This window comes from Phasianus colchicus, chromosome Z, assembly GCF_987193195.1.
Source record: "Phasianus colchicus chromosome Z, bPhaCol1.hap1.1, whole genome shotgun sequence".
Classification (NCBI taxonomy): domain Eukaryota; kingdom Metazoa; phylum Chordata; class Aves; order Galliformes; family Phasianidae; genus Phasianus; species Phasianus colchicus.
Genome location: NC_143476.1, coordinates 85,037,518 through 86,190,950, shown reverse-complemented (window position 1 = coordinate 86,190,950; position 1,153,433 = coordinate 85,037,518). Strand labels below are relative to the sequence as shown.

The window sequence follows — 1,153,433 nt, the reverse complement described above, 5'->3', positions numbered from 1 at the left end:
TGTCCTTGGATAGACATTTCATGCATATGCACATGTATGTGCAGCTGTAGATACAGCAGTATATCATGGATGACCACCCAAAAATTCTTTCTGCAGAATATCATGTTACTTGTAGAAGAAAACAAAACTTGTGGAAAATTTTCTATCAAAATACCTTTTGAGCTTCACAACTATCTGTGCTTGGTAAGTCACAAAGTGAAAATATTTTATTTTCTATGGATGAATTTTCGCTCCATTCATTGTTTCTGTTTTTCCTTGGGGGAAAAAAAAAATCTGAAAAACACCTGAAATTTTGTTGAAAGTAATACACAGAACTGACTCCCTGAATAGAATTATAATAAATAAATAAAATATTTTAAGTTTTCCCTGTGATAAGGAACAGCTTTAATTCTTGTCTTCAGTTCTATTTCTCAGCCAACTTCCAACCATTTCACTTAATTTTACTCAGCATAAATTTACTTCTTATCAGAGAGGTGGGTTTTTCAGACTGTGTTGTCTCAAGAAAAATATCTTCTACAAGATGAATTCTTCCAATATTTCAAAGGTCACATTTGGTTTTCTTCTTCAGAGTATGTATAGAAGACATGGTGCATGTCATAGATTTTTCCTGCCTCCAGTACATCTCACCAATGTATTGAAACTTGAGAATAACAAAAGGAAAGTGTCTACCTTATGATAACTGGGGAAAAAAAAAAAAAAAAGAAAAGAAAAAAGAAAATAAAAAGAGGCAATAGGAAGAATTGATGATATTTCTAGGTCCTAATGCAAACCTTGTTGAAAAGTGAGAAACACTGAGATAGCATTTAATCTTCACATGCATTTATTTTGTTATTGTTGTCATTTTATGTATTTTAATTGAAGCTTTAGAATCCAAACATTTCACAATTTACATATTATCTGTCTGTTGGCATGGACACCAGCTAGCATGGAACTGTATCATTGTGTATCAACACAAACTTTATCTTTTTTAACATCTGTAATGAATGAATGTGTTTACCTTCTGCAAGGAAAATGAAACCACTGTCTGTACTGTTTCTATCTAAGCCAAAAGATAAGATGAAGTTCACTTAAGGATCACTGTGAACTTGGTTTTGAATTGCGACAGAAAATAGTTTGCTGTGACTTACATTAAACCTGATGGATCCTAAGTGTCTGGAACACCAATCAGAAAAACACAAACAGGGAGAATCATCTCAGCTTCTATTACTTTCCATTATCAAAAAAAGAGAAAATAACAGAAAACTAAGAGGGACAGTTTATGACTGATCTAATTCAACAAAACAGAAATGAAAGTCTGAAGTGAGCGTTGTCTCTGAAACACTTGGAAGAGGTTGGAAGAGATCTTATAGAATCACAGTATGCTTCAGTTAGAAGTGACCTTATAAATCACTTAGTTCCAAATCCCCTGCTATGGGCAAAGGTTGCCAGTCACCAGATCAGGCTGTCCAAGGTCCCATCCAACCTGCTTAGAATGCCTTCAGAGATGGAGCATCCACCACCTCTGGGCAGCAAGTTCAAGGACCTTATCACCCTAGGAGTACAACATTTATTCCTAACATCTAATATAAATCAACACTCTTTTAGTTTAAAACTGTTCCTCCTTGTTTTATCACGGTCATATCATGTAAAAATCACAGAATTACAGGGATTAGAAGGGACTTCAAGAGATCACTGAGTCACCCCCCCCCCCCCCGTCAAAGTGTGCACACTACAATAGGTCTCACAGATAGACATTTAGACAGATCGTGAATATCTCTATAGAAGGAGACTCCACAACCTCTCTGGGCAATCTGTTCCAAAATGCTCCATCACCATTACCACAAAAGCGTTATTCCACGTTAGTACAGAACTTCCTATGTTTATGTTTTAGGCCATTTATTTTTGTCCTCTCTACCCATCACCGAGAAGAGCCTGGCCTCATCCATTTGCCTCCCACCTTCCTTTAGATATCTATAAACATTTATCAGATCCCCTCTCAAAAGAGCAGAGTAGAGGGGGTGGATCACTTCCCTTAACCTTCTGTCCACACTGTTTTTAATGCATTTCTTCCTGGACACAAGGGCACACTTCTGGCTCATGTCCAACCTGTTGTCCTCCAGGATCTCTGGTCCTTCTTCACAGAGTTAATCTCCAGCAGGTCATCCCTTAGTCTGCACTAATGCTTGCAGTTGTTCCTCCCCAGGTGCAAGAATCATCAGGTATTATATCTTTACTTGAAATATAATGTTACATTCTCTTTAAAATAGGTTTCCTTTCTTTTAAAAGTGTTAAGGGTTTTTGTTGTTGTTGTTGTTGTTTTGGTCATTCTTTTCAATCCTCAATTCTCGTGTTTGAAGCCTGGTTGCCAGAAACCTTCTAATGTCCAATTTCCATGCATTATTTCCTTCACAATATAATGGATGTCTCTTCATGACTCACAAGTGCATACCAGTGCCTTGGTAACATTTACATATCCAGAAATATATGCCAGGAAATCAGCATAAAACTGAATGATGGCTGCCATGAACTGTTGCATTGACGTAAATCAACAGCAGCACCAAAAATAATTGTGACATGTCATTTTCATCCCTTGTTATTAGATCTGTGTCATCGAATCTGTTAAAACCACCCCCAGGCTATTGAGGCTCCATGAATTGCTGTTAATTCTATTTTGTAATGATACTGGGACAAATTTAATCACTTCAAAGGCTGAGGATGACAAAACTTTATTTAACCTAAAGGCACAGGAATCTGCATGCCTCAACCTCTAGCTCTCACAAGAAGCCACACTGATTTTTTTTTATTTTTTTTTTCCCCAGCTTTGAGGCATCCATTTGCCTGCATGCGTTGTTGTGTGTAAACAAGAATTAGCACCCAAGGGTCCCACTCCCCTATTGCCCTCTCCTCAGTGATGATTAGCGTTTGAGAGCAACAGATTCTGACATGCAGCCTGAAGAACCAATTGTTCAGTATTATACTTCAGGGAAAAAGGGGTGAGAACACCTTTCATCTTTCTTAAACAATTTGAGCCCTGAAGCAGGAGGGTTGAGATCCCTTGTTGTTTTATCCTTGCTGGTGTCATTCATTCATAACTACTGGATTTTTCATGATAGTTCACCCTGTGAGACTACACTTTAGCTACATAGAGTATACACCCTATTTTGGAAGAGCCAAGTGATACTTTAAGCACACAGGGTATGGCTTTACAGCAGATGACCCAGGGTCTCACTCAAATATTGATCCAAATACTTCTTATTCCAATCACAAGCACACATTTTTTATGCAACTTAAACCGAGAAAGTTTTACTCTTTCAATCTTTCTTTCAAGCTTTCAGTTTGGTGTATGACCTGGTTCAACTGCATTTAGATCTTGGAATGTTCACCATTCCAATCCATAAGATTTTATTTGTATGTAGAATTGTTTATCTAGGTACATTTTATTCAGGTTTTCTAAGTAAGTAAAACCTGATAAAATAATATTATGTAATAGAATTTAATTCCATGTGTGCATGTTTATCTGTTTATCTATGTGTCAGCACACTCTCTTTAAAATCTTGAGAACCCATTACTCAGTTGTGTTCACAACTGTTAGAGAAGACTTTTATTAAACTGTAATATGTTTCTTGAAAATAATGGCTAGCAAAATGAATGAATGAATGAATGAATGAATGAATGAATGAATGAATGAATGAATGAATGAATGAATGAATAATCCATATTATCTTCTTATGGGTAAGATCATGAAATGTGTTCTTCAGAATGACAGAGTCCATATGGGAAGAAGAACCAAGTTATGACCCTGCAACAGGAAATATGGCAGGGAATGATCCTTCTTTATAAAATATCTGGTCATGGATATTTTCAAGTCCAGAGATGAGCCAGAGTATACACAGATTCTTTACTTATGCTTTCCACATGCCTCTTTGGTATCAAGACACGATTCAAGACCAGGTCTTTGCATTCTTCCTTCAGAGATCAAGAAACAGGCATGTGTTGATACTTTCATAGCTCTATAAAGGGAGAAGAGCAAGTTATCTGAGCTGTCATCCTTCCTTAGCCTAATTGGGATCAGACCCATTACAGCAATTCTTGGTTTTTATATAACACTTTTCACTCTTAGATTTCACAGCACTTTTCAAGGAAGTAAAAGAGGCTTTGACAAAACTGCATTCCCATCAGGAATGCTCAGTTCAGACAGAAATGAAACACTTTACAAAATTGGGTCAGCTTCAATATAATATTATTCTGAAGAAAAATACAATAAAAGCTCTCACAGTTCAAAATACTACATTTTGACACTGTTGAAATAAGTTATTTCTTTCTTTTTTGTCTCTTTCTTCTGAAATTACTTTCCACTTTGTGTTTTAATATTGCATAACACACCATACAATACCATTTCAAACCATACTACATAATAAAAATGATAAAAGTCGATTGTAAGGTTTCAAATGTCTCGTAACAATCAAAACAAGATTTTTTCCTTGATGAGAAATTAACAATTTTAGTTCTCCTTTCAAGCCATATGCAGCTGAAATTGGCAATTCTGTCAGTTTTCATTAAGTTGTAATTACATCTTCTGTATAACCAGAGTAAAGTATACTTACACTTATTCCTGTCCTACAACTGAGAAACTTAAGTCATGGAGAAGAAAAGAACTAAAGTTCAGTAGACAGAGATGGGACAGCAATTCTAGCTTTGAATAGAACAAAAAAATCCAAACCTTTTCCAGATTTCAAATATTTTTTTCTTGCAACCCACATTAATTAAAAAAAAAAAAAAAACATTATTTTTTTGTTTTTGTCTCCCTAAATGGATCAAATCTAGAATCTCTAATAGCCCACAATTTAGAAAAGTGACTTAATGTGTCAAAGAGTGAAAACCCAAGGGTAAAAATATGTTTAGAATTAAGACAAAATGTATTAAGGAAACTTCATTAGAACTCTAAAGTTTAAAGTTGATTTACAAGTATTTTCAAGTGAAAAATATTCAGTCTCAATATTTCCATTCCCTCTATGTCAGCACTTTCTTCTCTGCAGGATTTAAATTACAATTTGTCTATACACTCATGAAAAGAAAAAAGATCATTGAGCAAAATGTGTTGTAGGATTTGAAAATTGATATTGCAGTTCTCAAGAGCAGAATTCTGATCTACACTGAACAGATATGATACACTAATAACATTTGAAGAAAATCCAGGTGATCAAATTGCGATCTGCAAAGAGACAGAGGTAATCAATATACAAGTGCGACTGGAAAACCTGATTATCAAACTTTGGTGAAATTCTTCAGTACACATGTTAAGAAAAGGAGTCAGTCTGTTAGCAGTAAATTATGTGGCCATTCCTTCACTTAATAATTCTTCTAATTTTTAACTTTTTTTAAGACACATTTTTTCTTGATTTATATTTTTAGATAAAATGTTTGAACTTTTTTCTTTGAAAAATTATACAAACAAAATTATTTCAAGAGTTTTCCTTAGTGTCAATGTTTTACAGGCTAGTTCGGCCCAGCACCATGACTAGCAGGGCGGAGGGATTTCACAAAATCCATGCCTTCAGAAAAAGGGAACAGGGGACCCCAAAATAATTAAAAACAGTGGCAACAATCTGAGAAGAAACAAACTAATTTACTAAATATATTTTCAGAATGCAAGATAACACTGTAATAACTGGTGCATGATAGGGGATATGATAAATCCACTCAATGCCGTGATTTTTGGCCCACACATTTAGAAAAGAATTTTTGAAATGAGTCCCATTATCTCACTGTAATACGATATAATTAAAATTGAAGCTAATAAATCAAATATAACGAGAGAGAGAATGTCTGAGAGGTGGGTAGGTCTCACCATAAACACTGAGGTGAGATTCACAGTCCAGTTGAGCAGAAGGGAGAAGGGAGAAGAGCCGATGAAGAAGAGCGCATCAGGTGACCTTGCCAGGAGGTATATCCCCTCTCTGTGACCGCAAAGTCCCCCAGGGAATGTAGTTCTTCTTCTCTTCTGGGCAGGTGCGCAGAACTGGATTATTAGCAGTTAAACTCCCAGTGCCCCTCCTGATGTTATTTAGTGGAATACCAAAGACCAAAAATCAGAAAAAAAAAAGACATTCCACCCCTTATTCTACATCAGTACATCATGCCTACTATATACAAACAAAATATAATCACCAAACATTAAACACATACACACACAAATCTATATGTACACATGGAATTACTGACTGGACTCCCCCAGCATCAAATTCCCTTGTGGTACACACTGAATATCTCCATTTTACTGCATCACCCACCAAGTGGACTCAGGTCCCTGTGCAAAAACAGTTCCATGAAGAGGTCTGCCCTTCCAATAAGCTGGGAAGACCCAAACTGCTTTTCCTAACATGTTTTTTACATGTACTACAGGGTTATTATCTCCCTCTACAGTACGTAGGGAGCTAGCAGGACCATCACGATTGATTGATCCTCTAGTATTGACAAACCATGTGTCTTCTGCCAAATGCTTCTCCCAGTGCTTAAATATTCCGTCACCCATTGCTTTCAACATGGTTTTTAACAACCCATTGTAGAGTTCAATTTTACCAGAGGCTGGTGCATGATAGGGGATATGATAAATCCACTCAATGCCGTGATTTTTGGCCCACACATTTAGAAAAGAATTTTTGAAATAAGTCCCATTATCTCACTCAATTCTTTTTGGAGTGCCATGTCACCACGGGACTTGTTTCTCAAGACCTAATATGGTGTTTTGGGCGGTAGCATGGGGTACTGCACATGTTTCAAGCCACCCAGTGGTTGCCGCCACCATGGTAAGCACATAACGCTTATCACTGCAAGATCGTGGCAATAATCAACCTGCCACGCCTCCTCACGTCTATTGCCCTTCTCCCCAGAGAGGTTTCATCCTCTTGGCTTGTTTAATTATGGCACATGTGTTGCAGTCATGAATAACCTGTGCAATAGCATCCATAGTTAAGTCCACCCCTTGGTCTCTAGCCCATTTGTATGTTGCATCTCTTCCTTGATGGCCCGAGGTCTCTTGGGCCCACTGAGCTAGAAGTTGTTCTCTTTTGTGTTGACAGTCCAAGTCTATTTGAGCCACCTCAATTTTGGCAACTCAGTCTACTTGGTGGTTATTTTGTTGTTCTTCAGCAGTCCGACTCTTGGGCACATGAGCATCTACACAGCACACCTTTACGATCATATTCTTTATTCGGGCAGCAGTGTCTTACCAAGGTTCAGCAGCCCAAATAGGTTTACCCCTTCTTTGCCAGTTATTTGTCTCCCACTCCTGTAACCCCCCCATAGGGCATTTGCCACCATCCATGAGTCAGTATAAAGATAAAGCATTGGCCACCTCTCCATCTAAGGCCAGTTGGACAGCCTTTACCTCTGCAAATTGGCTTGATTCTCCTTTCCCTTCAGTGGCCTCTGCAACTTGTCATGTGGGACTCCACACATATTTCTGTCTGCGATGCTTCCCCACAATACAACACAATCCATCAGTGAATAGGGCATATGTCTTTTCATTTTCTGGTAGTTCACTGTATGGTGGGGCCTCTTTAGCACACAACACTTTTTCTGCTGGTGATGTTCCAAACTTTTTACCTTCAGGCCAGTCCATGATGGCCTCTAGGATTCCTGGACATCTAAGATTCCTCATCCATGCTCATTGCATGATCATCGCAATCCACTTACTCCAAGTGACATCAGTTGCATGATGGGTGGGGGGAACCTTTCCCTTGAACATCCAGTTCAGCACTGGCAACCGAGGTGCCAGAAGGAGCTGTGTTTCAGTACTGACTACTTCGGAAGCAGCCCGAACCCCCTCATATGCAACTAAGATCTCCTTTTCAGTTGGAGTGTAGCACTCTTTGGATTCCCTGTACACCCAACTCCAAAATCCCAGGGGTCAGCCTTCGGTCTCTCCTGAGGCTCTTTGCCACAAACTCCAAGTGGGACCTTTCTCTTCATCAGCAGTGTAGAGGATGTTCTTTATATCCTGTCCCATCCGTACTGGCCCCAGGGCCACAGCACGGGCTATTTCTTGCTTAATCTGCTCAAAAGCCTGCCGCTGCTCAGGACCCCACACAAAATCATTCTTCTTCCACGTCACCTGATAAAGGGGGCTTATAATGAGGCTGTAGTTTTGAACATCCATTCTCCAAAAACCCACTATGCCCAGAAAGTATTGTGTTTCTTTCTTATTAGTGGGCGGAGACATGGCAGTGATTTTGTTGATCACATCTGTCTGGCTGTGATGACGTCCATCTGCCACTTGCCTAGGTATCTAGGAACTGAATTTTCTGGGCAGGCCCTTTCACTTTGCTTCGCTTAATAGTGAAACAGGCACGCAGAAGGATCTGGATTATTTGCTCTCCTTTCTCAAAACTTCCTTTGCTGTGTTGCCCCACACAATAATGTCATCAATATATTGCGTTAAGGAGCACTGCCCTGTTCCAGCCAGCTTGGATCAACCCATGGCAAATGGTTGGGCTATGTTTCCACCCCTGGGGCAAACGATTCAGGTATACTGAATGCCCCTCCAGGTGAAAGCGAACTGTGGCCTACATTCTTTGGCCAAAAGAAATGAGAAAAAGGCATTAGCAATGTCAGTGGTGGCATACCATTTGGCTGCTTTTGACTCCAGTTCATACTGGAGTTCTAATATGTCCGGCACAGCAGCACTCAGTGGGGGTGTGACTTCATTCAGGCCACGGTAGTCCACCATCAGCCTCCATTCTCCACTGGCTTTACGCACTGGCCATATGGGGCTGTTAAAAGGCGAGTGAGTTTTGCTGATCACTCCCTGACTCTCTAGTTGATGAATCAACTTATGAATGGGGAGCAAGGAATCCCTGTTGGTGAGGTACTGCTCTCTGTGCACTGTTTTTGTAGCAATCGGTACCTGTTGCTCTTTTCACTTGTAGCAACCCACAACAGATGTATCTTCTGATAGGCCAGGCGAAACAGACAACTGCTTAAAACCTTCTGAGTCTACGCAGCTATTCCAAAGACTGATCAATACCCTTTGGGATCCTTAAAGTATCCCCTTCTGAGGTAATCAGTACCAAGTATACATGGAGCCTCTGGGCCAGTCACAATAGGGTGCTTTTGCCAGTCTTTACCAGTGAGGCTGATTTCGGCCTCCAACATAGTCAGCTCTTGGGAACCCCCAGTCACCCTATGGATATAAAGTGATTCTGTCCCTTGGTGACTCAAGGGCATTAGAGTGCACTGTGCACCAGTGTCCACCAGGGCCTTATATTTCCATGGTTCTGATGCGCTGTGCCATCTAATCCACACAGTCTAATATACTCTATTATCCCTTTCCTCTCCCCCTGACTGGGGGCAGGGCCCCTCTATTTGTTACCTCTGTTGTCTGCAGCAACTGGAGCAATCACCTTTTTGGAGAAGTTCACCTTGGTGGTTGATTTGTCTTGTAATTCTTTTACGCGTGCTTGAAATGCAGGAGTAGGTTGTTTATGCGACTTCTTCATATCTTCTCCATGGTCACGTAGGTAATGCCACAAGGCAAAACGTGACGTAGTCTTACGGTTGTCACTTGCTCGAGCAGGAGTACATCTTCTTGTGATAGCTGAGACGTTGGATGACATGGGCTGGGAGGAAAACAAGTTGATCAGCCCCTCCAGTAGGCTGTTTTGGGAATTCTGGTCCCCTTTGGATGTATCTGTTACCTGATACAATGATACCATGGATCCACCAGCATTAGGCATGGTTGACAGTTTGTCCATTATATCTTCTTGTTTGTTCTCCATTCTGTTCAGCTTTTCAGCTACTTTTGCAATGGCTGAAACACAAGCTTGTAGAGGGCTTAAATGTAACTCAAAGTCTTGAAGTTTATTCATCAATTCATTTATAAGGGATCTTTTCCCTCCTCTGCTATTTATTCATTGCTGCAAATGTACTGTCGTACCTTTCTGGTGCAGTCTTTGTGAATGTACACCAAACTTTGTGAATGTACGCCACATGTTAGGTATACATCTGACTATCTCAGGATCATGCTCTTGGTCTGGCTCATCAGGAATGAAATCGGGGCTATGTAACATTTCCACTACAACATATTCTCTCAAATAACAGATGCCTTTTTCCATATCGGTCTATTTCTTTTTCTCAGGCATCAGATCGTCTTTGAAGGGGTATCTTTCTTTTACAACTAACATCCGCTTCCAGAGGGTAAAGGCCTGGTTCTGGCATGTACTAATGCCTCTGTCAATGGCTGAGTCCCTAGCAATGCCACCCAGTTGGTGAGCTTCTCTACTATCAAGCCACACACTGTTGGCCCCACTGTCCCAACATCAAAGTAACCAGGTGACAATAGGCTCATATGGGTGACGTGAAAAGTCTTTTCTCAGACTTCGAATTTCATTCATTTTCAGAGATCAGTCAACAATGGTAACGATATCTTGCTCACCTCTTACTCTTTCAGGACTTCTTGTTGCCCTCATAGGCGTTGATGACCGTGACCTTACTGAGGGCCCCTCCCCTGGACTCAGGGGTGCTTCTCCTGGATCTCGGAGCCACTCCTCTGGACCTCTTTCCTCCTCTTTCTTCTCTTCTAACTGAGTTGAGATTTGTTTCATTTTCTGTCCTCTTACAGGGGCTACTGACATCAATTGTGGTGCCTCCTGTGGTTGATCAGGTTGGTCAGTTCCAATGCTCTCACTCTCTAGCTCGGCTTGGAGTCTGTCTCGTTCGATTATGAGAGATTTAGTTCAGATTGGAGGGTGTCTCACTCAGTTTGGAGGGTGTCCCTTTCAGATTGGTGGGGGTCGAGTTTGGATTGCAGGGAGTCTCTCTCGATTCAGAGGGCATCTCTTTTGGACTTAAGGATATCCCTCTCAGACTGGAGTGCATCTCTCTCAGATTGGAGGTCTTTTCCCTTGACCAGAAGACTCTCTCGCTCAGCCCAGAGATTCTCCTTTTCAGCTCGGAGTGTCTCCTGGAAACTCTCCTTTTCAGCTTGGAGAATCTCTCGCTCATTTTGTAATGTCTCCCTTTCAGCTCTCAGACACTCTCAATTTCACAAACTCTCTCCCTCTCTGGGATAGTACTGAATAAGGCCCGATAAGCATTAGCCAGGCCCAAAATCATTTGTGCCCCTCAGATCTGTCTGAGCCACAATATTCCTGTCTCAAATATGTGTTTAAGCTCTCAGGGTCTTTCAGGTCTTCAGGAGTGAAGTTCCACGACACCGAAGATGTCCATCTCTCTAAAGTCTCTCCCAGGCCTCTCCACACTCCCTGCCACTCAGTATTGTCTGGTTTTGGGGAAGGCTTCCTCAAAATATAATAAATACAAATACTGAGTGAAATGATGAACAGTACGTTTAGGGAGATTGACAACATGATCAGATGAGCATTCAAAAAATGCGTAAAGGATTCAAAGGAGAGACTGGGAGCTTAAAAATCCCAAGTTCTGTAAAATTAGCAGCTCCCTCTGCAAACAGGTTTAAAAGAGAATGCAGAATAATTTTTTTTCCTCTCTTTACAGAAGCAAGATAGCAGTGCTCAAAGTTTACAAATATCCCAGAAAATTGGCAGTTCGCCTGGACTTTCAAGGTCAAGATTTCAGTGAGCACCTGTGAAAGAGATAAACTTTCCCAACAAAACTCTCCAAGAGCAGAGAGAGATTTGTTCTAAAAAAATAAAAAGCAGCTATTGCCCGCATTCTCCACCAACAATGTCAATGTTTTACGGTTTACGGGCTGCTTCAGCCCAGCACCATGACTAGCAGGGTGGAGGGATTTCGCAAAATCCATGCCTTCAGAAAAAGGGAACAGGGGACTCCAAAATAATTAAAAACAGTGGCAACGATCTGAGAAGAAACAAACTAATTTACTAAATATATTTTCAGAATGCAAGATAACACACATATAATTAAAATTGAAGCTAATTAAACAAACATAATGAGAGAGAGAATGTCCAAAAGATGGATAGGTCTCACCACAATGCTGAGGTGAGATGCACAGTCCAGTTGAGCAGAAGGGAGACGGGAGAAGAGCCGATGAAGAAGAGCGCATTAGGTGACCTTGCCAGGAGGTATATCCCCTCTCTGTGACCGCAAAGTCCCCTGGGGAATTTAGTTCTTCTTCTCTTCTGGGCAGGTGCGCAGAACTGGATTATTAGCAGTTAAACTCCCAGTGCCCCTCCTGATGTTATTTAGGGAATACCGAAAACCAAAAATCAAAAAAACCATGACACTTAGTTTCAAATTTTGATCTGACAATTCAGAAAAAGTGAATAAAAAACAGTATTTATTTCATATTAGAATATATTTGAATAATTTAATTTTAAAATTGTTAAACTAAAGCTACCTCCGGCTTACCAAAAATATTTTCTTTTGCACGTGTTTTGTAGAGGTATCATTCAAGCAATAAATCAGTTACTTCCATTCCTTTTTCAATGTTTGTTCCATCTTTCTTTTCTTTCATGTTCTCTAGGATGTCTAAAATGAAGAGGATACATCTTGCCCTCTCAATTTTAAATTACATATAGTCCATACTCTGAGTATTCTTATGTCATGTGAATTTAAGTTGAATATATACAACAAAGTTTATAAGTGTGCTTGCTTTACCAAATATCTCTAAATTCATACAGTCTTGGTGCAAGAGCGAAGATGTGGACCTCAAGCTGCTTACTGTCCAGACATTTCTGGATTCAGTTCCTATCATGGATGCTGGTAAATTCACACATACGAATAGAGAAAAAAATAGAGCATATTGTCACAATGTATGTAAGTGTTGGGGCATAGAGTCCATGCTTATGAAGATATTTGAGTATGAGTTAAGAAGGGACAAAAGGGACAGGTCTTCATTTGAGTACACAAGTAAAGCATTTTCTAGTAATTATTTTTAATTCACCTACATACAATACTTAAAAGTTCTTGGTGAAATACTTCTTTATGCTTACATTTTTCATTGACTATAAAGAAAAAAAAAAAAAGTACTTTAGATGACAGGAAACTTCCAATTTTAGAAAAAAAAACATTAAATCTATCCACTTTAAAACTCATCTTTCCGTATTCCAAGATTCAATTTCAGTCCTAGACCTCTGTTTTTTTTTGTTGTTTGTTTTGGTTTTTTTTTTGGTTTTTTTTTTTTGCCTGCAATAAGCACAGAAAAGATGCAGCCTTCTGCATTCTGAACGGGTAGTAATGCCCACTGGGAAGACTTAGTTCACCTCCTAGTTCAGACACTTCTAGGCCTTAATTGTCTTTCTTTACAGTATTCATGGGCATAGAAATGTCCACACCTCTTAGGTGGTCAATAGGAAGAAGTAAATGTCTTAGCCAAGTATGCTGAGTTACTTGTCTGATGTCTGCTTTTTATGGTCTGCAGAATTTAAGTTTTGACATCTAAGATAAACATTCTGAATAAGCTCGCAATATTTTTTTCTCCTAATCATAAGTTATCTGTCAGACTAACAGACAAAAACAAGATTTCTTTTTTTCCATGTCTAAATGTTTATATAATGTTGAACTCTCCCATATAGTAAGTCAGTAATTACTTCTAACAAATGGGTTAGGAGTACAATTAAAATTTCATTCTTGACATCCATCACATTCTTCTTCTTCTTCTGCCTGTGAAATCAGATTTGATTCAACACAATCACATGCAGAGTCTTAATTTTCTGGATTTCTGGCAATGCTATCCATACTATTTAGCAGGGAAGAAATTAAGAGGTAGGCTTTGAAGGGATTAGTTCTAAAGCAGAAGCTTGATCCAGGGGACCTTTCCAAGTGAGACAGAAATGGGGTAAATGAGGATTCTGACCCTCCAAGAATAGAGACTCTAGTCGTGGTATCCACCCAACAGAGAAGTCTACACCCATCAGAAAGATTGCAGCTACCCAGACTTAACTCCCAGGCAAACATACAGCCTGTCAGGCCTCCAGATGCACAGAGTGTGTGAGCCTTTCACTGGTATTGTGTAGCAAAAGTGAGAATGTCTGTGTGAGGTGCAAGCAGGTGAACAATCTACTCAGTCTTGTGGTGAAGCTACAGGATGAAATGTGTTAAAAGGTTTCAAGGAGTCCAAAAAAGAGGAGGAGCTGAGGAAAAACATGCTCTGTCCTCATTTAAAGGGGATCAATCATAAAAGAAAGCACAAGACTGAAGGCAGGCTGTATCCTCTCACTTCCAGGCTAAATACATGAAGTCAAATGGAAGTGGATAGAGATATATCCACATTTGTGGCTGCAAACCAAACACCTCTTTGCCATTCCATTCCCCCCAGATGCCTCTGTACAACAGATACAAGGTTCCGGACATAGAATGCTCATCTGTAGGTAATAATGGCCCATTTGTACCAGAAAAGCCTTCCCCCAGGGAACATCTTCCCTGCCGACTTCTTCAAAGAAGAAAAGATAGATATTAGTTGTAGATTACTCCTTCCTGCAGGGAAGTGAATGCCCAATATGTGGTGGAGACTCTTTTTTACTGAAGTTTGCTGCCTCTCTGGGTTTTGGGTGAAGGATGTCACCATGAAACCGCCTACTCAGGTACAGCCAATAATAGATCCATTGCTGCTATTTCGTATGGAGGGTGACAGAGCACCTAAATGTAATTTATGAGCCGTCAAAATGGAATTCAGAGCCTTGGGACATCTGAAAGAATCAAGAGCACAGGTCGTGTTCTCTTTTCTGTTTGCTATAGAGTTTAGATTTTAACAAAATGGAAGAATTCAGTCTTAAATACTTGGCTTTGTGATTGGTGCCACTGCAAACACTGACAGTGGAATGCCATACATGGCAGGGGGGGTTTGCAGGCATCAGAAGGTTTTCACCTTTTTCAAAGGAGGAAGAGGATCCTTGGAAAAAAAAAAAAAAAAAAAAAAAACTATCAGGTCTCATTTGTAGAGCTTTAAACTAGGTTTGAAGGAGCAGTGGAGTAATAAGAGTGTCTGCCCACGGGATAGAGTTACAGGATTCTAGCAGAGAAACTAGTTCTACTGGCCTAAGATGTGCTGACAACACTGCGGAACACCTGAAATCAGCTAACCAGCTGACATGCCTCTACACAAATGCACACAGCTTGGGAAATATCCAGGAGTTGGAAGCTACCATGCTCCTGGAAAACCATAATGTAGTTGTCACTGAAAACCTATGAGATGACTTCCATGACACAAGTGTGGCTATTTGTGGCTACAAGCTATTCAAAAGGGACATTTGAGGGAGGAATAAGGGGAGAAAGCACTGCCCTCTTAATCAGAAAGGATGTGTGAAAAGCTGTTCCAGAAAAAAATGGCCACGAGCAAACTGAAAACCTGTAGGTAATAGAGAGTCTGAGTCTGAGACAACAAAATAAACTTTGTGGTTCATGTCTACTAGAGGCTACTTGATCACGCACATCCATAGTAGGGCCACAAAAAAGATCCAACACCTCTCCTATGAGAACAGGATGAGAGAACTGGGACTGTTCAGCCTGGAGAAGGGAAGGCATCAGGGAGACTTAGTAGTGGTCTTTCAGAGTCTAAGGGGGCAATAGGAGACAGTCTCTTTAGGAAAATGCATTGTGATAGAACAAGATAGAACAGTTTCAAACTAAAAGAGACATTTAGACTGGATACAGGGAAATATATATATATATATATATATATTTGAAATAAGGCTAGTGAGTCATTGGTTGCCCATAGAAGTGGTGCATGCTGTGTCTCAGGAGACAATCAAGGTCAGGCTGGACAAGGTTCTAAGCAACCTTCTTGCTGTTGTTGATCATGTTCATTGCAGGGTTGTTGGAATAGATGACCTCCAAAGGCCCCTTCCAACTGAAAAAATTCTATGATTATATGATTTGAAAATTCAGCTAGATGTGCAGAAAACTTAGTCTTGTTGAGACCTGTGAGGTCTGAATATCCACACTGTGCCAAGCCTATGGTGCTGTTTACTGCTGCTTTGTAATGTAATTAACAGAAAAGATGCATTTATTGATTTATTTATTTATTTTTATTAAAATAATTTACAGAATGGCTGCATTGCTATTTAAAAGCACGAGGCTTTCCTCCTCTTCCATCTGTTCAAGCTAACAACTGAGCTTGTGTGAGAGCTTCCTTGCTGAACAATGTTTTGAAGCAAGAAGAATCTCACCACAGAAGAGCTGTGGCAGAGTGTGCTAAATTTCAATGCATTAAGAAAGGAGAATGGTATCAGTCTCTGTCACTCTTTAAAACACTTCTAAAATGCCTTATACTCCAAAATGAGGCTGCACAATCTTTCACTACAGTAATTCCTTATCATTGCCCTGTTACTTTATCATCATTTCTTAGCTAGACTGAAGGTCTTCTTACATTTTGTAGAATAAAACCATACAAACTGGAAGTTAGGTGAGTTGGACAAGCCAAGGATTTTTCAATTGTTTGAGGATACAGATAGTGACATCCAGAAAGTCATTCATCCATCTTAAAATAAATTTATAAATTAAATAATCTTCTGAAGGCATACAGTTAGCTCCACTGAGCACATGTAGAAATAGTCTTATAATTGCTGATACTAGACATATAACTTTGATAACTAAATTTAGGTGAGATGAAACATGCCTTCAAGAAACTATGGTAATTCTGCAGACTTTATCCTTTTGTGCTCCCTCTCTCCCCTGCTGTTTCTTTTGTTCACTTGTCATATCTCATTTCCATGTCATGTATCTAAACTTAGACAGTAAGCTTTTTGAAGCAGAAACAAGGCCTGAATATTTGTCTCAATTCTGAATAACCAGCTTAATCTGCAAGTCGGATAGGCAGCTGTAGAGTGCCTAAGATACTCAACACAAATTAACCATGTATGATTAGGGCTTTAATAGAAAATCTACTCACCTTTTACCAGCATAATTCCATTATGTCCAACATGATGTACTGAAATTTCTGTTGAAAGTTACATTGTTTTAAACAAAGGAATGCTGTATCTGAAAGCAACTGATGATGTTATCCCGTAATATCCAATCACCGTTGCCAGTATCAGACCTCAGGCTTTGTGCTGAGTTTGCAGGGACTCAGCAGTGAGGCCTGTCAGGCTTCACCTTTGAGCTTATTTTGACCTACAGCTTTGTTTCACTTTATTTAGTTATAATAGCAATTTCTCCAATTCTCTAAGTGAACAGGTGGCTATAGATACTAGGTTTTACTTTTGTCTTTGTGTGGAAGAACCAATTATTTTATGTAGATGACAACACGAACAACACAGAATCCATGATCCCAGAAACTCATCTATACTGTGAAGGTATGACCATTTCTGTATTGATTTGGTTTAACTGAAAGAACTGCTATACACAAAACTGCAACTCTAACAGCTAATCTGGGATACTGGAACTGCAAATCTCAGAGTATTCAGCAAATAACACCTAGAACATCTGAAACTTGATCTAAATGCTGTATATTTTTGACACCTAAAAATAATATCATTTCTTCTGTATTATTTTTACTTTAAGATTCACCAGAATGTAACAACCTCTCCTTGTTTCTGGTACCATTTGAATCTGAAGGTAAATGTATTTTTTGTATATATTAGTAATTTTATGTCAACTTAGTATATGTAGAAAATACCTTCAGGACATACACTCTCTTGAAAGGTCAAACAAAAAAACAACTCTTCTCAGTAAGTTTTTTGTTGTTCACCCCCACATACAGAACTCATACAACATAACATACTCATAACATACTCATAACATACAAGTTACTGAGGCTGCTGTTTCTCTGGTAAAGAATTATTACATTTTTACTCATATGAAGAAAGTGCTACACAGTCTTCCAAATTCACCTCCACACATTATAATCTGGGCCGGGCTGTGGATTTTGCCCCATGATTAGAAAAGAAGTTCAGTTCAGCTTTATAGCCCATGTTTAAACCCTAAAATTAATTGAAACTCTGCATAAGTTTACAAATCTTCACCTTCAATCTCCTGGCTTCTCAGGGGCTAGAAGGGCTAGAAGGGCAATGAAAGCTACCTTATGTGTAAACTGACTCATAATGGTGGTAACTTCAGATATCAGAAAGAACAGCGCTGACAATTTCTGAACCTTTGTGATGTTTAGACTCCAGATAAACTTCAGATAAACATTGAGTGTTTTTTGGTAACAAGCACATGTTTCTTCCTCCATAATTATGTGCATGCTTTCTCTCTTAAAATATCCTCTTGGCATTTTTTACTATCAGAGACTGTAGCCAAATAGTTGGACATACTTTGTTAAAGCTCAAAAAGCCAACAATAAATATCCAATCTGACCTTCTTTGTAACAACAACAAAAATTACAAAATAATTCTTGCATCAGGCCTTATTCCTAGTCTATGCTAGAGGCAGTCTTTTAGAAAGACACCCAGGTCACATTGTCACCCATATTTCCTGAGGCTCCTTGCTGAGTTTCACATATCTGAGTCCCTAGGACAACAGCAGAGGCTTTGGAAAATCATCAGAGACTGCTTTCAAACCTGCATGCTTGCAGTGTGATTACAGCTTCTAAAAACAATGATGTAGACAATGAGCAAGAGGAGCGAATCCACCCTTATTGTCTGAAAGTCTTGCAACAGAAATATTGTCTTACAGAATGTCTTCACTGAAGAATGAGGGATGTAATTTAGCACATAGCACTCTCAGGAAGGAAAATGTCTGAAAACTAATTGTTTTTCCCATTACAGAGAACATCAGTGATTGTACGAGTGTCAGAAAGCATTCCAGACAAACATTATTTGTAATGTGAAGCAATAACAGTAATAATACGTTACATTTGTACAGTGACATCCATCTCAATGGATACTAAAATGCTCTAAAATCTTGGTGATCTTCTTTAATATTGCTGACCCAGACCTTGGATATTTGAATAACAAAATATGATTATAGCTAACAAAAAATTGAACAAATCTTCCTAACTTTGCCAACTTGTGCACAAAAGCTTCATGCCAAAGCTCACTTGTTGGTCTTCTTCTATTAAGTACTTCTCCCAGTGAGAATTAATATTTAATAGCACTAAACATCTAAATTTGTTTATTTCTACCTTTTTCTCTTCTAGCTACTACTATTCTTTGACTTTTTTAGTTACAACTGTCAGCAGTTATTCACAGCATTACTATTTTGATATACATTGATCATTGCTATTATTTTTGTAATCATTATTGTTATTATTCAACTTAGCATTTTAATTCTTCTTACTGGAGTGATAAGTTTAAAATTATAATTAGTTGTAATATTAAATATCACTGTAAAAATAATGTTCTTTGGAGTAGCATACTTTATTAAAGCATCCAATTAAAGCCAACAAAGTTGCTAATCAGGGAAGAGATATCTAGAGATTATTGTCATCTGTAGCATTCACTTCCAATTTGACCTAGACCCTTAGAGTTGTTCTAATTTTCCATGCTGTATTTTTTCTTTTGGATTTAAAATAAAGACCTGGTTTTGTTATATTTTCAGTGAGATTTCAGATCAAGGACCCTTTTTCCAGATCCTCTACCTAATTTTGTTAAGGAACTACTAAATCCCATTCAAAGTTTTAAGTTAGCAATTTAGCCTACCAAGAGCACCAAGTATCATGAACCAACATTGACTAATCACTCTGCCAGAAGGTTCTGTTTCACTTTTTCTCTGTACTTAAATTTAAAGATTTACAAGATCACAGTAGAAATTACTTTTATCCAAGATAGCTGAGGAGTTTAAATGGATCTTGAAATTTGTCCCTATATTTCAGTTCAGTCACAGCCCTTCTGCTATGCTTTAGAACAAAATGTGAAAGAAGTGAGATACAAAATGCAAATGGACAAAGCAGAAGAAATAATTAAATTTTCAGTATAAAATTAGTAAAAATCTGAAAGAAATATCTGGGTTTTATACTTATACCTATAATAGCTGAGTTTAAAATGAAAAAGGAGAATAATATAAATAATAATAATAATGACTATTATTTCTATTACTAAATATATACTAAATATATAACTAAAATAAAACTAAAATAAAAACCAACCAACCAAACACAAAATAGATAATCTTTGTTTTACTGTTTAACATTTTTGGATTCCAAATTTTAGCTATATATGTTATTGTTACTGCTTAATGTTGAATGTGAAATTTATGTTCATTAAATGCACTGAAGTCTCCTAAAGATCACTGGCAGAGATCTGAATGGAATTAGCAAATGCCTGTACAGATTACATCTTATTTTTCAGCAGATGAACTTTTGCAAGGTTGAATTTTCAGTTATCAAGATTATCCATCTTTCTACCTGGACTATTTGTGAGGGAGATATAGGACTCCTATAAAACTTTTCTGATTAAAGGAACATCACCCCTAAACTCAACTAACATAAGAATGTTGTGGTCTCAGGTTTTCTTGATGCACTGATGAGACTGAGATTACAGGACAGAATATGAATAGGAAGAACTCTTTCTCTGGCTGCACACAAGCCAATGCTGCCTGAAATTCACAACTCCAGAAGAAAATATGATTAAAAAAACAAACAAACAAACAAAAAAACCTGCATATTACTTTGTTGTTGAATATTTTTTCGGCAAAAATGAATCATTTAAGTTAGCAATTGATAGACTGCCCTCCTAATACTAAAGCTTAAGAGTTTGGGGACACATAGATTAATTTGCGGTTCCCAGACATACAGCTACGCAATGGGAAGCCCTGAAAAAATAAAAAGCTATTAAAAAATATCAGAGAGAAACTATCACAATGCCTTGCATTTAATTTTGTTTGCTGTTATATCTCTGTGTTACAAATTCTTAAGGAGAAATTGAATTGCTTGATACTACTGTGATTTTATGCAATTATCTTTAATGTACATAATTGCTACAACCGCGTAAGCTGAAATGTGGATTGTCTTAGGATGCACCAGAGGGATGGCGTGAACCAAGTCTTTCAATTAAAGTAAAAGGAACAAACAAATAGCCCAAACTAAGGTATTTACATAGTCACAGAGTTCTGTTAGTAAACAGGTTCCTTGGTTTTCTTTGATGATTAATTTTAATTCAGTAAGTTTGAAATCCAAGTATTATGAGTTCCACTGAGGATATGAGTGAAACAGAAAGCAGAGCAGTTCTTTTGATTTATTTATTTAGTTAGTTAGTTAGTTAGTTAGTTTGCCTGAAAAGAAAGAAGATTGTATGCTTGAAAGTCCTACTTAAGTAGAGATTTCTGATACTCGTAACAGGGTATAGTGATGCTGTCATAATAACTGCAGTATAGTTTACAAAATCTGACAGAAGTAATGGGTGTTAATATTGGCCCTCTACATTAATGGATGAAATACACTTTTAAGTCTTGAGCTTAATTGTCAGCCTCTAAACTCTATGATGGCAGGAGAATTTTGAGAGAATCTGTGAATGGAGATCATAGCCGGGTTCTGGGTTATGTCCAATTGATCAGTTTCATGGAGATAGTCTCTGACAAAAGTTGTGAAGGAGATTGAGTGATTCCTCATTGAAAATAATCTCAAAGAAGTTACTGACTGCAGGCCTCTCACATGCCATGTCATGAGTATAATTATCAATTCATTTATGCTGCCCTCTCACCAAACATTAAAATTTTTCTTTAACCTTTACTGTGGACAGAATAAAGTAAATTAATCATTTTTAACACCTCCAATGCAAAGTATGAATTTATGCAAAACTGACACATGAGAAATATTAGGCAATACACAGCCTGACACTCTTCCTGTCTGTCTTCCCAGTAGCAAAAGTTAAAATTCAGTCAGATTAGATATTCTTATATTTTTACATGTCACTACAACTTTGTGGAACTAGTAACCCAATAGAAGTAGCTGTAGAAGCTAGTCTTCATGACTGAACCATCAGCTGTTCTCTTGTATGGCTTGGGAACATCAACGGGAGTACAAAAATGTGAACAGCTATTTTTTTTTTATTATTTTATTTTTCTATTATGTGTTCTTTTTCCCTAAGAATTGTACTTAAACTCACAACTAATAAAACAGGCCTGCTTGTAGTGAAATCTTGATAAAAGGATATTTCATCCATGAAAACTGTTCTTCACTTTGAATAGATTCATGTAAACATGTAAAAGTGTAGACAACTTCAAAAGATAGGAAGATCTTCAACTAAATAGATTTGTTTTGACAGAGCAAGAGCTGCTTATTGTTCAATTGTGTGAAAAGGCAATGTCCTAGCACATATAGTGAGGATCTAGTTATAATGAGCTATTATTTGGTCAGAAAATTTTGGGGAAGATACTGACAGAGAAAAATGATGTAATCCTTTCCTTAAGAATTCTGTACAATGGAAAGTAACCTAAAGAAAATACTATTTCACAGAATCACACAGAATCATAGAATGGCCCAGGCTGGAAGGGACCTCAAAGATCATGAATATCCAACCCCCTTGCCACAGGCAGGGCCACCAACCTCCCCATTTAATACCAGGCTGCCCAGGGCCCCATCCAATCTGGCCTTGAACACCTCCAGGGACAACCTCTCTGGGCAGCCTGTTCCAGCACCTCACCACTCTCTCTGTAAAGAACTTCCCCCTGACATCCAACCTAAATCTTCCCTCCCTCAACTTAAAACTATTTCCCCTTGTCCTGCCATTATCTACCCATTCATAGAGTTGAATCCCCTCCTTTTTGTAGGTTCCCTTTAGGTACTGAAATGCCGCAATGAGGTCACCCCGCAGCCTTCTTTTCTCCTGGCTGAACAAGCCCATCTTCCTCAGCCTGTCTTCATAGGGGAGGTGCTCCAGCTCCCTGATCATCTCTGTGGCTCTCCTCTGGACCCTCTCCAACAGCTCCCTGTCTTTTTTGTACTGGGGGCTCCACACTTGGACCCAGTATTCCAGATGGGGCCTCACAAGAGCAGAATACCTCTGCTTGGACTTGTCTCTTGGACAATCACCTCCCTGTCCCTGCTGGCCACCCCTCTTTTGATGGAACCCAGTATATCATTTGCCTTCCAAGCCACAAGGGCACACTGCTGGCTCATGTTAAGTTTTTCATCTATCAAGACCCCCAGGTCCTTCTCCACAGGGCTGCTCTCAAAGACTGCTCCTTCCAGTCTGTACGGATGCCTGGGATTCCTCCAGCCCAAGTGCAAAACTTTGCACTTTGCTGTGTTGAATCTCACTAGGTTCAATTGGACCCACCTTTCTAGCCTGTTGAGGTCCCTCTGAATGGCATCTCATCCTTCCACCGTGTCAACCGCACCACTCAGCTTGGTGTCATCAGCAAATTTGCTTGATTCCGTCATCGATGTCATTGATAAAGATGTTAAAGAGCACCAATTCCAAGACAGACTCCTTGGGGACGCCACTCGTTACCGGCCTCCACCTGGACATAGAGCCGTTGATGACCATCCTCAGTCTGCAGCCTTTCAACCAGTTTCTTATCCACTGAGTAATCTACCCATCAAATCCACATCCCTCCAATTTGGAAATAAGGATGTGATGGGGGACCTTGCTCAATTCCAGGTAAATGAATTGTCACCTTCCCCTTGTCCACCAATGCTGTCACTCCATCATAGAAGGCCACCAGATTGGTTAAGCATGCTGGCTGTCACAGATCACACGCTCATTCCTCTTGTGATCAAGCATGTCATCCAGGATGATCTGTTCCATGATATTCCCAGGCACAGAGGTGAGACTCATCGGCCTGTAGTTCCTGGGGTCCTCCTTGCTCCCTTTCTTGTAAATGGGAGTGACATGACCCTTCCTCCAGTCATCTGGGATCACACCTGAGAGCCACAACTTTTCAAATATGATGGAGAGTGGCTCAGCAACGACCTCAGCCAGCTCCTTCAGAACCCTGGGATGCATGCCATATGGCCCCATAGACATGTACACATTCAGTCTCATGAGGCAGTCTCGGACCTGCTCTGCCCTTACAGTGGGGGGGGATTTACTGCCCCGGTCTCCCCCTAGAGGTTTAGGGTTGCTGGGCTCAGGGACATGAGAAGTACTAGAATCCTGCCTGCCAGTGAAGACCGAGACAAAGAACTCATTCAGTACTTCAGCCTTATCTTCGTCCGTTGAAGCCTGTTCTACTTTTGCATTTACCAAAGGAGGTACACTCGCTTTGACCTATGTCTTCTGGCCAATGTAGAAATCTTCCTATTGTTTTTCATGTCCCTTGCCAAGTTTAGTTCCGCCTGCGCCCTGGCTTTCCTGATCCCACGTCTGCAAGTCTGGACGGCATCCCTGTATTCTTCCCAGGTGACACGCCCTTGTATCCAGAGCATATACGCACCTTTCTTCACCTTCAGCATGCCCAGCAGGTCCTTGCCGAGCCACGCCAGCTTCCTATCTCCTCTGTCCACTTTTTTATTCAGAGGGACGGAGAGTTCTTGTGCTCTCAGGAAGGCATCCTTGAAGAGTAGCCAGCTCTTCTCAACATCTTTGTTTTTGAAGACAGCATCCCAGGTGATCTCGGCCAACAGTCCATTGAACAGCTTAAAGTTCACTCTTCAAAAGGTCAGTGTCCTGACGCCACTCTTCACCAGGCCAACATCCCTCGAGATCACAAACTCGACCAGGGCGTGGTCACTGCAACCCAGGCTGCCTCCAACCTTAACACCTTTAATGATTTCCTCTGCATTGGTGAGCAGCAGGTCCAGCAGCACTTCACCTCTGGTTCATCTGTCCAATACCTGGACCAGAAAGTTATCATCAGTGCATTCCAGGAGCCTCCTGGACCTCTTGCAGCTTGCCACATGGTCTTCCCAAGAGATATCTGGAAGGTTGAAGTCCCCCATCAGGACAAGAGCCTGTGAGCATGAAGCCTCCTGCATCTGAAGCAAGAAAACCTCGTCAACAGTCTCCCCTTGATCAGGTGGCCTGTAGTATACTCCTATCACCAGCTGGCCTTTGTTAGACACATCCCTAATTCTAACCCACAGGCTCTCAACCTGTTCCTGATCGTTTCGCAGAGGAAGCTCCTCAAAGTTTATCCACTCTTTGACATAGAGGGCAACTCCCCCACCCTTCCTACCTAGCCTATCTCTTCTAAAGAGCAGATAGCACTCATTGGTGGTATTCCAGTTATGGGAATCATACCACCATGTGGTATGATTGCAACAAGGTCATAACTTTCTAAGTGCATCACGGTTTCCAACTTGTTCTGCTTATTTCCCAGGCTGTGTGTATTGGTATAAAGGCACTTCAGCTGGGCTTTCCATCTCACTGCCTTTATAGAGGATCTAGGATCTCTAAGCAGCATCCCCAGCATTTCCCTGCCCCAGTCCATCCCTTTACATTCCACTGTCATTGCCTATCAAGTTTGGTACGAGCCCTCGAATGACCCACTCAACCCCAGCAGCCCTGATTTTGTCCTTTCATATCTAGTTTAAAGACCTTTCAGTGAGTCCCGACAGTTCCTCAGCTAAGATCCTCTTACCCCTCAGAGACAGGCAACTTCCATTTGCAGCCATCATGCCAGGTGCCGAGTAAATTGCCCTGTGGTCAAAGAACCCAAAATTCCTGTGTTTGCACCAACTTTTAAGCCATTTATTATGAGGTGAGTTTTTTGGATCCTCTCAGTATCCTGCCCTGCCACTGAAGGTATAGAAGAAAACACCACCTGCACGCCCGCTTCATCAACTACCTGCCCCAGTCCCTTGAAGTCTTTCTTGACTTTTTTCAGCTACTTCGTCACTGCCAGCCTGGACTATCAATAAGGGATAATAATCAGAAGGGTGAATCAGTCCAGAAAGTTTCCTTGATGTGTCCCTGACCCATGCCCCAGGGAGGTAGCACACCTCCCTACGGGTAGGATCTGGCCGACATATAGGACTTTCCATTCCTCTCAGCAGGGAGTCGCCTATGACAACCACCCTTCTGTCCTTCCGGGTGGAGGCAGTGATGAGGCATGGGGTTGATCACTTCACCCGAGCCAACCTCACGAGTGGACCTCCCTCCACACCCCCACTCACCTCTCCCTCGAGTTCCAGGGCCTCAAACCTATTGCGCAGAGGCACCTAGGGAGCCAAGAATGGTCGGGATGGGGGATGCCCACTTTGCCAAGTTGGTCCCATTTCCAGTCTTCCTCCTTTCTCAAATTGTTGCTAGGGGGAATTGAGGACAGGGGGCTCACTGCAGCACTGTCTGCCTGCCAGTTCCCCTCTCCCACCTGCTGTTTCCCCTCTCCCACCTGTTTACAAAGCAGCAGGGGGTGATATGCTCCATGTGGTGTCTCAGCTATGTGCCAAGATCTCAGGGCCAATAGGGACTGGCACCACCAATCAATCTGCCTCTCACACTCCTTTATGGTCCTCAGCCTCTCTACCTCCTCCTTCAGGTCGACCACAAGGCTGAGTAAGTCATGTAGTTGGTCACATCTTACACAACTACCGCCTCCGTCACCTGGCACTGCAAAGGCCAGGCTCTGGCACTCATGACAGCCAGTGACCTGTGTACTAGCATCACGTGCTGGGGCCTCTGTCTGAGTCTCCACACTTGTCCTAGCATCAGCTATCCTTTCAAGCATGCAGAGGACCTCAGTCTGGGTCTCCACACTGGGCCTCACAAGAGCAGAGTAGAGAGGGACAATCACATCCCTGTCCTGCTGGCCACTCCTCTTCTGGTGGAATAAAGAATAAATAAATAATTTCTTCCTAATATCTAGTCTAAATCTACCTTCTTCCAGTTTAAAACCATTTTCCCTCATCCTGTTGCTACATGCTCTAATAAGAAGTCCTTCCCAGCTTTCCTGTAGGTCCCCTTCAGGTACTGTAAGGCTGGTATAAGGTCTCCTTGAAGCTTTCTCTTCTCTAGGCTGAAAAGGGTGCTCCATTCCTCTAGTCATCTCTGTGGGTCTCCTCTGGACCTACTCCAACATCTCCATGCACCTCCTGTCTTGAGGGCTCCAGAACTGGATGCAGTACTCCAGGTGGGGTCTCACAACAGCAGAGTAGAGGGGCAGAATCACCTCCCTTGATCAGCTGGTCATGCTTCTCTTGATGCAACCCAGGATATGGTTGGCATTCTGGACTGCAAAAGCATGCTGCTGGCTCATGTTGAATCTTTCATCAATTGATATCCCCCAAATCCTTCTCCTCAGGGCTGCTTTCAATCCATTCTTCACTCAACCTGTATCTGTGCTCAGGATTGCCCCAACCCAGGTGCAGGACCTTGCATTTGACTTTGTTGAACTTCATAAGGTTGGCACGGGCTCACCTCTCAAACCTGTTCAAGTCCCTCTGGATAGCATCCCTTCCCTCTAGCATGTCAAATGAAACACTCAGCTTGATGTTGTCTGCAAGCTCACTGAGGGTGCATTAGATCTCACTGTCCATGTTATCTACAAAGATGTTAAATTACACTGGACCCAATGTGGATCCGTGAGGAATGCCACTCATCACCAGTCTCCACTTGCACATTGAGCTGTTTACCACAACTCTCTAATGTGACTATTCAGCCAATTCCTTATCCAGCAAGTCTTTTTTTTTTTTTTTTTTTTTTCTTTTTTTTTTCTTTTTTCAATTTGGCAACCAGGAAGACATGCAAGACAGCGCTTTGCACAAGTCCAGGTAGATGACATCAGTTGCTCTTCCTTTATCTACTGCCGCTATAGATAAAAGGCAACCAAATTTGTCAGGCATGACTTTCCTTTGATGAAACCATGTTGGTTACCATCAATAAATTCATCTTTATTTCCCATGCTCCTTAGTAGGGACTTCAAAAGGATCTGCTCCATGATGCTACATGCTTTGCAAAATATACAGTTAACTAAATTGCACTAAAAAGAAAATACTTAAAGGGATGTTTTGTGTAGTGAATCATCTCTGCAGGTCTTTTCCTTTCTGTCTCTGAAAAAAAAAAAAAAAATTAGATGACTTATTTAAATTAGACAGTACTAGACAGGACCTGTTCTGACGACTGAAGAAAGTCATCAGTACATAACATTAAATACAGATGGAAGTCAAAGTAATCACATTTCTCTGTTAGACACTTAAATTCACTCTACACTTGATATTAATTGAAAAAGTCAGCTTGGGGATCAAAGTAAAAATAGATATACCCCAAATGGCAAAACACGCCGAACAAAGATGTTTTGCAGATATCTGCCTGTAGGTCATTCCAGCAAATTAAGATGTTTATATATACATAGGTATTTGAATATGAGGGTTGAGATCATGGAATATAATCCTATCCAGGTTCACTCAGAAGACTATTTCTCCTAGTCAATAAGCATACATATTAGTTAGGAATGAGCTTTTTGTTTCCCTACTAAATTGATAAAGTTGTTTAGACAGTGATAATGATTTTATAGGAGATACAGTGAGTGGAGAAGAATGAATGTGTATGAAAAGACAAAGCAAAATTTAGCATCAGTAACAGTGTATTGTAAGCTTGTGATTCTGTCAATCACTTCAACACCTCTAAAACAGTTTCTGTGCATCAATGTAGGAAACGGATAGGTATTTTATATATCTGTGTCTGTTCAAGGGAGCCTGTGATGAGCTAATGTGTACAAACTGGATAGTAAAAATCTTGTGTATGACTTTTCCTTTGGCAGTAAAATGCACATTTTTTAGCATTTTCTTGTTGAAAACAGAAGAGCATCTATATTAGTCTGTGAGCACAAGAAAGTATCATCATATGTGCATGTACAGTCTACAGAAGTACATGAGAAGCAGGGAGATTTTGTGTATTTGTGTGTTTGCATGAGCAGGTCTTTGCCCTAGGCAAATTCACCTCCTAGTTGGAAACTTGAGAAATTGACTTTACGGGGATTTGAAAGAGATCTCAGGTGAACTAAATTTGTCTGCTTTCTTTTCCCACTAGTGCAATAGAAATGGATTCTCAGTCTAATAAGGTTTGACAAGACCTAGCACTGGAGGCAGGTGCCAAGGAATCCAAGGAGTGGAAAGCATTAGAGACAACATGGACACCAGAGGATAGAGGTGTTGCCATGGGAACAGAGTGAAAGGTTCTCCATGGTGGCTGGTTAGGAGGCTTGTTTAAGAGGGAGCCAAGCAGCTGCAGCCTTGCTATCACCCTATGTTTTAACAACAGTACCTAAATTCCAGCCTTGAACCTGTGCCATCAGGAGCCAAGGAATTAAATTCAACTTGTTTACATAAATAATGCTGACATAGTGGGAACTTCCAAAAAGTGTCTGCAGCAAGAGGATGCCTGCTTCAGTACTCAAGACTGCAAACATCTGATTGGCAATGGGTGCTTGAGGTCCCAGTGGATTTATTTATTTATTTATTTTAAAGAATTTGAGGACATAATTTTTAGTTGCCAAGCTATCAGCTTCTGTTCCTCTGCCTTCTTCCCCTGCAACCTTTGCCTGAAATGCGTGCAGTCCCACCAAAGAAAGAAAAAAAACAACTGCAAAAGCAAATACCGCTTCAAAGGGGATTTATGAAAGTATTGTCCTTTCCAGAAAACAATCGTAAGAGCTTTTTATTATTGTTCCCCTTTCTTCTTTACATCTGCAAATCTGTAAAGATGGAAACAGAGTGTGAGGAAAGTAGAGAGAAACTTCTTTTTCTCCAAACTAAACCACCAGCTGAGCAGCTGCAATGTAATTATCATAATTTGCCTTTCACTAATGTCTAGAATCCCTCGATAATACCATGTCTTGACAGTGCTAGGTGCAGTATATAATGTAGCAGGAGACAATGGGTAGCCTGCAGTGCTTGAAAGGAAGATTAAAAAGAAAACAGTAACACAAAAATAAAAACTAAATCTGAAGTAATGGACTCTTATACAACCTTTGAAAAGGAAGAGAATTAATAGGAAAAGGATTTAATTTTATTTATTTATTTATTTATTTATTTATAAAAGATTGCTTAAACATCACGTAGCAACATTAAGTGAAAACCAGGCTCTGAGTATAACTTCTTATCCAAGCTGTCTATTGTTTTTCATCAGCTGGACATATCCCAGGTTAATAACCAGCACACATTCATATGTATCCACATATCTGTCTTTTTGAAAATGGTCATGTGTGTCTTTCTACCCACTCCCCATTTATTTTCCGGTAATTGCTGCCTCAGCTGTGACCACTGCCGGAGACCACCTTTTGTCCAAACTAATGTAAATGTTCCTAATAAAATGAATAAAATTTCTGGTTCTGAAGCTCTACTCAATACATCATGATGCTGCTCTCATTCAAACAGACATTTGTATGTGGGCATAGAAGGTATTTCATGTCGTTTCAAAAGGTAACAGAAGAAATGTCTGCAAAATAATGACTTTTCAGGGAACTGAATGCAAAGATATCAACTCTCTTAAATAATTCTGTTGTCACTAATTTTTTTTGAGGCTGTAAGACCACTGTGAAAAAGTACTTTCTGGAGACAGACAGAAAAAGGATAAGTGGATAGAGCTGATCTTTATGGTTTAGGTGGCTGTTTTTTGTTTTTGTTTGTTTGTTTGTTTGTTTGTTTTGTTGTTGTTGTTGTTGCTGTTTGTTTGTCTTTCTCTTTCACAAGAAATGCAAACAGATTCAGTCCTTTTTTCTTGAAAAGTCCAAGTTCTTCTTGCAGACACCTAAGTGTAATCCATTTACACAGGTATCAGTTTTGATCTTTGATGTCTTCTCCATAAATATTAGAAGACATTTCTTTAAAGATAAAAATGGCTCAGAGTCCTCTAAAAATGAACTTGATTGAATAAATTTGAAGCTGTCAAAATGGAAGAAATCTTTCCAGCATCAAAATTCACACATTACTTTTTAAGTAAAAGAAATCTGTTTGCAGGTAATTTCCTATATATGTGTGGGGAGAAAAGGTGGAAGGAGGGATTCAGAATTGTTCTTTTAGTGAATCTCTAACTCTGTCTGAGTTTCATTCTTTACTCTTAAATAGTGAATATATGAATATGACTGTACTTACAATAACGTGGAAAGCGTCCTTTTTTTCTTTCTTTTTTTTTTTTTTTCCTTGTTTGTTTTGGAAGTCTCAATCATTAAACTTGACTTGACCCATGACTTCCATGACATACAGGGACAGGTATCCAGAACTGGAGCATTAACATTTGAACTCCTAGTGCACTACATGATGTGGAATACTGAAAACCAAAAATTACAAAACTGTGACATTTCACCCCTTATTTTACATCAGTATATTAATATATATACATATATACAAACAGAAAATGATTAAGATGCATTACACACACATGTCTATACTTACACACATATATATATGTACATAGAATTACTGACTGCACTCCCCCAACATCAAATTCCCTAGTGGTACACATTGAATATCCCCATTTCTCTGCATCACCCACCAAGTGGACTCAGGTCCCTGGGCAAACTCAGTACCACAAAGAGGTTTGCCCTTCCTAGAAGCTGGAAAGACCCGAACTGCTTTTCTTAACATGCTCTTTACAAGTTCTACAGGATCTCCCTCTACAGTATGTAGGAAGCTGGATTGATTGGACCATCATGATTGATAGATGCTCTGGTATTGACCAACCAGGTGGCTTCTGCCAAATGCTTCTCCCAGTGCTTAAATGTTCTGCTACCTGTTGCTTTCAACACGGATTTTAACAACACATTGTAGAGTTCAATTTTACCAGAGGCTGGTGCATGATAGGGGTATATGATAAATCCACTCAATGCCGTAATTTTTGGCCCCCACATTTACAAAAGAATTTTTGAAATAAGTTCCATTATCTCACTCAATTCTTTTTGGAGTGCCATGTCCCTACAGGACTTGTTTCTCAAGACCTAATATGGTGGTTTGGGCGGTAGCATGGGGTACTGCACATGTTTCAAGCCACCCAGTGATTGCCACCACCATGGTAAGCACATAACGCTTACCACTGCAAGATCGTGGCAATAATCAACCTGCCACGCCTCCTCACGTCTATACTTTCGCTATTGCCCTTCTCCCCAAAGAGGTTTCATCCTCTTGGCTTGTTTAATTCTGGCACATGTGTTGCAGTCATGAATAACCTGTGCAATAGCATCCATAGTTAAGTCCACCCCTTGGTCTCTAGCCCATTTGTATGTTGCATCTCTTCCTTCATGGCCCGAGGTCCCTTGGGCCCACTGAACTAGAAATTGTTCTCTTTTGTGTTGACAGTCCAAGTCTATTTGAGCCACCTCAATTTTGGCAACTCAGTCTACTTGGTGGTTATTTTGTTGTTCTTCAGCAGTCCGATTCTTGGGTACATGAGCATCTACACGGCACACCTTTACGATCATATTCTTTATTCAGGCAGCAGTGTCTTACCAAGGTTCAGCAGCCCAAATAGGTTTACCCCTTTTTTGCCAGTTAATTTTCTCCCATTGCTGTAACCCCCCCATAGGGCATTTGCCACCATCCATGAGTCAGTGTAAAGATAAAGCATTGGCCACCTCTCCATTCGGCAACATCTAAGGCCAGTTGGACAGCCTTTACCTCTGCAAATTGGCTTGATTCTCCTTTCCCTTCAGTGTCCTCTGCAACTTGTCATGTGGGACTCCACACAGATTTCTGTCTGCGATGCTTCCCCACAATACAACACAATCCATCAGTGAACAGGGCATATGTCTTCTCATTTTCTGGTAGTTCATCATATGGTGGATCTTCTTTAGCACGTGTTACCTCTTTTCCTGGTGATGTTCCAAACTTTTTACTTTCAGGCCAGTCCATGATCACCTCTAGGATTCCTGGATGACTGACATTCCCCATCTGCACTCGTTGTGTAATCAGCACTCCAGAATCCCAAGGGTCGGCCTCGGGTCTCTCCAGAGACTCTTTGCCACAGACTCCAAGTGGGATCTTTCTCTCCAGCAGCAGTGTAGTGGATGTTCTTTACATCCTGTACAGTCCATTCTGGCCCTAGCAGCACAGCACAGGCTATGTCGTGTTTAATCTGTTGAAAAGCCTGCCGCTTCTCAGGGCTCCACGTAAAATCATTCTTCTTCCATGTCATCTGATAAAAGGGGCTTACAATTAGGCTATAGTTTGGAGCAGGCATTCTCCAAAAGCCCACTATGCCCGGAGAAGACTGTCTCTCTCTCTTGCTAGTAGGTGGAGACAGAAGTGATTTTGGAGAAATCACAAAACCATGACAAGCACTCTTACCCTTTTCACCTCAGTGTAAGATATTACATAGCAACATACTACACACAAAGTTCTGAACTTCAGTGAAAGGTGCCTACTGGTCACCCACGGAAGAGACTATGAAAGAGAAGTAAACACATCTTTTGAAGAATTGCCTAGGGTTCAAAACAGGTTTCCAGTGAGTCCAGTCTCTCAGAAAAGTGATTAAAGAATAAATCTAGGATATTATAAAAAGTTACTGGTCAAAGAGAAGTAATCATAACAGTATAACTCTGTAATTAGCGAAATACAGCCACTAGCATCAAGAATTGTTGTATTTGTTCATTCTACTCAGCCAGCTTGTTTCATAGAAGTAATTAAAGAACACACTGCATAAATTCTCAAAATCTCTTTTCTAATTTTTTGTGGGTTTTTTGTTTTTCTTTTCGGACAAAATATGTTATCCATACATCAAAGTGAATAATATTTATTTACACTGCTATATCTCTTCATGACTGTGAAAAAGAAACTTATTTTCAGGTTCAGTAGACTCAGTAGCTGTCTACTTCAGCTCTCTGGCTCTTCTACAGCTTCTATCACAACACTATTGGATAGTCTTTAAGATGCTGTTTCACCACCAACACCTCTAAGGACTGACAAAATAAGGAATTTGTATTATTTTATAAAGCTAATGTATGAAAAGATTAAAGATAATTGCTGTGGGACATACAAAGTTTAGGAAGTGAACAAAAATGAATGCTTATTGTCAGTGCTCACCTTTGTGCATTTATCTCCATATAGTTTTTCATACGATCATAGAACATGGGCTCAAAGAGATGTCAAGTAAATCAGGCTGCCTTTGTGTTCCAAGCACATGCCAAATTTGACTCTACCTCAACTACTGTGAGTTAACAATTGTCTAGATTTTTTCTGCAAATCTTTCAAAGTTGGAAACTCCATCATATCTCTATCAATTCATATTCCAGCCCCTACTGAGTCTCATCACTGAAATGTTTCTTTATTTGTAGATCATATCTTTTTTACAGCAATTTAAATGAGCAACTTCTTGTCCCATGTTCCACACTAGGAAGAAGGGATTATTTCCATCTTTTGAAGGGTAAGCCTTGAAAGTGCTTTCATATCCCTCTCCACCATCAAAGACATATTTCTATGCTCTCCAGTACTTCCTTTTAAAACCTCTCCACATTTTAGACATACTTCCTGAACAGTGTTACTGAAAACAGAGTGAAAAATTAATATAAACTGCAAACTCCTTCCTTATAGAAAGAAAATCTTCTACCTATCTGATTTTCCCCAGGAAATGACAAGCAGGTATGGAGGTTGTGAGGTTTCTAAATAAAAGGACTGCTTTGAAAGTAATGCTTCCTATTTTGTTATGTTGACCTACAATATCAGAGGCAGATGTTAGTGGTCCAAGAGTGCTGTGTTTCAACACCAGTGACAGCAACAGCAGATCTCCTCTGCTGATGCAGATTTTTATTTACACTGCATGAATGCTCTTGCTTATGGCTGTCAAAAATGCATAGATAATGATGGTGGCTATGTCAAAAAATAGTGTTTTGTAGCTGAGTCAAAAAGTTTTATTGCGCTCTTTGTAGCTGTTGAAATTTCCATGGAAATAAATAGGAGACATTACTTTCAGAGTAATTTACATACTTTTATCTCATCATTGCAAGAAGTATTTGTTCAAATACATTTTCTATATTTTATAGCTTTGTATTTTGTTTTTCATACTATTTTTTCCTGGACTACTAGCTAGAGCTGGAACATAGATGAAACTCAGCAAATATTTTGTCTTTCAGTTTCTCAAAAAAATGAAGTTTTGATGTTATCAAATTCTGCTCTTAGAATTTTGTCAAGGCAGAAAATTTTGGTAGAAGAAAAGGACAGAGAACTCTTTAATGCTTTGTTTTGTCTTATTGCATTTTCCACTTTTTTTTTTTTTTTTTTTCCTGCTAAAACTGTTGTTCATTTAAATTTACTATAAATTCCTTAAGCCTAGGAGAGATAAAACTTAACTCATAAGAAATACAACGCTTAACTAGAGCCTTCATTTCTTTCAATGATTACAATATTCCGCCTTTCCATAAATGTATGCTCCAGATTGAAAACAGAGATTACTTATTACTTTTAGAAGCATATTTGAAAATGTTTTAATATATATTAAAAAAAAAAAAAAAAAAGAAAGAAAGAAAAAAACAGTTTATTTCTGATAATTGAACTCACAGCTGGCTTTGATAAGTATTCTGGTACGCACTGCTCGTTTGTGTTCCTGAAAAAAAAAAAAAAAAAAAAAAAGTTTATTGGTGCTCACTATTCCATATATTAGTGGAACTGTAGGACTGATGTGCATACTGAAGGAACTTCCCATTCAGGAGTTCAGGGCCACAGCAAATAAATATATTTGAAAGTAAAGTCAAGGTATCCAGTGGCAGCAGTGACATGGAATATACATGGAATGTACATGGAATGATTTCTGTAGTGAGTCTGCTTGGGATGGAGTTAACATTCACTACAGCAGCCTATTTAGTGCTGTGCCTTGACTAAGAGGTAAAACATGGGTGTTGATATCACACCAGCGGTTTGGCTATTGCATAGCAGTGCTGGCACAGCATCAAGGCTGCCTCTCCCACCCTCCTTTTGGAATTAGACAAGAGCTGAGGTGGGGACATCACCAGAATATGTGACCAAAACGTATTCTGTACCATATGATGTCATGTTTAACAATAAAAGCTGGAAGATGAAAAGGAAAAGAATACTCAAAATACAAAAGTATTTGTCTTCTCAAGCAGGTATTATGAGTATCCTGCTTCCCAAAATGTAGCTGCTGATGGGAAGCAGAGACTAATTGTTATCTCCTTTTTCTTCCATATGGGCCCTCTTTTCATCCCCTCCACTCCCATCCCCTTTCCTAACCACTCCTTTTCTTTCCACATAAGACAGCAGAGTGTTGGAGCGTTGCTGTCTATCACTGTGATACCACTACAGTTTCTTAGCCTTCTCCAGCAGTCACCTTTTCATCACAGTCAGGTAAACCAAACTCAGAAAGGGTCTCTGCAGAGGGAGCTGCACTCTGAGGTCTTTTTTGCAGAAATTATTTCTGGATCTACATGCAATACGTGTTCTCCTTGCTTTCAGAGTTCTCTGCAAAGAACAACTGGAGTACTGCAAAGAAGTTTACAAAAGAGAGGAGAGGAGAGGAGAGGAGAGGAGAGGAGAGGAGAGGAGAGGAGAGGAGAGGAGAGGAGAGGAGAGGAGAGGAGAGGAGAGGAGAGGAGAGGAGAGGAGAGGAGAGGAGAGGAGAGGAGAGGAGAGGAGAGGAGAGGAGAGGAGAGGAGAGGAGAGGAGAGGAGAGGAGAATGGTATTTTTATTTTATTTTATTTTTTATTTCCAGAAGTCTGACATGGATTTTGTTATTGCTATTGATTTTTGCTTGGATTCATCCTAGCTAGCAATGGGAATCTAACTGTAATACCTAAGTTAGAAGCGCAGCCACAGTTGGCTCGCTCTATAATCAATGGAAAGAAATAGGTAACTCTGGAGAGCAGACTGGTTTGCTTCAGAAAAGAGAAGCATTTATTTTTCTACCCTGAAAATGGGGGCACCTTAGAGTAATTACATTCCTAATTTAAATTCATCTGATATTTTACATTATGTCAGTAAAACTTTGATGTTTATATAGAAATTTCTCAAAGAAACAAACAAAAAATTTGAACCGAGTAAGACTCAGGACAGTGTTTGAAGCATATTTTTACATTTGAGTAGTGGAATTTTAAGCTGCAGTTTCCTTCTTTTCTTTTGGCAGATTGCATTTCTCACTTGGAAATGATTAATTTTTGCTTTTCCCTCAGACTTTAGATAAATGATTGGACAATTTGTTAAATTTTATTTGTGTGCCAATAGAAATTAGTTGTAGATGTGTTATAAAACTAACATGACTAATCTCTCCTTGAATCTATCAGCCTTGATTTGCTTGTTCTAGCATGTTTTAGGAGACAAAAGAGCACCTAATGGAAGGCAAAACAATTTTCAATATGAACTTGCAGGAATGCTAGATCTTGCTAGGCCACATCCTGGAATAAAGCCTCCTACTTAATTATTTACTTTTCTGAATTTCCACTTATTATTACCAGTTCCCAATTTTCTTCAGAGATTTGGATATTACGGAAAAACTAACAACTGACTGAAAATTTTATTATTAAAGATTTGCCCTGGATTTCAGGGGTGGAAGAGATAAAAACAAACAAACAAACAAAGAAAAAACCTGAAAAGTTACTCTAATTTTACCCAAAAGATTACACTTTCTAAAATTTACAGAATTTTGCTTCTATTTCTTTGGTAATTTTGTCCTCTCATATATATAAGTATAAATATAAATAATATAAATATAAATATAAATACAAATACAAATATAAATTAAAATAACAACAGCAACAAATATATATATACTGTTGTTTTAATTGTGTGGGATATTCATTACCCACTTCCATTAGAAATTCAACAAAACTATATTTCAGACTGTGTCCCCCATCACGATTTGATAGGAAGCTGTGAAACTACATGGCTACAATTATAAGCCATAAGCCAAATAAAATTTCCACCAGGAAATGTGAGAAGTGAGAATAAGTAAGCTGTAAAGGCTCTTCTTTTCACTCAGAAAAGTAGCTGCTCTCAGAAGTAGCACAGTCTACCAAAGACCTGGTTTCTTATTGACGTGTCTCAGAGCAAGCCATTCTGGCTACATTCAGGAATGGTAATAAGAGGCTCAGTGAAGACTGAACAGACAAAATGAGGTAGAAAGGAGAGGGAGAGGATCTCTAGGTGGGAGACAGACTTTATAATTTGTTTCACATATTCTAGCCTCAATTAACACATCCAGAGGATTCTTACAACTTCACCAACAAGAATTAATGCAGAAGTTATGTACTTTACCTTTTATCTCAATTGTGTTGCACAAGTCTGGCAAAGTTGAAAAGCTGCTAATTTAGTAGTCAGCAGTGTCAAATAAAATTTCTAAACTGTATGTGTATAAAAGAACATCTTTGCAATAAGGCATAGCAAATATGCTTGCAAAACAGTTCAGTCAGCAAACCTGTTTTAGGTTTTGAAATATCTGGCAATGACATTTATTAGAACGAAACTATAATATATCAGTGATATAAAGAGCTGTCTCTTCATCACCGGCGCTTTATTATAGACACTAATTTTGCGCAAAATCCTTTAGATTCTTTGCAAAACACCTGCTGAACTTAAAGAAATATGGTTACTGCTTGTGCTGAGACAGATGTAGCTTAATCACATAATACTGAATTTGACTTTTCAGTACCTCACAATAAATGAACTGAACATATCAGTGCATGGGATTTAAATCTTGATCTAATATGAATACTGCATTCACTGACTGGATGGACCAAATAATAACCAGCTTCTACAGGTCTCCAACACTACATGAAGCAATTTTCTGTAAACCACAGTATCTCTACGTAATTAAAAACAAACAAACAAACAAACAAACAAACAAACAAACAAACAAACAAACAAAAAGTAGCTCAAACACTGTAGGTCAGGGTTTTGTTTTGTTTTGTTTCTTTTCTTTTCTTTCTTTCTTTCTTTTTACTTTCTTATTTTGATCGTCTGTGTATTTTTATTTTTCCAGAATGCTTTAAGACTTCATGCTTAAAAATGAAACTAGGGGGTAAATTATGTTGACCATCATGAGGTGGAATAAAAAAAGAAGATCATTTTCTTACTGTCATCAACTACACACGAAGAGCTTTATATGATGATTGATTTTTGGTGGTAGGATATGTCAATTTCTATGATTTTCAGTCACCCCAGTGATGCTCAGATTAAGATCCAAACTTGTTCAGTCATTTCTCATTCCTTGTTGTATTTATAGACGATGGAAATTCTGGGAATACATATGCACGTGCTTTTCTGTGTGACGGTTTCATATATTCTGGACCTTGTATATGCTTGTAAAAGTAGATCAAGAATTCAGTTATACAAAATCCATACATTATATAGATTTACATAACACAGCATATCCCACACACATTTAAATGCACAAATACTCACAAACATTTTTGGAGAATGTGTATGTTACATACCTCTGTGTGTATACTTTTGTCTCTCTCTATTGAGTCTTATTTACACTGTGATGTTAAATAATACTTTAATTTTACTTCTTCAGATGAGCTGTGTGCTTCATAAAAAAACATAAAACAATGAAACCTCATGAATATTTATATCAATGGCTACATAGCATTATAGTCATAATCTCTGGAACTGGTTCTCACCGGTTCAGAATTAATTATCAAGTTCAGTTTTAATTGCATTCTTCTAAATTAAAAAAAAAAAAAAAAAAAAAAAAAAAAAAAAGAAGAAGAAGAAGAAGAATTAGCTCTCAAGTGCTCTGCTAGGCCTGGTGAGTCCACAACTGTTTGCTGCAATCCCATGCTTTCCTCACGTTAATGTTAAAATCTAAAAACTATTACTAGTTACAGTTACAATGGACATGTGGGAAAAAAAAAATATTTTTAGCTACCCACTTTTTTCCTGTTCAGCTAGTTTTGATGTTTGACTGTATGCTGAGTACAAATAAAATAAATTTTGGTACCATTAACTGAAGAAATCTGGGGGAAAAGCATATTTCTGTAGGCAACCAGATGGAGCTGTGTACATCAGCTGTCTTCTGGATTGAATTCCAAAGGATCTCTTCACTCAAATATCTGAGGTCTTTGATTTTATTTAAAATTAATCAGTAGAGAAACAGTGAGCAAACTTCTTTGTGAAATCCTTTCATATAAGAGACAAAACCTACTGACTTTGCAAGATTTTTGGAGATTCCTAGACAGGAGAATTTATGACCCCCTAGCTCATCTCCAGATCACCTCTCCCATTCTCCCAGAGAAATCTAAGAGTCACTTTCTTCACCACTGCTTTTTCTTTCATTCTCCCCAGCAGCCTCCAGCCACAACTGGAGATCTGATTGCTCCAATCTCAAACAAGTCTACTAAGCAGCCTACAGCAATACCACGCCTGAATTTGCTGTATTCCAGTTCTGCATTTTATCCTTCCATTTCCTTCCTGTCCATAGAAGGAATAGAAAATAATTATTCATTTTATTTATCAGCTATAGTGTACACAAATGTAAGCAAAATCAAATGCCTTTTCAGTTTTCAGTGCCTCAGTCATCTAAAGATCCTCTGCTCTGTTCCGTAGCTGTGTGAACACAGAAATTTGCTACTGTCATCACTTCTTGCAGACAAAGGTCCTGAGAGCACCTCACCCTATTATTCTGTTCAAGCAGACTGTGAAACAGAAGAGTCAAGATTCATACTCTCTATGTATAGTTGCTGATCTGTATCCATAAGTTTTGTTAATGATTTGAGCTCCAGCCATCCTTATATATATATATATATAAAAGTAAATAAAAATTGCCAAAATATACAAGTATGAAAAAGCAAGGATTCTGGATAATTCCACAAAAAGCATCTATTTTCTTTATAAACTCAAATCTTGCCCAAGAGGAGTCACACTTCCTCCTGACTAAATATGGGGAAATTATGTTTTTAAAGCATTACCAACTATTTTTGGAGATAAGTCTGGAGATTTGTTTTCAGGATGTTCACGAACCATTTCACTCACAAAGCTGCTCGCTAGGCAAACTACTTAAGCAGTTGCCTAATTCCAAGCATATGAGCAGTCATACTGATTTGAGAAAGGCTGCTCTGGCACCCAGGATGCCCGCTCAATACTTGCATATTAAAGGATACTCAATTATAAAATTATACTCAATGAGAGAAGCATTATTTTCTTTAAGAATATTCTATTGAAGCTGAACATAAATTAAAATTTAGATACAATTATACCAAAAAGAGCATAATGTTGAAAGCAATACAGAAACTTTATCATTAATTTTATTCAAGATGAAGAAGTACGAAAACAAATCAGAGGAATAGTTGTTGGTAGATTCTGCTGATCAGGAAAGATCAGTGTGGTGCTCTAAATATGTCAATTTACTGCAGTAAGAGATATCCCAAGGACTCTTTATCCTGGAAACAATCTGGAAAACAACAGCAAACAACAGCAGAATTAAAGTAAATGAGATATTTGGTTTCCATTACAATATAACAATCCAATAAAAAGTAGGCCTAAGACTCTTATCTCCAATAAACTATAGCAATGCCTGCTTAACACTATAATTTATTTTTCTTTCATAGAATCACAGAATCATAGAATGGCTTGAGTTGCAAGGGACCTCAAAGATCATCAAGTACCGTATGCAGGGCCAGCAACCTCCATATGTAATACTAGGCCTTTCCTACTGTATTTTTTTCTATTAATTTTGTATTATACTAATTTTTTTTTTTCTTTTTTATTAACAGCCAGATTTGCTATCTGTTACTATGATACCAGAGCAAGAAATATGTTTTTTTTTGTTTTTTGTTTTTTTTTTTTTCTCTGAGAAACACTTGTTGAGTGTACAGTGTATCAGGGCTCTTTCTAACTACTCAAATTTTCCACACACTACTAAAGAGTACTAAAAAATACGGGAAAAAAAAAGTGAAAGAAAAGGTGGAAGAGAAGGGGTGGAAGAAAAGTCCAAGGTACAACTGTGTACAAAGTTGGATGAAGGCAAGTTGTGTCCCAGGAAGAATCAATAAAGGCAATCGTGTACAATCAACACTAATGTGGATTTAAGTCACATGACTCCAAATCTTAAAAGATGGCAGCTTGTAGAAGAAAAGCATAGGTACAAGAAGAACTGTCCTTTAAGAGATTTCACAGAGGGGTTATTGGCAGGGAGAATAACTTTTTTTTTTTTTTTCTTCTAGAATTGAAAGAGGTTTTGGAGAAAATCACAGTCCAAGAAAGAACAAGGCATTTTAGAGATGTTTAAGTGCATTTATATGCAGTTTGGTTGAATGAAAAAAAAAAAAAAAATGCCGGGTGGGGGGGGGGGGGGGGCGGGAGGTAGAGTTTGAAGGCCTTCTGTTGAGCAGTTCTCCTTCTTTTCTTTCTCTCTTCCCCCCCACATCCGTTCACAGTCAATTTGCTGCAAGCTGGATCTTAAAGAGAACATGCTGACATCTAGCAGGCTAACCTGTTATGGAGCTTTTCAATATTTATACACTGTAACCCCTGATAAGACTGCCTCTTCTGAATAAAGTCCTGTATTTCTCCTTGGGGACATTTTAGAACATTTTTGTAACTTAAATCTGCGTTTATCTTTACTTTTTCTTTTTTTTCTTTTTTTTTACTTCCCCTCCGCTCCCCCCCCCCCCCACCCGGCATTCACTTTCTTTCACTTTCTTTCTCCTTTCTTAATGCTTGATATTTCTTCCTCTCCATGGAGTTTCATCTGCCCAAATCTATTTAGCCTGTTGTTCTCAGTATTTTAATTTTGAACAATATAATGAAATGTCTTTGTTATGATTGGGAAAATCTCAGGGAAGTTAGTGTGCCTAGCAGCCACCTCCTCTTGGAGCTAAATGAGGGAACAATTAAATGACCCTTTGTTTAGAAGCAGTTGAAACAATAGGAACCACCACCCCAAATACAGGTCACATGTAAAATAAATCTGGATTATGCGGGTGGAAAAATTCACAGTGTTCTAAATCAGAATACAACAGTGGAGTGGAAAAAGGGAGTGTTGCTTTGTCTGCAGCTGTGCAGAGATGGGAGGGAAGAGAAGAGTGAAGGAGCAGATGCAGAAATAGAAGTGATAGACAAGGGCCAGGCAGACAGAAAAGGCTTGAAAACATGGCAATGTGTGTGGGGGGGAAGGAGGTAGAACAAGCAGAAGAAGCAAAAGAGAGGAGCAAATGAAGTTTCTGCCATGGTACATCTGTGTTCAGAAGTAAAAAAAAAAAATCAGATTTTGCCACAGTTTCTCTGCTTTGATGGTCTGCTGCTGTTTATATTTGAACCTTGCTGTTTTTTCAAATTTTATCAGCAGGATGAATGGAAGCATTAACTATTTACATCTTCAAGTGAGTTTTCTCAGACATGATGAGAAACAGAAATTTTCAGTTTGGAGTCTAAATAGAATTTTGTCATTTTGTGCCATTTTTGTTGCTTTTCATTCTTCTTCTGTTTTTTGTTTGTTTGTTTGTTTGTTTGTTTGTTTGTTTGTTTGTTTTGTTTTGTTTTGTTTTGTTTTGTTTTAATACAAAGTGAGAAATTGCTCACTTTTGTCCCTGGGAAAATAACTGTTTGAATTAGTTTTTGACTGATATGTACTGTATTCCTTTTACTGTACTGATCTTGCATAATTTATTACATTGAAATTGAATTAAAAGAGAGAGAGAGAGAAAGAAAGAAAAGCAAAGAAAAGCAAAAAAGCAAAAACCTTTCCAGCAAAACAGAGAGAAGAGTTCAAAGATTATTGAGAATATCTGAGAGTTACTCAGTAGTCTTCTTTTAAGCAGTTAGCATTTGCTCTTAAAAAGCAAATGTTAGCCTAGAACATTGAAAACTTAGTAAAACCTTTATCCATCCTATCTTCAAATTGAGTTTCTTGAGTATCCTTTTTCCAGGATATTTTTAATAGAGATTTTGAGAGAAGAAAGGTATTTTTTTTGTTTTGTTTTACTCCTCAAATGGAAATAATAATAATAATAATAATAATAATAATAATAATAATAATAATAAAGCTCTCAGCACCAAGGATTAGAAACAAAAGCATTTTATTTTGGCCTTTTTTTTTTTTTTCCCTGTTTCCTACTTTCCTCTCAAATGTAAGGCCACGGGGGATGGAAAGTGAAAGATAGCAAATATTAGGAAAGCAACAGTAGAAAGAAATGAAGGGAAGAGGTTCATATCCTTTTTATTTGACTTTCAGCAACATCATAGAGAATGTCACACTCTTGACATCACACAGCCCAAAACCACAGACAAGCATAAAACCATGATATTAAACACTAAAAAGACACCAAGAGTGAAGAAACAGATGCAGGAATGCAGATGCAGAAGAAACAGTATTTTATTTAATCATTATAAAATGCTCAAATACAAGATAACTGCAGTTCATAAGAGCATGGCTAGTAGAGGGGATACCAAACACTGAGTGCAAGCTCAGTGCACTCTGCCTGGTTTTCTGGGCAAAGAGTGGATATGTAAGAGTCAGAGCCTATACAAGAGGATTGCCTTCTTTTGCATTTAAACAGCTTCTTATTAGTCCCCTCTGTGTAGGGTGGAATCAATGTCCCAATTTCTTTCAGACCTTCAGGCAAATGTTTGTGGTTCTACATCTGCCACCACACCTTGTTCATGGGGGCAGGAGTGAAGGATGCAGGGGGGGGGGGGGGGGGGGAGAAGGGGTCCGCAGGGATGCTTGTTCTGCAAAGGAACCATTTGCTATAGCTACAACTCTGAAATGAGCAGGAGCTGTGCTTCTATTTCACTGCCTATTTGCCCAGACACTAATTCATAGCACATTCCCTCTCCCCACTCTCCCCTTTATCCAGAGCATGATAGATTTATTGGGCTGGGTCTTCATCTGGTGTAAATTGGCATTGCTGCATTGATTCCTGTGGGGCTGTTGATTTATCCAGCTGAGGATCTGGTCCATTTTCATGATATTCAAATATCAATCCTTGCAGCCCCTTTTCCCATCTGTAGGCTTTTTTTCTGTTGTGCCTCTGAGAAGAAAACGCAAATGAGTTAAGGGGCTGTCACCAGCCTGGGGAAGAATTTGCTTTTCTTTCTTTGTGACTAGGATCTCTCCAGTTAATTTCAATAGCAGATCCCTCACAACTTTCTTCAAAACTTGCTACTATGTCCTCCTGAGGATGTCAGTTCCTATTGCAGACTGAAACATTAAGAGTGGAAGTTATTAGCTATTCTCTTTACATACTGCCTTTCTTTATATCTGAATTATTAGAGGAATGAATGCTGGTCATCAAAAGAAATAATGAGTTTTAGAAAGTGAAAATGAAACTGGCAAAAACAAAAGAAATCTGATCTTGGCAGAGGGGTCCACAGAGAAGAGGAACAAAGAGGTAAAAGATAAAAAAGAAAAAATGAGAACCTAAATGGAAAAAGAAAAGAAAGAAAAGGAAGAAAAAGAAGAAAAGAGAAGAAAAGAGAGATTTAGCCAAGAAAAAGCAAACTCATTCCTCAGCAGAATTGAAAGCAGTCATGATGCAGGCAGAAGGAAGAGATAATCAGATCTTGAAAGACATTTTCTGTCCCCTTTGAAGGAATACTATTAATACTGGTCATTAAATCTAAAGCCAAACGCACAAGTGACTTTGATGGTTCCAGGCTGGACACAGGAGTATGCATTCAAAAGCAAAATGAAACAGAAGCAGAATGTCCTACATCTGCACGGAGCACAGTCAACCCCCTTCTTTCCTCTCTTCCACCAAAAATTGCAGAGTAGCTGTCAAAATTGTCCCCTTCTGAATCAGTGCTGTATATCAGGTGTGTATTTGCTGTGGCAGAACTGCTGCTGGTTGAGAAAGGAGTAAAAGAGCATGAGAGCAAAGGAAGAATGAGGTGGGGCAGAGAAGAGAAACATCTGCCAAGTATTTTTCTTGCCCCTTTCTTTCTTGATTTATAATTGATAAAAACTTGTTACTGCTTTTCTGTGTGGGGGGGAAAGAGGGGGTGGGGAGGAAGAGAGGGGTGGGGATAATCTTTTTGATCACTATTAGTGCAGAGATATTATTTTTTCCCCTCATTCCTCTGTTCTGCTCAAAAAAGAAAAAAAAAGAAAAAAAAAAAAGCTGAAAGCAGCTAATAATTAGTGAAGATTTTACCTATATTACACATCTGCTTTCAACAATTTAAATAATTTATCTCTTCAGCTTGAGCCCATGCAGATTCCTATTAATATGTTGCATCTCTAGCTTTATTTCATTCATACACGTCTGTCTGCTGACTCAAGAAACAAGAGACAGTTAGATTAGCAGCACTGTAATGGTTATATCCTCATCTAAGCTCTTGCTTAGCCACAGTCATTCTGTACAGCCATGGTTGTTTCACTTACTCTCTCTATTCTGTGTTTAATTTATCTAATTTATCTAAAACTGCATTGTATTTTGCTGCCTTCTAGATAAGTGGTATGAAAGAAGTCCAGGATGGTACCCACGTACCACAGCAGCATTTGAGATACAGCTTCTTTCCAAAATCAACAAAGAATGTTTCATTTCTGAATAATAAGTGTCATTTGATACTTCTCTGATGGACTTTCTCTTTTTTCACTGAGGCCAAATGAGATAATGGAAGACACTCTGAAAGCAAAAACACAGACTTTAAAAAGTGTATTATTTTTTGAAGTTGGGCGTCACACTCCCTATCTTAATAGTTTTTGCTCTTACCCACTTGGCACTAAGAACATTTCAAACAGTAGAGCATGAAATTTCTGGTTCTTCCCTAATTTGGTATGATAGAAATTCTTCCTGGAGGGGTATGGATACGTAGTTATCTCTGCCCCTGTCTACATATCCCTTGCATGCCACTAGCCAGCAGTAAACAGTCATCAGATGTTCATAATAGCATGTGTCATGCTATTAAACTGTAAAACAGAGACTATATATTTTTAAATCTTGGGAGGTTTGTTTGCCTTGGAGAGATAATAGTACACTGCATTTTGTCTAAATAAATGAATTCTGAACCATGTTAAACTTATGGAAATATGCCTGGGTGGCCTCAGGGACACTCAGAGGCAGCAGTACAGTCTCTTCTGTGTTCATGGTTCTCCATTATAACTTATAGTCCTGCTGGGTAATTCAAAGGGGATGTGAATGAATCCTGAGGAGGGGGCTGTTTTTGCATTTTTTATTTATTTATTTATTTATTTTATTCCCTTAGTAATCTAACACATACTTCTAGCATCTGAACATACTAATTGATGGAAAACTGCGTGACGTCCTCCTGGGAGTCACTTACCTTGTGTCACAGATGGTCTCCTGGGAGCTGTGGATCGCAGCTGCAGTTCTGTGAAGAAGAGCTAAGTGATCCTCTACCTTAGATGAACTGTGATCAAGACACTCCATAATACAAAGGGAAAGAATCTCAGGACACCTGATACAAGCTTCATAGAATAATGAAATGTGAAATTGAAAAATAGCTAATGTAAATGATAAAAAATACACCCTTAAGACTGTTTGATACTTTCCTTTGAAGATTTCAAATGAATAGAGATAAAAGCTTTTGGAGAAAGTCTGCATGTGTGATTTTGAAAAAATGGATACTTTATTATGGTTTTCATCAAATATCTTAAGAATTGTTGTTTGTATTATATTGTGAAAAAATCCATAGACCTGTAGTATTTTGAAAGATTTGAAATGGAACAGGTAAAAAAAGATGGATTTTGGCAATTAAATTTTTTTTTTTTAAATTAAATAAAGCTAGTGTTATTTTTATAACTATAGAACTTGAACATTTTTAGAATTTTAATACTTCAGGAAAAAAAAAATAAAAGATTGTTGACAGGGATTTTTCTTCACTAAATACATCTTCATAAATCTACATAGTATAATGAATGAAGTAAATATATATATATATATTCTACCTATTAGTATTTCTGCTTTAAATTATAGCCAAAATATCTCTCCAAAGACAGACCAGCTTGGCAACCTTTTTGTCATGATAAGGCAACCACCATCAGCCAACAGGAATTCAGATTTTTGGACTTTCTGTTGTTCTATTCCATCCCCGTGTTAAACAGTCTGTATGCAAATACTATCATTGCATTTCAAACCAATGTGTACTGTGGAAAAATGAATTATGCTGATGGCTACATACTTCTTCCTTTCATCTGATAGGCTCTATTCAATTTCATTCTAAGTATTACTGGAGAACCTTTTCTCTGGATATCTTAAAGGGATGTGAGGTCTTAGCTTGCAAGTAATATATATATATTTTCTACATTTAGTAGAAGCTGATCATCAAGTGAGGCCAATACTCTCTTCTGACTTCTTTGAGATATATGATAAGTTATTATGATGTGTCACTTACTTAATCATACTCAAGGGTGTTAATATTTTGTGACATGTCAGGAATGATAAGATGTTGTAACTCAGAAGTTGCCTTCTGTCACAACTGTCAAGCAAGGCATGAAATCCAGTAAAATTTACTTATCTACCTACCTAATTTAGAAGCCAGTATTTCACTATTCTCTTGTTGCACTACCCCAAGGATGTATCATGTTAAAAAGAACAGAAGGTAAGGAAATCTTGTTCAAATTCTTTACACATCTTTTGTGCATTTTGTCCTGAATTTAAGTGCACTGTTTTATGTACTGAAATATTTTATTCTGTCATGTACAGTTTATCCATTTATCAGAGCAAGAATGATGTCTGCTCCCATACAATCCTTTTGAAATCAATGGGATACATGTTCCACTGTAGAGAACTACAAGCAAGTGCAATAATATTAGATGTCTGTAAATTACAGAAAGGAAACAAAGATATTTAAAACAGAAACGCTACAGAGAGTGACAAAGAAAATGGTTATTCTGCTTCTCAGCAAAAGAATTCTGGAGAACACAATATAATTTTTAAGTATTGGGGTAAAATAATAATAATAATAAAAATCCATGCAGTGTATAACAATTTTGTGGAACTTAATTGTCACAGACTATACTAGAAACCAAAAGTATAAATTAATTAAAAAAATAACTGAATTCATTTCTAAAAACCTAACTTTGTTGGTAAAATTGAACTATTTATAAATTTATTCTGACTCCTATGAAGACTGTTTCTACAATGTCTGAGGACAGCCTCAGACCATGCCAATGGCTGACCTAACCACAGGATGCACACCCAACAAGAGAGAATGGAGAAGCTACTTTTCCTTTAAAACTACCACATTCTATGGATATATTCTATGCCTGGGTGGGCTGAAAATATATGACATTCTAGTGCCCTGCATTAAGAGATTATCAAAGCTGTTATGATCTCAAGGTCATAAGTATCTTTTGGATACAAGTTCCTCAGTTCAACATGTAACATTGAAGAACAGGTTTAAGTACATCCAAGTTTGTGTGGAACAGAAATTATAAACTCTTTGGGAAAGAAATAAAGTTTTGTGACTTATCCAACCTCCTTCCAAGAAATCTGATCCACTTAAATAAGACAAAAATATAGTAAAGCTGTACAATTATTCAATGAAAAATAACTCTTTTAAATAGGCCATTGTCACTACTGAAAACTGTGTGTGCGACAGAAAATATAAGTATTTTGAATTTTAATAATCCTCCATCTCAGAAATAAGGGTGACCTACAAAGTGAACTACATCTGTAATCACAGAGAAGATTCTGAATCCTAAACTAAACAGGTAAGTTCCAGAGTGAGGGAAAGGATGTGATACAAATTAGCGTCGAGACTTGGATTCCTCAAATATCTTCAAATGTTTAACCTGTCATCTCTGTTATTCCTCCCAAAAGTAGGGATGCTGACAAATCCCAGCCTTGTTGGATTGATCAGCTAAGACCTGGCATGGTTCAGTTTCTGTAACACTGAATGCCAGGCAAGTTCCCCAATGGAAACCTCTGAACTACTCTGAGCTACTCACTACTTGCCTCAGTACTACCTTTCCAGTTGAATAAGGGGAGAACAACATTGATTAACCAGTAGCTATGGCCACTTCAGCAAGATTCTTTTTTCTTGCTAATTGGGATGATTTCTTCAACCTGCGTAACAACTCTAGAAAAAGACAGCTTCTTTAAAGACTCTTCTAACTTTTGGGCATGGCTTTTACCCTTCCTATAGGTCAAACAGAAGTTTTTTTCCATGCTGTCAGGGCATTAGGACTATTTGATATCACATTTTCTGGCCTACACCCATCTCTGTTCCAAATACATAAAGAATAATAGAAGGAGGTCAGGGGCCAATTATTCTAATTAGTCACCAAGGTCAGAGCAAGAAGTAATGGGATGAAGTTGCAACAAAGAGGAAATTTAAGTTAATGATTAAGACAAACTTTGTAACTATTAGGATAGCTAGATCCATGGAATAAACTGCCAAGGGAGGTCACAGAACCACTTTCACTTAGAAGCTTTGAAGGGCGGACTTATAATCAGTCTAACAGTAATGGCTTAAGGAAAATGAATTCAGTCTTGCTGTGAAGCACAAGCACAAGATATGCCACCCACTAGGGTCCTTCTTCCAGCCCTAATAATTCAGTGCTGAATCTACGGACAAAATTAATTCTCTGTTCTTATAGTAAAGAAGGTTGAAGAGAGAAAGGTGCTGATGTATATCTTGACTAATACTCTGCTAATATTCTCAGCATGTCTAAATGGGTGCCACTAAAGCTGGGAGATTTTAAAGAATATTAACAATGATTTCACCCAGTACTTATCACCTTTCAACCAGCATCTCAAACCTCATTACAGGAAATGTGAAGCTCAATTAACCTATCAAGCTTCACAACAGGAACATGTTTTGCTCAGGTGATTATTGTGACAGAAATAGTTATATCATGAGACTTAAGGATTTATTTCGAAGTTATAATACAAATCTTGAAGCAGTGCCAAATTTAGGACTGGAAACCAAACAAGAGCAAAAAAAAAAAAAAATAAAAAAAAAATCCTAGTATAAAATGTATGCTATCTTGAAAGCAGATAGACCATTAACAGTGCATTGTTGGTTCTCTGGGTTGTGTCCATATGGCTAGCTGAATGGAACTTGGTGGGTAATGCAAGAAGGAGAATTTCTCATACTAACTGACATTGCTGGCAGTGTAATTTCTTTAGAAATATGGATGAAGGAAAACTTCTTTCCGCAAAGCAATCCCTGGGAGTTCCTTACATTAATTCCTACATGAAGTCCAAATTGTATGTTTGAAGTCTAGCAAACCCATTTTAAAAACACCCAGAGGTGGAAAATCTACTGCCTCCTTTAGTAAATAGTTCCTGTGGTTAATCATCGTGCTGTTTGAGTCTATGCTTTATTTTCAGTTTGAATTTCTGTAGCTTTAACATCCAACCTTTGAACAACATGCAGCTTTGTCCACAATGCTCTTTTCGTAGATACTTACAGACTAATCAAATCTCCACATGTGTTTTACCTCTGCCAAGCCAAATCAAATGAAATACTGAATTCATACAGGGAGACATAAGAATAATTTATGTCTGAACTCTGCAATGAAAAATATTTTTAAAAAGGAGTCTGGAAGAGCAGCAGTTATAGCCATGTTTAAAAAATGGGTCACTACCTCCTTGTGTTATCCTTCTGTTTGTATAGTCAGCTTTAATCCTTTTTCACCTCTGGATTTTTAACAGAACACTTATTCCCTGTTGTTCACTTACACCCAACTTACCACGCAATCTAAAGAACTCTAACTAAGTTATGCATTTTGCTCATTATTTACTACTCTTCTCAAATTTATGTCAGGAGTTTAGTCCACTTCACAATGTCTGAACTTAAATTTAAATAAATAAATAAATAAATAAATAACATAAAAAGATAATTCTGTGAGATAACTTTTTTATACACCTTTCCAGATGTCTTTAAACGCTTTTAGTTTTCCAGAAAAAAGTCAAGCACAGTTCAGAATTATGAAATATGTCAAAGGATAGCTTTATTGTAGCTACTTCATAGCAGGAGCAAAAAACAGGGAAACACTGTACACCAGCAATAACAGTTCTGGTAAGCATTAACGCTAGCAAATAGAAAGGTAAGGCCTGGAAAGTACAGGCCATCTTTAGAGCAGAGTAGGCAGAAACTGCTCCCTTCTCTGTCACTGTAAAAGTTCTTATCCTCTTACGGTCCATTCAATTACACCAAAAGCATACTGCAGTCTCAAGTCAGGGAAAAAAATAAAATAAAATAAAACAAACAACAACAAAAAAGAGAGATCACATTATAAAGATAGGTACAGCAACTCTTTGAACAGAACAATTATGTCAAACTTAAGAGATTGGACACCAATCAGCAATGTGACAATTGAATCCATTGTTGCAGACAAAATGCTGTAGTAAACGCTCAAGAGACAGGGAAAGGAGTGGGGAGGAGGAAGAGAAAAAAAAAGGGGGGGGGATATTAAATTTGATCATATTAGGATTGATTTAAAGATTGTTTGGGAGCTACTTTCATTTTCATTTTAATATTATTAGGAGATAGCAGCATGTAACAGGCTTTGACACTGAATGCTATGCTTTGCATCGGTTGCAGAAGTTGCCTGAGGATGCAGGGGGGAGTGGGGAGGAATTGATCAGATTCTTTTTCATATGGGAGGGAAAAAGTTGTGTGACATTTACAAAGTCATCTATCACCTGAACAATGGGCTGGAAGACAAGTTTCTACACTTCATGTTTTATATCTTTTTTTTTTTTTTTTTTCCCTAACTTATACACATCCATTTTTATTGGCCTGAGGTTAAAGGAAAAACTCTATTTACTTCCAGAGATGAAAATCAGTTTCTTCTATTTATCCATCTACTGTTTGTCCCTCTCCCCATTCATTCATTCCTCAAGTGTACTCTCTCCAGATCAAACCCATTGTGAGTAGGTTTTCAAATGAAAACATGTACTGCTACCTGCACTGCTCCTAACCAACCAGTCTCGAATAAAACCTTGTCAATAAATGATAAAGTAATTTGAAACTAATTCCAATAATAGAATTTGAGATTTATGACCTGTCTTTTGCGGGGGAAAGGGGAGCTGTTTCACTTTTTGGTGAAGAATATGACAGACTGACATGGAATGTATTAACTGGAGTTAAATCATAATGCTATGCTCTTCATGAAGGATTATGAACACGCCTGTATAAAATGTCTAACATCATCTGGAGTGGAATGTATGATTTTAAGGATGATTTATTTTATTTCATTTTAGTTTAGTTTAGTTTAGTTTAGTTTATTCATTTTATTATTTTGTTATTTTATTTCATTTATTTTCAGTTGCTGATCTCTTTTCGCCCATTTTATCCCAAATTCCAGGACAGACTACCCAGTGAGTCAGTATTAAAGGCCAATCACTACTGGAAGGGGAGAAGAGTTGATTAAGGGTGCTAGTGGATGTCTGTGATAGGTCAGTCAGAGCAGAGGATTACAGGAGAACAAAAAATGTTGGGAAATCAGCACAGGCATTGTGTCTAACTATCAAAGACTTCAAGGTCTTCAGTATTCTTTAATTTGCTATCCTCCTTGCCTTCTTAAAGTAGAAAAATCAAAGTCACTTCCATATTTCCTTTGACTTTACTGTGCAGGATGTGGAAAGAAAATTTCAGCTGTCCACTATTTGAATGTTGGAGAGAGTAGAGATGGATGGAGGAGAGAATCTGGGATGAACATCACTTTCTCTGACTCTTCTGTGGATAATTGGTAGTGGACCCCACAAGTTTTGAAATGCGTGAAGCTGGAAGTTTCTGGATGACATAATCTCTCTTTTCCACAAATATGGCATCTAGGATATCAGATACACTCATGCTCTTTCACCAGATCTGGTCTGCAATGAATTCTTGCTCTAAATGTGGAACAGCTTCTTTGCTGATAAAACTGCACATGGCAAGCTGGATAAGAAATCAGTAGATTTAAGGATAGATGGTACATTGCCAGTCATATCCCAGCCTGAGGGAACTTGCATGTTTCTGTTAAAGTCAAACACCTTCCCAGAAGGAACTCACATCTCATTTTCTCATGGAAATCACAGGTCTCATCAGTGCAGTAATTCAGTATGTCTCAAATATTTAAGATTAGACAGGACAGCTCTAATCTTTTTCTTCCTTCCTAGAGCAGAGATATCATTTGATTTGCCAAGCTGTGTCTGTGGTTGTTTCTCTGTAGGTGCTTATGTGAAAAAAATTAAAGCAGAGTTGTGTTTGGTACTTGTATCTGAAAATGGTTTGTTTGGAAGGGCTGGCCCTCCTAAAAATGCAGTGTAATTTGAGAGAAGACACTGGTCAAACAAAAAGTGAATAAAGGTATACTTCATATTGTCACTAGTGGATAGAGGGATAACTTCTTTCATTTTATCTCCTTAACCCAATATCTATGGATCATAGAGAACAGAATTCAAGATGTGAGCCATTGATTTCAGATGCTGTCAAGATTTATTTATTTATTTCAAGCTGTTATAACTTGTAGACTTCTTCACATGAGTGTGGCTTGCTTTGAAATAGAGAAGCCAGAACCATGCATTTCAAACTCTCCCCCTCTACTCTGCCCTGGTGAGACTGCATCTGAAATATTGTCTCCAGTTCTGGGCCCCTCAGTTCAAGGAGGACAGGGAGCTGCTTGAGAGTCCAGTGCAGAGCCACAGAAATGGTTAAGGGAGTGGAGTATCTCCCTTAAAAGGAAAGGCTGAGGGAGCTGGGTCGCTTAAGCTTGGAGAGAAGACTGAGGGGTGACCTCATTAGTGTTTATAATTATGAAAAGGATGAGTGTCATGAGGATGGAGCCAGGCTCTTCACAGTGACATCCAAATATAGGACAAGGGGCAGTGGGTGCAAGCTGGAACATAGGAAGTTCCACATAAATATGAGAAAAAACTTCACAGTGAGGGTGACAGAACACTGGAACAGGCTGTGCAGAGAGCTTGTGGGGTCTCCTTCACTGGATACATTCAAAGCCCACCTGGATGTTTTCCTGTGTGACCTAATCTAGGTGTTCCTGCTCCAGCAGGGGGATTGGCCTAGATGATCTTTCACGTTCCCTTCCAATCCCTGACATTCTCTGTGTCTGTGAAACCACTGCAAGAAGAGAGTGCAGCATATTTCACCTGATTTCTGAATAAAATAAAAAATAAAAAATTCCCCATTCTGTCTTTCAACCAGGAGTGTTGATGCTTTACTTGCCTGCTTATAGCAAAGACAAAGCTGTTTAAGATCTAGTTGAATTGACTAGTACCCTTGGAAGTCTTTATGCAGTTAATGTTTTCTTTTTCTGAGTGTTTGAGCTCTAACACTTGTGATCACAGTTCTGAGATATGCCTCTACAGAAAAGTCTGGACATCTAATATTAATTCCACTGAACTGTTACACTGCTAGCTACTTCAGTGTCACACTAGCTTGTGATCTCTGATTTAGGCACCTTGAGTAATTCTTTTTTAATTACAGTATTTTCAGATCAGTTATGTGATTAAGTCAGTGATAAGACACATGCCCTTAGCTGAAATGAGTTCTAGTTCAGCTGGGCCAGAGCATACTCTGACTCAAGCATCATCAATGCAGGAGTAACTACATAAAGCAAATGTTCTTACAGTCCAAATTGCAGCCTGCCCATCTGACTACATTCTTAGAAGAGTCAATCCCCTTATGTTTACATTTCACATGACATCCTTCCCACCAGATCCCTTTGCCTCTGCACTGAAATATTAGCAAAATTAGCTAAGATGTTCTCCATCAAAATTCATTACAAACCTCATCTGCATATAGATCCAAGAAAACGTAATAATTTCTTCTTCTAACATTTAATTTATATCCAGTAGAAATATTTATCATACTGCTAAGTATAGTAAATACTGTTCAAACTAACATTTACAGCTCTGGTTCAAGTCTGTTGCATGAAGACATTAAAGAACAGGGTAAGAGTTACACTAGCAAGAGCAAAACCAGCCTTGCCAGTAAGCCTGGTTCCTAAGAGCAGCCTCAAGCCAGCTGTTATGTCTGGCCTATCATGAGCCACTACCATGAGCCTTTGATCAGAAAAGAGGAGCCAAGATACACTGAGGTTTATTAATTGCAGGTGTAACATCCAAGTGTGTTATCCCCAGAGGAACTTCACAGCCTGTGGTGACACCACTGGGATTACAGCAGCAATACACACGGCCTGCCACCTTTCAAAGTCATCATGTAAATACCAAGTTTCATTTCCAGAAATGACACTGCAGGTAGATTGCTAAAACGGGTAATCCACTTGGGAGGACCAGTAGGTGTTTATAGCTTCTCATCTCTGTTTCTTGCCTGTGTTTCTCATGCTCTTTTATCATGGCTACACACTTTCCATTTGCTGCTTCTCCCTGTAGTACAAATCTCTTTCCTCAATTTACTCCCTTGAACCTCATTTTCTGCTATTTTAACTTCTACTCTTAGCACTGTCTATGCTTCGTCAATAAATCTCTCCTACTCATTTATCTCCCTGTGAATCTCAGTTTCTATTTCTATCACTTTTGCTCTCTACCAAGAAGCCCTTTCCGTGTTTGACATCCCAGCACACTTAATCACAATGTGGAATAGGGAGATGCTTTCCTTCAGAATGGCTGGCATAGCACAGAGAAAAAAAAAAAAAAAATTGTTGCCAACAATGGCAATGAATAAACCTTTCCAATGATCATTATCATGATGAAGTGATACATTTAACACATCCCAGAGGTCCTAACCCACTACAGCACATTATTAAAGAGATGGTGAAATTGAAGGTGGCACTTGGGTTGTCAGATTCAGGTTCTCTCCAATCTTGAGGGATTTTTTAAGAAAAGTAAACAGCTAAACCTGCATGTTTCTGCAATGTACCTACATGTCTCCTTCCTCAACAAGATATCATTTCCCATTTGGACCTGCAGGGGACATAATAAGACACCTACAAATTCAATAGCTCCTGAACTAAACATGTCATTATAGTCAGTGTATTCAGTTTCACTCTCACTTTAAATTATACAGGTTTATGTAGCTCAGTTCCAGATCAATTCCATCTTGTGTATGCTTTGAAACACACTATACATGATTTTGTAAGGAAAAGACAGCATGGAACTGGGCTCTATGTTACAAAAACTAGATATGCGCTTGTGTATAAGACTGTTTCCCTTATTATCATCTCTCTGGCCTGGAAAGACTTGGCCAAACATACTACGTTTAGAAAAAATGTGTTGGATATTGCCTTTTCAGTCAAAAACTCCAGGAAATTTTTGATAGGTGATGTGTTCGACTCGGTTCAATTTGGCCAGTGTGCCATTTTTAGTATTCACAACTGTTTATTTTGGATGCACAACAAAACAAAACAATAATAACTTCCGTGAACACAATTAGTATTTATTAAAGAAATTTTATTTATTATCTGGCACATCTGTAAATAAACAGTGTAACTATGTAATTTTGGCATATCACAGTACTGTAATCTGTCAAATTGATAGAATACCTACTGTGGAGAGCATTTGATATGTTTTCACTTACTGTGAAAAATCAGAAATCACTTATTTACACAATTCAAAAGTTACAAAAAGGAGGAAAATTGGAAGTTACAAGAAGGATCTACACTTGGCTCTTTTGTGATAAAAGGCATTTTGCATATATGAAATATTGACATTACTGCAGTATGCAGAACCAAAAGTGTTTTAAAAGTAGTACATTTATCTAATATAGCAAATGTAAGTTGAAATAAAGAGTATTCTGTACTTTCCTAGATCCAGTTTTGTCTCCTTTGTTTACCAGAAACTGAACTGGCCTGAAACCCTGTGCAATAATCAGAGACATCTAGTGGATAACTGATAAACTGCAGATAAACACGTAAGTATGCAGTGCTTTCATAATCACTAAAGATACATAAAATGAAATGCTTCAGTTCTCTTGACATTTTAAGGATCCAATTCTCCCAGTCTTTCCAAGCAATGTAGCAGGTTCTTGTTTCTTTGAAAGAAACCCTTCCCTACTCACCAAGCTTTAGCTGACACTTCATAGCTTCCTTCCTACGATTCTCTTAGGGAATAGTTTATGTCTCCACTTCTGCTTTGTTGGTCTTTGCTTTGTCTAGAATATTCCTGTCTAATCACTCAAAATGCATTTCAGAAAAGAAACAATTAGAATTTAAAAGAAACCTGCACTGAAACAGCTGATGCATATTTTCTAAGGTAATTCCTATAAAATACTTTTTCTTTCCTATTTTATTTTATTTCAATTCCTTTGAAATTCTCCTGCCATTATACTGCTGATGAGAAACACAAAAATAAACTTTTTCTTTCTCTATTTTTATTTATCTACGTTTTTCCTCTTGGAAAATTGCCCATCTTTGTCATTGGGTCCTGAAATCTATTTTTTTAAAAAGTAAAGTATTGCCAACATCCAGGAGACTAGTTGACAATACAAACATATAGATCACATATAATTAACTCTAAGCTTTCAGTTTGTCAGTTGTAATTGGCATTTTCCTTGCAGGAAATAAATCTATAACTATACCTGTTTAATTTTAGATTGGATATACTTTCATCTACAAATAAGAAATGAATGTATTCAATTCGATTTGTAGTTCTGGAAGAAAACAAAACAACAACATCAACATCAAGAAGTAGTTAAAAAAATGAATTATTATTATTATTACTTTTTTTTCCTTCCTAAGAAGTTCTTTTTGCAAGAGAGATGAAACGGGAAAAACTAGTGACCCCCTTCTGCATGAGAGGAAAAATAAGGCCAAAGCTTGAAAGTAGTGCCCCCAGGGAAGAGAAACTCCTCGTGCAAAGCAGCTGGCGCAGGCACACTGCAAGTTTCAGTCCAGACAAATCCCCACTTTCCCTCAAAGCAAACAAACTCCAAAATCACTCAGAACAAACATGCTCCATTCCAAAGCCAGTCAAGTCAGCAAGCAAATACACTCCAGAAAACATTAGGCAATTAGAGTCCTGAACTCAGTTCAAACAAAGGCACAGCAGATCGGCAAACACTCCCTTCCCCTTATGAAAAACAAACACAGTAGGTAGGCGCACTGCTCTCCCTGGCACTGCTGGCCCAGGACCCCACAGGAAGGAGGGCCACATCTCTCCTTCTTGCATTGCTCTCAATGTTCCCTTCCCAACCAGGTCAGGGAATAACGATTTAACTCTGCTAATTAGAGTTCTTTGTGTGCTTTTTCTATTATTATAATTGGGATTTTATTTGAGTGAGAGCTAGGAAACAGTGCTGCAAAAGAAGGACCTGGGGTAAGCCCTGGTAGGCGAGCGGATCATCAGCTAGAAGGTGTGTGCTTTTGCAGACAAGAAGACCGACAGCATCACGGGCTACATTTAGGCAGAGCACTCCCAGAAGATCAGGGGAGGCGATCTATCCCTGCTCAGCACTGAAGAAACACATCCACAGTGCTATGCGCAGTGCAGGGCTTCCCAGCACAAGACAGATGTAGATAGACCAGAAGTAATCTAGCAAAACATCGTGATGATCAGGGGCCTGGAGAGCAAGATGTACACAGAGATGCTGGTGGAGCAGATTCTGATCTCCCTGTGGAGAAAGCCAGTAAGGCCTTGTTTATTCACTGTTTCACTACCTCATGGAGACTTAGAAAAATATGGATCCAGGTTATTCTCAGAGCTGTCCAGTGACAGGATGAGAGATAGTAGGCAGCAAGCTGAACTGTAACAAATACAGAGGGAAAAATGTAATAAGGGTGTTCAAACAGTAAAACAGATCTGAAGAGGGGTTGAGGTATCTACATTCTTGATGACATTTATAAACTGCTTGCACAAGGCCCTGATAATTAATGTAGCTTTGAAGTCTTCTCTGCTTTGGAGGGAATATTGAAATAGGTGGATTATAGTGTTCCTTTAAAACACCAGTTATCCTGTGATTCCATGATTACTGTAAATGTTATTGTTAATATAAAGAATTACAGAGGAGAAATTAAGAAACAGCACTGCTGAGAGAATGGAAGGACTCCAAAGGCACAATAATGCCAGTAAAACATAAGTCATGACAGACAGAAGCTTTATTAACTGTTATCATATTGAGATGTCATTTGGACATCATCTCCTCCTTTGCTCACTTGTTCTTTTTCAAGTGATGTTAGGACCCTGCTTCTGTAGCATTTCATAAACAAAGAAAGAGATGAAGAAATGATCCTGGACAATGGTCTAGGGAACCCTACTTGAGCAGAGGGATGAACCAGATAACCTCCCATTTTAGACCTAAGCCATTTTATGATTCTGTGTGTATGTTGGGGGTAGGGGGTGGGGGAGTGGGGGGGAAGGAGGGGAGGAGGAAGGAAAGAGGGAGGGGAAGGGGAGAAATCATTCAGATGTTAATAAAGCTAGGTATTCATCCTCAGGAAAGATAAATTCTCAGTTTATTTCTCACAGCTCAAAGTTATCTTATTTTCCTAAATTGGGCATTATATATGAGTTGTAGCAGAGAATTCAGCTAAGAGGGAAATCTATGGTCTCCACCTTCCTTAGAGTGAAAAGGTCCAAATTTTTCTTCTCTTTTGGCAGAATTACTGTCATCTAAAAGAAATATCCTGATAACCTGGTGGGATATGTGAGTTTGAGCACTCTCAAGCTGAAGAAGGCATTACAGTGAAGGAAACCTGCAATGCCACTAAAGGTTTTCATAAGAAATGACGATGGATTCAGCTTTCATTGTAATCAAAACAGTGTTTGTCACTCAGAGGGGAAGAGATGGATGCTTACACTAATCCAGGCTTTGTATTCTGAAGGCATGGAGACAACCTTCCAGGTAAGTACGCCCTTCTTATATTCTTTTGCCTTCTTGTATGTCAGTCCTTTCTCATTGTTTTGACTTTCTGTTCTGTTCATCTGAGGTGGTTATCAAGTCTCAACAAGTCCTATGTAGGAAGCCCAAGTACTTATCTATAGATTCTGCATAACCTCTAATTCCAAACTGAGACCATGTGTTCAACAAAAAATATGGAAATATCTAAGTCTCTACATCCTCTGCCTAATATGTGCCCAAAGTCTTATGAAGTCGGCAGCTCATTTCTGGAGTTGAACATATGTTTGAACAGTTTCTTCATCAGGATAAATAAAAGAGTACTTGTCTTCAGAATTTCCTTTCTCCATGCTGAGTAACTGATAAGCTCAATAAATAAGGAAGGGAAGGCCCAAGAAAAATGCAAAAGATAGCAATGAAGGTTTCCTCAGTCTGTCTACTACTCTGCTGCAATTCCTTCTTCGTGTTCCAGATCAAACTGAGAAACTAAGCTGAAAAACTGTATTGTACACAGACAGCACAAACAGTATGAGTGCTTATCTGCTGGATGTTACAGGCTTCATCTTCTAGTTAAATATTAAGCATAGAATTGTTGTGCACTTGCAATGGAAGCTTCCAGCCTTGTTAACTGAAATATTTCTGCTGTCCTATAAGAAACATACATATCTCATGAAAGCAGGAAGAAAAGGATTTGATTTTACTCATTTTCTATTCTGTGATTAAACACATTACAGGTCCATATTTCTACTGAAGTTTGTAAAACTGCTTTTTTCAGTATAAATCCTGTAGGATCAGCCACTAAGACTGAAGAAGAAATCTTTCATTTTTTAAATTCCTTTTCTCTGAGCTTTTTACAGGCTTTTGAAAATCTGTGATTTGACTAAGCCCAGTTAAGTGAACATTCACAAAGCTTTTATACCAGGTTTAGTCAATACTTCTCTCATCTAAGAGAGACTGTACAAATAATCCTTTCACATGTGAGTAAACATATTTAACAGGAGTTTGTGTTTGCAGGACTACTTCTAGAGATATATCTTCATCATGTTTTGAAATGCATAATGTGAGACAAGCCAGAGGGTGCAGTTCATCTCTAAACCAGGAGACAAGGAATCATCTTAGCTCTTATGCTCTTAAAAAGGCCTTATAAACCTGAAAAGTGTGTATGATTCTGCAGCTTCCTGCCAGCTCCTCACATCCATCTACATCTTTGAGCAGAAGATGATCATGTGGTTAAACATACGATACGTTTACATCTCAGTCCAAATGGACAATCTGCTTTATTACAACTTGTTATGCATGGAAGCAGAATTTGCTTATCTGTTTTTTCCTTCATGATGTGGAGATTGGTAGCCCTGCCTGCGGCAGGGGGGTTGGAGATTTGTGATCTTTGAGGTCCCTTCCAACCATTCTGTAATTCTTGATTTCAAATGCATTTCAGTAGAAGAATATTCAAATGAACATTTGCGAAGAAAAACTGACACACTAACTGAAGAATCTATCTGAATGAGATCATCCTTTTCATGTCCTGGATGGTAGTTCTAGTGTCCACAGAAAGTACAGAGATTCATAAAAATAACCATAGGTTAGTTCCCAACAACAAATCAACATTCCCAATGAATTTACATGTTCCTTCTTGTGTTTTTAACATATAAATTAATTTCTCTAACAGCAAAACTAAATAAACCTTTGGAAAGAGATAATCTTATGTGGTCTATACAACTATCACATTTATACAAGCAAATATCCATGAAGGGAAAAACAGTGCAAAGTGTGAGTTGCAGTAATAGTGTATGTTATTTCCTTAAAGAAATTTGGATGACTTGTGTGTGCTAGTTACTGTCAGGTACCAGACTGTTAACAGTGTCATTCTACCTGTCATCTAAATCACTTTGACTGGAACATGCTGGAAAACAGGCACTCACTTAACAGTCCTTGCCTCAAAGAATAGACCTCTAGGGCACCTCAGCTATTCCAAAGGATGAAATAAAAGTATAACGAACCTCAAAGATTTTTCACAAAGGAAAGCCAAGGGATGAGAAGGGAGAAGGAAAAAAACACTGAATACTGGGGTTTGTCAGAAAATCTTGGCCATGTGTTGAGTTCAGGCTCCTGATCAAGACTGTAGGTAGCTGCCTTCAATCCTTCGGTATCTGGTACCCAGGGCCCCTCTCTGGGAGCAGTCTCATACATCTCTTCTTTGAATTAAATGCATGCGGCTATCTTCTTTTAAGGGAGGCAAGGGATGTTTTACCGCACGCTATTTTCTATCTCTCACTGGTGATGACATTCTCCAGGAGCCTAAAATAATTTCCAGTACTCTGGCAGAATATTGTTTTCAACAGGGAGTAGTTCAAGAGTCACATGTTGTGAGGACCTTAATTAGCATTCTGTCTTCCACAAAATGATACAAGTGAAGTTGGTTTGGTATTCTACCAAATGGCTATTTATATCAAAAATATTCTTCTTTTGCTGAAAATGTTCACTTTTATATATCTGTGCTGTGGGGAAAAGGGAATACAAATAAAAATTCTGTATTTAAAAAAAAAGAATAGTTAACAATATTAAAAAAAAACAAAAAAACAAAAAAACAGTAAATTCAATTATTTATCTTGCTATTCCAAACATTTTATAGCTTTGAAAACTATATTTTATTTGTACTTTACTTTTAAAAGAAAGGAAAATTGGATTTATTACATAAAATACCAAAATCCAAAAGAACAAACAAAAAGATTTTATTCAGTTTGGTGCAGAAGGAAGTGATTATGTCAGGAATTTAGGGGATATTTTTAAACAAAATTGATTATCAATGATAGTTTCGGTTATCTTTAGATTTTATATATATATATATGTACACAATGTTGACTAATCCCCACTGTGCTATATAATGTACAAGGACTGAATCAAAATATAGTCCCTGAAATATGAGGCAGGAGAACACAGATAGGAGGGAAGGGGAAGGGGAAGGGGAAGGGGAAGGGGAAGGGGAAGGGGAAGGGGAAGGGGAAGGGGAAGGGGAAGGGGAAGGGGAAGGGGAAGGGGAAGGGGAAGGGGAAGGGGAAGGGGAAGGGGAAGGGGAAGGGGAAGGGGAAGGGGAAGGGGAAGGGGAAGGGGAAGGGGAAGGGGAAGGGGAAGGGGAAGGGGAAGGGGAAGGGGAAGGGGAAGGGGAAGGGGAAGGGGAAGGGGAAGGGGAAGGGGAAGGGGAAGGGAAGGGAAGGGAAGGGAAGGGAAGGGAAGGGAAGGGAAGGGAAGGGAAGGGAAGGGAAGGGAAGGGAAGGGGAAGAAAAAAGGGGAAGGGGAGGGGAAGAAAAAAGGGGAGGGGAGGGGAAGAAAGGAGAAAAAAGGAAAAAAGGAAAAAAGAACAGCATACATTTATTGATTGATATGACAGATTACATTGTCATTTAGCTCTCATACCAATGAAATACTCCATTCTAAGAAAAATGCTACACTGGATGGCAAAAGCAAAGCTAAATTTTGCTTGTGATGAACAAACACTTTTATTGTATTTCATGGTTCACATCCCCAGAAAGAATGGATTGGTATGGCCTTAATGGTACAACCCCCATTTATGCGTCACTAGGATCTGGCTATCAGGTGCTCCTATTAGCATTAACCCTGTGGCACACTATTTAACTCAAGCTCGGTGTTCTACAGCTCCAATTTTATTGCCACTGAATCACAAATTCAATTTTTAGTGAGTACAAATAGCTGAGGAACCACTGCTGGAGTGGTTCTCCAGGATATTCTAGGACACGTTTACACCAATTTATGTTTGATCTGATTTGTCTGCCTTCGGCAGCAACTACAGTTAATGTTCAATGCTAAATTCATGGACTTGTTTTTTTCCCCATCTTTTTAATTCCAATATTAATGTGAATTCAAGAGAAAAGATTATCAAAAACTTGAAGAACAAAAGAACATCTTACAGTGGATTCTGTGTTGATGTCTTTTATAACTTACTGGAGGAAAAAAAAAAAAAAAAAAAAAAAAAAAAGATTCTTCCTGGATCTCTTCTGGTTTCATTATTCTTTCTTCTCTTTTTTCTTTTTGCTTTGAATATCAACTCAGACCCATGATAATGCTTTGCCTCCGAGGCCAGAAGGGTTAAATTCCTCCCACTGCAGTGTCTCTCTTGAAGCTGGAGTTACACTCATCAAGGATCTAGCATGGGGAGGGATGAGTTTCTTAAGACAGCCTGAGGGCTCCAACAGCAGCCTTCGCTTTCAATCAATGTCGAGAGGCACAAGTGGAAATTCATTCAGCGAACAGTTGGAGGTCTTTGCCTGTCCATACAGACGCCTGGCACACAATCCCAAGCACAAACTGGTGGCATCTCAGCTGGAAATCTGACATTTTGCCGAACTACCATTTGTTTGAGAACTGATAATTAAACACTCCTTCTCGTAAAAAAATAAATAAATAAATAAAATGATAATGATAATAATAATAAAAAGGTAGATAAAAATTAAGTCAACTCTATTGGTAACCTTGGAGGCTTCCTTTTGTCAAGGTCTCAGGTACATGCCAAAATATATTCTGTTTAGGATCAGTGCTAGGTGTACAATTGCCTTTTCTGTTACCCAACTGTATTATTCTGACTGTTTTCATTTGACTTGCCTCTGGGATGCTGTGCTGCTCTGGCAGAGAAATCTGTATGCTGGCAGAGTTCATGAACTCACGCTTGCAAGATGATCTTTGCCCTACATGTTTCTAAATATTTTGGTGTATGTAACATGACAGAATGTGACTTTGCATTGAAAAGCCAAAAAAACACAAAGATGGAGTAACATCTTGCATCCTCTCCTTCCTCCACATCTCCCCCCTTCCTCAATCCTGTCAAGTTTTATTATCCTCAGAAGACAACCAGGTGAGTCATAATATGTAACCAATACTGAGGGAAGGGAGAGGTTTTTAATTAATTTCATTACACATTAACAAAGTCCAGCTCATGACTCAGTGGAAGTCTATGCAGTCTTTTGCAGACAGATGGGAACTTATCCTCTCTGTCCTCTGAGCTTGCTGGGTAAGATAGAGATGCATTAACATAGTTTATTAACTGTTCTGTAGTGCTGCTCAAAATGTGATGTCACTGAAGCCCATACTACACATAATTTGAAGGCGGCTTGGGCTTGGTCAACACAGATTGAAAGCACTGATTTTCATTTCCACTCAGAGAAAAATAATAATAATAATTTTAAAATGTAAGTATATCTGGAGTTTTAACTTAGAGAACCAGAGAAAGTCCCAGTGTCCTATATGATCATATGTCAGCTGGTATCATTCAGTTGTGAGTGAGAGGTGAGAGGTGAACATAAACTGCTTCTGGGACAGGGAACCAGTCAAGTCTAGATTCGAAAATGTCAAGGGGCAAATAGCGATACACTTCATAACCTCATGTCAGGAAAGTAATATGTCACAGTTAAAGACCAGAGAAGAGATTCTGTCCTTTGAATTCACCCTGGCACACTGGACATCTTTACCTACAGATGAGCTTGTTTCACTGATTACAGACTTTGTTCTACTTCATAAAATCATAGCACAATTAGGATTGGAAGGGATGTCAAAAATCATCTGGTGCCAAGCCCCATCATGGGCCGGGTTGCCAACAACTAGGTCAAACTGCCCAGGAATCCATCAAGCCTGGCCTTGTATGCCTCCAGGGATGGGGCAACCACAGCTTCTCTGGGAATCTTGTACCAGTGCCTCATCATCCTCTGAGTGAATAATTTCTTCCTAAAATCTAGCCTGAACCTTCTGTTTAAATCCATTTCCCCTTTCTGTTTAAATCCATTTCCTCTTCTCCTATCTGGGTAAAAAATTTACCTGTGTAATTAAAAAAAAAAAAAAAAAAAAAAAAAAAAAAAGATCTCCTTCCTGCTTGTAAGCTTCTTTCAAGTACTGGAAGATTGCAATTAGGTCTCCCCAGAGCCTTCTCTTCTCCAAACTCAATAAGCCCAAGTTCCTCAGCCTTTCAACATAGGAGAAATGCTCCAGCCCTCTGATCATCCTTGTGGTGCTCCTTGACCCATTCCAACAGCTCCATGTCCTTCTTGTACTGGGGGTGCCAAGCCTGGACACAGTATTCCAGATGGGGCCTCACAAAGGCAAAGTAGAGGGGAATAATCACCTCCCTCTCCCTGCTGGACACCCCTTTTTTAATGCATCCCAGGACATAGTTGGTCCTCTGGGCTGAAAGCACACACTGCTGGCTCATGTCCAGCTTCTTGTCCACTAGGAGTCCCAAGTCCTTTGTGTCAGGGCTTCTCAAGCTCCAGGAGTTCACCTCCCAGTCTGTACTCATATTTAGGATTGCCCCAATCCGAGTGCAACACTTTGCACTTGCCCTGGTTGAACCTCATTAGGGTCTCGTGGGCTCACTTGTCAAGCCTGCTCAGATCCCACTGGATAACATCCCTTCCTTCTATTGTATTGACTAATTGACTACTCCACTCAGCTTAGTGTCATCAATCTTTTTTATGTTTTACTTCTTCTACATGTTTTGCTCTAGCTTGTTATTGTTGTTGTTTTTAATTAAACTTCAGCAAACAGAAAAGAAAAAATCAAAGAGCCTATTTCCTGCAAGGTCATCTTGGTTTGTTTTGCTTTGTTTTTCCAGCATATATACAACTGAATCATACTGCAGCAAGGAGTTACACTCGTGTTACTCTGGGATGTAAACTGAAGCAAGCAGAGCTCAGAAGTCTTGGGATTGAGCAGAGGTACTGGCCTAAAATCACAGAATCATAGAATATCCAGATTAGTAGGAATAGTATGCCAGATTATCCACAAGGATCATCAAATACAATTTCACACAAGACCATCCCAAAATCTTGGAATTATAGAATGTCTTGAGTTGGAAGAGACCTCAAAGATCATCTAATTTCAACTCCTCTGCAGCAGGAAGGGTTGCCAACCACTAAATCAGGCATGCTGTCTAGCCCCTTCTTCCCCAGTCTGAACATGTACTCAAGGTTGCTTATCTTGAGCCTAGAATCTTATGCTTGCCCTTTTTCAATATCCTAGCTAGTTATTATCCAGCCTTCTGATTTTTCAGTATCTCTCTGCAAGACCTCTACTCTCAAGGGAGTCAACAGCTCCTCCTAATTTCATATCATCTGCAAACTTAGTATGCATTCAAGTTCAGCATCCAGATCATCTATAAAATCATTGAACAGAACTAGTTGTAAAATAGAGCCACAAGGAATCCCAGTAGTATCTGCCAGCCTGATGTAACCTCAATTACTATAATCTTTTGAGTTTGATAAGGAAATAGTTTTAAAGTTTTTCTGTTTCGTCCTTGTTGTTTAAGAAATATTACATAGAATCATAAAATCACGAGGTTGGAAATGACCAATAAGATCATCTAGTCCATTCGTCTTTTCATTACCTTTGCTACCATAAACTAAACCATATCTTGTAGCTCCTCATCCAGGCGCCTCTTGAACACTGCCAGGGACGGCAACTCCACCACCTCCCTTGGCAGGTCATTCCAGTGCCTGACCACTCTCTGAGAGAAAAAGTTCTTCCTTATCTCTAACCTAAACCTCCTCTGGTACAACTTGCAGCCAAACCCCTCCTCACCACAATCTCCCTCCAGGAAGTTGTAGAGTGCAATGAGATCTTCCCTGAGCCTCCTCTTCTCCAGACTAAACAATCCCAGTTCCCTCAGCTGTTCCTCATAAGACTTGTGCTCCAGACCCCTCACCACTTTCATTGACCTTCTCTGGACATGCTCCAGGGCCTCAATGTCTTTCTTGTAGTGAGGGGCCTGAACACAATACTCGAGGTGCGGCCTCACCAGCCGCACTGAATACAGGGAGTTGATCACCTTCCTGCTCCCGCTAGCCACTCTATTTCTAATGCATTTATAAGTAATTGTGTACTAAAATGAAGTTTCAGTTATTATTTCCACATCTCTCCTCCAATATTACTCTATACTTCAATCTGTTTTGTTGCATGCATAAGCCCAAGGGCAAGATAAAAAATTCTGGAGTGCTGCAGTATCTCAGTTAAATCCAGAGTACAGAAAACTTCATGGTCAAGCTATGAATTCTAGCTTCACAGTCCAACATCATGTCAGGAGACATATGGGGGGAAAAAAAATAAACTCCTGTTTCAATGTTTCTCTTTCAGTGCTTTGATTCTGGACTGGAAGAGAGAAGAAGGTAGGTGGCTTCAGACCTATGTAACCTTTTGTCCCTAGACTGCTGCAAAGCCACTGGGCTGAAGCAGTTGGATGGTGAGCTGCATTTTTCCATATTTTGAAGTTTCTCCTCTTGCATTTACACTTCCCTTGGCAGATCAAGCAAGAAGCATTGGAGAGACAGTGTTTCAGGGAGTGTCTCCAATTTCTGGTGCATTCTGGCCAGAGAAGCTTGTGTACATAATGTGTTCTAGGGTACTGCATCTACATGTTATCTGGTCATTAATCAAATCCCTGCTCTTACGGCTCTCCATGATTAGTCTACTCCCTCATCCAGTATTTCAGAGACTTAACACAGCTCTCATTAAGGAACAAAGGGATAATGAGGATGAAAAAATAAAGACAAAGGCACATCAGTAAAGAACAAAATAAAGAGTAGCATTTATGAAAGATATAATGACCTCAGCAGTGATCATCTCTATTTATTTTTACTTTAAGCATCTTTGGACACCCTCAGAACACCACAGAGCACTGAGAGGGATGAGTCCTTCCCCACACTCCCCATACTACACAGCCAGCTCTCTTTGTCTCTGTGAATATCAGTGAGCTCCTCTATTCAGTTTTCTTTATACATTACACATTCTCTACACATTACATTCATCTGTGATGTTGCACACTCAGAGCAAATAGCAGCAGTGCCTAAGCCAAACTTACCTTTTCAAGTGAGTGCCATTACAATGTAAGGATTGATTTGCTGGAGGAGGTCTTGCATATAAGCAGACAGAGCAGGAACAATTAGGGTTAACAAGTTTCCACTTGGAACATTTATTTAGAGTGCAATAATCAAATATCCTGTTGCTACCTTTCAAGTCCCAGAAAGAGCGCATATGGGTTGGCCTTAAACATCATAGGGATGGGACAAGGAGAGGGTTATATTTATACAGGCACTCCCCACATTTTCCTCTACCTATTCCAGGCAAGTGCTTCTAGCAGGTAGCTGTCTCTTTGGATATTAGCCTTCACATGCTCTCATTTTTGCTGTCAGCACAGGCCTCCAGCAACCTGCTTCTGGTGATAACCTTGTCAGTTCTCCCTGGATAAGCTGGGAGGGATGATTTTTGAATAAGAGATACAGTGACACACTCCAGCTTTGTGGGAAATGCTGCTGGTGATGTACAGGAGGCATCCACTTTTCTGCTGCTGAAAATGTCTGTCACCAATGTCAGAATACTGATCTTTCAAGAAACACCATCTTTCAGATGAGACCTAAAATAATCAATTGTGTTAACAATAGATTTACTGTCAAAACTAAACTTGGATTAGGCTCTCAACTAATCCTTATAATTCCATCTTGATGCCAAACTAACTTGAGATGTTTGCCATATCTTTCAAATCTCTTAAGGACAGCATGGAGACTGCCTTTGTTTCTCTCTTTCCAGAAGAAAAAAGAAGATTAAAAGAATATTTTACTACCTTTGTCTTGAAGAGACTCATACTGGGTATTCAGTGTGCATTTGCAGGGAAATGAATCAGATTTGCATCACAGATCATTTTCAACATTATCTATGATTCTAGAAGACTTCCACAAGTCAAGTGCAAGTTGAATTGACTTTGCAGTAGGACAGTATGTATTTTATTATTATTATTATTATTATTATTATTATTATTATTATTATTATTATTATTATTATTATTAGATTTTGGAATGAAAAATAAAATAACTTCTTTTTTTAAGGTTCATGACCATTGAATTCCATTGGACCTGAGAACTGTAGGAAAAAATTGCCAAATATAAGATATGAGTTTAAACTAATATCACAAAATAAAAATTTTGATTAATATAATCAGAAATACAATTCCTTAGGAAATTGCATTAATTTATTCCTGTTTCTTTTCCACTTGGATCCTTTCAAAACATGAAACCTTTATACTAATGACAGCAGGGAGTGGCATTCATGTGATGCTGACCTTCGTGAAGTCCTGCTATGAAAAGGGACAGGTGTAAAATTTTGTTGTGTAAGTCTTTAAGTGGATGAGCAGGCACATTTTGCATTAATTGCCAGAATTATTATGATATTTTTCAAGACGTAATCAAGATATCGGTTCTCTTCTCATGGCTATGCTGTCTTCTTCATAAGTTCTGTACCTATCAGATAGAAATCTCTCCTATAAAATTCATCTGGCTGCAGTTCTCTTCACCTACCTCTACACAAACATACTACATAGCCATGCCATGTGCTTTGTGGGTCATTATGATAAATCTCAGAGCAGATTTCAAAATAGCATCATTCACTGTTGTCTAATTCTTCAAAATATTCAAGACAGTGTAAACATACGTTCCTTTTCAGTCAAGTGTTAAACCTGCCTCTTGTCTTGCCTTGCCTTGCCTCACCTCGCCTCGCCTCCACTCCCCTTAACTCCCCTAACCTTTCTTTTCTTTCCCTAACCTTTGCTTTGCTTTCCTGATAAGTATAAGCTTAGGACACTTAGTCACTGAATAAGGATTATAGAAGACTTGTCATTGCAGAGTAAGGCTTCATAGAAATATTTAGCAATTGACAGTCATTATTTTACAAACAAATTGTAGGTCAGTCACAAGGATTAAAGGTTATTTCAGAGATTACCATATTTCTTCCTGATTATTTATTTTTGTCATTTTTCCGAAAGCTCAAGCTAACTAGAGATCATTTAGTCTTCCAGGCCTGGGGGGAAATATTCATAGTACATCCCTTTCAAAATATTAAGCGCAAAATTGCATGAAAGCATTTTAATACGAGAGAAAAAAAATAATCATTTTTGAGAGGAAGCAATGCTGAATGTGAAAAATTAGAACAGTGTTTGTTATTCTGTTGGGTTTCAGAATGAGTAGCCCCTTTACACATATTTGCCATTAAGAATTGATCTAAACACGTTGTTTGTTCTTTAATTAGTTTTCTAAACACGTAACAAACTAAACTGAATAAAACAAAATGACCTTTAAATTCACAGAATTACAGCCTATTTAAATGACCATAATAAGGTAATAATAACCCAAACTAAAAGTAGTTCTACTTTCTATACTCTATGATTATCTATGTGATATGTGACATTATTAATTTTAAAATGATTTTTTTTTTCCCATGGTATACATTTAATACAGCATTGATGTTCTTATTAATATACTGCTCCAAAAGTAATGCCTCTAATTTTATTAGGTTGGCCCATGATACCAGAGGCAGATGTTGGTAGTATGGTAGTAGAGGTTGAGCCTTCCTACCATTATTTCATTAAATGTCATTATCATGTGACAGATGGCAACAGAGAGCAGGGGAGACAGGGGAGAGCAGGGGAGAGGAGAGCAGGGGAGAGGAGAGGAGAGGAGAGGAGAGGAGAGGAGAGGAGAGGAGAGGAGAGGAGAGGAGAGGAGAGGAGAGGAGAGGAGAGGAGAGGAGAGGAGAGGAGAGGAGAGGAGAGGAGAGGAGAGGAGAGGAGAGGAGAGGAGAGGAGAGGAGAGGAGAGGAAGTATTTTTGTTGTTGTTGTGAATCTAGCAAAATTTTATTGTATTTTTCAAAATGTATATTCCCTACTCAAGAACAGAATTCGATGAAGAGCTATCTGAGATGATATGGTTATTTATTCTAATAATTATCTGGAAATGCTCTAACAGTTTTTCATTTTTGTCTTGGACTTAAGTACCCCTTAGACTAATGTATTCTCCTACATGCTATATTTACAGTACAAACATCTCAGCAGAAATGCTGAAAGTACTATAGTGCACAGAAAAATATGTTTTCCATTTCTAGATTTCAGCCAAGCACATTAGCAAGATGTAGAAACTTGTTGCTCCTGTTCTGTTCTAATCTACGAATAGATTAATGCAAAGTACAAGTAATTTGAATCTTAAAATCATAAAATCATAAAATCATATAAAATCCCAAATCAAAAAGGACCCACAAAGCATCACCATGTCCCACTCAATGCCTCCACCCAAAATTCAAATCTATGTCTGAAAGCACATAGATTTGATGTCAAAAGCCTCTACTTTCCCAAATTTCTGCCTATTTTGGTGACATTTAATTGATAAAAGATCAAAAGTTCCTCAGACTTTTCCTGCAATTTCCTCATTTCTTAAGTATCCCAAGGACAAAAATAGGTATTGCCTAAATATTGGTGAGTACCCGCTGAAGTCTACTACAACTGACGCTGCAAATATAACTTACTTTACTAAGAGCACTGTGGGCAAATGCATAAAGACTCAAAGACATGAACAAGTGGCTAGGCGACTGTATATCACATGATCCTATGTCAGCTCATCTGGGATGATTCCTGTGATTTTTGCCCCGTAGCATATCTGAATTATTACACACTAAGCTTTAAAAAAAGAAAATTAATTCTACTTACCTTACAGTCTGTCTACGTGGATTTGTTATCACAGTTTAGCTTACTTTTTAGCTAATTACATAAATAAATGATTTGTACACCTGGCACACTAGGCCAGATGTTGTTCATATGCATAATAAAGAATTCTTTCCTGCCTGCAGAGCTTGCATTTAAGCAAACAAGGCAAAGGGTATTGTTATTCACTATTTTGCTACAAGAGAAGCAGAGATGCATATGACTGAGAAGTTGGCTTGTCCCAGTCTGTGGGAAGAGACAGGGCTGAACACATGTATCAAATGACTGAGCTGTGAAATCAACTTTCTGATTAACAGCAAGCTTTTTCCACTAGAGTGGTATGTAGTATTTTTCTCACGTAGGTATCCCTGAACCCATAGAAAGTTTTCATTCCTGATTCCTAACAACAGTCTTCTCTGAGACACAGCATTCAAACAAAATTTAGAGATAGAGCATTCAAGGGGGTTTATGGACCCTCTCTTGAAATTTGTTGACCATGTTTCAAAGGGAAAAGGAAGCTCAACATTAACAATGATCACAGCACAAATCCCCTTACAGGTAAACTTGGCATCTGATAGATTAGTAGGGACAAAGCTCTGAAGTGACCCTACTCACATTAAGGCTTCTACTTATACAGAATTCAGAAAGACCCAATGTAAATGTTACAATGGACCTTGGTTTAGACTCGATACACATTAAAATTAAAAACTTAATTGTCCTCGCCAAAGATTACCAATGAAGTCTTTTTCAATTATAAGAGAATCCAAGAGGTTTGTTTGACAGCCCTCCATGCTCACTACTTACAAGAACCACAGCTAATTAAAAAACAAACAAACAATCTGTGCATTAATGTGAATTCTATTTATGCTTATGTAAATCACTAAACAAGCAGAAAGGCATAGGAGTTACAAAGAATGTCCAGTAGTCATGAATGTATCACGTGACATAGAAATCTTATTTAAGGTTCTCTGAATCTCCATCTTTTCTCTTGAAAGAGAAAACAAACAAACAAACAAACAAATAAAAGATAAAAATATTCCAGCAGAGCTTAAGAACAAAAACAGGAAACATCTAGAGATACCATGTTAATCATCATTTAACTTAGGGGCAGTAATTTAAATTGATGTTGGGCATGCAATAGATTTAAAAGAATAAGAAATATTCAATGATCTTTATTTTGCTATTTCTCTCATCTCAATGCCATCTCATTGCCATCCCACAGATGACATATGCCTAGCAAACATTCACACACATACAGTATAGACTAAGCTGCATGGTCTCCTTAACTTGCCACTCCTAAGATTACGATCCAACATACATTCACATTTCCTATGCAAATAAACTAAAGGTAGTCATACTATTCTTCACACAGAGCACTGTAACAAATATTTAGAAGAGGGTTTTCTCCTCCATGTATAATTCCAGACATTTTTATTTATTTGATTGATTTCTTTATTTTTCTTCCTTTTTTTTTTTTTTTTTCTTTAGTTTTCTTCCTTTTAGCTGAGTGTCTGTCTGCATACAGGAACCTGTGCTGATGAATTCTATTGGGTAGAATAAAGAAAAAGAAAAGGGAATTAAATGGGAAGAGACAACCTGGTCTGGTGAATAAAGCAACAGACTTGAGGGGATCTGGAGACCTAGATACTATTCCCAGCTCTTCCCTGCAGTGTGAATTTAGGTGAGTCTCTGAGCAAACTTTCCCTCCCCATACTGCTGTCTATTTATATTGTAGGGTCTTCAGAGTAACTACCATCCCTTGTGGCATGGTTATACAGCCTGAAGTGCAAAGAGGATCTGTTCACTGTTGGAACATTATACAAATAATAATTGAAGCAAACCTCAGAGATCCACATGTCAAAGATAATGTTAGTCTATCTTTGCACAGCTGGTCTGGTTGCAGATGGTTCTGGGTTACATGTGGTATCTGGATCATACAAACAAATAAAACTATCTGGTGACACCACAGGATTTATGTTTCATCAGCAATTCCAACACAGCATGCAAAATCTATGGACCCAAATAAAATACCAGTATAATAACAGAGGTGCATGGGATTTTCTCTGATGGAAAAATGCATGGGTCTCTCCCAGAGTAATGCCTCTTATTTATTTATTTATTTATTATGAAATCTACAACAGATATAAAAAGCACAATAATATTATTTGATCAAGCAAATTGTCAGCTACAAAATACTTTCTTTAGTTATACATTTTCACCAGTGATAAACAAGAGCCTGCATGCCATACTTGTAAAAATCTGTACCAGTAGAGATAACCCACTAGCTGTTTCACAGCTACTAATGACAACATCATTAGAAAAATGTTTCTCATGCAGCTCATCTTTCATCAGCCTGAACAGATGGAAATATGAAGACATCCAAGCCAGATTATACAATGGATGTAGTTGGACAGTTCAGCCAAAGTTGGCAGTGTGCTCCATGGTATTCAACCTGGTATGAAGCCTAATGTTATCATTTTGCGGGAGAAAGGTTGTCTTCTTCTCTGGCTTGACTCTGGAATTTCAAGTCTTCAGCTTAGTTAGCATCAAAATGTAATAGTCGGAGTTGATGTTTGTCCAGATTCCAGGAAATCAAAAAAAAAAATCACGCATTTCCTATCCCAAAAGACATTGTGTATCACTTTACCCAATGAGGACTTCTTCTTCAATGAGGAATATATGCCACTACTCCTCTGACTGTTGTTTTGACTTCAACTTATAGAGATGACACTACATCTCATCTGGTACATGTGGTATCTGGATCATACAAACAAACAAAACTATCTGGTGACAACACAGGATTTGTTTCATCAGCAATTCCAACAAAGCATGCAAAATCTATGGACTGGTTATAACGCAATTCCAGAAACTCACCTTCAGCCTCATATTGTTACAGTAAGTACTGACAAACTGTGAAGCACACTCCAGACAAATGTCATAGTTGTGAATGCCATCCAATATGTGGCTTGTCTTTTACATCATTGTTTCCACTGCTGTGGCTACTCATGCTAACGTCCACTGCTTGGTCTCCATAAATGTTCATCAAATGCTGATGAATGGCAATGGGTCACAGAAAAATTCAGTTACACGGTTTGCTTCATATGTCAGATGACATTTTGTCAAACTGCCTCCTGCTGCCATCTGTAACATGACAACAAAATTTAACTGAATATTTGTGGGAAGATTCAACTGACACCTGCCTCTGATGTTGTGGGCCAGCATGATAAAATAGGAGGCATTACTTTCAGAGCAGTTCTTGTAGGTATGAGTTATAAGGAAAAAAAAGGAAGAAAAAAGAAAAGGAAAAAAACAAAAAACAGAGGAAGAAATTCAGTAGCCTAATGTTCAAAGAACACAGTATGCCAGAAAGACAAGACTGTATTTCTCCTGTGGATAATATCTGGATAATATCAGCTTTATTTCTTTCATTCATAATTTGGTTTTAGGTTTGGACGTTTGTTTGTTTGTTTGTTTTTGGTTGTTGTTTGCATGTTTGTTTTTGTTTGCCTTTTCTACATTAAATGCAGCAATGAATGATGAAATTTTGAAGAAGTACAGGACTTGAACTTCAGACTGCTGCACAGATAGAAAGTCATACAGACTGAAATACTATCTTAAGTGTTTGTCTTTGATTCAATTGTTTGTGATATCTATCTATCTGTCTGTATATCTAGTCTTAAACTAAAAGAAAAGACTACTCTGTAATTCAAGCATAGATCTGTGTTTATTCTTAATTCAAAACTTTATCATGGTTGACATTTTTTTTTTTTGTCCCATCTTTTCGAGTGAAGCACTTTTGTCTAAATTTTGAAACTCTGATGGAACAAATCCCAGTTTATCTCAAACTCTAAAAACAGATCAATTTACCAGGAACTCTGATCAGACTAGGCATGCACAGAGCCTATGTACATCTATCAAGTCTAGGCTCCAGATGGGTGACGGACAGCAAGTGTGGGGAAACAAAAAGGTGAGATACATATATATCAGTGATAACATTTTAGATAGACATCACCTGATGGATTTTTTCAATGGCAGGAGCTTTGCTTTAGTTAGTCATCAAGCAGTGATTCCATTAGCAGCTGGGCAGTCCTTGCTGCAACTGCTGAATATCTGTGGTGAGTTGATCATGACCATATACTAACAACCCACAAGCTTCTCGCTCACTCTCACGATGCAGAGGAGATCAACACTTGGCACAATTAATCCAATGCTCTACAAGTTTCTAAGCAGTCTCGGAAGACAGTCTCTACTTGCTTTTATTACTAAACACGATATTGTATGATATAGAATATCCCTTTGATCAGTTTGGTTGCCTGTCCCATCTGCATCCCTCCCAGCTCCTTGCTCACCCCCAACCTACTCACTGCTACTCACTGTGGGCAGCATTGCAGAGTACAAAACAGAGTAGAACTTGGCACTACATGTGCTATTTAGCAAAAGCTATGGCATCAGACTGTTGTCAACAGTATTTCAGTTACAAATCCAAAATGCAGCACTATATAGACTGCTGTTAGAAAACTATTTCTATCCGAGTCAGATCCAGAGCAATGCCTTAAGTTAAATTTCAGTTTGATATATCATACATCATCTATTCTCAGCTTGATATTTCAAACATCTTGTGTTGAAGCCAAGTACAATCTTGTGATTACCTCACATTGACTGCTAAATTCTTTGAGATACCATTAACCTGACTGTAATTCAGGAAAATGTATAAAACTGTAATTTTCAGCTGTAGATGTGATCTGAGAATAAACTTGAATAAACTCTGTAAAAATCTGCCCATTCACCATCATCTTTAGGAGTCTGACTGCAGACCGGAGAAGGACTTCAGCAATATTTATACTTCAGGAAAATTGAGTTGAGACTTTCAGATTAGTGTCAAAACTAGAGAGAAAACAATCAAGGATATAAGCAGTACAGATGTGCAAAAAGTTATTTCATTCCCAGGTTAGTCTTATCAGCTTCATTTAAAATTGTTTCTTTCCATCCTTTGATATATTTATTTCTCTTTGTTTTTTTTTTTTTTGTTTTGTTTTTTTGTTTGTTTGTTTTTGTTTTTTTTTTTTTTAATTTGGTTGTTTTAAAGTTTTCTGCCCTGAAAAGTAGCTGGAATCTCAAAATGAAATTAAAACCATCTAGGTGCCAATAAATATATTCAATAGATATGAGACTAAATTAAACTAATTGACATTTTATTAATATTCTGCTGTTTGTTCCTGCAGAGTTAAAGCTGTACTAGAAATCCTATTATATGACGATATACTCTGGACCATCTGGTAGCCAAACTTTCCGATTATAAATAAGTCATTTTTGTTAATTATTTATTTGGGAGTTTTTGTTTATTATACAAAAATCTGAAAAAGGAGAAGAAATAGGAAAATGTACCGTGTTTTCTACTGCATTGTTTATAAACAAAATCTTTTTTGTAGATAACTTGAGACAGGAGAAAGCCCTGAATATTAATTTGGTTTAGTAATTTCTGAACTGATACTTGTTTGTAACCCCTCTGTCTTCACTTTGTGCAAACATATATGCACTTAGCAAAGCAAATACTCAAAATGAGTAGATGGCTAGCTCTAATTTTAAATTTAAAAAGGAAGGGAATGATCTGTTCATCACAGAGAGAAAAGAAGAGGATACAATTTAAATTATGTCCACAGAGACCCCATTTATAGAAGGGGAAAAAAAAAAAAATTAAAAAGGAAAAAGAAAATCAAGTTAATGACTATAAGATTCTGGGACCATTAGTGAAGGAAAGCTGTAGGCTCTTCAGTACTGGAGGTCTATGACAAATTATTAACATCTATCAGGAACGTTGTGGGTAGAATTGACTTTTCTTTGAGGAACTCCATTTGAGTCCTTGCGGATGGACTACTTGGTTTCTCAGTGTATCTTCCAGCTCTGTTTTCTGAATTAGAGATTACGCTCCATACATTATTGATAACTGCTATAATTTTTAAGTTTAGCCTTCAAGCAAAATCTTTAACACTGTGAGGCATAAACAGTCATGAGATTTGGCTAGTAATTGGTTTCAGTAGAAATTAAAAGAAACTATCAAATAATAAAGGTTTGTTAAAATTTTGAGAATTATTCACCTTGTTTGATATTTGCATTAGCTTCAAAAATATCCATGATAAAGGAATAGAATAGATTACAATATCCAATAAACTTAACTAATTGGAGGAATATTTCTTTTTGGTCTTTGAAGCAATGAATATACCAGTTTCTGGGCACTTTACACCAGCTAGTTCATATACAATCTACGATTGTTGATTTCAAAAACAAAGGAAACCATGTGGCAAGTGGTGATTTCCTCTGCATTGTGAGAGTGAGCGAGAAGCTCATGGGTTGTTAGTATACAGTCACGATCAACCCACCACAGACATTCGGCAGTTACAGCAAGGACTACCCAGCTGCTAATGGAATCCATGTGTAAATGCTCATTGTTTTGCATGCATTTCAGAAGTTTCTTAAGCAATCTGACAATCCAGCTAACCAATTTTTTGAGAATACAAGCTGCTAACTGCATTACATAGGTGCTGATTTTCATAGCAAAGTGTACTAAGTGCAGAACTGCAGACAACAAATACTCTCCCTGTCTGAACAGATTGGAATATGACTTGCTCTTTATCCAGGATTAAAACTTTTAAAATAATATTTCCATCTATTTCCTCCCACATTTTTGCAGATCCAAAACTTGTTCTGCCAGTTCAACCAACAGCATAGGAAGGTATTACCTAGGATTTAGGAGTATTATCCTTTCTCTCCGAGAATGCAGGGATTTTTTGGCTTTCTTCCTTCAGAGCTAATAAACTACTTTGCATGATGGTAAGAAAAAAAAAAAAAAAAAAAAAAGTGAGAGAGAAACCTTTTCTGATGCATTCTTCTCTCTTGAATGGTTTATGTGTAGTGCTGTGTTCATTCCCTTCATGGTGGTGATTGCTCAGGAAATTTGAGTAAGTAATTGTGCCTAAGTATTTACATTCCAATATTTTATTAAATAACCAGTTAGTATTATCACACAGTACAATAAAAGCCAACTATCAGATGTCCTTCAGACTAGGGAAGGCAAATCCACAGAAGACTGAACTTCATTCTTTAAGGCAATCTTTAACTATTACAGCGCATGACCAGACATGGGCTGGATATGTTACTTCAGCCTTGGAGACAGGCTAACACACCTTCTTCTGCACAGCTGAAAGATAACGATGCTAGCTTTTGAATCTGGCACAATGTTGAGTGACATTGCTGCTGACCCAGAGAAAGGGCAAATAGCAGAAGAGAATTTGAAACCGTATTCATTAATGATTTATTTATTTATTTATTTATTTTTGTTTATCTGTTAGAACTGTGAGCACCTCAATTGCTGTATTTCTGGTGTATTTGGCTGTTATTGTGGTTACAGACATCCAATAGGGACCATGTGTCCCAGTTTTCAAAATGTTTTATCAGGGTGAATGTATTTCCTGTATCCATCTTCAGATATCTGACAGTTCAGTTCATGAACTTACTAATACTTGGAGGATATGCAATACCAGACATACTATGAGGATAGCCTGTGGCTGAAATATGTATTTTAAAATGCCTAATATTAACTTCTCCTGATCTCATACTGGTTAGCAGGAGGAACTATGCCTGTCTATAGCTGGATGTGGTTCAGTGAATCATTTTACACTTTCAAAGAGCTGTGGCGTCATGGAAGTCATTAAAAAAACTATATGCTTGATCATACAGAATAAGAAATAGTGACCAGAACTGCACTGAAAGCCTGGCTCTATCACTTCAAAGGAAAGAAGAAGAAAAGAAAAAAATAAAGTTACCTTCAGAACAGCTTTTGTACCTGCACACACTAAGGTTAATCAAATCTTATGCTTCAGAGTACATGGTTGATTAACTTGTGTGTCTAGAAGCTCTTCCCCTTATTTGCCATTCTACTCTTATCCACAAGTAGGGCATAGTTCATGTTAGTTTGGGGATATTTTTTTGTTATTTTTTCCATTATTCACTTGCCACAGGAATTTGGAAAACTGGTGGTAGCAGTGAAAAGAGCTCTATGCCTAACAGCTCTATTTCAGCAAAGAGATAGGAAAGACTGGAAGATTTTATTTGTATTAGAATATAAAATTATTTTTCTCTTCTAAAGTGAATTGTCTGCATTCTTACGAAACTATATAACTGAAAAAAGATTATTCTTCTATGAGCTACTGAAGTAAAGAAGCTCTCACTCTCCCTCACTTTATTCCTACCTGTGAAATGGGAAGACTATTATATCTCATGTGCTCAGGGACATGATTTAGCAGAGGGCTGTTAGAGTAATATGGTTAGGTTGTGGTTGGACTGGATGATTTTTAAGGTTTTTTACGAACTGAGCAATTCTATGACTCTTTGATTCTATCTTTGCACGAAGAAAGTGATGCAAGTGTTTTACTTTTAGGAGTTCTTGTTTGTTTGTTTGTTTTTCCACTTAGAACTCAACAGAAAAAGCCTGAAGGAAGTCTGGGTTCTCAGGATTTCCAATTCCTTCCTCACTTCTTCTTTTTGTGAGAGCATCTTCTTTCTATTATTCTTCAAAGTCCTTTGTTAAAAGTCCCTTTGGCATAAATTTATTTTTTCTGTTTAGTTCCTTTAATTTAATGATACTGAAAGGTACTTAGTCTGTCATTCAGGATAGCACTACAGACTCCATTCATGTTCTGGACACTGACTCTTGGCAAAGACTTGACCATGAGGGTCTGTAAGAATTTATGATGACAAGGTCCTGATATTGCAGACATTTCTAATTTCATAAAGAGCTTAAGGCACTGAACATTGTTAATATAATTACTGAAGATATAACTACCTGTTTACATGACCTTACTGATTATCATGGACCGAAGCATGTACCCAAGTTATCCACCACTTGAAACAATACAGCACAGTCTGCTGAGAGTACTGTTTAGCTCTACTTTTAGCCTATTTTAGTTTAGCCTGTTTTAGATTATTTCAGTTTTGAAGGATTTTAGAAAGTTAATAGTATCAAATAGGAGACTGGTTTGTATCATAACCTTGAAAATGAAGTGAGAAAAATTTTATCCTTGAACTGAGAGTAAGGAGGTGTGTGTGATAGAGAGAATATTAGGATGTATGTATTTTGTACCTGCAGATATCAAGTGATCTTTAAATTTACCATGGTTTAATTATTCTGCTCTGATAGTCTTGGGAAGGGAAATCTATTCTGCCTCTCTAAAGTCCACTGGGGGATACAGGCAGAGAAGTTTTATGCAACATGTTGTTTTCATCGCCTAAATAAACTTTCCCGCTGAGTATCTTGAAAAAGGTGAATCTTTGGAAATCCTGGCTCTTGTAACTTCTTTATTATCTACTTAAACAATACTGGAAAATGAATATCACTTTATAAAAGTTCAGTCTTTACAAATTTATGGAGAATTTTACCCAAAGATTGCTGGATTTGTGCCCTAAACAATTCTCATCCCAAAGAATCTAAAAAAGCTGCAACCATAAATGGCTTCGTACAGAAACAACAAAGGTCTGTTGTCTGCCAGATATGCTTCATCGTGCAATCATCTGATATGAATGAACTTATTACTTTGATGAAAAACAAATACGGACCATAGGGCTTTTTCTGGTAATAGATTGTATAATTTTACAGTTTTCTTCTTGTGCCTTACAGAGGAGAAAGCATCTAACTTTTACAGAGTAGCACAAAGAAAGCCTTTTGTTTTGTTTTGTTTTGTTTTCTGTAGTCAGAAATGCCAGTTGTAATTCCCTCACTTATGAACTCTATGTTTATTTGCTATGAAAAATTGTCCCTAATTAAATTACACTTCCATGGTTTAAGATGTTTATAATTTTACATCAGTGAAGAGAGCAGAAGTTCACTGTCTCTCAAACTGTATGTTCATAACGCTTTTTCAGCTGCAGAAACAAGAGATGGTTTGGTGGAATATACAGAGTTATTTTCTGTTACAACAGATTTTTAGAATAGCTTTTTGTATTTATTTATAATGTTTATCAGAACTCTAATGCTAATCTAATCTCCTAAAAAAAAAAAAAAAAAAAAAAAAGTGTCATCAGGCTTGTAATGAATGATACACTGGAGATAAGGAATTTATAATGTTTTGCTGTTTCAATATGGTCTGAAATTCTGGTTTAGATCTACACTTAGAAATTATTTATATCCTCTTATGTCATATCAATTTAAATAATATTCCAGTTATCGAGGCATAAAGAATAATGTTAATATTAAAGTTTCTATTTAAAATTTGCTAATTGCACATGAAGGGTTTATATCTGCTGCATTCAGGGTTTTTTAAATTTAATTTTATTGTATTAGAAAATCTATGAGGTTAAATCTGCAGAAATTATTGCTTTTAAATGTTGTATAATAAGAATCTTGCTGCTGTTATGAGCACTGAAAAATGTGCCTTCATCTCAAATAAGCCTTGTTAAAGCTACATTTCTGGAACTGCCAAGATTTAAAACTAAATTTGGGCCCTATCCAGCTCAGCTTTACTCATGTGAGAAGCTCCATTGTCTCTGAAGAAATCTTTGAGCAGACTTTACTACATCTCCATAGAAATGTAGTACTACATATAACTACACAGATCTCCATGCACAATTATTGAACCTGAGAATGTCTGGAATTGGGGAAGAAATGGGGTTGAATGTACAACATCCACTAGTTTAAACACTGACTCCCCAAAATATGATGCTTCTGAAGTGACTCTTTTATTTAAAATTGATAATAGTCAAGGATGAGATAACAAAATACTGTCTCTGACTAGGGACAGAACTAAGCTGAGGGTCTATTTTACCCTTCTCTACATACCTAGATCAGGCAGACAGTGTTGAAGGTTTGCAGGAGGGGCTGAGGATTAGATGACTGTATGCAAGCGAAATAATACCTGTCTGCCCTTGGGCTGCTCAGCACTGCTAAGGGCCAAACTCAGGAAAGTACATTGTCAATACCAGTTTGCTTGATTGAGACCCATAGAGGAAATCAGCAGAAGTGGTTCACTCCCCTGGGAAAGATAAATATTAAAGCAAATATGAGCCTATTGACTACTGAAGTCATGTGAATAACACTCATTGACTTCAGTATCAGCTGAAAATGGTCCAGTATTACCACAAAACTTATGGACTTAAGTGAAATGACACTTGCTTGTTTTAACACCAAAAAACAAATCAAATTATCTTGCTTTTTGCTTTAAGCACAGAGATACTGAGTTTGATTCTCTGCCCACTTTCATACAGTGACATAAATCTGCCAGAAAGCTCTTGAAGACAGAAGGATTATGTTATCAGACAACAGACAAGAGAGCAGATTCAGTCCCATTTCTTGAGACTGTTATATTAAAAATTTGAAGCTGAAATGTTTCAAATTCATGGTGGACATGTCCACATTCTGCCAAATTTAATTTTTAATTTTTAGCCTTTGATAAACCTGAAGAAGTTGAACCATTTATTTCAGATAAAGATACAAAGTTAGGATTCTTATCCAAATTTGAAGGCCATCTTGCAGGTAATCTTGTGAGAACAGATAACCTACCTTATTAGATCTGTTCTGTGTCCTAATCCATAGAATCACAGAATGCTTTGGGTTGGAAGGAACCTATAAGATCATCTAGTTCAAACCACTTGCTATAGGCAGGGACTCCTCCCACTAGACCAGGTTGCTGAGAGCCCCATCCAGCCTGGCTTAGAATGCATCCAGGGAGGGGACATCCACAACATCACTGGGCAACTTCTTTCAGTATCTCAATTTCAACACTCTCACAGTCAATAATTTCTTCCCAACATCTAGTCTGCATCTACCCTCTTCCAGTTTAAAATCATTTTCCTTTGTCCTGTCACTGCATGCCTTTCTAAAAAGTCTCCCCACAGCTTTCCTGTAGGCCTCCTTCAGGTACTGGAAGGCTGCTATAAGGTCCCCCCAGTATCTTCTCTTCTCTGAGCTGAAGAGCCCCAGCTCTCTCAGGGTGCCCCATAGGGGAATTGATACCATAGAAAGAAAACAATAATTAAGAAAGAGAAAATAATCTATAAATTAATAGTAAAAAAATCCGCAGTTTCCAGATAGATATCCTTAAAACATGAAAGTCTTTTCAAATAATAGATGCTTTTTTTTTTTTTTTTTTTTTTTTTTTGCATACACTTAAACACAGGAGCACAAACACATTTAAGCACAAACCTTAATAAATCCCCAGGTTTATTAAATGTAGTTTCCTCAGATCTTTGGTACATTATTGGAACAAGCACTGCTGAGTTCCAACAATGATGATATTGATTGCTGAAAGGCATTTATTTTGTACTGGCTAATTAAGCACATGAAAGCCATGAAAAGGATTGGTTCTCCCAGCCACTCTCTTCCCATCAACAGCCGGTTCCCTGCAGGGTTAAGTAGAACACGTTAAATGATCACCTATCTAAAACACCAAATGACAGTTTCAAGGTAGTAGAGAAAGCCTAGAGTTACTGAGGAACAGGCTTCATTTTTGGCTTTTCAATCAGAGTAATAAAGCAACTGAGGAAAATAACCTTCTTAAAAACTTGGGGAGGTCTAAAAAGAATTTTGCCTCACCTCTTCTTATATTTTTGCCAGAAATGCTCCTTGGGAGAAATTTTCATTTCAATGAATGTGTAGGCTATGCAAATCTTGAGCACACAGCTGACACCCCTTGCAAGCCCCGCCTGCCCTCCTCTAGGGATAAATTACCCCTCTGGTACAAATTATACATGCACACCAGATGGGGTGAATTGAATGCTCTAACTAGTAACAGAGGGAGGATGATCTTGTGTTTAATATGAAGGTCAGGGACTCGAGAGACTTTGATTCTATTTCTGGCTCTGCCCCAGACCTTGTATAACTTTGGGTGACTCGTTTAATCGTTCTGCCTTGGTTCTTCTCATCTATAAAATGGGAATGGTAATGTTGTACTACGCTGTCAAGGTGTTGCAAAAGTAAATGACTGCATATAAGATACACTGCGATCTATAGCTGAAAGAGAATACAGACAGGCCATTTTTTAATGCTAATAATCATTTCAGGCAGGATCTTTAACTTTCTTCATGTGTTTTAAAAAATACAAATATTCAGGCTCATGAGTTTATTTCTAGAGGTCTGAGGTAATTTCTCTCTAAGAATCTGGAGAGGATATGGAAAGCAAGGGTATGAAAATTTCTTTGTATGAAAGTGCATGATGTGCTTCTATTCACGTATATATACACAAACTATTGGCTTAACTTTAAAAATACTGTTAGGGAAATAAGGAGGGAAAACCTAATTTGTGATACTCCAATTTATTTTTCTTTCCAAATATTACCCAGAACACAAGGAAGAAAGGACTTTATCTTTTGGAATATTTTGTTAGTGATGGTAGTATTTTTTGCCTTTTGAAACCTATGGTATGTGTATTTAAATTCCACAGTAAAATATCCTCCTAGCCAGTACAGCTATTTCATCACTCTTCTCAACTTTTCCCTTTCAGACAAACGTCTCTGCAAAATATTTGACTGTTTCAGCATATTTCTTTGACACTTCTTGCAGATAGACCCATCCTCTGAACTCCTTTACTAGCTTTTTCCTTCCATTGTACAGAACTACTGCTTCTGTTGTTGATTAGACAATTTAAACCCTGTAATATGTATCTGCTAGCTGTAACAAGAGGAAATAAACATATTTACAACTTTATAATGAGAATATTCCAGTATTCATGAATGATTATTCTCTAAACACTAAGTCATGCTCTCTAGATTACAATGCCACTTTGCCATTATGCAGGATCTTGACAACTGAAGATATTAAAGCATCTTCTGGAAAACAGTGAATTAATTAATCCTATATGTACTGTCTTGTCACTACTGAAGTCAGAGGTGGGTTTTTTTGTTCGATTTTTTTTTTTTTTTTTTTTTTCACTGATTTCAGTGGCAGCTTGAGGTTGGGCTATAGGATTAGGATTCATATAATTTGTTCACTGTCAACTGTCCCAGAACAAAACATCAACACAGTTCTCTCTTTCACAGACTTCACTGTCTAACAGCCTTATCCAGGTAACTTCCTGCATACTGATCTCCTTCTGAATTCAGTGAGACGCTTCTGAGAGAGGCTTAGCAGGAAATGGCACCTTATAATCAAATGCCCTCTCTGATTTGCTCTTGTTGGTAAAGTTTCAGTTATCAAATATTCTGATACAAATTCTCGCCTGGATTGAGAAATGATTTATTTTAATGGAACAGTATCAAGGCCTGCTTTTGTTCCTCCCCCGTACACCTAGGAAAGAAAGGACATCCTTTTTCTCCCTCAATGAGCCTGCAAATCACTATTCCCTCTGGAGTCTGAATATCTATTCAAAAAAAGTAGCTAACTCAGAATCTGTTCTCATCTTCTCATTCCTATAATTAAAGTTTTAAATCCTCAACTGTAGAGGTCAAATAGCACATGTAGAACATTTGCACTCCAGCTTACAGACTGTCAGCACAGGGCCAAATCCTTAAGTTTTTATGCAGTCTGTTGGGGTGACAATTTTTTTCTCTGAGCTAAGGCCAGATTCAGCCTACACCCATTTTGCAGATCAGTAAACTAAGGCATAGAATGATTACACACATTCTTGCAGCAGAAGTACAAGCTGTCTAGACAAGCCCTTTGAAGCAGTTTTGTGTCAAATCTGGATTTTCAAATATTAAAAGCACCATTATTGTTACCAAACAGATGTGTACAAAGGTAAAATAATTCACTTTGTGACAGTGTAAGACTCTGATTGACGTGGGTTTACTTTATTGATTCTACCAAAGATTTTTATTCTGATGAACTCTATAACTTGTCTGATGCTTTAGACTCCCTCTATTCAGTAGTGGTAATGATGAATCTCTTTAAATATTTGCTGAAGACAGTTTCTTAAAGACAAAATGAAATTGCCACAATGAATGTCATTTATATACATGTTCACATACATATACAAGTATATATTTGTATGTCGTTGGAGAGAATATGCAGATTAACATGCTTGAGTTAGTTCTGCAAATTGCACCCCACTCATGCCTCATATGAAGTCTGCAGCTTATGAGTTGTCTGCTACATTACTGGGACATGTCAGTTTTTGTGTGTAAATCTGCTCCTACACTCACACATCATCTTTGGTGAAGAATCATAGAATCACCAAGGTTGGACAAGATCACTAAGATCATATAGTCCCATCATCCAACTACCACCAATATTTCCTCACTAAACCACGTTGCTTAGGAAAGGAAAGGGGAAGGGGAAGGGAAAAGGAAGGGGAAAGGGGAAGAGAAAGAGAAAGGGGAAGAGGAAGAGGAAGAAAAATAGGTTAAAACTTTCAGCCAAAATAAAAGCAACACATCACATCAGCTGTTATCTTTACTCTCAGTGAGCACAACGTATGTAATTATCATTGACATAAATTAACTTGTAGCTAAATGAAACTGACTTTGAAGCATTATGTTAGATGATTGTTTTTGTTTTACTTTTCTCCGTGTTCTACACAGCATTTCCTTGCCCATCTAAACTTATTCATCTATAAGTTGACTCTCTACGGGCGAAGCTTTTTCTTGAACCTGTTGCTCAACTGATATTTGTTTTTGTTTTTGTTTTTTTTTTTGCACCCACTAAACATTACATATTAGTTGATACTGAACCTCATGTAATCTTCCCAGTGTTTCTTCGTTGCTCCTCTCTCCTGATTAGGGTATGTACTGGGATCCTCTCCCTGAGTATTTTCTGAGAATACTGGTACAAATTAATTCCACATTTTCTCTGTTGACTATCTAAAGATATCAGCTGGGAATATACTCCCTGTGGAGTCAACTGAGAGGAAGACAGGCATCCATGCAGGTGCTGAAGATTTTAAGTGGCAATCTCTGTGTTAATATGATTGTGCTTCTAACAAAGCTATCCTGTAAGCAGATATGTGACCTCAGGCATGGTAAAGACAAGTAATTGAAGCAAGAGACAGAAAATAAATAATATGCTGTCATCTGAGCTGAGTAAAATGGGAGCATTTCAGCTTTACTCACATTAGAATGCATCCTAGAGCATTTTAGTGTTTCAGTCTTTTACACTGCATTTTGCCCATCCATGCCATTATTAGCAAATAATGATGGGCTTTATCAGAACAAGACAATCATTATTAATCAAAATTCTCAAAAGAAAAAAAAAATGAAAGAGAGTTCTTTGCTAGCTTAGGCATGACTGAAATCAGAAATAACATTTTAGCATACATAGCAACATTTAAGACACAACAACAGACTTCAACCAGTGCTACCTTTCATACTGCAGTTTATTAAGGCATACCAGTAGAGATATTTTTTTTCTAAAAAAAGCATAGGATTATACTGTCTTATGGGAGATAAATAATCACAACTACCACCTTAGATTCAGGATACAAATCTCTGAAGAATAAAAGCTTTTCAGTTCACAGTTAAGTAAAATATGCAATGTCAGAATTCATCATATCTTTTTTTTTTAGCCAAGTGATAACACTTGTGTTATACAAACAAGGGAATTTGTAAGAAGGAGTTTTCAGTCAATACAATCAATATCCATAAGTAAAATTTACGTTAGCCATATATTTTATTTGGAATTCATACAGAATAATCTATTTATTTTCACACGGATGCACAACAAACATCATAAATACAACAATTCTGTCACATTTCTGTTTTGTAGAGCCCACGGTAAGGAAATTTTGGATCTTCATATACTGAAAAAAACTGCATCAGGTCATTTTCCACTTCCTCCTCTTTCAGAACTCACATGTTGGCTCTAGTCACAAATGGCCAAAATAAATCTCAAAAGTTTCCCCATAAACTGAAAACTCTGTTTCGACTACATACTCGAATTCATTGATTAAACTGTTTTATAAGATAATAAAATAATATAAAAATAAAAATAGAAAACACCACTTGCCTCAGGGTATTCCAGAGCTCCTCTCTTCCACAGTAGTCCATAAGTCATAACTGGAGGTGCATAAACTGCGCTGAACTCAGGCTACACCAGAATAAGCAAAGTGTATTGTTTGGGTGGGAAGAGAGGAGAGGAGCATAGGTGGCTCCAAGCCAGCAAGGTCTTCACTGATGTACCATCATTTTTCAGAATTTCAGGCATGCTAACTGGACTGCAGCTTAAGTATCCCTAACTACCATTGCATTTATTTCAAGTCTGTTTTGCCACATACTATCTCTCCATACAACCTGTGCAAAAGTGTAGGAGTAGAAGCCTGGATTATGTCCCTAGAACAGTCTACCTTTTTGTTTGACCTTCTAGGGGTACAAAATTTGGAATATGAATAGTACCCATTGAGAACAATAAAGTTATAAGTATTTTGGGAAGGTACCTGTACTTGTAGTACAGTGGCAGCAGAGCTGAGAAAGAAAAGATCTCCCGCTAGATGGACTGGAATGCCATAGAGGTGGCAGCAATGCTTACACCATGATCCACCCTACTGTCCTGATCCAGGTACTGCTGGATCATGATGGATGATAGTAGAACTAACGCTGCTAGCAACATTTTGATTTACATTTTCTGTGTATACACCAAACGTGATTAATGACTAGTATTCCCTGTTTTACCGTACAAAATATATATATATATTTTTTTGATAGTATCAACACACATATGGCAAATAGCACAATGACTTCAAAAGGCAAAAAATGTCCCAATTTCTCACGAAAAAAAATACCCAGGTACTAAACAGTGTAACAGAACAGACCACCTATACTAATTTTTTCCTTTGAAACAAAATTATATCTCTATAATACATTTAATTTTTATGTATATAGTAATATTAAAAATCAAAATTTCCAGTGTACATATTGGTTTTGTTGTTGTTGTTGTTGTATTATTTTTAATATAAATGTGTGCTCACAACAATATATAGTGTAAAAATAATTGATAAGTCAAAGTGAAGTATTTTCACTTTCACCTCACCAAGAACTGTATGATTTCACAAATGTTTACAGTGGGACAACACACTAGAACTGCAGTACAGGGAAATCTGGCAATTTTTCCAAGGTCATCTATGAAATGCAAACGCTTTGTTTTCCCATAATCTATTATGACTTTTGAATTGCTGTGAAAGCACAAAGGAGGAGATAGCCCAAGACAAATGATTTTTCTTATTTGCAAAAGGTATGTGCATATGTTTGTACTTTTATTATCACATAAACTAGTGTAATCAATAAGCTTAAGTATGTATTAGAGCCTGAGACTTCTGTTTACTGAAAGCTTTGGTATTATTTATTTTATTACTGTAACTGATGGCCTGCAATCAAGATTCTACCAAAGCAGAATAGCACAGCACTAATATTCTGCCTCTACATTAGTTAAACTCTTCTACTGAATTAAGTGAAATGTAATAATTGGCAAAAATGGGATGCTGAGGGCAGAGATATAAGAAAAAATAAGGAAATACTTTTTTTTTTTTTTTTTTTTTTTGTGACATCCTTCTTTGGCAATGTTTTTCACTGGTACCAAGGTTTACATTTTCAACATTAATACTCTCCAAGAGAAATGAGGACTGAGGAGCATTTCTGATCACATCCCATTTGCCAAGGCTGATCCTTTCATATTTGCATAGAAATTTTGCTATTTGTAGTGTGTAAACTCAGTCAAGTCACTGCAGCTCATCAGATAACTGAACATCAGTGTGATTTGCTTGTGTTCAAGGTGCATATTATGAGTCTGTAACACATGAATCATAATGAGTTATTTTAAAGCCATTTCATTATGTCATCTTTGCTAAGGACTTTCATAAACAGAGATGTGATGTGTATTAAATTGTTAAACCGTGGTAATTTGATTATTGGTCTGAGCCTACAAACCTTTCTATACCTCTTATATATACGATGCCTGCAAGCAAACCTACTTCAAGAGCAGAAAAAGATATAATCAACTGCTACAGATGTAAAATATTTCTGTATGTAGGATTTTTTTAGGCTCTTAAGCAGGTTTTGAACTGACACTGTTTGAAATACAGATCACTGTAGAGGCTCCTGTTAAATTAAGGAGAAACTCTCACTTCTGATGTTTTGTTTTCACTGCTCTAGAATGCAGACAGAAATGCAGATATGCAACTTATCTATTCAAATCAAGTGTACACGGAGACATGGAAAGATCAAATGGGACAAAAGAAATATATATATGTTTGTATGTATTTTTGAAAGTAATTTGAGTAATTCAAGAAGTTAAGTTTACAGGACAATGTCTTGCATTTTATTTCCTATATTATAAAGTACTTCTTTACTTACAGTATTATTCCAGGAGTTCTGTATATTTAAAAGAATGGTAAGCTGCATTATTTCTGTTCATATAATTTACTGAAAATCTAAATATAACAAGTCATGGAATCATAGAATCCTTAGAGTTAGAAGGGACCTTTAAAGATCATCTAGTCCAACTTCCTGCAACTAGCAGAGACAAACACAGATAGGTCAGGTTGCTCGGAGGCTGGTCCATCCTGGCTTTGAAAGCCTCCAGGGATGGGGCATCGCCACATGTTTGAGTAACCTGTTTCTGTGCCTCACCATCCTCGCTGTAAAAGTCTTTTTCCTTATATCCAACCTAAATCTATCTTCTTTAAGTCTGAAAGTTTGATTTTTCCTTGTCCTGTTACCACAAACTGCTAAAGTGTCTGTCCCCTTCCTTCCTGTAGCTCCCATTTAGTATTGAAAGATCTCTGTCAGGTCACCTCAGAGCCTTCTTTTCTCCAGGCTGAACATCTTCAGCTCTCTCATCCTGTCCTCATAGGAGAGATGTTCTATCCCTTGAGTCATTTATGTGGCCCTCCTTTGGACATGCTCCAACAGGTCTGTGTTCTCCTGTACTGAGGACTCCACATCCATACACAGTACTCCAGGTGAGGTCTCATGAGTACAGAGTAGAAAGGCAGCATCACCTGCCTCGCCCTGCTGGCCACACTTCTTTAGATGCAGCCTAGGATCCAGCTGTCTTTCTGGGCTGTGAGGGCACTTTGCTGGCTCATGTCCAGCTTGCCATCCACCAGTACCTCCAGGTCCTTTTCAACAGGGCTGTGCTCAATCTTTTCATCACTCACCTTCTATTGGTAAATGATTTTGCCAGGTGCAAGGATCAACCCAGGTACAAGACCTTGCATTTGGATTTGTTGAACCTCATAATGTCCCCCTAAGTCCACTGCTCAAGCCTGTCTGGGTTCTTCTGCATGGAATACTGTCCCTCTTGTGTGTTGAGCACAACCCACAGATTAAAGTCATCTGCAGACTGCTGAGGGTGCACTCAACCCCCCTGTTGATTTCATTGATGAAGATATTAAAGAGTATCATTCCAAGCACTGATCCATGTGGAACACCACTTGTCACTGATCTCCACCCACATGTGGAGCCATTGATCACCAATTCCTGGTCTTGATCCTGGAGCCAGCTTTTGTCCATCAAGCAGTCCATCCATCAGATCCATCTTTCCAATTTTGGGAGAAGGATATTGTGGGGTACTGTGTCAAGGGCCTTACTGAAGGCTACACAGACAATATCAGTGGCTCTTCCCTTGTTCATTGATGTAATTTTGACTAACCAAGCTGGCTTACCTTCACCTCAAATTCCATCTCACACCATCTCACAGCGTGTGTATTCTTCAGAAATTTCCCTTTCTTTGGGGAAATCAAATGGCTAATGCAACAGCCTGAAACAGAAGGAAGACATAGTCCTTGCATTCAATGACTGTGTTGTTGTTGTTGTTGTTTTATCAATTTATTTACAGTTTCCTTATTATTTCCATATAATCATTTGCCAACATAGTATTTCTGGCATCACACTGTGGGAGAAATCAGAGAGAGACATTTATTTCTGGAATCTTAATGTATGGCTCTAACATAGGGAATCATAGGGAAAGAGAGTATGTGCCAAGTCTAAATAAATAAATAAATAAATAAAAATAAAAAACATAACCAGCAAGACAAAAAAGAGAAGATAAGAAGGAAAGAAAATAGTTGATAAAACAGAAAAAAAAAAAAAAAAAAAAAAAAAGGGGGGGGGAGAAAAGCTGTAGACCAAGTTCTGAGATATGAATTCATTATTATGCCTCTGCTACTATGCAGGCATTTTTGCCTTCCTCTTGAATTTAAAAGGAGCTGAAAGAATGTAATTTAGGCTTAGACATTTAATTTATAAATGCCTAATTACAGGGAAATATCTTACGGACTGATAGCTTAAAATTATTTTACTAACAATGATGTTTATTTTGCAAGGTGGTAGAATTTTTATTTATTTAATTATTTATTTGGGCTTGAAGAACCATCATTCCTAGCCCCTCTTGTTACTGGGAAGATCATATGTATATACGAGTAACAGTGAAACAGTCCTATCTGGAAGAGTAAGTTTTAAATATAATCCATTAAAGTTGTGGATCTGGCTTTGCGTTTTTGTCGATTTGGTCATACTCAGCCATATCTCCTCTGTATTCTGTCAGAAAGATTTTCAGATTCCAAGTAAACTTGTGTATACGTATGAATAAATTGACTGGGCTAATGTTATCTACTTTGAGTAGTTGGCATAATTGGAGACATGTTGATTTACAATAAAAACATTAAATCAGTGAGAGATGATAGGGAAGCAAAGGAATGATAAAATATCCAAAAGAATATTTTAAAAATCAAAGGTGTCTATTATTCATTTTCTTAAATTATCCCATTAAAATTAAGATTTTGTTTGGCAAAAGCTTAAAAACTCATTAAGATTTTACCTTTGCTTTTTCTTTAATATCTTGTCATAGCTGTTCCCAATATATTCTCCAATATTTCAGAAGAGAAATAACCTTTTTTTTTTTTTTTAATAACATTCATTTTTCCTGAAATTTGTTAGTTAACCAGAAATACATAATGATGAATAACGATATTTCAGACCTAGTGAGTTGTTTGTTTGTTTTACTTTAGTTCATCAGTGTCATCTTTTCAACAAATTCATGCCTTTGAGTTTAACCTTCATCTTTAATCTGTATGAGACCTCTTCTCATAACTCACTGCTGAGGAACATTAGTGACTTCTCCAAGGGAGGAATGCACCATCCTTCTGTTTTAAATCAAAAACTGTTTTTCCAAATTAGCTTTAAGTGTCATGCAAAAATCCTTCAGAACACTCTCTGGATCCTTTGCTTTGATTGCTTTTAAAGTAGCTAAGGTAGCAGCATTTAATGGGTCAAAACTAGCAAAAGGAAGAAGATACATACGTACATTAGACTTTTCACTTCCAACAGAGATGGGTAACAGGTGTATCCTTCTCTTTGCTAAAATAATTAATTTGACCTCAGATGACAAGTGATAGAATGTTAAGAAGTGGCCTTAAGTGGCACTCAGGGAATTTTAAATTGGATATTAGGAGCAATTTCTTCACAGAACACATGTTTAAGCATTGGTTGACCAAAGAATTAGTGGAGTCTCTATCCCTAGAGGTATTTAAGAGATGTGTGAATGTGGCACTAAGGGACAGGGCTTAGTGACAGGACTTGGTAAATGATTAGACTTGGTGACTTTGAAGATCTCTTCCAACCTAGATGATCCAACCCTACCTGATCTTATCCTACTCTACCGTATTCTACCCTACCGTACCCTACCATACTGCACCCTACCCTACCCTACCTTACCCTATCCTATTCCATTCAACATTTACCTGAAGCATGTTAATTCTGGAGGGATAGTTAGGGCAGTTGATTGGAAGTCAGAACAACTGACAGTACTCCTTTTTTCTGTACTTGCACCATTAATTAAATAGAAGATTTCAATCTGAAAGACAATCAAATAAGTCCACAGGGTAATCAATATGACATTTTAAGCCATGCCAAAAATATCTGAAAGAAAATATAATACAGATAAAAAATAAAAACGCTCCAATAAAACATCACACCTACTATAACTTTTCAGTCCTCTTTTTACAATTCAAGAAATATGAGGTAGGTGATCGGGTATGGTATCTCATGCTATGTTTTAGTTTGGGAGAAAAACAGTGTTGATAGCCCACCAGTGTTTTGGTAAATCTGAATGGTGCTGTACAAAGCCAAGAACCTTTCAGCTTTCAGGCTGTTCTGATAGTACTTAGACCTAACCAAATGGAGCTAGGACAGCTAGCCTGGAAGGGTCAAGGCGTTATTCTATATTCTGTGATAACAGAAAAGCTGTGTGAAGTTGACTGGGAAAGACATCTGTTGGTTGGGAATTTGCTGGATATTTGTTGGTGAGTGGTGAGCAATTTTATTGTGGATAAATAATACATATATATACACATATATATTTTATTGATATATATTTATATATAATGATATATATATCATGCATACATATTGATATATATATATGTAAATATCTTTTTCTTTCTTTTCTCATTTCATGTATTCTATTTTGTTCCCTTTTAATTCCTAATTTTTCCCCTATCCCATCCGACTTTAAAAAAAATAAAATCTCCAATTTTTCTTCCTATTCAAATACTATTCTGAGTGTGAAATGAAAACCTTTACCTCAATTAAGGCAAATGTGTCTGTAGAGTGTAAAGACTGGGTACATCACTTTGAAAACATTTGAATTTTTGTTGATGTTTTACAATAGAAATAAATCTCACTCAATTTAACTGCCTATCTACATTAGTGGAAAAACTGTTGTAGTTTGTATATTTTTTAGATATTACTGACAAGGCTTTTAGTAGAATCACAGACTCATAGAATCACTCAGGTTAGAGAAGACCTTAAAGATCATCAAGTCCAACCACAACCTAAACATACTACCCTATATCTAACAACCCTCTGCTAAATCATGTCCTGAGCATCACATTCAAATGTTTTTTAAACACATCCACGAATGGTAACTCAACCACAGAATCATAAAATGATAGCATCATAGAATCACAAGGTTGGAAAGGACCTGCAAGATCATATAGTCCAACTGTCTGCCCAGTACCACTGCTACCACATACTAAACCATGTTTCATAGCTCCTCATCCGGGCGCCTCTTGAACACTGCCAGGAACGGCAATTCCACCACCTCCCTGGGCAGGGCTATTCCAGTGCCTGACTACTCTCTGAGAGAAAAAGTTCTTCCTTATCTCTAACCTAAGCCTCCTCTGGTACAACTTGCACAATTTCCTCAGGTCCTGTTTGTTGCTTGGAAGAAGAAGCCAAAACTCACCTCATCGCAGCCTCCCTTCAGGAAGTTGTAGAGTGCAATAAGGTCTCCTCTGAGCCTCCTCTTCTCCAGACTAAACAATCCCAGCTCCCTCAGCTGTTCCTCATAAGACTTGTGCTCCAGACCCCTCCCCACTTTCATAACCCTTCTCTGGACACATTCCAGGACCTCAGTATCTTTCTTGTAGTGTACTCAAGGTGTGGCCTCACCAGTGCTGAGTACAAGGGGATGATTACCTCCCTGCTCCTGCTGGCCACACTATTTCTAATACAGGCCAGAATGCTGTTGGCCCTCTTGGCCACCTGGGCACACTGCCGACATGTTCAACACCCCCAGGTCCCCTTCTTCTTCACAGTCATCCAGCCCCTCATCCCCAAGCCTATAGTGCTGCATGGGGTTATTATGGCCAAAGTGCAGGACCCGACACTCGGCCTTGTTGAACCTCATCCCATTCACCTCAGCCCACCGATCCAGCTTATCTAGATCCTTCTGAAGGGCCACCCTACCCTCAGGCAGATTGACACTACCTCCCAACTTGGTGTCATCTGCAAACTTACTGAGAGTATACTCAATGCCTTCATCTCTTCATCTAGGTCATCAATAAAGATATTAAACAAGATGGGCCTCAGTACCGAACCCTGGGGGACAGTAATGGATCGCCAGGTGGACTTAGCTCCATTAACCACTGTCCATTGGGCACAGCCCTCTAGTCAGTTCCTTACCCAAAGAAGAGTATACCTGTCCAAGCCACAGGCAGCAGTTTTCCCAGGAGTATACTGTGAGAGACAATGTCAAAGGCTTTGCTGAAGTCTAGACTGACTACATCAACAGCCTTTCCCTCAGCTACCAGGTTGGTCACCCAGTCATAGAGGGAGATGAGGTTGGTCAGGCACAACCTGCCTTTCACAAATCTGTGCTGGCTGGGCCTGATCCCCTCAATGTCACACACATGCTGTGTGGTCTCTCCCAAGATGACTTGCTCCATAACTTTTCCTGGTACCTGAGGTAACTTCCTCTGAGTTTCAGGCTGACAGGCATGTAGCTCCCTGGATCCTCCTTATGGCCCTCGTAGATGAGAGTCACATCAGCAAGCCTCCAGTCCTCTGGGACCTCTCCAGATAACCAGGAGCACTGGTAGATGGCTTTGAACAGCTCAGCAATCGCCTCTGCCAGCTCCCTCAGCACCCTAGTATGAAGCCCGTTCAGTCCCATGGACTTGTGACAGTCCAGATGGAGGATTTCTCTAACTGTCTCCATCTGAATCACTGGGGGTGTATTCTGCATTCCAGGCTTCCAGATCAGGGTGTAAAGTGCCCTGAGGATAACTGATCTGCCTATTACAGGCAGATGTAAAGTAGGCTTTGAGGACCTCAGCCTTCTCCTTATCCTCAGTGGTCACATTCCCCACTGCATCAAGTAAAGGATAGAAATTCTCCACGGTTCTTCTCTTACCATTGGTATATTTATAAAAGGATTTCTTATTCACTTTTACTGCAGTGGCCAATCTGAGTTGGCTTTTGCCCTCCTAACTTCCTCCCTGCATACCTTAACAACTTTCTTGTAATCTCCACAAGTAGCTTGTCCCTTCTTCCAGTAGACATAGATTCTCTTTTTCTTCCAGAGTCTCAACAATAGTTCCCGGCTCCTCCACACCGGACTCACCTTACAACATTCAGGGACAACCTGTTCTTGCACCTCCAAGATTTCCATCTTGAGGAGCGTCCAGGTTTCCTGGTCCCCTTTACCCTTAAGAAGCGACTCCCAAGGAACCCATGATACAAGCATCTTGAAGAGGTCAGTGTCCACCCACTTGAAGTTCAAGATAGCAGTTTTGCTAGTCACACTTCTGATATTGCCAAGAATAGTGAATTCTACAATTTCATGGTCACCCTACCCAAGAAAGTCCCCAGCTTTAACATTTCCCACCAGTCCATCTCTGTTAGTGAAGAGCAAGTCTAGCAGGGCATCAACCCTGGTAGGCTCTCCTACCAGCTGTTATCTTCCACACACTCTAGAAACCTCTTGGACTGCTTCCTCTGTGCTGTATTTTATTTCCAACATATATCAGGGAAATTGAAGTCTCCCACAAGAACGAGTGCTGGCGACCGTGCGGCTTCCACAAGCTGCTCATAGAATGCCTCATCCATCTCTTCATCCTGATTAGGAGGTCTACAACAGACCCCCACCAAGATGTCGCCCCTACAGGCCTTCCCCCTGATCCTTACTCTTACTCTGGGGGGCACCACTCATGACCAGCCGCCAAGTGGATTTAAATCCATTGATCAAAACTCTTTAGGCTCGGCCGTCCAGCCAGTGTTTCACCCAGCAGAGCGTACACCCATCCAAACCATGGGCAGCCAGCTTCTCCATGAGAATGTTGTGGGGGACAGTGTCAAAGCCTTTACTGAAGTCCAGGTAGGCCACACCAACAGCCTTATACTGACAATTTATGTTCTTTTACACCTTCATAAATATATGTGTGTAAGTTGATGGATAAGGTGTTGGAAAGATGAATTCTTAGATGAATGGAAATACAGAATGATACAACTTTTTTATTTAAATTTAATTGTTTTGATTGATTCCTCTGAGGATCTAACCAGGGGTCTACTAAATTTTAGGAGTGGAAATAGATGAGATCAATACAGAAGAGGCAGAGAGCAACTTCTTAATTATACTTCAGAATTTGACAAACTATTATCCTATGAAAGGAAGAGCTAATCACAATCTTAGGTGAAAAGTTTTGGATGTAATTAAATATTCAACAACAACAACAAAAAATCTGTTGACTAGAAAATTTTGGCAGAGAAGTGAGGAAGTTTTTTCTTGTGACTTTCAATTGGTAGTCAACAACTTTATGGAAAAGTGTTTTTCTAAGAACAAAGTTAGCTATCAAAATTTTGTTTATCATAGTGACATGAAAGAAAACTGAGCCAGCTCTTCACAGGAGAAAAAAAAAAAAAAAAAAAAAAAAAAAAAAGCAGTGGGAAAAAAGAAAGGTAAAAAGAAAATTTGCCTCCAGATGATAAGAAATATAGAAATACAAGTAACAAAATGCAATAGAATAACAATGATATCTAAAAGGTAACTTCTTATCATTTCCACAGGAGAAACATAGGCAGGGATAGACTGACTTTTTTTGTATACTGTCTCATGTTTCTCTGGGGGGAAAAAACTGTCATTGTCTATTTCAACTAAATAGCTCTCAGTTTTGAATGAAGATATGCTTAGGACCATGATTTTCTTTAGAAACGGAGGCTAGATTAATTCTTTATCTATCATATTTAAATCCTGCACTGTTTGAAATCTCAGTGTTCTTTTCTGTTTCTAGCTTACAATAAATGAATCTTGTTCTTTTTGACCTCAGTTAAACATAAAGGATTTCCTCAAGACTAGAGCTGGTCTCTGTAACACTCTGTACTTCCTAGTTCTCCAAAAAATTGCCATCAGCTGTCATAGTCTCCTGCTAAATGGTGTGGTCATTTTTTTAAATTTTATTTGTGTGTCTGTGTGTATTGATGCATACATTTTCATATACATATGCATAAGTATATGCATACATGTATAACAATACCAGGAAGTAACATGCAAATATGTTTAGCTGTAACTTTTTTATGCTATTTAATTGTAACTTCTAAAGGTTGTTCTAATAAGCAAAGGTGTTCTTCATCTACAATTTCTGGTGATGTGGAACTAGCTGTTCTTCAGTTTCTACTGTCCTTCGCATCTTTTGGAATCATAGAATTGGAAAAAAACCTTAAAGGTCCTCAAATCCAACCACGACCCAACCATACTACCCTAACTCTAACAATCCTCTGCTAAATTGTGTCCCTAAGCACCACATCCAAACGGTTTTTAAACACATCCATGGATGGTGACTCAACCATCTCCTCGAGTTGTCTATTCCAATGCTTAACAACCCTTTGTGTAAAAAAGTTTTTCCTGATATCCAACCTAAACCTCCCTTGGTGCAACTTGAGGCCATTTCCCCTCCTTTGTAGGACATATTCTCCAAGCCCTTCACAAGCCTTGCTGCCATTCTTTGGACCTGGTTCAGCACCTCAATGTCCTTTCTGTACTGAGCCCAAAACTGAACACAGTACTCAAGGTGAGGCCTCACCATTGCTGAGTACAGGGGCAAGATGACTTCCCTAGTCCTGCTCACCACACCATTTCTGATACAAGCCAGGATACGACTGGCCTTCTTGGCCACCTGGGCACACTGCTGGCTCATATTCAGCTGACTGTCCATCAGTACACCAAGGTCCCTTCCCATCAGCCAGCTTTCCAGCCACTCCTCCCCACGCCTGTAGGGATTGTTGTGACCAAAATGCAGGACCTGATACTCGACCCTATTGAAACTCAGACAGTTAACCTTGAGCTATCGATCCAGTCTATCCAGGTCCCTCTGTAGTGCCCTTCTCCCCTCAGAAGATCAACACTCCTTCCCAACTTGGTGTCATATGCAAACTTACTGAGGGTGCAATCAATCCCCTTATCAAGATTCTTAATAAAAATGTTTAATAGAAGCAGCCCCATTACCGAGCCTTGGCGGACACCGCTCTGAAAGGTTAGTTGACAAATTAAGTAAGGAAAGAGAAAAAAAGAAAAAATAGCCTTTATTTCTGTAAGTAACCAACTTTTCCATATTGCACAAACTACTGGATGCCATTCTAAATAGACCCTGTTAGCAACTCTAACAGACAATAGTTTATTGTTCTAAATTCTGTTCACTTATTACTTATTCCTGTTTATCCCTGATTAATAATTATAATTAAATAGATACTTATCGTGATGATTCTAGGAAAAAAAAAAAAAAAGAGAGAGAGAAAAAAAGGAAGAAAATCAACTTAAAGAGTTGCTGTTCTAAGGTACTGATAAAGATGAATGGTAAATTGTAAATATGCTATTATTCTGTATACTCACATACACAGATACTTGAATACAAACAAATAAATAAAAACAATGCTCTTAGCTCTTAGCAAGATAAAAAGAAAAGAAAAGGGAGAAGTGACAGAGACTGAAGGACTGATGGCTAAAAGAAAATATTGCCTTTTATTCAGTTACAGATTTTACGACCCTAAGAAAGCCATTTTATCTTTCCCTTAAGACACCTGTCCCAAAATATAGTCCACAATTTGATGACACTTGATTATGGTGAAGAATTTCTTGTGACTACACAGCACAAGAGAATCTTTAGAACATTTTGAGTCGCAACAGTTTTTCTGCTTTCCAAAGATTTGGATTTAATGCTTTGTGGGAAGCTTCTGTCCCAAGTATAGATGCAACCAGTAATACTTCAGTAAATTTGCCTTATTTTTAGAGAAGCTTAACTTTCATCTGCACCATCTAAAACAGTATGAGACATTGTAACACGTCATCTTAGAATATAATTAGAGATGTATGAAGGGCAAAAACCTCCACTTAAAAAATCCTTCTTTTACCATTACATTCTTTGGACTGTCATTCAAATCCATTCCTCATGTATATGTTTGTATGGTGGCTTTGTTCTGTGTGAGCATATTGTACATCAATTTCATTTCATTATCACACTACAACCTGTACTGACATAGTCGGTCACAGATGCTTGTTTAATCATATCAAGTTTTAACTGTTCATATTATGAATACTTAGTAAGCTTTCTACATTTCTCCCCATTATCTACATTTCTGTCAATTCATTGCATATTTCAGAAATCTTTCTCTACTTTAATGCTTTCCTTTTTTCTTTTTTTTTTCCCCCTCTTTCTTTTCTGATTTAGCCGCTGTTTCTAATTATGCATCACATCCAAATCTTTATGAATTTTGAGGCTGCTGCTTGTGTCTCCAGTTCTTTAAATTTCTGTTACCAGGCAAATTACTCTAGTAATCTAGTACTCTAATCTAGTCCTCTAGTGTTGATTGTTAGTCTCTTTCCCACCTGTGTTGGCCATGCTTGCAGATTGTAATCAGGCAAAGTCCATCTACTGGGTCATTCTATCAACCCTTTCTCAAAACAAATCTCTTTACACTCAGTGGCTTTCTATTTAGTTCTTCCTTCAATGTCCACCGTGCCTCATGCTACATAAATCATTAAGGATCAGTCAAACTTCTTGCACTTGTTATCAGGCAAGTCTATGCAACTTTACAATTCCTCAGCAGAACAAACTGGGGAGACTGGATCTGCTCATCACAATTTCAGTATTGCCATGTGTCACAAAATTACAGAATCATCAAATGGTTGAGGTCAAAAGGGACCATTTGTGATGATCTAGTCCAATCTCCCTCCTTCAAGCAGGATCACCTAGAGTGCAGTGTCCAGGTTTCCCATCAAGGAGGGTTTTAAATTCCTCCAGGGAAGGAGACTCCACAACCTCTTTGGGAAACCTGTTCCAGTGTTCAATCACCCTCACAGTGAATTGTATTTGTATGACCTCTCTTCTAGTTCTGTCTACTTATAGAGAAAGAGATGTTCTGAAATACAGATTTTTCTAATCTAAGAAAACACCAGAAAAACACATTATCTTTTGGAGAAGTAATTTAGCATCTCTCTAAACTCAGACAACTACAGAAGTTTGAACTAACTATATTTCTAAGATTTCCATAGGGGAAAAAAATTGTAAACCTCAAAAGCTGTATTACTATACCTGCCCCTTACACCCTCCCTCTGACATTGCCTCTTGGATCATAGTTTTGTGTTCTGGGAATAAATTGGTAGAGCAAAGTAACAGCACCATGGACAATTTCAACAGAACACAAAGCTTTCCATGAGGCTTCTTTCTCACACTGTTACTCAGAAGAGGCATGATTTTTTGTACAGTGGACTTGATTCTTTATAATCAAGAGTTCTCAGTGAAGGCCCAGTAAAAGGCAAAGCACATGATAACAGCATTTAACCAGCTATCTAGAATGTCTGTTTTTTTTGTAGTAGATCTAAGTCAAAGAAATTGTGATGTCTCATGCGGTCTCAGAAACCTGACTCGCAGTTCTAGTGACACACAGAGAGCAGTCTGATAGACACACACAGTTAGTGATCACCTTGTTACAATCATTAGAAACAATGGCAGAGTCTTTGACAGATGCACATGACGAGCATCAACAGGACTAAGACTTGCAAGTAAGACAATATAAACAAACAAACAAACAGATAAATAAATAAACCCCTCATTTTTCTCATTCCAATGAGGAAAATTCTCAAATAAACAAATTGTAGTTTCTGGATCAATGCAGGGGTCTATTATCCTTGGAGGCAGACCAGTTGCCTCCAGCCAATAAATTTTGGACCCACTCAGAGCTCAAATTACTGTAAATGGTAGGAAAAAAATATATCATGCTGGCATTTACAGCTAATTCTGGGTTTGGCTATATGAAGTTTACAAAGGGTGAAATAAACCCAGTGTACAAAGTCAAAATGAATCATGTGGTGATTCATTTTTCTTCCAACTGAAAATATATTATTGTCAAGGAAGCCAAATATGTTGTGATGTGCATGTTATACGAAGCCCTACAGGATATAACTGCATCATGCTGAGAAAAAATGTGAAGCATGTTTTTCTCTCCATAAAGTCCTCACTGAAATAAAATTGTCCAAAGTGCATATAATCAATATGAATACATTGGCTGTTAAACATGTCAAGCTCTATTAAAAATGATTCTTGTTTCCCAAAGTTAATGGAAAGAGGAACTCAGTGCTATTTTTGAAAGAAGAAGTAAAGAAAACAAACCCAAATGAAAACAAGAAATCTCTTAAACAAAGGAAAGCATGTATTCAGACAGGCTCTTCCCATATCCGTCTTGCATCAGAGTAGCATCATATTTGTTGTATAATGTAGGCAGTGTTCTCCAACAAAGTGTAGTGGAGGTGCTTTGCCAAGTTGAGTTGTATTCCAGCAGGGTGACTGCTTAGTTAAACTTTGCTGTATTTCAGTTTTGTCATTTCTGAAAGAAAGACAACAGCACATAGTGCTCAGCAAATTGTGTTAGCTGCTGAGCTCATCATTCTAGACTTCTTTATATTCAATGGAGAGAAACAGGCACTCCTGGGAGGTGATTTGCTAACTTTACTATAGATGTCTGAAATTGCTTGAATGAGTTATACCATAAAAATGCTATTTCGTTCCTCTATTGTCTTTGAGCTGTGATATCCATGAACAGGCTTGTGCTTGTGTTGTGCTCTGAGTGTCACGTCACTAAATTCTACATTACTTCTGATTTACATGTCGTAAAAGGATAACTGCGCTAAAATAATGTAAAGAAGCACCAACAGGCAAAATCTCCATTTTGGACAAGCTGGCTTGTTTATAAACATCAGTGAAAGTCACTTTTTAACACAGAATAATATGAGTCATTTTTCTCAGTCTCTGGCTTTACTTCTTCACTTGTGATATTTTAAGAGTTAAGAAGATGGTTGTTGGAACTAGATTTGTTTGAAGATTACTCCACAGTGTTTGAATTTTTTTTTTTAATTTTTTTTTTTTTTTAATTTTGTAGTTTATGGATGGAGTATAAACTTGTTACTGTACTCTTTGTAGCACATGACTGTAAGTCTTCCTCAGAAGTTAAGCTTCTGGAATCTACAATAATATATTGGAGAGACTTAGCCTATCATTCTCTTTTTGACCATTTGTGTTTCTTGCTTTTCTATATTTTCCTGTTTCATTCTCTGTGGCACTAAAAACAAAGTAACAAAGCAGCATGTCAACCCATGTTTCTTTGCCATGGATGTTTTTGGTGCATAATGTTGACAAGGAACACATTTCCAAGGGAAACCAGAAGTTCCTTGAAGAGATTAGATTAGGAGTCAGGAGGAACTTTTTCATTGAGAAGGTGGTGAGTTGCCGGCATGGACTGCCTGGAAGAGCTGTTCATACCCTGTCACTAGAAGACTTCAAAGCCAGGCTGGATGTGGTTGCGGGCAGCTTGATCTGGTGCCTAATATTGTCGGTGTCAACTGTGACCACAGCAGGGGGTTGGAACTAGATGATCTTTGAGTTCCTTTCCAACCCATGCCATTCTATGACTCTGTGATTTTGTAAGAGAAATCTATCACAGGTTACTGAATACTAAGACACTACTCTAGACCAGGAATCTCTTAAGCCATAAATGCCAATGAGATCAAAAAGAAATAAAAGGAACTTTGTTCTACTTCACATTCTTGTCCTGATCTTATACCCTCTGTGAGGCATTTGCTTTACAGCTCTGTCACAGACAGCAGACTGATCTGAGTAGACCTCTAGTCTGATTTATTTTAGCTACTCTATCAGGTCACAGGTTGTAGTTGCATATAGGCACTGGCAAACATGACCGTTGTCTCTGCTGTCCAGAAAGAACATCTCCAGACCTTCTGAGTTGTTTTGCCTTTTATAAAAAGTTATAATTCAGGGTAGGGAGTGGGGAGTGGAGTTCATCCATCTTGACTTACATTTTGATACACCAAACTTTTTTTTTTTTTTTTTTTTTGCTAGTACAGGGATCATCTGTATACTATCTACTTTGAATATTCATCAGAAGATCAAACAGCAAATTTTGTAAAAATGGCATAATTCCATTTTACCAGTTTATCTTCACAATTACACTGGTTCACAGATTTTGAATTTTATAATACAAAATATTCTGTGAAAGTAATGAAAATAATGCAGAAAATATCTCTGTTAATGACTAGGAAGGAAAAAAGGATTCTAGAAGAAATTTAAAATGGTTTCTGTGCACGGCAAAAATATGTTCAGCTGTGGTTTTAAGGATAGGGATTCATAACCATAAACAGAATAGAAAATAACTAGGTATAATTCAGGTTCAAGGGTTATCACCTATTACAGGTATTTGATTGAAAAATAATACCTGAACACTGCTTTAAAATGGCATTTCCAGTATCAGTATTACTAGTGGATCTTCAAGGGCACTGGATTAAGGTGTCTAAATTTACTTTTGTACACAGTCTGGAGAGGAAAATGATCCTCTCTGACACTAAGACTTTAGGAGTCAGAAGTCTGGATGACATAAGTCTTTGAAGATCCACTGAAAGCAAAGGAGCTTCTCTGGCTTCCCCTGAAGATGACTTATTTCAGCGGTGTTAGCATTTAGATGAATCTAAATCTTGATTTTAAATAGAAAATTGCAAATATTTCTCAGATAATCTTTCACCAGAGTGATATGGAATTGGGTTTCTGAAGGTGATATTATTGTCCGCGCAAAACCAGGAAACTAGAATTTCTAGACCCCTAAGAGTCTATCAAATGTAATATTTCTGCAGAATTGGAACAGAAGAATGTATGCAGTGCAGGCCATGGAAAGTGCCTATCTATATTCCTATAGTTACCTCTTTCTCACTCTGGGGGAAAAAGAAATTTAAAAAAAAAAAAAAAAAAAGTACTCATTCAGCAACAATACAGGTTCTATGCATCTATGAGCAGTACAAAGGAGGATTTACTCCAGTTTGCTTCACCAATCGTCACTTCCTTTTCTTTAATATTCCATACCCCAAGAACATTACTTCAGCTTCCATAAAACACAACTTCTCCTGTTTTCCCGGTCTGTATATTACTTTTACTGAAGTTATCTTAAAACTTATTTACAAGGTCTTTTATCAGCTCCTTTTTGTTTGTTTGTTTGTTTGTTTGTTTGTTGTTATTAAGTGGAAGTTATGCATTTGAAAATATAGTATTTTTTGTTGTGAAAGATTGAGGTTTCTTTTTCTTACTAACACAAAGCAATTCTTTGAAGTGAAAATAATACCTTGGTGCCAGAAATCATAGGATTAAAGTTCAGTGCAGAACATGGCAAAGTACTTAGAGTGTTTGAATAACTGTTATTGGGAATGAAAACCTTCTTTGGACTTACAAAAGAAGACAATATTTTCGTATCTTTAGCTTTTCTCCTTTGCTCCTATTATTATATTCATTTATATATGTATCTGTCTTTGACTGAATGACTTCTGAAATAGCTTCAATCAAGTAGAAGAGACAAATAACTAAATAACTAACAAAATAAATAAGCATATAATTTAAAGGTTTTCCAAGTGCCTCAATCTTTTATGAAGTTACATCTATGTACCATTTTAATGTTATTTTTCACTTGCCTTTCTATGTCTTTTTTTTTTCTGGTGAGGAAGGGAACTTGTGGTGTTAATAACTTATAATGCTGTTAGTGGTAAATTATAGAATAGAAGATATCAGTTATGATCATCACAGGAGTGATGTCATTGTGTCTGCTTGACTGCTTCCTGGCATTTAGATTTTTTTTTTTTTCCTCCTGCATTACTCCAAGGAACCCACCTTTCACCACCACTGGATTCAAGTCAATTCTTCAGAAGCAAACTTCAGATCAGAAAATGTTCAAAATTGATTTTAAAGACCTAAATTACATTCTTTTGCACATATTTCCCACAAAATGATGCAAATGTTCTTTGTTTAAACAACATTTCCACAGTAACTGAGTAAAAGTAAATTAATTCACCAAACCTGAGTTCATATTTGTTATAATTCATAAAGATAGTAAAGAATACTTACTTTGAGATTACTTTAACTGCTATGAGATGCCTATTTTAAGATGACACATACTAATGAAAACCAATGGAAACATGCGTAGTGTGAAATAATTTTCATTTTGCCATGTATTCATTATCCACCATAATTTATAAACTAGATTAGATGACTCAGTGACAGTGTTTCCACAATGGTACACTTGAACCTGTACAACTCTCTATGATAAGCCATGCAGGTGATAAATAATAATTTCTCTCAATATTTCTCTGACCTCCAAACAATTTAAGCTCATGGAATTCATGAGCAAAAACTATTTTTTTAATGTACACAGGAACTTGTTTGTGTTTCTTTTGTTGTTTGGTTTTGGTTTTGGTTTTGGTTTTTCTATATCTCTGTACACTTTTCCCCTTGAATTCAGATCTGATTTTATCACTCATAAAGAATTGGAATGTATTGCAGGTCAAATAATTTGACACTGAAACCATTCTCTAGTCTTGATTCATTGCTTCAGTGGCAAAAATTACACATGCTTTGGTTTGATCAGATGATATTTCAGGCAAGAAGTAAAGTGCCTCCCCAAATACATCTCACCACCTGGACTGGATGAACTCTTCCAATGCCTCTTTGTCTCTACTGCTTCTAATTCTTCTTAGAAGCATCAAAAGAGCTTACACAATGTGCCAATAGTTCCTTTTAGCAAGAAAGTACCTCTTTCCTAATGCTTTTACAGCAATTTTGGATAGTGTCCTTCTAACAAACCTAATTCAATTATCTCATTTTGTGTTTTCTGAAGATTCACCTGCATTCTCTCTAGTCTGTATGTAGTTAGATCTGCTCACACGTCCATTCAGGCATCTAAGACCCAGAAGAGGAAACTCCTCCTGAATCCCTGGAGAAAAGAAGGCTGTGGGGTAACCTCATTGCAGCCTTTTAGTGCCTAATGGGAGCCTACAAACAGGAGGGGAATGAACTCTTTGAGGTCTCTGGAGATTTTCAAGGCCAAACTGGATGGGGCCTGGGCCCTGGTCTAATATTAAATGGGGACGTTGGTGGCCATGCCTGTGGCAGGGGGGTTGGAAATTCATGATCCTTCAGGTCCTTTCCAACCCTGGCCATTCTGTGATTCTGTGATTCTGTGAATCTCCAAAAACCTGAAGAATTAAGAATGCTTTATTTCCCAGCAACCCTTACGCCAGTGATTAAATACTACAAACAAAATCATAAAGGTAATTAAGAATATTAGTTTGATCATAGAAATTCATTCCAGTATCTACCTTCAGAATAAAGCATCCAGTAGCCAAGATTATATTGTTGATAAATGAATGCAGGAACACATTCAGCCCACTAATAGAATTTATAACTAAAATGTTAGGTTTCCTAACTTCCTCACCTAAAGTAGAGATTTGTTGTATGAATTGAATTTAGCTTCAGATTCTGTTGACTCAAAGAGAAATAGGGAACAAAATATTGTTTGGAAAAAAAATGGCTATAGATAGTTAAAGGGCCATATCTATAATTATGTAAATAGAACTTGGTTTTTTGTTTGGTTGGTTTTTTTGTTTGTTTGTTTTGTTTTTTTTGTTTGTTTGTTTTTGTTTTGTTTTGTTTTCCCCAAGCCAAAGGAAATATTGGTTTTATAAACCAACTTGAAGTCAAGATTATCCCACTGAAAAATTATTTGTGCTACTCTTAGTTTGAAAAGAACATTTAAGATCATCTAGTTCTGACCCCCCTGTCATAGAGAAGGAACATCTTCTAGACCAGGTTGCTCAAAACTCCATCCAGCCTGGCTGAGCAACCTCACTGGGCAACTTCTTCCAGCGTCTCAACACCCTCACAGAGAAGAACTTATTCTGGATATCTAGTCTAAATCCACCCTATTTCATTTTAAAATCATTTCCTCTTGGCCTGTCACAACATGCCCTTCTAAAAAGTCCCTCCCTACTTTTTCTGCAGGCCGCCTTTGGCTACCAGAAGGTTGCTATGAGACAGCCCCAGAACCTTCTTTTTTTCCAGGCTGAAGAACCACAGTTCTCTCAGCTTGTCCCTATACGAGAAGTGCTCCAGCCCTCTGATGATCTTCATCTTCTCCTCTGAACCTGTTCCAAAAGCTCCATGTTCTTCTTGTGTTGGGAGACCCAGAACTAGATGTAATACGCCAGGTGGGGTCTCGTGAGAGAAGAGTAGAAGGGCAGAATCACCCATTGATAAATAAATGATCACTGTGATTAGACTCTTTACAGCTCTGCAAATTTGTAACATTCAAAATGGAAAACAAAACAAAACAAAACAAAACAAAAACAAAAAAAGCAAAAAAAAAAAAACAACAAAAAACCTTTAGAAAAGTATATTAAAAAAAAAAAATCCTTTTTGAATCCAAGTTTCATTAAAATTATTATTATGTCTGCATTTGTTATTTTCATCTTATTTGTACCTATCATTGACCCTAATTCTTCCTTCCAGAATCCTCTTAAAACCTTTGAAGTCCAGTTCACATTTCTGTTGTCCATAAGCCATTTTCTACCTCCAGTGATCTTGCTTCAATATTTGCATGCAGCTGTTTTTCAGCCTTCATTTCATCAAGCTGATACATATTGACTCATTATCAAACAGACAATAGGAGTAATATCTTATGCAGAGTTCCCAGACCTTTCATGATAGCACCTATTAGCAAAACTGAAAGTTCTAGTCTTAAAATAAGAATTGTTGAGGTTTTATTTTTGCTTGTTTGTTTTGTTTTCATATTTGGTGTGGCAACACCTTTAACTAGTTGCTATATCATTTCTTCTCGCACAAAGAAAATCTTGTGTTGTGGTGTATTTGAATTTAGAAAGGTAAACAGAGATTTTGTACTCTTTATTTTGATTGGCTTTGTGCTGACCTGTTGAGCTTGGTTGTTGAGGCAGAGGCTGCAGAAACAAGGCCTTGGCTTCCATTTATCCAGATACGTTCCAGCTTTGAACAGTATGGTTTTAAAATAGAAATAAATTATTGTCTGTTTGAGGCTGAAAAATCCATAAGGCATGTGTCCACCCGAGATACATAAAAATTTCTCAAAACCAGCTTCAGCAATCTTTTTTTGTTTCCTTTCCCCATCCTCCTCCCCATTGTCTTCAAGACTGTGTTTTAATTTTCAGACTGTCCTAATATAACTTTTTCTGTCTGCCTAATTTACTACCTTACATACACGAACATACACATAGACACAAACATATGATTTTTTTTTTTTTTTTTTTTTAATGCATGCTCAGAGAGAAAACACACCAGTGTAAGCTGTAATAGAACCGCTAATGAGCTGATGTTATCTACCAACCTATTTAAAATTCTGTTCTCTTTCTGCTTTGTATTTGGTGGGGTTGTAATTTTAATTTTCAAGTGCAGTCTCATTTCTTCTCCTTAATTTCCACCTTTGCCATCCCAATAAACACAGTCCACACATTCACACATGCAAAAACAAATAGCAGTTTGTAGACTGGAGGGAATCATTTATGCATTAGTGCCATAGACTGAGTTGCTTAGACAAACCTCAGGATTTGTATTTTCTGGGAGACAGAGACTTTAGCATCTGCTAGAAGTCTACAAGTGGCATAAGGTTGCAAATGATAATAATAATAATAATAATATTGACATGGTTATTTTAGGGATGCCTAAGGTGAGGGAAGGCAATGTATGACAGACAGGAGGAATAACTCCTCTATTGAACTTTGTGTATGTGTGTACATGTACATGTACATGCAAATATTATTAAAACAAATAACAACAACAACAACAAAGACATGTATAGGAAGTATATAGTATAAGGGTAATTGACACCAGTAAACAATGTCATAATCCAGGCAGATATCTCACTGTGGTATTGGTATTAATTAATTCTTAGTTAAACCTACAAAAGATATCATCTAATGATAAATTTGAATTAAATCCACATTTGTACAATTTATTGTATTATTTCTTAAGAATATACAAACAAATTACAAAGAGTTATAGGTCATGTTAGGATCATAGCAGTCAGATAGTTAATAAGGCACACTGAGCTCATCTGTTCCAATTGCAATCTCATCCAGTTTTTGAATGCTTATTCACTGTGCTAGCTTTCCTATTGCTTTTCCTAATCTAGTTTTAAATGTCTGAACAATGAAACATCTGCTGGAGAATATCCCAACATTCCCTGGGAGAATCATACAAGCCAAGCAAATATATCCACAGTATGCATTTCAGCTGATCATTTGTTCTCTGTAATGCTTTGTGTCTTCCAGATCATAACTGTACTCCTTCAGCTAACATTTTTTATTTTATTTTTTTTTTCATACAAAATAAAACAAAAAATAAAAAGCTTCATTGGTAAAGGCAAGTAATTTCTGTAAACAACTCATTCTGGATTTGGAATGGAGTAAAAGATTTAAAACTTTCTAAGAATTCTAATACTTATAGTTCTTAAAATTATTGTGGGAAAAAAAAAATCAATTACACTAGTTAATAATATTTAAAATATTAGAAAGACTGGAAATCTTCCTTCCCCTCATAGATGCACAGACTGGATTTTCAGCAACAAAGATGCATTTTCCCCAAGAAGGGACTTTTTTGTAGATATTTTGCAATAAATCTAATTATAGATGTGCTTTCATGAGAGCTACACAAACAAGCAGAACCATTTCGGTGCATTGAATCCAAAGTCAATGACCAATATCAGGAATTGGGAATCTGATAGTAAGCAGCACATTATTGCAACAGGACTTAAACTCGAGTATTGGATTCTGCTTTGCGTAAGTAATTGGTCCCTTAGAAGGGTTACTAAAGAGTAGTTAAACTGCAGTTGGCATGAGTGTAATCTGTGTGTGTGTATCCCATTTTCTCAAATTATTCTGGATAAACCACTAAGAGATAGGATTGTAATCTCAACCTCATGCCTTCACTTTTGTGTGAAAGAATACAGGCCTAGAAGCTGAGAATATCAAACCAAGAGGGCAAAAAACAAGTGAGAGATGGTGATGAAATAAAAAACATGTAGTGAAATATGGAAAATTTAGTGCCATAGCCTGACCAAATCTGTGGAGATGTGTATTGGGTGCTTTCACTTCATTTATGGTATCTTTAGTACGTCCTGATAATAAATGTTATTTGAAGGAAACTGATGGAAATGAAAAGGAAGCCTATCTGCTCATGATAATAGCCCTAATGTTTAAATATTCTCTTCAGCTGACAAGTTTTCTACTCTGATTCAGTCCTCAGTCTGGTGCCAGTCTGTAAACAGCAGTCCCCTGCCTCTCACGAGCAGATACTTCAGAATGTGGAGTTTAGGAGATGTACCAACACTGTTGTCTCATCAGGGAAACAGTTTCATTTCTACCCTAAACCATAAGGTGCAGCATTGAATGCATTGGTTCATGACCTGATCTTTTGTTTTGAGTCACTGGAAAGTAAGGCTTGGTAGCATTCAGAAATTAAGGGTAATAGGCAGGATTAGTTAACAGCTAATTTACTAAACACCTCCTGAAAGTTCTTAAGGATTCAAGCTAATTGTGGGTAAAATAAAAATATCATTCAAAACATGGGATGAAATTGCTGTATGGTTTTATTATGTTTCCTATTACAGTACCTGGGGGGGGGGGGGAAGAAAAAAAAAAGTGTATTTTTAGCAGGGCAGTGTTGGTTCTGCACAAACGTACATTTCATCCACCTCTGTATTAAGATGGGTTTTAGCCTATAGAATGTAAACATAACTGTAGATATTTAGATGTAAAGGTCTTCCTTTGAAATAAGTTTCTAAACTTCTTTTACAAAAGAAATTGAGGTTTAGACCTCGATAAAATCAGGTGTCTAATGCAATTCAAGGTACTCTAGTTAATTGGTTTTGGCTTCCAGCTTTCAGTACAGGGGATTATAGGTAGCTGTGCCAGACACATCTTGATGTTTCATGCTCTCCCCATAATCTCCAATAATATTAGATGCTTTTTTTTTTTTTTTTTTTTTTTAATATGACAAAACCAAATCTTTACTTTACAAAGGTAGTAAAGCCTACAGAGTTTACAATCAACCAAATTTAGATGACTACTTTAGGAAGAATTGTGTAGCTTTCTAGACTACCTGTTTCCTGTGGACTACCTCTGAAACTTTAAAATACATTTCACATGTGGACAACTTAGCACCTAGGTCATCATCTTTGTCATATACTCCAGTCTCACTCACATCTGTCTTGTACTACAGAAACTAAAACTGAATCCCAAAGTCTAGATGTAGTCTCACCAACATTGTATAGAGATGGACCACCTCCCTTTATCTGCTAGCAGTATTGTTCCAAATAGATCCCAGGATGTTGTACACTACTTTGCTGCCAAGACATACTACTAGCTCATATTCCATTTCTTGTCCACTATGTCTTTTCTTTCCAGATGAATGGTTGCCAGCATTCATTGGTGCCTGGAGTTATTTCTCCTCTAGTGCTTTCCTCTGAAGTGTCCCAGATGTTCAGTTCAGAACTCCACATTCCAGACCTGAGGATGGCCTTACCAGGAAAAACTGAAAACACAAAGCTTTGGGGTCTTCCATCCTTTGCAAGCTCAAATCTGCTCATTCTTTGCCTTGAGAATAGTAAAAAATGTTATTGAATAATGATGTATGCATTACTATGTTCTGTACTGTACATGTCCTCATCAATTATTTTATGATAATCCACACATATAGCACATAGCCTATTAAAGTCTTTTCATTCTTTTTTTTTTTTTTTTTCCCCTTCTTTCTCTCTCACCTTCTACTGCTGCCTCTTCACATGCTTGTCTCATTCCCCTTGTCTCCTCTCAAGGTATTAGAGCCAGGAAAGTCTCAGATTTATAACGACTTTGTGATACCTACTCTACCACCATGTCAATTTAATTTGAACCAATTTGACATCCCCGATATGAAAACAGGATTGGGGACCATAGTGATAGTACAACATCCGTTGCTAGTTAAGCCTCCTGCACCTGCTATTGCTTCTCTCTGCAATTGCCCTAGATCAAGAGACCGATTGTAAATGCGTTAAGTTTTGCTGACAACAAAAAGCTGGGGAGAAGCAAGAATTCAGGCTTAAGAGGCAAGGAAAATTCAACAAGATTTGCTGGGCTCAGAGCTGTTATGCAGCAAATGAAATTCAGTATTGACAAACACACATTAATGTAATTGGCCAAGGGAAGTGTGGGACTAAAAGAGAAAAACTGCTGACTAGGAGAAGTAACGGCTTGACAGGGATGCTAATATAATGCTCATCTCATGTGCTGGCACCAAAATCTCTGTGCAAGTGCAGAGACAGTCTCTGAATGTGGAATAGCTCTTTACCTGTCTGAGACATCTACATATTTCCCTTCCGTTCCTGAAGTATTTCAAGGATTTTAACCAGTAAAGTTGTTGCCTAAAAATTATACTGAGGCCAGATGATCCAAATCTTATAGAAATTCATAGAAATTTTGAAACAAGTAACCTTGTTCATATTCAGCATAAGCATCAATGCTTTCTGAAGTATTTATGCTTAGAAATGGTTATGCAAACACTCATAACGGTAATGAGTTATCAGATGTTCTATCTAGAACCCAATTCACTCAATGATCTTTCGTTCTTATAGAGTAACTCCTATGCCCTTTACTGTGCTGTTACCATAATGTTTTATGTCTGTCGCTCTGAATGGAGCTGGATTATCTGAAGATTGGTTTATCACTAAGTTAAGACATGATTAATATCCCTCAACTTCTGTTGTCTAAAACCTAGAGGCCTAAATCTGTTCTCATTACCTAACATTTCCTTTGTGAGAGTCCAGAATAAGAAAACAAAAAAATATACAAAAAAACAAAACAAAACAGACATTTCCAGAAATTAATTCATATTAATCTAATTTTGATATCTATCTTAAACTGATTCAATCACTCCTAGAAACATTTATTGATCTATTCATCTATTTCAGACAAACAAGTCCCATGTTGTAGTCCAAACTGCTCCAACAGAGGAGTAGATTTTTAATTATATTTTATATATTGTATATTGTTTCATAAAATCAAATCTCGGTGGCTGGATTTGGGCCACTGCAAAAGTTGTGTGTACTATTTAATCATACTAACATGCTGAACATATAACTTTGCTTTTATTCTCTCTTGTATCTCTAAACTATACTTTTCAATTTTTCACACTGATGATGACTTGTATAAAATCAAGAACACGACAAGAGGTCAGCCAGAGAGATAAACTAAAGCACAAGAGTCAACTCAGATGCTGAGTATCTGAATTCAAACTCTTCCCTCTACTGACAATGTGGACAGGATTGAGCTGAGTCAAGAACGTTTGCAGAACAGGCTCAAAGCCCATCAGCTTATAACTGTAAGGCAAACATAGTGGAATCCAGTGTGCCTTTCCACTAGTATTAATGTTACAGCATCAACTGTCTTGCACTTCAGGCTTTTTCTATAAAGCATGGACAAAATCCCACACTTTGAATGACAGGAGAGCTTGAAATGATTTGGCAACTCTTTTATCATGTGAATAAGGGAGCACATAAGGATGAATTTAATGAAGGCAAAGTAAGGAAAATTTCTTCTTTTTCTCCATTGCTTGAAATTACTCCATAATGGCAATATTTATTTCAGAAATTGATGTTTTGAGAGGCCAAGTTTAAGGGTGTGAAAATCAGCTTCTTCCAAATTCAGGGAGAATTTGAAGGTGAAAAAAAATATGTAATTTTAATAAGCATGAAACATTCATTGTTCACTAATGGTCTTTTTTTTTTTTTTTTTTTTTTTTTTTTTTTTTTTTTTTTTTTTTTACTGAAAACACTAGAAACTTATCAGACTCCAGATTGTCATTTTCTTGGCATTTTAGATGGGAATGATTAACTTAATAAGGGATGTGACAAAAAATACTTCTGTATGCCTCTAGCAATTAGATTCAAGTCGGATGAGTTGGTGTAATTTGACGGTAAATTCTGATATCATAATTGTTTTTAGGACTCCCATCCTAACTCTGCTAGGTTTTCTGAACCCTATCATGACAGATTCTAAAAAGTAGTGACATATAAACACAAAAATAAGCATTACAAATATTCAACATATACACACAGTATCTTCTCTTTGCTATTCTCAAAATCTTTTACAAAAATGAACTTCAAAATCTCCACTTACACCTAGGGATCAAAGACATTTATCAGTACTTTTGCTCCTCTTGCTAATTTTGTTATCAGAAGAAACAACAACAGCATAGACAAGAGTTTAGGACAGGAACTGCACTTCTTGGAACACACTAGCAGCTGTGAAAATCAACTTTTTGGCCTGAAGTAAGAGTTTACTTTTCTAATGCTCATTTTATATCACGGAGGGAGGTGAGGCAACATTTTCCCCAGAAGAGGAGAATATAATTTATCAGCTGGATTCCTACTGACTCTTCAAATAGCCTATTGTGACCTTTGGTTATTAAATCTTTTGACTGTTAGTTAATTTCAGCAGTAGGGAGGCTATTAGCTGACCGGCTAGATTCCCTGCCCAGCATCTGCTAACCAATGACTTGTGATCTGGGCAATAAAATTGAAATTGCATCTGGACAATAAATGTATTTTGGCTTCTAACACAATGAGAGCTCCCATCCTTCCTTGATTTCTTTATTCTCTAAAGGGATGCCAAAAACAGCTGATTTTTCTGTGTCTTGATGGAATATCCCTATGTTGGCCATTATCCATCATTAAATGTTTCTTTACATATTGGTAATTGGATTCAGAGGTTTATGGTGGTCTTTCATATAGAAAGGAGGTAAATGGAAGAGATAAATATTAACAACAGCAAAACAAAAGGTTAAAAATTGTAACTTCAGTCTTGTTACCATAAAGAAAAGAAAGCTTATGTTTGGAATCAGCAATATGTCTTGAATGTGCACTTATGTGTAAAAAAAAAATAAAAGTGTAACTTGGTCATCAGAAAGGATTCAAACCATCTGTTCAATATTGAAATAATAGCTTTTTGGCAGTAGAATTAAAAATTATTTCAGTACATTATGATAAACACATAAACTTTGATATTTTTTCTAGTAATACTAGCAGCTATCAGGATGAATAGGGTTTGAGGTGTAATTCCTTCTGTAGAGCTGGTGCAGGCACAACCTTGGTTGTTCAGTTGGCTTTCCTTTTAAGATTCAAATGCTGTCTCACTTGCATTCCTAGATTTGTTAGTGTTTGTTAATAGCTCAGAATTTAAAGACATCTATAAATGTTTAGTGAGACAAAAACACCTGAAATTCACTATGTTTATCAGCCTGTCATCTTTAAAGTTCTGCCAGTATTCTGAAGTAGAATAATCTGTGCTTGAAATATCTAATTGTTTGCAAGACTGAAATACAGTATTTTTGGTGCTATCTGGATGACTACAATATTTCAAGGAAGACTTTACTTATTATTATTGTTATTACTAAAGTTATTATTTTAGAACAGTGGGAATTTCAGATAATATGTCATCGTAACTCTAGCGTTGCTGCTTTGCCTGGCTTTATCTTACTTACAGAATCATTCTTCTGAATGACGCACCAAATGATCTGTAGATTTGAAATATTAGTAATAAACCAGATCAATTTCTTAGGAATCAGAAAGTGTTTCTTTTTTAAAAAAACAAAAACAAAAACAAAAAACAAAAAACAAAAAACAAAAAACAAAACAAAACAAAACAAAACAAAAACGTTGCAGCGTCTGTTGCACGGACTCAGATGCGAATGATCCAAATCTTTTATTACAAGTTCTCACATTACTTATATACCTTCACAAGGTTTCTTTTTCTAGCTTTCCCATCCACCCCTACAAATTTCCCTTCCAGCTTTACATGTCAACAGAGCATTCTACAAAACACTCTTCAACCATTCACACAGGCACTTATCCAGTCAGAACTGTGAGACGTTCTTTCTTCTTCCAGAGGTGTCCTTGGTTCTCATGCTGTTTATCTTGCTCCACAGCTTCTGCTCCGAACAGTTTTTCTTGTATTCCCACAATACATTAGTGCAAAAGTTAAGTACCAATTTTTTTTTTTTTTTTTTTTTTTTTTTGCTTGTTTATTTGTTCTTTTTCTTTTTTGGCAAAAATTAAACCCTGAAACAATCAAAAGAAATCTGAAAGCATTAAAAACAAACAACAACAACAACAACAACAACAGCAATTGAATGAGAAATATTTTCTTTCTCTTTCTTGCTTTATAAGAAAAAAATGAGAGATGCACACCAACAAATTTAGACCAACTTAATTTTATCTCTAAACAAAGTACTCAGTTCTTCCTCCAATACCTAAATACTGTCCACAAAGCAAATGCCACTGAGGAACTGAGTAGCTGAACAGTTTAAAATGTGTGTAGGTTTTAAAAAGAAAGTGGGAAAGTGATTACAGGCTTCTGTGTTGTATTTAGTAATCAATGCCTATAACTCTGTAGTGCATTTCTTCTTGTCTAATCTGTTTGTCAAAGTTCTTCTTGCCTTTAGAGGACACAGATGGGGATAGCCTTCAGCTTAACAAGTTTGTGCTTTATCTTAGGGGTACTGTTGTTTATTTTCATTAAAGAGCATAAAAGTAAATTTAAAGACTGTAACTAAAATAGTGAAAAGCTGGGGTATCTTTTCATAACCTTTCACTCTTTTGAGATTTTAAGGAGCTGAGGGGGAAAAAAAAGAAAGAAAAAAAAAAAAGAAAAGAAAAGAAAGAGAAAAAAAAAGAAAAAAAAAAGATATTTCAAAGCTTTTTCTCTGCACTCTATGATTCAGATGTGCTATTGCTATTGCTGTAGAGCTCAGTTGTAAGTCACAGACTCTGAAGAGGAAGAGGAGGAATATGCCTTCACTGAGTCTGGACATTTCAGGGAAATACATGTCAACAGTTTGCAGGCCAATTTGGCCCAGTTCCATGACTAATTGGGGCAGGGGAAACCACGGACCCATGCCCACTGAGAGGGAAAGGAGGGAAAGGGATAAAAAGGTAGGTATTTGGACATAAAAACAAGAGTGGCAACGAGCTACAGGAGAAAATTAATTCAGTACATATGATAGCAGAATGCGAGATAACACACTATAATACAATATAATAGGAATTGAAGCTAATAAACCAAATAAAATGTGAGAGAGAGTCCAAAACTGAAAACCTTACTCTAATGCTGAAGGCAAGGTGGCTAGAGAGGAAACACCACAGAGATAAGCAGTAAAAGAAAGGCAATCACATGATTCGTGAGCAGTTTTAACTTTCCCTCTAAGCGGAAAACAGAAAAGGAACAGTGAAGTCTTCTTGGAGATGTAATTCTTCTCTTCTGAGATTCAAGTACTGAGAAATAGTGACTGGAACTGGAACATTAACTCTTTAATTCCCAGTGCACTACATGATGTTATGATGTGGCATAGCAAAAACAAAAATAATGAAACCATGAGAACCATGAGACCTTGCTACATAGTTCTTTGACTTTTCTACACATAGATATACATCTTCCACTAACACCTTCTTGTGCTGTGTTTAAACTATTATTATTCATCTGTGTTCATTACAGTTGACTGCTATGTAGGACAGCAGGATGAAGCGATAAACTAGATTCAGACCATGTAAGTTTAGAAATTTGAAGACTTGATCTAATGTGAAGAAGCCCAATAACCTGAAAGTCCTTTTGTCAGCTCTGGAGCAAGTCTGTGAGCTAGCTCAACTATTTCCAGACATAATATCTCAGTGATGTTGCAAATGTGCAGATTTATGGAAGGAGAAGATGCTGATGTTTTATATTGAATTTTTTTTAAGTAGGAAGGTGGATATCACAGGTTCAGTTATATGATTTTGAGACCCAGTTTGAGGAAAAAAAAAGCAAAAAACAAATGACAACACCAAAAAAAAAAAAAAAAAAAAAAAAGGGTATTTTAAAATATATTTCTCATGAAGCACTGTGCAATCCCCATCATTCCTCCAGTTTGTACTTCACAGACTTTTTGCTGTGTTCACATTTGATGATGCAATTGTGACTGAAATAATAACAGTTATTCAGTTATAGCTTCTCTTTAGAGGCTTTTTTGTTATCACATCATATTACATTTTTGCTTGGTATTACATCCTGCCAGACTTTTGGCAACATTTTTTTCTTCTAATTTGCTAGTATGCATTATTCATTGAAAAAAGAGGAAGAAAGAAAAAGAAAGAAAGAAAGAAAGAAAGAAAGAAAGAAAGAAAGAAGGAAAGAAAGAAGGAAAGAAAGAAAGAAAGAAAGAAAGAAAGAAAGAAAGAAAGAAAGAAAGAAAGAAAGAAAGAAAGAAAGAAAGAAAGAAGGAAAGAAAGAAGGAAAGAAAGAAAGAAAGAAAGAAAGAAAGAAAGAAAGAAAGAAAGAAAGAAAGAAAGAAAGAAAGAAAGAAAGAAAGAAAGAAAGAAAGAAAGAAAGAAAAACAAGGAAAGAGAAGAGGCAGGGAGGGAGGGAGGGAGGGAGAAAGGAAGGGAAGGAAGGAAGGAAGGAAGGAAGGAAGGAAGGAAGGAAGGAAGGAAGGAAGGAAGGAAGGAAGGAAGGAAGGAAGGAAGGAAGGAAGGAAGGAAGGAAGGAAGGAAGGAAGGAAGGAAGAAAAACAAATAAATAAATAAAAAGGGGGGAAAAAGTAAAAGGAAGAGTAGTTTGCATTTCCTGATTGTAAGCCAAGGATTATTCATCATTCTGCTGTACATCTCTTATAAAGATGATAAATGAATGTATATGAACTGAACCCTAAAACAAGATAATGTGTTTTTCTAAAAGTTTTGCAGAGCTCCATTTCCACTGTAATTAGTTTACTTTATTATCAAATCTTCTTAAACCACTATCAAATTGAAAGCTGAATCCTGAATTGCTTAAAGGAGAAGGGGGGACATAATGAAATGATCAGTGTATTTTTCCTTTTTCTTACATACTACAAAAAAATAAATAACTGTGATGGAAATATATAATAAAATTTCTTATTCTAGGACACCTGGATGACCCCAATGGCTGGAAACTCACTATACTGATCTTTCTCATGGGGGATCTGTTGATCATTTACACTCCTATTAGTAAAAAAATGAAGAAGAGATTTGTGTTTTCATCATTTTTGAGCTATTTTCATAGTATCACTGAATGGTTTGGGTTAGAAAGGACCTTTAAGTCATGCAGTTCCAACTCCCCTGCTACAGGGGACATATCCCTCTAGACCAGGTTGCTCAAAGACCCATCCAGCCTGGCCTTGAACACCACCAGGGAGGGTGCATCCGCAGCCTTGCTAGGCAACCTGTTCCACTGTCTCACCATTCTCACAGTAAATAATTTCTTCTTATTATCTAGTCTATATCTACCTTCTTCCAGTTGAAAACTATTTTCTCTTGTCCTGTCACTACACGTCCTTCTAAAAATTTCCTCCCCACTACATTCCCTTCTAAATTTTCCTTCCCAGCCCCCTTGAGATACTGGAAGGCCACTATAAGACCCCCACCACAGCCTTCTGTGGGCTGAAGAGATCCAGCGCTCTCAGCCTGTCCCATACAGGAGGTGCTCCAGCCCTCTGATCCCTTCGTGGCCTTCCACTGGACCCACTCCAAAAGCTTAATGTCCTTCTTGTACTGCGGTTCCAAGAATCGGATGCAATACTCCATGTGGGTTCTCCTGAAAGCAGAGCAGCATGGCAGAATCACCTTCCTTTAACCTACTGGCTGTGCTTCTCTTGATGCAGCTCAGGATATGGTTTGCTTTCTGGGCTGCAAGCACACACCGGTAGCTCATGTTGAGTTTTCCATCACCTGACACCCACAAATTCTTCTCCTCAGAGCTGATTTCAAGCTATTCACCTCCCAACCTCTATCTGTGCTTGGGATTGCCCCAACCCAGGTGCAGGACCTTGCACTTTGCTGTGTTGATCTTTGTGAGGTTGGCGTGGACTCATCTGTCAAGCCTGTCCAGGTCCGTCTGGACAGTATCCCTTCTCTCTACCATGTCAATTGTACCACTCAGTTTGGTGTCATCTACAAACTTGCGGACAGTGCACTTGATCCCACTTTCCATGTCTCCTACAGAAATGTTAAATTACTCTGTTCCCAGCACCAATCTCTGACGAACAACAGTTTCCACTTGGATACTGGGCCGTGAAAACCACAACCTTCGGAATGCAACCATCCAGCCAATTCCTTATCCAGCAAGTGGTCCATCCATCAAATCCATTTTTTTCCAATTTGGCAATCAGGATGTCATATGGGACAGCATCAAATGCTTTGCACAAGTCCAGGTAAATTATATTAATTGCTCTTTTTTTATTCACTACACTGTCAGAGACTTGACATCCAGCACTGATAAGAAAACACAATATTTTCATTCTCAGCCACCCCTGTCTATGACCTCTCCTCCCATAGTGTAAAGGTGACTTTCTCTAAGCTAAACAGAAAACTCTTCCACATGAGATATGGTATTTCAGAGGATATGCAATAAGTAGTGTTTAACTAAGTTTGACTGGTTTAAGGAAAATAAAAAAAAAAAAAAAAAGAATGTGGAAGAAAGAGGGGAAAAAAAGAGAAAAAAGAAAAAAAAAGAAAAAAAAGGTTTTTGCATGTGTTTAAATTTGACCAAAGAAAAGGGCATGAAGCTTTATTGAGAAAAGTTCAGATTGCATACTCAGAATTAGTTTTTTGCCAGATCTTCTTCATTCAGGTTCCAGAGTGAAGCACCAGAACAGGTTTCCCAGAGTAGTGGTCACAATACTAAGCTGTTGAAGTTCAAGGAACATTTGGACAGTGTTCTCAGACATAAGATTTGAATTTGAGGTTGTCCTGTGTAGAGCTAGAATGCTGCGGTATTTTCAGCTCTGGATACTTTACAATTTTACAGTTCTGTGAAATGAACATAAATGTATTTGTTTTTGGTTTTGTTTTATATTTCCCATAGAAAATGTACTGCTTTTAAAATATTCTCATTTTCTACAAACCATAACTAAATAGATGAAAGAAAATAATCAAAACAGGATCATTTGATGGCTTTAATTTACATTTTGTTGAGAGATTCCACATTTGTTTATCTTCTCATTCCTTTTATTTTCCCCAGATCTTCCATCCTCTTCCCTTTATCTTACCATAACTACTTCTTCTTCTTTTTTTTATTTTTTAAAGAAAGCAAAAAAGCAGAATATATAGTTTTTAACTGTCTTAGTATTTTTTTAATTATTATTTCAAAAATAAAAATACAATGCTATTGCTAAACGTGTGAACAAGAATTATTTATTTTTCAATAAAGTGGACAGAGCTTTATCTATTTCTTTTCAGATGACAATGGCAAACTGCTGCCATTTATGCTCCATACTCGCATTCTTGAAAAAAATAATTTCTGAGAATATTCAGCATAATTGACAGAAATTTGCAGTTTCTATTGTCTTAAAAAAATAAATATGGGACTCGAAGACTGGTTTCCCTGCACCCTGAGGGAAAAAAAATCAGTTACTATAAATTGTTCCCTGGAGAAACTAAGCTCAGTGCTCTCACAAAGCAGGACATTTGCAGATTATTATTTCCATTAAACACAAAAGTAACTGCCTGTAAACTTGTTCAGTTATTTGCTTTTACTGGCCTGTAAAAGCATAAAATATAAATACATAAATAAATATTTATAATGCATGGATAACAGTGCTAACACATGCCATAAGCCGTGCCAGGAGAAAGGGAATAAATCAAGCTTTGTAGCTTGAGAGATGTCACTTGGCTTGATTTGTAATAAACAACTTTACTTATCGGCTTATTACTGAATCCTGTATTACAGATTTACTTAGCCCTCTCCATTCTGCTAGCCACTGTTCAAGGGACGGACACAATTTTTAAGTACATTAGTAGTATCCTAATTAAGGAACTTAACAAAAGCACAAATATTAGGCTTTCTCTGCATCACCACAACTCTGAGTTATTTTGTGGGCTATCTGTGCCCTCTGCTCTAGTCATTATAAAAAGCCAAGGCAACAGTGCTCCCAGTTTAAAGACCTCAGTAAAATCTGAACTTCAGTCAAACCTGAAGAGCTTACTGCATAAATGGACAAGACAGACAAAGCAAACCAGACATGGAATTGATCATCAAGAAAGTAAGAGAAGAACCATTTCCTTTTTATGATACCACCAAAAACAATCTCCTGCCAAATATTCAAAAATCCATCTGATGTACATGGATCATATAAACGTGTTGTCTTGCTCCAATTTATAGGAGGGAGAGAAGGTTCTTTGCAATCTCTATAACTGGAATGAGATTAAGAAAAAACGGTTCAAATGTTGGTCCGACCAGTTTATCACAGATCTTAATCAGGAAGATGGGGAAGGGGAGGACTGACACTATTATGAATTAGGTTAATGGGGAAGGGAAGGAGGACGATAGAAAAGATAGGAAAGAAGAAGGAAGGAGTATTTGTAGGAAGCAAGAGGGAGATAGTCACCACCACGGATCCAGCATGGTTCGTAGTTCAGTCATTGATCTTCAGTAGTGGTTATTGGACATTGTTGTTCTGTTGAGGACAGTGGTGACATGGTGATGATGGCGACTTCTTTCCAATGGTAGTACAAACTTATTTATAAGTCCAGAGAGATTGAGTGAGCTCTTTTGGAGTGACAGATGAAATCCAAAGTGGTTGAGTCAGTTCTCCTTGGAGTGGCAGCTTCCGGCTTTTGGATCTTAGCAGGAACTCCTTTTGTTCCCATCTTCCAGGCCATGTCAGCAGATAAGAGGGAGCAGGGAGGAGCCCACTTGTATCTTGCCTTCACAGGATACAATGTTATAAGCCCCCAATCTCCCATGGCAAGCTGGAGTTTTTTGGTCACAGGCTAGATCTCCTGCCAGCAAACAGTCCTGAGTGTTCTCTTCTGAAGGCAAACAGCTAAAATTGTCCACACAGTGATGTTGATTGCCACATGGTAACATATATCACTTATCTATCACTTATCCTAGACAAGTTAGTCTTATCACAAGATACACCTCAGGAATCAAACTTTGAGGAGAAAAAAAAAAAAAAAAAAGCCCCCAAAAAACAAAGGACTCTCACACCCATTGCTTCTCAAGATGGTTATGAGTTTATATTATATATTGTTTGTGGCAACGTAACTACATACTGCCATGATAAAAGTCATTTTAACAAAATTAACTTTCTTCATCTGAGCAAGTGGAATTTTCTCATTGCATCTCCTGATGTATATCCATCTAGGTTTCTCTAAAGGAAAGATTTCTAGATTTTCTCTGCAGCTTTTCTTGAATCTCTAATTTCTCATGTAATCTGATTTTTATTTTTATTTTTTCTTCTTTGTAGACTCTCCTTTAAATTTGTGGTTTTCTGTATAAGATCAAACAGTCATAAATATGCTAAGGAAATATCTAGCCAAGATAAACCTATGCTTTTCTTAAGTCTAAGAGACTGGGCTGCAATTAGGAGGGAATGCCACCTCAAGAAATGTGATACAAAGCTTTCCATTCTGAAAGGTGTCTCTTGAGAATATCCAAGAGCAGTCTAGGGACCAGCATTTGCAAGGCCGTGGTTTAAAGGAATGCTCAAAGGAAAGCAATTACTAAACCACTGAGCTTTAATGCTATCTACTCTTGTGCCTACCAGTCACTTCTCTTACAAACCACTGGTGGTTTTATTTCATATCATCCTTTCTTCCCTTCCTAATTCCAAAGTGCTCAGTTTATTTCAACTGAGTCTGGCCCTGGATTCTGGAAAGCAGGGCGGACACTGCAATATGTCCTATGTACACAGTAATGTTTGCAATAGGTGGGTACATTATTTTCCTGCAGGGTAATTTGGTATGATTCATTTATTCATATATGTGGCACATTAGATAGTATAGCCTCAGTATTGCTACTATTACTTACACGGGAAAATTTCAACTGATTTATCTGATTAAAACTTGAGATAGCAGCCATAAATAAACAAAATATTCAATAGAGTTTCATTAATTTGGACACTTGTTTCTTCTGTTAATTTTATGGCATTTCTTGACATTGTGGAATGTCATTGTAACTGCTACATGTAAGCTGTGAAATATTTTTTTAGTGCTGCTTAGTTCAGAATTATTTACTTTGACCCATAGCTAACTAGTTTCTTCCACAGCTATTCAACAGAACTCACAGAGGTCTCTAATCATCACCTGTGGCCATTAGGTCTTTTTTTTTTTTTTTCCACTGTTTTCCTGGTAGTTACTCACAAACTGATAATTGCCAACAAATAGATGCACTGTATTGCTGTGCTGTCATTTGTTTGTACTTCCCTTTGGCTTAAAGCCCTGTGTTCCTCTCTCGGGCTCCGTGTACATGCCAGTAAGCTGCAATGATAAATAACATTATCGACCTGTAGATATGCATAAAACATTAGATGGATCGTATGTTTTCTGAACTGTTCAACTTTCATGAACTGCATTTCAAGATTTCCTGATCAGGTGCTAGGCTCTGGCACCCCAAGATTGGAGGAGGTAGATGAGTTACAGTGACAGAAGTATTTCAACAAAGCCATGTATATATGTACACACATTCATAGTCTGTCTTGTTTATGACTTAAATTAAACTATTATTTCAGTTAATTTCTTAGACAACAGTTAGAAAACCTCCAGATTAATGTGCATTTTAAATGATGTGAGATTTTTTTCTTCTTGTTGTTTGTTTCTTAGTCTTTTTTTGTGTCTCTTTATTTCACTAAGCATTTGAGTTCAGTAATGGAAGACAAACTTCATTCTTAATCTTTTTTTTTTTTTTTTTCTTTTTTTTCACTTGTGTAAAACCATGTACACTTTAGAGGACAGAAAAATGAATATTTTGTTTATTTGCTTTTGTATAACAACAACAACATCAAAGCATAAATGATTTAGGAGTATAAATTTAATTTTATGAGGTAGCCTTATAATCAGAAGTCTAACTCCCTTGTATTTCAATTAAAATAAGACACTTAAACATGAAAGACAAAAATGAAAATTGGTTCTTAATTTCTTTGCAGATAAATGTGTTTATTTTAACTCAGACCATGTGTATGTACATATTTGTGAATTTACAGAAACACAGAATCAAAGAGTCATTAAGGTTGGAAAAGATCTCTATGATCATCTCATCCAAACATCCACCTAACCACCAATACTGCCCACTAAACCATGTTCCTAAGATCTGTATCAACCTCTCCTTAAACACGTACAGGGATTCCACCATCTCTGTAGGCAGCCTGATCCAAAGCCTAACCACTCTTTCTAAGAAGAAATTCCTCCTAAAATCCAATCAAATCTTCTCTTGGCACAACCCAAGGCCATCATCTCTCATCCTATTGCTGATACCTGGGAGAAGAGGCTGACCCCCACCTTGCATTTCCTCTTTTCAGGAAGTTATAGAGGCTTCCCCTGCGCCTCTTCTCCAGACTGAACAATCCCAGCTCCATCAGCTGCTCCCCATAAGACCTGCGCTCCAGATGTCTCTCACTACCTCTGTTGCCCTTCTCTGGAAATACTCCAAGGCCACCTTGATATCTTTCTTGTAACAAAGGGACCCAGAACTGAACACAGATTCAAGATGTGGTCTTACCAAAGCTGGTACAGGAGGATTATCACCTCCCTGCTCCTGTTGGCAACACTATTTCTGATACAATTCAGGATGCCATTGGTCTTCTTGGCCATCTGGGCACACTACTGGTTCATGTCCAGGTGAGCATTTACAAACATCCCCAGATCCTCTTCCTCTGCATAGCCTTCCATCCACTCAGCCCCAAGTCTATACCAATCCATGAGATTGTAGACAAAGTGCTGGACCCAACATTTGGTTTTGTTGAACTTCATTGCATTGGACTCAGCCCAGTGATCCAGACTGTTCAGGTCCCTCTGTAAGGCCTTTCTACCCTCAGGCAGATTGACACTTCAAGCCAACTTGCTGTCATCTGCAAACTCACTGAGGGTGCACTCAATCCCCTCATTCAGATCATGGATCATGGAGCTCCTGTATTTGTTTATTTGTTTTGTTTGTTTATTTATTTAGAGAGAGGGGGAAGAGAGAGAGAGTTGGGAAATTCTGTGGTATTCTAAAGTTTTATAAATTTTACAAGAAGGGAAAAGCATAATTTAGGAAAATATGTCCAGTTATTTTACATCCAGCAGCAACTCAATTCCTCCCAACAATACAAAATCATTAAAAATGTAATGATTTTGGATCAGTCCCTTACTTCTTTCCAATCACTACTACTGTTGTTAATGAAATAAACTAGTAAAATGAAATAAAATAGGCAACAAAACTTTAGACAAAATAATTGTGAAACAGTGATTTTTCTGGAAGAGCTGAAAGTCATCGGGCCCAACTCTTTACTCACAATGGAACTATAGAAGAATGTGATTTCAGTACATGAGGTCCCAAATTTTTTTTTTTTTTTTTGAAAATAACTTAGATGTCTAGGAAAAAGGTTTGGACAAAGCATTGCAGTTGCAACTGCAAACAGTTTAGTTATAAACTAGTTTAATAAACACTAGAAAATTAACAGCAAATCTTATTTCTATCTTAAACAAATTATTAGATTAAAAACATACAGTCAATTCCCATGGCAAAAATACTATTAAGAGATAATTAAGGTAGAGAACAGACACACAATTTCTTACTTAAGATTTCAACACCAACCCCAGCAATATCTTTCTTGAGTATGAATTGAAAGCGCTTTGTTCATTACAAATTCATTAAGAAGCTCGCATTCAACTACTTTAGCGATAAATTCCCTGCCCCTCACGCAGAAAAAGAATTAAACTTTCTCATATATTTCTACAAGTCTGGAATTATTTTGTAAAGAATCTTATCCTCTTCTTTTGTTTGTTTGTTTGTTTGTTTGTTTGTTTCTCTGAAATCAGGAAAATTATATAGCATATGTTGAATTTGGAATTCATTCAAATACCACCTTATTCCCTTCTGTAGTACTCTTGCTAATCAAAAGTACTATAGGACTCCTTTTCAACTGAAAAATCCATCAGATTATATATACATTAAAGCCTAAATGAATGAAACTTATGCCTCATATTAGTGTATTAGGTAAATAGGAACAAATGTTGTTTTTTGGCTTTGTTATTTTCTTTCTCTTCCTTTCCCTTTTACTGCCAAAGCCCCAGTAGAGTATGAATGCAGAATATCAGCCCATCTTCTAATATATGCAGCATAATCTTCTTAAAATGAGTTTTCACTTCAAGGAACAGAAGGGCTTAGAGATGAGCAGCATGTTTTTTTGTGTTTTTTTTTTTTTTTTTTTCCTCGTATTTGGCGTCACATTATACTTAGTACCATTTTTTTCTTGTTAGAACAATTGATTGTCACTAGTGAAGGAAATTTCTTCCTTTATATTAATAGGGTTTAAACTTGATTATGTTTTTTTATTATTTTTTTTTTTTAATTTTGCTTTTAGGGAACATGGGGAACAAAGTGAGAGGCAGTGCAAGACCAAGGATGGTGAGGATGGCATTTTACTTCATGTTCCTTTCTTTATGATATAATGCTTTACCATTATTGGGCATATCACTCCAAACAATTACATTAAAAAAAAAAAAAAAAAAAAAAAAAAAAAAAGGGATATTTCCATTAATTCAGTGTGTAAAAACTGGGAAATAGATACAAATATTTTTCACTAATTTATTTATATAGTCTTAATTCATTATTACTTTTTAGCTAAATTTGAATACAGTGTCTGTTTAAAATCCAACATTCCTTGGGGAACCTCAGCTGAGTTCTCAACTTATTAAAGCCAATGAGCCTGGACCAGCAGACAATTTGCCCAACTATTTGCATGGATAGTTTGTACTACATTAATGCCTTGTGGAAATTCAATGATTTAACATGTTTTTTACATGCTTAATTATTTCTTTCAGATAGGCTGGATAAGGTAGAAAGTGTACTCCTGACAAATACATTATTATTTGACTGTAGCCACTAGAAGTGTGAAGAGTTAATACTGACAAAAGAATAATCATTATTGTCCTACTCGATGTATGGTGTCATAGTCCAGATCATGTTTCTCTGGGTCATTGATCATCAGCTAACTTCTGTCATATCTAAAACAGAGAGGAATAATAAGAGAGAAGAGATAAGAGAAAATCTGTTTAGAAAAAGCTAATTCTGAAATCCAGAGTAACTTCGGGTTACAAATTATCATTGGAAGAATGGCCACACAGATTATTTCATTTTCTGTGGTTTCTCTGATGTAGATGACATAAAGAGACAGATCACTGAAAGCTTTAGCATGAACAACTTTTGAAAATAAGATGATACTGGCAAGAATGGGAGCACTGGCACAATTCTACAGATCAGCATAGAAAGGTCTCCTTAGCAACAGATTTAGCTGGTGGAGTGCTCAATTTTTGTACTTAATCCTTTTGACCCAATATATAGTACTCCTGTATTTTGGACTTCTACACACTGCCATAAACTACCACCAGATGCTACGTTATGCTAGGTTCCAGTTCAGCTTGGATTGATTCAAATGGGCATCTGGCCAGAAATGGCCTCAGTTTCATTTCGGATCCCGAACTGTTGTAGTAACAGGTCTTGGCACAAACTCTACAGCCAGCTAGAACGTTCACATGCTAAGGGGAACCATCTCTGAATTAACCAGTTTCTAGTTATTTTTTACCGACAGCTCCAACAACCTATATTCATATTTATAAAACCAAAGTCTGTTTATCTAGGATGATTTCTAGACACAATTATCTTCAGGAAATGATACTACTGACTTGATTTTAACTCTGTACTGTGGGAATCAATCTCCATTGCATACCACTCAGTGGACGATGCCCATCATATGTTGTGGGGCAGAGATAGGGAGCTTAGCTTCATCACTGAGGACTGGTAGAAGGATGCAGATTTCAACAGTATACGGTAAAGAAGATAATGCTTTTAAAAATAGCCCTCTATCTTCAACTACTCTTGCCATGAAGCAGAAAAGAGGAGATTACACTTAGAAACTGATGGTTGGTTTACAATAAAACCTCCAGGAAAACTCCCTGTTCATAGAAGCTTTACCAGTCTAACCAGTCTTTACTGGTATTTTGGCCTTCTCCAGCCCCAGTATATTAGTTAAATAAACAAATACTGCTTCCATCTTTAATCTTTACTTTAAGAACATACTGAAAATTGTATCAGTTAAAATCAACCAGCAATGTAAATTTAAATAATGTAGTGCTTTGAGAATATTGCTCTCTTGCTAGTTCAAAAAAAAAAAAAAAAAGAGAGAGAGAGATCTAAATGAACATAAGAAACATAGCAAAACCCAAATTACAAGAAAAAATCATTTCTTTTCATTTATTTTCCCCCCTTCAGTGAAATTTCAGAGCAAGGAGAATTGATTCCATGTATGTGATTAATTTAGAGAACTGCTTATTGAAAATTAGTGTTTGGCAGGTTTCTTAAGAGGCTACAAGAGAAACAAATTACATGGAAACAGAAGGAGGACTAGAAGGGACAACAAAGAGAGTGAGGAGTGCAATGATTTGTGTATGTAGATTACACAAAATTTTCCTGGATTTATTCCACTAGTTGTTTCATATAATGAAGAAACACAGCTTCAAAATACTGGCCTTGAATTATAGAAACAAAAAAAGTCGTGTACATCTACTAGGCATGACTGAAGAAATATCAGAATAATTGTTTTTGCATGAAATGCCACCAGTTTTATATATTTTTATTTGATCCAGAAAAAAAAAAAAAAAAAAGTTTACTTGAAACATTTCTTATGAAATTACCTAAAAAAAATAAAATAAACTCCATCCTAACTGAATGCTCTGTTTTGATTAAAGCAGAATGTCTTCATTTTTCATTTTTTTTACCTTTTCTCTCACTCATAAACACACACACAGCACACACACGTAGACACACAAAAAAAAGCTAAAAACAAACAAACAAACAAACAAACAAAAAACTTCAGGTAAACCTTAAGTCATTAATACTGCATTTTGAGTTTACTGAACCACTTCAGCACCACATCCTTCTGCATATTTTGATATCAAGTGAAATTTTTTGTGAGAAAAAGAATACCCTCTACTCATTCTTAATGCACACGTCCATATGTATAAACATGCTCTTTTTAATGAAAATTCAAACTGCTGATATCTATGGAGATCTACAATTGCTTTCAATGTGGTTTAACTCAGCAGGCAGCTCAGCACCCTGCAGCCTTTCTTTCACTCTCCCTTCTCAGGGAGATGAGGGTGAAGAAAAAAAAAAAAAAAAGTAGCACTTGTGGGTTGAGATAAAAACAAACAAACAAACAAAAAAACCTATCTACTAAGAAAAAGAAGAGAAAAAATAATTGTAAAGTAAGCATATCCATAGATCTATGTATATATGTATGTATATGTGAATGTATATGTGAATATAAATCTTCCCTACACTTTCTAGCCAACTCCTCTCAGTTTTACAGTTTTTGCATGACACACATGGTATGGAACATCTCCGTCTTGAGTCACTTGCAGACTAGTATGTCCTGCAATTAGGCTGTTCCTTGCCTGGCATATGTACCCATTACTCAGCAACATCCAAAACAACAGCACAGTATTAACAATGAAAGCAGGGTATGCAGAGTGCATTGCTAATTCAAATGATAGCAAATATTGTATACATTTTGATACACTGGTCAAACAATGGGCTCTAATCAGCAAAGAATATGCATCCATGTTTTCTGTTTTCATAAGGGAGCTTGAGAAAAGGTTTCAAGACCTGTTCAAGAGTAGAGGACACAGCTCCTCTCTAGTCAATGGATCAAGGGGAAACAGTTTTCAACTGGAAGAAAGTAGATATACACTAGATACTAGGAAGAAATTATTTACTGAGAGGGTGGTGAGACAGTGGAACAAGTTGCCCAGCAAGGCTGTGGATGCCCCCTCCCTCGAGGTATTCAAGGCCAGGCTGGATGGGGTTGTGATCATCCTCTAGAGATGAGGTGTCTAGAGAGAGGTGTCGCTGACTATAGCAGGGGGTTGAAACTAGATGATCTTAAAAATCCCCTTCCAACTCAAACCATTCTATAATCTATGATCTAAGACTGAAAAATAAATAAATAAATAAATAAATAAAAAGAAAAAGAAAATAAAAATAAAAATCAATTTCTGTTTGTGACACCATTTTCAGTTGATATAAATACATGACCTGCTCATTTTCAAACAGAATGTATAGAGTTGCAGGAAGATATTCACATCTGATTCATAAGACCTCTCTTACCAGTGAGAAACACCCAGAATTTCACAGCCACACCTCATTCATGCAATTGCTTTTTGGCAGTCTGCACTTTCGTGAACAACTGTCAAGGATGAAGAAGAAGTATAAAATTTCATCAAAAATCTCTGATGAAGACCTTGAGAGCTAACTATGGATTGCATCCATTGCCATCAAACTAGCCTGATGCATTAGTTTCACAAAAGTAAGGTCAAATATGCCACTAGTTTTATAACTTTGTTACTCTCTTTCTTTAAATATTTTAAGCAAAATACTAACAATTTAAAAAAAAAAAATGTTACTTATAGTTAAGACGTATATTTTACAAGAGCTGCTCCAAAAGTAATGCTTCCTATTTTATTATGTTGGCCCATGATGTCAGAGGCAGATGTTGGTGGTATGGCAGTAGATGCTGAACCTTCCCATCAGTATTCTGTATTTTATTGCTATGTGACAGATGGCACCAGATGGACATTCTAACAATATGGTGTCAGACATGGAAGCACATATGAAGAAAATGTGTGTCATTAAATTCTTCCATGTAAAAAAAATAGCACCCATTGACATTTATTGACCTTGCTAAAGGTTTATGGAGATGAAACAGTGGATATGAGCGCAGTGAGACTTTGAGTGGTGTGTTTTAGCTGGGTGACAGTGGGTTACTTCCACTGCTATAGATTTTTATAAGCACAACACACTGCTGATGAAAATGCAGAACTAATGCTGGTGAATATGTTGAAACATCGTGTTTTGTAGCTGAGAACTTGCTCTATCAAACAGTGCTATAATGATCCTTTTATCTCTTGTCATTTCCATGGAAATAAATAGGAGGCATTACTTTCAGGGCAATTTATACAGCCAAAGACAGTTCCTCTTTCCTCTATATGACCCAGGAAGCCAAAATGTTGGACACCCATGCTTTAGCCAGTTCGGGTCAGCTTTCCTGATTCCGATTCCTCCCAGCTCCTTTGTGCACCTTTGTTGGCAAGGGAGCATACGCTGCTCGAATGTCTTTGGCTCAGTGCAGCACTGCTCAGAAACAACTAAATCACTGGTGTGTTACCAACATTATTTTTATCCCGGAGTCAAAACACAGCATCTTACCATTGCAAGGATAATCAACTCTGTCCAAGATGTAACCAATACATAGTGATACGTACGTCAGGCTGTAGTAGTTTCACCTGTGAAGAAAATATCTTGTAGTTAATCTGTTTACATCTCAATGTCTAAATGTCACATTCAGTTTTAGAAATGAGGAATAGCACTTTTTTTTTCTATCAAATGAGAGCTTCTAGAGAGTTAATTCATGTCTTTTTTTTTTTTTTTTTTTTTTTTCCAAATTTCTCTGGTTTTCCTTCCTTCCTTCCTTCCTTCCTTCCTTCCTTCCTTCCTTCCTTCCTTCCTTCCTTCCTTCCTTCCTTCCTTCCTTCCTTCCTTCCTTCCTTCCTTCCTTCCTTCCTTCCTTCCTTCCTTCCTTCCTTCCTTCCTTCCTTCCTTCCTTCCTCCCTCCCTCCCTCCCTTCCTTCCTCCCTCCCTCCCTTCCTTCCTTCCTTCCTTCCTTCCTTCCTTCCTTCCTTCCTTCCTTCCTTCCTTCCTTCCTTCCTTCCTTCCTTCCCTCCTTCCTTCCTTCTTTGCTCCCTTCCTCCCTTCCTCCCTTTCTCCCTTCCTCCCTCCCTCCCTTCCTCACTCCCTCCCTGCCTCCCTGCCTCCCTTCCTCCCCCTCCCCTTCCTCACTCCCTCACTCCCTCCCTTTCCCCTTCCCCGCTTCCCTTTTTCCTTCTTTCTTTCTTTCTTTCTTTCTTTCTTTCTTTCTTTCTTTCTTTCTTTCTTTCTTTCTTTCTTTCTTTCTTTCTTTCTTTCTTTCTTTCTTTCTTTCTTCCTTCCTTCCTTCCTTCCTTCCTTCCTTCCTTCCTTCCTTCCTTCCTTCCTTCCTTCCTTCCTTTCTTTCTTCCTTCCTTCCTTCCTTCCTTCCTTCCTTCCTTCCTTCCTTCCTTCCTTCCTTCCTTCCTTCCTTCCTTCCTTCCTTCCTTCCTTCCTTCCTTTCTTTCTTTCTTTCTTTCTTTCTTTCTTTCTTTCTTTCTTTCTTTCTTTCTTTCTTTCTTTCTTTCTTTCTTTCTTTCTTTCTTTCTTTCTTTTCTTTCTTTCTTTCTTTCTCTTTCTTTCTTTCTTCCTTTCTTTCTTCCTTTCTTTCTTCCTTTCTTTCTTTCTTTCTTTCTTTCTTTCTTTCTTTCTTTCTTTCTTTCTTTCTTTCTTTCTTTCTTTCTTTCTTTCTTTCTTTCTTTCTTTCTTTCTTTCTTTCTTTCTTTCTTTCTTTCTTTCTTTCTCTCTTTTTCTCCTTCTCTCTCTCTCTCTCTCTCTCTCTCTTTTTTTTTTTTTTTTTTTTTTTTTTTTTTTTTTTTTCCCCCATGCAGCCACAAGATTTTCAGGACCAAGGACTATATTTTAAAACGTCCTTCCAGAGACTGGAACATAATGAAGCCTCTGGGGCTTCCAGAAGTATAAACAATAATTGCCTTAATTCATTGTACAAACAGAAAAAAAATTCTCAAAATGGCTGTTAGAGGGAGTCCACGGTGAAGTCTATTATGAATATTTATTCCAACCAAGATTTGTAAATATTTTAATAGGTTTGAGTTTTATCTGGTCAACATTTAGTTATCAGTTACTATAGTTCATATGCAGAATACCGTCCACAATATGTATGTAAGGCTATCTTAGGTCCCTTTATGAAAAACAAAAACAACAACAACAACAAAAAAACAAAAACAAAAACAAAACAAAGAAACAAACAAAACAACTAAGAAAAGCAGGAGTAAGAACTTCATTGTTTTTACCTGACTGTATTCTAGAATATGTATTTTCTTTGGTTATAGTTTTTATAAATAAGACTGTGGCCTGAAGTTACTCCTATTTTAGGAACATGACTACAGGGAAATGCGTAAATTGGTTTGGTTAATAACAAAAATAATTCCTTCTGCCTTTGTTAAGACAAGTCTGTTTTATATCACTTGTTATTATTTTCAAAGTTGTTATATTTTTAACTCTTGTGTAATATTGTTAAAAAATACATTTTGGGAAAACAAACAAACAAACAAGAAGTAACTGAAGTATATTTTTCAACTTCCCAAAAATTCCAGTCTAAACTGTATCTTCAATTAGAAGGGACATTGAAAATACCAATTCAAACTGTAATAGGTAGATAAATACTACTACTGAAATTTAGAACCTCTTTGCTTTTAATTTAATCTTGTTTGTGTTCTTGTTGTTAATTAAAAAAAAAAAAAAAAAAAAAAAACTTGTTTATAAATTATGTAAATAATTCCCTCCATTATATTTTAAATTTTGAGGATAGTTTTCAAAATATTTTAAAATCTTTCAGGGACCTTAAAGTCACTTAATTGCAGTGTAAACAGATCGGGCATAAAACTTTTTAATTTATTTGAGTCTTCATCAAAGGGAAATTAAAGATAAATTTGGGAAATTGTACAGGTATATTAAGGTGTTTGTTTAATATTCCAAAATTGTCTTCGGAATTCTATAGCAATTTCATATATTTAAAAATCATCTGTGTTACAGTTAGTGAAAGTAACATTTATCTCACCTTGAAAACCATATTACAGCAATTTTTTTAAAAATAATTACACTATTTTAGAATGAAGAAAAATAAAACTGAATTACAGAAAGAAAGAGATACAGAAAGGGGAAATTATCTTTTTTTTTTTTTTTTTCTATCAAAACAAAATGTTTTGACAGATTAAAATTGGATCAAGATGTTGATTTGAAATAAAACATTTCATTTTGTAAAACTGACACGAAACATATATTTTATATCAAATTGACATTGTAAATTAAAATGCCTCTCAAATTCTGCTTTAATTCACATGTCATTTCAAAAGTAAGCAATTAGATCTGAACAAGAATTTAAAACAATTATTTTATTCTGTTTCAAACTACTGACTTTAAAAAACAGAAATATCATAAAATGGACACTGCCTACATGCAAGTTTGAATATAATGAAAACTCATTTTTCAGATGAAGAATGTGCAAAGTTATCACCTATTTTTCATGAGAACATTTTATTTCTAGCCTGATTCCTTATATGTCCATCTTGGATATGACTGAACTAGACTGGGGAGGAGAGTGACATTCTTACCAGAGTTTGTGTGTTAAAGCTCTGTTTCATGAACAGCTGCCTTAGAAAAGCATCTGTGCTTGGGTTATCAAACACGGGCTCAGATACTTTAGTATCACAGAAATAAATAAATAAATAACAATAATTATCACTGAAAAGTACAAGGAGTAAGTAAAGAAAAAGAGCAAAAACTGTATATGTATGAAACAGCAAGAGAGCTAGGGAGAGAGAGAAGGAAAGGGGAAGGGGAAGGGGAAGGAAGAGGGGAAGGAAGAGGGGAAGGGGAAGGAGGAGGGGGAGTGATAGGGGGAAGGGAAGGGAAGGGAAGGGAAGGGAAGGGAAGGGAAGGGAAGGGAAGGGAAGGGAAGGGAAGGGAAGGGAAGGGAAGGGAAGGGAAGGGAAGGGAAGGGAAGGGAAGGGAAGGGAAGGGAAGGGAAGGGAAGGGAAGGGAAGGGAAGGGAAGGGAAGGGAAGGGAAGGGAAGGGAAGGGAAGGGAAGGGAAGGGAAGGGAAGGGAAGGGAAGGGAAGGGAAGGGAAGGGAAGGGAAGGGAAGGGAAGGGAAGGGAAGGGAAGGGAAGGGAAGGGAAGGGAAGGGAAGGGAAGGGAAGGGAAGGGAAGGGAAGGCTGGAAGACTGTGTAGAGGAAATGGATCTGGGGGTATTGATTGATGCTTGGCTGAACATGAGCCAGCAGTGTGCCCAGGTAGCCAAGAAGGTCAATGGCATCCTGGCTTGCATCAGAAACAGAAAAAACAGGGAAGTGATTGTTCCCCTGTACTCAGCTCCAGTGAGGCCGCACTCGAGTACTGTGTTCAGTTTTGGGCCCCTCTCTGCAAGAAAGACATTGAGGCCTTGGAGCATGTCCAGAGAAGGGCAACAAAGCTGGTGAGGGGTCTGGAGCACAGGCCTTTTGAGGAGCAGCTGAAGGAGCTGGGATTGTTCAGTCTGGAGAAGAGGAGGCTCAGGAGAGACCTTACTGCTCTCTATAACTACCTGAAGGGAGGTTGTCGTGAGCTGGGAGTCAGCCTCTTCTCTCATGTAACTGGTGACAGGACTAGAGGGAATGGCTTCAAGCTGCACCAGGGGAGATTTAGGCTGGACATTAGGAAATAATGCTTCTCTGAAAGAGTAGTCAGGCAGTGGAATGGGCTGTCCAGCGAGGTGGTGGAGTCACTGAATTTGGAGGCATTCAAGGAACGTTTGAACATTATGCTGTGGAACATGGTTTAGTGAGAACTACTGATGATATATGGATGGTTGGACTGGATGATCTTGTAGGTCTTTTCCAACCTTGCTGTTTCTGTGATTCTGTGAAAGCAGGATTTTTTCCTGAGAAAATAGCCACAGTTAGCCATAATGTTTCTGATTCTTTTTTTTTTTTTTTTAAGTTACACATAAGAAAATCTGTATTTCCTTAAATTCTTCCATGACTGAAAATCACTCTTAATTTCATAGCTGCTGTGAATGTAGACTTATTTTTTTTTTAAATAAAATGTGATATCATAATAATAATAAACAGAATCCCAGTTCTCTATGCCACAGCATTATAAATGGTACTTAGTCAATCTTTTCATTCTGTAAGTGCTATAAAGGTATGATGATTAGGAAATCTATCTTCAATAGGCTGGGATATTTTGTATAATGAAGCAGCAGATGTGATCGATAAAGGCTGGTATATTTAGCTATAGTACACACTGAAATTTTTCTTATGTGCACTGTTCTATTTCTATGCTATCTACTTCTGTATGAGGTTATTAGGCACAAATAGAGTACTCCTTTGCCTGAGAAGTGCATGGTTTCTGAGAGTTCTCCACATAAACTTAAATCTCTTCTGCTTTTAAATAAAATTATGGGGAAAACGTAGGGGAAATGACTTGCCCATCACTATCTGTGTTATAAAATGAGTCAGGTATGTGATTTTAGAGATAAATGCCTGAAATGAGGTACAAGGCAGACAACTTAAGCTCTTTCACTGATAGCTGAGCAGTTAATGATGAAAATAAATGCATTTTACCTGGAACCCAATAGGAACACTGTTAAACGAACAAACAAACAAACAAAAAGCAAATAATAATAAAACAAAACAAAACAAAAATATTCATTGAACTTCAGGGATCTACTTGGAAATCAGAACAGAACTTGTTGTTTTTAAATTATTTTTAAAGCTGTTTTTCATTTGACCTTTTTCCTGGGGCCATTCCTGGATTAATAATGGGTGAATCGATAATTTATTCCTTTGTTTCTTTTTTTTTCTTCCTCTTTAATGTTCTTCTTTGCTTTTCTGTTTTTGCTTTTATTGATATGTAAAGGTCTTCTCTCAAAGTATGTCTGTAGAGAGTACTAATGGGGCAACGCAACCAAGCAGATATGAATGAGACAGCGTTAAATTAGATCATTCAGATAGTAATGATAATACAATCAAAGCCATGAGAATGTTTGACGTAAACACATTTATCTTCACTTGAGTTCCAGTTTGCATCCTTATAGCCTGCACACTGGCTCCTATAGGTTGCTTTTTTCCATGTAATTAATTGAGGAGTACTCTGATAATGTCCACGCAGTCTTCCAAGGCAACTTATCTGGACTGATTTTAAGATGTCTTCAGTGCACTTATTTTTGTCTCTGTTTATTTGCAAGAATCCTATATTCTCAGAGATGAAAACAGTAGAGAAGAAATACTACACCATAAAATGAAGGGATCCATTAATCATCTCATACTGTTAGTTACCAAGAAACAGTCTCTTACATGTATTGGAAAGAAAGAAAGCATGGAAGAGAAGCAGAGAGAAAAACAACTTCATGTGTTAGTAAAGAGATACAAGCAACTTTAAAAATACTATTGGAGCGAGCAACATTACTTTCAAATACTAAAATATTAAAATTGATTGAGGTTGTGAAACAAGTGTATTACTTAGCCCTCTGTGCATTTAAATTAATTTTTTATCTTCTTATCTAAGCAGCTCCCCTATTGGATTTTACTGAGCTTTCTTAATATTTTATATGCTTAAAAAACAAAAACAAACAAACAAACAAAAAACACTGCATTCTGACATCTCAAAATTCCTGGGAATGTTTATTTTCTTTTTTTTTAATTCCTCTCTGATGCAATACATTTCCAAATAATGCATGAACAAGAGGAAAAGGAAAAAAAAAAAAAAAGAAGAAAAGAAAAAAAAGAAAAGAAAGAAAAGAAAAGAAAAGAAAAGAAAAGAAAAGAAAAGAAAAGAAAAGAAAAGAAAAGAAAAGAAAAGAAAAGAAAAGAAAAGAAAAGAAAAGAAAAGAAAAGAAAAGAAAAGAAAAGAAAAGAAAAGAAAGAAAAGAAAAGAAAAGAAAAGAAAAGAAAAGAAAAGAAAAGAAAAGAAAAGAAAAGAAAAGAAAAGAAAAGAAAAGAAAAGAAAAAAGAAAAGAAAAGAAAAGAAAAGAAAAGAAAAGAAAAGAAAAGAAAAGAAAAGAAAAGAAAAGAAAAGAAAAGAAAAGAAAAGAAAAGAAAAGAAAAGAAAAGAAAAGAAAAGAAAAGAAAAGAAAAGAAAAAAAGAAAAGAAAAGAAAAGAAAAGAAAAGAAAAGAAAAGAAAAGAAAAGAAAAGAAAAGAAAAGAAAAGAAAAGAAAAGAAAAGAAAAGAAAAGAAAAGAAAAGAAAAGAAAAGAGCTGTTTTTGTTGCACTATTCTGGGCTTTAGTTCCCTTACAATTGTGTATGCAAGTGTTAAGAACACTATTCTTCTTTGCATTATTATTTTGTTCTTCTTTGTTTCCCACTATCTCACTCACATGGTTTGCATCATGCAGGAGCCCCAGCAATGTTGAGAACATCAATAATTTGATTGTAACTGAACAATAATAAACAATGAAGCAACTTCATCTGAGCTGGAAGATCTGGCCTTAACCTCTTCCTATTTACAGCTCTGGAAGGTTTATATTCAGGAGAATTTAAATCAGCAGAGACACACCAGTCCTCATGTACTGCAGCACTGACATAAACATAGCAAAACTGCTGCTATTAGAAGATAAGTTCTTATTTTGTACCTCCGCAAACAAAAGGTTTTAGTATATCATCACTGGTACTAAAAGCAGCATAAGCAAATGGTCTTGGATAAAGCAAACAAGTGCTTAAATCACTGTAGCTTGTTCTCTGCCAGGAAATTAAATATGTAAAACCTTCAGTATTATAGTCCTTATATTCACATGCTGAGGCTTTATCATTTGATTCAGCAGAGCTTTATGCCCTAAGGGCCACTCTAGGAACTGCAGTTCTTCTAACAAAGCTGCAATTTTAAACCTTTCAGCACGAAGTAATATGCAGATCTGTGTATTCTCTTCTGAGTGTGATGGTCCTAGCACCGTGAACCTTTGGATTTACATAGATTAATCTTCACACAGTTACAGATAATCAGATCTGGACTCAGAGACATATACGTCTGTTCTCTCTTGGAAGTACTACAGGTCAAGACTTGCTTGTCTTATCATTCGTGTAGAAAATATTACAGTCAGAACCCTTTACAGACAAAACAAAACAAAAGAGCAAAACTAAAGATACATCTTGCCAATGACTTCTTTCATTAGCTGTAATTCTCCTCTGTATCAACATCATATATGAAAACAGGAGTGGTTGGGAACTGTGGCAGGATGAAGTGAAGTTGGGATAATTAATTTTAACAGACCAGAGTTTCTATGAATGAAGGCTTTGATTCTTCTCACCTAAACTTAAAAGAACTACTCAATAATTCAGGTAAGAGAACGGGGCATCTTAAGCTTCATTTGCAAGCAGTAGAGAGATGGGTATCTCCACACCCTTGGAGTCATGGGCCACTTTTTGAAGAGAGGTAAACCCAGGTTGTATTGGCTCCCTGCATTGTGTCTTCATAACCATTACAAAGGCATTTTACTCACTGAGTTAGCATCCTGTAACTTTGCAAAGTCCTGCCACTTCTTTCTTCATTTTACCCTCTGTGTAACCTGAGCTTTGTGGTGTCAATAGTTTCTATACAGTCTTTTGACAAAGGAAGAAATGGAGTCTTCCCTATTCCAACATGACTTCAGCTACTGCAGATATAATTCAGAGTTGCTTAAATCAGAGAGACTTTGATGCACTGGTTTTAGTTGGAGTGATTTTCTTCATAGTGACCTGTCTTGTGCTATGTTTTTGATTTGTAGTTAAAAATAAAACAAGCAAACAAACAAACAAACAAAAAACTGAAGTGCTTTAGCTAGAAAGTACTTACACAGCATCAAGGCTATGTCTCCCTCATGCTGCCTTGACAGCAACAAAGGCTGTGGTTGCACATGAAGTTGGGAAGTGACATGGGCAGGACAGCTGATCTCAACTGACAGAAGGAATATTCTGTACCAGATGACAATATGCTCTTCAATAAAAGCTGCAAGAAAAGGAGGAGAAAGAGTGGGACGTTCAAAGTGATGGGTTTTGTCTTCCCAATAAATCATGATGTGTGATAGGCCCTGCTTTTCTCAAAACAGTTGAACAGTGTCTTTCTTGTGCATGCAGTTTTTGCTTTACCTTATAAATTGTCTTTACCTCAACCCCCATTTACTCAGCTTTTGTCCATCCAGGCCTGGGACCTTCAGTAGAAGAAAGACATAAAGCTCTTGGAACGGGCCCAGAGGAGGGCCACTAAGATGATCAGAGGACTGGAGCACCTCTCCTGTGAAGAAAGATTGAGAGAATTAGGATTGTTTAGCTTGGAGAAGAGAAGGCTGTAGGCAGACCTCATTGTGGCCTTCCAGTACTTGAAGGGAGTGTATAAACCGGAGGGGAAATGACTGTTTTTAAGGGTGGACAGTGATAGGGCAAGGGGGAATGATTATAAACTAAGACACGGGAGGTTTAGCTTAGATATTAGGAGGAAGTTTTTTTACACAGACTGTGGTGATGCACTGGAACAGGTTGCCCAAGGAGGTTGTGGATGCCCCATTACTGGAAGCATTCAAGGACAGGCTGAATGTGGCTCTAGGCAGAATGGTCTGGTGGTCAGCAATCCTGCATACAGCAGGAAACTTGAAACTAGATGGTCATTATGGACCTTTTCAACCCAGGCCATTCTATGATTCTATGAAAATGTACCCATGCCTAAGATCACTGCAGGAAGTGACATACAAACATCTTCAGCGGCTTGTCATTGGTCAGCTGTCACTGGTGGAGATTTTCCTTATGGGAGTTTCAGTTCACCTGGAGTAATAGCTGTCAGACTCAAGGGAGTCATTTATACAGCAGTTATAGAAGCATATGATGGGAGTGGAGGCAACTCTAGTTCACTTTTAAATATATCCTGAAGATGTCCGGACACATTTTCAGCTAGAAACCAACCTCTCATAATTTTCATGCTCCATGCTTTCCCAAACATTGCCTAAATAGAACTTTTCAGAGGGAAAAATAAATAAATAAATAAATAAATAAATATCATTTGTTTCAAAGGATTGTGCAACTTTTTACCTTCCCTAAGTTAGGTGAGTAATGAAAGATCAGCAATGAAAAGTTTTATAATACTAGCATTTACGTATCAAGCACTGAGTTAAGAAGACCACATAGTTACAGAGGCAACAAAAGTTTGAATGTTATTAACAACCTTTAAAATAAGAAGCACTGTATTTGCATTTCTGTGTAATGCTATCTGCCTGTACCAGATGTGATCTATCAAAATTTCCATATCTCCATTTTACATTACTGAATGTCCATACTCAGATTACTCGTAGCAGGCAGTGTTAAGATCTTGCTAATATAACAGCATAATATTCAAATACATCCTAAGTATTAAATGCTATCTGAGTTTGCTCTTGATCACAATAGTTACATAGAAAATAGCTATCATTATAAACCAAGGCAAAGTTATATAAACATTATGAAAGCCATTGAAATATTGTGAAATCTACTGACATCATATTGCAGCTGAAATCTCTAAATCTAACTTCACAGGTCCATTAAACTAACAAAAATGTGTTTGTTTGTTTGTTTGTTTGTTTGAGCCTAAGCCAGTAACAGATTACTATGGTGTTATATAGCCCATGCACATATGAGAACAAGGAATGGTCTCAGTTTGCTCTTAAACTATGCCTCTAGAACCATGGTTCAAGTGCTGCACTTGATAGAGACTTCTTATTTGCCCAGCAGTTAACATGTTAAGTTCCTTATGAACTCTTAGTAATGTATGGAAACTTGCCAATCCACAGAAGACCAAAAAAGCAACTAAAGTAAGGTGAATGACTACAGAATAAACCTGCAAGATGAGCCTCATTTGTAGATAAAGAATAAAAAGTCAAGCCTGGTGAAAAAGGTAGGTGTTCTTTCCTAACTCTAATCCTCTCAGTTTCTGTGAATTCAATAGGCAGTCTCATTTCAGCTTGTATTTATTTTTTTGTCTTCTTTCAGAGTCTTTTAAATTACACATTGTGACTTACTCATTTTTAAGTTGTTTCTGAAGGCATCTGTTCTCTTCAGATATATTTTCTTATGGAGGAATAAATAATAAATAAATAAATAAATAAATTATAGAATCATAGGATATTCCAAGTTGTAAAGGATCCACAAGGATCATAAAATCCAATTCCTGGCCTCACACAGTGTCAACGGTTTACGGGCTGGTTCGGCCCAGTTCCGTGACTAGTGGGGCAGAGGGATCCGCAGATCCGCGCCTCCGGAAAAAAAGGGGACAGGGGACCCCAAAATAATTAAAAACAGCGGCAACGATCTGAGGAGAAACAAACTAATTTACTAAATATAGTATCGGAATGCAAGATAACACACTATAATACTATATAATTAAATTTGAAGCTAATAAATCAAATATATTGAGAGAGAATGTCCGAAAGGTGGGTAGGCCTCACCACAACGCAGAGAGCTGAGGTGAGATGCGCAGTCCAGTTGAGCAGCAGGGAGAAAAAGGGAGGAGAGTCGACGAAGAGCAGGCTAAGAAGTGCGCATCAGGTGACCTTGCCAGGAGTTGTATCTCGAGACTCTCTGTGACCGCAAAGTCCCCTGGGGAATGTAGTTCTTCTTCTCTTCCAGGCAGGTACCCAGAGCTTGAGCACCAACAGTTAAACTCCCACTGCCCCACACGATATTATGATGTGGAATACCGAAAACCAAAAATCACAAAACCATGACATTCCACCCCTTATTCTACATCACTACATCATGCTTAACATATACAAACATAATATAATTACCAAACACTAAACACATGCACACACAAACCTGTATATATACATGGAATTACTGACTGCACTCCTCCAACATCAAATTCCCTTGTGGTACACATTGAACATCCCCATTTTTCTGCATCACCCACCAAGTGGACCCAGGTCCCTGGGCAAAAACAGTTCCACGAAGAGGTTTGCCCTTCCCAGAAGCTGGAAAGACCCAAACCGCTTTTCCCAGCATGTTCTTTACATGTACTACAGGGACCTTATCTCCCTTGACAGTATGTAGGGAGCTAGCAGGACCATCACGATTGATAGATCCTCTAGTATTGACCAACCAGGTGGCTTCTGCCAAATGCTTCTCCCAATGCTTAAATGTTCTGCCACCTATTGTTTTCAACATGGTTTTTAACAATCCATTATAGCGTTCAATTTTACCAGAGGCTGGTGCATGGTAGGGGATATGATAAATCCACTCAATGCCATGATCCTTGGCCCAAGTATTTACAAGAGAATTTTTGAAATGAGTCCCATTATCTGACTCAATTCTTTCTGGGGTGCCATGTCGCCACAGGACTTGTTTCTCGAGACCCAATATGGTGTTACAGGCGGTAGCATGGGGTACTGCATATGTTTCAAGCCACCCAGTAGTTGCCTCTACCATAGTAAGCACGTAACGCTTACCACTGCGAGATCGTGGCAAGGTGATATAATCAACTTGCCATGCCTCCCCATATTTATACTTTTGCCATCGCCCTTCCTCCCAGAGAGGTTTCATCCTCTTGGCTTGTTTGATTGTGGCGCATGTGTCACAATCATGAATAACCTGTGCAATAGCATCCATAGTTAAGTCCACCCCTTGGTCTCTAGCCCATTTGTATGTTGCATCTCTTCCTTGGTGGCCTGAGGTCTCATGGGCCCACTGAGCTAGAAATAATTCACCCTTGTTCTGCCAATCCAGGTCTATTTGAGCCACCTCAATTTTGGCAGCTCGATCTACCTGATGGTTATTTTGCTGTTCTTCAGTATGCCGACTCTTGGGCACATGAGCATCTACATGGCGCACCTTTACAACAATATTCTTTATTCGGGCAGCAATATCTTTCCACAGTTCAGCAGCCCAAATAGGTTTACCCCTTCTTTGCCAGTTATTTCGTTCCCACTGCTGTAACCACCCCCATAAAGCATTTGCCACCATCCATGAGTCAGTGTAAAGATAAAGCATTGGCCACCTCACCTCTCCCGTTCAGCAACATCTAAGGCCAGTTGGATAGCCTTTACCTCTGCAAATTGGCTTGATTCTCCTTTCCCTTCGGTGGCCTCTGCAACTTGTCGTGTGGGGCTCCACACAGCAGCTTTCCATCTGCGATGCTTCCCCACAATACGACACTATCCATCAGTGAACAGGGCATATGTCTTTTCATTTTCTGGTAGTTCATTGTATGGTGGGGCCTCTTTAGCACGTGATACCTCTTCTGCTGGTGGTGTTCCAAACTTTTTGCCTTCAGGCCAATCCATGATCACCTCTAGGATCCCTGGACGGCTGAGGTTCCCCATCCGAGCTCGCTGCGTAATCAACGCAATCCACTTACTCCAAGTGGCATCAGTAGCATGATGGGTGGAAGGAACCTTTCCCTTGAACATCCAGTTCAGCACTGGCAGTCGAGGTGCCAGAAGGAGCTGTGTTTCAGTACCAACTACTTCAGAAGCAGCCAGAACCCCCTCATACGCTGCTAAGATCTCCTTTTCAGTTGGAGTGTAGCCCTCTTCTGACCCCCTGTAGGCCCGACTCCAGAATCCCAGGGGTCGGCCTCGGGTCTCTCCTGAGGCTCTTTGCCACAAACTCCAAGTGGGACCTTTCTCTCCAGCAGCAGTGTAGAGGATGTTCTTTACATACTGCTCCATCCGTACTGGCCCCAGGGCCACGGCACGGGCTATCTCTTGCTTAATCTGCTCAAAAGCCTGCTGCTGCTCAGGGCCCCATGTAAACTCATTCTTCATTCTTGTCACATGATAAAGGGGGCTTACAATGAGGCTGTAGTTTGGAACATGCATTCTCCAAAAACCCACTACGCCCAGAAAAGATTGTGTCTCTTTCTTATTAGTGGGCGGAGACATGGCAGTGATTTTGTCGATCACATCTGTCGGGATGTGACGATGTCCATCTTGCCACTTTATACCTAGGAACTGAATTTGCTGGGCAGGTCCTTTCACTTTGCTTCGCTTAATAGCGAAACCATCATGCAGAAGGATCTGGATTATTTGCTCTCCTTTCTCAAAAACTTCCTTTGCTGTGTTGCCCCACACAATGATGTCATCAATATACTGTAAGTGCTCAGGAGCACTGCCCTGTTCCAGTGCAGCTTGGATCAACCCATGGCAAATGGTTGGGCTATGTTTCCACCCCTGGGGCAAATGATTCCAGGTATACTGAATGCCCCTCCAGGTGAAAGCAAACTGTGGCCTACATTCTTTGTCCAAAGGAATGGTGAAAAAAGGCATTAGCAATGTTCCAGTGCCTGACCACCTTCTTGTGCAGAACCGTTTACCAATCTGACCTTCTCCTGATGCAGTTTCATGTTTTTTCCTTTGGACATTATTGATGTCACCAGAGAGCAGAAATCAGAAAACACTTTTCCTTTCTTAGAAAAGCTATAGGCCACCATGAGCCCTCTCTTCAGTCTCCTCTTCTCTAGGTTGAGCAAATAAAAGGATCTCAGTGACTACTCATACATCTTGCCCTCTAAATTTTTCACTATCTTTTTAGCCTTCCTTTGGACACTACCAAATAGCTTAATGTCCTTCTTATGTTACACAGTGCTTAATGTGAAGCCACACCAGCATAGAGCAGAGTGGGACAATCTCTCTCCTCACCCATCTGGCTGTTGCCATTTTGGTTGCCAAGGCATACTGCTGACTCACATTCAACTTGCCATTGATCAGAGCCTCCAGGCCCCTTTCCATGGAGGTACTCTGGCCTGTACATATATTCAAGTTTGCTCATCTCACCTGCAGAATCTGAAAATTACTCTTGATAAATTCCATGTGATTGGTGATTGCCCAGCCCTGTGATTTGTCAAGGTTTCTCCACAAGACGCCTCTCTTCTCAAATGAGTCAGCAGATCCCCCTAATTTAATATGCCCTGCAAACTTAGTATACATACAAATCCTGCATCTACATGAATTGTAAATACATTGATGAGACTTTTCCTAAATAAAGCTTTGGAGAACCTCACTGTATGCCAGCCAGCCAAATGTAAGCCCATTTACAATAACCCTTTAAACCTTACCTATCAGCCAGCTGTTTACCCATCATACCATGTCTAGATACTTGTCTAGATGCATATTGAGAATTCTGTGCAAAATGAGAATTGGTGTTGAAAACTTTGTTGGATTCCCAAAAAATTACATCAACAAGCTTCCCCTGGTGAACTTGATGAGGAATTTTATCATATATTTTGTCAAATGGGACTTTCCACCCATGAACTCGCAAAGACTAAGACTGCATTGTCTTTAAAGTGTTTTTCAAGAACTCTGATAATAATCTCCATTATTTTAACAATCACTGAAGTTAAGATTGACATTTGTAGTGGAGTAAATCCATTTTCTCTTTTGTCTGTTTTACATCTGTTCTGTTCAAAGTTATTCATCTCTTCTAATGCTGAGAAGATGTTGGATCCCCTAAAACTGGAAAGAACTCTCAATAAATTCTGAAATTATGGCATTAGATAGAGAAGGGATAGAAGCCTCAATGGGCATGAGAACAAGTTGATATCAGCCACATGCCTCTAACTATGGATACCTGATGAGTGAAGTCATTTTTCCCCAGAGACTTCCTGGGCTACATTGATTGTATCACTTTCAATATTTCTTCTGTGGTTACAGGCGACTCAAGAGATTTCTCTCTCTAAGTTGTCTAGCTTTGTCGATTCCAATTTATCTAGATATTCTTTTACCTTTTTCCTAGACAACAAAGGTTTGTGATCGATAGTAAGCCTCATAAAAGCCCTAGAAGGTATTGCTAACCTTTCTACCATACATTACCTATTCCCCCATGGGTCTAAAGAAGAATGTTATTCAACAACTTGATTGGTTGGTGGATACCATCTGTACCAACAATTTACTTGGCATCCTCATTTTCCTCCTAGCAGTGTCGCTGCTTCTGTTTAATGTAGGTTTTTGTTTTTTTTTCCTTTTATCCTTCTACTTAGAAATAATAATAAAATGAAATAAATTAAAAGATCTCTTCTGCTGTCTAGAAAACAAGCTAGTGACATTTTAGCCCTTGGAGAGTGTCCATATTTTATTCATCTAGAAATTCACAAATGATCTTTGCCTGCTGCATTCATTTGGTTTAAAATAAAAAGACTGTATTTTTTTTGTTCCTTTTACACTGAAATACTCCAAGCAAACAAGCAAACAACACCAACAAAAACAAAAACAATGGATAAATTATCTTTTTGAATTCTGTCTGGCTTGGGAATTGCTGTGGCTAGCATGTCTTTTCATTAGCCACATTATGTTCAATGCTCCCTAGTGCATTTGATTATTAAAAGTTCCAATTTTTGAGTAGTTGTAATAAGAAAAAAGCCATTAAAAATTAAAAAAAAAAAAAAAAAAAAAAAGATGAACTCTTGTAGTACACACTACCTTTTATGCCTACAAATGCATCTGAGAATATCAAACAGCATTCTGCAAAATTTGGTACTCAAGAAGACATATGCAGGTTAAATTAAAATTCTTAAAAGAATATGATGTTTGGTTGTTATTTTGGCATTAGTGAATGAGTTACTGTAAAGAACAAACCCAATATGCCAGAAAATCCTCTTTCTACATCACAGCACACAGAGCTAAAAATCTGAATGTGGAGCAGAGCTAAAACAAACAAACAAACAAGTAAATATAAACATTTTCTTTTTTTTTTTTCCTTAAAAGGAAAAAAATAAAATAGAATAAGTTCTTTTAGATCAAAATGTGATCAAACTGTTGAAATTTGACCAAACTTTTGTTAATTTAACATCCTCTGAAAACTGAATTACACCAACAGAGAATAATAAGTTTGCTCTGAAAGGAAGGGAAAAGGAGAAAGTCTTATGTTTTCCTCTTTATTCAGTAAAATCGTGGAATTTCTACTTTGCACCTACTTTCTTTGCATTTGTACATTATGTTCCCACACCTGTCCTCCTTTCTGCTAACACAGCCTTTTAAGATAACATATCTTGTTGCCTTTTATTGTCACTGCAGAGTTGTAATGTGTGGCTAAGGGAGCAGTGGGAAGGAGAATGTTCTGCCATTGACTATGGTTTGGAGATCCAGTAGCTGGATTGCCTTTAGGAGAAGTATAGTACTCAGATATCCATGTGGCAACAAAGGAAATGCTAGTGAGAAGGAGCTGCTGTCCAGCACAGCTTGTAAGATTATTTAGTCTTCTCACATTTAAAATGGAAAATGTAAACCATTTTCTTTCTACCAGCCTTAACTACTGATCAATACTGACAGCTTCTTATAAACAATGCACTCGTCGAAGAAATGCAATCTTCTTTCTCACAGAACACTTAAATCTTAAGAAGAAAAATAGAAAAAAAAAGGAGGTGTGTGTGCATGTGCATGTGCATGTGTGTGTGTGTGTGTGTGTGTATAACAGACACAGATATCTATTTTGTTTCACTTCATCCAAGGACTCACTTTGTTACCAATTTCCTATCATCAAACGACAGCTAATAATCCTGTTTGTTCTTCTTCTGGTAACTGCCAATCAGTACAATAATTTGAGGTCTTCTCCCACCTCTCTTCCTGTGACCTATGTATTTGATCTTGCAGTGTGTTTGTTCCCATCCAGTTCCAGTGGCTGCAGTCAGAAATGACAGTCCTTTCATTCTCCTCAGACAGTTGTAACAGTTGGCACATCAGGTTTTATTTTAACAGATTCCTCTTTCATATTGTCTTTGAAAATGGAGTCTGAGAAGTGGCAAATATGGACATCTTCACTGGCAAGACATAGGCTAAAAGACAACATGCACACCACACACACATACGTGTAAATATATTTGAAATGGTCTCTATGTTTATTTTCAGTCTGTGTAAACAGAGACCTTTTGAATTTGTCATTTAATCCTTGGGGGAGAGATAAGCAATATTTTTATATAAGAAGTATGGCCTTAGAAGCTTAGCCCTTGAGTTATTTAGGCTAGATCAATATTAATAAAACTCATGAAGTGCAAATATCATGATTGCCTGATTCAGGTCAGTTGTTATGATCCCTAGCATTTGATCCTTGACACCTGGCACTCCTCCAGCCAATGCCAATGAACTTGCCCAGGTTTCGCATGACTCAGTAACTTGTCCTATGATCCCTTCCTGGACAGAACTTGGAAGCCTGAACTTCTTCAATCTATTTTATGTGGCTCTTCATCTCATGGTTATTTTGGAACTGTATTTTTTCCTGTATTTCTTCCTCAACTTAGACCTTACAAATTCTTCTAGCCTACATTCTGAAATGAATTTAGTAAATATTTCCAGCAGTCTGCTGCTAAATCTACTAATTTCAGTCTGTGACTACTCAGAAAACATAAGATGTTAGCTGCATTTATCAGTTCTATAGATATTTACATGAGCATGTAGTATTAGGACAAGGAGAAATGATTTTAAACTAAAGGAGAGAAGATTAGATATTTAAAAGGAAGTTTTTAACTCAGTGAGTGATAAGGTGCTGTAACAGATTGCCCAGATAAGTTGTGATGCCCTGCCTCTGGAGGTGTTCAAGGCCAGGTTGGATGGGATCTTGGGCAGCCTGATCTAGGAAGTGGCTACTATGCCATTATAACTAGATAATCTTTAAGGACCCTTCCAACTCAAGTCATTCTATGAATCCACAATACTATGACTTCTGTCTAGCATTTTCAGAAAAAAAAGTTGGATTTCTGGAATGTTTTCAAGTAAGAATTTTTAAACAACGGCTGTTCTGAAAGTAATGCCTTCTATTTTATTATGTTCGCTAATGAAGTCAGAAATGGATGTTGGTAATATGGCAATAGAGGTTGAACCTTTCCACCAGGATTTCATTAATTTTTGTTGCTATATAACAGATGGCAGCAGAGGGGCAGTCGGACACAATAGTGTCTACCATGGAAGAGAGTATGAAGAAAATATGTTTTTTATATATATATATAAGGGCTTTGTACACTCATAGACATTCACTTACACTAGGGATACACCATCTCTGGAAGCATTCAAGGCCAGGCTGAATGAGGCTTTGAGCAACCTGGTCTAGTGGGAAATGTCCCCTGTCTATCACGGGGTCATTGGAACTACTTGATTTAAAGGTCCCTTCCAACCCAAACCATTCTATGATTCTATGATTCTATGACCCATCTGTAACATCTATATTGATTCTCATTTTGTTAGTTGTATTGTTATCTACAGTTAATATAAAATAAATGAGTAGTGCTTTATTACTTTAGGAATTATAAGTGGAGCATAGGAATCCAGTATCTAAAGATGACCGTTTCTTTCCATCAACATAGGAAAAAAGAGCAAGTAATATCATAACTTAAATAGTACAGTTACCTGCCAAAAATCAGATGGAAGGAATTGTTGTTCAGCCATTGCTAGATTCTTCTGGGGGAAAAAAAAAAAAAAAAAAAAAAAAAAGTATTTAGTACATTGTAGGATCATTCCCATAAGCTATAAGAAGGAACATGGGGCTGAGGAAGTAGAACTGCTTCAAGCCATTTTAGCTGCTCCCTGGTGGGAAAGGAAACAGTCATTCCATGTCATGGAAGAGCTAGAGGCATTTTTCTTTTTTTCTTTTTCCTTTTCCTTTTCCTTTTCTTTATTTTATCTATCTATCTATCTATCTATCTATCTATCTATCTATCTATCTATCTATTTATTTATTTTTAATACAGCTTCTCCCCATTCCTTCCTCCCTCCCTCTCTCTTCCTTCCCTTTCTCCCTCCCTTTCTTGCTCCTTCCGTATCTGTCTCCCTCCCTTACTTCCTCCCTGCCTTCCTCTCTCCCTCTCTTCCTTCCATCCTCCCTTCCTCCCTCCCTTCCTCCCTCCCTCTCTCCTTCTCTTTCTTCCTTCCTTCCTTGCTTCCTTCCTTCCTTCCTTCCTTGCTTCCTTCCTTCCCTCCTTCCCTTGGTGATAATTTAAAGAGCATTAGTTTAGATCATTACCTCAAATATTTTTCAAATTATTGACGGTGACTGGAAAAGAAGCATGAGCCAGAGGACTATTGTCAGGTTAGATTCTATGAAAAAAAAAAGAAGTCTTGGATTACAAAGTGTATTTCTTCACTGAATCAAATAATCAGTGTGCTTTGTTTTGCTGAAATCTTCAAATACTACAAATGGGCCCCTCTCGTTCCTATTTGCATTACCCAGTAACAATGAAAGAAAAAAACATGAAATACAGACCACAGCATTAACCCTTCTGCTGTTTTGTCACAAGATGAAACTCACACTCAGCATGGCTATCCTCCAGAGAGAACCTGAGTTGAGAGACATATCTGATATATAACCTCAAGACTCATAAATTAATTTTCTGCTTAAATTTCAGAGTTGATCAGGTTTAGAGATACCATTTTAGAGCTCAAAAACTTGCATATTGCTCTTTTTGAGTGAGTTGTTTAAAATAAAGCATGGGTACCTAAGTGCCTTCATGAGTCAGGATCTAAAATGAGAGATGTTAATGGGAAAATCCAGTTGCCAGAAGTGCTCCTGCTACTGAGGAAAGAGTATAGTTCTGCTGCAGACTTTCATGTGGAATTCTAATACATTATCAAATGTGTTACAGTAGTTCCAGAATTGAAGGGTTGCATCTGAAAAAGCACACTCAAGGAACATATGTAGGGCACCAGCCTCTTTTAAAGTTAACTTTACTGTGTCCAATGAACAAAATACAGAACAGCAGGCATATTATTTTTTAAAAGGGATATAAAACAATAGCACAGCACTGCTTGCTTATATTACAGTATCTATCTTCTCATGTATCAGCAAAAACTAGCACTGAAGTATACCTAATTATCATATTTACAGTGGTACAGGTAGTAAAACAGTTATGTTTTGCATTGCTCAGGATGTTCAAGGCTGAAATAGATAAACTATGTGGGAGATTAGTAATAGGTAATTATTCTCTACTTACATATTCAGCTTCATATTTCTAAATTAAGGTAAGTGGAAAAAGCTTATAAAATATTCAGGGCTCTTTTATCTTTCCTCCTCCCTCTTATTAGAAACTGTGCATGAATTTGCATAGAATAAACTGAGCCCATAAATCATAGCAGAAACTGCAAGAATGCTCTTTGTAAGTTATAATTTAAGGTTAACTGTAGCACATTTTGCTTACTGTATTATTAATGACTTTAGTTCACTCATGACAAGATTACATATTAAAAATTGTTGGTAGACAAAACTCTAGTTCAAAATCAATTTGCTTCCTAACTTTAGAGAGCCACTCACCATATTCTCATTGTACTTCCAAAGAAGAGACAATCAGAAAGAAAGTAAGAGATGATCAGAAAGAAAGGCAATATTTTACCTTTGCCATGATCTTAAATAGCCCTCCTGCATTTACTGAAGGGATTGAAGTGTGAGGCCTTGCTTGAAGTTTGAATTGTTTTAACATAGCATATTGCCAGGCTTGGAAACTTAACCTGTACTTTTGTGTGATCTGGGATGCATAGATTTACCTACATGACCAAAAATCTACAGAAATACCTGGAGAACTTTAGAACAAAAAATGTTTTACCTGCAGAATAACTCTACGATTCTTTATGCAAGCTAATGCAAAGCATTGAATCATAACACAGATATAAAGAAACAGTGCATTCGCACAATTCCACTGGTTGGATAGTCACTATAGCCTAGGAAGCTTCCAATTCTGGTGCCACCAATCACTTCTCTAGCACTGCTGAGCAACAGGTCCAGCACTGCACCACCTCTGGTGGGACTGTCTACTACGTGGCTTGGGAACTTATTCTCATACCAGAAGCCTCCTACAGTTCACTGTGTTACTTTTCCACAAGGTATCAGGGTGCTTGAAGTTGTCTGACAGAACAAAACTCTGTGAATGCAATGCCTCCTCTAGCTGGAGGAAGGCAGCTTCATCAATAGGCTCTACTTGATCAGGTGGCCTGTTGTAGGTCTCAGACAGAAGGCTTCTTTTGTTGACTCTCCCATATGCTTTCAAATTGCTTGTGTCCATTCTTCAGAGACAGGTCTTCACACTATTCCTTTCCTGAGAGCAATACTTTATCCTCTCATTTCTTACCTGTCCCTACTGAACAGCTTATAGATGTCAGTAGCCACATCTCAATCATGGGAATCATCGCACCAGGTTTCGGTGACTGCAACTATGCAACTACTTTGAGGTTTTCCAGCAGCACAGTGCATTCCAACTTCTGTTTGCTTCCCAAGTTGCTCTGGTTACAGCTGATGATACTCTAGATATTTTCTTAAAAACATCCTGACTTTGATTCTCAGGAAAGAAGAGTGGTTTCCACTGTCTCTATTCAAGTCCTACCACATAGTCTTCCAAGATCCATGACAAAATATCAGTCTAGATAGATGGAAAAGTAAAAGGAAAATACAATGAATATAGACCAAAAAAAAAAAAAAATTACTACGTGTAAATCCTGCTAGAGTTAGCACAAGATTTCTGGTTTATAAACATGCAGAAGCAGAAGCAAGTTATTTGGTACTGTCCAGAATAACAATTTCCTGTCATCACTCTAAATAGCATTTTATTCTACCAATAAACTACAGTTTGTTGGAAAGAATATATATATATATATATATATATATATACACACACACACACACACACACACACTATTTATTTATTTATTTATTTATTTATAGTCTAAAGATTTGCTTGATCATTTAGAAATAAATAAATAAATAAACATCCAGAAATAGTCCTAAAATTAAAGCAAAGAAAGCAAACAGAAACAACAAAGCAATTACAAGAAGAAAATGTTCACTATAATGAATGAGTTCTTGAACTTTTTTTTTTCTTTCTTGTATATGTCATTTTCACTTGTTATAAAGAATACTTACAATTCATTTGAAATGTCATGATTCAGAACATTTTTGAAAATAAATGTTTCAAGGATACTATTTCAATCTTGCCAAACTTAAAAACAAACAAAACAAAACAAACAAAACAAAAAACCTGTATTCCATTTCAAGTAAGGAAGAGAGCTCTCAAAATGCTGACTTCTTGGTCTTACTCATGACAGAAAATATTTCAATATTTTTCCCTTTTACAGAATGGAAAAAAAAAATCTTTTTTTTTTTCTTTCTTTTTTTTTTTTAATTCAGACTAATCTTTCAATCTAAAAGTAGTTGTACATTTTGATTTGTCCAGTTTCTCAATGTCTTCAATCTTCCCACAATGTTTTTATGTTTTTATGTCCTCCTAATGTAAGGAAAGCAGAGAATCTAGGCCAAGTGACTTCAAGCCTCTTATTCCTTTATGCTGAAGGTAGAATTTGGAGTCATATACTAGTCTCATGAAAATAAATATTTGTAAATAAATGAAACTTCACATCAAATACATGGAAAAAAAAATAATATAAAGACCCACTAAAATAAAAATCATTACTGACCTGCAGACATGTTGTTTAATGTTTGTAATGCAGAAAATGGACATCAAAGAATCAATTATACTGCAAGTGGATTGGAAATTGTAATATCTTTAATGTCTACATTCCAGAGGGAAAAAAAATGGCTTTGTGAGTAAGATAAGTATCCTTAATACTACACAAACAGAGCTGCAGGACTTCTTTTTTTTTTTTTTTTTTTTTCCCAGAAGACAGATTTATTTTATAGTTGTGTGCTTGTGTTACTTAATCAGAAACCGTATTTTTGTATGGATTTTGTCACACCAAAAGGATGACAAAAAAAAGATAGACAATAGCTTTCTGATGATAAATCATCATAGTACTTGTAAGCTGACACATTGTTCTACTTATTTGTGATTAGTCCTTCTTGTGCCTCACATTAGTGGTAACCTCTTCTGCAATCATTGCTCTGTTAAGCCAGGTAAAGAATCTTTCATATTGCTAATTAGAATGAGACAGCTTTTAAAATATTCTAGATATAATATGCAGTCAATCACTGGCACATTTTGAACTCCACAGTAATGCCAGAATGTAGTAGGCTCTTTACAGGCAGTCACTGATATGTGATATAGAATTTGAACACAATTAGCATAAAATGAGAATACAAAAAATACTAAAAAATCTTCATACTTTTACATAGTTTTACTCATTACTAAAGGGTAAAGTGAGGAAGGATTGCTTTAGTAGAAAATGATTGGACAACTGTAACACTGATTTGTGACAAATATTTTTATACACTGAAAATAGTAAAAATATTGCTTCCAGACATAGTTACTCAAAAAATGCTCCATAAACTGAACTTTCCTGCATATGCAGCAAGAAGACAAGATTATTACAGAATGAAACACTTTGCTAAAGCTTTCCTGTGCTGTAAAGAATGGTTTCTTGCTTTCTTCCTCATTCCAGTCTTTAGAATAATTCCTATCTGGGTACAAATGTTCAATATTTAAATCAGCAATAAAAAACAAACAAACAACAACAACAAAAAACCCTAACACTGTATTAGACTTTCCTATGAACCTGCCATTCTTTCAAATAAAAATAATTATTGAAGATACTTTTTGGTGTTAACTTTGAGAAGATACTATTAAAATGTTTGTAATGTACGAACAATACTTTCAAGTGGGCCTATTCAGTTCTCTATCTTCTTCACCACAGTCACTATGATTAATTGTGTAATAATAATGCATGTTGATATGAGCAGAAATCATAGAAATCATGTTATTGGATAGTTTAGCTGAAGTCTTACAGCATGGGAGAAGAAGACAGATTTGTATTTTCTTATTTTAATACTATCTGAAATTTGAGGCTGTGGGCTTAGATCTAGATAGACAGGCACGAAGAGCTAACTGGCAGAGCTTCAGCAGTCCAAAACAGCCACATTGTTTAATTCTTGCATTAATAATTAAAACATGCAAGTAGACCTGAGAGTTAATAAGCCGAGAAAACTTTAGAACTAGGCATTTTTAAGTGGATTTGGTTAATACGTGAAATATTTCAACCTCTACTGAAGCACCGAATGGAACTTGCAATCAATCTTTTGATTCTAAGGTGCGTCACTGTACTATTCTCATGACCATAGGCCTCTGAATGTTTAAGAAAAAAACACTATTAAAATAAGGCAACAAAGTCAGTTCTTAGCAGCCTTACAAAAAAAAAATATGGCACACTGCCAGTCATACTTTTTGAAGGGTCCATGACGAGACAGCAGTAGGCTATACACATACCAGCAGTTTCCCCATATATGAGGAGTATTTATTAAATCTATATTTCATGTACGTACACTTGCCTCCTTGTTTGTCACAGTGAATTTACGAGTTATGGTTTATTCAGTCTGAAGAATTTAGGCTTCAGAATGGAAAATGAGTGGAAAAACCTCTTTAGCATTACAGGAAAATATAAATTTAGGACCCTCAGAGCCCTTACAGTGGTATATATCCTGCCTTCAGTCTTCTCAAGTGAATTTACTGTGGCCCATTACATGACAGTCACAACAACTAAATTACAGTACCTCTCCATTAAATAACAAAGATATGATTGATAATGTACTTTATATTCTCAAGGCTGTTTTCTAACCCCCTAAGTGGATAATTGTCAGTTATTGTTTTTAAACTGTTAGCCTTGTATAACTTTATTAAAAGTTTACAATCCAAAACATTACTAAAGTAGTATCTGTAAACATAGGAGTAATACAAAAGAAACAAAATCCAGAAATGGTTTGGAATATGTGTCAAGTTTGTAATAAGATTATGTATATGCCTTCTATTTCAAGTAGTTTTGTCTTCAAGCAGCTGTGGATGATTTGGAGCTGAAAAATCTTGTTTGTATTACTCCTCTCTTTTCTTACTAGATTCCTCCAAACATGGGGATAACTAACAAGCAATACATCTATTCTGAAGCAGGTATTTTGAACAGAACATACATATTATTGTTTGGAAAATGATACAAAGACAAGGAGAAAAGCAACTTCCAAGCACTTTATCCTAGGAAGGTAAATTATAAAATACCATGGTGAACAGAAATGGATGCCTGTGTACAGAATACCTGATATAGCCATTTTCTGTCTTGACTCCACCACCCATGGGATGATCTCCAGTCTCAATGAGTAGAAGAGATATCTACTAGTAATAAGAAGGATGGAGGAATGCCTCAAATAACAAATCCATCTGAAAGTAGAACTGGGTCTGTTCCAGTGTGTGATCACTGTTTTGGAGAAGTTTTTCCTAATACCCAACGTGAACATTCCCTGGCGCAGATAAACAATCCCAGTGCCATCAGGTAGTTCTCATAAGCCTTGTGCTCCAGACTCGCCACCAGCTTTGTTGCTCTTCTCTGGAGATGCTCCAGGGCCTTAATGTCTGTCTTATTGTAAGGGGACCAAAACTGATCACAGTACTCGAGGTATGGCTTCACCAGAACTGATACATGCAAATGCAGTTAAAGGAGAGTGTTCAAGGCCTTGCCTGTCAAAGTTTTTAGTATCCCGAAGGATGAAGATTCTAAAACCTCTGTGGATGTTTATTATGGAGGAAAAATAAATAAATCTAGTTCAGAACTTCCTCTGCTCCAGCTTGTGTCCATGGCTTTTTATCCTTTCACAGTGCACCTCCAAGAAATGTCTGGATCCACTTTTTGTACAGCCTACCATTACATAGTTGTCCTCAGCCTACCTGTTAGCTTTCCCCTAAGTCTAGACAAACCCATTGTAATTAGAAGGATCCAGTAAGATAGTTGAAGAAAGGCTGTTTTCTTTAATACAAGTTTATTTCATGCAAGATAGTAAAAAAAAAAAAAAAAAAGAAGTGATGGTATATATCAGTTGCGTTATGGATTTGTACTATGCAAGATCGTGATAATAGCTAAATGTGGTTATTTTTTAGTACTATATCTCAAATGTGAACTGTTTAATGACTACTTTCATTATTATTCTATCCTCTGTACTAGAACATTTAATTCAGAAGAACTTTTTTAGTATAGTGAGATAGTATCATTTTAGACATGTATTGAGAAACAATGTCTTCAAAATACCCACTTACAGAAAATATTCCTTTCAAATTTCCAAAAGACATGATCTGGCTACAAAAAGCAGAGAGCTACAAAATTGGCATGACATTTCTCTCTGAAAACAATTATTTTGATCTCTTAAAGTTCCAATGTTTCTTTAAAAAATAATAATAATAATAATAATAATAATAAATAAATAAAAAACCTAGAGGAAAATATTTGTGTTTAAAAGTAATTTATCTACCATGTAAAAGAGCAAAAGTGGATGAAGGGAGGATGTGAATAATATCAGGTAGGCAAATGAGCAACAATTGCACATTATTTTCACAAAATGAAAATAAGTCATTAAAATAATTATGAAGCAGAGTGAAAACAAGCAAGAATTATTATGTCATTAGAGTATGAAATTCATTGCCACATGATGCTGTGGTATCTAAAGCTTAAACAGGATTAAACAAATTTGTGAAGGATTGGGCTATTAGGACTATTAAATCCATCAGCTTGAGAAGTTTGTCAGAAGAATGATAGAAACTGAAGTGCTACAGCAGGAAAACACTAATTTTGTACCTGCCCTGTCTCTTACAGTCTTTCAGCTCAGGCTAGAAGGGCGGTTAATCTCATGCAAGGATGATAGCTCTTTCAGAGATGTCACTAATAGATTGCTGCCTTTGGACTTTGCTAGGGCATTGTGTCACTGCTTTGCAATCTATTGCCACACAAGTCAGGGTCTACTACTTGTTCTGCAAGATGCCATAAGATGGCTGTGAACAGCAGCGCATACTGGCAGGACATACTGTGTAACAGGAGTGTCTTAGTAACAATCATTTACAGACTTAGACAAGCATAAGCCTTCTTCACTCACAGTGATGTAGCCATCAAATCAAGGGAAGTGTTCATGATATCCTTAGATGATGGTAAAGAGCATTCAAACATATTTTATGTTCAGTGATCTGTGTATACATTTAAATATGGGACAGAACAGGCAAAAAAGTATGATTCACCTTATGGAGGATGAGCATGTTTGCATTAGAAAACAAGTCTTTTACTCTTTAACTCAAGACATGCAATCAGTAGATTGGTTGCATTTTGTACATCCATCCTAAACTCCATGTATTTAAAAATCCTTCAGAGCTAGTGATCCTAATGAAAACTTGCAGAGAGTTATGGAGAGTCACAATTTGATTCTTGTCAGCCACAACCTCCAAATGCAGGCCTAATACTCCTCCTAGTATCAAACATCAAGATAAGTACAACCTGACCTTCAGTAGTACTGATTTCCTATGTAAAATATGGATACTTAAAAAAGAAAATTAACTTTGTCAGGCATCATTATATGGCAGAGTTACCAAGAAAATCTCCAGAGTCCAACAATCATGATTTATGAGTCGAGCTGAGTTCAGACACCTGGAAAATAAAAAGCATCATGGTTAGGTCTTGTACAGTTTGCTAGTACATTAGTTATAATATTGTTGTCATTGAGAGCCACATGTGTAGTTATGCTGTGGAAATGATACTTATTTCTACCAGCCAATTTAATTCACATCCTATATATCAATGGAACATCATAAACTACATCACAGAGCAAGATGGTACAAAATTCTAGTGCAACACTTTACCCAGGAAAGACTGACTACAAACCTATGAAATGTAATTGGACAGAAACCTGAAAGTCTACATAATCTAGGCCACAGGTACTGTTCTTCTGATTTCTCAGTGATTTCTCAAATCTTTTTTAACACAGCTGTATCTAGAACCTTCTAGTATAACATTAAGTAAATTTTGACATCTTCATTGTCTTGTTCTATGGGTGTGCAATCTCTATTAAAAGTGTTATTTCAGACCTTGACAGGAGAGCTAAAACTATTTGAGGAAGTAGGCTAACAACTAAACAAGCTGGACAGTTGTGTGATAGTGGTGATAGAACTTCATGTATCTAGACCCTGAATTTGTTTTTGTAGACAGGAACCAGCTCATCTTGCAAATAACAACTGAAAACTTAAATTTTGTCTGTCCACTACTTAACATACTACAGACAGCCAAACTACCACGATTCTAGGCAGACATGCTTTGGCTAAGAGTACAAGACAGTCGCATAGACATCGACAGTGTCATTCTTGGGTATATAGTTTTGCTTTTTTAAAACATGTATAATTAAGAACGTGTCATTGACTCATGGAACAGAATAGAGAATTGTTAAAAAGCAAAGAGGTTAGAAAAAAATTATTAATAAATGCTGGAAAGAAAACAGACTTTTGTATATCAGAGAAATGTAACAAAAATACTGAACTACTGACTCTTGTAAAGAACAAGAGTGTCAGCCAAAGGGGACTTTTCCAGGGACACTTCTTTCTTCAAAGTATTTTCTTCAGATTCCAACATGTGTTCCAACATTTAGCCATCAGAGTAGCTGCATTTCAAGCAATGACCACAATGAACTGCAGTAGAGAAAAAATGCTTCAGTCAGCTTTCATAGGTCATTTCAGTGCTCCAAGTTCTGTGGGAGATCAAAATAGATAATGAGAACATTGTACTACAACAAGGAAAGTTTACAGGTTTTTCTCACATAGAGAAAAACAAAATTTATTTGTTTCTTTGTTTGTTTGTTGATACTAAGAATATATGCAGAATTCAGATCTGGATATTTCTGAAAACAATTCAAGCTCTCTGTCTACACATATTTGTATTAAAAAAGACATTCATTAAAATAATATCCTACTGTCTCTTCCATGGAAATATATTATAGAAAATCACTGTGATACAGAGAAACTTCATTGACAGTTTTCTTTATATTTTGTACATATATTTAGTATAACTCTTTAGTACATATATTTAGTACATGCATTTTGATATTTTCTCTATTTTTAGTACAATACTCAATTTTGTATATGTAATCACTTTTCAGTTTTTCAATCTTTTCATGCAGAGATGCTTTGATGCTTTCAGTCTTTCCTTGACATTTCAGCCTTGACTCTGGCTGATAAAGTTCCCCTTGATTTCTCTGGATGAGGACATGTATAAATTGGAACAGATTTTTTCTATGTAGAAATTTTAGAAATTCACAAATTATAAATTCGGAAATTTTATTAACTTGCAGACTAATCCCTGCTATGTTTTCAGTATCTGGTCACAACTTCCCAGCAAACTCCACAAAATTACTGAGTACTGAGTTTTTTAATTTCATCACAGCACACAGGTACATAAGTGGTCAGTGTTGCTTTAAAATTTTAATCGGTAAATATTGTAAATAATATTCATATTTCCACAAAAGCAGCACATTCATTGATTATCCATCATTTACATCACAGTCATGATTAAATTTCATTCTTCTATCTATCTTTCACCTTTATTTTACACTAAATATTTACGTTCTTGGAATATTATCTGGAAGATGAATTTTCCCTACAATTACTGTAAAAATAATTCAAAAATATGGAGTTGATAATATTTCTGATTTTCTGAAAAAAAAAAAAAGAAAAATAATAAAAAAGATAAATATCCTTTCCCTATGTCTATGAAAACAAATAGGAATTGTAGATGCCTATGGCATGTTAAACCACGCTTCAGCAAAATTCATGATCACAGGAATCATAGTATATTGGAGAATGTGTGCTATAGCCCTCCCTGTACAATAAGTCTGCAGATGCTCAGAGTCTGTTCCAGCCCTAACAAACAAAATCTGGAACTTGAGCTCGGGCTATAATAGCTTATGCTTTCAGCTTGACTACAGTTAGTTCAAGCCTTAAATGTCAGTCAAGATGGTATCCACTGCGTAAGTGGATATTAAAACAAAGACCTTTAGAATCAAAAGTATAGTCTTTACAGCTCTGAATAAATCAGCCTCTTGAAGAGAATCTTGAATGTACATATTTATACAGTGATCCATATAATTATTTGGCACCAGGGTAGTGTGAATAATAGCATTTCCAGTTGCAAGTTGGTCTCTTAATGCTAAGGTAGAGATGAAATTAAAAAAATAAATAAATCTCTACATAGTTATTTCATTAAAGCTATAATTCTTAAGTTTCACTTTGCATATATCTTCTCATTTTCCATTAAAATCTACTTTTGGATCCTTTTCAGATATTCTTCTTTCCAATCAAGACTGAAAATCCTGTTCACTCTTTTTCCATTCCAAATGACATTGTCCGGCTCTTAGTTAATTTCTGTTGAACAGTAAAAATTTCATATATAAGTACATATTAAGAGACCGGGACTTTGCAAGTTTCTTACACAAAAGAAATCAGTTGTCATGGTTTTGTGTTTTTTGGTTTTTGGTATTCCACATCATAACATCACGTAGTGCACTGGGAGTTAAAGTGTTAATGCTCCAATTCCGAGTACCTGTCCCTATACATTGTGGAAATCGTGGGATCTGGCCCTTCCAGGTGGGGCGGTCTCTTACTGTCTTGCAGTAGATAGTGGATGTGCTTTCCTAGCCATACCAAACTTTTCAGGTTTGACTTGGTCTCAGGAACTCTCTTTCCCTCCTATTTTATTTGATTTATTAGTCTCATTTTCAATTAGATTGTATGTATTGTGTTATCTTGCATTCCGATATCACAGTTAGTAAAATAAATTTTCCTCCATACATTGTTGCCGTTATTTTTTTTTTTCCTTCCTTGAGCCCAGCTCCCATCTCCCTATTCCTTTTCCCTTTTCCCTCCCATTTTGTTGAGCTAGGGAGGGGCGAACCAGAGGCCTACTGCCCCACTGTCACAGGCATAGGTTGATCTAGTTAACTCCGTGACATCAGTGCATAATGGAATAGGACTTTGGATGTGATGATCCACTTAAGCTAGGTCTTAAACAGAATAACAGAAATTCATGCAAACATTAATTACCAATCACAAAACCCAGTCTAGGTCTGCAATCAAGGTTAAATTAATTAATTGATGTGACATATGTGAATGCTTCCAATTTGGACCTCCATATGCCAAGGCAGGAAAAATTAGAATGAATGAGTCATTCCCAGTTTGCTTTCTGACATGAAAAACAAAAATCAAAAACTGACTTGTTTGTTCTTTTTGTGTTTGTTTGTTTGTTTGCATATTTTTGTTTTACTTTTTATTCTTAATCTCAGTCATAGAAACATAATTATGTATTATTTATTTGGTGTACTACCATAATCCAGATATGTTGTGTTTCTCCTATATTATATTAAGAAATAATTCAGTTTTTTTTTGTTGTTGTTTGTTTGGTTGGTTTGGTTTGGTTTGTTTTTTTCCACATTGATGTCACCTCCTACCTTTCTGGGAGAAAATTTTGCCTAGACTTCTTGATTCACAATATAATTCCTAAGCTCAGAATCAAGTATCATATTATTTGTTAGTGATAATATATTCATTGGCCTTCTGTAACACAATTTTAATGACAAAATTATATGATTTTACAGATTAAAAAACAAATATTTTTCCTATCTGTTTTTGCAGAAGAAAACAAATAATTTAGCTAGATAACAGCAAATCTGTTTCTACCAGCTTTGTATGTTTATCAGTATCAACCCTTCATTTGGATACCCCTGTAAATTCCAGAATGTTTCTTATGACCAGTCCTCACGCCTCTTTCCACTGCAAGGTAGAAGAAGAGTTTCTGAAGAGTTATAGCCATTCAAACAGTTCATCTAGTTCAATCCCAGTTTTCCGTAGTTACATCTTCATTGCTAGGAAACATCATGAGTTACAAATTGAGAGAAATGTTTACACAGTCCTAATCGTGAGCATGGGTCAATAACTGAGATCCCAAAATAATTCAATAGTACTGGAATAGGCAAGCACCCCCTTCTGGGCCACGTATACTTCAGGATAGTGAATGCAAGGATGAAGGAGCCCTTATTGGTAACCTTTCCAGCATGAAAAATCAAATGCAATTTACCATATTAGTGGGCTTAGTCTCTGTCTGATTATCTGGTGCCACAAAGATGTGACCCATGCCTATGCCGCTGGTTTTTAATAAACACATTTGCTGGGTCCAATAGTTTGGCAATTTGTACAGTAAATTAGATGTAATTTGCCCTGAATGCCACTGGTTTCTCAGGTAGTTTGAAGCAATGCTAGGCAGCTCAGCAAAAAAAAAAAAAAAAAGAAAAGAAAAGAAAAAAAACTGTAGCCTGTGCAACTGAATCAGGCTGAAGAGCAGATTTCCCTTCTAGAGCCCTCTGCTGCCTGCTTCAGATTCATGCTTTCAATTCCTCCAATTTCCACAGCCTCCTACTCATCTTCTTCAGTCTTCCTCCACAGTCTTCTCTGCTATCCTATCACTCTTCTCATTTTTTATATAAGATGTACAGTGTTAAAGGTCTGATTCAGTAATAAATATGTTTGTTTCTCTCATTGAAATTGAGGAGATTTCTGCAGACTATCCAACAAGGAGCTTCAACATGTACCTATTTTCACTCTCCCCTAGTGTTTCCAGTGATATGAATGGATTTTTGGTTACTTGTCAATTTAATAAACTATTCTGACAAACTAATAAACTAAACTGACAAACTTTATATATATATATAAAATTCAGGATTTTATTCTGTTGTATTTAATTTTGTTTTATTTGGTAGTCTATTCCTCCTCCTTGCTACCAACAAGGAACCCAGATGTCTGCTGCTTGTTCAGGCTAGCTTGAATAACCTGTGAGACCCAGTGGCATTCTTAAAAATCCTCCTCCTTGGCTACATTTGGTTCCATTCCTGAATAAAAGTAAATAAAATGTTTGGATGTTATCTAGAAAGGTTACCCTAGGACATCTTGTCAAGTAGATACTGTAAAAGTTATCCTCCAGGAAGACAATAAGGCCAACTACCTAGCTGAAGTGCCTCTACACCAAAGCATGCAGTTTGGGAAGCAAACAGGAAGAGCTGGAAGCCAACATGCTGCTGGAAAACCATAATGTAGTTCCATCACTAAAAAACCTTGTGGGATGATGCATATAACTGAAGTGTGGCTATTGATAGCTGCAAGCTGTTCAGAAGGGACAGGCTAGGAAGGAGGGGAGTAAGTTTTGGTGTTGTCCTCTATATGAGGAAAAGAATAGAGTATGAAGAACTGTCCATGAAATGGCTAAGTTGAAAGCCAGTAGGTGAGAAACGAAGTCTGAAGCAAAAAAGGGAAACTTCTGAGTGGCATCTGCTATAGATCACCTGATCAAGAGGAGCCTGTTGATGAAGTCTTCTTCCTCCAGCTACAGAAGGCATCATGATTGCAGAGTCTTATCCTGCTGGAGGACTGGAGGATCAACCAGACGTGCTGAAAAAAGTAGCATGGTGAGCTGTAGGCTATCCAGGAGGCTCAAGGAATTCAATGGGGATAACTTCTTGAGCCAAATAATAGACAGCCCTGTGCCGGTCTGCTTAAACCAAATTCCAAGCAACTTGATCTAACTATAAATGTTCCAGCTCATTGCTGGAGAGCTTGATTGGATGACCTTTAAATGAGATGGTCTGTAGCAGTTCTACAATTTTTTTATCCCAAGTTAATGTGGGATATTTGTGATCCTGTTTTCCTACTCTTTGGACTGTACTTCCTCTTTTTCCTTCTCTTCTCTGCTCATCTTTTTTCCTCACTTTCCTTCTGTTCAGTTGCTCTTCTTCCTCTATCTGCTCTTGGCTTTCATTTCTGTGTTTCCCTTCTCTAGCTGCAGATGTATCTCCCCCTCCCTTTTGAGAGCAGTGCACTACTGTGTAAAACAGAAAACAGAGCTTTTTCTCTGAATAGTGTTGTAGCAGCTTTCCACAACAGTTTAAAGACAGTAACATTAAGATTAAAAGTAAATAAATAAATAAATACAAATCATAGAACAGATATCATTTAATTTGAAATACTAATAGGGGTAAAGCCACTTTAAAGTGGCACTTTATAGTGCCACAGTATTTTTGCAGAACTGAATAAAGAAGAAATAAAAAAGACTTTTTTTTTTTTTCTTTTTTTTTTTTTCTTTCCCCCTCCCGCTATCCCCTTCAGGTTATTTTTTTCCTGTAATTAGCGATAACCCACTACTAGGCTTCAAGGACAAAAATAACTCTTAGACTGTCTAGATATCAAACCAGAACTTGTCTTTTTTGCTGGCAACAGTTTGGAAAGATGATTCCTCAAGGTACCTGAAGTCTGTAATTGTCAGATCAGTCATTCCCATGGAGAAGTCCAGGCAGGTGGTATCTACTCTATGATTATGTCTTTTTTTTTTCCCCCTTTCTTTCTTTTTCTTTTTCTTTTTTTTTTTTTTCTTTTCTTTTTTTTTTTTTTAAACTTGGTTTTGCACCATCCCCAAAAGCTAGATCTGCTGAAATAGAATATTGGTATTTTGGAGAGAGAAGAAGTGTATTGGAAGGGGTTAGCTCTATCTACACTTGTGCAAGCATTGGCAACTTCTGTGTTTAATTTCTCATTTCCAACCATTTTCTGTGAGTTTTCTGGGGGGAAATGTGCAAAGGCCCCAGGTGGGAAACAGGTCCCTATGTGCAAGGTGCTGTACAAACACATTAAATTCCCTGACTTGAAGATCTTGCAATGTAAGTAGAGAGGACCAGGGAGAGGCTGCAGGGTAGAGACAGAATGAGCACAATCTTTGTTTTACAGCAAACAGCTAAATTAAATGGTGTCCCCAGTGGGCTAAAAGAAATCTGAGGTAGAAATGGACATCGAACATCGATTACCTGAACCTCAGTGTTTTGCTCATAAAGCAGTTTAGTCTTCAGGCAAAATCTGGCCTCAGGTTTGATCTTTCAATAACATTCTTCACTTTCTTATCATTTTCAGAAGCAATGCACTTTCAACTGATGCATTGTAAGGTAGACCAGGCACAAAGGAAGAGCAATTCACTGCCCATTCATATGCAGCTGTCTCTTGTGCAGAGCACAGCAGGTATATAACAGCTACCTAGCCATACTACTGAGAATAAAGAAGACAGTGTTTAGCAGATACCTGGGCAGAATGACTAGCAGGTGGGGTCTAACCTTCATTCCCAAACGGAAGTGTTATCAGATTTTTAATGATCATAGATTAGACAAAGAACATTCACAGACTCCTTCTCTCTTTTTCTCTGTGTGCATCTGTGTGTGGGAATAAGATCATGTCTGTCTCTGACAGCTGGGCCATGCCTAGGAGAGTAGAATAAGTGATCTGCTAATAGAGGATAGTAAAAAGCTCCTGAAGATCAAAAGATAGCAGACTGTGCCTTTTCTTTCTCGTTTCTTCTCTCTCTCTCTCTAGTTTTTTTTTTTTTTTTTTTTTTTTTTTTTTTCCCCCTAAGCTGAAAGAAGCAGGGATCTATTCTCAGCTTTACCGTTTAAGATGGGTGATTTGTCTCGTAATTGTGTTCGCTGACTGCAGCAGATGGATTCATTACTAGGGCTGGTCAGAAATCTTTCAACACAATGTGTTTTTGTGTGTATGTGTGAAAATGATGAATCATCAAAACTGAAACTTTTCATGAAGATACAGAGGAAACTTTTGTCATAGACGTTTTCTCAGCTCCCCACTGGGACTTGTGATTAAAACCAGAGAAAGCAAAAGCTTCTCATCTTAGGGTAGCCCGGAAGACAGGATATGTGGGCAGTGAGGTTTTCAGTTTCTCTTCTACTTATTCTGAGCTGTTTCTTTTTGAATGAAGTGTGGTAGTTACTTTATTATCAAATTATGCAGCACAGTTCCTTAGGTATGTGTGAGTACATATAGAAATGCAAACAGAGTAGAAAAGCTTTAATAGGAGGCACTGAGAGAAAGATGATGGCATGCTGAACACTATTAAACAAATGCAGGTGATGTTGCCAGCTAAAGCCACCATACGCCTTTTTGAAATCAGAAAGGCATTTGCGATCTACAGAGGGAACAGCTTGCTCATTGCAGACCCTTTCACCCTAATCCACCAGATCCTACTACTTTTGTTTCAACTGTAATTATCAAAATAATCCAGAATGAAGAATGCTCAAGGAAGAGTTTTGAAGGTAAAGTCACTTAGCTCATGACCACTGCTGAAGAGTAAAATTTTACAAGGAAAGGAGGTCAAGTGCCTAGTTATCTGCCCATGTTTACACGCTGTTAAAACCCTTTCCCCTCTGAGTGAGTATAAACTACTTTTGATTGTACTGCTGCCTTTGGGAGCCAATCTTATGCATGACTTAACCTGTGCATATAGAAGTTTGTCTTGGTCCTCCTTAGCAAATGTTCAGTGTAGGCTCTAATCAGAACAGAGAGACATGCTTCCAACAGGATCTACAACCATCAAGAGACTTTAGAAGACAGGCAGGACACCAAATGTCTTTTTTAAATAGGACAAGGCAGCTTGCTAATGGGTAGCAACTTGGCCCTGAGGTTTCAGCGTATGACAGTCATGTAAATAGCAATCCTGCTGTTGTAATTGGAGAAGAAAATTAATATTAAGACTGTCCAATCAGTAGGAACAATAATGAGGAACAACTAAAGGATTACTGAGCAGTTAAAATACTAGATTGGGATTTACGGGGAATGGAGCAGAAAGGAAAAGGATAGGTGTCAAGTCTTCTTTGCTAATAAATAGCATGAGAGTCGAAAGAAAAACGTCTCACTAACAGAACAGAAACAAAAAGAGGTAAACAAAATTGGCAGAAAAGATGATGTTAATCTTAAAAAAAAAAAAAAAAAAAAAGAGTAGTTCCAAATTACTACTAAGGCTTATTCTATCCACTAGCATCCCCAACTCTTCCTTCACGTCATTCACAGCACAGTTGAGAGTTTTGCATTTCTTCGCTCTTTCATTCTTTCTGTGTAAACTTACTTTTGATGTAGAAATAGCTTCTCTTTAAAGAAAAGTAATTCTGTAACTTACAGTTGGAATACCGTCACTTGTCTGAACAATTTGTAACATGCAAATTGTACAAAGCTTATTTTCCAGGTTGATTAATATCCACAGGTCCTATGTCTGTAATGTTGTCTAAGGTGAATCAAAGTATTCTAACAATTCTGAATTTGAATTGCCAGTAAGATTGTCCTCTCATCAAGTTAGTTTCTGCTCTTTCCTACACGTTTCTTGAAACAACAAATAGAAGAATATTCACTGTATTTTAAAAATTATAGAGCTATTTATTTTAGATTATTTATCATAGTATTTTCAACATTTTTTAGTTCAAGGACTATCTTAAGCTCGGTACAACTTAGCAGTTGTTACAATGGCTTTTAATTCAAGAAGAAATAAAAATTAGGCCGAATTTTGTGCATTTATTACTATTCCCTCACATTGTCTTGTTTATTTTCTTGCTTACGTAGATTTGCATGTTTATCTAATGCAGCAGTAAAATATGAGGGTTTTGTGAACTATCGTTTTGATGTTTTATACATTAGCCCAAACCACAGAGAAACACTGACTGTTGTTTATTATCTTTTACTATAAAGCTAGCACAAGCTATTCCCTGCCCCTCCTTCCCCCAGAGTCTGTTTTTATAGCTATGTCCAAATGTAAATGTTAGAAGCCATTTGGCTTTAATCCATGTTATCTTGGAGCCATCCCCTTTACAGTTAAAAGTGCCAGCTAAAGCCTGATTTTCTTTCATAATTTTATATATTTACATTGGCAAAAACTTGTAAGTATATTGTGTCTGGACAAAACTTTGTGCTACATGATCACTCCTTATTTGCATTTTTAATACTCTCCATTAGACAGACTCTGAACTAATTAGCCAAGCATCTGTAATAGAAAAATCCTGTTTGCTATTTTCAGAACTAAGAAACTAATGGCTAAACTACTCCTAGAACAATTAAGCAATAAGAAAAATACTGTGTTAAGATTGGCAATATAGCTCTTGCCATAAATCACTGCAATAATGAATGCTATCTAAAAATATTGAAGATGATTAAAAAAAAAAAAAAAAAGACAAGTTACACATTATTTCTGTGTGCTCCACAATAGATACACCAGAGAATAAACAAACAAAACTGCATGGTAATACATGTTAAGTTAATCAATAAATAAACTCATAAATTTTAGCAAAATTTAAGCTACCAAATTTTCACTATGTTTACATATTTTTTAACTGTGTGGATTAGACATCCATGAAAAATGATGAGACACTGGCCTATTAACTTAATATGTGAAAGTCCTGAAGGGTATTTGGTGCCTTAGACTTATATGAAGATCTGTAACTTTGGCTATCATAAGTTATCCTACTTCCATCCAGCTAAGTTGCTAAGTGGATGAAAGAGCATTACACATTCATGTTCTGGTAACAGAATTTTGTTCCAAGTCATTTAAGTTTTCAGAACTTTATTCAGCCTTTAATTTCAGTATTTCTATGATCCAGAATGACAGAAGTTGTCAAAAAGGGAATTATTTCAAAGTATCCGCTTCAACAAGTAGAATATGCAGTAGACTAATTGGCCAGCGCATTTTTTGCTAATATATTTGTTCTCAGAGTCATTAGAATGATAAAACTCCATACTCCATATAATGAACTGAATGATTACTTATGACAAGTGTTCACATAGAAAGTAAAACTCTTTGGGAGTTTTCAAATCAAATTTGTTCCACTGACATTTGAACATTCTTGAAATAAAATACAATAAAATAAAATAAAATAAATCAACACCTTCTATGGATCATTAACAAAAGATTTAAATTTCATAGGATCATAAAATCATAGAATGGTATGGGTTGGAAAAGATCACAAGGATCATTGAGTTTCAACCTCCCTGCTGGTTCAGGGTCAACAGTGACTAGACCAGGCCTCCTAGAGCCACATCCAGCCTGGCCTTGAATGCCTCCAGGGAATAAATATAGAATAAAATAAATATAAAATAAAAAGTATAAAATAAATATAAAATAAAATAAATCAACACTTTCTATGGATCATTAACAAATGATTTAAATTTCCAGACAATTTGGACAACCTTAATGGTTGAGATGGGTTTTTCAGTTGTTCTGAGCAATAATTCTCATAGAAGAATCAAATGAACAAGCAAACGAAGACAAATAGGGAAGAAAAATGACATTCTCTGAGAGATCATGGAATGTAAATAGTTTTTCATTTTATAATCCAGTCCCTTTAAAAACTGCTGTTATTTTAACATATTTGCTTTCTTCTTCAAGCTATATATGTCCTCTAAAGTACACTATAATTGCTCAAAAATATTACATTTATTTTATAATATTAACACATTAATCAGAGTTCATACATTTCTCCTGCTTTGCTTTTTTTTTAGACACTATATTAAAAATTTTATTTTTTTTTTGTCCTCTGCAAAAGTGGAACAAAATACTACTGTTTAAGAAATTCATAATAATCTTTTAATTTTCATTTTCAAATTTTACTACTGGAATTACTAGTTTAGTAAAGCCATGTAAGATTTGATTTTTTTTTCTACAGTGAGAGTGGGAATAGTAAAATTTGTTCCTTAAAATATGTAATGCTTTACTTTACTTACATCCATTACTACACAAATTTAGTTAACTTTGTAATGAACTTAGTAAAATGCTTAAAGCTATGGAACGAAATAATGATATATTTGCAAAACTAATGGAATTCCCTAACTGCTTAATGTTAAGATCATGTGCAAGTGTTTTAAAAATGTGGTCTTATTATCTAGCTAAGCATCAGCAAGAGATATAATATTTTTAAACATCTTTTACTCTTGAAATAGCATCATATTAACTGTAAGTCTGTATTAACTTGCCATTACAAAGTACCTTAGGACTCATTTAGCACCTAAGTTTTCTGTAATTTGTTCTGTTTTTCTTACTTAGTCTCTTCATAAATTATAAGATTCTTCAACAGAAGAAAGCATTAAAAAACTGTTAATGAAATTCAAGATTCAAAGGTAGCCCCCAGATCTTCAAAAACAGTTTCTGCAGTACTGAATACAGCCTTGTATTACAGTAAAAAGAAATAAAATAATAATAATAATTTTTTAAAAAGTTCTGATTTGCAACTGTATTCTATGCCAGCACTATCCAGTATCCTTATATACAAAGGCTGCTTCAAAAGTAATGCCTCCTATTTTGTTATCTTGGCCCACGATGCCAGAAGCAGATGTTGGCAGGATGGCAATAAAAGTCGAATCTTTACACCAATATTCCATTACATTTTGTTGTCATGCAACAAATGGCAGCAGAAGGGTAGTCTGACAAAATGGTGTCTTACATGGGAGTGCTTGTGAAGCAAAGGTGGATCACCAAATTCCTCCATGAAGAATAAATTGTATCCATTGACATTCATCTGCATGTGCTGAATGTTTATGGAGACCAAACAGGATGAGAGTTCAGTGAGGTGGTTGATGGTGCATTTCAGCACTTATGACAGTTACAGTGTTTTACCTCCTCTGGTGCAGATTTTTATCAGCATGGCATGCAGGCTGCAGTTCATCTCTGACACAATTCGGAGTGCATGGTGGTGCTTTGTTGAAAAGCAGTGTTTTGTAGCTGAGAATTTGCTCTATCAAATACTGCTACTGTGTTCTTTGTATGTGTTGTAGTTTCCATGAAAATAAATAGCTGCCATTACTTTTGGAGCAACATACATCTATTTTTTTTTTTATACACAAACTTGCCTGTCATTCTGTGTCTTAATCTGACCCTTCCCTCTTCACTTTCCCTGTTTCCAATACATCCCTGTGTAGGTTTCGTCATATAGTTATTCCAAGCCTCATTCGGTGTATCTCAGCAGCAACCTGAAGCAACCTGCATCCTGCTTGTGCCAGCCAGTGTGGCACTGAAAGTAGCATAGATAGAGATGTACTAACGTCATTTGGAAGATCAATGAGAGCCAGAATTTGTGCGTAGTTTGGAGATGAAAGGCTGGTGAACTAGCACATTGTTTTTGCCTATTACACCACTTGGTAGGAGACAATAACTTTCCCAAACTTGTCTGATACAGCCAAAAAAACAATGACACAGAAGCAGTTGGGTTTGTTTCTTATCAGCAGGGATCCTATTGCTGCAAGCTCCACAGTGCTTTGGACTCTAGTTCTACTCATCAAACCATTCCTCCTGCTCTACTCGCCAAGCAGCTTACAGAAGGCAATTAACAATTGCATAAGCATTTGACTGTAAACAATTATGGAACTCAATGTCCTGTAGCTTGGAGGGGAAAAAAAAGCCTCCTTCACTGGCTGAACTGATAATCAGTGACTTTGACAGTAGAAAACTCTGGCTTTGAAAGGCAAATAAAGCCGTTTGAACAGTTATGCCATCTCCATATTCCACCACAAACTGTCTTCAACTGGGAGATTATTTCTTTTACAGTGTCTGGCAGTTGATGAGATCCAAATGCCAGAGAAGAACTGGCACGGACTTTTCACTGTTCAGCTTGACCACTGCAGTCTGAGTGAACACACAAAAGTATGTCATGCTGTGTGCTGTTTTGAAGCTGATGATGTGAGCTGAACCATGGTGAGAGGCAAGCAAATGAGCAATGTGGTATAATTCAAACAGCCTGTGTGGCTGAAATGTACTATGCAGTATACTGAAGATGGGATACAAATGGTTAAGCTTTGGGCAACATGGAAGCTTCATATCAAGAAAAGGGACACTCAAAAAGCAGAGCAGCAATCTGCAGAGTTTTGATAACAGCACAAAGTTTATGGTGATAGCTTTGTGGGAAAAGTGATGATTAATCATTTGATGTAAGAGATGTAGGCAAAACTTTAAAATCTCTCCATTAAATGCCATAGTGCCTTTGCAGCTCACATCAGAGGTTTCTTTGCTGTGACAAGAAGTGATCTCCTGGGTCAGACCAGGTGCATTATTTAGTTTTTTTGTTTTGTTTTGTTTTTTGTTTTTTGTTTTTTGTTTTTTGTTTTTTGTTTTTTGTTCCCCCCCTACCCCAAAATACTGCTTTTGGTCACCAGATATTCATTTGTAGAGGTATTGCTTACTGTATTTCCAAAATACTATTTTTTTCACTTGGTCGCAAATATAATCTTTCCCTGAAACTAAGTGATTCCTTCATCAAGTATACTCTGTAGGGAGAAAAGAAAGCTTCATAATCATGTTAGTGGTGAAAAATCTTGCAGTTGTTTTCACATAAAAATCATAAATCAAACCTCAGTATTCAGCAGATGGTGTTATTCCTTCTTTCAAACAAGTAAAAGAATTGAGAGATGGTATCTTAGACTTTTGCAAGATGATATGTGTTCAGATTTACTCTTAATTATATACATGGTGGTTAAACTGGTATTTTTTTGTTCTTTCCCTGAAAAAAGAAAACACATCTAATAGAGGATCCATCTCATCCCAAGATCAGTTATGTACCTAAAATAAAATTAAACTTCCTTATTTTATTCTTATTCACAGGAATTCTAAGAAATGTAACTAAGTGAACATTAGATTTCTAAAGCTAGAGAAGGCAAGTATCCTTTATAGTGAATAATGTGATGTCTGGTGACATCATTGAACAAATACACCTTAACAGTTTGTGGATTGGACAGACAGTAAGCCAATGTCAGTGTTTGAACAGAAGGTCTGGATGTGGTATTGACTCCTGATGAGATTTTGGTTCTTCAGAAGCCAGTGACACACTGATATTTACTTCAGCAAATATGGAACTTCATCCAGACCTCTCATCTTCTGAATCTGTTAAAAGATAAACAAATATGCACATGCTAAGTCAGCCATCTACAGAAGAATCTCTCCTTATGGTGAGTGTTTGGGGTTTAGGAGTAAGGGACAGGAGCAGGATGTAATGTGGGGCACAGAATCCAGGCTGGAAAAGCAGAGACCCAACCTGTGTGGGCAGGCATTCTGATCTCCTAAACCTAGCAATGGCCTTCTCCAGACTAGCTTGATTCCTGTGTCAATCATATCCGTGCCTGTTCTGAAACAAGTTCCTCCTATGCCACTTCTTTCTTGGGCAACCAAGTACCCCCCATCCTGGTCTGGTAGGCCATGCCTTTCACCCAGCAAGTTAGAGAAAGCCAGTTTGTTTTAGGCAAAATCTCTTGAAGCACTTTTCCATGCTAATAGAAGGTTCTCAGGGGTTGTAACACTTTCCCACAAGGAAAATGAAAACCCAGATATTTATGGGCAGAAAAGACAGAAGGACAGTCTCTGTAGTTCTAAGTACTGTGTGGTGAGCTTTACCTTGGTTGCAGGCTTGCATTCAGAGGTCTCTAACCCCAGTCTGGAAGGGTTGAGATGCAGATTACACTGATTCCTGTAAGAAATCATATCCCAAGAAATACATGGAGGCCAATACTTTCCCCAGGTAGTGCTAGCCTATCTTCTGAAACCGCTCTCCTGAGGTCTGCTTGGGCTTTTCTCATCTGATCCAGCCTAGCATCTCCTCAGCTCTGCTGAGCTAGTCATATCTGGAAAAACTGCAGATAAAAAAATTGTCAGTATGAACTGACTATCTATGCAGAAGTTCTGTTACAGGCCAGTCTTCTGTGCATAGATAAGATAGTTAGGAGAAGTCTTGCACATAGTACTATGGTTGATGTTCCTGGATGGGCCAGATGGTTTACATAACCACACAGACCAAGCGGATGTGAGAATTCATCTTAACACTCTTAAATATTGGTAACAAAATGTTAAATTCTTTCTTTCTGGTCAGCCTGTAAATTCTGAAAGCAAACACCTCAGGAAATATATTTTTTAAATCCCCAGTCATTTCAATACATGTTTTGCCATTTAGGCATTGAGTATGCACAAAGAAATGATAAATATATTCATATGTGTTTGTGTGTGCTCACATATGACTAAAATCTGTACATTAGCACAGTCAGAGGGAGCTCAGAAATTGTGTATGTATGTCAATTTCAAGACAGCAAACACCTTAACATGATGCAGTTTGAAAGTGCAAGGGAGTATGATACAAAAAAAAATGGCAGCCTCTGTATATACAGTGCATAGGAACTTCCTATTCTGATGTGCTTCCAGATAAATTGGAAAGGGTCACCCATGTCTTTTCATAACGCAGTATGAAAGTACATGGGTCATGAGCTTGCCAAAAATGATGGCTCCCTGCTATGAAATGGCTTCTGAAACAAAAGGGAAGAAAGAGGTGGTGTGCACAGTGTGCATAACTGGAATGCTGGGGAGTGCAAGTATGACATACAGCTTCCAGACAGAATAGCACTTCTTGATGGAAGTTACGGTGTCAGTATGTGAGATGACAGATGTTACCAAATCCTTTTTGAAATCAACTTCAAAGGGTAGGGGAGGAAAAGTGAAAGTTACAAGGAAATAGGGCTCAATTTTGGAAATAGGAAAATACTGATAAGATGTCCTTTGCTTTTGGCTTTTTCATAGACTGAGAGGAGACTGGAGGGAAAAAAAAAAAAAAAAAAAAAAAAAAAAAGTGATATACTGAAAGTCTAATGGAGCAATAATAAAAGCAGGAAGAAACATGCTGTCTTCATTAATCCTTTATTAAGATTCACCTACTACACCTGATAAAATTAAGTAGCTGCCAATAAGATGTGAATTAGCATCCACATCACTGGAAACTGTAGTATCTCCCTCAAGTGCTCTCTATTCAAAATGGAAGAGGAAGCATGCATATCATTTTCAGAAAGTTTTATTAACAACTTCTAGTACAGCTGAACAAGGCAGACCTACTCCTTTGGAGTTAAATCCTCCTGATAATCATTGTAAAGTTTTAGTCACCAGCTGCTAATCGATTCAGTCCTGCAATAATCTTGAATTTGGAAGATATCATTAAAAAATTGAAGCTTGGAGAGATACTACGTATGTCTACATGGATACATAAAATTGAATCTGTGCTTACAGTCCAAAAATTGATGCTACATGAACTACTCTTCCCAGTCAGGAATAAGCCGGGGCTTATTCTTTCCTAAATGACTTACAATCAAACCAGTCCTATCTTCACTGCAGATCTTATTTGCAAAGTGCAGCATTTCTGAAAATTGCTGACACAACTTTTCATAAAATCATATAATCAGAGAAGCGCAAGGCTGGAAATGACCTGCAAGATCATCTAGTTCAACCACCTTCCCACTACCATTGCTGCCACAAGTCTCTAAAACATATCTCGTAGCTCCTCATCCAGATGCTTCTTGAACACTGCCAGTGATGGCAACTTCACCACCTACCCAGGCAGACCATTCCAATGCCTGACTACTCTCTGTGAGAAAGTTCCTCCTTATAGCTAACCTAAACCTCCTCTGGTACAACTTGCACAATTTCCTCGGGTCCTATGTGTTGCCTGGGAGAAGAAGCCAAACCCCTCCTCATCACAGCCTCCCTTCAGGAAGTTGTAGAGTGAAATAAGGTCTGCTCTGAGCCTCCTCTTCTCCAGACTAAACAATTCCAGCTCCCTCAGCTGCTCCTTATAAGACTTGTGGTCCAAACCCCTCACCAGTTTCATTGCCCTTCTCTGGACACATTCCAGGACCTCAATATCTTTCTTGTAGTGTACTCAAGGTACTGCCTCACCAGTGCTGAGTACAAGGGGATGATTACCTCCCTACTCCTGCTGGCCACACTATTTCTAATACAGGCCAGGATGCTGTTGGCCCTCTTGGCCACCTGGGCACACTGCCAACATGGTCCCCTTCCTCTTCACAGTCATCCAGCCCCTCATCCCCAAACCTATAGTGCTGCATGGGGTTATTATGGCCAAAGTGCAGGACCCGACACTTGGCCTTGTTGAACCTCATCCCATTCACCTCAGCCCAGCGATCCAGCTTGTCTAGATCCTTCTGAAGGGCCACCCTACCCTCAGGCAGATTGACACTACCTCCCAACTTGGTGTCATCTGCAGACTTACTGAGGGTACGTTCAATGCCTTCATCTAGGTCATCAGTAAAGATATTAAACAAGATGGGCCCCAGTACCGAGCCCTGGGGGACACCACTTGTAATGGATCACCAGGTGGACTTAGCTCCATTAACCACTGCCCATTGGGCACAGCCCTCTAGTCAGTTCCTTACCCAAAGAAGAGTATACCTGTCCAAGCCAAGGGCAGCCAGTTTTCCCAGGAGTATACTGTGAGAGACCACGTCAAAGGCTTTGCTGAAGTCTAGATAGACTACATCAACAGCCCTTCCCTCAGCTACCAGGCTGGTCACCCAGTCATAGAGGGAGATGAGGTTGGTCAAGCACAACCTGCCTTTCACAAACCTCTGCTGGCTGGGCCTGATCCCCTCAATGTCACACACATGCTGTGTGGTCTCTCCCAGGATGATTTGCTTCATAACTTTTCCTGGTACCGAGGTCAGGCTGACAGGCATGTAGCTCCCTTGATCCTCCTTATGGCTCTTCTTGTAGATGAGAGTCACATAGCAAATCTCCAATCCGCTGGGACCTCTCCAGATAACCAGGAGCACTGGCAGATGGCTGTGAACAGCTCAGCAATCACCTCCACCAGCTCCCTCAGCACCCTAGGATGAAGCCCGTTCAGTCCCATGGACTTGTGACAGTCCAGATGGAGGAGTTCTCTAACTGTCTCCATCTGAATCACTGGGGGTGTATTCTGCGTAGCATTCCAGGCTTCCAGATCAGGGTGTAAAGTGCCCTGAAGATAACTGATCTGCCTATTAAAGTTGAGGACCTGAGCCTTCTCCTTATCGTCAGTGGTCACATTCCCTGCTGCATCAAGTAAAGGATAGAAATTCTCCCTGGTTCTTCTCTCACCATTGATATATTTACAAAAAGAATTTCTTATTCACTCTTACTGCAGTGGCCAATCTGAGTTCAAGTTGAGCTTTTGCCCTCCTAACTTCTTCCCTGCATACCTTAACAACTTTCTTGTAATCTCCACAAGTAGCTTGTCCCTTCTTCCAGAAGACATAGACTCTCTTTTTCTTCCAGAGTCTCAACAATAGTTCTTGAGTCATCCACACCGGACTCACTGGCATTCAAAGACAAAATGTGCTTGCTCCTCCAAGATTTCCATCTTGAGGAACGTCCAGGCTTCATGGTCCCCTTTACCCTTGAGGAGTGATTCCCAAGGGACTCATGCTACAAGCGTCCTGAACAGATCAGAGTCCACCCACTTGAAGTTCAAGATAGCAGTTTTGCTAGTCACACTTATGACATCGCCAAGAATAGAGAATTCTACAGTTTCATTGGTCGCTCTGCCCAAGACAGTCCCCAGCCTTCACATCTCCCACCAGTCCTTCTCTGTTAGTGAAGGGAATAGAATGAGAGAATGTAGTGAATTTTCCTCACACGGGAAGTGCTCCAGGCCCTTTATCATCTTTGTGGCCCTCTGCTGGGCTCTTCCTAGGAGATCCATTTTTGAACTCCATACAGTATTCTAAATGCGACCTCACCAGGGCAAAGTGGGGGGGAAGGATAATCTCCTTCAACAGGCTGGCCATACTGTTTTTAATATACTCCAGGATACCACTGGCCTTCTTGACCACAGTGGCACACTGCTGGCTCGTGGCCAACCTGTTGTCCACCGGAATGCCCAGGTCATTCTCCACCAACCTCATCTCCAGCAGGTTATCCCCTAAACTGATTTATTTATGAATGGTATGTACAGTTAAAAATTCAAATACACTTCATGTACTTTGATCAACTAGGAATTAGACATTTTTTTTCTAAGCTGATTGTTTAAAAGGTTTTTCTGCATATGCAGTACAGAAAGATATCCTTCAAATGATATTCACTTTCCCTTCCTTAAACATGGATTGTAGGTAGTATGATTTATCTTCCATGGGTATCTATTTTCATTGACTGTGCAGAGAGACAAAGGGTAAGATTTGTTTGAACAATCATAGATTTCTTAGTTTAGTCTTACACTTGGTTTATATTGTAGTCAAAACAAGAAATTGGTATTGGTAGAGTAGAATTCAACTTATCCCAAAGATAACTTGTAAGTACAGCAAAGGAACCACTACCTAAAAAAAAATGACTATGTATTTTACTGGCTTGAAAGTGATATCCAGGATTAGAAGTTGCCATCTTTTGAAGCTGAATGAGTTCCATCTCAAAGAAATAAAATGATTTAAGCTTTAGGACAAGAAAATATTCTATAGATACTTAAGCATTTAGATATCACAATGATAAGAAATTTTACAGTATTGGTGATGATTTATAGCTGAAACCAAAAGAAAAAGACTTGATCTTGCTATGTCATTTAAATTTTGCTGAGTAATTAACATTTTTCCTGTTGCAATTCAATTTTGTCAGTGAGTGGGGTTTTATTTTAAAGGACCAGGGCATGACTTTTGGTTATCTTACTTCACAGTAGGCAAGCTCAGTTCTACCCAGAATGCTTTATGTCTCTGAGGTCAGATTCACTGAGAACCTCATTAGCATCCTTTTATTTTAAAAATGCAAAATTCTGATAGGTAGGATGAGACTTGGCCTGTGTAAAAGGTGGGAAATCAGTAAGCTTAATGAAGGTTTAGTAAGCATGATACTATCTCATGCATTGCATTCAATTACCCTAACAGCTGCCTTTGATGCTATAAATTATATACTTATTTTGACTAAAAGAAAATGCATGATGAGTTGTGAGGCTTATAAAAATCAAGTCAACATTAGAGAAAGTGTCTGGATGATAGACAGCGAGACAAAGTATAATCTCTGTGATTTCCAGTTGAAACATACACTGAGGCTTAACCTAATCCCTGAGGAAATGATAGCAAAAATAAGGTGAAAGACCAATTAGCCTCCTTCCATACTAATCTTAGTTAGAGCAGCTTACTGTTTTTTATACTTTCCTGGGAGCATGGAAAATCAAAATTTCATTGTCCATATCATTTCTTTAGAATAATTTCACTGTGATAGAATATCAATTCTTGCTGTCTACAGTTTTGCCACACATCAAATTTGAAAGATTTCTGATCTCACTGAAAGATTTGGTAGCGGTATGATGAGACAGTAAACCAAACATGAAAATAAAGCCTAGATAGAGTGATTTTAAGTTTATTCCATTAAAATTAAATGAAAGGGTGAAAATAGGTCTATAACTAAGATTGTCAATGATAAAGAACTAAAGGGACAAGGAGAAATTAGGCAGAGAATTCAGCTGAGTGGACCAGATCCAGAACATGAGTATTTAAAGTCTATATATTTTCCTTTTCAAATATAGGAAAACTACTGGAATGTTCTATCTTAGACGTAAGTTATCAGGCTATGCTGAAAAAAAGAATAATAGAAAACTGAGATAGGAGAAAGGAAGAAATAGAAGGAAAAAAAAAAGAAAAAGTTACATATAGATATATAGAGAGATATTGGACAAAGTATGTCCAATGTCAAAAGACTAATAAAAGAAACATTCTTGATGTTCGTCAGGAGTCCTTAGCAAGGAAACACTATATATGGAGAGAAAGAAGTTAAGAGATAACAAATTAATATATAAAGAGTTAAGAGAAAAAGTTATCAGACATCAGTAGGAATTTCTGATTTTCATGGTAAATTAAAATACTAAGAAGAATTGAAAAAAAAAAAAAAAAAAAAAAAGTAGACTAAATGTAAAAACATAAGTTGTTCAAATATATCCCAGCCATACATTTTATCAGTACAGTTTAGGTCTGAGGAAAAAAAAAAAAAGGTGCAATAATGCATGAGTTTAAAAACACTGTAATGACAGAATACAACAAAAACAACAAATAGCAAACAAATAAACAAGATGCTTCAATACATCCTATGACAAAACTTTGGGGAAAGATGGACAGATACTTCATGTGTCTGAATTTTGAAGAATTATTGATACATTTAAGTTTGATTCATGATTGACATAAAATCTGACAGAAGCAATTTTCATACGAGTCTATGCCTATTTATTAACTGAAAAACCATTTTAAAAAAACTGCAATATTTACACCATTTATGTTTCACGTAATTCCCTGTAATGAAACACTCCAACAAACAGAAAGTTTCATTAATAATGAATCTTAAGATGATTGTCATTCAGAATTTTAACTTCAGTTCAGTGAGAATCAATTATATATGTTGATTATTTTTAATGTTATATATTTTTTGAAATTTGAAATAAATAAATAAACAAAGTGAAAACTGCCTTGGGCAAAAAATCCATTATAGTTTACTAAATAAATGCAGATAAATGATATTACTGTAGTTATATTATCGTATCTGGGGAAACCATTATTTCTTGCAGAACAAAATAAGCAAGACATATCATTGTGTGTCCTTTTTGTGAGAATAACCAGTATGTAATAACATGTGATCTCAAGAATGTCCTTAAGCTGAGTACAGAATAGAAAAACTAGTAGCATGCAGCATAAAAACAATGTTTGTAGATATTAAAATAGTTGAATGTTTGCAGTAAAAATACCTCAATAAATGTAATGTTTTGTAGAAAATATTCACCAAGCAGCCCCATCTCTCAACCAGTTCTTATAGGAGAGGCGTTCCTTGGATGATTTTTGTGATCCTCCTCTGGACATGCTCCAACAGATCTGTGTCTCTCTTGTACTGCAGACTCCACACCTGGATGTAGTACTCCCAGTAAGGTCTCATCAGCACAGAGCAGAGGGGCACACAATCACCAGCCTCAATCTGCTGATCATGCTTCTTTTGATACAGCCCAGGATATGGTTTGTTTTTTGAGGTGTGATGGCACATTGTTGGCTCATGTCCAGCTTGCCATCCACCAGTACCACAGTGTCATTTCAGCAATACTGTTCTCCACTCTTACATTCCCTCAGCTTATATTCACAGTGGGGGTTGCCATTGTCAAGGTGCAAGACCTTACACTTTGGTTTGTTGAACATAATGATGGGGCTCATTTGAAGGATGTCACCAGAAAACTACCTAATCTGATACAGCAGTCACACCACAAGCCCTTAACTGCTTTTCCATTTAAGGAAAGATGAAGCAGTTAAAGTATGTCAAGGGCTATCAAAAGGAGCTACAGGGACATTGTCCTTTGGACAGTGGCTAAAATAATTAAATGCATAGATCATCTTTTCTTCTCTGCCTCCTCTATTGGGTAAGGACACAGAAACAAACCAAAGGATCTTAGTTTTAAATACCTGGCTTCGTGACTGGCGCCACTGCCAGAACTTTAGTTTTTCTGACAATCATATGGCATATATCAATCCAGGAAATTCCTGGAGTCTATTGAGGATAATTTCCTGGTCAAGGTATTAGATGGACCGACCCAAGGTGAAGCCCTACTGGACCTGGGGCTCACTGATGCGAAGGAAATAGAACATTAGAGAGGTTAAGACTGGTGGCAGCCTGACCATGTGCCTGTCAAAAAGCAGAGATAGGAACCCTGTGCTTCAGGGGACCAAACTTCTAGTTGCTCAAGGAATGCTGGATGGGATCCCCTGAGAAACTGTCCTTAAGGGCACGAGAACAGAACAGAGCTGGCAGCTCTGTAAGGACACACTTCAGTGAGTACAATGGCTCTCCATCCCCCAGCAGAAAAAGTGCAGGGGAGGCAGGCAACCGATGTGGCTGTGCAAGGACCTGCAGCTTAAACTGAGAGAAAAGAGGGAAATGTACAGAAAGTGGAAGCAGGGTTGTGTACCCTGGGAGGAATACAGGCCTGTTGTCCGTGTGTGTAGAGATAGGATTTGGAAAGCGAAGGCACAGAAGGGAGCTGAACTTGGTGAGAGATGTGAAAGATATCAATAAGGGCTTCTACAAGTACATAGGAAGGAAGAGACTGGCCAAGGAAAGTGTTCCCCCTCTGATAAATGGTAACGGAGAGCTGACTTCTTCAAACATAGAAAAAGCTGAGGTACTCAGCTTCAGTCTTCACTTCTCATGTTTGCCAGGACCCTGAAACTCTAGGTGAGGGTGTGGGTAGCAGATTCTGTCTCACCGTAACAGTGGAACAAATCAAAGACCTCCTCAGGCAATTGAATGTGTATAAGTCCATAGGGCTGGATGATATCTGTGCTAGGGTTCTGAGATAAATGGTTGATGTTGTTGCCAAGATGCTCTCCATCATATGTGAAAAATAATGGTTGTCTGGTGAAGTCCCCGGTGACTGGAAAAAGGGAAACATTACTCCCATTTTTAAGAAAGGGAGAAAGGAAGACCCAGAGAACTACAGGCCAGTGAGCCTCACCTCTGTGCCTGGGAATATCATGGAGCAGATTCTCTTAGAAGCTATGTTAAGGCACGTATGAGATAAAGTGGTGATTCAAGTCAGCCAGCATGGCTTCACCAAGGGCAGATCATGCCTGATGAATCTGGTGGCCTTCTGTGATGGAGTGACGGCTTTGGTGGACGGAGCAAGGGTGATGGATGTCATCTATCTGGACTTCTACAAAGCCTTTTACATGGTCCCTCACCACATCCTTCTCTCTAAATTGGAGAGGTATAGATTTGAAGGATGGACTGTTTGATGGATTAGGAATTGGTTGGCTGGTTGCAGCCAAGGAGTTATGATCAATGGTTCTGTGTCAGGGTGGAAGCCAGTCACAAGTGATGTCCCTCAGGGATTGGTCTTGGGACCAGTGCTCTTCAACATCTTCATGTCTCACTCCAATTTATAGGAGGGAGAGGAGGTTCTTTTTAATATATGTATACCTGGCACGAGATTAAGAAACAACGGTTAAAATATTGGTCCGACCAGTTTATTATAAATCCAATCAGGGAAACAGGGAAGGGAAGGACAGCAACTATTATAAGTTAGGGTGATGAGGAAAGGAAGGAGGGCAATAGAAAAGATAGGAAATAAGCAAGAATTGCGTGAAGTGGGGATAGTCACCACCAGGATCCAGCAGCGGTCCTGTTGCATGCCATTTGAAAGGTCTGAGGCAAAAGTGCAGGGGGAGAGCAGCAGCAGCGTGGCCAGCCTTGGGCAGCAAGCAGGTAGCAGTAAGAAATTGCAGAGCCGGTACGGGGGGAAGCAGCAAGACTCAGGTAGTAGGCCCAGGAGAGTCCATCAGCATGCAGGAATTCTGTAGTGAGGAATCTGATGGCAGACACCTGTTCTCATGGTTGTTGATCCCTCTTTTATCCTCCTTTTTTTCCTGCCTACATAACATCCCTGGGTGCTAGAGCAAGTGTCATGTGAGTACCTCCTGAGATGGCCATCTTCCTTGAGATAATTCCACAAAAAAGACCGCTTCACGGCCATTAAGCTGTGGCTTCTCTCTGTCTCGTTGCCCCTGGCCTTGTCCATCTGTGTGGGAGCTGTTGGAGAGGAGGGCCACGAAGATGATCAGGGGACTGGAGCACCTCCCCTGTGAGGACAGGCTGAAAGAGCTGGGCTTGTTCAGCCTGGAGAAAAGAAGGCTGCGCGGTGACCTCATTGCAGCCTTTCAGTACCTAAAGGGAGCCTACAAACAGGAGGGAAATCAACTCTTTGAAAGGGTGAGTGACAGCAGGACAAGGGGAAATGGTTTTAAGCTGAGGGAAGGGAGATTTAGGTTGCACGTCAGGGGGAAATTCTTTACGGAGAGAGTGGTGAGGTACTGGAACAGGCTGCCCAGGGAGGTTGTGGATGCCCCGTCCCTGGAGGTGTTCAAGGCCAGATTGGATGGGACCCTGGGCAGTCTGGTCTAGCATTAGGTGGAATGGTTGGTGGCCCTGCCTGTGGCAGGGGGGTTGGAGATTCATGATCCTTGAGGTCCCTTCCAACCCTGGCAATTCTGTGATTCTGTGTCTCTCAAACAAAGGATTCACAACTCTTGCCCAGGACTTGTCCATCAGTGTTCTCCAGACAGATTTCTCAACCCTTGCCCAGGACTTTCTTGGACTTGTTCATCTGTGTCCTCAGAAAGCTTTGAGACAAAGATGTAAAAGAATAATATCTTACTCTTCATCAATGACAAAAATGATGGAATCGAGTGCACCCTCAGCAAGTTTGCAGATGACACCCACCTAAGTGGTGCAGTTGATACATTGGAAGGAAGGGAAGCCATACAGAGGGACCTGACAGGCTGGAGAAGTGGGCCCATGAAAACCTTTAACAAGGCCAAGTACAGGTGCTACATTTGGGCTGGGGCAATCTCATTATACAGAATTTATACAGGGGAAGACCTCCTTGAGAGTAGCCCTGTGGAGAAGGACTTGGGGATCCTGCTAGATGAGAAGCTGGATGTGAGTCATCAGTGTACACTTGCAGCCCAGAAGGCCAACTGTGTTCTGGGCTGCATTAAAAAAGGGGTAGCCATCAGAAAGAGGGAGGTGATTTTCCCCCTCTACTTTGTTCTTATGAGGCCCCATCTGGTGTACTGCATCCAGGCCTGGGGTCCCCAGCACAAGAAAGATGTGGAATTTTTGGAGGAGGTTCAGAGGAGGGCCAGTAAGATGATCAGGGGACTGGAGCACCTCTCCTATGAAGAAGGTTGAGGGAACGGGGCTTGTTTAGCTTGGAGAAGAGAAGGCTCCAGGGAGACCTCATTGTGGCCTTCCAGTACTTGAAGGGAGCGTATAAACTGGAGGGGAAACAACTGTTTACAAGGGTGGATAGTGATAGGGCAAGAGGGAATGGTTTTAAATTGAGACAGGAGACGTTTTAGTTAGACATTAGGAAGAAGTTTCTCGCACAGAGTGTGGTGAAGCACTGGAACAGTTTGCCCAAGGAGGTTGTGGATGCCCCATCTCTGGAGGCATTCAAGGCCAGGCCGGATGTGTTTCTGGGCAGCCTGTTCTGGTGGTTGGTGACCCTGCACGTAACAGGGGGTTTGAAACTAGATGATCACTGTGGTTCTTTCCAACTGAGGCTATTCTGTGATTCTGTGATTCTATGACTCTATATGGCACTGAGTGTGTGGGCAATGGATGAGGTTCACCTTTCTCTAAGGGAGAGAAGAGTCTCTGGGGAAAGCTAGTGGGGCTTGTTGGGAGGGCTTTGAACTAAGTCTGAAGGGGGACAAGTGGAATAGTGAGCCTTCCCATGACAAGGTGTGGTATGGTATAGCTATATTAAAGACATAAGGTGCTAGCAGGGGCTTTGAAAGACCTGTTGCCTTGAGAGGTGCTTGCAACACTGTCTCACCTATGAAATCCCATGATGATGAGGCAGTGATGGCTGGGGAAATATGAGAAGGCAATGAGAAAAATCAAGTAAAATACTTAAAAGGAATTAAGGAGTTATTCTTTAAGGGAGTGACAAGATCTGCTGCCCAACTGAAGTGCCTGTACATCAATGCACGCAGCTGGGGAAACAAACATGAGGAGCTGGAAGATACTCTGCTGCCAGGAAACCACTATATAGTTGCCATCACTGGAACTGGTGGAATGATTCCCTTGACTGGAGTATGGCTATTGATGTCTACATGCTCTTCAGAAGGATGAGGCAAGGAAAGAGGAGTGGAGGTGTTGCTATCTATACCAGGAAAGGAATAGAATGTGAATAGCTATTCCTAAAAAAGTCATGAGCAAGTTGAAAGCCTGTGGGTGACAATTAGGCACTGAGGCAGCAGTGGGAGTCCAGTGATCGGTGTCTGTACAGGCCACCCAATTATGCAGAGACTGTCAATGAGGCCTTCTACCTCAGGAGGTGTACCTGCCAGCTACAGGAGGTGTCATAATTGCAAGGGCTTTTCTTGCTGGGGGACTTCAACCACCCAAACAACTGCTGGAAAAGTAGTACAGTGAGGTGAAGGCAATCCAAGAGGCTCATGGAATGCATTGAGGATAATTGCTTGAGTCAAATAATTGATGGCCCTCCTGGGAGGAATGCAATACTGCATCTGTTGCTCATCATTGTGCATGAACTGATTGATGACATTAAGACTGGAGACTGCTTGGGCTGTAGTGATCATACTGTGTTTGAGGTCATGCTCCAAAGGGATATGAGACAGGGAAAGAGTAAAATTAGGATGTTACATTTTAGGAAATCTAACTTTCATCTCTTCTGGGACTCAGTGAACAAAACACTGTGGGAAACTGTCCTCACAGGTAAGGGTGCAGAGCAGAGCTGGCAGATCTTTAAGGAAGTTTTCCTCGGAGAGCAGAAGTTCTCCATCCCCCAGTATAGCAAGTCAGGAAAGTGAAGCAAGAGACTAGCATGGCTGAAACAGGTCAGAACAGAAAAAATGCACAGTCAGTGGAAATAGGAACAGGAGCTATGGGAAGAGTATGAGGCAACTGCTAGGCTGTGTAGGAATGAGGTTAGGAAAAACAAGGCCCTTCCCTGGAGACTTTCAAGGGGATGCTGGATCAGGACCTGGGCAAGTCATTGAGCTGTGGATGTCGCTGTTCTTTGTAGGAGATTTGGACTGGATGACCTTTAAATTTCCTTTTCAACTAATAGGCTTTAGTAAGATTTAGAGTTTTTCAGTACTTTCCATAATCTGTGTTTGTGGACAAACTCTCTGCACATCAAGACATTTACTAAATTTAGATGTGTACAAGTATTAACAAATAGTGCTAGTTTCCTCTGTGATTTTATCACTGTATTTCAGAGTTACAGTGTGAAAACTGCAGTGAAAACAGATACTCAGCCACTGAGAGTCATGGCATTGGAAGATACAGCGAAAAACTGTGGATGAAATGGTGATCCAAGTCCACCACTTAAAGTTGACCCAACGTAGATCAGGTTGTTAAGTGTTGTGTCTGTCAAAATTTTTAATATGTAAAAGGATAAACCTCTTTGAGCTTGTAGTGAGAAATTATAAGATTTTCAAAAAAGGGCGAATGTTGTCTAAGACAAACATTGTTTTGACACCAACATTTACAGTGCTGTTCTGAATCTGTCTAGAATGCAGTTACCTGTCTTTACAAGAGCCCAGGTGGTGCAGTGCTTTGGATTTCTGACTGAAATCATTGATAACACACTAGTGCTTTGGTTAACTTTAGGATGCATATCATCAAAGTATTCTCCTTTTCTCTCTCCACCTCTGCAACAAGTAAGCTATGCATGGACAAGAATTTGGGATGGAACAGCCAAGACAGCTGGCCCTAATTGACCATAAGTATAGTCCATGCCAATTAATGTCATGATACACAATGAAAAATTGGTGCTGGAAGTTGTAGCTCTTGCTCAGAGACTGGCAGAGAAACGGTCTGATTATGCAAGTGGTACATAATCTTTGCATACTTGGGTTTTTTTGTTTGTTTGTTTGTTTGTTTGTTTGTTTGTTTGTTTGTTTTTTGTGGCTGCTGTTTGCTTGCTTTCCCCTCTTTCCTTAACTGTTTAAACCACCTTATCTTTATTCGTGAGTTTTCTGATTCATGCTCTTCTTTTCTCTTCAGTTCCACTGCAGGAATTGATATGAATATGCATCTCCAAGAGTGCTTAATTTCTTGTGGGTCACCCCACAGCAAATGTTCAGAAAATGGGATAGAATAATAACATAAAGAGTTATATTTTCCTTCTGTACAAATATATCTGAACAATCATAGCCTTCTGGAGTTGTTTGTCTACTGTTACCATATAATATTATTTCTTTTCCTTCAGTAACACTCAGAGACTTAAACTACATTTAAGATTTCAAACACAGAGATACATTTTGTATTCATATGCATGCCATATGAGTTTATACATTTACTTCTTTGTGTACTTTTGTCTTACACAGCAATTGTTTGCAGAGGAAAAACTAAAGAGTTGGTGCTATATATGAAATAGATAGGTAGTGTTTCACTCGAGAGAACACTTCCTCCAATAATTATAATTTATAAAATAGAATATCCTGAGTATGACACTAGTCAATTTTTTCTGATATAAAACAGGAACAATGTTTTCTTTCATTTATATTTTTATGATACATAATGTCTTTATAATTTCTACCACTCCATATCAAAGCTGCCAACTACTGAGTGTCTAACTAAGTAGCATGTGTAGAAAATGAATGAATTGCTAAATGTCCCATAACATCCATGGAGAATACCCTTGCATTTGGAGTCAGGAATCTTAAAACTGAGACAACAAATGAATGGTTTTCACTCCAGTGGAGTGAGGGTTTTGTCAGTGGCAATTCTTTTATGCTCTGTGTCTGAATGGAAAGAGAAAATCAGAAACAGAGAGAAGAATGAATAGAATGCTCAAAAGCTACAAGCCTATTGTAATACATGAACTCAAGAACCGAATGGCAATTACATCAAGAGAAATGGAGAAAAATAAATATACCAGAACTTGATGCATCTGGTGTTATGTTATCTAGAAGGGTTGAAATATTTTTTTAGAAATACTGGATGGTGATAAAAGTGAGGAGACTGGAAAATGAGAATTTTTACAATTGCTAGTGTCTGAACAGGGAGTAGATTTCCATTAATGTCTGGATGGATTCAGTGGGATCTATTTAATGTCTGGAAAATGTGGATGGATTCCTAAACACTTAATCTATGTCTGTTAAATGAAATAATGTCCAAAATTATTCCTGAGCATATTAAGGATCTATCAGTATCCTCTCCGTCTCAGTTTTGATACATAACAACTAAGAAAATTGTAGTATGTGGCAGATTTTAGGAGTTAGAACCACTCACTGTAAATAACTAGTCCAGGTATATTCAGCCTATTTGGAAGTTTAGGGAACTCACAAATGTAGTCCCAAATATATTTTGCTTCTTAACCAGTGATCAAGAAATGTCCCTCATCCAATTACATTTCATACCGTATGTATATTCCTAATGATTGTCATAAACTTGATGCTAAGAATAAAGTAAATTTGCCTAGACTCCCCTTTCAGTATCTAAAGGGGAGCTATAAGTAAAAAGAAGAGAATAGGCTCCCTAGGAGGGTATGTGGTGATAGGACAAAGGAAAATGGTTTCAAAGTTAAAGAGGGTAGATTTAGGTTGGATATAGGGAAAAAGTCTTTAAGAGTGAGGGTAGTGAGGAACCAGGATAGATTGCCTGGAAATGTGGTGGATGCCCCATCCCTGGAGACATTCAGTATGGGGCTGGATTAAGCCCTGGGCAATCAGATTTACCTGTGCATGTCCCTGTTCACTTCAGAAGAATTGGGATAGATGACATTTAAAAGTCCCTTCCAACTCAAAGGAGTTTATGATTCTGTGATTTTATGATCTTTATCTAGTCTCATTTGAGATGCCCCTGGCTGTCCCTCTTTGTTGCCACTTTAAACAAACAGAAGAATTTTATCCTCCCAGTATCATATCAACTAACTCCTTACAAATATTTTAGACACTATAGAGCATCTCAAATGACATTTAAATGCATCAACTCTATCTTGGCTCTCTCTGTAATGTTGTCAGTGCTAATCAAGGGCCAAAAACGAAGTTGCCTGATGAGAAAACAACACAAGAACTCCACACACAGCAAAAGCTGGTTTTCCTGAGCTCTCAAAATCAGTCCAACTTTTACTCTGGTTCAAATGACTTTACCCTCTATGAGAAGAATCTGGCATTGAGGTGTCAGAATGTGATTGAAAAGATTTGGTCCTGTTACATAGAATAATTTTGGGGATGAATACTACCATATATCTGTGGGTATCTTACCAAGAAGCCTGAGGAAAATCCCTGAACATATTGCATTACAGTAAAACTATCCAAAGGATGAAAGACTCAAGTCTTAAATTACAATGCATGAAGTAAAAACAGGATGTCATGTTGTATTAGCATATTCTGGGTTATTCTCTTTTTTACAGTGTACCATAATATGAAATGACAGGTGAAAACATTCATAGATTTATGTCATTAATTTTAGGATATGATTTTTTTGCTGTTGTTTTGTTTTGATCTTTTTCTTGTTGTTGTCTTTATATATTATTATTGGTCCTGTTACTGTTATATTTTTCTTGATCTATTATGGCTGTTTTTTCACTCCAAGTTTGGCAGGTGGATAATGAATATTGTCTATTGTGCCATTATTATGATTAGAAGTGGATAGCAGTTGTTCTGCTATTGACTCATTTCTGCTATTGACAAGGTAATTCTGACTTTTTTTTTCAGCATATCAAAATCTATTGTCAGCTGAAGCATGTGTATCTTGCATCTAACAAGCCAATCTTTTATTAAATTGTAGAATCCTGCCCATTAGTTTGTCAATGCATATTGTATTTTTTATCCTCCACAATTATCATAGAATCATAGAATCACAAGGTTGGAAACGACCTATAAGATCATCTAGTCCAACCGTCTTCACACTGCCACTGCTACCACAAGCACTAAACCATATCTCACAGCTCCTCATCCAGACGCCTCTTGAACACTGCCAGGGACAGCAACTCCACCACCTCCCTTGCAGGCCATTCCAGTTTATTCCATTATTTAATACTGATTTCATTACATTCTAATTCATTTGTTGAGGTTCAAGACGGATGAGACAAAAAACAGACAAAAAACAAAACAAAACAAAACAAAACAAAACAAAACAAAACCATCTTGTAATAGTCATGTGATCCTTATCTGACCAATAGTTTGTGTGGTCAAGATAAAGTGCCTTGCCATATTCTCATTTTTTAACTGCTGAAAGTTAATTATCAAATGCAGGTTAATCTTATGGGCTCCTCCAGAAAACATTTCATGCTACCTGCCTCTGACATTTTCTTTTACTGATGTGAACTAATTCCTGAAACTGTCTCTATTTCTCTACTGAGTGCAGAAGGAGAGAAAGAGCCTGTATAAAGTTTCAGAATGACTGAGTACATAGGACTGTAAGAGAGTTCAAGGTAGAAAGGTAGAAAATTTGCTCAAATTCTTGCTCAAAATAGACTTAGATTTGGACACTATATTTAATCTTGTCCTGAAAATCTTTGTGGATAAGGATTTCACATTCTGTCTGAATAACCTGTTTGGCTGCTTGGGACAAACATAGTTAGCTGAAATTAATCTTACAGTAAGGATCCAAATCCCACAATAAAGGCATATAAATAAGTAACAGTCAAGATTTAAAATTCAACCTCAACACTTTTGACAATGTCCTGCAATTTAATAGATAGGTAGATAGTATTAATTTCTTTCTATATCTAAATATGCCATTGACTATTTCTAAAATTAAGAATTTTTAGTTAGTTACTGAAAGATTTTTGCTCATTTGTTTCTTTTGAAGTTTGTTTTAGTACCAGATATGGAAATAGTGGATACTACTGCTGAAGTTCCAGGTTCTATGTAAAACACATTTAGGGGAAAAAAAAAAAAATAGTTGTTAAATTGAACAGTAAAATATATAGTAAGCCAGGAGTTTTCAGTTTACGGGGCAAATTATCATCCCAATACATGAAAAAAGTAATCTCTGGTGGGCAATAATGCCTAAAGCTGAATTATATCCACTTTTTCATCCCATAAGTCAATAGCTTTCCACTATAAACATCAACTCTAGTCAATATGATATGCTGCATACTGATATATTGACTAATGGTACTATTAAAAGCTCACAAAATGTCAGCAACTGGGAATTTCTCATGCATATACATCTGCATTTCAGTAAATAAGGTGCTCTGAGTAACTTACATAGCCATGCACAGCTGGGAACAGTCTCTGTAATGTTCCCCATTTTGTTTTCCTAATAGATTCCAAAGTTCTCCAATGCCTCCATTCCTCCAATTTTGTTTTATATTGGTTTGTTTTTATTATTTTATTTTATTCATTTCATTTCATTTCATTATTCATTTGTTTTCTTGTCATTGTTTGTTTACTTTTCATATTTTCTTTTGCAAAATAGACTTCCTCCTTCTGTAAAAGAAATAGAGACTTCCTTCTTCCAAAAAGTAACAAATAATTACCCTTTTTCTTTATACAAAGCATGCCATAGAATGATTTTTTTCTTTCTTTTTTTCACAATGAAGACACTGGTTCATATCTCCTTTGTTGACAGAAAGTCTCTGAATTCATAAGGCAGGTAAATGAAAAGGAACCTCGTATGTTTTCAAGATGTGTTTAGTTTAAGCACTAATGATCAAGGCAGGGGATTAGTGAACTTCCAGGAGAAGCTGACGGCGTAGTGAAACCTACAGAACATTATCACCATCTAGTTACGAGTTCCAAATATATGCCTTATGTCAAGTATATATCTTCTGTTTAACACACAACAAAAAAACAAAGCAACTGGTCTGTATATGCACATTACTTATACTTAGTTTGATTTGATCATTTCCAAAAAAGTTATATTTTGTTTACTTCATTGATTTTCAAATGTTTACCGAACTAAGGAAAGGTATGTGTGCATAAAAATCAGATGAATTGCAAGACAAAAAATACTTATGTGAATCAGATATCTCCAGCTCTTAGTATATTTTTGACAAGCGTCTTCTTTGCACTTACCATTGTTTAACATCAGGCATAAATTAAATGAAAATGTGTTTGTGTTCATGAACTTGGTCTGGAGTGTCTGACAGTTTGTCAATCACCTCTTCAAGATATTGCAAACTCGTTAGACAGATCATTTAAATTTTCATCAGCTGTACAGATGTCACATTCCATCCAGCTAGTAGTTGTATACCATGTATGTCATACAACATCATTTGCTGACAGTTTGAAAAGTCCTTCAGGATTAAAAGCAGCAACAATAGGAACAGTGATTCTGTTGTGTGTCGTTCTGTTTGTTTGTTTGTTTGTTTTCTTAAATCACATGATTTTTTTTAGGAGAAATAATTACAAGTTTTAAAACAACAATAGAATTCTCATACCAGGTAAGTTAAGTTCTCATTTTCTTAGAATTTATTATTTTCTCCAAATATTTCCACTGCAGGTTGGAAAAAAATAGGGTGTTTGTTTTTAGTTTTCATTTCTTTTGCAAGCAGGTATTTCTTTTATTTTTCATAGAAAACATCTTTTCTAATAACATTTATTTATGAGAAGTCTTTCACACAAATGTAGGATTTGAGAACATGTACTGTTTCAGAAACCTACATACCATTTCTATTCTGACAAGCTGGTATTAGAAGATCTTTATCCTGTGCTTCTTGTGCATTGACAAATTAACTTCAACAGACACCCAATAGGGAATAGCAGTTCACCACAGAAGTTTTATAGTGGATGATCAGTGTCTTGGAATGTTTAACAGAAACAGTAGCTGTCAGGAAAAAAAGGTTTATCCATATGACACATTCAACATTTTTGACACCCCACTTGCTGAGTATGGCTCAACATGTGAATGCATAACCAGAGAGGATTCTGGGAAATATCATCCATTTTCAGAACTCAGCTGGCAGAGAATAATGTGAAGATGAAGAACATGAACTGAAAATCCTACTACATACTTTACTGACTTTTCTAAATCCAAATTATTTTGGTTTTAGCTGAACATTCCACTTTTCACTTTTTTTTTGCTTTGATTTGAGATGTATCTTTTTTCTTTCCAAAAGTTAAAATGTTCATAAAAAGAAAACTAAAATCATTTCTTTTCAAAACAGCTTAATTATAAATCCAGTTTTCTATCACAAAGAGATTAGACAAAAATATTTCATTCTAACCTACAAATAGCCATGATTTATCCTGATGTACCTAACTTCACATTATTAGTTGAGAAAATAGAAATAATGATAATTGCTGATATACTTGTAAGAACTGTGAGCATGAATGGATGTTCTTGAAGTATGATAAGATGCAAAATGACAGATAATGAATATGTCCAAAGTATCCTTATTTTGGCTTATACCTGCCGAAGGCAAATGCAGCTATGGGAATTATTATACACAATATCTCATTTTAGTATCAAACTTCTCTTATCGGTTTAAAAAATAATTATCATAGACTTTAATTTTATTACCAAGAAATATATTAAAAATGTAGATCTTTTATAATTCCTTCAATTAACAGTAGGCACTTCTTGATTACTTTCTAATTAAATCATTTCACTCCAAGACTTGGTAATTACAACAAGAAGTTATTAAAATTAGAAAACATTTGCTAACTCAGTACTTTTGATTATTAAGCCTTTATCACTTAATATCGCCAAACAGTCTATGAAGATATATGAGGTTGGAAACTGATTTTAATGTATGCAGCTATGATAATTAACCACAGGTGTTCCAAACAATGCAAAGCCTCTTTTTCTGTCACATAGTTTCCAATGAAATCTATTGTTCCTGTCATTGAACTTTTTTTTTTTTTTTTTCCCTATCTTATTAAGGTACCTTTCCATTGACAATATATTATTGGTCCAACTACAGGGAAGAATGTTCTTGATACTACTCTATTCATCTAGAAGAAATAACAATGAATAAAGTGTGTCTTTATATATAATATTAATGTGTCTTTATCCAGGAAAAGCCAACTTATAGGCTTTTAGATATTATATCTAAGTACTGTATGTTCTTGCATGTGCATGAAAGAAGAGTCAAACACAGAATCAACAAACAGTGTTCTCCTAATCAATAAGATAGTTTTGGTCAAGGGAGATATCACAGAAAACACTGTGTTTAAGTAGAAATGCTATGTGCAATACAATGCATTCAGAGAACAGAATGGTCAGCAGTTTTCCAAAAGCTGACAATAGAAAAAAAAAGAAAAAAGAAAAAAGAAAAAAAAAAAAAATAGGTGTGCAATTTAGCAATCTCTTGACTTGGGTGAAGGAGCTGCAGTGATCCAGGCTTGTTTCAAATGAGAGTCTCTGCTAACAGATGGGGTGAAATCTTGGCTTTATTACATTCAATAGAAATTACTGTCAGAATCATAGAATCATGGAATCACAGGACCTGGAAGGGACCTCTGAAGATCCACTAATTCAGTGTCCAGATTCAAAGCATCCAGGCATGTTTTGAATATATCTGGAGGGGATCCACAACTTCTCTGGGCAGCTTGTTCCAGTGCTCTATCACTCACAAAATAAAGAAGTTCAAATAAGCTTCCTGTGTTCCAGTTTGTGCATGTTATCCCCTGTCCTTTCTTCGGGCACCACCAAAAAAAGTCTGGCCCCATCCTCTTGATACCAGCCCATTAGATACTTATAAAGTTTGATGAGATCCCCCCCCAGTCTTCTCTTCTCTAGGCTAAGCAACCCCAGGATCAGGTTTTCCTCATAAGGGAGACCCTCCAGGCCCACAATCACCTTTGTGGTCCACTGCAGGACTCACTCCAGTAGTTTCAAGCCTTTCTTCTTTATGTCCCTTTCTTTAAAGATGCCAGGCAGGGATCTTAGGCTGTGTCTTTTTGCTTTGGGTCATTAAAAATACTTAGATAAGTAACATATAAATCATTGTGACCTAGGACCTGAAACATAAGTTAGCTATGCAAATTGGAGAACCTGAACATTTGTTCATTATTATACATATTTATATAAGCTCAGTATGATGAGCTTGACTTCCTTTGTAGTTATGAAACTAACAATAAGTTACACTGTGCTTTGCAGCAATAACATAGTGGTTAGTGTACATCCAGCACAGGACATTTTTGTGTGACAGAAATTCTACAAAGAAACACTGTACAAATCAGCATCAGAAGAGTCTGTCTGGGGACTGAAGGCTGCCATTTTCATTCTAGTTAAATTCTACTCAATAAAACTGAGCTTCCATCGGGAGTACTCATACCTTGACCATTGCTCTGTTTGTTTTCAATTAAATACATACACTGGCAAATAGTTTTCTGATGGAAACATTATATAAAGGAATCAGTCAAACATAGAAATTTAGACGTGGAATAACCCCACTCATTTGTGGAGCATCTGAGGGCTTTTAAACTGGAATATAGTTGCCTTGAGCTTCATATCTAGTCCAGGAAGAGAGATAAGTGGTTTTTATATATATATATATTATTTTTTATTTTTTATTTTATATTTTTTTTTTTACCAGTTAACTGAGATCTGAGAAAGGCTGAGTTATCCTCTGGAGAAATTAAGCTCCTGCTTTTAACATCATAGAGTATTTTGTATGATTATAATATATAGTTAGGTGCTTAGGAACAGTTAATCTAGGTATTTGTGAGCATGTTTCTCAGTGATTTTTAGACAGTTGTGACAGATCTTTTATTTTTATTGGATTTTATAAATTATTACTATTATATATTTATTTCATTTTTCACACTGATGGACAATGAAAACTGATCTGCTGATGTTTAGTTACAGAATTCTACAGGATCTGAAGCAGCTCGTCTTTCCCTTTGTATCATCCATCCTGCAGTAAAGAAAGAAATTATTTCCAGAAGTTAAGGGGCATCTAATCTGAAAACAAGTATCAAATACAAATAAATAAATAAATAAAAATAAAATGTAATTCATAAATCTTTTTTTTTTCTTTGCTAGAATTTTAATGCAAACTTCTGAATACTGTGAAGTAGTTGAGTTAACATTACATTCAAAGAATGACAGCAAGACTTTTCTTATGGACCTCAACAAAAGGTCTTAGAATTTAATTAATGTGAAGCATTTTAAGAACACTAAATTAAAAGTGATACGAAAGTGCAAAAACACCTCCATTAATGTCTATATCCAATATGCAACAAACATGCTATGTGGCTTTATATATATATATATATATATATATATATATATATATATATATATATATATATATATTATTTATAGCAAATCTGTCTTAGAAAATAAATAAATGCTAGCATTATTGTTCACCTCTGCACTTCGGCCACAAGAACTCCAATCAATATTACAGGTTTGGGGCAGTGTGGCTGGAAATCTGTGTGGAGGAAATGGACCTGGAGGTGTTGATCCATGCACAGCTGATCATGAGCCAGCAGTGGGCCCAGGTGACCAAGAAGGCCAATGGCATCCTGGCTTGTATCAGAAATAGCGTTGCTAGCAGGAGCTGGAAAATTATCATCTCTCTGTACTCAGCACTGGTGAGATCACATCTTGAGTACTGTGTTCAGTTTTAGCCCCCTCACTACTAGAAAGATGTTGAGGCCCTGAAGCATATTCAGAGAAGGGCAGCAAAGCTGGTGAGGGGTCTGGAGCACAGGTCTGATGGAGAGCGGCCGAGGAGCTCAGGCTGTTCAATGTGGAGAAGAGGAAGCTCAGGGGAAACTTAATCGCTCTCTGCAACTCCTGGAAGAATGTTGTGGTGAGCTGGGGGTTGGCCTCTTCTCCCACCTAACTAGCAATAGGACTAGGAAGGCTGCCTGATCGAAAGGGACCTTCGTGTTCTGATGGACAGTCAGCTGAATATGAGTCAGCAGTGTGCCCAAGTGGCCAAGAAGGCCAATGGCATCCTGGCTTCTATCAGGAATGGTGTGGTGTGCAGGACTTGGGAAGTAGTCCTGCCCCTGTACTGTGCTGTTTTGGCACCTCAATACAGAAAGGATATTGAGGTGTAGGAGCAAGTCCGAAGAAAGGCAACAAGGCTGGTGAAGGGCAACAAGGCAGTTGCCCTAAAAAGAGCAACTGAAGGAACTGGAGCAGTTTAGTCTGGGGAAGAGGAAACTGAGAGGAGACCTTATTGCTCCCTTCATCTTTCATCTTCTGAAAGGTGATTGCAGTAAGAGTAGGATTGATCTCTTCTCACTGGTGACAGGTGACAGGACAGGTGACAAATGGTCCCAAATTGTGCTAGGGGAAGTTTAGGCTGGATATCAGTAAAAACTTCTTTACAGAAAGGGTTGTTAAGCACTGGAATAGGCTCCCCAGGGAGGTGGTTGAGTCACCATCCCTGGATGTGTTTAAAAACTGTTTGGATGTGGTGCCTGAGGATAGAATTTAGTGGATGGGTTGCTAGGGTACTATGGTTAGGTTGTGGTTGGACTTGATGATCTTTAAGGTCTTTTCCAACCTGAGCAGTTCTATGATTCTATGATTCTATGATTCTATGACTCTGTGACTAAAGGGAATATCCTCAAGTTCCACCAAGGGAGGTTCAGGTTGGATGTTAGGAAAAAAAAAATGCAGAAAGAGTAATCAAGCACAGGAACAGGCTTATCAGGGAGGTGATTGAGTCGCTGTCCCTGGAAAGGTTCAAGAAGCATTTAAGTGTTGTGCTTACGGACATGATATATTTGGAAATTATTGGAGGTAAGTGGATGGTTGGATGATCTTGGTGGTCTTTTTCAGACTTGGTGATTCAACAGTTCTATGATTCTACTGTACACATTGCTTCATCTGGTGATCAGAGTACTTAAATGGTCTGACCATTACACACTGTCCTTACAATGATTGCTTTTAAAGCCACTCTTACAGTTCCAACTATTTCTGTATTCTTCTATTCCTGAAACATGAGTATGTAAGTAGGGTAGTTTCATTTTTTTTATTTTTTTATTTTTTTTAATTGTCTACTATTAATTCTGGATAATCTATATCTGCTTTGCAGAATAATTTTCTGACTTCTGTAGAGCTGTGTGCTATTCTAGCTTAGGAAGTTGCTGGATATTTCTGACAGCTATTCATGAGAACTCACAGAAAATCAAGTTTTATTTTTTTTTTATAAGTTTTCTATCATCATCAGCAATCTTGCCCTAGGCAATATACAATATATTAAAAATTTGAAATCTACAATATCACCACATTTCTCTGTTCCTGTCTGAAACACATCACAACCCAGATTTCCTCTCCCTTAGGAATCACAGCTGATAAGAGTAAATATATAAGTATGTGTAAAACATGTATGGAATATTTATTGCTATGATAACCAATAAAATAAGAGTATTTTGTGATTTACTGTAATTACTCATGCAAATACTTCCTTCTCTCCAACACAAAAGTGGTTTACACTGAAAGTACAAAAAATATAATTTTGGTAGAAAAAAATAAAAATAAAAATAAATCACGTTTTTATGCCATATACCTGATGAAATTTGTTCAAAGAAATTTCAGAAGGCATTTGATATTTCAGGATGATTCTGTGGACTTCTAATTGAATATGAATCCTCACTTGCTTGTACATGAGCACCAGATCTCCCCCTTCCTTTCCTTTTAGCCAAAATTTCATACAATCAGAGAATCTCAGAGTGATTTGTGTTGAAAGGAACCTTAAAGCTAATCTAGTTCCAGCACTCTGCTGTGAGCAGTGGCACATTCCACTAGATGAGGTTGCCCAAAGCTCCATCTAGTCTGTCCACAAGCACTCCAGAGATGGGGCATCCACAGCTTTTTTGACCAAGCTTTCCAGTGCCTTATCACTCTCTGAGTATAGAATTTCTTCCTAATATCTGATCTAAATCTAATCTCTTTTACTTTAAAGGTATAACCTCTTGTTCTGTCACCTAACGCTAACCCTTACCCTCTCCAGCTTTCCTGCCAACCTGTAAGTACTGGATGACCTCAATTAGATCTCCTCGAAGCTTTATTTTCCATGATGAACAACCCCAATTCTTTCAGTTTGTCTTCCATATATTTTGGGAGATATTGCTGGGCATGCATGTTTCTACTATCTGTTGAATTAAGGGTCTGTAATTATATTAGAAGTTTGAGATTTCAGTCTGGGAAAAAGTATTAGTCACTAACAAAATCCTCTCTATCTCTTGGCATCACTTAATGCTAAATTAAGAACTTCTAGAAAAAAGCACGTCACCACTACTGCTAACAACAAAAACCTGCCTGAAACTAAATCTAGAACAGGGGTGCTCAGGTATGTAACATTCCTTGTAATCAACCATACATAATCTGTGTTACCCTCGTTTCTAATATAACAATGTTCACAAGACACTAAAAAGTAGACTAAATTTTCTCCTATTTTTCTCTCTGTCATAACTACCTCTTGCTTAAAAGTGAAAATCTTTCTGAGTTGCCCTTAATGTTTTTCACCTGTCTATTAAATACTGACTATCTTGCCAGCCTATTGCAGCCAGATGTTCCCCTGTGTGATTATTGGATCTGACAAGGATTTGTTGTCACGGCTGTCAGAAAAGACTGACTCATTGAAATAAAAGCATTTCTTGGGAACCCAGCATATCTAATGAATCTTAGCTATCTCAGGAAAGATCCCCGGCTGCCCCATAAAATGCAATATTCCAGTAATAATGGAGGATATTTAGTTCAAATGCCAGATCTACTTGTTTTCCACAAAAGACTGTTTTTCCTGTATGATTCTGCCATATGAGGTTTTAACGCACAGTATGCTACACTGTTAGGTTCTTCTAGCTGAGCATGTTTTAGGAACTGAAAATGTTCATGATCTATGGTGGTTGCTTCTTATCAGCTGTTATTACTCCTTTTACAACTCTCACAACAGAATGTCTAAATCTTTGGTATTTTCTAGTCAGTTGTTTTGATATGACATGCTCAAGAAAGGAAACATAAGTAAAATCCTGGGCTAGATCCTGTCCTCAGGCTATTCCTTAAACAATACAAATGGAATCAGTAGAATTTCTTCAAATTTACAGTTCACTACAGAACTCTCACCTGCTAGTATCACCACATTGCTGCTGAAGCTAGAATACTGAATACTGCGCTGAAATGAGTTTTGCCTTGTTCTACTACATTATTCCTGCTGAAATACCCCTCTGTTAAAATAAAGCAGCTTCATTTCAGAACCACGTATCTAAGCTGTGAAGCCATGGCCTCTGGACTTTCATAATCTGAATTATTTTATATAGTTTAATTAGACGAATCAAAAGGCTCAACTGTTCTGATAACTTAGAAAAGAGGAAAGAAAAAATCAGTGCTTTGTTTACTTACAATGTTACTCCTAACGCATGAAGACACATCAAAATAACTGCTGTTTATTTTACAAGATGGAAAAAATATTGAACGCCCTCTGGTCATAGAAGCCATTTTCTTTTGGGATTACAAGTGCAGAGATGAATTAGGTACACTTAGGATCAATATCTGTTTCTCTTCTCGGCTCAAGATGGGATTTGTCAAAATTTGAGAGCAGCATCTATTGAGTGTCAGCTACAAATCCTTCCAGTACTGAGTCATATACTCATTGAAAGTTGAAATATAAATGGCAAAGGGCTTTTTCAGCTACAATATCTGAGGTCAGAATGGTAGATCACCTTTCTTCCTTCTTTTTAATGAGCTTTGGTTTGATGAAGTGACCTCGCAGGTCTGGAATCTAAGGACTTAAAGGGTCTTCACAAGCTCTGCCTATGTCAGGTTTGCTGTAGCACAGCTCCAGCAAGTAAAAAGTGCCACACAATATAATGGAAGTTCTGGAACATGGTTACTAGCATCGATAAGTGAAAGATACAGCACATGCAGAGAATATTTTAATTGAATCTTGAGTGTGGTCTGAATGCAGAAAGAAGAAATAGTTATGACTACAAGATTTCAGCATGGTCAACAAGTGTTAATCAGCTGCATCCCATTGCTAGGAAAAGTGAAATGACCAGCATTTTTCACACTTCATGAAAAATAAGGATGTGTTTTAATGTTGAGAATGTTAATGTTTCTGTGAATTTTCTCATCTCCAAAACTTCAGCTGAGTTGAGGCTTTACTCCACATCCAGAAATCTGAACATCCTCACAGCAGATCTGCTATCAGCAATTTAGAAACTGAAATAAATTCTAATGATAGATTTAGGACGGAAAATCAAAGATGTTGTTCACTCAATATGTGGTTTTAGTTTGGAAAAAAATAATTCTAGAACAAAATATTTACAGATTTCATCTGGCAATAGCAATTAGGTCTTGCCATTCAGTTTCTCGGTGATGATAGAGACGGGAAAATAAACAAATAAATAAATAAATAAATAAGCTTAATCTAGACCCAAAATAAAAAAGTAGATAAATAAACAGATAGATAAATAAGACATTTCCCCACTCAATTCTTGAGAATTTATAGAAGTTTTAAATTAATTTGAGATGTTAGGGAAGAATTTTCAAAGGAGTGCCTTCTAGCTTTAAAAATGCTTGATTGAGGGCGATTAGATACTAGAGTAAAGGTAAATGTGTAAAATAATATGCTACTACAGAAACAGAGATGGAATTTTTTTGAGGGCACAATGACCGTTAGCTTTTGAAGACTGAGCTTCTGTGTAACACTACAAAATTCACCTAGTTGTACCTGAACACAAAAAGACATTGCTCTGTAGAACACTTTATGTGATTAAAATGAATGCCTGAATTGCCTTTCCTACCTATGAAGATGGGATTGATAGTTGGGCAACCTGTATGTCACAAGGCAGAGAGAGGAGGATAATTTTTCAGCATGTGCACTAGGTAGATGCACCTCTAATTGGTAAAAAACATTGAGTCTATTTCTTATGTATGCATTATTACTTTAAAGAAATTAGCTATGGAATTTGCACTGAAGGAGCTGATTCTTTTTGTTAAGTGGAAAAAATACTGTATAATTAATATGAAGTCAATAACAAAGCAAAACTATGCCTCTCATCCTTGAAATTTCACTGACTGGGAAAATTAGCCTCTCCCTTTCTCTGTCCTCCCTCCCCAGTCCCCCGCCCCCTCCCACCACATCCAATCCCTTCTCTTTCTCTCTCTCTTTTTTTAATTATAACTTGCTGAAGCACTAGATAATACCCTTTAATCTTCTTTAATAACTAACCTATCTCAGATATTTCTAAGCATCCTTTTGCACAACATCCACAAATCCAAGAGTGAATTGCTCTTAGGATTGACTGACTGACTGATCTCTGATCTCTGCTGATTTACTGATCCGTGGTTAGTACCTGTGATTCTTCAGATTCAGCACAGAGTGAAGGATGGAAGGCAAATGGAGAAAGGCAGTTACCATCTCCTGTAGAGCCACCACCTGTACTCAGCTTATCTAACTCATTCTCATGAGTAGATAATAACCCTGTAAGTAGTACACTGACCTGAAAGTCAAGCTGACCTTGTAAAGTCCAGAAATGATAACTGAGTCATTTTTGCATCTCCACAAATGTACCAAGTGAAATAATGGAAGAATAAGGATGAAATAATTGACTGTATGGCCCTGAAGTCAGTTAACTGCAATTTACCTCCATACATTTCAAGGGACACTTGAAGTACAAATAAATGAAAAAAAAGAAAAAAGAAAAAAGAAAAAAAAAAACACCCTGATATTTTTCATTGTTTTCTGTCTGAATTCATTGGATAACATGCAGGTAACATTATTTAAGCAGCCCTTGAACATCATTGCTGGTGAATTTCATTCTTTTATACTTCTGATGTTCATTATGATGGCTCTGAATGTACAACTGGAACGGTAGATGGTGTTGTATTTCCTTTATTTTTCTTCTTTTGTGTATCAAGGTATGTCCATGTCTAGTGTTGGTCACATTTTGTTATTTACATAGCACTCACATTCTTATACTAGTTTCTTGGTATTTGTGCGACAAAGAAGTTGTCCCATACTTAAATTCTGTCCCTCGCTATGAAAATTATTTTTTTAATTCACTACTAAAGAATTAAAAATGAATACATTTTAGAGTGCATAAAATGTTAACCCCAGTGGGTTATTTATCTGAAAATGAGGTGCAAGGTGAAAAGTAGGCTTCATGAGACTGTGAGCAGTACCAAGTAAATGAACTAAGTTAGAAGGCTTTGTAATAAAAACCAAAGATGAAGACAAAAATAAAATTCTGTCTCAGATCAAATCAAGTGTGTGTACCTTCTGTATCTGGTCAATCCTTAAATGGCCTCAGGAATAAGTTAGGAAGTACAGTAGTGGCTCGGATTATGTCTAGTTTGCGTCCATATTTTGAAAACAGTTTAACCCAATCACATAGTTGAATAGGATTATGCTAACCACTTACAAACATTTAACAGGGTTTGCGAAATTAGGAAGTTCCAAAACATGTTTCAACTTAAGTTTTCTTTGGAAAATGGAAAATAGAAAAAGTGGAAAATAGAAAAAGTGGAAAAGGGAAAGGAATTCCATAGCTCACTTAAAGTTTGAGGGACCTACAGCTGCTGAATATTCATTCCATTTTGCCAGGAGCATCATACAAAGACAACTCTATTCAAATTTTGCTGCCAAAAGTTAAGTGAAATGAATTCAAAGCATATGGATTTTTTTTAGGGTTGGTTTTAGGCTTTGTATGTTTGTCCTCTTGTTGGTTTGTTGGTTTTAAAATATTTTTAGAGCTGTATTACATACAGATTATGTGAAAATGTTTAAAAGTGAAAAGTGAAAAGAAATAAAATGGAAGTTTATGAATAAATATATTTCTCCATTTCAACAATGACTGATTCCCAGAGACTCTTAATTTAGAAGAAAGTAAGCCAATATCTAGTTGAAACTTTTTATTGTAAATGTACAGGAATAATCACCAGTTCAATTTATCATCAAGAAATTCTGTTTCTGATTATGGACTGAAAATCAAATGAAATAAAAAGAATAAATAAATTAGAGCAGTCTACAGATTGCAGACTTTTTAATTTACAAAAGGTCAGGTCAAATAATTAATTAATTATTAAAAAATAAATTGTTCTTAGTAGCAAGACTTTTTTTTGTGCTGATTATATAGATAATAAATGACAAAGAAAATTGACATGCAGATTACAAACTTGAGCTTTATCTTTAACATTACTGACAAACAGCCAATCTATTACAGATTTCAATTATAAGTATTATCTATACCTAAGAAGTACATTTCAAGCAAGGTTTTTGAACATTTCCATATGTGAACTATAGTGTGAATAGAGGTTCACTGTTAATGAAACACTATCTCTAAGCAGAAAATCAAAAACCAACGAACCAAACAAACAAAAACCTAGCAGCTTGTCAATAAAATATTATTAATAATTCTCAGCTATATTTATAAAAAGATTAAAAAAAAAAAAAAACGCTGTCTAAAAAGTATCTCAAAATGTACATGACTGTTACTAGTATAATAGTCTTACTAAACAAAAACAAATGATGTATATAAGCATGCTTTCTGAATCTGCATAGATTTTCTAGTCCATCTCTCAGTTCTGAGAATTTTCTTGATTGTAAATGTTCCCATTTTAAGACAGTTGCATTATTTTCCATTATTATAACTAAAATCAACCAGCCATATATTGCCTCCAATTTTACTCTTTTACATTTTATTACTCTCTTATCTATATTGTCATCATACACTCCTTGTTTTCTAATTCAGAATAATTGAATATTACTGACTAACATAAAGATCTTAAATTAGTAGATCAATGTTAAAGATGCACATTCCTTTCAAAAGTGTTAAGTTTATAATAAAAGAATAGCTTTTGAGAACCAGAAGAATGACGAGTCAAAAAATTGAATTAAAATTTGAAATATATGTCAGATGTAGGATCTACTGACTTAAATCCTATGCTAAAGTAAAAGAGATTTAGATGAAATTCCTCACTTTTTCTGTTGAGTGTAAATGGACAATCTGCTTCACTGTGTCCATTCTTTTTATGTTTGATGAAATTCAGATTCAAGAACATGTATTAATTACACATCTGTACAGTGACACCCTAAAATATCTGGGGGCTTTTAGAAAATAAAAATATAGACAATAATAAAAAAGAGAGAAAGAAAGAAAAAAAAAAAAGAGGATGACTTACATCTCAGCAGCAGTGGAGTGTTCTGCAATGCTTGGCTGCTTTATTATTAATTAACAAACAGCAGCACTATGTTCCTTCTTTCTTTTCACCTTCTTGATATGAGTTTCAGCATGAAGGCAGCTCCTTCCAAAACCACTTTTTAATTTCATGGTATAAATTGAAGTTTTTACGGTAGTTAGCAATAAATAAACAAAGACTTTTTTGAATGATTGGAATGGAATTTCTGAAGAAAAGAGCAACAAATAATTAGACTTCAATATCGCTAATTATTATTGGTGACTTGATCAAAATTATGTTTCTGGCCTATAGAATTTCTAATCAGTAAAGACATAGCATCATAATATGATATCTTCAAACAGATTTATTTTTCAGATGACTGGTTCCTAATGTCATTTTGGCATTGCACACTTCTGCTATTGGTTATATTTATCTACCGACTTAAAATATATTGTTTATTACAGCTAGAAGTTATTATTTGCAGCATGATAATGACTAGGAGCTGTAGTCAACAGCGTGTCAGGAATTGTGCAATCCTGTTCCTGATACAGACCTTACAATTTAAGACAACTATATAATCATTTAAATATACGACAAGCCCTTATGTCCAGCCATGCTTACCTATTGTCCTTCTCTCCCTTATCAGTAATTATCATTTGAAAACAATTAAAGCATGAAAATTTGATTTGGGGCATTTTGCACTCAACAAAGTAAAATAATCTGCAAAGCCTGTAGAAAATGCTATGAGGCTAGTTATCCCAGTTAACTTCTAGGAATTAACTAAGGCATCTAATTTAGAAGCCTGATTACTACAGGCTGCAAATGAACTTTGAGGAGTGTCCATGAATAGTTAGGCTTTTTCTAAAAGTAAGTCATTGGACATTTAAGGACCATCCAACTCTTTCATTTGTGTCTTTTGCTTACAGGTATATATATTGAAAAACTTCAGAGATTCATATAAAGATCATCACTTCCATTAAAGATTAATAGAATAAATATTTCACAAAAAGTTAGATGTCTTTTCCCTCCTTTGATAATGTGATCCAACCCAATTTAGTAGCAGACAGAAACTGAAAGATTTCCTGGATTCTACTTAAGCATTAAACTATACAGATCTTGAATCCTGACCCTTTGGAATGTGGAGATCGGGGACCATTGAGGCAAATAAACATTAAAAAAAAAAAAAAAAAAAAAAAAAAAAAAAAAAAGCTCAACAATAAATTTTGAGGTTAGGAACGATTACACGATATGCTTTGGGTTGACAAAAATATTTTAAATGTAAAGCTTCTGTACTTAGAAATTTTGAGAACTTTTTTTTTCTTTTTTTTTTTTCCCCCAATTCCATTCAGGTCCATTCAAGTTAAGGAGAGCAGCAAACAGTAGAGTTGAGTGACAGGTCAGTGGCTAAACATGGACATGCTAGCAGGTTGTGTTCTTTCACAAGCATGTAATTAAGCTGTGATGTGCTTCACTAAAAGATGGTATAGAGGCAAAAAGATGATAACATACTGACCAAAATAGGTATGGGTTCAGTTTGGTCCAATAATTTAACTATTTCTGTGGAAAGGTCTACAGGTGCAAATGAGAAAACGTGGCTGATGGGGGTGAAGGAGTGGGAGAAAATAATGTAGTGCAGCAGAAATCTTAATGCAAAAAGGGATTGTGAAGAAACCCTTTTAGATGAGTTTAGATGGTGATGGATCTAAATGAAATACTCTGCTGTGTCCCAGTGCCTAATATAGAACAGATAACACAGAGGGCTTTGTGTCTCTTAAAGCCTGTGGCAGAGAGGTCCCAATATGTTGAAAGACCAGTATTCATACAATTGCTCTGGGTGCTATAAATGTAGATTGCAAACTCTGAAGCCTTTCAGAAGAATCTTCAGAAGAGAAACAAATGCTGCCAGCCCATTCCACACAAATGTCTGTACCTGGCTGGGCTACAGTATACTAAACAACTGCAGAAAGCAACAAATCACTACTCTATATGACAAGCCATCCCAGCTAAATCAAGCTGTCATTTATTTTTAACTTGCTCTTGCCCCAGGATCAGTAGCTGTTTCTTTCAGGTTGAGAATGGAGCAATTTGAAAGTGCAAAAGCCTATTAGAAAAAATGGCATGAAGGGTTAGTTATAGCAGTGATGGTTGCACTTTGTCATCTGTAGTTAACCCTTTTGCCCCAGGGTTTCAGAGACTTTCTGTATGGTTCACAGGTCACTCAGAATCTCTGCTGCAAGTAAGCATTTAAAGGTGAAACCTGGAAGCAGAACTGACATAAAGACATGGGTGGTGTGCATTAGTGTGTGTGGTAGAGGAAAGCTGTTAATCAAGATAATATTTTAAATGCAGGACAGCTTCCCCTGGAGCAATAAAATAAAATAAAAAAGCTTCTTTTGTTTGGTAGCAGCAAGAAGCCAATCAGGGAAAACAGACAATTTTAAACAGTGTGTTGCTGTTGCCTTCTCTTCTTCACTGTTGTCTTACAAATCAGAAACACAGCTGAAGAGTGGATTTGGTTGTATAGAAAAAAAAAAAAAAAAAAGTGATCTTATTTCTTAAGAAAAAAGAGAGCCAAGCGTTAAAAAGAGTTAACTGTTAAGTTCTAGGGTAATTGTGGCTGTAATATTCTGATTTGAACTAAAACACTAAGCTTATCTTGTTTTGCTAAAGTTTTTCTCTGTGCTTAATAGCTTGACTGCATTTGTCTCATACCAATTGCAATGCAAAGAGAAAGACTTTTTTTGTTTTGTTTTGTTATTGTACTAAAGGATGACCAACCAGACATGGTTGAATGGGTGGGCATATAAAGTAGGATTTAGGAAGAAATGAGGTCTTCAAGTTATCCACTAGCCACTGGGCTGGCACAGATACATGTAGCTGTACAGCCAGCCTCAAGGAAAAAACAGAGGCACCTTTTGTGCATTTGCTCAGGACTGTCAAGATGATATGTGTATCCAAAATGCATATTAAGACTGAATAAAGCAGTTCCAACTACTACACTGTTGGTTTGTTCAAACATTTCTGCAAGAGCACATGTCAGAAGAGCTTACCTTAACTGCGCTAGTATGCTATTCCCTGTTAAATATGCAGTTTTTTCCAAAACACTGCATAGCATTAATCACTAACAGTGTCAGAATAATTATAAATTTGTACATTATCAGTGTTGTGGGTTGCTTTTTATTATTTTTTGTTTGTTTATTTGTTTTTTCTCTCCCCCACACTTCGTTGGCCTATATGAACATGTGTAATTCCACTTCTTAATCTGCTAACTGAGGATACTGGTAAGATCTTGGAAATCCCAACACGAAGAACTAAAACATCGCTTTTTCTTTCTCTTATTATTCCTGCTAGGTCATATATGACTGTGCTATGACACTGTCTGTCCATGCTGCTCCCTTTATGTTGTCCATGGAAGCTTGCTGTACCTTTTCTCTTCGTTTTGAAGCTGGATTCTTTTATAAAAGCAAGACTGACAGATTAGGACTTTGATATTTTGTAGAAAAAATGAGAGATGGCGAAGAATCTCTGACAATTGAAAGCAAATATTGTTTTGTTTTCTTTTGTTTTGTTTTGTTTTGTTTTGTTTTGTTTTGTAGCAAGCTTGCCAGCAGTCTGGGCTCAACTTTAGTCTCAGCTAAATTCTTAAAACGTAAAAAGTGACTTACATAAATGGGTACTGAATAAGGGGAGCTAGACGCATCATGCAAGCAAACTGAAAACTATCAATCACCATCTATTACTCTACTCTTGGTATTTGAGCAATGTCTCAAAAAAAAAAAAGTGACATTCTGGAGAGATTACCTCAGAATAAGTAAATGTTATAATGGAAACTGTCTACACATATCCCTCCAGTGTTTCAACTAAGATAATTACACAGTGCTTTATAAACTGACCAGGTCAATCCCAGCTAAATCAGGCATCTCTCAGACATAAGTATAACAAGTTAGATTAATCTGACATGACTTAGTTGAAAGTTCCTTACCTTTCACGCAAATTGTCATGCAGTTAAACAGTGAAGATAGCTGGCTTGGAGATTTGACCTTCTAAAGAGGTGAAAGAAGTGAGAAATTGATGTCTTGTAGTCATTCCACAGATTATTTCTTGGTTTCTAATACCTCCTGAATTGCAGATTAAGAAGGACTGAGTTAACTTAATATGTTAGTTATCCTCTAAAAGCAAAATATGGGTCAAAAACTAATTTTCTGAATTTTACACATGATTAAGTGGATAGCCATGAAGTCAATTCCCATACATTTTGCAGAACCCCTGTAGAAAACAATCCCCAATTAGATCTTTGAAGAATATTTTTCTTGAGCAAGTGATATCTTCCTTCAGGATAAATCATTGCAGGGATCCAAGTCAACACAAAATGGTTCCCACTCCATCCAGTCCCAAAAAACATGACATGAAGGTTAATCTAAGCTCTTTGAAAGCACTGTTCCTTCAGATTTCTTGTTCAATGAGAAAAACTTGGCCACTGTAATCACCTAAAGAAAAAGTAAATGCAGCATGAAAACTACTCTCTTATCCTGAGAAATCTCTTTGTCTGAGGTGACAAGTGATGGCACATGAGAAAACATCCTCAAGTTACATTAGAAGAGATTTAGATTGGAAATCTGGAAGAATTTGTTTCATGGAAAGATTGTTTAGGCACTGGGACAGGCTGTCCAGGCAAAGAGTAGAACCATCATCCATGGAGGTATTTAAGAAACAAGTAGGTGTAATGCTTAGGGACATGGTTTAGTGGTGGACTTTGTAGTGTTAGGTAATTGCTAGACTTGATGATCTTAAGCCTTTTCCAACATAAATGATTCTATGATTCTTTGGATCTGTGAAGATGTAATTGACACACATTAAATGGAGAAGTTACAAAAGGTCAAATGCAAATGTGTCTTGGTAGGGCATGTTTTCTCATGCTGAAGAGATGCCACATACAAGCAATCACAGTGACAACTCTTAGCAGGGAAAATGTCAGTGACTAAACTGCATCCTCAGGAGTACAGGGGAAACCCTCAGGGCTCAGGTGAGATTCACTACTCACTCCATAGCAGAAAACAGCAGCAGCAGAAGAGAGACCATCAATTAAAGCAGGAGTTGCAAAAATAATCCTGGAGGCAGAAAGTGAAGATGATGGCTGTGGAAACTAACACCTGAGGGGTACCAGGCACTGGAGGGTCACTGTGTGATTGTAAAAGTGGTAGAGGTAGGCACCATCTGAGAAGCAGCAAGAAAGAAGCTGAAATGAAGCAGATTTAGTTTTAAATATTCAAAAAGAAGGGAAAGTATATAAGAGAAAAAGAGAAAAGAAAATCACAGAATGTGGAAAGCAACAGATGTGGAAAAGGAAAAAAAATAATAATTCCTCAGAATGGTAGAAGGAAATAAGAGATTTGAACCAGAAGAGGAATAAAAGGAAATACCAGGAAAAAAAAAAAAAATCTACACAGACAGCTACTTCAGGCAATTGTTCATATTTTTCTTTTTTTTCCAAATAATCCTAACAAACTCATCTCATGGTATGGAAACATAAGTTCATTATTACTATCCAGGAACTCATATAAATGATTATATAAGATCTTGGAGAACCCTGAAGTTGTATTTTAGAAATGCATTGACTTACATTTTCCAGTCTTTATTTCACCACAGTTGACACCAAACTTCCTTTTCAGAGGAGTTCTATACCATTGGTTCTCTTAAAAGACAGGGAAGTGGAAGCATGAGAAAGAGGACAGCAGTTTGCTCAATGACAAAAGTTTTGTTTTAAGATAAAGACAAGAAAGAAAAAAAGATTACATTCAAAATTTTCAGAAAACTTATTTGCATCTCATGAGAGAATTAGCAAAGAGGAGAATACATAGAGAAATAATGTGTTCTTTAAAATATTGTTTACAGTCTATCCTTGATTATAGGTTAATAGTTTATCAGTATTTGCTCACAGCAGTTGTGTTACCCAAGCCTTTGAAATATAGAGTTTTGAAAAGCTAAGGCCAAGCAATAGTGACACAGGTGTAGCTATGAAATGTGACTGGAGATCTGAGGCCATGATGAGGCCAGTTTCTGTCCAGATATTCAGTACAGTGTAAAATAATTTAATGACTTCATTTTCCATTTCAAGTTGATCTTATTCACTGAAAGTTGACATTTGACAGTCACTCTGCATGATTCCGGCACTGCACTGTTATGTGGAATATCACATTTCATTACCTTCCTCCCAGTCAGTCACTCTCCATAAATGTAAGCATTTTTTATCAAGTGAATGCCACTCTAGAGCAGTGTCCTTAACTGTTGGAGAAGTATGAAGACATAGGGAGGCAGTTGAAGATTGGATAACTCAGTCCCAGTGAATTGTGTAGCTAGAGCACAGCTTGTGGCTGAACAAAGTCTGTCTTCCCTGCTTTTTCCTTCTATGCCCCTCTGATCCCAAAGACTGCAAACATTACATCACATGAGCACCATACCCATGCATTCTCATATCTGTGTGTGGACATACACACAGGGAGAAAAAGCATGTGAATGAACGAGCTTATGATCTGAGTGCATGACATGAGGCAATAAGAAGTTATATTTGTATTAGTTGTGCACTGCTAAGCCAGCTGTCCTCTGTCTTACACTGGTTTTATCTTTCTAAATGCTCTGGTCCACAAAATAGTCCTGCTAATTATAGTCAAAACAAGTAAGGAATCTGTTACATTAGCATTAAGACTTAAAAAGAAAGTAAGGTAACAATATTTTGAAGGAAGGATCCTAAATTTGATGATCTAGAGATTAAAAAAAAAAAAAAAACAAAAACAAAAAACCAAAAACCTTTAGATTCTCTTTTCATATTGCTATATTGCTCCTTTTTAAAAATATATTTTCAGAGTCTTTAAGTCTCTTCTCTTTAGTGTTGTATTTTTTAAAAACTTAATGAGCACTTTTTTTTTTTTTTTTTTTTTTTTTCCTTACAATTTGGTGAGAAACTTTAAACATATAGGTAAAGACATCCTGTATCAACAGCTTGCAGTGTCTTGTGGCTCCATATCTTTTAGAAAGCATAAGACATTAGGGAGAAAAGCTCATGTTTGCCATTTCATCAGTCTATCTCTCCTGCTGACTGTCACATGAGAACAAATTGTAATGGAATTTTGTTGGGAATATTCAACCCTTACTGTCGTACCACCAACATCTGCCTCTGATGTTGTGGGCCAAAATAATAAAATAGGAAGCATTACTTTTGGAGTAGTCCTCCTAAAACATATACTATCATTCATGTATATAAGTAACAAAACTTTTTAATTTTTAATGTTTTTTTTTTTTTTATTAAGTCATTGAATAAAGATAGAGAACTAAAAAACACCCATAAAACTATCATGGTATTTTACCTTGTTTTTCTGAAGCTAACCAGCAGTCAGGTTTGGTGGCAGTGGTTGAAATTCTCAGTCAGTTCTCAAAGTGCATCAGAGGTGTTTGATGAATTTTTACTATTCCTTTACTTTTCCCAATCATACACAAATTTACATTCTGCCAAGAAGTGGCGACACAAATAAGGTGTGATTGTGAAGCAAGGGATGTATCTTTCATGTAAGTCCAGAAGACAGACATGATTAAATTTTTGAGTTGAATACCTAATTGTAATTCTGTATATCCCATTTGAAAATTTGCAGGTAATGTATGTGTGTATGTTGAATGACAATGGAGTCACAAACATAAATTATCTTTTTTGCCAGTCTTGAAACCCCTTCAAAAATTCTTTCTTTTAAAACAACACTGCATATTTTTCAATGGTTTCCCAAGAAGCATTTAGCCTATGTATCAAAAGGCATGAACTTATTTGCTACCAGTTAACACTGCAGTGCACCTTTCCAGTGACTCAGTTCCAGTCCAGACAGTGCCAGTGGTGCACTGATGTTTGGTTGTGGTTGAGCAGTGGGGATCACACTGCAAAGTGTGCCAGGCTGTGTGCTGGCCATGGGCAGTGAGTTGAACATGCCTGATTTAGAGGAAGCTTTGAAAAGGCTACGGAGATATACGCAACCCAGACTAGGAAGGATCAGAAAGAGATTTTCCTGTATGTATATAAAAAAAGTGATCTGATCCAACTTAACACTTAAAACATGGTTTTTGTTTGTTTGTTTGTTTGTTTGTTTGTTTGCTTGTTTCAGTTGATACTCAGGAAAAAAAAAAGATTAAAAAAAAAAAAAGAAAGAAAACAAGTCTGAATCTAAGCTTGTCCTTTTAGTTTTCATTCCTTTTCATTTTAAATTCAATTATAAAATTATTTTTCAAATAATTTTAATGTATTGACTTACCAGGTCCCTTAACATAAGATTCTTGTTTTGTTTAATATTGGCTTATTTATTTATTTATTTATCTATTTTTTTCTCCATTTGGAAAGCCAAATTACATTTTAACAATTATGCACATTCCTCCTCCATTTCAGTCTTCAAGCTAAGAGGCTTTTTATGGTCAATTTTAATTTTAAGAAACTGTTATTTCATAGTGAAGTAAGAGTAAAATCAATTAGAAAGTAGAAAATAAAAAGCAAGAACAACTGAACAGTTTTCTGAACCTTACTTCCTTCCAACTGTCAGCTTTCAAATCTTTGTGAGAAAAGCTGTAAAGCTTTTGTTAGCATAGCAAAGAATATCAGAATATTTGTTTTCTGATATGTAGCTAGTATAGGAGTACATACTATTTTGTGATCATATTTCTAACTTTAAACAATACAAGCAGTTAAGATTATTATTGTTATTATTATTTTAATTGATAGAAGAAAAGCAAAGATCTTCCGTGCAGCATTAGCCATTTGAGATGGCATTGATTGCAGTAGATTTCTCTCCTACTGAAAACACTCATTTGTCCATACCAAAGCTTACTCTGGAAATCTGTCTGTTCATTGGAAATTCAGGCAACACCGAGTGGCAGACCCTGGCATTGACTGCACAATACACCACCCTTCTGTAGCTAATAAAAAAGAAATAAAAGAAATCTCCATATTCCTGGTTTATCAGATGCTGACACAGATTGGAATAGAGATCTATTTCTTCTGAGGGAGGTCTGTTAGAGACATTCAGTCTCTTTGCTACATCAAGTGAAAATGTATTCTGAAATCTCAAAGCATTGGAGATATAGCTGAGATATAGAGCATCTTTCTTTCAGACTGTGAACTGGATGACCCATTTCCAAGCTACTGCTGAAAGATACTGGTGCTCATCACCTAGAGTCCTTCTGGCATCAAAGGAAAAAGCATATGTAACATAAGCACATACCTCTCAGTCAGACTATCACAGCTAAGAGAGGTGACTCAGAGAGCTGCTCTACTGAAGCGATGTCTCATTTGGCTGATGATACCTGAGATTACTCCCACCCTCTGTTTACTCTGAGTCACACCAGATCCCTAGCTGGGGGTTCAGAAGGTTAAATCTTTATCTTCCTCATATTCCTTATGTCATCTAATATCCCTGCCTCCAGCAGAAATGAATATAAAGAAAGGGTTTGCATACCAGCAAGTGCAACTCAGTGACTCTTGCTCCTCAGCACCCATCATATTGCCCTAAGAGATATAATTATGTGACCTTATTTAGAAAGGAAAATCCTTCCTAGCTGCTTTGCAGCTCCATCACTTATGCATTATAGACTTTATACTCAATTGCAGCATAATCTCATAGGGATTTATTATGCATCCTGTATATAAAACAGTATGTACCTTCTACATAGAACATCAAAAGGTAGTTAATAGAGATGTTAAATTATTATTGGTTGAAAGGATCTGATGCCCTAGAGTAATCAGATTCTCTCTTTCTCCCATTCGCTTCATATACTATATATAATATATACAATTAATAGTGCACATATATCAGTCTGTGAATAGATCTCTATAAAGTCTGCCTGAATGTTAGAGGAACTGATGTATAAAACATGTGGAAGCAAGCAAAGATGTCACATTAGGGCACATTACAAATACTAGCATAAGAGTTGATGGATAAAGCAAAGGAGACACAGCTCCGGGGGGGACAGGGAGGAGAATGAGGAGAGGGTGGGAAGCTTTAGATTGTTTCCTGCTCTTACCATTTCTTTGTGGAGAAAGAGGAGAAAGATAGTTAAAGTGCTACTGATTGGGCTGAATAGCTGCACTTTAAATTAATAGTCAGAAAAGTATATCAGATGCTTATACTGAAGAAATTACTTATTGCTAAAGATCAGGAAAGGGTGTAATATGCCACTTACTACCCAGTGATTAGATTAATTAATTAGATTGAATTAGAAATGTTTTAAGACGCCGAACTATGAATCAGGGAATCCATTTCATGATATAGATGTGCTATGAATTACTGCTTATGTTCGTTCTTTCCTATTTATTGTATTCTCCTAACAAAACAGACTCTTCTTTACAGAGAATTGATTGTTTCCATATATTTACTCCTAACAGTTTAATCTAAAACAAAGAGAGCATCCTAAAATAGTATTTTCATTAGAAATGAATATCACTTGTAATAGCAATTTAACTCAAAGCAATGGTGAAACCTAAATATTAACATGAAATTTAAAATGTTTTTCATGAGAATGAGATTAGCTAAATCCAAAATGCAAGACATAACACAGTGGGAAATGGAAAATGATATATTAAATATACACATATACACCTACATACTTCAACTCAGTGGAAAGTAGGTACCTGGCTCCCATAGTCATGCATAAGTCCATAGGAAGACACAAATCAGGGCAGGAATTTCTTCAGAAATATTGTATTGTTTTCCTCCACTGTGCCACTTAGTAGGTAAAAGTATAAGAAAATATTAGGCTCTGTGATAGGTTCCTTGGGAAACATATGAGTAAACAACCTTTCATTTTTCATATTATATCTTATTTTATCTTAGGAGGTATATAGAAAGTTTTATATTTGTTTTATCTGCTAATTACTTCTGTTAGAGAGGAAAAGAAAGACATAAGGTTTAGATTAATTCAGAAAGCAGTCTTAATCTCAAATGAAAGATTTTATGGGTTATAGAGATGTCTGCATGTCACAGGATGCTACCATGTAATATTAAACTTTCTGTTTGAGAAAATCCTGCCACTGTCACAGACTGAATTTCTACAATTTATGTAGTATTATGTACTGTATCTTATAGTATCATCACATGTCACATGTAGTGATGCTGTTCTAAAGACAAGTGATTGTGGGCATGCTTTTCACTTGATTGTTGAGATGGTTTTCACAGAGAAAAGATATCCAAGCCATACATCACATGTAAACAATAAAGACTAACAATCAGAGACTTTTGTTTTTTAGTAAAGTAAGATAAATGATACCTTTTATTCTGCTCATAAGAGACTGGAATGTTTTGCTGTTCCCTTCTAAGTTAGTTGGAATTATTGCATTCCTGAAGCTTCATATCCATGTTATTCATTTTGTTGAAATGAAGAAGCATGCTAATGAGAAGAAAAGCAGTAAAGCAGTCTTGCAGCCTACCTATTCCTCCAAGGAATTCCAGAAGGGAAATCTCAAATTAGTTCAATGTCAAGTGAGAAGCTTTGAATCAAGTGGCACCCATGTGCTGAACAGACTAGCATAAGTTACCCTAATAAAGGACAAAAGGCTATGTTCTTCATCAAGACCTGGAGTGGAAGAAATGTATATTTGAAGGCTGATGAAACTGTTGCCACTCAGCGAGTCTCCAAAGCCAAAGGCATTGAATATTAGAACAAGAGTTAAAGAGTTACAGCTCATTATATATGCATTGCTTCTTCTTACTAATAGTCCAATAATTTCAACTTTGATTTGAACTGAAGTTCCAAGTTCCAATTATGTTAGTAGTGCATACCGAAGACTGATTGATCTCATCTGGATTGAGAGTTCCTCTATGCAGATGTTTACATTTGATGCCATGGAAATAAATAGGCACTTTAAGCAGTGGTTTATTTGTTCCTTTTATTTTATTTTATTTTGTCTTATTTTCAATTTTTATTTTATTTTGTTTTATTTTGTTTCTAAATCTAGATAGGAAAAAAATGAAACATGTTCAATATGTTCTTATCTCCAGCTACTAGTATGGATAAAAAGGTTAAACAATAAACTCTGCTGCAGGTGTGTGCCTTGAATACTTCTGAAGGAATCCTAACTTTATACCAAGAGAGATTTATTCAAATGGCTTTGTCCAAAACCAGCTGAACTGAGCTTAATTGGTGTTAGTTCTACTTATCTTAATTTTGAATCATTTTCATCTAAAATGAAAAACTAAACCAATTCTTGAAGATCCAAAATCTGCTGGGACTTCTGAATCATATTAAAGTTGTATTTTTTTGTGTTTTTTTTTTTTTTTCCTTTCATCTTTTTATCTTGTTTATGTAACATATGTTTGGTGTCTTTAAACACAATTACTTTTGTATAATAAAAGCGTTGATTTCATGGTTCGACATTTTCTGCAAGTGTGTTTAAGACAGCTTATGTTTTTATAAGTTGCAACGAAACTCAATTATGGATGTGTAATAAGATTTTTGATTGTTACACTTCCACTTTTCTGTATAATGAAGCCAGCAATTAGAATTTGGTTGCACTATGACACAGGAAAACATTCTTTTTGGTAGACAAAAGATCTTAATGAACATCTAGGAAAAAAAAAAAAAAAAAAAAAAAAAAAAATCCCCCCCCCCCCCCAAAGATCAATAACTCAGACATGTAATCAGATTTCATAACAAAAAAAGGATTTGTTTCTTGACAATACAATAATATAACTTCAAGAGGGGGACAAATAACACAGATTACATAAATGTACTTTTTTAATATGGACAGAGAAACGAATAAGAAAATATTTTACCGTTAAGGTTGTGGCCTCTACACTGGTAAATTACATTTGTAAAATATGCCTTCTTGACTGCAGGTAACAACACACAGCTTGTTTGATAATAAACCCTAATCATACTTACTAGTGGATGCATCTACATCAGTGCTTAACTTCAGACCAGAAGTGTGCTTCTGAAGTAAATTTCCCAATTGTCTTCATTTACCATGCTTTGGTTTGCGTTATATGACAGTGTTGGAGTGAGCTATGCTACTTAGATTAAACTGAACCATAAAACATATTCCACCAGTTTTTCAGTCCTTTCTCTTGCTAATGGTCTTACCGTTCATGGGTCCAAACTACTGATGGTCCCAGGAAATATTCTTGAAATGTCAATAGTGTGGTCAGTAAGTATGCAGTACCAGCTGTTTTGCTTATACAGGTAAATTCTTTCATGCAACACTAGTACCAAAAAAGATGACACATCAGAGGGACTTCAAGTGTTTATTTTTTTTCTTTTTATCCATCTGGGCTCAGAGCTACAAAATCAAGCTGAACCCAAACCAACCTTTTGAAACCATTAGGTCTGATCAAACTACAAATCTTACATGTGTCTATTTAGTGATTATTTATTGCACTAAATCAGAACAACTTTCAGTCACTTTTGATGACTGGCACAATCTATTTCCAGATGGAAAAAGAGAATAGTCGTCTTTGAGTGCATCAGTTGAGACTATAAAAAGTAGGAATAATTGGGTGTAATTATAGTTGTCTAAAACCGGTAATCATTTTTTAGATTATTTAGATTAAGCAATTTTAGGACATGTTGCAACTGAAAAATTTTAAACAATTTCTTCAAAATGAGGTAGGCTAATCAAGGAGTTTCTGTCCATTGATGACAGTGGTCTCCAGGTAGCTAGCTCAAAAGGAAATGTGAGCCTTAAGAAAGACACTGGAATTGTCCACTTCTGAGGATTTCTACCCTCTGGTGAATGAAAGGGAAACATACTCTGAGAAGTCTGACAAATAAGTGTCCACCTCAAAGGCTGAAGATGACAAGAGAGAATGCAGATTTTCCATTAATTTCATAGGAACTGATGTTTTACTATTAAAATTAACAAAGAAAATTCCAGTGAGATGCCAGTAATGCACATCATTATAGTGTAACAGCCAATATAACAGCAGTCAATGCAAATTCAGAAGATGCTGGAGCAAAAGGGTCTCAAGTGTTAAACACAGTCATTTGTATCCATTCATAGCAGACAGAAATGACTATAGACACTTCACTGGCAAAATTATATAAAAAATCTACTTTAAAATTGATGTATTCATGTGAGAAAAGAAAATCTTTTGCTGATATCACAGGAGTTTTTGATTGTTTTAATAGATGTGTTTTTAAGGGGAAAAAATACACTATTGTAAATATACTTTGCTACAGATTAAGTTGTCTTTGAAATATATGTATATATATTAAGAGCTTAATAAAAGTACTAATCAAAATATGCCCCCCAAAAAGGTTATCTTTGGGGCTTTTTCAGTCTGTGAGATGCAAATGACTCAAATCCTGAATTAACAAGTTTAAAATAATTTTCTCTATTTTTTTTTAAATTATGCTTGTGTTTAATTATGGTCCAAGAAGAACAAGCTTTATTTATGATCTTACTATGAAATTGCTGTCGAACCAGGTCTTTTACTGTGAAGTCCAAGTGCTTTCATGTTATTTTGTTGTTGTTGTTGTTGTTTTGTTTGTTTGTTTTTAACCTTACACTGCCTGTTAGAATCATTTAAAGTGGGAGTGTGACATCATACTTTGGTTCCTTTGTGCTTGTTAAGAGATCCAGAATAGTACAAAGGAAATCCTAAAGACCATACATAAAGATGCACATTTTCTTTCATTTGAACAAGAAAGACTGCAATAATACTACACTGCAAGTATTGATAGAATAGTACATTAGGATGTAGGTAAAGATGAGGATGGAAGAGTGGAAGGTGATTTTTTGTCATCCATGTTGCTGAGATTTGTGGCAGTACAAGGCACCCTCAAGTATTTCCACTCTCCAAGTCCTGACTATATCATGGGTATGTAGCCCAAGAAATCCATAGGATAGATACCTCAGGTAAACATAACCACCGTTCTTACAAATCTCATGCACTAAAAGTATTCTTTCGGTCCTGGATAGATGACTGGGTTATTATTGCTTGAACTGACCAAATAAGCTTCATTGTGTCCGTTATGTGTGCAACAACTGACCCACCATATGGCAGTGTCATCACAGCCTTAAACAGGTGCATGGGACTGACTAAATTTAATTTGGGTCCAATCCAAAAGATATTTTGGAAGCATAAGCATGTGTGAAACTGCTTAGTCCCTTTACACACATCCACACACATGGAGAATGCTGCTTTCTTTTCTGTGTCTTTTACATGATTGGCACGAAACATTGTGCACTGGTTTTAAATACAATGTCTGCTCATTTTTGAGTAAGTGCAAGAAACATGGAATATTTATTTTTGCTGTTGTTTTGTTTCTCGTTTCATCTTTTTTTTTTTTTCTTTTTTTTTTTTTCCCCCTACCATCTGGGTTTCCACAATTACAAATAGGATTCATCTCAACTAACCTTTGCTGTCTGAAAGGTGAATGGTTTAAAATAATCACCTAGGGTCTCTCTGCAGTCAGGAGAGAAAAACAGACACCTCCAAATAGTGATTTGTCCCAACTTAAGCCAGATGTCTGACACAAGCAGGACAAATCAGTCTCTGAGGGTGTGCATTTCTCTCTACTGCATATAAAGAGAGTTCAGCCACCTAGCTTGAAACAAGTATCTAATTTTGGAGCAGCTAAAGGAAGATAAGATAAATCCTGTCCTTAGCATCTTACGATACTGTAGTGTGTTATTCCTTATAATCCAAACCAAAGTAGTAATTGAAAACTAATACTTACATAAGGACTGTTCTACATAAGGAAATATAACATTCAGTAATAGAGAAAATGGAGCGGTAAATACAGAGATTTAGAATTAAACTGCAAGATTAATTATCATCAACTGTAAGGCTGCCTGTTAGCCTCAGAAATACAATTATACAGCCGCAGATTAATGCAGTTATATACTTTACACCTGAAAACATGCATGCTTTTTGTCAGCTTACAGAAAAATTCCATTTTCCATTTCTGTGCAGTTGTCCAATTAGATGGATAATGATAGTAATGTAGAGTATAAATTCCATACACAGTTTCTCATTATTTAACAATATATTTTAAAGAAATTGCATACGTACTTTGCAACAGTAGTATTTTCTAAAGACAGTTTGAGGTTAGGTCACATGAAAAAATAAAGTAATTACACTTTTTCATACTGTGACGGACATGGTCAAACAAGAATTAATATTGCTCTGTATTTCTGAGAAACAGCTTCTGAGGTACTGTAATAATAAATTACAATTCAGAGCAGTATCTGGTTTTTGTTTTTTTGTTTTTGTTTTTGTTTTTTAAAGGTCTTTTAAATGTGCAATATATAATGCTGAGGACATTATAAAAATTGCAAGCACATTGTGCTAAAATAATATTACTAAATTGCAGATAAAGTATTCAAAAGTTATTACTCCAAAAAGTGTTGAAAGAACCAGGACTCAGCCCCCTTGTGGGGACTGAGAAAGCTAATATTTAATTACCAGGTCATATACAATTATTTTAAACAAAATCTATCAACACTTTTATATGCTTAAGTAGCAGAAACTCACATTCAGGAGAATGCTGAAACCGAAACTTGCTCTTAAGTACATGTTTAACTACTAGTAACTTCAATGGGTGCAGAAAAAAATTGAACATAACCTCAAAAAAAAATCAAATAAGAAACACCCAGTCCTGAAACAGCAGCAGTTATCAGTTTATAAACTGATCAACCTGGTCGCAATCAGCACAGACGGTCAAAATATTCATCAAAATCTTTCCTTGGTACATTAAATTTTGAAAGGTATAGAGGAGCAGTAGAAAGGAAAAGAGGCTTCAAAAAAACCTTAATTGATCTATTTCTCCCAAAGAGTTTTTACTGAAATACTATCTCTGACCCTTTCCATCTAAGGTTGCAGTCAATTTTTTTTTTTTTTTTTTCCACTAGCTTAAATAAATCAATTTTTATAAGAGCAAAATTTTACTAAAACATTTTTAATATATATATGATCTGAATACTATTATTATTATTATTATTATTATTATTATTATTATTATTATTATTATTATTATTATTATTATTATTATTATTATTATTATTATTATTTTCTGTAAGGAAGTCCTGCACTGACAAGCTACAATATATAAGTAGCTATGTTTTGCTAAACAAATTGTGTCTCCTCTCCTGGCACTAAAAATGTAGCAGTGTGGTTATTTGATTAATTAATTGTGGCTAAGGATTTGGTCATTGCTGTGAACTGTGAGTTTTAAAAGTGTATGGATGTTTCTAATGCTGAAAACCAAGCTAAGAGAGACTTACAAGTTCAATGCATAGACATTTATGATCTTCCATTTGCAACTAATGACTGCAAAGGAAACATCTGCTCCCTTGAACTATCGGCAGCAACTTCCTTTCCTTAAGGTGTAGAAATAAATGAACAATGGGGCTAGTTTCTTTTTAATAAAGAATTTCATATTTTTGAAGTATCACTTCTTAAATTTACATGTTCTATGTGTAGTACTTGGAAAATTAAATAATTATACCCTCCAATAAGTGAATGAATAAATAAAGAAACTTCCAATTATTATTATAACAAGTTGCAACATTAAGTAAAGGCCAAATGCTCCTTACGGAATCATTTCAGATAAAATCATGTTTTACTAAATATGTTTTACCTTTTCATACATTATCCAAGGTTACAGGGAAGCAGCTTTGATTTTCAAAGCATGGCAAAGTGGACAAATCTCTGTGCATACATTCTGTGGGATTTTTAAGTCATTTTAAGGTGTCTTGTTGATTAAATCTGAACCAGTTTAGGAAGATGACAGCTCTCAGGTTTTATTCCCACAGAGCATGCAGACGTGTGCTTCAGAGCCATTGGTTTCAATCAGGACTGAGCACAAGTAGATAGTTCTTATTGAAGTCAGTGGCTCTGAAGCACTAGTCTGTGTGTTTAGTGAATCAATCTCCTGTGCTTCAAGATGAGCCCTGCAGGGCACCCAGCCCTGCCCCAGACGTGTTGGGTATTTCACTTCCTTTAGACTCCAGTGGGAGTTAAGAAGTCCATCAGTGCTTCATTTTGTCTGGCTTATAGACTGCTCAGCAGTCCAGATTATCTAAAACTGCACATTTAAAGGGTAAATGTTCATACTCGGATGGACATTTTGGTGAAGAAAATGCTGATAAGTGCTACTCTGTGTCCACTGCTTGCAGCAAAGCTGAGGCACCTATGTGGTTGCTGAACTGTCCCCAGGATCTCGTCCACCTTTACAGCAACATCTCCTGACTACAAGCTTACTCCTAAAAAGATTTCCACAGACACCCAGTAATGAATCAGATATGATCTGACAGAAGGAAGTGATTAGAGAGCTTCATTTCAAGAATGGTAAATTTCCAAAGGAAATATGCAGAAGACAAAAGGACTTTACCTCTCAAGGCTCTTTTAAACTCCTATGAATTGTAGTCTTATCAGATCCTCAAATTTGATTTACCCTGACATCTACTAATTTGTGGCAACTGAATTTAGACTCTGCATGCAATTCCCTTACAGCCTCATAACCTGTAAAATATGAAATGTAATAGACTACCAAAAATATAAAATTTTGAGAGAATTTGAGCATGTGGTTGTGCATAGAGATATTCATTTTGTGCCTGTGTGTATGTGTATGGACACATTCTTATGCATGTTTTAGTGTTTTGTAGCACCTACCTTCTTGGATTGCTTTAATTAGTATCTGATTTTCAAGAACACTGAATTTATTGGGGAAAAAAAAAATTAAGAAGAGATAGAAAAATAGTGCTGAGTACACTAACAGCAGAAATTACCTCGTCTCGCTTAAGGACATAATGGCCACAGGGAGCATTATTTTATAATTATTTCAGAATAATGTTAATGTTTAAAAGTTAGTATTTTAATGAAAATGTTTGATCCTGATGAAGCACAGAAATTGGCTGTGGCTTTTAAGTTGCCTTGCTCAAACATCTCACATACAGACAGAAGATGGGCAGCATAATCCTCTCTGGGGTTTCTGGTACAAAAAAAGATCATTATAGTTTTCCCGTGTATGCCAAGGTTAAATAAACACCTGTAATGCACAGTAACTTCAGCTCCTCCGTGCATTATATGAATGGCAGCTTCCCTTAAGGATTTGAATAAGCATATGTCTATGCCGCAAATTGGAGTCATGATTTCAAAGCAGATTTCCTATAGCCTATTTGATACGTCTAAAGACAACGGGTGACATGATGGCACGAGCTGGGAAAAAAAAAAAATAAAAATCTCTAGGTGGCGCTTGGGAGAGCAAAATCCCTCCCGTTTTTATTAAAGAGCAAGTTTGACATCACCTAACGAGACTGAATTTGTATAAGTCTATGGGACCAGATGATTATGCATGCCAGGGTCCTGAAGGAACTGGCTGATGTGGTTACAAAGACAGTCTCCATCATATTTGAAATAGTTATCAGGTAAAGTCCTGAGTGATTGAAAAAGAGAAGCATGACTCACATTTTAATAAATGTAGAAAGGAAGATCCTGGGAACTACAGGTAAGTGAGCCTCACCTCTGTGCCTGGGAGCATCATGGAGCATATCTACCTGGAAGACATGTTAAGACACATTAAGACACATGCAGACGAAGTGATCCAAGACAGCCAGTACATCTTCACCAAAGGCAGGTCATGCCTGACAAATCTGGTGGCTTTCTATGATGGAATGATGGCTTTCATGGATGAAGGAAGAGCAACTGATGTTACTTACTGGACTTGTGCAATGTCTTTGACATGGTTTCAAAACGCATTCATCCTTATTTCAGAATTGGAGAGATACGGATTTGAAGCGTGGTCTGTTTGATGGATAAAGAATTGGTTGGATGGTCACAGACTGAAATTGTGGCATATGTTCAAGTGTAGACCAGTCATGAATGGTGTCACCCAGAGGTCTGTCTTGGGACCAGTGCTCTTCAACATCTTTGTCAATGATAGGATTGAGTACACCCTCAGCAACTTTGTGGAAAACACTGAGCTGAGTAGTGCAGTTGACAGTATAGAAGGAAGGAATGTCTACCAAAGAAAAAGTGAGTCTTGTGAACCTAATAAGGTTCAACAAGACCAAGAGTAAGGTATTGTAATTGGGCCAAGTCAATCTCAGGTATGTATAGAGACTGGGAGAAGAATTCATTGAGAGCAGCCCTGTGGAGAAGGATAAAAATGTTGACAAAAATGAGCTGGCAGTGTGCACTTGCAGTCTAGAGGGCAAACAGTATCCTGGGCTGCATCAAAAGAAGGTGGACAGCAGAGCAAGGGAGATTATAATCAGGAGAGAAACAGACTTTCTTCATGGTCTGATAGTGACAGGACAAGGGGGAACAGTTTGAAACTAACAACAGGAGATTTAGTTTAGATGTTAGGGGAATATTTTTTACTCAGATGATGGTGAGACAATGCAACAGGCTGCCAAGAGAAACTGTGGATGCCTCATTCATGGAAGCATTCAAAACCAGGTTGAATGAGGCCTTGGGCAGCCTAATCTGGTGGTTGGCAATCCTGACTGCAACAGGAGTGTTGGAACTAGATGATCATCAATGTCCCTTTTCAACCAAAGTTGTTCTATGATTTTACAATTCTGTGAACTGATATACACACACCAAAAGCCTTGGTTAAACCTTCAGGATCCGCATTTCTTATGAAAGAACATGATGCATGTCAATGACAACTGGGAGTTAACAACTGATATGAATTAGTGAAAGATGATCTTGTGGCTCCTGTAATAAAGATATGAACATTAAGGGCAATGTGATTTGATGTATTTGACAATGAGTTCCAGTTCCTTAGTTTGGTCATGTAATCTCTCTGTTTTTGGCATAAATGTCAAAAAAAAAAAAAAAGATTAAAAAAAAAAAAATCCTTTAAGTCTTTTCTGCTGTACAAAGCCCGTATCATCTTAAGTATCATAATATATAAGGAATTTTGAATCACCATCTAGATAAACCATCCTACAGTAGTTTATCTTACTGAAGAAGCTAAAAAATATCATTGTCTGGACTTTCTCATACCCTGTTCATATCCACAGCAAAATTCCTCTTGATTTCCAGGCATCACCTCATCAGAGCTTCTTGTTTTGTTTTCCCTTAATAACTTTTAGCCACATGTATCTATTTTTAATATACATACCACACAGCCTTGTAGGTTCATCTATTTCAAGTCTGATGTAAATAATTTAAGCAAGAAGTGATGGTTTGGATAAAATTGGAGGGAAATTTTTACCCAGTTTTACTATTACAGTAAAGGCACAAAAGAGAACTTTTACATAAGTAGCAACTTAATTTCAATGTTTTGCTTATCTTTATAATGTCTGTCAAAGTAGATTCCTGAGAGGGGTAAATAGCAGTGCTAATCTGTGTACAAAGGAGCTTATATTCTATTTTTAAAAAAGAACAACACAAAACGTAACACAATTGTTGTAGCAGGTATTTTATTTAGAAGAACAGATACAGATCCTACAGATCCAGTGGCTTCATTAAGGCAATAATCATTTACACTACCTTAAGGTTGGGTCCACTGGGAAACTGACCTATTTATTATCCAGCAGAGTCTTTCAGTTTCCTTTTCTATGCTTTAACTTGCAAAGTTCAGAGCCTACACTTTATCTCCTTTAATTTACCTCAATTCTGATAGGACTGTGTAATTTAATGTTCAAGTTGTTAAATTTTTCTGATTAGGCTGTGTCTTCCCTTGATTTAGTGACGTTCTTCTTGAATGCAGTTGTTGCACACTTTGTTGATTGAGACACATAATTTAATTTAATAAATTGAGAGAGTTTACTATCATTTTTGCATATTTTATTATTAGCAAAGATTCATATTTTTCAGCTCCAGTTTATTCATTCCCCTTATTTATTTATTTTTGGCAAAGCCAGCTGCACAGACAACGCTTGATCAGCTGCAAAACTCCGCTGACCAAGCTGTACAATTCAGACTCTGAACTTTTGAATCTTTTCCTTATTAAGGTGCATATTCCAGCAGGAGAAATTCCAGATGTTTTTTGGTTCAGCAGCCTAGACTTATGTGCTAAGCTGTTGACAAATCATTGGGGATATCATTTGTTTTAAGACCACTAAAATGCATTTTCAATAGTTTCAGCTATGGTTTTAGATTTTTTGATAAGGCAAATAAAGATGCAATCAGTTTCTTTGTAAATCTCCCTGTTTTGCATATAGTAAGTGGCAAAGCGTTCCATAACCAGCAGCTCCAATCTTTGGAGAAGCATTTATCCCACTGTTTGAAAGAAAACCTAAGCATTTTGCTGTCTTAGATTCTGAAGACACAGCAGGTTGGAAATACTGTAATTCCTGTTCAGTTTATTTTGCATAATATATTGGAGGAAAAACAAGCTTGAAACTGGACTGGCAAATGCAGAATGTAATAGCTATATAAACAGTGATAATAGGAGGCTCAATCAGCAAAGAATACAGCATGATTATGTATAAAATTTCATCCACTAAAGTTCACAGCATGATCGGGAAAGAAGGCAGCCAATCAACAGAGCATAGAGCTCTACTGGGAATGAATATGTTTTGAAAACTCAGCTTCCCAGAATATTCAACAGGTTCAGCAAAGTTCTAAAAGGGGCATTTGAAGACAGTAATGGGTATGACATTATTAGTGAGTAGAATGACAACCTTTTACCATATCCTGTTTCAGGAGTATGTTCAAAAGATTTTAAGTATCTGTTTTTTGGGTATATGAGATAATGTTTTGTGTTTTGAATGTCAGTTTTGGTGAGAGCCTTTGGAAGGACTGATATAAAAATCTGTTACTGTTGCATGCTGAAGCATTCACTTCATTACAGCTTGCAAAAGCTGCCATCTTGAACAACATCCAGAGAATCAAGTAAGAACTTCAAAAAAGAGAAGCAATGACAAATTCGTCATCTTTCTGAAAAGGACATTTAGAAAAATTAGTAGCAGTTTTTGTTATGTTATGCAAGGTACACAAGTCCCACCGAATACTAAAGGAATTCACTGGCTCACGAAACAGATTCCTCACAAAATCTTGTGTATGTAGTTTCTTCAGAACACATGCCCAGATAATACAAGATGAATCACTAAGTACGAAATTTCAACTGGGATGCACACTATGATATTCTAAGAAATATGAGAAAAGTATGGAATACACTCTATAAGGACACTCACTGACCACTGAAATAATGACTTTAAGACACTGTGAGACTGAAAATCTCATTCTTTTCTTGATTTCTCAGATTCCTTGCTTTCTATCTTTTTTTTTTTTTTTTTTTTTTTTAATGTAAAAGCCAGTGTTTGAAACAAGTTGCTGAGTATCAAGGACACTGCTACTTAATCCTATCATTTTTGATCTGGAAGAACAACTTTACATGATACAAATGTGTATCTTTATGAATGAGATAAATGCAGGTACCTAACATCTTGTTTCTGTCACAGCAAAGATGGTGGCATTCAAGAGCTGTCATTTGGAACTATCCATATCATCCAGGGATAGAAAGGTACCACAGAAAGAATGTCAGTTTTCATTTATTGATGAGATCATTATTCAGCCTGTAGATAAAACATGCCTGTTGCTGACTTCAAAGCAAGTTCCTCTCAGTGTGGGCTGAGACTATTGGCCTATTGGCTTAGATATAAAGTTAAAAAGTGCTTCTGAATAGAGGCTTACTATTGTGGCTTGCAAAGAAATGTGCTTAGTCCCAGAGCTACTGCACAGGTTCAGTGATATGAAGATATTCAGTGATATATTTACATTAGCAAGCAGATGATGTTGTTTGAGTAGATACGTAAAATCATCATCTGCTGAGAAGCCAGTACCCACAATATACACATTTTAGGGTTTTTTGTTTGTTTGCTTTTGTTGTTAGTATTCTTTCTTTTGAATTCAGACTAGCTGTTGGCTGGTCCTATGAAGGCTAACTACAGGAGGATATAAGTTGTACCATCAAAGTTTGTCACTGGGAGCAATTTTGTCCGAAACAGATTTTGTTCAGACACTCCAAAATCACTCTGTGTTATGAACCATACTGCAATAATTGGAAAGGACCCAGACGGTTGCTTAAGAAGTGCTGTCCTGTTCCAAACTGAATTGACAAGGTGAATATACTGAGCTGTGGAGCATGCTATTTCTACAGAACACAGGATGTAGAAAAAAAAAAAAAAAAAAAAAAAAAAAAGAAATGTAAAAAATCAAAATAAAATAGGAATGTAAGGCACAAAAAAAAAAAAAAAAAAAAAACCCTTTCTATATAAAGGAATATGAATTACTGTCTTCACTTTAAAAAAAAAAAAAAAAATATTAACATTATTACACAGCCATTTCCAACAACATCCCCAAGTTAAACCCACAGTGATACTTGAAAAGCTTGACTCTTTCATGCAGGCAGCACCAAAGAAATCCAATATTTACTGTAGTAATAGGCTTCTATGCATCGTGAGATACTGAGCTCTAGGCAAGAATTACTGGCTAAAATTCCATGACCAGTACTAAGCAAGAGGTCAGAGCATATAATCATAATGTTCCTTTCTGGCCTTAAAATCTATTAATCTAAGGAATTTGTTCTTCTGGGCATTGAGCACAACTTGCTACAACAAATACTGAATGCAGTTCACTTAGGTCACACATTATACAATTGTTTACAACATAATATCTAGAATAATTTTGCGTGTGGTAACAGTGTGTTCATATGCTAAAGGAAAGATGGATTTTTCCCTAAATTACACTTGGATTACAAAACTTTTGTATGTTTTGACAGGTTCTACTGACTTCAAAGTCTTGATGTTTATGAAATAACAGTCACTTGTTAATTCAAACATACATCGAGCTTCATGGCTTGATTTTTGCATTTCAAGATAGGATGGCTGGAATTCTCAATACAAAAAAAATCTAAGTTTTGCTTTATGTCATCCTTTTTTGAAATATGTTTGAATATATCTTAGTACTAATTGTCACTATGTCGTATCAATAAAAAAAAAATATGCTGAATAGATTAAGAACAAGTAGGCTATCAGATCTCAAACTGTAGTAGCTGATTTTGTATCATGGAATTTAAAAGGGATTTCAAGGGTGGGTTGGTTATTTCTCAGGTATTATTCAATATTTTCATCAGTAATCTGGAGATACCATATATTCTTAAAATCTGCAAATGACACAGAGATTGGCAGACAGGTAAGTAACAATAAGATCGGGGAAATGATACAGCCGTCTCAATAAATGCTGACCATATAAAAATAATTTTATTGCAACATGTGCCAACATCATCTCTTTAAAGAGAAGTTATAAAACCTATTTTATTTCTTTAGATGGAAAACTCTGTAGTCTTTGGAAAACCAGAAGCTCATCATAAATTCCTATGCTGTTGTTAACTTGTTTATTTGCTTTATATATATGTAATGTGCCTGCATTAACTTTTCTTCAGTGCCTGAACTCTGGAATGAGGAGTAGAGGTCAGGAAATGACAATTCTTTTCTTTCTATGATACTGATGAGATTAGGGTCATAACAGTTCTGAGAAATGAAGGTACTAACATGAAATAGTCCATATAAAAGTCTCAAAAATGACCATAAGAATTTAAAAATCCTGTTTTTAGTGCAAGATTAAAATAACTCAGTGCACTTAGTTTTCTGAAATGAAAGCCAGTAAGTGATTTGATTACAATATAAGAGAGCAGAGTATATGAACTTTAACCTAATGCAGTACAACAACAGCAACAAAACCAAACAAAACAACAATAAAATAAACCTTAAATCGCTGGACACATTTAAACTGTCAGACATATTCAGCTTTTTAATAGTAAGCTATATAAGAAATTGGAAAAAAAAAAAAAAAAAAAAAAAAGAATCCAAGTAAGTAAGTAATAGATTCCTCATGTTTTGATGTCTTCAGAAGTGGTAGGAATGCCTTTTGGGAAGGTACATAATCAAATACATTGAGTCCAGTGCTGAGTAAGTCATTGACATTTAATGAATTGTGGTATGGAACTATCCAGAGAAAGAGTAAATGCGAGTGTCCCTTCTGGCTTTATCATCACCGTATGTATTATTTCAGATTACAATGGACTTCCCACAGGACTATTGGCTGGAATTTTACTCTTTTTTAATAACAGAGAGACATGCTGCAGACAAAGTTAAAAGTAATAATAACAATAACAGGAATCTAAGTTCCACAATTCCTTTTATTTCCCCTCTCTCCATCTCCTTCGTTCATAGTCATAACAGAACACATCTAGGTGTGCTACCACAAGATAACTCTCATCTTGGGTCACTGAAGGCACTTCATTTTGCCTTGTGTTTCACACTTCCCCCAAGGTATGTGTTATCTCAGCATAACACACGCCTTCTCGTGTCTTATTTCTCAGCTCCAAGAGAGACCTTCAAAATATATAAATAAGTCAGCAAACAGTAAATAAAGAGCATTTTTCCCCCAGTGTTTCTTTGTATTTATATGTGCATGTGAATGTGCACACATGTGTATGTGGTGTATGCTGTTTGGAACACTTTAGGGGAGAGAAAGAAAGAGACAAAGGTATGAGAGAAAGTGGGAAAGAAATAAGAAATGAAAGAAGCACAGAGATAAAGCAAAATAGAAAAAGAAAGAAAGAAAGAAAGAGACATTGAAATACCAGCACGGCTTTGTTACATAGCAACAACATAAATTTGGGATAAGAGGTTCTGATGAAAAAGTCCAAAGAAAATGTATTTACACATACAAACTATTTTTCTTTTTTTTAATAAATAAATAAAGAGGGGAAATAAAGGAATAAAAACAACAACAACAACAAACAACCAAAAAAAAAAGCCACCAAAAAACAAAAAACAAAGTGAGGAAAGCTGACACCTACAATGCATATAAGGAGAACCAATGCATATAAGGAGACTTGGAAGCAGGAAAAAAAAAAAGATTTTGGAAAAAGCATGATTAGGATATGAAAGAAGGAGATGCAGACTGATGTTGTGTATGCAAGGAATGCTTTCCTTTTCTTTCTTTTCATATGTTGTTTTTCAATTCTGACAGGGAGATACAAGCTCAAACAGGAGTATAAAAGAGGTACTGCAGTGAGAGATCAATTTACATGGCTAAATAAATGAAAGAAGACCTATAGTTAATTTCTTCATAGCTGTTATTTTCTAAGCTAGTAAGAGATGCCTTCAGAGGTCCTGAGAACCAAAAATAGTTGGCAGAAATAATTGCTATTCAGGCAGAAATTGTTTATCAAAATCATTAAATTTAAACACTAGCTCTGTTTTTTCTGAAGATTTTTTTGTTGTTTTATTGATATTTTTTTGTCTCTTTGTTTCCATCTTTGACCCAGCCACCAACAAATTCAAGTCAGTAACTAAACTTCTCTGTATCCCAGAACTTATCAGCATTTGTCAATAGGGCATGATGAGCAGAGCCCTAGGCTGCTGTTGTCCATCTTAACTCCAGAGCTGGGACTGTTATGACTATATGAACACATTCCTTCATTCAAACTGCAATATTAATCAGCAGGAAATGTGAATTGGGATGCAAAACCATGCTAATACAACTAGCCTATCCATAGATCCTATTTTGCTTCTTCACAAGTTTCTATATGAGGGAGTCAGTTGTTGGAATAATGTTGTTTTTGCTCTGAGTGGAGAACTGCACTTACTGCTGAACTCCCTGGAACTACAGAATACAGTTTTATAGTGGTGTAGAAGCCACTGTTTATGTCCTCTGAAGAAGTACAAACAGGTTTGGAAGATGATCAAGATGGACGTGGTTCCATTTTCTCAACAGTGTCAAACACAGAAGAAAAGACTGTGTTTATGAAACAGCTGACACTACGGTATCGATTTGAGGCAGAGAACTCTGTTCTCTTTGATGTTTGTAAAATGTCAAGAAGATGGAGATCCTCACTTAAATCCACATTCCTTGAGTATCAGTAATCACTTAGATACAACTCTTTAAAAACCACTCCCCTTGGAAACAACATCTTCCCTTTCACAGGAGAGCATGATGAAGGCTTCTTGCTTGAAAGCTAATACCTATCTCAGACTTTTCAGAATAAAGATCAACCTTGCTCCTCTGTTGCATCTGAGAGTAGAGGTAAGAAGTGTCCTATTGTCTCCACACAGCATGGAGATCCCCCCACCCTACCAACAAACCAAGACCCACATTTGAGGAACTGCCAATGCCTGGTCAAATGATGCTGCAGGTTGCTCATTTTTCACTTTACCACAGCACTGCTCACCTGTGAGCTGAATCTAAACTAGTGGCCTGGCCTGGCCTTGGACTGTTCCCAGAGAGGTGAGTGATGCTCAGGTTGGTATTGCCATAGCTGCTCCTGGCTACCTTGCTCACAAGTTAATGTGGCAGGATAGGTACTGTCAGCCATGTCCTGCTGCAGGCTAGATAGAGTGACCTAGATAACTTTCTAAAGGCCAATGCATGGCAAAAGTTACGAACAACCATTTATCTGCAATCTGTTGAACTTCCAGTCCTTTTTCTTACATCACTCAGACTTGCCACTGCATTAATTTCATGCATGATTTAAGTCAGCATAAGCTACTGCTTTCACAAAGATGACCCATCATATGCTCACCCAGCCCCTCTTTCTATGCCCTGTAGCATATCCTCCCTGTCTTGTGCTAAAACAAACATATTTTTTGTGGTCACGTTGAGAATTAATGCAAGGGAACAGTAAGCAAAAAGTAACAAGAAGTCAGTCTTTTTTTTTTTTTTTTTTTTTTTTCATTGGCTTGACCATATCTTAAATTATACATTAATCTTTATCCAGAATCAGCCTGGGTGTCATATACAGTGAGCAGTTCTTTCACCTACAAACCTACAACCATGTTCTTAGAAACCAGCTATGTCTGGTATATCAGTGGTCAACAGAAATTTGCAGAAGCCACAGAGGAACACATAATCTCATGTCAACTAAATGTTCCATGGGGGAAAAAAAAAAGAAAAAAAAAAAAAAAAGATAAATCTCTGTATTGGATGCAATAGTTGGAAGCAGAAAGTAATAATGGGTAACTAAATCCAATGCAAACCTTACTAGGAATAATAAGGTATCTTTCCACATGTTTCCATTGCATTTTGATTGTGAAGAAGCATATCTCTGGTGTATTTAATTGTTCTTTTGTAACAAGTACGTATCTACACAGATCAGCTCACGGGTGAGTTAATTTTTTTTGCATCTCAGCAGCAAGTATAGTACTTGTGGGCATGAATCATCTGGCTCCTACAGACAAAGAGTTCAGATGTTATGGCTGTGTAGAAAAATGCCATCAGTTTCAGGCTCATCACAAGCCTGCCATAACTGCAAGGACTGGAAGCTCGGGGAAAAAAAAAAAAAGTCTTGCAGTCTGGGAGATTTCCTAGCATTGGTGTAAAAGTGCTCGCTTCGGGCCATTGTAGACCAATAAACAGTTCATTTTTTTCATTGTTCTAATTAATTTAATTAAGTTAACTTCCAAGGTGTGTTAAGAAGCAATGCCTTGGGTGATTAACTGTTCCCATATCAAGGTGTTTTCACAAACACATTTACCTTGATTAGTGTACACATTATTATGTAATTAAATACCTCACACAGAGGAATTTATTAGTGCCTCCTTGTCTCCTAACAAATAAAGCAGCCCTTGAAATTTTCTCTGAACAGAGCTCTCCTAAGCTAGGTGAGAAGGACAAGCAGAAATGTGCAGAGAGAAATATAATCATGGATTCATCATGCAAGCAGGTCCCTCCATTGTCTCAGCAAGATTTTGCATCTCTGTTATTTTGCAAGGAGTAGGAATGTCTGCTCAGGTCTCCACGCAACTTCCTGGCTAATTAAACCACTTTTTAAGGACATAATGTGCATTTCTTTGGCCAGTGAAACCTCCTGATTATTTGCCTATCACTGCCATTTCGGTTCAGTGGGGCACATTTTTTTTCAAAATCTAATTCAGCTAAATAGAAAACCTTAATTTAAAACATATACTTAATAACATTTCAAATCAGAAAAAACACACTTAGGAACATTCTCAACAAGGAGTCTTAAGCAGTGCTATGGGAACCAGCAAAAGGAGTGCAACTGGTTACACTGTCCAGTGTGCACCCACCTTCATTTGTAGCCTGCAGTCACTCTAACCAAAGACCTGAAGTTAAGCATGTGCTCAAATTGTTTTGTTGAACTGAGGCCAAAGTCACTCCCATTGGCTTCAGTGAGGATTAGTGCATGAAGCTCAGATTAGTCTTTGCTCCAATCTACAGACTGTACCTGCTACTTTATTAGGCGTGACCACAATATTTCAGTATTCTCTGCTGGGTTTGTCAGTAGATCATAAATTGCATTCACCATCTGATGAAGCAATGAGATTTGCTTTATGCCTCATTGGTCACTTTCCCAAGCATTAAAGCTTGGAATGAACAAAACGTGGATGATTCAGAGGTTTGGTTTGAGATTTACCCAAACTTTATATAAATGTATTCTGAAACTCTGTATAAAGATAAACCAGAACTTTTCTTTAAATTTTGGTGCTACTAATTATTTATTTCAAATCAGCAAAGCAGTTGGAACAAAAAATTCTTTTAGGCAAGTGAAATATGATTATTAAGTTCCCAAAGGACCAGGAATTCAGTGCAAGAGTAACAAGGTGCAAATTCATCGTAATTATCACAGTTTATCTCTGAGGGGATAATTTCAGGCCTGTATGAACAGCCTACACAATTTCCCCATAGTACAAAAGTCCCACTTAAGCTAAATTTTGAAGACTATGTTGTTGTCATTACACTTCTTAGGCAAATTTCAACTAGTCTAAATATGATCTTTTTATTTCTCCCTGCAAAAAATATAGATTCTAGTTCAATTTCAGTGCTTCTTGCCCTGAGAAATGACAGAAACAGTATTTAGGTTCTCTCCAGTTAACATTAAAAAAAAAAAAAAAAAAAAAAAGGAGAGAAATGTGTAAAACTAGGATCAGGGTCATACCACTGGGTAATTATCTGGTAAGTGGATGACTACACATACTTTATATTCATATTCATTTGTACTTCAGAAATTTTTTATGTTGTCAAGACCTCTCACCTCTCACATATCATCTTAAACAACTCAATTCTAAACACATGAATTTGACAGTCTTGGTTACACTGTAACTCAAGTATGGGCACTGTTCTTTCATGATCTAATAGCCTCTGTCCAAAAGGAATTAATCTGTTCTTTCAGCCCCATCCTCATTCCTGGCCTCATGTCAGCATGTTGGTGAATACAGGGTAAGTCTAATCATTTTGCTTCTCCGACTGAAAACCAACCATTCCAATCATTTAGGGTTTTTTCTTTGTTTGTTTGTTTCTTGCTGAATTCATTTTCAGCCAGAGCAATGAACTGCATCATCGGTCTCCACGGATGCATGATTTCTGGAACTTGTATAAGGTAACAGCAGGAGATCACAGTCAGGAGCAGGGGATGGTTGAGATAACCCTTTTAGCCTGTAGCACAGTATTAGATCAGTTCAGGCCAAGTGGAAAACCACATTTGAAGAAAGGGATGTAACCTCTTGAAGCACTGCCTGCACTGCAGATCAAGAATGGTTTTATGGTGAAGGAAGTGTGTCTACTCTGCACAAAATGGGAGAAACATTGGAAAACTTCTGTCTTCTGGAAAGTATTTTTTTTCTTAGAATTTATGAATAACAACACTGCTTCTGAAGATAAAAATATGGTGCAGATGCCTAATTATAAGCAATTCTTACTTCCAAAAAAAAACCCCAACCAAACAGCTTTCAAAAGGTCCCAAATTATAAGAACCTACGCAGAAGAATACATTGTAAATGCACTCCTCCCTTTCAAATATAATTAGGTAGCTATATATTCTGGTGCTCAGGAGGTGGCTATTCTGAATTCCTGTCTATGACTAAGAATAATTTAAGAACAAAATTAAAAAACTCTTTTTTCAATTCTCTAACAAGTACAGCAACCATTCTTCAGAGTTAGCCCTTCAAATTCCTAGAACTCATTTACTGTGATTTTTTTCCGAATGCTTTCTCCCAAGGAACTACAATCAAACCATCAAAATTTACTGAGTCTAAAAGTTAGACTTTATGCTTTAAGCATAAAGCTTTAAGATAGGGCCCAATCTTCTTTCTGTGTTTAGTGTAAGTCATGGTTTGAAGATGTGGTGATGAAGTTGAGGTGCTGTCTGAATGTGAATAATGAAGTTTATTGATTAATCAACCTCCTGGCAGACATAAAAAGTCTGACTGTCTTAAAAGTACTCAAATGCTCTTAACAGCTCTCTTTGTGTGTGTACCATTTACCTTTTCAAATCACATATACAAAAGGCAGTGTGGTAACCAACAGGATGTTGTTTTCCATTCAACTCTTAGAGTATAATATAATACTGGGAAAACAAGTATTAGGATACTCTAATACACAAGTGTCCATCCACTCTTTCTCTTCTAGATAGTATGAATTAGGTGACATTTTCTGGGAATCTGGAAAATACTCCTGAATTCCAAGTGAATCAATGTTGAAATAAGAACAAATACACTCTCTACAAATGAGACAAGAGCTATCAGGTCTGTGGCAGTGAGAGAGAATTATGTTTGCCTGGGGCCAGCTCCTCAGGGAGTGAAAATTGATTCTTTATGATTGATGACTCGGCACTTGAATGCCAAGTCATCAATTCCCTGTGTTCATGGCATTGACTGCATCAAGATAACTTTTCCCTTATGCTTAAACATGGATATGGTCCTTGCCTGGAGAGTTGCCTTGGAGGACTCAAGTACAGAACCTGAGTCAGTTGCTTAATATAAAAGACAGACACAAACTCCAAGTGTCTGTAAGGATTGAAAATCTAAATCTGAAAGGTGCATGCAAGGCTTGGACTCCCCTTTGCAGATCAATGTTTGAATTGCATATCCTACATTACTACATAACTACATTATGCAGTTACGTTCTTTAAAAATACAAAATAAATATTTTTTTTACTAAATTTTATCTAACCTTTGTCTAGAAGACTGAGTGACAACACAGTACTCGTATCACTGTGACACTGGAAACTGTACACCTCAGAGCATAAGGGAAAATGGCAACTAGAGATATGTATCCTTACTGGTATGTCTTGTGGAGTGTCAATAAAATCCTAGGGATCTTGACACCTTTGACAGTCTTTGTAAAACATGCACAAAACAATCAACTGCTGATAAAAATAATTCTAACTTCGTTTTGTCAGAAACAACCTTAAATAGAAACCACATTAGAAAGATGCACACATTTTACCTGAAGAAAGTCTACTCCTCATCCCGTTTACTCTGTTACCAAAGTCCAAGCCAATAAATTATGTTTTCTAAAAAATTTTACAACTTTAACTAACCTTCCTTTCCAATTGTACTAATGTTTTAAAGCATCTCCTCCTGCTGTAAACTAACCACTAAGGATTTCCTCATCAAGGAGGGATACCCAACTACCACAAGGCCCCCCAGGCTGGGGATGTCAGTGGTATAGAAAGAAGAAGGAATTAGAGCAGTACTGTAGTGTCTCTCAGGTGAACCAGGTTCTGTCAGTGTAGATTAGAGGAACTGTGTGGCTGTTCCCTCTCTGCGACAGTGTGTAAGCCTGAATGAGACACTACCAGCTTAAAAAAAGTCAGGGCACTGCCATAAAGTCATCCTTCAGCTTCCTTTCAGAAGCAATTATCATGCTTTTTTTTTTTTTTTTTTTTTTTTTTTCCTCATGTCTGCCTTTAATCTTGAAGAAACCTATTTCAACAGATAAATAAAAACATTCTTAATTTTTTAATTACACTGTTATTTTGCTTAACTAAGACTTCTAAAACATATATTTCTAGTTCATTATAAGTTTGATAAATCATAACATGAAAATAAAAGAGAACATCCCTATTTAGGATATTCCTCCATAATTTGTAGTTGTAGCAGGACTAATAATTATTCATTTTAAAGAAGGTGCTAAAAATTTTTACAAGAAATAATTTCAAACTTCCAATATCACAAATCTTACTAAGAATGTGAGGGGACGTTTCTCTAAAATAAAACAAAATGGCAGCAGAAAAGCAAACTCTCTATTCCAATTCCCCATCCAATATAAGAAAAGACTCTCAGAATGTCCCATGATTCACAGGTCCCTTCCAACTCAGGGTATTCTATAAGTCAGAGGAACAGATGTAGAAACAATAAGAAAGAAATATGGTGCAGAATCTGGCTCTAGCCATGTGTGAATACTCATTGTTCCTTTCCATGTTTACTAATACTCCATGATCACTATTGCTTAATGTTTATCTAGTGATTCCTCTTCCTTGATTAACATTTAATAATGCTGATGTGAAAAACGGTTACCAGGGAGCATTTGTAATGCCAGCTTATTAATGTTCCGGGACATACAATATTACAATCATCCTTTTAATCACTTCATGTTGCATTCATCCTATTCAAAAGCAAGGAGTTATTTCACAGTTCATGCTAGACTCTGTCTTGACTTAGAGGTTATGTGCCATATGTAAAGTGATCTTCCTGTAGAAATAGATATGGTCTTTTTCCAGCCCTCGCTCAAACTTGACTGTTTAATTTCTTCTCCCAAGTTATAAATATATGATGTATTACACATTGAAGTGGCTTTCAAACTTATTTTTAAGTGGCAAATACTTGAGGTTGAAAAGCTGAGAGTTGCAAAGTGTGTTTTTCTGTACAGTAGAATAAAAGGAGTGATACTATTTGAAGATTGTAGAACTGCTGCTAATGATTTTCCATGAACTTTTGATGTAACAAGAGAAGGAAAAAAAATTATAACATTATACTTAGAAGAGGCGATTTAGTTAAAAAAAAAAATAAAAAAAAATGCAGGCAACCAAATCCACATACATATGCATATAGCCAGGCCTTGCATGCCACAAACACAATCCAATTCCTTGTGAAATTCCATGGTTTCTATTGGTTGGAGTTTTACTGCATATAAATGACTATTGATCATTCATTGAATTACAGTGTTTTACAGAGTCTCTAAAATTCTTTCAAATCCCTTCCATTATCATTTCATGAATGTATTTTTTTTTCTTATGCATGCACAATATTGACTTTACACATTAGATTGTGTATTTGCTACACAGATATGGGTAAACAGCTACAATAAAAATGTAAGGTACTTAAGACGTGTATATGAGCATAAACAGCTATTTCATTCAGGAAAAGGTTCAGGTTCTTTGTAGGTCTCAAGGCATCCAGATGCTTTCAGAACCTTAGAAACTTGCATAAAATCTTGCTCAACAAGAAATTTGCACTGCCAGTGGAAGCAGATAAGAAATGATGTCATTGGCCTAAGGCAGATTTAATGCTTCAGAACAACAGGACATTTAGGTTGACCACATGTATGGGCAATTTCCTAAGGAAACAGATATACTGAAAGGAAATAATATATCAGATAGTGGCCCCTTCAAATATGCACAGATGTTCCTCATTCCAGTTACTTACAAGTTTGAGTGTAGGTCACTAGAGGTCTTTGTCTATTTGTTGACAATTTTAATTATAATAAGACCTGATTATAACTACTTTACAGACTCTGTTCAGCGCTTCTCCTCATTATCTTATCAGTAGTATAATTGCAGGCTGGAGTCAACTCACACTGCTTTTTACCTTCTTCAAAGCTTCATTTAAAGTGTGGAAACAACTTCTGTTTCGGCCTTGTGAGGTTCAAGTCAATGATTCCCTTCAAATGTTTCTTCAATCAGCAGTCGAACTAACAGAAACAGAGAAAGCACTGTTTTACCTCCTCAGATCACATGAAGATTGCATGGTGAAATCACTGGACTGGCTTCAAGAATGAGAATTTTCCCAGAACTTTAGAGACTATTTACAATGAGAAATGTCTTGAGTTCTCCGTTTCCTAGGAGGTGACTCAGTTCAAAATTTTACTGTTCCAGTTGGAGACCAATAACAGCAAAGAGTTTACAAATCAAAATATTTTATTTATTTCTGAAAACCAGTAATAATAATTTAAAAGAAAAATCTGTGGTTCAGTCAGTTCCCACACCGCCTTCTCCCTCCTTCCCCCTTCCCTCCCCTTCATTCTTCAGAATTATTAGAGAAGATATCAAAACTTAGTCTTTTATGAGTGCATAGAATATCATCAAGTCTCCCAAGCATCATCTTTCTATGAATACAGTGATGGTCAACAACAGCATAACCTTTATCACTGGGGTGGAGGAAATACCTTCTCTCTCAGTGTGCCACTCAAAAAATGTGGAAAAAAGCCCCTTCATTTTCCACCAGATAAAGGGGCATTGGTCCTTCCTGTCAGCTTTCCTAAGAAGTATAAACCAACTCTCACGATAAACCAGATACTGTCACAATGCAGTCTACTCTGTTTGGCTAGCAGGAAGATGCTGTAATGATGATGATTTAACAATAAATAGAGAAGTTATAGCTTGGGAAACTTCTGGTGAAATGCAAAGAGCTCCAGTGAGAGCAGACAGAGCCAATCCACACCTCCACTTTCTTCATTGTTTCAACTACTTTTTCTACACAGTTCTTCTATTCCTATACCGAGAAGTAAGATTCTGATTCAGGATATTTATTTAGCATATAGTTATTAAATATATGCTTAACTGACTGCACTCTAGGTCACTTCTTAGCAATCTAATTAAAAAAGAAAGTTAATCAGATTTAGGCAGGCGTTCCAAAGTTTTGTTTTGTTTTGTTGTTTGTTTGATTTTTTTTTATTTTATTATTATTTTTTTAATTCTTAAATTATTTTCTCTGTGTTCAACATTAATTAGTGGTAGGGAAAAAAAGAGAGAGAGAGATACTAGATTGACAACCTGGAGTGGAGTCTGCTATTCTTCCTCTATTCATCAGACAGGCACAGCGTGAAGAGGACAAACATTTTTTACCCAGGAACTTGTTGCTACCAATGTTCTCTTAGAAGTTTATTTGCCAGGGTGTATTTTATGTGCACAGGTTTTGAGGCCATTATCTGCTGTTGTGCTTGTCCACACTGCTCCCAGATACAGAAATTAAAACACTAAAGCTCATCTCTTCTTCTTACCAAGTCATGACACACATTAAAAAATGTGAGAATGTGCTGACAAACATTTTCCTGATTCTCTCTGGCTGATTCTGGGTTCTGTCTGTTTTAATCAGGATTTTTTTTTTTTTTTTTAGGATTCTTCTCATCAAATTAATTTTAGGGCCACAGAACTACAGATAAATAAAACGACTTCAAAATAATTATCACCAAAAAAAAAAAAAAAACACCACCAACAACAACAACAAAAAAAAAACATAAAATCATTTAAGTTAACAATCAATTTGCAGAGCATAGGCAGAGGAACTTCACCCAGTAATTTAAGTACAACACCCAATAACCTGTGGTAAACATGTCTTCTAAGACAAATGCATGATTCTGGATGAACAGTGGGTTTGCCCAGAGATAAATCCACTGGAATCCACAGACCAGTGCAGGCCAGGGTAGGATCAGACCTTTAAGATCATGGCCATTTTTCACAACTCCTGGGATTGTGACTAAGGGTGCCAGCAAGGAAACATTCAAGGTTTTGCTCTTCCTCTAGAAGGACAGGGACTTGCACTCTGTTTACATTCAGATGCCTCTTTTAAAGATGATATTTCCCAGCAAGTTGCCTTTGATTTCTTTTTCTCATAGGGAAAACCTAGTTATTTGTTTGCTAGTTTACATCTATCTTCAATCTGTGCTAGCTTTCAAATGTTAATTCACAGACATTACTTTGCTAGATAGGGAGGATCGAGAAATATTGGTGAAAATTAATTTCGAAAGCCTGCTTCTCCACTTATCCTGAAGGCTGCTCTAAGATTTTTTCTCCACCACAGAGAACTGTATAGGAAGATGAGAAAAGACCACATTTAAGTCAATCCTCCAGGGTCCTTTTGTCCTTTATATTCAAACAATGAAAACACTGATTTTATTTATTTATTTATTTATTTATTTATTTATTTATTTATTTATTTATTGAAAAATGAGTAAGGCAAAAAAAGAAAAGAAGTGCGTTTATAAAACATTTCCTAAACAGCTTTTAAATTGCATAAGGAACCTCTATTCTGGATAAGCTGTGCTGACACAAACACACCACAAGCTCTCTTGACGTCTTTTAAACATTCCACCTTTGTGAAATTGATAAATTGTTGCAGTCAATATTGTCAATTATTTGGGTAACAGAATAATGAACTGACATTAACACTGATATCCCTGATATCCATGTACATTACCAGGAATAATTCTTAGTTCTCTAGTAGTTAGATAATAATAATACTATGAATATACTTAATAAATGTTCTGCACAGTTACAGCAACTCTGTAATACTACAATTAAAAACAACCACAAAAAAAAAAAAAAAAGAAAAAAAGAAAGAAGAAACAATGAAACGCAGAGAAAAAATAAATAGCTGCAAAATTCACAGTTATGACTGTGTGCTGTACATTTGAAACTTCATCAAAAAGAAACCAGTACAGGGCCAGGCAAGAAAAAAGAAAAGTTAAAAAAAAATGCCCATAAGAAATATCAAAGGACACCTTTGTTGGTGGAAAATTTTTCATTATATCTTGACATTACAGAAGTCAGGATGGTGATCAGTAAAAATGAGTACAAGTATGAAACAAATAGAAAAGTCAATGAACACATAGAACACATCAGGTATATTCAATAGATCATCAGCAAAGGAAACTAAAATGCATTCCAGCGTATTTTCAATTCACTGTCTGTCCATTTAAGTATACATCTATTTATCCAAACATTATTCAGCCAGAATAGGAAGAGCAAGAAGCCCAACAGATTTAACAGGAAACTTGCTGAATGCATAGGGGTGCATTATTTACAGGAATGAAGATGTGTCTGACAGACAGACTCAATGACTTCATGAGTCCCTACATATTTTATCTCTGTTCTTTATGGTATATATAATACCATAAGAAAATGCATGGTAAAATTAAACTCATTTTGCTCATGAGATGCAAATGCTTTTGTCTGGATCAGAAAGTAACATCTTATTGTCACTAGCAATAATGAGTTGCTTAGACTGCAGGCTCTTAGATGATCAAACACATCACTGACTATAGAATTAACCAAAGGGATAAAATTCCAATAAATTCCCAATTGTCTCAAAACATGTTTTAAAGTAGAAGAAAAATTAAATTTTCCAATTGTGGAACCCCTTCCCGTATTCTAAAAAAATCCTTAGATCCCCACTGTAAATACTGTTTGTAGGCAGGTCTTTGTGAGTAGTAGTTGTGCCAGTTACCCTTGTTTTCAACATCAAGGAATGAACCAGGTCTCACCTACACCATTTTTTCTTTATAGCTGGAGCAAAAGAAACAGGCATTGGAAGTGATGGTGGCTGCCTGCTACATAATTGGAAACCCAGTAAATGTTACAGTACAATGGTGGTGCACAAGAAAACAATCAAGTTAAACAAACCAAGTTGTCTGATTTGATAAATAATGAAAAAATATTTCCTTTACAAAGTTTTCCAATTATGTTTTCTGAAGAGATTATTAATAATTTAATGAACTTTCCTTTGTTCCTCACATCAGACAAAACTTCAGGTTTTAAAATCAGGGTTGTTCTGGTCAGTTTAAAATTATTTGTCCATCTGAGAGTCTGACACCTCCAGAGGGGGGAAGAAAATAGAAAAACAAACAAACAAACAAATATAACAGAATCACTGTATATTCATATTTAAAGAAACAATTCACATACATATCAACCTTTCATCTTTCACATTCCTGTAAATAAGCACTTGTAAATTAACTGTCCTTTTGAATTTCCACATTGCTCTGGATTCAGACTAGTGGTTTGTACTATTTTGTCCCAAGATACCAAAACGTCCTAGCAGACCCAATAGTGATGCTTGTAACCAGAAGCAGTTATTGATCATATTTGGACTGTGTGAGATTTCACAAAACATTAACTAAACTCCTCTAAACCTTCTCCAGCATATGATGGAGTTAGTGAAAGGATTTGTTTTGAAAAGTGATGGTCCTTCCTGGTTTAGAAGAGCTATTTCTGTGATACTATTTTAAGCATATTCAGTACCAAAACCTAATGCTGCAATGGCCTAGTGTATTTTATTAGAAAAGTGTTCTGTTAGCTATAAGAAGTAAACAGAAAGGATGGGGACACCAACTTTTAAATGCAAAAATCACAGAGAGTTGTATCTGACAAGGCATGGCATCCTTTTACATGCACTGGGATGAGGAACGAAGCAGATGCAGATCATTAAAACTTCAATATCACTAAAGGCTGAAGACAGGGCTATGAAAAAAAAAAGAAAGAAAGAAAAAAAAAGAAAAATGGAAAAAAGAGAACAAAAAGCTGCAGTTTCCTTTTTTTGTGTGTGTGTGTGTGTGTGTTTGTTTGCTTGTTTATTTGTTTGTTTTATTAGTACTTTTTAGGGTAAGAGATCCACATAATGTCAAAATGAAGTCACAGGATAATGTTTTTGGCTTGACATCTAAAGAATTTCTGTTTCTTTTTGTTCAAAAGGAAGAACATAACATACTGGTCAGAGAGGACTATGAAGTAATAATTTAAAAAAAAAGAAAGAAAGAAAGAAAGAGCCTACACTCACACTCACTTGTTGCAAAAGTGAATATGTGATACATATGATGACCAGAACGGAAGTGAAAAGATGGTCTCTGCTGTTGTGCAGATCACGACCATACCTTACATGTGTTGCAAATGAAGGTCTGAAAATTCTCAGGCATGGTCACTAATGGCTTATTCCTCATTTTCTGGTGCCTGACCAGACCCTCGGGCCTAATTTGTGAAGGTGTATGCTGGGTCACAGCAGTAATGAAAGAAAAGAGGAACTATGCATTCAGTATATAAAACACTACATGAAGTACTCTTAAGAAAGAAGTCCTGGGTCAGAGAGTTATTCAGTTCACTGAACTTTAAGCACAGAATACATCCCATCTTTCTCAAGCTGAGGGAAAATCATCCTCTGGGCAGGCTTCTCCTTCCATAGATTACTGATAGCATGAGGTCAGTTGGGCTCCATAACTCTGCTGGCTAACACAAGTGCTGGAAGCTAGATAATTTGAACCTTCTTGCCTACGATAAAAGAAGCACTCAAGAACACCAGACTACCTATAGGACTGATAATAACCCTATTTGAAACAGGGTTTAAAGACCAAGTTCTAGATTCTGGAGCATAGGAAGTTCTAGATTCTGGAGCATAGGAAGTTCCGCACCAATGTGCACAAGAACTTCTTTACGGTGAGGGTGACGGAGCACTGGAACAGGCTGCCCAGGGAGGTTGTGGAGTCTCCTTCTCTGGAGATATTCAAGACCCGCCTGGACGCCTACCTTTGCGACCTGGTGTAGGGAGCCTGCTTAGGCAGGGGGGTTGGACTCAATGATCTCTGGAGGTCCCTTCCAACCCTTACGATTCTGTGATTCTGTGATTCTGTGATTCTGGATTGTGACTTAGGTCACATGCATTGGGTTTTGTTAAGAGTGCAGGCCTCTGTCTGAACTACTCAGTCTTTTAATAGTAAGGGGAGATAAGTACATCTCCTTAGAAGGTGATTAATTTCATTCTTAAACACACATTTTAAATGGTTCATCTTTTAAAATGCCTCCTTTTTTCCCCCTGTGTTTATTGAGAGAGGCTGGTCCAGGTAGTTCGTATATAAGCATCTGCATGTGGGATATTTGTAAGGTGTCAGGTGAGCCCCAAGATAAACAACTGTGGGAAAGGATGTACAGGGTCTTTATGTACAAAAGGAGTTCTATTCAACCCAAGTGTTGAATAAAGCAGGACTCCCACGGAGTGAACAATATGTCTTCATGTAATTAAAAGTGATTTAATAGTCAACATCCATAATGGAAGAAAAGCCAAATAGCACAGACAATCTTATTTCTTGTGTTCACTGATTAATATATGAGTGATTGACTCTAGAATCTTAGTAACACTGTCTGGATGTACTTGTATGTGTATGTAAATAGATGGAAATATTTGAATTTTTTATTCAGTTTTTCCTCTGTAAGTATCAGAGTCCAAATACTTATCAGATGTAGACAAGTATACTTTTATTTTCTTCCATAAACTTACAACAGTTTCTAGTATATGAAGATCTGGCCTAGTTATATTCCACGTCTTCTATTTTAAAGTACTATAGACATGCACAATGAATCAATATTTCTGGAGCTATTCTGATGCACCTCCACTTAAAATTGCTGACAAGACCCAAAACTAAGTGGCAATTTCCTGGTGAATTAGATCATTTTTCTAACTGTTTTACCAAAGCTGTCTCCTCCCTTTGTGACTCAAAAATAAGTTCTGAGTTTCTTAGTTTCTTAGGCAGAAAATAGAATTGGACACTTATATGTTTCCCCGGAGGGAATTATATGGTATATTCTACCTACTATTGCTCAAAGTCATGAATTTCTTGAACCTTGAGACATATTTTTTGGAACCTGGCTTTCACAAATTGAGAACTACACGATTTATTAATCTATTTATTTTACTTTCTGATTCTTTTATTAATATATTCTTGTTCTATGGAACAGGCTTGAGTCTGATAAAGGGGCTAACCTGCTCTGGAGATTCAGAATTTGACTTCAAGGTTCTCTTCTTCTCAGCTGTAAAAAAAACCCAACCAAACAAAAACAAAACAAACAAACAAAAAAAAACATAAAATAAAAGAAGGCAGGGATGAGTACTCATTTCTTCTCAGAGTCCAAACTCCAAATACTGTCAGTGTTCAAGTGTGTTGTGCAAACAAGCTAGTGCTTGAAAGATCTTTGAAAGCTTCTGGCTACATAAATCTCTAACAAAAACATGTGATACCTTTGGTATTAGATGTACCTAGAATTTGTGTGGGTAGGTATCTAACACATAACATAGACAGGGAATATCTTCTATCTGCTTAGAGTTTCTTTATTGAATAGTCAAATCTATTGCAAAGCATAATTTTATTTCTTCAAATATGTCCTTTAAAGACAACTCATAGCACTCCTCCTGTGTGGAGCTTAATAGTGCTATACAGGAGAAAAACTTACTTTCTTAGTCCAGTGATAATTTAGATCAAAGAACCAGCTTATTTACTTCTTACACACATACTGTCCATTCAGCATCTTTGCACTGTATCTAAATCTTACTTGTCCAATCTGCTAGCTTTATGTTTTCATTGTCCTCTTCATGTTTTAATTAAAAAACTAAAAATAAATAAATAAATTTTAAAAAGTAACTTTTGATAGTTATATAATTAACTGTAGGACATATTTTATATGTGGCCTAAGTTAATTCACCTTCCCTCAATGCAGCCCAGGGAAGCTAAATTGTTGGACACCTGCATTCTAAAAATTTTCCCAAATCTTCCACTGTGACTAATTTTTCTGTTAAAATTGTTTTCTTTCCCAGGGGTTTCATTGAAGTTATTTTTTCAAATGTACTTTTTCTTCTTCATTTTTTTTTTTTTTTCCTTGCAAAAACAGTTTGTTGTTGCTGTTGCTGTTAGTATTGTTTTGCTTTGATCTGAAACTTTAGGACTCTTTAGTTTCCCCTGGGAAGCTTTCTACTGTGCTGGAATAATTCTGAAAATTAATGAGGAATTCTAGATTCATTTTTCTAAATATGGTCACACCTAGGTATATCTCATTCTGTACAAGAAAGAGTTGCAAAACATTAAGTTCAGCTGCATTCTGAGAAGATGTCTTAACAGATCTGTATTTCCTTCTCTGGATACTTCATTGTCTGATGAATCATAGATTATTTATAGAAAGGCATAAGAAAATCTTCAGTAGTAAGGCAGGGAAAGAGAAGTTTCATAACAGCCTCCAGAGTTTACATTTAGAAAGAATAATCTGAACATTTTCTCTATTTTTTGCTTTCATTCTGGCAGGAACTGTTGCCAGTATATGCCCATGATATCTCAGTAATGCAAATGAAAAATGAGAAGTTTAGATCCCACTAAGGTCCATGGGAAGCCCATTCATCTACTTCAATTAATTCAGGAATTCAAGTTACACCTTTTGAGTATGACAAACTAGACTATACTTTGCTCTTAACACAGCCTTCTTAACAAATCACAGGCCAGGTGAATGAGGACAGGATTAAAAAAAGATTTATGTTGCTTATTCTGAAAGTGATGTTTTAAAAATCCTCAAAGATGCTAAGCAGAAAAACTTCCATTAACGTCTCCAGAGCAAAAAGCTATGCTACAGAATGCTTACCTTATTCTAATTTCCAGGATTTTGACATTTCCTTGTATTTTGCAATGAATTTTGCTTTAATTCTACTGAACTGAAATAAGACACAGTGCTTAAGGCACTATTTAAGCACAGGAGGTCCTTATCTGTGCCTTAGTGTATTCAAAATTCAGGTGATTATGCATGTGAGATGATGTGAAGGTATGTGCATCTGAGATTTTAGTGTACAAATGTTAGAATGGGACCAGATGTCTTTAATTTTGTATATCTTGTTTCACATATGCACCTCTGTAGGTGTTTAGCTTCATCCAGTCTAATATAAGAAAAGACTATTTGTAGATAATTATGTAGATTATGTGGATTTTTGTTTTGCCTTTCCACAGGGAGATTTAACATGAACTGCTGTGTTGGGCACCTCTTCAGGGGACTGGGGCGGGTAGTTGAAGGAACGGGTGTGCAGGTGGTTTTTTCTTCCCTACCTTCAGTGGCAGGGAAGGATACCGAGAGCATCCAAAAAACCCGCCTCATAAATAAATGGCTAAGAAGTTGGTGCAAGCACAGGAACTTCGTTTTTTTTTTGACCATGGGGCAATTTACTCTGCGCCTGGCATGATGGCTGCAGATAGAAGTAGCCTGTCTCCAAGGGGTAAGAGAATCCTAGCCCAGGAACTGGCAGGGCTCATTGAAAGGTGTTTAAACTAGGTATGAAGGGGGAAGGGGACAGAATGAGGGCCACTGGGGTTGAGCGGGTAGTTCGTGGCTCAAAACGGAGTTCGATGGGTGAAAAGGGTGGAGTTCAAAGGGATGGAGAGAGGCAGGGGGGTGCTGCTTCCCTAAAGTGTCTATACACTAATGCACGCAGCATGGGAAATAAACAGGAAGAGTTGGAGATCTGTGTGCGGTCGCAAGGCCATGATCTCATTGCGATCACGGAGACGTGGTGGGACAGCTCGCATGACTGGAATGTTGTCATGGAGGGCTATGTGCTTTTTAGGAAAGATCGGCTGGCGAGGCGGGGTGGTGGAGTTGCTCTTTATGTGAGAGAGCAGCTAGAATGTATTGAACTCCACCTGGGGGAGGGTGATGTAGCAGTGGAGAGCTTGTGGGTGAGAATCAAGGGGCAGGCTGGTATGGGTGACACCGTTGTGGGTGTGTACTACAGGCCCCCTGATCAGGAGGGGGAGGTTGATGAGGCCTTCCACAAGCAACTGAAAGTAGTGTCGCAATCCCAGACGCTAGTGCTTATGGGGGACTTCAATTATCCAGATATTTGCTGGAAAAGCAACGTGGCCAGGCATGCGCGGTTCAGACGGTTCCTGCAATGTGTCGAAGACAACTTTCTGATGCAGATGGTGGAGGAACCGACGAGGGGAGGGGTGTTACTGGACCTTATTCTCACAAATAAGGACGGGTTTGTTAAGGAAGTAAAAGTTGGGGGTAGCTTGGGTTGTAGTGACCACGAGATGGTGGAGTTCAAGATCTTGAGTAGAAGGAGCAAAGCAAAAAGTAGGATTGCTACCCTGGACTTTAGGAGAGCCGACTTTGATCTCTTCCGGGACCTACTTGGAGCTATCCCATGGACTAGGGTGTTAGAAGGTAAGGGAGCCTGTGAGAGCTGGTTGGCATTTAAACAGCTCTTCTTCCAAGCCCAGGATCGGTGCGTCCCTGTGAGCAAGAAATCAGGAAAGGGTGGCAGGAGACCTGTGTGGATGAGCAAGGAGTTCATGCGCAAACTCAAAGGGAAAAAGAAGGTCCATGAAATGTGGAAAAAGGGTCTGACCACTCGGGAAGAATATAGAAACGTTGTCAGGGCCTGCAGGGATGCGACGAGGAAGGCTAAAGCCCGCCTGGAATTGAATCTAGCAAAGGTGGTAAAGGATAATAAAAAAGGCTTTTTTAAGTATGTTAACAGTAAAAGGAAGACTAGGGAGAATGTAGGTCCCCTACTAAGTGAGGGGGGTGTTCTGGTAACAGGGGATGCTGAGAAGGCGGAGATACTGAACGCCTTCTTTGCTTCTGTCTTCAGTGAAAAAGCTCCCCCTCGGGAATCCCAGGCCCTGGTGGTTAGTGAGAAGGTCTGGGGAATGGAAGACTTCCCTTTAGTCAGGGAAGAGGTGGTCCGAGAGCGCCTAGGCAACACCAATGTTCATAAATCCATGGGACCCGATGGGGTGCATCCACGGGTGCTGAGGGAGCTGGCAGAGGTGATTGCTGAACCGCTCTCTATCATCTTTGAGAGGTCTTGGAGAATGGGGGAGGTGCCTGAAGACTGGAGGATAGCCAATGTCACTCCGGTCTTCAGAAAGGGCAAGAAGGAAGATCCAGGTAATTACAGGCCAGTCAGCCTCACCTTTGTCCCTGGAAAGGTGATGGAACAGATTGTGCTGGATGCCATCTCCAGACAACTGGAAGAAAAGGAGGTTATCAGGAGTAGTCAGCACGGGTTCACCAGGGGGAGGTCATGCTTGACCAACCTGGTAGCCTTCTATGATGTTGTCACTGGCTGGGTGGATGGGGGGAGAGCAGTGGATGTAGTCTACCTTGATTTCAGCAAGGCATTTGACACTGTCTCCCACGACATCCTTATAACGAAGCTGAGGAAGTGCGGGATAGATGAGTGGACAGTGAGGTGGGTTGAGAACTGGCTGACTGGCAGAGCACAGAGGGTTGTCATTGGTGGTGCAGAGTCTGGTTGGAGAACTGTAACCAGCGGTGTTCCCCAGGGGTCGGTGCTGGGTCCGGTCCTGTTCAACATCTTCATCAATGACCTTGATGAGGGGATAGTGGCCACCCTCAGCAAGTTTGCTGATGATACGAAGTTGGGAGGATTGGCTGACACGCCCGAAGGCTGTGCTGCCATTCAGCGAGACCTGGACAGGCTGGAGAGCTGGGGAGTAAGAAACCAGATGAGGTTTAACAAAAGCAAGCGTAGAGTCTTGCACCTAGGGAGGAATAATTGCATGCACCGGTACAAGCTGGGGGATGACCTGCTGGAGAGGAGCTCTGCGGAGAGGGACCTGGGTGTCCTGGTGGACGACAGGTTGGCCATGAGCCAGCAGTATGCACTTGTGGCCAAAAAGGCCAATGGCATTCTGGGGTGCATTAAAAAGAGCGTGGCCAGCAGGTCGAGGGAGGTGATCCTCCCCCTCTACTCTGCCCTGGTAAGGCCTCATCTGGAGTACTGTGTCCAGTTCTGGGCTCTCAGTACAAAAAAGACAGGGATCTCTTGGAAAGAGTCCAGCGGAGGGCCACAAAGATGGTGAAGGGCCTGGAGCATCTCCCCTATGAAGAAAGGCTAAGTGATCTGGGTCTGTTTAGCCTTGAGAAGAGAAGACTGAGAGGGGAGGACCTCTGGAGGTCCCTTCCAACCCCTACGATTCTGTGATTCTGTGATTCTGTGTTGTAGTCTTCACTGAAACTCTTTCAGCATGAATTCCTACTCCCTTATCCTGGATAAGATTTGCCCATGGAGGAATTCTCTAAAGCACATTTCTGTGATTCACTCTCACAGTCTGTTTCAACAATTTATCCACTTTCCAGAAATGTAAGACAGAGGAGTGAGTGGAACCATGAAAACTCGACTTGTTCCCACTGCTGTTCTAACTTTTAACTAAGAATTTATTTGAGTTAAAAATGCTATGAAAGCTGGATTTTTTTATTTTTTTCCCCCCTTCATAGCAGCTGCCAGATTTGAATATAACTATGATAAAGAGGGAGGCAAAAATACAAATCTGAAGGTGAACTTTCTTATGATCTATATGATCTCAGTGACTGAATGCATTCATAGTAGACCTGATGGTTTCACATTCTTTATTCATCAAAAAGCAAACAAATGAAAACTGATAATGATGGGAAAATAAACGTTGAAATGGTTATCTTATGACAAACACTTAAAAAAAAAAAAAAAAAAGAAAAGAAAGAAAGAAAGGAAGAAAGAAAGAAAGAAAGAAGGAGAGAGAGAAAGAAAGAAAGAAAGAAAAGAAATAAGATCTCAAATTCCTATTAAACTCATAGCATTATAAGAAAGCTAGTACATTGAGGTCTGAAATTATATTTTGTGCCTGGTAAGCCAGTATGTCAAGCTTGCTATTGAACAGACCTTCCTGTTCTTAAGTGCTTAAGTAGACAGGTTCATCACGGCACCTAAAGTGTCTTGTTCATTTACTAAATATTTTCATTCATTAAAGCCAAGCAGGAGTATTCAGTTCTTTTCAGGGAAAATTTAAAACAGAAAATATAGTGGCCGCATCTCACGCTTTTCAGTGAATTTGCATGGTTGCATTCAAATGACCGACCTGGTTAAAACTGTCATAGAGTGTAATTAGAAGAAGAAAAAAAAAAAAAAAAAAGTAATTTTCCTTCTATTCCTTTCCCTGAGGGGCAGTGACTTTGCCTCTATGCATGTTTATGACAGATTCATACAAAGCAAAGGATGGAGGGTTTTTTAAATCCTCCAGCTCCTGGAAGAAAAGAAGAAAGTAAAACAATAAAAAGATCAATAGAAACCACCTAAGCTAAAATATCCAAACAGTGAAAAGTGCATTTCTTTGATATTACACTTACCAAAGATAAAATTAGAACAATAACTGAGATTGAAATTGCTTCTGTTTTACATCAAGGTCCATCATTAGGATGAGTGAGATCATTAAATATAACTAGCTTTACTGAAGTCAACAGAACAATTCAGATAGTTGTACTGGGTCAGATAGTTTTAAATACATACAACAATAGTTTGCTATACTAAATGGGTCATGGTATGATAAATGGAAGAAAATGTCTAGTCAGAAGAAGATACGAAATAGGGTATAAATTGCAGAAGCAAATAAAATATATGTGTGTTTGAATTCTATTTCAGCCAAAACCTTTCTCTTTGGTTTCTGGCAGTAATTTCATTTATCCTGTCTCTCATGAAAATATGCATAATAATTTTCCCATTATCTTAAAATGCTATTATTAAATGTTGATACCATGTCTCTATTGTATGTGATTTTCTTTTGGCTTTACAAGTTTTGTTGGATTTTTTTTTTTTTTTTCATTTTCTTTTTGCATTAAGGTAAAATACTCCCAAAACGTTACATCATTTATATTTTTTCGTGTTTTTTTTTCCCCCCACATTTTAAGTTCTTTAAGCTTTGCATGAATAAAATACAACAACAATAACAACAGCAAAACAAAACAAAACAAGCAACAACAATAAAATATGACGACTACAACAAAGGCAAACAACCCAAGAACAACACAGAGTTTTCCACTTAGCTTTTTCTTTTTGATAAAATGCTTCCCTTTACATCATGTTACAAATTTAATGAATGGTGTATCCTTAGTTTCAAAGGTTCTGCTTTTAAATGTAATAGTTTTGATTAATAATCAGAGTCTATTTTGAATACATGAATGTGGTGCCTACAGTACACATGAATATGCTAATCAGCTAAACTTAATGGTTCTCATTTGTACTAATGCAAATTAGGTGGCTGTACTTTCCACCAAATATTTTCCTTAATATTTATTATAGAAATCAAAATCTCTTTCCACCCATAATAAGTTCTAATATTTCATCTTAACACTTTAAAGGGCGTGTTTTATTTTAGCTTAAACTAATTTCATTGAACAAGATTGCATCTAAAAACAATATAAAGTTGCAATTTGTTCCATGTCAAATAATAAAAATGTCCTTTAAATTTTACATGAATTTGACCTTTTGGTTTGTGCGTTTCAATTAAACTTCCCTCGTAATCCAAGTGGTATAATGCACCATGTGTGCATTTGGCCTTGTATGGAGTTATACAGCTGCATTCCTGCTGCCTCTTTCCATCTAGCCATTAGCCTTTCCTGACCCTCAGCCTCATACTATTCTCATTAAATAAGGTTGGGTTTTTTTTTCTGTTTACTACAAACAAGTCCACTATGCATCTTGAACTACACTGAGTCAGAAGTGAAAACAGGTGGGCCTGGCTGATGCTTAACATGTCCAGATTTTCAAAAGAGAAAAATTGGGAGGGGAAAAAAAGGAAAAGAAAGTTAAGTAGTTGTAAACACTCCAAAAGCTCTGAGCTTCTTGTTTAAAAGGTGGCCTGTGGACCCTGAATCAGTAGCTGTTAATCCTTTGACCTTTCTTATTGAACACCAGGAGAACCCTAGCATAGAGGTGAGGTCAAGAAGGCAATTCATAAGAACTGTGCAAGAACAACCATCCCTTTTGCTCTGAGCATAGCAACATGCAGGACCATGTTCAGGTTTCTTATAATCTGTGTTCATATAGATTGCATTTGCTACTAATATTAAAAATAGTTGTGGCAGTAGCTTTCACTTCTCAATTGAAGAAGCATTGGAAAGCATCATATTGTACCATCCTCTAGTAGCATGTTTTTTTTTTTGTTTGTTTGTTTTTTTTTTTTTTTTTTTTTTTTTTTTTTTTTAATTGCAGAATCACATCTCAACTATTCTCTCCTGAAACAGACCATATGAAATGTAAAAGAAACTCTACAATCCCAAATGAAGAGTGTTCCTAGCATGATAATGCCCTATGTAATGCATAGAAGGAGGGAAGAATTGCACAGATCAGATACAACTTTGATGATGACACCACCACCATGACGTCTGACTCCATGCATTCCAACCTGTCCCCAGCTTTATATGTGACATATAATAAGAAAATCTATAGGGTCAGAACCAGATACTAGGCAGTGTTTATTCAGTGCTTAGTTGCACAGTGGATACTCTTACCTGACTGGCCCATAGGCATTATTGTAATTAACATGATTAATAATATGCATTCTGTAGAGAAATAGCTGAGAATAGTCTCCAAAGCTTGAAGCCTTGAACTTCTTTTGCAGCTTTAAATGTACTTTTAGATTCAGTGGCTTAAAGCAACTCATTCTATGATGAACAGAACTAACAAAACCTGTACTTTTCTAGCTTTGTGTCTGGTGGATAGATTGTGATGTGTCAGGGAAGGTGCAAGCCCTGATCCTCTGCTTGAGATGTTCAAAACCATTTTCTCCTGTGTGGGTTCTTTTGAGTCTAACAAAAGTGAACTCACCCTGCAGACTGTCTTTAATGGCTGTGCTCATAGAGTATTTCTCTGCTTCTCAGACCCCTCTCCTCTGAATCTCATAGTAATTTAATATCCTTGACACCTCCAACCTTCAGCTAAATTTGATTGAAATTAGCTAATCAGTCAGTAAAGAGAGAAAGACAGACAGATAGGCAGAGGCATACACGCTCTTTGACCATGATAAGCCTAATTTCCTTCACAAATCAGAGCAGAAAGGATTAAAATTTGTGTTATTTTCCTTTTAAAATACATATGAATGTATTTATTCCTATTGCAAAGAAACAGCATCAAAAACAGAGCATCTCTCAAGTCAGATCTGGGGAGAAAGAAAAGAGCAGGTTTCCAAGAAAGTAAATAGAGAAAGGAATTTTGTTCTAGTTTCTTTTTTACTGCAATAGAAATCAAACTCCAGCAATTGAAAGGGGAAAAAAAAAAAAAGAAAAAAAAAAGAAAAAAAAAAGCTCTTATTTTTCAGGGAAAAAGAGAAGATGAAGGAGAAGATGAGAGGGAGGAGGGGGAGAAAAAAAGCTAAGCGACTGTCAGATCAGCTCGGGATCTCCATTAGAATTCAGAGTGCTCCAGAGTAATTACAAAACAGCTGTAATGGAAAATTGGTAGTCAAACCCATTTTCCACCAACTAGAACGGTGAATGGGCTCCATTATGTTCCTAATTCTCATTAACTTAATTTGCATAGGAAACAATGAAGGAATACCTAATGAGTTAGACTCTGCTAGCAGAAGATCGATACCCCTGTGAACAGGGGTTCAACCCGTAATTACAGGACATGTGGCAAAGCCAGAGTGTTTCTCCTCTTACATGGAGGAGATAGAAAGGTTGGCCTTGCTATTGTTATTTATTTAAAGACAGCACATGCGGTGACTTCAGAGCTGGGAATCTGTTGATGGCTGGAGGTGATAGGGGAGTGTATAGGTATTTTTTTTCTTTTTCCTTTTTCTTTTTCTTTTTCTTTTTTTTTTTTCTTTTTTTTTTTTTTTTTCCCTTTCTCACTTTATTCTGAGGCTTTTAGAAAGAAATGTACAACTTGGCTTTCTCTTTTGCCTTAAGGAAACAAATTCTTAAAAGCTGTTCTTGTGCCCCAGGTTTAGGCATTGGGATGTACTGATAGTATATGCTGAGGGCTGAGGCAAAGACTGACTATATTCTGAACGAAACCTGTATAAATACACATAGTATGTCAGCACGGCCAGTCCTTTGAGCCCAGCCAAAAGACATGGCTTCACTTTGTGCAAACACAATCACGAGGTATTAGAGCAGCAGATGCAAATACTACTGGCTCAGAGACCTGCAGGTCTCTTTACAGTGTAATTGGGGGAAAGTCTAGGTTCAATTGCCATTCTTGACTGTCTGGCTGTATTTTTGATCTTGGACAGTTGCTTTCAGTTCTCTTCTGCCTGTAGAGTGAGGCTAGCAAGTCCTTTAGAGTCAGCTTACACACTTGGCTTTTCTGGGAAAGGAACATAATGGTTCAAAAGTTAAGGTAATCTGAACAAAGAATCCATTCACTAACTACTAAGAATGTGAGCACGATGGGATGATGCTACTACTTCTGTAATTTTTGATAATTTTCTCTTCTCTTGATTTGTCAAACCTGTACTACTGTGGGTAGATCATACATACAGATATCAGTACAGTTATCTGAAATGGTTGAATGTCTCCCAGTGACCATGTTGTTTAATTTGGTCTCTATTATTCTTTATTTCCCATGAGCAAAAGACCCCCATCCCCCCCCTCCCTCCCCCCCTCCAAAAAAAAAAAAAAGAGAGAAAATCCAAAAACAGCACAATATGAGTCCTCAAAAGAATTTTAAAATTGTTACCATATTTTCATATGTACTTCCAATGTGCAGGACTCTCAGTGCTAGAAGGGACATGCTGTGGTAGATTCCGTAAGAAATGCATTGAAAGAGATAGTGCCTTCCTTAACGAGCTCCTTAACAATCCATCCAGAGCAGGCAGATAGAGGAAATATTCTTATCTCTCTTTTACAGACCAAGACCTGAATGATTTCAGTGACAAGCCCAAAGTCACACAAGCAGCCTCTGGGAAAGCCAGGACATACAGAGCCAGTAGTTCAATCCCAGGTTGATATTTTTATTACTGTGATGTCATTCCTATATTATGTAACTAAAATCTAAAAATGCATAGATTTTGGTATTTAAGTGTCATAAACCTAGTCCATGCAACTGAAGATGAAGAGATGGTGCAAAGAAGTGCTAAGAAGGTATTCCCTAGATACAGGAAGCTCAAGTAGAAGTTGTTTTTGTAGGAACCAAAGAGATCCTTAGACTCATAGCAAGTCACTATATAGAAATTGGGTGCTAGAGTGGGTTTTTGGATTATGAAATCAATTGGAGTGTAGAATGCATGGTTATACACTTGCAAGCGCTTAGAGAAAGAAGCAAGTGGAGCAACTTGAGAAAGCAACTGCCTTAGAGAATGTGTTGTAGAAGGCTACCAGCGTGTTAGTTTTTAGTTATTGTGCTTGTTCTCAGTGTGGTGGAGAGCATTAGCAATCCTATAGGAATAGCATGCTTCCAGGGATGAGACCAGCTTTGTTTTCCCATGGTAGGGGTCAGCAGATGGCACTCACACACAGCCTCAGGAGTTCCCAATACCACTGGAGTTGTGGCAAGTTTCTCTTTTTAGAAATGCTGCATCATCCTTAGGTCTTTGCTGCAGCTCTTTTGTGGGGAGCTCTGGTAAGCAGCTCAGTGAGATTTCATTCTTAGCTTTTTAACTAAGCAAAGAATGGCACTAAAGTTCTTGAGAGTGGGATTGTCCAAATGCTGACTTGATCAGCATTTAAATATTTAACATATATCACCAAAGCATCATACTGGTTGAATCCACATATGCAGTCCTTGATTTGTTCTTCAGTAGAAAACTAGTTGCAAGACCAAGTAGAACCTTTTTATTGTTAATATATCTCTTTAAAAAGTTTCTGTGTTGTATTTGTAAATATGTATTGTTGCCCAATTTCTCAGCTGTTTTAAGAATTCCTCTTGGAAATTACATTTTTTCCCAGTAGAAGTTCTCAGTTTAGTAAAGAGGGTACACCACCATCTCTTGCATCGTTGGCACAGGAGGTGCACTCAGGCAGGTTCTCTTGTCACTGTTTTCTCCCTTTCTTCTTTCTAATTGTTTTTTCCATCTTCTCTGCACACAAATGCCTCTTATTCATGTTTTCTTTAAGAATTATGTCATCAGATTTCTGATACAAAATTAATAAAAATAATTTTAAATGCATTCTTATGAGTTTTAACTCAAGGTGAAAAGCTGTAGATGGCTTTGATTTGAAGAAATTCCACGCAATCATCACTGCTAAAACATTTATAGAAAATGGCAGGCAAATCTGTCTGCAAAAATAGGCCCCTAACTCATCGTTCACTGGTTAAAGTCAGGTTGCTCAAAATCAATGGCCAGTACTTGAAAATTTTTGTTCCAAATAAACATTGCTCTGTATGACTAGTTGCATTTGTTTAATTAAAGTAGCACATGTGTATAGTAAATAGCCTGTGATCTGGCAGTAACATAACACTGTACAAGCGCAGCAGTAATTGGATAATGTAATGAAATGCATGGCGGATTTTTTAAAGAAAATATAATGAGATTTCATCATTTTATACACACAGGTAATTAGTTCTTAGAAATACTGGGAGAGTAAATTAACTGCAGATTTGAACTATCAGCAAGTATTTCAAATGGCCCATATGAAGAGGTAAAGACGTTCTAGTTCAAGGCTCTTGAACTTCAAACAAAACAAAACAAACAAAAACAAAACAAGCTGGGAATCAAGGCGTTAATAAGTGTGGAAAAGGCTTTTTGACAACTAAGACCATCAAGACATCTGCCATAATGACTGCCAAAGTTATAGGTGAACCTATATAGGTGAAAGCATGTTTCCCATTTCTCAGATAGCACTACACAATCATAAGCTATCACCAACTCAGATCACTGTATCTGAGCTTTTTTATAGCTTATCCTCTTAAGCCTGTTGACAAGATGTGCTGCAAAATTTGAAGATAGCTCTCATAAAGGAATATCTGACAATATGTCTATGATGGAAGAGGACAACAGCCTAAAGCAATTGTGAGTCAATCTCATCTCTGTCTTCTGTGCAGTGGGACACCTTCCTGGTAATGCATTCAGACACATAACAGGTAAGCTAAACTGTGCAATTAGAAAGGTTAAATGTGAGAGCTTCTCATCCCAGAATGTCAAGGAAGTCAGAAATCAACATGTGTCCAAGGGAGACCTAGACAACTTCATGGAAAGTAAATCAATTCAGAGTTGCTGAGTATGTAGACAACAACTTTCAATAATTGGACCTTTCAATAATGTAAGTAACTGGAGACTAGTCAATTGTACAGAAGCAAGGTATATATACCTACTTTGTTCTTATGTTTATCCTCAGGCAATCATTATTGACAATGCTCAGAATTTGGGGATGATGGACTTCAACTCTGATCCAGTATGTTATTAGTGTTAGAAATAATAAGGTAGAGAAAAGCCTTTCAGTTAAGACTGACCATGGGTTTTTTTTGTTGTTTTTTGTTGTTGTTGTTGTTTGTTGTTTGTTGTTTGTTTTTTTTCCTGGCATTGTCATGTATTTCCTTTGTCACACAATGAAGTCAGGATTCTCAGCAACTGTCCATTTCCCTAATTTGCACTCACTAGGACTTATTTTGTGCATCTCTGACTTCTGCCTTCCATGAAATACGTGGCATCTTGGCTGAGGTCTCTATAGAAGAAAGATACCAGATTCTGGTCTGGAGCTGCAGTAAACTAAAGTTTTCTTCTGGAATAATATTAATTTCTTCCAGTTTTGCAAAAGCAATGCTGTTTCCTTTATGCATTGGAACCCATCCTTGTAAGGAATGGTGGAGAGGGTGAGATGACATATTAACATGCATTACCATTCAGAGGGTTGCCTGGAGTAAAAAAGTAGCCTGGAAGAGAAGTCAGGAATATACAACTACTGGCTACATTTAGGGTACAACTACATTGTACCCTAAAAGCAATTCATTTCCCTGCTCCAAAGCTCCTGATTTTTAATTGATACCTTTCTGCCTTCTCCCTCATAGTTAATATTTGAACAGGTGAGCACAGTAGGAAGTGGGCTGCTTGCAGTAGCCAGGTGGCCCTGCCAGCAATCTGCTGCACTAAACACCTCCTCTGAAATTTGCATTGCTTTTGTTCTTCTCTGAATGTGCACAAACAGCCCCAATTTGGAATGCAAACAAACGAACAAACATATATCTAAACTTTCTCTGAAGGAAGTCTAACCCCCTTGAAGAAAGTTCCCAAGGGCCATCACTAGCTTCTTTTATCCTTTTTTTTTTTTTTTTTTTTCTTTTTTTTTTCCCATCTTTTTGCTTGACTTTCACTCTTACTCTCAGTATTGCTTTCTTTCCTTTGTACTCTGATATTTCTTTGGGGACTTCAGGAAGAAAAGCAACAACAAAACAGAACAACTAAAATGAACAAACTCTTAAGCATTTACAGTTTGTTTTTGCATGGACTAAACCTGCCAACAAATGACGGTGGATTGTGGAAAATGAGGGGAAGAGATATAACTGAGAAATCTTGCTGCGGGAAGACCAGGGTGCAGGTAAGCTTTATCTATCCTGAGGGCCTATGCTATGGGTGTAAAGCTTTCCAATCTATGCAGTGAAGGATGCACTGCCTGATTTGATGCCTGGATCATCTGCCTCTTTCATCATGCCACCTTGGCTTTCTTCCAGAACAGCAGTCAGGTTGCAAGCAACTGATATATTTGCACTTGACTAAGAGACAGCTGGCTCAAGCTATGATGCTTTTGAGCTCAATGGTCAGTAGCTTGGTGCAGTTAAGTTAATGAAAGGAGTTTGTGATAAGTCTTTGCCTAATTGTTGTTTAAGTTGCTTTGACCCAAATTCACCATTGTATGACAATTATCTCCATAAGATGTCTCTTTTGCTTATCTCCACAGATTACAGAACAGATATGTGGCATTGGAGACTACACATGGGCTTGATCTCAGTCCCTCTACTAGAAATTGCTTCATTTGTAGAAGATTGAATATTAAATATTAAATATCAGAGAGGCTAAGACAATACCTGAAAGGGCAATAGGACCCAGGAAGGAAATGAAACGTTGGCCTCCTCCAGGCCGTATCCACTGTTGCACTGTGGGATCCTCCATGGTTGCATGTGGAGATCTGCTCCACATGGTGCCTATGGGCTGCAGGGAGTCAACGTGCTCCACTATGGGCCTCTCCATGGGCTGCAGCCTCTTTCTTCAATCTGCTCTCCCAGAGGCACAACAGTGTCACTTATGGCTCAGCTCTAACCAGTGGTGGGTCTCTTTTGAAGCATCTGCAGCTGGCTCTGATCTGACGTGAGACAGCTGCTGAGCTGCACTCACAGAGACCACCCTGCAGTTCCCCACTACCAAAACCTTATACTGTAAGCCTGATACACACTGTCACAGCTCTCCAGAAACCACAGGCCCACAGTTTAGTGGTGCAGAGCCACAGCCATGATAACACCACTCCTTGAGTACTGAGTTCAGTTTTGGGCCCCTCACTACAAGAAAGGCAAAAAGAGATAAGGCATTAGAACAGGCTGCCCGGGGAGATGAAATTTCCATCCCTAATAGTGTTCAAAAAAGCATGTAGATGTGGCACTGAGGGACATGGTATAGTGGCAGAGTGGAGATAGGTTGATGATTGGACTAGATGATTCTATGATTTTACATAGACAGATTGAAATAGGACAACTGGGAACTGTTTTTGACTAAAAGAGAGGCTTAAATATTATGAGGATTTTATTATTATTATTATTATTATTATTATTATTATTATTATTATTATTATTATTATTATTTTAATAAGAGGGTAGTGAGGCACTTGAACAAGTTGTCCAGAGAAGCTGTAGATGTCCTGTCTCTGGATATATTCAAGGTCAGACTTGATGAGCTCTGGACAGCCTGTATGGATGGTTATAAACCTACCCATGGCAGGAGGTTGGAACAGGTGATCTTCAAAATCCCTTTCAACCAAGCCATTCGATGATTTTATTATTATTATTATTATTATTATTATTATTATTATTATTATTATTATTATTATTATTATTATTATTTGATTCTACAATTCCAATACTCCTGTTTATCCAGGAAAGTTCTTTAATATCTCTTCTTTTCCAACCTAGTAGAGCACCGAACTTTTACAGTTCATTCATGAATACCTCTGAGAAATTCTGGGCACAAATATAACATTTCCATGCATGAAACAGTGTATTGTCTAGGAGCTGGTGCAGTCTTCTGCAACTTAAAGGTCTTGAGTTTAAATCACTATAAACACAGAGTGAAGCTAAACTGTGAGCAAACTACTGAGGTGACAGTAAACATACACTTACCAAAGAGGATAGGCTTAAAAAGAGTTTGTAGCTACAAATCCCAGACAGATGGTGACAATTGTCACACCACCCCAAAATTAGACACCTGCCTCACTGTAAAAGATAATTTTAAGTCTGCCTATTAGTCTATATTTGTCCTGCTCAGAGAATATGAACTCAAATATTCATCTCTCTCCAAATATTAAATGTAAATGATTAAGCCCTGCACTTTCAATGTATACTGAAATTTCCAAAAAGAGTTATGGACTCTTGTTCTCATTGTTCCAGCAATTGTATTCTTTGAATATCTATTGCCCTGCAGAAAGCTAGAATTAGTTTTCAAGAGTCCCAGAGTCTGAGATGTCACAAAGAATGAGGTAAAGAATAATCCAGAGACTGGAAATTACTCCGAATTACAGGTAGCTGTGTCTATTACATCTCTGTAATGTGAATACATGTGAAAGTATCTCTAAGAGAATTATCTTTTAACAGGAAAATCATTACAGAATCATAGAATCAATCATCAAGTCTGGAGAAGACCTCCAAGATCACCCAATATAGGCATCTACCTACCACCAATATTTCCCCACTGAAACATGTCCCTTTGTACAACATCTAAACATTTTTGGAACACCTTCTGGGATGGTGACTCAACCAGCTCCCTGGGCTGTCTGTTCCAGTGGCTGACCACTCTTTCAGAGGAGAAATTTTTTTCTAACACCCAACGTGAATCTTTTTTGGTACAACTTAAGGCCATCACAATGCCATTTGAAAAAATACCATTTTAAAATCTTTTCCTGTAGTATTTCCTTCCCTTTCTTTGAGACACAAAGATCATATTATTAGGCAGTTCAGCATTACTAACAGAGATGGCACCCTGGATGGAGCTACATGAGGTTGAGAAATAGATGAAACAGGGCAGGACTTGACAACCTGTGGGTAGAAGTAAAGACTGCAGTGGGATATAGAAGTGCCATTCTGTATTGATGATCTTTAACAAATAGGTTTGGGAAAAGACCTCCCTTTACTCCCAACACTTTTTAATTTTCATAAGAAGACCGTAAACTTCAGGAGAAATAAATTGGGGGAAAAAAGAAAAGAAGGAAAGGGAAGGGGAAGGGGAAGGGGAAGGGGAAGGGGAAGGGGAAGGGGAAGGGGAAGGGGAAGGGGAAGGGGAAGGGGAAGGGGAAGGGGAAGGGGAAGGGGAAGGGGAAGGGGAAGGGGAAGGGGAAGGGGAAGGGGAAGGGGAAGGGGAGGAGAGGGGAGGAGAGGGGAGGAGAGGGGAGGAGAGGGGAGGAGAGGGGAGGAGAGGGGAGGAGAGGGGAGGAGAGGGGAGGAGAGGGGAGGAGAGGGGAGGAGAGGAGAGGAGAGGAGAGGAGAGGAGAGGAGAGGAGAGGAGAGGAGAGGAGAGGAGAGGAGAGGAGAGGAGAGGAGAGGAGAGGAGAGGAGAGGAGAGGAGAGGAGAGGAGAGGAGAGGAGAGGAGAGGAGAGGAGAGGAGAGGAGAGGAGAGGAGAGGAGAGGAGAGGAGAGGAGAGGAGAGGAAAAAGAAAAGAAAAAAGAAAAGAAAAAAGAAAAGAAAAAAGAAAAGAAAAGAAAAGAAAAGAAAAGAAAAGAAAAGAAAAGAAAAGAAAAGAAAAGAAAAGAAAAGAAAAGAAAAGAAAAGAAAAGAAAAGAAAAGAAAAGAAAAGAAAAGAAAAGAAAAGAAAAGAAGAAAAGAGAAGAGAAGAGAAGAGAAGAGAAGAAAAGAAAAGAGAAGAGAAGAAAAGAGAAGAAAAAAGAAGAAAAAAAGAAGAAAGGAAAAGGAAAAGGGAAAGGGAAAGGAAAAGAAAAGAAAAAGGGAAAGAAAAGAAAAAGGAAAAGGAAATCAACCACATCCACGTAAAATTGTCCCAACCACATGTACAAACCAACCATTAATGATGATTGCATCCCAAAGTAAGTTGTTCAATTAAGACAATTTTATAAAATTTTACAGTGTTATAAGTTTACTGTGATTGCAAGAAAGAGCTCCAGATCTGGATAAGGTTATTATGTACTACTGGCCAGAAGCCTCAAAAACTTTACTTTCACTTAAGATTCATTTTAGGGATAAGACACTGTTCAATCAGAAATTCTTTTGCATCCATTTTATTGCATCTTTTGCATTCTGTAATTGTTTGAATGATGTCATTTTTCTTTCCATGTTATATGCTTTATCTGCAATGAAGTGGAGACTCCATTCTTATGCTGGACATTTTGATGGCCCCATTTCATCCACAAACAAAGAAAAGAAATAATAAACAGCAAGTGATTTATTTGTGTGGACAAAATGATTTGATGTTGTATCTTGTTGACAGACTGATCTGGCCAGAATTACATTCTATTGATAAAACTGTGAAGGAATGCCATTCATCGATTTCATGAAGTTAAGTGGTGGGGGAAAATGAATTTGTCCATAGAATTTTCTTTCCCAAGCTGTCAGTTGATTCTAAAGATTTGAACAACCTCATGCTTACAGTTGCCTTTACAACTATTTTATCTTCCCTTTATTTGTTTACCATTTTGTTCTTGCTGCTACACACTTATATAAATCTAACAGAATCTGAACAATCAGTTTTAGCAAGCAGTGTTCCGAGGCCTAATATTTGTTTTTTTAATCTTTGTGGGTCTCCAGAATATTTTGCACTTTCACTGTCACTAAATAAGTAAATCCTTAGGAAATACAGCTGCAATCTAGTGGAAACTATGCAAGCTTTCCTTTTTCATGCACCAGAATACATCATAAAGACTTCTTGTGACCAATTCCCTCTACAGTAGATTTCCTTTCTTGCATACCATCATTCTACTCATCCTCTGTGATTCTAAAATTACTTTCTTCTTCTGTGAAGCAGACTAAAAGCTAAAAAACATCCTCACAAAGAGCAAGGAGGACAGATGCCTTTTAGGAGGGTGAGAATCTCACAGAAATCTTAGTATCCAAAACAATCCTTTACATCTTTCTTTTTGTTTTCCCTACTTCTTTCCTCGGTTCTGTTATTGATCTTTAAATAATATATATGTATTTTTCCCGAGCACATATACTCAGGGGCCTGTCGTCTTTGAATAAGGGGTCCATAGGGAGAGGAAAGTGGTTTTAATTTAAATCTTTCTCAACAGGAATTAAACCAAGCTTTAGATCCCATGTGGTGGTATAAGTTTGACATTTGCTTCTTGCTTTTTTTCCAATCTAGTGAGCTCAAATGTGCTTCCTCTATAAAGTAACAGAAAAACTAAGATTGAATGTAATTAAAATAAAATACAACAATATTAAAATAATATTAAAGGAAGGAAATGTAGTGCATAAACTAGTCATTAACCCCAGCATCCTCAATAGATTTAAATTTGAGTAACTGCTGGTTGATTTGCCTACTTATAATTCCCACTCTAGTTTTAGCTGGATATTATATTTTTTTTTCATTCATTAAAGCTTTGCAGCTGCTTCCCACTCCAGTGAGGGGTGCACTGTCATGCTGAAGGGAATTATTCCTAGACAGAAAGAAATTTTTAGTCCTTTGGGAATTTCTACATTGATTCCAAAGGGATCCAGGATTTTACCCAAAGGCTCATATCTATGCTATAGATTAACCTAATGTATTGCATATAAATTTTCCTGAATCCTAATGAAGTCAGTTAAGAGAACTGCAAGTGTAAATAAGTCCACAGAGTATCAGCATATCCTGAAGCTGGATCTTTTGTAACTATGACCCAAATTTGGATCTGAACTCTGCATTATTGGCTCTTCTTGTCTCTCTCATTGTATGTATGACTATCTATATATACATATGTCCATATATGCATATCCCAATAAGACATGTTAGGATGAAAGATAACATATAGTCATAAGGTCTTATTTATGTAGTTTCCTAAGAGGAAGATTAATTGGGCTGAGGTTCACACATGAATGAATGAATTAGCTGTGGCACCGTCCGTGCAGATACATGACTGAAGTAGATGATTTAAAACATACATCAATGCTATAAAGCAGCTCAGGATAGGAAGTTAAGAATGCTATCAAAGTCAGCAGATACTCGAGGAGAAATCTTGGTAGAATATATTCACACCAATCAGCACGTGGTCCAGAAATGTGAACAAGAGAAATGTGAGAGAGCTAGAGGCTTCTTTCAGATATCCATAATTACAAGTTCTAGATGTGATTATGTGAACATTTTGTTTTGAATACTGATTCAGAGAGTGGAAAATAATTCATAGAGCCCTGCAAAGTCATGCTAGGCATTAAAAGACCTTGGTGAATGCCCCAGTGACCTAAAGGAGTTCAGAAATTTAGTCCAGAGCGTCCAGAGCTGCATTTCTGGTCTGCCCACCTGCAGTTATCAGACTTCCACAGTTACACAACTTCCAGGAAAAAAAAACAAAAACAAAAACAAATCATCCGCTACTCAGAAGCCTCCAGAGGCTCAAGGACAGGGCTCTGGATAAATTTCATGGAATGTATCTATCACTATCTCTTGTCATGAAAAAGTGCACCATTTAATGCAGACAGAGAAAGAATTTGTAGCTCTGACTTGCAGAATGAACTCCATGCAGAAGGATCATGCAGAATTATCAGTGATCTGGAAATATACCTTTAGATTAAACAACACTGGTAGAGCAGAGAGGAAACACCGACTTCCTTAGTCCTCAGTAGTTGTCATAAAAACATCCTTCTTCACTGGCTTGAGGTATGCATTTAATGCATTTAAGATGAAAATTCCCTCTTAGAAGTTCATAGTATGAAAAGAGGTGAGAAACCATCATGAAAAAGGGGAGGACAGAGGTATGAGAAGGTAAAACAGCTTATGAAGGAACACAAAGTTTATGAAGGAGACCAAAGCTCTGCCTGATGACCTAGCCCTCTCAGCTACTCAGCTGATAAGGTTTATTTATTCCACTGGCTAAAGAGAAAGCACCCATATTATTCTCCTCTCCCATCACACCCCTTACTGCCAGCCACTTCTTATTTCATTTCATACCCAATCAATATTATTTGACAATGTGCAGGTCAGCAATGATGGCAGTTATATCAGCAGCATGGAAATTACTAAAGAAACTATTGTTTGTTTTGAAATTAAGGGCTACTAAAATCAATAGTACATTTGAAAATTGATATCGATCACATTGTATGTATATATATGTGTGTGTTTCTATGTCGGTTTGTATGTGTGTGTGCATCCACATGTGTGTGATGTGTGCAAGAAGGATTTGGGGGGTTAAATCCTTTTTCAGCTACATAATTTCTGTTTCTTTTTGATGAAGCCAATGAAATCAACCTAAAAATTACACACATATGAATCTTTTTGAAGCAATTGAAAGGAGAACAATATTGACATCTCATAATTGGATTTCCCCACTTACAACAGTAACAGCCACTGTTTTTGTGATTATTTTCCAGAGCTTGGATGTTGGTTTATTGTTTTCGAGCTTTGCTCTGGGTTTTGTTTTATTTATTTAAAGGTTTCTATTCAAGTCATATCAAGGAGAGGGGAGGAATAATGTCTGCAAATGCCATTTGGATCAAACAAGCCAAGAATAGTAATAGTTATTGTTTGGCATATTTGAAAGCTATTGTGTGACAAATAGATTTGGAGTCATCATTTGTTTAAAAAGGCAGTAAATGAAACTTTATGAGATAGGGACAGAGTAACGACACAAAATTACCCATCCAGAACTCCGGATGGTGATCAGTAAAATGAAATAGATTAACTGTTTGTTTTTCCCCCCTACCATACACCAGGAAAATAAGATGCAATCAAAAATATTTGTTATCCTCAACCAACAATGAACAAAAATATCACACAACAGTGGCTCATGACAGCAGAGTTTGATGGCTAATGAGCAGATGAGAATGTAACAAAAAGCCAACCAACTAATGTTAGTCAGAACAAAGTTTTTTAACCCTGGCAGAAGGTATGGTAGTTGTTTTCTGATGTACATTAATTGTATATGTCATGGTTTATTCTCACTGCTTGAATGGACAAGGAAGGATTTCCTGCTCACCTTTTCTCCAGCCCCATCTTGCTGAATGTTTGATTTTGTTCAGATTCACTATACATCACATATGAGACACAGAGAATGGGAGGATGTGTATGAATGTAGATGATACTGAAGTATCTCCTGGTATTCAGCCTATTGTTCTTATGAGCTGGGTGTCAAATTCAGCAACACATTTGGAGCACATTTACCCCAGGAAAGCTGCTAGATACCAAATAAGTTATTTTATTTTTTTTCTATACCATTTATGATACCTAGTTTGTTTGCTTAAACAAGGAAGAGAGGAGTAAAAAGGGCAGATTTTAGAAATATTGGGAGAGGAATAGGTAGCCTCTCAATTTCTTCTACCACTGAAGGAGAATATCAGTTAAAGCTCACACAGTAACTTAGAGTTTCGATCAGAGAATCACAGAATCATAAAATGGCTTGGGTTGGAAGGGATCTGAAAGATCATACAGATCCAACTCCACTGCTGAGGGCAGGGTTGCTATCCACTCTATCAGGTAGTAGATCAGGTTGTCCAGGGCCCCATCCAACCTGGCCTTGAACACATCCAGTGACAGAGCATCCACAGCTTCTCTGGCACCCTGTTCCAGTCTCACCACACTCTGAATAAAATATTTTTTTTTCTAACATCTAACCTAAATCTCCCCTCCTTTATTTGAAAAAATTCCCCCTTGTCCTATCATCATTAGATCACATAAAAAGTCCATCCACCTTCATTTATAAGCTCTCCTCAAATACCAGAAGGCTGCAGGGAGGTTGCTACCATAAACCTTTTGAAGTTAAATAAACCCAGCTGCCTCTGCTTTTCTTCTTCTTCCAGTCTCTACTTGTGTCTGGGATCACTCTAATGCAACTACACCACCTTGCAATTTGGACCTTGGACCTTGGTAAACTTTATTAGATTCACATGGACCCACTTTTCAAACCTATCCATGTCCCTTTGGATGGAATGTCTCCCATCTATTGCTTCATCTGCACCACTCAGCTTGGTGTCATCAGCAAACTTGCCAAGGGTGCACTCTATCCCACTGCCTTTGCCACTGATAAAGATGTTGAATAGCGCCAATCCGAAAACAAACTCCTGGAGGTCACCAGCTATGCCTGACAACAACATTTTGGCTACAAACATCCTGTCAACCTACCTATCCACTGAATAGTCCACCCTTCAAATCCATATCTCTTCAATTTAGAAATAAAGGTGTGGTGTAAGGCCATGTTAAAAGCACCTCTAGGTAGATGACAACAGTTGCCCTTCTTTTGACCACAGATGCTGTCACTCCATCACAGAAAGCCATGAGACTGGTAAGGTACAACCTGCCTTTGGTGAAGCTGTCCTGACTGTCTCAGATCACAGTTATTTCCTGCATGTGCCTCAGGATCTCTTCCAGGAGGATCTGTTTCATGGTTTTCCCACGCACAGAAGTGAAGCTCACCAGCCTGTAGTTTGCCAAGTCTTCCTTTCTTACTGTCTTAAAAATAAGAATGAAACTTCCCTTTTTCCAATCACCAGAGTTTTCACCTGACAGCTATGGCTTTTCCAAAAGATGAAGAGTGGCTTGCCAAGTAAATGAGAATTGGAACAATGGGATGGCCCCATAAAACTGCACATTCAGTATCACAAATCTGTCTTTGACTTGCTCTTCTTCTAAAGATGGAAGGTTTTTGCCTCCCAACCTCCATCTAGATCTTCAGGGATTTGAGAGGTGTGGGAAGCTTTGCTGCTGTGAAGATCAAGGCAAAAAAACTCATTGACTATCTTAGCCTTCTCTGTGTCTCTTGCTGCCATATTTTTCTCCTCATTTACATCTGCACTCTCCTCTACCTGACTCTTCTAATCAGTATATCTGTAGATTCCCTTTTGTAGAATCTCTTCTTGTTATTTTTCACATCCTTCATTAGTTCCATCTGCACCCTGACTTTCGTGATATCATCTCTGCATGTCTGCTCAGCATCTCTGTATTTTTCTCAGATCTTCTGAGATGATCTAAGATTTCCAGAGACAGTGGGCAGAACTACTGCACATTCATTGTCTGGTCAAATAGTGTACTATGCCGGAAAGCATGTGGAGACAGATTCTTCCCAAGGGACATAATGGCAAATCAAATACCCTTTTCTCCTTTTTTTTCCTACTGTGTGCTTTGTGCTAATTTCTCTGCTTTTCTTGTATTAATTTTCACTTGATGGAATTTCTGGAACTCAGTTACTTCTGGAAGTCCTATAAATGTCATCTTCTTACTATTAGTAAACAAAACAAAATAAAATGAAAAAGAGCAAAAGTATACATTCAATCAGCATTATTGGTGCAAGTGATCTGTTAAGCCTGATTTATGAAAAAAATGTGTCTATGTGTACCTTAATTACCAAAGTATTTCTTTTCATAGATGTTCTAAATATTGTTATATGTTACTTACAAAACATGTGCCAACAGCCTAAAAGCACTATCCCCTGAATTATAAACTACCTGGTGAATTTTGATCTTTCTTACACCTTGACATTAAGCTCTCCAGATGGAAGAACTATAAAAAGAGTGCTAAGTTTGAAGAATATTCATATGAACACTGACAGACAGCAAGAGAACTCTTTTACAGGCTGTGGGCCAAACTGTGATATCAGATTCACTGCAATAAGTCTACAGAAAGTCCCCTGAGTCATCACCATTCTCAGTGCTTTGAGTCTTGCATTTTTCCTTATAAGTCTATCTGCTGCTTCAGACTAATTAATCCTATTCTGTTTTTAGTTTGCCTTCTTCAGTAATCCCAAATCCTCAGGTTAAAAATAAAAATAATTATTATATTAATAGCAAAAACAATACAAAACAACCAAAAAAACAAAGATAAAATATTGCTTAATATAAACAAACATCCTTCCAGAAAAAAAATAAGATCTTCATTCAATTATACAATTATAATAATTTCATCTCACTGAAATTGATGAAAGTATTACAATTTTAACCAATAATAATTCTGGGCCATTAATAAATGTAATAACATTGAAAATCCATTTTACTGAAACACCAAGGGAATGCTCTTTTAGTAATCTACCACCAACGCATTTATACATCATATGGACCTGCTTAGTTCAGCAATTCAGAATTTGTATCTTTTTCTACTCCTAAACTGTTTTTCTGCAAAATAATTCAATTCACCCTGAATTTTAACTTGCACACTATTCTACAATATGTGTTGAAAGCCATGTGGAGATCCCTAATTTCTCTCCTTTATTGTTCTTTTTATTTAATTTGGGATTCAAATATGGAGATGTACCAATCATTTAAAATGAGGAATATTAAGTAGGAGATGAATTCTAAGAAAATCTTCTTATATAGGAATTAAAGAATTGATTTATTGTTTCTGTTTGTTTTATTTTCTCAAATCAGGACTTCTTTTTATCCATAGGATCAGTTTCACAGGTTGAAATAAATCAAGGAATTTGAATTTATGTATATATCTGGTAACATACGTCCCAGATTCTGAAGGTAAGAAAGAGTCTGCAGAAAGGAACATTTAGCCTTGGTCAAGGAAAATCTGGTCAGAGATCATCTAGAGAAATCGGATGCACACAAATCTATGGCCCCAACAGGATGCATCCCTGAATGCTGAGGGAGCTAGCAGAAGTGATTGCCAAGCCTCTTATAATCTTTGAAAGATCATGGAGAATGAGAGAGGTGTCTAAAGACCGAAGGAAAGCTAATGTTACTCCTGTCTTCAAAAAAGGAAGGAAAGAGGAGCCAAAAAATGAAAGGCCATTCAGCATCATCTCTACCTCTGGGAAGGTGATGTTAACCTACCCCAGATGCAATCTCCAAGCAAGTAGAAGAAAGTAAGATTAGGAGAGTAATCAACGTGGATTCACAAAGGAAAAGTCATGCTTGATCAATCTAGTAGCCTACCGTGATGTCACAAATGGCTGGAGAGAGAAGTGGTTGTTGTCTACCTTGTCTGCACCAAGGCTTTTGACGCTGTCTCCTTTAATGTTCAGAGGTAAGCTTAAAATAGATGATAGATGAGTGCACAGTGTGGTGAATTTAGAATTGGTTGACTGGCAGAGTTCAGAGGGCTGCAGTCAACAGTGTGGAGTCTATCTGGAGGACTGTAGCTAGTGTTTCCCCAGGGGTCAGTACTGAGTCCAGTCTTGTTTAATATCTTCATTAATGGCCCAAAAAAAGACATAGATTAAATCCGCAGCAAATTCACTGGTGATATGAAACTGAGAAGTGATTGACACACCATTCTCTCTACTCTGCCTCTGCCCTAGTGAGGCCCCATCTGGAGTACTGCATCCAGCTCTGGCACCCTCAATATAGGAAAGATGTGGAGCTGTGGAGAGGGTCCAGAGGAGGGCATGAAGATGAACAGAGGTCTGGAGCACCTCCCCTACGAAGACAGACATGTTCAGCTTGGAGAAGAAGACTGCAAGGAGGCCTCATTGCAGCCTTCCAGTACTTAAAAGGGAATTATAAAAAGGAGGGAAACCAGCTTTTTGCTTGGGAAGATAATGATAGGACAAAGGGGAATGATATTAAACACAAGGAGTGAAGGTTTTGATTGGATATCAGATGGAAGTTCTTTACAGAGACAATGGTGAGGTGTTTGAACAGGCTGCCCAGAAAGGCTGTGGATGCTGCATCCCTGGAGGTGTTCAAGACCACGTAGGATGGGACCTTGCACAACCTGATCTAGTACTAGATCTGGAGGTTGGTGGCCCTGCCTGTGGCACTGGAGTTAGAACTTGAGGTTCCCTGGGGTCCCCTCCAATCCAAGCCAATCTGTGATTCTATGATAAGGATGTTCTGCCATTTAGCAAGACCTGGCCAGGCTGAGAGTTGGGCAGAGAGGAGCCTTATGAAGCTCAACAAGGACAAGTGTAGAGTCCTACACCTGGGAAAGAACAACCACGTACATTCATACAGGTTAGGGGATGACCTGCGGGAGAGGAACTGTGTAGAGAAGGACCTCAGCATCCTGCTGAACGTGAGCCAGCCCTGGTGGCCAAGAAGGCCAATGTGATACACTGAAAAGAATGTAAACAACAGATCAAGGGACGTAATCCTCCCCCTCTACCCTGCCCTTGTAAGGCCATGTCTTGAGTGTTGTGTCCAATTTTGGGCTCATCAGTTCAAGAAAAACAGGAAACTAGTGGAGAGAATCCAGCAGAGAGCCACAAAGATGACTGGCATCCTGGAGTATCTTCTTTATGAGGAAAGGCTGCGAGACCTGGAGCTGTTCACCCTGGAGAAGACTGAAGAGGAATCTTAACAATGTTTGTGAATACTTAAGGTCATAGGTCAAATGGATGGAGCCAGGCTATTTTTAGTAGTGCCCAGTGACAGGATGAAGGGTAATAGGCACAAACTGGAAAACAGGAAGTTCCAGATGAGCATGAGAAAAACATTATTTATTTTGAGGGTGACAGAACACTGGAAGAAGCTGTCCAGAGAGGTTCTCTGGCAATAATTAAAACCTGCCTCAACGTGTTCCTCTGCAACCTACTCTGTGGAATCTGCCCTAGCAGGGGACTGAATTTTGCAATCCCCAGGAGTTCCTTCCAACCCTCATATTTCTGCGATTCTATGTGATTCTGTGAATGTCAGGCACTGAATCAACTGCAAGGAAGTGGTCTCATAATGTACAGCATAGAAACTGATTGATCAGCTTAGAACTGATATCCACATATCTACGTAACACCCAGCTGAGCTAGGGGGGTTAACTGAATGTCACACTACATAGCTAGTATTTTCACTGACATGTGGTAAGAAGAATTCTGTATTTTGGACTTACAGTCGTGACTTCTCATGGACATTTTCCTTCTATATTCTGAAGAAATATACCTTGTACAATAGGAGATATAAGCTACTCACATAAATTCAACATGTATTGCCTTTATGATTTTTATGTAAGAAAAATTTAATGTTTAACATGAGTTGGTATATTATGAAGCATTTCAGTTAATACTGTGTTATAATATTGTCTGGAGTGCTTTTTGTTTGTTTGATTGTTTATTCTTAATTCTTTTTTTTTTTTTTCCCCCTTTTATTTTTACATTTTGCTTGAAAACTTCAACCCATAGAAAAAAACAATGGAATATGATCCAAATTCTAAATACTAATAATAACGATAAAAATAAAAATTATGTGGGAGAAGTGGAGAACAAAAATGTTCAGCAGAAATGAGTGAGCAGCAGACTGGAAGTATGAGCAAACCTGTCCAATATCAGAACATGCCAATTTCTTGAAGATGACAGACGGTGAAATATTCTTTTACTGCACTCTACAGAAATGCACAATAAAGCAAAACACACCTCCTTCCACTCCATCCTCTAGCAGGTCATTACTAGATTTCTTGAGACATCACGCTCATCCTCTCTTAGTTTTCCTTGACTTATTTTATTTTGCATCATTTTTCTTATCAATGATTCTCTGTTTATTTTTTCTCCTCCTTTTAATGCCAAAATGTTGATGATTTGATTTTATTTCCCATTACTGAAATTCTTTAATATATTCAAAAAAGATGAGGTTTTTTTTAATGAAAACTTTCATCAAAATACTGAATGTCAACAGCTAAAGAAAGCGTTTAAATTTTTAATGTGGTCCATACTAATGTTATCATATTCCTAAGGCTATAGATTCTCTTTGGAGATAACTACCTTAGTTGCATATCCACACAACCAATCCTTTATTATCTTCCTTCTCAGATGTTCTTTCTCATAAGCATTTAATAAAACCTACCTGTGTGCTGATGCTCTTTCACTGGCCGTCATGCAATTCCCCTGAGGGGATAAGTGGGAGATTGCTGTAGTAATGAATAAAACACTGTTCAAAAACATTCATGGACACTAGAATATGATTACTAAAACTATTAAATAGAATGATTCTTGATATGGTTTTGTCTTATGGCAATTAACGGTCTATTAACATCTATTCTTTGGCATGGTTTAAGCATCCAGAGAGACCAGGGACCATTTATAGTAGGCAGTTAAAATCTTGTTTTGAATGGTAGGAGAGTGTTACAGTATGGATGAGAACCATTCCATGACATTCAGCATCAGTATCCATGAGTAGACTTATAAATATTCAATTTACTTGTATCTACATAGCCACAGGGTCTTCTAATGGGAGTTCTTCCAGAGTTCTGGAGCATCTCCATACAAAATTGCTATGGGATATATACCCTCAAAAACACAGGAATAAGAATAGACTGTAAGGAAACACTTTCCATAACATGGATTCAGAAATAACTTGAAAACTCAAATAACTAATTTTGACTTAACTGAGTGGAAAACATATTTTGTTTTGTTCTTCATACTTCTTCTCAATTTTGTCTATATTCTGCCTTTGAAAAGTAAGTTTTTCAGGTCAGATATTATTTTTCACTATGTTTATTACTAAATCTTAGCACAAAGCAACATACCTCCACTGCAGTGGATAGAGATATGACTGTACATTAACTTACAGACCTCTCATTAGAATCCTAATTCAAGAATTAATAAAAAATAAACTGGTACCTCTGAAGATACTTACAGACAAGTTTACAATAGAGCTCGATGTATTGTTCTGTATCTTAGCATCTATCTTCCTATGCTCTGGTTTCTGGCCATTTCCCCTTGTCCTGTCTCCGCACACTGCTGAAAACAGTCTGGCCTCGCCACTTTGCCCCCCACACCTTAGATATTTATAGACCTGGATCAGGTCCCCTCTCAGTCTTCTCTTCTCAAGGCTAAACAGACCCAGATCACTTAGCCTTTCTTCATAGGGGAGATGCTCCAGGCCCTTCACTATCTTTGTGGCCCTCCACTGGACTCTTTCCAAGAGATCCCTGTCTTTTTTTTACCGAGGAGCCCAGAACTGGACACAGTACTCCAGATGAGGCCTTACCAGGGCAGAGTAGAGGGGGAGGATCACCTCCCTCGACCTGCTGGCCACGCTCTTTTTAATGCACCCCAGGATGCCATTGGCCTTTTTGGCCACAAGGGCACACTGCTGGCTCATGGCCAATCTGTCGTCCACCAGGACACCCAGGTCCCTCTCCGCAGAGCTCCTCTCCAGCAGGTCATCCCCCAACCTGTACCGGTGCATGCAATTATTCCTCCCTAGGTGCAAGACTCTACACTTGCTTTTGTTAAACCTCATCTGGTTTCTTACTGCCCAGCTCTCCAGCCTGTCTAGGTCTCGCTGAATGGCAGCACAGCCTTCGGGTGTGTCAGCCAATCCTCCCAACTTCGTATCATCAGCAAACTTGCTGAGGGTGGCCACTATCCCCTCATCAAGGTCATTGATGAAGATGTTGAACAGAAATGTTGAACAATTCTTCTCTCCTGTAGACGTATATGGGATTGCACCTTGCACCTGGCCTTGGTAAAACTCATTAGGTTCTCATATCCATTTTTTGAGCCCATCCATGTCCCTTCCTTCTATTGTGTCCACTCAGCTTGGTGTCATCAGCAAAGTTGTTGAGGATACATTCAATCCCATTATCTATGCCATTGACAGAGATATTGAAGAGCGCTGGTCTCAAGATGGACCCCTGGGAGACACACATATCACTGGCCTTGACTTTTCTGATCCCATCTTTGCATGTCTGGACAGCATTCCTATTTTCTTCCTGGGCCAACCATTCCTGCTTCTACCACCTTTATTTTTTCCTTCTTTTTCTTGAGCTTGACCAGCAGGTCCTTGCTCAGCCACATTTTTGCTAAAGGATTTCAAAGAGTATCATCTTGGTAAACTCATTTTAGGAGAATGAATGAAGTAACACATTAAAAAGTTGCCACATGCACAAAGATTTTTGTTTGTTTGTTTGTTTTTCCCTCTTTCTTGTCTCATCCATGGTCTGTCCGCAGGCAAAGAGACTGACACTTGTAATATCCTCCCTCTCAAACTGCTTGTCATCCTGGAAATAATGAAGGGAATTGAGCTTGTTTCAGCAGAGATCAAGATTTCTAATGGGAAACTGTTGATGGAGATTGTCTGAGTGCTTGTGCCTTGAGCATGTATAAGTTAGTCAATGTCAAAACATAAACCATCGCTCAGGGAACACGGATAAGCTTGTTTGGTTTCATGGCTTCATGCTGTGATAAGAAAACACAACTTTTTTTTTTTTTTTTTTTTTTTTTAATGATTACTATTTACTTTTTAAGGAAATTGTTTGCTTTTATAAATATGCAGTGAAAGCAAACAAACAAACAAAAACCCTTCCATGCTAGATATAGAAGTCTTTGTCACCATTTTGATATGTGAGACATCTGGATTATACAGCAGTCCCATATGGACTCTTTTTATGCTCTGCATATTCTTTGTGCAATCTGTAGTGTATCTTGCTTACTCCAGTTGTAGTCAGATGGAGATTTACTATTAGGCTTAAGAGGAGATGGATAAGGCTAATGCTAAAGAAGTTAGAAATTTCATATAAAATAAGCTTGATATATTATTTCTCTTTCCCTTGCCTGCTTTTTCTAGTGAGACTGAAAGCTGTTCAGAACAAGAACTGCTTCTTATTATGAGTTCACACACTGTCAGGAAGTGAGACTTTAATCTGACCTGTTTTCTCCAAATTCTGTTGTAATATATGTAAGCACATGGTTTGCAATACATCACTGGTCATTACTGAGAACAAGAGATATACAATCTTCTCGTACAAATGGTTTAAGTAGTTGATCCTGCCTTGGGGAAAGAACTACATGGATTATACACCCTCTTAAGACCTTTTGCAATCCTATTTTTTCTGTGATTCTATCTAATACATACTCAGCTGGCATTAAGCCATTTGGAATCTAAAGTAGGACTCCTCCTTTAGCATAAAGGAGTTAAGTTCAAAATGAATTTTAAAAAAGGAAAAAAAAAAAAAAAGGAAAAAAGAAAGAAAGAAACCACCCACCTTTGTTTCTGGGTTGTTTGAAAAAAAAAAAAAAAAGAAAAACATTTCTGAGTCAGATCTTGTTCAGAAGCAGCCTTTTGGATGGGATCAGTTTCCAATTGTACATCTGTTGTTCTTTTTTTTTCCATAGAATATGTTTCAGATATAATCACAGAATCATAAGGCTGGAAAAGACCTAATAGATCATCTGGTCCAACCGTCTTCACATTACCACTGCTACCACAAGCTACTAAACCAGATCTCACAGCTCTTCATCCAATAATAATCACTTGCTGTGAGTTTAGATAGGAAGGCAAGTGTCAGAAAAAAAAAGCAAAGGGTAGTACACTCTCCTTTTGAAGGGAGTAATAATAACCAAAAGCTTCTGTAAGACACTAGCATCACGGTCGTAGTTACGGAGACAATTTGAGGATGGAGCTGTCTGTGTTCTCTGTCTGGTCTCCTCACATGGTTTGCTTCAAGTAATGCATGTGTTCTAAAGTTTCTGTGTAGCATCTTGTTTTTGCAGCTTTAAACCAAGCTAAAGAGAAAATATTATACCTATATCAATTACATTGTTTTTCTATTTTGTGTGATAGTCAATGCATTTTATTTTAAATTGTCTTAATCAGAGCAATATAGTGATGAGGAAATAGTTGAATATCAATTGGGAGGAAGAATTAGAAAAAAAAAATATATAAAATTTTAAACTAATATCTATATCTATGTAAATTCTTTTTTCGTTTCTTAGGTGAGTTAAAGGCCATTACTTTTAACTTAGAGGGAAAAAAAAAAATTATATGCACCTTTCTATTCCTTGGAAAGATGTGGTAGTTGATATGTTAGGCTAAGTTTGCAGAGTGCATGCTCCATCCTCAAAATTACAGATAATTGATGATATTTTTTCTCAAACCCCATCCTCCATTTCTGAGCTTTCATTATCCTACATAAAAAAAAAAGGCTTTGTTGCAAAATCTAAGATGTGAAGCTTTCCTTTTGACTAGAACTGCTTTTTGTGCCAGTCAGATTATTCTATGACCTTGCATGTTCTTGGGTCATTACTGTGAGCTATTTGGTATTTGAACTCAGTCTCTCCTACTGGCCTGTGAGCTGTGATTCTGCATATGCCGATATAGCATCTCTCTCTTATCGTCGGTCTAGCTCAGAAAACTTACACAACAGAACACATTATGAACTATGGTTATTCATTCAGTACACCTGCATCCTTGTAACCAAGCACATTTCTGTTCTCCAGAAGATAAAGAGGACATCTCCTGTGGAAAATTAAAATTTACTACGTGAAATTATTGAATGCTTATCATCCTTTCCATCCTTTCCAGATAGTTATCTATATTCTGGGTTATTATACCTTCTACCACACTTCTTTATCAATCTCTCTGCTGGGCCTTTTGAGTAAGAAGTCCGACAACATATAAGGTTTAATTATTTATTTTCATTTTCCACTTAGTGTCTGCTGTTGCTCAGTTCGGTTCCTCTTTGTTGAGAGCTTTTCAAGGGTCTGAAAGTTCAACAACAACCCCCACAGGTTAAGATTTGAATCCTCTTCTGTGTTTTGCAAATTGCTGGAAAGTCTCTCAGACTTCATCTAATAATAAATAATTGCAATAATTAGTATTATTAATAATGCAAAATCTCAGATGGCGTAAACACAATAAAATACAGTATCCAAAAGATTTCTGCAACCATAGGGATACAGCCCCTCCCCCATAAAGGGAATAAAATCATCAGAGAGAAATATCTTGAAATTGATATATTTTGAGAAGAAATGTGGTGTTTTGAATATATATTTGCTGCTCAATGAAATAAACAACAACAGCAAATCCACTAATTATTACAGTTGCTGATTATTCATTAGTATAGTCAAAGTAATGTATGATATTTAACCATCAAACTTTAGATTACCTAAATGAAAATAATATAGTGGATTTCATTCAGTCCAAGACTGGAGAAGTCACAGAGTGCAAACCCAGCACATGAATGCTGCTTTCCACAATGTTATCTATAAACAATTTACCAAATAAAGTCAAGCAATTAATTCTCTGTGTTTTGTTGCCTGATAGGAATTCTTGGTATGAAACCCACCCTGTCTGAAATACCAGTGTCCATACTGTTCTGAGCATCTGAGTACAACTGGCCTGTTTTGGGCACCTGTGCCTTGAACAGATGCATTTCATCCTACAGAAGTGAGTACAAATAAAAATTACCTTCAAGGTCAAATTAGTAATTTCTAGAAAACATCCTAGAAGAAAACTAGTCTGGAAATTTCCATGAATTTCATATAAATACAGTCTCCTCAGCCTTCTCAGGGATTGCAGCCCTTCACTACTGTTTATAATCTTGCACACAGGATAGAACCAACACCAAAGGGCAAAAACATATATCAGGCCTAAGCACGTTCAGCAGAGATACCACAGAACCTCAGAAGATTACTGCAAGTTGTCTTCAATCTCATGAACACATGGAGGAGCAGAGCTCCTCAGTAGGTCTTAGAGCCTGAAATAGGACTCAGAGGAGGAAGGATGAGTTTTGTTTACAGGCATAAGTGTGATGTTTCTCCCATTGAATAAGCCACTGCTGGAGCCAAGAGCCCTCCAAAGCAAAAAGCAATTTGAAGCCTGACTTCTGGGGGTAAATATGCTCCTTAAATGCTTCTTGAACTGCATCCCAACATTTTCCAAACAGTGCAAGTGGAACTTTTTAATAAATGAAGATAATTTTTTTAGTATTGAACGGCTATACCCTTAGTACCCCAAACTTCGTGCTTTGATCTCATGCTGCATTTATGAATCCTAGTCCTATGATTCTTCACTCTTCTTCTGCCCTTCTGGGGAGCTCTTTTACAGTATAAATTCCTATTTCACCTACCAAAATGGTAGCACTGGGCTTGATTGTCAGCTTTTCTGGGCTGGTGAGGTTTTTATGAAATTAGACATATTTGTCTCGATGTTTAGTAGAAAGCATGAAATTCAAATCTGTGTGTTTGGCATTCCGCAGGCCAGCCCTTTAATATTCAATGACATAACTTCATTGCAGTTTTGACAACACTATATAGGAGTTGTGCTTACCACTGAAAATTAAAGCCACTGAAAGAGTTGACAACAGCAGAATTGTGAATGCTTCCAGGCTCCTGAAGTGATTGTTATTCCAGTTTGTCTAGAAGTGCTTATTGTGTTTGTAATACCGTCAGTTCCACTTAAGGGCTACTTGAAGTCAATGCAATACAGGTAAGTATTACAGAAATCTTTCTTTCTTCCTGAACATTTACATCTCTGTGGTTCATTTGCATTTTCATTTGCCCATATGTATATTGATTAAATTATTTCTTGAATTCTTATCCAAGGCTAGTATTTATATCTGCCTATCGTATCTACCAAGATAAGATCTGGTCCGTGTCTCCCTCATATTTTAGCACCTCAGAGTCATTCATAGGCTTTTATCTTTGGCTCTGAGGGAGGGAAGTGTTGTCTGTGTTCCAGAAATTGAAGATTTGTATGCAAGCCCATGAATTATGAAAAGTCTCTATCTAATTTCCTGTACATGATAGTTACACATACTGATCTTGCTATGGGTTCTGCAGTGAAAAGGCACTATGTATTGTGCATCCAAACTGGTCTAAAACTAACAGCAGTTTAAGGCATAAAAATTGATCTCCAGATCATAACAAATTCCTAAGCAATGCACTATAGAGCTACATATAAGGATACATAGGGATAAAAGTCAGGGAATTAAGAGTTTTGCTTTTCCCGGTGACTTTAATATGCACATCACAAAGCAAAATTATTTGCTCAGATATACCTTGCTGATCTCCTTTCTTCATAGTGCATAATGCAAAATCTCTACTCTGATATATAGGACCACGCTTAAATTTATCTTTAACTTACCAAGGCATGTGAAACACTTATCTTCATCATAATTTGCTGTTCAGTGCAAAGCTTTCCTGACAGACCTTATTTCTCAAGAGTGTCATTAAGACATAACCTATGATCCTTTGAGCAGTTCAAACCAAAGTCCTTTTAAGAAATGTGTTTGCAGACTGACTTTTTCATTTTTGGTAAACCTATGCCCTGCAGGCCTTAAGCCCTCAGGGGCAATAATCAGACAGCATAGCAAAGGACAGTTGCCCAGATCCTTCTGTCACAAGAGAGAACTTCCATTTGGCCTAGCAGCCCCAACAGTATGTACACACTGAAGTTCCTGAATTCAAATGTCAAAGTTCTCATTAAATTAAACTCTTTAAAATCTCAATGAGAATGTTTACTTCAGTTAATGTACTGTGGTACTCTGCTTAACTTTTTTACAGTTACGTGACCATTTAAACAGTGAAATTACAGCAATATGTAATGAACATTCAAAGCGAGGAAGAAAAGATAGATTAATACACAATACTTCTGTGAAACAGAATGTATCACACACTGAAATAAAGGTAAGTGAGCTAAACTCTACCCTTTTATTCCTAGCTATGTTTGCAGCATTGATATCCTTGGAGTGCAGTCACTTTTTGGTCATAAAGTATAGGTGTTACCTCAGAAAATATATATTTTTAAGTATTTTATTAAAAAAAAAAAAGTGTTGTTTTTATTCTTTATTTTCGTAATACAAAGCTGGGAGATCTTTTTTTATCTTAGGAGTCTTCATTCCATTTCTATCCCACATGTATTCATTGCCAACTTACTTCCAGATATTCTTATTTCAAAATTATCCTTTTATTTAATAATTTGCTATTCCTCCCAAGTGCTTATTTCCCTTTCCTCTCATTCCCCAGTGTTCTAGAAAGCATCTAGCTTTCCAATATAAAGTCATTCTTGCTTATACACATATACAAATTTAGGGGTAGATTTCATGTCACTGGAGATTCAATTTCTGTTCCATTTAGCGTTAATGACTTAAGCACTGGCAATGTCATTGGAAGGAATAAGGAAGAGCAATAGCAGATTCATCCTGAATTGAGATCACTGTCCAGGGCTGAAACTATGGATCACTGACTACATCCCTTCACTGAGTGCTGGCAGAAGCTAAGCAAGCCATCTCAGAAGTGGCATTTAAATGTGAAAAGGCTACATGATCTGAATCCACCTCTGAAAATGTGGCATGTTCCACCTGCAGAGCACAGATGATTACATATGTCTTTTGAGGCATTGGCTGTACTTGGATGATCCATATGAACTAAAATATATAATGTGTAATTGAACAACATAAAACTCATTCTTCTGGATCAGGGAAACAATTAATGGGTCCAATGTCCTGTTTTTAGTAAGGAGTGTATCTGCCTCAATGAAGAAAATTGAGCACTGATAATAAGTAAATAAATAAGCAAATAAGGCTGATTCACGTTACTGAATAACCTGCCCCAAGAAAGTATTCTGCCATAAACCTTCAAAGACAGCAAATGGCAAATACTTACATTTCTAAGTATTCATATTATCCAAGTATGTTCTTCATCCCTTGAATCTTCTAGCACAAATGGGCCAAGCAGCCCAGTGGCCTTAAAAAATATTTGTTTTGTTTTGTTTTGTTATTTCTAGCCCTATTATTCCTTCCCATAAGAAAGGTCTCTTGTTTTTCACTGCAGATGATCTCCATGCCAAGGTTTTCATTCCCAAACTTTGAGTTATTTGTGCACAAACAAAGTATTTTAAATAGTCTTCAGGCATGAAAAGTACTTGCAATTTCCCAGCCAAAGACAACTCAAACCCAGAGATATTAAAGCATTTTGTGAACCAAAAAAAAAAAAATATATATATATATATATATTCAACTTTAAGAGAGAGAAATTTCCTTCATCCACAGTTCTTTTAAAAGGATGAAGATGCTAGGACTACTACCTTGTGAGCGTCTTATTCACATTGGTCAGCTAATGTTGTCATTAAAGGCACTGGAACTCTCTGCAGCAAAAAGTCAAATTTATAAGTGGCTTACTGCTCATTCATGAACATCCCTCTGAAGACTTCAGAAAAGTGGAAACCTCAGGAATCCCGCATTTTTAATCAACTTTTTTTCCAAAAACATTTAAATATGAAATGTATATTATTTCCTCTCCTTTAAGTAAGAATTACTCACTTGGCTTTTACTTTCTTTTTTGTCTGACAGTCTCTTCCCAGCAGTTCTACCAAATCACTTGAAATCATCTTGATAAAAACTTAGGACTCTTTCAGTTCTTGCTGTGGTATTTTCCTGTTCTGAGATTTAATGTGGTTGTAATCCAGAAAACAATAATAGGCACATTCATGGAGCAAGTCCAGTTCTGGCCTCCCCTGTACCAGGAGATACGGAGATACTGGAGTCACAAAGAGGGCTGAAGATATTGGGGTATTTGGCTTTTGAATAGAGACTGAGAAATTTGAGACTATTGAGCCAGTACCTGTAAAGGTTCAGGAAGATTTTTATCAAAGTATATAAATGCCTTCAGGAGGGACAGTAGAGAAAAACTGATGAGACAAAAAGCAATAAACAGAAATGGAAATTTAGGAAATTGCATTTAAACATAAAAAGAAAGTCTTTAACTTTGAGGGTTGTCAGTAAGTTGCCCAGAAAGACAATAGAGTCTCTATCCTTGAAGACGCTTGTATACCAGCTGGATATGTTTCTAAGAAACCTGATCCAGTTCTCCCTGCTTTGAGAGGGAGTTTGAGTAGAGGATCTCCAGCAATGTCTTCCTACACCACATATTCTCTGATAATGATTCTTCCTTGCATTGAATTCCTATCCCTATCACTTATATAGAGAGAAAACAGGGTTGATATGACTTGTTTTTCCTGGTATTGTGATATTACTCTTCCAGAATCATTGTGCCTATGGATCAGGTTTTCATCCTTGTTGTGTTCAGAAATACTGTGGCCCCCAGTATCAAATCCCAACAAGTTAACTTTCTCCTTTGTGACTTTGCTGGTGGGGTGTCTTTCTCAAAACCATTGTGTCAACACAACTTTCTTGATTTTCTTTTTTTCCTTTCTCTTATTTTTGTTTGTTTGCATTTAATGGTTTTTGTTTGTTTGTTTGTTTGTTTGTTTCTTCAATCCAATTTACATCCCACTAATGCTACTAGGATTTGAGCTTTAGTACTTGTGTAGGGCTTGATATTATCTCTTGCCTTTAATCCTGTGAGTCATTCTCTCAGCTTAATGATTCCTTCTTATTAGTTCACATAAAGTGTGCAGAATTGGGCTTAATTTGAAACTCAAAAATAAATTCTGAAATCTTCAGGAAATAATAGTATGAAATAGTGGAATGTACTCCGTGAGTAAAAGCTAAGTAAATGCTTGGCAAATATGAGAGAAGTCTTCTAGGAATATCAGAACAGACTTACTGGTTTCAGACTGTTCTCACAGGAACTACTTGTCATGAATTCTAGTCAGCAAGATTGCATTTGTATTTCATGTTGGTACATGCATGGCACTTATGGAAGAAAAAGATCCCTCTTCTGACACCAATCTCCAAGGCTTTGGTTTCCTGTCCAAACACTGACATGTTGACAGATATAAAGCTCTCCATTTCTCAGGCAATATTGTTCTGATCATGATGGTTTTGACGAAATTCCAGCTTTATCCCCAATCCATTTTATTTTTATCATGGCGATCGCTTCCTAGTTTCCCTCAGATTACTTAGTAGCTCAGCATCAATAGACAGTAGTACTAAAGGGAATACACTTTAGTGCTTGTACAAAGACCATCCATCATGGAGAGATGGATTTGGGTATTTTTATAGGATTCTCCTCCATGGTTGGCTGAGTGCTGTTCTGCTGCTGTCTAACATGGGAGGATTATCGGTGTTTCACTGTTGTACCTGCTGCTTTCATATTGCAAAGCACAGGGGTTATTAATAGCGATTGTTTTCAGCTGGAGCTTTTAAAGCTTCTAATACCAAGATACAGGCTTGAAAATTATTAAATGAACTGACAGCTCTACAACAGAGATAACAGCATCTAGCCTCAGTCAGCCTTTTTTTTTTTTTTTTTGCCTTTTTTTTTTTTTTTTTTTGCCTCAGTTTCCTCTCTTTCTCTGGCTAAGCACACTTTATGCGGAATGCTTTTTCATCACACTGTTCTCCTTTAGTAGGCTGTTTCCTAGGCATATGATTATAAGCAATGCTAATCTTTAATCCTTTTTTTAACTTTTCACCATCCTTTGTTCTCTGACAATTTATACCCCTGTATCAGCCTCTTTATTATCCTTCAGCTCACTCAGCCATTCTTGTAGATGACTGATTTCTACGAGGGTCTTCACCCTGAACTTGTGTAGGATAATTATCTAGAGATATTACTCTGTCCTAGAACTTCTTGTCCCTTATTTCCTTTTTCCTTACATAGAGAACTCGCTCTGATGAACATGGGAACAGAAAGCTTCACCTTGTTTATGCAATGATAGACTATTTAGAAATGAGGTCTTGGGATGATAAAAGATAACAATAAGAAAATAGCATCTCAAAGGTAGTCAAATTTTGAAAAATGAGAGAGAAGAAAAGGACTGTCAATCTGTAGTGTCCATACACAATGCTCTGCACAGTTCCACATTCCCACATTCCCTCATTTATTAAAGCAAGTTAGAGAACTGCCAAAAAAAAAGATATATATATATATAAAATATATAACTGCCAAATATATATATGTAAATGCGAGAAGATCACAGGTATGAAACAGCATCCATGCATGAAAATCCTAAGCCTAAAAAAGAGACAATCAAGAAAAGATATGGTGAGGGTCTCTGAAACTGTCGCTCAGTGGATCTTTCAAAACATGAAGTAAGGCATTAAATGAAACTAGTAGATGGGAATTTATAAATTGAAAAAAGGGACACACTTTTTGGAAATTCCTACAGGATGTTGTGTATGCTCAATTTCCAGCGGGTTTAAAGATAAATGGAAATAAATAAGCATCTGTTGAGAATTATTTTGACAAAAGATACTGCCCCTGGATCAGGAACAGCCTGAAACCCTTGGGGAATGTGCTGGAAAAATACCACTATGTGCTTACCCCCTTCTCATGCAGCATTTCATGTGCTTTGGTGGAACTGGCCATAAAAAAGGAAAAGGAAAAGGAAAAGGAAAAGGAAAAGGAAAAGGAAAAGGAAAAGGAAAGGAAAGGAAAAGGAAAAGGAAAGGAAAGGAAAGGAAAGGAAAGGAAAGGAAAGGAAAGGAAAGGAAAGGAAAGGAAAGGAAAGGAAAGGAAAGGAAAGGAAAGGAAAGGAAAGGAAAGGAAAGGAAAGGAAAGGAAAGGAAAGGAAAGGAAAGGAAAGGAAAGGAAAGGAAAGGAAAGGAAAGGAAAGGAAAGGAAAGGAAAGGAAAGGAAAGGAAAGGAAAGGAAAGGAAAGGAAAGGAAAGGAAAGGAAAGGAAAGGAAAGGAAAGGAAAGGAAAGGAAAGGAAAGGAAAGGAAAGGAAAGGAAAGGAAAGGAAAGGAAAGGAAAGGAAAGGAAAGGAAAGGAAAGGAAAGGAAAGGAAAGGAAAGGAAAGGAAAGGAAAGGAAAGGAAAGGAAAGGAAAGGAAAGGAAAGGAAAGGAAAGGAAAGGAAAGGAAAGGAAAGGAAAGGAAAGGAAAGGAAAGGAAAGGAAAGGAAAGGAAAGGAAAGGAAAGGAAAGGAAAGGAAAGGAAAGGAAAGGAAAGGAAAGGAAAGGAAAGGAAAGGAAAGGAAAGGAAAGGAAAGGAAAGGAAAAAAGAGAAGACAACAACAACAACAACAAAAACTAATTTCCATCAGAAACATTACTTCATTTGAAAAACTTTGTGTGTGCATATGTGCACATTCATGTGCATGTGCATATGCTTGAAATACTGTTAGAAGTTTAAGTTTCAAGTACCTTAGGAAAAAAACAAACAAACAAACAAACAAAAAAAAAAACAGAGAAATTGGAATATTTCTTAAACGTCTTAATGGAATATTTAAATTTTACATTTTAAAATCTAGTTACACAAATAAAAGGACTATTTTATATTAAACATAAATGCATGCAAACACTGAATATTTATTATTTTTATTAAACAAATTGCATTGATAAACTTGAAACAGTGGATGTTTGTTGGGAGTAATTCCTAACTGTCTTTTTTCAGGCCTCATAATAACATCACATGGCACTATGATTCTTCTGTGATATTTTGTACAGTAAAGACCACACTTTTTTTTGAATAAAAAAAATATTATTATCATGCAGTCTTAGCAGGCAGAGACCATAAAGATCTCGCAATATTAAAATATTCAATTTCTCTCCGAGGGTAGGATTATTATTCACACTTACATTGTCTAGTGATTTTCTTCTCTCTCCAGCCCTGAGAATCTAAGCAAAGAGCTTTATTGAAAATAAAATAAAATAAAATAAAAATCATACAACTGCTCAAATTATTTTTATATAACTTCCCCCCCCCCCCCCCCCCCCCCCCCCATTTTAAATTGCCATTTAAACAAAAACAGAATGTTTCTGGAATGTGCTAATTTTGATAAAATTCTCCATGGAAATTTTTCTAAACAGTTCCAGGTGGTAGTGATAGCTGTGTTTACTGTGCTTCTGACATTTCCCCCTGCAAATACTCTCTTTTGCATGAAATTTAAGACTACATTTTGTTCTAAATTAGAACTAAAAAAAGAAGTGGTTAAGACTTGGGATCTTTCTGAAAATTCCATATTTTGGACAGCTCTATATATCACTTCAACAATAAAAGGGTTTTATTAATGCTTTCTTTTTCTTTATGAAACATGATGACAAGATGAATTAGCCAACCAGTAGAAATACAGGTGGGACCTCCAGTTGACACCCATGCAAAAACATTCCCAGAGGGTTTCATTCATTTACTTGTCATTATAAACTCTGTGTAGAAGCCAAATCTTTTCTTATTCATATTCATATTTTTGCTCTCATTCTTACTGCGCAAAACTGTTCTACCCTTGCCAGTCAAGCAATCTGTCATGCTGTAGTCCACATTTGCCATGACTGTGAAGCTGTGCTGAACCAGATGAGAGCCCTAGGTGAGAGGATACTGCTCACTGAAGTTCACAGGCTACGCTTCAAGCATTTCTTGGACCTCTTAGTCTTGAATAGAAATGTTTCTGGTCTCATTATCATTATAAAAACAGACAAACAACAACAAAAGACCTCCAGAGCAGCATAGATTGTATGGTTACAGTTCATGCTAGAATGTGGGATGCAGTCATAGTCTGAGACCCTAGGAAGTCTGGCTGTACTGTCAGAGGTGGGTATCTGTGGATGAACAGTCTCAACAAGCCTGTGATTTGAGCTGGCTCCATCTCTCCTGTTCTGTGAAGGTCTCTTTCTGTTTGGGGGAGGGGAAGGAGGAAGAGGAGGAGAGGAAAGTTGGTGCTGAGAAGGGAAATTAAAGCTTAAACAAGGTTTCAACAAAGACATAACTGCAGCTATATAATCACAGGACACATACCTATCTGCATCCTTGGGAGGATGAGCAATACAGACTAGTGCTGACATTGTCTAATTTCCTCTTAAAAAGCTCTAGAGCAATGAAGTTTCACAACGTTGTGTCTCCATTACAATAAGTAATGATCTGACATTCACAGAATGACTGTATCCCCATTCCCTTTCCCTTCCGATCCTTCATAGGAAATGCTGTTAGCCTTACTTTAGAGAGGGCACTGAGAAAATAAATGTCTTGGCCAACATCACAAGGTAAGGCAGAGCAGAAGGCTAATCTCATTTTGCCGAATTCCTATCCTCTGATTTTCCTGTCCCTTCACAGGTCTCTTTGCCTGTGAATCAAGACAATTACTATTACATTCCCTTCTGCCCAGTTGTTACCAGTTTCTGCCATAAAAGGTAGCATTTCAGTGTTTTCCATTTGGGCACCCTCACGACATCCCAGCATGATTAGCCAATGTCATAGCCCTTAAGGGACCCAAGCAGAGTAGGATCTCAAACTTGTGATCAGCTGGGAGTTGCCAGACACGTACAAAAAGATTAGGTCCCAGGCAACAGCTTCAGAAGTAATTCTAATTCCTCTAAAACCTTCATCTGAGGAATTCAGAGTGAGATGAAGTATCAAGGTAAAAGAAGGGTAAAGGTGAGGCATATTGTCATTAACAATATAGTCTCACTTATCACTTTCAACTGGAAGTGCAGATAGCAGTTATTAAAATATATGCCATTAGTACAAAAGCTCGTTAAAATGCTGAAATCCTTTTAAGAGTTTGTGACTGATACCAATGGAGCTGGCAGTGTATAGAGTTTTTTTTTTTTTCTTCTCTTTTTTTCCTCCTTTTCACTTTTTTTTTTTTTTTAAATTTATCTGGAATTGGATAAGGAATCTCAGTCAGAGATTGAAACATGTTCAGAGCAAATCCTCATTTTAGCCTAATTAAAAAGGGTGTCCATCGCTCTACAAAAGGGCTTGAGAGTCATATGTCAGTGTTCTTCTCCATTCTTAAAAACAGGGACTGATTTTCCCTGACTAATAAGAGGTAACATCAACTAGATTGGTGCTTCTCAGATTGTTTTGTTGGTATCTGACTTAATTTCTCCAACTACTTTGGTCATTAACTTAAGTCAAGTTTTTTTCATTCTCACCCATTAAGACGATACTTTCTCTTCAAGCACTGCCCCATCTAGCTTCCTCTCATACAAAACAGAGATTCTGACTTAAGGAAGAATTGCTAATGTAAAATGAGGAAGTTGTCCAGATATATTAGAACCTTATTCTTGAAACTGCTATTCTACTATGTACACAGTTCCTTATCTAAGCTATGATTTATTTTTAGCCATACCACTGATATTCAATTTATCAATTGGCTAATTATTTCATCTTTTGTTTGCTTCATTGCCTCAGAAAATCCTGCCTAAGAGCATTTTCCTGTTTTTTTCTTTTTTTAAAGTTATTTAAGAAATATACAAGAAAAAGAGGTAAAAAAGCTAAATAGAACTACTCATAGTAATAATAACAATCATAATAGAGTTAAAACAAGATCGTGCTCCAAACTTTGATGTTTTTTCCTTGCAAATATCATTATGCAAATGAAATGAATAATAATGACAGAAAAGAAGATGAGAAACCTATGTGGATTTTGGTTTTGCTTCTCATAACACACAAGAAAAGAATCTTTGTGACACTGGTTACTCAATGCATTACTCTGTTTATTCCAAGACATATAGATCACATTTAAGATCAGCAGCTTTAGATATTACTAGATGGACTCTACATCTGAGATAGATGAGAGTGCTTCTGTTACAATCCATGCAGTTAATGGAATCTAGAGAGTGATTTAGCTCACATTAAGTAAATACCTTCATTTGGTCATCCAAATAGTCCCATAATAATGAGATTTCCACTGACCAAAACAAGAGTGGAGAGCCCATAGGTCACTTCATTTTTTCAAATTCAGAAACTTGCTACCATTTGCATTTTACAACTTTATCCCGATAAACCTCCAGCTACAAATTCCCAGGATTTCCAGTAGATACTGAGTTGCAATGTGCAACTCCAAGCACAACTCACAGGCTCCTTCAAGGGTCTCCAGTGCCTCTAGCTGTCCACATTTAAGCTGATGAACTGAACCCTTGGCCATCTATAACAAACTACTTTGGGGAAATCTGCATCTAAGTGTTTTAGTTGGGAGCCAGGTTCTAGTAGTTACCAGAATAATAAGCTATGGGCACAATATTTTTGAATACCCAGTCCCAATTCTTAGGTATGTAAGTGTATGCAACCATGCCAGTAAGGTGAAGAGAAGATTACTAGGTTGCCTAGAACAGAAGCGTTTTACATGCAAGTGTGCTCCGCATGTAAGTTACTTAGATAATTGAGATCTCTTGGATTGAGAATTTCTCTGTGCTGCAATTTCATATCAATGGATCAAATTAATAAAATCACTTTGATTCCAGATGAAAGAAAAAAGCTGCTCTTTTTCCATTCTGAAACCACAAATAGGACCAGGAACAGTGAGACTGTAGGACACCAAACTGCTTGCTGCTGCTTGTTTCAACTGCATTTTCTTGATTGCTCACAAGACAACTGTTATGGAATATTTAATTCATGTAACCTTAAGGGGCACAAATTTTCTTTACTAGCTTGAACTTCAAACAAATAGTCAAGTGCACAGTGCTGCCAAAACCCAACTGAAAGGCTGAAAGGTCAAAGTGGTTGAATTTTGGATGCAGATACAAATCTCATTATATGTATTGATGTATTAAAGCTAATGTTTTGGCAATATATATATATATATATATATATATATATATATATATATATATCCTTTAGGCTAAGAAAAAAAAAAAAAAAGAGGAAAAAGAGGAAAAAAAACTTATTTGCAGTAAAACAGCTGGATTGTGTCAAAGCCCCAAAGTAAAGTATTTGACAGGCTAGGACTGTGGAGGATAGAGACTTCCTTTTAGGTGATAAGAATACCAACAGCTCTTAAAATGGGAAAGGATTAAGTCAAGAATCTATGGAAGTGATTTCAAGGAAAGGCAAAGAGAAAGAGCTTCTTGCACAGGCAGTTTCCTCAGATGGCAGATGCATCATTATGGCTACAGGAAATTATTTATTTTTGTTCCTACGTGGCTTTAGAAAGGGCTGTGCTTACTGTGTGTAAATGCTCTGTTCTGAAAATTCACCTACCTGGATCTCTGAGACCTAAGCTCAGCCTTACATGTCTCAGCAAAACCCTAAATGTCACCTAAATAGAAAATACAAGATTTATGCTCTGCTGTGATGTAGTCCTGACCGGCAGGAATGAGAGATACACCATGGAGATGGACTCATCATGGGAAAGAGGCTCTAGCATTCCAAATGACACCAACAATAGTCACTGCTAAAGGAAAAGAAAGGACTTCAAAAAAGACATCACTGGGCAGGAATTCAAATACTCTTTGACAGAGCAAAGCCCAGGGACATCACTGTGTGTTCCTCCGAGCCTAGTAGATGTGCCCGCAGAACCCTGAGAGCTGTCAGATATCATCCTACTTTCCAGACACTGGCTCAGCAGCTCTTCTGCCTTATCAACAGATCCTGCAGCTCACACTTCTAATAATTTTTGCGAGAGTCCTTCTCTTTCTCTCTCCTTAGTCTTCCCTCTCCCCCCTTATTCTTTGAATGATTCATGTTGAAGTTAGAAGGATTAAACAATATGTTATCTCAAATGCTGGTAATAGCTTCAGGTTAAAACCATGCAGTCTGCAAGAGGCACCTTGTTGCTTAAGTTATGCAGAGACCAGAGGCGGCAGAGCAATGGAATCTTTTTGCAGACTTTTATCATGCCCACTCCTATAATGTATTATAAATCATTACCTTCCCACTCAGCATCCTGGAGCCACTATATTCAACAGCATGCTTTTCTTTTCCTTAAAAAAAAAAAAAAAAAAAAAAAAAAAAAAAAAAAAATTCAAAAAATGGTGAGTAAATTTACAGCTCAAACCTGAACATCTGAAAAATGTTGTGAATGGATGTTCACTGAATTGACACGCTCTGCAGACACCTCATAGTGTTGTCCATAAAGTGGATTCGTTACTTGTCATGCAATAAGCTAACTCTCAACATTCAGGAGAAATATTGCATTTTATTCTGGCCTGGGTGCCAGTGGAAGTATCCACAAGTCAAGCATGATAACGCAAGTTTCTTCACCATATTTATACATAAAATTCACATGTATTCTACCTATGTAATGTGAAGAAGCACCTACTACTTCCATATTGATAAGGCTTAGCAATAGCAATACTCCATCCCCTTTTGCCTACTTTCTCACCCATCTGTGTTTGTGTGGGTTTGCTTGGGGGAATTACGTGACTCTCAGTGGTCATTTAGAGAATGCTCCCCCACCTCTTTTTATCCAGGTGTAGTCACCTAAGAACAAGCTGGACAGTCCTCCTCTTGTCAATTTTCTTCAGAGCAAAATTGTCCTTGGTTAATCAGATAACACTAATGGCTAGAACATTCTGCTTTAATATAAGCTCTACTTGGTCAAAGGATATTATGTTAATATTGATCAAACACAGTTAATATCCCATTCTTTTCAAGGGAGATTATTGTTTTCATTTCATGTATCACCCCTCTTAGAAAGTTTTGGAATATCTACCTACTTGGTCTCACTAGCCCTGCTTCTTGTTACTGTCCAACTTCCTTGCTATTTCTTTCTCTTGGAGTTTATGTCATTCACCCCAGCACTGATTTATTATTCTGCTGTTTTTCATCTTTTCCCTGCAGCCCTGTCAGAGCTCTTGAACTCAAAGCCTAACTCAAAGCCTGTTGAAGTTAAGAGCAGTTTTTTCAGTGACTTCAAAAGACTCTGATAGAGTCTCCAGTGCCAATTCCCCCAACTAATTTGCCAGCACCCCCTAAAGCCTTTCTGCTTACACCTAAAGTTACTTTTTTCGTAAGAGCTACAACAGCTCTTAGAGTGGTAATGAAGTTGTACTACATTACCATTTCCATTTCTCACTTTTCTTAGATCACTGTTCTTAGATGATGAATCCCCAACTCCTGGAACATAAGTGCGTGGTAAAATAATTCATATATAATATTGAAGAGGTCCTACAAAGCATGTCCTGATTAAAAGAATATTCTTTTCAGCTAAAAGCTAGCAGTCTGAGATTGTTTACAGCCCCACTCCCCCATCTGATCTAAGAGAATACTGGGATTTGCCAGTACAACTGGCTCCACTAAGGGCCATGTCTTCTTATTGTATTGTCACATATCCACTGTCTGATTCCTTCTTAGAACTGTGGTAATTGACAAGCTGCTTGAGGAGTCTGTCCTTCTGAGGGATGTGTGCTTGGTCTTATTAACATATAAATGATTGTCTGGAGTCTATCCTTGAAATCATACTTGCCTTTGTTATCATGGGAATTATTGTATTTCTCTCTTTTTTCTTTTTTTTTCTGAAACAGCACATAGGTCCAGACTCTGCATCACTGGTAGAGACCAAGGATGCAGAAGGAAAGATGTTGTTTTAATGTTCTCAGTATGATCACAGTTAATAATACTTCTGTCTGACCTGTTGTAATTTGTATTTGCGTGATTATATACTCGGAGTCCCTATATTCACCAACATCAGGTCATCTATTTTTAGTTTTACTATTAATGACTGTGCAGACAGAAAAAAATTTTTTTTAAATCACATTTTTAGACAATAAATGAAAAAGATTTATTGTTGTTATTGTTGTTTGTTTGTTTGTTTGTTTGTTTGTTTTAAATCAGTCTCATGGCAGTTTGAAGATTTCTACCCACCATTCCAATATCAGTGTCCACTTGTGGCGCTTGTTCTTTTTTTTGCCTCATGAACACAGTTAGTTTGGAAAGTTCTGACAGTTTCAAATATGCTAGGGAGCATTTTTTCAAATGCTTTTCACACTTTTTTTTTTTTTTTTGTCAGAGCTGAAACAATAAATAGTTGTAAGAAACAACAAAAAAAAATCATTTTTAGAGTTTACATTCATAGATACATTTGAAAACTCTTGGAAATCTCATGAGGCAGTACTATAGTTGTAAGTGCTGTTCAGGTAAAGATTTTAGAGGAAGTTTGAATATAGAGTGCTGAATAAGCCTAACCTGTTCATTTTCTACTTGTGAGATGTTATAAATGAACACAGAAAAAAAAAAAATCTTCCGTGTTTTGAAATACTGACACCAGCACTTCATGACACTCAATCCTATTCTTTGACCAGTTTTTGACCAGTTTTTCAAGCTTCTGTGGTCAAAAAATGTAATAATTTAATAGTGATCACACTGAAAATGCTATGTCTTTTAGTTAAGAAATTGGAGGTTTTCTGTCTCAGATTAATTCACTGGTGTTTTTGCAGCAGGAACATGTTAGAAGAGCCCTTAGTCTGGTCCTGTTTAGTCAACATAAATTTAGCATTCAGAGACTGTTTAATGAACTATGTCCAGTGGAAAGATCAGCAAGTTTTTAGCCATTCCTCGGTGAAAAACAGTTGCTTCCAATACCTAAGGTAGGTTTCTATATGAGACATAACTGTAGCTGTACATATCTTAAAGCTTCTTCAGGATTTCTTTATGTAAGGAGGTTCTCCAGCCATTGTGCTTGTCCCAAGGTCCAGTTACGTTATTGGACTTTGTTACTTCTCTGTTGTGGCACAGGAAAGGAGATATCAAGAGGAACAAAGTAGCTGTAGCAGTAGAAAGAGCTGAGATCTACTCCTGAGACTAGTAGAATGTGGCATGATTTGAGGGTTATCACAGCTTTTCTTTTAATATTTGTATTAAAACCCTTAGGTTTTCCTCATCCAATTTAATTTTAAATATTTAAAATTCTTGAGATGCTGAGCCCCTCTATAGATCTGGAGTGGACTTTCAAATTCAACCAAGAAAACTTAGGACAATCACAATCCTCACATGAGTGGATCTTCAGAAGTGGATGGATCTCACTCTTTGCCACACACATTCCTCTTCTGTGGAGGATGGATAAGAGCATTGTCCACTTCCTGTCTGTGCTGCATTGTGTTAAGACAGCTTGACCATGCTGTGCATTGTAGAATTTGGAGCGTTTTTAACACCACTGCACAATCCTCCGTCATTCTGCCTCCTTCCAATGTTTCCTACAGTGTTTTCTTTTTTTTTTCTTTTTTTCTTTTTTTTTTTTTCCAAGTTGCATGCAACACTGAGAATGGATTATTCCTTGTTATGAATTTATACAGTGCCCTAAGGGTCCCTTGATTTGTACTGTAGAGAATCTCATGAATAGATCTCAGCTGGGACTTCAGAGCTATGAACAGAGGCTGAGGAGTTCACTCTCTTCTAGACGAACTGTGAACAGGGGACTCCAGTGATATACAGAGAGAATGGCTCACTGCTGAGGGGAAAGCCACTTCTTAAGACACCAGCTGAGAAAGTTTTCAAGAAATAATGTGTATTTCCAGTCTTTTATTTTAAGTAAATATCACCCTTCAAGTAAACACAACTCTCTAAAAACCAGCCTGTAAAGATAAAGCAATTAGTGTCTGCTACAGAACACTGAAATGTCAGTCAGCCATTAGCATTCTATGCACATGTGGTCACCAGCACGTAACCAAGGTGCATGGCTGAGCCAAGATGGGTACCCTCAGGAATGAAAGAGGGGGGCTGATGCTGGGAGGGAGATAAAAGTGTTGGTGGCATGGATTTGGATCTGCTGCCTGCCTGCAAGATAGCTGAGAATGGAAGAAAGTCACTCTGATGAGCTACATCTCAACACAGAGCACAAGCTAGCAAGTCTTGAAGAGTTATTTATTTATTTGGGCTCCTTCGTGTAAGCTTTACTGTGCACGTCTTCCAAATGATGGCTGTTTATCCTCTGATTATATACCCTGACAGCATTATACAAAAGCATTTTTTCACTGCTAGGAAAGAAAATTGTTTTTTCCTGGGTCTGCTTTGTTTGTTTCCTTGTTTACTCTCTATTTCCACTTTCTAAAGGGTCTCTAAACTCATGAGAACATGCCTTCTGTGCTTCACAGCGGCTGACTTCCTCAGATACTGATTTTACAGCAGGCATTTACTGCTAACATCTCCTGATGAGGTAGACTGAGAGGAGGAGATTCAGAGGGCCAAAACTGGTAGATAATTTCCTGAAAAATAACTGTTCAGTGAGACTGAAGCCATGCTTTTCACAGCAGCTGGTAAGTATGTACAAAAGGCAGTGGTGTCTCTCAGTAAAGTGTTTCTCTCTATGGCTTTAGTTTAGAATCACAGAGACATAGATTGCCATTCTATAATCACCATGCTGGATGCAAAAAAGTTTTGCTGATAAAAGGACTAAGTTAACAAGAACAAATAGCTAGAAAGAGTAATAGTGGGTATTTGTTTCTTTTTTTATTTGTTTGTTTTACTGTTTACATCATTGTTAATTATAGGATGACTTTCTGCCAGCAGTGGGAGGGAGGTATATTTCATCATACTGGTAGCATAGCTGGCATAGTCTGCATTACCTCCTTCTCCAGGGAGATAGGTATTTACATACTAGCTTGGAGAAGGAGAAAGAAATTGAATTCAATTTTTTGATATTTCAGATGCTAACACTCTATGCAAATATCTATCTCATTCAATGGAAAGGCAAAGGAGAAGGTTCTCTGCTAAAGAATTTTCCTGCATCCTCCCTCTAAAAGATGGCAGAAGGGCAGCCTAGGGTTTCTGCTTTGGAAAGAGCTTTTGATAAATGCCAGCAAGCTTAAAAGGGGGAAAAAAAAAAAAGAAAAAAAAAAAAAAGAAAAAAAAGAAAACATCTTGGCAATACATTAAAATGAGAGTGTCAGGCCCATGTGTTGAATATATTCTGGCACCACTATTATCCTCACTAATGATGTTTCCATGAAAATATAAAGATCAAGGAAAGAAAAAGGAATAACAACAACATCTTTCATTGTGTTGCTGTGTGTCTGATAAAGTCATTAGGGAAAACAAGAAAATGGCTTTTTGATGCTGATGCTGCATAAACATGTTTTCTGAAGGAAAATGTTTTCACATTATCTTAAGAGGTGAAAAAGAGGAGAGTTTAAACTCCTAGGCCTGCCACACTGAGGGTGATTTCCTTTAGCACCCTTTATAAAAGGTGAATGGCTTGGGTAAATGGCAATAGAGGTGTGTAATGGGATAAAATAATCCTCTATCTAGAAGCACAGAACATTGTGGGGAAGGAAAAACAGTTTGTGGAAGGAACTACAGTCAATCTAGTCAGCTGAGCATTTCACCTGTAATGATTATTTGAGCAAGAAAGACTATCTTACCATCAGGATGAAGATACAGCTGAGAACTTGCTTCCATTCCTGAGACACGTATTCCTCTGCTGAGAAAGGCTACGTTCCAGACCAGACTTTCCATTTCCATATGGTGTCCATATGTAGGAATTATATACAGGCTAAGATCTGAGATTCCTGGGATGGTCAGCAGCCAAGAATGCTTTGTGTTCTTGAACCAAGTTTTCAGACACATTGACTGAACTCAAAGGATGCACTTAGGACCAAACACTCTTTCTGTGTATGGTCTGAGTTCAGACCTTTTTAGTCAGTGTATATGCATTATTCAAAATCTGGGAAGAAAACTCTCTAACTCCAGTGTGGTGTCAGATATGCTTTAAGTTTAATCTACAAAGTAGTAGAAGGAAAACAAGTATTCCAGTGACCAGTGTGTTAAAAGCCACAAAACCCCAATTATTTAAGGCTCCCTCTGTTTTATATATGTGTGCTTTCTTTTCATTCTGTAACAGAGACTAGTCTGGTCTCTGGAATATGGAATAAGGTCAATGAATATTTTCTTTGCACAGTTTTGTTGATGTTGTTCAGGGGCTGTTGTTTGACATGTACTGCAAAAAAAAAAGAACATCTTGGTGTACTTTTGTACAATGGAATCTTGTCATTTCCCATTTTTGACTCCATAATTTGCATGCTCAATACGTTGTGGAAGGGATAGCTAAGTCCTACAACATAGTGAAGCACCTCTCTTACATTACATTAGATCATACCATATCATTACATAGCTGTGCCACTACTGATACTGTGTCTCATTTGCATAGAGCTCCCTTGGATATTCTATGGACTGCACGAGTAGACATGAAAATCTATACTGAAAAAGGTGACCAATTTTAGAGTTTATTATCAGTCTTAGATTCTCCATAGAAATCAAAATGCAAAACACACACACACATTTACACACAAAAAGTAAGAAGAACCTGATGAACATTAGTCTTCATGTCTCAACAAGTTGGCCTAATTCTTCTACACTGAGTAACCTCAAGGGCAAGGAAAAAAACCCCAGCTATCAAAGCATTGGTTCACCAATTAAACTCAACCTGAAACCTTTTGTTTGGCTGAGGGAATGAGATGTGGATGGGGTGAGATTGAAGGAACTCTTTCAGGGGATCCTAAAAGTGTTGATCTCATTAACTTTTCCATGAGAAAAAGAACTTTTCTGTGTTATGTTATCTGATGTCCACTGTCCATGCCAAAAGTAACCTCTTTGCCACCTGCAGCTAACAGAATCTTTAGATCTTTGAAGGCACAAATTAGTTCTATCACATTACAGAAGCTTTTGGAACAACTTTTCTTTTAAATGCATTTTACATTTCTCCTTTCTTTTCTTTTTCTATTTTTTTTTCCTTTCTTTCTTTCTTTTTTTTTTTTTTCCCCCTTTTTTTTCCCCAATTAAGGCCTTCCTTCCCTTTCTTTTCTTTTTTTTTTTCTTTTTTTTCTTTTTTCTTTTTTTTTTCCCCTTTATCCTTAGCCCCTTTCCTCTGCCTTTCCCCCCCCCCCCCCTTTTTTTTTCTTCAACCTCATTTTGGAGAACTGGAAGCTCAGATCTGTAATGGGTTTTCCTGCTGGACAGTTTTATAATTGGGACTGCAGAGTTCTAAAAGCATGCCAGATGTGTCGTCATCAAACAGCATAGCCCTCATTAGAGCCCAAGTTGTAAGTGCATGTGTATGTTTTCAGACGAACTTTCCCACTAATGGCTAGTAGGTGTCCAGGAGCAAAGATCATTGTCTCTTTTGTAGCTGGCCTTTAAATAAGGATTTCACCTTCTAAAGTGAAATATTTCCCTTTGTCCCACTGTGTTATACACTGTAATAGAACCTGTCGATATCATTTCACTTCTGAAGTGGTGCTTGATGTGACAAGAATCTACTCTCCAAATGCTAATTGTCCTTAGGTTGCATTATTTATGCAGGATGTGGGCTGTTTTTTGTTTTTGTTTTTGTTTTTTTAATTTAAAAGTATTTCTTTGTTTCTTCAACGTGATAGAGCATCTTCCTTCTTATTGCACATGACTGACCTGTAGAATTTATGCACAAAAAAAAAAAAAAAAAAAAAACCTTTTGTAAAAGAGATGGATATGTGCGTCTTGCTGTGTAATATGACAATGACTGAATCTGAATTCTGCATCACACTCAAGATTCATTGTTGCAAATTATTAAAATCCCTATATCTTAGTGTATGAATAGGGAAATAAGAACACTTCTGCTATGCTTTTGGAAATACTTTTAAAATAATATATATATATAAGTTAAAGATTATTGTACCAAAAAATATTTTTAGAGGAAGTGTAATTAAATGTTCTGTCCCTAAAGAGAACTCATGTGAACTTCTAAGGTTTTTGTTTGTTTGTTTTGTTTTGTTTTGTTTTGTTTTTGTAGGATTACTACATTAGTATGATTTAGAGATTTTTAAATTTAGTTACCAGGATGTCCTCTACAGATCTTCTTTCATAGAAAAAAAAAAAAAAAAAGCTTGCCAATACAGCATGCTTGTAGAAAATCTATCAAATCTAATAAAATTTCATTATAAGGAAATCTGAGAAAATTGTTCTGATGATTTTGTAATGGAAAAGAATTTTAAGATATTTCCATTTCAGTACAACTTTTTTTTTTTTTTTAATCCTTTTAAAACAATTTATGATATATAAAATTCAATACAAATATTGCAATAAATCATTTCAAAACAAAATCATTATTATTGTATTTCTGACTCTTATTCTCCAGTAAATTTTATACTTGTTCTATTATTATTATTCAGTTAAGAGAAGTGAAAACTATGGAAAGAATTTCCATAAATTCCTGTGAAACAGAAAGCTCATTTCTAGCCATGTTTTTTGGTGTTCGTTTTTTTTGTTTGTTTTTCTTTTTCTCCCTCCCATGTGCTTTTTAAACTAGATGTGAGTGGAAAATTTTCTTTTAACCATGGAATCTTACAATTTCTTTCAGTTGAAAGAGCTTTTAAAGATCATCTGATCCAACCTCCCTGCAATGTACAGAAGCATCTACAAATTGATCAGGTTGCTTGCAGCCTGTTCAGCATGATGTCGCCTGTCTCCAAGTATGGAGCAAGCAACAGCTCTCTGGGCAACCTCTACTAGTGCGTCACTACACTGACTGTTTAAAAAAAAAAAAAAAGTCCATCCACTCTAAATCTCCCCTCTTTTCTTTTGGAACCCTTCCTCTATCACAAAAGACTTTGTTAAGAATCTGTTTCCCTCCTTCTTATAGCCCCCCTTCCAATATTGACAGATCACTCTCAGTTCTCCCCAGAGCTTTCTCTTCTCCAGACTGAATAGTCCCAGGTCTCTCAGCCTGTCTTCATAGGGAGATGTTCCATCATTCAAATCATTTTTGTGGTTCTCTTCTGGATGCACTCCAACAGGTCCACATTTCTCCTATACTGAGGATTACACATCTGGATGCAGTACTCCAGATGATTGAAGGGGGGCAGGAAGGGGAAGGAGAAAGAGAAGGAGAAGGGGGAAGGGAAGGAGAAGGGAAGGAGATAGAAAGGAGAGGGAATGAAGAGAGAAATTGGAGGAAAGAGAAAGGAGAAGGAAAGGAGAGAAAAGAGAATGGGAAGGGAAAGGATTAAATTTTGGTAGTGCGAGCAGTTTAACACTGCAACAAATTATCCTGAGAAACTGTGGATTCAATCTATAATCAAAACCACTCTGGGCAGGACTCTGAGAAACTCTCCATGGGCGACCCTGCTTTGAACAGGGTTTGGTTGGGCTTCTAGACTTCCAATCTCAGAAACTCTGTTATACTGTGAAGCCTCCAGGTGAGTAGGAGCTTATGCTACCAATTTGTTTCCTATTTCAGACACAGGTTAAGGGGCTAGGCAGGGGATAAACAGACCCCATAATATGCTCTGGAGTGTTATTAATCCCCAGTTCATAAATGTTAATGACTTGCCTGCTCATGGCTAATCCAGACAGAGGAAAGCAGTTCTGAGATTAGAAGATAAATCCTTACCTTCAAGGCAAGCCCACAGGATTCTGAAGCATTTGGGAAAATGACATGTTAACATCAGCACCAATTCTACATCAAGATGCACCAGCACAGATTTATGTTCCTGAGAGGCATCCAATTTATCACATGATCTGTGCTGCAAGATTCCATTTAGCATAGGTTTTCTACAAAAGTTCAAGCCATAATAAGCTTGAGAATGTAAAGACAAAAAGCATTACGAGCAAATCTGAGAAGTAAAATTGCAGATATCTGCTCATTCCAATTCCTTTCACTTGTTACTTTATCAATGTGAACCACGTTCTTACAGTCTCTCAGGCAGATGATCATATGAATCAGGACACTTTGGAAGACAGCTGGGTTTTATAACCTTCACTGAGTAATCTAAGAAGTTTAACATATTGAAAAACAAAATCATTTCTAGTAAACATATGTGAATCTACTCATATCTGAATATATATTTAAAAAAATAAATTTACCTGGGTCATTTTAACAAAGAAAAGAATTCTCAACAGCTTATGCAGATAGGCAGAAAAAGAAAGACAAGGAGAGAGTTCAGATTGATGAATACTCAATCTGCATTTATGTTCATGTACATATTTTTGTGTATATGTATACACAAATACATGCAAATACATATAAATATGCACATATATGCACATAGAGAAATAAATGCCCTGTAAGCATTTCAAAATAACTGTAATTAATGCCTACTCAGACAACTAGTTACATGTTTTTGAGCATGTTTGAGCATTAAGGATAGCACTTCTCAGCAATTTTTTATTATATATCCTACCATTGCTGTCAAAAAGAGGATCATTTTGTTCGAACAAAGAATGTAATATACGAACACACCACAGTAAAACAAAGCTATCCCAAACAACTTAAATATCCCGTCCCACGAACTGATAACTCAAGACGTGCCTTAGTTTTCTCCACTGCAAGAGTAGGGAAATATACTTTGATAATTGTGCAAATGGCCATATCTTCAATATTTTTATAAATACAATGTTCATTCCACATTCATGATACCATGCTGAACTGTTTCTGCTTTTGGACTGCCAACTAATGCCAATATATTTTTGGGCAACCTGTTCCAGTGCTTCACCACATTCTGTATGACAAACTTCTTCATAATATCTAACTAAAACCTCCCCTGTCTCAGTTTAAAACCATTCTCCCTTGTCTCATCACTATACACCCATATAAACATTCATTCACTTTCCTGTTTATACACTCCCTTCAAGTACTGGAAGGCCACAGTGAGGTCTCCACAGAGCCTTCTCCAAGCTAAACGAGCCCAGTTATCCCAAGCTTTCCTCATAGAAGAGATGCTCCAGCTCTCTGATCATCTTAGTGGCTCTCCTCTGGACCTGCTCTAAGAGCTTCATGTCCTTCCTGTACTGGGGCCCCCAGGCCTGGATGCAGTACTCTAGATGGGGCCTCACAAGAGCTGAGTGAGGGAGACAATCACTTCTCTCTCCCTGCTGGCCTTTTAGTCGCTTCTAATGCAGACCAGAACACAGTTGGCCTTCCGGGCTGCAAGTACACACTGCTGGCTCATGTTATATTTGTAAGCGTATATGAGCAAGTGAAAGATTTTAAAGTTATATACCTTGTCTCAATTATAAGAACATCCCCAGACCTTGCAAGAAATTGAAATTCATCTGAACTAGGTACAGCAGACTCTAAAAGTATGTTAAATGAATATCATAATTAGTGATATTGTGGTTTATCTGGAATAGAAGGTAAGAAGTAGAGAAAATTAATAAAAGACACATGGAAAAAGATCTGTAGCTTATAGGACTGAGAACAATAAAAAAGATAATTTTTCAAGTGTATTGAGAATGGTATATTCTCATTACTAGGTGGTAATGGACATTATGATAATAAGAATGCACAGAAAATATGTTTTCTGTGAAAAATTAGCTTTTGTATTTGAAAGAAGTATTATGAAGTACCTGTATCAGGTGAGGTAAATAAAATGTTTTTTCAGTGCAGTATTAACTAAGGAAGATAAAGAAATATTTTTTTTTTCTGGACATAGCTGTTTACAAATCAATAGCATCTGAAATTCTCATCTGAGCATCTAAAGGATGGGTTTTAAGCAAACACTCATATGAATTTCTACTTCTTTTTGGAAAAAAAAAATCCTATTTTCTAGAAAGATAACGCTATTGCTATATTACTAAAAGAAAAAGAAATGAGGAAAATAAAAATTAAAAAAAAAAAAAGAAAAAAGTTCCATAAGTTACGTATTAATTGTGATTAAGACAATGGAAAATTTGACAATACATTAATTATTATTATTATTATTATTTTTAAGTGAGAATCTAATCAAAAGCAACAAAAAATACCGTATGGAAAATAGGGTCCCATAAAGCAAACCTAGTTTCTTTTTTGGAGTTGCTTACAAGTTGCTTGGTGAAAGTAATTCTGCTACTATGCTATACATTATAGTATTCCTTACTTCAGCACACCATTTTGATTAAAAATGTTCTCTTCACAGTATCAATAAAGCACACACAATTTTCTCTACTAGCTCGAGAGTTGGTTAACTGACAGCTTTGAAAAAAAAAATGTTATCAACAGAGAATCACTAGTGAATATGAAAGGTTTAGAGAAAGGCTTAATACTCATCAACATTTTAAACAGGGAGCTGGAAGGAAATATAAAATCATTATTGATAAAATTTGCAAATGACAAAACATTTATCCTTCCATTAGCTGAGAGAGAGATAAAGATGTTATTCAAGAAGTAGAAGAGAATCTAGATTGCTTGGTAAACTGGTCTCTGCCCCATGATACTTTGTTTTGCTGTTCGGTTCTCTAAATGCAGTTGTATGTTTGGGATATAATAAAAGAACCATGCTCTGTAGATACAGAATGAACCACAGGATGATGGAAACTGAAGACTTTGAAAAGAATTCAGGTGACATTGAAGAAATAAGCTTAAGGTTCCCTTTAAAAGTGGCATGCTTGGAAGAGAAGCTCATGCAATTTCAGGCTGAATAAGTAGGGAAGGAGTGTAAAGAAGTGAAGCAGATATTTTATTTCAGCATTCAACGCTCATAGGACTGATACTAGAATATAATTGTGGCATCTGCATGAATAAAAATAAGGAGTTTATTAAAAAAAATGAGCTGGGTGCAGAAAAGAGCCATGGAAATGATTTCAGGTCCAGAGAAAATGCTTCACAAAGAGAGACTTAAAGAGCACAATCTGTTTAGCCTATTAAAATGAAGACTGAGAGGTGACTGCGATACAACTATCAGCACCTTCACAGGGGAAAAAAGCTGGGTATTAATGGGCTCTTTAATCTACCGGGGAAAGGCACATCAAGAACTAATGGCTGGGAGTTGAAGCCAGACAAATTCAAATTAGAAATTAGGCACAATGGAGGAGATGATTAACCAGAGGCACAAACTACTGAGGGAAACAGTGTATTCTCCATCGCTTCATATCTTCAACATCAGAAAATACTTTTTTTTTTTTTTTTTTTTTTTTTTCAGATATCTTTTGGTTGGAGTTTTATTTTTCAAGGAAAAGGCACAGCTAAGCACAGGTTTGTGTGTGGTTGAGGTAGCTGGGGCCAGAGGCTTTCTCCAAAATGCTCTGGGGTGACCCAAAGCTGAGTGAACACAGCTGGTTTAGTGATGACACTGAGCTAACGAATCCTGGTCCCTTATTACTGCTTTGGACCCAGTAGCCTCATTTTTGTGCTTTCCTATGTCTCTTTCTTCAAAGCGCCCTATAGAAATACCTTTCCAGGTGAATGAGATATTTCTGCTCCCCTAAAGAGAAACAATACTAGCATGACTTTGTCCTCGTACAGTGTTAAGAATTAGGTTTTAGGATTCACAGACAAAACCCTTTGAAATTTAATCACAAATATCATGTATCTATATACATACATATATATATTTACATGACGAGTATATGTGTAATGTGTATGTGTATGTAGAATTTATGTACAATTAAGCAAGCAATTGAGAACAAGGCTTGTTTTTTCTTTAATGAAATGTAGAGACAAATGGGAAACAAAGAAATTAGAAAATGAAGGCACACAGAACAATGTTTCTTAAAATTAATGAAAAACCACATCAGACAAAACTGTCCCCTTTATGAAAAGCATGACTAAATGTACAAAATGTGCAGCTTTGATGTTGCCTGCCGGAGTCCTCCTGACTTTTTTTTCTGGATGGATACACATTTTTAAAAAAGAAGAGATCTTGTGACTGGCAATGAAAAGCAACAGATCATGACAGCAAACAAGTGAAACAAGAAAATGAACCAATAGGATTGTTTTGATTAATGTAATCCAAAGTGGGCAGGTTTGGTTAGCTGTTGTTTAGGCAGCTTCAAAACACATTATTTTAGTTTGTGGATTTATTTTTTCTTTTGCTTTTTTAAGAACATCTCAGTGTTCAGATTTGGTGTTTTCAGAGTAGATCCTTACACTGTATTTCTGAGCAGATCTCACAACTTTGTTTTTTAACAAGGAGAATAGAAAGAAGATATTAGCAAATACCTAATTCCAACTTTTTCATTGTCCATATTTAAAGAATAAATGTGCTCCTGCTCAAATGTTACTTATAAATTCATTGAGAAGATTTGTGATTTAGTCCAGCTGTTTAATTAGCTTTTTTAGGAATGTTCATTGTTTATGGTTACCATTTCAGTGAAAGATAGTATTCGTTACACTTTAGATTTGTGGCAAGCTCTAAATGAATCTGACCTCTTTTCCTTTTTTTCCCTTTCACTTTATTAGAAGGATCCTGTTTGCAGAATGGCCTTTTATGAGAAATAATATCTTTCCCCATTTTTTTCTGGTATCCGTGGTAAGACTTTTGAAACAAGTGATGTCAAAATTATAAAAAAATGATAAACATCAGATCATGATGGGATTATAATTACATCTGGATTCCCCAGTTTGGTATCAGTCTCCTGTGTGCCACCTATGCATTATACTTGTATAATGCAATGGTGGCACAGAACAGTTTACTGTCAGTGTAGAATTTATCATTGTTAGACCTTTTTTAAAGGCCAGCAAGTTCTAAAGAAAAAAAATCTATGGTGTAAGAGGGTTTGTATCAGGATTCTAATAGGAATTTTTCACTACTGGCTTTGTTTTTTGAAAAGTTTTTGTGCTATGTGGATCCCCAAGAATGTATTTTGAAAGGACTAAAGATTAGACTGAAGAGCACAGTTGTTGTTTTTGTTGTTTTTGTTGTTGTTGTTGTTGTTGTTGTTTTTTTAAAGAAGTGATAAATGTTGTCATTAAAACAGATGAATTATGATAATTTGAAAGATTATTTTACAAAGCTGGATTTTGCATGAAGCAGCAGGTAGAACAAGCAAAACACCTACCTGCAAAGTATACCTTGGGCATTTCAGGCTGGACGGTAGGAAAATGTCTTTTCTTTGGGATTTTGCAGCCCTGGAACAGATCACACACTAAATTGGAGGAATACCCATCTCTGGATTCTTTCAAGAACAGCTAGATTAAGACATGCCTGGCTTAAAATAGTGCTGGAAACTGTCCTACTTTAAATAGGCAGCTGAACTTCAGACCTCAGAAGATGTCTAACAAACATTGCTTTTTATAATTTTGAAAGTATCTAAGTGATTGTGATATTCAATGAATCACTTCTTGTTTCAAAATAAATTCATTAATCAACGTCAAGTAAATGGTCTGATAAGAAATCCACAAAAACTCTATAAGCCCTTTTAATTCAATGCTCCTCTGTATTTTCCTTTATAGAAAGCATCAATCTCTTTTTCCTGAACGACTGCTAATCTGAATTTACAAGGAATTTCTAACACCAGTTAAAAAGCTTTTTACACCTGTTTGCTTTATTTTATTTTGTTTTCATGAAAAAATGCAATCTGACTAAAAATAAAGTTTTAGTGTCAATTTTATTATGATATCATATTTTGACATATTTGAGAATGAAGCATTATGGATTTCTATTTCCAAAATATCATTTTCTGTAATTCCCTCAAAAGAATAAACCTCTCCTTCCTGCTGTGTCTTCAAATGAAAGAAAAAGTTTCACTTTTTAATTTGAATATTTTCTTCAATCTTCAGCTTGCACTCCTTCTCATTTTCTGCATGCATATGTGTATGTAAATAAATGAAAATAATGAAAAGTTTCACACTGACACTTCTTTCTGCTTTCCATCTCTATGGTTTCCCATTTAAATCTTCAGGTTAAAAAAAATAAAATTAAAAAAAAAAAAATGGAATAATAGATATCCTTGCTCTTTTTTTCAATCCACTGCTGATTTCATTCATCCAAAATACAATATACTTAGACTTTGCCAAGTCTAGTTTCTTTACCAAGCTGACTTGAAATATGACCTTAAAGTATTCATCTTTAAAAAAAAATATGGTAGTACATTACCAGTACAATCTTTCAAAATATGTAGATGTAGAATGCTTAATAATATATATAGTTAGTTCTAATTTATGCTAGTAGGACTCTCCTAAATATAGTGCTTTTGTGTCAATTTACACCACTGTTGCTGAGCTCTGGATCACAACCATGTCTATATTTATGGTTTACATAGTCCCTGTGGGTGTACGTAATTTTTAGAGTTGAATAAAAATAGCAGATCCCTGCTTAAAGGACCTTATCATCATAGATCCTTAATTACAACTATGCTAAAGTAATCTCCATTGCGGCCCATGAGCCAAAGTAACAATAAATAAAAAGTGCGGTAAAGTGACTAGCTTCTTCCAAAGGGAAATGTCAAACTGCACATGGAAATGTCACCAGTGCAATAACATTTCCTGCTGCAGCACAGAGCACTGAGCAGGAACAGAGCAGAAAGAAGAGCTGGTACCTTTGAAAAGGGTTTGCTTGGTGAGAAGCTGTGAGCAGAGAGAGACGTCTGTCCTCTGGGCAAAGGAGAAGCTTCCAGGAGGTTGACCAGAGCTATCTCTGGAGGAGCTGGACTGCAGATTCTGGGATGGCTGCCATAATAAGACTTTGACATCAGTGCCCCTTTTAGGAGCTATTTATTTACTTAAGCCATGTGCACACTCTTCTCTAGAAACCACAGAGATTATTTTCTGCCCTGATGAGTTCCTGTTTCTGCAGAAGCTGTCTCACTACTGCCAATCAAGAGGGAGTGGACTTGCAAGAAATTCACATCCTTCTGATTAGGTGGCATCTTATGGCTTGGCCTGACAGAGTAAGAATACAGTGACAGAAGCCAGTTACCCTATAATGGAAACCTTGTACGTAAAAAAAAAAGAAACAGGAAAATCCATTTTTCTGCAGGCAGTGTGTGGGAATACAAGAAAAACTGTTCAGAGCAGAAGCTGTGGAGCAAGATAAACAGCATGAGAACCAAGGACACCTCTAGAAGACGAAAGAATGTCTCACAGCTCTGATTGGATAAGAGCATGTGTGAATGGTTGAAGAGTGTTTTGTAGAATGCTCTGTTGACATGTAAAGGTGGATGGGAAAGCTAGAAAAAGAAAACTTGTGAAGGTACGTAAGTGATGAACGATTTGGATCATTCACATCTTAGTCCGTGCATCAGATGCTGTAGCAGTGAGCATATCTGCAATATTTTTTCTTCACGGAACCCTGTCTGTATCTCCTGTAAGCTCTCTAGCCAAGGGGAAAAAAAAAAAAAAAAAAAAAAAAAAAGCAGTGAGTTTGATTTTGCTCAGGGTCCAGTGTGATTTCTATCACCTTCTATCTACAGGGACTTTGAACACAACTCTGGTTTTGCAGTAGAAGACTCTTCAAGCCTCCCTACTTTTCCCTTTTACCCATGGGACATCAGATCTGAGATGTTTGTTATTTTTATCGTAGAAAGAGATCTCCTTGCTTTATATGCTGAATCTGAAAAACTGCACCTGATGCAGGCCTCAGTGAACTCCATGATTATCTTCGATCTAAAAGCAGCTTGGTGTAGTACTACGCATGTACAGACCACTTAAATCACAAAGAAAAGGAGAATCTGCTCATTTAAGCATTCACTGGTCTTTGTATTTGTGAGAAGTAGCAACAAGGCAGGTGCAATTTAAAGAACCACCTAGGACTCAGACTGACATTTTCAGCTGTCTGTTATTTTTGCCAGTTTAGGGGAGAGGGATTTACATTTCTTTTCAGGGTGAAGATATGTACCAGCCTAGGCAAAGCTAAACAATATTGCATTATACACTACTTAAAAATGACAAATAACATACCCCCATCTGTGGTTAACAGCATACAGTGTATGATTTCCCATGCAGACAGCAAGCATGAAAAAATTTGCTGTACATACCTTCCCTTTTCCTCTGCTGACCCAGGTGGTTCAAAGATGCAGTGAGAATCAGCTTTCATTTTTAAGGGCGAGGCAAACCCAGCAAATGTCTCCGGCTCTATATGCTGCTAGTCTGCCATGCGTCATATTATTAAAAGTTCCAACATTGTACTGGAGAAGACTACAGCTTTATGTTTTGTTTTCTTTTAACAAATCTTGTGTATTACCAACATCCTTTAACAGTTTTAACTGCTAGACTCCTAAACGAGAAAAAAAAAAAAAAAAAAAAAGAGCTTCATTTTCTCAACAAAGGTAAAACATCCTCTACTGCACTTTGTATCTTTTCAATTTAAAAAGTGCTTTGGGATCATTCTGGGAGAAAAGCTCAATGCAGTATAACATATTAGCTTGTAAAGCAAGAACCAGGAAAAAAAAAAAAAAGAAGAAAAAAAAAAAGCCCGTTGGTCATAAACAAACTGTGTGCAATTTGTCATATGCAATCTATGCACTGGATCTTATTCGGGACAGCAAGATGTGGTGGTTTGTTTTATACTGATAGGTATTGCTGCCAGGGATTCCATCCCAGTATAGATGTTTGTATTACACACCATGTGTCAGTTTCTTCAGTCAGTCGTTGGTAATAGAGTTTGAAAGGCATATAGTGACAGTGTAAATGCATGCAGTATTATGTGAGTATTTTGTTAGAACACTGATGGGTCTTGGCTGCTTAAGATACTACATGGACTCCCATGTTACCTGCATTTTTACCAACTTGATTTCACAAAAGATAATACCAGGGACTAGTCATATTGGACTCCTTTACTGTATGTGGAGAAAAAAACAGAGGGCAATTTATCTGACCTGCCTATGACCTTTATATCAGAATGGGATGAACTGTTCTCTGTATCTCCACTGACTATAAAAATGAGCCTTGGATGATGGGCTCTACAGTTAGAGCTCAATTCAATTGCTTAAACATACAGGCCCTGGGCTATTTTGGCTACCATCTGACTTCTGGGCTCAGCATCTCTTTGATCCTGTGTCATATCTGCCAGCCTCCTTTTGCTGTCTCAGATAGTCTAGAACATCTTGAGTGGCAGTAGACACTTGTTCATGATCAGAACGTTGTATGGCTTGTCTAGGTTAAGCTTAGAGGCTGATGGACATTTTCAGTAGATACAAATAGGAGATACAGGAGATTGGTACCAATTGGGAGGGTATGGCATTGGGCATCCAGACGCTGATGCAAAAAGGTAGGCATTTCCCTGGAGTCTTGTGCTATACAAGTGAGTTCCATGTGGATGTCGTCAGCATTCAAGGACACTTCAAGTATTGTCAGATTTCTATTTCCAGGCAACTGACTCAAGCCTCTGGACATCTAAATTTAGGTTTTTTCATATGATCAGGTATCCAGGCTTGGAGAGCAATTGGTTGACCAGATATAGACATTTGTTTCATCTCTTTCTAAACCACTAATTGTATCGACTAGACCTCTACTCTCTATAATGATATCTTGGGCATTTATCTCACACACACAGATATCTAAAATTAGATGCCTTAAACACAGAGCCAAATTACACCACTAACTTTTAGATTCCTAATTAAGATAAATTAGTTGAAAACTACATGATCTTTGTACCATTTTTGAGTCTTATGATTTAATCTACCTTTAATTGGAAAAGGTAGATGATGACTGTAATGCTTTTTTCTGCTGATGAATCACAAGAATTGAAAAATCAGGAACAATTCCTGTGATATTCAGATTTAAAAAACAAAACAAAATAAACAAACAAACAAAATAGCAGTTGCAGATATTTAGAGATTTGCTTCGTCATTCTGAATGGTCATGGAATATCAGATAATATTTCAAAACATGGTTTGTTCTGTTGCCACATCAGTGATCCAGTGACAGAAGTAATTAAGACAGAGTTCACTCAGCTACTAGAACCAGACATATTATTCAGATAAGCATTTGGGAAATCTTACTATCAGAATTTCATACCAACAATTATATATGCTATTGAACTTGAGCAACAGAATCAAGTATTGCACACAGAGTGAGAAAATGTGATTTCCATCTGTTTGCATTTGTCTACGAGTACTTTGTCCAGTTGAAAATGTTTGCTAATGCTTTTGTATTACTATGTTTTAAGAAATACCAGAACATTTGTTTTCTTATTAAACAAAGAAGGTACAAAGCATTGACTACCAGCTAAAGATAAGTCTGATGAAGTAGAGAGACTGTGATCCCAACATGAATACTAAACATGTGCAGAAAACAGAATGTGAGAATGTGAACTGGACAAGACATACTAAAAGTGGAAAAAACAAACAAACAAAACAAAACACATTAAAGACAATATGTGAATTTGTGAATTGAAAATGCTTATTTTTGCCTAACTTACGGTAAATTGTATCTCTCTCCAGAAAAACCCTTCTGAAAATTGGTTGTATCAAACCAAACAGAGCTTATCTATCATAAGTTGCTGTGTTTTCAGATGCACGGCATTTAAATTCTTCATTGTCACATATTAAAAATTTCAACAGCTAAGAAAGGTAGTGAAAGTGTTCTTGTTTCTGTTTTAACTGGAAGAAGCTGAAACATAGAGGACAAACCAAAGAGGTATTTTTGTAACTTCCTATTTCTTTTTGAAATCATCAAATTACAATGAAGAACAAAATCCTTTCATCACAGTGATTATATGATAACTTGGTCCTATCCAGAGGGAGATGAAAAGTCATACAAAAGTATAAAAAATAATATTGAGGGCACAACCTACTCACAGATTCTGCTCTTAAAATAATACTGGTTTTCATTCCACTGGTAAAGTTAATGTCCACACTGAGACCACTCACAAAGCAAGATAATTAGCTGAGTGTTTTGTCTTGCTTTTTGTTTTCTTTGATGTAGGCTATAATCCCATTTCAAATTGCTCCTTGAATAATGGAGTGGTAGGAGGATTTTTGTGTTTAGGAATTATTTGATGAAGTCTCTCTATATATTGGACATGGTTGAATCATAATGCCTCAGGCCATGTTTGTTCTGTACCTTCTGTATTTAGGCATCATGAAAACTTGCAGCAAGGTTTGTGTGTCTTTGTGCATAGACAACCTCTTGAAAGAAGCTTCTTAGAACTGAAGGTTTTAAGTTCATTCTAAGTCACATTTGGACATTAAAATAAACACTCTGGACTATATCTGAAGTTCTTTGCTCAAGGTCATATGAGAAGAGTTCAGTGGAGTTTGGAAATAAGCCCAGATCTCTGTTAAACTCTGGCCAGATTCATCCATTTTCATTCCATACTGGTATAATAGGGATTTGGAAAACTGTTCAAAAACCTTGAAAACTGAATAGGTGTCAAACTTCTGTATTCATTTGGAAAATTGCACAGATTTCTGTAGAGGAATATATTCCATATTCTTTATTGTAACAAATATAGTTGTTATAAACCCATAGAAATTTCTCATTACTTGCTAAATGAGTACAGCTTTCTCATAAATATTGTAAAGATGCATGCAGAGGGTTAAAAGTGACAGCTCAGTGGTCTGGAATTAAATCTGTTGCAGGTATATAATTTAGTGTGACGTTAATTGGGTAGTGGGGGAGCATAAATGAGGAAAACAATGTGTGTGCACAGGAATTTTTTTTTGTTAAAGAAGAACACTGCAGATGCTACCCTCAGAAATCCAAAATCAAAGGAAAACAAACAAACAAACAAACAAATAAACAAACAATCCACTACACAAAACAGAATAAAGCCAAATAACTTTATCTCATTTCTTCAGGAAGAATTTTATATTAATTGCCAGGGCTGAAGATTTTCAGCTGAAACAGATCAGCTTAGCTCTGAACTTGTAGGGTTCAGATTTTTTATTGAGTTACTTGTTTCTAAGTTGTTGCAGATCAGCTCATCCTTGGTAATTCTGTCTATGTTCTATCTGATCAGGGGCAAGTACATGAGAACTTTATGTATATCAGTTGGAAGTTTTCCGTGGAAAAACAACTGCTGACAGGTTGGTACTTAAATAAGATGGGTGAAGGAGTCTCCACAGACAATAATCAGATGTTCAGATTTATCTTACCATGACATTTCAAGGAACAAATAGTAACACACTATGTCACGAGTCATATGTGTGACAATATGTGACACCATTGTTAGTGGGACTTTATTTTAAAAGACTACAGGACATTTTGAAATACATCAGGTCTTGTTACAAATAAGTATTTATATAGATACAAGAAATGTACTCCTGTTTGTGGTTCCTTGATGCTATTAGGATCATACTTTTTATTTTTCCTACCCACATTCCTGCTTTCATGCAACTTTTATTGTAGCTGATAGCTCACCTGACCATCCATATCATAATAATTCCATCCACTCACAAGCTTTATCATGGTCACTACAGTCATTCTTCATTTTCTGTTTCCTGAATAGTGAGTTTAGCTCTCCATAGAAGATTAGTTCATTATTTGTATTTGCTTGCAATAGCTATTGAGTATGCTCCTGTGGCAAAAATAAAATAAGTTAATTGGCACATAATTAAGTTTGTCGCTGAGAGTCCACATGTCTGAGGTGTTGCTGGCATGCTAAAAACATCTCTCACTATTTTTGGCAATCAGTACTCTTCAATTTTCTCATTCTGTTTCACACTCAGTAGATCACAGAATCACAGAATGGCTTGGATTGGAAGGGACTTCAGAGATCATCAGGTTCTAATCCACTTGCCACAGGCAAAATTGCCAACCACTTGGTCAAATACTAGATCAGGTTGCCCAGAGCTTCATCCAGCCAGGCTTTGAACACCTCCCGGGACAGGGCATCAACAGTCTCTCTGGACAGCCTGTTTCAACACCTTATCATCTTCTCAGTGAAACCTTCCCCCTGATGTCTAATCTAAATCTTCCCTCCTTTAGTTTTAAACCATTTGGCCTTCTCCTATCACTATCTTCCCATGTCAAAAGTTGATTTCCCTCCTGTTTATAATCTTCCTTTAAACACTGAGAGAAAATAATGAAGTCTTCCAGGAGCCTTTTCTTCTTTGGACTGACAAGCCCATCTCCTTTAGCTTGTGTTGATACGAGAGGTGGGTGCTCCAGCTGTCTGATCATTTTTGTGGTTCTCCTCTAGGCAGAGTACAAAGAAACCCCTCTTCTGGGGCAGTAATAACTGATATTGACTTGCATGCCTGTGATGCATGAATAAGAGTTGGAAAAGTGGGATGTTATAGAAATTGAAATATCAATAGGAACATAACACGAACTAGGAAGAACTGGAAGACCGTGGATGACACATATCCCAGTCTCCTCTCATCTCAAGAAACCTTGTATATATATCAAGAAAACTAAGAAAGCTCAAACTTCAAATGGAAAAGAAGTACAGAAATCTTCCCAGTATTGCCCAACACTCATGTTTAGTTAACTGGATTCCTGTACTACAAAACAAAAAGCCACAGAATTTTGCCACTGCAAAAGAACAGAAGCCAATGTTATAAGTCTCTTCTACTCTAATTGTTTGTTATTCTGGTTTTAGAACAGGGCTTGATGGGCAAATTGTGGTTTTTTTTCTCTCTCTCTGAAGTTCTGTTTTTTTTTGTTTTTTGGTTTTTTTTTGCTAACCATAATAGGTAGGATGTTCTGGTTTGAGCATTTAGTCAGGTATTCAGCCACTAACTTGGATGATGAAGTCATTTCACCTATCTTCTGTGCCTCTGGGTTCTTTCATGACTGTTATGTTTGGGGTAGGATCTCTTTCATAATAAACATTTCTAATAGCTACTGAATGGGACCTTTCTCTTGTATGGTTATTAAATGCTTCTATAACACAGGCACTAAGTGTGCCTTCAGTTAGGCACAGATAATCTTACACTAAGAAGTAAGGAAAAGAATATATTCAGTGCCGTACTGTATTAATTTGCACATTGCAGTTTTGGAGATTAGTTTCAAATGATTTTGAATTGCAAATCCAACTCTGCTTTAATTATGATTATGACCTCTACTTTGTGGCACATAGTTCAATCTATACAACTGCAGCCTATGGTAAATTACTATAATGGTGCTGTAAATGATACACCTTAACACAGAACCTTGCCCTGTATCTGTAGACAGAGATGCACATGCACATGCACGTTTTGACTTGTAACAACCTCCTAATAATACAGATTTATTCTGCTTTGGTTATGCTTTTTTTTTTTTGGCTTCCTTTCTCTTTCCAGATAGGGTAGAAAGGACTCAGAGACTTGCTGAAAGAAATTTGTAGAGTATGTTAATTTCTGTGGAACTTAGGCGGCCTCATAACTCTTAGAGATTAATAAGAATCTGGGAAGTATCTATCTCCTGGTGATACTTTCATTTGCGCAGTAATAAAGCTCGCCTTTCTTGTTTAATAAAAACAATGAGGAAACAAATGGGTGTGCAGGCATTGGAACTTTTGAGAAATTAATTCCAAAGCACGGAGGAAAGTTTTTTATCATGCTCTAAGCACCCAAAAGGTGAAAATTAGTCTTCCCTGGAGATTTTACCCTCTGTGTGCCTTATCTCTAAGTTACACCAAACTTAAGGCAAAATCCTGAGGTGCTATGTGTCTCCTGGAAAGTTCATTACCCTGAAAGAATAAGAGAGGTGCTTCAGCCCTCTGATCATCTTTGTGGTCCTCTTCCAGACACATTACACTGAGACAAGCAGGGGCCAGGAGAGCTTCATGTGAGAACTGAAATGATTAGCATCTTTCACACTCAGGTCCCATGTCTATGAGCAGGCATGTATGTATTCACATTCTTTCCTTGCCCAATAGAATGATTTTTCAGATGAGTATGAACTCTTCATCCACATGAAATTTCAGTGGACATATTTAAGTTCAGTGACATTTTTAATTTTTTTTTTTTTCTTTTCCTTTCCCTTTTTATTTATTTATTTATTTACTTACTTACTTACTTACTTACTTACTTACTTACTTATTTTGTATGTTTGTTTCTTTTAGAGAGATGGCAGTCATTTTCACTGGCTACTCTCTTTCTCCTCCCTCCCAGAAGATATTCTTCCTCTTCATTTTAAGCACACAGGCAGGAATTCAATAAAAGCAGGAGCCTGGCAGCAGGCACAGGGCCAGAGGCTGAATACCCAGCTCCCGCCCAGCTCCCAGCCTCTCTGCAGCTCCAGCTGCCAGGGAGGCACAAGCCCAAGTAGCTTAACGTCCCCACATCTCCTGCAACTCTGGCTGCCAGAGAGCTGGAGCAGAGTGAGAACTTGTAAAAACAAATGTCTTATCCCCCAAAAAAAGAACTTTGGGAGTTAGTAGAGTTTATTTTTTTTTTTTTTTTGAGTCATCAGATTTAAGAAGAACCATCTCAAAACCATGTTCTCCTTACATATACTGTAATGAACTTTGCATATTAAATGTTTTTCATTACTCAATCTACAGGGAAGATGAACATAATGCAGATCTTCATCAGATACTACTTTGTCTTTATATGTTGCTATCTACAGGTTCAGTTCTCAGTTTTCTTCCTTCCAGTAGATGTGTTCTTATGGTCTTCAGAAGAATGTGCACCTCTGACAACCAGATACAGCACAGCATAGGATTGGCGAAGACTTTCTGGCCACCAGTTGCCTTTACAGAACTCTGACATTCTGTTTTCACCTGGTCAGTCTAAATGGAGAACATACAGAATTCTTTACACTGATAGGAATACAACCAGGAAGAGCTGTCTTTAGTTCTGCTTTGGATTTGATACTATACATAGTTATGGGTCAGGATGTTATATTTGTAAGCACATTACAGCAGATTTGTTTTGGCCTCGACTTTAACCTTCACTTAATAAAAATGCATTCTATCTACAGGCCGTGAGTTCTCATGACTAGTAAATGTAAGGACCTTTGCAATGCAATAAAGCACAGAGGAAATACTATGATAGATAGCACAGCTTTTGCTCTCCCCCTCCTATATGCTTCGAAACAAAAGCTTTATCTTAAGAAGAAAGTACTTTGGAACTTAAATCAGTTTTTCTTTAATCAAGGCCACTTTTTAAATATTCTTAAATAAAATACTACTTAAAAAGGGTAATTTTACATGAAGTGGGAGAGGGATAGCATAAGAACCTGCAGTATATCAGACTGAATTAGTTTTTCACACTACGAGATGTAAACAAATCTATTTAATTAGAACACCTTGTTCTTATTACATCTAGTGTAATTTTTTATGAAAGCAGAGAGGAAAAAAAATCGTTCTGGCAGCAAAATTCTGCAGTATTACAGAAAAGATCTAAATTGTTGTTCGTTTTTTTTCCCCCTCAATAAAACTGACTCTAATATTTTTAATTCCTATTGTTATTTGAATTGGGATCTAACAGCAAATCTGCTAGGCATCATGAAGATGACATCTGAACTCAGTATACACAAACGCCTGAGGCTCATCTTTGAAGTGAAACTCTTCTTTTCTACCCCATCAGTGGAGACAACAAATGTGTATGTTGGGGTCCCTGAAACAACTTGTTTAGGTAATGCATAAGAAGCTCTACCTTCTCTATCTCCTGCCTACATCAAGAGCATGAGATTTCCATGCTTGCCCCCCTTTAATGCAATCTGTTTCATCATTATGCCATCTGTGCAACCCAGAGACAGGAATGAATTTCATCTCATCTCTGCTTCTGTTTTTGCTTCTTTATAAGGCAAAATTAAATCTAGAGCAGCAACAGGAGGGAAAAACTGAAGCGGTGTGCTCAGGGCTCTATTCAAACCCATAAACTCTAAGATCACTTTTCTCTCTCCTCTCTAGTAGCTGTGCAAGGAGCCACTTGACTGTACTGGCCTATTAGTTACAACAGAAAGGCAGCATAAGGTCCTGAAGTGACAAGCTGCCATCTAAATCTAGGTAATGTGCCATGCTAAATGCTGTATACTAGTTTGTAGCAAGATCCAACTTCCTGCTAAGGTGAAGTTTTCATTTGTTTCTGAATCCTAATCCAGGATTTACTGGCTTTGTAGCCCATCCAGTTTTGCATCTGCATTTGAAAATACATGGTTTCCAGGACACATACATCCAAAGCCTCAAATGGGCAGTAGAAAAACAAAAATAGTATCTGAAGATATTTAAAATGCCAGAGACTCACAGGCAACTATTAAACATCACTGTGGGGCGTCCTTCTCTGATGTAATACCCAGCCTGTTCCATTAGGCAGAACTTGAAAGAGATTCCTTAAGTGAGGTATAGTGGAAATGTCTTGTGTTGAGACCTAGGGAGAGAGAACATGGAAATTCACTTTCTGAAAAGTAGGCGCTCCTATGCCAAGTTCATCAGGAAGTGTCTCGTGTCTTTATGAATAGCAGTCCCACAGCTGTGTGCATGAAATTGGGCTCCTCCTGAGACAATCTCATGTTTTTAATGCCAGCCTGGCTGGGCAGTAGACTATACATGCTGCACACTGTGGCTCTGATTGGTGGTGGACAGCAGTAACATTCTTCAAGAGAGTAGATGATCATTTCAAATACAGACCAGAACTGTTATCTCAGATTGGTGAAGTGCAATCAGACCTCCCATTTTTATCAGAATTGTCTTGTCATTTTAATCAGATCCCTGAGGACTTTCTTGTGCCCTGTATTTTCATAGAATTATAGAATCATAGAGGTTGGAAAAGACTAAGATTACCTACTCTAGGAGACAGAAAGGAGACCTGATAGTGGCCTATGGCTTCCTCATGAGTGGCACTAGAGGGGCAGACACTGATCTACTCTCTCTGACCAGCAATAGAGCCTGAGGGAATGGCATGATGCTGTGATGAGAGGTTCAGGTAGGATATCAGGAAAAGGCTATTCACTAAGAGATTGGTTGAGCACTGGAACAGGCACCAGGAAAGTAGTCATGGCAGCAAGCTTGCCAGTGTTCAAGAAGTTAGACAATAATCTAACTGGAGAATGCTCTCAGTCTGATTTTTGAATGGTCCTGTGTGGAGCATTGAATCCAGGGGTTGGATTCAATGATCCTTGTGTGCCGCTTCGAACAATCAATTCATCACTACCAGGCCCACTAAATAATGTTCCTCACTGCCACATCTACATGTTTTTTAAACACTTCCAGGGATGGTGACTCCACCATTTCCCTGGGCAGCCTGTTCCAATGCCTCAACCGTCTTTCTGAAAAGAAATTTTTTCCTAATATCCAACCTGAACTTCACCTGACACAACTCGAGGCCATCACCTGTCATTCTATCATTGTTATCTGGGAAAAGAGGCTGACACCCACCTCCCCGCAACCTCCTTTTAGGTACACGTAGAGAGTAATAAAGTCTCCCCTGAGCCTCCTCTGCTCCAGACTGAACAATCAATTCCCTGAGCTGCTCCTCATAAGACGTGTGCTCCAGATCCTTTGCAGCTTCATTGCCCTTCTCTGAACATGCTCCATGGCTTCAGTGTCTTTCTTGTAGTGAGGAGCCAAAAACTGAACATAGTACTGAACATAGCACATGGTGTGGCCATGCCAATGCCAAGTACAGAGGGATGATCACCTCCCTGTTTCTGCTGTTTTTGATACAAAGCAGAATGTCATTGGACTCCTTGGCCATCTTGGCACATTGCTCATGTTCAGCTGGCTGACAACTAACACCCCCATGTAAAAATTATGCATTTTTCCCAGCCTTTCCTTCTCAAATTATGACCCTCTAAGCTCATTCACTGATAGAAGACCCTGAAGAACAGCAGTAATCTGACCCATAAGTCTATGGAAGTAGATTAAATATCTGTTTAGCAATTAGGATATTTGAGTAATGTTTCTTTGTATCCTAGAATAAATATCTTCCCTGCAATTCTCCTTCCCTTTATCTTGCCCATTTATTTATATGACCAGCTCTTCAAAGTAATCTGTTTTATTCCATACTGATCACCAACAGACCCCAATATCATCTTGAGATGTCTAGACACAATCATTGCTGAAACAATAATAATCACACTGAAAAAAAAAAAAAAAAAAAAAAACAACAGTATTTTTGTACTGGTATGATGATGCCTGCTTTATATTCCTCCATCTTTATTTCCTACGTTAGCAATGCTTAAAAGCAAAACAAAAAGCTGATCATCTTACCAATATTAAATGTGATTAATAAATTAAATAAGTGTGTGAGAGATTAATAGTGTCTACCTAATAAATATCTCTCAGATGCTGGTGCAACACATTTAGGCAAACTATCAGTGATGCCTGACCTCAAAAGTCTCCATCTGGAGAAGCAGCCAAGCAGCACACAATGACACACCTGTCTGAGCCCTTCTCCGCACTCCTGCCCTGGACGTACAGATCACTTTCTCAATCCTCCTATCTACTGTATTGAATGCAAATTTATCTCCTCCCTCATTCCTATGGCTCTTATGGTCTACTCCATACTTTAGCTACTTCATACTTCTCTCAGAATATGCTGTCCATTATTCTAATACCCCTTTGTTCCCATCTCCTCCATCAGATACATATTGCAGAGAGAGAAACCACAGTGCTGCTTCCATGCATAAAATATAGAATGTATTTACAGGATTAGAATGAAATTTTCAAAGAACACATTATACTCAACTTCAATCCTGATAGAAATTGAAACGGTGTAGGCTTAAGGTGAAATCTGGGATCTAAACAGAATGGGGTATTTTAATAGTGTCACATCAGAAGAAGACAATAATCTCAGCAGCAAACTGATGCCCTTATATTGCATTCTTCTAGTTTGTGTGCCCTTTCCAAGATTTGGAAAGGTAAAAGAATGCTGTTACATTCATTTCACAGGTTCTTACCTGTGAAACTTAGGGGTCAAAATGTTGATTCCTTTTTCCAAATTTACAAAAGAAACATATGGCTCAGCAGAGACACTAATTTACGTCTTTTTTGCTTTGCAATCACTGGTCTTCATTTCCTCTCTCTCTCTGTGATTACTAGTTCATAAAATTTCATTAGTTCTCAGGAGTTAAGACTTTTGTGAGTAAAAAGCTGTGTTTTTACTGGCTGCATGAGGTGCATGGCTTAATCAGATGACTTTAAAAAGCAAATCCCAAGTGCCTTCAAGACTTATTACGTTCCTTGTGGTCTTACTGCTCCTCTAAGTATTTATGTTAGGAAAAAAAAAAAAAACAACAACACAAAAACAGTAATTTACTTTTCTTTCATGTATCTCCAGTCTTTATCCCATGCTGCCCATTTTGCTTTGACCAAGTTCCTGAAACCTCTTATTGTCCCTTAACTAGCCATACAGACAAACAGTGAACTCACTTCTACACTGCCCCCAAGGAAGAAAATTTCATTTCTTATAAGCACAGCAGGAAATAAAACCCGAATCTGAATAAAAGCAATGGCTGTTTCCAACTGTGATGTGCCAAATGCTTTCCTGAGGCTGGTATCAACTCCCTCCATGTAAGCAAGCTCTTTTTCAGACACTTGTCTATGCATAGTGAAGAGAACAGAGCCAAGGCTGCCTGTCACTAAGATGAATAGACAGATGGCAGAGACAAAAACGGACACAGTTGGTCAGAGCCAGGGGTGCCATTTTTAAGGTCAAGCCTTCATCTTTCACTAGCCAGGAGGAGGCCTGTGATGATGATGATGATGATAATGATGATGATGATGATGATGACGACAGTGGATTTGGAATGATAGTGCTATTTGGTTATCATGGCTTTTGCACAGGAGGTACCAATCTTAGCAGACACAGGAGGAAAGCAATTGAGTTAGCCCTGCAGAAGCATCTGAGGATCTTCTTATCTGCATGAATGACTCTGTTTTTACCCACTGCATATCAGAGGTTAGATACTGAAACAAAAGATGTTTTCTTTCCTGAGGAAACAATGAGTACAGCTTAGACACCACCGAATTTCTTGCCTCTCTTGTTGGAAAGATTAATTGTCTGTAACTCTATCAGAGATCTATCTGCAAGTTTGAGCAATGCATTATAAAGACTGAAACACTTCCCTAGTGCTCATCCCAGCACCACAGGTCTTTCATGGAACCGGAGCTGTGTAGAAGTATAACAAAGCATTGGTATTCTCAGATTATTTGATTTAGTTTCCACTGGTTAAACTAAACTTATCACAAAAATATTCTCTTCCTTCTTCTTCCCCATTTGCATCCCTGAGCTGACTTTGATACTAAAACATTAACACATTTTTCAAGTGGTAAAAGTTGATGCAAATTCTCAAGACACAACAGTGATGCATCAGTTAATGTTGATTTGAGACTCTGTGTATAAAAAGTTCTACGTATCACCAGAAAGTGCAAAGACAGAACATAATTAGATTTGTTTTTATCAACAGCTCTGAAACAGGAGGTGGTGTTCAATGCATTTTCCTCATTAATTGGAGACTAAAACCTAACTTGAAGGTAAAAATTGCATACAAGTTGGAAAGATGCCTTAAGTAAGAAATTATAAGTAGATAGTATACAGTTTTCTAGGAATAAACAAGGAGAATAGTTGTTATATACACACACATATATATAAAAGAGGAGAGAAAAAACCAAGCATTTTTCTTGAGACTGTTTCTCATATGATCTCTTCAGTAGGTGATTAATAAACAAAAACAGACAAAAAAAACACCTTTTCTTATGACATATGTAATATACTTTTACTCATAAATTAAGAGTAATGTGGATTAAAGCAATGTTAGCCCATTGCATAAAACAATTTTAAATGTTCTGTAATGTCATGTCAAGAAGAGTGTCTCTTTCTCTCATGGAGCAAAATACTTTTTGAGCTTTTGCTACACTTCTTCCTACATTTTTAGATTTCTTAGGTTGCTCAGAGAAGCTGTGGATGCCTTATCCATAGAGGTGACCAAGACTGGGTTGGTTGGGGCCCTGGACAGCCTCATCTGGAGGGTGGTAACCCTACCTACAACAGTTAGTTGGAACTAAGTGGTCTTTAAAGATATTCTAACACAAGTCATTCTGCAAGGTAATTCTATGATTCTGTGATTCTATGATACTGTCATTACAGCAGCTCCTCCAAGACAGGATGAGACCCACTGGCTGTGTGTTGTGACAACAGCAGGAAGAACAACACACCTAGCCCGTTGCCTCAGAGTTTGCTAAGGAAAGGACAGCGGCACCAGCAAGGACAGGCTCATATGAGGCCTGTTAACACCAGGCCCATATGCATCTTGGCTACCACCTCCTGGTGGGAAAACATTTCTGTATAGAGCATAAACTGCTTCCTGAGGAGAACATTATTGTTTCATTGGACAGAGGCCAGTACTGGAGGAGGCTGCAGTTTATCAGCTCTGTCCTCACCACTCAAAGTGTCTGTGTTGTCAAGGGAATTGATGGAGTTGGGAAAGCCCCCAAAACCATATAACTTGACATGAAAAAGAGACTGTGAATCTCTTGCAACCAAGAGCAACTTTTAGGGAGACATGGTGAAAAAACTTCTCTGTCTCTTTGCTGGGTGACTTTTATTGTGAAGATGCACAAAGCTGTTACCGAGGAAAGGCACAAATTTGCTGGAACTTGGAGAATGGAGGAAAAGGGAAATGACCAAAACCAATAAAAACAAGAAACATGTTTTTTAGAGGCACTGGGATCCCCTCCTGAGTTTGTAGACAGCCACACAAGTGAATTGGCCCACAGTGAGTTGTAGAATGGACAGTGTACCTGGGTTATGAGTACACATCTCAGCCAATATTTTCACCTGAGCATCTCTATGTTACAAATTATTCTGTGAAGGTTAAGGCAGACAGTTTAAGAAGGAAGGACAGCAAGGATTTCACAGCTGAAGCATGAACTCCAATATGGCTTTTAAAATAATTAACAGAGCAGAAAAACCATTTCTCACTGCAGAGATGGTTGGAGTGCTGTGGGCAAAGTTGTGCAGGCAGCATAGGTTGTTGTTCAGTGAGCCCATTACTACCATAGATGGGTTGCTGACCATGTAGGATCCTTCAGCCCACTCATGTGGACTTACGTAATGCTTCTGCAGCCATACAGGAGATTCATATGGGTTTGTACAACAACCTGCACTGTGGGCAGCCACATGGAGACATTCAGTAGCAATATGTGGTGCAGTGGTGTAGGGGAGAAGGGGCAGAAAGATTTATTTTTATATTTTTACCCACTGCATAAATAGAATCAAGGAAAATATAATGTAATATAAATAAAAACAAATGGCTCAGTCAACTCATCTTTAATGCTTTGCAGCATGACATCTATTTTGGCTAATGGAATATGACTTTCATACACCAACTAGAAATTTAACCTTGGCCAAAAGTTATGATGTACATTACAATGCACTTTTATTATGTTGCACTGTATTGTTGTTGTTTTTTTAATCTAGTGCTAAGCCCCTAACAGTATGTCTGTGTCAATGAAACCCATCTGTCAAAAGCACAGTAGGGACATTATTATGTAAATGTAGCTGGGTCTTCCTTTTGTGGAGTTGGGGGCGGGAATTTAATATACTATCATAATATTCCAGCCAGAGGGAAAAAAAATGTTTATGAATTTTATTTTATTTTATTCTGTTTTATTTTTTAAGTAAGGAAAAAGAAGTTTGTCTGAATTTGGCTTTTAAAAAGTCAGATTTATCTTCTCCTTCTTTGCAGTAAGATCTCTTAGAGCTAATGATACAGTTTCTAATAAAAAATAAAATACATGAAAGACTTTTTTAAGTGCACCAGGAGACAGATAGGTCATTAATATCAGCACTGCTATCTTTTCTATATTACACTCATATTTCAATCATGTACATTTTTGGGTTATTCTTTTTTTTTTTTTTTTTTTTTTTTTTTAAACAGGTGCCATTTTGCATTATTTCTTTATTAGAGTTTGTTACAAAATATGCAGAAAGTTATGGAGATTTGAAGGCATGGATGAGGAGAGTATTTATTATGGTTCTTAAATATCAGCCAAAATCTATCTGTCTAAATTGTGTTTCCATAGATGCATTCTGCCATTTATCCACATGCAGGAAAGTGGGTAAAATTGAAATAGCTATTGTGTGAAATTAAATATCTGCATTGCCCTCCCCTGGGCAAACACTCAACCTGAAGAACAGGTACCAAGATATTTGTCCCAGTGTGATACATGAAATTAAGTATACGTATCTTTCTAAAACCAGATTACTAGCTGATTTCCACCTGTAAATTCCAACCATCTGTTGTAATTACAAAGACCTCCACTAGCAGTCTCCTTGAGATAGTGTTGATGATTTACAGGCTGATTTGGCCCAGTTCAATGACTAGTGGGACAGAGAGGCCCGATTGCAAAGGGTTGCAATCTGAATTCCTGCATACAGGATTCCAAGAACCAGAACAGATGAGGTTGTTTTCACACACACACAAGGAAAAAAGAAGAAGAAAAAAAAAAGAAGTATATTCACTGTATGAGGAAAGACACACACCAGGCTGAGAAGAAGAGGAGGAGGATCACCTTCGTCAGCGTGCTGACAACGCTCTTTCTAATGCACACCAGAATGCTTTTGGCTTTCTTTGCCACAAGGGCACACTGCTGTCTCAAGTTCAACCTGTTGCCCACTGGATGACCCAGATCCTTCTCTACATGGTTGCCTTCCAGGAGTTCAGCTCCCAGTCTGTAATGGTGCATGGTATTATTCACACAGACAGTGGAAAACGTCATGTTTCCTTCAGAGTGTACACAAGTCCTCAGCTCCCATTCAAACTAAGTGAACCTTTAAGCCCTGGCAAGAGGAAATATCCATCCTGGTTCCAACTGGATCACAACAAACACAGGTAATGATAGCACCTATTGCTGTTTATTGGCAGAAAATGGAAACCAAACACATATTGGAAACTCTTCTCTCAGTCTTGGAGATCTTACTAGGCTTTGAAGGACCCACTTTTCAAATACAAAGAATCACAAGTCTCTTCTTAGACTTAGCTCTTAAAGTCTAGGCATTAGGAATGCTAGCAGCTGTGGAAAAGCTTGGAATGAAGCTAGGGTTATCTATTCCCAGGTCTCAGGTCTTGAATGTAAGCTCAGCCATTCTCTCATTAAAAATCTGCTGTGCTGAAGCAGCTTCCAGATGAGCAGTGACATGCATCTTGTTTTCCCTATAGTAGCAGTGCTTTCTAGACAGTTAATAAGGTTCTAGTTTAGCCTCATGAGATATCGACAAGAAGTTTCCTATGAAACAAGCTTCCAAATCATTGCTGGCCCTCTCTGCTAGGTGCTTCTGAATGGGAAATAAAATCTAAACTTCTTTTTATGCAAACTATTAAATTTGCATGAGTGAAAAAAAAACAATCCTCTTGCTCAGCTGAACTTTTCAGAAGATCATTTCCCTAGTGCCTTTTGCACACCCATGTAAGTGCCTCGCATCCTCAGGCTGTGCAGTGTCATCCTGTGGAGTGCAGTGATACTGCCCAAGAAACCATCTATGGGAAGGATGGTGGAGAGATTTCAGTGTACAGTTGTGTGAATTCTTCTGGGCTGCAAGGGGTGCCCAAAGCACCTTCATGCTTGCAGGGGAGAGAGGATATGTTGTGCTGTTTCATTCTGGGGAGAGAGGACAGCTGCTCTGGGTTGGCAGAAGAGAGGTGGCAGACTGCAGGGTGAGTTGGTCTGTGGGAAAGAAGCTATTCTCACCTCTCCTGCCTTTTGGGCCTCTGAAGCTTTAACTGTGCCCAAGTGGGTTACAGAGACACACCCTGATTCAAAGCAGATCCAGGTGACAACAGTCATACAGCTATTAAAGTGTTCCTGATGAAGTCAGGCAGTAAGGAGGTAGTACTGGGACAGTGCTAGAAGAAAAATCAGCTTTCATAAGGTCAGCTATGCTCTATGATTGGCAGGATGGCAGCATCTGATCAATAACTGCAAAGGATTATTGATTCAACCACCAATCTGAACTCTTAATTACTGATATTAAATGTCAGAATCTTTCAGAGTATCAGTCATATGGCTGTAATCTGTTATTCCAGAAGCTATGTGGTGGCAAGTTCTCATCAAAGTTTGTGTGGCAATGGTCTGCTCTCGGCTTGTCTTCTGTACACCATAAGTTATGTGGCTGCCTGAAGTCTATCTGTTCTGGATTTGCTCAGGGAGAGAGAGATTGTAATCTGGTTCATTGCATTTTTCTCCTGTGTGTCACTCAAAACTACAGAAGAATAAAAAAAAGAGCCCTATTCTCCCTTTGGCAGAGGCTAGAGCTCTCTATCCTGTAAAATCCCCGCCTTAAGCACTTCAAAGGATTGCTTAAGTTAGAAACTGCATTTTTCTTTGTAGTTCTAACATAAATATATGTACATGTAGAATCATAGAATCATTGAATATCCTGAGTTGGATGGGACCCAAAAGGATCATAGAGTACAACTCCGGGCTTTGCACAAGACCACTCAAATTTCAAACTTATTTCAAAGCATTGACATTCTTTCCTGAACTCTGATAGGCCCAATGCCATGACCACTTCTAATGTATATACAATAAACATCTATGTAGAAAAGGAAAACATCACTAGCATATTTCATGTAGACACATAGATGTGTGTTTGATTGAGTTAAATGCATACATGACCACTGAGAAGATACAACTATAGTGCCTAGAAACTGCTTAGCCAGTTTTGTATCTGATGCTCAGTAAAGCTCTTTGTTTTGAAGTTCTTTTCTGATCATATAATTTCTGATCTTTTAGTTTCCCATACTGTGAAAAACTGAAAAATTTTGCCCATTTTCCATTTTTCATGTCACTCATGGTTTTACGCATCTTTAACATGAGTCAGAAAAAAGACACAAAACTTGTTTCACAACTGTTAACATTTCTAGTTGCCATTTTCTTTCCTTTTTATATTTGCTATATCCTTTCTGGACTGAAACAGAAATTCATGCAAAACTCAAAACATTGGTGCACTTTATATTGACAATGGTGTGATTACACTTCTGAGCTCTGTGAGGAATAAGTTGCATTTCTGGTGGCACATTCTTTTGTGCTCTTTCCTGAGAGATGTCAGCCTGGTACACTGTGTATACAGTTTTGCTTTTCCCCCCTGTTTTCAATACTTTGCATTTATCAGTACAGAATTTCACCTCCCATTTTATTGCCCAATCATTCAGAGTCATGATATCTTTACTCTTGGTTGTCAGATCTGGTTTTATGATTTGAGCTACCTCCATATCATCAGCAGATTTTGCCTACTCTGCAATATATAGGATCCCTGTGGGGCCCCCCTGGTCAACTCCCTCTATTAAGAAAATCACCATTTATTACTACACTTCACATTTATCTTGGTAAAAAGTTAGTAACCCAGGAAAAGTCTTTCCTTTTCTTTCTACAGTACCCTAGTTTCTTGACAAGTTTTTGGTGTTAGACTTTAGAAATCCAAGTTTGCTTTTATATATATGCCTTCTGACTCTTTAGAATAATTCTATTAATTTTTAACTGTTTCCTATAAAAACTGCATTGCCTCCTTCACAATACCTTATATACATCTACATCTTTTGGTTCTCTTCTTGATCACAGTTTCTTCCAGTCTTCTTGATACCGTGCTACATATGCTTGCTCGGAGATCCCCATTTCCCAAACAGAATAGAAACCTGTGATGAAAAGAGCTCCAGTTTCTCAAGAACTAGTAATCAAATTAAAGATGACTATGAAGTTCTCTTGATTGCTAATAATGATGTGAGGCTAGAAGGAGCTATTTCAAGTTACTGAGTGCCATTTCATTTACTTGAAAATGTGGAAGATATTTATAATCTGAAGAAATTTTAAAAGGTAGAAGCTAAATCTTCATATACAGCTCTTTGGATGATGAATCAGGGTTGCTTCCCTTCATTTAAGTCTCTTGAACTGAGTCCTTTGTCATGTCATAATTAAAGCAAAAAAGAAGAAATAGGTAATTCTTTGCTATGATCATTTTAGTTTCAGTAAAATGGGCCTAAGTTAAAAGCAAAACAGTACACAAACAGTGATTACTTTATTTACTTTAATCTATATTTATTTACTTTAATCTCTATAGAAGATTTTTGAAAGATATTGCACCTTGGAGAGTCAACTGACTCTTGAGAGAACCACATACACTATTAGCAAAATTAGGAGCAGAACAAGTAATACTATATCAAAGGCAATTAAAATAGTTTATAGATGGACAAAATTTGTTAGAGTTGGTAGATTCTCTTCAGTATACCACAGATAACCCAAGCAATTTATAAGTGAGTAAATGTGACTGATCTTGAATAATTCCTGTGACACCAAAGAAAGAATTTAAGTCAGTTAATCAAAAGAACCCAATCAAGCAGTTGGCTTGAGACAGGTACATCAGTGAATATTAAGAACCTTAAATCTATATTAAATCCTATTTCTTATTTTTGTTTGCCAAATTTTAGTCTCAGTGTCCTCTCTAGGAATATATTTTCTAAAAAAAAAAACAACAAATGGAGCACAAAAGTAGAAGCCCTCAGGCATGTACATGGCTATTCAACATCATGGTAAAACTATTCAAAGAGAATGTGAATTATGTTTTGTGACAAATTTACTGCACGGCCTCTTCTAATGTTATCTCAGTGATGTTTTCATAGAATAGAATCACAGAATTATAGAATGGTTTGTGTTCGAAAGGACCTCAGGGATCACCAAGCTCCACCAACTTCCACATTTAATTCCAGACCAGGCTGCCCAGGGCCCCATCCAATCTGGCCTTGAATACTTCCAGGGACAGGACATCCACAACCTCTCTGGGCAGCCTGTTCCAGCACCTCACCACTTTCTCTGTAAAGAACTTTCCCCTGACATCCAACCTAAATCTTCCCTCCTTCAACTTAAAATTGCTACTTTATTTTATATTAAGTTGTACTATCTTGCATTTTCATTTATTTTTCTTAGGCTTCTGCTTGCAGACTCCAAAGAGGGAACTGGAAGAGCTGTTGGACATATTATAAAGTTGAGTAGAAGGAAAACTGACTCTTTAATAGCAAGGTTTTTATACTATAGGTAAGAGAAAACTTGCATCTCTTTCAGGGTTGGCTGGATTTAAGATTAGCTGTTGTCATCCATTCCTTAACACCTCCGTGGCCTCAGAAACATGAACTATGCAGTCAATTTAACACATGTGTAGTATACTTCTAACTGTTTTTGTGTGTATGTGCATCTCAAAATTCATTTCAAACAAGGTTTTCAATTTTTGCATTTATTCAGATCATTTAGTTTCATAAGGCTTCACACAAGCTGAAATTCTGCTTGAAGAACATCCCAGTGAACTTCTCTTTTATATAAAGGAGTAAAGGAACCATATTTGACATCTCAGAAGAGTCTTTTTAGATTTACTCTATATGAGGGTTACAAAGTTGAGTGACCAGGCAAAAAATGTTTCTGTTTTCCTTTATCAATTACAGAAGTAACAAGAAAAGAAAAAAAAAAAAAAAGAAAAAAAAAAAAAAAAGGTTTTATATTTCTCCTAAGCTGATCATAAGATGAAAGAATGGATTTAAAAAATAAAAATAAAAATAATAATAATAAAAAAAAAATAAAGCACCACCAGAATACTAAGCCTAAATGAATAAGCAGTGCTGAGAATCACAGAGGAGAAATTAAATTTTGTCCAGTAGTCCAACTCTGTAGCATATTTTTGCTATAATAGACTCATAGAATCACAGAATCTCAGGGGTTGGAAGAAATCCCAGGAGATAACTGAGTCCAATCCCCTGGTAAAGCAGGTACCCTACAACAGGTTACTTAGGAAGGCATCCAGACTTATCTTGAAGGAGGCTTCGCATCCTCTCTGGACAACCTGTTCTGGTGCTCCATCACCCCTACAGTAAATAAGTTCTTCCACATGTTAGTATGGAACTTCCCATTTATGCCCTTACTCCTTCTCCTATCACTATATACCGCCAATAGTCTGGCCTCATCCTTTTGCCTCCCATCTCCCTTTAGATATTTATTAACACTTTTCAGATCCCCTCTCAGTGTTCTTATCTCCAGGCTGAACAGACCCAAGTTACTCAGCCTTTCCCCATATGGGAGATGCTCCAGGACCTTTATCATCTTTGTGGCCTTCTGAAGGACTCCTAGGAGGGCCCCCCCCAGGGAGCCCAGAATTGGACATTGTATTCCAAATATGACCTCACAAGGGCAGAGAAGAGGGGGAAGATCACCTCCCTCAACCTGCTGGCTACCCTCTTTTTAACGTACCTTAGGATACTATAGGCCTTTTTGACTACAAGGGCACTCTGTTGGCTCATGGCCAATCTATTGCCCACCGGGATACCCAGGTCCTTCTCCATAGAACTCATCCAGCTCATCCCCTAACCTGTACTGGAGCATGCAGTTATTCCTCCCCAAGTGCAAGACTCCACAATTGCCCTTGTTGAACTTCATCAGGTTCCACCCTGCTCAACTCTCTAGCCTGTTCAGGTTTTGTTAAATGGTAGTACAGCCTCCAGGTGTGTCAGCCAATCCTCTCAGCTTTGTATCAGCAGTAAATTTGCTGAGAGTTGACTCCTTTTATCGAGGTTGTTGATGAAGATATTGAACAAGACCAGACCCAGCAGCAGCCTTAGGGGAATACTGCTAGCCCAGTGAGACTCTTCACTGTTGATGACAGCCGTGACTCTTCCAGTCAGCTAGTTTTCAATTCACGTCACCATCCACTCATTCATCCCACAAGGATGTTATGGGAGATGGTGTCAATTGCCTTGATGGTGTCAGGTACTATGCTTCAGCAAGAGGTAGAACAAAATCTCATCAGTCTAACAGTTAATTGAGATATACCTAAATTAGTATATCCAATGCTATACAATAAATACATAATCTTACTGAAGTCTTCATTTGATACTCTACACACTATATAACACTATCTTGCCTTATATTTCAAAATTTTGCTGCTGTTAATAACTCATTAGACTCTAGCTTTATAGTCCATTTTTATCCATGAGGGCAGGTGAGCTTTTAGAAGTTCCCCAGACATGGAATGAGGAAATAGCCTCAAGTGGTACCAATGGAGGCTTAGATTGCATTCCAGATACAATTTCTTCAAGGAAAGAGTGTTGGGCACTGGGACAAGTTGCTCAGATGTGCGGTGGACTTGCTGTCCTTGGCAGTATGCATAAGACAAAGGTGTGGTTCTTAGGTTCATGTTTTAGTGATGGACCTTTTAGCATTAGATTTATTAATGAACTTAAGAGAGTTCAAAAGAGTATTTTCCAATCATACTGATTCTATGACCTATGATAAGTAAAGAGAATTTGGAATCTTCATGTAGGAACATGCATATAACTAAGTCTCTCATCTCTCTTAAGAGGGAAACCTTTGAAATCTGTCAAAGATGGATACTATCTATGTAAGTTTAGGCTGTCAAGGTAGCTTGACAAAATCTCTCTCCAGAAAGTAGTCTTTGAAGATACTGGCATTTTCCAGAAGATACTTCATTTTTCCTTTTAATGTGCTGGAATGTTCTCCATCTTATCTTTAGCTGTACAAATTCTGTATCTCATTTGAAATAGTCAGCTAAGATGTCCTCAGAGACAGGTATCTGCAGGAGATTTTGCTTTGGCTGGCTTCATTTTGTATGCCCTACATCTTAAATAGAAAGCATAAGGAGGGAAGTAAGTATTAGCATTTCCACATTCACTAAAGGGGGAGCCTTTGGGACAAATTTTGATTAGATTCCCCTCTGCTAAGTAGAAAAATGAATCAAGCATTTTATGATGACTGTTTCATAAGGCACCTACAGGCTATGCTCATATCATATACAAACTAAAATCTCACATTTCCAGGTAGATACCTCCAATGAATTTTACTATGTCATGGTTACCAGGAGATCAAAACAAAAAAACATCTATGAGATTAAGAGAAAACACAAGTAGTACAGAAGTAATCACTATCTTCTTTGGAGCTCTTTCTAGCCACAGATATGTGTTTCTTCAAATTCAGAAGCTTAGAGCACTTTAGAAGAAAATACTTTCAGTAGGAAACCATCAGAAAGTTTTTATTTTATTTCAACTAGAAGTTTTTTTTAGAGTGTAGAATGAGAACTGTTTGTGTCTTTGCTTTTTACATTTTAAAAAGTCAGAGTACTTTCTGTATTTTATAAAATCTGTTTTTTGATATTATGATAATGTCTATACCAGCTGGATGTCTAGCTGGAGGATTTTTTTTTTTTTTTTTCTGTCAGAAAACATTCTGTTAGTTGCTTGATTCTTGACCGAGTGGTCCCTAGTTTTACAAATGCATTGCATTTACAGTATTCTGATTATAAATTTTTGAAAAATGTTTTATACAAAGCACAAAATATAATACTTATTTCAGTTTAAGCTCTGCTAAAAAGATGTTAACAATTTCCTTATTGAAAATGTTTTCTTCCATAAGTGTTATAAAATATTCAGTGTTTGTAAATGTACTGCTGAATATAGCTGAAAAGTGAAAGTCAAAACGTATTATAATTGTAAAAGCTGATTTTCAGACTTCATGTAATACTGGCTGCTCAATACCTAGCGGTATTATCTCCTTTACAATGTTCACCTGACTTTTTCATGAAAGAAGAAGGACCAGTGTGTACTATTTCTAATTAGCTTGAATAGTTGAATAGCCTGAATATTTTAATAAAATACACACTTAGATACTTTTAAATCTATTTTAAACACAAGAGATTTAAGACAATTACAAAACTATCTTAAAATTTCCCAGAGAACCACTAAATACTCAAACTAAATTCAGCTAAGAATGTGTTTCAATGCCAAAAAATCTATCCTTGTGTTCAAGGAACAGGAGTGATTTTACTCTATTTCTAGCCTCCTGTAGGCTTATATTATTCAGTACTGGTTTCAAATTTATTAGACATGGCTGGGAAAACAAACAAACAAACAAATAAATAAATAAATCAAGAAGAGGAATGATTTGCCAAAAGGAAGACAGAGGCAATGCTGGAAAATTTCTTAAAACTACCTCCATGCTTTGATGAAAAAGATAGACTGAACAGGTTGAATGAGATTACCCATAAGTACTTGGTAAGTCTAGACTTTAAAGTGTAGGTCTGTAGAAACATAAATGTAGTAATTTAACAACTCAGCTATTGGCTTTGTCACTGGAAGAGTCCTTCAGGGTGGTACAACTGCAGCAAAACAGCATCTCCCAGTGTGCAAGAGATACAAATTTTACTTTTCTTAAAATCTGATAGAAGGCAAAAAGAAGTTAAACTTCATATTTCCTGACAATTCAAAATTCTCATGCAGTTCTCCCTTTGAATAGGGTTAGACATATAGTAAAGTTAAGAGTATCCTGGAGATCTAGAGGTGATGATTTTGTTTCTGAAGAGAAAGAAGGAAACAGTAAAGGGGAGAAAGAATATTAAAATGTTGATGTTTGTTTGCTTGCTTGCTTTTATTTTTAAAAGAATTCCCATTCAATTTTTTTTTGTCTGTTTTACATGTCTGCCTCAAAGAAAGAGCACTCAGTGCATATGAAAACTTACACAAATATGCCGCCAATAATGACATTCCACAAAATGCCTTCTCCACCTGTGTATATACACCTGATATTACCTGAAGCATACAAAAATGTGTTAGTGTACAGCAGCACTATAATAGGATTTTGTGAATTGTTCTTATCTAAGTGTTATGTATGCATCCAGAGGGAAAACTTTACTTTAACCAAGTACATTATCAGAAAATAACAATCTGGGGCATAAACATCCCAAGTGTGCACCTTTTTTTATGATGTCAAATAGAGCAAACAATACACATATTTTCCCATTATTTTATGTTTGATTTTTTTTTTCATTATTATTGTTATGTTGGATTTGTAAACGGACTATGACTGTCACATTATGGCATACTCTTATCCAAACAAATCTCTCTTGATAATGGTGCCCAGCATGGCAGGCTAAACAGTGGCAATGGGAGGTGAAACAAAGCATATGCCTTTGCCAGTGGCCACAGGTTTCACCTCTGATTGATTAACAGGAATGTAATAAGCTATTTGGTATAAAAGAGTGTTTCAAAAAGTCTTTTACAACTGAGGAGGATGAATACAATCTCCCAGGCTGTCCAAAACTGAGGTTAGAGAGACTACCGAAGACACAAATGTCACTGGTTGCTTTTGCTAAAATTTGCAATCCTGTGAGAGCATTCACCAGAACGGAGAAGAAACAGGATTCAGCAGTGTGAGTAGGAAAAGATAATGTTCTTCATGATTTTTTTTTTTTTTTTTTTTTTTTTGCCCTCTGATATTCTGACTTCTGCACTGCAGTGTTAAGTGTATATTCCCAGCTGTAGAATACAAGATGTTGAGATTAGCTGAACAAGTTTTCACTGAGAGAAAGTGTGCAGTACTGTACATGCAAAAGACAGAAAACTGATTTTAACTAGTAAGATGAGAGAAAGACATTTTGTGGAGAATTTATGGGTGAGTTATTATCATTTTCTTGGTGTCAATATATGTGTTTATACATTTTTCATTTGAACATGGATTAAAAGCAGGTTGGTCAATAGTATGCCTAAAGAGCTCTTAGAAGGAAAAAAAAAAAAAAAAAAAAAAAGGAATTTCTGCAAATTCCTGTAACCAGACACCAGAATCTGTTTGACAGAAAAGAGATACAGGAAGGTAGGGATAGCAAGGATGGAAAGAAAGTCCTCAAGCTCACGATAAATATTGCTTTACCTGGCACAAAAATTTTTAGTTTGGAATGAACCACAGGTGACATTGATTTTCATTAGTTGTAGGAGCAAGTTTCGCATTTCTCAAACTAAAAGTAGGTTGAGCAATTGTGTAACCCAAATGGGTGCAATTGGCAAGAAATAAAATCAAAATAAATTATCCACATATTAGAAAACATTTTTGTTCCTTTTTCTTTTACATATTTGAAACACGGAAAACAGAATAATTGGAGAATTACTCCTTTTAACACCTTAAAACACCTTTGTATTTGGCTGAGTGATAAGGATGTTAACAGTCACTCACTCTTTACACTCACAAAGATTGGCTGCCAAGACTGATTTTTTTCTCTGCCATAGAATACTTTGTCAACTAACCACCACTGGGTTAAGTGCAAGGGCATTTGCAGGGCAATACTACCTGAGAAATGATTTAGGCAATGCCATCGTCTATGACATAATAACTATTTAAAAGCTTGATGTTCAGAAGTGCTGAGCTGCCCTCAATTTCATTTTCATTAGGGCAATTAAAATGATTTCAAAATCTGTCCTCAAACACAGTAATAAGCAGTGAATATGAAAGTAACAGACTATTTACAATAACCAAGTATTGATAAAGCAATCATGATAATTTACCACCTAGTTTGTGAAAATAATATTTTTTTCCTATTCTTTTATTGTGTGTGTTTTTTTGTTTGTTTGTTTTGTTTTTACTTCTGAAATACTCCAAAAATTGAACGTTCTTTAAAGCAAGCTTTATTTTCTTGTCTAACTCACTTTAAAGTCTGAGGTACAGATGATGTTTGCCTTAATCTGCTTAGCATGGCAATGTAATGTTAAATACAGCAGTTTATCACAGCAGTTCTCATGCTAGGGAGCATCACTGGGAAAAAGATGCTTAATATTCCGTCTCTCTCTGCACCATAAAGTGGCTGCCCAGGGCTATTCAGCAGTAATGTGCCAACTTTGCACGATAATACTGGGCACTGCAGAGGTGCAAGGGTATTTGGAACCTGGTTCTTCAAGCTCCCATGATCAGGCAGAGTTAAAATTTTACATAATTTATTAGTTCTCACTGATTTCTTTTTCCTGAAGGGACACTTTACTTCCACACACTAGTTTAAGGTACCTACCACTTCTTACATTCCAAAGGAAGAGTTAAAACTCATAATGTGATGCTATACAAAAATGAAATCTTTTGCACAACTAATGAAATGGAGTGCAGTTGAACAAGATCTGGATCATGATGCTAATACCAAGCATGAATCATTACCTCTAGAATGTAGAACCTCCTTGAGAGCTTCCACAGCATATTAATATGTCCCTTGGAGTCAGTAAAGAAGCTTGGCTACCACAGGTTTCCATTTCATGAACACATTCATATCAGGGTATCATTGATACCTCTGCCCATTGACTCCAGTAGTGCTACTTTCCTGAGTAATTATTATCCAAACTGATTAAAATCGGCAGGATGTGATCAGTGAATTGTGAAGTTACTAAATTCTTTGCAGTGGAGTTTTAACAGAGCTAAACCAAATGATGGAACAAAAGTATCTATTTATATTTGAAAGCAAGAATGAAAATAGTTAGGAATTCCTTGAACACATTGAACGTTAAGTAATATGAAGAACAAATTGATAACAGGCAGGATTTCAAATTCATTATGTGTGTTTGAATATTGTATCCTAAATGTCCATCTCTGTTACAGAATTTTATGTGAGAGTACAAATATATAAGACTTAAAAACTCTATACTGAATAAAGAGACAGTAATAAAATGTAGGCTTACTGAGTTTCTCCTTTGACTACTCTTTCTTCTTCCTTTTAATCTTTATTTGACACTTTATTAAAAGTCCAGAGCTCAGAAATTCAACCCCTGGTTAATCACTACTTAATCACTTGGCATACATTAAATGCATATCTCTGCTGCATTGGTTTTCCCCCTACAATACTCTTCTGATTAAGTATCAGGCATTACTGTTCATTAACACTGCTAAATCAGTTCTTTGAGAACTGTCCCAGTATGGCATCCATACGGACTTTAAAATATCTCAGTGAAGTGAAGACTATTGCATAATTACCTGCTTTAAACGAAGCCACAGTAAACTCTTTTTGGAGGACAATGATCAAATGCATAAAAACAACATTGTTCAGTTTCTTGCATGAATGACAACACTTTTCATTTCCAAGATTCTTCAGTGTTTATCAGCATTTTTTTTTTTTTTAATGGTATCTCTTTTGCCTCTTAGACTTTTCCCAGTCACACCTCTAACTTAGATGTGGTCAATCCACCTCCTAAAATACTAGATATTAAAAAGTAAAACACGAATTCTCCTTGAATTACATGTCATCCAGAACTATTTTATGAAGTGCAGAACAAATACATGTGAACTTATAGAATAAGCAGCTCACATATAACGATTGTCCAGTTTTTCTCATGCCTCCTCTTCATGACTGAAGGTTAAGACTTCAGGGAGATGATCTGTGCTATGTTGGAAGAAAGGGCTGGTGGCTGGACTGGACAAATTGAGAAGCATTGTGAGACTGTGAGGTGTTTCTGAACTAACTAAATCTTGGAGTAATCTCTCATAGAATCACAGAAAAACAGAATAGATTGGGTTTGAGGGGACTTAAGCGATAATCAAGTTTCAGTGCCCCTCCTGCAGGCAGGGTTGTAAACCACTAGATAAAATACTAGATCATGTTGCCCAGGGCTCCATTCAGTCTGGGATAGGAGCATCTACAACATGTCTGGGAACCTATTCCAACACTTCACCACCTTCTCAGTGGTGAAACCTTCCCCCTTACATCTAATCTAAATCTTTCATCCTTTAGTTTAAAACCCTTCCTTCCCTATATCACTATCTACCCATGTCAAAAGTTGTTTTCACTCCTATTCATAATCTCTCTTTAAATATTAGAAGGCCTTAATGGGGTCTCCCCACAGCCTTCTCTTCTTCGAACTAAACAAGTCCATCTCTCTCAGCTTCTTTTCAATGGAGAGGTACTCTGATCCTCTGTTCATCTTCATGGGTCTCCTCTGGACATACTCCAGAAGCTCAACGACTTTGCGTGTTGGAGGACTCAGACCTGGACACAATAGCAGCAGAGCACAGAGGGGCAATCACCTCCCTCATACTGCTGGCCACTCCTATTCTGAAGCAGCCCAGAACACCATTGTCCTTCTGAACTACAAATGCACAATGTTGACTCGTGTTAAAATTTTTATCTAACAGGACCTTAAGTCCTTCTCAGCAGGACTACTCTCAAGCAGTTCGTCTCCTAGTCTGTATGCATATCTGGAATTACCCCAACCCAGGAGCAAAACCTTGAACTTTGCTTTATTGAACCTCATTAGGTTCACATAGGTTCATGTTTCAAGTTTATCGTGGTCTCTTTGGATGGCATCCCTTCCTTCTCCTGCATCAACTACAACACTTGTTTGGTTGCAATAGATACAAGAAATGGATACAAAGATTGCTCAGCATTTCAGAGGGACTAGAACCTATTATGTATTGCCTCATCTACATGGCACTTGTGACTCCTCTGAATTAGAAAATCAATAATGAGTGATACGCAGGTGGAGATATATGAAATCTTTGAGCTAAAATAGGTGCTTAACATCACACAGTGACATCAAAGAATCTGTCAAACATGATCATCGCCTGAGCTCTGAGAGCAGCCTGAGAGTTCAGGAAATTTTCTGTAAACACACACATCTTTATTTTTCCATGTGTTTTCCAAACTCGTATGGTGAAAGGCTTTTCACACTTTTAGGCTGCAGACTTTTAGAGTTTATAAATAAAGTTTTTTCCTCCTTTTCTTTTAATACCATTTAGATTTCATTTTAGCAGAGTTTATAAACAAACTGCATTTGTTCTTTTTATTGGCTCAAGAGGACAGCTGTCTATCAAGTGTTCCTGTTTACACAATTTTCTATGGTAAGCCATGCTTAGAGACCTTCTGTGGATTATCAGTAGCTGTTATATAAATAACAGCATATTGCTTTAAATCTGTTATCTTATTTCATATGCTTTCTTTTTCCCTGCACTGTAATTCTCCTATGGGCGGTGGTCCAGAGCAAGATCCATTCACCTCAAAAATAGCTTCCAAGCCCTCTTTGAAGGCCCCATGTTGGATCCTAGCAGGCAGTGCCCTAGGGTTGTGTAGATCATATGCTGGCAGTCTGTACAGGACTGCATTTCAGCCATAATGAATTAAGTGATTTCTTTTTTCAAAAAGCAGGAGACATTTGACAGAAAAGCTAAGAAACAACAGTGCCAAGGAGGGAGGTCTGTGCTGTCAAGAGGTGTCAAAATGACAGAGCTGGAGACCAAAACCTTCTGTTCCCCAACAGGGAAAAACAGATTTCAAACCACGTCACACACTAGAAACACTGGCAATGGAAGCATTCATGTATGTTAGCCATGATATAGAGGCACCAGCTGTAGAGATATGAGGAGAGTTTTAGCTGCCATTCCAATTCTGTCTTCAACTTTAGAGGTCTGGAGATTAGTTCCCCAGAATTTTGTCCAGATCTGTACAAATTATTTATGTAATGCTCTGTAAACCAGTCCTCATTTGAATACATGATTTTGGTTCCAAAGAAAATGAAGATCCACCTTCCATTTGCACAAACAACTCCCAGTTATATAACTGAAGGAAAGCCTCCAATTCATGCTTAACTGCATTAGGTCGAACTAGTAAAAGCTAAAATCAGTATGGGTGCAGTCCGAATTAAGCATTTGTTTAACTGATTTCCTGGTTCAGTTGTTTCCTTGCATGTGGAGACTCAATGAAAAATAATTAAAAAAAAAAGAAATCCTTACAGTAATCCTGACTTTGGGCAATATTTATAACTAACAAAGTGACAACATTTAATTATTTAAGAAATTAATTGGTTGTGGAAATGTTTCAGATTTATAAGGTCCTTAAACCTGTACAAGAGATAAACTTGGCCCACTTTCCTGTGACTAGTATATATAGTACAGAAAGAGACAAGGGTGAAAGAAAAGGCATTTTCTTTCGTAACAGACACATGCAATATTAAGGAAACTGAAAACTACATTTCTAAAATTGTTTCCATTTCAGAGTCCTTCTGCCTATAGAGAATCAATACGCCAGAAGAGCATAGCCTTAAACGTTAATATTACAGAATAAAATTTATTTTTGATGGATTGATGGGCATGTTTTCTTAAGGCCAAAAAATAATGAATACAAACTTTTATTCCTGATAGTCTGTCTTTTGCCTTTCCCTGCACAGAGAATGCAGAGTATAATAGGACACTACTTGCCTGTATATAGAAACATCCATTATTAGGCACCAAGAGGTTTCAGTAGGACGCATGTCCTCACTTCCTTATATCCATTTGTAATAGCATGGGGGAATCAGAATACAGGAAAATTCTGTTGTTTGCTCTGCAGCCCCAGAAACCCACTCAATCAAGAAAAGGTTGCCTGATGTGATGTTGGCTAATAATTCCCAAGAGGATTTCACTCTGCCCTAACTACACTGTCCCTAAGCATGCTGAGCTTAAAAGCTAATCCGTGTACACCCCAATTTCAACATGAAGTTTTACATCATGTCACACTTAGGTTGTTTTCTGAATTAGTAATAACGAGCAAGTGCTTCCCTAGTAATTCTGGTCTTATACATGGACTGGGTTTGAAAAATATTTGTTTAGATAGTGTCCAGATATTCTGATTTTATTTATCTATCTATCTATCTATCTATCTATCTATTTATTTATTTATTTATTTATTTATTCAGGGTGTAAGCGTGGATCCATTTTTCTGGTGCATTTCCAAATTCCTGTGGCTCTGAGATGCCTCCAAGGTCACAGAGAAAGTATTTAAAGTAAATTTCAGTGAGTGTGATTCACAATCAGCTACCTCAGTATTCCATTTTATTTTTACAGAATAGTTATTCTGATTCCACAAAGTCCACCCCTTTCCTTCCCGCTCTGTTTAGTGCTTATCAATGATATATTTGATACATGGAGTCAAGGGAATCAATTCCTAAAATCCTTTAGAGTAAGAAAACATCACAGGACCACAATAAAAAGAGTTTATATCAAGGTTGTTTTCCTATTAAAAAGTATATATGGAGAGAATCTTGGTTATGTGGAAAACCTATTCTGCTGTTTTGGTTAAGCGCATGAAAGATGTGATACTTACACACTGATGAAATGCAGTTTTATTCTGACATGACACGTTTGTGCAGAATTTAGAGAAGAGACTGACCTTTCATTGAATGTCACCATTGCAACCCACAGTTCAGCCTAACCAGATTTTGAAATGAATCGTAGGGGTGAGTGTTGTCAATTGAGCTTAGCAGAAAAATATGGTGGCTATGTCTCAACTCCCCCCAGCATTATTACTTCCTTATAGCCACTCTGGCAAAGTTGTAACCAGTGGAAGGAAATGGGAGAAATATATATATATATTATTAAAAAAAAACAAAAAAACAAAAAAACAAACAAAAAAAAACCTGTGCAAAAGTTAATTTCCAAGATCCTTGATTGTTTTTCTAAGCATCTCCAAAAAATTCATAATCACAAATATAGACCAGAATATTCAAGTCATTAGTTATAATTTGTAACTATATCTTCAGTGCTGGATGAGGAACTGCATTAATGCAGCAGATACTAAAGTCTAAATTATTCAGACATTTTTTGTGGATGAGGATAAAGATATCACCCACATACTTGTTAATGTTATGCTATTGTCAAGAAGCCTCAGACCTTTGGCAAGCTCCAATGATTACAACAGAGAAGGAACTTACCCTTAAGTCCCAAAGAGCTTATAACCTAAAGCTTCTTTAAGAAATCTACAAACTAAAAGATAATGATACAGTATTACATGTTGATTCAAAATAATATCAGCATTTGCACATTGAAATATGACTTAGTGATGTGTCATTGATTTGCTTTCCTAACACATAGAGATCAACATTTCTACTAAGGTTCCTTCATCTTCTGTTAGTTTCATGACAAGTCACTCTTCAGTACTGATTCTTGCTAATATCTTTTTTAGGCACCCTAGACTGTACCAGATGCATCCCAAATAACAAAGCTTACTGAAGAGCTTTGAGATCTGTATAAAAGCTCATTGTTATGATTTTTTTTTTTCTCTACATTGGACTACATCTTTCAACTAGTGTAAATCAACAGTTAATAATTTAAATCAAATGTTTCCTCTTTATTAAATATTTTAAGCTTTCTTTTCTCCCTCCCTGATTAAAGAGGAATAAATGTTGATTGGTTGCTTAATTTATGAAAAACACTTTTTCTTTTTTTTTCTTTTCTTTTTTTTTTTTTGGTAGAAGAATGAACAAAATTCGTCAAAAACATAGTGTAACACACTTCCTATTTAATTTTTCATGCAAACATACAGATCTTAAAAACTTTGCTGGAATCATAGCTGACTTATAAACCCTAAGAAAAGAGAGATAGATTTAACAGAATGTCTTTGTAGTTTTTTTTGTATTTCTGTCTACTTTGACTTTGAAGTTAGGAAACTCAAAATTAAAATGGCTCCTACTTTTTATGTCCTTTTGTCCTTTGTTCATGTATCTTTTAACTAAATAGCTATTTATGTTCATAAAAGAACTATTTTCACTTTCAGTCCATCTTAGATCAATCTGTTGTTAAGAGTTATTCATTTCACATGCTCATCATCCTTTCCTCAATCCTTACAGGTTTATCACAAATGAGTTTCCTGCTACTTTGTTGTTTGGAAATTACTAACTTGAAAGAAAGTTAGTAATTATCTTCTTCCTTCTTACTCATGAGCATACATGCAGAAAACAGAATGACATGTACAGAAAACATCTTAGTCAACAAGATTTTTCTTCAAGTTCCATTGTGAGACAATTTGCTTTGGTGGAGTTAAAGTAGTAGATAAGTCTTTGTAAACTCCAAGATCTCATATATCTATATGCACAGTTATTTATTCATTTATTTATTATTGTATGTTTAAAGATCTTAGCATGCACATAAATTTCTTATGAAGGGAAATGTTAATGTTATGTTTAAAGAATAGAGTTGGAAATCATTTCATCTAGCTTCTAAAACCAGAATTTATTCTATGACTTTTAATAAATCACTTCTTGATGGCTCAGTTTCCCCACCTGTTATACCTTGAGTAATAGTGACCCTTCATAACAATTCTGGAGTTCAGAACAGAATGGTGAATGCGAGAGCCCAGTCCTAACCACTTCTACTTCAGATGCAGCACTTACTCATGAGGGTAATTTTATCAACCAAGTGGAATTATCAGCTGAGCACTTTACATGATGAAGGATGACGTGTTTAACGTATATAAAGCCTTTCAAATTTGGGGGTTTAAGTTTCATTTAAGTGAAAATTGTCTTTTTATATATGAAGGTCATGTTTTAATCCAAGCTGCTTCTTGTGAACCCAAAGAGTTGAACATTTTCCATGAAGATGGTAGAGCTGTAAAATTTTGATGCCACTTAGATATGATTTAAGTATCTTTTTTTTTCATTTGGAAGCGGAGTGGGGAAGGACTTGCTTCATTGTGTCATTTTCTGTGTCATTTTTGTCAACATGGATTTACACCTTCAGGCCAATAGTTATGATGACTGATGACATTCTGTGCTGAGCTGAATAGCAAGTGCCTCTCCAAAATCTTGCTCCTATACAATCAGATAAATGCAATATGACTCATTCTTTACTTTTGTTATGTGAAATAACGTTCCAAGGTCTATGTTAGTATCCAAAACAGAGGATAAACTCTAAATGAATTTCTTGATGAGTGGAGAACATCGTCATGGGGTGTTCCCATTAAAAAGCCTGAGAAACATTTTTACATCTCTTAACATCTCCTGGATGTTTTCAGGACTTCTTGAGACTCCTTTCTATCCTTTCTATACCAGGAACTGAGACTTTTTCCTTTAGCATCTGAACAATGATACCCTCAGAAATTGTGACGCTTATATGATTTTTGGGAAAAACAAACAAACAAACAACAACAACAACAACAAAAACAAATAAAACTGCTTTATCAAAATGCACAGCAGAGGAATTTTGATGTAGGTTCCTCCCATAGCCATCCACCTCCCATGGATGACTCTATTGGCAATTCAGGGAAAATACTTGACTTGCTAGTGGCACAAATCTGCTTTTCTCTATCATTCTGTAGATACTGAAAGCTATACTAAGTGCAGTGTAGCAAGAATTCAAGCTATGTCTCTCCATATAAGTATTGTTATTTGATAAGCCTGTGGTGCTTATTGTGCTCACAAAATTATCTAGAAGTTTCTTAATTATTATTTTGTAGTACTTAATACATTATTTCAGTGCAGTTTTCAGCTGGGCCTAGGAAGTGATAATAACCATGATCATTCTTTTTCTTTTTTCTTTTCAAAAATCAATATTATACTCATTTTCCTGCCTTTATGTTACCTCTCCAGATTTTCAATTACTTTTCTAAAGTATTTTTCTTGGATAAAATTAAACAAGCTACTGCTGATCTTGTCAAGTAGTGACATACGCCCTATGAACTAGTAGCACTTTTTATGTTCTGATAGTCACCTCTCATGAAGAAACTGTTTACTTGTTCTTTTAATGCTTCTTCTTACAGGAAATTAAAGAAAGACAGGGAGCTGTTGGAGAGGGTCCAGAGGAGGGCCACAAAGATGATCAGGGGACTGGAGCACCTCCCCTATGAGGACAGGCTGAAAGAGCTGGGCTTGTTCAGCCTGGAGAAAAAAAGGCTGCGGGGTGACCTCATTGCAGCCTTTCAGTACCTAAAGGGAGCCTACAAACAGGAGGGAAATCAACTCTTTGAAAGGGTGAGTGACAGCAGGACAAGGGGAAATGGTTTTAAGCTGAGGGAAGGGAGATTTAGGTTGGACGTCAGGGCGAAGTTCTTTACAGAGAGAGTGGTGAGGTACTGGAACAGGCTGCCCAGAGATGTGGATGCCCTGTCCCTGGAGGTGTTCAAGGCCAGATTGGATGGGGCCCTGGGCAGCCTGGTCTAGCATTAGGTGGAATGGTTGGTGGCCCTGCGTGTGGCAGGGGGGTTGGATCTGGATGATCCTTGAGGTCCCTTCCAACCCTGGCAATTCTGTGATTCTGTGATTATAACTACCTGTCTTTTTATATACTAGGAGCCTCTTTTTCTGTTGAGCTTTCAATACCACTTCCCATCAGATAGTGCTCATTACTATTAGATTATACTATTATATTATATTTTTGTTATATTTTGCTTTCCATGAAATTTCTTATTCCGTGGAGTCCTTAAGCATTTCCTTCATTTAAATCATATAAATACTGTTTCTGATAATTCTGTCCCATGGATGTTGCATATACACGTCATTGCTGAAGCTGGGAGGAATACAAGGATGCCATCCAGACTTGCAGATGTGGGATCAAGAAAGCCAAGGTGCAGGCAGAACTGAACTTGGCAAGGGACGTGAAAAATAATAGGAAGACATTCTACAGGTGAGACTCACCTTGGCCAGAATAGACAGTCCAAAGTGAGTGTACCTCCTTTGGTAAATGTAAAAGGAGAACTGGCTTCAACAGACGAAGAGAAGGCTGAGGTACTGAATGAGTTCTTTGCCTTGGTCTTCACTAGCAGCCAGGATTCTAGAATTTCTCACATCCCTGAGCCCTGCATCCCTAAACCTCTAGGTGGAGACCAGGGCAGTAAATCCCCCCACAATGTACAGGCAGAGCAGGTCCGAGACCGCCTGATGAGACTGAATGTGTGCAAGTCTATAGGGCCGTATGGCATGCATCCCAGGGTTCTGAAGGAGCTAGCTGAGGTCGTTGCCAAGCCACTCTCCATCATATTTTGAAAAGTCGTGGCTGTCAGATGAGGTCCCAGATGACTGGAGAAAGGGTCACATCACTCCCATTTACCAGAAAGGAAGCAAGGAGGACCCGGGGAACTACAGGATGGTGAGTCTCACCTCTGTGCCTGGGAAGATCATGGAACAGATCCTCCTGGATGACATGCTTGATCACGAGGAATAAGCATGTGATCTGAGACAGCCAGCATGGCTTCAACAGGGGAAGGTCATGCTTAACCAATCTGGTGGCCTTCTATGATGGAGTGACTGAATTGGTGACAAGGGAAAGGTGACTCATCATCTACCTGGACTTGAGCAAGGCCTTTGACACGGTCCCTCACCACATCCTTATCCCCATATTGGAAGGATGTAGATCTGATGGGTGGAATACTCGATGGATAAGAAATTGGTTGAAAGGCCACAGACAGAAGGTGGTCATCAAAGGCTCTGTGTTCAGGTGGAGGCCGGTAACAAGAGGCATCTCCCAGAGGTCTGTCTTGGGACCTGTCCTCTTTAACATCTTTATCAATGACGTCGATGATGTAATCGAATGCACCATCAGCAAGTTTGCTGATGACACCAAGCTGAGTGGTGCGGTTCACACGGTGGAAGGAAAGGATGCCATTCAGAGGGACCTCAACAGGCTAGAAAGGCCCAGGTGAACCTTATGAGGTTCAACACAGCAAAGCACAAGGTTTTGCACTTGGGCCGGAGGAATCCCAGGCATTTATAGAGACTGGAAGGAGCGGTCCTTGAAAGCAGCCCTGCAGAGAAGGACCTGGGGGTCTTGATGGATGAAAAGTTTAATATGAGCCAGCAGTGTGCTCTTGCAACTCAAAAAGCAAATGGTATCCTGAGATCCATCAGAAAGGTGGCCAGCAGGGACAGGGAGGTGATTGCCCCCTCTATTCTGCTCTTGTGAGGTCCCATTTGGAGTACTACGTCCAGGTCTGGAACCTCCAGTACATGAAAGACAGAGAGCTGTTGTAGAAGGTCCAGAGGAGAGCCACGAAGATGATCAGGGGACTGGAGCACCCCCCCCAAAGAAGACAGGCTGTTCAGCCTGGAGAAAAGAAGGCTGTGGGGTGGCCTCACTGTAGCCTTTCAGTACATAAGGGAGCCTATAAACAGGAGGGGAATCAACTCTTTGATAGGGTAGATAATGGCAGGACAAAGGGAAATAGTTTTAAGTTGAGGGAGGGAAGATTTAGGTTGGATGTCAGGGGGAAGTTCTTTACAGAGAGAGTGGTGAGGTGCTGGAACAGGCTGCCCAGAGAGGTTGTGGATACTCCGTCTCTGGAAGTGTTCAAGGCCAGATTGAATGGGGCTGTGGTCAGCCTGGTCTGGAATTAAATGGGGAGGCTGGTGGCCCTGCCTGTGGCAGGGGGGTTGGATCTTGATGATCCTTGAGGTCCCTTCCAACCCTGGCCATTCTGTGATTCTGTGATTCTCTGAAGCTAAACCTGTTACCTCTGCCGTACTGACATTGGTTAACCCATCTAGCATCATAATGTCATGTAGCAGCTCTTTTTTCTATTTCTCACCATGATGTATCTTGTACATAGTGATAGCATTGAGCTGAGCCCAGACTTATGACATCACTCTTGAGTGAGAGGAAGAATCAAGCCCATGAGAGTAGCCAATCTGGAATAGCCATAGTATTAAGGTCATAGGGACAGAATAGGATGTGAGCCAATGGACTGACACAGTGTTCTACAGAAATTATTTGCACATTGAATCTTAATGAATAAAAGAAGTTTTGTGATTACATAATGGACAGTAAGGATATTTATTTTCTGTATTTTCAAACAGCATTGCAACTCAGTTTTTAAAATAATCCCTCACAAATTTCACAGAATCATGGAATAGCTTAGATTGGAAAGGACCTTAAGGTCATCTAGCTCCAACCATCCTCCTGTGGACAGTTACTAACCACTAAATTAGTCACTAGATCAGGTTGCCAGGGCCCCATCAATCCTGGCCTTAAACCCTCCAAGTTGTGGGGCTTCCATAACTTCTCTGACCAGTTTCTTCCAGTGTCTTGACAACCTCTGAGTAAAAAATGTCCCCCTAACATCTAATCTAAATCTCCCTTTAGATTCTCTTCTTATGTTTAAAACCATTTCATCTTGTCCTGTCACTAGTAGACTATGTTAAAAGTCAGTCTCCCTCCTGTATATAAGCTTTTACATACCAAAAGGCTGCCATGAGGTTTCCCCTGAGCCTTTTTTTCTCCAGGCTGAACGAGCCCAATTCCCTCAGCCTTTCTTCATAGGTATGGTGTTCCAAGTGCTTTGATCCACTTCATGGAAACTTTAAACAAGAAGTATGAAAACAAAACAAATTGGCCTCTCCAAGATTTTCAAGGTTTTGTTTTCAGTAAGGAAAATAAAAATTTATTATTTTAAAAATAATTTATAAAAGTTTATAGTAGATTATTATAGTTATTTTCCCCATAATAAGACATTGCATGGACTTCAATACTACAATAGTATTGGATTTTTGTTTACACCTCTCTATTCAAGGTGACAATTTCAGAATAACTCTTTAAGATATAGGAAAAAAAAAAAAAACAAACAATAAATTCATGGACAGTTAAAGAATATATGTATGTATGTATAGCCTTGGAGGAGGGGGGGAAGGGCGAAAGAAAAGAAAAAAAAGGAAAGGAAAGAAAAGTGATCTGAAGGTATTCCTAAAAAATCCGGAGTTCTTGTCAGGTAAAACCTCAAAATCAAGCCCCACCTGAACTTCTCATTTAGCAGAATTTTATTTGGTCACTTGCAAACCTCATTAGTGAAACATATGCTGGACAGGATTTTTTTATTTTTCCCTTGAAAGAAGCTAATTAGAGAGTAAAGAATATCAAATACTCTCCAGACAAGTATTTTCTAAGCATTATGCATGATCTTTCTCGGTTCTTCTTTTTCTAGTCGCTAAAAATTCCTTCTCAAAGCACATCTTTCTAAGCTGCAGACTGTTAAGTAATTTAGTGTCAATACATCGAAGTAATTACTAAACAAGAAATTATTTACAGTTACATACATGAATTTCCTAAGTCAACAGGTAATTACATGGCCAAACCTTCTGCTAGTACAAAGTAGTCCAATTCCACTGACTAGCTTAAGTGTTCCTGTTTATAATTGAAAAGATCCTGATGCAAAATATTCTCTTTTGGGAGGCAGTCAAGAAAAGACAGCTGCAAACAAAATGCATATTCAAGAGTAGCCTGAGGAAGACAGCTAACAGGTTCAACATTAGATAAAAAAAGCATCATCTCATTGCTGTCACCTGACCTATTGGCTGAGGAAAAATAACATCTGATTCATAGGAAAGTTGCCAAGGAAGACAGGAAAGCAGAGCTTCTTGTGAACACTGTCGTGGACTAGTTAATATTCATCAACAAAGGTCAAGGCCTTAAGCAGAAATTATGAGAAATACCAAGAATCTAAATGACCCCAAAGTGTTGAACTCGGAATTCAAATGTTGAGTTTCTGAAATGTGTGAATTAATTTTCAGATGTTGGGATTTTTCTAGCTACTCTACAGTTTCAATTTTTGTTTTCTGTGCACATAATCCTTGCTAGATGCATATCTGAAAATCAGATTGATTAATTATCAGGAATTCTGTGTATTATTAATTTATTTAATGTTGATAGACTGAGTTGTTCAATTGTCTTTATTGACAGTCGAGTAGCAGTGATTGGCAGGAATAAACCAGCTTCCCTGACTGGGTACAGGAAGAATTTAATTCAAGGAAATGGCAGTAAAACTCATCCTAATAAATAACTAAGCTGAGTTGACTTACGCAATTATAATGCCAGTGTCTGTGATAAGCAATGGAAACATTAATATAAATGTTCTTCACCATAAATGAATATGATGTAGTTCAGAATGATGTATTGCGGCATAGCCATCCCTAGCATAGCATGCTTTTAAAGTGATGTTTATAATCATTATTATTTTGGTAACAATAGAGGGGGGAAAAAGAACAGAGCAGCAAAAAAAATGTATCTTTTAAAGAACTGCAACAGCAAAGTTTCCTGATAAGAACCTACAAAAAGATTTAGGCACAGAAACACAACTGTGTTCAAATACAAATGCAGTAACTAAGAATGTGGTTGTAGCTTGTTCATTTCTAATTCTAGCTGTATGTTACAGTCAGATGGTGAAAGCAGTTATTTCATGAAATAACTGAAATTTTCGGACATTGTGTGAAATGACCAGCATTATGGCTGTTCTATTATACTCTTCAACTGTTTCACTCTGTCATTAAGTTAAATGACTGGTGTTATTGTGAGAGTCACATTGGTGTGATTTTTATTACTTACATTTAGGCATCTGAACTTACACATACAGGTCAGTTTAGGCTCTCACAGTCAATGAAAGAAAGTTGATATGTCCAGATGGCAATCAAGATGATCTACTTTTGCTGTCCATCTGTGAATGAGATGAATGATCATTTGGGTATATTGATCTCTGTCTCCCTTGATTGTAAATAGAACATAGGATGATAGGCTCTGATAGAGTTGTTTACACTTTGATTAATTCATGTGGCCCCTATTTACAATGATGAGTTACACATGGGTGATCACAACTGTTGTGAAAAGTATTTGTTATCCCACGCTTTCAGAGAGTCACTTTCTGCTTCATCCTGGGATAGCTTTGGCTATTTACCACAACCTTGATGTATTCAAGATATTTATTCCCTCCTTTTAGCTTTCTCTTTCCCAGTATGCTATGTGCCCTACAGGGTTGAATTAGTATTATACTCTTTTCTGTGTTTGTTTGGATCAAAACTAATAACTTGACACATCTTATTAAACCTCTCCACAGTCAGAACTTCCCAAAAATCCCTAGACTTAAACTTTTACTCCTGTTGTGACAGTCAAATTCTAGTGATAGATGAGCATGTTAAATACCTCTATTGCCTTGAAGAAATTCTGTCTCATATTCCTAGTAAATGCAGCATTTACTCGTCCTTCCCCTTCCAGGCCAGAAAAGACTAAGAGCCTATCTTTATAACTGCCTCCCTAGATAGTAAAAAGTTTTATCTTCAGACAGCCGTGATAAAGTGGTATCATTCACAGGGAAGACAATATTAGTTGAAGTATGGATGTGGTGAATGTCCATGAAGCTATATGACAGGTTCACTCTTTCCTAGTGAAAATCTAAGAGGTGTCAAGGGATTCTGCACATCAGATTAGAAAAGTTTAATATGGTTCTGCAAGAACTAAAAGGCTAGAGGCTGCATCTCAGAAAGCGTTACGTGGCTGTGAGTATCTGCAATAGCAGAAGGGATGAACTTGTGGGTTTTCTAGGTCCTAGGAGAAGGCAAAGAAGTTACCTGCAACACAATGGAAACCTACATCTCTGAGAGACTTGCCACAGTTCCTGCAAAAGAACTGGCCTCATCTAAGGGAAAGGCATCTTTTGGATGGATAAAGCTAAAGTTTCAGTCTTTCTAGGCTACATAATATGGATATGGTAAATATTAGCTTATACTTTATCTGCATATGAAACTCGGCACATCAGAAGGCACTGACATTCACATCTGTCCTCACAACTGGGTGCTCTGGATTTCCTAGTACAGGCTTTTCAGTATATATTCCTCTTTTTCCTTTTGACTGTGGAATATTTCACAGGTATGCAGTTGAGAAAGTAAGCAAGACTCTGTTGGTGGGATCTGCCTTTCCTGTATAAAACCTTGTCATACTCCAGAGGGCAGCCAGGAAGAGCCATAATGAAGTAATGAGAGACCAAGTGAGGCTTCTAGGACATTTCACAACTTCTTAATGGAATGCCTAAACACTGAGGCCCAAAGAAGGCCTAGCGTTACCAGATGGAATGTTTCTCATTCATCTCACTTCATTTTGTTTTGTAAGCTGCAAGCCATTATCTTGAATATGTTCTGGCAGCTCAGAACATTTCTGAATTGCTGGGATATGTAGCCACAGAAGCAAATTTTACAAACAAAACAAAACAAAACAAAAAAACAGCACAGCTTAACAACCGAGTAGTCTCACTGAACATACTGCCCGATAAAAGAAGCAATTAAAAGTCATTTGACAGAAGTTACATGATTCTGAGGCTAAATACACAACATACTCCTGATCCTATCCCATTCATTCACATATTTTCAAAGACATGCTGCGCTAGTACAAAATTCCCTTCTGATTTATGTCCTTTTTTCTTTATAGTTTGCCCTGAGAGTTGAGTGGTCAATCTTTTACAGGCTGTATGGCTATGAGCAGGAGAAGACTTAATTAAAGAGAAGCTGAATTGCTGGAGAGAAATAGGAAAGTTTTCCCAGACAAGATACATAAATTCTCTTCCTAACTGGATTCTAAAGGAGATGGAAAACACTAGTTATCAAGGCATGCTTTTGTTTTCATAACAGCCAGTGTCAATTCCCCAAAATTTTTGCCTTCTGAGTCTTTTTCATTTTAGTTCTTTCAGACTTTTAAAAAGCTGAGGTAGGTTATTTCCAAATTAGATAATTTAAAGGTTAAACTGTACAGCATAGATTTTTTTTTTAATATGAAATATTCTAAATCTACTTAATTGATTCTCTTTTTTTTTTTTTTAATGGAAAAGTGATTGCATTATTTAAAAAGTAAATACAATTTTAAATTAGGAGACTCGATGGTCCACATAAAGTCAACAGGGAGAGAGCTGGCCCTCTCCAAGGGTTGAGCTACCTTATAGGGGAGGGTTTGAATAATGGTCTGAATGTGTGTTGTGTAAGAGAACATATATAGACAACAGACTCTCTAAGTAAGTGAGAAATACTTGCAGTTACTTGCATTATTATACCTCAGTTACTTTCATTGTAGGATGAAGCTAAATCTTAGTTTCTGTAGCTACCACAAACAGGATATATTGAATAATGTAGTATGACCTTACCTGATTGGAAAAAAATGTTGACAAACTGCATGAGGAGAGGATACAGAGTTCCACCAAAACTGAAATACTTTAGGAACAAAATTGATTTAATTTTCAGTTCAATTTAAAGCAATATAGAAGGTATTCTGATGGCACTGTAATTTCTCTTTCATTATTTTTTGAGTGAAAAACCTGATTTTTTTGGTAATATTATTTTTACACAGACACACATTTTGATTTAGTTTCTAATATACAATTTTTTAATTTCATGAAAAAAAGGTAGAAAAAATATTTTTAGAAAGAAAGTATTCTCAGATGAAAAGTATTTTTTTCCCCAATGAGTTGTGGAATTCTTGATATATTTTATGCAATTCAGGAAAAATCCATATTTTCTGTCTTATAAATTTCTTGCTGAAGTGAAATTTGTTTCTTTTTCACATATCTACTTTCATGTTATCCATTTATTGCACAGTTTTTCATTCAGCATCCAGTAATCATAATCTGTTGAAACTTTTGTTGTTGTGATTTTTGATTACTCATATCAATTATTGAAGTTCTTGTTATAATCCATTTGAAATTATGATCACAGCAGGCAAGCACATTATTATCACAATATTTATTGCGATTTTTTGTGTATGTAAGGAGTGTATATAGATTATTATTCAAGTAACAGTCAGATGGTTCTAGAAGGCTGAAATTAGCTGTCTTCAATATCAGACTATATCAGTTTCCTCATAAGACCAAAATATCTGTGATTTGTAGAGCAGCATATACAATAAACTGAGATATAACGTGGAGCTATAAACTAGGAAGAAATACAAAAACAGTTCCATGCCTAGTACTTCAAAATGGGGAAAGTGAGAAGAAAATCAATTAATGTCACAGTTTTCTCATTAGAGAACCTAGAAGACTGATGATCTGCTCCAATTTTCGTGCTTGAGTAGGACCTAGGATGCAAAGGAGCACAGAAAGGGAAAATAAACTGTATAAGTACAAATGCATGTACAATTATAACTGCATAGCTATATTACTCAGATTTTATTTTATTTTTAATAGTAGTGGTATTCTTTATTTTCTTTTTCTGTAATAATTATGAACTAACAATATTTGTCTAATTATATCATTAATATATCTATTATATTACTAATAAATTCTTGGCTTGATGCATTTTGGTACATTTCCATTTACCTAAAACTGATTTTTAGGTTTAATAAAAGCATTTTAGCATTTTAAGAGAAAAAACATTCTCATTTTACTAGTTTCCACAGAACAGCTACAAGAAGCAGCTAGGACAACCAGTGATGTTTTGTTTATCTCATTTATATTTCTTATTGTAATTTACTACCAGCAAGCAAGAAGATTTTTGAATCATAGTCAGTTACTTTGGAAAATATATTTTATTACTCTCAAAAAAACCACTTAAATGAAGGGAATTATAAAATCATTTTTACAGTAGTCTTTGGATAATAAATTTTCAAGCCTTAAATATCAGCAGATTCCTTTATCTGAGTTTATCTTGTTGAGATGGCTCAGAATGCTGTAATCAATCACTCAGCCATAAAGTGGCTTCATCATACATGTGTATTCTATTCAAAATCAAGTTGTAACTTCTGCACATAATTACGTATTGGGCTGCAAGTTTAGCCCAAGTCTGTGTTCAATATTATCTGACATTTTATTGGCTACTATACACACTTTTGCTTAATACAGTCATTTTATTTAGGAAAGTTAATTGAAAGGTTGCCTATAATAAAGCATTTTTTTAGATGTAGAGAAACTTTGGCAGACAGTTTAGATTAAGCGGAGAAATAGGGAAGAAGGAAGAATATGAGAGATAAGGAACAAGAATATGAAATACTTATTCTAATGATAAATTACAAATTTGGTTAGGAATTAAAAAATTAGAAAGAGGTATTTTCTTAAATCTAAATCATTCTTGAAGCCCTTGTTTGGTGTCTGGATCAGCACACCTTCCTAGCTGAAAACTACAAATCACAATTATGTAATGGATAATCTTTATTTATAAGGAGGCTTGTTAAGGAGATGCTTAGAAAGGCAATAAGCATGTTTTCTTCTTCCAAAGAATGAAGTCTTGATGCAGGTACTTAAACATTATAGAATTGAAGGCAAGAAGTCTCAGGCTGGTACAAGAATAACTTGGCAGATTTTAAAAAGATGACCATTCTCAACCTGTGTGCATCTGAGCATTGTCAGGGTGATAATGAAAGCAATAAAGAGGTTACCACAGGAGGAGTATGAAGAGGAAGGACCTGGTTTACATATGGAAATTACATTGATCTGTTTCACTTTTTTTTCATGTCTTAGACATCTGTTTGTGTTAGAAGAAACACTTTAAAAATGTTATTTTTAGAAATCTTTACTTGTTCTTCATCATACTTATGCTTCATCTAGCATACAAAGAAGTCTTACTCTCCTCCAAGTTTTGGGAAAAAAAAAGAATCTACCTTGTCCATAACATAGGTCTATGCTATTTCATGTATATGCTAACAAAATACTTAAAACAAACAAACAAACAAACAAACAAAAAAACCCCTAAAGAATGAAGAAACCTAGGATGTGCTGTTAAAGGTGGGTCCTTATGCCTCAGGTGTCTCCTAAATGTATATTTTGGCAGATAGCAATAAATTTTGAAATTGCTTAACATCTAGAAGCATGTTCACTCTTGCTCATTGGAAACTCTCCAGAATATTTCATTCCTCCAGGAGGTGATGATCCATAGAAATATAAAGGTTTTATAATGACTTGAATGTTGATAGTGTTGTGCTAGAGACTGTGACTAGGCTTCATTTAAAAAGTTGTCTTCTCCTTGATCAGTATTTTTCTCCATTGCTATTTGGCTATGGGAATTTCCAGCATCCCACTGTGCTTCCTTGTATGGAAGTGAATTTTAAAAGCTTGGAAGCTATCAGAGCTGCAGTTCCAAAACACTTTGGCACTTTCTCATCTTTCTTTTCGTCAAAGTGGCTTCTTATTTTTAATGAGAAAACTCATGGAACATCTGTACAGTCACCCTACCAAGAGCTTCCAGTATTCATTCATACCTCCAGGATGGCTCTTCTGGTGAGGTTCCTGAGGACCATGGCAATTTTACTTTTACTCAAAGAATTCAAAATGTGAGGTTCCCTTTCAGTTCATAACAAAGTCAACTATTCTGAAATATCAAAGTCCTTTGTGAATTGGAATGACCTTTCCCTGGTTAACTCCTGCCCTTTAGCAATGGGTGATGCTGGTTGCTCAAAATTCACATACATGGCTGCTTTTTGAAAAAAAAAAAAAAAAAAAAAAAAAAAAGCCTATGAGAGGGCAAACTTTCTCCAAAAGGTCTTAACTTTAAAAAAGTCAACCCCAGGCATGAAAAAAGAGAACAAGTTCTGCAGGCTATTCACCTCTTGGCCTCTTTACTGAAATTGCCAACAAGGAGAGAAGCTGCAATGAAGACTATTCATTTATTTCTGAAAATAATGTTGAATATCTGTCACTGCGTTGGGAAATGATTGACCTAATAATAATAGGTTTTATATCAGCAGGTCTAGGAGTGTCATTTTCAAAGTCTTCACGTGTGGTTTGAAAATTGACTTCTTAATGGTGATGATTCTGTGGAACGGAAAGGAATTGCATTGCAGATGAATTTTCTGATGCAAGTACATTGTCTAATCTCACTCCAAACTGATGTCCATGTGTGAAGTGTGTTGACAAGAGTAAAATGTTTGGGAATTACAGTCCTGTAACAATACTTTGGGCCATATACATTTCATATCATGGAACAATTCACTCTTAAACTTTCTCTTATGATTATGAATGTAATTCTTGTTAGAAACAAAGAAACAAACAAATGAATTCAACATCATGAACTTAAGAAGTAGTATCTTAATTTGGTTCTTGTTTTCTAGAGAAGTCAAAGTTTCCTTCCAGAGAATATTATCACGGAGGCCGACAGAAATTATTGTAGATTAAAGACAAACTTTTCAAGAGTAATTACTGCTGGCCTAAATCTGATCTCACTGACTTCAATGAATTGCCATTGACTTTACTGTGAATACAGCTAGCCAAATGTCAAGAATTTTAGGGAAATCCAGTAAGAGTGACATAATTATTCAGCTGTCAGTGAGACAAGAATAGACTACAGGACTCTCAAAAATAAGTTATTTCCTTGTTCTGTTTCTTTTCCATTAATTGTATTTCTTTATTTCTTAGAAGCATATAAATGTGATCATACCAAAGTAGAATACCACACAGATCTACAAAGAGGAGAAGAAACAAAATGAATGAAACTGGACTACTGAGGTGGAGACAGGGATGGGGACACAGGGAAGAGGACAGGGGGAAATGGGGGGAGGCGAGGAAGTTAACAGGGGTAAATATAGATAAAAATAAACAAATACAAATGCAACTAGATATTGCCTTGGAAAATTGCTACTGACTTTATTTCCTTATTTGCATTTTTGAAACTTAACTAGCCCCAATTTTATAGTAAATAAGAAAAATGAATTGCAGATCCCAGCTCTGTTTATGTTCAATTGCTGTGCTGTATTAATTTATCCTAAATTAAAGAAAAAGTATGTATATATTGTTTGTTTGTACTGGAATTAATTTTATAATCAATGCATCTTCCTATGATGTTTGCAGTTTGTCACTATTATTTATTAGATATAGTATGATAATATCTAGAGAACAATCAAGAAAGATATTCCATTACGGTATGCAACCCATTTCTAATTTGTCCTGCTTAGTTCATTTTTAATGAGTAAGTGGTCAATAGATTTAGAGGGCAGGGGAGAAGAATATATATAACGCACAAATAAAGAAATCAATGTCACGATTCATAGATGTCAAAATATATTTCTGGGAATCTGTGAGGGATAGTTAAGGAAATTCACTGTTTATGATCATGCAGCACACATATAGGACTTTGAATCTTTTTCAGTAAATTTTGAATCCATTAGCCAATTTCTACTTTTTTATTTTTTTTTCTTTCCCCAGAGAGATAGAAGTAACAAAAATTACAAAGTTTCTACACATTTGAAGAAAATAATCCCACTATCCCACTTTAAGTGACAATTTACTAACACCATCTTTCCATAGACAGTGGAGAGTCCACACCAAGCAAGCTATTGAGCAGCAGCTTTTATCAAAAGCACTGTTTCAGCTAACCACTGTATATACTAACTGGTGGTAATTAAACAAACATAAACAGTTTCAGTCTATGACATCATATTTCACACATACTACATGGAGATTTAATATATATGAAATTGTGAGTTTCTCATGAACAGGTAGACACTTCCATCTACGTTAGTAAGTGCAGTTCTCTCCACTGTGTATAGAAAAAGGTACCTAGAGGATACGATGTTCTAAAATATGACAGACAAATCACATTCTTAAAGAGCATGGTGCTCTCTGTTGAATATAGTATGAGTTTAGGCTGACTCATCTCCATTGAGACAGTAACAGTTCAGTGAAGTGAATCCAACTTGCCTTCTCTTCTTTTGGGGGCTTTATAAAACAAGGTTACTATATACATTTAGGTTATTCTAATATACCCTGTTGCACAGAAAATAAATTTTAAAAATATTATTTTCATTAAACAAGAACAAATTATTTTGTCAGTATGTACAGTTGTTTTCATACAGGAAATCAGGTAGAGCAATGGCTGCCTTTTCATGCAGAGGGGACTCCATGTTGCTGAATTGGCTCATTATCCAAAATGCAAAAGTCAGTCTGTGCTTTGTCAAATCCATAGTCAGTTTTATTGCTACATTCGTTATTTGTGTTTTTCCTGTTTTCACTTCACTTATGAACTACAGGATCCAAACTGAAGTTCGTACAATACAGATGATCCTACAACAGATGGACCAATGTCCTAGTTAGGACAAATTGTATGTAGGATCCTGGGTCTTGTGTTTGAGCCTGTGATGTTCACTTGTGTTGTGGCTTTAGGTCACAGAATAAATATCACATAATATTATATATTTTTGTTAGATCAGCCACATCACCTCTTAATGCACATATTCAAGCTCTTCCTAGCATCAGATTTTCAGGATGGGATTCAACTTCATCAATGCTGCAAATAATTCTCAGTAGGTGACTACTGTTCTCTGACATACTAAGACATCAGCCAGAATATCTGTGCAATTAGCATGGGTGCCTCAATGCTTAACAGATGATAGTATGACACTGAGGTAGTGAGAGGCTTGTTTGTTAAATCAGCATAGACTTCTGTTGTTTTTCTTTATGTCTGTTTTAGCCTAACATATGTTACAACTTCCCCAGAAATATTTTTTTCTTCTGTTATGGTATGCTTTTTCTCCAATCAAATCCACTAGACCAAATTTAATAGAAGCACTGCAAATTATGTTTCATTTAAGAAAAAGCAGAACAGCTTAATAATCTTTTTATTTAACCGCTGCGCATTAAATGTAAATTAATTAATTTCCATAACAATGACTTTTACTAAATATAAATCAAATTCCATTTTAGAGATTTTCAAAGCAAATACTGTTTTGTTTTTTTCATAATACAAACATTAATTCTCCTGAATATAGCAAGTCTGTTTACAAGCACTCATACCCTATATGATTCACCTACACTGGCATTAGCTTGTCTAGAGACTGTCATCTAAACGTGTTAAAGCACTGAAAAATAACAGGGAATGACTTATAATTGCTACTGCTGACAGGTTATGGATTTTGTACGACAAATTTTGTTCCTTTTACCAACCTTATCTCTTTATTAGGACACTTTTGTTACATTTTTTTTTTTTTTTTTCAGGCTGCAGATTCTGTGGTACAGAAATTGTACCATTTGATTCATTTTTACAGCATCTAAAAAAATGTGATTAGAAATATGCTTTTATATTGTAATAATAAATTATAAATTCCTGATGAGATTATTTTCACTACTCAGGTAAATAAATATTGAAATAAGTAAGAAGGAAACTACCCGAGAATTTTCTACAAATCAAAGTCAGAAATACCCTTCCCATCAAAAAGATATTAACTTTGTAGGCATAACAGGTTACATTTCCTTAAAAGTGCTGTTAAATTGTAGACATATCCTACATGTGCAGCCAAGGATAGTGTATGATACCAGGTGACTTCAGATGTCTTAAAAGTTATGCAAGCAGTTCTCCGTTATGGCAGAAAGTGAACAATACCCATCACCCAGCAGCAATTCTTTCCAGCTCTTTCCCTTTCCTAACTCCACAGGGAACTCAGATAGCCTAAATATCCCTGAGCATTTAGGGTTCCCTTTAATTGCCTTAAATCCCTTAATTCCCTTTAATAGTGACAAATAATTCAAGGCATCCACGCTGTGCTGGCAGAGAAGAAACAGGACCTAAAAGTTCTTTGCATCCTGAGTATGATGTTACTGTTGAGGATCCTTTATAACAGACTGAATGGGTTCTGGAGAACAATCAAGTTCTAATTGAAATAAATCCCAAACTATTAATTTTTAAACAGCTGTAGTCAGACTAAACGTGATTGAGCCTTTGAGTTATGAACTACAGTAATTTCTGATCAAATATCCCATGGTGGAGCTGGAAATGATGGCAGCAAGAGTTCAGAAACATGCTTATAACAGGGAGAGTGGGGAACCACTAAAACGGGAGAAGCAGGCTCTTCTAATTGATGGGCTTCAAATCTATGTGAAGGAATATATTTTGGGAATATAACAACTTTGCTAGCACCAGAATTACGCAAACACGACTGCTTGATATTTTGCATATTTTCAGCTTTTTTGAGAACTGTATATCAGATTTCCACCCTTGAATGTGCTTTTGCTAATTGTAGAAAGGAACTCTTTGTACTTAAAAAACAGAAACGTTCCTTGCTCCAAAGAGCATAAGGCAGAGATTTGGATCAAGAAATACTTAGAGAGATTATTTTTAAAAAAGACTGAGAAAGACTGTCAGGCTGACAAGCTCTTGTTTCCATCTGTATGGAATAAAGTATGGAGCAGCAAAATATATAATACACACATGAGGAAAAAAAATATATTAAACACATACATTACAAAAAAGACATAATGAAGAGTGTTAGGAAGATCCATAGTGCCATTAAAAACACTAACCTGATACAATCAAACAAGGACATGAAGTCAGCATTTGGATGTGTCTCATAGTAAAATAAATAGGTAGATAGATAGATAGATAGGTAGATAGATAGATAGATAGATAGATAGATAGATAGATAGATAGATAGATAGATAGATAGATAAATTGCTTTAAGTCATTTTCCCATCAGTAGAACTGGCTGGAAAATGAGTAAGAAGTGTTCACAAATGATTGGAATTTTTGTTGTTCCATTTTTCTCCTTAAATATACCTAAGTCAAAATGTGGATTGCACAATAAAGGAAAAAAAAATGTTGAGAACAAAAATAAGTAAATAAGTAAATAAGTAAGTAAGTAAATAAATAAATAGAAATTGCAAGAAAAAAAAAAAAAAGATAATTTTCATCCTCAAACATTTTTTGTTCTTTTGTTTGCTTGTTTCCCAAGTGAAACTTGTCTGAAACTCCTAAATACAAGAAATTATGGCCATCTCTGAACCTCCTAGATTTTTATATCAATAAAAATATTGATATATTAGCAATATTATAACAATAAGAACTCCCAGTTTCCATGTAAATTATTCACTCTGGCCATGAATAACATGCAAAGAAACAATCACTTTCAAGAAAGCCATAAGAACTACACATCTGTTTTTTCTGCTTATGTAAATCACTGTAACACTGACTTAAGTCAAATTATACCAATCAACATCAGCTGAAGCTTTGACTAAACTGAATCTATAGTACATCTGCTTGGTAATCCAAAGATGTAAATACATTTCTGCATACACAAAGTTAAATCCCCTTCAGCTAGAAAGGATCACTAAAGTCTCTCAGATCTATTCTGGACCTGATAATTAAATTTTTGAATATCTATTGGAGTTGTCTGCCATTGTGATTCAGTATTGGTAGTTACTGCAAAAATGAATGATGTCACATCTCAGGGTTACAGTGAAAATATACCTGTAGATGAACTTCTATAGATATTTCCAAGATGCAGAAAATAGGAAAATACATTACACGTAATAACTACTACACTTGACCTCATGTACTGCTGTAAGAGCTGCAGTACGTATTAAAAAAAGGTGAAGAGGTAAGGTGAGGTCATAAGAAAATATATAGTCAAAAAAAAAAAAAAAAGAAAAAAAGAAAAAAAGACATTTCACAAGTCTTAATTACAGCTGAAAATATTTTTTCTTGTCTCTGAGTGAAGAATTTCTGCACAACTAAGATGTAAATTTAGTCTTTTTATGGTTTCACTAGCAGAACAGAAATTCCTGACGATGTAAAGGTAGCAATAGTCATGTTTACCTAACCCTGGGATAGTTTTTTTTTCCCCAATAAATAGAGTTGAATAATAACAAAGCAGCCTCATTCCACCCCTACAACCCAGCAGCAAATATAAATCCATCAGGGTGACAATAGGATTAAACTGTGGGAACAGTTTGCTTGTTAGACTTCTCCCTGAAATAACTTCCATGTGAGATGGGAATTTAATGTTGCAATAAGTTGGTTCCTGTTGTGGGCCCAACAATAGAGCTGGCAATCCTCTTACCGTGGAGCATTACTTTTGCCTGTATGTTGTCTAGCTAAACTGTTCAGTCACCTTTTGTCTCCATTGGAGTACAATGTGCTTGCTGATTTGCCAAGTCCCAAATCCTATATTTAATACAATGTCTTGATGTTGTGTAAAAAATAAAAAGTCTGACTCTCCCTGAATGCCATTAAGAAAATAGGAGTGCAAGGAAATAGGTGCTGGATTTGATAAATTCTAGATAAACACCCAAACTGTGTCTTTAGGAGAAAGGAGGCAAGGACAAAAGTATTGTATTTATTCACCGCCTCGGGGGAAAGTAACATGATTCATCTTCCTCCATCACTTTTTCTTGCTTTAATATAAGATAATTTATTTGCTGCTGACCCATATCAGATCTAAAGACTAACAAATGATAGAGCCAAGTATCTATTCCTAAATAAATAGATAATGATATGTCTAAACCCATCTGAATTTGTTTGTAGTGGGTTTTGTTTTTTTCTAACTATTGACTCTAAGGCTGAGTACATCCAGTATGTTTAAATCGATGACAAAGGAAACATATGCTAAGCCCTTCATGAAGGAAAAAGCCATACTGACAAAGTAGTCTGAGGTCATCACTTGTGTAGCCATGCTTTTGCTGGTTTTCACCTGGCTGACCAAACCACTGGTAGTTGCAGAGTTCACATGGACTCTATTTATTTACCAGACCAGATGGTGGTACACCAGTGTGTAGCAATTGAAGTTTGTATATGTTCATACAGAATCTCAGAATCGTAGGAATTGGAAGAGACCTCTGGAGAGCATCTAGTCCAACCGCGCTGCTAAAGGAGTATCCTTAAAGCAGTCTCACAGGTAGGTATCCAGGCAGGTCTTGAATATCTCCTGAGAAGGAGGTTTCACTATCTCTCTTGGCAGCCTGTTCCAGTGCTCTGTCACCCTTATGGAAGAGAAGCTCTTCCACATGTTAGTATTCCTGTGTCCCAGGTTCTGCCTGTTGCCCCTTGTTCTACTGTTGCTCACTGCCAAAGTGTCCATACTCATTGTGTCGACTCCCATAGTTTAGATATTTATAAGCCTTATAAGATATTCTCAGCCTTCTCTTCTCGACACTCCCAGTCAAGATCTCTCTGCCTTTCCCTGTACTGGAGATGCTCCAGGCCTTTAACCATCTTTGTCACCTCCTGTGGACTCTTTCTGCCTCTCTCATCAGAAAAGATCAGAAAGCTAGACCTGAATGTTAGACATGCTTTTTGGAGGCATCTCCATCTGCCACTCTCTCCATTGCTAACAGAAATCTATAGAAACTGTACTCCTAGTTTAGATGCCTAAAACTAGGCAGGATGTTTCAGAGCCACGGTCACTGCCATTTAAAGCTCTACGAGCTAATGCTGTTAGCCTGCCTTGTGATAAAAATTACATCTTCCAAAATGCAGTAAAAATATTGTTTTCAAGCAAATTTCATGAGAGAAGAAAAACAAATGATGACAAAATGTTCAGTAGCAGTAATTTCTGCATGAGATGCATTGATTTTAATTTCACAATAGCTTAAAAAAATCATTGTTGCAATATATTAAAAAGTTATGTAGTTCTCCTCTGAATGAAACTCTCTGAGCTTATCACAGTGAAATATTTGAACTGACCTTCATCTCCCTGATTTTTTTTCCTTCAGGGAATTTCAATTTGGAGAAAGAAGTTTATTTGTCTGTTCTCAGTGTTTGTTTATATTTACAAATGATCAAAGAAAAATCGCTGTTTAAGGATTTCCTATTACAGATGAAAATTTGCTTGTTTTCCTTCCCCAAATCTGCGACCATCTCACATCTCTTCTGCAGTAAATTAACCTTGTACCCTCTGTTTGGCTTCCACTGGGCAAAAAAATCTGTCTCACCCTGCAAATACCATTTGCGATTGCATAATATGAGATTTTAGAGTGTTCCAATAACACTGTGGGAATACCTGAACTCAGAACAGGGGAATGTTACTCCCCCAGCAGGTAACAGAAGAACACAGGTTTTATTGTCTAGGTGCCACAGAGAAAAGAGCAGGGCAGGTAGCTAAGATAGGATCAAGAGTAAGAAAAAAGAAAGGTCAAGAATGCATTTGAAAAAGTCTGAGCTTTTTGATCTGTTTGCACAACCTGTTTGTACTTACAGGTACTGAGTACTCTTTTGAGGCCATCCCTTCAAGTCAGAGATCACAGAACAAGAGGGAATCTTGGGCTTTTATTGCCCCATGCTGGAAATAAATGCATGAGTTCAATTACCTGGGCTGTCAGTCTGCTGCATCTCATCAACACTACGTTTACTCTAAAGCAAGACAAAAAATAAATAAATAAATAAAAATTTGCGCTTTATTTATTATATAGGAGTGACAAATGCAAGCAGCATGAATCTCAGCCCAAAGTGCAACAGATAATTTCAAATACGAATAAACAGAAGGTTTCTGAAGTGGAGGTGCATTCTCAAAGTGACTTTATAAAAGCTTTCTCCCCACTTCATCCTTCCCCCCTCTCAGCAGCCTCCTTGAGATCTCATGTATCATTGTTTTGTGCACACCGCTTTCCATGAGATGAGTTTAATAGCATTATAAAAGTCACATTGTGCACAAATTGGGAACTTCAGCGCCTCGGTAACTGCTCTGATGCATACACACTTGCAAAGTTTTCAAAGCAGAAATGTTGAAGGCACTTCAAGGCACAAAAACATCCTTGGGTAAATTACTTCCTATTAGTATGTCACATATATCTTATATATAGCTCTGGTTTCATGAAGTGACAGACGCGCTTGACAATAAAACTTTGCACTCTCTTTTATTTATATTTTTCCTGATTTTTTTTATTTCTTCCAAGTATATAATGTCTGATGCTAAACCACTGATTTTCCTGCTACCACTGAGACCAATGCTGCTTTTTTTACTTACCAATAGAATATTTCCACCCCACCTTCTGCCTGAAATATTAAGCAATTCCAATCACTCCTGCTTATCACAGGTAGCAAGTGGAAGCATGGACAGTTTTAAAAGGTGAGCAGATTTTAAGTCCTGTGACCCATTTAGCATTAAAGGGGAAGAAAATGAAACTAAAACTGAGTATCTAAAAAAAAAAGACATTTTCTTATCTGGATAAATTCCACCTTAGATTACAGAATCTCACCCTTTTCCTAATATCATAAAGCTATACAGCAGGAACAAAAAATGCCAAGCTTTCTCTCTCACCCATTAAAAAGAAAAGACAAGCTCAACTTCTTCTATTAATATCCCCCAAACTGTCTGCAACCTTCCTCTTTTCCAAACAGTGACCCCAGGGTGAGTAGCCCAGTTCTCAAATTTTCAATGAAGACATTGATTTCCTTATAGGCTGTATTTTATGCTTCTGTGTAATGGACATTGAAATCAGTTTCACTTCAGGTTTACAATCTGTTTAACTTCCTCATTCCTAAATAGAATTTTGAATATTTTGTTTGCTTTTAAGACAACATTTGGAAATACTTAACACTTCAGGTCTGGCAGGTTAAATGAGACTTTTGATGTACTGATATGAAAGTCTAGATTAGAAATCAAAACTAGGGGAAAAATGATCTGTTTTTTTTCCACTTTTTTTGCCCCATTCCCCCATAATAACCACTTTGCAAGAGGGAAATCACATTTTCTTCACAAATTCTCATAATGCTGATAGCTCCCTTTTAATTTCCACTAGAGTATTTTCCAAAATTTAATTGCTAAGAAAAAAATGAATTAGATATACATAAATTATGGAAAATAACAGGTGTATTAAACTTACATACTAACCATGCATTAAATTTACAATGTCCATTTAATTGAGCTGCAAATACTGCTTTTACATCTATGGGAAATATTTTCTAAATGGATCTGTTTCCAGTCAAATATCTAAAAATTGATCTGGGTGGAGAAGAATATGGGAGGAGAATCTCAGTACTTAAAATATTTTGTGTCTCTATTTTCAAAAAGATTCTCTTTCAGATCCTCAGAAAAACATTCAAATTTGAATCTATCACTGAACAATGAGATGTTTCACCTGCAAAGGTATCTCTTTAATAAGAAAACAGAATTTGGACCCCATTCAAAATCTCTTACTAAGCCACACAGTCACACTAATCCTAAAAAAATATTTTGTCACCCTCCCCACTATCAAAAGTGAAAATTGCAAGATTCTTAGTATTAATTTTAGGTACACAGTGGCCCATATTTATACTTAAAGGATAGATGAAGTATATTTTTAACATATGGCTTAAATTTTGAATAGAATACAGATATTTTAAAATGCTAACAAAATTTAAGATCACCACTACACTTTTAAATAAGGAGTTCAACTTAGTATTGAGAAGTCACAGTGGTTTAAAGTATTACGAAACTTTTTTATATACACCTTTTATATTTTATTTATATAGTGTATATATACATACATATATATGTATGTATATGTATTTAGAAACATGTAGTTATTCCATTCCAGATCTTATCCTGTTGCAGTTTTATTTTTTTCAAGATTAAATGACATAATAAATAGTATATAAACCAAATATCTGAAGCATAAATCTCCTCTAGATGTACTGCATAATATAACTTGCTTAGTTCAAGCATCAAAGATTTAACAGTGGCTATCATAACAGAGTTTTTGTTCTGGTTATTATATTGGTCCTTTAAGTAAGAAGTGTAGGAAAGATAGGAAATAGAAGAAAGGAGGGAGGGAGGGAGGAAGGAAAGGAGGAAGAAAGGAAGGGAGGGAGGAAATCTCAAAGGTATGGCTGAATCTAGGGGTATTGCAGCAGACTGTAAAGATAAACCTCATCAGAGAAAGCTGTATATGCAATACTGTTGAACTGGAAGGGAACAGTTGACAGTGGAATTGAAAAAAACTGTTTCACATTCTTTGAAGTCAAATCAAATTCCTTATCCTAAAAACTTCCTTTCACAAATTAAGGGCCAAGTTTTCCTCTGCATTATGTGAACTACGATAAAACTATAAACAAGATGAAAACCTGTCTGCAGGCACTTGATTCTTAAATCAAGGACTCAGAATATTTTTATATGCATTCATTATTCTGTTCACGATTTCATGTAACATATCTCCATGTGGCAATTCCTAATGTCTATTTTTCTGCTTAATGTTTAAACTTTATATTTCCCAAAACATTTTTGCTCATTTCAGTAGCACATTAAGGACTGTGGCCAGTGGAATTAGTTATGTCTAGCTCTTTCTTACTTCTTCTTCTCAGAAGAAAATTCTACTTTTTTAACTGAGTATCTTATTCTGTGTGAGCTGTTTGTGAGAACAGCAGAAGGAATCAAGAAGTGCTCTTGACACCCAAAGTGGAAAGTGTTACGATCTATACAATGGTTCTTTCTTCTTACAGGAATTTGTTCCACAATCATTGTGTGGTTTCTTAAAAAAGTCCTGGCTTCAGTACAAAAAATATCTTAGAGTACAAAGCCTTTATCTTCTTTGAGAACAGTTCTTTCTTTCACAAGGGGACAAGTTTTTTTTTCACTCATTAGCTCAATGTGTTTATTAGTCCTTAGTTTACCTTTCCAGGACTTACAAAGTAATCTTCAGGACTCTGAACTGATGTTTAATGTAGGAAAGAAGACAGAACAAAGAACAGAGCCGATTTCCTTCCAGCAGCATGAAGATAGATGAGGTGATGGGGAAAATCCTTCTCTATAGGTGTAAGAAGTTAACTGTCCAAAAAGAACTGGCTACCTACTTTTGAAACGAGGTGGAGTCTTACCCACTTTCAATGTTGAATGAAACAATTTCCTTTACTGGCGTCAATGAGTATCTCATGATATGAGAAGCTGTTTTGTGCAAGGATGACAAGTGCATCATGAGAAAAGAAAGGGAGATAGCTGCTTTGAGTAAAGCCAGGACATTACCATGCTCTGGTCTTTGCAAAACTAAGTCCTTTTCCTACTGTTTGCGTGACTTTTTATGATAGAGGCTCACCTTTGCAAAAGACATTTTGCTGTAGACAATTTAGATTGCTGTCCTTTAAATCCAGACACTACAATCAGCTGGAACTCTGCAGTGACCTCTTCCATGACAGAGTAAAATAAATCATAGTGCTAAAATCATTGCAAGAACAAAAGAGATCTCTCCATTGTGGGAGCATTTTTTGCTTCTTTAAGTAGGATTCTCACTTTCTTACTTTGAAAAGTTAGACATCTAAGTCTAAGCTAGTCATTTAGGATTCCTCAACAGCAAACAGAAAGACATACAAATCCATCCAAAGGACAGTTCACCTCATCCTAAAATTGGTGTCTGGCATGAGTCAGCAGTATTGCCATGTGAGTTGACCGTATCAGTCCTTCAGCTATAAGGAATGCTCAAGGAAACTTACATCCATGAATTTTACACACTGAATTTATATATGAGGATCCTCACTTTCTTTGTGGTATTCTGATTTTCATTCTTGCAGAATTATGTATCAATGAGAGGTAACAATAAAGGCCATGTATTCAAGTCTTATTCCTTATAAGTGCTTGACTACATAACATAATCAAAATTTGAGCTGAGGAATGATTTAAACAGGAAAAAATAAAAAAAAATAAAAAAATCTCATATTTGTCACCTTAGTTATTATGGAAAAAATGTACCATAAACCTAAAGCAATAATATCAATCTCACTTTTATGTTCATACACATACACACACACACACACACACACACATAAAGAAAAGGAAACAAGGTGAATTTGGTCTCAATTTACTTAGATGGATAATAAGACTTTCACTTATTGTTGCATTATTTGTTAGTATGTGGATGAAAGATTATGTGACAATATGCAAAATATATTTTCTGCATATTATAATATTTAGTAATGTCATCTGATTTTTTATATGTTTCATTAAATTGTTTTGTGGCTTTATTATCTACCCAGATGCACAGCTCAGAAATACAATTATTCAGATTTAGAAGCAATAAAATTTGGCATGCATTTACTTGTATTCAGAATTCCTGCATGTTAAAGAGAAATTACTGCATTCTCCCCACATAGTTCTGTTCTCATGCCTTTGCTGAACCATTCATTAGATGGAGCACATTATAGAAAATACACCATTTATGTTAAGGAACTCTCTGATAACAGATGTATTTGTACAAAGCAAATATTTCAATATATCATAGACTTTTGATCATGACTGTAATAGAAGCAAACATATACACATTTTTTGTAATGCATATCTCTGTTATATGGTTACAGAGAGGGGAGAGGGGAATGTGTGCTATAGATTATATGTTGTAAGAAAAGGTAACTGCAGACAGAGGTTGACAATCCTTTGAAAACAGTGTTGAATAAAATACAAATTGCTCTGTTCTATAATAAATGTTTTGAGGTTGTGTTTAGAGGTGTGTCTTCTAGCTGAAGCATGGGGAATTTTCCTATCAACATGTTGTTCCAGCTTTTGTTTGCCTTCGCTGTGTTTCATAAATCAAACACTCGAATATACGATTCCACGTCCCAGAGTTGTGCCCCGTACCCTGTAGTTGTGACTGAGGGCAGAGAGCAAGTCAGTGGTCATGTCCTGAAGGAGAGAAGACATGATGTCTTCTGTGCTCTCTGTGCTTCTGTCTCACACAGCACCACAATCTCTGTTTGGACTTCAAACGTGGTTTTGGGATGTGTGTCACATCACACATTATAGACCCGCTGGGATGAGTGGAGCCCTAATTGTCTACAAACATGCAGATAAATGAACTGATGAAAAGACATCATTTTTCTGCTTTCATCCCTTTCTTTTCACCCCAAATTCTAAGCAGGATCTGCAGTAGCATTGTTGAGAGCATTCCTTCTTCAGTGCAATGCTCTTCACATCATCTTTGCAACCTGGCAGAACCTCCTATTTGTGGATCAGGACTTCAACCTCAGCTTATAAGTATTAATTCCATATCTGATTAGGTCACTCTGCCTGCTCACTGCCTTCTCTCAGTGGCCAGCTCTCCTCTGAGGGGAAAAAAACCCATAATTTTACTTTTCAAGCATTCATGAAGGCAACACTGGGGAGCCTCAGCACTTTGGTCCTTAAAGCAGGACTCTAGTATAACTGATGAAATCACAGCCTTACAGTCACGTTTCCCAAGGGCTCAAGTCTCTCCCATCCCTACATATTCACTGCATACATAAACAAACTGTATCTCATTAGTGAACGAATGAGCAGAGATAAGGACAACCTGTACAAATGTATGTCGGGTTTTGGGAAACACCGTGATCGTGTCATGCCTCTGCAAGAGACTACTGCTAGTAATATAGAAAGCCTACAGATCACTGATTACTGCAGATACAGCAATTGTTCACTTTTCTACACTTCATCCCAAAAGCAGAAGAGCTTCCAAATAATTAAATTGGCTTGAATATTTTTTTTTTTTTGCAAAAGCCACAAAGCTAGCCTTCCTTTTTCCTTTATCCACTGTAATTATCAAAATGTAGATTGCACCTTTTTCTTTTTCTTTTTTTAAGAAGAAAAAAAGAATAACTTCTACTTCAAGATTTCTGATTAGGATGTAAGAGCTTTATTACATGAATAAAATCAGTATAATCTTTTTTTTTGCCTAAATTTACACACATAGAACAGATCACTTTAATTCGTATTTCTGCAGAGGTTTAGAATTTTCTTTCTCTATCCTAATGGATAGAATTTCAGGCAATTATGTTGCTTGTATTTCATAAGCAAAACTCTTTTTTTTTTTTTTTTTTAAATGTTAATTTAGAATAACTCTATTGACTTCAACACAGTTACACTGGATTTACATTACTATAAATGACAGTACATGTTGGTCCTTAAATGACTATGGGGATTTTGGATTTCCCAGTGGATTTGGAAAACCATACTCAGTAATTCTGCTTAAAATGTCTCTATTCCTGAGGCCATTTAATATTTATGCAGTAGTTTCAAGCTAGTTTCTATAGAGTACAATGATTTATTGTGAACCAACACATAATAAACTATAATAAAGCAGCTATTTAGGCTGGCTTATGCTTACCACAGAATCAGTCCAAGCCATTTGAGAATCTTCCCCAGTTAAAATCAAGTTTGTCCAATATGACTGAGAAACCTGACTTGATATTGGCCCTGTGTTAGCAAATGCCAGTGGATATCATGTTTTCTATCCTTAGGACTTCCCCTATCCTCCAAATGCACTGTCTTTTGAAACTAGGGGTGAGTCTAGCCAAGAGTGAAAAGGAAGTGATCTTTCTCTGTCTTTCTTGGCATGCAGCTGACTTATTTTACTCAAGAGTAAATGCTCTGGGTGTTTCTGTATTGTGAGAGGAACAGATGCATGCCACTTTCATAAGATTTCAGTCTCTACATCATATTCTTTTTATTGTTATTTGAAAAAAATTCTGAATAGCTCTCAACTTCAAACCATGAATCACCTCTTTCACTGTCTCTACTGCTTTCCACGGCCTAGCACATTTTCCCAAAGGAGACACTTTGCTCTTCACTCACGCATCAGCCCTCACTAACGTCATCAAATGTTCTCCCATTTACACTGCATAACTGACTGGAGGTTGAAAGAGGTCAGTAACAATGGGACCTGAACGCTGGGTTATGTTGGCGGTGTTTTTTTGTTTGCCTGTTTTGTTTTTTAAAGAAGACTCTGGGCCTAAATTCTATAGATATGGAAAAATATCATCTTGATGTCTGACATTTAAACTGAACGCACTAAAACCTAAGAGCTCCCAGATTCCTGATGTGATTCCCTACTGATGAATGCTGGCTTTCAGCAACCACAGATGCCTTTGATTTAACTTTTCAATATGTTTCATCCACACTATTTTGTTTTCCATCATGAAAGAAATGTTAGTCATCACCCCATCAACAACAGAAAAAAAAATGGGTAAAATAAATAGAGGCCATGATATGTATCAGCTGGTGTTATTCTTGTTGCAAATGAAAAGAATACCATTTACTCAAGTTTGCTCAGAATCACTTCATAACATCTCTCATGCTCCAAGATACAGCTGAGGTTTTCAAAGCCACATCATGGCATAAGCCCTGTCACCGCCACAAGACAAGAAAAATAATGCAAACCATCAGCACATCAGCACCTGCATCGTGTATACAAACTTTTCTCCTCTTGACTTCAACAATTTAGATCAAAATCAGTTGAACTATATAAAAGAAGCACTGAAAGAAGTGCTGTGGTTAGCAGCAGGTGTTTCAACCAGGTAGAGAAATCATGGGAAGAAATTATCCAGTGTCAGGCTATACCATAATGCCACAAAGCCATAACTAAGTTTGCAACCTGAATATATATGGATTAATATTTCCAAATTTCTATACTGTTGAATAAGTGTGAAGAATTGGTTGGAGTTTGTCTGTGTACTTAACCAAAATGAGTTGTGAGATTCTTACTTCCCCTTAATGATTTATGTCTGTGAGAGCTGTCATACATACATTTATGATAATTGAGGGGGGCGGGGGGGAACTGTGAAAAGGATGCATTCTTTGTCTTCTCTCCAAAGTAATCTACTCTCCTGTTACCATGATTTCAAACAGGCAAAAGATAAAGCATTTAGCATAAATCCATGATATGTGGCAATTATAATATCTTCAGGAAAGAAAGCCCTCTCATTACTCAGAATTCATCAAGGCCTTAAAGTCATCAAGAAAGTACATACAGAACAGAAGTAAGGGATGACTGAAACAACTTTGGAAGTGTACAAGGGAACAAAGAATCTCCCAGCTAAACTTTACTGCATGATGATCTTCAGGAAGCAGGGTTTTTTTTGTTTTTTTTTTTTTTTGTTTGTTTGTTTTTGTTTTTTTTTAATTTATTTATTTTTTCAAGGAAGAGGCTAAAAGAAAATCTGAAGCAGTGAAGCAGACTTATTGATGTAAGGACTTAGAAATGTCAGAAGAGGGTACTGAGAAGAATTAAATCTTTCCTGTAGATAGGTGTTAAAAATTGAACAGAAATAAAAATGAAAATGAAAATGAAAAAATAAAATAAAAGACTCTTATTGCCATTAAAGAGAAAAATAATAGAGGTTAGGATCAATATTAAATACGTTCTGGTTGAGATGTCACAGTTTTGGCTTGTGCCTCTACAATTAATGCCATATATTTTTTTCATACTGAAGATGCATTTTTGTAGGCATCATTCCCACACACTGCCATTTAGGTTGGCTCCATTGCCAAAGTCAGCACACTACAAATGAACCATGCTTTGAACAGATCTCTAAAATAGGACAGCAGAATGACATAACTAAAGGCAGCCTAAAAGCAGAACACAGGTTTGAAAGTTGTGAAACCTGTGACACAAAGATATCACTAATTTTCCTGTTGTGAAAGGAAAGGAAAATGAACACATGACCAATACAGAAAAGTATCCAGATGAAAATCTATCTAGACAAACCAGAGTCAGGCAGAGATGTCCTGTAGGCATGTGGTGAAAACATCAGTAACGAACTGCAGAAAAAAAAGCATTCATTTAGAAAGGGCCAACCATAAGGTGCTATTACAGTAAATGTAATAAGCAGTTGCTCAGGAAGGGTATCACTAATGATCTCTCATGGCAGCATGGTGGAAAACAAAGGTGAGCGGCATAGGGTTCATCAGCACATACAAAGAATAGCACCAATGCACATAATGGAAGATAAGGCTTTAGATTTTGTATACAGATGTAAATTATACGTGCTTTTTTATAAGAAACAGTTATTCTCAATCTTGACTTCAAGCCATGTATAATGATTTCATGACCTCCTACAATCACACTGAAAAACCCAATCTCTGGTTTTTATATGGTTTGCAAGCTAAGTATAAACATGACAGACAGCTCATAGCTTCCATCCCTCTGATGGAACACCTAGAGGAAGTGCAGAAGAGCCAAGTACAGAGGTTTTGTCTGAACCTGTTTGCTGTTGTTCGTTTGTTTTAGCGCAAAAAAATGCTAGTGGTTTGACAAAACATACACTGCACTTGCTAGAGCAGCAGCTCAAAAAGAGAATGCACACAGCTGGGGAGGTACAAGATAATGTTCATCCCTGAGGAGACACAACCAGCACCAGCGAGGTTTGCTGCTCTGTGACAAGTACATAGGATGGGTGTAACCAGCACACACTGCTCTCCATCCCTCCCAGTTCATGGCCACACCCAGATGTTGCAACTGATTATAAGCATGTATAAAGGCCAGTTAAGAAATAAAACACCAGCAGAAAATAAAACTAATAATAATTTTAAAAAGAAACAAAGAGCTAGGAGGAAAATAAAAGGTAAACTAGACAAACATAAAGTGACATTTAAGAAGTTGTCAAGACTTACTATACATGCCAAAAATATAAACCTGGTCTAAGTCAAAAAAATCCAATGTCAGTGACTCAGGGAAAACGAAAAAAAGCTCACTGGATCAAAGCTGACATAGGTCTGATTATGCTGACAGGAAAAAAAATGTACTTGTTCTAGAATGATATTCTCACTTCCCTGAAAGCTTACTAGAAGACACTATGGCTAAACAGGTAATCAGGCATGCCAAATCTATTTTTGCTAAATATAGTACACCTGCCATCATAAAGTCTGACAGTGGGCTACAGTTTAGTAATTTACTGATAGAAATTAGTTGTCTCAAACAGTAAAGATGCCTGAAGCATCCATCCTAATGTTTAATGAAACTGCCACTTTGGAAAGACTGTGCAGGAGACATTTTCGGACAAAAAGGGCAGGGACTGGAGGGGAATAAAAGGGACATTTTGCCCAAGAAGGCATACATGCACACCAAGCAGCAAGAAAAAGTGAAATGAACACGCAGCTCCCAAAGAAAAAGGATCAGATCTCTGCTGCAATGGGGCATCTTAAGGGAGTATGTCCCAGACATCATAGAAAACCAGCAAAAAATAGAGCTAGTGAGCAATCATACCTTCTGACTCTGGATAAGATAGCACTGATATCACAAAAGAAATGTGCAAATGCAAGAAATTTAAAAAGTATCAATTAATTTGAAGCTGTTCCATCAGAGGAGGGGTGGCCAGCGGGGACAGGGAGGTGATTGTCCCTCTCTGCTCTGTTCTTGTGAGGTCCCATCTGGAGTATTACGTCCAGGTCTGGAGCCCCAAGTACAGGAAAGACAGGGAGCTGATGGAGAGGGTCCAGAGGAGGGCCACGAAGATGATCAGGGGTCTGGAGCACCTCCCCTATGAGGACAGGCTGAAAGAGCTGGGCTTGTTCAGCCTGGAGAAAAGAAGGCTGCGGGGTGACCTCATTGCAGCCTTCCTGTACATAAGGGAGCCTATAAACAGGAGGGGAATCAACTCTTTGAAAGGGTAGATAATGGCAGGACAAGGGGAAATAGTTTTAAGTTGAGAGAGGGAAGACTTGGGTTGGATGTCAGGGGGAAGTTCTTTACAGAGAGAGTGGTGAGGTGCTGGAACAGGCTGCCCAGAGAGGCTGTGGATGCCCTGTCCCTGGAGGTGTTCAAGGCCAGATTGAATGGGGCCGTGGTCAGCCTGGTCTGGAATTAAATGGGGAGGTTGGTGGCCCTACCTGTAGCAGGGGGGTTGGATCTTGATGATCCTTGTGGTCCCTTCCAACCCTGGCCATTCTGTGATTCTGTGTTAATGAACTGAATGTGGCAATTTCAGATATTTCAGTGACTGCATGCCATGTGCATACATTTTATAAAGTTATTCTCTTGTAGCTTTTTGTTGTTGTTGTTTTTGTTTGTCTTGTAAGATAAAGCAGAACAAGGATTGGGAACTGTGCCTATCAATGTCACTTTCAGGAACTGACTTACACTTCCTTAGTGTAAAATTAGGGCCTACATTTAAGTGAATCGAACAAGATCCGTTTCTGATCAGTAGAGAGAAACAGACACCTTCACAGGCTGATTTCTCCTACTCCAGGTCAGGAATCTAGGTGTGGGCAATGTTTTTCAATCCAGACAGGTCTCTATCACTCTGTGGGCTGTACAGGCAGCACACGTGGGAAGTCTGGCTTAGGTGTCTAGCTGTTTGACATTTAAAGCCAGAGGCATTCAATATTGCCCTTACCTTCAAGGATGAAGCAGACTAAATGTTTCCCTAGCGGAGAGCTGTTTTCAGTGACCTCAGGCCAGGCCTTCAATAAGAAAGCTTTTTATCACTCTACCAAGGACTCCTACATGCTACAGAAGTCTGCTCCATCACCATTCCGCAACATTAGATCGATTTGCCTGAGAGTCTCTACCATAGTTAGTTTCAAGGTCCCAAGTTAATTTTCTTGCTACTTTTATTTCTGCACCCCTCAGAGTCCTCCTTTGCAGCAAACCAAAAACTAGAGAACAAAACCAGGGACAGGACATCTGCATTTCCCTAGAGTTTCATCTGTTCCCTCATGCATGTGGCTATTGGCTACAACTCTGTGCATATAAGATCAGATTGTTTTACATATTGTCTACCTCAGCATTTACACTGCGATCTGCAGCTTTAGTGTCCTCTGAAATGCTAACATCAGAGTAGTCTCAAAAGGCTTCTGGGTGGCTGCAGGGACTGGCAATAACAGCCTTGCTTTCTGCATCCCAGCTTGAATCTAGTCCATGGTAGATAGCAAACAAGCATTGCTACCATCTGATGGTTGCTTGGGGAAGTGAGTTTAGATGCTGAAAATGTTCATCTCAGAAAAACCGCCTCTCCCGTTGCATCAAGCAGCACCATGCTGGCAGCTTTCTGACTTGTAAAGAAAATATTTCATAGACTAACATTTTGTTTCTAGCTCCTCTCAAGTGACTTAAAGGAAAACAGGCAGCAAATACAACTAGAACTGAAAATCAGAGTTGTTTATATAACAAAATACTTGTGTGAAGTACAGGAGTGTATTTGAAATAATCATTTCTTTTTTTTTTTTCCTCACGAGGTATTTTTTAAAATCAGCATTATATATATATATATATGTAGTATGTATAGAAATGCATAACAGAGATAGAAGGCAATTATTTAGTAGGGAAAAAGAACACAGTTCTTCCTTATTTTTTTAATCTTCTTCTTCTTCTTCTTCTTCTTTTTTTTTTTTTTTTTTAACATACTTTCCTTTTCATTACATGAATGAGACAGAATAAGATTTACTTTACAACCTCTTCTTGTTCTGTTTGCATGTCTTACATTGTGAGAAACCAAGGCACTGAGATACTATGGTTCAAAATTTCAGGTACCCTACTGCAGTATGGCCCGTCCTGAAAGTTTGAATACCCACAGTCAGCAAATTCATCTGTTACTGAATATTCACCATTTGGGTAAATCAAAATAATCACCCTCCTTGCATATTCTCTGCAACGGCTTCTGTTCTCAATACAGCATCAATCCCCAGTCCCTTCTTGTCCCATATTCTGCATTTTTTATTAGACCCATCTGCCTACTTTCTTCAATTGTCCGTGTTGTCCCACCCCACCTTCCCTCCCATCAGTACCTAGCTGTAGCGTCTCTTTTTAGAAGCACTCCTTCCCCTCCTCTCTTCCTCTTCATTCTGAGACTCCCTCCTTAAAAGCTCTTTTCCTCAGCTACCCAAAGCATACTCAGAGCAAATCTTCTTTTTCCTGCACTTGCACTAAGAAATTTCCTCATGCTTTTCTTCTAGACTGATCTGAGGAAAGGATAAAAGTACACATTGCAACACATTTGCTTTTGCATTTCTGGACCTCTGTACATGATTTGAAAGTCACACCTTTTTATAACTTTTACAGAGTCATTGTCCTTGCTGTATTGTTACTTGTGCATCTTATAATTTTTAGTACAATTACGTAGTTTTAAATTCTTTTTACTTATAAGATCAAAAAATCCTTTTCTCCATGTTCCATAGAAAGGAACTTTAGACAAAATAAATCTTAATGACTTACTCACAGTCATACAGGTAACACAAAAGATAGAAGTTTCTGGGCCTTATGGAGCAAAGAATAGCTATTGTCAGTGTCATGATTGATAGATTACCCTGGAAATCTTGCTCAAAGACAAATGTTTCCCACAGGTAGGTCTCAATGCTTTTCAGGGATTTAGTGATATCTTCACTTTCTGGGTGCGGTAGCTTAGGCTCAGAGGCTGCAGTTCTGTTACAGCGGAGCTACAGTCCTTGCACTGAAACCCATAGCTATTTCAGACAGGTCCTCACCTCCTAGTGCAGGAGGTAGAGAAAAAAACGTTACAACAGGGTCATATCCTGTAGCATCTTCTCTGAACCATCATAAGACGGCAGAGGGTGACATGCAGAGAAACAGACAATCACAGCTAAAGATAAATCATTAATATTTACGGTGATATGTGAAATAGGATTTAACACAAATATGATCCCAAAGAGAAAAGAGCAGTTCTGAGCATGTGCATAAAAATGGAAGATCAAAATCAGAGCTGTGGAGATAGATATATTGCTACAATGTTAAACTGTACCTGTCCTGTCTCCAAAAGAAAGATTGAAGAAATTGTTGCAGTTTGTCTAGAAAAACTAGTGGGAGGCAATGTAATGGTTCTTCAAAAGCTGCCAAGAAAAGTGTGATGAATTGTTCTTCAGAGTCACTGTAGATAGGAAAAGGAGGTATGGACTTAAATTACAGCAAAGAAGATTTAAATTAGACATCAGAAAAATGTTCTCCTGATGGAGAATAGTTAAGCAGCTGAGTAAATTGTTTGGAAGGCATGTAACATCTATATTGCTGGAGGTTCTTTTAAACACAGTGAACAGCTATCAGGCAAAATAGGCAGAAAATCTGCCATGAAAGGACAAAGGAATTGATTATTTCTTGACTGTTCATTTACCACAGTCTAACCTGAGTTAATTCCCATATGTTACTAGCTAAGGTCAAATTTTTTGTTTCTTCTTTTCTTGTCCTTGATATACAAAGCCAGGAGAGAAGTGTATTCTGTAAACCAGAAAGGGTGACTGCTCTTCATCAAGCAGTATCTGGTGGGTTGATTGTTCTACCTTAAAGCTATTGTTCTTCAAACTAAAGACTAGCAAGGACAATAGAGCAGACAGTTACAAGTATTAAAATGATCTAGTAATCTGAAGACATAATTTGGAAAATAGTCATAAGATTTCAAGGCTGGGATATTTAAGGCAAAAAATAGAACCATTCTCTTCAATGATTTATAAGATTGCTTCAGAAAGACAGGGTAGAACATATGTAGTGATGTAGTGAGTGAAAACATCAATAATTGTTGACATGTTGCATTTTAAAGAGTAGCAGCACCATTTGCCCTCCTGAATTTTATATCAGTACTTCCATGAGTACTTCTGATCAGCACAGATGTGACTTTGGTGGGCATGGGAAAGACATGACCTCAGTTCTTCCCTTGACCTAGAAATGTCAGGGTTAATCTGATCTTCCTCTCAATATCTAGGTTGCCTTCTCTCCTTCCTGGGAGTACTTTGAACGCAAACACTAAGCAACAGTGATCTAACCACTAAGCTTTCAATACAAAGCTCTCACCAGCTTTCTTATCCCCTATTTGCCAAACTCATGAGTTTTTATGAATGCAAGTCTTACTTCGATTTTTCCCTACTGCATTAAGATCTTCAAAGTAAAGGTTTCTATTTCATGGGATAAGATAGCCCCACTGGAGATAAGTCTGCAATGGCACAGCACAGCCGAAACAGCAACCCTCTTCTACATCTTCAGCAACAGAAACCGTTTCCTAGGCATGTTGCCATATGATGATTATCACCAACAAGGTATTAAAATTGGGTGGTGCCCTAAGCTACCTAGAGAAGCTAAAGAATTTGGGGGATTTTTCTCTTAAAATAGTGGTCTTAACTTCTACTTAAGTTGCTCCTTAGTAATTCAAACCATTGTTTGGACATTCTCCCAGGTGAGAACAGAAGTGTAACTGAAAGTCATTAGCTGTGCTCTGGAAGAAATAGGAACCTTCTGGGAAAAAAAAAAAAAAAAAAAAAAAAGCACTAGTAATTGAAGTTCGCCTTGTAGACACATAGTGGGGACCTCTGAGATTTCTGAAATTCTTTGCTAAAAAGTCTCCAGCTTCTGGAGCTGGGGTTGTTCCTCGTCTTTGCCAGAATTTACTTGCCCTACATGAGCCCTACAGTAGTCCCCAGAAACTCAAAGTGCTCAGTAGCACTGAAGACACTGGCCCATACTCTCATACAGCTCTCAGGTGTTCTGCTTAGGTCAGCAGTTCCCCACTATTTTGTTCTATTATAGCTTTCCTTTCCTTCCATACCCTTATAATTGATCAAATTTTATCAATTCCTTTCATTGTTGTAATTGAGTTCAACCAAGAGTAAAACTTGATTGTGCTGTATGAACAGTGGAGGAGACTTTCTGTTGCTGAAAAACTTCATAGTTGACAAGAGACAAAAGTAGGGAAAATCAGTATTTCTGTTATATTTCACTGAGGCTGAGTGGGAACATCAAACTATTGTGTTCTGTTCATACAAGAAAACTCTGGTATATTTAAAATACTCTGAGTGCCCGTCTAGAGTCTAAAATCACCTTGCATTTCATTAAGGTCTCGTATTATGCAAATTACATGTATTTGGAAATTCTATTTACTTCCCAACCTTTAAACTGATTTATCTCCTAACGTTTTTTGTTTTGTTGTTGTTGTTTGTTTGTTTGTTTTCCCACTTCCCAAAATATTTTGCTTTGATTTCATGTCGCAAAAACAAAACAGAGCAAAACAAACAAAAAACCATGATCACCTTTGCATGAAAATTGGCATGTACTTTCAATTTGGCTACATTCTTTCTGCTGCGGCCACTAGAGGGTAGCACAAACAGCCTCCTGGAGAGAAGGTCCAAGTACCCTCAGGTAGGCTACAGAACAGGCAGAGCGGAGTAGGGAAATCACAATGTAGAAATGAAAGCAAAAGCTCAAAGTTCATTATTGGTATCTGTTCCATTCAAGAGTGCTGACAACACAACAGTGACTGGATGTGGACAGATGACAGATGATCACTGGCTACTAAACAAGCATAACTATGGTGTTTGAGAGCTAAAGGTTTCAAACAAGCACATATATTAATGTGATGCAACAGATGTCTGGTTGTGTTTGAAAAAAGAACTGCATATGTTTAACCATTTCAGCACCATACATTGACCTGAGCGAGAAAGCACAGAACAATGATTACAATATTTGCAGGAACTGATTCTGGATAAATTCAAAGATAGTTGAAACAATTAGTGGTATATTAAACAAGATGTTATGAAATAATTTGGTGTAACAAGACTGTGATGTCAGAAATCTCAGCTTATAATGTTCCCGATCCTCTGAATTGTTTAGAAATGCTATTGCTATTAATATGTCTTTTTTAGATAAATGACGTAACTGCCACTTGCCTTTGCCTTGAGAAATTCACTGCATTTCAATCCAGGAGTTTCACTAGATGAAAGGTTTACTATTCTACCTAACCCAGGCCCGGAGCATAACTTAAGACTGTGAAGAAATACCAGAGGTTGGTACTCTGTAGATACAGCACATTTCACATGCAGATGCTAAGAAGTAGGTCAGACCTGTTGTAATAATTTCCTACCTCCTACTGAAAAGGAAAGGCAATAAACTGCAATATCCCAGCTAGGATTCTAGGATCCTAGTTATCTTGGTTGTCTGGAGCAAGAAAAGAGAGTGAGGAAGCCTCGTCAAACATAGCAGAGCTATTGTGCACGCTGACATCCAGATAACAAACTATAACCGTTGTGCAGAAGTACAGAAGACAACAGCAAAACACTCAAGGAGTGATACAGTACAGATCAGGATGCAACAGCTGAGGAAGTCCTATTATAAAGTAGTTTTTGTGAAATCTCTACAGTAGGCCAAGGAACTGGGGGGAGGAGGGGGGTGGGAAGAACCACAGAAGGGAAAATTACATAACAGGTTGTAGATCATCAGTATTTTTTTTTTTTTTTTTTTTTCACCTCAGCTGCAATGAATCTGGTAAAATCACCAGAAAAGCAGTGTACATGTCCACTGATGGCAGGAATAAAGCAGACCCAGGGGAAAGCCTAAATGGACTATAATTGCAGGCTATTACATACTGCGCTACAGTACAGTGGAAAGCTGGTCAGCTATTAACAACATTGGAAGGAATAATCAAGAGGATAGGGAAGAAAGTTTATAATCTTTCAAGTACAGCAAGGCAGAGACAAGGCTCTGGAACAGAGAGATGGGAAAAGAAGTCAGTGATATGGAGAGGGGTTGGCATTTATATACCAGGGTCATACCTTCTCTGGAAAGGAAGGAATTTTTAGAGCTTCTAAATATAATTTTTAACACACTTTTGCCTGCAAAGCTGTAAATGAGATAAAGTGCCTAGATTAGGTGAAGAGGTGTTCTAGGCTGCTGGAGAAAACACCTCTGGAGGGGAATTCAGCCCACCTTAAATCTGAATCACTGCCTGCAGCTTTCTGTCTCTCTCCATTGACTGTTCGGGAAACATACAGCTACTAGCATATTAATTTAAATTTCTTAAGTAAGATCTGCAGCCATCTGAGATGATGGGGATGCTCAGAAGAAGAGCAGTGGGGGCCACAGAGGCACCCACAGGGAGACTAAGATGATGAATGACATACTCAGGAAACATTAATCAGGACCAGCTCCACAGCATTTCCAAAAATGATCTTGACTTTTCTGTATGATATCTTAGCTACCTTTAACAGAGTCCACTGAAAGATACCCATTCTCGCACACGATATAGGGACAAAGCTGTGCATGCACAGAGTAACCACCCACCTGGGGAGAGAGGTATAGAAAATACTTCTTTCAAGGCTGAGAGCATCTAATGGACAGAGGTTGAGCAATGTGAAGAATGCCATACTTTCTGCAGTGAGGTTGTGAAATGTCACTGTTCTAACAGCCCATCACTGTCTAAGTGCAACACAGAGTTACCCATTTCATCTTTTACCTCTCCTTATTCCTAGAGAAACTAACATTCAGCATATAATTCAGGTGAAATTGAAACTGAAGGAAGAAGGGGACCTGAACAAGAAAGGCACTTTCAAGGCTTGGCATACTTTCCAGAGTAGCCAGAAAATTATCTCTACATATATTTTCAGCTGAGTTTTACTATATCCCTTTCACTCTTCTAAATGGCTTTCACTGATATTGTCCTGAAAGCCATTTAGTAATTTGGTTGTTTCAGGACAGGCATCAACTCACATGTAGCGAGCTGCAGGACATCCCACCCAGTCCTGGAAATCACATGTCATACCAACCCTGCCTGAAGCATGTGTCTTAGCTACCAGAAAATGTCTGAATGATCACTGGGCAACTGCATTCAGAAAATTGCATCCCATCCCTAGGTAAATCATTGCCATAGATTCAATGGAGAAAGATAAACAATTTCTGAGGGGACACACCTCCAGCAGGCTAAATTGCCTGCTGCAGATGTCTGTCCTTCTGCCTCAACTTTATATGTTCTTGAATAGCTAAATTTCTTCTCAGTTTCCTCAGTTAGGTGTCAGAGTTAAGTGGGATGAGTCTGGACTTGACTGCCTCCCATTCCTTAATGTATTTATCCTACCAACTTTCCTGTGAAAGAAAGAGATGCTATAATTCTTCCCTGACATATGGGCAACAGAAACAGGCACCCGGAGAGTTTGTGCTTGAGGAGGAAATTGACTCTCCATCTCCTAGATCATAGCTGCTGAATTATCTCCTTTTATGTTGTTAGAATCTGCTGCCCTCACAACAGCTAAAGGTTTAAAAGCAATATTACTGTTAATTTGATTCTGCTGTGTGCTTTCAGTTTAACACTGTACCTTGTTTGTAACTTTTTTTTATGCACCCTTGTCAAGTCTCTCATTTTTCCATTGCATATCTTGATTCAGTTATAACATTGGGAAAAAAAGAAAAAATAGAGAGAGAGAAAAGAAAAAAAAAAAAAAATACTGAAGAGCCCAACTTTTCTGCTGATTATTACAACTCCCACTGCATAGCAGATGACTGAGAAATCCAAAAGATGAGTCACAGGGTGGAACAGGAAGCCTAGAGAGATTGTCTTAAATTAATGGGGCTCTGGAAAAAAAAAAAAAAAAAAAATAGAGAAAACAAAAATAAATACATTCAGATTTCTGAATAAGTTTTCTTTAAACATTTTACCAGTAAAAGCATCAAAATATTTTACCATCGAAGAGAAAAAAACATATCTTTGCAAAAAAAAAAAAAAAAAAAAAAAAGTGTTTTCCTTGAGAAGAATTTTTGCCAAAATTGAAGAAAGAATTCAATCACTAAAATCTCATGAAGGAGAAACTTACATTATAATATATCAATTCAGCTTTAATTATGGCATTGCCACTTTGTAATAATGGTTAGAGGAGAGACCTGATAACGGTTAGAGGAAAGACCTGCAAGGGAAACCCAGGTGACACACAAAGTGGGAATCAGTCAGTAAAAGACTTCTTTTATTTTCCACTTTGTGCCAGCTACCAAGCGGGGCTCTGCTGAGGTCATGGAAGGCATTGTAATCCTGCAGATGTGTACCTTCAAACAAGACATCAAATCCAGCCTCACCTACTGACAGTTATTGAAGATCCCCCAGTCTACCCTATCCATAGTCCAAACGGAATAATCACATTTGCTCTCACATCTCATTTATTGATGCTGTAGGATCAGTGAAGGAGAGATTTTTCCCTCACTTCCAGATCTAAAAGCTTTTCTGGTTGCAAGCTAGTGTTAAATCAGTCTGTCCTCAATGATCTCTAGCCTCACAGGACCACAGTTTTGCATCTTATCTGAGAAAGACATGTCTAACATTGCACTGCCACCTAACACTCTGATTCAGCACAGAGAAGTGCTGCAGAGTTTTTCAAAAGGACCTGACCTGTAAAAGCTGGTATTTTGCATGCAAAATTGAAACATTATAAGATGTTCTTTTTAGACAATCAGAAGCAACAGTTAAGTGAAAAATTTTAGTCTAGGCTCAGATGCACACAAGCATGGATGAGGGTAGATGAGAAACGTATAAATCATAGGAAACAGGGACACAGTGTGTAGTTTGCCAGTATGTTCCTTGCCAAGAGATTGTATTTCATCAATGAGTACCTGGAAGAGTTTGGGAGGGGCTAGGAAGTGGGAAAGGACAGGAATGTACTGCTGCCAGTTGTGGGAGGAATGAAGGATTTTTGTTGGATATGTAGCATACTACTATGGAGTGAAAACTCAGAGATTTTAAGTCCAGGTAACTGCTTGTTGCAAAGCTTAGGCAAAATCATTTCGCTTTCCTGGCTTCCAAGAGGAACTATTGTCTTGAGCTGTTTGCATGGATGTTTCCAAAGTATTTCTCGGAAGTGTCTGTTGCATTTGTTTCAGAATTACTCACTTCAAAGAGATGTCTTTCCTTTTGGCTGCTATTGGAGTCAGAGTTTTGCTTGGGTGGGGGCTGGTATAATAAGCTGATAAAAGGACCAGATAACTAGATTAGGGCAAATAGGATATAGCTAATAATGATGGTAAGTGAGAAGGCTGGCAATTGGGCAGAGATAACAGGATTTATTGGGGAAGTAAAATGAGAGTTGAAATGTTTGTCAGCTACCAAAGGAGCTAAAACAATAGCACAAGAGAAAACAGAGTGGGCCTTCAGACAATCAAACTCCCAAACCCAAGATTACAGGAGAGCAGAGAAAGAAGTGATGGCTGTTAACATACTTAGAAAAACAGAAAAATAGTAATAATAAATAAATAAATAAATAAATAAATAAATAAATAAATAACAGACCAACCTACAGCTTAGCGGGGGAGCAGGAAGATTAGATGAATGATTAATGCTGAGCAGGAAAGGAAGAAGTGGAGCAAATCCTTTTGCTTGGGTTTTAGGCTAGTCTGTGGGAAACAGGTAAACATCATATTGCTTAAACTAGAATTGGCCATGCTTCATTATCTACATTTTTCCTTGACCAGTGCTGAAAATAACAGAAGTGTATGAGAATATATTCATCTATTCATTTAATGGAAAAAGTAACAAAAATAATTCTAACTTTCTTCTCCACTTTCCACAAGTAATTCTTCCTTGAGGGTTCCCATGGACCCCCTGGTCCTGGAGCAAGAACAGATGATGCCAGCACAGTGAGAAGATGGCAGGCTGCTACGTGTTCTTTGTATGTGTTTGTTTTTAGGCTGAAAAACAAAAAAGTTAATTTTCCAGAGATTTTTTTAGAGATGTGTGAGTTTTGTTTATTTCTTTCCAGAGGTGCATTACAGTATAGTAGTGCTTTTAAAATGGTTATAACTCTAACATAGGAAGAAAATGAGTCTGAGTAGAAGATAAATGAGTCTTTTAATCAATCCAACCCCATCGCTAAGGAAAAAAATAAAAATATATAAAATAAAACACAAACCTAGCAATAGATAGTTTGTCACTGATTAGATTTCTTCAAGATTTTCTTTAAATTCATTCAACTGACTTTTTTTTTTTTTTTTTTTGGTTGGTTGGTTGGTTGGCTGGTTGTTCTCTTGTAGTTGGTGTATGTTTTTTTAGGTTTTTGTGGTTTATTGGTTGGTTGGTGGGTTTTTTTTTGTTTCCTTTTTGTCTTGTTTTGTTTTTCATTGTTGTTGTTTCTTTGGTTTTAGTTGCATCTACTGGTAGCACATAACTTTATATGATGCTAATGTTACATAGTAGACCACCACAATACTGGAATCAAAAATTCACCATCGGATCCAGAGGTAGGCTTTTCATACATAATGGGGCATACGGGATCACGCTCTGGAGACGGTGATATCCCACTCAGCCTTGAAACAGACAATGGTTTTCTGTTGTGTTTCACTGAAAGACTCTGTGTGAGAGAGGTAAAGGGAAAATAAAGCTATTCCAATTTTAGAGCTCAAGAAACACAAATCAAAGTGGCCCACAGCCACACCAGAGAGCAGAACCAAGAGGTGAGACCAAATCTTGAGACTCCAGGTGTGAGACAACAGTCTGCATTGCCTTGTCCTTTTACGGAAACTGTTTCTCTGGCAACTTTCACCAGGGCTAAATGCACAAGGGGAAGGATAATAAAGAGCCTAATGGAGGGAAATAAAGACGAGTTGTGAGGTTTTGTTCAGTTGTAACAATCTCACATGTTTATTAATAGAAGGTTGCCATGTATAAATATATAATTTTCGTTGGATATGGACAGCGTCTCTTTAATTATCTGAAGAAAGAGGGTACTTATTATGTAGATAATACAGGAACATCATTTAGCAGAAAAGCAATAGAAATTTTCAAGCAAAGAAAGGCATGAACTATTTTTTTCCCTCTTTCTTGCTTTCCTTATGAGCCACTTCTTCAACGTGTGTGCACATGTGTGTATGTGTAAGAGTGCATATATTTTTACACATAAAGATATAATATCTGCATGACATAAAATCATGTGTATGCTTCCTTGGTAACTTGGAAGGCAGACAGAAGCTGTAAATTCTGGAGATGAAAAAAAAAAAAAAAAGGAAAAGGGAAATGAATGCAGAGCTGACCCGGCTCAGTGTGCAGTAACTGTGGGTAGAATAGAATTTGGTTTCACAAATTGAACTTCCTTTCATAGCCAATGTGTCCCAAAGTGCTTTACATACAGTACAATGAGAGTGATGCTGGGAGTAGAGGCAAACACAGCAGTCATTGTAGGAACAAAAATAGCTTGCATGTAGCCTTCTATATTAGAATCTGTTTCAACAGGAGAATGCTGACCTTGGGAATGTTATTAACTCTATATTAATCTGTTTTCTGGTTGGCAAGGGATGCTGAACTTCCCCCTGGACTGTCTCAGAGTGACTGGTTCCAAGAAAGGGTCATTTCTTCCATCCCCTTTAGAAGTCCTTACTACCATCATGCCCAAGCCATCATATTCCACCCTGCATTTCTGACTATATTGCTCTTTTCTTTCTTTTCTTCCATCTTGGACCTTGGCTGATTGAACATCTGTTGAATTTCAGACTGTTCTTAAATCAGAAGACTGGACAAGGGCTAACCACAGCATTACATTCAGCCCTTTGCATTCATTGTATCTACAAGCACTGAGTTGTATTACGGAACTCTGCTTTGTTGCTAATATTCCCAGGGACTCCAATCCATTGTCATGCAAATTATCTCCCAGGAAATTGTTATGTCCAGGGAAACTCCTGTGTTATATGAAATGTCCACATTACAGTGACTTTTTCTCTGTGCACTCGTGAGCTACCTATAAGCTTAAGAATAAAGCTTTCTCATCTGCTATGGGAAATCACTTGAAACATCTCAATTTTCAGTCTAGACATGCTACACACTATGTTTAATGAATAGGCAAAAGCATCTCCACCAGCTATTTTTGACTAGTCAGGAATTGGAACATTCTCCAAAAATTCAGACAGAGGTTCACCTGTTTTGGATAAGAGAAAATCTAAATTCATTATCGTTAAAAACACAGAATGACTCTTCACTGCCAAGTCCATTACTCAGTTCAACTGGAAACCGGAGAATGACATAGCTACATGATGTCCCTAGTGATGGCAGTGTTAGACTCAAGAATGAAACTCAGAAAGAGTCCTCACTTCTAGCACAATGCAACTGAGGGACATCTTGGAAAATGTACTCCATGTTTTAGGGTTCAGAGTAGACAAACATTTATAGTCTTTCCAAACTGGTAAGCAAACATTTTTTTGCTGTTTTGTAATAAGACTCCTGTGCCTTGATACAATCCTGAATCTCGGCCTGATACGAGCTTAGAGGTACAGTAACTGTTGGGCTGACATGCGGTTCTGTACTCAGGTAACTTTGGGAACTAATGCTGCTCAGCATGGCCCCTGCTCACATTTGAATTCATTGATAAGAGCTTCTTCCAGGTTACACAACCTGAAGTACCAAATCTGACTAATGTTACCATAGAAATTAAAGCAGTTAAAAGCAAGATGTGGCAGAAATATCCAAGAATATTCAGATCAATATTAGGGAGCATGCTGAGATTGTTCAGCTGATGAATTGGTTCATCAGAAGGCACATTGCCCTCCCTAGCTTACCTGACATTATTGACTTCTGATTTTCAAACCTTCAATATTCTCTAAGGCAAGAATAGCAAAATCAATGAAATGTGATAACTGGGGATAATTTGGTACGTAATCTGCTGCTGACCAAGTTGAGTGCTTTGCAAGAAAGGAAAGAGGGTTATGACAGCTTAAAGAGTTCTTTGAAAGTATACACTTACAGTTTTGAAATATCACAGGAAGATAATGATACTGATTATCCATTTTCAGTGCATAGAAATATTTACGATGAATCTCAGTTTTTGGTTTTGCTTTTGTTTGTTTGTTTGTTTGTTTGTTTGTTTGTTTTGTTCTAAGGTGCATGCCAGGTGATGTTGTGACTTGGATTCACTGTGGTTACTGAGAGGTTTTGCCTTCATATAGTTCACATTTTCATTAAAAACAAACAAACAAACAACGGAATGGAGGAATTTAATGGTGGCATGGTTTCTTATTCATGCTCCCTCGGGAAAATAATTCTCTGCAGAACATAGTCATCAAAAATTGTATTCACATCTTTAGTCAAACACCAGCTCCCATGTGTTCTGAAGTCCAAACTACATTTGATAATGGAAACTCATTTTCCACCAGAAAGGCCCTTGCCATATTTTGAACACTTCAGATGACTATGGAGACAACCAAGCTTTCACGTTCTCACAATTTGGCTTGATCAAATGTAGGTGGGACTATGCTTGCCTGAGGTACACAGGCCAAACAGAGTTACAGAAGTTCAGCTGATATTAGCTCCATGGATAGTAAGAATATCACTTTAATATGAACATCTATTTTCAAAAATGTTCTATTTCACAACAGATGAGCCCGATGGACATTTAATTATTGAATATGTGCAGGTGTGTTATCTCATTACTCATGTTTTTCAGACACATGATATCTTTATATTAGCTGCTTTCCCCTGTGGCCTGTTTCTGGTTGTCCAAGGAAACAGAATTCTCTCCTAAGAGCATTACTGAGGAAAGATCTCTCCCCACTGGTTTCATAAACAATCACAACACCATGCATGGTTGCCATTTGCAGTTCATTTTCAGCTCTGAGGAAAGAGTAGAGTAGTCTCACCTTCTTGCTCAATTCTGTGAGGTCTTGGTTCTATTCAAACCACAATACAAGAAAACAGACAACATGTACCCCTCTAATTAGTCAGCTGGACTTTTCCTCCAGATAAAGATAAGCTTTGCCTTGCCACAGGATGAGAAAAAGAGCAGGCCTTTTCTCTTCAAAATCTATTGCCCCTGGAAAACAAAGTTCAGTTCTGCCTTCCAGGACTTATCAGGTCTCCCTCAGTTTCTCCTCTGTGCCTCTCAGGCTGTGTACCACATGGGAGCAGAGCTATTGGGCAGCCACTCTCTCATTTTGATTCTAACTCTCCAATCAATCCTCACTTGGATATAAACATTTCATTTAACTTCTTGTATTGGTTTGAGAATATTTGTTATTTAGTCATCAATGAGAGATCTAGTCAGCCCAGTATGTGAAAGACTAAAATCCATTCTTCGTTACCCATGCATTCGTGTAAAATACTGACTTCTAACTATATGCAAAAATAATGCTTGTCCATTCTATGCTTGAATTGCCAATGTTTCTATTAAATACTTAACTATTACAATGTTAATATATGTATGCAAATACATATACAAATGTTGCTGTTCATCATTTTTTTCTATATAGATAAATTCAAATGCTCATGAAATCTTTAGATTCATTGCATTGTATTCTGTCACAAAAGTACATGTAATAGTTGATATAGCAGCAAAAATTTTCCAGCCTCCACGAAGAGCCCCTGTAGATGGAGCTGGAAGATTCTTTCAGTCTCCTAATGGATTTTGAAGACAGAGACCCTCAGAAGGGCCTCAGTGTCTTAACAAAGGCAGCTGTTATCTGATAACCTCTGGAATTCTTATTCTAACCCATTTCCTCACCAAGTCTCCATAGATCTTTCACAGGGCTGTAGCTCTATTGCTGTTTTCTGTCTTTCCTGTAAGTCAGTTTTCTCTTCATCTCTGCATTCCCTCTCAATTTCCCTCTCTCCCTCTTTTCCAGTCCACCTATAGACCATTTCTAAACATTTTTTTCTCATCTGCAGCCTCCTAGAGACCTTGCAATTCTGCTCTCTGAATTCAAATCTACCACTTCCTTCTCAGCTAGAGATCCAGAGGGATGAACAGACATTGATAACACCTATCTTTCTGTATCTACTACAGAGGTAACGGGGGCTCATAAATTAAATGGATACATGCAGAAAGCACAAAGGATGAAAAATCGTCCGTTCTAATTTCAGCACACGTGTGAGGCCCAGCACAACCCACCAGCTGAAAATACAGGAAAAGACCTCTTCACCCTCCTATTGCAGTCGACAGAGCAAACAGAGCCTGAGTCTTTGTATTATGCTGTCACTTGTACTACAGCTATTACTTTAAGAAGATCATGGGGAGGCAATGTGCAGTTTCCCTGAGATGCTGGAAGGATGTCTGAGATGAAAACAGCTCCCAGGTGGAAAAGTAATTTTGAAGTGACCAAGACCCTGTACTTTCCTAGAGAATCCACATTTATGTGCACACACAGTAGCCAGACCACCTTCTGTATTTACTCCACAAGCTTATTAATGTTGGGTTGGCTATGCATTTAACTGGAATCACGTGCAGTTTCTCCCTTTGCTGATGAAGCCCTGGGCAGTTTGTATATCCTTGCTTATTTCCTTTACAGCTTCTATTTGCATGTCCAGCATTTAGTAGACAGCCAGTGCTGGAGGTGATTCATTATCCAGAACAGAAACAGAATGAAAAAAAAATTGAAATTAAAAGAAGGTATAAGAAAAGATCTAAAGTTTATTGCATTCATAAATTCTAGAATGGATTTAGAAAATTGACTATTAAGGAAACAAAGTATATTTGCAACAATAGTAACAAATAATGTAAGAAGAGATGTTATAAACCAGACAACAGAGAACTAATAGATTGGTAAAGTTATGTACAGAGAAAGAGAAATAGAAAAAGACAGAGGTAATGCAAAATAAGAAAAAATATTTTTCTTTAAGTATACCATGAAATTCTAACAGAAAGTTGATGAGAAGCATTTTTGCACATTTGGCTGTAGATTCCCCTCCTCTTTCTACAACATTTCCATACACACATGCACGCACATGCACAGAGGCACACACACACATGCTTCTCACATGCTTTCAACACTTGATCATCCACCATGCATCTGCATGAGAATGAGGCTACATGAAGTTAGCAGCCTTGATTCTGGACCCTGACTGACATTCCCTCTGGCTACATTGAGAATAAAATAGGAGCAAGAATGGGTTTTGTTAAACAAGTGTTCATTCATGCAAACAAATCCAATATTGAGACTGTGCCTACAACATACCATCGTTCAACATGAGATCCAGCATAGCTTCAGAAGTAAAACATGCCACAGGATATTAGGACACTTTGAATCTAAACACTGACTTTCTTCCTGCTTCCCCAGAGGCTGAAAACGTTCAGTTTAAAAGTGACCAGTGACTTTGGCTAATGTCACACATACACTCTGCACGCTTGAATCTCTCTAAAGTTTGGCAAATAGCTGTGTGCCCAACTATGAATTAGCTGCTTAAAGTTCTTTTCAGAGACAGGACTGAATTTCAAGAATATGCACTGACTGGCTAGAGCCGTGGGAGGACAGCACTCCCAAAAAGCTGGTTTGAAATCAGCCTCTAACCTAAATTAACTTAAAATCCCCAAATCCAAAACTGGAGAGACAAGGGAAAAAAAAAAAAAAAGTGCAGCTTCTTGCAGTTCTCTGCCTCATGTTCATCATCTGAATAATAAATATAATTGTGAACACATATACACACACAAACAGCACTTAAATACTTAAAATATTAAGAGGTTCCAGAATGGAGATTTCGTGCACAATCTGGATTAGCCTTTGCTGTAGAGATGCTTTCTAATCGAGCCTTTAATTGCACGGACACTCATGAGTAAATTGCAGGTGCAGTACCATTTGTTGACTGCAGAGGACCAGGGCGTTCTGCCTCCCGTTTCAGGCACGCAGAAAAGTGGGCTTTTCGAGGCAGAGATATTCTACTGTTCTTCTCACTTATCCCTATCACAGATCCATCCCTGTCTCATTCTGCATTTCTCCTCCCAGACCCTGTAATGTATCGAGTTTCCTTCTCAATCTGTCTCTTTTTCCTGCTTTAGTAGCTTTTCACTCCTCTGTCCCTGAGTTTGCCATCCCCACAAGTCCACCAGTTCACTATCATTTCTACAGTTTATTTTCTGGTATTTTCTTACATTGTATTCAATTTGTTCTTGTTTATCTCCCCTCATTTCCCACCTTTTTTTTTTTTTTTTTTTTTTCCCCAGATTTTTCCTACTGAGGAGCAGACTGCTACAGCTCGGCACAACCTTTCCTCCTTCTCAAGCTTTCCATAGCTAACTGGGTCAACACTAATAAATAACCAGGGAATTCTTAAACCCTGGGATCAAATGACATGGCACCACATATTCATATGAGTTAGCCCAATAAAAACACTGACCTTGACCATACCACCTATTGAAAACACCCCACTGGTCTGTGCTGACCTCCAAACTTCCCCTAGAAGGGGTGTGGGAGGCTGATATGGGACAAAGCTCAGGCTAAGGAAGACGCTCAGATGAAGACAGTGTATTTCTTAGCCCAGTGCTATGCACCCACTTTGCTAGCTGGTATACACATTATCCCCAGTCCTGAGCCCCCAGTTTGTTCCTGTCTGTGCCCCTTCCCTTCCCATCCCATCTCCAGCCTCCTTTCTCATCTCTGCTTTCCTAAGTTTTCCCCAGCTGTCTCTTTTCACCTTCTGCTTTAGTCTCACTGTGGGATCTCCTGTCAATCCATGAAAGCACAGGGAAGACAAACTCCTTACTTTAGTCTCAGGTATCGAGGCTCCAATTTTTTCCAAGGACAGTGCTGTAATGGCAGATTGTAGCTGGTGTCTCTGCCACAGCTTTCCCGGTGAGAATCGAGTCACTGGGTAACCTGGTTTGGAAATCTGCATCCCTAGTGAGCGTATGAGCATTGCCATTTTCCCAAGGCTTTTAATTGGCCACTTTGGGGCAGATTTTCCCCGAGATAGCAAAAAGGTTTGAGAAAGATCTTCACCTCCTGTCAACTATTAGTATCATGCTGTAAAGCATGGGGACAGGAGAGCTTTGCAAAGCATCTCATTTGACTCAGTTCAAGCCAGCCCACTTCTCCTCTGGGTTCCTCTCAGGAACAGACAAACAGCTCCAGCTGAAATTTTCCAGAAATAATTAAAAAAAAAATTGAGCAGAACACAGGCACCCAATTTCAGACAAACCATGTGCTGATTATCAAGCTGAACAGGATTTTATTGTAGGAAGTCTCAGGCAACCTTTGTAATTGCTGGTGCTATGGGTTCCTATTAAACTGAAATCTCCCTTCCTCACAGGGGCGCTGTGAGCATTAATTTGTTAATGATTGCACAATTATTTGGTGATGAAAAGGACCGTATTAACATGAAGCATTATAGTCCCCACAATGAAAGCTTGCCTGCTTTCATTACTCATTATGTACAGGGACATACATATTATGGAAAGGGGATGGGGAGATAATAAACTTGATATTCTTTTCAAAGGACTCCAACAACATGTTTACAGTGCTCACAGAATGGGTAATAGGAATATTCTGGAGAGCTCTGTTTAAATAGCAGAATTCATGGGTGGAATGTAATTATGTGTATGTATGTGTCTGCACAAATCCTGTGTCCAAACACACATGTGAACACACACGTACACACTCTGTCCTCTATTAACCCTAGTTTGTATGCAGCCTTCACTCGACCACCTGAAACTCTCACCAGCACTACTTTAAAAACAAAAGGGCTGCAAAAACAAAAATACCTTTTATAGCAATTATACCTTTTGTTGCCTGCACTGACTACGATCCCATACTAAGCTCCTTTGGATGCGAATAGTTTTTCATTTTTCTCCTTAGCCAACCTTCTTGATTCTAAGTAAAGCAAGAGGAAAAAAAAAAAAAAGATAGAGAGAGAAAAAAGAAACCCTGATTCACACATTAATTCAGGGACCTGTCTTGAAAATGTTCACAGGATTAATCCTTCCTCAGATGAATAATCCCTCTGACCACAGCAGACTGATTAACAATAATGCAGATTAAGTGTTTCAGGATTGGACCCATACCCCGATGCTCAGGTTCTCATCCAAAGTACCACGGATGCCTGTCCCCCTCCTTTTATTGTCTGTATCAGATGTCCCCACTGCAGCCTTCAGTAATTTCATTTGGTTATACAGCTAACAGCCCCTCCACTTCTGCCTGCACTGTTTGGAAAGCCTAACAAACTGAGGTAAACAATCCCATTTGAGTGGGACTTCATAGGGCTGAGGCATGTAATAGGGCTGAGAGCTGCATCTGCAGATTGTGATTACAACATGCATTCTCACTCTTAATAGTTTCATGTTTTATTAGGAAAACTGCAGTATAATAAGCCAGCAGAGAATCTGGGAGTACATGGGCTGATTTAGCTACCTAGGTATAAGGGAGGATAAATTTCTCTTTAGAAGCATAATTCACACTTGCGTTATTTACTTGGAAGAAGAGTGGCCTCCCATTTCTGTGCTATCATTTGGTGAGTGGCGGCTCTGCGTGCTCTGTGCTCAGAGTTTTGACGCTGAGCAGAAGCATCCCCCTCTGGCAACCTTTTGGCCTGTTCCTGCCTTTCTTCTTTACCTGCTTGTTTCCTGGAGAATGAAGATATTCAGGACTGATGTATTACTATTCCTCCCTTTCCTGCATCAAACAGTGTTCATTAAAAACTTGCTGCTAGCAAGGGCCTGATCCAGCCCTCCTGGAAGTCATTGGAAAGCTGTCTATTGACGTCATGGGGACGAGAAGCATACTAATGCATGCGAGTACCTTTGCTAATGCGGGCAGTCCTGTTAACAACCCCGAAGTTGTTCACAGGATTAACAGCAATCAATCAAGCCCTTTGAAAGGAACATTAAAAGCCAAAGCCCGGTGCTGCAAAAACCATTCTCGCAGGAGGTGTGAGCAGACCCAGGCTGGTCCCGGGGCATCGGGCTGCGACAGGCTGGGCAATGTCAGTGCATTTCCCAGAGGTGCTGATTTGGAGTCATGTGCTTACAAGGAGGAAAGGATCGCTATTAACCTACCCCCAAATACACAGCATGTGTGTTCCCAAGAAAAGATACTAACCCGAGTGAGGAGTGGGAGCAAAAAAGGATTGTAGGTGGGCTTGGTAGGAGGGTGTGCTTTTTTTCTGCAAGTAAACACACAGAGAAAAAAAAAATAATAATAATGTAAGAAGGGGGAGAGGAGGAGAAGTTCTTCATTTTAGTTCCAAGCAGATAAATGATTTTTACTCTCAGGGAGAAACAGAAGCTTGTTTCAAAATACCTTATCCTTACAAAATTCCGGTGGACTCCCCTGTTTATGCATTGTTGAACTGGACCCAGAGTGATTACACTGGGAACATTTCTCACTTGGGAACTGTTCGGCAAAAGATGGTTTATAGATAACAATTCCACACTTCCTTCACCTATATCTGTTTAAAATCCAGTGCAGCCCCTTGTACATGTGTAAAGGTGCTTATGGAGTAGAGCTCATTTCCATCCACAGCAGCAGCTGTGTTCATCCCGAAGCCCTTGTAGCAATATTTGTGTCCGTATTATTTCATCCTGCCACCCCTCACAGCTGTGCCTGTGCACCAGGGGGCTGCACTTGAACAGCATCCATTTCTAAATGACTGTACTGATGGCTCTGTTCAAACAGGGTGCAGACCAGCTCAAAGTTTTAGAAAATAAGGACTGTTATGAAAAGGGTACCCTCAGAGAGCAACAAAACACCTCTTTTCACTGCCATGTTCATTTAATTGGCTTTCATTTGGGATAAGCCCTAACTGCAGGCAGAGTGGCCTGCTCACGGACAAGGTGTTAACAGAGCTGTCCCTGGGACAGATCGATGCTGGGTGTTGTTTCACTTTACACGACAGTGGCTATTCCTTCCTTCAAAAAAAGAAGGTTTTTCAAGTCTTCTTTCAGTGAGCCTTCCTCGCTCCATTGTGAGTGCAGTTTTAAGGTTCAGAAAAAGTGGACAGTTAAGATTTTTAATGTCCAGGTGCAGACTGGGGGGTGCTGGAAGATTTTGTTTTACGTAGGTTTTATTGTTGTTGTCATTCTTTTATCACAGTCCAAGGCACAAGGCAAGATCTGAAAGCAGGTGAATCACAGTGCAGGGAATTAGGGAGAGGGGCTGTCTGAAGGGCTTTACCCTCCCGCAGCTCCCGGGCTGACAGATCTCGTCTTTAGCCTTTAAACGCTGTAAGTAAATGCATGGGAAGGGAAGACAGACAGATCCCCCCTTAGACCTCAGTAAATCGCACGTCTGGTCAGACGGCAGACAATGCACGGAGCCTGCCACCAGCCCGGCATCAGCCGTCTGACAGCACCTGCCTCCCCAATAGTGCCGAAAGAAATTGAAGAGCCCGAAAAGGCAGAGAGGGCTGCCGGGGGACTCTGTGCGGGCGTCGCCCCCAGGTGCGGATCCCGGGTAATAAAGGGGGACCCGGCGGCTCCTAGGACCGCGCCCGTCCCCGCCCCGCTGCCCCCAGAGCCGCGCTCGCCCAGGGGAGGGGCGCAGCCCGGCACCCCCGCCGGGCCCCGGATCGGTTCGTGCTCACCTCCTGCTTTGAGACGGGGAGGGTTCACAATCTCAGGAGTTGCTGCGATAGTGCGATAGCCGAGCTACATACATTGGGACTTTTTTTTTTTTTTTTTTTTTTTTTTGGGGGGGGGGAGATGGGGGGCGGGGGGGGAAGCGGGGAGGGGAGAGCAAGGGGGGAGAAAGAGATCGTGTGGGGGGACATGGAAGTAGTACAGTAGGTTGCTGCTCCATTATTAAAGCAAAACTCAAATAAAGTGAAAGCTGCTACAGACAGACCGTTGCTCTGTTCTCTCTCTTTTTTTTTTTTTCTCTTTTTTTTTCCTCTTATTATTTTTAAACAAAAATAAAAATAAATTCCGGTCAATAAAACACTCACGAACGCCGCGAATTGTAACTAATAACCTCCCTCCTCCGTGGCTGCCCCTTCCTTTTACAGCCACACGTGTTCCCGATGCCCTGCCCGGAGCTCTCGGGGGACTGCCGGCCGGAGGGGTCCCGCTCCCAGCTCGGCCCCAGGGGCCGCCGCCGCCTCTGCCGCGGGGAACAGCCGGCGGCGCCGGGAACAATGGCCCGAAGCCCCCGCGGTGCCTGAAGGCGGCCTGGGGCGGGAGTGGGGCCGGGGGATTGCGAACAGCGCGGCGGTAGTGGGGATAACCTGTCGCCGGGGAGCTGCATCCGGAGCGCGGGGCTTGGGGGGTTCAGCCCAGGTAACTCACAGGCTGCTCCCGGCTCGCTTGCTGGTGCTTCTCCGAGCTTCATCCCCGCACGGCTCGCACGGGAAAGCCGGGGGGAGAAAAAGGCAGGGAAATTGCTCTGAGCACACGCAGCGCCTTGTTTTGTTACCGTCCGGATTATTGTTATTATTATTTGGGGGACAAGGGGGAGTTGTGTCCTTAATCCGAGCCTCCCTGCCCTTCCCACCCCTGGATGCTATGAAAGGAGAGCTGATTTCATTTCCACCATACAGTACACTTTGTCTAGAGAGCATTGTCCGGACAAGCAACTCCCGATCCCTGATGACTACAAAATGCGATTTATGTTTCCATCAGAGAGAGACAGAATATCCTGATGGCTTGAAAGTCGGGCAAGAAAATCTTATCTAATCAATCCCTTTCCAATACACACACATGCACACACACAGAGGAGATAACACCCGCACTGACTGTACGTAAAATAAATATCAGCAGCATGAAAATTAATAGTCATCTCGCTATTTTTCTCTCTCTCTGAAGACCTACAACAATACAGTTTGTGCCTTTCCTAGCCTGATGTCATCATCGGCAGTATAATTTTAAAAATAAGAGCATAAAGAGCATGCATTTTTTTTAGATGCAACAAGAACAAATATAGTAAAGAGAGCTTGTAACATCACAACCACAACAACAATAGCAAAAGCAACCTCTGAGACAGAGGATTCGTCCGTATCTCAACTGCTTTTATTATCAACTGCAAATTCATAATAAGAGTAAATAATAAATAAGAGACAGTATCATAATAGGAAGAAGTCAGAACACCTTGGGTTTGTGTTTTTTTTTCCCCCTCTCAAATGAAAGGCAGATTTCCCGATGATCACTGAAATTATAACGACAGCGATTGATCGGAGGACTTGCAAAAGAAAAGGAAAAAAAAAAAAAATCATCATCATTGGTCTTAAAAACGCAACCGTTCCCCTTTGCTCACTTGGCACAATAGAAATTGACTGTCTCTCAAAGAGCCATGCGCCTAGTGCTATTTATAGCCGGGGGCTGTGTTGGAAGATACCATTGAGCTTCTCCCGGGCAGACAGACGGGGGGGGTGGTTGGATGGGAGGAGGGGGTTTAGGCAGAGTAGAGGCAAAAGCAATCCCCCACCCCCAGCCTTCCTTCCCCGCACACACACACATCCACACACTCACACCCCACCCCCTAGTCTGGCTGGGAATTTGAACCGATCCAGCCTGTTTAAACGGAAAGGACACAGATCTTCAATGTAAAAAAAAAATCAGATCAGACCCAGAGAGAGAGAGAGACGGAGAGGGAGGAGTGTGTGTGTGTGTGAGTGTGTGTGTGTGTGTGTGAAAGAGGGAGAGGGAGAGCGAGAGAGAGGGAGAGAGAGGGAGAGAGAGAGAGAGAGAGAGAGAGGGAGAGAGAAAAGAAGAGGGGGAAAAAAAGGAAAGAAGATTTTCTCTATGTATATAAAGATGGCCACGTTAGCAAACGGACAACCAGACAATACCAGCCTGAGTAGCAATCACAGCAACCCCAGCACCAACGGGCATATGAACGGATTAAACCATAGTCCCGGAAACCCATCCACCATCCCAATGAAGGACCACGATGCCATTAAGCTCTTTATTGGGCAGATCCCCCGTAACCTGGACGAGAAAGACCTCAAACCGCTCTTCGAGGAGTTCGGGAAGATCTATGAACTGACGGTGCTGAAGGACAGGTTCACTGGCATGCACAAAGGTGAGTTACCTCCTGAACTTTCCCGGGAGAGATCGGGAGAAGAAGGCAGGTTCTCACTCCCTCTCTGGATCTCTCTTTCCTTTCGATTTCATTTTATTTCATTTTTGGCTGGCCGGGGGCGGAGGCGGCAGGCTTGGGGGGCAGGGAAAGAAATAATAGACCCTCCTAGAAAGAGAAGAGAGAGAAGCGGAGAAGGGGGTCAGCTGCCTTTGGCTTATTTCTTAGTATTTTTATGTCTTTCCCCCTTTTAGAGGGGCAAGATGCTGCCACTTGCGAAAGCCTGAGAGTCCAGGCGAGAGCCGGAGCGGGAGGCTGGGTTGGCAGGCAGCTGTCCACACGCTAGTGGTGCTGAAAAAGATTAAGAGGATTTCTTTATTTATCTTTGGGAGCTGCACATTTTCCACTCAGGGGTGTGTGTCCGTCTGTCCGCGTGTTCCCGCGGAGCTGAAAAGCTCCTATTTTACAACAGTTGTGTATCGGGCACTGGCACCTTTGCATTTTCTTCTTCTCTTTTATTTATTTATTTATTTACTTTTTTTCTTTTCATTTTTAACACTGTTAGGGTTCTTACTTGTAGTCTGCACCGAAACTGATGGTAGAGGAGAGTGATTTGTCAGGGGTGTGCAGGGGGTGTTCATTTAGGTTTTGTTCAGCATCGGAACAGAGATATAAGAACAAATTAAAAATAAAAATAAAAACATCTCTGACAGGGAGGGAAATATAAAATCACAAAGTGAGTATGTGTTGGAGAGGGCAAGCCAGGAGGGTTGGGTTGCAGTTCAGTTCCAGAACAGAGAAGTCTCTGAGCAGGCACATTACTAACACTACTCTACTGTGCCCAAAGTCCATCTCGGGAACTTTTTGGGTTTGCTTTCAAAGCAGTAAAGACATGCTCTCCATGCAATGCCTTGCTCTCTCCAGCTTTGTCTGCTCCTTTCCCTGTTTAGTCTCTCCAGTGGTGCATTTCAGATTAGAGGATGCTACATTTTGGGGTGGGGGAGGGAGTGTGTGGTGGTGGGGGAGATGCTCAGATCACTGGATGGGAAAGTAGGACTCACATAGAGGAAGTTAAAGATAATTTGCATGGTAACATAGCTTAGTAGTGGGAGCGTAGCAAGTCACTTTATTAATTCAGGATCTGTATATATAATGCATGTGTGCGTGTGTATGTGCATGTATGTGTGTGTATTTATTTCATAAGATATCTAGCTATTTGGGGGGGTGGGACGGGGGAGGAAAAAAAAAAAAAAAAGACCAAAAGTAAGCAGGGTGTTATTCCAGACATAGTGCAGGAGGAAAAAGGGTTGTGCAGGGGAACACGGGGCGAGTAGAAGTTGTATCTGTTATGAGAGAGGTTCAATAACAACGTCTACTCCAGCCGATTCTTTCCTGGCAGGGAGAGTCACGGGGAACGGCATTAGTGGCTTCCCAGCTTTCCAGCTGCCTTGGCAAGTTGTAAATCTTAAACTTAACAGGATGTTTAGGAGGCATTTCTTTCCCACTCACTCCCCTCCTCTCCACCTTTAGAAAATGTGAATTAAATATACCCTGGCAGTGCAAAGTACCAGTGTCATACAGGGTAGAAACATTCAGGGCTCGGGGACTGGGTCTCAGCACAAGTTATAGGGTATTGCCGGTTGCTCCAAACACCCTTCTCATATTTGCAGTCATCAGTCTGTCCCTTCTGAACCTAGCTTTCCTTTCAGACTACCTGCCTAGAAGACACATCAAGGTCTGATGGACATCTTCTAAACATGACATTCACTCCATAATAATTATTAATAATAACATTAAAATAATAGTACAAAGAACAGGGAAGGAAAGGTCCTGGGAGGTTTTGTTTAATAGATGAGGTATAGTGAGTAGCCAGTGAGCCCGTGCGTACACATGTGTTTGCAAAAATTATCTAAGGTTTCCATAAAAAAAAAAAAAATAACAGCAGTATAAGCTACACTGAAGAGAATCACTCAGGATAGGATAGATGAAATGTTTGAGACAACATCTGGGTAAAGGTTTTGGTGGCTTGGTGGCTTTTTTTTTTTTTTTTTTTTTTTTTTTTTTTTAATGGGGATGGGTTTTTTTGATTGGTTGATGAAAATTAATTCTTTTGCTTTGTTCTACCTGAAACATATAATTAATCAGTCCATGCAATAACTTTAATTTCTGTTTCATAGATGGAAATGTTGCTCAGTTTTGCTTTTACTGTATGCCTGTATTCATAAAGACAAACTCAGGAAGCAGGGGGGAGGGAGAGACAGAGAGAGAGAAGGATCATTTATCTTGCTTGGATATGTTTAACACATATTCCTGAATTAAACAAGATACTAACTTCATTTCCATTCATTTCAGTTCTGTTTTAAAGCTGAAAAATAGGAAATATTCCAGGTGGGATTTCTTGTTACATTGTGAAACCAAAATGTATGAAAGATGTCTTGAAAGAAACAGTCATTTTTAACACCCTAGAAGTTTTGTACTTTGTAATGAAAAATGATGATGTTGATTGTTATACCGTAGATTAGGTTTTGACTGAAGCTTCAATAGTCACCCAGTTGCCGACGCTTCAGAGATCGGTTTTATTTAGTAAATCCAAGAAGAGTTTGAACTCCTTTCTAGCAATGCCACTGATTTATTAGCTAATCCTGATAAAAATGTGCCTCTGGCTACCTGGAAAAAAAATTACTTTCTTGCCTGTAGTGATTAATTACTATTAAGTCAAAAGGCATGATGGGGCTTTGAAGGATGAGGATTGTGTTTGGCTTTTTTACTTTATTTCATTTTATTTCATTTCATTTTTAATGTTTTCTTTCTCTTTCCCCTTCTCTAAATTCAATCATGTGAAACATAGTATTCACTCAGATCTCCCTGTTTTGGCTTTGCTGGAGGCATAGGTGAAGAGCTGCACAAAGACAGTCCAACTGGTTCTCAGGGGTAGGATGGCAATCTGAAACTCCAAAATGCTTTCCGTAAGTGATGCATCATGTTTGTACATTAATTGATCCATCACTCTCAGTTGATAAAATTGCCTATCCAGAGGATGAAGCTGCGACAGTAATATACTTTGAAGGGTTAATTGTGGGCTGTAGTTTATTTAAGTGTACAGAAAGCAAATCTTAGGTGTGGAGAGGGAAAAGGTGGGTTTGTGTTTCAGGAAGGGAAGAGAAGGGAATTAGCGTAGAGTAAAAACATAGCAACCGGAGTCATTTCAGGTGTAAGTCCACTGAAATGAGAGCATGGGATGTGTATGATTCAAAATATTATGAAGGGATCCTGTGGTGAGGCTTCTGTATATCAGAAGGAAATTGAAAATTAAGAACCTGAAGGTAAAGTATATAACTATCCCTCTTTGCCAAAAAAAAAAAAAGAAAAAAAAAAACAGAAAAAAAAAAACAAACCTGTTAGAAAGGGACAGTGAAGTCCTAGGTGCTCTCACCAGCAGCCTTCTCTGATGCCACACCAGGTACCAGGAAAGAGGCAGGGGAGCACAATTCTCTTGCAGACACACAAATGTAGAAGAGAGTATAGGGGAAGCAGCATGTGAGGAAATATGGAAAAGAATTGCCAGCTCTCTGAGAAAAGAATCTTTCATGGCAACAAGCATTGCTGCTACATATTCCCCCCATCCTCGCTTCTCTCCACACGGGGCAGAAACGCACTTCTGCTGTGGCACTTTGCTCTAGGGTTGGGAAGAGGCTGTGCGCTGGGATCTGCGGGTAGAGATCTACCGGGGAGAGCTGACCCACCCACGCGCTCACACACACGCACGCGCGCGCATGGAGTTAACTAATCACACTCGAACAATTTAGCAAGCCATTCATTCATAACTTCCCCCCTTCTTATCTAGCAGTGGTGTATGCTTAAAGGCTGAGTTACTGGGAGACATAAAGGTTAGTGCTCTCAGGACAGCCATATTATAATGCATTATCTTTGAAGTCATTTAAGGCCAATTTAAGTGGTATTTAGTATAATATTTATGAATTAATGTAATCTAAATATAGGACTGTCCCAGTAGGTTTAAACAGCCTTTTCTACTGAAGCATGCTTGTAACCAAGATCTGAAATGTGTTTTAATTTAAAACACACAGGTCTCCATAATATTCTATTTAGGAAGTCAGAAGAAATCAGCATTGTACACTTAACTGAGATTTACTGAAACACGTGAGTGAGCGCACTTAAAAGAGTGGAGACAGCATACAGCAAGAAAGAAAGCGTCTTTCATGGACCTGAGAGCTACAACATTCTTTCCAGCCTTGTTTAGAGAGGGGTAAACACAAACCCCCCAAAACTTCCCCAGCATCCACTGTTGCAGTCCTGTGGCTAGTACGATGTACCCGCCTGACCCGAACCTCACTTGATAAGTATTCAATGCAGCTAGAAATACGCAGTAAGAAAAGAATAGTTTAGTTCCTTTACCACTCTACCTTCTCAAAAGTATAAATAATTTTGGAATTTAAAGTACCTATGAGGTAGGTAAACAAGGCTCCCATTCATTATATTGTTATGTTTGATTACAAAGATAGATGATAGAAAGATTAAAACCTTGTTAAGTCTAAGAATGTTTATAAATGTTTTGGATACCACAGAAATTCAGAAGTGCAATGAAGATGTGCATTCAATTAAGGTGATATATTTGTATATACGTATAAATGTATAAATTTGTGTTGTGTATAAATACAGGGGAAAAAAATGATGTATACACATTCATACATACTGCCTTTGAGAAATGGAAATTTAGTTGAAAAGAAGCACAACGCAATACAGGTGCTGAATAAACTCCTCCATAATTGAAGCATAAGGCTTGCCTGGCTGAAAGAAATGCATACAGCATTTAGTATGGTAGTAAACCAAACAAGTTTTAGGGAGGTAAATGCACAAATAAACTGGAATAAAACAGAAGGGACTTTATGTCTTAGGTCTAAAGAACAACTCCTTAAAATAATCAAAATGCAACTCAAGGGAGAAAGGAAAAATCCCCCTGTACATTATAATCTCCCATACAGATGAGCTTATATGCATATTTGATAATGTCAAATGGATAGCCTAGATTGCTTCATAAATTAGAAGGCTACGTGTTAACTCTTTTTTTTCAGGGATCTGGACATGGATTTTGGTTTCTAGAAGCAGCTGCAGCCAGTTATGATGCTGTTGTTACGGTTGTGTCAGCATTTCCAGTACAAACTCCAATTTTCTGGGATCTCTCGCTTGGCTGTTAAGTTTTGCACCGAAAGCTGTTCTTCAGCTAGTCCCACTACCATATCAACTAATCATCCTCACAAGAATGCACTTATTTTAAAGTTATAGAACATGGAGAAAAGAAAGAAATTAAAGTTTGTGTTTCGGGAGCTTATGTTTCTTCTCTTCTCTTTCTTTAAGTTAGTCTCACATTTCCAGCACATTTATAGATGCTTCTGTCTCTCAGTATCTACACATACCAATGCACTTTAAGGAAGCTCTTTTCTTTTCTTTTCTTTTCTTTTCTTTTCTTTTCTTTTCTTTTCTTTTCTTTTCTTTTCTTTTCTTTTCTTTTCTTTTCTTTTCTTTTCTTTTCTTTTCTTTTCTTTTCTTTTCTTTTCTTTTCTTTTCTTTTCTTTTCTTTTCTTTTCTTTTCTTTTCTTTTCTTTTCTTTTCTTTTCTTTTCTTTTCTTTTCTTTTCTTTTCCTTTTCTTTTCTTTTCTTTTCTTTTCTTTTCTTTTCTTTTCTTTTCTTTTCTTTTCTTTTCTTTTCTTTTCTTTTCTTTTCTTTTCTTTTCTTTTCTTTTCTTTTCTTTTTTCTTTTCTTCTTTTCTTCTCTTTTCTTCTCTTTTCTTTTTTTTCTTTTCTTTTCTTTTCTTTTTTCTTTTCTTTTCTTTCTTTTTTTTTTTCTTTCTTTCTTTTTTTTTTTTTTTCCTCTAAAAAAGACCACAATAGTTTCAACTTCCAAACCTCATAGTATTTACTTCACCAAAATAAGGTTTTAGTTAGATGGTGAATCAGGAATTTACTTATTTCTGGAGAATAACAACAGAAATAGAACACCATTTGTTTTTTATTTATTTTATTTTATTTTTTCTTTGTCGTCATCCAGAAAATATTGGGAATGTAAGCATTAAAATCTCGGAAAAAAACTGAGGATCCATGTCATCTTAGATGAAAACAGTGTCTATCTCACTCCGTACCCTACTTCTACCAGTAACCAGTACAACAGACAGGGCTTCCTTTAGCAGGGGATTCAAATTACACCATATAATAAAAGCCTGGCATCTGATGGAATAGTCTTTTGAAGGAAGTTGTCAGAGACTATCTGGAAATTTTGCCTGGGTAAAGAGTGAGTGAGATTGCAGAAAGTGTCTTGTGCTCAACGGGAAAGAGGATTGTATCTGTCAAGGCGAGGGAGGGCACAGGATTTCCAATGCATGAAGCAAAGAGCAAGGGGCAGAATTAGCCAGATGACCAAGGACGGTGTCTCCTAGCCTTCAGAGATGGAAATACTTGTCCATAGTTTTTAGCAAGATGTCAGGGTGTTTTTTATCATGCATACTCTGTGCACATGCATACCAGCCGCACTGACCTGACAGACCAGAACGACACTAAAGGAGCTGTTACCATCCCTCCCGCCAATCAAGTGTGAAACCAGGCGGGTTTATGTGACAGGCGGTAATGGCTCCAAGGGAGAAAAAGTGGGGAAGACGATTGAGGCTGTTGGGCCAGGTACCTGAATTTAAAATAGAGAGAAAAGTATCCAATGCCCAAAGACTTGTGTTGGCATTGGCTATAGTCTTACAGCAATACTCAATGACAGAAGACCGCAGGGCTAAGTATGAACTTTCCGTCATATGCTGTCATATTTGTGCCCTGTGTTTGTGCTAACCAAGTGAAATTTTAAGTGAGCTAAGACAAATCCTGGCCTTAATGAAGCTGGTGTTTCATAATTGCAGCATCTTTTTTTCAGGAGAAAGCAAAGACCCCGTTTCTGCTGTCTGGGCAGAAGTTCGTGAGAGCTTCACCATCACATCAGTAGGTTCACGTTTGCAAACTGCTTGTCCCTTTCCCATTAAAATTGAGGGTTGTGGATTTATGTAAGAAAACCATACTCGCAGCAAACACAACCAGCTTCTGTGCCTGATGGCTTGTGTCTGAACTTAGCTTTCCTTCAGTGAGTGAAACTAAAACTTAAATGAAGCTGAGGAACTAAAAAAGCCAGACCCCTGCATCATTTCTAACTGTTCCACTAATGCCCGTATGACTGTTGCTGGGGCTTGTCATGGTGGTCTGATCCTTATATATTAAAATCTGCAGCAGAAAGAGTAAAAAATAATATCCACGGCAGGGGTAAATTATAGTTTTTTTTTTTCCCACTGCCACTTCCTTGACTGAGCTGGGGTATTTTTATAGAGACCTTTCTCCCTCTGTAACTCCTCAGGATGCATTGTCGCATTTTGGGGACCGCAGAATCTCTTGCATCACTCTATATATGCCGCATCACTTGAGGTGGACTGAAGTCAGGATGGCACCGCAGATACTGCATTTATTTGCTTTTGTCAGTGTGAGCCATATCCTGAATACACACACACAGGTGAATGCAGCTTTTAATGTGTATTCATTATATCCACCTGACATCCCCTCGAAGCTAGAGAGGGCTTATTATTGTCATTCCTTAAAATAAAGATGGATGAGAGCTCTAAACCTCTCAAATAAAGTGTCTGACCATACATAGTGGCTAAAAATAAATCATATACAGCCATCTATTCCATGTAAATGAATGGCAAGACATATAGATATAGACATTGTGTTAAGTTTGTCAAGCAGAAGCAGCCAAAAATATTGATCAAGGCAAGGGGGAAAAATTGATAATGAACTAGACTCCAAGAAGACTTTAATTGACAGTGACTTCTGTGAACCAGCTTTGGACAGTATATATAAACTGACCACGATGTAACTTTATTGCAATGCACTCTCCTTTAATTAATTGTCACCTTTGTTAAGACTGGCTACAGATCAAAGGTTTAAAGATACTTAGCAGGTTCTTAGTAACAAACCCTTCAAATGCATTAGAAATATCCGACAGCTCAGCCAATGAGGCATGCAGATTTCGATCTACCTCACCCTTATCTGTTTACTTGTCCCTCCTTTGTTGAACACAGACAATGATTGTTTAATATTAACTATTTCATAGATGGCTTTGTTGGCAGTGTTTGTGTTCCCAGGGATGTGTATCGTCAGAGAGATGTGCCATCTCTGTTAGGTCTGCCAGAATATTTTGCCACCAGAACCTTGCTTACAGCTTGAGACACCAACGTGCAGTATGGGAAGAGTTCATAACACAGACTATTTTTTCCCCTATCTGTTATTGTGATTTGTAATTTCTGATTTAAATCTGGTAAATATAATGAAGTATAGTTTGCCTGAACGATGCCCTCAAGAATTAACTTTTGCATGAAGTTGTGTTTTCAGATGGATACAAATGCATTTGCTGCATTTGTGTATCATACGTATGTGCAAGCATTTGTTATATGTGCACATAAATGAAAACATGCATTCAGTAGAGACACATATACATTAAGGCTGACATATACTTCTAAATAATTCCTATCTAAAAGACAGTACAGAGATTATATTCTTGTATGAAAGTGACAGGTGACTTAACAGCCTATTCCTGGAATTATATGCAGAGTTTAATATGATACGTAGTTGTTTGTTCATTATACTAATTTAATGATACAGTCACACTTAATTAATCCATGTCTGGTTTATTTGTACATTGTGTCTGAGTCTCCAAAATATTTCTGCGGCAACCCAGCTGAGTTCCCAGTACGCTGGGGCAGATAACTCTGGACACGAAGCTTCTTCAAACAGAATAAAAATGGAGCTTTGCAGACAGAGTTGGTCTGATGAGATCTGACTGCATATTTGGCCTGCTTCTAACTCAAATGCCTGTGTACATGATGCACGAAGACTGTCTATGCATGCATGTATAGAAAGGGCAGACGTACATTTGTGCATATTTCCTCTCCTTTTCAGTCCCTAAGGATAGATTCGCATCACATAGAACATATCACTCACCTCAAATGCACACAAATATCTTTGTCAGATTCGGTAGCTTCTTGCAGGTAGATGTATAAAGCAGCATCAGCCTAATAATATCCCTATAAAACAGTTCTTCCTTCCTAGGATCCAGAGGGATGAAGGTTGTCAGAAGATCAAAAGATATATCACAGTGTGCTTGTAGAAATCCCCTGATTATGTTTCCTCTCTATAATGCTCTAATTCATTATTTGATCAATTGTAAAAGGGCCAATGCTTTAGTAGGAAAAAAAGGTATTAGGTTACTAGATGCTTGAGGGTGAGTGAGAATCACACCTAAAATTATATGTAGCAATACAGTAATGAGCTTATCAATACTTCTTTAAGGAATATGACAGCCCTATAGTAGAGATTCAGTTCTGTGAGCAAAGGTCACAATACAGATATTGCTTATTAAGACTATCGATAGCCTGGTTGACCAATCTAACTAGAGACGGTATAATGTACCTGCTGTTAACAGGCAAGGAGGAGAACTATGAAGAATTTACAGAATTGCCCACATGTAATATTAATAATATTGATTTATTCTAATAATATAATAAGGTAAAGATGCACTTCTTTGAAATGGTGCATGAAAGAGGGAGAGAGGGAGAGGCAGAGGAGCCACAACTGGCTGACGAGTCTTTGAAAGCCAATCCAGAGAAAAGTGCTCCCTTGCACCTTCGAGGCAGGGCTCTGTTTCTTTCACCAAGTCTCACCAGCCCTATAACGGGACAAGAAACCTCCTGCTGTAGGATCAGGATCTTTGCCTGGCAGCTGCAGAGAACTCAGAGGCTTGGAGAAACTCCAGGATGGAGCAGAACTGATCCCAGAGAGCTCTTTTGCAAATGCAGCAGCACAGTGAATGGGTTCTGTTTATTTTATTTTTCACACTTTTAGTATCATTTTAAAAATACTGGGGAAAGGAGGGCAAAAATAAGACATATGTGCTATGCACAGTCTGTAATTGATGGAAAAGGGCTTTGCAGAGCATAGAGATCTGCTCCAGTGCTGATTAAAGTATTCAGGAATACCTGACCTCACCTGCAGCAGGGTTTCCACTGGGCTTTAAGTTACGGGCAGTTCTGCGAGGTACCGCTTGTTGGGGCAGCAGCTGTCGATAGCATGCAGTGAAAGTGTTGTAAGGTTTTCAGTTTATAAACCTAGATACAAAGATCAACTTGCTTTCTGAATTTCCTAACTCCCTCTTCAGCTGTAGGCTGCCTAGGTATGCTGTGCGATCCTGCTGTACCATTCGGCTTGATATGTCTCGTTCCAGTCACCATACGGTAGTTTCAAGATGGTTTGCATTTCATTATTTCTTGTCTTAGTTTACAGGATGAGCATTTTTCTTTTGTGAGCATTTAATTACTTTTAAAAGCAATTTATTTGATCCTATTCCATCTTCAATAATACACAGACAAGGATTCAATTTTTCACCCTCTTTTATAAAAAAGATAAACTATTATTCAGTTATGCTGTTCTGCAGGATTTGTTCTGTTATGTGTGTTCAGACAGAAACTGGTCATTTTTTTTGGCTCTGTTTTCTTTGTGTGCGTGTGGTTTCTTTTTTTCTTACTATGGATTTTTTATTTTTCTTTTAAGAAAAAGAAATCTCATTCAAGATACTGGCAATAAAAGAAAAAAAGTAGGAGTGGAAGTGAGGAATAGGCAAGACAACCAACAAAAATCCTCTGGCATAGTCTTTAAAAGCGTAGCAGTGCTGCAAGTCTATTTGGACCTAGATGATTTAGAGTTTCTTACAAGTAATTATACTCCAAATTTAATCATTGACAAAGGGAAAAAAAAACAAAACAAAACAAAAAAAAAAACAAAGCAAGTCAATCCTTATAAACTGTAAGAGAAAATATACGTAAAGATCTCACAGGAGGTAATGGCAATATAGTGATTCTGGGTTTTACATTCTGCTCTCGATTCAGTAAAAGTTAACAGTAAATTAAACAAACAAGCAAGAAAAGCAAACACTGCCATTCCTTCTGAACTGTTTACTGGTAGTTGCCATACCTCAGAACCACCCTTTCGTAATTGGAGCATTTTCAAAGTGTGGGAAGGATCTGGTGGGTGAGGGCAAGCAGCAAGGGATGAGGGTGGCTGAGTTCTAATCAGGGCTGGGATAATTAATCACCAACACTCTCTGATGGAGTCACTTAAGCTCAGTGCCTTCAGGCCTGATCTGAAACCTGTTGAATCAATCGGAAGATTCCAATTGGCCTCAGAAGGTTATTGATCTGTCATTTTCTCATCTGCAATATTAGAACAGTCTGACTTTTCTTAAGGAGGGAGGCATTAGTGGCAGAAATTTAGCATTCATTTTCCATCAGAAAAGGTTTTGGTGCATCTCTAATGACAAATGTGTTGCATCAGAACCTCTTTTGGTGAAGATAATGAAAATAAGCTTGCAAAAAACACATGGTAGGGAGGTGGAAAATTAGCTTTGCTCATTTTACTTGAAAATACTAATTTGTTCCTGTTTTGCCAAGAAAGGGTCAACAGCAATTTTGACTATTTTCTTTGTGTGAGTGGGATTCAGCCTTCATAATTTCTTCGTCTACAGGAATATTATCATTCACTGATTCAGGAACTTGATTTTTTTTTTTTTTAATTTATTTTAGTGAATCACATATATACTCTTCATTGTTATGGCAACTGAGGGAGCTGCAAGGCTGAAGGATTTGATGAAGGGCTGCATTCCACCTTTCTTCTCTAAGGGTCTGATCCAAACATATTGTTTGCAATACAATTTGGATCAAGCCGAAGGAATCTGCTTTCCCTGGGTCAGTAAAAAGAGCAAGTTCCCTCTAGATAAGTGTACTACTGTCTTAGTACGAGCAGATGGAATTGGCAGTCGTTGTCCATTTACCGAGGACCGACCCAATGCTCCATTAAGTCAATAGTTAGACTCTGACCCAGTCTTATGGACATCATATAGAAACCCCACGAATCCTTAAGCAGGAATGTGAATGTCCTTGGCTTTTGCAAGGGGGCTTTTGGGGCTACTGCTGAAGAAGATGTTTATTGTGGGGGATAAACAAGATTCCAGTAACCTGAAGTAGCTCATCACAACAAAATTCATTTAGAAACTTTTTCATTTAAAAGAGAGTTTTCAGATTATCTCCTACTGTGACGCTCTGGCCAATGACCAGCAAATAAATCAGGCTTCCTCCTATTTTATCGTTTTGTTGTTGTTGTTGTTGCTGTTTTATTTTGTTTTTAACTTCAGTAGTAATTTTAGGTAGTTCATCAATAGCAATGTGTGTGGTATTTTGTGTTTCCACCTTTCTGTGCTTACATTTTTTAATGAAATAAATGGAAGAGCTGGAGTGTGCATGTGTGTACAGTCGATTATCTATCCCAGGCCTATTTGAAATCATCACAGTGCACTCAAGTCAATGATATTCTGTCAAAGGTGGAGAGGAAGTGTGCGTGCAGAGTGAGTGTGTGAACGTGATGCTGTTTGATTGCCTGAAATCCAACGAAGTCTCAGATTCAAAGGCCTGGGGGCAGCAGGGAAAATATTTGTTTGTTTAATTATTTATATATTTACTCAGATTTACTGGCAGTGTTTGCAGATGGGGAAGGAAGAAAAAAAATATAGGAGAGATGTTGAGTTTTTGTTTGGAGGGGAACGTGTGTTATATTAGCCTCAATCTGTTCTCCCATATAACGGTTCTCTGTGCCATTAAATGATCATTTGTTACTGACCAGCTCATTGAAAAAGGTCAGAAAGGTAGTGGTAGAATAGATTTCATGAGTTTATTTATAAAGGAAGTTGCACAGTAGGTGTGTCACTACCCTGTCCCCTCCCGTATGATGTTCCAGTAACAGGGCTCCTGGCTGCCGTTTCTCAGTGCATGAAGAAATAGCTGAGCCACCAGCCAGAGCTGTGTTCCTGCTCTGCACCACCAGACAGAAGACATCAGTATGGATGCCAGGCAATCTGCTTGCTCCCTTCTCCTTTCCCAGCCCCTCCATTTGCTTCATCTGGTTTGGAACCAGAACCAGAGCCTTATCCTCCCTTGCCAAGCTTCCTCCTTGGGCAAAGGTTGGAGGTCCAAGCCTGGGTCTGTGGACCATGGACTCAGCACTGTCCTCAGGGGTCAGACTCCTTCCCTATACATGACTTCAAACTCACATGCCTGTTTCCCCTAATACCTATGTTTCTATCCTATGTGTGTTCATGACCTGTTCATTTCCTGGAGCCAAGTCCAGCCAGCCCAGCCCTACCTGCCCAGCTCTCACTGTCTCTCTTCACACTCCTGTTCCCTCAGTTCAGCTTCTGCTGCTGTTTTGTCCTTGCATTGCTCTTTGCCATCAACTCTGAAGAGTACTTGAGTGGCCCATGGCTGGAGTCACCACTCCAAGATTCCCATCTTCATGAGCTGTCTCTCTTCTAGCTCAGATCTTCCCCCAAAAGGGTTGGGGAATAGGCAGCTATACTTAATTCCCACTAGCATTAAAAGACTGTGAGCAGTAGCGGAAAGACCTGGAAAGTATGAACGCACGTACACACACAAACATATATATCCCTGTACGTAAACCATTGAATGTGCAGAAAAAAAAGACTTCTTTTAAGATTCAAAGCTCAATGTCCTCTTTTAGAAATTTTAAAAAATAAAGCACAACAGAGCAGTACGTCTATAATTTCACCAAGGCGATTGCAATTTTTTCTTTTTCTTTTTTAACTTTTCCTTTTTCATTAAATCAGCAGCAGATTTCTCACACCTGAACAAAAATCCTGCATAAATTTTCCTTTGAATTCTTAAAATCATGAGCTTATTCTTAACTATTCTTGGCAGACCCTTCTTGGAGTATAGTTCAGCTTCCTGCAGAAATGTTTTTTTTCCTGCTGTTTTGAAATAGAGCTACCCCTCAGCTCCAGGACCTTTCTCTAGCAACCAAGAATTAAAGCAAGAAGGCAAGATAAGTCTTTGGCGTAGCGCTGCATCAGCCTGCTTCTTTCAGAGGTAGGTAGGAAGGGATTAGAACCCCATTTCTAGTCTGAACCTCTTACTAACCTCCCGTGTACTGCAAGATCCCATTCCTAGACCTGGCTCTTCCTAATTTCACTGTCTAAAGAGGAATTTATGATATCCAGCTTTGCAAAGAGCTTTGTGTGTATTTAAGGCATAAGTCACGCTGTAGCTTTAGTGGTGATGGTCTAAGGTTATAAATGAGACAACATTTGTAAGGAGAGGTAATATCTTTTATTAGTCCAGCTGATATAGCTGGAAAAAAACAGACAGACTTCCTTGTGTGCTTGAAAGCTTGTCTATTTTTTTCAACTCTATCAGTTGGTCGAATAAAAGATATTACCTCTCCTGGAAAGCCTTGTCTCATTTGATGTGTAAAGCATGTACGCTGATTATTTAGGCCTGCTCAGTGTCGGTGTTTAGGGGTTACATATTTCCTCACCTAAGAAGCCAAGATAAGAGCAGCCCAGGCTGGTGTCCTCTAATTCCCTGTGTGCCCAGCCTTGGTGACCATCTCACAGTCGTTCAGAGGCACAGAGGAACTCTCTCAGCCCATTTTCTGATCCTGGTAATGTCCTTTATTTTTTTACTGTTCTGCTCCCTTGCAAAGCACCGCATGCCCTCTTCTCATCCGTGTGACTGTGATTTATTTATAAAATTGCTATGTCTGTGTATGTGTGCACGTGTGTGTGGGCAACCACACAAACATCCCCAAGCTGCTGAGCAAGCTGATGAGCATTTTCTAATGTATTTAGCCAGTGATAATGCAAAACACAGGCGAAAAGGAGAGGTGTGAGGAGTACAGGTAATATACTTAAGCAGGGATGACTTGAGAAGGAAAGGATTTTTCTTTTAGCTGTTAATAAATTGCAGCCCCCTGCATGGCCAGGGAAGCGTTTTGGTTGTGCTTTTGTTTTTGTTTCATTCCATAAAGCATAGCTAAAAATACTGAATAGTTGAAAAGAATCCTGAAGCAGATAGCAGGTTTACAGACATGACAAAATCCTACTGGTATGCGCAAGAGAGCAGCAGTCAACGGATGGCTATTACTTATGCTTGGCTTTACTACCAGGGAAAGCATCGGATCATCTATTCTGATCAGGATAGTCAGATATGCCAAAGGTTTAATCAAATATTAAACACGGTCAGTAAACTTAAAACCAATGTTCGACGTGCGGCAGTTCTACTCCTTTTCAAGCAAGTGCTCAAAGAGGAAAAACTTTTCTCCTATCTCCCTATAGTCGGGGAGTGGGGGGGGGGAGTTCGTGGCCGGGAGACTCTGAGTCAGACACGAACACATGCTGGTGAATGTGTAGGTAAATATATGAGCATGGGGAGACTGCATTTGCATCCCTTGCCCTGCCACTTGGAGATGGAATTGTTTTTTTTTCTCCAAATTCCTATTTTTCTTGCACAGATTGATTCCTCTGTCCATCCCACATGCCTTCCCTGTCTGTTTGTCCCTCTCCACATACTGTGCTTTCTCTTTTCAGCTCTCTCTCATCATCTGTCTGTTCAACAAAGCTAGACAGATGTGTGCGTGTGTGTGAAGATGTGTGTGAATTTGCATCTTCATGCAGGTACATATATGTGCATACGCGACTGCTCATTGATAAATCATACATATACGAAGCCACATCAGCCTCTTTCTTATCTGTGTTTCAGCTGGATTTCAACCCTTATTCAGATGAGGGGCACTCGGAGGTAGAACATTTTGCAGGGAGTTACAGTTTATGATGTTACTTCTCCCCTCTATTATTCATTCTCTCTGATTTTTATCTAATCTCTCTCTGATTGTCCTGGTGCAGCTTAAGAGACAAAGTGAATTTTTATTACATCATCAATATAATCCCCTGCTAATCAGCATCTGGATGCATTACTGTTCTCCCTTCGGCTTTTCCTCCACGTTCATAAATAATAAGAATAATAATCGGCGCTTTTTTTTGTGCACGCGCATGCTTGCATGTGTGTGTTGGTATCAGTCAGAGTCACAGCTGCACTTTTTCATTTCAGCTGGCTTGTTTTAGCAACATTGGACCCAGTTTTGTGCAGATTGTCTCGACTATTGCCCAGATTAATTTCCTGGTGCCTGCCGCTTAAATCATGGAAACAATTAAAGCAGATGAATCCTTCCTCATTTTCTTGCAGCTATTGAACTTCGCTGTTAACTTGGACGCACATTTTTGGGTGTTGAAGGCACCTTGCCTGGCTCAAGAAGCACATAGATGAATGCCTAACCTTTGATTTTTTAGCGCACACATGCTCTTCTTTTTCAAGTAAGAAGATAGTACGTCATATGTCTTTGAACGGCAAGATTGGAGACCAAATTTTTGGCTTTTAACTGCTGAGATTTCTCCCCGGCTTGCTGTGTAGCACTCAGCCTGCCTCTTCGGACCACAAATTTAGCAGGGTTGAACTACTCCACAATTTTTCTCCTCCCTTTCCATCTCTGAAAGAACAATAATACTTCCTCATAAAGTAAGACTTGTGTCATACTTTGAAATTCTCATCCTCCATATGGATGTCTTGTGCATTTTAAACAGAATCACTCTGCTTCCTTTTTAAAATACCGTGAATTGGCAAGGCAAGGCAATGACAGTGCCTCTTTGTTAGGAATGCAGATTTCTGGCTTCTCAGTGACTTCGGGTGAGCCACGCATCCAGTACACAAACCATAACTCTCATGTGCAAGCCCACAGTGCCAGGATTAATCCTTTCTGAGTTACCTAAGACTGATCACGAACCTAGTGCCAGAGTTCAATCAGATAGGATGAACTCTTCAATAAAAAAAGCATATGTGCTCATAGGCAAATTTTAGAACAGTGCACTACACAGCGTCCAGTCCCCTGGGAAGGCTCTGTATCTCATCCAGATGAAATGCGGTTACAGTATAGAGTGGTTAATCCTGAAAAGCATATGCATAATTTGTATTGTGGAAAGCCTCCCAGAAAGCAGTAGGCTCTTAAAGTTGGGCAAGTTTTTAAATGCTTTGCTGGATCCATGGAAATTTGCAGTTCAGATGAAATAATAAAGCGTAGGGTTGTTACAGGAGCCAAGTGAAAAGCATAATTATGTGACTCAGATATAACACTCCTTCAGAGCTGGGGCAGAACATAGAAATCATGAAAGAAATACCACATACCTTGAACATCTTGCAGTGTGAATGGGACTAAGACTTTTCCAGTAGTTTCAAATCTTCCTTCATGATATTTTTTTAGGGATAGACTGCTAGAGTTGTCTGGGAAGTAGGATTGCTTTTGGTAAAGAGAAACATAACATTTTCAGTTCTCATCCTCAGTTTTTCTTTTTTTTTTAATGCCAGATCTTTTCCCCTGTCCCCTCTAGCTCCACTGCCTGTTTTGACAAATCAGCTCATTTATCAGATGAGAAAAGAGGAAGAGGGAAACAGGAATATATTTTGTTTCTTATATTTTTCATGATATAGTCTGCATTTCTGCTTAGTATCTCCGTAAATAGGATCTCCAGTCTGCAACTTGTCACATTTTACAGCACTAAGGATTCAGCCAGATCAGGTCCTGAGTCCAGTAAGTAAAACTTTTACACTCTGGACAGGTAAAGCTGACGCATAATATATCTCAGTATCACTGAATTCATTATTGTTTTGCACTTTAATTTTGCAGTTTTATTTGCATGTTTATTTCTCTAGGCTTCTCCTTATTGTCTCTGTGTTTATCAATGCCCTCCTGCCCCTCCTCACTGCCCTTCTTGCCCAGCATGGCACAGTCCATTGGCTAAATGTCCAGGGCAGGTAGGAAACCAAAATTGTTACTGGATAAAAATTTACCTTGAAGGATGAAAAGCATTCCCCGTTTGTAACAGGAAGGCATGAAAAAGAACACATCACTTATCTGAATTTGCTGTTCATCCAAGCACTGTTTATGGAGATTTACAGTACCTTGCCTGTGCAAAGAGCTCTATTGCACGGTGACTGCTGGAGGATTTTAGGTGGCGGTATTAGCTGCGGTATTAAAAATGCATCGGAAGGCACGGGGTGGGAGATTAGTTGGATAGAAAGACCCTTGAATGAAGGGTTAATTACATTCAAAGAGGCCATCGTATGGAGCAGAAGAGGCAATAGGTTTCTTTTCTTCAAAATTTACTAAATAGCTGGAAACACGGTTTAATGAATTTTAATGGGATCTTTCTGAATCCTATGCATATTGCATCTGCTGACTGTAGGAAGTCAAAGTATTGTTGAAAGGGAGGGTATTGCCCTACTTTAGGTTTCACAGTTCAGTATTTAAAAAAATATTCTGCAACAAGCACTTTATTCAATATATATTTTTCTCCTTATTTAATTCCCCTCCTTGCAAGCAGAAAAGACTTTCAGGATCTGTGAGCCCTCAATACCATAGATTATTCTACTGTTATGTAACATGCACTTTACATTTATTGAGCTATCTTGTGCCGTCAAGATAAAGGAGCCCTCAGTATTTTTCCCTGCTTAGTAGCCATGTATGAGACGTGGGGATGGATTCTGCTCTTGGTTATACCAGTGTAGATCTGGAGGAAGCAACTGCTGTACTGCACTATGAGATCAGTATTTGTCCCACGCTAGTACAGGGAAGAAAAGAGGGACAAGGTTGGAGTTCTCTCTTTTCCTGTGCAGCATGTACAGATTGTGATGGGATAGGATGCCACGCTAATCACTTCTGTGTGGGATCTAGAAGGGCCAGCAGTGAAGCCAAACTATTTGATTCCAGCACAACACTGATGCTTGCATAATAGACTGGATCATCCAGAAGCATATCAGAAATCTCAACAGTAACATATATCTCATGCTGAGCTGCAGTGAGCCATCAGCTTATTACACCTCCAAATCAGGGGAAACTGAGGCAGGTTACTCAGGGCATGTCACAAGTCTGCCTCAGAGCAGTGGTGTCTGGCTTTTGGCTGCAATTTTACATCTTCCTTCACTATGTTAAGGCTGCCCATTGCCTTGGTAACTTATTTTTTCTGTCTCTCATTTCAAAATGCTGGGCACCTCTCAGGAAGACGATAGTGTAAGGCTGCCTTAGTTCTTGTTAACCTGGAGCCCAGTTCTCCTTCATGGCACAAAGAGGAATGAAGAGACCCTCTCAAAAGATGTTTTGAGATTCCCGGGAAGTCATCAGGAACTGGCAGGAAGTAATGCTTTGCAGTACAGTACTTAGATACATTGAAGGAGAAAAGCTGCCCTGCTTTGCACCAGCATGACCAAGACAACAAAATCTCTTTGTTAGGGACATTATAATACTTGTATTAAAACAGTTCCAGTGACATATGAACACACACATGCAAATAACAGAAGGAAAGTAAAACTATGCCAGCATCAGGCACCTTCATACCAGTATGCTCTGGAGCATGCAGGTATGATATTTTCAGTACCAAGGTGGTGTTACACATGCTCAGGGCTGCGGAAGTAGAGGGGACCACAGTCAGAGCTTCCAAAGAGCAGAGCCAGACTCAGCCAGACCACTACAGGTCTGGACCCAAAGTGAAACTTCCAGATTGAGAGCAGCAGGAGGACTTTGTGTCCAGACTTGTGCAGACCAGAAAGGTGGGGATTAAATATACTTCAGCAGGGCTCCTCAGTATAGAGCTGTTGTTGCCTTTTCCTCTTGTCTCCCCATCCCTCCCTCGTGTGTTTCAGGTTGTTCTCTACTTCCAAGCAGACAATGTGATGCCTGCTTGCGTGGCACAGATAAGTTAGCCATGCAGCTTGGAGCGTCAGCCCTGAGCCATCTAACCTCCCTTTGATCTGAAATCAAAACAAAAGATGTCGGCATCAAAATGAACCTTTGCCAGGTAACGGTTACTTTGTGTGCATTGCCTTCATTCAGCTGCGAGGAGCTCTCATCTCTCTGTACTGTGCCCAGATCTGTGCTCGTCTTAATACTTTATCAATGTGCCAGCAGGCTGCTTCTGCCGTGGGTACAGTTGTGCAGAAGCTGTCAGCGTTTTTAAGTAAAGCATTAAACAATACTTCAGGTGGCAGCAAATTGTTATTTCCTCACCCTCCTTCCAATTCTTCCCTCTTCCCCTCCATTACCAAACCCAGATGCTGAAGCCCTTCCTTTTTATGTCAACTTAATGCTCAAATTACAAAACTCAAATGTGTTTTTCTTTTTCTCTTTCTCTTGGTGGGAATCAGTCTCCCTAAGGGGTGCAGAGGCTCAAAACTAAGGTGCATTGCTCACGCCCAAAAGAATCGCTCATGCTGCTTGGATCCCACAGTGAGGTCGGTCTGAGATTTCCAATGTATATATATAATGCCCCATCATGGTGTTGTTGAGAGCAAGGAGTTGGGAGAGATGGTTAGGAATAAAAAAAACTAGCTCAGCTGCTGCTTTACACCAGAGACGCTGAGCAAGTCATTTCTAGAGAAAAATTAAAGCTGGCTGACACTTTTTTTAGTACCTACTTGCTTTGTATGTTCATTGTGTAAGTACTTTGGGGAGGGGGTTCCCCACTGCCATTGTCATTTCAAACTGGACACCGTAATATAGGGATTGATTTCTGAAACTCAGATATCCAGTGTGTCATTGTGTTTCTTATCCTTGCTCTATGAAATGAGATAAAAATCGTTCCCTGCAATGAACTTTGAGGTCTTCCAGAAAGTTAACAAATTGACATTCACTTGAAGTATCAGGGATCATTTCTTGTTGGACTCGCACATACTGTGTTAACAGATATTTCCTAACAGGCAGAGCTTTGCCAGATTCTTGCTCAAGGGAACCCAGCCTGTTTTGGTGAATAATAATCAAACCACTCTAGCTTTTTTTTCCCCTTCTTTTTCCTCCTCTCTAGTGAAGGAGAACTACTGAGGCGTTTCTACCTGTGAACAAACTTTGCTCCTCGGGTTCCTCCTTCAGCACTGACCCTCTCCTAATAAATCAGCTCGGGTTTGATGTAGTCAGGACCAAGGTCAGCCTGGCGTGACTCTCACTGTCTCTTCCACACACCAGATACAATGCTGCCACGTTGTGGCTCCTTCCTATCTGTTCTATCGAACACACTCCCCCACTTCTAGGATTGTGGGTGTGCACCCTTCTCCCCGGGGATGACAGTGGGGCTCCACACCACACCATCAGAGATGTCACCCAGCCCCACTTACTTCCACTCTGAGAATACCCCCCAAAAAGATCATTTTGCTATAAATTGCTGTGATTACAAACTGCGTGTACTCTCATACTTTGCTTTATCTGTCTGCTTGTGCATCGTACGGGGATGCTCTGAGTTGGAAGGGAGGGTGTAAGGATGCCAAACTTCATTTCTCTGACTGGCATTGCCTTCTCAATATTTCTCTCACCCCTCCAGATCTGTGTAGAGGTGGCTGATCCTTTCAGTTCAAGGAAAATGTAGTCACTGATATATGGGCCGATCTTTTCCTCAAACTCCATTCCCTTTATTGGCTGTCAAGTTCTCAGCTCTCCTTATTCTTTCTCCCATTGCTTTTTTCTTTATTTCCTTCTCTCCTTTGGGAGAAAGAAAAATACACACATACACACAAAAACAGCAGGGCAGGAAATTAAACCTTTCCACAAAGATGCTTTGGTAAGACGCTGGCTTTTCACTCATTTATTTTGCTCTGATTATTTTTTATAAGGAAAAAGGAAGGAGTGATATGTAGGGATGTGACCTGTGGGGCAACTGAGCAGACAGAAGAAAGTCCTTTAATTTATTTGGCGAGATCTGTTGTTAGTTGTTGCTGGTTTTTCCCCACAGACTTGAGAAAACCAGAAGAGCTTTAAACCTATCAGCAACACTCACATGAATTAAACGCCAGGTGGAACTGCTCCCATTTTCCTGGATACAAAACGAATAATGGCCTCCTCCTGGCACACTTCTCCCTTTTTCATCCCAGTCAGGCGAGTGTTAGTTGTACTGCAACACAACTATGCATTTGAAGGTTCCTTTTAATTCAAGAAATGAATCAATTGCTTTGTACTGAACGGTAGTTTTAAGAGAAGGCAAAACATCCCCTCAGAACCCTCTTGCCTTTTTAGGATACTCTGAACCATTGCGGCCAGGAACCTGGATGTCTCTGTGGTTCTCTCTCTGCTCAGCCTTGCTGCTCCCCAGCCATCATGCTTTGCCTCCCTGCTTTGACTCCTCAGACAGGATACAGACCTTGGGGTTATTGAAACCCAAAGAGCAGGAGGGAAATGCCACAAGTTTAGACATGTGTGCTTTTAAGAGATGTGTGAGTATCAAGAATAGTCTATTTCTGAGGAAAACGTGCTTCAGACAAGGAGAACGCAGTGCTCACCCACAGCAGAGCCTGAGCCTTCCTGGAAGCAGGCTTAGATTTTGAGGTTGGCTGGTTGAGCAAAGTGTGCTTACATCCCACTGTGCTGGGGTCCTTGCAAGTCCCAGCCAATAGCTGCAGGTGGGGAACTTCTCCACATCTCCTGCTGCAGAGTGAGTTAGTCTGGAGAAAACTCTCCAGCCTTTCTCCATCTCTCTCTGGTGACAGCTAGCAAAGAGCACAACTGCAGCCTTTTTGCTGTGCAGACACCAGCAGACACCCAATGTTGTATCTGGCCCAAGTTTAAACAACTCCTCACACAGAAAGGCTCCCTGACCCATTTGCAAATCTCCAAAAGTTTGTTCTCCATGGCAGCTTGGTTTTATGTGTTCCTATTTGCATAAAGTCCCATAAAGAACCACACATTATCTGTTCTTAAGAAGGGAGAGGAATAGTTGTAGAGTGAAGAATGCGCTCATAAGATAAACAAACCTCACAAAGAAGAGGAGAAGGAGGAGATAGAAAACAGTGCTTTAGAAACCAGAAGGGTGGAACAGGGAATCCCTGTTAAAGCTGGGTTACCTATAATTCCGACTGAAACAAAGGAACAGTGGGTCAGTTCCATTTATTGTCTTGCTATGCCATATTGAGACTTAAGCGTCTACTTATGTACCTTTTGTTCTGGGCAAAGTTCTGTGACTCAGTTTCCTGAGCTGCAAAGCAAGCAAGGTAAAACCCCTCTGCCTTACCATGTATGATTCAAAGCCTAATTTTGCACCTGCAAAATATTTGGGATGTTTTGAGGAAGGATAGCAAAAGGGGCTGAATAATTTAACAGGACCGAGGAGATCAGTGCATAGATAAAGACGTGGGTTTTGCTAATAGTCTTCAAAGCGCAAGAGTGCATTCAAAACTGTACTGTAATATTCAACTTCTTAGATTATTTTGCTGCGGTTTAGCTTTCAGTGCTTTTTTTTTTTTTTTTTTTTTTTTTTTTTTTTTTCCTTTTTTCCTGTAATTTTTATCTCATTTGCACTGTATTTTTCCAGCAATAGCTGAGATCAGGACCACATTGTGCTAGAGACTGTACAGACAAATACAGACCTACCATATCCCAAACCGTATCCCAAGCACACGTTCACTAAGAAAAGAAAGAAATACCATGTTGTGATATTATAGGTTTGATTCCTGGCTCTGAGATGCACTGAGATTAAGACTCAGATCCTTAAAGGCACTTAGAGCCCAACTGCCATTGAAATCAATGGGTGTTAGATACCTAAATAGCTTTATGGATCTGAGCATAAGTGACTTATCCAAGGACAGAGAGGCAATCTACAGCTGGGTTGGGAATTAAACACAGATTATACAAGCAGCAGTCTGATTTCCTAATCACAAAATCATCTTTCCTCTCCATATTTCACACAATAAATCTTTGGCACTCACATCACAACATGGAAACATAATGTCCATCCTATAAAATCACTGGAAACCTGCATCAAGAAAAAATGGGTTTCCTCAAGCCAACCCCAGCTATACACACACCTGGGCACTTTTTCTGGGCTTGGGGTTGGCTGCTGCCTTCCCTCACACCATGGAACCTGTGTGGACTTCAGAGGAGCCTCCCAACATTTACATCCAGATGACAGAGAGCAGAATCCCACCCCAGCACTACAAATTCAAACATTTTTCACCTGGCTCTGGGGAGGGGATGGATTAGACAAACTGAACTTTCTGAAAAGATCAATATGGAACATCTCTTTCAATTACTCTCCAAGGCACTGAGTCTGTGAAGTCAGTTATGGTGCATTTATAAATCTTTCCAGGAGGGGCTGTCTGACATCCTCTTCTTCCACCTTTACTCCTTGCAAGCAATCCCTTATTGCATTGGACAGGCTGGCAGGGCAGCGCTACTTATATGACTAGTGGGTAAGAATCAGGACCGATTCTCTCTGAACCAGGACAGATGGGGATCTTTTTGATCTCCCTTCCCAGATGCTGCCGCTCAGATAATCAGAGATGCAGCTACAGAACAACAGCAGGGTCCAGACCCAATCCTGATGAAAGTCACCAGGACCCAGAAGATTTTCAGCAGCTGAATGTGTACGTTGTACACTCCAAAATGAGCGCAGTTCTGCAGATAAATTTAGGCGCAGTTATGTAGGGGAAGAGGGTGGGGGAGCCCTTATGCCAGCACTGCTTCTTCGATTCATGGGACAAGTTTAAAGCCTACCCAAAAAACATACACTGAAGATGTTGATTTAAGTTCAGTCATCTCCTACATGCCTGCTGGCTCCTTGCTTGCATTGTGAAGTTGAAGTGAGGATTTGGTGCATGCAGAGAGAGTTTGTTAGAGGAGCATGACTCAGAACTTTGGAGCGATGGTTTTCTATGCCTTTGCTTGCCAGGACGATAGGAAACCTGCCAGTTAGGAGAGCATCAGGGTCATCAGTGGTGTAATCTGAACCCCTACCTCCCTCCTCAAGCATCTCAGCTTCAGATCAGGTCATCTCAACTTTTATTTGTTTTCTCTCTCAGTGTCTAGTTAATATTTTCCATAGGGATTAGCAGCAGGTAACATGCTTAGGCAGAAAAGGCAGTGAGACTTTAATATGTATTAGCTATTTAGATTTTGCTCTTGTGAGGATTAATGCATGCTAACTCCCATCTTCCAAGTTGTGCCATGGCTGTTTCCTCCTTTCAGAGTGGAAGGGAGGCAAGGATGCACCCCAATGCATTTGCCTAGCACAGTCCTGTGGCTTCCAGGGAGAAGGAAAATCTGCATGGTGGAGTAAGGACAGCAAAAAAAAAGCAGAATAAGAGTGGCCTCCTCACAGCATTAAACGGACCATTAAGTACATCATACAGAGTGGGCTCTGCATCACACAGGATGCCTTGGCTGTGGTCTATATCTGTCCCCTCTGTCACCTCTTGGGGCCAAGATGGAAGCTGCAGAGATGAGGACAAAAAGACACCTCTTTCCTGGAAGTGTTGTGCCAAGGGAATAAGATACAGCAGTTGGTTATCAGCAGATGGGAAAAACGTGAGGAGATGCCAACAAGTCATTCATTTATGTGGTTGGAAACTGTCTGAGCTGGTTTAGGTGTCCAGGCAGGATCTAGCAGTGAGAATGGTCTTGGACGTGGCTTTCAGTCTTGGCTAACTAATCTGGCAAAGGTGGCAAACACTGCAGGACAACACCCCCTCAGCAGGTCCCTTGTTGCCACTCCAGCTCTTCCTCACCCTGTCTGAGCACTCCTGAGTGTTCATTTCTTTGCCTCAAGTTGATCAAACCCTCAGCTGGCAGAAGAGTGACACTGTCAACTTCTTACCTGCTGAGGATTTTCCACCATTATATTGCCCATAAGGGCCATTTTAGGCAACAGTCCAATGTCCCTACCCCAGGAATCCTTGAAGCCATGGTGGCTAAGAGGACTTCTCCACTGCCACTGGGTAGAAATAAACATCAGGGAAGGCACTTGAGAAGCAGCTGCTGATTACAATGAGTAAAACTGTCCGTAACCTGGTCCTAACTGTTGCCATGCTGCAGCAAGGTTGGAAATGATCTAGCATCCCCACTGGCAGCACTCAGTTTGCCATCCTTATTTTAACCCAATTGATGCTGTTAATCAGGGGATGCATAGGGACTGAGGAATATTTGCATTCAGTGACTGAGTAAGAACTGAATCCTTCAGATTGAAATTCTTTGTGTGAGATAGCAGTGGTATATGTTTGTAGAAAGGTTTAGCTGGGAATTTCTGTACAGAAGCACATTAGCATTTCTGGGAAGGAACTTTTTAAGAACTCTTTTTCCCTCACTAAGTAGAAATAACTTGTTGATACACACCACGTAATATGAAAGGGTGATTACTATTGCATTTACAGATATTTGAGCAAAGTGCACATGATAGATGTATTTTTACACAGTGGTGGATATGCTATCTATGAAAAAAAACAAAAACAAAAACAGAGACATGTATATGAGTCCATTAAAAATACAGGGCTCTATCCTGCACCATTTAAGTCAATGGAAGTTTGTTACTGATTTTAATGGAATCTAGACAGGGGCTTATATGCCAATGTAATGCAGCTGCTAAGGAATAAATATCGACACAAATGGGTCAATATATTGGTGTATTTTAAGTGCTAAAACTGTACTTTGCAATATCTATTACCATTTTTTGCATGTTCATTGTAACTGCAGTGCAGACACCGTGCAGCTAAGGGAAAGGCTGTTGGCGGGTGTCAGCATTCACAGCGTAGCAGTGACACCTTCAGGTCGGAGCCGACCGCAGTCCCCTCTGTGCAAGGTGCTGTACATGCCTGGGGCAGGATGGGGGGATGTGGGGGAAAGATCCTTGCTGAGAGGTCTGATGAGGTGACCAAGTGCATGGTGCACACCAGTGTCAGAGATGGCAGCATCACCCAGGGACTACAACTACAGGGAGAATCAGAACCACAATTGTCCCAGCAGGTGCTGAAGTCTGGCCTGGAATGTTTGGTTGGGGTTGGGTTTTAGTTGGTTTGTTTCTGCCATTGAAGCAGAAAAAAAAAAAAAAAAAAGAAAGAAAGAAAAAAAAAAAAAAAAAGAGGAAAGAAAAGTCACCACAATTTGGGCTAAGATGATTAAAAAAAAAAAAAAATCCTCATTTATATCTTTACATCTTATATATATATATATATACACTTTGACATACTTCAAGGTATTTTGCTTTGGGGCACTTTCACTTTGTGTGATCTTGCACTTATATGTTTAGAAAATAATACAAAAAAAATTTATGGCTATTTAAAACAAGTAAATTAATCCACCAAACTTTTTTTTTTTTTTTTAGATAATCCATGTTTTGACATTTTTCCTTTTTTGTACTGCTTGAAACAACTTGCCAAATTTACCCGAAATCTGTGAACAGCTTTCCTTTCTGCTAAGCTGTTTTTCCCCTACAAATATCATCTGACCAAAAAAGAACCCAAAAAACAAAAAACCAAAAAACAAGAAAAAAAAACAAAATGTGCAAGTCTTGTAATGAGGCTGCTCTTAGTGTCCCCACATGAAGAAAAAAAATAGGCAAAACAGAAAAGAAATTAAGAAAGAGCCAAAGAGGCCAGGATAAAAGAAAACAAATACTAACAATAATAAAAAAGGTTTCTCTTAAAGCTGCATCTTGGCATACCAGCATCTTACTCCAAGATGCACAAGAACCACTAGAAACAGCCACCTCCATACGAACAGGGAAAGTGCTGCGCTCTGCCTCCATCTAATACGTGAGATTTATAAGTGCTTCAGCTCCCCAGAGGCACTCAGGCATATTGCTATATATAGGACTGTTCCCAGATTACAGAATGCCTTCCCTTGACAGTGGCATTATCAGACTGTAGGGATTTTTTTCCCTTTTTTCCCTTTTTCTTCTTTTTTTTTTTTTTTCTTTTTCTTTTTTCCCCACAAACCATCCTATTCAAAGCTGTTTCCCTTCGTTCGTACTGTCATCACTGTTAATCATTGTGTGGAAACGGGTTCAATGTCCAGTTCAAAAGCAAACCTAGGCAAACACAAGATAAACATCTCCTCCTGGGAAGCGACAATATTTGTGTGACACGTAATGCTGACAACGGATTTGTTTTCTAAAAGAGTTAGCTGGAAAATTGGATGCCTCACACTGAGCCGTGCCTCTGGTAGGGCTGGGGCTGGGCAGCTGCAGGGCTGAAGATGCTGAACTGCGAGCTGGTGGAGGTCCCTGCAGCTTGTCCACAGTTCATGTCAAATAACTCCATGCCAGTCCATGCAGAACATGAATCTGTCCCGGATCCTCACTTGGGCTGTTTAGCTTGAGAATCCCTCCTTCAATCTGATGCATTCACCAGGACAGCATTACATTACCCCTGATAGAAGAGTGAAGAAGCCAGCTGCTCCCAGAAATGACATGTTTCTTTTCCTTTTGGGGCAGGCAGTAACACATCCTGCAAGGGTGCTGAGTACCCTTTGTAAGGACCTGATCCCTTACTTATTGACCCATTGGGAAGTGAGACTCTCTGCCCTCCTTCAGCCCTAAAGCAGCGAGTGATTTTTTTGCAGCTCTGCTTCCACTGTCATTGCCCCCTCCTTCATTTCTTACATTTTTTTCTTGCTTTCCTTCCTTGTCATTATTTTTGTCCAACAGCTATTTGTTCAGTAATCTCCCCCAAGAGATTAGCACACTAATAGGCAGTCAACAAAACAAGAAAGAAAGAAAGACACAATACTTAAAGGATGAATACTTAGGAGAGAGCATCAGTCTTTTGATGTCCTGATTCCAGTTGGGTTTATTTGCAATATATATGTCTATAATAACTATACATCTTGGTACAGCTGTCCTACTACTCAGGCAGAGATTTCCAACTGCTTTGCAACCATCTCACCTCCCCTCTGCTTGTGGGGAGGAGAAGAATAGCAGCATTCCTGTTATCCAAAGGGAGGCTCCTTCTTCAGCAGATGCTTTCGATCTGCTTTTCCTCAGACATATTATTCCTTGAAACTGACAGTGAAAATTTACTTAGAACTGCATTAGGAGCTCCTGAAAATACCCTTTTTTTTTTTTTTTTTTCCTTCACTGGAAATTGATACCAAACACTTGGGCATTTTTTTTTTCTTTTTTAAAGATTGGTAGGCAGTCTTTTCATTTCCTCCTTGTGACTTTATACAGAATGCTTTTTCAGACAGATCTTTTCTCACCCCTCCAAAGCAGTCAATGAAACATTCACATGCATACAATTAAGCACAAAAGGAAAAAACAAAAACAAAACAAACAAACAAACAAAACACAACAGCCTAACAATTTCACCTTACAAATTTCTCCAGATTATTAATATTCAGAAGTAACAAGTCCTTTTGAACCGAACTTTCAAAAAGTCACGCATGCCTCTAACAATCATTTTAAATACTCACAAATTGGGAAACATGAAAGCTAGTAGTTTTAAAGTGATAATAGCGTTATCCTCCCTTGGTAGGGTCTGATCATGCACAGTTGAAGCCAGTATACTTTCTGACTGACTTGGCTGAATATATAATGAGTATAGGTCAGAATTTGCCCATGCATTTCTGAAGATTCACACCATAAAACACCCAACAGACATCGGTATCAAGAATCAAATATTCAGGATGGAGAGTTAGAACTGGATGATCTTCAAGGTTCCCTCCAACCTAAGCCATTCTATGAATCCATAGGGACAAATTAGGTGGACTTGTATGTGGGGAGAAAAAAATGAAATTAGGTAGATTAGCAGGAGTAAACTTCTCATCTTCACAGTATTACAGGTATCTGCTAGGCTAGTGCTACTCCCAAAAGATTAGGGTGATGTAGTTGCATCTTGTGATTCTCAATGTTCACAGAAGAGGGAGTTGGCTTAAGATCTTGGAAGACCATGAAGTTGCTACTTCTGATTTCAAAGACAGCAGGAAATTCAAATTAAACATTAATAGAGCTTTATTGCTGGCTCTGATACATTCAAAAAGTAGAAAACACCTTCCAAAGTTATGAGGTTCCATGAAAAATTTTGAGACAAAAAACATTCAAATATTTTGTCTCAAAACAGTTTATTTTGATCCTTAATTTTTGTTGTTTTGAAAAAAGTTCAATTAAGATTCAGATTCTCTCAGTTAGTGCACAGGATGGAAAATGTACCTAAAAAAAAAGAAAGTTGAGATTCTCATATACTCTCACACATTCCAGATCTGGTTGTGATGAAGTATAGCAAGGCTCGCTAGGCTTATAGAAACTAGAAGAGATAGCAATACCAAAAAAAGAATAGCAAAATTGTTATATGAGTATGCATATGGTGTTTGTAGTTTTTTTCAGGGTCAGGTCTCAAAATTTTACTTTACTTGCTATTCATTGCCAATCACCCCCTTCTGGAATGCAGTGAACACAAGTCTCATCTTTAAGAATAAACCTTTGCTTTCTGGAGTTACAGAAGAAAATAATGCAAACTGAAATCACAAAAGAAAAAAAAAAAAAAGAAAGAGAAAGGAAAAAAAAAAAAAAAAGGTTGCTTTTTCGATAGCTGAAGTACAGTATGGTGTACACAAGACCATTTTGTGCCCCACAGCAGCCATGAAAGGATGTCTAGGAACTTGTGAGAACAGACCAAATGTGTTCAACACTTTCCTAAAACACTCTCCCAGCTTTGCACCATTTTCCACCCAGTGGATTTTCTAAGTTCATGTAATGAACAATAATAAGCAATTTCATCATGATGGTGATCTGATCCACAGTTCTTGAAAACTTAGGACCATACCTGCAGTGTGCATTCCATCCAAATCTGTGCACCTCATCAATGGAGAAGAAATGTAATTCAGAGGGCACAATAGAGCCTTGAGCAGTAACTCTTTTTGCAATAACCAAGGAAATACCAGTCCAGAATTCTAGTTGAGCACACAAGGCTTGAATATGCCTTTTAGGGCTGACAGTAAGGATATATATTCATTTTATACGGAAAAGAAATACCACTTTTTTTTTTTTTTTTTTTTTTTTTTGAGTAGTATTACCTCTGGAAACAGATCAAATACCTGCAGTAAAATCTGAATCCATGTAAAATTTACCCCTGTTTAGCGTTTCACTCTAACCTTCAGACTCAAACAGATTAGATTTAAAGTCTATCCATCTTTTCAGAGTCTGGAATTAGAGAGAAATGGGATAGAGCTTTGTTTTTGCAATATTATTTCATAGATGAAACACTGGTAGTTCTTTCACTTGGAACCAGCTATCCATGCTCAACAGAAAACTCAAACAAGTGTGACTGGAAAGAAGAGGATTTCTTTTGTTCGTATCTTGCATGTACAAAGTTTTCCAAATGGAAGCCAATGATTTTACCAGTAGCAACCAAACTTAACAGCACTGTTGTTAAAAGGTCATTTTTACAAGCAAAGTTTCATTTATATTATTATTTTCCACAAACTGCTTGTTTAAAAGTTTTGTTCTCACTTTGCTCCTGTGAACACTTCAGTAACATTTTCTCGCTACTTTTGTTTTCTGGCCCATGCTAACATCAAAGACAGCAGTATGAAAAAAGGAATGCTTTGGATTTATATTAAAACCACTTTGTATTCCAAACCCAAGACCCTGCTTCCCCTCATCCCAGGTAGACATTTGCATCCTTTAAATGATCTTGTTTATTCTATGTGTCGGAATATACTTATCTGAATATTAATTATGATTTTAGAGAAGTTCATCGCTTGAGTGCAGGAATTGAGAATTCTTCCTTCAGTCGCAGCCACCTGCTTAGATTTCTGTGTTTATCTGCTTCACTGAGTTTAAATCAGTTTTTGTAAGTGAAAGTCTGTTGCTTTGAGCAGATGTTAATGCTCAGAAATAGTGTACAGTCTGCCATTAGCATATGTAGCATAATGCTAATAAATAGAGGCATGTACCACCCTTGAAGGTGATTCTGATTTCAACTGAAGATCTCACCCACTTCATCCTTCCCTCCCCACCCCCATCTCTGCAAGCCCCTTTTCTTAGATAAGCCTCTGGCTGATACAGCTGTTATAAGTGAGGGACCTTCTTTCCACCCCCAACAAGACCTTAGCAAATGGTCCATTCTGTTTATGCTACATTTGGATGATTAATGATATTGTATATTGTAACTAAATTGTGCTGCTATTATCATCAGGTCACTGCTGACAAATAGATATATCATCTCTGGGTTCATATACAGATAACAATTTTAACTATGTGGATAAGTAAGGGCTTGATGGTGTCCTAATGCTAATGTAAATATTACTGCATATTGGAAGTTGGTAATGCATCGTATATGGGGATTGCATTATACAACAGCAACCATTGAGTAGGTGAAGCTGGTGTGACTATGCCAATAGTGGTTTTCAACTTTTCAACTTATTCTTCTTGCTAATTTTTTTTCCCCTCCCTAAGGATTTGGAATAATCCACTTGTAAAACACGACAACCATTAAGACCCAAACAGACTCAGCAGATTTCAAGTAAAACTGTAACCAGAGTAATTTGAAGTGTCTTGGGTGTTCGGAAGGGAGAGTATAGCTACCTCCTCACCCCCCCCAACCCCCTGCTTGATGCAGTGCTCTGAGCTCCAGGACTAAAACAGAACCACTGGAAGAAAAGTTGCTTTAGAGGTTGACCAGTTTAGTCAAGAGCAAGAGGGCTGGAAATGTGAGAAAGCTAGGTCGTGAACATGACTTCATGGGTTGTCTCAAGAGCAGATCAATGTTCCCAATCCTGACAGCTGCAGGTAACTATTTGAGGAAGAAATCATATTAAGTCAAGATGAAAAATTTGAGGGAGAACGGACTCATTGCAGAAATGTAACATTACAGCTCCTGGCTAAAGTTTGAGCTATATTGAAAAGGTTTGGAGAAGCAAGAATTCAAATTGAACGAAGCTTGTGCCACTTTTGCTACTCATACATCAAGAACTGGCGTATGTCATGTTAGGGCTCAGACTTGAAATTAATTATTCTTTCTAATACTGAGGAATCTTATTGCACTGACCCTTATCTTCATAAATCCCAATATATAACAGGAGCAACAACGCAGAAATCATTGCAACGATACCAGTAGAAAACCGGAGCATGATAAGAATCAGGCTTGGCATTTCCACGAGTCTAATTCTTATTTCATAAGGAGGAAAACATAACAATCTGCAGTCAAAAAGAGAATAGCTGGATCAGAGCCCCCAACTGATTTATACTCACAATTTCCTTCTGAAATAGCAGCAGCGGATGTGAAAAGCAGTCTGACAATAATTCTGTTCTCCCACCGGCATGCAAAGGGAAAGATTTTCCTAAAACCAAGAAATGGATAGAGTCAGATTTCATTGGACAGTGGTTATTTTTAAGTGGTTTGAGCTCCCCATTTCCATCATTTCAGGCAAGCGCTGTTTCCCATTTTTCACAGAGGAGGGCATTGAAAATGAGGAAGTTTTTGCACAGATACAAGTCTCGAGTCCCTAGCTTAGTGTTTACAGAACACCTTGTCTATTAATTAAAAAATATTTTTATTAAAAAAGGAACAAATATGACAACAACAAAACAAGGCAGCTACTGTTCACTTTCTTAACTAATTTCATGATGCAGGAACTGATCTCTTTGTAGATTTGTGCATTCAGAGCCTGAAAAACAACCCCCAGCAGATTTCAAGGTACCCAAGACTTTGCCATATGGACAGAGAGGAGGAAGCAAATGGAGCCTCCTGAAATTAGCTCCCCACTTATCATCAGCGACCAGTGCATCATTTCCCTGAACAACCTGCACCTCCAGGATCCATCACAAGACAGCATTTGGGTCTCTGAGGAGATTTACCCAGTATTTGTGGGTCTCAGAGCAAAAAAAACAGAATTGCTCCCTCAGCTTTGATCATATCAATTCTGTAAAAAATCAGCCCATTCAACAATTTAAAAGGCATAAAATAGGGATTGAGCTGCACCAATTCATTTTTATTCTGCTGATGTTCCCTTGCCCACTGTTTGCACTTATTGATCAGCAACCAAGGGAGAAGGCCAGAAACAGGAAAGAATAAAGGCCTAAAAAGTGCTGCTGTTCTAGAGCAACATAAAACAACTTGAAGCTGGAGGGCAGAGGAGGGACAAGGAAGAAGAGCAGCAAGAGAAAAGGAGAACAGAGAAAGAAAGAGAGAATTAGAGACAGTGCAAACAAGATTAAGTTTCATCTGACTTATTGGATGTTCACTAGGAAAGCAAAAGGCAGGGAGAGGAAGGGCAGAGGGAGAGAACATGAACTGCAGCAAGTTCTGTCCTGAGGCTCCATGCAATGGTTTTGTCAGAGACTCTCTGAGGCTGATGCCACTTCATATGATGTGTAGCTTTAATGAAAGAAGGAGGAGGGCAGGAACAAGAAGGAAAAAAAAAAAAAAACGAAAAAGCAGCTGAGACATTCTGTCTCTTCCACAGTCTCCGTTTGCAGAGACCTATTGGCCATAACTCTTGCAGGGCAAATAACAAGCGTTCCCCATCCAAATGTAAGCACATTGGCACTTAATCCTATTTTATAAAGGTTATAGTTTTACATAAATCACTCGCTCTAAATGCACTTTAGTCATCCTCCTTGTGTTAAGTTTCGCTTTAAGCCTAACTAGGCAAGGAGGATTTCTCCCACTGGCCCTCTGGACATGACGCCACCAAGATTGAACTATGCTCTCCATTTTTAATATCTCTGGAGGGATTCATCTATAATGATGTCAGGGGCTAAACATATTCCCTTGCCAGGGCGGGCAAATTAAATCCGTCCTTCCCCTGTCTCACTCAGGTCCAACAGAGCTAAAAACAAGTTGTTCGGAGAGCAGAGAAAACTGGTGATGCTTCACTTTTGATGTCTCGTTCTCCATGCAGATTCCCTAATGTCTAATAAAGGGTGAGCTTAGTAGCCTTTTCTTCAGTGATTTCACCATCAGTCATTCCTTTAATGAAGTTTATAATAGTCTTTGAGACCTCTCCTCTCTGTCATATTGTGCTCAATTTGCCAGGGACTTTCAGGGTTACACAGGAAGGACAGACTGATGGACACTACCACCCCTAGGTAGACAGACAGTATAGTTGCTTGAAAAAGTCATTTTCTTAAGGATCAGCTTTAAAGGTACCCACTGGCATTGTTGCTGCAAGGCATCTTTTGCCTGTTTTCATGCAGACAAATCCCTGATGAGAAAGGCATGCTATAGCTTTTGTGTGTTTTCTTAACGAGTTCAGTACTTGTTTCCTAGCAGGATAAGTGAGGAGTTGAATCATCAGGCACCCAAGGAACTTCATGAAACTGGACCAAGTTAAACATGATTTTAGAAACCTCAGAGCAGAAGCACACTGCACTATCTTTCACCTTTGATTTTTTTAGTGAGTACTTTAGAACAGACTGTCCTGCTGCAGCCACTGGAGCTTCTGGTAATCTGAAGTCAGAAGAAGAATGTAAAGCCAGTAATCATGAGCGAGTGAAGGAAATAAAGCTGGGTTTGTGTTAGGCATGGGGTAATAGTGAAATTTTTGTACACTTGGGAGGAGAAGAAAGCCATAGGGCTTTGCCTTTTTTTCCCTGTAGTTAAAACTCATACTGGCCTCTCCAAGCTCACATATGGCCTCATTTGGCCACCAGCCCAGCTGTTACCAGAATTTCCCTTGCTAAGATTGAGATCATGACTCTTGCTCTGTTAGAATGTACTTGAAATAGAATGAGTTGAAACCTTCTAAGAGCATGGAGCAAATCACACTATAGATAACCACTATCCCTGTCAGGACTGACTCACAAAGGGGGTTAGGTTGATGCTCAGTTATGCAGTATGGGAAGTCAGGGGCCAGGCGGAAAGCAGGGTTGGCTGCTGGCTTGTCACTAGAGGCACCCAAGAAACCCAAACTGGATCTTCCTCACCAGACCAGGCTGCCCAGAGCCACATCCAGCCTGGCCTTGTGTGCTTCCAGGGATGGGGCATCCACAACCTCCTTGGGCAGTGTGTTCCAGCATATCACCATCTTCTGGGTGAAAAACTTCCTCCTAATAATTAATCTAAATCTCCCCTGTCTCAGTTTAAAACCTTGTCCTATTACTATCCACCCTCGTAAACAGCTATTCCCCCTCCTGTTTATATGCTCCCTTCAAGTACTGGTAGGATACTTTTGGATAAGATTGATAAGTTTGTAAATGATTGCAGGGAAGGAAGGAAGGAGCAAAGAGAGAGGCACTGACATCACCATCACATAGATCTTTTACTCCTAAACTAACCATTCTTTTACTCCTACAGTAACCATTCTTTTCCACAGAGAGCAGGTAAGAGAGTAAAATGAGTTGGCAGGCAGGTTGTCCTACTCAAGCTATCTTGATGCCCCTCCACAGAAGAGAATATCTCATAGACTGGAAAGATGCACAATACACTTTTTAGTATTGCACTAATAAAAACTTAATATGGTTTTAGGTTTTGAGATATGATTAGATGAGTCTGGGATCCTCTGTCTGGCATTACAGAAGTATTGAGATGCAGCAGGAAAGCCTGACTTACAATCTTTCTGACCTTACAGAAGGTAGGAAACACCATGCAAACTTCTGTTAAAGGATGCAGAACCAAAAGATATTCATCCAAGACACTCCTGAAAACATATGATGTTCCACTGAAAGCAGTGTTAGCATAACTCTTCACACCACTCTGATTAAAACTCCAAACTCCAGGTGTAAGGAGACATCACTAACACATACCCCATCTTAAATGTTAGCTAAGGGCATGTATGAGATGAAACGATTTAATTCCCTGTAAAGAGCAATCACACACCTGTGCACTCTTTAAGCCCTCTACATCAGCCTCAAATTAAATGGCAATATAAACCTAAACAGAGAGGAATTAATTTCACCCACAAAAAGCATGAAGAAAAATTCTACTTGCCAGTCAGTGACAATTCATGCATTCACAAATTTACGGGAAGTTCAAAGCTCCCTAGTTCTGTCACCAGTTTTGCACAGCTGGGAGGAACTCCATTTCCTTGCAATAGTAATGACATTCTACTACAAGAGTAAGAATAAATTTGTTTTCAATCAGACAACCAATAGAAATAATTCATAAGTTTGCCTTATGTGATATGGTTGTGTTTAGAAAGCTCAGCTGCAGTCAGTGCCCCACAGTGCAAGGTGCTGTTCATGCTCCAACAAAAACACAAGATGAAAGAAAGAGAAGAAAGGAAGTCATACACTTAAGGTCATAGAACAACTAAGAATCCAAAGAAAAGAATGAACATAAGCTTTTTGACCACTTGCTCAATGTTCCTCCTGCTGCATCACTGTACTACACCATCAGCAAGGTCAAGTAAGAATATTATATATTTACTTGCCATCATGCAAGGGCACCTCATAACCTATATTATTATCTTTCCCCAAGAAATTAAAGAGTGCTGCAGTCCCCAGATACATGAGATACAGGAAAAGTTGGAACTAGAGCCACTAAATAAATAAATAAATAGATAAAAATGTCTAGACTGTAATTAGTGATGCTTATGTCCCAACTCAGATGCCCTGCTCATAAATGGTCACATAAATGCCCTTACCAGAGCATTGTTCCCTCAGACTCTGGCCCAGAATTAAGACAGAAGAAGCAGCAAAATATTTTTATATTCTGCTAATGCAGCATCCAGAGCACTACCTTGATTCTTTTTGGTTCACATAATTATTTTGGGGAGTATTAGTAGCTATCACATCAAGTCACTGTCATGTTCTCAGCGAGTTCTTTATCCACCTCTACAGATCCAAAGAACCACTACTACCACCGGCATCTAGCTATACTCAACATACCCTGATCAGTTTCCCATCTCCCATGACATCTGGGATCCCCAAACAAAACCATTCTATCCCCAGACACATGCATGAAACAGATGATCACCTGAAACATTCACAGCACTAGGGTTTTTGAGCATTTTCTGCTAAAACATATTTGGGACTAGAAAAACAAGGTAGGTTGTGGATTTTAGTTTCTCTAGCAGTTCTCTAACAGTTGACAAAAAACATTGCTTGTTGGAGAGAAAAGTAGGCTAGGATCAAAGGAAAAGAACCGGGGTTTTCTAAAACATTGATTTGAACCTGCCCAACCTTTAATGCAAAAAAAGTCCTAAGAAGAAATCAGCAAAAAACACACCCCTTTTCTTGCAAAGCTTAATGGTAGATCTAAGGTGAGAAGGTTCTCCTTCTGCTGAGCCAATCATGGAGCAGCCTGGAAAACATCAAGTCATTAACAGGCATTTTATATCCAGATTCCTTAACACTAACCACCTCTGTAGGTGTCTCCCATCAGATTTCTCTTTCAAGCAAGGTATAGAGTCAGCTGCTTTTTTTTTTTTTTTTTTTTTTTTTTTTTTTTTTTAATCTCAGAATCATAGGGGTTGGAAGGGACCTCCAGGTTACACAAGTTGGTGTCCAGGTGGGTCTTGAATATCTCCAGAGAAGGAGATTCCACAACCTCTCTAGGCAGCCTGTTCCAGTGAATATCTCCCAATAACCTCTTCAGACTTTTGGGAAGTTTTCAATATGGCAGCTATTGCCTTTGCTATGCAAGAACTTTCTATTGCTATATTTAAGAAACAATTATTTCCTGAAAGTTCCTCTTCTCTTTAACCTCTTTAGGATTACCTAAAGAAAGACAGCAGCACAGGGTAAGGACAAAAGAGAAGAGTTGTACCTGTTTTATGGAGAAAAAATAAAAAAAAATAAAAAAATAAAAATCAAACAGAGTACTGCCTTTGCCAGGTTCTTTTGTAACACGCTGTTCCTGATGGCTCTTCAGCCTGAAACAGCTCCATCTTATGCAGGAGATCCTTGGTAGCTCAGGTGTACTCTCCATCTGGTGTAAATCAGCAGTGCTTTACCAAAGTCAATAACAATGTGCAGGTACCTTACACCTGAGAGGTTGTTATGGAGCCAGTTTATTTTTTAACCTGAGATATTTTTCTGCTGAACTTCTGTGAAAATGGATGATCTGCACTTTGTGATGGGTGATTTGAAGTCACATCTAGAAAGTTATTTAGGTGCTAAACCTGCTATTGAAATTCCTTTGAAGATAAGTAACTCTGATTATTGGATTTGGCTCAGTAGCCAAGAAGTACTTTGTTTCCTTGATTATGAATCCAAGTTTACCCTAGGTGTATATATTACCCTAGGTGTAACCCTATGTTACCTAGTGTTTTAGTATCGTAGCTTTTTTTTCTTTTAGAAAGAATGATAGTTTCCCTTAGAAAGTGAGACATTAGTGATTATTATTTTTTTTAATTTCTTTTTAAAAAATATTTTTACACATAAGCCTTGAAATTCAGTTTAAGCAAGAACATAAAGGACATCAAAATGGTTTGCAAGTGGAAAACTCACTCCTATTCTACTAATGCTTAAAAAGTCTGACTCCTGAAGTAGACTCTACTTGTTTCCTATTCTTTAAATCTCTGTAGTAGAAGTTAGCAGAATTTTATAAAACTGTATCAAGCAAACAATTGAAGTAAGCCTTACATATAAGCTAAATAGACTTATTTGTTCTCTAAATTTTTATTGGTTTTGCCACTACTGATGTTTTCATGTGGCTTTCATTGAGGGATGGAAAAATAATTGTGGGGTTTTTCTGTTCTGTTTTTTTTTGGGGGGGGGGGAAGAGGAAGTGGGGGGGGCTAGGGGGAGGTATCTTTTTTTTTTTTTTTACAGAAAACCTAAACAGGAAAAAAACAAAATCTCACTCCCACACTTTGTTTTATTAGAAATAATAGAAATCATAGCAAATGCCTCCTGAGAACACTTAAAAGTAATCTTCCCAATGCTTATTAATTGTTTATATTTAATTTCCCCTAAAGACACTTGGAAAAGCAATTTACTCCAAAAACCAGAAGCACACAACTTCAGGACAAGCCTACAAGCATCTCATAATAGCATCTAAACAAGCCCCCAATGTTTTTCTTTTTATCATTTCTTTCCCCCAAGCTGTATCTTGTTAGACTCTCTCTTCAGTGAGAGCATTTTTCCAGCATGCTTTTTGCAGGGGATGACCCTTAAAAATGAGGGGCAGAAGCTATGTGAAGGCCCTAAAGGGTCCATTTTGCAGTAGGCAGTAGACTGCTAAATCTCTGTGTTCCAGATGGTGAGTATCCTTAATTCTTGTTTGTGAGCTTTGAGTTGGATTGTGTGTTCTCAAAGCTAGTTACGTCTTTCTTTTTTTCTTTTTTTCTTTAAATCTCAGAAGTCCTGTTTTTCTTTCCTAGCTGATTTTTTTTTTTTTCCTTGAAAATTGTTCCAGCACACCTCCCTAACAAATCATCTATGAGCAGACTTCAAACATGGAGGCTTTTTGTTTTCTGAATACTATAGATAGACCTGTTCTTGCACAGTGGGTTGAAAGTAGTTCTCATTAATACAATATGTTAAATCCTGATCTTGAGAAGACTTTGATGTGTGGGCTTAGAAGCTCTTCAGGACGGGATCTATCCATTAAGAAGCACTTGTTTGGGACAATGAGGTTTGTGTATTAGGGCCTGGAGCTGTTAATTTAAACACAGATAATAAGATGAGGTTATTTCCATATGTATGTCTATATATAGGATTAAATTTCCAGGCTTATGCTCTTACCTATGCAACTGTTTTACTCTTAAATCCCCATACCCAATTCTGCACAGTTCTGGGGCACTGTTTTCTCCCTGTAGGATGTTAATAAGCCTCACTGGCAAGGAACAGAGTATTAGTCTTTGATGGGTAGGTAGATTAAATATGCACACATAATAGTAAATATTTATTTAGGTACCTGAGCTATTCTGATTAATGGTTGCATTTTTCTTTTAAATGATTTGAGTACTTTTTAATGGCAATTAATTAGTATTTGTGGCATGATTATTTAATTTATTTCACTCTTCTGCTGCTAGTACTGTCAGAAAAGCTGGAAACTCCAGATTTTTACAGTTTTTTCAGGTTGGTAAATATTATTTTGCTACTGTCTTCTGTGTGCCTGGGGATGCACAAACCAGCATGTCTCTGCTCTATTTCCTGGCACTTATTTACCAGCAGCAGAACTACCACCCTGGGAAATAGGACTCTGATCCTGCAAGCACTTCATGAAGTTTTTTAACTTTAAGTACACAAATAAACTTGTTGTGGTCAGCAGTGGCACAAGGATTACATGCATAAGTTTCCAGAATTGGGACCTCTAGGTCTCTCTAGTGACCTGCTTAGCTTGCAGTAATAACAGGGCAGCTCTCAATAGGCTATGCAGAGAGATATTTAATGCCATAGTTTGGCTCTGTAGGCCCTACATAAACAGTGGTAATATGATTTATATTTTATCCTTGTTGTTGAAGTGTGGAGAAAACAAATATTCTGTGAAAAATGATACAAAATCTCTCCAAATCTGTTGTGATAGGTGTGTCTATTGCAGGAGCCATGTGCAAAGAGGCTATAGAGACACACATCTCCTTTGTATGAAAGGTCAGCTATGATGGCTGCAGGCGTCTGTCTCCTGGAATACCTGTGCAGAAAGCATGTTTTGAATGCCATCTCCAGTGCTGTTATCCCTGCAAAAACCTAGAGATGTTGAAAATCATTGTTCTTGCGCTGCATGGGGGTCCTGAAGCCAGGTGTGATTTGCTGTTGGTCACATAAGCAATTTGAGTTCTCCTTTGGCTTGAGGTGTACTCTGATGGTTTGCATTGCTTCTGAAGGCTTGTGAGTTTGTAAGTGAGAAATAGTAAGAAACCAAAGCTTTGGAGAGACCACTCCTGATTCCAGATTTTTCTGAGATGAATTTAGGGCTTTGTGGCTGAAGACAGTAGAAAGTAAGGAGGGTTTCAGCATCTTGGCTGGATCAGGCCAAGTTAGAGGTCATCAGCTTGGAATGGGCTGATGGGAGAGGTCCTAATGAAGTGAATGACACAATTAATACCAAGGAATAAATCTTGCACAGGCAGATCCCTTATTCTCTCATCTGTGTACTCCTCTCCCTCGACAGCTCTGAGTCAAAACAAAGCAAACAGATGGGAAAAATACGATTAGTTGCAGAGCCACCAGAAATCCAAACAATATTCCATCACGGGTTCTAGGCCAGCACACTAATTTATCGAGTGCGCAGTGCTGTTGGAAGTGGCCTGGTGTGCTAACTCGGCAATAGATCATGATAAAAAATGTAAGTGATCTGTTATCTCCAGGTTAATGTGCTTTACTATGCAACTCTGCCAGGTCGACAGAAACATCATTACATAATGATAATGATGCTCTACAAACAGAGTTCAGAGAAGGAGGAAAGGAAATGAGACTTCAGGCTCTGGAATATTACAGAAATTCCTGGATGAAAAGGGTTGGGATTTCCATTCATTTAAAAATAATTAAAAAAAAAAAAAAAAAAAAGTAACTGAAGTGCATCAAGTCTCAAAAAGCAAAGATGTTAAGGAATCATTAGTTCAAAGTAATGATTTTTTTTTTTTTTTTTTTTTTTTTTTTCCAGTTCATCTGACTGATTAGGAGTGTTGATAACCATGAAATTCACCAGATACTCACTATTGTTTCATTTCTCAGGAGCTGACAGGACTGTTCAGATCTGGATGCACTTTGCTGATAATGTGGATGAATCAAAAAAACAGTCTTCCTGCCTGGCTCCTGCAAGCTTGAAAGAAACTGATGTTGACAGGCAGAAGGAATGGAGATGAGGTGCAGGCTGCATACAGCACCTGGGATATGGATGCAGGGGGAACACAGCAATGAACGTAAGAGGCAGGCAGGGTGCTGGGTGCTAACACAGTGCCATAAATGGGAAGAAGGATAGAGATAGAGTCAGGGAGTGTGTATGAGCGGACAACAAGGGAATGTGCACAGGCAGTGCCCTGATTAAGAGGGAATGGAGTCCCTGTAGGTGAGAAGGAATACCTGCATGATGGCAAGCCATCCATCATCCCAGATCCCAGAGGCTGAGCAGGTGTGTGATGGTGAGTGATGTGGGTGATGCTCATTTAAGAGGTGGCACAACCATGCTACCAGGATAAAGGAGTGCAGATAATTCATTTCAGAAAGTTCTGCCTTTGCTCTTCTTCTTTCTCAATTTCTTGGGGCAGGGTTGAGACCCCAGGCCCTCATAAACTGCACTTCTTTGCCACAGTCTTGCTTTGCATCTTCTGGGTGTGACACGTTTGTCTCTGGTGCTGTGGAAAGCTCTTGCACTTGGTATGCTTGCCTGGGTATTTTTAACAGGTGCTTTGCAGTATAAATCCTTCTGGCTTTAACACTACTGGATAGACTTGGTATAATTTACCTTTGGTTTAAAAGTAATAGAAACAGACTCAGGGATTAAGGTGTGTCAAATCAACACAAATAAAAAGTAAAGCGGGAAGGATTAGTCAGAGTTGAATGCAACACAAGAATTGAGTGTTAATTGTAAGAATGATGCAGAGGAAGAAGAAATGAAACCTCCTTTATTCCCCTGCCCCTGGAAGCACAACCTGTGTCTTGAGGTCAGCACTGGCAACACATCCCCATGGTGTGTGAGTAGTTTGCAGAGATTGCAGCTCTTTCCACAATCCCACTTTGTTTATCACTCAGGTTTTTGAGTTGCATCAAGAAGCTCCTGCTTTGTTCCTGGCAGGTAGCAGCCCTCCACTGCATCCTGTGCAGCACTCTGCTGTGCAGAGTGGATGTGAGCAGATGCTGGCTGCTGACAGGATGTATTAGAAGAGATCTTATTTGATGTGGATCTACCTCTTGAGCATAAGGATTGTCCTTACAGGCTCCAACTTAGCCATACTATGGAATAGTTTTAGTGCTTCAGAAATTCCTCCTGTCCTAGGATTGAGGGTGCTGTTGAACAGCCACAGAGACATCTTAAATACAGGCTAATCTCTGCTTTCTTACTTAAATAGAAATAAAAGACTCCAACGGTTTCAACAACAAATTGTAAGTAAACCTTCTGTTTTCCTGGGAGTGAAGAGTGTAATTGTATTTAAACTGCTATGGTTCCTTCTTTTGCTATGTAACAAGGGATCAGTGCTTTATCCCTCAGTGAGTATAGGGTGAGCTACTTACCGTGTCTCCTGCTCAGCACAGAATCTATATATGTATATAGACAGTTGTGGGAAACTCATGATCAGACTCTGCAGGCTTTTCTTCAACCCTGTCCATATTCTACATTTCCTGACTAGTGTCAGGCTTTGGAGAGAAGATGACAGAAGTAAAGATGGTTCATTGTTTTATCATGTTCTACCTGTGCCCTGCCCTTGTCAGGAATAAACAGCTATAACAGACCTTGAAACAATAAATTTCATAGCCTCAGGGTGATTTCTCATGAATTACTGTCCTCTTCGAAAATCTCCTTATATTTTCTTTGAATTCTTTCTCTACTGACAAGATGATGCAAGGATTAATTTAGGTGATAATAAGAGTGGTTGTATGTTCACATGGACACATACACGTTTGCTCAAGGTAGCGTAAAAATTGTGATTAGCTATTTAGATGAGTTATGCTCAAATTCCTAATCAAAATTAAATGTTTGCTGTACTAGTCACTAAACCTCCACACTGAAAACAGAAACAAAACACTTTTGCCACCAAAAAAAACCAAAAAACAACAAAAAAACCCCCACATTCTTGCTATCATCACAGAATGGCAGAATTGTAGGAATTGTAGTTGGAAAGGTCTTCTGGAGATTGAGTCTAACCCCCTGCTACAGCAGATTCCCTACATCAGGTTGCATAGGTAGGTGTCCAGACAGATCTTGAACATCTCCAGACTAAGAGATCCCACAGACTGCTTGGGTAACTTGTGCTGTTGCTCAGACAGTAAAGAAGTCATTCCTTGTGTTTGTATGGAACTTCCTCTGTTTAAGATTCAATTAGCAGAAACTTCTGATAAAGAGAAGAGAGAGCAGAGGTCAGAAAGAATCGCAGAAGTATGGGTTGAGAGCTGCAAAATGAATTCAAATCAGCACAGGACAATTAGTTTGGATGTTGTGTCCCTTCATTGTGAATGTTGTGTTGTGGCCTAGTAGTGGCATTGTTTAATGTTACTTGTGTAGAGTCCTATTGAGTATCAGAGAAAAGATGAATATCTCATTGCCAGACTTCGTAACTGTATTCAGTGAATACCAAAGCATGAGATGCTGTGCACCAGATGTGCGACTGTGTAGCAGGACCAGCAGGGTACTGCTCTGAAATATTGTTTTCCCAAGGTCTGTGCTTCTAAATTCCCTACCATGTTACCTGAATGAGGTGGCACTGTGTGGGCCTGAAGTGCCCTCAGCCCTCACAGGGTTAAGGATCAGTGGCATCCTGTCTATTAATTCATTTAAATCTTCTCCTGGGTTAAATTCAACCCTGCTGCTTGGAACAGTTTTTTTCTGGTAGTATACATGAGCCTCAGGGAAGGCATTGCTAAAAAGCCTTCAGAGACTGTGTTATTTTAAATTCATTTTCTATGAGAAAAGTAAAGAATAATTAGAATCATTTGAAATTTTCCCCCTCCTTGCTATGGTGCCAAGAAGAGTAAACAGGAGGAGGAATGATGCTGGTGTCAATGGAATAGGAAGACCCTATCATTGTGGTTGAAGACTAAATCAATGAAAATCTCAGTCATACAAAATGCTTTATATCTGATCTTTCACTGTAAATGTCATATAAAGAAAGGATCTCTCTGATATTTCAAGGAGCAGCAAAGTCTGTGATGACACGCTAGTATCAAGATTTGCATATTTATTATAGATAAGCTGTCAAAATGTATGTTGTCAATTTCACCTTAGACTTGGAATTTAATGATGCACATAAAGGACAGAAAATCTTTAACATTAATATTAATATGATTTTAGATTATAAGACTTCATTGTGGATATCAATCACCTAACCCTTAAGAACATGTCACTCAAGTTGATATAGTTTATAGAAAATTAATGTAATCCCTTCTGTATGATCTATTGCAGGATTGAGGGGCTCAAGAAGTGGGATGGGGGTTCAGCAGAACCCCCAGACTCTTGTTAGTTTGCCATACTTAAATACATTAAGTTCCTACATTAGCTCTTGTTGACCTAGGGCATGTTTATCTTTTCTGTAACTGTTTTGATGTTGCACAAACTCTAACCTGGAAGAGAGCTTCCCATTTTGTTGATGGCCTTGAGCTGTATCAGTGCTTGGGTAAGCAGATTATGTTTTAGCAACAAGACCAGTTTCTCAAAAAATATTTTGCTTCCACTTGTTACTGAAAAGCTTTAAAGGGCATGGGTATGAGCTGCTAAGCTTCTGAAGGGAAAGAGCATTCAGGTGACTTGCTTAGGAGTGAAAGACCCTCCTGGGACTGATAGTGACTGGAAGTAGTCGAAGGATTAAAACCTGGGGGAGAAAAAAAAAAAAGAGAGAGAAAAAAAAAAAAGAAGATGAAGCTGAGAATATTATTTAATTCAGCTATTACTAAATTATGGAAGAGTTATGCTAGTGTTTGCAGGAAGGCTTTAAAAAAGTTACTGGCTGCCTTTTTATATCTCTTCCTCAACTTGAAGAATGCTTGTTCATTCAAATCATCACCAAACTGACTTTCTGCCCATTGAAAAGAAGATGTAAGAAGTTGCCAGATGATACTCAGAATAAGAAGATCAAGATTTAGGTCTTTTGCTGGGATGTGGGGTGTTCCTTGTTGCAGTCCATTACCTATTGCAGTTGATATCAGCATTTCCAGTGAAATGGAATACAGAAACCTTTTAAGACCTGATCTAGGCTCAACTGTCAGTTTTGCTTGAGCAGGAATACAAGACCAGGTTGCAGCTGTAAGTTTTCAAAGCTTCCTGAACCTGTGGAGAGCCTTTAAGTGGTGGAAGTGGGGAGAAGGAACAGGCATCTCCAATTGCAGTATTCCACCAGCTGAGAAGCATGGTGTAAAAGTTCAAGAATGAAACAAAGATGGCATGTATCTCTTCCCACTTCATAATAACTACAGCAGACAGGTAGGGGAGCTCTTATATTTAGCATGTGAAAGTACCAGAATACCCTGGCTTTGAAGACTGGATCAATGTGGTTAGTTACTGCTGGAGTTTATACACAGACATACTCCTCTTATCTCTGAAAAAGTCTGCACAGGTTCAATAAATCAAAATAAAAAAAAGGCAGGAATGAGAAGGGGGGTGAGGATGTCCTAAAAAGAACTGTAGCAGCAGTGCTTTAAAAACATCTTCCTTTCATAACAACTTTTAACAGAGGTGAGTCTCCCCAGATCTCATGATAACATGGTTTCTGTCTGGTATTGGGTGGAAGGTGGAGGAGTTGCATTGCCTGTTATTTGTGTGAGTTGATAGATGAACATCCTCAGCATGTAACCACCTCAAGTACCGTGCTCAGTGTTGGGCACCTCAGTACAAAAAGGATATTGAGGTGCTGGAGCAGGTCCAAAGAATGGCAACAAGGCTTGTGAAGGACTTGGAGAATATGCCCTACAACAAGTGACTGAAGGAACTGGGGCTGTTTAGTCTGAGGAAGTGAAGGCTGAGGGGGGCTGAAGAGACCTTACTGCTCTCTTCAAATACCTGAAAGGTGCTACAGCAAGAGCGGAGCTGGTCTCTATTCACTGGTGACAGGTGACAGGACAAGGGGAAATGGCCTCAAGTTGCACCAGAGGAGGCTCAGGTTGGATATCAGGAAACACTTCTTTATGGAAAGTGCTTTTAAGCACTGGAATAGGCTCCCCAAAAAGGTGGCTGAGTCACCATCCATGGATGTGTTTAAAAACTGTTTGGATGTGATGCTAAGGGACATGATTTAGTGGAGGTTGTTAGAGTTAGGGTAGTATGGTTAGGTTGCAGTTGGATTTGATGATCTTGAAGGTCTTTTCCAATTTGAGCAATTCTATGATTCTATCTTTCTTTTCCTTTCCTTTTTTTTTTTTTTTAATAGCAAACCTTTACTAGCACAACCCTCTCTGCACACTGATAAAATTCTGAACAGTGAGATCTCCCCCAATATGCTCATGCCTCTACAGCAACTGTGAAAACAATACATTCCAGATTTTCTTATTTTGACTGCCATTTACTTCCTTTTTTTTTCTTTCCCCCCTTACCTCTTTTCTTCTCCTTTTGCATATTTAGGCCACTAAACTCATCTGTGTAACTCTCACCTATTTTCTATAGGCCTCCTGCATAGAGTAAGCAATGAAATAACCTAATCAGACAAACACGTGTTCTTTCTTGCCTTGTGCATTTTCTCCTGGTTTTATCTGTTTATCTCTTTGTCTACAATATCTACTTTTATCTATTAGTATGTCTTCTTTCCCATGTTTTATCCGTTAATACCTCTTGTTCAGCTGAGGATAAACTCAGTAATAATTGCACTATAAAATGAAGAGTACACTACATGTCTCTTATTGCTCAGGGGCCTGTTAATTGGAATTTATAAAGTTCAATAAACAGTAATCCAATAAGACCTAAACTCTTATTCATTTATCTTAGAGGTAATATCCAGGCTGCCAGCAGCAACTTGGAAGCAGCTGAGCCACAAGCCTTGGTTGCACATGCAGAATGGATTTGTCTTTTTCCTTCTCTGTGGTAGGTACATGCAACTTACAGTATCCTAGCAGCCACGTCTCCTTGGTGTAGACTGATGTTGGGAGGCACTTCTCTCTTTGTCTGGGAGGCTTTGAAGGAATGTAATAATATGTAACTCTTGCAAAGTTGCTGATGTTTTCCCTTGTGTCTGGGCCTGAATAGAAGATCCATGTGGAGCTACTCAGTTTTATGAGTACAGGCATTCTCCCTTTTTTTCTGTTGCACACTGCTAACCTGCAGCTACTTCAAAAGATGTATTTTTTCCTCTCACCTTTGTATTCCACCTTTTTTATTCTTATCCATCTACTGGTAGTACTTGCTCCCTTCTTTTAGTCTGACCTAAAGGATTGTTTATGAATAACACTGGGAGTTACTCGTTGGTTTTTCCATTAGTTAGCATTTCAGTAGAGAGTAAGCACACCAACCAACTTCAATATTTTTTTTTTTCAGTATTGTGCTGTGAGTTCTGTGCATGCAAATAGCGAGTTTTCCACAGACAAGTTTGTTTTTTTCCCACTCCCATGGCAGCATACAGTACTCCAGCATTGGCTGAATCTAGAAATCACTGATAAGTACTGGTCCTAAAGCTGTTGGGGAGCACAACACAGATATGGAATGAGACAAGATGATGTTTCAGTATCTTTTTTTGAATAATATGAGACATACTGAATAGACTTGCATTTTCATAGTGTACAATTAAGTTTTATGCAAGACAATCCCTGTGGATATTGTACCAAATATATCTTAATGATAATTCAGCTTAAAAAGCAATGCACTGACTAGATGAGATAAACAGATAAAATGATACCTGAATGTTGGATCAGTGAGTTAGTTCAGGAGAAAAAAAACAGTAGGACTTTGAAAGAGTTTTACGGGTGATGTTGGGAGTTGTAGTCAGCACACAGAAGGAGTCTGACTGATTTGCTACAAGCCTTTTGAAGAGTGGTATTCCTGTCTGCTGCTAGCTGAAAAACAAACAGCAGAAAAACAATTTGCTAAACAACCATTCCAAGAAGTCTTCTGTTGTGTTTTTTTTTTTTTTTCCTGTAATAATTTGGGTTTTTCAAGCTGTGTGTAGACATGGCTAAACATATTGTCTAGCAAACCGCTTTGAAAATAACATTTTAATGTATCAGCGTTTCCCCTGAAGACTTCCAAAAACCTTTCCAGAATGCAGCAGTGTCTTTTCTCCTGGAAAATACTTGCTGTAGTCTGACAGGATATCTACACTAAGGATTACATGATGGAGATGAGTCTCATTGTTTCCTAGCTCACCTGCAACTTCAGGCAAGACACTAGAAAATTGAGGCTAATTCTGGTAGCTTTCATTATTAGAAGTTCCCCTGCTGCTTTTGCAGTATTGGGTAACTTGGATACTTAAGAGTTTGATCTTCAGCCCTTGTCATTTCCATCTCTGCTTCCAGAGACTGAGTTCTCTTTAACAAAAAATCATAATTTTGTGCATTTCTATAATAATGGCTTAGGTTGGAAGGGACATTTAGCCTCCTATGATGTTGTCACTGGCTGGGTGGATGGGGGGAGAGCAGTGGATGTAGTCTACCTTGATTTCAGCAAGGCATTTGACACTGTCTCCCACAACATCCTTATAACGAAGCTGAGGAAGTATGGGATAGATGAGTGGACAGTGAGGTGGGTTGAGAACTGGCTGACTGGCAGAGCACAGAGGGTTGTCACTGGCGGTGCAGAGTCTGGTTGGAGACCTGTAACCAGCGGTGTTCCCCAGGGGTCAGTGCTGGGTCCGGTCCTGTTCAACATCTTCATCAATGACCTTGATGAGGGGATAGTGGCCACCCTCAGCAAGTTTGCTGATGATACGAAGTTGGGAGGATTGGCTGACACACCCGAAGGCTGTGCTGCCATTCAGCAAGACCTGGACAGGCTGGAGAGCTGGGCAGTAAGAAACCAGATGAGGTTTAACAAAAGCAAGCGTAGAGTCTTGCACCTAGGGAGGAATAATTGCATGCACCGGTACAGGTTGGGGGATGACCTGCTGGAGAGGAGCTCTGCAGAGAGGGACCTGGGTGTCCTGGTGGACGACAGGTTGGCCATGAGCCAGCAGTGTGCACTTGTGGCCAAAAAGGCCAATGGCATTCTGGGGTGCATTAAAAAGAGCGTGGCCAGCAGGTCGAGGGAGGTGAACCTCCCCCTCTACTCTGCCCTGGTAAGGCCTCATCTGGAGTACTGTGTCCAGTTCTGGGCTCCTCAGTACAAAAAAGACAGGGATCTCTTGGAAAGAGTCCAGCGGAGAGCCACAAAGATGGTGAAGGGCCTGGAGCATCTCCCCTATGAAGAAAGGCTAAGTGAACTGGGTCTGTTTAGCCTTGAGAAGAGAAGACTGAGAGGGGACCTGATCCAGGTCTATAAATATCTAAGGTGTGGGGGGCAAAGTGGCGAGGCCAGACTCTTTTCAGAAGTGTGCAGAGACAGGACAAGGGGAAATGGACAGAAGCTGGAGCATAGGAAGTTCCACACCAATGTGCGCAAGAACTTCTTTACGGTGAGGGTGACGGAGCACTGGAACAGGCTGCCCAGGGAGGTGGTGGAGTCTCCTTCTCTGGAGATATTCAAGACCCGCCTGGACGTCTACCTGTGCAACCTGGTGTAAGGATCCTGCTTTGGCAGGGGGGTTGGACTCGATGATCTCTGGAGGTCCCTTCCAACCCCTACGACTCTGTGATTCTGTGATTCAAGTTCATCTAGGCCCTGCTGTAGACAGAGTTACCAGCCACTATATCAGGTAGCCCAGGGCCACATCCGGCCTGGCCTTTAGCACCTCCAGGATTGGAGCATCCATAACCTCACTGGGAAGCCTGTGCCATTGCCTCTCCATCCTCTTAATAAAGATTTTTTCCTAGGTTCCAACCTAAATTTCCCCTTTTTTAGCTTAATGCTGTTTCCCCTTATCACTATCAGACTGCGAGAAGTCAGTCCTCCTCCTTCTTTTAACTCCCTTCAAGTACTAGAAGACTGCAATGAGGCCTCCTCCTTGGAGCCTTCTCTTCTGCAGACTGGACAAGACCAGCTCCATCAGCCCTTCTTCGCAGTAGATGCGCTCCAGCCCTCTGATCATCTTCATGGCCCTCCTTTTGACCTGCACCAGCAACTTCACTTCCCTCATGTGATTGGAAGCCCAGACTTGGACACAGTTCTCAAGATGGAGCATCATCATGAGGGCAAAGCAGAGGAGGAAGTCACTTCCCTCTTCCTGCTGCCATCTCTCTTTGATGTAGCCCAGGATACTTATGGCCTTCCAGGCTACAAGCACACACTGCAGGCTCACGTCCAGCTTTTTGCCCATAAGGACCCCCAAGTCTTCCTCTGCAGGGCTGCTCTCAAGTTCTTCTCCCAGTCAATACGCTTACCTGGGGTTGCCTGATCCAAGTGCAACACCCTGCACTTGGCCTTATTATACCTATTTCTATCTTGCAGTGGGATAATAATAGCATCTTTCCCCAGATCTTCAAGCAGCAATATTATGGCAGTGGTTTCTACATCATTATTTATGCACCAATGAACTCAATATGCTCTTTATTTGCACTTGCTTTGAAATGGGTCTTATTTATTCTTAGCTTTTTTCCCTAGTCTAAGTTTATCTCACTTGACATGTTCACCTGAGTTTGACTCCTAGAATAGTTACTCAAGGCACATTGGGTTAAGGTGATTAAAATATTAGATGCTTCTTGCATCCCGACCTCAAAAGGTCTAGGTGTGGTACTGAGAGAGAAGTAGGGTGATCAAAAATGGAATAGTGGTTTTTGTTCTTTTTGTGAGGAGAGTCTAAAAGTAGGATCTTCTCTGCCTAGAAATTTGGTGAGTGGTGAAAGACAGTGATCAAAGTCTGTAAGATCCAAGGTGTTCCGGAGAAAGAGATCAGGGAATAATCATCCCTATGCCCTTGCAAGTTCGTTTAATGCCACTTTCTTTTAGGAATATTAGTTGAATGACCAAAAACCAAACATAATCCTCCATGAGATACGTAGTTAAAAAATAGAGCTCTCTGCTACAGCATGATGGTGTTGGCAGTAGTTCTACATGAGCAACTGCACAAATATTCAGACAACTACTCTCAAGAGATTTTAGTTGAAAGTTACTACCTTGGGATCAGCAAGTCTTCGAGGGGCAGATATCTTGAGGTTAGAGTATACTAGGGAGACATACATATTTGATCTGTTCTTGTACTTTTTCACTTAATAGCCATTTACTCACCACTGCCAGAGACTGGATACTGGGATAAATGGACATTGGGTCTGACCCAGCAGGCTGTGGTTATTGAAAGCTCTCCTGATGTATGCACTGGCTGCATACGTATCTTTGGTCCATTATGCTGTTCTTAAAGCCTTAGCCATGCAACTGAAGTAGGATGAAGCTCTGCATCTGTGTCTATTTGAGACAAGCATAAACTGGAAACATAATGGTGAATGGAAAATGCCCCCCAATACCCTGCAGTGATGCTGGGCAAAACAGTATGATCTTTTTGTTTGCTGATACTGTAACGGAAAACTACTTACCTAAGAAAACTGGGCTTAACTGAATATATCCTTAGTTTATTGCTATGTGGCAACTATAGCAATGTCTTCAATCTTTTCAAATTTCAGTGTTGTATCAGCTTAATATTAGGTGTTAGATCTAAGAATATTCACTTTTTTAGAGCTGTAGAAAAAAAATGCAGGTTCCATGGTGAGAAACGAGACCTTAATTTGAGGAACTTTAGTACAGAAATGGACGAAATCCTAGTCTTGATTCAAAGCTTCAAAGGAGTAAAGTGAAGGCTTGTTATGACCTGTTCTGTCAAATGAAGCACAGCAGTTGTTCAGAGGTAATATCCCTATATATTATCATACTTAAAAACAGGCAATGTCATAAACTTTTTGAAGCACTTAACATACTACTGGAGCTGTGCAGACCAGTGAAGTCACTAGTTAACAACTCTAAATCATGTAGAGCTGCCAGTACTCTGTTCTTTTCTGATGTATTCAAGGTGACCTGCCATTCTCTCTATAAGCTGTATTTATTTATTTATTTATTTATTTATTTCAAGTAGAGAAATGCATCTACTCCAGGGTGATGTGTAATGGCTTTTTAAACATGTTGGGGCACTGTTCCTTAGCCTGTAATGAAGAACAATGAAGAACATGCACTCCAACTAGGAAAAGGGCTAAAGATTATGTCATTGACCATCAGCACAGCATTAACGTCTCTCTAGTTTTAGTAACACAAGGGACAGAGAGGGAGCCTTTCTTGTTCCTTTAAAGCTGTAAAGCTTTGGTTCAAGTTGAAGACAGGTAAGCCAATATCTTCCCAGAGAATCTTTGCAGCCAGAGCTAGAGTGAATGCTGCTTTTGCAAAAGGATTTGAAATGCCAGGAGTAATGTTAACCCCTGTGGACAACATATATATGTATATATATGTATATATATACTTTTTCCCTTCAAAGATGGTACTTCCAGAAACAAAGATTGAGATTTCCCTATCTAACTGCTGAACAGATAATAGTTAGACTTCCAAAGCTATATATAGGCACCTAAATAGTAGCCTAGCTTTTAGAGGTGGCAAATACACAGCAGATCCCACTGAAATCAACTGGGGCATCTCTGTGCTCAGCAGTTCTGAAAAATCATACCACTCTTCTAGTGGGAGCATTGATTTCTAGTTCTCATAATGTATCATGGTAAAATATACCTAGGCTAGGTTGTACAGAGGTCAGTGTTTTGAACAGGAACTTGCCTCTTGTGTGTTCTACTCCTAACATGCTTGTTTGCAGCAATCCTTCCCCAAAGCTCCCCTCCCTCTCTGAATTACAGTACTGATTCACTGGCCATGTCAAGGGTTTGCTTTGTTCCTTCGAAAGTCTCTTGCAGCCTGGTTATGTCACTGTCTGGCCACAGTATTTGTTTTGAATCAGTTTAATTAGGTTTTCCATGACTGATGTTTATAAGAGCTTCATGGTACAAATATTCTGAATATTCTCTGGATGTGTTTCTTGGGCAATCTTATAAGTGCTTGTGGTGTGGTGTTTTGTTGCTAATTGCTGTGATTTGTTGAGGCATAGGACAGCTGACTGATTTCACTGTGGGCTAAAGCAGGAAGGAAAATGGTAAATTTTGTTTGAAGCAGGGGAAAATATAGGAAACATTCAGTAGAAGTTCTAATGAGATTTTCTTTTACATAGCAATTATTTTAGAAGTCAGCTAATCCAAGAAACCAAGGGATCTATTTGAAAACCAAGCAAATATCATGTGGAGGTTTAGAAATTGATATAAGATCTTAACAAAAAAAAAAATGTAGCTGTACTTTGAAACTACATTAAGAGTAAAGGGTGCCTTTACAAGGAATTTGGTACACTTAACATGGAGCATTCTATACTTCATATTGTCTTCCAAATGGTCTACTAATGGCACTTTTTTTTTTTTTTTTTTTTTTTTTTTTGGGAAAATTTGTCTCACTATGAACATTTTTATAACTCCAGTGAATTCTTAAACTATAGCTAAAGTTTTAGATCAGGGCAGCCCTATTATCCTCCAAGTGTAACTGAATATGTAACTTCTCCTATTTCCTACTGAGAACACCTTCCCTTTAAGATCCTGTGTGTACTATATTGTCTCTTCTTACAATCCTTGCAAATGCTCAGACTATTAAAACTGAGTGTGAATCTGAGTTTCATCTCCAAAGAGTGTTTATTTCTGTGAATGAGCAGGTATCTGATATGTTGACATGTTTTCTCTCCATGGATCAATACTCTCCTTAATATTTGAAAGCTGATGGCATCTGACTGGAGGTTTGGGATATAATCTGGATTATAGTACAGAGAAATTGGCGGGAAAAGTGCTATTTATGGAGCACTGGGATACACAGTAAGGCTTCCTTCCAAGTACCGAGGAAAGCAAACCTTGTATGTTCCAGCTGCTGATAGTCATAGAAATGATGTTCATAGTATAATAGATACAGACGTGGAGCTGGATATCCAAAGGGTCCAGAACTTCAATTTGGCAGATTTCTATGTATTAGTAGGTTTTTAATTTTGATCATATTGTTGTCTGCTTGATGTATGTAAATTTGATTGCTCAAGGCTGCAGCCAGTGTGGTCAGGGTGATATACTGAAATAATATTCTGGGATGGATGCAATTGTGGATTTGATGTTTTTCTAGTCCATCAGCAATTCTTGGGGTTCTTAGTATTGGCTTCTTGCCTCAGCATTGTCTTTTTGACTGCTGAAATCCCAGCTTCATTCAGAAGTGGTCATTCAGCAGCTGTTTTCTGGGGGACTGTTTTGTTGAATCACACAGTGCGAATACTGCTTAATTTGTAGTAAGCCTAAGCTATTCTGTGGGTTTCTTTGACAATGTCAAAGAGTTTTGTTTAAACATTTTTTCACTCTTCCTACTAATGATTAGGAACTTGACACCAGACAGTGCACATTACTGAGCAAATGGAGAACAGCAATCATGTCCTTTAGGTGAATGCTTTTTTTGCCAAAGTGTAAACAAGGTTATATTAGCTTGCAAATTTACTTCCTTCAGCAAAAACATAACAGTGCTTCCTCTTCCGCCTCTTCTACAAGCTCCCTCTAATGTTTTCAGGTACATATCGTATACACTTTCCACCTCTCAGGTAAGGGTTGTTACGCTGGTACCAGTATATGTCTTCTAAGCTTTGTGAGATTCTGTTCCTGAAAGAAATTCCAGTGTGGTTTGTGGGTGCACTTGGAATACAGTTCCAGCCACTTTCCTTGCCTTTTCTGCACACCTGCATGAAACTCACCCTACTCATACCCAGATAATCTGCGACTCAAATCTCTTTTGTGTATCTGGAACAAATTGTGCTGGCCGTTTGCCATGCAGTGAAATCACAGTTTTTCATTACACTCTCAGAAGCCTTAATTAGTGAATAAGGCAGCTGTATGCTCTCAAAAATACATCTATCAGTACAAACTGCTGCCTGATGGTCCAAAATAAAACATGCCAAAATTTCTTTTGTGCTTCCAGTTCTCTTGGAGCTCGCAGACAGGTAATTGTGGGAGCATACAGGATTTTGTTACCTTCAAGATATATATTCATTACTAATACTCTAAAAAAGACAAAATGAGTCTTTACATTGCCTGATTAGAATGATATCTCTTCTCTGTATGAAATTATACATTTCTGTCTCCTTTAGCTACCAACCCACTGCTCTGTAATTCCTGGCTTCATGGGCCCTGCCTATTTAGAAGAAATGTTTCCTAGTCTTCACCCATTAATTCTGCAGTATTGTTTGTCAGCAGACTGAAAATATAGTACTCTAAAGATAGTGAGGCTCTGGGGGTGGCCTTTAACCTGTCTTAGGGAATTTGACAAAATGTACTGCTTTTAAATGAGACAACAATTAAAATAGGGGAAAAAAAAACCCTGCTAATTTTATTTAAATGGTTCTTGAGTGTTTTTTGTTTGTTTGTTTGTTTGTTTGTTTAATATTAAGGTGTATCCCCTACACCTCTACCACTACAAGATACTGCTTATTTTTCTTGAAGGTTTTTCTGAAGCATTTCTTTTTCTTAAGAAAACTTTAGCAATGATCATATAGATGTTTTTAAGAATTTGGAGGAAAATTAGTCGTCATGCTATCTTTGTCTTTCTCCCTCCACCTGCCTTCTCATTTCTAAATATTTCTAGTAGAAAATTTCTACTATATTTAAAACTGAGATTTTCAAACATCAGTGGGGTTTTTATCCTTCCAAATTCCCTATGGAGTTATGAAAAGCAATGTTTGTTTTACAGAGGGGCAGATAAGAACTGCCTGTCACCTAGAAGCTTGTGGTGAAGCTGGGAATTGAACCCACGTCTTCCACATCAGCAGGCAGCATAGTGTTTATCTTTTATAGTGTTTGACTGGCACAGCTTCAAGAAAGGAGAGGGTGAGTTTAGGATGAGATGGCATGAAGAGGATGCAAATTTACATTGATTCCTCTCATCTCCCTTTGCTGGGAAAGTATCTAATGATGTAGATTCACAGAAAGTGACAGAAAACCCAAAGGAGAGGTGTAGAATGGGTAGAAATATTTCAAAGGTTATAGGAAGAACTGTAAGAGTAGGGATCCATCAGTGATACTGTGAGCATTTTGTCTTATGTATTCTATAGTAGAGGCTAAAACATCTTGTTTGAGATGCAGGGGTGAGAAAATTGGGTTTGGGGGAGGCAGGGGCTGATAAGCTGTGGAATGATGGAGTCTGACTTTGCTGCCTGTTTGCACCAAAAATGTACCTGCATACTATCTTTCTTTCTCCCCTCTGTACTCTCAGACAAGATTCATAGTTACTTGTTTTCTCACTTGTCCAGATCACTTTTGATCTGTCTTCAACAAAATTCTAGTGCAAATCTTGGCCTTCTGTAGCAGCCTTACTACAAAGATTAAAGATCCTGAGGCAAAGATCCTTTGGCACCCTATTAGTCTCAGCTACAGAAGACTCAAGGTTCAGCCTATGAGTTTCGCTAGCCCGAGCTGGTGGTATTTCTTAGGCATTCTACACCTGTTTTCCTCATTGGAGATACATAGGTGGAAAAATTTATCTGGAGAGTTCTAACAACAATAGAAAGTTCAGCCTTTTTTCTTTCCATCTCTGTTAAGTATATGACAATAGGACTTTCTATGAAGGTTATAACCTCTTAGGAAGGGACAAGATCCACCCACCTAGAGGAAGCAGGACAGTCTGTGGCAGCAGGCTGGCTAACCTAGAGAGGTGGACTTGGGAGAGAGATGTCCCTCGTGGCAGTGCTCATGCCATTGCAATTGACTGGAGAATGAGCCAGGCCAAGTAGAACAGTGATAAACCTTCCTTAACTGACTCCCATGATGTGACCTAGAAGACCAGCCATGTCAAGGGCATGCATAGCTACGAGGGATTCTCTCGCAACACTCGAGGGATACCTACATCCCCTGCTCCCTTTTCTTCTGTCTGTATACCAATGCACACAGCGTGGGAGAATAAACAGGAAGCATTTGAGATCCTTGTATGGCCTCACTGCCATGTTATTTTGATCAAAGAGACAGTGGGACAGTACACATGACTGGAATGCTGTCATGGACGGCTGTATACTTTTTAGGAAAGGTGGACCAACAGGGCAAGATAGTAGAGTTCTCTTTATGGTAGAGAACTGCAATGTACCAAGCTCTGCTTAAAAGTGAATGATGAACAAGTAGAGGGCTTATCAGTAGGAATTAAGGGGCAAGCTAGTATAGGTGACATTATTGTGGGTGGTTGCTACAGGCTTCCTGGCTGGGAGGAAGAATTTGATGAGGCCTTCTACGGACAGCTAAATGTAGCCTCACAATCAGGGGCATTAGTTCTGAAAAAAGCAACACTGCCAGACACACTGTCCAGGAGGCTCCTGCACTGCATGGAAGATAATTTTTAGCTACAGGTAGTGGAGGAGCCAATGAAGAGAGGTGCACTTCTCTTCTTGTTCTTACAAGTAAGGAAGGACTGATTAGTGATGTGAAAGCAGAGACCAGCCCTGGAATGCAGTGACCATGAGATAATGGAGTTTGGGATCTTAAATAGGAGAAACAAGACAATAAGTGGGATTGCAACCTTGGAGCTCAGGAGAATCAACTCTGACCTCCTCAAGGACCTACCAGGAAGCATCCAATGTGTTAGATCATTGAAAGGTAAGGGGACCCAAGCAAGTTGGTTGACCTTCAAGAACTGCTTCTTCCAAGCTAATTATAGGTTCATCCGTATGAGTAAGAAGTAAGGCAAAGGTGGCAGGAGACTGCATGGATGACCAAGATGCTCATGGAAAAACTCAAGTGGAAGAAGACATCTATTGAATGTAGAAAAGGGGAGTGAGCACTTAGGAAGAGCAGAGAAACATTGTCATGGCATATAGGGATTTGACAAGGAAGATGAAGGTTTACTTGGAATTAAATCTGGTGTGGGAAGTCGAGGACAGAAAGTAAGGTTTGCGTGAAAAGAGGAGTAGCCTTTAGGGTTCTATTTAAATAGGAAGGAGCAGATTGATAGGAGCTCAATTAGCAAGTGCACAAATAGTGAAATGTATAAACAAAGATTTTCCAGAAGTTGTCACTCCAGTTTGGATTGTCTGGTGTCTAAATAATAAAGATAATCTAACCAGAGGCTTGGTGGGAATTAAGATTTCCCTCTTCTATACACAGTTCTGTTTTCATTACAATTGTAGGAACTGAATATATTTACAAGGGCTTCAAACACAGGAAAGAAAATAATAAAAGTAACTTGGGCACTTAGTTCAAAAATCTTAAAAGCAGCAGGAAACAAGGCCAAGTACAAAGTGTTACACTTGGGTCAAGGCAATCCCAGATATGTGTAGACACTAGGAGAAGAAATCCTTGAGGGCAGTCTTGCAGAGAAAGACTGGAGGATCCCAATGAATAAAAAGTTGGGCATGAGCCAACAGTATGTACCTGCAGCTTCAGAGATGAACAGTATCCTGGTCTGCATCAAAAGAGGGGTGACAGCAGAGAGTTGGAATCATAGAATCATCAAATCACCAATGTTGGAAAAGACCTCCAAGTTCATCCAGTCCAATAGTCCACCTATCACCAATTTCCACTAAACCATGCCCCCTCAGTATGACATCTGAATGTTTCTTGAACACTTTCAGAGATAGTGATTTCACCACCTCCCTGGACAGCCCATTCCAGCACCTGATCACTCTATTGGAAAATAAATTTTTCCCTGTTCCTGTTAGCTACACTATTTCTGATACAAGTCAGGATGCCACTAGCCTTCTTAGCAACCTGAGCACACTCCTGGCTCATGTTCAGATGAGCATCAACCAATAACCCCATGTCTGTGATTGTCCCCATCTGCTCTGCACTCGTGAGTCCCCATCTGGAGTGCTGCATCCAGGTCTAGGTCCCCCTATACATAGTTATTTGCTTTCTCACTTGTCCAGATCACTTTTACAGGAAGGATGTGGAGCTGTTGGAGTTGGTCCAGAGGAGACCACGAAGATGATAAAAGGGCTGGAGCATGTCTCCTTTAAAGAAAAGTTGAGGGGGCAGGGCTTGTTTAGCTTGGAGAAGACCTCCAGGGAGGCCTCTTTACGGCTTTCCAGTTCTTGAAGTGAGGTTATAAGTGGGAGAGGAACTAACTTCTCACTATCTAATAATGATAGGATAAGTGAGAATGGCTTTAAACTAAATTTATGTTCTATGTTAAGAATAAATTCTTTACTCAGAGAGATGTGAGGCAGTGCACAGGCTGGGTCACATCTTGTTCAATGTCTTCACCTGGATAAGGGGACATGCACCCTCAGTAAGTTTCCCAACAGTACAAAGCTGGGAGTAGTGGCTGACACACCAGAAGGCTGTGCTGCCATTCATCAGGCACTGTCTCATTTCTCATCTTTCAACTTTCTGGCCAATATTATGAAATTTTTTATGTGGTTATTCTATATAAACTAAACACTGTGGAAGTCAACATGAGAGATAAAGGAAGTATGCTGTTAGTTAATGTGTTTTTGCCATTGAATTAAATGGTAGATTAAATTCAGCTCATGTGAACTTATCAGTGTAGAAGTACAGCCTTCTGCTCTGTTATTCTGTCCCTTGTTAGACTAGTAGCATCACTTGGATATAGTGATCCTGCTTGGAGGCTTTCTGTGGTGCTGAGAGGAGGCCTGCAAGTAGAATGCACAGACTTTTGTCTAGAAATTTGATATTCCTCATGCCAGAAAAAGAGGCAACATATAAAAACAGGGTTATTCATGGTGGTGTTAGTACTATTAATTGCTGCCTTAATAGCCTACGGGAAATGACTAAGAATATGTACTTACTATTTATGGTGAGCAGAGGGACACCGTGAAGAAACCCTTGACAGCTCCAGTGGTTTCTGCAGCATGATTTGTATGTAGTGTGTTCATCTGAACTCAGAATGAACTCTGGCTGTGGTAACGGCTGAAGGAAATACATTGCCTTCTACTTCCAAAGGGATGGGTGGATGAGTTGGACAGTAAGCTGACCCTGGCAGAGGTGGATTTCATTACAGCTTTGCTACGCTTCTCTTGGTTCACCTTGGGCAAGTCACTTCTTATTCCTCCAAGCCTCTATCTTCTCATTGGCAAATGAAGTAAAGATGCTAACTTCCTAAGTGCTTTGAGATGTACTGATGAAAAATGCTGTCCGTGAGTGAGATAGAATTAGCATGATAGTTAGAGCTATGGCTGCCAGTGCCTCAGTTCTGGCTAAGTAGGATGTCATTCTCTCAGGTTGTCAATCCAGTAGCTGTCAGATGTCAAAAGCACCAAATTCAGATGCAAAATGGAAGAACAAGTAAATGCACTTGGGTCAAAAGAAGGGGGTGGTGGGAAAGTGAAATAAATTGTTTGCTTAGAGAGGGAAGGTGTGGGGGGGGGGTGTGGGAAAGTGTTTGATGAACTTCATAGACCACTTCTTCCCTATTTTGGAAGAATGGAATTGCTTTGCATGTAAATTTTAACTGCTAGATCCTAGCAAAATCCATTAGCTGCAAAAGAAGTGAGAGCATGGAGCAGTACTTTCTAGTTTTTTAAGTACACATTTGTAAACAAATCTAAAATTAGAGTTCAGAATCAGAACAATGAGTACCAGCTCTTCATATTCTCTCCTCTCAGATTTTGATGTTTTCTCCCTCCCCCTCTGGATTGTAATATAAGTGTATGTGTATGTAATTTATATATTTAAAAGGAACTTTTTATATTTCCATCTGTTCCAATTAAACTGAATGGAACAGCTTTTATAAGTATTGGAGGAGGGGGAGGAAGAGAAAGGAGTACAAGAGAATGGTCTAAAACACAAACCTTGAGTGGAAGAGAAGGAAACATTTGTTGCTTAGCACCGGAATGGAAAATATTATCTTCTCTGTACTAAAATCAGAAGCAAAATTCTTGTTCCTCCCCCTTTGTTTCTCTCTAAAAGCAGCTTCAACCGTTAGCAAGAATTTGGGTTTAAAAGACTTGAGTATAGTGTCATGTAGGACCTGTATACAGCATTGCTTCTGAGCCACTTGGTACTTTCTGAAGTGAAGAATGCATTTGGAGCATGAGCAGATCCTCTCACATCCTCTTGCTGTTTTGAGTGAGCTGATACAAACTAAGAAGAGGGAAGGTTTTTGTTGTCTTGAACAAGGTGGCTTCCAGAGTTCTTTCCAACTTCAACCAGTCCGATTCTCTGAGGATGCACTCAATCAGAACAGTGTTCTCAACTTGTTGGTTTTGCTTCTTGGCTTGGTGACTCAATAGATTCCTGGCTAGAAACATTCCTTTTAGGAGGAAGCATCTAAAAAACTTCTCAGTCTACTTGTCTTGTTAAGTCACAGTGAGAACAGGTCAAATGTATTCTGAAAGGAAGCTTGTTTTTTGTTTTGTTTCATTGTTTTTGTTTGTTTGTTTGTTTGTTTGTTTGTTTTTTGTTTTTCTGGGTTTTATTTCTTTGTATTTTCTCCGAATTGAACACTTAAGTAGCTGTGACAGAAAACTTTGTTGGCTTTCTAGTTTCTATGTAGCTCTGACAGGCTAAGGAGATGTCCTGAGCTGATAGCAGCTTCCCTGCCTTTCTCTCTTTGTCCTCTGTTTTTGATGGTGTGAGCAGAAATCTGAGCAACAATCAGTGATTCTAATCATCTTCAGTCATCCCAGTCTCCATCCTGGGGATCCTGCCTTGCAGTGTGATACTCTGAAGGTGCTGTTGTGCAAATCAACTGTTTAGCCAAGAAAGAAACCTCTCTGGATTGTCCCATCAGTCCTTGTCACTCCAGAAAAGACATTCAAGATGGCTGGGAGAAGTACATTAGTGGGAGCCTGTGTACTTTGTAGGCCTGTAGCCTCCTCCTTTCTCCACTCCCTCCCGCCCCCAACCCAACAATACCTCCAGTGTTTTGTTGCCATAGAGACAGTAATTACTCCAGGAGGCTTCTAGACTTTGCTGAAGCTCCCATCAGTCTCACCTCCCACCTGGGGAGCTTCTGACATTGAGTTAAAGGTCAAGTCCTCATGTAAATGTTTTTCTTTCCAAAATGAAATATTTTACCTATTTTGGGTGACTGTGGCAGCAGCACAGAAAACAATTTGTCAAATCACTTACAAAGCCAGAGCTGGGACACTTAAATTCTATTCCCTTCAGGTACGTGGGAGTAGGGGTGGAAATGAATAACCTCGTAAGTCATATTTTAGTCCAAGTTGAACACTTACTTTCCCTACATTGAACACTGAATGTGTGCTTTGTCATTTTCTTCCAACCCCCTCTTACCAGAGCTTTTCAGAGCTTCTTGTTCTCATTAATTTGTTGTTTTCTCTCCTGCCTACATGTAAAAGCTTGGATGAAATCATTTTTATTGACATTAGGCATAGGCTGACACAACCCTGGAAAGGACCAACTGGGTCACTGAGTTTATCTTTCCCCATTTCAACCCCACACACATACTCTAAACACACACACCTGATACTGGCAACCACGTCATTTAACTCTTTTCATAACCTGTTAAGAGCCAGAACAATCTCTTTATAAACGATTGTGAGGAAAGAAGGGGGAGGAAGAAACCTTCAACCCCTGATGTTCCTAATGGAGGGGTGCAAAGAAACAGAGACATGTTATTAACACACTTAAAATAAGAAGCTGAAAGAGTTAGCACTCTTGGTGTCCTTTGCTCAATTACTCCACACTGTAATCTGCTCTCTGGAATTATTTGGAGTTGCTATCCATGTGTGTCAGACAAGGCAGAATCAAACAAAGAACATCTAGTGATGAAATACCAATCCTTTCTCAGAAAAAGAGATGTGCATGGTTTTAAAAAGTACACTGAGAATCCTCCAGCCAAGTTCTGCTTTCTGGATATGTCCCAAACTCCTTCTAAGTTATGCAGACAAATAAATGTCTTATCATGTGGTTTCTTATCCTGCTGTGTTGCAGGTTACCTGCATGTTTGCAGGAAGTGGAAGGCAGGAACAAGCAAGTTTGTAATGACTCCATCAGAAGAAATGAGTCTGCTGAGCAGTCTTTTGTCCAGTCTACTGCCTGTGCTCTGTGCTGCTGACATGAGCAACATTGAGGTTGACTGTGCTCTCTTGTTAAAAACAGACTAGAGAGCAAGTGTAATTTATGAAGGCTTGGCATGCAGTTAAGTGTAAAGTGATGGAAAGTGTGGTGGATCACTGCACTGGTGCACTTGACTTGTACATCAGGCACATATCTATGCAAGTTCACGTCCAGTTCAAAGTAAGTTCTGAAAGTATAAAAAATGGCAGTACTTCTGGCTACAGCATTGTCAGTGTCAGATGATGCCATGGGGTTTTGCTCCTGATAACTTTCAGAGCTTCTCTGCAAAGCACACAACTGTAATTAGTTGACAGGCTGGCTGCGAGGAAACTCCAGGCTTTCATAATACCCTTGTGTTTCATTGGCACCTTTTGATCCTAAAGTGCTTTACAAAAGTATGTGTACACACAGAGAGAACCTTTAGCCTTGGCACTGACATTCAGCCACTGTTGGGGTGATGCGCAGTAGCTACTTAAATAAACAACAGTGTGGCCCAGCAGCTGCAGTGGATGCTGAAGGAAGAAGCAGTGGTGCATTGAAGCAGCAGAGGTGTTTTGGAATAGGTAACTCAGATTATTTGAATGCTTTTTCATCATAAGGGGAAAAAGTATGGATGGGATTTTCATAGTTCTAGTGGTTCTAAACCTGTGTTTTGAGCTAGGAAGCTTATGATCAGGCAAGAATAATTCTGTAGGATCAAGTGTACTTGGCTAGTTTGAGACAGTGAGTCAAAGACCAGAGGACTTGAATGAAGGACATGCTGTAAGCTCAGCCAGTGAGGTTGGGCAGCTGAAGGAGATTAGACAGTTTGCAAAACAGATCAAGACTGGTCGGTATAAGAAGCCAGCAACTCTAGTATTGATTGGATTTCAAATGTATAGGATTGGTGGTGGGAAAGAAAACCTTAAAAGAATAACTGCCTAAGTTGATCTTCTGGATCTTCTCTAAGTAGGACTACTGCCTTATTCACTGTTACCTCTATCTTAAGGCAGAAACAATTTATTTTTTCATTTGTTTTTACCCCACAATTTTTTAGTTGCAATTCACTTTTCTAAATAACCTTTCTCGTGAGAGTGTTTTCTCTTGAGTATAACAGCTTTCAGAAAAGTGGTGACCAAATTAGACCACCATGATTTTGACTACTTTTGTTCAGGTCACAGAAGGACATGGTACAAATCAATGTGAAAAAGTATGCAAATATTTACCTTGAAGTCAGTGGTCCAGCCTGCAGATGACTCTATCAAGAAGAGATTATGCTACCAGATATCACGGTTTGCTGGTCCAGTCAAGTAGGTTTCATGCTTCACCAGGGGCAAACTATCTGACTTCAGGCTACTGGTATTCTTCTTAGACTTTGTAGATCTTGGAGCTGTCAAGGTAAGATGTGGATGCCATGCCTGTACATTCTCTTCCCCTCAGTTTCAGCCTTTTGTATGATCTTCAGTGAGTTTTCAAATTAATACCATGCCTTAGTTTTTCCTGTTTGCAGTCTGAGACTTTTTACAAACTGCACGCTCAAAGAAAAGAAACAGAACCTTAAATGTGAACAAGCGTTTCCATAAAGTTGTACTGATCACAAAGAGTGGAAGGCCTGCTTCAGCAGAATAATGCTACTTGCTGCTACAGGGATCTTATACTTCGGGGAGGTGTTCACAGAAGTAGCTTGTGACTTTGCCTGGATCCAGAGGATCTAATCAACAGCAGTGCATGCTTGGAGATTTCTTATTTCCCAGAGCTGTGCTCTGAAACCTTAGTTTCTCCCTAAACACAGTGTAAAGTCATTGGACTGGACACAATATTAAGCTCTCCTGCTTCACAAACCGTGTTCTTCTCTGTTGTGTGGATCCACAATGCACCACAACAGCGGGCTGCTGTGTAGTAAATTCATTGTGTTTTGTGCAAGGGACCATTAGTTAGCTTATTATTAATACATGTGTGGGCTGTAATATACTGGTACTGTATCTGTCAGCATCTCTACCAGGTTTGCTTTTGTCCTTTGTGTTTTCCCCAAACAAGCTTATACAATTAGTTTCTTCTTGTTTCCTAAATTATTTTTGCTGGTCCTAATTATTTCACACTCCATATAAAAGAGTTATTGGGGTGGGTAATGGGAGACAAGGGATCACCTCACCACTGCACTGCAGGCAACGTGATGTTAAGGCAATTTGGATTTGTTTTTGTACTTATTTATATTTGGTTGGCTGCTTAAGAAATAAGAGAAAATTGAGATCTGTTTTTGGAGGTCACTTTATTGGGATTCTCAGTAAAAACTAGAGCTCAGTCAGATCCTGTTACCCTTCATGCCCATGGAGGACATTTGTTGAAATAGCATTCTTTGGCATTTCAGGCAATGATTAAAGTTCTTGTCTAAGAATGTGAAGTTATGCATTATTTTCTTAATTTCTATTCCTGTACAGACAACACTCATCTTCCTGTCTTTAGATATGTGGAAATAGCGTCTCCAAACATCCATGTCTATTTTCCTCACAGATGCAAGAAAAGGCAGGTTCTATGGCAGGTTGTTAATAAAGGAGGAATGTATGAGCGGGGTGTGGGTAAGGTGAAATTTCACCTGGGCAGTTCAAACTTCAGCTGTCTGGTTGCTCAGAAGAGAGTCAATCCCTCAAATACTGTTTGACGGAGTTTTCTGTCCCAAATATTTCTTAATTCTCAGGTGCTATAGCAGACCATCGGCCATCCTGTTTGGGATTCAGTGTGCAGACAGGTATTGGAGCATGTGTTCAGGGTGCTTGTGTATTAAGTGCACAGCTGAAAATGAGAAAGTGCCTTCTTCCCATCCATCTTTCCCCTTTCCAAGCATACCTGTGTTTGAAAATTTCTACCAGAACTGGAGCAGCAGCTGCACTGTCCAAAGCTCTAAGGGTAAACAAGGCCTCCAGTATAGTCACTGCCAAGTCATGCTTCGATTGAGGTGGTTAAATGCTCAAACACCATCTGCTTATATATTCTTGCTGCCTTCCACAGAGCAGCCCCCTTGTTAATGTTTGCTTTCCAATGGAGATAAAAACTATGAAGTGAAGCATGTTTGCCCATTCTTTCCTAGTCTAGCTAGATTAAAAGCATCAGTTTCTTTTCCAACATCCATAGGAATCACAAAGATTGTTGCTCAAAATCTGAGGAGCTCTTCTTTCCTCAGCGAACCCTTCCCTTCCTGTGACTGCATCTTGCCTTTCTCCTTTCTAATCAAACGTGGAGATCTTTGAAAAAATTCAGTTACTGTGAGGGGGTTCTGAATGTGGGTGCTCATCATGTAGAAGTGGGAATGAAAACAAACATGGAGAAACATGAGCATTATAAAAATCAGGAAGAATATGCTAATTGAATCAGATAAACATCTCTTGAGAAAAATAACAAAAACAAACAAACAAAAAAAAAAAACAAAAGCAGGACAGGAGTATTTTTCTTTAGCAAATGAAAAAGTATTGATAAGAGGAATGGAGTTTATCTGTCCATTCAAATCACCTCTGAGGACTGTGGGGAAGAGCTTCCCATTAGCAGGAGGATGGTTTGTGTTGACTTTCAGGGCCTTCCTCAGCAACTGTTGACAAAATGCTTGTCCCCACTGTAAAAGTTCCATTGCTGTGGGTGAAAGGAACATCACAGGGAAAAACAAAGCCAAAAGCAGCCAAAATATCTCTAAATAGAATGTCATTTTTCCATAAGGCACTGGTGGGTTTTTAAGCTCTTCCCAGAATAGAACAAATTAAGACTGAGTGTAAAGTGTAGATGTATTTATGTTTGTTCCATCTCTTTTGCGCAAGTGGAAGGGTTAGAGGAAGACTCATCGATTCGATGCATGTTCCATTAGAAATTTCTTGGGATTAGATCAGGTTAATGAAAGGAATAAATAGGGCTTTGACATGTTGTTTGGTTTCACAGGACCATATTGTTTTATGATGTTTTATGAGAAACACTTATACTACTCTTCAGGCGAGAGATTATTGTGTCTTTTATAAAAAGAAAAAGAAAACCCACTTCTCTTTTTCTTTCTGTTGCTACGAAGATGCTATGTTTGTTTGCAGTCATTTCCCAGTAGAAATGTTATGTTCTGGAGCATTGCCTAAAAATAAAGGGAACACAGATTCCAGAGGCAAAAGTGGTAGGTGGGGTGAGAGTTCCCCAGATCATGAACACTCAATGGAAACTTGGAGTAAAGAAGTCAATTTGGAGAGATGGTGAATGAGGTAAATTCACAGAGGAATAACCCAAACCCCAACAAGCCCCCTCAATGCTCCACTCTAATACATTGCTTTGACAGTGCTTTCTGCTTCCTTTAGTGATCTGTTATTTTGAACAATGGCAAATATTCTATCAACAGACCTCTGGTCCTGCAGAGAACATCTGTGGTGATGTCAGTGTTCAATTTGAATGGGTTAAGCTTAAGCACTGAATGGTTATATGGCATACATCTAGAGTTAGTCAAGAGTCCTTTAGTATCCTGTTTAAAGTGGAACAATCGATCTTTAGATTTGGTTTAAGGGGTTAGAGAGTCATCCCAGATCAGCAGGAACTGCTTGTTAAGCTGCTTTGCCAACTGACATCATACTGTTCTGCTGGGGTTTTAATCTCTTCTGTTAGGATTTTAAATGAAGGTGTGGTAAAAGTGTAAAACTGCACCTTAAGCTCTTTCCTCTCTTGCTGCTTTGCTGTCCACCTCAGCTGTTACATTCCATACAGAATGACATCAGCACAGTAGTCACTTCCACTTGGTCATGTCACTTCTCTACCCACGTGTCAGATTCCAAGCACTTTGTTAAATGTGCTAATCCTTCCAGCGCTATGGAGAAGCACAGGAGTTGCTATCTTTTTCAGAGGCAAAGCTGAAGAAACAAAACGGCGTGCCCATACTGCACACAGCTCAGGGGTTGCATGGAATTGAACAAGGTCCTCTCATAACCTCGTCTTTGTCTAATGCTCTAGGTTATACTCAAGGCTGTCACTGGTTCTGTGATATGGACAAACGTCTTTTAGGCCTGTGTGACCTGCTTATGTTTGTAACCTAATGAAAATTTCAGCACAGACCTTTCCTCAGAGGAAAAGGCCAGTGCAGTTGCACATGAAGTCTCCTCTCATTCTCTATTCACCTTTAATATTTTGTTGTTAATGGATCATGCTAAAAAGGATTAGCCATTTCAGTTTACATTCTGCTGCATTCCACATTTAACATTCTCATTGTAAGTGATGAATTATTGACTATTTAAATGTGACTACAAACAGCTTGGAAAAGAATGTCTGCCTTACTATTCGCAATGCTGAACTCAAACAACACAGGTCAGGATTTTTCTTTCTCTTTTTTGGGCTGCTGTCCCAGTTTATACCTGCTGTCCCAGTGCCCAAGCCTGGTGGACAAACTGGTGTTTAACAGCCCAGGAAGAGGCCCCAGGGTTAAATATTGTTAAGCATGTGAAATTTAACCTATATTATTGATATTGGGTTCAGACCAAAGTGTCTGCAAAGTGGCTTAAAAGGAAGAGTTCATTATAGAATAAAGCACTTTGGCATAAGATCAGATCCACATGCCCTTAAAATTGCTCTTGATTCTCCCTTCATATTTAAATATACATAACAACTAAATCTGTTCAGAAACTAAGATCTGTCCTTTGAAAATAAGTCAGGAGAGATCTAACTGCAAGACAGAGTAGCATTGTTTAGGCCTTGGCATACTGTCCTCCTGAGCAGTGTTAATACAGTGGTGCTTAGATCTACCTCAAGATATACCATCTCAAGGCTGGAGGAGTCTCACTGTGATGTGGAGGAAAAGCATCAAGAAAATAACAATTGTAAGTGCAAAGTCCTCAGGCAGTAGGAATTTTATAGGCTGTAGATTGGCTCCAGATCTTCCCTGGAATAAAGAAGGAGCCATCTTTTCCTTGCTGTATGCAAATGGTCTGTATAAGACATAGCAAATCAGTTCAAAGTGGTCTAATTAAAAAGGTAGAGGTGAACTGAGCAACTCTGTGGTGGAAATGAGAACATTTGTTTCTGACTGTATAGGGAATCAACAGACTTGTATTTGATTGTGAATATGTTTGGGGAACAGTAAAACTTTTTGATGACTGTTCTCTTCTCTTTCTTGTATGTGATAACTGGACAATCTTTTGCTGTGGATATGGGAAGTCTCTAACGTTGTAACCAGTAATTTTTAAACTTTGATTTAAACAACTTCTGTAGTATTTATATTGGCCTTCCAATACTTGAAGGGAGCATATAAACAGGAGGGGGAATGGCTTTTTACAAGAGTGGATAGTAATAGGACAAGGGGGAATGGTTTTAAACTAAGACAAAGGAGATTTAAGTCAGATATTAGGAGGAAGTTTTTCATCCAGAGGATGATGACGTGCTGGAACAGGTTGCCCAAGGAGGTTATGGATGCCCCATCCCTGGAGACTTTCAAGGCCACGCTGGATGTGGCTCTGGGCAGCCTGGTCTAGTGGCTGGTAACCCTGCCCATGGCAGGAGGGTTGAAAATAGATGATCACTGTGGTTCTTTTCAACCCAAGCTATTCTATGTTTCTATGATTCTATTTTTCAACTGGAAATGGAGCAACAGAGAAGAGGAGCAATGCTTAAAGCAATTAAACTGAGTAAGCACTAAGGTTTCTTTTATCTATCCACTTGAAATAATTCTTCCTTTCCGGAGTTCTTCTCCCACAGTTTTATTCTGAGCTGTGCATCATGGGAGACTGCCCATCTCTGGAAAGCAACAACCACCAAGAGGAAGCTCCAACTCAGGCAGGCATAAAACTGAAACCATTTCATAGAATGAACTGTAGAAGCCCCAAGATGACAGTAAGAGGCAGGTATGTGTTGGTGGTGCAGGCAGGCTTTAATCCTCTGACGTATTCAGCCATTTAAAAATAAAATAGCTATCCCAGAGCAAATCCCCATGTCGCACTATGGTACTTCTACATCTGCTGCTTTTGGAAGACGTGTGTAAGGGGCAAAGAGTAGGATGGAGAGGATATATATATCGTTATGCCAGATCAACTTTTTTCACTTCCTTATGGAGTTGTGAAAGGAGCGTAAATGCATGTCTTATTTGAGACAGGTATTTATATGACCCTTTTGAGTAGTTGGAATTGGAGTATTTGGGTATGTAGGAGGAAGGGAGGAAAAAATATTTGTGTTAGAATATGAACTGGTTAGCTATTTGGTGAGCTCTGTTAGAGACAGTATTTCTTTGTTCTAATCCAGGCAAGCATAGATGAGAAACAAAGCCTCTTGGTTAGAGCAAGAGTCTGGTGAACTGCTATGGACCTGAACGCTAATGAGTTATCAGATGGTTGAATGTGACCTAACAGTTTTGCTCCCTTTTTTTTTTTTTTCTTCCAGTGATATTTGGTGCTTTGAGGTTTCCTGTACCTCTGGAGAATTTTTCAAAATTCTTGAATAAAAGACTACATAAGTGCTAAGCATTAGAGTTTTCCCATAATGTTGCATATCTGTATTTGTGCACGAATTCATATGCCTGGAGTCTCATGCATATAAATTCACAGGCATACAACATTACACAGTACTATTAATAATAACCATACAGATTTGTGCAAGGTCTCTTGTCTAAGGAGATCAAAACACTTAAAAGCTCCTCTCACGTACATGGAAATCTGATGCGGGAAGTTAGAGAAGAGTTGAAGGAGTTTTAAATAACTGGATTTCCACTCAAGAATTATTATTATTATTTTTTTTTAAAGCTATTGTTACTTGACCCCATGTGTAACCAGCCTACACCTGAATAATAAGGCAAGATTTGAGAAAGTATGCTTTTCATAGATTCATAGAGTTATAGAATCACCAAGGCTGGAAAAGACCTCCAAGATCATCCTGTCGAACTGCCCACCTACCACCAATATTTCCCCACTAAAGTATATCCCTTAATACAATACATGAACATTTCTTAAGCATCTCCAGGAACAGTGACTTCACCACCTTCCTGGGCAGCCTGCCTTAGTGCCTGACCACTCTTACAGAGAGTATTTCCTAACTCCCAACCTGAATTTCCTCTGATGCATCTTGATGCCATTCCCTCTAGTTCTACTGCTAGTTATGTGGAAGAACAGACCAACCCCCACTTCACCACAACCTCCTTTCAGATAAAGTCTCCCCTGAGCCTCCTTTGATCCAGATTAAACATCTGAAGAGGAAAGGAACCTGGGGGTGTTGGTTGATGCTCAGCTGAACATGAGCCAACAGTGTGCCCAGGTGGCCAAAAGAGCCAGCACCATCCTGGCCTGCATAAGAAATTGTGTGGCCAGCAGGAGCAGGGAGGTGATCATCCCCCTGTACTCAGCACTGGTGAGGCTGCAGCTCGAGTACTGTGTTCAGTTTTGGGCCCCTCACTACAAAAAAGACATTGAGGCCCTGGAGTGTGTCCAGAGAAGGGCAATGAAACTGGTGAGGGGTCTGGAGCACAAGTCTTATGAGAAGCAGCTGAGGAAGCTGGGATTGTTTAGTCTGGAGAAGAGGAGGCTCAGGGGAGACCGTATTGCACTCTACAACTTCCTGAAGGGAGGTTGTGGTGACGAGGGGTTTGGCCTCTTCTCCCAGGTGACTAACAGGACCCGAGGAAATGGTCACAAATTGTACCAGAGGAGGTTTAGGTTAGACATGAGGAAAAACCTTTTCTCTCAGAGAGTGGTCAGGCACTAGAATGGCCCACCCAGGGAGGTGGTGGAGTCGCCGTCCCTGGCAGTGTTCAGTATGCGTCTGGACGAGGAGCTGCAAAGATCTGGTTTAGTGCTTGTGGTAGCAGTGGTAGTGTGAAGACAGTTGGACTAGATGATCTTATAGGTCGTTTCCAACCCTATGATTCTATGATTCTATGATTCTATGAATACCAGTTTTCTCAGCCACTTCTCATATGACTTATGCTCCAGATCCCTCACCAGCTTCGTTGCCCTTCTCTGAAAAAACTCTCTAGGGCCTTGATGTCTTTCTTGCAGTGAGAAGCTCAAAACTGAACACAATACTCAAGATGCAGTTTCACCAACACTGAGTGCAGTTCCCTTCTCCTGATGGTAATACTACTTCTTATACAAACTGGGATGCTATTGACCTTCTTGGCCATCTGGGCACACTGCGCCAACCAACACCCCCAGGTCCATTTCTTCCACTCAGTCTTCCAACTGTTCTGTCCCGAGCCTGTAGCATTGCCTGAGGTTCAGATCCCTCTGTTGGGACTTTCTATCCCCGGACAGGTCACCACTTTTTCACAGCTTGGTTTCATCTGCAAACTGCAAACTGAGGGGGCACTCAATCCCCTCATCCAGGTCATTAATAAAGATATTGAAGAAGACAGGCCTCTGTACTGTCCCCTGGGGAATAGCACTCATGACAGTTGCCAGCTGGATGTAACTCCATTTGCCATCACATTCTGGGCCCAGCCTTCCAGCCATTTTTTACCCAGCAAAGAGTGTACCTGCCAAGCCACTGGCTGCCAGCTTCTTTTGGAGAATACTGTGGGAGACAGTGTCAAAGGCTTTGCTGAAGTCAAGATAGACTACATCAACAGCTTTTCTCTCATCCACTAGGTGGGTCACTAGATTATAGAAGGAGATAATGTTGGTCAGGCAGGACTTGCCTTTCTTCAACCCATGCTGGCTAGGCCTGATCCCCTAATTGTCCTGCACATACCTTGTGACCTCTCTCAAGATTATCTGTCCCATAACCTTCCTTGGCACCAAGGTCAGGTTGACCGGCCTGTAGTTCTCCTGATCCTCCTTACTACATTTCTTGTAGATAGAAGCCACATTGGCAAGCCTCTAATCCTCTGGGATCTCTTCTGCTGACCAGAAAAACTGATAGGTGGTAGAAAGCAACTTGGCAATCACTTCTGCCAGCTTCCTCAGCACCCTCAAGTGAATCCCCTTTGTGTTTAGGTTTCTTTTTAATGTTTTAACTTACTGCTTGCTTAGTGTGCCATCTGAAATCAATGACTCCATTGCATTAGCTATGAAGATTCTTCCTAAAATAGTTGCATTAAAGGAAGAGATGAGGACAAGTCTGGTCAGACATTGCTCAAATTGTGAGATGATGTGACAGTACTTAATACAATATAGTACCATTGGAAATTTCTTGTTACTATGGTTTAAGGTTTAATTCCAAATATAACAAGCAATAGTTATAAATAAAGGTGAGAATTATCTACATGGATAGATTTTATTTTTTTTTTTCCTGGATGAGGAAGTTGAGATAATGTTATTTGATGGAGGAGGGAAATCATTATATTCAAGAAATATGCTAGCAGAAATGACTCAGTCCTACAAATTTTCCTTTATTGCTTGTTTTTGAAGAATCTATGTTCTTTTGGTAATAGAGAACTTATTTTAAGAATTTTTACACTTGTGAGAAAAGAAAAATGACAGACCTTCAAATCGTTTGGGGCCTTTCAGAATATGAAGTGTGATTTTTAGCATATGGCTACAGGAAGAGGGTCTGAGTTTGCACTGGAAAATAATTTTCCACAGATGATTGCCAACTCTACAAAAGGACTTCCTGAACAGAGACTGAAAAGATGCTTCTGATTCTACTCAGGGTGTTCCCTTTAATGGAAATATCTAAGTGGCTGCAGTCCCCATGCTTCAAGTCTCCATGAATTTTTCATGGGGAGAAAATCTATGGATTTGCATAGTCCTGCAGGAAGAGACTGGCACTGAGACTAGGTGACATAATTCCTGTGGTTCTGCCAGGTGGTGCCCTGGAAATAGCAAGGAGTCCAACTCAGCAGTGCTCAAGAGCACTGTTTTGGGAGCAAAGTATTGCAGATTAGCCCAAATGTGCCTTGCAGTTTAAATACTGTCTGTTTCTTTCAGCCTTGTTTTGTCTCAGATATCCAGCAAGGAGAGCTCTGACACTAGATGTGAGAAGTTTTTTTCTCCTTTTGAAAAGAAGATGAATGTAGTGTCCAATTTCTAACCACAGACAATCCCTGTGCCTTGGAAAGATAGTCACCTTCCCTCTCTTCTGAATAAAATCTCTTGTGGCTGGGTATTCAGGTGAAGAATTTCTTCGTGATGGAGGTGAATGGGTGAAAGATCTTTCTATTGGAGAAGACAGGCAGTAGTAGAATTTAGCCAGTGTTCTCCTTACACAGACTGTCTATATCTTGCTCTTTTTTCTTAGAGATGGAGTCTTAAAAGCAAAATAATGATGCTGCAAGGCACAATGGGTAATGGTATGCAGAAAGTAGTAAGGCAATAAAATTGCTAGAGTAGCAATTTGAGCAGTATGACCCTTACATTAAGAAATTTGCCTTTAAAACTTAACCTAAAGAAAATAAATCTAATTGATGGATGAGGAGTGGAGTGAGATTTGAAAGTAAGTTTATAGTAAGTAAAATATTTGCCTTTCATCTCTATTTACTAGCTAGCTATTGGGGGGTTGAGAATAGTTTGCTCAGCAGCTGTACAGATGGAGTGGGCATAAGCACTCTTCTTCCAGAAGAAGAAGGGGAAAGGTTTCATTTGTGTTGATCTGGCACATGAGAAGTTAAGAATATCCCTGAGGTCCAGTGATTGACATCATGAAATGCACTTGCTGTTCCTAAGCTCTTGTCTGTCTCAGGCCTATTTGACAGCAGTGCCAAAGGTCAGAAAGAAATTAATCTGCTGTAAATGAAACTAAATGGATTGCAGGGTGCTGTTTGTGACAAGAGTAAATGGTGGAAGACTTTGGCATGTAAAGGGCTGCAATTTAGACCTTGCCAGTGGACTGGGTCATTCATCTTTACCATGTAAAATGAAATGAACCTAATCCTTCCAATGAAATAAGGACAACATGCAAGAAGGGTGTTTTTAGCAATTTAACCCTAGGGCAGTTACTATCTAGAAAGCTAACTTTTGACGTAACTATCCTGCCCACTATCAAAATTCTCACATGAAAAGAAAATTGATTGTCATTGTATATATGTATTTTAACAGAGCCCCTAGCAATCTATTCTTTGTTTTCAAAAGAGACTGATGCTTGACTCACTGCTGCATCTGAGGGGTACCATGGACCAGACCTAGGTGACAAAATAATCAGGATATTGCTCTCTGGTGGGTGAATTTGAGTGAGTTATCTTGTTTCTTGTAGAGTAAAAAATACTTGTATAGGGATTGCCCAGTTCTTTGACACTGGTCTGTGTTGATATCCTCTTTGATTCCATCCTGCTTGAGTCTCATGTGCTTTATTCTCTGTCTTCATCATCAGTATTGTTAGTCTTTTGAAAAGTGACATAAATACAGACAAAGCTTTGTGTTCAGGTTGTCTGGATGTGGCCCCAGTTATGCATATGCTACTTAACTTGAAGGAAGTACCAATTCTGTTTGGAGTTTCTAGGCATTAGAAGGTATAAATAAGCTCCTCGGGCAATGAAGTGAAATAAATGGGTTGTAGGGAAGCTAGCTTTCTATGGAGAAAGATATAATGATCCCAGCTTCTGTGGCAGCCGAGCCAAAATGTGTGCATGTATAAATGAATCTATATTTTGGTGCTTAGATACTCAAGTGATGGATGCTCCAGGAGAAGGTAAACTAGCCAGAAAGGTATGAATAAATATCTTACTGGTGCCTATCAATAGATAGTGACTGCTGCTGACATGCAGTGTCTCAGTGGGCAAAGTGTAAGGGCTTTAAGTAAAAACAATTATTGAATGTATGATGTCTAAGTCTATTAGTTGTATACTATTATTGACTGATGTTAGATTAAAAAGCATGTCCTTATTACTCTCTCCTGTCATTAACTTGCCAGGAAAGGTCAGTCAAGAAGTATATTATTACTAAATTGTAGACTCTCACATTTGTATCTGCAATAGTAATAAAGCCACAGAGCACCAGAGCCAAACTTAGGGGCAGGCCCAGAGCCTAGTTTTGTTCTCACTCCTCACTTTGTAACAAGGCCAATTTCTCGCAATCTAGATTCACTGTTTCTTTTCTATATTCTTTGTTAGAAGCAGGAGGACTATTTATTTATTTATTTATTTATTTGTTTGTTTGTTTGTTTATTTATTTTTAAATTGTAGCTTTTCCTCAAATGTCTCAAGATACTGCATAAGAAAGCTGGAAGTAAGTTTTAGTCTGCTGGTCATTGACACACAGCAAATGCAAGCTCATGGTGTGCTTGATATAAGAACAAATGGAGAGAAGGGAAAGGGAATAAAGGCTTTGTGGTCAAACTGCATATTTGCCTTCGTTGTTTAGGGACTGATCTACTGTTTCTGGGCTGTCTCTGTTATTTAATGTTACCTGCAGCCATGCTGGTTGATCAACACCAAGCAGTAGAGAAGAAGATGCCAAATCCTTCCTGTAAAGCCTTACATCTGCTTTTGTAAAGCAGGTGGGAGCTGTAAGCAATCTGTCCTTAAGCAAATATATCCATGAACATCAGGAATCAAGACCCTAAGCAACAGTATGGAAAGGTAGGGGTGAGAAGGGTAGGAAGTGGTCATCAACCTTTTGCTGATCTAAATATCATTAAGGCACAATCATAGATCCAGTGACAGAGAGAATTGTATCTTCACTGACTTAAATTGGAATTCCTCTGAAATGTGTAAATGTAGGTGCTTAAAATCTATAACAGCAACAATATATAATGCTGATGTGCAGTGCCCTAAATCTCTGTTTGATTTGTTGTTACTTCATGTCACATGGCTCAAAAATCATAAGATTAGAAATAGGTGTGAATTATACTTATTCTTCCAGCGCTTACTTTGAATGATTTTGCAGATGCTCCAATTGTAACACTAAGATTTCGTACAAATTGAGCTCAGAATTGAAAATGGAAATTGTTTGTCCACAGTGGACTTACAGATGCAGTAGTATGTCATTGATGTAGACAGAAATACAGCTCACACTGAGTTGAATCTTTCTTTCAAGTTTCTTGATCTGTGCCTTTTGATATGGACAAATAGATTCATTCCAGTCTCTTGGTACTGTGTAAGGTTCCTTCCAAATTTCAGAAATGGAACTTCGTTTTCAGGAATAATTCTATTGCTTTGGCCTTGCACTTTCACCCCCTTTCCTCATTCTGTCCTCTATGCCTTACCCTCCCCAGAAAAGTAACAAAATCTGAAATCATCTGCATTAGTAGATGTTTTTACTCTGTGACCTTTGCATGCCTAAGGGAATGGAGTCACAAATGGCTTGTGCACACAAAATCAGTGGAAGAAAGCCCAAAGTTTAAAGACACAGCTTGGCAGCTTTTAAAGGGACATAAGTAAAGGAATAAAACATTGGGTGTGGCTTCCAGAGTGATTTCAGAAAGTGATTTCTAAGTGAGTTAGAAAACATTAAAGATGATTCTGACATTCATTGTTCATATACATTTAATACATTAAGTACTCTTTGCAAGAGTACTCCAGATAGTCTATTATTGAAAGGCTTCATTGCAGAGTATGTTTATCTTTAAATGAACTCCCAGAGGAGTATTGTGAGGCAGAAGTAGGGGAGAATGGGAGAAAGACATTGGTGAGATGGAGATGGAAAAAGAGGAGCAGTTTGCCATTCATAAATGGTGAAGAACCATTTAGATAACTGGAAGTGTAACCTGTTTCACTGCTGAAGTCAGAAAGAAGGTTGATCTGCTGTATGAAGACTGCTTGTACATCCTGAAGGTGTGCTGAAGGGCAGATTTTACTAAGGAAAATCCATTTCTCTTTCTTAATGTGTGAAACTAAAGCAGGAGAGACAAGATAGGACGACCTCAGTGTCCGCACTTGGTTATTCTAGAAATTTTACATCCTTTCCATTGTCTGCATTTTTCTCCAAAATGTCTGTCTTTCCTTTGATCTCAAAACTTCTCTTCCTGACAGTTTTGGAAAAGTTAAGTTTCTGAAGCTTCTCTTATGGATTTTTCTTTTTAAAGTATCTGATCTCTAGTCTACTGTGTTTCTGAAGTAGAGTGAGAACATCAAGCACTGCATTCTGTGGATGCCCAGGAGAGCAGTAGGCTGATGGGTTGCTAAAACAGTTTGTAGCTGTGGAACATCTTCCATTCCAGAAAAGATCCCAAATCTCTTTATGGATTAAATCAAGAGAAGTAACATCTTCCATTCCAGAAAAGATCCCAAATCTCTTTACAGATTAAATCAAGAGAAGTATACTATGATAAACTGTGATAAACTGAAAGAGGAAAGATACTGGCTCAGGATCTAGGATAAACAACCCTTACCTGTAAGGCACTTCATATCCATAGATGAGAACGTTAATAAGTTTCCCTGTGTTGGTTGTTTTGCTCAACAACTGTAAAGTAGGGATAGCAATTGCTCCCTTTTCTCTAGCATTGGTTTGGAAGAGAAATCACAATTTCTTTCAACATGACTAGAAACCCAAATTTGAATGTTTAATGGATTATATACATCAATTATATAGTTTCTGCCTATAGGACAGGCATTTTACATGAAGGTTGAGATGAGATCTGATATCCTGAACAGTGTACAGCCCAGTTTTCTTCTGCTAATAACAGAAACGTGGAGGTTAGAAGTGGTCTATTCCTTTGATCTTGACAATCATAAATACATTAATGTATTTTAGGAGACACTTTAATACTGGAGTGGACAAGCAAGTCCCTTGAGAATTCTTTGGCAAATCTAAGACACAATCAAGACCTTTTAAGAAAAGTCCAGAGGAACTTATCAGAAGATAATATTCCTTGCAGTGTTAGACACTTTCCTTATCTTGACTGATCTTCCCTGCGAACTTTATCAGTTAGCTTAAGAAAAAATAATGGATAAATGGATATCAAAACCATTGTTAGGGTAATACTCAAACAACTTAATTATGCAGAAGTAAAGCATAAGTTGTTTATTGAAAATGAGGAATGACTCTATTCTAAGTCTCCTCCACCTGCAAATCTTATTGTTCTTTAGGATTAAGAATGGGGCAATGCATACTGCATTGTGATTCCAAAATAGAGATTTTTATTTCTGAAGTCTTCTTTGAATGGATTGAACAAAAATGTTAAATAGGTTTACATGCCATGTGTTTTGGTAGCTAGTTGGATGAGCTGACTTCCCAAGTTCCATTTCATTATGATTTCTGTGAATTCAGTGTTCTGTAATTCACCTACTACTGCTATGGAGCCAAATGTTGCTCTCAATTTGTGGAGCAGAGAAGAAAATATAATTTGCATAACTAATATGCTTATCCAAATATGCTCTCTCTCACCAAAATAATTACAAATGTACAGGCTTACCAAATATCAAAATGTTTTTCAACTTTTATGACTATTTTTTCAAACTAATTGATTAATTTGCCAAATTTTCCAGTGGAAGTAACCTTATATTTCTTACTCTACTTTAAATCTGATAAGATTTCAAAGCTTTTCATTTTGTACTTTCTTTCCAGTCTTTTTAATCTGGCATCTCCAACGTAGTTGGAAACGCCTACTTTTAATACCAGTTGTACTTCTTGGAAAACTGTTTTAGAACAGAGTGGTTTTACGTGATTCCTGGTATAACACTGCACTGCAGCTGAAAATTTTGGTTAAAAGCATGCAGTCTGGAACCCAAGACAGTACAGGGAAGAATGACATGACTCCTGGATCATAAGATTCTGTTTCCTACCATTGTAGAAAAACACATCATGTAATCCCTTTCATAAATTCATCAAGCCTCATCTTTAATTAGCTTGCTGGTGCTCACTATTCTTGCTGGAAAACACTTCTCTGATGTCTAGAAACCTTTTTCTAATTCACAAATCAAACTTATTCATGGTCAATTTATACTCATTTGTCCTTAAGAAACATTGTCCTATAGTTTAAATACCCATTTACCCATTTGATATTTACTGTGATGATCTAGCTAGCAATTGAATCCATGCAGAGCTTTTTTCATTTTGCTATACTAACAGAACAAGCTTATAGGTACTGCATAGAATACAAACTTGGTAATACCTCTCTGGCTCCAGGTTTTAAATTTCATCTTTTGGATCACAGAATAGTACCCCAATCCCCTATTTGTTCTGAGGCCTCGCTAGCCAAGCTGATGACATTAGTAGTCTTTTCCCTGTTTTTGACTGGATTGGGTTTGGTTTTTAACTGCAGTAAATTGACAAAGTGAGAAGAATCTGCTCTGTCCTCTCCTGTTTTTTTTCATGAAGGAAAGAATGTACACATCTTTACATTTGGCAATAGCTACATCCTTGAATGTGCACCTCTAAGTGTCATGATGTGTCCTAGCATGTAATGCTCACTGGATAACCACTGGCTTTCCTGGCAGTCTATGAACTTGCAGAGACCTACATGGATTTTTCTGATTTTGGGCAGCATCAGGAATGTGTATCTTCAAGTTGTTCTGACTTTCTGTCATTCACAACCTATCTTACATTGCAAAACCACATATGAAGGGAAAGATCGACAGCATGTAGCCCTTCCTAGTGTATGATCTAAGACACACATAAGCACTTTACAAGTGCTGTTCTTCTGGGGCGACCAGGTTTCATGAGTTCTGTAAGGACCTGGAGTCAAAGGGGTGGAGATATGGCTGCAGGGCATTCATTCAAGAGCTGAGAAAGTCTTAGACATGGTAATACAGAGTAAATGAGAGACTTTGTGGATACCTGGTTGTATTCCATAAGGGCAAAGACAAGAGGCTAAAATATCACAATTGTCATCTATAAAGGTCAGACCCCAACCCACTGTGTCAGTGGATTATCACTGAAGAACCGTTTTGAGCTGGATAGAACTAAGCATACAAATCATCAAAAGTCATGTGACATTACAGCGCTGCATCCTATGTACAGATGTCCAAGCAACTTGTACATATTGCGTGGGCTGAGTATGCTACATTTTGTCTATTTAGCTATTAAAATAGTTAAGATGTTTCAAATTGAAGCCAGTCTATAATGTGTGTCCTGACCATCTTTATACAGGAAAATCTTACAGAATGTATACTTGAGAATGTATCACTGAAACCTTCTTGAAGAGAGACTAAAGGAAAATACAAAATGGTGAAAGAGTTCAGTTTGTTAGGAACAAGAATGTCAGCGGTTGAAGGGGTGAGAATAGAGATCTTGATACTGCTGTAGTAATAAATAGAATGAGATTTCTACTTTTCACTCTTTTGCCTCTTCCGAAAGTAAGGAATCTTGCCTTCATCTTAGCTATCATATAAAATAACATTCTACTTACGTTAATAAAATTAATCTGTCGCAATTAAATCCTATGGCGATCATATCACGTTTTGATTCAGACACTGAATAGCTGCTGAAGAAAGTGTCTGCATGCATTTATCTGGAGGATGCTGATCTTCTACAATCTGTACAAGTATAGAACAGTCTGGTGACAGAAGCTAGAGTACAGAAAATGGAAAAAGTGTGTAATCGTATGACCGAGAACTCTTATAATTTATTTGTACATTCATGTAATTTTGCTATACAGACAATTTAAATCCTAATATTTCCTGACTTCTGATTTGCATTCAAAATCATGTAAAATCTTGTACTTTCACTCTTACATGTGAGGACTGTGAAAAGATTGGTGTAGTGATAGGGTGTTGAATATAATTTTTTTATTGCATTTGGAGGATTATTATTTCATATTTCTTGGAATATTCTTTAATATAAGATCAGGAAAAAAGTGGTTTATCAGCAGAACTAAAAATAGTGGAATAATCCTGTGATGAAGTAGGTCCATGTAAAATAATGTTGATTTGCTGTAAACACAAAAATTAAAACGACTGTTACAAAACAAACAATCAAAGAAAAATGGTTCTACCAGCTCATCTGCTTGGATCATGAAAAATTCCTTGCTTGTAAATAGGCAGGTGAGATGTTGATATCCTAGTGGGTCACACTTCGAAAACTGGAGTTTTGTGGTTCCCATTTTGGACTGATTGATGCAGTGAGATTACAGGTGATCCAGGAAGCAGTCTCTTTAGTTCATGTTTTATAAGAGGCACTTGCCAATTTAAAAGTCTACTACTCTTTCCAGAAAACTTCATCTAAATAACTTATAAAATAATGTAAAACCTTCAGTCTGTTCACAGTAAAAATAACAACTGAAGTTGTGAAATGTAATAAACAAATGTGAAAAAAAAAAAAGAAATTCAGTTTAATCAAGCGTTTGTTTGTTTATTTGTTTGTTTGTTTATATATATACAGACCATTTTAGCTTGGAAATCCTTGAGCCACAAGACTGGAGGCTGTGAAAGTACCCAGTGCAGGAGTTATTTGTATCCTCTTCTTATACTGAGTGCCTCTGTTGGAGACAGGATGTTGGATGAGGTGAACATTGTCTGACCTAGTACCATCATTCTTGCACCCCTTTGGAAGACAACTCTATTTTTTTAACTCATTAAACTTCTACTCTCTGACATCAGCAGGGATTCACCAGTATGCCTCAGCCTCCCAGAGATGCTCAGCAGCTGCCTCACTATTTTTAGATTTCCTGATGAAAAAAAGAATAATGAAGTGAAACTACATCATTAACATGTTGTTTGTTTGTTTCTGGGCATCCACTAGCCAGTGATTCACAGATGTGCAATAGAGAGAAGTTCTGGCAGGCCACTGTGTTCAGAAGTTATCTTTGAGAGTTTTTTTGCTTACCTTCCATGTCTTGGGCAAAATGACTTCCACTTCCCTGTCTTTAGGAGAGCGCTCTACAGTTTTGAATATTTTCCCATTAGGAACTGCCAAGCGTATCCTTTGTATCTACACTTGTTTTAGATCTCCTCTCCATTATACTGAGTCAGTGGAGAAATAAGCATCAAGCAAGATGCCAGGTTAAACCTTAAAGAAACATAACAAAAACTATTAGTAGAATTACAATTTCCTTTTTATAATTTGTTCTTATTTCCTTGAATTTAATCTGTAAACACACAACTCACAAAACAAAACAAACAAACAAACAAATAAACACACAAACAGAACATGATGGATAGCTGGGCTGCCACCTTGCCCCATTTAATGTAGGCAAATTCACAGCCTAGTAATACATGAATTGCAGTTCAAGACAGTTTTCCATGCCAGTCAGTTGATGTTCTGACTTGTTTACACAGAAACTGATTTCTTGAAAGCATGTTTTTTTCTCTTGGACTAGAGATCATATTAAGCTGGTTAGGTTAGGATCAAAAAAGAGAAAGTGAAGGCCCTCAGAATGCTTTGGCTCTTTTATGGTTTTGTGGTTTCAAGTGACTTGAGTAATAAAAGTTTCCTGAAGGACAGGTTTTCTCTGATGACTTGGAGAGATTGTTAGTAATGTTTACTTTTATATTTCATAGGCTCACAAGCTTTAAACTGATAACTTGTCATTATGCTAAATCCTATAAGAATTTATGGTCATTATTTTGTTCTAGGATTTCAAGAATTTCTCTCCCCTCGTGCCTTAGAGTGAGACAGGGAAAGAAGAAGCTTATTGAAGTCTCTTGCAGAATAATGACATGAAGGCCACCTGTTACACCCGTTCCCTAAAACTTACACCCCAACCGTGTTTGAGGGATTATTCCACTATTTCCCCTACACTTTCAGATTCTGGAAAATTTCTCATGATGTGGTCATGAACTAAATACATATTAAAAACATAAATAAAATCTTCCTGATAGAGATCAAGAAGGTACAAAAGTCTTCTGGGGAGCTGAGCAGTGAAAACAGATACAAATATTTCTCATGAATGGGAAGCATTCCTAATGCTCAACCAAAATGTTCTGCTGTCAAATTTCATATCTGTAGAGCTAGTTATTATTATCTAATATCACCCTGAAAAATTCTCTACATTTTGTATTTACACCTTCAAGGCTTATAGGTGTATCATCTCTCCTGAGTAATCATTTAGCCAAGTTATACATACTTAGCTCTCTTAATCTTTCTTCATATGTCAGTCCTCCCAATCCATTAGGCATTTTTATTATTCATCTCTGATTTCCTTCTTCCTTTCTTTCTTTATTTTTTATTTTTATTTTTATTTTTCCTTGCATGTCTTAACAATTCCAGGTGACTGTAGCTGACAGGATCATTTTAGGTGTGAATTTTCTATTGACACTAAAGAAAGGAGGTATCTTTGATCTGAAAATGACGTGCACAAAGAAAAAGAGGCAGAACTATTCACAAAATGTTGCCTGACATCACCTGAAAGTGATGTTATATCCTTTCAGCTTCATGCCTCTTGTTGAACACTTTTTATGTTAGCTTCTGTGGCTATTCACTAGCTATATTTGAAGAGTTGAATCATACAAGATGTTAGTCATGGCTAATGCTCCTTGACAGGGATTGAGATGACTGGGCACGTTACTAAGGTATTCAGCATCCTTTGCAATCTTTTTGTAATTTAGTCTCTATTTCTCTTCATGTGTGAAATCTTTGTTGCTGTGGAATTAAATTTCCAATTTTTTCCTAGAATTTTCTTGCTAGGAAAAAAAAAAAAAAAAAAAAAAAAAAATCAGATCTGCTCTTTGCTAAATAGATCTTGTGTTTTGATAGAAGTGACACTTGTAGTGCACATTCTTTTTGGTGGTCCTCAGATCTTTTACAATTATGATGCTTGCTCACAATAATGTGATCCATTTTTTAGAAGAAATCTTTACTTCGGAAATGAATTTGCATGCTTTATTAAAGCAATCTGCTGTATGCTCATTGTTCACTAATATTTGTCTATCAATGAAAATGAAGTTGTCAAAATCTTTCTGCAGTAATGATTGCTGCACAGCTTACACCCTGTGTTTTGTATTCATTAGGAAATTTTACTTTCTTCACTTCACACTGACAAGAGCCTTTTACACCTGGTGCACCGAAACTTTGGAAATTATACAAATCTTGTAATTAATTTCACTGTCTTTCTTTGCACTATGTAGATTTTATCCTTTTACCTCTTATAAAAATGTGAAGTTTTAGACTGAAATTCACCGGTTGATTGTTTTTTTTTTAATTTTTCTGCCAAGGAACTAAAATCTACAATACTGAACAGGAATGTGTACCGAGATGCACAGGAAAATAGATACTAGTTTCCTTTCTTGAAAGAATTTTCTAGGATCATTCATATCTGCAAGTCTATGGAAGACTTCTTCCAGATTTAAGAAGAGCTGACTGATATGTGTTCATAGCTCTGAGTTGTGTCATGGAAAGTTTTGGTTAAAGGATGACCTTTCCTATTAATTATTTGTGCAGCTTTGGACATGCAGTTAAATCTTCTAGCCTTTATGTTTCTTGTCTTATTGTCAAATAATTTTGACATGTCTCCTTTAAGAGAAATTGTACAGTGCATTGATGGCTCAACTTAGACTGAGAGTTTTTGCTCAAAGACATGCAGAGGTCTTTGTTCTTGGAATCTCCTTCTTGCTTTGTGCTGTAACAGAGATAAACTCTTGAAGAAGTCAGTGCACTCTTTCTCCTGTCATGATACCACAACACCTTATTTTCATCTTGGTTTTTGACACACTGTGTGTGATTCTTGGCCTTAAGCAGATAGAGGTCACTTATTAAAGAAGATAATTTCATCTCTGGCCGCATACAGAAAAATTTCACCCTATTTTATAACATTACCCTGGATATAATTAAATGAACAATGACAAATGTGAAAGAAGGATAAGAAGAAGGAAATAGAAGAGACAGCATTTATTTGTTTCTAACATCATTTAGTGGATAGAATAATCTATTCAAAATCAAGACACATGGAAAACAGCACCTGGTTAGGGAAGTCTGGATGTTAGTCCCTCTACCAGCTGAAATTTGTCTCTAAAAATCTCTCAAATGTCTCAAAAAATCAACTGGTATTGTTGAGTTTTCTCTGACTCATGTTGGGACTGTGTTGTGGAGGGTAACAGTCTCAAGATGATCCTATTTAGGGAGCAGCTGTTGCTCAAAGATTTTCTTCTGTATCATTTGGAATAAAAACCATTATTTCTGTGTCTGGATTTGACCTGCCATATAGAAAGAAGTCCTAATTAAGATGTCTTAAGATGCACTTTCCTGAGTTCAAACCAAAAAAAATCCTGTGAAACTTAGCAGTGAGATTCCAGTGTTGTCCCATTTAGATCTCCTGAATGCAGGGGTACAGGGAAAAGAAAAAAAAAAAGAAAAAAAAGAAAAAAAAAAGTTTATATTTAATAGAAATTTTATTTGTATTGGTTTTCAGAGGTTTTCAAGATTTAGCTTTGAATAAGAACTTTTGGAATCGGAAAAAAATGCACATCAAGCTTGGTAAAACAATAACTTTAGAGACAATATTTTGCTTCTGAATGGGCTAGAAGTGTTCTTTCTTGCAGCTGTTGAAATGTCTTTTGCTTTCCACCTTGAGCTGGAAGTCTCAGATATTGTAAGCCCTGACTCAGAGAAGAAAGAATATGAGACTGTGTGGAACACATATAGGTTTGAATCTAGAACAAGACATTTTCCTGAGATACAAGTTTAAATAGCTTTTTATTTGGTGGTCCTGTCCACAAAATATTCACTGCTTGTACTTGTCATTTTATGGGTGAAAATACCAATTCTTATGTTGTTTAAGTGCAAACACATATAGCACACACAACAAATATTTTTTTCAAGGAACTTATCTTCCTCACATTTGTGATAGGAAATGAGAAATTTAAATATGTAAGCAAATAAAATATAGCCCTATGTGGATGTAGAAGGACAAAGGACTAGAGGAAGTGGCAGAACAGTCTGACTTAGAGGTGGTGTTTCTTTAGTCTTATTTTACTGAGATTTGGGGCATTCGGGGTGAATACTGTTTAACATAACATGCAGAGATTATTTAAGAATTTTGGGATAACTTTATCCAAAAGAAGTGAGTCCACTAAAGAAAAAGGGAAGAGTTTCTGAAGCATGTAAGTCTTTCATAAAATCCACTGAGTTATTCAAATACTACTAACAATAGAAAGAACTCAAAAGGCAGGACCCAGAACAGCAGATATAGCATCTAATTAATGCAAACATTCTTAGGAGATTTAACTCATAACTGTCTAACTGGCAGCATTTCAGCAATGGGATTAAGATATTTATAACGTTCACAGGTGAATCACACACACACACACACACACACAAAAAGGTACAAAATTCCTTTTTTATCACTAAATTGGAAACAAAATCTTGAAAAAAAATCATATTAAACTGCTTTATTAACATTTTATCTGAGACCATCTATAAATAACACAATCATGTTAGCGTTTAATTTGAAGAGGTAAGTAGGCTGAAGTTAGTGAAGGTTAGAGGAGACCAAGATTTTAACTTAAACATGATGTTCTCATACTGAATAGAAACTGAGACATACTTATCCGCATCTAGCTCCTCTAGAGCTGCTATGAATGTTTTGTCATTAACTGAGTCCTGAAATACCAGAAACACTGTTACTTGGTCTAGACAGGCATGCGATCTTGAGTTTTGCTTTGAAATTGGCCTTCTTATGCTTTAAAATGAAAAGCATACCAATTTCTTGATGAGGAAGGCCAGAGTACATGCCTCCTTCTTACAACATGGAGTGCACAGTTATTAGGCAACAAATAGCAAGTAAAAGTAGCTGAAGTGAGACTGGTCATCTTAAAAATATGCTGTCTGTTATATTTAATGACATCAGATATTTCCAGGCCTTATGGGGTACACCTGAAGTCTTTTTAAAAGACAACTCCCTTAACCAGTAATTTACATTCCTCTTTCTCTGAAGGGTAGTCTGTTAGTGACTTGCTGTATATATGAATATTAGACATTATATGTTCTGGAAAGTAAAATGTTCCATATGGGCTAGACTTGCAGACACTTGAGCAGTGAATACTGGCAGGAATGGGCAAATAGAATTTGGTATATGCTATGTCAAATCAATGGTTCATTCCATCTCTTGTCTTGATTACACTAGTCAGCAGAGGATGGTTCAGTGCAACCTGTGAAGAACTCTCAAGGCTCTATTTGAAACTTACTTTGTGTGGATCAGAACCAGAAAATATTCCTTTATCCTAGGAGAGAAAAAAAAAAAAAAAAAAAAAAAAAAAAGTTTCACTGCAGGATGAAGGTAGGATACCTTTGAAGTTACCTAGAAAGAAATGGAGATGCATCTTCAAGAGTCTACCAGTGAAAAGGCACTGTTCTGGTGTGTAGATGTTCAAGATCCACTTGCCTAATTTGCTTTAAAGTTTGGTCTACTAACTGCCCTGGAATAAGTTTCTATCTCTAGATTGTAATTAGAAATTGTTACATGGGCCTAAGAAATTATTCATGGTCATGTTTCATTGAAACTTCCTATGATAAACTTTTTAAATTTGTTTTCTCCTTAAGAAAATTTGTTCTTAAAGATCATGATGGAGACTACCTGTATTTTTTTAGTGTTTATGCATACTAGCAGTTATTCAAGCCTCTCTGCTGTATGATTGTTCGTTGCTAAATGTAATTAAGCACTGTTTAGTCTGAGGAAAGACTCTGATTTGAATTGTGCATATCCATCTCTCATTTTGAAGTATAAATCCATTTAAAGTATGCTAACATTCTATAAATGTGGTTAACTTCTGCATTTCCAGATTTGGACTTGGTTTGTTTATTTTTAATATTGGTTCATGGGTGTGCATTTTGTGTGATCTGTATACAGACCCCTATCAAATTACCTAAAGTAGGAAAATGGCAGCATCATAATAATTAATGGAATATAACATATGATTAAAAAGTGAATTAGTATTCCAAGTAGAAGGGCATTTCAGATGTTAATCTGCATTGCAATATAATTGGCAGGGAAGCTGATATCTGGGAATATTTTTTATTCCTATCTTTTTCTAGTGTTCAGTGCTTGTGCAGCAAGAGAGAAAAAGAAAGTTCTAGCCAAGTGAATATTCTTTACCAGCAAAGATGTTAACTTTCATCAGAAGGTAGTTAATCACTGAGAGAAACAGAGGAAGAAATCAGATAAAACATTTCTAGTTCCAAAAGTCTTTATTGATTGTGTCCCCCTCAAGAAAATTCAGCTCAATCTCCTAAACCCTTAAGTGATTAAACCTTGGGCAGTTCTATGTAGACAGAGCAAATGAGAACTGTTTTAAAACCAGACATGTAGGGCTGGGATAGAGGAAAAAGATTTCTTTTTCACTTTGAAATCTTAGCTGGGAGACGTAATCTGAGATGTTGATTTTGAAGCAAGAGTTTTCTTAAGTGTTACAATCTTTCTTTCAGATCTTTGACTCTTGAAGAAAGGCACTGTTTGTTTTCAGAGAAAGAACCCTCTTTGATGAAACCCTTGGGCTTGGAAGATAGGGGACAGATCCCTGGTCCACCACAGATTTCTTGTACACATCTAGATCTAAATATCTTAAGCATAATTAAGATGCAGAGGTAGAAAAGCACTAGCACAAAATCCTGGGTTGTTGCTCTTGAATTGCAATTGAAGTTCTTAATGTTGATAGTGGATTACTGGAGATAGGCTCTTGGCTTCTCTGCCTTAGAGTCTGAGGAATTAGGTGCATTGAAGGTGATAGAGAACAAGAGTTGCACAGTAAGTAAATACTGTATGAATTCATTATTATTATTATTATTATTTTATTATTATTATTATTGTTATTATTATTATTATTTGTTATTGTACTTGTGTAGCTGTTAACACAGTGGTATTTAATTTACCAGTTCAGGTGCTATACAGGAGCCTAACAAAACAAAATGGAAAGGCAGGTTTAGAAAATTTATCTTACTGTCAATTAATATCATTTTAACTGATATCATGAACATAATTGTCTTGGACAAGGTCTCTCATTTTACTTACTCTTGCAGGTATCAGATGCAGGTCTGTAGTTTTCAGAAGTAATCATCTGTCAGGTGATCTGTAGTAACTGGCTGACTGAATACAATCATAATATTTGTGATTCAAACACTAGCTTAGATTGCTTGAGCCAGCCATCTCAAAGTCTGTCCTAAGAGTTCTAGATTGATTTAGCTGAGGTCCTGGTCTGAGCCAAAAGCTTGTTTGAGAGATGCTCTAGATTATGTGTCAAATCATGCACCTAATTTTTTGCTGGTGTAATTGCATTGTTCTAATAAGATATATTCAAGTTCTCACTTTCACTGGGTTTACACCCCTGTGCTCAGAATCCACCTTAGCTTTAGGCTTCCATCCAAAACTCTCAAAGTATCTAATTTTTTTTAAATTTGTCCTCATAATACCAAAGAGTAAACCCATGTTACGTTCAGAAAGATTAAGGACTGGTTCCAAATCCTGCTGACGTGTCTTTTATCAGTGGATTTGGGTGGGACTTTACTGACTTCAGACATACAGCAAATACTTGAAAGTGGTTATGGTCATAGTCTAGCACTTAGAAAATTCTTCTGGATCTAGATGTACGGAGAAGTTACAGATAAGTTTTGTTTGATGTTATATAATTCTAATGATATAATAAAATATCATCAAAACAGGCAAAGAGAGGGTCATAAGTCACTAAGTGCTTGATTCTTTGGCCTAAACAATTTGCCAAGATACCTGTGGCTGTCTGCCAAAGTAAAGCAAAAAAAAAAAGCAGGGAGGAAGAGGGAAACTTAATGACAGTTATTAATAGATCCTCAGTATGTATCATCATCTCCCATTATACATAACAAGAATTAATTAAGGTACGGATAATGCATATAATTGGGGTAACTGGGAGGGTAGAGGTTGTAGGTGGGTTTTGTTGCTATGAACATGCAATGTTGAAGCTAAAAGTCTGTGCCTTATGAGGTTGTTCTGGTGCCTTGCAATCAGTGCAAAGGATTGTCCTCTCCAGAGGTTTATTCTTCTTGAATGTAAAGTAGAATAAATTTCTTATTAATGGTAAACTTTAGAACTACTTGTTTTAAATAGCTGAATCTATGTTAGGTGAGCAGTGCTTCTTACTTTATTAGAATTATTTATCTGGTTTAAAGCAACAGAGGGCCAACCAATTAATTGAAGTGATAAGTACTAAGAAGTCAAGTGAAAACAATGTACTTTAGTTTGTCCCAGGATGAACTGAGTACTGGTAGGGTGAAACAATTTTTGATTTCCAGATTTAGGCTGTTGAGCTCAGAATGCATCCCCTGACTGTTTTGCCTCCCAGGCTTGAGCAGAATCTTCAGAAGACTTACTGTGGGGCTGAAGTTGCTGTGTGATCATTATCCATCTGTATTCCATGCAATTATTATTTATGTTATTGAATTCCCTGGAGGTAAAATTAAGCTAGAGTTTTTATTTATTTATTTATTTTCATTTTGAGCTCCTGTTTTTGTTTCTCCCGTTCCCTTTAACAACCCTGTTTCCCAGGAGAACACTTGATACATCCTTATGTTTCCAGGAGAGTGCAGTTCAATAGGTTGAGAGTTAATTGCCAGCTGGGAGTTTCCAGATGTTTATATACTTGCCCAAAAAGCTGTCCACTGCTAGCAAATGAACAGCTGGAAAGACACAATACAAACAAAAAAATCTTTCAGCTGATTGACATATGTCTGGATAATTTGGTATGTTTGAGAGAAATAGAATTAAAATTAGAAAAACCTAGGAGCAAGTCCATCATTATTGATAACTCGTCAATTGGAATTTTTGCTCAAATTGAGATATATAATTCTAAAACACTACACTTGCTCAGTTATTATCATCCATACAAGTAGGTGACTGGAATAACACATAACCTTCACCCTATTTTCCCTTAAGAGGTGTATTCTTAAATGTTCACAATACCAAGCACTTTCACAGGGCTGGATGGTGCAAAGATTTGAAATGGAACGCAAAGTCTTTCATTGAGAAATCAGATTCACATCCAGCCCAGATAGCTGATGGCAAATGAGCTGCTAAATGCAGTTAGTTAAGAGTTCTTTTTTTTCTTTGTGTGTGTGTGTGTGTGTGTGAAATAAGTGTTTCTGTACACAATCAAAATTGCTCTGATGATTTTTTTTTTTTTTTTTTTTTCCCTATATGGAAATAAACATGAAAAAACAACTTCAACAATTTGACTTTCACTGTGAAACCCTATATGTACGTGCATTGAAAGGACTAGCCTAGGAAAAACAGCATGTAAAAGATGTGCTACAATCTGATGTGCATTAAGGATAGCAATATCAGGGATAGATCAAGTATTTTGATGTTTAGACAGTGAGAGTGGCAAGAAATCTTCTTGTCTTCCTAAAATATGAAACATGAAAATTCTTGCAGCATTGCATTGAAAATTATCTAACATGAATTGGCCTTCTTAAGTTCACTTTTGAGGTCTGTTGTAAAGATTAACCTGTACTTCACTCCAACTCACGATTTCTAGGATGACACTTCTCACTATTACTAAGCAATTAGGATTTACTTTGGGTAAGTCCTAAATAAAAGGACTTTTTAACCAGCAAGAATGTTATAGTGTGTAGTAAATGTGCATAATATGTTTGTAAAGGGCAAGGTAAAGATAGCTTCAGAAACTGTTTACTCCAGAAGATAGGTATGTTGTTTCTTTTCTTTTCTTTTTCTTTTCTTTTTCTTTTCTTTTCTTTTCTTTTCTTTTCTTTTCTTTTCTTTTCTTTTCTTTTCTTTTCTTTTCTTTTCTTTTCTTTTCTTTTCTTTTCTTTTCTTTTCTTTTCTTTTCTTTTCTTTTCTTTTCTTTTCTTTTCTTCTCTTCTCTTCTCTTCTCTTCTCTTCTCTTCTCTTCTCTTCTCTTCTCTTCTCTTCTCTTCTCTTCTCTTCTCTTCTCTTCTCTCCTCTCCTCTCCTCTCCTCTCCTCTCCTCTCCTCTCCTCTCCTCTCCTCTCCTCTCCTCTCCTCTCCTCTCCTCTCCTCTCCTCTCCTCTCCTCTCCTCTCCTCTCCTCTCCTCTCCTCTCCTCTCCTCTCCTCTCCTCTCCTCTCCTCTCCTCTCCTCTCCTCTCCTCTCCTCTCCTCTCCTCTCCTCTCCTCTCCTCTCCTCTCCTCTCCTCTCCTCTCCTCTCCTCTCCTCTCCTCTCCTCTCCTCTCCTCTCCTCTCCTCTCCTCTCCTCTCCTCTCCTCTCCTCTCCCTTTCTTTCAGGTGGGAGAGGCTGTTATTGGTTTGTTATTGTTGCTGTTTGTTTGTTTTCTTTTGTCTGATCATATTAAAATCTTTTACCAGATTTTTTTATAGAATCAAAGGATGGCTTTGTTTGGAAGGGACATCAAGGATCATCAAGTTCCAGCCCACTGCTGCAGGCAGGGTTGCCAGCCACTAGATAAAGTTGTGCAGGGTCACATCCAAACTGGCCTTGAACACTTCCAGGGACAGAGCATCCACAACTTCTGTGGACAACCTGTTCCAGCACCTCCCCTTTCTCAGTGTCAAAGTCCTGCTATCCTGAGTACTTTGTTTGGGAAGTCTCTGGTGGTTGTGAGTTTGATACTTCTGTCACTTGCTCAAACATAATTGGAGAGGACTTCCTGGAGGTTGATCTCTGATGAGAACTTGACCCCATGCACACCATATGTAAATCTTGGAAGGAAACCTCACCCCTTCAGGGAGAAAGTCTTCTTTCTATTCCATCTGAATTAAAGTCACAGCACTGTTATCCTGAACTGTCTTCACGGCCATCACAATAAGGAGAAAAATATAGCTATCATTATGGGAGCTTTACACTGCATAGTTTATCTCTATAACAGTGCACTATGATGTGCCTAATTAGACTGTATCAGCTGCTCCACGTCTGCTACTAAAGGGAGACGTTCTTATTGTGTCTAGTCAACAGAGAGCACTCAGCCTGTGATTTAGCACTGAAATTAAATTTAAGCATAGTTTCCCATTTGATTATCAAGCTATGGGTGACTTTTAAGGATCCTTTTCAATCTATTACCTCCACTAGCTGTAAACTGTCTCTACCACATTTTCTTTCCCTTTCATGGCAAATGCAGACTGAAAACTCATCCATTTAAAGTTAAAGGGGAATGAATCCAAATAATTCTAATTAGAGGATGGAAACTTTTGCTGTTTATTCAGTCTCCTTCCTTGACTGTCAGTTTCTCTTTCTGAGAATATCAATTATTGAGACATAATAAATGTGATTGGCTTGAATATTCTGAAAGGAACAAGACCTTCAAAAAGTAATATGGAGTAAGAAGAAGGGGAAAAACTATTTTGTCCAATGTTAAATTGAAAAATTAAAAAGTTTGTGGTTTCATTTTGAGAAGAGTAGGCTGACTGCCACAAAGTAATCTTTAAGAAATTTTTTACATTCTCCCTATTCCCTTGTGCATACTAATTTATTAAAATCGCTGAAAAGAAGACAAGTTCATTGTTCTTCGGTAACATAATGTTATCCAAGAAATTTGTATAAAACTGTGTCTGTTTTATGGGCAAAATATTATAGCAGGGGTCAGAATTGAAAGGAGTCCATAGTCTACTGTTACGTCACATATTCCATATTTTTCGTATGCATGGGAAGAAGACAAGTGGGTAAAAATGTGGTTTCCTTGACAGTCCATGTGTATTGTGTTCCTCTTGGAAGATGCCTACAGTTTGGACATGCTGCCTAAACCTTGAAAGATTTCTTAACTGCACATCAGAGAGATGATACAGTTACAGGTATTGTGTTGTAATTTCAAAGAAAACATTCTCTGCATAACAAACACTTCTTCTGCTGCAGGAACTGGCAGGTTTTCAGAATACTGCAGTAAGAAGGAATAATCTGATCACAGCAGATACATGCACAACTGATAGAAAATACTGTAAAATTCACCAGTTGTATGAGAAGAGGAGAATAGATGTGGAGGGAGAAGGTGTGGTAGGGTTTTTACTCTGCCGTTCTCTGATAGGGATTTATCGTTTGCAGTTAAGACAGCTTCCTGGAAGAAGCAAACATATGTGATACATTAGAATATCTCTGAAGTTCTGCTGATCTGTAAAGCAGTGATCTTTTTGCTTGTTTGAGCTTTGCTATGATTGTCTTCCATACATGCACAGAAAGACAATGAACCCTTGCAGCAGCATCTGCAGGGAGGTGACTTTCTGGTGTTAATACAAACTGGGACACTGCTTCAGGATTCAAGTCAGGCTAAAGAATAGTCATACTTCTCTGCAGTAGGAAGTCCATAGTCCTTTTATACCCCTTACCTTAAGTACTTGCTACAGAGAAATGCATGAGACCTTCAGCATGGTATAATTGTAAGGTAAGGTAAACTTGTTCCCAGAGCTGACACTGGAGCTGGAGTAGGATCTCATGACTCACCTTGTTGTAATTTGTGTGTTCTGAGGATCCCAGATCCTGCACATGTCTTTGTATCTGATACTTAGTATGTAGTCAAACAGAAATAAACATTTATATCTTTTCTGTCACTTGCTTTTTGCAAGGGCCAAGTGGAATTGTTGACTGCTTAATTTCTAGACTCTTCACTATTGACTTACTAAAGAGAGATTTAATTATTAATTTACTGAAATGGGTGATGATAGGAAAGTGGTTTATTTCACATATCATTTTAAACAAATCTTTTCTGAAGCACTACTTTTATTGAGGTGGTTTCTTTGCTGTTATTGCTTACAGGCTGTGCCTTCCTAACATACTGCGAAAGGGAGTCTGCTCTAAAGGCCCAGAGTGCATTGCATGAACAGAAGACACTGCCAGGGGTGAGTTCATATTGACTTTTTTTCTAATAGGTTTTTTTTTTTTTTTTTTTTTTTTAATTTTTCTAAAAATCTAGAATTGATTACATATGGAATTCCCATCTTGAGTTTGGAAGCATAATGTCTCTGGTTGCTTGAATGTTTCACTATTTGCACTGTGCTAATAAAATCAAGATATCACCAACCCACTCAAATCATATCCATGCAAAAAGAAAAGACTTTTCCTGGCAAAAGGATAAGAGCAAAGCAATAATAAACTTGTTGTGGATTAGATTCTACCAGATTTACTCAGATGAGGAAAGGCTTGAAGCTTATGACTGTTATAGTGAAGTATTAGAGCTGCTCACAAGGTGTTAACTCTTACTGTTTTCCTTCTCTGAAGCAAGGTGTGGTACTGAAAAATCAAGAGACAGATAACATTATTGAGTTATCACAGAAAGAAAACATATTCTTGATGACAAAGTGGTTCGACTCAGTTGCTTTAGTATTCAAACAGCTGTAGCAGATTGGAAAGGCGGTGAGACAAGAGAAAGAGAGAGAGGAGATGAGCACAAGATAATGAGGAAAATTATTCACATGAGCAAGATCTAAGGTTCAGACAACACAACCAGAACTAAAAATAGAATCACTATTACGTGGGGAAGACCTGCTCTGCTGGGAAGGGTTTCCAGTTTAGCAGAAACCAAGAGAAGGGAGAGAGATTATTTAAATTCAGATGTGGTATACAAATTGGAAACAGCTGAGTAAAGGATTCCTGTACACTACTGCAAACCAGAACAAGTCTGATTTGATCCTAAAGTCAGTGATCAAGTAGTTAACACTGAAATCTTGAAGGTCTCAGTTTTTGCCAAAATCAAGGGGAAATTGATCCAAAGTTTTATTACTTTATATATTGCAAATGAGTCCTGTGTACCTGTAACCTACCTCTTCAAAAAACCTAAGATAAACCAGTTGCTCTGTTTCTGAAGAAAGTGTTGATTCTGCTCTGCTAGTTTCCATCATCCTGAGTCAATTTACCTATTTCTTTACCACCTTGCCATTGCAGAGATGCCCACACACTTGCTCATCTAAGTCTATCTTTGCTTTAAAGGCCATACCTTATGTAAATACATACACACTTCATTCCCTAAAAATACATTTCTGTCAGCTGACAACTCCCTCAGAAATATTTCTTCTAGAAACCCGTTAACCACAGAATGAAAGTTAACATTGGGTGCTAATGTTTAGATTTATTCTTATTTTTAATGTTGATGTGTTGATATTAATATTTATCCTTTTTTTTTTTTCGTTTTCTTTTTTTTTTTTTTGCTTCTTATATTTAATGTTTTATCATTCAAGAATTAAGATCTGTAAGTACATAAAATTAAAAATAAATATGTTGAATTGGGATGTTTAAGGTATTTTACCTGGAATTTTCTAAAATAAGCTTGAAATGTTTATTAAAACTAGAGGTAACTTTGTTACAAATAGACTTCCTTACATGTGTGTATTTCTGAATCCTGGCTTGCATTTTAGGGATTCCAAATCACAAAACTCTTATAATAAAAATTATGTCTTTGGACAGTGACAAAATTCCACCAGTTGAACTGGCATAAAGATGTATTTCACAGATAATATTGTTTGATTCTACAATACAGATAAAACATTTGTTCGTTGGTTTATGTCACTTCTATCCCATGCATACTGACCACGCTGATTTCAGAACGCTTTTTTTGATTTGTTTTTATACTTTGAAATGACACATCTGTATCTGATTAAACTGAGAACAATGAACCTTCTGCAACTGCAACCTGGATTTTGACAGTTCTGAGCACTGACTTCTTCTGTCCCTTTCACTTCTTGTTCTGCTTGTCTGAGGATAAACACTGTTTTTTCACCAGCAAACCCTCTGCATACAGTCTTCTGCCAAGTTTCTGAACTCATCCTCTGAATGATGTCACTGTAGTTTATTTAAAGAAACCAGCCTTCTCTCTTGGTAAACTATTATGCCTGGATACTGTTTAATGATTCCTATGTGAGTAGCTAAGAATTATTTATGACTTACCTGACTGTGCTGGATTATATGCATCAACAATATCAAGAATAGTTCATCATCATAAAATAAAAAACATTCATAAAGGTCAAGGGTCTAAGTCTTCGTTCACATGAGTTCAAAAATGACACATATATAACCCCTTCTCTTGACCCTCAAGTGTCTTTGACACAGACAGCACTACTCAGAAAGTATCAAAAATAATTAACAAGCCTGGGGTGGGAGGGGGAAATAGTACTGCTGTCAGCCGTTAAATCAGAAGGCTTCTTTCACCTCCATCAGTAAACTCTATATTTGTCTTCTCCTACAATATTGCTGTTCGTGTTCCTTGTATTCTAAAACAGAGAATTGAGTCATTTTTAATAATATGCACATGAATGCTAATATATGGAAATGGTGAGGCATTAGGAATTTGTGTCCAGATTCAGACGCCTTGCCTCTTAGCTATGTGTCACTGTGTTTTTAGTGGAGTGGCTACATGCACATATTTTACAGTAATTACTTTCTGGATGTGCTTTGTAAGATGACAGAAATATGTTTCACATATTTTTATGTTATATGTGGGACATAAAGTCATCTTGTGGAATAATCAAAAGACTTCCAGGCAGGTATGTGTTTATTAATAAAGTCTTTATGGCACTTTGTTTTTGGGCAAGAAGGAATCATGAAGTAACTAGAGTGGAATGTAAAACATAAAATTATTAGTCGAATCCTCTTCCTCTAAATGAATTAGTCTCTTTTGGACAGTTTGAAATTATCACCTAAAATAGAAGGTTAATGTAGGAGGGTGTGTGTGTATGTTTAAAGAGCACTTTTGTGAGCATCGGACATCTCAAATTAAAGTGTTTACTTGTGATTGTTTATTTTACATATAATAGAGTAGCTGGATGATGAAGTATATTAGTTCTTTAATAATTTATAGAAATGCTTTGATGTTGCAGTAATTACATTAAAGGTCACATATCAAAGGTAATTTGGTTGAGCAGCTGTGATGGTTTCTCAGAAGCAATCAATATTGCTGTCCGTGGTGCTGATTTCACCAAGGGAACTGCCAGATTAAAGGAGGCTTATTACCAGCCAGACTGGCACGAGGGAAATCAAGAACAGATTGGAGAGATGCACAATTCTCTTTCCCCACCTATAATTAACACTGTTCGCCATAATCTGTGCTAATCCTTCATAGTGGGAAACCACATTTATTTCCAACATCATAAAAAGCAAATTAGGCAAGGAAGAGTAATTTGGTAGAGAGGAAAGGAGAAAGGGAAAGTAAAAGTTGATTCACTCATGGGATTTCTGATGCTGATATATCTCTCAGTGATAAAATTCATCATTAGAAACACAGTCCTTGGTTTTGGGGAAAGCACGGGTTGGAGGTGGGGGAGTGATCTAAACAATGACAGTGAAAGGATGTGAGAATTATCTGCCAGCAAATTTTGTATAATAATGTCTATTTGCCCCACGAATCTCCACAGGAAATGAAATCAGGGAAATAAAATTATGTTTTAAGTGTAGTCATTTTGATTACAAATTATCATGAAGGCAACTTTTTCTCTTTTTTTTTTTTTTTTCTTTTTCTTTTTGAAGCGAATGGCAGAGGATAATGCTGAGAAATGTAATTACACTATCAAGATCTACTTTTATTTATAGCATAAATAAACTGAGCTCATATTTGATAAGCACAGCAGCACTGCTTCATTGTGGCTCTCAGGCACTGCCAGTGAAAAGTCCATGTATACTTGGTTGGAAGCACTGCCTGTTTGCATAATGTTAAAACCTCCATGTAATACTTGCAGAAAATAACTATGAAATTAAGTAGCTAAGAAAATGTTAACCTCAGCAATTCATAGGGCTTACTCAGGTTACGAAACAGACCTGGTATTCATAGTGTAGCTATTCCTCCTGAAAGGTACTACCTAAGAATTTAATAAATGTCTCAGTCCATAATGTTAGTTTTCTTATGAATGGTACTGATATTCTATCTTTTCCAACATCTCAATAAAAATGCATTCTGTCTTATTCATCATCACTTCTCTTAAGCAAATAAATAAATATACATCTTTAAGTTAGATGACGATGACAGGTGGGCACATAAGACAGAAAGCCTGAAATATAAGTTGTATTCAGGTCCCAAACAATTTTGCTCCATCTCTTCAGTCTTAGCTGGTTTAAATTCTTATGTGTATGTGAGGAGAGACCGCTGAGAACCAGGGGTGGAGGGAGGAGATCTTGCAAATCTAGTTTCTCTTAAATCTCTGTAATGAGGCTTAAATGAGACATGAGTGTCATGTGGACTACACAAGTCTTGCACATTTAGCATTAATTTCACTGGTCAAGCAGAACTTTCCATAATTTTAGTCTATACTTCTAAGGTTTCAAGGCTTTTTTTTTTTTTTTTTTTTTTTTCCCCAAAAGCTTATTGGAAAACCATTAAGCCACATATTACTCTGCATCTGTTTTATGCCAGAAATTGGTATTATATTCCTGCATCTTCCCATTTCAAAAGTTTTATCTACCAATGTAAATTGCAATTTGGTCAGCAGTGGCAGGCTGGATGGGTTCCATTGATTAAAGTAGCCTGCTGAACACACAGACTGCTCACCATGCCCTTTAGATTTTGAAAGAAAACACATTTAATTGTTCCCCTGGGAGAAACATGTCTGTTTTCTGAAGTTAAAAATGAAGATGAAAAGGAATAAAAACAGATTTGAGGTAAGAATCTTGTGAAAAACAGTTCTGTAGAAATTCTCTAGTACTCTAAAATTTGTGGGTGTCAATGTCATGGTTAAAAGGACTTCTTTTTTTCTTTCTTTTTTTTTTTTTTTTCTCTTGTTTCCTCCTTCTGACTGACCAGACAGTAAAAGGATTTTTGGATTTTGCTTTGGAAAGAGGAGGGAACGAGAGAGAGAGGAAACCATATGCACTTTCCATTTACTAAAAACTCCTATAGTTTGACAGTGCTGTTCTGTTCACCAGATGAGATGAAACACCTGGGTCCTATCTGCTTGGTAAACATTAAAGTTCCATTTCACTAGTTAAAGATTGGCTTCTGTATTGCTACACAGCAGCCTCTGGAATACAAAGTAAACTCTCTGCCACCTAGCCCAAAGAGCACAGTAGGAAAAGGATACAGAGCAAGCATTGTGGCAGAACCAGTGTGTTGGATTCATATTCTTATCTCTGCTAAGACTGGTTTATTCACCACAGATGTGGTGGCTGACCAAGTTTATCTTGAGATAGGCAAAATGAGAACCAGGCTTCTCAATTGTTTGCAGTTTGGTGACACATGTAAAATGGCGTACAAAATTAAATGCAGGAGGTAGTATTGTATTATCTTTCTATTTGACACTTTTAGGCTCTCAAAGGATAATTTCCAAGTTATTCAACAAAAGCTTTTGCTGGACCTTCATTTGGTTTGTGCTATTCAATGACAACTTTTTTTTCTCTGACGTGTCTGCCATAGGAGGATCAATCTAATTTTATGTACAACTGTAAAGATGAATGATAAGTAGAAAGGATTCAGGCAAGTACAAGCTGAATAAATTATAAAGGGCAAATGATGACAGGACTGGGGGTCCCAAGGGGCAGTGATATGATAACAGAAACTAAAGACGAATTTATGATGGATGTAGTTAGCATGTACTGAGGCTGTTAATTCTTCAGGGTAGTTTTACAACTTCTTGTGATTGGAGCAATCAAAGTATTTCATTTTAAAGAGATGCTGTATATTTTCACTTGTCTGTTCTGCATATTTGTATGTATGGCCTCATTTATATGCATAGCAGTAAACTCCCATAGGCTAGTCAAGCTTACCTTTCATCAAAGGGCTGCTATTCTCCAAGCCATCGTACCACCATTTATGCATAAATAAATAGAAAATGTGTAACGATTTGAGGGCAAACCTGGATCTCAGTTAAAAAAAATAAAAAATAAAAAAAGACACAATTTTTTCATTTTCATAGCACAGTCCGGATCCTGCAAGCAGCTGAGCATCTTCAGCTATCTTCAAAACTGAGTCTAGGGACTGTGGTAGGTCACAGACCACTGATGAAAAACAATATATAACAAGTTTCAGGTAGGTCAAATTTTGGACTTAAGCTTCTTTACGAGCAGCTGATGCAGCATCATAAAGTTGGAAGCAAGTCTGATCTCAGAGCTGTTCTTGATGGCCTTTCATTCATACTCTTATTTCTATTTCTTGTTCCTTATTATTAAGGATATTTACATGAAAATGATCTTTTTTCCTCCCTCTAAAGAGTTGCCTCTTGCCTGTGAGTAATGCTTACTCTGGCCTACATTCGTGAATGCCATGGGTTTGATTCTGACTTCATTTACACAAGCGTAAATCAGCAGTGATCTGATTGAGGTCAAGGGATTTATATGGCATAGGAAAGAGCAGACTCAGCTATATTTGTCACTGCTGAAATGATGTCATCGTGAACCAGTACCACAGCTCTAAAAGAGGAAACAAATTTCCACCAAGAATCTTTGCATTCAAATATCTGATCTCACAAAATACTGAGCATCTCTGACACCTGCTGGGCCATTCAGTAGCTCTCATGGGCTTTTACTAGAGAGAAGTCCCAGCTCGGACTTGTAGGAATTAGAGATGGCTGATTCCTTGGTGTTTCAGTGGTGTCAGTCATTAGGTACTAATGAGCCCTAAATACTAAGTGTCTAGTTTCCAGTTGTATCGCCCTACTTATTAAAAGAAAAAAAAATGGGATACAACCAGGAATAACTTCCAAGCAGTAGACCTCCAATTCTGATTCTATATTCTCATAGAGAGAGAGGGCAGAAGAGAAAAAACAGGCACAGTTTAACAGTCAATTAACTTTTCATCTGTTCAGTCATAGGGCTGATAGTGTGCATGATACTAGCTAGTGTGATAGGAAATAGTCATTGTTTATAAGGTAACCTCTTTGTAAATAACTACTTCCCATATTTGTACTGTATAGTAATGGAAAAGACTGTAAAGACTGATCTGTCATGCACAACCAGTGTAATATTGCAATAAAGCACTTCAGTGAAGATGCTGTGTAGCTATGTGTCTCAGGCTTTCATCAGTGGTAACATGTCTACCTATGCTATTTAATAGTGGCAGCTGTACTTCCCATAGCTTACACAGGTGTACACTATCAAGTCTGTAATTCTTTATAAAATGAATACACATCTCAAAACACTTCAGATACACAGTAATACAAAATTAATTCTGTCCAAAAATAAAGTAAAAGTATAATAGAAGTTGAAGACCACACACCGAACTGATAGATCAGGTTTATGTGTCTGCCACCAAAATTATTGTTGAAACAGAGGTATATCTTAACTCGGTTTAATTTAACTACCATATGTAATATGAATTAGAACACTATAGCACAGATTTTAAATGCTGTGGAACAACTATACTTCATGATTAATTCCCGGGGCATTTACATAATAAGGATTTGAATCATGACTGAAACATTATTTCTTTTGGTGCTCCCTATGCTAGCTGGGTTAGGAACATACAGACATGCTGAATACACACTATCAGTTGTATTGTAGACAAACCACACACCTTGACATAGGAAGCACAGTTGATAGATGCAGATCTATTCTGAAAGCTGTGTATCCTGTATTAAATAACCTATGTTCATGACTCATGCATTAAGCATAAAACTGTGCATAAAGCTGAGAATTCCTTTTGAAGAATTAGCTGAGTCCTTCCAGGAGTGGCAAAGATTGTCCCATTTATCTACATATGGATAACTTTTGATAGGACTTGACATAATGTAACCCATTTAGCTCCTGTGCTTCACTTGTGCTATGCTGTTTGGCAAGAAGAAAGTTGTGCAAAATGACTGGTCATGAGATTGCACTATCAGTTCAGGCAAGTAGATATCTGAAGTGACTTTGCTCTGTTGAGTAGCTGCATTGAGAGCTTTACAGTGGCAGTGCATGTATGAGTAGCTGCACTTGGCAGGTTCCCAGTAATGTCAAATCTTTCTGATTAGTTTCTGTAAGTACAAGGACAAAATTAAACCTAACCTATTTTTTTCAAATAAGAAAAGTGCATTTCCCATTTTTCTCTTTAATGGGAACTTCTTATATCTTGTTTCCCATACCTTTTTTCCTCTTCCCATCATGTCACCCCTTAAAAAAATCTTGTCTCATTAAAATACAACTCCTTTTAAAACCATACACCTTCAAATTCCTTTGAGTTCTGTACTAAATTTTGACCTTGAGATTCACATATTTTCAGCTCCGAATGAACTCACTGTTGCTAGAATGTAGTTACTCTCCTCTTTCCCCCCTAGGTATTTTGAACTGCAATCCTCAAAGTCTCTGCATGTTGGGTGATTTTTTTTTTTTTTTTTTTTTTTTTTTTAATCACTGTCTTTCTAGGCAGGTTTTGGCAGAGCAAGTCTTGTCCAGCTATAACTAATCCATTTCAAGCTCAGGTTGCTTCCTTAAACAAATTCAGTGAATTTATTTTTTCTCTTGTTGTATGAATGGCTCAGTCATTTCTTTGTTACTGTAGAGACTTTGCATGTTAAATATGTAGCATATAAGGCATGCTGGCATGAGCTTCTGATTTCATTTATAACTTTGATCAACAGAATAGCACTTTGGATCCAAGGTGGTAAAACTGGAATCAGATTTTCTGGGCCTTTTTTTATATGGATGACTTAAAATCAGCCTCACTGTCAAGATTTCTTGGTAAACATATGAGAGGTTGCATGTCTTTTTACATTATTTAGTGTATTTTTTTCAATAGTCTCACTAGTACCTCATGTCTGGCCAAAAAGGATTGTCACAGAATCATAGAATAGTCTGAGTTACAAGAAACATTTGAAGATCATCCACTCGAGCTCCCCTACAGTGAACAAGGACACCTGCAGCTAGATCTGGTGATCAGAGCCTGGTCCAGCCTGACTTTGATTGTCTCCAAGAACAAGACATCTACCAACACTTTGGGAAACCCAATTCAGCGCTTCATTAGCTTATTATAAAAATCTTTTAACACCAATCTAAATCTTCCCTGTCTTAGTTTGAAACCATCTCCTTTTATCACAACAGACCCTGTTAGAGACTCCATTGCCTTCTTTCTTACAGGCCTTGTTTAAATATTGGAAGGCCGCTGTGAGGTCTTCCCAGAGCTTTCTCTTCTCCAAGAAGAACAGCCCCAGGTCTCTTAGCCTATCCTCATAGGAGACAGTTGCCGTGGCCCAGGTGCAAGACCTTGCACTTGGATTTGTTGAACCCAAGGTTCTCTGAAGTCCAGTGCTTGAGCTTGTCTCTATGGATAGCATCCTATCTCTTGGGCACATCAGCTTCATCATGCATCTGGTTACTATCTGCAAACTGGCTGAGGGTGCATTCAATCCCACAGTTGGTGTCATTGATAAAGACATTAAAGAGCATTGTCTCAGTACTGAGGGAAACCACTCATCACTAATCTCCTCCCAGACACTGAGCTATTGACAAGTATTCTCTGGGTACAATGTTGCAACCAATTCCTCATCAGTCCACTCATTAAATCCATCTCTCTCCAATTTGGAGAGAAGGATGTTGTGGGGGACTTTACTGAAACCATCCCTAAAAACATAACAACATCCATATGCTTCTCCCAGGGTACCAGACTCTGTTTCCACTGCCTGTGCAATTTCTTCTTTCTCTCCAGTTTGATCAGCAGGACCCAGTTTGAACAACCATGCTGGTCTCTTGTCTTCCTTTCCATACTTCCTACACTTAGGGATAGAGAGCTCTTGTGCCCTAAAGAAAACTTCCTTAAAGATCTGCCAGATTTGCTCTGCTCTCTTGTTACTGAGGAGTTTCCTGGGAAGCTTTGTTGACTAATTCCCTGAAGAGCTGGAATTTGTCTTTCCTAAAATTTAGCACCCTGATTGAGCATCTTTGTCTGTTTCATATCTCTCAAGAGTGTGAATTTCACCATTTTGTGAACAGTACAGCCCAGAAAGCCTCCAATCCTGTCACTTGTCTTTGTGAGCAACAGGTTCAGTACTGAATCCCGCCTAGTGGTAATGTATATTACTTGGCTCAATAAGTTAACCTGAATGTATTCCAGGAGTTTTCTGGATTCCTGGCAGCTCACCACACTACTTTTCCAGTGTGTGAGCTGGTAGAAGTTTCCCAACAGCACAAGAGCCTGCAATCTTGGCTCCTCCTGTAGCTGGAGGAAGAAGGTTTCATGAACAGGCTCTGCTTGATCGGGTGACCTGTAGTAGACACTAGTCATGAAGCTCCCATTGTTGCCTCAGTCTCTAACTCTCATCAAGAAACTTTCAGTTTTCTCGTGGCCACTCCTCGAGGACAGCTATTCAAACTCCATTCCTTTCTTGGTGTAGAGGGCAACATCATCTCTCCTCCTTCCTCATGTGTCCCTTATGAACAGCCTGTTGCCATTAATAGCCACACTCCAGTCTGGGAATCATCCCACCAGGTTTTCAGTGACAGCAACTATGTTATGATTTCCTAGTAGCACAGTAGCTTCCAACTCTCCCTGTTTGTTTCCAAAGCTATGTATATTGATGTAGAGGCATTTCAGATGAGCAGCAGGCCTCTTCATCTTCTTGGAGGGTAATTCCTTAATTTCTTTGAATTACTTTTCTTGAGTTTTCCAGTTGCCTTCTCCTATTGCATCAGTGGTCCCTGATCATTGTCTTTTTCTCCTCAATTCCATCTTACTTTGCATGTTTGTCCTTGTGACCTCTTCTATCCTTTTTTGCAAACATTCACATAATGTCTGCCTCGTGAAATAAATTGAGATTATAACTGCTAAGGCAGAATACCATGCTTCCCAACTACTTCTGCCTGAGAGATCTTGTATTTTTTTCCAGACGAGAGGAGAGACTTTTCTCCATTTGTGATGCTATGTATATAGAGTTGGCTTGTAAATCTGATGTTTTCTGAAATCATGAGGCTCAGTATATATGCTGGTTGCCCCCTCCCCCCACCAAAAAAAAAAGACTGTCAAGAGAGGTTTATTCATGCAGTAGTCTCTTCTCTGTTTCCCTTTTTGTAGCACAACTGGGAATTGATTTGTGTGCCTGATCTGTGTAGAGAGAGGGAGATGTAGTGGGGAAGCCTCACAGGCTAGCCTTTTGGACAACAGCAACTTGCAGTGACATCTTCTTTGACTGGCAGTACTGTATTTCTGGAGAAGTCAAGTATGGCATGTCATTTGCATACAGTGACAAGGTGGTTGCTGAGGGAATCTTGGCAAAAAAAATATTTGCTTGTTCCTGGGTTCAATATGGTTTTTGGAAGTTGTATTATGGGCTCTATGAATGTGAATGAGTGAAAAGGAGAAATGATCCTCTTCAAAAAGAATGTCTCAGGTGTCAATGGAGGTCTCAAATTTATCTCTGTTGCTTATGTGTTTGTCTTATATTTTATTAAGCCTTAAACCTTTTCCATCTGCACTCTAAACTCAAGCTGCAATGGTAGAATGGTAATGCTTCTAAAGTGAGCCTGTCCAAAATAATTTCATTGTCCTTGTTGAGTGAAGTGCAACAATTAAGCAGACAGCACAAATGGGTCCAGATAAATTGAGTATTTACAATTATTTCGGTTTGGATAATCTAATGTGATGTTCATTGTGCTGCTAAGAAATGTGCTTTCCAGTGAGGGAGGCTCCTATTCTGTTCTCTTGTTTACCGGGCATAAATTCAGAGCTTCTCTGTGGACTCTTATGGAGTTTAAGCTAATTTACATCACTGCAGCTCAAACAAGAATCTGATCCTCTTTTTTTAGTTGCACTGTATAGCTGCCTCCCTTCAGCTGTGCTTGCATTTTAGAGATGCAGCCAGGGGAGCTGGAAGGTCATTTTCTTTATTCCTGGGCCAGGGTTGTGTTGTTGAACTTCTTCACTTTGGGGAATCCAGCTTTCTTTGAGTGTCTTTTTGCTCTGAAGCACAGAAACTTTGACTGACAACTCGAGTTACTCTCCATATCTGCTATTGCAGATGACTTTCTGGGTAGCACTGCAATCAGATCCCCTCATTACTACTGCCTTGGTTTCTTGGTATTAGCACTTTGGGGCTGCATTCTGGCTTTCCACCAAATCTGGCTGAAAACTCATAGTGCTCCCAGTTGAAAGGCAAGAAATTAATGCCAGCAAATTGTAACCAAAATGCAGATTACTGTTTTTTGTTGTTGTTGTTTTGTTTTTGTTTTTGTTTTTTTTTTGTTTTTGTTTTGTTTTGTTTTTTGTTTCATTTCTCTGCAGTACATATTACTTTTCCTCCTTCTGCCCTATCCTATTGCTCCCCAGCTCCCCAAAAGCAACATGCTGTGTTTCCAGGCAGTCTTCACCTGTTAATCATATTTGGGCCTAGTCATTTTCCTGCAGACCCTAGAGTGTGCAGTGCTTAGGCCTTGGATATTAGTTTACACAATAAATGAAGCCGATTAGAAGAGAATAATCAGAGCTCGGAGAAGGCCACCTCACTCATTGTCTGAGGAGGTTATGTTAAGCCTCTGTAGTTATTAATGATACTTTCCTATGCAGATAGATGAAGACTAAGAGTCATATTTATCCTCTTTCCTTTCTTTTTTTTTTTTTTTCTTTTTTGCAATGATATGTGAGTGTTATGATCATGATTACCATTGTTTTGGTTATTCACATACCATCAAGTCAGCAAAGACTGCTTCTGAGATGTTGCTGCACTCTTGCACCAATACATGGTGCCTTGGTGATACAGAGCAGAGCCACTGGAGGTCTCTCCATTTATATGCGGGAAAACATCCTTGAGAGTCCTAGAAAGTCTCTGCTAGCTGTTATTGAATTGCAGTATCTTGTCCAGAGGCCAAGATAGTTCTGAACAGAAGCCGACACTATTACAAGTGCCAAGTTTAACAGCAGCCCTCTTGATGTCACTTGCTTTGCCTTTTAATACCAGCTCTAACCTTGAACTTAGACTAACAGAATGTGCTTCCCTGTAGCTCTTTGAAACCTAGCCTAATACTCTTTCAATCAAAGTGAATGAACCTTTTTCCTTTTTGTTTTAAAGCTATTATATCAACAAGGATAAAATCAACTCTGTAATAAGTGGACTCAAGTGTTTATATATATACAGATATATATATATTTAAAGTTTATTCAATTGGAGAAAAAGTTAGTTCAACATTTTTTTCTCCTAGAAATAGCTTCTCTGTCATTTTTCCTCCTGTTTCTGACAGCTACAAAATAATCAAATCTTCATCAAAACAGTGTTTGATAAGGAGGTTGGAATTTTCTCCCTGAAAGGACTTGGAACCATGAAACATTCACTTCAATGAAATTGCTAAAATAACAACATTTAACCTTGGTGTAGAGACTAGACAACCATCCAATGGCAGCTCACAGCAGTGTATAACTATTTTCATCTCTTGCATACCTATTCCTTTCATGTCCTCTACCGGCTTTTTTTAGAAGCTGCACTCAACTTTCATCTTGTTTTGCTTAAAGAAAACTGCTTTTCTGTAAGTGGTTTTAGCTTCTTAAATAGAGGTCAGGTCAGTGATGTACAGAAAGCATACACTTGTAAGACCATAATATCCATCTTGAAAACTTAAAATCACCAGTTCTTCCAATTGCTAAAACCTAGATTAACCATGTCCAACTTGGAGTGTTAGTTCCAACAAAAATATTGATTTGCCCATCCTAAAATTACTTTTCACTGTGTGGAGAGGCACATGTCCAGAATGTGCAGTTCATAACATTTCTCCTTTTACAGAAGCCAACTCCAAACTCTATTTTCTTCCTAAAAAGCAGGTGGTTCTGTTTCCCTTACGCTTGCAATGATGACATTAAAATGGGATGCTTAAGCTTATAAAATGCTGTATTTAGATGCTGATCATTCTTAGACAATGGAAATAAGCATTTCTGTCTTGACATGAAAGCTCACTGGTCTGTCCCTTGATGATCTACATTTTTTGGTCTTGTCATGACAATGCTTTTGTTAAGGTTTGAGTGATTGTTTCATGTCTCATATTTATCTTTTCTTCTAAGGCAACTACTTTTCTCTATAAAATGTTGATTCAAGACCTTTCAATTTGAGATATTGGGATAATTCTGATCAATTATTTATCTGAGATCAATTTTTTGAATATGTTATGTAATCTTTGTTGAAGTGAAAGGGACAGAACAATAGAAGTCAGCCCAAGTAGGCGAACATGACATTTGTTGGACAAATAGAGCTTCCAACGTACAAATCCCTACCATACTTAATTCAGACTAAGAAGTGAACAGGCATTACCATTTCTCTGTGCATCCCAGTAAAGTTTCCTGCTTACTACTTCTCTAGCTATTTGAAGGGAATGTCTGTATGTTTACTTCCTTTATTTTCTCTTCCCATCTGTTTTTACTTAAATTACTAAGTTATTTTCACCTGAAATACTATATATATATATGTATACATATTGTAGATGAAGATCTATACATAGATATTTGATGCACAATAATAGACTCATTGATTTTTAGAGGATCAAGCTGACCTTAGATTTCACTAATATGTATCAGCAGATCCTAAGTTACCTCTCTCAAAACTGATCATCTTAGGGGAGCAAGTGAGGCTGTGAGAAAAACAGTGAGAAAATATCACCCTATAGTAAAGTGTAGCTTCCTGGATTGAAACAGAAAATCAAGATTTGGGAAATCTAGATATAGTATGTTGACAGAAAAGTCAATGAACCCACCTTTGATTTGTCTAATGCAGTGGAACTAATGAAGCATCCCCCACTGTCACCTCCTTGATTACTAAGCATTTGGAGTTTCCCAAAGTAGGATTTTTAATTTCGTATGCAACTGTTTGTATACAGTACTCAACATTGACAGCTGCTGCTTTTGACTACAGCCTTCTAGGCATTCCTGTGATGCTGAGAAAAGATGATAACTGTTTGGAGGAAAAAGCTTTCTTCCAATATAAGGTGATGGCTCAGGATGATTCTTGCTTCTTAGAAATGGGTTGTTTCTTTCTTCTTTCTCACGATTGACCTGAAAATAAACAAAGGAAGTGACATTCTTACTATTACTTTAAAAAGGGGGGTGAGAGAAGGCAAAAGTAAGAATAATTTCTTAGATTCATGCTGTAGTTGTCCATATTGCATTTGACATCTGTAATAAAATTTGGGTCAGATATACTTTCCAATAAAAAGAGGCATCCTACAAACATCCCCATGCCTGTATATTAGGGTCATGCTAAGAATAATAGAGACTGTTGTCACCTCACTGAGCTCCTGCATTGTAAAAAGTATGCCTCACTTTCTCTTCCCTTTTTTGCTCTAAGATATATTATAAGATGCCTATTGTGTTCAACCACACCTCACCAAAGGCATGAAAAGAGATGCTGGGTGCAAGGTTGTTGTGGTTTAATCCAGCAGGTGGCTCAGCACCACGCAGTTGTTCACTCACTCCCCTGCTTCCCAGTGAGATGGGGGAGATAACTGAAAAATATATATTTTAAAAAAAATAGAATTCATGGGTTGGGATAAAACTGTTTGCTAAGATAGAAAAACAAGAAAGGGTAATAATTATGTCATATATACATGTATATAAAAAAATGTATATAATAACTGATAGACAAGCAATTGCTCGTCGATGCCCAACCAGCAGAAGAGAGCCATATGAATGCTAACCCCCTTCAAAAGTCCTTCCACTTGATCACAGAATCACAGAATTGCCAGGGTTGGAAGGGACCTCAAGGATCATGAATCTCCAACCCCCCTGCTACATGCAGGGCCACCAACCTTCCCACCTAATGCTAGACCAGGCTGCCCAGGGCCCCATCCAATCTGGCCTTGAACACCTCCAGGGACGGGGCATCCACAACCTCTCTGGACAGCCTGTTCCAGTGCCTCACCACTCTCTCTGTAAAGAACTTCCCCCTGATGTCCAACCTAAATTTCCCTTCCCTCAACTTAAAACCATTTCCCCTTGTCCTGCTGTCACTCACCCTTTCAAAGAGTTGATTCCCCTCCTGTTTGTAGGCTCCCTTTAGGTACTGAAAGGCTACAATGAGGTCACCCCGCAGCCTTCTTTTCTCCAGGCTGAACAAGCCCAGCTCCCTCAGCCTGTCCTCATAGGGGAGGTACTCCAGTCCCCTGATCATCTTCGTGGCTCTCCTCTGAACCCTCTCCAACAGTTCCCTGTCTTTCTTGTACTGGGGGCTCCAGACTTGGACACAGTACTCCAGATGGGGCCTCACAAGAGCAGAGTAGAGGGGGACAATCACCTCCCTGTCCCTGCTGGCCACCCCTCTTTTGATGGAGCCCAGGATACCATTTGCCTTCCGAGCCGCAAGGGCACACTGCTGGCTCATATTAAGTTTTTCATCCATGAAGACCCCCAGGTCCTTCTCCACAGGGCTGCTCTCAAGGACTGCTCCTTCCAGTCTGTAGGGTGCCTGGGATTCCTCCGGCCCAAGTGCAAAACTCTGCACTTTGCCGTGTTGAACCTCATCAGGTTCACCTGGGCCCACCTTTCTAGCCTCTCGAGGTCCCTCTGAATGGCATCCCTTCCTTCAACCATGTCGACCGCACCACTCAGCTTGGTGTTGTCAGCAAACTTGCTGAGGGTGCACTCAATTCCATCATCAATGTCATTGATAAAGATGTTAAAGAGCACCGGTCCCAAGACAGACCCCTGAGGGACACCACTCGTTACCGGCCTCCACCTGGACATAGAGCCATTGATGACCACCCTCTGTCTGCAGCCTTTCAACCAGTTTCTTATCCATCGAGTGGTCCACCCATCAAATCCACATCCCTCCAGTTTGAAGATAAGGATGTGGTGGGGGACCATGTCAAATGCCTTGCTCAAGTCCAGGTAAATGACATCAGTCGCCTTTCCCTTGTCCACCGATGCCGTCACTCCATCATAAAAGGCCACCAGATTGGTCAAGCATGACCTTCCTCTCGTGAAGCCGTGCTGGCTGTCACAGATCACACACCCTTTCCTCATGTGATCAAGCATGTCATCCAGGATGATCTGTTCCATGATCTTCCCAGGCACAGAGATGAGACTCACCGGCCTGTAGTTCCCGGGGTCCTCCTTGCTTCCTTTCTTGTAAATGGGAGTGACGTGACCCTTCCTCCAGTCATCCAGGACCTCACCTGACAGCCACGACTTCTCAAATATGATGTCGAGTGGCTCAGCAACCACCTCAGCCAGCTCCTTCAGAACCCTGCACACCATCTGGCCCCATAGACTTGTACACATTCAGTCTCATTAGGCGGTCTTGGACCTGCTCTGTCCTCACAGCGGGAGGGGATTTAACACCGCAGTCCCCACCTAGAGGTGTAGGTCATATGGAACAGAATATCACTTTAGCCAGTTCAAGTCAGCTGCCCAAATTCTGTTCCCTCTCTGCTCCTTGTCCCTTTGCTGAGAATGGCCTTAGCTGTATACAACATCGCTTAGCAGACAGCTGTAAACATTTATGTATTACCAGCATGGTTCTTCTTCTAGAACCAAAATACAGCATAACCAGACTCTTTGAAGAAAACAATTCCTTCCTAATTAAAACTAAGACAATAATTCCTCTAAGGGACTTAGGCACTTCTGAGCACTGGGAAAAGGTGGAACATTACTGTTGTCTTGCTTGATGCCATGTCTTCACCTCCTGTTGAGAAGTGCAGGAGAGGAGGAGGGTTTTTGTCAAGGGAAATTTAGTACATTTCTTGCCATTACTTAATGGGAAGGATTGAAGTTGGGGAATCAACTTTTTACTCAGCCAGACTGTGATAGGACAAGGGGGAAAGGTTTTAAGCTCAAGGAGGGAATATTTAGATTGGACATCAGGGGAAAATTTTTCAAATAGAGAGGGGTGAGGTGCTGGAACAGGTTGCCCAGAGAGGTTGTGGATGCCCTGTTCCTGGAGGTGTTCAAAGCCAGGTTGGATGGAGCACTGGACAACCTGATCTAGAATCACTGCTAGCACTGCTCACAGGTGCACAAGCATTAGGCACCTGCCTTTATGCAATAGTATTTCTCTGATATCTTAGTATTGAATGTGATGTCCTGCTGTGACTGTGCACTGTCCACCCACACTGGTAAATTTCCTGTGATATCACAGACCTGCACACGCCTCTGATCTGTTCACATCCAGGCCAGGCAGGGATGGCTCTTGGCTCTGCCTCATATATCTCACTCTAGCAGTTCTTGTTCACTGCCCGCAGAAGCATAGTTACCCATGAGTCCTGATCTGGCACCCTTTTTGAATATCAGCATGTATTTCTAGTTCTTAAAAATGTTTTCAAGACTGAGCTTCAGTCATGCCTCATTCACTTGTGAGACTACTGGAAACAAAGAAAAGAACTGAATTTCATTTCATTCATGTATCAAACTCTTTGAAGCCAAACCATGTTGGTAAAGGACTTATTTACTTCCAGTTTCATGCTCAGACCTGCTCTGAAACACTTTACTAAATCTCTCTTTTTCTTGAATGAAATTTTCTGAGGAAGATGATGAAATCTAACTTTCTCCAGGGCTGTGACACCCATTCACTTCTGTCCAAAGCCTGGTTTTACTTGACAAGCACATAAAGAACTTGGTGTCATCTGTTTGGTGCTGCATACCCCTACTTCCTTTATATTCTTTTCCCCTTCTTTTTCCAAAGCCTAGTTACATCTTTTGCTGTGTTTTAGGGTCTAGTGTAGATCAAAGTCCTTCCAGGATCAAAAAAATGTGCTGCATGCAATCCTTACAGTAACAAACAAGGTCTTTCATTGACAGAAACATATTTCTGTACATTTTTGGCAGCCTAGCAAACTTGATTTAGGCATAGCTTTTGTATTCATGGGGAAACACTTTTCTGCCCTTCCCCCAGATTCATTAGAAAGAGGAGAAAAAAAGAAAAAGTCTTAGTTTGGTTAGGTAAAAAAAAATAGGGAGAACAGCTTTCTTGAAACTTTGTAGAAAGATTTAATGTAACTGTACTGTGGGTTTAGTTTGTTGAGTCTAGTAGAAAATGAAGAACTTCAATGGAGAACAAATGTATCTAATGAAAAAGCAAAACAGGGCTAAGAAACTTGTTTGTGTTGGCTATGGTGTTTTTCAATATCTTATGTTCCTTCCCTATCAGATTCTTTCTCCCTAAACTGCCATTCTGTATAACCTCTGATGTCTGAAGAAGTAGGTGGGTCCAGAGTATGTTCTGGAAGTGGGATAAATGGCCTTCAGTGCTGGATAATTATTATGGACAACTATTTCTTGTAAGTCCTTTCTTTCTTCAGCTTCAAGCATGCCTTTGAAGAAGATTGCCTTGAAAGTATAAGTACATATTAATGAACAGTTTTCTCACTAGCTTGAATCTTTTGTATTCTATCTCTTGGGGCCTCTGAAAAGCTTTCTGAAAGTTTGTGACATAGGCATTGGAAACAGAATGCAAATAAATAATCATTTTGTAAATCCATTAGTACAGGTCCTTATTAGCTTGAAGTACTGTGAAAACACTTCCCCCCCTTCCTCCCCCCTCCCACCCCCCAAACAACTAGAGGTTTATTGTGTTTTGGTCTTCAGAATAATATATATATATATACATATATATTTTATTTCCAGAAGGCAAATCTTTTTGGACGTTTCTATTGTCTTTCTTCTATCATCAAGAAAGTACAAAAGAAGTACAAATTATAAGTAATAACCATTTCCACAATCATGCAGGGAAAAACCCATATTTTTTTCTAGGAAAAATAATTAGTGATTCATATTTCTGAACAAATAATCCTGGTACCCCATAATTCATATTCAATTATTTAAAAATCTATCAATATTTTTCTCTATTTATTAAGTTTAGGCATGTAATTGTTTACTGATGGTGTTATTATGATTGGTTTTGTACTGGCTCTCCCTGATGCACAGTGATGGAAAGAACTCACACATAAGTAGCATGCAGATGAAACATACTGCTTTCAAGAAGATTGGAAATCCTCCCTTGATGCCCACTTCATCAGGCCCTGTTTATTTGCCAGAAGACTCTTAGTTTCATTCCTATCTGATATTTCTTCTCTAATTTCAAGCATCCACACTTAGGGTACAAGTAGTTGGCACACAAGTCCTCAGAAGATTGGAAAAAATATAGATGTACTCCCTAAAGCAGTGCTTGTCAGGAAGTAGGAGGCACAAACCCATTACAATCTGCAATTACTTGCTATGAGATCATACATTTGCTGGTTTGCCTCAGTGGCCTGTCTTCAAGAGTGCATGCAGAGTAAATAACTGTTAATTTCCCTGTTACATAAAGTGTGTTTTCTATCTTGTCATCAAGTGAGGAGGTGCTGATCCCTATTTGAAGACTTGTTTTGTTTACTGTTTTGGATGAGATCTTCAGGACACCAAGTTCTCTACTCAGCACATATTCAAAATGAGAGTGTTCTTTTCTCTACCACAGTCAATTTCTTTGAATTCTTTCCTCTAGTTCCTTCCAAAGTAAACAAAATATGTGTCTAACTTACTTTCACAAGAATAATACCCACTAGTCATTGTAGAGAGATGATGTGGTGACTTACATTTGCAATAGAATAAGTACAAAGATATGGAATGTCTTCTTGACTGAAAGACCAAGATTCTGCAAGGCATGGAATGGTTACATAAAATAGATAATGTCTTTTACATTTCCTGTTTCTGCATTTAAAATACATAATACTTAAGAGGCATAGGAGGATTAAATGTGAATTGCAATGAATTCTAAATTTTCACAAATTTGAGATTCATTCTATGGATGACTGTCCACCTCTGGATCATAGTATCCTTGCCTATTGTTAAAGTAATACTATCCACAAAAAATCTGCAAAAATAGTGGCAGGAAATATGAAAGCTGAATTTGATAAATGGAGTAAAAACCCCACTTATTTTGCAAAGAAATACGCTCATGGCTTTTGCAGAATCTTCTGCACGTTACAGAAACTTTGTTCAAAAGTACACCAAAAAAAAAAAAAAAAAGTGTCATGAAAACAGCTTCAATTACGTGAAAATACTTGCAATTCTGAATGAAAAAATATGCGAAAAGAAGATTTAACAGTGATGTAAAAAAGGAAGACCATCACAAAACTGGAATGCCTCAAAAAGGACAAAACATTTCACTGGGGAAGCAATGCTAACATGAGGAGATTGGTAAAATCCTTTTACACTAAGTTCTCTGGTTTATGACCCAAGCAGTCTGGGCCAGCAGGGTGCTCAAAGGGTTGTCACAGGAAGTCCTGATGATTTTCCACCATATGCTTGTTCACCACCACTATCAGAACTTTCCACTGGTCAGATCTAAAGCTACTCTGCACAACCAGCATTGCAGAGTCATTTTCCAGTGAGCTGCCGATTTCCTTGCTGAAACTCAAGATGCTGGGCTGGGTGTGCTGTTTCATAACATCTGGCACTGGTCCCTGCAGGTTTGGTGCAAGCATCAGACATCTCTGAACTGAGACCACTCTGCTTGGTCTGTTATCAAACCAGTTTTGGGAATGGTTGTAATGGTGTGAGATACTGCTTCTCTCTGGGCATGGAGCTCCATGAGCATGCTGGAGCTTGTGAGATACCACAGAAGGATGATACATCCAGTAGCATATGACCTGTACATATGTGTAGTGTATCTGCTCACTGCTGACTCACTGATGCCTCTGCAAACAAAACTCACATGTTTAGGAGAGGTTGCCTCTTCATGTACTGAAGTCCCACTGCTATCACTGATGTCATCCTGGGAGCTGTGGAATTAAGCAGTTGTATTGCTGTGGGTTATTTTTATTTAGGTTTGCTACTTAAAATAATAATAATAATAATAATAAAATAACTAGAGATTTTCTGAAATTGGGATTAAAACAGAATTTTAGTTTTAATGGGGAGGAAGGCATTGAAAAGGCTCGTCAGGCAGTTTCTGATGTCTCTCTGTGGACCAGTCAATAGACATGACTCACTTCTGTGCAGAGAACCCTGCGTAGTACAAGGGGAAGGAAAGGAGATTTGATTTTCTGGCACTGTGTAGAAGAGCAATGATGACTTTATATAAAGTAGCTGATGGGTAGATTTTCCTAAAATGCGGCAGTTGTTTCATTCTGCTCTGTAATGAGCAAAAACTCCATCGTGATTCCTTGGCAGTAGGTCTAAGATATAGCCCTCTGTATGTGAGCTATCTGTAGCATCCTTCCTTTCTACAGGTTGGGGAAAAACTGAGAGAAGGCTTACTAGGCGTTCTTCAAGTGTTGCAAATGACAGAGCTCTTATTTCCAAGGAAACTGTTTTTCTTCTACTGAGAAGCTGGTGGGAGTTGTGCAGTGAGTAGGTGAATACAATTCTCAGACTGGCTTGGTGGTGGCAGACATGCTAGTTACACTAAAGTACAAAATCATGTGATCTGCCCTTGCATTGTTCATCTTCTGTATCAGGTTGTTAGTCTTCCCGCTCTCAAAACCTCTCTAAATGGGCCTCAGTGCTTTAACTCTAGTCTAGCTGCTTTGCCAAAGTCCAAAGAGTGTAAACAAATTACTGTTGTCCTGATGGGCTCCCAAAGCTGTCCCACGGCTGTTCCTTGTCTGTACTGCAGCATCGGCTTTTTCCCACGGTTCAATGACTCTTTAATAATGTACAGAGCCTTGATGTGTGATCCTACACACCATGGACAATTCTCCTTTGTTGTCCTTGACTGGACAGGACAAATGAGATTATTGCCCATCTGCTCGGTTTGCCTGTGGGGAGAACATCTCACCTGAACATTCCCCAACTGGCCTTTTGCTCAGCTGAGTGGTTCAATTTCTGTCTTACTAATCTGAACAAACCTGAGCCTGAAAGCAAGAATACTACCTCCATGTGCTGCAGAGACAGGCACAGGTGATTATAGCATTACTGCTGCCAGCTGCATAGAGCTCTATAGTTTAGATGCTCACATGTCACTGGACAGACGGAACGATGCTCACCTCTGATACCTCTTCAGTGGAGGCAAGTGTCTAGGTAGGTTTTTAGAGTTCTTTACATCTGTAAAGCAGGTATTAGCACTTTGAACTTCTGTTCTCACATCTAATAATCCACCCTGATAGATACAGTGTTTCCTTCATCAATGCTTGTCTGTATTTCCCAGATGGCCTTCTGCAGGGGGAGGAAATAGGGATGATGTATCCATTTCAAGCACCTATCTGCAGACTGCAGTTTGCAATCTGGAAATGAAAGATTCAAGCCTAACTTCATGCAGACACCACATAGGAGATGGAAATAAAGCACAAGGATTTCAGCATCTCTCCTTGTTTAGCAACTTAAAACTGACTATTTCTTCAGTTGTTCAGTTAGAAATATGAGTAACACTGGACAAACCTCTTTTCCTCTCTGAGTCATGGGCATCCACCAGCAAAAGGAAGACAAAGTATTTATTATCCCTGTACAGGAGAAATCATGTTTTTCTTTTTCTTTTCAACCATTTCACTATTGTCAAATGCTGGCAAGAACTGCTAAAACACAAAACATCTTCCCATCTCTTGGACTTTAAAAACGGTAAGCCTCTAAAATAAATTTAAAAAAACAAAAACAAAAACAAAAACAAACAAACAAACAAACAAAAAACAAAAAACAAAAAAAACACCAACCAAGCAAAAAACTGAATTTATCATCACCTGGTAGGTCTGGATAGGGCTATTCATGAGAACAATCCAAAGGCCTTCACCTTGACTTCCCAACATAGTTTGATGTGATTTTAATCTGATTATTAAACTCTCGATACATCTTGCAAGCTTGTAAAAGATACATTGCTGGCAGAAACATTTTAGTTACTGAGGAAACTTTGTTGTTGTTGATGTATGTGTTGCCTGCCATAAATACTCATCTGAGAGTCAAAGGTCACTTGGTAGCTGCTTAGCAGCTTTACTTTCTGAAATGAAACTCGGGGACTGTGTTGGATCTGCAGCAGGATGTGTAGGGGGTGAGAAGTAGATGAGGGAAGATCTGTTTCCTAGCACTGCAGAAAACAGATTATTTTCTGGCTTTTTATTTTCTCTGTATTGTTTTGTTGCTTTCTTTCTCTCTCTTTCTCTCTCTCTCTTTCGTTGTCTGTCTCTCTCTGTCTCTTTCTCTCTCTCTTTTTTTAACCCCTCTTAAGCTCCAGTGGAAGATGCAGAAGGATAGCCTTGGTAACTAAACCCACTATGTTTATTTACTGAGCTGCATACTACAGCCTGTGGCATTAAGGGATGCAGTCCCAATGCCATGACCTTCTCCTGTGCCAGCCCAGGGGATTTATCTGCAGTGTAGCAGATGCAAATGTGGGCTTGTTTGTTAGGCTACCCAGAACAATGTGGTAACCAAGGGCAGTGGGTAATCAAGCCTTGACTTAGGAATTTCATTATGTGTACAGAATCCAGCCTGCAGATCAAACTGAGATTCTGACATGCACTCAGTATGCACCTTAAATGCATCCTAAATGTAAAAATGAATTCAGTCCCCAAGGTCCATTCAGTTTTCAGTCTACTTCTGTGGAGTCTACATAAGTAAGTATTAATTTCTGCTAGGGATTTTAATATCTATATAAAATAATGTGGTACTTGTGACACAATCAGATCAGATGATAGAGCAGCATGTTTTCATTCCAAACTTTTTATTTAATTTGGAGCACCAGCTTATTTCTCTATAGGTCTAACTGACCTCGAAGTAATTTCACAAATGTGCTCTGCGGTCAATTTCAGTGCAAAAATAAGTTGCTATCTTTGTAGATGGCAGTCCTGTTTTCTCCTTGATGCTTGAATGGCATTCACTACAGTTATATAGAACATATGTGAGTGTGAATATAGAAATATATATGATATTTAAACAGACTCAAATCTATCATTTAAAGCATGGCTTTACAAAACATTTTTGAGAAGTTAGGTTTGGTCATGAAAGCAGGTACTCATCATCAGCAATGACAGAACTGCCACAGTGACAGCATATCTTGGTACACAACCAACCACTGAAGCTTCAAAACTGTGTGTAGCGCATGGTTTGTGCCATGCTATCGTAGGAGCTACCTGCTTAAATTCAGAATGCTACATTTACAGTTTGAAACAAAGTGTTGCCAGATCGTGCTGCAAGAAGAAATGATGGGTGAAAAACAAACAAATAAACATCACAACAAAAACAAAAAGAAGCTCATTCTTCTCTCAGAAGCACTGAAATGCTTTCTGAAAGAATATTGCTCTCAGTTGTTTCTTATCATGATGGTGTCTCAAATCCACGATAGCATTTTTGCCAAGATTTTCTGCATACTGAGGTCTGCAACATGCAAACCTACTCTGAAACTCTTAGAAAACTCTCCTCAGAAATTACATCTGAACAGTGAATAATAAGCAGTGATATTTCTTCTCTTAAAACATTGTTCTGTCCATGGAATAGAAATACGCTTCAAAGCGTTGAAACGTTTGCTGGATTGAGTGGTGTTTTTCTGGCTTGACTTGGTAATGAGTGGCCAACATGATCTCCTCTGGCAGACTGATGTTAGAAGGCAATTGTCAGTGCAACTTGTGTGCTGTGTGCCTGAGTTGCTGACCACAAGGAAAGCTCTGTGTGTAGTTGAGCTCCCATACCTCAAGCTGGCACACTGATGCTAATGGACAATTGGTGCCGCCCAGCTGCTACAACAACTCAATCTGGACTTTTCTCTGCAGCACAGCTAATGAGCTGTGCCTAGCTTTCTAGTTCTATAAAAAAGTTCACCCCAAATGCAATTACATTACAAAGGGAAAGTGGATGCCTGAGTCATAAAGTGATATTTTGTGATCACAGGTATAATTCATCTGCCCTGACTTCAGCCCTCTGAAAGTGAATATGACAAGACATCCCACCTATTCTTTTCTATAGGATAGCAGGTGACCCAGGGCCAGTCGCTTTGGCTATCTGAGGCGAAACAGCTCTGACAATATGGCTTGTGAATTAGATTGGATCCTCGCTTCTGTGCAAGCCTGTATCCAGTCCTCCAACATGAAATAAGTCAGAAAGTGGGTTTTCATCCTATTAGTCTGCATGCCTGGAAGACTTACATTGTGCTGCCTGTATAAACTCTTCACTGTCTTTATTAAACTATTTATCTGAAGGAACTTCATATTTTCTTTTAGGATAAACTGGAGATAATGCAATGTGCTTGTTTTAATTTGCAAGGTTAACTGATCTAATTATCTGTGTGTGTTTATTTAAATCCTTTTGAGCACTTGGCGATTGCAGGTGGCTGCTTTGTATTCCACCAACAGGAAATCTCTTAAAATGAGATGATATAGCTCAGTGGGTCTTCTTGTATAAAGGATTTTCTAATAATGTATGAATTTATTAAAGACAAAGATAAATAGAGAGTTTATTTACATCAAACAAATTCACAAGGAACTTCTTTTTCTTTAAACTAGAGAGGGCTGAATACTATCAATTTTTGCTATGTCAAAAGATTACCTATACCCTGTGAAGATGTTAGCCAACAGCATACTGGGTCAGAAACTTTGGCACATTTCCTTTTTGCTGTCAAACAAGTTGCTTAGTGTCTCCTAGTTAATAGTTTTACAAAACCTCCAAGCTGTGAAGTTTTAAGGATTTCAGTGATGCAAGAAACAGCATCACAGTGCTGAACTTCACCTTCTGGATGAATTGTTGCAACCTTTGTGCTTTTCTGTTGCTATATACCTGGTAATTTGGAGAAACTAAACATGCTTCTATAAATGCCTGGATCAAAATTAAGCAAAGTGGAAATCTGGGGGAGATATTCTTTTCCTTTCCTTACTCATATAGTAAGGGGCAATGTCTTCTAGCCTTCGCAGGGTCTAGTGGTAAAAATTTTGCCTCATTTTCTTGCTTTCTACACACTAGTCCTTCAAAGCTGAGGAGACTCTTACCTAGATATGCTATTTATAAATGTTGCTTCATTGTCTAGTATTTAAACCAAGTGGTTGCAAAGCAGAATACAATAGAGATACAGCTAAAGAGCTGCTGGTGTTAAGCAGCATATTGCTATCTGTGGAGAAGAGGGGCTTTGTTAGCTCAGGTGTCACTTGAATGTGGTCATGCTGCCTCCAGATTAGAGCTGGCTCCCACCTACGCCTCTGCTTCTGCTTCTCTTGATCTTTGAGCTCTGGGATGAACTTGCTGCTAGTTCCTGCTTACCTGTGCCTGCCAGTTACCAAGGTCCCTCCATTTTGTAGGGGCAGTAAATTTCTTTTGTTTGTGCTACAGAAGGCTTTTTCCTAGTAACTCTATACTAGCTCTTAATGCTCACCATATTAATGAATTACTATTCCTCCTATTAGCTCACAAAGCCACCTTTGCTAAACAGATGGAGAATCATTTGCTCTTTCCCTGAGCGAGCAAGCGTAAGCTCCGTGGCCCAGTACATTCATCTTATCTTTTTGGAGCTTTGTTCACTTTAGCAAAGCTTATATCTTGCTTCACTTATGCACCTGCCAGTGATAAACAGGAGAGAGACAGGTGCTAATCTCCCTGGGTCTGCCGCTCCCCTGAGAAAGAGCCATTTGATTGTGGATATGAATTGCTGATGGATCACTGTGTTGAGTTGTGGCATCAATAAAGCAAATCGGCAGAAGCCCTTCCCCAGTTTGAGATGCTTTTAAAACTCAGCTGACTGAGGCACTGCAGAATATGCTGCAGTGAACTGTCGTGTTTTGGCTAGTGTGTAAAACAGCACTGGCTTCAGAGAGAATGTCGTGTATGGAAAGGCTTACTTCTGCTGATCCTGCTTACGCTTCAGCCAGTCTTTTATAGGCTGTCAAAGCATAGAGCCAAACTCTAAAGTCTCTCCTTGGATTATATGTGGTCTTTACTTGAGCAGAGCCTGTACTAAGTGAGCAAAATCTAAATAAGGCTGTCAAGGCGTTGACCTAGTGTATTTACTCACATGAGTCCCGGTGAGAATTGCAGACTTAATACTATGTTGCAAATGTAAGCGGTTCAGTCCGTTCGCCTGTGCTCTGACAAAGTTAATTGTCTAATCTTGACACCAAGTGACCCGTACTTTTTTTAAGAGATTTATGCATGAGACTAATTATCTACTGTTAATTTGGCTGCTAGCAGCTTTCTGTTTTTAACATCCATTGGATCTGGGAGCTGTATGGGGTGGCATTTTCATGTAACCAGCACAAGGGCTGTGAACTGGATGATAAGATACAAAGGCAGCAAATATCAGTGGGTCATTCTGAAAGAGGAGGAAAATGTTGATTCCCTCATCCTTTGCCTCTATGGCCAGAAGTTCCAGGATCCATGCCTATATTGTGCAGGGAATTTTTACCTGTGTATCTTTGCTCATGTAGATTAGTATTAGCCAACTTCTTACCCTTCTGGTTCTCATAAAGGCTTCTGGTGCACATGGGAACAGTAGGAATCAGGTTAATGCAATAACACCTGCTAAGAGTTTCAAGGAGATAGGTTGTCAAGGTCCTGCTGTGTTAAGGACATGCTTATCATGTCATTCCTACCTTATGCGAATGATATGTCAAAGACTATAAGATAACACTGAACTAATATAGTATTTCATGAACAGAGGAAGGTAGCTGTCCAAGTGCTTTTGTTTCAAACATGTTTAAGTAGATCAAAGCTTCTGTAATCACTTTTTATTAGTAGGTGCACTAATATACACTAGGACCAAGGCAGTTTCTGATTTACAGTTTGAGAACTGGCAGAGCATGGGTTCACCACATCATGTAACATCAGTGAACGTTTAATCCTGGATTTGGGAATGATGAAGTCTGGTCTTGGCTTTCCAACTAAAGTTGCAGTTCAAACTTTGTCTTTGAAGCTAGTCATTATCTCAAAATGATGCAGCACTGAAGCAGTCTGCAGACTAAGATCTTTCCAGCAGGAAACCTGAAACAACTAAATACAAGCAGACCTCTCTGAAAAGAAAATTAAAGCAAATTTCTTAGCAGCTGTAAATCTGACTGTTGAGAGTCCGTGACTGCTGAGTTTCTGAGATGACTGCTCTTTATATAGCAATTTATCAGCTGGTACAGGACTAAAACTGTCATCAGATCTGCTTTGATTAGAAAAAGAAATAATCAAAAAAATCCAGGTGCTGATGGTAATGGATTATAATTCCAGATTTTTATTAAAATCTAAGGGCTGAGAGGAAGATTTTTATTCCCTTTTGAGACACTGTAGTGTCTTAAGCTTGATGACTTATCACCAAGCACCTGTAAGCTCTTTAAATGCTGTAGGTGCAGCTTTACCTGAGCATAGTGGTGAAATAAATACATGTTGATGAATTCATAGTCAGTAAGTTTTCTGAAGGAGCAGGTGTTTAATGGAACTGGGAAGTAAGGAAATAAATAAATAAAGATAAAAAGAAGGCTTGGTTTCTGGAGATAGGCTGGGCAAAAAAAAAAGAAGTGTGAGCACGCAAATGGCTAATAGGAAAAACAGTGAGGGGACATGGATGAGGACAGGGGGACTAAGTGAGCCTGCTCAAGCTGAGCAGGAGGCAGCTGAAGGAGGAAAGTTCAATGCAGGCTTAATTGTAGGGTGTGCCACAGTCCCACTGTGTACACAAAACCTTGTCAATAGCACTGAGGCACAAGCGTGTTAATTAATGATTTACTTACACTGACCCCTGACCCTGAGGCAAATAAAGGGGATTTGTTTTGCTTCTATTAACTCCTCAGCTTGCTGAGCAGAGGCCCCCCATAGTCCCTAGCATCATGTGTCCATGCAGCAGATACCCGTGTCCTTTATTTTCTGAGGGTCCAGGCTGTGCCTGAAGGGAATTGATTCCCTCACAACAGCTTCTGCTTCCTCTCCTTGACCCTCTTACTGTGGAGTTGTTGGTTCCACTCGTTTGGCTGGAGTTACTCCTGAATGCTGACAGGAGAAAGGAAATTGGTTCTGTTCTGGCAAATGGTTTCCCTGCTCGGAGTGTCTCCTTGCACAGTGGCATATCCCTACGTGTATCCACCAATCCATGTGTCTCCCTGCCTGTTTGCTGTCTGAGATCAGAACATGGCCTTACTTTTCCATGTGCATCTCTTGAACCTCTTCGGCTCACTGAATCCAAGCTGCCTGGTTCTGACCAGAAAAACAAGTGGAATCTATACCTGTGCACAGTGCCCTGATCCTTACTTTGAAATAGGCTCAGTGATGTAAAGGTAGGGCCGAGGAGAGTGAGTGAGGACAAGAGGTGGAAAGGGATGACAAACACTCCTCCACAGGAAATTTTGGAGGCAGGGACTCCAAGGCCTGAGCCTAGATCCCAGATGAGAGGGGGGGAGTGAGAGGAAAAAACGACCTCTTACAGGATTCAGAGTGGGAGTTGAGTTTCTGAGCCTCCTTTTCCTCATCTTTTGTTCTAAAAGAGCATGGTGATATGGCAGACTAGATGGTGGCAGGGGAAAGACAGATGTGTCTACATAGAGTCAGGTATATTCCCTAGGGGTAGAAATGGAGAAGGATGTCACAATTTCCTCAGGAACATCTGTAATTATCAGACTCCTTGACCAAATGGCTTCTAGCAGAACCTGAGGCCTGTCCTGTGACTGGTAACAAAGCCAGCTCTCAGCCACATCAGTGCCTGCCTGAGTGACCACAACCAAGCCCCATAGCCTCAAGCCCAGACTGAGATTCAGGTCTTCAACTCCCATGCAATGAAAATGATCTAAGTAAGCACTGGGAAAGCAGGAGGAATAGCACTGACCTCTCCTTCCCCTGGGTGATAGGAGCATAAATACATTACAGAATGTAAAGCGCTTGATACTATGGAAATAGGAACTCTATAAGTTACTTAGTTCACACACATGCAACTCCCAGAGGGCATAACTAGGGTTGTTCTGGTTTTTTAGTATTATTGCTTCAGGCATTACACCTGAAAATGCCAGATGTACTTAAATCAAGCGCGATGGTGTCACTGCATGGTAATAGTTTTTTATCAGGGGGATGGACTGGTCTGCTTTCTCTCTCAAAACTGCTCAGAAGAATGTGATGCAGAGTGGATTGGAAGGCAGATGGGTTCCTCTCTACTGGAGGATTACATTTTTATTAAAGTAGCTGGTTGTTGCTTCAGTGGAGGGCCAGTGGTAGCAGCAGCTGTGATCAATAGAACCGTGCTTTTTATGTAAGATTTACTCTTGCTCATCCCAGTTTTGCCAAGACTGTTCAGCTAGCAATCGATAACGAGCAGTGATGACAAAGTAGCTCATTTCAATTGAATTTGGTAACATTAAAAACCTTTGTCTCTTCTACCTTTTTGTGGAGAAGCTTTTTGATCTTAAAATTTGGTACTGCCCTAGCAACTCAACAGGGTGAGAGCAACTGCAGATCTCCCTCCTGCAAATGATGGTCCTGGGTTAGTGTGGCTGAATGCAGCCTGTAGAGCTCTGAGTGTGCTACCAGACCTGATACATCCCAGCCTGTGCAGCAGTATCTCTGTACTGCTCAAATTTCCCTACCAGGAGAAGAAGGCATTTTATTTTCAAATGAAAAATATTTCTAGAGGGAAGCGTACAGAGGGTATTATCTCTGCTTGATTTCAGACTCCTCTCCTTCAGTCCACTCAGAATTGCAACCTGTTTCCTGTGAGTTTTAAAATAGGTAAAAGGCACCTTGTATTTTTAAAGAGGAGTCAGATGATGAGAATTCCTGAGGGTCAGCTGGTCTGTGATACCAGGCAGCTCCCAAGGTTTTGTGCTACAAACTATGCTTACTGCTTGAACCTGGCTCCCTTCAGCCCTTGCTGTTGAGTCTGATTTGTAATTAGAAGTATAGTATAATGATAACTTTAAGCTCTGGAAGGTAACTGCTCTCATATATCTTGTAATTTTCCATTTTCAAAGTCAGAATACACTAAGTAAATATCCCTCTGGTGCCTGAAATGGGTGATTATCTTCCTTTTTGATTTGAAGGAACCCTGATGCAGGGACTAACTCTCTTCAACTTCTGGAGTCCAGCCAGCCCTTCTGATGCTGACTGGAGCACAATTGCATTTACTAGACTTGTCTCATGCATTTCAGCTTGTTTAATTTCCTAATATGTTCCTTTCTTGAGAGAGGGAGTGAAATGACTTCTTGCTATTCCAGGAAGCAGTATCTTCCCAGGACCATTGCCTCTCAGGTCAAAGTGACACAGTGGGGCAGGATCCTAGCAGTAACTTGTTTCAGCACTGAAATAAGTGGCTGCAGAATTTAATTTAACTGGGAAGTGTTCTGATTTGACTTTTCCTCTCCAATCTGCAGTTGTTTCTGCATTTGCACCGCCAGATAAATACAGGGCAGAAGTCAGCTGTCTAACAGTTTTGTTTCTTGCTTTGTCCCCCATCCACTTTTAAAAACATTCTTGGATCCAGAGCATACTTCCATCAGTAGAAACCAGCAACTTTACATCAGAGCCAGGTAGAAAAAGTGTGCACTTACACACCATGGAATTAGGTGTGCTCTGAGGGAGGTGGTCCTTCCTCCAAGAACTTTCCAGTGAGGGGCTGCAAATCGAGCATAAAAGGAAGGGGATGGGATGAACTACCCCAAGATGCAAAGCATAATTCTGCCTGATGTCAGCATGGGAGAAAAGCCTGCTTCAGCCCCATTCCCCTCTAAGCCTGTCTGAAGTCTGACAAATGAGCTCAGAAACCACATGGTGAGTGCAGAACGGGGGGAGGAAGGACAGAGGGACTGCAGGCCAAGCTGACAGACGGACTTTGTGCTAGTTGCTAGGCAAAAGCACTTGTGCCTGAGCCAGCAATCCACAGCCTCTCCTGAGAAGCGAGAGGGCTTGAGATGAAGGTTGCTGCTATTCCAGTGTCAAGGAGTGCTGCTTTCTTTTGTTAGGAGCATGGTCCCACTTTATTTGTTTCCCCTCCAGCTGCTGGGCATCAGTGGCAAGGTTAACTCTGCCATGCGTGGGGAGAATTCTTCACTGCACCATGCTCCACATCTTTTGTTTTCTGTTATAATTTCATAACCTCTGCCACAAACTTCTCCCCCCTCCTCCCCCCTTCTCCTCCTCCTCTTACTCTGGTGGTTTATGAGTTTTGTGCTCTGTGGCCTATTAAGGTTCAGTTCCCAGCCAGTAAAAATGAGGAATTGGTTCCTGCCATTCCACACAAGGAGTTTTAATGCACTCGGTCGCCTGGAAGCCTAAATGCAATAGTTTTGTATCGGTGATAGTTGTGTAACATAAAACCTTAATAAAGGTTTATAAGGGAAGGGATATGAGATGGAGTGGATGGAGTTCAGCTCAGCATACAGCTCCACTGGGGAGTTAAACAAGGGAGAAAGTGCTTGCAGGAGCCCAAAATGCTGCGTGCCATAGAAACATACACTCACTGCTGTTACCCCCCACTACTCTCCCGGTCCTCTTGCCTCATACTTGCAAGGAAAAGCTCCCATTCCTCACAACGCCACCTGGGAACTGCAGAGCTTTTGCCTGAAGGTTACCAGCTGTGTTGGCTGGGGTGGGCTTCCTGTGGGGATACCCATGTGTTGTCTTAATGATGGAGTGCAGTCATCCACTGCTCATTAATTAATGAGCCAACAGCTCTCCCTTACACCTTCCTTGAGGACTCCTTTGGGCTAAAAAGTTGGCCTTTGCTCCTGCTTTTTGCTTGACCTATTGGATGTAATCCCAGAAAAGCTTCTTGCCATCACCTCTTTGGCTTGTGGGCTCTTAAAGATGCTGTCCCCTTCCGTGCAATGCCTAACATAATCTTTCTGCAGTCGTCAGTGAGAAATGTGACACGTGCATTTAACAGCACTGTGGGGCTCTGGGAGGAAATGCAGAGCCAGCCTCACAATGATCCCTTGTTCTTCTTCATGTCTCGGGGGTGGTGGCACATGTATTTGTGACTGCCCTGCCTCTATAAACTGATACCATACAACCTTTTTATGAGTTTTTCCATCAAAAGCCTTGAAAGTAGCTGCATGGGAATGCATATAATGGAGTTTGGGGCTGCCCTTTAGCTTTGTTATGATATATCTACCTGAAGGTGTTTCTTTCTGATCTTGTTCTTCAGCAAAGTATCAATTGTTTTTCTCTTGCTTTTAATAAAATGTCTCATAAACCTGAGCATTTAAAGGAGTAGAGATTATTTTGACATGTATGTTTTATTTCCTTTTACTTCCATTTGTTTAAAGACAAGGGGGAAAAAAACACCCTGTCAGACTTCTGTTCCTAGGTTTTTGAAGCTTAGCTTTCTGAAACACTTATTAGAAGGGTAAAAGGCACAGACATTCTTTTCCTATTTCTCTTGGATTTTTTATCTTCTGAACTCCAAATTCAATCCTCATTCCTACCACCCCCAAATAAGAAATAAGAGTGTGTGGAGGGAGCTTATGACAGAAGAGTTTTGAACATTTTGGGGAAAGTTTGATGTCTGGCTTTGTATTGGCTCTCTCTTTTTTTTTTTTTTCCTTTTTTCTTTTTCCTTTTTTCTTTTTTCTTTTTTTTCCCCCAAAATATTGTTTTTGTATAAAAAAAAAAAAAAAAAAAAAAAAAACCTGTTACACTGGAAATTTAAATTCAAATCTTATTATAACCACTTTTATTTATTTTTTAACTCTCATATACATATTTTCAGATTTAGACTGAATAAAATGGTATGTTTTTAATGTATATTGTAGTGATTTTTTTTTTTAACAGGGTGAGTGAAAGGAATATCTGAAATTTATTCATAAGGTGTCTCCACTATCTCCAGTCTATTTGTTAATATCACAAGAAAAATGAAGGAAGTTTAACCAAGACAGTGAACTGTCGTAAATGGTTAGAAATGGTGCTTTTGCAAGGTTTGATTTCCCCATAAAGGAATTAAAAGATAGTAACTATAAAGCCTAAAAAATGACAGATGAATATTACAATTAACATTTTCATTTTCAATCAGGTTAATAGATGGGATGAAGAGGAAGCCCAGTATGAGGCCTTCTAAAGGTCCTCAAGTGTTACTGCAGAATACAAAAAGTAGAGAGCTGAAATGGAGAAAAATAGGTATGGATAATAACTGCATTGCTGAACAGGTGCAGGATTGCCCAGTGCTAGAAACTTGGCAGAATAATAGCAAATGACAACAAATTCAGTGTTTCAGTAGTTTCTGTGATGGACATGTTTCTTTGGCTTTGCATCCAGGAACATCACTCCACAGGCTGATAGGTATTTTGGTAGAAAGTGTATTCATCTTAAATGCCATCCTTACGTTCACTCCTTTTGCAAACTTCCTGTTCAACCTTGTGCAAACCTCTTGAAGTTACATTCGAGCAAGTATTTTAGATGTGTAGCTCATACTAAAATTACTGTGGATCAATTGGAGGGTCTAGTTCCTTCTCTGTTTCATTTCCATGTATGCAAAATGGTGAGAATAGCAACCTCTACATCACAGACCGTGAGGATAAAATACATTAAATACCAAAAGGAGCTCAAATGCCATGGTGATGGGAAGACATAAGTACTAAGTTGCAAATGGTTCAGACTCAAATGCCAGCAGGAAGAATTTCTTCAGCATTGGAAGTAAGTCATCAGGGTATCTGCAAAGGGAAAAAAAAAGTGCATGAAAGAATCCCCTGAACAAATTAAATCTTGAGGCCTAAAGACAAAGGGAGAGAGAATTAATTTTTCTACAGATATGAAATGTTCTGAATCAGATAAGTCTTGTCATTAGAAAAGGCACTAAGCAGCAAACGTCTGGATAATACCGCCAGCTCCAAGCTTCTCTTGGAACCTCTAAATACATTAAATCCATAAAACTAAATGAAAGCAGCTGCAGTTTTATAGAAATAAAAGGCTCTCATATTAAAAAGCTGAGAGCTTATGAAATGAAAGAAAAAATAATAATAAAATTAAAGAGGGGGTGGGGTAGATGGAAGAAAGGAATGGAAGTTAGAAATGTAGGCTCCTAGTAAAGGATGATGCAGAAAGCTCTTAGTATGTGAGAAGCCTTCACAGCCAAAATAATACATGCACTTTGCTCAGTTAAAACAAAAACAAAAACAACAAAAAAAACCACCTCTATTTCTCAAAACATTTTTTTGTTTTAAAAAGAGGTTTTAATGTAAAAGTCACCTTGTCATAAAACCTTCTGAGCATTAATGCCCTCTGAAATGTTGGGGGAGGCCCAGAGGGATTATCCCTTTCTTCATTCTACTTCAGTTTTCTGAAATAAAGCATTTTGACTTTTCACTTTCAAACATGATTTTTTCCCTTCTTTAAGTTACAAAAAAATGACATTTTTTTCTTTCTCCCTTTTAGTAAACTGCATCAATACAAACAAGTGTGTTTTGTGAGAAATGTTGCTGTTTTTTCTCTGTGGGAAATGAAAACAAGGTTTCTGTCCAGCAGTAATTCCTCGTATCTTATGCATCCTTGAGGTTCTGAGAAGAGAATGAAACTGGAGATGGGGGAATAGTGCGTACAAAAATAACTTTCATTTGTATGCAAATTTGCTTTCATTAGGATTTTCAGTTCTTCTTTCTTAGATGTATTACAGTAGTGTTTGGAGGCCTGATATACAAACACATGAGTTCTGCATTACTAACATCCTCTGTGCAAGAGGGAAGCAAGACTGTTGAGCCACATCTGTGTGATTTAAGCAGAGCTGCCTCTCTCATGCTCACTTGTTGTATATTTGTTGGTTCTTGTAGAGCTGCTGGAGGAGATACATCTTGTTTGACCTCTGATATCTACAAGTCAACTGTCCGCCTGAGTGGGCTATCCTTGGCTCCTTTTGTAGCCAGTGGAAAGGGACAAGCACCTTCAGGGATGCCTTCCCCTGTTCTTGTTGGTCTTCATTGCCTATAAAACAAGCCTATGTTGACAAACTTAGTCACCTCATCTTTGGAAATCAAAGTCCACACTGTTGCCTCTCACTATATACTTCCTGAATGTGTTGAAACCTCTTGTGCAAGTTGGATACTTAATACTGAAGTAGAGCACCATGGTGCTGCTTTTTTTTTTTTTTTTTTTTTTTTTTTTACCAAGTATTCAGGAAAATGTGCTGGTGAGCCAGATGTCTATAGTGTTAGAAATACATAATATTTTTTCCTGCCTGTATTTTTGGTATTTTGGTTTGTTTTGTTTGGGTTGTTTTTTTGTTGTTGTTGATCTTTGTTTACTTGTTTGTTTTCTTTTCTGAGGTATGGGAAAGACAATGAACATAAAGACAGGACGTTGCATATCTTATTCACAGAAAAAATTACTTTTTCAAAGCATTTGAAGGGAAAACAAAGAGTTACTTGATTCTTGAACAGAGGTAAAGGCAAGAATATGCTTTGCTGTTTCCTCTCCAGATCTCTGCTTCAAGAGGATTTGTCCATATTATTTAGTTTTCTCTCAGTGTGCTGCTTGCTGCTGAAATAAACGGCCTGAATGGCTTTTGTGTGTGCTTATGTTTTTGCTGTTGTTTTTTAAATTATTGTTTTTGTTGGTTTTTGTTGTTGTTGTTGTTGTTGTTGTTTCCCTGAATGAGATCCATTACCATGTGGTGTGTTGTTTTTTTCACTTTAGTGCTTTCTAATATTATTAAACTAGCTGGCCATAAAGTCTGGTCTTGCAGCTAGACTAGAACTAAGTTATCTTTCTGGTTGTTGCTGGTTTGATGTAAGATCATGAGTAAATTGGGTAATATCCTTCTCCCCTCAGTTGTCCTACCTACACATGAGCAATAAGAGCCCATGTTACCGTTGATCATTTCTTGTATCAGACTCAATGACATTAATGATGCCTTCCTTATATGTTCCTGGTGTGTGTGTGTACATGTGTATAAATACATCTAAATAAAATGATGCTAATGCTTTGAGAACTTAGTCTGGATACATGGGCACTAGTTCTCAGCAAAACAAAACATGTTAAGTGCCAACATCCTTTATATTCCTGTAGCATTTTACTCATGCCTTGCTCTGATGTGTCAGTCCTGTGGAGCATTACTGTTTCCCAGCCCTTTTGCCTTCACAGGAAGACACAAAGGCCAAAGAAAAGTTGTGTGATTTATTCTAATTTTCCTTAGAACCTCTCTCTTGGTACACTGAAACTCCAAGAGGGCAAATGCTCCCATCCAGGAAGGCAAAGCTTGTCAGATGTTACCATGACAACTTCAGTGTAATTAAGGTCTGCTTCAGCTGCTAACAGCTGTGTGCGTTTTATCTGTCTTGGAGATTTTATAGATACATATATATTTATATTTATATGTAAGCATACAGTGAGGATATCTGCATCATTCTAGCCATACATAAATACATATCTAAATTGCTACCCCTATATATGTCCATATTAATTGAGTTGGGTAAGGCAATTTGCAAAATCCTTACTGCTCTGAAGGATTCTGAAGAACCAGAGTTTCTCTACTTCCTTTACTTTACCAACAACATATTCTAATGGTGTGAAACAAACATAAATAGCCAGAAAAGAAACCTTGTTCCTGGATTAGTTTCCAACATCTTTTTTGGGCTACCTTTTGAGTCTGAAATTTTCCTTTGTGTTACTTTCAAATGCGTCAAAATCTGAAATAAGTCATTTAACCTTTAGGTAGTCTTCCCACACCTTATAATTTTCTGCTTTTCTGCTGGACGTGTAATAATAAGCATGTGTTGAGGTGACTTCTGGCATGACGCTCCTGTGGTACATTCATCTTTTGGGATTCAGATCTCAGAACAAAATCTTTACTGATCCCCTTGGTGAAGAATCAGATTTCTTGACATGGTAGACTAGAGCACTCATAAACAGCTGCAGATAGATCATTGGAAAGGGAAATTGAGCTGGCTGAGCTGATTCTCTGCTCAAATACAGGTGCCAAGCTATGATATATGGCCCTTGATAGCCAACAGGGACAGGAACCTCTGGAGAGCTTTTCAAAGCAAATCTTCACTGTTGGCTTTGAAATCATTCTTTTGAGATAACTGATTTTATCTCTGCCTATGCAAGAAATTGCACTGGCTGTATTTGAGTGCAATAAATTCCTTTCATTGCGTCCATGTGAGCTACAGAATTAGCACTTAACAACAACTGGCTTGCTTCAGTGGTAGTGCTGAAACTAGACACTTTCTTTGCACTTCGGACTACTTAAAAATGCAGGATTTTTTTTGAGTTACCACAAGTAATGTGGCTGTGGATGTGGTCAAATCTCACACAGATTTTGATACAGATCATTGCTAGCAAAGATTAACACTTCATGAAGCCCATTGTAATAACATAACAAAGCAAGAAAAAGTCATAGTTAATATCATTCATTGCCCATATCTGTGAAGCGCTGCAGATAACTTGAGGTTTTGTGAATGCCAGTGCTCAATGCTTAAGTTTCCCATCTGTGGGATGGTGAGAAGAGATGAGGAGAAAGAGAAGAAGTGCTCTTGGGAAAGATGTTTCACAAAGTTAATGCAGTGTAATAAAGGTTATGTTATTCACAAGGTGTCTCTGAAAGGCTAGATGTTTTTTTGATGGCCCCTAGGTTTGCACCTGCCATAAATTACAGAAGTGTGGATGACCAGAATGCTTTTTTTCTTTTTTTTTTTTCTTTTTTTTTTTTTTTTTGGTTGGCCTTTGTTGTTCTTTCTTATTTATTTATTTGAAATTATCATAATCTGTGCTGGTGAATACAGCTGGGTTCTTCTGCTCTTGCCTTGTGTGTGTGTGTAGAATTATAGGTGCCAGGGGACACAATGAACTTTCTGTTTTGGAAAAGAATCTCATGTGATCTGCTGTTAAATTTCTCCTGAGAATGTGAATGGTGTTGTGTCTCCAAACAATTCTTGCCTGGGGACAGGGGATGTAGAGGCTCAAGGGTGAGAGACCAGCACTGTGAAATTGTGTCCATAAGGTCCTTTGCCTAAAGCATTATTTTCAGGAGTTCAGACAACCCTCTGCAACTTTGACTGCCTGGCTGCTCAATGGTAAGTCACCTGGTCTTCATTGCTTTGCCTGAAATTCATTATTTTATTCTTGTGCTCTCTGCTAATCTCCATAGCTGAAGTGCTCTTGTTTCCCTGCTAAGTGATCATATCAGAAAACTCAGTTCTTTCTGACTGTATATTCTAAGTTAACTATAAGACTATGTAGAATAAGTTAAGGATTTTAATGAAAAGATGCTTTATAATTCACTGAGAACATATTGCGTATTTGTATATACATGTGTGTACACTCATAGGCATATGTAACTCGGTATATGTTCAGGCCTGTGTAAGCATCCTGGGTGCAAGTATTCTACACAAAGCAATGATGAGGATCTATAAAAAGCTATGAGGTAAATTTGGGAATGGTCTACAAAGCGTGAATCCAGAGAAAACAATACCACCCAGACATTATGCTGTATGTTCATGCTGTTCTGAAGGATTCTTCAGAGAATATATTCAGAAACATGCTGGTATTTATGAGAGGGAAAGATTGTTCATGGGAAGGGGTAATATAAAGGTTTTGGAGAAAACAAAGGGGTTATCCTGGAGCTACTAAAAAACCCCAAACAACTGGTTATAAAAATGGTGGTGTTTTTTTTTTCTTCTTTTTTTTTTTAAATAAATTTGTCAAACTACTAAATAAAAAATATAGTTTTCAAGTCCAGCTGCAACATATGGATAGTCTCAGTTACTAATTCAAAAGAGTATACGCTTTATTAAACTGGGAAATCCATCTATAAATGAAAGCAGAAGAAATAATAAGCCAATAATTGGGATTATGTGACACTGAGGTTAGCTTTTTCAATATCTATGGTTTTTCAAGTCATTTTCTTGAGACTGTGATATACCCAGCTGTATCCAAGTTTATTTTGTTTTAATTCATATATTTTATAAGTATACATTATATCTATAAATGTATACTTACATATATGATGCACTTAAATTCCTCACTGATCATTTATTTTATTTATGTATATATATATATTCTTTAAATAGCTGGGAAGCCATTTTAATAACTGTAGGGCCAAGGAAATCCCATTCCATGCTCTTTTCAGTACTGCCCTTCTCCTGCCTCACCAGTGGTAATGTTGTCAGCAAGGTGTTTCACTGTCAGTTTTTGTAGGGAAAAGGAGGAAAGAGAGGGGTAAGGAGGTAAAATGTTTACATAATTAGGTCACATTTTCCAAACCCAACTTCATAAAGAAAAAACCTAGTTCTTCAGAAAGTGGGATTTGCCCTAAGGAAGGAAGAGTCAGTAAGAAAATGGAAAATCATGCTTACCACACAGTTAAATGATCTACTGGGTCTGGGAGACTCAGCTGTGTAAAAGTGCTGTTGGACTGTAAATAGACCCAAAAACCTATCTACCAGTCAAACAGACTGCAGTCCTTTTTTAGCATAAGATCTGCTTTAATTACAAAAGCGTATTATCATTTATCATCACACTCTAATCCCTAACCATACTTCTCCTTAGCCTCTCTTATCCGGCAACTTTACTTAGCCTATCTTAACTGATATAAATCTACATCTACATATCAAACATATTCATGAACCTCTGTGGAGAGAAAAAAATATCTAAGTGCAGGCTTAAGCTAGTAGCCCTGTGTCAGGGCTTTTAATGCTCAATCTTAGTTCTACTGCTGAGTTACAGCACGCCAGAGGTTTCTCGTCCCACAATGAGGGACAGTCTCCTTGCCAGTCTTGCATGCTAGCCCATAAATCTCTTTTTGTTCAGTGTGTAGGTGTTTGGTGTCACGATGCTTTACACATCTCCTCAGTTGCTGCTGAAGCTGCCTGAGGTCTGCTGCAATGGATCAGGGTTTTGATGTTGGTTTGCCTGTCTGTACACTTCACTAATTAGAATAACAAAACTGGTAGCAAATCTTCAGGCATCAACCATGCATTTCATCAATTAAAAACATCAAAAACGAAGTCTCTCCTGGTTTGCCTCCTTTCCACTTGATCTCTTACTCTATGGGATGGTGTAACTATTTCCCTAAGTCCTTCTCCTAATTACTGTGTTCCTTCCTTTTTCTGCAAGCACCCTTGCATCTCCAGATCTCTCCCAACATTTTATTTGCTTGCCCTTTCTTTTGCTGCTTGGGGACATCACTACCCTGTGAGAGGAAAACAAGCATTTGCTGAGCTTACTTTGAGAGAAATGTAAGGATACGATTTTTAACTAAATTTCTCTTCATGTCTAATTTGATGCTGATCTTTATTTTGTTTAAAGTACCAGGTTTTGTATTGTTTCTTCCAAAGGATAGATGTTATTGTGGGTTTTTTTGTTTTGTTTTTTTTTTTGTTTGTTTGTTTGTTTGTTTTGTTTTGTTTTTTTCCTAGTTGTTCATGGGGTAATTGAGACATGAGTTTGTAAAATGAACTTGTGTGTTCTATTGAATAAAACCTAAGCCTTTGAGCAAGGCTTACATCTTATATCATCGACAAATCATGGCTGTATGGAATTTGGATAAAAAACCTTCTAAATCTGAATTTTGTTGGAGCTTGAATTCAATTTGAGCTGTGTGCATCTAAACTCTCTTCTCATGTTTAACTGAGATATTAACTAAATATAAAACTCTTAGAGAAAGAAAGAAACACTGCCCTAAATTTCTTCTTAGGCAATTTAGTATATGCAAAAGAGCAAGCAGAGGGAGATGTCTCAGTCTAAAGATAATTCTGTGTGCAGAGTCTGAAAAATTAGATCATGATATAAAGAGGCTACTTCCGTACTGATGTGATTTTCTTATGCCTTTCTAATATAATTGTTTGTTTTGTTTAGATTAACGTAAAAATAGAAAGAGCATGCTGGATATTTCAGGCAATTCATAGTACACATCATGGCTATTTTCAGTCTCGTTGCCTTATACTGACCAGCATGAGTTATACTGTGACGTCCAGGGGGGAGAAAGCCTCAGAAAGATTCAGCCCCTGCTGTGCACGCATGAACATAAACCTCTCCACTCTCGAAAGCCAGAAATTCAGATTGAACTTTTTGCCCTTTTTCTTTCCTCATTAAATTTATTTTAGTTTTATTTTGCATGTGAGTTTATGCTCTTACCATCACAAACTGGGATTGAAAATTTCAGTATAGAGGCCTCTGCTTCCACACCATCAGCTTCCTTCTGCTGATTCAGGAGGTTCAGGCAAACATCTCAAACATGGAGATGTTTCTGAACCTGAACTCTCTGCCTTCCCTAGCTTGATTTTCTTTCTCCTTACTCTGTTTTCACAATTTTTGCTTACTTAGCTATGCCTTAAAACCTACCTTTAGTGGGATTTCTTTTTAAATCTCCTTTTTGAATGACAATGTTTTGCCTTTCTTCCCTCTTTCCCCTCCCAGTCCTGTGTTTGGATTCACTATTGCAGGAGTGACTTGTACCAGGGTAAGCTGCATTTAATTCAAGTCACTTCTTACACCTACAGAGCTGCCTTCCTGCTGTTCAGCATATGTTACGCGTTCTCTCTCCATGCCTGGTCCGCCCGCCCTGGCAATTGAATTCCAGTTGCACAGCATCGTGCTTAGAGTCTCCAGTTATGTCTCAAGTGTCAGCCAAGATGGCTGCTGTCATTTTCACTTAAACATCCCATGTTGATGAGCCCTTCCTATGACAGGAGAAGGGAGTTAGTGGGTCAAAACCAACACAGACCAGGAGATAAGACGTTTACTATTTCTATCTGAACTAACCTGAAATTTTTGACTGGATTTCACAGGCTGCAAAGGGCCAGCTGCAATATATCTCTCTCATGTTGATGGCTTTATTTCTCTTTGAAGAAGTTGTGGATCTTTGGCATATCAATGCATGCTGCTTGCAGTCAGCTGAAAATAGAGTTCTGTCCTTAAAAATTCCAGAAACTCAAAATGACTGCAAGCAAGGCAAATGTCTTGAAGGACTGCAGGACCTATATAGCAAAGCAAATGGCACCAGGAGGTGCAGGAGGAGCAGGAAAGGCAAAAGGCAGGCAGAGATGATGTGACAGTGTGTCAGGGTGCTGTCTCAAGCCTCCTGTAGTTAAGCCAATGAAACTTACCATCTAAGAAGAGGAGGAAAAAGGAAAGGAAAAGAGAAAAAAAGAGAGAGGATGAAGGTGGGCAGGTGACTAGGAAATAAAAAAAATATCAGCTGAGGATGAGAGATATTGTTTGCCAAGTTTCCAGCCACTGTTCAGAGGGAATTTTTATAGCCAAGTTATAAACCTTTGAAAATAGGAATTTTCTAATGGAAATGCTGACAGACCCGTTCTATGGTGACATTAACACTGGATGCTCTGCAATTGTCCTTGCCTGCTCTTATTCATTTATTTTCATCTCTTTGCCCTTAAGATCCTAACATACTCAGTGTGATCCCAGCGAGGAAGCAAAGGGAACGAGGTCAAAATCTTGTAGAAAACAGGAATTCTTTGAGCAAGTAGGCTGGGAAAGGGTGAATGACACAGAACTACTGAAAATGAATGCACCCCACAGCTGGCTGTGATGCAAAACAGCGCTTGAGCTCTCAATACAGTTCACTTTATCTTTCTCCTCCTTTTTTCCCCACCCCCAGTAGTTAATTGTCTTGTGAATGGCCTCCTTGAGGCCAATTAATGAGGTAATTTTTTCAGTTGATAAAAAAAGATTAGCTTGAGAGAAGGAGGAAAAAGTCAACTACGTTGAGGGTTTGTGGTGGTTTTTTTTGTTTGTTTGTTTGTTTTGTTTTGTTTTGTTTTGTTTTGTATCTTATGTTTGTGTGTTACAAATGTTCAGGTCTCTGATTAAGTGAAAATAAGTTTCTTGGGGAAAAATATAAAGTCTGACCTTCCTGTTTGTTGAGATATTCGAGTATGTTCCTGCAGGCTTTGGATATGCTTGGTAATGTTAACTATTCCTGCATCCGAACAGCCTTAAAAATGAGTCTTTTGGAATACAAATGTGGGCCTCAAAAATTCTGTTTCTGAAGGAAGCAGTCACCTCTGGGTTGTTGAAATCAAAGTATTTCAGGCGCCTTCATTCCCATATGTTTCTGTTTTGCATATGCACATTAGGATATGGAGAAATGCAGTGAGTTCTTATCAGAGAAATTAAACACAAAAAAGCTCTTCATTTGGAGGAAGGAAATCCTGAGTTTCAGTATCTCTAAGCCTTGTTGATTGCACCTCCCCTTGTGTATATGTAATGCTGTAATAAACATCACTGCACCTGAGGTTCTGAAGAACTGAGGTGTCACACTTATGAGGTTTCTTAGAAATTTCAGGTATTCTGTGATTTCCTTTCTTTCAATGGCATTTCCCTGCTGTGATGGGTGAAACCTAGACTGGTCCCAGGGTGAGGGAGACAAAAGCATCCAGCTGAAAGATGAGCTCATGTAGCATTTCTGAGTCCTCAGTGAGAAAGGTTATGGCACCTTTCCTGAGAGATGAAAGGTATCTCCCTCTACAGGGAAGGGAAGAAGCATGTTTGCCTGGTGGGATGCCACTTCAAAATCTGGCTGAGCCTGAACTTTAGGGCTTGTGTCCTGTACACACCTGCAGAGCATTCGTCCATCCCTAGACTTAATAGATCTCAGTCATGCCTCCTTGCACTCCCCAGAAGGTGGAAGTCAAATACATGCCTCATGCTTCACTGCTCCTCAAACATGTTTAGCATCTTAACTTTATTTCTTGGTTTCTGTTTTGGTAGTACACAAAGGGTTTGATATTTTCATTGCTATACACTGTAGCTTTTTCTTTTTTTTTTTTTTCCCTTCTAGCCTCTGGGCTGTTGCACCACTATTACGAGATCCTACCTAGGAACAGTAAGGCAGAAATGTTCTTTATGTACTTGAATTTACTTTTTTATTATTATTATTATTATTTTTTTTTTTTAACGTATTGTTCTCTCTTCCTGTGCTTCTCCCACACTTTCTTTTGCTTTTTTGGTTCCAATTAGCCTTGCTTTTCCAATTAGCATCCTGTCTGCTGCATTGAGGCCAAAGAAGGGAACCAGAAAAGCAGAGCGTGAGCACCCTTCTCTGAAAGACTTGTGGCTGAGGCTTGGAGACTGATTTTTCCCAAAGTGGAGATGCATTGACTGATTCTTAAAGAAAGGAGAATGTTTGTCCTAGCAGCTCTGTAGGTTTTAAATGGCCATTGTTCCTTGAAAATATTAAGCCTGGTAAGAGGCTTGTAGGTTGCTCCAAAAGTAATTCCTCCTATTTACGTCCATGGAAACTACAAGATATGAAGAACACAATAACATTGTTTGAGAGAACAAATTCTTAGCTGCAAAACACTAGTTTTCAACACAGTCAGCACCACTAGCTCTGTATTTTCACCAGAGATAAACAAGAGCTGCATGCACTGCTTGTAAACATCTGCACCAGCAGAAGAGACTCACTGTTGTTGCCACCACTACTGAAATGCACCACTCACTACCTCAGTGTGTTCACATCCATTGTTTGGTCTCCATAGATATTCTGCAAGCATCACTGAATGTCAATGAGTGATATTTTTTCCACATGCAGGAATTCAATGACACAGCTTTGCTTCATACACACTTCCATGTCAGACACCATTTTGTCACACCGTACCCTTGCTGCCATCTATTGCACAACAACAAAATGCAACGGGATGTTGTTGGGAAGTTTCAGCCTTTACTGCCATGCCACCAGCATCCACTTCTGATGTTATAGGCCAACAGAATAAAATAGATGGCATTACTTTCAGAGTAGCCATTGTATGTTCCCCTTTGGCCTCCTCTAGGTTCAGGTAGTGATACAGAAACTATCATCACATTTGGACCTCTTTCATTTTAATCCCTGGGTGATAATACTTTACGAATAGTACTGACCAAACAAAAAGAGAAAGAAGGGAAAAAAAAGAAAGCAGGATTAAAAGCAGAACTTTCCCACTTGTCCCCTGGCATAATGCTCATGGCATTTTCAGTAAATTAAAACTCATTTATTGGGTCTTAGATTTCTGAGAGACAGTTGCTGAAAGCATCAGTCTGCTCTTCAATGCATTATACAATGTGATATCTTTATCTTCTCTAGCCTAGCGCTGGCATGGGATGTAGGAAGCCTGGATTCACCTTCCTGGTACTCTGTCTCTCATAAATGCCTAGGACAGGATGAGGCACAGGTGTTCACAACATGGTCCCTTTGTTCAGTATGCTGTGCAAACCTCTTGTCTGGTAAATGCTTTTCAGAAAAGAGTTGTGAACAAAAATTATATATGTGGGTGTTTGCATTCAAGCTGGCTATGTTTGCGCACTACTTCTTTTTCAAGATGGTATTGATCTAGTATGACTTTCTAGAGAATATTTTTATTCTGTTATGGATCATTGGCACAACCAAGGTGGTGAAAAATGGCATCGATCAGGATAGAGATCTAACACAACAAAAATAAATATACATTGCACAGAATATTTTCTGCCAGTGTTCCTGGACAGTGTAAACCATTTGAACTTTGTTAACTCCCAGTTCCTTTCCTTGTCTCTATTAATTTTGCTACCTGTGATCATACATCCTTAATTCCATTCAGATTTCTTTCCTCTGAGAAGGTAAGCTTGCTGGAAATAAAAAAATAATAATAACAAAAGAAGCAAAAATGTTGCCACGAGGTAAAGTACCTGGAGATTTAACACTTTACTAAAGAAATTAATAATTGCAACAATATGAATCTCACTGCTTTGCCAAACCCACCAAGATATTAACAAGTCTTTATCCCTCTAGAGACAAAAATCTTATATTAATCTGTCAAGAATTCACTTTTCTGTTGCCAAATCATTATCCAAGCAGGAGGGAAAAAAAATAATAATAATAACAATTAAAGACACTACAATGTAATGTATATTGAATCTAAAATTTGACCATGTAATTCTGTGCTGAGATTTTTTCTTTTTTTTTTCCTTTTCCTTTATGTTACTTCTATCAGTTTATTTTTTTCATCTTCATTCTAGGATGGCATGGCTTTAGTCAGAACTACTGTGCATTAGACCCTTTATTCAGTCTTGGAAGGATTATTATTAAAAGCGATGATTCTCAGCAAACTTGCCTCCCAAGGTTGCTCTAGCCAAGATTGTTTAGAAAACTCCACTGGGGTACTTGTAAGGGACACCTTGGGTCTAATGTACTAGCATTTAATGGACAAATCTATTTAGGTCCCTGTGTTAATATAAAACTGTTTTGTTAGTTGTGAAGCAGGCACAAAGCGCTACTAATAACAGCTGTGAAACAGAGCTAATTTGGGCATCAGTGGCCACCTGAAGACTGAAAATTCAGGGCACTCTTAAAGTTCCTCTGTTCTTGATGAGTAAAATTGGATTGATGTACATTTCATTATTTAAACAGAAATGTCAGCTTCCCGTGAAATTTCTTTTTCACTTCTTTGAAAGCAAAAATTGCCTTTTGCTTGAGAAAAGAGGGTGATTTGACAGCTAGGGAGAAGTATATTTCCTGCTTTTCCATGAATTGTTTGAGAAGGCTGATCCCAGGCTGGGCTTGTAATTGAAAAGGATTTGGAGCCTGTGCTAATGTGATAATAGCAATATTGGTGCAATTCATTTTGTTTCATTCTGCCTTGTCCTGCCATGTCCTGGTCATAGGACTCTTCAGACTCGGCTCCTGCTGGGGATGCTCTCCCCAGCTCATGGTGGCATTCATTTTCCCTAGTAAAGTGCTGCACTGAGCAAAACTGCAACAGAAATGGGGAAATAATGGAGATTTCTGAGTTTAGAGAGGCATTTTGTACCTTCACTGCTGCAGCTTCTAGTGCAGGATGAAAGAAGCTCGGCTCATCCCCCATCCACTTCTATCCCATCATCAAGTCCCTGATTTTTATTCTCTCTCATACTCCTTTTAAAAGGCACTTTTTCTGCAACACTTCTTAAGGGTAGTCTTTGTTTCTGTCTCTTTCATCCCACATTGAAAAGTGCCACAGTTTCAGATTTCCTTTTCTCAAGACTAAAACCTCAAATTCTTCAGGTGATCCTGGTTCAGGATATGCACCAATGACTGTCATGCTTACTGGAGGAGAGGGGGAGGGGAGTGGATGTAATGGTTTTATTTCCAAAGAAAGACAATAGAAAAAAGCATATATATATATATATATATATATATATATATATATATATATATATATATATATATTTTTTTTTTTTAAGACCTTCTTCTGAAATGTTTGTAAAAGAAATCTTGAAGAAAGGGAGCAAGTTTTAGAAACATTAATATTTTTTCTCTGGGACAGTTGGGTGGAGGAATGAATGGTTTGGGGTAACTAGGAAGCTGGAAGCTAATAAGGCGTTGAAGATGTTGGATAGGAACAATGGACCAAGAAAAAAAAAGTCAGCCAGTGCTCCTCTTGTCTGCACTACTATGCTTTTAAATGATGCATTGCTGTAGTTTTCTTTCTAGGGTCCATGGTGGATCATGCCTATTGGTTTCATTCTGCCCCAGTAACCTGTGCAAGTCATCCTAGCACACTCTAGTCATGACCCTATGAATATCACTTTCAGTGGCATGAATTCATCCTCTTGCTATTGCCTCTGCAGTGCCATGTAGGCTCTCTTATAACTGACAGCTGCATTTCCCTGGGGACCTATTTGTCAACCAGGAATTCCCCTTCCCCTGCTTTAGCAAAATCTGTAGACGCAATTAGCATGGAGACTGCTGATTCACCAAGTGGGAAACAAGAGGAGATTGTCTATTTGCTAATGTCAGACATCAGTTCAGGGTAATTGCTGACCCTTGGTCAGGTCTCAGGAAATGAAAATAAATGATACCTTGACCAGTTCACTTTGACAGAAGAGGCAAAAAATGATTAGAAGCTATATACAGTAAAAATAAATAAAGTAAATTATAGAAAATCCTCCTGTATAGAAGTCAGTTGGTAAAGAGGAATCTCTAGTATATTATCATTGAAAATATCTTCATCCATATTTGTGCCTCTGTACTTAAAATACTAACCTAATCTGTACCTAATCCTTTGTAACTTTCAAGGAGGATTGGAAGATGGTGGGTGAGTTTGTGTGTATACATATATATATATACACACTCATACATAAAACAAGCCTTCATGCTAACAGATGGAAAAAAAAATATATACATGAATTATACTGCCAAAAGACCGTATGATGGCAAGTTGGTAGTTATCACTGTTTCAGTGACAAAACAGTAGGAAAGATGTTTCTTTTGTATGAGAAATTAATTGTTGGCAGAGTGATAAATCCATACGGTATAAAATATCTACCAATCACTTGCTCTGTTGGATATGATATTGCATATTGATAATGAACAAGAGTGTTTTGGGCTTTAACAGTGGCTAATACAAAAATTTTACTGAGCTTATTATGTTTTTTATGCTCTTTAGATGAACTAGGCAAGACTGATTAATTTTAAAGTGAGAAGATGAGTGAAGTGTCTCATTAAATCTCTTGGACTCTCATTTTATTTAATTGTTTTCCAACATAGGGTCCCAAGTCATTGATGTAAATGGGTGGTGAGCAGCTGCCAGCTTGATCCAAGCCTTGCTGATATCAGTAGCAACTTTTCTATTACTTTGATGGATTTGGATCCAGATCCCACTTTTGTCCTTCCCCAAAACATTTTTGGAAGATCTGAGCATCTCTCTTAACAATTTGATGACAAACTACCATGGAAAAGGCTGTGTGGCTCCAGTAGATTTTCTTCTTAAGGATTTTAAATATTGCTGATCTCAGGAGTTGCTTTTTGCCTTCCACTTTTTCTCATACCACCCTGATACTTTGCACATACCAGTGGTCATAGCAAGGATTCCAAATTGTGAATGGACCATGAAAGAAGTAGCCTGGGGTTCTCCTTCCCAACCCGAAACTCACATAAAGCAGCTAGTGACAAAGGTCTGAGTGAGTTTGAAGCTGAAAACACTGTACCTCTCTTATGGAATGGACTCCTTCATTACTCCCAACTAATTTTTTATGTCCATGGTTGCTCATGTTTACTCCCACTTTGTCACTCTCCTGTACAACTCGTGTGCTGAGAATCCAATTAGCAACATTGACTAAGGTTTCCAGAACTACTGATGGGATGCTTAACAGCACCATGGTTGTGGTGCTCTCAACAATATACTCCCACTGTAGCAGATGGGAATGGAAAGGTCTTGGGCAGAAATACAGTGGCAGAATACAGGAGAGAAACAAATCCTTGCCTGCGACAGTTCACTCCTAAATTACCCTACTAAGCATGTTGGTGAGATGAGCCTCCATTTCTGGTCTGATGATAGAAACAGATGATCTTTTAATAGTTCCAGTGGTGGGAATGCTGTTCCCTTGCCTTCCGGCAAGGAGTTTAGAAACCGACAGGTAATTAGCAGGAGCAGCTGTTCATATAAATGGGCCTATGTCCAGGTTTCCCCTCTTCAACTGTTATGCTCTGTGGTAACAGAGAAAAATGATATATTGGAATAAGGGCAACTTTGTTTCATGTTTTTTCCTCTCCCCCTTCATTTATAGTTCTACAAATTCCCACAGTGCTGCTGTGGTCCTACCTTGTCATTTAAATCTGAAATCTGCAAAAGAAAGAGATGCCAACAGATGCAGAATTTGCCTTTATATTATATTACATGGCACCTAGATATCTTCTGAAATTACTTGAATTTTAAAATTATACAATTTTTGTTCTACAAGTGCAGCTAGGCAGCTTAAGATAATCTGTTCCATAGACAGATGCACAAAGAGGATGAAAGCACATTTTAAGAACTTTTGGGGGGATGTTTTGCTATGATGTCTTCTGTATCAACATTTTGTGGGGTGAATGGGAATGGAAAGAAGTACACTAGAGGCTTCATTGTAAATTAAGACCTGCTTTCCAAATCATTAATGGGAACTGTTAATATTCACAGACACTTTCAGGGGTCAATTCATCCTACCTAAAATCTGAATTGCCATCTGGCAATGCCAATCTCTGTTCACTCAATATATAGCAAACTTAGGGAGTAGGCTTCTAATACTAAGGTGCTGCATCCAGTTCTATATTAATATTCTACTCAGATGTCGAAGATTGTACATCCATTAGAATCATCTAATTTGGGGACTTTTTTTTTTTTTTTTTTATAAGTGTTCTGTTGCTTTGTCAAAATGAATTCTGCTGGTGATGTAGTAATTCGGAGAGTAAAGTTATGCACCAGTAACTGCTGGGGGCCCCAGTGAAAGTCAGAACTGCATTTGGCTTAGTACCTCATAAATGGGCAGAGATTTCCTATGCCTTTAGAAACTGCACTTTCTAGAGAAGAAGCAGAGAAGGAAGAAATCTGGGGTAACGCGCACTTCTAAAATGTAGCCAGCAGTACAGCTGGGAAGTGAACCAATGAGTTGGTCTTGTGGCTTTGACTTCAAGTCTTTGATTCACTCCAACTGAGGTGTCAAATTAGGAGATCTCCTTTAGTTCACTATGCAGTGAAAGAAATTGCTTGAAGCATTTCTGAAGGACAGGTTCCTTAAAAGCCTGAAGTTAACAGGATAAAAGGGCATCAACTGTTCAATTTCAGTTGCCAGTTTTGCCTACTTAAATCTCCAACATGTACTTGATGTGCCCAGATGACAAATCCTAAGCTATGGTGATGATGACTTCAGTCTTTCCATTACTAGTTAATGTGATATAAATGTTAGGGGTATGGGTTGTAATTTGGTTTAGGTATATTTCTCAAGCTGGGTGAAGCACTCCATGCAGAGCCCCATCAATAGTTCTACAAACCCTGTTCAATGTTGCTGATTGGATTCTCTGCATTTTCTAAATTGATGGAGAAATGACCGAGCAGAGGAAAAGGCTGGAGCTCCTCTTTTTCCTGTTTACCCTGCAGCACCTCTGCAGCTGCACACTTTTGTTTTTCCAAGTAATTTCTAGGAACCCAGACAAATGAGATTATGTGAGCACTACAGTGGCCTCTCTGCAGAGACAGCGTGATTAAGTGTGTTGATTAGAAATTTGTTGCTCACCTCTGATAGCAGTTGCATGGTACAAAAAAAAAAAAAAAAAAGGTGAAGAAATAGGTGAAGAAATCTACCTTTTCAGAAGAACTCTCTATGAATTGCTTATAATATATTGTAACTAACAAGTAAGGCAGTGATTTGATGTCTATATAACATGTGAAAATAAAGTGTATGACTGTACATGTTCTATGTCTACCCTGTGCCCATGCTTTAGTGGTAGTTCCTTCCTACTGTATTACTGGCTATCAATGCTTAGATACATTATGATCCTAGCCCTAGGCAAATGCTTGATTTTCATTTCATCTTCCTTACCTAGCAATATGGTCACTCCTGCAAAGTATAAAGGATCTTAGTTTTCCTTTAAAGAGGAATATTGTTTTTTTACTTGACACAATATATGTAGGATTTCATACCAGTTGATGTAAGGACCTGGCTCAGGTATGACAAAACAGAGATGAAGAGCTAAAGGTTCCTGCAGAACACAAGCATTAGATGCCCCAAACACAACAGGACTACTCATTGCATCCCTTTGTGTAAGGGATAGTGGAGTAAGAAGAGCTGCTGGTGTGTTTAAAGTTTGTACCTTTGCCTTTGCTGTGTATAATATTTGTGTGTAAATTCACAAAAATCTGGAAACATATCTTCCTCACTGATAGAGCTGAAACTATTTGTATGGTTTAGGAGCTGTGACCTATTGCACTTGGTTTTCTGTAAACATTCAGTAAGAGATAATGTCTGCTCTGAAGCTTTTTTTTCTTTCTTCAGTAAATGAACTCTCTAGCAGCATGGATAGGGGAACATTCTATACATAGTAAACTCTTCCGGCATTGTATAATTTTTCTTCATGTTTATCTTCTCCTGTTTTTTATCACAGACTCAAATTGTAAATGTTTCAGGGACTGAGTATGTTTGTATAGCAAGGTTACAGAGTAAAATGGGCAAGAGAAGCAAACGTATGGCAAACGAAGATGTCCTCAAGTTATTTACAAAAACTCTTGTAATGAAGCCAAGAATTTGAACCTAATTTTTCTGTGTCCAAATGATTTAAGGGCAGAATTGGACACTTCTGTTAAATCTGCAGCTCAACAACTGTGTGTGGGCTGAACAAATTGAGTCAAGTTTGATGGCTATTTTGATAATAACATATATGAAATGAGAGAAAAGGATTCGTTTTGAAAGTGCCAAAGAGATTGATCTCTCCTTTCAATTAAAAAAAAAAAAAAGTTCATTTTCTTTTCAGAAAGAATAATTTTTAAAGGGTTAAAATTTTCAGATAGTTTGAAAATAAGACAGTAGTTTTGATATGTAGCTTTTTTTTTAATTAAAAAAAAAAAAGTATAAAATCATCTGTCTCCTTTTTTTTTTTTTTTTTTTTTTTTTTTTAAATCATCCACTGTTCTGTTTTCCACTCAAACTGTGGTATATCAGCCTAGTACTGGGTTGTCCATTTTGCCAAATATCATCCTTTTTTGACACTAGGTGGCCTCTGCCTCAACCAATTGTACTGTTGCCTGTGAATAAGAGTCTTCTCTAGACCGATAGTCCAGACTGTGAGTTTTGCACATGACCAAAGTTCAGACCTACTGAATAATTGAGCAGACAGAAGATGTCACACAAAATTAAAAAAAAAAAAAAAAAAAAAAGTTTTGATGCTGCCATCATATTTGTTACACTACCCAGGATATCAGTGTTTTACTTGCAGAGTTTTAGTAATAGGGGTATAAGAGGGCTGCTCTGAAAATAATGCCTCTCATTGTATTTTGTTGGCCCATGATGAATCATAGAATCATGGAATCACAAGGTTGGAAACAACCTATAAGATCATCTAGTCCAACCACCTTCACACTACCACTGCTACCACAAGCACTAAACCATATCTCACAGCTCCTCATCCAGATGCTTCTTGAACACTGCCGGGAATGGTGACTCCACAACCTCCCTGGGTGGGCCATTCAAGTGCCTGACCACTCTCTGAGAGAAAAAGTTTTTCCTCATGTCTAACCTAAACTTCCTCTGGTACAACTTGTGGCCATTTCCTCGGGTCCTGTTTGTTGCCTGGGAGAAGAGGCCAAATCCCTCCTCATCACAACCTCCCTTCAGGAAGTTGTAGAATGCAATGAGGTCTCCCCTGAGCCTCCTCTTCTCCAGACTGAACAATCCCAGCTCCCTCAGCTGCTGCTTATAAGACTTGTGCTCCAGACACTCACCAGTTTCGTTGCCCTTCTCTGGACACGTTCCTGGGCCTCAATGTCTTTTTTGTAGTGAAGGGCACAAAACTGAACACAGTACTCAAGGTGCAGCCTCACCAGTGCTGAGTACAAGGGAATGATTACCACTCCTGCTGGCCACACTATTTCTAATGCAGGATAGGATGTCACTAGCCCTGTTGGCCACCTGGGCACACTGTCACCTCATGTTCAGCTGAGCATGATCGAGGTGAAAGTTGGTAGTATGGCAGTAGAGGCTGAACCTTTCCAACAATATTCTGTTTTGCTGCCATGTGACAGATGGCAGCAGAAGGTCAGTGTGACAAAACAAATTCTGACATTTGAAGTGTATATGAAGTAAAGGTGAGTCATTGAGTTTCTGCAGAAACAATTGCACCTATTGACATTTGTTAATACTTGCTGGACATTCATGGAAATTAAACACTGGATGTGAGCACAGTAAGATGGTAGGTAGTACATTTTAGCAGTGATGGCAGCGACACTCTGTCATCTCTGCTGATTTTTATGAGTCTGTATGAAGGTTCCTCTTCATCACCAGTGAAAATGCAGGCTAATATTGGTTACTACGTTGAAAAATAATGTTTTATAGCTGAGAATTTGGTCTATCAAACATTGTTACTGGGCCCTTTGTTCCCACCTGAATTCTGTGATTCTATAATCAGAAAAAAAATTTGCTTCCAATTTGATGTGAAATTCCAGTAGGCTGAAGCGAGGGGAAAATTCTTATTTGGCACAGTGGGTATGTCTGCACTGTTTGGAACTCTCTGTGTACGGCCATGAATTCTTCTGTCTCAAAAGGAGCTGGATGCCCAGCTTACTTAATTCTAGACAGGACTGAGAGCTCTTTGCTTTAGTGATGCCTTGATTTTTCTTGTTGCTCTGTCTCTGCTCCTGATGCTGTTTCCTAGTGTGTCACAATCAAGAGCGGAAAGTAGCCATGGTTACCTGCAATAATGCTGGTGATTGCAACCAACACTCAAGAGTTTTAAGGGTACTTAGCAAGTATGCCAGACCTAGAAGATTAGTGTACCGCAGTGAGAGAGATGGATAATTGCACAAGAGGTTATGAGAAGACTTACTTCAGTGACAGAATTCAGGTAACGGCAATGCATGTGCTTTAATCAACAAATGTAACTACATTTTTTTGTTTGTTTTGTTTTGTTTTAACATGTCTTCTGCTTATCTTGCCTTTGGCTTTATCTTATTTGCTTTCCTTAATATTTTATTTTTCATCAAGTGAATGCAATGGCAGTTATGATATCAGATCAGAAGCTCAAACCAGGTGGTTAAGCATACTGTTGTATTTTAGACACCTTTGAGATCATCAGAATACTTTTGACTCTTTCTTAAATCCAGATTCAGTCATAGAATCAATCATAGAATAGTCTGGGTTGAAACGGACCACAATAATCATCTAGTTTCAACCCCCCTGATATGTGCAGGGTCGCCAACCTCTAGACCAGGCTGCCTAGAGTCACATCCAGCCTGGCCTTGAATGCCTCCATGGATGGGTTATCCACAGTCTCCTTGGGCAACCTGTTCTAGTGCGTCACCACCCTCATTCCTTAGAACACAGTGATTAAACGTTTGTATTCATAGAATCATATCATAGAATGGCTTTGTTTGGGAGGAGTCTTAAAGATCATCCAGTTCCAACCCCCTGCCATGGGCTGATTGCCTGTCACCAGATCAGATTGCCCAAGACCCTATTCATCCCAGGCCTGCAAGCCTCTGTGGCATCCACAGCTTCTCTGGGCAGGTACAGCCTCTGCTATGCAAACGATAGGAAGGAGGGAAAATTCCAAAATTCACCTGTCTTTTCCCATTAGCAGTAATCTCTGCTCTTCATTGAATTTGGTTATAATATCAGAGCCAAGTACTGCTGCCACTGAAACTTGGTTAATGGGTATCATGCAGCTCCATTTTCATTTAGTTATTCACTAGTATACTAAAATGTGGGGAAACTTTCACATTAGATACTTCTTTGTCCCACAGCAGTCTCTCCATGCATGTAACAAGCAACGTGGCTTCAGTCTGTACAGATGGAACAGATTGCAGGATTTCATGACTGGGAGAAAGGATATGTTGCAAATTTGAGTTCCTCTTCTACTCCTATTAAAGTGGATGGAAGATTTGCCTTTTAATTTCAAGGAGAGTAGAATGAGGACCCTTGTTCAAAGAAAATCAAGCCTTTTAAACAAAAAGGATTAAACATGAATAGGGATTTTTTTTTTTTATTAATGTTCTCATATTAATAAAGCCTACAACCTGGAGGAAAAGGATTCATCTGAATTACAGAACTGAAAGTCACCTTTTCAAAGAGTTCTCTTAAATAGATTTGTGTTTTCCTTTCAAAAGACCATTGTTGAAAATTAAAAAATCCCCAATAAACATTAACATTTATTTAGTAAGTTATAGGTGTTAAGGTGAAGCATAAAATGAATATTTAATGTAGAAGAGTAGTTGCTTAATGTATTTTGCAATTGATTCTTCTATTATTCTTGTCTACTGATTATTACTTATTTCACATTGAAATGTGCTTCTGATGATTAGTTCTAAACAGACGCTTTTTGCTATTAGCATCATTGGACATCTCATTATGGGCAGTCAAAGATTTTGATCTTAAATACTTTTTGATAATTAATTTGATGTTTTATTGAGTGCTATTGGCAACATGATAGATAAAGGAAACAAATTCTACTTTGTACTACACTGGGGAAAATTTGAACTCAATGCTAAGTAAAAAGAGTTTTTACCATTCAGGAAAAAAACATTGCTATCTTTAGAGGAGAAACCTCTCTAACTAAAGGCTCCTCTGTAATGTGCAATTTAGGATTGACATGCTATCTAATCTATAACAGTGGATTACACAACCGTCCTTACTGCTGCATTCAAATATTGAACCTAATTTGAAGTATTGATTCAGCTGCCTTCAGTCACTAGAAATATGACAGTTTATACCAGCTATCTGGTTAGTAATATCTCTATAAAGTGATACATTTAAAAAATACATACTTAAATATAGTACTTTAATTTTTGCTTGCTGCTTAAAAAGACCATCATAGTTGTCATTAAATGAGAATAAAGTGCTCTACTTCTGAAGGACAACGTTTATAATTTTTTCCACTGCAGTTCTGTAGGGTCAAATGTAGAGTCCTTGTGCAGCTGATATTCTTGTTACAACAAACATTGTAGTCATCTTCATTTTATTTTGATTTTTAAACAATTTTGCCCAAGGAAGCTTTGCATAATTGGACCTATATCCTACCCCATCACCGTGCTATTTCAAATCTGGGTTCTCACATCTGAGAGGCTGATCTGTTTAAAAGCTCCTGTATGTCAAAGCACAGGAGAGAGAACTGCTAGAAATTATTCATCGAGCGACAAAGAGACTCCAAGGCAAAGAATTCCTATCTTAATTTTTGCATTGTGAGGTGGAGGCTGAGCTGACCTTCCCACCAACAGACATGCTGCCTGCTCATGTCTTGTTTCTGCTGTAGTTCTTTTGGCATCATGTCTTGCTTCAAGCTTCACTCTCTCCTGCCCTACAGAAGATAACCCAGAGGATATTCTATCACTGAAGGGAAAATCTCCTGGGGGTGACACTATGCTAATACCAAATAAATAAAAAAAAAAATCAAACCCAAACTTGTTAGTGAGTAGGTCACGCAAACCCTTTTAAGATGCTCTTGATGCTGAAGGGAAAAGAATATGAATCAACAGGCAGGACAGAGACCTTGCTGCTGCTGAATGACTCATCCTGGGAGTGAATTGTCTTCATTAGCATAGTGTCACCCATTTATTTACCTCTGTGGAAAGAAAGGGTTCCAGTTTCCTCTTGTCTTCACATGACCTTCTTCAAAGTTACGTTAGAAATCCTTTTGGAGATTCAGCAGCCATCTCTATTACTTGGCAGTATTTTTCTTCCCCAGCATGACCATAAATTTTATTTGAAAACAGAAGCTTTACAGTCTGCTTACTTTATTCTGTTTAGAGTTCTATATTGGGGCTACCTTCTGACATTCTAGTCAGGTTCCTACGTCACGTACACTGCTGATGAATCCAGGTGATTTCTATGTATTTTTTTCTTTCTCTCTAGTGTATTGCTTTATATGAAGGAAATAGGGGTTATCTGGAAAATGAAATGACTTATTTGGCAAGAATTCTGTTTCTGTCGTACAGAAATGGCTGAATAGATTTGCTCAGTTCCTTGCAGAACATGATAGCAAAACTTCTTGAAGATTATCCACCATTTTCTCATATTTTTCCAGTCTGGGAAACAGATTATCTCAGAAACTACCTTTTCTAAATTAGTTTGGATAGTTTCTTTTCTTACATGGCTTTCTAGGTTGCTTCCTGGAGTTCCGTCTCAATAGGAAGAAAGAGAAAGACAAGGGGAAAATTTTGGAAGAGTAGGGTGTAGGCTTGGACTTAACCTGGTGAGGTTATCTAGTCTATCTTTCTATGCCACAGAGGAATCAACTGTTCTTTCCTCACTACAGGATTTGAACAGGAGCTTTTGTTGAATTTTGTGAAGATAAATCCCTGGACCGATTATTGTCTAATCCCAGCATGCAAGATTAAAATTGATAGTTCTAAGCTGAAAAATACATATGTGAGGAAGAAGCTTTTAGGTGTATTGATCAAACTACTGGTTTTATATGAGAATTAGTTGGTGTTTAATCTATCTAGTAGCATATATCAAAATTACAACCTAAGGTTTTAATGCTTACAAAAAAATGGGAGGGGATGCTTGGAGAGAAATAAATCAATGAGATAAATCGTAATTAGCTTTTTTTTTAGTACATTAGAGTTTTTTTTTTCCTGTTGTGAGAACTCACTATAGTCACTATATATATATTTAAATTGCATTAACTATCCTAAGAGCTGTAAAATACCTGGAGCATGGGAGATGTCCAATATAATAAAGTAAATAGTAAGTAACAATATATAACTGGAAGCTAGTATTGAATTTTTATGGGTTGGGTTGTTTATAGGTTTATAACAGTGGCACTCGGATGGAGCACACACTAAGGAATATGTAATCAACAGTCAAGGAGAGTACTCTGTCAGAAGATTTGAACGAGTCCTTTTCTTTTATAAACTGTATATACTAATATGGTAGCCTTTTCATGGAGGTTCAGGTAAAAAACAAACAAACAAAAAAAATCACACACAAAAAAACCTCCCACACCAAAATCCAAAAACACGACAAACCAAAAAATGCTTAGTCAAAATATATTTTAGTTGCCTTTGTTTTAATGGCATACATTACAAAGTGATATATAGAGTACAGAATAGTTTCAAGATTAAAAAATTAAAAAAAAAAGGTGAAGTTTAAATTTTCATAAATGAATATACAGCAAACTGTGCAAACTCACACAGCAGAACTTCACTGCAGCAGAACTTGAGTTTTATTGGCAACAGAAGTTGTACCCTAAGAGAGCACAAGTATGCAGCTGAATAATCATGTTCTAGGTGCCCAGAAAGGTTGTGAATGCCCCATCCCTGAAAGCATTCAAGGACAGGATGGATGTGGCTCTGGGCAGCCTCGTCTGGTAGTTGGTGACTCTGCATATAGCAGGGGGGTTGAAACCAGATGATCATATTGGTCCATTTCAACCTAAGACATTCTATGATTCTATGATGATTGAAAATTTTGGAATAAAGTGAGCTGTTATCTTTAGGTTTTTTCATATACCTTTGCCATCACCAATATCCATGCACAGTTAAGATTTTGCTGGAAACAATTTAGGCTAGTTCAGTAAAATTGGCTGATAATGATAACATGCAACATATGTAGTACCATGCTTGGTAGATTCGTGGCAAAGCAGCTGACTTACCAGGTTGTCCTTCCTCTTCAGAAGGTTGTCCTTCCAGGTCTATTTAGCTTCAGATCCTGAAATCTTTTTTTCCCTATTCAAAGTGATTGTCAGAGTACTTACATGATGTGGTGGTGTACCTGGACCTATCTGAGGTGCAATTAGTAACATTTCTTTAAGCCCTATTACAACAATAAAACCTTCCTAGAAGATTGCATTTAGCTCATCACCTTCTAATGGATGTCTTATCCTGCCCCTGAAGCAAGGAAAGCGCACATACTGTTTTGAAATACAAGCTTTGTTGTGCTCCTAGGCATCAAACATTAACACCAAATGTTTGCAATTAGACTGCCTATTGTAGAAACTCGAGAGTTCTTTAAATATAGAGCAGCAAATTGCTCTGAGAAGATGGTAAGCATTATGCTCCATAGGAGAGATCCTATTTGCAGTGTTGTGCTAACTTAATTTTGTTTTACAGATGCTATACAGGAAGAAATGATGCTGAGTTTCAGTGGAGTTCTGGGCATTTGCTTTTTGGTGTATGTCACAGATTTTTTCTTGCAATTGCTGCCTTCTTTTTCCATAGCACATCTAACTAAGTACTTTAACTAATTTAGAGATCTGACTGCTTATGTCTCTTTTGAGTCTCAATCAAGCTACCAAGTCTGCTTCTTCTGTAGACAAAGCCTGGAACAGGATCTTATGAAAACAAGCAGCTTTATGGCCATGAAAGAGAGAAGGTATGGATGACAGAGGAGAATAGGCAGAGAGGATGTTGGTGTTTTTCACTTTTTTATGGTCTAATGGATGGAACTTTAATTCCACAAAGGCTTGCATCAGTTGAATTTGCTACTGTAGAAATCTTAAGTGACTTGAGAAATTACTTATAGTCTAATAGGCACATATAGTGCCTCATTTTTCCTTCATTCTTACCCACTTTTATGCAATACATTGCTGATAAAGCTACTAAAGGTCATGGGAGTAGACACAATTTGAATTAAGGAACACAGAGCAATCACCTATCCCAAGTTCATATATTAAGCCCTGGTCACTGCAGAAATGGAATTCAGGTCCTAAGAAGTTTTCTGGCTTCCTGCTTATCGTTTCTGCCAGCATGTGTGACACGACTGACTGACAATAACAAGAGGACATGTCTGTGTGCTTCTGAAACTCTCTTCAAGACTGCTTGGCATATTTACATACATTCACAAATTAATTCAAAATGCCTTGTTACTTTTCCCACTTGATTCTCGACCCAATTGTGTGTGAAGGCATTGATTAAAACACTCAGTGAAGAACACTGGACTAGAGTTTCTAATCTGAAAACTAACCTTAGTTTGGGAGGCTCATGTGGTTTGGTGCTGAGTGTGTTCATCTCCCAACCATCTTTACCAGAATCTGAGCAAGTTCAGTATCTTGAAGGATCAGTCTCCTTAGTTCACATTTTGGCCTCTGGTAATGCATTAATTAAATGAGGATAATGCTTACTTTCCCCTTGAGAATATTGCAAGTCTTAACGTGTAGAGATTTTTTGAGCCCTTCTTAGGAAAGAAAATACACAGAGTATATGCCAAATGTTATATACCTCTTTATTATCTAAAAGTCACCCACTGAAGACTGGACAACTAAATTTCCATTGAATTTGATGGGAAGAGAGGGAGGAAACCTGAAAGACAGTCCCAAGGATATGGCTAATGTGGCCTCGCTGATGTTGGGCTCACGTAAGCTTTGGCACTTCGCTGTAATTAAAGAATTCACTTTTTACTTGGTCTAAATTAATGATGTTGAAGCTATCTTGATGATATGCAATGGGTCTAGGGCCAGCTGGGAAGGAGGTGAGGAAGCCACATGGAACAAGTAAGGAGGAATTAATTAGGTATGCTGCTAGCAATGTGCTGCTATCCTCTGTGGAAACCACAGTGCTTAGAGCTATGGAATAATCAAGCAATGAAAAAAATAAAATAAAATAAAATAAAATAAAATAAAATAAAATAAAATAAAATAAAATAAAATAAAATAAAATAAAATAAAATAAAATAAAATAAAATAAAATAAAATAAAATAAAGTAAAATAAAATAAAATAAAATAAAATAAAATAGTGTTAGATTTACAGTTCCCACTTTCATACCTTCTTGCCATTTCTCATATAGATTAGGAATTAAGTTCAAACATTCCCTGTGGAAACTAGGGCTTGCTGACTTAGAACAAACAGTGTTAGAAATACAGCTTAGGCAAACCCAGAAATACTCAGGTTCAACTTAAGTTCTATCTGGAGCTGGGCTGAAGTGCTATGTTTAATTTTCTATTCTGGTATGCAGTATTTGTAGCATAAGCAGACATTATAGTATCTATTATCAGAGAATGTTTTGCAGTACTGTGCTGGGGAATAAGCTTACACTAGTCATAAAATTTTAAATGTCTTTATAATCCTTTTCATCGTCTGTGTTTGCTTCAAGTTTCTTCTAGGATCTTTCCTTTCTACTGTCTTTTGGGAGTTGTTTGGAGGTTCATCTCTAGGTTGCTTAACGACCCACTGGCCTGTGTTATCACTGTGAAGTCCATATGTGTCAGTGACACGTTTCTTCTTGAATATCTAGCTGACTTAGTTGGTAACACTGATATCCTGGTAGGCATCAAACAGTGCACAGATCTCAGGAATCAGGGCATCCTCATGTTCATTAGAGTTTATTTTAACACAGAAAAGAACAGAATTTGTACAGAATGGAGTTGTTTAGTATCTAAGTAAAGTTAGGAATTAGTAAAAAAATGACAGACAATCAGACTGTTTGTTTTCATGACATTGATGTCAGGCAGATGTGCTTCCATAGAGTTGCTTAACTTGAATTTGGATGGTTTACATCTACCACTGGAAGCAGTAACTTTCAATATATGGTAAAAGATTTGCAGAAAGCTATCATGACACTGAAACGGTGAAGAAGTGTTATTTAGGGTTGTTTTGCTGTCTGGGCCCACAGAAGCTGTACAGGTGATGTTTGGAAATCCGTAAAAAATTATATAGGTATTAATCCTGCCATTTGTATCAGGTACTATTTTGAGTCCTTGCAGTTCTGGTTATTGCCCTTGAAATGTACAACTACACTGATTTGAGATGTAAACTTTAAAGAAAAGAAGAGGGAGGAGGAAATCTTTTGCACCTAGGAATAGTTTTGTGCTTCTTGATCCGAACTGGATCCGAAGTCCAGACTTAAAATTCACTAATAGCCAAAACCATAACTCTTAGCCTAGGTGAAGAGATCAAATCTGTTTCTTGTCTGAGGCCAATACCATCCCGAGGGCTGTTTGGTTGATTTCATTCTATCTGATCCTGAACACCTTTTCAGTATTGTCTACAAATCCAGAGGGTTGAAGAACAAATTGTGATGAGCATAGGTCCCCATAATTCAGAGAATTATTATAATTGAGAAGTTAGAGCGGTACAGAAAACTTAAAACAGCTCTCTAGTTGGCTCCACTGCTTAAATGTCTTCTCCATTTTCATTCCATCTGCCCCATACCACATCTGACCATTAATTTTGTGCTAGTCCCATTTTGTGTTGGTACCAAGTCAGCAAGAGCCAATTTCTTTGTCTCCACATCAGGCAAAACATTCTCTGGTGTCACTAAACATGGAGCCTCTTTCTACAGCGTTGCTCTGGAAAGAGCCTTCTGATTTCTACTTTGGGGAATGTAGTAATGATGCCGATAGGGAACTCACTTGCAGGGTTGCTTCTTGCAGCATATCAGGATTTTATTCTATCAAAGGGTTTCTGGCTGTCTCATTGGGCTCAGACAGCATTGCTGCTCTAATTCCCAGGTCTGGTTTTCATCTAGTTTTATGCTACTTCTACACTGGTGTGACTCCACTGACCCGCAGAGTGTTTTTTTTTGTTTTTTTTGTTTGTTTGTTTTATGCTAGTGTAGCAGATTGTTGTTAGCTTGGAGATCCTGAATTCACTCTTTCATTTCCTTCCTCCCTGTCTCAGTTGTAATGGCAAGATCCCGATCTTAGTTTCATCAATGGCAGTCTGAAATAGCTCTGTTCTTGACCACCCGATGAATGTACTTGGGTAGAAAACACCTCAGAGTGTGGCTGTGTGAAGGGACCCTGCATGTCATCTCTGAGCAGGTCTGGTCAGGTATGCTCCTGCAGAGATTTTCCATTGTTTTGTTTGCAATTTTATCACCTCAGCTGAAAACCTTCCCTCCAGGTTGCAGTCTTAAAAACTCCTACTAAAAAGGAGGATTTGTGTATGTATACAAAAGCACCAAATTTGGGCTGAGAATCTTTCTAAACAGGAACATCACTTATAATCAATTCCTCTTTTGTACAAGATTCTCCTTTACCTGATACAACATGACCAAATCTTTTTCCTTTTTCTTTTTTTCTTTTTTTCTTTTTTTTCCCAAGGAGTGCTATTTAATATGAGAATGTCTGTCTCAAATATTTACTTGCTCAGATACTGATTTAGAATCTGTGAGACTTGATGCTATGATCCCACCTCTTGAGCGCTGTCACCCAAATCAAGTGATCAGAACAGTGCTTCAATTTCCTCAGTTCTACCTACTGTAGTATTTCCTACTGAAAAATATACTGAGTTGTACATACAACAAATACAGATTTTCTCAACATCAAAAGCTATTCATAAAATAGTTTCTATATATTGCTTCAAACTCCCAAAAGATAACTCAAAGTATACAGTCTTCTTGTGTAGGAAACTAGCAAGGGACACTTAGTGTATAAAGTAATGATCAGAATTAGGGAGACTACCTGAAAGGCTGTCATAAGCATAAGGAGTGGTTTGAACTGAATGACAAGACTGTACGATTATTTGTAGAAGTAAATGTACAACATCTGTTGGACCTGTGTATTTAATCCTCCTGAGAGCAGCTTTGAAGGTATATCTCTCAGTGTCTACAAATTTCCTTTTTCCAGGTTGGTGACTAAAGATGAAAAGAAATCAAAATAAACCTAAAACAATCTCTCATGCTGATCAGGCTGTGGTGTTTCAGGCCTGTGCGGATTGTAAGACTTATTTATTGGTTATGTTGTCACCAGCAATCTCCAGTAAAAACCCTGGCCTTTTATCGTACATTTGGTTCTTGTTATATCCTAGGTAATTAGACAGCAGATCCAGGTATTGAACACACATTCCTTCACTAGCTATCTGAAATTAAAGGTAATCATAAAGACATTACAGAACACATTGAGATTTCCTTTATTACGACATTAATGTGAAATTATGCATCGCACCCCATTTGATTAGCATATGGTGCCTCAGAGCAAATCAGTTAACACTGATGCATCTATTAAAGTGTCCAAGCAATATTCTGCATCTCCTAAGTGATGCACAATAAATATTCTGCTGTGTAGCTACCCTCACCCAGCCTCTTTTAGTCTGACACAGCTGTAAATCTCTTGTGATTAGCTGGGTGTGTTGCTGATGCAATGCTGTAGTGCCATCACAAGGGCTGGAGGACCCTTGCCAAAATGAGGGGACAAACTTGGGGACAAATTTAAAGCATGCTACATCTAGTCAAGCTCATCTGGTTTTCAGAACCAGGTTCTGGTGAATCGTGTTGTGGGGTAGAGATTTTATTTCCAAAACAGCCTGCTGTTAAATCCCAGATTCTGCTCCACCCAAGTAACCACATGTGTATATTCCTGTCATGAAATTAACAACTTATCTTGATGCCATCTTCCATTGCCTAAGCAATAAACTGGTTTCTAACCATTCCTCATGCACTTTTTTGAGGAAAGCTAGCAACTTCAGAAGTGCACATTGTGTTTTGACCCTTGTTGCAGCTAACTTCAGAATATGTGTAAGAATATACTTATTCATTTCATGGCTTGATAAATGCAAGTTTCACTTGTGGCTCAGTGGTCAGGTTTCCAGCCGAGACTTGGACTCACTTTATCTTCTGTTCCTGAAGCAAAATTATTGCTGCTTAATTGTGTCCTTCTACAGTTTTAATTATGCTTTTATTTAGAATGTATGTCTTTGTTTTGAAGTCCAAAAATTCTATTATTAATTCTGTGTTAAATTGGAAGTAGATATTCAAGAAATAGTATATAAAATAGGATTGTCTCCTACCGAGCAAATCCTGTTGCTCATACAGATATTCTTCCCAACATCTCGTCACTTAGTCTAGATAGTAAAATAGGAGCTAAACACTCAAATGTTTTCTCCTTTAATCTCTTGGACAAGTACTTTGGGAAGCTAAAGGAATACTTATTAGTGTGGCACATCCTATTTTTTTTGAAAGAGTAAATCAAAATTTTTGATGTGCTTTTGAACTTCTGCAATTTCACTCTGAATTTTCATTTTTTGGGGGGGAAGGTTGCCTGGGGTCAGCTGGCTTAGGAGTAAGCAAAGCTCTTCATTGGCCAATCTATAGGGAGAAATCATCTTGGTAAGAGTGTTAGTCATCAGTGACTACTGGGCTCTGTTGTTCTGCACTGACAACTGTCTGTCTGCCTCAGTCAATTTGTGTAGGCTTGTGTGTATTTTGTTGTTTTGGGGGGTTTTGAGTGTGCACATGTGTGTAGATTTGTGTGTTTTGTGCTTTTTCATGTATGTTTTTATGTATAACCTCTTTTTGTTGTTATGTTTGTTTCTTGTAATAATAACCATTCCTGCTAACATGAATATATATATTTCATGAATCCCCTTCTGACAAGCAGAAAGAATTGTGTGGGAAAATTTTGGTAAACTGTTAGTTCTGTGTGTACTAGAGCTACCTATGAATTTGGAGGCCACAGCTAGATGGGAAGAAAGAGGGGGACGTGTGGAGAATAGAGGAGGAAAAAGTATGCACTTCAGTGTGATGAGAAAGATCTGAAGTTCCCCCTATGTCCCTACAGTTCTGTCTTCCAACAGTCCCTTTCATCTGCCAAGCTTCAAGTTGTGCCTCTTGCCCACTCCCTGCATTGCAGACGTGTACCAATGCACTGAGGGCAGGGACAGGCTGGCTGCCTGGCATGTGCTGAGCCTGCATTTGTCCAAATCACACAACACACATATAGGAAGAACATTCTTAGGTTTATCAAACTCTTTGTTGCTTTACAACCTAAAGGTTGTGTGTATATGGCTTGAAGAAAGACGTTGTATAGAAGGCAGTAAACTGCAAGTATTTATTCAAGAGACAATAGCTGTTCCCAAGAGCTATTCTAGTTGTTTTTAGAGCTCACTCTATCTTTTTATTTGTGTGGAAACACTCTAATATTTGTTCTTTCTTTTTTACTTTTAAATATAAAGTAAGGGGAACTGTAGGCAGTTTGAACTCCCCACTTCCATTCTCCCTTACTGAAAGTGCTGCAGAAAGGTGAGGTAAAAATTAGAAGCAGAAGCCATGGTTTTCATAAACAATCTTCAAGAATTGCTGCTAAAGGAATACTATTGTTACAGCTGAGATTTTCACAGCTAGTAGAATCTCAGCTCAGATGTTTTCACTTTGTCCAATATGAAATTCATCAAAATGGAGGGAGATCTTCATTTGCAAACAAGAGGAAAAAAAAAAAAATAGGTATTAGATGTGATGAATAATTTCCATGCCCCACACACTCTCCTGTAGCGTCTGTGACATGAAACAAGATCTCAGTCATCACCTTGTCCACCCCCTCAGTGCTGCTACCAGAGTCCAAGCCCCTTTGGAAAGCTGTATTTAATTCATCAGACTCTTTACCTCCTGTACTCATATTGGAAGCCTCTTTGAGGAGTTTATTCCTCTGTAGGTCACCAGCCTTCAAGTCTAAAGATGTTTGCAGCCCATTTGTAACTATTGGTCTTTTTCTAACAGTGTTGTACACAACCAGCCCCAGTGAGCAGCAGCAGCCTTCTGATTTACCCAGAGGTTTCACTGCCATCAGGCTTGTGAAATGTACACTCTAATGGTGGGAATAATGCTCTAATATGTCTGTAGTCAAGATTTTAGCTGCAGAGTCGTTTGTTACACTGAATGTAAGGTTGGACGTGGAATTCCGTGCTCTGGCAGATTTCTCTGAAACAGAGCAATTTATTTGTGTGGGATCTCTGAATCACAGTGCTTACCTACTTTGCGGTTTAATCAAGGAAGCTGTAAGAGTGCCACGTATTGTATAAAAGCAAGTGGCAATTATTAAAAGTGGGCTTTGACTTTTTAAAGATAGGGTAACAGATGCTGGGTAATAAATTCCATTAACGATGATAAGGAAATGTTCTTATTTTTGAAGTCTGGTAATATTGTTTTTTCCTTTTGGTTGATGTTTGGTAGTTATTCTGGTTTTGCTGCTTGTCATCTAAAAGTGCTGGAAACAACTAGATGACAAAATAAATTATTTTTCTTCCTAAGGTGTCCCATCGCTTTCAAGAATGCATTTATATTTAGCAATTGAAGCATCCTGCTTTGACATGGCTTTAAGCAAGATGTTCAGCTCTCAGATTTAAACAATTTTGAGTCACTAAATTTGTTAAGCAAGTATATGGTTGTAATTTTTGGTGACAATTTTACATTTCTACATTTATGTAAGCAATTTTACTGACTTAATGTATTTGTCATTATATGTATGTGTATGTTTCTCCTAGTTTGGAAATTAATGGCTTAATAGATTCCGATTTTTCTCTCTCAATTTGGAATGGAAAAACATATGAAGTGTCCTATTTGTCTATGATGGGAAATCTGCTTCCTGTCCACTTACATCAACAGCTCTGAACAGTGCTGCAAATCCAGCCTGAACTTGATTGCTGTCAGAAGTGTTTCTGCAGTTAAGAAGCTGCAGTGTAGCACTTGGTTCCACATGAAGAGAATCAAATGTGCTTTAGGATTTACTTTGCTGTGCTGTTGAACGTGCCTTAATTCTGCAAGTTCAAAATGAGACATTCAAAGTTAGCTGCTGCATCTTACTCACCTACTGGTTTTTGTTGGAAGAAATCTTTCTTGCAACAAGCAAAGACACAGAAAATAAAGATCTAACTTTTGGTTGTTATTTTACTTTGTTTCCAGAAAACTAGAGCACTGAACTCCTGCTTGAACAGGACAAACCAAAAAAATCCATGATATTTCAGCCTCTGCCTCAGTTTCCCTTCTTTACAACAGTACAAGAGTTTGTAGGATTGCCTTCATGACGTACTTGAAAGAAAGAAAATACCAAATACAAGTATTTTTCTTCGTATCAAGTTACCAAAAATCTAGTGAAATAGAGGCTTTAGGAGTATCATTTTCTACAAAACAGATGTTGCTGTTTCTTACAGAGGGAAAACTGCGATGAATGTATGTGCAGCTGGTGTAGTTGTGTAATCTTCAGCTTGTTGGAGATGCTGACCCACCCAGATGTGGGTACATCTATCAGGCAGCATCCTGTGCTTGATTCCCTGACTCATATTGTAAAGAGAGAAAGAGCCCAGCCTCGTGCTCAGGATTTTATGATGGAGCATAAATCAGGTCTGCCTGTACTTGACCAAGGTTGAAATCCACAGTGCTGCATGGTAATTAGATTTTTAAAAGATTTTTTTTCCTCTGGTTTATTTATATAGCAGTAATTACCTCCAGCACACAGTCGGAGTGACTGCTTGTCTTTCATGACCATACTTTTACCCTTTCATTTGACTGTCCTGTGCTTCTGTGGCTAATATAGAGCTTCATTCATTATCCCTGAGCCCCTTCCCCTGCCAGCCCTTGCGCAGTGGCACAGCAGGGAGCACAAGGTTATTGTGTGATAGCTTGAGTGGGAGTGGACGTGAAGAGCTGAGCAAGAGATGCATCCCTCAGCACTGAGCCGACAGGATTGTTCCCACACCTCTCTTGGAGCCACAGCCTACATGAGAAGAGCAGAGCTTCCCAGTGGTTTTGAGACCAGATTTCCTCTTTTCACCAAGACTTTCATCAGACAGTATCTGACTCCTTCTGGGAAATATTTAGCATGGGTACAGAAATGTTCCTTAATAAACACCTCATTTTCCTAAATTCCTTGTTTCTCTTCATCTATTCCCTCCACCCTTTCACATCGAATAGCTTCTTAAATTGTTGCTATGTTTGAAATAAATTGGACAGTGATTGGTTTAAGAGATATTTAGTTCCTTGTTCTTTCTTAGTATCAGAAAAGGCTCATCATTTATTTTCACACAGAAAACGTAAGCCTCAACTTAACCTTATTGTTTCAGACATATAGAACCTTTTTACATTATGCAACTCCTAGAACTTTTGTTGCTGCTTTATCTTCAGTAGACATTGAGAAATCCAGTGATGAAATATCCAGTCCTCAGAAACCAGTTTTTTAGTTCCAAACTTTCTTGGTTGTATCTTTAGGCTACAGGAAAGGCCCAACATTTTGGCCCAGCATGGAGAGTCAGAGCTGCACTGAGTGGGAAGAACCATGCAAGATGCCATCAAAGTGCTTAGTGGCCCAAGCCTGTGCCTAGCAATTTGTATACAGATAGTTGGTGACCCTCTTTCAGATGAAATTGTGAAAGCAACAAACGTTAACTCAAGATCTTTAACCCACTGTGTTTGGTGCTATAAAGACATTGAGTTCAGATGTGCTACTAAGGGACATGGGTTAGAGGGGAAATATTGGTGGTTGGTAGATGCTTTGACTGGATGATTTTGGAAGTCTTTTCCATCTTTGGTGATTCTATGATTCTGTGACAGAACTGTCTTGGTGTCTGGAGACAGTATTATATCACCCTTCACATTACTCTTGTCCATAGGTACCACTACCTGCACTGAAGGTGTTTGGAGGAATGTTCATTATATTTTTCCCTTCAGCTCTTGTTGAATTTTTTGTTTCAACCACAGATGCTTATCTACCTTCATTTCACAACCTCTAAACATTTCAGATTTAGAGTTATATTTTCGCTACTGTATCTGAGCTGAAGTAAGAATGGGGACAATAGCTCTGCTGATGGGGAATTGAGGCACACAGGCTAGAGGTACAGGATTCATATCCTTGAGATCTAACCTGTAAAAGCCAGAAAATTTTCTATTCTAAGTTAGTCATCTAGACTGCTCTTTAGTCTAATGAGGGAGATGCCTGGAGTGCAGTCCATGCCATCCAAAAGTGGGATGAAACCTCACTTGAGATGGCTGTCTATCTCTGTTAACTTCCAAAAGCAGTTAAGTGGCTGTCTTCAAGTAGAGCATAACTTTTAGCTGACTGTAGTTGGAGAAGGAGACTTGTGCCTGTCAGTTTGCCTGAGGTCATGCAAGGATCTTAAATCTGGATTTAAACTCAGTGTACAATGACCTATTCATGGAGCAGCAGAAGTGTGGGATTTCTGAAGGATTTCTGGGAGGTGTCTTTGCAGAAGACATCAGATGGTCTCAAGTAAAACATTTGAAATAGAGCATTTTTAGTACCCAGGTGAGAGCTAAGAAGGCTGGGCAAATGGGGGGATAACACTGACTACATCAAGGCAGTGTAACCAGCCGAATAAGTCCAACTCCCCTTACAGTGTGAAGAAAAGTAGGTTTTAGAGCAACATCAGCCTCCCCAAAAGCAAACAAAGTTGGTGAGTCAGTAAATGATGGAGTTCATAAAGTGCCATTTACTTTCACCTCCGTCTGAAGCAGTAAATTCAGATCAGATTCTCACCAGCTGTCTGGGCACACTGGGGTCTTGATTTCTTTTTGAAAGCCAGGGGTAACAGTCACTTCTCTTTCCCAAGATGTCAAGAAAACTTCAGTATAACAGTCAGTGAGACAGCGCACCTGTTGTCAGCAGTGGTTCTGCTTCTACCTGGCAATTGCACATGCTGTTGCTAACATTTCAACTCATTTTTAATTATCATAGAATCATAGAATCATAGAATCACAATGTTGGAAATGACCTCCAAAATCATCTAGTCCAACTGTCCTCCCATCACCATTACTACCACAAGCACTAAACCATATCTCATAGATCCTCATCCAGATGCTTCTTGAACACTGCCGGGAATGGTGACTCCACCACCTTCCTGGGTGGGCCTGACCACTCTCTGAGAGAAAAAGTTCTTCCTATGTCTAACCTAAACTTCCTCTGGTACAACTTGTGGCCATTTCCTCGGGTCCTGTTTGTTGCCTGGGAGAAGAGGCCAAATCCCTCCTCATCACAACGTCCCTTCAGGAAGTTGTAGAATGAAATGAGGTCTCCCCTGAGACCTCCCTCTTCTCCAGACTAAACAATCCCAGCTCCCTCAGCTGCTGCTTATAAGACATGTGCTCCAGACCCTCACCAGTTTTGTTGCCCTTCTCTGGACATGTTCCAGGGCCTCAGTGTCTTTTTTATAGTGAGGAGCCCAAAACTGAACACAATACTCAAGGTGCAGCCTCACCAGTGCTGAGTACAAGGGAATGATTACCACTCCTGCTGGCCACACTATTTCTTATGCAGGCCAGGATGGTGCTGGCTCTTTTGGCCACCTGGGCACACTGTCACCTCATGTTCAGCTGAGCGTCAACCAACACACCCAGGTCCCTTTCCTCTTCACAGTCATCCAGCCACTCATCCCCGAGCCTATAGTGCTGCATCGGATTAGTGTGACCAAAGTGTAAAACCCAGCACTTGGCCTTGTTAGGAACAAGTAATGCTGAGCTTATTTTCTCTTTATATGGAGAGTGCCAGTTAGATTTCACAATTTACAGAGTTTTCTGTCAGGAGCTTAAGTGAACAGAATCTATATGACGATGTTACATAAGTCCCACCTTCTGGTAGAGACTACTGAGAAGGAAAAAAAATGATGGTATTTTACAACTGTATGAGGAAAGCAAAGAAAGCTCTTCTGCAGTGTTGGTGCCAACATCCACACCTGTAGTCCCCAGACCTATTTCCTACCGCTGTCCAGTCTTGATGATGTTTGGTACGTGAGGTCAGGTGCTTCCAAAGCATTATAGCAATCCGCTGTGGCCTTTCAGAGCCTGCAGCTCTAGTCTCTCTGCGCTGGAGCTCAGACAGAACTTGGACTGTGTCCCACTCTCTTATTCTAACTTTCCTCATTCAACAGTTTGCTGCGCGCTCTACCCATGACACTGCACGTACACAATGCAGTCAGGATTTGGTAGCAACATACTACTTCTAACCATGGTATTGTTGTCAGATAATCTGAGGAGCAGATTCATGGCTCTAAGCACACCACAAACTTGAGCCAGTACTACTTCCCAATAGTGAGAATGGGTTGTGCATACTTTTTGTTTTGCTTTTCAAGGTGCTAAAAGTACAAGCAATTTGAGTTCCCACTTTTTCTTTACCCTCTGTAACATAGAGCTTCACATTACTATTCATCTGCAAAAAGCCATTTTTAACAACTGCAGGTCAGGAGTCTGTTTTTCCTTCCCAGCTTCAGTCCACAGGGATTTTCATGATAACATTTTGTTTTAGAGCTGTGTGCTCTGTGGAGAAATGTGATTCAACAGCTGCCCTTCCTGAACTGTGTCCTTAAAGTAGCAGCAGACCTTCTATAAAGTCGGTGGTGAGAAAGGGTGGGCTTGTCTGTATGTGGATGGGTTTACATTTGTATATAAGTGTCACACACATTAACAAAGCTTTGCTCCATGTCCTCAGCCTGCTTCTGATTGCCAAATACTGTGGGTATCTTGATCTTTAGCTGGATTCTGCAGGAAAAAAAAAAAAAAAATCACAAGCAGCAAGAAGATACAATAACGCCGTGGTATCTGTGGCTGTTGTACTAGTGCAACAGTTTCTGGGGGTGACTCGGGGTGAAGTACATCCTGTTCTGCATGAAATTGGAGGTCATTTCACCTTCCCACAATCCATAGGACTTCTGCCTGTTTCTACACCAGCAGCCAACCTGTTCCCAGCCTTGACAAAGCTCACTGGGTGTGAAGAGTCAGAGGATGGGAGGTAGATGTCTCCTAGATTTGTTGATGTGCTGTCCAAGTTTTGTACCTGGGCAGTTTGGCCACTTTGCATTGTATCTCTCATTTCACACTCAAATGTACACCATCCCTCTTCTGTTTAATTTTCTAGCCTTCTCCTTTTGATAGATTTTTCTTGTGTGTGTGCTGTTAAAGCTAATTTATTTACTGTGCATCCTTCACTTGCCCCCTAAGGAGGAGCTGGACCCTTTTCACCCACCGTCTCCACTTCCCCTCTTCATTTGGTGTGCTCAGTGTGTTTTAGGACTCTAATTATCGTCGCCGTCCTGAAATGACCCATGCACAAAAGCTGCTTTGCATTCCTGAAGGATGGTAAGCAGCAGTGCCTGGTCGTTTCTCTGGGGCGGGGAGGGATCTCTGTGACAGATCGCAGCTCGTTTCCTCACCTTCCTCCCTGCCCTCCACCCACAGACCAGTGTCCCAGGAGCCCAAGCCAAGCTGCCTGCCTCCGTCCTGCCACGCCTGATTGAAAACCTTGCTCTGTGGATTAAGACACAAAGGTCCTATGTGAATTAAATTGCTTGGTCTCAGATTTTTCCCTTGACAAGAGATTCTAGAGAACAAAATGTCCCCATGGTGTTCTGTGTGCTTTTTTATTTGTTTGTTTGTTTTTTAGTACATAGTTCAGCACAAATGGATCTTCTTGTTCTGAACAAAGGAGATATGAGTGTGATGGGAAACGGTTTTGGGCCCCACCCTCTACCTTCCTTTCTCCTCTCCTCACCAAATAAAAAGAAGCTCCAGCAGTAGAACTGGTATGCACCAGTGTGGGAGGCAGATTTTTCGTGCATCTCCACCTGAATGCACAGAGGGGCCAAAGCTGTCCCAGACCCACATGTGTATTCCTTCTCTCTCCTGTCACTTGCATTAAAGATGGATGATTTTCACATCATTCCTGCCCTGGCAATGTTAATCTGATGTGGCTTTCACAGCTTTAGTTGCAAATCCAATCACTTGATGGATGGGTATGTTTACCCACCCCAAATCTCAACTTTCCTGCCTTCCCCGCCTCCTAGCTAGTGTCAGCCAAGTCAGCAAGATCTCTGTCTATAAAATATACCAAGCAAGCTGCAACTTTGCAATCTTAGTGAGATTTATGGGCAGGCTTAAATGATAGCTTTTTTTTTTTTTTTTTTTTTTTTCTTTTCGTTTTTGTCCTTACAGGCTTTTATAAACAAACATTTTCCATGAGTAGCTTTGTTTTCCTGAGGTCCATGTCAAGTCAACTCTGCTGATGCAGAGACCTTGCCTGTCTTCCAAAGTTGCTTTAATTATAATGAGAACAGCAAGAAACAGAGAATTGAATTTAGTTTCCCAAACTCTGGACTAAAACTCTTGCAGAAAAACTTTAAAGTCCTGTATCCTCTTTTCCCTGACAAAATGAGAGAGATCTGGAACACTGGAGAATAGTGAGGCAGGTGTGAGATGAAACCTGTGAAAATTAAATGAAACAACAGCTGAATCTTTACTCAGATTTGGCTGGAATGGAACATTGGAGGGCTGAGTAATACTTCTTCTACTATTGGCCTCTTCCTGCGACTGTAGAAAATATGTCCAAATGAAGAAGGCAGTACACTGTGTATTTTTGTGGTCATGTGATCATCTGTGTACTATCCTATGTAATCATAGGACATGAGAGGCAGAAGTTCAGGGCATGAGAATGTTGCCATGCAGAGTAATTAGCCAATTTTCACCCCTTCTCAGTAGAGAATAAGCATGTTGTCATGACCTGCCCTTTATTCCAACAACTTCAGTGACTTGCAGGCTTCTTTCCTATTCTATCTAACCATTAACCATAAACCATTTGATTTTCAGCACATTCAGGGTCCCCTTTATAATGTCTGTTCCCCTCTTTGACTTTCCTTGAAAGTACAATGTCAAGATAAAAAATCAAATATTTACTCTTGCATATACAGACAAATCCTTTCTGTGTTACTTATAATGCTTCAGATTATGAAATTGGACATGATTTCAATCCTCTAATTGACCTGTCTTCATTTACTTTACTTTTTACTTTAGTTCTTGTGATACTCCCTGCTCAGGTGGTGAAGCTGGGAGGAAGGATGGGAGAAGAAACATTTTGTTCTTAAGTTATATGCTTTTAGTCCTTTCATGGCAGTAAAAACATTTACATAAGGCAACAGCATTGGAAAGAACAACCTAATTCCATTGGCTGCCAGCTGTGAATAAGCATGATGTGGAATCACCATCCTAAAAATGTGATCTTGTTTCTCTCTGGTTTCCTATTAAGAAACTACAAAGTACAGCTTGATGGAATTTTTCATTTCAGTACCCTCCTTTCAAACTTTGTTGGTAAACATTTCATATTATCCTTGATGCAAACTGTTCTAAATACCTGTATAACCAACACTGTTTTATTGTAAGGATGTGAGTTGCTGGCCATGGAAGCTTAATTAGCGATAACATTAAAATAAATTGGAAGATTGACTTCAGTGCTGGAAGTAGTTCTAATCTGAACGATGCCAAATGGAATGGTAACTCGTATGAGACCAAATGCCCCTCTGGTAGTACTGGTATCCAAAGTGGAAGGCCTCCATTTTCGTAACTGGTAGGTGATATAGTTCAAAGAATGATATGGAAACTACTGCCTGTTTTCCTTCTGAAAATCAAATTCTAGCAAACATACCAAAGTCCTTTCGGAAATCTTGGATTAGGTTTAACAACAGTCATTTTTTTCTGTCTTGACACTTTCTCATTTCTGATGAAAATTTTTGGGGAGAGACTGAGAAGGCAGTATAAAGAAAGAAGCTTCCCTTCCTCTTTCAAAATGTTTGGGAACTTAAGGCCACTTTGCTGTCAAACAGCAAGTGTCAGCACCTATCCTGATGTGGAGCCCTCAATCCTTACTGACTCTATGCTCATCATTTGTAACACTAGCTGCAGATTTTGCTGTTGATTGTTGAGCATAGACAGACTCATATTTTCTGGGAGATTCAAGAACATTTTCTTGGAATGCTGCAAATTCTTCCTTTATTAAGCATAGGACGTTGCAGATTCCTATAACAGACACCAGTCTATATTTCCATCCCTTGCACACAAGATTGCCAACACGAAGGACTGACTGGTTCCTACTCTGAACTGACATGGTCTGATGTAGTAGACCAGGCATGCAACTACAGCTGCATCTCAGCTGCATCAGGCAGAGATAAGGAGCTTACAGCTTGCTCCAGTAGGTGATAGGAAAAATTCAGATAGCTAATCCTTGCCAGGAGCTAGGTAGCTTGCATTCTTCCATCACTCTACACCTAAGGTTTAAACATAGCTTAGAGGTGGATAGCAGTATATTTCACTGAAAGTAGTTCTTGTTAAAAATGATTGGGTTTACATTCTGCCTAATGACCATTGATAGGTGGGCTGTGTTTTGACATGAAACTAAGTAATAACTGCTATTTCAATTGCTTGTAAATAGATATTGTGAATATTTTAGCATGTTCCTTTTTCTTTCTAGTGTTGTTTTTCAAAGGTATTGAGTGACAGAATTTGACCATCACTGCTCACTACAGTAAATCAGTGACAAATCTCAATTCAGCTTTTCAGATTTGCTGCTTGGTTCTCTAACCAGCTGACACAAAGTTGTATTAGCTGCAAGAGTGAGATTGGATGGTAGCGGGTATTGTATCTCTGCTTCTGCTTTGGTTGATGTCCTTGCTGAAGTGTGGGAAACAGCCTGCTCCTGTATCTCACCACTGGAGAATAAAACACACTTTATATCCTAGTGACCAAACATCTCAAACCATTTAAATGTCTTGCACCTGCCACTTCAACTGTAGGTACCAAAGCAGCTTTTGAGGGAAAACTGGTTTTGACTGATCTTTTTGCAAATCTCTTCCATAAAGCAAGCCCTACCCAATCATATTCTGACACTGCATCTTCAACTATTTGGGCACAACACTGGTGTGTCAAAAGAGAAGCTTCACAAGGAAGAGATTTGCAGTTAAAAGAAACTCAAATGGCCTTTGCCATGGATTACTGAAATGGAAAGCACCATTTTGTATCAATATGGATGTAGAGAGAGAGTGTGAGTAAAGAGGATGATTGAAGGGAAAAGAAAGCAGTTAAAAGTCGCAATAAGCATATAGTGGGCACAGCCAACTGAAGAGTTAAGTCACAGAGCCTTACTCACTCTTATGAATTAATAATTGATTCAGTAACAAATCACTAATGTTGCAGTAGTCATGGTGAATAAGATAATAAATGTGTCCTGTCCAGGGAATGCAATGTTGTTAGAATTCAGCTGAAATTATTCATAAATGTGCTACTTTTCCTCGTCTCCAACTACTGCTAGTTTAGCTTTTCTTTTTAATCTTCCTAAGCTGTCACATTAGATGGTGGAGCTAGTCACGTTCTATATACAGTGGAATATTAAGGGGAACTGTGGAGGCACTATGTCAAATTTCAATAGATAATAGACACAAATTGGGAAACAAAGTATTTCCATCCCTTCCTATACTCCTCCTCTGGATTAATAAATAAATAAAATAGAAGCCTGAAGGCTATTTAACAGCTTTCACTTGTGACCCCTGTAGGTTGTCTGCCTCTCCCTCTCTTCCTGCTTATACATGAGGCTTCTAAGTTGGGTGGCATGCAAAAAGATCTCTGCATCCTTTTAAAGTGAAGGTTTTTTGTGTTAGGGAGTATGAGGTCTTTGCTGTCTGTCCTGCAGAGAGGATTTGCAGCTTCTGCACACTAGTGTGAGAAGTGGGCATAGGTCCTTTTGTAAACTGCACTCCACCGGAGCACTGCATGAAGGCAACTGGGAGCTTGTGGATCTAGGATATCAGGAAAAAGATAAAGAAAGAATTGGGGGGGGGAAGAATTACTCAGGAATCCATAAAGAAGAAGGTGAGGCAGGTAGAACAGTCCTGCAAAAGATGGAAAGTGTTTCTAAGTGTCATAACTTAGATTATGTGGACAACAGAATCTCTCTAACCATATCGGGGAAAATGATGCTGGGAATTAACACTTAGGAAAAGAAGCCAGACAAAAAATGCTAAGAAAGGGATAAGGTTTTTATTTGTTTGTTTGTTTGTTTGTTTGTTTTTGTAACCAGTGAGTGTAATTGAACTTTGTTGTAGCCTCAAACTGGTAAATTCTTCATTGCGTGAAGTTTTCACATCAAGATTTGGATGCTTTCCTAGAAGAGAAACTGTAGCCAAGAGCAAGGTGTTCAGTGAGAGAATGAAGTTCTGTGGTGTTAGATGTCAAGGTGGAGAGGGAGAGAAATTCACCCTTAAACTCTGTGAACAGAGTCTCAGAGTATATCTAGAAAATGACAACAGTACGAAACAAAAACTGTTACTGTCAGAATGAAAAATGCTGAGGAAATTATCAAAGTAGTCAAAGACTGCAAAGAAGAAAGATAGGGAAGGCAGAGCAGAACTGAGGATTAATGGGAAGCAGTCCAGAAGAAGAGATAGGAGAATAATTAGCAGTACTGCAGAGCATAGGAGAAATCTAAGTGAAAAGAGGAAAACCTGAGGAAGTAATGTCTAGAATGTTTAGAGCTTAGTTTGAATGTAGGTCAGAAAGTCCTCAGTCTGGTTCTGTTCCGGTTCTGGTATAGAGTTATAGAATTTGTAGAATTATAAGTTCTAAATGCTGTAGATGTGATTTGCATCTACAATGAAGATGACATGGAGTGGCAAATACAATGGAGATGAGCATGTGTGAAGATAAGCATGTCTCCCTGGGCCAAACAGCTGAACAGGATCCAGATATGGACCACAGATATCATGAGAGGACTGCTCTGAAATTCAGGAATACTGTGCTGAGAAAGTGGAGGTAGTACAGGAGAAAAAAATTAGCTGATAGCAACTCTTGTTTGTTAGATACAGGCACACTTTGCTCATCTGTAGCAATTTCATATGAATATCTCAGGCCTTTTGGGAAATTTCTCTCTATGTTCCACAATAAATTAGGATTAGCCTTGATTTTTTACTCCTGCTGCGATGCAGAAGACATCAGGAGCTTCCCACAAAGCACAGCAGCATAGAGCTTCATCTCTGTCTGGAGACAGAGGAAGAACGCAGCAGCCAGCGTGGGTTGAGCTGTGCAGTGTGTGATTTCCCAGGTTGGACACTGGCCAAGGTGATGTTGTCAGATTGCTTGCTTTCTGAAAAAAACACTGCTGTGGTGTCCACAGTGATAACACGATATGAGAACCTCCCACCTTTGCCTCCCTGTCCTTGGTTGCCTGGATGCTAGCAAAGAACACCGAAAGCCCAGCAGAACGAGCATCTGTCCTTCTGTCCTCCTGTAATCAGAGAGGAGAAGCCACATTTGTCGCTGCCTCCCCCCTAACGCCCCCCCCCCCCCCCCCCCCCTTACCTAACAGGCATGGTGGAAAGAGCAAAAGAGCTATATGTGCCTCTCTGATTGGTAATATTGACATCAGAGCCAGGCGCAGGGGGCTGGGGCTGCTACCACATGGCAAGTCACATGCGGCATGGTTGTCTTCACATTCTCCTCCAAAAGGTTCTGTGTTTACTCATGTGCTGCAGCACACTGCTGCTCAATACAAATAAAACACATCTCTCTGGGATGTCTCAGAATCAGGGTTCATGTGTGGACGGGTATGCATGTATGCATGCACACAGGTGACATTAGACAATGCTCTTCTCCCTCCCTCATTGTTTTTAATATCGTATTATGGACATGCTTTGCTTCTGAGGCTATGAAACCACTTTAAGAAAAGCCTGAGCCCTTTTCTGTGCAACAAGAGAGATAAATAAAGTCAGAATGGAATTGGAGGGAAGCAGAGAGGACCAGAGTCCTTAGCAGTCCATTTGCCCTATCCACTCATCTGCTCTATGCTTCTACATTCCCTCTTTCTCCTGCCATCCAACCCTCCCCCTTCCCCTGTACACATACACTCCTTTTATTCTCAGTAAGTTATTAAAAATGTAGACATCACTGGCTCCCAGGGTCAATATGTTGTTTTTAAATTTAAACATGAATTTCCATTTCATTGAGCCTTCAGGCCTAATGAGATGTGCTTTGACAGGAGCAGCTAGCTGGAAAAGGCATGATTGAGGGGCGAGCCAATAATATTAACTCACAGCAGAGTGTGCACACACAGCACTGGAGCCACAAGCCTTGATTCGCTACTATCCGGGGCTCCAGCTACAGCAGGCAAGGATTTCTGCTGCAGGCCCTGCGGTGAAATGTCAAATGCATTTAACCATCTGTGAGCTCTGCTCACTTGGGCTGGCCCAAGTTGGACAGCCTGAACAGGGTTTCTTTCAGCTGGGATGACAGACAGGGCCAGGAGGGCTCAAGAAGTTGGGTCTGTCAGTTTGGAGGGCATTGGCTAAAACAAAGGGAAGAGCACAAAGCAGAGGGGAAGGTACTGGGGCAGTTCTTGAGAGATGTAGGCTTCTGCTGACTTGCTGCATGACCTGGCAGATAACTTCAGAATTCATTGAGGAGCAGGAAAAGAGTATTTGCGTATCCTGGTGTTACAGGGCCATCGTTTTCCTGTACAGTCAGTGGACAGCGAGGAGTTCTATTAGAGGAAAGTGCAAAAACTCGATTGGGACTTTCTTATGGAGAACATCATGGTCCAGCCAAGTGTATATATATTGTGGGTATATGGGGGAATATGCCTGTACTCCACTCTAGGAAGATGTAGGAACCCCAACTTTGTCCGCAGGGAAGACCTACTCCTTGTAGTTTATAGTTGGCCCATCTAAATAGTGCATTTTGACAAAAGGTTGTAAGATCCATTGTCTGGCTGTGGCACTAGACAAGGCTGTCACTGGAAATCACATTTTCCCCTATTTCTGAAAGAAGGGTCATTTGAAGCTATCAATTTAGGATACTACCTTTTACTACATAAAAAAAATATGGTCTACTATTCCTAATGTGTAAGACTGTAGATGAGCCATGGTTGAAGAACAAAATGTGTTTGGGCAAATGGTGAGCACGAGTGCAAATAGTAATGTATGTCTGATTTTTCCTGCTTGTAATGCAGAGAATGCTCATAAGTTATATCCCAATAACAATTAGCAAAAGTTTTTTATCAGAAGTTGTTTTTTCTCCACTGAAAATAGTAATTTTAGCATTGATAAATTTGAAGGTAAAGGTGGATAAGAAAATATTATTTTTGTAAAATTGATTATCAATGAAAAATTGATGTTACACAGACTGAATCCAATCCAGAACAGGTCTGTTTGTTTGTTTTTTAATCTTCCAGCTTCTTCATCTGAATGTAGAGGAGGATCCTTTTTTCAGACAAACCTGATCTAAATTCCCAGTGATTAAAATTTGCTCAAAGTGTCCATTTCAAGTGTAATTTGTAGAGCTTCCTTTGTTTAAAATTGAAAGTAGTCCTTGTCATGATAGTTTTGTGAGTTTACTCCTACTGAAATCCACAGTGGCAGATGCTGGTGTCTGTGTGTATGTTTATAAAATACGAAGAAGAAATGCAGCATGATATTAAATGAAAAGTAAATCAGAGTGGTAATTAATAAGAAAGGCTGCTGAATATTCTGAATCTTTGAAAAGGGTTGCTTTTCCCCCCTCCCTCCCCCCCCCCAGATCCAGTGAGCACTCATTCGTATGAATAACATTACATGCATGAGTAATCCCTTTGAACTCAATGAAACACTAGTTAAGTATGTGCAGGAGGTCCATGCAGGACTGGGACCAGGAGCTTCAGCTCTGAGTTCAGGGCAAGCTGTAGTGTGATGTTTGTACTGTTGCTTAACTGTAATGTGGATGTAAATAGTATAACTTCCCACCTCTAGTCTGTCCAGGCTTTGCTGAAAGAGATACCCTCTTGGTACCTAACCCCTTCTGGATTTCTGCATTTCTGGCCTTTAAAATGTGATATTTAACTTTCAGAAAGCAAATAACAACCATTGTACACTTTTTCACACCTTTCTCCTGAGATTCTTCCAAAGCACTTTTGACAACATTAACTGATGAGACCTGACAACTCCTCTGTTGAAGATGGGCTTTCAGATTTGCCGTTTCTCCTTCTCCCCATCTCTGATTCTGTATATATTCCCAAGTATATTTCGATCTTCTGTAGAGCTTCATCTGCTAGAAATATGTGATAATAAAAGAAGCTAAGCTACTACTCTGTGTTTTCTAAAAACAAATTTCTAACTTACATGGTCTAAAGAGAAATATAATTTTTATACTTTTCTTATTATTCTTTGAGGAAAACAATTCAGTTAAGTCAATCCTTGCATTTGAGAGTACTGGACACTCAGTTCCCATTTTGCAGACAAGTGAGTAGAAAAAGGAGAAGACAAATTTGAAGTTTTGTTCTGAACATGAAATAAATCATCACCATTTGAAGCAAAAGTAAGAAATCTGGAGTACCAAATCCCTTGCTTTATGTCCTGGCTGACACTCTTAGTAGGAGACACAAACCTCAGCTGCTGAGATGGTGTGAGGATTTGCTGCCTTAACATATAGAATGTTTTCCATAAGCTGAGTTTCATGAGTCAGCATTTCCGAGGGCAATAACTTACAGTAATAAACAGGGAAAGAACACCAAGTTTGTGTGGGTAAATTTGGTTCTAAAGTGAGTGATGTACTTTGTAGTAATCAGGTACAGTTGTGAGCTGAACATTTTAAAACCTGTGAAATATGTTCCCTGTTGGATGACTTCAGCTCAGATTCTTTTTTTTTTTTTTTTTTTTTCCCCTATCTTCTCCCTCACTCATCCTCTTCCCCCTTCTAGCTTTAGCTGTCATTAAGGACAGGAACCTCAGTGGCATATTTTGCATTACCATTACAGAAAAAGAGAATAGGGAGTGCAGCATGGAGGGGACAGATACAAATTTCCCAGTTCATTACATTCGTGAGCTGCAGAGGGAAGCTGCTGTGGTCTCTGTATGGAGGCTGGAGGTTGGGAAGAGGGGAAAAAGGATAAAGCAGATTTAGGAACATCAGTTCCATGTAAATTCTTTCCCATCCCCATGTCTTTCTGCTCAGTGGAGTCTTGGAGCGGATTCAGGCTTTTCATGTTCACAGAGAATTGGAAGCTTAGATCTCTGACCTTTTTAAAATCCATTTTGAGTCTCATCTTTCAGAGATTTAAACAAAAGATTTTGACCTAAAGGGCTATTGTTTTACACTTTCTGATAGAAGGGTTAAGATAGACTGAGAGGAAGGAGGGCAGAAAAAGAGATTATCTGAAATGGGACCTGGTGATGTTCTGGTGGTAATTCTGCAAGCCAGGAAGGGAGGCAGAGGCTTGTAAAGATGCAAGTTGCTGCTTTTAATCTGTAGAAGGAAATGAGGAAAGGAGATATGGGGGAACAGACAGAATCCCTGTTGGAACAATACTACTTTCCTTAGTATAGTAAACTTGCCACTAGGAGAAAAGGATGCTCCTGATTCATTGCTGCCACCACAGTCAAATACTGTTGTGGTTTTCCTATACAGTCCCTAAAGAAATGTCTGATATAGCGGAGTCTTAGAGAGGGACAAGTTATCTGATCTTGTCATTGGGCATGCTGGAAGCTGAGACCACTCAATTCCTTGACTTGAATTCTTCATTCTTGATGGTTGAATCTTTTAAATGCAAACACTGGCAATAACAATGAAAAACATCCTTCCTTCCACCTCCCCTATCTACGCCCCCTCCAAAAAAAAAAGTCTTTACTTTCCTTATCTTTTTTCCTTTCTTTTTTTTCCTTTTTTTTTATTTTTATTTTTTATTTTTTTATTTTTTTTTCTTCTAAGTATGTCTTTTTCTGCTTGAAGCAGATTTGGTGTTACTTTTTGGCAAACAGGACTAAATTATTCACACCTCTCAGTTAAAATTGGGAATACACAGATAGATAATCCTCTGTGGCTGGAAATGTTGACAAGAGATGGCTCCATCCGTACTCATGCTATACAAACCTTAATGATATGGAGATGTGCTATTGCTGAAGTTTCGTCTCTACTCTTCCATTCAATAGCAAACATCAGAGGGTGTAGAGAGAGGAGATACTAGGACAGGAGATACACAAGGGGGAGGAATGATTGGCTACTCAGCAAGGTAGTGTGTGACAGTGGTGATATCTCTCACTCTTGTTTGCCCAACCACTGCAGCCTATGATACATGGCAGTATGCACTCAGTGAACACACAGACTGGCTCCAGTAGAAGCACATTAATGGGAGGAATGGAGTAAGTCAAGCCTTTATTTTGCTTGAGTGTGAGCAATGCTTTTTGTTCTTGTTTCAAGAGAAAAAAGCCTTTCAGTTGCACACTCACAACAGTTTGTTCAGCTGCTTCTGCAGTACCCCCATTTCCACCTACATGATTTTTTTGAATTTGATTGGTTTCAATCACACCTGAAAATGTCTAAGAGTTTTTATGGTAATTATATTTGTAGTAGTCATACTGAAATTGATAAAGGAGATACAAATGAGTTTCCCTGCTGAGGAGGTGGTAAGGAGAGTTCAGCCATGGCAGCAGCTGTCTGATCTGTGCCCATACACTGGCCAACACAACTGGCATGCACTTTGCTCTGCATCAGACACAGAGCTCACACTCTTTTGGAGGTAGAAATGGCAAATGGTAGAAATTGTGTTATTGAAATGGGAGATCAGTGGACCAACACCTCCATCCAAACAGACGAAAAGTTAGCTAGATTTCAGCAAAATGGCAGCTTTGAGATTGTTTGGAGGTAGATAGTTCAAGAGTTAGTATGAGCGGAAAGTTGTTCCACTGAAAAGGAGACTTCCTCAAACAATGAATCAAAATGTAGAACTAGTTGTTGCAGGATATTGAGAAGATGAAAGAGTGTTCCTGGAATAGGAGGCTTAAAAAATAAATTAAAATATGAGGAAATTTCTTACTAGTCAAATTCCTAGAGAAGGAGCTTATGATATGATTGCTCACATAACCTATTTCTGAGAAATTTCCATAACTGCTAATATCCAGATGATAAGAGTCTCTGAACAGAAGAATTGACTTGCATTCTTTTTGTCCTCTATCTATAAATGTCTGACTGAAATGACTGTCAGAAATAGGTGCTGGGTGGGAATCATCAGTTGGGTATAGCACTGCTGTTTTCATAATTTTATCATATTTTGTTGGGTATTCTGAGTGTTGCTAAAGCAAAGAGTGAAGCTCAAACTGGTATTCATTGAGAAGGAGCCATAGACAGATTGACAAATCTGCTGTGGGATGAGAAACTGATAATTGCATCAGATTTATTATGACCTTTATAAACGGACATTAGAACCTTGAATTCAAGGGGGAAGCCATTTCGCCTTTTGAAGAGATTAAAAATAATGTCACAGTGTACTTTGAAGCCTGCAAAAATTTTCCTCCTGGTGTCATGCTTTCCTTTGGGTCTGATCTAAAAAGCTGTGCATACTCCCAGGGGCTGAGCTTCAAATAATAAAAAAAGCATGCAGGGAAAGAAGCTGCTTTCACACTTCACAAAAGCAGGACAACTTTCCTTCTGGGAGCCAGTGATCAGGGTTCCTGCAGGACCTGCAAAGGTGTGTTTAAAACAAAAGTGAGGCAAGTTAAGAGAAAATTGCAGTGATTAGATCCAAGGGGCCAAATGTTCCCAGTATATAATAGCCTGGTTATTTCCCCTATTAAAGTTCCGGAATCTAAATAACTGCTTTGCTGCAAGATGGTTGATCAGACAGTTAGGAAAGCTGTTCATCCAGCTGTCCTTAAGGGTGGTGGGGAAGAGAAGAGGACAGCCCATGGCTGAGGACATGCAGAGGGCCATGGTATAGACATGGGCCCAGGTATAGACAAGACTTCCCAGAGCATGGCAGAGGAGCCATGACTTTCACTGTTGCAGCCTTAGATCCAAATTCATTGCATCCACCATTAGCAGGAGCTTTAAGCACGACTCTGATGCTGGGGCAAAAGGGATTCTGACAACATTTTTTGTGAATACTATGGGACACTGGAGCTCAGACCTGGAGCTAATCATGAACAAAAATTGAAACCAGACGCCAATTTTATCTGTCTTCATTTGAGCAGTTTCCCCCTTCACCCACTCCCACCCTCCTCCCATCCTTATCTTTTGGGTGAATAGCAGGTTTTGAACAATCTGCTAGCAGTTGCCAGCTCAGCTCCTTTGCTTTTGAGCCATATTTATCACTCGTATCCTGATTTTTTACAAAAGGGTTCTGCTGCCTTTGAGTTTTAGAGAGGGGTCCCTTTTCTATGAGAAAAGGAGGAGGAAAAACAAGAAAGCTGTTCGCTCCAAATTCAGAAGACAAAAGTGTTCCTCCTCCCCCTCCCCCCAAACCCTCCCTTGTTGCTCATTGATCTTTTCCCCACTTCTCACATTAAAATTAATTATTTCTGTCCGTCCATCCTTTCTTACTCTATATATCAGCTTTGTATCACAGATAATCATTATCGAGAAAATCCTAATGCAGCAAACAAGTTGGAAGGGATCTTGAAAGAGTGTCTGTTCTGCTGCAAGGCAGGGCTAGACATGTCTAATTGATGGATAATTAGTACCCTGCAGTCTATGAGTGGATCCATCAGAAGATTTGGGTTCTCAAACTGCTGATGCTGAGCAGTTAAGAACTGGCAACAGCTACAGCAGCTGCCACCTTGGGAGCTCCTTGCCTGGACCCACAGCCTGCCTGTAGTCAAGAGATGTTTACTCAGATGCCCTGGACTTTATTTCCAGTGAGATCTGGGCAGTGCTCATTAGGAGAGAGCATGGTGCACAGATCTCTCGGCTGTGGAGCAAAAGTTCATGAATGAGAGATCTGGGGAGTGAAGCAAGGGAGGGCATAACTGAGAACTGCAGGTATGACTACACAAATGCTTAGTTTGGGAGAGGGCAGAAACACATGCAGAAGGGGCTTCATTAAGTTAACCCAGCTTCAGAAATAAACTTCTCCGGCCTGTGCTTCTCAATGTACCAAACCACTTTGAGGTCCCCATTTGAGCCAGAGGAACAAGAAGGAAATACATTCATTTTCCTTTTTCTGATTCTTGTTAATGCTTGTGACTTACTCGCTGAATTTTCTATCAAAGGAAATCTAGGCAAAAGATCCCTTTTTAGGGACAAAAGAGCTGAGTCCCAAAAATAAGTGGCTGAATAATATCATATATGGTGACAGATGTAGGAAAAGAACCCAAGTGCCCTTACTTTCCCCAGCTTTCCTTGCTTTTACCCTGTGTGTATGTCTGTTTCTGCAGAGCAACTGTGTGAAGAACTGCACTGAAGTGCCGTGCCTTATACTTAGTGAATCCAGCTTTTAAATTTGGACCTGGCTGGTAGGACTTTCTCCTGACTCCCTGCAATTTATAGTCCCTCCTCTCCACATTTAATTGTGTTTGTAAATAACCAGTATATCATTTGGAGGAAAAATTGCAAAGTATCTGTTACAGGATAGATTTGTAAACCAAATCTTCCTGCTGCAAATACAGGATGGAGGGGAGGAGTCCTTTGGTGTTCTATTTCATACACAATTAACAAGCTCTCATACTGCTGTAAATAAAACTCCAGTAACGGTACTTAGCTACCACTTCACTGAGATCACTACTTTTCAGGTGAACCAAGGCTATCCTGTTGCACACCTTTATTAGCATTGAACTTGCAATGGAGCTTGAATTCCTGTGGGGCGGCATTCTTGCCTGCTACAGCACCCAGCACAGAGATGGTTGTTTTTTTGTTTGTTTGTTTGTTTGTTTGTTTGTTTGTTTGTTGTTTTTTCTGATTCAACAGGGAGATTCTGAGGGCATTGCAATAGTAAAAATATACAATTATGTGCCAGGCGGTACGTCATTACTGTGCTGACTGCATTTGTTCTTTAAGCAGGCGGAGAAAAGCTGGTGTATCCCAATAGCTAAGAAAGGATTTGCACGCCTGGCTGGGGATCTCAGTGCTTTATCTGCTCTAGTGAACCAAGCCTCCAGCTCACTGCAAGCAAAGAAAATGTGGCCACATAGGACCTTTTCCTTGTCACTGAGTTGCACATTCTCAAACCAAAGGAGAATTTAAGGGGAGAAGGGAGGAACGGAGCCCAGGTCTGGTTGTTTCCTTAGATAATATGCTTGCTAGTTCCTATTCCTGACAGTAAATCATCCTTTTTTCTTTTTTTTTTTTTTTAATTGGAAGTCAAAATGTTTTGTTCTGTATAGCATCAGTGCTTTTAGCTTTTGATTAAAAATGTGGAAAACAATACTTTAAGTCAGAAAACAGAAAAAAATAATAGGAAGAATGAGAAGAAACAAACTGCCCATGACTGGATGAGACTAAGATATCTTTATTTTTTGATTAATTTTGAGAGCCTTTCTTGTCAGCTGAAAATCATGAAGGAATAATGAGCCTCCAGGATACCTGCCCCATGGGTTATGGAGGGACCCTTATGTTGTGCCAATAGTGATAGTTTGCGATACATACAGCTGAAAGCAGCTCATTCCATTTTTCCATGTTGGCACCTTCTCATCAGTAAGATGTCGGCAAATTGGAGGGAGTTCAGACAAGAGCCACAAAAATGATGAAGGGCCTGTGGAGAGCTGACTTACGAGGAGAGATTAAAAGAACCAAATATGTATAGCTTGGCTAAGGGATGACTGAGGAGAGGGGGAGGAAGGAAAGGTGATATTTATCTCCATATATTTGCAAGGGTGTAAATTCCAAGGCAGGAGATGAACTGCTTATGATGGTACAAAGGGAGATTTACTAGAAGTTGTAGTAGGAAATTAAGCAAAGAAAATTTTCAGCTGAATGTCAGGAGAACTTTGTTAAGGGTAAGATAACGATGATAAATATTTATGTAGCATTTCGATAGTGTGAAAGGGCAGGCTGATTTCTGCATTCAATGTTTCTAGGCAGTGGGGACAGATTGCTTTCCACTCTGTCTTGCTATTTAAGAAAAGGCTCGGTGCAAAAGGGGAAAATTTCTCACTCCAATATGTGCAGTAAAAACGGGCAAAAATCCTTGTCTAAACACACCGGGCTTTGCTACTCTAGAAGTAGGTTGGCTAGACCTTGACTGTGTTGCCTGGCTGTGTTTTGCATTATGTCATGTGTTGGTTATCTACTGCTGACATTTCTAAAGACAACAGACTAGTAGGACTTTTTCCTGGGCAACTCTAGCACAGAATCATGGTCACTTTTTCTGGCGTGGCTTAACATTCAGAACAGCATGGAAAAACTTGCAATTTAGTCAGTAAGTGAAGTGAAGCCAGTATTCCTGCTTTTCATCCTGAGATCAATTCACTACACAGCTCTGCATTAGCGCTTGCTGAGCTTAACAGAAATATTCCAGCACCAAGCAAAGGCATCTTTGTCGGGTTGGTGGAAAGCTGGTAGTTGAAGACCTTTAGGTGTGAGGTAATTGGAGACAATACTGGAATGTTCATTGAAAGGGACAATCCTCTACAGTCTGGTAGAAAAATGTGGGGTAGGAAATACTGATATCTTCTGCCTCTCAGATCAATTACAATGATCCAGTGTTCCACACTGGAATCTTTTACATGACTTTGGCAAGTAAAGGGGAATCCCAAAGGTCTCCCAACCTTTATGTACTGCCAGGAAAAATATCTCACGACTCAAGATGAAAGTAGGGTGGGTTTCTTTCTTTATCTTTTTTGTAATGCAGTGTTCAGTGTCTGGGACACACACAGACATGCAAAAAAAAAAAAAAAAAAAAAAAAAGTATTGTCAGATGTGTAAATGCAAATTTAATGAGTACTTAAAAAAATCCCCTCAAATCAATGCAAAAATATTCCACCGTGGAGTCATTTTGATTAAGAAAAAAAAAAAAAAAAAAAGAGGGGGGAGGAGGTTGCATGAAATAAGCAAAATTTCAAGCTAATGGGAATCTCATTCATTATTTAATCCACTCCTTATCTGAAATGTACAAAAAATGGAATCTAATATGGCGTATGTATGTTGTTGTCTTAGCGAAAAGACAGGGGCAAAGGCCTGCAATTTCACTTAATATATTAAATCCTACTGCAGGCTTTGAGCCAGATTAATAACTCTAGCGAGCTAGAAAATCCCAATATATATTTTTTCTAGCTCCATGCATGATGCGGCTTGATTCATAAGCAGCTCTTCTGCTGGGCTTTATTAAATACAAATAAAATATCTCTTCTATTGCAAAAGCCCACAAGGTGACAGAAAGAGAAGAGACAGTCCTTGCTAGTTAAAATGTATTTTCATTGGCTTCCTCCTCCTTACCTCAGCCCCCAAGTCCCAGGTCCCTAGAATATTTATACAGACATAACGCAGTGCATAGAAACCAGGGGGATAGACTGAAAGGAAAGAATTTGTTCCCGATCACTGGGGCATGCTTGCAAAAAAGACCCCGCAGTGTTCCAACCCTCAAGTGGACGCGATTCAATTTTATGCCCACTCGATAGAAGAGTTTCGGCAGCCCAGCGCACTCTCAGTGTCTGGGCCAGCTGGTTTGTGGCTGATTTAAGCACACTGCCGAACAACTTGCTGGCAGCTCTGCCACAAAACCTGGGCTGCTGCTCTGTTTGCCAGGCAGCTTGTTTGAACCCCAGGCTCAGAAGGCAAGATTGCTGTCAGAGAATTTGAAGTCATCCAGCTGGTTTAGCAATCATGAAATTGAGGCTGGGAACTGCAGAAGTTGGACTCATATTTTAAAGTTGCTTTGCAGGCCTTTCTTTTAATGCACAGAGACAGTAAAAGAAAGGGTTTAGGAGCAAAAAAGAAAATCAAGGTTACACAGGCAGTATTGGTCCTGTTTGTGAATTACAGCTCTAGTAAGGGATCTTTCCTATTTAGGAGAACACTGAAACAAAAGTGCCACATGTATCACTAAATATGTGCTCCAGTGCAGTCCTGAAGAGTGAAGGAGTTGCTCATCTTTAGCTCCCCTTTGTAAACTGGGCCTCTGAGTGCACAACATTCAAGGCCAATTCCTTGGGATCCACACAGCAGTAAGTACTGACAGGCTTAGATCTTGGTGCAACCCGTTGCCTTGGGTCCTTACAAACAACAAAACAAAACAAAACAAAACCAAAAAAACACATGAATATGTTTTGGATTTGGAAGCAATAAATCCCTGAATGGGAGAGCAGCAACAATGTGGGAACACCAAACACATCGTGGTGGTTTATCTGTTAAGTTGGGTACAGTGTAAGTATGTGGGAGATGGGTTCTGCTCTGCAGATACTGGAGTCAAAGTGGGCAAGTGAGGTTGTGGCGAATGGTGTTACCTGTTCTGCAGCGGGCAAACAAAGCTGACCAGATGAGGAACAAGGAAGATGATATCCATTATAGCACCTCGGGGGAAGACAAGTCAGTACTTGATATTTTTAAAGCAAACAGAAGAATTATATCTTATTTAATTTATTTCTCTGGAGAAAAATGGAGCTTTAACTGTGCTGAAACAGGATAAAATGATCACACCAAGTTAATTTCCCAACTATTTTTAATTCTTTCATCATCAGTCTTTAAATCAAGATTGCTGCCCATCCCATGCTCCCTCCTTACCCCCCTCCCAAATGAAAAAAAAAAAAAAAAAAAAGTTTTTTTGTTCTGTTTTGTTTTTAATTAAATGAAAAAGAAAAATGGGACATAAGCTAGTGCTGCAGGTTATTGGTTATCTCACAGGGAAATAAGAAAGTAGTGGGCTTTATTGCTTCTGTTTTCTGTGAGGGGAAGTACGTGTAAAGTTATTTTTAAATCCATGTCAGTTACCTGATGTATTTTTTCACTTGCTCTTGGCATGGACTCTAGGCTCCCAGTCTTGACCATGCTGAGATGATGGAAGTAGATATAGATGCAGGAAAGGGTTCTCTGTCTGCCTGTGAGGTAGTTGTCTTCTTTCTGGCTGAGAACTTCCCACGACGTGCTGGTGTCAATGCAGCATCAGTACTGTGCTCAAGGCTGCAGGTAAGGAGATAACCTGAAGGAGTGAAGCTGATATGGGGCCAGCCCTGCATGAAAGTAGGTGTATCCTCAAGACTGCTAATGGTTTATTATAATGTACATTGTCACAAGAGTGCAAAAAAAAAAAAAAAAGAAAAAAAAAGAAAAAAAAAAAACCTCTGGAGCACTTAATGCTTACCACATGCAAAGTGAAAACACGGTCCTTGACCCAAGTTGCTCAGAGATGTGAACGCCCGAGAGAGGCCACAGCAAACAGATGGAGGGAGAACAATGTAATAGAGAGCGGATTATGATTTTGTCGGGAAGTTGCAGTGATAGCACACCAGCTGCCTCACGGGTGTTGAGTGGTTTGGAAGTGTCACCACAGAGGTGAGTTTCAAGGAGGCATGGCAAGGAGGACTCTGTAGTAGATGCCTGTGATGTTGGCAAGGCTTTCACATCCCTGGTACACAAAGGTCTCTGGACAATAGAAACAGCTGACATAGCTTTGGGGTTAAGCCAACACTCTCATGCTGTTAGGATGTTTATCTGAACCAACCTTTGCAAAAAGCTCTCCCATGCCTACCTCAAAGTTAAGGACTCGGAGGCTTTTGAGGACAGAAAGCATCATTTCTCCCGACCTTCTGGATATAATAGAGGCCACAGTATAACAGTGATTCCTTCACAGTATCTATCTCAGAAACGTGTGCTGTCTTTATAAGGAGCCTTCAAAGGAGCTGGTGTCTCACTTCTGTAGTGTCTGTGTACGTGGTTGCACTATGTGTGAAATATAGTAAGTATATATTCTTGTGGTTTTTTTTTTTTTTTGATTGTTTGTTAAGTGAGTGTAAGGACTGTTCTTATAAGCTCAGGGTTTTTGAACACAGCCATGTGTATTGCAGAGGCAGCAAGTGAAGGCTAATTTGAAAAATTCACGCTGGACACTGGGACAAGATATGCCCTTTAAATGATGGTCAGTGACCCAGCAAGAATTTCCTGAGTGCAGAAGGACCTCAGTGGAATTGTTTCAAGTCTGCAAGTGTGTGGCTAAGCAGTTTAAATGGAAATAGTACTGAGGTATATTGCTTGCCTTTGGCTTACGCTTAAAGTGCTGTGCTCCAAATGTTCATAGTTTCACACAAACTGAGGTTCAGCAAAGCATTTTCAGACTTTAAATACAGAAGTCAGTGAAATTCCAAATACACAATTTATGGTTTTGTCCTTTTCGTGCCCTGCATGTCCTGCCACCTCCTCCTCTTTCATTTCCCTTATACAGACCACTTCATTTGAAGGGCCAACAGATATTAAAGATATTAGTGTTGTACTGGAAGCATGAGCAATGACATTTTAGTTAAGAAAACAGGATTCAGAAGTTGAGATCTGTCTGTGCCACAGACACTTTAAATACCCTCAACAGGTCATGAAAAGGAAGAACTAAAGAGAAGGGTGGCATTTGTTTTCACAAATTCATTATAGATCTTGTCAACTTGTATTTTAGTGAATGAGAGGGAATATGTTCTCATCTGGGAACAATGTTAAACACATCACAGTCCTGATAATTTTTAGGCACCCTAAATGGAGCAGGAAAATATAAAGTAACCTATAAAACACAGGAAAATTAAAATGAGCCCTGGAAACTATTGAATTAATTGAGCAGGATGTTGCCAACATTCTTCAAAACTTCTTTTCTCTCGTCCATTATAACCCTTTTTCTCTGATGAGACTGTCTGTTCACTGACTATACAGTCTACAAACATTTTGTTTCAGGCACTGCTAAGAAATTGTACTTGGAGTAGGACAGAAAATTGATCAGTCTATTTTCTTTGTTCAACTTAAGAGAAGAGTAAAGCAGTAAATAGCGTTAATGCTGAAAAGTGAATTAGATTTCTAACATTGTTTCTGCTTTAATAGTTTCTTCCATTTGCTAATAACCCAGATAATAGCAACTGCCCTTCAATAACATGTGTTGTTTTGTTTGTATCTTCCTTCTGACAGCATCTTTTTAAAACAACATGTTACAGCTCATTCATGAAGTAGTTATCAATTCTGGGCTTGTTTGTCTCTTCAGGCAAGCTAAGTGTGTCCTTGTTAGCACTGGCTGTCAGGCATTGTGTACCTGCAGGCTGTGCTTAGCCTCCTCCTTTCAAGGGTCTCTCAGTCAATTAAAATTGCAGATACAAATTTCAGGTCCTTTGCAATAGGGCTTTCAAATCGAAATGCCGATTCCATGCTTTGCTGGAAACCAGACCTGCCCAGGACTGGTGGCAGCAGCTGCGTTCTCCCTGTGTTGTCTGTGTGGCAGGCAGGAGCAGGAGCATCCCTCAGATGCTCAGACTCAGTCAGCTTGGAGTCTGAATTCTACAAACAGGATTATTTTGGTATCACCTGTTCCAAGCTAACTTACTTATCTCATGTGTACCTCCTAAAGAAGACTTTTACCTCTCATGATTTTTTTTTTTTTTTTTTTTGAGTGAGGGGCCAGTTCTAGTTTTCTTATTTCCTCACTGTGGTATCTGAACACTTCCTAATAGTGTTCTAGCCTGTTGGGCTATTATGCTATCAGTAGCTAGTTTTCTTTATCATCCTTTCCCCAGCAGAGTGAGTGGAGTAGTATTTTGATAGGGTTTATGGTATCTCTGCCAGTCCACATTCCTGCAGCCAGTGTAACCTGCAAAAACAGGAACTTGATGCATGCAGAACGACCCCCTATTCCTTCATACATTCCAAAGTACTCAATTTGTCTTGAAAATTATAGTTCCTGATTAGCTTATCCATATGCAGGAAAAGTAGAAGTCTCATTTAGTGTTAGGATCTTGTCAAGTCCAGGATATACAACATTGGGTTTCTTCTGTATGCATAGTCCATGTGTCCTTTGATGCTAAAACTGACATTCTGTGACTTGGTACTGCCTGGTAAATTCTTTTTTCTTCACTGTCCTGGACTTTCCAGGCTACCCAATCAATCTGTTTTATCCAAGTATTCTGATACCTAGATTATTAGCAAACTAGGAAAGAGATCGTTTACTTTGGACTTATCCATTCAGTAGTTTTCCCAAGTATGTAGATTGCCCTGAAAATAATGCCTCCTATTTATTCCCATGGAAACTACAACAGATACAAAGGCAATAATAACACTATTTGGTACTGCAAATTCTCAGCTACAAAACACTGTCAGCATAGTCACCACCATTAGCTCTGCATGTTCGTCTGCAATGAATAAGAGTCTGCATGCCATGCTCATAAAAATCTTGATCATCAACCAGTACATGGCTTTTCTTTCACATCACTGCCACCACTTCTGAAACATATACACACTGTCTCACTGAGCTCACATCCACTGTTTGGTCTCCAGAAATGTCCAGCAATCATCAGTGAATGTCAGTGAGTGCCATTTTTTCTGCATAACGTAGTTCAGTGACATATCTTTGCTTCATGCACTTCCACATGAGGCACCATATTGTCAGACTGCCCCTCTGCTATTGTCTGTCACAATGGCAATAAAATATAATTGAATGTTTGTGGAAAGGTTCAATCTCTACTGCTACCATCAACATCTGCCTCTGTCTGTGTGGGAAAACATAAAATGGGAAGCATTACTTTTGGAGCAGCCCTCATGTTTAATCTCACATTGTTGATGGTAGAAGTTACAATAATTTATAATTGCAGTTACTGAGTGGTGACAGTTAGATGTTATGCTATAAGAGCCTTTTAGCTACATACTGAGTTTTATTCTAGTTTATCATCCACATTTCATTCAAATAATAAATCTCATAAAGTTTTACTTTTGTAGATATAATCCGCTAGACCAGAAATGTTTGCACAGGAGTTCTGCTTGATTGTTTCTGATTTGATATCCTTGGCAAAATACAATATGGAAACCAACATTAAATTAAGTTGAATCTAAAGTTCTGAAATTAAGAAAATGATTAAATTGAAAATAGGTGCAAATAACTTGTCCTAAATTTAAAAATATGAACTGATTTAATTATCAAATATGCTTTTAATGTTTTTGGATAATTTGGGTAGTTAAAGCCCTGTCAACTTTTTTTTTTTTTCTTTAACTACTCTATTTCATTTAAGTGAGTATAACTTAAGATGGTTTCTTATTTAGATATTAAAAAAAAAAAAACTGTTTTTCCTTTTTTTTTTTTTTTTTTTTAAATGAAATATCCTAGATTTAATTTTTGCCTTTAAAAAAGAGCTTTATGCAACTTCACCTCAAATAGTTCTCTACTAAGTATGTTCTCAAATTCATTTGGATAGCTGCACTCATTGTTCTGTGGCAGATTTTGACACGTGTACATAATCCCTGGGCAACAGAGCTCACAGTTCTGTAGAGGGACAAGATCTCTTGCTGTGCATCCCTGGGAAGTACTTTTTTCCCCTTTGCTGAAAGGATGTTTGTGATTGTTCAGCATTTTGTGAGACTGTCTTACACTCTCAGTGTACATGCTTCTCACTGACAGATGCTTTGGCTTGCTGGCATTTTTGTTCTTTTCAGCTATTTTCCTTTATTTAAACTTTTCTGAGTGGAAAAGCAAAGTGCTACTACAGGAATGCCTGCTTTCACCATTCTTAGTTTAGCAATCCCTTACATGTTCTACAGGGAAGCAGAGCTTGGCAAGTAGATGAGCATGGGAAAATGTTTCTGGATTGTGAACAGGATGTTTGATAAATTACAGGCTAACGTATTATTTGTGGTACTGTGATTGCGATTAGTCCAGACATCACCCTCATTTCTTCTAAGGTTATTTCCTTGAGATTAAGGAAAGCATAATAGTGTGATAGAGTTGAAGTTTACAGGGAAAGAGGTTAGAACATTCATTACACTTTTCTGTATTTATCTCACTCTTCTTGCAAGACGATTACTTTTAACACCAAAGTCAGATACTTGGATGAAAAATGACCCATCTCCTTAGTTCTCCTATCCACCACATCTCATGAAAATTGACCTCTCCATTAGATCAGCTGATCAGTGGAGCATAACCCAGGTTTAATGGCCATCAAAGGGAAAACCAATTTAGTTTCAGCTGCTTTGACAGGAATGTATCTGCAGGACTTTGAACAGACCAATCGGATGTAGGCTTTTTTTTCTGGTTGTTGTGCCAAGTCTTTGCTAAATTTCAGGTAATGATCTCTCGTAACTGTCCCTTTATTACTGGTGCTTTGTGCTAAAAATAAGTTCCTGGGAGTTTCACAGGAGGTGCTGTCAAAGGCTGGACTTATGTGTATGCATGAGCACTATCACGTCACCCTCTTGTGGTACAGATAAAAGATCTATCCTTTCTTCAACCTGCTGAAAGTCTTACACTTCTTTTCAAGTGCCAATGAGGCATCACTGAGCTGAAATAGCACAATTTCCCCAAACTGGAGACTTCTAGATAATACAATCCATTTTCATCCCATAGTGAATTTGTGAATAAAATATTTCAGATGCAGTAAATTTTATCATCTACCTCCAAATACACCTACTGCTTTTTGAAACTGATGTTTGCTAATGGGATCAGGTCTTGATTGTATGTTAGAACTGCAGTATTAGGACAGGAGGTAGATTGTTTGGTTTATCTTTTTGGTAGAGAAGTCTTAAGTGCTTAACATGAGAACTAGAATAGAGTCTGGAAACCTCCAGACTTGCATTTTATTAATAGACCAAGCTGATTCAGACTGGAATTTTCCATTGGGTTTTGTTCAGCATTACTTTTGATAAATCTGAATATACCCTAACCTGTATCTCCATTCCAGAGTGAGATTTCAATGTAAAGTATTTGTTTATTCACATAAATACCTACTCATAAGAGTTCCTGCCTTTTCTCCTTTGTTTACTAACGCATCTCTTTGAAATGCTCAGGTTCAGTCCGGAACTTCTGTGGCACTGAGACAGTACGGATTAAATATATATATATATATATTAAAAATAATAATAATAATAAAAAAAAATAAAAAAAAATCACTGTTTGCAATTCATTTTGGAACTAGCAAAAACACATTCTCTATTCCAGGGATATTTGTGTATTTCTGAACTCAAATCCAATGGAACTCAATGCCATGTGACTGGTGACCAGGAGAATTATTTTTATAGGCTTTTAAACACAGAAAATAAGCGAAAATGCTTGGAGGAGCTTGTAAATAACAGAAGGAAATATTTTAAGACTGCAAGGTAATACGTCAAAATTCAGGACTTAAATAAACCTTTTACTGATTAGATATTAAGAGGAAAGTTTCCATGGGAATATATTATCACTCACACCTCCAGTGTTTCTTGTGTCTTTAAAGGAAACAGCTGGAACAAGCTAAATTATGTCATTTCGTTTGTTTCTTATTGTATGAAACTTTTTTTTCTGTTCAACTGCAACACCAAAACCTCAGCCTCTCCTTCTCTCTCCCTCCTCGTTTCTTGGCCCAGTGGATGTTTAATTATTTATGCAAATGGATTATCTCTTACAGAAGAGAAGGAAGGAGTAAAATGGAGAGAAACTGTTTTAGCTTTGCTGGTGTGGAGTTGATCCCAGTCTTGAAATAAAAACCAGCTTTTTTTGTATTTGCTTATTTACCAGCTAGGGAAGAAAAAAAAAAAAAAAAAAAAAAAAGAGAGAGAGAGAGAGAGAGAAAGAAGAGAAAAATCACAAACCTCTGATAAATAATTCAGACTCCTCCATCTGTGAAAATGTTGGATTTGGCCTAATTTTCCTTATAAACAAAGATCATCATCTGCTCCAGAAAATAAAATCAGCAGAATTTTGTTTCTGAAGGGGCATTTTTTCCCTGCCAAAATCCGTTAAGTTTTTCCCTGCACATACACAATTAAAAAGCCAAACCAGAAAACTATTGCAGAAAATCAAAGAAGCTACCTTTCATCCCTGCTTCTAGTAAAATGACAGCCATTTAGAGCTAAGTTGTTGTAACATGTCAACAAGAATGATGTAGTTGAACCTTTCCAGGTTCTTCTATTCAGTGCCTAAACCCCCTTTGCAGCAGGTCTTGTATATGGACCACTGGCTGAAGAAGGAAACTCCATCAAGGTGTGTGATGGAGCTTGAAAAATAAAAGTAACAACTTTGCATTGGTCCATATTCTGTGTTGCATAGAATGAATATCTCTTTAAAACTTAGAATGATTTATGTTGACTTTTTTTTTTTTCTTCCTGGGGAATTTTTCTTCAGAAAAATAAAATATCTTCATTAGTTTTTGGATATGAAATGGCTTATGTCTCATCTCAGCTGTACTTCTGAAGTAGAAGTGGCGTGCATCTAACTTCTCTAGTCTTTAAGATACATGCTTGCTCAAGGGTAGTAGAATGCTAGCAGAAATTTCCCATGGGAAATTGATGTATGAATAGAAGAAAGGTGTAATGGGCCACACAGTTTTGTGTATCCAGAAAAGCATGATGTATCTTAAATGTATGGAATTGGGAAGAACAGGAAACTTGGAAAGAGGAGAACTTAGATCTACAACTTAGAAAAATGCAGTGAGAAAATACATCTGCAGTAACTCTGAGAAGTCAGAAGGCAGAATGCAGTGTTGCTAGTAAGTCCATTAGATCCACAGCAGATGCTTCTTGTGTTTGACTTGTTTCTTTGATTTCATACAGGTTTGGTGGGAAAAAAAAAAAAAAAAAAAAAAAAAAAAAAAAAAAAAAAAAGCGAATTTGATCACAGATTGTTTGGCAATTATTGTATTCATCCAGGTGTCAAATTTCTGGTGGGAACTTCTCAGGGAGGGTTTGTGGCTCAATTATCATGATTTCTTTCCTAAAACTAATGTCAATGAAGGTTGGCACCAGAAAAAAAAAAAAAAGAAAAAAAAAAGAAAAAGAAAAAGAAAAAGAAAAAGAAAAAGAAAAAGAAAAAGAAAAAGAAAAAGAAAAAGAAAAAGAAAAAAAAAAAGAAAAAGAAAAAGAAAAAGAAAAAGAAAAAAAAGAAAAAAAAGACCAGTCATTTTAATGTAATTTTTAAATTGTGTTAGACCAGTAGAAATTGAAAATAAACTAAAAAACTGACAAGAATAGAATGAATATGGATGTTTTCTTTCAATATTTGTAGTGATCAACTCAACTTCGCAATATTCAAGTTAAATCTAGCTTTTAGTTCCAACAGACAGATAGGATGATACCACTCTGAGAGTCACAAATGCACATTTCCACTCGATAGTAGGAAAAAAAAAAAAGATACTTTGAGCACAAATATAAAGATTTTAGGGGGAAACAAAATAAAAAACATCAAAAAAAGCAGGTCTTGTTGTTTCTCTTCTGGGTTCAACTCCAAAAGACAACCACATTATAAAATGAAAAATATGTTGACTCTTGGAATGTATCCAACTTGCTGGACACTTCTCACAAGGCTGAGCAGAGCTGTAACATTGCTTTGGAAAAAAAAAAAAAAAAAAATTCACGTTACCGTTTTTGATATACTTTAGATGTCTTTAGGAAATGGCCTTTCCGGTATGAAGTTGGCATAAACTATAATGTTTGAAGACTGTCTAGCCATTCCGAAGCATTGGAGCACTCAAAGACATGCTATGTTATAGGGCTCATCCAGAGGAAAAAGGTCAGGGTTGAGGCTACATAAAGTCAAAAACATATCTACCTAAGGGAGGTCTGTGCCTGTCATCTAAAATAGTGAGAAGAAGTGTAGATAGAGGATAAGCCATGTTTTTGTGGAGTTCAGCCAGGCCTGCAGTTTGGACTCCCCATCCATCAGGTTAGCTTCTGTGCTCCCTTCTTGTTCTATGGAAGTAGAGTGAGCATTGTCTGGAGCTGATGAAGAAGGAAGTATTTATATCATGCGGGTTAGAGAAACAAACCTGACTAAATTCCCCAGAGGGAACTGTACACACTGAGGCTTTCAAGGTCCTCTTCAAAAGGCTTTTTTTCCTCCTTCCTATCTTCCTTGCAATCTGAACAACATTTTAAAGAGCATATGGATAAAACAGGATAGACTTTCATTTTGGTGCCCTTCCTTCAGAGTGGATTAGCCACTGCTTCAGTTTCTTTGATGGGGCAAGAGAAGTGGATAGAGACCATCTTCCCCCCCTTCTCTTGCAGAGCCAGACCTGGCCTTGCACAGAAGAAGGAAAGAAAATGACACTCATTTTCTGAAGCAGGGAAGCGAGATGGGAATAACTACACTTTGCAGCTATTTCCAGCCCAAGATTAGCTAAATTCTGGTTGATGACGCTCCGTTAGGCATCAGGGAATCAGGCTGTCCAGCCCCGCACTGCCATAAAATCAGCTTTTTTTTTTTTTGCAGGGACCAACCTCTTTTCATTTAATCAGCAGCCAAGTCCTGGGGAGAAGCTCTATGTGCACATATATACGTGTGTGAGATAGTTATGAAGGACCCGTCTTTGACCTCCTCACTTTCAGCAGAAGGTTATTGTCTTAAATAGCACATCCAGCTAACAATTCCCTTTGATCCTCTGAAACTTCAGCAGAGCCACCTGATATAATTTTCATCCCCCTCTCCGACTCCTTGCAATCCGTCCTCCCCACCAACCTCCCCCCAAACATTCAAACACATTATAGCAGGAACTAATTTTGTCTGGACTATTATTAGATCATGAGATCAGGGCAACATAGAGGTCGTAAAATGTTTCATTCTCTCTGAATGGCCATCGTGCCCCTATCAGGTACCATAACGTTAGGTTTGCTTATTGTGCAGATTGCTTGAGTTGCAAATTGCACATTATCCGGCTTAAACACCTGGCATTTACATTCATTATAACCCTGACACCCCCCCTTTAATGGCCTCCCGCGAGGGCCTTCCAATTGGTCAGAAGCACAAATGAATGTTTTATGATTATGATGAATAATGTGAGGGGCTGTGTAGGAAAAAGAAAAAGAAAAAAAAAAGAAAGAGAATGAAAAAAAAGAGAGAGATGGAGACAGAGGGCGGACTTTATAGAGTTCCTTCACTCCTTTTTGCCAAAGGGTTGCAGTGATCTCTGTGGCTGGAAAAGGACTCATAGAGCTGAGTGAAGCTCCAAAACATAGATTTCAGGAGGGATAAAGACATGTCTAGGCTGAATAAAGGGGGGGAAGGTGAAGTCCGGGCACCAAATGAAGAGTTGAAGTGGAGTCAGACTTCCTCACGTTGTGCCTCATTTCTTAGTTATGCCAGACAAGTAGATTTGCACATCTCCATGCTTTCATTTTCCTATCAGAACACATTCAGGACTTTCCATCAGTATACATCCTCCTCTTCTGCCTCCCTATCAGGTCTGGGACACGTGCACTGAAAACAATCTCTCCCCCAGCTCTTTTCCAGAGCTCATGCTTTCTCTGCAGACTTACTGATAACTTAGGAAGAGACAGATGTAGTTGTAGTATAGGTTACTTTAACATCCAAATGGAGAGCTATGCCTACAGTGCTCTGCCTTATTTGCTGGCATGGAGAAGAGTCATAGCTTTGAATTAGGAAGCTGCAAACTAAATGTATGAAGCTATTTACTGCACTACTTCTTGGCTCTTTGGCTTTTTATTGGCACCTTCTTTTCTGCTGTCAGTGACTGCTGGGCCAATTCTATCTGTAGAAGTCATGCTGTCTTTTGAATCTCAGTGTTATATTTTTTATTTTATCCCTCAGACAAGACTTAGTTCTACTGCCCAGGTGCTGTTATGACTCAAGTGTGCCTCACCATTGTTTTTCAAGGAACAGCAGAAAGTGGACAGAGTTTATCTCTTGCCTCTGAGGCCATATTTAAGCTGAAAAGCCCTGACTATAATTTTGTTTTCAGAGAAGTATTAGCACTAACTTCAATGCAGAACTTCAGAGTATTTTTCATAAGCTGTGGTCAGACAAAAAAGTTTAAAAAGCACATGCTGTCTCTTATGGGTCATTCATGGTCTAAGAAGTGCCTGAAATCTGCCTCTGTCTCTGTGCCACATCTTCCCCCTGCATCACATGAAGCTTGTTCCTGGATGCACGCAAGCAATAAAACAAATAAGACTAAGAGAGACTCTGTCTCTCTACAGATTGCTTCCGTGGCTTAAATGATTCAAATAAATGAATAAATAAACAAACTAACAAATAAATAGGATTGAAATTTGACCAGGACAGAGGCTGGGGTTCTGAGATATTTTAAAACCTCCAACTTCCCTACTTATTTGGTTTTCTTTCATCTCTGAAAAGAATCTGTTAGTTCCTGGTTGCTGATGTATGACTCAGACAGGACTAATGGGAGCTTACCATGATAGAAAGCTCATGACAAGGGCAGAGACAGATTTGGTGGTTGTGTTTGGGGTTTGTGTGCATGGAAGGCTACCAGCTGAGAGAGAGAGGTAATATTACTGGTCAGTTTTGTTACAGCTTCATAATTTAGAAATAATCAAGTAGCATCTTGATAATGAGAGTTCATAAATGCAATTTGGATCTGCGTAAAACAGTGCTGGTCAAACAGTGAACTGCTCTGGTTTGCTTTCTATCACTTTGTCTGCTAAAGTTCCATTAATTAGGATTTATGCTGAGCTCAGGAAAGTCACATGCCCGCAATACTGAGCTCTACCAAATCCCCATAGAAAAGGTAAAGCAGTCCAAGAAGACTCAAGCAAAAATAAAGGTGTAGGAATAGATGCCTAGGAGCACATGCTTAGGACATTTGGTACTAATAGAAAAGAGATTATAGGGGACTTTCTTGCTTTTGCTTTTTACAGTAATGTAGCAAAGAGCAACACTTAGGAGAACAATGCAATAGATGTGATCTGCTGGCCCATACAAAGGATTGCATTTGTTAGCAATCTTGTTAATCTGCTGGGATGTATGGTAGATGTAACCTAGGATATCCTTGTCTGAAAGTATAAATCCTGTTTGATTGTGATGGAGGGTTTCTCTATTTAGTAGAGGGCAGAAGTGGATTCATAAGCCTAGTGGTTGGTCTGCAAAAAAGAGATGATTGAATCAGCACAAAAGCCCAGTGCAAATTTTTAAATGGTTGTCAGCAAATTACAGCCTTCAGATCTATGCACTGTTTAATTTTTCAGAAGATGCCTTTAATTGAAGTATCAGCCATTGCTTAATCTACACCCTTTGCCTAACATAGACACAATAAAACAAATTCAGTAGTACTTTTGACATATTGGTTTCTGAATGCCAATTCCTACAAAACTCAATAGAAATGAAATCACCAGGATTTTATAGAAATAACTCTGAAAAGACATATAATCTATTTGATAATGTTTTGATCTCATGGATAGATAGCCATGAATGTTTCAATACACCCTAAAGATTTTCACCTTCAGTTCAATCCTATAGATGTGTCCTCTCTCATGTATCTCTAGACAGTATGGCTATTTGTTATACACAAGATAGCTATGTGAGTGAAAAAGATTAATCCAAGCAGAAAGTATTCACCAATGACTTGAGAACTGTACTTGTTCTATAATTACATCTTGCTGAACTGCTTGACTCAACCAATGGTCTGTTTCTACCTCAGATAGTGCTGTTTTGGATACTAGAGAACAAGTGTTAAAAAACACATAAGGGATAAATACAGAATAAACTGATTTTTTTCTCAACTTTGTTCCTATCACTTGACTTATGCCTAGAAGCATGAGGGTTATTTCCCTAGCATTTCTTATCCAAGTCAGTGTAACTGTGAATGTTCTCATTATGCATATAAATGTCTAATCCTATTTGGAATTACAGTAAGGTCTTGGCTTTTGTGAAACCTTGTGGCAATTTGTTGCACAGGGTAATTATGCAGTGTAGTTCAAAAATAAATAAAAATCTTTTGTCTGCTTTAAATGCATTCTCCCTTCCAGTTTACTGAGACTTTTCCTCAAACTAGGAATATATGCATATATTAATTTAATGCAGGAATTTCACAGAAAGCTTTCCCGCCAGGGTAATGGTTTCCTGGAAGAATAGGGGCCGTGCTTTCTGATCACTGTACTTACTTTCTGGGCACCTGTGTCTACAAATTTGGACAAATCTGTATTTGTCTGAATATTGCTACTATGTGGGGGAAAAAAAAAAAATGGTAACACATTCAGTTTATTTAACTTGGTTCTGAAGTTCTATGTTATGATTAGAAGAAAGCAGAGTGTTTGAAAGAATATGCAAAAAGGGATGCAACTGAACAGAGTACCTAGGAACATGATGGATGTTCAATCAAGCAGATATCTTCAAATGAAAACCAGATTGTTTTTAAAGTGCTGCATCTTGGACAAAATAGAGGAATCTGATGCAGAAACTTCTGTGTGCGATTCTATGAGAATGTTATGCACAAGACTAAAAATATCTCCCCATATTTCTCTGAAGCAAGCAGAAATTCTGAAACTTTTTTTTAAAATTTACTATTGTTAATTATTTTTTTAGATCAATGTTATGTCTGTGTTCTGTTCTAAGTTGTTGGGCTGGTTTCGTCCCAGTTGTTATTGGCTTAGAAATTTATTGGCTGGTTTGTTTGAATTATATGATGGTATTTTAAATAAAAACATTGCAGAAGTTGTTGTTCAGAATAATTTCCCCTTGAACTGAGTAGGATGTTATTTAATTGTAAGCATTCTATAGAAAATGAGTCAATAAACCCAATGCCATAAAATAGGAAGTAAAATCTTTTCAGGGGGAGTTTTCACTACTTTTGTGAGATGAGAAAAGCTGGGTGTGAATCTCGCTTGGATTTTACTGTGTAGTTCAAAATATTTAGGTATTTTCCTATTAAATTCTAGTGGGTGGAGAACTGAGGCAAAGATGGGGCCAGGAGAAGGAAGTGGATCTTTGTTGCCAGTAGTGATTTATGCTAGCTGCTGTTTTGGCCTTGAGTCCTTAATTATAATTCAAAATTGCAATTTCCTCTTAATTATTTTATAGAATCATTAACTTCAGAGTACCTTTGGCATGACTGTGTATGGGGTAATTCTTTGATTTCAATCCTCTTTTTGATGTTTGTTCTTCCTTAGCTATATTTTTCCACACACACTTTAACTGCTTTCTCCCATTTGTATTTGCAAAAGGCTAAGATTGTACTGTGTAAAACTACAGCAACAGCATAATGTTGCCAGTCATAAAATGATTTTCAAACATGAGAAACAAAGCATTCAATTTCCCTGTCTAGAGCTGCATCTTTAAGTTGGCAGTGATGAATCTGCTCTTTATCAGGTGGCACAAAAGCCAAGTCCAGCAAGGTTTCCTAGTGCTTCTGGATTACTCCCTTTTCCACCTGTATGGGGGACAGATCCCTTCTTATTACAAATCAATAAAGGACTGCACCACAGGTTATTGGGACTGATGTACAGTTAGAAATGTAAACCAGCTCAAGTTGTTGAGCCATGCCATTTCATGACACAGGAGGGATGGTGGACCTTTGACTGGACTTGCACTTTGGATAAACTCAGCACTTTTCTCTCAGATTTTCTTGGAGCCCTCCCATTTGTTTAAAAAAGTACTCCAAACTAGCAAGGTCCATCTTACCCACTTCTCCTCCCTTCCCAACTTGGTTGTGCTGTGAATCTGCAAAAGTTTAGCAGTAATTAGTGCTGACCTCTACTGCTTGCTGCTTCCTAGGAATCCCAGTTGTCAGCTCTGCTTGTCAGAGGGCAGCAAGGAAATGAAGCATTTGGAGGCATAGAGACGTGGGAAGGAGGAGGAGAGACGTCCCCGTGCTACAAAGCACATTGCTATTAAAGTGTCAGTTTTTTGGTTTACTGTTGCAGTTTGTGCGAAGAGTTTATGGATCAGCAGATAACAGTAATTATCGCAGAGACTTTTCTGCTAAAGTCTAATCTAACCTTTTATAGTTTTGTACCACAGGGTCTCCTTCTTTTCATCCCCCCTTACTTTTTAAGAGCTTGTCGGATGATTTTATTATTTTATTTTTATTTTTTATAGCCACTAAATCATCAAAGTTGACAGCAGACACCTTCACACAAAAAAGGATGCATAGATTAATTGAATGAGGAGGTGGATGATAAGATTTTATTAATAATACTAATTAGAGAGTTTATTACGGCAAAACCCAGAAACAGATTAACAGAATTAAGAGAAAAGAAGGGGAGGGGGGAGGGGGGGGGAGGGAGAGGAAGGAAGGGGAAAAAAAAAAAAAAGTTGTTTTTGGCCAAGGTGAGATGTTGTCCTCAGATCTAAAGAGCTTGGATGTATATGGAGAAAATCTACTGAATCTCATTCAGTTCTTGCAAATCCTAGTCCCAGTGTCATTCTGTCAAAGGTAATGCTTTTACTCCTCGATTGAGAGCAGAATAGGAGGGCTTATCCAGAAAATGGCAGTGTGAAGAAAAACCTAAAAAATATCATCACCACCACTGCTAGAAGAGACTGAAATAGTGCCACGAGGCAACTTCTTGACAGTTATTTTTAAAAAAGGAAAGTGAGAAGGAAGTGTTATGAACCTTGCTGAGGTGTTTTTCACTTTTCTTCTGTTAAAGTACAACTTTTCAATGAAAATGTTTGAAATGCTTATGAAATATGTTGTGTCATTTCAACTGAGAGACAAAGCCTTTCATTATTTTTATTGCTGCTGCCATAGAGTTTGCTGTCGAAGCATTATAAAGAGGTCCTCATGGGGCTAAACTCTCACTTTATAGTACTTTTTTTCTCTTCTTCAACACCTCCCACCCCTCCCCTCCAGTAGGAAAAGGAAAAGGAAAACAGGAAGGGGAAGGATAAGGAATCGGAAAAGGAAAAGAGGAAGGGGAAGGGGAAAAGAAGGAAAAGAAGAGGGGAAGGGGAAGAGGAAAGGGAAGGGGAAGGGGAAGGGGAAAGGAAAAGGGAAGGGGAAGGGAAAAGGGAAGGGAAAGGGAAAAGGGAAGGGGAAGGGGAAGGGGAAGAGGAAGGGGAAGGGGAAGCGGAAGGGGAAGGGGAAAGGAAAAGGGAAGGGGAAGGGAAAAGGGAAGGGGAAGGGAAAAGGGGAAGGAAAATGTATCTAGAAACTAATAGTGAAGGAGAGCAAGCTTGTTTTATTTTCTCCATCCATTGTATTTACCTTCAAAATGTCTCAGAAGTGTCAGAATAGAATTTTATTTTCCCTGTTTGTTATTTCATGTAATGGTAAAAATCATTACTGGGGGAAAAAAAGAAAAAAAAAAAAAAAAAAAGAAAAAAAAAAAGGTGTGCATGTTTTTTGACAATCATTTTTAGTTCCTAATTTTATTGTGATAGTTTGTGAAGAATATGCCAATAATTGGAGCCTTTATATGGTATGTGCTATTCAGACATTTAGTATGAATTCGGAGCTTCTCTAACAAGTTTTCATACTCAGTGAGGGAATCTGGCAAGGCTTCAAAGCTTACTGGCTGCAGAATCGAGTCCGGAGAGTGGTGGTCAATGGCTCAATGTCTGGATGGAGATTAGTGATGAATGGTGTCCCCCAGGGATCAGTGCTGGGGCCAATGCTCCTTAACATCTTCATCAATGACATTGACAGTGGGGTTGAGTGCGCTCTCAGCAAGTTTGCTGATGACACCAAGCTGTGAGGTGCAGTCAACACACCAGAGGGATGGGATGCTATTCAGAGGAACCTAGACAGGCTGAGTAGTGTGCCCTCATGAGGTTCAACAGATCCAAATGTGAGGTGTTGCGCCTGAGTCAAGGCAACCTTCACTACCAATACAAACTAAGGGGTGAAAGGATTGAGCAAAGTCCTGCTGAAAAGGACACTGGGGGTACAGGTGGATGGAAAGCTGGATATGAGCCAGCAGTGTGCCCCCACAGCCCAGAAAGCCAGCCAGATCCTGGGCTGCATCAAAAGGAGTGTGGCCAACAGGGCGAGGGAGCGGATTCTGCCCATCTCTTCCACCTCACCTGGAAGCAGTGTCTGTGGTGTCCTTGTTCACTGCAAGTGAGTTGGGCGAGATGCCTTCAGAGGTCCCTTCCAACTCTAAGGATTCTGTGACTCTCTGATTTACATTTAGGTGGAAAAATTCAAGGACAGAAGTTGAGACACGTTTTGCCAAACATTGATGCTTGTGGTGTGGACTGTACTGTCCATCCTAAAAATGGTCAATGTACAACATTGCAACTGTCCAAAGTGATCTGGATGCAAGAGTAATTCCCAGCCCAGCTCTGCTAATAGTTTGTTACTTCTTTTCAGCACCTGCTCATTCAGTTGCATTTCTGATCACATTTCTGAATAGATGATTGACGAGCCTAAAGAAGAGCAGGTTAGGAACTGGAACAGTCTCTCTGCATGTAGGATTTCAAACTCTTCTATGTAGGCATCTTCACTGTGCCACTACCAGCACAGGCTACTTGGGGCTGGGGGCAATTTCTTCTTATTTCAATGGAGTTTGGGACAGAAACCAGTAAAAGCCACACAGTTATCATCCCCCTATAAGAAGAATCTGTAGTTAATGAATAATACAGAGAGAACTCAGAATGCAAGAGAGCTTGGTGTGTCAGTAAAGATGAATTGTCAGCTAACTCTTTCCACATGCAACAGAAAGAAAGAAATCTCAGCCATTCCTATCCACTAGCACACTTACTGAGAGTGATGCTGGTTAGAGGAAAAGCTAAACAAACCTAACTGTTATTAAGACAGCTATGTATCTAACAAAAAGTTACTAGGCCAAAGAGAGGAACAAATCATTATGAATCAATTTAACCCTAGCCAAAAATATGCAGCATTCTTCAGGCTACAGTTTGAGTTAAACATGGGCATTTTAAATATACTGGAGTGTCAGTACTGTCTCCTCACTGGGTTAGCCTTTAAGGAGTTACAGTATTTCATCTCTCAGTCCAAGAAGAATTCATAGTGGAGAATCCATGCAGTCTATAGCTTTATGTATTCAGATTTACTATGGATGACTGAGGCAATGGTGTATTTTTTTTTTTTTTTCTTTTACTGAATCTGTATTTCTGCTAGTGATGGAGGATATGGTTGAGTGAGCTCTTGTCTCTGTTATGCCATGTACGTGAATCACAGTTGACTTCACCTAGAGTTTTACTGTTCTAAATCATGCTCCAAGAGTTTTCTTTCATAGGAATACCAAAGCCCCTGTGCAGTTAGACTGTTCTATGGTTAAGGAACCAACTCAAGATCTGGGGAATCTGGTCCCACCTTCCTTTTTATGCTAGGTGCTTATTTATAAAAGGAGAGGATCTTTCATTACAAATACATTTTCAATCAATATGCTAAAAAGTTTGTCTTGCTTGGACGCAGTGAGTCCATACAGTTACTTAAGATAGATAGTTTCTCTATTTTACATTTTGTCATGTCTCCATGCTGTGTTCACTGGGTTTCAGGTTTCCAAATATGCTGAGATATAGAGTTCCTACTGAAGTATAAGTGCCTGCAGGGGCATCAAGGAACAGTAATGAAAGGGAAAATGGCAATATTGAGACAAACTTATGGCTTCCATAAAGCTACAAAAGGAAAGCAATCCTTTCAAAGTAACATTGGGCAGCAGTCACCTTTCAGAGTATAAAAAATGCTGGGAGAACACATTGAGTATTATTGCTGTGCCGGAGAAGAAGTGTGGACACGTTCAGCTTTGGTGCAGAAACCGATTGCTGGTGCAATCCGCATTCCACACTCTGCTCAAGACCTGAATGGGAAATGTCTAATTTTCAGCTGTCCTCCTAGAAGGATGTGAGCACAGCCTTCTTTGGCCTAAAAAAACAGGAATTACTGGAACAGGAAAGGTGAAACAAAACAGTTCACATAGTGGAAGAACAGATTCCTGGTGTTCAGGATCTCTAAGAAACTTGCATGATAACAGATGTGACACTTGTGATAAGGCCTTATTCTTGCTGGGCACAGTTACAGGTTTTAGCTCTTCCAGTAAAACTTAGAGAAAAAAAAAGTTTTATATTTTTGCGTTATTCAGACTCTGAGAGAGGAAAATATTGTCTGTCTCCCACTTAAACTTTGAGCTGGTTGTATTTGTCATAATGGGAAATACTTTTCATCTTGCAGAAAATATATGAAATAAATAAATAAAATTAATAAAGGTTTTCCCCTCTTCCATAGACACTTAACATTAATTCTTTTCCCTTCTCTGAGTACCTCAAATTTTCACACTGCTTTTGTAATCTCTAGCCTTTTTTCTGTGGCCCTCAGCATTATTCACTATTGTTTATCTAAAGCCTTCTTTGCTCACCTGATGTATGTTTTTTGAAGATTGATTTCCCCCCCCCTTCCCCTCCCCCCAGAAGTAGCTCTATTCTATTTTCTCCAAAAATTGGAAGGAAATTGTTTCTGAGAGGGCATATGGCAGCTTGGATTGCAAAGGCTACCAGCATTTCCTCTCTGATCTTCACTCCATGGAGCCTTCGATGTTGTTACTGCCACTGGTCTTTTCTTTTCTGAAATTAACCATGTAACCAAGCAGCTCATTTGATGGCTGTGCTGGAAAGTGAAGGAGCCAGGGACAGATATCCAGGCCTTTTTACTTTGGCTGCAAATTGATTTTAGCTCTTGCTGTGAAGTTTGCAGCTGGCCTTTGGCATCTAGAATAGCATTTGCTGAGAAGTATCCAGCACAAATTAAGGCCTGTATAAACCTTGCTTTGGACACTTTTTTTCTCAGAAATGAATTTTTCTTCCAGAGAATGCAAAGCAGCTGAGGAAGGCTGACTGCTTACATCTCAGTACTTCCTCAAAGACCCTTGCATGTGTTGCTGCAATAGCCCTTTGGGGTGTATAGATTTAGCCTCCTTAGAGAAGTGGGACAGGCAAAGCTGCCTAGAGGTGATATCAGAGGCGTGGCATAAATATCTTTATTCATGGTTTGACACTCCCAGAGCACCTAGAGGCCTTACATTTGATGGTTTCGGACCTCAGAGGACCTATGGAGGTGTTTGAGTTTAAACTCTCTAATTTTGCAAGTTTTGCCGCACTGGTATTGGAAGTAAGTCTGTCTTGCCAGATAACTCCCTTAACCATTAGTTGGATTTCTTCTCCTTCCCTCTCATTCAGTAGGGTAAGGTAGCCTACAACGTTATGGAAGTGTAGGGATTCCTGTGAAAACTGCTGGATTTGACTATGAGGAATTACGTCTTGCAAAATCCAGTAGATTAAGCAGATCATTTCTTCCTATTTCAGAGGTATTATGATCTACTCACACCAAATACATGAAAATAACAGTGTTTTCACAGGAAACAGGATTCTCTGAATGTCTAAGTCTATATTGAATAGAGGGTGGAACACGGATGGGAAAAGAATGGAAAAAGAAAACTGCAAGTTTGAAGAGTTTCTCCCAAAAATATTATTTTAAAATAAGAAAATTCATCATCCAAAGGTTTACATCAACTCTGTGCTCCCCACCACTTTGAAGAATCTGTCAGGTGCACTCAGGTGGGAAATGTTAAAAACAGAGAGACTTCAGGTAGCAGGATAGTATGCATCTTCTCTTTCAATGTCAACTTTCTGCAGAAGCAGTAAGCCATGCATCATGATTCTGTCTGAAGAAAATATGATTACATATATATATAAAAGGAACCTCACTTTGCATTGGCTAAAGATCCCTTTACAGACCAGTCCCTCTGAGCAGCATTCAGTCTCAGAACAGCAGACAAACTCTTTAACTCTTTGTTTTGTATTCATCATCTCACTCAACACTTTTCTTTCACCTGTAGCAGACAAGACATGGAGTAAGAGCAGCCTTCACCCTTCTACTCTGCACACTACAGGACTTGCCCAAGTCTGAAGTCACCCTTCTGTCACCATCTCCACCAATTACCCCTGCAAGATTTCAATGAGAAACATGAATACTTTCTCTTAATGTTATTTCCTGTTGAGGCCAATAAGGCTGTTAGTTAACTTTTGGCTATGGTTCTCTATTCCAGGTTGGAGATTGCTGGAAAATACTATGCAATCTGGGAAGAGATTTCAAGATTGTTCACATTTGTTTAGATAAGCAAAGATCTTTCAGTCCTTTTCTGTTGAGTTAAATTTTCTGGAGATTATTTTTAAAATTTTCAAAAAAAAAAAAAAAAAAAAGAAGAAGGAGGAAAATTCTTGTAGTTCTTTCAAAAATGTCTTTTGTAACAATAGTATAATGAGGAAAAAGGTTTTTCCATCTCTCCACGCCCCTTGATTAGTCTGGATTATCAATACATCCTGATTATCTACATGGAATTGCTTCAAGTATTATCAGAGGTGACATTAAACTGATTAATCTAGTAAGGCTTTTCTTGCAATTAGACTTACCTCTTTTCCAATTACCTAAGTACTTGCCACCCTTTGCTGTAGTGAAGAGGAATCACTGCGAAGTTTTCATGTGCTGGAGGTACTTTTCTCCAGAAGGATCTATATCAGAAACAGAAAATCATAATTCAGTGTTGTGTTTCCAGTGGTCAGAAGCCACTGCTTCCAGACCTTTAAACTAGAGAGGCAGAGAGTAAAGGAACCACCAGTTTCAAGTCAAAGTAGGTAACATAGTCAAAGTCGTCTTTTGTCCAGACAATGAAGTTACCTTGGTACAGATTGTTCTTCACTTACCTGGGGTAGGTTTATTATGTGCAGTATATAATTTAAAGATCATTTCGCTGTGAAATATCCCCATCATTTCTTATATGGACCAGCCTTTGAGCTTTCCAGAGCACTGTCTGTAAAATGCTCAATGCTGGTTTACTCATGGGAGTTGCTTGGTTTGTCTCACTCGTTTGTAAATCAGGAGATTTCTGTCTGCTCCCAGGATAGTGATTCTGGGTGAACCCCCTTTTCTGATTGTGTTTTGCTATCTGTAAAACATGGGTAACATCTTTTCCAAACCTTGAATGCTTTAATCTTCTCCCTCTTGACGGTAGGTTGACTACAGAGGAGCTGTGCTAATTTATGCCAACAGAAAGGCTGCCTTGGAAACCTCATTGACCTGTTCTCCAACTCTGTGTGTGAAGAACATGCTAAGTTTCCCTAGAATTAGAGATGAGGGTGACTAGATGCCTTAATAAGAGTGGACATCTTGTGAGATGCCTATCTTTAAGAGAAAGGTGTTTGGCCACAAAACCATGCTGTGCATCTCATGTGTAGAACAGGGCCTGAGAGGGTGAGATGCTCATCAGCAGAAGCTGATGAAAGAAGAGCAGCAGAAGCAATAGGAGAGAATCTTTGCAACAGCTTAAAAAAAAAAAAAAAAGGAAAAAAAAAAAAAAGTTTGAAATATAATGACAGACCTCACTGGACTATAAAATAAAAATAAAAATAAAAATAAAATAAAAAGGGAGAGAAAGAAAACAGCAACCATCCCTGGCTGTTGTATTGTCTTGTTAACAGTGTGTCACTGAATTTAGCAGAAGGAAGTTTCTCCCACACATCTCCCCTCACACAAATGCAACTGACACAACCTCCTGAGCTCTGAAGCTTGGCTTTGATCCTGTGCAGCTCTGCCCCAGTTCTGCAAGGCACACGGAGTAGAGGATGGGGGAATTACCTACAGATTTTCTGGGGGAATGAAGGACACCATTGCCAAGGCATGGTTAACCGCCATGATGACAGCACTTCCCCAGCATCTTTCCTTTCTCTAATAGAGGACCCCTACTCCCCCCTACCCCTCCCCTCTCTCCCTCCCCTCCCGTGTCCTCCTCCCATCACTGCATGTGTTGTGTTAATCTAATTTGTTCAGCTCAGTGGCTAAACAAATAACTGCAAACACGGTGCTTATTCAAATGCATGACAAAAGAGGGTAGGTCTCTGAAATTTTTGCTTGATTATCTGATGAGGCATGAGGTTTTTTGAGGAAGGGCAAAGGTTGGGAATGGACTAGTCAGGACAGGGTGAGGGAGAAGAGAAAAGGCTCCTTAAAGGACTACTGTTTTTTTCTGCATCCGGCTGCAATTGAGCAGGTTGGACTGAGTGAAGTTGGTCATTGATGCATGATGTGGAAAGGCTGTAGAGGAAATCTACTTCACAGATTTCCACCAGAGTCCCAGCAGTTGCTGACCAAATTGCTAGAGAAAAGGAGGAAGGTTTCCTTGGCCACTGGGTCCCAGAACAAGATCTTATAATAAGACCTACTCCAGGAAAAACCTGGGCCCCAACCCAATAGGTTTTACAGCTTAGTGGTGTTCTATTGCAAGCAGCAAACAGTAGATCAGCTCTGCAAAATGCTACTCTTTGTTTCCCTTAGCTTTACTGTTGAGAAGAAGCACCTATCATCTCCGTAATGTCCAGATCTGTAAACAAGGACTCTCCTACTTTTATGTTAATGTGAAGTCTTCTCTGGGAAAAAAAAAAAAAAAAAAAAAAGAGAGAGAGAGAGAGAAAGAAAGAAAGAAAGAAAAGCTGGCCTGATAAAAAGAGTGCACATACAAATAAGATTCACTGCCTCTCCAAGAACAACCTTGTCCATGGTTTCACCAGTTTTGCATTTTAACAAGATCATCCGCTCATTGTCATCTTTGAGAGAAATTAACAGATTCCAAAGCTTTTGACCTTGTGATGGTTTGGGTTTTTTCACTCCTAGTGTTTTATAAAATTTGTTCTTGTTTGTGATTTTCTGTCCCAGAATTGCATCTGTGCTCCCCAAATCACCACTCCGCCCAGAGGCGGATGCTTTCTCTTGGAGGGGAAAAGACACAATGACACTTCAGCAGTCCTTAGTTTTTCTTTTCAGCTCTGTTACATATTGCATTTTCGTTCTCTCCTTTTTCACCATTTCTCCAGTGATGAAAGATTTGTGGAAGGTAGAAAAACTTCTGCAAACCTCCTGCTCCCCTTCCTCCTCCTTGGCAGCATGAGATGCTGCTCTCTCTGGATTCATACAGTGATGACCAAAGCATCAACATGCTAATCTCAGAGCCGTGGGCCATTTTTCTTACTGTTGTTAAAGAATACAGCCCCACTGGCTATGCCCTGAAGCTCTAATAGTGAGGAACTGAATTCTGATGCCGTCTTTCCCTCTTCTTGCCTTTTTTCCCCCCTGCCTTATTTTATAATTATATTTATTTGAAATTGAATTTTAAAGGTTCAGTCCCTAAAGGCAGTGAGATGTAATTTCTGGTGGATATTAAAACTGTATAAAACTGCTCATATATCCCCCCATGAAGAACAGCTGGTACTCAGAGAGGGGGAGAGAGAAAGAGACTGACTCTAACCTTCTTGCCAGCTATGCAAAAAGAAACCAACAATAGTAATAAATAAAAAGTTACTCTTTTTCTTTTTTTTTTTTTTTTAAAGCTATATCTACTAGAAGCATAAATGTTTGCTGTTGTAGATCATAAACAGTTATTCAAATGATGTAGTTTAAGTAATGCCACTGACTGTAGTGCCGTGACTACCTTGTGTCAGTAAGAGGTCTGGCATAGAACAGCTCAAGCTGTTATTGTCTGAGCAGGCAAAAGGAGTGTGCTGCCATGGAAATTGGGGCCTCTCTGTTTTTGTACAAACATGGAATAAAATACAATATTTCTACTGAAGGTCCAGCTTTAGAAGGCTGCATTTTTCATTCATCTTCTTCCTCAAGGAAGTAATGAAATGAAAGAGTGCAGATAGAACTGCATAGAATTATGGCAGTGAAACCATGAAGAATTTCAACAACACAGCAGACAAGACAAATAGACACTGTTGTCTGCTGGGGGACTGGGACACAGATCAGTGGTGGGATTTATCTGATCTACCTTTAGGTCCATACCATGTACCCCTGTACCTAAGCTCCTTTCACAGTTAATGGAAAGGTAGACAAGACAGATGGTGAGTTTTAGGGCATGACTCACACTGGCCTTGATCAGATGCCTATGTTTAGTTGGATGAATCACGATCCAGGCTGATGGGCTCTTGGCCACTATGGATGGTTATGAAGAGAGGTGTGGATGAGACTCCCACAGACTGTACACTATCATTGCTGACAATTACATTAGCTAATGCAGACAGTAACTGGTTTGCTATTTTCAGTGGCAGAGGCAAGAAAAGAACTCAGGTACGCTGAACTGAATCTGCTCGTTCATTCTTCATTCACTTCAACAGTGGGGAAAGTTTTGTTTTGGAATGGAGCAGTGTAAACAGCATTCATTCTTTTTCTTCAATATTTTCCCCCACTTCTGTTGCTTCCTATCTTAACTAAATTAGGTTCAATTTGCAGGCAGGCACTATGGAATGGAAAAACAACAGTGGCTTCAGCATCCAGGTACCCAATTGGTCCAAGGGGTAAAATATCTTCACTGGCCTTTTTGGGCCAAGGGGCCATATGTGTGACCTGGAAAGGGCAGATTCCTAGAGGATACAGAGTGCTATTCAGCTGATCAATAATTCATTAGGTACAATTTGTAAATAACTAAGTGGAAAATATCCTTTCTTTTCTTGTGATGATTCCAACTAATCTGCTGATCCAGAGAGCAGACAGTCTGCCAGGGAATGTTATCCTTATGTAGAAAGAAGAGGTCAGGCTTCTCACCTCTCATACTTTGGACTGATTTTGGTTCAGGTGGTTTCCTAAGCCATTCATTTCTCTTCAACCTCAGTCAAGGTCTCTTTGACAAACACTAAAACGCCAATATTCTCATGCCAATCTTGTAGGACTTCATAACCATAAGACAAAAGAGAGGGGAGGAAAAAGGAATGTTTAGAACTTACTGGTTGGAGAGTCAAGAAAGAAGGTAGGGATGTGGATTTTTTTGGTTTAGTGGTGAAGACAACTGCTTAGCAGTTGGCCATGAAGGTGCTAGTCCCAACTCAGACCAGAGGTGAGCAGTAGGGTCTTCTGAGGAAGTTATTTTTCCTGACATTTGTGCGGTTACCTTTTGCTGCAGAATCTCTATAACAGAGCAGAGCTCACTTTTTTTGGCATATTGATGTTTCTGCCCACCAGTGTTGATTCTTGTGCTGTCTTTTAAGGAGAGAGATGATTGACATTTGTGTGTGGTGGTGTCTCTCTAACCTGACATGGCCACAAACAGCAGCCTGTGACATCCTCAGCCCTTTCCACATCCCTTGGGAGAGCAGCTTTCCTTCTCCATCACTGGGGTCAGGCTGGGAGATGCAAGGCAGTCTGAAACCACACCTCATCCTCTGCTACCAAACTGTAAGACTGAACAGAATATAATGTAATTGTGTTTAAATTTCTGTGTATTTCCATGCACACAAGAATGTATACAGCAACACAGATGAGACATTTTGCCCTTTGGATGCTGTTCTCCTGACCTGATTTTTTTCCATTCCATTGACCTATAAACACAAAATATTATTTAATTAGAAATACACAGGGAAAGATCATTTTAAGCAACAGCAGTGTTACTAACAATACCAACTTGCTTCTTTATTCTCTTTCATGGTTTAAGGGGTTTTTGTTTTCCTTTCTGAGAAGTTAAACTGCAAATTAAGTCCAATTATCTTTTTTCTTTTTCTTTTTTTTTCTTTTTTTCTTTTCTTTTTTTTTTTTTTTTAAATGATAAATTTTGTGACACTGCAGATCTCACACTGACCTAAAGCAGCTCACACTGGTTTGAACTCTGCAGCCCCTGGTAGAAAATGTTTAATTACCTTTATTTTGCCAAAAGCTGATCAGTTTATTCTGCAGTTCTTGGTGGTCTCTTGGACTCCCTCTGGTGGCTAACGTACCACAATGTGAACGAAGGAAAAAAAAGTTTACTCGGAGTGTTGCATCTGGGTGCTGTTTGTGCTGCTGCTGTGGTTGGCATGAATCTCTGTTAGTATTTCCTGGGGCTGTCATCCTACCTCTGCCTAGTACTTTTCAGCTGAAGCACTGTGAAGGCATGCTCAGCTCAAGGTATTTTAATGTCTGGTTAGTGGAAATAACAAACCCAATCGTCGATTTCCTACAGCATTAAAAAACAAATAAGTGCCACACACAAACACCCAGATGTTTGCATCAGTGCCTGGGGAAATCATCTGGATGGGAAAACTGGGAGGTGGGACTCCAGATCGGTCTTGCAGTGCATAATCTCTCACTACCATTGACCACAGCAAGAAACTCTTGCAGCTCTAAGGTTTAAAGCCCAAGTGGAAGGTGTTATCAAGGCACTCAAAGCAGCTGTCACTTCACATTGCATAGGAATACAGACAAATACTCTTTTCCTGTTTTCTTGTTTTTACTTTGTTTTGATGAAAGAAACTTTTTGCCTGAAAAACAAAACAAAACAAAACAACAACAACAACAAAAAAAAAAAACCACTGTGTTAGCTGTTTTGCTTTGTTTGATATTTTTCTTTCTTACTTTTAAAGTGATAATTTTTCCTTTTTTTTTTTTTTTTTTTTTTTTTTTTTTTTTCACTTTGTTGCTTGCTTTTTGTTAGTTTGCTTTGTTTTCTTCTTCACACATACTAAAAAATCTGGCTTGAACTTGCACTCAAAGCCAGTGCATTCAAAGAGAGATTAGAATCTTCTAATGGTAGCTTCTCTTTAGCCATGATCAAAGCATTTCACAAACTAGAAGAAGTTTTCTTGGCTCAGACACAGATGTAAAATGTACCTGGTACAGGGACAGCTACACTCCCTCCACAACCACACTGAGTTCTCAGACTGGCTGAAGCAACTTCATCTGCATCATGGTGAGAATCAGGGATCACCTACTGGCAGTGAAATCTGCGGAAGTTTGCGGCACAAATAAAATCTTTGCCACTTGCAGCGGACAGATGCCCCACCTGAGTTTTGGGTACAGGATTTATTTAAATGACTAAGGGAGGCTGATAAAATTATTTCAAATCCTGCTGTGGTAAATGAATGGAGTGGAGAGGACGGACTGCCTGTAAAACGGCCAGTTGAAACGGCAGAGTTCAATAGCAGCTCATTGAAAACGAGTTGTTGCTGAGGTGACTCCCTGAGATTCAGATGGCAAAGCTTTGGCTGTCTAAAGCCAGATATCTCAGAAGGAACTGCAGCTTCTATTTAGGAAAAAAATTACTTATGATCTTTTTCTGATCCTCAATTTTTTTCCATTTGGGATAAAGTAAAATGTTTAAGATGCTTTTGTGTGTGTGTGTGTGTGTGTGTGTGTGTATGAAACCTGCTGTATGTTGCCAGAATTCAGTATTATGTGATCCATCATTGCTTGACAGGATGAGCTGGTAAAATGACATGTGTTCCTGCATGTCAGCATGGAGGAAGGGACTTGCTCAGAATGCAGATCCCTTGATAGTCCATTCAGCAAGTCTGTGACAATATGTTTTAAGCACAGGAGGAGGACAGCAACCTGATATAAGAGACTCTCACACCCCATAGAGGACATGGGCCTAAGCCCCAGTGACTGGCACTTGCAACATCTTGAATTCATGCTGTAGAATAGGCCACGCTAGGCAGTTGATTGCACGTTCTCTCACTTTTAAGGAAAACTGAAATGTGTGGTTTTTGCATAGTGACAGCCTTACACAAACCCATCTGATTGGAAAAACTGATAATATTTTTTTGTTACATTAGTACATTTTTGTTACATTAGTTACATTTGTATATTAGTACAAGCCTTGTTGGGCTGTTTTGTTTGTTTGTGTTAGCAAAACCAGAGGGAAAAATACTATGCAATAGAAGTTAGCATATATTAAAAATGATCTCTGTCACAGTTAGAGCTACCTGAACAACTTCCGAGAAGAGGTTGGGAGATACAGCCATAGCTTCATAGAGGTCATTTTCCAGGCATTGCAGTTTTATTACATTGTTACAGGGAATACTGTTTTTCTCCATTAATGGAACTCCTGAAATAGGTTTAAATTAACTTACCTTGTCTTCAATTTGTGGAAATTGGTGCTGTTTGCACTGATTAATCTTCATCAGTGAAGATGATTCTTTACAGACCTGATCCAAAGCTCCTGAGAACAGAGGGAATCTCTCTGTTGGCTCCAGAGGGCTCTGAAACAGGCCCTTGTTAAGGTGCAGATCCTGACAAGAAGGCTGGAAATACCCAGCCAGGAAAAGCTCCTCGATAACGTGGGCAGGAGTATGTGCAAGACGAAGGGTGGGAGGAGGTTTGGAGGAAGGTTGAGGTTCATGCCCTCGATTACTAATGCTGATGACCTGCTGTCCTTTTCTGCTTTCACAGCAAACTCTACCATGGCGTCTTCTCTTGGAGAGAATAATCTCCTTCAAGTGAAGAAAATAACGGTGAAGGGAGGGTGGAGAAGCAAGCCTTTCATTTGTAATCTCTAGACAGAAAAATAAAGTGTTTCTGTTTAGCACAGAACGAACAATTAAAGTGTTGGAGTCAGCCGGAATGCTGTTTGCAGCAGTTGCTGGTATCTGGCCAGTTGGTGGGCTGCTAATGGCTGATGCAGCCTGCTGTTTACCAAGCACAGGGCTCCCTCCTTCACAAAGGGAGGGCCAGGAAGGGCCAGGGAACAGGCCCAGCTCCCTGAGCCAAAGATCTGCATAACAATTGGCCAGATATATGAAAATGCCAAAATTGCACATGCAGATGCAAGCCCTGGGAGCAGACCTGAGGAGCAGAGGAAGCCGTACAGAGCAGCCACCCTCTCTGCCCCACTGTCTGCTACACGGCAGGCCTTGCCTGGTGAATTTTAAAGCATCTGCTGCCTTCAGAGAGGGAGACGTGAAGGGATTACTTTTCTCCTCTTCTACTTGCATGTCGTTACTTTTGAAGGCACTGCAAAAAATTCACCTGATATTCATTGTAGAGGCAGCCCCAGCAGACTTCCCCTATGACACATGCCAGCATGTGAAGTGACGTTACATACCTCCCTATTATTGCAATGCAGTGAACTTCTTTGGTCATTGAAGCCACATCAAGAAGAAGGAGCCTATTGTTTTCCTGCACAGTTATCATAAAATAAAAAAATAGTGGGTTAAATACATGTATTTACCATGGCATTTAGTGATGCTTCTTCTATTCTGCTGAAAGCTTGTGTTCAGTCTGCAAATTACTGACAAATTCTGCAATCAAATTGTCAAAATCATTCAAAAAATGATCCATTCTGGATTGAAACCTGGGATCCATAGGCTTGTACACATTAGAGATGAATTATTACATCATATTCTCTATGCAGAGCTCTTAAGATCACTCTTTATCAGATTTACTTGTATGATTTTGCATCTTTATTCCAACTGAGATTCAAATGATCCTTCCATCCCTCCTCTTTTCAGTCACCATAAAGCTTACAACTTCTCCAGCCTGATCAGATCTCACTGGAAATACTTGTCAATCTTTTAACAGATCTGACTTAATTTCAAGTCTTTAAGAAACCTCCAAAGTGAGATGGTCATGGCCTTAAGCTGTCTTGTATGCATTTTATTACCCCTCCTACTTCAGAGAGATTTACATGGGTCTATGGATACCCCTAGGATGAACATCAGTACTAATTTAGACATTCAGTTCACATCAGATTGATGTGAAATTTTTGATGGCATTTAATTACACCTTTGGAGAACTCTTTGTTTGTCTCTCCCATACACTCCCAGAAAGCAGAAACAGGATTTACTGGCTTCAGGCAGCTTTCTTTCTCCTCTGAGTTCTTATGCCAAGGTTCCCACGCCAGCTAGCTTCTCAAACACATCAGGTAGATGGAAACTGTGTGAGACTCAGCCCTTGGAGATGCAGAACTTTCCAAGGATCCCTGTGCATTGACTAATGAAGGATGCAGCTTTGCATACTGACAAGGAGGTAACTCTGCAGGATCCCAGGAGAGTCTGGGGGCTTGCACAGCCCAGACTGTGTCAGGCAGGTGGGACTCAGCTCACCTAGTTTTAGGGATTAGGCAGAGAATTTAGCTATGTGTGAAGCTTGGTTTGTTTCATTATATAAGGGAATCCAGAAAGTTTGAGTAATTTCTCCTTTATGTTTCCTCCTTAAATCAGAGATTCGGGTTACCATTAGGTAACAGTGGCACAGTGGCTTGTTCGTGAGTTGTGTCACCACAAATGACGTAGAAGAGTACAGTTCAAGCCACCAAACATTTCTTTTCCACTTGTGCAGCACCCTTTTCAGAGGGTTATGGAGAAACAAAGTTGTCTTACAAGGATAGCAGAAAGTTGAAAACTCCCTTATGCTTCTGCATAGAGAAGGGCAATGGAGCAATATCCAGGATGCTTGAATTTCTATTCCTTAGGGCTGACTCCATAACTCAAGTCTCCACTGTGCAGCTCTGTCACTCTACACATGCAGATAGAAACATGTTTACCCATTGTGGGCCCTCCTCGCTCTCTTTCTGAAGCAAACGTATGTGAATATACATGCTCTGCTTTCCTGCATTTTCATCACAGCTCCTGCCCTCCCTCATGCCTACGCGCTACAAAAATCTGCCTCAAATCCAGTTAGTAAAAGGTGACTTTTTCTTGCCATCTGGGTGTTCAGTGGCACAGATTCTTTTGGCCTGCCTACACACACTCACAGGCTCATCTCCCCCTCCTCCTTACCCTTTCTCCTCCTCTCCCCCTCCCACGAGCTGGCAGCAAAAACAAAAGGGAAATCTTCAAAACCACAATGTCAGCTGCCTGTGTCAGTGTGGGTTGAGAGGACGGATCACAGCACACTCATCTCCCAGTAGGCAAAGGGGACTGTATTTCAATAAATTTACATACTACAGAAGAGTGTGTAAGAGATTGCTTTGGGGAGCTCTCTGATGAGTTGCTCTGGGGACACCGAGCCCTTGACTTGCTCAGGAAGGATTTGATGCCACCTGCTCTAAAATTCTCATGTTTCTCCATACTTTTTTTCATTTCGGTACCTGCATGCATTGTTCGCTTTACAGCCTGGTTTTATTTTCTCTGGGTTTAAATGGAGGGTGGTTGATTAATAGATGTGCAAATGTTGGCCATGGGCTAACTGCTCAGGGATGAGCAATGCTAACTTTGCATAGCTCCTGTGCACACCTTGCTCCTAACCTGCCTGCATCTCCTTTACGGTGACTAGTCTTGAGTGGATCTCTCAGACAGTCTTTAATCTCTTGCTTCTCTTTTGATTACATCCAGTGGAAACATTCCAGCTTTGAATAACTACCTGTGAAATATATAGGGCTTCACTGAAAACAGCATTTATGTGTTCATTTTGTTTTACTTGAACATTACACATAATTTTTCCTGCAAAAAGGTAACACTGAAACTCTTTTTTTTTTTTTTTTTTTTTTTTTTGTGACTGGCAGTTCAGTAGAGATTATGTCTTTTATTTAGGAGACAAGTAGACATTTTCCTTAGACATTTCTGTATTTAAACATTTCTGAATCAGGTATTTCCACAAAGCAGAATTGTTGCCTCTGTTTTTCTTTTCCCTTTTTCTTTTTTTTCCTTTTTTTTTTCTTTTTTTTTTTCCTTTTTTTTTTTCTTTTTTTTTTTCCTTTTTTTTTTTTTTTTTTTTTAACACTTGGCTTTGAGAGAAGGTCAGCTGTAGAAATAGCAGAATTTTCTGTTTCCATTTTCTGAATACTTGTACTCTTAATGAAAGGTTGCTTCTACTAGGAACTTAGCCGGATTGATCATTGGCCTAAATCCCAGCCCGGAGCAGCACAAAGCAGAGGGGCTGCCTTCCAGATGGCAGCTGCTATTGCTTGTTGGAGGGCGTCATTGTGGTTCCCATGGTTGGTGGGGTTAACACCTCCACTTAGTTTAGAAATTACCGTGGTTACACAGTCTGCTGAAGTGTAAGTCACCTCTAGGCATGAGATAGTATTTCTCAAGTTTGCTACATGCTCAGTTTGATGTCATGGAAAAGCCAGACTGACACACTTTTCAAGCAGATGAAGAGATCTCTCTCTCTCTCTCTTTTTTTTTTTTCTCTCCTAGAAACTATCTTGGAATTTCAAACCAGCAGAAACTTGGTTTGAAAAATATAAGGAGAGAAGGGAGCTAGTCAGTGTTATACTCTCATACTGTTGACATGAAGGTAGTGTCTTCAAGCCCTCTCTTATTCCTGAGCTTCCTCATGACAAATGTGCAACAAGTTAATTAGCCTCCCCATTGCTCCATTCCCAGTCTATAAGGTGAGGATATAGTATACACAGCGGAGTGGAGGAGCAGAAGTGCACTAACACTGCTGAGACACAGCATAAGAAAGAGGGTGGACACATAGTTAAGATCAGGCAAAACACAGTTTTCTAAAGATTAAAAACAAAAAACAAACAAAAAACAAACAACAACAAAAAAAAACAACACATGACATTCACCTTTAAAGGGTAGTAGTGACCTGTTTCTTTGGCATTTTCATGGCTTTGAGAAGTACATTGAGTGTAATCCATGAAAGGCCAAGGCTTGGAGCAGGTGGCTCTGAACCAGGTCATTTTAACACTTCCTGACAGAGGAACATTCATTTAATGCCGAGAGAAAGCAGCTGAGTAGCTGCATTCAGAGAGAAACACTGTAATCTATTACGGGGCTTGGGCCACCGCTGATCAATATGGCAAAGTCAATAATAGCTTTTGATTCCAGCATATTAGGTTGACAGTCAGATTTATGTTTATTGGAAGTTTTCACAAATAAGTCAGGCATATGACTCAAAGGGAAGAGAAGATGGACCCAGAAATCCAGATGGAAGACTGAATTTTTTTAGGATTCTGTTTAAAGAGCTGCAGAGATCTCTGAGGTGAAAGAAATGGAAGCCTTTACATTTACAGAATGAAATGAAAATAAAATTAATTACATTTTGATTTTCATTTAAGGAGAATGAGTATTATCTGAGGGTTAAAATGGTAATTACTGAGGACTCATGGTATTTTTTTCTTGAAATGTCCATCTGTAAATCAGTGAATTCATTAGTATCTCAAATGCAGCTTGGAAAAAAAAAAAAAAAGAGCAGAATCCAAAGTACATCAAGTATTACACTGAAAAACAAAAGTCTTGTCTTGTCATTTTCACAGAAATTTATTCTAAATTGTCAAAAATATTAGATGGCTATGTAAATAATGAACATATTAAAATATATATTTTTAAATGAAGAAAAATCTTCTTTTGATCCATCTTAAAATTTTCTTTCTCTGAAGTTTAAATTAATGAACACAAAAAATTTAGTCTGAGACAAAACTAATGTTACAATGCTAAACATATAAATAGTTCAGTTATTACAGATATTGTGCAGTTGGGGGAAAGATAAAAATACAGGACTGCTTGAATTTAATCTCCTTTATCTTTTTTAATCAAGCACGTTCCAGAATACTTCCTGAGAGTTAAGCTACACTAGTAAAGAGCCAGTGAATTAAAGAGAAAGGGAAATTAAAAGTTATAAGGAACGGAAAGAAAATATACTATAATAGAAACTAATTGAGGTGGATGAGAAGAAAGGAACACATTTCTTGATGTAAAAAAAAAGTACAGAATATATAGACAATGCTTGAACATAGCAGTGGCAAGATTGTTTTGGTAACACACAAAGGGTCTGTCCTGAATGAAACTAAAGTGATAAGAGCAAACAAAGGCAATTAAGATTTGTATGACTGGCAGGAAAATGCACGCAGAAACATTTAGACTTCAGTTCTTATTTTTTAATAATCAGTAGAACTCAGCAAAATGAAATCTCTCCATTAAAGGAGAAAGGCTCTTGAATGAACAAAGAGGTGAGCAGACCTGTTGGAGAGCTGGTGAGGCTGTGCGTCAAAGTTCAGCCTCAAAGGAATATATAAGAAGAGTTACTTGTGTCCTTATCTGAGTGTCCTCTGAGATGTTAGTGCATCTGATGCATTTTAAAATTTGATGGATTTCTGCAGGCCTTATCTTCTTTGTTCCGCTGGTGCTTTGCCCTTCTGCTTTCCTTTCATCACTGCTTAGGATCAGTTCTGTGTAACGCTGCTAGGGCAGAGTGCACTGGCCGCCTTGGTAGCCAATGACCCAGAGAGAGCAGTACAAGGACAATTACATGAACAAGAGTTTTTTTCAAGAGGTGTTTGATGAACAGGTTTATTATAATTTATGAACATGCACAGAGCCCTGAAACCTGCTTTTTCAAGTACTGCATCCCGCTTTTCAGCACATATTCTGCTAGGCTCAGGCATTTTGATGTGATCTAATGGGCAAGGATCTTGAACAACACTGCAGAGAATACCCAGAGAAACATGACATGCTCTTCCTGTATGCCAAAGATGGTTTTAGTCAAAGATCAGTAATGCACAAAGTCTCAGACTTTCCTGATGGAATTAGTAACTTTTAAAGTACAAACCTTCCAAAAGGTTCAGAAACGAAAACCTGGGAAGTTTCTAAACTGCTGATTGCAGGCATGAGAGTACAGCTGGGGGAAAGATCACACTGTAATTGCCAAGGCTTTTTACACTTTCACCAAACATCTGTTACAGGTCACTGTCAGAAACAGGTTATTTTGTTACAGACTTTTAGTCTGACCCAGGATGACAGTTTTTACGTCCTGATTAATAGCATTAATCTAACATCACCCACGCAAATCCTGTATACTCTCTTACATGCTCTTCAGCTCTTATCTATAAGAACCTCAAGAATAATGATATTAGGAAGAAAATTTTCTTTTCACTTGCAGTGAGTATCCTCACAACCAGCCCAGTTTATCACTCACTCTTCTTTCAGCCTAATCCCATCTATTTTCATCCCATCTCTCCAATCTAAAGATTTCTGCTAAAAGAATAGCTGGTTGAAACTTAAGCTGTTCTTACGTTTTCTTAGGAAGCCTAAAATTTTCCGTGATTTTCTTGATGCCCTTGGTACACACAGTTATTTTTTTTCCTCCTAATTCTGTGTAAGTCTATACACAAAATGTTTTTTAGAGCATTTTATTAGTTTAGTAGCATGTCCCAGCAATCAGACTATGGACAAGAAAGAGTGAGAGAGTCTTTCTTTGTGGTAACTGTCTATATAATGAGCCCCTTGCAAATTCTCCTTGCATACTTACTGACACCCCTGCAGTTACTTAAATGGGCATTATTGGTCACTGGGTCTCAAGGTCATCAAACAAAATGGGGTTATTAAAAATAGGAATGAGGTTTCAAGGCATAGGGTCAAGAGAGATTAATTGAAAAATCTTCTGCAGGCCTGACATCATCTGTGGAATGGCAGTGCCCAGACACCTCCAGCTGCTGTTGAGTTCCTTGAGAATGTAAATGAATGGTTTTCTTTGTGGCAGTGGGATGGTTTCCAGACTGGGTTCTTGATTTTCTTTCTTTCTTTGTTTTCCCCTCCAGTCCATCTTCTTAAAAAGCTGTTTTCCCACTGTCTGCTAGTCTTCCTTTCTGCCGTATCACCGGTGTAACCTTTGAACTTGTTGGACATGTTCAATTAAATGTGAAGTTCTGACTAATTTTGTGGAATGAGGCACTCAAAATTGAGGAACATGCTTACTTTAATACCTTCCTTTTTGAAATGGACTCCTTAGTAGATGATAGAGAATGTGCTTCCTCATTCACACTTGAATCAGGAATTCACAAGAAAGCAGAGTTCATTTCTTCTCTTTCAGACATTCTCACACACAAATCACATTCTCGGGGAGGCAGGTTGCTTTCCTATTATTCTGCAAAGTAAGTTAAAAGTTGTTGCTAAAAGGATGCAAAAATGTACTTTGTTTCATCAATATTCATCTTATTCCTGATCTAATGCTCTAAGTTCTAACAGATTATGGCAAAAACTGAGCTCTTGGGAATCCTCACAAGAAAGGATCTCGTAATTCAGAACTAGCCATTAGCCAGGTGTGGGAACATGACTAAACTCTAGACGCTTCCAGAAAGGTGCCTTAGAGTTCCCAACTTGTGATTCATTAATAAATGTGTGTGAAGAATACACATCTGACCTAATTACCTGGACTATACACAGTCAGTGGAGAGAAAAAGGCATTTCCAAAGAGAGATTCTCCTGACATGTACATTTGAATTAAGTGGACTGCACTCTAGAATTGACTGTTTCTCACTGTGGGCTGTGAGGGTGACCTAGATGACTATCTCAGATGTAAATGCCAATACTGTAGATGACTAAGTTCGTACTGATGAATCTACTCCCAGTGATCTGATGAAGATAAGTGAGTACTGAATTGCTTCTGAGTACTTATGCTTAAGAAGAGCATGAGATCAGGGACTCACATGTCTGCAGAACACTACCTCGTCATACTCCCAAAGTTGGTGTTGCATGAAGAAACAAGACAATAGAACATGTCCTTTCAACAGGTGTGAGTTAAATAATGTGCCTTACCCTGCGTCATTTTGAATATTTGTGGCAGATTTGATCAGAAGGCTCAGGATCCTGAATCCTGTTCCAGTACCTAACCCTCCAAAACAACTGTTCTGAACATGTTATTTAGGATTTCTGCAAATATAGTTTGAAGTCAGGGTCATTTAAATTTGAAGTTTCTCATAGAGCTGGACAGATTTTAGACCATGGTGGTTTTAAGAGTTGCTGAATTTATTTCCTCTTTTCTTCAGAGGAGAGATTTACCAGTACAGAACTTCCCTAAAATCCCACTGCAAGTGCCAGGCTTCTGTCTAATTAGGGTACAGCGCTGAATCCATCAGTCCCAACTTTTATCAGTCACCTCCTCCTGCTCCGATCTTCTCGGAAAGATCACTTTATCTCTCTCTCTCTTTCTTCTTTAAAGTAAAAATACTATTAAGCTTTGAGTGCCTAAAACCGTTGCTGCCTGCACATCTCTAAAAATAATATAAATCAGTGCCAAGGGACCACTTGTATTTCGGCTGCATGAGGAAGTTAGCAGCAAAAGAAAAAGGGGAAACTCATCAGTGCATAGATCTCAAAAACTAGGATGCTGTGTCTGCAGCCTCTCAGAAAGTTCAGAAACCCATTAAAAACTTTTTTGTTTGTTTGTTTTGTTTTGTTTTGTTTTGTTTTGTTTTGTTTCCTTGGGCTTTTTCTACCTGGTAAATTATTCTGTCTTAACACAGCTCTCATTCATACTTTTCACCAGGCTTGCAAAATGGCATACAGAAGCATCTCACTCACTGTTCTTCTAGAAATAAGTATGAGGCAGTTGTAGAAACATAGATATAAGATTTTAATTCTTCTTTGAATTCTGATTTTCATATGCACAGATTACAGTCTTCAGTTATAGTTGGCAGTGGCACACAAGCCAGCAAGGGGTTCCCCTGGTGGGTTAGGTTGTGGCTATCAACCAAAGGTATTTTGGAAAGGCAAAAAGAAGGTAGTCAGCATCATCAGAACATGAGGAGTTAAACAGAAGTCTACTTATTTCAGACTTGACCTCTTCAACCTTCTGCATTTTATCCATTAACAGCTATGGGTTGGGGTCATTGAAATTCACCTGAATGAGCTGAAAGTCTCTTCCAGGCATCCTCTTTTTAGTATCATTTGTAAACACACATTTAAAAATTTCATGCTGTTAATGACTCTCTTGATGAGCTGCTTGCTGAGGCAGCAGAGGATATTTAATGAATTAGAAATATCCTATCTGACTCCATCCTCATCCTCAGATGAAATATTGACATTCAGAGGACTAAATCTGACCTATGATCAGGGTCTATCAGAGTCAACTGTTGAACTGAGTTCTCTGCTGCTGCCATACCAACAGAATCAAATGAATGAATATGTTAAGCTTGTACACATCCACTTAGTCATCAAAGAACATCAAATAACAGAAGATGCTCTATCATGTGCAAGCTAGAGAAACTGATAAGCTAAACAATTCTTTTAGGTCAGGAAGCCAAAAATGGAAGGAGCAAAAACAACACGCAGGTTGTCCCTTCTCCTTGCTTTGTCTTAAATGCAATACAGACTTACCAATTTGAGTTAGAGAGCTACTTGCAGAGCTTCTTAGTGTTGTCGTAAGCAGGAAACCACACTTCTTGAATATCTTTTCTTATGGCTCCCTGAACATCCCTCTTTCATCTGTTTTTTTTTTTTTTGCTGTTGTTGTTTGTTTGTTTTGTTTTGTTTTTATTCAAACTCACAGACAGTAAATCTGTTTAAGTAACATGATAATGACCAATGGAATGGTTATGATGTCACTAAAACGATCTGTATATAACAATACTAGTATATTAGTGGGAAAAGACAAGACAAGGAGATGAGAGAAAAAAAGTGCTTGAAGTTAAATACACATGTTTATTAGCTATCTGCTTAGAGACACTACTTGAAAGATAGCTGGTCTGTTCCCTTGCAGTTCTGCTGCCCCCTCACCTCCTGTTGCTGATGTATGAAAAGTTTAATTTTCATAAAAGAGGTAGTTCCCCTCTTCCTTTTGGTTTACACTAGGGACCTACACTTCTGATCTGTTTCACTGGGGTTGCTGCTAAGAAATATTAAAGTTGGGTATTATCAGCTCAGTAGTGTAATATTATTTCTATCTCATCCTCAATAGATTGTCCCCATAGTGACATGCTGCCAAAGTGAAAGGAATGAATGAACCTGGAAAGGTTCACTGCACATTGAGTGCAGGAAATAAATAAAGGGAAAAGAAAACTAGTGTCAAGTAGAAACAGGGATATGGGATTTGGGAAGTCTGTCTTCTCTATTGTGCTGGAGATCAACCTGGTGGCTGTATGGACTTGAGTCTGTGTCTATGAGATGCACAGGGAAGAAACTGAAATTTTCTCAACATGGTGGAGGTGATTCTGCTGGGAAATGAATGATGTAAACCATCACATGGAAGATAGAGTATGACCAAAAATAGTATGTTGACATTTGGGAGATAAAGGTAGTTTTATGCTACAGTTTTTCTTCATTCCTTGAACAAATTGATTACCTCATTTTCCCTTTTTTCCTCAGTTGAATATCTGTCAATTGGATTTAAAACCCAGTTCCTTTCCTAGTGAAGCTGTGAAATTTCTTATTGTTTACCAGACACGTCAAAGTATGGTTTGAGAGTGTTTCCTTACACACACAGGGAGGATCTGAAATGGGAAATGTGGTTAGACCCCAGGGAGGAGATGTTGTTGGTAAAGTATGGCATGATCAGCTCAACAGAAGATCAGGACATGAGAATTTCATTATCTCAATCTGCTCACTAGGCAAATGGAATCACTATGTATAAAGATCCCTAACCGGCACTGGACTTTACCTGAAATTGTTAGCTAAGCTTCTGGTAAAGGAAGGTTATATCAGACTGTCTATCCTTCAGAATTACTTTCAAACTCAGCTGATTTCAGTTAAATTAGGCAATGGGAGGGAAAGACTAAAATATACTCTGTTCTAACATGAATTTTGGGAACAGAATGATGAGGAAAAGGCACTATTAGTGCTTTCGCTGAAGAAATAGCTAATTGATCTTGCCCTTTATTAGACATCAAAAAATCCAATCACAAGCAAGCCATTAGCAAGCCGTTCTCATTAATTTCACAAAATCTGGAATTACTTATCCCCATTGAGGAACTATGTTCATATATTGAGGTAGGAGCTTCCAGTTCTGTCTGTCATAACAGTAAGCCAAAGTACACTACGGTAAGTTAGCAAAATCAACAGTCAACCTTTTAAAAACCATGAGCTCATGACTTTAGACAACTTTTTTTATGGTCATGTAGGCTTCCCTTCCAAATAACCTTTGAATGTACTTGTTATGTAAATGTAAATAATTTCTTCCTAATATCTAGTCTAAATCTATCCTCTTCCAGTTTAAAGCCATTTCCCCTCATCCTGCTGCTACATGCTTTTATAAAAAGTCCCTCCCCACCTTTTCTGTAGGCCTCCTGGAGGTACTGGAAGGCCAAAATAAGGTCGCCCCAGAGTCTTCTCCAGGCTGAAGAGCTCCAACTCTCTCAGTCTGTCCTTGCAGGGGAGATGCTGCAGTCTTCTGATCACCTTTATGGCCCTCCTCTGGACCTGCTTTAACAGTTTGATGTCCTTCTGTGTTGGGAGCCCCAAACCTGAACACAATACTCCAGTTTCACAGGAGCCGAGTAGAGGGGCAGGATCACTTCCCTCAACCTGCTGGTCGCACTTCTCTTGATGCAACCCAGAAAATGGTTGGCCTTTTGGCCAACCTACAAGCACACATCAATAGCTTGTGTTGGGTCTTTCATCAACTGATACTCCCAAATCCTTCTCCTCAGGGCTGTTTTTAAGCCATTCTCCACCGAACTGCTATGTGTGCTTGGTTATACATTTGATAATTAATAATACATTTGTGATGTGTATAGGCTGAAGACTCATTTCAAAGCATTTCCAACTTTTTCTCTGCTTACTTCCCCTCTTCATAATTCAGTTTAACTACCAGAACCCCTTACAGAGTTGTCCCTGGTTTATATTGCTGCACTCAGCCAGGATCAGTGCAAGTCAGTCCCATTTCTGTCTTGTCTGTGCAGTCCAGTCTGCACACCTGCTGTCCTCAGTTGGAAAACCTCATCTGTCTGGAGTCGTCAGACTTGATGCTCCAACTGAAACCTGGCAGGAGTAACTAATTAAAGATGCATGTAGTGAAATCTGCACCCAGAAAGGAGCCAATTGGTACTTTATCCATTGCCAACAGGTCTTGAACTTCATCAGTCAGGCAGAGAAACCTGCAGAGAAAGGACCCACTTATCTGATTAAGTCTTCATGAACTCCTCTAGAGGCTTCAGATGAGAAAGGCTAGTTCTTGTTTTAAGAATATGCCATCTAAAACTGACTAAATAACAAAGTGTTCAGTACCCCCTCTCCCTTTTCATCACAGGTTTCTTGGAGACAATTCTTACTTTTAATTTTATCACAAATAAAAATGAGTGAATGTCTCAAAATTTCCCTCCAGGTCCAATGAAAAACTGGTCTATACTTCATTTTCATTTCATTGTTGATGGAGACAACATAAAAGGTATCCATGCTCTACAGCATGAGTGTGATGGTCCTGGGCACTGAACAGTTGAGTTTAGCAGAGGAGCAATTAGAAATAAAAAATTTATTTTGTCTTTTAGTGATCTCTGAAGGTTGTTTTTGGATTGATTGTGTTTAGAAAGAAAGATGAGATTCCTTTTAAATGAGAGTCTTCAATTAGCTAGAGGTTTTGTTTGCATTCCCATATAGGTGTTTATATTCTTCCTGGTCAGCTAAACTTTTCTTCCTACAGCAGTTCAGAGTTGTTCCTTAGAGCCTAATTTTGCAGAGAAAAAGTTCTACCAGATGATAGGTTTTTGAGATATAATTTACAATGATGTTAAGATATCTCATATTTATTGGAGACTAGGAAAACAAACAGAGAAATCCAACCAGGAGAAAGATTGTTGGTAGCCCAGAGGCTTACTGCATTTGGAAAAAAGCAGGAAAATAGGATTTTTTTTCTTATTCTTTTCATTTGATGAAGGAGAATTTGAATTTGTACCTTCAGACTTCTTAAATGAGTCCCCAATGACAAAGCTTTTGTGCCTGTGACCCTCATTTCCTAAAAGTGTTTCATTATTTATGCAATATGCAACTCTTCCAACTGTAAGGACTGACAGGTTAAGGTCCATAGGATGTTAGAACCTGAGGCAAAAGTTTCTGGTTTGTCTGCTACAGAGGCTTGAACCCAGGGAAATCATGTGAGTACCTTAACTGTCTGTCTATTCAAGGTCTCATCCATTTATTCTGGAATGAATAGAAGCAAATTAGACATCTGAAACAAAATACAAATACAAATGCCAGGGCACTTAAAAACAAAGCAATAGAGGTCTGATTTTAGACATTAGTGTTTTTCTTCTCTATGTTTATTGAGGGGGTTGGAGGGAGGAGCTGTTTGGTTTTCGATCAATCCTATTGACAATAACAGAAAATTGAATTCTATAAGACTTTAAAACACATACACACATCTTGTCTTATAGAATAAATATTGATTTTAATAATTCAGATCTCTAGAACTGTGTTTTATTTGTGTTAAACCCTTCAAACTCCAAAATTACTTTCTTTAAAATCCAATGGTTGAGACTCTGCTAAATTTTATAGATATGTTCCATAAGGTTAAAGGACAGTTTTGGTACTTTAAATCTCTTAAGTCTGTGGAGATTTGCCAATGGGAACTATTTTTGCTCCATTAGAATTTGTCCTAGAATAAGAAAGACTAGAATAAGACACTGTGCCTTCATTCATTCTTGTTGCCTGCTGCATTATTGATGCAAGCCAGGGAAATAGTAAGGAAGAAATGGCAAGTTAAATAGGGATGTATCAGTTGGTCCTTGCTCTCTCATAGCCTATCTCTCTGTTGAGGACTTCCAGCATCAGTCTCCTACGTTCAAAGGGTTTCAGAACTGTTTTCAAGGGCACAGTAGCACTGGATAATTAAAAAAAATACTACTGCTATTCAGCACTTTTTGTAGACTTCTGGAGTCGCTGTACTTCTAGGAAGTCATTGGATAAATTGAATTATGTTCCATCTTGCAGACAAAGCAAATACATATTTTCATGCTGACAAAACCAGTTAGAATCGGTGATCTTCTGATGCCCAAAGAAGTACCTTTTTCTCCAGAGCCAGAACTTTTCTAGGGCCTGGAAATCACCCAGGTGTTAGTGATTTTAAATATCCTGCCCTTGATCGCAGCAATATGGGTTGTATAGCTAACTGGCTTGATAAAATTGAGGATTACTATGTGGGGCTGCACTGTACGTAAACAAGAGAGATGACCACATTTAACAGGTGTTGAAAAACTAAAAATCAATGTTAGTCCAAAAGACAACACAAATGGGGAAGGAAAGAGAACACAAAACAGAAATCTCCTCAGAACGCACTTTTTCCTAAAAGACTTTTTTGACAAGGTGGGTTAAACAGTAGAAAGCTGAATGAGGGTGGTTTGAAGAGGCTGCTGCCAGTTGTTGATCATCTGATGGGGTTGACGGAAGGTTGGCTGACCCTCTGCCCTCATTGAGTTCATTAGAATTCACACCATTCACTGGCCACCTCCTTGCACCAAAGACATTTTCTGAACTTGCTAATTTTCATGAAAGCAAGTGGGGTCACTTTCCACCTTTTTTCCTCATCTCGACAAGGCTCGTTCCCTAGAGAGCTGAGAAGAAAGGCTCTTTCTTGTTGTCATCTGTGCAATTATCAGCTTTGAACATGATGGCAATTTGTTGTTGTTGTTGATTTCTTTTGTTATGCAAATGTACCAGCTCATTCTCTGAGTGTGTTTTTTTTTTTTTTTTCCCCACGCAGCATAAAAAGGAATATTACACATTTAATTTCATGTTATCATTTGTTTCCTTCTGAGATTTCTTCTAGCCATTTTTTGGTCTTCTTCAGGCTACTGAGAGCTAAGCAGTGACATTTTGAATTCTGACTTTTTCACTTCTATTTACTTTTTATCATATAGGTGTATTGTCAATAGGTCTTATGTGGCTCCTATAAAAACCCATTTAGGAATTTGAATCTCCACTAAAACAAAGAATTTATGCTTCCTTTCATGATTTATGAGCATAGAAGCCTAAATTCTGCTTTTAATAGTCTGCATATATTCAAAGCAGTCAGCTTACATTCTGCTTGAGCCTTAAATTTGTGAGTGAACAACTAAAGAGAATAAAAGGAGGATGTAGACAGAGGCCTAGGCTGTGAGATTCAGAGCAGAATTCAAATGGGAACTACTCTAGGGCTTTAAGATACCCTATCTCTGTGGTTCTTATTATGGTCCACCTCCTTTTTTTATCCTGTATTTTGCCCTTTGGGAAGGAAAGCAATACTTGAAATCAAGAAGAAGAAATCTTTTTTGAACACATAATCAAACATAACTGGTTCACTCACAAGTCAAAATCACACACAGAGTTAAAATCTTCCCGAAGTGCATTATTCAAAACTTACCAGTGTGTAAAGCAGACTAGAAAACTACTCAAAACCAGACTTTTTTAAGATTTCTGTTCTTTTCCACATTCAGCAAATAATTACGGTTGCAGCATCTAATGTTTTTTTAAATTTATTTTTAAAATCAAGGTGAACAATAATTCTTATAAGACTTGTCTGCAATAGCGCTTAAATTATGGGAAGGAGACTGATGAATGCTTGGGTAGTATCTGTTTTTATTTTTTGTCCTTTTTTATTATTATTTTTAATATTTTTTTCACTATTTATTGCTTTTCTTTCCTCTACATTTTGAAAACCAGTGAGTGGAACAGGGAAAACTCTTAACCTCATCTAGCCAATTAAAGGTAATTTGTATCTCTCTATGTCTGCAGGTCCGTATCTCTTGATTTACATATTTGGAAGGCTATTTGTTGGACGTCAATTTAATTCACTGGAACTCATTTAAACAAATCTGAAAGTCTTCAAATAAATGAATGACTCTGGATTCACACTATCATAACAAAAGTAGAATGTGCATAAGAAATACATAAATAAAACAACAATAAAGAGTTAAAGATGTAACAAAAATTCTTCCTGTAACCTGCATCTCATGGTCTGATGCTATTATCTTCACATGTGGATGCAATCTTTCAGATTTTACATCAAAAATGGGATCCAGAAGTTACCTATTACACAGTAAAGTTATCTATTTATTGCACAATACTTTTTACCGACAGACTCTGTTGCAAATGATTTTATGCCTGGTGGGTTTTAAAGGAGTCCTCACAGATGATTATTGAGGTTCTGAGCAATGAATATGAGAGACGATGCATCAGAACGTGGCCAGTTTGAAAATATCTTCTACTGTATTAGTACTGTCTGTCGACAAGTGTTGTAGTGTTTATAGCAGGCTTTATCCTCACTACAGATTTGACAACGTGCTGTTCTGGAATTGAAATAGGTTTCTTGGAGCAATTGCGGCATATTCAGTTGGCATACATAATAGTCTGGCCTGTCTCCTAATCATGAATATCTGCAGACTAGAAGCATGTGGCATGCAGTCCTCTAAGTTCCCTTCAAATTCTCAGCATTTGAGGCTCTTCCGAGAAACTATGCAAGAAGTGTGCATGGAAATGTCACATGGGCAGACAGGTGTCCTTGCGCTACGTATTGCTAAATGAACCATTCTATGTGTGTTTTATTCTTAGCAGTGAGCGGCAGAGCCTATAGGGAAATGGATTTATTGTTTCATTCATAACATTTAGTGCATTTGTTTGCACTCTTTCATACCATTGGTCCTTCATACCAATGGTTGTTCTTTTTTTTTTAATCTTTTTTTTATTATTATTAATTTCTTGGACTGTCCACTTGGGAAGAGATGCTAGAGCTCAGAAGTTCCCTTATTCTTTTCCCAGCAGAACTGCCAGTGCTGTGAATGTGGATCACAAAGAGCTTTGAGGTAGCTTCACTCTTTGGTGTAGCAATGGGGCATGATCCAGGTGAAAAGCTTGCGCTTCTGGAGAGACAAATGCAAGGAGAAAGGGAGCACAGTGGCACATGCATCTCTGAGAGGAGTTCATAATAAAGATTTTTTTGTAAAAAGAAGGTAGTACAGAGGACACCTATAGCTGAGACAGTGCAAGGTCAGAGGAGTTCTTGTTCTCAATGCATTGCAAGACTGCAACTGTGGACAGACTTCCATTTGAGAAGTGGGTGCCTTGGACCACCCAATCTTTCATGAGCAGTAACAGATGGCAAAATCTGTCCTCTTCCAGGATATAAAAGAGAAGCAGATAAACCACAGCCAATATATGCAGCCAAATATACTAAATGTATATTTTTATTCTTTTCTGAATGTCTTTTATTGTAATCGTGCCAAGGTTGACTTTTGCTCAGAGCAAACCTTGATGAGATCCAAACTTATTTTTCCCATTCTGCTGCAAGGAGTTCTAAGTAGGGCCTTTCTCTACACCTCCAACAGGACAAGAATGGCACTCTTTCTTTCCAGTACTCACAAAGGAGTAAATGAGGTCAGAATTTCACCCATTCCTCATTTCTAGTCATTTACACAGTATATTCTGGTTACCAAAATAGATTGTAATTCTACTCTATTTTTAGCATAAAGATTGTTATAACATCGTAACCAAGACTTCCCTGGTGAATCCTTGCTTTGGATCTATAGACTCCCTCTTCCATTAATTAGTGCTATGATAAAATGTCTTCACAAAGAACTAGCTATTTCCATAGCATCAGTCAATATCATTTAGACTCCAGTGCCCTTGCTGACTAGATTTATAAAAATGACACCTACAGGTCATCCCAAACTCTTGGATCATAGGAAGCAATTGCCTTTGAGAAGGAACATATATATATGTTATATATATATATATATATAACATTCAGTGTGATAAACAGAACCTCTTTTGAAATATTAATGCCACCAACCCACCTAGGATATAAAAGAAACATAAGACAATGAGATAATGTTTCAGAAAACATATCCTCAATCAGAAGCCAGTCTAGATAACACTGATTTGTCATATAACCATAGACAAAGAATTCACAATAACTTTGTCCTGCTCTGGAAAACAAGGAGTTTGCAAGAGAAGGAGTGTTGACTCAGTGTCTCAGAAGATAGCTGGTAGACCTTTGTCCCTGGAGATATCAGATTGTAATAAGATTACACTTACAAAATACTTTGTGGATAGACCTTACTGTTGTCACAGCTTTGAACTAGCCAAATGCATATCACATGCAGACTGAGCTGTGAAGTTTTATTAATGCAGTTAATACAATGAGCTTCTCATTGTATTCCCTAATTTTCAGTACAACTATTTAGCTTGAATTAAAATCCTGATCAAACATAGTTATATGGCATTTGACTCAAAACAGACATATAGTTTCTACCTTAGAATGGTGGGCACCAAAATGACATCTGACTTCAAAGTAGCATACAGATGTAAGAGAATAAGAAATGTCCATTGAACTAGACTGATTTTTCATCTGTCCCACTGTTCAGTCTCCAACAGAATCAGTAAGAGATCCCATGAATTGTCTTTGACTTTTACTTTCCTCTCAAGATGCACATGCCCCATTAAACCAATCATTTGCTCTGCCCTTTTTCTTGTGCCTTCCCTAATTCCAGCATGTTTTTCCTAAGATGTAGAGGCCTGGAAAGCATGCAGCACTCATGGTTTGGATGCACCACACCTTTTAGGGAGGGGGAAAATAATATATCCTGTCTCATTATCTACATCTTTCTTGCAGTTGGCAATATCTTACCAGCTTTTTCCGTTGCCACTATACATTAAGACAAGGATTTCAGATACCTGTCAGAAATGAAGACAAGATTTCTTAACTGAACTATAACTGGTAGTTCTATGTTGATTAATGAGAACCATCAGAGATCGTTTGGTTGCTGGATTTTATTTGTTTATTTGTTACTGTTTTCTGTTTGCTTGCTTGTCTCCTAGTTGAATTACTATATGTTTACCCATGTTGGAGCTAATTTATCAACCATTTACTCATAGTTATATGAGATTTCTCTGAACTTTATTTCTAACACGAAGGCATTTTGCCTTTCTAGGAGATATTGTTACCATCTACAAAGTTGGATGCTCTTCTGCTGCAGGTCATGGATAAATATAATGAATAAAATTGCTTTCTTTTGAATTTTTTCTTGAAAGTCCTGTTCTCTTGGATCTTTCTTGTCTTTTAACCATGTTTTTAGAACTCCAGCAGATTACCAAGATAGGTTTTCTCTTTGCAGGAGCCATGCTGACTTTTTTCCCAGCAGATATATAATTCATGTGCTCTATGATTGTGTTGTTTATTATAGACTCTGTCATCTTACCAGCGATGGAAGTCAGACTCACTAGTCTGTAGTTCCCAAGATTCTCCCTAGGGTCCTATACAATCTGAGTGAGGTCAATCTTTGATTACAAGTTATAGCCTGTCAGTATTGGTTTTGATGGCTGGGTTAGGAATCTCCTCCCATGAACTTTCTTGAATAGATAGCAGCAGAAGCAGAGAGAGAGAGAAACGCCTGAGAAATGTACTTGTATTTGGAGAAGACTGATGTTTTGCTCATCCTTAGTGGTTTTGAATGAATGAAATATATTAGCAATGATTTTATTATTTAAATAGTATGAAACAAATGCAGCTTTGCGCCATGTAAAAGCTCAGGGCCGTGGGAGATAAGTGGTGGCAAGCATAAAACTCCCTCTTCTATCATGACAGGAGGCATCATGCAAGAATTTATTCCCATGTTTTGATTTTGTAGAATAAGATTGTCATTCCTTACTCTATCTCTGCCTTAGAAATAATGTATCTATTTTTCAGACTCTTAACACAAAAATCATCTTGGTAATAAGCAGACGTGAAATAAATAATGAGTCTTTGCAATTGATTACTACTACAGGAGGAAGAGCCAGGACAGTCCAGTAAGACTGAGATGTACCAGTCACTTGTTAAGTACCTCATTTTGCTGATTCAAATGTCTCTGTAGTCAGGGTTGTTTGAACAGAATCAAATTTACTTGTAATGAGCCATATAGTGATTCTCTTGTCTTTTTTTTCTTTTCCTCTTGTCTTCACATTAATTTCTGCAAAAAAAGCACATCTGATTTTGTAATGAGCTAAGCAACTGTTTCTCAATTACACCAAATTTTACTGCTCCTCAGTTGAAGTTTAAAGGCATGACAACTTTAATATTATCAAAGGTTCTCACAATAAAATCTTTAGTAATTCTTCACTAGTTGCATAAAACTTTCAGTATCAAATTACTCTTTGCTAAGAAATCCCTTTTAGAATTGTTTCTAGAACATCACAAACCCATGGTGATGAAGCACTAATTGCACACAATGGCCAGCTGCCGAGTGCCACAGAAAGGTAACATCACTTTTATAGATCTGGTCTTTCTGATGCACCCTCACTAAGGTTTGTCTTGAAAAGCGTGCTAAAACTAGCAAGTGGTGTTTGTATCTTTGGACTTATCTAGATGAACACTAGGGTACAGGGAGTCCAAGGAGAGCAATGATGAGATAAGTTTCCCTTTGTTTCAGAATTTAAAGAGAAATGTTATGGTTTTTTTTCCTGTAAACTATGTCCTTTGCAAAACCATTGCTTTGAGTCTCTCTTTTCGTTAGCCCTCCCTCTGTCTATCCATCACCCAGTATGTATCTTTTCCAGCCACCGATTCTAGTTTCAAAATCTCTCTCTGTTCTGCCCTCAGTCCCCTGCAGCGATATTTCCATATGTATGAAGGACACAACTTTATTCCTATAGTTTCTTGCCTTCCTGTGCTTTCTGAGAACTTTTTTCCTTGCTGAGGGACAAAGAAGCCTTTAAAGCATCCGGAAATGGTTACATATGAGCCTACACTTTAGTGCTCAAATAATAAATGTGTGTATGAGAGGAGATGTGAAGAATTCCATGTGATCATGGAGCAGAAAGAATATGTAATCATGTAAAAAGATGTCAGTGTGTCCTTGATTTGTGTCAAGGTCAATAGGGGCAACCGATATTATTTACTTAGATTTCAGTACATAACAAGCCATAGAGATTGACCTTCTGGTTGTGCAGCAGGTGGGCAGCAAATATGCAGAAATCTGTGCATTTAGGAATTGCCTTGTTGTCGTACTAAAGATCATAAACGCTAACAGTCACAGATGAATTTCTCCTCCTCTCTCCATAAGGTATCTTAATCCTGAGTTAAATGAGTTTTCTTCCTGAAGCCAACGTGTGAGTTATGTTACTTATAGACAGTGTTGTCTTGCACCTTTTCTGTTTATGGTGGAAAAGAACATTATCAACAACCCTAGTGCCTTATGTTGGTAATTTTTTATAGTGCCACCCACCTTCAAACCTTACACTTCCCTTATGTTTATCCTAATATTAAATCTATCTTTGCTATGATAAAAGGACGAGGTGAATACCAGACAGTCCTGTAATTGCTAGTAGTGTGAGGACCCGATATTCAAGATCAAGGAAAGATGTTCTGGGCTGCAAAATCTTCCCAAACACCAGCAGGCACATTCATCATCTGTCCTGTGGCAGAAGCACTGGCATGAATCTCCACAGCTGGCTGAATGTCACGCTGTATTTAGTTATGCTGGGCCTAAAATTGGTTTTCAACACACTTCTGTGAATCATGGGCAGCTGGAGAATCAAAAGTTTCTGTTGGCAAAGAAACCTGAGTTTCAAATCATTTTTGTTTATTTATTGGAGGACTAAATCCAGCAGAGACCTGGGTTCTCTAAATTGCGACTTGAGATACATTTTGAAATAGTTTATACTATCTCTCTGATGACCTCTCCCCTTTCTGGGACTGAAAGGGAGTCAGTGGCCAATATGAGTACCTGTTTTGCTCTAGATGGAAATTAAAATCCTGTGAAGCTGCCACAGTGGGAGGCATTTGTCAGTGGAAATACAGTATAAGAATATGGCATTTTTCTGTTCCTGGGCACATAGCCCCACTCAGCTGTCACAGGAATAACCAGTGCAACGGGGTGAAATTCATATCTCTCAGCATACGCTGAATAATGAGAGAGAAGATTCCTGCGGATTCTCTATACTAACAGTTAGGTATGACCTGTCAGAGCTCAGATGATACATCCAGTACAGCTGAGCTCACCTGGCTTTTCACTGCTAAGATTGCTTCTAGAATATGACAGAAACTTTCACCACTGCAGCCCTACTTCAGACCTTCTCTTTGGATGTCTGTCAAGTCCCTGTGTGGCCATACAGGTTCTTTTTAAGACCTTTGTAGTCATGACAGTATTGATGACCATTTTGACCTTTTTTTAAGTTATTTGTTCTTCTTTTCAGAGTTCCCTTCTTCCATTTCTGCTGGAGTAACTGCTCCTTTGTTTTAATTATATTAACTTTGTGCAGTCTATCAATTGTCTAGAAATGGGTTCTTTCAAAAACCTTTTATAGAGTACAAGTTTGTAGCAAATCATTCATTGTAGAAATATATACAAAATTCCAAACTATGCCCAAAGGAACTGTCAATTTGACAATTTTTTCTTCCTATATAACCCAAGAAGGAGGTATCTTCTTGATGCAGCTGATGTCCAAAAGAGCTCTGACCTTTCTGTACATTTTCTCAGCCAAATACACGGAGGGAGACAGCCTTTATAGCAGAAAAGCCTGTGGTTTATAAGCAGTGCAGTAAGGTACGTGATCAGGAAGTGAAAAGAGTGTAGACATTATTTAAGTTCTTGTCAAAATGGGAGAGAAGAGATGAGATGCAATCATGGCTGAACATTGAATAACATGGGAACAGAAAATGGTTGCACCTCTGAGCATTTAATTGTTTTGGCTTTTACAGTTAGGATGAAGACCCTTTTAGGACAAATCTTCTGAAGACATTTTCAGTGTTTTGAACTCCTCATCAAGCTGAAAGCAATGTGAAAGGAGTGAATTGCCTTAGTTGTGTGGTACTTGCATGGAAATTATAGTCAAAACACATAAAATTCTCAGAAAGTATCTGTAATGGTGACAGGAAAAGTTGGGAAGTCAGTGTTAGAAAAGGGGTCTCAGAGTTGAATATGACAGTAGTTGTGAGTGTGAAGCAAATGTTTTGGCCAGACCAGACCACAGTCTGGTCTAAATTTTTTACTATTTTTTGTTAATCAAGCATAGATATACCAACTCTACTTCCTTATTTAGTTCTTGAAATGTGTCATGAGAAAACACGTCTTTGGCTGCACCAATGCCAGACAAGCGGAGATGGGTGATCAATGATGGGGGATCAGAAAGGATGAAGGCAGTCATTTTCTACCCCTTTTCATCCCTCACCTATATATTCCTGCAAGTATTTGTTCAGGTGTAGTTCTAGTTATGTTCAGTATACTTTCAGTAGCTAAAGAGGGGCTGTAAGAAAGAAGGGGATGAACTGTTTAACAGGGTCTGCCCTGACAGGACAAGGGGAAATGATTCCAAACTGCAAGAGGGGAGATTGAATTAATATTATATAATTTAATATTAATGATATTATTATATAATTTTATATGATAATATAATAGATTAAATATAAGGAAAATATTTTTTACAGTAGGAGTGAGGAGGCACTTAAACTGGTTGCCCAGAAAGCTGGTGGATGCCCCATCCCTGAAGACATTCAAAGTCAGGGTGGACCAGGTGCTGAGCAGTCGATGGAGCTATAGGTGTCCCTGTTCATTGCAGGGCAGTTGGACTAAATGACCTTTAAAGGTCTCTTCAAATTCAAATGATTCTATGATTTTGTGTTTCTGATAGGGCTTACCTAGGACAACCAGGAGTCAAAGGGTTGTTGCTTGTTTACAGCACTACAAACAGAATGAGTGTCTCTTTTCCTACATGTTTTTCTGAGCATTCATTTTTTCTCTTAATTTTCTTTCTTCCATTTTTTCTCTTTTCAAGAGAAACGGAGAAGCACGCTGAACATATCTTCAAGGGATACATGTTAGGAAAAATGCTGAGTCTGACACTTCTCTGCCTCATATCTTAGGTGATTACATACCCATATGCAATGCGGGAGAGTATAAGGTAAAAGGATAACAGTGATCAGTTTAGATTGGAATATACAGGATAATAAGAGGAACTGAGCCTTCTGTTAATTTGAGGGAAAACAGCAAAGTCTCATCCAGCAAACTTACCATTTACTTCATCTCTCCAGCAGGTACTTCTCTACATGACAATCTTTGGTCTGAGAAGACTAGATAATTTTCAAGCCTTAAAACCATCTTCTTCTTGTAGCAAAAAATTGTATGGCAACTTAAAGTATTTGTATACAAGCTGAGAATGCCCCAATGTTTCCTGACAGCTGACAAACTAAAAAGGACGAGGCTGTCAAATGCAAAGAATGGGTCCCCTCCTTTTGGCTGCTGTCCCTCTGGTCTATTCAATTAGGATTGATCAAGCTGTGTCAAAGGTCCCTCCTCTGTTTCAGTGGTCACCAAGAGCTTTCATGATGACTAATGATACACTATCCTTAAAAAAAAAAAAAGGGGGGGGGGGCGGGGGGGGGAAGAAATAGAGAGGATAATACAAGGATTTTTTTTTTTTTTTTCCTTTTCCTACTTCTATCCTTATGTTCCAATTAGTCACATTAACTTTATGACCTACTAAATGAAATTCATCTAATTGTCATTGTTCACTGACACATCAGCCCTCTCTGCCTCCCAACATCTGCCCCTCAACTACAAAAACAGAAACAAAAACAGCAACAACAAAAAACACGTAGTCAAGGAAAAAAAATGAATAAAGAAGAGGTGGAAAAGAATTTTTATTCTTCCCCTGGAGAATACTAAAATATTTGAATCCAAATACAGGTAGTGAAGGGGAATTTGCCAATACTGCTGAGAAGAAATACGTATTCATTGTGTATCCCACATAGATTTAAAAACTGCTGGACTGCTCTGTCCAAGGTCCTAGATTAGAACTGGTGCTAGAGGATGATACAATCATCCTTCAGCTGTTCCTGTTAGTCTCTTTAATACGATCTTTCAGGTACCATTTACACTTGATAGGTCATAATATTCTTTTTGAGTACATATTAAGGTTTTAGACCGTGGCAGCACTTTCCAGATTTTTGGCACTTGTCAATATTAAAATTGAGTTTGAGTTGTAACAGATATTTCCCAGATGTTAAATTAGACCAACACCAGAAAGACAGAATGATCTCTGCAGAGAAGCTTAGATGAAAGTGACAGGATAACACTGTGAACCGAATATGAATTTATGGAGATAATTATCATTATTGCTACAACAATATAAAAATTGTTTCTATGCCATTATCTTAGAAGCTGGACAAAGACTGCTGAAGGCTTGAAGCAAACATTACTCACAGAAGTTAGTCATCTAAGTATAAATCCTTTATTTATATTCAAGGGTTAATTTTCTCCTAAAACTAAAATGTTTAAATAAAGTAATAGGGAGATACTGAGAGACTTAAAAAGCAAATAGTTCATGAGCTAAAATCTGTTAGAATAACACAGCTTCAGGGACTAATCCTTCAAAATTGCAAAGAACTTCCTGATTTTTCCATCCTGAACTCATATCTAGAATAGATCATAGGCACTTCTTGCTCATTCTTAAGAATAAATCAGTAGCTTGGGCAAGAGACAGTTTCATTCACAACATGCCAGAAGTTAATTAGGAAAGACTACAACTGATCTAAAAATGCCTGAGCCAGTGTTCACATCCTGACATTTACATCAGTCCTTAGCACTAGATAAACCAGTGGATCTCTTAGTATGGTCATATTTACACGGCAATGGCATTGGCTGTGAAATTCAGCTATTTCATTTCATTTCAAAGAAGGTTATGATACCTGTTGTCAGGGTTTTGTCCTTTCTCTGACCTGAAAGGAGAATCTCTCATCTATTGCCACAAAGTTTTCTGTGATCACTCCTTTTGTAAGACTTAGTATCCTTCCAAAAAGGCCAAATGGTGACTTCCCATCTTCCAAAGAAACTCAGTGGCAACCCAGAGTGAAAATATACTCCTAGATGCAAGAAAATCAAGAGTATTAGAAATATGAGTGAAATTAAAATGAAGAAGTATTCTGATCTTTAACAACACAGAATGGAGTGGCATTTATCTTCAGCCTTTGTATGGAAGGATCCTGAAGCATGATGGAAACACTATGACTTTAGTCTCATAAACTTAAGGTATGACTAATTATAATTGTTCAGTGCATGAGAAACAGAGGCAAGGACAGAACTAATCAAGGTTCATGGAGGGAAAAGAAGGGTCATGGTAATTTTGATAATCAAAAGCTAAAAAGGATCATGTCCCAAGAAGGTGAGGGGCAGAGACAGCCACTTAATTACATACTTACCATATCTTCACTAAAATTGCGTATTGTAATTGTTACCGGGCTCCCACAAGTTATGAAAACCATCATAGTGAAAATATGTCATTACAGCATATCATCAGAGTTAAAGACCTTGTCTTGAAGTCTAAATCACTTTTTCCTGACGTTGAAATGTAGTTCACTGGCATCAAAAGCAAATTAAAGAATCCAAGCTAATAAGATTTTCCGCCACGATTAACATTGACTCGTCAAGGAAACAGAAATGCCAACCCCACCAGTGGGAGCTGAGGAGGTGGTGTTGCAAGGCAAACAGGTTTTGGGAGCAGTGAGAAGTCAGGGATTAAGAGATAGGAAGAGGAGGAGAAGACAGTGGTATGGAAGTACAACATATGAAAAAAAGAAAGTGAGGAACAAGATGTCCAGAAGCATTAACAGCTGAGGAGTGGGAGGAGAAGCAGAGACAGAGGGGAAGGAGTTGAGCTAAACTACATGGTCACAAACAATATTGTCACCAATGAAGTTAACCACCACCCTGGTGAGACACAGCAGCCAGCCAGCCATGCTATTATTGCACAGCAGACACCAAATGAAAGGTCTGATCTGAAGGAACCTGTACAACCCAGTGGTGATTCAAAACATGTCATGACTTGTTAGCTCACAACTATGCGGCAGCCCTCTGAATAAATTAGATACCAGGCCAAAAAGGACATTGCAGTGTAAGAAAGCAAGCATTTCAAGAAACAAAGATCAGAAGCTAAAATTAGACAAGAGGATCATATTTAATTTGTGAGCATCACTGACAACTAAAAAAAGAAGTAGCTTATTTTCTGTCTATTAGTTTCTTCAAAAAGAGTATATTTTGGAAGATAAATTTCAATTTAAAAAATCAGTACTTCATAAAGAGCTAATGGGAAAATTCACTACATTTGGGCTTTGTAAAGGGCCAGAGAAAAGAAATGATAGAGAACTGTTGACATTGGTGCTATGTCTGGCACTGATGGAGATCTGGGCCAAAACCAGCTGGTCTGATTTTATTAAGTAAATTTGGCAGGAAGCACCTGAAGGATTTACAGTTGCTGCACTTGATCTAAAGCTCTTCAGATTTTCTGAATGAATGCACTTACTTGCTTCGAAACATAACTATTTCGAAGGGTATGGGGAGAGCATCAGGCTTTGATGGCAGCTCAAAATCTTGTCGATCATATATCTAGCTCAGTTTATTTTCAATTACAGCTGATACATTCCATCTGAAGGTCTAAGTTATATTTATGTCTGTTACATGACTACATAGAAAAATAAGCTACTAACTACTGCCTGTACTAAGGGGGCAGCCCTATGGCTCACCTTTCCTAGGTAAATGAATAAACAGACAAAACTAAGTAGCTTTCATGCTCGGTAACGCTCCTAAGCTAGGCTTATCTTTCCATTTCTGCATATCGTGACTCTGCAATATAATTTCCTCTAAGATGTAAATTATGAAACTATGCAGATAAGTTAAGATTTCTAATCTTTATTGCTGAGAATCAACTTTTCTTTGCACACAGAGAAACCCATTCCTCTCCCTCCAGAAATTAGAATATATAGAAGAAAGGCATCAAGTCTCGCTGTTTAATGGCAAATTGGCGTGGGGCACCAGCAGTACTAGTTGTCAAATCATTAAGTGTGCTGCCACCAATGCATCCTTCACAGCCAAGCTGTAAACAAACGGATAAAGGTGGGATTCAAAGTTACTAAGTCCCATCTTCACTTTCAAAAATTTCTCCTTCAAGTATGATGTATGATGTTCAGGCAGAAAACAAAAGGCTGTGACTGCAGAAAGCAGAGAATAATTTTACTATCTAAAACAATCCACTTTTCTCCTGACTGCCACTTCCCTGTCTGTTAGGAATTTGGTTTAATGAGGAGAGATTAGATTTGTTAAAGCTTCTGGAATAAGCAAGGAGGAGAAAAAAAGAAAAATGGTATGTGTTCCAGGGGCCAAGATGGCAGAGATGTTTGTGGCACTGGCAATATTGATCCTGAGGCAGATGTACCCCTCAGAATTCCCAGATTACAAATGACCATGTCTTTCCCCATCCTCATACCCCATTCATCCATAACCCTATTAAAGCAATAAACTCTATCCTTGAATCACAGGCTTGCTTCTGCTGCAGATCAGCAAAAAATACAGACAAGAATGTTGGGGGGGTGGGAAAAGATCATTTGAAGGCAAGTGTGGCATGTGCTCACCTGCCTGCAGCTGCTGTGGATCACAGCCCAAGTGCAGACCAGCAGATGCTGTGAATGGCTGGTACCAGACCTGATGGTTCTCCAGGCCTTTGATGACATGGTTTGATGGTAATGGCTGTTAGAAGGTGATTATGAAGTCACTTGAAAAGCTAATTTCTGCCCTGAAGATATTGTCTCCTACAAAAACAGAGTGCAATGAAAGAGAGAAATTCTGGGAAGGCATTGCTGTAGGTAACTATTTCCCTGTGGGAACTGATTTTCCCTTACATGGTTCAAGAATACTGTGTTTCAATTATTTGTTATAGGTGTCTAACATAACACTATGACTTATGCAAATGCAAGTTCAAAGGAGCACTGAATAGCTGGGAGAACCAGAATTGGACTTCAAGATTCCCATTACCTCTGCAGTTGACAGAAGTGTGTGGATTCCCTTTAGTCATCTGAAATAATACACTTAAGATTACCTACACTTATAGTATGCCAACAATTTTAGCATGGAATCAGTTGTGATCTTGGAGAAATACATTACTCTTCATTGGTTACAGTGTTGATTTGAACGACTATGTTAGAAAGGAGGCTTAAAATTTGGATAGCTTAAGGTTATTTAGACACTCTTTCCCATCTTCTCTGGACGTAGTATTTGATCTTGTATGAGAAAAAACAAAAACAAAAACAAAAACAAACAAAACAAAACAAAAACAAACAAACTAACTAACTAACAAAAAAAGACTTAATCATCTTGTTTTCTCCATAGAGGAGGTTCATAGTACAAGAGTCATTAGCATTTTGTTATTAGGTTATGGAATTTCATAAACAAAGTTAACAGTGAAGCTACCATAATGCATGAGCCACATATGCATAAGATAAATAGCTGAAACTGCCTATACAGGTACTAACTCCTGCCATTGTTGAAGTCATTGCCTATGCAGAAAATACATGCAGGTATATTTGGCAAGAAGCATGTGGAAAGTTGAGTCATTGTAAAGATTACCAACATAGGTACGGTCAATGAGGGATGACAGAGTTACAAAAGATGATGCACGAGACATTTTTTTATACCATATCTTGCATATCACAGATGCTCAGCAACATGCAGTCTTTGATGATGATTTGTGACCTGTTTGAAAGGACTTTCTTATTTACAGCAGCAAAAAGTTTTGCACCCTCCTGTAGCCTTCTACACATTTTTTAATTAAACTGTTCCAAAGAGCTATGCAGCTTCTCAGAAATATGAAGTTGAACTGTCGGTGTCTTTTTGTTTGATCTTTTCTTATACGCCTTTGAAATATTGTAAATAATATGATTAATTGTGAAAAGATGTTTTTAGCATGCAGATTTATCCCTTCCTTCTCTAGCCGACTGTCTATGTCAAGGAAAAAACTGATTTTCAAGAAGTTTCTTCTTTTACAAGAAGATCAAATTATGACGGATGAAATATGGGGCATAATTAAATAAGTGTCATAAGAGCAGTGTAAGTTTAAATTAGAAAAAAAATATTTCCATTGTAATAATGTTCTGGCTATAAGTTTCAGAAATAATATATTTTTGTAGCCTTATAATTCTTTATTCATGCCGTATCACTGAAAACCTGAGTATTTCTGTAAAAAGGAAAGGTGTCTCTTCGTAGACAAGCAAAGAGTGGAAAAGAAAACAAACAAAAATAACCAAAGCCCAACAAACCAACTGCCCTGTAAATGCGGCACCATTTTTAGAAATAAAAAATAAATGATGTCCTGCCTCCTGGGTATGCAAATCTGCTAAGTCAAGATAGTTAGTTTGACATAAGAAAGAGATAAGTATCCATGGGTTTGTCTTACTCACAGCATGTCCAGCTACCTTAGATGAGAGTGTCTCTCACACAACCCAAAAAGAAAGAAGAGGTTAAAGATTAACAGATTTTGGGAGAACCAGACTGTTTACAGATATCTTAAGATCTGAACCTGTTTAGACCATTGTTTAAAATGTGACAGAAGTTGACATTCTGAAAGTTTTCAATATCATACAGTACATTTTTTAGCAAGATCCCCATGGTTATCTGGTTTTATTTGTCTCAGAAATAGAAAGTAGAATAGGCTTTTCTAATAGCAGGCTGGCGTTTTACACACAATCCAATCTCCAAAAGTCATTGGCACAAACATTAATTTTGCTGTAGTGAGTCTGAGCTGTGCTCAGTGGTCTTAAAAATCTTGTGCATGTGTGTACATGTACATACCTGTTCATTAGTTATGGAGGTGTGTCAGCTGTTCATGGAAAATTTATTGCAGTCAAAGATGGCTGACCTAAGTGTCAAAAAAAACCAAACCAAAACAAAACAAAAAAACTGTTGGTGTTTTTCTTTCCTGCACATAATGAAGAGCATTTGCAAATAGGAGAATGACTAAGTTTCTTTAGACATCCAGGCAGCAGTGAAGTCTGTAGCTTTCAGGATGGGCTATTGTATTTCACACAATGAACCAACAGTATTTTTTTCCTTGTTTTCCTTGTTCTTTTCACAAATTCTTTTGGTGATTAAAAAATAATTAAAAAAAAAATAAAGATGATAAGCTTATGATGCTTTGTTCCCTTCTTATTATCTGTGATAGCAGTTATTTACAGATTGTTGTCGTTTTCAGCTGGCAGATGTTGACTGATGTTATATCAGTTAGAGAGAGGATCTAAAGTGACTGTACCCCAGTTTGTAAGTCTATTGCCACTGTACAAGCACACCACAAAGGTGTAGTATTGCCAGTAGTAAGTGTCACGAGTACCTCTTATTAGTGTTTATTATCATAACTGCTCATTGTATTGCCCATTATGTTAATGAATTAGAACAACAGACCTAAATGTTTGTTGTTGTATAAAGCTCATTAGTCTCTGAGAGGAACTCAGTGCAACATGAAGGTTGAGGAGCTGGGTTGCAGGAATATTACCAATTAAGTCCTATATGAACATGCAATTAGGTAGGATGACATGCTTGATTTACGTTGCTTTATGGCTAAGCAGGATAAACAGCATAGCACTGAAAACTAGCAACCTGCTCCCCCTTTGCTCATCCCCACCCTGCTGGAACCTATTCTAATGGTCTCAGTGGGAGATCAGCACACGAGAGGCAAGGTTATCGGTGCTATCCTGAAATACATTTAACTCTCTGTCAAGCTAAGAGGATGGGAACAGAATGTGTTCATGGTAAGGAACTTGCTAGTTTAGTTCCTTGAGCCCTTCTCACTGGTTTTGGTCTTCACGGGTCATCCTTCTTCAGTATCTCATGCAAGCTTTTCATGATCATCAGTTTATGAAATTATTTGCATTGTTTATATTGTTTCTTCAAATGGAGAGTTGGTTTTAACTCAGGTTTCTCCATAACTCCTTTTCTTCTCTGAGAGAATATGCTATGATTTCAGTGTATTATGCTGCACACCCCCAGATATGTAAGCATGTACCATTGGTCATGCTTTCTGTTGCATTACATCATCCTTCCATAGCTCCTTTGATTATAAATACATACTTATGTCTTTGCACACATTTATTGGAACTGCAGGGAGATGCAATTGAAAGGCACTTTCAGAAGTGCCCAGTTACCTCCAGCTTCTCAGTCATAAATTGTTAACTCCCAACTGAGACTTGGTAACTGATCATATGAGCACTCCTAATTGTTTCAGAGCAAGGTGAAATGTCAATAATGAATTAAACCATGGAATCAGCAACCATTAAATAGCAGAATGTTTTTTGTTTTTTTCTTTGTTTGTTTGTTAATTCAGTGAAAGGCACTTTATTTCCAGAATTAGAGGTTACACACACAGGTAGAATTCCAACAGGAGAGAGAAGAGTGCCACTGAAAGACACACACAGCTGATCAGCAATATCTTGCTTCTGTGTGAGGCACCTGTCTCACAAATGTGCCTTTCAAAAAGCCACATCTCCTTGCTCTTCTGGCTAGCTTCATGCCATCTTTGGCACTCACACAATGAATTGTTGAATTCTGTTTTCAATGACGTTGGCTTGGCTCTGAAACAAAGCAGGAAAGACTTTGAGGTACAACTGAGAGATAGTTTAAGATGCTGTCTCTTACCAGCTGAAACACTGCAGATTCAAACCTTAGCTATTCACAAGGCTTGAGTTAGCAATACTTTTTCTTTCCAGCATTCTGGCTGATCTAATCGAATGATGTCTTGCTGCATACCAGGATGTTTGTTTTGTGGATATCCAGTGGCTGAAAAATCTAGGTTACACTTGTAACTGTATTGATCAGGACAATATCAACGTGCCCTGAGAGTGGGTGACTACACATTTTTTTGCCCCTAAGTGTGCCTGTGTACACAGCATTAATGCACCATTTGCTGTTTCAACTGCATGGTGTTCCAGGGCTTTTCCATTCCATCTGTTCGTTAAAATTGGAATAGGAGAAACCATTTTCTGTCTTGTTCTAAATCATTGATGAATATTAGTTCTCTCATAGGCTTTTTTCCTCTATTCAGCACAAAGAACTTTACAGCACCCATTCCCTTGTTTGAAAGTTTTGACATTTCTGCTGAAATAATGTTTTTTTTTATATTATTTTATTTTATTTTTATTTTTTTAAGAAGAAAATATTGGAAACATAAATAGAGGAAAGAGTCTGCTTTAGAAGCCAAAGTAGCAACTGGGTTGGAAATGGAGTAAAGACTTAAAAAGAAACTGTAGAGGCACAGTATGTCAGTTTTGAATGGAAGGGAGAAGTGGGTGTTAAGGGGAGATCAGAAGTATCTTTTGTTTTTGAAAGAAAACTAAAGCTAGGAGTAAGGGGAGGGAGAAGCTGCAGTTGTACTAAAGAAAAAAGAGTTGAAAAGCAGAGTGACAGCCAGCCCTGATCTGATACTGTGCTCAGAGTCCCTTCCAGCACCTTTAGTGGAGCTAGCCTGGAGGCAGGGAAGGAGGCAGCTGTACAGAGTTCACCTCCCTACATTTGGTACACAGAGTATTTCAGGGAGGATTTCTAAAAAGTTTTTCACTTTTCTGTCTGTCACTTGCACAAGTATCCTACCTGAGAATTATACTGATGTCTGGTTTGGGATCGTCGCTGTTAGCACCAGCCCCATCGAGCTTGTCTCAGACCCAATCCTTAAGCATTCTGCATTATGATCTAGTCTTTTCTCCCAAAATGCTCATGCAGGTTTAACACAAGCACGTTATGATGTGAAATGTCAAGAATAGGGGTGACTCGGGAACACTCCATTAGAAATTTCTTGCCTGTTTTACACCAGAAAGGTTACTTCAACTTTACTCTAAGCTCTGTTGGACCCCCTTAAGCTGGATCCAAACAAGTGAGACACCATCGTAAGATTCATAAGAAACTTAAAATATTCCAAAATTCCTTGCACTCTTCTCTGCTTTACACAGGAGTTTTCTAGTGCACAAAGGCACAAAGACACTGTTAACCTGATACTTCATGCAAAGGAGGTAATGGCAAGTGAGAGGGAGGGCTATTACTTAAAACAAATAAAGATATCCTTTTCTATTTTCAACTTCCACCGAGGCTTTGCTGGAAGGAGTTTTCCAATCTGTGTAGATGCTAGATCAACTGTCCTTATTCCATCTGCCTGTGCTGTTTTCTCTTGATTGAATGGACTGCAGGTGAGAAACCTCTAATGTGGGCTGATGAAAGTAAAGCTGGCACTCCACAGCAATGGGAGAAAGCTGGCAGGTCTGATTTTTCAAACTTGTCTGAGAACATCTTTCCACTCTAATTTTTAACCTTCAGTTTCAAAGACAGGAAAATGACAAGAAGGAGGGTATAGAGATGCTTAAGCATTAATTCTGCACTAGTGATCTTCACAAGAATAAACTCCATGGAATTTATTTACTTTTTAAAGTAAAGGGTTTTTTACTGTTTAAAACAAGTTTTAAATCAAAATCTGTCTTTTGCTCTGATGCATGTACACAAAGAAAGAGGAAATCCTTTTAAAAAAATAGTCATTTTCTCCCATTCTTGTTACTTCTAGAAGACATCAGACTATCATTCTGTATAGAAAGGAGTATTTCCTTGTTCCATCTCATCTGGATTTGAATCTGGCATATCTACCATCAGTCTTTGATTTCAGACATTTGCGTTCTCAGAAATCTGCTGTGAAACATTTTGAACCTGGCTTTTATCTGCTGTCATCTTTTCTTAGTTGTTGTCAGTCATTTGGCATTGGCAAAGCTTAGGTCTTACATTCATCATGCAAAAGATCTTGAACCAATAGCTGATCCACAGGGCTGTTCCTGTTGAGAGACAGATCTTCAGTTTTCTAGACGAAAGTTCCAAGGAAGGTATGACTAAGACTGATTTGGACTGGAGTCAAGCTATTTGCAAAGTCTGGTTAATTATCATGAAGGAGGAGGAGCGAGGTAATCATTGCCATGTGCTTCCCAGAAAATTTTATGTGAAAGAAGATTGAAAGGAGTATCAAGAGAGTCCTGAGCAATGAAATGAATGCTGCAGCCTTTGAACTCCAGGATTTCATATTTCCTGGAGGTCAGGATCGTTTGAGCTAGAGGTGGATCCCACATGGGCTTGTGGCTTAAATTCAGCCCACCTAGCTTTATACAATTACCTGAGAAACTTACAGCATTTGCCTAATAACCACAGACCGCTAAAGGTGGGAGGGGGGAACTTCCAGAGGGAATACAACCACTTAATATTTGAATTGCTTATTTCTTTTTCTCTACTGACTATATTGAGAGATTAGGATGGCTGAACTCCAAGCTTTGGCATCTTAGCTAAATACCTGAAGTTACATGGAATATCTGGGCCACTGTCCAATTAAATCACTCTTGAACTTAGATGGATTTTACCCTGATTGTAATTCAGAGCCAGGACCACTTCCAAATCACAGTTCTGTATGAATTGCATGGCAAAGCACAGGGTGGTTTCCTGAGCTTAGATGAACAGCAGTATCTTCTGTGATATATACCGGTGAGGCAAGAATCCCTTTTAGTCACAGGACTAATACACCAGTAGTGAAGTAGAACAGCTTAGAAAGGAAAGGTCGACTTCTTCAAAACCAAACTAACGGTGAACAAACTCACTGCCTTAATGCATACCAATTAAAAGGAAATCAGGATGGGTAATTAACTTTTCTTTCAAGTGTTTGTACAATTCACTTTCCCTCTGTTACATTTCCTGAGCACTCCTAGTGCTAAGCTCTGAAGATGTTGAATAATGACTTAAACCACTGAGTTAAAAGTTTATACTCTTAAAAGATCTCTTCTCCCATTCAATCCATTTCACATACTGCCCTGCACCAAGAAATACAATAAAATGAACTATAACCATAAATCTATGGGTGTTTTTAATGTACCTCATTCATAGTTTCTCAGGCTAATGATATGAGTCAGACTGCAGAACAGGGGAGTTGTTACATTTATGTTGTTAAATCTTCAGTCTTACCACTATGGCTTTTCTCAGTCCTCTATTCTCTTTCCAGTACAGCTTGCTGATCTATTTTCTGTTTATTTTTCAAACATGGGCCTTCTGCCTCCCACACCATCCAGCATCCCACCCACCTCCCCTCCCGCTCTGACTTTCCCAAAGCAAATAGCGCATTCAAATCGAACCAGATTGACAGGTGTGTGACAGATGGATGGACAGAAAACTGGATCGGTCCAAACTCCTTGGCACTTGAAAAATTGACAACACAACCAAAGAAGCGTAACGGGGAAAGATAGATTGGCAAATGGAATAAATGGTCCCCAGAAAGTTTGCGATTAATCTTTGCCCTGTCAAGTAATGGCCTGATAATGCAGGAATTTAATGGAAATGACTTCTGCTAGTTCAGAGGCATCCATTAGTGTGGAGTAAAGCAGGAGACAGTAATAGTCATTGTTTCTTTTCCTAGCTTTTGCAAATGAGAGGAGATTAAAGTTGTATCATCTCTACCCAGCTTCATTCTCCCAAACGTCAAATTCACACCTTTGTACTCTTCTCCTCTTAAGGGACATCATTCATGAGTTTGAAGCTACTCTCCTAGAAATATGCAGTTATGTTTGATCCAATACTCACTTTTGCTCTCCAATATGAACTACATACTACCTAATGAAGTCAGCACTGAAAGGGAGTGAATGTTGTTTGCTAAAACCAAACACCTTTCAAAAACTAATGCACTCTCACTTGATGCACTCTCACTTCTGCCTTGAGAAAGACAGATTTTCCCATTTTTGTGCATCAGTTAGTCCTGCCTCAATTTCCCCTTTATAATTTCTAGACTGTTATCTTGTAATAGCTCACAGGCAAGCCCAGAATAGTTCTGCCAGGCAAGCCCACAATGAACATTTCGGGCCAGAACAAATGCTGACCCAGTATAAGAATAGACAATGACTTTTCCCATGAAATTCTTACTATAAGGACATCCCAATCTTTAATTATCATGCTCAATAGTTACTGATAGACCTGTGAATTTGCCTAATCTGTCTTTCTGAAGTTTGTTTCTGGTGTACCATATGAAGGGGAAAAAAAAAGAAAAAAAAACACAACTTCAATATGCTTGTCTGCTCACTTCATTAGCTTCAAGTATTCAAAGCAGGTGGTGGCACTTTTGTCTTCAGTCCTCTGATTCCAGCCAGGGGCTCATTACCCATGATGTCAGGAAGGAGCTGTTGGACAAAAGAACCCAAAGCAGCAGCATGCAGATGTGTTGCATCAGTGCGGTGGTGTCTGCACTCCAAGCATCTTGCTATTGACTGAGATAACCCAGGCCTAAGTGACATGACTAAATCACCTTCACGTTGGCAAGAAGGGGACTGGCTGGGGAGCAAAAAAGGGGATCCCAAGTGCTAAGTCACATCAGTGCAGCTGCAGCTCTGGGGGAGGGAGGATGCAGGGGGGCGGAAGGAAGCTCATTATGACTGATAAATAGAGGGCTCCTGTTGTCAGCAATGTCATTGTGTTCACCTTTTTCACAGTCCCCTCTTTCCAGCTGTGTAATTAATTAATGGATTGGAAGTGCTTAGTTTCTAGTGATCTACAGGTTGACCTTGCACCTTCCCCTGCATGTCTGGGATTGATGTCGGTGGGTCCAACTTTGACCAAAGCGATCTCCCTCTTTACTGTCTCACTATCAGCCCTTGAGATAACAATAGTGAGTCCTATGCTTTTCTCTGTATGGTCCTTTCATAGTGCTAAGTAAAAGGAAGCGACATCTTTATGTTTTGGTCAGATTGTTATACTAGCTTTGCCCTAGGAAAAATGTTGACATAAGATACAGGTCTCTGTAAAAGTGGAACTAGTAAGTCAAAAGCTAGAACTGAGATCACAGCTACTTTATCTCTTAGGCTGAGGGATCAGCACATCAGCTGATTTTGGCCTGTTCAAAAGTGTTCTTATAAATCCAACATAGCTTTTCAAGTTCTTTTGCAGACAGTGATGAGAAGAGTGCCCCCATCTTCCTCCCTGCTACAGGTATCTGTCTCAGAATGGGATAAATCTCCTCCAGGAGAGGTGTTTCTCCTTACTTAAGGTAGAAAGAGTGTATATAAGCTGGTTCAAGTAGATGCTTGATGTTGAGGTAGCTGAAATTAGGAAACATTTTTCATCCTCATTATCTCTGCTTTACACTTACAAATGAAACTAGAAGATCTATTACTCCACCATTTGTTTTTATCTTTATTCATTTGTGTAAACTAATGGCAGACAATGTTGCTTCACTGCTCTTTCAGGACAGAGTAGATTTTTCCTTCATAGTGCGGTAGGATGCTATATTTTGACTTTGGGAGAAAAACAGTGTTGATAACACACCAAAGGACATTTCAGTTTCTCATCTTGTGCTGCCCTACCTGTGAGAACTGAGCAGGCACAAGCAGTTGGAAGGGAACACAACCAGAACTCAGTTTAACCTCCTCCAATGAGTTCTACTTTGCTTTTTTTTTTTTTTTTCCAATTCTCTCCTCCATTCCACTGTGGGGGGGAGAGGGAAGAGGAGGGGGGAAGGTGAGTGAACACTACCTGCCACATTAAACCACAACACCCTGTTAATCAGAAAGTTACAATTGGTTATAGTGTCTGAAGAACCTGTACTGTCACTTAATCGCTTGAGATGGTTACACAACTTTTTTTTTTTTTTTTTTTTTTCCTGGTGTGTTGTGTGGATAAAATATCATTAGCTTTATAATCAACATCGTGAGTGAAAATCTGAGTAAGTACACTTGATGACCTGGCTGGTAAATCTTCCTGACAATTTTGCAAAACAGACTCAGGCTATTGATTAAAAGTTGGCTGGAAATGATCCTTTCACCTCTGGGTCACTGGACTCCATTTGACTTAGGGCATTCAGGAGCAAAAGTGGCTGTTATCAAATGATAAGAGCAGGCTGAAGGTCTTAACCTAGTCTCAAGAGAAAGAAGTTCGGGGTATGGAGATCTCAATCAGTTTAAGTTATACGAGGGATAGCTCACTGGGTTTACATCACAAAGGCATCCTTTTCTTGTTTTTACAGAGGAGTATGTAAGATTATAATTATTTCATCTCCGAGGAACCAGAAGGAAAAATTCCAAAAGAACACTCAAAAATCTGATGGTCTCTTCTTTCAATGTTTCAGTTTACCTGTAAAAACAAACGTTTCATTAGCTAAACATTTTCCAATCTTAATCACCTAAAGCCTTCCTAAAACTTGCTGGGTTGTTCTGATATTTACAGGATCAGGTATATGATCAATCTTGTGTTCAACTCTCATGATTAAAGGTTTTGTCTTACATTAATCACCTAAGCAGAAGCCCAACTTTTGCATGAAGAGTCAGACCAAAAACCCATCTTGTCCATTATCCTCTTTACCAACACTGGCTGAAAGTGGGTGCCTGAATAAAGGCAGGAGAGAAAGGCAGAAAGATTTTGCAAGTTCCTCGCAGTTTTCTTTCAGTAAATTCAGGTAAGGCATTTTCCAAAGTTACCTCCTTGCATCTAGGAGTAGTGGGTGGAGTTTTCTCTGTTGAATTTTCTTGCAGCTTTGGGACAGGTGCAGATTTTTTGCCTGTATTTTGAAGCACGGAGTTTCACAATTGACTACTGTGTGAATAATCAGCTCCTTTCTGTATTTTGAACCCACTGCATGCTATTTTCATGTAATAGTCCCTCATTCTTGTGCTGGAAGGATACTGGACAGTCATTCACTGACAATCTGCTCCATATCCTTCACTTCACGCTACTGAGAGTTTTACAGACCTCTATTACCTCCTGCTTCAGCTTGGTCTCCCATGAACAGATTTTAAAGAAAAAGCTCATTTCTTAAGTGAAGGATTTTGTTACATTTAAAACAAACAAACAAACAAACAAACAAAGCCTTTTTTTTTTTTTTTTTTTTTTTTTTTTTTTTTTCTCTGCCTTTGAGCTGCAGTCTGCAGGGAAAACCAGCCCAGGAGGCAACCAGGCCAGAGAAAACACAATTCAGTTCACTGAAGAAAACAATCAGAACTCCAAAGCCAGTTTCTGAGACCAATTTCATTATGGTGCTGCCTTCTTTGTAGCCTCCAATTATGGAGCAATTACGGGATTTGGGGGGAGAGCATCTGGCAGTGGTTTCTCTCTTACCCGCTCCATTCTCTTCACCCTTTTCTCTGCCTCCGAGTTAGATGCTGTTTGTATTTCTCCTCTTCAAATGTGCATCAGCATTTCAAATGAAACTTTGGACCACCGCAGTGGCAGCTTTTTAAAAGGATACAGCACGAGATTCCTCTGTCTCCTCTCCTCCGTTGGAGAGCAAAGGCAAACCAGAAGAGGGATATTAATGTGCAAATTAGCGCAACCTGACTGGCTCCAGATTGCTACTTAGAATTTGCATATTAATAAATGTTTTTGTGACAGCATTTAGCAGATCAAGAAGGGCAGAGATTAAAAAAGTCAACAAGATTTTTAAGCTTTTCCCTTCTATTTCCTTCTCTTCACACTCCTAGTCTCTCATATATAACTCCTTACACCATATCCGTACGTGCTTACGTAGCTTATCTATAGGTCAATTCATGTAAATTTGCCCAGCTCTTGACAGATGTGAGATTTGCAGAACTGCCCTTCGTGAAGATACAAACAGTTCTGCGTTGACAGGAGTGCAGCTTTGATTGTGTGTGTTTATTTGAATGAGTGTGTTTTACACACACACATGCACACGGAGTTAGGAAGATAGATAGATGTAGGAACTGGACAGTTTCCCTCCCCCAGCCTCCTTTCAAATCTTTTTCCAACAGCCGCTTTTATCCCATTCAACTGAATAAATTGGGACTCTTGAAACTGTGATCTTGACAGATGTGAGCTTTTTTTTCTGAGCTGCATTGGAAAAAGATAGATAGTGAAAACCTCCAGGGCATTTGGGCTTAGTGGAGCCAGTGAAAAGGGTTATTTCCAAGCGTGCTGAATAATGCATCCCTCTGAATTCCTTAGTTCTCTCTTTCTGTCCTCCTTTCTGTCTTTCGCTCTCTCTTCCTTTAAATGCCTGAGGATGAAATGCTGAATGCCCTCCCAGAGTTCTTCCACCGCAGCAGGAAAGTTGCGATCAAAATCTTGCCAAGAAATGGGCTTTCAAATTTTATCATGTAAGTAGTCTGGTGGCCAGAAAAGAGAGGGGCAGAAAAGACAGAGATACATAAACAGAACAGTTTAGCAATAACTGCTGCATTAAATATATATTCCCTATCTCTGTTAATTGTTTGACACATCGGTCTTAAGCAGAGAAATTGGCTGATAGCCAGACGGTTTTCTTTCAGATGTCTTTGTGTCAAGAATGTATCTTCAAAGAGACCCTCACACCTAAGAGGTCCGTCTTCCTGGATTACTCCTCTGTATCTGTGATAACAAAAACAACCACAAAACAAAATGCAACCTGAAATTATGTCATTGTCAACTCTTCCTTTTTTTCTCCTCAATTTCTTTTATACCTTCCTAGTCAGAGCTTGAATTTTGTGTCAGATGGGCAAAGCAGAATTACAGTTTGGAGCAGGGAGAAACCTACCTTCCATATGAATCAAATCAAAATATATAATTTTCAAGTGAAACAAAGAAGAAATATAACCTCTTTCAGGGGCAAGCTGGAATCCTTTGTTCTTGCTTTGCTTCATATGGAGTACATGCTGAAAAGTCATGTAATTATGTTTCTCTCCTCCTAAATGCCCCAGCTCCCCTCTCCCCCATACACATGCCTCCTTCAAAAAAGTTCTTGATTAGAAAAAGGCATTTTGCAAGGGAAAATCAACTTGCAAATGCTAAGGTTTGTTTTGGTTTTAGTTTTCCTTTGCCATTACCACTATGAAACACTTTATCTCTGACTGTGTTGAACTGCAGCGTTTTGACATTTTCCTATGTGGATGTGGGCCTAAGTGTCTTGCCTGAAGCCACAGAAAGAATTAAAATCACATTTCTTGAGCCGTCAGTTAGCCCTTTACTACTGGACCATCTTTCTTCTTGTAACCTTTAGGATTTTTTTAACAGTAGTGAGCCTGTGGATGATAGCACTGAGAGGGAGAGCAGAGAGGGCCGAAAGTGAATTTTTGAGGTAAAGGAGCAGTCAGCTACACCCCCATCAGAGCTGGAATAGTCTGTCTTTTCATTCTGTCTCCACTAGAAAAACAGAGATTTAAGAGAAGTACAACAGTGGCACACACACCCCTGGGCCACACATCAATGAGTTTGCTGGCGAGAGCAAAGCCAGCATGTCTAGGCAATGTTTGTGTCAGGATTATCTGACTCCCAGTCAAGATGCAAACAAACCGGAGGTCTTCTGTCAATAGCAGAGTGTGAGCTGAGAATCTCGATGTCCTCTGAAAGAAAGTTTGAGAGCTCTTCCAAGAAATAAAAGGGGAGAGAGAGTGGTGGGGCAAGGATGCTGCATTTCTAAACCTACAGGGTTTAGAAAGTGGCTGGGGGAGTGCTAGGGTAGTGAGGACAATGTGAGTGCCCTCTGATGTTGTTTGCTTGTGTATTTTTTTTTGTTTTTTAGCTCCCTAAGCAAAACAACCACCACCACTTCCCTTGGGAGCCTACTGAAACATGTCATTACCATGAGTCTTCCACCAACAATTCATGCTGCAATTTTCCCCTTTTTAATCCCAGCTTCTTATTCCTTGCAATAATTCATCCTTGATGTCAGCTACTCCAAAACATCCTTGTTCTAGATTTCTTTGTGAGTGACATTTGAATGATAGATCTTATCACAGTTCTCTCTCCTTCAGTCACAAAACCCCTTACATCTGTCTATGATGGCGTTTGCTCATCATTACTTCCTGAGAAATAAGGAAACTGGAGACCACAGGACCATCATAAACCTGTGATAGACTTGCAGGTTGAGTCCAGATGCTCTCATGCAAGGTCTGATTGACCTTGAAATCCATTTACATGATCCAAATATAATCTCTTTACCATCCGTTCCTCCTTATCACTTAATTATTCCCCGTTTCTTGCTTCACTCCAGTTTCTACCTCTCTCTCTACTTTTCCTCTTTCTAAACTTTTTGTTCAGTTGCCCTTCATCAGTCCATCTTCTACAGTCCCCCCCACTCCCCCCTTCCTCCCCCCCAAAAAAAACATTTACCACCAAATCTTCAGAGAAAAGTCTTTTCTTTCCATACACATTTCTTCTTCAGATGAAGAGGTAGAAGAGAGAGGGCACAAAACATTTTTGACAGACATCAGTTATGTCATTTTGTGTACGGTAGGAAGGCGCTTAAGTGCTGGTGACAAAAATAGGCTATCGTTGTGCATTGGAAAGAATTAAGCCTGGTTTCCAGTGACATACAGTTTCCCTCTTTTCTCTGAATGCACCCTTTTTGTAGATTCACTGGTGCCTGATATAAAGATGTTCTCGTACTTCAGCTTTTCTCAGAAGAGGTTTACAAAGGTTTCCTTCACTCAGCTGTCTAGTCTTATAAACTTCTTTGGAATGTAATATCTTTTTTTGTCTCAAAGAATTTTCTTTCCCTCAGTCTGTCAAATTTGGTTAAAATTGCCCAGCTGCTATAAAAAAAAAAAAAAAAATTACTGTCAGAGAAAGAATAGGACAAGGAACTACGTATTAAACACAGCGAGGCTCTGTAAGTCTCATTTCTTTAGGATCGCCGGGTACATCAGAACATGCAGAATTCAGATTGGTCTTGTGGTGGGTTTGTTCACTACTTCTGCTAATCTCTTGTGTGGAGGGCAGGAAGGAGAGATTGTCTTTGGCAGTCATCATAGTGGATTAGTGTCCTGACCACATATTTTTCTGTCTTGTTGTGCTGAAGGCAACAGCACAAAATCTTACACTCTTTCTCTTTAGTCTTTCCTCTTATTATTTTCTAAATCACAACGTTTCAATTGTCCTGTCTGAGTAAGATCTTGACGGAAACATGAGCTCACTGCATTCATTTTATTCCTTCACTGTCATACAATTCATGAATAGAGCAACAATCAGAAAATCACAGAATTGCAGAGTTTCAAAGGGACCTCAAGAGATCATTGGGTCCAACCCTCTTGCTGCAGGTTCCCTACAGCAGGTCACACAGATAGGCATCTAAATGGGTCTTGAATATCCCCACAGAAGGAGAATACACAACCTCCCTGGGCAGCCTGTTCCAGTGCTCTGCCACCCTCACAGTAAAATTCTTACATGTGTTTGTGTGGAACTTACTATGGTTCAGTTTTTGGCCATTACTCCTTGTCCTGTAATTACACACCACTGAAAAGATTCTGCACTCATCCAACCTCCTCCTGCGCTTTGGATATTTATAAACATTAATCAGATTGCCCCTCAGTCTTCTCTTCTCCAGGTTGAATAACCCAGGTCTCAGCCTTTCCTCATACAGGAGATGCTCCCTTTATCATATTTATGGCCCTCTGCTTGACTCTTTCTAGGACATCCCTGTCTTATTTGAGCTGGAGAGCCCAGAACTGGATACAATATTGTAAATGTAAAGCCTCATCAGGGCACAGCAGAGGGGGAGGACCACCTCCCTCGACCTGCTAGCCACATTCTTTTTAACGTACCCCAGGATATTGCTGCCATTTTGCCCACAAGGGCACACTGCTGGCTCACAGCAGAAGGGAGGGAGCTGTTTGAAGAGATCGGTCAGGGCCATCTATAAAAGGAACAACAGTATAATCTTTCTGTTTTCACCTTTTCCAACTTTCACTTCTTTTTGTCTCCTTCAATACCAACACTGTCAGCCTCTCTTTCTCACCTCTCTCTTGTGTTCATCAATAAATATTCAATTAATGTTTTCATATGATAAAGATCTATGGGTGCTAGATAAGAATTTCTGCGCAGGATGAATGGTGCTGCTAAGTCTTATGGCTAATTCTATGCAGATACAGAACGTCTGCTGGAAGTGATTTTACAAAATGGAGTGTTGAAACATATCTGTTTTATTTTTTAATGCAGATGAGGCTTAAAAAGCCTGTGTTTTCTGCAATTAATTTTATGTACTATTCTTTTCAATTATTTATGTTCTCTGAATGATAAATGGGTGGATGGAGAAGGGAAGGAGGCAAAGGTAGTGGGAATCCAAAGAAAGAATCTCTCTTCCTCATTAGTTATCTATTTATTTTAGTCTGGAATATGAGCTAAGCTGGGCTGATAATTAACAGAAGTGGGGTCCTAGATCAACTGATAGTAGGAGTTCACTTCATCAAATATTAAGGCTCAGAAGAGAACGCCATAAGAGAAGAATGAGGCTTTTTAGGAGGACTCCTAATTTTACCACAGATTTATTTAATACACTTTGGCAAAGTCCTCAACCTCCCCACTTCAAGTAAGAGGATGTAGCTTTTTTTTTTGCAAAATAGTGATGAAAAACACAAGTAAGAACAAATTCTGTGGCTGATGTCAAATTGGATTTCACTAAACTTTTTTCACATATATCTGTATTGATACTGGTCCAGGTGAAAACTGCATTCATTAGAGACATGTTTGTTCAAAGATGGAAAAACAACCCATTTTTTAGAGCTGGAGGTAGAAAGAAGTGCTATATTTTATGCCTCCTTGCAACTTCTTGGGGGAGTGCTTAAGCAGAAATAAAAATGTGCCAAGGAAAACTACCTTCCTTGATAAAGCAACACCTGCTTGAATCAATGGGTGTTTAGAACCTCTGGAGGGAGGGCCTGATCCACTTTGGTTTCCAGTCCATTTCCAAAGGTTTTGGAGAAGCAACAGGTTGGCATCTGGGGGCATGGAGAAATTGATTCTAAAGATGTAAGGGGATTATTTTAGAGCAAAAGGGAGGAGACCCCATCAAAATAGCACTGAAATGGAAAGGAAGCTGAACAAATGGAGAAGTGCTAGGTTGAGGACTGTTTGAAGTGATACATTTTCCTTGAGTTATTGATTGTTTTTTATACCGTACTTAACCTAAATCAGATCCTTAAAAACAAACAAAATCAAGCCCTTGAAAAACAAATAAAAAATACAGAGAGTTATTTTAGGACTGAAAATAACAGTCAGGATTTTCCTCTGCGCATTCTGCATCCCCAAAATAGTAGTGCTTGCTTGTAAAAGAGACATCTTGGCTGTAATGGATATTATTTTCTTTCAAGTTCATTTTTAAGGTTAAAATCAGAAGTTTTGTGAGTTTGTTTGTTTGTTTCCACTTTCTAAATTTGTTTTAGCACAAAAGAGATATGCTGGAGAGAAAACAATGGAGGTAAAAATTCTGCACTGGAAAAGTTTGGAGATGGAAAAATTGCCAACCTTCAGAGACAAATTCATACCCATTTTAGAAATTACAAACAATTTCAAAAATGTATTTTTGTTCACGGTCACCTCATTATGCATTTACAGTCACATTAGAAGGGATGGAAAGAGAGACCTTTTCCCACTTTGGGAAAAGTCTGGTAATCTGTCTGGTCAATTTTAGGGAGATTTGAGTTTGTGAAACTCAGAATTAGAAAAATGAGATATCAGTTGAGAAATGTAATAAAGACATGAACAAGCTGGTCCTTTTCAGAATGTATCCCTAAAAGCTGCTCCTACACAAACGTCTGGAGTAACTGTTTCCAGATTTTTTTCCTCCAGAAATGGGCTTCAGCCATGACCTTCAGAAGTGACTGAAATTATGGCCAGTGATATCCCAGAGGAGTTTCTTCAGGAAAAGAAATACAGGAGACAGTAACAAAAAATTGAATGTAATCCATCAGACTCATAGAGGAAATATTTGTCTTTGTCACAGAGACTGTTAGATTAGTTCAGCTTCCATAATCTGTTTAATTATTGTCTTTAATGGAACAGCTATTAAATGAACTAGTAACTTTTTGTGAACATGATGAGATGGATCTGTATTGCTTGCATAAACCTGCTGCCTTCTGACCCAAAATCATGTACCCGTCTCAGTGATGTCCTTCCTCTCTCTGCAAAAGAGATTCTGTTACGAGATGGAGGATGGGAATGATTTTCTACATAATCTAGCACTGATCAGTAGGAAAATGCCAGCTAGAAAGAAACTGGTGTCTTCCTTCCACTTTTCTTTCTTCTTGTGTCTTCCAATGGCGCTGCCAGTCCAATCTGTGAGTTCTGTGTTGAAGGCTCAGAAGGACAGAACCAAACTGAAGCTGTAGGTCAATGTTTGTGATGGCAAAGTGGATGAGATAAGAAAGTGCTCTGTTTTCCTGTTTATAGCAATGTCTGCAGAGAGATCTATCCCACTAAACTACTAAACTACTAAAAGAGATAGTGTTTGAAGGTGCTGTCTAGTGAAATAATAATTTTGCATGGTGAAATATTAAGAAAAGTGAACCGGGAAATGTAACAGCACTCTGAATAAAGAACAGGATCCATAAAACTCCCATGTAGCACTTTTTATTCACAGTTAATTTCTAAATACGTATTTTAAATTTTAAGGACAGAAAGACTCTAGATCTCAAGAGAATCTGGACTTGATCTAAATTCCAGTACACCACTCTTTCAACTTATGACTTATGGCGCTTAACTGTTTCCTAACTCTCCAAATGTTTTTTTCTCCTTGTTTCTGCTCTTAGGAGAATAAACAAACAAACAAACAAACAAACAATCAAACAAAAAACTTTTTTTTTTTTTTTTTCCATTTCTTGTATTCCTTGATTGAGAAAGGATGAGAAAATACCCAATTCCTAGAAGGGGTTTTGACCTGGCAGTTTTAGGTGATTAGATGTTTTGATGACAGTAAGTCAGGAGCAAGTGTGAAAATATGTGAGCAATGGGCCTCTAATTTTATTTTCTTCATCTTTCCTCTTGAGGCTGTGAAAATAATGCTTTAAATTCCCCTTAGCTTCTGGTTACAGCAGGAAACCAATCATTTAGCGCTCCTAATGAGGTTGGTGAAAACTGGAGAAAATGACCTTGCAATGATGCCCTGCACTCCAATGTAAGATCTAATTTTCCAGTGATTTCAAACATGCTGGTAGAAAACATCTTTCATAAATCCGTTCATCTGCCCTCACAACCCATCACAATGCTTTCTGAGGGAACAGAATGGAGGTTGTCTTAAAGACAGTTGATACAGAACCCAAAAGTCCTGAGAGCTCTAGTTTCTTTTTGGCTAAAAAACATCCACCCTAAACATTTTGCTGTGAAGTATCCTATTATAGTGTTCGACCGCTGAACCTAATCTGTGCTTTTTGCCCTACTAAAGACATTGAGACCTCAAAGAGCACATTTGTTGGGCTAGAAAATATCAGGGCAAGGGTTCCTATTGCTGCTAGGGTCCTCCAACATACTGAAGGGGGAAATAAATAAATGAAAATAAACTAAGAGTGGAAGAAGGGAGAGGAGGTTATAAATGTGATTAGTTGGGGATGCTCCATCTCTGGAGGTATTCAAGACCAGAGTGAATGGGGCCCTGGGTAGCCTGATCTGGTGTTTGGCATTCCTGCCACAGGAATGGGGTTAGAACTAGAAGATCTTTAAGATCCCTTCCAACTCAAGACATTCTGTGATATGATTCTATTATACAGTTCTTCAGTTCATACAGTTTTTGAGCACAACACTGGAATAAGAGCCCTGTAGGATTCATCTTTAGGACTCACGTGTGGTAGAGGAGATGTGTGTATTTTGATGATTTCTGCCTTGAACCCTGAATTGAGGGTAAAGAATTTCTTTATTTTTTTCCACTCAGGAATTGTTAATCCTTATTTCACCCTTTAGGAAGCACATACTGGGATGTCCTATGCAGAAGGCACAAGGAATGCCACATTCCAAGTCTGCTGTTTCCTGCTGAGTAGCAACAGGCTGCAGAGTGGACATACAGCTTTTTCTGGATGTGGCAAAGGTTTCTTTCAGCCCCTAATTTGCAGTGTCAGAGTAACCCATTATCAAGACGATTAAATTTAAAGAGACTGCAGTAAATGCTAGCATACAGAAGACATCAAGCATCATTAAAATGTAATTGGAAGCAAAGCTTAATGAGGTAAAAGGAAAAAATACCCAGAATCCTTTTAGGTTTGATGCCCCCCTCTCCCCTTGCTTTGCCTGAGCCAGCAACTACTGTATTGAAAATGATAATTTGCAAGCTGTGTTATTATTTGGTGTTACTTGCAGCAGCTAAAAAACACAGGATGCTTTAGTGTAGCTTACCAATAAGTGTATAAGAATATACTTGCTGTAATCTTAGAACAAAGATGGGAATGTTTTTGCTTTCACAAGTTCTAAACTATTTCATAGAAGTAAAGCAAATCTAGTTTTGCTCATCATAGCAAACAGTGAGGACCAACTGCAAACCTGTGCATACAGTTTTGCACTGATCAGTAGGCAACACTGGGCTTTGAAGCAGCTATGTCTTGGGTTCCCTTCTTCATGAGGGCAGCAAGGACAGCAACGCAAGGAAACACAAAAGAGGAGACTGAGAGGAGAGAAGTATCTATTGTGCCCAGCAAGCAAGGATGAAACAGCAATGGTTCTGTTAGGATTGTGGATAGGAAATATAATGTTTGTACAATAGGTAATAGCTCAATAAGGCAGTGGGCTGGCTTCCAAGGTCCTTAAAAGCTACCTGCTACAAAGCATCTACAGCTCAGTTGGTACCATTGTGATATGTGTTGGTAGAGCTTCCGGAGAGGGAGCTTCTGTGTTCCTCTCTGTCTTGCAGTGACGCCAAGCCTTGGTTTTTCAAAGGCTGAACTGGGATTGGTCCAGCTTCCTTTTCCTTTTTCTTTTCTTCCTCCCTCTACTCTCCCAGTCATCAAATCAAAACATTTTTTTAGAATAGGAAATGGGCTTGCTCAGTACATTGCCTATTGCCATCCTGAGCTTGTGCTGACGATTTGTTCCCTTGTACACAGCTGCAGCTTTCCTGAAAGCAGCATCATTCCAGCTTGAAGCCCACACAGAAGTAGGGAAATGGCACAAACATTTCTCCCAAGCCATCTGATCTAGTTAAGATGCCAGGACCTGGCCCTTAAACTAGCCAAATATATTAGTCTCAGTGGGATGTATGATAGATTTTTGTTTTGTTTTTATCCTTTGAAATAAAATGTCTGTGGTCTCCAATGGTAACTCTAGATGTTTTCTCCATAGCATTAGCAGAGAACCCAAAAACCTGACCCCCAGAGAAAGCTGTCTGAGCTACAAACATTCATCCAAACCTGCTGCACAGATTGCAGTTTAGCCCTACCTAACACTATTCACAGTCCGCAATTTTAGTGAAAGAAACAACAAATACATATATTTTGGAAGATATTACCTTTGTTTGCTCTGCTGTGATGTGGACTTTGGCCTGCTGTATTGGAGGCTTCCATTCTAATCCTAATTCTGGTGGGATTTCACTGGCCAACCTTGTGGATCAGTTGTGAACAAAGCTTTAAAAAGCACCAAAGCAACCTTAGAGTTCACACTGATTTCCAAGTGCTGCCTGCACTGTAGAGTGGAGAGTTACGAATGCCTGAGCCCATTTTGAGCCAGCAGATATGTCCACACAGCAGCAGACCACCAATTCTCATCCAGGACTGAGGTTTGCACCAGAGTCCTCTGTTCTCTGCTTGACAGTCAAAGGAGTTGGACTTTGAATTCCTGTATCTGAGTCCTCCCTTGAAATTGTGCCCTCCAACTTTTCTATTTGCTTTTTTTACTGTTCCTACTCTCTACTGTGTCTGTTTCAAGTCCTCTAGAGAACATAAACTGTTCCTTATTAAGATCTTGTACAATGTGTAAAACAACAGGATTCTAATCTTGTACATTCTAGGATCATACAAACTGTCCAAAAAAGGGAATTATGTCAAAATATGTCAACAGTAGCTGAACTGAGTGGTACTTCTCACTACCATAAAGATATTGCACCTGATATATGAGATTTCAAATGGATCTTTAGTTGTTTTTTGAATAGGTTCCTCTTGTATCCTCCATCTCTCCATTGAACTTAATTCTGTATGGGAAAGGATTAGTAGAATATAACCCTTTGCAACTTTTGTAGAGCATTCTTAGGGATCATTAACTGGGCTGTAGTGAAATCAAAGGTCGGCTTCACCAGGCTAAAATTTGTTACTGTTGGCTTCACTACAGAAGCAGAGGTTTTGAATAGGCTTCAGCCTTAATCTTCCTTTCACCTTTAGAATTGTTCCCATTGGCAAACTTTTCTACACTGTCTACAAATGTAAATCTTCAGGTCTCCAGCTGCTCAAACAAAACCTTTCACTGACAGTGTTGTCTTTAAATTGAGAAAAATGCAAAGTTGCAGGTCATTGCATTTTTTCATTTTCCTGGTTTCACCTTAAAATATCTGACCATTTGGAAAAAAAAATAAATCAACAAACAAAAAAACAAACAACAATTTTCATTGCTGCATGGATGCATTGTGATGGTGAATATAGTAATTGTTTTATTCTCAAAAACCTTGCTAGAGATGTTCAAACTTTTCTTCCATGAAACATCAGTGAAGTGCTGTTAATCTTTTTCAATCCAAAACATCTATGGGAGACAGAATCAAGCACTCAGTTTTCTGGCATTTTTGTAACAATATCATCTAAATTATTACTGGGTGTTATGACGGACTTGAAGATTCATGTTTATAGGACTGAGGAAAACAAAAAGATATATAGTTGGATTTTTTTTTCCATGTTTCAACCAGACCCTAACGTAAGGTTATATTCATGATGCCAAAATGGAGGCTTGTGTTTCGGATAATCTGGTTTTGAGCAGTATTAAAAACTGAAAGAGGATGAATTGGAGCATTTAGAGGCCTGCCCATGTCTCTCTGATTTTAATAGTTTTAAGGAAATTTCTTTTTCTCTCTTCAAACTGAATGTGCCTTCATTGAAGGAATTCTCTCCTTTATTATGCAAATGAGATCCAAAGATCTCTACAGATAACATGGCAAAGTTCTATATCTTGATGTGCTGATTATTTTATTATACATCATGCTTAGGTTTGCAGGGCACACTACACAGTTCTTCCTAAAAATAAGAATATTGTGTACTAGAAAACTTTGGTTAATGTATACATATATGTTTCCCTATAAAAAAATGAATTTCAGAGGGAGAGAGCTGAGAGGTTGTTATCTTTTGGGCATTACATAAGACATTCTGCAGTATTTCACATTTTTAAAGTTAATTTTTAAAGCTTTCATCAGAAATAAGAATGGGTGGAAAAAGAGAACTTACTTTTTAACCAACCTGTGTTGCAGAGGAATGAATGTAGAATTCAACTATGTAAACACTGTTTATAATAAGTTTCCATGGAGTACTACAACATATTGGTGCCTCATACACGAATGCTGGCATTTTTTGACGGAGTCTGAAAAATGATTTGGTTTCGTGTAATGTTTTACAATTTTATAGGGTGAAACTCCAGATTTCAATTTCAATCACTGTGTATCTGTGGGAACTCTTGGAGGGTGAAATCATTTTACTCCTGGAATTCAGAACCAGAGGTTTTGCTGCAGTTTGAAAGCATCTTGGGATAGATTGGGATTTTCATTTTAACAGCCTAGTTCTTTATAAAGATTAACTATTTTACACCCATGATTTTGCAATGGCAGCACTGAGCCTTATACAACTCAGATATAGATAAAGTCTCAGCCCCCAGCAGTGACCTATCAAAATTGAAGTTGTATGGTAACACCTGGGGCTCTGGGTATAACCTTCTAGAAATATTTAGGAAAAAGATCAGAAGTGAGGAAGAGGAAAAAGGGATAACATTTAAGCATCATTCTCCTCCCTGCCCCCACCTGGAAAAAAAAAAAAAAAAAAGATAAAAGCTCTGTATACACATTATCATAGAAATAGGTTGCCCTGCAGCTGCTCCACTCCAGATATATTAACAGCCCTGGGATTCAAGAAACCATTGGACAAGCATAAGCTTAAAGCCAGTAGGATGACCGCAATGGACTTTTTCATTAACAACAGGATCACAGAGGAAGGATTTACTCATGCAGAACAATTAAAAAGCATGGGGCTACAATAAAAGGGAATGAGACTTCAACTCTTTCTCTGCTTCTGTCTTAGAAGGACTCTCTCGTTTTCTCTCCTCTTTTCCTCCTTCTCTCTTTTGTGTTGTTGTTCTAATCCAAGGCTCCCAATGGGCTAGCATTACATCTTCCCTTGAATTACCATTCCTACTCCCAGGGGAGGGCTGCTGTGGTGATGACTAAGGAAAGGGGTGATAAATGTTAACAGAAACACTTTTGCAGAGTGCTGATTTTTCTGTTTGTAAAGCACGCACCTGCACAAAAGATGCCGAGTGAGAGAAAATAGCTCCATCTCGATGGGAGACAGGCGCACCCGAAGACACACTTATTTAACATACATTACAGGGATGCCCTGTAGTAGTATCATAGTATCACACTGGGAATTGTATGGCAGTGTTAGGAAGGGGGAGAGGGGAGGAGAAAAGCAGGGTAGTCAGGATGTTTGATTTGGGGTTAAGGCTGTAGATCACATCTTGGAATGCTGACACACAGCTTCATTACCACCACCTTGAATAACCTTGTGCATTCCACCTCCCTGCTTTCTGCCTCAGTTTGCCAGCAGCAGTGGGATTCTTTGAATGGTGATGGACAGCTGAGGTAACAGGAGATGCAGTCCCTGGATTCTGAATATCAGTCACACTCCAGTGGTGTGTTCACATTTAGAGACCACTTGAGATCAGTGCTGAATCTCAGGATTGCTACACATGGGATTTAAGGAGATGTAGGGTTCCCGTAGGTGACAAATTGGAAACTGTAGCACTGTCAGTGATGTGAGATCCCATACACGGAGATTAATGTAGACAAGCTAAAGCCTCGTCCCATCTAAAACTACGACGTGTGTTCTTGTTCCATACCATGAACTCTTAAGACATATGTTAGGGCATTTGTACCCCCCTCACACAACCTGAGTGAAAAAGGGAAGGGAATAATGTCTTGGCCTCTACCTTTCATACTAGGAGGTGCTCATCTTCAGGGAACTTCTTTGCCACAAGGACTGTTACTTCTTTTAATATATACAATAGATGCTGTTTTGGTATTGGAATAAAAATGATAAATATGAGCAACACTTCCACATTTGATGAATTGCAGGGCTAAATGTTCTTATGCATATGTCTGAACCACTTCCTGAGTCACCCATTCTTGGCAATATCAGCTTTTGGGCTCTCTATTATTCATGTCCATACTGTATTTGCAGCATTTTTTGCTGAATGGACAAAGTGAAGCCATGGACAATTTCTGGAAGAAAGGTCAGGGTATTGCCTGTGTTGTTTCATTGAGAAAAGAGTAACAAATACATACATGCCAGTGGTGGATCCTCAAAAACTTGGGAGAGGTCTAGTTTGATTTTGATCATAGCTATGGTAAGGATTTGACATAAGGATATTGTAATATGAAAGAGTGCCAGGGTGTTACAAACCTTGGAGTAGTTTGCTTTATATGAAAAGTGAAAGTCCCAAATTCCGAACAAGCACTAAATCATTGGGACGCCCCAGCCAGAGAATTTCTTTTAGCATCTTCTTATACATAGCGCCTTTCTTCAGAGGTTCTCAGAGCACTCTGCACAGGCCAGTGCTTGAAAGCAGATCGGTATGTTTGAGAATCATAGTCCTTTATCTTCCAAGGTGTTCTGAAAAGAGAAGTCTCCGAGCTGCAAACTGCAGAATGTGCTGTTGTGAGATGCTGCAAAGACACCTAAACATCCTGCTCAGAACAACTTTCAACCTTTGACAAACAGCAAGCACTCTGAGCCAGCAAAGCCACTGACTTCATCCAGAAAGGGGAGGGGAAGAGAGGCAAAGGCAATGTTTAATTAGGAAGCTAATTTCATGACATCATGCCTCCTGGCCTTTATTCCATTAATGAAGCTGAAAGTAGGCCACAAACTACAGGGATTTATTCTTCCCTGTTGGGACCATGTTATATCTGTCTGTCTGCTTGCATGGAAAATGCAACATCATTCCCAGTTGTTAAGTTATTCCATAAACATTCACCATCCACTCTGCTCTTCCTGTAGCCTCATTTATACTGCATGCCTAATGCCCTGTATAAATTGGCTTTCTCTGCATACTAATGTGGGCATCTTTTTGTTACATTTTTTAAAGCAGTGGGCATAGAAAGAGTACAGCCACCTCTGCGGATTTACCTGTGGGCTAAACTCAGAATATAAGGGCTGTATCCCAAGGTGCCTAGAGCTCCTGAAATAGAAATGGTGCAATGGGAGAGCAAAGAATTAATGTTGGCTTTTCCTGTACCGTGGGATGAATACTTAGATCCTGATAACTCAGTCCTTATATGGACAGGGAAGAGGGAGCCCTGAAAATAAGCTGGACTTCTACTTGGAAGAGTGCAGATTAAACTGCCTCAAGACCTGGCCTCTGCTCCATCTCAGGGCTCTTGGTGTTTTATGATAAGGAATCTGCAGTGCTGCCTGTCTACCCCTCTCCCTAGCGTCTGCTGCTCCCCACAGACACGGCGGCCGAACAGAAGGCACGTCTGCTCCATGCTGCTGCAGTTCACAGCCCGGGGTCCTAACACAACATGCAACAGATGCCAGCCCCAGATCCTGATGGAGCAGAGTGGCTGGGAAAAGAGCTGGCTTCAGTCCCCCTGCCGTCTCTGTCGAGGCACTTTGTTGGGTTAGAGGGGAGCGGTGTCTGAAGTCAGTCCCATGTAAATCACTGGAGTTCCCAAGTCGGGACAGCAAAGGACATGTTTTGATGATAGAAGTAAATAGCTCTGGTGGCGAGTTGCCATGAGAAAGGGCCGCCTCATCTCCTGGCCTCAGTGCTGTATCTGTGCTCTCTGCTGCACTACCGCAGCATGCAGTACACTCAAGGTGAACCAGCACAGGCAACTGGTCTGCTCATGCTTGGCTTGGGGCTGCTGAGGGGTCAGACAAGCACCAGGGCTGTCATAAGAAAAGGGGGGAAGAAGGGTCTTAACTCTTTCTGCTGACAAAAGGTGTCCCAGGGATCCGCAGTGACAGCTGAAGTCCCACATCCCTTGCCCAAACTTGCACAGAAATCTAAACAGATGTTTGAAAAGCGAGTGAGTTGGGTTGTGAATTCAGTATCTCAGCACTGTAAATCATGACTTAAAACTAAAAAAATCTGTTTCTCTTAGTGTGGGCAAGCACCCACCCTCTGCGCCTGAGTAGTATCAGCACACGTTGCATCTAGCCCTTCCAAAGGCCTGCTCAGCAATCAGCTGGGTATATTCATAGATGGTAAAGCCCTGAGGACTATAGTGATAATCTGCTTTGACCTACATAACATGGGCTGGAGAAATTCACCCAGTAATTCCTGGAGTGAAAGGAATTGTTCTTCCCATTCAAACTCAGACTGAGCTGATTGTGTGTTTGTGTTTAGCTATCTGTTATGTTGTGGCCCCTTTTTAATTCATTCTCCGTCTCTCATTTGTGGTCTTTTCCCTTTTTTTTCTGAACATTTAAGCCCTTGAGGACTTTGCGGTATTCAAAGAATGCAGAATTCAAAGCTGTGTGAATGACAACTTCAAATATCACCACAAAAATCTCTCTCACTCTCTCACTCCAAAAGAAAGGACTCATTAGGGTATACACCATAGTCTGATCAACCACAGCAAGAAGTTGTGGTTCAAATTTCAAATTTGCACCTTTGAAACTGGTTGTTCGAACATCACTCTTTGATGTTTGCCTGTTTAGGTACACCAAATATCACTGGCAAAGTCTGCTCTTATTCTCCATGGCTTGGGTTCCTTTGGTGCTGCAACAGTGTAGATTTCCAGTTAGCTTCTGAATGCAATCACGAGGTTGATATCTGTGTGCCCTAAACAAGGCATTTTCGTCCATCTGACTTGGTTTGATGATGGAAGCAGTTCTCCCATGTCTGCATGCAGGATACAGTCAGTGGCCGCAGCTTTGGGAAACCTCTGTGTCTTCTAAGCCACTACCAATCAAGGAGACACATTTAGACTGTGATGAAAAATGTAACAGTTTGTTCAGGCTTTGGCCACAGAGATTGCATGTGGGATGTTTGCAAACTGTACTTGTTATTTGCAGAAATAAGTTCCTTCGCTGTTGTCTTGAGAGATGATGAGCTGGATGAGTCGATCATTTACAGCAGGGCAAAGATACAATCCTAGTGGGATGGAAGCCTCTAGATAGGAGTACTAGCTCCTCAGTGCCATGGCATCTCTTTGCATTTTGTTGTTTGGGGACTAGACCCTCCTGATGGACATGGAGCAACAACTGAAGTCCCACTACAAGAAAGATGCCACTGCACTCCACAAAGTGCTAAGTGAGGGCTTTTGAGGTGAAGAACCCTTTCCACTTGGTCCCTGCCCCACATCAGCCCTGAGGTGGATATCCTTCCTCCCATCCAGAGCTGGTTGTGCCCTCTGTCCATGACTGGGTGCAGAATTTTCCATCCCATGCACTATCCACCCTCTTCATATATTTTCTTCTCACAGCATGTCCCCAGCACTGAATGTTTGCCCCCTCCGGACTCTTGCATCCTCTGCGTGCCCCTTCCTTGGGGTGAGAGCAGAGAGAACCAGAAATCCAGCACAAACCCTTCTGCTCAGCAATGCAGAGCATTACGATGGGATCAGCCCACCTGCCCCCTGTGTGTTGTTTTATAAATACATCCTCCAGTCACCGGGTCATCCACATAAAGACTTCTTTCTGAAATATGGGAGCCTGACAAGTGCTTAGCAGACGGCCCGACATCCTGAATCCGGTCTCCGTGAGATTCTCCTCTCAGCAGCGCCGGCACACGCTGTTCTGATGGTGCGCTGCCAAGTGACTTCTGGGTCAGTGCTGATCTTTGGAAATAAGTCTCAGTGGGGGATTGATGACAGAGTTCTTCTGACCTGAGGGAAATCGGTAGGAGGAAGGCACCAGACGTGGAGATGGTCTGCAGGAGGGGGAGAGGGGAAGGGGGGCTGGGGGAGGATGGAAGACGAGCGAATTGAATATTAAATCCTCTTGAGCCACAGAGCACGGTGAGGCAGCGGAGCCTTCAGCTCTCACCCTCACAGGCTGTGTTCCAGGGAAGGAAAACAGCTTTAATCTGCTAGAAGAATCCCAATTTGTGTTTGAAAGCATATGTTTGCACTGGGAATCCAGCAAACGACACTGCAGTGCTTAACTACTAGGTCAATGCTGTGGACTGGGAATTCAGCTCTGCCTTCAGTGTGGAGAGTTTATCTACACAGATTTATGCTGCCGTATGGGTAACGAGGGGCAGCACTTTCATGGGAATGGCCTGGATGTTGCTGGCTTTTTCAGAGACCTGTCCCTCTCTCTGAAAGCTGTTGGGCACTGAGGGAACCACTACACCTCTTACTGCTTCTACTGGGGGACTGCTCTTGCTGAAATGAGGGTTTCTTCTTCTCTCAGAACTTAACTTTATGCAGCTCTCTCACAATAGAGCTGTTGGCCAAATGGGTGAAAGGGAAGCAGCCTGGTGGCAATATTAGCAGCTGATCTCAGGCAGCAGCCTGTGCTCCCTCCCCAAAACACTAAGGGTGTGTAGATTTAGGTAGATTAAAGAGTTTTTTTTTGTTTGTTTTTTGTTCTTTGTTTTTTGTTATGACAGATCTGGATTTTGCACAGTTTGATGCTAAACACTCATGGTCTCCTCAGAAGAGAACGGCACACAGTAGCTTGTGGCACAAAAGCCTGTGTGTCTGTGCTATTGGTGAACAAGTGCAGTAACCACACCAAACAGAGATAATTCTCCATTCAGCTCACTGCCAAACTTGTGGGTGCTGTTCCCCTGCTCCTGATGAGATGTCTGAAGAATTTGTCGTTTTCCTACAAACCATTGCAATTCTTCACCTCAAATTCTTGTTTCTACCAGAAAGATTCCACCACTAGTTGAAGAGCATAAAATGGAGAAAAAAAGAAATGGAAGGGCTTGTCTGTGTACAACAAAAAAACCCAAAGTTTTGTTTAAGGTATGATATGCATTAGACTAACCAACAACACAACTCCCATGTCGACCTTTAAGTATTAACCAGGCTCATTCTAGACTAGTCATTTAGGGGCAGCCTCATTTGTGCCATTGAGCAAATGTTTGCATTGGGTGTTTTTACTCAGCAAGCAAAGACTACTCAAAAAAAAAAAAAAAAAAAAAAAACCAAACAAAAACAAAACAAAAACAAAACAAAACAAAAAAGCATGAATTATATATAATATTATAATATCTTTACAAGAAAAGACTGAGTTGTGCTTCCTCCCACATCCTTTGCGAGAACACAGTACAGCACCATGTGCAGAAGCTAACATGAAGTATTAATTCTTCATTACTCCTTTACTCTTCAAAGCACCTCCAACTTTGCATTCTAACACAAACATCAGTATTTAAAAATGCGGATATGGGAGCAGATTCTCAGCATTTCCATAAAAATTGCATTGGTAGATACAGTCTGCTGCAGGCAACGCTAGAAATAGGTTGCTCTCTCTGATTTGCCCAGCTACTTCTTTGCATAAGACAGACAGAATCTTCCTTCACCTCCCATAATGGGGGGCAAACATGTATCCCCTTCTTTAGGGAGATTTGTGACCATCTTCAGTTTTTGCTCTCCTGAACATTACCAGAGTACATGCTGAGGAAGACTTCTAGAGAAAGACCACCTTCTGGCAGGAGGGAGATTTTCTCTGCTCTTTGGCTGTGGTAGCAGGGGCATCAGAGGTGGGGTGAGTTTTTATGTCTGAAAAGTAAAGTGATACTGTTGCTTCCCTTGTGGCAAGATCTCTCTGTGGGTATCAGGGCAATTACGTTACTTGGAAGTCAAAACTCTAGCTAAGGATTCAAGCAACTGATTAATTCAAATGTACTGTACTTAATCTCCTTAACTTTGTGTTGGATTTTAAAGAATGAAGGCACAGTCCCATGATATCATGGGAATATGTCAGTTGACAGCTAGGGAGAGAAGATGAATCCCAAGGCTGGTGGTGTTTACTCTCAGACTTACTAAATGGACTTGGTGTTGTTTGTGTCTGCTATTAGGAAAGATGCATAGATTGGCTTCTTCTCACTCCACCCCATAACGGGAGAACAAGAGGTGACTTGGTGAAATTAATGTCTGGTAAATTTAAAATAAATAAAAAGAACCACTATGCTGTGTGCTAGTCCCCTGTGGGATTTACAGCCACAGGAGGTCATCGAGACAAATACTGTGGCTGTATTATTAAAACAGGCTAGATAATTTTATTACCATTAATAATGTTTACAGTTATGTAAGCTGAGATAATGAGGCTAATCAAATCTCATGCTTCAGGGCGTAAACTGATTGCCTGCAGGGGTCAGAAGGAAGTTTCTTTTTCCCCACATGCAGCACTGCACAACTGGCTAAAGTACTGCCCATGTGGGAGCCTTTACTGGGACACCACCACCAGAGTGGGTGTCCAAGCCCAGCACCATGGCAATCTCCAGATCTGCATCTCTTCCTCTGTGCATCTCTTGGCTGTTTACATCAGCCCAACACCACACTTCGCCCCTGAAACCCTCTTCCCAGCCCTTCCACTGGATGGGAGCCCCAGCTAAGGAGGCTGAATGGTTTTGAGTCTTCATGAAGAACGAAAATGTGTTTGTGTGGTTCATGGCATAGGTTGTGAACCTCCTGTAATATCTCCTTCATCTTAATGACTGAGTGCATTCCCTGGTAATATGTATTCCCTGCTGAAAAGTTTTATTGTAAGCAACCTTAGGAAAGTGAGGTAACATTCTATGGATGCCCAGCAGACAGAATTTCTTTCTTGGTGCATAAAAAAGATTCTGAATAGAAAGGAAAGGTGATAAGTAGTCGCAAAAGTACTTTTGGACGTCTCCTCTTGGAAGCAGGTGAAAATAGCAATCATGTCTATTATTTTGGACTGGACAGGGAAAGGATAAGTGAGGGAGAAAGTGTCATCTAAGTCACATGTAGTGTCTGGGATCTGCAGCGATTACTCATGCAGATATCAGGCCTGGTGTCTGACAGCAGATGAACAGGCTGTGGGCTCGCAGAGCTGAAGGCAGATAAGACCAAACCGCAGGTGAAGAGGTTTGAGGTCTTCACTGTGCCAATATCACTTCTTCCTGAAGCAGCTCCAGGAGCAGCTCTTTCTTCCCTATGGTGGGCAGAGCAGTGCAATGGGCTCAAGGGTTGTGACCACTCATCAAGTCCATCTTCTCACAGATCAGTGAAGTTATCCTCTGATGTTCACTTCATGTGTTTAAAAAGACCAGAAAAGAGCTTAAACAACTGTTAGAAGAGGACTTTTATAAAGCACGTTTCCTCCTGCAGAGCCAACTCCAGGGCATACAGTGAAAGTTGCCACTTCTCTTCTGTGAGCAGAGCTGATTGCACGCTCGCTCTACTCAGACAGAACCACAATGATACACATTCTTCCTTAAACATCTTTCCAATTAAGTCAATTTGGTGGGGAAGCTGCTGCATACTAAGTCCCTCCATTCAGATTTTGCCCCTGAACACGCATGAGAGATGACAGTGAAAAGCACATTTTCCTCCTCAGCCACGGGCACCCTCCTCACCTCCAGGATTCGTATTCACCTCAAACAAATTGGGAAGCTGCCAGACTTCGTCGAACCCTGTGCTTGACGTAGCAGAACAACCTGTCGTGTGCACTTTGAAAGGGTCTCTAATATAGGCACAACATGGGGGTGACCTCGTCACCGAGAAAGTTTCTTACTGAACCACTATTTATTAATGTAGACAGATGCAGAACGCACCTTCCAATACCCCTTTCTAGCTGAATGCACTGAAAATTACTTCTGCTTTATGTAACTCCATTGGGGGCCACTGAGATTTCAGTTTTGCAATTAGCTGCTACAATATATATGAATAAAAATATATTATGGAGATGGATTCTTTTCCCTACACCTCTTTAATTAAGTCTTACTGCCTTCGATTTCTCTTACCCGTCTGCCTCCATCACTTCCCCAGTACATCACCTTCATGTCTGGGTTCACCTTAGCTGCGCATGTTTCTGGAGTGGCACTGCCAGTCCCTAAAATGTAAATTCCCAGGATCATTTGCTGGAACTGGAGATGAGAGACATCTTCTGAAAAGGAGTGATGGTCCTAGGCATTATCTCTCACCTGATAGCATGTTTTTCTTCTTTGTGTCCAAAAGTATCCTTGGAATGGAGATTGTTCTGACAGCTGGTATACCTTGGAGGATTTTGTGGAAGATCACCTCGTGAGAAAAAGCTATTTGCTTTCCTACCTAAGATTTCCCAGTTAACTGAGATAGGAGAGTCAATCTTGATGCAGTGGGGCTGATTCTTAAATATTTTAAAGCCAAGTTTGGTTGGAAGAGACCTTGATTTAAATTTATGGTCCCCTTTCACATATAAAATGGTGGATATGGGATTTTGCACGCTAGGAATTGGGCTGAAAAACAGCATGGAGTGCTTTAGAATTAGGAACTGAGAAGTAGTTGGAGGGGAAGCATATCTTCTCCTAAATAAAATAAAGAAAAAAGAAGAAAGAAAAAAAGTTGTTTGCTAGAGCCAGGGTAAAATAGATTTACCATAAGCAGCAGCAGGGTGTAATTGCCCCACTGCAACCCCTAGGTAGGCAGGCTAAACTGCTCTTTACAGCAATGGTGTTTACTCCAATTTTCAGCTCCACTGGTGCAAATACACCAGAGGTTGCACTATTAAAGCTATCCTGTTGGCTGCTGAACAGATAACCTTCCTCCCCCTGTCCTCCCCAGAATGGAAAACATTCTCCCCATCCAACCTAGCAAAAACACTTTTTCTTACAAAACTATCTTTTGAGAAGTTCACTGGAAGATTAAGTACCTCCTTCTGCTCCTACCCTCCCCTCTTTATATTTTTATCGCTCTGGATGGCCCAACCTTTCCCTCCTAAAGCTGTGCTCGGTGGTGATATAAAACCCAGACGAAAGCACAGAAGCACCAAAGACGGCAGCCAAGTTAGAATTTAGGTTGCGTCCTCTGAGCTCTTTCTCAGAATACTGCAGGCTTAATTTGTTGTTTGAGCATCTCCCATATTTATAATAATACCCTCTATTAAACAACATGCCGTTAGCCATAATTTCCAGTGTGATTTACATATTTATTATTTTTATTTTTATATATATATACAGAGGGTGATTTTATCTCTCAGAATCTACTGCTCTCAGATGGCTGTGGTTGTTGCATTTTTTTTTTTTTTTTTTTCCTTTATCAAGTGATTAGAGGCAGATTGCACTTTTTTTCTTCACCACTTTTTTAATAGTGTGGCCTGGCTAAAGATGGGTAGGGTAAAAATGGGTGCAATGCAGTAAACCTGGAACTGACACAAGGAACCCAGAAGGTCTGCTAGGTTCTTGCCTCATTAAGAACTCCATATCTGCTCACTGACTAACCTTGCAAATGAGTTCACGCTCAGTAAAGGAAATTGATTACTTTCCATTGCAATTAACATCTGGTCCTGGGTCAGATCATTAGGATAATTTGTTATAGAAAAAAAACAAAGAAGCTAGCTACAGGGTAATAAAGTTTCTTCTGGAACCAATTAAAGATGCATTCTCTAGCTTATTTTGCGGGACATCAGCCATCTCTTGGGGATATCGCCAGGGAGATGGACGCATATGGAGTGGACAATAGGTGGTGGAATACCATATAGGAGAAAGAGATGTCAGGGAAATCATTTACTCCTGCCTCTAGGAAATGCACATTCTCAGCTCCCATTTGTAGTCTGAGTTTCAGAAATGATGTATGACATCTATTTGGTGAGGAATGCAGGACTGAAGGGTTAGCAGGGACTAAGAATCTCTAGGGATTCTCTTCAGAGGAAGCTATGTTCCAGTTTTGGACAGGTTCATAGGTAAAAGCAACCGAAAAATAAAAACAACCACAGGTCTGAATTTGACATCCCTGTTTACTCTGGGACTCGTAATGATGTTGTGTTTCACTAGCAGAGTTTTGCCCAATTTGAAATGAAACTCTGAATCTTGCCCTACAACTAATAAACGGTTTGCGGATCTGAGACCAAGGTGTTTTTTTTATCAAATTCTGAAGGCTCTAAACATCCAGGAGCCAAGTTTCAACTCCATGTCTCGATCAGGAGAAAAAAAAAATCACCTCAGAAACCTAGTTTCCATTCATTTTCTTACAACAACATGTTTGCATGGCTCTAGGGAAAACATTTTAGGAACTGTGCTGCAGTTAGAAATAGTAACAATGCTGTTCAAATTCCTAGCAGCAAATGCTTTTGTAACAGAACCACTGGTGTTTGTGACTTCGTGGTGTTTGTTATGCTGCTTTCTGCAGCCACTTAGAATTTCATGGTGACAAGGAATCTCAGAAATAGGTTTTCCTGCAGCACAAATGCTACCCCCTACCACTGAGCTCAAGGTGGTTCTTCATTAGCAGTGGAATGGCTAAATAACATTGTTCTATATATATCCAAAATTGGGAAGTGGCGTGGCAGAGCTGAACAGGAATTGTTTCTTCCCATTTGGAAAAGAGTTTTTGAGATTGTTTTTGTTTGTTTGTTTTTTAATGTAATATTCACTGTTCTAAATGTTATGTATGGAAAGTGAAACTGGAAAAACTGTGACAAAGAAATTTTAGAAAATCAGGTTAGAACATGTGAATGCATTTTAAGACCATGATTTTAAACTGCTTAATTTGCTTTTTAACTTACTAGATTTTAGACCTTCAGGTGTGAAACAAATTTCAAAACTAGTAATGAATTTGTAGTGACATTTCCCCAGTCTTCTTGTCTTGGAACTGTTGGGTCATTATTATTTTGTAATTATTCCAGCACGAGTTTTTTATTATTTTTTCCATACAACATTCTCTGCACAGAGTTGGAGAATATGTTCTCTTTTAATAACATATTATGCAGATATTTTTGGCATGGAAAATCAGTTCTTTCTGACCAACAAAAGCCTAAAATGCAATGGAGAGGAAAGAATTAGATCATCAATCTTGTATCTACCCAATGGAAGTATATAATATTGACTCTTAAAATTTATATAGGTATTGTTATAAATTAGAAACTTAGTACCATAAAATAAGAACCAATCTTCAAATTTGTCCTAAAATTCTGAGCCAGATATTGCTGATGGTGAGAATAGTTTGGGTTGATCTCATTGCAGCACAGAAAATGAAAGAGCAGAGCCCAGCTGAGTGCTTAGGTAGGACTCAAGTGATGCATAGACCTCATGATGGCTCTGTGCAGGAGATGTAAATATCAGACCCCAGTGGATTTGAAGCATCTTGCTGATAATTCATATGGCTACAGATCTATAAACCTGCTGGTTCTCATGCACCTTTGCCACAGCTATCCATGTTAATGGGAATGGGAAATGAAGCATATATTCTTGTAGTAATGGATAAACATCAGGAGGTCTGGTGAGTTTGAATTCTTATTAGAGAAGACTCTACACTGCTTGTGAAAAGCCTTTCCGACTCTGGAGGAGTTTAGATCTAGATTCACTGAGCTCTTTATAGCCATTATCATTTTTTCTCATGATTTCAGATTTCAAAGCTTCTGAAAGCAAGAACAAGCTTGCATTTCTAAGTCTTGACTCTGGGACTTGATTTTGCAGATACTGTCATAATCACTTTACATTTTATAACTGTGTCAAGGTCAGCCTAAACCTATGGTCATTTAGGATGAAAGCTCATTCTCAACACAGTGAAATAATCTAGTAGGAGTAGTTTTCAAACACATCAGATGTCATATATGTTGTTTTAAAGAGCCTGTGGCAGTGGGACAGGTGTTGGACAGACTACCTAGGCTGGGATTCATCCAAGCCTATTGACATTCCATGGTAAACTCCTGTATCTCTAAACAAGCGCTATAGTAGGTGGAGAGGAATTGGAATTTGCACAATGATTCTCATATTAATGCAGACATTTAATAAGGCTGCAGCCCTCCCATCTTGGAAGGTCCTTCATTTCCTTTACTGTCTCTGGAGGAAGTCTAGAGCCAGTAGCACCAGAAAAGAAGTTCAGATATGGTAAAACAGTTGAATGCTACTCAAAAAGAATTTTCTGCCTAGAACTTGCATATCTTCACCCAAAGAAGTAACTCAAGGTTTCCGTCAGAGAGCAGGTGAACAACACAATTTATGAAGTTTAGCTCAGTGTTCATCCCATCCTTAAGTGGACAATTGCAGTTCATCATCTGAATAGATTGAAATGACATATGCAGTTTATAGGAGGAGCCTAAGAATCTACTTTCCAGTTTCCTAAACTTAAGTGACAAGAATCTCATCCATGATAATTACAGAGCTTGATTATTTTACTGCAAGGAAAACAGGATTGCACCTAAATCCCCCACCAGAAGGAGGAGTGGGTGAAGATTCTGCTTCAGGGAGTTGAACATGGGTGGGCGAGGAGGGTTGCAAATGAGCTTAGAACAGTTTTATCACAATCTTGGTAATTCCTCAATAAATAAAATTAATGAGTTTTATTGTCATCCTCAGCCCTGCCAAAGTGGATTCAGACAATCCTCCTATCTCTGGAACCACTCTCCAAGTCCTGCTCCTCATCTGCTTTCTGATATTTGCTTTTAAAGAAAGGTTCGTTTAATGTGTTCCTCCCCCAAAAGTATCTGCAATTAATTCTTATCAAGGGCAACAGCTGATATGTAAGATTACTTCTAAATTGGTAATTAATTAACCTATTACCAAAGGAGGGAGGGGTGCCCCGTTTGTCAAGAGGTTAGAGCTGATAAGTGATGAATGGTTGGGTTATATCAGGACCTTGGCTCCCCTCTCTGATCAGTTTGGATGTTACCTAACCATGCATTATATTTGAACATGAATCACAGCTCCTCAGTCTTTATATTTCCTAAGCTAAATTCTGGTGCACAGAACTATGGGTAGATCTCATTTATTATTTCTTAATTAAAGGCTCAATGCACAAAGAGATGCCTCTCACTTCACTTTAGCTAGCCAGCAAGATCATAATTGTACTGATGTCGAGGCCAGCTTTCTAAGAAGCTATTGGAAGTCACTGTGAGGAAGATCTGAGCTATTCTGTAGGGAATTCTACACAATAAAAGTAACATTCATAATTTTTAATTAAGAAATTACATTTTTTTTCTCCATTGTGCTGCACTAGGTTACATCATTGATTCCTTCTCATTCCTCACATTTCCAAAGATGAGCATTTCAGTTAGCATAAAACAATTAGTTTTTTTTTTTTTTAATGTTTTTTATTTTTTTCTGACTAAACAAAATTGTATATTTTTTAATGCTTTGAACTAACCTGGCTGAAATCTGCTAGCACAACAGCAGTGTGTTTCCTCAGTGAAAAAAAAACAAGTATTTCAGCTTGACTGTAATGTATCTTTACAGTTTTCTGATTTGAATATTTTTAAATACTGTTACAGAGTTCCTTGTAATAAAAAAAAAATAATAAAAAAAATCAAAATGGCAGGTTTATGTGACTCAACTATAAAACTATAAAACAATTGTCTATTTCACTCTCTACCTCCTTGATTGAAATAATTTTTCCCAAGTGAATTAGGTGCAAATGAATATTAGTGTATTTAGCCCCTCGTTGCATTTTGAATGAAATTCCACTGTTTTGCAAGGTGGCAGATAAGGTAAAAAGGTGAACATGATCAAACTGCATTTTTTGGCGGAATCTTTCCCCTGTAAGATTATGTAAGAACTCGATAATATATGACCCATCCTTATGGGAGTGTGGTGGAGCTGAGAGATGGAAAAAAAAGTCTTTTTGACTTAACAAACTCAACCTGGAAATGTTATGAGAGAGAGAAAGAGAATAAAATATGGAAACCCCAGATGGCATTTTATACAGTCACTTTCCTGACTGTGAGTGCATTTTAAGGAATTGTCCTACACTCTGGGATGTCATAAATCCAGCTTGATATAGTGCCGCACTGTTCGTTTGCTGTCTGAAACTTGCATCCTTGGCTTTTGTTTGTTTTAGGCTTGGGGTTTAGCTTTGTTTTCTGCCATAAAGAAATAGAAGCAATTTGGAGTGAGACAGTAAGAGAACAGGCAGGAAGTGTGCACTTCTTGCTTCATCTGACTCTGCAACACTCCCGAATAAGTGAGATATCTCCATAATGTGCAAATAATGAGAGGCCAATTATGCCCGAGGAAGGAGGGCAGGGGATAGGGGTCTGATGGATAGCAAGCAAGACTGACTTACATGGAAATCAAGCCGAAAGCTGCACTCAGCTTTCAAAGTTATTAACTAGAGCTGCCAACTGTGACCAGCTGGCCCTGCAGTAGCATTGCAGGCAGGACTTGCTCAGCCTTACACGTGAGGATAGGAGATGAGGTACACCACACAGGGATGAACAGCACACCAAAAGCTTTTCCTCAGAGTTAAGAATGTAGAAATGTGTTTTATTCTATGTATGAGTGGATGAATATGGATGTTTTTATGTGTACGTTCACACACAGTTATAGCTGTATACATTATGTCCTTGAGGTCCATTCCATCCCAAGCCTTTATATGATACAATGACTATGATATTTAAAAGAATAAACATACTAAGAGATATGTCATGTTTTACTAATCTCACTTTCTATGACTGATGACCAAAACTTTGAGAGGAACATGTACTTAAAAACAAATACTTTTACATAGCATTTGGAAGAGAGAGTGGAAACTGTCTCTGTGAGATGCTGCAGTCCTTTGTCTTAAGCTGAGACGAGAAACAGGAGTCCTAGTGAATTTCTAATAAAAGTAGTAATAGTAATGGAAACAAAATCAATTAACTACATGGAAATGAAAGGATACATGTTAGATTTTTGTTTTATTGGAGTCTTATCCATAACATTGAAGAGGTCTGTGTAAGAATCAGAAACGGCTCTGGAGAGGTGAAGCCCTGCACTGTGCTTCTGAGTGGATAGTCCTGGGTTCATCTGCACATCCTTGAGGGTTTGTTTCTGTTTTCTATCAACCTCTCTCCTATCCAGGCAGGACCTGTGGCTCTGTGTGCTTTCCACTGAACCCAGTACTGGTAAAGCAACTGAACAGCAGCCGTGTTTGCAGATTTTAAAGATATATTTCATGGGACAGAACAGAGGAAATGTGACCACATCCTTTAATTTAAAAACAAAACAAAACAAAAAACAAACAAACAAACAAACAAAAAACCCCACACTTATTTCCTTACAACAGGCAGAAGAATTTTTATTATTATTATTATTTAATAAGCCAGAAATCAGAGGAAGAGTAAGACTTACAAACAATACTATATTTTAGATACTCCAGTGTACCCCTCTACAATCACTCTTTAACTCTGTGCTTTCGAAGTACTACAGGAGATAACCCATCTCACTTCTTTGATCAAATACAGTAGCAAACACATATGCCAAACCTTTTTTTGGGGGTTTGTCTATAATGGAAAACAAAGGGAGGGTAAGCTAGACAGGGATTTACAGGGAATGGTGCTATATTCAAATATTAAGAGTGTTATTACATAGACAGCTTGTTATAGGAGCCAGCAGAGACAAGTAGGCTACAGGTGAAGAAACCCAGCTGCCTAGCTTACTCTGGAAAGACTTCTCTGTGCAGACGAATCCTATGGAAAAGGTGATTTCACTCTTGAAAACATCTCTGCAATAATAAACTGTTGTGCCTTTTCCACCAGCTACAACAAAGCAAAGCTGCCTGTGCAGCTCAGTGCCTCAGAGCAACAATGGCAAAGACTTGCTTGCCATGTATTCAAGCAAGGTTTCAATGAGGAAAACATTTTCCTATGGAGGACGTTTTTGCAAGCTGACACACATACAAAATCTAGCTGAAAATCCAGAAGGCTCCTCCAAAACCAACCACGGTGTAGCACAGGAAAGCAACAGCCTTTGATTTCCGAAGTGTGACTGCCCACGCTTCTCCCACAGCATTGACCCCGATTTAGTTTTAGTCACAGTGTTACACTTTCATCAAGTCTGTTGTACTTACACTGTGCCCATGATCGCCAACACGCTGTCTGCTTCATTTTCTCAAAGTTGGGATAACTAACTTTATGATAGTGATGTTGAGTAGCCATTAATTCTCATTTCTTTCAGCTATTCCTCAACTCCAGCTTATGAGTTCTTCAATAAAAATCTCCCAAAGTTACCTTGGCGACTCATACGTTTGCCAAGCTGACAGATTTATGACAGTTACATATATAAATATTTATATGCTGCGGCAATGCAATTTTTAAAGGCAGATATACACACTCTCACTGAGACTTTCAAACAAGGCAAAACACACTTGCACAACGTGACATAACCGTATACAAGTCAGTGTGTATGAGTACGTGCCTGAACACGAAGATCCACATGCTAACGACCATACAGACTTTCTGACAAGCATATAGCCTTCATACTCCCAGTTATCTCTCAAGGGCTTTTCAGTAAGCTAGAAGATGCTAACATATGTGTAGTTACAGCACACATCCATAAATTCCTCAGACTCCAGCAGACACCCTTGTACCCCTGTGCTTTGCTGAACAAGGCAGTAAGGGAGCACACCTTTTGGAAGAGTAGGCATGGTTCTTCACCATGAAGTTCATATGCTTAGATCAAACTTCTACACTCAGGCTCATTATTTTATGAGCGAGGTAGACATAGGATGTGAAAGAATCTCCTACTCAACAGTCCAGAGCTCAACCATATATACATGACAATGCACATTCACAGCTATGCCTATCTTGTAACCATTTTAAGAAAATTATCATTGGAAATAATTCTCTTCAGTTTTTTTTTCCCTCCCACATAGACATGCACACACACTACTTCCTTCTCTTTAGACCTGACTGAACCTCTTTGTGTTGCGCTGCCCTAGGCTGGTGACCAGAGCAAATCCTTGGCCTATAAATTCTGGTGATGAGTTCAGCTGTTTTATTGTCTGGCGGAATAGATGGAGATGATACAAAGTCCAAAGGAAAGAAAGAGGAGGGGAGTCATTTATATGTAAACGACACAGCAATTTATAGGAGAAGCCAGGAGATCTTTTTTTTTTTTTTTTTTTTTTTTTTCTTTTTTCTTTTTTGTGAGGCTGAGGGCTTGCTTTATCAGCATCCCATTAACCCAAAGCATACTCTGAAGGTACCATTTTACAAGCTCATTCTTCCCTTTCTTTGTCTAAAAGTCTAAAGACAAAATCACCTTTTTTTCCCCTTCTCTTGTTTTAAAAATAGAACTGAAATGAAGGTCTTCCTCCTCCTTTGCTTTTGATGGGAAAATCCTGGTCACTGTTTAGATTTAGTTTACACATTAAAAAAAAAACAAACCTTACAAGTAAGTGGGAGAGAGACCAAAAATCTTGCCTGTGACAACAAAATTCTTTTTCATTCCACTGTTTCCACTCAGATTCACTGCTGCTTCTTCTAATCTACAAAAATGTTGGCCTAGCATAGAATGTGCAACACAAGGAGGGTTATATATGTGCATATATAAAGGGAATGTGTTGTGTCTCCTGATCCCTTGCATGCACTGCGAATGACATGGTGTGGCACAAGGCTCAGGAGAGCCTAGCCTTCCCTCTGTCAGGTCTCATCTCTGCCACATCTGTCACAGCCAGGCAGCTGTGGACAACAAAGCAACAAAAGTTGGCAGGTTCCTAATTCAAAACCCAGCCCTGGAGCTTCTTTCTTCTGTTTACTGCAGATTCAAGACTTTAAGCAAGGTGGGCTCTGACTTTGTGTGCTTTACAGTGAGTTGCTTGAGGTGAAAGGAAGAGAACATAAACTATCACAAAGAGTAAAGACAATGTGAATTTTTTAGAAGAAACAGGATTCTGAGCTCCAACAGAAATCAGTACACCTGCTTTACTCTAGGAGGCTCACATTGAACACCCAAAACTGCAATCTCATTGCAAAATGAAACCACAAAATTGTACTCTCTTGGGCCCCATTTCCCCTTCTGCAATCTGAAAAGGCAGCTTCTCGAACACTTTATGTACCACGCCTTTCAGGAGCAGGAACAGAGCTGGTCAGCTGTGCTACTCACCACTCTGACTGCTGACAACAAGGAAGGAGCCAATGGCAGTGTGACTGCAAGTTCTGTCACCTGGCTGATCCTCCACCTGAGCCAAATCACACAGTGTAAGAGCTAGAGAGTGCTGACATTAAATATTTGTGCCATTTTCTGCTCACCTACATGCACCTTTCTGGATGTAGCAGCATCTGAAAGCGTCATGGGTTCTGACAACTACTGTTGTTAGAAATAATGAAAACTTCAGTGATATTTTTAGGTTTTTTGTAACACTGAGGTATGTAAAAGTCAACTACTCACTCAGACTGTTGAAGGTCTGAGGTTCATTCATCAGTCTTCTGACTTGTTTCCCAATTCTTCAGCCATTTAGGTACATTTAGAGTATGGGCCAAACCCATTTAAACTTCAGTAGGCAAGTATATATACTCCATCCTGGCATCGAGGTACGGTCTCCAGTTTTCCTTCTACATCTGTGTATTAGCAAGTATAACACTGTAGCTTTTCTTTCACTTTCCCCATCTTTTTTTAATTAAGGGAATCCAGTCTTTTCTGTTACTGCAGCATTATACAGTGTATGTGTATAAATATATATATATACATATAAATATGGCCACAGATTTACAGTTCAGCTACTAACTTTTCCTGACTTAACAGCACAGAGCAGTTTTAAAAGTTTAATTCTGCTTCATATTAAATACAAAGCATCAATAAGGCTACAACCCTCACCAGAGTGTTTAAATCTAGGAACAGGGCCATGTTTGAATGGTTTGCTGGAAGTCATCGTTAGGAATGTTCCCATCTTAAATCACTTTCTAGGAATTAAAAATGATCGTGTACTGTAAGTGCCCATTGTGCTTTTGAGGTTTGGAAATTAAGGGAGTACAATAAATTTGCTGAATAGGGCCTGCTGTTTCTTGTCTTATTTTCTTCAAGATAGTGAATCTTAAAATATACTGCCATGTTTGCTGAATCTGTTTTTGTGTGTGTGCGTATAACCATTTTGATGTAGGAATAGAAGTACATAGAATCCTTTAGGAATTTACTGTAAGTCGGTAATGGATTTTGCTTGTTTTCAGGCCTGGTTTTAAAATGTCTTGTAAAAAAATAATATCCCCAATGCATATTGTGCAGGAATTAATGTGGAACTAGAGCAAAATTACTCTGCCTCTTATGCATTAAAAAAGTCCCAGTGACACTAGGTTCAAAATATTGCAAAAATGTGTATCTCCCTCCTCCTTTCTCTCTAGTATTTTAGCAACTCTGTGTAATTCTTCATTATTTTGTTGTTTGATATATAGGAAAGGGGACCTTGAGCATGGAATAACTGCTTCTAGTATAGCTCTACGATATGTGATCTGCAAAGCATAGTATTACATAGGTCTGATAAAGCAGAATGTTTATAAGCCATTAGCCAAAGCAGATTTTGTAATGATGGCAGTTTAACTCAATAGTGTGCAATGAGTTTATACAGATTTAACACAATCATCCATATAAAGAAAACCATAGATAACTCTCATTTTGTATCTAAACAAATTTTTACCTTTAAAGACTTTGGTTTTTTTTTCCCATTTTTGTCATGTCATGGTTGCATTGTGAAAATAAATACATTGTACATATTAAAAAGAGGCAATTATTGAAGGAACAAAATTATATGAAAATAATCTTTATACTATAGAAATACATGTCTGATAGGGAAAGGACCAAACTGGTGTTGCTGTAGACAGAGCCTAGACTAGAAGAATCCTTCTGATCTAAAAGCTTCCAGTTTTGCTTTTCTAAGAGCTGAACTGTACTACTTTAAGAACTCTTGCATTGAATTCAGAAATTGGTCTGCTATTCCTGAGCACATCTTAAGTTTGCAGTGACCAACCAGATCAAGTCAACCTCAAGACATAGTACTTGGGTTATCCTTATTTAGTTACTGGTACACTCTGAGACCTTGCAGAAGATGCTTCATCTTGCAAGCCTTACATTGGCCACTCACATAATATTAAACCGTCCACATGCTGGTGCATGTTTTTAGAAGCATGGCATGCAGGCTCTATTTCATCGTGGATAAAAATGCAGAGCTAGCGGTGATGACTACACTGAAAAACAGTGTTTTTTTAACTGAGAATGCGATCTATCAGGCAGTGCTATTGAACTCATTGTCTCTTGTAGTTTCCATGGAAATAAATAGGAGGCATTACTTTCAGAGCGACCTACATATAGGTGACTAAAGACAATTCCTCTTCACCCCATATGGCCTAGGCAAGCTAAACTGGACACCCAGGATGTCGATGAGTTTGGTTATGAGACAAACTCAGTTAAAGCATCAAGCATTATTATACAAGGTCTAGTGAGTACTGGGAAAGATGCTACTTAAGGTTTACTTTTACTAGGACATGTCACAGTCTAGACTTCTCAAAACATGCTCTATTCACTAACAAGACCCGTAGAAGAGGATCTCCCTTCTATATATATTGGCCTTTTGTCTTCATACAAGTAAAATTCATTTCCTTGAAATATTGTAACTGAATTAAGCAAACACAGCAGCCACTTTATGGTGTTGTGGGAGATAGTGTTTAGAGTGGGAGGATGACTAGAGGAAGTAAGATAAAGTTAAGCAAGGAAAAAATTAGACTGAATATCAGGAAAAATGTCTTTCCTACGTTACGGTCTGATAGGCTGTGACTGTGATTTCATAATCCAAGAGAAGTAGTGAAGGGCTTTTGGTGGTTTTGAGTAACACAGCATATCAGAAATATGGTTTTGTTTTTATGTACTGGGCTTCTAAGTACATTGTGATCTGGTCGGGCTTGAATTACACAGTCTAGTTAAAACAGACCTTTATTTAATGGGGTAGATACACAGAACATTTAAGTACATAAATGCTGGTATAAGCTTTGCATGCAGTTGCATTAATTTGCATGCCCACTTACAAGAGTTCTGCATAGAAATTGGTTAATTGCACCAATTGAGTCACTGAATGGGCATAATACCCTGCACAATAGCCTGATTTGCATATGCATTGATGCAGACTTGCATGTATAGTTATATGTGCAATGGTGCTCATATTTTGTATATATAAGAGGGTATGTAAATTGCTTGAAAATCTGTCCCAGTAGATCTCTTCCACCTCTACTTTAGATCATTCTGTTTACTAAGTAATAGATCATTCCAGTCTGATACTAAAATGCGTCAGCTCAGAGAGTGAATATCAATTAAATGAGTAAATAAAATGCTGCCAAAGGTGCATTTTTGTCTTTTAGTTAAAAATCTCCTTTTTTGTAGCTGTCATAACTAAAATTCTGGATTGTTTAAGGCCCTTTTCTGGCTGTGAAAGGCAGTTTGCTCTTTCAGTAATTCTCTTATTTATTAGCCCCTATTCACACAGATATGTTTATTAAACTATAAATCTGATTGAATTCCATGTAAGGCACACCCATGCTATACCCCCTAAATTCCATAGGATATGGGTTTAATTGAGGTCAAGACCTCACAGTTTTGGGAACTACTGAACTGATGATGTGCATATCAAGATTAAGGTCCCATCTGACACTGTTATTCTGTCCAGTAAGTAGTCTCCAAACTGTGAGCTTAAAAGGACAAACATTCGTAGAATCATAGAATCACTAAGTTAGGAAAAGACTTCAAGATTATCTAGCTCAACCATTCACCTACCACCAGTACTGCCCCACTAAATGGGAGAAGTGGCTGATGTCTACCTCATCATGATCTCCTTTCCTTGAGAATGAACAATTTCAGTTCCGTCAGCCACTCCCCATAAGACTTATACTCCTGACCCCTCATCAGCATCACTGCCCTTCTCTGAACGCACTTCAAGGCCTTATTGTAAACCCTGTAGAGAGGGGCTCAAAACTGAACACAGTACTCAAGTTGCTGACTCACCAGTGCTGTGTACAGGGGGACGATCACTTCCCTGCTCCTGCTGAGGAGGCCACCTGGGCACACTGCTGGTTCATGTTTAGCCAAGCACCAACCAGTACCCCCAGGTCCATTTCTTCCACACGTGTTTCCAGCCATTCTTCCCCAAGCCTGTAGCATGGTTTGGGGTTGTTACCAAAGTGCTTGGACCCAGCACTTGGTCTTATTGAACTTCATCCCATTGGCCTCAGCCTAGAGATCCAGCTGGTCCACATCCCCTTGAAGGACCTTCTTATCCTCAGACAGGAAGCTGCAAAACCATCTCAGTTTATGTTTGCTTTGATTTTTTCAGGTAGAACAACAGAGATACAAAATACAGAATATCATTAACCGAATAAGAGCTCTTGGTGAACTAGATATTGATTTGCTGATGAATCTCTTAGGTCTCCTTTTCCTCAGCTGTCTATAAAGTGCAGCCAAGTAGCCTGCTCAGCCTCCTTTCTACAACTCTTCCCTGGCACCAGAAAGCCAAGAGCCCTCATGTGGGCTTCTGGGTTTGTATCGTATTCTTCTTTGGCAAACTAGAACAAGTCATCCAATAAAAGGGAGAAGAAAAGTTATCCAAAACTTTTAAATCAACTAGATGTACATGGTGATTTGACACAGCAAGCTGGAGCATTCACTCATTTGATCTCCGTTTTCATAGCATCACTGAATGGCTTGGATTGGAAGGAAACATAAAGATCACCCAGTTCCAACCTCCCTGCCATGGGCAGGGTTTCCTCCCAGCAGATCAGGCTGCTCAGGACCCCATCCAACTTGGCTTGAATATCACCAGTAATGAGGCAACCACTGCTTCTCTGGGCAGCCTGTGCCAGTGCCTCACCACCCTCTGAGTGAACAACTTCCTCCTAATATCTAATCTAAATTTCCCCTCTGTTCATTTTAAACCATTCCCACTTGTCCTATTACAATCTGCCCATGGATAAGTGGTTCAAGGATGTGGGAGAGTCCGGAGGAAACTGGAGTTTTTGGAACTGTCTGGTATTTTGTTTATTTGTTTGTTTTGTTGTTCTTTGGTTTTGGTTTTTTTGTTTGTTTGTTTTGTTGTTGTTTTATTTTCCTTATTGCTATGTTAAGAAGAGGAATCATAGGGGAGGGGGAGATAAGATTAAATCTACCTGCCTTTGTTTCCCTAGTAAGACTAGGATGAAATATGCCTGAACCAGTCTAGAGAAACTTCCCACTGTTTGTAACTTGAGTTCTGCTTCCTATACCTCTGTTGGAAGCAACTGGAATTGATACATGGACACAGTACATTAATCTTCCTGAAGCTGAGGAATTTCTCCAGCAGGGATTTCCACCCATAATAAAATTATTTCAGGCTACCAGGATGGATCAATAGGATCAGCAGAGGTTGGACCCAATGAACTCACTGTAGTAAAATGAGACTGCAGTTCCTATGAGTAGAATGAGCTCATTTAAAGTGCCTGATGGTTCAAGGAAAACAATAATCTATATTTTAAAATACAAAATACTTTGCAGAACAGCTTCCAAGCAGTGAATTTCCCAGAATAGCTAAATATTGTCACACTTCAGGTGAATGAGATATCAGTTCCTTCAAAATGAGGACAGTGAGAAAGTGAAGCATCCTTAATAGCTTGAGTAGAAATTGAGGTACAGAGCCTCCAAGTCTAGTCACATAAATGTAGAGTAAAATAAAAATTCAAGTGAGATTTGAAGTGAATACATGAGGCAGAAAGTATGAGAAACTGCTGTTCAGAGAACAAAATAATAAAAACTCTAAGGTTACTGCTTGATAAATAGACAAGCAGGAAAAAAAAAAAAAAAGACTGGAGACTGAGGAAAGAGCACCTGGGTAGGCATGCATACCACCAAGAATGCGAAAGAAAGTGCCACCATTTTCTTTTCATCAGCTCCGGTGTGTCTAAGGCAGGATACACCATTTTCCACAAGTGTTTGTTACGCTTCCTGTCTTGAAAAACGAATCTGTTCCAACACTAGTCTTCAGTCCTTATAAAAAGTCAACTCCTACCATCCAACCACATGCCTTGGAGTAATGAATCCTGAGAACAGCTGGAGAGGAATTGATAGCAAAGCCTACCTAGCTTTCCCAAATGCCAGTCTGCCAAGTTTAGACTTAGTCAAGAGTTTTGAAAAGCTCAGGTGAAGAAATAAGAAGTGGAAAGCTTCATTATTATTGATTGTTGTGGCTAGAGGTAGTAGTCAGCTTGCAGCAGAAAACTGACAGCTTTTCAAATCCCCTCTAAAAAATTGAAGGTGCTTTGCAGGACTTTTTGTTCATTCCAGCAATGTCTTCTCTTTTTCTCTGCGTGTTTTGCTATTTCCACTGTTGCTGCTGCTATAGTAATAGGGATGATTATTGGCAAAGACTAAACCATCACATAATAACAAAGTAGTAGATAGAACAGAAAGAAAACAGAAAAAAAGGAACCCCCCCCTAAGATGAAGCCATACATGATGAATCTCTTGATCACATGAAAGTGCTTAATTCATGTAAATTTACAAAGGCATAAAAATGAATAGGATTCCTTTTGAACTCAAGGCACTTGACTTCATCTTGGTGGTCATTTCTCAGAGATATAACTCTGAGCTTATTAATAATGAAACTGAGAACTGACAGAGGATGCTTTTGCTTTTTACTTTTTTTTTTTTTTCCTTCCCATTTCTTAAGAGAAACAACCTAAATCACTTGAATTATAGAATGTTCTGGTGTCTAGAAACACTGAAATTCCTTGAAATAGCCCTATAATCTCTATAAACTCAAATAAATTTTTGTCTTAGTCATCTGCTGTAGTCACTGGGAAGTCTACAATGCTCTTGTTTTGCTGATTATCAAGCACTACATTGTAATTGTGTCCCTAATGTGATCCAGGGATCCTCACATAGTTTTTACCCACTGCTAGCAACAACAGTCATAGTCACCAATAAATGTTATGTTACTCTTGTTGTAGACTGCTCTGTGCTACCAGGTCCTTTCTGAGATGCTGTTGTGACAATAGTAGCAAGTGAGTGAGATGCCAGAGACTTACTGGATATGATTTTGTGCACCACAGAGCTGCAGAAGGAGGGTTTGTGCCCAGTGTGGGATATCTGAACTTGTCACAAGTGATGCTGAGGTGAGATTTGCTTTAGGAGAAACAACGAACATGATAAGTTGTTTAAAGACATATAAAACAAATGAAAATATATAATCTTTCATATGAGAAGAGGTCTCAAACATACAAGTTTATTTAGAAAATGGATATCTGTTCTCATCTTGCTTTCTTTAAGGAACGCATGTCAAACCATAAAAGGGAATTCAGCAAATACAAAACAGCATCTGGAATATAATTTAAATGATACTCTTGGATTAGGAACAAACATATTAGATCCAAGCCCTCTGTTATTACTATAATGACCTGAACAAAAATGGTTCAGTGGTTAAATTACTGCAGCTTTTTTTCTTGAAGTCTTCTTTTGCACTCAGCAGTCCCCATGGATGATGTAGGAAATTGATGGATGTATTTAGAAATAACTCTGTGTTATCAGTGCCTAAATTAAGGTATCAGTCTGGTCAGTTTAACATAAGACCACTTTAGAACTTCATTTGAGCGATTGCAAGACGCTGCAGAAGTTCTTGATTCCATGCTCAACAATTTTCCCTCTACTGAGGATATATGATCTTTCCCTTCTAAAGAAAAAAAGTGGAACCTGGGGTGACATCTGTCTGTCCTAAATTTGAAGGCTAAAAGAGAGACATCTAAGTCAGGTCTAATTATACTAGCCTCCATTTATGTTCAGTGGAGAGAAATAGTCCTCTTTCGAGAATGATTCATCACATCCTGAGATACACATCTCAGATAGCTAAGATGTGTGTGTTCTCCCAGGGGTATTGCTTCTCTCTATTGTCTAGTAAAACAGTCCTGACTAACTGACTGCAAATGTCTATGTACAGGTGGGGTTCTCACTATCTTGCACCCCCCTGAGAAGTCCAAAATTTTCCCAGTCCCCTGTTCATATATATATTTTTAGTCGTCTTAGCCTCTGTGAGGTACCCACCATCTCAAACAGAATCGCAGAATCATAGAACGGCTTAAGTTGGAATGCTGGCAGGAGGGCTTAGCCTGTATCAACAAGTCTCCTTTGATGTCACGGGCCAGTTTAATAAAACAGGAGGCATTACTTTTGGTGCAGGCCCTGTATATGTATATGCTGAATTACATATTAAAATTTCTCAGTCATCAGCACCACAATTCCAAAAAGTCTGAGCAGCAGACAGCTTTAGATGTCATTTCACACCAGACTTTAGGTGCAGCTAAATCTTGTTTCTGTGTATGTGTGTGTGTGTTTAACAGCACATATGACAATATAGTGTGCACGGGAAGAACAAGTGAACTTTACCATTTCATCCAGGCATTGTATGCTACAGTAAATATCAGAGATAATGATATTGACTTTAAGGTATTACAGCTTCAAATGTCAGTTCTACTCTATCTAACACTTCCTTGGATTTGATTTACATCTCTTCCTCCCTTTGCAAATGCTGCAAAAGGAGGATGCTGGCAAGAGGGACTCCACACAGACATATTCTGTCTCTGCTTTCTATCTCCTGTTCTCATAGTTTTCATGTTGCAGATTTTTGGCCAGGGTTAAAGAACTAACTCAACAGCCTTGGTCGTGTGCTTTAATACTGACTGTAAATAAGTGTGCTTTAGGCTCAGGAGTGAATCAAAGGGATGAAATACCAACAGCTTCTAAAGCAAAGTCTCTTGCCAAAGGTGCTGCAGCTGAATCAAAAGGTCAAAGAAGTATTAGCAGCAGTTTCAACAGAAATGAAACCAGCCCAAAGAACCAGATAGCTCATAAGAATAACATTTAAACAGCACTTCTCAGCCCTTCGCGAACATTAACTAGGTAATCTTCATTGCACCTCAGTGATACCGGAGGAAGTATCGATACTGACATCTAGCACTAACATGCATTTTGCAACCAAATCTGCACCCTATAATTGAATTGAAAGCCTGTATTTTAGATCCTTAGAAACTGAACTATATAGACTTAAAACTGAAATTGGGCAGGGAACAGGTTTTCCATACAGCAAGAACTCTGCTTCTTTCTGAATCTGTTTAGAGAAGTTTGCAAACTGATCATTTTGAGGGCAAGACCAAAAAACAACAAACCAAACACCCTACTTGATTTAGCCCACATTTTTGTTTTCTGCTCTTAAAATTTTATTTTCATGTCTTTTTACTTATTACATGCTTTAGAGGAGTCTTGCAGTATAGCATTCACCAAACAAGGTGATAAAGACCCTTTTCTTCTTTTCCTGAGGAGGCCAGTTCATTGTAGGTTGGTTTTGCTAAGATTCCACAAAAATTGGTACCAGTGAGTTCCTATAGTTATGGCTTTTAGACTACTGAATGGATCTCATACATTTATTGTAAATCCTTTTCTTTCAGCTGTTTCTTCTAGCACTCCTTCTGTGAATGGTAAAGCTTAACCGGTTTCTCTAAACTATTTTTTGTGTTTATTGCCAAAGAATTTACCTGTATAGCTCTTTGATTTTTGGAACAGGAAAAAAATGACCCTAAGAAGGTACAGACTTCTCCTCTATATCTCAAGGATGAAGGTGCTGAAAAACTGTAGTTTTCTTAAAGGGTGATTAATGGGACAAGAAATAAATATACAAACTTGAAGGGGAAAGATGCCAATGACGGAAGGAATTATTTAAGATGGTCCACGGGGATATAACTAAGAGTAATGGGATACAATTAAGCTTAGAAAAACTCACAATAAATATCAGGAATAAAATACTTACTGGCAGTGAAGTATATCAAGCCATGGTCTCCCAAAGGAAAAAACGGAAAATCTGTTGCTGAGGACAGTCACAGACACGTTGAGCAAAACATATACAGGAGAGAACATTCAGACATTGGCAAGGGAAATGGCTGGATGACCTACAAAAATAGGTCTTTTTCAGTTTCTTTCTTCTGGTGCTGGCAATTACCATCCTATAAATCTAACTTCTCTCTCCATTAAAATAATGGAATGTAAAGGCAGAGAAAATATCATGAAACTTCTAGAGGACAATGGGATCGTGAGCCGTGAGCAAGATGGGGTTGAGAATTATTAACATTAGAGAGCAATGGGATAGCAGAGGGAAGGTTGTGTGATAAGACTTCAGTTATCAGTTTGATATGATGCACCTGAAAATCTTGCATCCAAAAGGTCATGAAGGAAGATGATAAAAAGGAGCAGAGTTTCCAACTATGGAAACCTGTTTGAAAAGACTGCAGTGCCTTTTCTCTCCTGTTGCTTTCATTCCTGATGTGGGAAAGAACCAGCATGATAATGATGTTTCTGACCAACAGGAAGTTAACTGTAGTCCTAAATGCCTGTCATGGCAGAGAAATCTTTCCAAAAGATATATCCAAATTTGCAGAACCATTTGCTTGAAGAATGTTATTTCAAAATTGTTCATTTTCAGGTTTCTCACTCTTTCTATTATTCTAGACAGTGCTAGACACAGCTGGTGGTAATATACTACTGTAATTCAGAGGAACACAATTTGTCGTATTATTGTTACTTCATCTTTTTTTTTTTTTTTTCCATTAGGAAAAATGAGGCACAAGAGGTCATTTCACTTGAATATACTGTGGTTGATATAGCTGGGAACAAACAGTCTGACTTTCAGGGCTCTAAAGGACTTCTGAGATCCCCTTATATCACTGGAATTGTGCTCACCGGTCAGTGTGTAAATGAAGAGTTCGGGATAGGATTTCTCTAACCAATCTGTATAAATCTAATGGTTGAAAACTATATTCAGTCTTGCTGTTCATATGGATTGAATATTCATTTTCTCTCCTCTGACTATTAAATAAAGCTAGAAGACTAGTTCAAGTGCACATAGAGATGAAGATAGGTGAGTTCACTCTAAGCACTGTCCTGAAGTCCTGTGTGCAGTAGCTTCTTGCTCTTTTAGTTCTTTCAGAACAGTATCTGCAGCCACTAATGAGCATCTTTAGATACCCAGTATTGTTGCTCTGCATTTTCTCTCCAAAGTGTAAACTTGTCTCTCTTGCACTATATTTTCTTGCAGCTTCCTGTAAGCTGAAGTCCCACAAGAGGTTTTAGACAAACTCCTATGGGCTAGAAGAGATTCTTGCAATTAATTCTCAGACCTTTGATCTGGCTACACCCCATCTATTCCTAGCTTCATGACCAAGAGCAGCTATACTGTCTGATAGATAACTTGATCAGGCCAGACTATCCACCACACATGCAACCTTGTGAATTCCCTACTTTTGTGAAGAGCCTCTACCCTTCCAAAGACTATTGTTCAGACCAGGAGCTCCTTACAGCAGGACCTCGCCTTCCTGCTTGTTACTCAGTGTTTTGCCCATTGAGTTCACCTTGCAGCTGGGGATCTGGAGGTATCCCATGCCCAAAGGGTAGCTGAAAGAGCAAAGCTGCCTTCATAGTATTCTGCCACACTTCTTATCAGTATTTCAGCATGGAGTGTGTGGTGAAATGTAGGCCCAAGTGGAAGCAAAGGCAGGGAGTATGTTTTAATCTGCACAGACATGCCCTGCTTTGTTGCGCCGCACTCCGATCCCAGACATTTCCTGGCCTTGGTGGTCTGTGCTGGATTCAATCTGAAAGGTCAGCTGGAGAGGGGAGGCCAGGTTGCCACAGAGACCTGGCATGTCGGAACACTATGTTTAATTACACACAAATTTACTGCAGCATGTCAGGAGGGAGGCAGGGAGCTTGTCCCATGGAAAGGTCAGGCATTGTGTGGTGGCTTTACCTAAATTACACTAGGAGGAATGGAAGTGAGACCCTGACCTTGTATAATGAATATACAGCCAGACCCCAGCGGGCACAGTGCATTCATGTGTTCGGTTCATCTTAACTTTAACTCCTTCCCTTGCTTCTCTAGACAAAACAGAAGCAAATTTTTTTTTTCACACCTACTGAAATGTCCTTGATGTTACTTTTCCCAAGAAGTAATAATATTTGAAGAAATGTGGTACTGTGTAGAGTAGGAGTCTCAAAAAAAAAAACCGTAATACAACAGAGTAATTTTTGGCCACACAAAGTAATCTCTATGTGTATGAAATGAGCATCTAAAATAACCCAGGGAACTATGACCCAGAGAAAAGTTAAAGCAGTCAGGATGCTAAAATTCTTCTTTCAGAATAGCTTCATATTTTTTGGTAATCTTTGAATTTTCTGTCTTCCAATATTAGTTTCTGAGAAGTTCCCACTATGGATTTTTGGTATTTTTGTTTATCCTTGTACTGGCATAATAATCTGAATTAGGAATTAATTGTTTTATTTCTGTACTTATTATGCTGTTTGTTTGTTTGTTTCTTTGTTTGTTTTTCTAATAGAGGGGAAGGTGAGATGAGAATGAAAGGATAGTTGCTTTGCCTGTTTTTATTGGTTTATATTTCAGTAGCACCCAGTGGTCACCACCAAGATCCAGCTATGCTAAGTGCTGTGCATGCATTTCAGGTGCACTACCACATTCAGGTGGATTCCCAACAGCAAAGACAGTCCAATTCCAGGTAAAATTAAGACAGAGAATGCAAGCAAAAATTGAGAGAAATGAAAAGTTTCCAAAGATTGTAGCTGATTCTTGATAATGGACAGGAACTTAGTTTTCCTGTTTTTCAGTCTAATCCTGAGTTTATTTCTAGCCTTGACATAGACTTTTTCAAAGACCTGATAATGATGTGAACACTTATCTAGGGAGGGTGCCAAATGGAAATTGTTGTAGGAAATTCACAGCAGTTAGGTTGCAGATTACATGACTAGATTGACATGACACATCTGCTTCTCTAACTAACCAAATCTGATGGAGCCTATAGATTTCCTTTTCCTTGGAAGGGAAAATCATAGATTGATCTCATTTTATTCAAAGCAGTTGTTCTACTACAGTCTTAAACAATGACTTTTGTGTTATTATTTGGCAGCTTAGCCTCCTGGGATATTCTCTAGGTCTCCTTAAATGAGGAAAGATAGCAATGGTGACACTTACTAGCGCTATATTTTTGAATCGTACCATCATACCTGTATGTACACTGCAAGAAAAGTAAGTGACCTGTCACATATAAATGAAAGTATTCAGGAGCAGTAAGATATTTATTTCTGTATGTTTGAATTTACTCATTCAATGAACAAATGCAAAGGTAATTTGTTTTATCTATCTCTTTCCTGATTAACTATAAACATTTAGGTAACTTTATAAAGAAAAGTGATGACATGAGGAGCAGAAATAGCACAGGGAGATCAGAATGAATTACACAGTAAGGAAAAAAAATAATAAAAAATAAACTAAAATGAAATAAATAAAATTGAAGGCTACAATTGGAGACTATATATCAAGAAATTTCTCTGTGATCACCATCACAAAGGCTGGAAAATATCAAACCTGAGACTCAAAGTTCTTTGGTAGCTAAGAAGTAGCAGGAAATTAAGCAGTATCATTTTGGTAACAATACAGCATTAGCTGAAGATTGGAGCACTCAACTTCTTAGGATGTATCTGTTCCTTTTTCTTGAGATTACTTCTTGATTTATTTTAGCATTATGGTGTTTTACACTCTCTAGTCCTGCAGACTTTAAGAGGCCTGGGAGATTGTTAGCAACTTAGATCAGTGCAATTGCATTCCAACTCAGTGAGTGAAAGTATATTTTCCAGGGTAATCACAGCAATGGCATGCATCTATGGCAATGACATGAATAAGTGTTATAGTGTTGTGAAACAAACACTACAGTTATCAAAACATGTAGAGGTCAAGATTATTGTTCAGCAATCTCTTTGTTGAGGACTTTGTTGATGTTTGTAGTAGATAGATAGCTGCAGCACAATAAAATTGTTTAATGCCCCAAGCTCATTCTACCAAACTGAGGAATCTTTACATGCTGAAGGGTCAATAGAGATCCTAGAGGACTGAATATCTTGCTGAAGAGGGCTAACATTCATGCACTTCTCTCAATTTGCCATAAAGTCAAATGGCGGAATCTAGTTCTCTAAAATTAGGTAGTGTAAATCAAGTGAAAACCCTTCATTCTTCAAATATTGTCTATCTAAAACACTTGTGCAATTGTAGAATCTGAGCATCTTCACACCATTATATATTTTGGTGAGTCATGGGAATGCAATGCCTGCCTAAGGGAGGGAAATGAAACAGAGAGAGGCTCAGAGAGTGCTAGGTGTCCAGGTCCATGAGTCCTGTGTGCATGCCTGCAATGCATACACCTATGGTGTAATTTCTAGAAGAACAGAAATGAGTCCTCAATCTGACCACAGGAAAAGGTAAGAGTTAGCATAATTGATCTAAGAAGAGATGAAAGTAAATTCTATTCTGTTATTCTTATCAACAGACAGCATGGAGTTCATTTCAGCCAACTTGGCAGGTCTGTGTATCTGAATTAGTTATGCAGAGACCTCCCTCACCATGAACAGAGAGAAATAATAATCTATTCTGAGTGACGTTCACATGGCTTCTGCAGTGCATCTGCAAAACTGCTGGTAATTCAGTGATTGCCCTGATCACTCACAACCCATCTCATTTCCTCCCCATCTTGCTTCTCTCTGCAAGGAAAGCAGAAGCAGCCCTTGTTTCTTCTTACCTCGGTCAGGTCACAAGTTCGAGTTAGTGACAATCTGAATCTATCACCCCCTGAAAGGCTGCCTGGGAAATGTGACAGTCTATCATGTACCTGCGCAGAGGTTGCAAGAACTGTGTGAGAGGAATGTCAACCCCATCCACAGCTTGTGACCAGCAGAAGTAAATGCAGCAAACCCCTCTGGTTGTTCTTAGGACTGACAGGAAGTGATACTGATGTGGGATAAGTCTGCCAGGGCAGAAAGGAAAAGAGAGCAACAATGTCTACGCACGTCTGAAGGCCTGAGACCCTTCTCTAAAGCTCTGCAAAGACCGGTTGGTGTCTTTCATCTACAGACACACCTGCTTATTTACATGTCACTGATTCAGCCTGAATATCTTTACCTAATATATAGGAATCTTTCTCCTTTTTGGTTCACACATTTGGAAAAAAAGGCACAAAGAAATCACAGTTATTTAACCTATTTATAAGTCACAATCTGAAGGTTAAAAGAATGACAACAAACAACAAACTGTAAAGCAAAGAAATAACCAAACATACACAGACATGCACACAAAATGTTCCTCCAGAACAGAGTCAAAGCTGAATTCCATATTGAGAACTCTTTTTCTTTTTTCTTTTAAACTGAAACCTCCAATAATTGCCTAGTGTTTGTAGGAATGTAAATTACTCTTTTTGGTCTCTATATGGGGAGCAAGGAGATGAATGGGAGTCTAAATTGGTTTTGCTTCCTGTTCCCTGTAGTGGATGCAGGATTAGTCCACTGTGCCTCTTTGCCCTTCCATTTCCTTGAAGACATGGGGAAACCTTCATTTTGCCAGGAGTTACTTACTCATTAAAATGAATCAAACAAGCTAGATTGTAGCAGGCATTTGAAAACCTGCTATCTGTCAAGAATTTTAAATTTAAAATTAACATTGAGTCCTCCTTTAAGACAAAAACCTTGACCTTAAGTTGCGTAGTGATTGGCAAGCACTCCCCATCCCCTGACTCAATTAACATTTAAATGCCATTTTGTGTGAAAATGAGTGGCGCCTTTGGAACAAACAAATTACTAATGTCTTCCTGCAGGAATGGAGCATCAGAAGTGCCTTATTAATTTGACACCTAATTGGAAATCTCTTTCAGAGAGGCCTGTGGTACCTAGGGAAGGTTGCCAAGGGGTGCTTCTCAGCCCCTCCAAGTGATGTCCCACTTAAACTGCTTCTCTTTTATTTGTATTTCTAGGCAGTCTCTACTTTAGAGGTAAGAGGAAAACATGGGAGAAAACTTCTGTTAGATGGAGAAACAAATGTTTTATGTTTGCTTCTTCTTGGAATGAGCAGTAAGAAGTAAGAAACATTTCATGATGACTAGACTTTGCAGCTTGTGGTTGGTGCACAACTACTGCACTGATGAACAAACAAACTTAGTGAGAAGTTGAAGCCTTTCAAGCAGGTGGAAGCTGGGAGCAGAACTTGAAAGTTCTGATTTTTGGATTATTGAAGTCCATGACGTAGAAAGGAGAACTTTGTGGTCCTAACCAGTATCCATATTGCATGTTCAGCTCACCCTAAACAGTGCTTTTGGACTTCACACTTCTCTTTGTAGTGCATATGAGTTATAGTGTATATGCAAAGTATTGATGAGTATGCATTAGAGGTCCTCCCATCCTATATGACCCACAGAGAAAAGCTGCTTTTACGATGGATTATGATCCAAAATTTACAGGTTAGCTTATCAATAACATGCACTTGCTATGTGTTTCAACAGAATATATGAGGGCCTATGCATTTGGCAGGGGAGAGGATGGAAGAGAATGCTTCACCAGCCAGCACATGGATCAGCCAGCACTAATTGTGCAAATAGGGAGAAATTTGTAAGTTGCAAAGGTGCCACTCAGAGAAAAGCAGAATTTTCTGCTGCATTGAATAAATAAATATGCATATGCAAAGCTGCTTTTTCTTTTTATTTTCTTTTTCTTTTTCTTTTTTCCCTAGGATAATGCCCACCATCTCCTTCAAATTATGTCAATCTGACATTGTAAATTTGCAAGATACACACAGGAATCCAGATATGCCAAAGCTGGTGCTCGTTCTGTTTGCAGTGTTTTCCCCCCCATCTCATTATCTCTGTCAGTTAATTGTTGTTCAGCCACTTTACCATATTCTATATTTAAATTTTGCATAAGAAAAGATGAGATTTTACTTAATTACTCCCTTGTCCCACCTTCTCTTACTAGAACTCCCATTACAGTCTGTCTGTACAGACATGCCACACATCATCTGTAGCTGCAGAGATTTTTAGTTACATACATTTCAGCTAATCAGCATGGACTTCTGCTACAGTCAGCAGAGAGAAGTATACTCTTCTCTGATGTGATTCCTTTCATCCTAATGTTGAAATCTAAAATCAGTCAAATGAATTTTGTCCCAAAAGCATCCATTTTTCTTTGCTGATTATAGAGAAAATCAAAAGTGACTAACTCAGATGGATTCATCTACATTCATTGACCAGATCCGGGTGGATAAATTCAAACTCACTCCGGCCTTCTAGAGAGGAAATGCCCTACAGGCACTAAACCCAAACAGTGTTCTTCTGCTCCTTTGCAGGACTCCTTAGCTGATTGCAGTATGGAGTTAAAAGAATCCTATATGCTCAGAGATCAGTGAAGGTGCAGTTATATCTGGATATGAAAAACAAATAGACATGTCCAAAATACTGCTCTGGCTTCAGGTTTACCAGTAGGGGTTGATGATGTTTGAGTGTGCCTTCCTTTTGAAAAGATATAAATCAGACTTTGTGATGACACTGTGATCATCAGTTTGAGGGTCAAAATCCCTCTCCTCAGCTAAGGCAAGGATGCTTACTTCAAAGAATACTTAATCTTCAATAATTCACTTCAGAGCATTGATGAAAGGCCCCCTTCAGATCTACATGTTTTGCAGAAGACTTAGGGAAGATTCCTCAGTGGCTTAACGAGGGGCTAAAACAATTTGTTTTCTACATTGCAAGCATCATGATTTCATAAGTGCTCAGGAAAACTGAATGATCTTCCAATCATATCTCCGTTTTTTAATCACGTTAATTTAAATAAATAAATAAATAATGAAAACTGTACATGTATCAATCTGTGTCCGGCTTACCATGTGATGTTGAAGTGTGGTAAGTTTATTGCCCTGACTTCAGCATCTGGCTCTTGTAAATCCAGAGATCCTTGTGCCTGAGCTCTTCAGGGTTGATATGTCAGCAGTTCTGGTATTTTCCTGAAATCCTAGGTTTGACTTTCTCACACGAAGGTGATAAATCAGTAGACAGAGTGCAGGTGATCTGGTCAGAGGTGTGTAGTTAATGCAGTTAATTACCTGGTCTGCTCTTCATCATGCAGTTGTGTAATTTACAAGATCACTGCTGTAAATCTATTGACAAACATGCATGCCATTGGTGTTAAAGACCCGTTAAAGGTTAGCTGCAGCACAGAAACCTAAAAAAGGTGTTCCTATTATGTTGGCTTTTTAAAAGCTGGATATAACTATATAGATTATCGTGCTAAGATATGCTGACTTAACCTTTTAAGTAATATCTAAACATAAAGGGTTTCCTTTGTAAGCAGAATGATCTGAAATAAAGATGTGTGTATAGGTGGCTTTGTGGACTGATGTTCACCTCAAGCAAATGTTCAATAGCACATCTTGGCCAGCCACATTCAGGAGAAATCAGCAAAATCAGCCTTCCAATTTTGCCAATTGTTTTGTTATGTGTTTGATCTTTCTGAATGAGTATTTAAGATCCCAGACAAAAGGGCTTTCTTTGTTCCTCATGGTGGTTACAAACTAATATGCTTTTCAATTAACTCATTTAATTCTCTTTGGTGTTCATCTATGTTATTTTTGCTGTTGTTTGTTTGTTTTTCTCTATTTTTTACATTACTCCATTGGCAGATTTTCTGTAAAAAAATGATGGCAGTTTGGAACATGGGCAGGATTTTGTTCCTCCAGAACAGTCAGCCAGTAGCAAAAAGCTTGTGAAAAGATCACTGGCTTCCTTTAAGATTTTATCTTTTATCAGTTTCCAAAGGAAAGTGATAATAAGCCACAAGTCTGAATGAGAAGTGTCTTTATGGGCTTGAATGCCGTGACTTCATCTGTCTGTGGAATAGCCCATTTTGAAGGATTGCCAATGTGTGGAGAAGAGCACAGGAAAATACAAAGCAAATCAGGAAATAGCAAATACCATTCTTCATTTCCTTTACAAGAAAAAGGTCTCTTCTATATCAAATTGGTAATGACATTAAAGATTTCTTATTATAAACGGAGAGGAAAAAAAAGATCTTAAAATTACCCTCTCAAAAATTGAAGAATTCCCAGAAAATGTTTATGTGATATTTAACTTCATGTTTTTCAAAACTCCTTGCAAAAAGAAACACCTGATTGGAAAACAAAACAAAACAAAAATATACACTAAGATTCTAGAAAAATAAAGAGGATCCACTGTTTATGAAAGTTTACTTCAAAATACAGACACTTACTGCGGTTTCTATCATATCAGTTAGCATTCTGATGTTGGTTGTTTGCAGCACAAATTCATTAGGTTTTCATAGAAGATGGAAATGAAATAAAGTATTGGTGTGTGCTATTAAATAGAGGGCAGAAGTTTTAGCATGTGCATATGTGAGAAGAGTGAGAGTGAGTCATACTGTGAGAAGAGGCAGAAGGATCAAGGAGTTGTTTCTAAATTAGTTTGCTTTTATTCAGTCACTTGCCCAGCATCTTTCTTAGTGCTTCAGAGAGCTTTCAATAAAAAACAAATAAAATGCATAATAAAATATGGAGTCACAACAGATATTCAAATGGCCATCCCAGTACAAGCCCATAAATAAAAGATTGAGCTAGTGAGACTCCCACAAAAAAGCATTTTCAAAAGGCTTTTAAACTGATTAGGAAAGTTGAATTCATGTATATTGATAGTGAAAAGTACATTTCCCTACAAAGGGCAGGCAGGCAAAGAGCAGTATAACAAGGGTAACCCACACTGCAGGTTTGTGCAGCTATCAAAACAGCTCTCCCAACAGGTTGTTACTGGAAGTTGACTGTCATTAAATCTTAAAGAAAGATTTAAGCATGTGTTCTTTTTTCTTTCTTCCTCATCTACCTATTTTAATTCCAAAAAGTTTTACAGTCCTTACTGTAATAGCTCATCTATCTGTGAAGTAAAATGTAACTTATTCTGTAAACTATGCACGTGTGAACCTTTGACTTTGTGTCTGATGATTTTGAGATATCTAAAAAGATTCATGCAGTGTTTGAATCTTCTCTTGTGTCTGAGAAGTTCATTATGATTGTCACTATTTTTTGCATTATTTGGTGTCTAATAAGAACAAGCTGCTAACATTACCCATTCCCTCAACAACAGTGCTAACATCTTTTTATTTTGGTGTTTTTTTCTTATTTCCATCCTGCTCTATGTTCAGTTAAAGCATGCAATAATGTAATCAGGATACAGTGAAAGACCAACACACATATATAACATGATTGCACCAGCTTCATTTCTTTAGAAAATCAGATTTTAGTCATTAAGATAAAGGACTCTTCCACTCATTTCAAACTACAGTTGTGTTCAATAACTGAAGATTTTATTTCATCTTAACTTTCAGTCAGTCTCATGTTTTCAGGAAGATTGATTAGACATTTAAAAATCCTTTAAAATGAAAATCTTTCATTTTTAATGAAGAATAAGGATAATATCAGAGTATTTTTTGATACTGTTATCAAATAATGTCACAATACTGCCAAACATAATACATTCATATCACCAGTATTAAAGAAATACTTGTATACTTGGTGGGAGAGATGAGGCAAGCTGTCAATCTCTGTTTTCATCCTTCTCCTTAAATTCTTGATACATCTCATCTGATCTTGCTGAGGTGATGAATGTAGACTCCATATTACTTAGAATTAGATTTTTGATAAACACATGGCTATCGGACAACTTGCTTTTCTTCCTCTTTTCACATGTACAGCATACCAAATGGATAAGGAAATGCAGTGAAGTTTACTGTCTGCATACATACATATTTCAACTCTGGAATCCTCTGAATGGAAAATGTCTGGAGTTTAGGAGGATATTGAGGGAGAACATAACCTTTACTATGTATATTTGCCCTAAGCACCTTCTGTTGGAGACTGCTGACAAGAGGACCTTTTCTCTGATCTAGTAGAGTTGATCTGTTTCCCTAAAAAATATCCAATAACATTTAGTGTCTTGGCTCTGCTGTGATAGGTGAGTGTCATCTGTCACCCTATGAAAAGAGCTGAAGGAAAATCTTAGGATGCTGTTTGCCTAACACATTCATGCAGTTGAGTTGCATGCCATGGGTATATCCAGAATTGCTGACTGACCCAAAATCACAAGCAAGTTGTCCATGTCCTCTAATCCCATTTGCCTACACTGGTGTTGTATGGATAGAAGCAAGCTGGAGATGTGACAGCCAGTCAAAAATCCTTATCCACAGCCACATACATTTACAGGCCTTTGCTTATTTGATGAGAGAGAAGGTTTAGCTATGTGTTGTGGAAAGGTCCAGCTCTTATCCAGCTTCACTAAAATATGCTTGCAACCCAAAGCACTCAGAATCTGAAATAAGACAGGCACAGAGGAGAGAATTTGAGCACAGGAAGATTAAGTGTCTTGCCCACAAGCATCTCAAGAGACCGTAGCAGAGGCATAGACTAACCCTTGCTTTTTAGCCCTTCCTCCTTGCTTCAGTCCATCACTTGTTTTGTTTTCATGTTTCAATTGGCTCTTCTTTCCCTGAGGGCAGAGAAATTTCCCAAGTGACTGGATCATTTTGTCAAGGGAGACAGATAACTTTCCAGTTCCTTTGTCTCTCCACCCTCTTCCCCCCATTAGCCAATCCAATTATAGAAAATCAAATATCTTGCTAGAGCTGACCAAATTCAATTACACAGGTACTTCTGGGTAAATTTTGGCAGTGAATAGTTTGCTGGCTTTACCTAGACTTTTCTCTTTAATAAAATGCTCCCAGTTAGTCAATAGATCTTGTTATAACATAAAACAAAACAAAAAAATACCACAAACACATAGATAAGCAGAGATATGTTCTCCGTACACTTACTGAATACAGATTTTTCAGCTGTTTCACAGGACCTCTAAACCACCTTGCATTTTCACTGCTAAATCTTCTCCACCTTCTTGTGGTTGGATGACAGAAGATTCTGCTTTCCAAAGTTAGGACTCAGAAAGTGAATATAAATATTGCATCTGCTCAAAATATGTTCCCCCTTTACCTGGAGAAGCATGGCATTTCATTTATAAGTACATTTAAAAAATATTTCTTCTGAAAACTGCAATTATTTATTAAAGAACGTCAGAGCAACACCTCTTGGGAGTTAGAATGACTCATACTCTCATTTTCCTCTGTAGACTCAGTTCTGTCTTCATCACCAGACATGAAGTCTATCTTGGGATCATTACCCACACAGGGAAACGGAGACCTCTGGCAAATTGTTTATAAGATTTAATGGAAGGACGAATTAATGACTGGACAAGTGAAAGGACATAATACAATAGAAGAGTGAACTAACCAAAAACACAGTACCTCAAAAAGTAATGCCTCATATGATTTCTTCAGGGTTCCTTGCCACACTTGCCAAAGCTTTGCACACACTTTACAGATTTTATTAAATGCAAGCAGGTAACATTGGCCAAAAACAAACAAGCAATAAATAAATAAATAAAAACAACAACAACAACAACAACAACAAAAACAAACCTCAACTGTCTGGTGGTTTTATTGCCTAAAAAATGTTCTGTTGTATCTTTAAGCCTTTGCAAAGCTTCATGCAGAAAAATACTACCTGTATCCTCTGCTCCCTGAGCCCTGTGGTTGTGTTCTTGACCTTACACAACTCATCCAGTGAAAAGAGACACCAGCCTGGCATTTGAGGCAGAGTTGATATCTTTCCTATTCACCTGGATAATACTTCTTCCTCTTCCTCTCAGTAAAAGCTTATACTATTCAAATGGGGTATAAAGCCCAGAGAAACAGCCAAAAAACATGCACTTAATATATCTAAAATACGGGGTGCTAACAATGTCCCCTGGATCACTTCCAGGCGGTTTAGATACTAGACATGTTTCAGAGCAGAAATGGATGCTAAATGTGAAAAGTAAAACTACGTAGTGGGATATATTTCAGGCTACTTTAACGATTACAGGCAGATAACACAAAATTGTTCATCTCTGATTTCAGTGACTGAAATCCCTTATTTCTTCAAGGCCAGCCATAGCTACTGCAAACTGTTATACTCAGTCCTGCACTAGCAAAAGCTGCAATTCAGATTTTTGAAAAATCAGTGGTGTTCCTGGTGTATGAAACCAGTATTTTGATAGTTTGGGTGGAGGAGGGGAAGAGGGAGAATGGGATTAGACTTCTATTAGGTAGCAAGAACATCCAGATTTACAACTGTGGGGATTATTTAAAAAAAAAAAAAAAAAAAAGGAAAGCCCAAAGCTTCAGAGTGGATATAAGCTTCCCTGCTTCAGTGCTTAAACCAACTTCTAATTAATGGGGTTTAGGAAGACACTGTGCTTATGAGTATGTTATCCCCATAGCTGCCCACTGAAGGGTGCCCTGACTATTGCAGAGGAGCAGTTGGTATTGACCAGTGTCTGAGACAGGATATTGAACTAGACTGACTGTTGATCTCGTCCACTCTGTCTGCACTTGATTAATCTAATGTCATTTCTTCTAATATAATCTTAATGCATTTTTCTTCTCTCTCTCAAATATCCCAAGCATATGCGCAAAATCTTGTTTAGTAAACTCCACTCCCATCTGAAAGTGACCTTCCAGTATGAGACACCCTCCCGTCTTATCAATTCAGCTGTAAAATCCTCACCCCCAACAGTGATACCATCCATTAGGGGCACAATGTTCCCATGGGAAAAACTGGCATTCCAATGAAGGGACCAATTAGAAACACTTCATTTTGAGAGGAAATCCTGATACAATGTGGGGGCCAAAGTGGAGGGGTAGTCCAAAAAATGTGCGACACACAAGCATGTCTCAATGTTATAGGGTCAAGATGAGCCATCTGTGACGAGCTGTTTGAGGACACTGCAGACTATAGATGAGTGATCATTCCTTGGACACAAGATATAGAGAGAGAGTGTGACTCGTACAGCCGGGTATAAATCATGCCATGATTTTTTTTTTTTCTTCCACTAGTCAAACAGTCAGTGTTTTAAAGAAGACTTTGTCATATTTAATAGTGCTGTCAACCTTGCAGTTTTGCTGGCCTGTTAATAAGAAATTCCAAAATGACATTATTAACCACTCTTCTCCCAGAGCTGAGCAAAGCCAGTCTGTACAGAACCTTACTAAAAGCAGCATAAAAGCCTCTGCAGTGCAGTAGTGATAACTACAGTCACGCCAGGGGTAACTGCAAGAGAACTGGGAAGACACTCTTCCACCTACCTTGACAGCAGCAGTTAGAGGAGAAGTGAATTTTAACCCCTGTGAGCTGATATGAAAGTTGAAGTAAACATAGGCTGAAGTCCTTCTCAGAGTAAATCATTTATATTCTATATATTGCTGCTTTATTTTTTTTTTCCTCTGGGTGCTATCACTGTGGGAAGATACACAGAGTTGGCAGGAAATATTCTCTCGAAACAGAGCAAGAAAAGCCTTAAGGTACTGGATAGATAAAATTTTACTTGTTTTTCCCCAGTTTACTCTGCTGGGAGTTTTAGTCTTCAATAAAAAGTATGGTGGGAGCACAGATAGACAAGTCCAAGTAATGCCAAACTCCTGCCAGAGCAAATGAGTGATTTGCATAGTCAGAATTTAGTTTCTATTTTGTAAGAAAAGACTGTCCTAAAAGACAACTTCACTTTAATATTTGCTTTTAAGAAGCTATAGCAACAAGATTATGGGTGTCTACGCAGACATTTTATGCTGTGTTTGCATATACACTTTCACCCTGTTTGCAATGCCATCTTGCAATAAAGGAAAAAGGAGAAAGAAAAATACATATTCCTCTACGTTCAGATGATCCAAAAGTAACGCACAGCTAGTTGGAAACAATATGATTTGGGTTGTTACTTTCATAGAATCATAGAATGGCCTGGGTTAAAAGGGGCCACCACGATCATCTATTTTCAACCCCTCTGCTATTTGCAGGACTGCCAACCACTAGACCAAGCTGCCCAGAGCTTTCACTAAACCATTCTCACTCAAACATAGATTCTCTTCCTTCAGATTCTATTCAGCCATTCTTTTGATGCAGGTGATTTGATCTTATGTGAGAAAAAAAGAAAAAGATCTGTTCAGAGACAATGGTGTTCTGTGAGTCACAAAAACCAATAACCAATGTGAACTTTCATGGGGATGCCAGCTTTATTTTTTATTCATCACAGTGTTGACCTGGTTAATTGTGCATTGAAAACAGCACCGTTTGCACCATTAACATTGGGCTCATCTGTTCTATCAACAGACAAACATTGCTCAAATGGATGTAAAACGCCTTTCAGCTGAAGCTTGCCATGTGAGAGTTGGATCCAAAATAGATCATCCTTCCCATAGCTCAAAGAACAAGGTGGTGAAAAAGATAAGAATGCTCTTCCATTTATGAAAAAAGAATATATATAAAATAAATAGAGCAGCTCATAATAATAATAATAATAAGTACAAGAAAAGGAGAGAGTGAAATTTTACTCTTCTAACAAATGTTTGGTCCAGCATTCACTGAAGACAGCAGGATTCTTCCAGTTCACTCCCTTGCCCAATTGCAGAACCATTAGCCATATTACTTCTAACTGTTGGGCATCTACATCAAGCTTTGCCCTTTCAGTTGTAGCAAATAAAAATAGAGAATCAGAGAACTCAGCTTTTCCATTTCAGCTCCTGAGGAAGGGAACTGAGTGAAATTTTCACCTCACTCGCCCAACTACCTTCATGCTCAGATGCACACAGTTTGGAGCATCTTTCCCTCAGTTTAGAAAGTATTCTTTGCTGCACAGAATTTTGCCAGGTGATGGTGTGAATAGTAGACCTTCCTATGCAAGATGCATGGCATGTTGTTCCTGAAGCTGTAACCTTTGCATTTTCTGTCTTTTTACTGCTTCATATTTGCAACATTAATATTGCATTAACATAGGGATTGGGTGTTTAATATGGGTATGCAGTCGTTTGTAAATCAGTTTGCAAAGCACTTTGGGATCCTTCTGGATGAAAGATACTATAAATGTCAGTCATTATTACTATCATTATTATCATTATTATCTTTATAAGTTCACAAGGAGACAAACAACAGCATTAGAATAACACTGGGGGTAGCTTTTTTCACCCTATAGTGGAGATTTAATCTGGGTATGTGTGCTATGAATACACAGTTTGTGGTGATCCTAATGTATTACACAACATGGAACCCTGTGGCCTTGTGCAAGAGAAAAATAGTTTCAGAATTAAAACTTGAGTCCTTAAACTAGTTTAGGTATTTCCACATAATTCTAGTGTCCTCCTTCCTTACCATGAGGACAATTTATAACAGGATGCTTTGGGGGGAATGGTGCAGGAAGTGAAGGGAGGAAGAATTTGTGGAAGTCTTGGAAGCTGGATTCAGGACTTCCAGAACGTTTTAATCATGTTGTATGCTGTGCATGTTCCCAGATAGCACTGGAGAGGTTCATTTTATCCATCATTCAGTACAAATTCATGACAGGATAAGACTTTTCCTTTGGGCAGGGAAAAAGAAAGACAAGGTGGAGTTCGTAGCATCTTAAGAAGAAGGGCATGTATCAGGATTTACAGTCATTTGTTGGCCTCTCAGAAAGAGATTATATACATTATCATCATATATCACCAATCTTCTGTTGCCTTACTACCACTGTAGTACAGAGGATTACTGCCCTTCTCATTTGTACCTTCTGAGCTCAGTTTCTTGTTTGAATGAAATTTAAATAAAATCCATTGCTCATGATATTCCTACTTATGATTTTATTTATTTATTTATTTATTTATTTATTTATTTATTTATTTATTTATTTATTTATTTATTTATTTATTTGCTTTTGCATTATTGTTTTGCCAATGATGATTTCACGAACAGTTAAGTTTAAATCTTTTCTGATGGCTCTGGAACAACATTCCAAGTTATGCATGGAAATACAGTCTTGAATTGTGAATACCTTCATGGATGACACAGCTTTTGCTTTTAACATTGCAATTTCATGCTACACTCTTTCTTTCTGTTGGCAAGACTAAAAGAGTTTGGCTTAAATCAGACATGATGTTTTAGAATACAATTATAACGTAATTGACTGAAACCAGAAGTTATTGTTAGGTTACATGACTGAAGTAGAAATGGTTATAAAGCTTACCTACCTACCTACCTGGATATATGTGGGTCCAGGGCTCTTTTTATGACATAATAGTCTGTAATGATATAGCAGACTTGATTTTGGTACATCTGCAGTTGATTTTGACAACAGCTCCTAGCCATATGTGTTAGTATTCAGGCACCTACTTTTAAATAAAATTAACCCCCAATCTGGACTTCAAAACACCTAATTTTAATCTAGTTTCTTAAGAAGCAGGATTTATGCAATTGGCCTCCTTGTGTTCCTGTCCATCTGTTACTCCTCCTCAGGAACTGCAGAGCCACTAAAATTTGACTGATCCTTGTCATATCTGGGGCCTCCAGTTAGGTTCTAGATTTTTAAATTAGTGGAGATAAATCAGCATGAAATTTGGCTCTTTGCATGATTTGTCCTGCTTGCTAGTTCAAAGGAGAGACAGATCATCTTATATTTATTCTATGTGCTACCAAAAGTGTAATGCTACCATGATTCCACTGTTTTCCTGAACAGGAGCATCCCAGCCAATGTTCCTCATATATATGTTAATGTGAACAATTTTAAGTGAGTAGTTCTGATGGTATTAGCCACATTGAAGTAAACCAAGATGAAGCTGAGGTCATATCCTTTATTCTCTAGTTTATCAGGATATTCCCACCAAAATAGGAGAAAATTATGTCTCCCAGCAGGCTTTTACCAAAACAGAAAAGATTCACATAGGTACCATTCAGTTTTCTGATAATCCACCTGTATGTACATTCCTATAATTAGGCTACTTGAGACAGGAATTCTCTTTTCTTCATTTTCTTTAAAGCACTGATCACAACAGGGCTTGAGTTTTTGTCTTGAGATCTATGTGTTCTTTTGATACAAATCATTAAGACTTTTTTTTTAATTAGGCTCAATTAACCTTCTGTCCCTTAGTTTTCCAATCTGGAAAATAGAGCTAATAAGAATCTCCAACTTACAGAACTACTATTCAAAATCAACATTTGCACCGCTGCTTTGCAAAAAGAAAAGCCCTTTGCAAGTGCAAAGTAATTATTGAAGATGCATTTACAGATACATGATGATAGACAACTGTACATGAAAATCCAGCTGCAAATCCTAAATCCAACTATGTAGCAATAGCATACTTCTTTAGTAAGCTTTATGGATTAAGGAACCAAAAGGGATTTGGATTTGGAATGAATCAAGCCCCTCTGAGTTTCCTATTGGCCAAGTATTTCCAGTATAATCCCACTATCATTACTGTATTTGTATGTTGAGCTTGAAAAACAGCATTCATTTCCCTGTCTCTTCAAAGATTCCTGGACTGCAAAGTGGTTGATTACAATTCAGATGTTAATTGAGGAACTGGAGGATAAAAGGCTTTTTTTTTGTTGTTTCTGTTTTTGTTTTTCTGCAGAGGATTTTTTTTTTTTTTTCCTAGAGAAAAGAGGTGACAAAGGATGTTTTTTGACAAATAGATGCCAATTTAATGCCACTACATACCCTATTCCTACTCTCCCCTGCAGGGGCTTCCTTTGGCAGTCTCACAATGTGCTGGTTTCCAGAGGCAATGCCTCTGATTATCTCAAAGTTGACAGTATTTCAAACAGTCAGCAACCCTATTTTAAACTAGGCTGTAGTGATTGGTTGAAAAAGACAGCCCGAAGGCCTCCTGATCCAGGAAGCCACTTACACATATGACATCTTCCCCATACACTCACTTCTTCAGATCCACTCAATACCAGTTTCTGTCATGACAGTTCCCTCGGGAAATCAAACAATTAATAATGGCTAAGGAAAATGTGAAGTTAATTGATGCTTGTTTTATTATTCAACGGTAACTGTAGTTGTCTGTGATAGATCCAATTCTTCTTCTATATCCTTGCTTTTGACACTGCGAAATCTTTGGGTTGGAGAAAATGACTCTCATGTCTTTGGTAAGTCTCTGGTCTAGACTAACAGCTCCTTGCAGAAAAGAAGAGCTTTTTCCTTAGTGTGTGTATATGTATACATATGCTTCATATCTTAAACATAACTTATAGAAAACTAAAGTTGATGTAAGTTTTTAAGACTCAGAAAGTTGGCTCATCATTAAAATAAACTGTACCACAATTTTAGACTTAGCTTTCTAGCATGATATTTTGTGGTGTCTTTACCTCCTAAACTAAACTTAAATGATCTCTTAAACTAAAACTCCCTCTGCCAGCAGAATTTTTCCTTCTAGTATGTAATAGTAAAAGGCAACAGGCTTTTCTTAACATTTCTTAGAGACGCTACATATGCAGAATCCCTAAATCCATCTCTAAAATGAGGATTTCAAATCTTCAAAATATTTTTTTATTATTATTCTATCAGTGGTGTTGTATGGATAAATCACATTCATTGCATTTTCTTCATTAACCTTTCCTCCTGCAACCCACAACTCTCTTAATCCAAGGGATCACAGAAGGAATTTTCCATGGTAGAACTATGGTTTGAATTCTTTGGGTGTGTTGCTGCTGTTGTGCTCTGGATATGTGGTCTTTCTTGCATTCTGCTGCTTTTGTGAGACTGCTCTTGAGTAAGAGAGGGAAGGTGAATGAGGGACCTTCAGGAAAAAAGGAGTTTTTGAAGGAGCAGGATATTCCAAGCATAACAGGGACATAAAAAGGAATTTAACATCATTTTGGATGAGAAGAAAGAGAGAGAGAAGACAAAAATGTTGAGTCATTATCAAGCATTATATCAAGGAGGGGGCCTTGAAGTCAAGGGCAGTGCCTTCCATTATATCAATACAATTAATGGCATCCTTATGTTCAGTTATTTGCATTAACAGCAAAGTTAATGCCGGCAGAGATCAATGCCCAGATTAGTGATGTCCAAATCAACATGCTTTTAAGCAAATTATTTCCACTCTCTGGGTCCCTCCCCTAGTTAGTGGCATGAATCTTCAGTGGTGTCTGCAGCTCCATCAGCAGATACTTCTTAAGGGCTGCTGTCTCTTAAATGCAGTCATCCTAACATTAGTAACACTTGCACAGTAAGCAGGAATATCGAGTCAATAGACCCACTCACTATATGTGTCTTATTCATCATCAATGACGGCCAGAAGCAAAATCTTCTTTTTGCATCAGTTATTAATATTACTAGCAAAACTGAAAATACTTGCACTTCCTTTTCTCTGCTTTCATCTGTCACAGAATTTGATCTGTTCAATTCTTCTACTAGAATGACACTACTCTCTGGGAGCATCAAACCTAAATAATAATTTAAAAAAAAAAAAAAAAAAAAAGCACAAAAAGTCCCATGAGCCACCTCTGTTGTGTTGCAAAGGTAAAGCAGTTGGGCATTCGTGGTCAATAGTGGCTCTGTGACAACATGCTTCCCCACAAGAGGAGATCTGGGAGCCTAAGGCCTGAAGGAGCAACTTTGAAAAGATACCTTTGGTGGTAAGTTGGTGAGAGTAAAGCTAAATCTTCCTCAAAATATCATAAGAACTTCTTCAGGGAAATATCCTTGACAGCAATGACCCAAAGTGTTCCATATCCAGCTTTCAGTGAAAATTAATACTTAGTCCTGAGTTCCTGGCTGGATATTGATTCTATTCCTATATATTCTGCTCTGACTCTGGGCCCCCCTTATAGATCTTAGATATTCTTTTCTTCTATCCCTATAAACATTTGGACTTGACAGACGTAAGTGCCTTTTGGCATTTTGAACATGTGTAATCACTAATGATAGTTCTTCCTGCAGCTCTGTGGAATCCACACCCAGATTATCCAGCATAGCTGCTGGCAGCTCTAGGCTGGAAAGATCGTTGGCAAGGGCTGATAAAAGTCATTTTGACAACATTTTTCTCTTGAAAAATGATGTTTGAAAAAAATGCATCATTTTTCAGAAAGAAGTCATCAGGGAAGTTTCTTAGATTCAAGCCTGAGTTTCTTTTGAAAATTAGTAACAGGGGGAAAGAGAGAACTTGGATGTAATAGGCTTTCAGTAACATACCCAAAAATATTCCCTTTTCTGATCAATCAGCTATTCTTTAGCATTTCCATCTCTCTTTATTAACTACAAGAAATCTGCACAGTTTGTGAACTATATTTTTCAGTTTACCAGCGATCCTAGCTTTACCAAATTGGAGATGATTCTTTAAGAAATACCAGTAATTTAGTGGAAAGACATGAAAATAAATTAGTCTGAAGTGCAAATCATTGACAAAATAGCTTTCTTGAGAATGATAAAAGAAATTTTGTCTGTTATAGTAGAGACACCAAAAAGATATCCAGAGCCCTGGGTTGGTGTTTGAATGGAGCAGCACAGATACGGGCACATTTTTGACAGTTGGACTGGAATGTTCAGTATTCATGGGTATGGGATAGTGATGGGTAAGCACTTCACAAAGAAATCTCTACTGAAATTAAATACTGTAGCTTTGTCACCAAGTACAACCTACTTGGATTCCAGTTTGTACAGACCCTATCATTTCCTTCACAACACAGCAACCTCTTCCTCCATCTCATTGTTCTTTGATAGTTCATGACGCTGAGAAATAGCATCAGATACACAGAGTGCTTTCTTGCAAACATCTTTTTTCCTGATATTCCCCCAGTACTTGTTAAACCATTAAGGAAAGTGAGATGAAGGTGAAGAGAAAGTCTTTGGGTTCTGGTTTAATTCAGAGCACCTGCTGTCTTCCTGGGTGCCAGAATTGTATAGCCTTGTTGGGAGCCAGGATGTAATAGCCTTGTGTCTGATAAATAGCAGCACTAAACGTGCTACAGCAAAGGTTTTCTGTAGTATAATAATTGTAGGTGCTGACTTGGTGCAATATATCTTTGCCAGCATGTAGTGATAGAATAAATAGCTGTTTTTAACTATAGGATCAGGACAAGCTAATGCAGTGATTGAGGGAAAGTATCCAGCTAAATGTAGTCTGTCTGTGATGTGCTGTCCTTCCAGGCAGTCCTACCTGTGCTGGGAGAATGAGTGATGAACTCCAGACGTGTCAGCATCTCCTGCACCTCAGTGGGGTGGGTTCACTGCAGGGATTCATCACCAGGGCTGTGTCTGCTCCTGTAAGGCTCCTAGACAAAGAGGAAGAGGTAGAGATGCCAAGCATTCCAGGGAGCTGTTGAAGGGGAAACAAATCAAGGTTGTGAGTTCACAGTCTCTGCAATCTGGTCAGTCTTTGTTGGCCAGGACAAAATTAATGTGAGTGCAGCCCAGCTCCTGGCAGGGCTTTCCTTCCACAGAAGAGTGCCAGAATGGTTGGTCACCATGTCAACAGTCTGCAGGGGCCAGGATTGAGAGGGCTCTGGTATCTGAGCTAATGTCAACCATTTATTTCCTGCTCACACCTTGAGTACCTTATCCTGCTTAGATGGGTGTAAGATAATTCATACAATTGCTTTCCTTTCCACTGTTTTTTTTTTTTTCTTTTTTTTTTTTTTTCCTTCTGAGAAGACAATAAATACAACCCTAGAGAAGAGTTAACATTGGTACTGTGTTTCAAGGGACAGGCACCAGGGAAAAGCAGACAGCAAAGTGGTATCAGGGAAAAGACTTCATTTTAGAGGGCCTGCTTGGAGTTGGAGAGGTAAAAGCCTATCTTCCTGGGCTCTGGAGTTTTATGTAACTTAATTTCTTATGAAAAGTTACATTTACTGTCACCATAGTTCAGAATCTTCAGAGTACGAGCGAGCAAATAAGATGGGTCCCTGCTTCAGCTTGTGTGTCACTGTAGTTAGAGAAGGGTAACTGTGTGCCAAGGATGGTGAAGTCCTTTTCTGCCAGCCAGGCAATAACCCAGGATAGGGGCCACCCTACAAACACAGCCTTGTTTTTTCTTTCCCCTGCCGTGGCACACTCTATTTTTCCTTCTTTCTTTATCTCTGTTGGTTCTTGCTGCTAACACTGAGAGTACACTTTGAATAATTCATCCTTTTCTTACGGAGACTGCAAGGGTCTCACTGCAGTTGAAGGCACTGAATTAGATCACCTGCAGACTGAACAGCACAGCCCTCCCCTGAGTGCCTGATGCTCCTGCCAACCTCCGAGGCGTGCACCCTGGTGATGTCGCCTGGTGGTCAGTAGGGTGCTTATGTGTGAGTACAGACAGGAAAGAGAATAGTCAGCTACGAATGAGGATGTTTGCAGCTGTTTTTTTTTACTGCAGTGAGTGAGATCCTCTTCTGAATCTACCCAAGATGGACTTAAAAGTAAACTACCTTCATTCAGGACTGGAAGACCTAGAGAGAAATGGCCTGATTGAACAGATCTGATAGTCTCTGTTCTGTGTTCTTTCCATGCACTTACACAATGTTTCAGGCAAGCCAAAGAAAACACTGCTTTGCCAGAAATTTAGTTGGTTTTAGAGACCTGAAACTGCGCTTCTTATCCAGTGAGCAAAAAAGTGGTAACCACAAAAATTTTCACTGTGCAGAGATAGAATTTTGGAACTTTTATTCAGAGCAAACAAACAAAACACCAAAAATGCAACAAAATCCTTCTAACAGAGCTTGCTTCATAAGGCTTCAAAGCCCATGGAGGATCCTAGGAACATTTTCAAAGGTAAGAAATGACTTTGTGTCAGACCTGGATACTTTTGCTTTACACACGAAGTCAAACTTTTATGGATTTTATCAAAAGACTGCAGGGCTCACAGGAATTCTCAGGGTATTCAAAATGTGACTGCTGATTGCTGGATGTGAATTCCAGCCTTACATACTGTCTGTGGGGTGAGGATTCTCAAATGAGATACAGTTTTCATGCTCATGCTGTGCACATCAGTCTGAAGTAAATTCAGTGGTATTCCAGTGGGGTTCTTTATGTGAGAACATATGTACTTCCTGTTGAGTCAGATTAAAGATTCACATGGACTAGTGTCCTGTCTCCAACTGTGGCGAGTAGCACATATTCAGGAAAAAAAGTATAAAAAAAATCATAGCCTGCCAGAGAAGGCCATGACTTATGAAGTGTTTGTACCTTGGCTAGTGCTCTCACACCTGGAAAGGATTCTTATTATCGCAGAATTACTGGGTAGGATGTCTTGACTTGCTCCACAGCCAGAGGAGAAAAAGTGGCATCTCAAGGAGCCATCTTACCCTCAGATATGTGACTTTTCCAAATCAAAATCTCTTGCTTTAATTGGAACCCTTTTGCAACTTCTTTCTAAGCAAAGACCTTTACGTATTCTAAAACTATTATGATTTCTTTTCTTACCGTTTTCTTCTGCACACCAAACAGGCACAATTTTTATAACTGTTTCTCATGGCTCGTGTTTTCTCAGCTTCTAATTCTTCATCATTTTTTCTCTGAATTCATTGATCAGTACCCATATTCAGCACACACATTTCGCCAAGTACATTGCCCAAAAGTGAGTTCAGCTGAGGCTTTCTCAGCGCAAAAGCACTGCAAGAAATGTTCTCTACTTTTTGTCTCCTGTAGTCAAGTTCTAGCCACTCTAGCTAAGAAGCATAGTGAACAGCGTTAATGCACTGCCTTGTGCTCAAAGGCAGTGTCAATGCCACTAGAGGATATTAAATATTTCATTGTTTGTTCTTGTTGTTGTCCTCATCACTCAGTATGATTTCAGAATGTTCTGTAGCCTAACAAATCTTTCTTTAGATAATAAAGTCTGGCTAATGCAAGATTGAAAGTCTGGATTGTGCCAGTGGTCTTTTCTACTCCTAGATTTCTGAATCTTTTAATGCATTTGCTTTTCTTTCTAATCCATACCTCTGTGTCATACGTATGTTGGGTGTTAACATATATTTATCCTATATATTTATCCTTAAAGGGTTCACTGTAGGTGCTTATGTGATTGTATTTACATGTAAATCCATGTGTCTCTGGGTATATGAAAGACATGCAGAAAGAGCAATTGGGAGCATCTCTACAGGGCATTTTTCCACTTCTAAGATCAGGGTCTGGGTGTGGTGAGATTCCTTCTGTCATAGGAACAAAGGATTGGAGCCCTTCCTTTCCATGTGAAGGAGCCCTGAAAGTCTGATCTTTCTCTTTAGCTTAGCAGTCAGCAGGCAGAGAGCAGTGATGCAGGTGAAAGGAACATCTCCCCAGCACCCCCAGCACCCACCTCGATGAAGCAGACAAGCTGAAGGGCAGACCTATTTTAATGTCCCAAGCACTTGCTCTGGGCAAATGGGCAGGCTTATAGTTGTCACCATCCATATGTATACCTGTGAGTGCTTATATCTATATCATGCTGTATTTCACCACACTTCATCAATGAGAACAACACTACAGGACAAATATAAGAAGGCAGCAGTTCCCAAATCAGTCTAAATAGCAGGAAAATGGCCAGATCCTGCTGCATACCTTCCATATGCTGAAAGCATCTCTAGCTCATGATGAGAGCTGTGAGTCCCCAGGCTTCGTTTACTCCCGTGCCCTTTGTTCATATTCATGAGTTCAGAGGCTTTCAGCACAGGTCTAGTTCTCCCTCTTCTGTTCTTCTTTCCAAGGCTAGTTAACTGCAGGTGTTTTGAATTCACAGATTTCTGTTTATTCATGAGCTTGAAAGAAAATGTTGGAAAACAAAAGCTGTTTCTGGCTGTGGATGGTCTCTCTGGTTGCTTTTTCTTTTTGGATTCCCCATCACCACCTCCACCCTGATACTAACCTCCACACTCCCCACCCTTCATTGGCAGTAAAATCTCTAAGCACAGAGAAAAAAACATACTGGAAATCAGCGAATGGGCATTTTCTCTCTGAATTTTGCATGCTATGCAGTTCTGAGTTGGCCAAAAATAGCAACAAAAACAACAACAAAAACAAAAAGAAAAAAAAAAAATGTTTAATGCAAATCACTTGCCACTGATTCTTTTCCAAAGCAGTAGCATTTACTCTATAGTGTAGTGCAGCTGGCTGCTGGTCCCCTGTGGAGATCTCTGACTAAGGTACCATTTAGAAACAATTTGGCTGATCCATCATATATGTTTTTGGCAGATCTTTTCCCTCATTTCTTCTTTAGTAAGAAATTATGACAGATAAGCCCCAAATACTGATGCTGGTAATCATCTCCTGGAGGATTATTTGAAGCCCAGACCACCTGTAGATGTCTTGTTCACCCTTTGGATGCCTGTCCCAAGCTCAGACAACCTGTGGCACTCTTATCTGTAAACTAGGATCAAATCCAGGCTGTGATGCAATCAGTGGCAACTCTCTGGCAGCACTTTATACGCAATGTCAAACTCTGCTTTTCCACAGAATAATTAAAATAATAATAATAATAATAATAATAATAATAATAATAATAATAATAATAATAATAATAATAGTAATAATAATCCATATCCACATTATATGTTTTGTTCACGCATTCACCTGATTTCCATAGGTACTTGCTTTCTATCACACGTGTTTCTCAGTGCGGTCAATATTAGATTTACTTATAGTTGCTGCATAGACGGTGCATTTCAAGGGGGCAATTCAGGTTCCCTGACAATTTATATAATTCTCAGAAGGTGCTGTCACTTTTTAAGATGACTACAGAGAGAATATGAATTCAGATGCATTGCCTTCTGAAAAAATTGGTTGAAATTGAAAACCTTACAGGAGCAGTAGTCTGTCTGCAATGCCCTCTATTGCCTGTCCAGCTACTCATGTCTGTATTATCTCTATTGATGTGTTCCTGATCTAAGAGTTGAAACCTGTTCAAAGTGAGGAGCTTCTCTTCTCCTGGTATGTGTCCCCTTTCAGGCTTCTGTGTTCACTGTGTCTCAACAACAGAAAGATTTTTGTCAAAATCATGACTATGCTTTTAAATAGTTTTATGCCATTGTGGTTTACAACACATACACAAGGGATTGTTGTTCTACCTTCAGTAGTGTAGCTAATTTTTAGAGGAAAGAATGGTATTGCACTTAGACTCCCTGGTTGGGTTTTGAGCAACTCAGCTCCTATTCCTACCTTTTCCATAGACAAGATAGATGTTTTGACCTTAAGGAAGTCTCTTGATCTTAGTGTTAGAATTCCCGTAACTTTCCATCCTTTCTTATCCATCATCTCTTCTTACAGTGTAAAGTCTTTAGGCGGTTTAAGCTTCCTGTTAGCACTAAAGTGCAGATCATAAATTATAATCAGGTCATCTACATCCTTCAATATTGCATCTAAACAAAAAACATCTATGCTTTTTCAGCTGCTTTTCAACCACCATTATCTTAGCCACTTCAGGCTGAAATAAGAGATCTGAATGTGTTGCATTCAACAAACACAGCATCTCTATGAGATGCCTGAAAGTCAGGTTCTGAGGCTAGTCTGACTATCTAGAGCCTCTTTATAGTTAGTGGAGAAAGATGAGCATCACAAAAGTACATTTGTCCACCACGTCCTTGAGATATGCCTTAAAACAAAAGAAATCTCTCTTTGCAGGTGTGTGTTTTTCTTTATTTGAATGTTCAAATAGATGGTTCAAGCTAGATGCTATCCTCTTAAAGTTAGGGTTGACTGAGGTGAAAAAATCATGTGCTAAATAAATATAGTTCTTATTCTGTATCCATCCAATGCCCTGATTAAACATGATTGTGTCACTTTTTCTTAGGAAGAAAAAGTTATTTTTGCTGATTGAGGAGGATGCATTTTTCTATTGATCGTGTTCTCTTTCCCATGTAAGCAACACTATTGTTGGAAATATTTTCAAATGACTCTCTCCTAATACATGTTGTTGTAAGAGATCCTAAGACACAAAATGAAGCAGTAAAGATGCCATATCAGGGTGATTGTTCAGTCCTAAGACGTTTCTCCTCGTTCTGTGCCTTCCATACATTTCAGTTCCAGTGATAACCCCAAATTTCTGTGTGCAAACACTCCTACTCAGTGAAAAATACCCACTTGTACATCTCATTTTCCCCTTCAAGGATACTTTCTTGGTGTGTTTTAAACTTTAACTTTGCACTGATCTTTCCAAAGGTTCAAAAATTAGCATTGCCGTACCAAAGTCAATGTAAGGAGATATGCTATTTTTGTTTTATTTCCTACATTACATGGTGATTCCTGAAAGTATAGTCTATGAACAGAATGACATTATTATGCAAAGACTGCAGAATGTGTTTTAGAAAAAGATTCTTTATCAAGGCACTTGAATAGCCTTCCTTAAAAGAAAAATGCTTAATTTCTAAGATTTTTCTTTAAAATAATTGTATTTTGAAGGCAGCTCCATGTATGCGTGCATGCATTTCATTCAACACTTATTTCAGTGAGCTCAAAAGAAGCCCAGGAAACGTTGTCCAAAGCCCACAAACATTTAAAAGAAGTCATTTTATTTGAAACCTGCCTGCCTGAATGGACATGAGCTCAGACTTGTGAATTCAACATTTTGCTGTTCTGTTTTCTTCCTTCTTTTCTCACATGTGCTCCGTCAGTCTTAAAAGCTGTACAGACTTATAAGAATTGCCATTGTTTTGTGGTTTTTTTGTTGTTGTTTGTTTGTTTGTTTGTTTTTCCCTTGTTATGTTAACTTACTGGCCAGCTATAAACTCATGATAAATCTGAGATTACATAAAATGTGCCAAAGTCTACTAGCCCAGTGGGTCACCACATGAGACAAATAAAAAGCAGAGCTGCTATTTATCTGTCCTGGGAAATAATTAGTTACTGCAGTTCATGGTTTCATCATACTCTTGATAGTCAGACACAAACAGAAGTTATATTACTGGGCGTCTGCTTGGTTCTAACATATATCTTTCAGAAAGCTTCTCTTTTCTCCAAATTGTAAATTAAAGTGATCCAGATGTTAAAAGCATTTTCCTGCTTTCCAGACAGCTTTTATGGGAAGAGTTAACCGTGTACCTGTACAGTCTGGTGCCCACAAGCAGAGAAAACATGCACCTTTACCAGCTTAGATTGAGTTGATCCTGCCTTGGAGTGGAGGAAGTCAACCTTTGGTGTTCCCTGGAAACCTTGTTACCTCTGAGTTCTTTCAGGGAAAAGGATGCTATCTGAAGCAATTCAGGGTGGGGTCTCTGGAGAATGCAGTATAGTTTCTGCAAAGACCAAAGCAAAGGAGAACTCATTCTGCTCAAGTTATTCAATGCTATTCCCTGCCAACATTTACTTAATTATATCTTTCTGCTCTGTAATGGTGATAGAGTTATGGCTTTTTCCTGGAACTTCTATATCCTTCCCTCATGTGTGTGTGTGTGTGTGTGTGCGCGCGCCTGTGTGTATTTGTTTTAGAGAAGAATAAATTGAGTCCAATCACTTCTGCTTTACTCAAGGCAGAATTTATGATGGCCTTGATGGAGAGAGAAGCCATCAGGCAGGACAAGACAGTACTGCTGCTATATTTTTGCCATTAAATATGCATCATAAACTGAAGGCTCCTCTCTCTCTGTACTTTTGAAAAGTCTGTCTCAGGGATGTTGTTGCCGCTTGTCAGGATCATGCACTGCCTGGATGTTTTGTTTATACAGGCTTTTTTGCTTTTCCAGCTTACTTTAGTGCTTGTGGGCTGCATTCACTAGGACCTTGAGGGCATTGATTTGATGTTTCAAACCCATCTCCTCACTGTGGAATGGGGTTCTCAGAAAGAAGGGTGATCCCTGCACAGTGTGTGTGTCTGGCAATGTGGAGGCATAATTTGTTCTGCTGCCTACTTCCTCTTGTGTTTCTTTGGGGAAGAGAGCTGGATGGGAATATTCTCATCTAATTTTAGTTCTGTAAAAAGGAAGGCATACAGTCTGAGGTTCTCAGCTCTCTCTATTCAATAGGTAGAGACAGGCATCGTTATAAGGCCTTGGATGCCACATCTCACAGCATAGGATGATTCACTGCATGAGGTGCCTGATACCCTGTAGTTTATGCAGCCAGTGTGGATGTCTAGAATAAACCTTATGTACAACTACTGGATGGTTAAATTTAAGTGAAATTAATTTATCTCTCAGCTTCAATCATGCACCTGGTTACTAAAAATAAGGTTATATTTCCAGAGGTGTTTCAAAGATTGGTACACTCCAAACTGGGGTTCAGATGTTATGTAAGTGGGGCCATAGTAGATGCTCAGGAGTTATATATATTTCTTTTCTCCAGGCTTCCTTCTTAGTAGTAGGCTGCCATCAAAGTCAGTTTACTCCTCATTTTGATAGCCCACACTAGTTAGTAACAGAAAAAAACGCTCCACCATCAACTTCAGGTAGTCGAAAAGCCAACAGAAGCTGAAAGCATTAAGTAGCAGAGTAAAATAATTAAATCTTAGTTAAGGTCTTTGCTTGCAAGAGATTTTTGGGACTTACAGCCACTGGGTAGTTTATGGTTTAAAATTTAGAGAATTCTTTATTCTCTGTTTACTTTGCAATCCAGTTTTCACTTTTCACTGTAACATCTCTGCAGAACAAGGAAACCCCAGGTTGGGATCAGGGTTTCCTGTGTTGTCCTTCAGAAGGGAAAAGAGTCCTGACAGACATGATGTAAGCAGAGAGAGAAAAGGTGAAGAAATGTTTGCCCATGACTGATAGTGTGATCAGAAAGGAAAAAAAAAAAAAAAAAAAAAAAAAGGTTGCTTAAAGAAACACTTGACAACCCTCCTTCCAGCTCCCTGGCAATGAACAGTACCCAAGCTCCAACATGAGAAAATGAGTGTGACTGAGTGGAGGCCCAAAGTACTTTAAGACTAATCCTCATGTCCTGAGGTTTTTTGACTTTGGTTTCATTTGTTGTCAAGTTTTATTTCTATGAGTGGAAAAGAAAAAAAGAGGAGCTGATGAATTTTCTTCTTCCTATGGAATGAAATGCCAGCACTTGTTGAGTTGCATCTTCATCGCTGCCTTGGGGGTATTTGATTTCATGAATCTGATTAAATTATTCTGCTCTCAGTATTTCTTTAATATTGCTTTATAAAATATACTCCTAGTGGCCTCAGTGGTGAGAGCACTTGCTGTACTTTCTTTAAAGCTTGCATGGTCCCTCCTGGGGCTGTGGGGAAGAGCCCTTATTAAAGAGTTCAGTGATAAAAGCTTCTTCCTCTAGGAGAATTACTTTGAAACAACCGAAACCCACACATACTTTTTCATAATGATTACGGAGCCACTCATACTAATGCCTTCAGTGTAAGATGTGGACATCTCTAATTTCACTGACACAAAACCTCTGTTTGCAGAAATTTCAGAACATTGTCATCAGAGGGTCTATCTGATTGGTGCTGATAATAAGCCTTTTTTTCACTCACAGTGGAGTTTGCTCTATGGTTAAACTTCATGTTTTTATATAATGGGAGTTTCTGAGGCCCTAACCTAAAGTAGGGTAAAAGACTGTAAACATTCAGGGAGGGAATGTCCTTGAGGAAAAGATCTCCTAGACCTCATGAGCACAGCGGATAAAATTGGAGGGGAGGGAAATAAGAATTAGAGAGGAGGTTAAGTAAGGCCGAACTCAGTGAGAGTGGTTGAGCTGAGAGAAAAAGCAGCCTGTCTCTCTACACCTTCTCCAGTAGTATAGCACTGTTGCTCATCATCTTGTTTTAATAAGGAGTGAGCTGCCTTGCTGCTCTACTGTGCTCCTTGAGCTGCTGTTATGCCCTCATGCTGGTCATAAGTGCTCAGGACACTGGAGTCCGAAAATCACATAAGAGTTTTAGAAGTCAGAAGCGCTAGGAAAGCTGAAACTGAAGAACCCAGCCACTGTTTATTCAGCACGTTATCCATTAAGCAAAGGCCCACGTACTGAAAAGCAGATGCATACAATAGAAAAGACAGGCAGGCAGACTCTGTGACTTCTGATCAGCCTCTTTTCTCCTCAGACCCATCACGTGTCCTTAGAAACTTCTGCTCATAAAATCACTTGGATGTCGGCAGGGTTATATGCAAGGAAACTTGGTCTCATCTTCTTGCTCCTTGCTAAGGATATCTTCCATATTGTTATAGCTGATGAAAGCTCTTTATCATTCTTAGATGTCTGTAAATATCTCTTAAGTGGTGTTGCTTCTCTGAGAGTGACACATAATGTATATATATGTACTTAATAATTGTTAGGAGCAACTCAGCCATCTACCGCTGGTTTGCAAGATAAATGACATTAATCAACAGGATGCCTACAGAACTTTTGGTGAATCATTTGTTATGCTAATTGAGCCACTTAAAGTAAACTGTCAATGAAAAGAGATTTTTGACAGCTGAGATGAGACGTGGGGCTAATTAGTCAACTGCCATAAAAAAACCCTGCCCAATTTTAATAATGTAATATTTAAGAGAGAAGATAATGCTAATCATCTGACCAGACCTCTCTCCCAGAGGATATAGTAGCAAAAGGTATAGCCCATTATGGAAATCAAGTTTCTCTAGGAAGAAAGCAAAACAAATGGCTGGCTGTACAGAGATGACAACCTTTGTAAAAGAGTTGATGTGTCCCATAGGTTACAGGAAACTTTTTAATGAATACACAAAAGCCCAACTTTTGCTCTAAATTACCTCTGTCCTTTCAGATCAATCCCCCTGTTTTCACTCGAGGTATTTTGCATTCACACTAGCAGCAATGAGATCATTGGTTCTGACTGTAGGACTTGTTCTTAACCTACAAATCAAGAGGATTGATCGGATATACACACTGACTGTCTAGAAGGCATGAGCAGCATTTTTGGCAAGCCCATTAGAGATGGGCTGTAGAGGATGTAACAGTCAGAAGTCCTGACTGAGATCACAGGGAAGGCTTCAGGATGCTGCATCTTTTCTTTTCTGATAGGTAGGTTGCTCTGAAAGTGATGCCTCCCATTTATTTCCATGGAAACTACAACAGATACAAGGAGCACAACAATACTGTCCAATAGAATTCTCAGGTACAAAATACGATTTGTCAACATAGATACTACCATTATCTATGTATATTCACCAAGAATGTACAGAAGCTGTCTGTTTTTAAGACAGTGTAAGGCTTAGAGATACCTCAGAAGAAATAATTCTATTTCTCCTGTATTCAGCTACTGTGTATAGCACAAGTAACTAATACTGATTCCACTGAGGACACGCTGAAACTCCTGTTGCCTTCATTGTCATGGCTGGGACTTACAGCTAATAGTGCGTTCCACCCTGAGGTGGTTGCAATTCTGTAGTAGGTGAGCAATGACTCCAGTGCTATAGCAAGTGTCAGTAGCAATCACCAGTTACCAACTTCACTCCGAAACTCTCCCTTTTATGCTTGCTGAAAACTTCCTCAAGACAATTTCCCTTTTATTGCAAATTTCCATTCTTAGTGTCAGCCAGAAAGATTGTGTGGAATCAGACCAACCTCATTTGTACAAGCCTAGGGAAAAAAAAAAAAAAAAAAAAAAAAGAACAAACCAACTACTCTCCTTAGATGTTGCCATCCAGATTTTGCTTAGAACAAAAGCATGAAGTCTTGGGTTTGGGTTTTTTCGGTTGGTTGGTTGGTTGGTTTTGTTTTTGTTTTGTTTTGTTTTGTTTTTGAACAAGGTTTCACAAAGGTAAGAAAATTGATTTTTGCAATTTTAAATTTTCAAGCCTTTAAAGCCAGCAGTGTAGTACTGAAGCTAGTATTTATCAATAATCTGGGGGAAATTGTTCAAAGCAGCCTTCTGAAGAACTAAGAGACAAGAAAGGTACTGGTTATTCTGTCACTTTAAAATGTCAGCACTGCTGGTCAATGACTTTTTCACTTTATCTCTTTGCTTCTTACTCTGTATCTGTATATGCACCTATTGCTACCATCATAGCATCTATATTTTCACATGCTGCAACAGCACTAAAAAGCTAAAATATATTTTTTTTATAATTAACTTTTATGTTTTTTTCTGCCTGTCTTTGACACCTCCACAGACAAAGATATGTATACATGTGTATGCAGCATTTTGAATCAAATGTGTAGAATGGATTTCATTTCCAGGATCACAAGAAGAAAAATCAGCTTTTTTAGCATCCATGCAAGTTAATCTAGAAAGTCCATGACATTAATTTCATAAATGTCACAGATTAGGAGCTGGACACTCTTGTAAACTCAAAATGCTGAGGCTTATTTTTGCCAATGCCTGTAGAGGACAGTTGCTTCCTTCCACCACTGAGGTCAAGGCAGACCAGTCATGAGGACATATGGAGCAACTCCCTTCTATAAGTTGTAAATTCTACAAATACATGGTGCACGGAGAAGGATTCAGAAAGGCTGAGCTCCCCTTTTCTTACTGAATTATTTCCATCAGCAGTGCAGGAAGCTCAACTTAAACAATTCAGTTTAAGTAGACATGAAGCATGGTATGATAGCCTGAACACCCAGAGCCGTTTAATCCAAGAAATAGATCAGAGTGCTCCCAACTCTAGGATGCTTTTATTCTTGCTTTCCCAGTGTCTTGGTACTTAATGTCTTGCCCTTCCTGGAGCAGCTTCTGAGTTTGTAGTTGGTAATGTACTTTCAGTTGAAGGGTTAATGAAGTCTGGAAAAGGTGAAGTGGACAGGACAAGTCTTTAGATTGAGTTAGTACACTGAACAACCTGTGTGGTAAGGAAAACAACAAAAAAAGGTAGTTTCAGAAGCACTGTAGCTTCAGCTTTTGGCTGTAAGCAGATAGCTATTTCTTCTCTGCATCCAAGCTATAGAAGTGGGAAACTGCCATATGATGAGGCCAACCTGTCTGGCTCAGGAAGGTATTCAGACTCAAAATCAGCCTGGGGTCCACCTTACATCTCAAGTGTGCCCTGCACTGAGATTCAGGGCTCAGACATGGACTTCAATTGCTCAGGACAGTGTTAATGCCAAGAACCCAGCTGCTGTCTCCAGGACCTTTCAAATCCAATTTCACATGAGTGCAGGAGATTTGTCTCAGACAGTGGTCAGTGACTCTTGTATCTTCCCCTTTTAATCAACAAAGGATAGAAACCTTTAAGATCTCCTCTGGCCACTTCTCTTTAAGAACAATTATTTGTGGCTTCTTAAATCTGCATTGTTCTTTTGTAAATGATAGCTATTGGAAGAACAATGATGGAATATACCTGTTTTAAGCTTTCCTTAAAGAAATGCTTCCTTTTTGGTACAGTATTTTCATGCAGCATTGGCTCTTGGGCATATTGGTGCCTCAAAGAGGCACCACATTTCATGCTTCTCCTTTAACATTCTGAGGGAAAAAAATAAAAGTGAAAAACTTTTGGTGCAGAATTTTGATTCAGCAATATCCTTGTTTCTATTAGAGAAGACCAATTTGTCTGATCCTTGTTCAGAAGTGCAGGCTCTATCTCCCACTTTCTGTCTATCTACTTTCCCACTAACACTGAGCTTTTAAGCCATTCCTGAACAGAGAGTGCTGGGGGATGGGAAAACCAGGGCAAAAGGAGAAGTATTCATGTGTGGAGTAGGAAATGAGATTTGCTTCACCTTCACCAAGCACAAGGGTTTTAAATCCAGAGAACATAGAATAAGTTGTTGCATCTGTATTGCGCTGGGAGGATCCTAACTAAGAATATTCTCCTAAAAAACTCCATTTACTGTTTTAAGTGGACTCCGGACTGATAATGCATCTATCTAAACTGAGCCTATGACTTGAATTTTGGGTGTGGTTGAAATACGAACTCATATTTTTCCACTGGTCTTAATGTCTATAATGACCTAAACCTTCTCAAATTTTGTCAAGAAGAAAAAAAGAAAAGGGTAAAGGAAAGATCCAAGTTTACAGCCTGACCTATTTCTAATCCTGTTCTGATTGCTAGTCACTGGGCTCTCTTCCAAATGTACTGTTTACTTTAGGGCTGATTTTTCTCCATTCAGATTAAAATTCCAGCAAGTTTCTTTCATTACTTTAGTCTGTTACCCCAAATGGACCGTGGTATTTTATTCAGAATATAGTAGCTGGTTAATGATGCTCTCAGCAACCCACTAAAACCATGCAGTTTGTATACGAGGAGCCTGTATGCACACAGAAACACCCAGGAGCTCATGCATACAGTTCTGCACATTGCCTCATACACAAACATGTGCTTCATGAACATGCTCATGGCTACTTCTACGCTATGCACATATGGACTAAACAATTACACACACCTATGAGTCTGTCATAAAGCCACAGAAACGCCAGCTGCCTTTGAAGTTTCCCGAAGAGCAAGAAAACGAGTCAACAGTGCTGGCCAACATCACATCATTAATCATCTATTAGCTGAGGTTGTGTGCTCCTGTCACCTGTCACTTTGTAATGCATGCAAATCACTCCAAGAGTAACATTTTCAGCCTGACATTTCCAGGGCCAGAGCTGGGATCAACCTACTCTTTGTATTCAAGATGAAAAGGAAGAAACAAGTGGTGAGACTGTTCAAAGGAGAGGAGAAAACTGAAGGAACAAGAAAGTAATGAAAAATTTTGGAGTGTTGAATTTTAAAATTTAAGTTAAATTTGTTTCTTTAAAGTTACAAGGAGAATTCAGTAGAAAATTGTATCTCTGCTCTCTAGCTTTGAAAGACAGGAAACTATAGAGATAATTCAGTAGAAAAGGACTATCATTTTTATTGCTTTTTTTTTTTTTTAATTTGGAATTTAAAATTTAGAAATCTTGCCTTGTATCTTTAGAAATCTGCATCTAAACTGGTTACCATACATTTCCTTTGTCATCAGTAAACAGTCCTCTGATCTGGTTTACATACCTTACAGACCTTAGGCAAAAATTGGTTGCTGAAATTCACGAAAATGTCTAGTCCTCTCTTTCAATTAACAAGTAAATAAAGGGTAGCTAGCAGAGATGTACACAGCCACCATACATATCTATATTTAGCGAGTTGAATCTCACCCCTATTAATTTTTAACTGAGTTTGAATTCTGATGATTCAAAAACACAGAAAGTGTGATACCAAACTAATTTCCTCCATTATTTTTGTCATGACTATTGAAAGGGTAGGCTAATATATGCTCTGTATAGCCTAGATCTGGATAGCCTAAATATGCAAGATTAAATCCTTAATATCTTTATTATGCATTGTATTCATTAACCACGCACATTCTTCGTAAATTAGTGTTGCATAATCAGCTTCTCCAGGAAGACCCAGTTTTCTACTTACAAGCCTTTCCTGCTATATATATTTTAAAAAAGAATTTAAGGATAAATCTGTCTCATTCTTAAATAAATACCTGGAGTAAATCAGTTGCAGGTGACCTGTATAAGTTCTGATGAAGATATTCATTTCATGATTGCAGTTATTCAGATAGGTAAGAGGTTCCCATCCACTGTTTCTCTCATTCATAAGATATTCATGTTAGATTTTTGTCCATCCTTGCCTTTTCTGTCATCTTTCCCTTGTTTTTCTCCTATACCTTTTTCTTCTTTTGGCACATTTTAGCAAAATGTGACTGGCCTTGATTAGGTCCATCCTTACCCAATGAAGTATTGCTTTGGTATGATTAAAGGACAACTTCTTACTAAGAAGTGGAGGCAATATGGACCCCTCTCCTGTGGCTTCCCTCTGGCACCAATAGAGATGGTCTGTGCTACCCCATATCTCTTTACCCCAGAAAGGCAGTCAGAAATTATTCCTGTTCATACTGAAGGGAAGGGAGCACTGGGAAACCAAATTATGCCATCAGCAGCTCTCACCACGTTTCAGTTCTTCGTCTCTGTCTTCAGGGGAAGCTGGGTGTAGAAATTTTCTTTCCCTTTTGGAGGCTGTATTTCCTTTATTTTCTCTGTTGAGATGAATCAGTTTTATTCTTTAATTCCTTTGCTATTTGAGAATGTGAAAGGGGTTATATTTCTGCAGGGATCAGCAGGAAGAGATCCCCTCTGTAAAGTCTAAATTAGGGTGCAGCACTTTGGAGAAGGAGGGACAATAACCCCAGGCAGTCAATAAGAGATGTATTTGCAGAAGATTTTGAGGCTTATTTCTTTGAATAGATAAACTGCAGATCATTAAGCCAATTAATCATGGACTCATAGATGAGTACATCTGGAAGGGACCTCGAGAGGTCATCTCTTCCATTCCCCACCACGGAGGCAGGATAAATGTACACAGACCAGCCCTGACAGGTGTGTGTCTGCTTCTCTCTGCTTCCACTCTGGAAATTCTTTGCACCGTTATCCATCTATTCAAGATGCTTAATAAAAGCTATGAAAGAAGCAGAAAACATCACATTGAAGCCTGAAGATTTCCCCCTTACTGTCTCTTTAGGCCTGAATCCAGTTTTTAGCAAGTGGAAGATCCATTCCTCACTACGAAGCCTACAAAGAGAAGGTGGTGTGAGCATTCATTCATTTTGTAGCCCAGGTTCTGTTCTGAGATGTAAGACCTTTCTGATTACATGTTCAGTAGCAGCAAAGCTTAAAATTAAATCTTAGCTAGGCATGTGCATGTATACATATACACATATGAATATATACACATCCATATACAAATATGCATATAAAGAAAGCAAAAGAGGAGGAGAAAAAATTAAGAAAATGATGAATGAAGAATGGAAAAAGAGAGAAGGGACAAAGATAAAATGTGTAAGGTGAAGAGGAAAGGCAGAGGCAAACAGGAGACTGATTTGAAAGAAGGAACGAAGAAACCGGAGGAACAGAAAACGTACAAGGAGAATTAAGATCATGAAAAGCTGCTGTTTTTCAAGATGGCCTTTTCTAACAGAGAGATCAGAAAGACTTTCTGTTGTTGTCCTTAAGTGACTTCCCCCACTGGCTAACATCTCATTTTATGGCAGGTGAATAAGCCTGCCTAATTGGTCCCTTGTTCAAGAATAGGAATGTTGAGCTGAGCCTGCTCCTTCTGAAGTGGGATTCTATCCAACTTATGGTCCTAGCAGATGTGATCTCTTCAGGGTTCCACTGTAATGATAAATTGAAACATTTGAATGCTGCGTTCCCAGGTCCGGGCATCCAGCTTTGTGAGTGGGGAGTGAGGATCTGATCAAGTTTCTTTCTGAAATGACAAACTGTGATTTCCAGAAACATATCTTAGTCCCATTTGCAAGCCTAACAGGTGTGGAGACCTAGGGTGGGTTGGGCAAATGAGGATGTACCAAGGTCACTTGAGTCTGAAGGACTGAGGTCTGAGAGTCAAGATCTCCTTCAGGAATGAACGTCTGGAAGTGCACCTTGAGTCAGAAACACTTTAAATTAAGGTGACACTTACAAACACTTTATTAATAATTAATAAGTGATTAATGAAAATTACTTTTTAGCTGATAAATTGCTTGAAGACACATTAGAGCATGTTTCAGAAAGACGTGGATAAATATTTTTATGCATTCCCATTTATAAATGCTTAGTAATGGGCTCTCAACTTTCAGGTGTCTCGGTATCATTTATCCCCATCATCCTAGTGGCATGCTATAGAGACATCTTATAATCATTTATTTTCAGAATTTGTTCCTATTAATCATGTATTAATTATTATTAAGAAAACATTTGTGCACGCTCCTCTTAATCTGAATTCTTGCATGACTAGTTTTTTTCTAGGAGTGCAGAGAAGCATCCAGCTTACAAAGCTAATTATGTCACTTTAGTGCCAGGCAGGTGGAGTTTTGGCTGCTGCAGAATGCTACACGTAGCTCTTTGGGGCAACCACAAATTACTCAGGCTAAGATTTGAGCCCTCTCTGTTTTGTCCTTGGTGAATTTTGTCCTAGAGACAAAGAGAGGATCCACAAGGCTTTATGTCACTGTTATCGATGCTAAGTCTTGCTGCCATTTCAGTAGCGCCTGGGCACCACAGGACAGGTATCTGTTAATGAATCCTGTCCTCACCATGTTCCTGTGAAGCACAACAGTACCATTTTTCCTATCCCGTAGGAAGCAAAACAAGATACAGATGTACAGGAGATCAGATCTTGGAAATTATTTAGGAAGCTGTGGAAATGAGCTTGCAGTTCAGTACCATGCTGGTTCTTTACCCAATGGGACTTTCTGCTGCAAGGTCAGACTTGACGTGTCTGTGAAGATTATACAGAGACAGAGAGAAGGTGGGCTGCATAGATCCTTTGCACTGGGCATTGGCTGAATCAGTTCCTCCATAAAAGTCAGAGCAGCATGAAGGCTACTGTTATTTATATTAGTCTTAAGGACTGACAAGATATAGGGAAGCCTGAAGAAGTTATGAGGGTGGCTGCAAAACTGGCCCTAAATCACAGAATGAATTTCCGGAGCCAGACTGATTTTTTGACTGACTGATAATAGAGCAGTAGACTTGACTGCCTGACTGGTGACTTTCAGATGAGTTTAGGCCAGAAGTTCCTAAGCTTGAGCTCAGAACCTGTTGCCTTTAAGACCCTTCAATATCATTCTGAGCATTGGGAGATTAAAGGAGTTACTTGTAAAAAGCATGTACAAGAGACATCCCTTGCTCGATACTTAGGTCTTCAGGTCAGCAAAGAGCAGGATGACTTCTGCTCTGTGCTGCGTAAACAAGGTAAATCATGGATAGAAGCTGTCTCAGCTTAGAAATAATTTCAAATATAGATCTCAGCTTATTTACTACATTTTTAATGGTGAGAGAGGACAATATTCCAAGTCAAATGTATTTCTCCAAGATATTTTTTTTCAAAAATATGCACTCATTGGTGAAAGGAAAAAAAAAAAACAACAACGGAACCTATTTCCTCCAAAGTATTTCATCTCCTGGTTACTTTCTCTCATCTATTTCAAGCTGCAAACAAAACCTGTTGTGCCAATTGTCTCAAAGGTATTGACGGAAAAGAGTGAGAGAGATTTAAATAGACATGAAGACATTAAGATTTATTGCAGAATACCTCATTTCTTTAGGAAACCAAATTAAAAATAATTTGAAAATCGAGTCAAAGTTTCTTATGTCTGTCCCTGGATCCCATTCGGAGCTCTGTGACAATAGACTGTTGTGTAAGACACAATAGCCCTATGACTCCCAAATTGAATTTGTTCTGCCTGTTCATGGCCAGTTTGTGCTCAATTTTTATGCCTGTTGCAGCAAATGCATTAACCAGGAGCTTTTCTCACAGACAATGATTTCTCCATGAACATCTGTGGAATATGCACAGCGCAGTGACTTGCTGAATTCATAATTATGAATGCTCCGTGGAAACATGCAACTGCAAAAGTTATGCTCTTCCAGGCAGAGAACAGAAACAATTTATCTGCCTGCCTAGGTGCTTGTACTCCGTGTGTCAGACTGCGGAGAGCCTCTCGCTCATTACTTGACTTACTGCCTCAAAAACTTTGGAGAAGCAGGAAAATACTAGCTCTATGGCCTAATGTTTGCAATTAGACACAGGGCAGACAATTTGGTTGAGCTGGGAAGTGAATTCAGGTGTAAAAGTGAGCCTCCTTACTTCCAGCTAAACTTAGAATTACAGAATTGTTCGAGTTGGAAGGGACCTTTAAATGTCATCTAGTCCAGCTCCCCTGCAATGAACAGGGACACCTACATCTCAGACAGGTGCTCAGAGCCCCTCCAGCCTGACTTTGTGGGAATCCAAGTATGGGAAATGCAGCAAAACATCTCTGGGCAACCTGCTCCTGTAGATCACTGCCCGGATCATAAGAAACTGTTTAAGCAAATCCAGTCTTCTTTGAGACCACTTCTTGTCCTATCACTACAGACCCAGTTAAAGAATCTGTCCCCATCTCTCTAACAGCCCTCCATTAGATACAGTCAGGCCACTCTCAGGTCTCCCTCAGCCTTCTCTTCTCCAGGCTGCGCTGCCTAAGATCTCAGCCTGTCCTCACAGGGAGCTATTCCATCCCTTGGAACTTTTTTCTGACCCTCCTCTGGATATACCCCCCCCAAAAAAAAAAAAAAAAAAAAAGCCAGTAGCTACTCAAAACCAATTTGTCAAAAAAAATAACTCAAAAATTTGTATTTTTTGGACCAAAAAATCGAGATCTCAAAATGCCTCCTAATTCTTAACCCTATGGTTGCATCTGATCTTTAAAATGATACCAGCATTATAGGATGCAGTACTGCCTAAAAAGCAAGGATAAATCTAAGGGAAACAAAACCAGGTTTCTGTTCCCATATTTTTTCCACTGGGCCTGTTGCATGACATGGTTATTCATTTTCCCTCTGCCCAACTGTAAAAACAAGACTATATGGGAAAGTTTACTGAAAACTCCTTCCCACAGAAGGTGTGTAAGGCCTGTGTCTTGTTAATCGCACCCATCTGGAGCTGTTATGAAATGATAAGGGGAGGGCAGGCACAGAGAGAGCAATGACTGCACATGGATAGCCTGCGAGGCACACAGGAGTAGGCTTTGTCTCAGCACAGGGGCTGAGGAGCAAATGTGAATTGTGAGACACAATCTGAAGATTTGGAAGTCTCGCAGTCACACTGCTTGGCCAGGCCAGTGCTGCTGACCCTGTGACCCCTCCCATGGAGCAGTCATCACTATTTCTTTCTCTGGGCAAACGATGTGAGTGCTTGATCTGACCTCTGCCCTTCTGCCTTACCAGGACTGCCGCATAGTACAGTGCTGCACCACTCAAAAAAACCATGCTGGAAAACACTAATGTTCTCCATGAGATGTACTGGGGGTGGCTAGCAATAAGTCATGTCTCTGAGGGTGATATGAGAAGAGAACCAGAGATACAGGTGATGACAAACAGATTCAAAGAGCTAACTTTCCATCCAATTCCATCAGCTTGCGTTCTCTTTAACATTTAGCTACATCTCCATAAACTAAGATGACAGCAGAGTCTTTCCTGCTGAATATTTAAAATACATGTGTATATGTTATATACAGATCACTCCCCAGTTCTTTCCTCCCTTATATCATTAAACTGGTGTTGTGTCTACTGCTGTGTAAGTGTGTAAATGGCAGCTTCTCTTGCTGATAGTGGAAAAGTTTGAATAGCGTGGCTTTGCTGTAGCTGAAGGGAGGGAGAGGGAAGAGGAGGACTGTCTGCATGTCTGCAGGGTGATGAATGCGTGGTTGAGGGTGTTAAAGTAGAAACTATTTCCTCAGTCTTGGAGGTATGTTCCTTGACAAACTCCTACACCCATGAAAATGTTTATGTGTTTAAACTCTTATTTAGGACTTTAATCTCAGTTCCTTAAACTGGGCATAAAGCATCTAAGGAGAAGTTAAATACCTTGATGTCTTTGCAGATCACTATATTTTCTCCAATCCCAGTGCAGTAAGTTCTATGTATGGGGTCTGGTCACAGGTGAGGGGTGCGCACAAATGTACAGGGAGCTATGTGATTGCCCTGCTAAGGCACACAACAAGAAAAACAGTCTGTGCACTCCATCATCATTACTGGACAACATGCATACCACCTTGCAGTGTGGTGCAGCATGCCACACACGCACACAGCACGCACACAACTACAGTGTCCCAGAATGGCAAGTGTTTACTGTGAGATCATGAAAGAACATTGCTTACACCATTTAAGCTTCATACTATTTGTTTAACTTCAGAGCTTGCAGTGAAGACAGCATTTAGAATTGGGCCTGAAGTAGGTTTGATTTGTTCATGCAAGCATACAACAACAAGGTATAGAGGAAAGTAAAGACGTTCAGGTGCTGGAAAGATGTTTTGCAGAGTAAGGTGCTCCAGAGAGAAGCTGGCGAAAGCCATTCTGACCCAAGGCTGAATTCTGAGGCCAGAGGGACTTCTGCCTCCTCTGTATTTTGACTCTGCTTCCTTTGTATTTTAACTGCATTTCTACTTCCAGAAGGCTTCCCCAATATTCCATCTTTATCTGATCATTATTTGTTGCTCTGGCTACAAGTAAACCCTACCTTTAATGAGATGTTAAATCCAACCTACAAGAAGTGTTCACCAAAAATTTTTATGTGTATTAGGAGACATTTCCAATCACTTTGGCTCCTGCCATTTGCCATCCCCTGGATAACAAGAATTGTCCTTCAGTAACCTTCAGCATGTTCACAGTGAGCCCTTCTATAGCAAGATATACTTTTACCTCATGGCAGCTGGGAATTATGAAGAGGGAAGGATCTGGGATTGTTTCTGCTTCAGGACCTGGTGTTGGCTAGAGAAAAGCTGTGTGGCAGGTGGTGATGTGCTTTAACTCTTCCAAAACCTTTTAACTTAGCTTCTGAATCAACGGGCAGAGCTGAGGGGCAGCTATAGAAGTTTTCTAGACATGTACTGCCTGGCTGCAGTTGGGAAGGTGTCTACGGGCGCGAGGAGAGTGCAAATAGGATGACTATTAGCCTTTTCCCCTGGAAGCCAAATGCGCTTGTCCTTGTGTTAGCCTTGTCCATCAAGTAGCTGGCAGTAGTGCTCCCAAAGGCTTGCATTCAAAACACCTGATCCTCAGTTGGGTACAAAAACAAACAGCAGAAAAACTCCACTGACTTCAACAGAGCTGTGCCATTTTATCCCAAACAAGCATCTACATCAAGTCACCTTAGGGTACTTTGAAAGGCTGGAAAATCACAGACTGTAACTGTCTAAATAGTTCACTGACCGAAAAGAGAGGCTGAATGTCATTGTCTTCAGAGCCAGAATATTTACCCGTTTTCAAGGATAAGTAGCACTGTCTGTATCAGGACAAATGCGTCACATTGGAGTGATTGTCCACTGGAGAAACATCAGTCTTACTGCTTTAGCCCTGGTGCATTAGGCAGGAGGCTATGCATTACTATCCCAGGCTATGTGATGGGAGTTATATTGAATGCTTGCATGATATATATGTGCATGACCATTTTCCTGTGTGTTCTGAAGCTTCCCCACATCCTTTCTTTTTGGAAATGGAGTGCTCCTTATATCCAGTAGAGAGTAGTGGGAATAAGAAAAGAAAGAAACACAGGCCCAAAATAAATTATGCTTCTAACTCCATTGCCAAATCACTGTAGGACAGGGTCTCTCACTACTTCTGAAATATTTTCCAAACCAAATTATAAGATAAACAAAATGACAGTTACAGACCTGCTGTGCACTGGATGTCTGTGATGTCTTCTTGAGTGCTTTCAAACTCCTACAGCTGTAGTATGCCAAGCATTGCATACCTCATTCCTAGAACATGAAATTCAGAATGTTTACAGAAACCACTCCTCCAGGTGCTTAGGTTTTGGATACAAACCGGTTGTAAATGATCGCTGAACTTCAGTACATCACTACTTGTTCTGCATATTACAGTTTTTTCTTTCATCAGAGGAATATTAGAGTCCCTTAAAGTATGCTGAAGGTCTGTCTTTCTATCTTCCTTTCATTGGGCAGCAACAAGTGATCTGGGAAAGTGTACCAGCAAATAGTGGAAAACAACACTGTTGTTCCTCTGTTAGAGTCTCCATTCTTACAGCAATATGTGATTCTGTTCTTCTGCATTTCTGAATTTAAAAGCACTTTGTACAATGCTTTCTTAAGTTTCTTAACGTTTTCTTAGATCTCATAAGAATTTTGATCATTACAAGACTCTGTGGTAAATAATTTATTTCTGTAAAGTATGTGTTGCATAAGCAAACAAATCCTCCTACTTTGACTTGAAACTTTGTCCCAGGTAGGCTTTTTTTTTTTTTTTTTAACCCCATAAATGACCACTTAATATCCCCTCAACATTCCCTTTGATGTAACTCATGATTTTGTGCACTCTGGTTTGAGTCTCACTCTGTTGTCTTATTTCCAAGCTGAGGTACTCTGCCCATTTCCTCTTTCCCACCTTATAGAAACCACTCCTCTATTCTGGTCTTTACAGCCATCCATTGCTCAGCCCTTCCTAGTTCTGCTTTAACCTTTTTCCATCTTTCTGGTCAATTCCATGAGCCATCCTCAGAGACAGATGCAAACTCATTTATAGATTGGAACTTTGGAATATAATTCTACTGCCTTGTTAAATCTGTTGAAGCACTGTGAGTTTGTATTTCATCTTCTAGTGGGGAGGAGGGAGGAAATAAAGATTTGCATTTGAATTTTGTTTCTGATTAATTGATGGAGGAAAGAAAACACCACCATTATAAAAACAACAAACAAACAAACAAACAACAACAACAACAAAATATTTAAAAAAACCCACAAAAAGCAAAAAACCCTAACCCCAACTTCTTTATTGGATGGATGGGTATTTTTGCTGTCAGGTTGAAGCTGAATGCACAGCTTCAGGGCATCGGTCCAACATTTCAGTTCTTCAGCTAGGTGATACTTCTCCAGTGTTTGCACAAGAGATGCATCACAGAGTGGGGGAAGGAGGGGTGGAGAGGGAAGAGTCTGTCAGCAAGAGGCCCCATGCTAATCTTCTCCTTCAAGACGGGCCCTTTTGGAAACCTGTTTTAATATTCATGGTCTTTAGGTAAATAGTCTCTGAGTCAGGCTGTCAGTTTCTGCAAATGTGGCTGTCTTGCTGAAGCTACTGCACATTTATCAGTGAGTAAACAGTGACAGGAGTAGGGGGATTAGAGAATTAAATTAGTGTGTAACCACTCTCCTTCTCAAGTTTTTGGCATTGCCTTGTGTGTGTTTTGTTCCAAGAAGTTTCTGCTTTTTTTAAAAAAATCTGTGTCTTTCTCTTCCTCTCTTTCTCGTGCACATACACACATGTCATAGGCTTACTTGAAATCTTTGAGTTTTTTCTTATTTTCCTTTTTTTCCCTAAACTGAAGGCTTTACTTAATTATTTTCCTATCAAAGCACACCAAAACAGGCTGTAAGAAAGGCTCAGGTTGTGTGCACTGACACTGACCAACTTTACGCACTTCTCCCAGTTTTCTGAAATTTCTCTGGCTGGGTTTCCCCACTGAATAGCTCTGCTTCAGTGAGAAGAGCTGGCACTTCTCATCTGCACCGGTCTTATTTTTCCTCCTTTCTTTCCCGTCCCTGCCCACTCCCCACAGGGCATGACATAGACTCAGCCACCTGCCTTGTACTCATCAGGTTATAAGCCAAATATGCAGGCGCCTTGGCAGTACCATTTTCATGACATCCTTTGTTGCAGTCCCCTGACACCGACATAGGCACGCTGTGGTCACCCCTTCCCCCATCCCATCTGTGAAAGGAGGAGACAATTTACTCTCTCCTGGCAGCCAAAACCAGACTGATTGCACAGGATGCCAATTAGGCCTTGAAGACATTAAGCAGGTCATGGCCGGCAAATTTCTGACCCACCATTGCAGGGATTTGGTCCTGGCATGGATATTCGGGGGCTCCAGGGGAAAATGCACTGCTATTGTTTTAATGGTGAATCGATATCTTAAAGCACTGGAGAGACTTCAGGGCGTCAATATCTCTTGCATCAGTCCCATAGCACGTCCCTGTGTCATAGCACAGAGCATACATTGTGCATCCTCTTCTGTTTGCCATACCCAAGCCAGTCTTTTGGGAGTAGGACCGACATGTCATCAACTTCCAGGCTCCCTTCCCAGCTCAGAGCAGAAAAAAGTGGGAAGGGAGGAGGAGATCAGTTGCTCCCCTATGCATCTCCTTGCGTTGTGTTTAGCTGATCTCCACTGGCATGTGCAGTGCTACAGATGGGATAGCAGGATCATGTTGTGCATCCAGCCTACAGAGTCTGACTTGAATTTGCGTCTGCTAGGTTCAGCCGGGTTTGCTGAGGTGGGTGGCAGGGAGCCAGCACTGTAGCTCTTTGCTTTTATTATTAACATCCAGCTTGAATCCATGCAGGCTCCTCTTACAAACCTCACTGTAAGCTTTCTTTGGCAAAGTTTTCTTTACAAAGGAGAAATTCTCCCCCATTCTTTGGAGGCTCTTACTTCAAATTTAGGGATTGATCATGCTAGGATTGCTTTTGCATGCAAGCAATTTGGATTAAGCTCTGTAAAAACCGCTGCATATGGTAGTTCGTGCATGATCTGGCCTTTAGCTGTAAGGGCTGGCCTGTTTTATGTTCTGTTGGAGAGCTGGGGTGGCAGATGGGGCAGTTAAATTTGCTGCTGATGGGCAGAGAGAGGCTGCTGCAGGTTTCCATGTGGCCTCTGAAGTCCTTTACAAGAGATAGGATGGGACGAACTCCTCCATCTGCCCGAATTTACCCTATAAATGTGAGCCTTTAAAAATTGCTGATGGACGTTTCTAAAGGGAAAGGGCATGGATGGATTGAGGAGAACAAGAGGCAAATAAATTGGGTTGATTTGGCATTTCCATCCCTGTAAACACCTACCAAAGTGTTAAGAGCTGTGTAACAAGCCCCTGAACTAGACAGAAATCCCATTTTGGCAGAATTGCTATTGGCCATGTGGGCATCCCCATGAAATTTCCTACACCCCTTCTCCATTGCCATCAATCTCCTGCAGGGCAGGTCATAACTGAGGGAGAGGGAAAGATGGCCCCACAGATGGCCTGAGTTCAGAGAGTCTGTGGGAGTGAGATGACTCTCATTTCCAGATGTCAGCGGAAGAAACCGAATAAAGTAAAATAAGATAAGACAAAGTGCAAGATGCCCATGAAACCCCCTTCCTTCACACATTTGCTAGCATGAGCATTACCCTGATAATGACATCCACCCTTGGGGGCTTTATCCATTTGGAAATCCCACAGAAGATGGAGATGCAGCTGCTGCCTCCAAGCAAGTGCCCAGACTAAACAAATGTACGTGCTGCTGTGATGTAAAGGCCTCCAAGCCGTGCATGTGCTCCCTGCCCAGGATCTGCTCCTCCTCGTGACACATGGCACATCCCACTAACAGCAAGTGCACATAGACACCATCCAGCTGGGATGAGGATGTGAGCAGATGCTCCTATTAAAAAGGCTGTAAGACTCAGTGCCCCTGTGCCCTGTTCAAAGGGAAAGTCCAAAGTGGCTTGTACAAATAGATGCTCTTTTCCTTCTGTCACCTCCTCCTCCTTTGGGTTCAGTGCAATAATCGGCCTTCCTCAAAAACATTTCTACTTAGTTTCACGCCTTATGGGACATCATTTACTGTCACAGATCTTGGTTCTGTATTCATAATGGCCTCTGCCAGAACTTTTCATGCCATTTGGGTGGTTGGTATTTATTTGTTTATTTACTTACCAAACCTCTGCAAATGTCCTACAGAGGAAGGGGGATTTTTCAAGCGCCAGTTTTTTCTTGCTTTTGCGCAACATCAGTCATGGGTCAATGCTGAAACTGAGCTATGTGCTAAAACATACAACAAGGACTTTACAGGGGTATCAGAAGGAAATCCCTTATTCCTTGGTACAGAGAACTGTTCCTCTGTGAGTGTGTTAGGACTGGGAACTGAGATCAGTTGTGTGGTGCATCATCCCAGAAGACATCTGTGTTTTTCAATCACTCCCCTGGGCTTCCTAGAAGAACTGTGTCAACAAGACAGCTTTTTTTCTTTCCCTATCCACTCCTATAACAGCCCTAGGGAGGCATTACCGACTCCCAAAGCTCTGCATCTCCCAAGCGAGCATGGTCCTAGGGTCCCTGCTTTCCTATCATTAATGACCAGCCTTGCTCTGCTTGGAGGGAACCAGGATGGATGCCCTGTCAGCTAGCAGACACCTCATCAGGATTGAACTGTTCTCTCAAAAAAAGGGTGAAGGTTGAGACAGCAGTTCTCTCTGAGAGATTCTTCTCTTCCTTTAGAGTGGAAGAGAAGGAGAGAGACAGAGAGCAGTCCTTCTTATCTTGCATATTGCATTAACCCTTCCCCACCCCTGCTTTTGGAGCAAACAGCAAAGGGAGATGAGGAGCAAATCTCTTCTTTGCAAATCAGTATTTCTCTTAGAGATCAGAGGTGAAAAAATCCCATCTACCCTCAAAAACTTCCACAGTGTTCATGGTTACCTGAAGGTTAACCAGCCACTGAAATAAAACCAGAATGAAAAATAAAAATAAATAAAAATAAAAATAAAAATAAAAATAAAAATAAAAATAAAAATAAAAAAAATCAGCAGCATTTTGTGCTGCAACCAGAAAAATAGCCTGGGACAGCGCTGTAGCCCAGGGATGGCTCTTAATGTGATGCACTTGAGAGAAAACAGACCTCTGGCATAACCAGCAATATGATTAAGGGGTTTCTTTGCTTCCAGTAATGCAATATTCCAGGCCAACACACACAGGATTAATCAGCCTCTTCCTGTACACTGGGAGCGGGACATGTGTGAGAAGTTACAGCCCTCGTTTAAACACAACTGCAGAGGATTTTGCAGGGTTTTTGCTCATTTCTCTCATCTGCAAAATGCCACTTCAGTGGTTTATATCAGCCATAACAGTACTGCATAATGCTTTCTGAGTCCAACTGGCCCTTATTTAGAGATCAGGTGGTAAGGAAGACGTGGTGGAATGATATCCATGCAGCTGCTGAAAAATCTCAACTCAGGATCATAATCTGTGGTCTGGAGAAGGACCCTGGGGATGGCAGCAGTTGTCTCTGCTCTCCTCTTCTCCCTCCCCAGCCCCCAGCCCAGACACTCAGGTACTTTAATATTTGTGATGTTGCTGAAGGATGTAAGGGGCACACTGACTTTTGGCTTTTTCCTGTTTTGCCTCATAGCACTGAAACCACGTTGCAGGAGATCCCCCAGCACCTGCTGGTTGCATGGGGCCTGCTCCAATTGCCTCCAACCCTAGTAACCCTAGTAACTTACTGCGATGTTTGGGAGAGCAAAATGCCCAACATTGCAAAGAAACAACTTCAGCATCTCAGACTGATTGGATTAGCAAAAGCGATTGGATTAGCTGCTAATGAGTAGTTGTCACTTGAGCTGTTGCATTACCAAGCCAACATCAACTGCCCTCTGCACACCTTTCTCTGCATAAACCCCATTTAAATCCTGACATACAGTTTAGCTAAAGCTAGCCATTTTTGGAATGCAAGAGGGGTGGATATAGGTGCAAAACTCACTGAACCTTTAGAGGGGAATAAGAAAATGGTGCAGAAGTGCAGGCAGAATGAAAGCAGAGCATGCCATTGCATATTGCTGCGTATTGGACATTAATCTGTTAGGAAGGAAACAATGTAATACACAGGAACTAGCACATTTCCTGGAGTTCTGGGGTTTAGGGAATCCTTTGGATTTTTTTATTGGATTTCTCAAAAGCGACAAGAGCTGCCTAACCTCGTCTTTCCTGTAATTCAGCTCATTCTGACGGTGATTCAATTGAAAAAAAAAAAACAACAAAAAACCAACCAACGAAACAAAACAAAACAAAACAAACAAACCAACCAAACAAAAAACAAAAACCAAACCCCAAACCTTTCCTCTAGCTAAAGGGAAAAAGCAGCAGGTTCTATGTGTGAGCTGTCAGAAGCCATGCATGTGTGCTCACACACCGTTGTCTTTGCATAATGTACCAACACCTCAATCTGGTAATTAGTGTGACAGATAAGATTAGAGGGAAATCTTAGTAAGGTACAGCATATATATATATATGCTTTTTTTTTTTTCCTAGAACTTTTTTTCTTCTTCCACTTTTCTCTTTCCATATTTTTTCATAGTCTCAAAGCGTTTTCCACTGCTTCACCTTTCACTGTGCTAGTTTTTTACCCTTTTACCTCCTTCCTCCACACTCTGCTCCTTTGTTCACTGCCTCTCTTAATCAGAACATGAACTCAATAGCTTTGGAGATTGATCTGGGATGTTCAAAACAATGTTGTCTTAGTGGCTTAGAAATTAAGCAAAAATAATTGCCTCCAACCCCCTCCCACTCAAGCAGATTTGGTGGATTTTGTAGCACAAAAAGGCAAAATGTTCTTTCAAGTCAGTATTGGGAAAAAGAAGGAAAAATAAAAAAATAAAAAATTTAAAAAGGGAGAAAAAAAGAAGGTTGATTAAGAAGGTTGATTTTTTGAATTTTTCTTTCCCTGGCTCCATCCACAGAGCTGAAATTTTAGTACCCATTCCAGTATCCTTTCTTCTTCGTGATGACAAGAGTTGTACGTATAAAACTCTTGGATTTGTAGATTTTCAGATGCCAAGTGATCAGGAAAAGTACTAACAATGGACAGATGGAGAGAAATTCCAACATCTACCAGAAAAAAAAAATCCTCTCATTTCCTTTCTGAAATGAAAGACTACAGCTATGGCAGAGCACCTCCCTGGGCAAACATTGGCCAGTCTGTTGGCTGGACCATAAAGGAGCACAGGAAGTGCTGAAAGCCTAATTATAATTATTTCCTTGCTCTTTCCTTCTTAGTGTTTCACTAATGTGTGGGTTAGTTTCCCAACCCTTCCTCCACCTTCTCTGTCCTGCATGTTTACTTGGGCTTAACATGCAGAGGGGAGAACCACACTGCCTTTTCAACGCAGCCCCAAGAAAATGTGGGATCTGCTCCCTGGGGACCTGGGTGCTCAGTGACTTTGTCATCTTCTGCCACTAATCCCTCACACTACTTGTTAAACGAAAGGAACAAAGTCATGTTTCAGTCATCCTTATCGAATTTGTGCACGAGCTCCAGGTTTGTATGATTGCTGTGCTGAGGAAGGGACCTTTGGTGCAAACTGATAAGCGTTTGGCCCATATTGAGAGGAACAAGGGAGGTAAGATAAGGTCAGGAAGGGGAACTGAGCATAAACAACACCATGGTTACTGCTTCTGAAGCACTATTTGCCCAGATTAATACAATTTGTGAAATGACAATCCCTGCGGTGGCTTTGTCCCTGCAAACGTTTGCTTTTCAGATTAAGCCTCATTTGATTTTATTTTCTATTTCCTTCCCTGAGAGCCCCACGCTTGTCTCCGAGTCCTGCCAATGGACACAGGGACTCTTTGTACTGCTTCCTCCTCACTGAGGTGGAACAGGGAGAATTGCATTTCTTTGCTGTCCTGAAGGAGAAGAGCAGAGGGAGGCAGCTGGAGACAGGCCTTTTCCTACACAGATGGCCTTCACAGCATTTCCTAGGCAAGGGGCATTTAAAGAAGACACACTTATACCTGTTCCTTCTTTTTTTCTTTATGTATATGTACCTATGCATTACATATGCATGTACATTCACAGATATGTATTTAGATGGAGAGATAAAATATATATAAATACAAATTTCAGTCCAATTAAGACAGATGCAAGAACAACTCCTTACAAAACAGCAGCCTGCAGAATTTATTTGAAACAGTAAAAGTGTTCAAGTGCCCCACTCATTTATCACCATCCCTATCAGAGCTCTCTTCTTTTTCCCCCTTTTCTGTACAGATTTTTTAGCCTAGAAATACCTAATCTTGTGAAATAAGTCCATTCTTCTACCTGTCTCCCATCCATCCCTGAGTGTTTTCTTTGGCTTCATCTTTTGGGCATCCTTATCCGCTTCATTCTTATCTCATTTTCCTGGTTAGTTAGATTCGTGCTGGCTCAGGTCTCTTCCCATTGGGCCATCTTGCTTTTAGGCTGGAAACTGAATTGTAGATGGCCATGGTGTCACAGTCCCAGTGAGGTTGTGATGCTTGGCATGAATCAGGAGGAGGTGATACATATCAAAGCTCCTAGGTCTTCCACAACCAGGGTTTTGTCCTGTAGGATTCTGTTAGTCCTCACACTTATGCTTTTGGAGACTTAGAGCAAAGCTGGCATGGCCCTGGGGTCTCACACAGTTACACTGTCACTGTGACACATCCCAGCATGTATTTGCAGGCTCTGGTTTGCAGGACACCCATTTCTCTCCCCTTGGCTTCACGCATGCCTGGAGGCTGATGTTGCCCTGCAGCCAGCACCATTTTCCAAGACTGCCTCAGGGAGCGCACCATGCTCATTTCCCAATGTGTCCTGAACCTCTTCTCCAGTGAAAAAGAGAGGAGCTGGCAGCTGGGTGATGGGGCTCAGAGCTGAGTAGAGATTTCTGCCCTGTTAACTCTCCTCTCCTCTATCCCAGCAATGACTGATGTGATTGTGGAGCACATGTGCCCACGCAGGACGGGGAGGACATCTGGAGTCCTCTGCCTCCCGAGTGGTGTTGTTTTGAACAATGTAACCAGGTAAATGCCTTGATAGACTAGACCACATCGCCACGGTAGCATTACTAATTTGATTATGTTGCTGTGACATTATTAACCCACTCAACCATCCTTTGGATGCTTCGCTGCCTCCTGAACTTGCGCTACTTTTCCTCCGCAGTGACAGGCTAAGGGTTTTTTTCTCTTTAATCTATTGTTCTACACGACTACTGCTTTACACAATAATTTCTCATAATACTCTGCTTTCCTAACAGCGAACTAGCTCTCTGCCTTTTTCCTTTATATTTCTGCCTGACTCTTTCTATCTTTCTCTGCATGTCTAATCTTCTATAATAATTGCATAAAACATTTTTCTTATTATTGCAACCATATACATAGCGCATATTATTGAAGAATGGCCCGGCCTCTCTTTCACACTTAAAAAAAACCTCTCTGAATATACTTTACATTAAATCAGCATTGGATAAAAGGCAAATGCATGAACTTTCCCACTCCGAGGTGTGCTCTCTATTCTCTGAGCTGTGGAGATGTACCAATTGCCCTCCATTCTTCAGCTCATATATTCCTTCTGTATCTTCTGACCAGTTCCAGAGGGTCACAGGGTAGAGGGTGCAATGCTCTCCCCACTCTGATGGTTTGCTTGTAGGCTGCTGTAAAGGAGATTTTCACATGAGAAAAGTTTGAGTTCCTCTGAGCCAAGAAAGGAGCTCAGCAAAGCTCTCCCAGTGCCCGCATAAGGGCTGTCATTTCATCCACATAATGGCTCAGCTGTCTCGGCCTGAAGCAGATGCTGCCTTACCAAAAGGTGCACACAGCAAAGGGATGGCCACTAAGGAAGGCATCTGGAGCCCCCAGCCTCAGTGACTGCAGTGTGCCTCTGTCTGCTTTCTTGCTGGGTGTAAGCTGGTACGTGCCCCAGTGTGATCTGAAAGCTGTGCTGTACATGCAGAAGTCAGCGTTACTCGAGATAGAGAGACTCAAATGCATTTTTAAGTCTGTGCTAAATCAGGACCTCAGAGTGTTCCTGGGAGGGGATTTCTTCTCTAAGGCATTGTGCAGAGCTGTCTCTTCGCATCACATGAATAACCGTGATATTGGGCTCTTAGTGTTAGAGATGCCTTCCTCTTTTAGTTATGCCATGGAATCATTTTACTAGGATCTCAGCTCCCCAGACATCTCCTTTTTGCTCTCTTTCTCTGCTTAGGTCTACATTTTAAAGCAGCAGTAGTGATACTATAGCAGTGTCAGTAGAAGTACAGGGTCTGGGATCCCACATATAGACTTGGATACTCCTGCATTAAGAAGAGGGCCACAGATGAAGGAAGGCACCCTATCTGCAGTTGTTTCCTTTGGCTCTTTGCATTCACCTCCTTCTCATCCTCTTCTTTGGCTTGAGATTTGAGGGCTTTTTCCTCAACGCGGGCATTGGTCTGTCTGTTCCATTCTAGCCATCTAGCTTAATGATTCCTTTTAGAAACCAATGCTTTCGAAGCTGAGACGTGCTAGACTGGGCAGGAGGCTCAAAGCAGCTTAGGTCATAAAGGGGAGTTCAGGGCACTCTAACATAAGCAGCACATGGGTAGATCACACTGCTTTTCTGTAAGGGCTGCCACTGAAAAGGACAAACTCACCCTAAAGTGTTCACAGCTTTTGAGAGGGCAGAATTTCATGTGCTCAGTGTCCCTATGTGGTGCAGAGGCTGTGTCCCCTGGGGGTTGGTCTATGCCACATCCCTTTCCATGGCATCAGGGAGGTGGTGAAGTTGCCATCTCCAGAGGTATTCAAGAAATGTGGATATGAGGCACTCAGCAACATAATTGGTCCCCTGTCATTATGGCAAGGTGGTGATGGGTTGTTAGTTGGACTAGACAGTCTTACTGGTCTTTTTCAACCTCAGTGATTCTATGATTCTCTGATAATCTTTGCTGCTTGTCTGGGCCAAATCAACTGATTAAATTGATGAAAATTAACAGAACAACTAAAAGAAAACAAAAAAAGCAACAGTGAAAATGTGGGAACAGCTTTTTCCTGCACCTGATGATTGAACTATCACAGTGCAGGCATGTCATGGGCCTGATTGAGCAAAGGAGAGGGTAAAGGGAGAAAGTATAGGGTTTACATGTGTGTGATATCAGTGGGAATAGTGTGCACATGTAGATAGGCTGCATGACCATCTCCAGGTGGAGACATACGTGGTGTGCTGGTATGTCTGTGCTGTGCACAGACTGGTTTGGGAGGACTGTCAGGAACATGTGGCCATGGCAAGGCTGGTGGAGAACAGAGATTCGCCTCAGTTGTTCAGTGCAGGGCTGCAGGGAGTGGTAGAAAGGCAGAGGAAGAAGGCTGTGGCATGGACTGGTGTAGAAAATAGCACCTGCATGCACAGTAAGCCTCACTCTTGTGTTCTCTTGTTGAGCAGTCTGCCTTTAAGCTTCTGGGAGGTTTGTGTTCAAAGAAATACAGCACTGAAATGATCCCTGACTGGAGCACAATGCAAACATGAAATGATGATGAGTAATATTAAAATGAAGCTGGACAAAGCGCTGAGAAAGTAATCCAACAGGGAATAATCTCGCATCAATTCCTCGGAGCCCTAATGCGGCAAATTATTAGCACTTTTATAGCCAAAAAAAAAAAAAAAAAAAAAGGAAAGAAAAGAAAAGAAAAGAAATAAAAGAAAAAAAAACCTCAAAGATTCCCTTAGCTCATTTGACTAAGAAATAATTTAATAATAGTGATATTGTAAACATGATGGTAGGAGTAATAAAAATAACAATATGAAGCTGAGTTCTAACAAAAAGGACGTAGTTTCTTCACACACCCCTTCAAACAGCACTGCTTAGAGTGCAGGAGCATTTGTACCTGTGCATCTCTTTGTTCACTAGCAGCCACCACAAACAGCACCTGCCCTCGCTGACCATTAGGGAAAGAGAGGAGAGGCTGGAGAGGTCTGGTGATCCCAGCTTTTATTTCAAATTGCTGATTTCTGAAGCGTGTTCAGCCTGAGCTCTGTCTCGTTTTGCAGGATGCTCAAAAGAATCAGCCCTAATGCATTCCTTGGCCTAGCCTGCCACAATGCATGATGTGAAATAAAGGGGACTTTATATTATTTACAGAAATAAGGCAGGCTGTGTCAGGTGTTGGTGAGCAGCTTGATTGTTTCTGGGAGTGCTGCATTCTCTGCTAAGCTGCAGGGAAAGTCAGAAAAGGGTTTTTTTTCACCCCTTAGGACTTGTCCCTTAGGACAAGTGCCACGATGTGACGCAGCATGCTACTGGCTCCCCTCTTGCTCTCACTTCTGTGATGGGCTGTGACTGTCCGAAACACGGAATGATGATGACTGATATAAAAAAGAAGTACATGGCTGTGCCTCTCACGAACACATGAACACCAGTGCCTTATATGTCCCTTTCTGCACTCTCCTGCTTTGCACCATGGAGCCTGTAAGCTATGAAAACTGCCAGCTCATTCATCCTGTGCTTTGATCCCCACACAGTATGCACAACAAAAGTGGTGCATGCTGCACCTACAGCCATTCCCCAAAGCAGATTTCCAGTGGGAGCTTTGCTCCTTCACAGAGAGTCTGTGCACAGCACAGACATACCAGCACACCACGTATGTCTCCACTTGGAGATGATCATGCAGCCTGTCTACATGTGCACACTATTCCCACTGATATTACACACACGTAACCCTATATTTTCTCCCTTTACCCTTTCCTTTGCTCCATCTGGCCCATGACATGCCTGCCCATACTTCCAATGTGTTCGCAGCAAAAAGGGGAGTTTACATTTCTTCCACACTCTTCTATGGGCTCACGTACCACACACCTGTGAGAGAACAATACATTAAGAGGAAAACAGCACTAGCAAAGGCTTGATGAAGAGGCATGTTCTCTCCTCTGCTTCTTGAAGGGTTTTCATCTGAAGTTTTTGAAATGTTAATAAGAGTTAACCAGGTGAGACCATCAACAGAAGGGACAGTGGATGCATTGGAAGCAGCTCTGAAACACCTGTCCCCTCTTACAGTGAGCACAGTTCGGCTGCTCATGATTCGGTCTTCACTAGCAACAGAAGAAACTCAAATTCCAGCACAGACTTTCAGTTTAATTGCTCTATAATGCCATCTTGTGGCTTTTTTTTTTTCTCATGAAGTCGGTTGTTACGTTCATCCCCAGATGAAGCGATTGCCCAGTAAAGAAAAAGATGGAAAGGGAAAGAGAAAGAAACAAGGAAAAGGAGTAGGATATGAGCCCCCACCTCTGTGACAGGAGCAAGGGGGCTATAAAATATCTTAATTTCCAGGGGCCTCAAACAATGCTCTGAAGCCACCTGCATCCAACTAAACCTTAACAGACTTCTCCAAAGCACTTTCCACATTGCTTGGAACACCAGGTGATGTGTTAAGAATGTGTTATTATTATTTAGCAAAAGAAGAAGCTCAGGTGACACTGTTTTCAGTTCTTTAGTGAGATGAGAGTGCAGAGGGGTCTCACCTCTGAAGAGGATGGAAGTGGTGATGTTGGTTTGGTCTGAACCATGCAGGAGCAGTGCTGCTTTGGGCTTTCAGAACATGAGCCAAGAGGGAGAGGAGCTGTGCACAAAGCAGGTCAGCTGCTGCTGAGGAAGATGAAGGGGGTGTTGGAGAGCCTGCAGGAGAGAGGAGATGCTGGACAAGCCAGGCAGCATTCAGGTTTCTTTGTTAAGGCAAGATGTACAGAGAAGTAGAGAAAAAACACAAGTGAGGAAACACATACAACAAGAAAGTGCTATGGCTTCAGGGGCTGTTTGCTGGAGTGATATGACTGAGCTCTGAACAGAAGTTGGTGCAGACCTTGTATCCTGGCGCTGTTTGTGTCTGGATCCTCTAGATGTGATTGAGGTGTGCTCTGTGAATCAAGTTAGCATAGATTTACGCTGCTTGTGCTGTTAAGAGGAAGCGTCTGGCCAGCTAGGAGATATGTGCTGAGCTTCAGTATAATTCCAGGTGACTTTTGTCTTGTATCAAAAATTCACTCTTCATCTCCAAAATAAAAGCAAGACCCAGTGTCCTTTGTTGTCAGCCTCAACACAAGGACATCGTGAAGAGAATATGCTTGTCGATCTTACCCTAAATAAACCCCAGTAATGTCAGAAGTGTGATTTAATGTGACTAATGCATAGCAAAAGCAGGAAGGCAGGACTTCATCCTGGGTTGGAGGAGGCACCAATACCTCTGGGATAATGTGTGCTGGCTCCCCTTTATGGCTCAGTTAGCTTGTGTGTGTGCTGGGATGATCAGCTGGGATGCACTGCAGTCTGCAGCATAGATCCTAAGACACACACAGGTTTTTCTAAAAACAGTCATTGTAATTTTGTTACGGAGAGGCCCTCAGGACACCAAAGCCTCTCCATCTCCCCCCTCTGTCACTTAAAAACATTTCTGATCAGTTTTGTTAAGTGAAAGCTCACATAAGCAATGTGGTTTTTTTGTTTGTTTGTTTGTTTGTTTTTAATGAGATTTGAGGCAGTGATGACGTAACCATGTTAGGTTGGACAGGGCTTTGAGCAACCTAGTCTAAATGGAAAATGCCCATTCCCATGGCTTGGGGATGGCTCTAAGTGGTTTTTAAGACCATAGGCATTCTATAATTCTTTGTGCTAATTTGGCTTTGTTTAAGGGAAAGGAGTCTTGAAAGGTGAAATTTGAGATAAATTGGAGGAAAAGAGTATGTGGAAAACACTCACTCCTGAATAAGTCTCGCTTCTTCCTTACTTAGGACAAACCCTTTGTTCATCTTAATTAATTATAGGAATACTGGAATAGATTAATTAAAAAAGAAGACAAACTCGTAAGTCTTTAGGCCTTACATTCAAATTAACAGAGAAGAGGCAGTACTTTACTATTCCAATAGAAAACAAGAAGTGCTTCATTTGTTTCAAAGGGAAATACATGGATTTTCATAGTAGCAGTTGAGAACAGATTCTATCATAGTTTTTCATTAACTGTCCTATCCAACCTTCAGTGGATTCTTGCATCTACTGATTTAGCCATATCTATGTCAGACAACATTCATACATGTCCTATTCCATTTAAAAATCTTCAAGAAAGGCTCTTGTTAATGTTCTGCTGTATGGCTTTTTAAAATTGTTTTTATTATGTTTTACTATATTCTTTTATTTATCTCACCCAGCTTTAACAGCCTACCATGTAAATGTCTCTGTGTCAGATAGTTACCTTAGGCTTTAACAGTGAGGAGAGAAAAATAGGTGTTTCTGGACTGTGATTCATCTAGCCTATTTTAGATGCCTTGTTAGGGTGAGATGATTCATGAGTGATGCCTAATTATCTCCATTGAATAGACAGGGCCTGTCTCAGTTATAGGCATCTGTGTTTGGTCAGATCACTCCCATTCTTTGTTCTGTTTTGTAAGGCTTTTCCGTATCTCTCTCTCTTCTTCATTTCTAGATTAAATTTAATCATTGCAGATTCATAACCATTAATTTAAACACTCTCACTCATTTTGGGAGTGCCAAGATTCTCTCAGCATTCTTCAAGTTTGGGCACCAGTAAAGATGGAATCAGGAGCAGGTCCCTGGGAAAGCCAGTGGCAAAGGTTAGGTGCAGTTTACCATGTGCTATACTACACGTTTATATGAGAGGAGCTGATGCAATGCTTTGTTGCCCAGGTTTGGTGTTTTGATACAACAAGACCAAAAAGGGAAGGTCAAACCTGTGTCAAACCAGGAAAAAAATCATGATCTTCACACCAAAATGTTAACCTCAGAGTAGTGTTGTTTTTTTTTAAAATTGTTCTGTTTTCTCGTAGGGTGCAAATTTGGCTTTCCCTTGCAAACTGTCTGTGAATTACCTATGAACCAGCCAAAAAGCCTATTTACCACCTGTACCTAAACACGTGGCAAAAAGTTTGGCATCTCTCCAGTCAGAACAAACATCAAGGACAAAATCATTTATAGGGTAGCTCTAGTCAGAGCTGTCTTGGTCTCTTGTTTGCAGCTGAGATGATACAGTGTTGAAACCAAACACAGGCTTGGAAGTAATAGGCCTTGTTAGCAGCAGAAGAAAGGGTTGTTATTGTTGTTGGGTTGGAGGTTTTGAAGTGTGTTTCTCATGAAGATCTTGGTATGAAATTTATCGGCAAACTGAACCATCCTCCAAAGATAAACCAAAACATTGCTCAAAAAGAAATAAAACACCATCCCTGTCATGGTCAGAATTTAGTTCAGCATTTCTTTTCATTCAAAACCAGGCCCAGCTTTGGCAGACTGAAGCTGTCTGGTACAGCGACAGTAACTATAAATGCTCCATTACACTGGGTTATAAATGCTCCTTTACAAGGTGGAAGATGGGGTTGTTCTGTGTGCTTTATCTAATCCTTCTCCCTGTGGTGTGACTGCCAGCAGCAATGCTGGTTATTAATAAATGTGGTAGTGACTTTGTCCTCCTAAGTACCTTGTCCATGAGGATCGAGGGAAGGCAATCAAACTCCTACCTTTGCTATTGCAGAGTGATCAGACAGTGGAAAAATGAGGGCTTTATTTTTGGTCCACTTGTGGAGGCAGAGAAGGGAGAAGTGTACAGGGTCCTGGAGCTTCTGGACACATGGCTCTAGGCTCTTCTTGGCTGCCTTAGAGCTGTTGTTCCTAGTACCAGCAGGTGCACAGGTTTGTGCCCTAAGTTTTGATTACCTTTATGGCTGCTTCAGTTTACACAGCTACAGCATCAGCTGTCATTCAGCTCTCTCACTGTATCATCTGCTTTGGTGATCTCCCATGCAGTCATTCCACTTGTGGAAAGCAGTTCTGCTTCATAAATCTGTGTGTTACTGCACTTAAATTGCACATTTCTGTTGTCATTTTTCTTTCCTGCAACGAGCAAGGTGAAGAAGGAGGCAGTTTGCAGGTGAAAAGGATGCACACAAAGCCTTTGCTTATTTTGTAATTGTAGAATAGAAAGGGATAGAGGAGAATGCATCTCTCGGCCCTACCCTGTTTTGGCATCCTGCTGCAGTCTCAGAGAGTTTGGGGCTGATACTAGTGATATAGATTAAAAGTGGAGGTTTAATTTTGCTAGTCAGCAGTACCAGGAAGCAGTTAGCTTTGAGGAATGATGGAGAACAGTACATATTTCTCATGGTCCTGGCTGAAGCAGCAGAATAGCATAGAGGTTTATATTGTAGGGTACTGGCTGGATTGCCAGATCCCAATTTGATTCATCCAGGTGAGCAAGTAAAACACTTAAGCCAAATTTTAAGGATATATCATCTGGCATGTCTATCCGAGGATGTGCTATCTGTGGCAACCCAGGGATGTGGTAGGGCTGCTGGCTTTTCCAGACGACTGATGTTCTCAAAGACCATCTCTTTAGGGGCTAATATGAATAATAAATACATGGTCCTTGCAAAGGCAGCATCCTGAAAGTGTTTCCCTTTTTTGAGACTTCACTGGAAGCACAGGATGTTCTCTTTATACCCTGAAGAGCACTGACTGTTTCCCTCTTAAATTTGTCCTCCTCCCCACTTACTGCATTTAGCATCCCGTGAAGTAGGCACTCCAACACTGCCAATGAAATAAACTGCCTGCCACCTGCCTACCTATCTGCAGGTTCATCTTTTTTACCTTCTCCCTGCGGTAAATTTGTTGGCCAGAATCAGAGCTGGCCCCAGCCATCTGCATCAGGTTATATTTCAGCATTGCCCAGGCTTGTTGCAATGAGGACTTCTGACTTAAGCTGAGAAGAACAATAACTCCAACCTCCAGGGCAGGCACAGTACTGCCTTTATGGGGGAAGATTAGGAGGAACAAATGTGAATCAGGCTATCAGATCTTCCTCTGTGTTTTTGGAACTTAGAGCACGAAGTAAAACATTTACAGGAGTCAGCTTAGCTGGGCAGGATCAGTAAGGGAACAGCTACGCAGCAGTGTCAAATTAGTCAGAACCTGTCCTCTGGCCCCAAGGCAAAGTGGTGCAGAACAGAGCCCAACCATGTGGTTAAACTCTTTTCCTCTCAAGAAAAAGTGCCCTTATAAATAAGACTTCATCTGGGACTGTTCTCAGTCTGAGCTGTCCCCTATATAGAATCATAGATTTGTTTAAGTTGGAAGGGTCCCTGACGGGCCGCCTGGTTCAACTCCCCTGCAATGAACAGGGACGCCTACAGCTGCATCAGGGTACTCAGAGTCCCATCCTGCCTGCCTTGATTATCAGGGCATGGATTTGGAGGGCACTAGTTGGCATCAGTTAAAACCATGACAAGGATTTGCTAACGATGAAGTTGCTTGGGTGCTTTCCATACTGTGCCTAAGACCATGCCTGGACCTATTTAGTTTACTGTTAGAGCTGTGGGTTCAGATACCAGACACAATGGGACAGGCTTCATCTCAGAGCTAACATCATCAGCTTTACTTCACTTCTACTCCAAACTACTCAATTCTCTGTGCAAATCTAGACTGCCCCGATAAAAAATCTTGTGAGTCTAACTTTTCCCCTTAGCTCACTGGATTGTTTTGAAATTTGTGTGGCTTCAGGGTAAAAGTCAAGGACCCACCAATTTGTCCAGGACTGAGAGACAAAGACTGCAAGGAGGGTTGATTCCACGCCTCTTTGGAGCTTAAAACTGTGGGCTCTACTCTGTCCTTTTTAGGAGAATTCAGCCCAGAGGCTTGTCATGCTAAGTCAGCCTTTGCCAGTGAGATCACGCCTCCTTTCAGAGCACAACAAGGAATATCTTTAGCAAACCACGTGGGATTCACCTTTTCTCCACCTTCATTTCATATTCCAGCACTGTGATTAAATTAATTTTCCTGTGATAGACACCTCTTTGCTTTTTCTGTTCAGTATACTTATTTCATTGTGTAATAGTATTATTTGCCAGCTCAAATCACACTGGGGATGCTTATGTAAGCTGCACAAATACAGCATGAGACAGTTGCCCCTTTGTAAGGAGCCTGACCAGTAAGAAGTTAGGTGCAGAGCATGCACCTCTTCTAATCTGAGATGTGGCTGCTTTATCTAAGCAAATCACCCCTGACTCCCTTTAGAGCCAGTGGGGGATTTGCCTGACTTAGTTAGATGTCCATTGTAAAATAAGACGAATCCTGAGCTAGCACTGCTTGTTTGGCTCTTTTGACTCTAAAGGGAGTCTGGGCTGACCACCTCTGATGAAGAGGTCTGTGCTACAGATAACCTGTTTTCATTCAGAGGATCCCACTGTCACAGTGCAATCTAATGAGATGCAGCTTTACAGCACAAGATGAGCCAAGGATTGGAAACTATTATTTCATTGTATGTACAAGTGGTGGCAGATGCTAAGCAGCTTCCTCAGACAGTCTCACCTGGCAGGGCAAACCATGAGAAAAGCAGAATAGGAATCAAGGTGGCTTTTTTTGTTTATGTTTATGTGTTGTTGTTGTTTTCCACACAAAGTGTATATGTGTGCAGGTGATGTCCTCAGCCAGAGCTGCTCAGAACTGCTGTTTTGCTCTGGGTCAGCTTTCCAAGGGCTAGCTACTGCTGAAGCAGATGTCTCTGTCCATGCTCCCCCATGGGAGACTTCATTCACTCAGTAAAGCAACTGGCAGAAAAACTCTGAAGTGTGTATGGTCTGGTGAATGTGAGGAGCAGAGCAGAAGGGGACTTGGTTGCTTACAAGCCACACAGGGAGCATAGGATTTATTGACATGTGCTACTAATGTGGTATGGAGCATTCATGAGGGATACTGAGCTATACAGGAATACTCCTGTGAACTGTCACAGCGACTTGTGGAACTGGCTGTCTTTATAGTTTCTGAAGAAGAAGTAAGTTAAGGAGTTGGCCTCTCTCAGCTGCTTAGTCGAATGTCCCAAAACTTCTCTGCTGAGCATGGGGTACTACCCTTCAGGCCTGATTGCACAGTCTGAATTCCCATCAAAGGTTGTCAGCTGACCTGTAACTTCAGAAGGAAAAAAAAAAAAAAAAAAAAAAGGAGAATAACCTTAAACCAGTAAGAAACTTCTTGAGACTGAGGACCTAGCATGGATCCCAGTATTGGGTGAGATTTCCTCAGTTTCATCCATTGCAAGGTCAGTTGAGATTTCACTTACTGGGCCTGTCCAAACTGAGATGCCAGGAAATTGCATGGTCTTTGAAGAGGGCAGGAATGAAATGCAAAACACACAGATGTGGGTCTTGCCACCTCAGCTGTTCTCCTTCTGAGACACAGTTAGCAGCAGGCTTACTAGTGCTTTGCTGCATTCACCGCATTTTTTTCTGTATTGTTTTTTTTCTCCCTTGTTCTACTAATTTCCCTATATTTTTCCTTTCTTCTTTTTCTCCCTTTCTATCTCTTCTTTCTCACTTCCTTTCAGTTGATTCTCTCTCTGTTTCTTCATTCATTCTTCCCTTTCTCCTCTCATTTATTTGTTTAGAGCAAATTTTCAAATCTATAAACCCATTACAGCAAAGAGACTGTGTTGAGGCAGCCTCCGAGCCTGCAGATGTGGTGGGTCCTGGATTCCAATAACAGAACTTATTTGGAAAAAAACATTATCTGTAATGTGGAAATGGTTTGGCTTGAGGGTAAAATTTATCATCATTACCCTAATATCATCTCAAGCCTCAGCTCTGGCAGCAGCTAAAGAAAACACCAAGGCTTAATTCAGTCAGTGCAAGGAAAGAGAGACAGAGGATGGAAAATATGATTTATGATGGAAATCAATGCAATCATAATACTTTATGCTTGTAAAATTGGGCTGTTCCAACAGTGCTTGTGGATTGCATAGGCAGCTTTCCACCCAAAAAAATCATGGCAAGATAGAGAGTAGTAATATGATGATGCAGCTGCCAGAAATGGACCATATTTAGTGCTTGGGGTGTTAATGGGAAGTGTTTTATTTTTCTGGGGTTTATCTGTCTTTCAATTTCCAGGAATCAGGCAACATCAGACACCTGAAGTCTAGCTCGATAGGACAATAGAAAGATGTTGTCCTACTGCTACCATAGGGACTTGAAAGAGGGTAATGGAAGGGGAGGATGATGATCTGGAATAGGAATGAAGCGCTGACTAGTTCTCCAAGTAAATGGCGTGATCCTGGCAGGAGCAGTATCCCCAGTGTAAAAATGAAAGCAACAACGTGACTCATTCCTCTGCAGTGCGGAGTAACTCTCAGAGACCAGCTGAAGTATATTTACAAAAATTGGAATCAGTCTGTTCACCTCAGCAAAAGACAGGCAAACCTAACTCTAATGTAGGAAACTAGAAAGCATCTAAACTTCCTAATTTCACCAAATTGTACCTCTTTTCTCCCAGTAATAAAGTAGAATTTGCACAGATCATGGATAAACTGCTGATGTAAAGTTAAGTTCATTCATCTGCAGTGTAAAGAACATGCCTTGTCAGAATGCTACATGCAGTTTCCCTGAACAATGCTAGAAGGATGTTCTGCACTTGGGTAGTATGGGTGGGAATATACCCCAGCAGCATTGCCTGTCTCTGAGAAACAGGATAGCTTAGCGTGCCCAGCAGCCAGGATGAGTAAATACAGTTGCTCTTAGGGGAAGCTAAGAAAAGAGCTTATTTATTCATAACATTCCATGAAAGCTGGAGCTTTGCAATTCAGTGTGAGTGAAGGCATAGAATCATTAAGGTTGGAAAAGACTCTAAGATCATCTAGTTCAACCACCAATCTATCCCCACCATGCCCACTAACCATGTCCCTAAGTGCCACATCTACATGTTTCTTGGACACCTCCAGGGAAAGTTCAAAGGATGGTCAAAAATGAGCAACAGAAATTTTCTTCTGTTTTTGTTTTTGTTTTGTTGTTGTTATTTAAAAAGAATATTTCTAAACAGATCTATTATTAGTAAGTTGTTTTTAAAATCTTTTTAGTATTTACTGATTGGTAGAGAAAAGATGATATCTGAAAGTTGGAAAAGCACTTTTGAGGATTTGTCCTTACAACTAAAATTTTTCAAGTATCCACTCATTATCTCTTCCCTCTTCCTCTTCTGCTCAGGGAGATCAGACACAGTGACTTAGGTCTAAAGCTCACGCAAATCCATACCTACAGTGTGACAGATTTTGTCCCTCAGAGGGAGAATGGTGTCCCACAATGCTGATATCTCAAATTAAATGGATAAACAAATGATCTCCTCTTTCTACTCAACCCATCTTCCCTGTGTCCCAGAGAAGATACTACTTAGGGCACACAGAGGAATATGCTGTTTTTTGCAGTTCTGAGCACTACACTTTTTCAGAAAGAGAAGGAAGGATGCACTGGAGCACACCTCAAAGTAGACACCACAAGCATCATTGGGATTCATGGTGCAAACCCTAGGAAGACAGGCTTCATTGGCTTCAGAGCTCACAGAGAGTTTTGCCTACAAATATTTTGGTGGACCAAACAAGGCAAAACTCCTGAGCTGAGTTTACCAAAAAACTTTGCCTTCTACTGGCACAGACATCTCTATCTATAGTGTCGAATAGTTAAAGCCTCCAAGAGCAGCTCTTTTTGCAGGACTGGCTAAAGACCTAAAAGTGCGAGGCAGCCTTTCATCTCTTCTTCTCCATATCATCCTACTGAGCTCTACAAGGACATTCACAGACTAGGCTCTGAGGTTCCAGAGACCCTATGTCTCTTTCCGAGCTGAGGCTTTCAAATGAAATTAGTACAGGCTGATTTAGGGCAGATATTTTGGCTTTATCTTCCAGACACCCATTGCATTACACATTTCCATCCACACAATTTCCCAGAAATCCAGTTTGTATTTTCTGATGGACTGATTTCCCTGATGAATTAGCAATTGGCTCTAGCACCTTCTGTACTTCTATCACATTGTCCCTGCATTCTTTTCTGCTTCTGGAAAAGTTTGACAGTGGTAGCAAGGGACTGGGGAGCAAAAGGTTCCCTGAACAAAACTGAAATTAAAAGTCTCAGACACCTGCGGTGTCAGTGTTGGACAGCCATCTGTCCCTCATTTGAACGTGCCGTTACTGTCTGCCATCCCTAATGTTGCTTGTCCCAGACAAATATTAAGATGCTGCACAAATTAGGTTGATGCACGGATCCTTGCTTTGCAATACTGTGCTTTATTTTAAAGTCAGAGTGAGAGATATTCCACCGATTTGTCTTCCACTGCATGACTAAGATCAGAAGAGTCACTTTTTACATTAACTCCTTTTCTGTCAAGGACAGTTCGCACAGTGTAACTCACACCATTCTCTATTACCCTATGCCAAAAGCACATTGACATCCAGACCAGATATGACAGTATCTATCTTCTCTCAAGCTTTTTTTGCTAGTCTTGAGAAGAGCCACAATTCTGGGGTAGGTGACATACAAAAAGAGGTTCTCTCTGCTGATGCATTTGAGAACTCTCTTCTGTAAGTCAAACAGACTTTCTGTGATGGTGTTGAAACCAAGAGATATCAAAAGCTAAGAGAAACAGTTCTAATCACCTCATCCGGAAATGCTATAAGGCTTTTTTACTGGCAACTGGAAAATTTGTGTTGCAAAGACACTTACTAGTAGCTCTTGTTTGCTTGTTTGTTTGCTCGTTTTCAGAGGATTTGCTATGCTTCTAAAATATGTCAAGACACAAATTAGAATGAGAGTAGGAATTAGTAAGGATGTTTTATAGTCTTTTTCATGTAAGAAGTCAAACTCTGTAGATTCAATCTGACAATCAGATCCATTGAATCAGTGTCGGTGAGTCAAATATTACTCCTTCTTGATAAGTAAGCATCCACACCACATGACCATTACAATTTGCTTACTCGTAAGCATAGTGGTTAAGACTGAATGCTCAGAGAAGCTATAATATCTTTATGCCCTTGGAGGTTAATGTTCAGTTATGTTGGAAAGGGGAGAAACGTAAAGGTCTTGTCAGTCAACAGAAGATCACAGATGTTGTGAGTCCAAAACCTCTCTCTGCAGAAGTCACGTAAATAGAACTGATTTCAGTGGCTAACATTTTGTTTTATATCAATTTTTAGCTTTAAACTTAGTTTGATTTTAAAAATTATTTTGCAACAGCTCAGGAGTATCTGTAAAATCAGAGATAAAGTGCCTCTTTGCTACCACCACTGCTCTCAGAGGAACCTCTTGGGGAGGAAGCAGTAGTGGTGACATGGCTGAGCAAAGTGGGGAGTGACAATGTTTGGAGGAGATTTTCTCAGGAGGGGGTGTTTGTTTTTTTGTTGGTATAGACAGGAAGCTTAAGATGTTATCTGCAGGCTACGTTGTGTGCCATTTTAAACACAGTGCTCTTAATAAATACCGACAGCAAATCAGGACAAGAACAGACGCAAGTTGTTTCAGGCGACTTCTGTCAAGTGAACAGTAATGCGCTAGGATTAGTGGCAATCCTCTCCATATTGCAGAGAGCAAGTCGCCTGCAGATGAAGTGCTCCAGGCATTGCAGTGGGTTTATCAAGGGGTCCTTGATATTCGGGAGCAGACGTGCAGGCTGCAACATTATCAGCAGCTTTTCAATTCAGCCATCTCCTGCTGACAACTGGGTGGCAGTGGTGATGACAGTGTGCAGGCGTTGATTTTAATTCCAGAAGCATCTAAACAAGCCCGTGTCCCAGTGTTTCCTAGCCTGCTTCCTGAGCCCCTGTGACACTACTAATTCAACCGAATGGGCTGTTAATAACCAAAATGTTAACAGCACAGTATTGGCAGAGCAACAGTTTGAGCCAGTGAACCATTAACTTCCATTCCATCAAATGCAATCAAAGTCAAGGTGCAATTATAATCAAAAAGGCAATGACAACTATCCCCAGTGTTAACATCTTCTCTCATATTGGGTGTTCCTTGAAAATGCCAACTCAGAGGAAAACTCTTTCCAGTACCATTTTGTTACACTGGTGCTAATCAGGTGCCATCCTTCTCTCCATCCTGAGAAAGGGAGTTGGTGCGTTACTGACTGTGGGTTAGCTCTTCATATATGAAGATAACAGCTCTTGCATATCCGCAGGTATTAAACCATTTGGATCAACAATGCTGAAGTGCTACTAGACCCATTCTTCTTCTATCTTTCAGCATCTTTATGCCATACTACCAGCTTAAGACCACCTGAAAGCTAGAATTAACAAGCATTATAGAGTTACCAACTTCAGGGAACCCTCACAGCACAACAAGTGCTGTGTATTTGTCTAGTAGCTCCACCAACACTGGTCACTGGCATCTGGTTTGAATTTGCACATCGGCACTGGGAGCTGACTGAGTCTCTGAGCACCTCAAAGGTTTCTTCCAGGCACAGATTGTCTATAGCAAAGCATCTCAATTTGCATTCACAATTAAATTAAAACATCTTGAATGATATCTGTCCCTGTAAGACTTGTAGGATGGGAAATACTGAAATCCCAGAAAATTAAGTTAAAAGCAGTACCTGATCTTTCATGGACGCCATTTCTGAAAAACTATCACCACTTTTGCAGTTAGCTGTGCAGCACTTATTGCAAGGAGATCTAAAAGATGTGTCTGACATAATTAATGAGACACATATTGTGGTCTCTTTGAAACTGCACTGGGGTCTTGCTCTGATAACTTTCACCGTGGAGCTCCCTTCTTGCCCCACTTCCATCTCAGATAACGTAAGTAAAGGGAAGCCAATGTAGAAGTCCTCATTAAGTGAGTTTCCAGCACAGCAAGAGGGTTCATATGGTCTTGTAAGTTTTTCCCCTGATCATTCTGATTTTATGCCTTACAGGAATTTTTCTTGATTTTTTACACCTCTCTTTTTCCCTTTTTACCCTATGAGCAAAAATGCTGCATTACACATGATTTTGCAACAGTCTGTATCTTTCATACAGTTTTCATGCAGTAAATAAAATAACTTGATCAGACACATACCAAACGAGGCATACACAGAGAAAGTGAGAAAGCAGGCACACCTGAGACTGAAGTGCATCCTGTTCATAAAGAGAGATATAGTGCTGATGGCATTTCACACTGAGGTATCCAGGGACCATCACATGGCTTGATGAGACCAAGGAAGCTCAATAGACTTTCCAAACCTAATTAGTACTTAATGATCTGGAGAGACATGGATGTCCATCACCTCTGCTTCAGCCCCTCTGTTCTTCCTCAAATTCTTAATTAACCTTTAAGGAGATGATGTGCTGATGAGTTTCCTAGGATATTGCATTGATTTTTGTCACACATGCACACATACACACTCATGCATATGCTCACACACCACACACTCCAGCACACATATAAAAGAAGCTGTGGTACAAATTCTCAGCTTCAATGCGTTCCACACAAGGGCTCTGCTGATCAATGTTTATTAATGAAGTGCTGCTTCGAAAATTGTTAATTGATGGCAGTGTACAGAACGTTGTCTGGAATTTAACCTTATTCATCATTTAAGTATGTTGGAAGCTAGAGCGTGGTGTTAATTAATAGCACAAGAACAAAGTTGGATCGTTCTGCTGTAGATTTGAAAAACAAAATCATATGCGTAAAGAGGGGAAGAAAAAAGCTGTGATTAAATATAAAACTAGAGCAAAAAAGTGAGAGAAAATTGAGCCAAAGCCAGTGTCATACTCAAGATGACTCACTTTGTGAAGATAATGAAGTAAAAATTTTCTCGTGCACTTATGTAATATTTTACTGTTGTGTCATATTTAATCAGCTCTGAGTTTTAACAAGCTAAGTAGAAGGTGGGGGAAAGCTGCTACCAATGGAGTGAAAACAGATTAATAAGTTTTGAAAAGTTAATAGCCAAGTTTTTTGGATTTAAAAAAAAAAAGAAAGGAAGAAAGAAAAAAAAAAAAAAGAAAGAAATCAGTGCTGGTAGCTGAATTCATGAGGAAGAAAATGAAAATTAAGAATACCTTCCTTAAAGTTCACTTAATAATAATCTAAATATGTGGTGATAATGTAGTATGCAGCGCTAACAGCTGCACTCTTCCAGGCTTGCCTAGATGTTTTCAATGATATTTGTTCAAGCCATTTGTTTGATTAATGAAAACCTATATGCCCAGATATTCATTTAACTGACTTACTACTACTGGGTCAACCCACTGCAATTTGAGCACATTTGACTCCTTAGCAATATTGCCTCTCTTGAGCAGAATCTGATCGCCCCATTTTGGGCACAGTTACTCACTGCACCGTGCCAATTGTATCCAGATAAACTAACCATTGTTGTGGACCAGTCACCTGGTCTATGCAGGAGTTTCTTTGTCTGGAAAGACCTGCCCAGTTCTGGCATAGGTACCTGGAGAGGTAACATGCAGACAGTCCTGACTGTGCTGAAGTGCCAAAGTATTGTGACACTATAGACTAAAGGTCTAGTTTTGTCCAAGATCATGCAAAATATATGTGCAGAGTAAGGACTGAAGCCACGTATCTTGCTGCTTTGGTCTTTCTGTGCAAACTCTGCTGCAATTTGCAGCAGCACAAGGTCTCACTCCTGAGCAAGGGTTTTGATCACTGCTGGGTCCCAGTGTGCTGACCATGTGGGAACATGAGGTGTTCTCTTCTCCAGAAAGGCTGTCACCTAGAGAAACAATGATATGGGGAAATAGAGAAAATGAGAAACAGAAATCTTTTATTTTCCAAAACAAAGAAACAAGAAAAAGAAACACACCAATAGAGAAAAAGAGGCAGAAAGTCTGCTAAGTTTTCCTGAAATTCAGTCAAATGCTCTTTCTAGGTGAGCCCAATCCTCTCCTCTCAATATAATAGAAAAAAAAAACCATTTTGAAACAAGCAAAAAATGCCAACAATTTTCTGTATTTCAATAGCAGTTTTCTTTCTTATTTTTGCAGAAGGTATGCTAGATGTTGGCCACATCTCTGACTTATTCAAATTCACTTGCAACTTCTTTTTCAGTTGACTTTTCTCTTTATTGGGATCATATTCCCTTATTTCTGTTTGGGATGCTAAGACATGAAATCATAAAACACAGAGACAGCCAGAGTTTGTCTAAGGTGTCTTCAGGCCCCAAGCAGGATTTTTCTGCCTCTGTTATCCCTTCAGCCTGTAACCTTTGAGTCACTCAGTTATTGACATGCTGGGGCTGGTTAAACACAAAGAATTAAAAATGGACAGCCTTTCCAAGCAGCATGAGAGGACAATTCAGAGCATAACAGCAGGGATCACTGAGAATGTCAGTGACTCCTGCATGCAGTGAGAAGGCAGATACTGTCTTGCCTAGATCTCTGAAGATAGGACTTGGCATTGCATGTGAAATTTGAATTAAACTGATTTCCTGTGATGCTATTAGTGACTGCTTGTGTGCAGCACACCCTAATGGTTGGTTGGGAGAAGATATTCAAAGGGCACTGAAGTTTTCTGAGGGATCTGGACTGTGTCAGAAGCAGAATGGTACTTTGCAGAGAGTACGCAAGAAAATTTCCTGTTCTGTACTTCATCATCTGTAGCTGAGGTCTGGTTTCCTGACATTGCTTCACTGTGTGGTTTCTCCCAAACCTGATTCATGCTTTATACTCTCTACACCATGTGCTTAGAAGTGAAAGGAAAGTGTAAAGCAAGCAACACTGATGATAAAAACTAGCACAAAAGTCATATGTAAGGAAATATCATGGTTCAGAGTCAGGAAATGTCCAGTGTGCTCTCTTATTGATAGCTATTAAATGAATCACTTATTAGTTCAAAACCATATGGCTTAATTGTTTTTCTAAGAGCAAAAAGAAAACAACAGGCCAAGAGACCGAGCTCCTTTCAGTTTGAAGAACCTGACAGCATCTGGACAAGGAGAGAAGACCCATTTTCTCAAGCTCTATCAATTCAGTCTTTTACTATTCACTGAGACCAAGAGAGATTTTTAACCAGGGCTCCAATAGTTTCTTTAGATGTAAAATGAAAAAGGAAATGTATTGCCTGAATCTAAGTCAATAAGTGATTAATTAAAGAGAACAATAGCCTTCTGTGTGGGAAGACTACGCAGTGACAGAACAGAGCATCTTTCAGATCTGAAAAATGAAATAAATGAAAAGAAAATATAAGGGATAGAAAGCTACCTCCTCACCCTCCAAAAGCTTAGGACTGTTACAGAGTCAAGGTTGGCCATCTAGATGACCAAAGGCAACCCAGAGCTGGCAGCTCAGTGATTGTGTTCTTAGCAATGCTTACACCCAGCCCTGGACATTAGAATCTGCTTAACTGAGCAAAATAAACATGTTAATCATGATCCTAGGGATTAGCCTGTAGTCTGCTTGAATATCACTGCGGCATTTTTGGCCACCAGAGTTGCTCTTTATCAGAGCTGGTTTCACACAGAGATTAGGCTCTCTGAAGTGTACCCAGCATACTCCCAAGGGCTCTTGGGTCAGTGGTGAAGTACCTTGCAAACAAACTCCTGGCATGGATCTCTCAAAAAAGCCCACTGTAATCTAGCTGGGAGAGTGTTAACTGGGGGATTGGTGTCCTTGGTTCAGCTCCTTTTTTTACCCCCAGTGGGTAACAAGACTGTGAAGGGGTCTATAGCATTCCCCATGCTTCTGTTCCTTCTCCCACCCATTTTCTATGTAGGTTGGAGTCTGTTTTCCTCAGTGTTTGTCCCGTGAGATATTTGACACACAAGCCTTGGCATGGAGAAAGCACCGTCTTTATGGGAGTTTGTTCTTGGGGACATTCCACTTTCTTACCTCCAGCATGAATAAGCCTCTCCAGAAAGTCTGGACAGAAAACAGCATTTAGCATCTGCCAGGAGCCAGAGAGCTATAGATTAGCACAAACGGATACTCTTTGTCTTCTTAACAGGGGAGAGACAGAAAGTTCTTTTTGATTCAAGTGTGTAGCAACTCTGCTGATTATTGTGGGTTGGAGCTAGATGATCTTTGAGGTTCCCTTCAACTGAAGCCATTCTATGATTCTATGGTACTAAAATCACTTGAACTAGCAATGATGATGTTAACATTCAGACTACACTTCCTTGACTAGGGGCCATGACATCACACAAAGTCAGCATCCATTTCCAAGTAACTTAAAGTAAGCACTTTGTCTTGGAAAAACAGGGAACTGAAGACTTTGTTTGCCTCCTAGACCTAGGAATGTTGTGCACTGAGAGGGGATAAGAGTGCAGTCATGAAGAAGCCAACTGCAGCTCCTGTTCTGTTTTGCTGACAAACACACTTTCATCAGGTATCAGCAGTGGTGGTGAGCCTGGCACTAGCTGTTCCTTGCACACTGTAACACACTCAGCTCAAAGGGAGACATTTACGTACTAGTCTGAGTAGCTCACTTCTTAACTAGGAGATGCTTGTTTGAAAATAGGGCTTATTTCACACATTTAGCAAGCTTTGCGAGAATGCCATCACACACAAAAGACATTCACTCCTTCCCTTTCTGCTCCTTCGTGTCCTCCTCCAGTGAGTAAACATCTTTGCCCATTAGCAAACAGCATTTTTATCCTGTTGTGCTACTTGAATGGCACTTATGTTAAAAAAAAAAAAAAAGGAAAATGGAGGGAAAAAAAAAACAAACAACTCTGTCTGGGGAATGTGTCTCTTCAGGAAACTTTTCTTAGTCCTTATACCTCGATGTGTAATGTGTTGATTTCATTCCTTTTTTGCTCCTGCCGTTTCCATGCTTGCTTCTCTCCTTTTCCCTCCCTCCCTCCCCACTCATCCCTACAGGTATAAATAACCAAAAAAACATGTAGCTAACCATGCTGTGTCAGTCCCTGCTGTGCCAATTTCCCATCTGCTGCCTCCTTGCCCCATGCTGCAGGTTGAGCACAAGCTCCTGTCATGCTGAGTTGAAAAGGTTGTATGCCTGTGTTTAAAATTAAGCATGTGCTTAAGCTCTCTGCTGAACTAGGATCTAGGCTGTGATGTTGCTTCTCTACAGCCAATTTCCCCTCTACAATTTGGGACCAGGCTCCATTTCACAATGCAAATGATTAGTATTAATGAGACTAATAGTTGTGAAAGTTGTTGAAATAGCAGTATCAAAAGCTGGCTAGCGGTAATGTAGATAGAAGTTTCTGTTTGATCTTCCTATGACCAAGGTGAAGGTTGCTGGCTTATACAAGTCCAAAAGGTATGTTGATTCAATTCTCTATCCTTATCATCGGTCTTCACTGGAAATGGAGAATTTGCTGAAATGGAATAAAACAGTAATTACAAACACTAGTTTTTAACAGTATGAACCTTCATATTCACCTCCCAAGACTTTGGTAGTGTTCCAGAAACATCATTTCCTAAACTCTGGAAGTTGGGTTTTTAATGACATTGTTCCGTTAGAGCTGTTCACATCAACTATATGAGAGTTGTCTGGCTGCTGTAGTCACAGAAATAATAATCTGACCTTGACTTCCTTGGCCATCTCTTTGTCTTAGTCCTCTTTGGAAAGAATTATTCATACAGTACATGCTTTAGTCAGCCACTCTTCTTTCAGCAGTTCTTGTGGGATCAATGTAACCTCTTCGAGTGTGCGAGCTTCTTTATGCTACACTGAATAGTAGCTTTACTCACCATCTAAATACTGCTATGGTAATGGATGCTTTGTAAATGCTTATGTGCTGTGTGGTTCCTTCTTTGTGTCTACACCTATTAGCACAGGGTCATTGTGAGCATTACCTCCTTCATGCTTTGTCATTTGACTATGTCTTAGGTAGCATGTGACAGAAAACATCTGAAATCTACCTGCTCACATTTCTATTACCTTGTAGTTCTGTCTCCTAGCTGTCAAACATAATGACCTCCAGAAATGTCAGTATTAGTCTAACAGAACTATGTAGCTCCTGTGTTATCCTGTTAAAGGTCTGCTTTACTCTCTCTTTTCTCCTATTGAAATGCAGATGGACAGCTCTTTATAAGTCAGAAGATGAGTTCATGATGGTCTCTTATTTCAGATCTTCCTGAGAAATTATTATCTTCATCTTGGTTGACCGCTGTCTTGATAGTTAATGACAGTTTCAAAGTTTAGAAAATGAAGAGTTGAGTGAACTAACCCCTATGCACAAGAAGGCTGTTTTGTAAGTAAGGGACAATTCTAACATCAGTTTTCCAGCCTGCAACTGAGAATTGAGCTGATGGAAAGAAACAGCTTATTCTAACATTCTCTCCAACCAAGGGTTTAAATGCCACTTTAGGTGCAACATAAGTAGAGAGAAAGTAGGAAAAAGGTAAACAATTCCATTTAAAACTGACATGAAAATGTTCCCTTTCCCTATTAAAAAAAAAAAAAAAAATGTTTACAAAAATAATTATATGAGGTTCTTAAAATTTTCTATGGAATATTCTGATTCCATGAATAAATAGGAAGTGAATTAGTAAATAAATAGTTATCTTTGAAAAGGCTACCATGCTATGAATAGCAATTTAGTTAGCTCGTGCTCAGGTCTTCTTCCATAGACCATATTCTTATAATTACATATATGGTGCATGTTACAAACTTTCGCCTCAGTAGAAAATGCTCATCAAGTGTTTGCCTAATAAGTCTTATAGGAAATTTGGGAAGTTTAAGGAAGCCATCTCACAGCAGAAAATGCTGACACTACAGGAAATTTAAACACTTCCTCCAGCAGCAGACTGAAATCTTTGGGGCATTCAGGATGTACAGAAAACAATAATAATAAATCCATACTCATAAATTTATTTCATGAAAAAAAAAAATAGAATTCAAACCCTACGTTTCTGTGAAAATACCTCCTGATTTCATACAAAATGGTGTCTTTAGCCAAGGAAACTCTATGAGAAAGAAAACTGTCCCAGTGCTGTGGAGGAGCTTTAATACTATCTTTCTGTTGGTTTCCAAGTCATGTCCTGAAGCAATCTTCCCAGTTTCTTGCAAAATTAATCTCCTCCTCAATTTCCCCAGCCATACTCCTCAAACTGTCAGTAAGACCACAAGGAAAGTGGTCATTTTGTGCAACTTCTTCTGATGCCCAGCATTCACACCTGGCATCTACTTGTCACCAGGAAGGTGGTCCATTTTTTCAATCATTACCAACTTGAATTTAATTCTTGGCATTTCCCTAGGGAAAAAAACAAAACAAAACAACAACAACAAAAAAGGCTTTTCCTCTCCCATCACTGTCTTTTCAGTTATCCTGTCCCCAGCTGCAGCAAGAGACCTGCCACTAGCAAATTCCCAAACCATCTATTTATTTCCACAGCTGTGCTGTGAAACCTCATTGTTCAAACATAACAAATCCAGCAACTTCATGAGTTGAGCTATTGCGGATTTTTCCCCTTGACTGCAAATGGGAATGGTCTGTACAAATGAAAGCCTAGACCTCTGCTATTGCAAGTAAAAGAGTTTGGGTGAAATATCTACTGAGGAATATATTTTATGTGTTTTCTGTAACTGTCCATCCAAAGAAGTGCTGAGAGATAGTCGGGTGCTGTTAGGAGGCACTGATAACAGCCTTACATTAATATAGTACCTTCCATCCAGATGGACCCCCAAAGTACTTTATAAACTTTACTGACTGATTGTTCCAGCTCCATACATCACCTTATATCTATCCATCTGTTTACAACTATAGCCATATAAAGAACATTTCTCTCGTCACTAAATGATGGCTATTTCAGATTTGGAATGTAACAGACATTTAAGAGCTCACATCAATATGGAGTAACATCTTCATGGCTTAGCTCTGCTTCTTTCCTATAGCTCTGTTACAACAAAGAAAGCTGCTTAAGGGAACACTGAATAGAACTACTAAGGAACCAGGTTAGAAAAAGGAGGTGATTTTAACGTAGCAAATAGTGGAGTTAAGGATCTCATTGCCACCTACTGCTGTGGACATTAGAAGTATACTTGGATATGTGGGGTGACTCACTAGTTGGGGCTTCTACAGAGATAAAATCCATATTGATACAAGGAAATCCCTTGAATTAATGGTAATTGTTTTCTGAGGTGATCTTAAGGAAGCATTAAGAATTTATTCTACTTTTATCTTTCTTTTGATGGGCCCTGAGAGAGGTAATGACAGTATCATAGAATCATACAATCAACAAGGTCGGAAAAGACCTCTAAGATCATCCAGTCCAATCATCCACCTACCACCAATAATGCCCCAAAAGTCATTTCCCTAAGTATGACATCTACTCTTTCTTAAACACCTTCAGAGACAGTGATTCCATCATCTCCATGGGCAATCTGTTTTAATACCTAATCACTTTCTCTGAGAAGAAATTCTTCCTAATATCCTAATTGAAACCTTCCCTGGCACAAGTTGAGGCTATTCCCTCTCATCCTGTTGCAAGTTACTCAGAAGAAGAGGCATACTCCCACCTCACTACACCCTCCTTTCAGGGAGCTATAGAGAGCTTTATGTTCTCCCCTGAACCTTCTTTTCTCTGGATTGAAAAATCCCAGTTTCCTTAGCTGCTCCCCATAAGACTTGTGCTGCAGACCTTTCACAGCTTTGTTGCCTTTCTCTGGACACACTGTAGGGCCTTAATGTCTTGTAGTGAGAGGCCCCAAACTGAACAGAGTAATGCTGACCTGCAAAGGCTACTCCTGTCATCTTAAAACCACCCAGTAACACTGTGAGACCCACACCGTCCTGCCTACAGTGGCTATGATGGGACAGATGTGCCTATGTCAGTCTGTCAGTTTAGCACTTGTACAGCCTTGGTTCCACATCTAGCTCTACCATATGGATTTGTAATCGGAAATTGAGGAAATTATTTTTGGCAGGCCTGTGATGTAGTTCCCCGACATCACAGATTTTGGGGTATCTGTGGATGTCCAGAGAGATGACAATCACTGTCCACTATCCACAGAGAGGACCGAGTAGAAGGGCTTTTTGGTTGGGCAGTGACGTGCCACTGGGTATCAGAGGTTGTGAGCTCTCACTGGCATTTCATTAGACTAATTTGCCCATTTTTTATCCTTCCTTATTATTACTTCTCTCAATATAAAAGTCCCAGTGTAGGACTACTACTTCAGTTATTGCACTGGCACAGAACAAGAAGATAGTATTTGGGCTGACCAGGTTGCAGTTCAGATAGCTAGCCAGGGGTGAGAGAAGATAAAGTAACAAAAAGACAACCCAGGCATTGTTGGGTGAACTGAGAGCCCAAGGGGGCAGACATGCTGTTTCTATCTGCAAATGAAATGGTAAAGGTTTAATCAGTCCTGCCGCATCCCAGGAAAATGTTAAGCAAGTATCTTGTGTGTCATTTCTAACAGTCATTTGTCAGTTTGGTTCACATTTGTTTTGGATTTAGATTAAAATTAGACTCTGTGAAGTTCCAGTTTGTATTTTGCTTGTAGGAGGCATTTAAATTAGACAGCCGTTGCTCTCCTAAAATACACTCAAAGATCTGATGTGATTGTGTGTGGTCAGACTGTGATTTTTTTCCTTCTTTTTGTCCAGTGGATATGTCCTGACAGCAATCTATATTTGTGTGAAATTAGATCCATCCAGCACTGGTTAAAAAATCTAAACTAAAAGATTAATTGCTAGCCATGATTACCATATTATTTATTATTGTTGTGTGATGTTGAGACCATGTTTGGAACAGATGGGAATCCAATTAGCTTAGTTCTGCCTTTGTCCGTTGGATGAGACATTAATTTCAGGGCCACTCTCCACCTTGTCTGAGTAGCTCAGAGAAAAGAAATATGCCCATGGAACTTGGTGTTTTTGAGAAGGTTTGTTGCATATATTTTGTTTTCTCGTGAAAGGGCACTACAGGCTGCTAAGCAACAGAGTAGCTGTGTTTACATACACACATATAGAGAGAGAGAGAAAGAGGCACGTATGCATACATATGCAGGCACACAGACTATTTATTCAAGGACAAGAGTCCTCCTCATCAGGTTGGCTTTCAAGTGAGAGTAATTCTATTAATTAGGACTGCCGTTACTGTCCCCCTTCAGCTTCCCCCACCTTACACCTCCTCTTTTTTCTCTGTTGCAGCTATTACTTTTTTTAATTAACGTGCCAAAATGTTCACTTCTGATTATAACAAGAAAAGAGAAAGACAAAAGGGAAAAAGCGGGGAGAGGAGCTCTGGCAAGAAAGACAATTTGTTTGGCTAACCCTTTTAGAAGAAGGCAGGCTTGTCAATGATTTCTTTACAGGATGGTGTCCCATAACCATGGGAGGGAGCAGAAATGTTTTTTAATGGGGCTTTTCTCTCATATAGGAATAATCATGCCTACAGAGAAGTCTTAGAGCAGCTGTTCTAAGCTGTTTGGAGACAGTTCTATCACACATCTTGTTGGTATTTCTTTTTTTCTCTGTTAATGTCTACTCCTTTTTCCTTTTAATGTAGGGCGTTACTAGGCCCTAAACTGGAAATAATCACTCCATCTGTATTTTTTAATACTATATTGATCACAATGTTACTTCACCACCCAAAATTTCTATGTCTGGATTTTATATGTCATTTACTACTTCTGAAGCAATCCCAGCACTTTAAATTTGACATCTGGATCCCCGCATTAATAGGTATAACGATTTAGGGTTCAGAATCGTCCTTCTGTTCTTCAGCTCTAAAGCAGTTCAAAAATAATTAATTGACCCAGTCTTTAGAATAGCTTTGGAGGGGAATGATAGATGTTCATTGTGTAGAATTGGAGGTAGAAAAGACAATATTGGGGCTGCAATATAAGCACAGATGATATACTGGCAAAAAAGGTTGATTGAAATTGTGCATGTTTGGGTACAAAATGTGGCTTTTCAACAACTACAATAATCACTACAAAATGCATCCTTTAGTGGTTGCTGTTTTATTTAAGTTCAAGCCTGAATGTTGAAATACGAGGGAGAGGAGTTCAGGAAAGAAAATAAGCTTTCAGGAAAAAAAGAAAAAAGAAAAATGGGTTTGCATTTTCAAATGCTATCATTCTTTATGGAAAATAGTAAACAAAATGTTTGCCAGAAAATAGGGAAAAAAAATAGTTTGCACATTTTAGTTTTAGTTCAATTCACCTCCTCACCTTCCTTTCTGTCCCTTCAAAAAATGTGTGAAAGAAAATAAAAACATCAGAAACTCATGTGATGAGCTCTGTGCTCTCTGGCTCTGAAAATTAAAGCCTCCACCTAGCATCTGCTCGCTTTTCAAGGCAAACTGTGGAGCTCAAGCCCACTACTCCAGAGGTCCTTGTTCCAAACAGGGTGTCTTTGTCAGGAGGGCAGTAACTACTGCACACACACAAACAGGCAGCTTTCTGAGCCACTCTGCAGAGAAATCCTTGATTCTCGTTCACATACATCAGGCAGCGCCTCTCATTTCAAATGGCATCAGCTTATTTGACTTTCAAATGAGAAAACTAAGTATCACGAACAGATGAAGAGATAATCAAAACATCTTTGTCCAGGTTTTTGGAAACTGATTTTGAAAACTTCAACTCCTGAGCAGTTCTGCCAGTTCTCACAATATTTTTATCATTAAAAAACAACAACAACAACATTTGCTAATCTGCTTCCTAAGATTCCTGCCTGTAGTGTCAAATGAATTGGTGCAGGTTGGCCTAAATAACAATTAAATGCAACTTAAGTTATATGCTTGTAGAAAAGGTTTTCATATGAAGAAACATTCAAAATCTGATCAGTTTGTAAGCTAAGTCTCAGAGCTTCATGCATTGGCTGATAGCATTCTTGAAGAAGGTACAGAAGGTACACTTGCACTGGTACAAAATCAAAAAGAGAAAACTCTTGAGAATGAAAAATTTTCTTGTATTGGCACTGCTGATTCCTTGCCAGTGCATTAACTTGTCAAGCTCCATCTTGAGCCTGTTCATATACCTTGCTCCCCATCTTTCTAGCTGGTCCATAACTTCACACTGTTGATGGTAGATAATCCTTTTCCTCATTTCTAGGCTAAATAAATTCAAGGCTGGCTGATGTATTCCTCATCCCAAAGTCTTTATATTAATGACTGGCTAATTGTTAATTTACTCTTTGTAATTATTCGTAACTATAAGTTGCTTTTTCTCCCTCTTTTTGCATATTTGGATTGTTATCTATGCATATTCACTCTTCAGTCTGTGTTTGTAAGCTGTGATTGATCAGCAAATTCATACAGTGTTGTTTCATATTCCTGATTGAATAAGATTGAAAATTTTTTGTGGAAATGAGCATTTAACTTCCTTTAATATTTGTACACATGCCTTGGGAACATTGCCTTTTTTGAATATTCATCAGTGTTTGAATGGTTGTTAGAACTGCACATAATAGGTAAATGAAAAATTATAAACAGTTTGTTCCTGTCCTTTGAGCAGGGGAATTTACTTTTTCCCATCACTTTTACTTTCTCACTCACTTGAGTGCAGCATGGTTAAATAGCATCAGTGTTACCTCCCAGACACGGCTACACTTCAGCAAGGCTATGCAGGAATTTCTGGATGAATTCAGTGTCTTGCAAGGCACCCCACAACTCCAGGAGATGCAGTTGTGTATGCATTAGTGTAGTTGTATTGAGATTAGCATGTTCTGAACAGATACTTTGGAACAGAATATCCCCAAGAAAATGCCATTTTGTAAGGATGAATGAATGATGTGAAAAGGAGATATTGTAGCAGAATTTCATAGGGGATTTCAGGAACTTTGCCAGGTGATTCCAGAACTTCAGCCCTTGTTTGTTTGTTTTTGGTTTAATTATCGGGAGTAAAAGGACATCTTTGCTTTGTATTTGAACAGCAACTCATCACCTGCCCTCCCTAACCTCAGCTAACAGCATTATCCCCCGAGGTCAAGTGAGAAAGGCCAGTGCTCTTGTTACTGTAGGTGACAGGTTCAAACCCTCATAATCATCCATGACAGCACTCATTATACTTCTTTTTTATAAGATTTTTTCAACTTCCACTTTCAGCTCCTTTATACAGCAGGTCTTCATTTTCTACTCATCACCACTTCCCTCCCTTTACCAGTAGTTTGTGCTTTTGTCTTTATTTCCTGCTTTAAGCTCTGTTCATTAGGTCGTTAATTGACATTCGTTGTCTAAATTTCAAATCCACAGTGTTAATCTGTGTTTTAAATAAAGTCAGAAACATGGTCCATTTGAGTGCAGGCACACACAGGTCTCTCCAGCCTGGGAGACACAGTAGGCAGAGTTTCCATCAGCTCAATATTTATTTTCAGGGCTATCAAATTAACAAGGATCCACCTTAATATAACTGCTGCAATGCAAAGACATCTTCTTTCTTGAGGATTGGGAGTTGCTGGCCTCTTATCTTAGAGGGGGTGTAAAGAAAAGGAAGGAATAGGGAATAAAAAAGGCACCCTTCTGCTCTTGCATAATTTGCATACTGACTTTCTTGTTCTTGATATGTGGCTTGAAGCATCATTTGGCAATGAAAAAGTCATGATGGCAACAAGATAAACTGGCTCTGGTGGTTCCTGACAACTTCATTACCATGCTTGTTCCTATGTATTGGACTGGAAAGTGTTTAGGACAACTGAGTAGCAACACCAAGAGATATACAATGTCATTCATACCATACAGCAGGCATCAAGCCATGCTCAAGCCTTGTTTTTATCATGCAGAAATGCCATCATGACTTCATTGTCCTGTCCCAAACCACCTGACTGTTGTAAATATCTCTGTTGTTGTTTGGTAAAGCAACAGATACCCACTGTCTTAGGATAGGGTGACATGGCTGTTCCTCTTGGGGTGTGTGTGATTCCAACTTTCTTGTGGGATGAGAAGCGTGACCATGTCTCCACCATTTTTTGATGGGATGATATTTGTTTCCTGTGCCACAACTTGTTTTTCTCAGGAGGTGGTTTGTTTCACTGTTGTTGTTTCTGCTACTGTTGTTTTAATCTTTCACAGGAGATTATATAAAACAGCCTCTCTGTGAACCAGAACACATCTCTGGGGAATATGATGACAGCATCCATATCTTAAAAACCATAAAATAGAGACACGATGTAGAGAGAAGTTGTTCCCAGTAATAAGTGCAGTACCACACCAAGGAGAGAGACCCTATTGTGATGCACTTGCGCAATTGTGCAACTGTGAAGAAACCCAAACATGAAGAAAAGTACATTTTAAACCCTATAAGTTGCCATGAATGTTCTTTTAGTAAAATTTCCTTCCCCTAATCACTTCTACAGCCTGAAGAAAGACCCTTAACCCTTATCATACTATAGCCATCTGCAGGTGCTCCCCAGCTGATAATCGTACACTTGATTTCTCTTGAAGCCTCCCCCACAACAGCAGCCCCCTTGCATTCTACAGGATTCAATCTTGGCATATACCAATCCAAGTGGACCCTGACCTGGATGTTTGAGTGCTGCTAAGGGGTTTTCTTCCTTCCTTACTTCACTCAGAGAATACTATCTGAACTGCATATAATAGATGAAAGACTTTTTTTTTGTGGTCTTACAGGAACTGAGGCAGGAAAAGATGCTTGCCAGAGCTCTGTGATTCTCACGCATTCAGAGAAGCATTCTCTGACTGCATGTTTACAAAGCGTGATGTAGCATGGAGAAGGATGCTCATTAGGAATACCTGTATTTGCACACGGAGAACTAAGCATCATCCTATTGCATCACTCATTCTGCAGTCTGGGGAATGGAGTGGGAGAGTTTTCTCTCACTGCCCCTCCACTAATCTGTTATGAGAGTTCAGGTCATTGAGCTGTAACTTGGGCCATGCTTCATGAGCCAAAATGGTACCGACATCCCTGCAGCAGAAGAATAAGAGGTGCAATAGAGAGTGTCTAAGCAAGATGATGGGGAATTCCTGTTTAGATCCAGTGCATTGAAATCACTGGACGTGGTGCAGGTCAGGCAGATTTTTCCCTTCATGCCAAATATTTCCCTGAATGACTCAGTTTCCCCACTTCGGTCAAAGGACAAATGGCTCAGGTACCTGTGCCCTCATATTGCTTTTATTAATGAACTCCAGGACCATTAAGTCAATAGATCCTGGAGAAATGTCACTATTACAACCATCCATGGCAAGGGAAAGCACATTCCCAAGCAGGGAGAGTGTGAAAGGCCCTAATGAACATTGAGCAGAGTACTTGCTCTGCACTCACTTTGTCACTGCTGGGCAGCTGTGCCCTGACAGAGCTCCTGTCCAACCAGGGACGTACATCCATTCATCATTAGTCCTAATGCAAGCCGAGGAGTTTTAAAGCCAGGGCTAAATCAGACCATCTTAATTTGCAGGCTTAATGCATTGCATATTATCCATATCCTTCCTATGGGATTTATCTTGATTAAGTGCTAATTTGTAACTGGTGGTATACCTAGTGAAGTGACTGATGAGAAGGGTACCTGGGCAGAGAGGCCATGTTTTGGCAGTGGTGTGGGATGGAGATGGGAAGTGCTGCTCCCACCACAGGCACACAGACAGACAGCACGTTCTGTACATGTCCCCATCAGCCTAACCTGCAAGCTGTCCAGAAGGGTTTAATTTTGGTTACTCTTCAGCTGTGGTGGAAGCCAGAGGTCTGCTGTGTGAGAGATGAGCAAATTTGTAAAGGTTTTCATCTGTACGTGAAGAGTCTGCCCTCAGGCTGTTGCACAGTCCTGTCTGTACAGGATAGTGTGGGTAGAAAACATGCAGCTGCTGCAGGTATCTGACTGTACGGCAACTATTTGCACATCTTCCCTTGCTCAGCTTCGGTTGTCTGTTGAACCCTTAGACATGATTGCAATCCCTATTTCACCTCAAAACAGCTGGGAAAGGCTTTTCTAAGGATCTGGGAAGCTGTATTTCAAGCTGCCCTCACTCTGCTGACCTTCAGTCTGGGATGCGAAACAAACCTGCCACCTCCATGAGGCACACTGAGTCTCAGATCAATCTGTATCAGCATGTAGATTTTAAAGCAGCGACCTTTAAGCGGAAATGGGTTCTTAACTTTTGCTATTGCAGCTCTGGCATTTCACTAGAGTAAAAGCCTTTATTTCAGCAGCTGCTTTGGTATCTGGGACCATATCTGGTTTTGTAGCCACCTCTCCCTCTCAGATTAAAAAAAAACCATGCTGAATACATGCATTAAACAGACCAGAAACCTGCACACCTACGTCAGGTCAAGCTATTCACAATCCCATTTTTAAAGTAAGATAAAATAAAACTTTACACAAATTTCCTTGGTAGGACAAGACACCCAAAAGTCTTGATTTCTTTCCTTTGCCATACAGAACTGCTCAGCGCTCACAGCATTTCTCCTTTTGGCTGTTTTTTGTAACACTGAAAGCAGTGGACAGTTTCTCAGCTGATGGGTACTGCTTCCTTTTACTTGGGTAACTAATGACAGCAGTTGAAGAGGACGGGGGGTGTTGAGTAGAGGGAAGTTAATTAATTTTGGGGTTTTTAATCTCTTTTCTTTTGTACCAAACCATAAAACAAAAATTCTTCGGGAGCCAGAACATGTACCTCCAGTAATCGAGAGGCAAGGATCTGACTAATAGATATTACGTTCCATTATATGGTCTTGAAGTCAATAAACATTAGGTTACCTTCATGCAGTGAAAAAAGACCAGATTTATTAAAAAATCTTATCTGGAGGGTTTGCATTTCAATAGGATGTGAATTTGCATATTTTAACAATAACCTCCCATCATTCTGTCTGATCTGTGCTCAGTTGGCCATACAGATCACTTTATCTTGAATAGATTATCACCGGTTTAATAAACCCTTCATAATATGCAGGTATAACAATGGTACTTCATTGGATAAAGGAGGTATTAAAGTTCTTTTTCTGGAAATAGGGGTGGCCCAGCTAGTGATTAACTTTATACCTCTGTACATCCCTGTGCTGAATACACGATTGAAGGAGAGTATTCCCATTATTCACATTCAAAACGGACCAGCTCTTCAGAGCTCCCGTTAACTCCTCATCACCCATGGCAGCTCTGCAGATGCAGGAGTCAACAAAGCCAAGACTGTCAGGGATGTTACCTGCAGCAGTGGCCACTGCCTCAGACATCAGGAAAGGTCATGCTTTTCCCAAGCTGAGTCTCTCTCTTTACACAGCTGTTGTCGGTGCCGGTCTGCTTCATAGAGGAGGCAGGTGGAAGTAGTGTCAACACGCTGCTCAAAAAAAGAGCCTTCCAGGCAGATAGTGTAGTTATTCAATTTTCTACAGAAACACAGAATTACTCTTCTTTGTGTCCCCTCCTTGTCTTTGACAGATGCTGTGCTTCCCCTTCCCAGACAGAAGCTCATTTTCCGCTGCTTGCCCTTCACAAGAGATGAGTTCATCCCACAGATCCAGTGCCCTATCTTGCTGTCCCAAAAATTTGGCTGGGAGCAGCACGGTCATTTTCATGCTCTGCAATTTTTTATTTTTACGTTTTTGTTTCTTCATTAATATTTGAACAAAGCCGATACTCATCTCCTCTTGTGAACCCAATACAGAGCAGATAACCGTGACTATTAACTGTCCGTGCACAAATTCCTACACAGCCCCCAGGCTACTATGGTATTAAGCCCAAGCTTGTAGGCCTTAATGAAAGGCAGCGGTAGCTCAAGACCAGTTCTTTGGTTATGCAGCCCTGGGATCTGGGCTCCCCCACATCCGACCATATGAGATCCAGGAATAAAGCTGGGGCTGACTGTGCATGCAAGCACGAGAAAGATAGAGGATGTCACAAATGTTCCCCAAGATACTCCTGTGAGCAACTAAGACTTTTCACACTCTCCCTCTTCTCTGCTTTCTCTTCCTCTGCTCAAGCTGTGTTCGTGCTTGCTTTTCCAAAGCTCTCATCATGAGCTTTTTGCTTCTCGAGAGCCGACATGCTGGTGTGCTGCCTGACAGTGGGAGCACAGCAAGGCTAGTGAATAATTGAAAGTTATTGACCTATAATAACCTGGCATTATTGACCATAAATGATTTAGTTAAAACACACACACGCACACGCACGCACCATCTCACATGGAGGAGCTGAATCTTGAATTCTCTTTGTCTAGTACTGGTTCAAGTGAGCTTGTCACAGGGGGAAGAGGGGCATTTTGGCCCAGCATGATATTACTGTTAATCGAAGTCACATTTCTGATGATGCTTTAGTAAGATTCCTGTGGGGAATGAGCACAGCACCTGGCTCAGGAAAATAATTGACCTGAGCCTTTTTTCAAAGCTCCACAACAAGCTGAACTTCAGTAAAGTTCACATTTTTTAATAGGGAGGAGGACAATTTTCATCAAGCAGCCTGACCCCACCATAAGTCAGACTAGAGACTAACAAGTATCAGTGCCAATAACCTGTTGTCCAGCACATTTAGAGAGAAAGAAAATCATCCAGTTTTGATGTCATTCATCTCACTCTCCTAATATTTGTTAGTTCTGCTGAGCCAGCTCTCCCCGCACAAAGTGCAAACAATGTTGGCTCCTTTGCAGACACAAAATACTGCTCTTCCTGCCAGAGAGCCTGCCCAGGGCTCAGCCTGAGACCCTCAGCCTCCAGCTGAATCTGCAAGGCCAAGCATTCCCATGTCCACATGGGACCTCACCAGCTTTCCATGTCTGAATGGAGCCCTGCAGAAATGCAGATGTCCATGCTGGTGAGCTTGGCTGGGTCAGATAAAGATGTCAGTGAGTAACTGTTTAATTGAGCCAGATTTCTGAATGAGATATGAGCCCAGCCTACACCACAACTGCCAAATGTCCTCCTAAGCTGGCTGTGCTTGATCAGGATCTGAATTTTGTAGCTGGTCTTTAGCTTGGAAAGTTTGTGCCCGACTTTTGACAGATGAAACTTTGCAGCTTGGACCTGTTCTTGATTATCTATCAGTGCTCAGCAAATAGCTGTGAAAGCCTCTCATTAGCTTTGTGGGTGCTGCTCTTTATACATTAAACAGCCAAGCTAGCTGTGCCTTTGTTCTCTGGGGTCAGAGGGATATAAGACACAAAAGAAAGGATCACTCTGATTTCATATAAGCCTAAGTTGGAGCTCTTGAGAGATGATACAAGAACAAAAATTTTAACTCACAGTGGTGCTGGTGCAGATGTACCTATGAATTGGTATGTACAGCACATGAAAGTGCCAATGGAGGAATTAACTGCCTTATTCCCTAAAGTTCACAGTAGACTTTCCCTACCAGCTCCAGGAGACAGAAGAAGCCACTGCAGTTATTCCCAGTGTCCAAAATTCCTATGGCCAGGCATTTGCTGGAGGCAAAGGTACAATGCAGCCTTTGTGTTATGGCAACTAACTTCATTGTAACTGCCTAACAAAGCAGGCTTCCTGGAGTAAATCCTTAATTCTCCATCTAGGAAATTGGGTCTGTTTGGTTTAGATATCTAAGTTCAGGCAGCCAAGAGCTCCCTCTGGAGGTCGCCAAGCAGTCAATTTCTCTGCATGGTCAAGGCTGGATATTTACTTCAGGAAGGCAATTTCATGAGTCGTCTGTGATTTAAGTGAAAGAAAAGTTATCTCATAAGCAAATAGGACTTTTCCCCATATTTTCTGCTCTCCTTATGGCATTTCAGCTAAACCCGTGTGTGTGTGTCTGTGTGTGTGCGAGTCCAGATGGAAAGAAGCAGTGCAGTTCTCTCTACAGTCATGATAGCTGCAGTAGAGCTTCCCTGACTAAGAAGGAGGGAGGTGGGAGAAGCACAGTGTCTGATCTGTATTTGCACCCCATCACTTACTGGCGCATACTCCTGAGACCAGCCTAAAATATCTGACTACAGCAGTACATGACACTGATGTCCAAGATGGCTTCCAGCTCTGTCCTTCCTTCCTCCCTGTATAATTGACTATTATACAGGCATTATCTGTGCCTTGATACTGTGGATTCATGGATCCTCTAACAAATATAAATTCCCCTTTGCACACACACCATTTAATCAAAACTTTGCTGGTTTAAGCAGTCTGTTTTATTAAATTACCAACCTATGAAGCCATTAACTCAATTAGAAGCAGCGGTTCTGTAGTCTTGAACAACCAAGGGGTAATATTGCGAAGGTATACGTTATGCAGAGTATGGCACGTTATAATAACACTGAGAGCTTATATAGCATTTTAGAACTTCACAATTTTGTAGGAATAATATCTAATTAATCCTCACAATGGGCCCTGAAGGTAAAGATTACTGTCTAAACCCCTTTTCCACAGAGGAAACTAAGTGGGGAAGAAGATGATAGATAATAGACTTGAAAAAGGAGTTGAAGGCTGAATCTTTTCACACTTTGCATTCACAGCAAGCAGGGTTCAGACTTTCCAAATTGTTCCTTTCCCTCTGAGAAAACATCAAGTGACCATTTACTCCCTTTCTGGTCGCCGTATCGTAGTGTGCAGTGGGCTGAGTTTATTTTAAATCACCTCTTCTTTGGGGTAGGTAGGGGGCCCCAGAAAGACACAGAAATTGTACCTGAGTAGGGTACACCCATTACATTGAATCACCTTTGATAACAGCCTGTTTTACTAGCAGGGACTGACATCTTGTTCTTGCAGACGCTTTCAGGAATCTAATGGACATGGCTTAAAAAGCCAGCACCAGCTCATTGCCTCATTGCCCATGGAAGTCTTAACCTAGGAAATTTTACATTATGTTATCAGGTTAGAAACACTCACCAGTTCTACTTTGTCACCTAATAACAAGGATGGTCATCTAACGTGACCTACAGTTCCCTCATTGAGTAACTACATTCTTTCATGCAGAGATTAAAAGAGTAAAGATTTTTAGACAGCAAACGTCACTTGTATGAAAGACTCAAGAGTTATGGTTAAAAAGATCTTGGTAACAAAGCAAATATTGGAAAACAATATTAAACACTAAAAACAGACCTCGATCTCAAATGATCATAACTGTTACGAGGAATTATCTTTCCTTGGTAAGTAGCCTAACTAAAGTGCTAGATCCATCACAGAAAAACAACAATGGGCTCCTGGTAGTAAAAGCAGATGCTAAGTTTAAGGATTAGTCTAAAGATATGCATATGTATATAAATTTTCTTTCTATTAAATTTAATCAAAGGTGGTTTTGGGGTTTTGGGACTGCTTTACATATTTTTATTCGTTTAGAAAAGTAAATAATGCAGAAGGAAAGGAAATGCAGAGAATCGGGAACTGGACTTGATTTGAATTTGAAAAAGAAAGTGACAGATTTAGAGTCAGTATCCTCTTTAAGCAAAGCACAGATAGGAGAGAAACAGCCTGAAACAGTAAAAAACAAATAATGCTTCTAATAATTAATACTGCCTTCTGTAAAGATATATCAATCATAAATTATCTCAAGCAATCATATATGGTATGGTAATATAAATAAGAGATTTTATTTCTGTGTATTCATTTTCCTTCAGCTCTGTTTTGAGCACTAAGAATTTTCTTTTATTCTCGTATTAAAATTTGTGTTAAAAAGTTGCAAGGGTCCAGAAGCTGAGGATTTAGGGAAAGCACCATATGTCAGGAGACTGATGTTAAAGCCTCAAAAGCTTTAACGGAGGCTAGATTTAAGGCTAGAATCATAGAATTAATCATAGAATGGCCTGGGTTGAAAAGGACCACAATGATCATCTAGTTTCAACCCCCCTGCTACATGCCTGACCAAGGTTACTTTAAGTACAGAGAGGTTTGCATCACACCCCAGTTCGAAGAATCAATGAGTAGTTTATTTTAAATAGATTATTTTTAAAAAAACAAAACAAAACACTGCTCTTTCTCTATGGTCATGGTTCTGACTTCTCTCATTTTGCACTTACACAATCTAGCACCTAATTCACACTGCAGGCACAGACAGTGCAGTCTGGCCTTAATTTTCAAATATACTCAACACCCACCCAGTGCATGAAAATCTTTTAATTATCTGTCTGGATAGTTGAGAACATCCTGTGTTTGAAACAGAAGGTTCCTAAGTAGCATGATTTCTTGCTTGGTTTCCCTCGCTGTGCTTTTTTTTATTCTATGTGTCACATCTTGAGAGTATTTCTTTGCTGTGATTTTGAAGGACGCTGCTAGAAAGCAGCAAGCCTAGCTCTCCTCTGCGTTGGTTCAAACATGTTAGAATTGTGTAGACTTGCTCCTTATCCACGCAGAAGAATCAGACCCTGGGAGTTCAGACACATACTGTAAAAAGGTTAATGGCTAATACTGCTGGAAAGTTTATGGCTGAACTTCTAGTGGCTCTGATCAACGCTGTCTTTAATCAAATGCCACAGCACAAGGAGAGGAGGGGGGAGGAAAGGCCAGTCGCCCGAGTTGTCTCTTCTCAGTGAGGTCTTTCCTGTTTGCCTCTTCCAACCTTACCCCAGCAGAATACACAATGCAAGAAAGTTGGGGGATTGAGCTTGCAGACAACTGAAAAGTCGATGGGAGTGAGGAAGGAGGGAGTAAATAACCTGGAGCTATCGGCTGGGATGCCAGAGGTGGCTTGCTGATTCCGGCCACTAACATATGTGGACAGGTGAACCTTTACACCAAATCAATCATCATATTTATTCTAATTGTATCGTAATAGTCCCTCAGGAGCTCAGTTCAAATGAGCTTGACATTATTAAAATTTTAATGCCCAGTTTTCATAGCTGAATGAATATTTAAAGGGTATGTCCCAGGCTTAAGTTATGATGATGAAGAAATTAATGGAATGTCTTGTTTAATGCTTTGGTACATGTTGATGCAAAAGAAAAAAAAAAAAAAGAAGATGAAGTAGTTGTTCAGGGAGAAGAAGAAAGAAAGGCAATGTTTGAGCATAATTAGAGGAAGAAAGCATCAGTGATGCATTAGTATCAGACATCACTCTTGTTGGATAGCTCTCAACAAGAGGAAATATTTATCATTTGGGAGGGGGAAACAAGGGTGTGGTTGGAAACCAGAGCAGAAGCAGCGCTGCAAGTCTCCAACCACATCCCTGCCTGGTGGGATGAAATTACTAGCCTCTGCTGGCTGGAACAGGCACAGAAAATCACCTTTGTTGCCCAACCAGGATGTTTGTTTATTGCAAGTACCCAGATCAACTTTGAAGGGTGGCATAATTAATCAGCAATACTCATCAGTCTTGTAATTATGTTATAGATAATTGTCAAAACATAGGACCAGATGATACCAGTTATATGTAGGTGGGGGTGAGGGGCAGCTCCTCTCAAGTCAGAGATCCTGATTTTGCATTGGCTGAAATGTACACGGAGACTCAGAGGACTGAGAATCTAGAAAAAAGGTAGTTTTGTGTCAGGCAGAGGATTTTTTTTCCAAATGTTTCTAAGCTTTTCCTGGTTCAGGAAGTGTTTAGGGAACTAAGAATTTTTGCTTTCTCTTCTTTTTGATACCTGTACTAATACTTACAAGGTTTCTGTTTGCATTTATTCATTCATTCACTACTAGGAAAAAATAGAGGGCTAATTAGGTGGCTGGATGGGTTTAAAATCTCCTTCCAGAAAGCATTTCCTAGCTGTGAAAGAGTACTGAAGCAAAATTTAACTCTCTAAACCCCTTCACAGAAGATTTTCTTTAAAGGAGCACTGTCAAGATAAAGATATTCTTTTAGTGAGTCTTTCCTTGCTTGCTCTTGTTATTATTGTTTTTTCTTTTGCATGCTCCTTCAGGAACTGCAGCCCTGATCCAGCACACAGCTAAGAGATTTATCCGTAGGAAAGGTTTTCACACATCTAATGTGAGGTGTGGTTTAGACAAACTAGTAGAGAAGGTGGCATGACTACTGTTTTTGTTTGTGTTCTTTGTTTGTTTGTTTGGGGGGGTGGGGGGGGGATTGTTTTTTTTTATTTTCCTTATGTTGAACAGGGTTTATTTCAGGCTATCATAAAATAATGACTTTTGCAAATTGATAGAACTGAGTGCTGTACCACCTGAATCTTGATGGAGACATGCCTTACAAAGGAAGCTCTTGTGCTTCAGAAATGCCTCAGAGACCTACATGACACAGGTTTAGGTTTAGCCATCCTAGAGTGCAGGACTAAGGTAACAGACAGCTACCTGCTCTCCTATGGCAAGCTCTCCCATGTTCGAATTTAACCTTGGGACAGCGGAAATTAGTATCTCTGGAAGGGCATGAACACTCTTGAAAGTAGGATCTGTGCTGGAGGAAGATAGGTTCCCGGCTCAGATAGAGCCAGTCCAGTATGAAGGAAAACCCTGCTTGCAGCCTTAACCCAGTTATGCCCTCTTTCATTTCCTGGGGACACTGTGCTTGACTACAGGCCTTGAGGCTACCTGCACAACTACATCTGTGAGAGTGCCTTTATTTCATGAATCTGGCAATGGGTGAAAGCAGATAGTTAATTTGCACTGCTTACTCAGTTTGTTAAATGGCACTGCTGTGGAAAGAATTTCTCCATGGGCAGGAGGGCTGGCTGTGGTTCTTATCTTTGTGGCCAGGCATACAAAGCCACAAGCACAGAAGGCCTAATCTACTTGGATGGATGGTGGCCAAGCTCCTTTTGAACTCAAAGCACTGAAGTCAATGGGAGCTTGGCCTTGCCTAAAATCTGAAAAGGCAAGCCAAGCAACCATTACTGGCAAAGTCAGCATTTGGGTCTTGCTTCAGAAGAAGAGATAAAGCTTAGAGAATGAAGAGCACAGCAGGGAAGTGCCAACAGCCAGAGGTCATGAGCTTGGGATAAAGAAAAGAGGAGAACAGATGTTCATCTCTAAGTGAGAGGGCAAGGGTTATGTCCATAATGCCTTGAGAAGTACATCTGTCTCTCTGGCTTGACTGCCTGTTCCATGTGCCCCATATGTGGCAAACACCCTATCCTTTCCCCCATATCTATGCTTCTTCACCCAGGCAGCTCTTGAGCTTCCTCCTGGCTGTGCCTCTGCCTGACTGAGCACCAGCTGCAGGCAATGTTGGGAGTCTTTAGAACAGATCAACACCGAGAGCATCTGTGAGACAGTTCATAGAAAAGGTCTGAGAGCAAACTTTAAACTAGACTGTTTAGGCACAGACTGCAAACACCTGAGTTGAGCACACACAGCAAAACTGATCAAGGACCCCTGACATTCATTTAAGTTCTATGCCACCGTCTATATATTGTTATTTCTTAGCCTGCTGTCTGGTTTAAGGCTATCTTGGTCATATCTTTATGGGCTACTTTCATATAAGTGGATTAAGCTGCTGCTTTGCCATGAAAGAGCTGGGATCACAATATCTCGGCTAAAAGACAATGTGATTTCTCTACTAAATGCATGGAGAGCTAGCTAATAGAAAATGCCCCTGATAGAGAATATCATTTTAGATAAAAGTTCATTTGGGCACATTTTAAAATTGGATATAAATTATCTTGAAATAAACTCAAGTGAGAAATTAGAGAAGAGGTGACAGTACGGAAAGCTTATTCCCATTGGTATTTGGGAAGATGCGAGGAAAGGGCAGCAAAAGACTTAGTTTTGTATCAGAATTTGATGTGTTTATTAACAGATTTTCAATTCTGATTGCTTGTGGTAGCAGCAGGAAAGATTTTATGAAAAGAGCTCCTCTTCCAGACTTATACCTCAGTTGTCAGGATCGTCAGATAAAAAGGCCCCTACCTATTGCTTAGCATCACCTTGTACATGCTTGCGTATGCTCACTCCACATGGAATGACCTCATGGATATGAGGGATCTTAGAGTGCAGACACATTTCCCAAACCAAAAATGCCTTCAAGTTCCTGCAAGTCATTGTGCATGTGGCAATAAGTCAACATCATTCAGGCCCCTTTCTTTCCAGGACGGTCTAACTGTGTAGCTGCCTAGAGCTCTAAGGAGACCTACTGCTTGCCTCTTTCACATGCGGTTTTGCATATGAAACAGGGCTCAAAAACAAGCCTGCTGCCTCTCTTGCTTTGGATAATAAGGCTTTGTTGTTCCAAGCATCCTGTGTTTTGTTTCTCATACTGTCCTCAAGCCTGCAGAGCAGTGGGTGTCTGGACAAAGCATGGAGATCCATAAATCCCTGTAGACTTCCTCAATTCTTTCAAAACCAGAGACACTTACAGTGTCACCATGTGCTCAGCTTCCCCAGGAACAAACCAACACATCTGTGGAATTGGAAAGTCATCATTTTGTTATTAACAAGATTAGCTGTTTCTTCAAAATCAAGCCCAAACTGTTTTACAGTGAGGAAGTTTTGGATTCAAATCTATAGGCTCTGCATGTGAATGTGAACTTAAGCCCCCTCTAGGTTCATCTATATACACAAGACAAGTGGAAAGATGGATCGATAGTTAGATGGATGGTTTGTAATGTGTTTTATATGATATATAGAAAATACTCTGAGTGCAGGGATGGCCAGTAGCAATCATTCTCGGGGGTAGGCACCAGAGCACTGACTGATTTGTAAAGGTCAGACCCTTCAAGATATTTTTTTCATACCTCATACATGCCTATTTCAGGTCTTCTCATCTATTTATGTACACATCTATGACACAAATCTGGTCAGGCAGAGAAGAGCGTGGTGGGAAGGAATTGAAAGTCCACTAGCTATATAAGGTTTGGAATAGAGTCAGTAGAATCATAGAATCATAGACTCATAGAATGGTCTGGATTGAAAAGGATCATAATAATTTTCTAGTTTCAATCCCCTTGCCATGTTCAGGATCGCCAACCACCAGACCAGGCTGCCCAGAGCCACATCCAGCCTGGCCTTGAATGCCTCCAGGGATGGGGCATCCACAACCTCATTGGGCAACCTGTTCCACTGCGTCACCACCCTTTGTGTGAAAAACTTCCTCCTAATATCTAACCTAAACTTCCCCTGTCTCCCTTATCCTATCGCTATCCACCCTCGTAAACAGCCATTTCCCCCTCCTGTTTATACACTCCCTACAAGTACTGGAAGGCCACAATAAGGTCTCCCTGGAGTCTTCTCTTTTCCAAGCTAAATAAGACCAGTTCCCTCAACCTTTCCTCATGGGAGAGGTGCTCCAGCCCTCTGATCATCTTGGTGACCCTCCTCTAGACCCATTCCAAGAATTCCACATCTTTCTTATGCTGAGTGCCCCAGGCTTGGATACATTACTCCAGGGGCCTCACCAAATGGGGCTTCTGTATTCCAGATACAGTTCATTACTACAGTTCATTAAGCCACTGTGACTTTTTTGCCAAACTTTTTTAAGGTTTACCCTCCCTACTCTGCCATTAATCCAACATTGTGTCAGTTTGTGCTGCCCATGCAGAAGTATACAGAAGGTGTATTCACATGGCATTTGATGCAACCATAGCACTAACCTCTGTTCTCATGGGAGCAGGCATTTTCTTTATGCGTTATAGATGAAATACAGAAATACAGAAGGCTGGCTGTATAGTTGACCTATGCTGAAGCAGCTTTTCTGATTCTGTAACACTCGTGGAAATTTCCCTGATCAGAGGACCTGGGCCATTAGTTTATTTTTTTCTTCAGAGAGGAGATTGCTTTGGATTCAGTCTTATAGCAATTTAGTTTAGATCACTGTAATTCAATTATGTCACTCAGAATAAGGTACAGAGTGATTTACTTGAACTTTGCAATTACACACACACAATCCAATTGTAGGTGATTTTCTTGGCCTTTCCAACTTTGACACTAATATACTTTGCATTTCCTTAGGGCCTTCAATCACAGCAGATTTTGCTCAGTGCTCTAAAAGTTATGACCCACTCTTAAAATACATTCATCCCAATACATTTACTTGCAAAAGTAGCTGTGTAGACTTCAGTGGGATTACTGTTGTGTACATGGTACACAACTCAAAAAGTAAGAAGAAATGGTAAAATGAAATTCCTTTTGGTATTTTTGGTGGCATTTTTGAACAGAAAGATCTTTTCCACTGAAATGATAAGGAGTAGTCATATTTTCAGGAAATTTCAGGGCAGTAACTAACAAATTAATGCCTTCAGTTAACATCTGAGCTATATCATGGAATCACCAAGAAATGCATGACATCTTTAGCAATCAAGGTACTTTAGAATGGAATTGTCATCCATAAGACTAGCCAGTGTCTAATGAGTACACAGATACATTAATGCCCAATGAGCATTTGCTAAGAACTGATAGCTTTCATCAACATCACATCCTTTGCCATCAGATCAAAAGAGTGTTCCATCATTAATTTAGAGGACTAATGTCTGAACAGTACCCAGCACAACAGAATATGTTTGATCAGGAAGAGTTATTTATTCACCATTATGCCTACTCACATCATTCAGACATAAATTACAGAACTTTCGTTTAACACCAGCATTTAGATAGATTTTTTTCATCAACAACCTTCACGATACATCGGGGTGTTTTTTCCTTCATTTTACAGAAGAGAAAGCTGAGAAAGACACAGAGATAATAGTATGAACAAATTCATCCAGAAGGCCAGTATACAGCTGGAAGCAGACCTTGTCAGATGTTGAACTCTCTACTTTCTAGACTGTACCAGCCTGATTCTTTGAGAACATGAGTAAACTTGGACAATGGATTACCTTTCTTTGCAGTTTTTGATACAAAGCCTAATCATACACCCAATCTGTTATACACTCAATCTGTTATCTGTTATTCAAATTTCTTAAGGCCTGTAAGAAGGGGGAGGAAACACTATTATTACGTAAATGATCAGTGTGGTTTTCTTCTATGGTTTCAAGCATCCTACAACCTCTGGAATAACTTTTTTGTCTGCTGAAGAGTCTTATTCCTTTAGCATAGCCAGCAGATCATCTCCAACACTGCTATCTTCTGCACAGGATATCATTTTCCTAATAATTAGTGGTATTTCTTAGTGGTATTCCAGTGATCTTCAGCAGCTCCTTCCTCAGTTTTCCTTTCTATCTCTGATCTCATTTGAATCTGTTCAAGACAATTCTCCACACTTAATATTTTCCTTCATTCTTATTGTTTTCAGTTCTGTTTGTCCATCGTCAAGCTTGATTGAGCCCTAGTCCTGACTAGAAACCCTGTGTATTTTAATGAATAATGAAGAAGTGAGACAAGAAAGGGAAGGATAGTAGGAACGGTGAGAGAAAGAAAGATGGAGACAGTGAGAAATCAGCTGTCTCTGTTTCCTACTCTTCTTTCCCAGAAGTGATCCTTCTACCTGCTCTAAATTAATATCAAAGCCAGGGGGAGCAGGAAAAGGTTGGTGGGGGAGAAAATGACAACCTTAGGGGAAAAAAATCACGATACAGAAAAGCGTCTGTCCCCTGTCTAATTCCTGCAGAGGCCTGTAGCTGATGGTGCTGAGAAAAATACAGTAGCAAGCTCTGACATTTCATTTCTGCAGAGAATTGAAAAAGGGCTTGCTGTAATTCATCGCTTCTTGTAACTCAAACCCTTTTTGACAGGAGTACCTGCGCTGTCTTTTAACAGTGGCACCATGGTGGCTGTAATTGGACATGAAAAATGATGTCGTGTTTCCACTTGCAGGGAGGATTGGGGTGGGCGTAGGTGGGGCAAATGGCAAGTTGATATGGGAAGATGAATTTGGCATTATTTGAATGAGTTGGTTTTAGGCAAAGGGAAGGAAAAGACAAAATGAAGGTTATGAAGTGTAACAAGTAGAATAATTTTGTCCAAGGTGTGCAAAAACAACAGTAAGGATGGTTTTTGGCAGAGATGAAGGTGCAAAGAATGAAAGGAAAGTGAGCAGTATAGTGCAGCTGAAGTTTTAACTCCCCAGTCAAGCCAATCACTTATGGCTTTTGTGGACGAAAGGCCCATAGCACCCTATTCTGCAATAGCATGGATTCACATTTTTGCTGTTACACAGCACCCACAGTTTCTGATAAAGGGAGTCTGAGACACAAAGGTTGCATGATGCCACATGAGTAATATAAATGTGAATAAAACTCTGGTTCTTCATTGCTATTTGCCAACTCTTTGAAAACTGGGTCTCTTGTGTGTAACCAGAAATTCAAATTACATTTTCTGGCTCTTTTTCCCTGTATGGACCTCAGCAGTGATGTTGAGTGAGATGCTTTCAAATCATTACTGTGGCCAAAGTGGCCTTTGCATCATGAATGGGGCATTCTGGGACCGTAAAGTTGGGAATCTTATAAACACTTAAAATAGATAGATGCTCATGTTTCACACAGAGCATGAACATTTTCTAAAAGGCCTACAAGGAAGGAGAAAGGCTAAAGATAAACTCATGCCAGATTAATAGATACTAAAATAGTATGTCCCTCAACAGGGATAATCTAGAATGAGAATTCATGATCATATTTCAAAGGAGACCGCAGAGAACATCTGTGGGCAGAGGAAAGGAGGACCACTGCAGCAAAGAGAAGTGTAACAATTCCTGGAGGATGACCTTCCAGATTTTGTCCAGTCCATCTGTCAATTAAATACTGGATTAACCTACCTAGTTCTTTTTCCCCGTAATGCCAAATCTCTCTTAAAGACTTTTTAGTGATATGAATCACTAAAAGTTCAAAGCCAATCTCTAGTTCCTATGATCCCTTGTGGCTGCCCATGACATTAATCAGATTTGCTGATTGGCACTGGTATTAGCACCTTTCTGTTTTCCTCAAATCTGATGTTTCTTCCTCTTCTTTGTCTGGTTGGTGTTCTTCTGATGAAAACTACACGTTCCTGCAGGAAGGCTTATGTGAAATATGTAATTGGCAGTATGACTGTAATGACTGTATTGGCAGCTACTGGCACACATATTTCATGAGACTGGAGGCATTTAAAGATGTAAAAGAGAAGTTTCATTGGTAGACAGTAATAGCTGTCTTGGATTTCCTGAGCTTTAGGGCACCGTGACATGTTTTTAAGGCTTCATGTGCTGACTCTCTCTAAAGCAATTTTACCAATTCTAGGTTCAAGTTCTCCTCACAATTTCAGGGAGGGGCATCCTCACCAAGGGGGTGTTGTCCACCTCTAGTGTACTGACCTGAGTTCTTCCCTCAAAAGGGAACTGAAAACAGTAATTTGAGGTTACTGACTTTTCTAGTTCAAAGCAGAAATGACATTATACAATCTCATTTACTCCAATATTTCCCTCCTGTTGTGAGCCCAGTTGAGTTCTGTAGGACTGTTCTTCCATCTGACACACTCCCATGATCCACCAAGACAAGACGTTAGAGATATACATAACATTATTCCTGAAAACACTTTTCAGAGGATTGTAGTTTGGAGTAAAAAAAATTGTTTCTTTGCACAATGACAGTTCACAGCTGAAGAATAAGCAGAGAGCTTGAACCTCTGAATGCTTTTCTAAGCATGTGCTTTCCAGATGGGGGAAAGTACATTTTATTTCTCCACTTAGTTTTTCCCTGTTCCCCATGCCATCTGCCTGCTCCCATGGTATCTGTGTAAGGAAAGAAAAAAGAAAAGAGGGAGAAGAAAGAAAGTTCCATCGATGGAGGGAGGAAACTTAATTATTTTCCTCTTAGTGTTTCTCCCTATAATGGGTATCTTTCATGTCAAGATGGTCTCATTTTGTATTATGGGCTCTACATAAGGGCATACAATACTTTCTCTTTGGTCTATAAAGAAATTGTCTGTTATAAAGTATATAAATCAGAGTGCACATTAAATGACACTAGCCCTTTATTTATCAGTTTACCTAAATATTGCTTTCTCTCATTTTGCTAAAAAACTTGATGTTCTCATCTGACTTTTGTGAACTGACCACATCCAGTTCTTCACAAGTAGGAAGAGTTGTTCCAAAGGCTGATCACTTGAATTCAGTGGGGATTTTTGTGGCTGTTAGCACACCTCCTACAAATTCCTACCTTGTGTGACCACTTTTCTTTCCAACTGTCTGGAATGCAAGTTCTCACTGTCTTCGAATGAGCAGCAGGGACCTCATGTTTAATAGATCTTTAAGTGCCTCCAACAGCTAGGTGCTCAAGTATGGTAACAAGAGAGCTATGGCAGGATGTCCATCCTGCTGATGACAAATACATTGCTTCTGGCTCTGCTAATATCTTGTGATAGTTGTGTGTGTGTGTGACAGACCTTTATAGTTGCAGAATCAGGAGCTGATGTGAGGTTTACCAAGTACTTTGTAGTTTCTAGCACTTAAACTGCCTGGATTTTCTAGATGATGCTGGCATATAGAAGAGTAGAATTTGCTCAGTAGTACCTGAAGCCACTGATCCATCTTTTTCCAAGTGTGATTCTAACTGTAGTCAGTTTATGGCTAAGTACATTTTCCTCTCGAGACAACAATGCAGAAGGATCTGCGAGGCTCTCCATCATCTTAACCTACTTGTCAGCCAGTTTGATGACTTTTTATTACCAAATATGTGTTCAGAGCAATTAGAATAAATCTAAATGATTATGAACTAGTTTCAAGAAAAAAAAAAAAAAAGAAAGAAAGAAAGAAAGAAAGAAAAGAAAAAAAAAAAAAAGAAAAAAGAAGGAAATGAGGGGGAAAAAAAATACCAAAGAAGAAAAAGGAAACAGATTTGTTGGCCAGCTACATTTAGCCACAAAGAACAGAGAGGCAAAATCACCTCTACTGCATTCCAAGGTAGTAAAAAGACTGGAAGAGAAACATAGAGACACTGGAATAATAAGATATTTTGTGTGTTACATAGTAGTACTGCCTAGATACAGACATCACAGCTAAAAAGATTGCAAGTCTTTTGTTGCAATGATAGCTGGTACAAAATTGGTGTTTCCAGTGTTTTCCAGAGAAAAGAGAATAATTCAGATCTATGCCTACTTCAGACAGAGAAAAATTAGGAAGAAAAATTGTCATCCCTGCATTTTCAGACCAAACCCAGACTCCCCCACAAAGCTCCATCAGGACCCTTCCTCTTACACCTCCCTACTCTGAGAGAGCACAGAGGTGGCTATAGTTAATGTATTTTACAGTCAAGACATAGTACACTTCTGAGCACCTCTGCCCTCTGCCTGGAAGCCAGGACAGCTTTACTGGGCCTACTGCAACTAACATGGGATCCCAGTGGGAGTTTCCATTCTGTTTAACCCCCATCTGCCTCTTTTTTTTTTTTTTCTATTTGTTTGTTTTCTTTTGTGGTATGAGAAGGCATCCAGTGACACTTAGCCAATTTTTGATCTGACTTTATTGGGAAGCAGTGGGTTGGCAGATTCCCATTGCCATGTTTCTATGGCGTGGAGGAAGAGTCAGGGAAGGGCTTTCAGATGGAAATCTTGGCTGTTTCTGATCCAGTCTGCATCCCCAGTTATTAATAGCAGAGGAATATCCTCATCTCTTGCATCAGACATTGAGATAGGCACTTAGAACAAGGATGCTTATGAACATCCACTTCCACTTCTCCTGAGACTGTGTAGCTCTGATGGACCTTTTTCAATGTGGTAAAAGATAATAGGAGAGGCAGTGATCGGAACCAAACCTGGCCAGTCACACTAACCGTATGCCTGCACCAGTACCTTCTGACCCCAGCACCATAAAGGAGGAAGGGGACTCGACCATCTGTGTCTGCGTTTACATGAGTCCTGTGAGCAAGCACGGCTGAAGGCAGCACTTTGCTGGCAGCTGGTGTGACCGACCATGTCGGTGTCCTGTCTGTCTGTGCTGTTTGTGTGTCTCTCGGAATATGCTCAGCCTTGCTACAGACTGCGCCAGCAGAGGGGAAAGAGGCAGCTGTGTCCCCCAGCCTGGGCTGAGATCTCAGCTCCCAGGCAACATGATAGGCCCCAGTGGCCAGGCAGGAGCTTTGTGGGTCAAAGTGGCTGAGAAGTCTGCTGTGCTCTGCACCTCCCTGAATGCTGGAGATAGTGCTGGTTGTCAGTGTTTTTCTTACAGGAACAGAGCAACAGGGATAAGTTAGAGAACAAAAATCTTGTTTTCAGCACAATGGCAAGATTTGTATATGTGCATATGTTCTGATGTAAGAAAGGAAAAACACATTTGAAAAAAGAGGGAGAGGGAGGTTTTGACTAATTTGCTGTGCCTGTCCTCAGAAGAAAGTCTCAATGGCCAGCACTTCTATGGCATGGGCAAACTAGATCCAAGTACCGTTCCCCCATATTGATGATAGTCATAGTCAAACCTCCTCCTAAGCCAATGGTTGAGGTGAAATTTACTTTTCAATTATCTTTTCACCATACCCATCACAAGAAACCTTTGCAATTAAAGTTTTACTGAACCTGTTGTTCTGACAAAGCACTTCTGTTCTGACACAGTAGCTTTTTCAGAAGAAACTATTAGAAATTTAAAACGTTACGTTTAAAATTTCATAACCCAAGTGAAATGAGTCAGACCTCTCTGCTGATGTGATTCAGCAGAGCCCCTGTCAGGTAAATGGGGTGGCACTGAATTACCTCAGACCAAGAAGCTGTCCAAGCAGCCTGTGCTCTGTGGTCACTTCTTTACTTACTAATTGCTTTTTTCCCTCCTCAGAGAGTGTATTCTTGTGCTTGCTATGATGCATGATTCTATATATGAATGCTCGATTCCATTGTTAAATATCTGTCTCTCTTCGTTTTCTCTTACAGATGAATAGACCGATCCAGGTGAAACCAGCGGACAGCGAAAGCCGAGGAGGTAGTTGACTGCATTGCTTTCAGCTACAGTGCTAAGTATAATTGTTGTCTCTGGCTTCTCTCAGGCAATGTGCTGATCAATTAGTAACGTAATCACTGCCAAAGAAATTCCCTCTGCAGCAAAGATTCTCTTTATTAAATCTCCTTTACTTCGTCTCGCTTTCCTCATATTCAATTATTATTTGATTTTAAAAGGCAGGCAGGTGCCAGAGATTGCCTGGGAAACAAATAACTGCCTTGTTAAGAAGTGAAGCATCAGGCACTGACTTAACAAAGTTTAACAGCAATGACGGCAACATAGGTTTTTCAGACCTGTGTTCTGCTGAGCTGCAGAGGTGTTTAATGTGGTTAGGATAAAGCAGACATTTTACGATTTATCTGACCATGTTGTTTCTCCTTGAACTGAAACAACTCTGGTCTTGGACAAGGTAAATTGTTAAGAGTTTCCTACACCTGCATCAGCTTATGTGGATAAACATGTTGTGGAAGCTGAAGACTTCTCTCAGAAAGAGGGAGTTATTCGGGATTTGTACAGGTGTAGCTGGAGTCAGGAGCTGGTCTTTCTCTTTTCCATCCTGCATGGTGGATTTGGAAGGCTTTGCTAAGTGACCATTCAATTGATCACTGGTGATAAGGTGTTTCCTCTGACAGGTTTTCTTTCTGACAGGTTTCTGTTTCTTTCTGTTTCTTTCTGACAAGTTTTCTCTCACAACTGATTTTGTGATACTACAGCATACTTGTTTGGTAGGGGTCCGTTTGTCAGATCAAATACAGGGCTCACTAAGAATGGGTAACATCATCAGCTATGCAGGACAAGTTTGCACTCTATTTTCTTGAATTTGCATATTTATGTATATATATATAAAAACATAAATATATAAGTATTATTTATATATATATATTTATATATATATATATATATATATATATATATATATATAATGGCATTCTTTCTTTATACCTATCTGAAAAAAAAAAAAAAAGCAACACAAACTAGAGGCTTTTGTCAATATATGCAGTCAAAGCAGTAGTGCTTAGGTATCATAGAAACATGGGAATAGATTTTGTCATGTAGTGATGATCTGGCCCTGAGTTGTATGAAAACTCTTTAATTTTCAACATGGACATAAACTTTTCTTCATTTATGTGACTACTATCTTTGTGTTGGCATTAGTGGAAATTCCCCAGCTCGAGCTACTTAAAAGGAGCAAAATGTCCTGCAGACAAAAGGCCCTGAAATTGTGTTCTTTTTCAGTTGAAAGCTTTGGATTCCAGAGGCTTTGATTGCATCAGTGTGAGGCTGAAACTCTCCAGTGACTCAAGTCATTGGAAGACTTTGTACACAGCTCGTAGTTAAAGGGCTGGTATTATGGAGTAGTGAAACCAGCAGGTTGGCAGAGGCTCTGTAAGGAAGAGTTGTGGTGCCGTGTAATTACAGAGCAGGGCAAGAGCTGAATACTGGAAAAGTGCCCGAAAGTCCAGGGATAAATATGGCACTTCTGGAGTCGCCATAAAGTAAATTCAGGGGAGTTTGGCTAGCAGTGTGTAGAAAGCATTCAACAGGCTCTGCAGTGGCAAGTTCTGCTATCAAGGGACACAGCACTTTTCTAATCTGCAACAAAGCATGTCACACAAGGCAGCATCTTCCAGTGGTTTTTAACAGAACAGGGTCAATGCCCCCTTTTCCTTCCCCTCTGAAGATCTGGCTCCATGTCTTAGTAAGGTGTGTGTAAATACCATGGGCAGTTGTCAGTGCAGATCTCCTAGGGGAAAAGGGAAAGGCTCAGCTGCCTGGGCAAATGAGGGGACATTATGCACATTCCAGTGGAGCTCGTGCCGACAGCGGGAGTGAAGGGAGAGCCTTTTGTCTATTTAATTAGACATACCAAAAAATAATAATTAGGCTGGCCAATTTGCTCAGTGCGCCTACGGGGTATGTAGCTCCCAATCACTTTTTTTTTTTTTTTTTTAATGCAAATCACTAATAGAGAACACATGCCTGGTTTTCTGGGGAAGGTTTTCAAACTCTTGCTAAGAGCAGCTGCTTTCAGGAGGAGTGGATTGAACCGCAAAGGGCTCGGGTGGCAGTTTGATTCCACATTATCTGTCACACCAGTAGTTCCCTCTCCATTGTATTTTACCTAATTATCTCCCCAGCATACACAAGCCTCATCTCTTTCTACCCACTCCGCTTCCGTATTTCTCCTGTCGGTGGTGATCATAATGTAGGGCCAAACGTGTGTGCTCATCATTGGTGTGAAAGACACGCTGTCCTAATTTCCCACTGTCAGGCTGCTTGTGGGCTGGTGATGTTTCAGAACGGCATGACTCAAGGGCAACTATGGGAGAAAAGAACAATTGGCACCCAAGGGAGGCATTGTATGAAAACTTACGTTCTCTGTGAGCCCACCGGTTAAAGGAGGCAAGGCAAACAGAATGCTAAAAAGGAGGCTGTGTATCTTAGGAGCACATCAAAAGACTTCATTAGGGCTGCAAGATAAAGGTCAACTTCAACAACAAAGTTGTTAAGTTGTAGCTTATTATACCCAACCCGTGAATCAGGATGGGACATGAGGAAAGGGGAAGGGCTTGGAAGATTAAACATCTCTTCTGTACCACACAGTCTGCTCAAAGCCCATGCTCTAAATACACCCCTGTCTTCTGACACATAGGGAATTTCGGTGCCAGGTCAAGGTATTAAAGAGAGGATGTGATGCTGTTTGAATCTGTAGTTCAGAAGGAGGCTGTAACTGGAAATGGTGAACAGTGTTCTTGAGGCAATGAGACTGTGTTTTACACAAGGACAAATACCCACATTTTGTTGAAGCCTGAGCCCTTGATTTTCCCAGTAAGATCTCCCAAAACCCAAAGCTGATAGGAGTCTGGAATTTACTCCAACAACAGCAAGAAAAGCAGAATCTGCTAGGCAATGTTTTCCCTTGTTCTACAGTCTGGAATTCATTGGTCTTTAATCCCTTCTGTGTCTTGATTCTCAGTTGAAACAAAAGTGGGTTTTTTTGGCATTTGGTGTATGTGAGTATGAATTTAGACTATCAGACCATCTAGATTTGGGGAAGAATGCAAAATATTGCTTGGCACAAATTTCACTCATCCCAGCAATATGGAACTGCTGACTGCCCCTTATTAGTTTTGCTGTTTTTATTATTTTGTCTGTTAATCCCCGTATTGGACTAGGAGCAAGACAAAGAATGCAATTCTTTTCAATAAAAACTGGCATTATTTACATTTGCCTAATCTCACAAGACTTGGAAATGAATGTATTTTCAATACATTTCTCTTGGGAAACAGTCTAAATTAATGGGAAAATTGTGCATCTTGCATTCCTGCCTATTTGTGTGTGCAAATGCTCAAGCTGCAGAATGTTACATGGGAGTATTTCTTCTATCAAATGTTTCATGAGTCTCCAAATATCTCATAGGAAGGTCAGAATCCTTTGGCATTTTATAAAGACCTCAGCAGTGATTGGATTGATAGAACGTGACAAAAAGGCAAAAATTCTGTATTTCTTTCAGAAAAATCAGAGTGTAATTAGCTACATTAAGGATATCTTAAAATCTTTGTCTGACATTTATGCTGCCCAAATTTTGCTTTGATTCCACAGAAGTTATTTTGCCATGTGTTATGTTGTCTGATACATTTTAGGCATGTAAACTAAAACTCCATGTTATATTCTGAGTAAGACAAATCCCAATTAAACAGACAGAATTTTCTATTACTTTCATCCTGTTGATGACTTTACTTTAGTTCTTTGTCTTCTATTTAGCTCTAAAATTAGTTTTGTAGATATCAATGCATTAAAGTTTTGCAAAATGAGGGAAAGATTTCAAGTCTGTTCTGTGGTTTGAGGCAAAAGTTTGGAGCCATTTCTTATTTTATTCACGGTATCTCTAGCCCTCACTAGACAACTCCTGCTGCAGCTGGCAGGGTTAGCCTGTGATAAACGCAGCCCTGAGGTCCCACTAGCTTGCTCTGGGAGTAACATTTTTTAAAAGGAAAGGACTCTCCTGCTACTCTAGTTACACTCTATTAGTGATGCTTAGATGCGCCATTGCCTCCACATTCCTCTCGAAGGACAGGGGAAGGTCCATAAAGGAAAGCATGCAAAGACACACAGAGTGTGCTACCCAGGCTCAGTGTTAACCTCTCTACCCAGAAACACTTCACAGTGGTTTCTGGTTCTCCTGTATTTTATGAAGAAATTACAGATGGTTCCTGGACTTAAGAAAATTGGGGAAAAAAAAAAAAAAAGCCTAAGTCTGAAGTTGAAGTTGTTTAGTTGAAAAGTAGCAGTGTCCTGCAGAGAGGGAGTAGAGGGATTTACAGGAGACCCTGCAGTTTGTCACATTGCAGAGATTTCTGCATGCAAGGCTTCACAAATCTACAAAAGCCTTTGTGTCTGTTTGTGCTTGCAAGAAAATTTGTTTGTGTATGTTTTGCAGAAGGCATGTGCAGTGTCTTTTTTGTCTGCTGTTTAGGGAACGTGATAGCAGCTGCTGGAAGATTTGGACTGTCATATTTCAACTGACTTGCATCATTTCTCAAGCTGTTATTCAGTATGCAGGCTCTGAAATTATCTGTTTGGTTATGGTTTATTCCAGCTTCAGAACAAAATGTCCAAGCACTCACAATATGCAGCAATACTGTGGTGCTTTGCTCATGCACCATGATCTGTTTCTTTTTATTCCCTTCCATCAGCTCAGCAATTACGATGGGGCCAGAACGACCTCTCTCCAGTTTATAAGGCCTATTGTCTTTGGGGACAAAAGTCTGGATCTATTTCTTATTTCATCGGTGGCATTTCTAACTCTCAGTAGCCCTCTGCTGCAGCTGGCAGGGCTTGTCTGTGATAAACGTAGCCCCAGATTCCACTCTCTATCTGCTATTTAGCTATTTTCCATTTAAATATTCAGAATTCTATGGTTCACGCTGTTGGCCAAAATGGCTCAGGAAGCTTCCTGTCCAGATTCTAGCCAGATGCATGCTGCAATCAAACATGACTGGTTGTCTTCAGGTTGGTTTGGCTTTACTCTGCTATAACAAAGCCATGTGGAATTATTTCATTCTTCTCTGGAAGTGCTTTGAAAAGGTCTATATGCCCACCAGGAAGGTGTGAAGAAGAGAGCTAAGGGTAAATAAGGAAGTGGCAATTTTGGCGGAGCTCAGCATCTGCTCTCATGTGCTTCTCAAGGTTAGGCTCTACCCATGTGCCAGAAGTCCGAGTCTGAAACTGTGCACACATCAGCCTTGTACCATCTCGTTCTTTTCTTTGAATCACATGTCTTGCCTAGAATGCCAGATTCCACGGAAGCCATTTTACTAGTTCTCTGGCTTTTATCTTTGCTGAGCTTCCTTAATTACTTCCCACCTCAAAAGCTGGAAAGCAGGATGACAAAATGTCTTGTTTCCAAATGGTGATCCATTTATCCCACTTTTACTTGGCCTGCCCGGATTTTTCTTCTCCTCAGTTTTTTTTTGGTTTTTCTTTGTTTTTTTTTAACAGTTCCAGAGCCATTCAGCAGGATCAGGCAGTCAGCACTAACAAACAAACTATAGAATCACAGAAACGCAAGGTTGGAAATGACCTACAAGATCATCCAGTCCAACCGTAACCTAGGGAAATAATGTTCTCTCTCTCACCATTAGTAAGAAATATCTAATGATCAAGTTGTGGGTGGCACAAGGAGGTACTTGTGAAGATCACACAGAATACATGTGTCACGCTTGGCTGTGACCAGTACACTTTTCAGGACAGAAATACTGGCTGGATAGTAGCAGCTCTGTCTTAACATTTTTTGAGGTCTCAACTCAAGACCTCTGGACAAGTAATTTGCCACACCCTTATCACATTCCACCTTTTTTTTTTCCTGCAGTGCCCACAGATTTAAAAACCGTATCTCTCCTTCTTTATCTTCCCTTGCAATTTGAAAGGAGATTTTCAACTCCATACTACATTGCACTTCTGAATCTCACAGTGTCGTATATATGCTCTTACTTAAATTTGCCCAAAATGTGATTGGTCAACTGTTTTTCACCTTTCTAACAGGAGAATTTTTTTTTTGCAGAAAACACAGCCCACACATAAATATAAGTATCTTCTCTCTATTAATTGCATGTTCAGGATTAAATAGCTCACTGGGTGAAGGAAAAAGAGAAGTAATGATTGTTTTTAAGTAATCTAATATTACGTTTAAAAAATCCATGGGGAAGGGAGGTGAGCTCAGGAGTCAGAAGGGAAAAGAACCTTGATATCATTCTGGGAGGCAGCCTTCTTGCCTTAGAGCTTGGAGAAGTATCAGAACCCACAGAAAGCACTAGCAAAGCACCATTGGCAGGGTGGGCACTGAGGAACAGCTGTTAGAGATACAGTCAATTTAGGAAGTCAGTTTGTCTCAGCCATATATGGTCATGGCTGGGGAAGAATTTGGACCTGGAGCCACAAGGACCATCTTACATTGCATAGGCTTGAGCATCTCTCTGGCCATTTCTGGACCATGTTTCCTGGTTTCCTTCCAATGAAAATATGGATTCCCTGAGTCCAGGGCAGAATCAAGAAACCCACCCATACCTGGGCTTCTTCTTTTTGCTCAGTCCAGTCCTATAGAGGCCACAGACTTCCAGAGGCAGAGCTGAACTTTAGTGCATGTGATGGATCCTTCTACAGCAATGCCACTAGGTTCATAGGAAATCTGTCTCTGGTTTTCATTCCAGAACAGAACATCTGCTACAAAACTTTAAAAAAAGTGGTGTTTTTCCTTAAATCTCAGGATAAGACTGATCTAGAAACAGGATTTTAGTACTCATGGAGGTCTTCTCTTTCTAGTTGTGTCTTGTCATAGGGCCATTCACAGACCATGAGAAATGAAAAATCTCCTTGTGTTGTAGAAATTCACGACTGCACCGCCATGCTGAGAGCTGATTCCCTGTTGTATTCACAGGGTCCTGTTTTCAAGCAGGCAGAAGGTACCATCAGTGCTGCATGTAAATGTATCAGTTAATTCAAAGTAGCCTTGGATGACCCTGTTTGTGCTCTCTTCTGTCTGGTAAAACTTAATTCTGGGGGAGAAAAAGGGCTCCAGCAGATCCTTATGTGTAGTGTTTTATATTCGATGACACTACTGAAGGCTGATGTGCTCCACTTCGTACTCACCTGCTGAAATTGTATAAGGGAAATCAAACTTTTGTTCACGTCTGCCCTTTCCATCGTGATTGAAATCGATGGAAGGGTGCCCATCAATAGAACTGGAAAAGTTCCACAGGACATTGTGTTCTAGCACATGTCCTCAGGACAACCTTTTAAAATAAAGCATTAAGGAAATAAAAAAGGGGGGAGGAGGGAAACAAAACTAACCATACTGCATATTTTTCATATAGCATCTGTAACCTAGTAGTTTACTGACAAGGAGAAGAGCCTAAAGCAGAGCCTATGGAGAGGCTGGGGAGCTCACTGCCTTGAGGTTCTGATATCAGTTCTTCTCTCTGCCATTGAGGTACCACACAACTTTTGATCAATTATGTAACTTTGACTCCTTTCTTCTCAATCTTTCTGCATTGCCTGCATAGGTTATGATATGCTTTTATTTCCTTATTTCTTGTGCCTAGTGCCTTTGGCATTCAAGAAAGATGGGCTGTCAGTGGCACAGGGTTAAGACAACAGTGAAAGCTTTTAGTTGTGCCGAAAATGATGTGTACAGGACCAAAAATCCAGTATGGTATATAACTGGATTCTGTGTAACAGAATAAAGATGGAAGAAGTGGAAAGAGAGTGGAGGAAATAAAAAATAGAATTCTGTAAAAAGTTTCTGCCTTTATAAATACAGCTCAACCTCCTAGGTGAACTCGGGGACGCATTACAGTCCTGCTATCTTTTTTTAATGTAAAGGTTGCTTGTCAATGGGTTTTTATACAGCATTACTAATACATTTATAGATACGCTCCACAATTAATTGCAAAGCATTTATGGCACTGAACAGTTAGAATGCATTATGATAATCACTCCTCATGCATTGACTTTATTGTAAAGGTTTTGCTGATCATTATAATTGGCTTGTTATTACACAGGGATATAATAACACCTCTCTGTATAGTAGTTCATAGCACATCAATAGCAAATGCATTCCCTTTACTAGAAGCAATGCACATTTTATTAGAATATAGCTGAATAAGTGCAATCCATGTAGACAAATGAAGTTTCTAATTAACTGTCTCACAAAAGAGTTGAAATAACAGCCATTTATTATGTATTTTTCTATTGACTAACTTGTAGTTATGGTTACATGGACATCTCTTTAAAAAATGGTAGGCATGTTTTGCTGTTCTTGCAGAGAAGCATCTGGGGGAAATGCAAAGTATAGGCTATCCTTCCACCTAGTGTTGAAGAAAATAAGGGTGACTAATGCTCACACCTCACAGATTTAATTTACTTGTTCAGATTTTCTAGGCTTTTTCCCTGTGACTTTGGCCTGATAATCACAGGGGATCCAAATTTCATCACATCAAATCCAAGCCTAGCTCCTAGAGGGGAGTTCGCCTCCTGAGTGATGTACGAGCTTCCACCACAGAGTCAACAATGAGTTAGGTGTGAGGTGTCTGGTGTTGTCCCTTCTCCCATTGGGTATTGTTTGCTGTTTTTTGTTTAGTTGGTTGGTTGCTTTTTTTTTTCCCCTTATATTTTACCAACTGATATTTTAATGAAAATGCATGAGCATCTTCCTCCCCATGCCAAAATCCCACTATTGCTTGTTCCTATAGAAAACTCCAGGAAGGAAAAGCCCTTAGAAGAGGCCTGATGTAAAATGTGAAGTAAAGAAGAATGACAAAGGGAAGAATTACTATTTAAAAAACAAAACAAAACAAAACTAGTAAAAAAGATATTAGTATAAAAGTAGCATATATCAGAAAACTCAGTGGTTGCAGATCACCTAGAATAGGGGTAAAAAGAATGATATTTTATAACTAATAACAACAACAAAATATTACAAGGTCTCCAGATTTTCTCTCCTGCTCATCATCATTACTCTGAGCTTGAATTTCAGTTCTTTCTGGCAACGTAGAGCTGAATGCATCTGCCACAGACATGTAATTCATATGTAGTTATTTCTCCATCTAACTCAAAATGTAGGCATTGTCAACCTGATCACTTTTAAAATCCTCGTCCTAGATAAATAAGTTTGTTTGTTCTAGATCTGGTAAGTTCAAACAACTAAAGTGCTGGCTAAATTATTACCAGGGTATAAACTGAGCCCAGCATCCAGCACGTAATGCTGTGTACCTGTTTGTTCATGACTGCCACTTGTTTACTGCATGCTTGCAAAGCCCTTTGACTCTTGTGTAATATAGGGTCTTTCTGGGAAATGGGTGTTACTGTGATGTGGACGTTAGGAAATGCCTGGACTACAGTCAATATCCTCAAGCCATATGCACAGTAAGTTTGCAGTAGAGCAATTTAAGCATAAAAATGTCTCAGCCTGTCTTGGTGCAGTCTGAACCCCCTCTATCTACTGAGTGTTTGACTAGATGAGTTTTGCTCCTTGCCTGCTCAGATCCCAGATGACACAGCTCTCAAGAAGCTTTGAGACTCAGGAGATATTGAAGATCAAGCAAACTTTTCTCCATGACATATACAGCTTTTTTCCAATTGCAGCATGTATGTGAAATCAATCTGGGAGGTGGAAAATCAGTATGTAAATAATTCAGCGTTTTGAGTAAACTAACATCTAGTGCTTTTACCTAGAAGTTGAGCTTCTTACTAGGATCCTTGGATTAAAGGCCAGAAGAAATTTTAAACCGGGATTTCATGCCACTCTACTTAAAATGTTGTTTCTGGCAGCATTCACTTCATCTGGGCTTAGTGCTTAAATATTGAGCATATAGTGGAAGCTAATTATCTTGGCTTCTGCTATGGGAAGTGGCGAGGAAGAGGTATCTCTAGAAGATGCTTCACCCCATCCTGAAACAGATGGGTAAAAAGTGCTCTGAAGTTTCCCCTCTTTCTCTCCACTGAATCTGGAGTGAATTTATGGCAACTAACATCTTTAGGTGTCCTGCTTTTAGGCATCTGAAGAGAGGTAGGATGGATCACAACTTTTACCTTTATGGCCTCAGTTTTCCATTTGTATCATAAGAATGGTAATACTTGAATTTTCTGAAACTCTTATTAAAGTGTATTAACAAAAGGTGCTATGTTGTTTTTTGTCCTAAAAAGGAAAGGGATCTCTGTCCATTAATGTGATTATTTCACAGTGTTGAGAGGAGAATAAGGCAGGTTGCATCCCAATCAGCTTGAGCAATAGAGATAATCTGATCAATTTTAATTCTTCCTTTAAAGCAATTTGCATTTTTATATTTGGGATTTTTACCACTCCCATCCTCATGGCAGGAAGTGAACTCAAAATACTAATAAAAAAGATTTCAAATTGAAAGCAGTGCCTAACATCTGTGTCTTTAAAATGTGAAAATGTGTTTTCATAATTAACAAAAATATTTTTATCTTTAAAACCAGCCTGTTTTGGAATCTGTGGTGGAAAATGAATATGACCCCTTGTAATATCATTTGTAGAGAGGTAATTTTCAAGGCAGCACTGCACTGAAACATTTTCCCCCAGGGAAGATAAACAGTTGGCTTCAATTAGTGAGGGACAGTTTCCTTTCTTTTCAATTTTAAGGGCAGTGTTGCAGCATGATCCTGCACAGAGGAAGCAAAAGCATAGAGCAGGCAATAGATTGTTGCTTGAAAGACTGAGGCTTCAATTCTTGCATTGCTTAGATTTCCTAGTAGACCTTAAAGAGATTACTTAGGATCAGGCTATTATTCTCACCTTTTTTCGAACTGTTGACTAATATTTACCTTTAACTGTTTGAATATATACATATATATGAAATTGGCCCAGCATCTTGCTGTAATTCCAGCTTTCACCTATAAAGTAGTGCTGGTGCTACAAGATTACAGGTATGAATGATTATTAGGTATCCAGGTTCTCTAATCATCAGTTCCACAGAAGTAGTTTGGTTAGATAAATAGAGATGTTCAGAAGTATCAAATGTGTTATGCTTCTCAAATCTCACGTAGTCAACGGGCCTTGGGTGTCTAAATATTCCCTTTGAAAATCCCCCCAAATAATGATGCTTAAATATTTCAAGCCAGCTTTATGGGACTGGTTCCTTTGCATTTTGTGGAATCAGGTCAGGCTTAGTCCTCTAGGAGATGCTGCCTACTCATACTGTGGGAACTGCAGTGGGACACATCCCAGCTGAAAGGGCAGAGCAGGTTTGTTTCATAACACAAGCTGAGATTTCCCAGTGATCAGTACTGTACTACAAGAGAGTTAAAAATAAGGGATAAGTAAGTCAAGTGTATTAGGATTGGAATTAATTGTGGGATGCTTTCTTGCAGCAGCCTAGTTGTAGGATTTCACTGATAGCAGAATACTTCTTACCCATGAACTGCAATATGAATGGTAATTAATTGCCCCAAATCTTTAATTTATCCATCTCTTGAGTCGTTGATGAATGGCCAGATGCACTGATTATAAACCACAAAATACTGACACTTCCAAGTAGCCATCCAATTAACATAAAATTATGTTGCCACAATATAAGTTATATTGGATGAATTGCTTTCTTGGATATTTTTATTCCAAGATGAGTATGACTATTATTATTATGAGTAGCTAATGAAGAAGAGGTGTGGGAGAATGGGCCAGAACCTCAGGCAAGCAGGAATGAAGATAGTGTGAGCTTAATGACTTTAGAGATTGGACTGAACCAAAGCAGTCTCTTCACACCCAACATCAGAAATCTAATTATTTACTATCTATCTTGCAGCAGTGCTTAGGAGACCAGTTATGAACTACGACACCAGGTGTGTTGTAGAGTGCAGAACAGACGGAGGATCTTAAGAGCTTAGCCTCTAAATACAGGAGCAGATACAGAGTAGGATGCAGACTTCTCATATAATGTTGTCCCAGATGTGAGAAAAAGTGCTGTGCTGCGTTGTACAGCTGGGAGTGAAACCAATACATCAGGCCAGATGCTGTGGAATTAGGCTCTTCCTGGGGAAAGGAAGCATTAAGGACAACCTTCAAGCAAAGCTCTTTCTGGGAATGTGTCCTATCGTAAAACACAAGTGACATCCTGAATAATACAAACAAAATTTTAAGTTACTAGCATGACCTCATTCCTGAGAAGGACTCTCCTGTGCACTCACAGTGCACTTACACATTTGGCACATTTGGTCACAGATGAGTGGAAAGGAAACTGAGGTTCAGCAGATGCTTGAGGGGCACACTACAGTGACAGGGAGCAGGTTCTGCCACTGTGCCACCCGCTGTCACAGAGGCAGGTCCGTGGGAGAAACAAGGATGCAGAAAGAAACTGGAATATAGCGGTCCCTGAATACCAACTGCCTCTTTAATGGTGAGCTCTTCAAAGAGACTGGAGCCACCTAAAACAAAACAGGGATCAAATACCAGAGAAGTTCAAATCCTGATGCAAGTATATTTCCAGTGCATGCAATGAGCTGAATTTATTCCTGTTTCTCCTTGATCTCAGTGTGTGATCCAGCACTCTTCCTTGCTATTACAGACAATGTGTTTTTATTAGAGTCTGTAGTGTTCCCTGATTGAAGTTTGGACTTTGGGTGGAAAGGCCAAAGCACGGTAGCAGTAGCTGTTCTTCTGGTGTTCCATGCTGGATTAAAGGAAAATTAATAGTTTTTAGATCTAGAAGGAATCATTAGATCTCATTTAACCTCTTGCATAAACGGAGTGTAAAATTTCACCCATATGTTCTGTGCTGAGACTTCTGCCTTGCATTTGACTGAAGAACAAAGAAATCTAACCAGAAAATGACACTTCTGAGGCTTCAGCACAACTCTGTTATCAAACAGGTTGCAATTGCAGAGATGAACTTTCTGAGAAGCTTTTAATCATTAGTAATGTAACATCTTTCTGATCAATTGCATGCAACAGACTAGAGAAGGCAGGGTATGTTTTCTAATAACAACATTCCGGATAGCAACTTGATGTGTGACATAAATGCACATGCCTCAGTGCACACAAAGACACCCGGGGCAATGTTTTCCTGGGGTGAAGTTTTCCAGATTCTTCTAAAGAGACCCTAGAAAAGGCACAGCAGGGAGATCCATAGTCTTGAAGCTGAACAGGTGAAAATCTTCATTGTGTCTATGGACACAATGGAGTTCATTCAGAGCACTGAAAGGGAGGCTTCCCAGAAAGTGGATATTCACATGCAAAGGAAGCAATTTGCATGTCTACTTCTGCATGATCCCAGATGAGCAGTGCTGTTATTTCCCCCACAGTACATTTCCATACCAACACAAATGGTTTTTTCTCCTCGAGTTTCTGGCTTCCTAGACTCGAAGTGTGCTAAGCAAGTGAGATATTTCCACTAAATAACTTCTACGAAAGTTACACTGTCCCTAGCTCAATAGAAGTATGTTACCTGCCTTAGCTAGTGCAAAAATGGGTCTTATTGCATGTCGGCAGACATTGTAGAGTAGCAGAATTTCCATGGGCAAATAATCAGGGGAAAAAAAACACCTCCATTTTACAGACATTAGTAACATGCTGACCTTTAACAAAATCGCAAGCCTTCACTCTCTCTTTAAAGCATTATATCAATCCTTAGGGGAAAAAAACTTGAAGCAAAGGATTGAAATCAGCAGTGGATCATAATGCTGGCTGTGCTATTCAATTGCCCTGCTGTATTTAGGAACCATTTAATTCTAGCTATTTTTTTTTTTGGTCTTGAATCTAAAAAAGGAGTGACCAGGCTGGCAGTGACATGTGATTAATAGATTGCACCTTTAGAAAAGAGTTAGCAGAAGGAGATTAGCATTGCAGCCTATTATTTATTAATTAAATGCAGACACCCTATTTATACCAATGCTGATGACATTAGTTCATGTCCGTGCTTTGGGACTGCATTATCCATCCATCTCCTTGCATAGTAATGATTGTTATTAAACCGGTGGTTGCTGCTGGGCTCCTTCTGTCTCTGCTTTCTCTCGTGAGTAGAAAAGGACAACCTCAAAACTGAAGTGCCTGCCTGAACTTTTCATTCAAATGCCTGCACTGTCACCAAGAGCCTGGGTTACTCTGGCCTTGTCTCTTGGCCTTTTTGGGACATCACTGTCTGTTCTGAGCAGAGGAGATCAGTATTTCCCTGTAGCTTATGGTTCAGGGAAGATGAAGTATGCACGGCAGTAAGCTGTGTGAGTCCTTTTCTGTTGTTTAGAGGAGACGGGATTGCATTAGTGAGCAGATATGTACCTGCAGCTGCTATTTAAATCAGCAGAATGGAAAAGAATGATCACCAGTGTCATCATTTAGCTGTGCCAGGATAGAATATTACACTTCATATGGCTCTTGTTTTGATAAGCTGATCCTCCCACCTGCAAAGTGTTCAAAGGAAAGTTCTGAGGCCAGTCTCGTGCTGAGGTTTCCATTACTCCTTGTATCTAGGCCCAGCTCCAACTTTCCTCTGTTTTCAAGATCCTGATGTTGCATGTGGGAGAACCAGCAAACAGACTGCAGGACTCTCATTCCACTTCTCTACCAGATGTGAGTCTTGGGACAAGCAGATTTCTGTAAGACTGTTTTGACCTGCACCACTGAAATAAAATCACTTCTAGAGAAAGAAATGCTGATCCAGAAGATAGTTCTGGGGTTTTGATTTGAGGAAGTAGTGCTGCACCAGCTCCAGCTGGACCACACATGAATACCTGGTGGCACTTGATCAAGCCTAATGTCATGACATGCCAGCAGAGTTTGTAGACCATGCAGGTTTTGCCCTCAGAGTAAAGATGGAAATCTGCACATTCATTGTCTGACTTCCTTGAATGACTAGTTTGAGTATGCACAACCCAAATGCATAAGTATATTGTAAGTACTTATACTTCAGAAGTTCTCTTGACTGATTGTAGTGCGTACTTAATGGTATCTTCTCCGTATTAGCAATTACTTTCTGTCAGCAGGACCTTCTTCAGCCAGGACAGGCATGCTGGTCCTGAACAGGGGTAAGGTTTTATCTTCACTCTGTGAAAACGTGTCTCTAGCAGTACAGTGATGAGTTCAGATACCACTGTGTATTCAAGAAATTATTTATCATTTGGACCAAAACCTACTCAGATTTCAGTGGCCTCTGAACCGAGGCCTCCATAGAAGATCTGATGAGATCTGTGCAAGTAACTGACCCTCAAACATTCTCCTTCCATCAGTTTGCTATTTTCTTATTCAGATTTTCTTCACTAATCATGTTCCCTCTCTGAAAGCCAAACACTGTAATAGCCAACAATTAAAAGTGAATATTGAAGAGTCAGCCATTATCTACACCACGATACAATCTGAACACATGCAAAAGACATTCAAAAGATGAATGAAGAGAGTGAATGAGCTGATTTATCCTGGACTGTTTCTGGTAGTGTGAAGTCTGCCTTTCACAGCCTGATGAAGTGCAGAGACAGTTAGTGGATTTGAATCCAGGAAGGGCACACATTTTGTTTCCGTTCCTGCAAATATATTTAGAGCTGAGATGTGAGCGCAGGAAAAATCCCAGCCAAAAATTCAACCACTGAAGACATAAAATGTAGTTTATTTTGTCAAGACAGTGTTAAAAACAATAGGTTGGGGATGGTAGAAACTTGCATCAGAATTTTTCAGAAGGGTTTCTCCCTGCTTGTATAGGCATTTGATTTTTTAAAAATTCTTTTTCTGCCCTCCAGTTCTTGTAGCGTTCTGCAGTTAGACACTGCTTTGTACAGCCTCAAATACTAAGCCAGTTGTGAACACATCAATTTCTGACTACAGACTGAACAGAATAGGGTGGAAAATTGGACCTGCTGGGTCTTTCTGTCCTCATCCCTGAAACAGCAATGTAAAGTTTCTCACTGTTATCCACAAAGAGAAGACAGGTAGAGGATGGCATAAAAATGCATTCTGCTCAGTTGGGTGATGTACATTATACTTTCCTTTCTGCAAATTTGTCAGGAACTCTCAAAACTTGTTTCATGCAAAATCAGCCTCTTTGCTTTGTTCAGGGTATGGATGAGAAAACTGAGGTCCAGTGAATCACTGTGGATTGAGAGTGAGACCTCATTACACAGCTTGGAGCAGAAGCTATGTAGTCATGTCCTCTCAATCCTATTCAATGTTCTACTTAAAACTGACCTTCTTACTTAATCATTTCTTCCTCCTTTCCCAACTGAGATTGATTTGAATCTTCTTTGGTCTCTTCTAAGTGTTATAGAGGGTGAATCACTGGGTACAGGGCTAAATCTGAGGGTAATTTGGAGAGGAGTCCACTCTGGGCACAGCCTCTTGGCACCCACCCACATGCACCTTTTCTGTGGACACGGAACATCTTGCTGCTGACATTGCAGGTAAATAGGAAATGATGGTGCTATCATACGGGAGAGGACTTAGTACCACTCCTGACCTCCCTGCATCCTCTGTGCTGTAGGAATCTGTCATCACTAGGCTGTCAGTTATATTATCTCCTGCGTGCAGCCGTGCAAACATGCAGTAAAACACGTACAAATGTCTGGTCACAAAAGGCTCAGCAACAGCTCTGTCCAAATAAAATCCCCTAAACAGTCAGAGAGTTGGGTTATTGTCCTTTTAAAGCTCCTTTAAAGATTTGATTTTTTTTCCTCTTTTTACATAAAGCTGTTCTACCTACACCATCCAAATGCCAGTTAATACCCCTGCAGCACAAACAAAATTGTGCTTCAGAGAAATTGTCTGGCTTCTCAAAGCCACGGCCTTGCCCTTTAAAATGAAGGGCATGCTTCAGAAAAGCTCCCCTTTTCTTCCAGACCTTTGCTTTCAATGCACGCGCAGCTCTTCCACCTTCACTGGTGAAGGTATCCTATCTTCTCAAGCCCAGCAAGGACGCTTGTCCCTGGGAGGTATTAACACAACATCTTCAAAATCCAGAAGTTGCTTTGGCATTAAGTTCTCATTGAAGCACCATCTTAAGTAGGCAGCAGGAGGAAATTTGCTATAAGTTATCCCATCTATTGGCTGGGACCTTCCTTTTTTCCAAAGGAAATCAGGCTTGTATAATCAAGCTATTTGTTAGTGGGAGCCTGGGCCCATCTATCAGTCAATCTGTCAAGGGCTCCTCCTTTGAGCTTTGAACCCACTGGGTAATTTAACCTATCGTTGATGGGGTGGAAGAGGTCCCAATGCTATTGTGTTCCTATAAATTTCATGAAAATAGGCAGCCAAGCAGAGCAGAGAGTTCTCATTAGTGCTCATAAGCCCATCTTTTATTAGACATCAATGAACTCATGGGGGTAGGGACATTGGAAGAGGGTTTACACATTTGGCTGCCCATGAAGCAACTTGTTTCAGTGTGTGCACTCTGATACCCTGTCAAGAGGCCTCCTGTAGTAACAGCTTCTTGGTTTTAACAGGATGTCAGACAGATCTCTTAGCTCCTTTCTGATGATTTCAACAGTGCTTCACACAGCAGAAAAGTCAGCCTGCTTGTTGTGCTTCCCTTCCTTCCCCAGCCAAAACCATTGGGGAGAGTTCCCAAACACTGCTTAACAGCAACCACAACATCAGAGGTGGCTGCTTTGCAGTGAAAACCAGCAGAGACTTGTGTAATGGCGTTGGTACCGCAGCATGAAAAGTATTGTCCAAACATAAGCGAGTTACTGTAAAATCAGTCACATCAGATTGTCTAGACAGACTGCAGGGTTAAGGAAGGTGGGTGAGCAAATCTTGTTTTTTGTTAAGATGATACAGCTTGTATCAGTTTTTCTCCCAGACTCTTTTGCATTAGTAGTGTTGTATTTTGTCTGTTCATCATGTGGAATAAACAAATCTGAGCTGTTACTCAAAGTATTTCTCTTCATCTCAAAGTGAAGGAAAGTGCAGTGCAGTTTGAAGCAGATTTCCAAAGCCCAAATGTGTGGCAGTATGTCTAGCTACAAGAAAGACAGTGTTTCAGCTTTAGATCTGGAATCCCTGTGCTTTTCAGGATGGAAGTTAAATCTCTGGGCTCTACTCAAGCATAATTCTGGACAGAGGTGTGCAGATGGAGATGTTCGCAGCATATGGTTTAATGTACTGAGGGCAACCTATGGGTGAAGCTTTCTATCAAAGATTTTTGATGTAATGCTCATACACTGTAGCTAGAAACCTCCAGGAATCAGTGGAATTTAAAAGCATATATGTATAAAACAAATTTTTATTTCAAGGAGAACAAGGAACAACAGCTGGAATACACCCTCCAGCTTGCACCAGTGATATTGCAACCTGTATTTCAAAGGGCTACTTGAAATCAAGGTCATGTCAGACTTACTGCTTTTTGTGTGTATCAGAAAATGCTGCCACCTTTAGTTCTTTTGGTCATGATTTTTCTTTAAAGTGCATACTTATTTGTTCTCATTTTAGCAATCTAGGTAGAAGAAAAGCCAGTTTAATTCTTACTTTCAAAGAAAATCACACTGATCCGAATATGTGGATTTGCACCTGATTAGGTAATATGTGGGCTGTGTGTGCACATCCATTGTTCGGGTTATGTGTCCTTTTACATTTTTAAAAGCCAATGGCAATTTTACAGAAAAAAAAAAAAAAAAAAAAAAAAGGCTTTATTTTCAATTTGACAAATTACTGTTTTTGTTATTTAGAATTCATTGCTGAATTCTTTTTATTGGAAATAGGAATGTCTTCTTCCTTCCATCCTTCTTTCCTTCTTTCCTTCCTTCCTTCTTTCCTTCTTTCCTTCCTCCCTCCCTCCCTTCCTTTCCTTCCTTCCTTCCTTCCTTCCTTCCTTCCTTCCTTCCTTCCTTCCTTCCTTCCTTCCTTCCTTCCTTCCTTCCTTCCTTCCTTCCTTCCTTCCTTCCTTCCTTCCTTCCTTCCTTCCTTCCTTCCTTCCTTCTTTTCTTATTTCTCTCTCTCTTTCTCTCTCTCTCTCTCTCTCTCTCTCTCTCTCTCTCTGTTTTTCCTTCTGCTATCTGCCTGCCTGCCTTCCTCTCTTAGGCAATATCATCATAATTTCTAAAAGCTTTAACAAGCAGGTGAAACAATAGAACAAGGTTTTCTTCTTTTTAAATGGTAGTGACTAAGCAGTATGTCCACAGAACTTCTTAAAAGTCAGTTTGATTTACTGTGAGGTACAATACAGCAGGCTTTGGCATACATTACCCTGACAGAGTTTGTGTGTATGGAGGACCAACAGGATGAAACTGCGAAAAAGCTGGTTGCCTCCAATTCTTGATGAATGAAAACAGAAAAGAAGGAGAGAAGAAAGACAAAGGAAGCAAGTGGTGGTAAGGTTCCTGCACAGTGTTCTTGCACACTGTGGACCATCCTCTTGGTAGCAGGATATCTACACATGATGGACCAGACAAGAGAAGGCAGCTTGCTAGTGGAAAGTGTTGCCAACATGGCCTTTTGCAGAAGCTGAGATTTATTTGCTGAAAACAAACCCCTTTATCTGACAATCTCTATGGGTGGTATGGCACTAATTAGCAAACATCAAACCAGGCAGCAGCTCTTTTTAAGTAAATAGAATATCTTGCCCTGAGATTAGGATCCAGAGAACCCCTCAGCTGCAAGCAGGAGATCTGAAAGAAGGGCAGGCATGAGCAAGATACCTGTTCCCAAAGTCACCAAGAGAGGAGAAATTTTATCTATTAATTTTATTGCTGCTTTTTCCAAAGCTGACTTTGTATTATATTACTCCATCTGTATACTTCTCCTGTTTGTATACACAGATTCTGTGTTTCAGATGTAGAAATATTGACTTATGAGGTCCCCAGTGGTGATGTGTGTCTTTTCCCAAATTTCTGGAGAAGAGGAAGAAGATCAGGTATAAGCATGTTTCAAAAATCAGGTACTGGAAGCTGGCCACTGCAACTGCTTTCTGCACCCTGAAAGGCAACTGCAAAGGCAGCTTAAAAAAAAAAAGGGGGGGAAGAAATTTACTTTTGTGTTTAGTTTAGTGAATGTGAATGAGGAATAGATGTGGAGAAGTTCCTAAAAGTCACTGTGGTTTATCACAGGACTGAAGTGAAAATCAAGTATGCAAGGCATAGCCAGAGGTCATCTTCCAGCTTTGAGTGATGGCACATGGGTGCCCAGTACAAGCTGAGACTGCCAAGTATGAAAGAGTATAAAAGCTCACCTCAGGTAATTCCCCTCACAGACACGCAATACCCACCCAATTTTTGGTCCAGCTAGCTTCACTGTCTTTACCTGAAACATCAAGCTGGGGATGACATGTCTCAAGTCTCTCTAGTGCTTTCTGGATCCATGTAAAGAAGCAACTCAGGAAGAGGAGAAAGCTTTGCAAAGTTACCTGCAATTACCTAAATCTTAGCATCATTCCCCTTAGCACAGTTTCATTTGAGGGAAAATGACCTCCAAGCAAAATCCCAGTCAAACAGGTCAAGATTATAACCTTTGCCACCTAGCAGCACAGCCAACACAATGGAAAATCACCTTTGCCCTCAGCAGATGTTAAAACAGTGATATTACTTGTCTCAGTCTTTGATATATTGTAAGGATAATGTCCACCAACCCCTGTGAGATGGTCTTTGCTTAAGAGGCAGAATTGTAAAGGCATCTGAAGCCCTATAGGAAATAATTAAATTTCTGTGCTGGCTAGTATGTGATGGTGTTCTCTGAAACAGTAGGGAAAAAAATGGCTGGGTTTTGCGGGGTTTGTAGAGCTTCTTTTCACATTTAATGCAAGTGTGAGATCCTGCGATTCTGTAAGCCCTTCCTTCCAGTTCCCGATAATACAGTGAATCTTTGAACATACCACTGAACTGGAGCATCACAGAGATACCCCAGTGACCAGTATCCTTCAGGCCATGCTTGGCTATCCTATTTTGGCAATGGATTGAGCACCACTAGAGTTTAGTGGGAACGCATCCTTCCCAAGCCTAATTGACCCACAGTCTCTGAAACCAAATTTCCTCAGGTCAGACTTTAACTCAGACTGTGTGTTAACTCAGTCTCTGTGAAATACCACTGACATGCCTTAAACTACTTCCCATAGTAAATATCTTTCAGTAGTGGCAGTGGTGCATTGTTGGGTCTGTTCAGACTCACTGTTAAGTTCTGGAACCAGTGTGTGTTTTGAGTTTGTGTTGGGTAACATTTCTTAGTCAGGGTACTTCATTTGCCTTCTGGAGATTTAAGGCAGGAGTTGAACAGAAGCAGAAATTTCTAGAGTGGTATATCCTAATAATGAACTTTGATTCTTTATTTTTGAATGTACAAAGCATACTTCCCTCCCTCCCTCCTCCAAAAGTGAACAATTTCTGTAACTCACTAAAAAAAAATGGTCTGTGGGCTGAGAATTTTTCCCACTTGCCAGAATCAGGCTTCAACACATTATATATATATATATATATATATATATATATATATATATATATATTTAATTTTGTTTATGACTGAGGATGGAAAAAAAAATAAAGATCTCACCCAGCACAGTTCATGTTAACACCACTGCTGCTATCAGAGAGTTCTGTGTCAAACCCAAATTTTTGCAAAATGTCTGGGTGCCCACATGTCTGTTGGAGAGGAAGAGATGCTCCTGGGCAACTTTGATCCCTTTATTGATAGAACGCAATAAATTCTCGTTACTGAAGTGGAACCATCAACTGTCAGTGAAGCTGTTAGTAAAGAGATTGCTAAGAGTTAATGTGTATGTGTTCGTGTGAGGATGTATCAAGGCAAATAATAATAACTACTTTTGTCAGGTGCTCTTTTCAGTCCTTTTCTTTACATCAGCTGTTCTGTAGGTTTTAATTTTCTTTTTCCTTCAGGCAATATTTAAGCATGAAGCACTGTTAGCTAAAAAAAAAAAAAAAAAAAGAAAAGAAAAGGAAAACAAATGCAAAAAAAAAAAATGTCTTGAAAATGACATTTGTTCCCAATGGGTTATGATGCTAGGAATTTACTTAGCTGTTCTGTATATCTTCAATTATTATGATTTCGTAGAATTAAACAGAGACTTTCACTCCAAGAAAAAATAGCAACAAAAATGATCCTCTGACTCAGCTCTTCATAGGAATTATCTTAATCCTTGTTTTCTGCAAGATGGAAGTAAGGACCTGAGAGTCACTGAGTCTGGATGATCTGGAGTAACACACTTAATCCTTTTTCCTTCCATTTTCCTTTGCTTTTTTCCCTTCTTCCTTCCTCATAGACACTAATTGCCACAGTGTGTACAAAGGGACATTGCAAGTTTGACTTTGGCTTCTGGCCATGCTCAGCCCTGAATCCAGCTTAATGTCTCTGAGGGAATATCATCAGGATTGTGTATTTCCATACTCTGCGTACTCCTCCCCCCAGAATTAATTTCTTTTTTGTAAACAAAACAGCTACAAGTGGACTGTTTTTCAAAAGTGGGAGTCCTGGTTTTGTTTCTCTTGCTCATGAGAAGTTTCATTCCCAATATGGAAGTCCTAAAGCATGCCTCCTGGGCAAAATACAGGCTGCCAGTCAACCTATGATGCTGGATAGAGGATTAGACCAGCCCCAAGGGAGGAATCTGATGAATGCTCTACAAGGGGAACCTCTCAGACTAACCTATCCCCAAAATAAATTTTATTCTATTATGTATGGGAGGTAATTGGGCTGAGAGACAGGCATTAGTCAATGAAACAGCTTTTTAAAAGAATCTTCATTGTGCAAGCCATTTAAAAATTGGCTGGACAATGAACTGCAAGAATATAGGAATTCATTTCACCCTGGCCAAGGAGAAGAGAGAGAGCATGTAGGACAGATGAACTAATGTCTTTTCTGTTGCTAATTGCTGTAATTCAGAGAAAGAAAATGGGATGAGACCACTGCAGCAGGAGAGCTGGGAGACCCCCAGACCAGAGGGGTTAACACTTGTCATTCTTAATCATACAGTTAGGATCTCGTGACATGAAGACTGCACAGGGTACAGATACAGACAGTTCAGGCGGCTCCATTTTCCCCACTGGCACCGTCTCTTTATGACTTATTGTGTTAATTAGCTCGTCTGCTCTGTTCCACAGCTGAGCAAAATGTATGGTGATCATCATCAGAGGAAGAGAGGGGAGACCGTGCCCAGCTCCAGAGACTCTGCTCTCCTGCACCAGAGTGGCTTTCAAGGAGGCTGCTTTCTGTTCATCCCCAGGGGAACAGAGTCTGTCTAGCTCAAAGACAGGATGGCCCTCCCTTTCTGATGGTCTCCTGAGTCTCTTTTTCGGGCTTTTTGGTCTCCACAGAAGTCTAGGGATCTGCAGCCCAGTCTGGGAGTTCATCTCTGCATCCACAAAGAAGTACTGTGATACTTCTAGTACACAAGTACTGTGGACCTGAAGGGTGAGGATTTTTTCCTTCTTTAGTTTTGACATCAAGAAAATTTCATCAAAATCGGTGCTCCCTCATTAAAATAAAAAATTCTACTGTTTTTTTTTTATTATTTTCTTTTTCTTTTCCTTAAAAAAGAAAGAAAGAAAGAAAGAAAGAAAGAAAGAAAGAAAGAAAGAAAGAAAGAAAGAAAGAAAGAAAGAAAGAAAGAAAGAAAGAAAGAAAGAAAACACCCAAACACATCTGAGACTCAACTAAACTGAATCCTATCCAAAGGAGAGAGTATGTGTCAGTCTAGTACAGGAATAAGTGAGGCTCATGGGAAGGAGTGTCCCGGCCAGAGGATTGAAGGTTGTTATACAAATTAATGTGGTAATTACAGTATCATCTGGAGAAAGCAACTGTGACTATGTCCCTGTTCTGCTAAGTACTGTATGCACTGTAATAAAAGAGAAGTCCTGGCATGGTTATAATCTCAGCAGACAATTCAGAAAAAAAAGGTCCATTATTACTGTGTCAAAGATGAGGAGCGAAGGCCCAGAGATATTTTAAAGGTGCAGTAGTCACCATCACCCCTGTTGTTGTTTGGTCATGCTATGTGCAAGAGTTAATTGAAACTCATGTATGAGGAAAGGGTCACCTACAAATGCTTTCAGTCAAAGCCAGAGAATTGTTGTAACTGCAAATTTCTTCCAAATTCTTTTTTTTTTTTCCTCATTTTTTGAAACTTTCAAATAAGCATTGAAAAGAAAAGAAAAAGGAAAATTGCCTTCTCTGTTCATCCTTTGTTGCAGAGATATGGAAGGGATTTGTTGTAATTTTAAAGAGGGAGTAAGGCTGGATAGGAAGAATGCTTTCTGGAAACAAACAAAAATTATAAGGGAAAAAAAAGGTATAAGAAAAGGCAAAAAAAAAGTTCCCATTTTTTTGGTTAATGGTTTGTGTGTGTTCATCTGCTCCAAACATGTCCCCCCAAAATGTCTTCCTAAAAGTAACCGTAAGAAGGGACACATAAAGAAGGTTTTATAGAATGGTCCTATTTAAGTTCTGCCTTAATAAAGCAGTATTTATAAGCTATCAAATGAGCAGCCATTCAAAAACTTTAAGGAGGAAGATAAAAAAAAAAAAAAAGTGTACACCTGTGGGGAAGAGGAGAACCAAAAGCAAGTACCACCTATGAAAAAATAACCCTAATGCAAGGGAAGAGAACGTTAGGCAGAGATTATTAAAAAATAATCCATTGTTCAGTAATGGCAAACATTTCACACCTCATGTGGCAGAAGCAATAAATCCCATTGATTCCTCCAAGGCAATTTACAATTAAACACTGATTTGCAAATAAATAAATAAATAAATAACGTCAGAATTCATTGTGGCACCTTACACCGCCAAATCAAAGCAATTGGAGTGGAATTGAGAATAATTACCAGATGTGTTGCTTTGTGCTCAAAACGGCATCCGTTATTTACAACTACCAATGATGTTTCTTATTTATTCCTCCTGCTGGTCTAGTGACTATTGCCATTCAGATATCTTTTATTTAATCATCAACATCCAAAAAAAGAAGTATCTTTTTTCCTTCTTTTTTTTTCTGTTGGCAGCAGCAGGGAGGGAGAAATTTTCTAAACCCCAACAATAGCAAATTGCTCTGGAGGAATGCATCCTGCTTTCAGCCTGGCCTGCAATGTAATTATGAGCATTGCCTTCAATTTATTGGCCTTTTACAGATGTGCAATCCAAATGGATGCTACTTTAACTCCTGGAGTAATGAATATTTGTTTTCTTCTTGCCTATTGAATGTCTTTACTATGCAGGATATTTTGGGATAGAAATTGACTGGCGGTCATAAGCATTAAGAGAGTTGGAAGCTCCCAAGGGAACCCAGTACAGTCATAAAGTTGCAGCACATGTAGCCATGCACACACACAAAGAAAAGTGTTTGCAGGTGAAGAGACTCCAGGGACACCATTTTTTTTTTCTTTATTCTGCTGTTTGTTTCAATCCCATTTGCAGGCATGGTGCTCTCCTCACTCATTCTAGGTAAAGACAAAGGGGAAAATGTTCCTTGAGGAATGAAGAAATGAAAAGGTAGATATTAGTAGAAGGGGAATATATGTAGGTTACCCTGGAAGTAATGCCTCGTTTTCCATGGAAACTGGAATGGATACAAAGACCACAATAACACTATTTGATAGAGTTACAAAACGCTATTTGTCAGTGTAGTCACCACCATTAGCTCTGCATTTTCACCAGGGATGAACAAGAGCCTGTATGTCATGTTTGTAAACCCCTGCACCAGCAGAGATGACCCACTGTCAGTGCCACTGCTGCTGAAATGCACCACCACCACCTCGCTGTGCTCACATCCACAGTTTGGTCTCCATAAATGTTCAGCAAGCACCAATGAATGCCAATAGGTGCTGCTTTTCCCTCACATAGAAATACAATGACACACCTTTGCTCCATAAGCACTTCCATGTCGGAGGCCATGCTGCCAGACTGCCCCTCCGCTGCCATCTGCTGCACAGCAACAAAATGTAGTGGAATATTGGTGAGAAGGCTCAAACTCTACTGCCAGACCACCAACATCTGCCTCTGATGCAGTGGGCCAAAAGAACAAAACTTATTTTTGGAGCAGCCATTGTACAGTATACCATGAATGGGCCATTTCCTGGGTGTCCCTATGTGCTTGCTCCAGGATTTCTGAATATGGATCTCTCTTCTGACACCTTTTAAGTCTTTATCTGAAGGAACTGATGTAGCTGTGCTGCATCATGCCAGCTGCAGGATGTCCTGTAAAACATGCATATTCTGTTGGCATTCCAGCATTTCTAGAGGAAAAAAGCTTTGGGGACATCCTTCATTCCTCCCATTTATTTGTTGCATATTAATTCTTCATGTATACTTCGCTATTTTAGACTATTCAGAATGGATCCTGAATGATATAGAGCTTGGCATACTTACTGGTCCTGTGTGCATTTAGATCAAAACATCCTAAATGGCAGTGCAGCTCAGAGGCAGTGAGGGAGCTTTTATCTTTGTTAATTCCCCCCCAAGGAGCTCACCAGGAAAAACAAGACCAAGAAGGTCAGACTCAGAAAGGGACAGTGGATGAACACATGGCACAAGGACATGCAAGGAAATCATTTTGTCCTTTATTTCAGGTGGAATAAACCCAACAAAACCCAAATCTGGCATGTTCTCCCCTGTTCACCTATCCTCAAAGTCAATCACTGCACTCCACTTCCCCAAGCCATTGCTGCCCACCAGCCAACTCCCCTCAATTTTATAGTTTTGCTTGATATCATATAGTGTGGAAAATCCCTTTGGCCACTTTGATTTGGCTGTCTTGGTTCTGTCCACTCCCAGCTCCTTGTGCACTCCCAGCAGCTTGCTGGCAGGACAGTGCAAGAAGCTAAACATCCTTGGCTCTTGCAGCACTGCTCAGCAACAACTAAAACAGTGATGTGCTATCAACACTGTTTTTCTCCTAAAGCCAAAACCAGAGACTATGAAGGAAATCATCTCCATCCCAGCTGATACTAGGAAACTAGTATAGGATTATAGGGAAATGTGACAGTACTGACTGTCACACACACACACAAAAAAAAACAGATTATTAAAACTGATAGTACTTCTGTTCCTTCCAAATTTGTGCCAGGAACAGTTGGAAGTGAAAGGTGTTTTGTAGATATTTGAGGATACAAGGCAACTAAGGAGGGCCACAGAGGGGCACACACTTGAGTAGCTCTGACTCATCCCTGTTGGTGTCCAAATGCTGCATGATGGGCTCTTCTAAGAGCTCAGAATGTGAAACATAAGATTTGTGCTCTTTGTTGCTCTATTGTTTGTGGAAAAGGTGATGGAAGGAGGGGGGTGATGTCGTGATGTCTAAAAAATGTATAGCAAGTTTCATTGTACAACCATATGCCATGCACATTTCTGAATGGCTCGAAATTTCCTTTCAGATGGGTACTCTCAGTGAAGACAGACATCTCTGCTCCCTTTTCTATGCCTTTAATCTTCCGTTTTGCTCATTCTACTCTTTAATCATCAGACATCTCATGACAGTAATTGTGGATGTCCCTAGATAGCTCAGTAATAAATGTATCCTGAACAAACATGCCTGTCAGACTCTATTTAGCCTACAGCATCAAGTTTATGACCTCATGAAAGAGAATCATTCTTAAGTTCTCTGAACAATCTCAAAGTTAATCTCTACTTGTTATGAACATTAACTATTTTAGCCTAATTTCTTCAAGAATTCAAGACAGGGCTCTGAAAATTACCCAGATGCCAAACTCTTTGGGTTTGAATTCAGCCTTGATACCCAGACAACACATTTGGATCCAGGTGTGTGAATCTAAATGTCTGGTCCATTGCATTCTGCCTCTTCAAATCCTGCTTTTGTGCAGAACAATAGCAGCAAAACAATACTGCAGAACATTGTTAATAAAAGTACACTTCTCCACATAAAGACTGCTGCAGTGGTGTGGAGGACAAGCTCTATTTCTCTATTCAGCTTTGAACATAGTACATTTGCTATGAGAATTTCTTGGAGTAAAGAAGTGAGAGAGGGGCTTCTTTCCTTCTTAATTATTTGTGCTTCTGGTCCAGTGACCCAAGTTATATTTAGCTCCCCATCAAAACCAAAACCTGAAAATTAAATGGACTGGAATGGAAAGGTGGTCTCTGTGTCACTCTCTGGATTCTGTTTCACAAGATGCAATCTTCCTCGATTTCCAAAACCAATTTTCTCCCATCATCTTATGAAAGTAGAGGTCGTCCTGTGAAATGTGATATCTCACCAGTTTTTATAAAGGAATGTGCCCTTCCCCAAGAAAGGAGGGTTCATTAAATCATGCAGCTGATCAGATTGCTGAAACCTTGATTGGCTGACAGCCAGAGGGAAGAAATCCATAGGGAAGAGGCACATGGAACCATCAAAATAGGCTAGGCCTGAACTAGGGTATTTTAATCACACTATTATAGAGAGGAGAGGGGAATCTCAAAGAAGGGTAGTACGGGAGCTTTATTGACTTTTAGGGTCAACAGAAGATGGGAAATAATCAGCCAGCCACATCTGAATTCCGCAGTTTAGCATTTATTCCCAGGCACCACTTTACTGCTAATCAGAGTTCAAAAATAATTTCTGACCCACCTTTGCCCTTGCAGCATGCCTTCTCTCCACAGTGTCCTTACAGAAGTTGGCAGACTGCTGTTTGTAGCCAGCATGAAAAGGCAACTACTTCTGGAGCAGACACAGCAACAGTGCAAAACATTTGCAGTAGAATGGGAAATGCAGTGAGTTCTGGTCTGTGGCCTGAGTCAAGGAAAAATGATGGTCTAGTAGATAAGACAAAAAAGCTGTGTGTCCTAGGCAGAACATGAAAAAGTATGCAAGCACAAGTGCAATTAGCGAGTTACAGTTTGTGTTCAAGCTAAACATCAGGCATTTTTAGAGCTGAAGCAAGTGCTGTCTTGAGTTATGGGATTCATTTGTTCCCCAGGATTCACACAGAATGAAAATGGATCACATTCAGGCAATTGCCTCTTTCCCTTCAAAAGGTGATCAAACTCTCCTGACAATCTTGCTTAAAAGGATCACGGGTCTTCAGGTTCTGCAAGTGTAGGTGGCACTTCAAGAAGGCAAGCACTTCATGGGAGACAGGGAAGCTGAATTTACTGATTGGAAGCACAAACCACCCCAGACACAACAGACTACTGGGAGGTTTATAACCTAAGATGCCTCGCTTGGGCTGACATGGCTTGCACTGCAGATCTTACATTAAGAAATGAATGGGTCAGTTTATACTTAAGTTGGTAAGTCAGTGCCATGTGTCTACCCCAAATCCTTGGTTTTGCATATTTGGCTAAGTCAGCACTTGTGTCAATATAACATCTGGGGAGGTGGGCGTACTTCTGGAAAACAGTCTTCCCACACTATGTGGTAAAAAATGAAGAGCCATAGCGGGTGACTGAAAGAACAGCTGGACCTGATTTGAAAGCAATGAGCCTGACTTCTACTTTGGATTTGCAAGGGGTAGATAACCTGGAGGTAGGAAAGCATAGGGGAGCATAAAATAGTGTCACAGTATTCATCGCAGCTGCCTAGGCTCTCAGAAGGGGTGTGCTGGGGACTTTCTATCCACTGAGAAAAGGGCAGTTGACAAAGCACCCTCGGTTTCTCAGCCTTGAGGGTTTCACATGGTTCAGATGAGCAACCTCACTTCACAGAATCACAGAATCATAGAACGGCCAGGGTTGGAAGAGACCTCAAGGATCATGAATCTCCAACCCCCCTGCCACAAGCAGGGCCACCAACTTCCCCATTTAATACTAGACCAGGCTGCCCAGGGCCCCATCCAATCTGGCCTTGAACACCTCTAGGGATGGAACATCCACAACCTCTGTGGGCAGCCTGTTCCATCACCTCACCACTCTCACAGTAAAGAACTTAACTTCTGGCTTTTGATCTGAGTCAAACCTTTTGATCTGAACAAATTCCCTACTGGCCAGACTGACCTGCATGCTTTTGCTTCCTACATTGTTAGCATTGTTAGAACCTGTCCCAAACTGAGTGGGTTTGCAGGTACCTTCCAGCTTACCCTGTAGGACTAAAGAGGGTGTAGTCCCCTTCACCTAACTGGCAAGTAGGTGTTTGGAGATGGAGAGGTGCTTTGAATCTCAGTCACATCAAAATTATCAGCACAGAAAGTCTTTCTTGGAGCATTTATATATGCTTCAATGATTCCTAGAGGATCTGCATACTTTTAATCAATCCTAAAATGTAGCAGCAAAGGTTTTCACTTGTGATGGCTCTATGTCAGAGAAACAGAAACCTGCACTGCCACAGGTATCTCCCCTGGCTGAAGTATTGCTCTGGTGCTGAGGACTCCAACCCGATACTAAATCTTGTGAGGAAGCTGTTGATGGTCTGAATTTTTGCCATTGCTAGAAGGCACTTTAATTCTTCGGGAAAAAATGGATGGACAGCATATCTGAAAATCAAACAATTCATACTGAGACTTAAAATTTGAGTAGCTAATGTGAAAACATATATAATTTAATCAATTAATAGGTGTAACCAAGCACTACATTGCTTTGTATTTTACCCTTTTTCACAGGTGGAAATTAAGGCGCAAACAGCATAGGGCCTGGCTAAGATGCCCATAATATCATCCTTAGTAGGAACAAAAAATAGATACTATCAAAATTGAGCTAGATTTTCTTCTTATGTTGCTGTGGACTGCCAAGCTCTGTCAAGAAAGGGGTGAAATACATCTTTTCCCACTGGAAACACTGAGTGAAGGGATACTGCCCGCTCATCCTTAATCCTTCCAGTACCTTAAGGGTACCTTTAGGAAAACTGGGGAAGGACTTTTTATAAGGGCATGTAGCAACAGGATGAGGGGAAATGGTTTTAAACTGCAAGATTTAGACCAGATATCATGAAAATATTCTTCATTGTGAGGGTGGTGATGCACTGGAACTGGTTGCCCAGCAAGGCTGTGGATGCCCCCTCCCTGAAGGCATTCAAGGTCAGGCTGGATGGTGCTGTGAGCAACCTGGCCTAGTGGGGGGTGACCCTGCCAACAGCAAGGGGTTGAAACTAGGTGGTCTTAGAGGTCCCCTTCCAACTCAAACCATTTTATGATTCTATGATTTTACAGCTGCTGGCAGGAACAGAGGTAATAGAACAAGGACTGGGGAGACCAAGAAGTTGGGTTAGGAGACAAAATAATCTGAATTTGCAGAGGGAAAGGTCCTTTTACGAGGGGGGTATCCTATGATATCCCAGATACTGCCTACTTGTTAGTAAAACCTAATTCTGTTAACTGGTCCAGTCCATCTAAGCAATGTAAGAGCTATAAATAAAGTGCATGAGTAGCTGGCCCTTCCTTCATGAGAATCACACACCTTTACCCCAAGATGATGCATTCAAAGCCACATGGCTTCTGTGCAGTTTTTCAACTCTTTGGAGAATATTGATATTGATTCCGGAAAACAAGAGTTAATCTGGAGAGACAGACAAACACACACAAATAAAATGTATTTGAGTTTAAAGAAAAAAGTTAGCATCATGCCATTGAACTATTGACAAGGCTGTCACAAATATCATCTTGTCTCAGTGTAAATAAACAAGCTTAGTGCTGTTATTTTAGAATAAAAGGCCAGAATAGGTTTTGTATTGACTTTCTAATACCCACTCAAGAGTTGGAAGAAGAAAATTAAAGATAATAAAGTAAAAGTGCAAACCATAAAAGAGGAGGCAGGCAGTGCATAGTAAACTGTGAATCCAAGCACTGGCTGTTGCAGGAAGCCAATTGTGTAACTCAGTAAAGGTCAGCAGCAAAGATAAGAAGTTGAGGTTGTCAGTGAATCCCCTTCTATATTTGGAAAGATGATGGCTGCAGGGTGATATAATCTTGGTCTGCAGTGATTCAAAATCTGGTGCTCATGTCCTACCCTTCCTGAGTGCACTTGAGCCAGGTAGTGTTTCTTAGTCCTGTCACATTCCATTGAAATTGGTCTTCTCCTGAGTAGCTTATCCAAACTTCTGGGCTTTGCATGTCTCTTCCTGAATACACACCTCAAGCAGTAATAGTAAGAAAACTGGTGATCACTGCTGAACTCTGATCAGTGACAGGAATATTTGTAACTGCCCACAGTAAGTTCAGGTTTCACCTCTGTTTCTGCATTTGACTTTCTTACAAAAAAAATAAAAAAATAAAATTTGATGTCTTAAAGCTATAGAAATTGCTTGGTAGCATTTCTGGTCTGGCCTCCCAGTGTCTTGGCCAAATGTAGCCCTTAATTTTGATAGTTTCCTAGACTACCCCATTGTCTTTATCAGCCTCTTCGAACTCCTTTCCTCAGGAACTTTTAAACTTTTGTGGACTTTCTCATTTCTGTTTGTCATTTTAAGTGAAAAAGAATGAAAGCATTAGAAATGTTGGCAAAGGACTGGAAAGGACATTGTGTTCCCCACGGAACAGTGGCCTTCTCACAAAGGACAATTAGTTTACCCTTAGTCACTCACTACATTGTGCAAAGTGTGAACTAGATGTTAGATCTGCAAACCCAGGATGCCTCCCTTTATGGATAGTAAATAATGTAATGACAGGGCTCACCAAATCCCATTTAGCAAGTATTGTGGTAAAGGAGCTTTAGTGCTTAGGAGTGAGCGCTAGCAAATGTATAATCTAGTTCAGAACCTCATGTAAAATAAAAATAATAACAATAGGTATGTGCTCTGGAGTAAGCAGCAGCAGGTGAGAGGGAAAATGCATCATGAACAGATGAAGGAAGTTTGTGAGGGTAGAGGTAAAACATGGACAAAGATGAAGAGCTAAAGGAAAGTTTTAAGCTGAGAGGGAGCTCACTGTAAAATTAAAGAGTTATTGTTGGATAAAAGACTGTACATGAGGGACTGACAGTCTGATGAAGGCTTTGGGCATGAGGTCTAAAGGCAGGACAGAGGGGAGAGCCAAAGAAGAGATTTGCTCTGACCTTTTACTAGCAGCAGATAGGGAAGACCTTAATGACTGCAGACTCTTCCTCCAAGGATACACACAAGTCATCTCTGCCTGAGTACCCCTTCATCTATGCAAGGGATGAACAAGGCATTCCCTGAATCTCACCAGTATGCATGAATTTCGGACAAGCCAAAACATCCTCTAGATATGAAGTGCTTCAGACCTCAGGTTCTGCCTTGTTCAGCTCCATGAGTTTTCAATGATGTAGCCTCATAAAATCCAGCACACCAAATTCATGCAATTAGGGGATGTAATGGTCCGTGAGTTGTTGGATACATGCAAAGTGTTCATGCAGTCATTTAATTTTAATCACTTTGGTTACTGTGTCCAAATAATGCTATTTAAATAACTTTCTTTGACAGTCCTTTGTGAATTCCTTTGAGACGGAGAGTCGAGGCAGGCAGAATGGAGTTATTAATTTTTTATTTTATGAGAGAAACTTTGGATTCAAAACTCCAAAATTTCAGTCTCACACAGAAAATGCAAGTCTTTAGGCAGAGAAGAGATGGATCTGCAGTTGTGTGGACAAACTGTGGGCATTCAGACTGGGAATATAAAACAATGGACTGGTAGAAATAACTATAGTAATTTCAACTTTTGCACTTTTTCCAACTTTTTGCACAAGCTGGAGGTTTCAGGGTCAGGATTAACCTTTGACATCTCTGTCTGTCCTCACACAGTGCGGATTTCAGGCAGTGATTCCTGCATCCATCCCACCATTTCTGGCCCAGCTAGAGATATCTAAGTGCACTGAAAAGTTTGAGAGCAATGCAGGGGTTGCTACACTTCTAGTCTCTGTGGTGCTCACTGGTTCAGATAGAACAAGATGATGATATTTTTTTTGTTTTTCTTTTCTTTTCTTTTTTTTTAACCAACTGACTTTATTTTCCTTAGCCTTAGTTTTAACCTTGCTAAAATGAGAGTAACAAATGAAGAGTCAGATAATCTTCTGATGCAAATTAACACCACTGAGGACAAAATCTCCTTTCTTACCTTCTTCTGAACAGCCTTTGCAGAGTGAATTTATCTGTCTTCCTTGGGGCTTCCAACTCCCCCTTAAATCTATGTATTTGATCTGAGGTTAGACTTCTTTAAAAATTCCTGCCTGTGTCCCTCTGTATTCTTCATAGTTGGGATGTAAAAGTCCTGAACGTGACATTGCTTGTGAAATGATGCAAGCCCACAATCTCTGCAGCATTGTTCTTATAAGCATGTATCATATCAATAAAAGATTATCCTAGTGCAAGAATGAAAAAATAAAAATTGAAGGAGAAAAGGATTGGGAATCATTCACAGCAGGTCATTTTGCTTGGGCTGCAATCAGCATGCGAGGCTTTATAAGACAGGTATTTGAGAGAGTATTGATCTCAGATCTTTTTCTTTTTAATTTCATTTTTTTATTTGTTTATACTTAATAAGCTTCTTGCTTCTTACTTGCTTGTTACACACAGCCTCTGGCTCGTGTTTTTATCAGTCCTTGTGAGTTGTGTAAAATTTCTGTATGTACCAAGACAACTTTGATTCCCATTTGGAAGGCCAGGACTCAGATCTTCTAAATACCTCTTTTGCCCTCTTTCCAGTTTGTTTTTGCCCCTCTTTGATCGAGTAAATCCTGGTGTTATTTAATTTCCTAACTGCATTGTCTTTTTGGTGCATGTAGGTGTGGGGGCAGCATTGCCATTTACCTTCTGGTGGCATCTCAGGGTTCTCTGTGTGTGTGGTTTGAGGTTCCAGAGTGATGCATTTACACTTAATAGCATGCAGATGCAGATCTTGACCTGCAGGTTTTGACACACCACATACAGAGGTAAGAGAGAAAACAAAGACACGGAGATGTAAAGTGACTCTTCCAAGGTCACATTATTGTCCATGTCAGAGCACGTTAAGATCCCAGCTCTCACAGTCTTTCTTTGGTGAGTTATCCCCCAGACCAGAAAAGCTCTCCAGGGTGATTTAAAAGGGTGTGATTTTAACCAAGCTCAAGGCCCAGTGGTTTAATGAATCTTCTCCCAACAACTGGCATGCACATAACTCATCTCATTCTTCAGGCTTTTGTGACTAATACAAGAGCTGTTCACCCTAACCTGCCTGCGTGATTCATCTATGTTCTGTGCAGCTCTTGTTACTCAAACTGTAAGTAGCAAGTGCAAGGGGTAAAAACAAAGTGGAAGTGTGGTATCTGACAGCAGATGGGATTTAATAATATCTAGAGGAAATGTTCAAACGTTCATCTCATCCTGAATTGTGCCAGTATTTAGAGTGGTTAGACTTTTAGGCCAAAAATAGCCAAAAATTCTGAAATGTGAACTTTTTTGCTGGGTTTTATCCAAGGTTTCTTTCCAAGATGATTTTTATACAATCATGCAGGGTCAGTCACTCGTGGGGCAGTATCCTACCAAGATAGGAGGAGTTCATTTACACTGTGAGCTAAACCTGTTTGTTTGAAATTTGATTCCTGTCCATGAGCTATGAGTGAGCTGGGAGCCAGGTGGCACAAAGGAAAGGCTTTTTAAAAGGCATTTAGAGCTGTACCTCCTTGTCTACCTGACTTCTGCTTTAGTACACGGCGCCTCATGTGATCTTTGAATGCATTCAGAGTTTCCCTGTCACCTTCTTCACTCAATCTAATAAATCTCCACTTTCTCTGTTTATTTAATCAACTTGATAGGATGATTAAAAGTTAAAATATATGACAAGGCTGTTCTGCTTTAATGTTTTGGTTTTTCATTTATAGGCTGCTTCAGAATGTGTTAGCTTAGTGGAAGGTAATAGCTTCTGCATGAAATTGAGTGCTTCCTTTTGTTAAGGAGATGCCAGTGAATGCTATTTCTTTTCTCATTGTTATTACTATTAACCAAAGAAGGTCAGTTTGGTTTTGAATCAGCTGTTTCTCTATAGAGAAGAGTCAAACTCTGATTAGACTTCACGCTAAGAAGAGGTGTGGGAAACTAGAGTATAAGTACGCAGTGACTTTTTATTATTATTATTAAGTGCAAAGCTGTCCTTTCCAAATAGCAGCACTGAGCTCCGCTTTGCTATCCTCCACCAGCTGCCCTTTCCAATAATGACTCCATGACTGGTAGTTATCAGGAGGAATTTTATTTAGGACTCATGTTTTGATAACATTTAAGGCTATTAAAAAGAAGAAAATCCCAAATGACAAGTGCTGCTAAGTAGGTGGTTAACCAATTGCAAAGCACAGATCTAAAGCAGCACAAATTTCAGAGAAACTGCACAACGTAAGCCCTTGGGAGACAGGCTTGGGTAGAATGAAATGGGGTTTGCAAATTCACTGAAATTAGGCAAAGCATTTGAGAGCCATCACCACTTAAAGAAATTGATGAGCCCTTGTCTGTATGTGCAAGGCCACAGCATTAATCATTCACACAGGCAAGAATGGACTGTAGTTTTCAAACACGATTTGCTGTGGGTTGTTGTGGAACATAGAAGATGCAGCTGCTATTGCAGAGTTAGGAAAAAGTACATGTATTTACTTCTCGAGCTCTCCATATACCCACTTACTGCAATAGAACCATCTCATCCCTGTACCTTTTTTTGGCTGACAACAGGCCTGAGTTGAGACTGAGGTTGAGACCTCAGTCAGTTCATCTAGCCTCTTCTAAGCCAGCCTGCATTCAGATTGTTCAGAGTATATCATGTCCAACTCCTTCTTGCCCATGCCTCAGTTTCCTGATCTATGGAAAATACAAGAGATACATATAGATTGGTCTTGTAGGGTTGTAACAAGAGAGAGGGACAAAGAAACATTTTGGAAAGATCAAAGTCCCACTGGATTTCATTTACTATTGGATTTGGGGGAAGTCCAGACTAGCTGCTATTTTTGTTGCTTTCAACTCAAGCTCCTTCCTCCCCCACCATTAAGGTCTGATTTTGCCACCTTTTATTGCCAGGACTAAGCACTACCCTTGGAAACAGCATCATTGATTGCCATGTCAAAAACTCACATTACAGAGGGTATTGGGAGTGAATAAATATTTCAAGCCCAAATTTGCAAAGGCTGCAGTAAACATAGCTCAGTGAGAGGTGTCTGTTCCCATTCTTCAACCCTAAGCTGCCCTAGAGTACAGGGCTGCACGTTCAGGACCAGCGTCCTTCAGAGAAGTCTTTCACCAGAGCTCTCTTGTCCTGCCCATCTCTAGTGGCTGCTGTCCAAAAAGAGCTTAAAAAGAGCCCAGTGTAACTTTCGTAGAAGAGATGTCACCTCAATGTCTTTGCCAGTGTTTCCATCTCCCTGTAACACAAGGCCTGTGTGTGAGCTGAGTGCATGATAGGGTTTAAGTATGCCGAGCCAGCTTGTGTCCTTGCTTGGTAGGTTCTGCAGAGAGAGTATTCCTCGCTGCCATGACCACCAAGAGGTGCACCATGCTGCCCACCGGGGTGAGGTCCACCCTCACACCAGGCTCTCCTGCTACCCAATGCTGCAAATCTACACCGAGTTAGCACTAAGATATCACCTGGCCCCAAAGTTTAGAAAACAAAACAAAGTGGCTTGCACGTAACCAAGTGGTTTGCATTGTGCTGCTCTTGTTCCAGCCTGAATTTCTCATGGATTCAGCTCCTCCTCAGCATGAATGAGCTCTGCAGGAGAAAGCAAAGATGTGAGAGAGCCCATCCTTGCCTCTCTTCTTCACCACACATCACTGCTATAGCCCATCAATCCTGGAGGTTGGCTATTACATTTGGAGCTCTATAGCCCTGCTTTGAGCTATAGAGCAAATCCTAATGCTGTTAAAAACTAGAAGAACGTCCTAGAGACATTCACCAATTCCCTTTATTCTTCACCAAATCATAAGAAACTCTCCCTCTTCCTTCCTCATTCAAGGGGAAAACGGTCTCCACAACTGCAGCAGTTGGCTGTTCATTCACAGACTAACTGCTCCAGCTCTCTGCCTTATTGCTATTTGGATTCATTTCCCCATCCCATCAGGCACTAATCCAGCAAAAGATGTCATCTGGTTAGCAGAATCATCTGGGAAAAGTTAGGAGACCCCTAACAGACTTCCTTTGCCCAATGCCAGCCCCCTGCTACTAATCCAAATTGTCCCTGAAGCGCTGGGTGAGTTATTTTAGTTTTCTTTCCTTTGTTTTCATTCTTTCTTTGTCTATAGCCTTGTGGGGTTTTTTTGTTTTGTTTTGTTTCTTTTTGTTTCTTTTTTTTTATTTTATTTTTTTCTTCCGGACCCAGCTGCATCTTTGCAAATTCCATCTCCAAAATGGAAGCTTGGCTGAGCTGGAAGCTATCAGTGCCGTTGGTTAGTGGCTGGCTGTGGCCACTTGCCAGGGAAGGGGGGTGACAAGTCCTGAGGCATCGAGGCAGCATGAAAAGTGACTACATCTAAATACTTCAGCACATGATTTCTTTCCCATTACTTTGATTCAAATCTCCTTTAATCCTCAGCTGCATTAATGCAGTTAGTAGGTTATGAGTGCCGCATGTGGATGCCACTGGATTTGATTCCTTCACACAATTGGTTGGTAAATAATTTAGTACCAGTTTGGCCTGGAATGGGACCTGAAAATAGCCAGGCTTATAGTTTATAGCTTTTGCTTTCTCTCTTGTTGGATTTTTCCTGCTTACCAGCACCCAAGAGTTGTTTGTGCAAGGACGACCTGGCAGGGACTGCCATTTCATATGTCACAGCAGCATCCTCTTCCTGATCATCAGAATCTCCATTTATTTCCTCTAAAAGAGGGGAGGAGGGGAGGCGTGGGTGAGACCTGATTACTGGAGCCACCAACAAAAATGTTCATGATAATGCAGACACTACAAACTTGCTCCAAATTCTTCCACCAAACTCAGTTCTTCGTTTACACCTCGTGCTTTCAAAATAACAGTGTATTAATTTGTTTGAGATTTCTGTACTTCTTTATCTCAGTGTAAGCCATACATAAGGAAGGTAGAAAATGGCAATAGCAAGGAAGGAATTTCTGAGTGTAGGAAAAATCTGGTTTGAGCAAAGAAATAAGAATTCCAGCAGAACGCCCAGGCTGGTCTGGGCTGGATCAAATGTCAGGTGCTGTGATGTTTCTTCGGGTTGAAGCATGAGAATGACAGTATCCCCAAGTAATATCCCATATCCCCTTTTGTTTCTTGTCATAAAGTGGTCTGTTCCTATTCTCCCCAGCTGCAGTCAGCTAGTGACCATGCAATATTTCCCACCTTCCTGCTCGGTACAGACCTCCTTCTCTGTGCAGAACTGAGTTTGTCTCACCAAAGACTTGCTGTAGAGAAGACTCTGAATCCCTACATCTCAGCATTACTTCTGGTTCATTTGTCCTCAGATAGGGGATGTTTTCCCTCTCCAGCCCCTATGAAATGCTTATTTTGTGAGACTCACCTGACTAATCTATGAAAGCATGGGGGACAAAAGCCATAGACAAAAGCAGCTATTGGATGTTCTAGAGAGAGGCTATGGCTCAAACAGGCTGCACATAGAAGCTAATGGGTAAAATATCTCAGTTTGGGGTATTTGGAGTCTCCCCAAACTTCATCAGTGCTTGGCAACTGCTCCTCTTACCCCCCACCCCATCATCACCACTCATGGCTTTCCAGCCATGAATAGGAATAGGGGTTGTCATAGGACCTTGCATAGGCATATGAAGTTAGCAGGGCTTTGTCTGTGAGGTGTCATTTATTAATACGAGGATTTCATTATAAGGCACAGCTGCAGGAAAACAAAAGCTGCTCATGCTGCCCAATTCTGCATCATTATGTCAGGGTTTTCCTTGCTTTTATCTGCTTTGTCCCTTGCTTTGTTCCTTCTGTTCCTGTTATTTCTTTCACCCAAGCAGTTCAAGGTGCTTTCCAGAAGTGTTGCAGGAGCAATCCCCATGCTCAGCAAGGTTCAACAACCACTGCATAGAAGGAAACACCAAGGTATGGGGAAATTAAAGTCAGGAAGCTCTCTCTCAGGTGCCTGAATGCAGCCACTTTCTTCAGCACCCAAAGATGGGGTGAACCCTGGCTGATCAGCAATGGCACCACAGACTGCTTGCTGTCCCGCTCTCTCCTGTGCTAGACATGGTTGCTTAGCAACTTTGAGATGAAGGCCAACTATTTTGATGTCTGAATGAAGATGCATGCATTTAATTTCAGGGACCCATGTTTGAAAATGCTGGCACAGGAGAGGAGATGAAGGTCACATGCAGAGATGGCAGTCTAGAATCAGGGACAGAACCAAGCCTGTCTCTGAGTGTCCATTCAAACCAAGAGCGATTGCTCGCTCCTTCTCTAGAGAGGTCTTGGGCTCCTGAAGTTAGAAATCACCCATTTTGTCCAGGCTGTTTCTGTGGGAAGGGAACAGTGCTTTGCAATAGAGTGTTTGGTTGCAGCCAAAGTTTCTGTCCCCACTGCGCCCAGAGATACCTCTGGTGATGTGGTGGCTTGTGGTGGTGGAATACTGAGCTGGGAATTAGGGTTCTCCTGGTTGACTCCCAGACCCCTCCTGAGGGTTTCTCTGTTACCTGCTCTGCAGAACGGGGACAGTGATGCTTCGGCCTCTGCGAGTCTTGTTGCGTCCCACAAACGCTCCACAAGATCTAAATAGCAGTGTTATTTCTAGCATGTTATCCTGATAGCGTGAGAGGCATAAACAAGATCCGCATTTGCTGATGGTGACTCACTGTGAGCCTTTGAGGGTTGTGTGGAAGGGCTTGCTCTGATGTTTTTGCTGCTCTGAGATAGATTATTGATTCTCTTTATCTGGTGTTCGTCTTACAAACCCAAGGTGATGAGCATCCTGTTAGTTTCAAGAGCACTGGTGCTATTTTTCTACTGCTTCAAGGGACACAGAATATGATCCAAGTACCCTCAAATGAGCAAGTAAAAAAACAACCGGTCAACCTGGCTCATATCAATTAAATTGCCAAGTCCAGGGGAAGGTTTAAAAGTAAGATTGGATAACAAAAGCAGCCCTTGTCCAGTGAGGGGGTTGGGAATTTTCCAATAAATTGTATTTTGCTTGACTTGGATGGCTTCCTTTGTTGTGAAGCTTATTAGGAAATACCAGATCACTGCAGAACATATTTCACTTTAAAATAATAATAATAACAATAATTCAGAGAGAAATTTCAGGAAATTGTCAAAATGTTGTATTTTGACATTCTTGCCAAGGGAAAAAGAAAAAAAAAAAAAAAAAAAAAGTATGTTCCTTCCAGTTACAAAAGCACTTGTTATTTTAGAAATGTAAGCTTATTCCCAGGCAATTAACTCAAGAAAATCTTTGGAATCTTACAGTTAGATATATATATAGCTATCAAGATATAAAAATAAGTATCTGGCTTTAACAGAATAGGGATTTCACTATTCTTTTCTATTTGTGACAGAGAAAGGTCTCTCCAGCAGCAGCTGCATCACCAACATCCCTTTCTTTGTAGTAAACCCTACCACCAAAGAACGCTATCGACAAAATTTACCACACCTCCTTACAAAAAGCCTGGCTCGGCTCTCCCTCTCACACCATCTCCGCCTGTCTTGAAAGCCATAAATATGACGAGGCCAGCTAAGTTAACTGCAAAATATCCACTTGCAAACAGGTGTAACAAAAGAGCGAGACTGAAATGAGCGCTCTGCAGAATAGAGAGAGGAGGTGGGGAGCGGAGTGGGAAGGGGGGAAAGGGAAAAAAAAAACCAACACATGATTGAAGGCCTTATAAATGTAAATGGCTTGGCAGAAAAGGTTTAGCAGCCCTGGGTAGAAGATTGCACTTGGTGTTACAAGGCCCTTATTTTCAGAATCGCAGCACTGGAGCCTTTTTGAAGCTGTCCCTGTGTTTGCTTCAGTGAATATCGGGTTGTCTTTTATATTTTTCTTCCTTTTTCTTCCTTTTTTTTTTTTTTTTAATCTCTGTACTTGAGTGTGCCAGGCTTAAATGAAACCTTAGAGAGGCAGAAAACATGAGCTGTTCTTCGGACCTTTGAAAGAGCTGTTATCACCACTTCTTTATGAACCTCCGCCTCCCTATCCACCTCCCTCACCGATCCCCGCTGCTTGTTTTCCTGCAGCAAATCCCACCCTCCCTTTTGGATGTTTTTTATTTACTATTTCCCTCTGCATTTATCTATATATTTTACACCCAGTAAGTCAATCAGTTTCAAATTATTGGTCCCTGAGACAGATGTTTGGTGAGTCATTTAGCTACGCGAAGTTCTTCAGACAGTTTGCTCTTGCACCTCCTGTTCATTTAAAGCATCTTTTGAGGCTGATTTTTCCTTTTCAAAATGTCTTTAACTGTCGAACCTTTGCTCCCACCGGGCAGTCTAATGATGTTGGACACAATATGTGTGAACATCTCTTTAGAGGCCATCTCCCCTAGGCTACATTCTTGCCTATAAAATCACTGTTTATTTAGTCCTTAGGCCTAGGAACCATCTGCAGTCCCCATGGCTCCTGTTGTTTTTAAAGTCCTATTAAGTTTCTGCACTTCTCCTCAGAGCATTATTTTATTTCTAAACAACCACAGACAACATCCTGTCAACGTGGCTTCTGCCAGGCAAATTAGAGATGACAGTTTCATTCTTCTGACTATGGTGAGCTCTCATTTGATGTTATTTAATGTGAAAAACAACTGTTATGTGGAGAGTGATTTAAAAACAATGATAATAATAATAGTAATAATAATAATAATAATAATAATAATAATTTTCAAATAGAAGATGGGGGTGGGTGGCAGACACTCAGTTAAGATGCTCAGACTTCTTCTGCCAGTCAGGAAAACATAAGGGATTGGAAGGCTCTATATAATGGTCATAAGAAAAGAGAATCAATGAGTGTTGACTTGATGTCATTTCCAATCTTTCTTTTCCTGACAGGAGCTGAAAACATTTTGGTTTGGTGTGGTAGGACTTATTTGTGCTTTCACGGCTCTCTCTCTTCCCCTGCCTCCCCTCCCCCAGTTCTGCTGAGTAAGCATGCAGAGCCAGGCGAAGTGGTTGGCCCTCGAGACTCTGGGCTCTGCACCTGGGGGCCATAAGCTTATGCTAAGAACACCAAAACTGACCTATAGTCTTGCCCAGCATCTCTAAAAGAGGATGTTCCCAGAAGCCAGAGGCAACCTCCACATTGAAAAGCATTTTGTGTAGTAATTCTTAGTGTCTTAGTTATGGTGCCTCACTTAAAAGGTTCCGGGTAAGAAATGAAATCATGATGCGAATGTTATAGCTGGGAGAGGGATATCTGAGCAGCTTCATCTGCTCCAGTCCCATGCTGTCCTTTACTCTGAAGGAAAGTGGAGGATGCTTGTGCCATCCCCCAAACCATGCCCAAGGTTTTCATGTGAGAGGACTATCTAGCCAAGGCTAGCACCAGCCAGTCTGTAGGTTATCAGCAAAACAACAGGGATAGCCAGACCATAGCACCAGCGAGCAAGCCCCCTTCTAGGACAATAACATGGCTGTGGCATTTTGACCTTCCCCAGCTGCTAGGACTGCCCGTAAGAACCATAAGCTGCTGGTTATGGTTTCATGCTGACTGCTGCCACTAAGAGTGTAATCAGGGAGAAAGTGAAAAATCAGTAAGAATAAGAGGAAGCTTGTGTGACCTCAGTGAACCAGTTAACCTCCTCTTGCATCGGACTTGCTGCCTGCAGATTGGCTGCGATAGTTGAGTATGAAGGCTGCATTCAGTTGCTTTCACAAAGCTCTTCAAGATGTGGAGGGGGATGGCTGTAATTAAATGGAAGTAGTTAGACTGGCTGATGTGTTTTGGGAGGATCTTTACTGCTGTAACGCTCTGGTTCCACAGTCAAGCACTCAGATGTCAAGAAAGAAGGTTGAGGTTGCCTCCATTAATCTTAACTCTGTCTTCTTCTGTGTGTGCATCATAATAAGGTTGTCAACAAAACCCTCACTTTGTGAAAGTATATGTAACTCCACTGAAGTTTAAAAAGTGTGAAATTATATTGCATTATATTAGCAAAGAAACAGCACGTTACACTACCAGGAAAAGAAGCTGACATCAATGGAGCTGTGATGATTGACACCAGACAAAGAACTGCATTTTCCAGCAATCACAGGTTGGCTTTCCAGATAGTGCAGTATCACTACAGGTGACTATTTCCTCAACTTTAGATGTAACATTGCCATATTTCCACAACCTGTTTGTCTCCCTGAATGCTCATACTGTTTTTGCTCTGTCAGAGTAGTCCATGCTATCCTTATCAAGTTAGACGGTTTATCTTCTCCCTATGGCTTGTATTCTAATAGTCCAGGCTCCTAGCATCTAGTCTGAATTTGCTTTTCAAACAGCAGGGTAGCCTTACTGGGGTACAATTCAGAGAGATATGGCAATTCCATTACTATGAAGCTCATTTAGCGGCACACTTGGGTGGTCTATATACTCCAGTAAATTTTCACTGTTTATGCTGTGGCTGTGAATAATCTCTTGAGTGCTATTCTGTTTCAAATAGGTTTTCATCCTATCCTCAGCACCAGCATAGTGGAGTGCCTTCCAGTCATGCATTAAGCAATATGAGCAGTTTCTTTTCAGTGCAGCCCCTTCTCTCATTTACTTCTCAGGGGGGCAAATTTAGGTACATGACCACTTTGGTTTTGTTGGTTTTGTTTTTGAAGCCTGTCTTGGTGTCTACACTTGAGGCCTGCATTAGAGGAGGGAAGCTGAGGAAATGTCCCTAGTTCTAGAACCAAAAGCTGCCTGAGGTCTGCAATAGCTGTTGTTTCAGCAAGATCTGCTTCTACAGAGCCCTTGAAAAATCACTGACTGTGCTGTGAGCATTTGGCTAAAGAGCACAATTACAGGGCTCTTCTCCACTGCTCCTTAAAGGAGCTGTGAAACTTCTGGCCTGAAGGGATGAGCTCAGAAGGTTGATAATTTCCACAGGAAGAGAGATGGCAGAGTGAAAGGGATTTGCAGAACTAACTGTCTGTCTACACATCATGATCCTCCATTCTGAATGTGCAGAAGCCCTTTCCATATGCAGAGTGGGCTCAGTAGCATTCGTTTCAGTCCCTGAGGTGTACCCACATTCAGTCATTCTCTCTGCAACAGCCTCTTCAAGTGACCATGGCAAGTCTTTTAGGGTGGGATTCATCTTCTTTAATTTAGGTATCAAGGAAGATTATCTGACTGAGCTAGTGACCCGTGGCTCCTTTTATAGCCAACAGAGAGAAAAACGTAATTCCAGATGACAATTCATCTCCTAAAAAAAAAAAAAGGAAAAAAAAAAAAAAAAAAAAAAAAAAGAGCAGAGCAGTTGGCTTCTGGATGACCCTGTTTCTTCCACAGAGCTATGGGATCCCAGCTCTGACCTGGGGATGGAGGGCTGAATCTCAGCCACTGCCCTTCTCATGGGACCTGAAGAGCAGATCACACATGCTTTACATGGGGTTAAGGTTTTGGAAAGAAAGGGGTACATTCCCATCCTGGCAAGGAGCTGTGGAGGGGGCATATTTGTGCCCAAGAGAGATGAAGTATGTTTTTAGAGTAGGATCAGAGTGGTGGATGGGTAGCTGTGTGGATCTGTTCCAGTAGGGAAGCAAATAAAGGGTTTGTCCTCCAACAAGATTCTCTGGTCAGTGATGTCTTCGTACTTGACATCCAGTTTTTCCCTTTATATAGGGGAGAGGAGGGAGGAAAAGAAGGAAAGAAATGAGGGGATGAAAATTACTTTGAACCGTTACAATTGAACTGAGACAGTATTTGGATGTGACTGCAATTAAAGCAGAAGGTCTTTTAGATGTAGGAAAGAAATCTGGGCTCATAGAGTCCGTGGAGAATGCAGTATTCAGTAACCACCGAGGCAGGCATACATTATATATACATCTGTAACTACCGGGATAGGTGTGAAAATGTAATTAACTGGAAACCTACTGAGTTTAAATGGACTTTTAGTTGTTTCAGTTTTTTTCTTCTTCTTCTTTAGCCCTCCCTCCTCCCATTCTTAAGTTAAGTTTAGGCTTGTGGGTCCTCTAACTCCCACTGGCACAGTGTAATTTAGCAAAGGTTGTTCCAGCCGAATTTGAAATTAATAATTTCAAATAGGCAAATCAATGATATTTAAAAGCTCCCTCCTGTGTGTTTGTACAATCTGCACAGGTATAAAAGCTAATCACATCTTGCAGGGGAAGAACATTTGTTATCGGTTTTAAGTAGTGCTTGGTAGTTTGGAGGGATCAAACACCATGTTTCTTTCCAAAGTGTGTGTGCCTCTGTAATTTAATATTTCTCATTAACTTAGTGCTTGGGAAAGTTGTCAGTGCCGACAGGGAGGAACTGGCCAACCCCCTGAGAAATCATCCATTTTGCATCACTGTGAGACTTACAAATAGAAGGAAGGGGATGTAAGAGGGATCATGAAAGAACGGAATTGGACTGAGTTAAAAGTGAAGTTTCTGAGGGTAGATGGGGCAGTGAAGGGCTAGGTTTGGCTTGCCCAATAGCCATCCAGGAGGGTGCAAAACACATTCTTCTTTCATAATATCATAAAGAATCACAGAATCATAGAATGGTTTGGGTTAGAAAGAACCTAAAGGATCAAGAAGTTCCAACCCGCCCCACCACAGGCAGGGCTGCTAACCTTCACATTTAATACTAGACCAGGCTGCAGGGCCCCATCCAACCTGGCTTTGAACACTTCCAGGGATGGGGCATCCACAGTATCCCTGCAAATGCCGTACTAACTTGGATCCAGCAGCCTTTGTTATCCTTTTGTCCTGATCTTACCACTTTCAAATATCACATATCTCATGAAAAAGCGTAGGAAACATTGTGGACTCTATATTTTTCATAATACAGTTTCTTTCTAACGCTGTTAATTTATCTTTAGAATACACCTGGAACTATGATAATGCATATCCGCTATCCCCATTTGTTCTTTTTAATATAATTGTGGGTAGTATTACTATCTGAATATGCTAACTCCACTCTAAGTCCTTGTAGATTTCAGCTGTAATAATTTCTTGCAGCAAGAAGTTCCATAGGTCAACTCTGCAGGAGGCAAAATATATTCTCTTTCTATGCCAACTCCAATGTATAATTTATTTTCTGGATTAGTATTTTGCCTGTGCTTCTACATGAAAAGATCCCATTCAGCCCAGTGCTGTCTCATATGGAGAAGAAAAGCCAGCTGGCTGTGCTGAAACACTCTTTCAAAAAGTTCCAAGAAGGAGGAAGACTCTTACATTTGTATTCTCCTTGCAACATCTCTTAATAATTTAATTCCCATTAGAAGTGCCTGTGTTGTAGGGGCGGGGGGGTGGGGGGGAGAAGGGGGGAAGATTTATAGAGAGATTTCACTCCAGGTTGGGTTTTTGTCTTTCTGTGTTTTCTTGGCATTTATCATGCATGTTTTAATTTGGATCTGAGTCTTGCTACCATCTGGTCATTATTGCAAAGAAATATTCATTTTCTCTGAGTGACATGGGCTTCATTCATCATGGAACTAGCTGATTGCCCCTCAGTTTTTTTTCCTGTGACTTGGAATGAAGTCGGAAGATACTTAGCACCAGACATAACAGCAGTCAATAAAGTTTGCAAAGCTAGTGGCAGCTGGTAACTGGGCAGAGAAAAAAATTAGGAGATGCTTTGCAGTCATTGATACTTCCACTATTTTCTGTATCATGCATGGGAAGTGTGGTGTTGGAGTCCAACCACAATTGCAAAGGATGGGAGGTGAGGTAATGACTCAATTCTTCTTCTGCTATCTAGCCTTGAAGTGCTGTCACCAGCTGAGTGAAATTTAGAGTTTTTCCCTCTCACCTAAACACAGGGAAAACAAAAAGGAAACAGTTTTCTCCAGAGGAATTTTGCAACAGCTATGCTTTGTTTCTCTTGCAAAAGGAACAGACCTCTAAGCAAGCCAGCTTCAAAAGCAGTAGGAATTCTTCATGAAGAGGTCTCTAATGCCATACAAAAGGCTTTGGGGGGAAATTAGGAGCAGTTAGCTCCCCATCATGCAAGAGCCTTCCCTGGATGCTTGTTATTACTGACAATGGCCACAGGGCAGTGGGGACTAAACAGAGGGATACATAATGACTCTTAGGAATATTCAGAGTGTGCAATGACCCACAAGTGCATCTTCACATGGACATACACCAGCTTGGATTCCTTTTGTTTGCAAACTATCCTTTGTAGCACTAACAACTGTGTGTATATGTGTGTGTGAGAGTTGGGAGGGAGAAACAAAGGGGGTGTTCTTCAGTCTGTCAGTGTTGTGAAAACAGTGTGTCAGTCACAGGCACGAACAAGAGAGTCTGAAGGGATTACACCTCTGTGCATCAATGTTTATGAACCTCTCCAAATGGGGGGTAGCTACAGAAAGGCAGCTGGCACCTCTGGATCTGTCAGGAGAATGGACAGATGGCAACGTGTGACTGGTGGAGGACAAATTATTGCATGAGAGCACGAGATTAGCTGGGACTGGATAGGAATTGTAAAATGAGAGTGTTTGGAACGTAAGTGACTGCAGTCATTTGTAAAGTGCTGAAAATTAGATGACGTTCTAGCTCCCTTGGTAGCCTTGGACCTACCTACCTTTCCAGAAGAGAGGCAGTGCAAAACCGCATAGATCTACAGAAAGCAAAGTGACCTCACAGGAAAAAGAGCTGGCCAACACATCTCAATATATCCTCTGGATTTGGTCCTAGATGTTGGCTTCTTTTTTAGAGAGTACGAGATGACTGATAGTGAGCATTGCCATTTAGTGTTCATCAACAATTGTCACTGTGCCCAAGGAAATATGTTTAACAGTTTTTGGACACACAGTGCATTCTGTTGCACCATGTCTAGAATGGTTTCAAATGGAGCAGCCAACAAGTGGAAGAGATGATGGAACAGCTTGCTTTAATTTGGAGCATCTGTGCCAGTGAGATTTTGGAGTTATGAATACCCAGTCTTCTTCCAGCCTAGCAAAGGCTTAGAGCAGGGGGGAGAGAGAAAGGGAGAGAACATCTGTGAATTTGCTAAAGGGTAAAACTAAGCCCCACATTTGGTAGAGCAGACTCAAAACACTGCAGGTACTGTAGAATTTTTTTCTGGATCAAATTTAATTTCCCAACTTCCTAATAGGTAGCTAATTTGGAGACTTTGCTCATGCTCAAAGTGATTTGAAGTTAGTCAGATCCCATTACTCCCAGTTAAATCATTTGTAATAAATTCAAACACAAGCGGGAGGTGAACCAGAGTATTTATTTATTTATTTGCCATTAAAGAAGAAGAGCAACAGAATCATCTCATGGTAACGGTTGGTGGGAAGAAGAGAACCAGGGGCAAGGGGAGCAATAAAAATAGGAGGTAGTCCAGATGTTGACTGAAAACTAAAATACTGCCTTCGCTCTCTACTGATAGCACCGAATGTTATTTTGTTTCTTTGGAATTCATTTTCTGAAAGTGTCTGCATGAGGAACATCTGCTCCCTCAAATCCAGACCTACAATTTGAATAAATTATCAATATCTGGCAGCAGCCCATTATTAATGGCTAGAGTTTTATAAGATTTTCCAGTATAATAATAGCAGAGCTAGCGGCTGGCATTTCTCCCAGAGAGACTCGTATTTGTCCCATTTTATTCTGCTCCGTTTTCTCTTCTGTTCTGTTTTTCTCTCTGAATCTGAGCATCATCAGTTGATTTTTACCATGGCTCTTGGCTCAAAAAAAAAAAAAAAGAAAAGAAAAAAAAGAAAAGAAGAAAGAAAAGAAAAGCCATTAGTATCCTATAAATCAAAAAGAAAAATGACATCCTCAAACATAAAAGACTCCCTTGAGTGTTTCGCTATTATTACCTGTACAAGGTTGCACATGTGGCTTCAGAAACATCTTCTTCCATCAGGAATCATCAGGTAGTAAGATTTCTCACTTCCATGCAAGAGACAAGTTTTATTAACTTCCTCTGCAGCATATACCCTGGTAATTAATGATGCAGTGCACCTTTGAGGTGTCCTAATGTAGGCCGTTTATCAAAAACTGCAACTGCGTAGAAAGAGGACTATGTTCTTTCAATATGATAAATCCAAGTGTGTGCTGGGCTGCATCTCTCTTTTAAGTACAGCCGCTCCCTCTAATTGCAGGCTTTGACTTTCATTGTAAGTCCTGACAAATCACCTTCTGGTGGAGAGTCCCTCCCATGCACGTGTGGATGGCCATGCACAGAAAAAAAAAACCTCAGCATCCCCCATATTCAGCAGAGCATATGTCTAAACCTGCTGGAACATTGTGCAGACTGATTTTTGGTGCTGCACTAGAGATCCTGTGCTAAAAATCATTTCTCCCTGAGCTTTCTACAGGAGGAAGGTGAAAGAGGCCAGGTATTTGTGTAGGCCTTCTGACCAATATTAGCCTTTCAAATCATCTTTTGCTGTTTTGCTCTATTCCCCAGAGCTAGATCCTGGGAATCCCCACTATGATCTCCAGTGCAGGATCACTGGGCCACTGAATTTATGGCTGTATGCCTGGCCTTTTGATGAGACTAAAAGAACTCTTCCAAGGTGGTCACAAATAAGGCACAAAAACACTGGGAAAAAAAAAAATATATATATATATATATAGTTTCTTCAAGGTGCTTTAGATTTTGAATGCAAAGTTTCCATTATTCCATAGGCACAAGAAATAAAGAAAATAACAAAATCTTGGCAGCAAATACAGTTGCTGAGCAAGGAGCCACAAGCCAAGTCTGCTGCATGCCCTTTGTCACTGCTGTTACTTGCTTAGAAATTCTGGTGTTGTTATAAAGATGAGGAAAGGCAGATTTTGTGGATTTCCTCACATACAAGTTCTGCTAACAGACCTGTTCCAAGTACACTGCGTCCACCAGATTTCACTGAAGGCAGCCCTGAGTGGATATATAGGTATGTAGGTAAGGGGACACTGGTGGGACCAACTCTTGGTGGGTACCCCATCCCTGGAGACACTCAAGGTGAGGCTGGGCCAGGTTCTGAGCACCTGATGGAGCTGTAGGTGTCCCTCTTCACTGCATGGGAGTTGGACTGGTTGGCCTTTAAAAGTCCCTTCTAATTCAAGTGATTCTATGATTCTGTGATTCTATCCCCCATGTCCTCCAGGTACCCACAGGGATGAGGACCCACCAGGACTTGGGGACAGCCTCAATGAGAGGGGTCACTGGAGCAAGCTCTGCACAGAAGCCCTCTCTGCACAAGTGTAGAGCTTTGGGGGATAACTGCCGGGGAACCACATGCTAACACTTCCAAAGTAAACATTCTTTTACTACATAGACACATAGAATGTCCTAAGGCAGCCTTGTCCTGGCATAGGTCAGCTGTTTTTCACCAGAAACAGTCCCATCTGCATAGCCTGGTTGCTCCTCTAACACTGTAGGTCCTGAATGCACAAGCTCCTGGGCTGCCTCAGTGCAGCGCTGTATCTCATGCAGAGATGGTAAGATGAATTACTTAATTATGTAAAGTGCTTTGGAGATGAAAAGTGACATCTGAGTGCCAAGTATTACTATTAATAACAAAACATATACCACCCACCAGGTATTATTCCTTTCTTTTTCCCCTAAGAAATGTAGTTCTAAAGTTCAGATAACACCAGTACAAGTTGGTAGGAAAGCATAAAATCTCCAGCACACAGATAGAAAAAGATGTATTTTGATCTAAGCAATCAGAAATTACAGAAGAGCCTGTTCTCCCTGTGTCTGCCTGCGTTTTACCACCTCCATACCACTACCAGCATGCCAGTACCAATATCAACTCCTAACAGATTGCAAGTCTTGCATAAAAATCTACCCTTCCTCCTTCTGGTCTTTTGTGTAGACAACTGAAGCGTCTCTGTTCAAAGTCAAAGAAGACATCTCCTTAAGGTTATGCATATGCTTGATTCCTGTTCAGCAAATCACTTAAGCATGTACTTGAAATAAAGCACATGCTTTAGGCTTAGTTTTGGTGAGACTTGAGGAAGCTGTGTGCCAAATGCTCAGTGGAGCCTCAATATTACTAAAAGACAGAAGGGAGAGGAGGAAAGAGGAGGGGAAAAAAATTCTCCAAGAATTCAAGCTCACATAAAATACCGGATTGTGGCATATGAAATGATAGGATGTAAGCTACGTTTCAGGCTGTGTTGATGTTTAAGCCAAGTATGTTCTTGCTGGGTTGTATCAAAACTTGATCTCAGTGGTTAAAACAGCTTCTTCATTTTGGTCCCTATAAATACTTCAACAGAAAGACTCCAAGCATGGTTTGTGATAAAACAGATGAGCTATAATCTCTACTGTAGCAATATATCTTATTAAAAAAGGATGCAGATAATCCAGTCATATATGGCAATCAAGACAAACATTAATTAAACAACTCCAAACAATACAGTGTATCATACAGGGGGAGAGGAGTCTGCACGATCCATACAGCAAGCCAAATTTAATATATTTTTAGAATGAAGCAATTTGTCGAACACACATCTGTACACATCTTTGTCCTCTTCTCTTTTCACCTCCCCTCCCCCACTTTTTCCTTTCATTGTACAGAATTTGAAGGCATTCGTGTAAAATGGCTCTTAGGGATATCACACAAAGTTTTATTTATGGTAAATTTATTATAATAAGGATGTTCTCTGTCATTGTCTGAGAGATTTATTTATTGTATCACACTTCTGAAACTGCTGATATTGATTGTTTCAAGAAGTTGCCTTAAAGGGAGAGGAGAGAAAAAGAACAACAACAAAAAAGCCTTACAAATGAAAAGAAATGACCATGTTGCTATCAATTATTTCATAATGAGATATGAGGGGAGAATTTTAAACATTATCTCTAGCATTACAGTTGAATAAACAATATATTTACTGGAAATTATACTGCAATGATGAATGGCTTGTTTTAAAATAGAGGCTTCTCTAATGGGGGCCTTTCTGAGTAGCAGTGACATGCAGTCCAACTCACAATTATTATTGCATTTTAATCAAAGCTGAATTCCGTATTTCTGCCAAGGAGTGAGAAGAGTGAATCCCATTTGCAAATATCTCTACCCTGATGATCCCCAAACAAAAACAAATTCTGAGCTGTCCAAAAATATTCAAGCAATAAGCCGTTTGCTAGTAATTTGCCTCTTCCCCTCTTCTAGAACCCTTTCTTTTGCTTTATTTCTCAGTGTACAGGTACAATTTCAATCGCAAAAATTCAATAAAAAGGAATCTAACACTAGCTTCTCCCACCACCACCAAATGAGTGCACCCCTCCCCACATACACACCTCATTTTATGTAGAATAGGGAATTGGATATTAGTCACTGCAGTTTCTAGCTATGACAGACAGTAATTTACCATTTTATTGTGATTCAGTGCCTTGGACAGAGGCACACATTGCCTGTCATGCTGTGTTCATCACCGACTGTAGAGACAAGCGTTGCTTGTCAAATAGTAGAGCCCTTATAATGAGGACACCTAGGTGTAACATAAAAGATTCACAGGCGAAAGGACTTCTTATGGAGAGCTTAAAACCTCTAAAGCAGTGTGAGCTAGTTAGATAATACACAAACTTTAGAAGTGATACAGACAGGTATTTCCCCTTTACATCTATTAGACATACCAAAAGCGTTATCAACAGAACAATATGTAAACCTTTGTGCAAAGCAGGCAGAGCAATTTATTTGCATTACCTCACCACAATGGAAGAAAGGAAGAAGGGGAAAGTGTGCGTTGAGGGGGATGACACCTGTAACAAACCCCACAACATAAAGCAGGTGTGTGCATGGGAAAGCAAAAACCTAGCTTTCAGCAAAACTGTTGGATGGTCACTAATGAGATTTCTGATGATTTTCATTTGTCTTCATTTCTATCAAGCTTGACTCTGCATGGCATTTTTTCATAAAGGGAAAGGTGAGGTGGGCCAGCAGGTTATAGCATGCACGTCATGCCATAAGCAGCTGTCAGTGGGCAGAAAACTGACACCTGAGATTGGATTAATCCTCCATCAAACCTAATTGGAAATAATGGACTGGATCCTCAGCTGGAGTAAACGGACGCAAAACAGGTATTTTCAATGAGACTGTCCCCTTTTTTCTCTGCTGAGGAGCTGCCTGCCCCTGCATCAGACCCACGCTTTGGAGGTCTCTTGGTCTTCTTGAACTTGCCCATGTGTCTCCCATCATCAGAGCTCCTCCTGCAGCGTCACGTACCTTCAGGTGCCGGTGTCCTCTATGGCAGTTAGGAAAGGATCTAGATGAAATGTAGGGAAGGTTTTGGAGTGGGCAGGCATCTCATCTTCTTGGTACCCAGGGACATGGGCAGCTCTATGGATGGGACATCCCAAGGGGCTTGGGAAGTTAAGCACAGTGCCAAAGCTACTTAGCACCAGGAGGTGCCCAAAACAACCAGAAGCACATGGTTTGCAGGCTCTTAGCCTCTGCAGATACAGTTCCCTCATGCTTTTTATGCCTTGTCCTCCCTAGCCTAACCAGGGTTTGTTAATATGACACTGCAAAGAATTTTATCTAAAGATGAGTACAGTTGTATGTGCACATGGTCCCTGCTTGCAGACTGTACACCTGCTTTTGTGGTAGCAGACAGAGCAAGCAGGCTATGAACCAGCACTTCTTTTTCAACTGGGATTTCCCTAGGAAAGCTCACAGCTAGAAGCCATGTGAAGAATGCCATGCCAGCTTTTCACTGGCCAAGGGGACAAGACCTTGCATATGCCATCTTGCCTTGGTAGTCCCTGCCTTGTCCATGCCCAAGCAGCACAGGGACGCACCACAGCAGCGGAGGAGGAAGTTTCCTTTCACAGAATCACAGAATCACAGAATCACAGAATGGCCAGGGTTGGAAGGATCATGAATGTCCAACCCTCCTGCCATATGCAGGGCCACAAATCTCCCCATTTAATACTAGACCAGGTTGCCAAGGCCCCATCCAATCTGGCTTTGAATACCTCCAGGGACGGGGCAGCTTCCTTTCCTCTCCTTCTTCTCCTCTCCTCTCCTTTTTCTATGGGTGCAAAGGATTAAGCTGCGTGAAAGTGTTGCTAAACTGGAGTTACACCACTTGTTTCTTATACTTGCTTATCTGCACAATGATATAAGCATACGCATGATTATCCATGTATTATAATATCCATATTTTCAGTCTGAGGATACAGAAATCTGTCTCCCCACACCATTTGGCATCTCATTTGCAAACAACGTTATCTTTTCCTTTAGGTAGAGTTAGAAACACAACCAATTTTAGGTACTAATACAAATTTAGGGAAGTGTGTGTTCTAATAAAATGGCTTAAATGTGTTTAAAAGCCAAGGAATACTTGAACTTTTATATTGCTGGTATCAGATATACATTTGAATATTAGTGAAGCTAAACTGATTGATTGAATTACTTTAGGGAAATGTGAAACACAAATGCAACATTTTAGTTAGTCTTATTACATTTTCATTTACCTTACGGGAAATCATAACTGCTTGAACACTGGGTATTAAAAATGTCCAGGTACATCTTTGCAAGATTTTGTTTTATCACTGTGTGCATATGTTACAGGCTGACATTCATTTGCTAATCCTCTTTCCCATCTCTTGTCCTGCCTCTCCTAAAAAAGAAAACAATATGTGAAATTGAAAAATGGTGCTCACTGAGGGGTTTAAAGACATTTGAAATTTGGAATATATTTTAAAGGTCAATTTCAGCAGTAATTATGTTATAATGGTGAAGCTTTTAGAAAATGAGAAACACAAGATTAATATGTTGCCAGATAGAAAGTGGCAGAAGACTCTATCTTGTGTGTGTCTGTGTGAGCGAGTACGTGTGCACGCGCATGTTGCATGTGCTGAAGCTTACAGGCAGCCAGCAATACATCAGGACAGCTTTCACAAATGTGGAGAATACCAGAACACTTTGTACACACATAAAACTTCCACCGATGTCAAGGACACTCATACTGAACACAGCTTTGTGCTTTTGTTCCAGGAATCATAGGATCACAGAATGGCCTGGGTTGAAAAAGACCTCAAAGATCATTTAGTTTCAACCCACCTGCCATGGGCAGGGTTGCCAACCACTAGACCAGGCTGCCTAGAGCCATATTAGTTTCCTTATTACAAATTTGTCATTGCAGTTAACAGCTGCAATGGTAGCACCAACTGCTCCACATTGGAACTAGCAGATCACTGTCCAAGGTGCTGTGTGGTCAGACAGTAAATCCACTCAAGCACTTTTACTCAGTCAAAACAAAGCACACTTTGTCCAGTTAAGAAAAGAGAACCATCAGCCACAATGATGGCAAACCCCATATGAGTTTAGAGCCCTACCAGAGTAAATTGCATAAGATGTTTCAGATCTTCTGATGGAAAACACTGCATAAAGGATGGTGAGAACTTACTCAAAGTAGCTAGCAAAGTTTTCTCATAAAAAAAAAACCTCACTGTTGGAGGCAATCCTACTGTACCATGAATGGCATTATTTTGAAAATTCAGTCTAGACATTTCACTGGGGCTTGCTAGAGAAGAGCACTTTCATCCCATCAAAATTTCTCACTCCTCTGACTTCTTTTTGGAAATCTAAACCTGACAGCACATTTCTAAGATGGAAGAGAAGCAGCCACAGGGATGGATCAGAGCCCAGGCACAAGAGGGGAGTGTTAATACTGTCTACCCTAAGGCATCCAAAGAAAATCTTGTGAAATCTGGAGGCTTCTCTGTATCTCTGTTCATTATATAGGGATGGGATTCATCTTTGTTGGTTTTAGTATTTAGAAGTACAGGAAGTCTGAGGTGTTTTTATTTTAGAGCCAGTGGACTGAAAATGGACAGGTAAAGGGCACAGATCGTGCAGCCAGCCCTAGGCAGTCATCTAGGTTGCTGCTACTCTCCCCTGACTACACTGGGAGGAACCTGGTTTTTAGACACTGTATCCTTAGACGAGTCTCATCTGTATGCTCCTCACTCCATATGCTCCCATTTGCATTTAAGTTAGATGCCTAAAGACTCCAAGAAGATGGTAAACTCCCTTCTCCCCAGTGAATGAGTGAATATGAAGGCAGAGTCCCTGTAGCACTGGCTGTGATTGCTTGGGAACGTGTAAGGCACCTGGCTACTACAACGAGTCAAAGAAAAACAATAAACCAAAATATGATGTATACTGAGAGAAATAGCCATTTCCCACAGCACATCATAAATAGCATATAATAACATCAATTAAATGTCTGCAACAAAAATTATTTGTAATAGGGATGGGAGAACTATTAGTGAAGGCAGCTTGTTTCATTCCAGAAGGACTGGAAAAAGACTTATTACACTGTTTATGAAAGTCTTGAACGGTTGGTTGTTTTTGTGTTTTTTTTTTTGTTTTTTTTTTTTTTTTCCAGGATGCCTATTTAACACGAACAAACATGCTATATAGTATAGGTCACTAGGGAAAACCTAGTTTGTCTTGACTCCTCTCTGACACATTTCCCATATAAATGAGAAGAAAGACTCTTATTTGTATCCTAATAAAATAATAATACAGTTAAAGGTTAAAGACAGTTTGAGAAAACCAACATCTTAGCATTTTGGAGGTTGGTTTTCTCAACGAAGTATAAAGAACAACTGCAGGGCCGGTGATGCAGGACAATTTGATATTTTTATGGGCAACACCACCAACAACAGTCCTGTGCATAAATATACTGGTCTAGAGTGATCCCTAACCTACAGGCCCACACTCTACTGAATTGCTGACACATCCCCTAGCAGTCCTGTGCCCAAAGTGTTCTCCCACCCGCATGTGAAAGCATGTCATTCCAGGGACCATTCTCAGGAGTAGTGTAGCAGTTCCTACCAGTATATTTTGCATGATCGTGGATTCTGGTACATCGTTGTGCCACTCCTGATGTTATTAGCAAATCCCCTCACTTTCATGCTTCGAAAACCCTGCTCTGACATACAGAGTTCTCTCCCACTGCTCTGAAAGGAGTCCATCCAATACAGCAGACACATTGTGAGTGTGGTCAGATCACATATTCATCTCACAGATCGTGAGTGGTCCCAAACCTTGTTTTGTTTAGCCATCCAGAGGTATCCAGTACCTCTCAATTCTCTGAAATTGAGGGCAGATTTGCAGCAGCTGAAAATCTTTAAGCACTGGGAAGCTTTCTTGTTTCTTCTCCAGCTGTGATCTTCAGCCTGAAGGCTCACTAGCTGGTTATCCAGAGCTAGTTCGATCATCCATATTTCATTCAGCAACCTTTTGCTCACGGGACACAGCTTACTCAGCTGGACCAGCTAACAAATGTCTGGGGAGGAGAAAGAGGAGGTGGGAAGAACAGCTATTATTATCTGTTGTTTTTGTGGTTTGTATCCCATTTTTGGAGGCTAAGTACACCCACCAGCCAGCAAAACTAAAAATATAGCAGGTCACAGCCAAACTCCATTGTTATTCTGGTTAATTTAGCTTTTCTTTTCCTCTTATTTTACTCTCCTTTCGGAGTTTTCTTGGAGATGACCTTGCACAACTCTAGTTGCTTCTTTGTCCTCAAAGCCATGCCTCATGAAGATTTCTTTTCACCCAGTAGACTGAAGGGTAAATAAATCACAGAAAAAATCAAGGCCCTCCACTGCCTGTGGGCAAGGAATCTCCCTCCTGCAACTTCTCCTGGTCCTCTTAGTAGTTGTTGTCCATTTAATAACCATCATAGCATGGCAGCATCTCTTTGTCATCTCCCTTCAGATTCCAAGACTCTGTGTTGTGCATTAAAAGTTTGGAGCCACAGGGTGTGCCAAAAGCTGGGTCATATGTTTTGCTATGATGTTCCTACTATTTCAGCTTTGTCTATAAAGGGCAAGTGGTAAATCATCTTCCTGAGAGTTAATGGAGCATTTCTGCAGCAGGAGGAAAAAGTGAAAAAGTTTTAGAAGAGTGGCTTATTATCTCAGCCAAAATTTGACTTGCCCATCACCTGCCTAGGAGTCTTCGTTTTCCTTTCTTTATTTTTCTAGTTATTATTTTTTTTTTCCTACATTTCCTTCTTTTTATAAGCTTTGCTCTGCAATTCTGTTGCTTCAGTCTCAGATCCACACCCCTTTTCAACTCTCCAAATATATTATTTTGAACTTTAACATTAAAGCCAGGATACCTGTCTAGCATCTTTCTCATGTAGGTTTCTAAGCTCTTTGCAGGCAGTAATTAACTGACACTGACAACAGTCCTTGAAGTTTAGGTTAGTGGAGGCACAGAGTGCATAAATGGTCACATATTTAATTAGTGGCAGAGCTAGAAAGAGAGCCCAGGCATCCTGACTCCTCGTTCCTTCATCTGGCCATCTGATATTGTTTCACATAAAGAACAGAAAAATATGGATCAGGCTATCATTCTGTCTATCTCTCCTCCTCTAATTGTAATTATCCATCTATATTTAATCCACTTCATCAATGCCAGATACCCCATTGATTTATTCCCTTTTATGTTTTGTGATACTACGTGCCAGCTCTGCAATACTCTGTCTTCCAGTTATAACCTTTTCTTTAGGTATGAAACCTTGCTTTCTGTGGCATGGTGAAGGGCTGCTCTAAAAGTTATGCCTTTTTTTTATGATGTTGACCCACAGAATCAGAGGCAGATGTTGGTAGTATGGTAGTAGAGATTGAACCTTCCCATCAATATCCCATTGTGTTCTGTTGCTGTGGGACAGATGGCAGAAGAGGGGAAGCCTAACAAAATGTCAACTTATGTGGAATGTGGAACTTATGTGTATAAAGCAAAGGTTTGTCACTGAATTCCTCCATGAAGGAAAAATGGGACCTATATCAATTCATCCATGACAGTGTATGTGAGCACAGTGAGGCAGTGGATGGTGCATTTCAGTAGGGCAACACTGACATGAAAGAGAAGCTACATTCTGGACAGCCATGTGCAGCTATCACACCACAAAATGAAGAGTGTCTTGATTAGCTCATACAGAGTAATTGAATTATGGCAATGATTATGTTGACAAATAGTGGTTTTAGCTGAGAATTTTCTCTATCAAGTACTGTTACTGTGCTCTTTACAACCACTGTGGAAATAAATGGGAGGCATTACATTCAGAGCGATCTACATAGGTTATTGATGATTATTAAGGGGTAATTCAGCTAACCCAATTAGCTGTTCTAGCCAGCTATTTTTCCTTTTCCCTCTTTGAGTTTATTAATCAACAGGGTCATCTTTGCCTGGGAGGTGACCTGTTAGACACCCACTTGTGGTGAGGCTTACAAGCACCTCTGAATTGATTTTCTTTTCAAAACGTGCCAAAAGTTTAAACATTTCCCAAATCACTGATAAGCAAACTTCTCTTGAAAACATCCTGACAAGCTTAAATCCTTTTGACTTTAAGTAGGGATAATGTCTTTTGAGAGAGAAAATATTCATCCCTTCTCCATCTGTCCCAGGTACTTCTATGGCTTCTGATGTGTTGGTAACTAGATTCAGCTCCTATGCTCCCTTTTATGTGCTCTGGATGGGCTGGAGATTGGACTAATAGCTCTGGCAGTAATGGGAAGAGCAAGGTCTTGGTACACCCGCCCATGTTCCTTAACTCTTCACATAGAGACATTGCAATGACTCTACCCACAGCTGCAAAGGAGGATGTGGCAGATCTCACAACTGCTTCATGTAGTGTGTCGGTAACAGTAGGGCCAACCTTCCCCAGCCACAACCAGTTGTCTGCTGGGAGAACGAATCCCCCCACATATTGGATCTGCCTATCTCAGTTTTGATGCTGTTTCTAGCGCTCATCTTCCCTCTCCATATTGCCATCTCCATGACTCATTAATAAGTGAATCATTTTCTCCCATGGCCTCAGAACGTGTTCAAACTGTCAGCGGGGCATTTATTTATTTATTTAGATGTGTTTAAAGGCCTACTCTTCTAAACAATGAAAGGATAAATAAGATCAGCTCAGACAAGCGTATTTCACATTCCTAATTTCCAACACCTTTCTTTTTCTTTTTTTTTTTTTTTTTTGTTGTTGTTGTTGTTTTTTTAACTAAAGACTCATGATGCTTGTTCATGTTCTCCCCCCTTCTTCTCCCACCCACTAACAAAAAAACAAAATACATTTTCGATTCAAGATAAAGCCATCAAAGAACTAACTAAACATGATTAGAAAGGACCTCTCCTTAATGGGAAAAAAATCATGATTTAGACCTGGCTGCTTTCCAAATATCCCTGTGCAATCAACCAAAGAAACACATTTTAGAAAACAGAATTGTAAAAGTAACTTTGAAGAATCGGTTGCCATAGAAACAGATCTGTAAATACTTAACTGCAAACATTAAGTGACACAGTGATATTCCAGAGCCCAGGATGCCTTAAAAGGATGGCAAATTTCACCCAGCTCTTTAAATAATCAACTCGGCTGTGCTTTGATTTTTCTTCTTTTTTTTCCCCCTTTTCCTTTCTTTTTTTCACACTATTCAGTGCAATCGCATCCCTGTTCTCAGGCATGTGTGATAATAGAAATGCCAGAACTATTTTATAAAAGAGAGTCCTGATCTTTTATAACACAGAGGCAGAGGAGGAAGGGGGGGCACCAAATACGGGCTCTAAGCAACCTGTGGAGTCTGAAAATACAGCCCAGAGCCATTCTGTTTTCCTCTAACTGCAGGGTCAAAAGAAAGCATGATTGATTGTGGCTTTTCACTGCAAGAAAAAAACGTTAACGACCAGCAATTTCTTGTCATCTGCCAAAGAAGAATCAGATGCAAGGAAATAAAAGGGTTATGGGCAATTTTAATTTAAACAAGTGGATGCATTTATGTTGTGCCCTAGCCTTAAGTCTAGCCTCAAAGTTAACTCACTCCTGGGATCTCTGACACATTGCATGACTGTGTCCCATTATCCCTCTCCCCCAGAGCATCCAGGCCCCTCTCCTTCCTCATTCTGGAGTGTTGTGCACCTTGGGCCTCTCTGTTTCAGTATAGGGATGGCTTCGGCTGAAAGCCTCGGGAGTTTTGGCGTTTGGGAGCCAACACCTCTCTTATATCTCCTCCTACTAATAGTAGAGAAGTCAACAGCTCTGATGCTTCCTTCTGGGAGGGCAGTGAGGGTTAGCTGCTGATAAGCTTTTCCCTGGAAGCAGGTACCGATTACACATTACGTTTGCAGGCTTGCTTTGCCAAGATTTTGAACATGTTGACTTTTCAGACCAACTTCAGGAGATCCACATTTTCTCCCCCGACTAAAAGGAGGAGAGAGGGGTCTTCAGTAGAATAGCATGAAGGATGGTGTTAGGGACGGCCGTGATCTGGCATGTGAGAACACAGCATACTGTGATCAAATATCCAGACTCATTAGATGCCTTTTAATGTCTTTGCTTGTCTACATGAAGTTTTGGCAATATAGGTTTTACTGTCGTTTTAAACATAACATGAACAATAACTGAATGCATGTTAACTTGTCAGAAGCTTTTGGGACAAGCTGATTCCTCTTTAGATTCTGATAGATTAAGTTCAGGGTATATCAGTATCCCCATACCGCTAAATTAATATGGCTTTTCTGGAGAAAAGGGCTGAGAGGAAGGAGAGGATTTTTCACTACTACAGCTCTGCTGTTGGCAAGTACTCGGATTTGAACCAGACATCTTCACTGCTGAGCAACAGCCTGTGAGTATCTGCAAACACGAGTTTAGCTGTCATTTTAGGAGGACCTTTAATAACCTGCTTGTTTTCATCGTTCTGGTTGGGTTTGAGGTTTGCTCTACCCTGTGGGCTGGCTATGTTATCCCACTGAAAGCTGAGCAGTATTATCCTTTAAGCTGATTTTTCTGCCCAGCTTAGAAAAAGAAGGGATAGGGAGAGAAAGGAAAAAATATAGAGGCCAAAGATGCAAGAAAAAAACAGGAGAGACATAGAAATACGGTTTGATAGAAGCACTGATCTCTATTATCACCTTTTACTTCCACTTTTTGTTTGCTAGAAGTCTGTATAGCTGTAAGAGATTTGACTATCCTCTGTACAGTCTTGGGCATTACTGGAATGAACAACAAAACACAGACAGAGGGATATACATAGATACTGATAAGTTTGCAATCGATTTATACATATCTATATACAGATATATCTAAGATGTGTCCTCATCTAGGAGAGCTGAAAATTTCCCACCTGGATCTCTCCTCTCTTTGCCCCAGCCTATCTCTGTCTCTCACATGCAGACCATCTGTCTGGGAACCTCTGAGAGAGATGTGTGTGATCTTTGTGGAAGGAAAGTGAGGAAAAACAAATTTTCTTTTGCTGTCCTCCACTGCCTCCTGCTCCTTCCTCTGGGTGTGTGCCTCACAGAGATGCACTTGTGGCAGGCATAGCCCAGGAAAGGGCAGGGATTGGAGAGGAGAGGTAGTTCTCATTTGCAAAATCCACAGTGTTTTCATCCTTGGCATGGTAGAGATGGGGTGGGGGAGAGAAAGGGGCTATGGCATGTCACTTCACTTTATCACTGCCTGGGCTCTCGCCTTGTCATTCGGCACTTGCCATGAATCTAAAAAGAGTTTGGCCTTAATAGCTTCACACAAGTACTGCATTGCCAGTGACTTTGGAGACGGATGACAGCAAGCAAGGAATTATAATGAATTGCTGCAAATGCCTTCTTCACACAAATTACAGTTATTTTCCTGTGAGCCTGCATGCCTTCCAACCTTAGGATTTTGGTTCAGAGGATGGAGTTGGGAGTTTATGTGTCTCTGGAGATACTTACAATTTACCATCATACTTGGGTCTCATTGCCCCATTCTGTCCCCACTACATTCTGAGATTCTGGGGGTTTGTTTTCTTTTTGCTTGTTTATTTGGAATTTTCTCTTATATGTAGTCAGCAAAATGTTTTTTTTTCTCAAAACAATACACAAGCTTAGAAAGAAAGGAAGTTTGACCCCTGTTGGAACTCCAACACCACACTACCCAGACTTATGAAGGTTCCACTTCTCCACTGAGGACCATGGTGTACAGCTCCTGGCCATCCTGCCAGCTGTGCCCTGGTGACTGCTGCTGAGCACCCAGAGACCATATTATGGGGTGTCCAGGAAAGCAGGTTCAGGTTGCTTGTCACAGTTACCTGCAGGGTGATTCAGCTCAGTCAACCTGTGGTGTGTTTAGCTTCTAGTTGTGCTGGCAAGAGGATATTTAAAGATCTTGCAAACACAGCATGCCTTCCTTAAGCCTGGTGCTCACGTATCTGCAATTTCTCTCTTCTTCACTGGAGTCTCTGTTGCTTTATTTACCAGATATTATTATATGCAGTGAGGCTAAGCCTTATGTGGCATTTACCTATCTATAGATAGGTAAAAATCCCCTTGCTGCTGACATACAGCCAAACTCCCCACTTCAAAGTTCATCCTGCATCAGAATATCTACCTGTACTCAGATTCAGTGTATCACTGTCCTTGGGGTGAAGTGCCTTGCAGTGTGGGTGTTTTGCTTTGTCCCTTTCCACCCCAAACAACAGATGGGAAGTGGCACTGTCTGGGTGTCTTCTGCCCTGTGTATACCTCCAAGAGGTTTCCATGATGGTCAGCAGACATCAGAGGAGACACAACACATTAAATTGAGAATTACCTTCAGTGACGTGTGAAAGGAGAATGATTAGGCAGTCATTCTGCACAGTTCTGCAAAGGTCACTTCTTTCTAAGCATCTTCCAAAAGCACTGGAGTAAACGGGGAGATTTATTTTGGCTACTTTGTTTTTTGTTGCATTTTGTGAACATGAGCTGGTTTCTCTGCATGACTCAGAAGTATAATTCTAAGTGCATATTCCTCTCATCAACTTCAAATATTCAAAAGAACGCCTGAAGAGTTTTAATTGAGGCCACAGGTCAACTTAACTTTGGGACAGTTCAGGCAGCTTCTACCCGATTCTTTATGCCTCAGTTTAATCACACGTGTGCAAGATCATGCTTCAACTGTTCAGTTCCTACATTGGTTTGAAAAGCCCTAATTTGTGTTATTGCTCATATTACTTGTTTAATTAGCAGCTGTCATACGTCAGGACCAACTAAGCAATGACAATGCATGGCAGAATTATTTAAGTTATGTATGGGATTATTCTTAAGTGGTTTTAAAAAAAAAACAACAAAAACCCACTGCCTGTCATGCAGGCCCACATTATCCTGGAGGTGTACACCTGCTGCTGTGGGGTCTCAGGTGTGTTCAGGACAGGCATTTGATCTCCCGCTTTTCTTCCTTCAAATAGAGATGTAGTTCATCACAGTGAGGGCTGTTGTTTGACCAGAAAAAGTCTGGTTACAAAGTGCCCTGAGAAACAGAGGACTAAAGAGGAATATGATTAAAGAGTGAGCAGTTTCAGCAAGGTGCTGAAAGCAGCAGGCTCATAGCCCCATGTGTCTGAAACCTGACTTCACTGCTGGCGGGGAGAATCCATTGCTGCCACCGCTGCAGTGTCAATGCGGCTAAACGGACATTCCAACACGTGCTACCTTCTCTGGAACAAAATGTGCATTGCAGCTAGATTCAGATGCTGTGTTTGCCTTTGAGTATCCCTTACTGATTCCTGTTGTCTCACAAATATGTTGTGAAACTCCTTTTCTCCCTGAGCTGCACTGTGAGAGCCCAACGTCAGTCATGAATGAGGGCTGCAAACCCATCACAGGCAAAAGAGCAGTAGCTTTGGTAGTCTCCATTAAAGAAAGTGCACAGTGGAGCTATTGCACATCATGAGCCATATATCAATTAATTTCCAAGACAGAGAAGACATCCTCAAGCAGCATCAGTACCTCCTCTTGCTGTTCTCCCACACATTCACTCCTGGCCACTGTCAGAGATGGGGTGTGCTAGCTTGAGTCTGCCATCTCCCTCTGCAGCCATTTGCAGGTTATGAAGTATAGCATCTTTCTTTCTTTATGGTTGTGTCAAAAGCTGAGCTAGGTACTTTAACGTTCAGATCACAACAAGATTAGGTATGGGTTAGCAGTTGAGAAAATCTGTATTTAAGTTTAAGGTGTTCAAACAATACTGGTAGCATCTCATAGACATATGAAATGGTCATTACTTTAGTCTGTGATTCTAAAATCAGGAATGAACCACAATTTTCAGCCACAGAAGTCCTGCACTAGTGTAATCACATTGGATTGGAGGATGGTAATGTGTTCTGCAGTTATCAAACTAATGCTGTTTATCCTACATCTGTTTTTCATGTGTTGGTGGTTTTGTTGTTGATTTTGGGACAGATGGCTGACAGATCTAAGGACACACGTGGTGAGTTATATCAAGTCAGCTGACAGAGGGCAATTCATTAGATATGGCTTCAAAATCTCTAAGGCAGGAGCTGAGCACTGTGCACGATGGTACTAATTTATCTGGTGCAGGCGTGAGCACTCAGCCACATTTTCAGCAGTGAGCTAGTAACCATTCCTAAAACCTTCAAGTTTTAATGTTGGTTTTTCTGCATGGGGCTTTAATCTCAATTTCTGTCTGAACCTGAGGTTCTGTCTGAGACTTTTAAAACACAGTTAAGGCATCAAAAACCTCAAAGACATTTGAACAAGCAGTGTAAGATCAGCACTTTGCTCCATGTGCACCATGTTTCTGTAATTCTATAGCAGGTGCCATACACCTGAATCACTGTTTGACCAGGGCTTAACTATTTAAAACAAACACCATTGTTCCTTTAAGAGGGCAACTGATTCCTCTGTACTTTAAAGCTATTCCTAAATGATCTGTGCAGAAGTAGAAATGTCCTCACAGCTTTTCGTCTTGCTCTAAAAGAATGGACCTAAATAGGAAAGCTGACTTAAGCAATTACAATTTTGTCAACATTTGGTTTTGTCCTGAATTGGAATGAAAAGGCAGGATATCAAACCCTGCCTTGGCACAAGGAGTTCCAGAAGCACTGTAACTTTTTAGTCTGACATCTTTGATTGAAGAAGAACATTTAGACTTTTCTCAAATTGAAATTCAATTTCCAAGAGGCCAAACCTGAGCTGTCGCAGTGCTTCAGGCAAATGCTGTGGATAGGGGGCACCATGGGATTTGTAGCCTGGCAGGGGAGCTCAGCCCTGTGAAGGATGGGGACGTGAGACAGCTAAACTGTGGCTCTTGCAAGAAATGGCTCTCAGCACTATTATTTGAATTATGGGAAGTTTCCACTTTCATCAGGCGTCCTTCGATGATTTTTTTACAAATGACAGAATATTATCCACGTTTAAAGGAGAAAATAGTCTGCAAGCTTAGTAGAGAAATGGAAACACTTGACTTAAAACACATTCTGGATAGGTAGAATTGTTTAATATAAAGCAATTAATAATAACAATAATAATAATTGTTTGCTATATTTGATATGGTACTTGTATTTTCAGTCAGTTTGACTAACACTTTTCCACAAAGCGTCCTGGCTGTTAGATTCTGGACATGAATGGTAAGGAACACAACTTATTTTCTGTTGCATAATTTATGATGACGTGTTATTACTAATTATATGCAGTAATAATAATAATGAATGCACTCCTCAGGCTGAAGTGAACTCAGTGACTTGAGCAATTCCAATTGCTTCACATGGACACCTTGCGTAAGTCTTTGTCTTAAAATAAAAATAAATTGAAGCACTGACATTTCACCCATTTCACCAATGCTTTATTCTAAAGTGTTTTGAGTTACTTCTCACCAGTAAAGTGGTCAGCAAGAGTCTAGGAAAGAGAAGTGATGAGTCAGTATTCTTTACAAACTCAGAAGCTGCATAGTCGTAGATATACATCACACACAGATGTACTGAATGCATTTGTTTGGCCAAGGGAAAGGAGCTGTATTTCATCTCTGTGAGGTTCTTGAATCTAGGAAAAGAGCAGTAATTGAGAGCAGGTGACATCATCTACCTAGACAAATGCTCTTCTTTACAGGAGAACCTTTCTTTTTGCCTACTTTTAATTTCTTCTCTGTATTTTCTTCATTTGCTCTTTCCAAGGTTAGGAGCAAATGGTAGAGCACCAGCAGCCCCACACCTTCCACAGTGACTCTGAGCTGTGCATTGACCTCTGCTAGTTTCTGCATGCCACGCTGGCTCAGCCAAGGCCTGAGCACCAAGCAGCTAGATTGGTGGTAACGGTAGTGGCAGGACTACTGGGGAATATGATAAAAAGGAAGAAAAAGAATTGAATGTGTAATTTGGTGAACTCAGTTTCATTCCTTCAGTCAGCCCTGCAGCAAGTGAGGGGAGGGAAATAAATAGATAAATAAATAAATAAATAAATAAAGACTGTATAAAGGAAGGAAAAAAATCTGGGTTGGTCAGAAATAAAAATGTTAGAGTATGTGCAGGCACTCATTGGCAAAAGAAAGAGAGATGGATATAGCATGGTGCCATATGGATTTTCAGAAGAAAACTAAAGGATATTGTTGGCTTTCCCTCCATCCACTCTTTCTCTGTTTTGCTGAAGTCCCACAGCTGAGAAGAATGGGAATAGATGTGTCTGCTGTAGGGAGGGCAGAGCAGGGATATGCCAGCCTGAATGGAAATAAGGTAGAGGGAATCCTTGATCAGCTCAGAATGATAAAGAAGCTTGGAGGTAGAGGAAGGTGAGGAGAGAGGAAGAAAAAGAATCTTGGGTATTTTGTTAATTTACAAGTGCAGTAACACAGCAGACCCTGTACTTGATGTCACCATATGAATTTCAGGCCTTTCCTTCTCAGAAAGCAACAGGGAGGAAACAAGAAAGGCAGAAGTGGCATTTAACCTTTCCCTCCCTAAAGAGCAGAGGGAAAGGGCTGTCAAATGCAAGGAGGTCAAAGAAGCTCTGACCGTTACCACCCACCGCTGGGAGAAGGGCTCATCCCTGCTTGTATTTTGATCAAGACAAAGAGATCTTGATGGAAAGAAAACCCATTACGTTCTCCTTATAATGGATTTTAAACGCCTTTATTTACCAGCAGTGGCAATAACTTCCTGTTGGTTTCAAGGCATCACTTGCAAAAGATAAAGGAGTCTCTCAGCTGATGGTGCATGGGGTCAGGAAATAATTCTCCTGCTCTCTGTGTCTAACTTTGCATAATTGACCCAGTGAATTATGTGGGTGAAATGGGGAGATCACCATCTTCCAAGGCAATCTGGGCAGAAGACAACAAGAACCAACGCTGTACAGCTCAGTACAACAAATTCAGTTCTCTTTTTGTATTTGACACAGTTAAGCTGCAGAGGCATCAACTAAAAAGCAGAATGTTTAACTCTATCATAGATAAGTCCATGGCTCTTTGTCAGGCTTTATCTCATCCTTGATAAGGTTAAATTCTGATCAGTAGCATAAATTGACTCTCTGGCTTGAGAATGCTTGCTGACAAATTGGAGAAGAAATTGACCTAATTGATAAGTTATTTTTCTAGCCACATCTACATGCTATGAAATATAGCTATCATGGTCAGTTCCTGCCTCTCCCCTCCCTTTAGTTTATAAGCATAGTTCAACTACTTTTGGTTTATCACAGAATAGTTGAGATCAGAAGGGATCTCCAGAGATCAGCCTTGGTTAGCAGAGCTGGTTTCCTTAATACATTTCCCACACTCTGCTTAGAAAAGAAAATTTCTGGTTTTGTCAAAATGAAGTGACTGCCTTACTATCTCTGTTAAATCAGGGATCCTAAAATTCAGTCGCAGATAGCCATGGTATGATTGCTTTGGGTACTGGGGTGCTGTGTTTACAAGCAAAGAAGAAGGGTTTCTTGAGAAAGGTTCGGTGTGGGTTGAGGGAACAGGCTTCATTTTGACTCTGCTTAACCCAGACATTGACTGTAATATGAAAAGATGCATTTACTAGCAATTAGCCAAATCTAATTCCAAAGATGACATCCTGAGTTTCTCAAAAACTTTGCCAGTTCTATGAATGTAAGCAAGTCCTTCACTTGAAGTAGCTATTCCCACAGTCTTTGGTGCTCATATGACCTTTCCCAAGATCACTCTGGGGCACAAGGGGAGCCTGTGTTCCCTTCTTCCTTCCTCAGTTGAGCAGGAAGATGTCCCTTGGGCCATCCTCACATGGAGCTTTTGCCATTGACCTCTTAGGATCCTGGGAAGCTCTACGGTTTTATTTTAATAGAAATGTAAATTTCTTAACTAGCATATGGCTGACAAGAGGAAATGACCCACATTATGGCATTTTGCATGAAAAAGCTCTACAGCTCTTTACAGTTACACAAGTGTGTTCAAAAGTGATGAATAAGAACCCCTAAAAATCACAACAATAATTAACTTAAAACTCATTACTTTTTTTTTTTTTTCTTTTTCTTGGTAATTAAACTTGTGGCTCCTTTTCACTTCTCATGGGTTTTGAGCCCTCAGTGCTCAGGAACTTGGGTCACATTTTCAAATTTTTGTTGTTCACAGCAACAAATGTCTAGAAAGATATTTATTTTTTAAATGGAAAGCTGTGGTTTGCACACATAACAGCAGAACTCTGCAAGGGGTCATGGGTGAACACAATATATCATGACACTCAGCAATTGATGGCATTGGTAATATGGATTCACTACTGCTGTTCTAGCAGCTTCTTTGAAATGAGAAAGCATATTTTTAAGAATGTTAGAAATGCAGAAGCCCCCCATGCCCAAAATTAATCCCCCAAAAAGAAACCAGTAGCAAATAACTTGTCTGCTATGACAAGGATGGATCTTAAACTGTGTAAGGATTTGTAGGAATTTATTTCTTGTGAAATATGTGCTAGAGATCTCTTTGGTTCTTGCATCCCTGAGGAGTATATGCATATCCTTTAAAGTGAACCTGGAGATATTTGCTGTGAATTCGTGCAAAGATTTACAAAGTTTAGCATCAGTTTTCTTTAGGTCTAAGCAAGCTCTGAGATGTATTTCACTTGCATTATAAGAAGTGCAAAAGGTAGTGGCCACTCGGTGAACCTGGAAGGTTGGAGGTTGGGTGGCATGGATATTTTTTTTTTTTTTCCCACTGCTAAAAACAAAGGATTCTTCATTTAAATGATCTGAAAAAAAAAAAAGCTGAAGGGAGGAAAAAGCCTATGGGACATGCAGCAAAGAGTCCTCCGAGAAGACCCAGTTGTTTAAGAAAGACCCTTTGAATGATCAATTCCCTTATGTTGTTCATTGATTTTCTCCTGGTTTTCCCTTATCTTTCCTTTCCTGTTGATATCTCTTTAATTGATTCCTGATTACAGATTACACCAGTTACAAACTGTTATTTGTCAGACAATGGAACCAGGCATCTCTCTGTGGCTCAGAGAAAAGCATGCAGCTCTTGATAATTTTGGGAGGTTCAATCTGAGCAAGCTGTAGAGAATGTAAGATGATCTGGTGGTAATTGGTAAAGAAGGAGTCTGTATAGACTCCTCTCCAAGCAACTATCTTGTTTACACTCTCTGGCCTTTATACTGCTAGGAAATCCTGTATCCTGCAGGAATTACAATGCAGTAGAATCTGCAACTGAGTTCAAAATGTGCTTCTCGGACTCATTATCAACTCCAGTTCTGTTTGCAATGCTTAGCATATAAATTATTTAAATTAAACTAACTACATAAATTATTCAAGTTTTTTCCCCCTTATCTTTAACAGACACTGCAGAAAGTTCAGTACTGGTGGTGTTACACTTCACTGCTAATCAGATAGGAGTGCCAAAGGTATCTTAAAATACTGGCAGTGCCCAAATGACCATGAGACTCAGGATGTAGCTACCAGAAGCTGACACAGTGACACTGGAACATCTCATCACCAGTGAAGGGCTATTTTCTGCTCACCAGGGTAAACAAAGAGGGAGTTACAAGGCGAATTACAAGCAGGATGTTTATTCTGGAATGGGTACAAGCTAATCCTGTTAAATGCTTTCTGTTAAGTGTTGGATGCAACCAGGACCTGTTGTTCATGTCATGTAGAAATCAAGGTGCTCAATAGCCCCATTGTGAATGAGCCTAGTGCAGTATCAAGGGATTTTCTCCTTGCAAAGAATCATTCTGACCTTGTTTTCCTCTGCCCTGGTGAGGTACTTGTGAAGGTAGACAGGAATGAAGTCTTGACCTTTACTGTCTTCTTTCCTGCTATCTGCTGTATCAGCTTTGAAGCCAAGTCCTCAATGGCTGGACTGAAGCTCTGACTTGAAGCCATATGCAAGCAAATTGTTTCTTTAGAGCCTCAGCCAGACATCTGATTTAGTTGCTTGGAGTAGGCAGGTACAGTTCACAACTCCAAGAGAGCAATGAACTTGTAGTGAGCCTGTTTTACAGGCAGAGCTGTCAGAGACTTGTTCCGAGACAGTCATTTGAGAGAGCCAGCAATGAAGCATAATTCTCATAGTAAACCTGAACAGAGCTCTTTGTTACAGTGGGACCTGTCTGAATTGTTCTTTATACATAGATCTTTTCTTTCATGTTTTATTCTTTCTGTTCTGTTAATTTCATATTTCAAATGTGATTTAAGAAAACAATTTCCAGCAGGCCTGATTTTGCTCTGATTGATTTGTGAACCTTGAATTTGTGAGATTGATCTAGATTTCTGACTGTGCCCAAACATCATGATGCACTGCCTCTGAGAGGTTTTGAGGGGCTGTATTTCAGCTGTACGGAAACAAATTCTTTCATTCTTCACATTCATCGTTGACAATGTATGTGGTGGTTCAATACTTGCCTGAACAGCAGAAGACAAAACCAAGATACAGTTGGCCACCTGTTTACTCTTGAGCTAATATAGCTATCAAAGGCTGATATCAATCCAGGGTACAGTGTAGTAAGAGATAAAAATATAGAATGAATGAATGAACTCATTCAAAGAATATGTGATAGCTATGGCATGAATGGAGACAGGAATATATCTCATATGACAGAAGGACATGACATTGCGACCTTCTGAAACAAGTCATGATGTTTAAGAACGGCATCTCCATCATCAGTTGGCTCAGAGCATCCTCCAGGTACCACAAGGAAGGACTACAGTCTATTTAGCCACTAAATTAATTTGAATCTGTGAGAAAAGCAGGTCCAAAACTCAAATGATTTGAATCTGATGCAGGGAGAAGACTGAAACCTTATGGTTTCACAGTAAGTTTTGCGGTATTTGGTGTTTTCCAGTTACCTTCAGCCTTTAGACATGTTTTCATTTATAAAAGGCTGCTCTTCTTTCCTTCAAAAAGGAATAAATGGATATATGCTGATCACAGAGTTGTGGAAAAAAAGCTGGCAAACTTGAACTCTCAATGCACAGAAGAGCAGAAGGAAAACAAAATTACCCAAAGTAATTCTTATAAAAAAAAACAAAGCAGAACAAAGAAAAACATTTTAATCCATTATCATGATTCATGGCAAACAAGGAGAACAGACATTCGTATCTCATTTTTCAGCAGTTTGGGGCCGCTGAAAATACAAGCAGGTGAGAGATATGTCATATTCATTAAAGATGGATGTGGCATGATTCTTTTTAGGCCACCATGAGATGACATTCTGTATGTGCTGATAACTAAGAAGATAAGGCTATGTTTCTCTTGGTTTCACGCTTGCCTGTATTGGACTAGATAGACATAATCACCCTGGAGATATTGTATTTACTTCCCTTCCTTATTTACTTTGTTTCTTTTATTTCACTTTAGGGGACTGGGCTGGAATTGACATTTCTTCTCTTCAGCAGCCGCCTTCTCTCTCAATGCTGGGTCTCTGGGCACTGAGTTAAGCCAGACAGTGGAATGGACCTGCTGTAAATAGTGTTGATAAATTGAGTAGATAACACAGTGTGGCCTGGTTTACCCCAGTGCACAGAGTAATAGAAAGGAGCTTCCGCCTCTGAAAGGTCATCGTATTGACAAGGGGAACGATTGTGGGAATGGCAGTTGTGAGATGCTTGTCACTAAAACCACTTTTCCACAAAAGATGCTGAAGGGGTTATACCTAGGCCTTTCCTCCCTGTTCTTGCCCCTGAGGTCATCTGATTTAACTGGTGCTCAGCATGACCAAGGAGGTCCTTGATGCAAAAGAGGTCTGAGTATAAGGGTTCCCAAAAGCTGTCATGAACTGACTAAGCTTCAGATGGCCAAGTGCATGGGGAGCTTGTCCTGTTTGGGCAGAGCAACCCCATAGGATTATGCTTAAATAAAAGGACACAGTTCTCTGAATAGTTCAATGGTTTAGTGTGATAATGCGAAAAAAAAAGAAAAAAAGAAAAAAAAAAGGACTTTTTTTGTTTTATGTTTGTGTAATCTGAATTCACGTGGGATGCAGATGACTGTAATATTCATCAGACAATCCAGCCAGTAGATATCCCTGAAACACCATTTTGAAGTTATGATAACACATATAGGGCACTAACACAGAGAGCCTGTGTCACATACATCCATCACACATCAGGCAGAGATTAGCTAAAGGAATATTTCCCATGGATAATTAGGAGAGTACCTAAGTCTCAGAACCATTTGAAGAAACTTAGCCTCAGAAAGTTGGTTCTGAGAAACTATACCTGCCCCTTTGATCGATCACAGAAAATACTGCATGTTCATAACCACCAAATCATAGAATGAGTTGGGTTGGTGGAGACACTAAGAATCATCTAGTTCCAGCTCCCTTACTGTGAGTATGGTTGCCACCCATTAGGTTATGCACTGGATCAGATTGCCCATGGCCTCATCCAAACTGAGCTTGAGCATCTCCAGGGGTGGGACATCCACAGTTTCTCTGGGGAGCCTGTGCTAGGGCCTCACCACTCTCTGAGTAAAGAATTTCTTACTGGCATCTAACATAAATCTCCAATTCTAGCTTAAAACCACTCTCTCTTGTCCTATCAGACAGTCTCCTTCCTGTTTATAAGCTCCCTTCGAGTACTAGAAGGCCACAATGAGATCTCCCCAGAACCTTTTCTTCTCTAGACTGAACATGCCTGCCTCCCTCAGACTTTCTTTGTAGGAGAGGAGTTGCATCCCTCTACAGGCTGAAGGGAGAGCACAGTGGGGTTGGCAAATTCCACAAATAGCAACATATGAAAAAAAAAACTCTGAGGCTTAGCTAGATTTGCAATTTTCATGTCACAATGCCTGTAAACAGCCTTCCAGTTAACATACCTTTTATGTGAACTGAACATCCAGGACTAAACCAGGTTCCTTTGAGAAAGAAGAAATACAGTCTATCAACAGTGTCTCATGTCAATTGGCAGTAGCATGTGATACGATTTTGTAAGAACTACCATTTTGTGTCACATCAAGGGTCCATCTCGTCCAATAGCCTTCCCTGACAATAGCCAGTAGAGCATGCTTAGGAAAAACTACTAGAAAAAAAAATGCCTATACAGTGATTTTTTGCCCCAGTTGTCCAGCACTCCAGAGCCTATGGGATTCCTAAACAGAACTTGTACATAAAGCTCTTCGAACATTAATGAGAAAGTATCCATAAAGTGAAGGCACTGCTACTTGGTGGGGAAAAACATTTGTTCTCCCCAAACAAGTATGACAAAGTATTGATTATATAATTTTATTTTGAGAGTGATGCCCGTGGTGTATTAGAAAAGGGAGTATTTCTAGAACATAGTGAGTTTCTTAGCTCTGCAATTTATTGTGCTGCCCTAATGATATTATATTACACCAGAGGTGATTTTCTGAACAGGGGGAGCAGTGTTTTTTCCCGCTTTCTCTGTCTTTTGACTGCTTACTTGGCTACAGTATTGGTTTAATAGTAGTTTCCAGCAGCACTCATGGCCAGCTCCCAGATAAATGTTGAACATTCTGCTTTTTTTATAAATCAGAATGAGGTTTTGGGGACATTGCTATTTTGTATTCAGAATTGGCCCATACAGAGGACTGGAATTTGATGGGTTTGTGTCATTTCTTACAATTTCAAACAAAAAGTGACAGAGATTTGGAAGCCTCAGCTAAATGGGGAATTGTGGGGAAAGTGCAGACCGGTCAGAGTGTGAAATCAGAATGCCTTGGGAAGGTGACAGCAAACTGGCTCAGGGGAAGTCCAAACAAGCCCCAGAACATTCCCTTTGAGAAAGCAATCTAGTGATTTAATACCCCTGTTCCTGGGAAGTGGTTTCATGAAGCATGATCTGGCAGTCCTTACTTTGGCTGCACACCAGTCTTCCAGGAATCCAAGACCAGCTCATTAGATGGCAAGATTTGCGCTCCTTGCAAGAAGCTGGTCCCCATCCAGTTCTGACAGTCACAGCCAGCCTGTGCCATCTGGCTGGGACCTGTCCCCAAATACACAGCAAAGCCTTTCTTGGAGCCCAGAGGGTTGAGAATGCTGGTCGCTGTAAAGTGCAGAAGCTTTTAGCTCCAGTGCAGACCACATTGGCACATATGTTGCTGAGGTCCATTGTGATCTCTAGGCACTGCTGGCAAGCAAAAAAATGATTCAGCAATCAGAAAATAAGACAAAAAGCAGAAAAGCAGAAAAGCAGAATAGCTAACCACCCCATTAATGACTAATATTATGTCCCTACCCCTGAAAGCAAAATACTCTCCTGGAACAACAGAATGACCTGGGCCTGAGTCCTCTGCAGTGAAGTTACTTTGCAGTAGACTTGCAGCAGGTTCTGGGCTCTGACTGGTGATGGGAAGTGAGATAGCGGGGCCCTCAGCTCCCCATCACCATAGCGTCATCCACTGGGCAGGTATGAGCTAACACATTCAGCTCCTATTGCTAAGCAAGTTGGGGTTATAAACATGATTTTCATAATTGGATTTTAACACACATAGAAACCACCCAGCAGCGATAATAGCTTTGCACCAGAAGAGCCTTAAGACGGAGGAGAACAGCTCCTCTGAAGTGTTAAGAATCCCAGCACATTTATCTTAATAAGTTTTATTACAGCCTGCCAGTTTAAACCTAATGACTAATTTATCGTATAAAATACCAGCAATATATTTTTTGATTTTGCTAATTAATTATCTCAAACAAAGGTGATATTTATAAAACTGTCCAGAAATGGTATGTGCATTAAAATTGCCTTGCAGCAGGAGATAAAATTATTACTAATATGGGATCAAATTATTACTGTATTGACTTAGTTACTTTATTACCTCATAATGGATTTCTTCATTATTTTCCCCGGGATTGTAGCATTCATGATTGCATTAAAGTCTGTTAATCTATGCAAATATCATTAGGAGCTACTAATAACCACGGCAACTTTCTTCAATTTCAAGGAATGTGGTAAGTACTCTCAACACATTGTTATGTTCTGTTAGTGTGATGGGATTAACTCAGCCCCTGAGACCTTGGGACAGTGGGTGGGCAGCAGATCTTTTTGAGCCTTTTCTTCCTTAAAGATAGAGGAGGTGGAAGGTGGGAATTTGCTTGGGAGGTGGACAGGCAAAACCATGTTGAGCATTGCCACTCTGCCTAATGCCAGTCAGGTCACTTTAGCTGAAGGGCTGTGTCATAATCCTTCTTCTGCATTGTCCAGTGCTGCTGTTTGTCTTCAGAACCAAAGACCTAGGCATGAGCACAGGTGTTTTCAAAATGTGGTGGGAAGCAGTGGTTTTCTGGAGGCAAGGTGTGGGGTGATGGCTTTTGTATACACAGGATAAGGCAAAAGCAAATTGAGTAGGTAGCTTTTCAGCACTGGGCACAGTTTTTGAGCATTCTGTGGTGATGTAATGCCCTCATGCTGATTTTTCAGAGATGTTCAACAAACCATTTTCATGAGGTCTGTTTGCTGCAGAGCTGTGAGTGTGTGTGTACCTATGTGTCTCTGTGTATCACTTTAAAAAATGCAGACAAATGTTAAGCCTTGAAAGTTACCCTTTCCAATGGCACTAAAAACCAAAAGATGGATGCTTAAGTAGAAAAAATAGGCAAGGGGAGTAAGATAGGCAATAATAGACATACCTCTGTTGGATGGTATAACTGTTCATCTCTCTTAGATGTTAGCCCAATTTCACATTTTCTTTTCTTAGGTAATGAGGTTATAGGCACCTTTGCAGTAAGGCACACAGATTAAATAGAAGAAAATCAGGTGAGATTGGATTGCTGAGTGACAGGGACAGAATCTTACCTGTATCTGTCTGTCCGTCTGCTTGTCTGTCTAAAAATGGTCTGGCTCCACAGCTGACTCTCAGGCAAGACAATCCTGATGGAAACTTTCCAAACATGATTTCTAACTGATCAGTGCTATATGATTCTGCAATGCTGGGGCTTATGCTGAGCTCCGCTGTCATTTCTGAGTGGCACCTGAAGCCTCCTCTTCAAACTGACCTTAGTCGAAAATCAGTTTACGTCCAATTATAAGAGCTACTGAACTCTGGGTGCCCTTGTTTGGCTCCATCAGCATGTGTGCCACAGATGAGAGGTAGACAGGCTTTGAAAATGTTAAAGGCTTCAGTTTTTGACACAAAAGCTGCATTCTGAACTATAAACAAGCAAAAGGGGGCTGAGGTGGTGGTGAGTGTTCTCGCAGCCCCAGGGGCTCCTAGAATCCCTCTCTTCTCCCTTAAACAGTAACTGGAGTATCCCTTCAGAATATCTGTTAAAAAATATAGGTATTAAAAAAAAAAAAAGAAAAAAAAGTAGAAAGCCCTACAACATTACGGTGGTGTCAGAGCAAACCAGTATTGAATTAGGCATTTGCACCTCTGTAAATGGATTAACAAAATGTGATTGTTTGGTGTTTGGCTGTCAATCTGCGTTTGGCTCAGAGGGGATAATTTTAACTCAGAATGTGTTAAAAAGTAATTCCGTAGATGGAAGCAGTCTTGGACCCTGTGAAACTTTCAGCTTTTGTGCTGATGAGCTGACCTTGTTTTGTTAAATAAAAGAATCCCCAAGCAGCACTCAGTAAGGCAAAAAGCAGAGTGAATCCAGAAAATAGCATTATTTCTTGTGTTTTCTTTCTTTCTTTTTTTCTTTTTTTCTTTCTTTTTAAAATTTATTTATTTTTTAAGATAAGTGGCTATCCTTCATGGTGAGTGGGAAAAATGAAAGAGAAGCAAGCCCAGGAGAAATGCAAGCAGTAAATTAGATGGATTGGTCGAAGCTGTTATGCATTAATTGCGTTTCAGGATCACCTGGCCCCCTCTCCTCCAAACAGCAGAACCCCTGACTGCTGGGCACTCTACAAGCACTGAACAAAGGATGGCAACAAAGCAGCGTTAGCAGTCCTGTCGAGGGTCTCTCCATCTGGATTCCTTTTCCCAGCCCATTGCAGAATACAAGCTCATTAATTTTCTGAGTTCAGACGTTCTGTCAGTCAAGACCTTTTCACAAAACAACTGAGCAAACCTCCCAACTAGAACTGGTTGGCAGTTTTGAGACTAGAAACAAAGGGTTTTTGTTTTCCCGTGTTTCGCTGGACAGAGGTCTTTATTTAGCGAAAAAAACATAAGTCAGCCCTGCTAAGAGGATAAAGCAGATTCAGACATGAGGAGCCAGACATGGTAGTAGGGTATCTGTGAATTTGTACCTGAGGCATTACTTTGGAAGGGGGTGAGTTCCAGCAGAGAGTAGTTTGGCTCTCCTGGGCTCTACATCCCCTATATGTCAGGAAGACATTGAACCAGTTAAAATTAATTTAAAATGGAGTATAAAGCTATCTGCTGGGAAAGCAGAAGGCAAGACTTTCTCTTTGATACTTAAATCAAGCTTATTTGGAGTGGCTGACATTGGTTCTGAATAGCTTGATACCTGCTAACAAGAGGCTTGCTTGGGTTTCTAGCTTTCCGTCTAGCTGGGTGGCTTTAATGCAATTTAGTGCTTAGGAAGTAAGTATGTATTCTAGTGATGATCTCAACGCCGTCATCTTGAGTCCATCTCAAACAGCAGTAGGGGGACATAATAATGCAGTGTAAATCAAAGTATTTCCATTGGCAGTGCTGATTTACACCTTCTAAGGACCTGGCTTAGCTGTATTATGGCCTTGATCTGCACTGCCTAACCTCCTTGAATCCCTTGCATGGATTGCACACATTGGTTAACTTCAGGAAAGACTTTCTTACATTGTCTGAATGCTAATTGCACTGCTATGCTGCAACTTATATTAAAATTAATATATAATTCCCGCCAAAATTGAGATAATTGAACTGACCCAAAATATAACCCTTTTCCTTATTTCTTAAGCACTTGAGTTTTAGCACAAATCTCTTTTACTGCAGGGGCTTATGTTGTGCCATCAGCAAATGCAAAGAGCAATTAAACATTTAACATGATCACAAGGAGAAGAGAAAAGCTGCTGCTTAAATGCATCAGGGAAAAAAAAAAAAAAACAACCTGGAAAACAAATCCATTGGATCTAGTGTAAAATGGAAAAAAAAAAAAAAAAAGTGCTACAGTAAGTTCAGTTTGATAGCTATGTACATTGAAAATCTAGTGTAATTCTTTAAAAGCAAAATAGCTACTTTGCTGAGCTCCTTAGAAGGAATTTCAAACAATCCCAATGCCACAAAGATGTCAGGCAGATGCAAAAGTTTTCTAGAGAGTGAGTGCTGTGATTTTCACCTTCTCTTTGTTGTCCTTACTCGGGAGGGTTACCTGGGGCTTGGGAATATCTGCCTCTGGAAAGGACTGTACCACACTTCTCTGAAAGGAAGACAGAAACAACAGACTTCTTCAAAGCTTAGCATCCCTACGACAAATTCTTCTTTATTCTTTTTAATTCATTTCCCCATTCTGCTAAAAGCACGTAATGTACCCCATGAGTCATCTTGGCTAGCGTCATTGCTTTTAGTCAAAGTATTAATAAGAGGAATTAGTCCTGTTTGTCAGTCTGTCTGTGAATGGAAGACATAGGATTAAGTAACTAGATATTTGTTTTCCATAGCTTATAGAGCATGTTTATTCAGTTGCCATAAGGACATCAGGGTCATGCAGATTGGTACAAAGTTTGAGCAGATAACTGCTTTACACAATCCTGCTCATGGGGGCATACCATCAAGTACCTTGAAGATAATGAAATGCCTGTTTTAATGCTCTGCCATGGGAGCCTGATTTAAAATGGCCTGAGAGGGCATTTCTCCAGTAGAAAGACACAGACAGCAACACAGGACATTTTGCTCCTTAATAAAAGTGGATGGAGAGATCAGTTCAGGGTGGGACCCTTTCCTCTGGGACTGATGTCGAACTGACAAAGTCTTAAGAAACTTACAGAGGAAGTTTTGGAACCTGAATATGATAGTTTTTTTCAGATCTTTTCACAGGACCTTACTGTTTTCAATCAGGCTTCCGTGAAGACATTCCTCACAATTCCGTTGTGGAAAACAACAGAGAAGTAGATAGCTATGCAGTTGGGTCATTCACTGACATTGTGGGGTATCAAAGAACAAACTGCTCTGGCAACCTGTTTGGTAGCATTCAACATGGGAGCTCTGTGAGGGGATGTTTGTCACCATGGGTCCGTGGTGGAGATGTTCTCCAGGATGAGACACAATGAGACAGCAGGGATCTGAACTCAATTCTCTGTATTCTGTGAGGGTGTATGAATACTGTAAAAGCAGCTTTCTCCTTCTGCTCTGAGGTTCATGGAGGTTGAGGTTTCAGAAGGCTGAGGAGTTTAATGTTTTAATGCAAAACCCTAGAAAAGCTCTTAGGTCTAAATCAGAGAATGTAGGAAAGCTTCTCAAATATTAACCACTTTCTTACTGCAGGATTTTCTCCTCAGCTCCTGCAGTTGCACCTAGACTCCAGTCTGCCTGTGACAGGGAAGTTCTCTCTGTGCCATCTCAATTTTTTCTTGGATTGCAATATCAGACACAAAGCAACATTTTCTCTAGTAGATTGTGCCACTAATACAATAAGGGTCTAATATATTAATGAATAAGGTTCTATAATATGCTAATATTTCTGCATCACATTAATATTCTATTAGGCTAATGCATTATTATGCTAATAAGTCTATTAAAAATGCAAAATATAATTATATGTTCTGTATAGCTCCACTGCTGGAATCTGATTCCTGTCCTAGACATACTCGTGTGTATTTCTAGAAATGGTAGTACCTGCTGTGAAAAGTTAACTTGATCGATACATCCAATGTATGTCATTGCACACACCCAGCTGCCCAGACAGGGCTACCTACCTCCAAAACCATTATGAAATGGATTAAGTACTTTACCGGGTCTGCCTTTCTGCTGTGAGAGGCACAGACTTACAGCTATGCTTTGCACACGCTCTTTCTTTATCATCTGGAGTTTTCCTTTCCCTTTGCTGAGCAGCTAGTGGAGAGGGGTCCTGATAAGCATGGGCACCCTGTATACAGGAAGCACCTCAAGCACCTAAGAGTCCCCTAATAATGGGCAGCAACTGAGTCCCATTGAGGGATGGCGTTTACAAATTGCTTCTCTCTGTCTTGTGTTGTTTTGGCAAGTCAAGGCAACACCCAATGGAGTTTATTCTTTAATGCCTAATTTCCCTGAACACCATTCAGAGAACCTAAACCAGAGGTGTGGGTGTCTGGGACTTGTGCCGGGCAGCGAGTCCCTGATGCTGGAGCTCTCTTGTGCCCAAATCCCTCTTTTATCCAAGCCCTGAGCATCCTTCTGCTCCTCTGTTGCTGCTGAGAGAGTATTTGCAAAGTGCCTCCCACTCTCCATAAACATATCCACACTCCTGTGCTCTCCTGAATAATGGCATTTGTTGGAGAGGTCTCCTGCAGTTCTTTCTACCACAGCTAAATGTTCACTTGATTGCTTTTAGATGGGCCAATTAAGAATGAAAAGGGAAAGTGAACAGCATGGTTTTGTTTTGTTTTAAAAATGTCAGGTTTGCCAAGTTTATTAAGCAGGAGCTCAGAATGAATATTGAATTTTCAAAGATTGCTTCAATAAAGTTGGGAGAGAGAAAGCAGAAGGACATGTCCTTCCTCTCATCTCTGTCGGGATAACTTGCTGCCCTGTATCTATGTCTAGATCTCATGGAACCAGTCATTTAACCGATGTTACAGCTGACATTTTTAATGAGAGAGTGAGGTTTCTGTTGTTTGTCTGAAGGTCTATTCACTTCCTTATTGCCACTGGCAAGAGGCTGGAAATTGGACGGAGAAAGATTCAGGCAAAAAAAAAAAAAAATCCTTTCTAATGGTGAGGAAAGAAAAGCTGTAGAGCTGGTTGTCTAGGGAGGCTGAGGCTGCATCACTAGAGGTAGATTAAAAATAGGGAAAAAAAGCAAATGTCTGAAACAGCGTAGTCAGAGTTGGTCCTGCATCTGTCCAGATGAGAGACGCAGATCCTCCAGGATCCTTTAAACCCTTGTGCTGTGGCTGTGGTCCTCCTCTCATGAGGAATAGACCCAAAGCTTTGTGAAGAGTTTCTTCGTTTTATAGTCTCCACAGTTTGGTATCTGAAAAGGAAAGAAGTTGGAATGGCATGAAATTGTCCTCAAAGTAGGCAGTAAGTAGGCAAAAAGAAATGGTTTACAAGTACTCTGCAAGACCGGGAAGTGCACTTAATTTTGATAGATGTAAGGTATGCCATGGTACGCCATGGTCATCTATATGCTTCCTGCAAGCCATCTGTATTGCACTGCCCCTTGTGAGAGTAATCTTTCTGTATGGTGACTATTATTCCTTTGCAAGAAAGACTCTGCTGACATTTGCAGTGACCAAATAGGGGAAGAAATGCAGGTCTGGAGAATCTGAAGTCCAGCCATTTCAGCACTGTGCTCTATAGGTATTCAGTATGATACAGGAACATGAGTGCATGTGACTCCCCAACTTGTATTTCTTATAGCAGACTGAGATGAATGAGTTTGGGACTTGATTGCACAAAAAGCAAAATACTTTTTACTCAATCATCTAATTCATCTTACTTCTAGATTTTGCTGTTTCAAAACAGCAGTGAAATGATTATTTACTCAACACTTTTCGTACAAAAAAAAAAAAAAAAAAAAAAAAGATGATTTTCTCAAAACTTATTTACAAAATTTTGAGGTCACAAGTTTGTTCTAGAGAACAGGAAGCTCATATTCAAGCATTTATACAGCCCATACTTTCAGGCTGCTTTTGTTTTTCCAGAGGCCCATTGCAAATTGCAATTATTGCTTGTATTAATAATGACAATTCCCTTTGTCACTATTACTGTTATAGTTTTAATACATATGCTGTGTGCAAGCATCTCCTGTGGATTCTCCAAGACAAACTTCAGGTGTTTTCAAGCTGCTTCATCAACTTGACGTTCAGTGGAGCTACACTGATTTACATCAGCTGAGGATTTAGCCCAAAGTCCCTATTGAAAGTGACAGAAAGCTTTTTGTTGGGCTGTCTCTTCCTTGGAAAGATAACGCTTTTCACAGGAAAGCTGTTATTTGGTGTGTTCCCTTATGTAACAGCACTGTTAGCAAAGTGGAGAGACCAAAAAAGATGAGGACACTAATATGCGTGGAAAGGTTCAGGCTGCTGAAGTGAGCAACCTCTCTGCAGCGTGATGTTGTGCTGTTATTGAACAAGTCCACACAAATAATGGGTTTTTAGGGAAATTTGTTCTTCAGTTTCTAAAGATATCTTCAATCTCAATTTGCTTGGAATGAATGTTTACATGTAAATACGACTCTAGCCTTTGACTATGCCTGCGCTAATCTGCCTAGCAAAAATCTCTCTGTCCTGTTCTCCACCATATCTCTGTTTCAATACATATCTGAAATTCTCCTCTTGCTTCACTAATCACACCCAAATTTAGCTAGCTAAGCAGAATATCTTCCTTTTGAAGTGGCATGTTGTAGGTTTTATACCTTTCCTTGGCCTCTAGTCAACCCATCCACAAGTTTACATGTGGATTTTCCCCAGATATTGGTAAAACAGCAATTAATTCCACTGGCATGAGCATGACTGGCGACGGAGAGCTCAGCTCTCCCTCAGACATTAAGACATGATTGTGGTGCACATGCACAGCAGTGTTCCCGAGGAACTGCCTCAGTGCAGACAATGGCCCTTGCTAGCTTCTACCTAGCAATGATGCGCCCCTTCTTCACCCTAACTACCATATAAAATATCATGACCTTCCTGCTGCCCTAGGGCGTGGGTATGTGCTCATGCTGCCTTGTCACAGTGCACATGCATGGGAGGACAGAAGTACGTACCCCTGTGTGCATATTCTACAACCACTGTTCCATTTGTTTAGTTTCTTAGAGCTGTTTCAGTTGTTGAACCATCACCATGATCAAGAGATATGTGGGCTGAAGAACAAAAGAAACCTTTGGGGCAGGAGTATGGGGAGGAATTGTATTCCCCAGCTCGGTCTTAAAGCCCAGCCCAGATATACCTGCAGACTCCTGCAATGAGAGCTTGCTGCAAGAATCCAGAGCTGGAGCCCAGCAGCTCACCATTAATCTGTGAGTGGTTTTATCCTCATGGGCTTGCCTCATACCAGGATTAATAAGCAAAGATTGGCCTGTAAAACTCACACAGATTGCAATTCCCTCTCCATAAAACGTTTTTCCTTTAGATGGAGAAGCTTTTTTTTTTTTTTTTTTTGCCTTCTAACTTTCTCAGTTTTTCTCTCTCTAGATCTAACTCTTCTGTAGTCTGAATGCAGGCATGTGTAAAAAATCAGGGTGAGAGGATTTGCTCTCTAGGCAAAGAAAACACCGGAGGTTAATTAAAAACAAAAGGAAGCGTAACAAACAACCCTCACGCTCTCCCCCTCTCTACCCACATGGACCCTTCAAACCCAGGGGTTCATGCAGGCACGGAGTTAGCCAGGTCCGGGATGGAGGCAAGAGCCCTGGAGGAGGAAAAGGGTTTGTAATCTTTGAATGAAAGAAAGGGTGGGGGGAGACCATCCCATCAGTGCAATCCCAGTGGCAATTTCATCTAGGCCTGTTGTTTCTTAATGAGTTTTTATCCATCTTTAATTTGACGGGTCTTCTTTCCCAAATGAGGGCTAAGATGGCAAGGGGGAGGGGAAGCAGAATAGTAGGGCAGAGAGCCAGCCCTCTGGCAATACATTTTTTTTTCTTTATTTCTTTCACTCTTAACCAGTTGCTAAGATCTCTTTCTTACATTTTTCTCCCTTTGTTAGTATGTTTTTGTTTCAAAATACATATTCTATTGAACACGGGGAAATAACAAGAGACACATGAAGACAGACTTTATAATACCTCCTAACCACAGAAGCAGAGAGCAGATAGGGGTACAAAAATAAGAAAAATGTACTGCACTACTTTCCCTGTGATAGCACCACAAACAGCCAGACTCAGGTTTTCTTTGGATCTAATATTCCTGGGTGGATTTTCCACTCATAAATACCTCTATCAATTACTTGTCCCCATGTAAACTGTTAACATTTGTGATTCCCAGCAGCAAGGAGTTCCGTGGATCAGTTGTACTTTGGTTGAACGGTATTTGGCAGGTGGTCATTAGTATGTCCAAATGCCTCAAGCCATCTGGAGCTGATTTGGTTCTAACCATGGTTAGACAGGAGTGAGCAATCATGGATATGCTGTGAGCATGAACAGCTGAATTTATGACTATTTTTTTCTACCCTGTCACTTTTTCTTCTTTTTTCTTTGTGAAGTAGCTTGGGATTTTTTCATGTATTTATGGGTTTTTGTTTCTTTGTTTTGTTTTGTTTTTTTTGTTTTCTGCTGGTCAGTGATATCTCCTCTGTTTGTTTTTGACCTTTGTTTTCTGTGGGTTGCTCAGACATGGAAACTGCAAACTAGGATCTTGAATGGGAAAGGACTGCTTGGCAGAAGTCTCCAAGTACTAAATGATATTAGGAAAACAGATTACTTAAATTTGATACCTTGCCCAAAATCATCATCTGAGTTCGAGGGAGGCAGGAAGCCCACAGGTGGCCAATTTCACCTAGGTAGCATGCAACATCAAAACACTTACACGTGTAAGTGAAAAGATCAAGAGCCATAATAGTATTTAAAGGCAAAATTCAGAGTTACTGTGTTGAGGAACAAATGTGTTAAGGGTAGGATGAGCTTGGGGAATATCTCATTTTAAGAGCATGCCTTATGTGATAAAGTACAGGTCCATCTCTCCACCAAGGAGATTCACAGATTGAAGCCCAGGTCTAGCTCAAGAGCAAGTTGTACTTTTTTTTTTTTTCTTTTTTTTTTCTGGGGCTCACACCTCTCCTCTACTTCCCCTTTCAACCATACACCTGCCTCCCATTAGAGGAGTAAACTTTGAATTAAATATTTTGCACATCTCTACCTCTGCATTACATCCCGCTGGCCATGTCTTGACGGGCTGCATCAGTCAATAACGATGCAATATTAAAGGGTAATGACACAGCCATGCAGAGTAATGAGAGAAAGCAATTTCTCTCACTATTTAGCCATTTACCAATCGATTGGATTCAAAACCATCAAGTCAGAAACACAGGGAGTGGACTAAGTCCAAAAGAGGTCGACATGTGCCCCTGTAATGTAGTGGTTCTGCTCTGCTAGCGGACAAAAAATGCCTAAGTAAGTGCACCGAGTCAAATTCTGCTCAGGCTCTGATGACAGAGCATAGCAAAGGGAATACACACGGATGTGGCCTTGTTGGGTGAAAGATATAATGAGTAAAGAGAAAGGAGACAGGTTCACACGGGGAGCAAAAGTGGAAAGGTGTGTTTGTTGCTTCAAGAGCCTAAAAAATATGTATGCATCTATTTCTATAAGCTTGGTCTCAGTAGTGCAACTCCACAAAAGAGGCATGAGCTCCCTCCTCTAAGCAACTCAATGGGCTTAAAGAACAGTTGTGGTTCTTATGAGCTGCCCCCTGAGAAGATTAGGGTGGGCAAACTGTTTACAGTCAGACAGAATATGAAACCCAGATAAATCTTGAGATTTAGCAATAGACTGAGAACAGGAGCCCACCCGTAATGCCTCCTTTGGACAGGGGAAGGGCTTGGGTCTGCAGCAAGCAAGGCCTGAAAATGTACATCCTGAAGAATAGGCATTTGGAAAAGGTTGGAGACTGATTTAATACATTCTTTTTTAAACTGAAAACAAGTGTGAAATCTCTGAAGTGCTACTCATAAAGCACGTAACAGTAGTGATGAGGACTTTTCAGGTTGGGAAGAGGAGCGGGTTCCAGCAGTGATATTGCTATTTTGGCCTCTTCCACAGAGAATCTGCAGGAGGATGAGGCAGAACCCTTCCTCATCTTCATTGCTTCATATTTCCAACTGAAGAATCAATATTCCCTTCTTTAAAAAGTAGTGAGGATGTCTCTTGCTAAAAGAGATCTTCAGATCCTGCAATTTTGCAAAGGTATTTGGAAAACGTATTTAGGTCTTAGAGCAGCCCTTCACAAAGAAAGGTGGCAAACTCTGTACCTGATTGTCATACAGCAAAATGTTTGGCTTTACCAGCCACAGGCATCCTGCACAAGCCACATCCCTGAGGGAAAAGGCACACGCACAGTGTTTCACAAGAGAAGTTCTCTATGAGGTGATTCCCTAACAAACTGCGCACCCAGCAAGCTGAGCAAGGCTGCAAAGAGGCAGGGAGAGAGGAGAGAGGAAGAAGCTGCTGGGACTCCTGAGATGAGTGAACAGTGGTCATGAGCCAGGGAAGTACGGAAAGCAGAGCAGGAGCAAAGGAGGGAGATAAGGAGAAGGCAAAGCACATTCTTTTTAATTTTCTTGTTTTACAGCTGTTTATAGGTGCAATCCTACTACTGCAGAGTGAAAATTCTGCACAAACCGATATGATTACTGCAGCTGCAGGGCTCTGGGTGGTTTTATAACCTCTCTGCTATGTTGCAGCTTCGCATAGCTTGGTGGGAGCTGGTCTCCAGCAAAGATACTGGTCTAAAGGCCAACAATTTTCCCAGGGTTTGTTGCCTTGTGAGTTCGGCCCAAAACAAAGGGGAAAGAAGCAATGGCTTCTTCCAAGATCTCTCTCCTCTCACAGTGTCCCTCACTACTGTGTGCACGTAGGACAAGGAGACAGGTGTTGATCTAGGAGTTTTAGTGAGTTAGTGATTTCCATTTAACCAGATGTCCAGCTCCTGCTTTCACTGTGCAGCCTGGCTGCCATAAAGAGAGAGACCTATCAGCAGGCTGATGTCCCCTGTGTGGTGTGAGGAGAAGTGTGTCTGTCTGCAAGTCTGCAGCACAGCTGCCCTCAGCACAACAGTAGTGTTCCTGCCTTTCCATGCAGATCTACAAACTTGGTAAACTTTTACATGGGGAGCTTGCCTGGAGGAGGCTGACCAGCCTGTAAGATGCAGGAGGCCATGACCAAGAGTCAAATGCCCCTTTCTATTCTGATCATTCAAACCCCAGTAAAACCTCAAACTTCATACGTATATGTAAATGTGTATATATATATATATATATATATATATATATATAAATTTCTATTTTTCTTTTTTTTTCTTTTCATTGAGACCAATTTATGACAGAATAGGGCATCAATCTGTCTCTTCATCTTAAAGTTCAGAGAACCCAAAAGTTCAGTGAAACTTGGGCACCTCTGGCTGCTCTTATGGAGCTCTCAGAAGGAAGCATGGGATATGTGAGCAAAAAGAGGACATTTTCAGCTGCTGCAGTATGATGATCTCATCAAGCTCCACAAATGGAGAACACAGAAGCAATCTTCTGCCAGCGTTGTTGCATGCAGGGCACAGTTTTGCCAGTGGAGCAATGATGGCTCAGAAAGAAGGGGATATGAACACATCCCTGCAGTCCTCTTAGCTAAACAGGCTGCTCATGCCTTGGGATGCATCTGTGCAGCACCTAACCCAACAGGGCTTCTAACTGTGACCATAATAGAAATAACATACAGTAATAAAATAAATAGACAGTAAAACTGTCTTCTATAATGTTATTCTCCAGGCTAAATGAGATGCCAAAAATGAACAAACAGCCTCCAAGTGATATTAAAATGTCTTTCACTTTTAATAATTTAAGGGACATACTAGTGAGAAAGATAAGGAAACTTAAAAATACATTATTTTTCAGCATGATGGTCTCTTCCTCACATTCTCTCCTGTCTGATCCACTGAGGACTCATTGATATATCCTAGGCTGAAGCAGAGCATTTTAATAAGTCATTAGGACAAAAACTTGCTCTCTATTTTATTTTACTTGGTTAGTTTGCCTTAGGAAAACAGGGTTGGGCTTTTTTCTGTAAATGGATTTACTCCCCTCTCTTCTACCCTCCTTCCCTCTCCTCCCTTCCTTCTTCTCTCCTTCCTTCTCTCCCTCCTTCCCTTCTTTATTCCTTCCCCCCCTCCCCTCCCTTCTTGCCCTCCTTCCATCTCTCTCTCTATTTCTCTTTTTCTTTCTCTCATTCTTTTTCCTGTTTTGAAAAGCCCTAGACCGTCTCCTTGAGTGCTAAGGACAAACTGGCAATAATTTATGTTATAGCGTGATATGAAAAAAAATACATTACACTATAAATTATAATATGAAGGGTGAAATGCCAGGAAGGATGCCAAATGCTGGTGGAAGTCCCATTAGACAACAGAGTTCTATTGCCTACCATTCCCCACAGAAATCTTAGAAGGTTTGCATGAAACAGTTTGCTGCGAGGGGGGAGAGGCTGGAGGATGGAGGGAAGAAGAAATATAACAGATAAAATACATAATCAGTCAAGTGGAGATAGGAAATTTTTACTAATGTCTAAAAGAAAGGTGACTTCCATATACAGCAATAGCAATTTTGTATTTGGCCACCTGGGATATTGTAATGCTGGCTCAGGTTTGAGTAGGGGCTGTGGGGAAGAGGCTGTGCTGTTTGTATGTACTCCTGCACCATTATTTGGAGGGCTCTTGGATTTTGTTCTCACAGAGATGTCCAGTTTCTCAGGGTTTCAGGTAGCCCCACTCAATACTGCGGACCCAGGGGTCTGTCTTGAGGCCAAGCAGTGCCCTAGTGGGTTCCCTCTAGGACAGAAGTGGGAATTAAAAAGGGCTCTTTGAGGGAAATGGCTCCAAGCGGTGGATCTGGGGTCCATCTTTGACGCTGCGGTACGGACTATTGTTTGTGAAGTCAGATGGATAGAGATACCCTGAAGGGCCATTTCATGTGCAGTGTCTCACACTTCCCCAAGCACCCCCCAGCAGCTCATCCTAAGAAGATCCTAGTGATTGGTGGACTATGAAGCAGACCTGTGCAGTCATCCTCATGTAGGTGTAGGGCCTGAGACAATTGAGTTTCCTGTCCTCTGGCTGTTATTCATTTCACACTGTCACAAAGTCTTTGAATGCTGTCCCTTCCATCCATCTTAAGCCCAACTGCCAATACTCTGAAAACAAAATGTATGATACATGCGTGAAGCTTCTCAGCCACAGAAAAGGCATGAACTCCCTCGCAGTTTAACAGAAACAATTCCTTCATCTCTTCTCAGCTGTCCCACCACCACCACCATCCCAGTGTGCAACTCCTGCACGTGTATCATCTGGCACAGTATTGATCTGAGGCATATACAGTGATTTTGGCAGTTATTAAGGATGACATCAAAAATGAAATTTGGGGCCACTGAATTTTTTTACAGAATAAGCTACAGGTTGTTGGTACAGAGAGGGTCAATTTACCCTGGAGCTGATATGGCTGGTGAGGCTACTGCTTCATACCTACCTCACATCTGGTGAAACAACCCTTCAAATTCAAACCTTTGAGCCAAATTTTATGATACTGTAATGTTCATGGGGAAGCACAAGTCCTTTCTGGACATCAAATAATGAAATGGGATGAGTTCATTTTAAGAAAAAGAAAATTTTTGTGATGGACTAAGAATGAGACTATGTCTGTTCTCCTTTAAAGATACAAGAAATAAAAAATTGAAAAAAAAAAAAAAGAGTATTTAAAGAAAAAAAAAAAAAGTAGCAACACAGAAAACCCAAAACCATACCCAACATCCCAATCAATGAAGAGAAAAGCAGCTTTGAGTGCCTTATTGAATTGACCTACAGAAAAGGCTTCAGAGCTTCAAGCCCAAACAAGTCCCTGATAAGATGTGAAATGCAATGGAAAAATCATTTAGAGAGAACAACAGAGAAGCTGATTTTGCTCTAGTTTTACAGGTCGGTTCAATAAAGGTTCCTGAACTCTCTTTTCTGTGTAATTCTAAAGAAGGGTCATTTAATTAATATATTTATCTGGAGGAAGGGAAAAGAGGAGAAAGGAGGGGGGAAGAGAACTAAAAACAAAGACAGTATTTCATACTGACCATTGCAAGTTTTGCTCATACCATTTGAACTACCACATGAACTCTCTGGGTACCCACAGCCTTTCTTTCCACACTGTTGCTGTTTTAGCCTCATCCTTTCTTTCAAAAATTATGGAATCCAAAGAGGAAAGACACAACCATGCACATTTCTTACTCTTTTTTTTTTCCTATCTTTGTGATTTATTTCCTGTATTTCCAACTAGCTCCCATGGTTTTATGAGAAATCGAAAGTGCAAATTTTTATATTATCTCCCTGCCAGCCTCCAAAAGAGTATCTGGTTGTGTTACGGTACTTCTTGTTGTGAAACTCACGGAAATAAAACCATGAAGCTCAATCCTCAGGTCTGCAACATCACTCTGCTCTTGCTCTTTCCTTTTGCACAGCACAGCTCTGCAAACCTCATTGTGACACAGGCTGCAGAACACCTAGAGCATCTTCACCACCTAGTTCTGCCTCACAGAGACAAAAGCTTTTGCGGCCCCAAGAAATCTGAGAGAGTCGCCTGGGCAATCCCCTGTGAAATTCCTGTTTAGAAACTGCATTAATAATTGCAGTGATTGGTTTTTGTGTGCAAAATTAGGGTAAAATCACTTCAAATAGTGTGTGGGCCCTCTGGTGGTGCTCCCCATTTAAAAACCATGCTGATGAATGTAGCAGTACGTCTAGAGCTGAGCCTGGCATGTTTGCGTGCATGTGTCATAAATAGAGCTATCTGATGCCATCTGTGTTCCTACAGTTCCTCCACACTATTTTTTTATTGCCAAAAATGGAGATCGTTTCCCCATGCCCCCTTCCTAACAACACATTTATAAAAAGAGTACTTTGCATTCAGGGAGGAGAAGGGTTAACAGAAAAACTTCTTCAAGTAAGAGGGAGAGCTGAGCCTTTGTGCTCTCTGGGAAACTGAAATTTAGAGAAGTGGGGAAAAGGCTTTCTCCCCCACCCCACGACAATGCAGTCTGTCTCAAAAAAAAAAAAACACCAAACCTGAAAGATAATTTTTTTTTTCATGTTCTTCCAAATATCACTTCTGCTTGTCACAATATTTATAAAAACCCTCTTGCTATCTCAAGCTGCACAGCCTTTGGCTCAGGTTCCTGCTTATGCAAAACAGGGTCATAAACATGTCACTGTGTATTTGATAAATCCATCTTCCTCTTGTCATTGTCACCAAGAAGCTGAGATGACGGGAGATTACTCCGTCAAATCGCCGTGGAAACGCCTGCAGAGTTTATGAATTTTCATAGGATGTAAGTCCTTTTTAATGGGAATTGGGGCCCAGTGAAAGCTCACTAATTTTAAGGAAAAGTGCGTGCATCTGTGTGTCTTCATCTATGTGTGAGTACACACTGCATGGCTGGATTTTTACCTTCCTTGCATTGGGAGTTATGCCAGTGCATCCGAGTCGAGAGTCTCCATCTGAGTTTGTGCCCATTTCCTTATATCTATTCCTCTCTGTATGATCCCAATTCGCATTTATATTAAGACTCACTTCAGCCATCCTGGATGTGTAAAAGGGATGCTAAATAAGTGCAAATGCCATTAAAGTGTATTTACTGATCTAACACATTTCCTGTGAGCATTTTCAATTCATTACCACATTTTAAAATGCTTGTCTCTGCCTCTACCCCTCATTTTTCTGCAGTCTACTAAAGATACCAACCCAACTTCAGTGAGAATTGCCTCTGTGTTGGGGCTCATAGGTCAGCTGGGTTTCTTTTTCCGTACTGTATCTTAAAAGTAAACATGGTTTGTTTTTCTCCAGTAGGAAGAGTTACCTTTTCTCGCTCCTTTCTGGAGAATATCAGTGCAGGACAGTGAACAGCCAAGTAATGGAGGCAAACCAGATCTGCCCTGCACTTTGCAGGACAAGGACATAACAGCTAAAATTCCATAGAGGAATCACCCATGTGTTGGTGGGAAGGGGCCTCTGATAGAATTTGGTCTAACCTCTCTTTCACAGCAAGGCTGTCATCCACATATGGTCAGGTTGGTAGTGTCTTGGCCTGTGTCTCAACAATACCTGGATGGGATTTCAGGCTGGTATTAGGAAAAATTTCTTCTCAGAAAGAGTGGTGAGGTACTGGAATGGGCTGCCCAGGGAAGTGGTAGAGTCACTGTCCCCAGAGATGATCAAGAAAAGGGTAGATGTGACACTGAGAGTCATCGTCTAGAGAGGTCACAGGCATGGGTTGGTGGCTGAACTGGATGATCTTATTGGTCCTTCCAATAAGGTCCTTCTAACTTTAGAGATTCTGTGACTCTATGATTTACAGAGTTCCCAGATGTCTGACTAATTCAGTAAGGTCAGGTACATCCTCAGGCCTCCCAGAGGCAAGCTGGAGAAGGGGAGCCCACGGGATCCCAAGAGTTAGCATTCCTCAGTGAAGTCATGCACAAACCACGCAGGGCACAGGTGAGCTGAGCTGTTACCGCTACTGCTCAGAAGCTTTGGGCATAGCTGAGCCATTCCTCCTGTAGTGCCCAATACAGCTCTGCAGCTGCACTGAGCTCAGGACAGCTAATAACACCTGCTGGTGACATCTTCAGCACTTCCATGGTATTTTTTTCTACTGCCATTCATGCTGCTGCAATTGTACAGCTAACACCCAGACTGGGGAGCTTAGGACTAGCTCTGTTCCTTACACTCACCTTTTAGAGTTTAATTTTTATTTATGATCTGTGGGAATGTGTTCCTCTGACCTCAGAACCTTCTCTTTACATTGAAGTTGTCTTGCCTTCACTTTCCAGCACATTCAAGTGGTGCAACCTCCTGCTGGGGCAAGAGGACAAAAAGCTTTTAAGCCATTATTTCTGTGTTTTTCTCCGATTGTTGCACTGCATACAAAACCAGAACCCTCCCCAGATCTCTGCCCAATATGGAGCAGCAAAATGGGATGCCATAGCTATTTCTTTTCATCACAAGACTTAAAGGGAGCTAACTACATACCTTCGACCCTTACTGTGGCTGTCTCTGTGGTACATACAGCTCCGTGCGTTTACCCAGAGAGATAAGCAGAAACCAGCTCAGTCTTAAGCAAAGCAACCACAGCTGCTATTTATAACCCGTCTGTCCTGTGTGTCTGTGGATGTGTGTAAACCAATGCTGGACTTCAGTAGAATTTTTAACTAAGAGATCGCCCAAGGGTCATTTTCATCTCTCTGAAAGACATGATAAAGGCAATCTTTTGTCTCTCATCAAGCGCAGCAGGAATTCCTGGTTCCTTCTTTCCCTCTGGTTCTGTGGTGAGTTTACCTGTATATTCTCAACTATTTGGAGCAAGTGAAAACAAATTTGGATGCAGTTCATGTTCATATCATCAGGTCAGGTATTGAAAATACCTCTCAGTGATGCTTGCAGATACGTAGCAGAGTTGATGGTGTGTGATTACCCACAGACCATTTTCCCCATGTGGTGATAACAGGTGATTAGGTGATGGTGTTACTTGTGCTAGGCCTTGTATTACCACTGCCTCGTCTTCTGTTACTAATGCATTTTTGTTTTTAGCCCATGCAAACTTGATACTCCCATTGCTTCATCTCCACACATTCCCTGCCAAAACCAAGAGGTTTGATCATTAAACATCAAGCCTGCTGCACATGCAGTGGATGGGATCCCTTCCTCAGTATCTTAAGACAGTCATCAGGTATTGCAAAGATTGTACAAACTAAACTGCTGCTAATGAACAACTTCATGTGGAAGTGGAGTAAGACTGAAAGGAAAAGAAGGAAAAACTGGCAAACCTTTATCAACTATCACAGTTCCATGCATTTCCTACAAGTTGCTGACAGTTTCATGTTACTCATGTGGGGAAGTATAAGGAAGCTTAATAAAAGCAGGAGTGTAGTCTGGATGTGATACTCCAAAAAATTCTACCTGCAGTGAAGACAGGGATCCTGTCTCTTTGTTTTGCAAGTAAACAACAGCTTATCCTTCTCAAGCTTAACATTCTTACTTTTGGAAAATGGAAGTAATTCTCAGAGAGTTTCTAAGAGAAACTTATTCATTAATTTATAAGTTAAAATTAATTAAAAATTGGATTCTTTAAGAAATGTAGCATCTGTGCTCACATTCTCTTCATCCAAATGATGTCAATAAGAGAATAGCTCAGACTTCAAACTTTCCTTATAGTTGCAGTTAATTGAATTCTTATGCTTGGGGTATTCTTGAAGAAATTAGGAAGTAATTAGGCTATGCTATTAACAATTGTATTTGTCTGCTCTGATGGTATAGGCAGCAAACAGGCCAAGGTCAACAGCTTATTCAGCTCTTAAGCTTGGTATGATCTCAGAGATGATGCAATGGACCCCATCCCTTTCTCTGTCAGGAATTTGGTTGCTGGAGTTCTGCCAGATATGCAGGGAGTTACTTCACTTCATTTGGACCCAATCCATCTTCTGTTATACAAAGTCCACCACTGTATGCTGGCCAGTAGGGGCACTGGCGCTTGAAAAATTTTGTATGGCCCTGAAGCTCACACCGCTAAGTAGCACAATGGCAGATCCTAAGTTTTGTCCACAGTAGGGTTTCTCAAAGCACTCTTGGGAGGCTTAGAATGAGGCTCCCCATTCACAGAATAGTTGAATTGTAGAATCTTAGAATATGCAAAATTGGAGGGGGCCGACCTGTACCATCAAACTGAACCCCTGGATCCACATAGGACCACACAAAAATAGAAACATATGTCTGAGAGATTTTGCCAAACGCTTCTTGAACTATGGCAGGTTGGGTCCGTGACCACTGTCCTGGGGAAACCATTCTGGGGCAACCACCCTCTGGAAAAGAACCTTTTCATAAAACCCAGCTTGAACTACAGTCACAGGGCTAGACCAAGTGGGCAACTCTAAATGCACAAACCAACTGCATGAGTTGAAAAGGTCTGTCCCAGACCTTCGTTTGCCACTAACCCAGATTACCCAGTTACAAAAAAAAAAAAAAAAAAAGAAACAAACAAACAACAACAACAACAACAACAACAAAAACAGTCAAAAAGTAAAGACAAAGTTCAGCAGCATGGTTCGGCTGCTTGCATAGCTGTAGCTCTGAGCAGCAGTTACAAATCCAGTTTAACAGGCCAGCGCTCAGACTCGTTGCATTGATCCAGCACACCAGTGGATTTGTTCTTAAAGAATGAAGTCAAAACTCCCTTTGGCTTTGCCAGGGTCTGGTTTTCACCCTGCAGAGCTACAAATCAATAGAAGCAGTGGAAGGCAGAATTCACTGTAAATGCCTCTGAAAGAGGAGGTATGGAAAATGCAATTATCCAGAGAAGGAAATAACAAGACAAGCTTTTCTTTTTTCATTTCTTTTCTTTTTCTTTTCTTTTCAGTTCTTTTTTTTTTTTTTTTTAATAATTTCTTCTCCTAGTGGAGAGTAGTATCTCAGGAAAAGACAAGAAATATTTGGGGTATTATACAATTCTTCCAAACTCAACAGTAAGAATGAAGGAAATACTGTTTCAGATGAAATTAGGGGGATGCAGATGTGTTATAATATAGTATTTTTTTAGTCTGTCAAGCAGTGCCATCATCAGAAAAAAAAAAAAAAAGTGTCTGTAAAAATGAATGTAATGTGGAATTAAAAGAACATTACTGAATTATTTCATGGTGCCACTGATAACCAAACATGAGAGTTAGTAATGTTAGTTGCAGGTGTGGCACAACAGTTGTCTTCCAGTACCTTAACAATGAATTTCTATTAGTAATGTGACAGTATCTATTTAAGAATGGTAAGATTTTGTATGCATTATTAGCTTTTAACATCTTTTTACAAGGGAGCTTAGTTCTTGGATGTAGTCTGTTTTGTCTTTGCACATAGTCTGCAGTGAGCTGATTTGGCATTAATGTTGTTCACCCAGAGGTGGCTCCACTTCAGTCCCTCTAAACAGGGAAAGACAGCACGGGACATAATTTTCTGTACATACATGGCTCAGTTCCTGTCTTGTAAATGCAGCTACCTCTGAGACAGAACATGGCAGCCTTTTAACAACTTTCAGTAGTGAAGTATAGCTCCTGCAAGTCAAACTGATTGAGGGCTATCTGACAAGGGGAAGGGGAAGAAAACACCATGAATTATAGATGGCAATCTGTCTATTTTACTATTACGTATCCACAGTTGGAACAGATGCATTCTTCTTGCACCTCTCATTGTGCAGTTGTTCCCATTCTATCCCATTGTTCCTCCCTCCATGTATTGTACATTCAGATCCTGTCTCAACTGTACATTCAGGCTCCATTTGCAGGAGATCCATCCATGGGCTCAGCTGTTTCACAAACAGATCTAATAGCTGTAGTGTGCTCAGATGAGCATGATGGGTAATAGCAGAGCAGATTGAACTATATTGTCCCAGGAGTTCATATATTTTTATACACTCGTAGGGTACACATCATCTTGCTATGACAATGAGGCTAAGTCAAGCATCTCGGGAATGCAATAAAGCAGATTACAATACCGTTCTTTCACTCATTTTCAGTACACTTCCCCTCCCACTTTCTTTTAACCACGTTAATCAATGCCAGGCTACTTTACACCCAACTCCCAAATGGTGGCTTGCTCAATGCTCTCCCCCCACCCCCTCCACACACACATTTAGATTTTTTCCCTCCTGAAACAAGCTTCCATGGAGATAAAACTATGAATTTGTTAAATATCAAAGAAAGTTGAGGACATGAATTTCAGCAGAAAAACTCCCAGCAATTCAGGCTTAAAAAATGGCAAGGTTAATCATTTTTTTCCTCTCCAAGCCATGTCACATTATTAAGTGAAATAAAGCTGACAAAGGATGTCATATTCAAATAGCTAGCTTTCTCATCTGCTGCATTATTATTATTGTACACCTTTCTCGTACAGCCGTGCTAGGCAATTAAGAGCCCAATTCTCCCTTCAGACACAGTTGAGAGGCTCTTCAGCATCTTGGTTCTAAGTGCAGGTGTTCTTCAGAGGCTGATGTCGCCCTGAATGGGTGAATAACAGACATCGTCCAAATGTTCTTGTGTCCTCTTCCCAATCTGTGCCCTCTTAAACAAGTGATGGCTGTATGCATCTCTTCTTGCGTGATGCTGTGTGCAGCTTATCTGCTTCCAGTTTGGGCAGAGTAATGTTTGTTTCTCATGTGAGTTGAGCAGGTAAACTGGCCCATGCATTTCTTTACTGGTTCCCACTCTAGTAGTAGTTCCTATTACAAACATTTAAACTTAGTCAAACCTTACAGCATGAAAGCTGCTTTAAAATCTTGGGTAGGGTTGGGGTTTTTTTGCCTGCTTGTTCCTTTTTGTTGTTGTTTTTGTGGGGGTGTTTATTTGCTGTTGTTTTAAATGAATGCCCACAGGATTCTTTGAACTTGCATCACATTTTGATTTATTTGTTCTTTTTTTTTGCTGTTGTTCCTCCAAGGGCTGAGAAATGGGGAAGAGAGAGGGGTCCCAGTGATTAGAAACTTCAAAATTTACTGTAATAATATGCCTACAATGCTCACTTCATTCCAGGCTTGCAGGTGCTAGTTTTAAAACGTTTCAATAAAAATGATAAAATTTATGCTAAGGATAACTACTACTAAAATTGGCACACTGCACAATGGCGAAGTCTGAAATCTCTTATTCATTCAGGGCAGAGATTCTCCAAAACTCCAGATCTACAAGAGCAGGATAGACAAACTTTTATCCAGAGCAACACAAATAGAGTTGATCTGTCATCTCATAAGAAAAATGAGCTCCTTCTAGGTGCCTTCCAGCCCAACAGTTGTGACAGTCCATGCATTCAATTGCACTTTGCATTCAGATAGTCTATCCCACCTTGAAAGATCCCACTGAGTGCAGCAAACCATATATAAGGAAACACATCTTCTCCACACTGACATCCGCCTGTCCCAAGGTAGCCGCAAGCATCTGTCTTAATGACCCGCAACACCACCAGACCACAAATATCAAAGAGAGTCTGAGATGATCGGCTGATGTAAAATGAGCTGGAGAGGGCTCTTTATAGATTTACACTAGTGGAAAGTCGGGACCAGGGACAGAAAATCGTTACTATGTGCGATGGAAAGTAAATGTGTACCTTGGAAGGCCAAATACTGGCTTAGAATTGGAGATTAATTGTAACATAGATGGAGCTTTAGAAAATGTATCATAATGTACAATCATCCCTAATGATATTGACTCCTCTCACAAAGGTGCTGTGAAGCTTCATGTGCTCATCATAACAGTGAGGTACTCTGAGACGCTCCACTAGCAGGAGCTGTGGGAGTGCAGCTCAGAGAGGACACCACCTTCACGTTAATGTCCCTAGTAATAAAGAAAAAGAGGGAGAAAGATGCGAATGATGGAGAAATAGGCTAGTTTGACAAATTGGTTGTGATTTCCTGACCTTCTTTCCTACCCTCTCTCTATTTCATCACTCATCTTCACCCAACAGGACAAACACTGAAGTATCAATTCCCCCGCTACATCTGCCTTTGCCTTGCTTTATTTAAAAGAGGTTGCTGTGTTTAGGGCAAAACACATGTAAAGTAGATGCCAGCTAGGACATACCCAGATTCAGGAGGACTTGGGGTCAAAGCTAAGCCTTATCTCAGCAAACACATTCCTGACAAGGACAACACCTTACCAAAATCTTATAAAATGGGCTCTAAAGTGGCAGCAACTTCCCAGCATCGTGCCAGAAATCAGGTGAGGTTAGCAGTTTTTGTGAGATTTTTACCTGATGTGGGACATGTGACAAAGCAGAAAACTGTTGCTCTTTGCATGTCTCTGATTCAGGCCACGTAATTTTATCACTCGTATTGGTGTTGTGATGCTTCTTTTTCCAAACCACCGGGGTAAGTCACTTGGAGATATATAAATGCAAATCTTTTTCAATCTCATTTCCCTCTCCATCCCTTCCCTTTAATGAACCCTCCCCACATTATTATAGTTTATTTCATTAGCAATACGAGATGCATCAGAGGTCTGAAAAGAGATCTTGATTAATTTAGTGTTAGATTCAGTGCACATTCAGGACCTGCATTTCCTAATCCCTTGTGCCTCACTCAGCTAATCCAACCCTGGATCCCACCCCCTGGTCAGAGCTGTCTTCATCACACTGTGCACTCCAGATTTATGGCCCCAGTCCTGTGCCTCACTGGCTTCCCTGTAATCAGGCTGAGCCTGTCTTACTGACACCGAGGTTGTTAGGCTTCTTGTATCTGTTGACCATGGATTTCCATTTGGCTTGATGTGCCTAAGATGGATGGGTTGGCTGTGCTGTTTCAATACTGTCCTCTGATTGTTAATGTTTCAGTTCAAACACAAAAGCAGTAGTTATGCTTATTTTTCTTTTTTTTTTTTTTTCTTGTAAGGCCATCTGACTTTGTTTGCTAAATCAGATGTGACAGGAAGGGATTGCATCATAGTTTTACATCCCTTTGTTCTCTCACTTGTTCCTCCAGTTAGGCTGGAGCAGAGGCAGCACTGAATCGAAGTCCCATAGTCCCTTTAGCAAAGAACCTGGCTCTTTTCAAAACTATTTCAGACATCTAGTATGAAATGACATAGTGCATGTTAGCTAGGTTTTGAGAAGGAGGGAAGATAGGGGAAAGAAATAAGAAAATGAACAGTAAGATACAGAGGAGCTGCAGTGAGCTGTTAGAAGGACTGAGGGAGATATCGTTATCTTTAAACGTTCATGTCTCGCTGTCCTGTTATCATTACCAAACGATGCAATCTTAAAACATGTATCTACACTAGTAAATTAAACCAGCCAAGGCCCATTTTCTGGCCCAGGGAGCAAGTGACACAGTACGGCTTTTATCCACATACCTAAAATCTCTTCTACCCAGGACAGAGTGAGTGAATCTTAATTTCTTTCTGGACAGAGTACCTGGCCTGCAACAATTTGTATAGCTGTGACACAGCATCCAGGCCCAAGTGCTGCCTTAGTTTACCTCATAGATACAGACAAAGACATATTGCTATGCCATTTTTCTCCACAGAACTATAGAAACACAGTATATCCAAAGTTGGAAGGGACCCACAGTGATCATTGAATCCAACTTCTGGCTCCACACAGAATCACCCAAAATTCAAGCCCTGTGTCTGAGAGCACGTCTAAACACTCCCTGAATTCCAGCAACTCAGGGCTGTGACCACTGTTCTGGGATCCTGTTCCACACCCCAACCTCTGGTGAAGAGCCTTTTCCTACACCCAGCCTAACCCCTCGCTGATGTAGATTCAATTCATTGTGGTTATTCATGAAAGCCTCTGTTCTCATATCAAAATTGGAGGAAGGAGATGACTATTCAACCATCTTCCATATGTGCACGCTCCTCTCCAAATACACTCCTGCAGCTAGCTGTAAATTTGAGAAAATTTCATCAAAGCTTAGTTGCAGGAGGATGTGGTTGTCATGGAAGTAAAGGATTTGGATTGTGTTTGAATCCTGATTATTAAGAGCAGAGCTGAGCCCGAGTCACATCCAGAAAGAGATTTCAACTCCCTACATGTATGTATCCTGGGCTTTATTGTTCTTCCTGCAGGGCTGACAGCAGAATGGGAACACAGCCCAGAAATGTATGTATCTCACAAAGATCCAAGATGTTTGAGCCTGAAAAATGGCTACAGATTCATCTCTTTCTGAGATCACCCTTCTATAAAAAAAAAAAAAAAAAAAAAAAAAAAAAAAAAAAAAAACCACCTCTGCTTCTGAATACCAGGCTACGTCTTGCTCCTGGGAAGAAAAATTTTAGGAAAACGGCAGATACCAGCAAATCTGTCAATGGGCAGAGAAGAATGAATGGTAGCACTGGGCTGAGGTAACTGTAAATTCAGAACAAGGGAAAGCAATATTATGTTAAAAGTAATTTGGGCAATGGAGTATGGAGTTGTCAGCTCTTGGCAGTGGTGCTGTTCACAGTTGGACAAGACACTGGCTTCTCAGCAGGGTTAGTGATGTCCATGGAGATCCTGCCACTGCAGAAAAGTGAGATGCTCTGCTACCACCTCAACCTCTGCTACCACCCAGGCCCTGAACTTTGCCTAAGCTCAGCCTGGATGCTGGATCTTTGCATTTTTGTGAAGCTGTCCATTTCCAAAAAAAAGTGCAGAATTTACTACAGGGGAAAAAAAATAGAGCCCAAGTGCCATTAATAGGATCTATGGCAGCATTCTGTAATACATCAGTCCTACTTATAACATAATAGCCATATAACTCATACAAGACTCTGGCTCATGTGAGGCATGGAGGTCTACATTACACAGGGGAGGAATAAGCAACACAGTCACATATCCTGCAGCTGGGTATGATTACAACACAAGCAGCAAGTTTTCCAGGCCTTAAATGGTGGAGGAAAGGACAAGGCATAGAAGTTGTTCCATCTATGATTTTTATGAAAGCAAGAGCATATTCTTTGCAGGAAAACTCTGGTGATTCTCTGTGAAGCTGTGTGTATATGTGTGCGATCCACAATAATTGTTAGTTGCCTCAGCAATGCAAGCGAGGAATGAATTGGTGATGGGAATTAAATTTACCTTTTTCTTCTCTCCAGAGGTGATGCCATCAGTGAATGGAGAGGTGAAATGAGACATATTCTTAGATGTGGTAAATTGCTACATCTTGGCTGAAGTTAAGGGAGCTCTGCTCCTCTATACCAGCTGAGAATGTATTAAAGAATAAAAATGTGTGGAAAACTTTATTGTTGCAGACCAGATTTCTTTAAGGAAATAAAGAGCTCTGAACTTGCAGTGTGACAGCTCTTTGCAGCCCTCAATTCACATGGTTAGGCATGCAGGGTGACCAACTGCAGATCAGGCACAAAACATGTACAGTCTGAATCCAGTCCTTGATTTTTTTTTTCTTACAGCCCTGAATTCAAAGCTCTGGGCTTCCACTACAGCAGGTGATGAACATTACAAGAAGCTACAAGTGAACCTTTAAAGGCATGAGCCTTTCAGAGAAAGCAACCTTTGCCGTGGAGACCCAGTATCAGACCTCAATAATTCATGCATTTTAAGCCCAGAAGAGTCTGGTGTGACAATCTATGCCAGCCTGCTACATAAAACAAGCCTTCAGACTTCTCTGAATTATTTCTCAATACAAATCCAAGAGATATTGTTGAAGTAAAGTATATTGTAGGAAAATATCCAATCCCACTTTAAAGCATTTAGATGACAGCACATCTTCCATAAAACTTGATAAAGATTTCTGATAGTTAATTGCTCTTTAAAAGGGGCACCTCATTTCTACTTTGCATGTCAGACTTCATTTTCTACGTTGTGTTTCTTTCTACATCCTCATCTGTTAAATTAAAGAGCCCTGTGTTCTTCCGTTTCCCCAGATACCTGTCCTTGACAGTCCCATGGCAGTGCCACATGTCTCTGCATCTGCAGGTTTAGGTGTTTTGTGGCTCAAGTCCAAACCACAAATTGGGAAATGCTTCAGTAGTAAATATTGCAGAAAAGAGTATGTGTCTTTAACAGGATTAGTTCTAGTATTTGCCAGATGTTCAAAGCAGCAAAAATAGTGTTGTTTGTGCTCAAAGTTTCGTGGCTCAGATCCAGCCCAAGATCTGAATAGAGGCTCCTGATTCAGTAGGAAGTTTGAGGTCCCTGGTAGGACATGAGTATTATGTGCTTCCTTGGATGTGAGCTGCAGAGCAGATCCAAAAAGACAGTGTCCATGAATTGCCTTCTGCCATTCCCCAGACCTGTGCATGTGGAAGCAGGGGCAAACACACCTGTGCTGTAGCCAGCCACGGTGAATGTGCACATGAGGAGAATTAGTCTTAGCATTCTCCATCACCAATCAGGACTATGTGAAAGATAGCTCTTAGAAACAGAGGTTAAAAACTAGAAAGCCTAATGTGGAAGTAAGCCATAAGATCAGGCTGGACAGGGAGAGGAAGAGGGGGTATGGATAATTGCACCCATAGGGCAATTAGAGTTACAAGGAGCAATGGAGCTCTTCATCAGTCCCAAGAGTGTGATTAATTGGCAATAACAACGCCCCTGGAGTTGCCTTATTTCTATTATGAAGCCAAGTCTTTATTTTTTTATTTTTTATTTATAAATTAAATATTTAAGTGCATGACTTTGATCGCCAGGATCTGCTAGTTAGTGCTGGCTTCAGCCACAAGGTGCCAAGATTAAAGATTCATCAAAGGCAAAGGATTAACCCACCCTGCTGGAATGCCAAGTAGCTGGTAAGCGAGAGGATGCTGTACTAAAGGCCGGAGCAAGTCCTTTATGTATCTTGTTTCTCTAGGGCTGTGGATTTGGTGTCTCCTTCTTGCTCTGCACTGCTTAGCTCATTTACCCTTCTGTACCTGTGACTTGCCTAGGAGGAAGGGAGTGACACCAGCATTAAAAATACAAACACTCTGCTGGAGTGGACTCTTCTCTCCTAAAGAGAGCTAGTTGCAAAGGTGCTACCATGAAATGCCAAGGGTTTGGCAGCCTATTCTGTCTTTCTAGAGAAAGGTGGAGAAACATCTCAGGTGCTACCTGATGCACAAGCCACACAAATCCAGGTTTCCAATGGGAGTTAGATTCCTAACGAGGTGCATAAATGCCTAGTACTCTCCTCTCCTCTCCTCTCCTCTCCTCTCCTCTCCTCTCCTCTCCTCTCCTCTCCTCTCCTCTCCTCTCCTCTCCTCTCCTCTCCTCTCCTCTCCTCTCCTCTCCTCTCCTCTCCTCTCCTCTCCTCTCCTCTCCTCTCCTCTCCTCTCCTCTCCTCTCCTCTCCTCTCCTCTCCTCTTTTTCACAAATCTATTTTTCCCATTTGCTGGTGCCAAAACAAAATAATTGGCAGGGGTTTTGGAAGACTTGAAACTTTCCTGGCAACTGATTATATAAGATTTCTTTCCGTATTGCTCTTCTCATCTTCCTCCTATGATATAGCTGAGGAGCCCAGCAATCTGCCTTCCCTGCCAGATAACATCAAGCGATTGGAAATATTATTGTTTTCTTTAGGCAGATGGTGATACTCATCCTCTGATCCTTTACTAAACTCATTAGAAAACCTGGCCTTAGATCAAAACTTAAGAAGAAAAAAACAGAAAATATAAATAAATGCCATGGTGATGATGCTAGCACGTAAGACCTGGGACGGAGCAGAGCAGAAGCACCTCTTTCCTGTCTGTTTTTGTAACAGGGATTTTTTTTCCTGAGGCCTGAAACTTTTCTAATATTGATCAGATCTCACCAATCATTGCACATCCATTCACATACCTACACACAGATGTATACATCCATGCATGTGCTTGTGTGTTGATGTATAAAAGTAATCAAAGGCTTCTCCATTTGATTCAGCCTATGGTTAGTCCATGATAAGAGCATGTTATGGGACTCACTGCACTGAAGTGTGTACACTTTGGTGTATGTTGATAAGGGCTGTGCTGTACATCTTGTTTTGAAAATAAAGGGTGCTTTCAGCGTTTGGGCCATACCAACCAGGATGTATCACTGCAAAGTGATTGCTGACACGGCCTTTGTGCTTATCAACCCGAGTGCAACCCCTCTAAGCTTGGCAATGCAAAGTGAGCACAAGGAGTGTGCCCAGCCATGAGTTATCAGCATAGCTCAATGCTCCTCTCTTGTGTAGAGGCAGATTTATCGTGTTGTGCGGGAGGAAGGGTCCCAGGTGTGCATTAGAGAGAGGAGGATGGAAAGTGGGGGAAGGCAAGCAGCACACTGCTGCTCCCTGCTTTGTCTGCTGGAACAAAAACTCAAAGACCCACATATAAAACAGGACCACTGTGAGGTGACAGTAATGCACACTAGTGCCCGAAATGGGCATAAAGAGCCAAAGATACATCCAAGCAGGAGGTACTGCAACACAGCCTGCTATGGACTGAGCCTGCTGGAGTAAAGCTGGGGGGAATTTGTGTGACTTGTAATATTTAAGAAATGTGAGAGTGGTGGCCTTTGTGCTCTGTCTTTTCTTCTGGGATGGGGAGAGAAACTTGGAGGAATATCTTCAGATCATGAAAGCAAATGAAAATGTACACCCAATAGGCAGTGGGCAGTGATCTGTACAGTACTGCATCTCTGAGGCTGAGCTAGGAGGAACTGGGCACCCCCAGCTCCCATCAGCAGGGCGCAGGTGTGCCATTCATTCCAAATACCAGCCTAGCGGGGTTTTCTCTGCAGCACAGGGCTGGAGTCAAATACTGTGACTGGACTTCTTTTTTTTTTAATGGATTGTATAATTTTATGACTGTCAAGATGAACAAATAATTTGCAATGAATAATTTATCCAACAGATTTTGATTCTTTTGCAGCTTACTGAATATCCATGAGCAGACCTCGATTTCGGCTGGCTTATTTATTGTTTGAATTTATTTGACATGTACCTCCCCCCCCCCCCTTCTTTTTTTTTTAAACACTATCAACCGATCAGAGACAGCTCCTGAAAAAGTTTGATAGTCTGCAGTTGAAATTAGTTGTAGCAGCCATGAATCAGGGGGTGGACAGGCCAATGTGTAGAAATTTCACTTGAGCAATTTGGAATTAATTTTCAGACCTTTTACAGACTTTCAATGTGACCTTGGTCAAGGCAGTTGGGAATAATTTTGTTGCTAAAAAGCTGTCCCTAAGTGACTAATCCAAGGCCTGAGATAGGGAGGAACACAAAGATGGCAAGGCTGGGGCAGCCCAAATATCTGCCTTGCCTGGTATTCTGTTTTTGCCTGTAGCCAATAGGAAAAATATAAAATGAAGGCAGGCTGGTAGTGATTCGTCCCTAAAATATTCATCCCGTCTCCCATGATTTGTAGTTCAAAAGCTCCCTGAGCCAAAGGTGGTGTCTTTCTCTTTAGTAGCCTTTGATGTATTTTTATTTCATATTAGGGACATGAACCTGAGGCTGGGGAGGATGTCGACCTCTGATGTAAATTCTCTGTTTTACACCAATGCAGACCGTGTGCATTATCTTGACGAAGTCACTTAGATTGAGATTTATTTACTTCACCTAACATGAGATATGTAAAAGGCAGACATGGGTGTGAGCTAGCTGGGTGCTTAGAGATGGTGTTCCTCTGCTGGGGTAGGGGACCACTGCAAGTCCCTTTGCCAGTTGAGGCTTATGGCTGCCTGGGAACTGTAAGCAGAGCTCCACAGGTTACAGCAGGAACAGTGCTCCTTCCTCCAGAGACTGTTGTTATCCTAACGTCAAGGGGATACAGCAAGAAAGTGGAACAAACAAACGAGAAGAGATAACAAACTGAACAGCACTGAGAGGGAACACTGAATCCAGGATTACCTCTGGCTTTGCCCACAAGAGACAACGGTGTTTTGAAAGCACCGAAGCAAAAGGTAGATTTTAATTCATGTTCTTTCCACTCGCAGGCTCTCTGCCGAGATGAAGGAAGTGTTTTAATCCCCAGGGAGCAGAGCGATCAAATTGGCTGGATGGCTCCCTCTGTCACAAACAGCATATTTTATGCAATGTACCCACACTCTGATCTGTTATGGTAAATCAGCTTTTCCTTCTTGCATGTCAAGCACAGTTCTGAGTAGTTGAGTAGAGAAAGGGAAGAATGACCCCGTTGGACTCTGATGTAAAATCCTTCCCTGTCCAGAAGAGGGAAAGAGCTGCTTGTGAACAGGTGGAATCGAACAGCACTTGATGTTAGATGTCTAGGCTAGCTGTTAAGGGTAGCCCTGAGAGCTCAAGACCAGGAAATCACCCTCTGTGCAGATAATGAGCCTGCAAGAATGGCCTAAGTTGTTTCAAGTATATTCAGCTTGTGCTGCACAGACTTTGCATGCCCAGGGATAGGTGGAGAGTTTGTACGTTACCAGGCAGGCCCAAACACACTCTTCACATGCAGACAGTCCACAGGAGGTAGAGTATGCTGTGTTTCCTGCAGCTCCAGATGGTGCCCCTTCAGAGTAATGTAGATGTAGGCAGTGAGGTCCTGCAGAGAGACAGCCCTCTCCTGCTGGGCAGCTGCACACTAGATAGGCAATGCTTCCCAAAGAACTTACATATCAGCGTGTCTGTCCTCTCTCAAGTCAGGAGGGATTGTTATCAGACCTCCCCCTGAGAGCAGGATCAGGCTGAGATACTTCCAGGGAAAAGGACGGTCCAGTGGGTCTGAGAGTAGGAGGTCCCTTCCTGCCAGAGTCTGTTTTTGCAGGTCACTGCTCACTTTCTGCAGGAGGAGGAGGGAAATGTAGGTTTTATTATTGTCTTGGGGCAGAAAGTTTTTGTGTGTTTGTTTGAGGAATGAGTGCAGGTGTAAAAATACCTATTGCTCTTCTGCCCATTCTCCACTGACAGCAAGGGAAACCATCTGCGCCAGAATCGCAGCTGGGCATCTCTGGCCTGAGGTCATTTTCAGGCTCACTGCAGGCTGCACTGAGATCAGAGCAGCCAAACTCATTGCGTTTTCTGCTCTCTTCCCATGTCTTTCTGGACTCCCGTTTAGTTTTCATTTAAGATCACAACAGGCTAGAATAACTCAAGTGTCCTCCACACCCTTCTTCTCCCTAGACCCGATAAGATCCCCCTTGTAATCCTTCCTCTTATGTTTTTCTATCTATAATGAGTACTGCTATGCTCAGTGACCCAATCATCCCTCCAGCACAAGAAGGCTCTTTTCTTCCAGGCTGGTGTATTTGTTTTGGAGGCTGTCTTGATGCAGGTGAAACTGCTTGTGGCCTGAATCTATCAGCTACTCAGTGTTGCTCAAATTACTTTCAAAAAGTAATTTGTTGCTGATTCCCACATCCAAAAACTTATTGTCAATCTCGTGTTCTTGGTGACCGTCTCAGTAAAAGATAGCCACGTATCCAAAATTAGAACCCGGCTGTTGAAAACTCTGGGGAAATAAAGCTGAGGTGCAAATGAAAAAGAGATTTTTAGAGACAAATATACTCTGTTGCCAATGCTTTCTTTGATGACTTGGTAGAAAGTGGTCTCCGAACTTTCTGGCCCTTCAGCAGCATTTCTAAGCTAGTTATATGCCACAGATGACATCATATATTACTGTCCCAGCTGGATCTCATTAGTCCATGAGAAACCTCCAGGAAACAGCAGATACCAGAGAATCTGAATGGGGATGATCACAGTTTAGTAGCTACTAATAAAGTAACATAGTTTATGCTACTAATAAAGTCTGAGAGCATTTTCTGCTATCCCAATTGGGACAGGGTTCATCTTCCCTTGTTTAGTTATCCTAGAATACATGTTTCTAATCCAGGTTAGCCTTCCTGGCTTTCCTTATAATCCAAGAAAGCATGCACCTCTACAGCTTGTTTCACTTCAACCCAAGATAACAATGTAAGAAAAATGAACTATAGTCAGAAAGTGTCTGTATATCCAAAATAACAACAAAGTTACACTAAAACAGCTAATTTAGACATCTGACTTTTGAACATCTTCAGTTAGCAAATGAGAGGGGGGGATACAGAGGAGACAGGTCCTACTCTTCATTGGAGAAGCTGGTATTCAAAATTCAAGCCATTCAAGGCAAAATGCTGGTTTCTACCAAGAGACAGCAGAATGGAAATTGTGTGCAAATCTGTTCTGTCAGCACTGATACACTTATGCATGTGTGTGTCTTTGAGTTGGTGCTGGCTGTTAGGAAAAGCACTGGGCCGTAGACCAAGAGCTGTACTAGAAACATATGAAATACAGAGAAGAAAGGGTTCTTGTTAAAAAGGTAAAAGAAAAAAAGAAATCAAAAGGTTAAAAACATGGCACAGCATTCTGGTACTGACATAATTCTGTTTGGGTTTTTTTTGTTCTGTTTTGGTTTTTGTAGTCATTTGACTTAATTTTCAGAGTAACAACTTTCAAAAAAACAAAAAACAATTGCACCTTTGATTCCAGTTCAGAAAAAGAAAGAGAGGAAAAATAACTTTCTAGAAGTTATCCCATTCCTAATTTTCCTGTTTTTCTTTGGGATTTACTTTTACTCACACAGGATAGCATACTTACTGCTGTATAGAATATTTCTGGGTTGTATGCTCATGCATAGCCCAGGTGAACATACCAGATAGATAGGAGATGAGTATTGTGATTTCCACTGGTGATGCAAGTTTTCAGTTAAAACACATTTTTGTAGCACGGTATCAAGAAGTTTCTTTGTAAACCACACGTTTTCTGGAGTTTCTTCAAAAACATTTAGTTACCTCTTGCTGGCTAAACTTGCCCATTAAAAGGCTGAATTTCTATTGAAAAAACATGAGTGAAAATGGATAAAGCATGTACATGGAGTCTGAGCTAAGGGAATTGCAATAGTGAACTGTGGAGCTGAGGCAACAGAGGCCCCAGATCCCTTGCTTACGCTTAGCTTGTGATTCTGGAGGTGTTTCCGTATATTACAGGAGTCAATATGAAAGAGGAAGAATGCCTTCCCTTTCTTCCTGTGTCTTAAAATGCAATGGGTCATTATTGAGGTCAGCGCTGGGGGGAGGTGGAACGAAAACTCCACTCTCCTATGTGACAGCCAATGTCTGGCTCCATCTGTTCTCCCAGTAAGAATTCACATCACCATTTAAAAATCACCATGGCATTTACACCACCATATCCATCCATCCCAGGGATTCAGGGGTCATTGGTGGAACTGATTGGCTTAATATCTCTGACTACACAGAGCTGAGCTGTGAGCTAGTGCCAAAAATAATGATGATTCTCATTTAGAGCGAAGCAGTTAAGTTTGCAGGGTGAAAAGCACATGGGGTGAAGAGTAGAGAAGATTTTTTTGTGACAAATCATCAAGTTCTTTGTCAACTGCTCCTGCTCTTTTGCAGCTGAAGGAGGTGCTGAGAGGGATCTAGGTCCCTGTTAGCAGCTGTGTGCTTACTGTTCATGTATGTGCCTGCACACCATGCAGGCCCTCCAGGAGAGATATTGACACATCTCAATGTTCTAGATGTCCAGATAGGATATAAGCAGAATATGCTGTTTTTTTGTGGTGTGGACAAGTTTGGTTGATGCTCTATCCGTGGAGACTTTCAAGGCAAGGCTGGATAAGACCCTGGGCAACCTGATCTACCTGTACGTGTTCCAGTTCATTGCAGGGGAGTTGGACTCAATGGTCTTCAGAGCTCCCTTCCAACCCTAAGGATTCTATGATTCTGTGATTCTAAACCTGATGTTTGCTATTTTCACTTCTTGTGCCCTAAAAGGAGCACCACTCCCTGTAGCCCTGTCCCCACGGCACAGCCCCACATTTCTGCTGCCAGACAATGCCAGACAATGTTCATCCTCACAAGCAAGGACTTAATGGCACTGAGGGGGAACCAAGGTGGCTCTTAGAATATACAGGATTCATGTGTATCCCTGCCAATAGCAGGGGGGTGGAATTAGATGATCTTAAAGGTCCCTTCCAACCCAAACCATTCTATGAATCTGTGATTCTAGAGGGTAGCAGGAAACTGTGCCACTTGCTGATCCCTTACAAACCCCATCACACAGCAAAAGTTGTTCATTTTCTTCTTACTGATCAGGGAAGATGCTGCATTTCTCAGAAAGTTTGTTGGCATCACAAGAAAATTGCCCTTCCTCTAAGTTAAGCTTGATCTTGCACACTTAAGAAAATACTAATTATATTTCCAAAAATGTGAAAGTGTGTACATATATGTACTTCGCTGAGAATCCTCTGCCCTGGATAGTAAGAAGTTTAAGATTGGCCTTGTTCCAAATCATGTTGAACACGCCACCTGGAAGGAACAGAGACATCTGGAAAATCATTCCACAATCTCTGAGGAAATTACAGGAGAAATACCGAATGATTGGAAGAACAGCCCTTTGTGGGATTCTTACTTTATCAGCCAATTTCACTTAGTTTTTTTTTTTTTTTTTCCTAAGTAGCATATGTTCAGAACTTTAATAAGAGATCTTTGAGTTCTGGGAGCTTATTTATTTGTTTATTTAATTTTCCGCATAAATGAAAAAAGTTTTAGAATTTTCACAGGTGGCAGGTCAGCGGTGGGGGAAAAAAAAAAAAAAAGAAAGAGAAAAGGAATATCTGATAGTTCATGTGCTATGGAGCAGTCACAGGAGGCACTGCTCCTTCTCTTGGCACATGGATCTGGTTCACTGAGCTGACAGCAAATTGCAGTGCACCTGAACCGCAGCAGACCTGGCCACAGGAGGAAGACTGATGGGTCACTGCTTTCCTGAGTGGTCCTGCAGACAAGCAGGGTTGTTTCAAACACCAAGAGACCTCTAGTATGAACGAAGATGTAGGTGAGGTTATGCCTCTGTGTGCCCATGCATGTTGTTAGCTTCATTGTCCTTGGGGTTTAAGGGAATGGGGAGAAGAGAGCATGACTAGACAAGCTCTGCTTCTGGTTTCCATGCCATGCCTCTGATGCAGAGCTGCTCCATCATTGCCTTTTCTACAGTGGTTCTTACACTTTGGGCTGCAGTTCCAGCAGTGAAGCTCATACTAACTCAGTCTCCTCTTTAAACTGCATTTTAGAAAGTAGAAAATGCCATAAGGTGCACATGGATGAAACAGGGAGAACCCAAACTGTGTCAGCAGAGACTGCTCTCTCGTGTCCCTGTATTTGATGAATTGAGACAGGGGGGACAGATCCAAAGCCATAGCTTTATCTGAATGCACTTGCTATTAAACTTTTCATATTCTTGCAGCAAGGGAGGTGCGCAGGATGCGAAGGATGACAAGAGATAGATCCCAGTTCATAAACATCTTGAACATTTGGAAGCTTTTAAGCAGCTGCTATTCTGGCAAAGTATTTCAGAACCAGCCACCTGCATATGTTTTCCGTTTTTATTAAGCTACGCTCCAGAGATGAGAAGATACAGGTGGAAGCTTTGAGCTCCATTCTTTTCCCCACCTCCCCTTCTGTGTTTTAATCCTAATCTGTATCAACAAAGATGAGTCTTTTCTTTAACACATGCAGAAATTATACTGATGCCCATTGAGGACAAACGATGAGCTTTGATTCCATAATCAATCGCTAAGAAATTCATTAGTGCCAGCACAGATCTTCATGCAGGAGGAGCTCTCCCAATGGACCTGCCTACATCAGAAGAGCTCATGAGCAGCCGTTCTACTCCGTTAGGCTGGGTTCGTTTTTGTGCCAGGGAATAGCCTGTTCCCTGCCTTTATCTCAGAGAAGAAAAGGCTCAGGAGCTCAAAGACTGAAAACTTGTCTTTACTACTTACTGCCCTTCACAGCCCTTCTCTCTCTTGCTGTCTTTCAGCTCAGATATGAACAAATATCCTGACCACTCTAGGGTCATTAGAGTTGTGCAAAACAAGCATCAGGGTGATGCTCAGAAGTATGTGCCCTCATGGCCAAAGTATTCAAAAGGAAGTACCTACTTTCCTCTACTTGTGTTTAGGGCCAAAGACATTGCCATTTTCAGATTGTGTGTCAGTTTCCAGAGATTTCTTTCAAAATAGACGAAGATGCATCATTGCATAAAACTGGGGATGAGCCTTTTAAAAATACTTCTGGCTTAAATATATATACCCCATGTTCATCTGAAATGTGTATTTATTGTTGGTTTTAACCCCCCTTTAGTCACAAGAATTTTATACTAACAAAAAATAACAGAAAGTGAAAGAGCACATCTCTTCAAACCTTACCCAGTACTTACCTACTTAAGCATTTCATCCTGAACATCTCTTCTGGAATTAGGTAACCTCCCTGTTAGAAATCTTGGTTAACATAGGTGTGATAGCCCTCCTCAGTCACTTCATTAAATGTGGAGAATTATACAATACTTACCTCAAGTACCCACTGGCAATAACAGTTAAACTCAAGTCTTCTCATCACTGTTGTGCAGTGAATACCAAAGGAAACACAAGCTGGGGGTCAGGGAGACATGTAAGGAAGTCAAGCCACATAAGATGTAAGAAATTCATGGGGATCTCCACCTGAGAGACTTTACTTTTATATTCAGTTCTGCACTGAACAGAAATATGTAGAATTTAGGCAACCATGAGTCTATTCAGGTTGCCTCAAGATGTACCAGAATATTCTTGTGTCTGCTGGTGCTGTTTCTGCTAGGTTGAATTTGCTGTCCTGGTTTGTACATTTCTCCTCCGGTATCCTGAATACACTTCTGGCATGAAGTTCTTATTATACTTCCATAACTAGGGCAGGAGTCACTCCCTTGAGAGAGGAGTCTATACTATGGCAACAAAGAGAGTTTTCATGGTCCACTTTGACTCTGTCCCAAACTCTCAGCTTCTAATGCCTGGTGAAATGAGTTCCAGGGGTTTTCACCCAAAGCATTTGGATTTCTTTAAAGCCCTCTGGGGACAAGGGAAAGACTATTATATTAGACTTTTATCTAAATCCTCAGCAAATTCAAGCTTAAGTTGCCTTCTCCAAGTTGTCCATCAAGCTCACATTCACCTCCTCAAACCTGAATCATGGTCGTGATGCAGGAGAGAATCCCAATGCCATATCCATCCCTACATCTTCTGGGGCCACAGTGTATATCAGCAGCAAACACAGACAAGACAAGAGACGAGCATCCCTTGTTTTGAAAGTTGCTTTCCGATGTGCCCATGAATTCCTTGTCAGTTGATACCTAGGAAGACAGTATTAGACTGGGGAAAACTAGAGGGGTCATGCATAGACTAGGACAAATGCTAATCTCTGTGTGTCGTGTACCTGCATGCACACCACCTTAGATGTAGCAGTAGGAATCAGTCCTTTTGGACAAGCAAAATGCTCTGGAATCCTTTAACCTCTGGCTTGAAAGCCAAAAAAAGCAAAAGAAAGGATACTAGTTGAACAAATCATTCATGGGACAGGCTTGTTTGGTGCACAGGAGCTCCCTCAGCACCAAGGATGTGAGCCCATGTAAGATAATAATGGCCACTGAGGTGCATATTTCTTTTGACAAAGCTCTTTTCTACCCTTCCTTTTCCTTGACCTTGTCATTCAGTTCCCTGTGAAGTAATGTGAAAGCATCTGTTGTCTCTTTCATTTAATTTGTAAATACACTCCCGGAGGGCTGGCAGAGCACATGCAAGCCTGAGAAGCTACCACAGTGTCAGTTATCACTACCAAAGGCATAAATGCTGGCTCGTGCCCTCAGTGAGCTGCCCTCCATCCTCACCAGATGCCCACTGATCATCTGAGCAATGGTGGCTGTTTTGAAAAATGGCAAAATACAGAGTTGGGAGACTTGTACACACACCTAGAGTGTGTACGTGGTAAGGAATGGTGGGGAGTTGCACTGATGCTTCTGATAGCCCTTGCCTAGCTGGACACAGTGGTATAAATACATCTCTTCTGCGCTCAAATTTACAACATCAGAAACATATTTTGTCCAACGGTATTTAATGTCATATGTACTTCTGTGCTAGAAAAAAACAAAAAGCAAAAAAAAAAAGCCCCTAAAGTCTTCTTAGATTATATACTAAGAACTGCAACAAACACATGGAGGGAGGGGAGAAGAAAGAATCTGGGGGTACAAAAGCTCTTCTTCAGGTGTATTACCTAAAGCAAGGAGGGTCTTTTCATTCCCTTTGCTGTATTATTACTGAGCTAGTCCTTGGGCTGCAGTTCAGTCATTTACTCAGTCCTTGAGACAGCAAACTTGTCACCAGCTTATGTGGTAGTTCTGCCCCACAAAAGACTGTTAAAGGCCTCAAGGTTTCACCCTTGATTGTTATGATTACTATAAATTATCTTTTTATTGCACATTGAAATCCTCAGACACCAAGCATCTACCAAATCATGTTTCTTTCAGCAGCAGGTGCAGGCTTTCATCTCCTGAGCTGCTTCTTAAGGCTGCCAAGACAGCTGAGACAACCAGACGGAGACACAGGGATAACATACCTGGTTCCCTAGCTCCTTGGCTCCCCTGCTGTCTTCACGCCTGACAGAAACAAGTCTTTCCTCTGCCTGGCAGCTCACCGTCTCTCCTGTGGACTGCTCCACCAGGTGTTTCCCCACCAGAAACCTAAGTCAGCATCTTTCCTGACCAAAAGTAGGGACAGAAGCTCCAGTCTTATGCTAACTAGGAGATAACATTAATTAGCAAACACACTTAAGATAAACTTCTTTGAAAGTGAGGGAAATGTCACATCAGTATAGACTCTATCAGGTAGGTCTTGATCATTTTTTCTGGCTATAATTGCATTTAATCAAGATAATGTGGTGCCAATGAGGCATTTTGTAAGAGCCTTGTGTGATGGTGTGGTTGCATGTTTCATGTCATTCTGATGGTTTGGTCTGTCACTCCACAATCTTAGTGCTGCTGTCTCCTCCCAGTCTTACAAAGGGGAAACTGAGGCAGAAGAACAGGGGGCACCTTGTCCTTGTGAGCCACCACCAAGCCAGGAGTTCAAACCTCAGATCATGTCAAACCCTGAACTCTTGTTTTTAGTTGATGCATTCAGTTGGCCCGTCTCACCAAAGCCAGAAGCCACGTGGAGGTAGGAGAGTCTCACAGGCTTGCTTATTGCTTTCCTCCTCCTTGAATCCAGCAAAATCACTGTAATAAACAAACACCCAGAGACCTGCATAGGTTGGCTTCCGCACCAAGTAGGATTTCATCCTTTCCTGCCACCGCAGCTTGGCAAAGCCAGGCAACTCTGTATTCTTCATTTAACAAGTCAGAAGAATGATATGGAAAGCAAGGAACTCCCCCAGCCCTCCTAGGTATGAATGTTCAGGCTGATTCAAGCCCTTTCAAGTGGTTTTGTCTCCAGCGATTTGCACTTCCCTGCCTCCCAGCCCTTCCCCAGGTTCCCACTCCTGCCCCTGACGCTGCCTTGCCAAGTCCTTGCGCCACTGTTGTTATTTGTGAAGCGTGAGCAGAGCTGTGACAAGGGAGGGATGTCATTAAACCACGCCGGGAGGAGATGTCAGCCGCCATGCAAGCATCTTCCTGACACTCCACTTTCAAACGATTTCAGAAACGGCACTCTGATGATTTCAGGTTGGGTAGACCTGTCAGCTCAGATGGAGGCCTCAGCCGGCTGCTGGGCCCGTCGCGTACGCAGCCCCGTCCCCACGCACACACAGCCGCACGTCATTATTTTTATGCCACTCCAAGACAGATATCCTTGAATGCCGCTGGAAGTGTCAAACTTTGGAGGCAAGTGAAAGCTTTAACATTTAGAGGGTTCTTGTGTAATGCAAATGAACCGGAAAGGTAGGAAGGCATCCCAAATGCCACTCAATGCATTTATAAAAAGATAAGGTGACTGTGTCCTACCCTAGCGTATCACTTCATTACCGAGTGTCAGCAAAGAGCCTGGCAGCTCAATTGGTTGATGAAATCACATGGCCTAAGTGTTATCTTGCAAAAACACATGAAATTGTTGAGCTCAAACAGCAAAGAAGTATAAATATCCCTGCAGTTTATTCTCATCAGCCAATCAAAGTCTATGGATCTCTTTGTTTCCTTTCATTTTTTTTTTCCTCCCGGTGTGAAAAAAAAATGAAGAATTTCCCACCCAATTTATAATTCAAGATATTTTGCTACCTAATATATTTATATTATTTTCTTCAATCTCTAATTGAAGTGCTTTGTTTATGCATTATTCATCTGATCTTTGTTTTCCATCCTCATTGTTAACTTCCAATGCAATTTTAATAAGCTCGTGGTCAGAGATCGGGGTGGCAGGCACTTTGATGCCGTGTTAATTCACTGACGAAAGGGCAGGAAGAAAGCTCAAGGAAGGAAGCCTTTAAAGCTCATGTTATAATGTGCACCTAATTTTCATAGGGAAAGGTTTCCTGGCTTTGCTGCGGAGGTGCTTGGGTGTCACACTGGCAGTGAGCGAGAAGAAAATGCAATTGCCTGAGTTTCTGCAGATGGGGGGCATTTGTCGTTGCCTGCTGAGGTCTGTGGAAATTACACATACTCTGCTGCTCTTCATCCTTCCAATGTCTCTGCTGAATGGCTCGCACAAGTAAACAGAGCTGAAGGTGATGGATGTGGCATGTTAGACAGGAAAATGGGTTGGTTTTCATGATTTTCTAGTACCTGGGGCAGTGCTGTACAACCTGGAGTGTGCTGCACTTGAGGAACTTGCTTCTCTGTGAGCTTTGGCTGAGCCGTAGGCACCAGAGTCTGCCAGCTGCCCAAATAGGACATAAGTATGGTCTGTTAACTCGAGGTGGTGGGATCTCAGATGGATCTCCGCCTCTTGAATTACTGCTAAGCTGTCTTCTATGAGCAAAAATGCAGAGCTTCTTTTTTAACGGAGATATTGCAGCTCAGTCCAGCTGAGATCTGACAGATTCAGCATCGTGCACACTGCAGCCAAAAGCTTACTTTTCATTTTATTCTTTCCTTTTCAGCTGATCTCAAAAAGACCTTTTGCAGAAGCCAAAGAGTTAATATCAGTGTAGGAATTATAATTCAGCCTGGGAGAAACATTTTTGGATATTCTTGGCATTTCTGGATATCAGCACAGCTGTAGCTCTGTCTTACCAATGAACAAATATTCTTGGCCAAGGTACAAACTCACACAGCCCATTAAAGGCGGCTGCGGTAGGAAGGAGTGCATGCAGCAAGCAGTACTAACTTGAGCTTACAACTGCTGCCCACTGAAAGTTGGCATGGACAGGTAGTGGAAGTATTAAGTGATAAAAGGCATAGAGCATTGAAAGTGACAGGCAGCAGATGTAAATAGAGGTAATTTTGTGCGATAACCCACCAAATTCCATTTTAATGAACTTAGCTCTCCAGTCTCCATGAGACGAGACATTGCTAGACAAGAGAGGGTGAGAGGGAGGTCCAGAAATAGTGTCATGAAGACAGAGGCTGCTAAGAAGTTGCAGCAGCAATCCCGCAGCGTGCACACTCATAGAAGTAAACCCACCAGCCAGCTTCAGTTTGCACCAGTGACAGGAATGGCAATAACACCAAGGATGCCTATGGAAGAATCTGTACTCACAGGATGATGAAAGGAGAGACATGAGGAGTAAATTATGCATTGCACATTCTAACAAGAAGCCTGGCAGCGGATGGTGGAAATAAGGGAGATTTGTGGGAGCGATGTTTGTCTGGTACCACTGCGCCCCTGCCTTCCTATTTTCCTTTGTTTTGCACATTTATTCCCCTTGAATTAACTCATAGAAGAGGAACAGATGCCATCAGGATTTAAAACAACATTTTCAAACTACTGCTTGAATGGAGGCTGTCAGCATTTCCTCTGAATTGTGCAAATCAGTGGCATTGTAATAGGGCTATTGTTTATAGATGGTGCTTTTTTATTAGAGATTCTTCGGGTCAGTTGCTTGCAAATATTTTTCAGAAAAATCAGGAACTGGTTTTAGGAATTCTCTCTATCTAAAAGCATTTAATTTTCAGAAGCTAGAAATAATATATTTTGGTTGTTTTGGAGCTTCCTTAAAACACTGATGTTCTACACTTTCTGGAGCAGAGATTCCTGACTTTGATTCTCTTTCCTCCTGTTTGACTGACAATCATACACATACAGAAGTATGAATGAAGATTCACTATTTCAACTCAGTGGCCTCAGATTTGTTCTTAGATGCAGATGATCAGAAATCTGTGAAACTCGGAATGGAAAAAATCAGAAATGGCATCTTCGTTTTTCTTCTATTTCTTTTTTCTCATCAGGAATATGTGTCAGATTTCCCATATAATAGTTACTGCTTCAGACTCGGTTTTCTCATTGTCAGTGTTTGAAATTACCTCACTTTAGTCTTTGTGTGGGTAGAAGAGATGACCATGCATTCTCTGTTAGAAACTATTTTCATACAAAATGCTTCCCTTGCACATAAAGTTCTCTCATTTAACCTATTGCTGGATATTTCGTTAGTACCACATTGGCAAGCCTGATTCTGAACATGGGAAAGAAACATGATGTAGCTCATGAGTTTACCATAGAGAAAAAAATGGTGCAAATACTGTCCTTCTCTGTAGAAAATGCAATTTTCTACTCCTCTCATCTTATATCTGTTGTAAAATCAACTGGCTTAGAATAAGGGCACTTCCCTCTCAAACCTAGACAACATTAAAAATTTAATTTCTCTCAAAAAAAAAAAAAGTTTTGATGGGAAATTTTTCAGCTTGTCCTTAAACAGCAAGTGTGATGCGACAGCTGTCTTAGTCAAGCCTCTGGTTGTGCTTGGTCGTTCTTAAATGCTGTTAATGGGAATGCAAAACAGTCGTATGCTTGACGGGTAAAAAGGGAAAAATCATCAGAGACTTCATATGTGAGCAGAAAAGGGATTGTCTCCCTTTCCCCACAGATCTGGTCTTTTCCCAGGGCTCAAAAGAACTTGACTGCGTGGTGGGGAACTATCTTTCTAGCAAAAGAGGAGTGAAATGGGGAACAAAAAAAAGAAAGAAAAGGAAAAGAAAATTCCACTTGATTAGCTTCTTAGCATCAGTTGGATGTGACAACTCTTTGAATATGGATGAAGTCTACAAGAGGGATCATCTGCCAGCAGTAGTTGTTACCAAGGAAGTAAGTGATGCTAGAGGTCGGAGGGCACCTGTCTCGCCAGCTAATGAAAGAATTGTGGGAGACAGAGCTTTTCTATCTGATTAATATAAGGGCTGTAATTCCTGCCCTTGCCACCCCCACACCTTATCTGCTCTCTCTTTCAAAGTGATAGTGATACCAAGGCTATTGTTGTTATTGTAAGTGGGATGTGAAAGAGACTATCCTAGCAAGAGCTTTGCCACTTGTAAGTGATATTTTAGCCAGTAACTTGTGCCAATCTCATCCTCCCACGCAGATTCTGGAAGGGAAAAGCAACTCTTTGCTTTATACTCTGCCAGACTTTTTTTCCAATCATGCTGAGAGCTGAAAGTCAGCCCTGATTTTCAAGGGGGAGGAATGCAGTGGTTAGAATGGGCTGATTAAGTGGGAGCATTTATATGGGGGTGGGAGAGTTAGAAGAGAGAATTCAGGAATGCTTTATCTTTAAAGGTGACAAAGAAATTGCAGGATATAAATGTGGTTATAGTGCCTCTGATCAAAGAGAACAGTAATCCAGTGCCCTTCCTCAAGCAGTGACCAGCAGTAGATATTTAAGGATATGCTGCTCTGAAAGCAATGCCTCCTAGTTTTTTTTCATGGAAACTACATCTACAAATAACATAATAACACTCTTTGATAGAGCAAATTCTCAGCTGCAAAACACTTCTTGTCAGCATAATCACCACCATTAGCTTTACATTTTCACCACCAATGGACAAAAGCCTTCATACCACGGACGTAAAAATCTGCCATACCACCACCATCTGCCTCTGACACTCTGGGTCAACACAATAAAATAGGAGTCAATATTTTTGGAGCAGCCCTCATTTAATGAGGTTTCTGATGCTTGTCTTCTCTGTTCAGAGAGTTTTTCATTTGAATAATGTATCCGTGTGACAGCACAAGCTTGAGCCCCCATCTGATACATATAAATGTAGATGAGAACTCCCTCTGTATTTGTGCAGAGGTGTAACGTAAACATAAGGACAAACTTTAATGTTCACATTTGCAGTGCCATGCTCTCTCTGACTGGATATCCATATACATACTGCAGATAAGGAGCAATTTCTGGCTTGTACTACTTCCTGAACCATAAGTGGATGAGGTTCAGACAAGCTAACACTGTGCTATCAATAACAGATATTTTTTACAATTATCAGACATTGACTTAGACTATTTTCTGGCCCAATTTTCAGTGGAGGCAATCTAAAAAATCATATAGATAGTCCTCCTTTTAGTTGCCCTGTGATCTCCATCCCCATCCCTGTGACTTCCACACAAGTAAAAACAGGCAACACCATAGACACAGGCCCAGAACTGTCAGTCTTGGAATAAGTTCAATGAAAGTCTAATGTACATGCAGATTTAGGCATGTAGCATTGTACACCATCTACCATCCACTGCATGGTAAGTGCTGCAATGTGAAGGCAGAACCCACTGAGAAAAATGTGCAGAGAACAAAATGATCATGGAGGCCTCTCCATGTTTTCCAACATATGGCATAAAGCAGGGCTTTCTACCAACAGGTGGTCCCTGTGGTTATGGCAGTAGTAGCCATCCTCCAGCTCAGACCTCCTCACTTACAAATCCTTTACAGGAGCTCATCCTTTACTGCTGTCATCAGTAAGCTTTAGTGATTTTCTAGACCAAATGAATTGACCCATGTATTTAACAGGAAGATCAAAGGTTTTGCTTGGCTTCTCTACTAGTGCTAGTTCATCCCCTTATTCATCTAGGTAGGAAATGCCAGTTAGTGAATTTAAGATGTTGTCAGTGAGTCTACAACTACACACAAGTCTTCTATCACAGAAACAGGTTTCACAGAGTTTAATTAATGCTGAGGATAAGACATTTTCCCCTCCACTGACACAGGAAGAGAGAAGGGGAGTCTGGAACTTCTCCATTGTTGAGCTATCACTCAAAAACTTTGTTACACCATCAATCGATAACGTGCAATTGAGAAAAGATGCATATAGCAAGGCAGCTACTCCCATGATAATGCCCAAGCAGGGTTAGTTATCAGGGGTTGCAGTGAAAGATACATCTATCCCAAGGTATCGTGAATAAAGTGTCCTTCAGCTTCCTTTGAAAGGTAAAGGGAGATGCATAAAAAGCCCATATCCTAACCCAGTCCACTGAAAAGATGTCACGGCTGTTCTACTGAGGCTGGATATAGTTTAATCTCCAGGTATAACATTTTATTGGTTCACACTTTCAAAGATATTGTAGCAGAATTTATTAACAGAACTTACACTCCTTTGGTGTGAAAGTCTTTTCTTGCCACCTGATAAATGCAGAAGCTGGAACAGGGTTAGAGATTGCATTTTTAAGTGGATTTTATCTTTTGCAGATATATATATATAGTTTACCTCTTTTCAGTGTGTGTGCTTATGTAAGTGTGGGTGGTGGGGGAAGGGGAACTGTTTATATCTCACTTCTAATTTTTCCATGCATTTTAAGGTCTAGAAAATAATAAGAAAAAGAAAGTTTTAGTAGAGAATGGATACAGCTAAAAGTTTCCCCTACAGAGTGAATATTTGCACGTAGCAAATAGCAACCTGTGAATTGTTGTGCACTTTTAGTGCCTCTGCCCATAGGCATTTGATCTGAAGATCAGAAGTACTTATTTCTGTGTGCTGGTGCACAACAATGGGAAACCACAGCCCTGTTCAGTTATACATAATCCTGTTAGTATCCTAAGCAGTTTTAAAGAAGGTACTCACTTTTAAACTGGTTTCTCCCACCCTTTCAAAAGTCAGTCTCTAACCTTGCAGATCCTTGAAGTCAAAGACAATGAAATTTTGAATTAAGAAGGATTCTGTTTGTTTGTTTGTTTGTTTTTCCTTTGTGTGTATTGAATTCAGGTACGGGAGTAGGAGTAGCTTTTGAGCCTCATCTACGTTGACAAGTGCTTTAGATATTGCACGACCCCAGCAACAAAACAGTTGAAAGAGTATGAATATACCTATATTTGTAAATAAGAAATGCCAGAGACCTTCTCTAGGAAGGGGCTGAGCTGGCACAGGAGAGCTCACAGCAGTTCTACATAATTCTTTCTCCCAAACAAAATGGCAAAATCCAATCCATCTCCTCTGGAAGGGCAGATCCTTCTATCTCCTGTGGAAGGTCTCCGTGCTGTCTTCCATGCCTCATCCAGGATTCACATGGGACAGGACTTGTTGGCCCGTACCCAAACCATGTCAGATATCAGTCTTGTGCTGAAAGAATGGATGTTTGGGTTACACTATATAGACAATTCCCTGGCATTTTATAGTTTTCTTTGTAGATGTAATGTAAGATGCTCTGCTGGATTATAAGAGAGGAAGCTTTTTGGTCAAATATTTATTCATCGAGAGAAGGAAAAAAAAGTAGGTAAGCACTCAATGGAAATATATGCATGCTCCTATCAAATAATAAGATACTACAATCAATTCAATTGAGTGAAAATGTGAAACTTTTATTTTGCTGATGAGGCATGTTTTAAACAAAGCGTTTTCATTTTCTTTTTCACAATTTCCTTTATTAATCTGCTTACTTTTAATGAAAAAGGAACAAAACATAATGGAAAAAGTTTCATTTGGGGTCAGGAGAATCAATATAGCAACCTGGGAAGTAATATTTTTAAATTATTTTGTTGATGTTCATGCTGGCTAGTGAAGTAAACAATTAGGTATTCAGACATATCTCTCAATCCATAAGCAAGGCTGCCAGCACCTACCCACAGTCCCAGGGAAGAACTTCATTCCCTGGACAGCCTTTGAAATTGGTGGAGGTCTGGGGTAAATGCTGAGCCTGGGTAGTCAGGCTCAGACAGATGGCTGCAATGTGACATACGTTAGATGAAAAGGTTAAAATTGGGTTGTTTTAACCACACTTTCCTTCCACGTGCACGGGTATAGTTTGCCATAGCAGATGGGACCAGTGATCCATCCATCCAGGTACTGTGCCTCCAGCAGCAGTCTGTGCTTGGTGCACAGAGGCATGTGAAGCCCTCCCTCCTGATAGCATCTGGCCAACACACTGAGGGACAGAAAGGACACATTTGTCCCTAAGCACTTCAGCACTGACCTTATGTCCTATTGACACATAAAGAGAAATGCAGATCTTCGGCTCATGCAAGTCCTCTTTGTGCCATGAGAGCTGAGAGAGCCCCTCAGGTTATGTCTAGGCAAAATCCATGAATGGGAGAAGGGAGATCCATCTTTTAGGACAAGAGGCTTGCAGTTACACCAAAGGAGATTCAGGTTGGATATTACAAAAAGTTTCTTCTCAGAAAGAGTGGTGAGGTATTGGAATGGGCTGCCCAGAGAGGTGGCAGAGTCACCATCTCTGAAGGTGTTCAAGAAAAGGATAGGAGTGGCACTGAGGGACATGGCTTAGTGGCATGGTGAGGATGGGCTGATGGTTGGACTAGATGGTCTTAGTGGCCTTTCCAACCTTAATGATTCTGTGATTCTATGAAAAAGCATTTGAGAGGACTGAAAAATGGCCTTCAGGAAGGGTCTGCAAAAGAGGACAGTTCAGGCTCAGGGTAATTCCCTCCATCATGATCTTGTAACTTACAATGTGGGTTCTTGAAATTGAGAATGAATCTATCCTTTATTTAGATTCTTTGAAGGTTCATCCCCCTGCTATAGATTTTAGAATGCTTAAAACCACTGGGCATGGCCAATCCTTGTCAGCAAACAAGTTCCCACTTCTAGCAGCTGCCTAAGTTGGAAGGGCAGAAGACCAGGAACCCTGGTAGAAACAGGCCAGGCTAAGACAGATGGACCATGCACTTGGTCCTTCCTGCTCCATAAAGTCCCACACTGACTCTAAGTGCAGTGTGCTTGAAGCAAACCTGTTCATCTTGGATATTCATTCATTAGAAAACCTTGTTGGGAACCCTTTGATCTCATGTGTAATGGGAGTACACATGGGAGGGTGTGAAGACTAAAGGAAGGAAACAAGATTCAGATCTGCTGGGCTAGGAAGAAGGGTGATTGCTTTAGGAACAGGCTTTCTTGAAATTGTTATCAGAGCCCTAAATTGGTGTTTTATTCTGGAGGGGTGGTGGACTGATGGGGGGGGAGGGGGGAAAAAAATAAAAGCTCGCCCCATTCAGCAGTTCAGATCCAGATCTCCATAACACTTTCAAATGAAGGCGTTTCCACAGAGCACACTTTATTCCCCGAGACACTCTTGAGCTTGAGCAGCAGGGATTTGCATCTGTAAAAAGGACGGAGAGAAGGAGACAGCAAGGCTTAGCCTTTGTATCCATCGCCAGAGCTGGAGGAGGGGACAGCCTGAGGAAGGGGTGCCTGACCCTTACCTGTGAAGCAAAGAGATTGGAACCAAAACAAAAGCATTTTCCCCCTGTGGGTCCACCTTCCTGCTGTTCCCCCAAGTCTAGCAGGAAAATCAGAGCTACAATCTCCCATTGTCAGGGGCTAATAAATAAAAAAATAAAGGCCCAGATTAGATAACAGCAGCCACAACAACAACAAAACAAGTAGCAGCATCAGGGGCAGGAAGGATCAGCATCTATTTTAATTAAAAAATCTGCCTCTATTGATTTTTTTTTTTTTTAAAGAAACACATTTGTAGGGAGATGAAGAAAATGTTCCCCCCTCACCATCTTAGTTCAATGAATGGTGTGTGTGTGCTGCTAGCTACAAATAAGCCTTTGATCATTTTATTGCTCTCTGTAAAACTGAAATTATTTTGCTGTATACTTTCCTTTTTTTTCCTTTTCCTTCAATTGGGAACATTAAGAGGGGAGTGGCAATAGATAGATCTACTTAGGGAACATCCAAAAAAGGGTGGGGAAGAGAGGAAAAAAAACAAATACTCTCAATACAGCAGTGGAGGGGGGGATCAACCTGCCAGCGCCCAGGGCTTAAGCAAGGAAGTCTGCAAACTCCAGCTCAGAAAAACCCAAAATACTGAACGTACTACTCCCAGCTGCCTACACTCCACTCCAAACATTTACAACAATTAGAAGCACTTTGGTGCATTAAAATTGCAGGAGATCACATGCTTGAGCCCAAATTCAGCGAGTGCTCCATTGTGCTCATCCTCATGGGAGAACTGGGATGAAAGAGGCAGAAATTCGAGGTGGTTGTGGCAGAAGGACCGGAAGGACACAAGCAGTGCAGAGCCAAGAGAGAAGAGGTGGAGGTAAACTGCCCACAGATCAGAGATGCAGCACATCTCACCTCTGCTGTCAACTTGCTTTGTATTTGTATGGAAATCGTTTGTGTTTCCCCACTGTAAAATGAGCTTAATACCACTTTTCCTGCCTCCCAGGGCCTCCTGAGGGTAAGCAGATTAAAGGTTTGGAGGCAGCGGGCACCGCAGCAGTAGGGAGCAGAGGCCGGTGCAGTGCAGCCCAGACTCGGGAGGACAACATGCTTACCACAGCCACTCAGGGCTGGTCATGCTGCCTTTGAAGTGGCCGCATCCCACAGCAGTGTGGGGAGAGCTTTGCAGGTGAGGGCAATGAGGCAAAGTATTGCATGGTCAGACAGTGGATTTTAGTGCAGCTACCATCCACCTCACTCTTCAGCAACAGCAGCCGGTTTGGCACACTGGAGCTGACTCTGCTCTGTGGGCAAAATCCTTTGTCGTCATCCCGACTCATTCAAGAGCTGCCCTTAACCTAAGAGAAGGAACTCTACAGTGCTCACAGCCTAGAGCTGGCCTCAGGGACAGCACAGGGATTAGCAGGGAGACAAGAGGGACCAGAGGTGCTAAGGACAGCTCGAAGCACCTCAGGAATAGATCTCATGCCACCCTAGTTGTTGGTGTTATTTTGGACAGTCTTGGAGATACCAGTGTTTTTGCAGAACTTAGGTAGGTTTTCATTTCTGTAAGTCTGTGATTTTCCAGGAGCCTAGGAGATGCACGTAACAGGACATGGTGTGCTATCTGTGACAGCTCCCAAATTCAATGTTGACCAATACATCAACCAGACCTACACATCTCACAGATGCTCTGGAAAAAATGTATTTTCTTTCCTTGTGGATATCATGGCATGAGACATGCCAGAGTGAGGGATTTTGGTCCTTCAGAGCTAATTTTCATTGGCTCCACATCTCCCATTCATAGGCAGCAAGAAAAGCATGAGAGGATGTGTGCATGTGCATGTGTACCCACTATATTAATACATATGTATGTGTATTTTTACATATCAGTTCTATAGGGCTCAGCAACATCAAAAGGAACCTGGATAATCAGAGCAGAAGATATAAAAGATCAAACAGAATATCTTTTAAACAGATCTGAGAAGCTTAATTTTCATCCAATGTTACTGCAGGAGCTTTTCCTTCTTTTTTTTTTTTCTCCTCTCTCTCTGTTTTTTTTTTTTTTTTTTTTTTTTTCCACTTCCATGAGTTTCTTTGATCTGTTTTGATGTCTTTTTCAGCTCCTCTTTCAAAAAAAAAAATTCTTTTAAAACCTTTTTTTTTTTTTTCCCTTTTCCTTTCCCCCAAAGTCATGAAGGCTTCTAAGGGTAAGAAAGTAGTTCCATGCAGCATCTCCCCACACACTTGCCTCCTCACAATGCACATGCAATCCTCAGTCCCTATTCTGCTCAGAAACCTCTGACTCCAGGGCAGAGGGATGAAATTAAAACTGCACAGAGTAAAATGTTATTTCCTTTATGTCAAGGGTTTTCAACTCGGTCATTTTTGAGTCCTGTTCAGGGTTTGAATTGGACTACGTTTGTGGCAAAAGCTGTTCCCTCAGTTGTATGTCTAGCAAAAGGCCAACTTCACAGAGAGAAACCCGGCAGGTTTTATTTCAGACCTGTACTATCAGTTTGCATTGACAAGGATGTGAGCATAAGGTCAGGTCACCTGGGCTTTTCCTTTGATTTCCTTAAGGCCTGTACAAAGTTATTTAACTTCCCAGCCTAACTGCAGAAGTTACTAACTTCTGCACATCTGCTATGCCTATAGGCAAGGACGGAAAATTAAATTTCATCCATGGATGTCACCATGTCACCAGAGAAGAAATGATCTTTCTTCACAGTTTCTTCACATTGGCACGCTTACTGTTCTGGATAGGGGCACCCAAAATCCACCCTCCCCATCTGGTTCTCCCATCTGGTTTGGGGTCCAGGGTTGCTCTTAATTCTCAGCCGCAACATTGCAATGTACCAAATTCCATCACCTCATGCCCTATGTCAACCCTGACCAGCACTTTACCATGTTCACCACATACACCAACAAGGTGTACCTCCTTGTTCCCTCTCCCAGACCAACCCTAAGCAGGCGGCAAGCAGAATCACCTGCATGCCAAAGCTTGTTCTTCCTGCATGAAGGCTCTCCCTCTCTCAGCTGGTACTGCCAGAGCAGTAGGAGGGCTGGCCTGTGCTTCTAATTAATATGATTTCACTCTCCTGGAGTGTCCTCAGAGCCCAGATAAAATGTGGAAAGTGTAAATACTGTACACAGGCACAGACTCACCAGACTGCCTCGTCTTTCAAGCCCGGTTAGTCTTTCTTGCAGCAAGCAGATGAGCTCAGAGAAACTGGGGAAAAAAAAAGACTGAGCTATTACAGCACAAGTTTTGTGTGAAACCAAAACTGCCCTGCAGATTGGAAATCTATTTTCAGTCATTCCAGTTCTTTCCAAAATACTAATAATAATAATTGAAGTTCTGAGGCTTTTCAAGTAATTTTTATCTACCAGCCTCCTCTGAAGTACAAAGCCAGCTCATGCCTGTCAGGCCAGCTGGGCTGAGCTCAATCTGAGACACGGGGTGCCAGAAATTTAATCCTGAATTTCCCAAATCTAATCGAAACGGCACAAGCGGTGATTAATAATTCACCACTTTATTACTGATACGATGCCTCGGACTATCACAGCGTCTGAATAATTGATTTGCCAAGAGGGGTGACATGTCCTTTCCTAAAGCAGAGAAAGTTTGACCGAAGTGTTGCCGTGTAAAGCTAGCTAAATGCTTTTAAATAGTTTGAGTCTAGATATCTGACATTCACTCGGTATCTGAGGACAAGCTGGGAAGAAGCACACAGGGAAATACAGGTCATACATCTAGAAACATGGTTAGAGAACTGGTGCATAAAGCACTGCTTTGCACACAGAAAAAACAAACAAAAAAAACAAAACAAAAAAAAAAAAAAAAAAAAAAAAAACTGCTAAGACTGGAAAAGAAAACAGTGACATTACCAGAAGAAAAAAAACCCTTACCTTAACAAGTGTGTTTGTAGTAGGAATATTAAGTAACTTTAGACTTGACTCATTTGTTCTAACTCCCCTTTCTCCCAGCCTGGTCCCTGCTTTGACTCATGCTGGCTCAGATGTGCTGAGCCTAATGGACTGTGAAGTCCAGTGAAAGAGCTGTGCAAAACTTGGTATTACAAAACCACATTTTGTATTTTCTCAGCCTGGAAGGTTGACAAAAGTCTGACATTCTTGCAATGCCTTCGGTTTAGAGGAAAATTTGGGCAGGAAATTGTACCTCAATGCTCTTGAGTACTGACAGCCAGATCTGAGCCTTGGAAACCCTAGGGGATTGGTATCTAAGCTGAGTATTTCAGCTGGGACAGTAAACAAGTTTTCCATTTCCCATCCAAACCAAAGGCAAGTATTGACAGGTTTCCCCTTTTGTAAAGTAGAGATGCTGTGTGTTGCTGCACTGATTTCCCACCCATTCCCCTGAATGGAATGGCCATCAGAGTACTTTAAACCATTGCTATCATCTAACTTGATGTGGAATCATGAAAAAAACATGGAGAGAGATTTCTGAAGTATTGGAAGGACATCACTGAGGGTCCCATCATGGCCCTGCATTTAGAAGTGTAGAATTTTAATTGTTGCTTTCCTGCCAATTACACAATGTGATTAGTCTACCAGGAGCAAGTGCCGCCTCTGCACGGTTTTTGCTGAGATTTACAGAGCAAAATGGCAGCCTCTGGGACTTTCAGGGAGCAAAACACACAAAAAAAATATTGCATTGTAGATGCTAGCAAAAAAAAACCCACTCATCAGATTTTCTTCCTAGTTTATTTTAGCATAGAAGATTGTACTTCTGAAGCAAATCACCCACTGTTGCTAGTAATGAAGCGGTTAATATAATTGGCCTGTTTTCTCCCCCTCTCCACTTTGCCTTTGGTAGTTAAATAAAAGCAAGTAGTTTTGCCTTATTACTATCATTGTGTTGAAATATTGCATTCAAGGAGTTTAGGGTTTCAAATTGAATGTCAAATATAATATCACAGTGGAAACTTGAAGTGCACAGCTGAGCTGCTCAGCTCTGGAGGGTTAAGGCCTCTAGCACATCTGCCCAATAGCATGCCGAGCAAGTGAGATCCATTTCAGCCCACTGAGCTACCTTCAGATGCTCACCAGGCCTCGCAGGCAGGAGATGGGGGCCCTGATGGATGTCAGGCAGCTGCAGATGGAGGGAAGGAGAGTTTGGTGTAACGAATTGATTGCTGAGGAATTGATTGGAGTTCTGTATCGCCTTAGCTGTAGCAGCCAATCATAACTAATCAGCCCTTTGTCACTTCAGTCTGGAGCAGCATTTGGTGTGGATCAGGGACGGAAAGAATGTCTCTCATTTTCCTTGGTAGAAAGGTTCCTTGCTGGAAAAGAACCGTGGCTGTGGCCGTATATGATTTTTCTACATCAGTGCTCAGAAGCTCAACAGTTTCAAGTTTGAAGCCATTTACTAAGGTCATAGATACAAACTGGTCCAAGTCTATCTCTAGATTACCATTATTTGTTGTGGATTTTTTGTTAGTTAGTCACTTAGCTTGTTTTTTTTGTCTAACTTACACTTTTCTTGAAGGAAACATTAATGACATAAGCTAGATGATGATAGAACTGTACAGTGTGGCATGCTGTATATGTGTTTTTATCCTCTTCTAAATGCAAACTTAAGTGAATTAAATTTTAAATCACTGAGGAGAGCGGGTTAGGCCTATTCAGAGTATGAAAGAACTCATTTTTAGCTGGGAGAGAACAAATTCCCATTCTCCTGAGGTAAATACTTTATTCTTATAAAGGTTGGAGGACTGCCATTGTCCATCTTTCTCATCTTCACTGACACCAGTATAGTTCTGTCCTCCTCACACCAAGACTAGAGTTGTACAAAAAACTGACACAGCAAAACAGTCCTTCAAGTGCTGTGATAATCCTAAGCTTAGCCTACGCTTCCAGTCTGCTGAGATCATGATTTGGAAGTGCCCTAGAAAATTTGTTTGTACTTTAGATATGCTCAAGTCAAGGGTCAAGGAATCCCTTATCATCTCCTTCTTTCCCTTCTTCCCTCATAAATCCCCCCTGAGTACATCCTGTGTAGGACTAAACAGTGTGTCTCCCTCTCTGTTCCACAAAGCTCTGTATCCTGGAGTGTAGGAGCCATCCTCAGACTGACAGTTGAGGCTACCTAGAGGGACTGACCCACCCACTCAGTGCAGGCAGAATGCTCTCAGCTCAGACAGTTGTGCAGGACACCCTGCAAAGCTTGACCTGTCAACATATAATTCATAGCTGCCTGTTATGCCTGGACACTAATTTGAAGGCAGGACAGGATGACGTCAGCTCTCCAAATACATCACTGAGCAAAGAATTTGAGTGTCCCTCAGCCTTTCTCTGCTCAATAGGGAACTTTAATGCACATTGGACATAAAACATATGCAATTTGTATTCAGCTCACAGTTCTGCTCCAAGTCACCCCTGCATCTCAGCGCTGTGCTGAACAGAAATGGACCACAATGGGTTTCATATGGGAAGAAATACTGTTAATTGCTAAAGAGTACCACTGCAGTAGGCATTATCTTCTGATTTTGAAAAAGATTATTATGTTAAAAAGTGCAATTATCAAATGAATTGTGGAATCTGACAGTGCACATTGTAAACCAATTGCAAATTAAAAGAAATTTTTATTAATTCAAGCTTCTGGTAAAGAAATATCATATACCCAAAGCAAGTGAAAATGTATAGATACAGCTATAGTGCAAGTCTACTGAGCAGTGAGAACACCTGGTGTAGGAAATCTTTGGATCAGTTCCATAAATGTAGTACCTTTTCTTCTTTTTTCCTACTCCATGTCCTTGGAGTACAATGAAGAAAGATGGTAAGTTTAGTTGATGCTGTGTCTCTGCTTGTTTATTGTGTTGCACATTATATCGTAAAAGATTAAAAACAAAAGAAACCCAAAAACCTGCAGGGTTAAGTTAGAATTTTATAGCCCTATTGGGAAATAACATGGCAGGAGCAGCAGGCTCATCCTACAGATGCATTATATTTTGTGACAAACTCTGGTGCATGCAGAACATCCATCAATCATCGAGATAATTTTCCATCTCATCAATTATGCAAATTAAACCACAAAAACTATGTTCAAATAACGCTAAGGGCCTGACATAAACCCAGGAAAGCGAGGCAACTTGGAGCGAAGGTTGAAATCCTACCCTCCCTTCACTCTGCCATGCATTGGCTTTTGAGAAGACACACTGCACGTAGCTGCTGTCACAAAACAGTTTTTTTCTTGCTGCCAGCAGCTCAAATATCAGCAAGCCATGGTACAACTGCTAACAGGAGCGTCAGTGACAGAGCTTGAGACTTCTTTGAGTGATATTCGGTGCCTACTCTTTACAGTCCTACTGAGGTTAAAATCTGCATCATGTGTTTGTGAGGCTGTACCACGGACATTAGTGCCTTTGCCCAAAATACCTTGATGCACATAACAAAATGAGCTACAGCTTACTCACTGGGGATTTGGCTTTGGACTGTGGAGGGAGAAGCTTCACGCCTCAGCGTTGAGTTCATTATCCATCAAGTCTCAAATTACTCTACTACAATAAAACTCTTCTCAGTAACTCAGTAAACTTAGTAAACTTAGTAAAACTTCCTCATTTCTCGTATGACTTCCTCCTACTTTTCTTCCTTTGCTCCACCATGAAATGACTTAATGAATGGAGTCACAACCAAAGAGAATAAATTCATTCATTTTGAAACAGCCACATGGGTTCTCACTTGCCCATGTGAAGATGCTGTCATTCTCCTCTTCCTCAAAGGTATAACGTCATAGCAGGAGTTAGATATCTCAGAGCACAAAGCTCAAAGTGACAAAAATGATAGTGAGTAAGACATTTGTTAGCTTTTCAGAGCTTTGGAGTAATCTTACAATCAAAGCTGCTGTCTTCTCACTGTTGCCATATTGTCATCAGGGGGCATAGAGGAACTAGAGAGCCTGGTGCTGATAGTGTTAAAAGTAACTGCTGAGTAATAGAATAAGGATTACTCCTCAATATGCTGGCTATTGAATAAGAATAATAAGAAAGGCCACACAGAAGGGTTCATCTTTCTCAACTTTGTTTACCTCACTGACTCAACTGACTGAATATGTGCATACTCAGCATTTGTGTCTGTGATCAAGTCTCACTTGGGTGCTTCTGTACTCAATTGTGAGCCTAGCAGCATGGTCAGTGGAGTTTGTTCAAGGTTCATTTCAGCCCAAAGTAATTTCCATCTTTTGGTGTGAGGAATCCTGTCCTAAAGAGTACTAACTGTATGGATGAAATCTCAGTTTCTATTAGGGGCATCTGAATATCCAGTTAAAATGTCAACACTTATATTTCAAAAACTTACTGTTAATGTGGGGTCCATTACATTACAGTTGTCCCATTTCTGGAGAATCTAGTTTTAAGCATTCAGAGTTATTTTGAACTACTGAGAGAATAAGTCAGTGATTATGAGATTCCTTTGGTTCTGAAGCACTCTGCTTATGAAAATTTGACATTTCTTCCAGTTTCCAAAGACCTTTTGAGTTTTGTGAACATTAAAATGGCATTGTCTCCATTGGTATGTAGAGTACTTTCACATCAAGGGTAGTCCAAACACGATGTTCGGAGAATGAAATGTTGCCCAGTCAAAAAGAAAAGATTTGCAGACAAAGGGAAAAAATGATATATTTTTCTTGTCAAAGGACAAGGTGTTTTTCTTCCAAATGCAAGCGTTGTAGGAAAAAAAAAAAATCCCAATTTTTTAAAAAGCAATCTATCGGTCCATCTGTTTTTCTGCCTGTTGTTTATCTGTCTATCTATCAATGCACCAGAAAGCTTGGGAAAAATTACAGATATTCAGAAAGATTGTTTTTATCAGTACATCCACACCAGAAAACTGTTTTTCCTCTACAAATTATTACTAGTGGAGCTGTTTGATTGCTTTTTTCCTCCTGCCCCTCCAGTTCTGATCACAAATGCATTGTTTGTACTCCCTGTTGGTCAAATTCCACATTTGGTATGCGACCACCAGCTCTTAAATGTAAGCAAAGAACTATACTCCACTGATTTGTGTCAGTGAAGCTGTATTTGGGAGATAATTGTTCACTGGATTTATTTATTATAGTCACTACCACAGGATCTGCATCACAGTATGGTCACAGCATGTCTCTGGAAATAAAGCAAAATGAATTGTATAAATAAATCGGGTACATTAACTCAACATGAGCTTTGCAAGCAGCAATATAGTCAGTAGAACATACTAGTGATAGTGACAGGATGTTATATACTCAATGACACATGCTAACGAAGGTAACAAGAAGCATTTATTCCATAAAGCATACAAATATCATGTAGAGACAGAGGAAGTTTGAGTCACATCCAACTAAAATGGCTTGTTTCTGGCAGGTGAACTGCACCTGACAGATGTCCTCATATACATCAGCACCTTGCAATGATCTTTGTACCCAGCCCAACTCATCTCTCATTAGCAAGACATTTCATTACCAGTCTGTGGGACCATTCTCTCAGCACTGCTGATTTCTGTCTGCCCAGCAGAAATACTGTCCTAGCCAAGAGCCTCCTGTAGCTGCCTGTCTAGCCAGAAAGGGAACTTGGCACTCAGCAAAACCCACCAGCTCAGGAGGCACCTGAGGCACTTGCAGTCATGTTTCCTGAATATTGCTCACTGCTGTCACACCAGGCTCTCTTTTCTGAAAAGATAACCCTACATCCTGTAAGAGAATTATTTGCTTCTTAACTATTTTTTGCTTTTTATCTCCCTTCTCCTACTCTCCACCTAAGGGAGAACTCCCAATGGGACTCTGATTTCTAGTTCTTTTAGTGGAGAATATCCACTGACAATGAGTTCTGCACTGACTGGAGAGCATAGGGAAAAGAATAGGTAAAAGAAGTTGTAGTAAAAGTTCTTCTCTCCCTCTAAAATTATGAGTCTCCAGTTATGTAAGTAGGAAAGAGAGAAAGTTCTCAAGTGTTTGCCTACCATGTAGAAAGGAGCAGTATCACTGCAATGGCTTGTGATTGTTCAGAAATAGAGGTGGTTCTACATTGGAGCCTTCCTTTAACTGTGGGAGGGATCTCTGACCACTTAAGGTATTTTGACCTTCACAGCATTGCTGCCCTGTGATCTGCACAACCGTCTTCAAGACAACTTGCCCGAGTTTCTCCTGCCTTGGATAAATATTACTGTAGCTCAACTGTGTTTGATGCAAAGTCCATTGAAATTAATGGACTTTGAAATTAACCTAAAGAGCAATCCTAGAGGTTAGACCACCCTCACTTGAATAAATTTTTAACCCAGTTTCTTAACCCATAGCCTGGATTCCAACATAAGCAAGTGGGAAGTGCAGCCCGCAAAACAGATCAGCTCATGAAATGAGCTTAGTAAGGATTAGGGAAAGGGAGATCTAGGAGAAGGCTCCAACTAGGAGGTCATAATGCACCGGTGCATCTTCCTATCTCAGACATAGGTTAACACTGAAACGGTCATGAAGGCAGATGACATTTCTTCACATGTATATTCTTAGATGCAAAGAACAGAACCGTCAATTTATTTACCTGTTCCTTCTGTTCCTTTTCCCTGTCTCTGGTCTGTGTTCATGCACTGCACCTAACATTATGATATACTGAGGTGGGATCTCCTTCTCTGCAGAACGTATTCAGAGAACCAAATCCTGGAAGAACTGCCAGTCAACACTTTTCCACCTCTCCCCCCTCCCCGGCCCCCCTCCGCCACGTGCACCTGTAAATTAAATAAGAGCTGATTCATGCATTAATTTGCCAAAATGCTGGAGGGACCGTGTAGTTTAGCTAGTAGACCATAAAAGGTACTTTACAACTCTTTCATTCTCTCTTCATACTCAGCTTGATTCTCTCAACCACAGGTTTTAATTAGAGAAAAACTTTGTTTTGGCAGTTTCCAGGTCATGAAAATCCTGTAGTCTGTTAATGCAAGCTGTAGAACAGAAGTGATTATGGACTTACTGAAGGAAGGGACAGTTGTACAGAAAATGAAATGCGTGCATGCATGCGTTAATGTAGTTGACATAACTCAGGTGGAAATTAATGTATCAGAAACACCCTGCCACAGCTCCATCTTAACATGAAGAAGCATAATTTATGCCACTTAGAACTAGTTTCTCCTTTCTTCCCTCTTCTCATACCTGTTATTTCCTTTTTTAAGAAATGTTTTACCTTTGAACAGTTTTCCCTCCAAGATTCAGAAACTGATGAACAAAGACATCAGCTTAAGTGCTGCATTTCCATCAATATGTAATGTAATATAGAATTAAATCCAGTGAAATCTTTACTCCATCAGCTTCTGAGTGACTCATTTAGGCACTTTGTAGGAAGATAACCACAACAGTGCCAGAGCTAGTTCAGCTCATTTTGGTCAAAAGAGACTAACATCCATGCAATCTAAGCTCCCCCAAACCAAAGGCTGTTCCTAACTCTCTTCACATGGTCTAATGGATGCCATCCATCCCCATGGCAGAAAGCTGGACGATCTCTTTCAATCCAAGCCATTCTGTGTTCTGTCACACATCCCTCTTCCCTTGTTCACCATCACCTTGCAGTCCCCATTCAGTGTCACAGACTCATCCATCACTCTCTCCTCACTGGCCACTCTGTGGCACTCCAAAAAGGAAGGTTTAATTCTGCTTCTCTGTTCTCTGAACAAAATTATATCAAAAGCAAAACACATCCTTTTAGCTAAGAAAACCCTTCCTAGAGCTACTATATTTGGCCACTGCATAACCCTGTGATTTATATTCATTAACATCATAAACATTACTGGGAAATTTTTCGACCCGGCCTGTCTTCTTCAAGCAATAAAAAGTGAATGACTTCCACCAAAAACTCTTTTGTCACAGCAGCAGGAGACCCATTTTTTGAAAACATGGTTACTTTGCCTCAGCTTGGAGCAGAAGTCAATGGGTGCAGCTCTCTAGATTTATAAACATTTCTTAGAATTAATTTATCTCTGAAGTCTAACATCTTCCATGTAGTAGTACCTGTCAGATACAAATGATTCAGCTATGCAAGATGAAATCCCAATATGTCGATATGATCTACTGTAGAAACAGGTTATTTTTCTTTCCCTTTTTTCCAATATTAGACAACTAAGTCTCCATCCAGAAACAAAGAAACAAAAGAAACCGCACAGCATTCCCAACAGCAGTCAGATGTTATTTTTAATAGCAGCCTAACTGAAAGGGTGAGAAATTCTTGATGAAAGCAGTGCTGCTTTGCAGCATCTCAGTTCTGCATGATTTTCCAGACTTTTTCATAAATTTCTTTGTTTCTGCCATATATTTTTGTTTTTTAGAGATTATTGTCCTGGTGATGTTTTTATCTTTTCGGTCCAAACTGAGATAAGTTCATTCGGGTGTTGTATGCCTCTGTCACACTTTTCACTTGGCTTTTTTTTATTCAGTACAGCTGTGGTTACAGGAGGATTATAGCAGATACAGCTTGATCTTACAGGGCTTTTTTTTATCAATTTACAGCAGCAGAGTTAAGATCTCATATTCCGATTTGCAGGAGGTAATCTTCAGAAATGAAATTTGTTGAAAGTTCATTTTGTATCCCTCTTATGTCAGATGCAAGAAGGAGATGAAGCACCTTGTTTCTTCTGTAAGAGGCTAAGATTAAAAGGAAAAGATACTGCTCCTATTTCATTCTCATATGGTCCAGCCTTTCAGGTCAGTTTGTTGTCTGTCATTCCAGAAACGCATCCACTGTGATTCATGGAGCAGTGAAATGACTTTGAAAAGGCTTCCCTGAGACGTTAACATCTCCCTAATAGATATGTGGCATACGCAGAATAAAGGCCCCACTATGCGTAGCTGTTTTATCATTGTGTATAGAAGAATGTCCTCTTCGGATGATAAAAAAAAAAAAAAAAAAAAAAAAAAAAAAACAATGTATAAATGAGTAGATAAATCAGAGAAAGCATAATGAAAGTATTCACGGAGAGGCATGAGAAAACTAGTGAAATGGATGTATTTATCACTTCTAGCAATGAAGGCAAGATAACTGTGTGAGGTGACAGATTTAAGATGTGGCATGTTTGTGAGGTCTACACAAACTGCAATTAAGAGAAGGTTGAAAATGAAGAAAGCCTTAGAGAGACTATGAGACTGTCGAGATCTTTTCGATGGTGGAAGTATGGTTCTCCCAGTGAAGTGGCAGAGGCTCTTCTGATTATGTTGTCTAATTTGAAATTGGATCAGACAAAGTAGTTAATTTCCTGTAACAACAAGCTGCGCTGAAACTTGAGGTGAGTTAAATTATTCTAATTGGCTTTGGGAGCAGAAAGAAGGAAGAGTCTACTGTGATGATCAAAGAATTTTAGTTTGGACATCACTGTGCAAGAAATTGTTCATTAAAGCAGCAATAACTTCTACCTAATGATTATACTTAAACATTTCTGAGAAGCAGTGAGAAAACTCCTGCTCTCAGCATTAGCCTACCTGTCTGTTCTGTGCTTTGCATTTTACACCCCAACTATATAGAGCGGAAAGTGAATTCTAATCTCAATAGCTACATTATCCATCCCAAAATTCACCCTCGCTCCTCACTCTCAGAAGTATGCCCTGTCTGCAGAAGGACCACTGCCATCACCAGCCTGTCACTTAACTGTATAAGTAATGAGGAAAATGGGGGAAAAGTACGTAGTGGAGTTGAAGCTATAAGAAGTCACTTCCCTGGCATTTTTTTTAATTATTTTTTTTTAAAGATCAAAAAGTACTTTACAAACATTCAACTATTAAAGTCTGCGCAAGCTTTGATAACATGTGTTCCTGGGATTTGCATTCTGTACTGCTTATTACTAACACTATTAATAATACTGTTTTGCATTAGAGCAGCAAATAGAGATCTTAATCAGGGCCTGCAGGCCTCTTTCACTAGATACCACAAGCTTATATAATTACAACAATGACTGTTTTCAGGCCTACAGCTTTACAGGGTTTGGGTGGGATTTATCTCACCTAACTTTCACTATCTGAAAACAGGGAGCACAAGGTTGTAAAATGAGCATGAGTGGCATGGTTAGAAGCAAACGAGCTGTGTTTCAGTCAGCTGTGGTTTACTGGGATTGTGCAAGTGTATGCTCACGTAGTAGTTTGGGATATCCAGGGAGGGAAATAATGTGCTCTTACAATTTTATGAGTTTTAAATGTTTGGTAAATTCATGAAAATTAGCAGTCTACTCTGCATGTTTGCGTGTGTACATACTTGGAATGGTTTGTATGCCCATCTGCATGCAGACAGAAATATATGTACAGATAGATGGATATTTTTATATGACTCATTCCTATATTGCCTTTCCTTAATGGATGCTATTTTCTTCTTTTGAAGCCATCCCTGGCTAGCATATCAATCCATATTATGTAGACATCATTGAGAGAGGCATAACAAGAAGCAATGGCTTGAATCCTAAAACGGAAACATTTAGCTTAGACATTAGTTAAAAAAAAAAATATCTTAATGATAAGGCCAATTAGGCACCAGAATGAGGCACTAGAGGTGTTTTCAGAGGACGTTAAGAAAAGGACTTACATCAGGATAAGGAAGAAAATTTTGCTTGTAATACAAGTGTTTCAGGGAGAGATATATACATATATATATATGTGTGTGTGCATGTATATGTAAAATGCATAAACATCATTTTGTATTCTGTGTATTTATTTACATTCAGATGCGCATATGTGATAAGGATTTTGTTTGCATATGTGAGTGTGTGTGTTTGTGTGCCTGTGTTTACCTAAGCACAAATGCAGCACACTTAAGCATCACAGATATGAAACTCTTTGGTCCAAGCTGAACTTTGGGACTGCAGTCTCTAAGAAACAATTCTGTTACTCTTTGCTTGTTTAGCTGACACTTGTGACAAAATAAGGTGTTGCAAGGTGAGAGGGAGGTGCTTTTGTGCGCACACTTCACAGCAGGTTCCAGCTGAAGTGTTAACAGGACCTACCCCGAGATCATCCACTCCTAGTTCATCTCTAAGGCTATGGGATGGTGAGCAACCTCCCCTGGTCCAGCCAATCAGTTATGCAGATTCCTTGTTTCAAGACTGCGGTAAATCCTATTGATTTCCAACGACAAGTTAGCCAAATTGCTCACCACAATTTTAGAAGCAAAAATGTCTTCCTTCAGGCCACAGAAACTTGTGGCAGAGCCAGAGATTAATTCCAGACCTTCCAAACCCTAAATATCGCCGTAACTGCTAGAGAGTACAAATTATGCTACAGGAAAGGGCCAAGCTGTTTTACAGTGATGTAGGAATCATAGAAACATAGAATGACCTGGGTTGAAAAGGACCACAGTGCTCATCTAGTTTCAACCCCCTTGCTATGTGCAGGGTCACCAACCATCCAGGTCAGGCTGCCCAGAGCCACATCCAGCCTGGCCTTGAATCCCTCCAGGGATGGGGCATTCCACAACCTCCTTGGGCAATCTGTTCCATCAATAAGTAATCTTTTTGCTTATAAGAATTAAGTAGGAAGGCAGTACCAAGCATGCTCAAAAGTCCCAGACTGAGCTAGCACTGACGGAAGATGGAGGAAGAAAGTTGTACTGTTCTACTCACTCTAAATCATCCTCTCTCTGGAAACAAGTTGGGCAGTGCAGATGCTCGTGGCATTCCTAGATATCTTTCCCAAGCAACCAGCCCTTCAGTGGCCGGGGAATATGAAGCCCATCCCCAACACACTGCTTCACTTTGTTTTTCTTGGGAATAGGAGCTAAAAGAAGTCTCGATATGGTAGCTCCTGGCACTCCACTTCCCACAGTTCCCTTGCTCGCTTTCCCTCTCTCTTTCCTATTTTTTCTGGACAGCAAATTTCATTCCAAACAGAAAGGATGAAAATGTAATGGGTATGCACAAGAAAAAGCCAGCACTATGGAGTCAAAAAGCCATTCAGAATTAGAGACCCACCTTTGGACTCTGCCAAACTGAATTCTGGAGCTGTTTCTGCATGCATTCATATGCATAACATGCATACATGTATGTGTGTAAGAACAGATGCAGTTTAATTTTCCAGGACAGATAAAGACAGGCTTAAAGTTCTCCTTCCCTGGATTAGCTGGTCCATGAGCATCCAGCGCCAGCAGACTGATGCCCTCCATCAGAGCAGTGACAGAGTGGCTTTTTTATGCTATTTCCCACCAGTTTACTTGAACCTCTTGGCAGTGCAGGATAATAAGAATTAGATGAAGCTAAATTGGCCTTTTTGCTGGAACGGACAAAAAGAATGCTTATATGGTGGGGAAGTTTTGTGGATACTGCTTCTCTGAAAAGTAAGTGTTTTGGTCTATAGGTGTGCAAGCTTAATGACACCACCGTGTTAATAAAAGTGCTCTGCTAATCCAGTGATGTGTGTCACCTAGCCTCAGCTATGGATGCTCTACAGAGAGCAGGGCTTTGCAGTCTTACTGCTTGAGCTTCTTGCATGGAGGTAGCCTGAGAACCTGGCCTGTACCCTGAGCAGTTATCACTCTCAGCTAATTGACTGGGCAGCATGCTGGAAAATATGTTTTTATGTAGAATAAAAGTGTCTCTGGAAGCAGTGCTTTTCCTTCAGCAGTTTGTTCAGGCTGGGTAAGATACAGTCCAGCTATTCTGAAATCAGCAATGCCATTTCAGATTTACACCAGGGTAACTCCTGCAGCACATGGCTCTGTCACGGGAAATGAAACTCAGACAGGCTTCTAGCAGCGCTTGGGTAGCATAGGAAGGATAAGAATGGAAGATTTGGTCAGGCTGACAGATTTGTCTGTTCCTGCTCCTCACCTGTAATATCTGGAAAAAAAATATGTTTCAGGGGGAAGCTGTTGGATGAATTTTGTTATGCTCGTACAATAGTTCCCTGGCAGGAACAGAACAGTTCTATGTATTTATGAATAGCAGTGGTGACTTTCAGGTAGTGTGAAAGCTAGGTACATCTGTGCATGGAGAGACCATTGCACAGTTTGATCCTGCAAACCCCTCTGTGGGTACAAGAAGGTAGTACCTCTGTTGCAATCACACTCTAACCCACAGGAGGTCAGCTCTGGCAAGATACTTCGTTGTTTCTTCTTGCAAAATCACATAGCAAAAAAACTATAAGGAATCACAAAGAAAGGTACAGAACTGCCCAGTTGTTAGATATGCCATCTAAAAACATATTTTGCTTTGTTACCTAGGCAGCAGTTCACCTCAGATTCCTTCTTTTCAACAAAAAGTGAGCTTCCTTAATCACATCACCTAAACCTAAAATGACCTGAAAAAAAGTATTTGCTCCTAACCCTGCCTCTCTGACTGAGCTCTGCTGCTAAAAATCACAGCCTAGGACTTCAGTCCTTCTGGTCAGGTCTGTTTTCCACACATGGAGATGAATAGGCAAACCTAGTCTCGGTTGGATTCTTTGCTATGGCTTTGTATCCTTCTGTCTTTAATGTTATTTTCTGTAATAGATGTTTTAAATGATATGAGGAACTTGGTAAATTAGATTCATTTCTAGTGCCATTTAAAATAACTAAATAAATGTAAAGGACTGCTTAAGAAAGAGCTAGACCGTGTCTTTCCAATGCTGACAGTGCCAAGCTCTGCAAATCTCCAATGAGCTTGTGTGTTAGTTAATGATAGAGCTGAGGCTTCCAGACGCAGATCTTTTTCAAATAATAGTTATGGTACCATACGTTAGCCTAACCCTTTCCATTCCAGTATTCCCCACTGCACATCCCAAACTTCTTAACCTCTGAAACACAGATTCTTTATTCTCATCCACATACATCCTTCTTCCCCGCCAAGGGCTTTTGCTTGAGTTAGGACTTCAGACTATACTCCTGCATACGCTCTGGATTTGCTTTATAAGATACTCAAAGGCAATTTCCTCTGGGATGAAATACATCAGCTTTTTCAGCAAGGGAAAGTCACATATCTGCCCAGGGGTCTGCTCTCCAGCTGCTGTAAGTCAATGGAGATGCTCCACTGGGCATAAGAGGAATCCCTTAAACATGATGTGAAGAACAAAGCAGGGAAGCCTCTGCAGCCTGCATAGTAAGGGCATTTTCATGCGACTCCTCTTTTTTCCTGGCCAGTGACCACTTCCCTAGCAGACCAGCCCAAAGGCCTAAGAGGATCTGTTTGCATAGTATCTCCCACCTTAGCTAGAGCTGGTAGGAAAATGTTCACAATTTAGATTAATTTTCCCTTTCTCACAAAAGCTTGTGTTTCAGTTCGGAAATGTACAAATCTTCTGGTGGAAGTTCTCACAAGGGTAAATTTGGCTTGCTTTTTGATCTTTGCACTCAAGCCTGAGAAATGGGCTCTGGTCAGATTAAGACCCTTTGTTTAAGAGCAAGTGCCCCCCAAGGAGGCAGTGCAAACCCCCAGAAGAGTGGTGAGCAGTATTTGGCTGCATATAGGCATCAGCAGGACTTGCAAGTGGAAGTAGGGAAAAGCAGTGCCAAAGAAGCCTGCACTCTGTTTCTTTCCCATGTCTCAGTTCTTTTCCCCCTGCCTTTGTTCACTTTGCAGTAAATCTTCTTAACACAAATGAATTGCTTCTACAGAAAGCACTGATGGAGACAGTGAACCCGAGTGTGCAAATGAGCCTCACTGGGAGGAAAAGAGAAGAAGACTATAAAATCATCAGAAGGGTAATCTTACAGTGTCTGCCAGCAAGTCACTGGGACAGCAGCTTTGGGGGCACATCTTTGCTGTACCCATGTGCCCACAGCTGCACTGTGAGCTGGTGAGGATGTGACTCTGTGGGTGGAAGAGGAAAATAAAATTCTGTTTCTTGTCTTCTTCTTTCTGCTCTCACTCTCACAGACAACAAGGAAAATGTGTGACAAGTCCAACAAAAAAACTTCCTTGCATCTTTTTCAGGTGTTAAGGTAGGCATCCTCTTCTAGAAATATCCCCCAGATGAGTCTGTCCATTGGCCCCGATAAGAGATGTCACATTTTCTGTCCTGTCCCTGGTTTCTTGAGGGCCAATTTGGCTCCAAACATTGCCTGCTGTCATGTCACCTCAAATTGTCACCCTGCTCAGCTCGGAAATGCAAATCACTGCAAACCCAAGTGCTGACCTGTCATTCCCCTGATATACTGGGGAGCAAATGACATGGACATCTGCATTCCTGTCTTCTGCTGCCTCCGCCACAGTTTACTGCAGAGGGGAAAAAATGGATATATATCTTGTTTATAGCCCTCCTTCTAACCTCTTTTCATCTCGCGGCTTGGGTGAATCTGGAGGCTCTCAGAAGCTCTCTGGTTACTAACTGAACTGAGCAAACTTCACAGGGAATAGAAGCGGTCTTGCAGATTTCAAGAGCTTCTCCACACTTTCATCGAACCAAAGCTCACCTCTTCCACTATACCTTGGATCTCGAGTTTCGTGCAGCTTTGCATAGACAGCTGAGCAATTTAGACACGGATTCAAAGTTTAGGGCATTTCTGAGGGTATGAGAAACCAGTAGAGGAGCTTAAATACACAGACAGATAGACCTTTGTATGAATAGAACTAGCTTACAGAAAGTGAAATAATACCTCTGACTGCCTGGGCTTCCCTTAGGTTTCCTTTGTGTTGCTGGGAATATGTAACATATTAGTTATGTTCTCATTAGTGCAGCTTGGAGATGTGTTTGTGTTCTCCATTTAACTCAGGCTTTTTCATCCACTCCTCTGTAACTCCACAATCATGCTGAGCAGACTCAGACCTGTCATTGTTGGGCAGGGATGGGGGAGAGGAATTACAACCACCTTTTGTGAGAGTACAGCTGTCCCCGTCAGGAATCCCAGTGCTGAGAAAGCGAATGAAAGGACCGGGATTTTGCTCCACTTGAATATGTCTTTGGCCTCATTTGCCCTTTCCCATGTGCTGATGTGATATTGCCTTAATGGGTTTTGGGAAAGGAGAAGTCAGGGAGCAAGTGATGTGAGAAGATGCCCAATATGCTGAAAGCTAAGAAATGCTTTTTTTGGTGTTTTTTTCATCGTTTTTTTTTTTTTTTGCTGTAATTTGGGTTGGAAATTCAGCAATACTTGTTTCCAATTCAGAGCCTGACAGAAGCACCAGAGTCTGTTTTCTCCAAACATAGTTTGGCACTTCTGATCTGTTCACATCCCATCAGCAAAGCAATGTTACATCTGGCCAAGGCAGGACTAGGAGAGCTCTGGGGGAAGAAAGCTGTTCTGTAGAAATCAGAGTTGGTGACTAACTGCACACCAGGTTCCTGGCACATTGCTCCAGAGCAGAGCTGGGAGCATGGCTGGGGTGTAAAACACAAATCACAGTTAGTGCTTGAAAGACCCCTCTTTTTAAAAGTTATAGGCTATTCTTTATTAACTGAGCTCCATTCCAGCTTGGGCTTTTGTGTTTTGTCAATCATAGGTGCAATGGAATTGGATATATATATATTTTTTTACTGCAAAACTGTACAGAACTGCAATACTGTTTAATGCATCCCCAGATGTCCTGTCATGGAAGCGGCCACATTTTGCACGTGGTAAAACAGCTCCTCTGAGTAAGTGGCTGAAGGAAAGAAAAAGCTCTGGGACAGACTTTACTTTGAGGTCTGGGAGTTTATTTCTGCTCCAAAGACATTTTGCTTCCAGACAGCTCCTGTTACAAGCACGGAGAAAGAAGCCAGCACTGGAGGTCAATAGGATGAAGTATCCTGTCTCTTTGCCTTTTCCAAGCACTTGGCAGACTTGTATGCCATCCAGTTATTATCTTGACATTGCCCTCTGTGGGTGCTTCATTTTTTTCTTGCATAGTGAAGAAAATAATAGGAAAGGATGTCCAAGTCCCTCTTCTTACTTCAGGTGTGGCAGAACTGTCCAGTTTTGCTCCTTCTCAGCCCTTTGCAAAATAAAAACAAACAAAACAAAAAACAAAAAACAAAACAAAACAAACAAACAAACAAAAAAAAAACAGAAAAAAAAACACTCTAAAACAACAGCAAACAAACCAAAAAGGCACACAAAGAAAGGCAACCAACCAAGCATCAATTTCTCTACCTCCAGCATCAGAGTGGCAACTACAAGGTCTAGGCATTTATTTATCAAAATCACTGTAGATATTTTCTTCGCTGGAAAACTCGGTACTTTAAGCTGAAATCATCCATCACAACAGGGAAGAGGAAAAAAAAAAAAGGCTCTTCACCTTCATGGATTTTTCCCCTCCCTTCATCTCACCTTATTCATGTTTAAATAGGTAGAAATTCATCTCTTTCTCCAAAGATCCTGTTGGCTGCAGCACACCCTGTGCTTAAACAAGCCACCTGCATTGGAATCATTTTTCAGTCTTTCTGTCTCCCCTTCCCTGTCCCCTTGGGCTCCGATTGACGTCTCTTCTTGTTTTTATGTTTGACACCTCAAACAACAGCTTAAACGAATAGCCTCTATTTGTAAAGAAAAGCAACTTTTCTCAAAGACAAAACAGGAAGGTATGCAAACTCCTTGGAAAATACTCCTTGTTAGCAGCTTTAGCAAGGTGAACTCCAGCTGTGTTTGTGTGTGTGTGTGCATGCATGTTAGTGCTCATATCACCGTTTTTTGCACACAGCCTGTATGTATGTATGAGCCTCCATGTTGGCAGACAGTGTAAATTTAAGCTTTTAAAAAGAAAAAATGCAGTGACATTTTAAAAACAAAAATGTTGTGAAGTTGTGTGACTGTGAAAGTGGAATATCTCCTCTATGATAACATGTTCAGTATAGCTGCCAGCAGCTTCTGCTGTAGTGTCTGTGGAATGCCTTCATGTAATTGGAGCAGAAAACACAGGGTTCAAGAGAGAGTGTCCAATATCCTCAGAGTGTTCATCAGAGTCTCTCTGAAATCGTGAGGTTTTCTTCAGCTCCCTGTGCACAAAAGCCACCAAGGGACATGGTTTTCTACTGACAAGTCTGATGGAGTAAAGGGACCACCGAGGCTTCAGCTGCCTCTTTGGGGAGCATGGGGCAGAGCAAAGCCACTCTTCTTACTTCAGCGGCCTTGAAGTGGAGCCTGTAGAGTTGATTGGTTATGAAAGGTGATTGCATGCACATTTATTGCACTAGGGGGGAAATTATCACTTGGTAAGGGGAAAGAGGGAGAAAAGAATTGACATCCTTCTCCCAGGGGGTGTGGGGCACGTGTTCAGAATGTGCCTGTTGCAACATCCCTGTTCCCACTTCTCCCCATGCCTGCTGCTGTTTTGAAGTGTTAGTTAATCTTGGGGTGAGAGTTTCCTCTTCATGTTTCCCAGGACTTGACACAGGTCCTGGGAAAAGGAGTCCCAGGAGACTCTCAGCTTCTCCCCAAAAAACAAGTTCTTCCTGAAGGATCTGGGAATGGTTGGTTCTTTAAAGCTCCGGGTGGAGCTCACGGGTTCACCTAAGCATCTCCACCTAAGTATCTCCCCTTCCATCCTTCATCTGCTACCTGTGGTAGAACAGTGATGTTCATGATTACCAGGCTTTGTCATCATGACAGAAGTTTCCTACATCATCCTTTTGCATAGTGTAGTACCAGCTGTGACCAGAGATAAGACAAAAGACAAACAAATCAAATTATCTGAACAAAATACCAGGGCTCTCCAAAGCATCAAGAATCAACAAAACCTTCTCAGTCTTTGATTACAGATGATCGCAAGAAGTGAAGTTTCTAACTTTGTAGAAAGCCATTTCCAGTGGAAACAGCTCCATGCTTTGTTTCTTGGTACAGCCTACAACTGATAACTGTGTGTGGCTATGGTACATAACATGGCACTTTAGGCAAGGCCACAGTAGCTAATGCAATTTTCAGAACCAAATGCCAATTTTAAGGGTACATTATGCATGTCCACATATCCACCCCACACCACATGACCACAGCATCAGCATGCAAAGTTGTGCTTTGCTTTCTGTCCTGAGCACTTGATTGCAATGGTATGAGGCTACACAGGGCTTGTAGTGAAGATCAATTAATTCTGGATGAAGAATAGGACATCCACTGGATGGACAACAGAGTGACCTACAGTTGGTTGGGATACAGGCAACTTCTCTTCTTTCCTTCAGTGCAGTTCTGCACAAATGCATGTGATCCCAGCAGCCTGTATGGGGAATGTCACATTAAATGGAGATCATAACAAGGAGAAGAGGCGGAACCTCAGACATCCGTATACTAATCGCTATTAAATGTGTAGTCTTTAATGGGGCATTTCAGGAGGTTTTGCACTTTTCTTTGAGGCATTGATCTCTGCTGGATACATAATAATGCTGGATCAGAAGGCCTGAAAGTCTTTGTGGTTTACATCTCTCTGCTGATTTCTGCTGAAATGATATGAATCCCCTGAATATTAGAGAGCGCTCTCTGGAGTGGCACTCCACTTTTTTATTTTTTTATGTTTAATTTTGGGTCAACCCAAAATGTTCTTTTGTACATTAAATATACATTTGTGTTTAATGTGGGGGTTAGTTAACCCATTTATGCCCTTTTAGAAATTAGGTCAAGCTTTAGATAAAAATTTAAATATTACTTTGAAACAAGAATTCACCAACTACTGCTCTTTGACCCGAGATCAAACATTTGCTCAGAAACGGGCAGTATTTTTAGCTAAGACTACTCAGTGTTCCTCAATCCAAAATCATGTATTATTTAAATGATCACGTGTAGTTCTTCTCTCTATTGAACGTAACAACTGACAAAAAAATAAAAATAATGAAGAACTCAGCTAGCTTTTCCAGATATGTTTGGATTTCCATATATTATTAAATGGTCCATATTGTTTGATGACTACAAAGAAGCAACTGAGTCCTGGTTTACAGGGTTCCCAGGTACAGATTTTTTCCCCCATTCAGTACACCATATGTACTGGGCTGCACTGAATAAGATGTATTGGGATCAGAGGATATATGCAGCATTTGTGGTGAATTCTTCATAATAACTCAGTTTAACAACCTAATATCCTAATATTAGTTAGATAGAGAATTAATAATTATTATAAGTACAATTCTGTTGATGCTGTTCTATATGTAACCTGTATCTCTACAAGATTTATAGCCATTCAAATCAGCCGAGGATATTAACTATGAATCTGGTTTAATTCCTTGACCATTAAGTCATGAGCTTTCCAACCTGGATTCATCTAGTATTTGCAGTGCTAATCCCTATCCATTCATATATGCCATCTGAGCTCTTTGACTTGAAAAGGATCCTCTCACAAATAGCACTGTGAAATGTTCAAATTGCACTATGTAAAATTCAGTAAACTGAGAGCAAATGTCTTTGTTAAGTCCATGTGGAAGTGCAAGAAAATCCTATTTGCTGATATGCAAAGGGTTTGTAAGGCAGATCCCTCAGCCTGAAATCGCTTGATTTGTGGGTCCTTGTGATTAAGTTGAACTGAATGACATGCAAAGCTGGCAACTGAGATAAAGAATCACTCCAGGCCAGGGAATGAAGGCAGCTAGGTTCTGAAAACAAAGGCTGCTCATCTCACACGCATCATCTTTAAAGGGCACACGTTAAAAGCACAGGTAAAACTCAGCTGATGCCTTCAGTTTTCTGGATGGGGTGTTGTCTTTTGTCTTCACAAAACTCATTTTGATTTGGATACGGACATGCAGCCCCCTTCTCTTCCCCATTTCTTGGTAGAATTTCTGCCTTAGAGGATTCCCCTCCACCCACCATGGTTCCTGCTGGTTGCCAGCCTCTCCCAGAGTGCTGTTGCTTTCTCCTTCTGCCCCTTTCCTTTGACACTAGACCACCTGCCTAGGCTAAAGGAGTGATGCCCAGACAACAGTTTGCAGACAAACAGGGCACCTTGTGCAGAACATGTGGCTCATCTATCTGTCAAAATGAAGAGCCAGCTGCACAAAAACAAAGCTGTTTGTCCAAAGGAGATGTGCACAAAGACATCTGTCTGAAGTAGGTGTGTGCAAGCTGGAGCTGAATCAAATTCTTAGAGTTAGGCAAGACAAGTCCTGTTTCTGAGGGTGAACCATTGCAATTCACATTTCAGATTCATTCTGCAGCATCTCTATGAAATGCCCAGCGTCCAGCACTGAGCATAGATTGGCAGAGGTGACTGCACAAGTCTGCAGACAACAATTAGAGTCTGTGCAAATTAACACCACAGTAGGCTTTGGCTGTATCCAGCCACTGCTGGATAATCGGCAAAAGGAGATGCATTTAAGAAGGATTGGAAGATTTAGAAAGGTTCCAGAGCTGCAGGTTAAAAACTGCTCCAGGATTGCAAGTTCGGCATTTTAGGGATCAGTGGGAGATTTCTCTAGAGATTAAGAGCAATTGAAAAGATCGACTTCCTCTCTATAGAGAAGTTTTAATAAGGCTGAAAATAAAATGCTGTCTCTCTCAGCCTTTCTGGCAGAAGAGATCCAACGTGCCCCCCTGTTGTTTCAATAATTCAAACTTCAGCTTTAGCCAGCCAAATAGGCCTGAAATTCACCTGCAAAAGTTCACAGGGCTAAATGGGATTCAGAACAAACTCCTCTTGTTTCCAAACTCATGTATAATGCAGTGAGGAACTTTGCTCAAAAGCAGCTCCGTCTTGCTGTTATATTTACGATGCTCCGAAAGAAAGAACAGGAGGCAAACTGATAACATCACATCACAGACAGCAGAGTGGGAGGGGAAGGAAAGAGCACAGCCACCAACTTATAATAAGTTGACATTCCTCTTTAGCCGGGCAGCACCTAAATCTGCCTATTCTGCCTCCTCAAATTGAGATCAAGGCATTGCCCAATGCAAACAGAGAAGAGGTCTGTGTCGTCCAGCAGAGAAGAAAATAAATAGATAAGGCAGGCACTGAAGGAAGAAGAAAGAAGCACAATGAGGAGAGTTATTTCATTAGCCAGTTGGAAGAGGAAACTGAAGCTGAATAGAGATTGCAAATGCTATCATTTTTGCCTGGAGTACATTGGTGAGAACCACAGTGTTAGATAGAGGTAGCCTCAAAGGTGTGTTGAAGTCAATCTGTCCATCTGTTAGTGTGATCAGATCCCTGGAGGGTCCTGGGGGTGGTTCTGGGGTGACCCAGACACCCTTGGCAGCAGGCTGAGTGTGCCTATAGAGTACCAGTGGCAGATGCGGCTTGCTGGCTATGCAACTGCATGCCAGAGAAGGTGGATATTTTGGCTTCAGCACGCTCTGCTGGTTTGTTTCACAAATTGTGACTCAGGTAGCATGACATATGCCTCGTGGCTTTTTATTCTGCCACCAGCAGACCAGGAAAGGAGCCTTTCTGGCTCTGTGCAGCACAGAACAAACCAGTTGGCCACCATGATCTAAGGATCGTGCAAATAAAACACTCTGAAAGCTTTCTGGCTGACATCAGCATTAAGGGCTGTCAAATTTTAAAATGTTAACAGCAGGTTTCCACAACTACCTACCTTAGAAAAGCAGCTTTCCTACAACATTAGCTATGCTTTGCTACAACATTAGCTACATCTTTGCACAAAAAAAAAAGGTCACTTCCCAATTCATTTCTCTGTTGGCCAGCATTAGCAGCTCACATTGCCTGTTTTAAAACCTTATCCTGAAATGTTAAATAAACTTTTGTGAACCTACAGCAATTTCCTATGGACAGACCCTAGATAACAGTCTGAGAATAGAAAAGTGAGTTTTAGGTAGCTGGTGTTAAGTGAGTTAAATCTAAGACAGAGTGGTCAGAGGCAGATGCCCACATCTACTAGGGTTATCAGTGTTTTGCTGTGTGGTTACATCTAATCATGAATTCTAGTGCTGATCCAAGATCCTTCTTCTTTCACTTCTTCCTCTTTCTTTAATTACCTCACCATTATAGTAAGATGTTTGCTGTTGTTTTCTTTCAAGTGCATGATTTTTGCAGTTTTGTGGTACTGGAGTTACTGAAGTGCACTGAGTGATTCATTTGAAACAGTAAATATTTAACAATGCAATCACATCTTTTTTTTTTTTTTTTTTTTTTTTTTTTTTTTTTTTTTTTTTTACAGATCCCCAGCATCTTTCCATCTCTAGAATCTTTTCTATTAATAAAACATATAGTAGTGTACCCTCTCCATATACCATATGATACATACACTACTGACATTAAAAGAATGTAAATATTGCAAAATAGTCCATGAAAAAGTTTGTCAATGCTAATATTAGGGTAGCCTAGGCAAATTTAAATCTGTTCCATTGTATTTGTTTCACAGATTCTGACTCACTTTTTAATTGCATAATCACACACTTTTTTGAAAGCTACAAAATTTGAGATTACAAAAGCCAACACTGGAGTGAATCAGCCCTTTGTGCTTGCTCTGAAAAACAAGAGCATCTCAGGTTGTGCACAGCCCCTTCTCCTAAATAAAAAAAATAGCCACTTCTTTTCCAGATCACACTGTGTTGATTCTGTGTAGGTCACAGAACACCAGTGTAATGACCAGTGTGGATCTAGAGACCACACATGGTTGGGTGGGCTTGGTGATGTGCCATATCCTTTGCAGTAGGCTTTTTGTTGTTTCTCAAGTATTTGGTTTGGTGCTTTGAATGCTAATTGCATTTGCAGGTTTGTTAGTTATACCAGGAAAAGTGCATGAAAAACTGTACTTCATAATGTGTAGGAGCTAAAAGCTGCAGCTATACTGCAGAATTAGTTTTGGTGTAAACTTGTGAGAAGTAGGAATATTGCATTTATGTATCTTGATGAAACTCAGTTTCCTGCAACATTTGCTGCATTACAGTTAATGGAATTTATGAGAATGGCTTGTAATTCTCCAAAAGTGCCTGGTGCGGTCATTTCAGCCAGCGCAATGTGAATTATGCAATAACCCATCGCCTTAATTAAAACAAATTGCGTTTACTGTATCAGTCCATACTATAAACCACTCCCTGGGGCCCCTCTTCAAGGTTTGCGCTTGACCTGTTCTTGAGAAATGTTGACAGCAGCCTCCATTACCAAAATATTTTTGAGCATTTTGTTCTAATGTTCTTTGCCAGGATCCAGCCTTTGAGATGACTTCCCTGATATACGAAACAAATCTTATCCAAAAAGCAAGACAGAAATCATAGCAAAAAGACAGAATACTTCATTTCTCTTTCCTCCTCCTGTTTTGCAGTGTGTGCTTCTGTAGACTCTGGCAGTGGAAGATGAAGTTTATTAATTGCAATAATGACAATAATAAAAGCCAAAAGAAGAAACCTGCAGACTAATTGTTTTCATCCAAAGTTAGGAGGCACATGGGATTCCTCACACTCCCTACTATAATTAGACTGAACAACAAGACAACCAGATTATTAGTCCTTTGTGTAGCTCTAGTTTAATAAAGAGAATGACCATTGGGTATTTATATTTATTTGAGCTCAAAACAGCTTAAAATGAAGCGTTAAATACAGCATATCATTCTGCAGGATGAAGTAACTCGCCTTTTAAAGAGAAACTGTCATCTTGTTTGTGACCTCTGATGTGGGTGGAGAGATTTTCCATGTGGGTCAAGATGCCGAGACCATTCAGCCCTACCTGGTGTTTCAGGGAGCGTGTTTGATCTGGTTTCTTTGCACTGAAAAATTAAGTAAGGTGATTAATTACTGTGCTGAAAAGTGCCGTAGCTTGGAACTCCCTAAATTAGAATATTAGACTCAAATTTCTGATTTTTGTTGTGTTAGAGAGGTGCTATTGCAAGTCCGGAGGAGATGCTGTTTAAGGCAGCCATGTACAGGTTGAAATGCACAGGAGAATCCTAACAGAAGGTTAAAGCAAATTTTACAAGCTCAAGCAAGCATTTGTAGCCCCTTTTGCAGGAGGTGCTTAAATCCCACTAATTTTGGGGATCCTGCAGGTGGAGCTGCTTTTGTTAAAATTATGAGAGAAGTGAACAATTTATATCTAAAACTATTTGGCAACTCCAGTTACTCTGAAATTGCTGAAACCTCATCATGAACAGCCGGGTCATTGAACATAAAATCAGACCCTAGAGCCTGATTGGAAAGCCATTAAAGCCAATGAAAAAGGAACCCACTGGCTGGAGCCAGCACTGGAGCAGATCCATAGAGAATAATCTAAACTGAATCTGTCTCCATATTTATTTTCCTCTTGATATATACCTAAAAGAAACTCAGGTAGACTTGCAGCAGCCATAAAATATCTACCTGTTTATTGTGTCAATGATCTCACTTAATATCAAAGCAGGCACCCATCCTGCCCAGCAGCCTCTTTCTTACAGCATTTCGGTCTTCAGATGAAAGCCTCCATCATACAAACAGGCAAATTATGTCCAGAGAAGAGCTTTAGGCACTGAGAGGGGAAACATTCTGTTTACATTTTCTTTTCCTGAAAAGAGGAGTAAGCACAACTAGAAAAAGGCCCATACAATGACTACTGGAACACACATACTGGGAAGTGAGTGAATACCTTGAGAGCAGTTGATAAATACCTTTGCTGCATTTGCCTATATATTTGTTGAGTGGCTATGACTGTTGGGCTTTTATGAAATCAAAAGGCATTTATTGATGCTCTGTTAAGGGCTCATTGCACAAAGCTCAGGAAACTCAAAGTGCTGAAGCCAGCAACAAAAATCCTTCAGCCTCCAATAGTCATAAATACATTTTCCATCTCTTACTATTAGGATTGCACTGTATCTGACTGTCCTGCAATTTGTCATAGTGTTTAATATTTTTTTTCTTTGCCTAAATTTAATCACAATAAACAGGTGTCTCTCGGTGCCTACACTCACCCTGGATTTTCACGTTATAGGAGACTGAAAATGCTTTCTTTTTCTTTGTAATACTTGAAATACTCTATTTCCTATTTTTTTCCTCTAGCTTCTGATAACTCCAAAATAGATGAGGAGATTATCTTCCAACTTTCTAAATAAATTCACTGCTGGCCTGTGAATAAGAAAACGTGAGAAAATTTCAGCCCCCAAAGGTAATTTTGGGGGAAAGTTATAAAGCACCGAAAACAGCAGCTTATAATGAAAGTGTCATCCCAACCATAAAAGGTATCTCAATGCACTGAACAGGCACCGTAAAACATGATTGAAGGGGAGTTTAGAGATATTGCTAATGGCTCCGACATAAGGAGTGTAGCTATAAAAGATGAAAAGATGCATGGCTAAAACTGCCCACTGCAAATCTTTGAAGAGCGTCTAACTACCCAGGCGTGCCAGAGATGCGTGATTGCTAACAGAACTGGTCATGCAAATCTGCTTAGACAGAGAGACCTTCAAACACTTCATGCTTTTCCTTCCTCTGAAAGTAACGCAGTTGTTTAGCAGAGAGACAGCTCGTGTCCCCAGGCTCGTGTTGGGGGCATTGTCTGGCATTTGAGAGATGGGGATTGCAGATGCTAAGTCAGGACTGTCACACTCAGTCCCTAGCTCTTGAGGAATAACGTGGTGTGTGGTTAGAAGCTTCCAATTTCTCTTTCTGTCTCTGCAGCCAACTTTCCAGGTTACGATAACGTTGCACTGTTTTAACAAAATCAGGTAATTTTGGTGAGAATAGACCTCTGGAGGACATTTAGTCCAGCCTTCTGCTCCCAACAGCGGAACATCAAAGTTAGTTTTGAAGTATTTCTGCTTTCTGATTTAAGCCAGGTGATTTGAAGTTTAATTAATACGTGTGAAATATTTCAACAATCTGAATGTCATTCCATGGACTTCCAGAGTTTGCATTTGGCCATGATTGCTCTACAACATTGTCCTTATTATATTTGTAGTGAAACAGGTGTTGGTTTGTGTTGAGACTTGGTCAGGAGCCCTGTTTGCTTAGGTTTATCGTGCCCTTGAGGGCGAAAATTCTAACTAGAAGCTGTATTTTGAATACCTGCAGATCAAAGTGACCTGCAAGGTATTGCAGGTTGAGATGACAAAGCATTTTATTTAGACAATTTCAAAATGCTGACTGTAAGGTAGAGCAATTTGGAAGAATTCATGGAAGAATTGTTTGGTTTTTAATCATTGGTTAACAACAGAAATAATCAGTATAGAAAAATGTAATTTGAAAATAAGCTGCTCTGCTATTTCTCTGCAAAGTTTCTGCCTAAAACTCCTGTTTCTCTTTTTGACTGACTCCCTGTTAGAGATATGAAAACAATATTTGCACTCAACTTAGCCTGTGTACAGGCTTGCCCCAACTTGAAACTTTGGAGTATTTTCCAAAGTCTCCAAATGTTGACAAATATATTTCTGGATGCATTCCCAAGAATTATCAGGCAAAGCAGATCCTCCCCCAGAGCTGAGGATCAAAATTCAAGCCATTTGCTGGTCTTTATTAGCAACTTCAAGGGCTCAGAAAATGCAAGTCAGACCTAAAGATGTTGTGAGATTTCACTTATTTAATAATAGATTTAAAGTTCCTTTTATTTGTCTCCTGCTGAGCCTTGTGCTTGAACTTGGGTCACTTTCAAACTTTTGTACACTCCCGAGGTCTTGCAAACAGGGGATTTATTGAACAAGAAAGAAAAAAATCTCTAGCGTGCACATGACAGCAGAGGGCAAGGCCTCAAACAGCTTGAGATGCTGTGAAAATCCTGATTGGTTTCTAAGCCCCATCCCTGCCACAACCCTCTAGCAGGCGCTATCCCTCTTTCCCTGGAGCCAAGTAGCGCATGGTGTAGGGAAGATGCTAGTTTGATTTATTTTAGAACAATTTCATGGCAATTCTTTGCAAGGAAAAAAGGACCAACTAAATGTGCCCAACTAATTACCGCAGCTATTCAAACACTCTCTGAGTTTACCCTAGCTGCTCTTCACTGCAGCTTCTCCACCTCTTTCTCTACCTAGGCAAGTGTGGTGCTTGTTGAGGAAGGTGACCTATGTTATTTCCCTCTATCCTAGTGAGGGAAATAGTGGAGTATGGCAGGAAGAAGGCTTTTGCACCAGCAGCAGGAGCATCTCTGAGTAACTGTGGAAGTGCTTTCTTTCTTTCAGGCAAAGATGTGTTTCCTGGGGGCTTCTGAGAGTCCTTCCCGGACACAAAGTCATCCTGAGAACAAATGCTCCTTGGTGTCAACATGCCCAACAAACTGTACTCAGTTGCCAGCAGTCACTGCTGTTCCAGCTACTTCCCATCTCCTCTGTAGCAGCCCTGTTGAAAGATACCCAGAGGGAACCAGATGAAGCTGGGCTGGGAAAGCATAAAGCAGGGTTTGGATCAGGAAGCCAGGGAGATGCTGATTCAATGCTTGCAGACTCTAGGAGGATGCTATTCACTGCCCCAGGGCTGCCTCCTCCAGAGCTGAAATGTTGGCAGGGTGACCTCAGCATAGCAACAGGTGGTTACCAGGCTGGACTGGCTGGGAATGCAGAAGCACCCAGCCTTCCCAGCATTGCCATGGTCTCAGCAATGTCCTTTGCCATAAGTTCTTCCACTGGGACAACTCACTGTGGGGACAGATTTTGCCTCATGGGTGCGAAGGGGTGAAAAGGCATTTAGAGCACACTCCATGTTTCCCATCAGACAAGGGACAGCAGCAACATTGCTGCCTGCTTGCCAGCTGCTTGGAGTTTCATGGGAGAAGCAGGCAGTTCAGTGCAGTACTTATTTTTTTCTATGTGTTAAAACTCAAAAAGAAACCCACAAATCCTCCTTGAAAGCCTCCTCTGCAGATCCATGTGCCTCTCTAATTGAAACAGGGCAGGGTCTGAAACCATAGGAGTCCACAGCTGCTATTTCTATTGTGTGTCTGAGTCAAGGTGAAGAGAAAAGTCAGCAAAGTATCCCACAGGGTGAATCCTCCATGTGCCAAGAAAGCTGACTCCACATTAAAGGTGAGAGCCAGAGCTCGCAAAGCGGTGATGGCCTGGGAAGACAGAGGCCTTGATTCCCTCCAGCAGCCTCCAAGTGTTATTCCCATTAACACTGGCACAAGCCATCGCCCCGAATACCCTGTGCACCAAAGGACGAGTGAGAGAGCAGGGGGAGAGAAGGAGGTGATAAAGTTGTCAGCTGCAGGCAAGGCTGCAGCCGCTGAGGACTGACTGGGGCTGCATCAGTTAGAGATACTTCCTGGGACTTATTTTAAGGGATCTGAGCCACTCAGGATAGGGCAGTCTTGCTGATCTCAAAGATTTCATTTTGTGACAGCCCTCTACTTAGTTTTCCTTACTAGTGGGAAAAGGTTTGTGTGGCACCAGGACTCTTCTGTGGCTTTGCACACCTAACATGTAGCATCTCTGTCCCAGAAAAAGACATTGGGCCAAAATGAAAAGCTGTGATTAAAATGAGAGGACTGGCACCATAGAAAATATCTTCCCCAGAGTTGAGAGCTGAATTCTCTGTTGCTCGTGTGTGTGCACATTACCCTGGTGATTGATCATTTGTTTGACACTCCTACCTTAGCACTCAATTGAACATTGCCAGAACTGGGTTATTATAGGAACATGGCTCAGGGACGGGCTCTTGGTCCCTTGTAACCAGCATTCAACTGTTGCTGCTCACCCTGAAGCTGATAGCTGAACCATTGAAGAAAACCCCTTCCTGGCCTCTCCAACAAACCAATGTTGTTCTGAAAGAGCTCAGCCCGAGATTAAGCATGTTGTAGAGAGACAGAATGAGGACTGCTTTTGCCTTGCCTCTCCACATTTATGTTGAAAGAGCAGCAGCCAAATAAACCCCAAAACAGCACACAGGACCTCATGTTTCTCTTGCAAACGAGTCTGCAAGCCATACAGAAGTCGAACAGGTCCCTGTAAGCAAAGACAAAATCTGACCTCTTTAAGAGCAGCATGGCCCTCCTGCAGAAAGTTTAGCAGAATTGACAAGTGAGTCATTCCTCCTTTCTCTCGTCTCCCTCCTGCCTCGACACTGAACTGCACTGAGAAAGCGAGATGTCTGGAAGACATCTCCTGGATCACTGCAGTATCTTGTCTGCCTCCAGGCTCCAGCGTCAAGTAATGATCAGTCTCCTTCTCACCGTGCCCTGCCCTGCAGAAGCAGCTTCCAGATGTGACCTTGCACATCTTCACAGCTACCTGTGTCTATGAAATGTCCAGAGGTTGGCCACTCACTACCTCTGCAAGGAGCCCTGTGATGGAGATTCCTGGCTTGCATCACCCCATCTGATGTCCCTGTCATCTCCCATCATGTTCCCAAAGTGATGGAGGCACCAGGAGTTTAGACAGTGTCCTCCGCTGTGACATGGATTCATCATTTCACTATTTGTTGGGAAAGGCAGCTTTGTGCTGCTCGGGAAATGTAGCCTTGACTGACTAGCTAAAAATCGGAGGTGACCTAGCTGTACAACTTACTGCTTGGGAACAATGTGACAAACTTCATCTTTCTTCACTGCCAACCTCTAAGGTTAGAGAGGGCCATTACCTGTCATGGTGGGGAGGAGAGAGACAGGTCTATGGATGTGTCTGTCTGTGCGTGAGGAGGGGGAGATGAGTGGGCATGCTCTTATTCTTTCTTTCCTACTTCTTTATATTGATTTTCAGTGGCTTGCACGCTTGGAATGCAATAAGGGAGCAATTCCCTTCCATGATGGCTAGTAAACATTGCCTGTAACTTTATTCTGGGTCAGGAAAGTCAGCACTTAAAATTAAAAGTGGTTTCAGAGGAAGAAAGCCATATTTTAGGAAATTCCAGCTGGGGGTTCCTTGCTACTGTACTTAATTTTAGAATCCAGTGTGTCGTGTCATGTCATATACGCCTTTAAAAAAGCATTTAACTGATATATATTCTCATCTGCTCTTTACTTGCAATATTTCAAGCAGAAAGTATTTTTAAAAAATCAGTTCCCTGGCTCCCTGAATTTGTAGCAGAGGCCACTGAGTATAAAGTGGAAGGAGTTGAAATTAAGCCCAAGGGAGTGAGAAGTGCACTGGAGAGAAAGGCTCATGTGACAGATGCTTAAAGACATGCATAGCTTAAATCCTGTGCTCTCTGCCTGAAGCCAGTGGAGCTGCTCTTGTAGCTAAGATGAACACACCTGGCTTAGGTGCTAGGACCTTTATCTGCAAAACAAAATGCATTGTGCTGGGGTTCTGACCATGATGCCCACAATCTGCTCCAGGTCAGGGATCCAATAAGCCAATGGCAGATTTCCTTTTTCCTTTCCTTTCCTTTCCTTCCCTTCCATCTTGTAAAGCCCAGAGGATTCCTTGAGACAGGAAAGCATCTACCCCAGACTGTCCACTTGGGAAATAGGGGCTGTTGCTGGCATGTGGCTTCCAGATGTGTCTGTAAGACAGGATCCAGCCAGAAAAGGCTCACTTCCCAAGCACTGGAGTTTTTGTCCTGAAAGTTTTTTTTTGGCACAGGCTCTCACAGCCAGAGTTTCACGTGCAGTTGAACATCCACATGTAAAACACAGCATGCTACATTTTTAGATGGGCGGGCAGGTGTTTTACAGTGCTCTGCTCCTAGCACTGTCAAAGCAGAGTCCTGCTACGGAGCACCTATCCTGGGACAAGGGGCCACGGGGTGCTGCTGCATTGGGTGCTTCTCACTTAGCAAAAGCAAAACCACAGCATTTCCCCAGCCCTCCAGCACCATCCTGCTGCGGAATGTCCCTGGTGCTGACATGTCCTTGATGCTGAAATGTCCCTGGTGCTGAAATGTCCGCTCTGCCGTGCTCTAGTCCACCCTGCAGCGGGGCTGTCACTGCTTTGTCAGGTATTGGGGATGTCTGTGGCTGGAAACCCCGCTGGGAAGATGAAGGGAGCCTGGACAACTTGAGAGGCGGCGGGAGGCAAAGTGCAGCTTCTCGGCCCTGAACTCTGCCCAGCTGCCCGGTGCTGGTGGGTGCCCAGCCCTGCCCACGCTGATGCCTGCCCTCTCTGCTCCAGCACAACACCTACAAATGCTGACAAGCCCCACCACCCGCCTCCCTGTGTGGCCACCCCACAGGCTAAAATCTGGTAAATCCAGACACACACTGCAAGCTTCAGCCTCCCATAAAAGAAAGCCCCAGGGACTCAAGACAACTAAATGCCACCACTCAGGCCAAAGGCATTTGCGTTAGGTGAGCTCTGCGCTGGGCCAAGCAGCTGGATGAAAGGGAAGCAGAAAAGCACACAGACAGACAAAGGGAAAGATGGACAGTGCTGGTTTCCCACTGCAGATCTCTTCCTTCTCCCTCCACATCACCCGGGTGAGTCACACCCAAGCTGCTGCAGCTCTTGCTCCATCCCTGACCTTGGCTCCCTGCACTGCCCCTGGTCCATCTTCTCCAGCCGTAGTAAGGACCTATGAAAGCACAGGCATCAATACAAAGAGTTCAGCTGAGCACGTTCCTGAGGCCCCAACTTGCTCTTAGTACCTATATTTCTATTTCCTGCTGACAAATCACAAACTGGGACTTACGGGCTTGCTTGAGCAGGTGGAGTGTTGCCTTCTTTAAGAAAGCAAATCGGTAGAGTAGTCATCAGCAAAAGACCTCCGTATCCCAGACCATGATTCCTAAGCAATTCTCACACAGTAGCTGCTTATAGTACACATCATTTTTCAGGCTGCCGCTGTTACTCAGTCTCTATCTAAGCAGTCATGCAACTAGCAACACTTTCAAACAATGGTCTATTGATTACTTGCTTCGTTAACAATGATGCAATTCTCTGGAGAGGTTTATAACTCTTGTTTTGTGTTATTTTGTGCCTTATTATTTGATTTTATCATTAATGGTTACACTTGCATTTCATTTCATTGTGACTTACTTTCCTGGGAGGAATTCTCAGTGCACTCCACAACCGTTTGTAAATAAATGTTTACTGGCAGGAGGCATGCATGTAATGCAGGGCTATAGACATGTTTTCATCCTGATGATGCCGTTGTAAATCAATTAAAAACATGATTGATTGGGGTAAATTTGCTTGTGCCTTTGGATTTCACATCGCCCAAGTCAGGCCAAATATATCTAATAATATATTACCCGTTTGGTGATTGCCTCACTGGTATCTATAGCGAGAACTGCTCTGCACACAGCTGAGGCAGGAGCAAGGGCTGAAGCAGGTACTGGCATATCCTGCAGCTCTGATCCCACACAAAGCACAGAGCCCCATCCCAGTGGTGCTTTAACTCCTTTAGGCAACATTTGACTAGAACTCCCTATACCATAGGATAAAATAAATCGAAAGGGCTCTCTACACAGAGAAGTTCATTCAGATGAAGGTACAGTGTGCATTTAACATGGAATAGCTTTTCTTAATTAATTCCCTGTCCAGTTGCTCTTTTTTATTTTCAGTCAGACTGCTGTAGCCCAAATTAGATTAATCAACTTTGGATATTCTTGCTAGCTATTACCTTCTCTTATTATTAAGCATTATTAATATTAGTTATTAGAAATTAATGATTCCAGAATAGTTATATCCCGAACAGCACCGGGTTGTGTCTGCTGAGCAGAAGTAAGCATTTCAGTTTAAAAATGAGCTAAAAAAAATTCTGTCCTAATATTCTCCCAATTTAAAAAATCTTCTGTAATTAGGAAATCTCACTGTAACAAAACTGTATTCAGAAGCTGTTGCTTAGCACACAGCAGTGAAAAGGAAATGAGGTGCAAACGGTGAGAAAACCCGAAAAGGCGCAAACTAGGGACAGGACTTTGCATCCCCATCTTCCACAGTCCCATCCAGGGCTTCAACCCAAGCCCAGAAATGTCAGCATGAGCCCTGTGGGATCTGCTTGCAGACCAGGAGAGCTGCACTGTGCCATCCCAGGGATCTTGCTACATCTCCATGTGTGTAACTGCAGATACAGGCAGAGAAACAAAGCACATGGCTGTGTGCTTAAATATAGATTTACAGAGACAGTGTGCATAAATCGGGATAATTTATACAGCGCCACAAATACAAACAGCAACTGCCACCCCTCTTTTTTCACAGACTCATATACACAAATGCACCTCAAGTATGAATAATGCAATGACAAAGTGAGATGCATTTGTATGGACATCATTGGTATCAGCAGTTAGGAATAATAGTTGTCTAATTGTAGTCTTTCATTGTGTGCTATGTCAAAGCGTGGGCGAGTAATTGCAATCATCAAAACCCTTTCAGAGTGTGCCCCGACCCCCATCACCTGCCGTCAGGCCTATCTGATCCACCACACACATGCACTTACTGGGCAGATGAATTAGCTAGAAGGACTGCTCTTCTTCTTCTTCTTTTTTTTTTTTTTTAAACTATTATTTTCTCTTTTGTTTAGTGTTTTCCTTCCCTCAAGGTTGTGTCTGGGTTGTGAAGAGTTGTTGGACTTTTTTTGTTATTATTATTATTGGCTTTCTTATTTTTCAACGTATGTGATCACTTTTGGGGGGAGATAATTTAGACAACAGACATTAACAGTTATACAAAATAATATGGTAACCAGCAACTGAAAAAAATATATATAATTGATTCTCATGGGCTGCTGAGTGTTACAATTTGAATGTCTATTAAAATCCTTGTAATAGACACAGGGAGAAAGCGAGAAGGAGGAGAATGGGAAGAGGGAGAGGGAAATCTGCTCTTTTTCAAATATTAGTCATAAGATGGAATAGAAGACAGTTTCAGAATGCAAGTGGGACTGATTTCCATTAACATAATCCCATTTATAGTATTATTTTACTAATATAAACATCTTGGCCCTGAGAATGTCCACTAGATCATACAAACCTACTATATTTTGCATTGAATTTAGGGGAAAATCAGGGAAAGAGCTAAAAAAAATAAAAGAGCCTATTTGTTATGTTCATTCTGAATTGCCTGCTGTATAGTACCCTATTGGAGCAGCAGATTTGATTATCAAATACAATTAAGGCCTGTTTTTGTTGCTGTGGAGTACCATGTAAGTGCATATTGTGTATATCTGTCTAGAAGACAGCAACAGCACAGTCATGTGGGCTACATTCTCTGTCTTACTGCTGGAAAGTAAGTAAGCAAGATTTACTCTGCTTGACCCTCTTGCAGTGAGGCAACCATCTCACTGCTGTAACAACTGCTGCAGAGAACATGTCTTGTTTAAGAAGTGCATATCTTCATGAGTAGGTACCTGCTTTAAGCCTTTACGGAATGTCAGCTCTGTTGGCTTTTTTCCCTCACTTTGTGTGATAGATCATATTTGTTTATTATCATCATCCAACACCTTCATGGAATCGGCAGGCTGTGTGGTTTTTGCTGCAAGCATTTGCTGTTGCTCAAGGACATATGTGGTTTTCATGGGTGGCAAACATTATATTGGATGGGATATATGCGTGCGTTCAGAATTCTGTAATAAGACAGTTTAGAAGGCCATGTAACTAATCTTACACAAGAAATAGAAAAGTCCTTTTGTCTGGGCAAAATTCAAGCAAAGGGGAAATTATACTAGGTACATGGAAGAAGGTCCTCATGGTGAGACCATGGTGAGACTCATTCTTGGACCATGGAAGTGGGCCTCAATGGAAAGAGATGTAACTTAACTTAAAATGAGGATAGGCAAAATGGTGAATATTCTGCATGAGAATGTCCCGTATATTTAGAGGACCACATAACTTCAGAAGACTTTTTCATCTCTGTTTGCTGTGAGGCATCTTCATAATGTTGACACTTGTGTCTTTTCTCTGCTTAATCAGAACTGCTTCTGTGCGTGAACAAAAGAAGGGGGATGTGCCAAAATGTATGTATTTTACAACATCCAAAAGCAATCAAAATGGTATCAAAGAGACGCTGCAAAGTACATGACTGGAAAAATTGCAGATCTTGATTATTAGTTTTTGGGTTTATTTATTTATTTATTTACCCGAGAAAGATATAGCCACTCCTGACACCACAACAGAAGGCAGGTCTCAAAATCAGAGAGCAGGCATCTGGTCTTACTCTTTTCGTAGAGTTTGGGGCAAGTTGCTTGGAGTGGAGTACATCTCTCTTACCTTCTGTCTTGTAAAGGTTAGGCAGTTATTCCAAGCTTGTTGTCTGTGTGTTTTGACAGTCAATAAAGAAGAAGATGGGTATTCCCACAAGTTCTTTAATGCACTCCTAAGACAGGTGAGGATGAATCATTTCATGGAAATTCACCAGCATCTCTCTACATTTCTTGTAGAGTCTGGCCAGCTAGTTTTAAATAAGTTCATACATAACAGTTTAGAGGAGAAAAATGACTCCCTTTGGATCACACTCCCCTTCCTTTAAAAGAAATGGGGAATTCACTTTAACTGCAGGAAAATCTGAATTTGAAGACCTATAACTAATTTCTTGTCGTCTTAAAAGTTCTGAATTGCCACTAAAAGAAGTTTAATCTCTTCTGATAGTATTTCAGAATAACCTCACAGTAAGGATTTGTTTCCTTATTATAATCCTTCCTGAGGATTAACTGGAATACACCTTTAGTTTAACAAAAGTAGAAATCAGAAAGAGCTGTTACTGACTTCCATTTTCCATTGTTTTCTGCCAGTAAAATTTGGTCTGGATGTATTGAAATAGCCAGCAAGCTATTTTCTTAAGTGCTTATTATCCATATGCTAATGAGTGCTGAGAGAGACAATTTTTCAGGCAAAAATGTTAACTTTTCATGATTCAGACATTGGGCACAAAAATAGTGGATTTGATGAAACTTACAGGGCAGGTTTTCTGAGGTGGATTTTTCAAGATGGACTTTTTGCATCAGCAGGTGCTTCCACATACAAGCCATATTCTTATGGCATGAGAGATACCTGAGCTGCTGACTTATTGTAACAGCTATGCTCATGGGAATTTCAGAGGGAAAGGGTGATGTTGTCAACTCAAGCATTTGTGAAAGGTTATGGTCCAGAACTGAAATAAAGTACAAATACTTGACATTTGCTGCTAATAGCAATTCTGGTTCTCCATCTCATCCTAATTAAAATGGCGCTGGGAAATCCATGTCATAAGGAAGGATGGTACCATGCAAGTGCTTTCACAGAGGCCAGTAAAAAGCTCCAAACTTTCTAAAACTTAGGGATAGTGAGAGAGAAAACAGAGAGAGAAAAACAGAAAAGAGAGTAGAGGAAACTATGAAAAGAGTTTCAAAGCAGTGAAGTGGTTTCAAAACACTTCCAGTCTCAGTGCTGTCAAAACTGTATGAGAGCATCATAGTAAGGGGGACAGGTTTTGGAGGAATTTCAGGGAACATCCAGAGATGGGATTGCAGCTCTCTTTAAGGAGCTCCTACCATGCATGAAGGAGCAACATGGGAGAAAACAACGAGATGCTTGTCTGAAAAATTCAATTACTGAGTGATAGAGGATGTTATCAGAGGATAACCAAAGATGGGAGCTGGCATTTCAATAGCAAACAAGAGATGTTAGGTAGAAGGGAGATGGGCTGTAAAGAGCCTTTCAGAGATCCCTGTATGGACATTGAACCATAACAGCCACTCATCAGTGTTATAAAACTACCAGCAGCAGTATCCCCAGGCTGAAAAAGACTCTTCTTGGCAAGCTTGTGTACCACGCCATGCCATCGGATAGAGCCCATCCTATTGAAAACTGAATCCCTTCAAGTTCCCTGGAACTGCAGCAGCTGGAGGGGAAATAACAGTAAAATTCTATGGCTATAATAAAACGCATTAGCCATCTGAACACTCATTTCAATCAAATAATGCAGCCTATTCATATTTAAACAGGAAATATTGTTTAATGTTTATGGTAATGATCAAATCAAATTTTAAAAATTAAACACAAAATTAAACATTAAAGTGAGGTTCCAACATTTGGAACTTGGGACGCCATTTCCAACCCACAACTGATGGCTGCAATCAGCAGGTTCTATCCTCTTACCCTCCCTTAGTAGAACTTCTTGAGGAGAATGCTGGGAAGGGTCACTGAGGGGCTTTGGTGTCACACCAGCAACCACGTTTGATGCAGGCTAGCTAGTTTGAAGTTGTTCATTCAGGCCAGCTTCCACTTCCATTCCCTCAGTTTTCCATGGCTGTGGGAGCTAATGGCTATTGAGTGGGAAGAGAAAACCCAAAGGAAAAGTGCTTTCATCTGGAAGGAGTGAGATGGGAGTTGTCTTTCATCCAAGTGGAAGGCATTCATATGTCCCCACTGAAATATTTTGGATTCTAACTCATTCCCAGAAAGAACAGGGAGAAGAGAAGTTACTGAATTTTTTCCAAAGCAATGTTCAAATAGAAGTTAAAAAAAAAAAAAAAAATGTCACTGTGAAGCTGAAAGATCTCAGGCTTACATAGCAATCGTTCTTCCCCAGGACGTCAAAATGCAGAATAACACACACTTGCTCTTTACATACTGTCCCTTAGGGGTAGAGCACAGCAAGTAATACACACCAGCAACACTCACACTTTTCTGTATGGATAGGAATTGGTGTAAGGCTCCTGGTTCTGAGAAAGGTAATGCCACCTTACATCAGCAGAGGAACAAGCTCAGCTGATTAATTTAAGGCTTTGATCAGGTTGGCCAAGTTTGTGTTTAATGAAGACCTTGGAGTGATGGCTAGCAGTTAGGATATTGCTTTTAGAGCATAAGTTGTGTCAGAGCCAGGAAACTTCTTTCTCCCACATCGAATCTGCAGTGATTTTATTGATGCTATGTCTCACAGTTCTTCCCAGTTCTCTCCATTTGAAGTCAGCAGAAAAGTTTGAAAGAAAAGTAAGGTTTGAAACAAACCCATTGTCTCTAATATCTCTGAGCTATTAAGCTGTGGACCTCATACCTCATCCATGCTGTGAGCCTGTGCTGTGGCTTCTTTTGTGGAAAGGCTCAACTCTTCCTCTTCAGTTGCATCTTTCAAGGGAGCATATCCACAGTGCAAATTAATATAAATTAGTATATTTAATAAAAATTAGTATAAATTAATATCAAATTAACAGTGCTTTGGACTGCCAGTGAATCGTGTATTTATCCACAAAAAGCTCAACACAAAAGGCAGAATCATTCTATCCCCCATCCTGTCATCTGCTTGCCCAAGAATTTACTGAAGGGGAATTATCAGAAAATTCTGTACGATGAAAATTAAATATAAAGATTGAAAAAATTAGCTGGGACTGTACATCAAAATGGCAGGATTTACTTTAGCCTGTTACTACTGGGCTCAGCCCTGTAACATGCGCTTTAAATTGAACTGGTATCCTATAAGAGATTGTCAAGAATTTCATTTGTTCTTTTTGATACACAGATGTACAATTGGTGGAAGTGTATCTTATCTTAGTAGTTGTCTACAGTGCTATGTCTGTAACTAGTTATTGAATTCCAAAGTCAAGTTTAATCTGTGCAGCATCCTGATCCAAGAGCAGTCCAAGTATCTCCACCTCTATCCACCTTTCATCTCACCTGCCTGATCTAAACCACCTTCCTTATTGCAAATGCTGTGTTTCAGCTTTTCTTAATTAACCAAGACTGCAGTAAGGGTGTCGAGGAGGCTATTTCCTTGTTTCCAGTAGTATCCTTGTATCCAGCATGTGCTTTGTGTTAGAAAATACAATTTGAGTTGGTGCTTGATAACTTGATGAATATTATGAGGACTTCTAAAATAGGAGGTGTCTTTCTAGGCTTAGGGGGAAAGTCTTAACTCGTACTATGTTAATTAGTTCTAATATCATTTCCATTTGTGAATGGTTCCATTACGATCATGCTGATGAAATCAGTGACCACATAGAGAACATTCTGTCTAATGATTTTCAAGCAAATTTTGATACAAATCAAGAATAGCATCCTGACCTTCTACTGATTTAACAAAGTTGTTCTCCAAATTTGCAGCAAACTTTACTGTTCTTCAGTAGTATATTTACAATAGGCACATATTGTAAATATATCTTGTAAATTGGGTATTTCTCCTGGTTGATCCAAAAAAATCTTACAATATAGGTATTTAGTCTCCACTTCCAGCTGCAAAGATCTTTGGAGTTTTCATTTCTTTAAAGCAAATAGACTTCAGACTTTCCTTGGGAAGCAGACGTTTCTGTGACATCATGTGTCAATCTAAATGCCTGATGTTTTCTCTGTAAACATTCTTCACAGAAGCTTTTGGGGCAGCTCTTGGAAGGAGAATGTCAGAAAGAAAAACCCATTTTCTTTCATTTCTACCTATCCCACTACTAATATTATTCTGTCTTGCATCTGCCTTAGCCCACCAAGCATATGGCTCATTTCTATTCCTTGTTGCTGCCAATATGAGCTGCAGCCATAGGAGATGGCTACAGTTTGCCACAGTGAAACACGCTGCTGAGGACAGTTCTCTGCAGGGTGCTGCTGTGATCACCCATTCTCAGAAGCACTGGTTCACTCTTCCCAGGGAACACAGGAATATAATATAAGTACATAAGAACAATTATAGCCAGTCATATCAACAATCTGTTTCACACGTATCTCATCTCCTAGAGTAGTCAATCATAAAGCCTAGGGAAAATTACAGAAGCAATGATTTCCTAGCTTCCTGCAGCTCAGGGATTTCCTGAGCCAGAAGTACTTTCTTTGTATCAGTAGCTTTCAATGAATTTTTCTTCCATGAATTGTGCTGTTGTTTTTGAGCTCGTGGGGATGTTTTAGATACTGGTTTTGCATCACTGACATTTCTCATTGCTTAAGCAGGACCATTTGTCCCCAGAGAAGGTAGAAGTTAATCAGAGAGCCTGAAGACTGGCAACTTGTGCAATCATGAAATAACGCATTGAGGTCTCTTGTCAGTTTCCAAAATGCAGCCAGGTAAAGACTAGACATACAACATGGCAATTGCAAAGCAACGAACAAGGCATCCTGCTCAGGCTGCAGAAGGTAGTGGTGGTTAGTGGATATTATTACACAAAGCAAAACCCCAAATCACTGTTGATTTAACCTTAATGGCAAAAACTGCAGGAGTTCAGTAGCTGTCCTGAGAACAATAGAACTGCATGAGGGGATCCTCCATGGAAAGTCAGAATGGACAAACAGATGAACCAATGTCTTCTTCCAGGCACACTTCTTTGCACAAGTGAGAGGCACAAGACAATGAGCACAAGGTTTTAAGAAGGTCCTGTGGCTTCTTTACCCCATGCAAGAAGCATGTTCAAAAGCAGTGTTTCCTAATAGCCAGTAAGCACTGAAAGTCACAAGTATCATAGGCCTGTATGGTTCCTGAACAGCACACTCACAGCAATGAAATACTCTTCAGAAGAGGTGGATATTATCACATTTTGTTGAAAGGTTTGAGTGTGGTGGGTTCTTTTTCCCTTCCTCCCTCTTTCCTTGTTGAGCTTTTAAGTTGCTTGAGATCAGTATTCATGTGAAAGTGGAACAATACTGAAGCGTTCCAAAGGATCTGCATAAACAGATACATGTGCAAACAAAGGTGATAATTAGAATGGGATGCAGGTATGGAGTTGTCTGCTATGTCAAGATGTGTATGTGTGTCAACTTTACTCCTCTCTGAGACATCCTTATTTCAGGGCTTCCTGGGAAATGCAGTATGGCATTTGTTGTTTACAATTTTTTTACATTACTTTTTTTTTTTTTACTCTTTTCTTTACGGACTCCCCAGGTTCCCATAACAATGTGGCAATCAACAGGGATATGTGCAATAGCGTGATATTGCCTTTACCAGTAAATCTATGCAGATATTGCAACCCACCTCAGGGCATCTTTCAAATCTAGGGAAGAAATGCCAAGGAAGGAATCACGTGGCACTGCATCCAGAGCTTGCAGGCTTCTCCCACCTGACTTTGGAGGCTTCTCTTGCTTTTCCTCTCTTTCTTCTCTCTTCCCCTCTCCTTTAAATGTACTACCAGAAGGATAAGTGAGTGAAGAGGGTATGTGCTGCCTTCAGGGATCCTGAGCTGTGCCCAGCAGCTGAGGTCCATCCCCACAGGACAGCAAACAGGAGGGAGCTCAGGGACGCGTCCTGCTTTCAGATGTGCCCACACATCTGTTACTGGCCTCAGCTGGGAACTCCCTGCAGGCACAGCTGAGAGGTGGATTTTAAACTAAGTCTATATTAAAATAAAAAAAATGAAGTGTGGCAGAAGAAAAAGAGAGCCCAGGACTGCACATGTTCAAGGGGGCAGCATGGTGGGAGCCCAAGGCAGGATTTGGCTTTGAATAACTCACAACCATCTGTCCTCAGGGCTCACTACCCACACAACTGATGTCTTTACCCAAGAATTTACAAGGAAGGAGGGACATATCCTGATCTTTGCTGGAAAACTGAGCATCTCCTTGGTTTATCTTTAGATGCCAAGGAGGAAATGCAGGCAGACAGGTTCTGCCCCATTGACTTCCATAATAAAGGGACAAAGGTCTGGAGGGGTGCCGCAGTGTGGGGGTCATCACAGCCTCCTGCAGAAGAGGCCTTGGGGGCCATTTGGCATCCAGACATCTCTGAGCTGCAGGGGAGATGTCTTCCCAGATTGAAATGGGAACTAGCTGTAGCCTTCAGTGTCAACCCAGAATGCCCCTATGTGATGACCCTTATACAATCCAATTACCTTTCCAGTGGCTTGGGGGATGCTCTTTTTTTTATTTTTCTCTGCTACATTATGACAGAAAATATAATAATATTCTTATGAAGGTTGAACAACCATATACTGAGGAAAGTGGGTGAAGTCTGACACTGTTTGACATGAATAATATATTGGTAGTATAAAAAAGAGTGTGAACCTCCAAGTCTTCCAGACAGGCACCCTGTCCTTGTGTGCATAGATGCAGCCTGGGTTTAACCAGCTGAAACTATCTTTGTGAATCTCAGGACAGTAGAAAATATTATAATACACAAGTTTCACGAAAAAACAAACATCAAGACATTCTGCTGGAGCATCACTGCCATAAACAGAGGTAGCCCATGGAGATGAGCACCCTTGTAAGGAACAGAGTAGAGCAGAACAGAAACAAATAGAATAATCAGAAGGAACATAAATGAAAACAGAAGTCCATCTTTAAATGCTTAGCTAATACAGAGAGAGACAAAGTAATACTTTCAAAACATACGGCCTATGCAGTACCTTTATTATTTTAAGGAGAAAAGATACCACCAAGTGCCTCTGTAGAACCCCACTGACTCTGACAGCCCACTATACAAAAGCATTAGCACTGTCACCCATGTTTGCCACGTGTCATCCTCTTTTGTAGACTGCTCCTTACCCATTGGCAGGTTAACTTTTTATTAAGGTAAAAGTAGGCTGAACAGTCTAGATGTGGGTGCTTGAAAGACCCTCCCCTTCACGGCAAGCTCAGTTTTCTCAGTTTCAGATCAGGCTGACATTGTATCAAAATGTGTTTCTCGCCAGTGGGGACAACCACAGATTATTTACAAGATACTACAGGAATGTCACATTAAATGAAGACAAAAGATGTGCAGGGAGCGTGATTGCTGTCTGAGCCTTCTTAAGAACTGCTTATTAGGGAAATTGTCCTTTTAAGCAGCAAGCGGCCACCAGAATCAGCCATACTAGATGGTAGGGATAGGATCTCACCTGCTAACAAACGCCATCTACTGATCATGGTTCTCCAGTGGTAATAATGCATATGGTAGTGAACATTTTAATGATAAATATCACTGCATACATTTATCATATCCCCTATTCAAAGGATTGAAAATGTTTTACCAAGAAGAAAGTGTGAAGCCCCCAAGAAGCTCTTTCCTCCATGTGTTACTGTAAGCAAAGGGTTTTCTGTCATCTGCATTAGTGAAGAAAAGTGGCAGTGAATCTGCTGGATTCCAGTCACTATGGTGTTGCTGATTCACAGTGTGAACTTGGGGAGTTATTTCAGTGCTTTGAGTCTCAAGTTCACCATCTGTAAAATCAAGATAATTATATTTACAGTGCTTACCTCATAGAGCTGCTGTGAAGATTAATTAACGCATATATATTTACAAAGTGCTTTGAGATCTTCAGGTGAAACCTGCTGCATATGTGCAAAATATTATTTCTCCAAAATATCTTGAAACCTCAGGAGCTGTAAAGTCTCACCGGCTGTCACCATGTTTTTTAATGCTTTTGGTCTTTGTCTAAGAAATTTGTTGTTTAGATAGCAGTTGTATATTACGTTAGGGGTGGAATACTTTACAAATCGTTTTTCCCAGTTCCTTGTTTTCCTTCTTATGCAAGATGTACAAGCAGATTATGTGTTCGTCAATCAGTAACTTTGTACTGTTAAGACACATATTTTGAGGATTTCTTTTTACCTCTGTAGATTTTATCACAAAGAAAATTACTGTGTTTATTTAATACCAGTTTTTCCAGCTGTGTTGGTTGTTTGCGATCGGTCAGATAAACTATGATACATATCTGTACCACTTCCAGCAAAACACACCTGCAGGCACAGTTAAGAATCAGAGATTATGTTTGTTTTTTATATGTTCTTGGTGAGATTCAGCTCTCTTAAATTTAGCCATCTGAATATTAACTGTTGAGTCTAAAGTAGTTGCTCAAACTTACTTTATACTTAGTTGAAAGAGATAGGCACTTGCCCACAGCAGTTTGCCCGACCTTTCTTAGATAACTGTTGATAGGATGAATCAGCCTGTCGAGGCACAAATACCTCTGTTGACTGTGAAGGGATGTGGGAGTGATGTACTCAGATTCAGATGTCTGACGTGATATTAAAGGCTGATTCCTGTTCTGTAGCTCCTAATGACACTCCTTACTGTGGCAAGAGAAGCAGGATTACTCTGAAACAAAGGATGGCTTGTTTGAACAGTAACACAGCTCCAAACTGGGAAACCAATCTAGGTTTGCAGATGTGGGCATCAATGTGAGGGTGAGGAGTCTTTATTCCCATTGCAGTCAACATCTTGGCAGTGTAGCATGGAGCCTGGAGGTCAATGCAGCTGGCCAATACATGTGTCCACTATAGGGTAAGAGGAGGGGAGCTTGCTGTGCTCCCCTAACTGTACTGTGCTCTCTTTACTGGTTCTGGCAATCTAAATGGTCAGTCTATATGTGTAGTTAGAAAAATGGGGGTGTTTTAAGCTGAAACATCACTCCAGAAGTATGATTTCATTAAGAAGATGAATACTGAGTTGTTTGATACAGACAGATAGTGAATATGCCACACTTCCTTCCTACAGCCAAACAGCGATGGCGTCTGCAATATTGAAGTCCGTAAGCATATCAGTATTTGTACATCAGCTTCAAAGAGTGGCAGGACTTGATAACACAAAACCCATACACATTTACCAGTTCTTATCTCTGCCTATTTCAGCTATTCTATAATTGTGCACTTTAGTTGTATTGTGTCTAAAGTTCTCAAATTGTGGTATTTCCACTTCCTTTCTTTTAAGACAATTCTCCAGTCTCGAGAATTCAATGCCAAGAAGCCATTCCGTAGAAACTTTCTTCCTTAATTTCCCTCTTACATGCAGTTAAAGCTCTATGAATCACATCATTCAATTCTCCCATCTCTTATAGATACACCTCCAGATAGCTGCCACATCCATACACACAAGCTTTCTTTCTAATGTTTGCTATTAATAGCATTCATACTTGTCACCTTCAGAAAATTTCTGTATCCGAGATCTACGAGAGAGTGCAAAGAATATTTACACATTCACATACTTATATACACAGATGACTTGTAATCACATGTGTTCAACTCATACATAGAGAAAGCAAACAGGTAATGTATATCTAAGCATGTTCATATACCTTGTCTAATTCAGCGGACTGTTATCCACTATCACCTGCCTGTATATGCATATTCACACACAGATGTATGTATGTGTATACATATATATATATATGTACTCATATATATAAATTTACATTGGAGACTTTGGCAGAAGAATTTTTTTGATTTTCTCTGGACATCTGATGCTCCTTAAGGCAGTTGTCATTCTACATTAATTTGTCTTGTTCTGCCTCAGCTCACTCCTTTTTGTCTTAAATGCCATATTACAAAATGTTACAAGCCCCCTGCCTCCTTTGGCATACCCAGAATACACTTGGGCATGTAGGGAAGCATGCCATGATCCTTTCTGACACATGTCAGCAAACATCTCATCAGGGGCTCAGCTGTGTCACCCCCAATGATACTGCATGGCAAGATCAGTCCTTGGCTACATTACACCCTATCCTGCCCTTAGGGGAGGTGGGAAGGGCTATGCTAATTTGTTCTGACCCTACGAGATTGAGGGGGAAAATTGCCTTCATCTGGTGCAGTGTTCTAGATCTGCTGAACAAAAAACAGGGTGCTGCACAGAAACCCTTCATTTGCATTTGCAAGATGGCAGAATGTGTATGTGCAAGATGCATATATTTGTATGCATGCATAGTGAGAAAGTAAGTTACAAAGGTTGTATGAGTGACTCACCTGAACTTATTCTCAGCCTATGGAACGTCTTGCAGTATGTTCCAAAATACCCTTCCTATTATTCATTTTCTTGAAAGAAGACAGGTTTTCTAGTTTCGCTAGAAGGTATAACTTATTCTACACAGCCAGCTCCAGGAGCTCCTGCTCTTTCCTAGAACTTGCTCACAGCCTATGCGGAGCCTAACCCTGAATTAAGTGGAACAGCAAATGAGCAAAGGGATTAAAGCATCCATTGTTCTCTGACCTGGCTCTGCAGATGCACTTCATCAGCCACAGACACATCCATTGCTTGCCCTACCTTTAAGGAGAAATTCAGGACTGGGTGCTGCAAGCTTTCTTCCCAGCACATTAATGTTTTTCTTCTTCTCTTTCTCTTGCTTTCCTCCTTTCCATTTATTCTTTTTCTGCTTCAATCATGCTTCACTTAACTCAGTGTTTGTTTGCATCTAATGCCAGATGATGTGCACAGGTTTGTGGCTTTAGGTTTCCCTACCATGCAGATACTGTATGATACCTTCTTTCTTGCTAGGCAAGAACCCAGGAGCTACTACCTCCAACAGAACCAGAGTCTTTTTCTGAGCATGTGTGTGAAGTTAAGTTGCAAAAACACATCAGAGGAGAAACGAGGGTGGGAACATTATATACCATTTTTAAAGCAACATTGGACAAAGAAGATATAAATTGAATCTGGTTGCCTGATTTGGATCAAGTTTTTCAGAAGAACCAGGTGCTCTAGAAGAAGCAGAAGGCAGTTTTAAGATAGCCTAACACCAAACCAGTTCCTTTCCAGTTTTCCTGAATTAGATGCTGGCTTTCATCCTGTGCAATAGATATTTTGCTTCCCTCAAAGACTCAGAAACAGCTAGTCCTTGTGAAATGATTTCTAGCAGAGAAAACTTCTTTACACTGCATGCCAAGACAAATAACTTCTGCAACTCAGGATGGGAAAGTAGGTAGTTGGTAGGACCTTAATACAAGCTGAGAGGGGACAGTGTTATTTGGTTATCAAAGGAATGCTGAGTAGGTGGCACCAGATTTTGCTTGAAACTGCTTGGGTTTAAATGCACACAGACACAAACACATGCAATTGAGTACTTCAATGCTGGGGGAGTGAGGAGCTGTCAGGGCTATGTCATGGCAAAGGCATCCCATCAGCTAGAAGAGGAGATTTTCTGGACCTTGGTTTGAGAAGCAGACAGATGACTGACAGGGGTTAAAAGCTTCCTGCTTTCTTTTCTGCATTGCCTCCTTGATGGTAAAGAGTTCCTCATCCCTCACACAGAAGGTGCTCTCTGATTTCAAAGTATTTTGCTGGAAATACTGTGCAATCTATAAAAACCTACTGTAGCCCTCTGCAGAGATATCCAGCTGAGACTAATACTCCATATCCTCAACTCGTGAGCCTCTGATCATAATGCAGGTTCAACGTTCTAGAGGACCACTGAATTAAAAAACAAAACAAAAAAAACAAACAAACAGTTAAAAAAAACACCAACACATAGAAAAAGAAACCAGAACAATTAGAACATTTTGTTGTGATGAGAGATGTCAGACTGAATGCTTTGGGCATACTAGTCCTCTGCTTAGGCACAAAGCAGACAGATTAATGTACCTTCAATATCCTATCTCCATCACTCAGAGAACTTGGAAACCAAATGTTCAAAAAGAGCTCAGCCTCCTTCACTCTTGTGGTCTTCAGCTGCTGGCTGAGGCTATCACAAGTAAACAGTCAGTTGTGAAACTCTGGGTGCTGTGTACACTCCTGTGCAAAGGACTAAACACTATGAGCCATCATGGCCTCAAGTAGGCAGAAAGTAGGGGAGAAATAAACAAATGGTGAAGGTTATCAAAGGAACCTGTGGTTTATCCAAACAAAAGGAAAGAGAAACTTATGCTTCTAAGTTGTTTTCCTGAATAGCACCATCCAAGCCAGTGGAAAAGGTGGTGTCTGTGGTGGCAGGTGGAGTCTGTGATAATATATTAAATGCAACAATAATAATAGCATTTGAGATTTTCTGCAAAGTCTGAGTTTGGTACTTAACTCTTCCTGGAGTAGGCTTACATTCCCTATAGTCTTCTTTGCAAATCCCCTATGGAGAGATTAATTCTATTCATCATTTGTCTGCCTCCCACTTAGAATCACATAATCATAGAACCCTTAGGGTTGATCGGAACCTTTAAAGGTCACCTAGTCCAACTCCCCTACAGTGAGCAGGGACATACACAGCTAGATCAAGTTGCCCTTGGCTTCACGCAGCCTCACCTTGAATGTCTTCTGGTATGGGACATCAAACACATCTCTGGAAACCTGTTCCAATGCCTCACCACTCTATCCGTAGAAGACTTTTTCCATACATCCAGCCTAAATCTACCCTCCTTGAGTTTAAAGACATTTCCCCTTGTTCTGTGACCACAGACGCTGCTGAAGAGTCTGTCCCCTTCTTTCCTGTAGCTCCCTTTTAGATTCTGAAATGCCGCTGTGAGGTTACCTCACAGCCTTCTCTTCTCCAGCTCTCAATCTGTCCTCACAGGGAGCTGTTCCATGCCTCGCATCATTTCTGTGGCCCACCCCTGAGCATGCTCCAACAGGCCCACATCTCTTCTGTGCTCCACATCTGGACGTAGTACTCCAGATGAGGCCTTACTAGCGCACAGAGGGACAGGATCCCCTCCCTCGTCCTGCTGGCTGCACTGCTTTGAATGCAGCCCAGGATATGGCTGGCTGGCTGGGCTGCGAGGGCACATTGCTGGCTCATGTCCAGCTTCCCATCCACCAGTACCCCCAGGTCCTTTCTGGCAGGGCTGCATTCTATTTGTTCATCCCCCAACTTGTATTGGTAGTGAGGGTCGCCTTGACCCAGGTACAAGATCTTGTGTTTGGATTTGTTGAACTTCATGAGGTTCTCCTGGGCCCACTGCTCAAGACAGTCCCCTCTGGATATTATCCCATCCCTCTGGTATGTTGACCCCACAGCTTGGTTTCATCAGCAAGTTTGCTCATGGTGCACTTGACTCCACTGTCAATGTCACTGATGATATTAAAGAGTATCCATACCAGCACTGACTCCTGTGGGACACCACTTGTCACTGATCTCCATCCAGACATGGAACCATTGACCACCACTCTCTGGACTTGATCCTGCAGCCACATCTTCATCCAACAAACAGTCCACTCATCAAATCCATATCTTTCCAATTTGGAGAAAAGGATAGTGTGGAGTACTGAAGTCCAGATAGATGACACTAGTGGCTTTTCCCTTGTTCATTGATGCAGTGACATCATCATAAAAGGCCACAGGGTTGGTCAAACTGGATTGGCCTTTGATGATGCCATGCTGATTCTCTCATATCACCTTCCTGTCTTCCATTTGTCTTAGCATAGCTTCCAGGAGGATCTTCATGATATTTCCTAGCACAGATGTGACACTGATAGGACTTAAACAGTTCCTTTTCTGAAGGAAGGTGTGAGTTGTCTCCATTTATGTCTGTTTCCAGCATAGAGTGGTAACATCTGGTGAACAAAAGCTGGGACCTATAGTCCCACTGTCCAACACTTTTTAGAGGGACTGCGTCAGACTTCCCAGAAGATGTAGAGAATCATGCAGGTTTTGCAGACTTGGGAAATATGCCCAAGGTCTCATTGGTTCATTGAGCCAGAAGCTGAGAGATTATCATGACAGTGCAAACCACCTAAACAGATGAAATCTCAGCTCAAAAATCACGCCTCCTGAACTTTATTATTTAAATGCCTCTATGCCTGAAAATAATTATGCCAGACAACTATCATGGAAACAACTTCTCCTTAGGAGATGGTCTAATGGGCAGCAGTAAATTAGCAGCCATGACTTAGCTCCCAGGTCCAGTTGTGAAGTTCCTGCTTAGTTGTTCCATTAATTGTTGCCATTTCCAAGTGAGGGTGCAGTGGTTTGTATGCGCTGCTCAGTCTTCAGCAATGTCAAGATGAGCTTTGCCAGCAAATGATGCCTCTGCCAGGGGAATACAGGTGCAGCTCAACAGCGCATGGCCTAATGTAGACTCTGACCCATTGAGTGTGATTAAATGGGTCTCGCTTGACTACAGCATAATATTAGAACCATTTTTTTGCACTTTGCAAAGCAAAACATTCAATTAAGAAAACAGAAACAGGAAATGAATAAACATTATATTTCTGTGTTTTTCTTCTATCAGTTCATTCACTTGGCTCTTCCTAATAAATAAGATCCAGCCGGGATCTACAGGTCTCGGGACTGATTTTTTCTTATTATCATCAAGGGGAGTCAGCTTTGTTGTTAACCTTTCCATTTATTTAAAATGCCGTGGATTTCATATTCAATTTTTATGCTCCCTGTTTCTGATTGTTTCCTTGAAATGGGAACTTCAAGGACTTTGATAAATGGATTGAAAGGTTGCCTTATTTTTCTGTCACTTCTGCCTTCGTGTCCTCTGCAAAATGCTGTTTTGCAAATCATAAAGCAAGGGGCTGCAGTAAGTATTCATCAGAGCAAGGCGCAGAGGGCTGTGGGGGCATAGCAGATTAGATAGTCCCAGTGAGGGGCCAGGAGAAAGGGCTGATGGGAAATAGTTGTGAGCTGAAATTAAGACAAAAGGACACAGACTGGAAACCAGGGCAGTATTTTATGAAAGGGTATCTCTTAGCCAAACACAGTTTTCCACTGCTGTGGTCCGCAGATGAATGATGGATCAGAAGCAGTAAAGAAGGACCTTCATTGGATTCATCAGACTTGACTTATTTGGAACTCCATTACACTGTTTTTCTAGCAACTCCAATTGGAAGTGTGCTGATACAGGTATTTGTGAGGCTTGAAGGAAAGCTGATCCAGCTCTGCACAAACTGCCATCTAAAATGCAAATGATATCTCTCCACCAAAAATGTCAGGATCACCATTGCTGAGCTATTTGGTATTCCTTTGAACAATGCACTGCAAATAAATGTTTTTCCCAGAACAGGTTTTCATGAAATGAGTTACAGAAAATGGATGTAAGCACCTACAGCCCCTAACTCTTCATTCCAAGACAGCAAAGTCCCATCTGGGGAATGCAGCTTTCTAACAGCCTGCAGTAAAACTAGTAGAGCCTGCAGCCATGCGCTGCACTCCTCCAAGAATGCAGCCAGGAGTGTTTCACCTCTTTGCCAGAGCTGGCATACACAGCTTCAGCTATACTCTCATCAGTCTCCCCAGTCTAGCAAATTGCCACAGTTCTCTCAATACTTTCCCCATTCAAGCTACTAGCATACCTAAACTGCACCCCTTTTTAGAACAGTCAAACACAAGGCTCACATAACTGAAGAATGAGAAGCCTTAAACACTAAATAGATTATTTTCCTCCTGGATGGGCTGAAATTGGGTTTCTGTTCCTCTTGCGTTGCTGCAGTCATTGCACCAGATCCAACACAGGAAGCACCCAGAATTCTCATCATATCACACTCTCACCCCAGCAGCTGGCCATTTCGTGGCAGAGTTGGTCAGTGACAAACATCCCCATGTCACCATGCATTAGATCTCCCTGCTGAAGAAACACCTGTCTGTTCTGCCCTTCCCCTGCTCAGCTCCTGTATGTCCTCCAGAGCCCTTCATTACGCAGATAGGTCTCAGCTCACCCAGCCCCACAACACAGGACAGATCATGGGAGTGCTGAGCTGATTGTGACTAAGTCTACAGCCTGCAGTGCTTCACAAGAAACCATTTCTTCAGCACAACACAATGGCCCTTCATCGCCAGCACTAATTCGACCATATCTACAGCGCAAAAGATCTTTTGAGCAGTTCAAATGTGTGATTATCGCACTTGTCCCTTCACACACCTCCGTAAGGGCAGCCAGGAGCCATGTTCCTTCTGGTTCTGCAGTTTTCACTCCCTTTTGCTGTGTTACTATGGAAAATGAGGAAATGTTCAGCTGCCAGCTCTGAGTCATCACCACTCTCCCAAACACAAATGTATCCTGGGCTGCTCTTTCAAAGGAGCCGCTGAGCGCACAGTCCAGTATCACCTTAGCTTTTTAGGGGGCTGCAGATTACAACTTGCAGCAGGAAGAATTAATACTATTAATATCCCCTGTTTCATTCCCCTGTTTACAAGAGACCTTTTCAAAGCGCAAGGCCCAAATGCACTTGACGCATTTTACTACCTACATGTTGCCAATCTGTAGCCTTGTAGGAATTTCACAGCTGTCACTGGTGCAGGCTGAGCTCATCACTGCAGAGCAACAACATGGACAGTCCTGAGGTTGTCCTGTCTCAAACTCGTAAATTAATCACTGTTTGACAGAAAAGAATGACAGATCTCCAGCATTCCAGCTATTGGTACCAAATTCCAGAGCTGTGCCGACAGTATGGAGCCACCACTCCTGTTCACTAGGGTACTGAAAGTGTGGTATAAACTCCCCTTTCTCCTTGCATTGCTCATCTGAGCCTGGCAGACTTACCATGCAGGCTAATGCGGCATCCAAATGGAAGTATCTGCAAGGGATTTCAAGCAGGCAAAGTGTAATCCTCCTAAGAACATGACTACCTTTCGGAGCTATGATCTCCTGTTTGTCATTATATGCATCTGTCTGTCTACCCAGCTATCCATTCACATAGTTACCTTTATTCTCACTACAGCCAGAATTTGAACACCTACAATTTCATGGAAAGGGCAATGCATATTTGTTCATTGAAGGCCATCTTCTCTCATTTTGTTTAGAAGACAGACCTTTTCACTTACTTTCACTTCAGATGCAGCAGCCATCACCAGTTCATCCAAGCACCTCTGACCTTTACTTACCTACGACTATTTTCTGCCAAATGTCCCCTGAAAGGGCCTGCTTTTGTAAATACACCATTTGCTATAGGGAACAGTGAATTTCTTTGCCTTTGCTTTCTCCACTGGGGGTTCAGAGAATGTGTGCTAGGAAGAGGCAGTGTCAGAAGGATCACTCTGCCAAACGCTGGGTTTGAGAGTGAGTTGAGCTGATCTGCATCAGGGTGAGATTGCTTGTAAGGAAAGGAGGGAGGGAAGGGGGAGACAGAGATGTGAGAAACTGCGTCACTTCCACAACTGCTACTGCTCAGGAGAAAGGAGCAAAAGAAATATATATCTGCCTGCCTATTAATTTAAATCTAGACCCAGGAAGAAGTCAACGAACTGTAATTTATGAGCTGTCAAAGCCTGAAAAATTCCTTTTGACACTGTATTTTCAGTTATTACATGCTTTCCTGCAACATGACAGCGTAATTCTGTAGGGAGCCTTCTAGTGAACAGCACAATGGCAGAGGGCAGTGGGGGCTTTCTTATTATCTTTTCTTCCCTCTTTCTTCTTCTCTCCCCTCTCCTTTCAATCATCCCCTCTTCCCTACCTTGCTGCTCACCCAAATAGCAGTGAGGAAGTAAATCAGCAGCAGCCCAATCCTGCCAGCACCTTAGCACCTCTGAGATAGTGCTCAGTGCTGGACTGGATCTGGCTCCATGCAGAGATTTCTGAGAACTCATGGGGTGATGGGAATGGAAATGAGGCAGTGACCTCAACTCCACCAAAGACAAGGGAAAAAGTACTCCCACTCTACTATTTTAAATACCTCAGTCTGTTTTCCTCAGCATGTGCTAGGCAACCACCACTCTTTTTGGTGCACTTTTCAGATGGGTCTCTCTCACTTGCACTAACACTGTCAGCCACTTCAGATCCCTGATGTTGGCAACACTGCCTGTCTGGCTTTCTGATCCACCATGAAATGAACCAGAACCATGGAAAGTCCTGGCAGGGCCCCAGGTCCCACGTGCCTCCTTCTCCTGGGGGAGAGCAGTTTCTCCTCCTTTCCAAGCTCTCCTGCAGGTTTGATCCCTGGAAAGCTGTGCTAGCCTGAAGAATGGACATGCCACCATTCAACGGGGCATTGCTTAAAGTAGAGGGTGGGGAGGCATTTTGATTATAGTGTTCACTGGAAAACAAAGTGCCTGTCTACATTTGCACCAAGCAGTGATACAAGGGGTTTGAGAGTGGTGGCAGAGGAACCTTCATCCACTGCCAGTAATAGGGGAACTCAAACTAGCACCAAATGAAGCTCAATCTGAAAATGTTTCAGCTTCTGAAATCCAACCTGGAGTACCCCCAGCTTCCAGCTTGTTTTCTTATCACTTGGGGACAGGAGCTGGGGAGGCATTTCACAACAAATGTCATTTATTCTTGTATTTCTATAGCTTTCTGTTTCTTATACACAAAACTGTGTTTTTAATTTGAGTTGCTGGTGGTGGTGGGAAGGCTGCCTTTTTTCTTTCCAGCTTTGGTTTCTCACTTACAGCTCAGAAACCCCTTTTAAGGTCTATTCTCTGTGATAGGCATTTCGCCTCGTATTTAGGGAATCACACCCACACGCTGCACACATCCATATGCAAACACACAGACAAGCACACATATTTTCTGAGTGAACTGAACTCCAAATCTTGTGCTTTAATATAACTTAAACAGCCTGTGCAGAACTCTCTGGTGTCAGGATTATGGAGTAGTGCTCTGAAAACACTGTAGAAAAATTCATACCCAAAGGAGAAGACCATGCATTCTGCTGGGTTCACTGCAAGGCAACAGTCACAATTCCCGGAGTCCATTCCAGACCATACTTCTCTTTAAATTCACCATACGTCAGTTTCCCCAAACCTAAATTGAGGCTAACAGCACCACTTGCTATGATCTGGGCAATAGTTAAGTGAATATGTTAAAGCAGTGTTATTACATACTATGCTGTTATAATTGGGACATTGTGTTTTTTTAGCATTAGATGTCAATCAGCCAATGCTAAAATTCCCCTGAATTGCAGATGGGTGGATGAGGATAGAGTTATTTGGACAGAGTAACTGTTAGGTTATTCTCTAGGGTACTCTAGGGTGCATGGAACACACTCTCGTATCTTACTCTTGAGTGGGTTATTGATGTGCACCTTTTCAGTGGCTTTGTGCAAATTCAGAAAGTCTGCATCAAATCCTTCATGCTTATGTTCTCTGGATCCTAGTTTCTAGTATTCCACCACCTGAAAGAAAAATGGCTTAGTATCTGATTGACCACCCTGGTCTGCATCCATTTCATTCAGGGCCATACCTTCCTTTGTTTGGGACAAAGCAGCTGGAATAGGCCAAAAACAAGTGAGGAAAGCCAATAGTTAATCAGTGGAGCAGTCAAAGCAGGGTTCAGTGCATGCTCCCTGACTTTCTTTCAGTTAACATTACATATGCTAAATAAATGTCATCCCAACTGGGACTTGAGCTTTGTTTCTAGCTCGTAGAAATGCTCAAGGAAGCTGAATGACAAGAATCCTATTGCCTTACATGGCTTCACTGTGCAGGGAAATCTCCAAATGTATTCAGTACAATTACTTCTGCTGCCAGGAAAAAGATGTTGAGATGAGGGAAGGGAAAAGACTGTCCTGTATCCCCTTCTTGCATGAAACACTCTTCAGAATTGTGACTTTATTTTCCTTTAGTGATGGTTTCCTTCAGTTCTCGCACCTAGTTGTTTAATCATCCCAGCATCCTACAGATGTAATAATGGCAAGAGTCTCAACATGGTGAAGAACAGTAGTGGACATTTACAAAGATAATGTCTGTGCATAGCAGACACAACCTGTGAGTGAACCAGTAATTAGCAATAGGCAGTAACTACCAAAAGTCAGGAATAGGCATAATTGAGGACTGTGTCTATCTTCTGTGACAATATTTGGAGGACACTGCCAGTATTTAGGAAGATACAATATTCCTTTAATGCCAGTGTTGCAATAGATTTGAAGGCCTGCTGTGTGAGCACCCGAGAAAGAGCAATAGAGCAATTCCAGAGGCAAGGGGAGGCAGGAGAAGGGCTATATGTCCTTGAGATCTTACCTTCTCCTTGGCAAAACCGGCTGATAGACTTTTCCTTATCAGTAGAAACTATCATGAGCTGCAAAGGTTGGATCTGTAGAATTTGAACTTTCTTGTAGTTCCTGCTGAGTACAGCATTCAAGAGAGCGGACATTAAATGGATTAAGAAGTGGGTAATGGACAAATCTCAAAATGCAGTTGTCAAAGAGAAAGTGTGATAGAGTGAGGATGTTTGTAGCACAGTTCTGCACAGATCAGTACCAGCACTGATGATAGTCAGCATTGTCATGAATGAAGAGGAATTAAATATCCCAGCTGATAAAATCTGTGGATAACACAAAATGGAAAATTGTACGGACTGGACTCTGATACAGAATCATCTGACTCACTTAGGTCACACTGAACGAGCTTTGGCTGACTGAGGCGATACGTGTGTCTTTTCACAGAACTAACTCTAAGTTGACTCATGGAAGAATGAGGCTAAAAAACCAGACCTAAGGAATTAGGGGTTATACCTCATAAGACAATGACCTAGAAAAGTACCTAAGCAATGACCTAGAAAAGTGGTTAGCACGGCTGAGGAAGTCAACATTAGCTCCCAGCATGATGGTGGGTAAAACCATCTAATGGGACCTCTTGCTGCACAAATAAGGAAAATGAAAGACAAAGATGATTTTTTAGTAGGTAGCATTGGTGGGGAAGTGCACTGATAAACTGATCCTAGCTCAGTGTGCAGCTTTTAGAAATTGTAAAAGATTTTGAAGAGACCACAGATACCTCAGAGGGTCAGGTTAAAGAGCTGTGCTCCAAGTAACTTCAGCCTTTATGGAAGTGTCTTTTCTTGGGGGGAGGGGGGAAAAGGCTTATATACTGAAAAGCACTTTAATCAGCTGGAGAGACACTGAACTTTTCTCCAAAACTTTTCTAATTTGAATGCTATGCTAAACATGTTGAAGTGAGAAGTCAGAATCAGGCTCTTGTCACAAGAGGATACGCATCAAAGCAGCCTATGATGCTGCCAGTTGCTGTGTCTGGTGTCTTCGTAGTAAGACTTGACTCTTTTCCAGGATGCACAGTTTAGCCAAAATACAACCTATTGGGATACCTGTAAGCCAGAAGCAGAATGCAGAAGAAGCATGGTGACTCATCCATGGGATGGGAGGGTCTTTGGGAGCAGCTCTGTAGGCATCTGCAGTACACAGTGGAAGAGACAGATGACTGAAAAACCTTTTTTTGTTGATAACCCTGTGAATTACTGACTAGAACAGGGTTAAGGGGATTTTGATAGAAAGATGGTGTTGCTGTTCCTAGTTCTTCTTCCCACATGATTCCCATCTTTGCCTCCTGACTGATGCTGCAGATCACTGGAGAGGGTCTTTAGCATAGAGAGCGTGCCGAGACCATGTGCTGGCTCCTGGTGTCAGTGTTATCACTTGCTGTCACATTTCGAAAGGGGAAGCAAGCCTGTGCCACGCATGCAGAGAACAAAGCCCTTGCAGAGCCGAGTGAAAGTTACAACTTGTCAGCACGTCTCTCAGCCTGCCGAAGGCCAAACATGAAACACAAAAAGGGCTGAAATGAGGAAAAAAGTGGGAAATATTAGCACTGCGAGCTCTCAAGCTCAAGAAAAGGTTTGCTATAAAATAGCACCTTCGCTCCCTGCCTCTCCCTGTGTCTTTGAGTCCTTGCTACTGATGAAGAGATGACTCCCCTTAGCACGGCTACAGTACCATTGCAGTAACAGGGACTAGAGCCAGGTTCAGATCTGGCTTACACAGCTTTTGTTTCTCCAGACTTCCAAAAATCCTCGTTAGGCAAAAGGCATTATTAGTGATGATGAAATCAGAGATGAAAAAAGCCTAATAAGGATTAAGTTTTCCCACATGGACAGTAAAGCTCTGGTATCTGGCAACTGGCATTTTTGTGACTCAGATTTTGCCCCGATTTGGGGAATGAATATCTGCAGGTACCACCCTACGCAGTAGTGACATAATGGGCATTTATAATTGTTTATCTGACCACAGCTGGGAAAATAATTCTGTCATTGCAAGATACTGTTGATTTACAACTACTAAAAACTTGCATCAGGAATCTTTGGGGGTTTGTGCTTACTGGTCATTTGGTCCAGAGGTGTAGCTTTCTGATGTGAGTACTTTTAACATGGACAATTTCCCATGGCAAGAGAAAGACAAAAGTATGGTAACTACTGGCCAGGAGGAAAAACAAAACACTTCTCTCAGTCCTTCCTGTACAGAGATATATCTTGTATAAACTCAGAAGAGAACATTGACTGAAAACAAGATATCAGCATACCAGCTTCATGTAGACTCAATCCTTTATTGCTAGTTGTTGTTAATAAAGATGGTAGTAGTAGAAACATCCTTCAGGCTCTCTAGTCTAATTAAAATTAGATGAAGCAGAGCCCTGACAACAGAAAATTACTTAAATATTTATCTTGTTCTACCATCCCCTTCTTCTGGTATCCAAACTTGTAAGGTATTGAGTTCCTTCCTTTAAGATGGATATTCTGTGTAGACTAAAAGATGCTCATCCTCTCACAGTTACTGTATGGAAATTCTTGGTCTCCATCTCCTATCTCTTTCTGATTGCTCTCCTTCATGAGTTGCACATGAGTACAGAGTCCCAAGTTTGAGTATAGGAATGGCACAGGCAGGATCAAGTTGTGGCTTAAGGCCAGGATTCAATCTAACACCTAGAGAGTAGTGAATAAAACCTGAAGGAAACCAAAATTGCAACAATGCTTCTTCAGAGAGTAAAGGACCACCTAACAAAGCCCACCCTGAAACACAGCTGCTAACAGAGCTACCAGGATGGCCGCTGCCTGGAGTAAACTGCCTCTGCAGCGGAGGCTCTTTATGAACTGTTCTTTACTGCTGGCATAGCACCCGGCTCGTTTTCACCTTTCTTAAAGGTTAACCTCATTTCCCTCTATTAGTTAGTTTTAGCGAATGCCATTCGGTGCAGCAGTTAAAGAGCTCTGTCAGCAGATGGAAATGACAGTGGCATTTAGATCCAGTCAGGGTTGAAATTTGAGGGAGTTGGAGGAGGAAGTAGAAGAAATAATCTTCAATAAAATGTTTGCACGGGAGCGTTATCAAGGGAATCTCACTTTCCCCAGCGAGATAAGAGATCTTTGCCTCTGTGTGCTGAGGGAAACACCTCCTATGAGTCTGAAAATTCAGAGAGAAGTGTTTGGCAGGTTTCAGATTGGGCTGAGGGGCATCCCACATCTACGGGTAACTTCTTGTTGGGAGCCTTACTTCCAACCAGGCACGTGCTGATTACTGATTTCACTAAAGGAAAGCGCGGGTTGCAAACTGCATTTTATTTTAGCTAAGATCCCTGGCTGTTCTGGGCCCAGAGCAGAGGAGCTGAGGGGAGCTGATGGCGGCTGCAGCTCCTCACAGGGAGCAGAGGGCAGCGCTGAGCTCTGCTGTGTGTGGCAGCGACAGGGCCCGAGGGAATGGCATGGAGCTGTGCCAGGGGAGGGCCGGGGGTTGGGGAAAGGTTCTGCACCAGAGGGCGGTGGGCATGGAACAGCCTGCCCAGGGCAGTGGGCACGGCACTGAGCTGCCAGGGCTCAAGGTTTGGGCGATGCTGTCAGACTCAGGAGTTTGGAGTTCAGATTGTCATACGTGGAGCCAGGAGTTGGACTTGTTGATTCTTCTGGGTCCTTTGCAGACAGAGATATTCCATGATTCCATGCTCTGGGCTGCTGTTTAAAAGGTGTGGTAAGTCTTGCAATAAAATCTTCCTCTCCGCTCAGAGGAAGGAAGAATTTTGTCTGTGCTGGCTATTTTGAAGAGTTTTTTTGTTGTTGCAATGGAATGGTAAAAGGAGATTAAGAAAAGAGGCAGAATCAGGGAAATATGTATAGGCAAATATATAGAGATTCTCAGACCCTAGCACACAAAATGTGTTACTGGCATCACTCAGGCTCTGCTGTCCTTCTGTCCTCACCAGACCTCCTCTGACACAGATGCGAAAGCTCCATTCTGCATCAGGAAGATTTTGCCTGGGAGGTTTGATACCAGCAGCAGTGGGAGGAACATACTGAACAGCAGTTCAGCAAATTGAGGGTCTAATCCAAAGCCTGCAAGGTTCCATGCCACTCTTTTTCATTAACTTCAATAAGCTTAAGCTGTAACCTTGAAACCTCAATGTTTATTTCAAGCACTGGTACAGCATCACTTGGAATATTATGCTACATTGCATACACATCTTGGGGTAATGGTCTAAATGAGTATGTGGATAAGTCAGGCCTGATCCTGCTAGGCACCATCCTGAAGCAGACCCATTCATTTCCTAGGTCATTCCTTGAGTTGGCCAAAGCATTTCAAAGGAATTGTTATATAGACAAATGGAGTTTCGTGAAAAGCAAAGTGTTCCTCTGGAACGGGTCCATTTAAATGAGATTTTTTGCCAGGGTACATTTTTTTGAAATTAATGCATCAAGTTCTCATTTCAGGAGGCAAAAACTTGTCATTTTAACATAATCTTTTTGATTAGTTTTGTTTCAAGTATGTATTGTATTAAATCACTGAGAGCATAAGAATTTCCATTTTGGGTTAGAGCAAAGGCTTTCTAGTTTAGCATCTTCTGTTCCATCAGTGCTCATTAGAAAGAATAAGATAGGGATTTTATAAAAAGTGACCCTTCTCTTAATATCTTCCAGCTTCAAGTGGATGTAAGTTTAGTGACTAAGATAGATTTTGCATCTGGATCTTCATGTTTAGTAGCAGTGAGTGGACACAGCCACCACTAATCTGCTTCATTCTTTTTGGAGCTAATTTATTACTTTTGCCTTCAACAACATCCCATGGCAGAAACACTTTCCTTTACTCATATAGTGTGTGAAAATGTACTTTCTTTTGTCTAGCTGAAAACCACAGCTACTTTATATATTTTATGTTTTGAGGTTATTAAGACAAAGCCTTTTATTCCTCTGAGACAAAACCCTTTAACATTTCACAATTGAAGAATTTCCATTTCACAAGAACTTTGGCCTCTCTGACTCTAAATGGAAGCACGGTTTTTGAGTCGTAAGTATTTCCCATGGAAAGAAAATCCCATTTTTCATCCAGTTTCAGTCATTTAATTATATCAGTGTAATTGAGGGTAACAGTAAAAAGTAATAATAAACAAAGAAACAAAATCCACTTTGGCACCCTAGGAAGAACTGAAGAGGATGAATGAAAACAACAGCAGCTTCTTCTTCCCAATTGGGCTAGAAAGTTCACCGAGACAAATTAAGGGGGATGAATCACCCCACCCTGATCACACTGTCATTATGTCATGCCCTCATGCTGTAGTGTAAATGTCTGTAAGGAAGATGGTATTCATTATAGGGAAGGAGACCAATTCTCACCTTCATTTCTACCTACAAAATCCCTTGTCTGAAGCTTCCACCTAGCTAAAGCAGGACAGGCTTAAGAAAAGATACACCTTAAGTGGTCTGTCCTCTGGAGATAAAATATCACTGTTAAGGCTTCCTTACAGATGGTGGGATGTCTGAAGGATTCAATGGGTAAATCTCATTTAAGTTCAGTTCTTGCAGCCTGTATGCACCTCACACCCCTTCTGCTCACATCCACAAGCAAATCTGACAGGGCTTCATCTCTTGCTCAGTAAAGCAGGGTGAAATTATATTTCTATTTCTAACCTTCATATTTTTCTACTTATAGTCACAGGCAGGACTGTCTCTTTTCATGTTTACGGACACAGCCTGGCACACTCCACTCTGATTTTAGCTGTGGATTCCAGATACAAGCGTCAAACAAATAATACACAAAACTTCCTTGTGAAATATGGCTTCATAACTGAATTGAGCATTAGGCCTGGAGCTGTATGATGCAGAAGAGGTGTTATTGAGACCTATGAGACATGCTGCTTGGATTACTTTATTATTATTGTATTCTTTTGCCTCTCCTTCTTCATTTTCTTTGTAGATGAAGGGATAGAGAGGAAGGAAGCAAGCAAGTTTATAAAAGCAAGAGAGAGAAGTTGAGGCATTTTGTGGAGATCTTTAATGACATTCTGTATAATTTGAAAGTGGGGAGGGAAGGGGGGAGAGAAAAAGGGAATTAGCAAAAAAACTGGCAAAAGAAAAGTGGAATGTGGAGAGAAGCGTGTGGATGAATTTTAATGCAATCAGAAAGCTGTAATAATGGTAATAAAGGAATATATTCAGACGTCAAGAGAGGGAGAAGGGAACAGGACCCGCGACGCCAGAATTTAAATTAGACATAGGCGTATAATTCTCTTTTCTTCCCCCCCACCTTTCTTCAAATGAAGGAAATGGAATTTTTAAGCACAGCGAAAGAGGGATTAACAATTGGCAGGTTTTCAGCCCTTTGTCTTTTGGCGAATCCCATTTAATCACCGTTTTTAATATTAAGGAGGCTGTGGCCGTGCAGGGCTGTCTCAGGCTTGGGGGAAAAGGGATGATATACAGAGGAAAAGAGAGATAACACTTAGGTTCAGGCAATTGTGAGGAAGTGTTTCAATTACCTCCACTGAAGTCTTTTAAAAACTGAAGTTTAATTTGATCTGAAATGTCGTCACAGCTCCTGCAAGAGAAAATATGTCCTTCCCACCCCCCCTTCCTGCCCATGTCTTTGCTGTTCCAACAACTCTCAATGCTCAAGGCTTGAGTGCTACCATGGATTAATGTCGTGGCCTTCTGGGCTTCTGGAAGGGGTTTCAAAGCCCTGTCAGGTCACCAGTGGGATGAGTTTAGGAACTGAAACTTATTTTCTTGACATACCAGCTTTGACACCACTGACCCTACAGAGTTTGTCATGAAGCTTCTAAGCTTTGCTCTGAATGAGTGTGAAAACCAAATGGCCCTTCAGGCTCAACCTCAGCTCAGTGTTGCCATAGAGTGAAAAAGGGATGTTACACATAGGAATTAAGATGTGTTAAATTCTTCAGAACCAAAGGCTGCAGGAGTTGTATTCAAATCTAAGCTGTCTCTGAAAGATGAGTGTAAAAGCATGATGTAATTCAGTGTTTGTTTGAAGTGTCAATTGATAGTACAACAGGCTTCTCCTTCACCTCATTGTTCTCCAAGAAATCCATCAAGTTTTATGGTGCAGTAGAAATCCATAGATTTTCAGGAGCCGGGAGCCCAGACAGTCATGGAAAATCCTGCAAAGCTTAGTTACAACACAGCTGCATGCCTCCACACTTCCATGCCAGGTCTCCTTAGGTACTTTTCTCCCATGAATATTCCAGTGCACAAGCTCATGGCCAGAGGTGTTCCTGGGAAATGTCAGCTGTAAGCACAAGCTGCCAATATCAAGGGAAATATATGCTTTTTTTTTTTTTTTTTTTTTTTTCCATAATTGAAAGGCTGATTTGAATTCAGTTATTCTTCTGGTTTGGGGATGGAGAAGAGAAACTGGGTTCTTGACTATACATTGAATTTAGAAAGATCAGGTTTTGAGTCTTGAGTCTTTTCCCAAAAAACACTGCCTCATGAATCATTCTCTGAAATATTCCAGCTGAGTGTTTCAGATGATGAATAAACTTGGAAGAATTATGATCTGCCAGACACAAATCAAGCAGAGTCTTTGTGCTTTGCACGACACCAGGTCTTAGACTTGCACTCACCATAAGATTTCCTAAGCAAGGGCTACTAATAAAGTGGGTCGTTGTGAGTTGTTTTCCCAGCTCAATATCTAACACCATAAAACCTGTCATTTGAGATCTGCACAGGGAATAGCATCTCTTAGCAATGGACAGTTACGATGGTGCTGTTCAGCAAGACAGAACTGCTGATATCTGTCTTGGGGTTATAATATTCTCAGTTGTACAAGGAGATTCTGCTGTTAGAGTTGTTTAGAGTATGTCTTCATAGCAGGGTTTGCTTGGCCTGTTGCCCAGGTTTTGTCCATAACTTATTCTGTATCTACATGGAGGAAGCCTGACTGTGCTTTCATATGAGCTGTCTAGACAAGACTGTAAGTGTACTCTTGGATCTAACTTCTCTACAGGTAGACAGTGAGTACTGCCACAGAAGCACAGGCCAACAAAGCCCAGACAATGATCAGCCTTCCAATATGAACTTTCTTCTCCATCCCCTTCAATTGACTTTTTTTTTTGTCTCAGATCGGCATTTTAGTCACTCTATTTATATCCCTGCTCTCCTAAACAATTTCTGGACATGGATTAGTAGCTGGTGCAGAGAATCTCTTTCAGCAGTGTCAAGTAGGTCTTCTTACTTAGGGAATCCAATTAAGAGCCTTCAAAATAGAGAATTGGCCCCTACACATTTAATTTGAAAACATAACCTTAGAATTTAGGCTCACTTGTTGGTGTGTGTTTAGTTTCTTTCCAGTTACTTATAGGGCCAACAGCAGTCATCATCATGTTCTCTTAGACAGATGCACCCAGATCATCACTGTGACAATGTGTTCAGGGATCTTGCCACTGCAGGGCTTAAAAATTTCTTCCCAGAAGATCAGTTCAAGATCCATGTTCGTTGTTATTTTCAAAAACAGGAATTTCTTTTCAGAACCAAGCCTACTTACCCCTTTCTCTTGCATGAACATGCAATTTGGGAAATCTTAAGCCTCTTTACGGTGATAGACACCATCAGAGGGTTCAGATCTGACCCCCAGTCTGTCAGATGCCATTCACTGTATTGCTAGAACTGCTTGCATTTTTGGCACATGTCAAACACTGAAGAACTTTAGTGCCCAGTGTAAACAGTAGTCTATTCTTTTTACATACGGGGAAACTGAGGCTGACCTTTCATTGGGTAGTTATATATGCTATATTTCCACTGATGCTGCTATCCTTGCAAGAGTTGTATTGTAAATGTTTTGTAACAGTAACTGCATGGTTATCCATCTTGCTAGTATGAGGAATAACAAATCATACAAAGGGAAAAGTGATTTTGCCTTCCATAATATCCATAGCAGAGCTTAAGATGAGTCCCAGATTCCAGTCTGAAATGTACAGATGGGAACTTTGGCCAAGTTCTTACAGATTCTCGTGAGCCTATTCTTCCATAACTGAGACAGGAGTAATTTGCACTCAAAACAAGAACAAGGGCCTGTCACTGGGAACCACTTTGTGGCACGTTCAAAGTAAACAAAAGGAAGCAGTTCATAACACAATGCATGATTAAGCTGCAGAACATCTTGCTGCAGAATGCCATGGATGCTCATAGTCCTCTTGGGTTCAAATCCCAGTGAACAATTATATCTAAGAAAGACAGTTTGAGAGCTGTTGTATACAAAAACACAGCTTGAGGCTCCAGAAGTACCTAAACTGCAGAATGCTGGAGTCTGGGAGAATATTTTGGGGGATTATCAAAATTGTTTATCCTGTTCTTTTTCTAGGCGCCTGTGATTGGCCATGGTAAGAGGCAGCACTTGAGTCAGAACTGCCATCTCTCATACAGCTGTTCTTTCATTCTGTGTGCAGGATCCACATCCAAGTCAAGGCCCAGAGTAGAGCCGTGCAATTAAACAATAGAAACTCTTCAAACTTCAGATGCAACAGTAGAGAGTAATGCACCTGTGGGATGAAGCTTCCTTCTTTGTGCAGGAGAATTATGTTCCCACACCTGGGCTTATATTCATTTGCGCTTGTCCCCATCACACAGCTGTTCAGATTAGCTGTTATTCTCTCTAGCCCGGGTGTCTCAAAGCCTCTGTCTCCAGCAGTCGGAGACCGGCAGCTGTGCAATCATATCTGCTAACGAATGGGATATAAAGAATCTGTTAAGTAAAACCAAACCAGGGAGGGAGGAGGGGAAGAGATCAGCACAAAGAAATCACTCCTGCTAAGATGTGATTAGGGATGCCCCAAAACACCCAGCTGCGAGGAACAGGTGAACTCAGCAAACATTTTAAAGCCGGCAGCAGAATTAGCCCCTTGTGGGTGTTGTTGGATATGGGGAGGGGAGTGAAAAAGGGGGGAAATAGGAGCCCATGCAAGAGGAATAAGGATTTGGTTGCTATTGTTCAGACTTAGGTAGCAGTAAGGTTTTGTTATTTCCAGAGTAGGTTGGGTTTTGGTTGTTGTTTTTTATCCCTGTCCTAATTTTTGAAACACCTCCATTTTACAAGGTTCATGTATTTTCCAGCAAGGTACCACGGAGAAGATAATTAGCTAATTTACAATTAGCTACAACAGAATTCGTAATTGCTTCCCCTGTGGAAAGGGCTGTAATCATCATCACGGAGCTGTAGGACTGCTGCGAAAATGGCAGTAGGAGTGTGCAGCCCAGGCCCCAGGAAATGCCCTGCTTTTAGCCTATTGATCCGCCTGATTAGTGTGGGTTGAGGGGAGCAACAAGACATTCTGATTGAGCGCTGGTTTGAGCCTGCAGAGTTAAGTTCAGAGCTGGACCTCAATCCAAACTTCCATAGATTCAGGGGCATGCAGCTCACCTCTCTAATCTGTAGCTCCTTGTTTGGCCTGAAGTCCATAATTGTCTGAAATGGCTCCTGTCTGTACCTCCACCTTGGCTTTGGCACATTTCTGCCTCTACTGCATGATCACCTGTCCACATCTTGATGGACATTCAGTGCCAAGGACTGATCATGAAAGCAGTCAAGGAATATTGCTTTGCCTTTTGCTTCCTCTCTGGAAGATGTGACACTCAGTCCTACTCACCATCATTTTCTTATTACCCACACCTGCAGGGCAAACGTCTCTGGGTAGTTCACTTGTTCATTCATAGTGCCAAGGAGATAAGCCTAAAAGGGCCTTTCCAGTGCTTGGACTGAGGCTCTGCAACTGGTCCCTCACTGTGTGCACAAGCAACGTTTGGTGAGGAGGGAAATGGCAGTACAAATAATTATTAGCTATACAAATAATAGAATTAATTAGCATCTGCTTTCTGAAATAAAGCCATACAGCAACCTGATCCTGATGCTTATAAAGCCAAAAGCATTGACTAATATTAAAGAACTGCTCTGGTGAATCCTATGTTCCTTGCAGACACACACTCCCCTACAGAAGTAGGCAAATGCAGGTTTTGTTCTTGCATGGAGATACACACACACACTATCTGTCTGTGATGCCCTGGCAATGAACTCATGATAAAATAGGAATGCTCATAGGTTTTAGAATAAGAGGTTTGATGGTTAGAAGGGACTGTAGTGATCTTCTGGTTCGCCCTCCTGATTAGTCTGGGCCATGAAGGTGGTAGATCTGTCTCTCTTTATTTCCAAGGCCTTGGATGTAATGTTCTTGATGGTAAAGCTGGCTGATGCTTTTCTGATACAAGGATTCAACCTCTTTGTTTTGCATGAGGAATAGGAGAACACAAGTGTATTTATACGCTCTTATCTAAATGCACCCCCACGCACACACATACATTAGCAAGAGCTATCTGGATAAACACAAACCTGTGTCATGTCTCTCTGTGAATGACCCTAATTTTCCCCCAGTCCCTCCACAATTGCAGTGATTCTTGTTCTTGTCCTTTTGCTCTGCAGAGGGTCAAACATCCTGCATCTCATTGTCCCTTCTGTCTCTTTAATTAGTGACTATCCTCCCCCTTCTCCCTCTCACTCCCGTGTCCCCCCTTCCCATCTCCTCTTGGCACTTGGTTTGCAATGCTCTATTATTTCACCTTTCGCGCGTGCCGTCTCCTTCGCCTGGGCCTGTCTGACACCTCTGCCTTACGCTTATCATAAAAACATAACATTTAAATACAAATAGAACAGGGAATAATTTAACCCCTATTTGCACTGGGGAAGGTGTTGAGACTTTATATAAATACAGCTGGGGAGATTTATAGACACTATATATTTCTCTGAATTTTCTCTTCAGCACTGTATCTTGCAGCCTGTTTTTCCCAACTTAAGCAAGCCTCAAGTCTAGAAAGAGAGGAGCCTCGTTTTGTGGGAGCATTGGAAGTGTTATCAAGGGGTCACCTCTGAAATTCCATGATTACCATAGCCTTTCTCTGTCTCTTTTCCTGGGAGGAACAGGGAATGCTGGCTCCATTGGTCAGCATGCTTTGTAGATAACAAAAGGGGGTCAACTTAAGATGAACTTAATTTCTGACATTACAGAAGTGTCTCAGGCCACTCACTGTTACGGTCTTGAGGCAAATCAGCAAAAATTTTGGCCCTTCAGAGAGCCATAGCACAAAGGAATAACCATCCCTGTTTATTTCCATGGGTCAACCAGACATGATGGATTCAGGTTACAGGGAAAGGCCAATAATGGGGTTAACAATAGTGAAATAAAAATGTGGGGAGAAGAGGCTTACATGGATATCCCACTGAACATCTGCACTGCAGGGCAGAGTGACTGCTCAAACTGCTTCTATCTGCCCCTCCTATGAGGCCAGTGAGATTTCTTCACTACCTTGAAAAATTTAGGACCCTGATATTACATAGGTTTGGGATGTTCCTTGCTGAAAAAGGAAGAAGTCTGGGATTCATTGGGGTTGTAAGAGTGGTCCTGCATCCTACAGAGCTTGGAGACAGCTTGATTAGGTAACTGTTTCAGGCTTCTCTACAGCATAAACCTCTGTTTTCTGTAATATATAAACTGGTCTGAGTATGGTCTGAGCACAGTCTAAGCAAGGACACTGGAAAAGTTTGGTGGGGAGCATCTGCAGTGTGCACATGTGCTCAGACAAGTCCTGCTGACTCCTGCACATCCTCACCTCATTTCACACCAGCAGCCTCGTGACCCTGCTCAGACACATTTACAAAGCAGAAGTAGTTGCCACAGTGCACAGCATGTTGGCTTTTTGTCTGGGCCTTGGCAGAGCAGTGCATGGGAGCACTCAGGGTGTGAGAGGTTCACACAAGCCCATTAGGGGATAAATTCATTAGCCAAGATTGGGAATGCGCTGAATGGTCCCAGCTGCTGGCCCCTTCTCTCTCTCTTTCCACTTGAGATGTGCAAGGGACATTGTTAAAATGCACTGCTGAGCTGGGATGTGAAAGGTAAATGCAGCACTTTGTTAGAAGAGCCTCATCACAAAAAAAAAAAAAAAAAAAAAAAGTTAAACTGACTCATTTTTTATCAGCCAAGTGTGTGATTGTGTAGATTTCTGAGATGGCAGATGTGACAGACGATTCCCCTGACAAACCAAGGTACAGTTTTTCAGGAGGGAGAGATGGTGATGATTTGGAAACTGGGCTGAGGGTGATGCCCAGATGGTGCTGAGCACTGGCTGGCCTTGAGAGACCCCTTTAGGTCACCTCCTCTGGAGTAGCTGGACTAACAGTGCCTAGGGAAGGTAGTCTTCACCCTCAGCAAAGCCTATTACTGGTGGTCTGATGGCCACTTGTGTGTAGCTCCCAAAAGCACCACATCTTCTGCCACCTGCCTGTGGGGACAGGCATCAGTCCTCTCAGCGTCCAGCACAGATATGGAGAACAGGGCTAAAATAAAACAAAATAAAACGTAAAATTAAATGTTTCCTAACACACCTGTTTTAAGCTTTGCATAAACTAAGCCATACAAGGCAGTTTCAGGCCAGTTGCACACTAGAGAGTTCTGCTGACAGAGGAAGGATGTGATTTTTTTTTAATGATACATTTATATTAGCAAAAAGCCTGGTGAAAATACAGTTACACAGCTATAGGAGAGCTTTTGCTGATGCAGCTTATTTCAAACGGGAAACAGTGTACAGCATAGCAGACACTTCTTCTGTGATGGAAGTATTTACTAGACACAGACTTCCTAGGCAAAGCCTTTGCCAGTAGAGTTCCCAGTTTTCTCCCAAAACTTGGCTCCCTCCCTAAAATGTCTCCCATTTCCAGGACAGTTCTGTTCACTTTGCAGGTGGGCTTTCCCCAATCATCTGGACAATCTTTGGAGCCAGGCTTTTTCCTGGCTTTTGTCCTTACCCAGTCTAAAGACAGCCCCAGAGCACACACTCAGCTTTAGTTGTTGCCTTTCTAAGGCATTATACCTCTGTTTTGCACATCAGTTTAATCACCAAGCAAAGTGGTTTCTACTGGGACCTGCAAGGTATTCAATGAAAACAGTAATTAGGTCAAGTAGGGGAGATATATCTAAAGCAAAATTCACACCTGTCTCTCCACGGCTTGGTTACTTGACTGAGAAATGTCATTGGTCCATCACAGGCCCAAGGAAGCCAAAGTGGTCGCTCAGGCCCATAAGGACTGTGATTTGTAGGGACCTTTGGACTTTTAAGATCATTCTTTGGCATTACTGGATTGAAATTACTCAAATCATTTCCAAAAATTCTGATTAAAAAAATATCTGACAAGTATGTTTTGGGGAAAAAATCTTGTGATTATATAAGTTCCCCAGATGCAATTCCTGTGGTTCACAATCCGTTCACTGAGCCAATGCCATTTTCCCTCCTTGATGTATCCACCCAGAAAATGAACATTTTGGTTGTCCAAAGCATCTTGTCTTGTGGTGAGTATAGACTACACAGTGCTGATAAGGGTTTTGTGCATTGTTAAGGCCTCAACTTTGTGCTGCCAGCAGGCACTGAGCTCCTTTTAGCTTACCAAATCCAACATAAAGCGTATTTGTTGTTTTTAACGTATCTATTGAAAGGTTAGCCCTGTTTTTTATCTTCTATCAGAAACACACATATCCTCCTTAACCTATTTTTCCTACCATTTCTGTAGCCTTATTGAAAGCAACGTATCTCCTCATTTTCTGTGGGTAGCACACTTTTTGTTCACATGGATAACTCCACTGCAGGACTGAAAACTCCTAATATCCTCAGTAGATATCAACTGCATGAAAAATTATCCTCGCCCAAGGCTGTAGAGTAATTTGCCAATTTGCAGGTGCATCTTGGAGAGGGGAATTTTGATCAAACACTGGTTGAAGCAGAACAGATTGCCTACACCGATGATTTCTTGGTGAACAAAAGTGACATAAATCACTCAATTACTCAGCCAGAAAAGAGTTGTTGCAAACCAATGTTTTGTTCAGCCTTAGGTTAATATATGCATTTGAAAATAAATAAACAAATAAACCAATGCATTTATTTATTTATTTATTTACATATATTTATTCAAATTGGTTACATCTGCTCTGTAAAGTGTTCCGGGAAAAAAAAAATCTTGAATCACTCATTTACATACTGTTTAATGAATGATAAATGAGATGTTCATGAATCAGTTGCAAAGGGCCTGTTTACATACATGGCATGAACTACCTACATTTCTTTTTTTGTTGTTCCGTACATGGTGTAATGGTACTGCTCTCTGAATACAAACCTGACTCAGATGTATCACCCGGTGATCCCTGAGATCTTTCTACTAACTCAGTACTCAGTGGTCTGGTCTGTTTCCGAGGGTATTTTCTCAGTGTGTTATGTTGTGGACTGCAGCTCTCCATTCTTGGTATAAGTCCAAGAATAAATAGTCTTCTTCATTCAAGATACAATATCTGCCAGTAGACCACATCCTGCTTTGACATGAAATAGCACCTTTCTTAAGCCATCTCAGATGTTAAGCATTCATATAAGTTAACTTCATGTTTCAAGAAACAATATATGTTTCAAAAACTTTGGGCTTATTTTAAGTGAACTTAAAAAATATTCCAGACTTGAAGATATATAGCAATGAGTGGATATGGATGACAAATCTCAATTTACAAACCATGGCTTCTGTTATATCCTCATTTAAAACAGCTTATGGTAAACTTTTTTTTTTTTTTTCCTGCAACTTATTTAGTATTGTGAAGGCTACTAACTTATGTTATTTTTCAATTGGACTTTATTTCTGTATGCTATCTTTATCCACGTTTCTCTTGGATGGCAGTCTGAGCAATATTGTCATTTCATTTACTGCAAAAATTGATCACAAAAAGCTAATTTAGAAGACTTTGATGCCTGGATTTCGAGAAGCAGTTAAAACATTTTAGATGTTTCTGGATTTGGGAGATTTTTTTCTTTCATTGAAATTGTCAAATTATTTTCAAGTACTCACTGAGAGTCGGATATTATTAAGGTGTTTCGAGCCAAGCACCTGAAATGACTTACAGCTTCTGAAATATGTCACCTCAATGAATTCACTGTTTCTTTTGCATGTGATACTGAGCTATCTTGGCTTTCAAATCCCTTCTGAAATATGGTAAGCATCTCTTTATTTTGTTCCAGAAGACAGAAAACTCTTTGTGGGCATGCTTAATAAGCAGCAGTCAGAAGATGATGTGCGCAGGCTATTCGAGGCATTTGGCAACATTGAGGAGTGCACAATCCTTCGGGGACCCGATGGAAACAGCAAAGGTAAGATGATGGCTTGTGGCACACTGTGTTCTTAGCTTCAAGATAGACTAGGTCTTAGTGTATGTATAATACTCTGGCACAACAAAGTCACAAGATGGCTTCAAGGACAACATATCTTAGAAAGGGTCATATTTGCCAAAGGAGGCCATTTCTTTGCTGTTTTCTGTCTGCTTATGTGTGGGAATAAAGAGCCAATTGCATGTAAGGGTATCCCCCTCCACAACAAACTGTCTTTCCGTGTGCACACTGTTGCCTATTCCTGTTTCCTGAGGACAGAGCCTTCCCTCTGAAAACAATACGTGCTTAAGACAGGCTCTTCCCATCCCAGGAAGGCTGGGAGTTTCTTTCCCCATTGAACAGGCTCATTCTTTTTTTCCACCACTGTCTTTGCTTATTCCTCATGCACCAGTCCCAGGTCTTCCCCTTCTTTAGTTGGTCTTTGCACAGACATACATCAACGAGCAATCAAAATTGCAAGGGTACAGGATGTGATGTAAACAACACAGTTAGAAGGCAGTTACTGTTTGAAATACATCAATGCTTAATTGCAAAGCTTACCTTCTTTTGTCACCTTTAAGAATCTCCCATTCCTGGGCAGTACAAGGAATCTTTTCTAGAGTCCAGGTGGGAGAATGGGACTTCTCTGTTGAATCTGAGGGTCATTTTTTTCCCCTGACACTTTCTAGACAAAGTTACTTCAATTTGAATAGGAAGCCCTCTTCTCTTGACAGTATAATGTGTCCATTAAATATTGATCTGCTTATAATACATCATAAACTGTGCTGGAACATGCAGCACCAGGGAAGAGACCACTCTCGCTGATGCAGTTCATATCTCACTAGATATTTTGACATGTGACAAAATCAACCAGCGTTTTTTTGCAATGGAAAGGCAAGAAATCCAAATCACAGTGATACACTGGAGAAAGATATTGCTGTTCTGTAAAGTCACTGGTGGCCCAAAATGATTTCACTCTGGCATTATAGGGCAATATTTTGATGTAAGTCAGCAAAGCCCAATCTTCCTTATATAAATGGCTGAAAATAAACTGTGGACATCTTTCTTAAATTTTATTGCTATTTTAACTTCATGAGACCCAAAGGCTTGGTTCACCAAGAAGAGCTCCAACCATTGCTCAGTAGCTGATATTTCAGCATTCCTGTCACTGAAGAAATCAGTGAATTGGGTAAAAGCCAAATAAAATAAAATAAAATAAAGTAAAAAATCCACCTCTACATGGATTTGTACAGAACAAAATCTAATGACAAAGGAGTTAAACAGAGTAATAATAAAGGCAATAATGTGTGAGTTCTATAAGAAAAAGGTTTCAAAGAAAATCCAAACCACAGACTTGTATTCATTCCTGCTCTTTCTTTCTCTTTTTTTCTTAAACAATTTCATTATAAGTCCAAATCTGAGTGGCAGCTCCATATTGCTAACCAGTTTAATTATTAGTGCTAGCAGGCTGCAGTCTCAGGCTTGATTTCACTGAGCTGTTCAGGATCAATACTGAGCCTTGACAGAGGCTCCAGCTTCCATTTGCTGGTGCTATTTACTGAGAATGTGAAGCTTCTAATTTACACACACACACAGATACATACACACAAAGAGCATTCAATCCTGTAGAAAACTTAAGGATAGTGCCCTTATTTTAGGAGACAGTCAGGCGAGCCACAACTCCCACAAAGTTATTCCCAGTCTGTAATGTCTTCCATCTGCTAGAAACCAATGTGACACATATACTTGTGAGATATTTATTTTGGGCAAGACCGATAAGGTGTAAATTCCACCCAAACTGAGTTTTAGGCAGATAGCAATCAGATCGCTCTGGCCCTAGCAAACCCATTATATGAATCTTCACCACATATCCCTGTAGTGAACTTCCTAGTCCTCCAGATACTTCGATACAATACTTTGAATTTCAGCTTCCCAGAGAATACCACCACAGCTCAGTCACAGCCAGAAAGCCCTTTCAGCCTTGCCTGAATCCATGGGTGGATGTCTGGAGCCGTGAGGCATGCCCTGTATGAGGGCCTGTGGACATCTGCACCCAGGGCCAGACAGAGACAGTTGCTGCTGAAGCACGCAAGCAGGTGTCAGAAGAACGGTGACTAGGGCATTTTTCTGCCGAAGGAAGGGCAGAATGTCTGTGCTGGGAGAGGTAGGAAAAGAATGAGCTTCCCTACGACAATCTGGTGAAGCTCACCAGTGGGCATACAGGACCACAGGATTCCACAGATGTGAAAGCCACAGTGAAATTAGATCCAGTTTAACAATCCAGCAGGACCCATAGGGTCTGCGTTGCTGCTCTCTGGATACCCTCCTTGTTGTTTTCCTATATAATTTGTTTTATTTTTATTTTCTAATTCAGTAGTTGTCTATTTTAGTATCTCAGAAAGCAAAGACTTCCCATTACACCAGAAGTCCTGCAAGTGGAGTCTAACACCTTCTCCAATGATAACCTTAGGCCCTGACTCTGCAGTCTCCTCTTTTCTTGCAGGAGAGCTGACAAGACAGTCAGAGCAGCCCTTCCAGCTCTAAAATCTTGAAATAAGGACAGAAAAAGAAAAACAAAACAAAACAAAACAACAACAACAACAAAAATCAACATCTGTGCACATGTATCTCCCTGCTCAGCCTGGTTATATATCTCTCTGCATGTCAAAATCCCTTCTAACTCCAGAACTGCTCCTGTCACAAGGACACCATTGTTTTGAGGAGTGCTGTGACTCATGTTCTCAGCTCATCAGATCCTGGGCATAATCCTGGTGACAAAGGACAGAAAGATGATTGTGTACACATTTCATGTTGTGTACAAAAGCCATCCCGTTGAACATAAAAAGGAAACAAAATGTTTCTTTGACATTATACATAGGTGAAAACTGAGTTTTCATTTGTTCTTCTGGCTCAAAATCCAAGCAGGAAGCAGTAGGAAAAAGCAGTGGAGGACTCTCGTTAGCATATAAGGCGTTAAATAAGACAAATGCTTCCTGCTCCCTTCATTTCCACCTTTATCCAGCTCCACTCATTCATCAGGCTCCTCAGCACAGAGGTGAATTTCACCTGAAGAGAGAGAAGCCCTCAACATGACAGCAACACTGTAGCCAAAAATCCTCCTCTAAATGCAGTGAGTAACTGAATCTGGAAAGCCTTTGTATATTTGCTAATCAGCATCTTATTTTTAGAGGCATAAAGTACAAAAGAATCTGTGCAAATAATTAAACACCCTAATTCTGGATTATCTCTGATTAATGAAGAGGAAGGCACAGAATCTCAGGAGCCTGGGAATGCTGAGCTACGATTATGTCATAATTGATCTCCATTGTTTCTAGCTGAAGTTTATCTATCTCATTTTCCTGTGATTGTCTCCTCTCAGCTCCTTGTAAATTAGATCCTACTATTAGCAACAATCATTATGCTTTTCCTGAAATACAGTCTGAGCACAGGGGTATGAGGGAATGCAAAGTGAAGGGATCCTAACCAGTAGCTGATTGCGTACGTATGTGTTCTTTTTAGAAGGGGACTATCATTGCTTTCTTTGATTTCACTTCTGCCAGCCTGTAGTGATGATTATAGACACCTTCGGGGCTCATCCTTCTACTTTTGTAAGTGAGGTATTGTAGTGCTGCAGTTCCCACCATGCACTGCATGGATCCGTGATGGTTTGTTGACCTTCTAAAGATTCTACAAAGGAAATGAAGGACAGCTGTCCTGTTGTCAGGGCCGGCATCCCTCATGAGTGTTCTGCACTCCTTCAGGGAAACAACTAGGGCTTTGCAAATTGATTAAAAGCTCAAGAGTCTTTAATAGTAATGAAAGGGGATGGAAGCCAGAACTTCTCAGATCTCTTCCAATCTGTTCCAAAATCCTCCTTAGCATATGGAAATTACTCTTCCTCCCTCTGAGTCAATTTGCTTGTAGCTAAGAGTGTTAGTAATACTTTCCCCCACTCTTGTGAGGCATGTGACCCTTTGAAGTGTTGATCATTTCTGCACTCTAGCATATATTCATAAATGCACCTTTCTTCCCTGGAATCTTTTGTAAGAGTTCAGACAGTGTGAGATTCTTCACAGGGCAGTGCAGGCCAGAGGAGCACTGCCCAGACTTCTCTGATGTGTACAGGAAAGCACCCATAGAACTACTGGTAAAGTAGCTTATGATATAATATTCACTGTAAAATTCAGGTTTCAGTGGTGGAAAGATGGCAGTCATCACATGCATACCTATTCCATTTCCATTTGTTTATCAGAAGGTGTGTCATGCTTTGTCAGACCAAAGTTGCTTGGAGCCAGGACAAGCTTTGAGCAGCCTCTGTAATGGACTTCTACCAAGCAGTGATGTAAGACAGATACCTTGTGTATTTGAAGCAAGTTGAATGCTTTCCCTACAGTTGGCCTGTGGTGACTTGTAACAGGAATGTGAAGCTTTCTACTTACTTTTGTTCAATTCCTCACTGTTTTCCAGAACACCAGAGAGAGGAGCATTCCACAGTATGTTTAATACAAATAAAAGGAAAGTCATTTTCACACAGTAAATTATAAAATTGTGCAACGCTTGCATGGGAAGCTATAAAGGTCAAAAGATAAGTGGTTTCAGAAGGTTCTCTCTAAGTTTGTGTCCACACAAATTATATGCAAGCAGCATGGAACTTCTTGATCTAGCTTTGCCTCAAGAAATCCTTGAACTGCCTATGACTGGACTTTGGGAAGGAACAACCAGTTTGCTTGTTATGCTTTCTGCACTCCTTCTCTATCACCAGTTCTGAGGACAGGATAAAATATTTAAATGGTCTGTTCTTCTTTTTCTTTTTCTAGGGTGTGCATTTGTGAAATACTCTTCGCATGCAGAGGCCCAAGCAGCTATCAATGCTTTGCATGGCAGCCAGACAATGCCGGTGAGTAGCCGTGTAACATGAAAAGCAAGAATTGGTCCTGTGGCCTGACATGGTAGGAGGAATGATTTATGTATGATCTGCTACTTATACTATAGGAAGATGGCATATGGAGCTTTGGGTGTGTTTAACTCATCAAAGGGAACGCCGAGATGACGCTGTCATTTCATTAAAGCACAGAACCCCAAGGGGTGATATGTTCTGTCACCGGCAGTTTTGATGCACTGAAAAAAAAGACGTGATTCAGAGATGCCAAAAATGTTGAGTCAAATTCACCATGAGCCACTTACCTAAGTTGCAGAGAGATGAATAAAGCACAGATTTGTACCTAAGGGCTTCTTCATTTTCCTTCCACAAAGAGTGGAAGGAAACATCCTTCCTCTATGTGAAGGATGAAACACTTTTTGCCAGAATTGAGCATAAAGCAGCATGTTCACATAATGGCAGTAGATGCTAGAGACATATCACAGAGATGTACACTTCTTTGCTACTGCATAAGAGCTTACCTCAGCATAAATGTGGTCTTCCCTACATCTAGCATCTGAAAGACAGTCTGTCAAACTATGGAAGCTCCCAGGAAATGTTTGAGGGATCACTCTGCTTGGGCTAACGTTTTGTAATATGAGGTTTCCAAACTGATAGTTCAGAGGAAGTGGAAATTAGAATGCAAATGTATTTTCTGTGCAGAATGATCCTTGTACACCGCGATGCAGACCTGAAGGAATGTAAGTCATTCCATTATCAGTACAGAAAGACAATCTAATCCAGGATGTTTGGGTTTATTTTAATAGCTTATTATTTTTGTTACTAATTATTCATGGTGTAAATAATGGAGGGCTAAGAAGCATGCGGGCAGCTTGTAAAGGATTCGGGGATTCTCGTTATTAAATATTTAAGATAGCAAAGTCTTTGTTTTAGTACGGACCTCTAATCTCAATTCATGAGTTTATCCTAATAATATTAAAATAGGCCTGGCAGATGGGCAGCTTGTCTCTAGGTCAGTGTAGAGATGGAAATGGAAAGTTCTTCACATGGGAAGGCATTTCTGATAAGAAGTAGTAAATCATCAAATCTTATTTTTTAGAACCCACGCTTAGATAAATCAGAATAGAAAATGGTTATTAATGAAGGTATTAGAAGATGGGATATCCACTTTTTGAATTCTTACAATCAAACTTGGAGACTTTTTAGAATAGAACGACATGTGGGGCTTAATGCTGATAACCGCATTGTGAAATATGAACATCTTTCCTGGAATAGGTCAATGAAGTATTCTAATGTCTTAAAAACTACCATCCAAAGTGATGGTGTCTGTAGATGACATCAGTAGTGGCAATTCCAGAGTCTTTAGTATCACTAGATGGTGTAATAAAATGTCAGTTCCAGTTCCCTTAGAAATTTGGATGACATTGATGAGAGAAAGACGGAGAAGAGAGCAGAAAAAATCCAAGGAGAGTTGAAAATTTTATCTAGATCTACTATATCCAAAATATTCTTATCCTTCCTATTGGCAACACTGTTTAGATAAGAAAGAATACCCATCTCAAACACCTTGGAACAAATTTTTGTTCCATGCTGCTGGAGTCAACTGAGGATGTGCAAAAAAAATAGTGAATATGGCCTTTTTGTCAGTTTTTCATGGGCCCATTCTTGTTGACTTATTTAATCAAATACTTGCTTTAGGATAACCTAACGTGGTTCTTGAATAACCAAATCTAGGTCTCTAAAAAGCACTGCACTTTAACTCTCACTAAACATATTCCAGACTCATAAATTTGAATTGCTTGACAAGTTTCCATGAATCAGCTGAACCTCAGCAGTACTCCATGCACATGCTATCAGTTCACAGAAAATGCAAGGAGAAAATTATGTTTTGACCTCTTTGTTTTGAGCTAAATTATGTGACACTTCCTTACGTTTCTCATGAGCTATTATCAGGTACACAGACAGCTACCATGGCTCAACAGACTAGTGAGGACCTGTCGAGTGACTTGACACTTCATCAAGACGTTGAGCAAGCAGTGCTATTCACAAAGGGCCTCAAAACACTTCGGACACTTGGAAAGATATGGGCCAAATTCTGCAAGTGATCACCGCTCTCATTCTCATTTTCATGGTGCTTCGGGGTTTGCATGCAGCTTCATTCAGGGCTTGGGTGTTCACAGAGAAATGCAGCCACCTCGTGGTGAGATGGCGACGTAGGCCTCGTCCTTGGAAAGGAGGGGCGCATTGCTGCCATCTTCCTCCAGCTCCCCCTCCCATTTCTCTCGCCATTAGGACTGGCCTCATTTGTCTGACTGCGATGCCAACTCAAAGTTGTTCCTGTGGTTCAGCCAATTTAAACGTCTCTTGCCTTGTCCTCGTGTACTACCAACGGGGCATCCATCATCATTCTTGTCAGGTCTCGAGCCGTTCATTCCTGCGGCAGACTCCTGTTTCTCCACAGCTGTCAGGATTATTGCTCTACTGTGACTTCCTGTTCACACAACATATGTTGCCTAATAGTTTCAAAAGGCAACTTTCTTTTATGAAAGTTTTTTTCTTTTTTTCTTTTTATTAACCTTTCCTTGGACAGGTGCCTGACTGTCATCCGTCACAAGCCCACTTCTCCATGCAAGGCTCTGTTTTCTCCTAAGGGCCCAACAAGCAGGTATACAACTTTCAAATTTGAACACAAAGCAATTGCTTTGAGAAATAACTTACCCAAAATCCCTTACTTCTGAGCAGGCCCAAAGTTCCTTTTGTATCTACCTGCCAAGAGTGCTTTATTTTTGGGTCTTTTTAAATTATATTGCCTATCAACTCATCAGCTTTAGAATAGTGTTACACTTGACCTTCATGTCCTCCCCTGTGAGAGATCATCATTTTCATGTACTTCTGCATGTATTTTTAACTGTAATTTGCCCTTTACCTTCAGCTATGGTTACTCTGTCCTTTCCCATGTCCCTTCCTCACCCATAAGGGGCATAAACAGGTCTCTTCCCTTGATTCTCTTCACTTCTTCATCCGACTCTTGTCCTCAGCAGCCTTGTTTATCAACATGAATTCAGCGACCATTTCTGACATGACAGTTTGCAGATCTAACTTCTCTGCTAAAGAACTGACTCCTGTCCAAACTGAAATCTTGGCCTGTCTTTCCAGCATCTCCTAATGGATGGATGTCTAGCTGTCAAATCAAGCTCACAATGTATAAAACAGAGCTCTTAGATTTTTCCTTCCAAACTCTGTCTCCTCTCTCCTTTACCTCCATTTTCAATCACTGTGGACAACATTATCATGCTACCTGTCAGTCATGCTCCTACCTAGGCATCATCTTCAGCTCGGTTTTCTCTTTCTCTCCTTGTCTTCACATCCAGGCAACAGCCAAATGTTGAAGAGTCATTCTGCACAACACATCAAAGATGTGGCCTTGTTCGTCCACCCACACAGAATAAACCCTTCTCCATGCACTATCACTCATACCAAAATTTCAGTAGTGTTTATGCGAGTATGCAGGGTTAAATACCATACTACTTTTGCATATCTTTGATGATTTCATACCATGGTATCTCAGAAATTCTTGTTGTTATGAATTGATTCCTGGAAGGATAAAGCAGTACTGCTAGCTAAATTTTCCTTTTCTTTTTTTTTCTTTTTTCTTTTTTCTTTTTCTTTTTTTTTTTTTTTTTTTTTTTTTTTTTTTTTGCATTGAGACAAATATGGCAAGTAGGAATTAAGACTGTGTTTCACTTGATTTAGCTTTAACAGTCTAAAAAATTTTAATCTACTAGAAACGTCTTCCTAAAAAGGAGAGACATTTCTAGAGCTTCATGCTTTCTTCCCCTTACCTATCTGTGCTAGGATGGGATAAATTACCTTTTGAGCATGCCCTTCCCTTTCATTAATTACAACAGAAATCCCTTTAAATAATTAAAGTGAATATCTCCATAGTGGCATTAGACTGAATACCTCAGGTGGGACTTCTCACCTAACTTTAGACATCTAAAAGTTTAGGAAGTATGAGCTTGTCATCTAAGTGCTTGTCATCTAAGTTTCTATTACAATCAATAGAAATAGATACCTCTGGAGGTATTATATTTTAGAGAAATAGATTTTGAAACCTGTCAAACCAAAACCCACATAGAAGTGTGCTTTTCAGCTAATTCTAGGTGTCAGATTCCCATGGTCTCTCAGATCCTAAATAGTTATTAGTAACCTGAAGTGCAGTTGAGAATGAAAAAGGATCTTCACTGCTTTAAAACAAAAGCAAAAACACTTGCTTCATGCAGATATCTGGAAGGCTTCAATTGCCTTTGCTCTCTGTGATGTACCCTTGCCGTCTGAAGTCCTTCTGGTCCACTGCCACTTCCACAGTAATCTTGCCAGATCTAAAAGCTTTGGTAGCACTATCCCAGATCAGACATCTACAAGTCAGACATTGATACGGTTCACATGTCCTTCATGTCTAATGCAAAGGGAACTGAACCCTATTGAAGGTGTTTTCTGACCAGTTAAAGGGAGATCTGACAGTGTCTAAAAGAGGGTTGTAAGGAAGAAGGAGACATGCTCTTTAGCACGGTCTGTTGTGACAGGACAAGAGGAAATGGTTTCAAACTGTAAGTGGGGGATTTAGACTGGATATAAGGAAGAAGTTTGTTACAGTAAGAGCAGTTAGGCACTGGAACACATTGTCCGGAGAGGTGGTGGATGCCCTATCCCTGGAGACATTTGGAGTAAGGCTGGACTGGACTCTGAGCACCTGATCAAACTGTAGTTGTCCTGGTTCACTGCAAGGGAGTTGGACTAGATGACCTTCAAGGGTCCATTCCAGCTCAAACAAGTCTATGATTCTATGATTCTAAAGCGACATGAGACTCAGAAACCAGGCATCCCCTCCTCTGATTCCTCTGATACCTAATTCTATAGGTGCCTTCTGAACTTGCCTAATGATCCAACTCTCAGTACTATATTCATCCTGTATCTCTCTTATTCATGAATTTTGAGATTGTTAAGGTCTCTAAAACACTGTGAAGAGGTTTCCACCATTACACAAGCTAGATCCTGTTCTGTTTTGCTACAGAAGCCTCTGCATCAGCTTCATGAAACCACAGTATTTCTTCTGTATCCAGGCAATACCACCCCAAGTCTATCTATGCCTGGCTGAAAATCTTCCATGAAATTATGTTTTGGATGGAATCTTTGGTTTTGTGAAAAGAAAGAAAAATGTGAGACTTGGATACAAGCACTGAACAGATGTCTGCCTCACAGAGAAAGATTCAAATTAGTTCAACTTTTAAAAACAAAACAAAAAAAAGTATTGCAACCCAAAACTTTGCTAACTTGGGAACATCCATTTCTATATTTTCTGTGCCGTTCAAAAGTCAACAGAACTAAGAAAAACAACTTCAGATCTCTGCTCAGTAACGATATGTGTAGAATCATGTAATTCTGGCTAAATTTTGTTAGGCTACAGACTAATTGGATCTCTAATTATTGTTTTGTTTTGTTTTTTTTAATTAGTTAACAAAATACAAATGAAACTACACCATCAACAAAGTTGACTTTCATCCCGAGCCCACCACAGTCCTTGGAAGTCCAGCTATGTCTCTAAAACTTCCAATAAGCACAATTAATAGTCAGATTAAGAGATGCTCTAATTGTCCTACATAGTATACAGTCTATAACAGATTACGACCGATAATTTCTATTTTTTTTAACCTATTTAGTTCACTAAGTGAGAGTGATTTAAATATAAGACAATCAAGAATTGCCCCAAGAAACAAGCGCAATAGTCCTCATGTGTAGTGGCCCTCTTTCAGACTCATGGCAAATGGGGGCATCAGTTGCCATCTTCCTGACTTTGTATTCTCAGGCCCCCAGCCAAAGAAACCAACCCTGGCTCATATTGACAACTGCTATTGTTATTGCTGTGCATTCCTAGAGTGCAGTTAAGGTTTTGCAGAGCAGTGTGAAGTTAACTTCAGACACAGCCCCATTATGGAAACTGGTTGAGCAGCTGTTTTCACGCCGTCAACACAGCAAAGGAATATTTTGGTGAATTAAGGATGGAAGAGCAAGCCGTAAGAGTCTGCAGAAAGAGCACTGAGCAGGTGGAGGAAGGAAGGAAAATAGGCCTTCGTGGGCATGATGAAGTTGTAGCCCAGGTGCCTTGCTTGCAGAGTGGCAGAGAAGCAGCTTTTATTATGCATGCATGCTGGCACTAAAGCGCTGAGTCGGCAGAATCTCTCCGGGAGGAGCAGCATGGCGGCTCTGGTGAGTGGGGGGCCACAATGCTGTAGATCAGCTGAGGTATTTTTAACAATTATTTTGATATAAACAGCTCTGAACTTGAGGAGCTCCATGTAAATGGGAAGCAGTGGGGCTTGTAATTAGATTTGTGTACACTTTCATAAATTGCTGGGAAACATCAAAGCTGTGATAGAAGGCGGTGGTGCACTTTATTTCCTTCTTCTGTTCTTCTGTTAATTGAATGGTTGATGTGTGGATAGGAAGTGTTGGCTTCGCGGAGTACTATTTACAGACCCGCTGACAGCTGCACTGTGAAAATTAACAGGAACAGAGCAGCCTCTGTCACAGCTCTTCCCATGAGGGACTTGCTTCAAATTGGATCATTTCTTTCATAGGAGAAACTTTCCTTGTCTCTCCTCCCTTCTTCGCAAATACATGCACATTCAGCTGCACAATCCACTTCTCTCTCTAGGCTCATGGCAGCCTTTAGTGCTTGGAAGGAGGGTTTGTCTTTTCCACTGTTGGGGAGACTCCACTTAAACCTTGTAGCACATTCCACCTCCAACAGGACACACCTTCAAGAAGTCAATAAAATTAGTCACTTAAGGGAATCTAGGAGCTGAGTGGGCACAACCACAACGTTGTGTTTGCATATCACACCTCAACAGGAGTAAGCTCTTCACCCTCCTGAAAACTCTAGTTGATTTCTATTTCATGCCAACTCCATGGTGATTCATAGCAACTGCTGCTGATGGAAATGTAGTTATCATTGGCCTTGCAAATAATTGCGCTGCGTTAGGCACCATAAAAACCTGTTATGGAATTCTCTCCACACTTAGCTTACCGACTAATACTTGGGTTGCCATGATCGACATCAAAGTGTTGGTTAAAACATAAAACTTTGGGATCATCTCTAATCTTATCATACACTCTTCTCTTACAGTTAATGGATAGAGACTGATCCCTCAGGGGGACATCTGTCTCTCTTATATAAATGATGATTTAGAATAGACACCAAAAATGGCTACAGTTAGGTCATTTGTAAGGTTCCCTGAGGGCTGAGAGGGCTGAGACACACAAGAGAAGCGAAAGAAGCAACAAGAGGCAATACAATGGGAATGAACAAGTCTTACACACAATTGACCTTTATTTTTAGCCAGTTTGTAGCAAAAATCACAGCAACTCTTGTTCCTAATCCTAGTGGAGAAGTAATAACTGGTGGATGTAAATTTTAAAATCTACTTAAACCTGGAAAACATACACTTAAGAAGACCAAGCTTGAAGGTATCAGTTCACCACCTCACTTCCCAGTGGTGTCTTCAGAGTATCTAGGTAACACAAACAGAACTGTAGACAAGTGCATAATAGAAATAGACAACTCTTGGAGAAAGTTGATGAGTCCTGCATGTAAAGTGCTCCATACATTTTTTTGCTGAACCTGCCTTAAAGTTACTTACCTACGGTCATGATGTCTGAGTGGGCTATAACCAGCATAAGTCCATCTCCTTCTTCAATTAATGGAGAAAGCTGAGGTTTGATTTTACACTGATAATGATGGAGAAACTGATGGAAGAGAGTGGAGCTGCCAATTCAGACTGTTTTGTTTTGTTTTGTTTTGTTTTCTGTTTATCTTCTGCACTCCAAAGAAAATGCACTCCAAGCAATAGTTTTCTGTAACGCTCAGACTGGCTTTCTTAACTTAGGGCCAGACACAATACACCCATTTGTATTATTAAAAATTAATAATGCATTAGGAGTCCATTCATAACTCAGCATCAGCAGGCCTAGCCCTCCTTCCAGTCATGAATTGTTTTTACTAATAGGCTACCTAAATACTGTTTTTAAACATGTGTTGTCTGTTGGGATGAAACAAGACAGCAAATACCTGGATGTTAAATTGCAGTCAGTCCTTCTACCAAAATCCAATGATTCCTGGTATCTCAGGCTGCTTTGCCTCAAGGCAGCAAGTTCTGGCCACAGACAAACTAAGGTTCATTGACTATCCTACCTCACTGCTGCCACCAAGATAGCTGATTTCATATCCTTTGGGCCAGCAGTGTCCCAGTTAACATAATTTCCCTTAATAATTTCTATATAAAATAAAATCATAGGACTGCATTCCCTCCTCCCCCCTTATTCCATAAATGAGCTAATAAATCACAGGTTTCTGGGTCCCAGAATAGAAATCCAGGCAGTCCTGCTGCCTGACAGGGGGTATGAATCATACTGGCATTGAAGACAGCCTTTTGGGGCTGGAACACTCATCAGAGCTGCTTTTCTTCTCCAGTCACATCGCCGTAGCCACACAGGCATCTGGCAGGACAGTGAAGAGACCTGTGGGACATGATGGGCTTCAATAGCCATCTCCCCCAGCCTTCCTCACTCTGTCTTCCTTCTGAATCACAGAATTCATTGCTTCCAAATGGGATGAGAGCGATAACTGCTCATGAGCCGCACAGCCTCACCTTAGACAAAGGAAGCTAATTAGCACCATAATGTCTCTTTATGGGTCCAAGGGAAGTTTGGAAATAAATCAACAGCTGCAGAGGTGACTGGGGGAAAGCAAGAGCTGGATGATGCTGTAGTCCAGTGTTGGCCACATCCTGATGCTACAGTGGTCTCTGGGAGGCTCACCACTCTTAAAATTTGTTTGAGCTGGATGAGATTAGGAGCTTGGCGGAGGCTAAAATAACTCACAAGTGCTGACCTTTCTGGGAGATCAGAGCCATTTACATGGTATAGAGTGCTCTATACACATCAGGGAAGTCCCCCATCTTCTGTAGGGTACTCCATCTTTCTTCAGTGAGCACATGGTCTCCCCATCATGGAGAGAAATGAAGAGACTCTTTATTGCTCTGCTTATTATGACGTGGGGTTCATTCTTCTTCTGTCTGTTCTTTTTTTTTTTTTTTTTTTGGTTGGTTGGCTGGTTGGTTGGTTGGTTGTTCTAACCTCATTTAAAGAATGGGACCATCTGTTTTATATAAGTGGTCTGGATCAACTTTAAATCGCTCTGAATGCTTCTGCTTGTTATCCTTTAATCCACTCCTTCCTAGCCCAGCTCAGAACTGTGATCTGAACTGATAACATTCTTGTAAAGAAGGCAGAGAGATCATAGTAATGGGCAGACTGCTATCCCTTTCAAAAACACAACCAGTGTGAATCGATTCAGTATTTATTATCCAGATTGGTTATGCAAAGATCAAGATGAAATTTTAAAGGACAAAAATGTGTTTATATCAAAGCAATAGCTTTCAGATATGACCCTCAATCAAAATCAACACAAATTCATAATTGTAAGGCATCTGATCAGACACTGATGTCTTTGCCTCAGATATTCCCTGGAAGTTTGCTTGACATCCCACTCTAAAGGTCTGTGTGGTACTCACAGAGAATAGTGCCTGCCAAGTGTCATCCAGCAAAAAGAAGACAGGTTTCAGTCTTGGTGGTGTGGAATGCAGTGGAAGTGAGTTTTTCAGCATAAACCAAGTACTTGTTCCACTAAGCCTCACTGAGTTAGCATCAGTTTACCTCATAGTTTCAGGTGACCACTTCCTTCACCATTGTAATGCATGGATAATACCTCCTTGCAAGGAGAAATTTATATCAATCAATGACCCTATTGCACAGAATCACAGAATCACAGAATGGCCAGGGTTGGAAGGGACCTCAAGGATCATGAATCTCCATTACGCATGCCACTTGCAGGGCCACCAACCTCCTCATTTAATGCTAGACCAGGCTGCCCAGGGCCCCATCCAATCTGGCCTTCAACACCTCCAGGGACGGGGCACCCACAACCTCTCTGGGCAGCCTGTTCCAGTATCTCACCACTCTCTCTGTAAAGAATTTCCCCCTGACATCCAACCTAAATCTCCCCTCCCTCAACTTAAAACCATTTCCCCTCGTCCTGCAGTTATCTACCCTTTCAAAGAGTTGATTCCCCTCCCCTCTGTAGGCTCCCTTTAGGTATTGAAATGGTGCAATGAGGTCATCCCGCAGCCTTCTTTTCTCCAGGCTGAACAAGCCCAGCTCCTTCAGCCTGTCTTCATGGGGAGGTGCTCCAGTCCCCTGATCATCTTCTTGGCCCTCCTCTGGACCCTCTCCAACAGTTCCCTGTCTTTTTTGTACTGGGGGCTCCACACTCGGACGCAGTATTCCAGATGGGGCCTCACAAGAGCAGAGTAGAGGGGAACAATCACCTCCCTGTTTCTGCTGGCCACCCCTCTTCTGATGGAGCCCAGGGTACCATTTGCCTTCTGAGCCGCAAGGGCACACTGCTGGCTCATATTAAGTTTTTCATCTATCAAGACCCCCAGGTCCTTCTCCACAGGGCTGCTCTCAAGGACCGCTCCTTCCAGTCTGTACGGATGCCTGGTATTCCTCCGGCCCAAGTGCAAAACTCTGCACTTTGCCGTGTTGAACCTCATCAGGTTCACCCGGCCCACCTTTCTAGCCTCTCAAGGTCCCTCTGAATGGCGTCCCTTCTTTCAACCGTGTCAACCGCGCCACTCAGCTTGGTGTCGTCAGCAAACTTGATGAGGATGCACTCGATTCCGTCATCAATGTCATTGATAAAGATGTTAAAGAGCACCAGTCCCAAGACAGACTCTGGGGGACGCCACTTGTTACCAGCCTCCACCTGGACATAGAACTATTGATGACCACCCTCTGTCTGCGGCCTTTCAACCAGTTTCTTATCCATTGAGTGGTCCACCCATCAAATCCACATCCCTCCAGTTTGGAGATAAGGATGTGGTGGAGGACCATGTCAAATGCCTTGCTCAAGTCCAGGTAAATGACATCAGTCACCTTTCCCTTGTCCACCGTTGCCGTCAGTCCATCATAAAAGGCCACCAGATTGGTCCTCTGGTGAAGCCATGTTGGCTGTCACAGATCACACGCCCTTTCCTCATGTGATCAAGCATGTCATCCAGGATGATCTGTTCCATGATCTTCCCAGGCACAGAGGTGAGACTCATTTGCCTGTAGTTCCCGGGGTCCTCCTTGCTCCCTTTCTTGTAAATGGGAGTGACGTGACCTTTCCTCCAGTCATCCGGGACCACACCTGACAGAGACAACTTTTCAAATATGATGGAGAGCGGCTCGGCAACCACCTCAGCCAGCTCCTTCAGAACCCTGGGATGCATGCCATACGGCCCCATAGACTTGTACACATTCAGTCTCATGAGGCAGTCTCGGACCTGCTCTGTTCTCACAGCAGGGGGGGATTTATCACCCAGTCCCCACCCAGAGGTGTAGGGATGCAGGGCTCAGGGACGGGAGAAGTACTGGAATCCTGGCCGCCAGTGAAGACTGAGGCAAAGAACTCATTCAGTACCTCAGCCTTCTCTTTATCTGTTGAAGCCAGTTTTCCTTTTACATTTACCAAAGGAGGTACACTCACTTTGGCCTGTCTCTTTTGGCCAGTGTACCTGTAGAAAGTCTACCTATTGCTTTTCACGTCCCTCACCAAGTTCAGTTCCACCTGCGCCTTGGCTTTCCTGATCCCATGTCTGCAAGTCCGGACGACATCCCTGTATTCTTCCCAGGTGGCACGCCCTTGTTTCCAGAGTTTGTACACACCTTTCTTCGCCCTCAGCACACCCAGCAGGTCCTTACCGAACCACGCCGGCTTCCTACTTCCTCTGCTCGCTTTCTTGTTCAGAGGGACAGAGAGTTCTTGTGCTCTTAGGAAGGCATCCTTGAAGAGTAACCAGCTCTCCTCAGCATTTTTGGTTTTAAAGAAAGCATCCCAGGAGATGTCGGCCAACAGTCCATTAAACAGCTTAAAGTTCGCTCTTCCAAAGTTCAGGGTCCTGACGCCACTCTTCACCAGGCCCACATCCCTCGAGATCATGAACTCGACCAGAGCGTGGTCACTGCAGCCCAGGCTGCCTTCAACCTTAACACCATTAATGATTTCCTCTGCATTGGTGAGTAGCAGGTCCAGCAATGCTTCACCTCTGGTTGGTCTGTCCAACACCTGGACCAGAAAGTTATCATCAACACATTCCAGGAGCCTCTTAGACCTCTTGCAACTCACTGAGTGGTCTTTCCAAGAGATATCCAGATGGTTGAAGTCCCCCATCAGGACAAGAGCCTGTGAGCATGAAGCCTCCTGCATCTAAAGCAAGAAAGCCTCGTCAACAGTCTCCCCTTGATCAGGGGGCCTGTAGTATACTCCTGTCACCAGCTGGCCCACCCCTAATTCTAACCCACAGGCTCTCAACCTGATCCTGACTGTTTCTCAGAGGAAGCTTCTCACAGTCTACCCACTCTTTGACATAGAGGGCAACTCCCCCACCCTTCCTACCTAGCCTTCAATGTCTTCTAAAGAGCCGATAGCCCTCAGTGGTGGTATTCCAGTTATGGGAATGTCCGTTATAGCAACAAGGTCATAACTTTCTAAGCACATCACAGTTTCCAACTCGTCCTGGTTATTTCCCAGGCTGTCTGCATTGGTATAAAGGCACTTCAGCTGGGCTTTCCATCTCATCTCCTTTATAGAGGATCTAGGTTCCCCTAGAACAGCAGCATCCCCAACACCCTTCTGTCCCAGTCCATCCCTTTGTACTTCACTGTCATCGTCCATCAGGTTCAGTATGAGCCCTCATATGACCTGCTCAACCCCAGCGGCCCTAATTTTGCCCCCTTTCCCCTATTTATCTATAAAATATATATATATAATGTGGTCATTATGTAATTAATGACCACAGCTGCACAGTGGGATCTTCAGTTTAAATATGCTGCAATAATGCAAATTCTTTTAACTATCTCAATCAAGAAACATCCTTTATGCTACAACAGTCCAAAATGATACATCATGACTGTAATCTCGGATGCTCAGTTGTGTGCAGCATGTTTGCAACTCAGTCCCACTGCTGTGTTCTTCTGTGCTACTTGCACACCAGCAGCACATCTGATTTTGATGCTAGAGTGCTGTGACAATAGACAGTTCACTTTGTGGCACTAGAGTTATTCTGCTTCTCATTTTCATCCTTTTCTATTTGAATCAAATGAGAGGTATTGTCTCTTAGGTTGTGATCATTCTAACACTAGCTTTAGTGGGGTTCTGTAGTGCAGATATCAAATATTTTTTCAATAATAATAATAATAATAATTTATTAAAAAAACACACAATGTCAAGTCAATATTTTTCATTCCTAGAATATTTCCAGAGAAACTACATTTTAGTGAATACAGAACTAAAAACACATTCTCTTCAATACAATATTGCTCTTAGTGGGAATGAGAAACCAACAAAATTTTCTTTCAAATTTGTTTTTTTTTTCCTTTCTTAAAATAGCAAAATCAAAAACAAACCAAAAAATACTTATTTATTGCTTTCATTTTTCTTAATATCAGGAAAGAATTTCTAGTCTGCTGGTATTATAACACCTTAAGAAGGTAAACGATTCTATGATTACTTCTATCATCCAAAGACTGAGCTGAAAAATGTAGAGCTGCTCGAGGAACTCAGCTTTGAAGTTCAGGTTGTTTGGGAATCTGGCTTTGATCTGAGGGTCATACTAATACCTAGGCTATATATTGAGTTCTTTTTAATTAGAATTGGGTACAGTGTCACCAGGAGTCAATGATTTTGTTGCCCTGTGGAAAGCAATAACTTTAGCTCAGAGGGACACCTGCTAAGTAGTGTATGGGCAAGTAAAACCTAAATCAAGCTTCCACTCCAAATAAATTACTGCTCTGGAGACCTGTGAAGGGAGGTACCTGCAGCAACTCTCGCTGCTAAGACATTGCATGAAGAATCCCCTCTACCAGGGGAGCAGCATTATCAAAGGGTCTGTCACTCCAGCTCTGGATTAATGCCTCCTTTCACTACTTCGTCTTTGTCACTCTTGTCTCAAGTGTGTCTAAACCAGCTCTCAGGACCATACAATGGAAATCGCTCCTAGTGACTGCTGTCCTACTCATCTTTCAGATGAGACACAAAATTGAAGCCCTGAGTACAGAAAAAGATAGCATATTTCACAAGTGGGAAGGGATGTTAGTCTTGGTCTTCTGGCCATCTTCCAGAATGGGTAATTACATCTCTACCTAGCTCAAATTCCCTTTGCTCTACAGTTTTAATTGGACAGTAGTTTCTTTCTCACTTGTCTAAAATCCCAGTTGGGGTCAAGACGCTACTGGCTAATTCAACAGCTATTTTATTTCAGTAAAGCTATACAGACTTCCCTCCCCCAAAAATCTAGTTGTGTTTTCAAACTTAGGAATCATCATACTAAATGTCCTGATCACACAGAGCCCAAAACAAAGAAATCTTTCCTTGACTTTCAAGGCCTAACCTAACCTCATGTGGAAATACCACCTTGAATGGCTTGATAAGGATCAACATCCTCTGAACTCTGCTTTGCAGTCACAAAGAGAATGAATGCTAAGGCAATATGTCCAACACAGAAATCCCATTCACATGGTAAAACTTGCAATGATAGTTTGATTGCCCAGTTGGGAAGTATTCAGTAGTACTTATTAATTTAAGTATTTTACCTGGTATACATGGCTGATGTTTTGGACGGTAGTTAATGGTATCTGCACAATCAGATCTCTTATACTCAAGAGTTTTATTCACTAGAATTATAATGTAACAAGCCATTTTCAAATATTTTTGGCCCAAAACCTTTAAATGGCATAATTTGAGCCAACCATGAGATAAAAGTCCATTTCCATGAGACGGACATTCCTGCAGTAAAGTGCTTATATGGAACCTCCTTAGTATGTGCCTCCAATGAGCCATTAATTAAGCTTAAAGTGAAACATGATCCAAATGGCTTTGGTGAATTGGGTCCAAATTCATCAATTTTGCAAATAAAAGATATCTAACCATTTCTAGAGATAGGTAACCTGAGTCAGAGAAGACGTATAGGTGGACAAGTAAAGAAAAATCAGGCATACATTCTGCAAGGGGACATTTTCACAAAACTTTTCCTGTGAATATTGTTCTAGGGAAAGCAGCTTTCCCTCATGCTGTGCAGCATTATTTGGTCTGCTGAAAACATTGTAGTTAGTTTGTGTACACTCTCCATTTGGAGAGCCATAACTAATGGGAACCAGTCCCAACAACCAGGGAAAAGATTTGTTTTTCCTTTGCCTTTAAATGAAATATCAATGGATGGATATTTTATTTTTAGTTGAATATGAAATTTCACAAGTGCCCTGTCAAGTTCCCATTTTCAAGAATGACTTTATTTCACAAGTCAAGACAGGCTGGGAAATTAGTTTTTCCCACAGAGGACTCTGATTAGGGATTACAAAGTGAGTGTGGTGCCGGGTGATTTTTCCTCCATCTTTTTCCTCACCCTGCCAGCCTAGAGAACATCTGACTGCTGACTAAGGGGAGCAATTCATTACTGCACGCGGGAGGGGGACAAGAAGTAAGATAGTCATATTAAGTAGAGTTGCTAGCCCAGGAGAAAATTGGGAAAGCATAATAATACTTAGCCCTTATATTATTCTTTTCATCAGTAGATATCAAAGCACTTGAAAAAGGAGGTTGATTTGATGGGAAGGGAGATAAATGACAAATCCAAGTAGGCTATTGCAGAGGTACCAGCAGGAATGCTCACTTTCATAATAGGCTCCTTTGACTGTGGTTCTGCAAGGCAGAGAAATAAACAGGTCTTTTCCTCAGTAAAATGCAGATTAACACAACTCTCAAAGTATAATTCAAGCAACGTTGACTTACCTACTGTAACTCTCATGGGGGTTGTGGAAATGTAGTGTCCAATACAACAACTGGAGTGTAAGAGAGAAGCTTATGTATTACTGATAAATGACCAGGCAGACAGGACCTACTGCCTTTGTTGGTGGACAACAGCTGATTTATGCAATGGTTTAACTGCCCATGGAAGCAATAAATAGTCCACACGAAGGGCTCTGTAGTTTCTACCCTATTGAAAATTGGGCCCATTCGGTGATATTTCTAATGTTATCCAGTGGATTATGAGGAGTCACTGGAATTGAAAGTAGTCTTCCAGCTCTTTTAAATGAAAAGCATTGTGTCTCCTCTGCTAGAAGTCCTGCACTGCATGGCCTGATAGAGTTCACTGCCAGACTTCCTTCAGGCCATCTGAAAACGCACATGACGAATCAGATACAGAAAACATCAATCCCAAAGTCAATCTTCATATTCAAGAGCAGAGCAGAGCAGCATCTCTATTGGCTACATGTCTTTAACTGTATATGTGTGCATCTCATTGCAGCAGAAAAGCTCGCTTTTCTACTCTTTGTAGCATGTGCTGTAACTTGTTTCTGTTTGCCAATGGCCTTTCCGCCCGGTGTTTATGATAGTGGTGTTCAAAGAGGCCCGAAGCCCTGCTCTGACAGGCAACCCAGAAAAACATCTCATAAGAGGCAGTCTTAGATCCTATTGGGTCAAACGGCTGCTGTGCAGTCACTACAATTCACATCAGGAGCGAAGAACACTCCAGGGGCAAGAACTTCATATGGAGGTTATCGATATTTTCATGATGCCATCTACAATAATAGCTTGGTTTTCAAAAATGTGAGGGATCAGCAATTTCCTGAGGTATGTCTCTAACCATAAGACTTCCAGAGCAAATAGAGATAGAAAGAAAAAGGAAGGAAAAAAACCACGCCAACTTATTTATATTTGTCCATCCTGCTAACTAGAAAAGGTCACATTTTCAACACCCATTTGCAGAGGTAAATACTTATTCCCTTCACTCAGTCTGAAAATCCTCCATGTTGCTTTGTGCTGACCATGCTGCAGCTCTGCTGTACAGCAGTAGCTTTGAACAGCCCAATCTGCTGTGGACCATTGCCTTCCTCCAATACAGCTACAAATAGGTTTAAATCATTAGATTCAGGTTACCAAACAGTCTCTTGGATCACGGTTAATTAAATGAGTGTTGAAATCTAATTAAGGACTAGTCCAGGTGATAATTAGGAGGAAATGTATGCATTAAAATATTCATTTGTCGATGAGCTGCAATTAAGAGTGTGATTTGGGGAAGGATCAATAACTACATCATGTGATGTAAAAAAAAAATGAAAAGTTGCCCAGCCTTGAGCAGAAATGCAGGAAAATCTTGGCTAGTTTTCTTTTTCTTCTCCCTTCACCCCTGTGTTCTGTTTTGCTCTCATAATAACTTTTGAAGACTGCTCTCCACCCTTGAATAGAGCATTCATCTCTCCCTACCTTTGTTTTCCTGAAGCACTTCTTTCAACCCCTTGTTCTTCACTACATTGTTCAAGTGGGTTATAGATTTATTAGAGAAAGAGTAACAGTTCAAAAAGAAAGATTCTTTGCCAATGAAAATCACTTCTTCCTAGAGCAGGCTGCTAATCTAGGGAAACATTGCTCATTGCGTGGCCTTAGATTATTTTCTGTTTCAACAAGTTAATTCCTCAAACTGTTATTCATAACTGAGGATCTGGAGAGACTATTGAATATGCAAAACTTGGACTTACATATATGTACGTCTGTAGCTGTAGTTTACTAAACTATTTACAGTTTTATACAGACCAGCTCTGCTTTCCCTGAGACTGTTTTATCTGGTTGCAGGTACATAGATGTATATGTAAGAAAGTTAACTACATTCTCTCTATGCAGTCCCATCCAATCCCACTTCGCTGGAAAAAAAAATGGCACTATGCTCTAGACCAGCTCCTCTGGCACAGAGCTGGTGTTCCCCCACTGCCACAGCCAGAGGCTGAGCTGGCCATCTCCCTGCTGACTGTATTTCCATCAGAGAACACCAGCGTGTCAAAAGGGAAGTGTTCCATGGGAGCGTAATGATTTCAGCTGCTCTTTTGTCAGTCTTCTGACAGCTCACCTGCCCATCTCCCCAGGCCCGGTGGCAGCCCAGCTCCTGAGGCAACTGTCTGCCTGCTGTCAGGGCTGCTGCCAGATCCCCCTTCCCCACATCTGTCTTCCCCCAGGGGGACCACAGTGAAGGGAATCAAGCAACCCATGAAGTGAGGAAGTCCTTGAAGCTAGCCAAAACAATATCAGTGCCTGCCTTCCTAGGCAGATCTATTTCTTCCTATCTCTACCTCCTACCAGAAATTTGAGAATTGCAGTTACTGATCTTTCATCTCATTTTGAGAAGGTGAGGGATTTTGTTCATTCCCAAAAGCTCTACATTTTTCACAGACTCCTGCAGCCAGCTCCAATGATCATCAGTAGCTCTGTACTAGTGTTGCCTGAAGACAGAACCCAAATATTGTGAACTGGCCTGGATTTAACAGTGCTGAATAGACACTGCTTGTTGATGCAACTTATGCCCTATCCAGCAAACTGATTCTTGCCTCTAAGAACAGGGCTTTCTCACTGAACATGGAGGTTGCAACACAGCACAGTGTGGAAAGATGATCTGACTCATGGGTCCAGAATGCACAGAGCAAACAAAGTCCATCAAAGTAAGTCAGTTCAAAATCCCACGATGTACATCCATCAAAGGCTTCTACATTTTCCTGCACTGAGTCCATATCCTCATCCTCTGATGAGAACTAACAGACCAGAAGATTTTCTAAAGGTTGAAAAAATAAGGCAACAGCTTTTGCAGAGAGAACATTTATAACAGCCTGGAAGTGTGAACTTTGGAGGACAGTAGGAACAGCTCGACTCAGCTGTTTTCCCTCCAGAGTCCTTCCCTTCCTATACTCTCAGCCTCTTGCAAAAGCTCCGATCCAGAATGCCAGAGAGGTTATATGGGAAAAATGTCAGTGTCAGCAGGATCCTACACTACCAAATCTGTGTGTGACATATGGATTGCATGAGCCAGTGTATATCTCCTGGCTAAGTCTTTTCTATATCTCTTTTGTTTTCTGTCCTGCAGGGAGCCTCTTCAAGCCTGGTGGTGAAGTTTGCAGATACAGACAAGGAGCGTACAATGAGGCGCATGCAGCAAATGGCAGGACAAATGGGCATGTTCAACCCCATGGCCATCCAGTTTGGAGCATATGGCGCCTATGCACAGGCAGTAAGTATAGACATTGGCTCCACGCATGTTTACAGAAACAGGGAAAGCACCTAGATTGCACAAAGACACAAGTGAGCAGAGAGAAAACTGATGAGCGGAAGTGGAACCAGTAACCAGGCCCATGCCTGACACTTCTTGTGGGATCTAAGCCACTGCTGTCAAATCCAAACACCACTAGCCTTTGAATATTTGGATAAAATAGGCCCTGAATTCAGCTCATGTGAGTTCTCTGATCCAAGTCAGTACCATCCAGCCCCAGAGAAGGTTTTAAAGGGCATAAATAGCTCTCCCTTGATACCATCCACACAGATTGAGTTGAACTCAAAGTTACTTGAGGGTAACTTTGGCGTGATCACAGGATAACATGGCAGCTCTTGACAGAAGTGCTTTTAGGTTCAAGGAGGCTGCTATATAATACAGAAATGGATAAACAGATAAAAGCATGCATACAGCGCTGATTCCTCATAACAATATGGTTTAAGCACACTGGGAAAACACTTCAGCTATTCAAAACAGTATTGTTATATCAGGTATCCATTTCTAACATGTCTCCTGACCTCTGGGAGAACCCATGACTGAACAAGGAGATGGGTTCCTGGCACAACCATGGTTTTGATGCCTTTAGCATAAATGGCTTTACTTAGGCTATAATTAATAAAGACCCACAAGACAAGCAACTTGGTAACTTGGTCCCTTTGTCAGGTACTTTAGAGGAAAGTAGAGTGATCCCTGCAGCAGGCAGATACAATACTATCAGGTGACTTTGGATACCTTTTCTGGCACAGATTAAACATTTGCAGGCAGCAAAAGTATACTTAGATGTTTCATCCATCTGGTGATAAAATATGACCCTCTTGTGCTCCATACTGGATATGTGAGCAAGAAACCTATTTTGTAAAATAATATCTTCCTTATTCAGTGAGACTTGCCCTAGGTAATACAGGTCCAACTCCAGAATTTCCCCAACATACCTGTAGTTCCTCTACTGCATTGATCACAATGCCATGCTGTGTTGTCTGTATTTAATTCTCATACACTGGCATCACAGACTTCCCATCCCATCCACATGTTCTTTTTTTTTTTAAATCAAGAGACAAATATCCACTATTTCCTGAGTGCCACGTGCTTTGCTGAGCACTTGGTACAGCGCAGCTCTGCCCTCATGCACAGTCGTGAGGACATACTGTAGGAGCTTCACAGATGCTCCCCTTCTCCTGGGGGGACAGGTTAGGACTTTTTTTATTCTCTCATTAAGCAATTTCATTTTTTCCTTCTATTTTTCACTGTTCTTTTTGTTATTCTCAAAGACAATGGAGGCCTCAGCTGCCTCTTCCTTGGTCCCCTGCTCTCCTCCTCACAGACTGAAGAGCTGCCCCCTCCCTAGCCCAGCTGTGTTTAACTGTCTTCCTATTTGGTTAAGGCTGCAGGATGGGAAAAAGACAGTAAATCCCACATGAGCCCTGGCCAGTGGCCAGCAGCCTGCCAGGTGGGTGCAGCATTTGTTCCCCCATGTATTAAGGGAATAAACAGGAGGGGAACCGACGGGCAGCTGAGGACGCACATCTGCAGAGGCTGTCAGGCAGAAGATGTGACTGCAGAATTACACTATAGGCATTGATCAGGCAGCTGGAAAGGTAATAAGGACACTGCTGTCCTCATACTCTGGACATCTCTTCTTAACTGCGCTCTTCTTAGCTACATTCATTTTTAATCTAGAGTAATTCTTATAATTGCCATTATAAAAGAGTCAGCCCAGAGTTATAGAGATACAAAAGAGGATGAGGTCTGCACCTTTATACCACAAAAGTTCTTCCATCTATTTCTCACTAGACAATACCATTTTGAGGATAGGTACTTGAGTGAGGTTTTGTCTCTGAAGAAAGACTGAGAACAATTCCTGGGTCGGCTCCTGCTTCCCTTGAAACGAATGAATATTTTTTCTATTGAGTTCTGTGAAAACAGTATTGGACCCATATTCTTTTCTTTTTCTTTCTTTCTTTCTTTCTTTTTTTTTTTTTTCCTCCTGCTGGTAAGTATGCAAATAAGGGGGAAAGAATAAATTTTAGATCTTGGACCATAGGATATGACAAGCTGGTGATACCAATTACCCTGGGGACTTCAGAGCTTTCTAAATGATGGGATCACATTTCTTTGTGGTGCCTGTACACCCAGAGCATCCTCAAATGCTGTCTCTCAATCAGCGTCCCTATCTATGTCTCTCCCTATCTGCTTCATCTCAGAGTCTCACACAAAAGGAAAGGAAGGGAGAGCTGAGGCTGTGTGATGTTCCCTCGGTCCTGATTAATCCACCTTGGACTGCTGGCTCTTAGATATCAGGGTGATTGGCACCTTGTAAATGCCAGCAGGAGATGGAGAGATCGATAGTGAGAGAGTGACTGGGGGAGGGGGAAAGGAGGAGGGCAGTTTTATTCAGCCCAAACTGACGTTTAAGAGCAAAAGCAAGTCAAGAAAAGGAAAACTGAAACTGTGAAAACACAAGTGCAAGACAGTGGTGACAGCCTGATGCCACTGTCACCAGCAACTCATGTGACTTTGGGTGAGTCATTTGACTTCCTGGACTTATGTCCCCGTCTACAATTGAAGATGATGACCAGATTTGTTTATTTTCCAGTCTCCCTCGGGGGCATGGCTCTCTCTCATGCCATTCCTCCATAGGTTTTCACACGTAGACCTGATGACAGTGCAAGTTTAAGAACTGCCTCACTGTTTTGTAATGCGGCCAGGACTACCATGAGACATAGGCTATTTGAACTGTACTCTTGCCGTGTCCTCCCAGATATCCCACTGCAATCTAGCAGTGACTGACATCACCATAAAAGAGCTTCCAAGCAGTCCTACTGCTGGTTAACAAGCAGTTTCTAATGGCCATTTCCATGGAGGAAATTGCATTGCCCCCAAGGGGCATCGTCTGCCCATCACATCACTGGGGCTGAATTAGCTCATACAAAAAAGTTTCCATGTGTCAGTGTGACCAGTGCAACAGAAACCCTCATGGTGCAGTTGTTTGAGATATTACCAGGCAACTCTGGATTTACAAATTAAGCAGCATCACTGGGGAGAAGTGGCAGGGGTCTCAGTCCATTAGTATTTGACTGACAGTTGTTAGTGTGCTACCAAGACTGCTCTGGGCCCAAGCTCCTCTTTAAGTTCCTTCTTTCGCAGCTCAGCAAATGGCCATGTCATGGTTCACTCCCCACTGCTGCTCTTTGCCAAGCCTCAGCTTAAGCAACCTTAACCTTGATAGCAGTGACAGCCTTGTATCGGCCACACCACTAGTCCTCACATTCAGCAGCCATATGGCCTCAGCTTCAGAGGCAACAAAACCAGGAAGCAAAGGGGATTCTCCTCTTCTCCTCTATGTGTACGTTTTGTCTCCCCACCATGTGCCACCTGCAAAAAAGAGCTGTTTCAGTAATGCAGAAAGTCACATCAGACCCACCTCACCTCTTCTGTATGCAGCTCAGAGCAAGTCAGCTTTCATGGCTACCCAAAGCTCCCAGAGCCCCTTTACTAATTTGTTTCAGTTTGTTTGGGTTGTTTTTTATCCCCCAGCAATATCTTCCCATATTCATTTAGCTTCTCTTTTTTTTTTTATGAGGCAATTAATTATTTTAGCTTACTCTTGTTTAGGGCACCAGCCCTTTTTATGTCATATTACCGTGGATCCACATCAGCTGGATGTAGGTAACTGTTTCTGTAGTCTCACTGAGGCCAGCTTGAGGTACAGGTCTGAGCTCAGCCTGTGGAAGAGGCTGATGCTGACTAGCACCAGCTTTGTTCTGCTGCCAGATGAGGCACATACTCCATCTGGCACAAAGCATCTTCTTAGACCCCATAGGGTGGCCAAGCCTGAAATCACGAGCAGTTAAAGTAAAACCAGACTATGAACTGTAGTAGTATAGTCCAAGCCCAAATATGCACCACTGGCAAAAGTTCCTCCAACTCTTCTTTCTGTGAAGGAAGTAGCAAGTACTTAGCCGCTGTGTGTTGACCTACCACGAACAAAAGGAAACATGCAGAGACCAGAAAGGGTCGGGGAGATGGGAAAATGCAGAGAGAACACCAAGAACAAAGGAAGGAGCCTTGGAAAGTGACAGATAATGTATAAATTATTTAATTTTTGAATTATTTAAAATAAGATCAAAGTCATAAATCAAGTTTACATAAAAAATGGGGTGGGAGTGTTAGCCACAGTCTCCTGGCCAAATTCCAGCTGTGGGACTGATTGCTTCCTGCAGCAGGGGACAGGCAGAGATTTAGTGAGTGGAAATGGACAGACTGGGGACAGGGCAGCACAGACAATAGTAACATTTGCTCTTTGGCCTGGAACAAATTCTTTCCCTTCAGTAAATCCCAGCTCCCCTCACTCTGAAAAAGTGCAAATGGCTGCAGCTCCTGAACTGCAGACAGTAACTGCAAGGAAACTGGGTGCATTCAGCACTGCATAGATCACAGTCATCATCAGAAGTGCTTACCTCAGTCATCCTGTGATGCTGTCCATTAAAGCCCACCAGCCCACCTCTGCCTCCCTGCCCCAGCTCCCAGGGAAATGAAAGGGCATTCTAATGAATGATCTGAGGAGGAGCTGGAGGGAAGAATCATTTTTTGAACATTTATTCAATGCATACTGTAAAATTAATTTGTAAAGATATTTAAAAGAAATCATCTAGCTCTTAAAAAACATGGAAAAATTACTTTACATAGATAGACAATCTTCTATATGTAATTGTTATTACATTTCAATGACCAAAATAGGGTCATATATTTGGTAAATACTGCCAGTTATGCAAACCAGTTATTCTGATTCATTCCAGAAGAGGAAGCTATTTTGAACCCATGGTACTTTGCAGCAGGATGAATACTTCATATCTGATTGTCATTTCCCTGGTAATTCAGAAAAATTGAGCAGCAGGGAATGAACCATGACATGGCCATTTGCAGATTTGGGCTGCATGTACATTTATATTTTTTTCAGATTCTTTTTTTTTCACAGTTCTCTGAAGTTAGAAATCCAGACTATCATGTATCATTATGAAAAACACCAGGACACATGAATCCAGATATTGCACTTTTTGTTTGTTTGCTTATCTTAATAAAATTTAAATAATATTTTCAAAGCAGATTTTTTTTTCTGGGAATAAATTTTTAGAAGGGAGGACCAACTGAATTTTCTCAGAATATCTGAAGTTTATTTGAAGGCTTCAAGATGTTTTTTCAATAACCAGATAGATAAAGAAGTCATAGATTTATCAGTTCTGTGGTTTTACCAAATATGAATCTTCTTACTGCTTGATTGATCACTTTATTTACCTCTTTCTATCACAGGGATATCATAAGGATTAATTAGCTAAGTGTTTGTATAGATCGTTAGAGGTGAGAAGCGTAGGATGCTTTATTACTTTTATTATTATTACAGAATGAAGAATATGAAAAGTCAAAGAAAACATCAGGTGATTCAGAGACAGGAATAGAAAAAAAAAGAGAAGGTCATCAGATCATTCAGAGAAAGCCTTCACCAAGGGCAATGATCATGCTATTTCAGCAACAGTGTTTCACAAATAATCTTTCTCCCCTATCTTCATCTTCACATGTGTTTCTGTTGGGGTCTGGGGGAGGTTGAGTTGAGCATCACTGGAAGGAGCTTTTGGCCTTGAGGAAGTAATCTCATCTCTCCATGCAAATGTTGGTCCTGTAGAGAAAGGATGATTTTTCCTTCAGTGCAGCCAGCTGCACGACTCTGCTGATTAAAAGCCACTCAAGCCAGAGATGGCATTCTTATTCCCACCACCACCTCTGGGCCACACATCTCCATACATTCCTCTAGACTGATAGTGACCATGCAGGCATGTACTTGTGGAAAGAAACTGGCAGAACGCACTTTGTTTCTGTGCTATGTGGTTAATGCTCTGCTGATGTCCCTGAGCTTACACTCGGCAGCGTCAGACATGCATCTGTCCTGGGACACAGATTGCAGCAAGAGACTGGGAGTGTGTTGCACTTGTTAGCACCAGTAACCTCTTGCTTTGGTGCAGTTGTGCTTCAAAGCTGCATCCTTCTCTATTTTTCGTCTTAATCTCCTACCATAGGATAGAATGGAAAACCTGTGGAGGTGTCTACTCATCCAACTGTTGATAACGCTGACTGCAGTTCAGTCACCTCTGTTTGAGGTAGCAAAAAACATATGGGATGAATCCTCCCACAGGCAGACCCGCCATCATGTGTTATTCCTCTTCATGCCTCTATGGCCTTACCAGTGTCTCTCCAGCTGCATCGTTGATTCTCAGGCCCTGGGATATGCATGACAGGCTGCTGTTTCTATCCATCTACCAGTTTGGTACTCTCCTGCTCTCCTCAGAAGATAAATATTTGAGCAATAAATAACAGCCTGGTTGGAGGAATTTTGTGGAATGAATCCATAAAATCAGATGGGAAAAAGCTCTAAATGCTGAGGCAAAGATCATGCCAAGGAAGTAAGAGAAGAAAAGGAAATACATCCTTTCAGCTGAGGAAAGAAATAGCTCCCTTCCATCCCCTTGGAACAGCCAAAGATAATAAGGCTGCTGCCTTTCTGATTAGTGCTCTGTGGCCCCAGCTCAGGCAGGGAAAATCTGCATTTCAAATGGCATATTTTAAAGTACACAATACCCAGGGGCCCTGCTGCTATTGATTTGCCTCTGGTGGGGTCACTGCCTCACTTTCTACAGCTTTATTAACTGGGATCATACACTGGGCCTCTTTCAAAGTGAAAAGAGAGTGGATGGGACATTTGTCTTTGGGGGGAGCTGGGGATGGAGACGGGTGACTTTTGTTTGAGCTCACTTGGGATTGCCTTGGTGGTTTTATAAGAAAGACCAGAGACCCTCTCAGGACTTGAGGTCTTTGTCATCAGCTTCTTTCAAGGTGAGAGAGTTTCCATCCTCCAGTCTCCACAGTACTGCTGCACTTGGCCACGCTATAACCTCCAGAAGATATCTGGAAAGGTCCCCCTATCCTTCCCCTTTGGTGCTTTCATCTGTGAGTACCTTAGATCTAATAAGGAAGGAACACTTCCTCAATGCACGAATGGGAAACTTGAAAGCAGAAAGGTGGCAGGAGTGTCACAAAGGGCTGTGAGGTCTGTATATACAGTTAGTGTTGGTGTCCTCTCTCCAGCCAGTTAGCTCAGGGTTGGTGCCTATGTTCAGGTTTGGGATGCTATACTCCTTCCAGCCTTGGAGGACATCCAGATGTACCCCATGAGGTGGCTATGAAAGCTGTCGTGATGTGTCCTCTGGGTCATGAGCAGGTCCTCAGCTCAATTGTTCACTATGTTAAGGGGTTTTCCAGGTCTCCAGGACAGCTCAGGTATCCCCAGAGCACTGAGCATTAAAGAAATGGGTAGCTTCTCCCTGCAGGATGCTTGCTATCCCAGAAGCAACTGAACCTGGTTTCCCAAAGCACAGTTAAGAGCTTTAATTACTAAGTTATTTTTTCTGCATTAGCTTTTTAACTCTAAGCTAAAATTAACCTCTTTGCTCCTCAAACTCCTGAGTTTCTATGGGATTATGACCAGTTTTATCTCAATGCTTTTCTGAAACACACCAGGCTTTAAGCTGTAGTCCTTGCACAGTAATAAGAAGCAATAATAAGAAGGTTAGGAATATCTTGCTCTTCCTGCACCAAGAGAGAAAATACCTTCTTTCTGAAGATCTATAACAGCAGTGCATGCATGCCATTATACTGTAGTAAATGGCATGAGTGTATCAATGTATAGTCTCCCAGTATGCATCTTCCTGTGCAAACTTTAAGCCCTCTGAATAGACAAGAAGTCAAACACCACTGGCAAACCAGGAGGAGCACCTGCCATTGTAGAGTTAACGATGAACATCTTAGTGACATACATAAGCAGGAGTAGAAGTTGCATAAGCCATAAATAATGTCACAAGTGATTGCTTAGCTCTGCTGAGTGCAAAATGGAGATTGTCTTTGAAGCAGCACAATCATTTGTACTACCATTGGCAACTAAATCATGTAGGTACAACCTTATGTCTCTTGCAGCATAGGTGAAACACAAACAAAAAGAGATTAATATTTTTATTTTAAATGGTTGGAAACTGCCATTCAAAAATATCTGCTGAGGGCCAAGCAGAGGGTGGGAATGATTTCATCTGACTGTCACTATGTGCAGTTGAACAGATCACCTAGGACTCTGCATGCAGTTAGTAGGGAGAAACAAACCTGAAATTCATCTGCCCAGAGGCAACTGCGTACAGAAGGCAGGGACGAATCTTGGCCTAAACTCTTTGCCTGTTATCACATCAACCGTAATAGGTGACCAGCTCAGACGAAATGCCATCTGTATTTAGGTTACTGAGTCTGACAGGGAAATGCCAAAATTATAGTCTCCTTGCCTGCCTAGGAGCCCTAAGGAAAGTCTCTGGTACAAATACCAGGCTGTTATCTGTCAACCAGACTGACCATGGCACACACATGATCAGCTGTAGGTAACTCCATGTTTTGTTTGTGCGGGAGAAACACAGAAAAAAGTTAGCAAAGGCCAGACTGGGGCTGAATCAAGCCCTTGCAACTGCATCCATCTCAGAGAGATGCTGCTTTCGTTAGCAGTGCTAAATAGATGCTACAGATCTTAGATGGCACAGATCTTGGCCATCATTTCTGCAACCAGATAGTGGCATCCTCAGCTGTCCCCAGGTGAAATACGCAGCATAGAAAATGAAATATGGGTTGCAGCGTCTGATGCACAGACTCAGATGTGAATGATCCAAATTACAAGTTCTCACATCACTTACATACCTTCACAAGTTTTCTTTCTCTAGCTTTCCCATCCACCCCTACAACTTTCCCATCCACCTTTACGTGTCAACAGAGCATTCTACAAAGCACTCTTCAACCATTCACAGAGACGCTTGTCCAATCAGAGCCTTGAGACGTTCTTTCTTCTTCTAGAGGTGTCCTTGGTTCTCATGCTGTTTATCTTGCTCCACAGCTTCTGCTCTGAACAGTTTTTTATTCCCACAATGGGTCAGTACACCCATTGCTAGAGTCAGTCCAATGTTAAAGATGGATGAATTCCCCTTTTCTTATTCACTTTATTGGCATACTTAATAAAATCACCTCCTCAGTACCCCATCTGGAGAATAAATTCCAATGATGCCTAGAAACAAATGTACTCCTTAAAGAGGAATCAGCTTCGTGCTATAATAGAAAAGATTGTCTAATCACTCCATCAGTAATTACAAAGAACAGGATATCACTAATTAAAATGTGAAAGTGTCTTATGCAGTGTACAATAAAAAAGGGTAATTAACAATCAAAGGGGAAGCCACCACCTTGGCACCAATCTGCATGAGACTATGAAAAATAATAGTACTCAGCTCTAGTACAGCAATTTTCATCTGTAGATCTGAAGGCACCCCTACGTGAGGAGATAGATATCCTGTGCACCAGTATATAATAGCTGGAGAAATCAAGGCAACTATACACAATTTGTCCATGGTTATACAGCAGGTCAGTGGCAGAGCATCCTTTTATTTTGACTCTTCACAGGTGGTGACAAGGAATTGTTCAGCATTTGAATGACAGTGATGATTTAAGGGATTTGTTCCAGTGCATATATGTATGAGCAGCTAATTCAGCCAATATTTCAATGTTAAACAGAAAGGAACAGATTTTGTTGTTACTTTGTTGGAGCTTTATCAGACTTCATGACTTTAAGGTCTATTTAATGCTGAACAGTGTATCCTGTGTGCTTAAACAACATCAGAGAGTGATTTCTTGATAGAGGGTGAAATCACAGAGAGAGTAAAACACATTCTGTAGACAGCAAAGACATGAGTCACTTCTACAATCATTTTGAAAAAAAAATAGTTTCCTTCTCCATTATTATCATCCAATCACGTGTTAACAGTGGCTGGGGAATGAACAAAATGAGGTTTCAGACTCTGCTCATCCTCTTTCCTCACACTTTATCTAAGCATCCACCATCAGTCTTTACCGGAGAGTAGATGCTGTCTCACATAACCTCAGATGTGCCTTGCCTGACTCGTTCTGCAGCTCCAGGGAAGGAGACAAGAGGAAGATTCATCTAATTTTCTTCTCTTCATCTCAGGAGCTAACCCACTGCAGTCATACTGTATGCATGAACTGCACCATCTAAAAGCTAGGCTCAGAGTGTAAAATAATGATGGCAAAGTCTGGTTTTAATGCAGGAAGCATTTCTAGCATACTTAGCCACTCACCACCCTTCTGCTCCAAAACTTTTACTGCAAAATGCCTGAAAATATAGCCTGTATTTCTCATTTCTGCCTTTTTTTAGGGGCCTTAGAAGAGGCAACTTTTTAATTACTTTCTGGGAATTAAAAAAAAAAAAAGGAACTTAAAACTAAGGAAATCATCCCAGATCAAAACCACCGTGCAGGGATTTTCCCACTGCACTTTATTAATCTTGCTAAAGCAAGGGAACTCCCTTCTCTCGCATAGCTCTTCAGGGAGTATCTCTGCTTGGTTGTGTTGGAAATAGGTGCTGTAATTGGGTTAACATGGACTCTGGTTTTTGGTCATGGTTTAACTTAGTGCCCACTGGAGACCTCACAGCAGAATGAAAAAAAAAAAAAAAAGCAATTTTTCTCACCAACAGATGAAAATAGATCAAATTATCCCGAGAGAACTAGTTAAGCTTGCTGCTCTGGAGATACTGGGGATTCTCATTTCTAACTGCTCTACATACAGTGGTCTCCCATCAGCAGCCATCAGTGCCTTCCCAGAGCTTTGATACAAGCAAAACAGGCCATGAGATCTCTCTGCTTGGGAACATTTAAAGTATTCTCTCTGCTGTTCTCAGCAAGGAAAGATCAGAACGCCAAGTGTTGAGTACAGTTCACAGGAGACCTCTACACTGGGGAACAACACTGGGAATGTGGGAACCATAAAGACACATTGATGCTCTGAGACACATTTGAATGCAATTTGCTTCTCGCTCTTGTAGTAAGAAAGAAGTGCAAAGGGTGGGGGCTACCACAGGCGTACCAAACTAGCATCTCAAAGTGGAGAGATGCCTCACTCTCTGGCATGTGGTCTCCATCCTGGTGCTGGTGACCCAGGCTGCTCTGCTGGTGACTGCGTGATATTTTTTCCCTGTTCTCTTTGTTCCAGCTGATGCAGCAGCAAGCCGCGATCATGGCTTCGGTGGCGCAGGGCGGCTACCTGAACCCCATGGCAGCCTTTGCTGCAGCCCAAATGCAGCAGATGGCGGCTCTGAACATGAATGGCCTGGCAGCTGCCCCCATGACTCCAACCTCAGGTAAGGGGCCTGAATAAATGGAAGGGGTGGCAGGAGGGGCAGGAGACCTCGAAGGACATGTTAACTGTCAGCTTGTCCCTCTGTAAGTGTTTTCTGAAATGCTGGTCTTGCTGGTAGAGGCTACCATAAGGAAGGAGCAGAGGTCAGACCAGATCATTCTGGGGGGCTGGAACAGGAGTCCTCTGCTACAGGCAGGACCAGCTGGAAGTTGGTATCTGTGTCACAAAAAAGGTGCAAAAGCAGAGCCAAAGGGATCACCAACAGTGGGCTGTTGGGCTGCCAGTGCTCCATGCTGAGCAGTGGCTGAATGCTGCAGGTGAGACCCACCAGAGATGGGATGTGATGGATTTTGCTGGAAAGAGGGAATTGTAAGACACTGGAAGAAGCTCTCAACCATGACCTTCAGCATCATCCCCTCCACAGCTTTCCCTTAGCACAATGGAATAATGACACAAAAGCACTGGAATAGGCTCCCCAGGGAGGTGGTTGAGTCACCATCCCTGGATGTGTTTAAAAACCATTGTGGTGTGGTGCTCAGGGACATGATTTAGCAGAGGGTTGTTAGAGTTAGAGTAGCATAGTTAGGTTGTGGTTGGTCTCAATGATCTTTAAGGTCTTTTCCAATCTGATCAACTCTATGAAAATATCCCACAGTGACCAGTACTGGCTTACTGGTAGTATGTATAGATGTACGAGGGATAAGTGCTCATTCTGTCATAGCCAGGTGGTCCAGACACAAACAATAACATTTGTAGTGAGATGCAATGTCATTAATGAGATGAGCTGTATTTTGGGGATGCATAAGCCTTTTCCGCTTGTGAAATAGGGCTGCTGGTACTCGGGGAAATCTGATGCTACCTGGAGTGCAAGTATTTGGTGAGAAGATTTTTTCGTAGCTGGAGTAGAGACAGGTAGTTGGTGAAGGACCCAGGCCCACAGCTGGCTGGGCTGTAGCAGAACATGAGAAGATCGTGCTGGGGAGCAGAGAATTAAACTGAGGTGTAAATAGAACTGGCTTTCCTGAAGAACAAGGAAGTCATTTGGGCAGGAGCAGGTCAAGGAAGTGGCAGGACAGGTAAGTTATTTAGTGATTGCTGGCCTAACTGAAGGGCAGCAGGGTAACAGCTGGGAAAATGGGGCCAAACTTTAAAAGAAGTGAGAATGTGGAGGGGTTTACAATATACTGCTGACTCTTAGGGGAGCAGAAGATTCAGGGGTGTAAAAGTGAAGAAGAATAATTTCTAAGGAACAGTTTAGGATAGAAATATCTCAGAGACAATGCCAGTTGTTCCTATGAGAGGTACTGGAGATGGGACTGAGTTCAGTGATGAGGCATTGCAATGCCATCATGTGAACCTAAGCACTGAGTTAACCTAAAGAGGACCAGCTCGACAACAGTTTTGAGTGAATGAGATGTGGCAGTGGTGTGCATGAGCCAGCCACGGTGCAGCTGGTGCTGGGAGAGAAGGATCTGGTTCCCTTTGCAGAGCAGATTGGTAAGAGAGCAGCCTCACTGCTAAGCACAGAGAAATCCACACAATCAGTAAAAGGCTAAGTGACACTGCAGCCAGGAAAGACACTGGATGTCAAGGAGACAAGGTGCCACAGTAGTGCAGGCTTAAGGGCTGTTCCTAATGAATCTGGTTCTGCTAACCTCTGTCTGCCAAGAAAAAAAAAAACTTTCTCCATTAACATACAGCTTATCATCTCTTTACAGTCTGTAGCTGGAACAATGTCAGCAGATACAGGATCAGATATTTATTTTTTCCTTTGCTGCTATTAAAATATAAGGTGCAGGGGGAAAAGGGGAAAAGAGAGATCTAATTCCACACCAGCTTATGAGAGCCAAGGAAAAGTGCTTGACTCAAAAATCTTACACCATACATTTCGAAATATATGTTTACATAGCGATAAATGTATAAACAATGAGTCGATGAAGCTACTGCAAATCCAAATAGAAAAGTGGCTTAATTATATGTGCACCCTTTAAACCCGCTGCTGGAAAGATTATCATATTTGCATTAGCTAGATTTGTTTTGTGTTGGTGGGAGCAGAGAGAACGTCAAACAAAGAATGCTTGGAATTCAAATGCTCTCAGGGCTTGGAAAGCTGAATCCAGGCAGTGGTTTGTGATGTCCCCACCACAAACAAGCACAGTCACTTTTGCATATAAATGTCTTGAAAATAAGCCGTTCTGTGACATAGGTGTGTAAATACTAGCATGATAGCCAAATTCTGTGCCTGCCACAGCATGCAGCACACAAAAAATATCCCGGCTCTTCTTTCGTGTAAGCTCTTTTCTGATGTGCCCACTACATTTTGGGAACTATTGTCAGAATACAGAAGAAGAAAGAGAGCTCATGTTTTTTACATGCTTTTCAGAGAACCCATGACTGGTCATTATTGAAAATAAGACGCCGGTTTAGATGATCCCTTGATCTCTTTCATGGTGGCAGATTTTGCACTCTTCTTATGACAGATTTTCAATCCTGGAGCCTATGCACTTTGGCATTATTGCAGATTTACCTTGAATGTGTAGTTTCCTTCACGAAAAACCTCTGTAATGGGTTGTGGAAATGTCCATTGACAATTATTCCTTGGGTGAAATGTTTAGACTTTGAAATGACTCCTTGTATTACCACAACACTTACAAAGCTTGTGATAAGATGCATAGAAAATGTTTCACATATGTCTGAGCAAGCAAGTCTACAACACTAGCAGCAATTTCTGAGTAGCCAGGAGATATCTGAAGCCTAAAGTGAATTCTCCTGCTGGCTTTTGTTAGCATTCAGAAAGCCAAATGGAAAATGATCATTCTGCTTCATAGCAGGATTTCCAGTCATTGAAGTATATCTTTGTTCTGACTTGGAATGAAAATGAAACATTTCAAAGTTCTCTGAAAAACAGGCATTAGAAAAAGTGTTTGGAACGTTGGAAAAAAAAAAAAAAAGAAAAAAAAAAAGAAAAAAAAAAGAAGGAGTGTTTTGATCTTTCCTAAGCAAAAGAAAAATTGTGCTAGAAAAAAGACATTGCTAGCATAGAAGTCCTAAAGGCATCGGAGGTGCTGGCTGAGCACAGCGCCTCTGAGTTTCTATCTTCAGGCCCCTCATGTTCTGAGACCATAACCTGTTTCTGATGCATTCCTAATCCAGCCTCCAGGACAGTGGGTTCCTCAGAACGTGGTCATGAGTTCATTCATGTTCATGAGTTCCCATGGGACCCGGGAACTTAATGAGCCTTGGATCCAGGCAGATCAAACAGACAAGAGACAGGATGCAACTCACCAGACTTTAACCGTACAAAAGTTATACATCCAGTGTAGTCATCTTATTTGCCTGCAGTCAATGCTGAGCAGTAGGCAGTCACAGTGGGCAATTCAGCATGGTAACTTTATGCTGTCTGCCTGTATTTTGATGGTCCCCTATCATGTTCATCTCACACAACAGTCTGCAACTGCAAGGATTTCATGTCTCTGGAAGTTTGGTGCATATTTTCCTTTTCTCCTGTCTTTGATATAATATGAGGAAAAGGTAGGTCTTCTGAGATGTTTCTGATGCTCTGCTTACTGCAAAGAGAGGATTAGAAATGAAATTCACTTTAGGCTTCCTTTCTTCTTTTCTCCTTCCTCCTTCCATGCTGTAAATCTGCACCTGGTGTAGCTTCAGAAAGATATCTCAAACTGGGGATGAAATCCACAACTGGCATGCACCACTGCCATTTGTCTTCTGTGGTGGCATTATGCCAATCTTACTGCAGCTACAGATCTGACCTCTCCAGGGGGTTCTTTATAAGAAGAAAATTAAAGAATTGCAATGAATATTCCTAAACTTCCTTATGCATGCACAAAATAGCAAGCTCAAATCCCCTGCTGCAGTTTTAGAAAACATTACTTACATTGCCTATGCAAATAAAAGAGAGATCCAGAAAAGCAACTGACATTTTAACTAGCCTTTGTGATTTGCAAGCTGATGGCATATGCTGAGAGCATTGCCTTTGGACTCAGGTTGCCACCACTGGCTCCCAGCACCACCACTGAGGCCAACACCATTTAATAAGGAAAGAGGAAGCAGCAGCTTGTCTGCTCAGGATGTAAGAAAAGAGACGAAATATTGCATGCTTCTTGGGCTGCTCAAATCAGAACATACTGAAGCAGCTCATTAATCTGTATGAGTTCTCTTAAAGCACCAGCACAGATTTAAGCAGTCATTAAAGTGGGTTATTGGACTAACCCATCATGGAGTGCTGTGATGGTGAAGAAAATTTCTGCAATTGGTTTAAAAAAAAAGGGATTCCTGCAATCAGTAGTATATCCTGACACAGGAAGATATTACTGAAGATAAGAGAGTTTAACTTCGCACCCAGACAGCAAGAGAAAAATACAATTTCATACGTATTGAAAACTCATTTTTGTTCTCTGGAAACATCCTGAATACATTTCAAGTAGCACAGACTGTCCAGTCCTTTCAAATACACATAGGAGAAAATAGTAAGGTAGCAGAGGGATTTAATTTCCCCCACAAAATTTTAAGATTTCTTCATCAGTGGGTGACAGGATTCCACCCAAAACATAATGATTAAATTGTTCCTCTGTAATAGTATTATAGCCCTCACAGGATGAGTCTGGGAAGAAATGGAGGAACACGGTTCCATAGAGGAAAACTCTAGCTTAATTTTTGCCCCTTTCCTGTGAGGAATCCCTGCTGAAACTACAAAGTCAGGTGGGGGCAAAACAGCAACGCTAAAAATCTATTGCTGTCTGTCTGTAGGCTACAAATCAACTTGCCAAACATTTTAAGTATCCCTGATGCTGGAGTTCAAAATTAGTTTGCACTGTACATGTGTATTCATGAGAGAGTGCAGAAAGAGTGGCCCTGAAAATCACTACGCCCACAAAGCTGACATCTCCAAAGAGAAACTGTAGAAAAGTGGGACTGTGAATTTGCTTTTGGTGCTAAATGATATCTAGGAAAGAAATGTCTGCTTATTAAGTCATCAAACATGTAGTACTCTGGGGAGAGAGCTCAGGAGGAATGGCAGTATTTCTGCTGTCTTGTACTACATGATGTTAGCTGTGGATCTAGTCTTAGAGATCAGGATCACCAAACAAATTTTGTCGGTTGAAAAAAGCTTTGCAAACCTTTCTTATGTTAAATGCTTTCCAAACAAAAAAGCACTGGTAAATTTAGCCTGCGATCATGTGAGTGGTTGCTTTCTCCATGAGAAAGCTTGGAAGATTTTTCTTTTCTTGAATTATCATAAGGTTTCTGAGTGGTGGTGATTGTTGTTGCATCAGGAGCTTTCCCTACGTAGTTATTGCTTCCAGTACTCATCAGCTTTGACTTTGTGTTCTTCCCTCCTTGCAGGTGGAAGCACGCCTCCTGGCATAACTGCACCAGCTGTGCCTAGCATCCCATCTCCCATTGGGGTGAATGGTTTCACTGGCCTCCCGCCGCAGGCTAATGGGCAGCCCGCCGCAGAAGCCGTGTTTGCGAATGGCATACACCCTTACCCAGGTAAGCCAGACCACTGCCATACCCACAGCCTGCTTCATCAGTGTTAGGGAAATGTCTGTAGCATCAGCTGCTTCAGAAGGATTATACCCTGTACCAGGCAGTGTGCGCTAATTTCCAAAACAATTGCTGCATTCAAACCCTCTAGCCTTACCAGGGCTGGTGACTGAAGCCAGTTCAGCACATCCACATAACAGGCTCAGCTTCATCCTATCATGTCACACCATTGGAGACAGCTGATAGGGTTCGTAGACTGCAACTAGCTCAAAAAATGCAAGTCCTGACGGGGTGATTTTGAAGTCAGAAATGAATGAAGGAGATTAAAGAATATGTATCTACCTCTGTGCCCATACTTAACAGATATACGGACAATGTGAGGCTGTAATCACCAAGAACTTAGGGATTTACAAGTCCTTAATGTGGACTTACATTTTTCTAGCTTTCTCAGGATTTGATAAAGACTTCTGCTTCAAGCTGGAGCTGGAAAGACATTTCTTACCAGTGACCGTATATACACTAATAATACCAATCACAACAATATAATTTAAATACATTTTACTAATTGATCCTAGCTACTATCTGGCAAAGGCATATTTTACCCTGGAACACTCAGATTAATCTAATCTGTCAAGAAATCAGACAGTTACTCCAACCAAAAAGCCCACAAACACCCTAACAAAAAAATTCTTTCCACCTCAACCTGTCCTGAAAACTCATAAGACTCGATATCACTGGGAACTTTATGAGCTACAAGGAAAAAAATCTCGTAACAAAGAAGTACAAAAGTCTTGCCTAGTTGCTGCTCAAAGTCACTGAAAGAACATCTGTGGATACATCAAAGGAAAACCCAGAAATATCAACAGTATTGAAAAAATAGCTATAATTTCCCCCCCACACACATATCTTATAAACATTTAGCCATGAGTTGAACTTTAAGCAGAATTGAAATCGAGGAACTCACTGTGTTAAAATTTAGGCATGTATATATGTTTGTAGCAGTGTAGAGGGAGGAGTAGTCTTGGCAGCTAAAGGAGGCATCAGAAGATCGGATGAAGCCTTAGTGGGCTAGTGAACTCAGCCATAACAGCAGGAAAGAACTCTATCTTTAAGGTGATATATTTATTGATTCCTCTACCCATTTAAGTATTTACCTTTTTTGCCAGCCTATCATTGCTCTTTTTATCCACTCATTTCTATGTCATTTTTTTTTCACTGCTTTGTCTAGCTCCTCTTGGCTAATTGTCCACGATCCATTACTGCAAATATCAGAGAAAATATGATATTTCTAGATGAATCATAATGGCTTGAGCTTTTATTACTATCTCTAAATACCCCCATAATTAAAGAAAACTTTAAGTTAGGCATTTCATCCAATATTATATAAAAGTCAATGGCCTTAATCTGATTCTCCCTGATTTTGGAGAGGCTTTCTCAGCGAGCAGTCCATAGTAAGTCTATGCACAAACATCAGAAGCATAACATACTGAAAGGTGAAAGTCATCTTTGCTTCTCTTCTCTTCAGGCAGAGAGTATCCCCTCTGCCAGAAAATCTGACATGCAAATATTTTATTTTGTACAACATTTGGATTTATCTCAGCATGTTTTCAGCAACACATTGGTCTTTCCTGGTGCTCAACTTTCCCTCAACTCAATGACATCCTAAGTGATAGCAGAGGTATAAAGTGGTCAGCCAAGCTTTCACCTCTCGTTTTATTTCTGCCTGTGCCCGCTAGCAGTAAATCTCTTACAGCAAGTTCTTTGTAGCAGGTTGTGTGTAGGACAAGGCATGTTTATGCTCCATCTTATTCTGTTCTCCTCCTAATGAGCATTTATGCACTCACCAAACTTTACTCCTTGCCACAGGCTTTACTGAGGCCTGGAGCTTAGCAGCATTAAAAAAAAAAAAAAAAAAAAAAAAAAAAAGGATTAGACATCTATATGGATAATGAGAACATCCACAGTCACATTAGACTGGATAAAAATGTAGAAAGGACACAAACCTTCATGCTTTATTATATAATCCAACCACTAATTGCTTGGGGTTAGAAAAAAATTTTCATCACTGGGCAGCTTATTCCATCATTGTTCATTATAGGATTTTTTGTACATTACTCTGTAGTATATCTGTTATTGGCACTGCCCTGTGGTTCTGCATTTCTAAATGCAAGGATAGAAATAAAATATTAAAGCTGCGCATTCAATCGCACTAACGGTATAGAGAAAGAAAAGAACATGCCAGTGCCATCCAAAGTCAGCATCTTACAAACAATTTTCTTTTATGATATATCTCTCATTCTAAAAGTGGCCAAGAGTGCTGCAGTATTATGTATGTTACCATAGTAAGCTATGGTTATGACTTGCCATATATTGTTTAATGCCTGAATTTTGCTCTTAGATACTTTTTCATACCCAACAAAAAAAACCTGAAATGTGGGTTCAGACCATTATATCCTGTAGCAGAATGCGCTTTGTTGCTTGAAAATAGCAAAGCAGGACAATCAAAATCTGTAGAGGGATGACATCCACATCATTCAGTCCCAAATAAATCTCATTAATTGTGCAGTTTGTCTACGCATTCACCTTTGTGTCTAGCTATAATATTTTTGATGTTACATCTATGCAACTCAAGAACTCCACAATCTTTGCACTATAAAAGCAGGTGCAAATTATGTAATTGTATTTACCCTGTAGTTTCACTTTTTTTTCTGTCTTACCCTATCCTCTTTTTTTAATATTGCCTTTGTCTGGAGCAGGGACATCTGGGTCAGTCTACTGAAACCCCTGTGGATTTGGGGCAAAGGCAAGAATAAGTCAAACATCCCTACTCACCAAGCCCCTAATCATAGCCCCGGATCCTGCAGGAATTCTCTCTTTCTGTGACTTCCACTTGAGTTACAGATCCATGCAGTACCCCCAGAAAATAATTCCTTGCAGACAGCTCTTTGCAAGCCATGCTCTCACCCTCTCCAGTACATAATGCCTCTCACTGCACTTTTGGGCATGGACAGAATCAAAAGGGAGAAAATATTTCTTCTCCTAGTACTATGAGTCCCTCTGGATATTTGGCCCTGTTGTGCTAATGCCTGCCCCTTAGTCTTCAGCTTGCAAAACTATTGAATATGGCAATGTGTCACAATATACAATGGGGACAATGAGCATAATCTGTTGTGCCATGATATGGTGAGTCACTTTGTAGTAGTGCAAGGGCATTTGCCACTTCAACATTAGTCACAGTAATAGGGATTGCTCTCTTCTGCCTACATTCTTTGGTTATCAAGAGCCCAGTGCCTCTCTTGTAACAGTGGAGATCATCTGCACTGGTTTCTGCTATGTTTTACACCATCAGCACTCTGCTCTCCAAAAACAAGTTCCTTTCATTACTGGATTGCATTATGAGGGTCTAGATAAAATGCTCCCTGCAAAAATAAAACCTCCTTGGGAAGAGGAGGGGAGAAAATGGGAGATCAAAGGGCAGTGAATGGAAAAGACAGAAGCAGCTCTCACAGGATCAGTGACACAAAAGGACAGAACTAGAAGAGGGCACTGAGCAGAGCACTCAGAAGAGAGCAAGTGATGCCCAGAAGGGAAGCATAAAGATATCCCATAGTACCCAGTGGGATGTCCAGCTTTATTAGAGCCAGGGGTGAACCCAGTGGTAGGGCAGCACTGGGGTGCCTCAGATGGAGAATGCTTTGCAGGACACTGGTTTCTTTAGTGCATTTAGTCTGAGCTGTAGTTACTGAGAACTACAAAAGATTTCCCTTAGTTCTTCATAATTCTCTATAAATGTGTTGCCTCATTCACTGTTCTCAGGCTCACAGTATTACTGTTCCTGACTGCCTGCTGCTGCCAGGAACAGCTTTATATATCCTCACTGCAGATACTGCAGAAGTTCCTCCATTCGCCTTTGCTTTCTCAATGTGTATATGTCTGGGTTAGTGAGACAGCAAGCTCCACTTGATACCCTGCATAGGGTGCAGTCCTCTCTGGTCTCAATAGACCCCTCCTAGTGATATTAGCCAGAATCAGGCACTCGTTTGTACAGACAGAAAAAGGAACCAACTTCCACCACCACACTGCATGCATTTCAAAGTTATCAGAGGATGTGACTCACGAGAATAAGAAAAGAGCAAGAACAAGAAAAGAATAACAAAACCACCTGTAGAAAGGTCCAGTCCCCATAACATTCAGTCCAGTCATACACCATGTCCTAGAAAATACCTGGCTCAGCAGCCCCTAGGCTTAGTTACTTGCTGTGGGAAATGTTTGGCTTTGTTGTATTTGTCCACCATAAATCCCGAGATGAGCTTTCACTTTCATATTTTGTATCAGCAGTTTCAAAAGTGCAACAGTGAGCTCCTGAAACATCATTATGACTGGAAAGCATTTATTTGACCCATTTGTAACAATCTGCCACGTGCCATAAACCACGCTTTACTGGTAAAATAAATAAGTGAAGGAATGCACTCATTAAAAATATAATAACAAGTTGCCATCCTCAATTGTAGTCTAAGCTACTTTAATGATGCTGTGTACTCCGAACAATCACACTGCAGACATAATGAATGAGGTTGTTTAAGGCAGTTGTGGGAGCCTTTTCAGAGCCAAAGCGTCTTCTCCTCTGATCTGGAAGAAGGTGTAAATACAAAGCAGGAACTTTACTGATTTTCAGAGGAGAAGCACCTAAGTGAGTTAACACCTTGAGGGGTTTTTTTCGGAGGTCGCTTAAAGTAAGCTCCCAAAAACATGAAGTTAAGTGCTCCATTATGTTTAAAACCTGACCCTGATTTATATGTTTATGAGATCAGGCAATGGTAGAGAAGTCTGGTCCTGGCTCTGTTGCTGAATTAGTAAGTCACCTTGGCCAGCCACCTCCACCTTGTGACATTTCCAATTCTTCTGCTTTTTTTTTTTTTTTTTTTTTTTTTTTTTTTTGCTTTGTTCATTGGAAGCTCTTCATGGCCAGACATGACTCTTACTATCTTGTCTCAGCAGAAGACCAATTTTGGATGGGGTTGGAGGCAGGCCTATAAGGAAAATTCTAAAGATAATTCTGATTTCCAGTGATCAGCTATATGAATTTCATAGTAAGTTCCTTTGTTGTCCCAAACAAGCATCTGTACTATACCTGAGATTGTTTCCAACTCACATGATAGAGCGGGGGAGCTCCCCTGATGTGAACAGAAACAGGCAGTGGGACAACATATCTTTGACTGAATGGTGTCCAGTCCCTAAGTGGCAAAACGAGACTATAAAACACAGAATCAGTCTCTGTTTTCTGCCGGATCAGCACATTCTTTCTATTATTGCAGTTATTGTTGTGTCTGAATACCTAATTAATTACAACAGTAAACGCTGGCTTCTTTAATCACAGCATCAGCTGTCCTAATCAATCTTAATAATATGGGATCTGTACTATGGCACCCATGAATTTTAATCTACATAAATTTCTTAAGACCTCTCACAAGCTTGTTGTACGAAATGATGTAATTATGGCTATAGATTAGGCCTGTAGAGAGTGATTTAAATTGGATTTAAGAAGGTGAATAGAGCCCTCCCACTCAGTTATTTATTTATTTATTTTAATCCTACCCTTCGCACAGATTTTTTTGCTATCATTTTCTTCCCCTCCCCAACAGCCCTGCCACCCTCTGATCACCCTCCATCCCCATCTATCTCCCAGAGGCTGCAGTGACAGAGCTGTATTCCTGGGGGAGATATAAGACACCTCTGGGACTACGAGAGGAATTAATGGAAGGTGTAGAACAAAAAGTTGTGGATGCAGGTGATAACATGTTTTGGTAGACCTTTGCAGGGAGTAGTGCTGGAAAACAGGGTGAAATAGATGAAATAAAGCACGGCTGCCAGGAAATGCAATTACTGAAATGAAATAAAATGTGTTGAGGGGAATATCATGCACGTGTAAGGCTTGCTTATTCCTTCCACCAAAGTGAAATCTTAGGGTGTTTAGGGGGCCTCAACTGTGCCAGACCCTGCTTTTGTCTTTTAGGGGACCTGAGCACTTTGTTTCCAGGCAGTAACCATCATCTTATTTCCTTACCACTTCCTCTAGCTTCAGTGCAATTCTTCCTGATCTACACCACTGAGCAATCACAGCAGAGTTCTGCCCTTTCTCCTACAACCATTTCCACCTGCTGTACACACATAATAGCTCCGTTGCCGATTCCACATGAGGTTACAGGCATCTCAGGAGGCACTCTTTATAGAGTATCACTTAAACTGATTTTATTTATTTTTAACAGCATGCTTCTTGCTGCCACCTCCATTCTTTCATTGTCTGACTAAAGCTAAATGCCAGGTCTAACACTAGCTGAACATCCCCTTAAAAGTTGGACTTAAATCTAGAGTTATATGAGTAGTAAGAAAGCTTCCTGGTTTTAATTTTAAAGCAGTGGTATTTCATGCTGACTTGGGAAATCATCCTTAGTTTTTGGCATCGGGCAGAGGATTCCGAAAGTGACATTAACGGATCTACTTTCTTTGAAGGACTTGGGAGTCATTTCTTGACTTCTGCCTAATGAATAAGTGCTGCCTTAGTTAAATTTATATTTATGGCCATATAGTAGGTCATTGGCTTGTTTTATGTCTCCAGGTTTATGGAAGGTTATCTGCTGTGGTCACCTTGTGGCATCTTGGCCAGGATTGTCTTGCAAAGCGACAATTGTATCTGAGCAGAATTTTTCCCATGGAGATATGGAAATTATCAAATTAATATAGAAGCTATGTCCAGGGATACGTCTCTTGCCCTGAGCTGCCAAATGAAGTTACTATTAGCATCTGTTTTCACAGTACACCTATAGCTTGCCCTGGCAATGCCAGATCTTCAGTTTCTGGAAAGCACATCTATGCTAACTTCAGTGGGGCTGACATGATTGATACTTGTTCCCTGGCCTCTCAGAGCCTCTCTGCTTTTTTCACTTTATTTCACCAGATGATCCTCAGCATGTACATTACATCATGTAATAAAGAGCTGAGAGAAAGGCTAAGGATGCAAAAAGTTTACCCTGCCTCTGAATTTGGTCTGTCATTTTCCAGGGATGTCGTAATTATTAGTTGTCACCACACCAACTAATATTTACAGTAATAGAGAAATTGGGTAGGGAAAAAGGGTTCCTGAGATAAGGTAACTCTCCTTTCTCAATGGAGCATGATTATATTGTCTGCATCTTATGAAGGAATAAAGCAACTTTGTCTCCTGATCTCCTCGTGTTGAGACAAAGAAGTGACTCATATCTCCCCATCACTTTGAATTTTAGTATGTGATATGTTCCAGTCTACAGTAACAAGCAGCCCCTGCGTTAGTTCTAAATCGTGGGTCCCTTGTACATCTGAGCCCCTTCTGAACTTCACACAGGTCATTAATACATAGGAGGGCTGTCACTTTACTGAACGCAGTATGGCCACAGCTTCCATAAATGTTTAATCTGTGCCTAGAAGTTTCTGGACCAATACCAACCATTAGCTTCATCTACACTACAGCTGGAAGCACGGGCAGTTATGCCCTTCACTAAGTTAAATTCATCCAGCACAGTGAGCATGGCAGTCCAAGCTACCTTAGCTTTGCACTGGGACACCCAGCCTGCCCTGAGTCTGTGTTCCCTGTACCCCCTGGCCTTGCTGGCCAGCACAGACATTTCAGTACATACATTGTACTGAAATTACATCTTCATCTGCTTCAGAGCTAAGGAAGATGAGTTCATCAGTGAGCAAAAGTCATCACTTTTGTTTTTAAGAACTCCCAAGTTGAGATCCTGCAATTGGTGACCCACCACAATTGCATTTCCCAAGTAGATAAGATAGGTTGTGAGGGTCTGAATAAAACAGAGATACGCAGATTGGGTTTCTGCCTCCACATGTCATCTGGTGCTGCAGCCCAAGGGTGCTTTTTTCTTACTCCTTTCCAAGTACATCCAGAGACTCTTTGGCCACTGCTGCAGTCCTGCATGTCAAACCAGCTGTAAATACCTGGCATTTCCTTTACTTATGAGTATATGGTTTTCAATTTTGATCAAAACCGACTGAATCAAGGGAGAGTTTTGCTACTGACTTCTAAAGATATCTCTTTAAATATCTCTATCACCACCAGCCCGACTATCACCATTGCCCTTAACCAATTTTAGATTGTTAGAAGTTTCCTCCTAGCTTTTGGTTTCGCTGCAATCACCTACAATATCCTCATCTTCATCTACATTCTTAGAAACATCATGATTCCCATCAGGGGCATCTGAGAACTCTTCACAAAATGCTTCAGACTTACTACAGTCTCTGGTTGATGCTGCATGGTCTAGTTGTATTGGTTCAGCAATAACTGAAGAGTTATGGTGCTTGACTTCCTGAATGCCAGTGTCCTCATCATTAGCAATGTTATCCTCTTTCTTCTCTGCCTCTTCTGGAGTTTCCATGATTTCCTTCACTGCAGAGGAATTTAAGCTCTGATCATACTCATTTTCCAAGTCACTGCAGTCTTTGCTGATCAGCTGAGCTTCAGGAAGTACACTGTATTATATGCCTCAGATTGTGGGCACTCAGTACTGCACTGATTTCCATCATACAGCTCTTCATCATATAAGTCACTATTTGACGTTTATTTAAGTAAAGACTTAAACACTGGGTCTTCCCTCAGAGTCAGTGGAGAGCTTTCACTTGGGAGCAATAGATGGTTTGGGACTCCTAGACATAGAATTTGGGTTATGAAGAATGTCAGTCCTTGGCATTGAAGGAAAAAATTTGGAGACAACTACTGAAGAAAAGTGACCAATAACTTCTTGTTTTGGTGCTCGTGGTTGCTTTGTAGTTTCTGGAGAAAAGAGAGAAAATCATGATAGTCAACTTGCTGTCTTATTAAAGCCACCAGTCTATATTCTACAGTAGACTTTATCTTATACATTACACTTTGTCTTTTATAAAGCTGAACCAATAAAAGGCCTGTTCTGAAGAGAGAACTGCTACAGGAGAGAATATGTACTGTGCTTCCATGTGGCACTGCAGCTATTCCAGGGAAGGTGGTGCTCATGAACTGGGTTAGAGTTAGGATACTATGGTTAGGATGAGGTTGGACTTGATGATCTTTGAGGTCTTTTCCAACCTGAGCAATATTATGATTCTGTGATTCTGTGGTTTAGGGTCAAAATGAAACAAAGGCAGCCCCAGCTCAGCTGGAGAGGAAAAGGTATACAGCTGCAGAGCCAAAAGTATATCACACAAGTTGAGTAGCTTGAATACTTGCCTGTGCAACCTGCTCTAGGCAACCTGCTTTAGCAGAGGGGTTGGACTAAATTATCTCCAGAAGTCCCTCCCACCCCCTATGATTCTGTGATTCTATACACTACAAGCCAGGAAGTCATTCTTACTGATGAAACAGACTCTTGTGAAAGAAACTCCCAGTTAGATACACCCCCAAAGTCCTAAAAATGTAGGCAAATAATGAACTCTAAAAGCTCTGTGTGAGAGGGAAAAAGACTGTGCTTAAATGCTTGTTGTTCCAAACCCTTTAAATAAAGATTTGCCCAGTTTTATTATTTAATCTTAAACGTGAACCGTGATATGCAGTGTATATTTCCTACAGTGAATGGCTTGGTTACAGTGGTCAGAATATGGTTCCAAAGACAGGCAAGATGCCAAAGGATGGGGTAAGGAGAGCAACTCATCAATGAATCAGGAGGCCCTGTTCAGTTTCTAGCACTGGCACAAAGGCCAAACAATGTAATGCTCCTAAAGCTGCTGAAACATGTTCTCTCTGAAAAAGTGGCCAGCCCCACTGGGATTTAATCCATGTTAAAACTGTAAGCCCAAAGCTCAGTCCAGGAAAAGATGTTTAACTGTGAGGAAGATTTTACTCTGATCCAAAACAAAATTAGAAGTGGCAGGTTTCCTTCAGGAAAAGCAAAGACTGTAAAGCCCAAGAATTCAGAATATAGCTTATTTGGAGGTTTTTGCCAGTGTCCTGTTTGGGCAGGATACAGCCTCAACTGTAGCTGGGGGAACGGACAGTTTCTACACGTGCATGCCTAAGGCAATAAAAAATGAAAAGGACCACAGTTGAATAGATGTTATGCCATGGTTTTTCCTATATCTACAAAGAGGCAGGCATTGCCAATTGTCAGCGTGTCAAAGAAAGAAAGTGCATACCCAAGTCCATTGTCAGCTTTTACACTATCTTTCTGCATGGCCTGCAGACTGAGCCATGTCATGGACACATTGTTGGAATGGACACACTGGATGAAATGTTCCCCAGCCAAACTGCTATCATGCAGGACATCAGTCAGGTGCTCTGTACCAGCCTGCACAGCCCAGCAGCTCAGGCTCCTTCTACAGCGTGCCCTCCTGGAGAGCTGATTTGTGGTTTCTGACAGGCATGACCTTCTGATCCAACTAGACTAATCCAGTGCAGAGAACAAAAACACTGTGAGTGTATCTCTGAGCAACAAAGAGGATTTCTTTGTTTAGCTCTATAAGCAGGTGGATGCCACCAAGAAAGGGCAGTTGCCTTTAGGGCAGACACAGCAGATCATCTCCTTTGCTTCAGACTTCAGTACTGTGGCTCTTCTATAAAGATTTGCTCCCTCTACCACATTTCCTTTTTTATTTTCATCAGGATGTTCCTTCTATCAGAAAGCATATAATCTTGGTCTTTTTAGAGGGTTCAAGTTAGTAGGAACCATTCTCCCAAAGGAGTTCAGGAACTGCTGTGTCACTCAGCCTTTTGTAACCATCAGTTTTCTTCTACAGCAATATGTTCAACAGCCTGTTTTTAGAAGGAAACAATTCTGAACAGAGATTAAAAAGAACAGACTTTAGTCACTTCCTTCTTCAAGAAGACGAGTAAAAGGAGAAGAGATTTTGTGTTTTGCAAGCATTTCTTATAGTTTCCTGGAGCATCTACACTTTAACTTTACATCTCTATGATGCTTCTACTGATCTCTAGAGGTTTTAATGAATTCTCCTCATGTTCTTTTGTATGAGTGAAAATCCTTACGGTAATGCAGTTTGCTTTCCTGTTTTACAAAGATGCTGTAGGACCTGCCAAAAGTCAGATAGCAATTCAACCCACCAACATCCAGCCTAAGTCTACAGTCCCTCCTGTTTCTTCCTGTCACCACCCCTGGAGATCTAGTTATATCGTAAGAATAGGAGCCTCCAAGACTTAGCTAGACAGTTGTATTTCTCGCTTCCATGTTTGTTCTTGGTCTTAGCCTTCCTCTTTGCATGTGGGGAGATAAGTATACTGGGAGACCTTACAAACCATCATGATCAATGGTAATCTTTGACATGAAGGCAAATCTGTAATAGTAACAGTTACAAAGCATTTTGTCTGTTTTCTTCAGATCCATAGCACTCGTTTGCCACCTAATCACGCATTTTGGCATGTAGCCAGTCTCTCTCCTTGGGTAGGTCAACATCTACACACCCTCCAAGCCTTTTCCACCAGCCTTCTTGTAGGAAAGAAGAAAGTGGGAAGTGGAGGGGGGAAGCAGCAGCTCCCTAAGGGAACATCCTAAAAGTACGAAGCCAGAGGGATTGCATAAATGTAGAACTATGCAGCACCAATAAATACAAATTAAACTCATAACAAGAAGTGAAATATTAGGGCCAAGGTGACATTTGGACTGGAGGTTCAGCCAAGCTTTGCTTTAAATATTTTATTGCTGCAGATAAAGAAAGAGCTTATCCAACACGTTTCTCTCTCTCTCTCTCTCTTTCTCTTGCTCTCTTTTTCTCTCCCTATCAACCAAAGGGGAAAAGGAAAAAAAAAAATCTTAACTAGCTTTGGTTGTATTTGAGCTACACTTCAAAGTTTCACAAAAATAAACAGTTTTAAGGGGGAGGAATGCACACTTGTAAAGGGAGAAAATGCACTTTGAAGCCAGCAAGGGACTGTGTGCTCTACGTAGAGATTCACAGCATCCTGCCTGGAGCAGACAAGCAGTGTCCCCCTCCCCTCCAAGGAGCCTCTCCTCCCTTCGAATGGGGCTGCCTGGCAGCAATGGGTCTTTTGAAGGAACGTCAGGATAGCAGGAGCCAGTGCTTTGTTCTCTTCTCCTTCCCCCTGCTATGCCCCTGTTGTTTTCTGCTCTGATTGAAAGTTTCATATGCCGGTAGCTGTCACTGAGATCTGAGTCTGCACAGCACCTAGCACAGCATCAGTCCTGGATTAGGATGTGGGCTCTTTGGGGTTGACTGCAGCAATGCCAGTAATCTACATGATTAGAGGCGGGCTCTGAAATTTGAGAAAGGTGGAGAAGGGGTTGTTTGCCCTGCGCAAAGTCACACACGGAAGTGCAAAGCTTGGGGACAGAGCCTTCCTGGACATCATGGGGCGTCTGCACCCACCAGTCCTGTCTTTAGAATGAGTGAGATGATCCACTGCTAGGACATCAGCCTTTGGGTTTGTCTGTCTCACAGCAAACATTTCTTAGGGAAAAGAAAGGGTGAGCTGAGGCTCTGAATGTGTTGGGCCCAGAGCAGAGGAGCTGAGGGGAGCTGATGGCTGCTGCAGCTCCTCACAGGGAGCGGAGGGCAGCGCTGAGCTCTGCTCTGTGTGATGACAGGGCCCGAGGGAACGGCATGGAGCTGTGCCAGGGGAGGGCCGGGGGTTGAGGAAAGGCTCTGCACCAGAGGGCAGTGGGCATGGAACAGCCTGCCCAGGGCAGCGGGCACGGCACTGAGCTGCCAGAGCTCAAGAGGTGTTTTTACATCACTCTCAGATATGTAGTTTGAATTTTGGGTGGTCTTGTGTGGAGGCAGGAATTGAACTCAATGATCCTTAGGGTCTGGTTCGAGTTGGGATATTCTCTATTTCTCTCTTCTAATCCCTTATTTCCTTCTCTATTCTGTCTCCACAGCACAGAGCCCCACTGCAGCAGACCCCTTGCAGCAAGCCTACGCTGGAGTGCAGCAGTACGCAGGTCGTTAGTATTAACACTTTCTCCCAGTAAACCTTTTTCTTCTCTAAATTCTGTAAACACACCTAAGGGGGCTGTGGGAAGGGAGGTGGATCCTGAGATGGGGACACCTGACAGACCTTCAGATTCAATTTGCAGTAGTCATGAAACCAAATCTAAGGACCCAGAGCCTCCCTAAGGAGGCAGCCACCTCTCATGAAGCACTGGGGAATGGCTCCCACTGAGCTTTACCTTGGTGCAGCTTCACTGACAGAACTGGGTCAGGCCTCCCTAGAACGTACAACGAGCAAGTGGAAAATCAGGCCGCTTGGTTTGCAGCCACTTTGTGTTACAGAAGATCTGGGGGTCTCCTGAGTGCTGCAGTGAGTAGGGCAGGTGGGCAAACAGACCCTGCCGAGCCACTGCAACTGCGCCTGGCAGGGCATCAGTGTATGTCTGCACCCACCCATCCTGTAGGGAATGTCTGAACTCTGCTGGTTGTGCATGTGTGAGACACCCCGGCACTGGCTAGCTCTAGTGTGGCTGGAGATACAGATTCGAGGCTTGTCTAGCTGCATATACTCCTGGTTTCCCAGCAGCTTCTCCATGACTTCCAGTGGGCAGACCTCTCTCACTCTCACGTCTCTGTGTATGCTGAGCAGCTCCTTTGCAGTTGATGGACTGACACCAGCCAAAGTGACCTGGTGCAGACCATGACCCTGCTGTGTTCAGCCTCCCCTTGCGAGGTGTCCATGGCCAACACTGCAAGGAAGCTGCCACCTCAAAGTCATTATTTCCTGTGGTAACTGGAGCAATCATAGGCTCCCGCTGAGGAATGGCTATTATTTCATGTCAGTGCTGTATCTGGAAACTTAATTTAATTCTCCATGTAGGGCTTCATTTGCCGGTATTTTAGTTATTGTCATTTATTGCTTGTGAGGTTTGATAGATGGGAAGCAGCTCAACCCTTTGAGCTGTTAATTAACCCCTCTGCACACACATGGCCCCTATCCCCCTCTCTCTGGGCTCGCAGGCGACCCGTACTCTGTATTTTTAGCAGCAAGGCACATCATCTACCATCTGTGGTATTGAATGGCTCCCCTTGTCTGCTTGGTGGGGGAGCTGAGGTGGGGAAAATTGTTTAATTGCTGCACACTGTTTCCACTGTGTTTGTGTAGAAGACTAAGTGTCTACAGACGTGAAAGGAAATGTATATCTGAGAATGCATGCACAAGTGTGCTTCTGTGCATATTCTGTATAGAGTAAGAGAGAGTGGGAATACACAAGAGCTGTTGTTATAAGCATGTGTATAAATCAGAGTGCAAAAGAAAAACATGGGCATGGGCTCTGCGCATGCCAGTCAGCACAGGCAGCAATACATTGAGTTCAAGAATGAGTGTTTTTCTTGTTCTTCCTGGGATGGTTACCCATCTCCGGTGGGGGAGATCTCATGGATCTCCATTTAGACTGCCATTTAGATCACATCGCTGTTCCTGGTGCTTCTGCTACAAAGTTGAAAGAAGAATGGATGCTCAGAGATGAGTGCTACTATCTGAAGCACCACAGTGACACTTCTATTATATCTCGGCCTATATGAGGTGTCTAAAATACAAGGGGAAAGCCCGTCTCCAGCTTCGTGTGATTGTTTGATGTGAAAGTTTCTTGCTTCCCAGAACTGAAATCTATCCTTTTCTTCGCTCCCTTTCTTTTCTCAACAGCTGCTTATCCTGCTGCTTATGGCCAGATTAGCCAAGCGTTCCCACAGCCACCTCCCATGATACCACAGCAACAGAGAGAAGGTGAGTGAGTGGTCTGTTGTTTTCGCTGCACCCAGCATGCCATCCCCTCCACACTGGTTCCCCTCCTCATACACCTAGAGAGCATCCATTAAATGCCCCATTGCTTTGAATCCCTGGTCCACTGAGTCTTTTTTCAATTTCCATATGTGGCGTTATTGGCACACTGCAAACATCCTCATGGGAAATTCCTGCCAAGATCTCCTAAGATCCCAGGGAGAGGAGCATGCTGATGTGCATGGGCCATGGAAAGGCCTGTTAGCAATGTGGGCAATAACACCCAGTGCGGATTGTTAAAGACAGCCAACAAGAGTAATTGCACTGGAATAAAGAATTTAATAGGAAACAAATAATGGTGATCCTTCATTAGAAGCCAGTAATGTAATTTCAGACACCTGCTATTAAGTGGAGCTGATCTAGTCCTTTCAGCATCCCTGGAAACACAAATCAGCCCTTTTAGAGAGTAATATCTGTATGAGGATGAGATTATTCATGTAGCAAAGATACCTGTTTCTTTACACTGACTACAAGAGGAGCCTGACTTATGTACATGGGACAGGATAGTTGCACTGGAGACAATGAAAGCGTGGATAGATGAATTTCCCACTGTTGCATGTGATTGTTTTGGGAGGGATCTGCATCATGTAATGCATAGCAACCAAAGACTTCCTTTAATGAAGAGAGGAGTCATTTATGTTTGCTTTACAGCTAGTAGAAAACAGTAGGAATCTCAGAGGCAACCTGGGGCTCAGATAGCCCCAACCATCCTCCACTACACTCTTTGGACAAGAAACTACTTACCTGAGTGAGGCATTTAAGTCAGGTACTTCAGCTTTGTGTAGGGACCCTCATTTTAAATAATTATATTTCAACTTTTACTCGTTACTAGATCACTAATTCAGATATATTCTATATGTGTTATTATATATATAATTACATTTAATATTTTAATACAGTGTAACAGTCAGAACAAAATGAATCAAGATTAGACTATCAAACTAAAACATCCTGATGGCCTAGAACTACTTTGGGGGAGAAATCTCATTTTATGAGAAAATTAGAAATGTCAGCAATTCGATCTAATTTGGAATTAATTTTTTTCTGATGTCAGAATTTCCTGGGGAACACAACTTCCAGCTCCTGATTAGCTCTAGTACACATCCCTGCTGTGAGAACAGATGCACAGACCTAGCGTATCATTACTGAGATGTTTCCCCCATGCTGAAGGACTTTGCTTTTTATTACTTACTGGGGCTAGATTAAGCACAGGACAAAATGGAGAGCAGATCATTGCTTAACATAGCATTGTGCCAGGAACAATCCAAAGCAAGGAATAACTGTTGTGCACACTCCAAGCACCATTGCCCAAAGATCCCAATGTTCATAAGGCACAGTGTGTCTGTGGGTTGAGGGTGAGTATCACCCAGTGTACAAGTTATCTCGTAACTCTTTGCTCCTTTCCATAAGCAGCTGATATTAAGAACGATTGGGGGCCAGGTATAGAAGAGGAACCACTGATTCAAGGCAAGCAGCCATTCCCAGTGTCCTCCATTTTCATGTAGTGCTTATCTGCTGTGGTTTTCTCTACTGTTTGCTAGAGGGAGAATGTCTAAGACACAACACTGCATTTTAGCAGTGAGTCAAGACCTTCAAACCTCTCTACACTTTAGCAGGAAGATGTAGCAAGAGGGAACTCTAATAATAACATACTCAGTGCTGAAAAGAGTGCTTTATGTTTGCAAGGATGTGCGCAAACATTGATTTGTTAATGAACCTACCCTACCACAACAACAACATTGATGATCACATTGTTAATAATGATGCTAACTCTCAGCTCCTGAATCCTGGTTGGATAACAAGCCCAGACTGCTTGGCTGCTGCATAATTCCTGTAGAGATTAGTCATTGCTTCCACATGAGTGCTGAGGCTGTTGGCAGCTGATGGGTTGCATAGGATGGAACAAATCCAAAATTACCAAAGGTAGAGACAAAGTCTTAACTCAGACCATGTCAACCAGGCAAAATTTGGGGGTAATTTCAAATTTGTATTGTATTACTCATCTTGACATAGTTTGTGAAACTCAGAAATACACTTGGATACTAAAATAAAGTAGGGCAGGTTTATTTCTCCTGCGTTCAAGTATGCTGAGAACTAAATAACAAGCAAAGAATAGGCAACAAGTTACAGCCTCTTAGTGTTCACTGATGAGGTGAGGTATATTTCTACTTACTGTGCATCCAGACAAACGACTGCTTGCAAACTCTGTACATCCGTATGGGACAGCTCATGTTTAATTACTCATATTGACAGTTGACACCCAGAGATAGGCTGGGACACTGTTGTCACCATCCTAAGTGAGTAGCCACAAGCTGGACAGTGATGAGCATGGGCAGAGCAATGACTTAGCAGTTCAAATCCTACCAAGTCAAATCAACACAGACTCAGAACAGATCTCTCTGCCATATGTTCCAGTGTTCCCAGGCACATGAGTTTCTGCTATCCAACATGGTTTGCCTGTAATATGCAAATCGTTCATAAACTGTGTGTTCCTTACAACTTTTATTTCTTTTTGTCTGAATCAAGACTATCTGTGCTTCCAATGTATTAATGAGCAGAAATACCTATTACTTAAAGCAATAAAACTAAAAGCCGTGGTAGGTGTCAGGATAGAAATGAACCTTGATTCTCTTCTCATAAAATGTTGCAAGGGTTAGATTTTGAGCTGACTTACAGCCCTTTTGAAAACCGAAGTAAAGTGCTTAGTAAAGAATTTTAGTATTGTATTCAGCCTTGAACTGCCAAGTGTACCAATCTTCAGTAATCCATTAACTCAGTCCAAAATAAGACCTTTCTCTTGGCAGTAAAATTTTCACTAAGATTTTGCCACACCAACAGTAATCTTGTTCCAATGATCTTGATCCCTTTAAAACTCCTTGCATATGTGTACTGAGAACTAACTTAGCTCTTCATAGCATTCTGAGTGGAAGAATTCATGCATTCAGTCTCTCAAAAATATATACATATGCAGAAAGAGATGGCCATATGCATAATTATGTTGTCTACTGTAGACTGACAGAATTAACTTGACTCATGAATAAGAGAAAAACAAGGTAGAGAGAGCTTGTTTTGTGAATTCTTTACCAAGGAGTCTAACTGTGATAGGTAACTTACGGATGGATGGATTTAACAAGAAATTGGTTGTTAAATTCTAATGGCAGAATTTTCATATGTGAGAATGATAAAACAAATCAAACTACCCCAGGTTGTTTCTCAGTAGCATGTGGACTAGCAAAAATCCTCTGGAACTGGGAATGGAGTGAGTTTGGCCTTGAATGTTTGAGTCAGCATTGGAAGCCACAGCATGGGTTTCAAAGCCACACTTCAAAACAGAACTGGGCTTTGGTCTCTGCTTTTTCACATTCTTCCTGGCCTTTTTCTCTTGGTGTCCGAACACTTTAGACAAAGCCGATTTTAAGACGAGCTACGTGTTGTTCTCTCCTTGAGCCCAGCCTCCAAGCCTGGGGTGGATGAAGTTGTGTGCTTCTGATCCGCCTTATGCCTTAGTAGGTATTTCTCAGCGCGTGCAGGCAGAATCTCTCTACTCATGCACAACACATCCAAGACCCCAGGAAATACAGCTGGCATTTTTGAAAGAATTTGCCAGTTTTACAGAGCAAACTGCTGGCTCTGGTGATGTCAGTGGGAATTTTGCCACTAATTGCAGTAAAGCCAAGATTTTACCCATTCCATAATAATGCAGATCTCAAATCCCACAGCAGAAGTGCTCTGGGGCACATTCAGATGAAAAAATGAAAATTTCCCTACTATTCTGGACCATGGTCTTCTCCTGGGCAGCATTTTCTCAGCTCTAACAGACACCTAAGGGTGTTGGTGTTTGTTTAACATTTTCAGACTGTTTCATATCTAGCTTATTGTGCCAGTAACTGCATTGTATGTAACTGAACTGCAGAAAGGACTGAAGAAAGGATAGTGACTCAGTGGGGAGACTAAGGAAGAGGCAGTCAGGAGCTGAGGGGAAGAATGAAAAGTTTGGCATGAAACAGGGGAGTCTGAGTTTCAAAAGTAAATTAGTTAAGCAGATGACTGGGTGACTAATTGGTTAATTATCCCACTGTACCAGTATCCCCCCCACTTGGAAGTAACTCAGTCACCATCCCCATGACCTCTAGGAAATGCACGAGATGCAAAGGATCAGCTGTTCCTTCGTGACAGTCCTTTTAGCAAATTAGTGGGGAAAATTGTGCTTAGCAAATATTCATTAGGGCTTCATTTTCCATTAATCCAAAAGGAAATGTGGAGAGCCTGTGACTTCAATCATGCTGAGGCCCAGGAATTTTAATGAGCTTTAAATGGGCATCTGTCAGAATCCTGACTTTGCCTTACTTCTCCTGCCAGCCGGGGGGATGAATAATGGCTAATAAAAGGTGGGAGCATCTAGGCGAACTCCTCTCTCTAACAGGAAAGGCAAAGTTGTAATTTGCTGTGTTATGACACCATAATTATGCCCCAATGAAGAAAACAAGAGTATTAAAAAAACCTTTTCCTTCTCCACACTGTGCCCCAGCTTTAAATGGGGGAAAGTAGGCTCAGTTAGGTCACAGGGATGTAAGCACAGGAGCTGTGTGGAAGGAGGGCATCCTATTTCACTCTTTCCTCCTACCCTCAAGGAGAATGCATTAATTCATCTGGACCCTGATGAGCAAAACAGAGCTGGAGTTACCTGTGGAGGTCACTGTAGCCCTGGGCAGCAGCTGGAAGTACCCTTGGAAATAATCTCTCCCACCCAAAAAGTCCCTGCCTCCTGAGACTCCACAGTTCTTTGCTGCTGACTTAAATGTTTGGGTTTTTTTCCAACAAAACCATTTGTCTTGTACACAAATGTGTAGTGTTGCACACTATATGCAGTGATACCAGACACATTGTAAGCCAGAGGCAGGTCCTACTTCAAAATGCAATCCCAAGAGAACATTTTCCATGCCTCAACATAAACAAAAAGACGTATTCCACTGAAAGACTTCTTCTCTGCATATTTTTTACAGTACTGAAGAGGAAAAAAAAAAAAAAAGAAAATAGAAAAGGCAGTCCTCTTCCGAAGTCCAGGATTTGGGATTTCAATCCATCTATCATCTCTTTTGAGGAATCCTGTGGAATGAGACCAAACTGTCTAGATTATGGGGAGTCTTTGGAGTTAGTCATATTGTGGAGACTGAATGCAGAGTTCTACAAAACAAAACAAGTTCATGGATCTCTGTATTTTCTCTTCTACTGGTATCTCAGTCTTCACAGGAAATGGGAAAAATACTGAAACATTTGGGTGCAGACCCAGGGAAGTAAAGGTTAGGGGGTGGCCACCCAAAACTCTACAGATTAAATGAGGTACAAAGAGAACCAAGAACTGGATATATTTTCTTTATGTTCTTTTCCTCTGCTTTATTTTTCCATGGCCACATGTGCTCCTGCATTCTTCTGATTCTGTGTTTTATCCTGGTGTTTGTGCTTAAGAAGGTTAGCATAGACACATGGCGATTTTCTGAGTTCCTAGTCTGCTTTCTTTGTTCCTCTTAAAGTGTCTTGAAGACCAACATGGGAGAATAAGAAAGGGTCATTATGACAGATGTCACGTAGCTAGGCATGGAGTTCTACAAAGAGCTTTCAGTATGGAAAAGAGGAGTCTCAGGAGAGACTTTATTGCTCTCCATAACTACCTGAAGGGAGGTTGTAGTGAGCTGGGGTTCGGCCTCTTCTCTCATGTAACTGGTAATAGGACTAGAGGGAATGGCTTCAAACTGTGCCAGGGGAGATTTAGGCTGGACATTAGGAAATACTACTTTTCTGAAAGAGTGGTCAGGCACTGGAATGGGCTGCCCAGGGAGCTGGTGGAGTCACCGACCCTGAAGGTGCTCAAGGAACGTTTGGATTTTGTGTTGAGGGATATGGTTTAGTGATACTAAACTATTGGTGATAGGTGGATGGTTGGACTGGATGATCCTGTACGTCTTTTCCACCCTTGGTGTTTCTGTGATTCTGTGAAGTGGTAACAATAAAGAGATGAGCCACTAAAACTCAGAAAGAACATCCCACACCCACTGTTTCCCAGGTGAGACACACTGAGGAGCCCTTTCTTCAAGACCCCTAAATGCAGGCCAGGCTCTGCAGACTGCTTACTCACAGGTATCCCTCACCAGTCGGAGAGAGGAGACACACCAAAGTAAATCCCACTGTGTGTGCCTTCTCAAATCCCACTTAACTCTATTCATGGTTCTTATTTTTCTCTTGACAGGACCAGAGGGCTGTAACCTGTTTATCTACCATCTGCCCCAGGAGTTTGGGGATGCTGAGCTGATGCAGATGTTCCTGCCTTTCGGTAATGTCATCTCCTCGAAAGTGTTTGTGGATCGGGCGACAAACCAAAGTAAATGCTTTGGTGGGTAAAGATAACAAAACAATTAGATTCATCCAGGAAAGGGCTTTCTCTGAATACTTTACCTTTCAAACTGCTTTCTTTCTGCTTAAGCTTTTATGATTTCTCTCGATTTATTCCTGTCAATACTTTCCCCCTTCCCTCTTTCTCTCCTAATTGTCTCATGCTCAGAATTGTATGCGCTGCTTAGAGGTGAAGGTTTGGCATCTCACCAGCAGCTGGGTGCTGCAGTTGCTGGTGGTGGGGTGGAAAATATCTTGCCTCATAAGGGGAGGTGACAAAGGTGCAGAAAAGACTAAAGCACCTGCAGCAGAATGGAGGAGGCCAGGGGGTTAGATGAAATGCTGATGGGGTCAGCAGTGGGAGCATGTGGCAGAAGGGGAATTTCTGTATCCAAGACAAAGCAGGAACAGGTCATGAAGTCAAAGGGAAGACAGAGCTTCAGGGGCAGCTCTCCAGCAGGTGTGATGCATTAAACTGCAAAGGGACAAAGGCTGAACAACATTAGTTGAATGCCTGTAGGGATGGCTGCTCAGTGAAATGCCAGCAACCATGCTCTGAACCCACCAGACCTGAGCCAGCGCTACAGCACATACAAACAGCCTGAGATCACCCTGTGCCTCAGCTGGGTTTGAATAAATACTGTGCTCACACAGCTCTGGGCATATGGCTGGCTCAGCTCCACCAGCTGGAGCGTGAGTGGAACACAGCCTCAGCTGCATGTGGTCCGCCAGACAGGGACACCCCAGTCTGCACCCACAAGGTTGGATCAGCCTGCCAACAGCTGTGTGACAACATGTGTTTCAGTGAGATTTCACTGTTTGCAAAAGTGTTGCTATGGAAGGTCCTTTCAGGCAGTGCTGCAGCAGGTGGACCCTGCCACTCTGCCATGTGGCACTATCCCACTGGTGGACTGTGGATCTCTCCCATCCTCATGTTCACCAATGGGATGTGAAATTTCTTGTCCTGTGCCACCCAGTATTCCTTCCCTGAGAATTACAGTGGGACAAACTATTGCTTTTCTGTTCCTGTTACCTGCAGCTGATCTGGACTCTGTTTCTCAGGCAAACTTCCAGAGTTAAGACTCGTTGGAGTTTCATTTGAATTAAAAGTCACTTTCAATCTCCACATTGCTTTCCTTCCATGCTACTTTCCCCATTCCCTCCCCAGACAGCCCACCTCCCCAGACTCCTACCTCGTTCCTTGCTATGGTGCATGACAGACAGCACTTCCAAGAATTTTGTGCATCTTCTCTATGCACAGTTTCTCCTTGCCCTCTACAGAGGATCAGACCAGGTTGCTGTTTGATTCTAGAAGTGTTTTCCCTGGTGTTGAGGACACAGCAATTCCCTTCAACAGCAGTCATGGGATTCCTGTACTCCCAAACACTGGAAGAAAAAAAAAAAAGATATTGGTTAGAAGAAGCAGTTGGGAAGTTCAGATGAGAAATTATGAATTATCCGTATTCACTCCAGAGCCCACCTTCTTTATGGAGTTTTAACCATATAAAAGTTCATAACAAAATGAGCAGACCAGCACAGCTCTAGGTGACATTGAAAACTAGGGCTCCAAGGATATCAACAAGTTAGAAACAGACCTTTGGGAGTGAAATTGCTATTCCTATCATAAATAATATTTAGAAGAATACTGTGCTTGGCTCCTCTCATAATTGGCAAGGGGAAAGGCAAAGCTAAATGGAGATGTGAGGTGAGAAACAGATTCACCACATCTCCTCTTATCTCAAAACCTCTCTGGCTGTAAGGCATCATGAGGATAACAACACATACCTAGCTTGTGGATCAGAGTTGTGGGGCTGGCTTTATTGCCACTTCCAAGGTACTCTGAGGTTGTGGCTGAGCAGAGATTGGGGCATCTTAGCACAGTTTTTTCTTAAGCATGAGTCTTACTCGAAGAACCTAAACCACACCTTGTTTAATGCAGTAACATTCAATGCTGATGTTAGATTGTTCAAGCTTGAAAGCAGGAAGGTGCACTGCGGATGTACAGACTCAAGACCAAGCAAAAAGAGGAATTAGAGATTGCTAGTAGATTTTAGTCATATTAACTTCTGAGGTACAAACATCCACATTCAGTCAGTTTCGTATGCCAGGTGTCAAGTCCCAGTTTTCTCTGACTTTTGCTTGTTTTTTTTTTTTTAATAAAGATACTAACAGCCATGTACAGCACATCCAGAAGGACAGAAATGGCAGAAGTACAGGTAGCTAATTATCACAAGTGTGTCACTCTGCTCTTCAAAGCTTCCAACCCTGCTAACCTTCAAGTTTAGAGCAACATAAAACTGTGGAGGGTGTTAGAGATAATCAGACCTTTCATTTGTCTTGCTAAGTCCATTGCAGTTGATACCGGTTTTGTTCTGAAATCCTACCTTTTTTTTAAAAAAGGAAAAATTACTTTTTCCAAAAGGATTTTTGTCAACTTTGAATATAAGAAAACTCTTTCCTTTTTCTGCTTAAGCATTTCCCAAAACTCAACATGTAAAAACATAGCATTTGCATTCTGTTTTACTTTTTTTAACAAGCCAGAGCTCTCCAACTGGTAGCCTGGGGGGACAATGCTGTCTGGCCCCAGAAAGATATTCCACCATTATATGACCTTTTAAAATGTATCTGCTATGCAGATCCCAAGTAAATTGCTCTAACAGAGTCTAGCCCCAGGTCGTAGAGAAATTGTTAAGAAGTCCTGCTTTTGACAAACTTAAAAAATTCCATGGAGAAAAATCTCATTTTTTTTCCCCCCCTATGGAAAGAGAAAATCTTGATTTTCTGTTCTTCTGTCACTGTTGAAGTACTAATAGGTAGCCAGCCCAAAGTGAGCGGGTCAGGAGAGCACCATCTCAAAAAGGCGCTTTCATTCCTTCCTGTTTGTCTCTGAATCTGCACTTCCCCTGCACTTTCAGCACAAAGATGGAAGCATTATCTCCTTCAGCCACTGCTGGAAGGATAGGGTTGGGGAAGACATGAAAGAAAACGAGACCAGTTACAAAACTTTCTCCCAGTTTCCCAGAGTCCAACATCCTGCAGAAACTCATTAATACCTGTGTGCACTGATAAAAACACACCCTGGTCACAGAGCCTTTGACTTTCTGAGTTCAGTGGCAAACATTGTGAAATTCAGACTATGGCAAGCACTGATTTCATGCAAAAAAAATGTGAAAGTAGTCAAAATATGTCTGTTGTTTACCATAGCAGGTCTGCTTGCTGCAGTATATGAGATTGCCTGAGAAACAAACCTGACTTCTCACTGAAAAACAGTCATTTAAAAAGGGAGGCTTCTTTGCCTAAGATTTTCCTCTTGCTGCATGCATCCAATCTGGACCCAGATCCTCCCTCTTTTCCTACCGTTTTTCAGATCTCTGGCTCTTATTTTCCCCTCTATCCTGATGCAGCTGAAATGTGTCCAAATACACACCATGCTCCTCCCTCGCACTCATCACCACCCTCTCTATCCCCATGGCCTGAGCCCTCATCACACTGACCATATTAGCATCTCCTTGGGATTCCTCTCAGGCACTGCCTCGTCCACCCTCTTGTATTCAAAATTATTGATTTCACTTTCACAGCCCTTCACCGTTCTGTCCTTCTCTCTCCTCTCCTGCAAGCTCTTCACTCAATGCCCAGCTGATATTTTTAGCCACTTTAACCACACACTTCTTCTACCATCACTAGGCCATGCTATCCTTTCCCAGTAAAATGGCAGGGCCACCATAGGATCTGTTGTCTAACTTAAGAAAAAAATACGCTATTTTTACCTTGCTTTCTGGACAGCAGCTCCCAGTCTCACAGTAGACTGATCTGGGTTGTCTTGCACAGGACATAATATGCCTGACCATCAACTTCTACAGGACCCTCGGGCACTATTTTGTGTCAGTATAAGGCAGAGACTTCCCACTGCATGCTGTAAGTTCTTCCATATGTAAATATACAAATATCAGTATATTGATGTGCTGGTCACGATGGTTCTATTGAAAACTTCCCTCTCAGATATGTAGATGATTTAATTGTGAGTCATTTGTGCATAAGGCAAAAAAGAAAAATCCAGTGATATGATGCAATTAAAGCTATTAAAGTCAGCGTGAGAAGAGTCACTCTTCATGCTGCCCACCCAAAGTTAACTGTCCCTCTGTGGTAAATATTAAGAATTTCAGGAGCAGTGTTGCTATACAGAATATTCTTCAAGAAGACATTTGAAGACAGTTGAAGAACTAGTGAAAGGCAAAGATAACCCTGTTCTAGGAAAATGTTTTAACAGAGAAGAGAAGGCAAAGGATAGGTTTGGGCAATATTAATTAAAAAGACATGACAGAAATGAGAAAAACGAGGAAGTGGATGGAGCAGCAGAGGCCAAATGATTACCCCGAGGTGTCACAGAAGATGTAGATAAATTAAAGCAAAGAAATTGTTATACTGGTGCACTTGGAAATTCATTCCTCTAGTCACCTCTTCTTGAGAACAGTGAGCACCTGATGCTCTGTCTTTTTGCATTTCATCAAGCATGAGACACTGTCAGAGTAACTCTACTCCACGTGCCCCATAATACCCATAATGTGCAGCCCCTCACTCTGTGCCTGTGCCACACACCCTCTGGTGTGACAGCTTCAGTTTCTCCCAAGAAGCCACTGACTCCAGAATGCTGAGAATAATCGCCTTCATGCCCACAGGGACACTCCTCCTCCTTCAACTCAGCGTGGTCTGACACCTCAAGTGTGAACCACATCTTTTGGATGCTTTTCACTTTTTCTACTCATGGATATTCACATGATGTTGGGATGCCCCATCTCTTTTTTAAAGTCCCCATTTACATATAGCAAGGGGCATTCTAGCTTCGTCTGCAAACTCTGATGGCTGCATAAAACCATAGGTTTATTTGGCCTAAAGAAAACATCATTTGATTCTTAGTATAATATGGATGTCAAGTTTCTTTCCAGATTCCTGCCAAGAGTCCACCAAAATGTTTCTAATGGGCCACCCGATCTGGAAAAAAACATCCAGTCTTCCTTGAAGATGCCAAAAGAGATAAGAAAACTTGACAAGGGTCATAGTAGCTAATAATACCGTTAAATATTTCTATTCCCTACTCAATCTTTTCTAGCTAATAACACTCACTGTGAGAAAAGCAGTGAGGGAGGGAGCAAAGCTCAGAAGAAGGACTGAGAGAGAGAGTTTTTGTTGTGTTATTAAAAACCTGTTGTGGCAGTTCAAGACTTCAGTGTGGTGGCAGAAGGCAGAGTGGGAGAAACAAGGCAGCAGGCAGGTCATGACAGTCTACAGACACAGGAATCTGAAACAGAAGTAGCAGAAACATCAAGAGACTGGGGCATCGGGAAAGCTATGCAGGGCTCTGGGATTTAGGGGCATTGCAGAGCAGGTCTAAAGCAAATTGGCAGCACTCCATAAGACACAGAATTGTACCAGCAGACCCTGAGGTACATCGGTAAAGTATTGCTAAGCACCTGCTCACAGTGTGCCTCCAACATACCCTGCTGGTGGTTTTGCACTTAAATAAATAAATATGCAAATTGTTGTCCTTAAATTCATCCAGGGAAATGAACATGTCCAGGGGTAAGGTGATATAATGGTAAGAAATTCCAGTCCTGTGTTTCTGTTCTAGCTGGGCAATCACAGGATAACTAATCTGTGTGCCTTGGTTTAACCATCATGTATCAGGACACTGATTCTTCTGCAGAGAAGTTTGAGTTACGTGGATGAGTAGACTTATTTATCAGCTGTAAGGTTTTTTCTTGTGGGATTTTTTTGTGGGTTTTTTTCCTCTGATTCTTCCTTTGGTAAATGACCTTTCTCAACAGATGCAGGAATTATTAGATGGACTTTGGGACAAAGGTGGAGTTCTGCTTGCCTCTGTTACCAGTACTATCATTAATTTTTATTTTTTTTTTTTCCCCTTTAACCTGATTTCAGACCTTCTAAGAAAAGTCTTGACTTTCTGCCAGGAGCCCTTAGTATTTGTCTTGTACTTTCCAAGAGCACTAGCAATGAATTTTGACCAAAGCTTTAGACCAAAACTCAGTGTGTCATGAAAGAAATCACTAAGTTGAGTGCCTAAATTGAGACAATATGGATATGGGGATATGTTGGTTCAAGTCAGCACTGGTTTGTTCAGTCTTCTCCACCTTGAAGAACATGGTAAAGACAAGCAGAGAAGGACACACACATCACCAGGAGCAGGACAATACCAAAGGGGTGTTTAGGGCTTCCAGAGGAAGGGTGCAAGAAAATACAGTTGTTTGTATTTGCTAGCTGCTCTCTATTACAATCCAAAGCATCTAAGATCTGAAACTTCAGTTCCAAAGAGTAAAGAAGGGATGTTTCTCCAGCTGATAAGGAAAGAGTTGTGGAATGAGAAGGATATGTTCATCAAACTCACTGTATAGCACCTCCAGCCACTGCAGTTGACTGGGGGAGGTTTTAGGGGGAGGAGGAGGAGCGGGAGAAGTATTAGGGCTGTGAGCCACTATTCATTTACAAACTATAATTAATTTGATGTTTAGATTAATTTCTGATGCACTCTCAAAGGTGCACTGAAAGCATTTTTCCTTTATTATAATGTTGATTGCTTATTGGGGAGATAAATCTAACTGTCAGTTATGCACTGACTTACCAAAACTTTCAGACCAAGCAAGCATGTATGCATAAGGAACAGCTGTTTGCAGCTCTCCAGTTAAAGGGACAGCTCTGTCTTTTCTCAATAACTCACATTAAAGAAAATCTATACGCTGTACACAGGGATTTCTGCTTTCTTTTGTTGCTTAACAATTTATTAGACAAGAATATGTTAGCATAATTTATCTTCTGTTTATCTGTCTGTGTGTCTATCTCTGTTCTATCCATCTCTCCTCCTAGGTGATAGATACTGTCCATTCAGAATTTTTCTAGAAGTTATGTATATGTTTGTACATACCTACGCACAAACATTCACAATCATTTAAAATATTTTCACTAGTGGTGTAATTAAATGGAGAAACTAATTACTGCAGGGTCTTTGTGGCTGCTCATTTTATGAACTTCAGAGGAGGAATGGCCATTTATGTGACTAATGGAAATGACTGATGGTAAGAGCTAACACCACAAGAAAGAAAAGAGGAAAAAGGAAAGGGAAAGGAAAAGGGAAGGGGAAGGGAAGGGAAAGAGGAAGGGGAAAGAAAGGAAAAGAAAGGCAAGGCAAGGGGAAGGGAAAGAAGGGAAAGGAAAGAAAGAAACAAAGAAACAAAGAAAGAAAGAAAGAAAGAAAGAAAGAAAGAAAGAAAGAAAGAAAGAAAGAAAGAAGGAAAGAAAGAAGGAAAGAAGGAAAGAAGGAAAGAAAGAAAGAAAGAAAGAAAGAAAGAAAGAAAGAAAGAAAGAAAGAAAGAAAGAAAGAAAGAAAGAAAGAAAGAAAGAAAGAAAGAAAGAAAGAAAGAAAGAAAGAAGGAAAGAAAGAAAGAAGGAAAGAAAGAAGGAAAGAAGGAAAGAAGGAAAGAAAGAAAGAAAGAAGGAAAGAAAGAAGGAAAGAAAGAAAGAAGGAAAGAAAGAAAGAAAGAAAGAAAGAAAGAAAGAAAGAAAGAAAGAAAGAAAGAAAGAAAGAAAGAAAGAAAGAAAGAAGGAAAGAAAGAAAGAAGGAAAGAAAGAAAGAAGGAAAGAAGGAAAGAAAGAAAGAAGGAAAGAAAGAAGGAAAGAAAGAAGGAAAGAAAGAAAGAAGGAAAGAAGGAAGGAAGGAAGGAAGGAAGGAAGGAAGGAAGGAAGGAAGGAAGGAAGGAAGGAAGGAAGGAAGGAAGGAAGGAAGGAAGGAAGGAAGGAAGGAAGGAAGGAAAAAGAAGGGAAAAAGAGTTTAGAAAGGGATTAAAAACTTAATGCTCTGGGCTTCAACCCAATCCTTCAGCTTTTGGAATAAGAAAATAACTTGATGGAGTTGTCACTTGTGTCTGCACAGCATACATATTAGATTTTAGATAGATGAACCCTAGTTATATTCAGTGGTCCTACCAGTGCTCCAAGGACATAATAGTTTCAAATGCAAACACCCCCATGTGTAGAAATGCCAGGGAGTTTCTGTAGTGCTACTTTTGTTTGGTCCAGAAGTTTCTGTTCAGAAGTAAGAAATAGCGAATCAGGCAGCCCCATTTCTGAATTCAAAGGGATTGATCTGCTAACAGTGAATTTTCCATAGCCTATTCTTGTGAGACTGCAAAACTACAAGAGCATTTAAGCTATCCATTACATCTCCTTTTATTTTTGTTTTCCCACCATCTCTTTCATTCAAGGCAAATTCAGTCTGTAGAATGGATGCTTCTGCATCAATCCATCCAACCATCCAACCATTCCCACATATATATCTTCAACTTCTTTATATCTGTCTGTCCTTTCTCATTCACTGCACAGGACTGCTTTTCAGCTTTCTGAAGTCTGTCAGCTAGCTCATTACGGAGCAGCTGTTCAATAGATCTTCACAGTTCTGTGCTTGGCCCCAGGCCTTCCTTCCTGCACAATACTCAAACCCTGCTATGAATATGAATTTATTATTATTTCCTCATCTGTTTTCCTAAGGCCCTTCCCAATAGAGCATTTGAGAGGTTCATGGGGCTGAGTAACAGCATTTTCATAGTGATCATGTCATCCTCATTTCACCAAGGGGGTGTTGAGACATAGAAATATATTCAAAACTATTTATTAATCTTGGATGCCTCAGCTGAGATGCCAAGAGCACGATAGGTCTGTCTGTCTGTTGTCTCAAAATACTTAACACAATGCAGGGTATGACATGTTTATGCAGGTACAGACACGTAGTCTTTATACCAACAAAATCCCGAGTCACAAATCAGCAGAGCGTTAAGCAGAGAGCAACACAGAGTAAAGCTTCAACTGCACCACTAAACTAAAGAGACCCAACAAATCAGTGCATGTACTGTGCCATGACTGCCTGTATCTTTTTAACATTTGAATGCCTTTAGCTTTAATTTGGCCAGGACATGTTGGGCATGGCTCAGAGTTGGCAAGGTACAGGGACTGCCCTTAAACAGCAGTACAGAGACCACCCCTCTTTTTGGAGCAAGAGAGTATAGACATAAAGATACAAGCCAGGATGTGCCATTTGCACTCAGATCCTGTGTATTTTATTTACTAGTAATAAAATGTAGCCTTGGAGATCTTATTAAGGAATTTTGTGATGTTACTTGCCCAGTGTAACTGGGACATCATAGAAAATGTAGTTATCAAGTCTGTTTCTCCGAGGCAGCATTTGGTTGTGTACCCACATCAAGAAACCATCCTTTCCATGCCTTATTCACTGTCTGTGTTCCAACACCAGCAATATTAAGTTTGATCCATTGCCATCTTCCTTACCCTGTTATTCATTCTCCACAGTAATTAAAACAAGCATGGAATGAAAAATACAAGAATATGTGGCTAGAAGCAAAGCCTTAATGCATATAAAAAGCAATACAAAATTAAAGTTTTATAGATAATATCAATTCTTGCATTTTTAACTCCTGAGTGATTCATTTTGCAATCTTATCATTGTTTTAATGTATTGGTGCATGCAGTATCTTCCTTTTTCAAGCAAGTGAACCAAAACCAATTCATGAGATGAGATGAACATCTTCAGATAATATGTAATGACATCTTCAAAGGTTGTCTGCAGAAAAACAAGTTGCTGATCCCCATGAAATAGGTACCCTTCTTCAACATACCCAGTTTCAGTTCCAATTTCAAATACCCAAACAAATTCAAACTCCACTCTCAATCTGTACTAGATTACATATGTATAAGGATGTAAATATATATGTTTCATATATACTTATATAAAAATATTTCTCTAATACTGAATGTCGGCAGATTATCAAAAACAATGAACAGAACTGAACTAGAGCTGCTTAAGAGCAGCTTAAAAATGACTATATAAAATGTGCCTAAGCAAATCGAGTAAATGATAAAACACCTGTTGTTAGCTTGCAGCTGATTTTTGTAAGGGAGTTAGTAAAATCCAGATGGAACTAGATATTCTGATTAGAATCAGATAAAGTCTATGGTCAAAATACTCCTGTGTTAAACTCCATCAAGAGGTGTTCCTATTAAATCGTTTTTACTTCCATTATCTAAAGGATGGGTGTATAAGCATTGGAAATATGAGCGTATAGTGGAGAATAAGACTTTATAAGCCTTTAGGGTATACCCATCGTACCTTGTGAAGGTCACTGGGATTATTAATCATAAATTGTGGAAATTGCTGTTTCTCCCTATTTATAGACTCACAAAGCCTTTCACAGACCTCAGGAGTCCAACCTTCTGCCCAAAGCAAGGTCAGCTATGGAATTGGACTTCAGGGTTGCTCAGGGATTTATCCACTTAGGTCTGAAAACCCCCAAGGATGGAGACGCATTTTGTCAACCTGCTCTAACATTTGCTAACCTTCATGGTGAAAAAGCTGTTCTTTATATCCAGCCCAGATTTCTCTTGTTTCAGTTTCTTCCCCTTCTCTCTCGTCCCCCACCATGTACCACCATGTTTTGTTTTTCTCAGAGGGCAAGTGTTCAGCCTGTGGTCATCCTTGTGGATCTATGCTGAACTCACTCTGCTACTGTCCTTCCTACATTGAGATTGGGTGCCCAAAATAGCCATAGTATCCAGATGTGGTCGAGTGCTGAGTAGAGAAGAATAATCACTGCCCTCATTGACTGGCTGTGCTCCTTGTTAATAGAGCTCAAAATGCTGCTGTTCTTTGCACACCACTGACAAGGTCCTCTAGAGATGTAACCCTTTTAAAACCTAGAGACACTGGGCCTGAACCCTCTTCCACCATCCTGGCATCAGTCCTCTTGATATACTAACAGGTATATTTACTGCTATAAAACAGAGGAGGTCCTTGTAACATCTAAGTGCAGATACTGTCTTTGGCTACTTCACAGGCAAGAGGCTTTCTCAATTTTTGGCATACATGCCTTAAGAATTAGATTATTCATACCACTTGAAGAAGAATTTATATGACTGTTCTCAAGATAAGTTCCTAATCATCCTTTAAAATCCTTCCCCAGTAACGCTTCCAGAATTTGTAAGGTGTTTTTCTTGGTCATTTTGTATCTCCTCAGCTAAACAGGCTCCAGAATTACTGTGTTACCAAGTTTCTAAAAATGCTTATGAGAGAAGAATACTTGTTTCTATACTCTAGGAGTCAATTCAGGATCCACGTTTTTAGGAGGTGCATTTTTACTCCACCTCTTCAAATAAAGATTCCTGTCCAAATTATCCATCACCGTCCTGCATTTCTTAGATCTTAACCTGTTTGAAAAAGTGTTTTCATAAATGGGTTTCCCAGTGATACTTTTACTCCTCTTATTTCAGCAATGAAAATATAAGTGCAATGTATTTTTCTGTCTCCTGCTCAAGGCTAGACCAAGAGTTTGGAGGGTACATTGTGCAGGTGCCCCAAAAGCCAGAATTAGATCAGGTTGTAGGCAATGAATGATATAACTCAATTTCCGCAGAGTGAACATTACTCTTCTGAGGGACTGCAAAAGGACTTTCACTAGGTTTCACGGAGATCTGCAGAATTTAAGATACTCTTCCAAAGGCACTTAGTGGTGAATTCTCTGTTGGTAGACCCAGAGGAATCTACCAGCAGTTACAGTATAATATGAAGTTGTTTATTTCCTGTTGATGTTAATGACAAAAGAAGCCAACTGATCATATCTGTTCCATCGTGGGTTACCAAAAATGCAGAGGTCTTACACTGACACTGAAAAGACCACAGATGTAATGGTGGATCCAGTCCGGTACCTTATCTCCCAGTTTAAAATGTGTAAGACTTTCATTTCTCCTCTTGGTACCTAGCATAGCCCAGTGCCAGATGACAAAGTACTTATTAATATATTGAGAAGCTTTCTCTTTTATTTTGCTTCCCAGATGACTCATCGCATATGAAGTTTTTTGCTGTTGATTTCACTTCTAGTTTTGTTCACTATTTTTCACTTAATAACCTCCATAGAAAGTAATGCATTGTGTGAAAAGTATTGCCAAAAGCTGCTCATCACTATTTCTGCCATCTGAATAGAAACTTCTGGACTGTGCAACGAGAGAAGGTTCTAGTCTTACTATGCTTATTAGGTTGCCCCAACCTACTCATAATGGGGTACAATGTATGTAATAACATAAAGGGGAGAGATCATTAGTTTTCCATCCAGGAAATGATCAGTGAGGAGTAAGATGAGGATTCTGAACATTGCTGATTCATTCTGAACGTGAAAAACTGTCTGTGGTCAGCAGTGAAATTCAATGCATCCTCCTGCTGGTCCAGGAAAGATGACTGCTGTTTTTTGCTGTGTTCATGCATAGCTTATTTTTCAAGAATCTAGAAATTCAGTGAGATCTAAGAAAGAATTCTGGGGAAAAGAAATGGAGATTAAGATAATAAATGAACTGGGACACATATGTCAGGAGTGATATCTCTGTTGGGATCTTCAGTAGCCAGTTTCTTCTTGCTTATTATGTACAATTCCAACAAAACCAATGTAAAAATAACCTTCCTCTTGATTCAGCAACATTCAGTGTATCCTTAAGTTAGCACCTACTTAGATCTCACTCAGAGCTAATTCTTTGCTTCTGGTTTTACACCAGGAGTAGAAATTGTCTTCTTAAAAGTTCATTCACTTTTCTAATTAGGTACTTTCCCCAAAGGTCTTATACTGACATATCATGAACTCAACATTCACAAGGAAATCTCAAAAACTAAGTGCAGAAGAGTTATTTCTGTTTATGAAGGTAGTTAGGAAATTGCTTCAGTTCAGTTTATCACCCATATAGAACCAAGTTTCATTCACTTATCTGTATGCGAATTCCTTGATGGCTAGATTGTTCCTTATGAGAAAGATATTGACTAGGAACATTACCTTTCTTTTAGATGAAATATAGTGGTTGTTCACAGTAGACATGTATGTATCCAACATATCCAAGTTGGTCCATGAGGTCTTCATGTGGTCTTCAAAGACTGCCTGAAGCCCAAATCCTTCCCTTCCTTCATCCACTCATTTGATGACTTCAACTCCTACTTAGCAGAATGGGCAACCTCACAGTCCACAGCATTAGACATACAGATCCTCATCTTTTAGATGGATTACAGGAATACACAAGAAAAAGAGCTTTTAATGTTGCCTTTGTTCTTAGGATGAGAAATCTGTTGTGGTTTTCTTTATTAGCTTTTTCTTCTTTTTCTGTATTTAGAAGAAGTCAGTCCTGATCATGTGCCCTGTTTACAAATGTATGTAAGTCAAAACTCCAGATTGGACCATGCAGTAATTTAAACTGTCTAAGTTGTAGTCTAATCTTGAATTTTAATCACGTGCTTTCAGTGTAATCATGGCAACAATATCTATATGAAAAAACAGATTGTGAAAGAGGAGGATAATAGAAATGAAAGTCTTCTTGGTTAGAACAAGCATATTGAGGGTCAGCATCTACAGCCCTCAAACTTTTTCAGCAACTGCTCCTTTAAAGCAGCATCTGGAGAGCATCCAACTGACAATGCACAAAAGCAGGGACCACTTCTTTGCACATTCAAGATCACACTGCCTCACTGTATGGAAGTAGCTGCTTGGGATGACGGGAAGGTGACACAGGGAAGAAGCTCATGTATTTCTAGCTACCTTCTACACTGGGTGTTCTGACCTTTAGAGAAAGTTAATCATGCCATCTACTTTCACTCTTCATTTAATCTCCCCTTCCCATCTGTTCAGTTTCTCTCAGCTGGAAGCAAGATGAAGAACGAGTACCAGTCAGCTGTCTCAGTGGTCCACAGCTCACACTTTGGGGCCATTTATTATAAGGCATTAGCATCAATTGTCACCTTTGTCATGACAGTTACCACAGTCCATGCCAGATAAGTAGGTAAGAACTGATTTTCCAAATATTTCAAAAGTGAAATGAACAACAGACAGACAGACAGAAAGTATCAGAAGGGACTGTTCTGATCCTTTGGACTGAATTCCAAAGTAACATATGCCAGATACCACAGCTCATGTGACATGTTCAAACCTTCTGCTTGAGTCATAGCATCCCTTTTAGAAAATCTCTTAATCAAGATTTCATGTGATAGGTGCTCCACCCCTATTGCTAAACAAGATGTTCCAAAATAGTTAATTACCTTCACTATTTAAAAAATGCAGACTCAGTGTCTTATTTCCATTTTAAATTTGTCAAACGTCTGCTTCCATCCAGTGGAAGTTCTTTTTTTCTGTATTACAAAACCCCACATTCTGTAAGAGATTATTTCTAAATTATGATTGGAAAGTTGTTTAATATTCTCCTCAATAAACAATGGTACCTATTATTACTTTTTCAGATCTAGAATTACTTTTGTAGTTCTGAATAATCCTTAAAATATATGTTTTAAAAGAAATCACCTGAACTAAATTCAAAATTCCAATAAGGATTTTTCTGACTCTTATTCAGAGGCAACATCACTTTACTTTCTCTAGAGGATATTCCCAGAGATTGGCTTTATCCAGAGACTGTACTGAGCCCTTTATGTATTTTAGCTTAATCCTGAGAACTCGTGTGTTTGGCTATTATCAAGAAACTTACATTCTTCTTATAAGCACTATTTTCTAGTGAATAATTCTCCTTTTTATGAGCTACCTATTTTTTTTTTTTTTTTCCTGAGGATATTAATTTTGCATTTGGTTGGGTTCAAATGAACACTATTTAACCGAATCCAGACTACGTAGTGGCCCCAGTCAGCCTGACTTACTCTGTCATATTTTACCACTTTCAGTTCAAAATTTTCAAATTTCAGTTTCAAATTTTACCAGCAGTTACTTTAGATATCTTCCAGGTTATGTTACAGAAACAAAAAAGCACAGAGATTTTAACACACTCCTGGAGGAGCCTACAAGAAACACTTTGATATTATAACTCATAATTTACAATTCTTTTGCTGGTATATCAGTTATCCAATTTTTTAGAAGCTTATTATGATCTGCTTTTATTTTTATAAAGGAAATCTCTGTCAAGTACTCCAGAAGAGTTTAACTGTACTCTATGAAAGCTTACTGTACTAACCAAATTTGCAATTTCATGAGATCAAGTTCATTTGATAGATTATATTTTACGTGAAACCACACCAATTAGTACTGACTGTACACCTTTTAATTCTTCGTCATATCATCTCATGTCAACACTTTCATAAATTTACTGAGGCTTATGAAAAATTAACTAAGTTTACTAGGTCATTTTGTTTACATCCTTAAAAATTAAGAAAAGATGTTGTTTTTTTTTTTTTTTTCTGGAACACTTTGAAGCTTTTCTAATATTCCATAAATATCTAAAATGAACATTAATGGTTCAGCAAATTTCTGAGCCAATTCTTTGAATATTCTGAGGTTCCAGTTATCTCATCCCACAGATGTGAAATATTTAATAGTAGTTGTTTAGCATAGTCATCAGTTACTGACTGTTCATACATTACAAAATGGATGGATGGGTGGATGGATGGATGGATGAAAGCATGGGGTGTTTAACTGGATAGACAGATCTCACTTGGACATGATTAAACATCAGAAGGTTAAATATTCCAAAAAGTCATCCAACCCTATTAGACACTGGAAAACAGCTGAAGTGCTGTGCCCTTGATCTGCAGACATACTCCTTTATTGAGTATTCCAGTACCCATAAATCACCTTACAATACAATTCCTTCCAATGCACACATACATTATAGAGCTACTTACATACAGATTGTATCCTGAAATTCTTTACAGCACTAAAAAATTGCAAGCAGCTACTACATTGTGTAAAGAACATAGCAAGGTAAAGACCTTGCAAGGCAATTAAAAGAAAGCCTCTATTCTCTGATAAGACTAATAAACATGGGAAAAGAGAAATTGAGCAGTCTTAGAAATGAAACACATTGAAGTAGCAAGGAAAAGCTGAGAGGCAGGAGGTGCTCCTGCTGTAGGGGGGAGGAGGATGGGAGCTTCTCCACAGAACCCTTCCTATAGAGGAGAAGGCTCTTTTGGTTTGAGCACATCATAGCTGCCTTCCCAACAGAAAATGCCTCCTTGCACATCACCTTTCACTGGTTAGTAACAAAAGCAGTGAAATCACATTCTGAAGAAACAGTTATACTAATGGTGTATTGCATTAGTAATTAATTCCCTAATAATTAACACAAATGTTTTTGGAAGGAGAGTGTAAACAATTGACAGTGCTTTCTGCAGCTTCCTCCACTTTGCTAGTCTGGTTCAGGCCCCTCCTATCTATGGATAGCAACACTTTACATTCAAGAGAGGCAAGGGGCATGGACTTCTGCATTAGTACCAAGCCCATGTGCGTGATGGTTCTCCCTTTCACTGCATAGGAATTTGCCTCCACATGCACAGATCCTGCAGAACATAGTATCTTCCTCTTTTCTTACATTTTCCACTGCTGATACCAGTACCAGTGTGAGTTGAATGAAGGGACAAAAGTTCAGCAGAATAAGATTGTGTCCTTAGCTAATGACATTGACAGCTGCAGCAACAAGAAGGGCTAGGAAATACCCCTCTTGTTAGTCAGATAAATAGAATGACAGTCAGAATCAGAAAACTGTAATTCTGCCCCAACCCTCCAAAAAAGTACCATCTGTATTTTCATGGGAAACTCTTACAGAGTGCATTGCTGAGATTGTATTTGTGCACAGTGAGCATCCAGCACAAGTATCCAATAATTCTTCTTAATTTTAAAACAAGTTAAATATTTATTTCCTTGAGGTTCCTATTTTCCTTTCCACTGCCTGAGAACAGCCTAGTTACGTGAGTAGACCTGCTGTAGAAACATCTGCCCCAAAGCTCAAAAGTCAGGATGAAAAGTTTACATCTGGATATCCTACTTTCCATGACTTCTTGACTTCTATTTTTGGGAATGCTCAGTGTAGCTTCTATGTACTGCGCTCTGTCTAGAGGAAAGCTTCCACTGAAGAGGAGCAACATGTTATTCCAACCTGGTAGCAGATCATCAAAAGCCTGTTTTGCACATTAACTGCTAATTCTCCTTGTGGAATGCAAAGAGAAACAGAAAACTCACAAAGACCAATTAGGAATCCATGGGAACCTACCAATCTGCTCATTCAGGATTGCACTTACTGTACGAAGTAATTCATGGCCATGCAGAGACACTACTCACTGTGAATGAAAAGTTCACAGTCACAAAACAGTCTTCAGATGTGCCCTGAGACAGATTGTGAATTCCCTCCTTTACCATCTCAGCTGGTTAAAAGCATAGAAACAATGTGCTGGTGTCATGATAAAGGCATGAAGCTCCCTCAGAAAGCCCCAGTACCACCGATTCCAGTGAAAAATATGGGAGTTAACTCAAAATTCCCTCCAAGACATACCCCTATTTCCATCTGTAGGAAAAGTCATACAGGAAAAGATCCGGTCAAGAGAAGCCATGGACTCCAATGTCAGTACCTTCTGGAAGCTGCTGTACAGAGTCAGGAAGATTAGATGCCCTGAGCTGCAGTCGTAGCACATTTCTTGATTCTTTGCTGCTTTGATAAATCATTTATTAGATCAGCCTTTTTACATAATCCTGAGGGAAAGAAAAAGAAAGAAAAAAAAAAGAAAGAAAAGAAAAACATAAAATAGATTTATCACAAAATCCTGTCCTCCTACCAACCATCTTCGACCAAGACATATATTTCTGTGATTATTAATTAACTAATGCATAGAAACAGCTTCAAGTTTTTTAACCTCTCCCTTTCTCTTTTGTCCTTTAAGAGTGTAGATGATAATGCAGGGGTGGTGCTCAAAACACAGATAGCTTCTTCAGCAAAGGAAGTGCCAGCATATTGCTTTGACCCTGTAGTTACAAATCCAAAAGCCATTCAGGAAGCAAGCACCTAATCTATTTTGTTCTTAGTCTTACGTGTTTATATCCAGCACGTATCAGAAGAGAAACAAAGCTGGGCAAGGTGGCAATAGTTCAATTAACAGAAGACTGCCATATAATTTATCAGTAGATATTTGACCTGAAAAGAGAAAGGAATATGATATTGTTAGCATGGCTTGTCTATCTGCCTACCCCTTTATCAATGTGAAATCTCAGGTCTCAGAATAAACTATAGCTTTTTTCTTTTTGAAGTCCATCCAAATGTCTTCAACAAAATGAATATCATACAGAAACAGGAAGAGCTGAAAACATCAACAACAGGGCATACCAAGACCCTGAAAACTAAAACAGTCAAATTCAAATGAAGATAGAGGTATTAACTGCCCTGTCCCTAGGAAGTGCTTATACTAAAAATGCACAGTTAAAGATATTTGCCCTCCTTCTGCATCCAATATAGCCCCTCGATCCCCAGCAGCTAGACAGTAGAGATCTTCATATTACAGCAGTGGATATCAGGACAACTAAGGATAATAAAATAGCTAATCCAGTCCAGATCTGTAGGCAACTGATATACCAATAGCATCAAAGTACAACTCCCAGCTTCATTATCTGGTCTAAATGAAATATAGTGAGCAAATGCACTTCTGATCTCTCTTATTAGTCCCATTTGTTAAAATGCTGTATTATTTACAGCTTTGCACAGAGTGAGAAAATGGCCTTAGAATTCCATCTTAAAACTGAAGTGATGATAAAAACCAGAGTAGCTTTGTGAGCTTATCTAAAGGCAGAGTTCTTGCAGACGTATCAGTATCCCAGTACCAGGGCTTATTACCCAATTAAAGGTCTGTCTTAGCAAAAATAGACAAATGGTAGACCTCCAACAAATTTGGCAATATTTCTGGTGGGGTTTTCAAGCATTAGGATTTTGATTCAATAATTGATACTACTTTGAGGAGTGACCCATATAGGCATGAGCCAGTTAACCCAGTCCTACCTGAAGCTGTCAGTCCCAACTGCAGAATCAGGTAAACACCAAATAAAACCTCAGTTTAAGCTGAGTACTCATCTTCACTGCAGTCGGTGCAGGTCTCTGCTACACAGCCAGTGGGACTTACAGCAAGATTCATCTGAGCACAGTTAGTTGTGTGCCACCAAAAAAATAAATTGCACTCTACGCTCCACTGACCATATTGGCTAAATCTTCATTGATTATTTTAGGATCCCAAGGTGATTTGCTCATAAGTGGATATATGTGTAGACACACTCTGAATGTATATGTTTAACCAGTAGAAGTACATTGCAACAGGACCAGTTGCAAAAGTAGAAGTCAAAGTTCACATGGAAGCTAGGCTCTCCAAAGACATGACATGAACAGTTACACAGCTGCAGACAACTCAGGTTTCATATTTGGTAGCTGTCTATAATAGTAAATGTACCTGGCTCCTTTGTCTAGCACTGGGTCCAGCTGGCACAGAATGACCCACACCCAAACGATTAAATCCTGTTACTTTCCAAAATATCGTGGCAACATTCAAGCTAAGTACTGAAAACAGTTTCTGTGCTGTGTTAATACAGAGTCCAGAAATTGGAGTTAGGCAAAAGCCAAAACTGTGTCAAGAGTCTTTCTAAAAATTCAGTGGTATAGGTGATTGAGCTTCACTTTCTCTGAACTTCCCTGGCACAGTTTTGGTTTACTGTTAGAGACATAACTGATGAGTCTCAGGCAGGAGTATTAACAGTCTAGAGGTTATTTTAAAAAGAACAGTCTTTTACTATAACTATATTCAAAGACGTGAGTTAGCTAGACAGCACATTTCAAGTTGAAGATCAAGGAAAACATTTCCAAGGATCTTTCAGAAGTATCTGAAGAATAAATCCACTCAGGTGAAAATAGGAGGTGCTCATTTTCTTTCTTCTTGCTGAGATCAAATCACAGAGCACTGTTGACTGATAGATTATTCAACTAGTCAAATGTAAACTGGGAACGTTACCAGCCAGCTTACTGGCTAAGATGTGATTGCAAATCCATTGCCATGTAATAATACTACAGCTCATTACTCACTATAACTCTAGTTTTCTGTCTAGAGACTGATGACTGCTGTGAGGCTTGAGCAACACTTCTGCTCACATCTTCAGAGCTGCAGTGTTGGTACTGCCTCACCCAGGTAGCTGGAAGGATAACTGCACAGAGAGCCAGTTAGCTGGAGCTTTGTTTCAAGAGAGAAGGACAAGGAGGGATGGCTATTTGTTTCATCGGTCTGCCTCTTAAAACCACTTTTGCCACACTTAATAATACAGTTGTCTCACTATGAAGCTGAGATTGTAGGTTTTATGACCTCTCATAAAGCTATATTATTATCCAAAGGCAGGGAATACAGCTTTAATGCAAGACTGAGAAGATGTGTTTCTGTATATGTGTGTATTCTTGTGTATGTGTGTTTTTTTCGAACACAAACCACCCTGTGTCATGTGTGAGGCTTGCTTTCAAGGAGGAACTAGACCAAAGAGGAGGTGTTGCTGAATGCAAACACAGAACAGCCCAAGGCTGTAAACCATGTCCAGTGCTGTTGTCAAGAGCAGGTGTATACCTGGCAGCAAATGCTCAGCATTAGCTTTTTGAGGGGCTCTAAAGCTGTCTCTTCATTTCAGCCTGTCTACTGAGAGACACCGGGTTCCTGGGGCTGATTTGTGCTGCCAGAGCATTGCAGGGGTGGGAAAACAGATGGCTTTGTCTGGAGTGCAGGCTTGTCCAGGCTAGACTTACCTAGGGTTTTTGCTCAGAAATGTTGCTGGCACACACTGACATTTCTGGCAAAGGTAGCAGAAGCAATTCTTATACAAAGTGATGGCCCCCTGCCTCATCAGTATCTCAGTCTCATGGTCACTTCAGCAAAAATCATGTACAGGATGGGCATATGAGGTCTCCTCCTGGGGCTAAATTAAGGAAAAAAGTCACATTAAAAACTTTCCCCAAAGCTGAATGAGTTTGGTGCATTGCACCTAGTTTGATTATGACCTGTCTTGCCTCTTCTTAGATTCAGATAGCAGGTCTTCCACTGAGACAAAGGATGGCACGTTGGGTGGACTGTAGGTACAAAATTCAATCACTGTGGGTGTTTCTACTGCTAGATGCACTCCACAACTAATTGAATGATATGCTGACAAGGTATGAAACTACCTATAGAAACCATCTTAGGAGAGCACCAGCGTTCATCTTTCTCAATGGCAGCGTCAACATAAAGTAAAGGTCTGCAGTAACTGCCAGTTAATAAAGCTCCTCATATTGCTTAAGTGGCCAACAATCAAACTATTCATGCCAATGAATACCATAATGGAGAGCTTATTAAATTCACATTTTGCTTATATTGCCATAATAAGGAGGTAGTGGTAGGTACATCAGGTTCCCTTTGTTCTGAATATTAGAAGGCAAAGGAAAGGTTATGTTGGTGTGTGGAGAAAGCGATGTACTCTAGTCACTACAGAAGAGAAAAGAACAAATGCCTTGAGACCATGCACCACATCTGCTGACACCCAGCTCTAGGGTAACCCAGACCTTGTCTGTGCTGATACTGTGACACCAGCATCTGAACCTCCATGCTTCACGTAGTCTTATGTCTGAATTAGCACCCAGACCAGGCACTGAGTCCTGGGACGCTGATCTGTAACAACCTCTCCTACCCTCCGTTCCCTACTGGCAACCATCCTCTCCTCACTTTCCTGCCCACCCACACACTCTCCTACCTGCTCACTCCCTCCTTCCCACCACCCTTGAGCCCTTCCCCATGTTCATTCTCAGTGGTCGTTGCATGTACGTGCCTTGGCCCCCTTCAGCACATTAAACCTTCTGCCTTACCTCATGTTTTGACAGGTTTTGTGAGTTTTGACAATCCTGCCAGTGCCCAAGCTGCCATCCAAGCTATGAATGGCTTCCAGATTGGCATGAAGAGGCTGAAGGTGCAGCTGAAGAGGCCAAAGGATGCTAATCGTCCCTACTGAGAAGTTATGGGAACCACTGGATATAAAGCACTAGCACAGGTAACTGCATGGGGAAGGGGGTGTCAGTTGTGGTTGTAGCCTCTCTTTGTGTTGTAGACCCTCAAAAAGATTCAGCTCTGCAACTCTCTGGCTTCTGCCTTTTCCACTCAGGCCTCTGGCTAGAGCCACACCACACAGACACACACCTGCACATAAACGAGGAACTGTTTCTGCCTCATTAGAATGAGAGGTTGAAGGATGCTTAACAAGGGCTCTCCTAGTGGCATCCTGCATCTCTAGAAAGTCTTCCTGGTTGCTAGAAGGGAGGCAGCAGTTATCCGGATTCCTCTTGCTCAGCCAAAGACAGACAGCATTTCTGGTTGCTGAAGAAAATCTGCAATTAAGCAATGGGACTGGGTTGCAATGTAATCCCAGGTGACTGGACTGGCACAGTGTCTGTCTCAATAGCTCTGTGTTGCAAATGTTTCAAAGCATTCTTCATTCTTCATGCAGTGTAGTCTGTATCCAATTTCATTCCAGCATAATAACTATATGTTAATATGTCTTCCTAATAATTAAATAACCCCTAATTTCTTTGTTCTCAAGAAATGAATAGAAAGATCCATGCTCATATCTTGCTTAGATACTGTTAAATTCTGTGTACAGATGAAGCCCTATCAAAGCCAAGGAAGGTTTGAGTGAGGACCTAGACAAATCTGATTGAGGGTCTCATTGTTATACTCACGCACTTTGTGCTTTGGGAAAGGAGACAGCTAATATATGTAAGTGTCAAAAATATCAGAAGCAGAAGCTTGTTTCATTGGAATCCAACCTATCAGCAATAACAAAAATGGGGATGTTTTCAAAAATGGAAATGTTTTCCACTAGCTGGCTTTTCCACCAGATAATTCTTAGAGAAGTATGAATATAGAAGAGTACATGTTTCTTACAGAGATGGGAAGTCTCTCTGCTATTAAAGCCATTCCACACCAGATTGCCGCATAAAGCTAGCACTTTCAGTGGCCCTAAGCTGCAACAAGCAGAGTTTACACTCTCAAATTAGTAACAGTGAGATGGGTTAGGTGACCTTTCTTGGCCATTATGTCCATAACATCTCAGATTCACTGATTTTGATTCAGGTTTTTTTTTTGACCCACCGAGGGTTCAGGTAGAAAAGTCCCTATCTTCAACAGTCTTAAAGAACTACAAAATGATCACATTTTTCACTGATATCTCTAATGTATTTGAAAATACCTCATTCTGGTCTTCAGAGCAGTATCTTTCCTACTGAGAATTAAGAAATGGAATCAAAAAGTCTTTGAAAGAGGTGCTGCGCTAAAGACAACATGAAGCAGATTAAGAAAATGTGCCATAAACATATTAGGTGCATGGGCTAATTTCACAGGGACTTTTAGTATCTCTGTGACAATAATGACTCAAGATACGACCTTCATAGTTCAGAAACTCCTTTATATGTGACTATATCAAGATAATTTCAATGCATTTTCCCTCTTCAAATACCTCTTTTGTTTTACTTGCTTATGGCAAGGCCTCTTGGAAGCTTGAAACCGAAATATGTTTCCATATCAAAATGCTTTTTGCTTCATCACACTGGCTTTTTTAATGCAGGTTTTGCTCGGAAGTGTTGGGGGAGATGCATGCATGCTGTTTTGCTAAAGCAGGGATTGTCTTTGTTGGGGAGATTTTCGATAACACCTGCAAATAGATGAAGAAACGTAAACATCTCCTTAGTTGTGTGGCTCCGAGCAATAGCTTTTGTTGCAGGGCAGCTGTGATCACTGAGGATATGCTTGTTTCTCACGATTATGTGAGAAAGTACAGGGTGTAGACTCCACGGGTAAGAGTCTATTGTGTTTTCCTCATCAGGGATAATTACAAGTTCTCTAGGTCTAGCTTTTCATGACAAGGCTGACTTTGAGGTCTTAGCTTCCTTCCAAAAAACAGCACAACACAGTAGTAGGACTAGGATTCTGGTGGTGATTGTGGTTTTTCCCTAATAATTTATGTGTCAAGGAACCATCAAGTAAAATGACAGTGAAATTTCAAATCTTTCTCCTAGAGCATGTTTTTCTTTGCTTCTGCAAAGCACAAGAACAGTTTTGAATGGTTTTCTCTGCTTACAAAGTCCTTTAACTTTCCAAGCTTTTACTTAGATTTTACTGCTCTGCTTGCCAGCAAAATCACCAGATCAGTGCCTCTGCCACTCTTAGAAGCATAGAGTCCCTACCAGAACTTAGTAGATGCAGTTCAAAGGTCCTTATTCTCACATAGACTCCCATCTTGAGGAACCCATTGAATGAGCTGAATATATACCTGTCTTTTAGCTGAAAGGAGTTATTCTGGAAGAAAGCTTTGCATACGGTTGCTTGGGAATTTATTTTGCACCTCACAAAAGAGATTAGCCATGTGTATGTGGCCTCAGGTGGGCACGTAAGGAGTGTATCCCAAGGAAGGATCTGATTTAGTGTAGGAACTACTCTATTGGATTAGACTGAAGAGGACAGTTAGTGACAGGAAGGGCTTAGATCCAGATCTCTCTTGAACTCTTTTGATTTCCAGTGCTATGAGATCTCCATACCAGCATCCTAAGCAAACACAGAATCTTTGGTCATGGTGGCCCAGTACATCAGTTTTCAGACTGGCCTCAGGGCTAAACCCTCACAAATTAACTGTACTTAGAGAAGGGTCAGTTGTCTTTGACTCAGCATTACAGGATCACAGGATCACAGGAACACCAAGGTTAGAAAAGACCTACAGGATCACCCAGTCCAACCATCCACCTATCACCAATAGTTCTCACTAAACCATGTCCCTCAACAGAAAATCCAAATGTTCCTTGAACACCTCCAGGGTCGGTGATTCCACCACGTCCCTCACCAGTCCATTCCAGTGCCTGACCACTCTTTCAGGGAAGTAGTATTTCCATTGTGTTAGTGTACCCCCATGCCTGGTTTGATGTGCAAACTCCAGTCACCAAAATCCTATTGGCAGTCAACAATTTGTCTACTCAGTAGACTGACAATGCAGCAATAAGTTTCCTAAAACCACCAGCACAGAAGTCAGCTAGGTCTGCATGTCCACAGTGCAGATAGTTATTGCAAAGCATGTGAGCTCCCTTAACTGGCTGAAATACAGTAACTGGTTTTTATTTTCTTTTGCTTTGGTCACTGCTCATCAGGGCCCTTAGTTCCAATTTGAAGCATGTGAATAACCATACTGACATTGGGGCAGTTATTCATGTGCTTGAAGTGTGTGCTCAAGAAACTTTTTAATTGGGATTTTTCTAAGAAAGATCTTTGTTTTATCAAACTCCCTTCCAAAAATAAGAAGCTTGCAACAAAAAAACAAAAGCAAACACCCAGCTTGATGTAATCCACTAGAGAGTTTTTTCTCAACCAAGAAGAAAAGATCTTCACTCTGTTTTAATTCTGAATGCACTTTTTCTTTAATTGATAAATCTCCCTTTTGGGACACAAGTAGCCTAGTCCTTTGTTTTTCTTGGAAGTGCTCTAAAGTTGCTGTCACACAGTGAAAGTATCTCTGTGATGTGGCAAATAAGTCCACAAGCTGCAAAAGAAAAGCTCTGAAGAATTCAGAAGTCAAAATATTTTCAAAATGGCTGCTTCTCTTCTCTTTTTCCTTTATAATTAAAGAAGTGGTTATAGCAGCGAAAAAAGAAAAAAGAAAGAAAAGAAAGAAAAAAGGGGAAAAAAAAAGAAAGAGAAAGAAAAAAAGAAAAAGAAAAAGAAAAAGAAAAAGAAAAAGAAAAAGAAAAAGAAAAAGAAAAAGAAAAAGAAAAAGAAAAAGAAAAAGAAAAAGAAAAAGAAAAAGAAAAAGAAAAAGAAAAAGAAAAAGAAAAAGAAAAAGAAAAAGAAAAAGAAAAAGAAAGAAAAAGAAAGAAAAAGAAAAAAAAGAAAAAGAAAATAAAATAATAGGGCTGGGAGAATAGAAAGAAAAAGAAAGAGGAGGATCATTCGAGGCAACTCTGCCAAAATCAATATATTCTATTACAAATCCCCCCTTAGGACCAGAAAGCAAAGATTCAAAGGCACTTCATATGTCTTTCAGATAGTAAATGCATGAAATAATGAAGAAAAAAAGTACTGAAATCCACGGCTCACTTGGGTGGCCATTCCTAGGAGCTTTTAAGTACACTGCAGTATAACTAAATTGCTGATGCGCAGAAGAGCAGTGAAAATTCTGTCCAGATTCCTCCTGTGGCTCCGTTTCATAGAATCTTATCAATCGCTTGGGTTGGAAGGGACCTTAAGGATTAACAGGTTCCAAGCCCCTGCCACAAGCAGGTTTGCCAACCACTATATCAAATACCAGATCAGCTGCCCAGGACCCCTTTCAACCTGGCCTTTAACACCTCCAGAGACAGGGCATCTCCAACCTCTCTAGGCAGTCTGTTCCAGCACCTCACTACCCTCTCATTTCAGTGACCAGTCATTGGAAAACTGTTATTTTCCACCTCAGATACGCTACTATTGAAGTTTTATTCAAAGCTAAAGATGGAGAGATGTGTCTAAATTGAAGTACTGACTGGCATGAAACTGAGTGGGACAAAGTACATGTGAGTGACACAGAGTGAGTGGGGTGGAAGTGATACTGAAGATAGGAAAAAAATAGCAGTATGTTTTTTTATAAGCTCCTCTCCTAAGAAGAGTAGTGGCAAAGCATTAAGAGAATGCATTGTCCAAGTAACCTCCCTCTTCAAGAGGAAATAACATGGAGCAAAGTTTGAATACAAAAGAAAAGATGTCCAGGTCCTTCCTTACAGCTTCCTGAACACGTGCTGATATGTGATTTACTGTAGAATGAGTGAGGTGCTTGTTTTCACAGCTGGCTGGAATAGGTGATGATTTTTTTCCCATAGGAATTTATTTTTTTTCCATTGGAATATATATGTTACCAAATAAAGGCAGAAAGCTTTGCATTTTGAACTTTCTTTGACAAGAAGAAAACAAACAAAAACAAATTTCAGAATAAGCAGACATTATCAGACAAAACAATCAAACAAACAAGCAAAATTCCAATCACTCATGACAAGAAAAATGACAGAAGAAAAATGAAAAACAAAAACAGAAACGGATGTAAATGGAGCATTTATGACTTCCTCCTCTTATCGTTGCACTTCAGTGCAAAGTCAGATGGAAGTGTGCTAGTGAATTTGGGATTGCTTATCCCTTTCAGACAGTCTTCTGTCTCCTCCAGGGAGAGTCTGTTGTGCAGTTGCGTTGATCTCAATGTTTGCTGCTCAGCTGTTCAGCTTGAGATTCAGACTACATATCCTTTTTCAGGACCTAATCCCATTTCTTGTAGTTATGCATCCTACAATCGTGCTAACCAATCCTTCTTCCTCCTGCACAGATTATTGTCATTTCCATTCTTTAGTCATCACTTAGATCATTCAGGACTTGCTTACATTACAGAAATTTGCACTAGCATCATTCCATCAAAACAGTACTCCAGCACAAGCTTTATGTAAGTGAAAAAAGTGGGAATGAGATCACAGCTTCAGTTGGGAAAGTCTGTTTAGGTACTGGAAAAACATCAGCTCAGCCAATTTTTTTTTCTTTGGGTTACTTTTCGTTTTAATTTCCACTGACAACTGTGATTAAATTAAATGTCCCTCATAGTATGTTTGTAACCCTAACTTCATGCTGTTGTACTCATACAATGAGAGAATGGAACTGGATGTGACTGGGGGGGTTTGAAACAAAACTGCTTAAGTTATTTGCAAAACTGACAAGGAAACCTTTCCTATTCAGGCCAATCATTTTTGACCTGTCCGTCCATTTAAATTACTAATAAATTTATGATGGTAAAATTCTCATGTCTGTTCTATAAACCACAGTTTCAATACAAGAGCATGAAAAATCGCATTTGCTAATTATTGTAGTTATTCTAAGATTGGCACACAATATAATGCACTGATGGAAAACGACAATAATTAATTACTGCATTTACTCCAAAATTACAATCAGTAATTACTGCTCTGAGACTGAATTCCATTCAGCAATATTTGGAACTTGTTCTTCCTCAAAGCAGGGCAGCTTTTCAGGAGTATTGCTGTGTTTGCATCTAAATGAGTCCATGTAGGTCACTAACAGATCCGCGCTATTTGTCATGGGAGTGATAGAGCAGCACAATGCAACACCATAGTACTTTTCTTCAGTACAGAGCATGAATTCTTCATTAAAACCCATGTCACCATTTTTTTTTAAATGTTAGATAATGCAATTATTTCAAAATTAAATAATACATATGAAACCAAAATCCCAGTTCTCATCCCACTGTGATACAATTGATCATGATGCTCTAACGTAAACTTTCTGAGGCCTTTGAGAACTTTTTCAGATGATGATGCAGCCAGCATTATCCCTGCTGTGAAAAGACCAGGGGCTTGCTGTGGTTGTGCCATGTAAGAAGGCTTTCAACAGCAAAACCTCAAAGCCCTGCGGTTGCCTGGCAGTGGGAGGGGGTGTTGTATTTAGCCCCTTGCGTGTAAAAAATTACTATGGGATCTCGTGGAGACCAGGTCACTGCTCATCAGCTGAGTAGGTCAGATTTAGAGCCTTCCTGTGCTAATTCCTTCAGTTAATGGGCAGCTGCAGTAACCCATAATCAGTGGTTTTTGAAGGAACTTTTTCATTATATTCAGCCAGCACAGAGATTTGCTGGGCCAATGCAGGAGGGACTGCAAATGGAAGAAAAATTGGGAAATGTATGCAAAGGAAAAGATAGATGCTTTAAACAGCAGTGACTTCAAGCAAGAGCCAAAGAGATGGAAAAACACAAAGGACATGCATAGCCAAAATGTTTGTTCCAGCAGCAGCAAACACTGACATAAAGCAATCTTCTTCAAATAAAATAGGTATTAAAAGAATGAGAGAGGGGAAGGACCCAGAATGAGAGAGGCTTTGGAAAAATCAGTATGAGATCCTACAAGACCTTAAAATAAGGGACAAACCAGAAATATCTTTTTGACAGTGGGACACTGAGGAGAGCAATAGCCAGTAATGAGCAGATGGGAAAGAAATATGTTGTCAGTTTGTAAATACCTGTAGCAGGGGAGAGAGAAAAGCTAAGTCATTCAAAGCCCAACATGAATGACCATACAATGTAGAACTTCAGGCAAGGGTAACTCTTCTTAGATGTTCCATTTCTTCATGTGCTTGAAGAATAATAGGTCTGCTTTTCATGTGCTTAACTGAAAGAAAACATCAGCATTGTGAACATGCTTTTTTTGTTCAGGTAAAGATAGTATGGATGGTGTAGATCACTCAGGGCACAGTCCTCTGGCCCTAAGGAAAAGCAGGAGGTTAATGGGGGAAGCTCCCAATGAAGTCAAAGTTACAAGTCAGCTGCAACACATGGTTCACAGGACTCAGGTTACTTGTGCAGCATTGATCAATAGGCTGAAAATGAACTGAACTTTTTGCTACTGACCTTTCAGAATTACTGCAGAACCATGAATTGAAGCTGTATGGGGTAGTGTTTGGCACTTACACTGTAGGTATAAAGGAAAGGGAGGCTAAAAAACTCCATGAAATTTACTCTGCAGGGGAATACTGCTACAGGAGCTGGCAAGAATCTTAATAAGGGGTTGCAGAGTGCTCCATCAATGTGAGCACTTTAAATTGATGTCCTTATGGTTTGGAAGGCATATACAATCAGCTGCACTAGAACACTGTTTCTCATTCCCACAGTTATATCCAGTGATATATCAAATGCAATAATTGCATATTTGAATAATTCATAGGTGCGGTAACTTTGGCCAGATACAAGTGAATATCAAAACTCTGGTCTCTGAAGTGTTTGATTCAGCTGTAGCAGAGAATTGAAGGTTTGCAGTGCAAACACTGTTTCTCAGGTGTCTTTTGACCTGCCTTGTGACTGCAGTTAGAGAAAAGACAGCTTTTATTTCAAATTGGTCATTTTTCCACTAAGCTGAGCTTCATCCAACCTTTCTGAAAGACCGGGTAGAAGGCTGAGCTGGAGGGAAAAACAAGAACAGCAGCATAGTCATTTCCCAACCAAGAAGTGCACTGAATGAAAACTCAGTGCTCCTTCCAGAAAGGTGCTATGCACTGTGATCAGGTGAAGTTCTCAGACAGCATCCATCAGCTGCTCTTCTGAACTCCACGGTGTGACACTGATGTATTGCAGCCAAGGATTCAGACCCACCATTACTTACTTAACCATCTCCTTGAAGAGAGATTGCAGAGATATTTGAATCATTTGCAATTCTAGAGGGAGATGCAACGTCCTTATTCTGCCCACTCTAGTCTTTTTAGAGCAGAGACTAAGGCAATGGACATGCCTACTACCAAACACATCCCTGTGGCTTATTTGAAAAACACCTTTTCACTACAAGGACTTATAAACAAGAGAAATTCTCTTGCCATCCCATGAAAGCTATGGTTTCAAGCAATTCTTTTTAGAAAACCTATTTAGTTCTCCTATTATTATTTCTCCTGTTGTTTTAGAGATATTGTCCTCCCCACCTCTTCAGACGCACTGTTTTGCCTGTGTAGGACAGATCCAGCAGTTGGTCTGTTTGAAGCACCCATTCCTTGCTGAGACAAGTGATGGCTTATTCAGCGTTACTGTGTTTCCCAGCTGCCTCATGCTTTGTCCCAGCAATGAAACAGAGCTGGAACAGTCTTTCCTCCTTGAACTGAAAAGCAATTTGCACTTCAAGTCCAGGAAATAAACTGTTTTCAAGCCTTTTCAAAATCCTCATAGCAAGGACGTGACTGCATTTGTGACTTGCGTCTATGTGAAGCCCAGTCCTTGAAGCCAACAAACATCTTTGTTTGATCTGGGAGAGCTGTGGACACTGATTGTCAGGATTGAGTGCTGTTATATAATGTCTTCCCCAAAAAGCAGGCTGTTCAAAAAGAAAAAAGATTTTCCTTACCTTGTTTTCTATGGACTGGAAAGCTATTGGACCAGTGTCTGAGCACAGCAGGACCATCATGAAACCCCACGGGCTGTGCAGTCAGCTGCAGATTTGTCTGTGCTGAATATGATTAACTTTTTCCTCCCCTCTTGAAAAAATATTCCCACTCATCAACAGACACGACACACCCCATCTCTTCTGACACATAACAAGTGAATGCTTTCCATTCTCTTTATTTTCCCTTGTCCATTCTCCTTACATGACACACATTGCTCCACTATGGTAGACAAGGTGCTGCCATGGGAAGCTGGTCAGGCAGGCAGTCCAACAACCACTCTGGGAACCTAGGATCGATCCTTAAGTGATTTGGTGAATTCAGAAGAGCAGGAGATTGAAGCTAAGGGTTTTCTGTCTTCCACTCATCTTCCAAGGGCATTATTTGCTACAAACAATGTTAAACAAAATCCCATCAGGAATTCATGTAGGTCTTTTTCCTGTTTCCCATGAAGACCAATCCAACACAATTTAGAGGGAGATCCACAGATCATGATCAGACATAAGGGACTATTGTACTAAAGGAAATGTGTTCCTAAGCTGAGCACAGGAACGCAAATCTCAGCAGATGGCTTCGTAGAGAAGTGTGCTCCAGGACTATTAGTAATGGCACATGGATTAGCACCATGGCTGGCTTTGGGGTCTTTTCTCTGTCAGTGCATCCCCACTTTCTTATAGTCAGGTTTCTGGCTCTCAACAGTGATTCCTGAAAGTAACTCAGTGTTACTCAGGATTGAAATGAAAATTTCTTCCTTCAGAAACACACTTGAATTAGTTTGCTGAGGATCAAAGTTAGCTTTGGAAGTGTTGAGCCTTCCCTATACCTGGAGAAAAAAAAAAAAAAAAAAAACAGGATTTAATGGAACAATAATGATTTCTGCCAATTAAAGACCTGTTGTGGGATTTAGCTACTTACAGTCAGGTAGCAGAGAAATCATCTGCTTTTCTCTTTTGATCTTTCACATTGCCACTGTAATTTTTCCCCGAGATATGTGTGCGCAGTATGTTCTGTCGATGTGAGAAGTGGTAATGTCACTCAGTGAGGAGTTTTATGGTTCACAGAAGGTAGGATTTGTATCGAGATAGACAGATAGATGGATGTTTGGTGCCTGAACACAGCGTATTACAGAGATTGACCCAACATTTTCAACACTAAAATCCCAAACCATAGTCTGAGGATACCTCAGAGAGAGAGAGATTTCAAACGGATTTTATCCCTTTTCTCTGACTCATAAAGTACTTTAAGCCTTTAAAAGCATATCATCCCTGTCCCTTTGCTCAAAAAATTGGAGAAGATCAGAGTAAAGAAGGATCAATAGCAAATAAGTAGTCTACATTTTCTCAGATGTCAATGTAAAAGAGGTCAGGCATGGCACACCAGGCAGAAAAGAATATACAGTTTGGGGATTTTAGTGTATATTCAAATAAGGACTATTCATTTTGACAAAGGAGAAGGTGAATCCTCTTGCCCATGCAGCTGGTGAAGGAAAAGGTGATGGTGATGCTCTCTCATCATGACAAGCCAGGCTCAGGGCTGTGCTGAGTCCTGGGCTCTCTGGGTGTGATGGGGACGTGGAGTGAAGCAGAAGCACCAGCTGATGGGATCGGTAGGGACACCACCCTGCCAAGCTGCCTACAGAGCCTGGAGCTGCCTCCTAATGAACAGGAGCGGCTGGTCACAACTGGAGGCGAGCTGTTCCCCATTTGTTTGTGTACTGCAGAGTGGTGGGGATCCACTCTTTATCAGAATAATCCAATTGAACAAAATGATTCATATTAGCAGGCACATCTGTCTGAGGCCAGAGCAGAACCCTGGTGTTAGTTTAATAAATGGCGTTCATTAAACTCAGTTGAAAATATAATCTGGAGAGACTGATGGGGTGAACAGAGCAAAGAATAAGCAAAAGGAGTTAGCAATTATCAGATGTCATTTGTTCTACTGGTACCATGGAATTGGGGCTTGTTTGCTGAAATCTTAATTTCATTTCGCTGAGGCCGAATCCATCAGAGAAGCTTATGCTGCAGCTATGATTCCTGTTTGTCAGACGTTGGAAGGAAATAGGACATTTTTCTTTTCTACCAAACGGAGCCTCTCGCAGAGCAAGTGTACTCACTGAAGTAGTGCAGAGCCAAATAGAGGGTCCAAGAACAGGAAAGATGGAGGGAGGCAGCCTTTCCTTGGCCTCTAAAAGACTGCTGAGTAAAGGTCCCTGTGCTGCAGTGCAGAGCATGTAAAGAGCCAAAGACAGGGATTCTCAGAAGCAGCCTGTGCAGGTGGATATTTCTAAACTGTCTGTCATCCTTCTCCATGCAATAGTGGAGAGAGATGATCCTTTTGCTCCAGGAGTGTTTTACATTGTAGAGGTGCCAGTTAAAATGACTCTACAAATGTTGAAATTTTCTTGATTGCTGGGTCAGGGAAACTTCCACCAGTTGTGCACAGGCAGACCATCCAGGCAGCCTGAGGAGTATATGAGGGAGCACAGAGAAGGATGTACAGGACGTAGGGAACAGCAGCCCACATGTGCAGAACTCAATCCTGATAGTCCTGGTCTCCCTCCTTAAGGCACAGCTCAGACCCCATTGAAAACCTGACATGTTCCCTGGCATTAACATTCCTGGCCATAATCCTCCACATGAAACACTAAATCCAGAGAGCCTGCTCTTAGGAGGGAGAGCTGCCTTTCCCATTTCATGTTGAGCATGGAAAGCTTCTTGGGCCTGACTCATAGCAATTTATGGTCAGCGCTTGAAGATTGGCTGGACAAGCTGTTTTTTGTGAGTTGCATTCAGTTGCATTAGTTTTAACTTCTCCCCACAGGTATTCAAATGGTCTTCAGTGTACTCCAGAGGAAGGCAAGAAAGGTTTTTATATTTATAGACTTGCCAGGGCAGCGCTCAAGTCCCAGCCAGTCAGAAAAAATCAAAAGAATAATGGAGGAGAAGGGAAACCTTGACCTCATAAGCTTTCAGCGTTGATTAGTTTGTTGGTGTCAGGAACCTTTTCTTGTTCGGGGCAGACTAGCTGTGAAATGATTTTTTTCCCCTTCTCTTTAATCTGTCTCCTGTATTCCCATGGGGAAGGAGGAGCCAATACCTGCCTTCTTGGAGTCTTGCTTCAGAGCAAGCAAGTGAATGGACTTGCACACCAACAAGGGGCTGGGTTTCTTTCAGACACTCATCTTCTCAATGTGCCCTGTGGCAAGAGGCTGAGCACCTTCATTTTCCCTCAAAACTGTGTAAGAATTAGTTGCTGACATGAGTGGTTCCTGAGCTGGTCAGAGATTGTTCCTGCCCTGGAAAGTACAGGAGAAGGAGAGAGGGTTGCAGAGATGGGAGCTTTTTTCTGACATTTGCCATAGACTCCACTGTTATTACCAAATTTTGTTCACAACCACAGAAGTGGATGAAATGCACATCATCCCTCTCAACCCCACCACCATTCCTCATTTAAGGAAATAGTTAGCCTTTAGGCACTGGGAGGCAGAAAGGTTAGACTAACACGTGCCTATCACTTGTATGAGATCAGTGATAAATCCACTGAATTCATTGTAGTGCAGAAATCTTGCTCATCTGACATATCATGGGTAGCTCATGTGAAATGAACTATTGGGTCTCAGCTTTATTCCTCCTAAGCACATCCATATAGCACACAGACCCCAACTGCTATGCAAGTTGTAAAGTGCAGTTGATAGCTGTGAACTATTTGCAGCACACTCAGATATCACACTGGTATTGGCAAGTGAAAACAATTCCAAAGGCCATGTGGTCACCTTTCAGAATTTTTTACATTGACACTAAAAATGCAAAATAAATGGATAGATAGATAGATAAGATAAGATATATAGATTATAGTCCTAGAAATTAAAATACGTATTAATCCTTCTGTAGGTCTTTTGAAGCCCTTTGAAAAAATTTCAGGACCCCAGATGACTGTAATATTTTTCTACATCCCAAAATAACAAGTCCAATAATATTAACATGTGGGAATGAAATTACCAGGCTTAGGTACAAGTCTGGAGCATTGGCACCTCACAGCAGTTTATGGTTCAGCCTCCAGCTGTAGCAAGATAAGCTGCAGGGCTTTCCAGCTCTGGCTGCTCAGTGCCTCCCACAACACCTCACTTCTGGCAGCTGAATGGCTCATGCAATGGACTCCTGATGGGTTTAAAGTCAGCTAGACCAGCAGTGACCTGCTGTTTCAGCCATGTGAGACACACAGGTTTGTTCTGAATAAAATGAGTTGAATGGAGCAATCCCATGCAAAGCTCAGTGGCAGAGCTAAAGGAGTCCAGCCATGAGTTCGGCTCTCTGAGGTGGAGGATGATAGCACTTCCAGCCAGCATTGCTGCAGGCATGGGCTGGGTGAGATGACAGTGAACCAGAAAACCAAAGGTCTGAAACTGATCAAACTCTTCACTGAATGCAAGTGGAATTTGGAGTTTATTTTCAATAATTTTTCATAGTACATTGAAGTAATCTTATGAGCCAGCTACCAAGGGAATGAAGAAGTCAGCACACGGATTCTCAGTGCCTTCAAAGAAATTTTTCTTTGTTTTTAATTCTCTGACAAAATTTTAGTTTATTTTTAAGCAATCGTAGTTTGACAGATCACCTGCATTTTCAACCAAGAAAGACTTTGAACAAAAACGTGATCCAGCTCTAAATAAGAACCATATAAATACCTCAGCTGTAGCAGTGAAATGAGTCACATACATAAGTCACATACATCAGTCACGTACATAAGTGTTTTCAAAATCAAATTCAGAGATAATAAAATCTGCCAAGAGCTGTGAATTCTTCAGATAGAAACCACTCCAGCTACACGGAGGAATTCTTTTCCTATCTTTCTCAAATTCAGAACGAATTACCATTTCCTCAGTGAAAGTAGCCTGTTTCAGAAGCATCCTATGGTATGTGGCTTCAGGAAGGGTTTTTTATTAACAAAAAAAAATTAATAACATTTAATAATTAATAGAACTATGTAAGCTTATTGAGTCATCCTGGGCTTTAATCAATTTGAAATATTTGGGGCACCAATTTCCACCTTACTGCTCCTCACTGGAGGTGCATTAGAGTTTTAGTGCAATTAAAACGAAGCAGGAAATATTTTTAGCTAATTGCACTGTGCACCTTGAAGGTAATTTGAAGCTGCAGGCAAAAAAAATAAAATATCAGAAGGAGTAATTGAGTGTTGCAAGCTGGGAGTATATGTTCTTGGCTGCATTCTAATTCAGAGGGATATGTAGTCTGGGAGAGGTGCTAAACAGGCTTGGCAGAACATGGGTAAAGTCTCACCCCCATACAGTAGTCCAGTTGTATGTCACAAGGAAGCATGGGACATCTGCAGGGTCCAAGTGCTATGCAAGGCTGGAGCTGCCTCTGAGAGCAGCATTTGCAGCCCTCAAGGCAGTTTTGTGTGGCCATAGGGCACAGGATGACCCCGCCACCCCAAATGTGGCAGGGCTGGCGGATCTCAAGCTGGGGTCTCTGACAGAGACTTCAGCTCGGAGGAGAGATGGGGTCTCCTCATCTCCCTGCCACAACCTCCCCTGGTTGCCTTCAGATAATTCCTGGAGGTGCCATCATCTGGCAGGAATAAAGGAAGGGAAGGTTGGCATTTTGTCCCTGTCTAACACTCAGCAGCAAAAATGGAAGAGTGAAGCATTCAGTTCATCAGCATTTTGATAAGCTCTTGTCAGTCTACAAAGGGGGAAAAAAAAACACAACAAAACAGAAGTAAGCAAATACAGGGCACAGAGGCTCGCTCACAGCTTCCCAATTAGACTTGGTTCTCAACCATGTACATTTTTTTTAATTAAACTATTGGTACAATGCTCAGGAGATAGCAAACTCCTTGAGGCCCCCTTGTAATAAAGAACCTTTCATTATGTGCAGAAAGGTAGCTTCCACACAGCTTAATTTCCTCTCCCACCTAATGTTCTCCAGCAGCAAAAGCAGGAGTGATTGCCTTGTATGAGACAGGACATGTGCTCCTCAGGGCACCGGAGTTGCTGAGCTGGCCAGCAGAACTGGAAGAGGCTACAGGCTTTGCTGGAAAAGTAACCACGTAACATACATTTGACCTTTACCATCACTGCTGCCCTGCTTCCCGAAACGGACTGAGTTTATTGCACTGACCTTTGTCTGCAAAGCTGGTAAAGCACAGCTGAGATAGGAACAGGATGTATGGCTATGTTTGCTCGAGCAGATAAATCCTGGACCTTGCTGAGGAGGGCAGACAGAGCTCCATTCAGTCCTTCCCCACAGCTCCCAGCCACAACCTCAGTGCAGGGCAGATCAGAGCACCTTGCATCCCACTCCATCCCAACTACCTCTGCTTTCCATTCTTCCAAATTTCCTTAAGGGTGTCCCCCTGTGGTGCCTATCATGAAGTGCCCACCCATCCCGCTGCCACTTGGGGACGGGGAGAGAAAAGGAAACACCATACAGAGAACCAGTGACATTTTCTGACCGACCGGGCAGGCTTCTCCAAGAGCCGCCGCTCCAACGTGGTGCTTTTTCATCTGCTGCTTGAGACTAATGGCTCTAGAAAAATAGATAAATCAGAGGTGACACAACTATTGCTGCTTGACATTTTTTCATCAAACTGGCTGGGGGAGAAAGGGGTGACCAAAAAGTGACATTTTGACCAAACTGGATGTTTCCGCAGCAAATTTTCATTCTAGAAGATTAAAAAAGAAATGCCAACAGCACACACACAGGAAAAAAAAAAACAAAAAACACAAAACTGTCTTGATTAAAAATGTTGGCCTTCAAAACACTAAATTTCTGTTAAAAATGGACTGGTTTTCAGATTGATTAAAAAAAAACAGAAATTAATCTCATCCTCTAGCCACCTCCCCCACCCCAGTTTTGCTTTGTTTATTAACTAAAATATTTACAGGAAGGAAAGCCAAAATAATGACAATTTTCCCCTGGAAAATAATGGTCATTTTTCAACCAGCTCTGAATGTAACATGGTTAAATGAGAACAATCCTAGTAACAACACTGCACAGCAAGTAAGTCATACAGTTATTTGAAAGAAGGACATTACAATTTAAAAGCTAATTTTTATCGTCACCTTTAATTTATAAATGGGAAAAATGAGGAAGGAACATCGAGCATCTTAAATAAAAAACAACAGAAAACATTAGCATTTGAAATGCTGGACTCCCATCTCCCTGTTAGATCACATTAGCTTCTGTATCTGTATACGTGTAATTGTCTCTGTTGATATATATGTATATATAGTACCTCTGTACATATACATATGTATGACATATATGTGTGCATATTCATGTATGTATAGATTCATGTATGCTATCTGTCTCCTTTTTAACCTTCAGATGTTAGGACCGAAGCATCTGACAAAAGCACTCTTTTTCTTCTTTTTTTTTTTTTCTTCCTAAAAATAGCACCCCAAGAGCCCAGGTAAATGCACTGATCTTTAGTATAAATGATCAAGCTTCATTTAATCCCAGCATGGATGCAAAATCCCCTTGACCGTAGTGCCCTTCCTGCTCTAAGACATTTGAGTTCCTGATCTTGGACTCCCTATGATAGCCTTATGTGTAGTGGTTGTTGCAGGGATGGAGCTCATTTTGGAGAGCCCTGCATCCTTCTTCCACCTGCACTGAAAAGGGTTCATGCAGGGGCACTTGAGGAATAGGGTGGTGAGGAGGAGGACTTAGAGGGGAAGGCAGTTCCATCCAGTGCTGGGAGAAAGTTGGTGCAGAGGTATAAAACAGAGCGAAAAATTGCTATAGAAACAAGAAGAAAGGCAAGGGAGAAAAACACAGGTTGGAATTTAAATAATATTGATCAGCCTCAGAGGCAATAGCTGTAAAGATCTGTCACCCGTAGGAAAAATATCTCCACTGCCTAGCTAGAGGTGTTCTTAGGCACAGGCTCCAACAGGCAGAAGGACAGGGTCTGGACTCCCGTTTAGGATGAGTGTGCGAACAGAGGCAAATGGATATTGCATAAAGGTAAAGAAACCTTCGTGGGGGGTGAGCAATATTCAGTCATCAAAAGGGACTTAGCTTAAGAGGTTGTTGCGTTGGTGCTGGAAGAAGTGAGGGCTTTTGAATCCTTTCAGGGAGAGATCCCATGTCTGTAAGACAGCACAGAAAAAGGGATGGAGAAGATGATCCATGGACAATTGGCTGAGTAAGGGGAGGGACACTGTAGGAAAAATGCTGAATAGAAGACTTGTGGAGGGAGGAGAGCATAACCCTGAAGTGCACTACAGAAGAGGCAGTGCTGGGTCAATTCTGTGGTCCTCTGAAAACACAAAAGTGATGTTGCACAAGCCATTGGTTGCATTTGCAAGCTGAGCAGATACATTCATACTCTGACAACAGGCAGAAAGGTATGTGAAGAGTCCCCCCACAAGCCTAATATTCCCTGGACTGTGTGTTGAATAAAACAGAGTACATGAGCTGCTTTAAAGATCATCTGCACGTTCTTAGAGTCTTTGGGAAAGGCCTGTCCTTCACTAGTTCCCACCAAAATATTCAGTAGCAGGAGTAGTAATCCAACTCTTGTTGACACTGAGATAATTTGCATCTGCAGAAGACAATTCAAGAAATTATCTAGCAGTCTTGGCAATGCAACCTAGCCTGTCTCCAGAGCCTCTGGTATATGCTTATCAGGTCTCAGCAATGCCACAGCCCAGTGTGGAGCAGAAATACGTATTTATAGCTGAAAAATTAGATTCGGACATGAGGGACATTACTGATCTTTAGGAAGGCTTCCCTTTATGTTAAAGACTTAAAATGTGACCATCTCCATCAAAGGTAGGCACTCAGATCTTCATTATAATCAAGACAGACATAGACCCCTTTTGGCTATGGTTCACATTCTGATCAGAAGGGATTCTTGAGGATATATGAACTTGTGGGCTGCAAGTCCTGTTTCTCCCAACTAAATCCACCTGGGGTCCTTTTCTCAGATGGAGATATTGTGATTTGAAGTCTAATTAGGGCTTTAAGCCATTATCTCCATTCAGTGTTCAAGGAAGATGGTCTCCAGCTCCACTTAGAGGCTTCAAATGAGAAGCTGTTTTGGAGGAATGCTGGCATTTACCAGGTGCATTTGGCTATGGTTTGCTCAGCACTGCATGTTCTTGGTCGTTGTCACTTGGAGCAAAGATATTTTTCCTAATCTGTCCTTGTGTGCAGACCCCCACTGGTCATGGAGTATGCTTCCTCTTTGTTTCCCTGGCACTGCTTCTGAACTAGGTGTATATACTTGTCTTGATAACATTAACACTTTTATTCACAAATTTACTTCAGCAGTACCCAAGGTTTATACCTCTCTCCAGAAAAGTGAATTGCATTCCTTAAACAGATGACTTTGGCTGGTGTCCAGCCTGTCTAACACAGATGCCTAACTTGCCTCTCAATTCCAGGCCTCTGATGAAGCAGTCTTCATCAGATAGGTATCTGACTCCTCTGCCTAATCAACCAAGAAAGGCATGTACCTACAGAGTTCTCCAGAGGGAAAGTCTGCCTGAGTTTAGGACCCAAAAAAGAGGACTGGGCACTACTCTATTTCATTTGTCAACTGATGTAAAAGCATTACTGCTTGCTAGAAATCTTGCCCAAGCTCAGGTACTTCACCTGTGTGGGCAGGATATCTCTGTAGAGATGTCCAAAGGATCTCTTCCTCTCTGCTGACTAAGGAGGTGCTACAGACCCACACATTAGAAAGATTGAGGCAGACAGGATGACCATCTTTGACTTTCATTTGAAAGCATGTTTTCTGTTTTGTTTTGTTCTTTTAGCCTCAGCAAGTTGTAATCCTTCGTCTGTACATATGTGTGTGTATGTGTGTGTGCACGTCACATCCCCACTGTCTGAAGGTGTATGTGGAGGATGGGCAGAGGGATGGCAGTACCTGCTCCAAAGCCAATGGCAGACCACCATGGTCCTTCTTGCTCCAGCCATAAGAGAAAATGTTTTTCCCGGTCAAGGTTATGTCCAAGAGCCTCTCTCAGCCTGAAGGTTGTCTTGAGCTGGCATAGGTGAGGTGGTATCTATGGTCATAGGCACATAGATGCAGTGACCTTGGTGTGACCTCCTTTGTGACTGGTGTCTGTAGCCAAAAATGCCCCCATGGGTAAGAGGGATGCTAGGGGCCGTTTTGCTTCCTTTAGCACAGCCTAGATCTGTACTGTTCACACTGCTTTTTCTTGAGTGTCCAGAGACATAAGTGACAACATTTCTGCCCTGGGGCATCTTCAAAAAGACAGTTTTCTTCCTTTTGACTTGAAAAGTGACTGTAGAATCAAATCTCACATCTGCCCTTGGTGGAAGCAGTCTATTCTCTTCACCCAAATCCCAGGAAGCTTAGGCTGACGCTTCCAGCTCATCCAGCTGCATAGTTCTGGGACCAGGCCATTGAGAAGGAGACACTTCCAACCAAGAAGCAGCCAACTGTGGACAAAGCAGGGAGCTGAAGCCAGTGCTCAGTTCAGGTGCTTAGTTCACTGTCTCATTAGCTGAGCATAATGGCACTAGCCAGAAAGCATATTTCAGCTCAGAAAAAAAATAGAGTAAAATAAGAATAATAATGAAAAGCCAAAGAATGAGTTTTCTCTAGCCAGCATGCATGACTTCAGGATGAGAACTGCCAACAACATTCTTGTAACACCTAAACACAAGGTGACATGTCAGTTGTATACAGTGACTTTTTAGAAATAGACTAGGAGGAAAGATATTAGGCCTGCCAAAGGGGTAGAAATGCAGTACCTTAGAACAGGGTGCAGACCTGCTGACTGAGACAAGTGTATCATTATATGCAGTGATTTTTGGTGTTTACTGAGGCAAACTACCTGGGCCAACACAGGGACATTTTCCTTAGTAAGAAAGAAACAGAGTGTTTCTGTAGATTGCAGCAACCAATCCCAGGCAGTTTCCGTTTCCTTTTTCTTTTCTTCTTTTTTTTTTCTTTTTCCTTTTTTTTTTTCCCTTCCCTTCCCTTCCCTTCCCTTCCCTTCCCTTCCCTTCCCTTCCCTTCCCTTCCCTTCCCTTCCCTTCCCTTCCCTTCCCTTCCCTTCCCTTCCCTTCCCTTCCCTTCCCTTCCCTTCCCTTCCCTTCCCTTCCCTTCCCTTCCCTTCCCTTCCCTTCCCTTCCCTTCCCTTCCCTTCCCTTCCCTTCCCTTCCCTTCCCTTCCCTTCCCTTCCCTTCCCTTCCCTTCCCTTCCCTTCCCTTCCCTTCCCTTCCCTTCCCTTCCCTTCCCTTCCCCTTCCCCTTCTTCCCCTTCCCCTTCCCCTCCCCTCCCCTCCCCTCCCCTCCCCTCCCCTCCCCTCCCCTCCCCTCCCCTCCCCTCCCCTCCCCTCCCCTCTCCTCTCCTCTCCTCTCCTCTCCTCTCCTCTCCTCTCCTCTCCTCTCCTCTCCTCTCCTCTCCTCTCCTCTCCTCTCCTCTCCTCTCCTCTCCTCTCCTCTCCTCTCCTCTCCTCTCCTCTCCTCTCCTCTCCTCTCCTCTCCTCTCCTCTCCTCTCCTCTCCTCTCCTCTCCTCTCCTCTCCTTCACTTTTTTCCATTATTTTTTTTTATTCAGGCCAAAGCCAAACACCAAAGCAGTAAATTTCCTTCTTTTAATGATGCTGATTTAGGGACCATCATGTCTTCTGAGTCCTTCTACAAGTTTGCTTCTCACGCCATACCAGCATTGCTGTATCCAGAGCCTGCCGTCCTGATAACCACTATATAGACATGCAACAACCGCCAGTAGTTGCTTTTCTTTTTCTTTTTTTCCTTTTCTTTTTTCTTTTAATTCTCAGTAGCCAAAGCAGCTCTTGGTCTATTACTCCCCCATGACTTTAAACTTTCTGGGATGTAATTGCATTAGAGCAGTGCCAGCTCCGGAGTCTAACCAAGGAAATGGCACAGCTCCCAGCGGACTTTGGCTAGCTGTCCCGCGACGCCCCGGAGGCTGGGGGTGGTGCGGGAGAGGCTGGTGCTAACGAAAGCATTCTGGTTGGCAGCGAATGTATTTCTTTTCCAGACTTTGCAAACCGATCTGTGTCTGCGCTCATTCATTCAGTGCATGCTCTCTCAACAGCCGCTGCACAGCGTTCTGTTACTGTTCACTGTTGACTGTGTGTCTACATTTAAGTGTGTGTTTTACGTGTGTGTCTCTGGCTAGGCCTCCTCCATCCTTTTCTTTTTCCTTTATTTTTCTTCCTTCTTTCTTTAATTCTGTTTGGTTTCTTTGCTTTGCTTTCCTTCTTGTTTTGTTTTATATAGTTTAACGGCAAGTATTTCCATTAGAGCTTTTTGACTGATGCTGTGTTTGTAAGTTTTTTTTATTATTTTTATATATATCTTCTTTCCTTACCTTTCCCTTTTTCCACACTATATATAAATATATATATATAAAAAAAATCTTTTCTTCTTTTGTCATTCAATCAAATTCCAACAAAACCAACCAAGAGCCAGTCAAATCCACCACAGTCTCGCGCTGAGCTAGGAAAAAAGTTCACGTAATGACATGAAAGTGGAGAATACAGTCCCCCAGGCCGTAAGTTCAAATCAACTCGAAGTTGAAAGTGTGACATGATGGCGTCATGTAACAAGCTAAGAATTGGTTGCATGACATGCCGTCAAGTTTCGTGCAGGTGCCGTGATTGAAGCATTTTTCTTGGATGTTGTATCAGTTGATGATTGGCCAGTCATGATCACATGTGCCTTTTTTGACTTTGTGCTGCCACAATTTTTTGCTGTGCTCATTTTCGTTTCGTTTTTGGTGCTTGCAGTGGTTTCTTTATTTGTCGTTTGATTTCTCGTCAGCGTTTTATGCTTCTCTAGATGTCACATAGAAGGAAAAAAAAAAAAGATGGATTCCTAATTCTTTAGAAAAAAATGGGATTGTTATAACTTTACAGATAATTTGGAAAAAAATAAGAGAGAGAAAAAATGTGTGGTTAATATTTTTGCACTGAAAATCTTGTGATTTTATTTTTTTTCTGGAGAATTTGGGGCCTTTTTCAATTGATGCCTTTTTTACCCCTTAGGATATTTCAAATCACTCTTCAAAATTTTAAAAACAAATGGTAAAATAAAATGAAAAGCAAAATGATAGTAACAGTAGTTTGAAAACTATAGCAATCAAAAATATATATATATATACTAACCCCAAGAAAAGCCTCATTGTATGTCTTTTCAAGAATTCCTAATTCTAAGGTTCTGTATTACAGCAACTCCAGACAAAATTAATTGCTTAGGGGGAGGGAGGGATTGTTTTGAATGGGGAAAAAAAATAACGAAAAACATCCAGATCAAAACGCAAAATGCATCTTTTTGTTTACAACTGAAAAAGGGTCCTTGACGAGTGTTTTTTATTTTTTTATTCTATTATTATTTTTGGTGTTGTAATTGTTTAGACTGCTGTGTACGGTTTGCTGTTTGTTGAACCAACAGTGTGAAAACCTGCCAGCATGGATTGATATTCCGCATGACACTTTTCCACCAGAGTGGACCTTTTGCAGTTTCTAAGTTTCTTGATGTAATAAATCACCAAGTGTATAAGAAGAACCTGCTTGCTAGAAAGAGATAAGAGCTAATCCTTAATGATTAAGCATCCTACTTAAATGTCAAGCCTAGTCGGATCATGATTACATTTTTTTTAAATAACTTTTTTTATTTAAGAAATGTTAGCTTTACATTTTTTTTCAAAAAAAAAAAAAAGAAAGAAAAAAAAAAAGTTTATTCCAACAGTCTTTTTTTTCATTTAACCTCCTATAAATTACTGTTCAAAGTCCCACTTTCTGACATTCACAAAAGATGTAGATGTTATTGGCAGCTATGTCTCCACAGAACGCTCACACACTGTCATAGACAGCATCCCATTAAAATGTAGAAGAATTCTTTCTCAATGCCTTTCACACTACAAAAGCCCACCAAGCAAGATTGTGATCTGGCATGGTAAAGTGGCACTTAAAAATAATTAAAACGTAGTTATCTGTACATACATAGTGATACAGATTTAAATAGACATCCCTCACTATTATTTTGATTTATGATTATTATTACTATTAGGAACAATTGTATTTTTCTCTATCATGATCGTGACTACCTTGCTCACTTTGGGTTTGATCCGGTTCTCACTGAAGTCAAGGGGAATCTTTCTGTTGACGAGAGTGGGAGCAGAATCAGAGCCAATGAACTCAAAAAGCAAACCACTAAAGCAGAAACCCCATCCTGTCCCAATTGAAGGGAGAAGAAAACACCCATTACTTTCAACAGGAGCAGGATTGGGCCCAAAAGAACAGACTTGTTTTTAATTTCGTTTTCATTTTTAGGTCTCTTTCCCCTGTACCAAATATCCCCCTCCTTTCCTACCTCCCCCTTCCCTTTTTGATTTAATTTGCAATGATCTTCTTCATTTTTTAGGGCAGCAGCTGAATGGGCCACAATTAGAAAAACAAAACAAAAACAAAACAAAACAAAACAAAAACACAAAAAAAGTATATCTATATTAAAAAAAAAAAAAAAAACGGGAACTGTTGGATTACACCTTTGACATATCAGCAAATATCAATCAAGCTGAAGACTTCAGACTTATTCTCTCTTTGATTGTTTAGACTGTAACATTTCTTCAAGAAAAGTATCACATCTGCTGACTTCGAAGGACATGCGCTTGAAAACAAACAAACAAACACATAAGTAAAATCAGAACAGGAACAAGATCAACCAGGATTTCTGAAGAAACACTGATATCACCACAGCGGCTTTTCTTCAAACAGGAGATGCAAACCTGGATACTGACAAAGGAGTGCCTGTTTGCCACCAAGGATGCGGTTACCATGTGCGACCCATGGTAACAGTCACTGAGCATCTTTATCTGTCATTCCTTAGCTATATAGGGACCAAAGGACAAAACTTTTTACCGCAGACTTGTAGCTGTATGTAAAATATGGAAGTTCTTTCCTTTTCTCTGAGCTGTTCCTAAAACAGTTTTTGAGAGCGATTATAAGAAATATATAAAAATTAAAAAAAAAAAAATGCTTAAATGCTTTTAAAACGGCAAGATAATAGTTCTTTGATACTTTGGGAGGTTCTTTGGTTATACATTAATTAGAGTCTATGAAGCTTTCATATGGTTTTCTGTATAATACGTAAGGATTGCGCTGTTAAAGGCAGGTTAGATGGATATCTATGAAAAGCAAAAAAAAAAAAAAAAAAAAAAAAAGAACCATAAATAAATACACTAAAAAGCATAGAAGAGAAGAGAAAGGAAAGATGGTTGATATTAAAATGGAAAACAAAAAAAGAAAAGGTTTGTAAATGCTTCTAACTCTCCCCATTTAAAATCCTAATAGTTGTACAGAATTTAAAAAAGAAAGTTTAAAATACCTATATAATAGAAAAAAAATTAGACAACATAAAAAAAATAAAAAAAAAAACAAAAAAGCAAAAAAAAAATAATACTACATAGAAGTTAGCGTTAATGCTAAAACAAAGATGTTGTAGAACTGTAATTTTTGTAGAGTTTAGATTGAGCATAAATTCCTACTCTGCCAATTGCTGTTGGATGCTGTTATTTATTAAGGAGACAAAGGAGATAAATGGCTATTATGGCAGCTTTTTTAACTGCAAGCATTCCAGCTATTAACAAAATAAACAGAATAAAACTCGACTCTGTAGACAATGCAAATGGGAAACAAAACAGCTGTCTTTTTATCAGACGTTAGTTCTAACTTGAACAACGAAACACAGCTAAACGCTTCATGTCTTCATGATCTGCTGTCCGCGAAATTCCCATCATCCTATGCTTCAGTAGCTTCCATATTTGCTCTAGAAACCTTCAGGGCAAGTGATTAGCCTAGAAACCTTAAACTTAAAAAAATAAAAAATTAAAAAAAAAATAAAAAAAATAAAAAAATTTAAAAAAAAACTTAAAAAAAAAAAAAACTAAGTATAAAACCTAAGTATAAGACAAACATTAAGCAAACAATCTCTTTGAAGAACTTCTGAAACTGTTTACAAGGAATTTTGAGAAACGGGGATGTTTAAAAAAAAAAAAATAGATGCTGGCTCTGTTTTTCTGTAAATAAATTTGCATATTTTGTAGGACTTTTAATTGTAATGATAGAGAAAAACAAGGAAAACTATTTAATGAAAGCACGATATTTATCTTTGGTAAATGACTTTAGAGCAGTTAAAAAATAAGACATTGCTTTAAAAAATCTGACTCAGAAAAAAACAATGAATTATTTAAGAACACATATATTTTAAAGTATATCATATTTATTATAATTTATTTTCACAGTCTTAAAACTTGATTTACATCATTCTCACACTTGTTTGCATTGATTGAGCAGTGTGATAATTGTTTCTGATTCTTTGGTTTAACTCTGTTTTAATGTTCTTGTTTATTTTTCTTAGTATTTTTTATCTTGATCTCAAGCTCCTTTTTTCCTTTTTTTTTTCCTTTTTTTTCTCTCTTTTTTTTTTTTTTTTGTTTTTTTGTTTTTTTGTTTTTTTTAATTCCCTAATGGGCCTGATCTTCCCGTCCTTACTCCAGCAGAACTCCCACTGGGACATGTTGGGTATTTTGCCCGAGCAAGGACAGCCAGACTGAGCCCACAGCTAGGAAGTACAGATGTGTAACGCAGCTGCAGTTCCATACAACTGCTCTTTCACTCTCAATTCCCTAAAACTCCTTGTAATCTTCTGTAATTATTGAATGACGCTTTCCAGCTTAGCCCTAAATAAAGCACAGTTTAAAAAAAAAAATACCATGTTCTTTGCTTCTTGATGGCTTTCCTTAATGTGTTTGCTTTGAGAACGAAATGAATCTATTTCAACTCTTTCATTAATATACATTGTTTGAGTATCAGAACAAATCCCTTTGTTATATAAAACATATCTCATTGGATTGAATTAATGACACTGTTTCATTTAATGTCTGCTTGATATTCCACTGTGGTTTACCTTAAACCTAGTAGGTTAGAAGATCAAATAACGGTACATACAAATTAGAGTCATTGTAGCTCCTGTTTGAAGCCTGTTGTTTGATTTCACGCTCATGGTTTTTTCATGCTGATAAGTATAGGGGCCAGAGCTTGGGACATTGTTCCTTTTGCTGCTTTGGGACAACCCTGTGAAATTCAGCAGTCTCCAGAGATGAGGTTCAGTTTCTTCCTCGCATCTCATCCTTTGAATGATGGCTCTTCCCTCACCCTCAAATGGCTGTACTGGGTCAGCTGAGCTGAGGACAGGGCTAAAATCAGTATCTTTGTGTTTCAGTCCCAATATTTGGAGCTATGTCTGCTTCTGGACAAGTTGCACCAGCTAAATCCATCTCTAAATAGGACTAATGGTGCTTGTCCATAATATGAACTCCACAGATGGAAGGAGTTCTATTAGTAGAAACTCCTATTATTACTATTATGAGCTGCTAATGTCTGTTCAGGGCTATAGAAATAAATGAAATGTAAATCAGGTGATGAATACTGGGAGGGAATATGGTCAGTATTTATTTTTTTTTTTCATCTGAAAGAAAGGGTAAAAGCAGAGGAGCACATTCATCAGTCTCATCTCTGCTTACAGCACAGAAGTTGCTCAGAAGAGGATAAAGGTGAGGGAATCAGCCTCAAACACCACTGAGTTAGAAAATGAGGATTAGGTCTACAGTTTCTGCCCCAAAGCCAGTTCAGCGTCCTACCCCAAGCTGTATGGACATGGGAGACAAACAGAGGCTCATCCTCTGATATCAGTCAGTTTTGAATGTTAGATCACCCAAAGCCCTTCAAAGAGAGGAAAAAACAGACAGGGAAGAGACATATTGAGAGTGGTGCTGAAAGCTGCTGCCCAATTCCCCCTCTGTTTCTCAGGCTGCCCTCCTAGCTCTTCCTTGTGGCCCCCAAACTCCCTAGATCCCTCCTTTCCGATACTGCATCAGTGCAGTGGGTCTGGGCACCCCGCATGTCATGGTGCACCTGAAAGGTGTACCTGTGAGGGCATGGCCACGTGGCCTAAATGAGATGTGGTATGTTTCCAGGGCATCCAGACGGGGACATCCCTGGCTAATACAAAATAGCTGGGGGCTGATAGTTTCATACTGTGAGATGAGATTTCAAAACCTTTTCTCAGGTACCTGCAATATGCAGTAGGTAAAATATCCAGTGCTGGGGAGCAATCCAAGGGGAGACCAGAAAACACTATTAAAGCTACCTGGGTGGCCCAGCTCACTATTTGACTCCTAAAAATACTTAGCTCCATAGAGACACCATAAGGGTTACTGAACTGGGGAACCTGACTATGAAGACCAGTAGAGACAACCAATGGAACAGTAGGGACCTTGCATTCTCCTCACTTTTTTATTCAGCATATCCCTAAGTATTTATGTGGGAAAATCTCCAATCCCATTCCCTCCAAAAAACAGAAATACTGCAACACTGTCCACTCTTTGGAGGTTCATTTAACACTGGTGTGCAGGGGGACAGAAGCACTGCTGTGACCATACAGCTGCTTGAACCATGTGGTGTTTACTTGCTGAGCTCGACTCTCAGGATATATTGAAAACACAGACTGAAATAGGATGGGCTGAAGCAGAAATGCAGACTTGACCTTGTGGTTGATTAAACACCCTTCTCTGGGCTGTTCACACATACCCACCTTGTTTTAAGCTTTAACTGTTTGCTATATGGGGACCCTCTGCTTCTTTCACGCTGCCATCAAGGTGCTGTATAATCAATAAAGCTTTGCAGCATGGGTTGGTTTCAGCATGGGGCTGAGCTGTTGAGACAAGCCCCAGTGTGAAGCCCTGAAAATGAAGAGAAAGGCAAAGCCAGCTTGAAAGCCTGCAGCTGCCTGCCCATATGAACCAGAATACAGCAGACCACGAACACTATTACAGAAGCTCAAAAGCCACTGGGCGTTTGGTGCTGGGTCCTCTCTCTTATTTATAGCTGTTAAATCACATTACATGAAACTGAAGGTTTATTAAAGATAAAGCATGCACCCTTCATCATGGCACTCCTTGGAGCTCATCCCCATGAACAGCTGGGGGCAACCTTTGTACAAGCCATAGTTTGCAGTCACTATTTCTGGAGTCCCATGGAAACGCCTCAACCACAAATCATGCTTCTGTGTCTCTAAGACAACAGAAAATCCCTTCTTCGAGACAGTTTTCCAAATCTGCATTTCCCAACACAGTCACACATAAGAGAAAATTTTTCCTCTCCCCACTGCCACCCCATCCCCACTCTCAGCAGCTATCCATTAAGCCACTTAGAATATGGAGCTCTTCCTGCTGTCCGTTTGTCTACCTGACATCATGACACTGTTTGGAAATGTCCTTGTGAAGCAAGATGAGGACCTTTCCACTTTGAATATTTCAGTTTCCAGCAGCACATTTCCCCTTGTTGCAAATACGCCAGGACAGTGACTACCACGAATCATGCCAAACATTCCTGTTTATGGTCCCAGGAAGCCACTCACATTTTACAGGGCTTTTGCAAGTGGGGAAACACATATCACTGGGTGCCTTGGTGAGATGTACGAGCTTGTGTACAGCATCTCTTAGAAAAGGAGGCTGCTGATGCTGTTGCCTATGACGGTCCCTTGGTAAATTCCATTTGAGAATACCTGGCTCATCCTATCACTTCCGAGCCAATGGAACATAGGTCATGGTCTCCAAATGCCTTTTGGAATGTCACTGGTGCCCTACTTACTGAAGAAAACAGATATTAATTCTGATTTTAGTCCCATGGCTTCCCTCTAACTACAGTAAGCACTCTCAGTACAACAAACAAACCCAAAATAAATCTTTGGAAGGTACCAAATCAGAACCCTTGTGCTCCATTTGCTGGGTGAATTAGGCCACTCTGCTATCTCTTTGCACACTTAAAGTCACCAGTGGTACTGAACAAGTTTTTCGTAGTGCTCACTCAACCCTGAACATCCTACACTGCTTCTGAAGAATCCATATAGCACTATCACTGATAAAAACACAACTGATTTTGGTGGCAAGAAACACTTTGCTGCCGAGCATCTTCTCTCCATGGCATTCAGAAGCCACCCTGAATTCTGAGTCTTGATCGGGTAAGTTTTGAACCTGTTATGGATTATCTCCAGCTGAGCACAGACTGGAGAAGGATACGTGCATACGTGCATACATACAGGTAAATGTGCCATTATGGAGCACTGGACACCTAGCTAGGACAAAGGAACACAGACTGCTTGGTACACTTTACCCTGCTGCTTGAGGTGTGCTCCTGGGAAGCATTGCTGGGTTACAGTCATTGCTTTCAGCTCCTCAACACAAAGACCCCAACCACACACCTCTTCACGTGGTCAGTGGGTGGGCTGACTGTCCCAGTAGGGAGCCACAGTTTCATATCCCATAATTAAATGGTGCTCTCCTCCTCAGCTCTGCAGAGGCCCTAAGCTTTTCCTTGCCTTTAGAGGAATGCCAGATCACCTGCTTTGCTTTCTCCACACACTGCACAGAGATTTTTAGCTGCCTAATTTATGTTGCAAAGACTACCAGACAGCAGAGCACCCACAAATTAGGTGTCCTGACTGTAAAACTCCTTTGCAGATCCTTTTTCCAGAGGGTAAGGGAGATGATTCCACTTCAGTGAACTACAGAGCAGGCTCAGAACTGGAGTGGCTGTAAGCAGGCACACTGTACACAGATCCTCCTACCTACTCCTACATGAAAAGATTACCTTCTTTCAGCTAGAACAAAGAGCAATTAATTGAGACAATGGGCCTAGCTGTGTTGGTGAACTGTCTGTCATCAAGTGTTAGATATTAGCAGTATCTTTTTTAAGACAACTTAGTCGGAGCCCCCAGCCAGTGTTACAAGAGCACGTAAGCAGAAAAGCATCAGTCTAATTTTTCCTCAGTTTAACTCCTGCCACGTGGTCTGCTCTGTTACTGATGCTCCTACAGCAACCCCAGAGCAGGCTGGAGAACATGCATCTCACACAACAGGTACCCAGCAAACACTTTACATCACATTTCATGCAAGCACACTACAGTAGGCTCTGGGGAGCAGCCTGCTTTGGTTCAAGGACAGGCAGACAAGAAATGGATGACAAAGAAATGAGGTATTTGCCCCTGGACCCAACACTCAAGGGACATCTAGAACTCCAACACTGCCCAAATACCAAAACCAATGAGAGGTGAAACTCTATATATGCCTCTGCTGGTTGATTAGCAGCAAGTTCAGGATATGAACAGGAGCAGGATGCTGGGATTAGACCAAGACACAAGTGGCCCTGAGAAGAGCAGGCTAGCCCTGTGTATGAGACCAGCTGCCACCCCCTCTTGCCCAGAGTGAGCACAGCATTCAGAAGGCAAACGCCAAACCTCTGCTCTGAGGTTGCACACAGCTGCCCAAGCCAAAACAGGCAAAGAACCAGAGAGCTACCTGGCTCTGCAGATTAAGCTTTGCAGTTTAAATGGGAGTTGTCCTATATCTGGCTTATTTATGCCCTTCCGGCTTGCAGCCCAAAAGTCTGATCTTAAAGCTTTACTAAGTAAATATTTTCTCTGCTTGACTACCAAGCTTTTGCAGTGCTGGGAGAGAGTTGTGTTTGGGTGAAATACTGTACATTTAAGGTGTTTTATTTTCCTAGATGTAGGGAATCCACGTAAAGCAGCACACTTGCCTGAAAGACTTACAGTCCAGATCCAGTTTAATCAGAGACTGGGGAATTTTTCCTTCCATGAAGAGGCTGATATCACCAAATGCCCAATTTCAGGAAGGGCTCTCATCCATCAGATTTAAACGAGCTCTCCTTCCCCATTAACTGGGAACAGTGAAGAAATGTGGGCAGGGCTCTGTGTAAGTACGGATTAACCTTTTTTGACCAGACTTTGCTTTGCCTCTGCTCTGGATCATTAGCAATAGCAACTTGCCACCATGTTGGTCAGTAAGACATCTTCTGACAAACCTAAATTGGAGGGGTCCGTGTCACTGCTCCTTAGCACTGCCAGTGCTTTATTGCAGTTTTAGCCAAAAAAATGATTGAGATCTTACTTCTCCATCCTTAGTTCTTCAAGACATGAGCGTGCAGATGCACATTGTATGTTCAGCAGGTGATGGATGGATGATCATAGCTGAGCTCTATGTCTGGCTGAATGAGGAAACGCTAGAAGGGGACATGAGTGAAGAACCACTAGATCTCAGCTGTAAGGTTGTAACCAAGAGAAGCTGAGTGCAGTGGGATTTTAAACATCTTAGCCATGCTTTGTACTGACCACTTGAAAGAGCCCAATAGAGTGCACACATGCTCAGGCTCTGCATAACTGGGAGGAAGAACCAAGAGAGTCTGTGTCCCTTTTTCCTGAGCCAACAGACTTGGAGTGTATCAAGTCACAAATGGGCATGGTCAAAGAGACCACAGGTTTGCAGGAAGCAGGTTTCAATGGTGTCAGTCTAGCTCCTCTCTGTCCAGAAATGTTACTTCAAAGACAAATGCAAATATAGATCAGTTCAGTAGCGCACAACTGGAAGACGAAGGGACAGTTATTGGTCATTCTCACCTGGCAGGAAGGGAAATTATATGGAACAGGGACTTTGAGAACTTTAGCCATTTGACTGCTTGACTAAACTGTACAAAGTGACAGATGTGAAGACTAAGTAGGTATGACAATGGCACGGATAATTGTGCGTGCAAAATAGATAACTGAGCTCTTCTATGACCTGCCATGGTCACTGTGAAGTTACACAGTTTTCATGGTAACCTGGAATGCAAATGAAGACAGCATTTCTGCTCCTCAGATATTTTCAGTGGCTGGTAATTTGTCAAGCTCCTCCCATGCTTTTGCAAGTACGGTTGCTTAGAGCACTTAGTCATGGTCTCTTCCTGGAAAAAAAGGAAAAAAAAAAAAAAAACCCTAAATAAAAAAAGAAAAAGAAAAAAAAAAAGGAAAAAAGGAAAAATAAAGAAAAGTTACAGGGAATGTTATAACTGCTTTCAGCGAACCCCTTACAAAAATCAACAAGAAAAAGTCATTTCTTTTTAACGTAAAGGTCCTTTAGCCCCAAATAAAAGTATTTTAAGTGAGTCAGTGAAGCCAGCATATCCTGTCCCAACATGCCCATCTTTTACCCAAGAAAAGCAGTGCTTGATGTGACACGTAGTAGACAAACAGCTGTGCTCTGCTTCTGTGTGAAATACCCTTTAGCCCCTTACTTTATCAGGCCTAAGGTTGTTCTTTTGGCAATAAGATCAACAGAAATCTCTGCGTTTTTCTTCCAGCAGTTAAATTATTTATGAGCTTTGAAAATAATCCCACTTTGTCTTCTAACCCTAGTTTTGCATATATACATGTCTTTCTCCATGTCGACCCCTGTGAATTCTTCAGCTAAAATATGCATTCATTAGAAAAACATTTCAGGGTATTTTTTTTCTCTCCTCTTTATCTACTTGCTTGAATATGTTGTAAACTTGATTAATGTTGCCTTCTAATCTCTTTTTTTCTAGAGAGAACACCTGGAGCTCTTTTAACCTGCCTCAAATAAAAAATAAAACCGAAAAGCCAAACAACCCAAGTTGCAATGTCACACCTTCACACCCCTTTCCTTTCCCTGGTCATCCAATGCTCCTCTTCCAAGAGACTGGACACTGGGCAAATCCTGTGGCAATGGACCTATAGAACTATGGGTTTCTTCTAAAGCCCCCTTCCCTATGCTCCCAGTAGCCTGCTTAGTTTTTAGCCTCTCTCTGTCTAGAATAGTTTGGGGAGATTTATGACAGCAATTCTTCTGGTTCCTTTCACAATGTGTTTTCCACTATTCTCATCTATCGCTCTGCCAACATGCATCATTTATTTAATACCAGTCAGTAGCCACATTAAACTTTTTTTTTCTTTTTTTTTTCTGAGGACATTTCCTCCTCTACCTGGGGAAATTGTGTAGGTAAATAAAGTCTGAGCCAACACTCTTGGACCAGCCTTTTCTGCCTCCACCCTAAGCTTTCCATGGGCATCAATCATCCTTGAACTAGGATTCTTCTCATTTTAATTATGCTAATATTGCCATAATTTCATTCTCGTTAACAGCAATTGAGTTTCAGTCTCTGCAGATGGTGGAGTTGGACAGTTACCAAGCCACATGCCATCTTGAGAAGAGTGTATGGACCACTGTTTAGCCTATGGCAGTGTTACTCATCACCATTTCTGGGTCGCATCACTTCACTTTACCCATTTTTGAAATGGCATATGACTTTGCCTCATACTGGTTTTGAGACTTACAAAAGAGACCTTTAAGAATATATGGGACTCCATTTCTCATCTACCTCATTCTTGATAAAGTACTCTGACTGCTTTGGTAACATCAAGTCAAGGCTATAGAAGAAATGTATTATCTATTGCTGTGGATGCGCATAGATCTATGAGTATGTTACTACTATAGATATTCTCTAAACTTCCCAAACAGAGCAGGTATAGAACCAAAATCACAGCAGTGATGGGAAGGGAGCTCTGTGCTTTCTAGTTCAACCTTCTGCTAAAAGCAGGTCTGTTTGTGGCCATGTTGCTTGTTATTCTCATGAAATAAAGCTATAAAAGGCTATATAGGTAGACTTGTACAACTATAATTGTACCTACATTATGAAACAGGCACCAGTGCAGCTCTCCTCACTGTTTCCCAATCTAGTAGATCTACTAGGGTTTACTTCATCTCCCTTCTGGACTGGGTTTCTTTTCAAGGAAAATTGGCTTGGGCAGGGAGGGTGGTGAGCTCAAAAACATTTACCCTTGGTGTTGGGATATACAGAGGGACAAGAAACTCTGTATACTCTGTGGGTAAATGCTCTGCTTCACATGGTAGTTCCCAGTTCCTCCCAGTGGAGAACTGGTTTCCCATATGCACACCAATAGCTTGTCACTGGCTGCCCTCATCAGGCCAAGTCCAGCCTCACTGCCTGCAGTGTGAAGGCAGGAGATGATGCATGCACAGCCTGAGATTAAAGCTCATCTCTAAGCTGAGAAGGGTGACCTGAGGAACTGCTGATCCCCCAGGCTGATATGCCAAGGAACCTCCAGTTTAGACCTGGCTAGATGTCAAAAATCGGTACAGCATAGACCAAAGTGCAGCAGTCCTGCAGGAGGGGCATTGTGGCTGCAAGCATGAAGAATGATATTACATGGATTCAGTGTCTTTTAATGCAAAGTCCGGTACAGCTGATGGAAATTATGATGGACTATTGCAGCCTTCTAGGCTGGAGAAGATGCTAAAATCTCTCCGGGAGATTACATCTATCCAGATTCCGATGTGACTGCTGCCTCCTACTTCATCTGATGGCTGACATCCAAACACACTGGTAAGACAAGTCCCCCAGCTGGTGGCTGTACAGCTGAGGTAAACATGAAATGGTATCTGTGGCAACCCAGAAAAATCAGTACTTTCCCCTTTTCTCTACGTTCAGAACTCACAAAATCAGGTGGCAGTGCAGGGTCCCAGCAGGACCTATCTCCCCCAAGCATGTGAAGTGCATGAGAAACAAAGAGGTGCTGAAGTTGGAAAGGTGGGAAACTGTTTCACACAGATTTTGTGTTGTGGTCATTCTTCTACAGATGCCCTCAGGATAAATTTCCAATCTGCAGGAAAGTCTTTTTTAACTCATTTCATGCATTCTATAAACTGGGGAAAAAAAAGAAAAAAAAGAAAAAAAAATCAGGTACACAGTAATAGCAAATATGTGATCTTCTAAGTGCTTAAAATTTGGGAAAGGTGTGACATGAACAACAGCGAAAAAAACTTGTCCTTGTCGCGGGTATAAATGAGTGGAGTTGGTGTCTGCACTTTGAGGTAGCTAATTTGGTGGGAAATGAATTAAAACACAGAGGTCTGAAAGAGAATCACCTTTTAAGGGTAAAAGGTCTTGAATTCTGCTTGCTGATCAGGATGACACCAGTATTTATGCTGATGGCCAATAAGGGCATTTCTGACTCCAATTTCATTTCCAGAAAACATTAATGTTACCTCACAGTGCGTTATTTGAATCAGTGCACGTCGCCAGAGGTTGAATAAGACGGTTTCTCCACACACTGCTATGGAGTACCGACACTTACTAAATTATGCTGTTAAATACTGTAGTATGGCTATAAAATACAATGAAGGCCCATGGAAAGATGCCAGCCCTTTTCTGAGAAAGAGAGAGCACTTTTTGGAACCCTGCCTGTGGCCCGTAATTTTCACTTCCTCCCACTACAGAGTGAAGTGACATGAAAGGACTTGTAAAGTCAAGTCCGGGAGACTGGTAGGGATTTGAAGGAGTAAAGCTAAAGTTAGATTGTCGACAGTAGCATTTGACCTACTTGAACTTTGTGGAGAAGGAAGGGGGGAGCAAAATCTCCCACACGTTTCCCTAGAAGGCCTCAGTGGAAAAATAATTGAATTCCAGCCTGGAAAACAGACATTCTTCAACCCAAATGGGGTCAAAACTTTTAAAATACATAAATTTTAAGTGTAGAAACTGTTGATTCAGTAGCAGCAAAACTTTCTGGGAGAAGCTGCCAACCAGCACGGCGTTTCAGTTTTTGGTGGGAAGTAGTGTTCAGTGAAGGAGAAGGGCCCATAACACAGAATGGAAGTACAGCTTGTGCAAGCTGAGACTTGCACCATCAAGTGCAGCAATTCACATGGGCACTGACACACACAACCAACAATAAAGCCCTTTAAGTCCATCAGACCCCTCCAAAAATTGAATTTTTGTTAGCAATAAGCAAGAAAGGAAAAGAAAGAGAGTCGGCACTGACCTTTCTGTATCAAAAATATTTCTGAAGGAAAGACGTGCCCTTCTCCGGTAGCCACAGTCTAACATGTCATGTTGTATGTGTTCCTGAAGGCCTTCATTGTATGAATACAGAGCTAATGATGACTTAAAATCTGAGAATCAATATCCAAATACAAACAACAACAAGAACACAAAAGCAACACCTGCAAACTGTTCAGAGAAGTAGAGGAAAACCCTATGACATATGGCACTGCTGGTCAAACAGTTGATACAACACACTGCCCATATGACTGCTACCACATTTCTTAAGAGGACAGTTTATTAGAGCAAGGATGAATCAGAGGAACAGAATTATGAGTTGGAGGCAGATAAGCAAATTTTCACAGGACTTATCATCCTAGGTGTCTACATTATCTTCATATATTTTGTATGTTGCTGCATCTATATATTCAAGCAGTATTCCAGCACTGAGGCACGTTGTCCTTACTTGTCTGAGGTATAACCCTCTTCCAAGTGGCCAAAACTAGAGAGCAGAAGAATATTCTTAATGATGATACTTGAGCAGAGATATCGTTGTTACCCAGGGAGTGGCAGGACATCTTATCTTCGTTTGCTGGGCCTAGTGTTTGCTGGAGTTGGCCCGTCATTACGCACACCTGCAGAGCAAACCATTTTTTTACAGTCCAGGGAGATGATTTTCAAATTCATTAAAAATTCAGAATAGCTCCTGTAGCTGCAGAAACCCATCACAGGAGGATAATGCAGTCAGCAAAGCTCAGAACTACCTTGTTCCAGCCAACCTACTTCTTAAAACTCTGTCCAAACCAGGCAAATTTGAACAGTGATTGCCATAACTGCTTCTTAGGAAAAGGATTGTAAAGGAGTTGTTAAGGTTACTGATACAGGGCAGCCTGGAGAGCTCACCCCCAGCCCCTGCTGTCATCACAGTGAAGGAAAATTGTGCTTCAAAGAGCTTTGCCTTAGTGCTAGGATCCCCAAAACATTCTAAAATGTGCATGTGCCATGCAGGGAAACTCCAGCATCTTCCACACAGTGCAGGCTCTGATAGGGGGATCTGAAATGCAGGAAATATCGTGAAGAAAGTTGTTAATCCTTGTAACCTAAATAAAGTGTATGTATGCCAAACAAAATTACCCATGCTAGCAGAGTAGGAGTCACTTTCCTTCCCTCCTTTTAGCTTTCCTTGCATCTCCTAGCAAAATTCTCAGTGCAATTGGACACAGAGCTTCAGCTGGTGACACAGACAGGGTAGAGGGAAGGAGCCAAGCATGCAGGAAGACCCCTTTCAGATTCATAGAGAGAGACAGTGTGTATTTTCCCCTTTCCCTCAGGCTCCCTCACTTAAGTCCCCACTCCCACAAATACCACTCGGGGAGCAAAGTGAGTGAGTGAGTGGAGGAGAGGTGTGAGAATGCTGAGCTGTACGCCTGGAGGAGGATGGGGATCTGGGGCATGGGAAGGCGAGCTCTGTAAACATCGCCATGGTGTCCTCTGGTCTCACCACACACTCCCATGTCCTCAGCCCCTCCCACAGAGAGGTGGTAGAAGTGGGTCCTGGGCTGCTGGCCAAAGCAAATCAGTGAAGTACCGGACAGATCAACAAGATACTGGAGGGCCAGAAGTAGAAGGAGGCTCCCCACTGTGCTTCTGGAGTGAAGGGTTGGTGATAAACCGCTGGGGATAAATGGCAGCACCTTCCATCACTGCTGCTGTCTACTCCGTGAGCAGCTACTGGACCATGACAGCGAGGGCAGAGAGAGGGATTTAGTGAACAGCTATGGCCTCCCTGACAGCATGCATCAAAAGCACTCCCCCCCCATGCCAACCATCTGCAGACAGGGCTGGTCCTGCTCTGCGGTTTGTCTGACTGTAGGATGTCATTTATTTCTCTACCTCATGCTTCCCAACCTGACAATTTCCTTTTAGCACGAATCTTTTTCCTCCACCTCCTTCTCTCCATTATAAATATATGAGTGTGTGTGTTTCTTATTTTTTATGTGATCTCTCATAACTGCCAAGAAAAAAAAATAAATCTCTTGACATAAATCCCTTCGGCTCGGATTTCTTGACAAATGTGCACTAGTTTTTCTTTATCCCTCACACCTCTCTTCTCCCCGCAAACTCTCAGCATGAGTTTCTGCAAACTCTCAGCTCTCAAGTCCTCTTCACAAAGCTGGAAGTCACTGTGCTGATGTGAGCACAGCACAACGCTTCTGTGACCTGTGCAGAGCGCATGGGATGGGGCATGGACACCTGCCCAGGGTGTTGCTGTGCATTCAGTGCTGTAGCTATCCTGGTTTCATCCAATGCATACATCCCTCTGAGCACAGCTGTAGTGAGGACGGTCTCACCTAGTTTTCACTGCCTACCTCTGAGTCTATGGCCACCACGGGGTCAGCAGAGTTCTGTTCAGTGGACCCGGTGCCCTCGCCCAATGACACACACAAAACCTGTGGTGAAGAGCAGAACTGAGGTCTGAACCCCCAAAATTTTGCATCCTTATTGAGTATTGCAGCCATTTCCTTCTGCTCTGTTTGGGTGCAGGCTGAGAGGCAGTGCAGAAATCTCCATTTAAACTGAAACTTGGTTGGGGGACTTAGCACCAAGTTGGCCCATTCATTGTGAGGGTGCAGCCAAGAGCTTTTCTCTCCATCAATCCCACTGGGGGTAAGGCTGCTTGAAAGCCAGAGATGGCAGCAGGGCTGAGAACAATGACAGCACATGAAGAGAGGACAGGAGGTCCTTGTCCCAGCAGTGGGAGCTGAGCAGATTTGCTCTGGCTCAAAATGGATCCAGTCATTGCTTGTATATCCCCCCAACCTCACTGATAAGCAAAGAAAGCAAGCAGAGGAAGGGTTCTGTTGACACTTAGGTATACCTAAAATCTTGTCTGCAAATGAAGTGAGTGCCTAAATTGTCTGTCGAATCAAGAGGAAGGGACAGGAGGTTTTCAAGATTTCAGAAAGACTTCTGTTGGTTGAGCAACACCCTTTCAGATAGATGAATGACAATGCTCTTGCTACCTACCTGAAGTACAGGTACAACTCTGGTGCCTAAGTTATGCAGACCTGCTCATACCTAGCTTTTGTGACTTAACCTCACCAAAAGCTGCAGTTACAGTGAAATATATGGGGCAGCAGAGCATGGCAGCAGAGCTAAAGCCTATAGATCATAGAGTAAAATATCCTACTGTGAGCTAAAAGTGAGTGTGCACAGTTTCAGCCCATGTGTTGGCTGAAGTTATGAGCACACTAGAAAAGGGGATTTATAATGAGAATGGCAATTCAACCTCAATTATAGTGTGTGACTGTCTGCACACTATAAACTGGAGATTTAATAATGAGGCAAGTAGGCTGAAGGAGAGAATTTCATTGTATCTGTTTCACAGGATGGAATTCTTACTAAATTCATCAGATCACTTGAGTTCTCCTGACAACTGTAGCAGTATAACTAATTTTAAAGGGGTTTATTGTACATTAAGACTGCAACAAAAGATACAGGCAGAGAAAACCTCATAGCAAAAGAGAGCTCCAGATTGAGGACTATAATGTATATGAGATTTGAAAGAAGTAAGTGCTAAAAGATGTAGACAGCAGTTTTTCAGGGTCCTTAACCTTGATGAATAAATGAATAAAATCCCTTAAAAAATTGCAGTGTTTCTTTCAAGTGATTTCCAGCATGTTAATGATCAAGAGAAGCTGAGAAAATTACTGGGAAAGGAGATGACTTTCCTCAATATGCTCTTACCACAGAGACTCTGAGAGAGACCTGAATTGTAAGCAAATAATATGCATTGCAAAATATGACAGAAGAAGCAAAGAACACAGGCTTTTTAGCTGTCCATAATGCATTTGCATACAGGTGTGTTGACTGCAGGACTTTGTGATGTTGCCAAATGAAAGCTTTAATGGGGAATTGCAGCCTTTCAATTCCTCTGTATCCAGATGCTTAAACATGGCTCTCCTCTATTGTATTTGCTTAACTTGCTACCCTAAAAGAGAATAGGACCAAGCAAAAGAGGGCACAAAGAATAAACAGGAGCCTTAATCCACTGCCTGAAGCATCTCCCGCACTGTTCACAAAGCTCTCCAGCTAGTACTGAATTGCCCACCTCCCTCAGATCTACCAGAAAAGTCTCCTGGGTATTAAAGACCTGATACAAAACCCAACAGCTCACAGCTCGATGCAGACCACAAAAACAGAACACCTTCTTGGGGTCCTGGTTGCAGGATGGAGGTTATATGGGGAGCCTTGGGCTCTGAAGGGGACTTGACTGTGAAAGCATGGGTGCGCCCAGACCTCACCAGGAAACAGCAGATGAGAAGGGGGCACTGAAGACTAGAATTCGGAAGGTATCATCTCAGCTTTCAGTTTTTCTGGCTGACTGTTCTTGCAGACACTGCTCCTGTTTGTCCCTCTGTCTCTGAACCCAACCAGCACCCACAGCACCCACACAGCCCTCTGCCCTCCTGCCCCCAGCAACCTTTAGCTAATAATGGAGCTGATTCGATCTTTCATCATTTTCATTGTTACCCACCTGCAGATTGATAAAGGAGCCCTGGCTGTTTCTGGCTGACCACATTCCCTAATTTATCATAAAGGCTTTGCCTGAAATACTTATGTGTGACATGTGGGGAGAGCTGCAGTCCCTCCCAGCCAAGCATATCTGCAAGGGAGCATGGTACAATGTCCCAGAGTGATATCACCTGTATTCTCACCACCCAGAGCAGAAGTTAACACTCCGCAACCAAGCTGCTAAAGCAAAATTACCAGAGATTGGTACCAGAGGCACGGAGGTGGAAAAATGGGGAGTTAACTCCAGCTCACTGGAGCACACAGCTTCATACCTGTACCATCTCTTAATACAAGGGAATCTGCTTTTAAAGCACTCCAAATTTTCTCTTTAAAGACAGTAATTACAAGGGTGACTTAACATGGCCTCAGGGACAATCCTGCAAGAATTGGAAGACTTGATCCCTTAAAAGTCAAGAAGCTGGAGGAATCATGAGACCAGAAATAGCTTCTTTTCTTTCTTTCCCCATTTCCTTTCCCTTCCATTTTTCCTTTCCCTTTCCTTTCCTCTTTTCCCTTCTTTTGCCTTTTCCCTTCCTTTTCCCTTCCTTTTCCTTTTCCCCTTTCCATTTCCTTTTCCCCTTCCCCTTTCCCTTCCGTCTCATTTTTTACTTATTTGCACTTTGATAAATTCAAAGTCCAAGTGTCTTGTAGCCCAAAGTATGATTTGAACCCAAAAATTCAAAACCTCCTTAAAATCACACAGAGCTCTATTGAGTCAATGATGTTGATTGTTTTAGATTGAGCACATGACATTCACTCAAGAATGATGGGTTCATTTTTGTATGTCCATTGTTATTTGAAGGGCAGCTAAGTAATAATTTTTTCCAAGAAAAATAAGAAAAAAAGTGAAAAATTTATGTGAGTGAAACTGTTTTTGTAAGATCTTCCTGTTTTAATTTGAACAACAAAGGCAAGTTGGGTTGCTGCTTTTTTTTTCAAAATACCAGAGGACAAAAATCCCAAAAGATAAACAACTGATAATGCTTCACAGAAAAATTCCATTGAATAAAAAAGGTCCATTTTCTGCTGAAAAGTATTTTCAGGGGGCACACATCAATCAGAACTGTTACTCATCTTTCAGTCATGCCTCCCTCGCGTCCGCTGTGCTGGATGCTGTGTGAAGACACAAACAGCCATCGCTGGTTCACTGAGTTGGGGTCTCATTTTGGGAAGGCCTGAATGTAACAACCAATGGGTGGAGGTGCAGGATGGCAGCAGCCAACTTGTGGGAACAACCCAAGGGTACAGTACTGTTTGAAACAAATGGCTGCCTCCCAGGCAACCCTGCCTTGACTCCATGGAAATGGCCTTGTAGGTGTCTGGGACCATTTTCAGTGTGGTCTTAAGGAGAAATTGAAGCAAGAAAGTGTCTGTGGCCTTTCAAGGAAATGCTGTGGCAGCAATGCAGAGAAGGGGGTGGAATGAAGACAGAGCAGGAACTGAAAGACTCGGAAGCCCTGGCAGCAGTGACATGGGAATTGCATAGCTCTGTGCAGGAGGGGAAGAAGTGAGTTGCCCTCTCCTCCCAAGGAACACATGCAGTTCACTGTCTCTACTCCCAATTAAAGCCAAGTGTCCTAGTCCCCATCCAAAGGTAACTTTAAGAAGCCCAGCCTGGAAGGAACCAAATGCAGACCCACTTCCCACAGACAACAAGGAAATGGGTCTAATTTGCCCCTCACAGCCTGGCTCTGCAGGGACAGATGCTGCCTGAATCTGAAGGAGAAATGATGATGCAGTGCTGTTTCCTTCGAGACGCCATTCTGTCACCATGGAGGCAGACAGCACGCTCTCAACAAGTTTATCTGCAAAGTAACATGAAAATTCCTCACAGCAGGAGAGATTTGACGGGATGTGCCTAGAACAGCTTTATAAAAAGGTTTCTTCAAATGCTTCCAAATCCCATGCATCTTTTTCTTGCTTTATCATCCTTTTCAACATCCTTCTTCCTCTCTCTTTTGCTTTTTTCTAACGCCTCCACAAGGCACATTTATCAACATCAAAGCACGTTCTCATAAAGCTCATATTTTCACTCTGAATCCACTCTTGCAGAGTCCAAGCCTACCCGTGCTCTCCACATCCACTGACTTCATCAGGAGAAAAACTTGCCTCTGTGCACAAAATCTCTTCCAACGTTTGGGCAGTACAGACTCCTCAAGTAAGGACCAAAATTCTTTGTGCCTCTGAGCATTTCTTTGTGGTACTCTTGCAAAAAGGAATACATACTCAGCTATGCCTGGGCTGCGTTTTTCTGACTGTCCCCCAATGCATTTTTCCTCCAACCCCAACTAAACCAGATGCGCATGCCAGATTGTATTTGTAGGTTACATTCAAGATGCTCAGTCAGACAAACCAGTGCTTTAGCTCAGTGCTGTTGTCACCAAATGGATGCCTAAGCCTTGGTCCTGTGACAGCCCTATGTGAGTTTGGGTAACCTGCAGACCCCCTCCGCTGCCATGGAAAGCAATGCTCTGGTTCTTCAAGGCTGACCACCACACACAAGCAGATTATCCACACAGTGGGGCATGGCCAAGGGAGGATTTAAGGTGTTGCAACGCTATTTTTCCTTCTCTCATGGTCCTTGTTTCCTTAGGTGTAAGTTACTGTAAGAACATATGCTCACTACAGTGGCCAACACAAAGGCACATTTGGACCGAAGAGCAGGTCTTAGCCACTGGTCTCATGCCTTCAGAGACAAATGTCTGCTGTTAAAATTGCTCTGACTTTTCCTTTTCATGGCTCCTCTCCTACTGCACTGTTAGCACTAAAAGCAATAAGGCAAAACCTACAGGATCTTTTCATTGTCCTTACAATTTAAATCTGGATGTAGCTGGATGGTAAGGGAGCCTTCATCCCCAAGCCACTTTCTTCTGTGCTGTTATAGCACAAGGCTTGGTTTGCCACTGCAGTGACTTTACTCCAGGAAAATGTCCTTTTCTTGGTGCCATCCTCTTCTAGAAGAGTCCTACATCGCCTCTCCCTGGCACTGGCATTGCTGTGGGTATTGTTGGAGTGCAGGAGCAGCCCAGCACTGCTCTCCTCCACCTTCTGGCAAATACCCATCTGAATCTAAACTCTCTATTTGCAGCCTACCTACTGTCATATTTTAGGAGTGGGGCACAATATGATATTTAATTGTATTTACGTGTAATTAGTCCAGAACAATTAGCCATGTAAAAGATGGAAAATGGGCTAACGGATGTATATTCACTTCCCTCTCAGTGTATTAAGGGCTGTGCATGTGTTGGGGTGGTGATGGGAGGGGAGAAGGTGAAAGGGGAGCTGGAACTGTGAAGTTTGAAGGTGAAAAAAGTCTTTATATCTGGATTAGTGGAGTCCTGGGGCCTTCAAAAATAGTTAAAATTCCCTTTTTTGAGTAATGGAGAAGTAGTTTGCATTGATCTTAAGAATTTGCTTATAGTTTTCCCTGGAGTTCAATGTACTGGGGAGTGCAAAGCTGACACAGCTCAAAAGTTTTATGAACCTCAGGTAACAACGTGAAAGGAAATTTTAATAAATATTACATTTATTTAAATTTAATTTTTTTTCCTTGTTAATAATAAAAGCCAACCTTGGTCTTCTGGGCTTTTCTCATATGCCTGCTTAATACAGCAGCCAAATCATGGAATTATTTATATTTTAACTTCGTTTTCAGTAAATCGTCAATCATTCACCTTTCAAAAGCATTAAATTCAGAGATGAACAGCAGGGGAGAGGGAGACTGAAAAATAAATATTGACTTTCAAGGGTTTGTTTTGTGTTTTTTTTTTTAATACAGGGTTAGAAATAGAAGCTGTTGTGGGTGATGAGTAAAAGCACAAAAAAAAAAAAAAAAAAAGGAAATATTTGTGCCTATAGATTTCTTCCCATCATAGATCTGCAGCACTTTTTCCACAGGAAACCACAGCAGTAGAAATAGGCAGTGGCCCTTAGTGGCTTGAAGAGGCATTTTGATGGAAATATGGGGTCTGGACACCATTAAGTGAATGCACTTTTCCTTAGAGAGGACACCTTCTACTAGCCATAGATACAGGTATTGTGAGAAATAGCTGAGATTCCAAGGAGAAAAACAAGCTAAAGAGGCATGATAAAGCTGAGACATCCATTGGGATTGCCATTTACTGTTGATATGCTATGAGAAGGCCCCCAAAAATGCTCCCTCTAAATTCATCAGCCCAACCAATGCGTAGTATAATCACAGAATCATTAAGGTTGGAAAAGACTTCTAAGATCATCCAGTCCAACGATCCACCTACCACTGGTGTTGCCCTCTAATCCATGTTCCTTAGTACCACATCTCCACATCTCTGTTTCTTGAACATCTCCAGGGACAGTGATTCTACCACCTCTTGGGCAGCCCACTCCAGTGCCTCACCACTCTTTCTGAGAAGACATTTTTCCTAATAACTGACTCGAACCTCCCCTGGTGCAACTTGAGGCCATTCCCTCTCATCCTATCACTGTTTCCTGGGAGAAGAGGCCAACCATCACCTCACCATAGCCTCCTTTCAGGGAGTTGAAGAGAGCGATAAGGTTTCTCCTGAACCTCTTCCAGGCTGAACCATCCCAGCTCCCTTTACCGCTCCCTGTAAGACTTGTGCTCCAGACCCCTCATGAACTTTACTGCCCTTCTCTGGACATGCTCCAGAACTTCTATGTCTTTCTTGTAGTGAGGAGCCCAAAACTGAACACAGTATTAATGAGAGTCTCCTGCTGCTTTCCTGCCTGTTCCCTGGACATAAGGCCTTCTGCCAGCTAGCTGTCTCCGTGAGTGGCTCTAGAAGCTTTCTTTAGGGTTTCTGTCTTCCCACGAATGAAGGAATCCCTGAACAACATCTGCATCATTCACTTTCTCCACCAGTTTTCCCCTATCACCTCACACTCAGGCCCATCCAAAATCCTCACCCACGCAGGATGAACACAGCAAGAGAGGCCACCCACAGTGTGTCAGCTACATGGAGAGAAGGTAAGTGCTGTACATCACTTGTGCTTGTGACCCCTTCAGGGACCGCTGTAGTTCAAACTAAAGACTACTGCAAGATGTTTGCAACTTTGATACCATAGTCTGCAACCCTGCAGTGAGTCACTTGTCAACTTGGGGTCAACTGAAGTTGCATGTTTTTATTAAAATATATCAGGAGACAAAACCCCTACCAATATCCCTGGCAATTCCCAAAATTATATGACCAGAAAAAATAGGTGCCCAGATTCCTGCTTGCATCTATCTGTGCTCAGTTAAAGGCATTGTTCTATTTTCTGTCTCTTTCAGAGTAAAGAGTCCTTTTGTACCAAGTACATACACACAGCAAGTCACCACTTCAGCTTGTTGATGAGCTCTACTTGGAAGCATTTTCTCCAGCCCAGAATTATGCCACTTTCTGCATACTTTCTGATTTCTTAATGTCCATGGCGAAGTGCATGTCCGCGTACTAAGCTTGGGTTTCTATTATCTGTTGCCTTGTGACTTATGCTAAGCTAAAATTAGTTTCATTCTTTCCCTATTCACTATTTCCCTCCAAGGTAACATTAGTTGGTTCCATCGTCGTACTGAAGGTTCAGGTACAGATGGACTATCTTAGAACTTCACGATCTTAGATTCATAGAATTGTAGAATCACTGAGGTTGGAAAAGATCACTGTGTTCATCTGCTCCAACCATCAACCCATCATCAGCACATCAACTAAGCCATGTCCTTCAGTGCAACATCTACCCTTTTATTGAGCACTTCCAGGGATGGTCAGACACTTCCAGGTGGGCAACCTGTGCCAATAGCTCACCACCCTTTCTGAAAAGAAACTTTTTCCTGATATCCAACCAAACCTCTCCTAGCGCAACTTAAAACCACTGCTTCTCATGTTATCATCTTCAGAGTCACTGCCTTTCAAGGGGCGTCCCACAGACCACTGCATACTGGGGCTGCAGTGAAGGACTTGGGAGTCATGGTGAACACCAAGTTTACCAGGAGCCAACAGTATGCAGCAAAGAAGGCCAACAGCATCCACGGTTGCACAAAGAAGGGCTTTGTTGGGAAGTGATTCTTCTCTTCTGCTTAACACTGGTGAGAGAATTAAGAAACTGAAGCATCTGATATGTGAGGAAAAGCTGATAGCTGGGAATAATTAGCCTGTGACAGAGCCAAGCACTTCTCAGTTGTGCCCAGTGAAAGGACAAGAGGTACGAACTAAAATACAGGAAATATCACTGAAATGTCAAAAGAAGATTTTTTTACTGTGAGTGGTCACATCTGGGTCACCTCTGTTGCCCAAAAGGATGATGGAATCTCTCTCCTTCCTTGGAGGAGTTCAAAATTGAACTGGAATACAGTGTTGAGGAGCGTGCTATGTTTGATCCCACTCTGAGCCTGTGGTTGGACTCGGTGATCTCCAGGGGCACCTTCCAAGCTCAGCTGCTTTGTGATTTTTGTTGTTCACTGCTCTGCAGCTTGAACCTGTCCTCTTGGTTCTCATTCTTTCTCCCAGTTAGGTGCTGTGAAAAGGCATGCTCTATGTGTTTGGATTACTGATGAACCCATTTCCGTGTACCCCCAAGTCATATTAAGCACTTCTCTGTACTGTAGGTTGTTTGTACATTCGAGCAAGTGGCAATGTTCTCATTTATTTACCAACCATTGATGAAAACATCAAATTACATACAAGCTATGACTGCCCTCTCAGAAACACTACAGGAAAGCATTCATTAAACAGATTTCCTGTTCATAATTTCTTTCTGAGATATCTCATCTACTCATTTCTTAATATATTGAACACTAGCATAATAAAAAACCTAAGATTTCCAGTCCATATAGTATCTGTGCCTTCCTTCAATTCATTAATAATGAAAGAAGCCTAGGAAATTACTGTAAGAATGGTCGCTTTCTCCCTGACCCCCACATATTTTCCCAGCTTCTGATAACTGGAGGCTTAAAAGCTCCTGTACCAGCAGTAGTTTCCAAAATACCACAGTCCTCTGGATAGCAGTAAACCTGACTTTTTAAAACCTATTTGCACCTCAGTTTTTCACTGTGATGAGGAATTCCTTGTATGGATTTTTTGCTACTTCCCAACTTCTTCTTTCAGCTTGCGAGATCATTTTGCTAGATGTCATCTCCAGTCTGTGGTATGGAAAGCAGTGGGTCATCATGCCTTATTTCTGTAATCTCCAGCACTCAAGATTTCATACTCTCTGGTTCAGACCATCTTGTTCCCAGGGTTTGTAGTCCTCAGAGCTGACATCAGATCTCTGTGATCAGGCAGTAGGGCTTTGCCCTTTGCAACCAGGGCTGCCACCTCGCACCACTGCCCTTCCAGCTTCAGACAGCCTGAAACCCCATCTCTCTGGATTTTATCCAGTCGGAACAACATATGTCCTTTAGAAGTCAGACAAGGCTGAAGCTTTTATAAGCTTCTGTCCTTTGCAGAAAAGCATTCTCCTTCCCTGCTACCCTTCCCAGGCAGGCAGGCAGGCAGCTCACCATACAAGAGAGCAAGAGAAAGGGGAAACAGAAGTTAAGGAGAGGTTAAAGGAATGGGGGAAGAAAAACGGATGACCCCACGGAGTCTGGGGCAAGCAGCAAAAACAGTGGGAGCCCTGGAAGCTGGTTCATCCATCCGCACTGCCCTTGCTGCCTTCCAGTTCTCAGGAGGGGGCCTAATAAATTTTACAAAAGAGCAAACAGCTGAAAAATGCTCATATTTAAAAATATATTGAGAGAATTTACATGTTGTTCCCTTTTGTGTGGGGATGGCATTTATACACCCGGCGTTTCAGCAGCATCACATCTCAGAGCACTTTACATAGCAATTAATTACACACTGGTAGTGGAGTGACTGTCTACAGGCAACCTCATCAGCCATTATCCACTCAGCAACATCCAGCATACAGCTGTGAACATTTGCATTAGCAGAAAGTCGTCTCAGCTGCCATTAGCGCGGTGCGGGGATGTCATGTTGGTTCACCCCCCACTCCTTCCCAAAAAGCATCTAACAGCTCCTGTCACGGCCTTCACAGCACGCTCGTGACCCTTCCCTCGTTTCACCCCGGCTTTGGACCACAGAGATGTGTCAACAACTTTCAGCACAGTCCAGAGCCTGAGTTTTGTGCCGCGTGATGCCAACTTATCCCACACTGAGGGAAACACTTGGATGGGAAGCTACTGAGGTTGTGCATCAGTGCGTGGACTCCAAATCTGTACACAGGATAGCTGTACAGTTTAAACCTTGCCCATACCCTAGTCTCTGCATTATATCATCAGTGAAGCTTGCCAAAGTGCAACTCCTGTACCCCAGGGCTGCTTTCAGCATTCCCTTGGCTTCTGCATAAATCAGCCTGGAAGGAAACTGCACACCTGTGCATCTAGCATCTGACAACATCACAGAATCATGGAATCATAGAATCCTGGAATCATTTGAGTTGGAAGGGACCCTTAAAGGCCATCTGGTCCAACTCCCTTGCAGTGAACAGGGACATCTGCAGCTACATCAGGGTGCACAGTCCACGGCCTCAACGCTGTTGCAAAATACTCTGTGATGGCAGGTACTCCCTTGAGTTCTTTTTTGCATCTGCTTTGTCCACACCATGGCAGATCCATATACTGAGTGCCTTCAGATCAAAGGAAATTTTGGCAATGAGCAGTGGGAGGAAACTCTGAACTGCACTACCTTCAGAGGAAACCTGAGGACACCTGTAGGACCCATCACCTGTAGCCACAAAGGACCTGCAGGTTTTCCAGCTGAAGCCATAACATAAACTCTCAGGCTTCATCTTTACTACTAGAACTTGATCTTCTGTATGTAAGTCATTAAAACACTATCTGGCATCTTTTAGGCACCGTCTAACTAGCATTTTCCCAGATGATGCCTACATGCAGCCTGATAATTAGCACAGACTTGTGCCCATTCTCAGTAGGCAGTTTAGAGGGTGAGAGAATTTAATAGTACAGATGCAGGATACCCAGTGCCAGCTGGCCTCTCCACAAGGGAGCAGACCCAGCTACAGTTAATTCAAAGGTATAGATGCAGCCTCAGAGTCCAGGACAACATCCAGCTGATGACTGCATCCTCCTCCCTTCAGTTCAACCAACTTGAAACACAAAACAAAGCCACAGTGCTTCTAATCTTTAATTGCCACTGTGCAACATTGGACTTTAGATGTCTTTTGATCCTGTATGAGGTGATCTTTGAATTTCTGCAAGTTAAGGAGCATCTGAAGTGGTTTGCAGTTCCTTTGAAGGGCTACAGAAGATACTGTTGCAGCACAAACCACCTAGACTTCTCTTCTTTCTATCTAGTTTTCGTTTCATGTGTGCTAAAATGTTTGAAACAATGCTTCCTTTTGCAATATTGACACTTCCTTCTTGCTGAGCCCACCAAGCTGGCTCTGGTGAACAGCAGACCTCTGAGATCCAACCTCCAGAGTAATTACAGCCATTTCAGAGGTAACAAATCTTATCCAAGCAGAAAACAAAGAGAAGTTCATGCGTCAGGCCAGGAGAAGACCTAAGAAATGAACTGGGATCTGATCAGAACAATAAACTAGTAGTGCATACCTTGCCCTGCAAATTGCCGGTACACAGATGGGAAAAACCATAATGGAAATCATATTATCTGAATTAACACATGCACAGTCAATCTAAGTCCATATTGCTTCCTCCTATCCTGAGCAACTTACTAGTACTATTTACAAAATCTGAGTAACAGAATGTTTAAAATCTCATCCATGTTCTTGCTTCTCAGTCTAGCTCTCAGCATTTGTTTGACCTGCTCTGTGTGCTCTTGCTCATGGATTGAGCTCTTAGAGCTTTTATTGTCCAGCAGTTAAAGCAGAATGGGGGATGTAAGAGTTACGTACAAACCTGTCATGACTGTACAGGTCTCTTCTTTATAAGAATTCAAGATAGGTCAATGTGCTTGTGGAGATAAATATGGTTTCCTTAAAAGCCCAGCTCTCCAGCTTTGTGCTTCCTCTCACTCGATGAAAGCCGTTCAAGCAGGTGCTGGCAGTGTGGGACCATTGTCTGAATGTGGAAGAGGTCCCCCAGCTCAGTCCTTCAGCTCCACAGGCTGGTACTGTGGAACCTGAGGTGAGCAGACATCATCTCATCACAGAACCTCTTGCAAAGAGGAGAAAGGAACCAATGTTACAGTGAGAAGAAAATCTTCCAACTCGTTAGTTTACAGCAAAAGCACAAAGTCTTTGGAAGCAAAGTAAGATCATCTCTCTGGGGTTTCCTTTATCTTGTCTTTGCTGCCAGAGCTAATTTCCTGATTTCTAACCCCTCCTTGAGATATGCATAGACACGTTTTAATGAGCTTTTGGGAGATAGGGTTCTTATCCCACTCTTTAGGCAGACTGGATCCCATTCTGTGCTTGCTATTAAGTTTGTCTGCCTTTAATTACTTGCTTGCTTCCTGTTTGACTTCCCAACTTCTTCCCCCTTGACACACGCCAATCCCTCAACTCCTTCAGAACCCTGCACCCCGCAGAATTTGAGGGCTGCCATTTGAGGATTCAGTGCCGTGTTGGTGCTCAGATACTGTCCTGGCATCCAGCATCTTCAATACAGGCAGCAAAACAATTCAGGAAGGAGAAAAGGAATGGGAATAGTAAAGCTCACTGCTATCTGTCCTCACATCAGGTGTCCACAAAAACTCCCCCTGAGCCACCAGAGCTCAGCTTAGCAGGACCCACCTTGCTTTGGGAGCTCACTTCATATTGGCTTCTGGCACAGGTTTGATAGACAAAGCAATGTTTTTCACATTAGCCTATGGGAGCTGTTGTGCATTTTAGCAAAAACTTCTCGAGAACATTTGGGCATTGGAACTCATGCCCAGGGAGGTGCTCAAGCAATGCAGAGATGTGGTACTTAGGGACATAGTCTAGTGGGCAGTGATGGCTGGACTAGGTGATCTTGGATTT

At 39.6% G+C, this 1,153,433-nt stretch overlaps 1 protein-coding gene and 1 long non-coding RNA gene across 13 annotated transcripts; one reads left to right on the top strand and one right to left on the bottom strand.

Annotated features, from left to right (window-relative positions):
- Window positions 1-409,587: 409,587 nt before the first annotated feature.
- On the top strand, window positions 409,588-1,126,106 carry CELF4 (CUGBP Elav-like family member 4). Of its 12 annotated transcripts, none has more exons than XM_031602613.2 (13): window positions 409,588-410,156; window positions 506,819-506,901; window positions 815,686-815,734; window positions 1,018,201-1,018,329; window positions 1,023,144-1,023,223; window positions 1,042,273-1,042,416; window positions 1,053,589-1,053,736; window positions 1,059,100-1,059,249; window positions 1,072,110-1,072,172; window positions 1,073,867-1,073,947; window positions 1,080,246-1,080,389; window positions 1,102,118-1,102,284; window positions 1,125,613-1,125,729. In XM_031602613.2, exons 1-12 carry the CDS (start codon window positions 409,877-409,879, stop codon window positions 1,102,243-1,102,245), a joined length of 1,479 nt encoding a protein of 492 aa, XP_031458473.1. In that variant the 5' UTR covers window positions 409,588-409,876; the 3' UTR covers window positions 1,102,246-1,102,284; window positions 1,125,613-1,125,729. The 12 variants fall into 12 exon arrangements, with proteins under 12 accessions (XP_031458473.1, XP_031458485.1, XP_089987323.1 ...); XM_031602625.2 differs by having other exon boundaries at window positions 409,589-410,156; window positions 1,018,204-1,018,329; window positions 1,080,246-1,080,329; XM_090131197.1 differs by having other exon boundaries at window positions 409,589-410,156; window positions 1,018,204-1,018,329.
- On the bottom strand, window positions 942,233-946,217 carry LOC149913170 (uncharacterized). The gene is made up of 3 exons (XR_016461593.1): window positions 946,096-946,217; window positions 945,352-945,415; window positions 942,233-942,330 (listed from the first exon to the last, which is right to left on the bottom strand). It is a non-coding gene; the product is annotated as an uncharacterized LOC149913170 (long non-coding RNA).
- Window positions 1,126,107-1,153,433: the final 27,327 nt, after the last annotated feature.

Bases quoted from the DNA above. Each gene is read 5' to 3' on its own strand.
- CELF4 (XM_090131195.1), top strand. From the start codon at position 409,877: ATGTATATAAAGATGGCCACGTTAGCAAACGGACAACCAGACAATACC. The intron at 410,157-506,818 runs GTGAGTTACCTC...TATTGCTTACAG, and splicing joins GTTCACTGGCATGCACAAAG to GCTGTGCCTTCCTAACATAC. The intron at 1,018,330-1,023,143 runs GTAAGATGATGG...TTCTTTTTCTAG, and splicing joins ACCCGATGGAAACAGCAAAG to GGTGTGCATTTGTGAAATAC.